A 1,113,061-nucleotide genomic window follows, 5' to 3' on the forward strand; every position below is an offset into this window, starting at 1 on the left:
TATACGCAATTTTGTGTTTATTGCCTTGTAGCGCTTTTATGTGTGCATGTGTGTGCAGTGTGTGTGTGTAAGCACAAACTTGCCGCCGTACACCCTCCCGAGTTCCGATCGTTAGTCATAACTCGATGAGCATTTGTTGCTTCTCGCAACGTGAGACTTACGACGTGCAACGGGCGATACATGAAATCAATGGACGGACTGGCGAGAGTGGCGCGACTCAAGTAAATTTCATTTGGCTGCCAGCATCAGAAATTTGATTGATGACTTTGACTGATTGCCATCATGGCTGAGACTTAACTGCTGTCTGCTTTTGCGGTCAACCGATGATTAACTCAAGCTGCTTTTGCTCGGGGCTAATGTCGAGTGAATTGCCGACTGTGAGTCCCTTTCATGACTGTGGCAACGATAAGTTGTCAACTAGCAGTCGGTTCATGAATAATGCACTAATGTAACACTCACACTCACACACACGCAGACACACAAGCACTCAGTTGTGGATGTGGCTTAAGCTCAAACAGGCAACAGTGGCAGCCAGCACTATTCGACTAGCGGTCACGATTGTGTTATTAATTATGCTACAGACAGTGGTCAGGCGAGGAACTTATTGTGTCATTTGAAGTAATTATCCGAGGTTAAGCTGTAACCAGTGTCTGGGCGTGCGCTGTCCTTCGTTACCAATCAGAAGCGAAAACGTGATATAACAAATTGATGTGCTGCTCCACAGCCACAGCTCGTGCAGACCATTCGACGTTCCAGACGATTGCTGCCAACATGTGCAGCTAATATGTTCATATGGAGAAGTTTGCGCAATTATTCCGGCAAACAAATTAAGAACATATGTGGCAGCACGCTGCGGCCTTGCCCCAGTGCGCTTCTCCGAATGTTGCACTTTTAATGTTATTAGGGAGCAATCTAAATAGCATCTTTGAAAGTTTCTTGCAATATGCGTGTGCACTGCCCCTAGGGCTTCTTTAGATTGGCCATTGCGTTCGCGGTTTTCCATTATTCCAGCACAATGTTTCGCATGCCTTTGACGATTTACGATGGGCTTAAAAACGCACCGCTAAACGCAGGCTGAGCAGGCCGGGAGCCAGCCAGTCTAATCTGAAGCGATCCGGACAGGCACTCGGCGTCACTGAAGTTTTCTAATTGCCTCTGGCAGCAAAAATCGAGTGGCCAACTTCAAAGAGCTCAACCAAACTAAGCTCAACCAAATTCAGAAGGACGTGCAGTCAGCGTAGAAATTGTGCCAGCGCTTAGCTAATAGAGACGAATATGCATTTGGCCCTATACAGGAAAAGTTCCTTTGAGCCAGCCCACTCGCCATGGGAGTTAACTTGATGAACGACGATAATTGTTTCTGTTTCATTGTTTTCTCTTTCGCTCCGCAACAGGGCTAGAAACTTAGTCTTTTTAATTTGTAACGCATTACGCAATTAGATTGTAATAACTAACAAGGATACTCTTTTTATTCATTAAGTTTATCTAATGATCAACCAAATTGATTTTGGAAATAACATAATTTTTTGAAATTTTTTAATTTAATTCCTTGGAAATTCTATAGAGTATATTCAGGTATGCCACCTTAATTACACATTTAGCTATCACCAACTACCAGGAATTCAGAAAAGCATGAAATGTACAATGTACAAACGTACACACAATTGAAAACAGAATTTAACAGAACGGATATTGGATAGTGGCATTTCAGTGTGTTACCATATCAACTTAAAAGCATAAAATTGTATATTTGTTTGAGAAGGAAAAACGCATATCAAACAGATATTTGTTTAGTTAGTTGTTTGCTTTAAAAATTAAAACAAATCAATTTTCGCCAGTTTTTGTAGTGACTTCTGTTTAAACAAAAATATGTATAATGTTCACAATTTTACCCTCGTCAAATGATAGTCAACATAATGTCGCAGTCATGTCCAGATGATTATTAAATTTCAACGATAATTGATCTCTTTGTGTTTAGGTAGCGTCACGTCCCAGACATATGCAAACGAACAGTGAAAAAAATATGTGCTTTGTTACCATTTGCATATCTAAAAAGGTTGCCAAAAGCATATCGTTTATATGACTCCATGTGCATCAGACGAATAAAGGAGAGATCCAACAAAAGATGCAGACCATTTCTAACTGCTGCTAACTGCTCACTCGTTACTAAGTTTGAGAAGGACTGGCCAGAGCGTAGTAAGAAATTAGATAAATTATTTGAACAGCATTCAATTTGCGGCAAAGGCCGCCCTCGCACATGAAATGCAAACATGAAGCGTAAACAGGACTTTTTTCGGCTTTAGCTATGCAAACAGTCAAATGCAAGGGTCCTGTCTGGCAGCCAGTTGGCAGGAAAAGAACGTCCAGAACCTTGGCTTCAGCTCATATTTTATTCAACTGTACCGAAGGACCACACGAGTGACTGCTTCGGCTGTGGCTAAGTCTTTGGCTTCATCCGCGAACGACCCGACTAACGAACTTCTGCAGCTGAGCTCCTTCCATTTTTCTTTTGTTTTTTTTCGCCAAGAATTTTTCACTAGGCTGGTGAAAGTGAAAAAATGATGAGAATAAAGTGCAAGTTTACAGGCCGTCGTCTCTGACAGTCTCACTTACATATTTTTTAATTTGCATATCCTTGAGCATGGGCAGACTAACTCAGCAACTGGCTTATAGGGATAAGCTAGGCTCTTAATTAATGTAAAAGCTTTTAATAACTGTTCTAATTGTTAGACTTTAAGTAGTTTTAACAAGCCAGTCGGCAAATTTTACCTTAACAAAATGAATATAAAGAATTACATACACAGCAAAATAAAAAGCTATTAACGGATTAAATATACATTCAAATTAATTATTTACTTTACAGCTACTTTAACTAATTAGCTAAATTCGACTTCACACAAACATAGTTAAAAACAATTTAATTTAATCAAAATTACTCTGATTACCCTGAAAAGTATGCTTTAAAAATGACATATATTATCGTTTGTATGTGAAATGCTTATTACAGTTTATACGAATTTTAACTTTTCAGCTTACCCATGCCAACAAATATATTGTATATATTCAAATTTCAATGACAATCTTAATCTTAATCGCTTGGAGGAGGTCACACTATGTATAATCGATATAATGGTGCGGCCATGCGAATAATGTAAAGCATCTTTGCAGTGCTTCCGTGTGTGCCAATCCTCGACGACTTTTTCTGTATTATCGAAAAGTTTCACAAAAGAAAGGAAATTATCATAAGTTTGTTAGAGGGGGTGGTTGTCGCTTTAAAAGTATTTATGCAAAAACATACACACGGCCACGCATGTGTTTTATGGATTATCGATTTTCATTTAAGAACATATTAAAGTGCAGAGTGGGAGATTGGGAAACAATGGCTACAACAACTCCAACTATGCCGAGACTGTTGCTGTTGTGTTGACGTAATGAAATTCCATCAAGGTATTTTGTCTCTGTCTCCCTCTTTACGGTGCTCTGACAAGACATGTTCGTCAGTCAACAGGATATGCCACGTCAGTGCGAAAATTTAGCAGTTGCCTGGGGCGCAGTTGACATTTCTCGACGCACGCATGGACACAAAGAGACAAAAGTTAAATGCCAAAAAAGGAATTAATGTAATTAACACAGCGTGTCGCAGGCAAATTTCCTGCATGTCGGCGCCCTACAAAAAACACTTCTCATGATGAGCTCTTCTCCACTTTGCGGCCAATCTGTGATATTTAAGGTAGCTGTTGTCGTTGGCTAACTAGTCAAAAGCTTATGTTCCAACAGCCAGACATGCAACACATTCGGATCTTGGCGAAATTGGCACCATAAGGTTTGCGCTGCCTTTGGTCAAAATGTTAAGGATGACATCACGCAATGAAGCTTGCCTCCAACTTGTACAATCAGAGCACATGCAACCAAAAGTAATTACACTGCCATGCGGCACGCAGGTTGCTCGCAAACTTTTCTAAAGGAGAAAATAAATTCAAACAGTTGCGAACCTGGCTAATGGAGTGTGGAGAAGAGAGTGTGGCCTGGCTTCTTTCTTGACTGCCACAAATTAATTAATAATGCTTGTAACATTATCATTAATTAGATTGCAGCAAGTACTTACGCATTAAAAGGGAATGAATAGCTTACGGGTTGCCATGTTGTTTCGTTTCTGGTTTCGAGTTGCAAGAGATCGACAAAGAAGCGCTAGGAGAGAATCAAAAAGAATTCCAATTTGCTGGACAATTCATTCATAATTCCTGATATATGTCATTCATAATTACTAAATCATTTATAAACTGAGTAAATAAATATAAAATTTAAGCAAGAATTAACTTAAGTATTAAGGCATGCTATGCTGCCCAGGCGATGCAGGGTTAAGTACTTGTAACATTCCCAAAAACACAAAAATAAAATGGGTTAAGCTCATTCCAATAAGCTTAAAATTTCAATTTACAACGTGGCCGAAAATAGTTACCAGATCATGATTTGGACAAGCTGCCATAAGTTTAATGACTTTACTAAAGCAACGTATACGTGCGTAATAACATGGTATTTTTGTACACTCAGAAGCTTAAATATTTTATGCAACAACTTCAATTTGAGTTTAATTACTGCTTGCTGTGACCTTTTTTTAAAATTGTAAAGAAGAAGATATTTAAGACAGGTATTCTCTAATATAGATAAATACGCACTGCATAGTTGCGCTCTTTATTACGACTATTAAATAAATATCTTATTCATTTTCTGTAAATGCTGTTGCATTTACCTAGTTGCTGCAGGCCCGATAAAAAATAAACCAGTAGATAAAGTTAAGCCATCTTAATTTGGTTTATTTGCAGACTTTCCACAGCCGCCCTGCACTTGACAGCTTATTGCCACCCGACACCAGTTTGCTGTTGTTGTTGCTGCCGTTGTTGTTGCTGTTGCTGTCGTTGTTGTTGGCGCACAATAAATATTGATTACGATGGTGTTTGAAATTGTTGTAGGTTTATTTGGTTGAGATGGCTGGCTTAATGTTCCGTTGAAATTCTAATTTATAAACCAATTAGCAGCCAAAGCTCATGGCACACCCATAAATTTTCCCTGCCAACAAATTTAATCAGACAGTTCACTCGGCTGCCACTGTCTTTCTCTTCGCCCAGATCTTACGGATTTCGCATAGTTCCTGGCCCTTTGGGCCGTGCTCTGTTGTCCTTACTCCTGGTAGGCGTACTTGCTACCAACTAAATTTCATTCACGCTTCGTTACTTCGAATCCTTACAAAACTGAACTAATCGTGCTTTGCTTTGCCTGCTTAACATAGATTCGTATACTTAGTATGATTATCTAGAACAAAGTAATTAACGAAACGAAATATTTTAGGGGATTTGGTTTTGTAAGCCAATGCAATGTACATAAGCACTGCTGAAATTGAGGCCGATAATAATCACAAGTACCTTTTTTACCTACCCAACTTACTAACATTCCGGAATTAAAGTGTGCCGTTTTAGATTTTTCAGTAATATTTTATTTATGAACTATAAATTGATTTAAAATGAAACATACAAAAGGTACAATACATAATTGAAAAAACTATAGCCAAATTATATTCACAGTTTTAGTTAAAGTAGAAACTTTATTCTATGCTTTGGTTTCCATTAACATTTTCCATATTTATCATGGAGCATTTTGAATTTTATGATACAGTACCTAAACGTACGATTGGAATTGCAAAATGCCTTTGGGTCATTAATTATACGCCTGTATGTATTTTTAATGATTTAATTCTACGAATAGTTGTTATATTACCAAGTACCCGAACTATTCGCCTAGCCGATAACTTTCTATTCATAATGCATTTTGCAGAGCTCATTTCCTAAATTTTAGCGTAACACGAATATTTTATATACATACATTTAATAACCTCTCTATTGTGAACATACGTTAATTGTTATTTGGTAATTGGATAACTCCAATTATATCCTATTCTATTCACGAACCGGGAAGACTGCAACTCACAGCCGACCGCAGAGAACCAAAGGAACAAAAACACACCGCATGTAAACAATTGGCTAGTTAGTAAAGTGCGTTTTTGTTTCCGTTCGGGTCCTTTTGGATGCAACTGTACTTTAATTACGGTCAGCATTTCGACCTATTTGTTTGCTTAATTTGTGCTATTTTCCGGAATGTTTCTTTTTTATACATCTTATGTACATATTTGGCTAATTGGGGGTCGGGCGGCTATTTTAAAACGTGAATTGTAGTACTATCGTATTGTTTTTAGGATATATATATGTATATATATATGTACATATATATCTATATTGTTCTGATTATTTACACGTTGATTGGATGCATTCCAACTTATATGAAAGAACACACTTAGATGCTATTTAGGAAGGCACTTGACATTTGAAACAATAGAGTCAGCTTTAACAAAGAGATGAGAACCGACAAGACCAACAAAAACTCAAAATGCTTTAGAACGCATTTTCACATACACATATATAGATCTGCAACGGAGAAGATACAAGTCTATGACTATCTCTTAAAATGTTGTCTGCAGCAGCATTCCCACACACATTCCCACAGGCCTAAACTGCAAGGTATATCCAGTTATGTAGGCATTGGTACGAGAAAGCTGCTCACCTTGGCACGCAGGAGCAATCCATTAACTCGCTGGCCAGACGCTTCCTATACCCCAGGGATAGCTATTCGGGGCCCGGATATTAATTACGCTCATCCGTTTGTAGCGCATTAATCCGAAGTACATACCACTGAATTATGCACACACGCGAAATCGCTCATACAACAAGTTGTACGCCGTGGTTGAGTTATGATGCCACCTCCTGCAATGTAACCTGTCCGCTATGATAACCCTCCCAATAAAGCGTTTATGAGCCTCATCGCCCTAATCTACGCACAAACACACGCACGCGCGCATAAGCTATGAACTCTAGGTCACTTTCTCTCCCTCTGCCACGCCCTCTCTCTCATTCACATTTATAGGAGCAGAGCATTATGAAGATTCCTTTTGGTAGGGAAGTGGAAATATCGTGATATTTATGGGGGGTGTATGCATACACGCACACATCTATGGAGTTATGTACATATATGAGGCTCGCATCTCATCCCGGAGCTCGGCTCTGACAACCCATTAGTTTTCCCTTTGCCAACGACTTTGGGAATTTTGCTGCTTCGCATCTTTGATGTATGTGAGTGTTTGTTATTGTGAAGCCTGTTGTTGCTGTGTATTCATGGCATCTGTATGTTTATATTTATGCGTGCGTTTACATTATTGATAACATTAAATGAGCCTCACGCAATTTGTTTTCATTTGTCCGTTTGGATCGCATAATTTTATGGCATAGAGAGTCGTGCCTGGCGCCTGTTGTTCCCACTAATGTGTAATTCGTTCCGTTGCCATGAAAACGATTGGGTAATTAAACATTGAGAAAAATGCGATTAACCCAGTTATTATGGCAAAAGGGATGCAAATTCAAAAGGTTATCGAAGTAGGTGAGCATATGTAAAATCAGGAAGTCGTATCATTCACTCACGTGGAGAACTCTGCGCAGACCAACATTTCTATGCTTAACCTACAAATTATTCTACCCTAACCTTTCTATGCGATTGCACCTTACTGTGAACTGACCTCGGACCTTGCAAGTGCGCGTCCGTTCCATTCATTAGTAATTTACAGTTACAGGAAGCTCGTCCATTTAAATACATTTATGTATACATATATTTTAAAAACAGACGTCAGCCATTGTTGCCCAGACTCTGAGAGCAATCTACTCCTTACACACCTGTTGTTGTTGTTGTTGCTGCTGTTGTTGCTGATTCCGATTCTGGCAGCAGGTCTCTGGGCTTAGATCATTCCCCTGTAGATTTGTATTGTCGTTTATGCTAGAAGTGGCCAAGGGTACTGTTGACCCATTGTTGGCTTGTGGCTAGGGCCTAGCTGCCGGCCCATGAGCAGCGTCTGAATGAGACTCTGCCTGAGTACCTGTGACATCCTGTCTGGCATAGCTATGGACGTTAGGGGCGGTCACGCTGATGGCTGTAGTATACACGTGAGGCTCACAGTCCCCCGTGCTTGGTCATCCGTAATAAAACTGCGAGCTCACCGATAAACCAGTTGATAGAGTACGCGGGGCCGTGCCGTCATAGGACAGCTGAGGATGGAGCATAGCTGTGGTACCGGGCTTTGTGCGGCGCAATGTTGATGTGCCTGGAGCAGGCACATGACTTAGCGATGTCATTGCTAGAGGCGATGTGGTCGGCGGCTGCTGTGTCGGTGGGTGCGCCGGGGAGCCGCTAGCTAAAGAGGAGGGTGGCGTCGGTGTGTTGCTCGGTCGCTGCAGCACGCTCATGGCCTCGGCATTAATGATGTATCCACCGCGAATGGTGGGCGCCGTTGTGTACTGGGTCAGAGATGTAATGGGCACCATGGTGTCTGCAAAAGCATGAATCGAAAATGTTGACGGAACGCATCCCAACAAGTCCAACTGACCACCTGCCAGTTGAGGCTGATGAAGATACTTACTTAAGCCACTGCTGCCGGGCAAAGTTCCACTAGGATCGTTCGCGCCAATTACAATTGCCGGTGCCAAAATGCTCGCCATGGACCCCTGTGCACCAGTAGCGCTGCCGGCGCTACTTGTAGCTACATAGGTACTTGGCGACATGCCGATGAGGTCCGGCGACTGCCGTGCACCCATTAAAAGGGGGTTGGGAATCAAACCGGAGGCCGTGCAGGGTCCGCCAACTGTCGCCAGCTGGCTAGGCGCTAGACTAGTATACAAGCTGCTGGCTGGCGCGTAAGTGATGTAGTTCTGCAGTGTCAGACGACAGATGACAGATGGCATTTGCTTCTGAGTGGGATGAGTTATGCTACCCACCTCGTTCTTTGATACGCTGGGCACTGGTATGGAAGTGGTAAGGTCAATGTCGGCGTCTATCTCGGAAATGGTGTCGTTAAAGCCGCTGGGGATGTTCGTCTCGTCGCCCAGGCCTCCAGCGGTGCCCCCTTTTGTAGATGAATTGGACTGCGTGTCACTGGCCATGCGCCGCTTCTGCAGCACCAGGCGCGTGGCCACAATCAGAATGGAGAAGAGGACACCGACCAATCCGACAATTAAGAGATATAAATAGAGACGCTGCTGGTCGTCTACGAAGAACAACGTGGTTATGGAATCGAGTTAGGAAATCTCGTATATAAATATATCAAAGTCATCCGTTGAGCCGGGGATTTGCCTAACTTAAGTCCGACCCCGTCTTGTTTTTAAATTGAATTTAAGTCAACTTTAAAGCTATTTGTGAATAAGATTTGAAATGCGAAAAATGTCTGCTTCGTCCTCTGTGACAGTGAGTCCTCGTGGGATTACGCCTACATTTCGAGACTGTTTTCCATAAGGCCACCGACTGCCAAAGACCCCTATGGACTGGCGCTGACTTGTGTTTGTCATTATTACAAATGTAACCTAACGTTCAGGTCAACTTGGAAGAGACTTACCCTCCAGACTCAAGTCGGCGCTGTGTGTCATCACCGGATTGACGCCACTGCCATCCACATCTGAGTCCAGCGAGCCGTTTGTGACGGTGTGAATGCCCTCTGGATTGGAGTTGGCAGCGAGACCGCCGCCGCCGCTAGTTCCGTTGCCTGCAACTGTTTTGGTTGTGTTGCTGTATAGCTTGGGTATGGCCTCCGACTCTTTGTAGATGAGCTCATCGTCGTATAGGTCATTGATGTCGCCCTCAAAGTCCTCCATTTCGTCAGCCTCCACCTCTGACTCGTTGCTCTCCTTTAACACTTGCTTCGGCACTATGGAACAAAGACATAGAGCGCCCAAACGAGCAACATAAATCATGCGGCCAAGTCACCGGTAACGGAGGGTCGGACGCCAAGCACCAGGCATCAATCTTGCGCCCTGACGCGCGATACGATGCGATGTGATGGGACGCGATGCGACGCGGCAACAAAGGCGCGCTCTAAATCATTCTGAGTGGCAGGAGCAAACGCCCCTTGATTTTTCCTACGACCTACTTACCGCATGTGTAAACAACCTTCAAATACATTCGCGAGTTTGGCTGGCACGGGGTGCCAAAGGTATTCGCATCAGCGGCCAAGTTGCAGCGCCTTCGTCCGTGGCAAATTTGCATCACAGTCTCCGTGGCGAACGAGGCAAGGCATGCTATTAAAGGCCAGAGATAAAACAGAGTAGTGTTGTAGCAGCGTGCGAGGCAAGGATCGCTGCTTGATTGATGCAATCCACAGTTTAGCCACAGGATGGTCATCACCCGCAATACTTACTCTCCTCGCGGACGCCCTGCGGCTGTGGACACTGAATGCTCTCGTATTCCGTGCGTCCAAAGCTTGCACTGTAAACGGCAATCCGCGAGTACGGATTGCATTCCAGCTGAGCGACATCGTTGTGGCAGGCAACCTTGCTGCGGAACTCATCTGCAAAACCAATGCCAAGATTAGCAAAAATTTTCAACAATTTAAAGCACCTCCGTTCATATATAATAATTGGCAAATAAACGTGAAATTTCATTTTATCAAAAGGGATCATTTTTCCTCATTATCAAAAGAAATGCACTTTTCTATTTTGTATCTCCAAGAGTGACGAATCCGATTGGCACGATAATGGGATGCTGATTAAGATAATCAATGATTCAGAACTTTGTAATTGGAAGCCAAGAGCTCAGTCAGTTCATGCTCTGCCTGTCATTATGGTAACTTTGGCTTTGACAACAAAGCTGAATGCCAAATATATATATGTATATATTCGACAATGCGGCAGAGCATTTGCTGCAATTTGAACCTATCCAAGCTCCCGACTTCGGCTCCCGGGGCCATGTGCCGGGCGCTGCGCGGAAACTTAATTTTGTATCGTCGATGTTTTTTCAAGTTATACAAAGCACGTGCAAATGCCATTGGACTGGTAGTTCCACCGAGCGATGCTGCCGTTGGCGGCAGTGCTACCGGTTCGCATTCGATACGCTTCCTTGCCCCTGGCAGTTGGCCACGCTTTGGGGGCCCGAGTCCGCCAACTGCTGTTTAGTAATGCTAACGGACTAGTCGATGCCCGCCCGGTTGCTGCTGCTACCATTCCACCTGAGTGAGTTTTTGGAACGCACAACAACAGCTCGCTAAACTGGCTGTTTGGGTGGCTGCGCAATGGCAAGACTGGATAGCTGGATGTCTGGGCCTTTGCCAATACGTGTGCGCGTGCCTTTGCCTGTGTGCGTCAGTTTTAACAGTATTTGTTTGGCAAAATATCGACACTGTGTGCTGCAGGTCATGCCCTAGGACGAGGACCTTTTTGCAGCACACTTGTACAGCTGGCAGACCCAAACCAATCGAAAAGCCAAAGTCCGGATGAAGCCGATTCTCGTTTAACTCATTCGGTTGGACGTTTATATGTCGATGTCGGGATTGTTCAGGCCAGTTTTGTGTTGCCGTTGTGCTTGTAGTGTACGGAATTTGTTAGCCATTTTACGTGTTCTATTGTACGCCCAATAAATCCAACCAAATTAAACAAAATTTGCGCTGCAGCTGCTGACTTACATGGGCGACATTTGTAGGCGACCTCGACGATTTTCCTGCGCTTGGGGCAGGGGTCGTTGCTGATTGCATTCGAGCTGGCCGTGCTGCTGTGATAGCTGCTGGTGCCGGATGAATCGCCCACTCCGCTGGCGCCCAGCCCGTAGAACTGTGGAGATCCGTGAAACTTGCAGTGCTTTTTCTTCTGGCAGGCCTCCACCACAGTCTGCAGCAAGGAGTACTGTAAGGTACGAGAACAGAGAACGAAAAATCAGTTGCAATTTAGTTTTCCAATTTTATTTTTCTTTTTTCCCATACTTGTCGCATTGGTGTGCAAACAGAAGAAGCTGAAAAGTGAACGAGTTCAGGAACTGGGCGGAAATTGTAAACTTTTACAAATTGAAATAAAATATTTGCATTAAATATGTAATTGAAGTGTTTCCAGTTGTGTTTGAATTTATTTTTCTCTTACATATTACTTATGTTTTAGTTTGATATGATAGAACTTGGCAAGAGGATGTGTCCTTCGTCGCAAAAAGAGCAATCAGCTTATCAGGAATATTGAGCTACCTTTGAAGCATTTGTAAGGCTTTAGTGTCCTTTAAAATCTCATAATATATTTGAAACGGCTAAAAAAAGTCCGCTCTTTAAAATGCTGATCTATTTGCTAGACCTATTATATGCATAAAACACGTTGTCCGCCATATGCGTGGCATGTATTCAATCAAGAGCCGCATTGTCTTTAACTATCTGCACTTGATATCGTTCCACTTTTTCGTGTTTCAGGCAACTGACAGACACGTCCAGTTCCAGGCCAGCACACAAGCACGGCTAGCTGCGCATATAGCACAACGGCGAGGATATAAACTGTTTATTTTCAAGTTATTTTTCACTATCTTGTGTTGACAGTAGGGGCCGAAGCGAATGAAGAGGATGATGAGGGCGACAGGACGGCGGGATGGCGGTATGGCGGTATGGCGGGACGGCAGGACTGACAGCAGGTTTAGATTTGCCTGGCAACGTCAACCATTGGACGAGTCGTCACAAAATTTAATAACAACGACAGCGACAGTGACAACATCACCCTGCAGAGAAACAGAGCACCAGAGAGCGAGAGGGAATAGGGACAGAAACGGCGAGCGATGAACAACAAAAACAGCTCCTTGAACAATGGCGAGAAATGGAGACAAAAACGATGCGAGAAATTATATGCTGCGGTAGCCATTTTTAGCGCCATGTTGGCGCTGCTGAGCAGAAAGTTTTGGGTTTGCTGCCCGGCCTAATGATGCCCCATGGGACGTGAAGGCATCTCGGCCGGCACAGCGGGTAGGCCGACATGCCAGACAGCACATTGACTTTGCTTGACACAAAGGCAACTTTTGGCCTTCGTCAATGTTTTTCCGAGCATTTCTCAGCGGTTCGCATGTTGTTCATTTTGGACCTACATGTAGCTCCTAGTGTCATCTTAAACGCACATTAAAACCGAAATAAAATGAAATGAAATGAATTCAACTGTCTCGTATTGTTTTCTATGTTGTTAAATTTGCTTCAAATTTAAAATCATTTCATTCGCCGTCATCCGACATCTTTTGTTTGGGTTCAAAGGATGCCTTCAGATGTCGGAAAAGGCAGCTAAATTGTTTAATGAATTGGAAGCGTTATTTGGCATGCGGACAAACGAATTTCCTTATCCCTTTTTAAGTGCAACTGGAATTTAAAGCGACATTTTGTTAACTGCTTAACGTTAGCTCAAACAGACTCGAAACAATTTTGTACATGCCGCACAACTTCTTAGCAAATATTGCAAAAAGGGCCAAATTCAAAGAAATTGCTGGTAATACAATCCCAATGGATATAATATATTGCAGATTGCACAACTCAAGGCTCAAAAATGCTTGCACTTTAAAATAGTTTTATGTGTCCTTAAATTCCTTTTGTGGTTTAGCACGCCAAGCTATCCGCCTATATCTTTTTTTTTTTTTATTCTCAAGACATGCTCTCCATGTTCCTTTGTAAAACACCCTGAAAATGGTGCCTACTTACCTGAAGAGCATTTGGCCACATGCAGTTTTCAGGAGAGCTTTCGCTCTTTTGAGCATTGTCTGCTGAAGATTCGGTAATGGTTCCTCCTGGTCCACTGGTGCTAGTAGGAACTTCAACGGCAATGGCATAGCCGCCGTTCACATAGCGGTTGGCGGGCACTTTTTGCGAGGTGGAGCCAAAAATGGAGCCCCGCAGCAAGTGTTTTGCTTTTCCCCGAATCTCGGGCTTTACGGTGCCAGAGATGGGACACAACTCCTCAATGCTGTAGCCATCTGAACAAGCAAAAGGAACATAAAGCACGAAATGGCAGACGTGTTAAGAATAAATGGCCCGAGGATGGCCCTCTAGAGGCCGAGAGAGAGAGAGAGAGAGTAAAATTAAGTGAGAGCCCAACACTTACCTTTCGCCACAAACTTGTTGTACTGGGCAAATTCAATTGAAATGCTGGTGCCGCGCGGGCAAGCAATTACCACCTGATCCGTATCACAGGCCGCCTTCTGATATGTGCGCAGTGTGGCCGATAAAAGGGCTGTTGGCCATTCGCGGCATGGGTGCACGGAGATGTTTCAGTTGTTTAAATTGCGAAATGTCCGTTGGTATTCAGAAATATGCATAAAATGGAAAAGAAGAATTTAATTAAAATAATTAAATATGATTATAGTTATTTATAATTTAATTAATTAAAAATAAAAGATGCGAAAGGATAGCTACCCCGCATTTGTGTGGATTCTGATGGGGATATTCAATTTAATTAAACCCACACGATATCAACTTAAATAAAATTCCTACGGAATAGCACAGCTAGCGTCTCTTGGAATTTATGATTTTATACTACAATTTCAATGCTTCCCTAAAGTTGTGGCTAAGTCTTATATTTTATAACAGACTAAATTGAATCAGGCAGCTCGTTGGCTTTCAGTATTTTTCGCTGTATTTAATAAGAATTCCACGCGGAGGCCAGATGAGGCGACCTAACTAGAATCCATGCGGCGAGCTCTTGCGCCAATCACCTGAGCTAACAAGAGTCGACGCAGCGAGGAAAAATACTGAAAAGCCCGCGCGCTGTTGTTTCCACGAAATGGTGGCAGCCCAACGCTGGCAAAAGCCTTCAAGTAGCTCAGCTCAGGCGGATTCCTAGGCGTGGCTGGAGCGTGGCGCTAAAAATGCGTTTCCGCACTTCAAGCTAGGCGCCAAGTGCACATTTTCAGCGCGCCACAGTTTCGCCGCTACCTCTGGGGAGGTGCATGCCAAATTATACAAAATTCTTGGTAAATATTTTCGTTGGTTCGCTTCTGTTGTTTATACCTTTGCCTAAAGCTACAACTTACTTCTGGTCGCGCTGCTGCTATATGGTATGTATATTTATAATAATAAATATATAAATGGATATTTATAATATATTGAAACGATGTAATGGCATAGGCCATTTATATGAATGTGGCCTTTCAATTAGTTTGCTGCAATGAATCAATTTCCGACAATTTGCCAGAACGTTCAAAGGAAAAACTAATTGAAAAGGTCTATCTATTATCAGCTGAGCAATTTAAATACCAAAACAGTTGCGGGCGCAGTTTAAATATGTATGTATTATATGGTTTAAGAGGGGGCAGGGTCTAGTTGGTTCTCGGACATGAAATATAATTTAGCCGTTACCGTTCATTTCTGGCTTCTCTCACTAATGAGTTTGGGGAGCTGAGCGTGCGAATTGGTTTTGTTTTTGATGACTGCCCATGGCAGGGGCGTGTCAGCCAGCACGAGCAGGATGAAAAAAGACACTGAGATTGAGGGTATTGCAGCCCAATGCGGGTGACTGCCGACTGCCGACTACCGACTGCCAACTACCGAATGCCGACTGATTTATATTGCAAGCCATAAATTATATTTAAATGGTGCGTTTCGCTTCTGGCAACATGAGCACCCAGCGTGGCTCGTAATTATTTCTACATGGTATATATAGTATATATATACGTATAATCACGGACTGACCGTTGACTGGCCCATGGCCAAACAGCCAAATGGCAGGGCAACGCCCAGTGACAATATATTTCAAGTCTATAGTTTGACCGCCCATTCGCCTATCGGGCGGATGCAAGTGGGCCACATCTGCTGACCAGATAGCTACTTGTATCTACTGGCATCAAGATGGATTGGATCTTTTTCTCACGCTGTTCCTCTCGCAAATTATCTACTTTATTTTTTACTAATCTGCATACATGAATATTAAATTTAATAATTCTTAGATAAGTCGCATACATGTTGTTATTCCTAACGCGTCCTGCTGTTCATATCTCTGATATTGCACACTTGTGCCAGCTGGCGGCACATTAAATTAATTGTTATGACTTTACAGCTATGGCGCTGGTCTAGGGGAAACTTCCAAATGGTTCCGCTAGTCCTTGACTCAATGTGTTGGACGTTGCCGCTCGGAAACGAAAGTCTCTGAAGTTTTTATTGGTGCCATTTGACTTCGGCAATCGAATCACTTTGGTATGGAGCGAATCCAAATAAAAGTTCGCTTTGCGCTCGGCCATAAAATCCTGAATCTCCGCCTGCCTGTCCTCACAATGCAGCATCGAAAAAGTTTACCTTTTAAAGTGAGAGTGTATTCAGCGTGTTGCTTAAATTGAGAATACAATAAAAAATACAAAAAAAAAGGGAGCAAAAGTCCCTTTGACCTTGCGGTCTGCCTCGGCACAGTCATCGTGCATATATATATGTACTATATAGTACACTTATATACTCCCGTCTCCAGTTGCTGGCCAGTAGTTGAATGATGCCGCACTTTTAAGGCGGCTGTATGAAACTTTTTATTTGATTCGAAATTGAAAGCGCTCCAGACAGATGCCGGTAGCTGGCACTCTTAAAGGCCGACCGTTTTATGGGCCTACCGGTCGGCGAGGGGCTAAGCGTGTTGGGGAGTGTAGTGATGGAAAACTGTCGGGCATGAAATTTGTTTTGAGCACCGACATTACTTTCTCAACTTCTTAAGTAAATATGTGTGTGTGTGTGTGTGTGTGCGTGTGTGTGTATAGTATCCACATGTGCACCGCATCGTTTTACATACTTATGAATAATTTAAATATATGGGCTCCCGTCTCACTCCTGTCGACAAGCCCAAATGTACAATTTTGCAAACTGAATGCTTGGTTGAAAGAAGATTACGATTGAATATTTATATAATGTATATTCTTATTTATGTGTAAGATTATGTCAGCGCATTGAATAAAATCTATTCAGCAATGTCGCTCAAAGCAAATGCAGGAGCCAGGTAAAGGACATTACCTTGAACACCAATGGGTTGTGGGCTTTAAAGGAAGCCTAACATGAGGGTTCTTAAATAAACGGGTTCTGGTTTCCAAATGCACTTAATCGGCAAATTTAATATTGACATAATAAACTGGGTCGTCGACCGTTTAGCCTACATAGGACATCAAGTGAGAAAATGTACAAAATAAATACTTTTGCCCTTTCGTGACTAATGATGCCTAGCCCGAATTCTACTTTTTTGCTAGGGCACACACTGTACACACACGCTTGTACCCAAAAATATTCATAAAAGGCCAAAAAGAATTACGGCAAAGAGAGAGAGAGGGACATGTCTTTGACACACATGTGTATTTCAGAAATGGGCTTAGTAATAAGCAAATAAATAGGTATATATGAGATATTTTATGATGAACCCCTTTCTAACTCAATAATCGGCTGATTTACTCCAGAGTCAAGCGGTTCAAGTGTTTCTTCCGCTAATCGCAGAGCTCTTTTTCAGAGACAGATTACCCACTATGTCTTTTATGCTAGTAAATTTCAATGCAAATTTACGATGCTACGTAAGGGTCTGAAGTTGGCTTTGCATACGAGCGCAAGTGGCTACTGCAGATTCCAGTAAATTCTAGCTTTCGATGGAAGAGATACTCATATGATGTATGTATGCTCGCATGCAAGGACTCCATCGCACAATATTGCAATCGACAATTTGTTTTACTTTTGACGACTTCCAAATCTCAGAGGAGCTCCTTGCGCCGGCAGCCACCACGTTCTCTTAGCCTCAATTTAACTGTCAGTACTATTTGCTGTACGCTGTAGGAATCCCCCTGGGTTCACACTGTCGACGTCTAAGTCGCAGCTTTGGGACAACGAATGCTCGATTGAATGCTTTGGAAGCCAACGGGATTCAGTGTAGAGCACAAAAAAACAACAAGAAGAAGAAGAAGAGACAACTGTCATCGGGAGTTGCCGAGTCAATGGCCCAGAAGAAATTGATTTGTTTTGATTTATTCCCATGTACTTGGCAGCTCCAGCTCCAGCTCCAGCTCTTGCCCGGACCAGCACTCGCTCTCATCTGTCCGGGCTTCGCACTTGCAGCTTTGATGTTGCCGTTGTCCTGTTTGTCTCTTTCCGATGCTCATGCAAAATTGTGTTGATTTCTTTATGGGGCTGGCAGTGGCTGTGCCCGTTCCACAGCGCAGCTGCTGGTTGCTACCATATTTTATTGTCCCATTTGACTTGCTTAATAAATGGGAATTCGCCAGTGTCGATACTATTGAACAAAACCCTGGGGCCGAATTGGCGTTGCGGCCCGGTTGTCCTGTGGTCCCAAGCCAATAAAACTTGATATGTATCTGTTGTGCCTGGCGCCCAGTCAGTTCTGTATGCTGTACAAATAAATCTAATTAAATGAAATTTAATATGGCTCATCCATATTTGGGAAAGACCAAATGATATCGATTGTGAAACAGTTTCGGGCCATAAAAGGCTAAATGAGCCTAATAACCAAAACGAAAACAAGCTCTGAGTCCTAATAACAACAATGACTGTGGAGAAAACTAGTCTCATTTCAGAAAGAAAGCCTAAATAAATAAAACGATATTCATGACCAGCTGTGGTAGTATTAAATTTGACTCTCAAATGCAATTGTTGACTCTTAAATATCATTGCGTCCAGCTCTGAGGTATGATGATGATGATGCTTGTAAATTCGGAGCTCAGCGGAAATAAGTCATTCATAAAGTGCACGGAAAACAAAAAAAAACAATACAAAAGTGAAATGAATAAAAGTATATTGTTAAGTGTAGACATAATATTTTCCCTTTTCGCTGACGTTGGCATTGTTTTCAGCTCGGATTTTGTAGTGGACCCCGGTCTAATCCTGAGGAAACAAAAGTTTATGACATTTTACGAGCTTTTTTAATACTTTGTGAAAACTTTGCACATTTCCATCCGTCCGCTGGCTATCCATCTTTAAGCTCGGCAGCTCGACGGAAACAAAAACAAAAATTTATGAACCTGTTATGTCATATATGGATGGCTAACCGGCTGACGGCCTGCCTGGACAGCTGGCTGCTACCCTGGACATGAAATCCAGAAGCAAGTAATACATACAAACATCCAGATATATGTATATGTGCATTTTCATACATAAATACCTACATATATGCTTATTTAACTCGCCTTTTGCATTGTTGTCAACTCTGAAATGGCTGGAATACAACAGATTTCACTCACGTCGCCAGCAGGGCGTGTGGTTTTTGGACGCACTGCGTCAAGTTATAAAGTTTCATGTTTTTCTTTTTTTTTTTTTTCCTCTCCACATCAGCGACAAGTGATGGAACTTTGGGCGTGGTGTTCTCTGAAATTCTCGGGACAGACATTACTTTGCGTAATTTAGAGCATAAATATTATGAGCTCGCGCTGAGCGCCAGCTCTATCTGATGGGCAATGAAATATTTGCTCATCCGGCGCATTTGTACGCACATTAGATGAAGCTGGGCGCCGGAATGGAATTACCTTCGAGGAGCTGCTTCTGACACACAGAATTTTTAAATCGCAAGCCTTAAATATGCAAGACAGTCGAAATCTAGAGGCTATACATAGCAGATACTCGCTAGCATTTACATTCAGTTGGCATGTGGTTACGCAGTATGTAAATGAAAAGATTTAAGGACCTTAGGGAAATGACAGTTATATTTGTGGCAGAAGCCAGTTGGCAGGCGGGAGAGCTGAGTAAATGGGACAGGATATTGCGACATGTTATCCTTATCCCAGAGTTGTTTCGCATTTGTAAAATTTTATTAACATACTAAATGGAATATCATGCTGCGCTATTTGCTGCTCCAGTTGAACATTTTGTTCACGTCATCCTTTGCCAATTTGCTTGTTGTATTCATAACAAGTCCTTAAATGGCGCAAGGATGCTTAATTAACATATGATTAGATTTGATTGGGTTTCGACTTAACTGACTGTGGCTTACCCAAGGGATCAATGCGGAATATTATTTCGCCCTCGGCGCTGGCCGCACTCAGTGCGCACAGAAAGGACAGCATTAAACACTTGGCCTGCGTGTAATCCATTATCCTGCGAGCTGAGCTCAAGCTCCAGTTGCCGCCGGCTGGCTTGGCTTTGGCTTTGGCTTTGGCTTTCGCTTTGATTTTGGCTCCTATGCGAGGGGCGTTAACCGGCATTCACTATCGGCATTACAAACGACGCTGCTGCCACTCGGCCAAGCTGCAACCACACCCGCTCCCGCTCCCGCACACGCTCACGCACACGCACTTGCAGCCGCACCGCAGACGGAGTGTGGCACGAATGGAGCTTAGCATGGACTTTTCTTTTGGATTGTGTACCGATCGGCAGTTGCACAAATTTGTATTATTGATTTATCTCAGTCCCTTCGAACGGATGCCAGTTGAATTCGATTCGCTGTGCCGTCGGCGTTTTCCCTTTCACTGGTTGGGGTTTCGTTCGGATGCGCTTTCCGCCTGATTTGTTAGCACTTTGTTTTCACATTTGTTGCTTGCGTTGCAGGAAGTTCGCGAATTTCACAATTTTTCTGTTGTGCCACAAAAAGAACGATTTTGCATTTATTATCAACTCGATGCTAGGTGCCTTCCAGCCCCAAAATGTCGATCAATAAAATGCACACACACGCACACACACACAAAACCCAGCTCGCCCCCTCGCTTTCCGTGTAGGTAATCAAATTGAATGACCAGCGCCCGAGAGCCAATCATCGCCCCGGACAACCATCGTTTGCAGCCTGGTAACGATCCTGCCTGGCCGTAATGTTTGGAATGCGCACTGAATCGATGCAGTTGCCACCTCACCGATAACAACAATGCGCTGTTTATATGTCCGCACCCACGCTCCATGCAGCACAGGCAGCACATCAAGCCCATCAAAATGCGACAATGTGCATGTGTGTGCTCTCATACATATGCAAATCAGAGACCCAAAAATAAACCCAAAAGAAGCAAATGCGAAATTCACGAATTTCGCACTGCCGCAGGCGACGATGAATGCAATTTTTTCACATTTAAATTTCATTTGATTTATTTGGAATTGCCAATGAAACAAAAGCCACATTGATTGGCCGCCACCAGCCAGTGTCACGTTCCGTCGCACGCTGCATGTCGCACGTTGCACGTTGCAACTTGCAACAGCATATGCCAATCGCAGGGACATTAATAGATCGCTTTAAAACCGCTTTCTGCAATTACAAAGAACAATTGGTCAGCGGGCCAAAGCGTGCCTCAGTAATCCGATTGCTTAAATGCCCAACTAGCATGTCATTTGCGCAGGACGCAGGGGACAGGGCGCAGGGCGTGGCGCATCCATCATGCAGCACATTTGCCAACAATTAATTGTGATTCCGTCGGCAGCGAACACTCAGCGGAACTTTTAATTAAAATTGTGTTTGACAAGCAAAGCGAAATTGCCGACGCTTAGATCAGGACCGGGAAAAGGATAACATTGCAGACATATACAGCACGATTGTTGACAAAACGTAGTTTGAACATATTTCACTTCATTTGGGCCCAGCCAATGAAATGCTTAATAAATGTCTCATGTATGTCAAGTGCTTAACCCCCATGCCCCGCAACGCCTGCGGCTAAGTATTTGCAATTCAGATTACCGCTTACACACACAGAGAGAGAGAGAGAGAGAGAGAGAGAAACTAATTTGATAAGCAAACAGCATTAAATGACGCCTGCTTTTCATTGAGCAACTGTTTCAAGTACACTTAAGGATACGCGGCAAATACAAACTGTAAACTTAATCAATTTTCAACAATTCTAAAGGGTTTCCAATGACAACACGCACACACACACACACCCACATACTGCTACATATGTGTGTGCTTATGTCATTCGTGCTCATTAGTGAATGACAGTTAGTTGACGGAATGACAGCTTGCCGGAGGATTCTAGCAATTATGCTCGCATCTTGCGATTGAAGCTCGGCTGCGCCTTCAACTTGGCCAACTGACAACTGGCTGGCAGAATTATTCGGGTAGCACAAATCAAAATCCTAGACTTGGGCATGGATGGGCAGCAACTGTTTTTGGCATTTGTTATATTCCGTTATTCAATTATCATATTTGGACAACGCTCCAACAGTGAGGGTAGGTCGGGGGAGAGGAACTTGCTGCGCACTCGACATTTGATTAATGATGCGAGCCAAGCCAAAGTTTTTCTGCTCCACTTCAGAGTGTGCGTGCCAGGATGTGCGCGCGTGTGTGTGTGTGTGTGTGTGGTGTGTGTGCGTGTGGTGTGTTTGTGGGTGGATGGGTGCCAAGATAAACTGCACACAATCACACTCGCATTAAATGCACCACACACACACACACACACACACACACATACGTACGTACAGTTTGTGTTACAATTTTACCACTGTCATTTAGGACAATAGGAAATGAGGCCGAGATGAGCTTGTGAGCCTGTGGGCCGTGGCCCGTGTGGTCACAGAAATGGCTTTATTTCAGCTAAAAGTGGCGACAAAATTGAAATAAAGCGACGCAAAAATAAGCGAAGCGGCAAACCGCCCACCACACTCACACACACGCACACACACGCACACACACAGGGAAGTGGAAGTGCCCCGGAGTGGGGCATGCCACGTGGGAGTTGAGTTGCTAACCAGGCTGGGACCAAGCAGCACCGGCTTAACGTTCGCTAATCATGGCCAAGAGCGCAACCTGACAATTTCTTGTTAATTTCGCATATTTGTGGCGGCTTTTTCTAGTTGCACGTCACAGTCGGCGGGTTGGTGGGTCGGTGGGTGGACTGCTCGTTGCTGGTTGGTGGTGCTGCCTGTGTGCATTTTAAGTGCTCCGCCTCGTTGGGTTTTAAGCATTCTTTTTGCGCTGCTTGATTTTTTTTTTTGTTTTTTTAATGCTCATTTAAATTTTTTCAGTTGGCCGCAAAAATGCGAAACACACGCGCACTCAAAGGAATAGCTCACATTTGGCCACGTTAAAAGCACGTGCAAAATTTGGCTCCGACCACGAGGATGCGCACGCCCCGCCTACCGCTGCTGCGGACTCCGTTGCCGAGACGTAGCTGAAGACAAGTGCGGAATGTGCCAGCTCTGGCCCAGTCGCTATTTGCAGGAATCACGCGCGTAGCACGTCCGTTGCCTTTGAGTGTCCGCGAAGAACTGACTGCCGTTCGGCGACGTAGCCGCATCGGGATGCACGAATCCGAGCAAGCAGCTCGGCTCGAGCCGAACTGCTGCCGCCGGGAAATACTCTCTTCGAGCCAGGTCGCAACACAACGCAAGAGACCACAAACAGAGCAGAGCATTCGAAGAGAGCGCCGCACTAGACTATGACAATGACGATGGTCATGTTTGGTGGGGCTGACGAACTACGGATCTGGGTCAGTGTGCCCTTTTCTTCAATCCCCCCACCCGTCCCGCCAGCAGCGACCAGCAGCCCAGTGCCAGGCGGCGAGCCGCCAAGAGTTTTTGGTCTGCGAGCCGCATTTAATCGAATGTAACGTTTACAGTCAACTTAACACATTGATTTAGCCTATCGTAGGTAAATTAGTGGCCAACTGCCAGCAACCCCCACCCCTGTTCACCCCTCCACATCCTATCTAAATCGTTCCGCAGCCCTGTGTGCACGTGTGTGTGCGTGTCACTGGATGAAGCTACGGTTGTGGCACGGCTGTGCGTGCGGCTGGGTGATTATGGCTGCCGCTCAGATTGGCCTCATAATTCGCTTCCAAATCGCTTTTATCACTTATCCCACACACACACAGACATATATCTGTATATATATATGCGTACATGTGTGTGTGTGTGTGTGTGTGTCTTTCGATTGGGCAAGGACACGTCAAGGCGAGAAACAACAACTTGTTGCTGGCGCTTTCATGCGAAGGTGAGCATGTATATACACATACAAATATGCACAATATGTGTGCTCATATGAGTACATAGACTTAAGATTGTGCATTCATTACAATTCGATGTCAAAGTATTATCCTGCCGTTGTCTTGTGCTGTGTGTTGTGTGTAGTGGAAGAGGCATGGCATATATGTGAATGTGCATATACATATGCACTAAGCAGAGCTATGTAGGCATAGAAAGGACTCTTAATGATTTATTTATTTATTCATCAATATAACTTATAATCAAATGACATTCTTAACTACTTTTGTTAAGCCGATTAAAGAGTTGTTATCGTTAGAATAGTCCATAAAGGTATTCAGCTTTTGATTTGAAATTCTTATGCTGGGCATATTTCTCCATACATATTATAATAACACTTGTACTTGAGGGCTTCCTTTTGGAAAATGTATTTATTTATTTGCGTTTCGTATTTGGTTTTCAACAAGGTAAATAAATGTCAGAATGGCAAACAAACCATGCCAAGCTGCCAATCCGTAAATATCAAGGTGTTTAATTAATATAATAATTGTTATGAGTGTATGCACATATGTATATGTATATGCATTTGAGTGCGTATGTCAACACCAACTAATTTATTGGGCCAACAATCGTTGGCCAAATTAACAATCTGGCTGTGCGTGATAATGAAATATTTGATTCGTACTTTTGTGCATCGAGCTATTTGATTATTTAAATGCATGGCACACTTATCCACAATATTGACACGATAAACAAATAGATCAAATAAATATTATACAAATGGAATATTATAAACTAAAATCAATTCAATTAACTACACAAAAGTTGCAGCAGCAAATGCATAATATGGTCTGAGGGAAGTTTTTCCATCCTTAACATGAAAATAGTAATATAAATTAAAAAGAAAGCCGCGCAACGCAGTTGCATTTTATGAAACTTCGTTTTGATAGATAGCTCAGTCCGCAACGCAGGAGAGCGCGATATATTCTTTGTTCGTGCCTTGCGTTTTGGCAGCTCACAGTGACAGTCATTTTTTGTCCCCTAGACAAATGCAACAGCAGCATCAGGAGCAGCAGCAGCATCATATAAACAAGGCAAGCACAACAATAGAGGCGTGGCTACTTCTCGCAGAGAAGAGCGTAGAATTTTGATGCTTTGAGTTTGCTCAATAAATTAAAATAAGTCACTTTTGGCCCAACAATTCCCACAATATGAATGCAATTTATGTTGAAAGGCAGCAGAGCTCATAACTCATTCGAGATCTTCATCGACTGACCTAGGATTCGGATCCCAAACTGATGGAAATAAATATCGAATTGTGTTATTCATGACTGACTTTAATTGAGTGCGATATTTATGCATAAAACAAATTTATTAAAATAAAAAATAACTACTTGAATAAAGCATTCCGATTATACATAAATGTGCTATAAGAGCAAACAAATCATTTGTATTTAAATATATTCCTACTATGCGACTCTTATGAATTCAAGTAAGACTAACTTACAGTCTCTTTCTGGAACTCATAGCACACACATCCGTCTGCTGACCCAACACTTATAATGGACTAAGCACGGGACTGCCTCGCTCTGTTCCAGCTGCAACGTATCTGGTCTATACCAACCGTAAAGATTGTTCTTGAAACTATTTTCCTCGAATCCTGTCTATTTCTATCTCTGTCACTCTTTCTATCTCTATACCTTTCTCTACCTCTATCGCTATATCTACCTCTTTCTCTATCTATCTCTATCTTTATCACTGTCTCTATATCTTCCTCTATCTCTATCCTTTCTCTATATCGATCTCTGTCTCCATCTCTATCTCTATTTCCATATATTCTCTATTCTATCTCTATGCCTATCCCTTTCTCTATGTCGATTTCTATCTCTTTCTCTATATCCATCTCTATCTCTATTTCTATCTTTATATACAACACAGTCTCTATAACTTCCTCTATCTCTATCCCAATCCCCTTTTCTATATCGATTTCTATCTCTATCTCTATCTCCATTTCCATCTCTATCTCTATTTGGATTGCATTCTCTATCGCTCTATCTATATCGCATTTCCCCTAAAACTGTGATATAACTATGGCATTACCCCGCCGAAATATTGTTAATTTTCTACACGTTGGCATTCGTTGGCTGGCCAAAGTTGGCTGCTGCAAGGGGTTTGATGGCCCCTTCATGCATTAACATTCAAGTGGCCGGATGAGAGAGTGCCTGCCAAGGATGCATATGTTGACCGCCGGCCGTTGGCGGTTGACGGTTGGCGGTTGACGGTTGACGGTTGGCGGTTGGCCATGGCGCTGGCGCTGGCGGAAATCGCTTAGGAATGCGCACTGGCCAACCGCAGTTGGCGGGCAGTGCTCGCAGCGAGGACATCGGCAACTGTCACGCATATTTAAGCTGTCATCCGAGCAGCAGGGTCGCGGGTGCCAGCCCGTGTGGACACGGCACAGGTGGAGGCCACTCAGGCAGCTGGCCGACATGCTGTTCGTGGAGCTGATTATCTGAGTGATGCACAGTCATCCACCCATTGCTCACCTTATTTACCTTTCCCCGCCTTTCATTGTGCGGCAAAAATCTGGCTTTGACTTTTGCCCAGCCTCAAGGTTGGTGCTCACCAAATCCGAATGCGAATACGAATTTATCAGATTTCAAACCACGGTCAAAGCTGTCCATAATGCGCATCTTGTGGATGTATGACAGAAGAGCAACGGGATATTTATTAACCAAGCTCATAAAAAGGTATTTACCTTCATCCCAGGCAATCAAATGACCAACAAATTCACGAGTATCTTTCAGGCACTTTGCTAAAAAAAATTTGTTACAAATTTCTAGTGTTGAAAAATCAACAAAAATAAAATAAGTCAAGATATCCATAGACAAGGAATACAAGCAGTGCGTGTCTGGAATTAGAATCCACTTCCAAAAATGTTGAGCTTCCAATAGGATATTAACAAAAAAAACTGCTTGTCCCAAAACGTAGCAAACTTTTGGTGTGGAGCCACATTTGTTAGGTGTGGAGCAAAAATAGTAAAATGTGAAGTTAAAATGGTTGCTAGCTCGGAATGTGAAAGCTATTCAAACTGGTATACAATACTGGGAATAGTAATTCACTTATATATTGAACGAAAAACATGTATACAACTTTCTTACGTTTTACAACACTTAACTAACAAGTCCACTTGAACATGTTATATAAAAGGGAGTATGTACCCGCTTATTGTTATACAACAAAATTAGAATTCTTAGTGTGTCACAAGAGTCATGCTATTTGCTTATAACACATAATGTGTAGTGGTATACGTAAGTGACTTACTATACCTCATTCGCGTTTTATACAAATTGGATTGTGTACTCGCTTGTGTCCTTGGTCTTTTTGCGAACTAGTATACTTAATAGGATTCTAAAGACAAGTTATTTTGCTAGTTGTTTTGCTTTGAAAATATATAGAATAGTGGTATACGTAGGTAAATAAACATGTTATACTAAATGGATTGTGTACCCGCTTATAATTCTACTTGCGAACTAGTATACTTAGAGTGTTTCGAAAATCATGTTAATTTGCTTTGTTGTATACAATGACACATAAACCCTTGCTATACCAAATGAATTGTGTACCCACTTATAGTTATCTATACCAACTGGTATGCAGTGTTATTTATAACAAATTTAGAGTAGTGGTATACGTTTGTAACATGCAATGAAACATACACGTGTTATACCAAATGGATTGTGTACTCGCTTGTGCCCTTGCTCTATTTGCGAACTGTCATACTTAATAAGATGCGAAAGTCGTATTATTTTGCTAGTGCTATACGTAGGTAACTAACAATGCCACATAACTGTTTGACTCCCGCATATACCCGCTCATAGATGTTATATATAGTGTGTAACTATACTGCTTTAAACATATATAGTATACCATACGTACATACGTATACATTTTATACCATATGAATTGTGTATCCACCTATTTTTCTACCTGGGACCTTGTATACTTAGTGGTTTTGAAATTCATGTTATTTTTGTATAGCATATATAGAACATTAACATTTTATACCAAATGGATTGTGTACCCGCTTATTGTTATATATGCGAGCTGGTATACTGTTTTACTTATAACATATTTAGAATAGTGGTAAAAGTATGAAACTTGCAATGCCACATACACGTGTTATACCAATTGGATTGTGTACCCGCTTATTTTTCTATTTGCGAACTGGTATACTTAGAGTGTTTCGAAAATCATGTTAATTTGGTTATAACATATATAGGATAGTTGTATACAATGACACATAAACGTGTTATACCAAATGGATTGTGTACCCACTTATTGTTATATATACGAACTGGTATACTGTGCATTTATAACATATTTAGAATAGTGGTATAAGTATGAAACTTGCAATGCCACATACACGTGTTATACCAAATGGATTGTGGACACGCTTATTTTTCTATTTACGAACTAGTATACTTAGTGTTTCGAAAATCATATTAATTTGGTTGTAACATATATAGGATAGTTGTATGCAATGACACATAAACGTGTTATACCAAATGGATTGTGTACCCGCTTATTGTTATATATGCGAGCTGGAATGGTATTTTTTTTAAAACATATAAGGAATAATGTTATACGTGTGTACCTGCACCATGTACTTCATGAGTCTGAAATTTTAGTACTGTACGAGGTATAATTATTTTAGAAGTAAGTGTTATGCACAACTGTTACAGGATTTATAAATTGATGCTCTACGTTATGTGGCTACATATAACAGATCAAGGGACTTGGTCTAAAGACAGGCAGATGGTGTCATAAAACGAAACTTATATTTATAGCAAAATCTTAACACAAGCTATCACAATTTAGAACAGTTCAGTTTCAAGCAGTGTGTGTGTCCCAAACTAAGACAAGCAGTTTAGTTTGAAAAAATGAGCATAAATTTATTGATAAAAGAATTATCATTAAATATATTCAATTCAGGTACGTTTAATTATCTCTCCAAAGCAATCAGCATCAATGCCATTAACCTCGAAAGTAGGCGTAAACAGACCCATTTGCCCCTGATAATTAATCCCGTCATGTGGCCACGCCACTGTGGAATTATGCTCGGGATTTATTGTTGCATTTATACAGCGTGTTATTTACCTACATACGTATTGGCGGGGAGCCCGCCTCGGGGATGATGCTCATAAAGTGAGGCATTCACGTTTACGTCTCTTCTACAGCTCCTGAGCTCGAGAAGTTATTATTGCAGCCAGGCGGAAAATTGCTTCTTTCTCCGCGTGCGAAATGCTTACACGCCCGTCCCGTGCGGCTTGGCAGTGGGTCGCTGAGTGCTGTGAGCCGCACATCTACACACTCACACACACACGCACACACACACACACCAGTGCATCAGTTGAATTCACCTGGCAGAAAAGTCGTCGCCCGCATTGTACGCGAATTTCAGTGCCTGATTGCCGCTAATGAGCGTCAAATTGAAATTCCTGCTTTGGGCGCGGTTAGCCTAGTGCGAGTACAGTACCGAGAAGTATCATCGATTTCACACCAGCGCACACACACACACACACACACACACTCACTCACACACACAGACAATGCCTGGTCCCTTGTGTAGGTGGGTATGTCGAATGTGTGCTCGAGAGTGTTGCTGCTCTGAAGTCTAGTAAATAAAATTTGGCGAGGGCCATCATAATCCAGTCGGTTGCTTGCCAATGGCTGCTTAAAATTCCGCATGCAGCTCATTTTGATCCGCCGCGCTTCGCCTTAAAGATCCCCCCTCCCTCCAACTTGGTCTCGTGCCGGGTATATTAAAATGCGAGGCGGCGGCTCGAGGAGTTCCTGCAAAACGGAAGCAAGGAGCCGCTCACACGTCAACCATGCTATGTAGCTATCAATACGACTGGCACACGTATTTACACACACACACACTCGCACACACACACTCGCACACACACACTCGCACACACACACTCGCTCACACATGCTGTGATACATTGAGAAACTTTTGCTATGCAGTCTACTATAAATGGGCTTCCGTGCGTCCGCTGCCCGTTTAACCGGAATCTAAGTGCCGGCATCCAGCGGGAGCTGGAAGTAGTTTTTATGCATGTGCCCAACTTTCAGTGTGCGTCAGTGAAGACGACAGGATGTGTCGAACAGGACTCACTAAGTCACCTACAGTGAGAGCCGCAGACACACGAAGCTATAAAGTTTTACGAAATTTGTTTGCACATATTCCAGATACAGTTGCAGAATAAGTTTGCAGGGCAGGGAACAGGAGCTGATGACGGAACGGTAGCCACTGGCCACAAGTCACAATTAAAACTAACCGGATGGCCAATGGCTGCCAGGCCAAAGACTTGTGTGAATACATGTATCCCAACCGGATATTAAAGAGAAATAAAATAGATTTAGAATTATAATTACAAGCCTCAACTATTTCTGATCAATTTTAAAATATTTATCATACACAAAGAACGACTAACAGATCGTTTGCCCGTTTCGACCTCAATCTGTTAAATCTGTAAGGCTATGGCGGGGAGTGCCAAGAGATGGGTTCAGATCCGGCGGCCTCGCATGATTCATGGGAAAGAGCCTGTCAAAATGTTCTGTAATTGCAGGGGAGGAACATTTGTTTGTTTTTACTGTAGGTCGTTTTCCATTTGAAACTAATATTTTAATGTTGCATAGAAATGACAATAAAATTTAAAAACGTGTTGCGGCTACAAAAACAACGAAAAGCCTCACAAAGGCACTTCCAAATATATCTAGAGGTCGCGGGGGCCGTTGACAGCGTGCTGGGCCAATACTAGAGGGAAAATAAAATGTCGTTTATAAATAGACTTTCGAGAATTAACGTCAGGCACATCAGTTCCAATCGTTGTTCTAAAGTGCAACAGGTGTGCGGCTTAGGCCGTGTGTATATATTCTCTTTAGGGCAGGGGATGAGTGGGGGCAACAAACTGATAAATCAGCCTGCGCGAGTCTGAGTGAGCACCAGATAGCACATCAATTGACCACACACAATCCCCGCAGTCTCGTCCATCGATTGCATTTCAGTCTGTGTGCCATAAATGACGCCAAGTGAGTTCCGATTGGAACTCTTGATCTGCTCAAGAGAGCGGCCATTCACTGCCATTGGACTCAATCTAAACTGATTCCTAAATGAGTTACTTCTTAGTGTAATAGTGACTGCATAATTATAACCACGCAGTATGGACTTAGGTATTGTACTCTGCATGTAAATCGGCCCAGCCAGGCGGCGTCTCATGAGAGCCCGCCACAGGCGCCACTTGGGGCACGGTTACGGCTCGGCATGCCAGGCACGTTTGGGTGCGCCAAATAAATTTGAATTTTTTCATTAGACCAACAACAACAACAACAGCAACAGCAACAGGCACAACAATAATATCGTAATAGGGTTGTACACAAAGAAATCAACTCAAGATTGCGCCTGCTTTTGAACTTGGGTAATTAACACGACTTCAAAACGAAGCAACAAATTATTCGACATTGATGGACACTGTGCTGGCAGCTCTTGAAGCTGGTCTGGAAGCGCCGTCTGCCACCAAGTTCTATTCCCCAAAAATAAATGCTCTTTGCTAACAACTCACGGCTGTCCTGAGCCACCTGCTAACAACTGGTAATCTATTCCAGCTTGAGCATATTGAGTTCATGTGCTGCGTGCCACAGATTTGCTTTATTTACGGCTGCATATTTGTATTAATCAATCCAAAAAGAGAGTCCTGTTTTGAAGGTGCCTGCCTCCTTTAACCTGAATGTAATTCTAGCTGAAAGCAAAAATTGCTTACTAAAAATGAAAATTCAAGCTATTAAATGAGTAAAAATAACATATATAGTATCAGAAATAATAATCAAAGAATTTAAAGAAGATAAAATTATATAATGCAACGTGTTTCCGTCTTATTCCGCATTCTGTATTCTGTCTGTCGGGACTTAACTAGCGTCTATATATAATATGTCTATACATATATAAGTATAATAGTTAAAAAAAGAAGCCTTAGCAAAGTGGATAGATTTAATGCAACATCTTTCTGTCTTCCTAACTAAGTTTGCTTCTTAAATGGAAGTATGTGTGTGGTAGCTGTCTGGCGAGACTTGACAATTTTGTTGCCTTCAGCCAGAAAGGATGAACCTCTTCAGCTGTTCAGGGCGTTCAACGTATTGCAGACAACAAGAATCCATTCATAGCATCTGGCTTAATTGAAGTGTATGCTGTTTTCTTTTGACTCTACTCCAAGTTGCACCATAATTACTGTAGCTTAGCTACGGCTTGGCACTTGCTTACCACAATTTGCCGGCAGTCGGACAAAGGGAGCATCAAGGGAGCCAGTGTGTGCTCTTCGTGGGAATCGCCAGACGAAACTGAAATTTGTTTGCCTTTGGCATGTGGAGCTTGATGCGCACGAGCATGGGAATTCCCCATGCATACACACATATCTCGAGACGCGCTTCCGAGGCATTTCGGCGGCATATCCTTAATAATTTGGAGCGACGGCGTCAACTCTGTCGTCTGTCGTCTGTTTTTATTGCCGCGTATATTGCCGCTCATAACTTTTTAATGTGGACGTTTGCCCTCTGCAAACAAGTGCCGCTCTGATGCCTGACAAAAACTTCTTTCGCAATGCCAAACGGATCCCCTACCCAACACACACACATACAAACATTCAAGCATTCATGTGCCATAAGCAGGCGTATTTATTCAGCGGATTCAAGCGATTCTCTTCGGCCGCTCATTGCAGGATACGCACTTTGCTTTGCATGTGTGTGTGCGTGTGACTGTGTGTGTGTGTGTGTGTGCGTGTGTGCAGTTGCTACCTTGTCGCTGCGAATAGGCTTATCTTGCGTAAATGCCGCCGCAAGCAGCAATCAAAAACGCATTTCCCCCCGTAATTGCGAGTGTCAAGTTCATTATTTTATATTAAATTTGACCTCCACGTCAAACCTGCCACGCCGCACACATTAGGTTAACTGTTAGTGCTTAGTACTCTCATATATATAAGTATTTATACACATATATATTTGCATATCCTACAAACACTCACAGCTAATTTGATATCAAGTCCTTATTATTAGGCGCATTAATAAAAGATTAAAGCTTAACTCAGTATCAAATTTTGTTTGTATATAATTGCCAATTGCAAGCAATAGATAATGAATGATGTCAAACAATGCGTATTGCCCTATATCCTTTTAATTGGATCGATATCCACAGCCTTAACTGAATTTTTAAAGCAATCTTTGAGAACAAGTTTGGGGCCCAACGAGATGACAAAAAAAAAGGTGAATACAAACGCTTTACACAAATTTTCTACACTTGCGGATAGAATATCCAAGAATATCCATCATATAAGGTATTTACAGAAAAAAGTTAAGTTTCCCAGCTCTTATGGTTTGGCTTCTATGTTGATCAATCAGTCAGACAGTCGAGACAAGCTTCATAAATATATATATATTATACATATATAGATATTGCTTCGGATGATTAATTCATTATAATTTAAAATATTGAAGGTTTGACATTCGATTATGTCACCAGATGTTGTGCTTATCAAAATTCTCCTACTTATTTAAAATGCACCCACATCACTTGACATACACAAGGGAATGTGAAGGCTCGTGCTGCGCTCCCCTTTATATAAGTCCACATTTTCCCAGAGTTCCTTGTCGTCGTCGAAGTAAGAAATCAAATTCCGGAAAACAAATTCACAGAATTATAAACAGATGCCACAGCGTCACTAACCAAAATAATTTCTGGCATTTGCATATTGCGATTATCTGAAAAGGACCTGCGCCTGTTGCTCGGTGCCTCCCCGCATTCAGATTAAAAGTAGGCACACAGTGTTTTTTATATTTTATATTTTATTTTATGGCGTAGACTCCCTACTGACAATAGCAGAGACAAAGGCACCAGCAGCACACGCGGCACGTACGTGTCAAAAAACGTTTTGGAAGCCATCAATCTCAAGGCACAACAACGACAGATGACAATCAGCGAGCAGCGAGGTGAAAGCAGAGAGAACAGAACGAAAAAGGCAACTTCTCCAATTGATTATCGCATCAAGTTGTTGGCATGTTAGCGAAGGAGCATCAAAGTTTCTCCCTCCCCCGCCGCCGCCCCCCTCGATGACATGTGATGCTACACAAGTCCGAACTTTGAGCAGCGTAATTCCCTAAGGAGCATTTTTATGGCTCTCCACATAAAACTGCTGCGTTATACTAAAAACAAACAAAGTGTAAAACAAGTAAGTGGAGAAATCTCGTCACGGAGATCCCTGCCTTGCAGCCAGAATTATATTGATTTAACATTTAGGCATAATATTCGGATATGACAAAAATTTGATATTTCATTTGTGAATTGTACATCCGCAATAAAACTAAGCTTATGCAACAACAAAATGCATATTAACACGAATATATCAAATTGTTTGACTGGAGGCGAATTTCCTCACACGTTCATGATATATGAGATTTCCAAATTTCGATATATTCGGCATTTGTTTGGCATATAGTCATATATGTATGGCACATCTTACTTGTCCATTTTATGGCTACAGGGTATGCATTACATGACATCGGAACCAACAGTAGGCAATGGGTTCTTAAAGCACCCCAGTAGAATAGAATAAGAAGGAACAAAAGCCGCTTAAAGCCGTTCACTCGGAAGGCAATTAAAATTGTAGCTCCTGATAGTAACAGATTGTTCAGATGAGCGTAATATCTTTGCGGTAAACAAAGTAGAGTCGCAGCCCGGATTCTTATGGGGGGTCAGGTCTGCCTGATGGGTATTTTAGAGTGTTAAGTTTGCACATTTTTCATCGACTTAAGCGGGCGAATGTAAATGGGAAGTCAGAACCTTAATGAACTCGCCGCGCCAGATTCAAGCAAATCAACGGCACAGAAAAATGTCAAATAACAACTGAAATAAATAACAGATAAGAGACATAACCGCGCCTGAGAGACAAAGGACACATTGTGGGAGCTTGCATTGCCGTTCTTGTTGTTGATGTCATTTTGCCAGCCACGATTCGGGAAGGCACTGATGTGAGCCGAGCTGTAAATAAGGAAAACGATAAAGCCACTTACCCAATTTCTCGCCGCACAGAACATAGTCAAAGGACTGCGCCAATATCAAGGCCAGCAGTGCGAGTCCTAGACGCAGGCAGCCGGAGCGAGAGCGCGTGCGGGTCCGGGTTCGGGTCTGGCTGGCTCGTGGCACCTCCATCTCCATCTCAATCGTGTAGCCTTCGCCGTGGGGCGGGGCTGTGACCAGTTAGCAAAACGGAGTCCTTCGTTAGACAAAGGATTTCTCTATGTAGTTAGACGTTCTTTGCAAGTCCTACGCACAGTTCTTTTGCGCTTCGACAGCAGCAGTGCTCATCTGCAATTAGAGTCCAGCCGCGACGTTCTGGGCTCGGAGCCGTTCTGCTGTCAGCTCCCTAAATGGACTTATTTCCGCTTCGCTTGAGGCTCTCGGCCAACAGCTGCATCAGAGCATATGCTAATAGACCCCACTCAAAGGCCCAGCTCAATTGACTGAATGTGTCAGAGCTTAGATTGTTAGATTGTTTTTCTTTTGGCTGCCTGCCTTCAACTTCTTAACCAAATATCGCATATATTTAAGAACTTGATCTGTTTGTCGCTTTCTCTCCGCTTTGTTCAGTTCTCCTTAGGCCTGAATCGTGCATATACAAATCTTGAACTCCTTTTTTGGATCAAGACATATGTATATTCCGCTATTTCCACTCGCAGCGAATGGGCTGGGATTGCAGTCAAAGTTCAAGATTAATATCTGAAAAAAGGAAGAGATAAATGTTAATGGAAACTGAAAATATGCAACTATAATGAGACGTTCCTAAGTGTTATTCATAAGTAGCTTATCTTGTTTAATTACAGGAAATTCATGTTAGTATTGAAGAGAAAATGTGGGATCGTAAGGTTATAATGGTAGAAAAATCCAGCTAATCCAGTTCTATAAAACTATTTCATTTATAGGTATTTTATTTTTTTAATTATTGCAGGCAAATAGGATTTAAAAGAAACTGAAATAATTTTAAAGTGGATGGATGGATAGGTAATGCGTGGCTAAATAGTCCTATAATTATATTAATATATTTATATATTGTTTTATAACTTACAACTTTTCCGTTTATGTGTAATCCAATGTGAGTTGAGACTTGCCTTGTCTATGAGGCATAGTATTATGATTCAGACAATTCCAGACGTATTCAATCAAAGTCGCACTTAAGCCCGCGTTAGTTGCCTTATTTCATGACAATTTGGCTTATTATATTTTTTTCGGCCTTCACATCACTGTCAAAATCTCTCATTTATTAGGACAATTTCTTGCATTCAAGACGACGCACAGCACGGTTCATAAAACTTTGTCAGGACAGGCTTTTCGACAGGCAACACCAAATTTATTTGAAATTTCTTTTCTATCGGGCACACTTCTAAGCACACAAATGTCTATATACTTGTATATTTGTATATTTGAATGCTTATTTATCACTTAAGTAGCCTTGGCTTTTGTTTGCTTGGATGAATCTATTTGTAATAGAGTCCAAAGGACCCTTTTATGCTAGTTCCGCTAACAGCATCTTTCACTTTTGGTGGTATGTTAATTTGAGGAGTCGCCGACAAAGGGAGTTTGTAGCGATTCAAATTTGTCGTTGACCCCCTTCAATAGCAATTTGTGGAGAATTATGGCCAGACAATTTTCACAATCCCATCCACATATATGCGCAATGGTAGAAAAACAAAACCATTTCGTACACAAGCTTCATTAATGACAATCGAGTAAACTGAGTCACAACTTGAATACTTTAACTTTTCCAAAAACGTTTACACATTCGAGTAACAAATTTGTAAAATTTTTCCAATTCAGGAAGTTTTGGGTTTTTCAGATCGTAATCGGATTTCTTCACTTTGGCACATAACTTTTTTGAACCATGATAAATTTGCGTTTTCTCCGCTTAATTAAAACTCTGATCGATTATTCCTTTCCAAAATAAACCGTCCACTAATTCAATTCACTTTCACGGGAACGCAAGCGTCCCAGCGGCTTCATATTGAACACGTAAAGTTCGCGACAAAACTGATGAAACGCCAGACTTGGCGAGGACTTCGATGGCTGGCGTCCGATATTGTGAGATTTGCTCTGACTAAGGTGCGAAACGAGGAAGGACTGAAACGCAGCTCTTGGCACAGAAACGGGCCAAGCACTTGAACGGCACACGAGCCAAGATAAGGATGCTAGCCGACTGCACACGCAGAGATTCGAGATGCTGGCACTTCAAATTTTAAGAGAATCCCAAACAGTCTGCATAAGCTTTTGCCTGTGCAGCGCATGCCCTATAGTCGTACTGCTCTAACAGCACGCGTACAGTTGCCTGCGGGTGCGAACAGTTCGGCTAGCTTTCTGCTCTGAGAGCACGTCAGGCTGCAAAAGCTTTCCGCTTTGAAACTCAGCAGAGTTGGAATCCTAAAGCAATCTCAAACGAACAATGACAACATTGAATTACCAATGTTGGTCCTGGCTAAGCAACACAAGCTAACACATTTTAGCTAGATAAATACGAAATATAATAGCTGATTAGGTTTTAGAATACATATGTACATATATCTCTGACCGAAAATGCATCCATCTATTGTTTCACATCAGATTTGACAAGCTTTGTTTCGACAAATATTTAAAGTGTGGCTATGCATGTTAGAATAATACAAATGATTACATTAACAATGTGATTAGACAAATAGAAGTAAACATATTCGGACTTAAGGCAAGCCATGTCGAATACATTTAACCCACACCTCAGCAAACTCCTGCTCCCCACCTCCCCATTGGTCGGCTCAGACGGCAGGCCTAAAGACCAATATCATTATAATTCTGAGGCGAGATGCTGATTGAGTCTTAAAGTGATTTAAGTCATTAGGCGTCTAAAGTTTTATTGGTCACGGCGTAACTTTGTGGCAAAACTTTGAGGTTTATGTTTCCCTGTACCTTGTTTATCTGAACGTATCTATTTGCTTAATGCCCGTTTAACAGCACAAATGACAGTGATGCGTTCTTCGGGCCATGTCGCTAACAAGGCTAACTACGCAGAAGTTTGTGTCTGTGTGTAGGCCTTGTTTTGTGTGTATAAACCGATATCAGCAACAATGCCGTTATGATAGAATGTCTCATTTAAAGCTGTCAACCTTGGAACTTTTGTGCTAAGGCTGGGCAACATTTATCTCCTTGTTGTGAATTTCCTAGTAGAAGGTCCACCTGAGAGCGGCTCGTCCATTGAATATGGAAATTGCGATTAGACTAAAAAAAAATAAGGACAAACCAATAGAGAGCGTTAAGGCAGAGCTCTGCCTTAAATTGTGAGCATTTATATATGTTAAAATCCATCAGAAAACCTTTTGCGTGATATATACAAATTAATGAAGCTGTTCGCAAGTATTTGCAATATTTTGTCGAATCATTAGGGGTACTTCATAGTAAAATCCAACAATTAATTAGTCAACCCTCACGTGTTTGAGTATTTACGAATATTTCAGCTATGCACTTGCTGTGACCAAAACAAACTCTTAAATACCAAAAAGTCCACATAAATCGGTCGTTTGATTGCGTGCTTGTCAGCTGCAAGAACATCGCCAAGCTGCATAATGAAATTCATGTTGCACTCTTGGGACTGGTCCTAAACTCCAAATTGTTGGGGTTTGCAATGAAGGAACGCCGAACAAAACCCATTAAATAGTTTCTTAACAAAATAAGGGCTGTCGAGCAGCCAGGACCCAACAAGTTAGGGACCTTCGAAGATGTTGTGGGTGCTGCGTGTGTTGTCACCTAATAAAGGGCGGAGACGAAAACTTTGCGATATTTTGTGATTGTTTCTCGTTAAATAAAAATACCGTCGACGATATTTTGTGGTTGTTTCGCTTTTGGTTTACTCTATTAATCCCTTGTTGGCATTTAAGCAAATGTTTGCTTCTTTGCATACTTTCCTGCTCTTCGCATTTATTGTGATGCGCGCAATTTACAAAATTGAATTTTTCTTTTGCAAACTGCCAGCAGGATACGAGCCACTTATAATGTGTGTTTGTACATATATATATATATATATACATATATATGTGTGTGTATGTATATATGCATGTGACTAAAAGCTCATATCATACGAGACGGCCAAAGTAGAACAAATCTCGGCTTTGACAAAGTTAAAGTAGTGAAGGCTGAGCAAAAATAAAGTTAATTTGATATTAATGGAACAGTTTCAAAGTTTACAAACCCATATGCTTTAGCGGAAGTGCAAACTTTTAATAAAAAATTCGAAAAGAATTTATTATAGAATTTTAAACTAGACAAGTATAATTTATTTTTAGAATATTGAAATAATGGAATAACCAAAAGATTGATTTTAAATTGCTGTCAAACGACTTTTTTTATTTATATATTAAATAAATGTCGAACGGCAAAAAACCGTTTTAGAAAATTGCATTAAGAGATATCATTAAGGCGGATGTGAGAAGTGATGTTCATTGCACATATGTATGGAAGTAAGTATGTACGTATGTATGTATGTACATATTTATGTTTGTATGCTTCCATCTATGTATATGCATTTCCTCTCATACCAATCGCAGTTCAAGTTAAAATAAGCGTATTACTGAGTAATGCCCAACTAAGTGATTCTCATGAATCTAAGTAAGAGATACGCTTTTCGCGATATCTTGGAAGGAAAATGCGGGCTTAATGTGCAAAAGTTTATTTTTCGGCTTCAAGATGTTCAGCACAAGATTAACATGAGTGGAAAGCGTTGGTTCTTAATTCGAAGGACTTTTAAACATATTTTCAAATAAAAGTGGAGCTCAAGGTAGTATGGAGAGAACTAAACTGTCAACCGGCGGAAACAAGGTGAAAAAGGTAATTTATACAATATTAAGTAAAAAACTTGCCATGGTCAATAGCTGGTTAATAGCCGCTAGTTAGTAATAATATATAAATAACGATTGATTTGTTTTGTTTGAAAAAACTTTGCCATATTTAATTGTAATACTAAATGAGCCCTTAAGGATACTAATTGCAATTGATTGAGTGTTTATTTGCCTGCGTGTTTGTTTTTTTAGGGATTATTATGAAATTTGTCACAATGCAAGCACGATACGGCAGCTGTTCGGGAGCACAGCCTGTCAAGTTTCGCCTGCTCAGTGAAGAGTCATCACGGCAGCGCGGTTGCCGTTGTCGCTTGCCGCTTGCCGATCCTTTGGTAACCTTGGCAATTCAATTTGCACGGCTTATAGGCATTTGGCCGAACAATGCCGTCATATGGGCGGATGGCGCTTCTGAATGCCAGGCGTCGCCCTCGACATGCCGACGCATTCGCATTCGCATTCGCATTCATTTGGTAAATGTAAATGAGTCTCCAATTGTCTCTGGCAATCATCAACAACAAGGGTGATGGACGCGATAACCACGGCACCCAACGAGTAATTGTCAGTTTTATTCTGCTTTGTCATTTTAACGAAGTTCCAGCATCTTTAGGAACCAAACGCGCGGAAAACCGATGTTGTGTACTATAATGTCCTTTTGTGTTCTTACATTCGGGTAAATGAATAAAAATAAACGGCTTTTAAACATTTACAAACCCAAATATATTAAAGAACATTTTTTAATGCTTCATAATCTTTTTTGGTAAACAACTTTTGGACAATTATTATTTCGAGGCGCTAATATGTTGGTTATTCCAAAAAAAATATGTTAAAGAATCTTTCTTGCTCTATAAGTGTTTCACTTATTTATAGCGCAAAGGACAGCACGAGATTTGTTTGTTAGTCGCTGCGCTTAAAATGTTCTCACACCTTGCTGCACCTTTTCCTGGCCGACAAAACGGTAGCTTATTCGAAAGTAAACGACAGGATACGAGCAGACCCACCCATTGCCGCAAAGACTCCGTAGCCTTTGACAGCTTTAACCAGCTACATATGGAGCTGGGTGCTGGCCAAGCCCATGTAGCATATGCAAAAGCTCATGGTGCACACATTAAGATGGCGGGCTCCCAGTTGTTGCCGTTGTTGCTGTTGTTGTTTCTTTTGGAGTCGTCTAGACGAACGAATCACGGGGGCAACTGTCCTTTCACACATATGCGGACACCGGACCTCGATGCACGGGCCGGCACGCAAACAAAGCACATGCTGGTTATACTTTGAGCAGATAGCTACTGTTTGCCTGACGCAGTTGCTCATTTCCTTGGCCACCGTCAGCCGCAACGGACCTGCCTGCGGAGCTGCTCCTTTTAACCGGCGTTTTAACATACAGTTGTTTTTACAAGCTCAGTGATTTTGATTTTTGTGTGCATCACAGTGAATACAATTATGTCTTGTAACTCGCTTTACATAGTTATTGGAGCTATAGCGGCTCACGCTGTTCAAAGTCATATAAGCCCGCAAAATGAAGGTGAGATTTTAAAGTGACAAAAAAGGAAACATTTACAAGCTAACAAGTAACACAAAAAAACATTTTTATTAAAATAAATTGAGCGCCACATTAACCGCGCCGTAGAGCTCATGTTTGTGTTGTTACGCAGTGGAACCGTGAATATTCAATGCATATTATTAGATAGAGAGAACATATCCGATTTACATAATACAATTTGTGTTAATATATGTAATACTAGCTTAAATTTGACTTTGTGTATTTTCATATTCATATCTAAGTAGTTGTTGTCAATCTACATATATAATATTATGCGTTTTAAGATAATATTTATGCGAATATTTATTCCCTTCCTGGCTGTTTTTCGGTTTCGAGCTCCGCTTTCGTTGTAAGTGAATGCAACCAAGTGCACCCTGTGCCAAGTTACAGCCGAAATGTTTTCCAAGTTCACATTTTTGCAAAAGCTTTGTACAGCTTTCAAGCTCGAAAGGGATGTCAGATAAAAAGCTGAAGCTTTTAAAGCTGACAAATAGCATCTTCGCGATTTCTCTCGATTGTAAAGCTTTCTCCAGTTGAAAATATTTCATTTGATATTACAAATAATATTAAGAAGTTATTCCTAGAAAATGTAATGCGCATAGATTTGCCATATATTTTCTCAGCTTAAGCTAGATAAATGGAGCCAAAAAAATATTGTTACAACAGTTTCTAATTTATTGAATAATAATTTAATAACGTCCTGTGTTAATCTATTTATTAAGGAAACCAGGGCTAAGCCATTTTATAAAAGAATCAATAAAGCCCCATGAAACTTTAATTAAATCCAGTAAAACACCTATTATAATATTGCATGGAGCTCGAGCTTTTGTTTTTGTTTTTTAATTATTTCCTTTATTGCTTAAGTGCATGAAAACAATAAAGAAATATACGACACGAAATACTTCGCCCAGCACGTAGTTGTGCCCACATCAAACAGCGTCAAAAGTCACCGCAACTGCAAAAGCCATTCATATGAACTCTATAATTATTTAAATGTATGTATGTATGTACAATGTATATGCATACGTCTCGACTTATCTATAGAGGCAGTTCCTATTTCCCCAACATTTGAGTCATTTCGCTTCAAATTCTGTGCGCGCTTCATTTTCAAATTATTCAAACTCATCAGGCAAACTAGAAGGGCGCCCAAATGTCATAAAAACAAATATTTCGGAAAACTCTAGACAAGGGAAGCGACCATCTATGACAATCTACTTACAAGTCACATAAAATCAATCAGAATTCTGAAGCGCAGCCGAGGCATATGCACATGAGAGTGCCTCCAATAGGACTTATAGGGTATGGGGACCGCCAACAGCAATTAGTGACGCTCGATAAGAGTAAGCAGATGTTAATTTCATAGCCTCGCGTAAATCAGCTACATGCTCGCATTAAGTCAGACACTTTAGCAGCAGTAGCAGTAGCAGTAGAGTACGAGCATATAACAAGTCGAATGGATCTTAGGAACCAACACACAAAACACATTCAAGTGGATTTTACATGCTCCCATTAAGTACCATAAAATCAACACATTGAACACCTAAGTAATTTCAATTGTCATACACTCAGGCCTCCATATGTGCACTTACACATGTAAGAGAGAACATTCGGCACATTTCCACAAGACTGTTCCTTTATGAATTAGCTTACCCTTACTTAACATTAAAAGGAGCTACTGATATGTGAGCTTAAATGTTATAATTGCAAATACTCATATTGATTGATTGTTCAAGTTGATGAAACCGAACTGATTTACTATTAATTATTTTGCACAAATTCCACAATTTTCCAAAGACAATGCTTTTTACGCCTATATACACACGCACACACACACAAGCACATAGGTGTTGAGAAATATGCACTGCTTTATAATTGGATGAATCAAACAATTAAGTGCACTGGTGAGGGGTGCCCGATAGCTTTTACCCAGCGCCGATATATAAATGCATACACACACACCATTGCATAATCCCCAAGCTGTGCTTCTTCTGGTCTAGGCCTTATTAATGCGGCAAATGCATTCATGTTGAACCTTTGTGATTTTGAACCGAACTTTAGTATAAGAAATCCCAAAAGTATAGTGCAAGAGTGATTCAATTCTAGCTCTTATTAGCTGCAAGTTATGCTTCGATATTCGTAAATCAAAACCGACTAATTCACATTTCAATTAAATAGTAATAATTTTGATATGAGTGGCGATTGTGAAGACCTTCCTTCCTTTTGTATAGCCTCCAACTCCTAGAGATCGATACGTTTATACATAAAAAGAATATGCCTCCTGCCTATATATATAAACACTATACCCCATATGTATCCATTTAGAACGGGAACAGGATATATTAATTATTGGATAATCGGCGTTTATGTCGGTTTAACGTGTAAGCAACTGAGATGTGTTATGACGTAGGACACGCTTCAAATGATATGCAAATTAAATTTAACATACCACACATCCACTCAAACCCATTCAAACCCACACAAACACACGCACACGCACGGACTTAAAGGTATACATGTAAACGGATTATTATAGCAATCCATGGACATGAATGAAGTGACACACTTAATGGGAATCACTTTTCCCAGTTCGAAGTGCGACACTTTAAGTTGCACAACTTAATCAACAGCTTTTTCATTTGTCCCTTCCCGTCGAAGCACTCGAATTAAATGTTGTTGTTATTGTTTTCGCTGTTGTTGTTGCTGTTGTTGTTGTTGTTGGTGTTGGTGTTAGATACAAGAGGACAAATACATCTCCATTGATGTCGGTCGGTTAGTGTGTGGAGTCTGCCTGCCGGCGAGTGTCCCTTTGCGGGTTGTCGGATATTCAACTAAGTAAATTATGCAAATTCTTATGGCCGAAATGCCTACTTGGCAGTTTACGTTTGAAATGCCGCCGAGCGCTGAGTAGAGCCAAAACGAAGCAGATATCGGACGCAGACTTTTGGGCAACAGACAGTAGTCAAGGACGACACTCGGATGGGGGCCAGTGACAGGCAGACACTTTTGAGTGGCAGCCGCACACTGATTGCTGTAAACGATCCAACTAATATATTCAAAAGTTGGCATTTATGCATGCAAACATATTCGCTTGCACATGAACAGGAGCATTTGCCATTTGGGTAAGTTCATTTATGGGAACTTTGATAAAAGTAAACAAGCACCCAATTTTGTAAGGCACTTGACAGATGTTTGATTGTGTTTCTGTTCAAATATATATAACACCAGCAGCAGCAGCAACAGCAGTAATTCAAACAGCAACAACAACAACAACAATAGTTACAACAAAAGCAGCAACATCGAACTGAACATGATACAATATCATTTTGCGCATGCATTCATATATACTACAACAGTTGTCCCCCGGTCCCGAAGGGATGACAATCTCGAAGCAGTCTCTGCTGGCCAACTACATTGGAATACAACGAATCTGGCCCGCCCACTGCCCAGATACACACATATACATGCATTTCCCATACCCATTGACATCCCCCGGGCCCATCGCGTCCCGTGTTCGGCATTCGCACCGAGCATTACCGGCCTCAAAATCCACACAAGCAACATTTGTAGGCCGCTTGTTGTGGGATTGGGGGGGATTGGGGGGATTGAAGGGACTGAGGCTGCGAGACCATGTGTGGTAGTTAAATTGAATTGAAAGCTTTGTTATCGCACTGACAGAATTATGATGCGATAATGCTCCTAATGACCTGTTTTCGTTGTCAACTTCGTTTAAAAATAAACTAAAACTGTGAAATTTAATTAAGGTAGCCTGCGCCTGGCAAAAGGCGGAAAATCATTTTGGTCAAGCGATAAATTCAATTTAACACCCATTGTGTTAAAAACAAAAATAGCTCGCAATCAGCTCGCACCCTCGGGCAACCTACACTCACACACACACACACACGCACACACACACACATTGTTTCCCATCCTCCCCACACCCATACCCAACCCATAAACGCTGAACCCATCATTGAGTATTTCACGTGTGCTTGACTGGAACCAGCGACAGGGGTTGCAACCATTTATGTTTCAACAATCCTGCGGCTTTTTTATTATAGAATGTATCCAGTAGAGTTGGGCCTAACCTGATCGTTATATTGGTCCCATATTGCGATGCGAATTCAAAAGTCTTTGCAAAGTATTTGAATAACATTGAAACGGGCAAAGTTATAAACTCATAATCAAACGCAGCTGATTAGTATCAGCTGCAGCTGTGGGCTTTTATGCGAAAATTATTCGTTTTATGCCTCTAATGAGGCGTACCTAGCGCTAATATAGCACTTGTACATGCGTGCACATGTATGTATGTGTGTATGTGTGCGCCATTAAGGCCACCTTGTACACAATGTTCCGCCAATTTCTCAGCATGGTGTGGTTTACTGTGACTCTGGTGGCAAGCACCAAGTCAAATGAAGAACAGAAGATGTACGCCATGCGACAATGGCACAAAGTGCCGTCTATGTTTGTGCCTACCCCGAACACAGCTGTGAAAGACAACTCAACCAAAAACAACGACTATTACCAGCAGCAGCACCAGCAGCAGCGCCAGGAGCTGCCCCATCAGGCGGTGGGGTGCCCGAGGCAAGCAGCACAGCGCTCGCAGAGACCTACGACAAGCCACAGACGCAGTCATCGAATTCGCACCGTGAACCCAGGCGGGCCGTGCTTGCCATTGGCAAACAAAGAGCGCTGACAACGCTGGCGGCTTAAACAAAGGCGTGTGCCGTGTCGCAGTGCCAAGCCCATGGTGTGCATATGTAAGGGGTGAAACACAATGTATGCAAGTGCATGTGTGCATGTGTGCATATGTATGTGTGCGAGTGTGTGTTAATGTACACAGTGCACACTGTTAGCCACAACAGTTACTGGCTAGTTGACAACTGGACTCTTTCGCTGGCAACTCTGTCAAAGTGTACTGATTAAATACCCAGGATATGTGCAGTTCCATTACCATAATTGAAATTTGGAAAAAAAAATATAATGAGCTTTAAAAAATCACTGTGTCCATTTCGATATGTTCAACCTAAACTAGTGAGGTGTGAAAAATTATAGACACAACAATTAATCAACTTGTATATTATTGAATTTTCATTAAACATTTTCACATGTAAATTTTACTATAAAAACCAAAACAAAAATAAATAAGAGTGCTCTATTCGGGCACTCCCGACTCAAGGGATACCCTGAAATTTCTTCTTCCAGCACCAAATGCCGCTCGTGCTAATAAATGAAAGATACTGTATGTACTATTCAAGAAGTTACATTTAAAATTTGGCGACTCTAGCTCTTAATACCTAAGAGATTTGCTCAAAAAAACAGGCTTTCGATATCGATTTTAATCGATTGCTTGGAATCAGGGCAAGTTATCGATTATCGGAAACAAGCTCGTACTGCGCTGGCCACTAAGAGGAATTACGATCAAGTCAAGTCTCTCGTATAGGTTCTGAGATCGACCCATTCATACAAACGGACGGACGGACAGACAGTCGGACTATCGACTATTGATGCTGACCAAGAATATATTACTTTATGGGGTCGGTCATGCTTCCTTCTGAATGAAGCCAATATACCTTTTAACCAATTTTCAATGGGTTCAGGATATAACGACAAACCAAATTGCAAAAATATAAAACAAATTATGTTTTTATTAGCAAATTGTAATTTAATATTTAAACATATTTTATGTTAAAGCTAAGCAATTTTGTCCCTGTAGAATTTATATGCTTAAAGCATCGCTTAAATAACAAATTTATACAAATTGAGTTATTTAATAATATAAACCTATTATGTGGCCCGAATTTAAGCTTTAATATGGTTGACATCTTTGAGCAAAAGAGTATCATACTTTGTTCAGCGTCTCGCTACACGACCCATCAAATCAACTCTAAACCAATCTGTTCCACCCAATGAGCGCCACCGCAGTTGTTGGTGCGACAAAGAAACCACGCTCACCAGCACCAATGCCCCAAACACTCGCCACACACACACACACACACACACACACACACAAACACAGAGACAGACACTCGCAATTACATAGGGAAACCAAAGCAGACAGACGACTATGCTCAATGGGATGGGGTGCTGCTTGCTGCTATGCGCTGGGTAGAGCAACAGAAAACTAACCGCAGCTGCACGTGTGGTGCAGACGGTGGAAGCGGAAAGTTTGCCGCACGTGGCACATACGGAAAACGGAAGGGAAGCACGCCGACAAGACGCTCCCGCTCGTCGCTGCACAACTTCAGCGGAGCAGCCGAAACATGTTCGAAAAAAGTCGACAGACAAGCCCAAGCCCACAGTATGTGGGTGTCGCATTGTAGTGAAAGTGTCCCAGCACACACACACACACACATACAAACACACTCAGCCACGCACATATGTATGTGCTTGTGGGTGCCAGTTGTTGGGAAAGAAAAACTACATGGCATGTTTCAACGTCAAGCGTTCGTTGCGGGGTCGGCGCGCAGCCCGCCTTATCAACAGGCGGCAGGGCAGATAAAAACGCAGACAGGCCCCGAAATCTGAATTAGGCGGCGGCAAGCGCTGTTTGCGACTCTCGTCTCCCGACGCCCATGTTCATGTCCTATGGTATTACCCTTCACGCGGATCGTCAGGATTCGGGGCATGTCGCACATACATACATGCTATATGTGCACATGTGTATGCTTTGTATGTTTGTAAGAATATATAAAAAAGTGCTCGTTTGTTTCTTTGTGAACGGTTGCCGGTGTCGGTGTCGGTTTCGGTGTCGGTGTCGCCCAGCACAACGTAATTTATTTTTGGCGCAATTGCGGAAGAGACGGCAGCGTCAGCCACGCCACTCTGATGTTCAACCCGTCAGGACACTGGCTGCAGCCAACCTGGTGGCGCGTCCTCGCACTCCTTGTGGCAACATGTGAGGGCAATAAGTGTATTCCACATGAGTGGCTTTGCCGAGATTCGCGATTCACAGCGTGTTAGGTGTTTAACTTGGATCAAAGAGAAATCACTTGCGGCGTTTTCCACCTCCTTCCCCCTTCCCCCTTCCCCACCCATCAACAAAAACGACTCAGAACGTCAGAGTCGAGGCACTGATGTCATTATCAGTTCGGATCGTATTTTCATTGCCTGCTTATGGTGCAGAGAAGGAGTTATTTCGTAAAGATGCACCATTTCGATAAATGTTGGAGTTGTTATATTTTAATTATTTATAAATTTTAGGTGAGCCAGAGTGCTGGTATTTATTTGCTCTCCTCTGGCTAATATAAAATGCGAATAATATTTTTGCATGCTAATCAATGTAAAATAAATGCTTACTATCAAAAATTAGAATTTCGTAGCGTATTTCGGATAATTGCCAAAAAATATGCATAGTTAGGTTAACATCTGAATGGTTGCAAATTATTTTGTGATTATTTACTGATGTATGTATGCATGGAATTTATTATTAGCATATGCTTAAACGAGTCTGCACGATGTGTATACATACATAAGTGCACATACATATGCATATACGAAAATTCACCCACACTGTCAGACATGGCAATTTGTGTGTGCAAGGACTTATCGTTAAGCATTCATATAGCTCGAACACGAACTATGCTCAATTTGTTTACTTTATGGTTGCAAAATTGTGCAAAATGTTAAGTAAACAAAATTTATTTGTCAAATATGTCACACTGCACAAGTGAACATGGAGGGGTGGCAGCAGCAAGAGCCTCTTCCCTGTTCTGAATGTGTTGTACTTTCGTATGGACTTGGAGTTTGTGCTCCATGGCTGAGTGCTTTCTGGCCAAATGTGCGTCCATTTCAGAAAATTAGGCTGTAATCGCGTTCACGCTTTCGCTTCCGATGATAGTACTAGACTTTTTTCCCCAGCCCAATGCTTGTTAACTGCCTTTGACTATTGTTATGGACGGGCCCCGGGCTGAGCCTCAATTTCATGGCAAACTTGTCATGCCGCCAAGCCGACACATAGGTGCAAATCTGTGGCACAGTCGACAGTCGACATTCGGCAGTCGACGCGATGCCGGCAGCGGCATCATTATCATTGCCAACGACATTGCGTCATTAAACGAGATGTTCAACAACCGGAAAGCCAAATGTCCTTGCGCCCCAATGGCCTGATCGCAGTCACAGTCGGTGTTTACTGTAAGCAAAAGCACGCACACACACACACACTGGGACACGTATGTGGAGCATGCAACACTTTGCTGTTGCAAATAAAGCCCACGAATATAAATTCAACTGCGATTTCAGTTGCCTAAACGATTCGGTATGCACGAGAGTATATTTATCACAAGTGCAGGGCTCCGGCTCCGGCTCCGGCTCTGGCGCTGGCTCTGGCGCTGGCTCTGGCTGAGGCTCATCAGGACATACTTTCACCGCCACTTTCACTGGCCAGCCGCATGGACCACACGATTGCCGCCTGGCGACTGAACTGTAAATTTATGGCATGCATTTGTTTTGCACTCCCGATTTGATTAATGTTGTGACAGCTTTACAAGTGTCGCGCCCCGAGCAGTCGCTGCGGCCAAAGTTCGTGAGGGGATTCATCATTTACACAACAACCAACAGAACAACAGTTGTCTGAATGTCCTTAACACGGAGTACACTAAGAGCTCTTCACTACAGAGAATATAAATTTAAAATATAACACTTTGGCACACGGTCAATTTACTCGAATGGAGCTCCTAATCCCACAGGTAATTGCCTTCTAAATCGAATTATGAAAAGTTGTGTCTGGTTGACAATAAAAACGAGCTGTAGCTTGTGATTCCTAGATGTGTGTGTGTGTGTGTGGGGATTGGTGGTCCCAAAAAAGAGATTAAAGTGTATACGATCTTTCTCGCTGTGTATATCGTTTATTTAGCCGTCTCTGTCAGTTGGGCTAGGAGGCGTTGCCTTGACTTCTTGTCGCGGGCTCTGTTGTGCCAGAATGATTGAGGCGTTTATATAATCCGTTTGTCATGGCCTTTGACAAAAGCTAATTGTCGCTAGTGTTGGGCGTAAGGCTGTCTGTGTGTGTGTGTGTGTGTGTGCGGATGTGGGTGTTTGTCCACGTCCATGGAAAAGGACTCGCAAATGGTTTTATTGTGACATTTCATTTTTACGCCCTGTGAATGCAGATGGTCTTGATTAATTATCGCCAAACTGTCGAGCTGACGGCTCTGGTAAAGTAAAGAGTTGGCTGCCTGATTTTGGCGTTCTGCGACAGTAGACAGCAAATGTGCCCGATGTGGGTTATCCATGGCAATGCCAACATCCAAATATACACCCACACCCACACGCACACCCATACAGAAACGTAGTTATATATGTCTGTATGTGTTATATTTGAGTGAGCTATACTTGCAACTTGTTGTTGCGAGAGCGGGAGTTCACGGCGTGTCAGCGATAATCAGTTGGCAACAAAGTTTTAAGCGTGAACTCAACCGCAATTTCCGCCTCTACAAGATAAACGACGCGTCGTCAGCGGCAACTCCGGCGCCAGGAATAGTCGCGTGCGATTGGGATTTACGTCCAGGGCCCACGTACAATTGTTTACCAAACATAATTTATTCAAAATGAACATTTAAATAGGTGCCTGTCGCTGAATATTCATGTAAATTTAAACATGAAATCATTCGATGCGATTGAGCGTCCAAAGTGTTGCACTTGGTTACATTTTTCCCACATTTGGGGTCAATTATAATCACGCATCTGCTTAACTGGGCCACGACTCACGACCTTCAGTCAGAAAAGCAGCCAGTTCCTTATTCTACATACACAAATACATGCATACATACATATCATTAAAACTGCATGCAGCATAAGTGCATTTTCTTCAATCAGGGCGTATATCTGGTCAATCGCAATTAAAATCCGCATTCCACACATAACGTATTCACAATTGCCAACGTATTTCGAATTTCAGATAGTAAAATTTCAATCAGACATAACACCGCATCGATTTAATGGATGATGCTCAATCGGGCCAACGACACAAATAAACAGTCCAAGGGCTTGGCCTCAGGTTCAACACATACATATACGTGAATATATATATATATTTATTGGGCGTTCGGACGTATGGGCATGTTAACCTTTAACCGGTCGATCTGCGTCTGACACTGTCCGTCTGTCGTGGAATATATTTATCTTGGTCTTATGCAAATGCCCGGGAGCGTCTGCTTATCATGAGAATCTGCTGCTTAGACATGATTTCAATTCATTTTCTGGACACTCCTCACTACGCACACTCACATACATATATTACACAAATACTGGGAAGTACAGACGTGCATAGTTATGCTTAGTTGTGGCAACAACGTGTGCGTAAGTAGTACTTATTGGTAAACAGTTATTTTGAGAGGCAGCCACATTAGCAATAACCGGAATCTGGCCTAGAGAAACGTGCATATTTACAGCCAGACCTCAGCAGATAAGCATTTAGTTTAATTACATTTATTTATGCATATGTTTGAGGGCTTTAGATGTGATTATCCTATACATTCGGAAGCGTATTTACATATTTCTACAGTTTATTGTATTACTAAAAGCATGTTTCTTTGCAGCAAAATCACATATCCTTTGCGATAAACTTATTGAATTGCCAAAGGTGTTCAATGCGTATTACAAATGAGTTGTTCAAAGACGGATAACATTTCAGTGCATGTTCATATATGCTTTATGTATGCATATTCAAATAATAGACAAAGTGCAATTGGAAAATGACGCACACAATGTTTGATCTAAGAAATCTCGTGTTGAGTTAGGTTCAATGTTACATGTATATGGGTAATTTCACTATTTATATTAAATACTTAACCATCTTGTGGCTGAAAAAGGCCAACAATTGGGGAAAACAAAAACAAGCCACAAGAGCTTGTCTCGACAATCTATTGTTGTCAAAAGTTACATAAATTAGAATCAAATTAGGTCTTCAAGGCGTCTATGGCAGGCAATAGTGACCGTTATCGCATGTGTTGCGCATTTTCGTATAAGAATTGTTAAATTGTCTCTCTCTGCCTTTGGCGCTCGCTTTTCAACATTTCGCATAGTGTTTGTTCTTAGCAACATGCTGCTAGCAACATTTACAGCAACAGAGAGAGACAGAGAGAAGCAAATGCCAAGAAGCCACACATTTTGCTCACAGGCAGCATTTTTTTGTATTTAACAGAAATATGAATATACGCAGTGCAACAAAATAAACTATTTTCGTAACCTAACAATTTAAATTTGGTTATGTTATTTGTATATAAATACATACATATATGTACGTATTTTCGCACTTTACCAAGTTCTTATTTCTGAAGTACTTATATATGTTTTATTAATGTATTTATACATACATACATATATTATATTGAAGGTGGGAGGTGAGAGGGTTACTCATAGGGCTTGTGAACATTATTTGTGCTTTTGCAGATTCGCCAAGTTGGCAATTTGCTTAAAAAACTAGCACACATAAAGCAAGTAATACGACAAATTATTCCAAATTTCATTTAAACAATTAAAGATTATAAGTAAGTGATTACATATTATCCTGAATCACATCTCCCCCTATTTCAATACAACACTCAAACGATCTCGTCTTATCACTCCGGGATCATAACAAACTCTATCAACATATCGTCGCTTCATTGTTGTTGAGGGTTGAAAACATTCGGCTGACTTTCGGCCCGAGCGAGAGAGGAAGAGAGAGCGCCAACAGAGCGCAGGCAAGTTTGTTGCTACTTATTATCGTGCGCCTCGCAGTGCCTGTTCGGGAGTCAAGCGCGCCAGTCTAACGGGACCAGTGGATACGTAAACATCGGCGCGCGGTTGTTGCTGCTCTGATTCATGTGTTCGTAATGGGTGCCCGACACCCCCACCTCTCGTTCTGTAAGTGTCGAATGTCTGGTGGTGCTCTGCTGGTTTTTTTGCTGCTGCTGCTACTGCTGCCGCTGCTGATGCCGCTGTTGGCGTGACATCAGCATCACCACAGATGCTGTTGACACGTTCGAAGGCCATCGCCAATGGCTGCCGCACCGGGGATGCCAAAGCTCGTGAATGTTCGGCGTTTTTGGCAAGCAACGCGTTGCGGTCGCGAATTTGAAAAGTGGAGCGCCAAAATGCCGTGAGAGCTGCGTATCCGTGCCCGTCTCCTTCTCCGTCTATGCCTCAGTGTCCGTCTCTATCTCCGTTTCCCCGTGCCGGAGTCGCCTAAAATCCTGCCAATAATCGCATTGCGGCAACTGCCGCCGTTCCGTGTGCCTTGCCGCGTTATTTGTGCAATGCGTATAAAATATGCCACTCGGCCCAGTGGAAACGTGCTAATTATAATATGTTAATGTGTGTGCCAACGACAGAAAGTGCAACTTGTGAAATTGGCCAAAAATTGTGCGACCGCAGCTCGGAGGTGTCCACGTCGACTGAGGCGGCGGTGCAAATACTGTCGGTGGCTCAGGCAACGGCGGCGGCGGCTGCGGCGGACGGTGTATAAATATTTGGCACACACCGAGCGAGCACCAAGCGTCGAGCCAAAGCCGACAAAACGAAAGCAACAAAAGCAATTATGCAAATATTGCAAAAATAACGGCAACAGAATGTTTCACTCTGCAAGTGTGCGTGAATGTGTGCGAGAGTCTGTCTGAATGTGTGCGTGTGTGTGAGTGTGTGCTCTTATATGCGTTAGCCAACTCAAATTGATTAGCATAAGCGGATGCGGCATTGGTCCTGCCTGTTTTGCTTCCTTTTCCCACGCACTTTAGCCAAATTGTATATGCAATTCCCACACACTCACACACACAGCTGTTTATGTGTGTGTGTGTGTGTGTGTGCGTGGATTCTGGTGTGTTATTGCGATGTGCACAATTAGTGCCAAAGTCCACAAAATCGACTAATCAAACAAAGGGACGGCAACGGCGGAAAACTCAAATTAAATTGGGGGGATTTTTCACGCCTCTGCTGACGTCGCCGGCGACGACGAGGACGATGACGACGCCGACGGCGTCTGCGTTACTTTGCCGGGCCGCATCATTCGCAAAATACGCGCGTAATCTATTTTCATCGCTCGACTTATTTTAATCTAGATGCGGCCCTCCACACTCTGGCCGGGTGCTTACCCCAAAGGAGCTCTTCTGGCTGTCTCAATCTCAGTTTCACTGTGCACACTGCAGCAGGACGGGCTCCCTCCTCCGTCCCGTCGTCCCACAGTCCCGCCGTCTGGCTGCGGCATCAATTCGAGGCTTTGCATTCTCGGTTGCGAAATTAAAAGTAATTTTTAAGGATTTATCACGGATTTGCAGTATCATCGTCGGCATCCTGACTGTGCAAAATTTTTTTTTATACGGTTTTTGGATTCAGATTATAAATTGATATTAATACGCGTAATTTACATTGCTGCCACTTACCGCAGTCGCTGCGGCACTGCCACTCGAGGCTCTCTCTGTCATGTCTCCGTCTCCGTCTCCGTCTCTGTCACTGTCACAAACCCGCCACCCAGTCAGCCCCGCCCTGCCCAGCCCCCACGCTGAATTTATCGCGGCCAGCATCAGTTTCGAGTTGCGCGTGTAATTAAATTATCGCAAGTTTATCGCGGAAGATGAGCAAGTATCCACCAGATAATGGGCGGTTAGCTGCTAAGCCGAAACCCGAAATGCCTGGGCTTCGGTGGAATCTCAGTTAGAACTGAGTTAATTACGTGCTTAGATTTTTAGCAAGTTCAACTTAATTATAGCCTGCTTCCTCGGACGAACTTTTCACGGACGCACAAGCAATCTGCAGCTAAACGGCAACATGCAACTATAAAATGCTGTTTCAATTCAAACGGGGTCAAAAGTTTGGCGCAAACCCTTATGACTTCCTTGCAACTCGCACATACACACTCACACATATATCACTGCGAACAGCTAATGGCAGTCAGCTGGATTAACGAGCTCGAGTACGCATGAGATCCGATTTGAGAGTTAGGAAACGATTATGAATGATTTGGCTTCCTGGCAACCCAGCGTATATTACAAGAGATATATAGTATATGGGAAAATCAGGCTTAAATTTAAGCACAACTCTGCGCATTTTCCAATGCCAACATTTATGCGAATAAATAAATCCATGTCCCTTTAAGCCAAATGGTTTGAAATAGCGCTTGGCAATATTTTCAAGGCATATGCATATTCGCATTTATTATTAAATTTTTAATAACTGAAAATGTGAAAAACCACTTTTACGTGGTATATTTTTTTGCTCTCTTGCGAAAGGCGATTTAACCTCTGCACAATGCTTACGTTTGTACAAATACAAATCTTATACCCTGTACCTGGGAGAAGAACGGGCTTCAGCATGTGTCAAGTTGAATTTGAGAGAGAAAAAGGATACCTCAAGGCTTCTTGAGGCTTCTTGATCAGCATCGAGATTCTAGGCAATATATTCAAGTCATTTGATCCATCTGCTTACAGACAGCACATTTTTTGTACAATTTTGTAAACAGCCCTAAGTTAATTTTACTTTGTGTACAGGGTATCTGCCAACGGGCACCATCGACTACAGATTATTACTTGCTTTCTTTTATTTATTTACTTTATCCTTTCGCATTGTTTTTCTTTTGCTGTACATTTGCGAATGGTTTATTTACATTATTTTTATTTTTTAATACACACTGTATTTGCGTTCCGGGCAAAGGAGTCGACTTCCAGTTTCATTGGATGTCTGGCGGCCATTTATACATTTTTCCGGTTTTCACTTGGCTTGCACTTTTCCCCGTTTCCCATTTCTCCCTCACCACGTTTCTCGTTTTGCTTTCTTTATTATTATTAAACCAAAATAAATTGTTCGATTGTTTGCTCAACAGAGTGTTACTTTTTAAAGGCCTCCAGTGCGGGCCACCAACCCGCCTTCTCCCCCCAAAAGCGGTTTATTGGCAAAATGGGCATAGAAATATGGTGTTCCCTTTGGCAGACGTGCACCCGTAGTATTTCGCATCACATCGAACACATGTTATACTTTCTTTTTGTTTTCGTAAGCAGTTTCTTGTCCTCTTCCATTTCTATGGCTCCGGTCCGGGTTTCGGTTTCGATTTCGGTCCCGAAGCCGGTTCTGGTTCTGGCCCGGTCCCGATGCTGGCCCACTCCTAACAATCACAATCAGACCCTGCCGTCGCGACGGCTTGTTTGCTTGTTTGCACATTCTTAACTGGCAATCAGGAGCTGCCTATCCCACCTCCAAATTGTAAGCCCACAAGCGCCCAGACTCTGTGTGAGTGTGATTGTTGTAGAACTTTTGTCATTTTGCTAATTTACCATTATTTACTTGTTGTTTGTTTGGCATCAGCCCAAAGAATATTCTCTGCATAATTGAGGGAATATGTCACAGACAACTATGCAACAGCTCAGGCATTACTCGAATATACACGAATACAGGCCAAATATTGCTTAATAAGGCCAATGGAACATAATGTAATTGTAGTTGAAATGTTGTTATATCTAAATTTATATATCCGCAGACTCTTGAGGGTCCTGGGCAAGAGCACAGCCCACATTTTAAGCTTTAATTAAGTAAAATCAATTCCACTTGACTTTTGGCCGCGACTGCGAATTTGATGCTGTAATCAGCTATTTATTTTTGGAGCTCTACTAATATTTTATTAACGCCTCATGCGGCATGTCAGCATCCGCATCCGCAACAACAACAGCAGCTGCAGCAGGAGGAGAATCTCAGCGAAACGGTTTCGTATCGGCTTGTGTGCGTGTGTGTGTGTGGGTGCGTGAGGGAGTGTGTCGGCTGGTGTGTGTGTGTGTGTGTGTGTGTATTGAGTCAACTTAACTAGGTCAGGGGATTAACTTTGTTAATAATAAAACACATAATATCGCTCCTGCAGTTGCCGTGAACGAATTTCTTTGCTTTAAATAGCAGCTGGCTTTAAAATGTTCGTTAAGCGATGCGCGCCAGTGTAAAAGGTGGACAGTCCTTGGGTTGGTTGAGGAAAGCGGAGCGGGGGGTGTGTTTGCGGGTCGCTCTGATTTCGCTCGCAACGCCGAGCTTTCGACTGTGGCGTTCGCTGGCAAGGAATCTCCTGAATTATTTATGACAATTAAGTTGTAATTTCATTTTATTGCCTTCAACAGAGCCAACATTTCACCGCCGGCGTTCGCTTGCCACGTCCTGCTACCCACAACGGAGCTGGCAGCTCGTGGGCCTCCGTCTCGGTCTCGGTCTTGGCCTCGGCTCGTATTCGAATATGTAGTAGTTCGGTTCCTCCAACTTGCGACTCTACGGACTTGCTTCTTTGTTCTTTCGTCATTTGACGCAGCTGCGCAGCATCCGCATGACCATCGCCTCACGCCATCCTCTGGCCATTCTGGGCCCCTTTCATTTTACTTTCGCCAAATGCCATCGTAAAGCGGAAAATGTATGTTTTTGCCCTTGATACCACGAACCACTTTTTGTTAAGTTTCACTCGTTTGTTCTCTTCTTTTATTCTATTTTATTTTATTTTATTTTGTGGCTCACGCACTTTATTATATGTACATACGTGCGCGTATATTCTCATATAATATGTTAGGTGTTGCAAAGCCCTTCTGCACTTCTCTGGAAAATATCAGGAACAGGTGCTTCCATTGTTGGCAAAAATAACATTCTGGTGCACATGTTAAGATGGGTTTTCATATTTAACAAATGTTATTTGCCTGGCTTTCTAATAATTAAATAGATTTTTTGGAGCTGGGCTGCAGTAAAAACCAAAAACCAAAACCAAATAATTTAATTACAATTGTTTGTAAATTCAGTTAAGCTGTTTGCTACCTTTATTGAAATATCCTGCCAAGGCCCAGCGAGAGATTAATGTTGAGCCTGTGCATAAAAAGAATACGGTTCAAGTAATAAAGGACAAAAGCAATTGTGGTCAGCGTGACTGGCCTAACTATGCCCTCATCAAGCATGAGCCCGGGCCTCTAGGCCGCATTTAATATGCCCCATATTCAACACAGTGCAGATGCTCCGAGATTTGCACGAACCCTGATCAATTATTTAGTGAATGAAGACACCAGCCTCGTCCATGTCTTGTACTTGTCACGTCGCTGTTTTGTGATTTTTGGCTGGGTGTAGAGCATGTAGCAAAGATTATTTAATAACAGATTCTAGTTACCAATGAAAGTTGTACGAGACCCGCTAACCAAATTAGTCAGAGTTCTTGCTCTGCCATTCCATAACGCCGGGGCACAGCGGTGCCCGACTGGGCTGAGCGTGCTCTGTTCTGTGCGATTTAATAGGCACACAGCTGGGACCCAAGTTGCATCAAGCGACTTCTTGAGCCGGGAAGCCATTGCACTGTCAAAAGTTTTTGACACGTACAACGACTAAACTTTTCAGCGGTGGGCACGACATAAATAAACACGCCCTTGTCGTTCCAACCGGCCATGCCTCACGCCCACGCCCATGAAGGGGAGGGGCCGGGATAGGGACTCGTATAGGCAGAGGGAACTGTAGAGCGACCGAAACGTGACCAGCAGCTGGCCAGCGGTAGCCCACGTGGCCAATTGCCTGGGCCTGTTTTGTCCGATTTGTCCTTTGATGCTGCTTCGCTCGTAAATTTTTCAACAAGTTTTTATTATGGTTGCGTGTCCTTGCAAAAAAAAAACCAAAAAAAAACCAACTCCCCAACTCACAGACCCACACACACACACATGCACACACACACGTCTGTTTTCGTGATTGCGAGGGGCTTTTTACTTTATTTATTTAATAAAATTTAGGAATACGGCTGGAAATAATTTATGGCGCTGGAATTTGCACATTAATCCTGCGAAATGTTGCCAAATTATTGAGCCAATAAATATTTACCTTGCGCACTGCCCAAAAGCCCCTCGCAACCTGACCCACCTTTCTCCCACTCACTCTCGCTCTCGGCCGCACCAAAACTTTTCAATCCCCGTTGGTTGAGCTGACGTTAAGCCATAATTTTGATTTAGACCTCCGAAAGCTGCTTGAGATTCCTTAAGCGTGCATTTATCTCTTTCGAGCACTGGTGTCGACATCCGAAAACCGAGAACCGAGAACCGACAAGGCAAAGGGTTCCACAATCTGAAACTACGAAAATTACCATATTCAGGATCCTATCTGCCAAGGCCATCAATCACAAATGTGAATATGAATTTTGTATTTTGAGGCAATTTGGCCAGTTGCAGATTTATGTGCACGCTGCTTCCTCCCATTTTCAATGTCTGGCAGCTGTCGACAGACACGGTAAATCGGGTTTAATCTAACTGCATTGTTTGCTCCCACATAAGTTAATAACGTGAATGCTTACCAGGGCCTAGGACCAATTTGCAATGAATTTGCAATAGTATTCATTTGGAGCTGAGCGATTTGGCTGAATTATGTGTGCGAGCGCAATTCAAACACAGTGCTGGCCAGCTCTAATTCAAATTTACAGTCATATCGAGAGGAATCTAGCAATTTTGCAAATTATTCAACAGGCATAAAACGTATTTGCAACTGGTTACGGCCAAAACCGCTGATGAATTTCACAGCGGGTGGCATGTTCTGTATTTTTGCATTTTGCGGTGAGCTAGTCGTGGACGTGATGTGTTGAAAGCGCGCAATTGATTTCATTTGGTTTTCGTACAAATCGCAAAAAACAGGCTGTTTGATATTTCCATGGAATTTCGGTGGTCGCGGATAAGTTCACTGACCGACAAATTTCAATATGAATTCAATTTTCCGCTAAATTGAACTGAGCACAAAAGATGAGCAAATTACGAGCGCAACTTTACGCTTAAATAAATTCGAATAAATAACTGTACGCAACTCAACTTGTTAGTGGCAACAGCTAACATCCGTCTAGTAGGTGCCCCCGCCCCCGCTTGCCCCGAAAGCGACCAACATCCGACCCCACCTTTTAAAATCAGTCGACCCTCGAGCTGCCAGCCCAGCTTGCGGCGGCGGATGCTGGCCAAGATGAAAGTTAAAATATTCGTATATATTAATTTCTATAGCAAAAAGAAAAACATCGAAAAGCCATAAACCAAAGTTCGGCAGAAAGTTCATCATCATGAGTGGTGGCTGCAGCAACCACTACAAAACCTTCAACAAGCAGGCAAAAGCATAAGCAAAAGCAAAAACAACTAAAACGTCTGCGACGGCACGTCAGAAACCGACAGATTCAGATACAGATACAAAAGCAACTCAAAGACAAGCGTCTACAGCGATGCCGGCGTCGACGTCAACGCTGGCCACTGCCGATGCTGCCGACGCCGATGCTGCCGAACCCGATGCTGATGCCTTTGCCGTTGCCGATGCCGATGCAGTCCCTAGAAGGATGTATAATGGTGTCACTAGTAGAACCAGCGGCAACAGAGGGTCTATGGTGTTGGTTATGCGGTGTGCGGCTTGGGCAGGGCAAGCACTTTCCGCTCAGTTTGCAAAATATGAAGTTTGCTTTTGAAAGTTTGCGGTTTTTGGGTTCCTTGCAGGCGAACAATAAGAAAACGTCGAGAAATACATTAAGCCAACATAAAGAAGCATTTTTCAGCCAAGCGGGGCAGCTAAACATATGCACGTGTGTGTGTGTGACTGCGAGTGAGTGCTTAAGTGTGTGTCTGCGTGTGTGTGTGTGTGTGTGTGTGTGTGCTTTCAGCTGGCGTATACACTCATAGCTCTCAGGATAACAAGGGATTTGTTTGGTCTCTACACGCTTAATACTCAACCCGATACGGAACTTGCATCCCAGCCCCTTTCGCTAGGTTCAGCTTTCATCAGTCAGTGCTCACCCGTCACTCCAGCGCGCCAGCATCAGCTTTCCGGCATGGTTATGTCGGTGGTGCCGTCCGAAAGTGTCAGTTAATGAATGTTTTGTCGTACTACTCGCATCTTTTACAGGCAACCAAAGCCCCAGCTCGAAGCCTCCAAAACAGACCCAAAACAGCAAATACACATCCTTGCATTTTGTGGTTAGTGTGCTTTTTTGTAAATTTTGGGTGCCTTTGTGATTGTGTTGTGTGTGCGTGTGCGTGTATGGGTGTGCGTGTATGTGTTTAAAGGGAAGCCCATTACTCATCTCGTATGGGTTGCTGGCTTGCCGCACATCAATGTTGAAATTTCATGGATAAATGAACACAATTGATACCTTTTGTGTACTTTTAATCTAGCCAGAACGCCTCTGGCTCACTTGTTTGCCAAATCTATGAAAGTCGATCACTATAGAAACTGCACTGCATGGGAAATCCGGAAAGAACAATTTGATAAGCTCCCCCTAACGTTGGCAGCTGACAAAATAAAAAAAAATCGCAGCATGCGTGCATTTGTATTTGGTTTACTCTCTGCACTAAAAACAGGAAAATTTAAAAACTATAGTTAAAAATATGCTTTACTTGGCTCCAAAAATAACACCATTCAGTGGCTTCTATATAACACAGTGTACGTTTGAGAAGCATGGAGCTTTGGACATAAAAAAACAAACCGTTTATTATTCATTTAAATGCTGACTGTATCAAATTTCTTACTTAACAAACGCACAAGAAGTTCAGAACTTGAGTTGTACGGTGACATGTTTGACATGAGGATAATTTAGTACAATTTGAGTTTTTATGTTAATATTTAAAGAAATTGTACTTATTTCTCTGAACAACCCACGGTGCCATTAAAGAAATTAATTAGTACCCTTAGGAAAACGTGCTTTTGCGATTCGCCATCAAATTAGAAGCAGGGTTTGCTTAGAGGTTTTCCAAATTTAAGCCGAACATTAATATTGTATGAGGAAACCAGCCCAAGGGGATTAGAGCGAAAGTGTCAGAAACAAGAGGATTTTGCCAATAATCCCGCCTCTATTTGCTGTTATATTTTTGTTTGTGTTTCGGTTTTCTGGGCGTGATTAAATAAAAAGTTTACAAATTGTTAACCGAACTAATTAATTGTGATTTCAGTGGCGAATTTGTTTTAATTTAAAATTAATATCGAATTCAATAAATAACCTCAAGCCCAATTAAGACGCGGCGCGCAATTGAAAAAATAAATAATTAATAATTTAATAATTTGTTTCATCGTTAGCAAATAAAAAATGGTCAAAGCGTACGTGTGGGTGCTGGTTTTTTGTTCAAATAATCGACTTATCAGTTACGCGTAATGAAATTTTGTTTTTATCTACAATGAACGCACATTGTGCAGTTATAAATTAATAAAGAAAAAAAAATACATGAAAAAATGGCAAAAGGATATTAATTGTTTTGCCTGCTGAACAAATAACTACCAACAAACAGAACACAATTTAAAACACAGCAAGGACAATAAAGAAATCGAAAACTGAAGCGGTATAATTTCAGCTATAAACCAAGTAAAATTTAATGGCACGAAAGCAAAATTGAATAGTTCATAAAACAAAGTGTTATTCATTTCAACTTCCCTCCCAAGCAGATGGTTTGATCGATGCGGCGTTGACAATGCCATGAATACGAACATGAGTATGAATGGGTATATGAATATGAACATGAATGCGAAAATATTGACCAGCCGTAAGAGCCATCACATTCGACGCCACTGATGATAACAATAAATATGAAAATTCCGAAAAATGCAAATTGCCAAATCTGAGGACGCGCAATAAAATCGACCATAAAGAACATCAAATCAACAGCAGACGCTAAACAGCGATAACATTGGCCAATACCGAGTCTGAGCCGACGACAGCAACAGCAGCAATAATAACAACAAAAAACAGCAACAACAACAATACAACATAAACTCTGGCCGGTGGCAATGGCCGAGCCGGAGCCCAATCCTGCACAGCATCTGCAACGGCAGCGCCAACCCCGACCACAGATTCAACCTAGCAAATGTCGGCACGTGCGCAGCCAGTGCTCCTGGGGCCATAGCTGGAGCAGAGTCGCCTGGCTGCTAGCTGCTGTATGCCTGCTGACGCGGCCCGTCATGCCGGAAGTTATTTATCGAGTTGATCCTTTGGGTAAATGTTTTGTTTTATTTTTCCTTCTCTTTTTTTTTTTTCTTTGTACATTTCAGCCACATCTACATGTAGAAACCCGCGTTGGTTTTGCGTTTTATCTGCAGCAATAACCGTCCCCTGTCGTCGCTACCCACCCCTCCGCCCCACGAAGTGGGTCCTGTGACGCTTTTTAGCTAATGCCCGGCAAATGCAGGCGCCAACCCCCGCTGCCGTAAAAACTCAGCTGGCGCTTTTTCCGCCATGTTGCCCTATTTGCCAAATACGTATATATATATATATATATGTTAAGTGTGTATGTATTTGTGTATAAATCATAATTAAGCACAAATATACACTCAAAGTGGCTGTTTATGGCTTTTATGTATTCTCCGCTGTCCAGTTTCAGTTCAGAGCGGCCCCCAAATACTTGCTACGGACAAAGTTTCACAAATGATCCGAAAAGCGAGAGCGACCAAATATTTATGTTCGTCATTAATGATTAATAGGGTAGCCAAAACAAACATTCATAAATTAAACCACATTAATTAACTGCCCGTCACGGCTAGATACTCGAATAGAGATGCTGCCAATCCAAGTTCCATTGTCATGAATCTTGAATCATGACCATGGACTACTTAGCGGCTACTTACATACATATATGCATCACACTCAATTGTACATATATGTATGTAATCTTTATTAGCATGTCCCATCGATTTCACAGAATGTTTAATTTTGAATTGGTTTTATATCTATTCATAGCTTTCTATACAAACACTCGGTTAGCTAGTTGCGTGGGATACTTTTTGATAAAAGATTCTTTTTGCGCTGTCCTGGCGAAAGATGACTCATTGCCGCCCTGTCAGCAGCTCTCAATATTCGATGAATTTATTGATTATATCCATCGTCAGATTGAAAATATTTTCAAAAATTAATTGCCATATTCGCCGCAATCATTTTTTTCTATTTTTTTCCCCATACATTTTACATACTACGACGCTTTTACACTCTAACAGACTTAATTAAATTCAAATATTTTTTTAAACTGCGCATTCGAGCTAGCACATATCTCTTATACGATTTGACATGTTTGTATAAGAGTGCAGAAACAACCTTCGACAGCGCTTTAAAAAAGGGAATCCTCACAAATTCTGCGCTCATATGCGCACATCCCCATGAACTTGGCTACTCGTGTAATTAATAAATATTTTTCCAAACTTTCTTTTCAAGTTCTTAACGGTCGGGGTCATTAATTTCAAGGCCGAGGTAGATAAACATGTCGGCTTTACCAACTTGGTCGAAACTTTCGACACAGAAGCGGCTACAACTCAGCCAACTGCGCTCCACCATTAAATGGGGCGTCGTTAATAGCACTTGCTATAAATATTCAATTGCTGTGTTTGTGCCTTATTTTAATATTTTTGGTTGGATAACGCGCACAAGCACATCAGTCTGGTACATATGCTAAGTCCCGCCCACCTAATCATAGAGTCAACCGTAAACCACGTTTCTAGGCAGAGAGCTAGAGTCTGTGTTTGGGTCGCGTACTGTGACTGCGGCTGGCGCCTTGGCTCGCGTTGATAACGGAAACTTTCACGGCCTACGCGGTTGTTTCACATTTCCCCGAGTCGGTTCACATTAAGATGTGCTTTAATCTACCATCTTAGCACAGGCCGTGGAGCAGCAACCTGGGGAGCAGCAGAGGAATGTTGTCGTCCTTGTGCCTTTGTCATATGCGATGCCTTTTAGTGTCTTGCTGGAGCTGTAAAATTTAACTGGAGGCGACAGGATACTGAGCACTTGCACACGAGTGACTCCGCAGGCTCTGACAATGGCTGAGTAGGCGGCACCGTCTTCACTTCTCAGACGTTTTAACTCTATGGGCACATACTCACAACAGAAGCCGCAGGGTCGTTAATACTCTTGTTTTTCCATTTTTCATACCCTGTATGCAAGAGAGAAGGTCAAGTAGGGTATGCTGGCATAATCTTCATAAGATATGTACACTTATATGAAACCCAGCAAAAAGAAAACAAAAATAGAATATATACTTTTTCTTTTTTTTTTTTTTTTTGTTTACTTACTTTTTACTTTTCTTTTTCTGCCCTACTTTTTCTCTTCTGCCCTATTTGTTTTTTCTGTACAAAAGTTTGTACAGAGTATCTCACGCCCATGCTTATTTTTTGTGTTCTCGAAATAACACTTGTGTTTGGCTGGCTGCGGTGGCGGTCGGCGTTTGCTCGACTAAACAACCAGGTAAATGCTTGCCAAAATTATGAAAAGTGAAAGAGTTATTATCATGTCGCATAAATTTGCATGAGACGTCCACGTGGAGTGCCTGCCGGGACAAGGCCTAAAGACGAGAGGTCCCATCAGGCAGACGTCGCACAGCTTCTGATTTAGTAGGATATAAACTTGCACACGTGTAATGCGTGCTTTGTGCCCAGTTACTAGTGCCTGGGGACTGATGCTGTTACTCCATTCCTCTAACGACCACATCCGGTTGCCAATTGCAATTATTCAGATGCTCAAAGGGAGCTGCTGCGCTCAAAGCTAATAATTAAAGCTCGTTCAAATTGGCAAGTTGAAAGTGAAATATGGCTGAGAGCACAGAAATAATATTCTGATTTTCACTCAAAGCCACATTTTTTCAGCAACAGACAAAGAAAGTATTCGTCTGGTATGCATGCCCTGTTAAATTGTGTTACAAAATTGTTTCAGTTTTGACAACTACTATGTATATCCGAAAAATATGGCATTGCAATTGTTGCTTCTGACTTTTACACTTTTAGACACAGTTCGAACTGCAACATTTCATTGTGACTCTCACGTCGAAAAATGGTATCCAATAATAGAAATACTGGATGAAAGCATACTGGTATATTATATTCATGCGTGTGCAAGTACATCTATGTAACACATGTGTTACATTTACATACACTCTGCTCCAGTTCGCATTTTATACTCGTACTCGTAACACACATTGTCAATTCCCCGTCCCCCTCCTACGCCCCGCCCACGCGCTAGCCCCTTTTTGGCAACCATTGTAAGGCATTTGTTTTGTAGTGTAAACACTTTCTCATGCATACACACATTTTCGCACACATTCACACACACACACAGACAGGCAGGCATACACGTAAACAATTTGGGTAATGAAGTCAGTGGCTCAGAGGATGCCCCATCACCGTTGTCGCCTCTAAAGTGGATAAGAGAAATGTACAATAAACAGAAACAAATAGCACACAATTTTTTCCGCTGCCGAGTGCTACGAAAAGAAATGTTGGGAAATAATTTCACATGAAATTGAATGTCTGAGTTTGCTTAGGTGTCAAGTGTCAGTTAAGTTGAAGACTGAACGATTGCATAATGGAAATTCAATTTACTTCGAGACTATTTTTCCATCAGACACTGTGGCATTACCTTGCCACACTTCACTGCGCAATTTGATTCCGTTTAACGTTCATAACAAATACAATTATTTTTGTAATTTTTTCTATTTTTTAACCGCTGATAAAGTTCCAAATTCACACGCATTTCCAAAATTAAATTGAAATTAGTTACTTTAAATACATGCACAGAAAAAAGTTGGAAAATAGAAAATGTTTTGGCCTACCAAACTTATTGGCCTATTGAATTATGTATAGACTGATAGAGTTCTTAAATGTCAATTCCCTGAAAATAAATACACAACCAAATAATGAAAATTATTTTTATGGTTAATTAAATTGAATATATTTTAATACCCTAGTACTTTGAAATGACCTAATAAATGTTGCAAGAGGAAAATCCCAAAATATACTGATATACTCATATAATTTTATCTACGACTATAGCTTTTTTTTTAACTTGCGAATTCGAGTTATACAAATACTCTTTAAGTATACCTAGCCTTGATATACCTTTAAGGTTTCCCACTTTGGAATGCTTTGATTAAACTTCCATTGCGAATTTCTACATGTAGTATATTGCCTGTTTGCATTTGAAATGCGTTATATTTTTGTTCTACTTTCGCTTTGTGCTTCATTTATATATTAATGTAGCCCGATTTCGGCGTTGTTTGCTTTTAGCTCTCCTAGCGGCCACCTTGCGGACGTACCAGCGTGCCGGATGCGATTCAGAACAGCTGTCACTCAGCTGTCCACGTGGAACTAGCATTTCCATAGAGCTGGCCCAGTACGGACGAGCTGGCGGTAAGTTCCATTGTCACGTACGAATCAGCGAAGTGGATGTGGGATGGTTCGTGGAGACGGAGCTGGAGGTGGAGGTGTAGGAGGAGCTGGGTCCAGCGTCAAGTGAACTGAACAACGAATGGTCGGGCACTTGGACTGAAGCGACTGCCAATATCGCAATTGATTGATTGTTGCCTAAAGTTTGTCCGTTACACGCGTCGATTGTACGCATTGTGCTTTACTTATTTGTGTGCACGTGGCCATGTTTTGGCTCAATGTGTACTTGCCCACGCCCACACGAGTGGCAGATGTAGTATGCAAGCAAACAACCAGACAGCCACACAGACAATCACAATGCGAGCAAATCAGAATTGGACCGTGCTCCGCATACGCCCATATCAAGTATACGTACGTATGATTGACCGGGCCTGGTCGGGGGCAATTTTTGGATATGCTCGCCGATTGAGATGGTCGTCCGCAGCGTTTGCATTGAATGCTGCTTCTGCTTGGCACATGCCACATGGCACTCGACCTCCAGAACCACTCTGTGCCACTTCACTCCACTTCAGCCCACCCCACTTCGCACCACTTTAGTGTACTTCGGAAAATCGACTATGTCGACGACGAGGACGACAACGCTGACAAAAACGACACGTTCACAAAAAATTGCCCTCTCGTCTACTTGAACAGATTTATCCGACCACAGCTTGTGTCCGCCGGTCTCGCAAGAGGACCTCACCACGACCGGAAGTGCCGGCGATGCTGTCATCCACAGCGGCACAGAAATCGAAGTCAAACCGCCGGAAACGTGTACCGTAAGCGGATTACAGGTAAGCTGAATCAGTATAATTGCAATTCCATCATCGTCGCACTCAGCATCGAAAGAAGGCTCAGCCATGTTCAACATACAGCTGGACACACACCCACGCTTGTACGTATTCATATGCTATACATATAAATATATGGATACTTGTATACTCTCTGATACAGGAGCCACCTACCTCATATTGCAACGACGTCGGCTTCAACAGCTCAGGCCTTGCTACGGCTTACCTTTTTCGCCTAAATGTATTTTTCCCATTTTCCGCACGATTCCACAGTGTGCATTCAAAGACATTGCCATACATACATACGCGATAAAATGGCTCCCTTTTGGTCAACCCACACACAGTCACACACACTCACACCTAAAGACCACATACGAAAGCAGGCAGTTCAAATAAATCAGTGAAGTAGAACGATGCCATAAAAACAGCAATAATTCATAATGAAAATCGATTCGATTCACTTTGGCCAAGCTGAAGGCATAAATCATATACAATTTTTAGTTACTTACCCAGTCAAAGCTTAAACCGACCCAGTACAGTATTTAAAAGTGCACATACTCACATACATATATGCACGCCTATTCATGTATTTGTAAATCTATAGGCGAATTGGCTAAATCATCATAAGTACGAAATATTTGATTTTTCCGAAATTTCTATTTATGTTTGATGATTACGTCAAACATCCAATATATTCCAACTCGCATATTATGTAACCGGAAAATATTAGCAAATACAAATTTTAGCAACTGCTATCAGAAAATCAAGAGTCCTTGACTAGGACGTAACAAATATCGTTTTATTGAACTGCGGGGGCATAGAGAGCAAATTCCAACTGTGAAATGAAATCATACTACATATGGTTTCTAGGACTCTGCATACAAAATTTGATTCCCCAGGCCGACAGACTTATGGGTAAAAGTACGGGATACAAACCAGAGAAATTCCAAACATTGTTCACCATAATTTAGTTCAGTAAAAGTTGTTTGTACATGCATTTGTACGTGTGTGTGTGTGTATGCGTGAGAGTGTAGATGTGGGTGTGTATGTGTGTATAGTGCAATTTGTCACATTTATGAGGTCGTTTGGCATTCGAATTCAGCAATGTTGGTGGCTTTAGTGGAACCGATGTTGTGGTTAATTTTTCATTGAACCAGATCCTTCAAAAATAACTTGTGACGAAGCTGCACCCATTGAGTTTCATTGCGCACATCAATTCGCAGTAAGACGATGACTTTATGGGTGATGTGTGACATGCGGTCGAGAATAACCGCAACGAGCACAAGGGCCCACACACACTCCATTTCCGGCGATTCCTTAAAGCGGAACTGAATTGCGCCCGACCGCAAGCTCCGCCTTTGACTTATGGGCACACATTGCAGTAACGCCAGCTTAAGCTTACGCCAGTTTGCAGATGCGGTTGCGAGTGACCCGTAAAGCAGCGAGCAAGAGTACGCTCGAGCGAGTGTCGGAACAAGGGTAAACAAATTATTGCGAGACGAGAGCTCACAATCAGCACTCGTGCGTGGGACACACTTATCGACGTAGAGAAAATAGCTTCTTGGGGGTGGCAAAAACCTCAAAATGCAATTACGGCTGTGGCACGTTTCCGCTTGCGATACACAGAGTGCGGTTTTAAATATCCAACTAATTAAGTACAAATCAAAATATTTGGCAGAAGTCCAACTAAATACTTGTTAAGCTGCGTTAGTCTTCTGTCATGCATACCATATCCATTCTGTGCATAATATTGATAAGCTACAATTCCCTCAAATCGGCTTTATAATAAAGTTCGACAGTTTGAACTACATTTGATCTGCATACAAAATAAGAGATTAATTGAAATTCTTTATGTTAATTAATATTAAAATATTATCCAACTATTTATTATCACTTATTTCATTTAATCGAAAGTCAAACAATAAGTGTTTTTTTTTAATATTATTTCTGCGGTATTTGAATTCAACGCATCAAAGAGAGAGGATAACACGTTTATAGCTGCTTGTGTGTGAGCCATTCATTAAGTAATTGCACAATTAACACCACCCCGAACAATTTTAAGTTATTAATCTGATTATAATTATGCACCTATAAATTCTCACATGCAAAACAACTGCTCATTGCAATGTAAACAGTGCGAAGCTACACTAATAATATATGCAACATTATATATGCAACATTTGAGTGCTGTTGCCGCAGTGGAATTGTTAAATGCATTCATAGCTTAATCTTGTAGGCAGACAGAGATTTACGACTCGAGGGGGTGAGGTGGCGCCACGCCAGTGCCAGCAGCATCCTTTGTTGCATCCTTGCCGCCTGTTCGTTTTGCCGTTTGCCACTGACTCCAAGGATACGGCTGCATTTGCCATATGTGCCGAATAATCTATCAATAGCACCCTCATCGAACCTGCACACACGCCCTGCCATTACACATACTACAGATACCTACATACATACATATGTACTTACGGGCACTATATCTTACTGTCTGTATCTGCTTTCTTACAGTATGCCCTGCTGCAGACTGTGGTGGATGCCTGCCAAAAGAAGAGGCACTGCAAGTTCGCTGCGAATTCCAAAACGCACACAAGCGGAGATCCTTGCTCGGGCATACGAAAATTCGTCGAGATTGCCTACAAATGCCGTCCATGTAAGTATGCCAACCCTTTAGCAGGTCAGCCCACCGGCCCGCTTCTCCGTACAGTCTACGCTCAGTGGCATGGACTTTAAAAAAATATAATCGATGGGAGTAAAGCGCCGAGTGGGGGGCCTTAAGCAGCCCAGGTTATGTGCCGGGCGAGCATATTCTCGTTTTTGTCCTTGCCCCGTTAACCATGATATATTTTATTTGCGCAGCGGCAAAATAAATATTTGCCAGATGCAAAAGTGCCAAACATCAATTTAAGTTCTGAGGCAAACAAACAAATTTATTTTCACTAAAAGAAATAAGCCGTCATTTATTGAAGCCATGTGCAAATGATTTCCATGCCAGGCCAGGAAAAGTGCTCCGGGCTTGAGCCATAGTAATGAATATTACTTTAAAATAAATTTTGTATATTAATTACGGGTAAAAACAGATCTTTTCAGATAAATATTTCAAATGCATATGTACATATAAAATACGATTACATTCATTACATATGCATACAAAAGAAAAACAATTGGAGTAGCCAAATGTACGCTTTTGCATTAGTTCTGATAGCTTTAGGCTTGGAAGGGTTACAAAAGATTGCATAGGTCATCATTCAGCCCCTCTATATTAATTATTATCCAAGTCCAAGTCCGACGGACGCCAGAGCAAAAGGTGCTATCATAATATTCGTAAAGTCCTCGTCTCATGCTTCTGCCAGGGTGGCGAAAAAAACAAAATTAATGAGAATTTCAACTAAATAGAAGTTCGTGGCGATAAGAGTGGGCGGTACTGGGAACTGGGTCCCGGTTGGTTTGTGCTGCAAATTTAGCTAGAAGCATAATGAAAAATACAGCTGCGCTTTTGCTTTTGCGAACATTAAAAATAGTTGAATAAACTTTTTGCTGAGTTATTTGCATAGTTTTGCTCTGTGCATTTTTGCAATGGCATTGCCATCTTCTACTCTCCAGCTGGGCGAACGCCAATGGCGATTGGGCTAATGACACTCGATTATTTACGATCCGCTAAGCAATTCATGTTTAATCGCAATCACTCGGCAAACATAAGCCGATAAGCGAGCAGATGAACCACCTAAGTGGTGCCTCTCACACCAAGCCGACAATCGGCTTTCAGATTCACCTGAAACGCAGAACCTGCAAATGGCGTTGTCGTCGTTATTGCCTTTGTTGCCATACTGCTGCATGGGATGAAAGTCGTTAAACGAGTTCTTAATGCCCCGAACCGACAGTTCAATTCGACTATATTCAGATTCGAGCTGGCAGTGCAAAAGGCATTTCTGTGCATTCGTTGTAATTCTTTGGTAATTTGCGTCAGCCTTTTAGCCATTTCCAGCATTTTGCAGCTTTGCCAGAAATATTTTCTCTGGGCGTTTTTTTTTTTTTTGTGACAAGTGACGCAGATGTTATCTTGTTAAAAAGCACACAAACAAACCGAAGCAGTGAAACAAACTGGAGCGACACAAAGGAGGAGCGCCGCATTCAAATTAGAAAAAGGGAAATGCACAGCGGGTTGAAAAAGGGCAACTTGTACTTGGTCCGCATAGCTCAGTACATTGGACTAGCACATAGAGGGCAACGCGGGGCCATTGCTGAGGTAATATAATTAAGGAGAGCCGTTTTTTTTTTTTTCTAAATTGTCTGTTATCTTTTGCTCATTATGGACACCAGCGACAAGTAATAAAACTGCAAAGTACGAGTGGAAAACGTTGAAAAATTACGGCCTGGTTATGTGCGTGGGAGCTTCACCAAAAGCTACCCCAAGCCCAAGCCCAGCCAACGATGCCTGAGGCAAGCAATGCACAGCAGACCCAGCCGGCGTTGGGACTCGGGTTGGAGAGAAAGAACACCGTGCCAGACGGCACATTGTGGTCATAAAAATATGGCAATTTTCAACTTTTCTCACGTCTCTCCATAATAAAACGTGCACTCGCACTCTTAAAAGGAGCAGGGAATCACAGCACCCAATAGGACGGCCGTGCACGTACCATGCGGGAGTCACATCCAAAGGCCGGGGCTATGCAGTCAATGCCAGAGGCCCAGGCCTGTAAACATGCTATGCAAATATTTACCAAATTTATTAAAGTTCATCTCGGACCGTCCTCTCGCCACAGACATTCCTCTTCCTATGCATCAAACGATGTTCATATATAAATGTACGTATGTATCTGTGTACATATAACATATATATGCTATGCGAAACATTTTAAGGTGCCTGTCAAAGTGCACAGTAAGAAAAAGAGCGCCGGCAGCGCAATTCATAATTGCTTCAGCTTCGTCCTTTTCTGGGCGCTTTGAGCAAAACTATCAAAAGGAAACGAATATCTTGAAAATCTTACTCGACTGTGCTTCGACAATTGCAAATCTCGACTTGGCTGACTTCCAACAATTTGCTTTGTAAGCCGTAAATGTATGTACGTAGTGGTAAATTACTAAGCATATGTGCAATGCAGTGCATGGATGTACATGAATGTGTGTCGCCTCTGCCCTTAGATATTCAGGATACACACAGCCAAACACAGTAATTGGATATTCGACTTTTATTTGATAAATTACGACTTGGCGTATGAGTAATTATTTAGCGCAGCTTTGATACTAACAAAAATGCAATTCTACAGACTTTACAAAGGGTAAAGGACATTATTTGTAGTTTTTCGCAAAAGCAAAAAAGTAGCATTCTATTATATATAAAACTTGTGTCCTGACTTACCAAGTAACTGACTGACTGACTGATTGATGACATCGTGAGAACTAGGAAATTAAACTTTTCACAGTAATTACATTTTATGATATAGATCATTCTAAAAGTTTGCCTGGGTATTTTTTTAGTATACAAATTGGATATAAGTGTTGTATTATTTTATAAAATCCTTGCAAACCAAATATTGTGACATGTTTTATATATTACTACAATTCCATTCAGGTTAAAATAATCCAAATAACCGCTTTTGTGGTTCCTCATGTTATTTTATAAATTGTGTATTTGAAATGACAACTTATTTTGTAGGCTACATGTCGTATGGGTAATTAATAAAACTACAACGCAAGCATATGTACATATTTGTATAAAAATATAGTTTTTGTTTATTTTCACTTTACACATTGTTGTAAATTGAAAATGACATTTTAAGTTAGAGGCCGCAAGCCATGGGATATCATGTCCATATAGATACGTATACAGAAAAAAGTAATAATTAATCATAAATGCATTAACAAATCAGTTACATAGTCAAACAGCACAGCAAAAGAAAAGTTTGTAATGAAAAATCAAACCAACTTTATATATATACATATATAAACTTTATATATATGTACATATATTGCCTGGTTGTTGTGGCTGCAGCAGCTACAACTCGGAGTCTACAATTTCCAATAACCGCAATTAAATCATATTTTCATCGGAGCATCATGTTAAATGCTTTCCCTTATATTTTTGCATGTGTGCCCATCGATACAGACGAGTTCCGGAGCAAGTTGGCCTGCGAGAACGACAACATGCCACTGATGTGCAATCCGTACTCACGCATCGCCATCTACAGTGCTTCCTTTGGCCACACAGAACGGGAGAGTGTGCAGTGCGGTGGCCAGGGCGCTCCAGCTGGAAGTGTGATGATCAATCGGGAGGAGAACGGACAGCCCAGTAAGCTATGCTTCTATCCATAAGTGTATCCATATTTATCTATGTGTATCTTGCCTGATCAGCCTGCCTGGTGTCCTATGCCACCGAAACCGTGATGCAAATATGCCATGGCCGGCGACGCTGCTCGGTGACCGCGGATGCCGGCACCTTTGGTCGCCCCTGCAAGGCTGATGTGCGAATGTATCTGAAGGTCGTTTACACATGCAGTAAGTACCTGATTTTAGCCATAAATTGAGCTCTAAGGCAGCAAACTTTCTGCAGTACCACGCAAGGTGCTTAAAGATCGCTATGAAACGGCTGCGGAGTCAGATGAGCCGCAGCAAACCGATCTCGACTTGGACCAAGATGAGCTATACGACGAGGATCAGTTTTATAAGGAGTCCGAGGCCATACCGCCGGCACCCAAGCTGCAAGGCGCCAACGTGGGTCGCTCCTTCGACTTTGGCGCCAACAACGCTGCCGAAGAAACTTCCAGCACGCTCCTGCCCCCACTTCTGTCACGCAACGATGGCTCGTTAGAGGGTAAGTTGTGGGTCCATATGCCAATCAGTTTATGCTTTGCAGTTCAAGTCTGTCGTGCTGGGTCGGCCATTGGGTTGTGTAGAAACTAGCAGAGACTGCAGAAATTTGTGCTAGGGGCATCCTATAGATTCATAATTTGATTTCGCTTAACGTACTCGTATCACTTTTTAATGGAGTCTGTCGCGTCGGTATGCGCCATGTCTTTCACTTGCTACAAAGTGCCTCCACAGCGCATGGTGCATAAATATTTTAAGAGCACGCCCATCCGTCTTCATTAGCCAGCTGTGTTCCTGGCGTTTGAGCCATATAGCACGCTTAGCAGCCATCCAAGCTGTGCATTATCTAGTAACGTTAAGTAACGTCAAATCGTGTTTGCTGTCGACGGTGCGCCTGGGATATTCGCGTTTGCCGTTGATGGATGGGAGGCCGCCAGACTCTCAGGGCCTTTACAACAACAACAAAAAAATGCTCGTCCATTGCCACATTTCGCAGAGCGACTACAGTCATCTGTGCGGCTCCTAAGCCGCATAAAAGAGTCATTCAACCATCAATTGCCGACTGAGATGGCCGCATCTACAACATTGGCCAATGAGCACATTATCACAACGACCGATGGGGCTCCAAATGAAGATAATGAGGATAAGGCCATTGAGTCGGCGACAGAGGGCTCTGACTCCGATGCTGAGGCCAATACAGTATCGGGTTTTGAGAAGGGAAATTTCTTCTATCGTCGCAAGTGCCAGATGGTTGATGATTGGGGGCCAATAGGTCTGAACTGCACCGAGGAGGACATCGTCACTGAACGTGTCGAAGTGGTTGGTTTCTTGGCAAATTGGCTGCACACCTATCTGCACATCCGAAGTGAGTTCGAGATCCCGACGTTTTCTTCTCCCTCCTCCTTGGCATGTCGTTCGTTCAGTTAGACTAAGGCTTTCATGTGTAACTAATCGAAGTTTTTGTCCGCACACCCAAGCACACAGACACACACAACTTTGGTGACTACAGCAACAAAAACAACAACAACAAGAAGAAGAACTAATACCACAGCTATGTCACGTTTCGAAACACTGTAGACGATGTTAAAAAAGAAAAGAAAACATCTTCCCGTTTCCCCATTTCCATGCCTCAAAAAGCGACTCAGCTGTCGGCTCAGCGGCTGTCATCAGCAGAGCATACACGAGGTGCTGTGGCTGTGGCCGTGGCAGTGGCAGGAACGGCGCCCACCCACACAAAGTTGCATGTGCTGCACGTTGCACCCAGCTCGTTGCTTGCCACATGGTAAACTTTTTGATTTCGTTTTAGTCATAAACAAAGTCGCCCGATTAAAACTTTAACTCACTACGTTCCGCCCACGCAAATGCAGACAACGCGCTGACGAGCACACAGTCACTGAAGATCAGCCAAGTGTAAAACTCATCATGCTGCTTCGCCAGGCTTACACTAACTACTTGTTACGTTACTTGTAGTTGATATTAGGAAATTAGGAATCTATTCACACAAAGCCCGTTACTTATTTGCATTATATCTTCTACTTTGACTCACTTTCGCATGCAGAGCACCAGGAACAGTTTTACCTCTATTTAATCATATCGGTGACAGCGGGTGTTCTGCTCTGTCTAACGCTTGTCATCGGTCGGCTAACCCTCCAGCGACGTGGCGGCCGTTTGAAAAGGACCTCCAGTGTCAGCGGCGTGGCCAAAAACTTTGCTGAAACGCCAATTGATGGCACAGGTGGCAGCGGTGCCGGAGGTGGCAGCAATTTCCAACAGATGGCAACAGGTGAAACCCATCTGGCCGACACTTTTGGCGACGACATCTCCGACATCGATGTTGACGTGGACTTAACAGCTCCGGTGCCATTGTCCAGTCTATCATCACGGAATGAGGTGAGTTTCAATTGAAATTGTTTAACATCGGTATGGGTCTCTTGCGAATTTGCGCAGAAAGAGTGTAAACTGGGCCATAGCCTAGAGCTCAATCCTGTCTACTGGTTATCAGTACAATTACATGGAACTTAGCATAGGGTAATTAACTAAATCACCTTTCAATAGCTGCAATGAGCTCTCCTCATGCCCATTGCAGAGGAGGCCAGCTCAGCAGAAAGCTAGTGGCTTGGTCATTACCTGTAGTCATTACCTTAGGTAAATAAACATTGCTAAATATGGAAATTTCATTGTCCTTGCTCAAGCCGACAATAGACAACGAGGGCGCATCAAAAGCAACGGGCTTGTTGTGGTTCTGTTGAAAGGAAATGAGAGGAAACTGGGCGCCTGGGAAGTTCCCTTGCCATTTAACCCATTTTGGGCAAACAAAAGCGAGGAGTCCTTAAATCGCCCTTCTGCTCAACCTCAACTCCCACCTCCGCTGGGAAAATGCTAGTAGCCTTGCTCTGAATGCTCGTTGCAACAATTTTTGTACTTTTTGTTGTTTACTTCATGAGGTCTGAGCAAGGGGCAGCGAGCAACAACAAAAAGCCGCCTTATACAAGCATAAGCACTATATACATACATACATACTAAATGCATGAATGTGAAAGCATTCTGACGGTTTGTTGAAGGGTTGAAAATGAAAATTACTGCACCTGTACAATTTGGACAGCCGCCTTAGGGATATTTTACATAAAGGATGAAAAATAAATACCAACATAAAAAGGCAAGGCCAAGATGTTTACAGCAATATCGGGCCGTCGATTCTTCGAATCCTTTGCAGATTATTTTAAGCATATTCTTGATTGAGAAACATTTGCGAAAAATCAAAAGCACTTTGCACAAGCGCATAAATCCAGGGACAATGAACAATTTTGAAGTAAGCAGTCAGGACAAAAAAGGATTTGAACAAGTAGCTAGGTGTATCTTTCTGGTAGGAACAGTGTAATCATTTTTATTGAGTTGTTTAAAGTTAGTATGAGCAATCTTGTCCCTGCACACTGCAATCTGGTAAATTTTTAAAAATGCATTTAAATGAAGAAATGGGGTAAACGCTACTATGGTAACGTATCTGAAGATGAAAACTGCGAGAATGGTCTGTTGCAGACAATAGCCAGAATAAATGAGCAGCAGCTTAACTCTGCTTTTCTCTGCCTTTTCATATCCTTTGTCGTCACCGTCATCCTGAACGTCAACATCTCGGCATCATCTGCATGCGCCGCAAAATGGCATTGCCAACTGTTGGGCCTGGGCCAAACAAACAAAAGACCTACATGACATACGCACCGACGCCCAACTGTAGCTACGGCGGCTTACCGGGCGCCCAAGCGCATCATCCTTCGTCCACAGCAACCAGTGTGCTGATGGCACCACCTTCACAGCCCAACATTTACACCAGCATGGGCCATCCAGCTGTGAGCGGAGCAATGACTATAGGTGAGTAGCATAGTATGTAAAATATAAATTTATATACATATATAAAGAGCTTATTGCCATTTAATTCAAGCAAAGTGATCGTGACACTGTTTTAAGTACAATTTTGCAGCCTACTGGCTTTCAGCTTCCGTTCACATATTACCCATTTGCCTGCGTACCACTTGTTACTTCACAGGTCCTCACATGCTGGGTCCCTCGAGCTTGAGTGGCGTCTCACCAGCTTATCTGAGCGGCACAATCATGGTGCCCGGACATCAGCACACGCATGCAGGCACCCTGCGGCGCACTTTGATACCGACTAGCATGGGCCTGATGAGCTCGCCGTCACCACCGCCCGCAATGATGGGAACCGGCGGCGGCATGTCCCTGCCGCCGCACTCGCTGGCCGCCACCAGCGGCAGTGGTGTCTACTATGATAGCACGGTGCCGCGCACTCTGGCACGAGGCATCTCGACAGAGAGCAGCGGGCAGTATTTCTTTGGATGACACTCGCTGAACCGCAAGGCTTCACTGCCTATCGCCATTGCGGTACGGCCGCAGCCGCACTTGAATTTCAACATGCTGCCGATGTCGGCCACCATGGGTCTGGGCTCAACCATAGTGGCTGAATCGAATGGTAGCCGTGCGGGCACACCCACCAATAGCAACAAGTCGGACATACCAGCGATCACAGTGACTGCCTCGCCAGGACCGGCCTCCATTCTATTGGCCAACACTGGGCACACTTTGAAGCCGCCGAATTCTGTCAGTGACACTCGCTCGACCACGCCCACCGTTAGCAGCGGTCTGCAAATGTCTACATCTGGTCGTAGCCAATGTTTCTAGGATCAGTTTCAGATGCCAGCAATAGTTTTCAACTATCTCTCTGAAACTGAAGGAAACCAAGAGCCAGAGGACGAAGACCTCTTCTACTTGTAAATAACGTAACACTCACTTGTCGCTCCGTTTATCTAATCAAGTTAGTAGAATTTGAAATTAAAACTTACGCACATTTCTGCGGTTAATCATACAATGGCAGTTTAGAGGCTATTCTGTAATCATAACCAAATCAAATTACCTTCAATGGATTAAGATAGGCAAGGGCTCTCGACACGTACTCGTGCATACGAGAAATTCCAATTGTTTTAATGCATCTAGAGAAATCAAAACATTTAGTATAAATTTTAATACCAAAAACAAAACGTATTTTGAACTCCCTCAAATACATTGGTATACTTAGTATAATACAGTTTAAAATATATATATACAATATATATATGGTACTCATATTTCATGAATTTCTAGTCTTAAGAGCAAGAAGTTTGCATCAAGCATGTATAACGTGGACATAAAAATCCATAGGGAGCATAACTTAAGAGTTTTATTTGCCTTAAAACCAACAATGGTAAATAATAAAAAATTAATGAAATTATTAAATGTTACAAATTAGGATACATACAAAATTCAAGATACGATTTGTGCATTCTGAATAGTTAAGCAGAGATCCCTGACTATAGTTAATAATCAAAATTTCAGTGGAATAGAAGTGAGTATAAGAGCAAAATACTTTACATGAGAACCTGTAACGAAACAAGCACTAAATTTTTTTAAATTCCAATCTTTTTGGTATTTGGTTCATTTTCCCGCTGAAATACAAGCTCTACTGTTAAAATGGCTAAAATGAAAATAAAATAAACTGTGAGATCTGTAAGAGCCGTAAGAATTGTATTTGGCATATTCAATTTAGCGTCAGGTTTCAAAGACCCAGTGCTGACTTCTAGATAATTAGGTACTCAGATAAAAGTACCCAGTAAATACATCAATTATTAAATACCAAACACATATTGAATGTGCTATCACCTTTAAATATAATCGTTCATAGTTCATAGAAAGAAAGTGAGCCATACCACAGACAAGAATAGTTGAAAACTTTAGAAATTGTTAAGCACACGCAGAGAACCAGCTAAATAATCGCGAATAGATGCGTTTGTTTGCATTAGCCATGTAAATGTTTCTTCCAGTCCAAAACCAATTCGACTAACTGTTTATTAATACATATATATATGTATATGCGAAAGCCAAATACGAGTTTGCTGTTATTGCAACGTTTTTCTAAGGCAAGCTCAGCTGGAGGCCGGAACACATATTGTTTAATAAACTAAATGGGATTATTGAATTCATACAGAAAATCAAATTTAAAGCAATTGTGAACGATGTTATCGATTATTTTTCATTCTTGGGGTTAAGACATGAAACAGGGTAATAAACGAATATACGTATTATTATTAAATAAATTTACTGTGTTCTCGATATGGTGAGTATGCGTTGGATAAACACGCAAATGAATGTCTAACGCAAATATATTTTATTTCTAGTTTATTTTCAGTATAAGAAATCAAAACATTGAAAACAAGTCCTGCTAATCGATGCATATAATTGAATTTTCTGTTTGTATACGTGTTATATGTAGATTAACGAAGACAATTGAATTGGCCCACTCACTAACTAGCTAACTAACGCTCCGTTGTTAATTTTAGCATAAAAGCCAATTCTTTTTTTTTTTTTTTTGTTAATAACGTCAATAGAAGAACGTTAAAAGACACAGATATTCTCCATGCCGAATAGTCACGCAAAATAGAAGTCCGTTTTGTCTCTTCTTTGTCTGCAGCCGAGTGCAAAGTCTAATGGACTGCAATTGATTACTTCTGTCCATAATGATGAAGCCGCTCGTACAAACAATAAGTGGACCAAGTGACTGACTGCTCTCGTTATGAAAATGTATTCACAAGCACTTTCTTTGTTGGCAACGGCAGGACCAAAGTTAGGGATAATGACGCTTTTGCCAAGCAGCCGAGCAGCCAACTAGCCAGCCGCCCAACCACCTATTGGCAATAAGTTGTTAATGGCTCTGTGGCGCAAGTGGGCACCTCTGGTTAGTATATTGAGGGAAAACTTCACCATTTGCACCACTAGCACAGGGCTAATTATGATAAGTGGCTGCAAGTAGTTGTCGCCGACAGCCGCAGCAACTTAGTCGGCCCCACAGCCAGCGGTGACCAACCTGTCTTGCCCGTTGCTGTGAATCAGAAAAAGCAGAAGAAGCTAGGCATTGGTCCTAGGAAGCCTGGCACCGGCGTCAACAACAAAAACAAAAGTTTTTCAATTAAAAACGTTAAATAGCCACAAGCACTTTGCAATAAATTCATTCTGCAAATGAGTGGGAAACAATATTACACCCAATGAAATGCCATCGCCAAAACAACAAGACTAAGATGATAATAAAGCAAAATTGAAAAACATTGAAATATTTATGAACATGTCTCTTAAATTACAAGCAATTTATGTTTAAATGCTAGAAATGTTATCATTGTATTAATTTTTTCTTTTTTTGTGTTACATTTGAATGTGGAAACGACTGCATGTGTATATGTGTGTGTGCAGGCAATCACTGTAGCATACATAATAATATATATTCGCTGATTTCTGTTTGTTTTACTGACAACGGGGCGTATGCCAGTTTTGTGCAACAATTTAATGAATTCGCTTTTTAAATGCTGCCAAAACCATAAAACAATGTTGAAATGGCCAGCAACAGCAACATCGGCAACAACATATATATATATATATATGTATATACATCTGTCTATATACATATGTACAGACATATATATTCAGTGGCGTAGCAAGGACATGTTGTAGGGGCATAAACAATTGAATTTATTATTGCTTCCAAAGCGTATTGATTTCATGCGGATGTGGCTTTGTTCGGCAAAAATTCAATGTTGAATAAGAATAAAATATAAAGTATTTTATAGACATTACCATTATACAAACAAAAAAAACTCATGCTTCATATGAAGCTAATGACAGTGGTTTATTAATATTTTTTGAAGATTTCGCGGCCATGTCGAAAATAGGCCACGAAAAAATGTGGTTTTTCTGTGAGCATTTTTCAGTTATTTACATTTTTTTTGGCCAATTTCCCTAAAGGGAAATAGACTATGAAAATTCGCAACTACGCTTCTGCAAATATGTATGCAAGTAAGTATATTTGCGGCTCATCCCGGTCGCACAGAGCGCTCCGTGCTCCGTTTGCTACCACCCATTGGTCATTTACAATGATTTGCCGAAATATTTCTCGTTCCGTTAAATCAGTAAACGAAACACCAAAAATGTGTTAAAGCATTTGGTTTTCAAGTTGCTTTTTCGAACCCATACACATTTGTGTACTTGTGTCAATATTTGTCGGTTGTTTACATACTGGAATACTATATGAGAGTTCCTACAGCCTCTACTAATTATAGTACTTCATAACATGTATCATTTTTTACAGTTGAGTGAAAATTTCAGCTCTTTCTATAAGTTTGTTAATAAACAGTTCTGCGTTTTTTGCTTTATATTATTAATAAACATATTCTGTACTATTTCTCAGAGATCAACACAAACAGAAGGAACTATAAAGAGAATGTTTTTAATCTGCTCGCAACGAATTCCTTAATAAAATCTGTTTAAATATTGTAACGTGTGGAGTTGAAGGCATCATTATATTGCCCGACCCTTGACCTCTGCTGCTTGGTCGACCACTGCTAAATACAACCCTATATATATATATACATATACATATATATAAGTAATTTAGTTGGTTTCGCCTTGTTTTAGTCTGCTGCTGCTGCAAATGAAAGGCCAGCAAAATTGTAAGCGACTGACAGGCCGGCTTATGCATGTATAGTCCGGCAAAGTGCATATTAACTGACTCACGATGTTTGTGACATGACGTATTTCAAATGTTACGAATAACTAAATTTAATGAAGCAAGACTCACACAAGACTAAGCCCGATCGATGCAACTTTTACATACTTCAAGGACAAGGATAAGAGGGAAATTCATGAACTCGACATTCAAATTTGATGACTGCTTTATCTAATAGACCTGTTAAGGGTATATCATCATCGGTGTGTTATAATTTATTTAATTTGAAGCGTCCTGCACGTTCCTGTTGCTATCCACATCCCTTTTTTTTTTACAAATTGTTTTAGATTCTCTGCACGTTTCAAGCAACGCTTTTCAGCTTCACCGCCAGCACATTGCATGCTGTGCTGCAATGGCGAATGCGCAAACTCCCACCTGAGCCCGGATTCATTGGGAACCAAGCGTTAGCCGCACTCACGTCTGCATGCTCAGCCCACAGTAATTGGTGAAGTCACTGTCCCGGTTCACGCCCACGACGTTGTCCCAGCAGGGCAAGGAGGCGAAGCACCAAAAACGCTGATTCAGGTCATTGTATGTAAAAATTAATGGAACATTTTCCTGCAACGAGAATTTCATCTTTTCTTTCACGTATTTGTACACGGCAGCTTGTCCGCTTTTCTGTTCAGCTCCTGTACGCCAATCAGTCCACGATGCCATCAGTTTTTGCTTCCAATTTGTGTTAGTTCGCCCGAAAAGTTTCGTTTATTTAATTTGTAAGTCGGAGTTTCAAGCGAAAACAGGCGCTCTACGAGAAACTATTGCATTTTGCCCATTAAATTTGTTCAAAACAGTCAAAAAAGTTCATAAAACGCAGAAGTACTTATATGCTTTTAAAATATTAAAATATAAAAATAGAGCAGATAGTAAGGCAAACTTGGCATGCCAAACACTTAATACCATTGAAGACATTTGCCTTACGACCCTGCATATATGTGAGAATATTAAATCTCGTCAATGCAGAGTTTATTGTTCCTGTTGGAGTTATATGACCTATACCAATCTTCAAACTTTAAACTAAGAGGCTAGTTTGCAAAGATAGAAGTAGACGGACATAGCTATATCAACTCGGCCGTTGGCGCTGATCAAGAGTATTCATACTTCATAGAGTCAAAGATATCTGCTACATTACATGACAAATTTGTAATACCCTCTAGAAGGGCATAAGAACACCGAAATTCCCTTAGTTTTTTCAAATGAAAACCGATTAGTAAGGAAACCACAATTTACCTGATTTGTAGCCTTAAATTGATTGAGAGCAATTAATATCTATAGGTATTAAAGGAGGCTTTGAAAACTGAGTTGAAAAGCAGGAACTAACAATTGCATATATGCAAGCCATTTAAGCCCTCATTAAGTCAGAAAAAGTTCTTCAAATATTTCAACTATTTTACGACGCCTAAGCACCGGCATCGACGCATAGGCTGTGAGAGGGCGTGCAAGCGGGCGGGCGGCGAAAGGTTGACGGTGTCCTTATGGAATTTATGCAGCCCGTGATGGCCCTATGCTAAAACTTTTGCCGCTGCCTGAGTCATGCCAACCCCAGCCAGCCCCACCAGAGGATTGGGTAATGTTGTAATGGGTAAGTGGTGAGTGTGAAGATGGGCATTGCCTGGCGTGTCTGCTGGTAAATGCTCTTTAACTTATTATTGCCGCAGATGGTTGAGCGTCGTTATGCCAATCATTTCTATTCCGGATTCAAGAGGGTTTTGAGTCGTCAATGCTTAACAATTTACTGCCTAAGCCCTTAAGCCACAAGAAGTAGCTCATTAAAGCCAACACCAACTGACACTTGAGTGTAAAAAAACAGCGATATGCAATCGCATATTAAAATATACGTTAAAAATCTGCCAATTGGAAGCGATTTAGCTAGCAGCTAATTTCATTTGCTTAAGATGGTAATAAACGCTTAAATTTTAATGCTTGTCCGGCGTACAGCTGAGCGTTCTGTTTCACTGCATTCTGTACGGCGATAATGGGAATTTCATTTAAGCTAACGTTCAAGTGCTTCCCTGGAGCGGACATTCCTATAACATAAAATATGCTGCCTGGCTCTCATTGCATCCGGCACCAACCGACCACGGCCAATGCGCGCTCGTGGCCCTTTAAGCCCCAGCTACTCCAATAGCAAAGGCGCCTTCAAAATTCCATGACCCTAATTTTTTTGGAAGCAACTGCAACATTTGAAAAACTGCAATTAGGCTGTAACATGTCGTTGGAAGGGGCTGTCGGATGTTGCGTGGTGGTTGCCGGCTGCTGGTTGGGGGTTGTTGGTGGCTCGTGGGTGGCATGTACCGCTTGGTGATAGGGTGCGTCTGCTTTTGGGTTAAGCACATGTTATGTTACAGTTACAGTGACTCAGTCACCTTATACTTCGCACAGTGCACGCTTAACGAGCAGCGCGCTCGGGGACGGTTACAACTGAAATGAGACTCGGCTTGGCATGCGATGGCAGCTGTACCAGGCATCCAGAAGCTGCAATTCAAACGCAGGTGCAGGCGGTGCCAGCGTCACCATTTCAACCATCTCCGCCGCTTTGCAGTCCTTTGCTTTAGATACGAATGTGTGTGTGGGTGTGTTTGTGCTTTGCTCTGCTCGGCTCTGCTCTGCTCTGCTCTGCTGGCAACCCGCAGATGCTGTGCATGCATGACAAATATAATTGCAACACTTTGTGGGCTTGTTTGAGGTGAGAAGAATTTTGACACCATTTCGGTCTAAGGACGCATTTCTTTGCATCTTTAACATAATTTGCCGCCGTCGGAGTTCTTAATTAAAGCCAAATGCTTTGTCATTTCACATTAAAGTTCTATACTTGCCTAGCTGTGGGTACGCTTGAAAAAATAAAGCTTTCTAATCATGCGTTTTACTTTTAGGTAAGAATTGTAGATTTCTTACATTTTTATTATTTATAAGTTGAGTTTGTTTTTATCTTATTCGCGACTATCAGACTTTAGCTAAAAGCCATCTTAGTTTAAGCAAGTTAGGCCGTATATGTAGTCGTGCCGAAGCCATTGGCCAGCATTTGCTGATCGATCCAGTCACGAGCCAAGGCAACATTGGCGTAGGCCGCGGGCACTTCATCGTTGCATCCAATACCCCAGGCCACGATGCCGCTTTGTTGATAGCGATTCTCGGATGGTAGTCCGATTGGGCACGCAAGCGGCGCACCACCATCGCCTTGACAGGTGTCGACACCCCGTTGACCGCCAGCGCACATGAACGATCGATCCAAGGCGAATTTGGGTCCGAGTCGCGTATTACGCAGCTGTGATTGACAGGTGCTGAAATCGACCACGGGCAGCGGTACACGTTTCATAATAACGCTGTACTTGCCAGCGGCTCCAAAGACGTCCTTACCCCAGCCGGTGGAATAGCAAGTGGTACCGGCCGAAGCGGCAGCGCCCTGGGCAGGTAGGCAAACCACATTGATGTGATCTTCTAATGTGAATTGCTGTGAGAGGATAACGAGCGCAAAGTCATTAGCAACATTCCTGACCTTGTATTGCGGATGCAAAATGATTCGCTGTGCCGTCTGCTCCTGGTAGGGTAAACGCTCCTTGGTAGTTTGTGCATCCCATTCGCCAGCTCGGACCAGGAATGTGCCCGGCGCATGAGTGAGCAAACAGTGCACTGCAGTTAGCACCACTTGTGGGTGGATGAGTGAGCCACCACAGAAGTAGCTGAAATTGTTGGCATGCAGAAGAGCAACAGTCCAGGGGAACTCGCCGAAACCGGCTTCGTTCTGTGTGGCACCAGACAGTGTGAAATCCAATCCATCGACATTGCGAATTCCACAGCCTCGCGGCTGGTTTGGTCGCTTTTCCAAAGGCGTTGGGTTCAGAACCTCTTCGCGTGTGCGATTGCCGGCACAGCAAACGTCCACCGATGAGGGACAAACAGGATCATCATCGCCAAAGCGAATGTCAATGACTCCAAAGCCATCAAATGAGCCATCCTCCGTAATGCTGTTCGTCGATGGATCGCACTTATAGTAAGGCACGCAGTTACAATCTGCCGTCTTGCCACTGATGGATGTAAAATCAATCAGGGGACTCGACGGATCCACGGGAACGGGCGTCACCACCTCCGCAAAGCCACCGCGTACCGGCTGATTCGGTACACTTGGATTTGTATTGAATATATCCTGAATATTTTTGTCCACATTTGTAGCTTGCTGCGGAGCGGCACACACACAGAAGATGCACACAGTGGCTATTGTAGCCCGTGCGAGATGATGTAGTCCCATTCTGTTTCACAAAAAAAAAGTAGCTTCTTAATCACATTTTTACTTAAAAAGGTCATAGCTCCAAAAAGTTGCTCAGAGTGGACCAGATAAGGTAGACGAATCTGCCTCTTCATGATTAAAGAATTCTAAAACCAATTTGAGCACAAAACAAACAAACACAAAAAGTAAGTAGGTTAATTAATTAATATTTAAATAGAGACATAAACTAATGTTTACAAAGATTAGAAGCTGAACATTTCTAATGAAAACCTGCGGATCATGTTTGACTCGTTTATAATCTCACTATAAAAAGGGGGAAAAAACGAACTTAATTGAGAGCAAGTTTTCATTCTTCACTCGTACCTGTTGAATTATTTTATAAATAAACGCTCACAAACTTGAAAAATGTAACAATAGTTGGAAATTCTAAATAAACAATGACGTCAAATGAAATCAAAGCGACTTGGGGCATTTCCCAAAAGCGCAAATTTTTGCCAAAAATGTAGATACTCTTACCAACCTTGACTTGTGCAGTTTTGATAACCTTGACTTTTGGTCAAAAAGCCCCACAACAATTGATTAGCGCTTTACTTTTCTCAATATCTCCTATGGAAGACAGACAAACTTGTAAGCCCGTATTGCAGCCAGATCCAATCGGCGACTCAAGAGCTGTGGACGCGAGCGAATTTCATTAAAGACTACCGCCAAAAGCTTTGAGCCAATCAGATACATTGAACGCACTCGTAGAAATGCCCAGCGATGAGCTTTAGAGTAAAAGCTTTTGAGCGTGTCGGTTCTCGCGCTCTAGTCCGATAAGCCAAAGAGATAATCTTGAAATTATAATGAAAGCGCGCAGAGAGCTGCTCAAATTGGTTTCACGTCATAACCACAATCCAGCTTTTGATCCGCTCATTAAACGAAACCGGTTTATGGGGTTTGTATCGCACTCACAGGTCTTCAATTGTAGGGCCTTCAATTGTTTTTAAGTCGGCCAATACATCAATGCCCCAAAACTATATTGTCAATAATACAGCTGACTGAATACACGTAGGTCTAATGGAATAAGTGAATAATTCTCTTTTAATAATGTTAAGTATGTCCTATAAGTTATAGCTGCAAAATAGTTACAGTGTATGAGTCATCGGCTTAACTAGACACCCAGTAAGTCAGCCAAATAAGAAACTAACAAGTAAGGGTTTATTTAAAAGTTAGATAGTGTAAAGCGCTTTATATCCTTATACTAACAAACTACCCAATTTTTCTCTTCTCATTAGATAATTTATGTAATTGACCCAGTCATTCACTTAACTGAACAACGAGGATCTGTTTTCGAGTTCCATGTATAAATATGGCAATAAATTATCGGCTAATCCTTGAAGTTTTTTAGACAAATTCTAAAGCAGTAAAAATCTAGATAGCTCCATAATTTGCAGACTATAAATATTGGCTATATTTCCCTAGATTTCTGTTTTGAAATACTCGCAACACTTAACCGAAGGTTCAAATTGTTTCAACTATATTTAGTAGGGCTTACTAGGGCTTAAGCTGAATCGACTATGCCTAAGCTGAACTTTGCTATTTACATAGCTAACAACGGTTTTATAAAAAATATTTGGATTGACACTGACGGCCAGAATGTGTTGCCTCTGGCCAAACACTCAAATATGCACACACACACGCCCGCATGCATATGTAGAAAAGGTATGAAAAATCTAAAGCGTTTGATTGGCATTGATTGTGGAAAGCCCTTGGGGCATTTCCTGGCCGCAATCAAGCCACTTCTGCGAATTATAAGCAACAATCGTTGCAAGTATATTCTTTTGTTCTGTGTTGGCATAAAAAAAAATGGACATGTATATTTTTTTGCCACATGTGTTTTTGGTATTTTAAATTGGACTTAATTGTTGTGCGTGCATATACATAATGTGTATACACAAAAGTATGCGCATATGTAAGCAGCAGAAACTTTGAGCACATTTGCTGCACCACGCAAGAGTTTTGCAGCAACAAAAAGATGCCCATGCAAATTACACTCACAAAAAAAGTAAAAAGAAATTAAGTTTTGCAACTATGTGTAGCAAAAAGTAAGAGTCTTGTGTGGCAATTAAAGATTGTCGCTCGCTGTCACCAGCAATACTTTATCTAGTATCTATGAATTCATACTACAAATACTTTATTTTTGATCCAATACAATAAACATTTAAAAATAAATTAAAAAAACTCTCTGACTGGATCTTTTTGTATTAAACTTGCTTGCGATTCTTTCTAGTTTTAAAATGCAACATGTGTTGGCATATGCATGTACATTGTATATTATACTTATTATTATAGACTGGCAACAGTCGCATATGCATACGCATTCTATTAAAGAAGTTCAACGAACGACTCATTAATTTGCATTTCGCCGGTGGAAGCGGCTTGTTCAAGTTCATTAACTTTAAAAGCATTACACAAATTTAAGCCCATCGAAACGGGCAACTACATATGTACGTACATCTGTACGTATACTTGATCGATTCGCAGTGGAAACAAAAAGAAAAGAAAAACATCGAATCAGCTTTGTACCTAACACAGTGGTTCCAATAATACTCTACGCAAAGGGGAAATACATGAAAAACGAGATTAGTTTGTCTTGATTGCGATAGTCAAGCTAAGCATAAATAAACACAAATTTTATATTAAACTATTTCATATTTACTATTAATATTTTCAAACCTTTATATCTACAACAATTCGGATCTAGTAATATCGATTAATTTAGTTGCTTTAAAATAGACAGTAAATATAAGGAAGAATCACAAGGCTTAAGACCTATTCAAATTTAGTTGAAATGTATATAAATAAGAAACTGGGTATGTGGTATTCCAGGTGTTGGGTTACACAATAGAGGTTTTAGAATTCTCGTAATGGCAAAAAATATAAATAAAAAGAAAAGTGACAGGGTGTATCGGCCCTTGAAAACGTGTGACTTATGCAAATCCCAACCCAAGCGTGTCACCCATAATCCATTAATTTTAAGTCTTTGCCAGATTTTAATGAAAAAAATGAGCACACATACTAAAGAAATTCAAATTTTTTACATATTTCTAATTGAAATTCTAAAAATTAATTTACAGTATATTTATGTATATGCACATTAAAGTATCGTGCCATATATTATTTACTTACCTAGATTTGTGCACTTTAAATATGATAGCCTCTGAAATTACAGTGCATCGAGAAATGAGCTGTTTATTTATGCAATTCGTTGACTTTAATTACTTGGGAGTGTTTGTGGTCAAAGTATTCACCATTTTTATTCCTTCTGGAATTTGTAACATGCCCACCTAGCAAGTGTATAAAAGCAGCTAGTGGAAAAGTTGTGGGTTTAATTGATGTTTGTGTGGCAATTCGGTCGCACACTCTAGCTGGATTACGCAAGCCTTAAACATATTGTGATTTATAATAGTGTTAAAGTGAAAATACATCTTAAAGGATAATCAAACAATTTTTTAACAATATCCCTGTAATTAAACAAGTGATTTAAACTCAGTAAAATGGCTACCGAAATGTTGTTGAAAAAGCACAAAAAATACTCAAGAATTCTTCCTGAGACCGATGGTGATGAAATTGTCATTTCCGGAATGGCCGGAAAATTTCCCAACTCTAAAAACATAACGGAATATGAATACAATCTTTATAACAAGGTTCGTTACGATAAAGCATACAATAAAACAACTTGTGCGAGAGAAATACTACAGCCTATTACCAACTGTTGACAATAATAGAAATATATTACCTGAAACTTAAAATCAGAAAAAAAAAACTTAAAGCTAAAATAATTAAGCTTATTTTGCTTAACTGTGCATCCAAATAAAAACTATTCTCGTGTATTTCGCCTTTTTCTGGACATATCATAAGCAATACTTCCAGCATTATACTGGTGAAATTATCGAGATTTCTTTGCAAAAAATAAAACAAATTTTAATTGTTAAATACTTTCTCGAGTCACCAAGCTATTGAATATAAATTAGAAAATAAAATGAATCGGCTAAATTTGTTATGAAAAAAAACAAAAGTTTACTTCAAAGATCAAAGTTTACATTTCTCGAACTAACGATTTCGCAATCGAAGCTCAACTCATTATTTTGAATCGCAATTTTTACTTTGAATCAGATCGACATGGTAGATGACGATGAGCGTCGTTGGCGTCACTTCAATCCAGAGATACCCAAGCGCTCTGGAAAGATCAGCAATCTTGAAAAGTTCGATGCCACATTCTTTGGGGTGCACTTTAAGCAAGCCCATACCATGGATCCGCAAACCCGTATATTGATAGAGACGGCGTACGAGGCGGTCATTGATGCGGGCATAAATCCAAAAACTCTGCGTGGCACTAAGACGGGAGTCTATGTTGGATCCTGCATATCCGAATCGGAGAAAACGTGGTTCTACGAGAAGGTGTCGTCTGGTGGTTTTGGCATCACCGGCTGCAGTCGAGCTATGTTGGCCAATCGAATTTCTTACAGCTTGGGCTTGGAGGGTCCATCGTTTTTGCTCGACACGGCCTGCTCCAGTTCAATGTATGCACTTGACAATGCGTTTAGTGCGCTTCGAAATGGTGAAATTGACGCCGCAATTATTGGTGGCTCGAATCTGTTGCTTCATCCGTTCGTGACGCTTCAGTTTGCTCGGTAAGCATCTTTATGGCATTCCATATTCCCTATGGAATATTCTTATATGTTGTTTCAGACTTGGTGTTTTGGCTCCCGATGGCTTCTGTCGTCCGTTCGACAAAGATGCAAGTGGATACACGCGCTCCGAGACAATCAACTGCATGTTCCTTCAAAGGAAGCGAGATGCAAAGCGCGTCTACGCAAGTGTCATTTACTCGAAAACCAACTGTGACGGTTACAAGCCGGAGGGAATTACCTATCCCTCGGGCAAGGTTCAAGAGAAACTGCTTCAAGAATTCTACCAGGAAATTGATGTGACCCCAAATGACCTGGGCTATTTGGAAGCCCATAGCACTGGAACCGTGGTGGGTGATCCAGAAGAGTGCAAGGCCATCGACAATGTGCTCTGCAGCCAACGCAATGAACCACTGCTCGTGGGCTCTGTTAAGTCAAATGTTGGACATTCGGAAGCCGCATCTGGCATCTGTTCTCTGGTTAAGGCCTGCTTGGCTTTCGAAACCGGAGTGATTCCGCCCAATATTAACTTTACCGAAGTGAAACCTTCAATAACGGCTCTTTCGGAGGGTCGTTTAATTGTGGTTAAGGACTGCACTCTTCTGCCAAAGCCTTATATCGGAATTAACTCATTCGGTTTTGGTGGTGCTAATGCCCATGCCATCTTGAAAGCGTATCCCAAGACAAAGACCAATTTTGGCTTGCCTGAAGATAATCTACCCAGGCTTCTGACTTGGGCCGGCCGCACGGAAGATGCTGTCAATGAGATTTTTAATGCAATCGAAAAGAAACCTTTGGATGCCGAGTTTATTGGACTTTTGCAACATATTCAGGAGGAAGATGTTTCCGGCATGGTATTTCGCGGCTATGGCATATTTGCCAACAACGGCGTGGAACCCACCAAGTCAGTGGCTAAAGATGTGCAACATTATACCGGCCTAAAGCGACCCATTGTCTGGGTATTCAGCGGCATGGGTTCACAGTGGAACGAAATGGGCTCATCGCTGATGGTAATACCACGTTTCCGAGAGTCCATTGAGGCCTGTCACAAGACATTAGCGAAGAAAGGACTTGATCTCATTGATATACTTACATCAAGTGATCCTGCCATTTACGAGAATATTTTGCACTCGTTTGTCGGCATAGCCGCAGTCCAAATCGGTCTAACTGACGTTTTGCGTTCACTTAATTTGGAACCCGATTATATAATTGGACATTCTGTTGGCGAACTGGGCTGTGCCTATGCAGATGGAGGTCTGACGGCTGAGCAAATGATACTTGCTTCCTACTATCGTGGACGAGTCAGTGTGGACAGTGAAAAAATAAGAGGTGCGATGGCCGCTGTGGGCATAGGCTTCAAGTCGATTAAGAGCATGCTGCCAGAATCCATTGAAGTGGCATGCCACAATGGTGCCGACTCCTGCACCATCTCTGGGCCAATCGACGACGTTACTCGATTTGTGGCTGAATTGAAAGCGAAGGGAATATTTGCAAAGGAAGTGCCCTGCTCGAATATTGCCTATCATTCAAGATATATTGCCCTCATGGGCCCCCCACTGTTCAAGTACATGAAGGAGACAATACCACATCCGAAGCCTAGGTCGGAGAAGTGGCTCAGTACCAGCGCTCCAAAGAGTGATTGGGATCTTCCGGAACGTAAACTATGCTCTGCCGAATACCATACCAATAACTTGCTGAACAGTGTACTCTTCGAGGAGACTTTCGCTCTGCTGCCGAAAAATGCCTTGACTATTGAGATTGCTCCACATGGATTACTAGGCGCTATTCTCAAGCGATCCATGCCGAATGGTATTCACATTCCGCTCACACATCGAGGAAACAAGAACAATGCGCTCTTCTTTATGACAGCCCTTGGCAAGTAAGTACTAATGAAAATCTCATAGGCTTAAACTACCAACCGTTTGTTTTATTTTTGCAGATTATACCAAAACGGAGTTATGGTACCAGTTGCGAATCTATATCCCAAAGTTCAGTTCCCAGTCTCCCGGTCCACACCGAGCATTAGTTCACTGATTCGTTGGGATCACAGCGAAGATTGGTTTGTAACCAAGTATGAAAATATGAAGACTAAATCCAGCGGGGAACGAGTATTCTCCGTCAACTTAAGCAGTGACAATGAGGAATTTATGAGTGGACATGTCATAGATGGTAAATTTTTAGTGCCCGCCACATGCTATTTGCAATACGTTTGGGAGACTTTCTCTCTGATGTACCATGGACCCAGCTATATGGACGTTCCAGTCGAATTTGAGGAAGTGCAATTCCTACGAGCCACAAATATGTCAATTAATGGACAAGTTGAGCTGAATGTCATGATTCACTATGGCACGGGTCACTTTGAGGTAGGCCAAAGGCACACGCTTTTTAACATATAACAATAAATTATTTGATTCGTCATTATTTCCAGATAACTGATGCTGGTGCCTTAGTGGTCACGGGCACAATCAGAGAGATTGAAAGTCCCACCATACCGGAAGTCTATCATTTCGAAAAGGAATCGAAATTCCCGATGGTTTCCAAAAAAGATTTTTACAAGGAACTCAAGCTGCGTGGATACCATTACAACGGTGGGTTCCGTGCGGTAAGGAGCGCTCGCGCGGATGGCTTATATGGTCAAGTCGAGTGGAACCTCAACTGGGTTACATTCATGGATGCAATGCTACAAATTCATATTTTGGGCACGGACTCACGCTCCCTTTTGCTGCCAACGAAAATCCGCAAGCTACGCATAAATGGCTTACATCATTTCGATCTGATGAGCAAAATGGATCCCGAGAATCGAGTTCTTGATGTGTACGTGGATCATAAGTTTAATCGCATTGTAGCCGGTGGCATCGAGTTGACTGGACTCCATGCCAGTCCAGTGCAAAGGCGCAGACCGCCAGGCATACCAGTATTGGAGAAATACGAGTTTGTGCCCTATCTGCCAGCTCCGAAAGTGACTCTATCGAATGCCGCACGCATCTGTGTACAACTCGCCCTTGAGAATGTTCCGGTGTTGAAAATAAAACTGGTGGAGGTGGATACTGATGGTAGAGACACTGTGTTGGACAAGTTCACCGATGCCATTGAGGATTTGCCAGTTATAACCGGAGAGTATATGTATTTGACCGGTAGGAAGATTGAAGATATGCCTGGAATACATATAGAAAATGGAAAACTGTCCACTTTGTCCAACTACCACTTCGTGGTGGCGGGTGGCATTTGCGGCGAGCTCAACGAGGATGTTATTAAGAACGCCCAAAAGGTGCTTATTGATAATGGTTTCCTCTTGATCAGAGAGCGACCCACGATGAACCTGAGCAGCTTAAAACTGCCCGAACAATTCCGTTTGCTTACGGTTATTCCAATTGACAACAACGAGGAAGTGTTCCTACTTCTCCAAAAGGCGCCCAATAAACTGCAAATACAACCGACTGTCGTCAAGGTTTCCGACACTGACAAGAACTTTGAGTGGATCGGTCAGGTGCAGTCCGCTATAAGCAGCAAGAGTCCTGTTGTTGTGTACGCATTCAAGGAAGAACTAAACGGTTTGATTGGCTTGGTTAACTGTTTGCGAAAGGAGCCCGATGGCAATATGGTTAGCTGTTTTTACATCGATGATCCCAAGGCACCCGAATTTAGCCTAGCGGATCCCTTTTATTCGAGTCAATTTGCATTGGGCCTGGCTTTCAACATTTATCGAGATGTAAGTAACTAATTATATTATCCATATTCATGAAAGTTGATGGGAAATTTTTTGTGTAGGGAGCTTGGGGCAGTCTCAGGCATCTTCATTTGCCGGTGAATGATGAGGTCAAGCCTAGATTAAATCACATCTATGGAAATGTTATGCAACGCGGAGATTTGTCTTCATTGCGCTGGTTCGAAGGACCCCTGACTCCCGAGGAGTGCATGATCAAGATCGCCTACTCATCGCTGAACTTCCGAGACGTAATGCTTGCCACTGGTCGTTTAGCAGTTGAACTTTACGGAGCGAACCGGATCGATCAAAGTTGCGTGCTGGGCTTTGAATACTCCGGCATCAACATGGAAACGGGTAAACGGATTATGAGCATGGTGGTCAAAGGTGGCGTCGCTTCATATGTGGAGAAGCCCTCCAAGCTTATCTGGGAAATTCCCGATGGCTGGTCCCTGCAGGAGGCGGCTACGGTTCCAGTTGTCTACATAACTGTATATTATGCGTTCTTTATGGCCACCGATATTCGCAAGGGCAAGAGCATACTTATACACGCCGGCACGGGTGGAATTGGCTTGGCGGCCATTCGTGTCGCATTGGCCTACAATTTGGAGGTGTTCACCACTTGCAGCACACCCCAAAAGAAGAAATTCCTGTTGGATACCTTCCCACAGCTGAAAGGTAACCACAACTTATCCAGGTTTTTATTTATGCAAATAACATGAACATAAACAAAATCTTTCTTAGAATCCCACATCGGCAATTCCCGTGATACATCATTCGAGTTGATGGTGCAGCGCGAAACTGACGGCAAGGGTGTAGACTTTGTGCTGAACTCCTTGTCGGAAGACAAGCTGCTGGCTTCAGTGCGCTGTCTGGGACAATCGGGCCACTTCCTGGAGATTGGCAAATTCGATATGGCTAACGATAGCAAACTGGGCCTGGGCTGTTTCCTCAAAGAGCTTACCTTCCATGCTGTGTTAGCCGATAGTCTGTTGGTGGCACCCGACGAAGATATTTGGGTAATTATTCTGTGCACATATCAATATCAAGATCCAACTAAATTTATTGTTATCTGCAGTATTTGAAAAAACTTATTGATGCGGACATTGCCAGCGGCATTATACGGCCATTGCCAGTGACAGTCTTTCCGGCTCATGAAGTTGAGCAGGCCTTCAGGCATCTGATTGGTGGCAAGCACATTGGCAAAGTCATAATTAAAGTGCGTGAAAATCCTGAAGCACCAGAAACCCTGCCGGTGCGCGTCCTTAGTCAAGTCTACTTCAAACCGCATATGACCTACGTTATTCCCGGAGGCCTGGGTGGTTTCGGCATGGAGCTAGCCGATTGGATGGCTCTGCGTGGCGCCCGCAAGCTAGTTCTGAGTTCCAGCCGTGGCATCACCAAGGACTATCAGTGCTACCGCATTGCGTATGTATATCCATAATAGCTTAACTCTCAAGATCATAACAATGCTCCTGTATTTAACCACAGGCTGTGGAAGACTTACGGCTGCGAAGTTGTCATTAACACGTCCGATATATCTACGTTCGAGGGCTGTCGCAATCTATTGCTGGCTGCTGCCAAACTGGGTCCAGTTGGCGGCATTTTCAATCTGGCCGTGGCACTGCGGGACGGCATCTTTGCCAATCAAAATGTGGAGCAATTCGTACAGAGCTTCTCGCCGAAAGCAATTGCCACCAAACATTTGGATGTGTTGTCGCGTACTTTATGTCCCAAGCTGGAGCATTTCGTAGTATTCTCAAGCGTGTCCTGTGGTCGCGGAAATGCCGGACAAACAAATTACGGTATGGCCAATTCTGTCATGGAGCGCATCATTGAGTGCCGCCATAGGGCGGGACTCCCCGCTAAGGCCATTCAATGGGGTGCCGTGGGCGAGGTTGGACTGGTCGCCGACATGGCTGAGGATAAAATTGACATGGAAATTGGTGGAACGCTGCAGCAAAGAATCTCGTCCTGCCTACAGGAGCTGGACACATTGCTCAGTGCAGAGCCAGCGATTGTGGCCAGCATGGTTGTTGCCGAGAAGCGCTCAGGTCGCTCCGGAAACGAGAGTATTATCGATACGGTAATGAACATAATGGGCATACGTGACCTGAAGTCGGTTTCCCTTGGCACAACACTCTCCGAGATGGGTATGGACTCCCTTATGGCGGTTGAAATCAAGCAAACTCTCGAGCGTGACTTTGAGCTCATTCTGACGCCGCAGGATCTGCGTTCACTTACCTTCCAAAAGCTGCAGGAATTTATGGAATCCAGGGAAAAGGATAATACTGATGCGGTCAAAATGATTTTCGCATCTGAAGGCAAGATCTTGGGCATGGACTTGCTGCTGCGTAACCTGGGCGACGAAGCCCACTGTGATCAAATATTGTATCCGTTGGAAACGCAAGCGGCATCTTCAAAGCAAAGCCTTCCACCTAATATCATAATACCCGGCATGGAGGGTACTGCCGGTCAGGCCTGGTATAAAATAGGCTCCAGCCTGAAAAGCAGGACGAATGTTCTACAGCTCCATCAATTTGCTAAATTGGACACTGTCAGTGAAATTGCTCAACATGCATTGCAGGTAAGAATCCTATAACATCATGATTATATCCCTAAAGTATCTTTTCTAATGAACTTTTCTCTTTTTGTAGCATGTTAAGGCGCTTCTGAAACCATCGGATCCTTTCTACCTTATTGGCTATTCTTATGGCTCCTATGTGGCTCTTCAACTGGCGGCTCTGCTGGAGAATTTGGGCTTCCGTGGGCATGTGCTGTTAATCGACGGTGCCCCACACTTTCTAACAAGACTTACGAACCTGCATTTGGGTGCAAATTTCACGGATAACGATCTATATAACTTGCTCTTCTCTAGTATTGTCAACCAAATATTCCCAGAGGAAACCAAGGAATCGGCATCTCTAGTTTTCCATAAGCTTGAGACACTTAAAGAGAAAATGGACCTGTTCATGGAATATGTTGACAAACAGAATGTCTACAGCAAAGACTACTCCAGGGCAATGGTCGAGGCCATGTTCCGTAGAGTTAAGAGTGCTGCACAATTCGATTTGAACAGCGTAAAAGACCTGAAGTCACCCATTACGCTAGTCCGCCCCGCTGAAGTCGCTCTGCAGGATATCGAAGAAGACTACGGTGTGTCAAAGCTGACTTCGGGCAAAGTCACGCTCAAGGTAATTGAGGGCAATCATACGACAATGTTGGATAATCCAGTGCTGCCGCAGATAATAAACGACTTTGATCCTGGGCTATTGGATGACAAGAATTTCGAGGAGTATATTCGAGATGTTAAGGCCGTGTCCGTGGTTTAAAAATTCTATATTACCTTTCTTCTAGTTATTTTCACTTTAACGCTTTAAAGCTTGCTTGCATCAAATATTATTACTATAATAAAAAAAACATGTTTTCTTAAAAATTGATGGAGCTTTGCTAATTCAATCTAATTGTTCAACATTTAATCTGCTGAATCATTTCATGTGAACGCTCTGAACTGATCTTCAATAGCCGTGACTTTAGCTATATATATGTCGTACAGATTTAACCAGACAACGAATTCCAGTTTGCCAATAACAAGATCAATCACATTTCCAAAAACATGTTCGAATACATATCAACTCAACCCGAGACAAAAAAATAAATTAAGAACACGCATTTAATGATAACAAACTAAAAGCTATATTTAAAAGCTACTTACAATTTCCAGCTGAATGTCTAACGAGGCGTTTTCTGCGCCTGCTGAACCGTTTGCTGGAGCAACTGCATCTTGTGGTATCCGGCAACATTGCTGAATGTCTTGAGTAGGGTTTCAATCTCTTTGCCACTGATAAGCGGCACAAAGTTGCCAGCACACGTGCAAAACTCGGCGAGATTCTCGCGTTTGATTTCGTTGCAGCGCTCGCAGCGCAAATCCTGCAGCACAAAGGACATCATCTTCCGTTGGAGCGCATCAATCATTCGCATCTCGATCTCCTCATTGTCATAGGCTACATAGCACTGAGCGCACAGCCAAACGGGACTGCAAGTGGGGAGAATGCATCATTATCGATATAAAGATTGCTAGTCGAATGCACTTACATGCCATCCTTCATGGCGCGATGTTTGTCCTTGCATAGATCCAGATCGCGACAATGATTGCACGCCTTGCAGATGACCTCGTTGATGATGTACGTATCACAGGGATCTGTCCAATCGGCCAGATCGGAAAACTCACCGACGCCCACCAGACGCAGCATATTGCGGCGCAGCTCATTAATCTGCTCCGCCAGAGCTTTATCCACGCTCAGCACCTTGACAATGGTGCGTATGAGGTCCAGGCCTGGACTGGGCTTGCCCTTGCCATAGTTCTTATGCAGCTTCAGCACAAAATCGAAGGCACAATGCGAAATATCCTTGATGGCTTGTTCCGTGGTCTTGCGCTCCGCCAGAGCTTGCATGAACAGCGTGAGCAGAGATTCAAATTTCTCCCGACACTCGTTCTCCTCCGGCAGCTGTTCTCCAATAGTCCAATTTAGCTCTAGGGATAGCTCCTCCTCCTCCTCTTGCTCCTCCAGGGGCTCGTCAAGACCAGCTTCAACTTCCTGTACATCATCATTGTCATCATCGTCGTCCTCGTTGACCTGTGCATTGCGGGGCTGGCTCGGACGCAGCGTTGTGCTGCCCACCGCTATAGCCGAGACAGTCTCATCGATTCCTTTGGGCAGCCTGCCTCGTATGCCCGAGAAGTTAGACTGATCCAGCCAGAGCATAAAATTCCAGCACTGCTCAAAGCTCAGCTGTATGGAGTGAAACATTTCCTTGTTGCGCAAACTCTGCACGATATAGTCCACATAGCCCAGGGCATCCGAAACGGTCCGCTTGCCCGAACTGAGTATGATCCTGTTGAAGTCCGCATAGACTATGGTGGCGCCCAGGCGCTTAAACTCTGCTATGATGCGCAAGAACATTTTGCGCATCAGATTATTCAGTGATCGACGCAGCGCTGGATCGTAGAGCAGGGCATTGCTGGAGCGCACCCAACGATAGAAGTGCACGATTTGAAAATCGGAAAAGATGTTCTGGTTGATGGACACCTCACGCAGCCAGCCATTCACCATGGAGCGCATCACACGAAAGGCGGCGGAGCACAGGGCAGTCTCATCATAGCTGGGCAACGTAGCTGCCGGCACCGTGCCGATCATTTCCTCCAGAGATGCCTGCGGCATCACATCGAACGTAATGGCCGAGGAGGCGCCCTCCATTTCCTGAATCCTATTCGACTGCAGCAATGCGCTCACGGCCAGACTGTCCAGAGCCAGTTCGACGCACACATCTGAGTAGAAGCCGGCGCGATTCTGCACCACCGTGATGCTCTCCTCAAACTCGGCCAGCAGGCGACTGTCGTCCGCCTCACGGCCGCCCAAATCCGGACGCGTGCTGGCCGACCACCACAGCACAAAGTTGTGCTTCTGCAGAAGGCGGGCAAAGAAGAGATCCGCACCAAAGAGCACCGTATCCGGCGGCATGTTGCCAATGGGCACATGGAAATAACGGCACTGATCTAGCATCAGCTCCAGCACATTGTTCAGGTTGAGGAAATGACGCACCACAGCGCGAGCACCCTGACGCTGCCAGTCCAAGCCAGAGAGCAGGCTGGCATCATCGGAGATGTGTATCTGGGCCTGCGGAAACTCCAACAGCACGGGCATGGCGGCGCTCAATTTCCTCGCCTCGATGGCCGTCTGCAGGCAGAGCATGGTGGGTCCCGACTGTTCCTGTTTGTAGCCAGACAAGGCGCGCTGTATGTGCCTGTAGATCTGCTTCACATCCACCTCGATGAGCACCTCAAAGCTGAAATCCTCCGGTGGCAGTTTCTCAATCTGTGCCGCCTGCTGCAGATTCTTGATCAGCGCCAGACGCTCCGCCACGTAGAGCTGCTTCATGTTGGGCATCTGATTGGCGCGCACCGTGTCCAAGGCGAAGACCAAGGCCTTCTTGCTGGGCAGCAAGAACAGTGCCCAGATCTCCTTCTTGGCCGTGGGTATATTGTGCTGATATAGATAGATCTTGCGCAGCTTGGTGCTGGCCTGCTGCAGGTATCTGATGTGCGACTGTGGACGCTGTTCCAGCTGCTCAATGCTGAAGGACTCCAGTTCGCGCGTGGATAGTAGGGCCAGGCGACGCGCCTCCTCGCGCTCCACGCCACAAATGCAGCCCATATCCATGAGCGCTCGAAATTCGAGCGTCATTTGCGTCTCGTAGATGCCCTCGATGTCGGGCGTGGCCAGATCCGCCAGCATGCCCAGGCAATTGTCCCGGAACAGCTGCTCGGGCACGCTATACCGATACAGATTGTAAACGGGACGCGAGCGCGGCAATACACGATTTACCTTGCGCCACAGCTGACCCTCCTCGGGCGGCGCTGCACTGCGCTGGTTCACATAGAAAATTCGCGGCACCGTCAACTTGATGCGATGCAGCTCCTCGCCAATTAGTGCCCATACGGTAAACTGTCCCAGATCGTTAACCGGCACCAGCTGCAGTATCTGCCAGGGCTGATCCAGCAGTGTGCGCTGTGCCCGCCGCAGAAAGCCGCCCAGCGTAGCCGCGGATGTTGTTGCTTTGGTCGCAGCCTGCGCAGATGCCGCTCCTGCTGCGGTGTCATTGCCATTGCGCTGTCGCTTGCTCTGCTGCCGACAACGTTGGCGCTGCTCCTGCTGCCAGGCCCATTTGCGCTTCTGGAAACGCACCCATTCGACTATCGTCTTGCGGGTTTCACCAATGGCGGGTGGTGCCCCAAGGGCCTGGCGCCATGTCTTTGGCTGTGGCGTAGACTCTGCCGCATTGCCTTCCTCATCGTCGTCATCTAGGTGCACACGCTTCCGCTTGGTAACAATGGGTCTGCCCGAAGCTTCTGCATCTTCTTTACCCGCCAAATCCTCCATGTCGCCCAGCTCCAATTGTTTATCCTCCGTTGCCAGCGCAGGCTTTGGACGCGGCCTGCTGGTAAACATCTCATTGATGCGTCGCTGCTTCAACACATCATTCTTCTCCAGCATTTTCTTGTGCAGCCAGTCCGGATGCTGTACCCGCGGCACCGGGTTGGCCAAGCCCTGCAGCGCAGCGGGTATGGTAATGATCTTCTGGATGGTGCCGCCCAAGCGCTCAATATAGTAGTTCCAGTCCAACACATCGCGTATATCCGCATCGCCCATGGTGTTGTCCTTGAGCCAGCGACGCAAATGATGTCGCCGCACGCTGGGCTCCGACTGAAAGATGGCCAGCGGCACGGCACGTTCAGTGACAGGTGCGCCCTCGGGCTTCTTGGATATGATGTACTTGCAGGCCAGACCCGCATCCTTGACCATTTGCTCGCCCAGGAACTCGGCCAGACGCTTGGCCGTTGATATTGATGTGCTTTTCTGGGCGCCATATTCCTCCAGCTTTTTGGACATCGACTTGTTCTCGGCAATCAGCTCGAATAGCTCCGAGTCGGGCAGATTGGAGCCGCGACTGTAGAGCACATCTAGCCAATAATCGGCCACCTTAGCCACGGAGGCATAGCACTCCTCCAGTGTGCTGCCAGCCAGAAATGCCTCAAAAACGGAGCTCTGAAAGTTCTTAATCAGCTGCAGCTCGCCGCGTCGCTTAACTTCGAAACCCTTCAACTCCGCCAAGGAGCCGTCGAAATTGAACACCGCATAGCGTTTCTTTAGCTTCTTGCCCTCCTCCTTGGCGGCGGGCAGCACCATGGCCAGATATGGACCATCCACCTCAAAGAAAATGGAGTTCTCATCGCGTATGTCGTAGCTGGGCGGCTCCCCCTTCTCCGGTTTGCGCAGCTCGTGGTACTGATCGTTGGTAAAGTGATCCTTTACCATGGTATTCAGCACAGCATTTGGATACGAGATATTTATTTTCTTCTTCTTCTCATGGGTGGTGTGCACGGTGAACTCCTGTGGAAATGAGCCCGGCAATATGCACCAGATACCATCCGTGTCCAGCTCCAGTGGACGTCCCACACGCTCAATAATCTCGCGCGCCTTGGTAATGATGTTGGAGCCGGTGAGGCAGACAATGCCCGCCATGGGCATGGAATGCCAGCGCGCACCGCGCCGCATCACATAGCCATAGAAGGAGTTGAGGATGCACTTGTGAGCCAGCTGCAGTGAATCGTATAGCACCTCGCGTCCCTTGGCCGCCTTAATCTCGGCAGCATCGCCCGAGGCGATGGCCGCATTCACCGACGCCTTGGCCGTCTTGGTCAGGCCCTTGTACTCATAGCGACGATCACGGAAGGCCCGCACAGTGTCCACATAGAAACTGTTCTCCTTTTGGCAAATGGTCGAGTTGCGCGTCTCCAGTTTAGTAATTTTGGTCTTTTTGTACGCCTTGCGGCAGTAATCCGACAGACGCTTCTTCTCGTAGGCCGCCTGATCCTCCTTGGAGAGCTCGTGAAAAGCGCGCGTTGGGCCACCCGGAAAGAGTGGCGGAAACTTTTCCGTCTCCAGCTGCTGCTGTATGCGCTGGAACTCATTGCGCGAAGCAGGCAGCATCTCGCCACGCCACAGCCAGTCCATGGAACGCTTGCAGCGCACACCAGGCTTATTGAAGTCACAGGCAGCGCAGTCCAATTCGGTGACCATTGCCGATGGCTGCAGGCGATTGGTTAAAATGATATTCGGGTACATGGCGCCCACATCCAAATGATAGATGACCGGCTGCTCGAGTCTATTGGGTATGTCGTGCAGGCCCTGCAGTGCCTGCACAATCTCCTGCTTGACCTCATCCAAATTGCTGACCAGCTGCAGCGGAATGCTCTCCTCCACCTCGATGGCGTGCTTCAGCACAGCGTCCACCTGATCCATTAGCTGCTTGACCATAGTCGGATCCAGCCTGAAACGGCAGGGTATATCAGCGCGAAAGACGCCCGACTCTAGCGCCTCCACATGGCCGCCCACATAGGTCTCGGAGTCCAGCACATGACCCTCATTGGACAGCTTGTTCAGCTCGCTCTGGTGCTTGTTCGGAAACACAATGTTCGCATGATACGCCTGAACCATGAGCAGCGTTTCGCACAATGTGCCGGAGCCCTTGCGCAATATCTCATCCGGCTCCATCGGAATAATAGTATTGAGGGCAAATATAAAGGGATGCACGTACTTCATGTACAGATAATAGGTGGCCACCGCATCAGACACTGAGTAATTGGACAGCACCTGCGGCTCTTCGACAGCCATGCGGCACATGTCCTCGGGATCCAGCTCGACGGGATCGTAGCGCAGCTTTGCCTTGGCTACTGCCTTTAGGCCCTGTGAGCCAACCGGCAAATAGGAATCTCGCTTCACCCAGCACAGACAATCCATGTGTATCGAGGGTCGACTCAAATAGATGCCATCACGCATCTTGGAAAAGCCAATCTCTTGCTTCATATCCAGATCATAAACAGCGGCGCGCGTCTCCACAAAAGGCCAATCGAAAAAGTCACCGTTGTAGGTGACCACAATGTGCGGACGCACCTCCATGATGTGATCAAAGAATTTCTGCAGCAGCTGCATTTCGTTCTCCTCATTGAATATGATGAAATTTCCTTCAAATTCCGGCTTGGGCGTGTACTCAAAGTCATCTATATTGGAGGAGATGATCTCCCGATTGGTTATCAAATAGCCCTGGCCATCAATCATATAGGAGATCATCATGATCTGATCGGTTTGCGCATCGGGAAATTTAAGCGGCAGCTTTGTTGTCTCTATATCAAAGGCGAGCACCACAGGTTCCGGCCTGTCCAATATATCCGGCCGGCAAGAGATAGCCGGCAGCTCCACGCCACTGCGACAACGTATATTATACCACTGGCCGCAAAAGATGCGCAAATCAATGGATACGCGCACATGGTAAGGCACATCGTGCTCCCGTATATCCATAATGCAGTCCATATAATCCTGCTGCCGCTTGCCGCTGCCATCATCAGAGCCGTTGGCGGACTGGGCCAGCGAATTGGCCAGCATTTGCATGTAGTATGTGTTGGATTTCTCGCGCTCTGTATTGCGACGCACTGCAGCCATTAGTTCGCGACGCACCTTGGTCATGGCTGTTTGATTGAGAAACGAGAGCTTCAGATAATGCTGCTGCAGACCCGACAGATGGTTGGCCAAATCCAAGTCCTCCTTGTTGATGTGCTCCAGGCTGGCAATCTGTCCAGAATACTTGCGGCCCAAGAAGCGCGCCACCTCAAGATGCATATTCACCTCAGGACGTATCAGCAGATACGGCTTATAGGCCACTGTGCACTTAAAACGCGAACCGTCCAATTGTATGAAGAACAAGTCCAGTGCAGCCACCAGACGACGATCATCGTCGAGTACCTCGTTCTGCAAGAGAAATCAAAGCATATTTCAATGGTAATTTTTATACTGCAACTAAAAACATACCGTATGCATATTGATGAGATAGCCTGTGCGCTCCTGGCTATCCTTAACCCTATCAAAGCCATATTTGGAGTCGATTTTATCATTCTCCCGCGACTGGCGGTAGCCAGCTTCATTGAAGAAGTCGTCGCTGGCAAAACAAGACAAAGAGCAATAGATTTAGTGCTCCACCGAGAATGGCCGCATGCACACCTACCCCTCAGCGCGCGTTTCGCTAACAAACTTGCCAGTGTTTTGCAGCACCTTAGTTTTGCCAGCTTCTGCCATTTTAATATTTATTTGCAACACATTTATGTTTATCACACGAAACTGCAGCCTTAATTTGGCGCCTTTATTGCAGCTGGCGATGTGCAATGTACTTTAAAATATCAATACTACGATATTTATCAAGCGCAGCCAACTTCAAGTGAGTTAGAAATATGCGCCACGTGAAGTTGGCTGCAAACGCAAATTTGAACAGCACGAGGCCGGTTGCGCGCAGATTATCAACTCACTTGAAGTTAGCCTCGTAATTTAACGAAAAATTGCTGAGTTAACGAATATCTTATTTTAAAGGTAAGAATAATTGGTTAGTGCATAATAATATAAAACAAATTTGCATTTCTCAATAAATCCGAAGAAAATACCTTGTATTGCAAAGACTTATGTATTATCTTGAATTGATAAGTAATGAAATCATTATAAGAGATTGCCTATTAGAATAAACAAGCGTTTTTAAATACATACGAATTGTTTTCAATTAATATAATATAATGAAAATGCATATGCACATACATATAAAAATATGACTTGGACAGTTTATGGGGTATGCCTACAACAAAATTTAATGATGACATGTTGTTTCTTTGTTACATGTTGTTTTAACTAAACATTTGAAGCAAATTTAAGTGTGTCCTCACATAGAGATTCAGCCTGTTGAGTTTATAGACCTAAATATGTGCCTATTTGCAGTTTATTTTCTATTATGTGGCCATAAAGTTGTCTGCTTGCATTGTGCATGTTTTCAGCCTGTTTTCATGTTTTCATCAAATTACACACGCACACAACAAAATTCATTCATAAAATCCGGCTCACCTACACGCGTAGTAAAAATGCAGTCGGCGAGCAACGCATACCTATGTACGTGTATGCGCAAACACACGACTTACACATGCACACAACCGACAGAGCCGCGCTGCGCGCAAGCGCTCTTACTTTTGTGACTCTCGCTCTGTCTATCTCTCTCTCTCTCTCTCATCATACCGAATGGCAGGTCTCTTTCGTTCAGTTCGTCCTGCTGCGCCGTGCACTTGTCGCTGTGAAGTAATTTAATTGCTGCCCCTACCCCAAGTTGACAATCTCTTTGTTATGGGCAACGCTGTCGGTGGTAGTCAACCATGTTGGTTACACGTGTTCGTTATGCAAGGCTGCCACTGGAACAGGGAGCAGGAGCCGCTCAATCTTATTGCCCTTTCCTGTAGCGCCAGTGCTGCCCGACTACATATGTATGTATGTATATACACACATATGTAAACGTATCAGTGTATATGTATTTTATTTATGCCAAAAGCGTTGCCAGAATATAAACACTTGGACATATATGTGTGTATCTATGTGTTTGGCTATATGTACGTATGTTTGTAAACCTGTTTGCAGCCTTTCTGGGAGCGTTTCGTATGAACAGTGGGCATATTCAACAATTCATTTGCAGTTCTGTGTCACTGTGCGTCGCTTGCTAAAAATGATTGCCGCACACAGTCACAGCTACACTAACGCACACAGTTACACTCACTCACACTCATGCAGTTACCTAAACGCACACACTTGTAGCGTTCTGACCACGCAGAGTTTTTTTTAGTAGCGTTGTTGTTATTCGTATAGAAACACTTTGTTTTTGTTGTTTGGGTTATTCTGATTTTCTTTTCGCTCAGACTGCACATCGATGTATGTGTATGTGTGTGTGTGTGTGTGTGGGTTCTTGTTCGTTTTGCTTGCGGAAAATAGTAGCTCTTGCTTCTCCCACTCGCAGTGCTCTCTTTTGGGATCTTTGTATTGCGTGCATTTGACAGACTTATTTTGCATATTCCCATATAAATGGGAATCGGTGTGTATGTATTCATTCTTTTTGTATTGTATTTCTTTATGTGTGTTTTGCGCACACCCATGCAAGAGTAGCGCAAAAAAAAAGTACTCTCGCTTTTTTGGCGTTATCAGTTGCTACACTCTGAGCTCCACGTTCGCCGTTCGCAGTTCGCTGTTCGCCGCTCCTCCTTCTTGTTCTGCTTCGGCACTTGCTCCGCTCGCTCAATTCCCTCTCTTCGCACATATGTATGAACGCGTCGGCGTCGGCGTTCGGCGTGTTGTTGTGTCTGCTGCTGCGCTGCCTGCTTCAGTTTGTTGTCGACTCTCTTTGCGTTTGGACGCGATGTGTGTGTTGTGTCTCTTGCCCACACTGCTTAACGGTTATGTGTTTGAATATTTGAATGGTCCTTAACTATACGCAATACAAAACAAGCAACAACAAACGTACACAATTTAATTAGCAAGAATTCTGCTCGCTGTGATCGCAACTCGCGAGTGCGTCGTCGTCGGTCGTTGCCAAAGAAAAAGCAGCAAACAGAAACGCCAATCGATAGCCAAATCTTGTTATTGTTGTGTCATCGAAATGAGTGCAATTTAAATTCGAAAATCGAAATATAGAAGTTATTGCTGTTTTTGTTTAAACAAATATCAATTATATCGTAGTAAAGCGGCGGTTCAAATATTGATAGAGCCAAATAATACAAGAGCGCAGCTCAAAGCGGCTAAAACGTTAAACCTTTTTGTGAAAAAGAGCCACAAAGCGGCAGCCAGCAACGACCAACGGCAAAGATTCAAAAATCTGTCTACAAAACCACAAAATCGCTTAAAAGATCGTCTGTGCGTGCGCGTATATAAGTGTGTGTGCGTGTAGTCGGGCTTGTCTGTGTGGGTCGCTCTGATCCGTAGTCGTTCGATCTCTGCCGCGTCGGCGTCAACGTCAGCGTCAGCGTTGTCGTCAGCTGCAGCGTTAGCGTTGCGTCTTATAAGCCGAACTAAAGCCAAGAGCCGATCCGATCCGATCCAATCCCCGATCTCGATTCTCTGCGTTTCCTTTCGTGCGCTTTGTTTCAGGCACGTACGTAATCTCTCTTGCCGGCCATAATCAACCTGCCTGCTGATCCACGCGATATAAACAGAGGGTTACAGATACAGATACACACTATAAGCTGCGACCACAAAACTGTTCCATATGCCCACGAGTGTGTGAAAGAGCCGCAAAGGAGAAAGAAAAGATACACACATATATCGAAAGAAAGAGGGAGAGGGAGGGAGAGATAGCGATAGAGGGAGAGAGTGAGAACTAAAGCTGTCGGCAGCTCCTGCTTTCTTGCCGTGCGACTGACTATCTTCCCGATCAAGATTATGCGCCTAATTTGAAGTTGTAATTAATTTGGATACCCTAATAAAAAAGAGAATAAAGACTCTTAAGAAGAAAACAAAACAACAAAACACAAAAAAAAACAAAAAACAAAAAAGCAGAAAAGTAACAAAATATCAGCGGCTACCTCTTCCAGCATTTGAGGGGCGTTACACGCCTCTGTTTTATTGCCCCACCGGTGAGTGAAGTGTTGAAAACAGTAGTTGAAGTATTTTTATTCAACTTTAGCCACCAGCTAGAAACCCTTTCGCTCTGCCCAGGTGTGTGCGTGTGCGTGTGTGTTTGTGTTATGGTATGCTGTGCTTGTGTGCTGCCTGTTTTCTTGAATGAATCTAGGAAAAACCAGTTTATATCAAGTTGCTACCGCGGCCTTAACTATCGCAGCCATTCAGCTAGCCACCAGGACTGTTGGCGACCTTACAGGTTGCTTGCCTGCGGATGGTGGGGGCCTGGCTAAGTCGCAACCCTTGAGCATAATTGAAATTACCACTGTTACAGTTTCCGGTGCTACCTTTGATTGCATTTCTTCTTGTTTTTCCTTTTCTCACCTTTATGGGCTTCGATTCCCATTTCGTTAATGGGAATGTGTGAATGTTTGTGGTTTTGTTTTTGTTTTTGGGAGCCATGCGATCGATGCCGATTAAGCCGCTACTGTTGGGCTTCCTAATGTGCCCAGAATGTGGATCAATGAACGCTCAAGATCATTTACGATCATTGATAATATGGGCCATAAAAACACTCATCATGTACTTCTCTTACCTGAAAATTGGAAGCCCGCTGGGGGCTATAATCGTATATAACTAATGATTTAAAAAGTTAATAATAAATAATATTAATCGAATAAAATGGGGTAAAAGGATCATTGGCTCTATGTCAAATCAAAAAGTCCTATAAAAAAAACCTGAATGAATTATTAATTTTAAAGGAAGATGATCATAAGACCTACATAGATAGATAGACATACGTGGATACATAGAAAAAATGAAGATATTATGTACAACTTTCCAATTATTAAGGATTTTCTCAGGTCTGAATGAATTATTCATTTTAAAGGAAGATGGTCATAAGACGCACATAGCTAGACAGACATACATCGATACAAAGAAAAAATGAAGAACATATGTTTATTTTGTAGCTACAACTTTGCAATTATTAAGGATTTTCTCAGTTTATTTTCTCAGGTCTTTTGACATTTGACCGATTCCAAAAAGTAGATGTTCGTTCACTTACAGTTCACTGCATTTTGAAGCTGGTTCGTTGCCCCATGCTACGTTTAATGATCTTGGTCCTTGCTTGAGCTGGATATAAACCTGCTGAAGACAGTCCGAGTTCAAGATCGATACCATAATCAGATACACACGCACACACACACACACACGCTTACACACACAACTTAAGATAGGGACCGAGCGGAGAAGAAGACAGCGGGACAGACAGCCAACACATGTGCGCAGGCGCACAGGCAGAAGATCAGTGAAGATCCCTTTCCAAAAAAAGAACAGCAACAGCAACTAAAGTGTATTCTACCGTTACGTGCACACAAAAATTGCACCCCTATGGTTGCATGCTACGTTGCGGTCGTCTGGGGCTGAGTCTGGGTCTGGATCTGGCTCTGGCTCTGGCTCTGATTCGGAGTTTGGGCAAGGAGTGTGCATCATATCGAAATATCATATTCGTTTACAATCTGTTTCTTTAGCATCTGCTGTCCGTTGTCCCGCAGCACAGTTGTCTGGACCATCTTTTTTTCTACTTCTTCTTCTTCTTCTTCAATTTCTCTTCTTCTTTTCTCGCTGTCTGCAGTTGTGTCTGGTTGTGCCGCCTACCAAACCGAAATGCTCCATGCATATTACTTGGCATTTTCTAGGGAAAACATATGCTCCGATTTTCAATTTGACTTCGTAGAAAGTTGCTCTCAGTTGCTGTCTTTTTAGCTGCTCCCTTATCTACATGGCTCTGAGATAAGATCGTGTTTTTTCTATACCGCATTGTGGCAACAAAAATTACGTAGTTTAACTGGTTATAAGCGGCCTTCTCTGGCGCAGCTCTCCGATAGGTTTTTGTGAAATCTAACAGATATTTGACGAGATATTTCTTATCAATTTGTGCTAAAGCTACGTCAAATCGATCATCCATAGAAAACGTGTTCTTAAATAAAAATAGGAATGATATTATTAAAGTTATTCTATTCTTTTTGCATTTAATAAAGCTTTATCTAAATTCGATTTTATTCAATACACTTGAAAAATATCGCTACTATCAAGATGATTTATGAAAAGAAAACAATATGAGCCAACAATTATTGGAAATATTTAAGTGCGTGTAATTCCGGTTAATTGGCCGATAGCGAGTTCTTATGCTAACAGATTGAAGTAATGGGTACTTGGCAAACATTCCGATAAACATTATCGTTTATTTCTGCCACTTGACCAACTTGGCTGGTTGATGCTTAAAGCTAACAAATAAATACTCTATATATATATACGTATTATTAAATATCAGTTCTGGGTATTATCGTAGAAGTGTGCTGCGCACACGTAAAATCAATCTGAATATTCCTTTGCTTATTATTTTAGCCAATTTTATGCGTCAATCAATTATTTTCGTGTGCGAAATGTACTAAGTGCATGTGTCGAAAATACTTATAAAGCATGTTTCATATACATTTACGTGTATATATGTATAAATATTTATTTTTACTATAATATGCACTATTGCGCTGTCATGTCAATTAGATGCATATTTACCATATGTACTCTGTAAATGTCAAAACACTTTTCAGAACCAATTGAAAATGGGTAAAAAGAGTTTTATGTTTTTCTTTAAATGTATGTAACAAGCGGTACGAAGCACCTCCGACCACATAAGGTATATAAATTCTTGATCAGCATCAATAGTCGAGTCGAACTAGCCAGACTCGTCAGTCTTTCCGTCCGTAATGAACGCATCGATCTCAGGACCAACAAAATCTGGGGACTTGACATGATCTTACTAGTGCCCGCACAGTACGAGTTTGTTTCCGATAATCGATAATAACTTGCCTCGTTTCCAAGTAATCGATATAAATCGATATCGAAATCCTGTTTTTTAAGCAAATCTCTTTGTTTTTAAGAGCTAGAGTCACCAAATTTGACATTTAGCTTCCAGAAAAGAATATACAGATAAAGTATCTTTCATTTTGTATCTACGGCTACCAAGTCGTTTCAAGGTATACCCTAGTCGGGCACTCCCGACTAGAGTACCCTTTATTTGTTGTTCTTTCTGCATTGATTTGATTGCACTGAAAATTTAATGCCGCTGTTGACTGCACACTGTAATTTTATTATCCATTTAAATTTTGATTAACTTAAATTTATGTATTTACTGCAGTTAATCACACTCGCTGTGTGACAGTTTCCCCGTGTGTGTGCGTGTGTGTGTGTGTGGGCGTGGGTGTAACTGGGCTAGCCAGTTGGCCAGATCAACACAGCTAACGGCAATTAAATCAGCAAATCAAATGAAAATTGATTTCACGCGCGCACAAACAATTTATGCAGTTAGATCAATGCGAATCGGAATCTGTTCATTTAAGATACACTTGTATGTAAATGTCGGTTTGCATGTATGTACATACATATATAGATATAGCTATATGCAGATGGCAGATAACGTGCGTAGATAACGGATTGCCATACAGGCGACACTCTCAAGCGTCAAGCGTCAACGTCACGAAGCCCAAACTTTATTTGCATAACGTATCTAATTAAGCAGACTCTGCCACACAATCAGATACAGAAACCTCAGCTCAATGCATAACTTAGCTACGCATCAAGTACAACGACACAGATACACACTTATACAGGCAGTATACATATTAAAATATATATATATGTATATATGTATATACTATATGCAAATGGTATGTAAGTTCTTACATTAGGCGGAGCTGTGCAGCGCTTATCACAAGCCCCTCCACATAGATTCAATTTAAAATGCGTAATTGCTTGCTTGAGTTTATCTTGAAGTTGTATTATTTATAGAGGCCTCAAAGCAACAGCTACTGAATTCCAGATATACATAAGCATAACAGTAGTGCGGGTCTGGCTATACGTGTGTTCTCTATTATATGTATAATTTTTTTGTATTAAATCGTCACAGCGTCACTTCCGTTTGATAAACAATTCTTTCTGGCCTTTTCTCTTTTGTAATAATTTGGTAGCCCATTAGAATACAATATTAAGCCTTGCGATCTCGGCCAGCTTATCAGCAAATACGGCCTTTGTCAGATTGATAACAACCCTACCGGAAGCTGTTTATTTAAATTAAATACCCATGGGCATGTTTTTATTTTTTTGGAAACCCCACCAAGATTCCGTTCGCGATAAATGTTACTAAATCAAGCAGGACAAAGTTCGAATCACAGAATACGTTGTCTTTCTTGTATTGATTTACACCAAAGAGTCTTAATTTATTTTGTCTAAATTGTCTTTTGAGATTCAAGTACTTTCAAGCGCTCACTATAATATTTAACTTTGCCTTATAATAATAATAAATACAATCGCAATCTTCAAAACGTTAAGTTAAGCTAGTATAGCGTGTCCTTTATGAATCTTCTACTGTTTCTGCCCTTTACATTTACTCTGTATCCTTTTAACGTCCGCTAGGTGGCGTATTTTCTCTGCAGAGCTATCTTTCAACAAGATTAAAAGTTTTTCTATCTATACTTTATACGATATCTTGTAATAATAAAAATTCTAGAAAACGAATTTGCCTAAAACTGGGAAAAGGTTTTTAATTATAGAAATAAATATGCGTTCTCTCCTATTTGATGCTAAGATTTTGTGAATTGAATTCTTACGCTCAATTTGTGGAAACTAACCCAATTTCTGTGGCTTGCTTCCATTTAAAGCTCATATAAGATCAAAGAAACTTTAAAAAGCCGATTCTCTGAAAATAAAACTTCCATAATGCGCATCGTTCTTAGTGACTTTTGGCAAATATTGAAGAACTACAGCACTGAAATAAATCCATTAGAAACATATTTAGAAAATCGTACGTTTCTAGCAAGAAAATCAAAGCCCTTAGCTCTAAAAACTATACAGTATGATGGATGCTGTGTAAACAAAACCGTATTTTATATGCAAACTGCGGCGGCTCCTTTTGTTGTGGCCTTGTCCCCAGTCGCGTTGAGTCGCTCAAAAGGGGCGGACACTTTGATGTTGCTCTTGTCTCGTGGCGCGAGCAATTTTAAAACGTTCCGATCGTTGTTACTGTGTAAATATTGTACGTACTTGTGTGTACCATGGCCAGACGGCCGAGACGTCCGAGACGTTGAGTCGCACCAAAGCGTCATAATTTCTTAAGTCAACAAGGCATCCCTGGCTCCAATTGAGCATAAAGGTGCGAGCAGCGGCCATAGTTGAAGGTGTGAACGAGGTCCATAAAGCCCACTGCGGCGCACAGCCTGCTAAGTAATGGGCCAATAATAATATGGGAAATTGAGTTCGAAGCGCCACTGCAATCATAATGGGATCAAATCCATCTACGATCGCAGTTTGTTTGTTTGTCTTGCACTTTGCGCTTTTACTAATTGCAATTTGTTTACTTTCTCACCATTCTAGATGAGTACACAGCATGGAAGTGGCGATTTGTAAGACAGATCTGTCTGCAACAAAATTTATGCTGCCCCCAGCGCTGCCAGCCGCAGCGGCAATCGCAACAACAACGGCAACGGCAACGACACACTCCTTCCTTGACAGGGCGGTGCACTTCAACGAACTCCTCAATTTCAACGCGGGACAACACCTGTTTAAAACTAGCTACAATCCCAACTCCTTCTTGAACAACAGCAGCAACTGCAGCGGCAGCAGCAGCAGCAGCAGCAGCAACATGCGGCTCAAAAAGAACAGAAAAGTCACATTTCTGTCCAGCCTAGTTGAGGTAAGTTTTAGAAAACTGTTTTCCATCGATCTTAAGTTACTTTAGAATGTTATTATATATGAGCTTATAAGACTATTCCAACTATTATATAAAGAATTTCATAAATTTCAAAAATAATCGATAAAGTAATACCCTTGTAGAGATTTGGCTTACAGTTTTGAAGAGCTCTGAGAATAGTGAAACTTGTTTATGCCAAGTTTTGATCAAGATATCTTGATAAACAAAAAAGTTTTCCATACAAGTGCCAAGTGCACATATTAATATATTTTATGGTTAGAATAGTCTATCTCGATCGTAATACCTATAGTCCTAAAAGAACCTCATCTGCAGATTGAATCTTTATACAATCAATTGTCGATTCTCCCGAAACTACCTACAAGTGTTTTCCATACGAAACTTTAAAAATACCTATAATCTTGAAGAGCACTCATAGCTAGATGTATCTGTCGATCAGTTGGCTAATCGATCCTATGTCCATTATATTCCAAGCAAGTTTGACAGGCTTCACAATTGATCAGTTCAGGCAACGACGGATTGATGCGATCTTGGGTCCGTTTTGATATGCAGAACACGTCGACTGAATCTAAATTTGGCTGCCCAAACAAAACGCAAATATAATATATATTATGCGTTTGTGTTTTATGCACTTTTAACACCCTACAGTCGAAACATCAAGCATATCACATTTAAAAGCATTCTATTTATATAGTAGATGATTTGAGAACTTAATTGTACCCGTGAATAATTTAATGTAAAGATATTCCAGATTTATTTTCTTTGCTGAAAAATATTAATCGTAGGGTATATCAATGTCTTTGAACTGTTCGCATCAAATCTGTTGTTTATGTGCTATAAAAGTAATGAGCGTGCCACTTAATTTATGACAGAAATAGTCAGCCACAGACCTGCCCGAAATGTAAATATTTAAAAATATACGTAAGTCTTCCAAAAATAGCAAACAATAGCGAGGATACAATACATCCAATATATGGCAATTATAAGGCTTCGCCCTGCTGCGTCATCAAGGTACACAAAAGCCCGATCGGACGCTCCATTTATGTTGATGCGGATTTCTTCTGGAGTTCTTATATGCTTGCAGAGGGTCTTATAGCTATAGGATGAATCTGAACGGTCAGTTGAAATTTAGGTTGTTCGTTGAACATCTTCAAGTAATGCTTTCTATATTTAAGGTAAAACCTTTGACCGAGTGCATTTCTTGATGGTCTTTTTATACCTTTGTAGGGGTTACTATAAGTTTGTCCCAGAAGGGAACTCCGATCTCATAAAGTACCGAGTCTTGATCGGTATCAACAACCGAGTCAATATAGTCAGCTTTAAAGCTAACTTATTGAAACTTTGCGCCGTTTCGATTTTCTGATGCCAGATCTGAGGCCAGATCGGACCGATTCATTGGTCTTATATAGCTGCTACTTTATGAACTTAAGAAAATAAAGTTCTTGTATGAAAGAGTTCTGCCACACACCTCACATATCAGCAAAATCTTATCTTATCTCCAAAGGAAGAATCAGTCGAACAATGAGTTTTCCTATGGAAGTTCTCCTGAAAAACCATAAGCTACATTTCCACAAGGGTATTTAATCTTCGGGGTGACAAAGATAGCCTTTCTTTTTTTTGATCATGTGAAGGTATTTTAGTGTTTGTTGTTGCCACAGTTTGCGGTAAACATATCCGTTGAGCTGACCACTTTCATCCGGTTGCTCGGTCAACAGCCTGGCCGAGCCTGGCAAAGTCAAAGGACCTGCATTGAACCTGGCCGCATGCGCAGTCGCGTGGAAAATGCAGTCAAGTAATTTAATCTATAGTCTGGCAGAAAGTCGTGTCTTAAGTTTCGCCTCTATATATCGCTTTTTTTTTGTCTTTTTACTTCTTTTTTTTTTGACATTTGAAGCTAACCACATAATAGAAGGTGAACTTTTTTGAGAGACTGTCGTCGAATCAAATTCCAATTCGGAATTCAAATTGAATTGTCTGTTTGGCGTCAATTGATTACGATATTTATGAAACATTTCGTTTGACTACTGTGACCTCCATTATCATAAACGACAATAAACGACAAAACAGCAGCCACAGACACATCACAAATGATACCCCTCCCACTCCCCACATCCCCCTCCGCCTCACCCTCTACTGATCATCGCGCTGAGTAGCCAGCCTAGTGTATGTGTCTGTGTCTGTGTCTGTGTCCGTGTCCGTGTGTGTATCAGTGTATGCGAAGTCAAATGTACAATTTAATTTATTAGAACGCGTTTAACATGATCAAACCCAGGGGACTGCCACAGCAATTGGGGCAGTCACAGTGCCCGCACCCAGCCCCTCCCTCAGCCGACAATTGCTGGCAATCTATTCCATGTCCATGCTGCTCTGCCTGCCTTGCTGATTGTGAGCCGGGGCTTTCGGGGCTTTGGTTTATGTTTTGGGGGCTCCGCACACAAATTTTGGCTAAGCTCAAATCCAACTACCCCAATGCTAGACCATTTGACATCATTCATTGCGTTTTGTGGGTCTAATTTGCTAGGGTAATATTACATGATGTACAGCTAGTTAAGTTGTAGGAAAAGCTAAAATTGGACTGAAAATCGTTGACAATCTAGCTAGAGCATACAAATAAACATTATAAATGGCTTATGTTTGTTTATTAATTATTGGAATATTCTTTTAAAGTTTTTTTTATAAGATATAACATTTTTCTCTATATCTTATTTTTTACTTTTCAGTCCACCACAAAGTATATTAAAGAGGAACCGGTTAATGGCTGCAAAGATTTGACTGTATGCAGTTTATCGGATATTTCAGATCATGAAGCTTCGCTGGGTAAGTAATGAGAAACGAAACATGATTAAGGGCTTTAGATAGGAACTATTATACCCAAGATAATATTGTCAAAATCCATTTTTTGTCAAAAATTTTAAAGATATGTAGCTTGAGAGACCTTCCTATAGGCCTTCCTAGGCGAAGTGCGACTTGATATGTTGTCATAATCTATTTTAATCAAACAGTAGCCCTTGAAAACCATTGGGAATCACAAAAAATAAGTTTTTGGTATTTCCAGTGTAGACTCCACAATGGCATAACTATTAACCCGATTGTTATATGGGGCCTAATGTTGAAGACATTTTTGTAGATAACATATTTCTAAGAAATGGAAATAATTAAAGAGCAATATGTCGTGCGAATGTTTCGTATTTTCTTATATGATCGTGCTCAGTTCTTGTGCGCTATCTTTGCACTCAGACATATCCATATCTAAGTATACGTATGCGTATGTGTGTGTATGTATTTATACTCGCACTGGGAGAGCGCAGCAGAGACTGTGTGCATGCACATACATTAAAAATATTACACACACTCGGGCAGACACACACACGAACACACACACACACACAGAAATGCCATCATCAGTCATGTTCAGACTCTTTGGCTGGGCGATTTGTTTTTGCAATTTTATTATTCGCATATGCCTTTTGAATAGGGCGATAAAAAATACCAAATACAAATTATTTGCGATAAGATAAGCCACAGACGCACTGGCACATATAAAAATTGTGATTTGACTGTGTTGCGCTGTTGAAAACAAAGCGAGCGAAAGACGCAAATACATGCATACATGCATGTATGCATACATGTGTATATGTAGATCGAATAGATGGTTTTATATGATGTATGAGTATTTATATAAAAATGATCCATGAATATATGAAAGTTTTTGTATTATATATATGTATATACATAGTTGGTTAATATTTTAGTAAAAAGTCACGTCGTTTATTTCCGGTGTCCATTCAGAGAGGCACAGGCAAAACGCAGGCACCGCGCCCCAAACTGCCGGCAAAGTGCCAAGCGAACTTACAGATTCATTCATTCTTTCATTCACTCATTCGCCCCAAGTCAAGTCATTCAATTCGAACAGAAAACAAACCAAGCAACCAACACACACACACACGCACGCACACTCTCACATTTGCATTTCAAATACATGAAATAAATATCTTAAATGTGCACTCAGTGCTCCCCTTCGTTTCTAGTTCCCCTCGCGCTCAGTGTTCTGGCTGTTGCTGCTGTCAATCAGGCAATACGTCAGTCACTCACTCTGGCAAAATACCTTACGTATACGTTATGTGACAAAACGTCGTCGTTCATTTGGCATGTGTCTTCTCTACTTTTGTCCACTACCGTGCGCCTGCATGCTGCCTGCCATGCATGATTCTATTACACACACACACACACACACACACATATTCACACACATACATAGGTGCATGTGTGTGCTTATGTCTTAATGTATTGGCAGCTTAATGGTAATTTGTATGCATCTTTGCTGTGTGAATGCTGATGAAAATGTTTCGGTTGAGGCACAATTGTGGGAAGTTTCTGTAAAAAACAAAGCCCCTTACATAACAACAATCTGTATTAAACGCAATGTTATTAACTAGTATTAACTAGCCAATGAATTCTTTTAATAAAACATCATTGCTTTGAGCCAGCAATAACAAATATTGAATTGATTTCCAATTTCTAGAATTTAAATTATAAGAACATAACAATGTATCTTAAAGATACTTGATGTATTCTTGTGTGTTTTATTATATGTATGTACGCAAAGCAAATTCAAACAATGCATTGGATCTGCTGAAGTGCCTGAATTTAAAGTTGTTTATAAAAACAAATCACAAAATGGGATATTTTTGTCTTCACACACACACGCGCGCTCACAGATATACAGAAAAGTATTTATGCCTTATCGCTGTGTCAAAATCAACAAAAAGTAAAACCAAAACAATTTCAATGTCAACGCGACGCGACGCGACGCGACGCAAACGTACGACAAAAGTCAGTGGCCAACTATCCCGTACAGTTTGCTGTTTGGGCCACTCGGAGAGCCCCAACCCCAGCAGCAGCCAAAGTGCCAGCCCCAGACGCAGGCCCATTCCCAGTTCCCTACAAATCGAGTCTGTAGCGGCGCATGAACTTATCTTTTGCCGCTAGAAGATCGGCCATAAAAATGGCAACAAATAAAAAACATGCAAAACTGCGACAACTGCGCAGTTGCTGGGGACCCATTGAAAGGGGACCAAAATAATACTAATAATAATAATAATAAAATAAGGGGGGCCAAAAACAACGCGGCACGAAAATTTAGTTTACAATATGTATGTGTTTATAAAAGAGCAAAATATACGCACAGTCAAAGATATATAAGTATTTGTGCATACACACATATGTATATACATACATATAATTGTATCCAGCCTGCCCTTATTTTAATTTTATACGTGCATACATGCATATTCATATGTAAGTGTGTACACTATATATATTTTTTCCGCGCCTTTAATCAGCGCATATTAATCATAAACTTTGAAAATAACAGCAAAAGCCGCAAGAGCGATGAAAAAAGTAAAGCAAATATAATTTTTTTAATATGCTATGATTCGTATGAAATTGTTACATGCTTGCATGTATTGGTGATCAGAGAACAAAAACTGAAAATCCACCAGAAGAGAGAGAGAGAGAGAGAGCCCCACTACTTTCATTCATTTTGGGCGCTCACTTCCCAGCCCGTTAAATTCATTCATGCGCTCAGCCAGTTGCTCTCGCGACTCTCTCGTCAACAAAAAAAAAAAAGCAAACACGTTCGTTTTCATTCATACTTACGTTGCGAGTAGAAAAGTTTCTGGTTCTGCCTGCGCTTTGTTGTTACTGCTGCGCTGTTGCTGCTCGATCGCCTCGCGGCGTTGAAATGCAGTTGATGAATGGGGAATAGCAACAGGCAACAGAAACATTGGCTCGTTTTGACTTGGTGGGGCTGGCTGAGTTTTTTTTTGCTTCGATTCGCTGCTTGGTTGAAGTTCTTTACTTAGCTCACGCTAGCCCTCGTTCTCCCTCTGGCTTGTGTGTGTGTGTGTGTGTGCGTGTGTGTATGTTGTAGTTGTTGGTTTCACTCGATGATGCTTGATGTTTATTTCCTTCCTTTTTGCGTGTGCGCCCCCCAACAATGTTCCTGCAAACCGGCTTCGTCTTCGCTTTGAATCTTTCCACTCTTCAGCCGACGAAGACGAAGATGTGGGCGCGTCTCCTATCTCGGCTTGGACCGAGTCTTGGGCAGCACGTTTTGTGCTTCTATCTTTTTACTGTATTTATTTTGATTTTAGCTGCACCCCCCCGCCGCCGACCCTGTTGCTCTTTATTTATTCATAATTTGGACTCGCCTAACGCACATTTGTGGACAGCTGCTGCTGGTGGAAACCAAACCAGTTGCTGAGGCTGCGACTGGGGCTGTCTCTCGACACTTGCTCCGTGTTTCTTATTTAAGTTTTGTTTTAATTTAAGTTTTTACCTTTCAAATTTCTTGTTCACAGATTTCTTGCTGTTGTTGTCTTTTTTTTTTTGGGTTTTTTTTTTCGTGGAACTGCTGCGTTAACAACTTTTTGCCTTTTTTTTCACTTTACAATTTTTCATTCATTCATATAAATGTTTGTCGTTGCGGTTGCTACAAATTCATACGTACCTGTGTGTGTGCGTGTGTGTATGCGTTGTTGTAGTTGTAGTTGTATTTGGCTCGCCTGTTTTATATTTCGTTTGCACGCCACTTTTCATCCATATACACACACACACACACACACAAGCTGTGCACATGCATGCGTGTATGTTTGCTTCTTATTCATTCATTCATAAATTTTGTTCAAGTTCTTTTTGGTTACAATTATTTTATACACAGAAAGAAACATTTAGTGCAACGGAAATTTCCATTGTACTCTGCACTAGAGTTATTATCATTTACATAAATCATGGGCTTAGTTTTTTATTTCTGATAATTGATAATTTAAGACTCTAAAATTTAGAGTGATTAAAAATCGCTCTTTAAAATAATAAGCTCCTATATTGGACAGCTCTCATAACCGGACAAATTTCGTCTACGCAAGCTTTTCATTTTTATTTAAATATCTGTGTGAACTTTCAAAGGTTTCAGGTCTAAAACTATATTATTTATAGAGTATAAGGCGATATCTAATCAAGCCTGGCCTGCGTAGGCATCCATTCATAAAATCATTAAAAAAAGAACACCAATGCCTGGATATATTTTTTCATTGAGTTTTGTTTTGATCTTAGTTTTTTTTTGGATTTTGATATCTATATAATATGTTTGTATCTCGTTTATATTATCGTAAAACGGAAATGACTAAATTGAAGCCCGTAATTAGCGCAGCTTTGGCTGCTGTTATGTAAAGTCGGAAGCGTGGCTAATCGGCACGCACCGTGAGGTAACATCAGATCGGGCAATGTCGCTGCATAAGAACTGACCCAGCACAATGAAAGAATGTTGCACACGAGTTGCGCGTGGAGGGGCACAAGTTGAGGCCTCTTCGACGCGCACTAAAATACATTTTCTAAAATTGTTATCAGCTGGAGTTTTAGATAATTGAAAACTTGTGTAGACCTTGCACGCGCAAACTTGCGGCAACCCACACCCACCACTTCGATCAAACGACCTTCAAGCATGAACTTACCTGCCATTGGCAATGCTTGTGGTGGTTCAACAAAGAAGCAAACGCACACCAATATTTGTGGCTATTTCTGATAAGCGTCTTATCAGCACTCCATTATTATAATGCAGGCACATAACTTCAAACACGTATCGTCAGCTAACTAATATCTTCTTTTTGTTCTAGAAATAAATAAATATTTAACTGTATACATTTTACTTAAAACAAATATATTTTTAAATATTTACTTTTAGAGCTGAAAGAAGATAATTATTGCACAAAGAATATTTTTATTCCAATTATTCACATTGATATGAAATACGTATATTAAAGTGGTGCGTGTCTATGATAAATTTCCTTTTAATGAAAAAGCGTTGCCTACTTTGCGGCTGCACGGTTAATATAAATGTGTTGCATACCTATTACCTGTTTTAAACCAATATATGCCAAGAAATGCTTTTTTGGCAAAACAGTTCTGTTGAAATGAATTAAAAATATCGTATGATTTGAATATTTTCATTTTAAGCATTTACTTCATGAATATAAACAAACTGTTATATGTTCAACCTACGAATCTTCCAAAAATGAAAAGTAAATGTCAGATCGGAATACAAACGACCCCTTTGTCATCCAATTCATATGTATAAGGTATTCACCGGTTGGGAATATGATTGGTAAATTGTCAACCCGATAAAAATCTCGTATGCCATTTACTCCCTGCAAATAGAAAATGATTACAATTATTATTGGTCATGTAATCAGCCAGTGTTGCACCTACCACAAACGGACAAGGATGATTAAATGTGGTCGTGTTGTCTATGACATTTAAAATAATTTTTGCCACTGGATGAAAGCGCTTGCGCATTAGACGGCATAGGTCTCCGCTATAGTCCATGAGCCATGGCTTATAACCATTTTCCTTCTTCAACATTTGAAATCTAATAAAAATATCGTTTAATGGTCTTAAAATATTTGCAAGCATTGTTAGCGTCGTCTTGTTGCGGTTTATGGCCCGAAGACGGCATTCATTGATGACAACCAACGATTTATTGCACTCGCAGACAGCGTTTGTCATCTTAAATTTATAGGCCTAGTCAAAGTTGATAATTAGATCTAAGCCAAAGTAACTGGTAAAGTAATTGCTTACGTGGTTTAATTTAAAGTTTAGAATTAGAGCTGCTAAAAGCCACATTCCGAAAATTACCTGCACAACACACATTGCACCGAACCGAGTAGAACGACTGTTTCAAACTAAATATCATTTCCGAATATATATCATACACCTATCGATGATGGCATATTAATGATCATGACCATAATTAAACTATACAATTATTTATATTTACGCATACACACATTTACGTGAATATTCATTAAAATCAGACTTTAAGAGCGCGGTTTAATAGACACATCAATATGGCCATCGAAATTCTATAACTTTATTAATTTGATTAGCAAACTTTTTTCACATTTTTCCAATTGACAAATCAAATGTACTTAAAATTGAGCTGATATATAATATAATTTAATCAATGAATTTGATCAGCTTTTAAAAATACACAAAGAATTTTCTAGTTGTCTTCCACAAATGTAAAGGAAACATTTGTGTAAAATGTAATCTTGTTGTTGAGCGACCAGGTGAGACCAAAGAGGTAATCACCTGTTGGTAATATAACCGGCAAATTATCGATTTGATGAAAATCTCTTATCCCATTTACACCCTGCAAGCAGAGAAATGTTAACAAGAGTGTGGAGACACAAGCTGATTCACATACCACAAACGGACAAGGATGTCTAAATGTGGTCGTGTCCTTCAGAATATTCAGAAAAATTGTTATAATTGGATGATAACGGTGGCGCATTGCCCGGCACACATCAATGGTATAGTCCATAAGCCACGGCTTATATCCATTCGCCTTCTTGAATGATTGAAATCTGATGTAAATGTTGTTGGCTGGTTCTATAATATTGCCAAGAATCGTTAGCGTTGTCTTGTTGCGGCTTACTGCCCGCAGACGACACTTGATGAAGACAATCAAAGACTTATTGTTCGACTCGCAGACAGCGTTTGTCATCTTTACATGATAGGCCTAGTCAGAGTAGATAATATGAGCATAAGCATCGGTTACCCATAAAGTTATACCTTACATTATTGTAGTCAAATAAAAGAATTAACACTGCAAACAGCAGAGGTCCGAGAATAATCCGCGTAAAGCTCATGTCACTGATGACTGTTGAATGTCTCCATCAAAATAAATGGCAGCATATTTAATACAGTTTAATTATTAATTGCATAATAACTACAATATAGATATGTATTATATTTAAATACATTTGAGCGGAGCTGGATCAGTAATATACAAATAATTGCAGCGTATAAATTCAAATGATAATAACGGTGATAATGCGGTTAGAAAGTTCTGTTGTTTTACAGTAGGAAGACTTGTTTTTAATACACACTCCTTTTTTTAATCCATGAATGTAAAGTTAGTAGTTGTTAGATTCTTCATTTTCTTGTCGAACGTGCAATTCGAAGCGAAAAGATATTCTCCGATTCATTACCAAGATCTGCAAGGTCTTAACAAGATAGAAATGTCTAACACCATTCAAACCCTTAGATAAATGATATACTTTCTTACTTTCTTGTAATTCGGGGCGGTATCCAAAAAGTTAAATATTACAAGCCTTTAAGACAAATCTGGTATATATATATATATATATATAGCATTGTATAGCTTGTGTTGTGTGCGGAGAATGTATTTAGTTCAAATTTCAAGTCTCTAGCTTTTAAAGTTCTTAAGATCGGCGCGTTTACACAGACAGACAGATTACCTTAACCCTTTCGACTCCGCTCGTCGTTCTTATCAAGAATATTTTTAGGTCGAAAATGCGGTCTTTTGCATTCGATTTTTATAAGAACATGAAACCCTTTTAAGCCATTTTCATTGTGAAGTTGAAGTTTCGTTGTTGCCGCTGTTGGGCTTCGAATAATTTATAATCTACACCCAAAAGTATGCTTTAGTTTATTTATTAACACAATAGTTTCATTGGTCTTATTTTATTTAAACAATATTTAAACAAAAGAACAGCACTTTTCCAAAAAAGCCGCATTTTACGTGAAAAGTATAAAATAAATAAATAAAATATTGCAATTATGTAAAATTTAAATTATGACAAACTGAAATTTCAGCCAGATAAAAGCGAATCAATTTAATCATAATCGCTTATATTAACTTTAGATAATTATAATAGTTAGATCCAAGTCTCATTCAATGTCCATCTTTGGCATAATTCAATTTATCTTCTGCGCCAAATTTGGCGACCTATTAAATGCATATGGCAAACGGAATGCGATTAAAACTACTGCGAAATGTCGCCACAAATATGAATCAATTAGCTCGTGCAACAAAAGGCAGCATGTCCACATCGTCCACAAGCTAATATATATAGTTGGATGTGCCAACCGACAACTGCCATAAATGCAACAACAACAGCAAATTGATAGAAACTCGTTCTTGGAGCAGCATCAATTGGCCAAGCAGATTATATACCGTCAGCCGTGGAAGGCCGGGCGCCGTCAGCGCAGCCAATTGATAATGCAATGGCCAACGGCAATTGACAAACGAAAATCGATGAAATACGAAATCGTATCTGGAGCGTGTGTGTGCGCCATAGATGCGATGTATCTAAATATCAGTCATTGCTGCATTTATCATGAGGAAATATGAGACACCTGCAACTGCAGCACGCTCCGCACTGCAATATGATTCCAAATCGAGTGCACAATTTTCCAGATGCCTGCACGTCGAGCCACGTTTGAGGGGGTGGGGTGGGGTGGGGTTTGAGTAGTTTATGGTTTATAGCTCTCCAGGAGCTGCTGATCAACTGAAGCGTGTCCGCCTGGGCCCAGCCAGCCAGCCAGCCAGTCCATAAAGCCTTTTGGCCAATTTAACGCTGCTGCCCACCCCTGAGCCATGCCCAATGCTCACTTCGTTTTAAGCCCAATTGATAATTTAACGCTTCAATTGGCCCAAAAAACAAAAAAAAAACAACAAATAAATTTAACTACATACGCAATTCTTTGGCCCAATGCGCAGGCGTCACGTCGTCTGCTTTTAACCTTTTCCACTGCGGACGCGCCTTTGTTTCAGCCCTGTCATAATTTGTAGCACATTTTGAATAGCCATAAAAGCAAATGTGTTTAATTTCTAATTGTCATTGGAATTAAAAGCCATTTCATTAGGAAGAGTGTCGAGGAAATGCCGTTGCAAAGTCGCATATACTTGCATGCACTTAATTAAGTCGACTCTTGCGCTGAACAAAGAAAGTTGCAGCTGAGAGCTCTCTCAGAGATCTTGGAGATTGCTAGATATTCCACTTGGCGCTTGCTTGCTATTTTGTACAGATCTCTTTTAATCTATCTTTAAGTAAGTTTATGATTTTAAAACGATTTTACCTATAAAGTTCTATATTGATTCAGAACTTTTAACTCTTTCAGTTATACATATCGTCTTCTCTTTTTTTGTAAAACTTTTTGGCTGAACAGTTAATTAGATTAGCTAAAGTTATCGATCTTATAGCATCAATTAATTTTCGACAAGTAACCAATCAGATATACGAATTGGGAAACCTTTTTTTGATGAGAATCTTAATAAGTTTGTATAATTATTTATATTTTAGATTTTTTAGATTTTAATATCATAATCAATTTAGATTAAGATCATATTATTTAACGTCAATTACTTATCGAGTATCGAGCTGAGTACCTTTTAGATAATAAGTTGCCTAAGATTTAAGCTCAGTATTGCCACAACAAATGGAAAGATGAACCGAAAATAGATATATGTTTTCCCATTAGCCAAATTACCTGACATTCGCTGGCGCTTTTGTGTCTATGCCAAGTTAAACTGATTCTCTGCTCAATGCTCTAAACAAAAACAATCGATAAATTTTCAAAGTAGATTGCAAGTGGCTCTTGTTGTTGTTGTTGTTGTTACAGTTGTTGTTGTTGTTGTTGCTGTTGCTGGATCTGGCGAGCGCCATCAACACAGTGGGTTGCCTTTTGGTTCGCCTTTGATGCTTGGCGCAATTTATCAACGCATTTTATTGAGTGTTTTTGTTGCTTGCCTGCATTTTTAATTGTTGCCGCCTGATGCTGACCATAACACCAGGCCCAACCAACACCGAGTCCCGACCAACAACGTGTGTAGTAGGATACTCGCTCTAGTGACTGAGCATAAATTTGTATACATTCCATTAGTAGATCGGAAGTTAATTTATGCTATCCATGTGTATATACTTGTAGGTGCTATTGTATCACTTGGTTTTGTTTATTTGAGCCAAAAGATTTGTTGCTGGGCGCATAAATTAGTTTGTCATTGCCGCATTGCCGTCTTGTTGAAACAATTTTATTCGGGCGGCAAGCACTGCGACTCGTGCTCTGTATGTTCGGCAGCAGCAGCAGCAGCATCAAGAAACGCAGCCTTGCCACCGGAAAGGTGATGCAACAAATGCATTTCACTGCGAGCTGTGAATCTTTGTGCCTTGCGCCTTGTGCCTTGTCGAGCTATGCCAACAAACACTTCAGCACGCAAGCTGCAAAATCTCAAACAAGGAGCAGGTGAAACTTGCGCCCATCTCTGAGCTGGACAGACCACTTTTGTAGCGGCCAGCTAACTGGCAAACTGGTCTCAGTCTCTCTATTAAAAATAGTCTAATGATCAATGTGTAGCCCGCCCCCCTCCAGCCCCACCAACCCTCTGCCAACCCTGCCGCTCAACGCCAGGCATATGCAAATGCTGGGCTGGCCCGGGGGGGCGGCGGTCTAAGGGTGAGGTGGCAGCATTTTAAGTTGGAATTGAATGCAATGCAACGACGACGCACAACTCAAGTGCAGCTTCCAGTTTGATCTGAAGCTGGCCATCATCGGGCTAGGGCAAACGCCAGGTGTTATGCTGTGGATGCTCCACATTGCACGCCATCCAACTGGACAGCACTTGATTGTCCAGTTGTTGTTGTTGTTGCTGTTGCTGTTGTTGTTGTTGCTCTTGTTGCTGCTGTTGCTGCTGCTGCAGTTGCAATCGCATTTGCTGCGTTCTATTTGCCTAGCGTGGGCTTATTACGGAACTCAAATTGCATCTCCATGCGGAATTATGCTGAAGAAGCGATCACAGCTGCCCACTATCAATTTGTTGCACGGAAATGAAACTGATTTCGTTTCGGGCTTATAATTTGTTAAGCACCATGCCCCCTACGTGGGCAGCAGGCGCCATCCGACTGAGATCTTACTTAAAAAACAATTAATATTGTTGTTTTTTTTTTTAATCTCATCGCTACCGCTCGGCGGGTCTGAAAATGTTTTCCGTCACACTTTTAAGGCATCAGCATCAGCATCAGCATTAGCATTAGCATCAGTGACGCTAACGGCAACATCTTAATTGTTATCAACTAATGGCCATATATTTGTCAAACAAACCAAACGGCACAGCTTCCACAAAACGTCGTTCAAGCTATTAAAGGCAAAAGACAAAATGCTTTGCTCTTTTAAAGATACATTTCATTTGGTGTCTTAATTTATGCAACGCCATTTCCAAATGGTTGTTAAAAGCCGCCACTGAGATTATAATGGCTAATCGCTTTTATTATTGCTTTATTTTAAGTGTGTGAAAGCTATTATAAGTCGCCGAGCGGAATAGTGAGAACTCTACTTGGATACACAATGCTGTCCAGCACAGTCAGGTATTAATCAAGTCTATTTGGGTAATATATACGCTAGATCTGTTATACCACTAACTAACAGGCTCAATCTATTCCAAATATTTAAAACAGAAATTGTGGTTGTCATAATGGGGAAGGGGAAGATACATATATATTAGCTGACATATATTAAGATATGGATATATATTTGATCGAAGTACTAGTATATCTACTATTGACCGCAATCGCGCAAATATATTGCATCTCAACAAGTTGTTGATAATAAGCCTTTGGCACTTTCAGCTTGACTTCAGTCGCTTTGTCAGTTCGCTAATGAATAATTATTGCTAATTGATGTTGATAAAAATGAATTTATGAATGTGTTATGGGCTATGGCGTTGTCTCAATGAGTTCTATCAATTAAATTGGCCTCCCAGCCAGTGGGCATGAATGAATAAACAACTCGATCTGTAAGTTGATTGGCAAACTTGACTCGACAGCCAACAGGCGGAAGTAGCGTTAGAGTTATCTATCTATCCTAACTATCTGGCTGGGTAAACAGTTAGAGCCGAAGATGCGTCACAACAGAATCGCACGATTTGCGACTGAAAAAATATAGTTAAGATAGCGCAGGCCTTCTCTAAATATTCATTCATAATTTGCGCTGCGGCTTTGCGTATATACTATATACTATATGTAAATTTATAGATAGATGTGTGTGTATCTGCGTATCTATGAAGTACAAAGCGCACAAACAAAAGATACACAACAACGTAACTGCTTATATACGAGCTTGTCTGTAGGTACATACATATGTATATACACATGAAGCATATTTAATTTGAGGCAAACTAGCAATGATTAGGAACATCCGGTTTACTAACCGAAAAACCAAACGAACGACGACCAACAACCAACAACGAACGACGAACAACGTAGCATCCACGCAGCGACAGCGATTGAACAGTAGCAACAACGACAACACTCGAGTTGATTCGTTTTCGTTCTTATGTCTACGACGCCGAACCTCATCATCGCCAACATCGTCATCATCGCGAACATCGGCAGCATCATCAGCGTCATCATGAGCATCAATGATGATGATCGCTGAGTGGGGTGCCACAGCTGAAGCGCCAGGCATTGCCTCTTGCAGCTTCCACATAAAGCAAAGATAATAATGTTGTCGCTCTTCTTGTTGTTGTTGCTGTTGTTGCTGTTGCTCGGTTTGGATGCTGTGAAGTTTCTGTTTGGAGTTGGAATTGTGTGTAATTTGTTTGCCGGCTACTGCTGCGGCTACTGTATTTTAGATGCTCGGCCCGCTGGACAGGCAGCCAAAGCATCTACACACACGATCGAGCAGTCGCCGTTGTCGTTGTTGTCGCTGTTGTTGCGTTGTTGCCGTCGTTGTTTGTTGTAGCCGCCACTTGAGCAGCACCAGCAGCAGCAGCAACAGCGGCAACCGCGGCAGCAACAGCGGCAGCTGATGCGATCAGCATCCCAGCGAGTTTATCTTGCGCTTTAAAATGCGGCCTCTTCCTCAAGCCCAAGATTCTGCTGCCAGGCCTTGCTTGCGGTCTTTTCTCAATTTGCGCAGCAGCTTCCTTTCTCTGTCTCATTATGTTTGGTCTATGCTTTAAGATAGTTTTTGTTAACTTACAACTAGATTTTCTTTTTACTCGCTTCTTAAAACAGGCATTTTAATCGTTTTGAAAGGGCTTTCTTGCAAGTTATATTTGCAAACTAAAATACTTTTTGGCTATATTTGTAAGTTTTTCAGATTATTTCAAATTTTATTTTATGTATATTGCAAAAATATTATGTTCTAGCTTTTTTTAAGTTTTAACGATTTTTCATATAATATTAATTTTTTTTTTACTGTTTGCAAATAATTTATGTTTTATTTTATTTTAGTATAATTGCACAAAAAATAGTTCTAGCTCATGTTTTCGAGCTTTCAAGATTTTTTCAAATGTTGTTTTAAAATATTTGCAAAGATATTTTTCATGCTCATTTTTAAATGATTTCGAGACATTTTTAAATTGATATTTATTTGTATTTTAATATACTTGGAAACCATTTATTTTCTAGCTTATCCTTTTGATGTTTTTTCATTTATTTATTTATTTTTTTTCAAAATATATTTGTCCCTTTTTTTAAGTTTTTAAGATGTGTTTTGTTCTTGGGTGACTGACCGCGCTTCTAGTTTCTCAATTCGAAGCGCCACTTCCCATTGCATAAATAATCTACAAAAAAAAACTTGTGAAGATATTAAGGCGCGCTTCCCGAATCGATTAAAAACCAATTAACATAAATCGCGACCAGAAGAATTGGCTACTCTTTTAGCGCATAGTTCTATGCAAATGATATTGGTTAAAATAAATTGATAATTAATAACTTTGATGGCTGGGAGAGATAAAAAAAAAAATCGAGGGTATAAAAAGCCAAAAACTCGTTTGCCACGGAAACATATCCTGTGTGCATTAACTGTTTTACACATGCTTGGCCAACTTCCGCAGTTGGGGGGGGGGGGGGCAGGCATAAAGAAAATCAACTGCAGTGAGGCGCTTTTCCAGTTTAGTTGGCTATTTTTCTTCTATTTTTTCTGTTTTTTTTTTTGCATTGCTTTTATGGCTGCTTCCTTTACGGTTGCGGATGCTGAAATAGGTTGACTTGGGCTGGTCACTTGTTTGCCAGTTTTCCAAAGCTGATTTGAATGCCAGATACTATCCTGAGCAACAGCTTTCGCATTTCATTTGGCGCTGCGAGTGAACAGAGCACCCCACATCATTCATGGCCAGGCCAGGCATTGGCTTGGCCTGGCTTGGCTCAATATCTGGCTAAATGATCAGCTTGGAGTGCAGCTCTGAAAAAGAAAAAGTTGCATGCGTTTCGTGCTGTCTATTTTTGCAGTGTGCTGTTGTGTATTTTTTCTCACATTGACCGGATGAGCAGCTGCTGGGGATCAGGTGAGGATGAATATAATAACATAAACCCCAATATCAACAACACCAACAACAACAACAACAACAGCTAGCAACAGACATCGGCAGCCGCAACGGCAGCAATCGAACTGACGAAACCAGTTTCATTGAGAAAACGGAGAATCGCTGGGGGCCCGTGTGGTTGGTTGGGGCCGATACTTAGCTGTGGATACCGTGTGCCGTGTGACGGAGCCGAGAGACCACTACATGAATTAATCACTTCGTTTGTTATGGACCGATCGAGCAGGCGGGTGGCTGGGTATTAACCCAGCATGTGCGGATGTGTGCGAGTTTCCAGATCGCCCGAGCTGTGTGAATGAATCGCCAGTGGGGTGTGCGTCTGTGTGTGTGTGTGTGTGTGTGTGTTTGGGGCTCCCTCATGCCGTGCCATGCACATTTTATGAATGAAATGATCGACAGCTGAATTGCGAAATTGTTAAACAACAACAAATCTGAACAACAGGCCGAACAACTTGTATTGTGGCTGCGTCTGCGGCCTGGTCTCCATTGATCCAACAGGTCGAACATTCGACGTGGTCGACGTCGACGTCAACGTCAACGTAGCGCCGGTGGAAACATAATTTCTCTTAATTATATTGCCGGCGATCTTGTAGAGTTAATGAGTGTTGATTAAAATTTTGCTGCTCTGGCGATTTATGTAGACATCATAGACAGCATAAACCTATCTATATAGGCGATAAATATATACATAGGGGATATGCTACTCCATCATTGGAGCTTTTGCTTTTGTTTATATTGCATTTTTATTAGGATTATTACATTCGGAAATGTTGATTCAATTAACAAGCTGAAAGATTAACCCAATTAGGTGATCGATTTCTGCATATTTTATATGATTTATTTGGCCACTGAAATCGCTTCAATTAATCATTTATTGTGTTGAATCGAAGGCAAACCCAATTTTGAGCAAATCAAGCGAAGTAATACACATATTATTAAGCAATATTATCATAGGAATTTTTAATTTATCAACTTCAATATCTAAGATAGTATTAAATTTAATACTAGTTAATTTAAATGTATAATAAAAATGTTTTTTGACAAGTTGGCAAGGACTTGCTCTTTTCCCACTGAAATTAAACAAGCAAGAGTGCTCCAGTCCTATCCATATACCAAATATGGTGTATCTAGCTTTTATAATGTTCGAGCTGTGCTCTAATAACATTTTTGTTGTTGTGAACCGTTGATACTTTGCTGTTGCATCTTAACCTAGCTTTACAATAAGGGGATTAACATACTTATATACATTATAAAGTTGATAATATAATCTCTCATATGTGGTTTTTGGGAGATCGAGAGGGTGGATCCTGCGGAGTCTCCGTCGCTTTTTTCTACAAAGCCTTCTTGCCTTATACTGGCTAGGGTGAGCAAAGAGGCGGGCCACGCAGCTGGGACAAAAAGTGTTTTGTAAAGCAATGTTGGTCCAAGAAAGGTTGCTGCTCTAAAAACCATGTCTTTAAATAAACATTTATCAATATTTTGGAAAAAAGAAATAATATATAACAAAAAAAACATGTTCTGCTTATGATATACAGGAATATGTATATTAAACTTTAAGTCTCTGGATCTATTAGTTTTGGAGATAAGCACCTTCATACAGAGGCTTGGGCTGACGCACAGGTGGACATAGCCAGAGCAAAGACAATAAACCATTTATGGTAGCACAGTATTTATACATATATAGTAGTAGTATAGTATTTATTTAGTATTTGATGTAGATGAACTTATTATTTTTATGTGCTATGCACTTCCTTTCGAAATTTGATTCCCTTATTTTGTTCGTAACATTTCGTGGCTCCATTAACGACTGGCTGTTATGCAAATGTAATCATAATCTCGATGACTGCACTTCAAACAGTTGCCAAAGTGTCTGTTTGATATCAGACACTGCGTTGCCTTTCGCTTGCCAGTTTCTTCACACCTTATGGGCTGCATGTCCGGCCGCTCCGCTCCTCAGCTTTATCGGGCCAGACGCAGTGCAGCCACAACAAGTGCAATGGCAACAAACATGAAAGCGAATGCTTTGATCTATCGACTGCAATAACACCTCGTAGTGCCGCCTCCACCTCCGTCTCCGCCTCCATCTCCGCCAAGTAACCCCGATCAAAAACTAAACCATTGTAGATAGAGCCTTGGGCCACTCATAATTGTATGTTATAATGATTTTGGCTTTTAATTGCGCGGGACAGGAAGAAGCCGGGGAAGCTATTGAAAACATATAACAAATCGTTTCGAGAATCATAAAAATGCGTTTTTGTTGGCTTTCGATTTTCATTTTTGCGTTGCTCATTTTCCGCTTTGTCGTTTGATGTTATTTCAACTGCTGGAAAATCGTTGGAAAATAAACAATGCGCTTTTTCGGATGCGACTTAGCTTCAATTTATTGTGCACCAATTTGCTGGGCAAATATATTGCCACATATAGTTATATCTACACACACATCTACATATACGACTATACTAAAAATATATATTTTTGGTAGATTTTTCATGAATTTTAGCATAATGCGAACCGATGTTGTTGGCGCTTTGTTTGTAAACATGACAAGTTCCGCCGAAGACTGCACGCAAATTCATTGAAACAAAAACGCCGCGCAGTCTGTTTGTGTTCTTTAATGTTGTTCTTGTTGTTGTTGTTGTTGTTGTTGAAACAATATACCCATAAAGATGTGCTGTACAAATATGAAAAACAATAATGTGTAGCCGGTGTGGCGTTTTGCCATTGAAACACACACATATTAAAAATGAATTTATTCGCTTTTAGCCAGAACCGAAAGCCAAACCAACTATTTGACGATTGATCTTGGTTCCGTTCGGCTCGCTGGCTCGTTCGGCTCGTTTCTCGATCATTGCCAATGCATTCACGGCACAAAATGTGAGAGTTTTCGTTTGATCATCAATTTTATTACATAAGACGGCTTGGGGTTTCTTCTTGCTCAACACCCTGTACGGAGTCAGGCAAATGGGTATATTCCGACAGCAAATGACCTTTTTTTACGTTCTGTTTTTAAACATCTACAAAAAATTAATTAAATATTTCCCTAGATATAATACTTAAAAGGTATTGAAAGGCGTACATTTTTTTTATGCCTCGGTAAAATTAATTCTTTTCAAAATCTTCCAAGTTTAACATAAAGACAAATACATATTAAGGACTTAAGCATCAGCAGAAATATCATGTTATGCATCGATAAAAACTACTTAAATTTATTTTAGTAAATTTTTTTTAATATTATTCAGATAACATGGGTTTAAATTTTTCTTTAAAGTTTTGTCTGCATTTAACATAAATTGTAACTAATTGCAGGGTATCACGCAGTCTTGTTTAATTCCTTATCTTAACTTCTCGTATATAATTGTTTTTTTTTTACTTATTTTTTGGGGCGGGATGGGATTTCCAGTCTTGATAAACACACACACACACACACACACACATTGGCATAGTCTAGCTATCGATTGACTTTGGGCTGTCTATATAAATTGTATTTTGTGTTGATCGTTTGCCAAATAAACATTTTTATGGCTAATGTTGGTTTTCTTTTTGTATATGTTGTATATGTTGTATTTGTTGTATTCCAGTGATTATTTTGGTGTGTGCCATTCTGTCTTTTAAGATATTGTTACATACTTAGCCGGAAAAGCGCTGTGTTAAAGACAAGTTAATTAGTCTTTATATATTTTGTAGAATTTTATATGTGAAATTTTCAGGAATGTGGAATTCGTATATTACTCACCGCACACAGAGCATAAAAGCGTTAAGCACATATTTAACAGGGCTTTAGATATCTGATAACTGGGATTAATTTGTTGAAGTGGTCACTGATTTAATGATTCATCCATCGAATGCAGGGGATTGATAGGCATATACATGTGTATAGGTTTATGACATTGTAGAAGTAAACTGAAATACGAAAAGCGATCCTTCGGCAGCATTTAATTCATATTCAGACGAACAAATTGTGCTTCACTTTCCCCCCAGAAAATAATTATTACAAACTTTTACGACTCCGAGCAAATGCAATTAGACAGAGTGTTTGTACCGCCCACCCTTAATTAAAGAGCTGACTGATTGACGAACTGATGAACTGACCAACTAGGCACAATTAAAGATGCGAACGCAAAGCGCACGCGCACAGCTCTCTCTCTCTCTCTTTCGTGCTATAGGTTTTTTGTCAGATTTCCATAGGCTAATTGAATGAAATTAAAATTGAAAGACAACAATTAAAGCAGCAGCTGGCAGACAAGAGGAATGTCGCTTTAAGATTGTCCCCCCACAAATTGAATCTAAATGCCCGGCCATTGTGATTGTGGCTTAGGGCACTCGACGCCGGCTAATGCGGTGCACAGACAGCGCGTTATTTGGACTTGTTTTGATAACACATATTGCTCATAGATATGCAAGTAGTTCTGAGAACTGTAGCTAGTGTTATCTCTCTATATAGCGCTATATATATTTATATATATGGTACATATGATTGTTACGACTATAGAAATGTGCTTAGCCTGTACTCAAAAGGGAAACCCCATGGTCAGGTTTGATTGCTACCCTCGATGGGGCAGACATACATTGAGCGGCTTTGTTATCAGCTATCGTCAGATCCGGCTGCCCTAACTGCAAACCAATTACTACTTGGCCAGCTCTCCAGCGGCTACCTGGTCAGGTGACTAAGCAGTTGGCTGGCTGGCGACTCTTTTCAAAACATTTTCGCACAGCCTTAGTGGGAGTAGCGCAATGGAGTTTAAGAGCAAAAAATAAAGCGAAATGAAATAAAATCAGCGTCCAAAGATTGAGGGGAGACAAGAGTGAACCAGCGGCAGCAGCTTGAGAATTTAGTACAAAATATAAGCCAAAGGCACAAAAAAGAAACCAACGAATTTTCGTATTCCCACGACTCTTGGAGCCAGACGCCAAGCGAGAGACGAGTCCTTGATCGAGGCATTGAAATGTGCGAGTGTCTTAGCAAGTGATAGTTGCTTTCAGATTAAATTGTATGCATTCGAAAAGATTCGCACAGTGGCCAACAAGTCGAGCATGCCGCGAACAGGTATGCAGGGTATTCACCTCTTCTAAAATTCCCCCAAAATGCCTTAGGTAAAGACTCAAAGGCAGCCTCTTTGTGCACCGCTCCGAGGACCACGCGACCCGAGGACCCGACGACTCAATGAAGGACGAATGTGTGTTTGTAATTCGAGTCGTACCATTATTTTATTTTTTCGGTTTTTCTTCATCTTTTGCCAAAAAACAAATATGAGCATGTATTAAAAATACATACATATGTATGGAAAAGTGCTCGTCGCATGGAAGAATTTCAAGTTCAAGTGCGTGGGAATTTTATATTCTGCGAATTTTTCTTTTGTCTTAAGGATTGAACATGCCCAGCAATGCACTTATTGATTTCTTCCAATCAAATCATAAACAAATCAGATTTCTTGCTCAGCTATTTGTGTGTCTTTAATTCAATATTGCATAAATGGACAATTATCACACACGGCTCAGGTGCTGCATTTTTTCAGGTGCGTTTCACGCAACCCTCATCAAAATGGCAATTAATTATATCATTTTTCTGCCGATTGTTTTTTTTTCACCAAATACTCTGAACGTTTGCGTTTTGGGTTCGATCGTTTTGCACCCTGTTTGCGGAGCACGCACCGGGCGAGTCACTAGAATCTTCATTGCAGCATGCAACATGTGAGAAACACACACAGACACTCGCACTCGCACACACACAAGTTCAGCGAGGCGGGCATACACAATTTAAGTGTTGAGTGTGTAATTTTATATTTCCGGTGTAGTAAGTTTCATACGACAACTCAGCTCTTTGCCAGGGCCACATCTTTGGCTGGTTTTCTCTGTCTTTTACTGCTGCTGCTGCTGCTGTTGCTGCTCCTCCTGCTGCACTTGCTTTTGCTTTTGCTTTTGCTGTTTCAGCTGCAAAAGTGCAACAGCAACAACAACAGCAAGTATCTGTCCGCTCGTTTGGCGCTGCCTGTCAGCCAAACGACGTCGACTGCGACGGCGACGGCGGCGACGTCAGCGTTGTCTCACACAATTCCTGCAATTATTTTTATAACGAAATAAATAAAAAACAAAACAAAATAAAACACCCCACTGGACTATCAGCTCCACGATGCAGACAGAGGCCGAGAGACAGCCTGTCATGCATACATACATATTTATTTATACGCCACTTGTGTGCTTTGTCGTAATTTGGATGCACATTATTTGATTTATTTGCTTTCAATATAATTCCTAAAGTTCCACGTTTTATCCAGAATTCATGCTGTTATTGTATTTCTTGTCTGATATTGAGGAAATTTAACTGCATATATGGTTTTCGAAGAAATGAAGCGAACGAAAAAAAGAGAACCTAAATCGACATTAACTAAAAAAGTATTCGTTTTAGCTACAGCGAATTATAAATACTCTAGAAATATGTCTAGATGTTCTTTTTAAGATCTTAAACTTTTTCTACAGCATATGCCTGATAGAAACTGCAATTTGTGCATATTCTATAAACTTGCTTTATATTCATTAATTTAATTTGTGAATTATTAATTGTTATTGTTGTATTTTTAATTTAAGACTTGAAGAACCGCAATATGATTAAAGTGTGTTCGTTAATTTGGTGTTTTTTAAGTATTTTTTTTTATGTTCACAGCTTTTCTAAGAACTTGTCGCATTTTGGCTCTGTTCGATTTCGTATTTAGATTTATATTTATATGAACTTTTATTTGTCGCCCCATAATTGACGTAATTTACGATTTAAGCTTTCTTTGAGTGTCAGCAATCAACCATACTTCAACTTATTCAGCCGAGCGCTGTTGTCATCAACTTCAATCGGAATTGAATCAAATTAGTTGAAAAATGTCTAAAGATGCCTTGTATGGCCCGAGGCTAGCTGAGTGAATATCAAAGGACATGGAAGACAAAAAGAAGTAAATTATTTAAACTGTGGACAGAGGATACTGAAAGCAAACGAAGACCTATTCGCAACAAATTGAGCTAAGAGCAACAGATTTCCATCAGATCTGACACTAAAATGCAGCTTGTAATCATAGCATATTTAAATAATAGCATTTTTTTTTTGCCGAACTACTCTCTGACTGGGAACATATCTGACTACACCTTCAATTTAATAGAATTGAGCTCTTTGACTTCGGTTGCTGTGCAAACAGAAGCCCCAACTACGACTCCAGCTCCAACTCGATGTTGGTAATGAAATATCTAACGACCGGAAGTCAATAGCAAATACTTAATAATGTTGTCGGCTTGGCCTGGCATTTTGTTGCGTTGCTTTGTGGTTGGTTGTTCGCCTTTGGCTGCCATTTGCCGTTGCTAATTTCCCTGGCTGGGGCAAAATTGCGTGTAGTTAGTTGCACGTCCTCCGACCTGTCGCGCGGTCACAATTAAAGATGTGCGAGAAAATGTTTTAATTGACTTAAAGGAACTTGCAGAAATTTAAGCAAACTACAAAAGTATCTCAACATGCAGTTAATTTCTTTTCAAAAACATAATTTGCTTTGAGTTTGTTTTAGGCCTGTTTTATACTGACCTGTGCCCCAAAGGGTCAACAGAATGTTAACCTCTGTCTTGTGCTACTTCTCAGAAGGTGTTCAATTCAATATTGATTCATTATTAAATTAAACAGCTTAAATAAACTTTCACATGCTTTGTTAACAGCTGGGAATTCATAATTTCCGGTTTTTATTTTTTGGGGATTTTCTCCCTCATTTGGCTTATTTATTTAAATTTTCGAAATTTGCAATATGCTCAAACATCTTCAATTTACGTTGAGTGCTGTGTTCAAATTCTGAGAAATTGCCAATCACTATAAATTGGACCTTAAATGAATTGGCAATCTTCCGTTATGTTAGATAACGATCACATTGCCGTTTATACAACCGGAAGTTAACTTGTTCACACGCGTGCCAAAATACACACAAGTAAATTGCTTCCACATGTGTTTATGCATATTTATTTATCATATCGAACACACAGAAGATGTATCGATAGATCTACTCATTTTACAACTGGATCGCATATTATGTTGGAGTCGTGTGCTTGTCTATGGCCTAATTACAACTTTGTTTCGGAAATGAGTTCGTTATTGGGCCCGTAGCGTGCCAAGTCTCTTGGCCTTATCATTCCGTTGATAAGCAATCTCATGCTGGTCGTACAAAAATAACCTGCACTAATAAATTTTTGCGAATACTCCATTTCCTTGATGGCCATTTCGACGCTGTGCGTTTTCTTGGAAATTTGATAAGCGTCATAAGCGTAAATTGCGCATTATTCACATAAAATAGAAACCAAAGATTAGAACTCAAATACTCAATTGACTCATTCAGAAGTGGGTGTATTGCAAGTTCATTTTTCAGGCTCAGATGCTTTTGCATAAAGAAAGTTCCATAACGGGAAGTTCTCTGGACTACGTGACATTTATAATGTACACCCAACTGGTCGAGTGATTGGGGATTGAGATTTTAGTTGCATCCATAGTTCATTTCGATGTAAGCTTAAGGCTTAGCGTAGGCAGGAAATGCACTGAATGCTGAACTTGTATGGCACGCGCGCACTAATACATGTTCAACTACTAAACACATGCATACATAGATTTGTTAATCTGTTGTGTTTGAATTTTCCCTCAGATGCCTTACAAGTTAGATTTCATACTCAGTTTGAAGACTATGTGAAGCTTTGCAAATCGAAAGCCCAATATTTAAATGTAACATTAAAGCTTTTCTAAGCACTTTGAGCTCGGCTTTCAACGAATTGTGACGAGAGGCTACCTTTCATTGATCGTGCAGCTTGCAACAACTTGATTGACCTAGTTTGGCGCGAAGAGCGAACAATGAACACCTCATAAATATAGATATGTGTGATTACCAACCGCATCCCAGCTCGCAGGCAAGTGAAGCTCTTACAGGTATCGGCCAGGAATGTGGCATAGACGGGGCATTAACACCCAAGTGCTTGGTGTGTGTGGCCCGGCTATGGAACTCCATCAAGATTTGTATGAGCCAGCCAGGCAGCCAGCCAGGGTATAATGAATTTCAGACACGCACAGACGTTTTGTAATTTAAAGTTGTAACTACTGCGTTTTAAAGAGCTTTTCCCTTTTGGCCAACTAGTCATAAGTCATAAGACATACATAAACATGTGCAATGTCAAATATGTGTACCTAGCCATGTGAGCTTGTGTCTGTGTGTGATAAGCAATTTGCTGAACACGCAGATGCGCCCACCTTGAAGGCCCTTTGTCCCTTCTTGCAGATACACTCATGCTTAGTTTTATAACTACATATATTTACATGTACATATGTACATGTTTTTTGTTTTTTTTTTTTGAGTGCTGCGGTGGGGTTTCCCCTTGCGTTTGTCGCCAATTATATGCGGTTTTGTGATAATGACCAAATGATCTCAGCGCCGCTGCCTGCTGCCCGCCGCGACGCCGCACGTAATTTCAATTCATTCATAGACTCGAAAACTCGACGCCGCATCAGGCGTTTGTTTCATTCATAAATTTACCTGGTCGCGTTGTCATAATAGCTCTATCTTATGGCCGTTGTTTTCCTTCTCTTTCTTCTCAATATACTCGTGCACTCGCACATAGTATATATGGTACTTATAATTTGTGCGAGTCGCTGCCGTCTACGTTTACGTCGTCGTCGCCGTCGCCGTCTTCGTTACCGTCTTCGTCGTCGTCTCGGTCTTCGTTTTGGCTCTCCTAGCCGTTTTGCTTTATCACATTCACATGCATTATTTACCACGGGCCTGCGTTCGATAGCGATACGAATAGGAGGCAAAGCAAACGGAAGCAGCGGAAGCGGCGACGCCGACGTCGATCATTGTTGTTTCTGCTGCTGCTGCTGCCGCTGTTGTTGTTGTTCTTCTTGTATATATTTTTGACGCAAAGAAAACGAGCCGACGTCGCTTCTTCTTCTCTTCTACAACTTCTTGTTGTTGTCTCATTGTCTGTTGCTGGAGTTTTTTGAGCGAGAATGCGCGTGGAAGGCAACATGAGAAATTCATTCATAAATTCGTTGTCGTTGCCGTTGTTGTTGCTGCTTGCCTGCACCAGGAGCCGCAACGTGTGAGTGAGGAAACTTGAGTAGGTTTGCCATATGTGAGTTGCATATATACACACGTATGCTTATGCATGTACATATGTGTGAATATATTGTAGCAGCTATTTTATAGCTGTTGGTCACCTGATCTTGATGGCCATTTAGCCAAAGTTCTGTTTCGCCAGAGAAAGGAAGAAAGACAGATAGAGACAGATAGAGAGAGAGCGCGATGGATGGCTAAAGCTTTTGAACTTTGCACACGCCTGCGGTTTGACTTTTGTGCACCTGTTACACCCTGTACGCAGTGTCACCTGTTGCCAGCCTTTGCCGCTTGCCTGTTTTTGTTTGTTATTTGCTTTGGCTTTCATTTGCGTTTTTTTCTCAGTGCTAAACAAACAGCTTGTTGTTGTGTTGTTTTACTAGGTGTAGCTGTTGCTCTTCTGTTGTTTCTTTTGTTGTTGTCGGCACGATGTGATGGCCGTTTCCGTTCCACTCACACATACACAAGCACACACACACACACATAAGCACACGCTCTCTCACTTATTACGCTCAGACAGTTTCGTTTGTGAATGAATTCCATTTCGTTTCGCCCAGCTCTGAGATTTATGATAGCGAGTACATATTTCAATTCCACTTGTTGCACGCGCCGCTCGCTCCCGCTCTCTCGCTCTCTGCGCGTGTGTTTGTGTCTCTCTGGCTCGTTTCTTCTCGTTGTTTAGGATACCCAACGGACGAGGCGATCGTTTCGTTTCAGTTTGGCTTCACAAATCCAGCAATCCAATAGATACACAGAGAACCGACCAGTTACAAAATTAATTTCAGTTTTGTTTTATTTTTGTGCATTGTGCAACGTGAATTTAACTTAAATAAATTTAAATAAATCTTATCGCTCTGTGCGCGTGTGTAAATGAGAGTGTGTGTCGTCTATCTAAAAAAAAAGAGCCTAACTGATAAGCTTAACACTTTTTGCCAAGGCAATAACCACATCATATAAGTTATGATGACTAATTAGCATTAAATGCCATCAATTTAAATGAATGTGCGCTGCAACAAAAGCAACAAAAGGCAAACCAAGCAAACATTTAGCACCCCAAGTGAAGTATCTTCGCAGCCCAATCACTAGATACATTTGTATCTACAAGATCATAGGCCGCGTCGTTAACGAAAGGGTCGCGACTTTCACTGACATTTCGGGTCAAATTTGTTGATGCTTTGATTTTAACGCCAATAAATTGAAAGCAATTGAATCCAACGATCGTTGTCTGCCCACCCTTCGTGAATGCTTGTGAATGCTACGAATGATCTTAAATTGGTTTGACTTTTGACATCCAAGAGCACAACAATACTTAACCCATAACAGCATATTCATTGGCCAGCTTAGATACACATAGAGTTGTAACTGCAAAATTATGACAAATGAATGGATCGATTGGAATGATTGTCGCATGTTGCCGCCACTGCGCTCAGCGAACTACAACAACAATAACAGCAACATCAACAGCAATCAAAACAACTACAACAACAATCACCAAACATTTCTGAGCAATAATTATCAATGCTTAACCAGTAAATTTCATTTAAAAGCCCACAAGTTGCAGCAATTGCACACGAGCAATGGCAGACTACGAGGTAATTAGGCAGATAATTATGTAGAGCAAGAGCATTAACTTTAAAATAGCTTTAAGTACCTGTATATATACATACAAGTGCTTTGCGTAATTAATTTATTTTATTTTCTTTTAAATCAATTGCAGATGTGCCCACAACATTGCCGCCCCTCACGCCTGGCACAAACCGGAAGGTAAACGAGGTTCTGAAAGCCTCATTTGCCTCCTGGGAAAAGGAGGTGCAAAACTGTAATATAACCAAAGGTAAGCTTCACAACAGCTCCAAAAATAAGCAAACAAAACATTCCCGAATCGAAAACACAATTCAATTCCCATGCACTTGTCTAAATTTCAATTGCTTGCATTGGCAACGCCAATAAAATAATAATTTACAAACAGTCCCATACAAAGACGTGATCATAAATGAATATTAATCGTTTCCCACAGCAATAGACTTAGAAATGAAATTTGGTTTACAGCGCTCCCACGCACAGCAACAACATATAACAACAATAAGAATACGAATAATAATAATTAATTAGGCAACCAATGAATGCGGCATTTGAAAAAGTAATTAATTCAATTACGTATGCCATTTGAAAACTATCTATTCCTTGCAGATCCCCGCGAATGGACGGAGGAGCATGTCATCTACTGGCTGAACTGGGCCAAAAATGAGTTCTCCCTGCTCTCCATGGACCTGGGGCCATTCTGCAAAATGACCGGCCGTGAAATGGTCGAGCTGGGCAAAGAGAAATTTCTGGCCATAACCCCGGCATTTACGGGCGACATTCTGTGGGAGCATTTGGATATACTACAAAAAGGTGAGCACGTGACTGGCATCAAACAGCAGCAGTTGGCGCCAGCCAACGATTAAGTCAATCAGTCGGTCTGTCAACCAGCCAGCAGTAAACCACAAAACTAAATACTGCCCTCGTGGTCTGTCACATTTATTGCATTTTTATACAGAATTATAAAATATTAAAGCAACACCTTTTATATGACTATCGAAAATTGGATTATCAATAGACTAGTTGCATAAATGAATTCAATAGCAATTAGTTCAGAGAATTTCCAGCATTTAAATGATTAATAGAAATTAATATGTAATCCCTTCTGACTGATTCGGATAAGGATACAATCCCTTAATCAGTCCTATTAAGAAATATGTAATTTTACTAATATGACTTTGGTTTTTTGTAATTTCGAGCATTGTTTATTATGTTTTTTGTTCACCAACATTCCATCAAATCACTTGAATTTTCACGATTTGTTAGAGCGTGGATTTTCAACGTGCTTTTTAACCCAATAAAAGCCCTTAGGCGCCAAACTAAGTTTACCTGGCCATAAAGTAGAACGCCAAATTGGCGAGTTGAGTTGACGGAAGTCTTCGGGCCAGTCGGGCGAACCGGGCTAACGAAATCAAGGACAAAATTTGCTTGTGGGGTGGCGGGGGCTTGATTGTTTGGTTGGTAGCGAACGGGTTCTTTATACCATTGCCTGTTGCTTCCTGTCCGGTCCGGGCCTGGTTCGGAATTAGATTTGGCTGAGGTCCTAGCCTCGTGCAACAACAAACGCCCCGTTAAATCAGCGGCAAGTGTAACAATTTTCTTTATTTATTTTTTTTTTTTTAATAATTTATTGAGTTTAAAAACCTAAAAAGCTTTTAGTTTGGGTCTATCCTAATAATGTAACGAAAATATTGTTTAACTAATTGAATTTCCTTTACGCAGATTGTGAAAAACCAAATGAGGATATTGTGCATGGGAATTCCTTTGAATCGGCCACCACCGCCTCGGTCTGTGGATCAGACCATCAGGTAGCCAATTACCCACCAACAACACCGGCCACGACGCCGGTCTCAAACAACAGCATTGCGAGTCGCCTGTCCATGGATTATGGCACAGCAACAGCGAGCAGTGATAAGAGCTTCCACCCAACGCCTGCCATGCCACACAGCGGTAAGCGAATGTTATCCATATCCAAATACAAATTAGATACTATATATCCATAAATAGGCCTCAGATTAATCGTATAATTAGTGTTAAATCAATGACAAGTGATGTTTGCTATTGCTCATGAATTGCGGGCCATTAAGGCATCAAAGTTGTTTATGGCACATCCTCCCATCAAATTTTAGGCGATACAAGTATCTATGTATCTGCGAGATAGTTTGGAATATGTTTGGTGCATCCGGCGGAATATTAATTTAGCAATAATTTGCCTAAGCAGCCAATCGAGGCACCTACGACCACGATTACGATTACGAACAACGATTACGATTATATATGGCAGCGATATCTGTCTGGCCAGCAATGGGCAGATCCAGATCTTTATTAATCGCCAATGCGGTATGCAATCCATTGAGTGTGGAGTGCGAGCTGTTTTATTTGTATTTTTGGATTGGCTTTTAATTTATTTATGTGAAATTGAAATTGAAACGGAAATTAAATTTTAAAACAAATAGCTAAATGTTGTCGGCGCTGCGACTGGCGCCAGCGTAGGCAGCCGGCGTCCACGTCGACAGCATATCTAAATATCTATTTAAATTGTTTACATATAAGGCAACATTCGAAACGAAACGAAACGAAACGGCGAAACCCCTCAGCACAGCTTGAGATACATTTATTAAATGCGTCGCCGTACAAATTGTAGCGACAGCGGCGCATCATTAATGCATTGTATCTGTATCTGTATCTGTAGCTGTAGCTGTATCTGCAGCAGCATCTTGCGCTTCATCTGCATCTGCTGAGCCCGTGTTAACATGATGTAGCGTGCGCCACATAAATTTATTAATATTCAAAACGCTGCCCACAACGAGTTACAGTTAGTCCACTCTCACAAGCTAATAGGGCTCAGTCGCTGCTGTTGACATTATAAAAAATTAATTGAATTTATGGCTTTGACACATTATGACCATAAATGTTATATTTCCATATACGCAGCCATAAGTGTGCACAGCTAATGAAATAATCAAGCAATTTGACAAAAAAAATAATTTATAATAAAATATTAAAGAATGGCACGACTGCTGCATACGCTTCCTTAAGCTGAGCTGCTGGCAAATGAAACTCAAGAAGCAACATATTGAAACAAGTGAAGAAACAGATAAATGTATATAATACTACGAATATTAGGCTTAAACTAAGTTTTGATGTACTAAATGGGCATCTGTTTGTATCTGTATCAAACGTTCTCATGCACTCGTGCAACTCTGCTGTTAGTTAGTTTATCCAAGCTAAAATCTACATTAATACTCAATCGAAAATCGTGTAGAGTGCGCGCGTTCTTAAATGCTTACTTTAGTCGCTGCGACTCAACGTCTTCAATTTGATTCAATAATTTCTATATGGACGCAGAGACCCTCTTTTATTTTTGTTCATCTGGCAGATCGCTGCGTTGCCCGTTGCCCGCATACAAATGATGTGATTCGGCTTGTCAACGAGCGGCGTTCAAGTCGGGTATGGTAAACCTCCTGCTGGTTTTGTAGGTTGTTTGCTTAATTCGTTTCGATTGTCTTTTTGTCAGTCATTAATTTGCTGCATTTACATATTATTGATGTTTTTAGCTGCCCCCTAAGCAGCCCCTCGCTCAGGTCCACTTTACGCATTTGCATACATGAATTTATGTACATGGATCCGTGAAGCTTTCAGATTGTGTGAAAACTGTTGGACTTGCTGGATATCTATACATATATATATATATATATATATATATATATATTTCTCTGGCTGGCACTCCAGCTCATGACTTGTTGACACTTTGACTCTAGCTGCAAGAATTGGCTCTCAGGGCCATGTCCTTAAGTGCACAGGCAATTATGTAAATGAAGACTTGATATTTATTTCATCCAGGTGTTCGTCTGGCGGATTTTAACTAGTTCGCTACTCGACATTTACAATTAAAAGCGACACTTGAACATGTCTTGAAAAATCATACAACCATTGAAAGTAAAACATGATTATGATTAATTGTGCCCATTAAAATTGAGTTTATGCCTTGCAAAGGTTTTCCAAATTTAACAGTCGAAGAACCAAGAAACAGTGTCATGAACGCCCAGCTACTAACTTGAATTTATTTTTATGGCTGTTTCTTTTTCTGCTGCTGCTGCTGTTGTTGTTGGTTTTGTTGTATTTTTTGTGTGTATTCTTTTGTAAAGTTTGTTTTAATTTGAGCTGCCGCTGCCCGCACCTAGAGCTCTAAACTGGCATCCAACAAATACAACACCTACAACCAAAGTCAGCCAAGCGCAAAAAAGTTGAAAATGCTTTGAGTTTCGTCATCGGGCAGCGATTTCTGAACACATATACCATGATATACGTATACATATACATATATATAATCCATAGTTAGGCATCCCCCTCCAAATCCCACCCGGCGAGCACGTCGAGTGATTTACAACTTTGTTGCATTCTGGAACGCATTACATTTAGGTGTTATGTGGCATACGGCATAGTTTTGCCTGAGCTCTTCACTTTCAATGTGCCTACTCTCATATATAGATAGATATTTTTCTTTCCATTTGATTTTCTTGAATCAATTTTCGCAGCTAACGCTTACTCATCACTTTGTGCAAAACGACCAGATACAATAACTCACAGATAGCTCACATATGATTACCAGTTAGGTATGTCTATGTGTATGTGTCTGTGTCTGTGTCTGTGTCTGTATGGACAGTCAGGGTCTTTGAATGTTTTGGTTGAGAGCGCATCTGGGCTAGTGTATCTTAGATATTTGCACGCAAAATTGTTTTTATTAGCGCTGCCTTCGTATTGTTCTCCCCGATACAATGCGATGCGACTTGAAATATGTGGTCAAGCCCATATGCTTGCTGGCTTAATTAGAAGCCCTTGGACCCAGCTAGATATAAGAAAGGCCATCTACCTTTCAACACCAGCCCAACGGACGGATCGGACCATTGTTAAACGCATATTTGCGAAAAATTTGTTCTATTTTCAGAGCTATTTATTTTTTTTTGTTTTTTTATTGTTTTTAGTTTTTATTCGCGTAGCATATATATATATATTTCTACACAATAAAATGCCTGATGCGTGAAATGTTTGTCCAAGCTTGAAGAGTTGCCATTGTTGCCGTTGTGTGGCTGTTGATTCATGTTCATCATCATCAGCAACAGCAGCAACAACAACAACAACAGCAACAACAACAACAACATGAACATCAAGCTGATGTCGGCATATAACCTCAGCCCAGGCAGCCAACCGATCAGACAGACCTGAGAGTCAGTCCGTCAGTTGGCCTGGTGAGTGCTCCACTCGCTTTTCAAATCGCTTGGCCATGCGAGTTGCGTCTTTGCTCGTGCCGCGCGTAGGTTGTTGCCTCACAAAATGACACATTTAATGCATATTTGACTTGTAGATACATTTGAGTGCGCATGCAGACGCCCCGCCCCGCCTTCTTCCACCTTCAACTACTCCACAGCAACGCCACGGGGTCAGAGTCAGAACTAACGCCTCTGATCGCCATATTGCGTGTCACACACTCAACGACAATTTCACACACACACACACTCACACATCTTCATATCTTGTAGTGAACTCTGGCGACGATCGCGAATATAAGTACAAGTACTCATGAGTGTATTTGTGACATTTGTGGAGTCTTGAGTGTGTGCCAAGCGTTTTAGTTTAGTTACAGTTTGTTAATTTTGAAAGCGACAATGGAATTCCTTGCATGTGACAGATCACACTTATTTACACACAGCTGTGCGTGTGTGTGTGTTTGCTAGTGTGTGTAGGCTTATAAAAAACTAAGATTAATATACTTTTAATTTGCACGCAAGAGACGACGTGTGAAAGTTTGGCTGAAAGTTGTAATTAAAGTCTAGAGATGCTCGTTAAATTAAGCAGCAAGTATATCAATCGATAAATCAATCGATAAATATAATAACCAAAACTAACCTAACTTGGGGATAAAATGTTTTAATAATAGTAATTCGAAACTTTAAATGACAAAGTTCAAAACATTTGATAATAGGACATTTCGAGACTATTAATTGAAATTTTAAAAAGAAGAACTTAAAAATGCTCTAGATATAGAGATTATTGATACGCATTACATATACATATATATATATGAGATCTATCCCTGATTAGCATACAATGTAAGTCTGTTAAAATGAATAACTTTTAGTGCCTTCCGCCTATTATTAATTACACTAAATTCAAACATTAACGCAAGACAATTTGCGCCTCCCACAAATTATGTGGCAACCAAGCAGAACATGGGGCCGGTCAAAAGACATTCACATTCAGCGCGATGGGGAGCTGAAAGAGAGAGAGTGAGAGAGTGAGAGAGTGAGAGTGTGAGAGAGAGAGATAGAGAGACAGCCAGCTAATAGACGAACCACGCACCATGGCCAAAATAGAGCACATAAAACCCTTAAGTCATAACATCTACGACTTGAAATTATGTTGATTGCAAATTTGTTAAGGTCATAAAATTAAATTTCGTTTTTAATTTTAACGCCATTGTTGCTGCAGTGAAGCAAAAAAAAGGAGAGAAAAGAAAAACAGAAAGAAAATTAACTACTGGGCCATCCAGAAGTTAGCAACTGGCATCAGGCATATTATTATAGCATTTAGCGGAATTTAATGCGCCCACTTCACTCCGTGGCAGAGGCTACACTTAGAAGAATACCTAGCATATTAATCATACTCGGCGCAACAATGGTTAGAGCCAACTCGGGGGCCTTCAGGCCAGAAATCACATTGCTGCTAATTAACATAGTCGCAGCGCAGTTGATTGTTGAAGCCAAAGATTTGTACTACGCGCCTGCGCGCTTCGTTGGTCAACTATTGGTGGTGCTGCTGGTGGTGCTGCTGCTGCTGGTGGTGCTGCTGCTGGTGGTGGCAGAGCGCGCCAAGCTGTGAAAAGTCAAGTGAACGGTTCAGCTTAATGGTATTTTCTGTGTATGTTTTTTTTTAGCATGGTTCAAAAGCCGCACAACCTAGAATTTAGCCCTGCTCATATCGGGGGAGGTTGCACTCTGTGGTTTCCCTTTTCTTTTTTTTTCCATTCTTCTTGTGGTTGCTGCGATCGCCAGTTAGTTAGCTACTGCCACATTGCAGTGTTCTCTGCGGATTTCGTTTAATTTATTACCATATTCAGCTGAATCTGACGCGCGCCAACGGCAACACCAGCCCGGTTACAGCAATGGCATTGGATCTAATGTGTTGCTGCACCCCTCGCCAGCCTGGGCGGCGTTACGTATTCATAGGTAAAAATTCAAATGGGTTCTACGTCTGCTCGCTTGTATATGGTGGCAATATTCGTCTACCCGTTTACTCGCAGTATATTTCTATATACTTATACTTAGTTTTTTTTTTTTTCATACCCATTGTTGCTGTCGACGCCGGTGACGATGACGGCGTCTCCTCGATGTTGGGACTCGAGCTGCCTTTTTTTTGTTCAGTTTTTCGTTTTTTGTGCTCGTTTTATTTCGTTACGTACGTAGATGTAAATTTACGCCATAGAAAAGCGTTACGGTCGAGTTAATTTAAAACAAAGAACATTCAAAAGAACAACATCAACGGCAACTGTGAGTTGGACTTTTTGTTGCTGTTGTTGTTGTTGTTGTTTTGTTTTCGACTCGGGGGAAAAAAAATTAAACATTAAATAGTATAATGCGAAAGCCGCTAATAGCAACAACAACAACAGCAACAACAACAACAACACAAGAGCAAAAGGCAATGAACGAAACGCAGCGACGAAAGATACAAACGGACTTGCATAGTGAATACGAATAAATTCATACTTGGATTCATGTGTAACACTAGCTGCAAATAATTTGTATCCAAAAAATATTAACTGACCTGAGTTTTAATAGATGGTACTATTGACACCAAATACTTATTTTCAAAGCGCAGCATCTCTCCTTTAAAAAAGTAAACAAAAATTCGTTTCTATGAGCATAAAGTAACATTATCTCCAAGTTAATATAATCAATAACTATTCGAGCCAGATAATCAAAGATATAATCAAAACTTTGACAACAACTGAACCAAATCGAAGCTTAACTTTTAGTTGCTTAGCACTGCGAATCATTGAATCGTATCGCAGTAATTTTCAAAAGTTTAATTCAATAAAATCGCTCAATCTTTAAATGATGCATATTAATTTTAATCATATAATTAATAGTCTATTATTACAAAGGTAATTTTTAGCCTTTTTTTAAGTTACTGAACTGCATTTTGCTGCTATTGCATTAAAGCTAAATACTTTTTTGTTGATTCTTCAGTCTAACTATCTGGTACACTAAAAACTTGCCCCATGTCAATAATTAACCCATTTAGTTGATGCATAGCTAATTTTTCTATACACATTTGGCATTGCAAAAAACGTTTTGAAAAACGTATTGAAATCATGCTTCGAGGCTGGCTGGCAATTAATTTGCAATCAACTTTCAAAATTTTATTTGTTAGGTAACCAAAGAGCGACAAGCCAAGCACTTTATGCATCATTAAGAATTAGGCAAACAAAAAACAAACGACAAAATGGAGAAATACTGACGCACACACACACACATAGGCACACAACTTAAGATATCTAAATGTATTTGTAACTTTTTGCTGCCCAGATGTGGCCCGAGTTGGCCAACAACATACGCCAATTTATAATTATTAACTCCGGCAAACGAACAAATATAAATAAAATCAAATTATGTTCGTTTCGTGAGTGTGTGTTTAGTGAGGGAAATCGTCTTTTGAGCTTAGATCGAGATTGAGACTCGGACGAAGACTGCGACTGGACCTGAAACTGGGGCTGAGACTGAGTCGGAGACGGAGAAGGAGACGGAGACGGAGACGGAGACTACTGAGACTGAAGCCCCCTAAAGAACTACGCCAACATCCGCTGCTGGCCGCTTCGATGAATGGGGCACCGAAAGCCGGTTCGTTGCTCGATTGAATGAATGAATGGAAATGAATGAACTGTAACTTGTTTTAGATTTGCGGACAATCTGCCTAGACTCCGATTCCGAATCCAAATCTGACTCCCGACTCTACATATATATCTCTCTCTCTCCATTAGTTCAACTGTGTGTGTGTGTGCTTTGTGCAAGAGCTTTGTGTAATTTGGTTTACCTCTTTTTTTTTATTTTTATTTTTTTACTTCAGCTGTTACCTCAAAAGAGTTCACATGAAAGAGACGGCAATGGCGACAAAATGTTGACCGGATGTGAGGCTGCGCTTTTTTCTGCCATTGCTCCTGTATGTGTGCGAGCGTATGCGCCCGTGTGTGTGTGTGTGTGTCTGTGTTTCGATGATTATATTATTAATGCGAATTTCAAGTCTAAAGCACACAAATTAATAAATATGTTGAAAACATGCTTCAATTATAACGAATTAAATGCTGGAGGAAAAACCTATTTTGGGTAGAAATTATTTTTAGATAGAAATTATTATACCCTGAATCCATGGAAAATGGATAAAAATAAAAATATAATGGTTTTGTAAAAAATTCATGTATCAGGCAGAAGGAAGCATCTCCGAGCCCATAAAGTATATATATTCTTGATCAGTATCACGAGTCGAGTCTATCCAGCCATGTCCGTCTGCCTGTCTATCCGTCCGTATGTATGAACGCGTCGATCTCAGAACTTATATGAGCCAAAGACTTGACTTGATCGTTCGTTTCTTTCCGATAATCGATAACTTGCCCTTTTTCAAAGCATTCGACAAAAATAAACCTCTTAGGTCTTAAGAGCTAGAGTCACCAAATTTGACATGTAGCTTCTTGAAAAGTAAATACAGATTAAGTATCTTTCATTTTGGGCTATCTTGGTATGGCTGTAAGATGTGAGGCGGTTGCAAAGTTTAAAGGAGTTGCGAGCTCGAACCCGATACAGGAAACTTACTTTTTAACAATCTTTTTAATGCTGCATTTGGTGTTGGTAGCTGAAGTTTCAGGGTATATCCCCTAGTCGAGCACTCCTGACTGTAACACACTTATTTTTAGATACAAATTCTTCATCAAGCGTGTTCTTTGCCTTAGTTCCTTTAAATTATCTATAATAAGTACTTCGAATTGGTATATGATTTAAAGCTTAAGCGATTTCTTTAAATTGTAAACAGTTTTTGGGAGTTCATAAATGTCTTTGGTTCACTTCCCTTTACCAGCCACAATTTCCGGACAATGTAGCAAACCGAAAATATCTGCGAAAATATTCGTCAGATTGGTGCCACGCCCAACTAAAAACTGGCGCCCATCATTCAGTCAGCGTCTTTGCAATTTCCTTGCATATTTCCGCCGTTACAGTTTTCATCAGCCTTTTTGGCTTTTCCCCATTTTAGATGCACACATTTTCTTTTTTGTTTATTTGCCCACGCGGCATTTGTAATTTTCATGAACGCAATTTTGTGGCCGCCAGCTAATTGAATTGTGTGATTTTTCTATTTTTCACTGGCCGCCAATCGAATTATTCGCTAGACTTGCACAGAAAATGCTTTGATTCCATAATTTATTTGTGCAATAACTGTAGAGCGCGGAATATCTTTAAGATACATTTGTATCTTGCCAATTATTAAAGTCTAGCTGAGGCTTAAATTGCATGAAATACGAAACAATTGAATTATCAAATTTCAAAACAACACAAACAGTTATCAGATGTGACCTTGGCACAGGAAACTATCCCCTGGCTAATTGTGCACAGATCTCGGGTGATCCAACACCCTTGGGAACAGAGGCCAAGCCCGAAACAAGCAAAAGCAACAACATTCAATGCCAACACTTGTCACTCGACAGACAAATAACAAAATTATATGGAAATGCAACAAATAAACTAGGGAAAACCAACTTCTGTGAGGGTCACCATGGCTGCAGGGCCCTTTGGCAATGTGAGCACGAGGGTGAGAGTGCGCCCCCAGCTGAATTCCAGCACTGGCTGCAGCAAGTGCAGCATTTCTCGGGGTGGGTTCTGCACTCTTCAGATAGAAGAAACAACCACCAGCAGGACCTGCAGCGGCATGTCCTGCTACTGCTCCTGCTCCTGCTCCAGCCACTGAGCACAATTTGTAGAGTTGGCATTCGGCAAATGTTATAATTTGTAGCCAGCACCTGAGCTAGTTGAAGTTCAGGCTCGAGTTCTCCGGACAACGTGGGAAAATTCTCATTCCGAAAGCTAATGCAATTTGGGCTGCGGGCTCGTAAATTCAGTGCAAAAGTTGGTCTCTTGATTTTTATCAGTTTGCCGCCCTGCCCGGTTAGTTGCCTATTTTTATTTTATTCTCTTTCTCTTCGTGTCGCTGGCTTTTACATTTAATTTTCACATCGTTATGCGTTGTTGCTATGGTTGTTGCTGTTGTTGTTGTTGTTGTTGTTGGCCTGCCTTCGTCTCATTTATTTGTTTTGTTGTTATTGTTGTTGCTGTTGTTTTGTTTTTTGTTTTTTTTTTTATTTGGGCGGTTTTATTTTTTCTCGCTCGCTTTGTTTTAAATGCGTCAAAGTGTAAATAAATTTGAATTTTCAGCTTGTTTTAGCTTTTAATTTTTTGTTTTTCGCTCGTCTGCTGGGCCTTTGCAATTTTTCAGCCCAGAGACCGCACTCGGCACAGTCCCCAGCCCCCGTCCCGTCCCGTCCCGGATTGTTTTTTCTGCTGTCGGCATTTTGTCGTTTGATCTGTGCGCTTGCGCAGCTGATTTGTTGTTGCCTTTGCCGTTAATGTTGTTGATGTTGTTTTCATATTGTTTCATTTGCAGCTCTTGTTGTTGTTTACCTGCCATGTTTCTCCTGTTTGCCCAGACTCTAGTACCCATGCATATTGCCCAAGTTCTTCACCTCATTTGCCTAGATAAGGCCTCAAAGTATGAACAGTTGGCTTGCAGTTACGTTTCAAAGGAAGCGACTAGATCCTGAATCCAAAGAGAGATTGACAAAATATATGTGTAAAAAGTATAACGTCATATTTTTATTGATTCAGCAAAAATTTGATTACTTTGAATTCTTTTTGGGCTTAAGCTTCAACTAACTGATCAAAATAATTAATGTTTTTTTTCAACTTTTTACCGGATATTCGATTTCTTAATGAAGTTTTTCCAATTAGCTGCATTTAATTTTAGTTGCCTAAGCTATAGTAAATATTTTGCAGTATCTGCACCCTAGCCACGCCCGACTTGTGTCTCCCACGCTAAAATTGTATCCTTTGGCAGGACGAAACATTTAGACGCAATGAGCTGGAACGTTAGACTCGCCTGTGTCGTGGGTTGGACATTTGTCGTGTAATTTATCAAAATTCAAACATAGCATTTTTTATAAATAAGCCTGGAGAAAAAAGGGAATGAATACTACCCCCAGCAGCCGTGGGAAAACATTGCGCATACCATTTCTGAGGTGGGCTATTAAAAAGCAATTGCATATGTGCAATTAATGAGCCGCCGAATATATATCCTATATGCAGTGTATGTGTGTGTCTCGATTGCCCGATGGCTTGCCAAAAATGAAAAGAAAAAACAAAGTGGATAAGGGAAAAGGCTAAAAAGGAAGGTTTATTATTGGTCATTTCATGCGAAAAGCGTGAAGAACAAGATCCAGAGAACAGCATGACAAATGAGCAAGGTTGTTGTGGGCCGGGAGTGCACAAAAGCCGTAGGATATCTCGGTGAATCACAAAGAACAACAAGCAAATGAGAATACAACATCCGGTAATTTACTTCCTTTAGTTCCGTATCGATACCTTGAAGCCCAGAGGGGCCCTAAAGAACATTCAGTTCAGTTCAGTTCAGTGCCTTTTGTTGCCGCGCGCAAGTGGTAGAGATTTCAGTCTTATGAATGAGCCTGCCACAAGTGCAGGCGAGCCAGAAAGAGAAAGGACGAGCCCAAGACTTGGCTGCAGCAAAAGGACAATGCGTCGGCGCAAGTAAATTAGGCAAGCCAAAGGCAGCAGCGCCAAAGTGGCCTGGCAGGTAGCAGCAACAGGGGCAGACACCGGGCGACCGACCGAGCCAAGGCGAGCCTTCGCCTTCGCCTGACATTCTAATATCCTATTCCCATATCGCCTGGCTGCATCTTGCGTGTGTGTCTGGATGTGTGTGCAGCATTTCGTCCAGGCAACCAACAGTTTTCTCACAGCGTTCACAACTCGGAACCAAAACTCGGAAATGTGTGGGCGATTGCGTGCATATGTGTGCCTGAGTGTGTGTGCATGTGTGTGTGTGTGGCACACAATCTGGCTACGAATTACATTGGAAAAAAGCGCAAACTCAGGCACACACAACAGTTGTCCGGACCTCGGCCTGGGGTCGGCGTCTTTCTCGCACTCTCGTACACTCCACAGGGCACACATGTTGTCCGAATTTTGTTGTTGCTGCTGCTGCTGCTGCTGCTGCTGTTATTGTTGTTGTTGGCGGCGTAGTCATGGTGATAGTTGGACAGGTGCACAATTTGACGTTCAGCCAGCCGTTCGAGTTGCGTTCTCGCAGGGTTCAGGTTCATTCGTTTATGCTTTGCGTTGTCGTTGTTGCTGTTGATGGTGTTCTTGTTGTTGTTGTTGTTGGTGTTGTTGCCTGCTGACCGCATGCCACCTTCTGTGCTCAGTGGGGAACGGTATTAAATGAGCCATTTAGCGAGTCAGTCAAATTTTAGGACTTACCAACTGGCCGCACAGTTGAAGGCCCGACGGCAGCAACAAGCAGAGTACACCAAACCAGATCAATAAATTCCAACTAGCTCTGATTGAAGATCAACTGATTGATTGATTGATGGTTACTTCCTGTTGCTGTTTAATATATTATTAGAGTCATTTTCAGAAGAAGAACTTCTTTCAAAATGAAATCGAGTTTTGGCATCGCCAGAAGAGAATCGCACAGTTTTCACCTAACTATATGAAGAAAAGATGCATTTGAAATGACGGCAATTGAAGGTTAGAAAACGTATAATCCTTAATCTTTTGATCTGTAGTATTATACTCCCATACTAATGCAGTTAGATAGGAATGCGCCATATGTAAACTTTATGGCCCACGGTAGCGTTCTGGTCAAGATCAATGCTTCCTTTAGTAGTTGGCATTTGAGCCAAGATCAACAATTTGCAGCAGAGTTTTTAATCAAGAAGCTCAAGTACTCGCAAGTACCAAGATCAATAATATTTATAACCAAGCCTCATTTATGGCCAGATCATTACATTTTGCCTCATCAGAGCTGAAGATCAATGATGGTGCTGTTGCTGCTGTTGCTGCTGTCGCTGGAAAGCGACTCCTTGCAAGCGCTCTATCAAAGTATCTGGTTTCATTTCCGCTCTACATGCGCGCCAAGGAGCTGCAAAGATAATGCAACTCACAAGGCAACCTCTCGTACCCATACCCATATCCATACCCATTTCCATTCGCATTCCCATTCCCATTCCCATTTCCACTCCCAGTCCCATTCCTATGATCATCCTCATTCTCATGCTCCTGCTGGTGTTGCTGCTGCTCCATTCAATGCTGTTGTTTGTATTTATGTGTGTGTGTGCGTGTGTGTGTGTTGTTTACAAGTCTAACAATCAAAGCATATCTTTAGAGCTGCATCTGTTTATTTTGTTGTCAAAATGCAGGTACACAATCTCGAATGCAATACGTACTCGTATCGCATGTGATGATGCTCTATATAGTTAAATTGCGGACGCATCTTGGCCAGCTTCAGTTTACGTAGAAAATTGATATTTTCTTTTGCCACCGCTGTACGGAAGCAGCAACAGGTGTGTGTGCGTGCGTGTCTGTGTGTGTGTGTGTGTGCGCGCGTCTGTGTGGGGCGTTGGGTTGGTCTTTGCTTGTTGGTTGCCCGGTGGCCCAAGTGCAGCTGTAATTATGATAGTATGCGTGTCAAAACATCAACAACAACTAACAACTACTGCTGTGTTTATGATTTCCTTCCGTTTTGCAGACTAACAGTTTATTTATTTATTTATTTAGCTTTGCTTCTAACAGGTTCTGTGTTGAAGTGGATTCTCCACACATACTAGCACTCTCTCTCTCTGTCCCTCTCTCTCACTCTTTCGCACTCTTGCTCTGTTGCTGATAATTTATATACACATCACGATGCATTGACATCCGATTTACATTAGTGCCACAAGCCGCAGCAACAGAAAAGAGTGCGAGTGCGAGCGAGAAAGAGTAGAAGACACGTGTGGCAGGCAACAGCGGAAGTGCTTACTCAAATACAAAAGCAAAAGATCCAGGGCCAGGCCTTGATTGTGCTCCTCTGCAATTGCAGCAGTTTGCACACGTGTGCCAGGTACAGATCCAGCATTAATTTGATATCAATTCAGGCCTTCTTCAGCTTCGGCTCAAGTGTCAGCGAGTGGCCCGCTCCTGGCCCTGCCCCTGCTCCAGCTCCTTTGAGTATCTGAGCTGGCTGCTGTCTCCGCCCTCAGCAGCTGCTGAAGCGAATCCTTGTTCTATCCCCCTACCGTATGGTAGGCGCTTCCTGCAACTCCCCTTAGGCAGTGTCAGGCAGCAGTTGTTCATCTTTTCTTCACAGCGCGTTATTGCATTAAATTGTAATCCCTTTTGGCACCAGGATACTGCTCTATTGTTCAAGGAAACAAGTTTTCTTTCTCAGTTTTTTGTTTGTTCTTAATTGAAATTCAACAACATTTGCCGCCGCCTGCTCCTGGGCAACGCCTCAATCCTTTTGGCACACACCAACCATCATTTCTACACTCAATATTCACTTGGCATTCATTTGGTATTCTGCCTCTCAAGAAACGCACGGTACGCACATAATTATTATGTTCGGCTCGGCGCGTTTTTTTTGTCAAATTTTCGATTCAAATTTTTCGAACGTGTGCGTTTTGGGCAAGTAGTTGGGATAGGATTCGAGTTGTTGTTGTTGTCGCCAGTGATTCCGCTTGTGATTGGTGCGTTTGGTTGCGGTGGTTGCTTTACGGTGGCTCCGTGTCTCCTCTTTAGTGCGCACGTGCTTCAACCGGAAATGGCCGTAAGCGAGGCGCATCAACATCATCAACAACAGCAACAACAACAAGAACAAGAACATCTCTCCTTTTCGCTCTTGCAGCCACAGCTGTCATTGCCTCGCTCAGTTTTTGTATTCCTATTTTTTTTTTTAACATTTCATTTTGTTTTTTTTTTCTGTGTATTTCCGCTGATGCTTCCATTGTTCTTGCCACTTTACGCAGCAAATCAAAATATTAAATACAAATATATATATATGTATATATTTTTAACATTACAAAATTCTGCTGTTGTTGTTAGTTATTACCAAGTTCTGTTAGGTGGGTGTGCGTGTGCCGGCAGAATATGTAAGTGGCCGAAATAATAAATATGAGCTGTACACAAATCCAATTGGCGATCCTTTTGTGGTCAAGTTTATTAAAGCCACCGCAAATGGACAACAGCTGTTAATGCTTTCCAGCGCTCGGCATTTTAAGCAACGTACACTTATTTATAAGTTTTTCTTTCAACTCCAAGAGCTTGTCGACGAACTTTAATGCTTTATCAGCAATTTTTGTATTTTAACGCACAAGGTAAAAATTGAATGTACTTGCAACAACTTTTCCAGGAAATACTTGAGCTTTACAACTTTGAGGCCATTGCAGTTCTTTTTATTTTTATTTGTATGTCATGCCATATTTATCAGTCAAGCAAAATCAATACAAATTATAACTGATAACATACATATACGCGATAAGATGTGTCTGCAACTCACTTTTTTAATGGCTGACAAAATATGTATTTTATTAAATTAAGGTTATGCATTTATTTTTTTTCTTTAATCTAAGTGCATATTCCAAAGCGGTTTATCATTAGGTATTTTGATGTTTTTGTTCATTTGAACGTGTCTTTTCATATTACACGTAATTTACGCTTCATTTTGTCATTGGCTGTTGCCACAACTTGGGCTACAACACGTTCCATAAGCCACCATTTTTATTTTTGCCACAATTATACAACACGAAAAATCTAAGAGATGGTTTTTTGCCCCTCGCCTTTATGGCGAGCAACAAAAACACGTACGCAAAAAAAAAAAATAAATAATAATCATAAAGACGGCAACTAATTTGGTATTGTTGAAGACTCGACAGCAGCTTTCAACGCAACTGGGTTGTTGGCCGTTCCGTTGGTTATGATCTCATACAGCTGGCAGCAGTGGCCAATCCCAACTTTGTTTAATTATATGCGTGTGCGTGTGTGTGTGTGTGTGTGTGTGCGCGCGTATCTATGAGATGCTTTTTCTGTGGTCCATCAGCGCAAAATGTTGGCGTCTGTTCGCTGATGAGCTGCTACCCACACACGCACACACACACACACACACGCACACACTCTCGCATTTGGACTCACATTTCCAATACGAATGCCGCTGACCATCGGCCAGTGGGCCGTGGACTGTGGGCCGCTGTTGATAGCCATTTTGGTGGTCCAAAATGGTAGGCTCGCTGCTCTTGTGTGTTGGCGTCGCGTTGTTAATGATCTTTGCTGGCTAATTTGATGGCAACTGTACTGTGGAAAGCTAATTAGCGACTGTCGAAATACCATGTAGCTGCAATTAGCGGCAACAAGTGGAGTCGAATCTCTTAAAGGAATTGATATAAATAAAATTTCGATACACTTTTTTTAAATGCTCTTACTTAGCCCAGAGCCGGAGAGTATCTGTGAGTAAGCGCTGTGCAAGTATGCCTTCCTCTTGATCTTTATTATTGCCAATGGCACACTAGTGCGACTGTGCGAGTGTGCGAATGCATGTGGCTCGTGTGGCTGGAGCCGAGCGCACGAACGCGCTGGCCAGCACACGAGGCGCTCCCACACAGACATACACGAGTGCGCACTCACAGATACACGCGAGCGCACCACAGATACACACACGCACACTCTCAGATACAATGGTGCCGACACAGGCAACAACACGACGTACAACTTCAACGCAACTTCAGTTCTTAAACGGATGTCGAAGGTAGAAGAGCTGCCGTCGCTCGACTGAACGTTCGCTCGTATTTTTGATCAGTGATCAGTGACCAGAGCACAGCACAGAAATCGCGTATACGCGCCGTTGTTCGAGATTTAAGACGACGGGACTTAAGAGAAAAACAACGAGCTATGGTATCTCAAGAACGAAAGCGAATAATAAATAAATTAAAAGTGTTGCAACATTTTGCTAATATATATTAAAACAGAAAACGAGAAATATATATAACTAAATGCGATATAAAATATGTACGATATGCGCATTAATTTATCAAGTTATTTTCCATGTGTGTGCGCGTGTGTGTGCGTGTGTGTGTGCTAGTGTTTGTGTGCACAGTGTAAAGCATCTGAGCAGCAGCGCGACTGATTTCATGAATTGCCTTCAATTATTTGCCATTAAATACGAGAATTGCCAGCAAGTGTTAAATTTTAATCTATACTAAAAATGCGACGAAGCTCGTATAGTCGACATAACGAAAAAGCAAAAAACAACAAAAATAATAACAACAATTAACAAAAGATATTTGAAAAATCTCAACAAGTGTGCACATGAAAAAGCTGCATGAAATACAAAGGAATTTAAATAGTGCGATAAGTGCGAATTATACTAAAGAGAGTAATCAAAAAGTTTGCCACTGAAATCGCAACCAAACTAAAATCACAGGCAACGAAACGGCGCTACTTAAAACCAAACCTAAACTCAAAACTTAAATGCTAACGCCCACATGCTACAGAATCTATCTGCATACTTAAGCGCATGATATGTGTACTTTATGAGAACCAATTCCAGAAGAGACTCAATTGATTAGAACCCGCATCCAGCAGCAGCAGCAGCAGCAGCAGGAGCAGCAGCAGTGGCAGTGGCAGTGCAAAAATTAAAATACTCATATATTACCCAAAAGTGAAATCAATTTTAATACAACTGCAAGAACCACCAGCATAAGCCAGCTGCACCACAGTCCAATCCACTTACAATTTATGCGTGTGTGCCTGTGTGTGTGTGTGTGTGTGTGGCTATTCCAAACGTTGTCAATTGGTTTGACAGTTGTGCGGATCCCGCAGTTTTGATTTGTATAGAGGAGCATTTAGCATATATTATATATAGACAAGAAACATTTTTGTGTGGACCATTCAAAAAGTCAATGACGTGCATTTTTAACATTCAGTTTTTGACAATTGATCAATTGGAAAACGCGAAGAAATGCCGCCCTCTGCGTTCCTAGTAAATGCCACCATAATCAGTGCAGCAAACGCGTCGGACAACGACAAGGCAACAGCATCAGCAGCAGCATTAGCATTAGCCGAGCAGCAACAATTTAGGAACTTGCAGCATTACCCAGTCAGCAGGAGCGGCAACATCAACAGCAACAACAATTGCCAGACGGCGCCCAACTACAACTATACAAAGCCAACAACATCGAAAAATATGGTGCTACAAAGTTATGAGAACTATTCGAGCTATCATTTGCCACAGCAAACGGTGCATTTGCAGCAACATCAGCAGCATGTCTTGCCAGCGCAGCAGCCGCCTCAGCCGCAGCAGCAGCCGCAGCCACAGCAGCATCATCATCAGCCACAGCTTCATCAGCAACACCCCCAGCAGCAGCAGCAACAGCCACAGCAGCAGCAGCAGCAACACCAGCAACATCAACAACATACGCACTATGTCTCACCTACGCAACAGCAGCAGCAGCAACATCGCTTGTCCGGCGGCAGCACAGGCAGCAACACGGCCTCCTCATCCTCCGGCTCCAGTTCCAGCGCTTCCTCGAACGCCTCGTCGCATAGCTTTGCCAGCGCTGGTAACGGCGGCAGCGTCGGCAGCGTCGGCGGCGTCAGCGGCGTCGGCATTGGCAGCCTGGCGGGCGCCTTGAGCAGCTCGACGGCGGCTTCATTGGGCCTGGGCTACTTTAATGATATAACGCCCTTTGTGGGCGATTATTCGCCGCCGTCGCATCACGCAACGGGCAATGCCTACTACACGGATTCAGATGTCAACTTCTTTAGCTCAGGTAGGGCACAAAGCTAGTCAAATATTTGCGGACATCAAATGGCGCACAATTTTAATTACAATCGAGGTGTTGGAGTGTGAAAAGTAGCTCAAAGATGTGCGCACAACCCTCAACGCATAATTAAATTGTAATTTGCTTGCAAGTGTTTGTGACGCCCGCAAGCAACCGCAACAGCAACAACAAGCCAAAAAAACAACGACAACAACAACAACAAACACGCAACAAGTTGAATGTAGGGGGAGGAGATTGCCTAAATGCGACCAGCTACAAAATGTTATGCTTTACTTGCGCGTAGGTTGACTGACTAAAAGCTAGATACATGGATAGATAGATGTTTAGGCACACAGATGCACCACTCGCAGATACATGTTAGCCTGGCCGAGATGTTGAGAAGCTGTGCCACTGTGTGGATAGCCGTGGGAGGCACCCAACTCTTTGTTGTTGTGCCGCCCGTTGCCTCAGCCAACGGGCAGCGTTTTGTATCTTTGTATCTGCGCAATACCGTCGCCGAGCGAATGGGAGAACGCGCAAAGCTTTCGCCCGCTGCGAGCGAGTGAGCGAGATTGAGCTAGTTGCTCGACGGGTTGGAGCGAGCGAGAGAACCAGCACGAATGTTTATATGCGTGTGTATGTGTGCAACAGGTTTTCGTATCCCACAGATACCGATGCACACATACGCATTCGTACGTACACACACTCGTTGAAACGTGTTAAATTTCGACGTATTTACAATTAATGTAGCGTTCGCTCGCAGGCCACATTAGATTGAGAGAGGGTAGCTCAACTCGCTCGCCTATATGAGTGTGTATGCGGCAGTATGCGACGGTATGCGTGTGTATCTGTGTTTTGTATCTATTGCGGCGACAGGCATTTGTATTGGTGTGCGCTTCGAATTTTGATTGGCTTCCGAAGCGGTTGCCCTCGAATTGTGTTCGTGTCAGAGACGCCCCATTTGATGCTAAAATGTCTTCAGAGCAAATAAATACACAAACAAATGTAGATCTTTAAGGATTCGAAATGTATATAACTCATAAAGAATGCATCTCAATAGTATGGAGCTCAAAGCTTCACATTAATTGATATATCTTTTTAGAACTTGTTGTAGATTATTGAGTTGATTTAATATATCAATATTTGTCGTACTTTTTAATATTTACAACTAAAATGAAGATAAATTATTTTAATGTTCAACAAGCTTGTAAGCTTGGAACCTTGCACTTTAAAGAAATGTAAAAAATAATACGATTTTCTACGAATTCGAATGTATTTATTTTTGTAGTTCATTAGGAGATTTTCTTTATGATTCGCTCGCAAACTTTTATCGCTCGTTACACAACTAAAAATAAAATTCCATTGGCTAATCAATATAAGTTCTACATATTTTATTTGTTATCTTGCAGGCTACAACAACAACAGCAATGCACACGATCGCACCAACAGCAGCCCGCCACCGCAGCAATCGCAACAGCATGTCAATGGCAACAGCAACAACAACAACAACAACAACACTGGCAGCAACAACAGCAACAACAACAACAACAACAACAACAACATGCTGCCGCCTGGCGTGCAGCAGCAAAATGCTCCCGATAACAACAGCAGCAGCGGCAGCAACAATAACACCAACAACAATGCTAATGCGGGCACCAATAACAACAACAACAATAATAATAATAATAACAACAACAACAACAACAACAATAACAATATTAACTACATGACAGCCATGGCGGCTATCTACCAACATCAGCTAAAAGAGGAGCCGGGCACACAGTCCGCCAACGGCAGCAACGCCGCCTACGCGTCGAATGCTCAAAACGATCCAACAGATCTCAGCAGCTATGGCCTGCCCGCACATTTGGCTGCAGCAGCGGCCGCCGGACACTATAGTGGCGGTGGAGGGGGCAATCCGGGCGGCGGCGGTGGGGGCGCTTCTGCTGGTGGCGGCGATGATAGCGACTATCATAGCACACTTTCGGCACAGGAGCATCAGAGCCAGGCTTCCAGTGCGGGCAATGGCAGCGGCAGCACCAACAGCAATGGCTACATGGATTCCAGTCCGGACTTTTACAATTCGTATAATAGACGTTTCCATGACTCCTTCCCGCCAGAATTTACGCCATACGATGCGCAGTTCCCAACGATGGGCGCCCAGCCGAACATGGATCAATGGGGCGCGCATGCTCATCAGCATCCGGCGGCATATATGACCACATTGGGTCTGGACAAAACGCTGCTGGGAGGCTACACAACGCAGGGTGGAGTGCCCTGTTTTACAGGCTCCGGGCCAATACAGCTGTGGCAATTTCTGCTGGAACTGCTGCTGGACAAGACCTGTCAGAGTTTCATCTCCTGGACGGGCGATGGCTGGGAGTTCAAGCTAACCGATCCCGATGAGGTAAATGCACGACAAATGATTGCTAATTGAAATCCTTACTAAATATTATGTTTATTACATCTATTGTCCGATAGGTGGCGCGTCGCTGGGGCATACGCAAAAACAAGCCCAAGATGAACTACGAGAAACTGAGCCGCGGTCTGCGCTATTACTATGATAAGAACATCATACACAAGACGGCGGGCAAACGCTATGTCTATCGCTTCGTCTGCGATCTGCAGAATCTGGTGGGGTGAGTAATCAATTGAAACAATACACCATTGGACAAAATGGGACTAACAGAAATGCCTTTTACACAGACACACGCCCGAGGAGCTGGTTGCCAAGTTCGACCTGAAGATCGAGAAGAAGGACGTCGACTAGCAGTCAAGCAGCACGGAAGCTGCTTGAAGTGCGACAGCTGACAAGATTTGATCTGCAGTGCGATCGAAAGCCCACAAATTATAGTACTCAATGGGAAAAGATACTTTTGAGAATTATTGTTTCCAAGCGTGATGTTACATTTTAAGCAGCAGCAATACCTGCGATCTTGCTACGAGATTAATGTGTGTGTATTAGGCCGTCGTAATCACTTTGTAATTATTATGTAAAAATCTTAGACTTTTGAATTAATTTGAAATTAATTGAAAATACGTTAGCCTTTAGTCTATTCACTAAGTAGTTGACTAAGGCTTTAATCTATAGCATTGGAATATCAATGAATCAAGCAAACCAGTTTCAATATGCATTAATACAGCGCGATTTGAATGAAGCTCACGTCCGGATTGAATGAACCGAATTAAATTATCGAACATTTTTGTGTGCAATGCGATTGTTGTCGAATTAAAGTTCTACTATATGCTACCAATTGTAACCATCGTAAAAGAGGCCATAAGAGAACGAGTGCATGTCCCCAAAGTGATATTAAAAGCTACATTTTTGTTAAATTTTTACTTTTCATTTTGCAAACGGGGTCGCTTTTTTCTAGTTCTAAAATTGTGTGTGCGTGTACATAAATAATAATTAAAAACTATAATTATAATAAATATAATGCTAAGGCTTATCTATAAGTCTATCATATTTATGTGTAACCTGTGCTTCTGGTACAACTAAGTTATATAGATACATATATATATATATATATATATATATATATATATATATATATATTTACATACATTAAAAGGATCCTATATCCTATATACATTCACTTTAGTGCGCTTCCGGGCGAACCCACGAACTTTACAAACGTCAAACGGCACCACAGTTAAGTACGCATACGGGATATATATATACATATATGTATGTATGTATATATGTAGATATGTTAGTATGACCAATAAACTCTGTAAAGGTATAATGCAACTCTACATAGCATACTCTTAGTTACTTTTTTTTAATTACTGGCTGCTTAGAGTTTTCCATGCGTTAAGAATTGACCATTCAAAATATGTTTAAATTTGTGTATAGCTATAAAATATTTAAGCCTAGCTCGTAGCCCGTAGCCACGTATTATGTAGAGCAATTTATACAATAAAACAAAATCCAAAAATATTCTTAAATCAACTTCAATATATCGTAGTACCTTAGTAAAAATAACACATTACAATATTTACAAACTAAGGGCTGTTGACATGACAGTTATTAAAATTTCGGCTTTGTTCTAAAAAATTGAAAATATATAACATCGAACAAAAATGTATCGTCCCGTAGCATCTAATCGAAAAAGTCTTTGCAATGGGTTTATTCCTATACTGAAGCGATACGAGCACAAAATGCCTGAGAGGCTGAAGTCGGTTATAACAGACAAGGATCCCGGGTTCTCAGACATGATATCGTACTACTATCACAAGGCCGCCCAGATCATGGAAAAAGATTTGGTCAAAGAGATGGACCAGTATCCTTATTTCAAGCCCGAGGAGAAGCAGGCACGCGTGAATGCCATTTTGAACATGATAGGGAGCGTGTGTACCTCGCTGGAGGTGAACTTTCCCATTGTAAGAAAGGATGGTACCTATGAAATAATCAGTGGCTATCGAGCGCATCACGTACGAAATCGTCTGCCTCTCAAGGGTGGTAAGTACCGAAATCTACAATGCAGAGTTGTTGTTTGATCCACTGCCCTCAGGAATTCGCTTCGCCATGGATGTGGACGAGCATGAGGTGAAGGCCCTAGCAGCAATTATGACTTTTAAGTGCGCCTGTGTTAATCTACCCTTTGGTGGATCCAAAGGCGGTATTCGCATCGATCCCAAGAAGTACACGGTGAAGGAATTGCAGACGATTACACGTCGATATACCATGGAGCTCTTAAAGCGGAACATGATTGGGCCCGGCATCGATGTGCCCGCCCCAGATGTTAATACAAGTCCGCGAGAGATGGCCTGGATAGTAGATCAGTATATGAAGACATTTGGTCACAAGGATATAAATGCGGCGGCAATCGTGACAGGAAAACCTGTCCACATTGGCGGCATCAATGGGCGGTTCGCGGCAACTGGCCGAGGTGTGTGGAAGTCGGGCGAGTTGTTCGTGAAAGATAAAGAGTGGATGGATTTAATTGGATTTAAGACTGGCTGGGAAGACAAGAAGGTCATCGTCCAGGGTTTCGGCAATGTTGGTACTTTTGCCGCCAAGTATGTCCATGAAGCAGGCGCGAAAGTAATTGGCGTTCAGGAGGTTGATTTCTCTATCATTAACGAAGATGGTATCGATATCAATGTGAGTAAATTGGGTTTGTTACTTGAAATAGGATCATGAGCACCTTCTTGTAGGACCTGATGAAATATTCTGCGGAAAAGAAAACCATCAAGGGGTACCCAAACGCGCAGGAAACACAGGATAATCTCCTCACGGCAGAGTGCGATATATTAATGCCATGTGCTACACAAAAAGTCATTACCAGTGAGAACGCTGGCGATATCAAGGCTAAATTGATATTGGAAGGTGCCAATGGACCTACCACGCCAGCTGGCGAGCAAATCCTGCTGGACAAGGGGGTCTTGATCGTTCCAGATCTGTATTGTAATGCCGGCGGCGTCACTGTATCCTATTTTGAATATCTAAAAAACATTAACCATGTTACATACGGCAAAATGTCTTCGAAGAGATCATCACATCTTATTTTCGAGATACTAAACTCTATCAACGAATCATTTAGTCATGGGGATAGTAAATTTGTAAGTAGTTGAAGCACTGAATAGTAATTAAAGAAGTTATTTAATCGAGTTCTCTGGCAGCCCGAGGTCATACCAAATGAACCACTGAAGAAGATTCAGGACTGCACTCATGAAGCTGACATCGTAGACGCGGCTCTACAAACAATTATGGAATCTTCGGTCATTGGCATCAAGGCTGCAGCTCACAAATTCGAGCTGTGCAACGACTTGCGAACTGCTGCATATATCTGGTCGATATTCAAAATTTTCCGCGCTTTGGAGAGCTCCGGCATATCGCAGCAGTAAACATTAATTTCTTTTAATATTAAACCATTGTTTGCTGATCTAATAAAAAAACTCGCCTTCAACATTTAACAAGGGGTTGATCAGCAAAACAATAGATGGTGGAGGTTTTAAAAACGTGACCCAAGAGCTTACATGCAAGTTCTCAAAGTTTCTGATCTGAATGTGATGTCACACACTGTATTTATTGAGCTCCATGACTTTAGAAACTAAACGAGCTAATCACACAGTGGATTATCCTCCGCTCCGCTCAAGATGGTCGAGAATAGTTTAAACTTCTATCACTCAATATCTGTCGTATACTTCGACCCATCTATCTGTTGACAGTTAATTTAAAATTAAAAGTCTTCGATTTGTGGAGAGGCTTCATATGGACAGAGGCACTCGAAGACGGAGGGACAACTCAACCCAATATATAACATGATTTAGGTGCCATTCTTGATAATAAACTTAAGTTCGACCCTCATGTTACGACCGTGGTTTGTTTTGGGTTTCATCGTACACGACAAAGACCCTTTATATATCCTGGGTACGATCTATTCTAGATTATTCCTGATGTATCTGTTCGTCACAATATTCTTTTTTTTATTTTGTTTTTTGGTTTATTGCATTGAATCAAAAATAGCACACATTTTTTAGGTGATATTTCGCCAAGCCTGGTTGAGCCCTCAAGCTTTATCGTTAAAATTCGTCAAAGGCGACTCTATTGAATAAGGGTGCTTCGTCACGTAGGTAGTCGGGAGACTCTGGGGAGTCTCCTGTGTCGTGGTTGGAGGTGGTCCTTGAACGATCTTCTCTTGAGCCTCCTGACTACACACCTCCCAGCGAGGTCTCTTGCTACCCGGTTTCAGTGTCGCTGCAAGCGTTCGTTGTACCGGTTGGCGAACGCTCCGACTAGGCTGTCTATGGTCTCCATTTTGAGGTCTCTGTGCAAGGTAGAATTTCTGACGTACCAGTCAGCACCGGTCATTCGGCGCAAGGCCAAGTTTTGGAGTGTCTGGATCCGTCTTCCATTTTTCCGAGATGCAATGCCCCAAACCTGAATAGCGTATCTCCAAGTTGGTGCCACCACGACGATGTACACTGCCCGTTTGCAGCGAAGTGGCAATGGGCTGTTGGGGTTTAGTAGCCAGTTGGCCTTGGCCATCTTATAGCGGCACTGCTTAAGAAGGCCGTCGATGTGCGCCCGAAAACTAAGCCTCTTATCCAGTACAATCCCAAGACACTTGGCGCTTCTGCCAGGGTGAAGGGGGCTACCATCTATCCAGACTGCTGGAGCCTTGCCACGCCTCAGTGTGTAGTTGACCGCCTGGCACTTCGAGGCATTGAGCTTGTCACAATATTCTATTCATCAGGCCAGAATTAAATCTGTTCAGAAATAACTCTTATTGTTGGCACATCTTCGTTTAAATTTGAGTCCTCGTGTGCGGTTACCGTCATACTCCAGTAGACTTCTAATGATTAATCTGCCTTTTACAATCAATCGCAGAGCCATGCTTGGTGTAATATTTATTCATAAGTTAATTAGGGCTGAACGCGATTCTTATGGGTTGGCAAGCCAATTAAACTTCTCTATCCCTGCTAGACTAACACGTAGTACGATTTTGTTACTCCTCGGTCGAATGGGAGCGAGGTGGGATGCAGCACATTTCATCGGGATACGCGGGAAATTTTCACGTCGCCTCATTTGCCTCATTGAATTAATCTGCTGTTAATATTAATGATCTAGTAAACATGGTTATCTTTGATGTATATCGTATTTAACATGAATCTATATTAAAACAAGCAAAATACTGGAACAGTCAACACAAAATTTTTCATTCGATATTTTTTTTTAGTTTTGTGAAAATGCTTCGGGGCATTAGCAATGTTCTTTTAAGTGGTCGTTGCCACGCGCCGCCACAACTCCAAAAGCGACATGAGCACAAGATGCCAGAGCATCTGAAGGAGGTCGCGGATGCCAAGGATCCCGAGTTTTCGGCAATGGTTCTATACTATTATCACAAGGCTGCCCAGATCATGGAAAAAGAATTGGTTAAAGAGATGGACCAGTATCCACATTTTAAGCCCGAAGAAAAGCAGGCACGTGTGAGTGCCATTTTAAATCTAATTGGAAATGTGAATGCCTCGCTGGAGGTAAGCTTTCCTATTATAAGAAACAACGGCTCCTATGAGATTATAACAGGCTATAGAGCCCATCATGTGCGAAATCGTCTGCCTCTCAAGGGTGGTAAGCATCATGCCCAGAACTTTCGAGCAATTTATTGATATTTTTACTTATATCCCTCAGGAATTCGCTTCGCCATGGATGTGGACGAGCATGAGGTGAAGGCCTTAGCGTCTATTATGACTTTCAAGTGCGCCTGTGTTAATCTACCCTTTGGTGGATCCAAAGGCGGTATTCGCATCGATCCCAAGAAGTACACGGTGAAGGAATTGCAGACGATTACACGTCGATATACCATGGAGCTCTTAAAGCGGAACATGATTGGGCCCGGCATCGATGTGCCCGCCCCAGATGTCAATACAAGTCCGCGAGAGATGGCCTGGTTAGTAGATCAGTATATGAAGACATTTGGTCATAAGGATATAAACGCGGCGGCAATTGTGACAGGAAAACCGGTCCACATTGGCGGCATCAATGGGCGGTTCGCGGCAACTGGCCGAGGTGTGTGGAAGTCGGGCGATATGTTCCTGCAAGATAAAGAGTGGATGGATTTAATTGGATTTAAGACTGGCTGGAAAGACAAGAGGGTCATCGTCCAGGGTTTCGGCAATGTTGGCTCTTTTGCCGCTAAGTTTGTCCATGAAGCAGGCGCTAAAATAATTGGCGTTCAGGAGGTTGATTTTGGACTGACCAACACGGATGGGATTGATGTCAATGTGAGTATCTATAGGTGATCGTTTGGCTAGTTGGTTAGCTAATGAGGATCTTCTTAGGATCTGATGAAATATAAGGCGGAAAAGAAAAGCATAAAGGGCTATTCGAAAGCCACGGAGTCTAAGGAGAGTCTTTTAACGGCGGACTGTGATATATTGATGCCATGTGCCACGCAAAAGGTGATTACCAGTGAGAACGCTGGCGATATTAAAGCCAAATTGATACTGGAAGGCGCTAATGGCCCTACCACGCCGGCAGCCGAGAAGATTCTGCTGGACAAAGGGGTTTTATTAGTACCAGATTTTTATTGTAATGCTGGTGGTGTCACGGTATCCTATTTTGAATATCTGAAGAATATCAATCATGTGTCGTATGGCAAAATGAATTCAAAAATAACTTCGCAGCTAATTCACGAAGTAGTAAATTCGATCAATGAATCGTTTAACCGTTGTAACGAGGGCGAATACGTAAGTCGTAGAACTATCTATCGATTTGGATTGTTAACTCATATTTTTGCCCATCCTAACCACAGCCGGAAATCGAGCCGAATAAACGGCTTCAGCAGATACGCGACTGCACCAAGGAGTCTGACATTGTGGATGCGGCTCTGCAAACAGTTATGGAATCGTCAGGCGCTGGAATTAAGGCCACAGCAAATAAGTTTGAGCTGTGCAATGATTTGCGAACTGCCGCCTATATCTGGTCTATATTTAAAATATTTCGTGCTTTGGAGAGCTCCGGTATATCGCAGCAATAACTTTTCACTAATATTCTCTGCCAATTGGAAAATCTTCCAAATTTATTAAATAAGAATTTTTGTATTTTCGTGGATATATGCATCTCTGCATCTCTAAATAAAAACTCATATTCTTAACTAATGCCCTCCTATGCGATTCTCATAAATTCAAGTAAGTGTTTAGGCTTCAGTTCATGAGAAGGAGACGGCTTCAACTTTGTAGGAGATGGCCGCTTTAATATTCGAGGAGACTGCGACTTCAACTATGGCTTTGGCGGAGGAGCATTAAAGGCGGCATTAATTTAAGAGCTGTCATTGAAAAAACTGAGACGTATTATAAACATATCTAGGTCTTATTATATGTTACAAATTTTATACTCGAATGCATGCATGTTTGTTTGTATGTATTTAAGTACATGCATGTACATATGTATGTATTTAGGAGCTGAAAATGAAGAAGAAACGTGTTAATAAATATTGCTCTAATACGCGATTCTCACTAATTCAATAAAGGTTTAGCAAGCAAGCTGTATTTTTAATCTTTTAAAAATAATCTCAGCTTTTTATTTTTTTTTTCATTGATGGGTTTATAAAAGAGTTTGTCTACCGTCTGCTGATGGATGACGATAAATTCAAAAACAAATAAATATTTGTTCATATTTATTTCACATAAATATGAATTTATAATATACATAAGTGTATAGGTTTAATAAAGTTGTTATCATACATGACACCTGTTTATACATCTGCATACCTTTGTGAAATCCCTTGATTACCTAATTTTGACTGCTGGCAATATCGAATTTGTTTGTAGCAAGTAGGTTTTGTTTTGGAAGACAGAGCTTGTTGAATTTTGGAGTTAGTCGTGCGAATTAATTCAAGAGCGTCAGAGCTACTAGAGCGTTGATATACGTACATTTAAATTAATATATTTTTACAAAACACTGCAGAAGCATATTCACGATTTTGGTTATTTTGCAAATTAAGGAAAGTTACGCTATTTGAACACAAAATGGATACCGAGCCCTTCAATAAGACGGCATTCCTTGAGGGTTATCTGCTGAAGCACCGTGAGCTTGGCAAGCGACAGCGGGAGTACAAGAAGCTGCTATCCAGCAAGCTGAAATCGCGCAATGAAACGATCATCGATGCCAGCTATGAGAATACCATCGATCGTCTCGAGGAGGAGAAGAACGATTTGCGCGCCCAAATTTGGGTGGCCGCCGGCACAACGCACATCAAAAAGGACAAACGCTATTTGGGCCAGATACGCTGCCATGTGGAATGCCAGGAGAACCTGGCGGAGGATATAACCAAGCTAAAGACATCCATATGCAATATGGAGCGCGAAATCAGTCGTGTGAGCAAGCAGATCTACAATCTCAATCGATTGACGGTCCCGGAACAGCAGCACCAGGCACATGTGGCCAAGGTGCGCAAGAAGATGGTCATTTTGGAGAACTCGCTGGAGGTGGGCGTTCGCCAGGAGTGCGGCTTTACGGCGGCAAATGCCGAGCTGCGTGAGCAACTCATACGCATACTCAATCATCGCACGTTCTTCAACGATTCGTACACGAAGATGGTTCAGAAACTAAATAGCGACAAGAAGTATCTGATAGATCTCATCGAGTATGCACTGAACACCTTCGATGGCTGCATTGATGTATACGAGAAAATCGATAAGATTACCAAGCGCGAGACCAAGGAGCGCGAGCTGCGTCGCATTGAGCTGCAGAGCATTATGCGCAAAGTGGCTGCCGATGCGGACAACACGGCCTTCGTGGAGTGCAAGAGCAGGGAGAGGGTGCTGGCCGATCTGCCAGCCAAGGAGTACAGGCGTCGCGATGAATTCCGTCGCAAACACAACAAGAAGATTAATCTGTATAACTCGGTGCTCAAGAAGATACTCGATTACACCAACTCAAGCAATGTGGAGGAGGTAATCGAGAAGTTCCAGCAGCAGGAGAGTCTCTATTACTCGTTCTTCAACTATGCCAACGAGATGAGCTATCATATTACGCTGCTCAACAACTCGGTGAATCGCCTGTTCGAGGATATTATCGATCTGAAGCGCGAAAACACCAACACGCTGCAGGATCAGATCGATCTGATCAACTCCCTCGAGCAGCAGGTGCGCAAGAAGCAGGCATCGAACGTGGAGCTCCACAAGACGCGCGAAAGCAATGACACGCGTCTCGAGAATCTGCTGCAGGGCGTTGAAATGTTGTGCGACATGTGCTCGGTGGATACAACGCCTTTGAATGATCTCCTGGGCGATCACACGCACGTGAATCTAGTGAACGTGGAACGCTTTCTCAGGCTGCTAGAGACACGCATCCAGGACATTGTGGCCAGTGTGTATGTGTTTGAGCGCCAGGACGAGGGCAACATCGACTATGTGGTCAAGCAGATCGAGAAGATCTGCGAACTGCCCACCGATCTCAATGACATTGTGCTCACCCAACAATGTCCCGAGTGCGCCGAGGGCGAAGCCTTCAATATGGACGATGGCGGTGATGGTGTTGCCATTCACACGATCAAGGAGGCCAAACAGAAGCTCTACGAGAAGATTACGCAACCAGAAATGCAGTATCGCCTCCATAGCATTAGCCAGTGCCGCTTGCCCCGCTCCAGGATGCTGGCCGCCAAGCGAAATGTCTAGGCTGACGAACCACTCAGTGGTAGGCGTTGCTTACGTTAAATAATACTATGTCATGGCCAATTAAATTCAATTAAATTAAGTTTATCACAATTTATTTTCTAGTTCTAGTTTAAAAAATTACCTAGCTTAGACTTCTACTGTTCGAAGGAAGGAACCTCTCCTATTTGGTTATAGCTTAAAAATACTTATGTGCAAAAAGCTTACAATCTCTGCTCCTTTTGGCCATCTACAAGACCCGACAGAGTGCTGTGGAAAGCCTCAATTTCAGGACTGGGACTAGCAACTGTCGTAGATGTTGTCGAATCAGGATTGGGACTAGCAGCTGTCGTAGTTGTTGTTGTTGAATTCCCAGAGACTGTGGTGGAGGCCGTAGCTTCTGTTGCAGGCACTGTTGTTTCCTGCGCACCGCAATCGTACATCCGATGCAGTTTTTCTATATCCAAATCAGAAAATCCTAAACGCTGACCCATTCGGGAAAAGCCACCCGCTTGCTGTAGTTCAGTATATTAGTTAGCGTCTACATGCATATATATTTAAGCCCAACTCACCTTGGCGACAATAGTCGGTTGGCCATTAAAGGAGAAGGCTCTGCCTGAATAGTGCATTACGCTGCCATAATCGTAGGGCACTCCGAATCCTTCGGTATTTTCCACCTTCCTGAAGTTTCTCAGAGCTCGCCAGCGAATATTCATGTACTGGATAGCCACATAGTCGTCACGCTCCTTGCGGCTCTGCTCGTGCAGGAAGCCCAATGCGTGCATCAGCTCGTGGAGCACTGTGCCGGGTCGTCTCAGACATCCAGGGGTTTGCAAATTAATTTTCTGCTCCCCACCTACGCGACCTACTGCCGACCAACAGCCCGACCAATCGTTGATAATAGAAATGTAGTCCCTCTCGCCGCTGTGCGGCACGAATCTGATGCAGGTGCGCCTGTGGTACTCCTCGATGGCCCCTTGAATGACAGCCAATTGCAATTCATTAAAGGTGCCTCGTATCTTGTACGGCACCACACCGCCGGGCCAGCGTGAAGTCTGTGTGATGAGGCCATTTTTCATAGTAATCGCCGTCTCTGGCACGAGCATATCTCCCTCCAGATAGCTGCCCAGCTCCTCGGGATTGACATCATCTGTGTCGGCACTGAAATTGCCGACCAGAGCGCCTGTTAGCTCCTGATCCGGCTTGCCAAGCAAGCTGCTGCCATAGAAGCTCAAGTCTATGATGTCCTTGCTCCGCGGATCTGGGTCGTCAATGCCGTATTTGGTCGTTTCCTTGTGGAATATCAACGGCACTGCCTGGACAAGTGCTTGAACCAGGACTGGGATCAAAATAAATCTGTGCATGTTTTAGCCACTTAATTGCCAACTTTAGCTAAACTATGTTCAGCTCTAGCGGAGAGCAGGCTTTTATATCTAAATTCATGTTACGTTCTTTGACGCGGCAGATCTTATCAGCTTTTATTGCACGAACATATTTTACTTGGTTGACATTCAACCGTCAAGTGATGCTGCATTTTGAATTGTCTTTACTTAAACCTCTTTTAATAAACCAACTTTTATTTTAAATAAACGTATATATGTATTTTTACGTACTCATATGCCAATACTAAACCCTTAAGAATTGTGAACGTTCCTCTCTCTATTCATATCTGTCTCGCTCTCTTAGCAATTATTTCCGCATTTTATCGTCAAGATTTAAGTTTTCGTACCTGAGGGGCTTTAACCGATAAGCATTATCATTCTGACCTTTCCGCTTTATGCGTTTATAGGCGTAAGGAACTAGATGAGAACTCTTCTGCCTGTGATTTACAATGATATGATGCTAGTTAGTATTAGACATTTAAAGCTATTCTTATAACAAAGAGGGTCAACGCACCTAATATTCATATAGCCTTCACAGTAGGTACCTTTGCTGATATCAGTCGAGCAATTCATTTTTAAATAGTTTTATTAAGTTTTTATGTCAGTAAGTAGCTTAAATGACCTACTAAGAATAAACAAGTAGTACATTTGATCAATTTGGGAATACTTAAAAATTTTAAATGTTTTTTTAAGAAATTACATTTAAATTATATTTATGTTTACTTATTATAGTATGTATCTAATTCTGACACATTACTTGAAATGATCCGAATTTATAGACAGAATTATTATATTTTTAAAAGGATCAAAGCTGCGTTTGCCTAACAATTTCTGTGATTTTAGAGACATATGGAAAATCCGATAGTTTTCACAGTTAGTTTTATTTAAAAGCAAAATAATAAATTAATAAAAGAGTATAAATTTTAATTTTAATTAAGAAAGAATGTACTTACAGAATAAAAAGATAGTACATATGATCAAGTTGGGAATACCTAAAAGTTTTAAATGTGTTAACGCACTTATATTTAAATTAAATATATTATCAAATCATATCCTGATATTTCACTTGAAAGGAACATAATTTTTAGACAATTTCTTACATCTAAGAGATATCTGAAAAACCAGATTGGTTTTTAAGAGTTTTACAACACTTCATATTATTGTGGAAACGATCTCCACGTCAAAAAGCGGAAACGTGTGAAATAATTGCCCTGAAGACGGTTTGCGATGTGAAATCGAAATATTTTGGAGAAATATTAAACTAAATTGTTTTAATTTTTCATTTTAAATAGACCGTACATCGGGCCAGCCAACAAAATAATAATAAAAGATAAACTTTAAACTTATTGTTTATGCAATTGGTGCTAAGTAGTTTTTATTCTTATATACTTTGATCAGGTAGAGATTCATGATAATTATATATCCTAAACTAAGTTTGTATGGGTTATGCATTAAATAGTTGGTTGCGTTTGTGAACATATGAATTTGGCAGGTTCTTTGGTCTAGTTGCTAGCTTCAGTGGCCTTTTCGTCCTCGCCGTCTCCAAGACCCAGTCCACTGATGAGGCCGCTGAGAAAACTATCAACGATGGGATTTCCGCCGGGAACAACAGGAGCTGGCGCTGGAACACCTGGTGCAGGGGCAGGCGCTGGTACCCCAGCTCCAATCGCTGGCGCAGATCCACCCACATAGCCGCAGTCGTACATGCGATTTAGCTTGTCCACATCGAACTCGGAGAATCCGTTGCGCTGACCCATTTTAGAAGCCCCGTTCGATTGCTGTGTGGTATAAAAAAGAATTGCTTATATTATGCAGAATTTCGTGGTGTTAATTCAGCTCACCATCGCCACAATAGTCGGCTGCCCGTTGGTGGAGAAGGCATTCGCTGAATAGTGCATAACGCTGCCATAATCGTAGGGGATGCCAAATGCTTCCGTCTTGGCGGCCTTCTCGAAATTGCTGACGGCTGCGGATTGAATATTCCTGTATTGGATAGCGACAAAGCCATCACGCTCCATGCGATTCTGCTCGTGTAAGAAGCCAAGGGCATGCATCAGCTCGTGTATGGCTGTGCCGGGTCGACTTAAGCAGCCGGGCGACTGCAGATTCACCTCCTGCTTGCCACCGACACGACCCACTGATGACCAACAGCCCGAGTTGCCGCTCACAATTGAAATGTAATCCCGTTCACTGCTGCGCGGCACAAATCGGATGCAAGTGCGCTTGTGATACTGCTCAATGGCGCCCTGTATGGTGGCCATGTCGCGGGCATTAAAACTGCCGCGGATTTCGTATGGCACCACACCGTTGGGCCAGCGTGAACTCTGTGTGGTCAGGCCATTTTTCATGGTAATCGGTGACTGTGGCACGAGTATATCTCCCTCAAGATAGCTGCCCAACTCCTCGGGATTAACTGTGTCACTGTCGGCGCTGAAATTGCCCACTAGGGCAGCTGTTAGCTCTTGATCGGGAGTGCCATACATGGCACTGCCATAGGAGCTCAAGTCAATGATGTCCTTACTAGGCGCCGATGGCTCTTCAATGCCTGGCAGCTCAATGGCCTCCGTGTCGTCAATGTCGTCGTAGGATACCAGCGGCACTGCCTGTGCGCATGCTAGACCCAAAATGAATAGCAAAGGAAGTCTGCACATATTGGATAGATAGATTGATTGGCTAATTGTTTGGTTGCTGGCTGTAGCTTGACTGTGCTTCGTGGTGGAATGGACTGGATATATATACTCAGTTCTGCAGAGTATAATCAGACGTGCCCGCTTTTATCAGGCGGCAACGGGCTTTTATATACATATTTTTTATACCGGCAGACCTTCAGACGGGCGGTCGACATTGCTGCAGTCGTCATCGTCTTGACTCGTCGTCACACGCGTTTATTGGTGGATAAATATTTGGGTAACGCTCACAGTACAAGTGCTTTATTATTGTTTTTGTTTTTTGCGGTGAAATTGCTTTCATAAACTGTATCAGTAGTTTGTTTGCATACGCAAAGTTTAATGACATTTTCTTAATGTAGTTTTTAGTTTTTCGCACATAACAATAACCGATAAGCATTATCGGGTTGACCTTTTTCGCAAGATAGATTTATATGCCACAATTTGTTTATAATGCCGCTGTGATTTAGAGTGGAAATATCAGCAGGCAGCTATAAAAACCATTTTATTTCTTAAGCATAAGTAAATGTAATTCTTAACATATCCTAGATTTAATGAGGCGACTCTGAACTGAGGAACAGTTTGCAACTAAGCGACCTAGAATCTAAAACATAATTCTTGTAAGTGAGAAATACAAAAACGATTTTCTAGCGAATAGCCGAGAATACAATGATTTTGAGAAGAGCAATTCGCATACTTAAATACTTAGTACAATGCAAATAAAACACAGCACGGCGGCAGCTTCAAATAGATATGGGAAAAACATTTTAAAAAATCCCATGCTCTTTTTGGATCGTTAGCCAAAACAGCTGTGTAAGCCGTGTGCATGAATTGGGTTCAAGTGCAGGTGGCAGCCGTTGTTTGCAGCACCTATCAAATTATTGTAATTGGGACTATTTAATGAGTCATTAAGAAAAAATATTTTGGTTGAACTCAAATTGTTCGTTGATCCTCTAGGTATCGAAGCTCATTTCTACTACCATATTTGAGTCTGAGTTTGAGAGCTCTTCCTCCTCATCGAATTTCAAGTTCATTTTGATGCCACTTAACTTATCTGCGTTGAGCACGCGCCGACTGCTGGCCGTTATGGATTCAGTCACATCTCTCAGTGCCTTGCTGCAAATCTCATCAATTGTGGAGGTATCATCCATTAAATCCTCAATACATTCCTTTAATATTGTGGAGGTGACAATGCAGTCACGATTTAGCGCTAAGCTCTTGTGGAAATACTCAATTGCCTCGTCCAAGTTGCCAAGTAGAGCGTGTATAAAGCCAATGGAGGTGTATGTAGTGCCGCTTTGGGGTTTCAGCAAAAGCGCCTAAAAAATAAACAACTCATTAGGAAAAAGAAGAAGCACAAAACACTGCTCTTACAAATTGAAAATTGTACAGCGCCTCCTCGAATTTTTGTATTTTGCGACAGGCGTGACCTAGATTTACAAAAAGCGGCTCCCACCGTGCCGAAACCTCTTCGTTATTGGTCTTGGCGCGCTGCTTAACAATGTTAACGGTAGACTGAAAGATTGTGGCAGCGCCATCGAAATACTCATATTCGTATTTAATGACGCCCAGCTCATGCAGTACATAAACATCCATTGGAGCTATGGTCATGGCTTGCAGAAAGAATTTCTCTGCCAATTCGAGATTTTTGGTAAGTCCACACTCCACACCAATATAGAGTAATGGCAAATGGCAGCCACGCATAAGTTGGGTGGCCTTGAAGTAGGCAGCCATAGCCTGCTCGTGCTCGTTCTCATTGGCAAAGGAATGTCCATAGGCCAACCAGGCGGGACCATAGAAGCGATCCAGCGATGTGGCTTTCGACAAGTAACGACGAGCTGGATCACTTTTGCCTATCATGTCGTAGTAGCAGCCAACGGCATACCAAGAAATGGCCTTGTCCGGATACCGATCGACCAATTTGTGGGCCACATAGAAGAGCCTATTGAAGTCACCATTCTCCACAAGACAGGCAATTTGTATGGTTAGGGCGCTATTGTGGAAAGGATCTACCTTTAGCAAGCTGAAAGCAAATCACATTAGCAACAATTATAAATTATATATCAGTGCAATGTATATTTACTTATTTAGAATTTTAAGGCTCTGCTTGTAATCGCAGTCATAAAAACATTTCTCAGCCTCTGAAGCTAGTAGATCTGTGCTGCGCTGCACTCGGGATAGGCAGTCGTTAAGCGATATTAAAGTGTCTATTTCATGCTCACGCGAACTACGACGATTGGATGCATCAAAAAGCGAACGCTGCGTAGCATCAATCATGGATGAAGCGCGTGACAGACTCGTTTGTAAAGAAAATGTCGGCGCTTTCAGATCCTCCAGCACTCTACAAATATTGATAAAATTAGCACAAACACGCCAGATACACAACTCATTTAATACTCACTTTTGTGCGGGTGACATAAACTGACTTGGAGTCACTGTTGTTTTCGGCACAGATGGCTTGGGCAATTGAGTATCCGCTGCACAAGTTTGCTGCACGCGTACGGTGAACTCCTTAATATACTTGAGTACATCCGGGTTGACAATCGGTGAAATTTCCTCAGCATTCCGCGCTGAAATGAGCTCATAGTACTTTTTCAATCTAGACTCGTATAGCTTTAGAATGAGCTTGGCGTCAGCCTCGCTAGATTGTTGGGCCAGCGGCAAATGGTGCATCAGCTCAAACTCTGCAGTAAAGCAAAAAAATATTTAGAAAGGAAGACTGTTGTTGCCTTGAGTATTTACCCTCCCAAGCCATGAGCATTTCATGCTGCACCAACGCTTCCAGTGCCTCAAAGCAATATATAGATTTGTGTAGAGCCTGCACAAAGAAATCCATGGCCATACCACGATTATCCAATGCTTCATATACCTTGCCCTTCATCAAGAAGATAGAAGCCAGCAGCTCATTCCGATTATTTTCTTCGCCGCCAAAGACGCTGTTGCTCTCCAAACAGAAGCCGCTGCCCGGATCTACCGGCTGATTAATCAAGGATGTGGTCATTGTCTCCACCTCCACGATTTGTATTATGTTTGCCGCTTCGTTGTACTCTTTCGCCGCATAGAGACTCTCCAGCAACAGATTAAAGCAAGGGAGAGAGCTTTTCTCTAGCTTATAGTGCTGAATTGTATGAGCCGCGCGATGGTACTCGCCCAATAGAAACATACACTGTGCCTGATAATAGATGTCGCGCGGCTCCTGGCCGCTTAGAACGGCTACCTTTTCGGCCCAAAACAAAGCGGTTGAATAGCGGCGCTGCAAAATACATACATACATCATGCATTCACATTCAGACATAGTTACATATAAAATTTACATGCTGAAACTACTTACCATGTCTATAAACTGCTTAACCAGTTTGCGGTATAGCGCTAGATCAATGTGATCATTTGCGGCCTCGGCATTGCTGCTTTCGTTATTTCCTGCCATTTTTAAAAAATTAATAATTATATGTTAAGACAATTTGTTAGTTTAGCTGTGCCGGCAAGCGCTACTACGAAACGAGTAGTCTGGCAACGCTATTGTGCACAGCTGTTTTTGCCATTCACACAAAACCAGCAGTGGCACTGTAAGAAATTATTGGCTCGGCTTTTCAAAATGTGAAATGAATATGAACTTTTATTTAATAGCATTGCAAAGTGACTATTTGCTTATTTATTAAAAATGATTTGAATATGCTGATATAAATGTTTCCCCTTTTTATTTAGCAGTCCCATAATTGTATATATTTCCTGCTTCTAGCCAACTTCCTTGCAACTTGTATGTTGTCCTGCGACTGATTTGGGTGTTGGGGTTGGGGATTGGGGCAGCAGCTAACATCCATAGAGATTTTATTTGCGCTCTCTCAGCATCAGTCGTCGCCAGGCGACATCAGTGTATTTCAATTGCTCGTTAGGTGAGGTTATTGCATTCCTGCCTTGAACGGCAACAAGATAAAGTTGGATCCATCGGCAGTGCAAATAAAAACACTTAATTTTTGTTGATATTTAAAATAAAATACAAATTATATACAACGCCTTTATCTTGTAGCATATTTTTACAAGTGTAAAGCAAAAGACTGCAAACTACACCAGAGCAACAACAGTGCATAGTAAAATTAACGAAACGCGTGCAAAGCACACTGCACAACTCGAAGTAACGGTTCCAAGCCGGATAGCAGAGTGTGAGAAAAAAATGTGCTTTGCATGCATGCAGTAGGACGACAAAAACTGAATGCAAGTGCAAAATTAAAATGAAATTCTACAAATTTATGTGAGTGACGCGTGCAACAAACTAAACATACATAGGCTGCAACTACTATAATTTCGGGTTTGTAAATAAATATATACATACATTCATTCATATACATATGCATACTTGTGAAATTGTAACGTTCTACGTGAATGTGTGTATGTTGTACATACTTACGTAGAGTTTAATAGGTAAATGGGACCGGCATAGCAAATCGTTGGCAAATTTGAATGCATGTTGTGTGCTAAAAGTGTACCCGGAGGAGTGCTGCGAGGGTGAATTGAAGTCGCAGGATTTTCCAGTATCTCGGATGCAGTTATACTCTCATCGAGTGCAACTTCAATATACTTTTTATAGTGCGTGTTTATTTGGTGTTGTTGTTGTTGTTGTGGCGTCGGTATCGTCGGCCCTCGTCACTGTCTTTTTACAACTTTCCGTTGTTCATGAGTATTTTACGTCGCGCACGCCTTGCCATACTCACGTCATTTCCCAGCAGCTCCAACAGCACCAACAACAAATACGACTCTCCTACTAGTCGACCACTTTTTACAACTACGAATACGCACAGAGAGGACCACGGGCAAAAGCAACAACAGCAACAGTAGCAGCAGCAGCAGCAGCAGCAAGAACAATAACAAAAACTACCCAAGCTCCGTTGGCGCTCCACTCATTGTAGTTGCTGCTTTGCAGCGTTCTGCTCATTTCATGCTGATTTATGGTTCTAATAATAGCTTCGCTTCCTGTTTCTCAAAAGGATTACAGCCGCTGGCACATGCACACGGTCGAGACGCATACATATACACATAGACATCAACACGTACTCAGGAACGCACAGCACAGGACTTTCCTCTTTTGTGGCCCGTGTCCATTTTAGCCCATCACCACTTTTAGCTTTAACAAAAAATTAACATAATTACCGAGAACGACAAAATTATAAAGCAGTCGCTCGCACGAAAGCACTTGGAAACAACTTGTCGTTGGCTGCGAAACGAGGGGCATGACGGAAATTGGTTAATTACAGTTATGTTTGCGGGGATACGCCTTGATCGATTTACAGCGTTTAACGCTTAAGTGAGCTCATTTAGACTGCTGGGATAGTGTGCGTGTGCGTGTGCGTGTGCGTGTGCGTGTGCGTGAGCGTGTGTGTTAGGGTGTGCGTGCCTGCTTGTGTGCCTTAGGATTTTCGACTTGGGGACTTACATGCATTAAGTAAACCATTGAGTCGTATTAAAAATATAGCTTGAAAAGGTTTTCCAATTGAATTCAGTTAAAACTAATTGATTACTTAAATTAAAAATGTACTGCTCGTTTTCTTTCAACTTAATATAGATGGCCAGATTTAATATTTAAGTTTGGATTTGAGAAGATTTTTTAAATTTTAACTTATTTGAAAAGCTAAAGCTAGACATGAAAATTTAAACTGCTAAATGCTGGAAATTGTAAACTGTTGTGAACTGACAAAGTTAAATTTCTACTGAACTCATTGTTGTTATGTCTAAGCTAACTTAATTATTTAATTTATTTAAATTTAAATTTAATTTTTTTTTAAGTATTTGTTATTTGGTTTACAATTACATATTCTACAAACATGATCTAAATTAGTTAATTTCTCTCGTCTACTTCAACAGGGTGCATCACATGAGTTTCATTATTGACGGAGAATAATGAATCGATGAATATTTGCGTCAGCTGATACGGCCGCCGCATCTGCCTGCTGTCTGCGTAGTGAAGTGCCGACTGGTGCCAAATCCTGATTGCCAACAACTACAACAATAACAACAACAACAACAACCGAAGCAGCAGCAGCAGCAACAACTAGAAAAGCTAAGCAAACCATTTTTACCAGCAAACATGTTAGCCTGAGGCAGACCAGACAACATTTTTGGGCAGCCGCATCATCAGATCGAACCCAGCTCAAATAAAGGACTCGCTGCGCAGCACAAACCATTGAGCGTATGCCCAGAGAGCATTCACGGTGAGAGAGAGAGAGAGAGAGAGCAAGCGAGCACGACCTGGCTGAGAGGAACTGAGGCAAGTTGCTTGGAGCGATTTACTGTGTTGTTGCGTTGGTCAGCATAAGAAGAGGACGAGAGGCGGGAGCATACGGAAGTGGCGACATCTGTTTTGCCGCTTTGTCAGCTTATCCGGCAGCCGATGGTGTAGCCGACGACAGTCGAACACAAGGACGACGAGAAGGAGCGAGCGACACGACAGGACTAACGGCAACGTGAAATACAAGTGTGGAAATTGGAATTTTTATTCAAAACAATGCCCCTGCTGCAACAGGTATGTAAATAATAATAAAACCCATTCGCACTCCCAGCTCGAAAGGGGATGACGTTAGCCGTAATTGAGCCGCTCACGTACGACACCCAGATGAGCAAGAGCACCAGAGCGCATCAGCTGGTTTAACGCAGTTCCACGCCCTGCAACCGCTAACACCCCTTACACGCCCCTTCGCTGTTGCTGCTCCACAAAGGCATTTTGCACCTTGATATTTGATTGTGTGTATTTATGCCTGCCGTATGCCGTATCGGCTCAACTTTAGCCACTGACTGATTGTGTCTGTCTCTGGCAGTAGTGCCTGGGATGATCCTAATCAGATTATTGCTTAACTTTATACGCCTCTCGGCTATGCGGTGCGCCGACTGAAGGCTCCTGTTCCTTGCTGCACATTTAGTACTCTACTTGGCTCAACTGGCTGAAGCCCGACAGCGCGACTCTTGTTGTCTGTTGCACATTATGAGTTGTTAAATTCGATTAAACTTGCGGCGTTTGTTCATAGCGTCAGCTCCTAGACAGTGCAACGCCTCCATCCAAGCTGTCTGTTTGTCCCTCTGTCTGTCTGTCTTAATGTGGCTGTGTCTGGGTTTGTGTGGCTGAGGATGAGTGTCCGTGCGTGGAAGGCGTTTAATTGTACTCTTTGTTGCGCAAAATAGTTGCGTGATTAAATTTTCCGAGCTTTTATTTATTTTTAATTCATTTAAATAACATGATTTGATTAGGCAGCAAGGCACAGATGATAGCTTTGACAATAGTGGTATATAGGTGTCCACAAAAAAGAAAGAAAGAAAAAGAAAAACCAAACTATTAAATAACAAATTGAATTGCAAGTTGTAATTTTATTACAATACTGCGCTATGATGCTAGAGTACATATTTTATGAAAACGTCACTTCGGTTTAGTACATTTTCTCTGTCTCAGTAAATATGTCGGAGAAGATTACGCTTTCGTGCACATTCAATTGACATCGACGTAATTCCTTGGCACATGTCTAGACACGTTGATTCTTAAATTATTATTGATATTTATTGAAAATATTTTCTTCTTTCTTTTGATTACAAAATTAAAGCTTATCTTTTTATTAATACTGTTTGCTGGCCTTTCTACCTTTGCTACTTTTCTAGTTTTTTAGAGGGGATAGCCTTTGTCATTAAATGTGTAACGCATAAAAGGAGACATCTCCGAGCCCATAATGTTTATATATATGATCAGTATAAACAGTATATGACTCTCAGAAATGAAGATATCGTCATATTCCATGTTTTGAAACGACCGAATTGGACCACTATATCCCATAGCAGTTTGTATGAACCACTTTATTGTTTGCCAAGATAACTCAGTATTTTTTAGTTTAAATGCTCCTTAAGCCACATCTTATCGACGTCGGCCTACTATAAGATATAGCTATGATCGGTCGAACATTAGGTCCTTGTCTTTTTTGTTTTTGAAGATAACTTGACCCATCCCGGCATTTATTTATTGAACTCTGCTAATTATATGCAAGGCATATCTAATCAGCATAGGAAATATTTTGGAATATCGGAATCGGTTAAAAAATGAGTTTTTGTACGAAAGTTTTCATATTATTCAATATATATTCATCAAACTCAGCAGATGTGAGCTTTTCTCTCTTTCTCTTCGTTTACATATCTGCAAAACCGTAAGCCATAATTCTACCAAGGCATTTGAACTTTCTTTCTGGTTATTATATTATACTGATTTTGGACATTTTTAAATTATTTAGTAAACAAGACCTCAAATTATCTTAAGCTGTTAGGATAAACAAAAGCAAGGCCGTTTTCTTACACGCAGAACCTGGGTAAGTGCGGGAATGTTAGAAGCCGGGAGATATATAGGATAATTTTATAGGATGTCAGTCATTTCAAAAACTATTCCAAAATGTCGAAAAGGTATTTTTTTGGCAAAGTTGCGGTTTTTCTCAAATGGCTTTAAGTACCCGACCGAATGCGTCTTAAATTCTTTCTTTTGCTTCTCCATTCGCATACATGCTACTCCCCAAACTCCCCACCACCAATTTTACCTTTTAATATGAATATCATATAATGTTTCATTTTCTTAGATTGATAAATAAGCTATTGTCCCTTCCCCAAGCAATAACAATTCGCAATTCAGATGCTAGCTTTGAGGATAAAACTCCTATTTGACATACTAGTAAATGTTATGTCAGTTCAGTCAATTTCCACTAAGCTCCTGCCAAAATTGTCACTTGTCTCGGTGGCTTCCGCCCGGCGGAGGTTGTGCTCGTCCCTCGTCGCTGCTTACCCAAGTGACACATGTGTAATCATTATAATATACTAGTAGCTGGGGCTACACGGCTTACGCACATGTTCCCTGTTGCTGTCATGCTTAAACGATCCCATAGTCCTGTCAATATGTGTGGTGTGTGGGGGTGTGCGTGATTGCACCGTGAGACGCCTCCGTCCGCCTCCATTTGCACTGCCATTGTTGCATGCGTAAGCGTCGCATCGCTCCCTCTCCCTCTATTTCGTCTGCTGCTGCTCTGCATCCTCGTCTGTCATTCAGTCGAAAGCCAAGCTACAAAGTTACTCATTGTCGACTGTAACGGGCTTCGTCTATTGCTCATCATTCAGGCATTTGATGGATCGGGCGGCAGTTGGCGGGGCGGCTTTGGCACGGCCTGACAATCTGACAATGGAGGCTGTGCATTTGTTACAATGTTTACACAAATATTTAAGGATAATCCGACGATTTCAAAGGGGTTATTATGCAATTTTTCTTCTCATTTTATTGTGGCTGCAAAAAAAAAGGGAAAGAAAGAAAAAAAGTGGATACTAAAAATAAGTAAATGCAAAATGTCAATTTTGTCGTGTAAGCGGCATTCCCATTGATGGTGCAGGGGCCTCAAGGTGGGATGGGGTACAATAAGCCATTGTTGTTGCCCCAATATAAAAATGCATATTTATACGTATGTAGTGGGCACACATATATATATATATATATATATTTATTCATATTTATTTGCTGGTAATGCCTAAAAAAAAAAAAGCGACTTCTTCATGCAGTAATGCTTCCTGTGCCAGTGTGGCGAATACTTTATATTATTTCATTTCCTTTACCCGTCGTTTTATTTATATGTATTATGTAATATATTTTATTTATGTGCCGCTGGCCTGCTGTTAAAAACGCCTATAAATAAAGTACATTTGTCGTTTGTACAACATTTTATTTGCAAAGTTCTTTTTGCCCTGTGATCATCATTGCCCGCTGTGACTGACACACTTTATATTCCCAGCCATATTCCCGAATGGTCTACAGTAAAGACCAATAGTTTCTTTCTTTCTTTTTCGGCTGAAAGCTGAAAAGCTTTTTTTTCTAATTTGTTGGATATTTACACCTAAGAGCTAAGCAGAAAACCAGCTATAAAAATAATTCCTTGGGCTCGAAAATGTTTTTCCTTTTAATTTGTTGCAAGTTATTAGCCTTCTTGTTGAAACTCGATGGGCGAATCATTCGCATTGTACAAAATGAAATCAAATGAATAAAGAATCATTTCAAAATGCTGCAAGCTGCTAAGCATTTGCAATTGCAAATTTACATACATACTGTGCGATATATACGTATGTATATATTCGGGTTTTCTTTTTTTTTTCAACAAAAGGCAGCCAGCCTGACAGCTTAGCGTCTATGGCGATGGCCAGCGGAATGTCTTGGAATGCCTTGCACCAGTCGCCCTCATCCTTGTCCTCGTGCCAGTGGCGAATGGTACAAGACGGCGGCCTCGTAGACTTCTCACAATGGCGGCAAAAGCGCCCCGAGGCACATCATTAAAATGTCGATACCAAGCAAATCACACGCCCGCCGCCAGCCAGAGGGATATAAAAAAATGCGACGCGTTTTGTGGTGGGATGCCTGAGGTTGCCAGGATTGCTGGATGGCTGGATTGCCGGCTTGGCGGCTTGGCGGTGTAGCAGGTTCTGCTGGGCGTAGCCGGTGCAATATGAGGAGCTGGCATTAAAAATTGCAAAAATTCAATTGAATTTACTTTAGCGCAGACATCGTCGCACACACTTCCAACTAGCATGCGTGGGCGTGGCAGTAACAATGCTGCTGTGTGTTATTATTAAAAGCGCACACAAAGGTGCAGCCAAAGAAAACAAGAGGCAAAATAGCAATGTTTTAAAAAGAAAACAATAAACGCAACCACAAAAGGCCACCATGCAAAAGCAGAGTTTGTTGCTTTTTAAATAGGCATGAAAAAGTTTTGTTGCTCGAAAATAAAACAAAGTATTCATTCAGCTTAGGACAAAGACAGCTCAACGGCTAGTTATCCTGTGCTATAATAAAAATATAAAGTAAATTATATTGAAGATTGCCAAATATAGTGAAAGCTCTCATGAGCAGACAGTTTTACATTTGAATGCTGCTAAGGAAAATGTCTGATTAAAAGATATATTGAAAAAAAGTAATAATATATGAAAGCTAAGACTCATCAATACTTTCCATATTGAGAGTAACAACAAGCAACAGAAATGGTAGCTTAAAAACGTTTCTATTTTGGAAAAGCATTGTCTTTTATTCTTATGTCAAACTTTTAATCAATTTATAGCATATAGAAGTGGTATATCCGCTGCAGGGATAGTTTTTGTACAACAAGAAACAGATTTTGTGTACTACAAATAATGTCATTGTCTGGTTAAAAGAACGTCCGCCCAAGGCTGATCATTTTGTCCACTAGCAAGCTTTTAGTTAGAAGTGAAGAAATCTAACAGAAGAAGTGAAGAAATCTAACACATCTAACAGAAAGTGGTATTTTAAGAAATGGTTGATTAAATACTAAAAAGAAAGACAGAAAGAAAGAATATCGGACTTAATACATATTTACAAATTATGAATATTGCAAGGTACTTTAACAAATTGAGTATCCCGGCTGTCCTAACAACTAATACACCGCATTAACATAATTTTATTGGGTATGCAAATATGCATCGTACGCCCTGTTGTGCGCAATCCAATGCAGCTCAACTCGCAGAGATAATACAGTGCGCAAAAAGCGCGTGTTTTATTTCCACTTAGCACACACACACACACACACGCACACAGAGAGAGACACAGAAGAACGCACACACGCGCGCATTCACACACGAACCACACTCATATTGAATGCATGTTGACGCCTGTTTTAAAAAAATTGTCTTCTTTCCTCTGGCTGTCTCACTCATTCACTTCACACACACACACACACACACACTGAAACAATAACAACGACAGCGGCAACAAAAGCGCATAGGCATCGGAAATGTTGCCGTTGAAACTGAAATGTCGCTACGCTTGCTTCTCGCTGGTCTGTCGTCCACGTGGGTGTCCTCGTGGCCGTAGTTGCTGCCATACTACGCCCATGTAAACGGTTCGCTGCTCTGCCCGAGCAGAGAGTTGTTTGAATTACGATATTGTTGTTATTAAAAGGATGCATGACGCAGGAGCAGCGGCAGAGTTTGCTGCATCTGTTGGATACTTCATACAAAGCATCATTTAATGCTTCGCACTCATACTCATACTGCGTCTGTGTGCGCGCGTGTGTGTGGGTTTGGCCACACGCTTGCCGTATCTATAAATATATATTTATACATATATATATGTTAAGCGACATCGTGCCAAGGCACAAATCAAGTGCTGCTGACGAAATGACATTTAACATGCAGCTCAATTTAATTTGCCCCGGCAATGGCATCTCCATGAAAAGCACAACACGCGAAACTCACACACACACACACACACACGCGCGCAGGCACACACAGCAATTGCAGTTACAACAGAACCTGCTGCCGCTCGCTGCAACTGTCTGCTGTGGGCGCGTGTTGCATACTTGTAGGCGCACTGCAATTACGTGCCACTGCCACTGCGTTAGGCCTGGCATTGTGTTCGTATGACCTGCAGACATTTGAATCCCATCCAATCGATGGTGACGACGCCCACACCCACGTCCTCCACCAACACAACAGTTGCCCTGTAACTTGGCTGCTCAGCATGGAGCACAATTATGCCCTTGTGCTCCCTCCAAGTGTGTGTGTGGGTGTGCGTGTGTGTGTAGTGCAGTGCTTTTTAATTTGCAATATTAAACGCTCAATTGTTGCCCCAAAACTGAAAACAGAGATAAGCGACAGATCGGTTTGAGAGACTTTGTCAGCTGCATGTAATAACAAGACAACTTGGAAGTCATCAAATTTTCGCAAAAGGTGAGCTCCTACACAATTGTATAGCGCTCGCCACTTACGTTAATGAAAGGAGGGAGAAAATGTTCGTATAAAAAACAGAGTTGATTGCGTAAAACAACTTATACATAGAAATATAAATCCTAAAAGTGAAACATAATATTACAATCAGATTCGAACCACCAATACAGAGAGAATTCCATAGAAACCTATTATTTAAGAAAATTTGGTAACTGTCACGCATTTTTATGCTCTTCTAAAGGCTAATATACTTTTATCATAAAATGTGTAACGCAATGATAAAAAGAAGTTTTCGAATTATATATTCTTGTAAAAGTATACATAACCGTTCTGTTCTCTGCAATTATTCCATTTTATTTCGTCCCACGCACTCCTATATGCTATCTTATTAGCACAAGTAAAACAAAAACTTTATTATACAAAAGACAAAAAAGTCAAAGAGTCAATTTTAAACATTTTTTGAGGTGTAGCCGCTCGTTATGCAAAACGCTTGTTATGTAACCATTATCAGACACTTAAGAACTTAAACTTGAGCACTGCATGTAATAGGTTGTATAGCGGCATCGTATAAGCAAAGTAAATTCAAATGTATTTGCCAATAACTTTTATCCTTTATGGACTGCCACTGTGCCCAAGTTTGCAACATGTAATCGGCCATAAAAAATTACAGCTGTGCATTAACCTTTTGCGCTTTGCTGGTCACTGGGGGTAGAACGGAGTGGCTCGAATCGCATCGCATCGCAACGTATCGCATCGAATCGAATCGAATCGAAGGGAATCGCATTGAAGAGCGAGGACAACAAGGATGGCAGCGTCATCGGGCGCTTATCACTACATGCCATCAAATTTTAATGTCAAACCCCTTTTTGGCCAGGACCTTCAGTGGCTTGGGCAGCGCCTTGGGTCAGCTGCAGCGGGCAACAGCAGCAGCAACATCTAATAAGTGTTGTAAACGATGCAAACATAATAATTTGTAAGACTTCTGAAAGCGGAAACTTGTAATTTTCTCAAACAGCCAACAGAGACTCCCATCCCGGACCCAAATCCCTGTCTGGGGTCCTCTCTGTCTTTGCTGCACATATGCACTAAAATTCAGCCCAGAACATTCCAATTCCAGTCAAGCGATTGCCAAAAAAAAATAAAGAAAAAAGAAAACCCACAGAAACTGAAGAGCGATGAAGATGAAACCGGCAAGCAAATGTACAGCAGCCAAGTCGAATGGACACTGGATAAATAACTACTGAGTTATAGTGCTGACTCGATGGCTGCTACTTGGCGTCTATACATACTCTCGAACGCGGAGAGATTTCGAATATCTTCATGGAGCAATCAGATTCAGCAGGCAGGCAGCCATCAGCGTGGAGTCAAGCACTGGACACAGCCACAACAGCAGCACCATTGAATCAAATTTGGAAAATCCTTGACGTCAAAGACAAACAAAGGGCAATAGCAATGCGGTCGGACAGGATGTCTATGGGTTGAAGTAAATGTCCGGGCGTGGGGTGTTTGGACTCGTAAATGTGGCAAGTGGTTAAGATTTTTTGTCGTATTCAATTTCCTAGTTTATGGGTTTTATTCTCCAATGTCAGGGTACGTTAACTAGGCCATACTGCTTGTCATGCAGCAGGAAGTTACTTTAATAACTCAATTACTTTTCTCTATAAGCTCCAAAAGGTTGCAAGGACCAGTTGTGGTCCCTGCCCAGGCGTCCTTGCATTTCAACTTTTCCATCATTCCCTTGCTATTTATCTAAGCTTTGTTCTGCGATTGAAGAACATTCATTATTCGTTCGAAGCAAAAGTGAAAGACATAAGTAACCCTAACTAGATTCTTCAGACTTTCCTTTTTCCGCCAGCGAAAGCTCCTCAGCCTTTGGCCTTTCGCGTAGCGGATGTGGACGCAAACATGGCCTCGACATTACAAAATAGCTTGAACACTATTTGTAATTTGCATTCATTGACGCCGTTTTTATCGCAGGCTGGAAACAAGCTGTGAAATCTCCATTCGTACGCCACGGTAAATGTGTCAACAGGCAACGACAATGCCGCCTTTCAGCTGCTTGTCCACTAGCCATCCACACATCGACTTACATTCTCTCTGAATGTGTGTGTGTGTGTGTGTGTGTGTGTGTCGGCTTCCTGGGAGTGTGTATATGTATGCTCTTGATATTTCCGACTTTTCACGTACCTTCATCAAGTTGTCATTCAATTTTTAAATCCATAGCAAGTTTTATACTTAACATAGTTGTGACAAGTTGACAAAAAGTAAGTATGCCTTGGCTGACTTCCATTTAAAACTTGCCACATAGGTTCAACTGCCTTGAAAAAGACATTAAATAAGTGTCGTTTGGAGCGCATGTGAATCTCTGAACCTTTCCATGGCGCTGAAGACTTTAAACCTAACCAGCTCAAACCCGGCATATCAATATCCTTTCTTATGAATCAGCTTTTTGCATCAATCCCAGAACTTCACTCTTTTGCTGGTAACTAAATCTGGTCGAATCAGTTGCCAGTTGACCCTCATATTTAAAAAAATGTGGAATATCGAAAGACCTACAATTATTTTGATGAATGTTTAATAAGTCTGTTGTAATAAAAATCATTTTATATAATCAACTAGGGCAATTGATCCACCCAAGTCCCTCTGTGCTTCTCTCAATTCCTGTTAATTGAAAAACCATTTCAATTGGAATTCAAACGTAATCCCCATATGGTTAAGCATACAAGTAGCACTTGGAGCATCTAGCAGCTAAACCTTTGCTTTCACCTGTATGGAGCATCTATCAGTGGTCGTCTGTCCTGCATTAATCCCCACGTAATGAGTTGTACGCCATTTTGCGCTAAATTGTTTGGTGAGTGCCTGATAACAATATTTGCACTAATTTGGCATTTTTAAGTGTGCTCCACTGACACTTGATGCGCTTTTAATTGCGCCGAATGCTCGAGTGTACTTTCGTCGAGCCAGAGAGCATGTCTGCTGGCGGGTGGTGTTTGGGTGTCTTGGCTATAGCCCTGCCTGTAATTGTGACTGTGACTGTGACTGTGACTTTGTGGTTGGCGGGGATCCCACTTCTTCCTCTGCTCTGCTGCCTGACTTGTGGGTGTCCTCGTGCGGTTGGCTTGCCAACTTGGCTACGTTATTGGGACGTCGCCTGCCGTCATGTGGCAAGGAATGCAAAAGATAAACGATTCATTAGTTGCCACAATATTTGGCTGACTTTAATGACAGTGCTCTGCGCGTAGTTGTTTCTATGTACGTATGCGTATATAAATATGTCTGCTGCACAATCAATGTTGCCTGCCGCCAACATGTGGCAATTCAAATTTGATTGGCGCCCGCTTTTATTACTATTCAAATTCTATACTTGCAGTACGAGACGCCTGATTGCACCGCTGCCGGCGGCAATATGCGTGCCTTGAGCGGCGCCAGTGCCAGTGATATACTGCAGAAGCATTCGATTAGCTCAATACTGGAACAGCATCAGCATCAACATCAACACCAACAGCAACAGCAGCAGCAGGATCTGCTGAGCAGACGTGCCGATGCCAGCGATGGACTTATATCGTTCATAAATGGTTCGTTGAAAAGTTTTTGGATTGCATCAACTAATTTGATTATTTTCTTTTTGAGTCAAAGGCATGCAGAAAACTGTCATTTGGTTTTTATGCTATGTAGGTTTTCAATCTCCGATTTAATATAGTTTGGGTTGCCATGGGAATTATTGTCATGGTGTAGAGTTTCTATTTTGGCTGTAAATTCATTTTAACGTGGCACTGCTGGCATTTTCTTGTCAATATTATTTGGAGTCTTGCAAACGGACGTATAAATTTCAATCATTTTTTACCTTTTGAAGTCGGCACACAAATATCCTTCGATAGTTAAATTATTATTATTCTTTATTTTGTTTCACGTAGTTTAAACTAGGATCGAAGTTCCTTGTATAAATTGCATTATAAGTGTACACGCCCAATTGCCATTTGCAAAGGAAGCGCAGTAAATTTTCAAGTAATAGTCAAATTTTAAACACCTAAATACCAAATTTCGTGTGTGGAGAGCACGCAACCCGAGCAACAAAGCATTTGAGCATTTCAGCATTCCAGACCATCAGAATATCAAGAAACTTGAGACCATGTTGGGAATTGAGGAACTTTATATGAGAAAGACGCCAAGTGCTCTGCCAAGTGGGTCGCCCACGCAGGAGACATTTGAATTTGGCATCAACTATGACGGCAAAGCCATCGGCAATAATACCACCAGCACAAAAACCAGCAGCACCAGCAAATCTTCCAGCATCACCATTGACGAGAACCTTGGCATGATGGCAGCTGGTGATGGCGATGGCAGACAGAACTTGGCATACGACAATAACTCGAGCAACAACAATAACGCAAGCCAATGCAATTGCAGTAAGTTGCTCTGTGGGCCCCTTTTTGGGCTGCCAGTGCCAAAAAGAGTTCGTATCGTCGTATCGTTTCGGGCTGGGTTGCGATTGGATCGAACATAGCATATTTACGCCTAATTTATTAGCAGCATTTTGAATATTTGCAAAACGCTTGAAAGCTCTTCGTCGTCGGTCGGCCAGGCCAACAGAACACAAAATTATGGCAATGGTCAAATGTTGCACTTGAGTTTGTAGTTGCTGTAGAGTTAGTTTGTGTGTTTGTTTATTTGATTTATTGATGGCTGCGCCAAGTCAGCGATATACTTATATATATTCATATTTATATATAGATTTATATACTTTTGACTTGCCATTATATTGCAGATCCAATCACACTGAACGATCTGCTTGGTTTGTGTGGCGGCAGCGGCCCTGCAATCGCAGCCCAGGCAACAACAGCACCAGCCCCAACAAAAGTAGCAACAACGGCAGCAGGCATTGCAAGCGGCGCCGGAGGTAACGGCAGCAGCAGCAGCAGCGGCGTTAATAACTTGCTACTTGGCAATTCGGCGACTGCTGCAGCTGCCGCTGTCGCTGCCACTGGCGATTGCGGTCAATTGTCGGCGACTGCAGTGTCCTATGCACCACTGACACCGAGCTCAACTCAGTCCTCGGCCTCGCCAGGCACCAAGTCAAGTTTTGATTACTTTCAGGTAAGTTTCAGGCGCACAGCTCCGACGCGCACATGTCCTCTGCATGTGTTTATATGTATATGTATATGTATATATATATGTATGTATATGGACATGTATCTTGTATCTTGTATCTTGTAATTGCACCGAATTTGCACCAAACTGTTCTCTAACTTTTTTGCTTGTGTCTTTGCGTCTCGCTCGTACTAAACCAACGCTCGTGGACTCTATATACTAAACGTCTTATGATTTTTGATTGATTTCTATCTTGTGTGTGTCCCTCTCTCTCTCTCTCTCTCTCTCTTTCTCTTTTCCCTTTTATGTCTCTTACTCTGTGTGTGTGTAATTTTTTTCAATTTATTTGATTTCTTTTCTTTCTTTTTGGGTGAATTGGCGAACTTAGTTTGAAAATGTTGCACAAAGTAACCCACTTAAGGCTTTCCAAAGATCAAACATCAGCTTCGATTGCTCTGCACCCTTATCGCCAAGTACGCCTTCATCTATTTACAATCGCTCCTTTCACAGTTCACCTTTAGTCAGGTAACGATGCGGCACCTATTTGATTTTGGTCAGCCATCGATATACTCACACAATTTCCCACACTATTTGCAGCGACAGCAGCAATTCCTCCAGCGCCAATGGTTTATCGTTAGATTCGATTAATATGCTTTATCAGCAGCAGAGCTACAGCAACTTGAGCGGCACTAACAGCGGTAATCTCGGACTCAATTTACAAAATGCATCCACGCGCTCAAATTCACCGGAGAGTCAGAACAGCAATCAATCCTTCAACGAGCCAAATCTCTTGGACATGATTGTAAATATTGTCCCCTCGAGTCTGAGTTTGGGTCTGATCGAATTTCTTTGCAGAATCTGCTCTCAGTGAACAGCAACAAGCTGGCTTCTTTGCAGCAACAGCAGCAGCAGCAGCAGCAACATTTTCAACAGCAGCAGCAGCAGCAACAGCAGCAACATTTGCAGCAACAACAAAAGCAGTTACAACAGCAACAGCAGCAACAGAAGCAGCTTCAACAACAGCAGCAACAGCAGCAGCAGCAACAGCAACAACAACAGCAGCAGCAGCTACAACAGCAACAACAACAACAACAGGCTCATCATCATCAGCAGCAGCAGCAGCAACAACAACAACAACAACAGCAGCAGCAGCAGCAGCAATTTGCCAACATTAATCGAAACTATGAGTCGCAGCTGTTAAGTGGATCGCAACAAAATTTTGATTTGAGCAACAACGATTGCCTGAATCAATGTAGTCTAGAAAACTTTTCCATTGTGGACATGGAGCTGGCCAAGCTGCAGAATCTGCAGCGCATCAATACGCTCAAATTGCTGCAAGCACAAACGCAGCAAATGCCGTTGCTTAATCAACTGCTACAAAGCTATGCAAGCAATTTGCCTACTGCCGGCAGCTCAAACAGTCTTAATAACACTTCAAGTGCTAGTTTGGGCAATCTAGTGGGCGGTACTGGCAGCACTGTGGGCGTAGCGCCTAGTTCTATTGGCAGTGCTAGTGACTGGCATCTGGATCGTGTCGCCAAGTTTTATAAGAACTCGGCTGCAATATGTGAAGCAACATGTACTTGGAGTGGCCAACTGCCGCCACGTTCGCATCGCATGTTGAACTATTCGCCTAAAGTATTTTTGGGTGGTATACCGTGGGATATCAGTGAGCAATCATTAATACAGATCTTTAAACCCTTTGGTTCCATTAAGTAAGTCCTATTTAATTTACGTAAGTTCATCATTAAAGCATCCATCTTTGCAGAGTGGAATGGCCCGGCAAGGAGCAGCAGGCTGCACAACCCAAGGGATATGTGTACATAATTTTCGAATCTGATAAACAGGTGAAAGCCTTGCTCTCAGCTTGCGTATTGCAAGTTGATGATTCGCATAGTGGCAGCAATTATTTCTTTAAGATTTCCTCTCGGCGCATCAAATCTAAAGATGTAAGTCGTATATAAGGGAGTGCTCATTATAGTTTGCTAATAATCATGTTCCATTCAGGTGGAAGTAATACCCTGGATTATAGCCGATTCCAACTATGTACGCTCTAGTTCCCAAAAACTGGATCCCACTAAAACGGTTTTCGTCGGCGCCCTGCACGGCAAACTAACTGCCGAGGGCTTGGCAACAATAATGGAGGATCTATTTGATGGTGTACTCTATGCTGGCATTGACACGGACAAATACAAATACCCAATTGGCTCCGGGCGAGTTACTTTTAGCAACTTTCGTTCGTATATGAAGGCTGTATCGGCTGCCTTCATTGAAATACGCACCACCAAATTTACAAAGAAAGTTCAGGTGGATCCATATCTGGAAGATGCTTTATGTTCAATTTGTGGTGTGCAGCACGGGCCTTACTATTGTCGTGAATTGTCTTGTTTTCGGTATGTTTGAGCCAACAAATTAGGAATCCCCTCGTTTGTTAACTAAAGTACATGTATCTGTTGCAGTTACTTTTGCCGCAGCTGTTGGCAATGGCAACACAGCTGTGAAATTATTAAGAATCACAAGCCCTTGACACGTAACTCAAAGTCGCAAACTCTGGTGGGCATTGGACCTTCGACGTCCTCCTCCACGATTTCGTTGGCGTCTTCGGGTAACCGCATGAATATGGATCAGAAACTGCAGCAACATGGTCATCACAATAACCAACAGCAGCAGCAACCGCAGCAGCAACAGCAGCAGCAACAGCAGCAGCAACAGCAGCAGCAACAGCAGCAGCAACAGCAGCAGCAACAGCAGCAGCAGCAACAACAGCAACAGCAGCAGCAGCAACAAAAACGTATTCAGCTTCAGCAACATGCCAATCAGCAGGCAAACAACTTGAACCTTTTGTCAAATGCAGGCACCAACAACGCGGCAGCCAACTCATTGTACAAATATCAGCAACATCAGCCGACGATATAAGCGTGTATCTACTCCAAACTTTGTGCGCACTTTTAGCGTGCCGTTTTAACATAGTTCCATATTTAAGTTCATCATGGGATGTAATTTTGAATTTTAAGTGATACCAAAATTTTTGCACTTTTAGGCAACAGGAAGCTTAACCTTTCCGAATGGACAGATTTGGACGAAAATTATTTGTGTTGCACACCCAATCACAATGAACCTTGTAAAGTTACTCATTTATTTGATGTATTTACTTAAACGGTACGATATTTAGTATATGTACATATACACTTTTTTCTTTTAGGCTATACACACGAGCATTTCTCACATAATCCACTCGTATACATAATATTTTTTGATAATCATGCTTACATATCAGCATTTGAAGCGGGCATTCGAATGCCAATCGAAAAACCGCCAGCTACTTGAAATGGGCCATTTCAATTACGTTTCTCTATTTTTGGCTAAGAAAGCTGTTCCTATTTTGCATTCAGTATTTATCTAATTTAAGATTCTGCCATTCTGGAAACTGGAAAATGCATAAGTTTTTTGTTTAGTTTTTCCTCCCCGTTATTAAGTTTATATATATTTTGTTATTGTGCTATTAATCAGAAATTTTATAGCTTCTGTTTTTATTAGCCAAGCGCAGAAATATTTTTTGGATTTGTCCGTAAAGCGTTTATCACAAATTCCAATTTTTAAGTACGATTTAAAAGTTGAGAATTTATAAATTGGTCATAAGTTTTGTCACACTGAATTTGTTATATAGTTAATGTTTAGTTTATGTTTTTCATAGATTTAAAAAAATTTTTTTGTTGATCATTTACATTGATTGTTGAACTTTGTTTTTCTTTCTTGGCCCTCTTTTGGCTGAACTAGTTTTAAAGCTAAGAACTTTGTTCCTATTATTTATGTCTTACATTATTTTTCATGTATTTTGAGAACGAATCTCGATGCTTTGTATGTAATAACAAACCATTACATATTGTACTTAAACAACGCTTTAATTTAATATCAACATTATATTTTGTACACCCGCTTAATGCACATACTATTTCAAACAAATATATACATAGAACAAAACAAATTGTTTTCAAAATTCGAACTGTTTTTATTTTCTCTCTCTCTCTATTTTTAACTACCTAACCAATGCTTAAGCAACACGTAACACAGCGCTTCCCATGCTGATACTTGCCAGTTAGTCGAATATCAAATATTAAATTCAAACGAATTTAAGCATAAATACAATCAAATAATAAATTACTTAAACGTGCAACTTAAAATACTCGAAATACAAATGATGAATGCGCTAATTTCGTGTTTCAAATCGACAAACTAAGGAACTATTTAAGTGTATATTAACTGGTTAAATCGATTTGACAATTGTTAAATGAACGCTATTAGGGCATTAATTTTTTACCACTAGATTATTTTTGCCAAATATTATGTTTAATGGATGTAAGAATGTAAGAAAATACATGCTCACACGTTAAGAACCTACAGGGATTTTATGGTAGTCTTTGAATAGCGCAAAATAACCAAATGTTAATATATCTGCCATGCAACTAGTTGAATTTGTTTAGTTTTTTAATGAACCTACACAACAATAAGCAATTTTTAATTGATACAAATCTGAAAGAAACGCGGGTCTTAGGATAAACTTGGATGCCTCTTAGTATAACGGTTTCTGTTGTATCGCCTAGCTTAATTTCTTTTGCCTAGGAAGACTCGTAAAATATCATTTGGGCGGCAATACTTACATTTAGTTGATGTAAGTCAAGAAGTAGTTATTAAATCATTCAAATGCTAGACAATTATCACGCATAGTTTATATACATACGATATGTACTAATTATAACCTATACGCGCCTATGCATAGTTAATGCCTTCAGAAAAATCGATGAAATCACAAACTCAAATGAAAAAAAAAAATCGCTTTAACGAAAACCACAAATCAAAATGCTTATACACAGATAAATACATATTTATTAAACCATATACATGCGTGCATACCAATAAATATCTGTAAATCCAAATGTATCTATAATAAGAACAAAATTCAGGTGTCATCAGAAAGTATATTAGTGGAATGGATGATGAGCATATACACAACCATGTTCGAAATGCATATATTTACCAATTCCATATTTCATAATAAATACAAATAAAAACAAAAACAAAAACAAAATAATCAACCAAATTGAATGCGAATGAACATATACATATATACACACGTATACATATAAGGAACATATACCTTTAACTAGATAATAAATTGTATATATTGAAAGATATTTATACATAAAATGGTGCTTTAGCTGAATTATAATATAATTATATGTAATTCTAAGACCTATATACCAAAACATAATGAAGACAACTTGTTTCTCTTGATTGATTTCTAACCAAAACTGGAAAACGAATGCTGTGGCTGCCAGCATCTTTTTATTATAACGAATAAATACATAAATTTATAAAATATTTCAAGAAGTGTTTTTAACTGCTAAATAACAAAACAAAAACAAATACGCAATGCAAATCAACATTTTCGATTATGTAAAACACACAGTCATAGAAATATGGACACTTACACTAGGACATACAGACATGTTTAACTTTTAAATAACTAAAATTTATATACTTTTACTAACTACATTAAAGGAGAATCTAATACTTTTTAAATGACAAATTTTAAGGCTATTTAAGGGAATCACCCAGCCCCAAAATTGGTACTTAACCTCCAAAAAATCATACATATATTTTTACTTTAATGTTTTTAACGCTTTTACGAGCTAACTAAATGGCGTTTTTAATAACAAGAAAGCTACAGAAATTTTAAACAATTCTCACAAAGCTTTTTCAAATGATTTCAATTATCTTTTCCTTTTTATTACAATTTTTTTTTTAACAGTACAAGCTCAGAATTGTCAGATAAATGTTGAATACAAATTTAAGAAATGTAATGTATCAATGAATTGAATAAAACGAAATGTAATGGAACCAAAATCGAACGCTTCCCACGCAAAACCGATAATATTAAATTTTAGCAAAGTAAAACAAATAATAAAATGCAAAGTTCTACAAAACAGTGCACTAAATACTTATAAACATTTAAGCAAAAGATATATATATATATATGTATTTTACCAAACTAATTAAAACATATGTTAACCTACAGTTATTTTTAAGCAATTTCACACTATAACTTTAAAATGCATATTTTTAAAAACATAGCTAAGGTAAAGGGCAGTTATACACTACAGATTACCTACTCTCTTATAAACAATATCTATACATGCGCCAATATCTTTACCATGCATTCATTAACTTAACTATGCTAACTAAGTATATATTTCTAGCTACATTTATGAAGAATATTTTTAATAAGTATAATATTACAATACAACATTGAGCAACAAAGCGACATGTGAGACACATTTTGGGGGAACATTAGCAAAAGAAATTTGCAAATTGAATTTTAAACTAACAATACTTGCACGGCAATTGTTAAAAACCAAGTTAAAACAAAAAAAAAAAAAAAGAAGAAAAACACGCAATATGAAAGGTTTTTAAAAAGACTATTATACACACATATATACACAGAAAAGAATAATAATGATGAACATTACTAAGCTTTTAAATGCAATAATCAAGTACCATATATATTTTAATATTGGAAAACTTAAAGGATAATTGAAGGAGGACAAGTACTTATGCGTATACCCAACTTGTATGCGTTATTGCAAATTCGTATTGTTATAGTATAGCGAGGTATATGAAGAATTATACTTGGGGTATTTTAGCTTCGGCTGGCATTGGCTTCACAGATCTATGCCAAGGGAAGCCTTCTCACCCTAATTCTAATTGATTTTCCCACCTTATATAGGAATATAAACAAAATTACTGCAGTGCCATTTTAAATAGCTTCCGATAAGTAAAATATTAATATACATACATATATAAAATATATATATATACATATTAAAAAATAAGATATATATATATAGATATATATACATGCAACCAATACATAAAATACGTACATACCTAGTATATGCATACATACATACCTAATTATATATTTAATATATTGTTATGAGCTAAAGTTCAAATTGCATTACCGTTATTATGTAAACAAATAAAGCAAATGGAACAAAGTTGAACATATTTTGAGTGCAGACATTTTTGAACTTTTTGATGCTTTTTTTGTATAGCATTTTCAAAATGCATAAAAATCGACTACAGAACAAATATATATATATATATATATATATATATATGTGTGTATGTATGTACCCCATTATTATGTCATATGCGTACATATGTACATATGTATGTATGTAGATCCTGTAATCAAAAGCGCTAAATAAATGAATAAAATAAAGAATAGTTAGGTATATTAACTAATTAACGAACCCAATATCTATAAATATCAACTAACGAGATTTTTAATAAATAAACCTAAACGATAAACAACATATATGCGCTTAATTGAGTAAAATTAAATTAATATATATTTATGCTAAACTACACACTAAAAATGAAATTAATTTTAATTAATTGCATATATATGCAAATTCATAAATACTTATTAAAGAGCTTAAAGGAGGCAGCAAAGTAAAACAAAAATCCCAATTATTTAAATAATTGTTAATATGTATTAACATGCTTAAACAGCAACCAATTTACTTGTGTATAATAGAAGCATTATATAATATATATAATGTATAATATGACATTGAAAAACCCCAAATAATGGGATATGAGCACAGAATCAGCTGTGAAAATATCTCTACAACTATTTAACTCATAGAAGTGTCAGTATTTACTCAAATCCTTCATTCCATATTATTATTTATTACCGAACAAATACTGTGCAATGGGAATGTATTATACAACTATATACAAATTGCAAATCAAAAGCGCACTTAATGCAAAACAATAATCATGACTGCTAACTAAACTGACGAAAATAGTGCATAACGCAAAAGCATGATATAACATTATATACCCTCAATGAGTCGACAATATATAAGCCTGTAAAAAAGGTAAACATAATGCTGAGTATGCAAACTAAACATGTATTGTTTATATCATGAACATGAATAAAAAGAAGGAATAGATAATAAAGGACACACAGACCAAAACACAACTGCGTATTTATTGGAATAAACAAAAAGTTCACCATTTCAAATCACACTCCCTGTTAAACAACTACAAAATTCTTCAGTTTATAATTTATATTTTTGTGCTTAAATATTTAATAACTATACATCTGCTTGACAAAAATTGTACACAAGTTTTCTGTTTTCCTACATATAACCACACACTTTCGGCCTAGCTAAAAATGCAGACCATCAATTAAATCCGAGATGCCAAGTTCTATTTATTCAGTCTTCTCTTGGCAAAGATTTGATAAATTCCCAAGCAAGCGGACAGTGTGCCAATGGTGCCCACTTGAAAAGTGGACAATTTGCCACCCCAGAGATATCCCTTAGGCAAAGTACTAACGGCATGCACAAAATCCATGGATATGCGGATTATAGACATCAATTCCAATCGATGTTTGGCGAGCGACTTTGTATCAATATTAGTAGGACTATAAAAGAGGACGGTTAGATGTGACTCTGTACAGATTAAAGAGTCAGTTTTACTTACTTGCAAAGCTGATGATTGCGATTAAGTTTCTCCTGGTTTAGCCAGAAGTTGCGAAGTGTGCTACAATAGAATTATAAATAGTTTAACTTTTAATTAGATGATCTGTTGCATATATCATACTAACCGCATTAAATTCAAATATACCGAAAGCACCCAGAATATTGAATTTGCATTATCCCAATTGTCTGCATGTTTTATGTTAACAATTTTGTGCTCGGACAGCCAACATATCTTCTCAATTGGATAATACAGCAAATCCACAATATTGGCAGTCACTCCCAGCATTGCCATAACGCGATCCGGTTCATTTTCTCCTAGCCCGTACTCCAGTGCATACTGTATCATGGGTATATCATCAATAAGACGTAGCGTAGCTCTAGCTCCAGATATCTTTGAGCTGGCAATCGCATAACGTTTGGCCAAGTCCGGATTTCGCTTCAGATGGTAACCAGCCACAAGCTTGGCGCTATAGCAAAGCGCTTTCATTACCTGAAAAGATAAATATATAGTTATATATTTATATATATATATATATATATATATATATATATGTTATGCAAAGATGTATAAAGATATATCTTTTGTAAAGATGCATTTGTGCTTATTTACTTAGCCTTACTATTTATTTATTATTTCCTTTTTTGCGTTGCCCTTTACTGCAATTTGTTAAATTGCTTTGCAGTAATGAAGAGATAAAAAAATAGCAGCGATAAAAAGAATACAACGAATGCTACAAACATCTTAACAGCCGTTCTCCACCAAAGTGGTTTGGTGTCGCTTGGGGAATACGTTTATGTGGGCGCTTATGACTTAAATGGGTTACGCTTTATGTTTATTTTCTGGTTTATTTATATCAAATGGTATTTGCCTTTGCTTGTTTACGTCGCGTTGAAAAGCAATCAATAAAACTTAGTTAAATAAGAAAAATGTGGTAATTAAAACAAATACCAATCAATATTATGTAGGGTATATCACAATTCGACATGCAATACGTCCAATTAATCCAATATTTCCAATATTTAGCTTAAAAACTTACTAACCTTTCTCTCATAGCTTATAATCTTTTTCATTTCTTGCCGGGTTAACGTTCTATACGCCGTAATCTGCAGCATTATCTAGACTTTAACGCAGACTAAAGTCTATCAAATACTTCAGCCGATAGCATCAGCCTCAAACTGATAAAACCGAAGCTATTGCAGAATACATATGAAAAGCGCAACAAGAAGTAAGGCAAGGTTCAATAATGCCGCTTCCGACTATGTTCAAGGTGACAAGCAACAACAACAAAACAAAAACCTGTTAGTGCGGTAGTTCGGGGACATTAGTAAGCCTCACACCTAGGCTGCCACGCTGCATTTTTAAAATAACAACAAAAATGAAATGTTCAAAAGGTGTTCATATACCTTAATCACATTGGCCAATAAATACTTACCTTATCCCGTCCGCCATAGGAATCTATAATATCACAGAATTCGTTTATAAACTTTGTTGTACTGCTCATATTTTTTTCTTATGTTTTTTGTGTTTTTGTCCAATGCACAAAAATATAAATAAAATACAGTAGAAACCTACCGCGTAAACAACTGAACGGCAATACAAAAAAAAAATTACTATCACTTTTCGAACAGCTGTTATATTGGTGTCGATGCAATGCCCAGGTATCGATTATTTAGCGGCTATCGTTTGCAACACTAGCGAATAATTTGGTGCTGCACAGCACTGCGCATATACACAGCACGGATGCTTTAGTGAGTTGCAGGACGGGATTAGGATTCGTTTAAGGACTACGAGCGAAAATATGAGTTTGCCGAATGTGACTAATAATCATGCATCATCACCCATATACAGCAATAAGTCAGTCATAAAGAAAAGTTCAAAAAGCGATTTAATGCGGGCCGCCGTCGGTTTGTTGCTGAAGCAAAAGAATTATGTTGTAAGTAAAATCGCAAAAAACTCAATTCAATATTAACTTTATACATTTCAAACACATTACAGGGTAACGAGAAGTTTCGCAGATCAGATTTCCTCTTAATGCAAAACAAAAGTCAATTTGCGGTCAACAAAATGCTGGACACCGATCTCCATGGAGGCAATAGCTTCACGTATTCAAACGTTCAAGTTATAACAAACAATCAACATATGGTTGACCAGCAGTTTGGGCGATTTTCGCAGTTTGTGGAATTGCAGCCGGAGCCATTGCGAATCGAAATGAAGCGCTTCTATGCGCCGATGCTGTGCCATTTGTACCTGGAGCTGTTGAAGGCGCGTGAGTCAAAGGGCGCCGTCGAGTTTCTCAAGAAGTATGCGCATCTGGTGGCACCGGTCGACCTGTACGATGCACCACTGCCCACAAAAATCAATGGCTGCTCGGTGACGAATGAGGCTCAGTTATCGGGAGCCTCCGACTGTCACATACGTTTTGCTAGTGAGGCGCAGAATACTGGCGATACAGAACTGGATTACTTTATGAAATTAGTACAAATTCTATCGGGGTGCACAAAGCTGGAAACCGCTGAGTCAGACCCAACTGTAGCGCATTTTCGCGGATCCAAATACGAGATACATACAACGGCCCAGGTGGTGGATAAAATTGGCGCCTATTTGCAGCGACGCGGCCACGTGCTGATTATGAATCTGATCTACACCTGGCTGCATATCCACACTGTGGACAATGATCAACGTCTTTTTACAGAGGATCATCTGCTAGGAATTACCGAAGAACTTGATGTGATAGACGGTTTTGAGGCTGATGAGGTAACCACATATAGTACAACATGCAACATCCGCAGCGATCACAAGCCCAGCAAGTTTGGTGAAAAGAGCACCAAGAAACGTTCTGCTGAGGAGACAACGATCAAATTGGAGTCTGAAGTTAAGGCAGAAAGGCTCTTTATGGAAGCGGATGTGCCAATGGCTGATAAGAACAAATTCAACATTGACGCCTGCCTTGATACACTCAAATCCTCCACAGATCAAATACTAAAAGCTCAAGCGGATTTGCCATGTTTCTATAGGGTCTGCGAACGGACGCGTGGTCTCACCTCTGCCCATTTGGATAACAACGAATGCCACATGCTTGCGGGCTTTGATAACTCTGCCGTTCAGCTGTGGCAGCTGAACCAGCATAGCTGTAAGGGTAAAAGTTTTTATAGACGTGCTCCATACTCAGAATGCGCCTGGGAGCTAAACAATTGTGCGGACGACGAGCAAGAGGAACTGGATAGTGACGAGGAGGCATTAAAATGTAGCACTGAGGAACGACGCGAGCGCATCAAAGCATTACGCAACAAATATCCGGATAACTCCTTGTAGGTATTCAACAGTTAGCCTCTTATCCAGTTGTTAATGAATTGATTTCTTTACTGCAGCAACGAGTATGGCGGCTTGCAGATGCGTGGCCACACTAAAGGTGTTACCAATGTGCGTTTCTCGGCTCATTATCCGCTCTTCTATAGTGTTTCCAAGGACTGTACATTGCGTTGCTGGCGGGCGCATAATTTGCAATGTGCAGCCATTTATCGCAGTCACAACTACCCCATTTGGTGCGTGGATGAAAGTCCCGTGGGTCAGTATGTATGCACTGGCTCCAAGGATTTGAGCGCACGTTTGTGGTCCCTGGAGCGGGAGCATGCGCTAATTATATATGCTGGCCATACACAAGACGTTGAGGTTAACGAGATACAATTGATATATCTAGTGATAAACTAATAATTCTTTTCACCTTTTCACAGTGCATTGCCTTTCATCCGAATGGCAATTACCTAGCCACCGGCTCGGCGGATCATTCGGTGCGTTTGTGGTGCGCCACCAGTGGTAAACTAATGCGCGTCTTTGCCGATTGCCGACAAGCGGTCACTAGTCTAGCCTTTAGTTCCGATGGTAAAATGCTGGCCGTTGCCGGGGATGAATCTAAGGTGCGCATATTTGACTTGGCTGCAGGCGCGCAGCTGAGCGAGCTTAAGGATCATCCGACCAGCGTTAGCTCTTTGGCCTGGGGTGCACATAATCAACAACTCGTCACTGCCTGCATCGATGGCAGCCTAAGATTGTGGGACATAAAAAAGCTAACGCCTATGAGGTGAGTTGAAAAAAACTAGTAATTTACATGCTCTTAATCAACCATTATAATTCCACAGCGAGAGCAGCATCGGTGGGAGCAGCACCTACTCATCATCATCATCGTCGTCGTCATCAGCTACAACGAATCGTCTCTTGACTCTAAATAGTTCCTGCCAGCGTCTGGTCGATGTATTTTATGGACGCAGTAAAACGCTCTATTGCATAGGCACTTAAAAGTTGTCACCGTAATTGAGGATAGTTTTTGTTTTTAAAATAATTTATTTGTAATAAGTCTGTATAATAAGTATTACTGTTGCTATCAAATGGAACAATGTGTTTTTTTCTTGCCTTTTTAAATAATTCGTGATGTTTCTGAATGCCAGAACACTGTATATACTCGTATATTACAAAGTATACATACATTATCATTATTTAGTTGTTTTTATGTGGATCTGCCAGCTGCTGGGCTTTATATATTGTACAGAGCAACAATATTTGGAGCTGCCTAATGAATTTCATTTAATTATCTAACAAAATTGTGTGTTTGAAACATTTTAATAATTATAAGCTGTTATTACAGCTGCACATGCTAAAATATATAATATGCGTGTATGTATATTTATGTAGCATATGTACAATTACGTACTCAATGATTTTGGACACTCGCACAGCCCATATTGGAACAAAACATAGCTAACTTAAATTATATCGATTTGTGGTTATACAATCAACTATTTTACAATTTTTATGCACAATCTGCGCTGACTTTATGATAGGAGAAATATATTTTAATGAGCAATAGTTGGGATGAAATATGCTTTAACCAAACGATAAACTATTCGACTTTAAAAACTTAAGCTCTATATATATAAATATGGGCGCAGAGCATGAATAAATAAATTTGTATGTAGTACACATAGTTTTTGTCATAGTCGAATCTATTGACACACTAATAGCTTATCCATTGTTATAAGTTAATTGTGGAACATAATGTGTTTGATAGTCCTGACTGTGTTTTAATAAATGTTGGGTGTAATTCATAACAAATGAGTATAGTTTGCATCAGTTGGTAATCGACTTGCTCTAACGCTTGTGACGTCCACGTATCAACTGCAATGCCTTTGCCATTAACGGTGCCTTCTTGTTACGCATTGGCGCCGCAGCTGCGGATCGAACAACATTATAAATATTAATATATATTTTAGACAGATCGCTGACATTTAACTCACCAACTTGCGCCGAGTCGCGCGCCGTGCTGAGCACACGAAGTCTAGCGTCGCCTACCTTGGCCGCATTGGGCGTAACACTAGATAGGGCGGCCACGCGTGCCGCGGGCGTCGCAATTAGCTTGCCCTTGGTGCCATATTGCTCCTGCTTGCGCTGTACATTGCGCGGTGGCTTCACCATTGAATCAACAAATGCCAATTGGGTTTTGCGTACGGGCGCTTCGCTTATTTTCTGTGAGGCTTTTATACTCTCGGCAATTGTGCTAAGCTTGCGTTCCTTTTCTTCCTCGCATCGCTATAAACGTGCAACAATCATATCCATATTATTATAATTTATTGCTAAGTTATACGTTACCAAAAACATTTCACGCCACGTTTCCATTTCTTCCCTGCGTTGACTACGACAATGCCTCTGTACATGCTGCTGCCACAGCACTTCGCTGTCCTCCATTAGATAAGGATTGTACTCTTCGAAGTTCAATAGCTGATGTGGTGTAGCGCGTTCCAGCACTGGACGCAACACATCAAAGGGCACACCACCCGTATATTCCAGGGCTGTGTGTTGCAAATACAAAGTAAATAAATAACACGGCCTTTGCAGCTAAATTTTAATCATTTTTTCACTACCATCAATATTCTTTTGCAGCACACGCGTGCAAAGATCAAAGAGCGACGGCACCTGCAGTATTTGTCCAGTTCTGACTCCTGAGTAGATTTTGGTGCTGCAAAAGAAAAGAGAGAAATAAGTGAAGTTATACACAAGGTACTGCTAGGCAAACAACTAACCGCATTGTCTTGGATGATATTCCAGCTGCCAGCGCTTCAGACTCATTAAAATTGCGATGCGCCTTAGGCGCATTGTTGCCGAGACCATGGTTGAAGACAACATCCATGACTGTTTGATTCAGCGGCATGGGCTTATAATTGTTTGATATAGTAGGCAGTTCCAATGCTATGCTGGGATCGAGGGGCTCTAGCTTAGCTGTGGGCGCCAGCAGCTCAGGTTTCTAAAAAAAATCAAGCAAACATATTTCTTTATGACTAAGCAGAGCTTTTTCAAACTGAGTTGTTTTACCTTTGTGCTTAAGAGTTTGCTGCTACTGGAAGTTGTTGCTGATGTTGTTCGTTTGGTTGAACTACAGGAAGATCCAATTGATGTTGTAGTTATTGTTGTTGGCTTGTGGGGCGACTTGAGCTTGTTAGTAATCTTTTTGCTACTCATTGGCATGTTGAGCATACCAAGCACATCGTCAAAATTAGCGCCCATGCTGGAGTCAAATTCATCAGCGGTCTCCTTGTGCTCGACTGGATCCGCTTTGGGTTTTATTTTTGATATTTTGGCCTTTGGCGATTCATCATCTTGTGTACGCTGCGGACTTCGCGATCGCTTGGAGGACTTGGTTGACGTTGAGGAAGATTTGTGTTTGTCCGATTTTTCTTTGGCCACCTTTTGTTCGCTGTGCTGCGATTTATCCTGCTTAATAAAGATGAATATGTAATATTTGAAATAATTATTTATTGCACTCACTTCTTTGCTTTTTTCATGTCTAGATTTGCTGTGCTCGCTTTTGTGGCTGCTGTGATGCCGTTGCTTGCTGCTACTGTTGCTGCCACTGTGATGGTTACCGTCGCTGCTGCTTTTATGGTGGTTGCTGCTGGGCTTCGTTACGGACTCCTTCGATTTGCGGTGCTCACTGTTGCTGCTTGTTTTTTGGTCTTTGCGGTGCCTATCGCTGTCGCTGTCCTTCGGCTTTGATTTGTCGTGGCTACTGCTTTTGTGTTTCTTGTCGCTCTCCGATCGACTTTTTGAGTGACTCTTACTGCTGCTGCTGCTCGATTTGGTCTTATGATCGCTGTTCTTGGAACGTTCTTCATGCTTTGACTTGTGTCTGTGACGGGAGTCTTCACCACCTGAGGAATTGCTGCCTTTGTTCTCTTGATCCTGATCCTCTTCACTGGATCGCCGACCATTTGATCTGTTTGAATCCTCTTCAGTTTTGTTGGTCTGTGGAGCGGGTTCCTCCTCAGCAGCGACCATAGCCTTCCATTTTGTGACTAGTGTTTTGGCTGCAACGCCGACCTCTCCGTTAATCTTTCGCAGTGCATTAACCGTTTTACCAATGCCTGTTTCCTGCAGGTGCTCGAATGTGATGGGCAGGTTAAACAGCTTTGTAATGCAGTGCAACAGCTGCGTGGACAGGTAGAAGCCGAAAAAGCAACATATTTGGATTAGATAGGGGCTTATTTTATGGGGTGATTAACAACAATACATATATTGTAAATCTTAGGAGCAAGGATAACGTATTTGAAATACGATATATATTGCATATATCTATATACGTATGTATAAATCTGAATATTTACATACACATGCTTGTATTCCTTGCATTTTAATCAACATACCCTATACCCAGAGCTAAAACACTAAGAACATATGTTCTATTGTTAGTGACTATACACATACGAGGAAACACCTACACACACCCAAACCAACACACACACAACAAGGGCACTCCAACTTTAGAAACGTACAATATTTGTCAATTGAGGGTCATCAAACAGGTTCCACAGAATTTGTTTATTAAATAAAAAAGTATGCTTTTTAAATAGGTATTCCCTTATTAACTTTATGAAAATCACATAGAAGGGCGATATAAGATAAGAGATGTTGTCAATAAGAGATAGAAAGAAGGGTAGAAGTAAGAGACTAAAAGTAAGAAAAATAAAGAGGCAGGAAATAACAGTGTGAGAGGGAGAGAAAGAAATTGAGTGAAAATAATATAAAATAAGGGAAAGGGAGTAAGAGAGGAAATGAGAGAGAGGCATTGATCAGACTAAAAGATAAAGAGCATCAGTATATTAACCTACAAAAGTGCAGCTTATAATAAAATTAGATTTATACACAACTCGTATAAATAAAAAAATTTTTGTCTTACATGATGCCATGCAAGTTGCATGGATCGCCTATATAGAAAATGCTTCGTTTTTATTAGAGGTGGAGACTTGGAAAATATAAGATCTACGCGAGAAATGCTTCTTTATACTTTTTACTAAATCGTATAAATACTTAAGAGTAGGGACGATAATAGCAAGCATGTCTTTATTTATAATGTATACAAATAGTTCAAACATGTGCATAAAAATATGTATACATGCATACTTGTGATCTGGCATTTACCAATATCTTTTTTTTTCCAAATTATGCAAATTACAACTAATTTGCAATTGGAAGTGAAGGTTTTTCACAAATTGTTGAAATATCGTTTTCATGGGGGGCCCCATGAAAAACTCCCCTAATGCTAATAGGATAAGCTGGGGAAAACTTACTCGTGTCTCATCCTCGCCATGGCGTTCAATGCTGCGTTGATAGTGGCGAACAACATCTGCCAGATTGCTAGTGGACGTCATCACGTTAGGAAAATGCACTAATCTCGCTTGGTTGTAAGTATTCGGGGCTTGGACTATAAAAATGGCACGCAGGCAGCCTCACACTTCAACTTTTCAACTGAGTTGTATACAAATTACGACAATGCGGGGCACAATACACACACACACACACAAATCTCCTGTGTAGGAGCACTCTTATTTGATGAATTATCTAAAGGACATAGCTGCATGAACTTTAATAATTATGTTTAATAATTATTTCACTAAACTGTGTGACTTTTCACTTTAAATTCTACGTTAGTCAACACTAGTCAACAGCTGACAGCATCTGTTAAGGTAGCTCTGTTCCAAACGCACATTAGAGTTGCGTTATGTTGGCTGCGGACTCAGCTGTTTTGGGCAGTTTACGGTTTGATATCGATACATTAGTCAATCGATACTGCATCAACAACACTACATGCCTTGCAGTGTTGGCAACACTGTGCCCATTTTGTTGTGAATTATTGTTAATTTTTTAATTTAATTTGTACAAATTGTGCATACGCGTGCAAAGTCAGCGAAACACTTGCGACTTAAGTCCAGAATGTGCCAGTTTCTATAAACAGCTAAAAACAATAGAAAATAAACGAGCGCGCCCAATCGAAACGTGTTAAAAAATGACCATGGGCGAGCGTGAGCCAACTTCGTCTCTCGTTCTGCCCGTTATACTGAGGCCCATTTTCACACAGGTAAGTTGGTTCACATAGCCCGAGACTCGATAAGAGCGACGTGGGGGGCGTTGGCGTTGCCTGTCCCAGTTTGTAATGTAATGTTGCGTAAACGTAAATTGTTTACAGCTCGAGCGACGCGACGTTGGCGCGGCGCAGTCACTGCGCTCGGCCATACTAAAATCGGAGCAGAACAATCCGGGCTTCTGTTATGACCTCGTTGCGTCGATCGTGCGACGCGCCGATCTAAATGTCAACTTAAATGAGGCCGTCTTGCGTTTGCAGGGCAACATCACGGAGGCAGATCGTAAGTACAAACACCTGCACACAAGACTGCGATGGTGTGTGTGTGTGTGTGTGTGTGCAAATGCGATTGTTTCCATTTGTGTTCATGCATTTTGTTGTTTTTTCTTTGTCCCAATATGTGGCGCAGTTAATGAATATCGCTTGACACGCACAGAGGAGCCGTTCCAGGAGCTGAATCGCAAATCAGTTGCACTAAAAGTGATACTCAGTCGCATACCAGACGAGATCAACGATCGCAAGACCTTCCTTGAGACCATCAAGTAAGTTTTGATTCCACGTTGAAATCCATGTGTATATTAACCCCATTTGTTTGCAGGGAAATCGCCAGCGCCATAAAGAAACTGCTCGACGTGGTCAACGAAATTGGTTCGTTTATACCGGGCGTCACTGGCAAGCAGGCTGTCGAGCAGCGTAAGAAGGAGTTCGTCAAATATTCAAAGAAGTTCAGCACAACGCTGAAGGAATACTTCAAAGAAGGACAGTAAGTTGGCTCATTGTTATCTTTAATTATGTTGGCGCCGTGTGTAAACGGCATAACGGAATTCGACTCACTATCAGCTAGTTTCTTAAATCGTCTGATATCTGGTTTCTTATCTTGCCTTGTGCTGACCGTACTCCGTACACATGATGTCATCCCATTCGCGTTCCAAACTTGTTTATCTATCAGTTTAATAGTAGAAGTTCGTTGACTATGTGCGCGTATTGCATTTATAGTCGTACACAAATCGCATTAATCACTATAAAAGTCTTCAAGGCGTTGCCGTGATACATATTTGTTATGGAAATCGATCGATTGAATATATTGTGATTAATTCGCATTGTGTTTTCGCTAATTGCACTTTTAACTTATGTTTTCATTTCTCTTTTCAGACCGAATGCAGTATTCATAAGTGCACTTTTTTTAATAAGGCAAACGAATCAAATTATGCTGACAGTTAAGAGTAAATGCGAGTAGAAAATTAAATGTTTTAATTAATGCAAAACTTAGTGGCATTTTAATTTTATGTTTAAATAACTATTAAACACAACACAACAAACTAATAAAAAACTAAAACAAAACACAACAAATAAGCAAGGAACACAATTTGCAATAGGAATCCATAGTCGCATACTAATGAGCCGATAACAGCGAGAGTTTGCTCTAATTAAAAACAAAATGATAAATAGGCCTAATGTATTTAAATAATTGTAATCACAACTAAATTCCAATACAAAAGCAAACGCAAAAACAAAATGAAAATCTAAAATGTTAGCAATTCGAATTTGAACTTAATTTTTTTTCATTGTATTTAGTCAATTGTGCGCGCGTGTCTTTTTTGTTTTGTTTACAATTTATTGTAAATAATTCATTCGCTTTCTGTTAATATGCTCATATATATTTGCTTGTATTAAGGAAACGCGAACATAAATAAAACTAAACATAAATTTAATGTTAGCAAAAAGAAAACAAATACGAGACACAGGAATGTTCTATGAAAAAGAAGATTAAACACTACAAAAAAAAAACAATTGAAATTTTAACTGTTTTTAATTGTTAGATTTGAAATTCAAAACTTTACATATAAACAATAAACTTATTTAATGATATGTTTAACTTGAAAACGCTAAAGACATTAGCTGAGAACGCTAGCAAGCAAGAAGAAAAAATTATTTTATTTTTAATAAATGTTATATGAAAAAATTTAAAAAAAAAAGAGACGTAAAACTCATATTGTAGAAATAGGAAAACAAACGACAAATAAATGTATTTATATTCAAAAATTGCATTTTCTTACAACTAACATTTGCTTCAGACTGTAAAGCAGTTAACAGTAACAGCGCCTTAACATTTGCAACCCCGAAAGAGAGTCAAAGACGCGCCAATGCAAAAACTTAGAGAAAATTTCCCATTTTTCAGTGTCATTTGACAGAAAAATCGATTCGTTTTCACACTGGGCCATTCTGGGCAGGCAGTTGGATAGAAATCAGAGTACAAACCAGCCGAGTAGCGCGACCGAGATGACCCACTTTTCGGTTTTCGCATTCAAAACTAACTGCTATACCAAATAAAATTGCAATTTTTTTCTACACTAGCATTTAGTTAAAGCGCGTTGTATATCATGTAAAACTTAAATCCGTTAACTAGTGTAAACTCTATGCATTTATGTAAATTCTCGAAGGCTAATGTGGATGTGGAAATAGGCGACCTGAAAAATCAGCACTTCCCACAGCAATCAAAAAGCAGCAGCAAAAAGGTTCGCTAAATGTTCGAGTTTTCGTTTTTGAACTATTCAGTAAAGCTTTAACGGGTGTCGCAATCTTGTGCATTTTGATAATTGAAAACAAAAAGTTGGTCAAACCAGTCCCGAAATTCAGGACGACCACTGAAAAACGATGGCTGCCAGTGGCAGTGGCCTGGCGAGCGAACGGGCATACGAAAAATTTCGCTGTACACCAAATGGGGAAAATGTTTTCTCAGCAGCCGATGAACTCGCCCCACTGCTGCTTGGGGCATGTGTAACGTGAAATGTTTGCATTGTTCTAACGAAAAGAAGAGGATTTTGTAAAAAAAAACAAACAAACAATAATTTATAACGCGTGTGTAAACCAAAAAATTGAAATTTGAAAGTTTTCTAACATTTAATTTCCAGTGTTAAAAATTGCATTTTACGAAATGGTAAAAGACATAAAGGGTGATGTGAAAAGTAAAAGTGTTAGCGATTGCCACTGAGACTTCGGCAGTGGCATATCGATGAAACGATAAAAAAAAGCTAGCAAGCTAACGTAAAAGTTACACACATTCACACACACACACACAGCGAGGGTATGAATACAATTTCATACATTTGTGGGAATGTATGTGTGTTAATGTTATGCTGCTGCATATGCTAAAATGCATAAAAAGTAGCTCAAATTGTCAAACTGCATATGTGCAAAAAGAAGCGCGCACACACTTTGAACGGTCAGTGGAAGTGGAGCACGGCAGCAGTTTGCGGTTCATAGGACTGCGCGTATACATATGTGTGAATGTGTGTGAGTTTCATATTCATAGTCGCAGTAACAGCCGCAGTCGCAGTAGCCATGATAGCAGTAGCAGCAGCAGCAGCAGCAGCAGCGGCAGCGGCACAAGATAAATGAAAAGTGCCACATTTTGCTTTTGGGGGCGGTTTTGACACTTGGCGCGCAGCAGCAGCAACAACAACAGTTAGCCCGCGTGGGTGGCGTAAAAGTTGTTTGCTGCTCTGCGTGCGTAACAGAAAGCACAATCAGTTATGTACAAATATATACACATACATATGTACATAGAAGCCGTGAAAGAGTGAGGGACCAAGAGCAGCGGCGGTTGGGGGCAGGTGTTTGCCATGCGGTTCTCTTCTGTCACTCGATGTGCGTGTGTATGTGTGTGTGTGTGTGTGTGCATGTGTTTGTGTGTGTGTAAACAGCAACAGCAACAAAAATAACAGCCAAGTCGACTGTGCCTAAACGCTGTAACAACTATTTTTGGATTTATTCGCAATTTGTATTTCCGTTCATTTATTAGCATTGTTGTTCTTTGCTGTTCTCATTATATTCCGCTTAAGTATGTAGATTTATAAAACGTTTTCATTATTGGCAAATGCAACGATCTAATGTCACGCGTTGCCCAAAAAGAAAAAGTCAATATCCGCGTGTGTGTGTGACAGAATTAATCGTGCAGCATGTTCCGATTTGACATGTGTGTATCATTCAATGGCATATTTTCTAAAAAAAAAAAAAAGAAGTAAGAGATGGTGGCACAATCGGGGCTCGATTTTACACATTTCTTCCGCTTTGCCCAAAAAACTATGCTACATTTTGTGAGTGTGTGTGCTTTTGTGACCCGCATGACTTCTGTTCCCAGCACCATGTGCTATGCGAGTGTGAGAGAGAGTGTGTGTGTGGCTTGTTATAAATAGGCAAGATAGTTTTTGTGCTGTTTGGCTCCTCTACGTCTCTTTAGATTTTTTTTTGTGCTATTGAGGTCAAACTGTCAGAAGGATAGTGAACTTTATAAAATTTCAAAAGCTAAATTGGTTAACTTTAAAGAGGTTTTTATGTACACACAAGTAGCTCCTGTCAATGGGGGCGGGTGCTTAAAGTTGATTAAATGTGTTGTATTGTGGACCACAAAGCTCGTCTCTTAACTAACTAAACGGACTGAATATAGTCATTTCTGCTTCTAGCTATATATTCTCATTGGTTTATTTTAAAGAATGTTCTTGTTTATCATCCCAATATTTCTATATTAATGACTGTTTGTCCTTACTGACTGACTGCCCGATGGACTGACTCATTTGGTAATTGACGCATAGCTCAAGCCGTAAGAGCTAGAATGTTGAAAATTTTACTCTAGTTATCTCTCGAATATTTCCGGCCTTATGCTCATTTTCAAAGCTCTACATAAAAAGAAAAATACTTGTCCTTGATTTTTGAAATCCACGGGAGTATTTGTATTTGTTTTCTATTCAACCGACTTCAAAATTATTTTCAAATATTTATGAAAATTATATTTAAAATTAAATAGCAAATATTTATATCAAAACTTTTAAGAATATACTTGGTCCAAAGTCAAGACAAATCTATGCACGTGGTTCAGCTCTGAACTTGTATTCATGTGCCCTAAAAAGTATGCAATGAAATACATATAAGGCGAGTGCCTTCTGCACTCAGTCAATATGCAGAAAAAACTACTTTCTGCTCGTTTATTTTGAGCTAAAGCGAGAAACTTAAACCATATGCAAATTTATTGGGCTTCTCGGAAAACTTCTGTGCCACGAATTTCAATGCAACTGGCAAGTTCATAACCACAACGTTCTGTTTATAATTTTATTTTTTATTCAAATTGAAGTACACCAAAAGTAAACGTGCCAAAAACCAAGAACGTTTTTAAACTACTTTCAAGCTGGCAGCAGTTTAAATTTTAATGACCCTTCAACTTTGCCCTTTGGCCTTTGTAGTTTTAATTAGGAATATTTTCAGTGTTTGCCACAGACATCCATCAAATTTGCGCATACAACACATAAGACACACATGAAATGGAATTAAGCCCATGTGAATTTTCCATTTAATTTACTCGAATGGCAATTGCCGAAAATTGGGTTAATAGACTGTAAAGTAGCGTCAGGCTGCAACCTACATTCAATTGGGATTGAGTTTGGGATGTGGGCCAGGCAGAAGCAATAAGACAGCAAAGAGGAGAAAGAGCGGGCGGGTCGTGTGGCTAATCCGTACTCGGAGAACTCATTAAAATTTAAAACAGTTGCCAGCAGCTGATGTTGCTGTTGTGTCTTTATTTTGTCTGTTGCTCATCTACTTGTGCCAACTAAATATTTAATTGTTTAACTGAATTCTTAAGTTTGTAGACCTATTTGACCGTTTATGTTGAGAATAAACGAAATGAATAGCACTTATTGTTATGTACATGACTGGGGATATACCTAAACAGACATGACCAAGATACAGATCCTCGTGCTCCCACTGTTGACCATCAAGCAAATTATGAAAAATACTAGTGAAAAGTAAAGAAAACCCTCCCACACGCATAACGCCCACTTCATAATCATAATTAAAAATTTTTGCGGTGCCCAGACATAAGGACAAACAGCGCTGTTAACCCATTTACATGTCGACCGTCTGTTAACATGATGCCATTGCGCATGCGCCAGTGTTGGTAAATTGCAATCTCTTGCTGGGACTTTTACTCACGCATCATACGCTCTAACCAAAGCTGGGGAGCACATAACTCAATCACCGAAACTCGCGCCCACTCACACAACGCACAGACAATGCTGCCATCTTGTTCGCACACTCAAATTGCTGTGCATACTTTTGCAGTTAAGCCAAAGCAATAAACGACATTGTTGCTGTTGTTGCTGCTGCTTTTGCAGTCGTACACACACACACACACACACACACACTGTTTCATGGGAGCAGTAGCAGAGACAGTCGGAGCACTGTGCATAACAGCAACTAGTGGCCGTAATGAGACTTTGCTGCTGTTGCGCTTCGCATTTGACTGCGCTCCGCTGTGCTGCACACACGTCTCATTATAACGCTATCAGCAAAGTATACACACACACACACATCCACACTTAGAAAACTGTAGTGAAAAAACACAGTTACTATAAATAACTGCAGCTGTCTGCTCAACTAATTGTGCTGCATTAAGTTCTTCAGGCTATGATTTGATTTGATAAGCAAAATGTTGTTAATATCTAGTGTCTAGTGCTTCACTCAATGGACAGAAAGTACATTTTGAGGTAAGCTATATCCTTGATATTTGTCAAAGAACATGCAATAAATGAACCTGAGAGCTGTTGCTGGCACCACCGGAAGGGCGGCAAGTAAATGTCACAGCCCACCTGCTGGATGCTGTCATGAACGCCCACAGATGGGCGGGGCATCTATCGACAGCAGCATCAGGATAAACCTTGTCATTGCTTTTAAATGTCAAGGGGAAACACGGGCGGGGTAGATAAAACGTCAAAAGTGGTTTCGTACAACATCGCCATCGACAGATGGATGCAGCTCTATGTGGGTGGCGCGTGTGCTTGTGGAAAAGTGTATTAAAAAAATCATCGCTGCGTTTCGTATCCATTTTACTAAATTTCCCGTGCACAGCATAGACCGCAAAGTGATGCAAATTGAATTTCCTCAGCGATTTATTATTGCATTTAAAATCCAATATAGCTCTGAGAGCCACTAAAGGAAATACAGCCTGTTTGAGCCGAGCACTTCAAACCAACATATTCCTACGATTTGCACTTTCATATTCATTTGCGACTTGTATCATTTGCTCTTTGCCCGTTGCATCGTTTTTCTGTTGTCTAGACAAACTGGCGCGTGTCTAATACCCTGTACCTGTGGGTATCAGCATAGTCTTAACAAAGACGAACTATATAAACTTAAATGTGGTTTGTGCTTTTTGAAAGAGAGATTTTTTTTCGATATACTATATTGACGGTATACTGTATTAAATCGGCTGATTATACTGATTAATGTATGTATATACTTAATGGGGTCGGAGATGTCTCCTTCTATGCGTTAAGCATTTCATGACAAAATTATAATACCCTCTAAGAGGGTATTAATATACAGACGGCATTATCCGACTGTCTGTTTTTCTATGCAAACTAGTCTCTCAACCTTAGAATATACCAAATTGCATAGGAATGATCGGTAGAAAATGAATTTGTTGTATGAAAAACTAGTTTTTTTTCTGGATAACCAACACAGACACTTATAAGTTTCAAGATCAAGATATTAACAACATATTCATAATATACTTACCATTTAACTTTATGGGAAAAATTAGTTTTTGTATGCACAAGTTTTCTGATTTTTAAAATATCTTGACCAAAATCCGTTCGTTTGTCGTCTGTCCATATTAACAAAATTTTGTCAAATATATACGCATGTCACGTCAGATAAATTATTAAGATTATAAGGTTCGTCCCCTGGGACGTGGAAGAGCCTAAGTTACGAAATGTAGAATGAAGACTTAGAAAGATCAAAACAATTAATAAATTAGGCTTGCTCTTAGTTCTTGTTGGGCTGTGAAACTGCAACATTATTTCCTGTTTGCCTTATCTTAAGATATTTTAATAATCTATAAAATTACATAGAGCTTAAGCCTTGATTAATGTCAAGGGATTGATAAGAGGGTATTTCAATATTTGTCAACTTTCCATTTTTGTACTTGTTCCTCATACCACAGTTGTTTTTATGCCGCCACGCGCCTAACATGGCGTATGAGTAATACAATTGACTGTATGATACATATGCATGTGTGTGTGTGTGTGTGTGTGCGTGTGCGTGTGTTCCTGTGCGAATGTGTGTGCTTGCAATGGCAGACAGTCAAATCAAAGCATTAGATTGCAGCAAGGGTGAGACGATTAGAAGAGAGAACGTTTAGCATATCTCACTTGCACGCACGGTTACGTGGCGTATACGTAATATGGGAAATAACAGGGTAAGCTCTATGAATGCAATTTTAAATCAAGCACATGACCATTTGGGAAGTATTTTTGAATGAACGTGACGTTTATTGTGTGTCGGCCTCGAAATGCGGTCACAACGGTAATTAACCTAAAGTTCAAAGTTCAAAGCGCACACGTTTGCCAAGTTCTGTGTGTGGCCACGTTCCAATTACAGTCAAGCAAAGCAGTTGACCCATTTCTATAGCTTTTCAACATAAATAAATAAGGCCAAAAACGAGCAATAACCCTTCGTTTGCTGCCACCCACGGGGAGATTTATAGTTAAGATCGGAGCCCAGATTGAGAGACGTTTGCTTTATTTATTCGCAGTCGTCGCAAGGGCAGCCACAGCATGCCGTACGAGTCGATGCACCATCATCAGTCGGCGGCCGCTGCAGTGGCCGCCGGCGTAGCGCCAAATAGCGTGCTGGACTCGCTCAGTTTGCAGCTGCGCGATGCGGAAATGCGACGCACCGAGATCGAACGGGCGCACCAGGTGAGTTACCACCTCCCATGATTTATAACAATCAAGCTTAAATTTCGTGTGCCTCTTGTGGCAGGAAACTCTGGCACAAATACGCAACCTGAGCGGCAGCGCACGTCCCGACACCGAGGCGGTGGAGAATCTGCAGTCACGAGCTCGGGAGCTGGAGAAGAAGGTGCGTAACCTGTGGCAAAATGTGCCAATGTGAAAAATGTTGCACACAACTATAATTCTATTGTGTTTGCTTTTAGGTGGCGCTGGAAAATGTGCACTGTGAGGAGCTGCAAATTGAGCTGACGGCCGCACTTAAGTCCAAGGCATCACGTGCAAATGCTTCCCATATGGGCAGCTGTCCATCGTCATCGGCCGCGACATCCCAACACGGGCCATACCAAGGTGCAAATATACCAACATCGGCTAGCAGTTCCACCGTCACATGGGCACCGACAATCAGCCACCAGGACCAAGGCACCGAGATTGATATAATAATGGCCAAGATCGAACAGGTAAAAATACGTTTTGAATAGTTGACTCAGTTTTTGTTTATATTGTCGAGCATAAATAAGTTAAGAACAAAGTAACATTAACTGCCCCTTACTGCTGCGCCTCTGCTCATTGAAGCTGCTCTCCCTCCATTTCACTTATGGTCGAGTTGTCTGTCGACTGACATTCATAGCCGGACGAGAAACAAGTCAGGAAACTTCCAAAGCTATCCGAGCTGCTGGTGTCCGAGTCCAAGACATCGCCAAACTCAATCTGAGTGCTGGTCTCGGTTTTTGGCGGCAGGCCCTGCTTGAAGTAGTCCTTGTCAGTGGAACTCGCGAAAATCTGTAGCTTGCGGCGCATCTCTTCATTGTCTTTGGTCAGCTGCTGAATAATGCGCCGATTCTCTTTGCTATTGTCCTCCTCCAGACTGACACTGTGTATCATGATTGCAGTCATCTCCTCCAGACGAGCGTCCAGATTGTTTACAACGTTCTGCAGCTTGCCAATGTATCTTTCGCGCATATTAAATCTCTCGCAAAGCATATTGCCCTTGCAGTGCTCTTTGTACTTCTGCATAATTTGCTGAACGCCTTCCCGGTACTCGAACACGGCTTGCTTCAGCTCGGCATTCTCAAGCAGCTGCTGGATACGTTCATTGTCATTACAATATTTAACCAGATTTTTTAGTAATTGATCATCCTGCACTCCGCAACAGTCGATGAATTTCTGTTCCGCATTTTGACTGTCAGCCAACAGACATGTTGTCTTCTGTAGCAAATCGTTGAAGTCACCCGAAAGCTTCTGTGCCTTGATTATCAATCCAGTTACTGCATCCTGGACCTGGCTCATGTTGTACACGTCGAATTTTAATATTTTAGGCCAACTTCAGATCTCTTCCAGCTGTCGAAAGCACTGACAATGAACAGACACGAACAATTGCTGCCAGCCCTGTAGTAAAGTGATTAGTCACATCGACTAAATCAACTCTCACTTAGCCTACCTGGATCGTGTCCGAAATAACTAAATAGTAGTATAAATAGCAGTTATATATATTTGATGACTTAAGGTTTAAAAACGGTTCCGTTTGAATCAAGTTAAAGGAATTGGTAGTCAAAGAACAATTTTTACTCTGACCCTGAAATTTAATATGCCAAAATCTACATATAAATCTTTTGAACATGTTTGATTTCAGGATAATCGCGTTTTGGCCGAGCTGGAACAGCCGCGAACCTCAGCGAGCGCCAGCATGTCAGCGTTGCCGCACAGTTCCATGATGGGCATGGGAAATAGCGAATTTAGAACCATATCAAAGAGTGGTAAGTCGGCTTAATACGTTAATACTCTAGGAAGTGTGTATGTAATTCATGGTGGTGTTCGTAGAACTCGAAGAAGAACTGAATCGATATAAAAGAGCAGTATTGGGCAGCGCATCGGGCGGCGGTGTGTCAGCCCTATCGTCCGGCTACTCGAGCCTGCCGCAATCGCTGGCCTCCACGCTGGGCAATGGGGCCAGCACCAGCCTGAGCGGCACCAGCGTTGGCTCGCAGAGCGTTGCTGCCACCGCCGGCATCGGCGTCGGCGGTCTTTCATCCATATCGGCCATGGTGCCCAACTCAATCAGCGGCATATCCTCGAGTCTGAGCAGTCAGGCCATCCAATCACTGAATGCGGCTGCCTACGGGGGTGGCCAGAGCTCCGTTGAGAAGCTGCTGAGTGGAACTAGTGGAATAACTGGCATTCCACCATTGCCGGTAAATATTCACACGATGAAGGCTATGCCAACGGCATTAAGTCAGGTAAACCAACTATTTTCAATTGCAATGAACTACAAGCAACAAAAACGAAAACCCAACAAACAATTATTAAATGCAATTAAATTAGCTATTTTAAACCAAGCAATATCGCTTTTAAGCCTGGCATACGACATGGCTTTGGCTCTCCTTGGTGATCATCTGCTTCAAGTAGCCTTCGTGTTTGTTTATTTGTTGATCATCAGTGCTAAACCAAGAGGTATTGCGACTGCCGCTCGCCGTGTAACTAAATCACATTTTGTGCTTTGTTGTAGTTTCATTATTGAAAATAATTACATAGTCACATCCCACATACCACATATACATACATACACACAGACCAACACACATTACATAGCGTTTGACATACCTACTAACACATTAACTTTGAGCAAAAACAAATCTGGGTATTTCCATGTATTTCCATTACTCATATAATTACTTTTAAGCTAATATTTATGGAGCAAAAAAACTCCATGAATATTTGCATATCTGTGTAGTGTGTTTAGCAATGTAGTCTTCATATTTGCCTTTTCAAATTTCAATTGAATTGTTTCTGTTTTATGTTGTTAACTATTTCAAACGCATGCATAAAGGTTTTATGCACAATTAATTGTTTATTCAATGTTAAGACTTTAGTCGACCTATATTTGTTATGTTTAAATGATTTAAAATCCGAAAATATACGTAAAAATATTGAATAAAATAGAACTTTTACCTTCGGATCGCCAAACATTAAATATCTTTGCAGGTATATATGGCAGATATGCGGTATATTTCTAAGTTTACTTATCATACACAACAAAATAGAAAAGCATCTTTCGAAAAATTTCATTTCATGCTTCCAAAGGGAGGTCAGATACTAAGCCACATATTATTTAGGTCTTCCTAGCTGGTAATGAGGGAATGTTGTTTATAAGAATTCTATTTATGATTTATTGTTGCTAAGTAGTAAGAATGTGATTTTAATTGTTAGCTCTAGGAGCTTAGCCAAGTTCTTGTTTGTTAGCTTTCTTTAGATATCAAAACCAAAAGAGTGTAAAACAAATACTCTGTGTTCGATCGGTAATTCCCTGGGGGGTTCACTTTTTAGAATAAGACGTATCTCAATTAAGATAGTTTAAGACAGGCTAAGACAGCTTGCATAGAAACAGATTTAGAAACAAACCAGCTTATCGTCCAGATCGGGAAGACATACCTGATGAGTTTGCGAATGCCTTTCTCAATGCGTAACATCTTTAGACTCAAAACAATAATATCCACTGCGAGAGTAGTCAAATTGTATAGAAGAATCTTTGCATGACTTATTACTGATTTCACCTATTTAAATATTTCACTGATATACCGAACATGCCTCATAGCCCCATCTCTTCCATGCACAGCACACTATATATTTACATATTTAACCAACTGAAAGTACAAATATCAAATTAAATCTATATCAAAAAAAAAAAAAACGCTTTTCGTTTCGATGTTTAACTGCAAATACATTTTTAATGGAATATTTTTCATGTCAGTTGCTTTGAAACGGCTTCAGTTCATAAATCAATTAATATACTCATATCCTATTTAACAAGTTCGTCTGCGCCGTTATTCACAACATGTTCAATAGAGTTTTCAAATAAGTTCTCATAGCTAATATAATGCTGTTTCTAGTTGGCTTCTTCATATATATTGACCAATAAACGTGTACTTTGTGATCTCTTTTCCCATTTTATGTGCTCTTGTCTCTCTCTCTCCTTCTCTCTTTCATTCTCTCTCTTTCTCTCTGTATTCTCTTTTTGTCTTTTTGTACAATAACTCGTATTTCGATTCGTTCTCTTCCCTCTCTGCTGAAACTTGCGGTTTACCTTGCAAACTATACGAATCCTCTGCAATCCATGTGTTTAAATGTCTCTCTCTGTGTGTGTGTGTGTGTGTCTATGCAATAACTATCTTAACCCCTAAAACGCCCACCTATACTAATACACTAACCGTCAACAACCACAACAACAACCAAACACAATGTTAATTGACAAACCAAACCCAAAAAAAAAACTGAAACCAAAAATCTTGTCAAAACAAACTTGAAATTGAATTGAAATTGAATTTGAAATTGAAATTGAAACAAGAAGCGCGGAACAATACAACTGTACAATTTACAGAGCACAACCATGCCCCTCCTGTCACTGAACTCGCATAATCTGCCGCCTGGCGGCTCGACCAGCTACTCGGCCCTGGGCCTGAGCGGCGGCAGCGGCATGGTGGGCAGCTCGCTGACCCATCCCACCATGAGCAATATCAACATGCTCGACACGAGCGCCCTTCTGGGCCTGGGACCAGTCGGGGGTGGCATAACGGGCGCCACTTCGCTCTATGGCCTGAGCGCTGGTGCTGCCGGCGCCCTTGGCAGCTCGTATGGGCCACCATTTATGGATGCCGCCTCGAGCGCCTCGTATCCATTCACATCGGCTGCGCTGCGACAGGCCACCAAGATGAAAATGCTGGACGAGATTGATATACCGCTGGGGCGATATGGCAATCGCAGCTCACCATGCTCACCCATTCCCATGGGGCACAGCAGCTGGGGCCTGGACGACTTTACCGATGGTCTGGGCGCCTCCATAATGCACAATCGCAGCGGGCTGGCGCTGGGCGCCCTCGATCTGGACAGTGAGTATAGCTGCGATAATTGGCCAAAAGTGAATCGTAAATGGCATCTCCTCTCTCAGCTCGCAACCACGCACTGAACGGCGCCAGTGAGCCCCAGGTGGATATGTTGGACATACCGGGCAAAGGGCGCTGTTGCGTCTTTATAGCCCGCTTTCCCTACGATCCGCCAGAGTAAGTGACCTTAAGATTTGCCACATTTTCATAGCTGAACTGGATTAAATATCCCTTTCCAGGGAGGCTGAGGGCGAGCTTTCACTCTGCGCCGGCGACTATTTGCTGGTTTGGACCAGCGGCGAGCCGCAGGGTGGCTATCTAGATGCGGAACTATTGGACGGAAGACGCGGCCTAGTGCCCGCCTCGTTTGTGCAGCGACTTGTGGGTGAGTTGCAGCTCGAAAGCCCACTCCAAATGGCTGCATTTTAATGGCGCATCCTCCTTGAACAGGCGATGATTTGCTGGAGTTCCATCAGGCGGTTTTGTCGACATTGCGCGACGCCGAGGATGGCTCCATGCAGTGCGACACAACGTCGCTGCCTTCCTTGCCGCCGCACAACCCATTGCTCACACACACGCACGAGGATCTGGCACGTTTGAGTGAGACGCACACCGATCTGGAGCACGACCAGGATGACATTAGCGATAATGGTAACTAAATATTGCCTATATACTAGACTCTATCATTTTTAATCTTTTGATTTGGTTTTTGTGGCCATTCGAATGCGTCGCCTGCCATGGCACATGTGAGCATACCAATTTTTTGTATACCCTAAATGTAGAGACGCACTGGATTAGGCTAGACACAATTAAAGAATCGAATGAAAATACTTGAAAACGAATACAAACATATCTCTTCTTCTTTTTTTGCTTTGCTCCCATCAGTTCCAGCTCCGAAACACTTGACGCTGGAACGGCAGCTGAACAAGAGCGTGCTCATTGGCTGGTCACCACCAGAGCCGGTGGGCTACAATCTGATCGATAGCTACCACGTCTATGTAGATGGTGTGCTCAAGGTCACGGTGAAGGCCAACGAACGCACACGCGCTCTAATCGAGGGCGTCGACTCCACGCGGGTAAGCTCACAGTCAAGTAAAGGTATCTTTCAAGGATCTCATATATTTATGGACGTATTCTTCTTTCTCAGCCGCATCGCATTAGCGTGCGGAGCGTTACACAAAATCGTCAGACGTCCAGGGACGCCGCCTGCACAATGATTATTGGGCGAGATACTTCGCACTTGGGCCCCTCGGCGGTGCGCGCCTCGCACATAACGTGTTCCTCGGCGGTTATCTCGTGGCTGCCGGCCAACTCCAACCACCAGCACGTGGTGTGTGTGAACAATGTGGAGGTGCGCACCGTCAAGCCGGGCATGTATAGGCACACAATAACCGGGTTAGCGCCGAGCACCCAATATCGGGTGACAGTGCGTGCCAAACATTTGCGGGCCGTTGGCCAGCACACGCCACAAGCACCGGGCAGACCCGGGCAGGAGGAGGCACCTGGCGCCTATGCCGATTTTCGCACACTGACCAAAGGTCTGCCCGATCCGCCGCAAGACATCCAACTGGAGGCTGGTCCTCAGGATGGCACCATTCTGGTGACATGGCAGCCGGTAAACAGACCTACGTCCACGGGGCCTGTTACCGGCTATGCTGTGTACGCCGATGGTAAAAAGGTGACGGACATTAATTCCCCGACGGGCGATCATGCACTCATCGACATTGGCAAGCTGGGCGTCTTCAATCCTCGGGCCGTCACCATACGCACCAAATCTCGCGATTCACAGTCGGCGGACAGTGTGCCCATACTGATACCAAGTGGGTGCAGCAATATATGAAATCGAACCGTGAATCCATTAAATCTTTGCTTTTGTAGACAACGTGCGCAATGCTGTCGCTCGCCGGGGACCAAATCAAATGGGCATGGGTCCGCAGTTGCCGCAGCAGGGAGTCCATGGCATGCCCGGGCAGCAACAGCAAATGGGCATGCCTGGGCCGCAGGGCCAGATGCAGTCGCATATGATGGGTGGCCAGCAGGATCACACGCAATACGATCCAAACCAAATGCAGCAGCAGCAGCAGGGCATGCAGCCAGGCCAGCAGCCGGGCCAGGCCCAGCCGGGTCATCAGGTTAGTGAGTGCGCCACACCCAAATGCCAGCTGCCGACCATCCAGATCTACATATATGCGGATCAGTTGGCACTGGCATTCACTGTATATAAATACTATATGAATAATGTTCTGTGAACTCGTTTTCTTTATTATTTCGAAATGCAATTGGTTACGAGTTTTCCAAATTTCTATTTAAACAAACACCCATCTTCCACGAGATTGTACATAATGTTCTACGCGTGTAGATACAAATCGTACTCCATCCGATTTTGAATGCTTATCCCAATACCATAAAAAGAAAATCCTTTTGATTTGTATATACATATATACTGCTCTGCTCCATTCGAAGCAGCAAATGATGGTATGGGAAATTTCAAAATACATACATATACATTATATACTTAACCAACTTATGTTCAGTTGTTGTTTTTGGTTGAAACTTACACAAAACTTTCGAGTTCATAATGGATATTTTAAAAAGGAAAAGTATTCAATTTATCTATCAGCTACATACTTTCTATATCTTTGGTACTCTATTCGAGATCTATTATGAATTGCCTTTTTCTACTTGCTACTTTTCTACCTCTCCTCAAAAGACTGAACTAAAATCCTATTTTCTATGAATTTGTTTGCAAAATAACCACATTATATACATACACTATATGATATATTAGACAAATCGCACAAAATTCACACACAAAATTTGTAAAAATTATATATATACCCTATATATATATGAAATGAACTGTTGCAGAGAACTGTGAGAAAGTAATGCCAACGATTATATCTACTTATAAGAACCAAAGCAATTTGAGACCTACAACTAAATCCCCCCACCCGAAAAAAAAAGAAATACGAAAAGAATTTGTATGTATGTAAAGTTATTATTTATTTAGTTGATATTTAGGTTATGTGGACAGCGTATGCAGTTTTATTTTGCTAGTGTTTGTTCGAATTTTGAGTTGGGTTCATGATCTTTTTGAGTACAGTTCACAATAGCATGCTCCAAAATTGCTGCCAAATGCAATAATAATTAATCAATTTAATTGAGTTAATCAGTTTAAACAATAGAATTTAACATACTTCTATAAGTATTTGAGCGGATTGATTAAGGAGAACGCAATGCAACGAACAATTTTAAACAAAACAAGTTATACATATTCATTTTCATTATATGAAACCAATACTGAAACGATACCGTTAACCCGTTACCGAATACCATACCGAATTGAATCGAATCGAATCGAAAAACAGCCCGACGGAAGCTCCGGCTTGTTAGGTGGCCTGCTCGGTGGCCTCTTCTCGAAACCCACACAGAGTCAAGTGAACCAGAATGTAAGTTATACTGACAACATCTCTCACCTACCCCCATTTGTATTAAATCACACACCAACACACACCCTCACACACACACACACACACACACACACATAGACATAAGTTCAACTGTAATACCTTTGCCTAGAGTAATACTCTTTTTCATAAGAGTTCGCTGCATTTTTAGTCATACTTATGCCAACTTCTATAGCTTAACAAACTAATAACATATATAGTATGTACGAAGTAGAATATGCTTTTTCTTAAGCTTAAAAAAACAAAGTTAATGCTAAGTGCAATTACTGAGTTACATATTTTTTAACAATTTATAATTCATAAGTGGTTTTTTTTTAGCAATTTGTTTTTTTTTTTTTTCAATTTTATGAATAATTGCCTTTGTCTAAGGCAAACTTTCGCCTCTAGGAAAGTACGAAAAGTCGTGAATGAAATTGTTAAGATACTGCATGGTTAGCCAGGGGATCAAAAAAGTATTTAAATAGCTTAACAAAAGTATCTGAATGGTAAAATTAATACTCTGAAAATTAGTTTACCCCAAGCGAAGTTCAATTATGTATATTATTTAAATGAAACTTGCTTCCGAATAGTAAATAATCGACTGCCTGTTCTGACTGTGTTAGTCTCAGCGCCATCTATATGCAATATCAATAATAAATTTGTAATATACAATTTAAGTACATGTATGTAAGTATTGTGATAGAATAGTATACAGTAGGTTTTCATAATCGCAGTTCATATTAGAGACATGTGTTTACAATCAAACATACATATATACAACAGTTACAGGAACAAACCAAACATCTACATAGTTATTTCAACTCAAATTCGTGCTTTCTTTTTTTCTGAAAAACATTTAACAACTAGCTTCGTATTTGCCTTTGACCTATCAGCCATAGACTTTTGATTTTCCAGCTGTTTGTATTTAGCTCCTGCTTAATGCGCCTTTCTTAATACACGCCTTCCTCTACACACACACACACACACACACACAGACACATACGAGTACTGTTTACCTAGTATATACCATATATATTCATATAACCTCTTTAGTTGTGTCGAGCCTTAAAGCCATACGCAGACGCCCGCACATTGCTAAAGAAATTACCTGTCTATAGACAATGTGAATGAAAAACAGAGTACAAATTAAGAACAAACTTTGCGACAATCTAAAAAGAAGAAACGCTAACAAAATTTCAAATTCATTTAAATTAATTCAAATTCATGCGCGTGCTATCCTCGGTCGATTATTTATCGATAATCAGGGCTATCAGCCGGGCGCACCGCAGCGCGGCATGGTGCCAGGACGACCCCAGGGACCACAGCAACAGCAGCAACAACAGCCGTACGGGGCGCAGGGGCCAATGGGAGGACCCCGTTTTCGTGGACCCGTGCCGGGACAAATGGCAATGCAGGGTCAGATGCAGGGCCAGATGCCGGGACAAATGTCAGGACAAATGCAGGGCCAGATGCCAGGACAGATGCCTGGTCAAATGCAAGGTCAAATGATGGTTCAGCAGGGGCCGGGTCCACGCGGCCCACTCAACCAACAGCAGCAACAGCAACAGCAGCAGCAACAACAGCAACAACAACAGCAGCAACAGCAGCAGCAGCAACAAGGTCAAATGATGCCAGGGCAGCAACCAGGGCAACAGCAGCAACAGCAACAAATGGCCGGCGCACAGAAGAAGCCGCGCTATTTTGTGGCAATGTTTGACTACGATCCATCCACAATGAGTCCCAATCCAGATGGTTGCGACGAAGAGCTGCCCTTCCAAGAGGGAGATACTATCAAGGTAAGCTCTTTGTAATTTTGCTGATACACAGAACCACCAAAACACTTTGCAGCCGCAGAGCAAATGCTACCCACTTAGGCACCGGAGCTTGCAGTAACCGTCCACGGTAATAATGGTAACAAATCAGTAATCAGCAATCAGCATCAGATAATCCGGATATCAGCTAATCAGCGCTTGCTCTGAATTGGATGCCGAATTGGAACGAAGCCGAGAATTGGCTGCGCTTGCCGCTAATTGAATGAATGAATCTTGTGCATGTTTTTCCTTCGCCAATCCTAAGTCTGCCCCACCTTACAGTTGAGATTGTTATAAATACGTTTTAATACCCATATTAATAATTACAAATACAACTACTTACTTAACTAACTGTAACTACCAATACACCATACACCCACCCATACACTAAGTAGACGTTGTTCTCTTCTCTCTAATAGTTCCATAAATAACCGTTAAGTTAGCAATATGCACTCTACATCTACACTACCAACTAGCCATTATGAGTATATGCCCAGCTCCTTGACTGTCGGCCTTGCTAACACTCCTCCTCTCTTTCACGCTCTGTGGCACAGGTCTTTGGTGATAAGGATGCGGATGGCTTCTATTGGGGCGAGCTGAGGGGTCGTCGAGGCTATGTGCCGCACAACATGGTTAGCGAGGTGGAGGACACCACCACCCAAATAACCGGCGGCCAAATGCAAATGCCCGGCGGCATGCAGTCGACAACAACCGGGGCTGGCACCGCACAAGTTATGCCCGGTCAGAGCGCTCCGCAGCAGAGCATGCGGAATGTGAGCCGCGATCGCTGGGGTGACATCTATGCGAATATGCCAGTGAAACGAATGATCGCCCTCTATGACTATGATCCCCAGGAGCTAAGTCCGAATGTGGATGCCGAGGTGAGTAGCAAATGGAACAGTTTTCAGCAGCATTCACCTGACTCTCATATATACCCTGCCTACCTAGCAAGTGGAATTGTGTTTCAAGACGGGTGAAATTATCCTCGTCTATGGTGATATGGATGAAGATGGCTTCTTCATGGGCGAACTGGATGGGGTACGGGGCTTGGTGCCCTCAAATTTCCTGGCCGATGCGCCCGACCAGTACAACAATCAAATGGGACCGGGCGGCGCCGCTGGGCGTGGCAGCCTCAGTCAGCGGGGTCGGGGTCAGGGACCCGGCGCTAGAGGACCACCGCCGCCGCCACGAGATAACATGCTGCCCGGCGTTGCTGGGCAACGTGGTCCACAAGGCAAAAGTAAGTAGGCTTTGTGCTGATTAATTTGGTCAACGGATTTTGTGCATTTCTTATTTATTTTGATTTTTTTTGATTTTTTAATTATTTTCCTTTGATTTAATACAATTTTTACTAAATATGATACTAAAACTTATTCGAAAAGCAATTACAGGCTTACTATTTTTGATTTTCACTTCTGATTTGAGTTTTTTGTTTTTTTTTACAAAAAAAGAAGGAAAATCTCAAAGCAAATCTCTTAAAATAAAACACATACACTTTATAAGATAATCAAATATGCAGGTTTTTCAGACTAACTACACAAACAAACAAGCAGGATGATATTATATATAGCGACTAATCTTATGAACTATGTATATGTACTCAACTACAAGATTCCGTTGGTTTTCTTTTGTTCGTAACACCAATAGCATATATGTATATCTACAAATATATATAAATCAGCGAAAAATTAAACACTTATGAACAATACGATCATGCTCCAAAAAGAAACAAACAAATTTCGTGACGACACAAAAAATCTTTCACTCTTCTCTCTATCTCTCTCCAACTCTTTCGCAAAATTTCAAAAAAAAAAATATATATATATATATATAAACCAAACAGTTACAGATGAATAAATACAATTTCTGTTTTGAACGCCGCTAATTTAAAAAATATATATTTATTTAATTTCTGTTATGATTCCGCAGAACTTGTTTATAATGTTATACCACTTCTTTATATATATACTTATATATATATTTAAATTTTTTACTTTGTGAAATAATTCATAATTTCAGCACCTGTCAGTTTAATATTTCAAGAATCCTTTTATACATGTTCTTGTTTTTTGGTTCGAATCGATTTATATAAACCTTATCAAATACAATATATAGATACATAGTTGTTGTTCTTGTTGTTGTATACACAGTCTTTAAATTATCTCTCGCTTTCTCTTTGTTTCTTCTTTTTAGTTTTTTTTAATCGATCCATTCGTCATATACAATTATATTTATATACAATCGAATGATTATTGAGATGGAGCTTTAAGTCTTTAAGAATCCTTCCAAATCACTTAAAAACATAACACTTTTGTTCATATTTTTCCAAAGTACTTTCTTTACTGTCTATACACTTTTTGAAAATTACAAAATTGTTTCTACTTTTGTCTCTTGTCTTGCGTGACTTTCTCTATAGCCTTGCAAAATTTCTAGATGGTCTCTTGCATGTCATTTAAACCAAGTAAACTTAAGTGTGTTTATCATTTCCATTTGACTTTTAATCGGTTTGTCGTTTTGTTTTCGTTTAACCAAACAACTTAATTTGCATAAAACAGAGACTAGTTTCTTGCACCTGATTGTCGAATGAAATGTAATTCCTTAGTTGCTCACCGATCGATTATAGAGTCTGTAAAAACCATCTAGTTTTATGAGACAACGACTGATTAAATATATATGTCAACGAGAACCTGTAAATATTGAACGGGATTCACCGATCTAGTTCTTAGGATGGAATTCTTATTTACCCGAGCACATTACATATGAGTATGTATGTATGTCGCCAACTGTTCGTATAAGCCATGCTGTCGTGTGTGTTTTTTTTTTCCGCAGTCAAGCGTGTGTATCTTGCAGATAAAACTCTTGAAATCGAGTATATATATCTCTGGCCTATTCCTGGTTTCTGTTTCTGTTTCCCATGTGTACGATCTATTTTTGTGTTGCTTTTTTGTATTTTTATCTTTGTTAATAAATTGAATTTGATCTATTTTCATGTTGGTTTTGAATGTTGCCCCTGTTTGTTTGCTATTTAGCCAGTTTGGATATTTTTGATTAAGATTTTTAGTTCCCTAGAGATATAACAACAAAAACAACAACAACACTGCAGGGGCTTAAAGCACATATGAAAATATGATTTTCAAATGAATCTCTTTGTAATCTATGTACATTTCTAATGTAAAATACTAACGTTTAAAGTCCTTAACTTAATTATTACCATATATGCATATGTATGTTTTTTACAATATCATAAGCGCCATAGATGTGGCCAGCCAAGATATATTGTCTATCCTATGTACAATTGTTTTGTTTTGTTCAACAAATCTGAGATGCTGCTCTGTGCAGATTTCTATAGGGATTTATGTTTTGTAAGACCAGACGCCATGCGCAAAAGGTAATATTTATGCTACTTACATACATACATGATATTCATCAATTTTTTTTTAACAAATATAATTAACAAGATAATAATATGTACAATACTTTTAATCAAAATGAAAACAATTTTGTCTCTTGCCAATGTTCCTAGCGATCCATTACTTTTGGCGCCTTTTTCTCCGTTTTGTATTGTGTTTTCGAGAAATCGTTTTGCAAGCAGCCCAAAAATTTCCAATTTCAATGTCCCATAAATAATTTATTTTCTGATATTATTTCAATTGCATTTGGTTTATGTTTGATTTGGACCTTTTTTTTTTAATTTTCCTTTCAACTGCGGTGAATTATGTAAAACAAAACACCACGAAACTCGTTCTCGGACCTACGCGAATACGTTTCCGGTTCAGTATTCTATACGTAAGGCAAATCCTTAACAGGCAGCAGCTGTAACTCAAACTTTCTTTCAAATCTTTGAGACTAGATCTAGTTAACTTCTCTTGTGTTTAATTCATTTATTTTACTTATGTTTTTTTTTTATGTTTCTTAATTGTTTTTTTACTACTACAACTTCTTTCGAATAATTTTTTGTAATGGTCTGCTGTGGTAAATGTGAAGTCTTTATGTTATATTCGTTGCTATAGATGCTCGCCCTGCTTCCCCTACACTGTTAGACAACACGGGCCACCCTGCCCCCGATCACCAAACGCAGGTAAATACTCTTTCTCTTTTGTTTTCTTTTGTTTGAAATAAATACTTGAAGAAAAAATTAAAAAAAAAAAAAGAAGAAACATATTCTCCTTTGTTTTGAAAATAAATGCTAAAAAAAAAACAATACTCAAAAGAAAAAGTTAAGAAAGCGCAAAAATATATATAACCACACCTCATACGCTACAAAAGCTACAGATACTATTATTATTAATACTACTACTACTACTACTACTACTACAACTACAACTACTACAGCTAAAAGTAACTTGCTATCTCTGTCGCTCATTTGGTTTTGGTTCTCTTCCCGAAAACAATCAAGTGTTATACACAAACTCACTCATCCAAAAACAGATGCATTATGTTCCCACTCATACATACGATCTGGAGACTCATTCTATGCAACATCAATAATCGAGTATCTGATACCTAATTCAATCCCATGCCTACACGGTTCATAAATGTATTTGTATATTATGTTTTCATGAATTGATCGTCCATTGTTTTCGTCTCGCTCGCTCTTTCTTATTGCTAACGCATACGTTTCATACTCAATTACTCTGTCTATATATCTATATATATCTAAATATATACTCATTCACTCTCTATATGCTCTGGTAATCCGTCCAAAACGCTTACAGTACAGTACATGACCAAAATTATGCTTATCATATATAGAAGCGATATATGTACATGTTTTCAACTATGTATGTATAGCTAGCAACATGTTCTATAGAACCTCGCCTAGTACAATGAATAAGCCAACAGACCAACAGAACTAACAGAACCAACAGAACAAACATCATTATAAATATCAATAAATGTAAATTTCTGTAAACTAATCAGCATCAATCAAGCAAGCAATCGATCAATTAATCAAACAATTCGTCCGTGTACATTTACCTACATACATACATACATACGTATGATTGTTCAGAAAATACTTAAACTTAGCATATATCGTTAACCTGCATATGCCGCACATATTCTTAGTGTAATATGTAACTATATATGTATATATACATACAAATATATATGTGTGTGTGTATAGTCTGTAAATTGCATTTGCATTGCGGCAACGGCAAATACTTAGCTTCAGCTAGTCTTGAAAGAGGCATCATAGACAGTACCTACAGCACCCAATCATTCACATTTACTTATCTGATTTACTTACTTGATGTTATTCAATTTAATCCGTAATCGCAACAATTTTTTGGCATATTCTGTTTGTTTTTACATTATTTTGCATATTGTTTTTGGTAAATGATTCACTTGGTTTACCTAATTTAATTGATAAATACATACTTTTACACATTTAATTGCTAAAACTTCCTGATATAAATACAGTTTTCACAGAACTTTCAAAACTGGCGCCAATATCGATTAAAACCATTTTTGTTGTACTGTACATTTTATAGGAACATAAACAAATATCAGTTCTAGCTCTAAGGCTGTTTTTTTTATTTGATATATTTCTTGGGCTGGTAACTAGAGAGTGTGTAAATACATAAGTACACATGCAATTGATGAACGCAAACAAATTAATACCAGATACGAAATACACTTGGCCAAACGTACCTATCGCTGATAAGATGTGCTAACCCGTATACATACTCGTACTCGTACATAACCATATCTAAAATATATATTTAAATACTTTTTGATTTCCTTACTGCGTATACGCTACTAATTACATACATATATATTAATTGCTACTATTACTATATGGAATATTGGATGTAATGTGTACAAATTTCTATGTGATTCACTGTATGTGTAAACTATTCGATTTTCATTTCGAATCATTTATGTCGTTCGGTTTTGCCTATTCGTTTTATTTTATGCTTTCATTTCGGTTCGTTCTCTAGTATGCCTTTCTTTAACCTCCATAGCCATATATGATTTCTATGATTCACGAAATATCACAGTCTTCTTTTGTTTTATTTTATTTTATATGCTTTTTTGTTTTTGCGTTAGGCTACTTTTTGTTTTTCTTACAAAAGAAAACACCTAAGGTACGAAACCAAAAAAGAAAACTGGACGCTGATTGCACATCAATTTTGTGGAAGATTGAACACGAATAACTTCAGGCGAAACTTTCGAAAGGGGTTTTCAAAGCATTTTGCATACACATACACACATATACATATACATATACATATACACATATAGAATGGTTAAATCTTATTATTTTAGGTAGTGTACATACCTAGAATTCGCCAATGTCAACATTTTTGAATAGAGCTCTTATGTTATTCCCCTTTTCCCCCCCTCCAACCATTGATTTTTCGGTACATACTTGATTTGAACTTTGATTTTTGATTACTGCAAGTGTTTGCCAGTTTTTTGAGCGTACTTTAAGGCATATTTGTATATTCTTTTTCAATTGAGAAACGTTGCTAGTTCTACATAATTTTCACATTCCAATTAAATGATTTATCACAAATGTTGGCAAACTTGTACTGTCATTCGTTTTGCTTTCATAGAGGAAATCCCAAGAATCTCTCAAATGGAATACACTTTGATCTTTAGATATCAAATTTGCTTTGTGGCGATTGCTGTCAAATGGCAGAGCTCTGAGCAAAGCATATTTGGAATGCACTCTAGAGACTTGAAGATATTTCCGGTATTCGAGATTGTCAACTTCCTTTTCACAGTTTTAAATGAGGTTTGCCTTAGCCTACTATATATATATATTGACATATATCTATATATATACATACTTAGCAAATACGATACGTTGCGTAGTAGTTGATCGTAGTTGCAATTACTAGCTTACCAATCCGATCCCGTTATTTGACTAACTAACTAACTAGTAGGCGCGCTTGATGAAGCTCAGCAGCAACAACCTAGTTTGATTGAAAACAAAACAAAATAAATAAATACGCTAAATTCATGACAATTTTGAGAATGCATTCGTAACATCGTGCAAATGATTACGTATATAATGCCATAAAATACAATTATTTAAATGATTAGTTGCCATTTTTTAAAAGAGCCTTCAATCGTTTGGAACCACTCGACTAATTCGGTATATTTTGGTATATATTCGAATATGGCCAACTTGCAGATGATCGGCCGCGTTGGTAATGTTGGCATGCAGCAGCAGCAGCAGCATCAACAGCAGCAGCAACTCCAGCAGCAGCAACAACAACAACCGTATGGTCAGCAACAGACGCAACAACAGCAACATCAACAACAAATGGGCATGGGACAAAGTGGAATGATGGGCATGGGCCAACAGCCGATGGGCATGATGGGCCAGACACAGCAGCAGCAGCAACCGCAGCAGCAGCAGATGGGCCAGCAGATGGGTCAGCAGATGGGTCAGCAAATGGGCGGCATGGGCCAAATGGGCGGCATGGGTCAAATGGGTCAGCAGCAGCAGGTGCCTGTGACGACGCAGGCGCCAACGGGCGGACTCTTCTCCGGCGCAACTAGCCTGCTCTCTGGTGCTACTTCGGCTGCCACCGGTGGTCTATTTGGTTCGAAGCAACCACCCAAAACGGATCCAATGCAACCACCTGGCGGTGTGCAGCCAACGCAGCAACAAGCAAACGCCTTCGGTGCCCAACAAATGCAGCAGCAGCCTGGCATGCAGCAGCCTGGCATGCAACAGCCGGGCATGCAGCAGCCGGGCATGCAACAGCAGGGCATGCAACAGCAGGGCATGCAACAGCAGGGCATGCAACAGCAGGGCATGCAACAGCAGGGCATGCAACAGCCGGGCATGCAACAACAAGTGCCACCGCAAGCTCAGCCGCCGCCACAGGGGCCGGGCGCCGGCCTGCTTGGAGGCCTCAAGGGCATTGCAGCAGCGGCGCCCGGCGGCGATGTACTCTCGAAAGGCAAAGATCTATTTGGCAAATTTGGGTTCGGCTTTGGCAAATAACCCTGGTCATTCCATAGGGTCCTGTTATATTATTCGTAGATTAGACCTATTATTATGATTATGATTATTGCTATTAATTACGATTACTAAGCTAATATATACATATACGTATACACAATTATACAAAGATAAAGTTAAAAAAAAAAAAAAAAAAAAAAGAAGCAAAAAAACCAAAAGCAAAACCTATGAAAAATCCATGAATTCCCAGTCAACTGTGGGCCTATGTGAACGATGTTGTAATGTTGATATGATAAATGCAACTAATAGAACTAATGATAATATTTTTTATTAATACAATTGATAGAAATATTAATAATACTAAATGCTAAACAGACACAAAAGAAAAACAAGCAACATTCACATCACAAATAACTAAAAACTATTTAACAAAAAACACATAAATTGTTGTAAAATTGATTTAATATACATAAAATTTGCAGTTTAAGTAACTTGATAGCAAAGAAATAAATAAAAAAAAAATATATATATATATATAAATTGAAGATAAACACAACTAACTAAATGATAAAGAAATAGACAAGCGAAGCGTGCTTTATTGCAACTTCACATACACACATTCGACACACATACTAACACACACACATATATATACATATAACATATATGATAATATATATATATATATATATATACATATATACGTCTACTTAAGGGTGGAAGTAAAAATACATATATTATATACATATACATACATTATATTTACAATTATTTGTTAACGCACATTGTTAAATTTGCTACTGTTGCTGACCAGTTTATAAATAAAATACGAGTAAAAAAACAAAAACAAAAACAAAAACAAAACCCAAAAACTAAAAGTGAAATCCAAAACATACATATATTATATATATTTAAAATATATTAAAACCAAAACATAAAGAAAATAAAAAGCAAAAAAATTACACATTTAAATTAAGTCTATAAATCAAAACCTAATTAAACTAAAGGAAAGTTGAGCAATATAGATGGCGCTGGACAAAACCGAAACTATGCAGAAGTACTTATACATATAGAGGGGTTAACGATACGATACGAACCTATACATATACTACTACATATACTACATACACACATGCAAACACACATACATGCATATATGTATACATTTAAAGAAATTCATATGCCTGTTAAGCAAACATCTATTTGGCCAAGGGTTAAATTATTCAGCCGTCTTTCATTGGAGTATAACATGATGATCGCAAGCCTTCAAGAGACTCAGATATCGTCTATCCGATGCAATTCTGATGAGCTAATTGAACCCAAATCCTGCAGCTTTAATGCTTGTTGTTACGTTTGGCAAGACAAACAAAAGATTAACCAAATAACTAAAATTAAAACAAATGCTTAACAACAAATAACACTCAAAGTCGTACATGTGTGTGGTATACAAAAATATAATAATATAAAACATTTTCACAAACACAAAAGTCTAACATACCTACATAATATATATGTATGCATACCATTTAAAGCGGTACATGAAATATGTTTGACAAATTCTATATGAAAAGTTCCAACTGTTTTATTCTCAAATCTACAAATCGAACCTTCCAGCTACTTACTATTGACTATCCATAAAGAGAAACACACATATTTACCTTAAAAAAAAAAAACAAAAAAAAAACAAATTTAAAGGTTGCTTTGCTTAAATATTTAAATGGCATACAGTCTGTTATGACTGTATGCATACCACTTTCCTTTTCATAATTGTCTTTTCTTCTGTATACATGATTCAAAGATGTTTCCTAATGTTTAATAATTGCTTTAGCAACATACATAAAAACCTAAATGAAACAAAAAAAAAAAACAAAAAAACAAAGCAAAAAAAAACCATACAAATTAATTGCGTGCATACAAACAAAATACAATGCGTACCTCTTGCTTTATGAAAACAGAAAGTATAAAACCAAATACAAAAAAAAAAAACACAAAAAACAAAAAACACAAATGAAAATAAAAATATATAAAAATTAAACAAATACAAAAACTATGAAAGTATGAAATGTTTGTAAAGGGCACATGGCATATTATACATATGTATGTGCATTGGCTATGAGAGAAAATGAATTGTGAGCGAATTATTACTTTAATCAAATGGCATTTTCCAGCACTGGAATCCTTCAGACACACACACAAGCAAAACGACCATAGAAACTACTAATATGAATGTTGCGCAACACTCAGAAAAAAATGTAGATTCAGAACTCAACTGTAAATTGTAAACTGGCAAATAGCTGCAGATACATATGTACATCTTAGATACTCATGTATGCATGTACATCAGCAGAAATAGTTAAATATGATTCCAGTCGATTGACGACGACAAAGTGTGTTGAATTCATACTCAAACCAGTATATAAACATATATGATTGATGAAACAAGCGTTAACTTTTCCCACGTAAATAAGTTTTACCTTACAATCAAATCATTGTTTTATTTAGCCACACAGCTGAGAAGCAACAAGATACAAAACCGAAACTTAATTTTACTATAAACTCACATTATACACAGAACAGGAATTGACAAGCAACTTCGGACATCCGAAGCTAATATACCCTTACATATCAGCTAAAGCAAAGAAGAAGACAAATCACATGTGTCTCGCTCGAAATCTAAAAATCCGTTGTTTTTGTAATCTTGGCTAGAATGCATATGTACATATAGTATAGTACGATTCAGCCAAAATGAGGGGAACTTTGCAGTAAGGGTATATTAATGTCTGCCTCAATAAACACAAACACACACACACACACACACACACTACTTAGAAAGATTTACAGAAAGTACACAATTTATTTGAAAAAAAAAAACATACAAAGTAAAAGAAATAAAACCTGTTAAAAACAAATGAAGATAATAGCAAAAAGAAAAAACAAAGAGAACTACGCATTACGGAAAGATAAACAAAAACAAACTAAATTGTTATACGGTATTATTATACTTTTTCTATAACTTATAATTTCCTTATTGAATAACAAAGCAAAAAACAAAGTGAAAAAAGAATAATTAAACAACAATTTAAAAAAGAACAAATGCAGCTTTCTTACTCTGTTTAAGTTTAACAATTTGATTTTGGGCGCCGCGTTGCTTGAACCGCTCCTGTGCCCGAATTTTAATTCAGAGATGTATACAGATTCTCTTGGACTTCATTTATTCTGCCATTAATAAGGAAAAATCTGTCTTTATACGACAATTTAAAAAACTCAAAATTCCGCCTTTTTAATCTGATTGTGTTAAATAACTTTATTTTGGGCGCTGCGTTGCTTGAACCGCTCCTGTGCCTAAGTTTCAATCAGCTTAAAGCTGATTAATCCAGCAATCAATATGGAAAGCTCGCATGGTTAAACTCTATAAGTTATGTGACTATCTTTATTGTTTATCGTACACAAAGGAACTACGACCACTTTAGCATAGAGCGTATTTAAACGGAATACAATCAAGTAATAAAGTACAATTAAGCTGTAGATATTTACAGAGTGGCTGCTGTGATAAACACCAGATGTTGACTTAATATACTATGCGTATCTAAGCATCTAAGCTGCTATATGGCCGTCATATAAGCGCAAAGTTGTGATCTACGAGCGCACGCGAGCCCACGACTGGCGACAGGTGGACAGGTGGACAGGTGGACAGACGCCGCTGACGGCACAGCAATTAAGTGCCACAGCACGTTGTGACGTGGGTCAACATGGCACAGCCGCCAGCTGCCAGCCGCGGCCTGTTCCCGCCAAGCGGAAATGGATAATATTGCGTTCTAATATACTGAAGGGGAAGGGGGGGTGAGTGAGGGGGGTGGGGGGCGGGTGGACTAGTGCTTGGACTCCAGTGGGAATAGCTGCTGATCGTCGTCGCAAAAGCGTATGTTGCCGGTGACGGGCAGCATCTGTTGCTGCTTGAGGCTCATGTGCTGCAGCACGAGCAGCACATTGTCCCTGGCCAGCTCCTTGGCCACGGCCATTAGCATTTCGACAAAGGTGGCATCGAACTGCATGAAGCGTCCGCAGTGTAGGACAATCGGGAAATCATTGCGGTAAAGCAGGCAAGCGGAACGCATCTCCGAGCGCAGCGTGTCCACGCCCGTGTAGAAGATGTCCGACTGGGGCACCACATGCACATAGTAGTTGGACTCGAGCTGCGGGGCGAGGCATATGGAACATATAATTGAGAAAACTATTTCCTATGCATGTCGGACGCACCTGCTTGAGGTAGACCTCGATTTTGGGATTGCCCAGACGCAGCAGTATGCAAATCATGCTGACCACAATGCCGAAGAGCAGGCCCATCTCGACACCAGCGATCAGACAAATAATCAGACTGCCCGTCCAGCTGAAAAAGTCCTTTTTGTTGGCCGGCCACAGCTCCTTGATGGGTGTCAGGTCGATCTACAGATGAAATCTAGAACCACGTCCAAATACAAATACAAAACAAAACCTACCATAAACACAACTGCCGCAATGAGAACAGCTGCCAAGGATGCTCGGGGTATGTACTGAAAGTAGGGCGTTAATATCGACAGCGCGGAGAGCACAATCAGGCCCGTATAAATGCCAGCCATGGGCGTGCGCACGCCCGATGCCTGACTGACCGCGGAACGCGTGAAGGCGCCACAAGTGGGCATGGCACTGAAGAAGGAGCCGGCCAAATTGCACAGGCCCAGCGTCAACATCTCCTGCGAGGCATCCAGCCTGCCATCCTTGACTGCAAAGTGATGATGAGCAAGAGTTTAGGTGCACATATTGCGCATACGCACCGAAGGCCTTGGCAATGGCCACATTGGCCAGCACGGCCACAATGGGCACCAGTATGACTCCGCTGCCCAGCTCGTGCAGAATATCGGTGAAAACATATGTGCGATTCTGGTACTCAAAAGCGAAGGGCGGCAGCTTGAAGCTGGGCATGGCCGAGGATACCTTCGAGGAGAGCGCAAATGGCACCGCCTCCAGCGAGCTGCGGTGCACCCACAGGTAGACCAACAGGCCGCTGAAGAAGACCACCAAGGCATTGCGCGATATGCTGATGTACCAGAGCACCTTCTTCAGGCGTTGGTTAAAAGGCGTCTCCTGCTTAAACTTGACTTGCGAGAGCAGCTAAAATGGGAGACAGCAAAGTAAAAGTAATTGTATGATCTTTAGATATAGTCTATGTGGACTCACCCGCAGTGAGAGCAGCAGGCAAAGGCAAGCAATGCCCAGGCTGGCGTCCGTGCCACGAATATTGCCAAAGTAGTCACCAAGTGTGGACACCTTCTTCAGACGAATGCCCAGCAGACTCTTCAGCTGTGCCAGCACCACAATAAAGGCTGTGCCGGTCGTAAAGGCTTTCGTCACGGGCGCTGGTATAAAGCTGACTATGAAGCCCAACTGAAAGATGCCCATGAGCAGCTCCACGAGGCCGGCGAGGAAGGCCAGCACGATGACCATCTGGACGGGCTTGTCGGCACAAAACTGCAGCGTCATTATAGCCATCAGGCTGGTGGGTCCGATCGAGACCTGTGGAATTGTGCCAAAGAACACATATATGATGGAGCCAATAAATGCCGAGTACAGTCCGTACTCCGAGGAGAGACCCGCCAGCGCCGCATACGCAATGCTCTGTGGTATGATGGTCAGGCCCAAAGTGATGCCCGCAATGAGATCGGCAAAGGCCTGCGGCCGATCGTAGCTGCGTATCCATGTGAGTATGTAGATGCGACGCAGCAGCCAATGCGCCTCCTTGGGTGCACTGTATCTGCCTTGCATGTCCATTTCGAGCGTATGTGCCAGCTCGTAGTTGTCGTCGCCATTTTTCGCCGTGTACTTTACCCCATCTCCCTCGCAGTTGGCTGCAAACGAAAGAAAATTGGAAAATGTACTCTCAATATTCTTGCACTCATCATCCCGTCTCATCCTACGATCGTAAATGCTGGACACCGTGGCCTGCGGCCGTGCGCCAGGTACTCCAATTCGCCCCGTGGCTATGCCGAGCGTGCGCTTCCACGGCCAACGCATTTCGTACTGATTTTCGATTTTGCCAATGGGCAAACTTTAACTGAATATTGTTTATTTGCTTTTCTGGTCAGGGGATATTTTTAGAGTTAAGCCAGTATGCGACCTGCTCGAAAGCGCGATATGTAGCACCTGGTCCGCAGTCCGCAGCCGAGCCAGAGTTGGCGTATTTTCCCCCACTGGGTGAAATCGTAATTAAATTTCTGCCGTCAGGCACGACTGCTAGATAGATATTACTATTATAAAGAGAAACAAGTAATAGGTTCTAGCCGGGAGCTCCCGACTAGGTGTTACCCTGAACCCTCTTCTTCCAACAGGCAATAGGTATAAAATGATAGATACTATATATATATATACTATTCTAGAAGCTACATGTCAAGTTTGGTGACTCTAGCTCATATTATTTACCGAAATTGCCCAAAAAACAAGATTTCGATATCGATTTTAATCGATTACTTGGAAATGGGGCAAGTTATCGCATATCGGAAACAAACTCGATCTGCGCGGGGACTAGGAGGACCTACATTTAAAATGTCAAGTCTCTAGCTCTTATAGGTTCTGAGATCCTTGCGTTCATACATACGGACGGACGGACAGACGGACAGACGGACATGGCTAGATCGACTCGGCTATTGATGCTGATCAAGAATATATATACTTTATGGGGTCGGAGATGCTTCCTTCTGCCTGTTACATACATTTGCACAAATACAATATACCCTCTTTACCCATTTTCAATGGGTTCAGGGTATAAAAACAGCTGAGGCTCTTTATACGTATCTGAACAGATCTGAGCGCCAATTGAGAACCTGTTCCCACACATTATATGCAAATTTCAACTTTTCACTTTTTTATCTGAAATTTACAAAACATGCTCAACTTTCAACTCGTACTATCTTCTAATTGCAACTATCCTAGCTACTTATTTATTTACTTACTACCTTAACTTAGCATATTCTTTAAACAGTGTCTCATGCCCAAAGTCAAGCTCTACGCAATATTTAACTTATAGATTAACATGTTTTTTTTTGTTGTTGTTAACCCCAAGTGCTGCTCCCTGCTGAATGCGTCCCATTAATAGGTTGCTAATCCAAATAATGGACTGACTCATCAAATTTGGCGTTAATAATTGTGCGGCGCAAAAAAATTCCACTTTGTGTTTAATTTACTAATATCTGATTTGTGTGCTACATATATAATTATGGATACATACGTACTTTCGCAAATTCATTTTGTCGTATCGCTAATTTAATTGAAAGTTCGGACATGTCCACAGCGCATGTGTTTTCTATTTAATTTTAACTAACTGCCGGCCTCTAATTATGACAATTATAATATGAATTTAGTATATCCGTTATTATTTTGAAAATTCGCTCAGTTCTTAACTGGGTAAAACAAATCTTTATTGCTTTTTCACATGTCACAGAATTTTAGCTGAATAAGTTCATCTAAACAGTTAAAGTACATCAAATAAATTATTATGTGACTGCATTCTTACATAAACATAAATTCTTGATAAACACAAATTCTTCTTCCCAGAGAACGTCCCTTTAAAAATATTTTTGTACATATCCTACTTGGAATTCAATCGAGTGTGTTAAGATTTCAAAAAATTTCACAAAGAAGTTCGATTAAATTCTTATCGAGAAACTCCCATAAAAGCTTTAAGATCTTAAATGTATTCAATATATATCTCCCGAACGTGGGCAGGTTTTCTCAAACCTGTTTTTATAAATCTATTTAAGCCATAATTTGTCAAAAATGGCATCGTTTATTGCTTCACAATCTGCGTACCAGACACGATCTCGAGCCATAAATCAAATTGAGTGCAAAATTTCAGATATATACATACGTTAATCTATATATATATACATATATATTATATTAATCTATATACGTGCACACAGCTTGGCACTGACCGCAGATAACACACCATTAATTAAGCATTTTCAGGGAATATAAATAAAATTTGAATGAAAGAAAAGTTCAACTGAATTGAGCTAATCGCTGTTTATTGTTCAAAATGTCACAATTTCATCAGGCACAGCCCACGCAAAGGCTAACTTTAAATAAAATTAAAAATCTTAAGGCCTGGTATTTTATTTTGAGCTTTAATTGAAATCAATTTAATTAGAAAAGTTTGCCTTTGCCGCAAGCTAATCCGAGAGATAAGCCAGAATATTTCCAAGAAAATCTGTCTGCAGCACTTTTTTTAAAACTTGTATGTCTTATCAATTTAAGAACTTTTTACGAGGAATCCACTTTCTTTAGAATAAATATTAAACGTACCATCAAAGGATAATTTTTTGGGTAATGACATTTTAATATGTTCGCAACTATATCCGTTTATGTTAATCACAACTAATTTATTAAGTTAAAGGATTAAGCGAATTGTTTACTGCTGCTACGCGTGAGGCCAAGTGCGGCGCTTCGCAATCTGAAGAAAACTGCCGAATGCGGGAATTTTGGAATGATAAATATGCGAGAACGGGCAGATCTGTCTGATAAACATGAAAAATGAAAAGAGTCAAGAAAACGGCGACATTTTGTCATCTTACGCCCAATGCCAACAACAATGAGACACTTAACGCCCATACGGTAGGCAGATGGATAAACAAACATAAGGTTAGGTGTGGAGGCGGTGGCGGGGAATCCACAGTTGCCCTACTAGAGCTAGAGATAGTTATATATCTATATATATATCTGGAGACAAACTATTTTAACAAGCCCCTCGGGCGCGATAATATATCCGCCGATCCGCGGTTGATACGGGAAAGCGTACATCAGGGCGAGCCATTCTGTGGATGCTAAGTATTTTTCCGTCTGTGGCAATCGAACGATCACTCAGAAGTTCAAGAACGATGAGTCAAAAAATAACCAGGTCAATATTTAAACTAGAACTTAGCCCAAAAGGCATGTACAATACGTCTGCAGCACATATAGCTATATTTATTAATTTGGGCAATGTGATAATCAGTTGCTAACATCTTGTGACATCATAAATCTCCTTCTCTGCAAGTTGATAGTGACAATAATAGATGGTCTGATGCTGCACAAGTGTTAATTCAACTATGCAACAATTACAAGTCTTAATAGTTAGAGTCATTACAGCTAGAGGCTATCACGAGTCTGTAAAGTGCTAATCTCTTAATCTGTTGTAATCATTTATCTTAGGATAAGATAAGATATTATTTCTATCCTCGACTTTGAATACCTTCAATGAATTTATTTTCCCATAAATGTGCAAAAAGTTAACATCTGAAGGTCAGTGAGCGTCTGGGCTGTTAATGTGATGGACAGTTGGTCTCATTTTCTTACCGCTATCTGCAAACAAATATCTAACACCGCATTCGTATCGCGGATATTTTTATCTCAATAGTCAAGATAAGAAATGGGTTGGTTTATAAATAAGTTTCTTCGTCTTAACTATTTATAAAGTATATATATTTATAAAGTCTACAAATATAGATGGATAGAAGAATTATGGTTTCAATTATAAATACATAGTTAATAGTTTGAATTTTTAAAAGCAATATAATAAGTGGAATAAATATTGCTTTAGTGTCTGAATTGTGGGTTATGTGCCATTTAAAAAATCGCGCCGTGTTGTAAAAGTTCGTTTCATATTCGATAGGTACAGTAGTATCGATATACAATATATCGTAAGCAGCTAGATGTATCGTGTTATTAATTCTATTCATTGCAACAAGTTTTGAATAATAAAATGTATATCTTTTGACACATATTTTATAAAAATTATAACTTTCCACTGTGCACATTTGAAAACATCGATACTTTGTGTTAATTTACCACCATTTTAGGGTTGTAAAACACATATCGATATCTGGTCATAGTTGAATTAAATATGCAGTTCAGCTAACTTTTGTGCAACCTTGTTCGTTTATCGCAGCGAATAAAAATATAATTAGGAACAAAAATATATTTATCTGACGTTAAACAACTTAAGCGCCGTCGCTATTGCTCGTTTTTTTGCCCAAACAAGCTAGCCAGTGAGAAGCGCAGAAATAGGAGGCGAGGCGACCATTGAATGAAAGCAAAAATTCGCAAAATTCGAGCAACGAGTGCGAGTGAAAAAGTGCAAAGGCAGAAGAAGAAGGAGGAGGTAAAGCAGAGGCAAAGCAGAAAACGACCAGCCACAAAGCACGAAAGGCTAACCCCCAAACAAAAAGAAGTGCGTGAATATTTAGAAAAATTAACGCCCGACCGCCATTAGTGTTTTTGTTATCGTCGTCGTCGTCAACGTTTTATTTGTTGTTACTCGGAAAAGGTGTTGAATGCTGGCTCCGAGAAAGGCGAAGAAGATCGGGCGACAACTCCTTCATTAAAGCGAGCATATTGTCGACATCGTACCCGTTCCCCGTCTCCATTTCTTCCCCGTTTCTGTTGTGCATCGTGACGTCGCCAAGCGAAATTCAGCCACCCAGCCAAAGCCAGCGAGAAGAGATACAAAGCAAAGAGCCAATAGACAGAAGCAGCAACAGAAATCAGAAGTATTTAAACAAAAAAAAGGAAGAAAAAAACAACAGAAAAAGTAGACGCAACCGAAGAAACGCATAAAAATAAAATTGAAATCAGAAATAAGTTCAACTGAAAGCAGAGTTCCCCGTGCGTTCGTCGACTTTTGGTGCTGGCAATTGGCAATTGGCTTGCCCATCTTCTATTATGAACAACAATAGCAAGCGGAAAAGTCGACCTAGCGGCGGAGGCGGTGGCGGTGCCAGCGGCGGCATCTCAAGGTAAGAAGAAGCGCTGCTGCTGCAGTTGAAAAAGCACGAAGCGAATGCAAAGGCAAACGCACGAAGAAAAACACGGGCTAAGTGCTGTTGTGGGGTGCCCGTTGTTATTGTTGGAGCTAGTTACAAAAAAAATAAAACCGCTCCGGGTTCCGCTGCCGTGAAAGGTGAAAGCGCGCGATTGGTTTTTTTTTTATTGTGTTTCTTTATTATTTTTTTCTTAATATTCTTTTCTGTTTTTGTCAATTGCGTATCGCATGGAATTTGTAAAATTTGTAATGGCAACTTAATCAGAAGAAGGGGTACAAGCAATCAGTGCAAATTGCAATTACTTATATAATACGTCGCTCATGCATGTGTTTGTGCGTGTGCGTGTTTTGTGTGTGCATGTGTGTTGGATCTGCTGATGGCGCTGGCCATGTACACATATTGTTTTATATGTGTTTGTGTGGTGTCATATTTTGAGCTTTGTTTACATTTCCCTTGCACAACCCTCCCCAAAGCAAAAAGACGAGAAAACAAGACCACATAAAATATGTATAAAAAGCACAATGAATAATTTGTTTAAAGGCATCCAATTGTCCAGCGAAGCACCCCCTCGCACAACTAGACACACACACACACACACAAACACTAGAAGGAGACCTCGAGCAATGAATTTGTGAGAGCTCCCCACTATCTCTTCTTCAAACCCTTTAAATTTTCAATTGAAATATGACTGCCATACATAAATACTTACATTCTTACATCGACATTGGCGTACATGCTGATGTTCATATAAATGTACTACGTTAGATATGTACATTATCGTACACATTAGTACACATTTTTTTTGTCGTGTTATGTTAGGATTTTTCTTTGTTAAATTTGTTTTAATTTAAAATTGTTTTTTGAAAAAAAAAATGTTTATTTGTATTTATGTGTATATGTATAAATGTACAAGTGCGCACAGTGTTACCATGCCATTTCAATGCAGTTCACTATTTTTCAGCTGTTTGTGACCCACTGCAGTGCACGCTCACGACGTGCACATATCGTATTTTCTTTTTCTGCTTTGCTTGGTTCTTTTTCGTATGCATTTTTCTTGCATTGTCAGCATTTTGCTGTTTGCTGCTGCTGTGTGACGTGCGACACGACGGCGGCTGCTGCTGCTGCCGCCGCCGCTGCCTTGGCACACTTCGCCTCCCGCCGGGCGCACAAAATTTGGGTCACTACAATTTGCTGACCGAACATTTGGTATCGCATCGTTCTTTTGCTCCCTGCCACTTCTCTGTTTATTCGGCATTCTGCCTATGCACACTTGCATTTAAGCCCCGGTCGTCTCAGCTATGTATGCATGTGCATACATGTTTATGTACATATGTATGTACACATGTACGCCTCGGCCTATTTAGTTCGTATTTTGGCCTGCCTTCTGTAGGTAAATGCGCAGATGCGCTATCATGCGATTCCTGATTCTCGGGCCACCTTATCAATGAGCACCTCTCGCTTTACGCATGATTCATTTTAAAACGCAAATCAATTAGTTGCCTTCATTGACGAAAATGTGCGCAGTGCACCATAGCTTGCGATACTTTCATATAAGCCCCTTTATGTCCAGCTCCAGCCAGCGACAGTGTAGATATAATTATTATTGTTGCTGGGGCTTTCGTTGTTATGTGCGTGTCTCAGTTCATTGTGCGTTGCGAGCTGGGCATTTCACGGTCGTCGATCCTGCACGCAATCAAAACAACCCCAAAATGCGTTCATCCAGAAACATTTGGGATATATAATGAACTAATTCTGGTCCTCCAGAAGTAAATTGCTGTAAATAGATTCAACTAAAAAGTCTCTAAACTCTTTATTTAAAACTAAACTAAAACTAAAATCTACAGTCAAAAAAAGTTTTCTATAAGCTCTAAGCAACAGATAAAACTGGAATAGAACATAGACACATACATATACTCAAAAAGATAGATAACATAGATAGAACAAATGAAAATGTTCAAGTCGAGAATGCCAGACTAAATGATACCCTGCACCTTGCTAAAAAGAATACTATCCTCCTCCATAGTATGGGCATTTCAATATTGACCGATCCAACATTTTCTACATATTTTAAGGACGGAAGGGAACATAATAAATAAATAAATTATATAATTTAATTTCATATATACAGATGAGAGGATGGATGCAGATCAAAATTTTATTTTGAATTTATGGGGTCAGCGAAGTCTTCTGACTTTTACATACGTATTTACCCCCTTTTTTATAACACTTTTAATGGGTGCGCAGGGTATGAAGAAAGAGCAGGTGTGTGCATATTTGATTTAGTTCATGAACAGGGAAGCATTTTTAAAATCGAGTTCACTGGACTGAACCAAAGCGCAAACATATACACATTGACACTCACACATATACATATGATATGACCAGCTCTTATTTACTTTCGTGGGCTGGGCAGGGCGTGGCTTGGGGTAGGGGACTACGGACCCACTAACAACAACAACGACGTCGACGACGACGGCGAATCGATATCGTAGCCCAGCGCATCGCATCGCATCGCAGCGCAGCGCAGTGCAAGCGTCGATGTCGACCCTGAGCAACGTTCGGGCTCGATTGCTTTTGCTCGGTTCGGTCGCTTTGTTTTTGCTGGGCTAACCAAGAGACCCGACCTGAGCTGGGTTGATAAAATTTGGGTGGGTGGGTAAGGTAGGGAGGGTGTCTGTTTAAATGGTTAGTCGTACTAATTGCTCCGTTTGCTGGTTCCCTTTCAGATACAACGCCAACGACAACAGTCTACGGCAAGCGAACAACAAGGCGGGTGGCGTCGGTAGCGGCAGTGGCGGCGGCGGAGTTGGACGTTCGCTGGCGCAGGGCGTCTATAACAACACCTTTTTCATGCACTCGGCAACGGCGCTGGTCGGCAGCGTTGTGGAGGTTCGCCTGCGTTCGGGTAATATTTATGAGGGCGTATTCCGCACATTTTCGGGCAATTTTGACATCGCACTGGAGCTGCCGGCGTGCATTAAAGCAAAAAATCAGCCCGATGAGGCCAAAACAGTGCCCAAACACATCATATTCCCGGCGGACACCGTGGTTACCGTAATAGCAAAGGATTTTGATTCGCAATACGCGACTACGAGCCCATTTCAGACCGACGGCGCCATATCCGACAAGTGCAACGGTAACTTGAATCATGTTCATCTAATTGTAGCATTATCGATTTACTAAACGTTGTTGTTGTTCTCTTGACAGGCACACGCTTGGACGAAAAGGAGCTTGAGCCATGGGACTCTGGTGCCAATGGCGACATTGAAATTGAATTGGATGGCGCCGCCAATGGCTGGGATGCAAATGAGATGTTCCGCAAGAATGAGAATCAGTTTGGTGTCACCTCAACGTTCGATGATTCGCTGTCATCGTACACGGTTCCCCTGGATAAGGGCGATTCGTTAGAGTTCAAGGAGGCCGAGGCAAAGGCTGAGAAATTGGCGGCAGAGATCGAGAACAATCCCACATGCCGGGAGCGTTTGGATTTAGAAAATGGCGATGAAGAAGCTCTTTTCGCTGCCGTCGAGAGACCAGCGCCAGATCATGAACAAGAGCGCGAGCGTGAGCGCATCGAACGGGAGAGGGAGCGCGAGCGGGAGCGTGAGGAACGCGAACGTGAGCGGGAACGTGAACGAGATCGCGGCAATAAGCCACGTGGTGGCGGCCCAGGTGACTACCAGCTGCGTGAGACAATGAGCAGCGATCGTTACATCACCAAACAGACGCGCAGCAACAATGGGCCGCCTGGATCGCATGCTGTCATGTCCTCGCAATCTTCAACGGTGACAGGATCACGCGATCGTGATAATCGCGATTCGGTAATGATGGGTCAGCAGGGCATGGGCCAGGGCGGAGCAACACAATCGCAAGCAGTTCTAATACTGGCTGGCAGTTTGAAAAATCCGGGCCCATCCTCGGCGTCTGGTAATGCATCAGATACGGCAGCCGGCAGCAAATATGGCGGTGGAAATCCGATGATAAAACGCAATAAACCTGTGACGCAAGGCGGCAAAATAATGCGCGGCAATCCGCCCAACAACGTCGGCGCCGGCAACACATCAAATGTGCCACAAGGCAATAACACCAACAATGTGGGCAACAAGAGTAGTGGCTCATCAATGGGCATACAGAATCAGTTCTCCTATCAGAGCAACACACAGGTCATACACGGGTAAGCAAATTCTTTCCATATGCTCTTAACAAGGGAATTGTCAAGATTCAAATAATTTTAACTATCCACCTCAACAGCTCCAATCAATACCGCAATCAAGGGCATATAAGCGGTGCGTCCAAATTGAACGGCGGCGAATCTGGCTCCAATACGGGCAAGCCGTTGCCTCAGCGCCAGATGCGCCAGTACCAGGGCTCTCAGAGCAACTCCTCGCTCAATTATGGCGGTGATACGCAACCGCTGGGTAAGCCCATGCACGGTGGCCATGTTCATGGTGGCCACAACAGTAACTCGCCGCCACTGCAGACTGCAGGTGGCCAGCAGCAGCAGCAGCCGCAACAACAGCAACAACCACAACAGCAGCAGGCACAGCAACAGCACCAGAATCAGCCGCAACAGCAACGTCAAGTGCGCTCGCGCGATAATCAAACGCAGGATCTGCGTCAGTTTGGTCAAAACTTTCATCTGGTTAGTAACAATTCGCCACCGCAGCAACAACAACAGCAACATACACTGCAACGTGGTGGCTTGCAACAATCGGTATCACCGCCGCAACAGCAGCAGCAACAACAACAACAACAACAACAGTCGCAAATGGTCATGCAACATGTGCATGTTCCGCCGCCGCTTCATCACCAGCAGCTGCCACCACAACAACACTATGTTTCTCAGCAGCAGCAGCAGCCGCCACCACAACAGCAACATGCTCAACACATGCAACAAAAGGCGCCACCGTCGCAACAGCAGCAACAGCTGGTTGTGGACAGTCAGCACCAGCATGTGTCCAAGCAGCAACAGCATCAGGGGCTGCCTCAGACACAGCCCACACAGCAACAACAACAGCAGCAGCAACAGCAGCAGCAACAGCAGCAGCAGCAACAGCAGCAGCAACAGCAGCAGCAACAGCAACAACAGCAGCAGCAGCAACAACAGCAGCAGCAACAACAGCAACAGCCGGTGCAGCTGGTCCAGGAGCCAAGCCAGCCACCGCAGCCCATATATCAAGTTATGACGGTGGTGCCTCCTTCTAGCATACAACAGCCGCAAACTTCGCCCGTGGTGATAACATCACCAGCTATAATGGAACAGCAAGCGCCTCCGCCCTTGCAAGCCACTCCAAAGCCGGACGCATCGCCAGGACCCAATATTGGTGTGGGGGCTAGTAGCAGCAGTAGCAGCACCACGCCCGCTGGTATTGCCAACACGCCCACAACGGCCACCACAGGTGGTACCGCCACTGGGTCAGATAAGTCCACACCAGTGGCCAGTGCTACAAGCAGCGCCACAGCCACAGCTGCTGGCGGCACAGGCAGCAGCACCACTACCAGCGGCGCCACGCCTGTGGTAAAGAAACCACATGTGCTGAATCCATCAGCCAAGCCATTTACGCCGCGCGGTCCCAGTACACCCAATCCATCGCGGCCACATACGCCACAAACTCCGGTGCCCATGCAGACAATCTTCACGACCACGGGCGCCCATATGGCGGCGGCCAACCAACCGATCTACATGGTGCAGCAGCCGCATGCATTCCAGGCACCGACACATCCAGGCGGGCAGGCGCCGCGCATGCGTCGTAATAACTATGGTAAGTGGAAAAGCAGTAGCAGGTATAGGTACAGATAGATGTGAGGAATCAATTGTTGTTATCTTATAGGTCAAATGGGTGGATCACAAATGCATGTGTCAGCCACAGCGGCAACAGGACAGCCGTTGATGGCCACAGCACCGTTACCACAATTCATTCAATACCAGCATACACCGCATCCACCACATTTCCAACCGCAATATGGCCCGATGCCGATGCGCGTATATCCGGAGCAGCCGCAACAGTTACAGTTTTTGGCACAGACGACGCCATCGACGACGCCATCACCTGGTCAGCCGCATCAGGCTTTCCATCCGCCACCACAGCCCTCCCCTGCCGGCGGGGGACCTCAACCCACATTCACAGCCCAAGGACAACCACAGGCGGCATACCACCTGATGTGCGTACATCCCCCGCAGATCATGCCCAATCACTACTTCCAGACGTCAACGCCGCAGCATCCTCCGCAAAATCAACAGTTTCAGATTGTAATGCAGCAGCAGCATACCACACAGTAAGCTGTACGTTCTTCGATGGAAATATTTGCGGCTGACGTCACAGTGGAACCAACATCAACTGCGTCAAAATCTCATAGCCCCTTTCCGCCCCAATCCCTACATGCACAGCAACACACCACACTCGGATATATATACACACACACACGTACACAAACATACACAGACACACACACACACACACATGCGCATAAGAACATCTCTGCATCGCCATTAACAACCACACTGATGATTCTTGGGCATTGCCTGGACAGATTGAGCTCCGATCAGTTGTATTCACCTCGCCAAGCCATTCTTAATGTCTATTATCAGGTGCGATAATGCGCTTCAACCTGCATCCAGCATCCATCATCCTTGCACACATCGCAAGAGAAACACCAACACAAACAACAACTAGGAAATTATAAAATATAATTAACAAAAACCACAAAAAAAAGGAAGGGAAACTAGTGAATTTATCTAAAGCGCTCGAAAGCCAAAAAGAAAAGAATATATATATATATATATATACATATATATATATATATATATTTATCATTGAATCAGCAACAAGAACGTTGATTTCAGAACATCTCAAATGTTGTTATCCGATGGCATTACTGATTTATGTATATCCAATCTCTAATGACTTGTTTTGTGTATCGAGTTGCCTGTACCGTGTCCCGAAAATCAAACAAATCCCAATTGATTGAAATTGTGCTGTAAAACAAAAAGAAAAAATCAAATCAAAAATTGAACTGAAGGAAAACACGTGAAGCCCAATTAAAAAAGAAAAAACAAATTAATATGAATTTTTGTAAAATTGCTTAATGCGTAACTCTTGAATTCACTTCGGTACTATTGCTATACATATATATATATATATATAGATATAAATATATATATATAATTTGATGAGCTTTGACGTGCTTCAGATCAACACACACACACACACAGATACACCGACACCAACACACGCAAACATAAAGCAGTAGAGCAGCAGCTCACATGGGCAAACAAAAGCAATGGATGACCCGCGGACAAATTGATATCCAAAGTCATCATTCCAAATTTCCAACTAATATTTTCCATCAACCCAAGCAATATGTTTAAAACACTCTAATAATATCTTACATACATATATTTATATTTCATCGTGGGATTGGTTTTTTATTGGATATGCATAACAACAAATTCCACTTTGAAAACCCTACACAAGTTCTGCTTGGTTCGCTGAAAAAAAATAAGTAGAGCGACGAATGTGAATTGAAGAGTCGATATTTTATTTTGAACTTTGTTGTAGAAACTGATTAATTTTGTTGAAATTTAATTTTGTTTGGACTTCTACATTCTCAATCAAAATTCTAAAAAAAAAAAAAAAATTCTACGAACTCGTAAGAACACGCGATTTAAACTGAAATGTATTTTTATTGTTTATTTTCTGATTGGTTTTTTGCATTGTTTAAACAACATTTGCAAGCGCGCGCAAGTCTGAATCAGGTTTTTGGGTTTTAGTGCCTCCGTTGTCCTTTAAAGAAAACGTCTTAATCCTTTGCCGGTCATCAATCAGTTCGATTCTGTTCAGTATGATCAATATTTGCATCTGTTGTGGTCCTGTTTTGTTTTGTAAAGTTTCCTTAAATGAAAATGAAAAGAAAGAGAAAATAATAATTATTAATTAAAATAAAAATAAAAAAAAAACAAAAAACCACAAAAAAAAACACAAAAACAAAACATCTAAATATCTTGTGTATTTATTACCGTTCAACGCAAAGGCATGACATCCATCCGTAGGATCTACAAGAGATAAGAAGAGTATGTATACGACGCACACGATATGTGTGTTCTGTTGAGATTTCTTTACCCAAACTCGTCAAAATGGCTGTGATATGATATAAAATACATAAGGTCACAGGCATTTTAACGACATGGTATAAGAAAATTGCAATGCAACAACGATAATCGCCATTGCCAGCCCATCCTGCCGCCGAGGGCAATGTATTTGAGCAATTCACACGAAACTCATCAAAATGGCTGTGATATGACTTGATAACGGCAACATTTCACAACCCCTTGAAGAGTTACGCAAGAATTGAGTGGGTTGGTCTTTACGTATCGAAAACGTTAGGTGTCGCCATAATGAGATGCAAACACTTGTTGGCTTGTTGTAGTCCTGTTTATGGTGTGATTTGGTACTTCTCTGCTACGTTGCCCTTTGCAATGCCCATCAAAGCTGGCTGTGATACGATTCAATTGCAGATATATCATTCTCAGCCCTTTTTGATGACATTGAAAGTAAGACATGTACACACACACACACACACACACACACACGAACTCTAATAAATTCACGTAACCAAGACGTAAACCGGCAATCTGGACGACGTAACGCTTTTGGGCGTAACGTTTAAGTACATAAACCTAAATGGCTTTCAATTTGTACGTGTATGTGTGTGTGTGAGTGTGTATGTGTGTATGCATGTTTGGCATCTGCTGTAAGCCGCTAATTTTACTAATTTAAGCATGTCCCGGCACTTTCTTACGCATTACTTTTATGCTTTGTAGGTTAAGTAGCCAAAAATCTGCTGCATGTTGCATGCCGTATACACTTTGTATGTGTGTATGTGTGCATAGCTAAGCAGCAAAATGGCAGCGCTGTCAACGACTGCGGCTGCGACTGCGACGGTGACGGTGACCACCGCCCTCAGCCGCAGCTTAAATGTCTGCCAGTCAGTCTAACTGTGAACTGTTGTCTGCACCATTTACGTACGAGTTTGTGTACGCATGTGTGAGTTGCGAGCGGGTGTATGTGTGCGCGCGCGTGTGTGTGTGTGTGTGTGTGTTGAGCGTGTTCATACACCCCTAGCGCGCGCCCTTTGCCTAGTATTCAGCGGCAGCAACAACAACAACCACCATTCGCATTTTGTTCATGTTTAGGGAGCGTTACGTTATACGAATTTCGAATTGTTAGCCACTAATTGAGGCATTGCAATTTCCTGCAACATTTTGTTAAGTTTTTCAATATGGGCTTGTATTCTATATATGTACAATTACATATATATTATTACAGCCGGTGTCTTATCTTTTGACAATTTTCATCATTTGCAGCATTGAGCATTTCAAACACATACGATATGTACTATAATGTCTGTATATGCTTGTGTGTGTATGTGTTTATAGGGTGTTGCCCAGTCGGCTTATTGATTTGTGTGCTAACTGTTGTTGCTGGCTCCGCTGCTGTCGCTGTCGCTGCTGCCGCCTCTGCTGCAGTCCCATGCAACCGAATTGAGCATTAATATGTACATATGTGTGTTTGTATGTATGTATGTATGTATGTATATAGACACATATGTACACATAAGTTGTGAAAAACCGACGAAATGACGGACCATCCCTTATTTGGCACGTACCCGGCGACTTGCTCTCTCTAGTTCTTACTCTCTCTCTCTCTCTATCCTGTGTTTGTACTCTTTCTCTACCCACCAGCTGCCAAGTATGGGTGTGTGTATGCTTGTTGGTTTGTGTGTGTGCGTATGTGTGTATTACTACCGTCGCAGACGTCGGGCTTGCCACCCACCCTATTTCCAGCGGCAGGAACAACAGCAACAACAACATCATCATCATCATCATCGTCGTCGTCGTTGTCCTGGTCGGCATTTGTCGTGTGTATACCGAAATACGTGAAATTCATTTATGGCTCGTATCCTTTTTGTTGTTACTGCCGCTGCCGCTGCCGTTGCCGTTGCCGCTGCCGCTGCTGCTGCTTTGTTCCTGTTTCGGGGCGACGGCCGCGGCGTACTCGTCGTGGTCGTTGTCTTTGCTTCAGCTTCTGCTTTGCGCCCGCTTTCCGTGTTCCGCCCAATGCCGCTACGCATTTCATGTCGTACGCGAACTTATCTGCCTTTAATTGTGGGAATCCTTGAAAATCCAAAATACTATTTTCTCTATTAAGCCGATTACCGATGTGCATATCCATACCGGGTGTGCTGCCCTGGCTAATTGCATTTTCTCTATCCTCTGGGCAACGCATATTGTATTCCCACTGAATAAGGCTTTCATTAGCTACACTTTTCCTGATCCAGAACTGGCCAAATGTATGTCCAAATGTGTATATCGAAGTGTGGTACACATCTAAATACAATTAAATGTTTTTTTGCGCAGTTTCGAAATGGCCGCAAACTCTGAAGAATGAAATGATGAAGAGGGGAGTGGGGGGAGTGTAAGAAAAAAACGCAACAAACGCTATATTCTGCAAAATTTTCATCGTCGCTTTCACTTTAGTTTTTCACTTGCTTAACTATATCAAATGTATTTTTTATGCACAATTATTTGGTCCATGGCTCGTTTACGTTTTTTACCATATTAATTCACATTTATTTATTGTGAATTTACCATTAAATTGGCAAATAATTTATTAACCGGTTTTTCTCGTGACGTTTTCGCCTTTTTACAACCTCACACAGAGAACAGAACGGACGACCAACTGCTGTCTGTTAGCTGGCTCTGTTAGGCGCTAGCTGCCTTCCATTTCGTTCGTTTTCTTCGTTGTATATGTTTGTGAGTGTGTGCGTGTGTGTGCCGTTTGGGCAGGACTTCGTGCCGGCTTCGGCCGGTTCGGCTTACAGTTACTTCGTGTTTCAGTATCGTTTTCGGTTACATGCGGTGGATGCGCGCGCGAAAAAAGGGCAAAAAAGGCGCGCCCCCATCCGTCAACCACCGAAAATACACAAAATGTATTCCGTGTTTGTTTCTTCCAATACTCACACACATACACGCACACCCAACTATATGGTTACACATTCAAAGCAAGAGTGCGTTTGAGCGAGACAGCGAGATAGAAAGTGAGCGGCCCTCGAACATATCCTGCCACTGTAAACTGCCGCTGCTGTTGTTGTCACTGTTAACGAACATGTTTGCATTTGGAACACCCTGTGCGCTATAACAGCCTTTGGTTAACGGTCAAATGCAAAACGGCTTGGAATTTGAATGTGTCAGTTTCTTTATTTCATTTATCCGTTTACACAAAAAAAAATGTTCAACAGCATGAAATTCTACACAAATGTTGTAAATGTAAACAATGTTAATAAATATTGTACGAATTACACTGTGCATGGTTGATGTAAAATAACAAATGTGCGGGTTGTTGTTGAGAGTGTGTATAATAGGGTGGTTTGTCTTGCATATATGAGGTTAGGTTCCAGCCGCATCAGTATGTAAAACAATTAACAAGTTCCGGAACCGTTCCAGGGTTACGTTACGCATCGAAACAGCTGAACATTGAACCAGCGCGCATCAATCGAAAGGACTGGCAAGTTTAAACTAAAAACGAGATGCATATATATCTACTTTTATCTTTTTTTTGATTTTGTTTTTTTTTTTTTTGTTCATGGCATGATTGAACAGTGCCGAATGTCATTCTTATATGAAGGAGTGTATGAATGTATGTAATTTCATAGTATGTGAATGCGAATGTATGCGTGTGTGTATGTATGTATGTATGCATGATTGGTGTTGAGATACATTTAATAATCATAAAAATACATATTGCAAAAGTTGTTGGCAATTAATCAAATCAGGTGTTGTTCTAAATAAACCTGTAATCAGGACCTTTTTTTGTATGTATGTGTGTACGTGTGTAGCCTACAACACAAACATTGTATATCATATATTATTGTTTATAAAGAGCTTAAAATTTATTGCAACAGGGCCAATTTCCAAATGCTAATATTAAATATGTTTTTCTTTTTCATTCATTTCGTGAATTCTTGTTAGTATGTATATGTATGTATATAAGTATGTACGAAAATCGTACGACAATTTTATGAGTATCTTAAGAACTAGGGGATCTTGATCTTGAGTTCTGGAGAGATGCTAGGCCTACCTACTAACCAAATGAAAGGGAGAGCCTTGGCTCCTGTTTGTGTATGCGTGTGTCTGTCTGTCTTGTGGGTGTGCGCGTGTGTGTGTGCGTGTGTGTGTGTGTGTGTGTGTGAGTCCGTTCATTAAAATTACATTAACGATATTAAAAGGTATAATAAATAACTATATGTAGCGTACATAGATGATTCGCTATATGTACTATAAATCCTCTCTAATTTAATCAAATGCATATTTTCATATATTTAAGCCCCGCCCCAATTCCCCGTCGCATCAATCGGCATTTTTAATCTCGCTCAGGCTGCGCAAGGCTTCCCTCTCTCGCTCCCGTTCGCGCTCCCGCTCGCGCTGCTCCTCCTCCAGCTTGAGCACCTTGCTCTTCAGGCCACACAATATCTCCGCTGTGGCTATATTCTTGATGGTACTCAAGTCCAGGTGCTGGCTGTGATTGTTGTTGTTGTTGTTGTTGTCATCGTTGTCGTGCTCGCCATTGCTGCTGCTGCTGCTGTTGTTGTTGTTGTTGTTGTTGCCGCTGCCGCCATGTTCAGTTGCATCTGCCCGTTCACGCTCGGCAACATGTTGCTGTTGCTCCAGTTCCAGGTTTCGATTGATCGCATTTAACAGTTTGTGCTTGCCCAGCGCCAGTGCCAATCCGGCTCCGGCTCCGGCTCCGACTCCATTGTTGTTGTTGTTGTTGTTCGTCTCGGTGTTGCCCTTGTTACTGTTGTTGTTCGAATCGGTTTCCATGTCCAAGCCGCGATTGTTGTTGTTGTCATCGTATTTACGCTCATAGGCGGAGAGATCATCATCGTGTCCATTGTTGTTGTTGTTGTGTGTGGCTTCACCTGGCGACGCCTCAAGCTCCACTTCACGCTTCACCAGCTGAATATCAGGCGGAGGTGTTGGGGTTTGTGGGCGTGCCCGATTGCCATTGACATTGGGCGTTTGTACCAGATTCAAAGCTTCCTCATCATCAGGCCCTCCATTGTTGTTGTTGTTGTTGTTGTTGTTATTTCCGGAACTCTTGCTGCTGTTGTTGCTATTGGTCAGATGATGATTCTCCACGAGCCTTATCTTGAAGTTATTGTTGTGCGTAGCTGGCGGTGGCTGCGGCTCCGGCGTTCGTGGCACAATCGTTGTGATGGGCTCCATGATATCCTGGCTGTGGGCATATGCGTGATTGTTGTTCAGGGCGTCGTCATTTCGCTCAGCACTCGGATATCGCTCCCGGTCCATCTCCTTCGAGCGCTTCTCACCGCCCAGCTCTGTGTTATAGTGCATCAGGATCTTGCGCTTGGCCAGGTACTTGTGCTGTTTACGTGCCGAGTCGAGCATCTTTTTGCTGTTGGCTTGCAGGATCGCGTAGGAGTTGCTCTCCGGCTCTGCCAGATTCGTATTGCTGACATTTTTGTTGTTGTTGTTATTGTTGTTGTTGTTGTTGTTGTTGCTGCTGCTGCTGCCAAGAGTATTGTAGTTGTTGTTGTTGGCGCTGTTGCTGTTGTTGTTATTGTTGCGATTGAGATTCTTTATAAAGCTCTCGGCCAGCGTGGACTTCGACTTAATGTGCTCACGGAAGCCACTATAGCCCTGTGCCTGCGCCTGAGCCTGAGCCTGTGCCTGAGCCTGTGCCTGTGCCTGACCACCGCCCGGACTGGCCAGCGATAAGGGCGTGGCGCATCGGTTGGGTCCATTCAGAGGTGACTGCTCCAAGGCAGTTGGTCCATAGCCAGCGGCATGCCCACTAGTTATATTGACGCTGTGCGTTCCACGCTCGTAGCGGCACTCGGTGCCATCGCTCTCCAGCGGCGAGCTGATATCGCTGGCATCACTGTCCAAGTTTTTCTGGAAGCAAAGAAATTAAGTGCTTAAGGGAATCCTAATTGGCGGTGCTCCCGTCTTTGTATACCTCTGTGTGTAGCCCCTTGATTTTCATGGCCTCGGCGACCTTGAGAAACACGGGCAGATCCTCATACTTGACGTTCACCTGGCCGCTGTACATAAAGTCGAGCAGGCCGGCCATGTGGCTGGCCTCAACGTCGGCCATCAGCAGTATGGGATGACTGGATGGATTCTCTAGGAAGATCTGCTGAAAATATGGACTGCAAACGGACAGCACCTGGAAAGAAAGAAACAAAAAGAAACAAACAAAGACAACTGTTAGAGAAACGGTTCCGTCAAGTAAGCCGCCTGTTTACCAGTTTGTGGGCCTTAAAAATTTTTCCGCCTGCTGCGATGGTCACATCCACCATCTTCTCGTCCTTCTGCAGAGAGTGAAAGCCGCGGCACATGTTGCCATGGAAATTGTTCCACGACAGCAGGTACTGATCTATGGTATTGGGATCGGTGTAGGGCTGTTGCTGCTGTTGCTGTTGCTTGTGCTGCTGCTGTTGCTGCTGTTGCTGCTGCTGCTGCTGCTGCAGCTGCTGTTGAGCTGCCTGGTGCTGTGTGGCCGTGATGTGGATCTGCTGAGCGGTGGTAGGCGGCGAACAGGGGCGCGGCGTGGGTGGCTGATGTGGGTGTGCGATCTGATGATGATGCTGCTGTTGCTGCTGCTGCAGCTGCTGCTGGGCTTGTTGCTGCTGCTGTTGCAGATGCTGCTGCAAATGCTGCTGTTGCTGCTGCAGCAGATGCTGCTGCTGCTGCAGCGCATGCTGCAGGCCTGGCGGTGTCGAGGACGAGGACAGGCGATGCGGATGCGGCGACAGTGACGGCTGGTGGCTCATGAAGCGCTGCTGCTGCTGCTGTTGGGCCTGATGATGTTGCTGCTGTTGCTGCTGCTGCTGTTGTTGCTGTTGTTGTTGTTGCTGCTGCTGCTGTTGCTGCTGCTGGCGCGCATGCTGCTTAATCTTGACCATGTTCTCCTGCTGCTCCTGCTCGCGCTGCCGCATCAGCTCCTGCTTAATCTTGTACTGCTGCATGGATAAATCGTCGACGCTCTTGGAGAGCTTTACCATCTCGCTGTTGCTGTTGAACTTGTTGCCGCTGTTGTTATTGGCCAGCATTGGCTTCAGATCGTATTTGTAGTCGCCGCTAGCGCCGCTGGCCGCTGCTGCTAATTTGCGCTCGGCCGCGAGGGCGGCGCGCTCCTTCTGCCGCCTGATCAGCTCATCGATTTCCATGTAGGCGCCGCTGGTGGCTGCCGCAATAGCCGATGCAATGATCGGATCATCCTCGAAGACGCTGTCGTCCAGTGTCTCTTTGAGTGTCTTGGTGGACGAGAACAGGCGCAACGACGGATCGTTCACCTGGTCGCTGAAATACACGTCCATCAGTGTGAAGAACGGCCATTCCCGTCGCTTCGGCTCCTCGGACATTTTGATGGCCTTGTACTCCTGCAGCAGATTGTTCCATTTCTTGATGATCTTCGACAGCGGCAGCGGCACATTAAGCTCACGTTCGACGACGCTGCAAATGAAAGGGAATTTTTCGGTAAATGACATGGAAGCGACATAATCGCAGATTAGGCGTTGGTGTCTCGAATGGAGTATTCGCTACTTACGCCCAGGCATATTTCGAGGCGTTTCTTTTGCCCGTGAAGAGTGGTGAGAGTTCAGCGCGTAATCTGATCAATGATTTGACTTTTTCAGCTTCCCCTGCAAACGAAATCAACCATAATAAATGAGTTTCAAATTAAACAATTGCGTACATTATGCAATCAGTTGGGTAACCCCAGACGAGGGATTGTTATGTGTAGATACAAAATAAAATAAAATCAAAAAAAAAAAACTTGTGAGCTTGTGAGCGTAGGTTCCAAATGGATCTAAATAATATTATTGCAAAATGTTATGTGCGTTAACCCAGATATGAGAAATGGAGGAAATACAAAAGCGGGAGCTAAAGAAATAGCTGCCAAAAACTGTTAAAAGTATTTTTGCGCAGCTATTTTGCAAGTTTCGCTTCCTTGGCAAATACAAATACAAATTCCTAAAAAATGTAGTTAAGCGTTTGATTTAAGTGATCTACACGGGGCATTGATCTGACTGGGGCCGACTGCAACTTTCCACTGCAACTTGCCACTGCAATTCAAGTTTATGCCGCATTGCCGATAAAGACCTCTAGCAGTGGCCAGCAAGGTTTCAATGAACCCGTCACACTGCGCCACGATTCGCATCGCATCGCAACGGGTAAATCACATTGCAATCTCAAGATTGGGCCAAAATCGATGCCTGCGCGGCCAGCTAAATTCGCATTCGAATCGACTGCTGCTGGTTAATTGCTATAACGAATCTAGCAACTTTTACCAGTTAAGTCCATAAGCGAGACCAAAAAAAAAAATAAAATAAAAAAATCGAAAACGAAACCAAAGCCAAAAGCAAGATCAGACCCCGGGCCAAGTCGAGCTCAAAGCCAGCCTGGCGCAAAGAGTCGCATCTTAAGACACACACACACACACACACATGCGTTCGCTTGTATTTATGGCATGTGTGTATGCCCATCAAGTATACGCCACGAGCAACACTCGACTGGCGACCATAATGACTGAAAACTATTCAACGTTGAAGAATTCATTAGCAGATTTCACTTTCGCTTATGACGGCGTTCGGTTATTTCTTTTGCAGTCTTTCTTTATTTATTTACCGTAATTTCTACTCGTTCACTTTTTTCTTTCTCTATTTCTTTGCAGCTCTTTGTTCGCCGCGTCGTCTGTATGTGTGTGTGTGTGTGTGTGTGTGTGTGTGTGTGTGTGTGTGTGTGTGTGTGTGTGTGTGTGTGTGTGTGTGTGTGTGTGTGTGTGTGTGTGTGTGTGTTGTGTGTGTGTGTGTGGATGTTTGATGGCGTTGTTTTTTTTCCTTCTTTGAAGTTTCTTGAGTTTTGCTGCTGATGATTTCTTGTTTTAGCCAAGGCAAGAAGCCAGCCACAAGCTGCGCGCCTGCTACCTCGCTCAGTTTTTCGGTCGATTATTTATTTATTTTTTTTACCCAAGAGAAAATGGCTTGGCTACTCAGACGAAGCCGGATCTAAAGTCGCGACGGTGAGCACCGACCAAAATGCATGACAGGAGATGGCGAAGGCTTTGCGGACTGGGCCGCCTGCATTCTAGCTGGGCCCACAGCCCGTTTACTTTCTAAACTTGATTTGTGTTATATATACTCGACAAATGGGAAATGGATTCACATTTAAACGAAAAATGCAATCAAATTCCAGCTGCATCCCAATCATAAAGCTCTTATGCCAAAAACTAAGTACACATTAGGTGCTCATTATGCATCTGGCCAGGGCAAGGGCATTTGCGCGATATCGATCTGCGGATACTTCGCCAGCCTCTGCTTAATTCATTTAATTGTCTACCTGCAAAAGCTATAACCTAGCCCAACCCTGCTCGATAAACAAAAACTATGCGCAACAAATTTGGAAAAATATATATATATATATATATATATGTATATGTAATATACGTTTATATGAGATTTGCGAACCGTAGTAAGAAAGACACCGAGCGGGCAAGCCTTGTGTAAAACAACCTCAACCTTCTGTTCGTGACATGTTGAGGTTTCACGTTCCCCATTCGCCGTGATGGCAGCGAAGACCCACAGACAAGAGAGCAGCATAAATGAGTGTGTGCGCGGATGGGTCTAGGGGGTGGCGGGGGGGTGTCGGTTGGGCGATGTGTGGGGCGCTTGGGCAGAAGTGGCGCAAATTGTTGCCCGGGGGAGCGGCTCACAAAAGTTTCACTTTCTTTGCAACAAGTTTTCGTGCGTCTGCGCGCCCGTTCAGCGGTGCGTGTGCGTGTGTGTGTGTGTGCGCGTGTGTTTGTATGTATGTATAACGCGTCACACAACTTCTCTCTCACACACACACACACACACACACGAGGAAGAGACGTCTTCTGGTTTCTACTTTCCGTTCGCGCCCTTTTATGTAACCCAAATCATCTGTAGCTTGAGAGATGCTGATGTTGCTCTGCAGGCAAGCCGAAATGTCTGTCCCCCAGTAACAACAACAACAATAGCAGCAGCAACATTTACCGTTAGTTTCTCTTTTGACCTATATTTGACCAACGCCGTTGTTGTTGTTGTTGTGGTTGCTTGTGTTGTTTTCTCAGTGCACGCCATTGGTTCTTTATCTGTTACTCTGCTTCATCTTCACTTCTCTATGTTTGCTCTGCTCTACTCTTCTTTGTGCTCAATGTTCACTTCCGTTTAAAGCACTTTCGTAGCCGCAGAACCGGTTCTAGGCCTTTGGAGCTGCACACTTATCACCCATGAATCAACATTTGCATTTCTCTTGGAGATTCTCTTCGTTTTCTTTCTTTTTTGTTTTTTTGTTCTGTTCTTCGTTTTTCTCGGCATCTTCCATTTCGTCTGCTTTTTACGCATAATTGGTTTCAGAATTGAAAACCTGACTAACGATTTGTTGTGCTTCCTTTCGTTACGGCCCCTTTCTTTCGTGCTGCCACGCTGATTGCGCGCCCTCCCCCTCTTGCACCCCCTCTTGCTCCGTTCTTTCTGCCTGCTTTGCTTTGGCTGCTTCTTTGATTGTTTGTTTATTTGATGAAATGCGAAATTGTTAACCGTGACGTTTCGCTTTTTCACAGCTTTTTCCCCTCTCTCTTTCTTTTTCACAATCTGTTCTTTGCGTGAGAACTTCTAATGAGGTCATTGGGATTTCGGTGTGTTTTGGCTCTGCATATAAAGCCAGTTGAACCAAATGAAGCATTCAACATGCCCTACTCTCGATAAGCGTATGCGAAAGTGATGGGGGTGTAGCTGGGGCGAGGTCCATAACGAGAGAGGGGTGAGAGAGATAGATTTACGACATGATAATGTCAGTGCACAAAATAAGAAGCAAAGTTCATGATTTCTTTAGCAGAAGAACGTGAAGATTATTATTAATAAAAACTATAAAAATTATGTTCTCTAAGACTCGAAATTTGTAATTCTATACAAAAAATGACGCATCTTAAATTTCTCAAGAGTTTATTAAATGTACAAACCCTTTTTTTTAAAGACCTTTCTTAGCTCGAGCGAGTTGAAAAGAAATGTTGAGCAAATTCTCTTGAACTTCGACGCCCCTTTCTAAATGTTTCACAAACAGCTGGAAGGTATGCCCCATAGCAGGCCATAAAGTTGAACAATCTCCTCTTAAGTGAAGCTGTCCGTGAATACAATGTGAAACTTTTGCTCGATTGCAATGCAATGCCAAGGCGAATGGAAGAATTCGACTGCGTTGGTGCTGCGTTTTGTGCAGTCGCCGAAACAACAACAACAACAACAACAGCAGCAACAACAACCAGACTCGAATGAAATACGAGACGATGCGGCTTTCCAACGACAACGGCTTACAGCTATCTCAGCTGCAGTCAGTTTTCTACTTGTGCTGCATTTCTTGAGAGTTTTCTCCGCACGCCACGGCCACAAAGCTTAGACAAGGCGCATACGCCCCGTGTGCCGGCATTGCCAGCGCTTTCCGTGTAAGTCATCGACCAGCCAACCAGGCAGCCAGCAATCCCCCACTGCCACTGCCGCTGCCGCCAGGCTGGTATTTAATTCTCGGCTTTTACTTTCTCCCAAATGACGAAGAAATGCATTTTCCATTCCATAATCTAAGGCGTCAGCGAATGTGATTCGCAGAGGGGCAAACTAATTTATTTGTTATACATTTTCCGACGAAAATTTAGAAGAAAGGTAATGCCAACATAGATAAAAGTCAAAAGTTGCTAATTAACTGACATTTCAGACCAAAAGCGAGCAACTGGCTGTGCCGTCGACTTTTCTCTTTGCAATTTTCATTTTGAAGTTGAACGTACGCTAACCGTCTGTGGAAATTCCGCACTACTTATAAACATGACCAGGCAACAGGCAACTTGCAACTTGCAACGTGCAACATCATCATCATCAGCACCACAACAGCAGCATCATTATCATCATCCATCCATCATGATTATATATTATTGTAATCATTGACGTTGTCAGAAGTAATTTAGGAAGGAAAAAAAATATATATATATATATTTATATTTATTCGCTCGCTTTGGTGAATTTCTCTGTTGCTTTGGAAAACCTATTGCTTTTCATGTTTCTGTGAGTAGAAGTCGAAACCCGTTGTTGCTGCTGCTGCTGCTGCTGCTGAAAATCGCCTGTTGCATTTGTTATTGCCGCCATCTCGTTAGCCGCTTTGTTGCAAGAAGGTTTATGAACTTTAACAAAGATTTCCTTTCTTTCTGTCCGCTGTTTAACATGCACTTGAGTCGCTGCAGAGCTTTTTTCGAAAGTGCAACACGGCGTATAAGCAACTTCTGCAACGGATAAATTAACCCAAGCATGTGTGTTGTGTGTGTTTGACATTTAATGTTTGCATTTTCTAATTGCTGTCATGATTGTCTCATAATGTTTATTTGAAAGCGTACAAAACGCAAATGAAAAACACTTTTCATTTCTACTTAATTAATATTCTTATCAATTGGTTGCGATGAACATATACATATATGCATAAGCCGATAAATGTATCTTAAAAGTTTTGATGAGCTTCCACGATGCGTCAGCTCAGGTCAGTTGAGCTTAGCTCGGCTCAGTACTCACACACACACACACACACATACAGCTTACAACTTTCACTTTGCGCCGTCAGAAGCAGCAGCAGAAACAGCAACAACAACAACAACGTAGCAAAAGTAAAGCTCTAATGTTAATGTAAATAGCGGTAAGAGTCAGGGTACACACACACACACACACACACACATGCACACACACACACACACACACACACACACACACACACACACGCACTTAGTTACGTGCCGTAGATGCGATTGTGCAGATACAAATAGACAAAGGTTCAAATGACTTTGGCGCGTCTCGCGAAATTGCAAAATAGAAACAAGCAAAAAAAATAAAATTAAAAACCAAATCATTCATTAAAAAAATATTGTAGATATATTGCGGCTGTTATGTCGAGAAAGAAAAAAAATAAAAGCAATGCAAAACAATAAAACAAAATCAAATCAAACTGTGGCATCTTACATAAAAAAACTTAACCTTCGCCGCATGAAAGCCAACATTTTTATATATATTTTTTTTTTTTCTTAAATAATTAAACAGTTTTTTTTTTTCATTTTCTGCATAAGCATTTACCCACTTGCCTGTCAAAATATTCGTAATAAAACTACGCTAAGACTTGAGCATAAATCTTGTAGCTTACTTGACATATTTTTCTTATATTTCTATCAATTGAGGTGCATTCTGCTCCGTTTGAGCTATTATACAATTGCCATTCTAACAATGAAAGGGTGTAAAAAGTAAACGAAAATGTAGATAAAAGCCAATTTTGTGAGGTGGTAAAGCGAGAAGCGTGTGAAGAGCCGCACTCGAGCTCCCAATTGAGGCGAACCTAAAGTGAAAGTTCTAATAAGTAAGCGAGCAGCGAGCAACGGCTAAAGCAACGACAAAGCCAGAGTACTCGCAGCCAACCATGCGGGCAGCCGCCAAATTGTGGCTCAAATGGTGGCACAGCAAGCGCTCGGAGCGCACCACAGTTGTGGTAGTCCGCCAGCCATCGCCAGGCCAAATGTATGGGAAAGAAAGGCTGGCGAAATGTGTATAGCAAAAAATGATATATGGCTGGGTAGATGTTTCGATGAATGGAATTAAATATATACCTTGTGTGCGCCGTCAATTGTACAATTGTACGAGGCACAAAGGGCTCATTTGTACTTTTCACTGTGCACTTAAGCGTACTAATGAACGTATTAGCTGTAAGTCCCACAAAATATTACTTTTTGATTAAAGTAATTACAAGCCGACAAGAAAGATACTCCGTATCGAATTTTTGGCTATCTGATATATCTTTCTTTTGTTTCAATTTGGGGATTGGTCGCTTTTTTCTAACAAGACCTTTCGTCGATTATATAAAAGAGTTTTGCATCATTGTCGCGTCTTCAGCTCGCGTCTCTTTGCGCGTCTTAATGACGTTTGATGGCCAATTAAATGTTGTTAAGAAAGCAGCAAATAAAGCTATTGTAGAATTAACCAGCATTGCATAATGTATGCTACGTGTGGCAATTAGCCAGCTTTATATAAATCTTATTAACGAGGAAGCGAAAGACTTCCAATTGAAAATGTGTAAAACTCACGCAAGTCTCGTGGCCAGCGGATTAGTGGAGTTAGAAAGCAAGACCAAAAACTGCACTAGATGTTAACCTCTTTTCTTTATTTTGGCCACTGTCTGAAGCTTAAGCAATTGCACCAAAGTATGCAATTCTATTGATATATTTTCGGACTACATTTCTGTCAAATTTCTCTTTTAGCAAATGCTCGGGCAGGTTGCGTGCGAGGTGGGGGTTGCCTAATGACATGACTTTCATTAGATGCCACAACGAAGCGGTAAATGCGCGTTACCTGGCCAGCATTTGGGGGCAAACGACAAGAAACGAGCGAAGCTCAAGCGCAGGTTGCATAATCGCATTCAAAACGAAAATAGAAAACAGTAAAAACGACAAGCGACAAACGGACAGAAACAGAAACAGCAACAGATACAGATACAGATACAGAGACAACACAAAACATATATTGATGTATATAGATAGATAATTTGTAGCGGTTTATCAAGCAACGGTATTATTGAGCAACGTCCACTCGAATCGACTCCAACACTCGCCAACAGCGCCAACATTTAAACTATTTTCTTGTTATGCACTTCAAAAGCAAAACGCGTGATACAAAGCACACTCACAGCCATATACACACTCACACATAATTTTGGCAACACAATTTTGACTTGGCCAACAGAAAACCCGATGAGTCATTCTAAATAATTGCGCGTGCAAAAGTGCCAGCAATAATAATATTTATAAAACTAAATATCAATGCATAGAAATCAAAACGAATAACAGCATCGAAAACAAACTCAAAATCGAAATCGAAGTTGAAATCGAAATCGCGAGCCGAAACCAGAAATCGAAACGGAATTATTGCGCATACGCCACATATTCCAGAGAGATCCATACGTGTCGCCCAGGAGCTGTTGCAATCGACGTCTGTAGACCCAAACAGCAACAAGTTGGGACATTGAACTCGAAAACCGAACCTGCACACACGACGCCAGCAGCAGCAGCAGCAGCAGCAAAAATTTGTAAACAAAACTCGGTTATGTAAGCGCTTAATTATAATGGAAATGGAAATGCCAAAGCGACAAAGCCAGGCCACATTCAAGACAGACCGAGTCTCTACAGCTCCAAATTGGTTTGTTTTTTGTAAAAAAACAACAAAACAACGAAAACAACAATTTTTGAAGGCTACGCATTACGAGAATTGATATCGAACAACAGGAAATTTCGCCTTGGAAATTCCATTTTCCACAATGATAATTTTCGGGCTGGTGAAAATGGGTCAGGATTAAAACACACACACACACACACACACACAAATCAGCCAATCACCTGACCAATAAAAACAAGTTAAATGCAGGCGATACGAGAAATTGATGGAAAACAAAAGGCAACACCAGAAGAAAACTGCAAAAACAAAAAGGAAACATAAATTTTACAGCCAGTAAGGGTCTTGGCTGGCTGAGACAGCAACAGCAGCAGCCGCAGCAGCAGCAGCGCCGAGCAGCAGCAGAAAGAAAAGGAAAGAAAACAGATAGAGAAAAAAGATGCAAGCAACAACTTTCACCTATTAATATTCGAGTCGAGGCAGAAGCGAGCGAGCTGCCAAAGCTTGCAGAGCTGCCCGTGCACTGCGCAACCAAGTAGAAGCAGAAGAAACCATCGCCGCTTGGCGCAGTTGTGGCCGATGCTCAACAGGGGCAACAACGTCGACGGCTTTTGGGTGATTGCAGCTGAGACGATGCTAAAGATACACACACACACACATACACATACACACGCACACCCAGAGTCAGACAAAGAGCGCAATCTCTTCTGAAACTTTCTATAAAAGACGTTTGTTTTTTTCTTTTTTTTCAAACATTTTCTCGTTTGGGTTTTTTATGTTAGTTTCTCAAAAGCTGCGAAGTAGGCGTTATTATGTCTGAACCTAGTCTCTTGGATTAGTTAAGTTGAGAATCCTTTGGTCTATATAAAAATATTTTGACTTACAGCAATATCTGGTCGAATATTGACAGTTAGCATTGACTGTCGGTGCCATAATCTCGTTGGCAGCCATATCCAAATGTAATGTGTTCTTGCTGATGTCCTGGATGGTATATCCTTTGCTTGTTTGATGCTCTTGCTGTTTTTGTTGTTGTTGTTGTTGTTGTTGTTGTTGTTGGTTATTGTAATCCAATGGGGTTTAAGTTACAGATACACACTCACACACACCGAATGGCGTGAAATGCTTTTGGTTTGATAGTTTCTCTTTGATTACTGCTGCTTATTTGGTAGTTTGCCTTGTTTCCATTGTAAGATATTTGGAATTCAAGAGGCACTCACGCACACTGAGCGCCCAAAATTAAAAAATTAAACCAAAGCCCAAGCCGCAAGCACACAAACACACCGATAAAAAACACTTTCACTTTTCGCTTGATATGCAGAGAACACAAAACAGTTTTATGCGACTTTTTTGCCTTTTGCCTTTTGTTGTTGCTGTTGTTGTTGTTGTTGTGGTTATTTCTTGTGGATTTAATGATTTTGGCTGGGCCAAGTGAAAATTAAATTCCAAGTGCACTAAAGTCAAGAGTTGTCAACATTTTGTATAGCATATGTTTCGTTGTCTGCTTTACATAAAGACAATAATTATAGAATTTTGTAAAGTTTCAATTTATTCACTTTAACACTTTGAGTAAAGCCGCAATTCTAGCTGGAACTGAAGCAGGAGTTTTTCTTGTTGAGTTTTCCAACTGAAAAAGTTTTAGAGTTCTGCACACGAGACGCCTGTTGTTGTCTTAGATTTAGTATTAGTTTTTATTAGTTATTGGTGGCGATTCTTGCGCGCCGACCGTCTGAACGTAACGTCTGCCTCGAACCACTGTAGACGTCTGTGCGGCAGCGCGCAGTGAAACCAGCGCTTATCCTCAAAGATCGCTAAGAAATTTCATGCCATTCCATTTTGTTTCGCTTGCTTCGACGCTTTCGCTTAACCAACTCACACATAACACACACACACACACACACACACACACACACGCACGCACACACGCTAAAGCTGAAGCTTGGCTTTGGTTCTGTGTGCTGTTAGCATTTCCATTTCTTTCTCTGCACACTCACTCACTCACACACATAGACACACACACACACACTTGCAAGCAACTTGCTGCTGAGCACGCTCAGTTCAAGTTTGGTTCTTCGTTGAAGTCTTTTGTTTTGGTCTGCAGTTTGGCTTTGCCATGTGCGCGAGCTTTTGGCTTTCAGTAAGAGTTTCGCCTTGGGAGCGCGCACACACACACACATACACGGAGATACCATCCGGCAGTGCTTAATTATTTACAGTTTATGGCCGTTCCGTTTCCATTTCGTTCCGTTTGCGTTTGCTTCAAATGGACTTTTATAACTTTAACTTTCTTCGCTATCGCAGCGAATGCCGTTTGCTGGCAACTGCCTTCTAAGCGTGCTTCGGCTTTTTTCTTTAATTTTCTTTTTTTTTCATTTTGTTTCATTTTATCTTTCATACGCTTTTGCGTATTTGCCGTTGCTTAGCTGCAAATTACAACTTTCGTCTATTTTCGTCAAGATTTTTTTTTTAATTATATAATTCAAACTTTTTTCGATTGTGCATTTATTTTCTTGCTCGTTTTCTGTGGGCTTTGTTTTTGCTGTAACTTCTGCGCAAGCAATTTGCTTGCCATTGTTGCTTCAGTTTTACTTTTATTTGCATAAAGCCAAGCTCACGGCTAATTACGCACAAGAAGAGTGAAATTTCCAATGGGTTCTTAATTATAATTTAATTGCCTGGCAGCTAGCCAGAAACGCCAAAAAACACCCAAGCAGCACAGAAAGCGCACCAAATGAAACTATGTGCTTAAATGTATCTACGGGCGTGTGTGTGTGAGTGTGTGTACTTTTGTACTGCAGTTGGAAAAATCTCTTAAGTTGCAGTTTGCTGGTCTGGTCTGCTCAGCGAGCGTTTCAAGATCGAGGCTCGACCATTTGCAGTTACAGTCGCAGTCGCAGTCTCCGACTTCGAGTCAGTTAAAAGTATCTCGATGTTTAGGCTTTTTTTCTGTTGGCTCTGCACTTACAGTTGCTTCTTTTGTCGTTTGCGCGGCTGGTGTTACTATCTTTTGGTTGTTGTTGTTGTTGTAGAAAACTTTCTAATGCAGAAGCCGTCTGCTGTTTCATTGCTCACATTTCTTTCTCACTCTCTTGCTTTGCATCTCCATCTAATGCTCTCTCGCTTCAATTGAATTTCCCACTGCTCGCACAGCAGTTGATAGGCCTCTAGTTATACCCTGTACTCATCTTAAATGGCTAAAATAAAGTTTCCGCAGTTATATGTTACAGGCAGGAGAAGACACTTTTAACATTAAATGACTCCACTTTTAATTCCCTTACAGTTGCTTTCGTATCTAAGAGATACTTTTATGTCTCACAGATACTTTTTATTCCGTAGAGGCTTTTATATCTTTTCAATAGGTTTACGCCTTAAACATATTTTTCATCTAAAAGATACCTTTGATTATCTTATACGGAGCTTTGTATTTACAGATACTATGAGCGTTATTTAGCAGATACTTTTATAATTCGCAAATACTATTGTTTTTATACAGATACCTTTGTATCTTACAGAGCATTTTGAATCTCACAGATACGGCTTTCGTATATATGTATATCTTGTTTTTCTTTTGTATCTAAAAGATACTTTTTATAACATGTTACGGCTATTTGCAGCTGGAAGTTAGGGTATTACCTAGTCAGGTCCTCCCGATTCAGACACTCTTACTTATTTTTGTGGGTTTTTGACTGCTTTTTCTTTCTTTTGAGATTTTCCCAAGCATGTGAAATCGCCGTAGAATTTGAATCGAGTAAAACTTTTGTTCAAAATCTTACACATTTTCAATTCTGTGCACATGGCATAAGCTTGTGCAGATGTATGTGCTGTTACATATGTAATCTATTCACGTGCAGGTGAGTTCACATAAGTACTTGATAATCTGCTGTCGGTGATGGCGGCGATGCATCAACACATTATGATGGTGGTCAGTGGCATCCGTTGGACCGATTGATGGTTATAATGATGCCGTTATACCGCGCTCACTGCCATTTGGGTGAAAGTTATATGTTAAATACACTCACATATCATCCAGTGCAAGTCTCTTTCTTAATGTGTGCACAATCCAAGCAATTTATACCAAGAACTGTGAGTCCATGTCATCAATAAAACTTAATAGCATATAGTACCCCATATTTGTGATAGTCAGAAAAAAGTAATTTTTACTCCTCTGCGAAATGAAAATGATCTCAATTGACAAATGTATTCAATTAGCAGCAGCTCCATGCATTATATAAACCAGAGGCAGAACGATGGAAAATCACAAGACTTTGAAACGCGAGAGCCACAATCGTAAGTATAAAATGTATTTTCACTTTTTAATAATTAACATAAAATTATTAACCAGCAGCGCAAAGAGAGAAGAAAGAGAAATGGGTAAGAACCAAGAAAGACACCAAAATCAAAGCCACAACCAAAACAATGCCAAGCGCATTAAACCAGCACCAAATGGCAGGGCCAGACAAATGTAAGAAATAAGCCATGAAAGTTGTAAATTCAATGAAATGAGTTTTGTGATTTCATAAAGTCTCGTAAGCGGCAGCGAATGACTAAAAATCTTAAAATAAGAAAACATTAAGCCCAAAGAATTTTAAGTGAAATGAATTTGAAAGCTTTTCCCGTCGAGATCTGACCCAATTACCCATTTTGGCCCATAACCCAAATTAATGTGGAAGCTAAGAAATAACGAAAAGAACAGAAGATCTCTCGGCTGACGAAGTCACAGTTATGTGACGAACCGACCGAGTCAGACAATCGAAAGTTTATGTCATGCAACAGCAGGAACAGCAGCTGGAAACGACGCACAGTGGGCCAAAATTAGCTAGCTGTCGGATTTTAAATAAACCTACAATAAAATCTGGTTAAAGTGCTGCGAAGATATATATGTTTGGTTTTTAGTTGATATAATAATCTTTTACCTAAACGAACTATACTCTAAGAGCTGTCATTGTTGTTGGAAAGTAGAATCCTGTGCTGAACCACAGTGCAGCAGCTTTGAGATAAGATGATATGCATTGAAGATCAGGTTTTTATAATTCCCCAATAAACCTTGTCAAGTCTTGCAATTGTGCACGCCCAGTTAACAAGACATAAGTAGCTAAGAATATATTATATATATATATATATATATTCGAAAGTAATTTAAGAAGAAAAGTACAAATATATGTACGAATAAATATAAATATATAGTTGTGCGAACAGTATGGAGAACACAAGCGAGTGAAATTCTGTAGCAGATATATGTATATAGATGTGTATATATTGTGTGTTTATGTATTTAAGGTACACATACATAAAAATACAATTTTTTGGAAAGTCATACCATGAAATTATTCTGGTGTAGATGTGCTTGCTCCGACGCGCGTATCTTTCATAGGCCTACCAAACAGCATGAACAATTGAGAGCAGACAAAACGCAAGAAAAGAAAAAGTAACTTCACACTAACACACACACGCACACACACACACACACACACACACACATGCACACACGCACACACAAATGGACAGCCTGATCAACGTCTGCGGCAGAGCTGGCCAGTAAATCGAAAAGATACACGAAACGAACACTTCACAAAATAAAATAATAAAATCGAAACATAAAACATTCTGATTGTAAGAGCTCGGAAGTAGGTCAGCGTCGGTGCCGCCGTCGTCGCCGTCGCCGTCGCCGTCGCCTTCACCTTCATCGTCGGCGTCATCGCCAACGCGCTCGCTCTCGAACTTGGCTTTGGTCTGGTCTGGTCTCGGCTGCCGCAAGAGCAAGAGCGGCAGCTCAGACACCAAAACCGAGCAGCAAAAACTAAGAAGAATCAAAAATACGCACGCACACACATACAAATACAAATCACACACACACATGGAGCTACGCTGATGGAATACTTAAGCATCCGCGTCCACTTGCACTTTCTTTTTCAAGCGCTGCCGCATCGGCGCTGGCGTCGCAGTTGCTGTCACAAACTTGATTTGCCTTATGCTTTGGCTCATTCTACTTCTGCTTGGCTCCCAGTTCCAGTCCCGCAGCGCAAGTTCGTGGCTTAAGTCTTTCGTTTGGGTCCGGCGCACGTTCGGCTCGCTTAGCTTTCGCTTTGTGCTGCTCCATTGTTTTGCTTTGTCCAAATATTCTCTTATGCTTAATTTCTTTTAGGCCTCAATTTCACCATCTTGTATAACCATTTCAAATTGTGTAAGGAGTCATTATAATTTGTTTGGCAGTTACATATTAAACTAGAAGTAAATGCATGGCAACTAATAGATTTATTCGTTTTCCAAATATTTGAAACCTGTAGAACGCGCATGCGCTCGGATTACACATTACTTTTTGTGCCCAGTTGGACTTCCAGTATTTATTGGATTACCACTGATCGGATTCCTAAACAACCCGAAATACAAATTTTCCATTAAACTTCTTGCGGATATTGAAAATTTCAGCTGTAACTAAAATATCAGATCTAATAGCATAAAAAGAGGGCATACTTTTAAGTAAACATAAGAAGCTGCTGCATACTTTTAGGCATGCCGAACAATTTAGGAGGAGAATTGATATGCATTGCAAAACAGCTCCTAAAATAGTATTTAAAATGTAACTAACTTTGATTGTAAGCAATATTACACGGAAAATGGTAATGAGTTTGGGTTTAAATCAAACATAAGGATTCGAGTATCGAAACCTGTTCGTCTTGGGAGAAAATATAAGATAGTTCTCAACATTCGCGGACTCTGTTCAGGGCGGCAAACCAAATCTGCTTCACCTACTTGCGTTACATGTTCCATTAGGTTCAATCCCAAAATGTTAATCTGTCGTCTGTACCTTTTTTCTTCTTTATATATGTTATATATGTATATTACTTTTCAATGTAAATTGTATAAATAGACAATATTTATTCAATTATAATTAATAAATATAAGTTGTCTGCAAATTGGAATTGTGAATAACCTTTATACAAATTCAATCTAGGAAATGAACCATCCCAAAAAATACCTCTACCGAATCGACAACATTTATATTTTGATATAGTTTTTGAAGTAGAAAATGCAGAAAGAGCATTTACTGATCAGAGCCAATCAAAATAGCTTGGACACATAAAATCAACTAACTGATGGATTGAGGGAATTTCATTTAATCACTTCCGAGCAATTAACATTTATTTTAAGATAAGTTGTATCTATATATACGTGTATATTGTGTAATTTATAAATATCTAGCCACGCAACAAAGAAAACAAACAAGAAAATCGACATAAAAGGACAAATTCAAATGGCATGAGTAAAGTTAAAATAAGCATAAAACAATTAGAAATCCAAATACTTAGACAATCAATAGAAAAAAAAAAAGAAATGTGCTTAAATGCATCTCTCTCAACGCTGTGCCTGATTTTGGTGAATCTCAATTAATTGGCATGCGAAATGCGCGGCACGGCGATTTCGCAACTTCGCGAGTGCAGCGGCGGGTGCGGGCTGCATCGATGCTTCCTCGAGAAGCTCGCGGATATCAACCTTGATGTTGATTTATAGGTGTCGCTGTGCTGTGGCGGCGTCTATTTTGGTGCCTGCCGTTGCGTTGCCGCCTGCCGCTGGCTGCATCGATGTCTGTGCTGCTGCGTGCCTGCGTCCCTGGCTATCTCCCTCTCTCTCTCTCTCTCTCCCTATCCCTCTCACTCTTGCTCTCTCTTCGCTCAGGGTCCACGGCCCGCCAATTGTCTTGCAGCATCTGTCAGTCCTTCTAAGGTTCGTTTCTATTTTCTGAATTGGCAACGAAGTGAAGTATCTTCGGCACTGCAAATGCGGACTAGCTGCTCGGCACCTGCAACGGGAGTGGGAACGGATACGCGTCCAATCGGCTAATCTACTGTGGCGCTCTCCCGGCCACGCATATTTGCTTATCAGTCATTTAGATAGCTCGCATGCTAATTGCCCTGTATTGTGCGTCCCAACTCTCTCTCTCTCTCTCTCTCTCTCTGAATCTCTCTGGATATACCCTACATTTATCTAATCATCGGCCCAAATGTTAAGCTACTCCTTAAGCGAGATATATTTCAGGTAGGCAGTGCATATACACCTGCAATATTTCTGGCTCGTAAATGTATAAGCTCTTCTTAAATTTATTCGCCAAAGCAAGACAAGTGCAGCGCCTAAAAATGTCGCATATGCCCTAACAACAATTTGTGAATTCCTTACGGCAATTAGGAAAACGGCTTATATGGATCGATTCGCGTTAAATGCGTGGCACTACTTTCGCTCTACTCAATTTCTCTGCCTCTCTGCGAATTTCGGCATTTCTGCATGGCTGCCAACTAATTGAGTTCTCAACTCAATTGAAAATTGCCCGATGCGAGAGCCTTCGATATAAAGACAGCACTTGGCCATCCGCGTGCCATTTGTTGTTGAGTCTAGGAGCCAACAAGAATCAAACGTGCGATTTTATTTTCATCAACTCCTTTCGTTGGCCTAAAAGGTGTGTGAGTGTGTAACCGTGTGTGTGAATTTGATTCGCAAACGTACAAAGGATTATTCATGGATTATTTCTGGCTCGCCAAAACTATTTTAATGGAATACGTGATATATAATTGCTTTTAATTTTAGAACATTTTTTTTGTTAAAATCAAAATTGGTTTTTAAAGTAAAATCACTTTTTTATCAGAACTATCAGTCCAAGCAGCTTAAATATTATTAATTTTATCGCTAAAAGAAAATGGCTTAAAAAAAATATAAAAAAAGAAACTCTCTAGATAAATAAGTCTCCCTCAAAGTGCTAGTTGAATTTGCAGTTTAGTAATATATTTGAACACGATGTCCTTTCTATAACGACCTCATCTGTAATTCTAGATAAACAACTGTCAAAATGTGTGACGATGATGCGGGTGCATTGGTTATCGACAACGGATCGGGCATGTGCAAGGCCGGCTTCGCTGGTGATGACGCCCCCCGTGCTGTATTCCCCTCGATTGTGGGTCGTCCACGCCACCAGGGTGTGATGGTGGGTATGGGTCAGAAGGATTCGTACGTAGGTGATGAGGCTCAGAGCAAACGTGGTATCCTGACGTTGAAATATCCGATTGAGCACGGCATTATCACCAACTGGGATGACATGGAAAAGATCTGGCATCATACCTTCTACAATGAGTTGCGTGTGGCCCCCGAGGAGCATCCAGTATTATTGACAGAGGCCCCACTTAACCCCAAGGCCAATCGCGAGAAGATGACTCAGATTATGTTCGAGACCTTCAACTCGCCAGCCATGTACGTTGCCATCCAGGCTGTGCTGTCCCTGTACGCTTCCGGTCGTACCACTGGTATTGTGTTGGACTCCGGTGATGGTGTCTCCCACACTGTGCCCATCTATGAGGGTTTCGCTCTGCCCCATGCCATCCTGCGTCTGGACTTGGCCGGTCGCGACTTGACCGATTATCTGATGAAGATCCTGACTGAGCGTGGCTACTCTTTCACCACCACCGCTGAGCGTGAAATCGTGCGTGACATCAAGGAGAAGTTGTGCTATGTGGCTCTGGACTTTGAGCAGGAAATGGCCACCGCTGCCGCCTCCACATCTCTGGAGAAGTCGTACGAGTTGCCTGATGGTCAGGTCATTACCATTGGCAACGAGCGTTTCCGCTGCCCCGAGGCTCTGTTCCAGCCTTCGTTCTTGGGCATGGAGTCGTCCGGTATTCACGAGACTGTCTACAACTCAATCATGAAGTGCGATGTGGATATTCGTAAGGATCTGTATGCCAACTCTGTGCTATCCGGCGGTACCACCATGTACCCAGGTAAAAATAACGAGTCCCTTAAACTTGGATCGCAGACTCAAGTGCTTGTCGTTTCAATTTTAGGTATTGCTGATCGTATGCAAAAGGAGATCACCGCCCTGGCCCCATCGACCATTAAGATCAAGATCATTGCGCCACCTGAGAGAAAGTACTCCGTCTGGATTGGTGGCTCCATCTTGGCATCGCTGTCCACCTTCCAGCAGATGTGGATCTCCAAGCAGGAGTACGATGAGTCCGGTCCCGGCATTGTTCACCGCAAGTGCTTTTAAATCTTTCCCGCGTTGCGAAAGATCAACAAAGACAAACACCACGTTAGCAAAGTCACAAACCAGCACCAACATCAGCGAGCTTTTCACCAACGCCGGCGCGCTGCACATTAAGCCAAACCAGCAAAGAAGAAGAGGATAACAACAACAATCTGTTGCATGAAAATCATTTTAGCCACAATATCAATAAGAGGCTGAACGATATTTAAGCCACGCCCCTTAAAATGTTACCAAACCCAGACACAGGCGAATTTCACAGTCAAGAACTTCTGCGTGAAACTCGCCGAAGTGTGAAATATTTAAATATTTTATAAACTTATCTAAACTGTATATGAAAGAGCTTTTAATCTTAGCCAGTGAAATAAAAGCCAAATATATATCTTCCATTAAAAAATATAAACATTTTCAATAAAGACATTTTTTCTATTACGTATTCGCTTTACTGTTAATAAGATGAATATCATTTTCGGTTTTACATCAGTTTTTATTTATTCATATGTTAAATTATTGTGTAGAAATGCTTATCATAATTAATTAATATATATATTTATTTATATATAATACCAAAATACGTTAACATTTAATTAGGGCAGCGAGGACTGAAGGATAAAATTATTTAAATGGCTGTACGTATAATATTTAGAGACTTCTCACTTCGAGAACACAACTTTGGTGTTTTAGGCCTTTAATTGTACCCAAAATGAATTGATTGGCAGTGTTTTTTTTTTTTTTTTAATAGGTAAATTATCATTTATATTCTCTGTTTCAGCAGTGTTAGTTGGAGAGTTTTTTTTTTTTGGATTGGATGTAGAATATATGTTTAAATATGAGTATTCTTGTTTTAGCTATCGTACATATACAAGTAAGTAGTATTTAAATATATAGAACCACGTATATAGAATTAATTACTTAACTACAGTTAATTTTAGATATACAAATATTGTATAAGCCGGCATTGCACTTTGTTTAGTAAACTTAAGTGGTTAACTTTATTTAATTATATTTGAATACCGAAATAATTTCCTAAATTTCTAAATATATATTTTTTTGGGTTTTTTAGTTTTGTAACTTTTAAGATATACGTTTATATATTATGCTTAATCTTGAGTGCCTAACAAAATGTTTTAATTAATATTGTATGTGCTTAGATTTTATAAAAATATCATGCTGCTAGCCTGTTAATTTGATTAACAAGCTCCTTAACTTAAACTACGCTCCAGAACAGTTACCATACTTTTCCAATATAATTAGTTGACTAATTATATTGAATATGTAACGTAGCTGTTCCAGACTAGCAAAATTGCTCAACTTTGTAGCCTAGTTTTAGCTATATACAGATCCTAAAAATCTATGAATGGCGGTGAAATATGCTTGTAATTTCGTTTTTGGACAAAAAATTCATTTATGCTGGTTTTGCTGGCAGTTTTCTGGTCCTCCAATTGGACAACTAAATATTTGTGGACCATTTTGGTCCGCTTCAATAAACATTTCGATAACGAGCATTGCACATTTGGTACAATAAGGTTTGAAAAATACCCGGCTGAGATTCGAAAATACTTTGCTATTTTTTTACCCTAAAAGGCGTTAGTAATTTACCTAGCTAACTATACATTGCCTGTATGAATGTGTGTGTATGTGGGTGTGGGTGTGTAAGCGTGCATGTAAATCGTTTTAATACTATTCAATTTCTATGATCTGTGCGGTTGACTCGTGTGCACAACGAGACGCACAAATCGGAAGATCTCATGGAGCTGGCTGCGAAACAAACTGTTTAAATGCACAGGAGCCGAGCTACGATGAAATCGCTGCGCAAAAAATAGCACCAAGGATTTATCAGGCCCAATCGGCATGGGCAGCAGTCGGCGGGCTGCATCATCACACAACCTCCACATAGAGTCCGGACGAGGGCGATATGTGACACCGGCCGCAAAACCCACCGCAAAACGCACGTCGCGACGTCGCCGATGTGTCAAACTGTAGTAAAAAGTTTAAAAAAGTATAGACAGAGATTAGACTGCTCCAGGACCTTCATCGAGAATCGTAACATACCCCGCTTGCGCGCTGCATGACCGATCGACTGCCGTAGGTATTCCAAACGGTGCCCGGCCGCATTGCAAAGCCCGTGCGCTCCAGACTGATGGAGAAGTCGCCCTGCGGGCAGTTCATGTTGCGATTGTAGCAATCACCCGCAGATCCAAGCGCCTGTCGCTGTCCTCGTGACTCAGCAAACTCGAAATCGTTCTCGATAATCCGCATGTCACTAATATTAAGCCGCAGTTTGCTGAAGTGCGTGCGTCCGGAGTTCTGGTCGTTGGCGTACTCATGGTCACGTGACGTTGGCGGACAACTGTCGATTAGTCGCGTCTTGTACTCGTAGTAGATGGAGTAGTTCTCCTGCGGCTCCACAGTGATGTACTCTCGCGGCGTCCGGCTGTTCATTTGGTGGCAATAGATGCGCACCTGCCGCGAGTGCACCTGCAGCGTGTACTCGCCATCCTTGTAGACGCGATACATGTTCTGCAGATCGGCACAGGTCTGTGGCCCCCACACCTGGACACTGTTCGTAATGCTTTTGCTGTTGACACTCCGTCGCCTGCAACTGGGCGGCGGGGTGCACTTGTGCTTCTCCACTTTCGGCCTGCCGGCGACCTGTCGCCCCTGTGAGTCATAGTAGTAGATGCGCCGTCGCTCGTAACCCGTGCAGTCGCACTGAAAAAATCAAATAAAAACTTTGGCAATAAAAAAATACTTTGAAATCGCCCGGGTTGGGTTAACTTACGGGACTCAACACCTTAAACCGCCGTTGCACACAGTTTTCACATATTTTTCGCTGGATCGGCCGCTTTTTCGAATCGCAATACCGTTCGCTCACGCTGTTACCCTGCCACGCCTCGCAGCGCACGTAACGTGTCTGATACTCTTCCGTACAGTCGCTGGAGCAGCGCGTCCACTTAGAGAAGACCCACTTGCAGTTGATCTTGCACACCTTAGTGGACTTGCGCAGCATTGGCTTCCGCACCTTCAGCCTCTTGCAGTAGGAGTCATCAATGTATACTCGCTTCTTGGGCGCACCCCGCACCTCTGGCTTATAGACGCGGGCGCAACGCTGTACCTTGTTCTTTGTGCCAATGCCACATTCTACCGAGCACTGCAAATGATGGAGACAACATGTTAGGACTGCCTCCGCGACTGGGACACTTCTCGCCACTTACCTGTTCCCATTCGCTGGTGTATTTAATGTGACAGCAATTGCGAACCGCCTTAGGCATCTTCTCCTCCGGACAGTGACCGCCATAAGCATGGGAACAGGTCACAGTGCGATTCATCTTGCACCAATCGCTGCACTGACCCCACTCACCCGTCACCCAGGAGCTCACAGAGCGTTGGTTTATCTGCGGAATAAAATGTATAAAATATATGCTTAGTTTTCACCTTGCATCTTCCCAACTCACCGTCACTTCAGGATAATAGCGGCAGGGCTCCATGTTGCAGGTGCGCAGCAGATCGTTCAGTTCGTATTTGGTTCGTGGATTACAGAGTTCATTGCTGACGGGCGTGTGGTTCAGATAGCAGCGCACTTCGCGCACTTGGGTGCCCGTGCCACAGGTTTGTGTGCACTACAAAAAACCGGATATATGTATTTATTGCGTTTGGCGTTTGAATGATCCATGCTCACTTACCGTGGACCAGTCCGTGTAATTCCAGCAACCCTCGCGGCATTGCTCGTGGCGTACAATCTCAAACTTCAGTTGACAATAGGACATATCAACGATATTCGGACGCTGAATATCAGGGAATGTCTGTATACAATTGAAGGTCTTCTCCCGGGTGCCCAGCTCTCCACAAGCAGCGGAGCACTCCGAAATGCTCGTCGTGTTCAATCTGCGAGAAAAGCGAATGAGTGTATTAGCGTATCTATCAGAATCGAAGCAATTTTAAATTGCAACCCACGTTAGGATGCAGTCCGTGTTGCAGCTGCGATACTCTGGTTTTGGCATAGCCGACTCGTCACAGTACTGGGCCGCCACCTTAAGGCCCTGCGTTGTGCTAATGCAGGTCGCCTGGCGATGCATTGTGCCCTGACAGAGTGAGTCGCAACTGCTCCAAGCTTGCATTTGCCAGCGATAGATCTCCACCTCCGCTTCCGCAATGATTGGCTTGTCCAGGGTGTACGTATACGATATCAGTATGGTATTCTGATTCTTGGCAGCACTCAGGTCTATCGAGATGATCTGCAAGTTGGCATAGAAGATGTAATTAGGGGCTACAAATCAATTGTGTTTGCGTGTACCTCAACAATTAGATCACGCGTCAGCTTCCATGAGTAGGTGGTGTTTACGCGTTCTATGGTGCTATTGGAGCCATTGTAATCCAGCGTTACGCCCCCATAGGAATACGTTTTGGCATAAGGCGTGACCACCTTGTCCCTATTCAGGAAAGCAACGTGCTTGTCATCGCTTACAACAATATAGTTCTGATCAGGGTAACCAGGCTGTGTGATAACGATGTTGGAGGCACCTGCGTGGTTAATAAGTTAAATAATAATAAACAATTTGTTGAATTCAATTCAATTATCAATCTATTGTATATCATTTTGTATCGTATGGCTCATTTTAAGTTTAGTGGCAAGGGCGACATTTACAGATCTGGAAATTAGTTCAAACCTCAACCAGATTTTCGTGCGTGTTTGCTATCGGCTAATGTTGAAGCACGCCATAAATGTTATACAAATATACATTTCCTTTTGAGTAAAAGGTACAAATGTAATTAAAATATTGCGAAGATGTTGGTAAGCCAGAAAAAAAGGGGGAAAGTATTTAATGCGTATATATCGTGAACTGAAAGTTCGAGAAATAATATCAGAAATGACATCTGGCAACCCTGTCGGCCATTTGCAAAGTAGAATGGAAGAGTGTGTGAAAACTAGAAAATAAATGTGAAATAAAATAAAGTATACCGAAATATACAAGTGCTAATGAAATATAATCTGTGACACTTAAGTTAACGCCCCGATGAAAAGGGTGTATATAAAAAACACATATCGCATTCAATATGAAAAATGCTTTAGTTCGCAGCACTTGCTATGTATCCGTTCGGGATGAAAAACTTTCTAAGCGGAAGTCGCATATAAAGCTAATATTTGGTTGAATTATTTCATTCATGTTTGCTATTGTACTCATGCATAGTGCATTAAATGTATTTTTAACGAATGTTTCACGTGCTAAAAATAACAATTATTGCAATTATTGCCGTGCAGTGCAACGTGCGCGCATGTGTGTGTGTGTGCGTGAGTATATAAAAATTTTCTATATGCGCAATGTTCGTTGATAAGAGTTGCAAAATTCGAGCCGATTTGCTGGCGACCTCCAGTGTGACCCGGCGCCATTGCCCCGTCTGTTGATTAATCGACCGGCAATCAGTGAGTACGTGAGGCGCCTAGGTGCATTGAGATTTGCCTTTGGCCGAGCGACAGCTGATCAGCAGAGCACCTTAAGTCAGTTGGGAGCAGCGAGCACCGCAACACGCGATTCACGTGTTCCAATGAACAAGGTGAGCACCAAAAACATGCAACCACTACACATGTATGAATATGTTAATGTATTTTTCTTTTGGTAAAGGGTGGGGCATTATGACTCAATTGGGCATCGAAGCCGAAGCCATAAAAACTGTTTAATAGCACATTAAGTCGCGCAATGCATAAACATTTACCATTAGCATTCATTCATCAAATCATTAGCCAAAATTTAATTATAGAATTTTTTTTTTAATTTTTTTTTTTTTTGACTCGTTGGCAACCGGCTTCATTGCGTGCAATGTTGGTTGGGGAGGGGAAGGGATAGTTCGTTTTTTTTTTATTGTATTCACCTTTTGGGATTGTCGTGACATAGTATAGGCTTAGGGGGGGCTTCTTTTGCTTCAGCAAATCGGAGACATACACGTTTCCGGTGAATTCCTCGCACGTATCGTTGCGACCCTCGCAAACACCGCATTTATCTGCAATGAAATAAGGAATACCAAAAAATAAATAAAATACAATTGTTTCCATGACTAAAAATGTTGGTATGTGAACGTCTAATTACCGAGCTTGGCAATGGAGTTGAGCTCGTTGTCGCAACCAGCCGGGCGGCAGATGCCATTGACGCACTTGTCAAAGCTGTCCACGGTGCAGGTGGTGCCATCCTTGACCATTTCCTGCAGCAGGAAATAGGCGCTATCATCCTCCAAGCGGCAATATAACTTGCACTTGTCCGTTATGTGTGTGTTCACTGTGGTTTTTTGTATTTTGAGATTGGTCAGTTGAAGCACTTGCCTGGTATTTAGATGTACTCACGTCCATATTTGGGTATCCATTTTGAGTCCGGCTTGATGCCCGGTATCTTAAAGTTCTTGCCGTTCATATCGTAGCACTGCTGCTCGCGTGGATCCACGGTGCCGGGAGGGCAGGGGTGTGTGTTGCAGGAGCGATATTTCTTTCGGCTGCCTAAACAGTATTTCCCACCGTTTTCGGGCAATGGTTGGTTGCACTCGCGTCGCGATTCTTGCACACCGCCGCCGCATGTGAGGCTGCAGGGCGTGAATGCGCTCCAGGGTCCCCAACCGCCGTGGACCATTTGGAGGGAGCTACCCAGGCGTGGCACGCAAATACCTTTCTGACACCAAAATCGGTTGTTATTACAGGGCGTGCCATCCGCCCAGGGTAAATTGCTGGAACGGCAGAGGTCATTGACATGCGTGTTGGCGTTACAGAAAAGCCTCCGGCAATCTGTCTCAAAGGAGCAGTGGGTACTCTGGTTGCCATGTATCAGCTGGCATTGGTGGTCCAGCGAGTAAATCTCACCGGGCTGCTTCGTGTTCAGGTTGGGTATGTATGAGGATGGCGTGTTCTCCAGGCAGGATTTGTCAGTTTTCCTAAAAACGTAGCCAAGTAGAAGCAATAGTCTTAGGTATAATGGTTGCTTAGGGACTCACTCGAGGAACTCGGAGACATAATGCTGTGAGCATTTCGACCATGACCATGGATGCATATGGTCGCCCATGACGCTGGACATAATGTGTAGTGTTCGATTGTTGCCAGATTTGGCATTGTGTCGCTTGCAACGATCATCATCATCGTGCGGCATGTTCAAGCTAAAAGATGTGGATGAGAACAATGCATATGCCAAGGGACTTAAACGACTTACATGTGACCCAGTTCGTGCGCAATTGTAAAGGCGGCGGGCAGCCCATTGTCCTGCACAATGGAGCAGGAGCGAGCCTTACAAACGGTACCTAATTCGGCCAAGCCTAGAGTACTGCAGCGTTCTTCGCGTTCATTGCTGCAAATCTGATCGCTGTGGGAGAGTTAAGGATTAGTTTGCAGCGCCAGACCACGCTTTAAGCGTCCACCTACCGTGTGATTAGCATGGCCGTGTCATAATGATAACCTCCTTTGGCTAGGTACGAACAGAATTGCTTGAGTTTCTCGTTGGAGCCCCTTTTACTGTTGTCGGTGGGATCCCGGTCGCGCATCATCAATAGATTCAGCAACGAAATGCGTATGGAGTTGCCGATGCTGGCATCCGCAAATATATTTGATACAATCGACAAAAGTGTGAGAATGTAGGCGCTGAGATCCTCCTTATGGAACTCCACCATGCTGGCATCGACGGCAATGAGCACCTCAAGCGTGTATACCTGGTTGCCAAGATTCAGAAAGTGACGCTTGCGCCGCGTCAAACGTGGTCGCATGCTCTCCGCCAGATCGAGCGCCTCAAGCTCCAGATCCAAATCGGAGACAGCATGTCTAGGATTGCGCTGCGAATGCCGCCAGACACGATGCAAAATCTGGTCGCCGTCCGTCTGGTTGACCGGCTGAATGAGCATCGTGCCGAAACGGGTTTTTATATAACCAGTCTATGGAATAGGGGCAGGGCAGGAGTTGGATACAAGTTAATTAGTAGTCATATTCGGCGATATATTGATAAGCATAATTTGCGAAATGTTAATTTAATGCAAATGGCTTTCTGAAGGTCTCAGCCTCAGCTGATCTCAACCTGCCACCTGTCGACGTTAATGTTCATGTTTGTGTTGTTGTTGTTGTTATTGTTGTTGTTGTTTATGAACCTACCATGCCGCTGCAGAGAGAGACGGCGACCGCTGATAGGTTGTCGCCTTCAACGTAACCTTTATAGTAGCAGCCCAAAAAGTGGCCCTCGCTCTCATGAACCGACTCCTCGGTCCGGTTTTTGAGTATGCGTATGACCCGAAACGTGTTAGATGGTATGAAGGAGGTATCCTGATGCAGCACAAGATGCAGCTCTTGGCCAAATATCTGCAGTACGTACTCCGGATGTGGATCCCAAATCTGGCTAGACTTGGTGCGGAATGTGCCAGTCATGCTGAAGGCGGAGGTCGCATCTGCGGGAACACATTGCATTTTATTACTATTGGGTGTTCAGCTCTCCTGCCGGCTACCCACTTACCCCTTTGGCTGCTGTTGTTGTTGCTGTTGCTGTCGCTGTGTCGCTTCGATTCGTATAGCAAATCCTCGGCATTGAGACTAAAGTTGTGTATCTTGGTTGGCGTAACAAAGGCACTCATATTGTCATCGCCAATGTCCTGGATGCTGCCAAATTCGTTGTCGCTTTCAATATCGCTTTCATCGCTCCAGTTGACAGTAATCGTATCGTTAAAAAACTGTTTGGGCTCTTGTATCTCATATAATCTGGTGGTGCTGCTGTCGCTGGGCGCACCGCAAATGAGGAATATAACCACTCCGAACAGGCCCAGCGCGGCCACGCTGATCCATATGCCGGCGTGCTGCCGCCAGTGTGTAGACATGTTGCGGATATATTTATGCTTGTAGAACCACCACTCGCAAGTCTTCTTCAGCACGAGCTGCAAGAACCGCACAGACAGACGTTAAAAAGAAAGTCATTGTCAAAGTATAGCTATGGGCAGAGCAAGAGTAGATGTTATAGTATCATTCTTTGAGCTGTGTTCACGATAGGGCAGAAAGTCAGAAAGCAGAAAGCGCCACATTACTTTGTGGCATTCTCTCACACCTTCAATGCCGATTGCACAGCTTGGGGCATAGCCGCCGGCAAAGCCAGCCAGATTAGCACTTCGTCGTGGGCACGTTCCACTGACCCAGCTGCCGCAAATAAGTAAACATTATCATTGAGACGGGTCAACCAAAGAGAGAGGGGGTCAGACTGATTTGAGTGATTAACTCTTTGAAAGAATTATTGAATCGATCAACTGACGGCGTCAGCTACCTTGGCCACCTGTAAAAGACCACTCAGCCAAATGAACGGCCCAAGCGACGTGTTTGGCCTTTGGCTGGCACGCATACCGGCAGCTATTTGCAGATCTTTAGAGCAGATCTATAGAGCTGTTGAAAACACTTCCTCACACCGCAACAATTTCGCACATTTTGGGATTTTTTTTATTTTTTGTTTAAACCGAAATGCTTCAGCGCAGAGGTGTAAAGTGTGCCAAAGGCATTTTTTGTTTGCTTGCCAGCAAAAAAATAAAAGAAAAGAAATTACCAAAAGAGAAACAGAAACAAAAAGATGAAATAGTTAAGTACCCCCGCGAGCAAACAGTTTATATGCCTTTAATTTGTTAATTTATGTGAGAGGCTTTTGTTTGCACCTCGCTGCTCGAAAATTTGAAATTTGTGCATCTAGCGTATCGTGATCAATGTGGTTTCTAAATTGTCGTGTCGAAAATTAAATTGAAATTCAGCCAAATATATGTATTCACGAAATTAGTTGCCAAATGAATTTGACTAAATAATGTCGCATTTTACATAATTTGACGGCAGCTCTGTGAACTCTCGTGACCGGCCAGACATTTGTTATGCCAACGAATTGTTGTTTGTCATTTGATTATTTGTTAAATCTCCGACATCCAAAGCTGGATGGCTAAGGCATAGCCAATTCCTCAGATTTCCGCCACAATTTGCAATTTAACATGGATTTAAATCGATATGAAAGCCTTCAACCTGATGCCACTCAATTTTCGTATTGCTATTGACCTTTTCTGTTCGTTATTTTTGAAAATATCTCAAAATGATGGGCCATTAAATTGGCATATTATTTAGATTACCGATCGCACATTTATTAAATCCGAATGAAACATAAAAGCAGAGCGGCAGATATATGTATCAGTCTTTTCATTTTAAGATACACTTTTTTTAACACTTCTTTCGACGATTTCTTATCTGTGGCACAGCAAATTAACAGTAGTCTACTTTTCAGGGTCAGTTTATGACAGGTTTTAAAAGTTTTATGGTAGTTTTTCTTTTTAGTCTAAAACATTTACTTAAACTTGCATTTGATATTCCAAAATAAAATATACATACAAATGAATGAAAACTATTTGCTTTACATATTTACGAATATTTCAAAAATATTTTCCAAAATTTTACCTGCGACGAAATTTTTATATATTTCTTAACATTATATTATTAAATTAAAAATATATTTTCCACTTTCAATCTGTTAATTCTTCCGATCTGTTATTAGACTGGAAGCAGATTAACTCACGGGAGCTGCGGACGTTCTGCAACTGCATCGCATACAATTTTTGCATCGCTGTTTAAAATTAAATATTGTATACCATATACATATATATATATGTGTATATATATATTTATATTTCTTAAATCAATATTCCTTGAACAAATGTTTATAATGCCAGGCACATTAATCAAAGTCTCTATCTGTATACAGTTAACAAACATTCAGGGTTATCAGTGTCAGTGTCTGGGCCTTGTCCAGCCCGGCAAGCTTTCTCAGAATTGTTTTTCGTTAAAGAATTTTTATTGAAAACCCGCCAGGTTGATACACACTATTGCTCCGTATCTCGGTATATCTTTTAGTGTGAAGCTTATCATAAATTTCATCCAACGCTTTAAATGGCCGCATGCGATTTGCAATGCAAATCTTTGGCTCTTTATGTATTTAATTAAAGAGCCATTCGGTTGATCTCTGTTTACCTCTGTGCTGTTGTTTATGCATGCGTTTGGGAAGCTGCTTATTAACTTGTTTCCAAAACAGGCCTCAAAAATATGTAAATGCAATGCGTGCGTTCGGCTTTTATCAGCGCCGTCTGATAGCCATGGCTATATGCCGGTCCCATTTTCATATCCCCTTAATGCGTGTCTAATTCACTTAATTTATGATTAAGTCAAAGTGGTTCCTGGCCTCTGACTAATTGACCATATCGATGAGGCAGCAGTAACAAAAAAAAAAAAAATATAAGAAGAAAACTGAGAAAGCGAATAAAACCCAAAAGAACACTAAACAAACATGTGAAGCAACATGAAAACCAGTTTACACTTGGCCAGCGCTGGAAATGGGCAAGAAACTAGCGATTTGTGTGCCAGTCGATTACTTTATATTGCCGAGTGCTATAATTTATGCCAATGGCTACATTTTTTTGGCCGACACTCTGTCTGCGCAGCATCGCGGCGACGACGCCGCTCAGTCTGTCCCCTCGAGCAGCTCGAAGGTCGTTACCGATGCCGTCGCAGCCTCGCCAACACTCGAGAGCGGGCGGTCCCACGGAATTTACAATATTTTTTTAAGCCACATATTTTAACTCTGGCTAATTGGTCGAGGTGTTCGTACGAGTGACAAGCAATTGAAACACGCGTCTGCGTTTGCGTCGCTCGAACAATGCGGCGTATGCGCAATATTGCGCTTAATTACACGGCTCGTATGGAGCCGCAATTATTGTGTTCAATTTGTATTTAATGACTTAATTGCAAACGCTGCCCTGCAACACTTATGGCTGGCTAGCTTCAGGTCCAAAAATCCGCAACGACAACGCGTCGCATACGCAACGCGACAATGGCACATAATTTCTGGGTCCGCATGCGCAGCACAAACACAATAACACAACCGCAAGCAACAAATTAACAAATTAGCAAATTAGCTGCTACAATTTGAGTATTCACATATTAATTACCAGATAAATCAAACTGTTTACATACATATTCGGGTTGGTCTGGCCGATTTTGGTGCGGCGGTTTAAGATTTCAGCGCATTCTGCTGGCCATTAGCTCACGCTTAATTATAGCCATGCACTTTTCTAAGACCTTACATGCAACATGCAATTGCTGGCCCGTGTTTTCTAACATTGTTTTTTTTGGTTTTTTTTTTTGGTTTTTGAAAAATTTTCCAAATACAGACACTACAAATCCGGCCGGATTGTGTTTATAGCGGCAGCATTTGAGTGATAAATAAATAAACTTGTTGAATTTATGGGCGTGCGCTTTTTGGGTGCCTTTATGCACTCGACGCGTGACCGTCGGCAACAATTTCGAAAACTCGATTAAATGCGCCCAAATCAAGGCAATTGTCTTAAATACAAACGCTCAGACGGCTGCCCAAACAAACATTTCCAAACCAAATATCAAATCACCGTTTAATTAGAAAAGTATGTGTAAATATTTTCAATTTGCATTTGGGCGTTTCCTGAGAATTGTTTTGCCAATTTACAACAACAGACAAACAAATGCACAGCTCGAAGGCCGTGGGAAGCAAAACAAAAACGCGGCTAAACATCCCCGAAATAAGTAATGAAAACATGAACACATAAAACGGTTACCTGGAAAACCTGTGAGCCACGAGCCAAATGCCGAGAATCTGTCATCATTGCCTGTGAGTTACCGCACAAACAATAAGTCCAAATGAAAAATGACTGCATTGATTCGTTTATGTAGCTGATATAAGTACTATAGATGCATTTGGCATTATGTATCTAAATTGAAATCAGCATTGAGCTAAAAAAAAGTGCATTATTGATAACTTCACAGTTCGCAATTCAAAAACTGTTTGAATTCACAATTGAAACGCATCAGACGCAAATACAAATCAATTAACCTTGACAAAAATGCTTTTGGCAAAAACTTAATTGAAAATAGGCAACGAAATGCATTTAAAAAATTTAATTTTATGCCATTTGGCTCAACTAGCTGGCCAGCAGCAGTCGACTGGCTGGCTGCCTCAGCCAACTGGCCGGGGTTGGATAACGGCCGCGTCTGCCATGTGCTTGGCATATCATCAGGCTCGTCATCATTATAGACATGTCGGTGTCTATCCCAGGGGCTGGGGCAGGCAGCGGCGGCAGGGGCAGCATAGGCAGCAGCATGGTTGCCTCAGCATCAGCCTCAGTCTCAGTCGATGGCACGCATATGGCGCAGCCGGAGGTAGACCCCCAAAAGTAATTTCGCCGAGTTAATTATTGCGTATTTAACCTTGAAATTAACGTGTATGTTTCGATCGTTTTAAAACTATAAAATAATCAACTTTGTTTAGCTTTCATTTCATACAATTCGCAAAAAATAAACTAAATAGAAATATTAAAAAAAAATATCAAATCTGGATAACAACTGGGAGATTCCCTGTACCTAGAACCATTCGAGTATTCGAATTTTCTTCCATACAGTGCTTCTTCCCCTGTTTAAATGCTTCTCTTTCGCTTCTTCTTCTTTTTTACCTATCAACATTGGAGAAACGGAGAAAGCTAATGATAAATCAAAATAAACTTGAACTGGGCGTACAATAGGTAAGCTTATGTTCCAAACTTGAAGTAACTAACTTTTATAGACTCTGAGCTCAACTAAAACATATATGCACTTTTTGGGTTTAGAGATGCCATCTGTTTTTTGCGTACCGAACCGAAATACCCCCATTTAGCCATTCCTAACGGGGTGCAGGGTATACAATAATACTAGCTCGCCCGACAAATGTTTCGCTTTGATATTTGAATTTGCATAATAATACAAATCAAAATATTATTACCGATGGCGTGCTGTGTGCCGCATGACTCATGCTTAGGATTTTTGATTCTCAATCCCGAATCCGTTTGACGATAAGTGATTTTGCACTTGTCTGCAAAGTGTCGTAAACTTTTTAATGCACACATTAAACTGCAGCTCAGAGATCTGTAATGTTTTGGCTGTAAGAGTAGTGTATTTTTTCAGGTTTTATTTAATGCTTTATTTAATGGGCCGCCTTTTGATTTATTTGGCACACTTTTGCGTAAATGGCATGAAATAACACACGCAAAGACTTGCGAATTTCAATTTATGGTCACACGCGGCGTATGCGTTATATGTAATTATTCGCACTATCTAGCTAATTGTGGCCACGAATACCCTGTGTTTATCTATGAATGGTTTCAGGTCTAATGGATGCCACATTGCTGTACTATTACTATTTATATCTACAATCTAGGGATTTCCTTGTTATTTTGTCCTATTTTTTGCCTAGTCGGTTTTATGAAACATGCTGAATCTTGAAAAGAAAGCTACTCTCGAATATATTTCAATCATGTGCTGTGTATCTCACTCGCTTCATGGCAATAATCAATAATTTTATTAAGTATTCACATTGAAGCATCTATATTTGGTTTATCAACATTTTGAGTATGGGGTAGTGCATTCAACATTCCCCAATGCCGCACATTCTCACGTTCGGTTTATTTACATATTTATGTGTATCTGCAATTGGATTGCCCACGTCGGGCAAAAACATAAATTACAAATATTTATTTGCTTTTGGACGCTTACAAAGTGTGCGTGTTTATTTGGACAGTGCAAGTCGATGCCAAAGGCGTTGGCCTTATGGAGCCGAGTGGAATCAACGACCACCTGGCCAATTGAACAGAATATTAAACTCAAATTGGTATTGCAATCGAAACTGGGTATCGTTGATTAATTAATAAACAAAAAAAAAATAAAAAACAGTTATATTTGGGTGTGGTATCAAACAAGAAATATGCAAATAAGATTTAGTTAATCCCAAAGAAACTGACATACTTGCCGCTCAAGAACGAATAGATATTCTTTTGACTTAAACTGGGGCGTGGCAGTCGTTTAATTTTCGATTAGGGAGAGCGCCTTAAACGTTGTTGATTATAGAAAAAAAGCGCGGGCAACACAGTTCGCGGTGCTGGCACTTCAAAGCCTCTTCTTGGAAAACAGAGGGTGGTGCGAAATAAACAGATGGCTCACACGAAACTGCAAATTATTGATGGCTGAACAATTTGGCTAAGAGTAAGCGTGTTTATACTTTTTTTTTTTTAATGCATAAATGTGTTAATAAGCACTCGGGCTAAATTGCCCTTCGGCTTGTGCGTTGGGGGCTGGTCCGGCAACACGTTGCCAAAAGGAATGCACTAAACAAAGCCGAAATACATTTAGATTATTGTTTATTTTTGATGTGGTTCAGTCAGGTTGCACATTAAAACAAAAATAACAGCTCCATTAGCTAAACTAATCACAGTGTTAAGTGTAAACAAATTAAAAATATGCTTCTGGTATGCCAACAAAATTTCCATAAATTATATGAAAGATATTTAAAAAGCACAAAAAGAAAAAACTAAATGAAACTTATACCGTTTAAGAACTTAGTTTTATTCACGACCGATCGAATTTCGAGCAACTGGCAATTGAGTCTCCGACGGAACACGAGTAAATGCGGCTAAGAAAACGCGTCGAAATCGCAATCCTTGTCGCAATGCCAATGACACACCTGCTGCGTGCTGCGGCGTATATAAATAAAATCACCTGAATTATATGTTATATGTACAAAGAGGAAATGTCAACGTTTCAAGCCCACGTAGCATGTCCCACAAAGAGACGCCTCAAGCGGATGTGGAATCGCAATCCATGCATGCAAATGCAAATTCGCACACTTGAATTCCTCAGCGCCTTTGTGTATGCTGCGTTTTGTGTTTCATAAGTGAAATTTTGTATCGGGATCGGGTGTGTGCCTGCTCAGTCGTGCCGGCCGGCAATCTGGCAACCATGTGCCGCGTTGCCAGAGCGAATAAACAGCAAAGGGCATGGCAAAAAGATGGAACGAGCGTGTCCAAAGCAGAACAGATAAGTAAATATGCAAAACACAATGAATTTCGCTTCATTTACCATTTACCGTTAAACGCTTTTAGTTGCCAGTGTTGTGTATTGTTGGGAAGTGTGTGTGTATATGTGAAATAGCTTAAAAAACCAGCGCCAAGAAAAACATTCATTGACACGTTTTATTTGTTTTTCTTCTTCTACGGCTGTTGTTATTGTTGTTGTCTGGGTTGCGGCTGGCTGTTGCCGCATCTTCTGCCCATCGCTGTTGGCTGTGCCATTGTCTGTGCATGTTTTTAATTGCTTCTGATAATGCGCCTGAGTTATGGCTGTAACGCCTCTGACATCTTAATTTAGCTATTGCCTGTCATCGTCAGCCCCAGCGGCATGTAAACACTCTGTTGCGTTTATTATTCTGGCCAAGAAAGCGAAAACAGCATATTGGCTTTGCCGTCCGTGTGAACGTGTTTGTTTTTTTGGCGCATTTAAAGCCAAAAGCTTGCAATATGTCCTTTAAATATGCCAATTGGGTTGTGGCTAAACGGAAAACTCAATATTCTCTACAGTTTTAAAGATTCCCAAATTGTTCTTGATTCCTACTGATTTCTCCAGGAATATCGATATACATATGTATCTTCTTCAATTTGGAGGGTAAACTGTCTAGCTTGAAAGAGTATTGTGCAGTTGGTTGCACCCGACAGAGGCGCTGTTATTTGTTATTGTTATTATTTTGATTGTTGCTGTTGCTGTTGCAGCTGTTGTTGTTCTCTGATGACAATGCGCCTGGCTTTTTGAATGGCCTCAAAGGCCATCAAATTGCTAGCTGACAGGCGCCTCAATAAATGTATCCAATTGAATTCGCATTTTGATTGATTGCATTCCCAAGCTTGCTCGACGTGATGGTTGATGCCTGATTACAAGCCTGTGGGTGTTCTTGATGAAATTCATTGCTTTTTTTTATTATATAGTCAGTCGGTCACAACATTCCCTAGCCAAAATAGTATTCTACTAAGGGGCATTTTAATTATAAATAAATTCATACTCATACACCCACCTTTGATGAGTGATATTTTTGTGGCCATTAAATAAAAAAAGGCCGACATCTTTTTCAGTTTCGACCTCACGCAAAGTAATTATATTATATTATATATATATATATATATAAAATTTTGTATGCATATACATATATGTCCGAACCGTAGCACACGAGATTCAAAGTTGAAAAATGAAAATTCGTTTGGCTAATTAAGAGTTTCAGCTGTATAAGCAAAGTGCCCCAGTACATATTCAGGTGAGGATTATTAATTTTATGTGCTCACTATGTGGGAAGTCGGCCAAAGTACGAGTACAGTGGAACAAAATAAACATAGAATGGTGAAATGTGAATAAGTGGAATGCCAATACTGTAAAAGTTTTTGCCTGGAAACATTTGCCGCCAGTTTCTTTTTGGGTTTCTATTTTTCATTTTTGAAAATAAACAAATCGAACCGGTACTGGGACTGGGCCAGATATTTTATTTGAATTTGATGGGGCGCATGGTTTGTGTCTGCTGTTCAAAATTTTCCTATGCAAATGACCCCATGAGCTGCTCAATTAATTGAGCATCGATGATATCAGATGCCCAAGCCCAAGCCCCATCCATCGATTATTTAAGATCACAATGATAATCGGCAAGATTCATGATATGCTGCAGCAGCTGTCAGTGCCATAACTTTTAAGATACACCCGAGTCAGGGAAAGGAACAACTTTATGAACATTGTAGCGGCTGTTGCTGTCACTTGACATTAAGCGAGGACCCATTACCATCCAGATTCTTAGACATTGCACTTTGAGGATGTCGATCTTGGCGCCAGAGGCATTTCAGTTGCGGCTTTAAGGGGCGCCACATCAATCATCGCATTAAAGGCAGATTCCGAATTAAAAGCAATTTCTGGTTATTGGCATGAAGCATCGATTTCAAACTCCGAAACCATATGCATCACTGTGGGAACTCTAAAGACATCGGGTTGCAAAGCATTCCCAGCGGTCACTTTCTAAGAAATACATGCATATATTTATATAATTATATTATTCTGATTCCTTAGTAAAAATGTTGTATTAAATTCGTTTCCGGCGAAGCGGGACCTCAATTGGAACTGTCAAGCCAAATGATAAAGAAAAACATATAAAAATACTTTTTGAAATTTGAACTCGACTGAGGTTATAAAACTAACCCGTTTGCTGCACCCCCCGAAGCGCCCATTCGATCTATCCCGAGCCTGACCAGAAAGTGCATTGAATATAACAAGCTGCGGACTGATATTCGCATGCGGAAAAGCATTCGCGAGACCTTCACATGGTTTCATTTATTCTAATAATTGTCTTTTGTTTTTTATGTGCAACATTTATTTTCAAGCACACTTTGGCTCTGGCCCGGGTGAGTCTGGCAGTCTGTCAATTAACCTCAAAGCTTTGCGTTGATAATATAAGTTATGGCTTTTTAATCGCTAAAAATTTGCATGAACCATATGCTCACTGCGCGAATGTGCGAGTGTGTGTGAGTGTGTATTGCACTCGAACTTGTGCTCATATTTCAGTCTGTCTGTCGCCGTCATTAGCTAGCCCTCTCTTAAGTTGCGGGGCGGTGCGGGGAGCAGTTGTTTTCCATGACTTGAAGTGCAAGTTTAAATTGAAGTGGAAGTCGATGCCTTAATTATACCCTTGCACGGGTAATTCGATTTTCTTATCAAGTGTGTAACGTGTCGCCTCAGATGGATGACTAAGCTGCGTTGTCACTCAGAATCTCATGGCTTTGAACCTATCAAGATTAAATCATTCAGTTCATTTGTCGAATATCGATTAGATGGAATCACTATATCACATAGGAACCCAAGGTTGAAAGGGTTCAACTTTTTTGTCTGAAAAAGCTTAAACTCTTAAATTAAAAGGGTATATAGATAATTTGTCTAATACAAAAACACCTTTGTAGAGCTAAATCGGATGCAGTATATGTGCAAGGGTATTTAACATTCGGCCTTCCAAAGGCTACTGCTATTTCTTGTTCATTCAGAAAACAACGGCGCAAGAAACTGCGACTTGTTCTGGGTGCTGCGTACTCGTATAAATAATTCATTAGGGCGCTACGAGTCCGCTTTGTAATTTTCTGTGTGTCTGGCTGTCTGTCTGTCTGTCCGTCTGTCCTTCTGTCCGTCCGTCTATCTGTCAGATACGTCAAGCCCAATTGGCTGTGGCTTGCCGGCTGATGCACGTCAGTGACCTGCGAGACAACTGCAGTCGGCGTTATAAATTTGGAGAATTTGATTTTTTTGTCTTTGTCTCGTTTTGCGTTTCACTGGTTTCTTCTTATTGTACTCGAACGAACCGTCAAACGGGACACATGAGTCCAACCACCAGCCAGACTTATGAATACTCGTGCACCAGCACTTCTCCACACACATATTTTGTTGACGTTCGTATATATGATGTCTATATACATATGTATATCAATAATTTTGGCAGGTCAGTGCACTTTGCGCAACGCGACAATTATTTATTGTTTTAAATTGGGATTGGGAATGTACGAACTGTTGCCCAATATCAGGCGTATAATTAGACAAAGCGAGCAATTAAAGCGCGCTCTAATCACATTAACCACGGCTCATTTGGGTCGCCATGCGATACGCTTAGGTTCGAGATCGAGTTCGTGATCATGCTCGGGGTCTCATATGTTGTATTTGCTATTTGCATAGGCGAGATCTAGCGTTGAATTGTTGTTGCTTTAATGTGGGTACCGTTGCCACCCAGATCGGTCAGCATCATTAATCTTAATGATACGAAAGTTGCGACTGATTAATTTGTTCGATAATTAAAATTGATTGGCCTCTGGCAGGCCGGAGAGAGAACAGTTCGCACCGGACCACGTTATTCACAGTATCACGCATAATAAATGATCTTCACAAAAAGCAAAAAAAAAAAACAAGTGAAAACAAAAAAATGTAATGAGAAACAACAAATAAACGGAAGCAACAAATGGTCAGGGAAGGAAGCTCAAGCTCAATCTAAATGAGTGCGGCGCAATGAATAAAAAAGGAAAACAGTCCAAAAAAAAAACAACAAGCCAAAAATTAAATTTATGAAACGCGCCGCACATTGCATACTCTATAACACAATCACAATTCAAGGAAATCCCATGTACAAAATCATCTAGATAAGAGAGAAGCTAATAAATGTATCTAAGCATAGCTAGTGGTGGGCGTTCGTCTTGTCACGAGCACGAGGCACGACTCACGACCAGCACCGCCTAAGGCGAGGCTGAGATGCACAAATTGCATGACATAGGTAATATGCACTTCCTTAATGCTTTAAAATAAGATCTGAACATGAGCCGTCCAACTAAAACGGGTAATACAAATGTTATATAAATGTTATGAGAATTTTTCGCGTGCTCAGCTGTCACGCAATTTCCGGCACGTTTTTGCATATATGAAAACAAAAGCGAAGACAACAACAAAAACAAGAATAGAGCGTGTTATTATGACAAGTATATTAACAGTTCATTTGTTATTATTATTCACTGTTCAAGCAACATTTTATATGTAAAATATTCTGTTGAGTCCAAGAGCTAGCCAGGATCAGCTTCAGCATTATGAGCAAAGTAGGTTCTAATAGCTATATAGCTTTTTATATATTTTCAAAATTATTATACCCTCCCACTTAGTTCTAGCCAGACATTGCTTGTTATTTATTTATGGTTCAAAAATTTGTCAGCATAAGCTTCGTAATTTTGAGTTGTTCTATTTTTATACCCTGAACCCATTGAAAACGGGTAAGAAGGGTATGATGGTTTTGTGCGAACGTATGTTACACGCCGAAAAAGGCATCTCCGAAGCCACAAAGTATATATATAAATGCTCAGCATTGGATCTGGTTATGTCCGTCTGTGTGTCCGATCGTATGCAGGAAAGCGTCCATCTCAGAGATTATAATGCCATAAGACAAGAGGCATCCAATTTTAAACGTTGCCGCTTCAAATTATCGATAACATTATTTCATGAAATCAATGTAATAAAAATCGATTCGTTTTTTTTTTTAATTGTCTGGGAGAATATAAGAGCCTAAGACATCAAATGTCGCAAGCATACTCTTGTATAATTTGCCCCGATCAACAATTATTTTTTGGATACCTCTTCCCGTTACCCAAAATGCGTATAACACTCATTTGTATAGGTATAAACTTGTGCTTAGGGGCTTATACATTTATGGGAATGCCATATTTATATCCTGAAAATCTCATGAGGATCGGAAAATAAACACCGAGCACATTTCTCAGAGCCTGTTGCGAAAGGAAGAAGCACAGCGTAAACTGTTGCATGTGCTTTTTGTCTATGTATTTAAAGGAAGCTAGAGTGACTTGTGTTCTGGGTAACTCCTAGTCGTGCACACCCGGCTCTTGGCCGCTCGCTTATTTATTTGTCAGCGGCTGCTCTCTGAATTCCATAAAGCTCAAAATTATGTCACACTCGAAGAGCGTCCAAGCGATTTCGCCAAACGAATCTAGATATTAGCATAGTGTATACTAGGCCACATATCTAATGTCGCATTCAGCGTGTCTAGTCACAGCTAATAAATCTTCCAGACTCACATTTCGAGCAGACTGAAGCACTCAGCTCATAGCTCGGCCACATGGGCCGCACTCATTGTCATAATGCGGTCTGCATTTAATATTATTATTTTTGTTATATTTTTAAACTTATATTTTAGCATATTTAAATTTACTTGTACCATAAATACTTGTGTTGTAGTTGTTGTCTTACTTTAATTATTGCCAATTCATATGTTTTTGTTTTTTTGTTGCTTATGTCTAGCTATTTGGACTTTTTTGCCCGGTCTCAGCTTGGTGGATTTAATAAAGCATTTTTATTGTTTCCTCGACGTTGTTGCTTTTGGATTATACATATAATATAATACTACATTTTATGGCCTCAGTGAAACCGGCAAACGTTCAACTCTCTGCACACACGATTTTTATCATGTTCATTTCAAACAAATATATCAAAATTCTGACACGCTTCTATCTATTCCCAAACATAAGCACAAACAATGGCAAGGTAAAGTAAATAAAAAACTTTGCCAAACGTAAAAAATGAAGACGGACATGTGCTATTTTGGTACCTCCGCCTCTTCGATTGCTCTCGTTTCTATGCCATGCAGAATATTTTCTTTTTGTTTTTATTTAGTTTTTCTTATTTCTTGGTTGATGCCTTTGGAAATTTTTTTCTTTTTTTTTTTTTGCCATAAATCGAACCTCAAAGCTTTCTCACTCATCATTTGTCTAGATTTTTTTAGAGCATTTCTTTCTTTTCTTTTTTTGACTTTGTTTATTTGCTAACATTTATCCTGGGATTGTTTGGTTTTGCGGCCGCTTGTGCAGCTCCTGTAAATATAGTAACTAGCAATTTTTTCTCTCTGTGTATACAGCTTTTTTTTCGATGCTCGCTCACACCCACCGCAAAGTTAAATACTATTTTTAGCAAAGGGCGTGTTTAGTTTATTTTTCGATTTTATAGTTTTTCCTTCTTTTTTTTCAACACTACCGTTTGAAATGGGTGAAAGTTGTGCATAAACAATTATTCAGATTCATTTCAATTAAAAATAGATTCTTCTAATTTTATGGCTGAAGATTTATTCAAAAATTTTAAATATATCTTACAAAATCTACGTGTAAGTAGATGACAACAAATACTCTAAAATGGGACATCATAAATGTGTTAATTTTCAAATGGCGCCAAACGAATATATTTTGCATATAAGTCTGTCTGACATTAAAAATATATGAGCAATTTTTAATGTGTCGCTGTATTTGAGAATTTTTAATGTGAAACATTAAGTTCATATTTAATAACTTAGAATCCTCTTGTTATAATATTCACCTTTAACTTATTAGCTTGAGAAGGCCCTCACGTTTTTATAAAACTTCACTTTTTCTGGCCCCTTTTTCGTCGTTGGGACAGTTGCGAAACTTTTAATATTTCGCTTGTCGGTATTTAATATGAAATTACATTTTTGACACCAAAACGAAATTATGCAATTATTAAAAATTCTTAATGCATTTTACATATTCGTTGCCCAGTTTGAAGCAATACTTGTTTCAAATCACGATATTTTTAATTTCTTTTCCGCAAAACTCTTGAAATATAAAATTTGAAAACAAAATTTTTGATCCATTTACTGCGCAGCCTGAGCATGTGCGAAATTCGAAAGCAGACTGAGGCATGCTCTGGTGAAAACACAACGTTTCATACGCAATGCTCTCGCAGCGTTTCGTATAAACAAAAGAGAATTATATATATTTTACTGTATTCTAAAATAGATTCCATCGAGAACTGCCCGCTGATCCTAACTTGTTAAGGAATGGTTGTCCTTTAACTCTCAATTTTAGACACCAATATGTTGATAATTATGGAAAAATTTCTTCCTTTTTTTTCCATGTTCCATTGCTTCACCTTAATTGGCTGTCATTTCAGTGCATTTGCTGCACTCGTGCAATTTTATTATTATCCTTTCATAAATTAACTTAACATTCAAAAACTGAGGATTTTTAGTTTACCACAAGAACAACTTTTGAGAACTGTACAAACTTTCCTCTTCTTTCGTGTTCTTCCTACTAGATCGCTAGCGCTGAAAATAGATATAGCAATTCTTTATATATATATATATAAATATATATACTTATATATATGTGAGCATGCTAATTTTACCCTGCATTTTAAAGTCTGCAAAATGGGGTGTTAATAACTTGCACATCTTGCAGATTGAAGAAATCTTCAGTATGTGCTCTTTATCTAGCCTAGACACCGTATGTGGCAAGTATATACACAGATCGAGTTGGTTTAAAGTACTTAGATTCATTTCTCAAAAAAAAAATTATACGAAGCAATGAATAGTTTTTAACGAAATTTTTAAGCTAATTCAAACGATTTTGCAGCAATGCGTTTTATGTATAATATATCTTCATGTAGATCTTTAAACATAAATTTAAGCACGAAAACCCAAGTTTTTAATTTTGGGCTAGATTTTGTAAAATTTTGAAGCCTTTCTTAAAAAAATGTTCGAGCAGATTTAGTTTAAATTTAGTTTAAAGATGGGTACAAGGATATACCCGTATTCCAAGACTCTTGATTTGACCATTCGCACATATTTTAATTGCATTCTCTTATATTATGTATATGAGAATATTTGTTGTATATATACATATTTGAACGTATTATAATATATTACAGACATCTGCGAATTGTAAAAAAGAAAATGTGAAAAATCTGAAAATAAGTGATCGTTATAAGGCGCCAAGGGCGCCACGATCTTGACCATAGACGAATCACAGAATCGCGATTGTTTGTTTACGTTGGACAGCATTGGACATCCACTGAGACCTAGTGGGTCGGGTCCCAACGGAATGGTGCGCGTGCCGTGACATAATCCAAATGCGTGTCTGTCCCTGAGCCTGGAAGTGGCGCGTGTAGCTGTCGGCCATAGAGACCGGGAGGGTGTGACCGCGTCTTGGCTCATTGGACGCTGCGCCTCAGCGAATGCTTCCTATGAATTTATGTGTTCCCATAAAAACGGAACGCCTGGGCGACTGGGCGTATTTCCCGAATACTTGCCGACATCTAATTTTGTCGATTGTGGTTGTTGTTGTTGTCATTTGGCGTTAATTGCCAAACGGCTGTGACAAGTCTCGTGCCGCAGCCGGGCCTCGTCGCCGCACCCGCATCCGCAAATATCCAAGAAAGAACAGCTAAAGTCCGAATGTGGTATGTGATGTGGGTGCGTTGATCTCAGCATTTATTTGAGAGTCTGTGAGTTCATCTAGATCTTCTAGGAAGTCTTTATGCAATTTATTATGCAAACGGCCTGCCCATAATTCTCACCCATTATTATTTCAACTTTAATTAATTCAAATTTATGTCATTTTCCATTGAATGTGTGTCATTCGTATGGCTATTTAATTTATTGGATATTCCACATGTAGAACGGGTCTTGTGCATTTCACGGAAATTTTTGATGCTATTCAGATTTTTAAAACCGATCAAGAATACCCTAGAAATGTACTCTGCATTCGATTGTGCGCTCGAACCGGTCCCTCGAACTGATGAACGCTCCAAATAAGATTTGAGCAACAATAACAACAATATCATCAAAGTTGAGGCTCTTTTTTATGATTTCCTAATTATGAGCATAATAAAATCATAATTAAACAATAAAAACAAGTTGCTTTTATGCCAAACCACTTGCACACAATTTCAAAACAAGGCAATAATTTCTATGCTGCGCACTCGTGGAGCATAAATTTTATACCTCATTTTACAAGACATTAAAATTTAGCGGCTAGCAAATTTTATTGCACCCCAATTGAGGTCACCGAATAGGAAAAAGAAAAAACGGATTGCAAACACAGCCAAGAGAAGGCGATGTCCATATATACCCAGAGGCTGCTCATCCAAAGTCAGACGCTTAAAGTAAATACCCAATATGGACTTCCCAGTTTAATTACCTCAACAAGTACTGCATGGCTGATCTTTGGCTTTTTAGCCGTTGCCTGTGTAGGCTTCAGCTTAGTGGCGGACATCTTGAGGTTTACTGATCACTGATCACTGATCACTTTGTTTTTCTTCTCATTTACTGTTAGTTGTTGGGCTATTTGCACTGCATGTTTCACTGTAATCTGCGGCAATGATTATGATTAAACACTCGATAGCTGCGCAGACGCAACGCCAACATGCAATTCGCGCTTGGCCGCAATGCAAACAATGCCCGGAGCCAACACAGCAGCACTCTGCACGCCAGCAATATATACGGCAGCAACCAACGCGCCCGACAGCAGCTCACGCAATGCAATCGCGGTCCAGAAAGGACAGAGAGAAAGGGGCACCAGAGATGCTGTTGCTGTGCTTGAACCCTCGCCAAGTTCACTAAACTGTTTCTCTGATACCGACTGCTGGCCAGGCACAACCGGGGACAACGCCTGCGCATGCGCCGCTGCCAGTTTGCAATTTGTAAGACGTTTAAGCTGTGCTTTTGCAATTTGCGAGCCAAGCCTTGACGCAGTTGGTTTGCTAGTGAATCCTTCTTTTATTTATCTGCTGTTCCTTTTCTTTTTTTTCTTGTTCGCGTGGGTGTGTTCATGTATCCTTGTGTGTGTGTGTGCGTATTGTCGCGCACTCGCATCGACCACATGTAGCAAGAGTCTCTACATGACGCGAGTAACTGAATTATCACTTGATCACGCTGCCTATGCGGAGCAGGCATAAGAAGAAAACGTTTATGCCACACGACAGCAAGAACACAAATGTTGCAAATGTTGGGCTGAAAACGGCAACGACAACGGCAACGACAACAGCAGCAGCAGCAGCAGCAACATTAACAGCAACAGCAACACTAAAGAAAAGAAAGGGCGCAGTCTCAGTCGCTGCTCTCGATCAGTTGGCCTGCGCGTTGGCGTCGGCGTCGGCGTTGCCATCTTGGCTGCTTAAGGCAGATAAATTGTCTCTCAGCCAATGCCGTTGGTGCTGCTGATGCTGCCTCAGTCGAACATCTGACGCCTGTCGCGCTTGTTTTGCCACTCAGCAGCAATCATTTTTGTTTTTGCTTTTTTTTTTTATGTAAAACGAACATTTGCTAATGAATTATTATTACAATTTAATGAAAAATGAGTTTGGGCAACTGTAGCTGTAGCTGTCCATCTTTCAACGGATTGGGCAACTCTAGTAAACAAACGCCGAAAGTTGTTTGTCTCTTGATGCTCTTGCAGCTGATCTTAATTACAACAACTGTGCGCATACGACTGAAAACTATTAAGAAATAAGACAAAAAAAAAAAGCTGATCATGTATACTCTACATCAAATTGAAGGTTAGGTGGCGATCTTATGGGCATGCAGAACCCGCAAAACGGGATTCTTGATCTTTTGGTTATTTTAAGAATTTCTTTGATATGCAAACGAGCTATTTAGTGCCAGATTAATCACTTCTTATAAAAAGGGCACACATGGATACTTATTAACGCTTCATTAAATTCTTGTAGCGCCCACCAACAAAACTAAGGCGACGTCCAAGAATTGGCCGAAGCAGAAAACGAAAAGAAAGAGACGTAAACATTCTGGCGAACGTATCGTATGTAAAACTGGTTTTCGTTCCCCCTCATTTTGTTGAGGAGCTCTACGATAAGACTTGGGCTTGGAGCGCACATGCTGGCCAGCAATCACAGCAGATAAGATCTAAGTTAATTGAGCCGGTCAAGTGTGCCCTACACGCAAATATTTTGGACACATATGAGCCGGAACTGCTCGAGCTGAAATGCCAAAAAGAACGAGCGATTAAATTGAAATTGATAATTAGATTAACAATTGGTACATTAAATTTAAGTAGCGAAAGGATCGGATAAGCATAATTTGCTAATAATGAGATCATTTAAATACTCATTAAAACACAGCGAAGAACTAAACCGATTTTACGTATACTACTTTTGATGTGTAGGGTATCTCGAGACTGGCATTTTAGCACAGCCATGCGGCAAACAAAGTTGCTGATGAATATCTCGACAATATTTTTCTCATGATTGAGGCCCAAAAGAAATCAACAACATTATAAACCATCAAAATTAATACATTTTTCGTATTATTTTATTACGTACCAAAAACAAAAAGCAGCCTCACAAAAACAATGCCAATACCCCTTGCGCGTGCCCTCATCCACAACACCCCCTTCCCACCCGGGCAATACAGAAAATAAAAATTAAATGAAATGAAACGAAAAACAAAAACAAAGTTCATGGCAATGCGAGTGGCTCACATAAAGCCGAGTCTTGGGCCGGCTGGTCGGTCGCCTGGGCGCTGTTCAATCCATCAAAAGAGATTATATTCATTAACTAGGCAGGCAGCCAGCCAGCAACAAGACTCGGACTCAGACTCGGGTTCGAATTGAAGCTGGGACTGGAACTGGAACTGGAACTGGGCATGCTAAGGCGTTGATTTTGATGGCCACTGTACTGCTGGAATTTCTTAATTTTTTTGACAGTTCTCATCAAAATGTGTTGAAATTGCTATTATTATGAGGTTGTTGTTGTTGCTCCTATTGTTATTGGGAGCAAATTTACAAGAATCATCTAGCAGATCGCATCTAGTGGCAGCATGACGTACCACAATTGCGTATGTTTAAGATCTGTGAACTCCATTAAAAAACCGTTTCATATCTTTGGCAATTTGACGCCATCAAATTGTATTTGTCTTCACCCCAGTTCTTTGGGCAATTTCCAACATGTGTCAAAGTCGTGAACGTTTTACGCACTTGACATTAAGTAAAGAATACTCGTATATCTATATAAATAAATATCTATATAATATGGCTGTTAACCTTGTAATAATATATATGTATATGTACCACAAAAGTATTTACATATTTGTATACTCTAGTTTTTTGGTATTATTTGTCTTCTGCGTTTCAGAACACACAGATTCCTGCAGCTGTCGGATGTACTCAAATGCGGCCACACAATTTATTTGACATGTTTACATAAAAGACCAAGAGCTCCAAATAATATTGGGAACACATATTCTTAAAGGCCCTCAGTTACATGTCCAGCTGCTTTCTGTCAAGAATTGTGTAAAAATAAAAAACAAACCCCAAACCGAACCGAGCCTCTGTTTGTAAATACAAGAGAATGGCCAAAAGTGCCTTACAGCTTCCGGGCCAAGTCACGGAGGTGTTTTATTATTGTTAAAAAACAAAAAGCACAAATAATACAAGACAATATCGTTTAAGGCCAAATCAATTTTAATTGCCGTATATATTTTGCACCAAAAAGGAGCGAACGGTGCTCTTCATGCAAATTTAGCGAACTTGAAGCATCAACTCGACTGGCCAGCTTTGAGCTCATCTACAGATTCGTCTCCATCCGCATTGCCATTTATGTATGTCTCTTGATTCTCGGCTGACAAGTGGGTTAATAGCGACTGCATTCAAGCCATTGTCTTAGCCGATCGCTCGATTATATTAAGGCAGCAAATAAGGCATTTATACGCATACATTATAATTAATATTAACATTTATTTTTATATTTATATTTATATTTATAACTATGAAATTTAATTATTCAAAGCCATTTTAGTTTGTATGCACACTCAAAGGCACTTGACAGCTGCTCGTTGTGGTGTGCATTTTTTTTAATGCTTTGCTCAAATTGCGCAATTTCCTTAGTGGGCAGCTTGAACTTACAACAAACAACAACCAAGCCAAACCGAAGTGCAAGCGAATTGCACTAGGGTGGGGCATTTATAAAGAAAAACCTTGAGTACACGTGAGCCTCTTCTCAAAAACAACTCAGTTGCTCACAAACATAGTATATGCATAACTCGCGTTCTAATTGGGCTCAGAGATTGGAGAAAATAGATTTCTTGTTTCGCTCAATTCTCTCCCGAATTCGCCAGCTCTCACTTCTTGCTGAGACACCGTCAGCTGCGCCTTTCAAGCTTTTCATTTCGACACCATGCCAAAGGCGAGCAACGTGCGATGGCTCTCGCCTTCAGTTATATAATCCGTGTAGTGCAAATAATAAATATTATAAAATAATTTTTCAAATGTTCATATACATAGTTATAAACTTAAAATCGTGTGTGTTTCTTGCAGTGTGATGAGCTATAAACTCAAGCCTGCTGGGTTTTCAGTTAAGGTGAAAGAATCTGTATCAATTCTAAAGCCTCATTCATATATGATAAAAGCTTCAAGATGTCATTACAGGGTAACGTATATTCGAGAACTGTCAACCTAAACAATCCACCTATTTATTAACTGTGCAAGTTAATCAAAACCTTGTGCACTAAATCATAAAACAAATGAATTCGAATGAAAACTTTAAATATTTAACTCGATTTCGAAATGTGTTTTCGGTTAATCTATCAGTAAATATTGTTGTGCACTTGAGAACCGATCGAAAGAAACTTTGTAATTTCCACTGTTTGGCTTGTTTATTGCTGAATCGAAATCTAGCTTTTAAATCGATCATTTTATAGAACTTGATATGCGAAGTGTAGAAACAAGTTGGAAATCAATCGCTTTTACTACTGTCCATATGCATAAATGTTTCTTTTATACCGATCTTGCAGACGCTGGCAGTCGATTTGCTGGATTTTTTTTTATTAATTTGCATTGTTTGCTGTTTTTACTGCGTTCATTAACCGCTGGTATTTATGACCCCCAAAAAAAACAAAAAAAAAAACAGTGTTTACCACGTTCTTATTCTAATTTATTATATATGCACAATCATGCCATCAATCTGCGTATTTAGCATTACCCGCTTCGACACGATTGGGCTTTTATAGTTTGGCGATATTGTTATGGGCCAGGTGGCATGACAAATCCAATGAGAGTTCACCTGTGGGTGGATATCAATGAGTATTGTCGCTCGGGTCCAGTCGAAACAAGTTTTTCGCAACTATATTTCGTACTTTGTGTGTGTCGGATTCTTTTTGGCCAAACGTAATGACCCAATTTCCTTGACATATGCCTGGTAGGTTTACAAACCCAAAACTGTTACGGTTAACAATCAATTCCAATGCGGAGTGGGGGTGCTGCCAGCACTCATTACTTAGCTGTTTCTATTTTTTCTCTCTTGCAGATTTCATTAGTCAATAATTGACTTTGCCTGTCTGGTTTGCCAGTGAACCCATAAACACGAACTGCGCCCCGGGGGCACCCAAACCCGACCAGCCAGGCAAAGCCGACCACGACGATGCCAAAGTCGAGGCGTTAAATGCAAAAAGCATATATATATATATATATAAATATATATACATATATATATGTAAGAAAAAATCTTTGGCCCGTGGCATTCATTGAGAACCTGAGCGACAAAGTTCCCACGCTTGAAATTCTTCACGCATGCCTATTGAGGCATGCAACCTGAAGCAACCATAGACTTTCGCCTTCTATTAAACGCGTTGTTGTTGTTAATGCAAATTAGCGGCCAGCCGGCTCCAATTTTTGAATTTCGTAATATTTATGTAGAACAGATGCGTTGACTATTCGCAGCAGAGATAGAGAGCAGCCCACAGGCGTGGCACAAACATAATCGTAATCATAATAAACACGTCCACGCAATAGCCTCAGCCTCAGCCTCAGCGTCAGCCCCATCTCCAGCCCCTGGTCCCAGACTCAAGTAGCACGTGTGTGAGTTTTGGGCCGATGTTGGCTATGGTTTGGTTGGTAATGACCCAAATTTCATAGCTGTGCGTTAAATACGCCTAATGGTCATTTAATTATACGACAGACAGCGACAGCAGCAGCAACAGCAGCAGCCGAAACATAAATACAACTAATTGTATAATAACAAGGCGTTCTCCACATATATAGATACGCATTATATCGATCAATTTATGACAAAAGGCTAAACAAATGAATTTTTTAGCAAATTCGCTTACGTGTTAATTGTTCGTGCCAGAGCTTAGATATAATATTTTGCGCTGAGCTGGCTGTTGCTTGCCACGCAAACACCAAACGCCATCTAGCGGCAAGCGGCGACGCACTCACAGCTGCTACTGTCGTAGGCCTAGCATCACTTGACTGGGTATTTTAGCTATAGCGTCCGTTTTGTAACGCCTACATTGCGTAACTGTAAAGTAAAAGTATTAGTTCTTTAAGTAATAAGAAAATACTTGTATATTTCCAATACAAAAAAGATACTAATTAGAGTGCTTGATGGTACATGATGTATTAAATTATATTGTTCTATATGATTTCATAACTATTCTAGAGCATATATTATCAGTTTGGATCATTTAATGCGGCAGAGTATGCAAACTTCCGATCGATAAGAAACGTTTTCTTTTTTTTTATTGTTGTTGACTCTGAACCATCAACCCGTCAGCATTTGACAAATTTGCGCCTGTCTCAAGTAAAGTTAACAAATTTATTATTAATAGAGCTCAACGCATTTTACAGCAACTGCTGTTGCTGCTGTTGCTGCTGTTGCTGACGGCAACAGTTGCCGATGCTGCTGTTGTGGCTGTAGTTGTTGTTGTTTCGATGCGAAGTAATTTGTTTATATTGTTGAGCAATTGACACGCCTACTTTACCTAGGCAAAATTGCCACAATTGTTTGGAGTGCTGAAATTAAAAAGTGTGTTTAGGTTTTTCAAAGTCTTTTCTAAAGGCTTTTTGACACATTTCGTCGCGCTCTTCACGCGCTTTAGTATTAATTGTTGTTGTTTCTCTTGCTGTTGCTGTTAGCTGTACTTGAAGGCAATGACTTTGTTTAGCATGTGGATTGTGAATACGCGTGTGCTTTTTTCTCGACAGTCCGTGCCCCCAAGCTCTTTACAATCAGCAACGAATGCTTGGACACAGCTAGCATATAAATTTCATTATATATATGTATATTTTTGTGGTAGTTGGTCTGGTGCCTTCTAATCTATAATTCAATTCAAAGAATTCAATGCGTATACCCTTTCAGAATGTGCTAAACATAACTTTGTCACGAGGCATAAATTAAATTTTTTTAATATTAATTTATGCTGAGTCGATATAGTTGATGCCAACTTATAGCTCAGCTTCGTTGCTGTGTATAAATTTTAGATAACTATATAACTATAAGTATTTATGAAAGGGTATTTCAGATTCGGCATTAGATGTATAACTGATTTTATTCAAAAATATTTATTGCAAACGATTTATTGAAAATTGATTTCAAATCGAAATTTTTGCCATTCTGTTTTCGGTTTGCGTAAATAGAATTTCATGTTCGTTAGCAAATAATTGCATTTTATATAAAATTTTAAATGTGCAAAAATTGTATGCATATACTTTAGATGTTGAAAATATATTTTTAAAACTGTATATACGTATGTTAAGTGTATATATAAGACGATTCTTCAATTTTATCGCACATGCACTTGTCCAAATAATAAATAGCACAAGTCCGCCTGCAAATATGCACAATTCTTGAATTAAAAACATATGTATGCACATCCATACAGACATATGTTAATGTGCACACACATATGTATGTATGTACATATGTGCGGCTGCATCGTTTAAAACTCTTTTGTTCGCAAAACGGGGGACATTAAAAAAGTTTTGCATACCACTTAAAGCTAATCATAGAGTGGATCTATAAACTATACTAGAATTAAAACTCGATTCCGAAATATAAAGTTCATTTAGTTTTCTGGGAAACAGAGAGCTGTGTCTGCCAGATGACCAAATGGCAAATGGCAGACGTGCCGCAGCTTAGATAGACTCTTATCTCTGCCCAGCTAGCTGTGATGCTGTGACGCCAGAGAGAGCGCAGATCGTCACCGATCGAGGATGGTACCACTAACATGATTAGTCGCTATCGCCATTGTGGTCCCAAGTGCCAAGTGTGATGACATGTTGTTCGCGGCGCATGTTCAATTGACAGAACTGTGCCCGCTGCTGATCCCGATCATATGGCAATCGATAGAATTTTGCACAGCGAGGCGTATGCTTAATCTATACGCACGCACACTCATACGGCTCAGTAGCCCGTGTTGGTGTGAAATGTATGTTCGTTTATAGCTAAACATTTGAGTAAATATTACCGCTGCCGGCAGCAAGTGACGTGCATCGTATTTGTCACAAAAATTAACACCTATCATTCGATAGTTATATATGCCCGACTACTTAGAGTATTGAAGGCCGATAACTATTACTATGGTACGACTATTTGGGCTTTCACTATGAATGGCTGCGTGTGGTCGTAGGTCTTTTCTATATGTGTAAGCCTAATGTGGCAGGGGCAGCTGGCAGCGACCAAAATAGCGTTTGACAAGCGGCAAGGAAAACAAACACGGAAATATTTGCACAAGCTATATGTAGCTGGGCTGTTGAGCCAAAGAAACGCAAATAAATAATAATAAATAAAACTGGTCGATTTAATTATGACTATAAATCGAATTTATATGCAAATTATAGTCGCTTTCTTGGCCCCATCGCCCTCAGCGTAAACAACAAATGGATGTCTCTACAGATATTCAACCCAAAGGGTGTGGATCTATAATGCGAATATGGGCCGAGATGAAGACTATCAATTATCAATACATATATTATGTATTTCTTGCGACGTGGACTTCCCAGAAGTTTCAGATTGCAAATGTATAACCTTTCTGGCAATATCCGATCATATTTAGGAACTGCATGATGGCATAGGGAGCATATTGGGCACATGCGCAATCAAAACGACATTCCCATTCACCTCGATCCATAAATCATGGCTACCAAATGTATAAATAACGCCCCGACCACCGCACATAGTTTGCAACATTAAACCGCAATACCTTGTCTAATTCCTTGGAATCGAAACAAAGGCTACACATACCACAAACACCGACAGATCCGAGCGGCCCAACGGACTCCTTGAAATATTAAAAATAATAAAAAAAAATATAATATTTTGCGAACCATGCTATTAAAGTATCTTCCACTTTTATTTTTTTATTATAATTTTTGTTTTATGGATTTTGAGCTCGGTTCGAATTCGGCTTTTGGCACCGCGCTGCACCCATTCGCAAAACAATGATAAAGCGCTGTTTCCTCTAGCATCGAAATATTGCTTTTAGATAGATAAAGAGATGAGGGCAGGCTAAGCCACTTTGACTGACTTCTGAATTCAGGCAGCAGTGTTTAGCATATAAATAAAGGCGGTGCGCCTTGGAGCCTCTCCACTTTATATGCAAAGCGAGATGCGTCAGTTGATAATGCCTTATAGCTATAGACTTATATGCGGCCATGCTGAAGCTGATGATCCAGCTGTGATGATGCCACCAAGCCACCAAGTCACCAAGTCACCAAGCCAGCAAGCCGTGATGACAGCAGTTTGTTTGAGATAATTAAATGGATGTCATAAAACTAAAATATAATGAAATTAGATGTAGAGTTATGTTACATGCTCCAGCTGAAAATGGCCAAAATGCGATAAAGCCGCTTTTAACAAAAACAAATGACACCAAATAAATAAAAAATCATTAGGAGCGTTTCTTCTGGCTTTCGGATCGCCCATTATGGCTGAGGCGGCCCGCGAGCAGACAAAGACCAAAAACACCAAATAAAGCATCGAGCCAACGAGCAACATTAGAGAACATCAAGCCACAAACCAGATACAGCTAATTTTTCAGCTTTATAGGCGGTTCTGGCTTTGATGTAAGCCAACAAATCAGTAAAACAAATTATTATTTACCAAAATTCAAATATCTAGCTAATAACACTAAAATCGATTTGCCGAAAAAATTCATTCACAACTTGTGACAGGTCATTGAAAACAATAAAAAGCTGGTAAGGATGCTGAAGCAGTGAGTGCTCAACTAGTGGATACCCTGCAGCTGGAACTTCGCCTTTTTTTTTTTAAATAGTGTACTAGATATAAAAATGGAACGTGTGTTTGTAAAGTTTCAAGTATTGAGTCTTGATGCTCCTTCGAAACATTTTTCAAATACAATTTTTATGCATTTTGTTTGTACCCCTTTGCAAGTACATAGGGTATTAAAAACAAAACACAAATTAAACACACAATTATCAAAGGTGTTTTTTTTTTGTTTTTTGCCTTGAATGGGTGACTGCGGCTATGGATGGACATTGGTAAGCAATTATGCTAATGCCTGGCTAAAAATGGCTGACTAAAATCCATAATAAAATAATGAATAGCAGCACAGAAAAGACCGCTGCGAAATGAAACAAGATTCGAAGTCCGACATCTGAAATCTGAAATCGAAAATCAGTTTTAAGACCAACTGTTCACTAGGTTGAAAATGTTTAACATTAATCTTGACTGATAAATTAAAAAAGAATTAATTAATATCAGCGGTGAACACTTGTCGTCTCACATCTCTGCCGCGCTGCTATTCTCGCTGACATTCGGTTTATTTTAATTTTTTTAATCAGTTTGACAGTTTTTTTAACACGAAATTATTTGAGAATTTTTCAGTTGTGTTTTTGTTTTTCTTCTTTTGTACACATTTTTTATACACGATCGTGGGGCTGCTAAATGCGGGCAGAGCGGGTAATCGGGTGTAATTTTTTATGTTTTGCATGCAAAGCACGTAAACACATTGTTAATAATAATACCCAAAATTCAAAATTCAGAACCAACAACTACAGCTGAAACTGCCAACAACACCCCAAAGTCACGCCCCTACAAAACACTTCAATTTACGAGTATTTTTAAGCATTTTGTTTTTTCTCAGTTGGAATCATTTACCCGTTCTTTATGGAGCATTATAATGCTGACAAATTGTTTGTTGTTTAAAAAGGGCTCTGGTCACACCCTCACCAAATAATTTGCATAAATCGGGTAAATATAGAACAACAGGTAAGCTAACTAATAAACAAAATTGCTGAGCAGAGTTTTCATAATTCGTAATGCTTAAGAGATCGCTTCCTGGAACGTAATCTGTCGCGATTTGTATGAAGATATAAGATATATATATATATATATATATATATATATATGTATATTTGGTATACGCCCACTTCGTATAGGGTATCAGCGATTCGTGCTTGAGCTGGCTTAAAATGTTTTTCTTTTTTGCATTTGGCTTGACAGACAAATGTTCAATTTCTACAATTTGTTTTATTTTTTTCGCCTCATTTTTTTGATGTCAACGAACGCTGAAAATTTTCTTTATACTCGTATTTATTTAAAGTAGACAAAATAAATAATACAAAAAATAAGCAAAATACTGAGAAACACGCGCAAAGCGTCGTACGACCGAAATCATATATAAGTATATAGTATATATTCAAATTCTAAACAGTATGCGAATTTCATTATTGAAATACAAATTAGACGGGGCACATAGAATCTTTACAGCAACTGCTTCAAACTCATGGCGCCACATAATAAATGACACAAATTTATTTTTAAAAAATTATACAACAAAATAGCAAGAAACAAAAAACTAGAACTTAAAAAAAACGTATTTTCTGTATAGCACTATAAGAGAATTCAATTCTATTCAAATTGTTCGAATGAGTCTCAATATAGTTCCACAGGGGTTACCCACATGGCCAGAAAGAATCTTATCAGTATTTGTGCTGTAAATATTATATATATATTTATATATATAACTGATCGACAGACTGACTGACTGAAGCCGTAAGAGCTAGGAAGCTTATAGTTTTACTGTAGTTACCTTAGCACGATTAGGCGGGCTTTTGGGAAATTCCACTCGCACCTGTTGAAAATTCGCTTAAAATGGTTGCATGCAACTTTTTTGTTTACCATCCAAACGCTTCAAATTCATTTTCCAATATCTTTGTGAAAAGTGCTTAATGAACAAAGCTTTAATGAACAAAAGTTTTTTCCGGCTTCAAGCTTCAACCCAATGAAAATTTAGCTTTGGGTTCTTATTCAACTCTAATTTTAGGGGCGGAAAATGGTTGGAAAATTGACTCAAATTTGAAGCAAAAATCCTGGACCGGGCAATGCCGGGAAATACCAGCTAGTAGTCTATATATAGCATGGAACATGTGTCGGATCAGACAGCCGTAACGACTTCCTAATACGCAACGAACATTATTTATGAATTACATTTACATATATGAGTTCGTGTTGTTTTTCAATTTACAGCCAGCCACTTGCATTGGCAGCACCGCCTCTCATACATCATACATCGTCCTCGGCTCCATGTAAAGCCTAAGCTCTTTGGAACGCTGATAAAATGCTAATGGATAGTGTGGAATAGTTAATGGCTAGTGCCTGGCAGTCGACGGATGTATTTTGTTAACACAGGCAAAAGTGTCACGTTCCGTCACCCAAACAGATTGATTTAGCTAATTCTCACACCTCGTTGATTGTTCCCAAAGCTTAATTATCCGCAATTAACACACAGCTCGTGTTGTTGGGCACATTCATGTGACAACTTGGCGAATTCCCGTAACTATGACATACAAATATGTGCTGCATTTGCATTAAAACATTTGCAGACTTCCAGCTTACAGAACCATTAGATGCAGCTGCTGCAGATTGCAACAACGAGGACTCATTCATGCCGTGTCGATTTCATAATATCAAATGATAGTTGTATACTTCAAAGATTTTCACGAAGAGTCAATTTGGTGGAATCCCAGTCCCTTGAAATCAAATAACACATTTCATAGTTATGTGAGCTATGTGACTGAAACATCTGACTAAATTCAGGGTTTCTGAAAATTCCGCCCGTGGAAAATTGGCGGAAATCGTTTGTATGAAACTATTTTTCACTCATTTAAAAATACTTTTTTGGAAGAAATGGTAGAACATATCTAAAATGAAGTGTCACCTAAATCTAATATTTAGGGCTGCTATCAAATAATTAAAACAAAAAAAAAACATTAATCATCTTCTGATTCTGCGAATCTGTATAAAACAAGATAACACGTGTTGGCGAACGGAAGCACATGTCTGATGCAATAGCGCAAAATCTTATCGGTCAGACATCAAGAGATGTACCTGTAGTATTTATCTTAATGTATGTATATGTGTAAAATAAGAAATATATGTGTATGTGGTAAAATAAATAGGCCTAACTTCTGACGTAACAGACAATCAGGGAGAGAGAAAAAAGTAAAATCTCATTATGATACACATGATTAGTCAACACATTAGATCTATATCAGTATTGCTTATAAACTGGTTTGATACCCTTATATCGGGCACACGCTTAAATTAGAGCCTATTTCTAATGCTTTTCAATATAACATTGATTAAAAGTGTGGTTTTTCCTGCTAGCTATGGGGATTTGGTGGGTTCCCAAGGGAACTGCTGACAAATCTGTTTCTCTCTTTTTTATACGAAACTCAAACATTTGAAACAATTTGTCCATTTGCTAGATGCCGGCATGCAATGCGCGAAATTGAATTTTTATTATATTTTATTTTATTTTCTTCTCATTTTTTATTTCCTTTTATTTGTTGTTATATTTTTTTTTTTTACTGTCTGTGCAGCGAAGCGTGTGTATTCAAATGCGATGGTCAAAGCGACGACGCTTTCTTTGTGCCTCTTTGAGCTTTATTTACAAAAAGTAAATACAAACAGAATATATATATATATACAAAAAAAAAAAGAAAACAAAAAGAGCGAAGCAGACAAAAAATAGCGACAAATCAACCGAATTTATAAAAGAAATTAAAGAACTCGACAAATCGATGCGAAATCGAAGCAATAAATTAAAATGAGCGAGAGCCCGAAAAGAAAAGACCGAAAAATCCAAAAACGAAGGGCTAGGCACGCCAATGGCAATCTCTATGTTGAAGTATTTACCTGCTTGTCGACCAGCGCGGGCGTATAGATGAATTCCTTTTTGGATGAGTAGACCTCCGGCGGCTTGCCTTTGAAGGAGTATCGCAGGACATTGTCGTCGAGGTCGGCGGCTGGGTCGCTTAAGAATTCATTCAGTCCCTCCAGTTGATTCTGGCTCTCCTGCGCCCTGAATGGTAATTCGCAGGCCTTCGAAGCGGGCTTTGTGCGATTTGGGAACCATCTGTGATCATCGTATAGCCAGCGAGCCTCGTCCGTCTTTGGCATAGAGGTGCTCTCCACGTCGATTTCACGTAGCAGTTGTTGGGCCTCTGCTGCGGCCATTGACTGCTCCGTCCGTGTCGCCGCATTAGACATGGCGGCCTGTTGCTGGGCTTGGAGCTGTTGGAGCTTTTGGAGCTGTGCTGTCAATCACCCGCCAAACAGAGCACGTGCAAAAATGTGCGCGAAAAGTGGCCGAATTTTGTGGCCAGCTACGGCACTTGGCAGCTTTGGGGTCGGTATCGGGCTGGGGCTTGTTAGCCAATTATGTATCTATTATGTTGATTTTGCGGGCTTTGCTTATTTTGTTAATTGAAATGCGCCGGTCGCCGTCCCCGCTGCTGCTGTTGCTGCCGTCACAGCACGCGCACACTCACGCACCCGCTGCTGAGGCTGATGCTGAGGCTGAGGCATAAACCAACATTGATATACAAAATTGTGTCTTGAAGATAACTGCTCTCGGCTGTCGGCTGGCAGCTGATTCTAATCGTATAGGCAGTAGTAGTACTAATTCGTAAAATAAAACGCTTTCAAGAAGTTAGCAACAGTTAGCCAATAAAGAAGCAACAATGAGATAACTACTGATAGGAGACGTACATATGCATACAGGTATAAGATACATATGTACATAAATACATGCAGACAATGTACGTATAAAGTTCGCGCTCTATAACTATAAAGCAGAGCCAAAGAAGTGTCCAATGTTATTTCGCATTTCTTTCTTTTACGAGTCACAGATACACAGGTATGCGCACATAGATACATTTGGCCATACAAGCTCAGTACATGTGTATATCTGTATCTGTATCTGTATCTATATCTGTGTATGTTTATAGATTTTTATGCACTTCATGTATTTATTTTGTTGCTTTTCATGCTGCACATTCAACTTTACTTTTAACAACTTTAGCATTTTTTGACTTTTTATTTCATTATTTGTTTTTCTTTTGCTTTTTTGTTTTAACTTTTTCTCATCGTGGCATCGTTGGCAACATCTAGAGAAGGTTGCCGAGTCCGACTCAAAGTTGACCACACAAGCATACGCACACCACCACACACACAGACACAGTCACATGCAGACGCACAGGTACGCATGCGCATGCATATCCATGTTTATATCCATAGTCACATCCATATCCATGCGCATGGGCAGGGCTATTATCATTACCGTTAGTAGTAGCATAAGCTGTCACGACGCGTAGCCTAACATTATAATTATATGATTTAAGGTACTTGTGGTCAGGAATGGGAATTGATCGACTGCCACACTGCCTGCCAAATTGCTGCGCCCGCAAAATAAAAGACGACAAATATGTCAAAAAACGAAAAAAAGTCGAAAACCTAAAATAAAAAATTCAAAAACGTTTCGCGCGTTGTCGCTCGCTCGAGTTCGCTCTAACGACTACTTCTGCTTATACTCTTGGTCGACTATCAGCAGCAGCAATTTCAATTCTTCGCACACACACACACACAGGCGCGCACGCACACAAGCACACACACGCTTACACTTATACACTGTAGAGTCGACGCTCTCATTTAGCATATCAACGGGCTTTTTTTTGGGCATTTAATCGGCAGAGCTTAATGGATCATGGTTTTATGTCCAGCATGCAAATGCTTCACTACGTCCTGTGTGTCCCGTGTGCAACAGGGTACAATGGCAATGTCTGAATGCCAGAATGCCACCGCATCTCCCTTAGCTGCCCGGCTTGGAGCCGATCCAAACCGAACTGAGCCGAGGTGTGCTTTTACACAATGCCATCGAAAACATGTGGAACGATCTTATATACATATACAGTTAAACAAATACACATGGAGAGGCACATGTCTACGAAACACGATGCGGCGAGCTTTAAAGAGCGCTCGGAAGACTCTCTTAGCACGATCGCCGCTTCGGCAGAATTTTTTTAAAAACACGCTTACGCATTGGCTCTCTGTTGTGATGATAAGTTTTATTTTTCAGTTTCTGTAATCTCCGAATTCTCAGATGATTTTACTTCTCATTTGCCGACTTTTTACCTGTGTCTCTGGGTAAAGTACATGTACGAATGCCCTTTAGATAATATTTGTTAAGTAATATTATTAAGAGCTGGCATTAAAGTGAAATTTATCTTTTTACCTAATTTTTGTCAACGATAGCTGCTTATCCGTACAACCATAATATTTATTTTAACTTTGTAACGTGAATGAATGTCTGTATTGTACACGCTTTAGATCAAACACCTTACAGAATTATGGCTCACGATAGAAGATATGGGGGAAGATAAAACTTTTTGCTATACAAAAACACTTTTTTTCGACCGATTCTTCCCATAGAGCTATAAAGAAGTCCGATGCTGATAAGATTTAACTCAGCTTAGTGAAACCAATAAGTGTGGTTAAAATATCTTGACAAGCAAAAAGTTTGCTCATACAAAAAAAAACTTGATTTTCGACCGATCGTTTCTATTACAGCTACTTGATATAGTGGGCCGATTTGGACCAAATTTTGCTTATGTTTAGGGAGCATATTGAAAGAAATAAATGTGAAACTAATAATTAGTATAGTCGTACCTGAAAGTTTAAGTAATCGATGCTATTTTGTATATTTCAGTTGGTGAAGTTTCGGCTTTTAAGTCAATTCCAGTGATATTTAGGAAAACTCATTTGAAAGATGCTTCATACCTTATACAAGATCGGCCCACCCGAAAAGTGGGGGTCAAAATTATTTTGAAAAACTCTGCATAAAAACACGCTTCCGTAACATTGGAACATTTTCGAAAAATGTTGCATGCAATTTTTGGATGTACCAAACAATCAGCCTTTAAGATCTTTGGGATCAACATAATTTCGTGGTAAAAAATACAAGTGGTATAAACGAAAAATAATTTATTTTTAAATTAATTAAAATTTACATAATTCATGGTTAGGAAATGGGTGGAAAAGTGATGCCTAAGGTCTGAAGCAAGGTCGAAAAATACAAGCTAATAATATGAAATATTTGTAACTTGTAAAATAACAATGCGTATAAATGTTAAATTAGTTGGTCGCCTCTTTGATTTGAGTCAGCTTACAGCTAGTTTTATAACATTCGTATCAGTCTGACCTCATCAGAGGCCCAAAATAGCTTGACTCTAGCAATATCATATTTATAAGTACTAAAAACAGTTCTTCGTATATTGTTTCTATGCGAAATTACCATATGTAGCAATTGACCTTTTTGCATGTAGAAATATTCTCTTTAATCAAACGCAGCAGCCGAAGCATTAATCAATTAAAAGACGAGCGCTCGTTAGCCATATTAAAATATAGTTGAAAATTAAAAATCCATTTCGCAAAACTCTTGCTCTGCGGTCATAAAAAATGCTCTAAATTATTATTTTTTGTTTTTCAATTCGGAAAAGCTCGAATGCCAATGAATACCAGGGAACAGAGCAAGGTCTAAAATTGCAGACGCCTTTGCTGCAACAAGGCGTTGCATAGGGGCTCAACAACGTGCAACACATGTTGTGTAATTAACAACAGTCAAATTCGAATTACAGGCAGGAAAACGAAAACAACATAAAACAGAAGCCAAACAGCAAATGTTACAAAACATCATTAAAAAATTTCATCTTCAAATACCCTGCATTGATCGCACTAAGGATGCAATGTGATGATAAATATGCTTATTATAACATCTGTTTATTAGAAACAATTTATTTATATCAACCAAACTTTCTGAATAGCTCTGGCTAAGATTGTCATTGGGTACGAAATAATCTGGCGTGAAGACCCAAACTCAATCTCCATTGTTCAGTCAAGGAAAGCGATGATATATATAAATGTTATCCAAGAAAGAGGACTTTTATCCGATATACAGGGTATGTACCCATCGCGTATTCGTAACAAGAGCATAATTATTATTCACTTGTTTTTTAGGAAGTTCTCAACAAGTCACAGAAGCTGAAATACCCTTACAATGAAAATACAACAAGATTGCTAAAGGATGTTACAGAAGACTTTTAGCTGATAAAATTATAGCAAAGCGCATGTCATTAAACATTGCCCTGTCAAACGGAATGAAGAAGTCATGGTAGCCTGCATAAGGTAGGCACATACATAGTCCAAAAACGGGCAGAACAGGGCGCAGATGTTAATAATCAAACGCACTTGAGACAACGAAGACAGCAGAGTTTCTAAGGCGAAATCAACTGATGCTGACCACAGTATCCGCATCTATTTGTAGCTGGCCCAGTCTATCATCTTAGTAATTAACGCATTTAGATCATTTAGAATTGCCGACAGCACGCGCAGCCATCAACTTTTGTTTAGTATTAAATGCCAAAATATCTGATGCTGGGCAATCTACAATCCACAGATCTACAGCAATCGCATCTTACGGATGCAATTTTTCCGCACGGGTCAGCGGCGGGATCGCCCAAACTGAACTCTCTCTCTCTCTCCTCTCTCTCTCTCTCTATCGGGGCGCAACTTAAGTCCAAATTTAGATGTGTATAGTATTACGTATATGGACCTTCATCTATACTGACAGACAGTGCGTCTGTTTATCCGACCGTGCGGCCAGCACGCGCTGGCCTCTTAGTCACTTTGGGGTTGTGCCTGAGAGTGCGAGTGTGTGCTGTGTGAGCTCCAATGTTTAAATAATTTGATGCGGCTCTTGCTCGTTTTCTGTATTTCTTCATTTGTATTTTTTTTTTTTTTTTTGCTAGCATACTTGATTAATAAATATTGATCCTGATTGAATGATGGAAAGCTTACGAATACTTAAATGACCATGCGGCGAGCGGACAGCGACCAGCTGAGAGATGGGAGCTATAGAGGCCAAGCAAACTATTATTATTATGAGCTCAAGTTTTGAAGTTCGTTTGGCAGCTGCTCAATCAAATCAAATATTTGGGCTAACTAAACACAAACCTTTTTGACATTCACCCCCTCTTGCCGTTACCATTGTCGTCATCGTATCGAAGATGTATATATTTTCAAAGTGCGCAAAAATCAAACTCAATTACGTGCGCTGTCAATCAGCGGCAGGAATCGAAATCGGAATCGGTCCAAGACATGCGTAAGAGCATGTCAGTGCGTGGCCACTGCCCGCTGGCGTATGTATCTTAAAGATACATTTCGCTTAAGTGTTGCGCATAGATCATCCATTCAACTAAGTCCACATATGTACATTTATAGATTCATTGCACGCGTCCGACAGCAGACAGATTTTTTAGAATCATTCCCAGATGGCGATGTGCGTTGACCCTGAGACAAACGCCCACGCAATGCGCAAATATAAACTAATGTATATATACAATATATATGTATGTGTGTATAAAGAAAGAGAGAAGGAAACTGTGTATGTCTGTGTGCGTGTGTGGAGATCTAGACTATAGGGCATGCAAATTAGAAGCACAGACTTGCAAATATATTCTTATAAATATCAAGATGGCAAAGACTTCAAATAAAACACTTGAGGAATCGACTTTGATATACACCATTATACGAAACGATCCACTAGATGCTGTCTTATCAGAATCCATTGATGAGTTAATTACGACCAATGTCTGCCCAACATAAAATTCACATTAAAGTACTGTACACTCAGTATCCCATGGACATACATATTGCCCATATAAAATTGCAATATAAAATAATAACATATGTGAGTTTAATGTGAGTTATTGCTGAATACTCTTTCCTGCAGATCGTCAAGGTTTGTCAACGCTTTGAACTGCGAAAAGACAACTATTCTTTGAATAATGTTGGAAGAAAATAAGCATGCATAAAATACTCTGTTTAACAGTTTTTGTCCAAATTGGGATTAGATAATTAGTTTAGAAGTTATATTTAAAAATATCTAACATATTCAAAATATAGATGTCAATATAAACAGGGGCAGACACTTTGAAGAGAATGTTTTACCAAATTAAAATCGAAGGAATATTAATGAATTTATTCCACACAAGAGGCTTGGATTTTCCGGGGGTGAGTGGCAACTCTCAAAGATCCTTAGAGAGGAACTCGATGCTGGTCGGAAGGTAAGCAAAATAGTTTAATTCAATTATTTTCCGCTATATTGCTACACATTAAAGCAGATTTTATCAAAAGCTGGCTTTAGAAACCAAGTTTAAAAAGGAGCAGAAACTATAATAAATATGGTCTATCGACATAGAGTCGAAGAAAGATTTACGAATTAAATGTGTTATAGTTGTATCAATTACTTAGATATATGTTAGCTCACGCTAAAGTAGATCATATATTCAACATTTCCAAACATATTAAAACTTAACATCCGCACATCTTAACATTGTTAGTAATAAGGTAAAGTTGTTAGTAGTAGCAAACAGTATGGTAGTATTTGGCCATCGTTCTACAGTTGTAACTCATTATACCTTTCATTTGTAATACATGCACAATCGATCACTGACAGGTCTTTTTATGCATAATCAACTATGTCATCGATTGTTGCCTTTGCACGTTCTTACAATAAGTTAAATAGCTCTGTTGGAAATTAAACAGCAAACGATGCAGTTGTGCCTTTTCTGGAAAACAACCGCCTTTTTTATTAAAGACTCTACAAGCACCTCTAGACCCGACTTGCCAGTTAATATACAGCTAGTTAAGCTTTACAAATTATAGCGCGAATTGCGATTAGACGCTTAGCTAGGGAGTTCTTGGTCATATACAAATTTTTAAAATTTAGATATCAAATTAAAAAAGGGAATGGTCTAAAATAAAATCAGAGGTATATCACGGACTAAAATGAATGTTAGTTGTATTAGTTGTAGACATCCGTTTTTATAAGGCTTTGATGCTCGACCTGGGCTAGTTTTTAGCAAATGTCTGGATATCTCCAAGTCTATCAATTGCTAGAGAACAGTTTTCCTGTTTTTGTTGTGCGGTTGCGACTGCATGTTTATAAATCATTATGACAATTTGCTGGCGCTACCGTAGCTAGAGACTGTGCCCCTTGCAACTGGCTAACCCCGCTGGCATTATGCAAGAAACTGGCGAAGAGCTCACAATATAATTAAAATGCGCGTCAAATGCTTAAAGTCGATAGTTCAAGGCAGCTGAAGGTGTAAACCTCAGCTGTTTTTGGTTGCTTAAGGCGGAATTCACGTCGAAGAGACAGAGTTAGGCAGCTGCAGCCAACAGCTGTGCCTATCGCCAATGATGATCAATTGAAGCCACAGCTAAGTGGCAAGTGGCAAGTGGCAAGGTGTGTGTGTGTGTTGGTGTGTGTTAAAGTTGTCGGCTTATCGAGTACCATATGCAATTCTATGGAATAAGCCCATTTCACATACCATAAACAAGAGCTTAAACTTAAGCAATCAGACATAAGCCGCTCACATCAGTTTCTGCTTGGCCGTCTGCAATTGGAGAGCTGCTCCGTTCACAGCCAAAATCGCATTCGCGAACTCTTGCTGCTGACAAAGCGCAGAATCGACACATATGCATACAACATTTTCGGCTGGCTCTTTTATTTCTAATATCTCTTGGCATTTAATGCATATTCATAAATTTCATAAATATATATATATATATATGTATATACATACATATATGTGCATTCAATTTCGTTTTCGGAATCAATGAACCAAGAAACTAATGAGAAATACAACATTGCACTTCTTATATCGGGGCTTAGAGCTAACAATTTATATGTCGATTCATTGAACAAAACAAACACAATGTTTCAATTGAAGCGCACAAACAGACATAATGCTGCATTGCTGTAAGTTGAGATTCAGTTACATGCATATATTTAGATGTGTATACATAAGTATATATATATATATATATATATATATATATATATGTAAGTAGGATATGTCTTTTTATTCTTCTACATTGGTTGACAACAGCAACTCAATCAACTATGATCACAGGAATTGGGAGTTTTTTCAAAACATTTTTGAAATTAGATGCCTGTTTAGCAAGTGCCAGAAATTACAATTACATTGCTCTATTATTAAAATCAAAAGAATATTGAAGGCATTTCAGTTACATAAATTGAAATGATCACAAGTTTCAGCCCACATTGCGATTGGACGGTAAGCTAAGGAGTTAAGGAGTTATTAAAGATTTTTTCCAAAAATTTAGATGCCAATTAAAAATCCGAAAAAATATTTTAGAATTTTTGGACATTTTGATTATATTAATTAAAATTTACTGATCAAAAGGATTGAATTGGCATCTGTATTTTCACAAATTTTTTGGAAATAAATATTAGTAAATTTTACTACTAATATGCCTTTTTAATCATTAAAGTTCTTTCGATTATCCGGTAGACCATTTTAAATATATTTTTAATTTGCAAAGATTTTTAACTTGACTTGACATGTGGAGCTCATGATATTACGGGAAGATTTAACTTTTCGACGACCGTGAAATTGGGAATTGATGTCAAAAATATGAAGCAATTAACTGGAACTGGGCAAGACCAAGAAATACAATTTAGTATGATATAATACCAATAGTTAAAGGAATCGCATAGTAAGATAATTTTTAAAATTACTTTATTATTTAATATGCAACCTATCGAGGGAAGTTGAAGGAGCGAGTAAACTTGCCATTACATACCATACCAGAAAAATACCTCATCAGAAAAAGAATAAATAAAAAAAAATTCGTACATATGTATGTTGCATACATGCATGCACACAAAAAAAGTGAAAAAGCAAGTGGTAAATCACGTTTTGAATAATATTTTAAATAGATGCTAACAAAATAAGATAAACGTCTATCATGCGAGACGAGAAAAGTATGCAACATTTTGTGTTCAGAAGAGAAGTTGCCGAAAAACATAACGTTGTTCAAGACATATAAGTTCAGTACCCAACTTTGACGCCTTTTCCAACACTGCTCAATGACAGCCGAACAACCACCTAGGGTAACTTTCAAGTGAATGAAAGCCAGTTTAAACAGAACGCAACGTCAGAACAGTCGCTAAAATGTACGAGGGCGAGGAAACGGGTTACCAGGACAACGATAACGACAACAAAGTGTCACCCAAACAAAAACAAAGAAAAACCAAGAGAACACCAAGTGTTCAAAAAGTAAATGATCCAGGTGTGAAAACCCCGGCCAGCTATTTTACTCTATGCATAACGGGTCAAATAGTTTCGGCCACATTTCCACTGGGTCCAGACAAGGATTACATATTGTGTCGCTACGAGCTGGTCGCAGGCCCGGATTGGCAATTGGCATCTGGCCCGCAACACGGCATCACACAGATGGCAACCATCAAGAGAGGCCACTTTAATGACAAAATCGTCTTCAATATGCCCATCGAAGTGTCATACAAGAGCACCAGTCCTTTCGGCTGTAAGTAGATGGGAACTCGACCTGATTCGGTTGCTCTTACACTGAAATCTTTGCAGGGCCACAAATTATAGTCAGCGTGTATGGACAGAATGGACACGGTAGCGAGAGTTTGGTTGGCTATGCACGCGTGCATATGCCCATCTTCGGAAGCCGGCGACAGGATGAGCAGACGTCCAGCTTAAGTGAAGCACCTATCCTAATGCCCAAATGCCCGAATATGATAGCCGATATAACCAGTTGGTTGTTGCGGCGCCAGCCGGAGCTTAAGGATCCCAAAATACTGCTGGACAACACGCAATGCAAGGGTAGGTTATAGTATCTTAGAAGTATGTAAAGTGCTTCCTGCTCATCATTCAAATTTGTATATGCTCGCTTCAGGTCTGTCCATGGAATCATATGGCACCCTGGAGTTCCAGCTGAATACGGTTATGAGAGGAGCTCGTAAGCTGGGTTACAATTGGCATGCCTGAATTCGGATCGAATCGGATATATATCCGATATCCGATACATATCCATGATGTGAATAAAACGTAAATTTGACGACGCTGCTTTCAGCGAAGCGACTAAGAATTTGTCCTAATCAAATTGCCTTTGCGGGGCGGGGCGGGGGGTTGTTGCCTTAAACTTGGCCATGACTTGGATGAATGACGCGTTTGTTGCTGTTTACACTAATCCGACGCAGCAAATTTACAGCAATTGGGAAGTAAATTTAAAATTTAGCTACTTTGGATTGTCCAAGTGTGTGCCAGGTAATTGGATTAGGTGGCAATTAGTCTAAGACTGGCTAGACTCAAGTGTTTTCTAAGGGCCGTCGCATATAAAGGCAGCCCAACTATCCGGCCCAGGGCAGTCGCGTCCAGCTCGGCGCCAAGAGAAATCTTTAAATTATTTTTATCTGCTATGGACAGTTGTGCGGAGTAGCTATCCTAGCCACCCTAAGTACAAACGAAGCTCGACCACCGAAAATAACTCAACTCCTTAGTCAGAGACGGAGTGTATTCTCAATACGGCTTAATCATGATAAGTCTGAACCATCCAACTTATGCGCATCTGCGCAATGGCGGAAATCTTAGCCTGGCGGAGAGCGTTCCCGCCGAAATCATGCACATGGTGGATCCGTATTGGTACCAGTGGCCACCAATGGAGCCCATGTGGTTCGGCATTATAGGCTTTGTCATTGCCGTGCTGGGGTAATATACAAATTTCTTTAGCATTAGTTGAACATTTCAATTGATTTCAATCGTCCAAACCCAAGAGTGATGTCACTGACGGGCAACTTTATTGTGATGTACGTGTTTACGTCGTCCAAGTCGCTGCGAACACCATCCAACATGTTTGTGGTTAATTTGGCCTTCTCCGATTTCATGATGATGTTCACCATGTTTCCACCCGTCGTCCTAAATGGTTTCTATGGCACCTGGATCATGGGTCCGTTTCTGTGCGAGCTCTACGGCCTCTTCGGTTCCCTCTTTGGCTGTGTATCCATCTGGTCCATGACACTGATTGCCTACGATCGTTACTGCGTCATTGTCAAGGGCATGGCACGTAAGCCTCTGACGGTGACGTCGGCTGTGCTCCGTCTTCTGATCGTTTGGACAATCTGTGGCATATGGGCTCTTATTCCTCTGTTCGGCTGGAATCGATATGTGCCCGAGGGCAATATGACGGCCTGCGGCACAGACTACTTTGCCAAGGATTGGTGGAATCGCTCCTATATCATTGTCTACTCCATGTGGGTCTATCTCACTCCACTGCTGACAATCATATTCTCATACTATCATATATTAAAAGTAAGAATCTAAAGCCAAATTATATATTATGATACTCATTAATCCCGATTCCCAGGCAGTGGCCGCCCACGAGAAGGCAATGCGTGAGCAGGCCAAGAAGATGAATGTGGCCTCTCTGCGCAACACCGAGGCAGAGAAAAGCAAGGCCATCGAAATCAAACTGGCCAAGGTAGCATTGACCACAATTTCGCTTTGGTTCTTCGCCTGGACGCCCTACACAATCATCAATTACGCGGGCATCTTTGAATCAATGCATCTATCGCCACTTGCCACAATTTGTGGCTCGGTTTTCGCCAAAGCAAATGCCGTTTGCAATCCAATTGTTTATGGCTTAAGGTAAGGCTTTCAATATATATACCAGTTTTGTATTTTATCTCTTTTTGTTAGTCACCCGAAATACAAGCAGGTGCTCAAGGAGAAGATGCCTTGCCTGGCTTGCGGCAAAGATGAGTTTGCCTCAGACTCCAGGACCCAAGCCACCGCAGAGATTAGCGAATCTCAAGCTTAGACAAAGTAACGACGACTGCAACAGACGACGAGGCTAACAGGGAATATGACGACATGTGATTTTTAGACACAGGAACTGACAGCTTTACAACATTTCAACAACAGCCTATATGGATTTGTTCCAATTGGTATATGTACCAAGCCTACCTTTGCATACAAACACAAAAATCTAAAAAAAAAAAGTTGGCATTTAAAAATGTAAAAAAAATGGAAACACAATTTAAGAAATTAAACTGCAACTGATACAAAATCAAACAAAATGAACATTTTTTGGAATTGCCAATTGATTTAAACTAAATGTATCAAATGCTTTTTAAGCACTTTGCCCCAAAGAGTTTTACGCCTTTTATTAAAAAATTAACACTTCAAACATTCGCATCGTTGTCATTGTCGCTTGGATAGATCAGAGGATTTGTTTCAGCCATAGTAGTTGCCCATGTCCAGGTCGATTAGGGTGCCATTATTGCGGCGCTCGCGCAGCTCCTGCGTGAAGAGCGCGCGTCCTTGCAACAATATAAAGTCTATAAGCCGTTTATTGGAGCTAAGACGCAGTGCATCGGGATCGGTGCGTTTGCGTAGGTAGTTGAAGCAACAGGTACTGTGAAACGATAAAAACGCATCAGACGGCGATTGAAGGCTGCGATTGCGGGAACTTACCGAACATTTTTTGTTCCGCAAGCGTTGGCACACTCCTTGCCACAGGAGTCGCATTGCATGGCATTGGAGCAGGCAAAATACATTAAGCACATGCCTGCAAAAGTAAGTCATTATAAAACCAAGACAGACCTGGGCAAATACTCACCTAGCAATATGATCTGGAAATGCATTTCGTCGCAACTCGTCTGAATCTTTAAATGAAAGTGTAGCTCACCAAGTTATGAAACTCATAGGAAGTCTTGTGATGGCCTCACTCGAGTCATACAGCAGCAGCAACTAAAAGGACTGAGCTCTCGGTGAATCTGTTTTTATACAGGTCCACAGATCCAAAACACACCCACAAACACACACACTTATAACCACAACGGTTGAGCGTAGCAGTTAAATTCAAAGAGGTCATTCAAGCATGCTGCAGGACAGTAACTAAAGAGATACATCCAAGTGTCTGGACATGTGATGCATAATAAATTTTCCTTACACAGACACCCCTAAACGCACAATTGCAACTTGCGCAACAAGTTTATGTAGCATACTTTTGAAGCTGGCTATGTGAGTGTGGGTGTGTGCATCAGTGTGTGGGCTTACCGCAATCAAAACATTTTGTAAGAGATAATAAAAGTTTTGAATGGACCTGCCGAGAGACAGCTTATGCATGTAAATGACATTAGAAATCAATGGCTACATGAAAAGCTCGTAAAAATAGCCAAAGCAGCACGTATAGCGATTTCTTCTTCACTTTAACTTTAACGCCTTATAATATATTATATTTTTATAAATCTTTTTTATTAACATATAAGCTTCCATTTAAATTTCCCTCTTCAAATTTTTGTTCTTACGATATACGATATAATAATACGAACTGGCCTACTAATTTGCCCAGGTGGCAACGCTGAAGCATAGATGCAACAGCTGTGCTACAACAGCTGCGACAGCGTCGAACCGAATTTTAGCAGAAAATTTCAATTTCTTAGATAAAACAAAAACTAGGGAACCATGTGGGAGCCTCCTCGACTGAGTGCATCGTTACGAGCCAAAACGGAACTTGAATCAAGAACCCCCCGCTTCAACGGACTGAGACATGTCAGAGCGAAAATATTAGCATCCACGCCGACAAATTGCAAAGAGTAAGCCGCTGCTATTTCACAACTGATAAATTTCCAATTATATTCACACACAACGTAATATGATTTTTTAAAGAAACGCGGAACAGACGATAGCAAAATTGCTGGCACAGTTGCCGACGGATAAACAGCCAGCGGCAAAGGTTCAGCTGCAGAAGCTGCGCAATCTGGTCCAGGAATGCATGGGTTATGAGGAGCAGCCGAAAGTGGTGGAACACGCGACACTGTATCTATTCTGGTCGCTGCTTGATCAGCGCGTGCTGCTGGTGGCCACCACTAACCGACTGCACGCAATGTTTGGATACACTTTCGACCGGAAACAATCGCAAATACACAACTGTGTGCTGGCCATAGCCGATGCACTGCAGGAGCATGAGTTGCTTGCCTTAAAGCGCTGGCGGCAATCACAGCACAGGACGTCGGAAGATCGTCCACTTTGGGGCGAACATGTGCACGTGAGCTGTAAGCAGGCGGAGTGGCTGGATGTTGGCTTGCTGACAAACCTGTCGCCCGATGCACTGCTCAAAAATAAGGTCGTCAACAAATTCACCATGAAATACAAGACCGGCGGTGCAGCAGTGCCAGCTGCAAAGCAGGTCACGGATGGATTCAAACTAAGCCCGGAGCTGGAGACACTGCTGAACATAGCTCAGAAAATTGAAGATGAGCTGTTATTAAATCGCGTGGGCGATATGCTTAGTTCCAAGCGCAGCAGTGAGGAATTGCAGAACGAGCTAATGGAACTGCTGGGCTTTGAGCACTTCGAACTGGTTGGACAGCTGCTACAGGAGCGCTCCAAGATTGCACAGCAGTTGGAGCACTACGCAACGAGATCTCGTCGCATCAAACAGGTGAAGCAAAAGCGGCAGCAGCCTGCTGCCAGCTCAGAAAAGCGTCCCACGGTAGCCAGCGCAGTTGTGGTGCAATCGGCACAGGAAAAGCAGTTGGGTAAGCAGCAGCGTCGCGAGGAAAAGAAACTCCAGCGCATTATGCGCAGCATCAAGGACGATGACGAGGCTGCCGAGGAAGCGGGCGGCGCCGTTGCCATTTCCGCGCAGCAGCTGCGAATGCAACATCAGCGCAAACTGCTGGAGGCAGCACAACGAGAACCGCTGCTGCTCAGCACCAAAGCGGTTAAGGCCGAGCACTCAACCTACACTCCACCCATACGCTATCCATACGTCTTTGACAGCCAACTGGAGGCCAAACAACATGCCGGCTTCATAGGCGGCAGCCGCATCACGTTACCCGAAAATGCGCAACGCATAGACAATAAGCAGTGGGAGGAGGTAAAAATTCCAGCCAGCGAGCCGCCGCCTCTTACAGTGGGTAATCAGCGCATTAAAATCGCCGAACTGGATGACATTGGCCAAATGGCATTTGCCAACTGCAAGGAGTTAAATCGCATACAATCGGTAGTTTATCCTGTCGCCTATCACAGCAACGAGAATATGCTAGTGTGTGCGCCGACTGGCGCTGGAAAAACCAACGTGGCCATGTTGGCCATTGTGCACACCATTCGCTGTCATTTGGAGGAGGGCGTCATCAATCGAGATCAATTTAAAATTGTCTACATTGCGCCTATGAAGGCGCTAGCCGCCGAAATGGTCGAGAACTTTTCCAAGCGCCTGAAATCACTGCAGATTATCGTGCGGGAGTTGACCGGCGACATGCAGCTGACCAAGGCAGAAATGGCCGCCACCCAAATACTGGTTACCACTCCAGAGAAATGGGATGTTGTCACCAGAAAGGGTAAGCAAATAAATAAAAAATCCAACCGGATAATCTTACATTTATAAACACAATGCAGGTAGTGGTGATGTGGCGCTAATTAGTCTCGTTCAACTTCTGATTATTGACGAGGTGCATCTGCTGCACGGTGAGCGTGGTCCCGTGGTGGAGGCATTGGTTGCGCGCACTTTACGTTTGGTAGAGTCCTCGCAGTCCATGATACGCATCATTGGTTTGTCCGCGACGCTGCCCAACTACATAGATGTTGCCCACTTTCTGCGCGTGAATCCCATGAAGGGTCTGTTCTACTTTGATTCGCGCTTCCGACCCGTGCCCCTGGACACTAACTTCGTTGGCATCAAATCGGTAAAGCCGCTGCAACAAATCGCTGACATGGATCAGTGTTGTTACCAGAAATGCGTGGAGATGGTTCAGCAGGGGCATCAGGTCATGGTTTTTGTGCATGCACGTAATGCCACCGTTCGCACGGCAAATGTGCTGCGCGAACTGGCGCAGCAGAACAACACCAGCGCGATGTTTTTGCCAAAGGATAACAATGCACATGGCCTGGCCTGCCGCTTCATACAGAAGAGCAGAAATAAACAGCTAGTGGAACTGTTTTCCAGTGGTCTGGCCATGCATCACGCTGGCATGCTCCGTGCCGATCGCCAAATGGTGGAGAAATACTTTATAGAGGGTCACATCTCAGTGCTGGTCTGCACGGCGACGCTCGCCTGGGGTGTCAATTTGCCTGCCCATGCGGTCATCATACGCGGCACGGATATTTATGATGCGAAACACGGCAGCTTTGTAGATCTGGGCATACTGGATGTGCTGCAGATCTTTGGACGCGCTGGCCGGCCGCAGTTCGATAAAAGCGGTGTGGGCACTATTATAACCAGCTACGACAAGCTCAATCATTATCTCTCCCTGTTGACCAATCAATTCCCTATCGAATCCAACTTTGTGCAGTGCTTGGCTGATAATCTGAACGCTGAAATTGGTCTGGGCACCATTTCTAATGTGGAGGAGGCCATCGAGTGGCTAAGCTATACGTGAGTAGCTCTCATCCTATATCCTAGTATTATCCAATTGATATATATGTTGATAAATCTCCCATAGCTACCTCTTTGTGCGCATGCGTATTAATCCACATGTCTATGGCATTGAGTACGCTGAGCTGCAAAAGGATCCAACGTTAGAGGCGCGCCGACGCGCTCTTATTATGTCTGCATCGATGAGCTTGGATAAGGCCAAGATGATGCGGTTCAATCAGCGCACCATGGACATGAATATAACCGACTTGGGTCGTACTGCCTCGCATTTCTACATAAAATACGATACGGTGGAAACGTTCAATGAACTGATGAAGCCATACATGAACGAATCCGAGCTGCTAGCCATGATGTCACAGGCGCAGGAGTTTCAACAGCTCAAAGTGCGTGACGACGAGCTCGAGGAGCTAGATGAACTGCGCGAATACTATTGCAAGCTGAAAGCATTTGGAGGTAGCGAAAATGTTTGCGGCAAGGTATGGATACATCGGTTTTTTGTACCAGTTCCACAATGATTTACCTTATTCACTCTCTTTCCAGGTGAACATTTTAATACAAACATATCTGTCCAATGGTTATGTCAAGTCCTTCTCATTGAGCTCCGACATGTCGTATATAACCCAAAATGTTGGCAGAATCGCGCGCGCTCTGTTTTCCATTGTGTTGAGGCAAAACAATGCCACTTTGACGGGTCGCATGCTGCAGCTTTGCAAGATGTTTGAGCGCAGACAATGGGACTTTGATAGCCATTTAAGACAATTTCCGGCAATTAATGCGGAGACCATTGACAAACTCGAACGTCGCGGACTGAGCGTTTATCGACTCAGAGATATGGAGCAGCGTGAGCTGAAAGAATGGCTGCGCAGCGATCGTTATGCAGAGCTAGTCATACGATCGGCACGGGAACTGCCGCTGTTGGAGGTGGAGGCCAGTTTGCAGCCCATCACACGCACCGTGTTGCGAATCTCTATAACGATCTGGCCGGATTTCACCTGGAACGATCGGGTACATGGGAAGACGAGTCAAGCATTTTGGCTGTGGATCGAGGACCCGGAGTCCAACTACATTTATCATTCGGAGCTGTTTCAGCTGAATCGCAAATGCGTTTTTAACGGTCAGTCACAGCAGCTCGTGATGACCATTCCGTTGAAGGAGCCACTGCCACCACAGTACTACATACGCGTTACCAGCGACAGCTGGCTGGGCAGCACCACCTGCGTCCCGCTATCTTTTCAGCATCTGGTGCTGCCGGAACATCATCCGCCGCTGACCGAGCTACTGCCGTTGCGTCCGCTACCAGTTAGCAGCCTGCACAATGCTCTTTACGAATCGCTGTACAAATTCACCCACTTCAACCCCATACAGACACAAATCTTTCACTGCCTGTACCACACGGACAACAATGTGCTGCTGGGCGCACCCACAGGCAGTGGCAAGACAATTGTCGCGGAAATAGCCATTTTTCGTGCGGTAAATATGCAGCCCAAATGCAAGGTGGTGTACATAGCACCGCTTAAGGCGCTCGTCAAGGAACGCATCGCGGACTGGCAGCAACGCTTCGAGCGCTCATCACTGGGTCTTAAAGTCGTTGAACTGACAGGCGATGTCACACCGGACATTCAAGCTATTCGCGAATCGCAGTTGATTGTGACCACGCCGGAGAAATGGGACGGCATCAGTCGCTCCTGGCAGACGCGCGAATATGTGCAACATGTGGCTTTGATTGTGATCGACGAGATCCATCTTCTGGGCGACGATCGTGGTCCGGTTATCGAAGTCATTGTTTCCCGCACCAACTTTATCAGCTCACACACGGGCCGCTCCATACGCATAGTGGGGTTGTCCACGGCACTGGCCAACGCTCAGGATTTGGCCAATTGGTTAGGCATTAAACGCGTGGGTCTCTACAATTTCAAGCCCTCAGTGCGACCGGTGCCGCTACAAGTACACATCAATGGCTTTCCAGGCAAGCACTATTGCCCGCGAATGGCCACAATGAACCGGCCCACGTTCCAGGCCATACGCACATACTCTCCATGTGAACCCACCATTGTGTTTGTCTCTTCGCGCCGACAGACGCGTCTCACGGCGCTGGATTTGATCACATTTGTGGCTGGCGATGAAAACCCCAAACAATTCCTGCACATTGCCGAGCACGAAATGGAGCTGATTCTCCAGAACATACGCGACCAGAACTTGAAATTTTGTCTGGCATTTGGCATTGGACTTCACCATGCTGGTTTGCAGGAGCCAGATCGCAAGTGTGTTGAAGAGCTATTTTTGAATCGTAAGATACAGGTTCTAGTGGCCACCGCCACCTTGGCCTGGGGTGTCAATCTGCCTGCCCATCTGGTGGTGATCAAGGGTACCGAATACTTTGACGGCAAGGTAAAGAAGTACGTGGACATGCCCATTACAGATGTGCTTCAAATGATGGGTCGTGCTGGACGACCACAGTTTGACAACGAGGGAGTTGCCGTCGTTCTAGTGCATGATGAAAAGAAGAACTTTTACAAGAAGTTTCTCTACGATCCCTTCCCTGTTGAGTCCAGTCTGCTGGGTGTGCTGCCGGAGCATATCAATGCTGAAATTGTAGCGGGCACAGTGCAGACCAAGCAGGCGGCACTGGACTATCTGACTTGGACATACTTTTTCCGACGACTGCTTCGCAATCCATCCTACTACCAACTGCAAGGCGTGGAGCCTGAAAATGTTAATGCCTTCATGTCCAGCCTGGTGGAACGCGTTGTCTACGAACTAACAGGCGCTGCTTGCGTAGTGGAGCGTGATGGACAACTGGTGCCAACTTTTTTGGGTCGCATCAGCTCCTACTACTATCTGTCGTATCGCACAATGAAGCATTTCTTGGATGACTTACAGCCGGGCATGAACACCAAGGAGGTTCTGCTGGCCATCGCCGATTCCTATGAGTTTGATCAGCAGCCTGTGCGACACAACGAGGACAAATATAACGAACAGATGGCCGAGACGAGTCGCTTCCGGCCGCCATCGGCCAGTTGGGACTCGCCCTACACAAAGACATTCCTGCTGCTACAAGCGCACTTTTCGCGCCAGACGCTGCCCAATTCGGACTATCTGACGGACACCAAGTCGGCACTAGACAATGCAACGCGTGTCATGCAAGCCATGGTGGACTACACTGCGGAGCGCGGTTGGCTATCGACCAGTCTGGTTGTACAACAATTGATGCAGTGCGTCATTCAAGCACGTTGGTTCGACGCATGCGAATTTCTTACGCTGCCCGCCGTTAACGAGGCCAATGTGGATGTGTTCCTTAACATACAGCACGAGAATCACGATTACCTAACACTTCCCGTCCTAAAAGAACTATGCAGAAAGGACTACGAAGTGCTGGCAGCACCGCTGCGAGATGCCTTCGAAGAGCACGAGATCGAACAGATGTACAGGGTAAAGTTTTAATATTCTACAGCGGTTGCAAGACATGTCCAAACTAACAACGTTTTTTTACCAGGTTATTCAAGACTTGCCGGAAATCTCGCTACAAATCTCTGTGGAGGGTCGGTATCTGGATAAGGAGTACGCCAAACGTCCGATATCAATTACCCATGGTTCAATCAACTGGACACCGCTACATGCGAACGAGGACTATGTGCTGTGCGTCGATCTGCAGCGTTTGAATGTTGCCGGGCAGCGTAGAACTGGCGGCCAAGGTTACGCCATACACTGTCCCAAGTATCCAAAGCCAAAAAACGAGGCTTGGTTCCTAACACTCGGCTCGCAGTCCAATGACGAGCTGCTGGCCATGAAGCGTTTGACCCTGCGCGGCACTCGCTCCTCCAATCGCATCTCCTTCCAGGCAACGCCACGTCGCGGCCGATTGCTACTCACGTTATATTTAATGTCGGATTGCCTGATTGGCTTTGATCAGCAGTACGATTTGCATTTTGAAATTATTGATGCAAAGGCCTAAAACGCATAAATGTTCACTAAATACATCCCTCAGCCATTCGTTAACTGAAGGCTTATTAAGTCATATTTATGGAGTAAGTAGTTATATCAGCATATATGCAATTGTAGTTAAACTTACATATTTAATATGTGATTCCCGAGTATATGTCTAACATTTTATATATTGTTACTTGGAGCTTCCCTGTTATTGGGGCTATTGTGTAAAGTATCCATGTTAACTGTCGTATTAAAGAAAACAACTGAATTTATGGCACGACCCAAATAACATTCTGAAATTTGTGTTCCGTTTTGTGAAATTACTTGCTCTAAAAGTGTTAACATATAGTCGCCTTGTAGGCGGCAAATAATTTAACATAATCTACCATACTATACTCTACCGTAAAATATTCTAAACTTGAGTCACGTCTGATAAGAGTATATTTAAAATGAACTACGCTATAAATAACTCAGTCTCTCTGGACAAACAGTGTTTACATACTATAAAAGTGTGCATTACTATAATGAAAGCATGGGAGTGTATAAAATACGCCGTCGGTAACTGGACAGCAGTCAAACGAGTTTTGTATTTTGTCTAGTTGAGTACGCGTTGGACCTCCAAATGTTATCTTTAGTTTTGTTAGGCCTTACGCTTTTAGCGTTGGGCTGGTATTACCTTAAGCACCATTACTCATACTGGGAGCGTCGTGGTTTTCCGTGTGATAAAAATGCCGGTATCCCATTTGGGTGTCTGGCCAGCGTCTGGAGAATGGAGAAGGCCATGGGCATGGCCGTTTATGATGTGTATAAAAACAGTAAAGAGCGATTTTTAGGCACCTATCTACTCTTCCGGCCGGCTGTCTTGGTACGCGATGCTGAGCTGGCACGCCGTGTGTTAGCTCAGGACTTCGCAAGCTTCCACGATCGCGGCGTATACGTGGACGAGAAAAAGGATCCTCTGTCGGCGTCAATCTTTGCGCTGCGTGGTCAAAGCTGGCGTTCCATGCGGCACAAGCTGTCGCCGTGCTTTACTTCTGGCAAGCTGAAGGGCATGTACAGCACATCAGAAGACATTGGCATCAAAATGATAGCCCATTTGCAAAAAGAGCTGCCCGAGCAGGGCTCCAAAGAGGTGGATCTGAAGGAAGTGCTGCAAACCTATGCCATCGATATAATTGCCTCAGTTATATTCGGACTAGACGTGAATAGCTATGAACAGCCAGACAATAAATTCAAGAAAATGGTTACTATTATACGACGCAATAACCGTTTTTCCGCACTTTTTCGCATGATGCTTTTCCTAGTTCCCTCGTAAGTAACAGCCGGATTTAAATTTTGATATAAATTATTGACTTAACGAAATTCGCAGTGTCGCCAAGTTTTTGTTTCGCATTGGCTTCAAGAACCCTATTGGACTGGCCATGTTGGCCATTGTCAAAGACACCATCGAATATCGAGAGCAGCACGGCATTGTGCGCAAGGACATGCTGCAGTTGCTCATGCAGCTGAGGAACAAGGGCAGCATTGACGATGACGACAGCAAAAGCTGGAACATTCAGACCAGTGGTGATGGTGAGCATTGAAGAATATCGCCTGCTATAATCTATACACTTATAAATATTCCACTTTTAGGGCAATTAAAGAGTATATCTTTGGAGGCAATCACCGCCCAGGCTTTTATATTTTACGTAGCTGGACAAGAGACAACCGGCTCGACGGCTGCATTAACAATCTTCGAACTGGCCCAGTATCCAGAGCATCTAAAACGTTTGCAAGGCGAGGTGGATGAGACACTTAAGCAAAACGATGGCAAAATCACCTACGATGTACTGAACAAGATGGAGTTTCTGGAGCTATGTCTGCAGGAAACTATGCGCAAATATCCCGGTTTGCCAATGCTGAATCGTGAATGCACGCAGGACTATACAGTCCCGGACACAAACCATGTCATAAAGAAGGGCACTCCGGTGGTCATCTCGCTGCATGGCATACATCGCGACGCAGAGTATTTCCCAGATCCCGACAAATACGATCCCTATCGTTTTGCTGAGGATACCAAAAACTATAATCCGATAGCCTATATGCCCTTCGGTGAGGGTCCCAGGATATGCATTGCCCAGCGAATGGGTCGCGTTAATGCCAAATTGGCCATCGTCAAAATACTGCAAAACTTCAATATCGAGGTGATGAGCAAACGGGAGCTGGAGTTTGAAACCACCAGCATTGCGCTGCTGCCTAAGGATGGTGTCAAAGTGCGCCTCTCCAAAAGGATACCCAACTGAATGAAAACTTGCAACTAATTACGAAATAATTTTGCCAACCATTTTCCATTAAGATAGTGCCTAGTGATTCGTTGATAGCAGTTAAGTCGCCTTATCGGCGGCCACCAAATAATTTCCCTGATTATTTTATGAATAGAGTCCACACTTTTTATTAAATGCTTGCAATGTACTCGTAGTTACTCTCAGATAACTGAGCACATACATGAATAAGTTTATATCTATATACAAAACTATTTGTCCTGACTGACTGACTGACTCACTGATTGGTGATCAACGCACAGCCCATATTATCACTGAAGTTACCTTACGTGATGAAGATGCACGTTAAGACGGGGTTTCGGGAAATTCCACCCGTTTTTCCCGAAAAACGTTTGTATGAAACCGTTCGGTCGGCCTCAAACTCATTTTCAAAAATCTTTGTTCATATCCATTTGAAGTGGGAATCATATTTGGGACGTGTTTCACATTTTTCGCAAAATCAAAGGTTCCTTGGTGGAAAGTGCCACTCCAAGATTTTTTTGGTAAAATTTTAAATTTTATCCGAGTTGCTTTAAACTTATATTCAAAGCTCTACATAAACACTTAACGAATACGCGTTTCAACGATTTGGCAAATTTCACTCGCAACAGTTGTAAATTGACGGAAAAAGGTTTTATGAAAGTTTTTTGTATACCGTCCGATCGGTTTCAAACTAATTTTCAAAGAGCTTTACAAGGCCAATGTATACCCGCTGTTATCCTATATAGACATAGGTCGAAATTTCCCACTTCAAAAATTCTATATAGACATGCCATAGGTAAAAATTTCTCACCAACATAACTCGTTCTAATCCCAACCGATTTTCATAAGGTTTGAGTCTTTGTTCATAGCTTGGTCTTAAGATTAATTTGACATCCAAATCTTCCAGCATTATTCTTGGTCAAAATTCATGTCAAAATGGTACCCTCAAATATCGTATATAGACATAGGTCAACATTTCCCACTCCCATAGCTCGGTCAAAACTCATCCGATTTGCACGAGGTTCGGGCCCTTGTTTATGGCTAGGCCTCTAGATCAATTTGGCAACTGAATCTGGCAACATTGTTTTTGATTTAAGGTATTGTCCGATTTGCTTTAAAATTATATTCATTAGCACTTATTGAATACGTGTTTCAGCGATTTGGGAAATTTCGCCCGCTAGTAATTTATAACATATATATACATATATATATTTATATATATGTATATTTATACATATGTCTAGCATTTTATATATTGTAACTTGGAGCTTCCCAGTCATTTATCCCATTGTGTTAAGTATCCATGTAAACTATTGTATATAAAAACGAGAAAGAAGTGCTATCTTCGGCACACCGAAGATTTAATACCCTTGCAGACCCAACCTTTTCAAAATGCTTATAGTGCTTTGCCCGTATCTAAGAAGCACAGGGAAAATAGTTAATGCCGAGTATGGTTAAGATATCATGAAAAACAAAACAGGTTTCCGTACAACAACTTAATTTTCGACCGATCGTTCCTATGGCAGCTATATGATATAGTAGCCCGATGTGAATAAGATTTTGCATAAGTGGAGGGAGCATAGAAAAACTAATAAATGCCGTGTTTGGTCAAGATATCTTGAAAAACAAAAAAATTCCATACAACAGCATAATTTTCGACCGATCGTTCCTATGGCAGCTATATGATATAGTTGTCCGATCTTAATAGGATTTTGCATATATATGGGGAGCGTAGTAAAACTAATAAATACCGAGTTTGGTCAAGATATCTTGAAAAACATAAAAATTTTTCCATACAAAAACTTAATTTTCGACCGATCGTTCCTATGGCAGCTATATGATATAGTTGTCCGATCTTAATAGGATTTTGCATATATATGGGGAGCGTAGTGAAACTAATAAATACCGAGTTTGGTCAAGATATCTTGAAAAACATAAAAATTTTCCATACAAAAACTTAATTGTCGACCGATCGTTCCAATGGCAGCTATATGATATAGTTGCCCGATCTGAATAGAATTTTGCATATATATGGGGAGCTTAGTAAAACTAATAAGTACCGAGTTTGGTCAAGATATCTTGAAAAACATAAAAATTTTCCATACAAAAACTTAATTTTCGACCGATCGTTCCTATGGCAGCTATATGATATAGTTGTCCGATCTTAATAGGATTTTGCATATATATGGGGAACGTTGTAAAACTAATAAATACTAAGTTTAGTAAAGATAACTTTATAAACAAAAATGTTTTCCATACAAGAACCTACTTTTCGACCGATCGTTCCTATGGCAGCTATATGATATAGTGGTCCGATCCAGCTGGTTTTGACATATGAACTGCGTGCAACAGAAAGAGGGACTTCGGCAAAGTTTCATAAAGATAGCTTTAAAACTGAGAGACTAGTTCGCATAGAAACAGACAGACGGACAGACGGACATGGCTATATCAACTCGGCTGTTGATACTGATCAAGAATATATATACTTTATGGGGTCGGAGATGTCTCCTTCTATGCGTTACACATTTCACGACAAAATTATAATACCCTCTGCAAAGGTATAAAAAATACATTGTACAGCCCAAATAACATTCTGAAATATGTGTTCCGTTTTGGGAAATTACTTGCCCTAAAAGTGTTGCATACGTCGTTTTATAGGCGGCAAATAATTTATCATAACCTACCACAAGCTACTATCAAATATTCTAAACTTGAGTCGCGTCTGATAAGAGTTTATTTAAAATGGATTTCGCTATTAATAACTACGTATCTGTGGCCAAACAGTGTTTACGTACTATGAAAGAGTGCAATCATATTATGAAATCACGGGAGAGTATAAAATACGCCATCAGTAGCTGGACAGCAGTCAAACGAGTTTTGTATTTCGTCTAGTTGAGTACGCGTTGGACCTCCAAATGTTATCTTTAGTTTTGTTAGGCCTTACGATTTTAGCGTTGGGCTGGTATTACCTTAAGCACCATTACTCATACTGGGAGCGTCGTGGTTTTCCGTGTGATAAAAATGCCGGTATCCCATTTGGGTGTCTGGCCAGCGTCTGGAGAATGGAGAAGGCCATGGGCATGGCCGTTTATGATGTGTATAAAAACAGTAAAGAGCGCTTTTTAGGAACCTATCTACTCTTCCGGCCGGCTGTCTTGGTACGCGATGCTGAGCTGGCACGTCGTGTCTTAGCTCAGGACTTCGCAAGCTTCCACGATCGCGGCGTATACGTGGACGAGAAAAATGATCCTCTGTCGGCGTCAATCTTTGCGCTGCGTGGTCAAAGCTGGCGTTCCATGCGGCACAAGCTGTCGCCGTGCTTTACTTCTGGCAAGCTGAAGGGCATGTACAGCACATCAGAAGACATTGGCATCAAAATGATAGCCCATTTGCAAAAAGAACTGCCCGAGCAGGGCTCCAAAGAGGTGGATCTGAAGGCGGTGCTGCAAACCTATGCCATCGATATAATTGCCTCAGTTATATTCGGGCTGGACGTAAATAGCTATGAACAGCCAGACAATAAATTCAAGAAACTGGTTACTATAATACGACGCAATACCCGTTTTACGGCACTCTTCGGAATGATGGTTTTCCTGGTTCCTTCGTAAGTAACAGACAGACTTCAATATTAATATAAACCAAAAAGAAGGGCTATCTTCGGCACGCCGAAGATTTAATACCCTTGCGGACCCATCCTTTTCATATTGCTTAAATTGCTTTGCCCGTATCTAAGAAGCACAGGGAAAATAGTTAATGCGAGTTAAATAGTTAACGAGTTTGTATCTAAATAAGCAAAAACTTTTTTATACAAGAACCTACTTTTCGACCGATCGTTCCTATGGCAGATATATGATATAGATATATGATAACCTGAGAGACTAGTTCGCATAGAAACAGACAGACGGACACGGCTATATCGACTCGGCGGTTGATATTGATCTCCGACCCCTTATGGGGTCGGAGATGTCTCCTTCTATGCGTTACACATTTCACGACAAAATTATAATACAGAGGGTATAATGATTGCTTAAACCAATTGTTGCAGTGTCGCCAAGTTTTTGTTTCGCATTGGCTTCAAGAATCCTGTTGGACTGGCCATGTTGGCCATTGTCAAAGACACCATCGAATATCGGGAGCAGCACGGCATTGTGCGCAAGGACATGCTGCAGTTGCTCATGCAGCTGAGGAACAAGGGCAGCATTGACGATGACGACAGCAAAAGCTGGAACATTCAGACCAGTGGTGATGGTGAGCATTACCTGCTATAATCTGATCAATTATTAATGTCCCACTTTCAGGTCAATTAAAGAGTATATCTTTGGAGGCAATCACCGCCCAGGCTTTTATATTTTACGTAGCTGGACAAGAGACAACCGGCTCGACGGCTGCATTAACAATCTTCGAACTGGCACAGTATCCAGAGCATCTAAAACGTTTGCAAGGCGAGGTGGATGAGACACTTAAGCAAAACGATGGCAAAATCACCTACGATGTACTGAACAAGATGGAGTTTCTGGAGCTATGTCTGCAGGAAACTATGCGCAAATATCCCGGTTTGCCAATGCTGAATCGTGAATGCACGCAGGACTATACAGTCCCGGACACAAACCATGTCATAAAGAAGGGCACTCCGGTGGTCATCTCGCTGCATGGCATACATCGCGACGCAGAGTATTTCCCAGATCCCGACAAATACGATCCCTATCGTTTTGCTGAGGATACCAAAAACTATAATCCGATAGCCTATATGCCCTTCGGTGAGGGTCCCAGGATATGCATTGCCCAGCGAATGGGTCGCGTTAATGCCAAATTGGCCATCGTCAAAATACTGCAAAACTTCAACATCGAGGTGATGAGCAAACGGGAGCTGGAGTTTGAAACCACCAGCATTGCGCTGCTGCCTAAGGATGGTGTCAAAGTGCGCCTCTCCAAAAGGATACCCAACTGAATGAAAACTTGCAACTAATTACGAAATAATTTTGCCAACAATTTTCCATTAAGATAGTGCCTAGTGATTCGTTGATAGCAGCTAAGTCGCCTTATCGATGCACACCAAATAATTTTCCTGATTATTTTATGAATAGAGTCAACACTTTTTATTAAATGCTTGCAATGTACTCGTAGTTACTCTCAGATAACTGAGCACATACGTTTATGTGTGTATATTTATATAAAGATTATTTATTTACAGGAACGATTGTGTTGTATTTAATTTGGGGTATTTAGAGTCATGTGCGTTATGCCGTATTAATTGTTCTCGCGCTGCTCCAGTTGCTGCTGCTGTTCGTTTTCGAGCATTTTCTGTTTGTTCTTCTGCCTGAAAATCTCCTTGCTGGCCTCCTTTATAGCCTCGAAGATCTTGGCCTGCGACATTATCTGCTTTTGCACATTCTCAACAGCTGGCTCTGCATTGATGTCGATCAGATCGCTCAAGCCTTCGGTCAGATATTCATTGTTGTAGGGCTTCTCCTCGAGCTCATTGCGTTTTATAAGTGAAAAGGGCGGATAGGAGGGGTAGGAGGTGCGCTTACGTCCACAGCCTGAAATGATGTGGTTGATTATGTTTATGTTATTTTCTGGATTTAATTATAATATATATAATATCAACTTTTGGCTTGAGTCACCTGTAAATGCATTGCAAAATGGTCTCTTCTCGTATTTCCATTGTATAACGCCGCTTAGCTTATGCTGTCAGAGAAAGGAAACTTCTATTAGCACATATTATGATATCCAATTTATCTGCAAGATCTGAACACTTCAAGGAATATTTTGGTCCAGTTTGAAGAGTAATTCTGTCATAAACACATCCTTAATAATTTTATGGCCATTCATTTGAGGCCAATGCAAAATATTTAAAAACTTAACACCGCACTCAACGTTTAATTGTGCTGGATAGTTTTTATTGCACTTTTACTCACATTCACTTCATTGTTTTCGATCTCTAGCGAGGCATTCGCAGTGTAAAGACATATTAAAATCGCCGCCAGGCCAAGGAAAATCTCCACAGTGGCTCTCATTTTATATTTTCTATTTTCTTGGTCTTAACTGATATAGTCCGTTTAGCGCCTGCACTGCTTAACGCTTCAGAAGCAATTGATGGAAAATCGCGTATACGGGCCTTGGTCAACATGTCGGCTACGCAATGTGAGACTTGTTCCTTTCAGGATATGACAGGACTGCCCGCTGCGCAGCGAATGTATTTTGTTTGCCTTTTAATAGCATTTTGTGTTTTTCCCGACCTTACCCAGCGACCGCCCTCTTGTCCTACGCGTTGATGTTTGACGTTTGGCGATTGGCCTTAACCAAAAAGTTTATTATGCGCGAGGCATTTAAAAATGCTGGAAAATTTAAGATGCATATTTAGAGGATTGCACAACAACTTGAAGATGCCCTGGACTCTCATAGACATAATATCACGATACAGATAATATCACGATATTTTGGGCAGTGTAATTGCAACGCCGTTCTCCGTTCTCGTGAGAGCCACGAGAAATCTTTCTATTTATAAAGACCCGACACGAAAACCCACTCTCAAATGCGTAAATATAAGCATACGAATACAATATAATCACCGGTTCTTGTTCCTATGTATGCATTTTCCGAAAGTTTTCCTCACGCTTGCTCAGGAATTTTCGGCAAAAACAGCGGGTAATTTCGAATCGATTCTCAGTGGAAACGGAACGCGCAAAGACGGCTCCCGACGGAATTTAATAAAAAGAATTACATATACAGAAAGTTGCAGCCAGAGCAACAGACATCACTTCGCAGACAAGCAATAAATAAACAATTTCTGCAAATTTGTATAAACAAAGCGCAGTTTGGCCCAAAAAAAAAAGGAAAAGCAAGTGAAATATTTTGTGGCACGCTTTTATTTACGTCAAATTGCTGTGCGAATCGTTGTTGAAATCGTTGGAATTTCTGTGTCATTTGTACTAAAATAGCATGTGAGTAATTAAGAAATCTATAAATTATACAATTTAATTAAAGCAGCCGGAAAAGTTAAGCAGCATTTCTTGGACACAACTGCAATACCTGCCTATAAGAAATTGCATTTCACTTGTACGTCGCCTTTTTCTATTCTTTTTATTCTTCTTACACTTTTTTGTGTGTCTATGCAAAGTAAAACACTAAAAATACCTCAGCTATTTTCAGTTTTCATCAGTTTTAGTGTCGCACATTGGTTTGACAACTTTCCAGTCCTGTTTCTGCTTTCCCCCATCATTTGCCGCCCTCTCTGATTTCACGAGGCTCTTTGTTTATAATCAACAGATAATTGCGAAAATAATGCTAATGTCGAAATTATAAACATTTCGGCACGAGTGCCCAATAACAATCTTTTTCACCGAAAATTACAACATATATATATATATATATATATATATCTGCCTTGTATAAGGCATAAAAGTGTTCGTAAAAAATAATTTGGTATGAAAAGAATCTTTTGCGTGTAGAAAAACAAGGAAAAATATGTCGAATGACGTTTTTCTGTTGCAGCGAAGACTTTTGTTTTGGCGTCGTCTTTTTATTTATAAATATGAAAATTTATTTAATTCAATTTTCTTACTCTACTATTTTTAGACAGATATGTCAGAGCCCACAGCCCAACAACAGCAGCCGCAGAATGGCAAAGAGCGTTCCAAGTCAACTGAGGAGAAAGAGATACCGCGCGAGCCGGCGCTGGTTTGCAAAGACATCAACGTAAGTATTATACATATATATATACATATATATATATATATATATATATATGCCTATATATGCAGCATCATTTCCAAAGTTATAGCCTGGTCTGGTTGAGTTATTTAATAATCATCAATATCAACATTGTTCATAGATAAAGACTGAATTAGAGTGCTTAGTGAAATTGTTGGATGGCAAAATTTCCAAAGAAGAGGAAGTGGCCATGGAGGAGCTGCATCAGTATTTGATCGAGGACGATGGCTCCTGGGCGTTGGGTGACAATTTTCTGGTATTTGTGCAGCGCGTACTGCGAGATGTTCAGGCCTTCTCGCCGGACACACGGATACATATGATACGCACGCTGGCCTATGCGGCACTCAAGGACGATGTGATTATAATCTTGCATCAGGATCGCAGGGATCACACGCTGATGAATTTTGCACAGGATATTGACAAGCATACGCCCGAGGAGCAGCAGGCCTGGGCCATGTTTGTAAGTCCCCCAATTCCAAACTTTAGATTATATCTTAAATTCAATGTTTTTTCCCTACAGACTTGCAATCTGTTCGAGAATGTCGGTCCCTCAGAATGGCTGCTGTACATTTCGGAGTGGGAATACAATGGCCAGAACATTTCAAATATACGCGTAACCACCAAGGTGGCCGTCCACTGCATACTCTCGAATTGTCCGCAGCTAAAGAATATTGGCTCCATGATTTTGTACAACATAGCCATCAAGGAGGTGAAAACTGTGGTACGCACAACCTGCTTGAAATTCTAGATATACATACATATATATCTGAGCTCATGTTGTGTTTATTGAATATAGGTATTCGATGATGTTGCTGTGGAGCTGGCAATGGCCATACTGCAGTTCTTCCAGAGCAGTCCCAACGAAGATCAAATCTTTCGCACGCTTAAGGCGCTGGCACGTTTCCTCGAGGTATTGACCCACATATTCGTATAACATTTCGGCTGACAGCTGTCAACTCGTGTCATTTCTCATCTTAGGTATCTCCGGACGTACAGATGATTATTCAAATGATTGGACCGCATCCAAAACAATTTGCTGGCAAAAGCGAACGCGTCGACGAGCTGATAAAGATAATCAGCCGCAAGGTGCCCGCCTAGGAGCACCAATAGATTTTTAAAGACCATTATCATAGGCAAGCCTTACTTTATACACAATGTACTTAGATCTTTCAATTTTTTGTAAAGCATTTTCGCGACACAATAAACATTTCTATTCTTTACTAACTCGATGCGGCCTACAACATGTCATCGCCACAGCAGAGCTTCAGCAGGGGAAATCCATTGCCGGCATTTGCGCGCAACTGGAGCCAGTGTTTCTGGTTGGAGACAAACATTTCGGATGGCAGCTGTGTGTCCTGGGCATTTGCATCTTCTGCAACAAGTGGTCAAGACTTTGAGATTAGCAAAAACTAAGACAATTTGGAACAACTCACGTGTCTTCTTGTCGAACCTTGGCGACTGCGTAATGGAAATAATATCTTCTGGCTTGCGCAAAAGTATCTTGCCAACGCCCTTGCACATGCGCAGCACTTCATGGTTGCTCAGCTTGTCCAGCTGCTGCTCGTCGAGCAGAGCGCAGCTAAGGATCCACTCGCGCACATCATCAAAGTCATTCAGGAGACGCAGAGCCCCATTAACACTGAAACGTATGCGCTTCTGGTAAATGAAGTCCAGCCATGCCTCACAGATGAGCTTCAAGATGAGCTTGAGTATGACTATATCCTTGGTGGCGCGTATGCTGGGCAAGAAGATCTGATCCAGCACATAGCCAACATACAAGCTCTTGTCCTCCCCGTTGTAGACGCTGCGCTGCCAATGGCTGGCTGCCGGAAAGCACAGCGTAAAATTAGCCAGGCTGAGTATGCGGCAGACCGCGGACAATATCTGAACACATTCATCGGTAGTTTTCTATCAAAGAACAGAAGCAACAAGTTTCAAACAGTTTCAGCTACGATAATGGGCAACTACCTTGAGCAAATCTATGTTATTTGTTGTCTCAGTGATCAGCTTTGTGCGCAGCGCGACGCACACCAGCATGAGTATATCGCTCAGATCGGCAGTGAGTTTGGGCAGTTTAAAGGTATTGAAGACGTTCAGGCATTGCTTCACATCGTGCTCTAGTATTTGAAAAAAGCGATCCATTTTCCACTCGCAGCACAGCAGCTTCGCCTGCTCGGTGACCCACAGACGCATCGAGTGCACCGAGTGATCTACGAGAGAAGAGCTCCATAAAGTCAGAGAATCAATCGTGCAAGACTATTTTAAAAATCTACCCAGCCTATGTAGTATGGGTATTTGCTCAGCGACCGGCAATAGGCTGGAATTATTGTGCGCCTCCGTATTGGCGAAATACTGATTACTCAGATTGACCAAGTTTGAAAAGACACTGATCCATACCGTGCCCGTAGGTGTGCCTTTTTCCTGTAATGCAGTCAGACGGATTAGCTGTAGTCATATCCAACTCCTACCTAATCGCTTACATTCCTGGGACAATCACGATACTGCTCGACGACTTGCTGAACCAAACGCTTTGGGTTACTCGATGAGATGAGGGCCAAACGAAAGAGCTGATCCCAAATATTATTGCACATAAAACCGGTGAGAATTTCGCCAATTCCACGTAATGTGGAATAAACCGGTTCAGGGATATCTTGAAGACGTCGCAATATTTAATCTATTTTATTGATATCTAGTTTTGACATTACCGTTAATGTTCTGATGATACAGCCAGCAGCGTATGGAATCGATATGGGTGAGATTATAGCAGGACATGGGCGTGTCAATCCACCAAAGCAGTATGTGATCCAATATGATGCCCACATAAGACCACAGCAAACGCAATCCACGCAAAATATAAACATTCATATCCACATCACCTGGCTTTCGACTTTCTGCTGAGAATAAAACTTAAGAATAGAATAAAAATAGATATTATAGTCTTACCAAATATAGTCGGACATATTTCCGTTGCTTTGGCTATCAGTTCGGCTATAAAGATGCGCTCCTTCTGTAGAAAACTCTCGGTGTGCTTGCAGCGCAAACTCTGATTGTCTTCAGTCCCTGGTGCACTCGTCCCTGCCAGGTGCATGGATTTATAATCCTGCGCAGGATCACAGTAAGGCTGATAGTCGCCGGCAGCAAAAGATATGTTCAATGTGCGCAATATCTCCAGGCTGGAGGACGTGGACTCATCGTTGTGTTGCTGATGCTCTCGCCAGGCATCCTGCTCACCCATGTTGAACAACCCAAAGACCAAATCCAGCGCGTTCTGCTCCACACGCGTTTGAGCCACACACTGTAAAAGGTGACTTTGGAAATTATGGAGTTGGAATCAGCTTTACCAACGGACCTGTAGCACAAAGGCGAAGTCGATGTTCCTGAGAGACATTAACAGAGCTGGATACATGTTGCTGCACACATTGGCGTGCATCTCCTCCTTGCACTTGCCACTGATGTTTGGCTCGTTGTCCTCCTCCGGCTGAGCTTCCTGCTCCGGCTGCTGCTGCAGCTGCGTATTCACATTGCGGCATTTGTTATAGAGCTGGGTTATATGCAGTGCCCAATTAAGCCACATCTCTGACTGCATCGACTTGCGCAGCAACAGACACAGCTGCAAGAGAAACATTGAACTGTCGGCACACCAGTTGCAGTCGTGGGCATTGCTACCCACCGTACGCTTGAGCACAAATGTCAACTGGCAGAAGCGTCTGTCGTTCAGCTCCATGATCAGATTGAATTTGCGCATTAGCAGCGCATTGTAAGGACTGCGCTTGATCTTCTTCGAGAGCGACTGAAAGTCGGAATTTTTCGTTTCGTCCTTCAGACTCCAGTAGAGCTCCACCACATGCTCACACTCCTCCAAAATGGTGTCCTAATTGGGCGAGCAACAATAAATTAAATACACAGCTGAATAATCTCTGTCCCACTATGCACTCACATGCTCGCTAAATATAGAAGAATTTACATCGATCACAATCCGCTTGGTAATACGCCTCAGCTCCAGGCCCAGTCTACCAATTTCCGCGAACGTGTGCATTGGCTGCGATTTGTTGCGGCAGTACCATTTTGGTGTCGTGCTCATTTTTGGAGTTACCCCGTCGGCGGGGAGCAGCCACACCTCTCACCCTCACTCGCGCTCCTTGGGCCAATCACCTGCCCCTTTCTAAATAGCTTTTTAATTATTGTGTCTCCCAGGCACGCATTCGTAAGCCCTTCCTTCCTTATTCCAGCCTAAGTTTAGCCAGAGTTATCAAATGCAAATTTTGCGAATGTTTAATCGATGAGAGGACGCAAGGCCGCATCGCCTGGCAACGTACGCATGTGATTCCATTTAGTGGGCTAAAACAGTCCAATAGTTGGGTAGATATCGCCCATACCAAAACATTCGCCCAAACAATCAAACATCTTTGACAGACAGACGTATATCATTGCACCCTACAGACTAGACGTGGAGTCCTTTAATCACAAGTAATAATAAGAAACGCAAACATGTGCATTCTTTGCTTAAGAACTAATAGAACTAAAATTGAAATTTGAAATCGAGTGTAGACATATTGTAGGATATCAGCGAGTCTGGCACACGCCATTTTCGTATAGACAAACCCCAGCGACAACAGTTGCTAATCAGACGTAGAAGAGTATATATAATACAATATTCACGGCAAGTTTATTGATATATGTGTGATTATAGATAGGTTTGATTTAATATATTGTTTTTTTTTTTCGTTTTGTATCTTCCTTGAATAAACGAGCTGTAAATATTCAACACATTCTTTTGCTTGTTTTTATAATTGTTTGTTTGTTTTTGTTATCATCTATGCTTATTCTCTTGTTCTATACACATCAACATCTGGTTTTGTTTTGCTATCACATTGAATTGTTACATTTATAGTAGTAGTTGCTGCATGTTTGCCTGCTTAAAATCTTTAAAACATGTTTTAAATTTCATCTGAAACATGTAGGTATACATGTGTATCTGTGGGCTGTGTATTGTGGATTGTATATTGTGTTGCGTGTTGCATGTTGCATGTTAAGTGTTGCTGTGTCTGTGAGTCTCTCTCTTGGATGCACACAATTGAGGAGCACACGTTTTTAAAATTTTTAAACATTTTCTGAACATTAGACTTAACTTCCTTTACCTCATCGTCATAATAAAAAACGCGTGTTTAGTTTATACAAATCAAATCTTAAAATTGCCTGCGCTTCTGCTATACACTATGTTAGTGGCTGTTGCTTAGTTCCTTGATTTCTCTCTCTTTTTTCGCACATCTCGTCCTTTTTTTTAGATTTTCTTTTCGTTTTTTTTTTTGTTTACGATACATTAGTCACTTTAAAATATAGAAATAATATGTGTATACATATAGGTATATATGCTTCATCTGTTCCATGTAGTGTAAAATATATGTATAACGTATATATTGTATATATATATATATATATGTATATTTATATAGATTTTGTATGCACTTCTGCTATGTCTATGTCTAAGCCTAACCACGCCTCGCTTAATCTTCTGTAGTAGTTGTTGTAGTAGTAGTATCCTGCAGCTCTTCGAGAGTTGGAATATCGTCTTGTAGTTTCAGCACTTGCAACCTTGGGTTATAGTGCCCGGCTAAATAATATGTATCATTGTTATCATATATGGTTTGATATTGCTTCGAATCGGCGCCAAACTTGTCAAAGTAATTAACAAACTGGAGCACCTCGCACCGATGCGAAATTGTCTGCACGTCGTTCTCATCCTCATGTGGCGATTCAAATAATGCACCCTGTAAAGATAAAGATATATTTGAACAAATATGAGTATTAACGCCAGGTTCCGAACTTAGAGTCTAGCTTACTGGATATTTCAATTTTGGACAGCCCGTGGTTTCCTCCGGATGATAGAACCACGCCACACGCACCACTCTGTTGCCAGCGGTCGTCTCCCACATAGACTCGATGCGCCCGATGTAGGGGCGATCCGGTCTGCCTGTGGATAGAAATACTGCACAGTCCCCGACCTACAATAAAATGCAATAATTAATGCCCAGCAACTTATAATTTGATGAAGGTGACAGTTACCGTTATAGTCTCCTTTCCCCTTTTGATTGTTTTGTAGAATTGCTTTCTGGCGCGCCCCTTGACGCCCGCCTTGCGATAAGCGGTTCCAAACCAACCCCACAATTGCCGCTCTGGCAAAAAGGCGGCAATTTTGCTGCTGCCCTTGGAGTTGTTGTGCTCAACCAGATCATCGCCCTTGACCTAGACCGTGAAAAGGAGTTTAGATATTCGAAGAGATTTCAAATTCCCACATCACTTTAGACTTTACCTCATCGGATACCTCGGACATTAGGTTGGACGTTGTCTCTTCCTCAATGTCCAGCTGCTCCGCCTTTACTTTAACCTCTACCTTAACACGTTGCGCTGGCGGCGCAACAGGTTCAGGTTCTTCTGCTACTGATAAAATTGTTGATTGCAGCTCCTGAACTGTCGTCATATAATCCTGCACTGGTTCAGCCTCTTCGTTGGCGTTTTTGCGATGATGCTTCTTATGCTTTTTACGCTTCTTGTGCTTATGGTGCTTCCGGCTGCCATCATCCATGCTGGCGCCATCCCCGGCCGCAACCCCATCAGCGCCGCCATTTTGGAAGCCGTTCAACTCAACAGACTGGCCAATGCCATTCTGAGCCTTCGTCAACTTCTTCAGGCTCTTCTTGAGGCGTTTCTTTTCGCTGCGCTGCGTGAACAGCTCCATGGTGGCAGCCAGCGAGGTTGTGTTATCGCTGCTCATGCTGAAACCATGATGGCTGTGCGATTCCTCGCCACTCGGCACGCCCGTATGCTCCTGTGAGGAACCAGCGCCACTGTCACAACTGCGCATGGCGCCACGCTTCTGTTTGCCTACAGAGTAAAGGGGATTATCGTTGTACTCTGTATCATGGACGAGGCGGGAACGGGGGCATAAACGAATCAAGGGGAAAACGAAAACAACAGCCGTAAATAAAGAAGTCACAAAACAGGACAGTTGATGAGGAATAAAACCATAATCGTAAGTATTAGCTTTTAAACTTTTCAAAATTGTTACCCATCGCACGTATACTCTTGGAGGTCTTGTCCTGGCTCGATTACATTCACAGGTTAATCAAATCTTACGATTTTTGGCTTTATTCCCCAAAAGAAAATATAAATAGGTGATTGCTTCCCGCACAACGCACCGGCAATGGGATAATTGCTTAGTAGCAGACGAATGTTTTTCAAGCGGATCCTGCCGCTGTCGCCGTCATCAAACTCCACGCTGACAAAGTCTTGTGGCGTCGTTGACACCGCTGTCGCTGTCGACGGAACTGCATCTTCAGTGGGCTCCGATTCGATGGCACGACCTGGATAGAGGCAACGATATTGTTGGCTCCAGTAGGCGCATAGCCGCGTACCAACTGGCACACTATCAACGCTCTTGGGTGCCACTTCGAGAATCTGTGCGAGAGCAAAGATATAGATTAGCCGAGATGGTTACCACAGGCTGCTTACGACTCACCGTATCTTTAAGTATGTCCTCGCGTGACATGACATGCGACTTGTTGCCGCGCTCGCCATCTAGGGTTATGGCATAAACATCTGGCGGACGTAGCGGTTTCATGACCCCCGCATAGAACAGGCCACCCATGTCAGTTAGCACACGCGTCTCATCGCGGTACAAATGATCACTGGTCAATTGGAGCTCGGCATCTACGGCACTGAGTCGCCTCTTTGCCTCCGTTGCCAAATTAGCGTCGACTGCGCTCGTTTTCAGCTTGCGCTCCTTGCGCGCCGCTGACTTTGTGCTGCCCGTGTGCGAATGTTTGTGCGAGGAGCTGGAAGAACTGGACGAGGTAATAGGAGCAGCGGCGGCGGCTGCATCTAGAGCACTGGGCTCCAGACGCACAAACGACGATGTGCCTGGCGAGCTGCTGATCGGCAAGGTACTAGGCTCCGCCTGTGGTTGCTGCAACAACGGCGGGGGCGGTGGAAACGAGTGCGTCTTCTCTGGGAAACGCAAAAAGCTGGACGCCTGTAGGTTGCCGCTTGAAAATTTCGGATATTTATAATCTCGCAGCGGTGAAGAAGTGCTAAAAATTAAAAGAATAGAATAGCATATTTTAAAAGTGGTAAATATATTAGCGAAATTGCCGAACCCCTAGTAAATGCCTCCCTTTTAACATTTAAGCTCCTTGTAACTTATTCATACCAAATTTGGTGTCTCTAGCTCTTATTAGCTTCGATATACGCTCAAAATTTCAAGTCATTAGCTTCTGTTGGTTCTGAGATAGACACGTTTATACATACGGACAGGCGGATTAGATCATCGTGTATGTAATATATATATGTATATGCTTTATGGGGTCGCAGATGACTTCTATTGCCGATGCCTGCTTATTTGCGCGAAACTTTTACATTTTAAACTATTTTATTTGAGATCATGGTTTATCGTCTAGCTTGATTCATTATCTAACATTTATGCATTTTAAAAATACCATTTGGTATTGGTTATGGCATCTCCCCTAGATTGCACCTTCTAAGCTTCCAACTCAAAGGAAATGCAGCCACTTACCCCAGGACGCTAGAGAGAGTTGAGCCGAGCGTCAGCTGCGGCTGATGCAGAGGCTGTTGAATTGGTAGCGGCTGTTGCTGTTGTTGTTGTTGTTGTTGTTGTTGTTGTTGTTGTTGTTGTTGTTGTTGCTGCTGCTGCTGCTGCTGCTGTTGTTGTTGTTGCAGCAGCTGCTTGGAGCACTTCTTCTTTTTCTTGTGCTTGGAAATCTCGTCGAGCTTGCGCTTCTTTTTACGATATTGCCGTGTTATGTCCGCCAGACGCAAACGCATGCTATTGTCCATAATGCTGAAGACTTCTTGGCCAAAGCGCTGCGCATAACTGGGGTCCATGGCGGACAGAGCGCTGCGCAGCTGCGATTGCAACTCCTCATCCTGCAGCTGAACATCGTCCTCGGCCAGCAGCGGCTGTTGCTGCTGTTGTTGCTGTCGACTAATGCTGTGGCGGCGCTTCTTTTTGCTCTTCTTGCTGCAGCGCGAGGATTTGCGGCTCTCCCCGGACACAGAATTCGACTTGGAATGTTTGTGCTTCTTGCGTTTGGCGGGCGTTGGTTCACTGGCGGCTGCCGCAGCGCTGGACGTGGTTGGCAACTCAATGCCCTGCATTGAGGGAAACGTTGGTGAGGTATGCGACATTTGTTGTGCGTGGCAAAAACCCGACGCCGAAGCTGGCGGTACACAGCCAAACGAGTTGTTCGCTTCGATGACTGGTGTAGCCACTCGAGGTGAAGGTGTGCGCGATGTGGGCGTGGCAAACAGACTGCTACCCTGCACCACCTCCTCCTGTATGCGCTGCTCTGCTAAGGCGCACAAAAGCTTCAAGCCGCCCAGCGGCTCTGACTGCGTTCTCTCCACTTCCATCAATGGTTGCATCGGCGTCGGCTCTACTGGGAGAACTTGCACGGCTTCATTGTGCTCCACTGGCTCCTGTTTGACGCGCAACAGGGGCGTGCTATTGGTGCTGATGTTTGACAGCAACAGCAGCCCGGTCAGATCCTCCGGCGCCGTCTGCTGTTGCGCAGGCAACTCCTCCATGGGCGCGTCAATCTGCTCGCTGGCATTCACACTGGCACTGACAATGTCACTGGGATACGTTTGGGTATGGCACTCGTTTGGTTGATTGACGTGTGTATGGGCATTGCTGGATTCACTGGGTTTGGTCAGCTCGAGCGGCATTTGTGATTCGCACAGCTCCTGCGTCGGTTTGAGAGGACACGAGGAATTCTCATCCTCGCTGCACACGGGCGTATCTGTCTGTATGTTGACGTCTTGCATCTGTGGCAGCAACGTGGCGGCGCCCAGACGAGGTGGTGTTTGCGGCGTTAGTGGCGCGTGTAACTTATAGTTGAGCGCAGCCTCATCACAGGACGTGGGCGTGTCAGCAGCAATGCCAGCAGAAGTTGCACTTGCACCATGCATAGACAGATTAAGGAGCGCCGGTGTCGGCGTACTTGGCGCTGTTTGGAAGAGTATTTGATGCGACAATGGCTGGCCCAACGGCGTTGCCGAGGGCTCCATGGTCGCCGAAGTAGGCGGCGTAGGCAGGCGCATTAGATTCAGTGCCTGTTGCTCGTTGTCGCGTGCCGCTTCCGGCAATGGCAACGGCTGCGCCACAGGGTACTCCTCCAGCTTTAAGCCGGTTGGCGGCATCAATAACGAGCTCATGGTCAATGGCTTGGCTGCCATCGCCGATGGCTGAGCTGCCAGGCTAAGAAATCGCGAGCTGCTAGTGGAGCTCAGGCTACTGCTGCTGCTCGTGACACCAGCGCCGGCGGCAGCCAGGCTCAGGTTAATCGTCGAATTGGTTGTGGTGGTGCTGCTGGTCTGCTGATTACTGTGCTGGCACAGAGTCGAGTTGCCCGTGGCGCTGGCCGTTGCAGCCAAGTACAACTGCAGCGTGGAGGCATACGGAGATGTTGCGCCCAAGGTGGAGTGGGCGCCCATCGAGGGGAAGATAAAGTTGGGTGACGGCTGCAGCGCAGCGGCTGCGGTGGCTGGCCCGGCACCGGCTGTTGCCTGCGGTATATAAGCTGACGGCCAGACAAAGGCCGCTGCCGCCGCCTGCTGGAACGGATCTGTGGGCGTTAAGAGGGGAAAATTTGATATGCCTGCTGTGCATAGTCGAGTTTCGTTTTTTTTTTATTTTTATTTCAGTTTTTTTTTTATGGATTTAGAATTGTTGTTGTTGGGGGTGGGGTGGGGAAGAAAAGCGGAGTTATAAAAGCATGAATTAGTTTTATCTCGAAATCAAGTTAACCTAGCTAGGATGCGACGATACAAGCATTAGTGGCAAATGACACAAGCGTCGCTTGTTGTGAGTCATGAATGCGTATATAGAAAAATAGCTAAATGTTAACAATATCTATGCACTCTATATATAAATATATATGTATATAAATATATATCTGTGCGGCAGGCAGATGTTACTTAGACGATGAAAAGAGAGACTTACCAAGCGCTGCTGGGGCGGCGGGTAGCAGCACCACCTGACCGCGACTTGCTTCGCGTGAGTATTGCAAGCCCACCGTGGCGGGCGACATGGAAATCACTGATTCAATGGGCAATGCATCTACAAACGCAAAAAAACAACAGAAATGCAATAAATAAATAAAGAAATATAGAGGGGGTGCGAGTTGTGTACAGTCACAGGCGGCGTGGGGTTGGGGGCTAACTACTAAAGTTATAAAAAAAAAAGAGAAGAAATTCTAGAAAGAACTCACTTGGATATTGCCAGAAGGTGGAGGGCGCCCTGTTGACACCAGCGGCGCTCAGAGCCAGTTCCTCGGCGGTGGCCGTGCCCGTGGTCATCAAATCACCGTTTCCCGTGAAATACAGATTGCCGCAACTGGTGGCGCCTGCAGTGAAAGTTCGTATGAATGCACAAACACCGGATCAGAATAATATTTTAAATATAATTTTAGGTTTCAAAGAAACCAACGAGCGACAAAAAAGTTTTCAACTTAACAGCTCAGCGTTCAATTATTTAATAAACTTTTTGTATTGCACCACAACAGCTTTACAGGCCACTTTCGTGTGTATGTGTGGTTGAGAGAAAGCTGTGTGTGTATACGTTAAATATTGCAATGTCCTTGAACTATGCATTTGGCGAGCCACCTACCTCACACACCCACTATCTGACACAACCCACCAGCCTATCGGGCCAGCAAGCCACTGAACCATCATCCCTTAGCCAACGGCTGAATAATTTTACAGAAATTCGATTAAAGCGTACACGACACACTAATTGCATTACATTAAGGGGCTATTAAGGACCTCAGATTGATGTTCGGCCCAACAAATAGTAAAAGGAAAAGCGGAGCTGCCTCAATATGCAATTAGTGCCACACATTTTTTTTTTGTTTTTTTTTTTTTTGACAACTACCCACTATAATATATATAGTACGTATATGCTGTGTATATGTATATAAAAATAGAATCCGCACAGCCGCTGAGGGCGACTTTACCATATGGTCACATACCCAAACCACTTACGCGTATCATATTGCCTTAGCGTTGGTCCTGCTTGATAGGAATGCTCAGCGTGAGCATCCCTTGTTGCTGCTACTTATCCAGCACCCTCTTCGCTGCTCCCTCATTTGTGCACTGCTGCCAACGCACCACCTTCCAGATTGGTGGACTTGCAAGAACAACGCGACCCGCAGTTAAAGCGCGCCTGCAGCCACCCAAAAGATGTGAACAACATTTTGAGCAGCAACCACCCACAATAGAGAAAATAAGAAGGAACAACAAAAAACTACCTATGAGTAATCCGACTAGATCTACGCATTCTACGCTCGACTATTTCATTTATTTCCTCTTTAGAAGTTTTCAATAAGTGGTTTTTCTTTTTACACCACTCGCCCGCTTCTTTCAGCAGGCCATCGCCTCGGGCTGCGAGCACAAGTCAGAGGGCTGTCACAACAAAGACATCCACACAATCCACATCCGCCACCCCGTCCGCATTTGCAGGCTCATCATATGATTTTTGCCCTTTCAATCTTTTTTTAGGGTGGTATTTACGTCAGGCACAGCTCTTTCTACCCCCAACTCACTGACGGAATTTTGAAATGTTTGTCGAAATCCTATTAGTGCCATAACTGAGCGCCGTTCACATTGCCTTTCCAGTCGCATCGAGTCACACGCTCCACGTCCGAGCCGCATAATTATGCCGGTAACGATGCCCCAGGGGACAAACGAGTGGCTTAGCCAAGCGTTCATTAGTGGCAAAAATCTGCGCTATCCAATTCAATTAGAAGCTCGAAACAGCTGAGACTAGATTATTTTACTACAAATTAATAAATATCTAATATATCATACTTTGGTACAATCCGTAACTTGTAGTTTTTGATAGAAAAGTTCAGACTTATTAAAAAATGACAGCAGATTAAAATACACACAATATGAACTGTGGTTTTGCTCTTTTTTCTTGATTGACTCTTTACAATTCTCAACAAGTTAAGGCGGCTTTGTCAAAGTGGCAAGGTGCACGCCTGGAATCGATAACAAGGTCTGCTGTTTATAGAACCAGTAAATTCCTAACATATAAACAACCCGCTCTTATTTTAATGCTGCTAGTAATTTTATAAAACAAACTGTGGGCCAAAAAATAACAATAATTTGTATTGTTCTAAAAACATCTACACTAAATTCGGGTTCGAATCTCAGGTATGGATGTAGAATTGTCGATCCCATAGTAGAAGTATTATTGAAATTAATATAATACCACCAGGGGGTATACAAATATTGATCTTTGTTAGGGTATTACAGCGTCGCCAGTTCGAAGATAACTACGATTTCTTGTTAGTTTTAATTTCGTGAGAGTATAAATAACCGCAAAATAAACAAATCCGTATATTATTCTTATTATTTTAGTTGTCAGCTCTACTGGGTTTTCCGGGGTTTTCTTTATTTCGTTATCTCTTTATAGCGAGTGACACACATGAAACTGATAAGTGCCATAACCGCATAATATCATATGTAGAACATCAAAGTCCAAAATTGGGATTAGGTAAACTTACTCAGATCGGCGACACGTATGCCGAAACAGTTCATGTCTTTGTTGAGTGGCTGTTGCAACGGCAGAGTGGAGCCGCTGTTCAGCGCAGCGCTGGTTGACTCCTGCGGACGTTTTCGCGCCACAGCAATGCCAATGGGCACGGAGTTGTCTGTGGATAAATGAAAATAACAATTATGATAATAATCAAATGGTTTGGCTTGCTCTTGAATAAGTTCATAACATACTTGTGCTGGACGTGGACTTTTCCAGATCGGATACCTTCGGCGAGGAGGCTTCAATTTTGACCAACGTCGTGAGCGACGATGCAGACATGGTCTTTGATGTTGCTGATGCCGTTACTGACGATGAGGTAACGCTGCCCAGGCCGAGGGAGGTGGAGGCCGTCTGCAGGTGATGCTGTTGCTGGTGGTGGTGTTGCTGCTGCTGATGCTGCTGTTGGCAATTGTTGGAGCTTATCTCAGACACCTGACAGGGCTCACGTTTAATCTGCACAAACGTATACGAGGAGGAGTTGGTCTGCTGATGGTGATGATGATGCTGCAGTGGTAATGGCAGCGGCAACGGCAACTGTGCAGCACCAGAGCTCATATATTGCGCGGCGTGTGCGGGCATAGCACCAAACGGTTCCAAATGCATTGGATGCGCACCAAGAGTGCCCACTGTTGCGGCTGCACCACCTGCCGACGTTGTGGAGGGCATTAGAAATGTTGTTGTCGCTGCGGCGGCAGCGCCAACCGAGGAACTTAAAACATCCGCGCTGCTGTTGCTTGTTGCATTTGTTGCATTAAATGTGGCCATTTGTTGTGGTTGTTGTTGTTGTTATTATTGGACGTGTTTGTTAAATTGGGAGAAACACTATATTATTGCTACTGGGCTTGAGCCTGGGCTGACGCTAATGTTGCCATCGCCGACGGCTTCCGCGGCGCATATATTTCACATATACGCACACATATGCGTGCGTATATACATATATTTATATATCTTTCTATAGCTATGTATTTATTTATACTGCTAAACATCCATTATCTGCGGCATACACGCACGCACGCACGCACACACACACAAACACGCACGTACACACAGTCTACATTTTTACGTGTTTATATTTCTCACTCTTTGGTGCAACACTCAGCGGGAATTTGTTTGCATATTGTCAACTTTTATGCTATTTATTATAAATAAATGACATAATACACGCGCCACATACGTATGCAACTTGCAATATCTACATACATATGTATATATATATATATTTATATATATATATGTTCAAACTGGACCTGTGCTAGGTTCCCAGCAGCGGCGGCGGCGGTGGCGAAGGTGGAGGCGACCGATCCCCACTAACGCAAGCGTTTTAGCGTTGGGTTGTGTCCACTAAAGAATTTCACGATGCGAACCACCTACAAAATGGCACACACTTAACCGCGCGTTTTTTTCTTGCGAATTAGTAATCCCTGGAAAAAAAAAGTCCACGGGAGACACAAAAAAGCAACTTTTCAAGTTTTCACTATGTTTGGCAAGTGACAATCGTTTCCGATACTGACTATCATCGATATTAACATCGTTTCGACGATATTTTTTTTTTAAATATATATTTTTTTTCGATATATTTAATACCACTCGATGCTATTAGAGAATAATCGATGACAATAGTTGTATTGGCGCGCGTTTAGCTGTCATTTTAAAAGACTTCCAGGAAACACTTGCAAACTCAAAACATATTTAAGAATAATGCTGTAATTGTTTATTTTAAGTTACATAATGCTTATTGTTATGTCACGTATGATAATCATAGCTGTATTCCTTGTTATCTGTATAAATAATATAATTTGTGAAATAAAACTAAATTCAATATGTTTATAATAAGCTACTTTGCAAACATTATAACAAATCATCATAGTTGTTGGCAGAGTATACAACTAGAATCCCATTTATAGGTAAATGCGTCTCAAATCTTTTGGCGTGGTTATGGAATTACATTGCGGACAAAGCTTGCGCGCGCCCAACGTTTGCAGCCAGCACTGCTCACAGTGAACATGCCAGCAGGACACTGAGATGGCGGGATTTTTATAATCGTCAATGCAAATCAAACACTTGAGCTTGCTCTGCGCCTGTTTCTCGTAGAGACGCAGACGTGCCTTCAAGGATTCGATGATCTGCGCCGATGTGCCACTGCTGCTGCTACGCGAAGTGGATGCCGCTGGAGCGGGTTGCTGTCCAGATGTGGACGGTGCCTGGCTGGCCGCCTCATTTATTTCTTCAGTCAATTCGCGGGCATTATTGACGCTGATGCTGGTTTTGGGAGTCTCATTGGATGATATCAGCCTTCGCACATAGCTGGTAACGTCCGTCTCGGAAACCCCCTCTCCAGTGCCATCTTCATTGTCCAGCGGTATTACGTCTGCTTCGCCATATTGTGTCGGTCCATAGATGTGCGTGTCATCCTCATCCACATTGACATCGTCCTCATCATCGTTGGCTGCCTGCTGCCCACCATTGTACTTGATGGTCTGTCCCAGATTCAGCGCCCTATAGCCGCCCTGGACGAGCGTCGATACGCGGATGCGCTTCTGTCCCGCCCACTCGTATTCCTCGTATTCATCGCTGTCGTCATCATCATCGCTGGAATGCCGTTCACCGTTGCGTCCATTGGAGCGCAGGCACTGGTTAACATGCTCCTGTATCTCAACCTGTGGGAAGTTTCTGTTGCACACGGGACAGCTGCAGGTGGTTTCAGCGGCTTGGCTAGGCGCAGCAGCAGCAACTGTTACTGGCGGTGGCGCAGGTGCTGGTGGCGGTGTTGTGGGTCGTTTGCGTGTGCGTTGTCGCTGCCGTGCTTGACGGTTGCGTTGCACACGCTGGAACACACTCCACGGCTTGCGCTGGCCGCCCCCCTCAGCAGCGGCAGCAGCTGACTGCGTTTGAGCTGTTGTTGTGGTAGAAGCATGAGCAGGAGTGGCCGCAGCCGTCTGTGTTGAACGCAGCTGCATGCCGTGCAAACGCTCCATTTCAATCTGGCAGTGATCGGCAACCTGGCTGCGTTTAATTTTCGCATCGCAGCTAGGGCATATAACATCTTCCTCACCGTTGGCGATATTAAAGTTTTCAGTGTTGGGCACAGTGTCAGTTGCCATGTCAAGAAGGCCTGCCTCTAGGTATTTTGCAAGCAAAATAATAGTTGGCCACCTGGGCGTGAGGCAATGCACCACAGTAGGCACTGTTTTTGTGGTGTTTTTCGCTTGGATTTCGTTTATAAACTCAGATTTAAACGTAGTTTTCCGACCGAACGAACTAAATAAAGAGAACAACAAACGCGACGCCGATGTAGAGATGTAAGCAACACAAGTATCGTCCGCTTATCGAATTAATATCGATCTACTCGTGACTATCGCACAGCTTGTGGCACCTTGCCACCTGGCTAGAATCAATGACGACCTAAAAAATACTAAACGGGCTGTACAAACATCTTAGTGATTGTCAACCCCTCTGCAAATAATTATTTTTATTATTTTGTTTATGTTTAATATAAAAAAATACACGTAAAAAATTGATGAAAATGTAAAATGCAATAGCTGAGCGCTTCCCACAAAGCAAAACGCGTAAGTGAGAGTTGCTTCCTCAGCGATAACGCCATATTTTCGCAGCAGACGAAAGTGAAAAGCTGGGAAAACAGAATAGAGAAAATAGCAGTGCATTATTTTCCCATATCTGTGTCAGAAATAAAATTTTCCAAAAACCGACTGTGTGCGTGCGAGTGTGTGTGTGTGTGATTGTATAGATATTGTAACGTTATTTAACAATAGCAAAATGTCGGAAATATCAAAAACGGAAAAGCAACACGCACAACAACAACAGCAACATAGCAACATTAGCATCTATGGCAATCAAATGAACGTCATACCCAATTACACATTGAGCGGAATGAGCTCCTTTGATGCCGAATCGCTGCCTGATTACTCAGAATTTGATTCCGAATCGGTTACTTTGGACTATTACAAGGAAAGGTATTTAGCAAACGACAACGACGACAACATCAACAATGGTGTCAATAATAACAAACACAACAACAACGACAACCCGTATTTTTTCTGCATTTTTGTTTTGGTTCCGTTCCACCCTTAATCTCGCCGCAATAGTTGTTGTTATTGTCGATTTTTGTGCTGTCCCAGTTTCGTTTGCTTGTGTGTTTTATTTTTTTCGTTGTCATTTTAATACTCATTACATGTCGATCCTGTTGCCATGTCCAACGCACATGCTCAGCAATGCTCTTGTATATGCAAATATTTTGATTCTCTCAATGTTCGGCTAAAAATAGAGCAGACATCGCCTCTGTCTGGCCCCCGTCTGTGCAACAGAATCGCAAAATATTTCTTTGGCCAAATATTTCTTTGTCTAGTACAGTACAACTACCGCCCGCTCACAGTTGCCACCCCATCCACACCCCCTCCTGTCTATACCATAGCATTTCCTTAAATGTCTGTTGTTTCTGTACACATGACACGGACGTAAACATATGTGTACAGTAAAATCTCTTTTGAGCGAACACACACGGTTTCCAGTTCATTCCGATTGTCTGCCCAAGAGCACGGTTTGTTAGTTGAAACTTTTCCAGTACGCTTTCTTGTCATTTCCTTTTGCATAATTAATGCAATGTGCATCGAGTTGCTTGCAGTTTTACGGCTGCTTCCACGAACCGCCTCTTTATCTGAGGACCTGCCTCACTTGGTTTTATTTGGTTTCCCTTTGTTGTCATCGACGCAGTCAAGATTATAACTGTAATGTCGGAGGTTTTCCACCCATTTGGCAGCTGTGCATTGTCAATGAAAAGAAAACCCAAAGGAAAATCCAACCTATTTTATATGAGTAATATTGTCTGCATATATAAGAATTCAAATCTCCAAAAAGAGTCATTTAAAACGATAAGTCATTATTATTATTAATTTTTAATAAATAACTTTTTATAATATGCAATAATCTGTAATCGAGTTTATGCACCGTATTTTATATTGAAAACTGTAAAGTGATCTCTGAACGAAAAAGTTTATATATTGACAAAAACTAAATAATTAGAAATATATGGCTATCTAAAGTATTTAGTCGTCAAATATACCATGGGTTTATTTTAATACAGATATGTTAGCGGAAAATTGACTTAATAATTAACTCAAAATTTGGTTAATCAAAATTGTTATTAAATTACATTAATAAAAGAAGAACTTTTTATAACTTTTGTCACCGGAAGAAACCCAAACATTGAAGTCTAATGTCCTTAGGCGGAATGAATTAAATAAATTCATTGTAGGGTAGCAAGAATCGGCACTGACTTTGGCAAGTTCCAATCGCATTTCGATGGTTCGGACAATTTTGATCAGCCCCTTCCCCTTCCCCAATCCCAATACTTGGATGCTTGTGTATGTTGTTTTTGCATGAGCTGCTGCTATTTTGTTTTCACAGCTGATTTGTATGCGCTTGTATGTATGTTTTTGGCTTTTGTTTTATTTTGATTTATTTTCATTGTGTTATCAGCTACAAGCTGCACTAATTGAAAATGTTACCAATTCTATTTCTCCTCCATGCAATCCGTTTTAACAAACACACAGATGTTGAAAAGGCTGCCGCCAGCATTTTGAATTGAAAACGCATTTGAACAATTTGCCGCAGTCGCTGTGCGCTAAGAATTAAGCAATAAACGCCAATTGAATCATTTTGTTATATATTCCAAGCCAGAGTTTATCGTTACTCCCTTATATACACCATTAGCAAACTAACCAAAAAACATAATCAAATAAAAATCGCATTTGAAACGCATTCCAATTTAGTATTTTGCGTGGGCAGACGTTTTGCCTAATTAGTTTATAAGGTAAGTTGGTCCATCATGTACATAATTAATTAGATTTAACACACCTACACACATATATTATATATACCTTTATACTTTATTATTAAAAACAACAGTGTACTACGTCCAGAAGCGGACAAAATGGCGCCGACAACGACAATTGAAACTATTACAATCACAAGGCCCCTCAAGGTGCGTATTGTTGCTCTCAGAGATCACTGCTCAATAATCCAAATATAAATCCGCAGGTGATTGCATTTATATGCGGAGTCATAGTGGTGGTATTGATGGTTATGGCATTGGCCTCCACGGATTGGCTAATGGCTGCTGGCTGGCGGCAGGGTCTATTTGTGCATTGTATTGAGGACGATTCAATGCCGCCGCTGCCATTCAATATACAGGATCCACCAGGCTGCTATTGGACCCGCGATATTGGTATTTAGCTGTAAACAATATCATGATCGAATCAATGTTTTAAGCAACTATATTATATGTAGGCTACATCAAGGCAACCGCTGCGCTTTGTATTATCACATTGATAACGGACGTCATAGCCACAGTGCTGACTGGACTGGGCCTTAAGTCGCAGAATCATAATCTTAAATATAAATTTTATAGAATAGCAGTGCTAGTAATGCTCGTTTCATGTAGGTGTCACACTGTTTACCCAATCCTAATTTAACTAAATACTCATAATTGTTACGATTGCCTCCTATTACAGTATTGGCCGTGCTGTCCGCTCTGATTGTCTATCCAGTGTGCTTTGCAGGCGAACTCACAATGGGTAAGCAGGTACACTTACTGGAAGATATGAAGTTAATTTCAAATTTGTATTTCCTGCAGCGAATCGACGCGTTTGGGAGTTTGGCTGGGCCTATGGCGTTGGCTGGGGCGCAGCAATTTTCTTATTTGGCGCCGTGGTTCTGTTGCTATGCGACAAAGAATCTGAGGAGATCTACTATAAGGAGAGAAAAATTGTACATGAAAACCAAATGCGCGCCTAGGCAAGGCCGCACGACCTGCCTGACGTCGTTCTTTAGACATAAGCATCTAGCAACCAATACACACACACTCACACACAGAGACACTCACAGACGTATACAAATTTCAATTTGACTCAAGACTCAAAAACAAAGAACTCGATCAAAATAGTAATTTTCGTCAAAAACTTTAGTTAGACTTCTGATTACGTCCATCATCAACCAATTTAAGCCAAAAATGAAACCAGAACGACTTGACTTTCTTCTCCCCACAGTACTGGGTGTTAGTTAAATAAGACTTGTTTTTTTATTTTCTTTTTTTTTTCTTCATAAGTTTCCCCATACTGAAAGGTAATTTTCCAAAACACACATACACATACGCCGCATCTGACATATAAAGAAATATATACACCAAATCGTGTCCAATCTATCTACCTACCTACCTATATAACAACATAATGATATATGTATAATTGCAATTTGTGTCAGCGAGTTTTACAAAATTGTAATATTTAGTCTGCTCTTTGGCATAAATGTGACGAAAGCACAACAAAATTGTACTAAATGTACTCATATAAAACATATATTTAAAAAAAAAAACTATTCAGCTACATACCAGTCGTATACCTAGAAAATTATCATAGAAATTCATAGTCGTTTACACATGTAATCCTTCCAGATATGTATGTATGTAACCTTACTATAATCGATCCATACTCCCAAAACGAAACAAATATTTCGACAATACTACATCGAAACAAAATGTATGTGAACTTTAATTATTTTCGTTCAACAATTATCCTCAAGTAAACAGTTTGAAAAGGCATTGCCAGGCCCATTTTTTTTTTTAAATTTTGATATATATAAAATGAGTTTGTTTCACTTGTATTGTGTTGTGTGTCAGTGCTCCCTAAATACCCAATGTACTCGAATATACATATTTTTGTATTTTAGCCACTCACCTTTTGTATAATACTTAAACCGTCCCGTCTACCACTCAGTTCACTTTAAATATTTTTTTAAGTTAATATCGTATATGCAATATTTTTAACACAATTAATTTGGCAGCTTGTTTTTTTAGAGCACAATTGTAACCGCAGCTTAATTTATTTTTACATTTTAATTTATAATTGTACATTTGAATTGTGTTTTATGCTATACTTACATATCAAATATAATAAACTCGTTTCTGACAACTTTTGTTAAAGTATACAATTGAATTTTTTGTTAAATACAAATATGTACAACTATTTATAATTTGATATGAGTTATTAGGATTTGCTTTAACTTTTTGGCTTGTTCAACATAGTTTCCTTCTCTTTCGAACTGTGTTTTATCATTAATCATTGTCATAATCATTCGCAATCATAATTACAAGCTCACCGTAATTTTCCAAACGTTCTTTAGTTGCATTTCGTTTCCGTTCTCCAAAAACGACAATTGACAAAGCAATTAAAAACAATAACAGTTTTAGGTAAAAATTAAACAAAAATGCAGCAAATGCCAGCAATAAAGTTAAACGAGACGTAAATTACAACAATACAAAGATAAATACACGTGCATTAACATTCATATATAAAGAAGACATTGAACAAATCGTAGGCAGGAACGTGCGGTGAAAAAGGAAAAAGGAAAAGCGAAAAGAGAAACCAGAACAATTAATAACGAGTATGAAATTAACAATTATACCAAACAATTTTAATTAACTAAACTATTATTAAGTAAGGTTAACGTATGCAACTATTATTAAAAAACACAAATTCAAAATATGTAACTAACGAAACAATTATATAGTATACTCAAATGTGAACTTTTAAGAAACGTTACAATTTTTTATTGCAAAGCGAATGAAAACAAAAATTAGCTATTAAATAACATAAACACACATAGAAACTAAAATAAAACGTTTTAGTTTTTCCACACATTATTAACAAATCAAAAACAAATACGAATCAATATATGTTCAATCATTACAACTTTTATGAATCATTGATAAAAATAGTACATATGGCAAGTAACAAAAAGAGAACGTATCAAATTGATTGCCAGTGATCGTATATTCAATAATATTCACTTAGCCACATACTTATATGATAATTATGACTTATGTATGTATTTGCTAATATTGACAGTTATCAAGAACGTCGAATATCTCTTACAAATTTGCTATACCCACTCATGTGATTAACTCGGTTATAATGTAAATACTTTGGCCCAAAAGTTCAGTTCTCATCAAATGAAAGTAAACAAAAGTTTTTGTTTGTTTCGATTACTAATTATCGTTTACCAATATGCATGCATATGTTTATGAAAACTAGATTTAGTTCTCATTCCATAATCAAAATCTATTCAAATGTGTACCAACAAAATACATAACCCACTAATTTAAAGGAACTTTAATTACATCCAATATGAAGATTTGACTTTGGCATTAATTTTTCTTGGCAACATGGCAGCCACCGCAGCCCAGCAAATATTTTCAGTGTTTCGGCTCACATTAATAACTAAATAACCATTTAATGTTCGGTTCGTAAAAAAGGTTTTTCAAAACTGTGAACCCATGTTTGGGTTGGAACCTGAGTTCATCTAAGTTCGTTCAATTTTTCAGTAGAGCTATTAAACTTATTAAATTAATTATATTTGCATATTTTTACTAAAAATTTAATCAATTACATGAATCATTTTTAGAGTACTGAAGCAATCGTTAGGGCAATATCAAAAAATTTTGAAATAATATTTTCAAATAGCAAACAAATATGACATTAATATGGTTTAGTTTAGTTTTAGGGTCCAACGAATCTGATTTAGGTTTCGGTTAATTGTTAATGAATTGGACATCCAAGAGTCAACCGGTTTGCAGCCTTGGTTGGCAAGGTTTTCTATTTTTTCCCCAGTTAAATACTTATCTGGGCGGCAACAACTCCATGCTCCTCAAAACATTTTGTACAGGTTTCAACAAAATGTGTTATGGTTGGACGATCCTCGGGCTCGGGTTTCCAGCTGTTGGTCATTAGTGTTTCAATTGGGATAGTCCATTTCGATCTTATCGAATGCTGGTCGTTCCCTGCATTAGCAATGGTCATTGGCAGGAGTAACATTTGCTTACACACAAGTATATACCTGATTGCACGAGTTGAACGATTGTTAAGGAATTCGAAATATTTTCGTAAGGCTTTTGGCGCGACAACATTTCCCATAATACAACTGCAAGGCTGTAAACATCACTGTAAAACTTATAAGCCATACCAACGCACACCTGCAAATGAAAAGGTTGGGTCAATAGATTTTTACCGAAAGGTAAGCATACTAGCCTCTGGTGCAGTACAGCGAACAGTGGTTCCAATGTTTGTGTTCGTGGTAGCCTGTACGGATGCAAAATCAGAAATTTTCAAGACACGTCGGTTATCCATTAACAACATGTTTGACGGCCTCAACGCGCCATGAATCAGATTACATTCAGGGTTTTTCAAACAATAACTCAATAACTATATGATAGCATGGTGCATTGTTAATAGCATTTTGCAAATATATAAGGAACATAGTGTAACTTAAAAGTGCCGACAGACGGACATGGCTGTATCAAGTGGGCAGTTGATGCTGATCAAGAGTATATATGCTTTATGAGCTTTTTCATGACAAAATTATAATACACTCTACAAGGGTTTAACAAACGAGAAAGAAGGGCTATCTTCGGCACGCCGAAGATTTAGTACCCTTGCAGACCCAACCTTTCCATAATGCTCATAGGGCTTTGCCCGTATCTAAGATGAACAGTGAAAATAGTTAACGCCGAGTATGGTCAAGATATCTTGAATAACAAAAAAATTTTCATACAACTTAACTTAATTTTCGACCGATCGTTCCTATGGCAGCTATATGATAAAGTGGTCCGATGTTGATAGAATTTTTCATATATACGAGGAATGCTTGGTCAAGATATCTTGATAAACAAATATGTTTTTCATACAAGAACCTATTTTCGATCGATCGTTCCTATGGCAGTGGTCCGATCCAGCTGGTTCCGACATATGTACTTCGTGCAACAGAAAGAGGGACTTCTGCAAAGTTTCATAAAGATAGCTTTTAGACTGAGAGACTAGTTCGCATAGAAACAGGCAGACGGACATGGCTATATCGACTCGGCTGTTGATACTGATCACGAATATATATACTTTATAGGGTCGGAGATGTCTCCTTATATGCGTTACACATTTCACGACAAAATATAATACCCACTGCTAGGGTATTAAAACCACGAATGAAATCTTAACTTCGGCTCGCCATTGTTTAAATCAATTTATAGACGAATTTCTATAAAAAAGCTTTTATGGCAGGTAAGAATGGGGTTGTATCTATGTAGGATAGTAGAGAAGATGGCAATTTCCGAGTTTGCTCAAGATAGTTTGAAAAACAGAAAAGATTTTGCAATTTTGCAGCATTTTTTATTTAAAATATTATTATTATTATTATTATTGGAGCATTTATGCAGTATATATGTACATTGTGGGTACCTATAACTAAAGTTATTCACAACACAGCGCCATATCTCTAGTCTTTTTTGGCTATCAGGCCCTGCTTCTTCAGCTGTCGCAGTGCACATTTGGCAGCTGTACATTTGGCTATCCGGTAGTTGCGTCCAATGCCACGGAATGTGCCCTTGCAGAAGACATCAACAGTGACGCGTACGCGACGACCATCGGCCAACTTCTCGGGCTTTCCGAACTTGGCCGTCTCCGGTTCCAGTTCGAGCAGCTCTCGTATGGGTGATTTTGGCACAGAATTGCTAAATTGCTCGATCTCGGGCTTCATCATATTGCTATAGACCTGCCACACCACATCTAGCGACATATTCGAGTCGAGAAAAATGGCACCGGCAATTGATTCGAATACATCACCTAAAGCCTTGGGTACCTCAACATCCTCAGCATCATCGCACTCCTCCTCAGAAAGCAAATAGTACTGTAACGATATCCGAAACTATAATCGTGATATACGACTGTTGTGGACTCCGTTAAACTTCTTACCTCTTCACTTATGCTATGTCCATTTTCCTGCTGAATGCGCACAAAGCGATCGATGACATCGTTTAGTCCAGGTGACAGATGGCGAAAATACTTATGGAAGCCATGCCGCACGGCCAATGACGCGAATATCGTATTATTCACTAGCGCCGATCGCAGATCGGTTAAAGCACCTGGCGAGTGTTGGCGTGGATCTTCATATAGATGTCGTGTTATCAAATAGTCCAATACGGCATCGCCCAGAAATTCGAGACGCTGATAGCAATCAGTCAGACGGTTGGGCGTGTAACTGGCATGCGTCATGGCCTGCAGTAAATAGGAACGATCGCTAAATGTATAGCCTAGGTTGGTCTCGAACTCCTCAAACCCACTTAGCAAGTGCTCCAGCTCGGCGTTAGCATTGGGTGCAAAATGCAGAAGCGGACTGCGCGGCGTTGGCCAATCCCCATATACTGTTATCATGTTGTTCGCATCTGGCTTGGTGCTGCCTGGCAAACGTTGGTCAATGGCTGCTGCTGTTGGCTTCACTTTGTAGGGCAGCACACGGACTCCCAGCCAAGCCATGAAGAGTAGCGCTCCGCGCGGCCCACACTCGATTAGATAGGCGCCAATAAGCGCCTCCACACAATCGGCTATGGATTTGTCTGGTATGCTGTGCTGCGAAACCAGATTGTACGGAATGAAGCAACTGAAATCGGTCGTCTCGTTGGAGTCGTCTAGGTTTGCGTTCTGTGCCAGCTGTTGCGCAGCTGCGGGTTGGTCCACGTTGCCGGCCAGACCCAACGACTCAGCCTTTTCACGCACCATCTCGCAGATTTGCACGCTGCTTAAATTCTTGATATCCAGCAGATCGACCAGTTTCCAATGCTGCGTTGGTATTTTAGCCTCAATCAACGCCTTCTCTAACTCCTTGGGCACATAGTAGCACGGCGGCAGCCAATTGTCATGCGGCTCAAATTTTGTGGCAATCATATACTCGCCCAGTCGCTTGCGTCGCCCCAGCCGATACAGATTGAGATTGGCCACCTGTTTGGAGCGCAGATGGCTTAGCTTGCCCTCGTGCACATTCTCATAGGTGATGTACAGGTATGTGGTGATGGCGTATTTAAGGAACGAATCACCTATTGTCTCCAGGCGCTCCAGATTGATGCCATCGTTGGCATTGGACATTGTGAGAGCCTGCAAAATGATGCTAGGGCTTGGTCCAGGATGTCCCACTAGCTCCGGCTGATGATCAAATCTGAAGGCGCCCTCAGGCCTGCCCGTTATTTGCTTTGCAGTTCGATGTGCAGTGCAATCCGAATTTCTTACCAACTCTTGTTGATACTCCAGTCTAAGCTGTTTATTGTCTAAGTTCAGTCGGTGGTGATCGTTGTAGTTATCAAAGCTATCGCCACAGCCCATTACGTTGTAAATTTCATGCTTGTGCTGCTGCAGCCACGTTGTGTTTAGCTCAACCAAGTCGGAGAGCTGAAGTGACGGTTTGCTGGCGAGCTTGGCCAGCATTTCCTCCTCCGGCACGTATGGCAAAAACTCTTTTAGCAGTTCCAGCTGCAAAGTTGACCCATCCTTGTCAGCTTTCGTTGCGCTAACTTCAGTGCGCTGTAGCACCAGTTCTTCGCCGTGTGGTACCAACATGCCGCAGCTCTCAATCTCTGATTTGAAGCGCACAATGGACTGTTCGTAGTTGATACTGCTTCTGTGCTCTGCCTGCTCGAAATTGTAGCCGATGAGAAGATTCTTTGTCTGCTGGTATTGGCGTTCGTTGGCATTGGTGGCTTGTATAATGGACAGCTGCTTCTGGCGCTTTTCCATCTCTTGCGCTGTTTCGATGGTCTCCGCCTCGTTCTTTGAGGTGAACTCAATGCGACCGGCAACGATGTCATCCGTATCATCATCTTCCGAGGTGTATTGGTAAATCGGTCCCACATGCTCCTCATCATCATAGCTAGAGCTAAGTGAGTTGTCCGAGTCGTAGAAGGCGTAATTGGGTTTTCCCTCTTCTTTTGCAGCATTGCCAATTCCAGACCCACCATTCGGCTTTCCTGTTCGCTTCCGTCCAGGCGCTGCTGACTGATTAAATCCGCTGCTCTTGCTCACATCCCAGAAAGTGGGCGAGCCGTAGCGCGTCTGTTGGTCGCCTGCAAGTGAAGTCAATACTAAGTAAATCGGTTGACGGAATAAGATAATCTTGCACACTTACAGAACTTCACATTCGCGGGTAGCACAGGCAGAAAGTCCTCATCCTCCTCATCCTCATCGCCATCTGAGTAACTGGCAATGTCATCAGCCATGTCATTGGACCAGGTGCCAATCTCGATGAAGTCATCCGTATTGCCCAATTGTTCTTCGCCTTCAATAACTAGCTCATTAGCGCTCTTGGTGGCCTTCTCAATGCTCGGCTCAGCCACCGTCTGTTGCGCAGAATCATCAACGGCTTTGTTGATAGCCTCCATGCTGTCCGGCTTTTGCTTAGATTCGCGTGATTTTTTCAACACCTCTGACAGGCTCCAGCCAAAGTCTAGCATGGGCCACTCAAATTGCTCATCGTCAATCTGTTGTCGCCCCAGGCCAAGATCGGCAGAGACCTGTTTCCGAATATCGTCTGCCAGCAGCAGACCGTTGATGCGGTATAGGATACAGGGTAGGCAAACTGCCGTGCGCCATAGGGACGCCGGAAACGGATGTACTGTGCACAGTTCAGGCACTAGAATCTGCTTCTGTTCAAGATTTTCCCGCTTGGCACGCTTCGTTTCCTCCGAACTGGTTGGCAGTGCCACGCCCTTACGATTTACGTAACGTGGCGTTAGAAAATTTAAACGCGCACTCGTGTGATCCACGTCGAGCAGCGGCTGTGCCGCATTCTGTATGGTGAGACCATATTTAACCAGATAATAATGCTTGAAGGTGCGATAATTGTCGCCCGGAAAGCAGCTGAGCGGCGATAAATGAGGACAGATCTCTGCAACATAGAAGTACTGCGGTTGATCCTGGTTTCGGTACCAGGGCATGACGACAGCATCTTGAAAACGTTGAGCCTCAAAGGGCTGCGCTTGCCGTTCTCCATCCGGCACTGGCTGAGGCATCAGGTTCCCAGTTGCTTGTATCAGCTCCAGAAATTGCCAATCTATAAGTCGGCTGTCCTGCTCCGTTCTTACCGTTGGCACAATGAACACACAATTTTCTGTTGAATCCGGATCGAAGAGCATGAGGAACTTCTGCAGGCGTAGCACATTTGTGAACGTATAATTAAGGAAGACATTGATGCAGCTAATCTGCGCTTCGGTTAGCACAACTCGCTCGCGTGCGAGCTCCAGCGAGACCTTTACTTCGCCAGATCGTGTAAATATGGAAAAAGCGCTCAGCTTAGGTATGCGTTTCAGTGTTAATATGCCAAAGCCTTGCCGCGCCTCCTCCGGCGGATAAATCTTGCGACCACGAGTGTTTTGCTCCTCGGGTATGGGACACTGCAGTGTTAACTGAATAAAGTACAGATAGCAGGGAGCCCCGGCCACTGGACGACAATCACAGAATTCCGATGCAATGCGCTTATAATAGTATTGGCGCCTTTTGGTGGTGCCTGGACGTGGTTCATCGTTTTGTTGCACTATATGCTCATCCTCCGGCTCCAGTTCGAAGCACTCCCAGTCCGGTTCCAGAGCGCGAAAGCCCTCCTTGCCAATGGGTTGCAGCTGATCATCCAGTTCCCCGATCTTATGCAACTCCACACAGGCCTGGAATGCGGCCAGACGTCGTGCCAGTGTTTGCGTTGGCATTGGAAGACCCTTCAAATGCAATAAAATTAAGCAGAAATGTTGCAAAATTGATGATTTTTTAATGAAAAATTAAAATACCCATTACCTTATAGGACATGCTAGACGATAGACTTATTATACTATAAAACCTCATACACTTACAACAATGTCGTGCTTCAGTGGTGAATTGATAGGCAGGCGTAACGTGTACTGGTAAAGGATAACGCCATGTCGTACGGAACGCGCACAGCGCCACAGAGCAGTTAGCTTGGTGAAGGTATCGCTGGGCAGGCGGGCGCAATACTTGTTGACCAGCGCGATAGCAGTACTCAAATCTACAGAGGCGCCCGTCGACAGTTCCGGCCTGGGCTGAAAGGCGGCCAGGCAGCTGGTGAAGCGCTCTGCTTGTTGTTGCTCCACTTCGGCTGGCTCCGTATTAGCGCACTTCGATAGCAGCATCTATAAATCAAACACATTATTAAAGACAAGATGTAGCACAACTAGGGATACCCTGTCCCCCTGCTTTCATACGGTCGACCTGATGAAGAGTCTTGTAATCTGTTTAACTTTTTTAAATACCTGGGATAATATTGGATACGTAATGTTTACCTGTTCGATTTCACGATATTGTGCCATTTGATGCACTAGCGCCTGAGTAGTACTGGTCAGAGTGTCCGCCGCGACGGAGACGTTGACCGCGTTGGACAGGGCATTATCGGACATTGCGAGGAGTTCGCATTCGAAGCGCTGCTTCGGTCTACGCTCGGCGGATCTGTCACTGGGCGTGGTGTTGGTCAAGCTCATGGCGTCATCACTGGAGTTGCCGCCATCCAGCACTGTCGGTACCTCATCCTGGATCTCCTGCAGCTTTATGTCAGATGCGGTCGGCGGTTGATTGCTAAACACCTCCGGGTTAAGTATTTTGACCGTGCCACGAGCTGTGCCGAAAGTATAAGGATCTGAGGCCAGGGAATTGGGCAATGCCGAGTCATCCGAGTCACTCTCCTCCTGCTCAGCAGTATCACTAATCGTGGCACATATAAATCGATGACTTTGATCGGTTAGCTGCACTGGATCATCAGTCGCCGCTGCAGTAGGATCATAGCTGGGTGCCACAAGCATTATGTGGTAGGCGGGTGCGGCTCGCGCTCGTCCCTTGCATTGCACATAACTGCGGTAGGTAGTGGGTGGATCCCAACGCACCACCAGATTGCACTTGGGCACATCAATGCCCTCCTCCAGCACCGAGGTGCCAATTAGCACATTGCAATCGTGCATTCGGAAGCGTTTGAGCACGTCTTCTTGCCGCCTGTGCTCCTGTTCAGCCTCTTTTGGCTCCGTCGCGGGATCAGCCACGCGATCCGTGGTGTACTGGCAGCGCAGGAACTTGAGATCCGGGTCGCGTCTGCTCAACTCCGCAAGGAGTTCGAACAGTACGCGTGCCGTGTGGTTTTCATTGCAATAGATAAGTGCGCAAAGGGTCTCGCTTGCATCGTGCTGGTGCCGATTGTGCCGCCGTGTGTGCGCCCGCCTTCTAGTGTGTGGCTGTGCGTTGGATTTGGATTTTGTTGTGGGCAGTGGTGCAGTTACTGGAACTGCCCCTTCGGTACTTGTTTTCGGTTGTTCCTTATCTGTTGGTTGGATCAGATGCAGCAGATGATTAACTATAGAACGCGTAGTCCCATGCTGTTCATCAAGCTGTTCAATCACTTGACACTTGGCTTTCAGAGCATGAGATAGTTTATTAAAGTCCGCTTGGTCCACCTGGTGGCGCATCCTACGCAAGCCATCCGTCTGGGTGTGGGCTTCAGCTGGCTTAAAGCAGCGGAGCACTCGCAGCAGTCGTCGCACCTTAGGGCTTGAGTAGCGCTCAATGGTGCCAAGAGGATCTTCGATGACTTGCTTTTGGAATGTTTGCTCGCAGAGGGCATTGATTTCTACAAGCGCTGTGTTCACCAGGCAGAAGAGCAAATAGTGGCGTTCGTGTGGAGTCTTGACCTTGAGCTTTTCGTTGCGTTGGTAGAAATGAAGAGCGGCCCGTTGCGTGCACCAGGGTCCCATTTCATGGAGCACAGCAAGCAGGCCGTCCAGCACATTCATCGGGTCCAACTTCGGATCCGGAATATCTGTAGTAGTTCAAATTATTAACTTATGTTTGAATAAGAACTAGCTTGGGGCTTGACCATGAGCAAGTCCATTAACACATACCCTTTAGGTCCTCCATAAACTGATCGGTACCATAGATCTCAAAGGGATCATAACGATGATCACCTAAGAACGATTTATGTGTAGTAAGAATATCGACTATCACGCGAGAAAGCTGATCCATCTCGAAGGGCGCACACTGCACAATATACTCATGCGGCTTGGCACAGTACCTCAGCACCGTGACAATGTCACTGGCCGTCTCAATGCGACACAACATTTGCTGTTCCAATGTATCTAGCATGGCATTCAGTTCCTCCAATTCGCAGTCGGCGCTATGCAAAGGGCCGGCTAGGCCCAATATTCGAGGTCTATCGGATGGCTCTGCAGGCAGAATAAATTCCTCAAAAATGGGCAAAATGCTGCGATACACAGAGCTGTCATGACAATCCTCCAGCACAATAAGTTGAATACTGCTTAGAAGCAGATCCCCAGCTTGCAGCAACGACAGGAAGGTGCTTGGTTTGTGTATGCTGACATGGTAGTCGGCCCAGCAATGATTGGACGGCACATGCTGATCCGGCTGCTCCTGCCACACTTTGAGATCAGTGAGGTGTGTGAGCATCGTGTACATGGACGTGGCCTCAGCATCAATCTGAGAGCTTAAGTACACGCTCACCTTACCATTCCGACGTCCTGGTCTGGAGAGCTCCTGCAAAAGCTTTAGTGCTATAAACTCCTTAGAGCTTCTATGGCCCAAGCAGATGATGGTGTTGCGCTCAAAGGCGGACGCCAGAAGCTCCACTTGAAAGTCGCGTGGCGTGAATACCGTGGTATGCAGGTTGTTGTCGCACCAATGGAACGCCATGCTGACATTTGTATGCAACAGACCCGGGTCAACTGCAGTTCCACTACAACTGGAATTGGTGGGTAATCCACAATGTGGAAACGCCGGCTCGGGTGCTTTTTTGCATCATCGATAAGTCAATTGGTGCCAATTTCAACTCGATGAATATTAACGATATATCGGTTTGCTTTAACAGACTCCATGGCAAGTTAACAGAGTCGATTTATCGATACATTTTAGCTAATCGCATATATTTATGCACTCCCATACTCATCACTAGCTTTAAATGAAAGTTAACACAGCGGCCATTTGAAATTATTTATTTACATTTTAAAACTTAGACATTGGGCGTTGCATTTAAAAGTCTAATGCGCCGTTCGCAGGCCCCATCAATACGCAGAGCAGCCAAAATGGGTGCTGCTGCTATTGAATTGAATGTCAAATATGACAAAAGCGCTGCTGAGCCCCTGGAAATGCAATGGGGAACAGCAGGTTGCTATAAAGGATTCAGGCCACGAAAGTACAATGAAGGAGAGAATCCGCTTACGGATAAGCGAATCTTCCTGGTGCTCTGGCGCAAACAGTCCAACAAAAAACATAAAACTTGGACAGGCAATGGAACTCTAGAGTTGACTGCAACCAAGGCAACCTTGAAAGACGAAACGGGCAAAGTAATGGACGTCTTAACGTGTTTTAAGCATGAAAAAATTCAAAAGGATGCTCTACTAGAAATCGGCATGAGGGACGTTGAAATACAAGTGGAGCTAACGACCGCCGCCGAATGCATAACGCAGCGGAAAGAAGAGATTGAAAACTGGTATCGCCAGCAAGAGGAATCTGTTGGTCAAGTTGCCGGGCACCATGACACCAGCGGCATACCACAAAGGCCGATGAACATCTTGAAAAGGCCAAAGCGATTGCCCGAATTCAAATCCCTCAACGAAATTTCAAGTTGTGTCATCCCAGCAGCTGATCCTTTCCAGCTAGACGAATACATTTGCATGCTGGCACCAGCGGAACTTCAATATCAGACAATGCAGCTGCTTGCCGATTATTGTCGGGATTCAGGCATGGTAAGTCACGAGAGATTAAGTCACGACATGTGTAACGCAACAAAGGAAATATCTATATATTTAAATATATATATTTTTAATCGGTATCGTTTTATTTTACTTTGAATTTATAGCAACAAACATCTGCGTCGGTTGACATTCTTCAAGTAGCTCAACAAATTTGCGATCATCCTGTGCTACTGAAGCACATCGAGAATCAACCAATTGTGACTGACGCACTGGTACCACATTTGCCGCCCTGGCAGGAAATGGGTCTCTATGACTGTGCCAAATTTGAATTCGTGCATTTAATACTCGACAATTTAGTTGCAGTGCGCGGTGAGAAGTGTGCCATTGTTGCAGATAGTCAAAATTGCTTAGACATCATCAAGGGCTACTGTCAATGCTGGGATATACCACACATACAAGTTTCCGATGGCTTGCAAGCCAACTGCTTCAATGCCCCCAGCACGGAGGATGCAAAGGCACCAATGGTTGCCCTTCTAATGGCAAGCCAATTGCCAAAAGAGCGCCTAACTGGCTGCAAATATGTAATACTCTATAATTATAGCGCACGAGCTGCAGCGAGGCATTTATTGGCAGCGAACATGCGAATTTATACACTAATCACAGCTGACTGCTTGGAGGAGCGACAGTTTCAGCAACACTTGGGACTGGTCAATAGGAGCGATTCCTTAATGGGTTTGATAAACCTGCGTGAGGAGGACACACAGCATCTGCTCAGAGTTCTACAGAATGTGAGTAAATGTTAGTTTGTCAAATATTAGCTAAAACTTTCTTCTCTTAACAGACAAGCTGGAGCCAATGGCAGCCACCTTTCAGCGATGCATTTTTAAAGGTATACAACGTTCTTAGTCTTAACCTGATTTGATTTTAGTTGATTTATAATTTGCAGGACACATTTTTCAGTGATGAATTATCAAGCCTAAGATGCGTCTTCAGCAAGCAGCATAAAGATCCAGAGCTTCAAATACTTTAATAGATTTTATTTAGTTAACATATTTTTTTGGTTATCGCAATATGGCAAACTTATTAAAACGAGATTTACATACATAAATGCTTTGTTCTACTCTATGAGGTTCTGAACAGCGTCTATGCGCAGCGAGTAATTATTATCCTGTTTGTTGTAAATAACCTCATCGCACTTTACAATGGCGCCAATTGCCAAATATTTTTCCAGACGTGCCAGTTGCTCGTCGGTAACATCAACAGGCACGCCCAGCAGATCGTATTCGGTAGTTAATATGGGGAATATAAATTGTGGAGGGTATGGGCGAATATCATTAACATGAATTGGGATAATATTTCCGTAGTCGATAAATAAGATGCTGGGGTAACCATCGCCCACTAGTTCCATGCACAAGCCTCGGCACCATTTGCCTTGGTATTTTGCAATACATAAATCGTTCTTTCTAAAAAATATAAAAATAAATATAATAAATATTTGATGCCTATGCAAAGTCGACTTACGGAGCAGCATAGAATGCGCATTTGGCAACGGATTCACCGTAGAATTGAATGTCGCGCTGCATCTGAGTTATTTCGTATGCATAATCCAAAAGAGTGCAGTGAATGACACCAAATTTGATGAACGTATTATCCATGACGACCAGGTCAAGGCCTTTGCCAGTTGGCAAATGCACGTGCTGCAAATACTGAAATCCAAAGCAAAGAATTAGACAAAACTGGATGAAAGCATCTATTGGACCTGTCTTACATCCTCTTTATATCCAACTTCTGATAGCAATGGCTCCACGGGAGTTACTATTGTCTTAATCAATCCATTTAAGCTGCGATTTAGTTCGCTTTCAATGAGAACGACGCGTTGCATGCCCTTGTCGAAGTCAAACTCACGCTCCGAGTACTTCAGCACAAATGTGTAGGTGTGGTCCAGCTCGTACAACATACTACGCACATTGGGGCACATGAAGCGCCTTGGTACGCGGCGCAGCAGCACGGGCACAGCATAGCGCGGCAATGCTGCCAAATAGGTGCTGCACTCGTGCAGATATTCGAGCGTTGTGATCTCCACGTTGCCGTAATCCACACATACCACATATATGAATTGCGGATTGTCGACATTAAGCACCATAGCTCGTACAGTTTGAATGCTGGATTTGTAAATGACAATCTGACCGCACTGCGGCAACTGAGTCAGCTTGGGCGCCAATTTGCCCCGCATCATGACGTCCGAGAGCACTTTATAGTAGGCAATCTCGGCGACAATTTCAGCTGAGCGCACGTACAATACGTTGGTCTGCTCAAATGCAGTGATTTTGACGTTGCTACCGGAGGGCGGAAGCTTTACCTTTGTGATATTTGTCGTAATGGTATCGTCAATCACGGGCGGCCTACCCTTGTCACAGCTCTCCTTGTGCGCAGCGGCTAGGGCATCAAAGCACACTGGATTGCAGAAGGGCATCCGGCAAAATTTGCAACTGTTGTCAGTGTAGCAACTGCAAGCTAAACACTTCTTTGCTAGTTGCGGAAGCTTTGATTCACCATTACACGCCTTAGATTCCTGTTGGTTGTTAGGTCTATAAACCAATTGAAATATATTAAACTTTTTGTTTGCCTATTACAAATACCTACGTAACTATTAAGCGGCCGGATCGATAGTGAAGCACGGCCTGATCTATTTCAACAATCTTCTGGAATTCGTAAGCTCCACATCGCTCCAGCGTAAACTCATATTTAACGTTCAGATAACGTTGATTCACATCGTTTACGGCCAGCAGAGAGTTTTTGCCGGTGTAGTCAGCTTTGATAACTATGGGAGATTTAAAGAATTCCGGATGCTTGTTTGGATTTGCTGATACTTGAATAGTGCGAGATTCCAAGTCCACGGCGTTTGAAGTTAGTTCTGGTTCGGGCATTTTAGTTTCTTCAGCCTCGTTTTGTTGACAGGGAAAAAAAGTGTCGTTTTGTTGAGAACGACCCTCGACACAAAAGATAATATTTGGAAACTGACGAATCTTTGTCCAGGCCGCCTCAAGAGATCTTATTCAAGATAACGAAAAATTCACACAGTTCAAAAGTCAAAAATTCACTTTTAAAAAACATACCCAATATTATGAAAATAAACACAAAATACACGTGATCCTGAGCGAAATTCAATGTCATAAATAATGTCGCCAAAGAAATTTCTCAACATGTTGTATGTAATAAATTGATTCTTCTTTTTAATAACCAAGTATGGATATTGCATTTGTTTGGTAATCCGATCCTGTTTACCATTATCTTTTGCAGGTGCTTCGTTGACACTTTCATATTTGTTTGAAGTCTCATCAAAATAATGCTCAGCTAGGGGATTCCAATCCGACCAATCGTTTTCAAACTGGGCCATTATTATTTATTATCTTTATAAATGGTTTTTCGAACCGGAAAAAATTTAAAATCGCGACTTGGAAATGCATACAAATTACGAGCTTAGATTTCTTAAAGGGTCGACTTAAAATATCGATAGATCCTGCGCTTAACAGAACAGTCCTTTAGTTAACAGCAAACAGACAGCAGTATGAAAAACGCGACCTATCGATATTATTTGCATCATTAGCCAACACTTACAAGCTTATAAATATTATCCGAAACCAAACAATTTACAATAGAAATGGTAAAAAACGAACCGAATTTTGTTGTTGAGCGCATTGTGGACAAGCGTATCACTGCCGATGGAAAAGTAGAGTATTTTATTAAGTGGCGCGGCTATCCATCCGGGGACAATACTTGGGAGCCGGAAGAAAACTGTGAATGCCCAGCTCTCATACAAAAGTTCGAGGAGTCGCGAGCAAAATCTAAGAAGCGCGGCGAAAAGAAACCGAAATGTGAGGAAATACAGAAGCCGCGCGGCTATGAGCGTTGTTTGGAACTGGCTGAGATCATGGGCGCAACCGACGTTACCGGGGAAATCAAATACCTCGTCAGATGGCAATATTGTGACGAGTTCGATTTAGTGGCAAGCAGCCAGGTATCGGAGAAGGATCCGCAGATGCTTATCGAATATTATCAGAAGATGGCACCCTACACTGGCTACATCAGTAAGCGCATGCAAGGCGTTCCAGAGGAATTGCGTGCAGTAGCGGCACAAACTGGCTACGCTGTCAGCAGTGCACCCACGGATGCAGTAGAGCCAACCGTATGCAACGTCGATACAGAACAGATACCGGTCGTGGAACCAAAACAACAAGTACCCATAGAGTTGGCCGTGCCGCAGGAAGAAGCGGCTGATACTGAGATGGACAATGTTGGTGTTTCCTACTCTATACCCGTACCGGGCGTGGGTAACATTGCCATTGACGTCCCAATGGTCGATAATTGATTTCAGAGATTTACTTGACAAGAAATTAAAGAAACTTTGTAACTATATTGTAAGGAACTCCATTTAAATATGCTAAGTACATTCTTCGTCTAGATTAATAGACCCCAGCTGTCCAGTGCGAAAGAAGCTGATAAATTTTCGCGCGGCGGCCAATAAATTTGTCATCACCTCCACCTGTCCATTGTATTGCTTTACACGGTGGAACATCGCCTGCTGCTGTGCATATTCTGCAAGAACGGCGCTTATATTATCACTGGGACCGGAGGTTAGACCCAGTTTTTCGACGTACTCGTAGCGCCTATGTTTATTCAGCCAATACAGCAGATAGTCGGCTATCAGATCTTCGCCCACGATGTGATCGGGTACACAGCCAACCAGTGCCAATTTCATGCCCATTTCGTCGTCGGTAACAGACGGCTGCAGTATGCCGGGTGTATCAATCATATAGACCAAAGGCTGTTCTTGGATTTTAATGCGCTCGCCGACGGCTCGAGTGATACCGGCCTCGGCGCCGACGCGTGCCGCGCTGCGTTTCTTGAGATGCACATTTCGCAGTACGTTGATTATGCTGCTCTTACCCACATTGGGCACACCAATAATCATAATGTTGTGCTCGGCACTATGTGCTCTATTGAATCTACTACTTTCTGCCACCAACTTAGTTGCCAATGGCAGTATGTCCAATACGCCGGTATTCCGCTGATCTTTGCAGTTAGTGAAGAGAATGTTTCTCAGTTCGGGCTGCTGTGTTCGTAGCTGCTTGAGGATACCGCGTTGTTGCTTGGTCCCTATGAGGTCTACCTTATTCAGGACTAATATATGTGGTTTTACGCCGTTCCCTATGGAAACAACAAATTTTGCCGTAAAATATGTATAAACAAAGCTAATCTCATTTGTATACCTGTTATTGTGTCAAAGAATTGAGAATTCCGACCTGCTAGAGGAATGCGGGCATCGTGTACTTCAACAATGCAATCGACGCTGCGTAGCTTCTGTTGTATTTGTCGCACGCCCTTGGTCATGTGGCCTGGAAACCAATTGACGCGTTGATTTCGACTTGGTAGACGAAATACGGCACGAAAAGGATTCGCCAGCGACATGTTAATGTTTTGAGCGGCAATATCAGCTGATTACATATGACGTAACTGTTGCCCATCAAACTTATCGTCATTAAAGTTATCGATTAATAGAAAGCTCTCGATGCTCGATGTGTTTAACAACAACTCGATTGGAAATTTAATATCAAATTTTAAATATGTACTCGCACAAATAAAAGACCAGTGAAATATAACAACTATAATTTTAAAGTATATTTTATAAAATACATTTTGATGTAAATAACTATAATTAACCGTGAGTGTTGCAAAATAATTGTCCAACATATAACAATGTTTCGTATTTGGAAAGCTTATATCTTATCTTTTTTTCATAAAGTGAATCAGAATACTTGCAATTTATAATATTTTTATAGCGATAAAAATGAATGCCATTAATTTTGACGACATTATTCTGGGTGACGTATGTTTTAATAAATATCTATGTGTTTAAAATGCAGATAAAATACTTTAAACTCTCTTTTAGGAGATCAGTAAGGGAAGCTTTATGCAAGTATATAAAGCAAAATGGCTCACGAAAGATGTTGCTGTAAAGAAGGTTTACATTAATTCAAATAATTCTATGCAAAGAGGAACCAAACAGCTTTTTCGTGCAAACCATGAGAATATCATATTTTTACATGGTACATCAATCCAGTTTCCTACCGTCTATTTGGTAATGGAATACGTGGATGGCGGGTCATTCTACAACTTTTTACATATCGAACAGACAAAGTATGAATTGGAACATGTTATAAACTGGGCGCTCCAGATCGCCAAAGTAAGCGTATCTGTGCACTTACTTAAGGATTGCTTATTGTTTTCGTTATTTGACAGGGTATTGGCTATCTGCATGACCAGGCAATGGTTCATCGTGACATACGCCCGTTCAGTATATTACTATGTGATAAACATCGATGTGTAAAGATTTATGAGTTTTCTTGCGTAAGAGATCTGGATACCACAATGTCAAGCAATGTTGGCGATGCCGCCCATATGGCACCGGAGGTTTCTACTATTTTTCTTATTTTAAGTATATATGCAACTTCACACAAGGAATTCTGTTTCTAATAGGTTTTCAATAACGTAAAATACACCGAGAAATGTGATGTTTACAGCTTTGCCATTACCCTGTGGGAAATGCTATCACGGAAAAAGCCCTTTGAAAAGTATTGCAATAATTTAACAATATGTCGAAAAGTGGAAACGGGTATGTAATATGTTACTCTTATTGTTAATTATATAATCAATATTTAATATCATCATATTAGGAGAACGACCGTCATTGGATGAATTACAATTTCACTGTCCCGACAAGATTCAAGAATTGATGACAGACTGCTGGAGTCCCGATCCAGACAAACGTTCTTCCATGAAAGATATTATTGATGTGCTCAACGATCATCAGAAAGTGGTTGATCTGAGCCTTTAAATTAAACGGAACAAACGGCGAACATGTGACTATATAATTGATATTCGATGAAACTACGGGCACTTAATGTGGATAGAACACAATCCAGAAAAACTCTTTCCAAATTTCTACCCAAAATCACATAGGCGTACTATATTTAATCAGTAATCTAATATTAAATTGCATATTTTGCAGTAGTTTTGCAGACATATTTATACAATCGTCATATTTTCAATACTACCCATATTATCATTTTTTATTTGAAATATATTAAATAACCAAAATTGCGAAATGAGCAAAATCCACGCAAAGCTTTCAGTTACTTCAAAATTATCTACTGTACATGAAAGTAGTAGTAGTATTATCGATGTGGCCTCCATCTTTCCAAAGCCGTTGCCAGTACTGAAAGTTGGACCTGTGTACGATGAGAGTGGGTTTACGCTTAACGAAAGATTGGCTTTGCGGCAGGCTTGGAAGCTAATCAAACCATTCGAGCGGCGCTATGGAAAGGACATTTACTTTACGTGAGATGAAAACATTAGCTCGTAGAAACTTAATGTTAAATAAGCAACAATTTGTAGCTTTATTATGAAGCACTACTCAACATTTGAAAACTTTCGCCATAATGGCAAACTTGATATGCACCGCTTGCATGGACATTCCTTGGCCTTTATGCGCTATATAAGCGCCGTAATTGATCAGAACGATCCGGTATTATTCCAAGCAATGCTGAGCGACAATCACATAGTACACACTCGCTGCCGTGTGTCTCAGGAGCATATGAGGGTACATTGCCTAAAGATGTTAAGCAAATGTAGTTTACGAATCATATTTTTTTTTATCTTATTTTCCATCTGTAGATGCTGATGAACGCTCTTATTGATTATGTGCTGGATAAGCTCAAGGATGTTAGCTCAGCAGCGTTGGAGAGCGGCTTTCGACGACTCCTGGAGAAGTTTCAGGTATACTTCGATCAGCAAAACATAAGCTTTATGGCATACAAGCGAAGTCTGAGCAAAGAAAGCCTCTCTGCCAAAAGTGACCAGCAATAAATAATTAAATCACTCATACGCCATGTAGAACCTCAATTGATTTGGACTTAACTGCAATATATCCATCCGCATATTAAGCTCTTGATCAATCTTTAGATTATCCAAGGCTCTATCCACATACGCCCCTCCTTCATCAGCTAACTGACTGACTGACTGACGGGTTGCGTATATCAATGCAAATGGAAGTCTCGGTGCGCAGTCGACAGCAGAACGTTAACGCTAGCGTCGCTGCTGCTGTCGCGCTATGTTTACGCACATATGTACATATCAATTGACGACGCCGCGTCGCAGTCGACGCGCTGCGCTGGGTCTTGGCAGCGTTGGCTTTTAGCTGTGCTGTTAAGCGCGTTTCCTTAGAGAAATTCAGTTTTGCTCGGGCTCTCAGTGCGCCCATCCACACGTTTCGATACTAAAAACGTTGCCAGTAAATTTAAACTGGAAAAAAATATCAGTTAAAAAAATTAAGAAAAATATATACAAATAATTTTCAACGGAATTTAACACCAATCAAATTAAATGATTTAATTTCTCGGTGATTTTGGGTACTTTTTATATAGACTACATAAACAATGGTTGCCACTGAGGATATTAAAAAGGTAAGAGCGTATGAAAAGTAAACCTTAAGAAATTTTAAATAAATCTTAAACACTAAAATCTTACAAAAGCTCAACTTAAATTTATTTAAAATATGTTCAAAGTTGTTGTCAAATGAAGTATAAAAATGTTATTGCTTTCCTTTCCAAAAATCAAGTGCTTTTATTATTCATTGGGCTAACCTAATGATCACATGGTTACTGAAAAGTATGCTATGCTTAGGTCTGATAAAAGTTTCGATATGCTCATCATTGGTTTTATACAAATGCCCAGCATTGTATTTTTTTGAATTAATATTTTATATAAATAATCCACAATCTTTAAGCTAATTTATTACCTATTAGTTCATACATTAGGTTAGATATCTTATCTCGATCCCAGCAACGGAATTCTAGTGCAAAGCTCAAATCTTACCATGACAACTTGTGCCGAATTTTAAATGTTTACTTTATTACGTCTATTGCCAGGCCATAAGATTTCATAAATTATTCAACGTCATCCTATCAGAGACCATGAACATAAGCCCACATACAAACAATGGACTACTTGAATAGCTTACCTTGGTTTGTGGGCCAATCAATGGAACAATTAAGCAAATGACTGGATTAGAACTTTTCGTTTTTGCTTTCAGTTAACAGTCATAAAAATACTAAACTATAAGTACCCATAGCACAAGACGGCAATAAATAATCACTCGACTCTCCAATACGTGCTTATGCATAATATTTTTCGAGTGCCACACATTCTACTGGGTAACTCATAGTTGCGTACTCCCTTCCCTTTAAATTAAATTTCCAAAAAAAACTATATTTGGGCACCACTTAAGAAGCTACGACAATGCGTAAGTTCACGTGAGAACTGCCTGTTTTTGATAATGACAAATTAAAGACCTTTAAATAAGACGATTTATGATTTAGATTTGTAGACATATGCCATATGTATGTTTAACCATATATATATATATATATATATATATATATATATATATATATATGCTGGTATTAGATTAGCACAGACGAGTTTGTGATTCACGAGTCGACTTACCCTCTACTGATAGCAGTGATAATAGAGACACGATATTATAGAATATATTAAACTTATGTCGTGCATTGTCAAAAATTGAATATTGTTTTATTTTATCGCGCCAAAAAAGCACATATTTCACATTGAATACATATGTACATGTATGTATATACTCTATAGCTTACTGTTGTTGTCGTTCTGGACCCTATCGCTTATTGCTTATGTTTCCAGACCGGACATGTTTGAACATTTTTATCTTGTTTGTGCGAGCTGTCGAGCAATCTGCGAAGCAACAATAATATTTACATGTCTGTTTCGGCATATCATGGCCGGCGCATCCGCCATAAACAATGCATTTTACAGCCTTAGAATGTGAATTATATTGGATAAAAGCTAATATAAGAAATGAATCGAAATATTACTTGAAAGCTCATGTAGATTTACTTATCTGTGTGTTTATAAATCTTATCAACTTGAAATGATTGAAATTATTCAAATATTTTAATATTTTATAAGTATACTAGGAGAAACTAGATCTGAATTGGCTTAACATACATATTTTTATTTATTTAGAAATATTTCTGTAAAAATGCTGTTATCTAGATGTTTTCTATACACACTCGAAAGAAAAAGAAATGTAACTTTGCCTATGTAACACATCCAAGCATACACGCATTCATACATACATACAAAACGTGAAGTAGGCTTTGTTTGAGATTGACATTGAAATGTTCATACATACGGACGAACGCGCAGTGGTTGGTGCTGAACAAGAATATATGTATATAATTTTTGCGATCAGAGAAGCCTTCCTTCAAGTTATACTCTCACAAAATACAAAATACTATCTTCAACTAACTAAATGTACCTGTTTAATGTTATGAATTGAGACTGCACGCACCCTATTGTGAGCCACTGTACTTGCGTGCAATAATCTTGTACCCACCTTCAAGTAAAACTGCAATAGAATTTATAATTGATTCTTTTCCCTCAATACAAATAAAAACATTGTTTATGTGACTTTTAATCACACATTCCCTAGAGCTACTGAGAGCCAATAAATTTCAGAGCAAGCCTGCAGCAAGCAGCTCACGATTTAGCGACCGACTACTACAACGAGCGATTGCCGAGAACGTTGTCTTCGTGTACTGCGAAAGACACGAGGCGCAACGGCGTCAACAACACTGGCGGCGATGCCGTTGCCGTTGCCGATGTTGATGACGATGATTGCACTTGACATTGGGGCATCGGCAAAGGGGAATCGGCAAAAAGTAAACAGAGCAAAGAAAACGAAAAACTAATTAGCATGTGATGCGCCTCCTTTGACTGGTGGGTGTGTCTCTCCGTCTCTCGGTCTCTCTGCACGGCAAATGCATTTTATAGGCTCTCCCCTCGCTCGTTCTCTCTCTTTCTAGCTGACCTGTTGTTGTTATTGTTGTTGCAGGGAATGGCGACAGGTTTATTTGAAATTTGAATTTCAGTTGACGCCATTAAATGCAATTACGTTTGTGTAGTACATTTTACAATTAAACATTCCGATTTGATAACATTGATGCGCTCGTTTGCATTCCCAAAAGGATTTGAATATCACACCCAAATAGATAAATATAAAATGTATAAATACATTTGTACTTTTGTCGTAAATGCGTTTGTTTTTATTGCTGTGCAAAGGGTATTTGAATTATTTCACGCTATCTCTAATGACCGCAATATCCCATAAAATAGTTAGGAATATTACTGACCAGGGCAACAAGATGAAGCTACACACCCAAGTCGCTCCTATGGGAATTGGGAATTATCTAATTGGAATGTACTATAATGATAATTATTTCTTACTATGTTTATCTTTTGCTTTGCTGAAAAATAATTTATCAATATCGTGCATCGGCAATGGAATTTGTTATTAAATCTACTTCCAAGGGAATGAAATCTCTCGCCTCTCAGAGACAACTATTTCGTCTGTTTTTCTTATAATATTCACATACGTATTTGTGATTACGTATATACGAAGTACAGATGTAAGTATATATCCGTTTGTTTTTAGTTATTTTGCAAGATTTAAAATGCTTTTACCTGACGCATTTGAATGTCGTCGAATGGCATTTTTGGCAAGTGCAACAGAAACGCAATTTTTTATAGACATTACAGGAAGCATTTGTTTAGTTGGACGCGGGGGCGTATGCGTAACATTTGTGTATGTTTGTTATGAAATCGTTCAGAATGTGCTACAATTATGAGTGCGACTCTAAACGATCTATTTCCTAAAATGTCAGACTCAAATGAACGACTTGACACAGTCATCTAATCAATCTAAAATCAATTATAAATTATTTAGTTCTTTATATATGAACATTGACAGTTGGACGTGGGGGCGTATGCGCAACATTTGTGTATGTTTGATATGATATCGGTCAGAATGTGCTACAATTATGAGTGCGACTATATGCGATCTATTTACTAATATCTCAGACTCAAATGTATGACTTGACACAGTCAGCTAATCCTACCGAAAATCAATTATAAATTATTAAGATTTTTTGATTAACAGCTATTGTACCGAATATCTTTAAGATCATTATTTTGCACCTTTGGACACTCGATCAAGTCCGCGATGCACTTTTCTATTGTCTCTGACGTAAAATACGAAATGTTGTGCATTTAAATGCGCGAAATCCCGTGGCATTACAATGAATAGCCAAAAAAACACGATAAAAAGAATAATACTTTATCGAAGTTGAAATACCCTGTAAAAAGCCAACACAAACTACATGTATTTAAGTTGATATCAAAATTAGTATAACAGACAACAAACAAAGATTCTGTCCAATCGACATAAACATTATTCTAAAAGACTAGCCCCGACTCAACTTGTCATTCCATTCGGTAATATCTGAGTTTTAGATCATTTAAATTGTTACAAATTTGCTAATAAAATCGGAAAATGCTGCTAGAACATCTAGAGAGTATCGGCCAAAATAGAAGCGCCGCAAATTTAAAGATCTGAGAAGAAAATACGTTTTTCGAAGAGTCGCCAAAACAGTCGTCTCCAACTGTGTTGGCCGCACGGACCAAAACAATCGCGGAGCCGCCAACTAAAATTAGCGAAAAATACAATTTCTTTTTGTATATACATATATATGGACATTAATCTCTATCTATATATACAAATTTTTATTGACCAAATATCATAATAGGCAAAATAAAAGTATAAAGATATAAATACGTATAAATAAAGTGTCGTTAAACGGTGCGTCCTCTGATAGCTTTTGTGTTTATATAACGCGTTTGGGAATACTTTAAATTGGCCAGTTCCCAGAGAGTTTACAATGGACTCGGATAAAGTCGTGCGTGCCATGGCGCGCTGGTGGCAGGTAAAGGCCAAATATTGACTTATTCTAATGTTAGAAGCATGGCAACATTCAAATGCACACACCTTCTTTTTAAAAATAAGCACACTCAGACACACACACACATCTTGTCTCGGGTATTTATACACAAGTATATCTATCTGTTCATTTGTGCATTATTATTTACATTATTTTTGCTTATTTTGATTGCGTTTTGCGAATTCTTGTGCGCCAGCGTATCATGACCGCCAATTGCTCTTTATTCGGCATTTTGCAGTAATTGAATCTGATCAGCAGGATTATAATGCCAACTATAGACTTTAATGTAACCCATGAACTCTTGACAAGCTCGCCGGCAAACGCAAAGCTCATTTTGCGCAGAACTTTGTTGGCAAAAATGTTTGTTTTTGGCCCAGTTTGTGGGACAGCACGTGTCGTTGCCAACAAAAATAGATTCACCTAAGAAGTCAATAGTCGATGCGTTATTTAAAATATTTTTAAATCTCTTGCGTCTCTTGGATAGACCGTCAGCCAAGAGGATACCGATGCCGCATCACGCAATCCCATGCTCTACGATCCGCTGCAGGACGGCGTTGTGAAGACCTCCAAGACACGTCAATATATTGCGGCACTTGTGGGTAAGTTTTCGTTTGAGGATTACAAAAATTATGGTCCTTTATTGCTTGAAAATATGCTTTCAGTTTGCCTGGGCGCAGTCGCTGCTGGCACTGCCCTGGCCTGGACGAGTCCTGTGCTGCCTCAGATCAGTGTCCCCAACAATATTACGGCAATTACGACCAACTCCACCGGAAATGCGAGCAGTCCAATAACGCAGACTGTGCCCCACGATGATCAACTACAACTAACTGTTGCCCAACGTAGGTAGCTCATTTATAAGAAGTCTTCTGATTCATATGGGTAATCAGTCACGTCGCATTTTAATCGACATTCGCGAATGCAGCTTATTGGAACGGAAATGATATCGAAACAAAATCTAATCTTGGAAGCATTTAGACCGCAAGTGATATCGTTTCTCAAATTGTTTACTTGCAGAGACCTGGGTTAGCTCGCTGTTGGCCATTGGCGCCTTCTTGGGCGCTCTGCCCACGGGCTATATAGCCGATACAATTGGCAGGCGTTACACGGCGCTGGCCATGGATGTCCCATTCATTTTGGCCTGGCTGTCGATCAGCTTTGCCAAATCAGCCGGTTGGCTGTACTTTGGTCGCTTTCTAATTGGTAAGTTCTATACTCTTGAGTTCGAACCAATGCCTCGTGCTAACCTTTGGCTTGTGAACCCAATCTACGAATTCTTCAGTAATGTTCATTTGATTTTTACTCAACTAATTCGGTCTAGTGGAATTCCGGGCTCATGCCCGATTTGCAAACCTTGTTGTCAATTCTAATTGGAGTTTTCATCCCGTTTTAGGCATATCGACGGGCAGCTTCTGTGTCGTGGCACCCATGTACATCTCGGAGATAGCTGAGACGAGCATTCGCGGTACCCTTGGCACACTCTTCCAGCTGCTGCTCACAGTGGGCATACTCTTCATTTATATAATGGGCGCCATGGTCTCATGGAGTACACTCAGCATAATGTGCCTGTTTGTGCCAATTGCGTTGTTTGTGGGCATGCTCATGCTGCCGGAGACGCCCGTCTATCTGCTAAAGAAGGTGAGCATTGTTCATCATCATTTCTTTATTGGATCTAATTGTTTTTTTCTGACCGCAGGGTCGTCGTGCGGATGCGGCATTGTCTCTCAAGTGGCTCTGGGGCCGCTATTGCGATTCGCGCAGCGCCATTCAGGTCATACAAAACGATTTGGATCAGGCGAGCGCGGATGCCACGTTCTTGGATCTGTTTACGAATCGTGGTGCCCGCAATGGTCTCATCATCTCCATTTTGCTGATGTTTTTCCAGCAGTTTTCGGGCATCAATGCGGTCATATTTTACACGGAATCCATATTCAAGTCGGCCGGCAGCAGCTTGGATGCCTCAATATGCTCCATTATTGTGGGCGTGGTGCAGGTGATCATGACCCTGACCTCATCCCTGCTCATTGATCGCGCTGGCCGCAAGATTTTGCTGCTCTTCAGCAGCACCGTGATGACCATTTGCCTGGCCATATTGGGCGCCTACTTTGATATGAAGGAGAGCGGCAAGGATGTGTCACATATCGGCTGGCTGCCGCTGCTGTGCATGGTGCTATTCATCATTACCTTCTCTGTGGGATATGGTCCCATACCATGGCTGATGATGGGCGAGCTCTTTCTGCCCGATGTCCGAGCCACCGCCGTGTCGCTCACAGTCATGGCCAATTGGCTGTGCGTGTTTGTGGTGACCAAATGCTTTGGCATCATGATCACCGACTGGGGCTCCGATATGACCTTCTGGTTCTTTGCCGCCTGCATGGCTGTTGCCACAGTTTATGTGGCTGTTGCGGTGGTCGAAACAAAGGGCAAAACCTCCAGCCAAATACAAACGTGGCTCAGCGGCCATTAAAGAGAGCCCAGGCCAAAAGGAAGAAGATGTCAATTGTATGCTATGGGCAAAATTACGCATACGCCGTGTGCCACGCAGAATGTACAATATTTATCATATGGTTTTATTAGTTTAGACTTATTTATTTTCTAAGTACTCAGCCAAATGTTGTGAACAATTTCTCCAGCCAGAGATTTGCCTTGCTATTTTGGTCGTCTTCTTAATGTATTTGATATGTAGTATGTGTTAAGTGTGCGGCTGTTAAGACATGTGTATATATTTAAATAAATGTGTGTGTATATATATATATATATATTACATATATTATTAGGAACCCACTCAAATATATACTTATGTTGCTTGAACCCGTCCGATAACCCATCGCCCGGTCTGATGATGGGCTGCATTGGGCGCCTGGCGACGGCAACGCCCCTTTAAATTTGCGGCTAATCAGCAGCGGCTGTCATAATTAATTCGGTGCACAGTCATACGACGAGATGCCCTACTGGCCACGCCCACATTTGGCGCCGTTAGCAATCGGTTCGCTTCCCGTTGGCCCTGCACTTGGCCTTCGGGCATTGGCAAGGTCGCCAATTGATAGATAGATAGATAGATAGATAGATAGATAGTCCGACGCACCGACGCAAATTGATTCGATGCCAGGTAGCGTCAATTACAGCCGTTGTTGTTGTTGTTGTTGTTATTGTTGTTGTTCCACTTTTCAATTGCCAGCACTCTTTTTGTCGTATGCAAATATTTAACTACATTTTATTTTCCTGTTGCCACCAACGATGTCAGGAAGCGCCAGTTGGGAGGGGAGCCCCCGTCCAAACACTTATAGCCAAAGCGGCTGCTTGTTCACATATGCAACAGGTTGTTTTTATTGCTGTTGTTGTTGTTGTTGTTGTTGTTGGTAGTAAGTGTGTCTATAATTCCATTTAAGCCAGCTACAAATTGCCAGCAGATAACGGCTCATTGGATATCATATTTATATGCCTGCTTATTGTAAATGTTGCCGGAGTGTCTGGCAAATAAATTGATTGATTTATTAAACACTTGACAGTTCGCTGTCCGAACTAGCATATATATCTAATGGGCCAGGCATGCTCCTGTCAGATATTGTTTACATGCAAAACAGGCCTCAGCAAACTACAACTGACAGTAAGTGCTGTAAGTGCACATTAAGGCGGAGCTTCGGGGAAATTGGTGAAAAACGGTTGTATGCAAACTTATTATCTGGCATCCGACGAACTTCAATCCTATTTTATTTTACAACGTGATTGATTGAATTCGCGAACTCACTCAACTGGATGCAAATGGGGACTCAAAATAGTAGGGGTGAATTTGAATTTAAAGATAAAAACATGCCCGGGAGATATGAGTTTTTTCTGATCTCTTATACTAACAGCAAGAATGTATATATGCCTATATTATATTCGCTTATACTAAAGGAAAACCAAGCTTACTTCCTGTCCCGTTGCAAATGAAATAATAACTTCTTTTTAAAAATCGCCGTACTATGCGATTCTCATAAATTCAAGTAAGGCTCAAAGATATTAATGCTGCTAATGTGTATCAAATACACTTTATCTCTGTCAAGGTCTCGTTCTAATTAACTCTCTTGCCCCTTTCTGTCTCTTTTTCTTAATTTAAATATTTAATATCCTGTTCTTATTCTGACCTATACTTAAATGTATTTTAGAGATATATATCTCGTATTAATAAGTGACAATAAATCAAATGGTAGTGCGTGTAATTTTTGGACAAGTACTTTTAAGCATATTATTTATGTTGATGAATTTTAATCATAGGATTATTCCATGTAAATTATAAGTATAAGCATAGCATAATACCTTTGTTTTGGATTTTCGACACTTAGGAACATAAAGTCTAGCTAAGCGCCGCTTTTAAGTTTAATCCAATAAGAGTACTCTCTCAGGGAATGTAATGAGAAGTCCAAAGAAATGTACAAAGTAAAATCAACTGCTGATTCTTAATCTAATGAATCATTTCTAAGCGAGTCAATGTGTTGCAATAAAATAAAATAAGTCACTAAACTTTGATAATCAACTCACCAGAGTACTCCAGTGAAATCTGGAAACCAGTTTGAAAGATGAAAAGGTGCCACGCGTCAGTGAACGGAACCGGACCTCAAATTCGATTGGCTTCCTTTGGCATCATCAAATCGAGCCTCCTTCTTAATATAAACACGTTTGCTTATATTTATAAATCGACTTGTCTTGTATCATTTATTTTGTGCTGTAACCGATTCCAAAAACGATTCTGATTCCGGGCGGTATTGCCTGCGCGTCGTCTGATGACGCAAATATATATATTTCCATTTAAAGAAACGAATCGAAATAAACATACCGAGTGCCTACATCGGCGACATTTTAATTAGTTGACGCGTTTTAAAGGCACGCACATTTACAATACTTAAGATTTGTACGAGTCTCGCTTAATGCTTAACTGTAGCGACACGCCGACTAAATAAGTCAATCCCCCGTAAGCCGGCCGTTGCATATCAATGAACTTCCTCAAACTGTTTGGATTGAGCGTTTTTTTTGTTTTGGCGCGTCGCAAGAGATTAATCAAGAAATTTTCCAACGAATTGTGCGGAACAAGTCGATGGAATAGAAATTAAAATTCAGAAACTGTTGCCATTCATTTGTTTAGTTTCGTTATTATAATATTGCATTAAGTGTAATTGAATATTTTATTGCTTGTTTTGATTTGTTCGTCAGTTCACATGGGACAAAAGGCAGAATGATAAAAAATCGCACAATTTGAAGCGCAGCTCAGTTCAACGATCGTTTGGCTCGGCGAAAAAACGATATAATAGTCATTCCATGTGTGTGTATGTGTGAACACATATGTGCACTTTCCATAGTGATCGTATATAGTAGATTTGTGCTTATTATCTTACTCGCATTTGCTTCAACTAAACACGAACTGTGAATGCGTCTGTCATAAATTCTCGGCTCAATTTTTTTTACATTTTAAATAGGCCCACAAAATCGTCAAAACATTCGCGCAAAGCTAGCATTCGGGTTCCGGCAACGATAGACGACAGTTCTCTCTGATCTTAAGTGCTGCAACGTTACATATATCCACAGTGTCCAGCTAGTGGAAGGCTATACTTATCCGAACCTCATCTCGAACCTTTAATTATTTATCTAAGTTTGAACAAAAAATTAATTATTGTTGTGTGTTAATTGATTATTTTGGCAAAATGGGTGAGTCATATATTAACTGAAAAAACTATTAAATTAACAACACTTCATAAGAGTAATTTGGGTTTTTTTTTTGTAAATTGTTTTTGATTTACTATGGAAATGATTTTGTTATTCGAGTGCTGATTAAATACGCTGAACTTTTTTAAGTACGTTCATAATTCCTCAGTGACTTTGTTGGGCGAAGCGATACGAAACGTTACGATAGACCCTCCAAACATTATTATCAAAATGCATAGCAATCGGTAACCTTTATTTGAGTATGCGGCTCCGTTTTGTGGGCCATGATCAAGCGCTGGACTAGTACCTAACGTGGTCAACAGTTTTGATTTGCCGTCGTAGCAAGTGGTCTTCTAGTTGCTCTGCAGCGGCACAAGATATTTGTTGTGTTTAACAAATATTTTATTTAGGAATTTACTAAACATCCTTTCAATCAGTTTTTATTTTTTGTGAGTATAAATTACTTGGCATATGCAACATGAAAGTTTTAAGTTTAAAAATCAATTTATTTAAATTCATATAATATCCAAATTTTAGAAATTAAATAAACTTTCAATATTTTAGTCAACAAAATTTAATTAGTTTTTTTTCTCTATACATTTTATTAAGTTTTTCTTGAAATATAAATTTTAATAGTTAAAGAATAGAATTAGATGTCTTATCTGAAGTCTTAGTGCATAAATTTGACTTCAAAATATGTGTGAATGAAGTACACAAGCCCAAGATTAGCCTCCTCCAAATTTAATGGTAACGGGTCAAACTGCCCATAAAGTGAAATATTCTATGTATGTGAATACCATATGGAACGCTTCACACAAAATTAACTGTCCTAGCTCTCATAAGCTCCGAGATATGGTCAACAAAAAGGATATCGATTCGATTGTTATCGATTTCGTGGTAACGTTCGGAGCTATCGATGATTTAAAATAAACTCAATCTGAGCGTGCTAAGTTCGAAACTGAAATATGGACCGTTAGATCAACTCAGCTGGTGAACTTTCTTCTTCCTGCCTGATTACATACATTAGCACAAAACTATTATACAATTTTATTTGTCAATAGGTTCAGGGTATAAAAAGTCTTCTAACTTGTTAAGAATTCATTTCATATAAGTGTTTTCCAAAAGAATAGTAATTGTAAAAAAAAGGCCGCATAGAAGCGCGCGCTTGCAAAGTGTCAGCACTTGCGCATGTCAACCTTCTCTAGTTTTCTCCCATTAACACTGCGAGTGCGGCTTTTTACGTCACTGTCGCTTATTAATTGTTATTTGGCAGCTGCTACACACGCGACACTCGGTTTATCTATATACACATATGCACATACATATGTTTATGTGCAATAATAAATCCAGCTACATCTTCCATGTAGCCCGTCGCCTGATTTATTGAATTTTATCAATGAATGTCTACAAATATTGATTAAGCCCGAATTTCGCGACATGCTCGAAATAATGTACGACGACAGTGGCCCATATGTTGGCATCTTATCAATCAGTTTTCGCCGAATACTCTTGATTGCCAATTAGTGTCAATGTGTCAGAGTTGATATACTTACTAGAAAACGTTCTAAACTGTTAGAAGAAATTACCCGGCATTGCGTGGGTGAAAATTGTATATAAACAACATCCTTTAAACAGATACCGACCGAATATAACACATATCATAAAACAAATACATATATGTAAGTGTTTTGCTTAAAGCCGTTAAAAGTAGTAAACAGCCCTTTTTATGGACAATTATTCCGTGTTTTTCTTCTCGCTTCGCACTTGCTTTAATTAACTGCGATATTTTACTTGTAATGTTATTTTAGTTTAAAAGTACATATGAAAGAGCGCGGATATTTATTATAAATTATGTTCTTTTGTTACCACCGCGCGGAGGATTCGAACCCAGATTTAACAACCATTTGCGAACGCGATGGTTAGTCTTTTGCGCCAATACAAGCGACAATTGATGGCATGCCAAACACATCCATAAACAGTATTACAGTTGCTAACACAACAAAAGCAAAGAAAATAAAAATATCTAAGCAGCAACAGGCAGTCTGGTTTGTTAAAATTCACACAGCCCTGGCACACACACACACATGCATACATATGCGTGCTTGTTTTCCTTGCTCGTATTAATTTCCGTTCATACACATATTTTGTCTCGCCTCATTTGCACTAAAGAAAAAAACTTTGGCGTCCGCTCACAGACAGACACACATATAATATTAGGTAAAATAGATGCTGACACCTATCAAATTATTTAGGGCTAATCATATATTTGCCGAGTTGTTATTATTGTTATTATAATTATTATCAAAAATGTGACACCTTTGCTGATACTAGTTGAAATTAGGCGCCAAAATATGTGGACTAGGAAGTGGCTTACATATTATAAATATGTTTTATGACTTTTTAAGAACTATTGGAACTAGTCTCCTGGTAGTCAGTAGAATGTACCTTAGTAAACTTACATATGCACAAAATGGAAAGGAAGAAAAAGAAAGAACCCGATTAGGTGAGATGTTTCTAGGAATTCTAACCAAATTAGATGACAGAGCGGGCCATGAGTTCCGGAATTCTAATCTAATTTAATAAATCGCTCTGCGCCACTAAAAAAACATCTCTTGAAGTTCTCGTAGTGACCTAGGTCGTAATCTAATAAGAAAGGCAGCCCATTTTGCTTTTCAAAATTTTCCAACCAGCTTTTCTTAACCTAGTGCATAGTATATGTGGAAAACCTTGATCGAACTACGTCTACCCCGTACCATTAGTCGTCTCGAATTTAAATAACCAGTAACCAGTGAATCATGGATGTTGTCCCTAACAATTTATAAACTAACGTGTTTCAATTCGAAATTCTCGGACAATCTTTTCTTTAATTGACGCACAGTTATGTGGAAAACCTTGACCTAACTACCTCCTCCCCGTACCATTTGTCTAATCTAATACAAATAACCAGTATGGGCGTAGATGTTGTCAGGTCTTCGCCAATATCTATAGATAGTCCCTAACTATATACTTACGTATGCACATATATTACATAATAGAATTGAGTGTTATTATGACAAAATCAAGTCAACACATTCGTAATATATTCTTCGAACGGATTCGATTGGCGAGTGTAGCGTAAACAATTAACGGAAATTGGTTAAAAATTACGAATTTGTTGTAACTAAAGTGGACTCGAAGATTTGATTCTTGTTAGACCTGTCACACCTCATCGAACTGGCGACTTTCGGCTGAAGTGGGTCGAGCTGTGCAAACAAATTGAGATTGGATGAGAATCGAGAACCTTATCGCTTGGGCCGGTTCAAGTGCAAAATGCACAAATGCAAGTGGCGCAATTCATACAACAAAAATATTTTATTTCAAAAAATATGACAATTCACAGTAGTTGGTTGCTTGCATCGATCCGAGAATCCGAGAACAGAACAGAACAGACAAACGTAACGATGATCGAGTACTAGATGGATGTGCCATAGAGCTGCGGCTTTTCTGATAAGATAATGCGCTCTTACATTTTCCTCTCACAGACTGTGTGCGTGTTCGTGTGTGTGTGTGAGTGTGTAAGTGCTGGTGAGCATTATTGATATTGTATTTACTTAAGGTTTTAATACAGGTCCGAAAAAAGCCTTTAAATTCGTGCCGCTCGCTGTACGCTTCAGCATTCCAATTCTCAGCTTTAAGGCTTGCGGTTCGCATTTCGGCTCGTTTATATTTAGTTCGCCTTCAAGTAAGGATTCAAAATAACGTTAAACCTGTTTTAAAGCAAGTGTAAGAATAAGATCAGCACTGATTTGAGAGCATTTTTTTGAATATCGTAATAATAATAATACAAATAATAATAATAATTATTATAATAATAATTATTATAATAACAATAACAATAATAATAATAATAATAATTTTCATAATAATCATAATCCATGGAATGTGTCAACTATAGGACAGACAATAATAATTGTCATTAGCTTTGTCCAGAGTGCAAATTAAAATAATTTTGTAATTAACGACTTGGGCTCATTAAAAGTGCTCGCTGTTTATATGGCAAAAACTGTGCGCATATTTCAATTTCATTTCAATTTCGATTTCATTAAAATGCGTTTTTTTGCTACTTTTGTTTACACTACACAATTATAGCTTTTGGAAATTGCGCCTAGAGACAAGCACATTTAACTTCTGTGGATATGTGTAAAAACAAAAAAAAACAAATATACATAAATGTACGAAATGATTTCGGTAAATAAGTTGAATTTTGTTGTGAGTCAACGCGGCGTATACGCAATAGAACGAATTCAGTTTCATTGCTGAGCGAATGGAGCACAGTCCTGGTCAGCGAGTGGAAGCCCTTTAAGAGCATCGTTAAGCAATTAATGTGCACTATTAGCTCTATTCCAGCCATTGTATTTGAAATGGTTCATTCATTAATTTGTTAACGACTGTCGCATGTGCGGATTTTAATGTGTGTGCACGCTTTAATCTTGCAGCTGCTACTCGTGAGCAAGCCAGATGCCAGCAATGAGCCAGTTGGGAGACAAGCGTGAACAGTCTTACACTGAAGTAAGCTCCTTCCAGATAAGCGACGGCCTATCGCGCAATATGGAACCGGTGAAAACGGGTCGCATCTTTTTGGCCGCTGTGGCAGGTGGGTTTGGGCTGCTAATGCTGTACGTGGAGCATAATAAACTCCAAAGTTAACTCCAATTGTAGCCAACTTATCGGCGTTTGTTGTGGGCACCTGCCTGGGCTGGACATCGCCCATTGGACCCAAGCTGAAGGCCGAAGATACTTCAGATTCGCCCTTGAGCAGGCCCATCACGGCCGATGAGGATGCCTGGATATCTTCGCTAATCGCCATTGGCGCCCTGGTGGCGCCCTTTGTGGCCGGCCCATTGGCCGATCGCATTGGACGCAAGTGGGTGCTGCTCTCCAGCAGCGTATTCTTTGTGCTCGCCTTTCTGCTCAACATGGTCGCGGCCGAGGTGTGGATCCTGTATCTATCCCGCTTGGTTCAGGGCTTCGGCGTGGGCTTCGTGATGACCGTGCAGCCGATGTACGTGGGCGAGATTTCCACTGACAATGTGCGTGGCGCCACCGGCTCACTGATGCAGCTCTTCATTGTTTGTGAGTAGCCAAGCGGATGTCTCTTTTATTCTTAAGGCTAACTCTCTCTGTTCTCATCCACAGCTGGCATTCTGTTTGATTATGCCATCGGTCCATTCGTCTCCTACCAGGCGCTGCAGTGGTGCTGCGTCGTGGTGCCCATTATCTCGGATGTGGTGTTCTTCTTCATGCCCGAGAGCCCCTACTACTTGGCCGGCAAGGGCCGCAAGACGGATGCGCTGCGTTCGCTGCAGTTTCTGCGCGGCCAGAGCGCCGAGGGTGTGCACGACGAGATGGCGTCCATACAGGCCAACGTGGAGGAGGCCATGGCCAGTAAGGGCACTGTCATGGATCTGGTGAAGAATCCCAGCAATCGCAAGGCCTTGTTCATTTGCGCCGGTCTCATCAGCTTCCAGCAGCTGTCCGGCATCAATGTGGTGCTCTTCAACAGCCAGTCGATCTTTGCCAGCGCCAACACTGGCCTGGATCCGGCCATAGCCACCATTATTATTGGTTGCGTACAGGTCAGCTCCTCGGGTCTTACGCCCATCGTAGCGGATCGCCTGGGCAGGAAGGTATTGCTACTCATCTCGGCCAGCGTAATGAGCGTCGGTCTGGCAGCTTTGGGCTTCTTCTTCTACATGCAGCTGGTTGTGGGTGACGTTTCGAGTGTGGTTTGGCTTCCGGTGCCCGCATTGATCGTCTACAATATTGTCTACTGCACGGGCTTCGGTCCATTGCCCTGGGCGGTGCTGGGCGAGATGTTTCCAGCGAATATCAAATCAGCTGCATCCTCCGTGGTGGCCAGCACCTGCTGGATTCTCGGCTTTCTGGTCACACGCTATTATCCGGCGCTCGATGCACTTGGCTCCTACTATGCATTCTGGCTCTTTGCTGGCTTCTGTGTGGTGGCCTTCTTCTTTGTGCTGTTTGTCGTGATGGAGACCAAAGGCCTGAGTCTGCAACAGATCCAGGATCGTCTAAACGGCAAGAGTAACTAGTTTTTATCGTAATGTATAGGCCGTTTAGTGTAGCTTTGCTCATCCTATATGTATAAGTTGTATATGCAAGTATTTTATTGCCTACTTTTAAGAATATTGTTTAATTGTTATATATTATTGTTTCACTAAAAATATCCAAAAACAGTTAAGTGTATATCAATTTTAGCTCGTAAACAAAGGAATCGCACAGATTCTAAATCTGTTAGCATCAATTGAAAATTTATGAAAATCGCATAGAAAGGTGACATTCGAAAATGACTCTGACACAGCGAGAGTGAGAAAGAGATACGAACATGAGAAAGCGTATGCGAGATGGCGAAGTCATAAAATAGATTAGAGAGGCAATATTAAAATACGTTATTAAAATTTTATTTTCTTATAAATATATTATATTATATATATTTAATATTATATTTTATATTTTTGCATAATATACACAGTTTTAATACAATTTACAACAATTTGTTCATATTGACTGATTCAAGGTTAATTTGTCTTAAATAATCATAGACAAGTCAGCGTAAATAAATAATTTAATGCACATTCAAACGCGCGGTTAATACTATTTCACATGACAAAAAGCTGACTGATGCGTGTAACATTACGATATCCGTTTAACAGTACAGTAATTAAGAAAATGTAAAGTTATCGTATGTTATATCGCAAAAAGTCTGTTGAACAGACCATCGCCAAAATGTATCGACATATCGATATGTATTCGGCCCTGGTTATTGTTAGTCTTGTTTTTTTGTATTCTTTACCAACGACTTTCGTCAGTTTCATTGCAACTCTCGTCGTGCGAGGTCTTAGTCACGGTTGTTTTTAGTTCAGATTGTTGTGTCAGCGCGTAGCCCAGCTGTATTTTAGAGCTTCTATGTACATATATATGCGCTTGCGAGTGTAGTGTTTGCGTGTGTCTGTGCAAAACAGCAAATAGTGTTTAAAAAATTGAATTAATGGCCAACAATTCAAATACAAAAATTAGCGAAATTAGTTAATTTAATAATATATTATATGTCAGACACAACAAACGATTAATTGAAAAGCAAATGCGAATATAAGAGCTGGCAACAGCCAAAGCGAAACCCATACCAAAGCACAAACATCAATGCCGTTATAATTTTTTTCACATTCAAATAAAGGTATCAGCTTTTGTTTACACTTAAGCACGCCGGGAGTGCGTACGTGTGTGTGTGTGTGCTTGTGCCCCAAGTGCTTTCAGTTGTTGTTGTTGTTGTTGTTGTTGTTGGTCTCGCTGAGTGTTGTGAATTGCTGCGGTGCATCCTGTTTTTAATACAAGTCCAATTGGTAGACACAGTGTCAAATGATGGCAGCATTTAAGTCCGCCTCATCCTCGCCGCTGCATCCCCACCAGAGTCGCTGACACGGGAAGTGGAAGTGATGTCATCGCATTTGCCTGCCGCTGCAGCCGACAAGAACAAATTTTACTATTACTGCCGCCACTTTACACATACAAATATAAAAGCAACAGCCACATAGCCGCGTGTAACATTATTGCTATTGCTCTGGATTCTTAAGACAACGCGTGGAAAATGCCTCGGCTGCTTTCGCATCAACATTTACATTTACAGTTGCAACGGCTGCTGTCGCTGCTGCTGCCGTTGCTGTTGCTGTTGCCATTGCTCAACATATGCTTGCAACACATCGCTGTCGTCACAGCTGACAACTTGGAGTCAAAAGGTGAGTACGCCGTCTGTGACTGACTTCCCCTATACATACATACATACATATGTATATGCATATATCCAATGTTATTCTATTGAAACTCCCTGCTCTGCGGCATGCACAATGTGTAGCAAGAACTAATCAAAATTCAGTTTTGCACAAAGGAAACAAATACACGTTGAAGAAATAAGAAAACAAGTTACCAATCAAGTTCAGAGAGCTTGCGCACAGTGGGGCAAACTTCATGTGCAGCGGCAGCTAATCAAAAAGTCAGAGTTTCGCCAGCAAATAGAATTTAAACATAACAGTAAATTAATTAGCGTGCAACAACTGAAGATAATTTCAGCAATGGGTGGCACATAGTTTTTTTTATGGTGTAAGTTGGCGATAAAGATACGAATTTAAACGATCTTCTCTATATTTAACCAGTGTAAAGCTGTTATTGCTGGGGTTAAACAACCTTGAGCTTGTAAAACCAGCTTTCAGCTGTTGATCTTCTTCTTGTTCTCTGTGGTGGTAGGCGAATATATCAGGGCTGTAAAATATAGATCTTTAGAGCTTTTTTCGATTAAATATAAATCAATGAATTTAATTGAAATACAAATGTGTATTTAAAGTATTTAAATTGTTAAATTTGTGCATTTTACCAAGTTAAACAAATTTAATTTTAATCTTTATTTCATATTAAATATACTTCAATTGTCAATCAATTTTTAAATATATTTGTGTTTTACTTTAACTTTTTCAAATCCCTCAAATAGTTAACTCTAATTTGAATTCTTATTTAATTAAATCAATTCTGTTCAGCTTTGTCAATTAAATTCATCGTGACTTCTTAGTCAAATAAATCACTTTTTTAATAGCTCTGAAATGTTTATATAAAGAATTTATTAATGTCATTAACTTGCCATTTTAATAATAATAGAACACTTAAGAAGTCTGCCACAAATATAAATATATATATAATATTATACATATGTATTATACCTATTCCCATGAACAGATAAGCTAAATTTTGAGTGTTAAATAAGTTCAACTATATATAGATAAATACTTTTTTATATGAACAATATGGAGGTGTTGCTAAGAACTAACTTCCGCCCGAACCAAACCCTATTTAATATTTATAAAATGCTTCGATTTGAATAGTAAGCAGCGTATATTTCTATTGGATTTGTTGATAACATGCGATTACAGGGTATTTGTTAGCCTGCACTTTGAACACTAGCCATAACTAGTTAAGGCTTTCAAGTGCGCCTGCTACTCTACTGCCCTTTGCTGGTGTGCACGTGCCTCCAGGTCTCCGTCTCAGCTCGTGGGGCTTGGGTTTGGGTTTGGGTCTTGTAGCACTTGTCCTCCACTCGGCGGCACACTTCAGTTATCAGCAAAGTAGTTTTTGCTCAACCTTTTGTCTTTTGTGTCATGTTTTGTCGTATTGTTGCCTGTGTTTGCCGTTTAGTGTCTAAATGTTGACTTTATCTAAGCGTCAGTTTTATCAAAATCTCACGTATTAACTCAGATACGAAGGTGCTAGCTTCACGCTTTTAGATTGTTTCTCTTTTTACCAAGGGGGGTTCCTCCACCTTTTTTTTTATGCAAATCTCGGTTAATACCTTCACTCACGTAGCTGGCCACAACTGCCTCTTGCTTAGGTTGCAAGTCTTGTGGCCAAACAATACAAAAAATCGATTTTTTTTGGTTTATTTACAACAATACATTCTGGTCGAATTGCGTGCCACTTTTACTCTCATTGTTTGGCATTTATCTTGATTTACTTTTCGTACAAATTAAATGTTTAAACTTTCTTTTATGTTAAGTTCATTTTTTGTTTGAGTACATTTGGCAGCTACCGTACTTGGCTATATATATGTATATACATATATATTTATGCACTTTATACGTGCACACATTCTATATAAAAACATATTCCTAAGATGGTAGTTCTCGTAAGGTCAGCGCCTTAAATGCCATTCGTTGCTTTTCAACATTCATTCCGGCCAACGTCCACGTTAGTTGGCCAACTCTTTTTGGTAGCTCGTTGCTAGCCAAGAGTTATTGTTGCCATTGTTGTTTGTTTTGCGCTTATATTACTTATATTATTTTGTGCACAATTAAATACAACAATGACACAATCAACTTGTCAGTGCGGTAATGATAATTACACACAAGTGTATGGCAACAGGTCTCGAACATACATTTTATATCTGCGCCCAATTACCTACTAAATCATTGCAAAAGAATATGGCAGACCAGATAGCACGGGTTCGCGCCGAACTATAAATACACTTGCAGACATATGTCATGCAAAAAAACTTTGTCCTTTCGCCTTAAAGTCCAGAGAGTAGTCCAATCAAAGCAAGATTTTGCTTAGGATAGACTTAAATTGTTAAGTTTGATCAAGATATTTTGAGAACAAAGAAGAACTCTGATACTACTGATACCACTCATGGCAGCTATATGCTATAGTTACCCGATCCGCTCGACTCAGGCACATGACGTCAACAGATTGTCCTATGCAAAGTTTCACTAAGCAGAGTAAGTCATAAATTTATTTACTTAGCATAAACTTAAATACTTTATGGGGTTACAGATGTCTCCTTCAATGTTTTAAACATATTGTGACAAAATTGTAAATAAATTGTATAAATGTTTTCAATAATCATCTGCACATTTGATCAACTTGATAAAAAATAAGATATCTATCTATCCCTGATTCTTGTATGGCTACAAATTTAAATGTTTTATCCGCAAAGGCTTTTAGTTGTTTAAACATTAAAGTTGTTGAAGTCAGCTTGTTTGGCAAAAACGAACTGTCATTTCGCAAATTGTTCACTTCCTGAGTTTATCTGAGGTTTCTGTACATCTTTTGCTCAAGTCTTGTGTGTCTTTCTTTCAATTCGAATTAGCTGTTGTCTGTCTAATTACGGACCAGGAAAACAACTTGCCACAATCTCAATTGAGACTACGTTGAACGGAGCTCGGCTTAGGCACGTTCTTTTAATGACCAACGCCCGAAATCCACTTGAAGACGCAATTTATGCAAATGTCAACAAATGCCGAGAAGTTGCTTGGATCGTTGAAATATGCATGCTCAGGCTTCCGTTTGAGAGCTGCTCTCCCAGATCTTTCAGATATTGTTACACTGTGTGTCCATTTAAATTCTTTTGACCTGACTCAATCAAGTCGAGCTTGAAGCTTGTCATGCTTAAGAGCTGTGCGTAAATGTAAATGTTCCAGCCGTAAATTGAGTTGATTTTCAATTAAGCGACGACGACGAATGATGATGATGATGATGGAGGCGAAGATGATGATGATGATGACGATGATGATGACCACTCGAGCTGAACAATCAAATTACTAGCATGTAGCCATAGATATGCCTTGTCTTTGATACTGCATTACAGTGATCGCTCGATAATTAGAACGCTTCTAAAATAGACATGATTCTTATTTGAGAATAATTCTAATTGATAGTCCTGTTTCAAGTAGAGTATGGACTACGAGGAAACTACATGCCGAATGTTGTTTCACTAGTTCACAAAACATGAGCTACAGATCGATATTTATCGATCTGGATGAAACAAGATTTAGGATTTTCCAGCTCTGAAATCAGAGCATTGTTAGATAGACTAGGTAATTTATGCTTATCCGGCATATCTAGACTCTGACTCGGAGATGCCCTATGCTCAAATATAGCAATTCTATTATTATTATTTCCACTTTTATTTCTTTAGTGTCCGAGTGACCACTGTACTTACAAATTGCATTTAACGTGGCAGTCAACGTGTCAGTAAATGCGCTCAGCTGCGGTTGCTGGCTCCCACGACCGGGTCGCAGTCCGGGACCAAAACAATGACGCATATTAATGAACGTCTAGTCTGGCCTCTTAGCTGTATTGTATTAATGATAGCCAAAGCTTGCCACATGAGCAAACAGGCCTGAGCAACAAACATGCCTTTGCCAGACAGCTGTGAGCAAGTGCTGCCAAGTGAGGCTAAAATAGCTAAAAATAGCTAAAATAGCTGAATTAGCTCTTTGACAGGATTAAATGCCCACTGTAGGTTCACAAAAAGGCAGGGAGCTGCCTTCTTTTGCGAAGGATTCTGTTATTTCCGTCTATAGTAGACTGGAAGCTGATGTAAAATGCTTTTGTAGGGTCAGTCAATCACAGCCCTTTATCAATGCAGTGCTTCAAGTCTGGCATATCCATCCACGCAACCCAAAACCTCTGTTTTTAATTTGTCATTATATCACAGATTCAATCAACAGACGACGCAGGTTCAGCAAAAATTTGTATACATGACGGACACGTAAAATATTTCAATTGATATTGTGTACTTGTCATTGATATGCCACATAATTATAACAATAAATAAACGCTGAATATGAGCCAAAACACGCGCTGTAAATAAGTTCCTGTTGTATTGGGCAACAAATATATTTTGAAATAGCTCAAAGTACAGATGAATCAGTTTAGAAATGGCGAGAATTTCCTCCTTCTGACAAACTCTGCAAGAGCTCAAATTAAGCTAGAAAACGGCTAAATGTGCAGCACCGACCGCGCCCTTAATATGGGTGGGTGTCTCCTGGGCGTGAATATCTTTTGTGTTGCATCTTGTGTAGGTGGCATTGTTGCCTGCGAGAATTATCGCAGTTTCTGTATTACAAATTGAATAATTTAAATTGAAATCAATAAAATTTAAATGGTTTCTGTTGCTGCTATTGTAACATAATTGTTGCACTCGAAAAGCGAAGCATGCGTCAGGCTTCGCTTTTGACTGCGGCACGTGCCAAAATGTGGCTCAATTATTACTGAGGGTTGCCGCATTTGCGCAGGGTTGCAACCGGGATTATGGTTAAATGAATGCGCCTTTAAATGCGTGACACATGCGAAGAAGTGCAACAAAAATATCAACGAATTGTGCTCAAGTTCTTAAAGTATTATCACCATAAAGGGGCCGGTCACGATTATTTATGACTCTATTCGTCCTGCGGGGTGGAAATACCCAGCCAGCAGACAATGACAAACTTTCATTTCTGGCGGATTAGTCACCAGACGCCCCAAAAGTTGTGCTAGGGGATATTAAAGCCTGAGGGGAAATTAAAAGCTTAAGTTTTGGATTATTTCAAGTAGCTTTTTCCCGTTCTATTGATAACAAAATCAAATAGCGCAGGAAAAAAACAGAAAAAATAAACGGAAATCATAGCAGTATATTTTTTTTTTCTATCAAATTCAAAGCACTCGAAAGTGCATTGTTTACGCCTTGCCGTTGCCTCGATGGGTTTTACATTAAACAGACTCTTGGCCAGGGAGGTAACCAAAACAAAAAACAAAAAACAAAAAAGCAAGAAAAACTGAAAGGAAATGCACAGAGACTAAAGACAAGCATTGACAATGCAGCGCCTTGATTGAGAAATTCGAAATGGAGGTGCGCACGATGATTAATCAAAAACACAAACAAAAACAAAATGAAAAGTGTAGAAGTAGCAGCAAAAGCAAAAAACAAAAATAAATAATAACTGAAACGTGGGGCTACCTAATAGGTATAAGTGAAAATTTCCTAGACAAAAGTGCTCGTCGCGCAGATGCCCTGCAGCAAGAGAATGACGAAAATATTGTTTTCAGTTACTTCCGTGTTTATTATTTATAACATGCAAATGCTCAGAATCAAAGAAATCGCCTGATTAAATATGCTTGAAAAATAGCGTTACTTGAAACTGTTCAAAACTTATCGTGGATCCACCTTTTGTGGCATCTGGTGACTAATCCGCCTGCAATGAAAGTTTTTCCTTGTCTGTTGATCCACCATATCGGACGATATTAGTCGATATGGCAAACTAGATCTGGCTAAGATGGAGATAAAGCATAACTGCATTACGCATCTACAATATTTATAGGGCATATTGCTGCACAGCACTACGATGAGTAGTTGTGCTGTGTGTATGACGCTTGTCTGGTTGCTTAATTTATGCATTAAGCTATCTGAATTGTGCATATAGCTCGCCTAATGGCAACCATCTGACTGGCATGAACAATGATGCCAAGTACAATAAATGCGCTCCGAGTGTTACCCATTTCTGTTTGAGTGGTTTGAGTATTCGCAACGGAAATGCGACAACACGCTAGACTGGCCAAGCGAAGTACATATGTACATATATGCATGGCAAGCTCTGTCGGACAAAAGGGTTTGGCTGTACCTGTATATTTTGGACAGTGGTTAAAATGAATGAATCATTTGCAAAATGTTGCAGTTTCATGTCAAACAAGGAAAATTAACGAACAGGCAAAAAATAGCGAAATTGACAAAGAATCACTCATGCCGTCAGCTTTTGTTGCTCTTTCACTGTGCATGTGTGTGCGTAGGTGTGCGCTTATTTTGAAAACTAAACAACAACAACAAAAAATGCTGCGACATCCAACGTATGATGTCGCCAGCGTCGCGGCATATGGTTGAGGTTCACTGAACTGCAACACTCGACAAATTTTCTGTTTACGTTTCGTAATATTTGTTTTTATTTTCACATTTTTTACTCAATATAACACATTTCAAAAGTTTTCTGTTCACTTAGACATTTCCACATGGCACTCGGGAGTTAATTATACTTAATCTGATTTACCACTTTATTTATTTATTAATCCAAGATTTTCTGTCATACTAATGTACCTGAAAAAACCATAAAGCTAGCAATTGAAGCTGATTGTGCATGTCGTAGATACCAACAGGCAAAGTATAGTCAAAAACCATCAGGCTTATGCAAGCTGTTCCGCAACTCAACAGTTTATTCAAAAGAAAAATGCATTTTGAATCACAACACGCCAAGAAAACACCGCCAGAGAGCGCCAAGTGCTAATTGAATTAACACTAAGTTTCTAATACTTATATATTACTTTTTATTCACTCTAAAAGTATAAGAATATATTTCTATTTCTTGCCTACGCTCTGCAGAGTTGGGCGTTTTTCCATTCCTCTTTGATTGGCATTCTTAAACGTTATAATATTAATGAAATTATTTAAAGATCAAGATCTAAGGTCTTACACGACATTTTTTATATTTGTTTATTACTTCTTCTACAGTTTAAGAGTAGAAGAACTTATTTCTTTTTCTCGCCTACGCTCTGCAGAGTAAGTTGTTTTTCTAATTCTCGTTGATTGGTATTTAAACGTTTTAATGTTAATAAAATTATTTAAAAATTAAGGCCAAAGTTCATACACGAAGTTTCTTATATCTTTCTCGCCTACGCTCTTCAGAGTAAGTTGTTTTTCTATTCCTCTTTGATTGGCATTCTTAAACGTTTTAATATTAATGAAATCAAGACCCAAGTTTTGCCTTTTAAATGTGCTGCAGTGCACGTTTAGTCGACGTTCTAGTTTGTTGTGTCTATTATTAACTGAACTACTTTGTGATCCGGTTTCTGAGTGGATCTTAACTTTTTACTTGCAGCTTGTTGACCCACCGCACACATACACACACAAACACACACACTCACCCTCATTCAGCTGCATTTACCGGCTGTGGGGGAGAGCTTCAGCAGCGCAGAAGTTCTCTTAGTTTATCTGTGGCATAAAACGCGCTACTCTGATAAGCAGACGCAGCTCTGCACCGCTCCGCTCTGCTCTGCTCTGCGCTACTTACGCAGCGAGCCAACGAACCGTAAAGCAGCCCGGACAGCGCCAGACGGGGCGGACAGACAGCGGCGGACCATGCTGATCCAAGTTGCGCCCAGTTGCCGGCTGGGGCAAGATTAGAGCAAACGCTGGCGTCTGAGTGCGCTGCCATTGTTCGGGCGCGTTAATTGATAAACATATAAAAAAGTCTAAAAAAAAAATCAACAAAAAAACAAAGGCAATGTCTTGGCTGGCTCTTCGCGGCTCCTGCGCTCTCGCTGGGGGTGTCTCAATACATTTTTAATTTATTTTCTTCTTTTGTTTTTGTTTCTCTCTCATCTTGCTGCCATTAAGAACAGACGCTTGGGTGCAGTTATTCAGTATTTAGATCATCTGGCTGATACGCTTCAATGTTTTAAGTGCCTTCATTTAAGCTCGACCAAGTTTCAATTGGCTACCAACCTATCGTATGGGGTCGCACTACTTTATGTTACCTTAGCCCAATTCGCACTGAGCTCTTTAATTGGCACGTTTTTTAGTTGCTCGTGGACACACTTATTAGCGCATATAAGTCCACTATTGACGTTTATGTAATGGTAGGGCATGAAATGAAGAAAGAGAAGGAAAGCGATTGCAGCAGCAGTTTTAACCATGTATACATTGTAAACATGTACTTAATTATCAGGCATGCGCATATATCGCTATTATTGGCCTTTTCCCCTTTGACGCAATCCTTAAGTTTATTTAATGCTCCATATGGAACCAGCGGAAGTGACTAAAAATGCCAACTCACTTGGGAGGTTAATAAAAAAAGGCTATTTACAATTCGCGATTATAATTTTCGTTAAATCCACAAATACTTGATTTTCAGTTGAATTTTTAAACAAAGAACCGCATTTAAATTGCGCAATATAATCACATGTTAAATAAAATATTGTATAAATATATTATTTAATCACATTTCGTGTAGATTTCTAACCACAAGCCAAACCCCACAAAAAGTTCTTAAAAGTAAAGCGTAGCACATTATGATTACAAAACTTGGTATTAAGTTGCTTCCGTAACTGAATCATCAGTTTTAGGATCAAGTTTCTGCGAATCTAGACGAATAAACCAAAGGTCAACAAAAGCCTCAGCTAAACGTGTATACTATGACTATATGCCCTGCAACAACAACTAAAACAAAAGCAGGCTTAAATCGCAATACAGACAGTAGTTAAAGCTAAAGCTAGGTGGACGGGGGGTAGATCGCAGGCACTGAGTCAGCTGCGATGTCTATGGAACACAAGTTATGAGTCAGCCGGCGTGCTATTGTTTTATAGTTTCACGTGATTAACAATTATTTATTTATTACACGATTTAATTGGCTTTTACTGCTTATACAATTTCCACGTAAGCTGCTGACAAACTCTGGGCGATTGCGGCCACCGCCCGTTCGATTGATTCGCTCCAATTCTGCATTAAAAGCTGCTCCAATTTGCTAATTGCATTGCATCCCATGTTGGAAATTACAGATATGCGCCCAGTAAGGAGCGGGTGCCGGGTGCCGATAAGAAGCCATCCAGAGAGCCCAATAACAAAATAAACAAATGCTTCGAATCGAATGACAAAATTGTTCTGTTCGTCCATTCCATTCCAGTCATTGCCCAGTTGTGAGGGGGTCGTCGGGCCCTTATTGCTGTTTGTGCATGCACATGCATATTTGTTTGCTTGTATATTTGTTTGTTATTTGTTTGTTTGCCTCTTGCACGGCAGACAAATAGTCGCCTGATTGCCGCTCGAAATTGCCAACATATTGCATAAATATTTGATTTGAGGGCAAGTCGTATGCTGCCCGAGAAATTCTATAAGGCATTTTTCCTGCGAAATCATCAAACAGAGGCTGTCTTTTTTGATAGACGAAGCCAGTTGGCACACCGAGAATCCTATAAAAAGCAAACGAATACATAAAGTCTATTCCAACTGAAGATTCGAGGTATATAATAAGTATTTTTCTGCAAGCAAGATTTAATCTAAGCTAACTACAAATGAGAGAAAACTAAAACAAAAATTTTTCGAGCACATATATAAACCAATAATTTACATTTTCATATAAGTAAATATTAATAAAGTATTCATATACATTTGTATCAAAATACATTACAATTATAAAGAATATATTCATATAGTACTTCCGACCAGCTATCAATTTATTACCTTAGTTTTAAGCACAATTTTAATTATTATAAATAGATTATATTAGATTGAATATTTAAACTATAAGTTGGCAAGTTTGCTTCTGCCTAGCACACTTTGAAATCGATTAAGAAACCCTTCACGCTTGAAACTCCAGTTGAAGATCATATTTTTTTGGGGGGACTCAAAAGTGAAAGTCCCTATTACTTCCGCTGCGTGCAAAGCAACTTTGGAGATAGCCATATGTACTTATTTGGGGCAAGCTTCCTGTCTACGTCAACTGTAAATAAGCTTAATATGATAAATTACCTTAAGAGATAATCACTTTAATTGCACACTAGAACAACAAGGCATTATGTATCTCACAGATGTGCGTGCGTGTATCTCAATTTAGTGCTGAGTAGCTAAAATAAATGCAGGCGACGCGCTGTTGACAAATCAAATTTCAACGCACCACTGAACGCTGATAACCAGATAGAGATAGTGAGAGGGAGAGAGAGAGAGCGCGCGCGAAAAAGAGTATCTGACAGAAACAGATGCAAATGAGCGTAACAACACAAAATCTAATAAACAGCAATCGACTTAAGTAGCAAATTGCTCAATCAAATTGGGTCAGGGGGCGTCGCTGCGTTGGTCCAATGCAAAGATTGGAAAGAAAGACAAAAAAAAAAAACAAGCAGCGACATTTGTATCTCAATCTCTAAAACATCAAATTGGCTTCTGGGTAAGCACTGACTATATACAATTAGCATGACAACGGAACGCTTCGCAGAATCACAAAATGCTTATGAATCATACATATTATTTTTTTTTTTGCTGGCGAACTGGTCAAACCAGTGACCAGGCAGAAGCGTCTTTCTCAAAAATTAAGTCAATTTAAATTACAAAATATATATGTATACAGATCTATATATAGGAGTATCTACTGTGAGTGTTGTATATGTATCTATGTATCTCAATGCGCGATTAATTAGCAGAAGACATTGGGTTATGAGCTATAACCCAATTGGCTTCAATTATCTCGCAAACAATAGATGTGGAATATGTTTTCATATATATATTTCTCACCTCTCCCCCGCAGCTAACTTCCGTCTCGCAAAGCTACAAGATACTTGCTGTTGCCCGGCATTTTTAGACTGATCTTCGAAAATGTTTGCCATGTTAAATGGCATTGTTCCAGCGTAAAAGTCTCTTCACGCACGGCTTGCTCGCTTTCATCATTAACTTTGTCTGTCTGTCTGTCATGGCGATCAAAAAGAAAGTCGTCGCATTGATTTATTCGATTCGGTGTATGTGTGTGTTAAATTTCACTTTTCGCCGCCCATTAACAATTGTAATTGCAAAATGTGCATTTTCCAGACTGCAAATGCAGGCGCGAAATTGAGACACGTGGCTCCTTTTGTGGGCCAAGGAAATTGGCCCAAATCTACATTAGCTTCACCTATATATATATATATATATATTTTTTTTTAGAGTAGCAGCTAAGTCCAGTTGACAGTTTAATACTTTTGGCATTGGCTAATACGAGTTGCGCTTCGGCCAAGGCTGCCCCATGAGCTCCCAGCCTTGGCATCGAGTTTAATCAGTAGACAAGCCATCAATTTGTGTGGCATTGTGTAGTAGATTAACGGAGAACTCGTTGCGATGATGAGGGCATATGTTTGAGATAAGAATTGAGGCGTCTACACATGGCCCGAGCTGGCACTGCAGCTGGCTGCATCCTTTGGCATGTCCAGTTCTGGGAACTGGCAAATGTGTAATGTAATGCCCAAACATATTGCCCCTTGTTTATTGTTGCTTGAGATTCTTTCTTATCGATTGTGTCAAAACAAGTCACCTAAATAAATGAGCACATAAATTGTTGCTACTTCAATTTGTTAATTTATGTGCCTTCAGCTGATGTCATGTGCTTAAAGGAAGTGCCCAGGATCGGGTTTAACATTGTTTTAATTTAGGGGTTGTCTCTGGCCTTGACAACTTGTGGGGCAACCTATTAATTTACTTACATATGAGCCATAATATGATATGACATGACATGACCTGGCCCATTGTTCCATTCAGCTATGGCAAACAAGGCGTGGCTCAAATTTCAATTTACCCACAACCAGCCGACATAAGACAATGACTATAAATGACCCGCACTAAATTGTTCTTATTGTTATTAAAACATTATTGTGTTTACTTTTGGTGTAGTTAGTAAAAACTTAAACTGTTGCTCTACTTTTTTTATTCGTACATATCATGAGCCCATTCAAATGTATTAAAAGTGACAAATTGGTTTTGTAAAAATGTATGTAAGAGCTCAAGGGGAATTACAAAAGCTAAAGACTTGGAAGTTTTAATATATATATATCTCACATCTCACATGCCCATTATATCGATACGTATGATTTTGAGACATGTTTTTTAAGCATAACCCTAATATTATAGCAGTTAAATATACCAAGCCAGCTTCTCGCATATTATACTCAGATGAGAAATTGGATAAGACGCAGTGTTATAGGTAAAGCCCCGCCCTTTGGTATATACACACTTTTTTATGCCATATTTAATCTCAATTTCAAAAGGATCGGACTATAAGCACCGAAGTTATTCAAGAGCCCAATTCCCATAGAGTATAACTATCGAATATGTGCATATGTGTATTTGTGCGTATGTTAGTGTGGAAGTTATAAGTTATTAAAGGCTGCCTTGCGCTGGCTTCAGGGTATCTCCTAGTCTTCTAGTCTCGAATTTTTCCGCTACAGTTCTTGTGCTTTAGTTAGCTAAGTGTTCTAAGGTAGTATTTTCAATTAACTTAACAACTATGTTGCAGGCTCAAAACGGGGTGGAATGCAAGTCAACTTAAGTGAAGTAAAGTTCTTCAATAAATATAACTGAAAGTTTGGTTAGGATGTACTCACGTTTATTTGTAAGTTAACACACGCCAGTTAAGTTTTTCAATCTTGAATTATATATAACATTCTTTCAAGTTTATTGTAATAAATTGATAAAGGGTCTAAGACTTAACCTTTTAGGAACACAAAAAATAATTTTTTGTAAACAAATTTCTAAATTGAAAACATTTCAATGCCTCTTACATGCTGCTATTTGCATATCCTTTCAAACAAGGCCAACAACAAAAACAGTCTGCTTTTCATGCAAGGTGTGTTCTGGCTTGTTGACTGAGGCGTGGCTGGCATTTGAGTTTCGAATGTGTTTTTGGCATAAAACGTGCATTTGAATGCAAGTGAGTGCCGCCCCAACACACGCCTTCACACACACACACACACACACATTCAAAACTATGCACACTCAAAGAAATTTCATAAATGTTGCACTTTTCGCAGCGCCAAGGCAACCGACACACGCACACCTTTCCAGCCCATCCACCCACCAAGTGTTATTAAATTTCGCCTTGGCCAGGCCATTCGCATCCTGCGTCCTGAAGCTGTTTCCTCGCGCGTTGTTAATTTATTGCATTTCCTGTTGCTAGGGATAAGGAGATTGCGCGCAAGGGGGGCTGGCCTGGTGCCGACTTCTTCTGATGTAATAAACAGTAACTGCTTAATGATGCTGGCCTTAGATGCAATTAGCAAGGGTCACAATTATAAAGAGCCGCCCACTCCGTCGCGTTTATCAATTAACCAAGTTATGACAGCATGCAATACATACAATAAGTTAAGCTCCACATATATGTGTGTATATAAGTGGCCTGTACAGTTAAATGCGTTACTTTCGCATCTCAAAGTCGCAGTCGCAATCGCATTTAAAGCAAACTCAATTAAATTCGTTCAATGAACCCGCGTACGAGTTGCCTTTTACGCTGACGGCATCCGACTGGAAATGCCTGAGTAGGGGCCACAAATGTGGCCAGCCATTCATAGCCAAGCGAACGTCAAAAATTTACGGCAATTAATTGAAATTTGTTGAACCCAACCGCATTCAATGCAAATATGATCAAACGGTCAAAATTGTGAAAGCAACAAATTGCATTTCGACCACTTTGTAACTTTTGGCCGCCAATTTGCGCGCCAAATGCAGCTGATTGAGTTTGTTGTTTGTTTAATGTTGACTGGCCTTAACAAGAACATAATAAAAAAGTTCGGACTGCAGCTCGAAATAATATTGTGTCACTTGTTTTATATAGGAATTGTTTTTGATAGCTTGGTTCGTATTATTCCTTTTTTAACAAGCTTTTTCCGTGTTTCGATTGGCTTAAGTGAAAGACATTGCGCTAACGATAGTATTAGTACTCTGAATATCAAAAATTATAAAAAAAAATAAGTTAAAATGTTCTCCTCGAAACTGAAACAGATAAGATCGCAAGCGTAGGCAAACTACTTTTGGTTCAATCTTTAGAGGAGCTCAATAGGTTTCTTTCAATTCAAATTTGGTGGAACTGTGGAAAATATAGATATTCCCGAGCTGCCACAACCCCAGTAGGCGCAGCCATATTAAGTATAACAAATATATCAAATATATATATATACATATATATATATTATATTCTTTTTTCACTTTGTGAGCGAGTATATTACATTTCGAGCACCAGGTAAACAAACTGAGGTGTTGTTTCCCTCTCAGTTTTTTCCAACTTTTACCTAATTGCATTTTTTTGTGCCATCATGCTAAAACTTATTATCATTACAATGCTAGGCATATTGAGAAGAACTCAACTGGTGCATGACTTTCTAAGTAAATGATTAATAAATGAAAATACTAATATATAAAAATCCTATATAAATAACTACCCGTACTCCCGCCCAAGGTCACAATATGCCGCATTTACTTTATATATATATATATAACATTGTGGTGTGTGTGGGTTGAAAAAAAAAAAACAAGTTTATTAAAATAAATTTGCTTTCATTTTGGGAACTTGCTTTAATAAAAAATTGTTTGCACTTTCAATTTGTTATGCTAGACGCGTGTGCGTATCTATAAGATACGCTGTTGCTCGTGAACTTAATTGGCAAAATTTGCGTGGCAGCAACAGCAAAAACAATAACAACAACAACAATATTAAGAGCCACAAAAACTTAAACAGCGACCTTGTCGCGGTTTTAGTTTGCCTGGGCGAGTGTAACCGGAGGATTGAGTCAGTTGAGCTCAGGCATTTTAAAACCTAAACCATTTTTCCGCATGTACATATAAATAATAAAAAATTGGTATCGATTTCACTGTTTGCCGACAAAACCAGACAACCAAGCAGCAACAGCAACAATTACAACGGCTGGCAAAGTGTGTGTGGAAAAACTAGTTGGGCTTAATTACCAGCCAAGTGGTGACAAGTGCGTCGGCTTGCCCAGCTGTTGGATGGCTCACAGCTTCTCTTTCGCCCCACCAACATGCAACCCGTTTGCATCTGTCCCCATTTGTGGAGGCTACTGGGGAGCTCGGCTTGAGTGATTTATAGGAAAAGCGTGTTTGGCTATTTGGGTGCCAGCTGGGAAAGTTTGCCACGGCCATGCCGAATGCCTATGCCTATGCCTATGCCTATTGCCCTCAAAGTGCAGTTCAATGTCAAGATGCATTAGAGAGTTGCTCATAATTCAGAGTCGCCTGTCATTAATGGGTTATTAATTGTAATTGGCTGTGGTCCCAGACGGACTGCATTAACCCTTCGGCGGCTTAGCTGAAAACTGTCTACATTTCGTTACATGCTAATTATATTGCCTTATCTCTAATCTAAACCGCAGCTAATTTCAAATCATTTTCTATATTTTCCAGGTAAGCAGCCATTGGCTCGAAGACTCTCTCTATCCTCCCAAATGCACTCGGCGTGAGTCATTCGCAATATATATATATATTATACTATATCTCCTGACATTCAAATGCATACTCATTACCATAATTACAAATAATCCTGCCTATCTTTTGCAAATTATTTTCGCGTGCTTGCAAAACTTTTTCAGCTTCGAACTAGAGCGTCAAATTTGTGTCAGCTTTCTCTAGTAAAATAATAACTGAGCACAGGAAGTAAAGCCAGCGAGTACAACAAAAACAACCCTTATCAAATATAATCGCACTTCTATTCTGTTGCCAAGCTCTTAAGCAAATAGTATAAAAAATTTTGTTGTGGCCTTAATACAGTCGTCATCATTTTTTTTATATATGGTATATAGTTTTGGTGCTGGTTTCATTTCTGCTTTTGTTTGGAGCCAAACAGCTGCTCGTCATGATATGCAGCCGACTCCAAAGGTATTTGCCAAATACAGACTTAGCATATGGTTTTGTCTGGTTACTCACCTAGCCAAACTGGGCCACAGCTGAGAGTCATAAATGATGGGGATAAAACTGAACCAGTTAGCGGTAGTTGTGATTGACTAAATATACCTTACTCTGTTTTAAACATGCCAGAATTTTGTAAAAAATCTAGATAAACGAAGGATTCTCCAAGCAATTAATTTATTTACTAACTTTAAACCATAGTCTTAAATTAGATTGCATAATGCAAAGTTTATTAAAATATAGTATATACCTTACATTACCCGTTGGCATGCATATGATTAGGCTTAGGATTAGATATGAACTCTATCGTATCCTATAGAAAAAACATATATAGAAATTTATCCAACTATATATATATATATATCTGTATCTATATCTGCATCTACATCTAAATCTATATCTATATTTATACCTATATCTATATATATCTCTATATCTATATTTGTATCTTTATCTATATATCTATATCTGTATCTATATCTATATCTATATCTATATCTATATCTATATCTATATCTATATCTATATCTATATCTATATCTATATTTATATCTATATTTATATCTTTATCTATATCTATATCTATATCTATATCTATATCCATATCTATATCTATATCTATATCGACATCTGTATCGATGTCGATATCTATATTTAGATCTATATCTGTATCTACATATGTATCTATATCTATGTCTATATCTTTATCTATAACTATGTCTATACAGCGAACTCACCCTTTTTGCAAATAATAGACACTGAGTTTTTCATAGAGGCTCACATATCATATACAATAAGTTTTTGTATAAAGAATACAAAATAAAATAAAGTAAACCCCGTTTTATAATGAAATACCTATCATAGTACCTGTGGGTACTCCTTTTATATTCTGTTAACTGTACAACTTCTTAGATAAATTCTATATCTCTTATACCATCCGTCTTGAATAGGTTTTAAATTTACGGTATTTAAGCGGTGGCATAAGTATTTCCAATAAAGCAAATAATCGATATCAGTAGAAGCAGCCCCTTTTAACACACACACACACACACACGATAATGTCAGCAAAATATTCTTTGCTCAACGATTTGAAGAGTGAAATGTGGAGTAAAGGGTTGGCCTTGTGCAAATTTAGCTAGAGATACGCGTGGTTGCCGGGTCTTTGACTCTGGCTGTAATACTTTTAAGGCTTGCCAAATTGGTTGGCCAAAAGACGACAACTCGACCAAAATGGTCAAGGCAACTACCACTATGATTTAATGGCAACAGTCGCCGAAGCATATTAATGAGCGCTGGAAATGACTTGGCAAAGCAAAACTTGTGTGTGTGGCGGATTTCCAATGCCCCAGGCGGAATTTAAATTGAATTCCAACTAAAACTCTGTTTTCTGCTAAGTTGTGCAGACAGTGAGCATTTGTCACAAAGTTTTCCGAGCGCTTTTCTGTGGCAACGGAAAGGCGTGAAATACGCAATTTTCCACATTTTTCAAGCAAAAGCAAAAACTTTACCCATAACTGTAGCCAAGGCTATGCATTGCCAGCTGAGGACATGACCCACTTGGATGGTTGCTATACGAAGTGATGATAAGTAATTAGTGGAACCAGACAAAGGATAACCACAAAGCACTACGACCAAATGGGCGTGTCCCTTGTCTACTGCAGTTGCGGGCGCAGTCAAATCGATAACAACAACAAAATGAAAAGGAGAAACTGTCAAACATTGATTAATAATATGGAAACTCACCAACATTCGACAGCTCTGGCATATGTGTCTGCGGTGGCCACGCCCACAAGCATTGTGAGCAGTCCCGAGAGAATACTGAGAAATCTGCGTTTATCCTTTGGCTTTGCTTCCGCCTTTCTGTTTTTGTTTTTGTGTATGCATTTTTTTAAGCAAACAAAGGAAATGCCATGCAGCGAGTGCGTTTCCCAGGCGCTTGTTTAAGGATCATTGACCACATAAAAAGCCGTTATGGCCAACAGCAGTAAAAGCACTAGTGCCAGAAAGATACGAAGTGAAGAAGCGTTGAGGTACATTGAACATTCTTGCCACATGCGTTTTATTTCCATTTTTGGCACAAACTGCAACTGGAATCGTTGGCAGCTTTCTTATAAACAACATACGCATATGTACGCTTTACGACAAGGGCCAAGCGGGCAACAATGGTTGGACATTACCGAGAAACGGGCAATCAACTCCAAAAATGGACGCAACAATGTTGATGCAACTTGCAACATGCAGCTTGCATTGTGCGTAATGTTTATGCTATAACTATAAATTGCCCTGTGAACGAACTAAGCCAATACAATTTGGCTCGAAGCTCGGGCCTTTGTCGCTGACGAACAAGTCGTAAACAGCTGCCAACATGTTGCCGGACACCAGACTTTGCAGTTCATGTTAAATTTAGCCTGAGCACAAAATATGGCGGGTGAATTTATGTTTACTTAAAAATAAATGTAATAAGCGTGTTGGTTAGACCCAGATACGAAAAGTGCAAATATTTGAGTTCTTAAATAAATTTGAACTTTGCTAAATGATAAGAGGATTCGGTTATTAAAAGACTTGTGTGTATAAATAGAAAATTTGTTTGAGCTGTGTGCAATCTGAATATCTAAATTAATTCCCACAATAACTAAGTAAACATGTTGGCACTAGTTAAACATATATGTTTATTTTAAAGATTGAATATAGTCCAGAAAGGCTTTACCTATTACTGACTTGTGCCTAAAAATGTTTATAATGTATTTATCCATATTTCCTTTGGTTTTCAGTTGCCCAAAATGGGTTTCTTCAAATTTTAACACAATTTGATTCAACAATTCTTAACCTCTTATTTGCACGTTTCTCTTCATAGTTCTAGACATGCTGACGCTTTAGTTAACTTTAACCTTCCTTATGTTTTCCAAACCCAAGGTCATGTACATGTTTAACCTTAACTTTTCCTACTCTGTTAATAGTATTAAGCTGTACTGACAACTGACCTTTAAGCCACATAACATCCACAATAGCCTTAGATTAGGTTCTCTTGAAAAACTCATCTCAGTAGCGCAGGCTATAACTAAATGAAACTTGGCACACATTGTTCATTATTAAGAATATATATGTTTTACTAAATTAAAACTGTTAAAATGAATAACCATAAAGAGTTATGAGCTAAACGTTGAGACACTTACAGAGCAACGACCTCGCCGTAACCCAATTCATGTTTCATTTGCTCTGGCGCCAGTTGTATAAATCATGCACTAAATCTGAAGACAGAACTTAAACTCGTATAATAGCGACGAAGGCGCATTGCAATTTACGCCGATTGAGATTTATTTCAGCAATCTGTCATTCAGTCATTCAGTCATTCATTCAATCAGTCAGTCAGTCGGTCGGATGATTGGTTGGCTGTTTAGTGACAGCAATAATGTTGCCATGTGCATTTGAGGCGCATTTAATTTAATTTGTTTACAGTTAATGCATTTCCTATATACTGAGATTCCAGAACATCTGTCAGTTTGTCTGAATAAGTATGCCATAAAATACATGAATTATGTATTCGCTTAATGTCGCTGATTTTAATCAGAAGTGCGACTTATAAAGAGATAGAGAATATGTCTTTGTGCAATACCTGAAACAAAAAGCTAAAGAGACAAAGAAATATTTAATACTGAATCTTCTGGTAGCAAAATACGGTTGAGTTAATTGAAAAGAAGCAGAAAAAGCGCACAGGCATCTGAAATGTCGCCTTAGTTAATGCAGGTGGGTGCATTTAGATGCCGCAACAGGTCCAAAGACAAAGCCCATAAACCTCTCGCTCGTTCTTGCCTTTGCCTTAAACGTCGAGATTCATGTATGGCTAGGTTTAATCAACTTGTTGACCTTTTTCGCTGAGCTATCCCACAAGTCAATGCCTTTAATTGTTGTTCTTGGGTGCACTTTTTATTTGAAAATTCCTTTTTTTTTATGACTTAATGGCGTTGGCGGTCTAAAGCTGCGATGATTAAGCCAAACCAACAAGTTTCAATGCGCTTAGTTGTTGGGCTTATCAATTAAAAACACCCCTAATATGTAGCATGTCGGTTTCTTGCTTTGCTTTTATGAGCTCCAGGGCAGATAATAAAGTTGACACGACAAACAGCACCTTTCATGGAGCAGCGCAGGAGCTATATGGTTAGCGTCTATATATGTATATGCCTGATTGCCCAGGTAATGTCAAGAGTAACGGATAGAATGGCAAACAGTTAAAGCCGCTGGCAATGTTTGCTTTTTGGCAATAGGCAAAAGCAAAACCAAAAAGAAAATACTTCTCAGTTCCATAACCCGAACGATGATAAACAGCAATGAGTCTGTGAGACTTAAGTGGCCATATTGGGTACTACCTGAGCCTGGGCTCAACTTGACAAACACTTCATACAAAAACCAACCACAGCGGGTGTGAAATTTCACGGCTTAACTCACGGCTCTACCTGTGCCAGCTAAAACTGCACAGCTGGTGTCACAGGACACAAAACACATCAAGCTGTCCCTTGATAGCCACACGCAATGGGCCGTCCCAAGCGGGCCAAGTGCAAAGCGGTAGTTGCCAGGCACTTGCCAAAAATCTCATTGTTAAAAATGTGCTAAATGCGACAGGCACCTGTAATGCCGACAGACCAGACTTAGTTGACCTTGCTGGCAACAAAAAAAAAACGGGGCGACAATTTAATGCAAGTCCTTGTGAGTAAAGTGTCCGCCTGCAGCCTAGTCTTATATACTCTATGGATAAACGGCCGCCCGTTGCGCTCCACTCGAAGCGACGGGCTGTAAATTGTTGCTGTGTTTTATTCTATTAGTTTTTGCCACCAGCTGTGGCTTTGTTGTTTGCCCCTGGCCGAGGCAGGTGCAACCTACAGTCATGATCTTTATCTCGCCTACCTACATGCCTTTCTGATTTTGCACAATGCCATTTGTATTGCGATTTTCAGCATTCATTCTGCCTGAGATAACACAGATGGAGCGATTCATAACTAATCTACGTCATGATTTGTAGTTTTCTCTATGCAAGCTGAGAAATTTGTTTAGGCCAAATGTGTGTGAGCACATGTTCTATTGTTTAGGGGTTGCGATTAATGATATTTTACAGGTACACAATTACACGCAACAGGAAGTTGCCATAGAAACGCAGTGAAGCAAAGCCAAAGCCGGCATATTTCATATAATAAATTTTGAATTATATAGAAACGTTTAATTTAATTCATTTCACAACACTCAATCTTTGACTGAAGGGTACTCGGAGTAAAAGCCAAGAACATTTTACTGAAACTATTCAAAATTTTGTTTAAATACAATGTTTTTTTTATACCTGAACCCATTGAAAATGGGTAAAAAGGGTATTTTGTATGTGTGCAAATTAATGTAACAGGCAGAAGGAAGCATTTCCGACCCCATAAAGTATATATATTCTTGATCAGCATCTACAGCCGAGTCGATCTAGCCTTGTCCGTCTGTCTGTCGGACGGACGGACGCCGTATGTATGAACGCATGGATCTCAGAACCTATAAGAGCTAGAGACTTGAAATTGGCTGTAGGTCCTCCTAGTGCCCGCACAGATCGAGTTTGTTTCCGATATTCGATAACTTGCCCCGTAAGTAATCGATAAAAATCGATATCGAAATCCTGTTTTTTAAGCGATTTCGGTAAATAATATGACATGTAGCTTCTAGAATAGTATATGTATATATATCAAGTATCTTTCATTTTATACCTATCGCCACCTCCCCGCTACCACTGCAAAGCAAACGATCGGGTAGCGCGAGCAGCATTTTGTGTTGGAAGAAGAGGGTTTAGGGTATCCCCTAGTCGGGAGCTCTCGACTAGAACCTCTTACTTGTTTTATTTCAAATAGTGTTGATGGCATTTTGTTAATACAATTCTTTTATTTATAACCAAATTTTATGAAATTAAGATAAAATAGGCAAACAAACAGCCCCCTAATAGCCCCAATATAGACAGCACTGTGGTGTCGGCACAGTGGCGTACATAAGAATAAGGTCACGGCTGTAGCTTGAGTTGTATACGATTTATTTAAATGACAGACTCTGCCGTGTAACGGCACCGTGGGGCAAACGTCGCGGAGGCGCCTGTCAACAAGTACGCCTATTGATTTATACAAAGTGTTGCATTCAGCAAACACACTCACAAATGGGGAAAAAAGGAGAAGCATAATTTATGCTCACACTGCAGCAGGCAATCGACTCTCCTCAAGGCAATTAATTTGCTCCAAGTGGTAGTGTATAAAATGAAAAAACTACAACAAAGAAACCAACAGCAACAACAACAACAAAAAACTGGGAAAATGCAGCAGACTTGGGCCAGGTTTATTTTTAGCTGGTTCTAATTGAAAGCAAATGCAAAAGGGCCCGGGCCCGGGCCTGGTCCTGGGCAATCGTTACGGACGCCCATTGCATTTGCCCTACAAATAAACAAAAGCCGAGTGCCCAAAGCGAAGTGGGAGTACGGTCAGGTTCTACACTCAGATAAAAAAAGTTTAAAGAGTAAAAATAAAATGAAACATTCTAAGTTCTATCTTTAGCACATTGCATTCAGTGTTGCTTTTATCCAGACCTAATCTATAATTTATATATGGCATATTTAAAAAATAATTATTAAAGATCAAAAATCAAAAAAATTTTTAAAATCAATATTATCATTTATTTATATAATTTTCAGCTTGAATCTTAATGCTTTTACTTTTAAATACAATCTTGTAGATTTATAGATTTCGCTGAGTGTACTGCACCCCTTCTGTTTTACACTTGCAAACAAAGCGCTGCCTGTTCTGTTGTGTGCCTCAAAAAAACGCATACACCACACAATTTGCACGACGTGACACTGTGTTGCTGGCACTTGGCATACATGCTGAGATCAGCGGCATGCAACATGAATTATATTATAGGCACATGCCACGCCCACCAATCTTACGTCTGCTTATGGCACATAAATAGCCTTTAATGCGCCTCTAATGAGGTTGTCTAATGAAGTTGAAGCCTCGACTCGGACAGGTGCCCTACCCAAAATCTTACCCTGAGAATCGGACCACACGCGCTACCCTTTTCATTCTTGAACTTGATCATAATCTGGAGTTGAGCTCAAAATTGAACGTCAATAGATGGCAGACAAAGCACTTTTAAGATCTCGTAAGAATCGTATCTGATACCTGAGCGCCGACTTTGTCAGGTGGAGATGCAGTTGGCTGGCCACACACACAGAATCGCCCAGGCTGTCCTTGACATTTGGTGAGTGCATTTCAGTTAAATGCCGGAAATCTGAGCGCCTCCAAAAGCCCACAATTGTTTCAGGGGCTCTCAAGTGCCTTTCACGCCAGCTCCAAGTCGTGTCAAACAAAGCGGCTTTATGGCTGAGACCCGAAGCTGGTGGTGCCACCGCTGCCCATGCCACATAGCCATAGCCATAACCATAGCCCTGGCCTGGCCTGGCCTGGGGCACAAATCGTGCGACGTGACGTCCTTTCATGGCTGCGGGCGCGCTCTCAAGTTACAATTTGATTTCTGATTCTTTTTACTGGATGTCGTGTTTCTGGCTTTTAGCTGCTGTTGTTGTTTTTGTATCTGACTGCATCGTGTCTGCTGTTATTTATACAAGCGAACGTCTGGTAGCTTATAAATAATTCAGACAGCACCCGAGCATGTCCCGCAGCTATACTCCAGCCCGTGCAGACTGAACTTTGACAGTGCTCCATCAATATCAATCAGCTCTACCATCTAACAGAGAAAAACACGCTCGTACAGCCCTAACGAAAGCAAATCCCAGCGCCCGTGTCCTACGCCTTTTAATTGCATTTTCACCTGTCTGCCCCTTGATTAACAGCATCGAATTAAGCCGAAGTGAAACGTGAAAATCATGCAACATGCTGCCAAAATTGTGACTAAACCACAAGCAAAACCAACCACAACTCGCTTAAGAGGATGCCACCTGACGATGTTATCTCGAACCATTTGTGCTGCTCACAGCTTGCGTTTAACCCAAATTCGAGATGTTGTTTTGCAGTTATTGTTAACTGGCTGCGTGGCTGCGGGGCTGCGAGGGGTGCGGGGCAGCGGTGAGTGCTGACATCGCCAACAGTTGCTGCATTGCGTGGCTTGTTGCAGTTGTGTTGCAAGCGGCAGTTGCATGAATTGGCTTAGCAAAATCTACGCGATTGCCAGCTAAAAATTGAGGTGAAAGGCAATTTGTGCTACTGTCGAGCAATTTGTTCGCGCTGAGAAGATAAGCACCTAACACGATCTTCAAACTCATTTTTATTCGTATGCTGCCTTAGAGTTAGATTAAGTCTGCTTGTTGTTTGATTAATTTTGGTCTTAATCTGATCTGATCTTAGCAAAACTTTCATTTTATGAACATTTGCTGTACGAAATTGTACACCAAATCAGTGTTATGCCTTGCTCGAAAAGCCTCCTGGAACTTATCTATAATATGACTTAAGTTTCAAATACTGAAATATAAATATTTTTGAGAACTTCCTTCTAAATAAATAATTAGATAGACATAATGAATCATCCCCTTATACATATTTCACACTTTCTATACCTCAACAGGTATCCACATGTATTATATATTTAACTTTTTACTATACTCATATTCAGATTAACTCGCTTATAGTTAAGATAATGCTACACACACACTTGTGGGTTATCAAGCAATCAGCAACAACAATTTGGAATTTCAATTGTACATTTTATTATTGTATTGTATATTGTTTATTCTTTGACTGGGCACAGATTATTTAAGTACTTCAACAAAGTTTGCCGAATCCATAGCTAACTCGTCCTTTTCTTAGGATACTCCACACATCATATCATATCCATATCCAAGCATTTTATATGATTACTTATTTATGTAGAGTCTTGAATTAAAAATTGTCAAATTTGAGAGCTATTCATGCCCTGCTCAAGTCAAAGCAAACAATTTAATTGAATTGTGATGTGTTCTGCTGTGATGTGATATTAAGTGTGTGTGCGTGTGTATGTGTGTGTGTGTGCGTGGCTTTCCTTATTTGCTTTCCTCGTTGGGGGTTTGTTTTCAATTTTATTACGTTGCGTATCGTTGCGTTTGGTTTGGTAAGAGGAAAAACGCTTTGCGTTGCCCTCAACCGAAACAATTGAAAAATGTTATATTATTCAATTATGCGCAGGCACACAACGACAAACTTCAAACTGAGTTTCCAGCGCAAATGTGTACACAAATAAATTGTGGAATAGAAAAAGTTGCCCGACGCATTCGATTACTTTTACTCAGTCTTCGAATCCAACTTTGTCTTTGCCTTGTTTATCAATTAGGCACACATTTTCGGTTTGAAATACGCGCAGACGTTCACGAAATGCATTCGTAATGCATTTGCCATATCCGTGAATCGTTGACCTTTTCATATGGGCAACTCCGCCTCCGCCTTCGCCTCCTAAGTTTTCCCTGCCCTGGCCCTGCTCGCGCCTTAGGTAGCTGCCACTAATCTGTTTATGGAGCTTGGCAGCTTTTTGTATAATATTTATGCCCTGATTTAGAGTTTCTATTAATATTCTTATGCACTGCAGGGCGGCCGCTCCGCTCGAACTTAACCGTGAAGTGTTACAAATTTTACCCCAAATGAGGTATTTTTAATTGACTTTGGCATTTTTCTCGTTGGCATCATAATTTCTCTAGCATTTCAGCATTAATATTAAATGCCTTTGGCCATGATTAAGAAATACTTTGTGCTCCCCTCGTTCAATCCATCCTAATTCTCCTCCTGCTCGTTGCCTCCACTTGAGCGTTCACATTTTTCATCATTCAAATGGAAAATATTCAAATTGAAAGTCTTGTATTGAGTGCCATTTTAATTGGCTTTTCGTAAACGTTCAGAATATAACTAGAAAATATATATGGGCAGAGTTTGTCAATTGGCTCAGCCATCAAATTCTCAATTTTGTCGCCAGCTCAAGTATGCCATCGTATTTTTTTTTAATGTCATTCTAGTACTATATTCATTTTTTATGACAAGGCGAGTTATAAATATAAATTTTGTTGCCGCTGTTGATTGTTATACGACAGCGAGAGATCGAGGGATGTACCCTCGCCCTAAGCTCCACTCGGGCGGGATGGGTGAACAAGTGTCAAGTGATGGCTGCCGCTTCATGAGATTTGCATGAAAAATCAATTGAGATTCACTAGATGATCTGCGGGCTGTGTGATAATAAAATCCACAGACCTAACGCCCAATGATGGAGAGCCAAACAAACAAAGCCAGAATGCGTGTCCAAACAAATATAGTAAACGCTGCGCTGTTGGCACAACTCGCAACCCGTCCTGCTGCATACCAATAATCCTGGGCACCATCATTATCACCGACCTCATCCTCGTCGGCAACATCATTGACATCAAAGTGCGCGACGACATGAGTTCGTCAAAACGTCAAGAACCGCGTCGAGGGTTTCTTTTTTTTCCCCGTTAATATTTTTATTTTTAGACCTTCGAATTTCATCTGCATGACCGGAGACGCTGATGGACGCGCGCCCAGACAACGCCCCTGTCCTAGTCCCACAGCCACAGCCAGCTTCCCGCTCTGACCCTAATGCACCATATGTTCTTGCCTCTTGTCGAGCGCAGCTCAAAACGCGGCGTGTGATAATTTCCCGCTGTCTCGTGTGTGTTGTGTGTGTTTATTGTGTTCTAGTTTTAATGATTTTCCACTACAAAAGGTCCTTGTAACGCCTCCTGGCGCCGCTTGCACTCAACTCTTGTGCCAAGGCATTTGTGTTTCTTTAACGACCTCTTATTTCGCATTTTCCATGTTAACCCTTCTTGTACTCGATTTATATATAGAGGCATGTTTTATTGCTGCATATGTGTGCATATGCGAGCACCGCTTATCAGCTGCGCTTATCATTTGATAACATATTTTGCAGCTATTTTTAATATACCCCGTGCCGCAGCACTAAGCGCATACTCATCAAGAACTCGCACAGCAAATCCTAGTCAACAGGTAAAGATTGACCTTTACCTTTTGTTTAGAATAGACAAGCCTAATATAAGTAGATTAAAGAAAAGTTTATCTAATTCCAAATTTGGCATCCGCGGCTCTTTTAGTCTCTTTCATTCCTGCCCTTATACAGAGGAAACGTTCCACAGGAATATATTTGTATAATTTGTATAGAATCTGGATGCCTTCCTCTGTATATTTTAGCTACAGGGCATTGCTACAGAGCAGCTCATTAGTCGTCAGAACTATTAATCACTCAAGTTTTCGTTGGGGTTAATTACAATACATTTTACTCCCATGATATAGCACACATCCATAATTACGTATGTTTTGGTTATCTTAAAGGCATTGTTGCATTAGTCTGCAAGTCATTAACGCTGTTAAGACATTGATTAGTCACTTCTTATTCATTAAAGTTCCTCAATTCCTGACATATGGTATGTGCCTACATATGTTTGCAGAGAATTTCTATTAGTTTCTATTGAAAGCATTTTTCAAAATAATGAATTAAATTGTAGCAAAACAAAACAATGGCACGAACCAAATGGGAAATTTCTAAACAATTATTCGAGCAATACAAATAAGCAAATTATATCAAATTCCTTAAAGACATGTTCATTATTGTTAAACAAGACCATCAAGAATCTGAAATAGGCCAAATGATTTTACCAACAGATGCCGGAAATTAATAATGTAATTTCAGATTCAGTTCTTACCGGCATTTGGTATTATTATGTATTCTTATTCTTATTCTTATTCTTATTCTTATTCTTATTCTTATTCTTATTTTTATTCTTATTCTTATTCTTATTCTTATTCTTATTCTTATTCTTATTCTTATTCTTATTCTTATTCTTATTCTTATTCTTATTCTTATTCTTATTCTTATTCTTATTCTTATTCTTATTCTTATTCTTATTCTTATTCTTATTCTTATTCTTATTCTTATTCTTATTCTTATTCTTATTCTTATTCTTATTCTTATTCTTATTCTTATTCTTATTCTTATTCTTATTCTTATTCTTATTCTTATTCTTATTCTTATTCTTATTCTTATTCTTATTCTTATTCTTATTCTTATTCTTATTCTTATTCTTATTCTTATTCTTATTCTTATTCTTATTCTTATTCTTATTCTTATTCTTATTCTTATTCTTATTCTTATTCTTATTCTTATTCTTATTCTTATTCTTATTCTTATTCTTATTCTTATTCTTATTCTTAATCTTATTCTTGTTTTTAATCCTTTTTACATTTATTCTTAGATCGTTCCCATCCTCATGCTTTAATCTTATTTTAAGCTCGTGTCATATTTTATAATAAAATGCAGATCTTAAAGCACAAGAGCAGAATTAAAATTGATTAGCCTTTTTTGAGTACCCTTCATCATATCATGCTCAGCAGTTCTTAAATCCGACATCCTTAATTGCGCGTTGCACTGACAAGGCCAACAAAAAAGTGCGTCAAAAAGAGGAGAAGCCTGCTAATAAGAAAGAGAAATCCAATTTGTGGGCTTTCAGCGTTATGCGTTAAACGTTGCGTTTATAAAAATAAATTAAATATGAAAAAAACAAGCTATCAATATGGTGCCGAAGAATAAACACCCTAGCGATCATACGATTTAAAAGTCTAAGCAATTAAATTAAGTTTAGTAAAGTTTACAAACAACTAAGCAACTATAGTATCTATCAGATACTTTCCAAACTAAGGGCTAAAAGAGAACCTGAGTCATTCGAGCCGTCATTTCCCGGCTATAAGTGCACTTTATGACCGCGTTGATGCATTACAGATTTTATGATACGATTAATAATACCATTTGTAAGGGTATTAAAAATCATGTTTTTAAATATATCGCTGGATGCGATTCTGGGGCGTTGTTGTAAAACAAAATGCCCTGACGCGTGTGACATTTGGAAAGCGTCTGTGACTTTTGTGCATGTGGAGAAACCGTCGATGCTCCGACGACATGGCTGATCCCTCCAGTGGTCCGTGGTCTTGTGGTTGTGCCAGACTTAGCAGCAGCGGCTAAAATTGAAAGATGTTTTTGGGGGCCCCCCAAAACCTCGTGTGCTGAGTTTGATTGTTTTTTCGTTTTGCTGCTGGCCAAGTGAGTGGATGAATACGCTTCGAGGCGACGGCCACTTGTGCCCTCGTCTTCTGTAGCTGTGTGTGAGCCCACGCAATGTGCGAAATGTCTTAAAATGTATCTGCAAGATACAAAAGCCAAAAGCGTACTGATGCTGCTGCATGTCAGACATCTGCGCTGTCTGTTGGTCTGCATTAATTAGACGTGTTTTTACGTTACAACAAAGCCTTCGCAAAACAACAGCTCTTCAACTGTTGGAAGAACTCGAGCAGCATCTCGAGCACATATGTATATACATGTATATATATATATATAATGTGTAGACCTAAATATGTATCGCACATACTTAATTTATGAACTTGCTAATTTTAGCGCCGCTCATGGCCACATATCACACATCAGTCATCTTACAGAGAGGAGCTGCTTGTCGAGATGCCGTACTTGGTGATACTTATGAGTGTATCTGTTCGATACGAACACATTGTTAGATACTTTGTTGCATCTTATCAGGCGTCCATCCATCTATGAGCAAACAACAATGCCAGCACGTTAAATAATTATCAGACTGCTTTGCTTTAATTATGGGCTCAAGCTGTCAGCATTTTGAGTTGGAACTTAAGCCCATTAGAGACACCTTTCAGTCAGGGCCAGAGTTTCACTCACAGCCGGATTTGTCATTGTCATGTAGCTAACCGTTTGCTTTTGGGTGTGCCCCCGGCATACGCATACATGCTCCTATGTACATGCGTGTTTTTTGGTATAATTACAACATTTTGCTTGATAATCGTTTTTGCATATTTTTACATACTTACATTTTTTTTCTTGTAATCATCTACTTGCAGCACACATTGGTGACTATTTTCCTGCCCTTAATGAGTTTTCAACTCACACTGTGATACGTCCCCAAGTGCAACATGGACGCACTAAGCGCAGCCTTCAGAGCACTCTGGATGCCTCGGTGAGTACTGGTAGTTGTTGGAAATTAGAATTATGAAAGCTTACCTGGCAGCATCTGGGTCAACTGATGCAAGTATAACGAAAAGGCAAGATCACAGAGAAAAGCTGCAGAGAGAAGCAAAGAAAGAAGTGCGCCGAAATGAGCAGCTAATTCGTGAAAGAGAGAAAAAGAGGCAAATGTGAAGTAAGAAAGTGAAGCGAGTAACAAAGTAAGAAGCAAAGCGAGAAGAAAAGTTAAGTGAGTAGCATTAGCGTGAAGTCTAGCGGGAAGCAGAAGAGAGCGAGAAGCAGAGCAGAGCCCAACGAGAAGCAAAGCATTAACAAACAAATAAACAAAACAAGAAGCAAACCGAAAGGCAAATCGAGTAGCAGGCGCTAAGCAAATTAAGAAGCAAGGCTAAAACAAACATGAAATGTTTAATCCAGTAAAGCAAGAAAAGCCAAAAATGTCTTAAAATATTTGTTTTTTATATACCTTTAGACTGAAATATGTCAGATCTCTTTCAATGCTAGGGGACCTGTCCCATGTTTATGGAGGCGTCTTAATTTTAATAGAATTATAACAGAAATACGTCCATATTATATTGTCATAGTGATAAGGATTTACAGTAGTGACAGATTATTTTTTTTGCTAATTTTCAACAGCAAAGTTTTTTAATTAAGCAATTTCAGTTGACCTTATAAATATACGTAACCTTTGACCGACCATTGACACGAACTTAGCACGTTGCGCGCTTGTAATTAGTCCGAGCTGATAAAAAGCCGTTTAAATGAATAAAAGTTAGGCCGACAGTCAACAAAATTAAGCAAAATTGTACAGAGAGGAGCATGACATGCCGCTGAAGTCCTTGCTATGTGGGCGCTGGGTGTGCCGAGCGCTACGAAAACCCTTTTTAATTAGTTGCCACGAGCGGCTAAAGGAACGGCCACCGTTATTAACGTTGATGCCGCGCCATGGGGCGCAGAATTTTACACATTCGCCCCTAGAAATTTGTGTGTACGGACAAACGCCCTTCAGTTTTGGATTGGCGTGTGTGTTCACACTTTGCGTGTTCAAATTATATATGAAATGAGAAAGAAAATTGAAATCTCTTTAATGGTTTAATCTTGTTATGTGGAATTCCAGGATGGTCTGCACGCGCCTCACTTTACACTGAGCTACACGCATCAAGGACAACGCATCCAAATCGAACTGCAGCGCAACGATCGCCTACTGCCCGACGCCCACTTCCTGCGCTATCAGAATGCCAGCAACCAGGAGGATGGCGCCACTGGCTACGTGGTGCGCAATTTTACCAAGACTGACGTTGATTTATGTCACTATCAGGTGAGTCTCTCTCTCTCTCTGTCTCTGTGTTGGCTTTCGATTTTACGGCATTTTTTATATTATCTGTAACCGACCAGGGACACATACACGGCAAGCCGGACTCGAGTGTGGCGCTGTCCACCTGCGATGGCGGACTCAATGGCGTTGTCTTTGATGGCCAGCACACGTACTTTATACACCCGCACAACGATGGCAGCGGACGGCTGCAGGATGACCATTATCTGCTCAGGTGAGTTACGACTGAGCACAGGGCTGTCCCACTTCAAGAAACACGAAGTGAAAGACCAACAATGGCCTTAAGCTTCTGTTCGAATTTCACCTTACAAATTATTGAAAAAAATTTATTGATAGCTGTTAATAACAGCTCGCCATTTAACTGAACATAAAAGCAATTAACAGTGCATGTGTACTAGCATAACATAAAATGTTAAATATGGTCTGCTAACAGTTCCAGTTCAATTTCGAATTTTACGTTTTGCTTTGAGTAATCTTCTACGTGCTTGATTCCCTCCCTATCTATTATTTCTCAAACGTATATCACGCACACATACATATCTAAGTAAATGGCGCCTACCCAAGCCCATATTGCCCCTGGCTCTTGGGGTAGGAGCAGGTTCGGCAGTTACCTGCCTCAATGTTTGCCTTATTTGCGCTCAATAAATATTTTCTTTATTGGCCTGCCCATTTACACATTTCATAACCACCTCAAGCCCACTTCCGTTATTAATTTTGGCCACGGAAATATTAAATTACCAACGATTCGGTTCTTACAGGCACGCAGACATGCTGCAACAGAATGCCACCTGTGGCTATGACAGCCACACAGACAACCACAATGCGCCAGAGCAGGATCTGGAGGAGGAGCAGGACCTCGAGCCACCCGCTTTGCCACAACGATTGGATGGTGGAGAATTCCATCGCATGCTGAGTCGCAAGCGGCGCCAGGCAGATGAAAGTCAGCTAATACGTGGTCCATACAATGCCAACAAATATTCCAGCTATGTGGAGCTGGTCATTGTGGTGGACAACAAAGTGTACAAGCATTTTGGGGAGAATAACAAGCGAGTGCATCAGCATTGTAAGAATCTGGCCAACATTGTAAATGCCGTAAGTAGCCCAAAATAAGTGTACTTCCTTAAAATGACCCACTAATATCGTCCCATTCCCATACTCTCAGCTCTATGTGCCGCTGAACATCTTTGTGGCGCTTGTGGGCGTCGTCATTTGGAATGAATCGAACGAGATCGAGTTCTCCAGCGATGGAGATGTGACGCTGCGCAATTTCCTCAACTATCGCAGCACGAAGCTGGTGGTAGACCATCCCAACGACAATGCGCAGCTGCTGACCAAGGAGACGTTCGCTGGCGGCGTTGTGGGCAAGGCGCTTAAGGGGCCCATTTGCACGTATGAGTACTCCGGTGGCGTCAGCATGCAGCACAGCCAGGTGCTGGCCGTGGTGGCCACGACAATGGCGCATGAGATGGGTCACAATTTTGGCATGGAGCATGACTCGAACGATTGCCACTGTCCGGACGAGAAGTGTGTGATGGCTGCCTCCAGCACGGCTGTGGTTCCGGTGCACTGGAGCAGCTGCAGCATCGATCAGCTGACCATTGCCTTCTCGCGCGGGATGAACTACTGCCTAAGGAACAAGCCGACGCGTCTCTTCGACTCGCCACAGTGCGGCAACGGCTTTGTGGAGCCCGGCGAGCAATGCGACTGTGGCTTGCCCGCCCACTGCGAGAACAGCTGCTGCAATGCGCACACCTGCATGCTGCACAGCAACGCTTCGTGCGCCACCGGCGAGTGCTGTGACCTGAAGACATGCCGACCCAAGCTGGCGGGCAGTGCCTGCCGTCCGGAGGAGAACGAGTGCGACTTGCCCGAGTACTGTACCGGCGAGTCGGAGTATTGTCCGACGGATGTGTTTAGGCGTGACACGGAGCCATGCGATAATAATCAAGCTTACTGTTTCCTGGGCACCTGCCGCTCCCATGCTAACCAGTGCCGAATCCTATGGGGACCCACGGGCGAGAACTCTATACACTGCTACGACAAGAATGTGGAGGGCTCCCGCCTGGGCAACTGTGGCTACAATCGGCTGAACAAGACTTTCGTGAGGTGCACGCCGGAGCATGCGAACTGTGGAATGCTGCACTGCATCCATCTGAACGAGCGACTAGAGTTTGGCATGGAATCGGCAGCGGTGCTATCCCATTCCTATGTCCGCCACGATCATGGTCTTGTCCCATGCCGCACGGCTCTGGTCGATCTTGGCCTGCAAACCATCGATCCTGGTTTGACGCCGAATGGCGCCAAGTGCGGTGACCAGAGCATGTGCGTCAATCAGCAGTGCCTGGCCGTGGAGCATGTGCGACAAATGGGCATGGGTGCGCCCTGTCCCGAAAACTGCAACGGGAACGGTATCTGCAATAGTCGAGGACATTGCCACTGCGATGTGGGCTTCGGTGGGGAGGCATGCGGCAAGCCCGGCCATGGTGGTTCTGTGGACAGCGGACCAGCCACAGATCCGAGCAGTAAGTGTTATCAGATTAGAGATTACTTGTTTTTCAATAATTGCAATAATATTTGTCTTTGCTATCTTTTTTTGCAGGCGCTCTTAGCTTCCAGCGTTTCCTATACCTTCTGTTCTTCTTGGTGCTGCCGCTGTTGGTCATCTTCTGGTTCTTATATCGCTTTGTGTTCCGGAACAATAAACTCTTCGCCGGGGGAAAACTTGCCGAGAATATGTATGTATCGACGTCCACGTCTAGTAGCAATAGCAGCAGAAGCAGCAGAAGCAGTGGCGTCTGCTGCGCCGCCGCCGTTTCGTACTGCTCCACAGCTAGCTCACCCACAACCACTAGTTCTACGTCTGCACAAGCTCCTCCACTACCAATGCACGCACCACCACCATCACACTATGTTAAAACACAAACCAATCACACTGCAACCGCCACAATTACTAACATACACGCCACCCTTCCGCGTCTCAAGTCCAATCCCGGCACACTTGCTGCAGTGCATCCGCCTGCCATGCCCAAGAGCCAAAGCAACTACGAGGTGTTGCATGCGCCTGTGTTGCGGCGCAAGCTCTCCAATGCACAACTTACTCCAGTGGCAGCCACGCCACCGCCCCCGCCAGTGCCAGCTCACAGCAACAACAACAATAACAACAACAGCAACAAATCAAACACGATGCGACGCAAGCTGGACATCACGGCGCCGCGTCTGCATGCAACCACAAATCCTTTGGCGCTCACCGAGGGCGCCCAATACATACAGAGCGACCCCGCGAGGTGTGCCAAAAACTAACAATAATAACAACAATTACAACAGCAACAATTACACTGCCAAAAAAATATTTTGCATGATTGCGGCATGTGAAGCGTGTTCCTTTTACTTTCCATTTCCAAACACCTTTTCTCCATTTTTATTTGTGCTCGTTTATCCTACTTTAATACTTTAATACTGATGTGTTTGTGCCTTAATTTTAGTTAGTTATAAGTGTTCATTTTAAATAAATATTTGGTTTTAATATAATGGCTTGGTGTTGGATACTATGTTAATATTTGTTATGCTCTATAATGTTAAAACTCCCATATGTTACTAGAAAAACAGCATATTAATTAGATATACTAATGAGATATATTAATATTAAGTATTTTAAAATTACCTGAACTTCAAAATAATTGTATTATAATCTTTATTTTTGTATGCCATTTATTTATTTATTTTATTTTATGTATATTTTGTTGAGCTGCATTTGTTTAAGCTCTTGATAATTTTTTAAAAGTTAGTTGTAAATCTAGTAGCATATGGGTTCTTTAAATCGTTCTGCTGTTAAGTAGCTGTTAGCTGCATGTTAACAGCGTGCGCATGTTATCTACTCTCTGTTAATTTTCTTTAGCCTTTGCTTTTGGTGTTGGTTTTTCATTTTGCCTGCCCTCTTTGACCTTGCACTGATTTCTGTTGGTATGTTATACAAATGCAATATATATTTGTGTATATCCCATTGTATGGTTTCTTTCCTGCTAAAATGTCTTTTGTTTATTTTCAGCTTGAAAACCGCCAGCAATCAGAAACAGCCCACAACGCGCTCCAATCAGAATGGCGCAGGTCCGCCTGCAGGCGGCGCCAATGGGTTGCCAAAGTCCACGCCCAGCAGCACGGATGACATGAACTCGGCGCTGCTGAAGTCGCCCAGCGATTCGAGCGATGCCCCTCCAGCCAGCAATACGACAGGCATGTTTGGCAAGTTTAAGGGTTTCACATTGCGTCCGCTCAACAATGCCAGCTCGCCGGCGAGCAATTACAGCGGACCTAATGTGGCCTTTGTGCAGCCCACGGTGCAGCAGGAGAGCAACGGGGTGCCACAGCGCGCTGCACCGCCTCCGCCAGCGGTGAAGCTAGAGGGACAGGATGCAACAAGGAGCAGAAGTACCTTGCCAAGAGCCGCACCCGCGCTGCCACCACCCAATCCCGGCTCCACGGCGCGTCCCATCATATCAAAACCGAAACTGGATTCCAGCACACTGACTATGGTGCCGCTAAAGGGCGGCGATGGAGATCTTTCACCCACACGTGCGGCGCCCACACCACCAGCGCCACCCGTGCCGCTGCACATAGATCCCAAGCTGAACATTAAACGGGACGGCACCATACGCCGCTTCGCCTCGTTTCTGAAGAAGGAGGAGAAGCCGCCGCTCAAGGAGAAGACCTACATTGATCGTGAGCGACTGCGCACTCTAGAAATATCCGCACCGATGCCTGTGCCGTTGCCGCTGCAGGCAGAGTCCTCCAACTCGGACTCGGAGACGACACCACGCGAGGAGGAGACCAAGAACTTAGTGAAGCGCACGCAGTCCATGCGGTCGCCAACCAAAAAGTCGCAGGTGCAGACATTCGGCTCGATGCGTTCGCCGCCTGGCGCAGCACGTCCCAAGAGCTCAGTTAATACTAGTGGCGCCGGCACAGCCGCCGGTTCGCGACCCAAATCGCCACCGCCGCGTCCGCCGCCGGTGGTCAAGAAAACCAATTCAACAACTTCATCGGGCTATCAGCTGCCGGTGGCCACAGCTAAGACGACCGCTGAGAATACCTACGACGACTGCGAGTGCGTGGAGTCGCCAACGCGGGCCTCCAACGATGCCATCTACTCGGTGATTGAGGAGATACCGCCGGCAGCGCAGACCTTAAAGCGCAGCGATCTGGTGGCCAGCCTGGCCAGCAATGTCAGCGCCGGCGACATGGGCTTGCTGGGCGAGATTGTCAACGAGTTTGAAAAACTCAATGGCGGCGATTCCATCTACTCGGGCAAAGTCAACGCGCCAGTAGATGCGCCAGTGGACGAGCAGCCTGAAACGCCGCGTAGTCCACAGCGTCCAGCACCACCGAAGCCGGCGGGCAGCAACAGAAACAGCAGCTCTGCCAGTGCAGAGGATAAGCCGGCAATTACGCCCACATATCTGCGTGCACCGCCCATAAATGCGCCAGTGGCACGTGTGGCGCCAACACGCTCGGACATCTCCCCATCGCGGGCCTTTTCCAGCTTCAAGCCAGCGCCAGGGCAGGCGAACGCATCCAGCAGCAGCAGCAAAGCATCTGCAGCTGTAGCTCCAGCTCCAGCTCCAGCTCCAGTGGTTCATCAGGCGCGCGGCAGCGGCAGCACAACGCGACCCAAGTCCTTTACAAAGGCAACCAAAGCACTGCCCAATGGCGTGGCAGCCGCGCCCTCGGCCACCATACAGAAGCCCAAGCCGCTTTCGGCGAAGCCAAGTTTCAGCGGCGGCCTGGGAAAGCGTGTGCCGGGCGGCGCGAAATCGGCTACGGCAGCAGCCGCGCCCACGCCACCCACAGTGAAGGCGTCAGCGAACATTGCGTCGCTGACGCAGCGCTTCGAGCAGCGAAAGTAGATAACGCGAACTACAACCTATGACTTTATATATTGTAAGTTAGGTTAGGTACGATCAAATATCATTTGGCGCCGATTACCGAGTCAACGAAGCCAGTTCCCCAAAAAAGTCGTTGATATTCATTCCTTTTTAGATATCCCTCTAGCTAGGTCTAAGGCGTTGATTAATTTACGTGCTTTTTAGTATCTCAATGACTTTGTTGTAAGCTTATTGTACGAAATTGTATTGATATGTAGTTATATTATATATGCATACTCATTATATTTATATGTATGTAAAATTGTTTATATATCTGTATATGCTAATTGCTTTTGTACATAAAAACCAAAGAAGTCAAATTGTCACAACAGAAATTGCGCAGCTAAGAAAAAAAAAATAAATTAAAAATAGTCCACGGTACTCTTAAATTTAATGTTATAATGTTGTACAGTTGTAAAGCGCACTTGCGATATTTCAAAACGAATAAAGAACAATTAATTCGATTCCAATAAAAATATTCTCATAATTGCTTACATTGTTAAATTATATTTGGTTACAACGAACAACTTTTGAGGTTGGTGTTTAAATTAATTCCGTTAGGTATTTTGGTACTGGGCAGCACTGTCAGTGTACGCGGATTCGCCGCACCACCTCTCGCTGTCTAGTGGTGGAAAAAAACGATTACAGCAGTGCTTTAGAGACTATCGCACAAAACATCGATGTGCACTTTTCATGCATTCGACATATTGTTATTTCATACTTCAAATAATCGAAATGTGGCGATATCGATAACAGTCATTAAAATGAGCGCAAAAAGGGTAAACAATTTTAATTTTAATTGTAAAATTGAATTATATACAAATAAATCGCACACAGAAACCATGGGTGAAGTCTGCCTTCAGCGAGTTAAACATGACACCAAAAGCCAGCCCCGCTGCGGCGTCCGTAAAACGTACAAGAAGCGCCAGTGCCGCAGCAGCTGCAGATTCGCCAAGCCAAAAAACCAATTTCACGCCTACAACGGATGCAGTGGTGGATTTAACCCTCAAAAAGGACGAAAAGGAGGGGCTGACGCCGACAGTCAGTGACAATTGGATGGAGAGTTTTGCGCCCAGTACAAGTGACGACCTGGCTGTGCACCCTAAGAAAGTCGGCGACGTGCGCAACTGGTTGCAGCACTGCGAGGCAATGCGCAAAAAGTATCCAGCACAAATTTGTCTGATTACTGGACCAGCTGGTTCTGGTAAAACGGCAACGCTTCGTGTACTCGCTCATGAATTTGGCTACGAGCTGCAGGAATGGATCAATCCCACTGACTGTGAGGAAATTAATGCGCTGGGCGATCAACCCAATGATGGTTCCTATACGGGCTCCCAGCTGCTGGCCTTCAAGAGCTTTCTGTTGCGCGCCTCGCGCTACAAGTCGTTGCTGACGACACAGAACAAACGTCTGTTACTAGTTGAAGACTTTCCCAATGTGCTGTTAAAGGATGCAACAGCTACCTTTGAAGATTTGCTCGAGTAAGTTACGAATAAACCATAAATCCCTTATAACACAAGATCTTTTATAGTGAGTATGTCAACTATGGCAAGTCGCCGCTGGTCTTCATAGTAGCTGACAGCAGGTCACGCGCCCTCAACATCAGCTACAAGTTGTTCACGGATCAACTGAAAGCCAAGTTGCGCATTGAACACATTAGCTTTAATTCCATAGCGGCGACAATTATGCAGAAGTCAATGAAACGCTTCGCCACGATGATGCAGCAGCAGCAGCACAAGGTCCTGTACAAGGTGCCAACACAGACTGTGTTGGACTCGATTGTGGTGTGCGCCCAGGGAGACATACGCAATGCGTTAATAAATCTTCACTTTGGCTCGCTTAAGGGTGCGCCCAGCATGGCCACCAAGCAGCTGAATGTGACCGCTACAAGCAAAGGTCGCAAACGGAAGGCAACGAACACTTTAAAATCCATTGGACGGGATGAGTCCATAACCATGATGCATGCACTCGGTCGCGTCTTTAATCCCAAATGTAATGTTCACCATGCAAAGGCTTAGTAAGGTTAAGTAACGCCTTTCTCTCCTACAGATAATGAGAATAATGACAAGTGTCTGCTACATAGTCCCGAAGAAATAGCTGAGGCCTTCTGCACTGAGCAGAGGAACTTTCTTAACTTCGTACATGCCAACTACCTGCCACATTTTCATGACGTTGCCAATGTCAGTGCTGCTGTCAACGACATTGGGGTGGCTGACATGCTGCTCCAAGAATACCGGGACGATTCTCTGTCCTTGGTAGGCCTCACCATTGCCGTGCGCGGCTGCATGGTGGCCAATGCGGCGCCTGTCTCTGGCTGGATGCCGGTACGCGGGCCCAAGCGTTTAACGATTCAACAACAGGTGACGCCAGCGGAGAAAAAGCTGCTGGGCGTAGCATATGCTGGGATTTCCAAACGCCTCTACGCCAGTGAGTACAGCTCATTTGTCAGAACCATAGCCAAATAAACAAACTAGGCAAATTTATTAATAACTATGAACTGTTTTAGTCAAACAATGAAGTGAGTCTGCAAAAAATTCCATCAATTCAGTATTATAATTCAACGTTTTATTCAGTGACAAATTGATTGTTTTCTATATAAAATTTCAATAATTTTCTTAATCTACAATTTTCATTTAACGCGTGAATTATTAAAAGCAATTTTGGCAGATTTTTGTGGTTATAAAGCATAGCACGAACTTGTTAAACTTCAGTAAAAGGACATTTTGTTGTTTTCAATTTGAAGTAACTTCAATTATCTTCTTTCAGCGTTTATATTATGTAATTCAATGAAGTTTTTTTTTTTGTATTGCTTATAGCTACAACTTAAGGGTTAAAAACAACTTAAAAGTAAACGCAGTTTCGCTAAATCATGTAACACAAGTACTGTCATCTATTTACATGGCTAGGGTAACAGGTCATCCGTTACTTCAGAACAGTTTATTCGGGTTCTCCAGCGACTGCATCGTTATTCTTGGCATCCTCACTGGAGTTGTCATCCTCTTCCATGCGGCTGGCGTCCAGGAGAAGCAAACGCTCCTCCTCATTGGCATGCCCGTTCAACTGAGCATCAATCTGCAGTTGGGGTGAACGCGAATGGCTGCGACTATGTCGGTGCACACTGCGCTCCGCATGACCATTGGCAATATTTAAGCCTGCCACGCCCATCTCATGGCCTTCGCTGCTCGATGATGAACTGGACGTGGTGGTAGACGTTGAGCTGCTGCTATCACTTTCACTATCCTCGCTGGAAGAGTCCATTGGTGTGGGTTGTAGGGGGTGTTGACGTGCCTGCAACTCGCAAGCTGCACTGGCTGTGGGTGCGGCAGCTGAGGGGGGTGATGCCGCCGCCGCGGCTGCTGCGGTTATAGTTGGCGAGCACGAGCGTATAATGTTTAATCTGAGTACTAAGCGTTAAAGTCCGATTAGTTTGAATGGTGAAAAATATGTAACATAATTACTTACTTTGATTCTCGCGCGATAGATCACGTATCTTTTCCTCCAGTGCGCGTATTTTGGCGCCGAACTCCTTTGAGATGTTCTGCGCATTCAAGCTCTGCTGTCGCTGTCTGCCTTGGTCTTTCGAGTATCGATCCTCGATTTGTAGACATTCCTGTATGAGCTCCTGTTTGTTCATCGTTTCCAGTCGCTCAACACGCGCACGCTCGTAAACGTTTGAGAATTCCTTCGAGAGAAACAACTCCTGATCCTCGGTCTGAGAGCCAAAGCAATTATCATCGAAGTCGTCTTTGGGCAACTCGGACATATGCTCCTCCATCAAAAAGCGGTTGGTATTGTAGGGCACAAGCAGCGAACGAGAACGCACCAATTTGGTGCGGGCACTACTGCTTCCACTGCTAGTTGCGGCATTCCCGGTTGACGTTGTCACCAAATCCATTTTCCATGGCGGATACTGATTTTTCGTCTTTTTGGGTAACATTTTTGATTTTTTGCCGCGCCGATGCTTGCGCCTTTGGGATGCACCGGACTGAGCACTTTCTACAATATAAAAAGACGCAGATTTGTTGCATTTTATTCAAGTGCTTGTAACGGCCGTCAATCGATTGCAATTGTGCAACTCTGCGAGTGCAAGCAACAGCAGCAACAGAAATCTATCGATGTCGACCAATAAAATAGTCGCCATTGTCGCTTGCATACGCACGAATGGAAATTTTGTTTTCATGTCTTTGCGCCCAATTTATACCTGTTTTTGCAGCTTCTGCCATTAGAAATTTACGCACGAAGCACTTGATGTTCGAATTGAGCACAATTTAATTTATTTTCACAAACAAAACACTTAGTAAATTTAATTTAAGACCTGGGCTCAGAGCGAGAGCAGCGCGTATAAATGAGGAATGACTAAAAACACTGTGTATATCGATAATTGCAGCTAAGTTAAATCGATATTAAGGGTTGTCACATACCGATGTATATCAATTTTAATCGTATAAACTGCCTGCACAATTTAAATGAAGTTTCAATTCCTTGCTATAGGTGAAACCTTTAAAACATAAATCGTGCAACAGTTATGTAAGTAGAAAATATAAATTGTTTTTATTTTTATTCAAAAATAATAACATAACTTGCACTGTCAAAAATAAAATTAGATTGTTTAGGCCTTCAGATTGTCATGTATCCAATCAATGTAAGAGGCTACACGTGTATAAATATCTGGCCAGCCAGGACTTGGACACGGTACAGGGCCAAATGACAATATGCCACCAAGAAGATACGCATTATTCTTGAACAACATCAGCGGTCCGCCGGAGTTGCCGCGGCACTCATTGGCATTGGCGGCACCGCACAATTGGGAAGCCAATATGTGTACATTTTGAGCAGCATATAATTTCTGACAATCTTCGATGGATGTGATGATAACTTCACTTTTTTGCATGCGTGAACTGGAGGTGGCTTGCCATCCGGCCACATCCATTACCAACTCCTCCAGTTCATCGGCTCGCAATTGCTTGTTGGGCAGGCAAATGGGCTGCACATAGTCGCTAATCTGTACCCGCTCCCCCAAGCGTATCATTGCAATGTCATTTGTTTGACTAGTGACGTCCTTGTTATAGAGTGGATGAACAATGATTTCTTCAGTGGACAGATCCTGATAGGGCGGTGCACAATTCGTTTTCTCCGGCGAATGAGTGACCTGGCAATCCGGATTTGTCATTGTGTCCCATTCCCCCAGCCGTACGGCACGCACTCTCCAGCCCCTATTGCTTATCGCAGGTCCAGCGACACAGTGGGCCGCCGTTAACACATAGCGCTCGCTGATGAGAACGCCGCCGCAAGCATGAAGTTTCTCTTGGTTTGCTGTGTCATTGGGAAAGAACCAGCGATAAGACATAATATAATTTCAACGTGAATAGCCGTACATACGTTTCGTATATTCAATAAGCGCCAGCCACGGATACTCATTAATTTTTGTTTCCGTGTCATTGGAGCGCTGCCATGCGACAGCACCACATTCCCTGGGCAGGAGAGGATGTCTCAGGGCACTTAAGCTCTCTCTCCTCGATTGGCCTGAGCCAAGAACCCTGTCATTATCCAAAGGGCAGCACACCTAAAAATTCGATATATTTTAATCGGATTCTTTTTACTGATTTAAACTTTTCACCACATACGTTTACGATCCCATCTGGCTGTAGATTGCATTGATTATCGCGTAGCAGATTTCTGTCAGACTCGGACACGGTTTTTGTCGCAGAGAGTATCCTCATAAAGTACTCGCACTGGCGAATGGGGATGCATTGCCCCGGAACCTGTCCATTCGGGGTTAACGACGCACAATCGCCTTGCCCCTGGGCTAAAGATAATTCCACTGTTCAGTTTCACAACGACAAGTTTATAAATCTCTCATAATTACCAGCTACGCTCAATGTCAGTGAGCAAACAACAACACCAGCGACTAGAACCGCAGCTAGCACGCCTCGAACTAAATTAATTCCCATGCTTTGACGCTTTCACAAAGATACTGTTTGCTCGGTTTTGAAATATTCGTAAATACAGGTCAGCAGTTGAAGCGCAGCGCACTGAATGGCATGCGCCAACCGAGTTGGTGTTATGACTGAGCGATCGAGTTTTGAGCCAGGCCGCTGTCTCCCACCGAGAGAGCGCGATTCCAGATAACAATTAAAACCGCTCCATAAGTCGAACAGCAGCTAAAATGCTTAGTACTGGGTCACTGGGAATGCTCCAAAATTTTGATGTTTTATTTTTTAAGAACAAAATCCAGTTGATCCCAACCGTTAATATCTGAGGAATTTCCGATGCAATCAAAATTGCTGATAATAGGAATAAACGTAACCGTCAATCACGGTAACTGTGACCTGCTAACGAAATACTTGTGACAAACAGTCTATTACTTCTGCCAGAAACTGTCGGCAGCTATTTAATTTAAACTCGCGCTTTATTCGCGGTTTTTATTTCAAACAAATCACCATGAAGAGCAAATAGTTAAAAGAAAAAAAAGGAACTTCTAGTACTTTGCGCAGCGCTCTAAAAAAATCATTCGTAAACTCCTAAGAAGTCAAAAAAGATTAACGGATAGTTTTCCAGGAATGAGTAAGTGTTCGCTGTTAATAGCAGTTCAGCAAAATGTTAAATTCCTGTCGTTGTGTGTGTGTTAACATTTTTTACACGTATGCGCACACACGCTCAAAAAGTTCGTAGGCGCGTGAAAAAATTAAATTTAATATAAAAAATCGCATTTATATCGATGCCCAGGGAACCAAAACACAATAAAGTGTAACAATAAATATTTTCCTACAGCTAGGCGATCGTTTTCAGTTGGCAACTACAAGATTTGAAGTCGAAAACATCATTTGAAAGTGCGATTACGGTGCAAAGAAAAAATTTTCTGCAAATAATTCCCAGGTCTGTTGGCTGGCGTAATTGGCAATGTATGTTGTCTATGTGTGTGTGCGTGCAAAAGTATTTGTATTTGTACGAGAAAAGTGCATGTATTTGTGAGAGCGCTGAATAGCTGTGAGTTGTGAGTATATGTATGCGCGCAGGCAAACAGAAGCAAAGAGCGCGGGAAAAGCAACCGGGTAGAGTTGTCGAGATGTAATCTAAAATTTTGAATTAGTTTATTTTGATCATCAAAAAATTTTACATATTGTACAAATCTAATAAAATTATAGTACAATTATTATTTCTAATGCCGCTGCATATTTTAATAAATGATTACGTTAAAATTTTAATTAAAATAAAATTATAAATAAATACGGCAACCCTGCACTTGGAAGGGTACCTAAAAACAAAACCAAGTATATTGCGCGCGTCGTTGCGGCGCCAGTTTGACGTTTGACTCGTCATCAGACGGTTGGGTAAATTTTTTCTCTCGTTTGCTGTTGCGGCTGTGTGCTTGTGTATGTGTATATGGGTGTGTGTGCGTGTCTGTTTGCACTGCTTGTGACGCATTCTTGTTTTGCAGCAAATCAACGCCAAAAACAAACTTTGAACAGCGCATATAATGAAGAAAGAAAATACGAGTATTTTATAAAGTCTCGATGATACCAAGAATATTTTGGTTATTGTGATATTTTAAATGCGACAAGAAGCAAGTGCAATTACATACAAGGTAATAAGTGCAGTGATGGTGGCGTGCTGGCTGCGCTGGTATGGGTGTGTCGCTCTCTGTTTAGCTGTGTGTGCAAGTGAAATGAAGTGAAAGAAAAGGAAGGCATGAAAAAGGGCGACGTCGCCGCGGCTGAATAAAAAGAAAAACGTATAAAAATGCCGGCAATGCCGAATTTCAAGTGCGCTATACTTAAATACATCTGAATGTGTATAAATACAAAGGGCTGTCTGCCACTTTATACAAGTGCAAGTCTCAATGCTGTGTTGAAGAAATATATAAGCGTATCTTGTAGAGCGCTTTTCTTTTAAATGCTCCAAAGTTCATTTACACGAAAATTTATAATTTGTTTTGTTTTGTTGATTTGTTTATTTTCGCCCACAAATACAGTTGCAAATGTTTTTATGTACGTGCGTGTGTGTGCAGTGATGTGCCAGGCGCTGATAATTACGTTTCGCAATGATCGTCATCATTACAATCGTGTCTAAGCGTATGTGTGAAAAATTGCCAAAATCTCGCGTTTAGGCCATGAACTAAAAGTTGCGAGAGCAAGACAAAGACAGCGTTATCGTTAACGGCACTCATAGGTGCCGCAAAATACAGCTGTGTACGTGTTTACATACACATACCATCGCAGTAACATGTAATATGTGTGAGAGTGTTTTGCAGCTGACGCTCGCTAGCGTGGCCATAAAATAACATGAAAAAAAACAGTGAAAAATGATAAAGCATAGTGTAGAAAACTGAAGTGGGAAGTAACGGGCACAGCCCACACTGGCAGACTGGCGGCTGTGCCTGTTGGCGCTCTTCGCTTTTCTTACATCTGCCGTTTGGCACAGCCTCGTTGCGGTCGGCATCAGCCTCATACATACATACATATGTACATAAGTACATGCAGTCATACATAAGTATATACGGGCACACGTTTATTTTGTGCTTTTTCTTTTACACATTTAGCCTTCAGTTTCCGGTTATGAAGGAAACAAACGGGTTCGGTTTTCCTGCACTTGCAACATGTGTGCGTGTGTATTGTGTGCATTTCATTGTAGTTGCTGTGCGTCAATAACTACGACAAAACATTGGCCGCTGCTTCCATTCGAGCTCTTCCCAAGAGTTGTGTCGATTCACTTAGAATAAGTTAATTTGACTGTTTGATGGCAACTAACAACTGATCCTATGAATATAATTACGTATGTATATATATTTATTAGTTAAGGACATTTTTCAAAAGTTAATAATTGTTTAACACAACACAAATTTACGAATATATTAAGTTCGAAAAAAACGTTTATATACTCAAATTAAATTGTTTGAAATTTCGTGATGCATCAAAATCACATTTTGAACATGTGTCATTCTAGCAACAGAAAAGCAGAATGTTTGAATGATCAATCAAATAACTAAAGATGTTAATATGCTTGCTGGCTTGTTTAATGATTATCAAATTAAGGATCCAACTTTCGATACAGTTGAACAAGAATGCCCTACTCTGTTTACCAGTCATACAGCATTTTCCAAAGCTGATACAAAAGAGCGACAGTTCTTTGTTGACTCTTCGAGCGTTGCCAAACGCTTTTGTATGTATGTATGTATGTATGTGATATAGGTTCACATGTTGCATGTACATAAAGCATTTCAGTTTGATACAAGCTAGTTATAATACTCTGTGCTGGCAACTATTTAGTAGTGAATTCCGTTCGCTGTTGTTGCGGAGCGTTAAGCGTAACGATGCGAACGCTTTGCTCTCGCAATTAACCTCTCAACCGGCTTTCTGCCTGCCTGCCTGCCGAACTGTCTGTCTGTCAGTCTCTCTGTCTCTATGTCTGTCTGACTGCCTGCCTCTAGCGCTTGTTTAACCAGCAGACCTTTGAGCCGTTTCTTCAGCCTTTACAACCTTCATATTTCAACAGGCATTGCACCACGCGCAGACAAACGGTTTCTATTAGGCTTTTCATTTTACTGCCCCTTTAATCTATCAAAGGAGTTCTGAAAAAGGTCGCATATTTTCAGAGCACGGAGCGAAGACAAGATGTTCAGTTTCAATCCAGCGAAGAAATTTCTTGAAAGAACTTAAACCATATTCAAAATACCCAACGAACACTTAGGAATTTGGTGGTTATTGGTTTTCAGAAGCTTAGATCTTCGACATCTTGAAAATAGCAGCTTATATAACTTAATAATTAAGACAAATTAGAATTTCTAGGAAAAAAAAAATATGTATATGGTATTGAACAAAAACTAGATATTATAGCTTGTATTAGAAAAACACATCATATGTTTATACTATTAAAAAATCGTTTACCTGGTAATGCCGTTTACATGGGCAGGTTTTGCCCTATTCTAAATTAACATGCAAGAAATAAAAAAAACTCCATTACTGAACACGCCCAGCTTTATATGGTTTCTTCATAGAGTATTGTACTAGTTGCCTTAGCTTCCTTTGTCTAGGCTTTACGAGCTGATTGTTTGGCCTGTTCTTTTGTCACTTTATCATCATTCGAGCGCTTCTAAACGCAAAAGAAAACGAGCCAAAACCAGTTAACATTTAACTCCAAAAAAGGCCAAAGCCGCTGACAAACCTCGTAAGAGAAGAAGATGGACCTGGGGCAGAGCGTGAAGCGGCGGAAACCACAACACAATACGGCAACAACAACAACAACAGCAATAACAACTACGAACTTCAGTATAGTCATTATTTGCAATTATTGGAATGTTTCTTTGGTTCTTTTTCTCTTTTTATGTGTACGCTAAATACATTTGTTGTTTGTGTTTTGTTTTGTTGTTTTTGTAATTGCCGCAGGTTTCTCTTGCGGCTTAGGATCAAAAACCTTTGCCCAGCTTTAGATACATATACATATGTATGTAAGTTTGTATGTTGTATATATTTATATGCGTGCGTTTGTCTTTGAGTGTATTTTTGTTTGATTTCTGTTTTGAGCATATTCGCCAAGTTTTAACCTTACATTTTTTCAATGCCGACTTCATTTTTTTTTTTTTGGTCTCAGTCTTCGTCTACGCTTCGGCAACAAATCACAGTGCAAACATAATAAACAAAACTATCACGTACACACACACACACACACACACACTTACTCTCCTCGTATAAGGTCTTGCATACGTAAGTGTGAGTAGCGCCTATCTCTGGATGTGCAGCTTGTTTAATGCTCGTCTCGTCATTTCCTTCTTTCTCGGAAATGTAAACAAAATATAAACAACGCAACTCAATACGACTGTCAAATGCAAAATACCAACGACAGTTATTCACTTTTTGAAATACGAGTGAAATTGAACTCAATACGCATTGTGGCAATTACAATCATTACAATATTAATCAATGTAAATGAATACAATAGTTGCATTCACGACTAGCCAATCCAGTAAATTATTACAGTTCATTAAATTGCTTTCAATTTGCCATATGGTCAGCTACATGTTAATATTTACAATTACTCATGTACATAAATTTACATTAATTTTAGAAATATGCATATGAATGCATTTATACAACAAGATATGTATTTAGAATATATTAAATATCGGTATGTTAGAATCGAATACCTACATGTACAGTGTTCGCTCAAATACTGCCTTAAAATAGAATTATCTAGTAATTGGGAGTATTCGTTAATTTTTCCTTTTTAATAAAAAATATAGGTTCGTTAAATTCGAACTTCTTAGAAATTAGAGCCACCTCGAATAACGGTTTAGTTTTCGATCAACCAGTTTATGTTCAATATTAACAGACATGATGCGCTAATTTCTAATATCAAAACAACATCAAAAAAACAAGATTAGTCAAGACCTTGTTTGCCCAACAAATATCACTAAAACGGGATATGACTCATAGTGTGCATATCAAAGAGTTTTGTCTAATTTTTTTGTTTTGATTAAAATTTTAAGGTACTTGGAAAAAGACTACCAATTCTTTGTCAAAATAAACTATTGTAATTCAAAAATTAAGTTTTAATTTAAAAACGAAGAAAGATACATTTTCTTAGCATATTTAACATTTTTTTGTACTTTGAAATGAAATACATACAATATTTAAATTACCCCAATTGAGTATTTTCTATGAATTAATCATTCGTTTTTTCGTTTATTTATTTATATATTAATGTTGTCTACAAACGCAATGTGCATAAGGAAATTTATCTTCAAACTACATTTTTATTCAGTGTATAAAATGCAGCTTAAATCATCTTCCAGATACTAAAGCTGAGCCTCAAGTAGAAGCGATTTTATAAATTTGATTTGTTTTGGTTTTCATTGGAGCTGCGCACTCAATAATTGTTGCTTGCTTTCATTTTATTTGATTATACAAATGTTAGTGTATGTGTCCATTTATGTGTATGTGCATATCATATGTCTATAAGCAAAATTGTTTTTGTTCTCGTTTTCAATTTTCGTTTGGCATGCAAATTTTGCGTACGCGCTTTATTGTTGTTTTTGTTTTTATTGGTGAATTCGTATGCGCGAAAACAGTTTTTTTTTTCATAGTGTGTGTATGTGTGCGACTGGATGTGTGAGAGTTCATTATTTTTTTTTTAATTGCATATTTTGCTTTGTGCTTTGCTATCAGCACTTTGCGTTTGCTTTGTCTTTACGAACTGGGGAGGCAGCTAGGACGGCAAAGAAATCAAGCGATTCGCTTGAATTGTCTTACCGCGAATCGCAAGCACATTTATTTATTTGCGGGAATATATACATACCTATATATACAGTTTGTTTTCATACCCTGTTACAAATCTTTGGTATGGGTATATTGGCCTCCGTATAATTTATATAATAGTTTTGTTAAACTATAAATTTAGGTTATATGTATATCTCCATATTATTTATATTTACTTACATTTTCTCTTAAGTATTAAATTGTTTGGAATTGCTGCAAATATCCAAATCCAGCATGTTAATAACTCTTTAATACTGGATATATATTAAAAGGATATGTATTATAACACACTATGTTTTTTCTTGACCATATGTTTGTAACACATGTGCATATTTGTGTGTCCAGGGTATTCTTAGTAGTCGGGTATTATTTGATAACAGCCACAATCTCGATTGACTCACTGTATTCATTGTTACTGCAGTGTGTTCCACATGTGGGCCTGTGTATGTGTTAGTGAGAAAGAGAGAGGAATTTTTTGTAGAAGAATTGTTTGTGTGCGAATGTGAGTGTGTTTTTGTGTGTGCACTTTTGAGCTTAAGCAGTGCATTCGGCCAGAGCACACGTGACAACGCCCCTCGATAAGTCTGCTCTTTGCCTAATCAGCAGCGAGTTCGCAGGCTTCAATGACTAAACTAACGCGTTGTTATTTATTGCAGATCAAATAAAAGTCAGGCGGCAAATACAAAAACACACACACACACACTCAACAACAAACAGCGCAGTAGCAACACGAAGAAAAAGAAGAGCTGCAACAGCAATAACGACAATAGCTAAAGCAACGGCAACGGCTGCAAATTGGACATGTCATGTCAGCAAGCGTCAAGATTCATTACAGCAGCAGCGACAACAACAGTAGTAACAACGAAAAGCACACCAACAACAAAACGCATTGCAACTGCAACGCCAACAACAATAACAGCAGCAACAGCTAAAACAGCAGCAGCGAAAACAACGCCACTGGCAGTGGTTGTGGAGAACAATATTGGTGTTGCTGCCGCCAAAACGAACACGCCTGAGGATCCCTATGTGTTCACAGAGACTATTGCATCGACACCGCCAATTTTATTTAATGCACAGGTAAAGCCAAGCCAAGTCATGTCAAGGCGAAACTAAATTAAACTAAAACAATGCCCTCACTTATACACACACACATATAAACATATATCTATATATACATTTATATTGTTGTAGAAATCGCGAGCCCGCCTAAGCGTAGCGCAGCACAGCAGAAATTGCAGCAACAACAGCAAGCAGAGAGTTGCAAACAAAAAAGCGAGCATTGTTGCTGCAACTACAGCGCCCATTGCGCAGTTTAATGGCACTGCAACAGCAGCAGCAGCAACAGTCGTCACTGTAGCAACAGCGAGAGCAGTAGCAGCAGCAGCAACAGCAACAACAAAGGCGCAGGCGTCTTTGGGTGCAGCAGCAGCAAATACAGCAACGAATTTCAATAATGTCACACAATCTCAAAGGCAGCCAACGTCACAGTCGCAGCTGCAATTGCAGTCGCCGCTTCAGTTGCAGTCGCAAGCTTCGCCGAAACGCGCCACCAACGTTTGCGTGGTACGTCCTCAGCAGCAACTGCAACAGCAGCAACAACAACAGCAGCAACTGCAACAACTGAAGCAACAGCAATCAAAATTGACCATAAAGCAACCAGCTCCACATCTACCACCGCCACCGCTTTATACGCACACGCCCTCGTTGTGGCAAACGCCGCTCATATTGGACAGCACGCAGAAGCAGCAGCAGCAACAACAGTCTAGCATTGTCGTTGCCACAGCGTTGGTCAGCCCGCCCACATCGCCCGCCTCGTTACCCTCGCCTACGGCCAATTCGCCGCCGACGGCAGCAGTGACCGCCATGGTGTCGCCCATTGTGGTGCCTTTATCACCGGCGTCTGCTGCGATGTCGCCGCCAAAGGGCGGTTCACTGCCACCATCAAAGTTTCATCATACGACGTTGGCGCAGCACTTGCAGAAGGTGGAATGTCTAAAGAAGAAGAAATCTTTGCCACTGGCCTGCCAGAACTCCAACAACCACAACAACAATATTTTGGAGTCGCTACCCAAGTCGACAACTCCGTTTGCCGCCTACAATTTAACGCATCCACCACCGCTAACGGTTTTCAATACTTCAGCAGCAGCAGTCACACCTGCAGCTGTTGGTGCAACAACGAAAAAACATTCCGCCGATGCTACCGATGACAACAACGATCTCAACGAGATTCCCGTCAATGTCATCTTTCGGAAGCCACCTGAGCTTTTAGCTGGCGTTGCAGCACAAACACCGCCACGTCCAGCGGTTGCAATTGAACAGCAGGCCGCAATAACGAAGCTGGGCGCTGTGGCACCATTAACACCGCCAACGCCACCCACACTATCGTCGCCTTCAAAGCCGCTGCTGGCAAATGTGTGTACGCAGTCGCCAGTGACAGCAGCAGTAGTTACTGCACCCGCCCTTCTGACTACTTCAGCGACAGCAGGAGTAGCAACAGCAGCTACAGCCGCAGCGGCATCCATCGCTAGCATTCAATATGAACAAATGTCTTCCAAAGTTGCCAATTCTGTTGTCAGTAATGCTGCCGCTTTAAAACGTAAAGCGCCGGTAGCTAGCACAGGTTGCAGAAAGGGCAATAAAACAAACAAAAATGCTGCACAGGAGACGCCGCCGTCAGCAACTGCGCAGCCAGTACAGGACGCAGCTCCCACGTTGGAAGCAGCGTCAGTTGGCTCAGTGGCACGTCGGCGTAAAGTGGCGCCGGCAGCCAAGTCCACCACGGTACTACTCAGCGAAAACGAGCCTTTGGAGCTGGATGTTCCATACTGCCTGCAAACGCGTTGGTTGCATGCCGGCAAACATCTTGGCCAGGAGCCCCAGTCTGCGCTGAGTAATCGCGAGGAGCGCATTGCTCTACGTAAAGGTGTGCTACGCCGCCAGGCGCTGCAGTTACTTTCGACCCGTACGCTGCAGCAGCTGCCAATGCGTGAGGCGCGTCAGCGCTTGCAGAGTGTTCAGAGTCTATTGCTCAAATACGGGGATCACGCGAGTCAGCAGCAGGGCATGTTAGTACACAAAAATACCTATAATCTTAATGGATGCCAATTAAAACCATTTTTGATCTTTGCAGTGGCGTTGGCAATCGCTGTTTGGTGGCTGCTTGCAAACAGCCCACGCTTAGCATGGCCGCACACTGTGAGCGCCACATTATCAACAACACGACACAGCAGCTTTTCCAGCCATGTGTCGCCTGGCGTGTGGATGGCGTCGCCTGTCAGGCACCCGTCTTCGATGTGCTGCACACGTTGGCCCTGTGTCCGGTTCACAGTCATCTGCGGCATGCCGTTGGGGTGCAGTCTAAACAGCAGCAGCCGCAGCAACGAGCAAAAGTTTTACAACAGGGGCCCAAGCTGGCGCCCACGCCCGCCGTGCCAGGACCTGTGCCGGCTACAGTTGTGGCTGCTAATGCGCCAGTGGCTATTAAACGCAAGCGTAAAACGAATCCAAATGCCAATCCAGTTGGTCGTCCGCAGAAGCGTGCCAAAAAGTTAGATGCGTCCACTAACAGCACGTTGCCCGTAATGCCACCGGTGTCGGCGGTGTTGCAACGCAAGAGCAGCACCACCTCGCTGGAGTCCATTGCCAGCAACTCGCAGTCGTCGGCCAAGTCGCACTCGGCACTGCAGCCCTACACACCAACAGCGCCTGTGTTAACTATGCCGCAGCAGTCTATACCTCCAGCGTTGGCGCCGCTCAGCGATTATCAACTGCAGCAGCAGCAATTGTTGCCGAAGATCGAATCGGAGCAGCCGACGCAGCAGGTAGATGCTAATTTACTGGCCAATGCCAATTTCAAGGCAGATGAGATTAGCCAAATAGTGGCACAGCTGGCGGCAGCCAGCAGCGAGTTGCATCATAACAACAACGACTTGCACTTTAATAACAACAACAATAGTAACATGAACTACTACAGCAACAACAACAGCAACAGTGGCAGCAGCAGCATAAGCTGTGGTTTTCCCTCATTCAACGCAGCTTTCGGCAATGCCATGAGTGGCCAGGGCCAGCAGGTCGCATCGCATCATGCCAACACATCGCTGGCCAGCACGGAGAGTATGCTGGGCCAGCACATGTTTGGCATCTGCGAAAACAGCTCGGCCTATGCCAGCTCCGAGGATACGGGCCTGGGCGGCCTCAGTGAGTCGGAGCTGATAGGCGCAAATGATGCTGGTAAGTGGTCAGCTAAGAGATCCTCTTCAATTTCCAATTGCTAACTGTATCCGATTCACCTTGCAGATGATATAGCATTAAATGGCGCCCATTTGCTGGAGGAGCACGATTTGGTAAATGTATTTGATACGCTGCCGGACGACGCGTTCAACGAGTTATTTCAATCCGGTGTGTATTTCATAATTACAAAGTTAATTGTGCTTTTCATTGTACTAATAAATGTGTGCACCTCTCCGCCATGCGCCGCCTGTGCTGTGCTGCAGTGCAACAAGCCGAGTGCGAAGCCATGGATCGTGCGCTCGAGATTGCCGATAAGAACCTCAAGTGTCTGCAGCAGACAATTGGCAACACGGCGCACGACAGCGCATTCCTTAATGATTTCCTCGACGTGGGCGATGATCTGCTTGTGAACGCTGTCTCGTCCGTGATGAACTCGCCAAACACATCCGGCATCGATGCCTCCACGCTCTTTGTCGATAGCAGCGGCGGCGGAAACAGTAGCAGCAACGGTGCTGCCGGCTCCAGCTCCAACAGCTGCACGTCGGCGGCCTCCGTCGCGGATATACGCGGCCTGGTGCAGACATAAATAGGCCTTAGCCGCACTCGTGCAAGCTTCTAGCGAGTCGTTTTCAAAAGTTCTTTCGAAAAAATCTGAAAATCTTGAAAAAAACACACTTAGAAAACAATATCTAACTTAATTTCTCAACTGATGTTGAACAACTTTTATGTTTTCTATATTTGCCAAAATTTCATTGTTTGGCCATCATCAGAGAAGCTTGACAGATTCACTGACTCCGATTTCTTGTTTAGAATACACTACCTATGTGTATGTATAGCATGCGATGCATACATTTATAACTGAAGCATCATATAAATACTATGTGTTATTGCAAAAATTCTAAAAAAAAAAAACAAAAAAAAAAACAAATTCCAAAAATAAAACTAAAAAAATTTCAAAAAACAAAAATATGAACAAAAAAATATACTGTAAATTCGCGTGTAACCTTAGCGTAAAAGTAATTAACTTAATGTTATCAGTTAGTGCAACAAAAAAAAATTGTAAGAAATAACTAATTGTGAATGATATGTAGAATGCAGGTAGACACATACACACACACACACACAGCAAAAGGGAAAAATAAATTATACAAACTTAGGAAATGTTAGTAACAAATTTGAATTTGAAAGCGTGAAAGAAATGCTAAATATCGCATAGCTGAGTTAAGTTCTAAGTAAGCATAGAATTTGTTGAAACCTTTTTATAAGCGCATTTACATCAAACCACTTAAAATGAGAAATGTAACAATAGTAACAACAAATAGCAGAAGCAAAAAGAATTTAAGTTTTATTTAGTTTATGGATCAAACCTATACATACACATACAAACACACACACACATAAAACGTACAAGGGACTACATAGTTTGAAACCGCGAATCGTATTACAATATTATATATATATAAATATATATATTACTACACACCTATTTAAGCTTTAATTTAAATGAAACCAACAAACAACTAACAAAATTGAAATGCAACTTGGGTTTTTTTTTAAGTTGTGTTAAAACAGATTTTGTTTGTAGTTGATTTGCGACTGGAAGAAATTCGAGTTTCAAACATTTGAAGGTTTATTACTTTTTGATTTGGTCTTTGTAGTGCATATGTAAATTAATAATTGCATATTTAATAGAATTAAATACACTTTATATACTGAAATATAAAATTATTTAGCCTAAGTAAAACACATACACATGTACCCACAAATACATACAAGAAAACTGTTACGCTTTAAATATAAATCATTTAACGCCCAAAACACACGCCCACCTCACACACATACGTGGACATACACACACACACGCACGCACGCACGCACACACAGACACACGCACGCATCGACATCCATTGTAATATTTCATTTGTCATCTTTGCAAGTATTAAATGAGAGAAACCGTTTAATAAAAAGAAACATCAATATGTATACATTAAATTACATCAACTGTCAAGCATTCAATTTACATCATGCTCAGGCAGCGCACAATAAGGATCTTCATTGTGGACGTGTACAAGAAGGGAACTACTCGTACTTTAAACATATTAGACAAAACTGTAATATATTTAAATAATATTAAACACATGTATATTCTCCCCCTCTCTCTCTCTCTCTCTCTCTGTCTATCTATTTCTTGCTAACTCCTATACTGTATGTATCTCTGATTTTAATTTTGAAATAGTGGATCTATGGCATTAATTTAATTTAGTTCTCCTTAGTTGGCAACTAGTTTACACAGTTACATATGTATATGTATAAATTTATGATTTTTGCTGTGCAAGTGACGCGAACAAAAAATTCTTTGCAAAGCTGAAAAATAATGTATTTTAAATTACACACAATGCGCTGCATTGTGCACGATTTGTATTTTTAAGCAAGCCAGAGAAAATAGAAGCAGCCCCTCCATTAAAACACCTCCAAAAGATTGGTTCAAAAGTTGTTTGAATTTTGTTTCGGTATGAGGTACAATTCATTTTTTTGTAGTTTACATGCATTTTTGTGATCTAATTTCTGTAATTATTATAAACGAAAAACAAAAATATAATATATATATATATATATTTTACATATATAAGAGAATAAAAATAGAAAAAATATTGATTTTATGGCAACTGCAACTGAATCTTTTACCCGGAAAATATAACACAATATTTTTTTGTAAAAAAAAAAAAAAAAAAAAATCAGAAAACCAAAACTAACACGAGATTATTTTTTTTCGGACTGCTCAACTCTCGATTTAGTTTTCAGAAAGGGTCTCCCTTGATGGCCCACAATCCGAGCAGGCTGTGGATGCTGTCAGAACGAGCTGGCAAGACAAAATAAGTCAAGCAACACAATTTTCTGACAATAATCCAGTTCCTTCGTCTAAACACATACTCGCATAGTTCCAATTCAAAAAATAATAAAAGCCGCGTTGTAGCAATCAATCAATTATCAAAAATCTTCACAAGTTACGTTTACCTTTCTTCGTTTTGCGGTCGGCCAGTTTAAATTTTGCAGTTGCATTTGCTAATTGTATTCAGAAAAACAAAAAAAAAAAAAAAGAACAAAAAACACGTTATAAACCAACTGGACAACCAATTCGCCAGCGAATTTGGTCGGCTTTGGCCAAAAGCAAACCAAGCGCATAAAGAAGAAAACAGCTGGACGAGGTCACGGAATAGTACGATTCCCAGAAATCAGAGCTCGTGACCGGAACTGTGTTTGGTTGCTCAGTAGGCAAAGCTTTAGATGATTACAAATGTCTGTCTGTTAAAGTACTCGTAACAAATCAAAATATTTTATATATTTATAATCTTCGGCCAATTCGAGTACAAACACGGACGTGGTAAGTACTGAAGTACTGACTCGATTCTGACTAGCTAGGAGCTTATCTCATTCGCATTGTGTATTATTAACAAACCTTCAATTTTTCATGGTTGTGGCCGGTGCAGCTGTATATGTGTTATATTTTTTATGTCTGGAAATTTGGGGGAACTCTAGGATTATCAAACGATACCGTGAAAACTGTGCACTATTCTCAAGCAAGAAATTGAATGCCGTAAGTACCCAATGCTCTTTCCTAAAAGAGATTCTACTTTTACCAACTTACGTATGCCTCAAACCCGAAATTGTTATACAATTCTTTTTTTTACCAATATGTATTTACATGGATTAGACCTAAAGGTACGTCTATTAGCTAATATTAAACCTAAGTACAATAAATAGACTGGTTTAGCTTAGTGTGGTTTCTAGTACGGCTACAACTCCGTAGTTTCCAGTTTTCGCGCCAGGATTTGAGCATTATTCGTTAGCTTATCAATTTGATTGTACAAATTGAAATGCCGATTCAGGTCATTTGTATTATTAAACAATTTGGCAGTACCCTTAAGGGTTTCGTGCAAGTCCTGTGTGCCAATAGCCAGAAAATTGTCATCTAAAGAATCCTGGCCGCCAATACTGTAAACAAAATGAATCATTCTATAGATATCTAATATATTTAGAACTGGGATCGGTTAAACACAAACCTCAGATTTTCCTCGTTCTTGAACCATTCGTTCTCGTAGCCCTTCAACCAAATGGGATTGGAGCCTTGAACGCTATGCTTGTTGGTATTGGGCACTCGTGTGGCGGGCTCATGTGGATGCTGCAGCGACGTGGAGGAGTGTCCACCTAGGAAGGGATAAAACAATTAGAAGCTGTTTGGTTTGGAAACTCGTCCTAGTAACTTACGAAAAATGTTTACTTTGGCGGCGCGCAGCTGCCGCTTGTAGCCTTTGCGCTGCGAGGCGCACAGCGCCAGGGTGACCACTAGCAGGGCGGCCAGGAAGAGATTTGTGAAGACAAGCCACACAAACATGGCACCTTTGGTCGGGCTGGCTGTCAGCAGCTGCGCCTCGGCCGGCTGTGTGTCCAGCACATTTAGATCCTTGAACAAATCGTCCAGACTCTCGATGTGCGTGTCAATTAGCTTGAGCACCTCGGATACCTCGTATATGGAATTATCCTCGCGCTCGACTAGATGCATGTATAAATCGGTTTTGGTCTTGTCCACCGATCCATCCTTATTTTCGTGCACTTTGATCTCGTCAATGTTCACAATGGACTCGGTTATGTTGCCTAGGGTGCTGTTCGCAAGTCTTAGAAATAGAAGCTTTTGCTAGAATATAGTTACTTACTCTCGGAACGTATCGAGTCTGGAGCGTAGCTCGTCCGGCTGCAGGCGGAAGACAATGCGCACCTTCTGATCCTCGCGCAGCAGATAGATAAACACGTGGGCCACATCCCGCATGCCCAGCGTATCGTTAGCCAGCACCATAAAGTCAAAGTAGCCTTTCATGCCCTTCTGCGGATCGAAGTTAAGCATCACCTCGCCCGTAGTCTGGTCGATCAGAAATGGTGCCTTGCGCACATTCTCCATACCCTCGGAGAGCGTTTGCCTTATCTCGCCCACCTGATAGTAGGAAATTTTCGAGTTTTCACCCTCATCCGGGTCAGAGGCTTCCACTCGCATGAAACTCAGCCCGAAATCGGCATTGGTTGTAATGCCACCAGTGAAGATCTTTGAGCGAAATTTGGGCGGATTATCATTAATGTCCAGTACACGCACCAGCACACACACAATTGTGCTGTCCACTTTGGGCGGATGCTGTGGCGTATCGAGTGGCACATTCTCCACATAGCTTGCGTAGGATTGCGTTTCCGGCTCGACGGACGAGGACGTTTCGTAGTCTACGTCAATGGCGCGCAGCTGGCGCGAATGCTTGAAGCGATCGTAGGTAAACTCTGGGCCATTCATCTTGCTGTCGATCTGAATGCCCAGGCGACGTTGCTGGCCCAGCGTGTCGTTGGCACAGTTCTCTGTGGCCTTTATGTACAAGGTAAAGTTGGAGATCAACTCTCGATCCAATTCCCGCTCGACAGTCAGCACATGCGACTCGGGATCCAGGCGGAAGTAGCCCGCCTCATTGCCGTGCAGTATGAAATAGCAGACTTGAGTGGGCGTCTCGTCGGGATCGTCTAGTTCCATTTGATCCTTATCTATGGTATCGGGTAGCTTTATGCGCTCCGAGCCCGGATCAGAGTGTTCCGTAAAGTTGACAGAGATCTCATTGACAACAAACTGCGGCTCATAGTCGTTCACATTGCGTACGTAGATGGTTAGGTCGAGATCTGTGCTTAAGGATGTGGGCAAACCTTGATCGTAGGCCTCGATTCGTATCTGGCAAGGAAAGTAATTAGTCATAGCCCTTGGCGAGCACCACCAGCTACTCACCTCATGTATCTTTTGCTTGTTGCGATTAAGACGCTCCTTCAGGAACAGCTCGCCCGTGCTGGCCTTCAGCTCGAACAGCTTATAGCTGCCTAGAGGATCGGGTTTTAGGCGATAGCGCACCAGCGCGTTCTGCCCCATGTCCGCATCACTCGCATAGGCCTGTAGTATCATGGTGCCCACTGTGGCATTCTCCGGTATGCGCACCGTGGTATTGTGTAAGGGCCTCACAAACACGGGCGCATTATCGTTGAAGTCCGAGACGCAAATGTCCAGAGTGCTCGACACTATGTTGGCAGGCACACCCAAATCGTTTGTGCTAATGGTTAGGCTATAGTTGCCAAATTTGTTGCGCAGCGTTTTACTGGCATAAATCTGAGCGTTCCATGGATCAAGTTGCCGTAGCTCGAAGAGACCCTCTCTGTTACCTTTGGTGATGGCGAATTCCAGGCGTCCATTTGGAGTCGCAGCATCATCCGCATCTTTGCCCACAATGCTGGCAATGCTCTCGTGTAGCTCGTGATATTCGGTGATGAGAACGCAGCTTGCGGGCAAACTGATTTCGGGTGCATTATCATTTTCATCCAATATGTTAATGCTGGGAAGTAGTTATAAATTAGAGAGAGAATTCCCATGAGAATCCCTGACCGATCACTTACAAAACTTGCTTGAAGGCATTCCGACTCTCGCCGGCCAGGAAGCCAAACTGATAATTGTCCCAGGCCTCTATCACCAGATTGTAAAAGTTCTTGGTCTCCCGGTCGAGCTTATCGGCCACGGTTAATACGCCCGTATCGGCGTCTATGGTAAACTTGCCCTGAGAGCTAATGCGATCCATCAAGAACGTGATCTTGCCAAAGTCGCCCGCATCTGCATCGGCTGCCTGTAGGGTGGCTACCCGCGTGCCGGGCGCAGCGCTCTCGCTGATCGTATAGTTCTTGCTGCCACCAATAAAGTAGGGATTGTTGTCGTTCTCATCCAACACGGTCACGTAAACATCCACCAGGCCCGACCGGGGCGGTACACCCGCATCTGTGGCACGCACGCTGAAATTTAGCCATTGATGCTGCTCGTGATCGATCTTGTTGGACACCACGATTTCGCCTGTTTGTGCATCCAAGTGCACCAGACTGCGGTAGACGGGATTACCCTCCAGCGCATAGGTAATGGTGCGGTTCTTGTCCACATCGTAGGCGAGCACATTGGCGATCAGGACACCGTTGATGCTGTTTTCGGTGATGGTTTGTCTGTAGAAAGGTTGCCTGAACTTGGGATTGTTGTCGTTTTCATCCTGTATTTGAATGCTCAGGAAAGCTAAGAAGGATTCAGCATGATTATCGTTAAGGTAAATGTACTTTTGGTTCACATACTTTCCACAATTTGCTTGCCCTTGGCCGCTGCCAGATCCTCAACGGCGATGGCCAGCTTGATGTGCTCCACTTTCTCACGATCCAACAATTTGATTACCTTCAAATAGCCCTGTATGGCATCCAGTTCGAAGGCGCCCAGGTAGTCGTACTCGCTGATCTTCACCAGCCCGCCCTCCTCGTTGCGTGCTTCCGAATGCGCAGCGTTCAGCTTATAGCGCAGTATAGGATTCTGATCGGGATCTGTGGCTTTAATGTGATAGACTAATGCGCCCACGGGTGTGTTCTCCACGATTTGCAGCGCTGGCAAGTCCTGTAGCATTGGTGGCTTGTTGTTAACATCCCTGATGCTAATGTTCACCATGGCCGTATTCATCAGCTGGGAGCTGCCCAGGCCACCGTCCAAAGCGAGCTGTTGTAGAAAAGAGTTCATTAATCTCGTCAAGCGTTCTGCTAGACTGTCCAACCACGTACCACATTCAGAGTGTAGATCAGGCGTTTGGTTTCGGTCAGATCGGGATCTAGGTTGGCACCTTGAGCCACAGATATGACACCCGTCTCCGAGTTTATAATAAATTTGTCGCTGGCACCCGTTTGTATCCGATAGACGACCGCGTTGTTGGGCGAGGAGCCGTCGCGATCGATGGCCAGCACCTGAAGCACGGAGCTGCCGCCGGGCAGATCTTCGGGCACAGTCTTAGCATAGAAACTCTTCTGAAAGATGGGCGGATTGTCGTTGACATCCTGCACGTAAATCAGCACGGGCACGACGGTGGACAGCATGGGTATGCCCGAGTCCCGGGCGCGTACAAGCAGATCAATCTCTCGCATATCCGTATTGGCCTGGCGCAGAGGATGCCGTTGGCTATCCACGAGCTCCTCGTAGTCAAAGTGATGCAAGGGCCGTATCAAACCACTTGCCGGATCAATAGTGAAGTTCATGCGGTAGAGTCCCTCAACAATCTCATAGGTTATCTGGCTGTTCTCTGTGCCGTTCAAATCCAGATCGCGAGCTTCCACCTGGAGTGGCGTCTCAAACTCGGCCTTATTCTCTAAAAGCTTTGCCTCATATTGACGATGTAGAAAGATGGGCGCATTATCGTTGACATCTTGAATATCCAAGATGATCTGGGCGGTATTGCGATTGCCCTGCCCCACATTGTCTATCGCCTCGACCGTTAAATAGTGACGGGAAATTATCTCCCGATCGAAGGCGGCACTGCCCGGAGTTTTGATAGTTATCACGCCCGTTATGGGATTCAAATGCAGTCTGGAAGAGAAATTCATAAATTATAAACCAAATTAGTTGCATTATTGTGAATGGACTTACAAGTGTGCAATGCCGCCTCTTAGATTTGTATAACGTATGCCCATGGTTCCAAAATCTCCGGAATCCACATCGACCGCTTCCACCTTGGTGATGATTGCGCCCAGTTCGCTATTCTCGGGCACGCCTGCATTGTAGATCGCTTGTGTGAACTCTGGAAAATTGTCGTTCTGATCGCGTACAAAGATCTGCACGTGAGCCGAACTGAAAGAAAGATATCAAATATGAATTCCTTTCAATTCAAATATATTCCTTCAAGTCTACGCACCTCCAGCGGGTCGGCTCATCGATCTCGCGCGCGAATATGGTAAAGTTAACTTCTATAAACTGCTCGAAGTCCAGGGATTTGGAGTTCCTTACGCGCAACATAAAGTTCGCCTCATTTACCGCCAGCTCGGGCACAATTTCAAAGAGATCGTTCGGCGGATCGAGAAATAAACGAAATGTTCCATTTTTGCCTTCGTCGTGATCGTAAACGAAATTCTGCACCTCCCCGTCGAGAAAGTTCAGCGGTGTATTCGATTGGGCATTTTCGTTGACCTCACAGCGATAGATGGCTTCTCCGAAGGTGGGTATCTCGTCGTTGACATCGGTCACAATTATCGTCACCTCGGTACGTACCGTCGCAGGACCTTGTTGGGTTTCTTCTGATGTCTTGGACAGCTCCGTTGCGGTGATCCTCAGTATGTGGGCACCATTAACGTGATCGCTTTCCTCCTCACGATCCAGCACGGCCAGAGTGTAGACAACGCCCGTGTGCGTATCGATATCGAAGAGATCGTTGCCGTCCAGAGCGTAGGCAATGGGATTGTTGATGCCACGATCACCGTCAATGGCACGCACGCGCAACACCTTCGTGCCCACGGGTGCATCTTCGGCAATGCGTGCCACAGCCTGCACTTCCACATACTCGGGCGGCTGATCCTCAATGTCCTTGACTTTGACCAAAATGGCCGCCGTGCCCGTATTGACAGGTCCCTGATTGGCGCGATCTATGGCCAGAATGCGCAGCTGATACAGGCTCTTCTTCTCGTAGTCCAGCTCCCGCTGCAGCCGCAATATGCCCTTGCCCTGATGCGTCGAAATGCTGAAAATATCGTTGTCGCCGTCCAGCTCTTGCAGATAGTAGACCACCTGACCGTAGGCACCCTCATCGGCATCGGTGGCCTCCAGGGTGCTAATCACACCCGATGCACTGCCCTCGGGTATTTCAATGGCATTCGGATAGGGCAGAAAGATAGGCGCATTATCATTAATGTCCTCGACGAGCAGCAAAAAGCTCTGCGTCACATAATTGTGGTCGCCGAAGTGACTGTCCGTCAGGGTGAGCACTATGGCATACTCATCCTGCGTCTCACGGTCCAGCTCCTTGGCCAGAAAGACCTTCGCCTCGGTGCCGCCCGTGTTCTCGATGCGAATGATCTCGCTATCGTGCGAGTTGCGCTTGCCAAAGATCAACGGATCGTTGTCCGGATCATAGCCTCTCAGCGTGTATATGTGACTGCCCACCTGCGTCTCGGGACTCTCTTTCAGTCTTAGCACAATCTCCGACTGTCCATCGATGGCAAAACGCGGCGGACGATTTGCACACGCCGAGCCGACCAATATCGCGAGTATTATGAACAGGATCGGACAAAAACTGTCCATCGTTGCGCTCCAGTTGGAGCCTCTTTTTAAGCGCACTTTCTTATAGTCCAGGCTGGCAATTGTTTTCGACTGTTTTTCTTTGTACATTATTATGCTGTGAGCACCCAAAGACAACTGCTGTCGACAACAACATGACAGGTCGCACTCGACCATATTTGACAGCCACCTAGAAAATAGACAGAGTGTTACAACAACAGGCACAAGCAAGTGTTAACCCATTTTCTTTTAACCCAATGTCATTAAAATGTGTACAAATATTTAGCGACACATTTGTGTATGTGCGTCCGTGTGTGTGTGTGATCTGTGCCTTATGACCTTAAAAAAGTTTCGCTTGAGAAATTTCAAGTACGTAAACCTAATAAAAATTTACAAATGAGTGCGAGCCCTAGCTTAAGTTGGAGCTGGAGCTGGAGCTGAATCTGGAGCTCTGGAACTGCGGCTAACTGCTTTGTTGTCCGATTGCCATTGGCCATTTCTGGTTCTGGTTCTGGTTCTGCTTCTGCTTATGGTTGCAAGTTGCAACATCGCAAATGCCCAGAAAGCTCAGGCTAAAGTAAGTCGGGCAGATGTTGCTCAATGGTACTGGACATACCACACACACACACGTAAACGTGCTCGGGCGGGGGCCTCCACCATCTGGCGGAGCACGTTCTGGTCTTGTCCGTTTTTGTGGGCTGCGTGAGAAGTCGGCGGCACAGAGATCTTGCGAAAGTTTTATGTGCAAATTAATTAAGCGTCGAAATTTGTTTTCTTTCATTGACTTCTTTCTTTGGCATTAGCCCGGAATTCCGCTCAAGAAAATTTCATTTAAGAGTTTAATGACCGTTACGTTTCTTGACTTTTTATTATTTGTATATAGCTACTATATTGCTAGACAATTACCATTACACATCTATCTAAGTGAAAACAGAACATTATAGAAAAAGATATTTGGTGCTGAATGGGAAAATAATAAATATAAAATTTTAGAGCTAAGCGAAGACAAGGTTGACGGACGATAATCTATAATTTAAAGATAATGTTTATTGTTTTGAACCAAAATCTCGAAAAGCCACGAAAACTTCATTACTTCCTATACGACAATAAATTATCTACATATTGTAGGGCTAATGGAAGAAAACATAAAATTATAAGAAAAAAATATTTCGTGCTGAATGGGAATATAAAATATAATAAATATTAGAGCTAAGCAAGGACAATGTAATAATGTTAACATATAATATATATGGCTATTAATGCTGCGTCGATCTGCTTGACGGACGATAATCTATAATTTAAAGAAAAACTTCATTACTTCGTTTACTTTATAAAAGATAATAAGTTATGCACATATTGTAGGGCTAATGGAAGAACTAATGAGAGATATATGAACATATATTGCAGAGCTGGGCTGGGCATAGAATATCGCCTAGTCAGGCACTTTTAACATAATACAATCTTTTTCAGTTGAATTGCAATTTGATATTTCGTCAACGCGAATGCTCGTGAAGCTGTTGGCTTATCTTTGTGTGGTTTTTGCAGCTGTATCTGATGTTTAATTGTAATGCGTGTGAAAATTGTGCCTGAATGTATGTGCAGCCGTCAGATGCATCTCAAACTCGTATCATTGCCGTCAGCTGTTTGCTGGCTTATAAATACACAAGACGTTGCCATTGTTCGAGTTCGCGTTGAACTCGGTTGTGGCTTATTAAAAGCAGAGCATTTGCCACGCCCCCAAGCCGAGACAGTTCATTGATTTCACAATTGACATTTCATAATTTGTTGTCGAGTAATTTGTGCGCCACTCGCTAATCTTTTTGCCCGGCAATTGATTTGCAAGACTCACAGATACAATTACAGATACAGATACAGATACTATTACAGATGGAGATACAAATGCTGAGCCGTCGTCTGCCGCACTTGCAGCTCATTAGCATTCGCGTGTTACATCAACCTCTTGGAAAGTCATATTTATGTTGTGTTGAAAAACCGTAGACAAGGTCGTTTATGAATTTCAAATGCTATTTAAAACAGCCTCGAGGCGAATAATTTATTTAAAAATAATTTCATTTGCGTTTGGATTAGGCGATTTCGCTTTCAACCGCCGCCGAGCGCCGCATGCAACATTTTCTTTTTGATTTATCTTTATTTTTAATTTTTTCTTGTTTTTTTTTTCAAAAACAATTTTCCTTACTGGTATTTAGATGCTGCTTGAGGTAATTATGTATTTATGGCCAACGCTTTTGTGTAACGCGCAGCGCAATTGGGTTGTTTGGTCAGCGGCTGTTTTCATTAGCAGCACCGAACGGTTGGATAGGGGGGGGGGGGGGGGGGGGTCTTCTGATACACCCATGTATCGGTGTATATAACTATAATTTCATGCTGCAATGATTTTGGCTGCGATTTGTGCAGTTAAAAATGGCTAAATATGTTGGCAATTGAGGTTATCAATTCTGAGTGCTGTCAATATTCTATATATATGTGTAGACAGATATACCTCATTAAATGATGTAAATTTTGAGTTTATTTAAGTTTTTAAAATAATAGATAATATATATACAAAAAACTTTTAGATTAGATTGTTCTATAATTTGCAAGTTTAGACAAAATTATTTGCTAGTCAGGCTCAATAGGAAACACGATATTTTTTTTAAACTTTCGAGCTGTCTGTAGTTTAATTTAATAATCCAAGAGTAGAATGGCATGTACGGTAGAAGATTCTACTTCGAAGATGCTCACCATTTGTGATAGATTTCTGTCAATATTATACACATATGTAGACAGATAACCTCATAAACATTTTTTTTAATTTTGATTTAATTTAAGTTTTTAAAATAATAGACAATATATATACAAAAACTCTTGGCTTGTATCAAGTAACGTTAAATAATTTTGCTTGAATTATAAACCTAAAGATATTACAACAATACAATTATTTGCTATTCGGGTTAAATAATAAACACGAACTTTCTTTCCTAAAGTTGTCTATGGTTCAATTTTCTAATCCAAAGTAAGGTGGAATGTAAGATTGAAGATTCTACTTCAAAAATGCTCACCATCTGTATTAGATTTCTCTTTAATTTCAATCTTACTAAAATTCATAATATTAAAAATTTAATTTAAGTTTAACTGAAAGCTTTTAAGAACCTTTAATGCGCTGTTGACGCACTTACGACTTTTAGAAAGTTCCAAAATATGCAAAGTAACAAAGAGAACGCATAAAAAATGAAGCCAGAATATTTGAGTAAAAGAATTTGAAGCATTTTTATTTGCAGATTTCACGCAAAAATTGCTAAAAATAAATTATTTTTAAACTTTTTTTTTTAGCCAATACAATTATTAAAAAATTGGAAAGGTCGCCAAAACCAGCAATAAAAAAACTTAGCTACCCTTAAATAATTACCTAAATTGTACGATCGCTTCAAATAAGCTTAGTTAAGTTGTGTTTAGGCACACATTACCTCAATTTAGGGTTCGTTTTCTTTGGTATAGCTTTCATGTAGCCAATTTTGCCCAACATTGCCGAATTAGAGCAAATTAATAAGTTGTCAGCGCTCAAATATCAAAGACGAAATTTCGAGGCATTTCCCTTGCTTTATATAAGCGCTGGTTCATATAGCATGACGATGTTGACGCCGCTTTTCCTCAACAAGAGCTCCGAAATCTGCGAAGGGAACGCGTGACATGGTTGAACTTTTTGGGTCGACTCCGCCCGGCTCGAAGCTGACAAAAAGCCGCCCAGACTATATATTTTTGCTAATAACACTTGCTGCCTTTTTGTGCCTCTTGGCTCTTTGCGCCAAGGCGCCAATTGTTCACGCTTGGCATGTTCTGACCCCAACTGCAGCTCCAGCTGCCGCCAGGGGCATCGATCAACGGATTGCCAAAAGTGAAAATATTTTGACAACAAGTCGAGACGACGGTGTGTGTATCCAATGTGTATCCAATGGATACATTTTGATTTTGCGGTTTTCCATGTAACCACAACAAAATTCAAACATATTAAAAATGCCTAGGAAATGCCAATAAACAGTAATTTGGGGTCTGTCAATGTGGCTAGCTTTCCAATGCAATGCCAAGCGGACAGGCTTGGGGATTAGCCGTGGCAGTCTTCACATGGCCCACACAATCGGCTTCATTTCATTAAAAATATGTTTAATCTGGCTCTGAGGCGTTGGAGCTGAAACTGAAATTGTCTTCCACATGTTGCCTTCAGTTTCCGGCGCAAAAAACGAGCGAGTGAGCAAACAAATGAGCTTATGGCTCGGCTATTCCAATTTAAACACTTCCTCCCCCATATTAGAGCCCTTTTTGTCATGCACATCGATTCCGAAACGTGGCTCCGACAGTCAAGTTCAACGCCAGCAGCAAAAGCTATTGTTATTGTTGTCGTTGTTGTTGTTGTTGCTGCTGACAAAACAAAAGAGTGAACCGCCTGCCTGTGCGGAGAGGGAGTGAGAAGGGGCGCGTATGCAGCTTCGTTGCGGTAGCTTGATTTTTGAGTCACAGCCCGGAGTCAGCCAAGAGTTCAGCTGGAGGGCCCGCATCCGCATCGCTTTCATGGTAATGCCCGTAGCCGTCGTCTCTGCCGGCAGCCAACGCGCAGCTAACTGAAACTTTGTCGAAACTAATCTCTGTTACAGTTCGTCTCCTTTTCGAGGCTTAATTTGCATATTCGACAAATCATTCAAATTCGCATTCGACTTTGGCCTCTTCGTCTTGGCGCAGTTGGCAAGTCCTTGGCTCGATACGACCTTCTCCTTGTCTTATATAAAGGCTTACCATAGATGTGAACGCATGCTTGATTTTTAATTCGAAATCGAAATGTGTTTCGTAAGAGCGTGCATGGTAATTAATTTAGATAAATAATTTGATATCTAATTAGTATCTTATATTCCATGAACTTTCTGGGTACTGCTGTATTGATAGTTGACTTTGTAACAACGAACATATCGTCCAAAGAAAATAAGCCTTGCATTAGAGATGGGCCCATGTTAAATGTTCTCACGAACCATAATGTGCCATGTTCTGTATGAACCACAATTCGAGTTCGAAAGAACATACGTGACACGCACACTCACGAATATTCTACCTCCCCCAAGAAGAGTAAAGGAATACCTTAGACTGTCCGGCTCGCCCCTTTATACTGCACTCCTTATGCTCAGGCAGGAGTTCATCAAAACTTACCCTCTGGTTATGCTGTCTTGGCTAGGATATCAGGTATCCTTCGTTGCAATGCGAAACCCAGCTGACAGTTATGCTAATTGCATAACACCCCAATTCTGTCTGGGTTACTGCGAATTTTCATTTGTTTTCTTTGCCACTATTCAATATGGACACATTTTAGAGAACCCTTCTCTTGTCTATGGCGCTCAAGTACAGCACACGACGTTTCTGGTAATTAGGCAGAAGTCAAAAACCCCCCACACACACACGTACGTACGCGCACACAAATAGAGCACAATGAAAATGTGTCGCCGAAATTGGGCAATGCACGAAGCGGAACTCGAACTTGTCGCCGTCATTCAGGGTACATGTTAAAGAAGCTTCACTTTAATGGCATTTCATGACGCCGCGGGGGAACGTGCCGAAAACAAAAAGGTTCTAAGCGATCTTCACTTTTAATTGCCTTGCTGAACACACACACACACACAGACGCGCGCGCGAAAACACGATCAGCTCGGGATTGCACTTTCGAAACTGTAAACCGTTACGTGATGTCCGCCTGCCCGGCGTAGTCGAAGTGTATTCCTCAACAGTCGCTCGTCGACTGATTGCAGGCCAGGCTCAAACGATTGCGTCTGCCGGCGTGTGCTGTATGGGAATTGAGCCGTCGTCGTTGTCACCGAACAGCAACATGGCAACCCCCAGCGTCGACGTCGGCGTCGATGTCGGCATTAGCCGAACGAGCGCGCTGCACTGTGCGGGCACGCGAGTAATTAGCGGAGCGTGAATTCCAGCGTCGTGAGCGAGCGCATTGCGTGTAGTTGGCTTGCCGGCGGGGTAGGGGCTGGCATGGTTTGTTTACAATTCGCAAATGCGGGAGAGCCCAATGGAAAGCTGGAAATGTTGGCGGTTAGAATATTGGAAGTTAAATTCAAATGTTGAACGGAAGTGCGTTGGATTTATGTAACTTTGAAGGTTAATGGTGTTCTTTTGCGAGTTGCGTGACAAAATGATGGATTATAGAGATCAGCGAGTAATTAGGCCAAAAAAACATCAAAAATTACATAAGTATAGCTTTAAATTGTTATTGCGTTGCTTGCATGATAACTAAACTAATGCGAGATCTTGTCCTACATAGAGAAAGAAGATTCTTTGAATTAAATATTCTCAATATTATTTTTCCGATCAAAAAAGTATTACGATTTTAAATTAATTTTATTTGTGGTGCATGCACAGTTCAATTAAAAAGGATTCACATTTTAAAATGTTTATACCCAATGAAAATGGTATTTGTGCAAATGTATGTAACAGGCAGAAGGAAAAATCTTCGACCCATAAAGTATATACATATATATTCTTGATCAGCATCACAAGCCAAGATCTAGCCATGTCCGTCCGTCCGCCTGAACGCAAGGATCTCAGAACCTATTAGAGCTACAGGCTTGAAAGGTAGGTCCTCCTGCATTTGGGTGTTTTTAGAAAAGGGTTCAGGGTATCCCCTAGTCGGGAGCTCCCGACTAGAGCCTCTTACTTGTTTTGTTTTATTATTGTTGTATCTTTTACAGAACATGTCTATGTTTCGTGCACGCGAGACCAAGAAGAGGGCTAGTGTGGTGGTATCGGTGCCTCCGCTGGTGAAGAAGTCGAGCAAAAGCCGTTCGTTTCATTTTCGTTATTTAGAGCTGTGTCGCGCCAAGAACTTGACACCAGTGCCGGACATACGCTCAAATCCCAATGCGACCACATTTCTGGATTTGTTGGGTGATAAGCTGGGCGTTAGCGAATGGCTACTGATCATCGAGGCACTGCACTACGATCTTGTGCTCCAGACCATGGTGATACGCATGCGCCGCACCAATGGGAACAGTAAGTCGACGACAAATCGGAGATTGGGACCTGATATTAACAAATAGAGCTATTTCGAACAGATATCGTTTTACCCATCGACACTGAGAACCGAGCACGACTCTTCCGTCAAAAGCCGGTTATATACACGCGCTTTATTTTTAACAGTCTTGTGGAGGCAATTGCCAATTGCGTAAAGCTTAACAAGAACCTAACCGTACTCAAACTAGAGGGTCTGCCGCTGCAGGATAGCTATATAGAGGCCATTGCCCAGGTAAATAGTAGTAGCTCAGCAAATAATTAAATCTGCTTTACATCCTTTAATCAACTTGCAGTCGCTTGCCTCTAATGACTGCCTCAAAGAGGTGAGCTTCCAGAAATCCTACATCGGGGACAAGGGCTGCGAGGCGGTGTGCGGTACCGTCAAATACTTGAATCATGTGGAAATATTCAACGTTTCCGAGTGCAATATAAGCCCAAAGGGTGCTGAACATGTCGCTGATATGATTAAGGTACGTTCATCCCCAGATCAGAAGCACCTTAACCAAGCCTTTGATTGCAGATGCAAAAGATTACGCGCTTCTCAGAGGGCTGGGAGAAGTCGCTGCGCTATCGCAGTGTAGATGTCGATTCAATTTCGGGTCTGCGCACAATTGGTCTGGCCAACAATCCGGACTTGGGCGACAACGGTCTTCGGCCGATTGCTGAGGTCCTCAAGGAGGACGCATGGGTCAAGTGTAAGTAAAATCTGCTTAGATGGCGTTCGTCTCTCACTGATTGGGATCAACAGCTATCGACGTGGAGAACTGCGGCCTCACCGATTGTGGCGCTAACATAATATTGGAGTGCCTCAGTCTGAACAACGCCATCACCGAATTCAATGTGAGGCATAACGATGGCATCAGCAAGTTCCTAATGCGCCAGATACGCGATCATTTCGGCAAGGAGGACGAGGAAAAGATGAAGGAGCCTAAATATGATCTGAGCTGCATAAATGGGCTGCATAGTTTGCCCAAGAGCCAGAAGTACAGCGTTTCCCAGCTGCTTGCGCACACCAAGACCCTGGAGGAGCAGCTATCATTGGAGCGCACACTGCGCAAAAAGGCCGAGAAACTGAACGAGAAGCTCAATAACCAGCTGATGTCTATGGACCAGGGCACACCGATGCCGCCGCCGCCGCCCGAGAAAGTGGTCGACAACAATGCCCTGCCCAAGGGCTATGTCCTAGTGAAGAACGACTTGCTGCAATCCTTCACCAAAACGTAAATAGCCACGCACACTGTTCAAAAAATGCAACCCCATTGCATGTTCCATCCATCCCACAGCTTTAAGAACGGGCCGCCCACGGCCAGCCAGTTCAATCAGTTGGTCAATAGCGCGGTCACCAGCTCGGATTCAACACCACGCAGCGCGAATGCCACACTACGGAAACAGCAGCAAATGCACGAGATGGAGAAGGCTCCGCCTGAGCTACAGGACGAAGGAGAGGACGAGGAGGCATATGCTGTGATGGCTGACAGTCAGCAGATGCGCCAGCAGCTACAGGTGCGCAAGGTGCGCAGCGAAATGAAATATGTTGAAACATTCTCCAAAGAAAATGCCAAAAAACGCGAGTCCAAATCTGATCATGAATTTGCCAATGAGCGCGATGTGAGTAAGAATGTAAGAATGCAGTCGGGTCTAACCGACTGCCTAATGCTCGTTCCCAGGCAAAGATTTTTGGCTCGATCTTTAGAGGAGCTCACCAGTTGCCTCCTGGGGCGTTTCTATACAAGAGTGTACATTCCAAATGTCAGGTCATACGGACGAACAGATAGAAAGGCGCAATGCCTATATACCCAATATACCCTTTTGCCTTGGTGAACGAGTGTATAAACCCACGAACTCATGGAATATCTGTTGATATTAACTTAATTATTCCCGCAGTTCAAGCTTAATCCCAATGTGCAGTTCGAGGTGGACATTGGTGACAGTTGCCTGGTGAACGAGCAGCAAATGGAACGCAAACGCTACGAGGGCCGCGAAGATGGTGAATACTATGAACAGGACGTGGCACAGAAGTCCCATAGCAATGCCCAGTACGAAGGCGAGTACATTGGGGACGGGGTGCGCAACGACAATCGCAAGCATATTGCCAAGATCAAGAAACAGTATAGTGATATAGGCAACAGCCAGATGGCATTGTACATGGCTGAGCTGGAGCGTAAGATTAACAGCAAGTCCAGCAAGAAGCGTCACAAATCCAAGCAACAGCCTAATGAATCGAATCAGGGACATGAGGCTGTCAATGGCGATTATATGCAGGTCGAAACGTATATGGCGAATATGGAGGATTCGTCGGTGGATTCACCCACGAATGGCTCGGACTCGGAGGGAAATGAAAAGACGGAAGGCACGGCACGCGGACAGGCAGAGAGTGCCATGCAACCAATGAAGGTATTCATGAGACGCACAACACACTACGAGGAAGAGGAAGTGGAACTATGCGATGATAAAGACACTGAAGATCATATTGTTTCGCCACGTTCCGTCTATTTGGAAATGCAGAGGAAAAAGAATGAGAAAAATCACTAAATGCCAACCTGATGCCGCATCGACACCAACCACAAGTAAGAAGAATAATAGGAAACTGGAAATTTTTGATGCGCCGTCATAGCAGTCCCGACAGCTCGAACAGAAAATAAAACCAACCAAAAAAATGAACGCAAGGAAACAGTACAGGTTTGTTCCACAATCAGAGCATAGGGCCAAATTTTCAGTAACCCCTGGAGATTAAGTGTCACACTAGTAGATGGGATTTTCCACGCGTTGGTTGTGTATATCGAGAACTTAATCTGATCGCGGTTTAGGTTATGCAGTTAATTAAAACTACGTCAAATTATATATCAAGCGCCACAACTTGCGCGATTTTGTTATAAGACGAATCAAAAATAAATAAAAAAAAAAAACATACGAATTCACTAGAAAGCGGCAACAATAAACTCATGTTGCCCGAATTGAAATTGTTAATAAATCAGTATTTGCGCCTTCCTCAAATGATTTATTGGCCTTTTGATTTTGATTGTGGATCAGCAGATCCGGCAAACTGCGTTTACACTTCATCGTAAAGTTGCAAGCAAATTGTCATACAAGTATATACTATATATATGGTGTAATAATAATGGAATATTCTGTTTGTCAACATTTTGTAGTTACTACTGCTTAGATTTGCTCAAATATTCAAGATTATAATGATTGAGGATTAAATATGCTGCTTTTAATGTATATATATTGATTAATTCCAATCCCGCATCAATGCATACGTCATTCACTTCCAACGCTGCTGCTGCTGCTGCATTTAGCCGCCGAAACCGTACAGGGTGCGTCCCTGGCGCTTCAAGGCGTAGACAACATCCATAGCAGTGACAGTCTTGCGCTTGGCGTGCTCAGTGTAAGTGACAGCATCACGAATGACGTTTTCCAAGAACACCTATTGGATGCATTAGTAACAGGGTGTCAGTGTATGTATGTATGTGTATTGTGAAATTCAATAATGCCTTACCTTAAGCACACCGCGTGTCTCTTCATAGATCAAGCCAGAGATACGTTTAACTCCACCGCGACGAGCAAGGCGCCGGATAGCCGGCTTGGTAATACCCTGAATGTTATCTCGCAATACCTTACGATGGCGCTTAGCTCCTCCTTTGCCCAGTCCCTTGCCTCCCTTTCCACGTCCAGTCATATTGCTTATAAAAAGTTAGATTTACGCTGTGGGAAAACGAAAATGTTAGTGGAAAATAGAAAAGCACAACGCAAGAGCTGGCCAAATGAATCGCCATTTTTATATGTATGCATGACGCCATATTTAAAACAACGGACACACAAGTTTGTAAAAATATGTGCCTGTTAACACGCATGCACATATCTAGTGTACTAAAAAAAGTTTCTAATTTTGCAATACTTTACATTTTTTGCTTTTGTTTTTTTTTTGTTTGTTTATTACAATTTGTTGTTGCGTTTTTCGGCGAAATGTGTACCCACCTTCGAAGAAATTTTCAAACAATGTGCCTGTATTGTTAAAAGCGTAAAATCAGGCACGAAATGCCAGCACAGTATACCAGTATTTATCACATTAATCATATAAATACCAAAAAACGAGTCACCTTGTGCCAGGCCTTCCTTTATTATTGTGTTTACATACAGATTTACATAGAAATGATTTTAAACATATATATTTTAATATAACATAATATAAATACTTAGATAATTTATTGCAAATGCTTAGCTGCCGGCGAGATTCATTACTGTGCGATGCAGTTGTTGTTTCTGGTATTTAACAATTACTTGCATAATTTCCATTTTAGCATCAATTTTTAAGTTTTCATCCAGCTCAAAAACATCCTGAGCAATGGCCATGCCATAGTGAAAACTAGGAGTGCTTTGGGTATCATCTATCACGGGCTCTATAGCAATTGGCGTTGTTTCTTCGACTTCCGCCTCAATGTCCTCCATTGGCACATTCAATTCCTCAATTGCAATTTGTTTAGCAGTTTTATTCATTGGCTGCACTTTTGAAGTTCGCTCCGAGGAAGACTGCAAGGGACTACCAGGTTCGGTTTTGTGGTCGTTGCCAGCCTGGTTTTCTTCCATGGCCCTGGAACTAACATTATCCGAGTCGTCCGAGTGTGTGCTGTCATATAGATTTTCCGCCTATCGATTGAATTTAGAATTTTGTATTGGGCACAATTATTCTATTTCAAATACTTACATCCACACTGTTCTTATCGTACACAACAAAGGGCAGAAATTTCAGTTGTTGAAAGAATTTCCAACCTTCCAAACGCTTTATTTCCTCCGGCTGTGCTCCACGAGCATTTGCATCGGAAATTGCCTTCTGTTGTAGCCGGTAGTAGGATGCTAGATTAAGCCATTTCCTGGCCAACTCATTTGTATAGGCTCGAAATTTAAATCTTTTTTCCAGAGTCCATCTTAAGTTCTTCCAGAAATTGTGTTTTAAGTAACGTATACTATAATCTTTATGGGTCTTGTCCCACATATATGGTGTGTTGCGAATTGTTGTAATAACAAAAATAATCACCTCGTCAGACCAGTATGGTCTCGAATTATCGCAAACATTTGTCATTTTGAATGGTTAACAGTAATTTTCTTACGAGTGTCTGAAATTAATCCACTTTTCTTGCAAGCGGCAGCTGTTTTTAATGTTTGGCTGATTAGAGAGCGAGACAGATATATGAACTTTGTCGAGAGTTAATTAAAATACTAGCAATTGTCCATATGTGTATGAATACTTTCTTTAAAAAGATACTAATAATATTTAAGTGTGACCGTTAAGATATGTTCGTTTAAATTTCAAAGTCAGCTTGGTAATTTGAAAAATTATTGCCTCAATTCAAACGTTTTTATTAGATTTATAATAATTTTAATGATGTGATGTATAAAATATTAAGTCAATAATGTTGACCTTAAGCTGCATTTACATATATTGGAGAGCATCTCAATTGGAGGTTTATTGTTTTAACATATATACATTTATAATATTTTTATTTAATTATATTTATACGTACATTTATCTATATGTTTACTTTTGTGATTGCGTTGGTTAATAATTGGTATTAAATTAAAATGGAAATGTTAAAATAAAACACTTTTATTTGTTATGATTTTATATGCAACAGCTGTTTTGGAATTGTTATTTTTGTCGAAATGACAATCGGATTCTTCGTGACTGATAGGTGGATTGACAAGTCGATCATTAATATCGATAGGAAAGTCAAGGTTTTATTATCGAAACCATATGTGCTAAATCGATAGCTTAATAGTTTGGTATTTTTATTAGAAAAAGTTCGGCATTTTGGCGATTGGCTCTGTTGGTCACACCATGCACAACACTATTGCAGTCGAAAAAAAATCATCGAGTGTAGCGGACGCGATTTTAGTGCTAGTTTTTGAACCAAAACAAGTGTAAGTTAAGCAGAGCAGAAGTGAAAAATCTAATGAGATCTAAATAAAATGCACATGCACGGTTATATAATATAATGAGTGCAGACACAACTGTGCCGCGTCTGCGTGTATTTATGCGTGTGTGAAACGAAATACTTTGGCCGCCTCTCGCTGGCTGCTGCTGACCAACAGCAAAAAACGACCAACGCGTGTGCTGCTGCTGTTATTGCCGCCGCCCGCAAAGCAGAATTTGTCGTCGCCGTGAAACGAGCGCCATCGCAGCGCAGCTAGCTCCGCCGTGGCTGTATTATGAATATAAATATTTTACTATTGAACCGCGTGTCTGGAATTCAAAATAAACGCATACACATATGTATTTACAATCGTATTGTGCGTGTGAGTGAGCGTGGGTGTTTGTGTGTCTGTGTGTGCGTCTGCAGCGCATTGCGGCCGCATTCTCTTTATCTCTTCATATCATTCGTCAAAAGGCGCAAGATGATTCATTTTTGATACACTCTGCTGCCGCTCAGCTGTCGGCGTTTGCCTTTCCACGCGCATCCTGCTCACACACACACACACACACGCGCACGCACGCATAGACGGATGCTTACATACATATGTATATTCGCCTATTTGTTAAATTAACCGAAAAACACAGTCGCCAGTCCCGTTGTATTCCTCTTCTCAGCCGGCCGCCGCCGCCGCCCCACAAATCAATGTGCCTGCTTTCCATTTTCATGCGTGTTTCGGTTTCGGTTTCGGTGTCTGTTGCCTGTCATATTTTTCTGGTACCCCCCTCCCCACCCGCGCTTTCCACAGGCGGTTCTGCGTTTTCTATTTGTTTTATTGATTCCCATTCTGTAGCTTTTCTTCGGTTCGTTTTAACTGTTCTCGTCGCGAATTGTAAACAAAAAATTGTAACCGGTTTTCATTTTTCTGCGCAAACATAACTTTACTTTTCGTCTGCTTTTTCTTGCTATGGCCAATATTACTTTTGATGTTATTGTTTTTGTTATTTATTTAAACGCGCTTTTGTTTTAATCGAGTTTTTTCCATTGTCTTTCCTTTCGAAATGCCAGCAATTTAATAATTCAACAGTTTTCAATTTTAATTTAAAGGTAAGTTATAAATATTCGCATTAGCACGTGTCAAGTGTAATAAATTTTAGTACTAGATTTCTAGAGTTGATTTAGCTTTTAATAAGTTATAATTACAAATTTATTTTTATACAATAGTCTATCGCAAATTAAATATTTTAATTTGCTCTTATTCGCCAAAAAGTCTTATACCTAGAATTTATTTGTGTTTAAAAAGTGGAAGGAATTATACATATTTTGTTATTTTTTTTTTGAATAATTCAAATCTTTTTTCCTTAAAGATTCAACGAAAATTAATTTTTAAAAATTAACTTTAGAGAATTTATTTAATAGTAATAAAACTCTTAGAAAAATGTTAGCTTTATTCTCCTTTTTAAGGCTAACCTATAAATTCATCCCTTTACTAAATATGTTAAATATGTTTCATCAAGCGATGGTCGAAGGAGTTTGACGATCCGTACACGACAAAAACACTTTATATATCTTTGGTACGACCTATTCTTGAGTATGCCTCATGTATCTGGTCACCACAATATGCTACCCATCAGGACAGAATTGAATCCGTTCAGAAACAATTCTTGTTGTTTGCCCTTAGTGGTTTAAATTGGGATCCTCGTGTGCGGTTACCGTCATACTCCAGTAGACTTCTGATGATTAACCTTCCTTCTTTAATTAATCGTAGAACCATGCTGGGTGTAATATTTATTCATAAACTAATTACTGGTGAAATCGACTCTTCTGTGTTGACTAGCCAATTAAATTTCTCTATCCCTACTAGACTAACACGTAATTTTGTACCTTTATCGCTTCAATTTTGCTCAACTAATTATGCCTTGCATGAACCGTTCAGGGTTCTCTGTGATGACTATAACAAGCATTACAGAGTATTCTGCTCGGAAGCTTCTCTTCCTCGTATAAAGTCTTCTATTCTAAACTATTTAGCAAGTAGATAGTCCTATTTTTATTTGTAATTGTATTTGTACACATACTCGTAGTTTGTATCAACTTTTTTTTAATATTTTTTTTTTCATATTTACTTTGTATTTCGTGTCGTACGTTACACGACTGCGCCCCTCGGTCGGTTGGGCGGGAGGTGGGATGCAGTACGTTGCAACGGGATTCGCGTTAAAAAAAAAAAAAAAAAAAAAAAATGTTAAGCTGTATAAGCTGTATATTAAATACACTATTTTTATGAGGTTATTATTGTTTGGTTGCAATAAGTTTAACTAGTATTATATATCTTGATTAAATATATCTTATCTGCCATATGCCTGCTTTCACTTTCACTACCCAAAGTAAAGTTTTCTTTGTTGAATTTATTGAATTCTCAAGTTGTTGCACTTTTGAAATTATTGTACATTTTTTTTTGTAACTTTACACGCACCCAACGCAATTGCATATTGCATTAAGCTCTCATCTGTTCAACCAAAAAATATTTTTGTATATACCATAAATGCTTTTTCTATATGGAAATAAGTACGTGTGTGTGTGCTGCCTTATTGGACTTGAATGTTTCCAGAACAGAAAAACTAGACCATAAACATAAATGTCATTCACGACTGCCATTAGCGTAAAACAGCAGAAGAACGCGACAAACATAAATCCAGGTCAAAAAAAAAAAGAACTCAAGGAAAAACCGAGAAATAAAACAAACAAAGAAAATGAGAAAAGAGATGAAAACCCTGAGCCGATGAGCAAACTGCAGTCAAATGTGCACGCAAGAAACTGAAACAATTGGAAGGCATCTCTCAACTGGGAATCAAGCCCAGAGCAGGGAGAAGTGTGAAGAGAAAAGCGTTTTGGCAATAGCGCAACAAAGATAAAAGACAACAAAAAAAGTGACAAAAATGAAATGAAACTGGATCAGCTTCAGTTCGGAAACTGAGACTACACAATATGACATCATTTGGGGTGTAATATATATATGGAAATTTCGTGTCAATGCTGGGAATTGAACTGCAAAGCTGCCAAAAGTATAATATATATGTATATAGATGTATCTATAGATGTACAAATTTCAAGCATATGCCAAACTGAAAATGCCAATCAAGAATACGCTTAAACCACTTAAGAATTATAAAGATTGCCGTGAATATGAACACAAACAACATGAGATGGACAATAGTAAAGTGTATTTACACACATGTATGCAGTCTGAAGAAGAAAGAAAGCTTTTTGGTCATGGTGAATCTCTTGGTGGAAATGTTAAGAGAGATATGCATGCATATGCATTATCTCTATGCCCATAGTTTGTAGTTAATTGCCCAGACGAAGCTTCGGTTGATGAACTTGTGCAACAACAACAACAATAACAATTGCAACAACAAAAGTTGCAGCGGCAATGAGAGTGGCAACTAAATGACAACAAGACAAGCAGCTGCATTATGCATGCTGTGGCTCAGGACAACAGCTCGTCACGTCTGATAACAATAACTAAGCACGAAAGTACAAGAGAGTGCGACTACTTTATATATATTTCATATACTATATAGTATATACACTGTAGTATCTCACGCTTCTCTTTATTTGCATTTAAACTGCGATGCGATGTGGCGCGACGTCGCGGCCATTGCTTGAACTCTGCCGACGCTGAAGCGTTAGTTGTTGCAGTTGCAGTTGCAGTTACAATTCGCTGACAGACAGGCTGACAGTCGGACAGTCGGACAGCGCAGCTAAGTAGCTCTCCTTGCCACTTGCCACTTGCCACTTGCCACTCTGTGGCAAAGACGAGGACACAACAGCTCAACTTCAATTCGTTTTAAAGTTTAAACAAAAACAAAAACACAAACTTTTCTTTCTTGCCTGCTAAAACTTTTGTTGTAGGGGATTTCTTCGGTTGAAAGGCTTTGACTGTTGATAAGATAATTGAAAGCCTTCACCACAATGAAAATTCAAACTGTTAAAATAGCTGCTGACATAATTGTAATTAATTCAATTCCAATTCAAAGTTATTTATGTGTCTGAAGTCTTCGGGTTGCCGAAAATGTAAAGCGTTAATGAATTGCCTAATTATAATTATTATAATCAATTATTATGGATCAGAACATGCAGTCGAACTGGTTTTAGGTCACAGATCAGCTGAAATTTTATACTATAAAAGGCTATAGACATTTATAGAATAACTGAACTATCTATCTATAGCTGGGTTAGGTTCAGTAAAAACAAATAGATTCTTTCTGTATTTTGACTAACTCACCGGAGAACCACAATCTATTCCTAAAATAATGATAATGATAGATATAGCTGATGGATAGTGCGATAAATATAGATAGATAGATAGATGGATAGGGAACAAGAGAGTGCTATACACATAGAGAGTGGGAGAAAGATAGAATAATAATGAATGGAGGCGATTCAAACTTATAAAAACAGGCAGATATGCTTAGATAAATAGATAGATAAATAAAGATAAAAGTGTGATATCTAGAGCTATCGCGAAAGTATCACTAGATAGAGAGAAGGAGAAGGATAGAGTCAGTCATGGTGAGGCAAAGAGAGGTATATAGAAAGTACAAAATATAAAAATAAACAATACGATCGAGAAAGTGAAGAGATATGTATAGAAAGACTAGATAGATACAAAAGGAAGAGGTCGAATGATAGGAAATATTAGATAGATAAAGTTGGACAGATAAAAATAGATTAGTTTGATGAAAAGGAAAGTGTAAAGATAAAGTAAGATAGCGAGTATTACAGACACAAATTGTTGTCGCACACCATTTTAAAGGTCAAATGTCAAATGACAACAAGACTTTACGAGGTTCCTCACCCTCTTCCGAATCCCTGAATCACATGCGGGCAGTGAAGCACTTGAAATTCGAGTGGCTTCATTATACACATGCGTTAGGGTATCTGAAATTTGAGTAGCTCCATACAAAAACCCCTCCCTATAAATAAACAAAGAAATAAGTGCTCGCAAAAGTTCTAACGCAATAAAAGTCAAGCAAATTGTATAAAGTCGGGGCCAACGCAGTTGTCAGCAACTCTCTTGAAGTTGCCATTAATATCTCTTTTAATTTTATTTTTGGTCTGTGCTTTTTTATTATTTTATTTTTATTTTATGAGCTGCTGAAAGAAACCGCAGAAAATTGCTTATCGCTAAAGTTCAATTTTGAAGGCCTTCAGATGCCTATTCGATTTCTTTTCCAATGCCTTTCACGTGACTGTGTGTGTGTGTGTGTGTAAGAGTGTGCGTGTGTTTTTTTTGTATGCGCCTATTCATTCATTATTAATCACACTTTTATCGCCATAACATTGGACAAGTGAAGGCGTCAATTGGCTGCCGTCTGTCGCCCAAGTTCGTCAAACACTTTCACACAGCTTTATCAAATGGCTTACATCAGCAAATGACCATTTTCCATGCCATATATTTTGTTGTTGGCCGTGGCAGCCTGTCAGCCAATTGGACACACCTCCCACAGGAGAAAGAGAGAGAGAGGGAGGGGTTGGCATTATTAATTAAAAGGAAAAACTCAAGTCCCCAGATGACAGTAATAACCATGACCGCAAGCTGTCTTCACTTTTTTTTTTCTCTCTTCGTTTTTGTGAAATTTTCACAATTTCATTGCAAAATTAGAATGAGTTTTTCTTTTTCACTAATGCACTTGTCTAAAATATGAATAAAAAAAGAATCGCTCGGTCACGTTAGCAGCGTTTTGGCCTTTAATGTGAGCCTGGTTTTCCAGTTTGTTATGAAAATTTATCAGGTTTGCCGCCAAACTGAGCAAAGCATGCAAATCAGCCAGGCGTACGCTCACACAGCTATTCACTCACACGCTCACAGACACTCACATTCATTCACACTCATTCACTTAGTTGTATTCACTCACTTGCTTTGTTTGGCTCGCTCTGCGCCGCAAATATGATTAAGTTTTTTTTTTATGCTTCGACAGCTTCTGGGGTCGGGTCGGCGGAGGAAACGTCGGGCCGCGTGAGAGTGTTGCCATAGCTAATGTGCTTGACAAAGTACTTAGAACTTAGGGAACTTCCAGTTTACAAAATGTAGGTTACACTTAGCTGGGATTAGCTGGGACAGCTGTTGGAAATGAAAGCCTACTAACTAGTTGGTTGTTGAGTTCTTAAAATTAAATATTTGCAATAGATATGTCGAGTTTTTAAAATCTAAAACTTTGACATTAAAATCGCTATTATTGAGAAAAACGAAATTAAAAATGCATCTGCGACTCCGCAAAGTTTTTAAAAAAATGTTCTCAAATGTTCTAATTTATTGTAAATAAGAATCATTTCTAGAACTAAAGCAGACCGATTTATATCTTTATAATAAATAGGCTATTGAATATACTTAATTGGAGTTGATGATTTAACAGATTTTAATATGGGATACAAATTTTTCCATTGAATGTAAATTCTTCAAATATATTCCTATATTTTATTCCTACACATTTTTCATTCTATTGCATATATATTTTTCCTATAATTTGCTTTATTGAACTGTTAAAATCAAATCAATTATCATTTAAAGTTCATGGTTGGACAAGACCCATAAATACCCATCGGCTAACACTTTGCCAATTGCATTTTCTCATATTGTTCGCTCTTTATGCCCGTCGTCTGGCATTACTTTAAAGTTATTGACAAAACGGTTTCTGATTTATTGGCATAATAGATTTGTATCTCTAGTGCTGGCCCCTAACCGCTCCCTCCATCAGTTTAGCGAGCGGGAGCTGTCAATTTCTTGATTACATCGCGGCAAAAAAAAAAACAATACTGCATTGTTCTATGTTTTTTGCACGTTGTCAATGTGAAATGCCAATTCTGGCGTCAAGCGAAGGTCTATCAAAACAAATACTGAATAGAACGAACATTTCTCATTTGAGGTGTTGACAGGTCGTCAAGTACGAGAGGGGTCTATGCTATATGGTCACTTTGAAAATGCTCTCCCGATTTTTACCATATGAAAAAGATATATAAATAGACATTTCTGAGTGCATGTCACTTTGAATTGGATAGCCGTACAGTTTCCGCCGCCCACCAAACAGTAGCCGGAATCTGCTAGGAATCATTTTGTTTAGAAAAATATTGAATTTGCTTTTGGGCATATGAATCACATACACTAATTATAAACAGCGGATGAAACCTAGCGAGATGACGTATTTCGACTAATGCGAGGCCTTGACTAACCCACGTTATACGATTCTACGGAATCAGGTAAAAACATATACAAAATTGTTCTAAGCGAGAGTTTGCTCGACTGCGAGATATTCTCTATTTAATATCTAATTTCGGACTTTATAAAAAAAAAAAAATTCATTTAAACACATTTTCAAGTCTATCTTGATAGATAAAGCTATTTTAGATTTAAATTGATTTGTGTACAGTATTATAAATAATAAATCTCTATACATTTAATTTTATTCTGTCCTTTTATCTCTTTCAGTAAACAACACGAAATCACAGTCAAAATATCAATTGGTGTTTCTTTCTTTTTAAATACCACAAATGTTGTTGGCCAGCAATAAAGCAATTTAAGGTGAGTTGGTTGATTAATTTATCTACTTTTATATGCGTAGTTCTAAGATGTGAAACTAAAAATCGTTTCTCTAGATATCTATATCTAAACCTTTTCCAGTTCAATTAGTTTGTGTTATATATATATATATATATATATATATATATATATATAAATATATACTCATTTATCTTTGAGTAATACAAGTTTTTCTATAGTTGCATATCTTAGACAATACAAATAATAATAAAATAGTGCAAAAGGACGTGATCTCAGCGATTACAGGGTCTATAAGAGATAGAGACCTCAAGCTTAAAATACGGGGTTTCATATATCCAAAGCAGAAAAAGTTTATCTTGTTTTCCCAATAACTCCTTACATTTACTCAAAACAGATAAATATGAATTTAGTTTGTTTTGCTACCAAATGTTGGAGATCAAAAGAGAAATGGGACGTTTAGTATATTAAATATATAGATATAGATTTACACATGTAACCTTTTAACATTTCGTTACTCCCACAAAATTATGAAAAAAATGCTATGCAAATAGTTGTTGTTATACATACATACACATTAGAATGTCACAAGTTATTCAAGAATGAATTATTTATCAAAGAGGGAGCTCAGTAGCTACCTTAAGTGCGAGTATGAGCTGAATGCAGGGAATCTCTTAGTCAGGCAGCCTCAACAAAGGCAGTCTTAGGTCTGATTTGTTGTACCTTTATAATCAATGAAGCTAGAAAATGTGCAAGTGATATTTGCAATAATTTAGTCCAACTATAAATATATATCTGACCAGTTTTGTAATCTATACAAATCGCTGGCCAAGGTCAATTGCTGGCCCGCTGCTTCGCCTGACGCCGGCAAAGGTTGCTTACAGCTCGGTGTCGATTTCACAGTTTGACCTGCTGCCGCTGCATGCACCTGATATTTGTTGCAGTTGAGTGAGTGCCTTTGGCTTGTCAACTGCACTTGCACCTGACAGTTACTGTTATCAATCCATGTTCCATTGCACTCGTCGAGCCACCCCTCCACCCCACTGTCGTTGCCTTGGTTCCGAATGCAGTCGACGTTCGATGCTCTTTGTTGGTCCCTGGCCAACTTTACGGGGTGCAAAGTTTATTGGGCCAATAATACGTCGAACCAAAATAAATATCTATTTGCCACGAAATCGAAACTGGCCAATGCGAAGCGTAACAAATGACAAATCCTATTTTTAATTACGCATGGCGATCGACAAAGTTTCAATTTCAATTCCCGCGACGATTTAATGGCATTTTAATTAATTTCTACGACAAACAGCCTTGGGATTTGGTTTTTCACGCGCAAAACCTAACGGCAAATGAAAAGCGTATTTATTTACGCCGCTCGCAAGCAATTCAATAAACAAATGGAAATGGCATTTGAAAATGAATCAAAAACTTTCCTTAAGTGAAAATATGCAATGCCGTGCTGAGTGAGTTCCTTAACGTTAAATACCCTTTAGAGAGGCACTGGGTATATGCTACCTTAGCCAAATGATGAACTATTCTAATATTTACTTGTTAAATAATGTATGTCTAAAGTAAATTTAAATAGATTGTAGAGTGTATTCTATTTCATATCTAAAGATTAACTTCTGTTTCCAAATGCATATAGCTATTAACAGGGCATCAGGTAGTCGTACAAGTCCACTGCTTGCCTACTTAGCAGTTATCACTGCTATTTGTTGCTAATATTAGCGTGAAAAGCGGCGCAGCTTGCGATTGCATGTGACTGGGCCTGGCCATTCGGATCGGGGACCGGGGACCAGGGGCCGGGTACTGGGGACGACGACTGGGGCTGGTTTTGTGGTTCTGTTGGTTCTTGCCCTGGCGCCGTTGCCGCCAACGTCAGTGCCTCAGTGAAATCCAAGAGATATTTGCACCATTTTCTATGTACACACACTCACACATATTAGTAAACGCTTGTGTGTGCGTGTGTGTGTATTTTATTGTTGCCCCTTTTTGCTCCGTTCGCTGTGCTTTCTAACATTTCCTGTGGTTATTTTGTTTGTTTTTGTTGTTGTTGATTTTTGGTTTTATTCGCATTTAATTGTACAATTTGCCGCGCTATATTTGATTATGCCAAACTATTTCGGTGGTCCTCCGCCATTTTGTTTAGACGCGTTTCTAGTTAGATTTAAAATTTAAATTTCATAATAATTTCTCTTTGTGCTCTGGTGGCAAGTTTATTGAACCATAAACAACAATTTGCGGCATACATAAATGTAGTTGCTGTTTGCTGTTGTTGTTGTCGTTAATCACCAAATGTTTGTTGGCTATTTATGGTCATCGGCCCGAAAGTAAAATATCTATGTTGTTTTTTAATGCCTCGCATAGGTCATTGCCACTAGAAACCACAAGTACGACATGTCGTATGTAAACATTTGTGCTTGTTTTGGGCGTGTGTGGGGAGTAAAAAACATGGTAAGATGTGTGTCTACAAATTCATATGTTTATTTGAATGGATTCCACTCCGCCCACCTGCAGGCGAATTGTGGGCAAGTGGAATATGTGGGCCTCTGTCTATGCAACGGCCCCTGTAATGGAACCCATCGAGCAGATATTGCCGTCTGTGTTTCTTTATACTTATATGTATGTCTGTATGTATATTTATATTCGATTTGATTCATATTACTTTGAAGTAGCAGCTGCCTCGAGTTTCCGACAATTACGTATGTAAATAAGTAGTTATAGAGCTAGAGCAAATAGTTTTCTCCCTTGTTATTTGATCATGACTGATTGAAAGAATAACTGGATATAACATTTACTGACATTTTTAATAAATATTTCGCTCACATATATCCCCTATGTTTATTGATTTAGTATAATTGCACATTTTAATCATTAGAATAAAATTAACAATTTAGCTAATAACAACATATGCAGCGTTTTATAATTTTGGTTGTTAGTTTTTTACTTTGGTTTTTTATTGATTATTTACTTTAATCAACATTAGCTGTGAAATTGATTAGTTGATTCTTTGGATGATTATGATGAGTAATGCAATTTAATATAAATATGTATATAAATACTTAAATACAACATGATTAGACAGCATTCACATTCTTCTTAAATTAATGTAAAATTTTCAAATTACTTCTTCACGGGGCTCGATCGCTTCACTTAGAACATAGTGCCATAGTGCTTAGCCCAGCATTCACTTTCCGCTTCTTTGCCTTAATAATTTAGTGCCATTGCTTTTTCTTTGTGAATAAAAAAATTAAATAAACAAATATAGAAATTGTATACTGTTTCTGAATCTGAACCACCGACTAGCCGCTTGTTAGTCCGACGCATAAGCCACGTAGGCTAATGACGTCCGATTGAAAACACTTTTATGCTTGATTTGACCACTTGCAGGCAGTATTTTCCAAAACGAAAAGAAAATTCAGTAAAATTGTCAGCTTTCTAGCTTTTCCCGTTCAGGCTGTACGTTAAGGCAAATGTTTGAAGAAATTTCATCAACTTTTTGGATCTAAGCAACCATTTTTTATTTAATCATCCTTAAGATTAGATAACATATTTAATTGATATTTAGCCGACATGTTTTCAAATTTTTTCAATATTTAATTTTCCCATGTGTATGTAAATGTTTTATAATTAAATTTGCTTACAATCACAATAACCTGGTCAATACAATCGCCCTTCGTTTAATCAATTTTCAGGCCTTATCACTATTTGTAATTTGTAGTTAATTCAAGTTTCATGGCGCCATTCCCAATATTTATTATACATGTTTGCGACTGCCATCTGACTCGGCGTGTTTTATTTGCACACCTATGCAGAAATCGCTGATAAGGCTAATCAGAATAATATTCAAAGGAAATATAAATAAAACACCGAACGCTATCAGCACAAAAGGGATAGCTGCGTGGGCGATAAGCACGTTTGCAGCAAAGCAAACCTTGACCAACTAAATTGGGGTCGGTGGTGGTGGGGGGAGGAGCACACGGAATCAGCTGTGCGATCAAGCGATCCAACGACACCAAATACCATATAAGGCCCGAATCGAGGGCAGTTCAGTTATGAAAGGCTTTCGGACCAGGCCGGGACTGTATACAATCAGCAGTAAGCCAAATTGTGGGGCCAGTTGTTGATTATCAATTTGGAAAGTTAGCGGCAACCGCAGCAATGCCTCAATAAACGGGGCGTGGCCATGGGCATTATGTTTTGTGCAGATAATTGGAAAAGCATTTTAGAAGCTCCTAGCGAGCAGCTTGACCAATGCTCCCAGCTCCAAGCTCCAAGCCTCACGCGCCACACTCATCAGCTGGAGTTGCTCGGAGCTGTGCTGGGCTATAAACAAGTTCTAGTTGTTGTTTTTGTTGTTGTTGCTGTTATTATTGTTATTATTGTTGTTGTTGTTGTTGTTGTTGCTGGTTGCGCATGAATCACCTTTTGTTTTGTTGTGCTTTGTGCGCCGCTTTTGAGAGTTAACTAAACTATGTACACACAGCACAATTTACAGTTAAAGGGCAGCAGCAACTGAAAGGGAGCTGAACTGAGAGAAATGGAGCGATTCCGACTCTGATTCTGATTCTGTCCCGTTTATGACGTTTGCACTTAACCCCAACGTGGCACAGTTATTTTTTTTTCGCTTTTTTTGTTAGCTGCCCCCAAAGTTTGCGCATGTGGCGGAAGCAGTTCAAGCGGGCAGCCAAGCGAGAATCATGCACAAACCTCCATTTGCCGCATTCTGACAGTTTTTCCTCTCTGTTTTGTTGTTGTTGTCTTCGGAGGGTTTTCTTTGTTTCTTTGTTGTTTTTGTTGCCGCTTGAATGCACTCACAGCGGATATTGGCAGTAGTCGAATGCAAGGCATTGCAGCACTCCATCCTTCCCCTCACCCCAAAATGTACATGGAGCCGCCAAAAATATCAGTGAGCGGCGCCTTATTGGCTAAGATACGACACGTGACGTCAGTGGGTGCAACAATTAACAATTAAGCAAATCACTAGTTAGAAACTTGCGCAACACATTGACTGACGGTCAAGTCGCAGAAGTTTTTTTTTGTTATCTAATCTGATTTCACTGTAACTATTGCTTTTTTTCACTTTCGCAATAAATCAAACGAATTAAACATCAACTATGTAAAGTATGTATTTTTATTTGTTATAAAAAGGGTTAATACATATCTAGAGTCTTTTTTTTTCATCCTGAAATAGACAGGTAGCTATTATAGCTAAAGTCACAAAAAGTTGTATACATTTATTTCTTCGTCGATAATGTTGACTCTCGATTTAAGCACATACATATATGAATGCCATATAAACCCAACCATCTGAATACCTGACTCAAGGGAAATATCTGTTTGTATTAATTATTATTTTAGGTCAGCCTTTGGCCTTTCGAATATAGGGTATTTCCATTCGCATACTCTCCACTAAAAACAATTTTACTTTATACCCTTCTTAAATTTTTGTGAATACTAATGCAGATAAAAAGTTGTTTTTCTATGGCAAAAAGCAAAAGCATTATTTCGAGTTGGAGTGGATGGAGGGGGTGGCTGAAACAAACACTGGTTCATGGTCAACTCGTGCGCTTAATGGCTGCAAACGTAAGCAGTCACAGTAATTACAACAACAACAAAAATAATAATAATAATATAACATTGTGCAGCGCCATGGAATCTGGCCAATGAATCAGAGAGCGCTACAGAAATGGGCCAACACCAACACACGCCAACGCAGCCAAAATCTGCACACGCGATGCCCAAATATCGAATACATTCAATTACATGAGTATGTGTATGAATGTAGTCGATTTTGTGAGTGGTCGGCGCCTATGGTGCCACGCCTACGCATTTATTATGGCAAAGTAGCTGACAATTTTATGTCCAAAATAAAAAACCTGCCTAGTCTCGGCAAAGCGCCAAAATGTTAACAATTATAAACAGTTTATAAGAAAGACAAACAACGCAAACGGCCAGTGGCAAGGTGAACATAGCTAAGCTACTTAAAACGCTGCACGTGCCCCAAACATGGATATTATATGCTTAAAAAAAAAGAAGAAAAATGAACTAGATACACGTAGATGAGCTTAAAAGGCTATAGACGATATTAGATTTTCAATTGTAAGAGTGGAAAATGTGGAATAGAAATCAAAATAGTAAATAAATAGTTACAGATAAAGGTTAAACATGGAATACGCTTGAGTTAAGAACCGTATGAAAACAGATGGATTAATGTTCATGTCGCATACTGATGCGGATAAAATATATACAAATATATTTGTCTTCATTATATTATCTTTCGATGAGCTAGATTCTAAATGAAAATCAATTTGCATTGATTATTTTCTTAACTTAAGACACCGATAAATTGCCTAATCTAAATCTGTTGCGACATGTCGTATAAGTGATTCAATCTTTTAAAAAAATACACAACTAAAATTAACAGCGACAAAAATTCTTGCGTAAATTGCAAATGCTAAGCATAGTGGAAATTGTGTCAATTGCTTGAGCTAGAAGAAGACAAAAACAGCGACAGCGAGCGAGAGAGTAAGAGGGAGGGAGATAGACGCTGACAGTTGGGCGATTTATCGATCTCGATTTTTGACAAAAACTTGTCCACACTTTGCTAACTTAGGCAATTTTATTGGTGGCTAATTTCATAAAAAAAATTCGCTGGGAAAATATATAAATTTTTGGCTACAATTGAATAATTCTGTCGCCACTTCAAGCAGTCAATCATTCAGTCTATCAATCTTGCCGCCGTGCGACAAAAGTTCACTGCACGCGCTCTGTAAATTTGACCCAAAAAAATACAATTGTTGGAAAATTTGTGTGTGCGTCATGGAGTGATGTCTATGGGCTTGAAGCATACTGTCATGTGTCTGACAGCAGCAACAACGACAACAATAATGCTAATAATAACAAAAATAATAGTAATAATAATGATAGAAAAACGAGTAATAATAATGCTGATGATGCTGATTACATGACCAGCAGCAACGCGGCCGGCGGTCAACACTAAATGAAATAATATTTATCGGATTAAATTTATGACAATTTCATGCGGCAACGCGATAAAATACGCTGATGCCGCAGCTCAAATTGAAAGATATAGTTAAATGCAGGCCACAGTTAAGGCAGCTTCCGAATGGAGCATTAAATTAGTCGCTGGTATTAGCCTAACTAAAATAAATTGCTCTAAGCTGCTGATGAGGCTTTTTTACACCCTATTTATATGTAGTTTAGGGGTTACTTAAAATTAATTGGCTTTACTAATTACTGATTAGTTTTATACTCCAAACGCTTCGGTTTTTTCCTAGAATTTTCTAATAACCGTCTGGAAATCTGAGAATATTATAACTCTAGCCCGAGCAGGCAACACTCACTATAATCCTATGTAATACTATAAGATCAGATTAAAAATGAAGTTCATAAGAATTTTTAGAGTGTTCACTTTCCTCAAATGCAACTTTAATAAGATATAAGATTTCAAGTTTGAAGACATATAGACACATAAGTTCTAGATCTGTAGGGTATCTCTCAGTTGAGCATTTAGCAGCATTTCATCTTGCTATCTGCTAGTTTAGTGCTATCTGTGGCACTTCCTTGAAGTTTATGGCTTATGTGTTGCATGTGCTATTGCATGCCGCAACTGCAGCAGGCATAACCAATGCGAACCCAACCAAAGCAAGCCACATACAAATACGTTGTTCGTCTGTCAGTCAGATGCGAGGCGGGCCACATACATAGATGCTCGTATAGAGCATTACATCTATTGTAAAGCATTTTGCTGGCCTCGTCGCGTTTTTCATTTCTCCTCTGACTGGCTGACTGACTGACTGACTGACAGACAGACGGGCTGACTGACTAACTGACTGACTGGCGTGTGCTCACTCAATTAGCGCCCAGAGGACCGAAACCGAAACAAAACAACTGAAAAGCAGCAGCAGCAGCGTCTTCGCCCTGCCAGTGGGCCGAGGATTGTGCAAATATTTGCCGCTAACTAACCGCAAATGAAATTGTCTTACACAAAAGTACAAGCATTTTCGTATAACAGAAAGAAAGAAGAAAAACGAAGCAATTGTTGCAGCTTTTCTTCTGCTACCAACTCGATGGCATTTCACATTGTTAGAGCGGGGGGCACAAATGTTTAAAAATATGCCTCAAGCGTTGCCGCCGCTCCTATGAAAATGCCAACAAAAAGCGAAAAAAAAAAACAAAATAACAAAAAACTCATGTATAAATAGAAAAGGAATAAAAATACTTTTGGTTTTCATTTGGCTGCACTTTGAATTGTTGTATGGCTTAAATTTACTTTCGTTGCGAAATCGATTATGCTAAATGGCAATAGTTGATGCTTAAAGCAAAAAAAAAGGTTCTCTTGATTTAAAAATAAAATACAAATCAGTTCTTGCGATTTTTAGACAAACAATTTTCAATCTGCACAATTATATTAAGAAAATCACTTAATAATTCGTTTCTCTGTTTGAATTAAATTACAAAAAGCCTGTGATATCTACAATTATATTTTAAAAATTTGCTGATGACCCGGCAAAGAAAAAGCTAGCAAAGCTATAAAACAACTTTGTTTTGCTGAAAAAAGAGCGATAAAAAAATGTTTTGTTGCTTAAGTATTTGATATTAACTAGCTATTAATATAATTAAATATTACTCATACGCACCGTCATCCAAAACCATTTAATGCTGTTTTTCTGTGATTAATCGAAAATTAGAAGCGCAATTAAAAGTCGTGTATAACCAAGCTGATATGTGTATATATATAAACTTATATATGTATGTGTGCATGTAATATTACTCATACGACCCGTTTGGCCGTGATTTGCAGTTCCAAGGAAAACGTCGATAGGAAAGCAGGCAAGCAACAGGCCAAAATGTATATATATTTATATATGCCCATATATGTATATAAATATATATTTGATGTGCATCTGTATGTGCATCACAATTAAAGAACAATTATAATTTGCTTTGGCAAATATTTGCAGCATGTGCGCAACTTAAATGAGGCGTTCAGTGTAGCCAATGCAACGCTGCCTGGGGCACGTTTCACTTTCATTATATGCACACACACACACACACACACACACGCGATTTACGCACTTTGCCAAGTCATAAACCTGTCCAAGATATCAGACACAGTTGCGAGTTGCAGAGAATCTGCCGCGTGCGTCGCATCGTTTTTTGTGCAAATGCATTTGAAAGTGAAATTTGCGTTTAAGCAGCGACATTTGGTTGCCATTTGTCTTGGAGGCGACCAGAGTGGACACTTGAGTAACACTTAACAGGGTCCGGGCTAGGGGCACAATCGCAGAACCAGGAGATGGATTTTCTGTCTGCGTTTATTTGTCAAACTCTGGCATATCAAATAAACAGCGTTTGGTTGCGAGACTTTGTTTTCGTCAACCATTTGCTGTACTCGATAAATGTTTGTTTTTAGCAAGCGGTATCGATGCCACATGACGGTGCGGAGGGGCTAGCCTTGCGGCATTTTCCATTGAAAAGCGACAATACCAATTTGGTCGCTCGCTTTCCGGTCTGTACAATTTTGTGTTTAGGCATTCCAGCCTTATATGCAATGTTTTATGTTTTGTGCGAGCTACTTGCTTTGATGTGTCTCATTAAAGCTCATTTTTCAAATGCAACGTGACATTTTTCAAGGTTGTTTTTGTTTTTGTAGCTCTTGCTTTTGTTGCTGTTGTTGTTGTCGTTGTCGCATCATTCATCAACATTGCTGACCAACACCAAAAGATTTGTCATGCAGGCAGGCGCATAATTAAATACTTTCACCTGTGCTAGCTTGCAAATACGCACATACATACACATCTGCACTCTAATATGCACTTACTGCATATGCATATGCATATATATATATATGCATATATACATATATATATGTATATATACGTTATATACATGGATTCATGGCCAAGCAGCCCAAAGCTGGCAGGCCAATGCACTAAAAATAGGCGCATTGCCTTTGCCAGAGACAAACATTTTTAATAGCCGCTTTTCACGCACGGTCGTTGAGCTGTCGGTGTCCCCCTCGCATATTCACTCCCCTACTCTACTTTTAACACCCGCCAGAGGACATGAAGACATCAAAGCAACAGCAGCAGCGGCAGCAGCTGGCATGGGGTAAATGCGTGAAAATTACGATTTATGCACCTAAGGCCTTGTCGCCTTTTCGGGTCGGTCAAGTAAATCACCAGAGTATAGACTTTCTCAAATGCAAGCAAATACACAGAGAGAAAAAGTAATATATTTAACTGCAAACTATTGCTTATTTCTATATATTAAACTATTTGTCCTGATTGACTGATTGACTAATTGGGTGTCTGACTGGTGATCAGCGCACAGACCAAACGCGAGGACGAAGTGTTGGGAAACCCCGCCCGCAAGTGTGGGAAAATCGCGAAAAAAGGTTGTATGAAACTTTTCTGTCTACCATTCGAATGTTCCACAAACGTGAAACGGGTGGAAAATTGCTGTCTTTATTTTGAAGGAAAAAACTGGGAACCAAGCAAGTTTTATATATGTATATTAACTTGTATTAACTTTATATCATAAACATCCCACACAATCCCCTTATGAATCCATGTAGAATTTACAAACATGAATAGAATATAATTTCTTGCTCAAGTACAAATCTTGGAGAAATGCGATCAATTGCAGCAGCAACCGATGCAGATACATTTGTATATTTTTTTGATCTAAACAGGCACATGCTGCATTATTTGTATTTTTAAAGCAATCCAAGAGTTTCAGGCCTTGCCCCTATGCATATATTTGGTATTCTTGGCTGTGTTTATGTTCTAACATTTGTTTGCTTGGCCTGCAATGTGTATCTTACAGATACTCGACACAAAGCAGGGCTAGCTAAGTTGTTGTTGGTGTGTGTGTGTGTACACATTAAAACTGCAATCAATGTTGACTTGATGCTTTAACTTTTGACCTGGAGTTACAGGGCGTTGGCTGCATACCCAACAAATATGCATCTACAGCTGTGGGCCGACAATGAACCCACCAATGAAAGTGCAATCAAGTCGAGGTGGACCGCGGCTGGAGCTGGGGCTGAGTCTGGGACAACGTCAATGACTGCTGCCAGCGCTAATTGCATTTATCGCTGCTTAGATGTTAATTATGACAGCGCAGAGTGCACTTTTTACAATAAACGTTGAGCGCACACACATACACAACACACATCACACGCTTGCATGCATAGGCGTATCTTGCTGCAGTTGATGTTGCTGATTAAGCAGGAGCCGCTCACAGCGAGGTCAATGCTATTGTTGCACTCTGATATAATAGATATTTTATAGCCCGCACAGCCCGCATGTTTCTACATGCAGTTAAAGCTGCTGATAAGGCGTAAGCTTTAAATAAAGCCGAAAATAGGTTTTTTGGACCAACATGGAGTAGATAACACCTACCAATTGTCTCACAAGTTCCCTGTATCTGTTCTTTATTTGTGCCATAATTATCGGCTTCCAAGAGTATCGCCAATAATTTCTATTTCCTGTTTAACTACTTCTGTTCTGTAATTATTCATTCTAAATATAATCTTTCGCAGTTACTATAGTCCGCAGAATTAATAAGCTTATGTAATACATGTCAATATTTTGTTGTCAGAATATTATGGATTTCTTAATAGTAATCTGCGAAAGACTATCTTGAATACATATACTCTAGAGATCATCTAAATAAATTAAGAAGAATCAGGAAACATCGATATGTATCAGCATTCATCAGTAATGGATGTTAAGCTGAATCATTTCTAGTTTCTAGAAGCTATAAAATATGTATATATTTTTTTATTTCAAATATAGTTTCACAAATATAATGGCTTGGCCCCAAATTGTTAATGCTTTGGAACGGAGCTCATCTCCCGAATTACATTTAAATCAAAGAATGAACCCTGCATTTGTCCCAAAACATTTAATTTAAGGTTTATCGCCAAAAAAAAAAACTGTTGATAAGTAGACACGGTTCGCACTAGTGCAGCTTGAGGCCGTTTAAGAGCCTTCTTCATAAATAATTATGTTATAAAAACTTAATAACTTATAGAGCAACCCTCGCTTATTTTCAAAAAGCCATATTCAATCCCTCAACTACTCAAGAGCATTCTTATGCATTTGGTTATATTTCTGTTGTTGTTTTGACTAAGTTTTCGTATCTGTATCATGAAATGGTGTCTAAGGTTACACTTGCAGTTGCCCCTGGCTAAGGTCTGAGGTTATGACTGTGGCCTTAAATATGGACGTTAGCCACAATTTGTGTGTGCGTCTTCATTGATATTTCTTTCTTGCGAGCATGACCATAATGAACAACATTTAACAACACGACAGGTTGATGGTGGTTTTATCTTAATTTTCGAGCCGAATTAGGTAGATTTATATTTGCCCGAGTTCGTGTGTGCAGTTCATTTTGTGTTTTTCTAGTTTATAACGAGCTGGCGTTTAAATAGCGCTAAGTTTGCATATAAATCCAACGAACAAATAGGCAAAGCTTGTATTTTACAAGCATTAGTCACAGCGGCGAAATATGATCATGCGATAAGCGAAAGATGGCAACTTATCTATAAAAGACAGCTGCTGTATACTATATAGAATATATAATAGCTAAAAGATCCAACTAATGATATTTCAATTCCAGCTATTGGCACCTTCTTCTCAATAAATAGCTCAAGCCCCAACTAGCATTATATCATCAGCAACTATAATTATTTAAACAAATATTTGCATAAACATTCAAATTTTGCTGTTGCGTGGTTTGCCTTTCGCATACATTTCTTGTGCATTTTGATTTGACATTAATAAATTATACACAAAATATTGTTGTTAGCTATTACAAAAAAGAAATGAGAATTGTTTTGCATATAAACAATAAATTTGCTGGCTTGGCTTGAATATATATATTTTTGGGTGTGGCCAGTTCAGTATCCGTTTAATGCATAGAATTCAATTTGTCGCCGTTGCCTGTTGCTATTTATTAGGCCAAAATAAAGACAACAACAACAACAGCTGCAAGCAACAGCAACAACAAGTAAGGAGCGAGCTCAAAGAGCATAGCAAACACGTTTTTATGTGCTGGAAAAGTCGCCGGTGCAAGTGAAAGCGCCGACGTCAACGTTGACGTCGCTCGTTGCCCGTTAAAGTCCCGACCAACAATGGGAGACACTTACTCGCCAGCTTCAAGTTTTCCTTAAGGCGTCCCACCGCCTGCTCCACCTCCTGCTCCTGCTCAGGCGGCGCACTCAGCTTGCCATCATATTTCACTCCCTGCACTTGTCGTGTTTGCCATTGTTGTTGTCGTTGTTGCAGTGGCTATAAAAATAACTGAACACTTGCCATTGCACACTTGGCCAACTTTGGCAACTTGACGCTTACAGCAAGCGGCAACAAACGAGTTGCTGTTATTGTTGATTCCGTTGCCCAAAACCCAAAAGACGTGGCCCGGCTTTGCTTTGCATTGGGCTAACTATTTTTTGTGTGTGTGTGTGTGTGTCCACCGCTCGTTGTCTCTCGCCCAAGGGGCGAACATTTAATTTCATTCATTGGCAACGGCAGCCAAAACTGCCAAAAATGGCTTAAAGAAAAAAAACATTCAAAACAACAAAACGCGCTGCCGCAATGTTGTTCATGTTAATTCCATTGTTATTATTATTGTCTGCTTATTGAATACACTTTGCTAAGAATATTTGAGGCCTTCTTAATAAGTTTGTAGCTATATCCTTATTATATAGTTAATTTACTTTCTTCTATCGGCTTTATCATGGAATTCGTAGAATCCTAATTTTAAGAATTTCCCAATTCTTCGTTTCAATATAATTATAATTATCTATTTCTTTATATAAGCTGTATCGATTATTTTATAAATTAGTTTATTCCCACTTTGTTTAGGGAAGCCAGTAGTTCAGAAAAAAATAAGTTGTGTGTTCGAATCAAAGCCTAGTGTACGGATGTATTGTTTGAATAAGTTTATTAACTCACAATTGTGTTCTTGAGTAAATACCTTTTTATTTAAAGCCGGATATGTTTCATCCTTTTCAGATAATCCACTCCTTTTGGGTGGAATATATAGGTCAGAGTTTTTTTGGGTGAAGTTTCAGATTTCGTCCGATTGGCCATAAACTTTGTTTCAAAGATCTATATAAATATTATAAAATTATTCGATGGCAGGTAATGATATGTACATATATATGAGAATAAGAGATAATTATAATATCACATCATATAAAATATTTATATATAGTAGAGTGTTTAGATGGCGGTTTTCTATCCATCAACTTTTACCTTACGGTAGTTTTTTATTGTTTTGCTGTTGATGTTGGCCACGTGAATTTACGCCTAGGCTTGGGTTATTTTACTGGCCAAGTTGCTGCGTTGTGCACCTTTTGAACGACAGTTGTTGCTGCTGCTGTTGCTGCTGTCGATGGCTGTTGTCTAGTCTTATCCATCGCCTTTCGACTAAGCGTCGTCTTGGCTGACTTTAATGCCATTTTCGTGCCGGCAGCCGCTTGAAAAAATACTTTTAACCATATTGTGTTGTAGTTGTTTTTGTAGGCACTGTATGCACAGTGCGCTTTATGCTCAATGCCTGCATGTTTGCGTCTAAGCTTTTTTTTTTATAGATTGTAAAAAACTGGCATAACAAAAAAAAAGTTGGTAATTACAATGTGGCAAGCTGGCAGGTGAAGATGCGTATAAAGTTTTTGCTCCAATCGAATTCCACGAGCATCATTCACAATCATGTGCATTATGACGTTAATATCGCAGTGTCTCTTTGTGAGCATCTTCCACACCTGCTGATTTTTCTTGTATGTATTAAAAAGTATCAGAGTCGCCAGTACAACATGCGTACATTTGTTTATATATATTTTTCAACATCGACCGATTAGCTGTAGTTGATATAAAACGCAAAAACTCTCAATCAACAGCCCACATAAACAATTATTTTTATGTATAGCGTTTTTCTGTAATACAAGTTTTGCATTATTCTTTGTCTTGCGACCCACACAATGTTGTAAAACCTGAAATGAATGAAAACCAAAAAGATCTCAAAACAATTGTTTTTTCTTTCTTGAAGCTGTCCCCTTTCTGACAATTGATAGTATCATAACTCTTTAAGTGGCCTTCACATTGAAATATCAATAATATTTGAACTATGATTTATAATCTGTTTATATACTTGGCTAATTTATGTTCAACATTTTGTATCTTTTTACAGTTAATGCTGCATGTACTTATGACAGATCTAAAAGATAACGCCTTCGACTGAGAGATGTAAGTAGAGCTCCACTGCGATTTATAACCCACGTCCCACGTCCATATTCCGCCTGCGAAACCATTTTGCAGCATTAGCCTTGTAAATTTATGCAAATTGTTATTAAATTTGCAAAACAACTTTGTATGACCCGAATCCGAGTTGGTAAATGGAACAGCCGGCTGCGCCCCCTCAGCACAAATACCACAACCCAAGCGGCATTGTGTGCAGGCGGCATAAATTTTATTTAAATGTAGGTGCACGGGGCACATAATATCATGTATCCCCGCACCGGAAATTGAAGCGAGAAACTTTCATAGAAAACACAGCGGCACTCGACAACTGCTGTGCAAATGATGTCAGCAATTTTATAAGGATATATGACATGGAGAAATTGTGGCAGGCTCCTCTGCCCTGCTGCCCCTCTTCTCTGCTCTGAAAATGAGGATGCTGCAAATTGAAGGGTTGAGCAGCGCTCGCTTATGATGTCATTTGCGGGCAGCCAACAGTTCAGTAAATTGATTTTGCATATAATTCGATTTTTATAATATCCCAGTACACTCAGAATCAATTAAAATGCCATTTGAAAGTATATGTATATATAGTGAAGTGCTCACTCGTCCACAGATACTCTATCTCTCTCCCTCTACGTCACTTTTATGCTCAGGCTGCCAAATGTTTGGCTGGTGGCTGCTTTGACCCAATTTTCCTTGTGTCTAAGAATAGAGAATTTTTAAATACAACTTTTTTTTTAAACATATAGCTGTGCATTTTGCTTGACTTTTTTAATGTACTTTTGCCTCAAGTTACCACCATACGAAATATTTTGCGTAATCTTTTAAAAGTTTATTTGACAACAATTTGTGTTAGGAAACTTTGGGCACAAAAAAAGTTTAGTACAAACTTTTTGTCTGATCATTTAAAATCTTATTGCCTTTCTTTTGTTGACTAATCAAAAACCATTTTGGGCAACAAAATTTCAATTTAAGTTTCCCCTTATTATATCTGATTTATTTGTTAATGTCTGCTGCTGTCAAATGAGATACATCAAAAAATTTATAACAATGGGCAAATATTTGGCTCGCCACCAAAATAGGCGACGAGTTTCATCTAATCAAAATTTGTTTACATTAAAATTTATTTTCTCTAGTTTTTCGCTGTCATCTCGTTTATAACAAAAAACGATTTTAATGCAACGTGAAAAGTGCTGTCATGTCAAAAAGTTTTTCCTATCGTGAATACCCCGTATGTAAATATATAAATACATTTATATACTGATACACACCCCCTGCCATCAGCTGCGTTTCCGCATTGTTTCTGGGATCTGGTCAGGCTTTGTTGTTTTGTTTTTTATTTTTTGTTTTGTCATAAATCAATTTGTTGCAATTTGAACATATATGCGGCACATTGCCGCCCAATTGGCGCAATTGGGTGCCAAAATTAGAAAACATTTGGCGCAAACAAACGCCAACATGCGAATAAATCAATCAAGCGTTCGGAAGAATGCCTTAAGGGAGCCGAGAACTACACTTAAAAGTGCGAATAAACCAAAAGTTTTACATTAATACAAGTTGCAACCAATGATAGGAGCCGGTCCTAGCCTGTATTAGTAGGGTTCCCAAGAATACAAGCACTTGGAGAGTGAAAATTTCTAAGAACTGTCTGCTACGTTTTGGCATAAACTATAGAAGAGAATCTTTGTTCGGTTTCTATAGCAGCTCTTAGGATATTTCAGACACTGGATAAACAACAATAGCATTAAATATTGAAACTAACTTTACAGACGAAGCAAAAGACGTAGTAAAAGATACCAAGAGTTCCTCTAAGATTTTCTTTAAGAACTTGACTCATTCCTACTGCAGCTGTCACTTTTGTTTTGTGCTTTTGGATTTTATCTTAATAGTATGGAATCCAGCTCTATCAATTTCGCTTTAAAATACTTTCCGATAGTACAACTATATTTTTATAATAAATACTTGCCAGTATTAGATGTATTTGTTTTTCTTTTGAATCCACAGCTGCCGTTTGGAATATGTTTCCATTTGTTTAGCTACAGTATTAAAATCTTCACGTATTTCTCACATATTTCAATCGATATTTCCCATCTTATAAATTAAACGAAAAGAAATATGTATGTTAATTACGTGACTCACATACGAAAATGCAGTTTGAGTTGTGTTTGCATTTATGACTTCTTGACTAAGTTTGAAAGTATCTCGAACTCTGTTCCGTCACTTTCTTATCGGCGTTGTGTGTTCTGCGTTCTGCGTTCATAAATCACGTTATTTGTTGCTGCTGCGTTTGAGTGTTGATTATGAAAACATTTGTATTACGCGTTGTTTTTTGTTTCATAGATACAATATCTATAAACCTATAATTAGAGTTTACTTTTCGCCTTATATGTCATTAATTTACCTTGTTGTTGAATTTTCATTGTTTTTGTTTACTTGCAAGTGCAAGTGTGCGTAGATAGATACTCATTGTGTGAATAAATTTATCTGTATCAATATGTGAATACGCTCTTTTATTCACAAATGCTTAAAAAATGCCCGACAGCCTCGGAGATGTTTCATTAATGAACGGGCGGCTTTTGAGTGCGCAACGAATCGAAAAAAACTGTGTATAAAAATATTGTGAAAATAAATTGTGAAGTTGAGCCAGCGTCACAAGACATTTGACAAGCGTCAAAAAGAAAAATAAACAAGAAATTCGCACAGGTAATCAGACAATTTGAAAATTGACAACAAAAAACAGCAACAAAACAAACAATTCGCAAAATTAATGTTGCGCAGAAAATTTGTATTTTTAATAATTATGAAATTTGCTGGCTATTGGCCAATTCGGTTTCTGTACTCTTTAGAGAAATGGCTCGTATAATTTATAGAACCTTGATCTTGTCCGGCAGCCATCTGCAACACGTCATATCTCTCACAATCTCTCGATTATAATTATTAAATTATTCTTTTTGCTATGACGTGTGCTTAGAAAAGATACAACCCTCCAACACCTTGCAATTTGCATAGCTGGATGACTCATTCGGGCAGTATGGAAATAAGTAGACGAATATCCCTTAAATTTTCATTTGAGGTCTTGCCCTAGCGACCGCCACGTGCTTAGCAATTCCTCAGTCTTCCTGCCTCAACAAACAAAGCATTACGCCGGTTAACCAGATGAGCAAAATCGATAAGCATTTAACTTTCCCACTACTTTCGACTTTAACTTCCTTGTTGTTCATGTTTAATTTCGTATGTTGAGCTCCCAGCTCAACGTTCTGCCCGCCAGTGACATAATATGCTGTGCCCAATGTGTCACACGCCGCCTTTATTGGGGCAACTCTACAAACTGAAAGGGACGGAAGAGAAGGAATATAAAATAAAAGACAGAAAGAGAAAGGGACATCAAGCGTCAGAATGTCGCCAACCCCAACCCTGTAGGTGGTCGCATATAATAGATATAGCTTGAGCGGGTATTTTCAGCCTGACAAACGTTTAAACAAATCTTCAAGTTATGCATATCCAAATTTATATATAGGTAAATGGATGAGCATTATAAAAAATTCTTAATTCTTAAATTAAGCAGCGTAGTTCCGAATTTACGTAAAAGTCACCCTAATTAAAGGGAATCAAATACCAGTTCTCCAAATCAAAACTGTTTTGGTTAATATTTACGAGCTTAACAAAATAAAATATTTGTGTTTTGTTAAGGGGTATTTTAGTGTCGTGTGTTTAACTTACGTTCTTGTTGCTTGTTGTTCCTTGACGAGCTTTGGCATGGACGCTTGCCTCCGAGCACTGTGCGTTTGCTTTTTATGGCTTTCATGGCGCCAATCGAATGTGTTCCCAATGTGCAACTTAACTAGACGATGAGAGGACAGAAATTGGAAATAATATCCTTTGAACAATTTGTCTATGGTAGGGTTAAACGTATTATATGTATAACAAAATGAAAAAACAGTTAAAAGGCATTCCTTTTGTAAGCTAACTAATAGAATAGTAATACAATAGATTGCCCGGCCCAAGTATGTTAGTACGGAAATAGAAGAAAAGGAAGTCCTGTTTTTTCTTTTCCATTGTGCATTCGTCTTTTGTTTGCCTCTGTCTTTTTGTAGAGCTCTTAAGAATTTAGTTAAGCTTTTGCCTGAGTTGTCAAATATTTTCGTCGATTTCTTTTATTTGTTTTAATAGTTCAGATTGTTATATACCTTAGAACTAGCGAGAACATACAAATAATTTTATAAAAATATTTCGATTCCTTTTTGATCGCTAGCCAAAGCATCGTCGAGCGTAAATTTCTTGTACATATTTATTAGTTAAACCCAAAAAATATTTATTCGCTATGAATCCATCGAACTTGGGCAAACAGAATGGAGCTTTAGTATTAGAGGTACTTCAGGTGCTTGGTCGCCCGGCCACCATTGAGGAGGTGTCTCAGCGTGTGGCCAATATATATAAAGTGGCCCGTAAACGTATTCAGCCTGTTGTTGGTGATATTCTTGCGGCTGGTGTGCATCAGGGTTTCTTTAGCTGCCGAAACTATCAGTACTCAATTGTCCAGCTAACTATTGATCAGTTGCGCCAAGATATCGATAAGTATGTGGATGAAATGCTATCACTGGACTGTCGAGATGAGGAAGTGCTGCCGCAGCCATCTCCGTTGATGATTAAGCTGGAGCAATTGGACGGATCGCCGCCAATATTGCCGCCATTCGTGCTATCGCCTTCGCCTTCATCTGGGGAGCTGCGCGAACGTACGCCCCCTGGAGATGCATCATCGGCAGTTGCAACATATTGACACTCTGATTGACACTGCTGCCCTTTTGACTAGTTTTTTCAATGTATTTCTCAAGATATCTGTTTTTAAGTGTAAATTTGACAGCACATGGGAAAACCTACACAAGTGCAGTGGAGTTCAGTCCAGTGCAATAAACTCTCGACCAGGGCAGTCCAGTATACCCATCTAACAATGCGATTATTTTCCGGCTCATTTAATTTAAAAAAAAGCCGGGGTAACGAGCAGCCAGTACCCGGTGGCAGTATCGCCTGCGGCTTTAGTTCCTTTGTTGTTCCTGTTGTTTTCTTTTTTCTTTTTTTTTTTTTTATATTATAGCTACTCATTTGTGCGCCAGCTTGTGAGATTCCAACGTTCTCTGGATTCCACATTCCTTGCAAACAAAGGCCAAGTTTTGCCCTGTCTCGTGGCTTACTTTTCATTTTTATTGCAACGCTTTGAAGTTCATTTTCATAAGCCCCAACTATATGGTGTATACATGCACAGTATGTGTATATATATCGTATGCTTTGTCGGAGCACTCAACAGTCTGTTCCTTGGACCCATTGTCAGGTTGTTGCACGTCTAGCGCCCACAAAACTTTAGCTTTTCAGTGGCTCATTTCCCCATTGGGTTTTGCGTTTTGTCTGCTCTGGTTGTCAATGCTGTCCGCTTTTAAATGGCAACGCAATTTTCCTTTCACTCCTTTGTTGTTCCGATTCCACATCCAATCCAATCTACACAAATCTGAGCAGCCTTTCCTGATGCCGCCTCTGGCATTTGCATGAGTAATCGTCGCCTGACTGCCCACTTTATGCGCTTCTTTAATTTTGATTTATTTTTGCTTTTAATTTAATTAATTGAAGCACGATGTTGCGACGAGATCTGCTTTATTCCACTTACGAGGAAGCAAATTGTTGTCAACGACAATGCCTGAAAGGGATTTGCTATTTTCTAGGAATCCCTTTAAATGCTCAAGTGCTTAATATGTATGCTTGGACGTGGTCTATATAAAGCACTGCTATAATTAAGCATGCAAAACAGTTTCAAAACCCATACAGTTATCCTATTGATTAATAATTGACAAAGCACTTATATTTCACATAATATATTGCTTCTGGTTATGAACTCAACATTTAATCCAATTACAACTTTGATAAAGGGTTTGTCCACAAAGCAACATGGAGAAATTATCTGCTGTACTAAAGGCTACCCTGTACTCAAGTGTCGAGTAAGTAAGACTGGCACTCGGTATCAATCAATCTGTTTTGAGCTCGATTTTTTTTTCTACTATCGAACCAGTCTAAAAATAAAAGAAGAGCAAAACATCCTATAAGTTTACATTTTTGTTTTAAATTGAGAAAAATGTGACGAACCAAGTCTTGCACCAAAATCTGTGTCTTGGCTGTGAAGGCCCAGGCTCAAGAATCGTCTCTAAAGGCGAGGCTACGGTTTGAACTGTAAACCGCAAACATGGATTTACGGCCATGATTTCCATAATAAACTATTTAACATATGTGTTTGATATGCAATATATGAAGTTTTGTTGAAAATATTGAAAAGCAATGACGTAGTAAAGCTACGAAAGCTTAGAAATCAGCTTGGAATGCGGCACTCAATTTGCTACTAAAAAATACAGGGTGTTCAAATGCTTGAAATCAGCCACATTTATTATGTTTGATGTGCAGTATGCCTTGGAAAATTATTCAAATATTATAATTCTTTTAACTATATAGGTATTATTGCACATAGACGCAAAGACAACGAACTAACTAAGCAACGAACTAATTAATATCTTTAGTGGGAGTGATTCAGTTCAGCCGTACGAGAAATCGAATAGTCCCCACTGTTATATAGGAAAGTACTATATATAGGAAGTGAATAACACGCACTCTCACTCTCTGTTCAAGCTCAACTTGCTGAACCCGAGCGAAAAGCTTTTCTTAGGTCGTTGACATTAGCTCATAAGCTGAGGAGACGATTGTAAACATGATTTTTAATTTTATTTTTTGTTTTGTCATTAATTAATGAAATTGTGGAGGCGAGACGGCAGAAATCATGAAACGCAAAGAGACAATAAAAGAGCGCTGAGGTGGGGCCAACTGGGCCTGTTAGGACGTCAAAACGAATGCTGAATGCAATATTTTGTAAATAACTATATAAGGGGCTTATTAATTATTTAGGCAAAATCAGCGTCTAATTAGTTGAATTCAAAAATTTCAATTCAGCATAAAATGTCACTCGTTCTTGGCTAATATAAATTTGTATTTCTTCTATTTGTAGCATGAGCCGCCAGCATCAGCGGCACCACCAGCAGCAGCTGCAGCAACAACAGCAGCAGCAGCAACAACAACAGCAGCAGCTGCTGACGGCACAACAGCAGCAACAGCAGGCGCTGCTGATGGCAGAACATGCCGCTGCCGCGGAGGCCGCCGAGCTGTTTGATCTGCTCTGTGTGGCAACCACAATGCGCCAAATATTGGCCCTGCATCGAGCCATGTGCGAGGCGGTGGGGCTGCGTCCATCGCCGTTGAACGATTTCTATCCGAAGCTCAAGGCCAAGGTGCGATCGTGGAAGGCGCAGGCGCTGTGGAAAAAGTTCGATGCACGTGCCGCACATCGGGTCTATGGCAAGGGCAATGCCTGTACTGGCACCCGTGTCCTGGTCATTGGCGCCGGACCCTGTGGTCTGCGCACGGCCATTGAGGCGCAACTGCTGGGTGCCAAGGTGGTGGTGCTGGAGAAGCGCGATCGTATAACTCGCAACAATGTGCTGCATCTGTGGCCGTTTGTCATCACGGATCTGAGGAATCTAGGTGCCAAGAAGTTCTATGGCAAGTTCTGTGCGGGCTCCATTGACCACATCTCCATCAGGCAGTTGCAGTGCATGCTTCTCAAGGTGGCTCTCCTGCTGGGAGTTGAGATACACGAGGGTGTCGGTTTCGAACATCCCTTGGAGCCGAGCGGCGATGGCACCGGATGGCATGCAGCTGTCACACCAGCGGATCATGCGGTGTCAAACTATGAATTCGATGTACTGATCGGCGCCGATGGCAAGCGTAATATGCTTGAGTTTAGACGCAAGGAGTTTCGCGGCAAGTTGGCCATTGCCATAACGGCCAATTTTATCAACAAAAAGACCGAGGCGGAGGCCAAGGTGGAGGAGATAAGCGGCGTGGCCTTTATATTCAATCAGGCCTTCTTCAAGGAGCTGTACAGTCGAACGGGCATTGATCTCGAGAACATTGTCTACTACAAAGATGAGACGCATTATTTTGTGATGACTGCCAAAAAGCACAGCCTGATCGATAAGGGTGTCATTATTGAGGACATGGCCGATCCCGCCGAGCTGCTAGCGCCCGCCAATGTGGACACCCAGAAGCTCCACGACTACGCACGTGAGGCTGCCGAATTCTCCACGCAATATCAAATGCCCAATCTGGAGTTTGCTGTGAATCATTATGGTAAGCCGGATGTGGCCATGTTCGATTTTACCTCCATGTTTGCTGCCGAGATGTCCTGCCGTGCTCTGGTACGTAAGGGCTGCCGACTACTTCAGTGCCTCGTGGGTGACAGTTTGCTGGAGCCTTTCTGGCCAACTGGATCGGGCTGTGCTCGTGGTTTTCTGTCTAGCATGGATGCTGCATACGCCATCAAGCTGTGGTCCAATCCACAAAACAGCACTTTGGGCGTTCTGGCACAGCGTGAGAGCATCTATCGCTTGCTTAATCAGACCACACCGGATACTCTGCAACGTGATATCAGCGCCTACACTGTGGATCCGTCCACAAGATATCCGAACCTCAATCGCGAATCGGTTAATAGCTGGCAAGTAAAGCATCTTATTGACACCGATGATCCATCAATACTGGAGCAGACTTTTATGGATACGCACGCGATCCAATTGCCACATGTCGAGACGCCGGGCAGACGCAAGAGGCGCAGTGGAGGTTAGTTTATATACACAACAGTGTATAGCTGAAATGAATCTATATGCTGCTTTACAGATACCCTTCCACAAGGCGCCACCTTGCTACGCTGGATAAGCGCACAGCTGGCGGCCTTTCAGTTTGCCGCTGATCTCAAGGAGCCCTCGGATGTATTTCGCAATGGCCGTGTGCTGTGCGCCCTAATCAATCGGTGAGCGGAAGCTTTGTGTTATTAAGCTCCTACTCATTTATACTCTTTATATCTCTTTAGCTATCGACCCGATCTTATTGATTATGTTGCCACCAAGGACATGAGTCCGCTGGAGTGCAATGAGCTGGCTTTTGCCGTCTTGGAACGTGAGTTGCACATTGATCGCGTTATGAACGCCAAGCAATCTCTGGAACTGACCGATGTTGAGTCGCGTATCTGGCTCAACTATATGGACCAAATCTGTGAGCTGTTTCGCGGCGAGATACCACACATTAAACATCCCAAGATGGACTTTAGTGATCTGCGTCAAAAGTATCGCATCAATCATATGCACGCCCCGCCGGACTTCTCCAAGCTGCTGCAGACAAAGGCCAAAGCCAAGTCGCCCATGCAGGATGCCGTCGATGTACCCACAACAGTGCAGCGACGCTCTGTGCTGGAGGAGGAGCGCGCCAAGCGACAACGCCGCCACGAGCAGCTCTTGACCAGTGGCGGCGTGGCCGCTGGCGCCGCTGCAGCCAGCAGTGCGGGTAGCAGCAACTTGCAACAGGGTGTGTTAAAAATAACGATAATACAGCAAAAAACCAAAACCAGAACAAGTGTGCCAAAGCTGCCTCCCTAAATTGTATAATCCCAATAAAAATCCATTTACTTTGTACTCATATATCATATAGCGCTTCTTAAGAGCTAGGGATCATTCAGTAGGTCAACTACTTCGTCAAGGAGTCCTCAATTAATAGGCATTATAGCACTCCTCTATGAGCTCGACATCATGTTAGTTTTAGTCTGTCTGATTGTTGTGCCTATCGCCCATTATATTAAATAAAAAATTAGTTACATAAATATGTGAATACATGATAATATTGACTGATACATAAATCATATAACATAATGCAGATATCGAGATATATGTCAAAATATAGGTTCTTTAGAAAATCTGATATGCCTACTTATTGCATATTAAAATAAGAAAAATCTTATTTGATTCTCGAGTACATCTCATTCATAAGCCAAATATGTTTTCGCATCACACAGGCTCTTTGTTTTCATTTTTAAGTGGGCAGCTGGTTCACATCACCTAGCTCTCTTTGATCAAAATCTAACTCTATTTCTCTTTTATCTCACCTGCAGCTCAAAGTGATACGCCGCGTCGCTCGAAGAAACGTCGCCAGGCTGATAAAACGGCGAACATTGTGAGTAGATGTTTCGACTATATCATGGATTGGTTCACTCGCGCATTAAATGCAGCTTGAAAAGTGATGCCATATCAAAATTTCTTGTATATATTCTTAATTCATAAAGTTAGCAAATTATGCAAATGTGCTCAAAGAGGTCATCACTTTTCAACTGTGTCAAAAAATTCTCTTTCTCTCTCTTTCATACAATTCTCCTTAAAATTTACGCTCATACAAAAAAATTATTAATTGTAATTTATTGTTGATCGCTTGTCATACAACCATAAAAAAAATCGAATAACGATAAATCAAGGTTAAACTCATACTGAAAACAGCTCTCTTTCATGAACTCAGTAACGTCATAAGCGCATACGAATCCATCAACGAGGTCAGTTCGCTCAGTGTCCAAAGTTTTGCCATTTGTCATCCGTTTACCGTGTGCTAAAATACCCATTGTAAACGTAACATTCGATATATTTCTACTAATGCAACCAGATCCCACACCAGTCGTTAGTCATATAGTTCTCTAGATTAGTCTACGTTTTATGTCTATTTCATTTAAACACATATGATTACTCAATCTCCCTGCCACACACACACACACATACACCCACCCACACACGCACACTTGTGCCCACGCATACTGTGAAATTGTCAAATCTTGACTCTCCACTCTGCTGCGCAGGAGGAGCGCCAGCAGCGCCTGAAAGAGATCGAGGAGAATCGTCACGATCGCATGAGCAGGCGACGTCAGCAGCGTTTCCATCAGACGCAGAATTTCTACAAGAGTCTGCAACTGCTGCAGGCGGGCAAATTACTGCGCGAGGGCGATGGTGTCGCTGAGGGCGTGGCCGAGGATGGCACACCCTTCGAGGACTATTCAATATTTATGTATCGGCAGCAGGCGCCCGTATTTAACGATCGAGTCAAGGAGCTTGAGCGCAAGCTTCTGTTTCCCGTAAGCAAAGAGGATACGATCAAGATCCTTCTATTGCCTGACTGCCTGCTGGTTTCTCTATGTTGGTTGACGCAAATGCTGCACGCTGCGTCTGTTTTCCTTATGTGTTTGTCTTGGCTCAACGCTTTGTCCAGTCTTTGCTCCTCTAACACAAATCAAACTAACCGAACTGCCAGGCTCTGCGTGCTTTGGCTAACAAACAAACAAAAAATGAAATGTTGCGGCATGAGGCGGAAAAGTATTCCAAGAAGTTTGGGCCTAAATCGTAAAGCGACTAATGTATTATTTCTAGAACTTTCCTAATGTGACAAAAAAAAAAAGCTCAAATATAATAAGCTTGTAAAAGATGTTCTAACTAAAACCAAGTTTAATAATATATATACGTATATCTATAAGATGCAACGTTTTGTTAGTGTGTTTTCTGCCAGATACAAAAGTAACTTTCGCTAAGTGCGTTCATCTATTTAGTTTAAAATCTTAGCTATAATTATTAATTGTTTGCTTTTTAGTTTTTATTGTTGTTTATGTATTTGTGCCTACAACGATATATCTTTAAATTTATTCAAATTTTGATTTCTTCACTCCCCTTTAAAATGTTAACAATGCCCGCCCTACAATTAATGCAATCTGACACCTACACAAAAATACACTTGAATCCAACATTGATGGCTGCTGCACCACCAAATACCTTACCACTCCTTAAATAGGATCGCGAACGTGGCGACATACCCTCAGCGGTGCCACGGAATGCTGCCGATGAGCAGTTCAGCGATCGCATCAAGAACATGGAGCAGCGCATGACGGGACGCGCTGGCCATGGCAGTGATAAGAAACCCAAAGATCTGATGCGTGCCATTGGCAAGATCGATTCGACCGATTGGAATGTGCGCGAAATCGAGAAAAAGATTGAGTTGTCGAAGAAGACCGAAATACATGGGCCAAAAGGACGCGAGAAGGTGCCCAAATGGAGCAAAGAGCAGTTCCAAGCGCGTCAGCACAAAATGTCCAAGCCGCAGCGACAGGATTCGCGCGAGGCCGAAAAGTTCAAAGAGATCGATACGACGCTCAAGAATTTGGATAAACAGCTCAAGGAGGGACACAATCTGGACGTGGGCGAGCGTGGACGCAATAAGGTCGCCTCCATTGCTGGACAATTCGTCAAAAAGGACGAAACCAATTCGGATGAGAAGAATGCCAGCAGCAATGCCACCTCCAACACCAACAACACTGTCATACCAAAATCTGTGAGTAGTTTTGCGTTCCAACCGAATCATTTGTTTGGGTTTATGTTTATGTGTTTTTATCCTCTATATATATCCCGTATTATATTTATTTGCTTGATGGCTTTTGTTAACGTAGTCGCCGCGTCCTTATGGTATAAGGTTCCCAGTGTTGTCGTTATTGTGGCTCTTGTTGTTTTAGTTAGCGTGCTTTTAACTTAGGTCGTTCGCGCACTCTCACATACACACACAACCACATTCACTTGTACATGACACTCATCTGTATATAGATGCAAATCTTAACTGTTGTTGGCAGTGCTAACCACAAACCCAACAGTAACATATTTTTTAATGGCTTTCACCCACATCCACAGAGCTCTAAGGTGGCGCTGGCCTTTAAGAAGCAGGCCGCCTCCGAGAAGTGCCGCTTCTGCAAGCAAACTGTGTATCTTATGGAGAAGACCACGATCGAGGGTCTGGTGCTGCATCGCAATTGCCTTAAGTGTCATCACTGCCACACTAACCTGCGTCTGGGCGGCTATGCCTTTGATCGGGATGACCCGCAGGGTCGCTTCTATTGCACGCAACATTTCCGTCTGCCGCCTAAACCCATGCCTCAGCGCGTAAGCAAGGCGAGGGTAAGTTTAACTAAAAATCGACTCCGTATCAAGAAGTGCTCTCATATTCAAACCAAATGCCACAGAGATCCGCTGCTGCACAGCCTGGCTCACCTGCCGCACAGCAACCCGCAGCAGCTGCCGCCGCCGCTGCTGCTGACGCCGTGCAGGCCATGGATACCACGCCGGCAAGAGACCAAGTGGATTTGTTGGAAACATCAAGAGCCGCTGCCTCGGCCGACGCTATGTCTGATGATGAGGCCAATGTCATTGATGAGCACGAGTGGTCTGGACGCAATTTCCTGCCTGAATCTAACAACGACTCCCAGTCGGAGTTGTCCAGTTCGGATGAGTCCGACACGGAGTCCGACTCGGAGATGTTTGAGGAAGCTGATGATTCGCCATTTGGTGCCCAGACCCTGCAGCTGGCATCGGATTGGATTGGCAAACAGTATTGTGAGGATAGCGATGATTCTGACGATTTCTACGATTCTAGCGAAGGCATCGCGGGTGCGTAAATATTAATTACAAATCTTTGACGTTTAATAATTCTTTATATTTTTCAGATGATGGTAAGGACGACACCGAGGGTGAGGAGTTCAAGAAAGCGCGGGAGCTGCGCCGTGAGGAAGTACGCCTGCAGCCTTTGCCCGTCAATTTGCCCACGGATACCGAAACGGAGGTGAGTTTCCTAGAGTATTTATCACTTGGCTATGGGAAACTAATATTATTATCATAATTTTGTTCTTAATTTTTTTTGTTGTATACTCTGATGATATCATACGTACAATTACTTTAAACATTGTCCTTAAACATGGTGTTGGTTTCTAAATTAATTTGCAATAATCTCAACTTGGGCATGTAGAAGCTCAAGTTGAATGTAGAGAATAAAGAAAACGTGGAGCGAGGTTCCATCAAATCAGCCTTTGAGTCGGCACAAAGTCAGCCGAGCACGCCCGTTGCACCACCCACACGTGCTCAACTGGAGCAGCTGGAGCGCAATGCGCCGCGAAAATTTAGCAGCGAGATCGAAGCAATTAGCGAAAAGCTATATCACCTGAACAATATGGTCAAAATGAACAAGGATCTGGAAGTGCTGGCCAAGGAAAATCTGGTCAAGAGCGACATATTGCGCAAGCTAACGCTTAAGGAGAAATGGTTAGCCGAGAATGCGGCCATAGCTGCTGGCATGGCCAGTCCCATGAAGACGCCAATAGCGGCTGCAGCTGCAACAGCTACTGCACCACCCAAATCCAAGTTTGATGAGAAATATGAAAAGGTTGTTAGTCCGCCACAAGCTGTGGTTGAGCCCAAACCCAAGCCCGTCATTGATTTTAATCTGGACGAATTGAAGCCACGCAAACCCAACTTTGAAGAGCGGCCCAAGGAGCTGCTAAAAAAACCAGAAAGTCTGAAGAAGCCGGCGCAACTGAGTCCCAAGCCGGAGCGGAAAAGCAGCGCCAATGTGAGCCGCTCCAGCAGCATGAAAAGCAATGCCAGTTCCAAGTCCAGTCCGCGTCCGAGAAAGGCACCCCTACCCCTGCCAATTGGCAACAAAATGCAAATCGAGAGCATTCTGGGCACAGTTAAAAAACTACAACGCCAGCACAGCAGCGACCAGGATGAGGAGATGGATATAGATGACGATGCTGATTCGCTTACCAATACACAAATGAGCAGCAAGCTCAAGGAGATTGGTGCCAGTAGCTTTGCGGGTACAATGGATCATATCAAATCACAGCTGGTAATGCCCACGGTGCATACAGCTAACGTGGACCTGTCCAAGTACTTTCCCAATCAGAAGGAGGAGAAGAGCAGCGCAGGCAACACAAATAAGAATCAGAAAACCTTAAAGGATGTGGACCTGGCCAAGTATTTTCCTAGCAGCCCGGCGCCGCAACGACGCGCCGTTGAGACTGTTGCAGAGCGACTAAAAAAATCGCAAACTGAGGCATCTATACCGCAGTCGCAGGTGGCACCAGAGCCCAAGGATGCGCACTCCAAGACGGAGGCCAAGACAAAGCCTGTGCCGCCTAAGCGGCAGGCATCGTTGAATACTTTTAGTCTGCGCGATCATCAGCTGGATGGCGCGCTAGATTTGAGCAAGAAGAAGACACCTGTTAAGGTGGCTACCCCAGCAAAAACTCCGTCCAAGACCACAAGTGGAACGACCTTGGCCAAGGCCACAACCACGCCCAAGGGTAAAATAAAAATCATAAAAAAAATTGTGCCCAAAGGCACCAAGGCCAAGAAAGCAGCGGCTGCTGCAGCAGCTACAGCTGGTCCGGAGAGTAAGCCGGCGGAGGAGCAGCCGCCACGCGATGAAGCTGAACGCATACTGGACGAGATTTTAGCCGACGGTGAGACTCGTTCGCCCAGCTCCGAATATCAAAATCTCTTCAATGATGAAAAGTCACCCAGTGATCTCTCGGATAAGATCGAACGTATACTCGAAGAAACGGGCCTCGATCTTGAGCTGGGCTTACCCCGGCGCAATAGCAAGAAGCTTCAGAAAACCAAGTCGCTCGGCGAAGGCGACTTTGATTTACAGCCCAAGCGACTAAGTGGCGTCCAAAACATACTCAAACGCTTCGAATCAATGAGCTCCGTCAACTCGCTGCAAAGCGATGAGCAGGCATCCTTCAAGCTGCGTCGCATGGAGTCCACCACCAGCAATATGAGCAGTCTGAATCGTTCACGTGAATCCCTGGTCTCTGCCAGCGATTCCATGAGTGACCTGGAGAGAACTATGGACTATTTACGCAATGAATGGCGCAACGAGGCGACCAATTTCCTGCAAAAGAAACGCGATAGATTCTTTGCACAAAAAGAGGAACAACAAAAGCAGCTGGAGATAAAACCAGAGCCATCGAGGGGACATGATTTGCCCGTGCAATATCGCGACTCCAAGCTGGCCAAGTTCTTTGGTCTGGCGCCCCGCAAATCGCCTGAAAAGCGCAAATCACCCATTAAAAAGCAAAAATCGCCCAGCAAAAAGAAAACCTCACCGAGCAAAAGCCAAAAGACAGCTAAAGCTAATAATTCACTAGAGGAGCTGGCCAAGATTAGCAATGCCCGACAGGCAAAGCAAGCGCAAAAGACGCCAACAAAAGCCGCCGGGACTGTCAATAAAATTGAACGCAAGATCGAAGTGAAACCCGTAAAGCCAGCCACTCCAGTGCCGGATGACTTCGAGATTTTGGATTTGCTAGATAAAGCCACAGCGGCCAAGGAGCTGGAGCGCTCCCAGACAAAGAGTCCACTCGTGGAGGATGTTCCGCAGCAAACAATTGGCGAAGCCGTTAACATAGAAACTGAGACTCCTCCGTCGCGTACTGTTGTCGAGGATATTAAAAACTTGCCCAAGACTGGCTGCGATAAATCGTTAAACAGTTCCCGGCGTGGTTCTCAGTCCAGCCTTGTGCTCTCGCGACGTCAATCGGACATTTCTTTGACAGAAAAACTTAACCTAGATGCGTTGGAGGCTCTACACAGCATCGAAATGGAGCGCGATGTCGAGCATGTCGATGAGGTCTTTCAGAGTATGGTCGAGGCAATGGACCAAACGCCAGACATTGCTGTGGATGACGATGTGGATGCCGACTCATTATGCACTACTATCAGCAAGAGTCCCAGCGCCCAACCTATTACGGTCGTCAAGCGTGGCAGCTCCGAGGAGCAGAGCATCGAACAGCTGTTTGGCAACTTTTCCGATGAAATGCTCGTGAATGTGGAGTTTGATTCCAATGATGAACTAATCGGTATTACCCCAAGCGCCAACCCGATTGCCGGAAGCTCCGAGGATCGTGATATTGTTGACAAACTGGATTCACTAGAGCGCGATGAAACACCCGTTAGCAGGATGCATGAGGAACCTAATCGGTTTATAAACAAAGAAAATGCTGGGCTGGACGAGGTGGATAGTGCTCATTTTCCGGCACGCCCACAACGCAGACAAAAAAGCAGCTCTTCGTCCAGTGAACCCACTCTGCCAGTTGCACCACAACGTCTGAAAAAGAAATTGGCCAAGTTGGATCCAGAAGACATGCCGCCTTCGGTGCAGGATTTGCTGCAACAACTGCACGCAAAAACTCTGCAGCCGGAGAAGGAAAATATGCAGTCTGGCGTTGCTGAGGAAACGCTTAAATTCCCAAGACTTCTTCAAGAGGAAGAGGAAGTGGTCGATCATGCAGGAAAGGAGACACCTAAGCCCAAAGAAAATGGTTTGGATAAAGTCAAGTCCGGTCCAATACCAGAAATTCTAATCGAACAGCCACAAACTCCGCTCACAAAATCCTCTGAGAGCCAAAAAAGTTCAACTAAAAGTGAAAACTCTTCCCGCAGTAGCCTCAATGAGGCACCGAAGCTGGTAACGCCACCAAAGGTGCGCAGCAAGGAGAATTCGCTCGACTGGGATATGGAGAAGCTGCCCGCCTCACCCATGCCCCGTCGCAAACAGCCCCTGATACCAACCAGTAAGGAGGGCTCTTTGGAATGGGACATGGAGAAATTACCCAATAGCCCAATGGCTCCGCGTCGTCGCTTACCCATAAGCAAACAATACGATGTCTCTCCCAGCAGCTCCATTCATCTGCTCAATAATCTTTCTAGTGTTAATGACGATGCGGCGAGGGCGGAGGAACGCCTCATCCAAGAATTTGAGCGGGAACGCCGTCAGGCACTTTTGAAACGCGATGAGAGCTTTGAGGCAGCAGCTGCCGAGCAGCGCCGTCGCGATTCGCAGCAGAGCAGCAGCAACTCCAGCGGTAACTCCAACGGCAAGCGGAATCTGCCGCCACCCACGCCTCCACAGACAAGCGTTCGACGCGGTACCACGCAGGCCAGCAGCAGCCGGCGAGAGTCCACCAAGCGTGAGGGCACGCCTCCCATGTTTAAGAAATTAGATTTGGGTGACGACAGCAACTCGACGCTGGACTCCACGGCGGCATCCACGCGACGCAGCTCATTTGCATTTATAGAATTACAGGATAATAAGCCGGTGATTGTGCCCATGCCCAAGAAGCTGCACCTGCCCAAGCTGGAGGCACCAAAATATGTGCCCGAAGTAAGCGCAGACAATGAGCCAGTGCCGGAAGTCTTTAAGGATCGTGTCTGGCCAAAGCAACACATGGCAGGACTGCATCCAGACAGCGAGGATGAAGATGAATCAGAGCAAGAGCTGATGAATAAATTGCCCGAGTATGCACGTTCCGACTCGCCGCCCTGTGCTGCTTTTGAGAATCGTCAGTGGCCAGATGGCAAAACCGTTTTCGAGCAGAGCCAACGCAGCGATTCGCTTGAGGCAGATGATGTGCTCAGCTTGCTGAATTCTAAGCGACGTAGCAACAAGAGATTCAATAACAAGCCACGCTCACAGTCACCACAGCCGTTTAAGCCACTGGCAGCCAGTGCTCGCCAGGGCTCCAAATCCATTAGTGATCTCAAAACTGGAGCTCCTGCGTCTGCGTCCATGCAATCACTATCAGCACGGTCCAGCCAGGACACAGACACGCGCTCGACTACAGCAACGGTGGCTACCTCGCGTCCATTGAGCTATGTCAACTATGATGAGGGGGTGGATGCCAGCACGCGGGCACTGCTCGATCGTAGCAAGCGGCTCCACAATCGCAAACGCGACTTTGTCAACGACCGCGTCGTGGAGCGAAATCCCTATATGCGTGATGTCATACGCAGCACGGAGCGGACTAAGGACTACGACTTCGAGCCGGATGAGGAGCTGTCCAGCTATAGGCCCCGTCACTATACCAGCAGCATGCCAGCAAAGACTACGCCAACAACAAGTCGCTTTCCCAGCTCCATCTCCAACTATGCGCGCAGTCCAGCGCCACGCAGCAGCTATGATTACCTCAGCAATGCGGGAAACAGCAGCGACTACCTCAGCAGAAGACCCTACTCGGCATTGGGTGCAACAAGTACATCCAGCTTTTATCCGAGTACAGCAGCAACAAGCAGCACACATCTCAGCGATCTATTCAGGCGACGCAGTCCCGCCTCCATGTCCAGTTATGGGCGCAGCGATTACGGCCTGCCCGTCAGCAAAGAGTCGTGCGTTATCTCTTAGTAGTTTTGCCTTAATTTCGATCAAAAACAGCTATTTCTCTTTTATATATTTAACCAAAATCAACAACAAAAACAACTTTAGAAGACGTCTCAACTATTATCTATACTGAGGCCAAATCGAACTCTAGACCTCAGCAAAATGCGAAACCAACACATGACCCCCAAACAAACTATTTCCCCTACCCAAGAACCCAACAAAAAAAAAAACACGCTAGGATATTATGTGGGCCAACCAACCAACCTGGTTCCCAAACCAGGCTCAGTCCGCACAACGTGTTCCCAATCAACCGAAACAACCCAACGCTAGCCCGCCTGCCTGTCTGCCAAGCCTACAACTAAGCCAAGTCTGTCCTGATCTTGTTGAGTGGATAAGATGAAAGAAAGAAAAAGAGAGAGAGAGAGAGTAACACCTTTGTTAGCCAATTCGTTTAAAAAGCGTCTGGGTACGATCTATGAAGGTAAATTCAATCAAAATTGTACACGAAATGTTGCGCTAACCCCTGAGCAGCCCGAGCAAAAAAAGTTTGTAGTTTCTAAAACCATAAATAGTCGAAATTGTTGTGCCGTTCGCTCTGTTGTCCAGTCGATGTATGTGCCCCTAACCCCCGTCCTAAGCCCATAAACACTAACGCCAGATCTAACCCATGTCTCCCGAATATGCGTTGTGTTTCGTTCGTTTTTTATTCGTATGTACCTTTCTGGATCGTACCTAAAGGCATGATGCTGCTGCCATTGCCGCTGATGCTGTTGCCCCTGCTGCTGCTGCTGATTAACCTAACAACAGTACCAACAACAGTCCGAGCTCTGACTAATTAAGCATGTTTGATAATCCAAGTGATAAAAATAAATATACTGCCGGACTTGGGATCTTGCTGATCTTTAAAGCACACGCCTTTCTTTTAATGCTTTTTGTTTATATGTTCTTTTGCAACGTTTTTTGTATTTGTTTTTCATGATCATCAAGATATTTAAACACTTTTGGCCAATGGCTCTAATTGCAGGTACAAACCGAATCCGAGAGCACATCGCCCGACGAAGTTGAGCTTAACTCTGCAACAGAAATATCCACCGATTCAGAGTTCGACAATGACGAGATCATACGGCAGGCACCAAAAATCTTTATTGACGATACACATCTAAGAAAACCCACAAAAGTTCAGGTAAACAAATAAATATTCAGTTAGGAATTGAAATTTCAAGTTCGTTGTATAGAAAGACATCTACGACATTTAAGGATAAATACATTTCTGATCGACATCGAAAATTGAGTCGATCTCAGAGACTATTAGAGCTAGAGATCCAATATGCTATATGTAAATACGAAAGCAAAATGTATTTTATATTTATGGTAACTTACTCCCTTCGGTTATTAGAAATCCGGGATCGATTGTTAGCCCCTTTGTTTTTTTAACATAGCTGGGAGAATATTAGAGCTAGGTTTAGGCTCTTCTATAACTAATACAAATCAAGAACACTTTACCTTCTTTACTTTCTCCGAAATCTAAAAAAATCACTTTTGGTATATGCACACATTTGAATGCCATCTTAAAGCACAGATAAATTCAAAATGATCGGAAAATTATCTGAAAAGTAATTGAATATTGAATTTTTGGTGTTGTAAGTACGTGTGTAGATGTGTAGATGATTTAAAAGTTGTTCAATAATCAGCAATTTACCCATATATGCCAATACACTGTAAACAACTATATCATTGCCTTCCAGATCAAGTCCAGTGTGATCACAACCAGTGCATCTGGCCTCCATCAGAAGCAGCTGGCGTCGCGCGAAAAGGGCGGTAGTTATTTGCAAAAATACCAGCCGCAGCCAGCGCAGCCACAATTCAAGCCCCTGGTTCAGGTGGATCCAACCCTTCTAATTGGTAGTCAGCGAGTGCCGCTGCAGAATCCACGACCTGGTGACTATCTGCTGAATAAGACGGCCAGCACCGAGGGCATTGCCTCCAAGAAGAGCCTGGAACTAAAAAAGCGCTATCTGCTGGGTGAGCCGGCCAATGGCAACAAGATACAAAAGTCAGGCTCCACCTCGGTCCTGGACTCGCGCATACGCAGCTTTCAGTCTAACATCTCCGAGTGCCAGAAACTTTTGAATCCCAGCAGCGATATCAGTGCGGCTATGCGTAGTTTCCTGGATCGCACCAAGCTGGGCGACAATGCCCAGAATGCCCAAAATGAGCTGATGCGTTCGGCCACCAGCAATGTGATCAACGATCTGCGCGTGGAGCTAAAGATTCAGAAGGCGCCGTCGAGCAACTCCACGGACAACGAGAAGGAGAACGTATTTGTCAACAGCAAGAACGAGCTGAACAAGGGCATGGAGTACACGGATGCGGTCAATGCCACGTTAATGGAGCAGCACAACAAGAAAGGATCACCAACAACGCCGACCAATAACAAAACTGTCATCGAGGTGATTGATCTGGTGACACCCGAGAAGCCGGTGCCGTTCATTGATCTCACAGTGTTGGAGACACCAAAGAAAGCTAGCGATGTCAGCACGGAGCTGGTGGAGGTGCCTGCTCAGATCCCTGACAGCAATAAGTTAAATGAGCTGAAGCAGGAGGTCATCAAACCGGATGTATCCATGGATGTAAAGGAGTGTATACCCGATATACTGGGTGATATCAAAGCAGACAAGGAGGCATCCGGCGTAGTCGACTCAGAGGAGCAACAGTCCCTGCTCTGTCAATCCGACGAGGAAAAGCGCGATTCGCCCGAGAAGACAAACGATCTGGAGCAGGAGCAGTACGAGCAGGACACACTACAAATCCAAGTGCCCAATATACCATGGACCAAGCCCAAGTCTGAGATTATGTCCACTACCGCCAGCAGCGCCACCAGCTGTTCCAGCTCGGGTAGCTCCAGCATCGAAGACATACAGCATTACATTCTGGAGTCTACGACCAGTCCGGACACGCAGACCGCAGGCGGCAAGCACAACGTACCGCGTGTGGAAGTGCACGACAGCAGCGGTGCCCTCATGCAGGTGGACAGCCTAATGATTGTGAATGGCAAGTATATTGGAGATCCAGAGGATGTCAAATTTCTGGACATGCCAGCTGGCGTCATTGTGCCGCCGGCGCCAGCGATAAAGACAAGCGAGCTGGAGGATGAGCCCGAGGTGGAGCCGGTGACGGCTACTCCGGAGCCGGCCGAGTGTACAGTTATTGAGGCTCAAGGCCAGCCACCCCCGCTGCCCGAAATGGGACCACCCAAGTTAAGATTCGACAGCAAAAATGAAAACAAAATCGAAAGCTTGAAGAATCTGCCGTTGATTGTAGAACGGAATTTGGAACACAGCCAGGCGGTAAAGCCAATAACGCTCAATTTGAGCAGCAGCGCGGCCAAGACGCCAGACACGCCAACCACGCCCACGCAGCATGATAGCGACAAAACGCCTACAGGTGATATAAATTCCCGCGGCTCCGACTCGGAAACTGAGCCGACGGGCACCGGTCAGGTGCTAACCGAAACAGAACTCTCCGATTGGACGGCTGATGATTGCATTTCGGAGAATTTTGTGGACATGGAGTTCGTGATCAATTCCAACAAGGGCACCATGAAACGGCGCAAGGAGCGTCGTCGCAGCGCGGCAACCAAGCTGCCAAGCAGCAGCGAGGTGCTCCACGAACTGGCCAAGCAGGCGCCGGTTGCCCAAATGGAGGGCATACTCCATGCCATTGATATTGATGACATTGAGTTCATGGATACCGGCTCCGAGGGCTCCTGCGCCGAGGCCTATTCAGCGACCAACACTGCATTGCTGCATAATCGCGGTTACATGGAGTACATCGAGACGGTGCCCAAGCAGAAGACCAGCGCGGAGAAGACACACCCAAAGCCCGTTGGGCAGAGTAAGCTGCAGTCGGTGGTGACCAAGCGCGATGAGAAGTTGGGCATCGATTACATTGAGCAGGGCGCCTACATAATGCACGACGATGCCAAGACACCGGTTAATGAGGCGCCCCGCCTGCCCAGCAGTTCAGCAATGACGCAATCTCTGACAGACTCCAGCACGCTGAATGAACTGGACGAGGACAGCCTAGGCGGCATGGTCCAATCACAGACTCAACCCACCACAACCACTACGGAGGAAAGCGAGGCGCTTACTGTGGTCACTAGTCCATTGGACACTTCATCGCCGCAAGTTCTTGATCAGTTCGCCTCGCTGCTGGCCGCGGGCAAGGCGGACGCCTCCACGCCAAGTAGTTCCGAGCAGCAACCAAAAACCACACAATCCACAGTCACCACCAACAGTAGTGGCAGCAGCTCCACGCCAGCCGCTGTGCCGGCCAAGGAAACGGATGAGGACATGCAGATCCAATTCGAATATGTGCGTGCGCTGCAGCAGCGCATCTCACAGATCAGCACACAGCGACGCAAGAGCTCCAAGGGTGAGGCGCCCAATCTGCAGCAGCCAACTGTGATAGAAACTACCAATGTGCTGCAGGCGCCAGCAGGAGATGCACAAAGGACAGGCGGCGAGAGCGGCACGGCTGTGAGCATGCGATCCAGGAGCAGCAGCTCGGCGACCAAAGTACCTGAGATACCAACGCTTAATAGCAAGCTGGAGGAGATCAGCAAGGAACGCACCAAGCAAAAGGATCTCATACACGATCTGGTCATGGATAAGCTGCAGTCCAAGAAACAGCTTAACGCCGAGAAGCGTCTGCATCGTAGCCGACAGCGCAGCCTCTTGACCAGCGGATATGCCAGCGGCTCCAGCTTGAGTCCTACGCCCAAACTTGCCGCCGCCAGCAGCTCCATCGATGCCAACTGCAGCAGCCAGGCGCACTACCATGTCTCGACGGCTGCCGAACCGCTGCCTAGCCGGCCAGGCCACCAAACAAATGACATGTTCAAACAGCCGAATCCGCTACAGAAATCCGCAACTGCCACTTATGTTTCGCCCTACCGTACAGCGCAGCCAGTGAAGCGTAGCTCGGACCTCTACAAATCTCGTCCCTTCAGCGAGCACATAGACGCTGAGCAATTGAATCTGCTAGAGCGTCATAAGCTCAACAAGACGGCCTCGTTCAGCTACGGCAAGGTGGATGAATTTACAACGCCCGTTGCGCCAGTGCGTCCGCATCGCAACGGTAATCATGGTCAAAGTCAACGACAAATTGAGCAAGCCGCCGAGGTAAGCATCTCGGCCTCCACGGAAAATCTGCGCAGCGAGGCGAGAGCACGTGCACGTCTAAAGTCCAACACAGAACTAGGCCTGAGCCCCGAGGAGAAGATGCAATTGCTGCGCAAGCGTTTACACTATGACCAGAACAGCGTCATCAAGGCAACGCAGCAGGAGGCACTCTCTGGTGACCTTACAGCCCGTGCTAGAAAAATGAGCGCCTCCAAGAGCGTGAACGATCTGGCCTACATGGTCAGCCACGGCCAACAGCAGCAGCTGTGCTTGGACAACGATGCGGTGCAGCAAGCCAAGGCGGCTGACTTTACCTCGGATCCCAACTTGGCGGCCAGTGCACAAGATAAGCCGCTGAAAGTCAAAACCAGCAAAAGGCATAAGGACCCAGAGCGGCGCAAAAGCCTTATACAATCGCTGTCCAACTTCTTTCACAAGAGCAACACCAACTCGACAACGGTCTCGGCTTCCAGCAGTCCAAAGGAAATGGGCGGCACTGTAGCTGCCAGCCACTCTGAGCATGCAGAGCGTCCGGGCACAAGCAGCAGCGGCACGCCCACGATCTCCGACACAGGCAGCGGCGGTGGTGGCGGCGTCTTCAGTCGCTTCCGCATCTCGCCTAAGTCGAAGGAGAAGTCTAAGGTAAGTCAAATATTTCACATCACATCAAGCTAAATGTGATTAATTGTTGTTCGAGTCCAAAAAAAAATGCATAAAGTAATTGTACTACATTTAAAATCTTGCCGTGACTCATCAATTTGAAGCTTTATAGCTATAAGATCTTGGCTGTTAAATATTGGTGTGCGGTGTACTATTTATGTCCTTCATTTATAAACTAAACTTTTATCAACATTTTGCAGTCTTGCTTTGATCTGAGGAATTTCGGTTTTGGTGTAAGAACATTTTTACATACCTAATACTATCTAGCACCATTGTCATTTATCTCGAAATTATCATTCATCAGTATTTGTTTAACTGTTTGGCATGAGTTATATATGTATTTTAATTTCAGCAACTTTATTATTTTACACACCTATTAACTAATACCCATACTATGTTTGAATTGTTTCGGTCTGTTTAAAGTTGAACGGAGTTCAATTCAGATCGGATTAATTTATGATCTAGTCGACATTTGAGCAATATGTTAAATTTCTCTGAAAGGGTATTCATTCGTTTTCCATTTCCTCACATTTGTTATTTTTGTGTCAACTTATTTTGTAATAATTTATTACATTTCATATTTAATACCTAACGACAATAATTTTGAGCAAAGTTCATTTAAATGGCTTTCTTATTATGCATCATTTTTTATTTTACTTTCTAACTACGCTTGAAAGAATTTTTATTTACATTTTTTCGTTTTCTTTTCACAATTGCAGCTGAAAATATTTAAATCTTAATTTAAGTTTGCCTGATACCCTTTACATTTTATTTGATTTTTTAGTACCTATTTGTTTATTATTTTGGGTTTTACACACATTGCTGTGTAGGCTGAAATAAATATAATTAGTGTTTATTTTTGACTTAGGATTATAATGATCATTATGTTTTATTTTTGTTAAGTTTTTGGTTAATTAAAATCAATTCTAATATTATTCGATTAATTCTTAAGTACTTTTTAAAGGTTTAGTCTTAGTAATGCGGCAGATATTTGGGTCGTTGAAAGTTTTTTATTTTTATAAATATTTAGCTTAAGTTCATGTTGCATGAATTGGTTTTTGGACTTAAGGTGTGGCCCTCTTGGTTACGGTACATATTCCAATTGAGCTCTCCCTGAATACTGAAGCACGCTTTTTTTATAACATAGTTGTTAATAACATCTTGTTTTATAACTGAAAACTGAAAATTGTTTTATTCTTGGAATGTTTCTTTTTCGCCATGGCTGCAAACCCAAAAAATATACAACACACACACACACACTTAATTTTTAACTAAATATATTTCAATGCAACACAAAATTAGGACAAGGATATGATCACAAACAGCGCAACATTGCCAACAAGCACAACAGCAACAATAACACAAACGAAACACTCCCAAGATTACCTCAATACAACGAACAACAGTCGCTACCGAGAGCAAACGAACACCGAATCGTTCTCATCGTCCAGCCCGCAGCTCTATATACACAAGCCCCATCATCTGGCCGCAGCGAATGCCCTGGATGACCAGACTCCGCCACCCATACCGCCTTTGCCACTGAATTATCAAAGATCTGATGGTTTGTTGCTCTCACTTTACGTTTACATTTCCCAACTCCTTGTCTATCTGTCCACGTGATAAGATTTAAGAACGAATAACTATTTATATATATGTATATATCCTATATAGATGAGAGCAACGCTAACGAGACACGAGAGCATAAGAAGCAACGTGCCATATCGAAGGCTTCGCGACAAGCTGAACTCAAGCGATTGCGAATCGCTCAAGAAATACAGCGCGAACAGGAGGAGATCGAGGTGCAATTAAAGGAACTGGAGGCGCGAGGCGTGCTCATTGAGAAGGCCTTGCGGGGCGAGGCGCACAACTATGAAAAGTGAGTGTAGCAGTAAAACCAAAGATTAAAGATTATGTCTACAATAAATACAATTTAAATACAGTTTGGATACAAGTAAGGACAATGACGAGAAGCTTTTAAAGGAACTTTTGGAAATTTGGCGCAATATCACAGCACTGAAGTGAGTATGGATTAATTCATGCAAATACCTGGAAATCGTCTAATAAAGAACATTTTTATATAGAAAACGTGATGAAGAACTGACTATAAGGCAACAGGAATTGCAACTTGAATATCGACATGCGCAGCTAAAAGAGGAGCTTAATTTACGCTTGTCTTGCAATAGTAAGTACCAAGGTATATTTCCAAACTGCATTTAGTTAATACGTGTAAATTGTTTGTAGAACTGGACAAGGGCTCCGCAGATGTGGCCGCTGAGGGTGCAATACTCAATGAGATGCTGGAAATTGTGGCTAAGCGTGCGGCATTACGACCAACTGCCTCACAGGTGGACCTATCTGCAGCGGGAGCTGCCTCAATGGACGCGGGTATTACACTTACCGGGCAATCTCACGAACAGGAAGAATCGAATGCAAGTCTAAAGACACTCGAGCACATTTCCAAGCATACTAAACGAATTTTTAATACACTTACAGATTTGAATTTTAAACTTGCCTTGGGGCTTACTGGCTTACGAGTTCTGGCAAGGATTTTTACGCCTAAATACTTAAGCAGAATGTACCAAAAAGCAAAAACTATATGTAGCATAACACAAAAAAAAAAACGATGCTAAAAAACATGAGCTGTAAGATAAACGAGCAAAATAAACACCGAGTGAACACTTTGGTGGAATAGTTTATAAAAACTTAGGATGGTCACTGAAGATATTTTTTTCAAGAAACGCGCAAAATTATTGTAAAAAAAAAAACAAAAACAAATTCGTAATTAAAGTTTATGTTCAGTTAGTTTCGAGCATATTATACACAAAAATTTTAGTCATTCAATTTGTTGCAGCCCTACAAAACAATTTGATGAACTGTCTGATCTTTGTATGTTGTATTATGTTGTGTAATAAGTTAACTGTGTTACGTAAAAATGTATGTGCAAATTGTTTGTCATTTGTTCAATTATAAATGGTGTATTTGTGTTTACTCAACATTTTAGTCTACTTTTCATTTGTATGAACCATGAACGTCACTTATTTTTGCATGTAATTTTCTGCCCAACTTAAATCAAAGTGAACACAAAGATTTACACACAAATATTTTCTATACATATTTATATTCATATGTATAATACGAGCGTATAAAAAAATATATTGAAGAGCAAAGCAAACATATATTGTATACTACAAATGATTTTAATTATTATGTAATATTATTTATATTCTTTATTCAACATATTTATCGAATTTATTATGTAATTTTTTTGATTTATTTAAAACAATAAAGATTTTATGAATTGTGAGTAACGGACTTTTCATTTAAGCATCACAGTTCTGACCAATGTGGCAACTCTACTATCGTGTGTGCATTCACAATTGATAAATTTATCGATTATTTTCGTGAGGTCATGAAAATCGGAGCGGAGTGTGCAATTCGCTGAAAATACCCATCTCTATTAAGAAACAGAAAAAACCAATAATCCGCGGTTTTGCTATATTTGTTAATAGAAATCAACGCTTAAAATAGCTGTTGTCGTTAGTATAAACTGTAATTTCTCTTAAATTGGACAAAAAATGCTTGAAGAAAGGCTGAGCAAGAATTCTGATGTGCCCGAGGGGTCAATTCCAAAAACAGCAAGCAACTCAAGCACGCAGAATAAAAAACAGACACCCTGTGCGTCTGCGCAGCTATCCGCGGATGCAGAGATGGAGGAGGAACCAGCAGGCCAGCCTGCGGCTTACAGCATGCGTCCAGCATTTGGCGAATCTTTTCCGTTGCCAATTGTAAAAAGCATTATAAACAGCGTTATGGCTGAGAAACTTAAGGGTGAGTGTTTACAAAGCGAAAAGCGTCAAAACAAAGAAGCGTCGCTAAGTAACCCATAAAATTGCAGACAAAATATACGACAAGGACGTTGCCAAAATCTGGTCTCGTGAAATAGCCGACGAAGTGAATCAGCAGATCGCTGCGAGTCCCAAAGTCAAGCGTTATAAGCACGTAGTGCAGGTGATGATGGGCCAAGAGCTGGGCGCCGGTGCCACCTACTTATCTCGCTGCTGTTGGGATTGCGACTGCGACACGTCCGTTACGGAGGTGTTCAGTAATACGAGCCTGTTTTGCGTGTGCACCGTATTCGGAACGTATCAGTACTGAAGCGGAGCTGGGCAACAACTGGAGGCTTCAACAGTAAACTGATAAGCAGTGAGTTTTGTTTTAGTCATTTTTATATGCTAAATGGCCTAATTAGGATTCTTTTTAGTGCAGCTATTTATAAATACCAAAGCTATCAGCTGGACCCATATGCGAAGGTAGTTTCCTAATTATAGTAATCTTTAACCAGTAACATTGGCGCAAGAAAGAGATGGAGATTGCCATTAAGTATAAACACCTTCTGGGTCCTTGCAATTCGGTTACTTGCCATATATATAGATATATCTATCTAAGCGCCTGTATATGTACATATATGTTACTTAGACAATTTAATTTATGACAAACGCACAAACATAAGCGAACAACAATTGTGTGTAGAAAAAGTGAGAATCATTTATAAAAGAAAACAATTGCATTATTTACATTGAAATTGTACAACTTTGCATGTATGTATGTTAGGCAGGCACCGGGAAGCGAACATTGCTCCCAACTTCACTTTCAATGCTGTCCATTCGTTGACCTTCGTTGTGCACCAGTGCCTGCGGCTCATTGTATGCGCACATTGAGCGGATTGAGTATGCGGCCCGACATTACCGCCACGTCTAAGTCACGATCGATGATGAAAAACAGAAACGGATGATTAACAGAGATCTGTATGGGCTTCGTTTGGGCGCCAGAGTTGCCTGAGCAAAAAGGAAATAGTTATTGCACATTTTTAATGCTGCTGCTGCTGCTGCAATCGAAGTTGCAGGTGGGGCTGGCTAACACCTCGATCTCTATCTTTAATGCGTTGCGCTTCAATGCGTCGAGGTGTGCTGCAATGCTGCAATACAGCAGATACTTACGTTTAAGTTGATTGATGGGATGCGTTCGAATATTGACATCAATCGATTGCTCAATGTGTCGCACATAGACGCCTTTCTCGTCAGTCATGGGTCGGAAATCGGCGCGATTCGGCTCGAATATATCACAGCTGCAATAAGAAAGAATTATGCAGAAAGTAAAAGTCCGAGCCCAAATGATCTATAGAAGCTGCCCAGTCTGCTTACATGCCCATCTGCAAAACAACAAGTGAAGCATATGAATAATCTGTTTAAGGATCTTCCCTAGTCGCTTACATTTTGTAGATCGTTGGTCAGGAACATGGTGCCGTGTAGCTTGAAGTCCGGAATGATAGCCTGCACCCAGCGTGGCTTCAGCTGTTTACGCATCAGACGCAGCGTTGGTCCCAGCTTCAGCGATGCGGCGGCAGCCACAATGTCCATGTGGTAATCAGGCAGCAGTATCATCAAATTATACTCTGGTGTGTCCAGCTCGAGCTCCAGCACGCTCATCTTCAGATGCTCGAAATATTTGTAATATAGCACCGCATTGTACACTTTGAAGGTGGTGTGTACCACCTGCTGGCTGCCCAGATAAAACACATGGCTAATCACATCCGTATTGTAGTTCGTTTTGGTCTCCGCCCCCCCTTCGCTGATGTAATGCGGCTCAAAGTCATTGGTGATGTGCGCAAAGGCAGCTGTCGGTGGTATGGGCAGAGGATGGGGTGGTCCATGCGGCGCATGTGGATTGAAGAGCGCCACAAAGAGATTAGCGTCCAGATCCTTATAGCCCAGAACGTGCCGCTTATGGCGGGACCCATTCGATTTGCGAGCATTGCTTGCCGCCGGCGTTGCTGCAGTTGTGGACATTACTTGACGTACGCCGAACGTTGACGTTGTCTTCCTTTGCATGGGCGCTGTCATTTGGCGCGCCATCATGGGCATAACGGCAATGCGTGCGCTGGGCAGATAGCTGGGCTTTGGCGTTATGGGATTGGTGTGCTTGAGCGGCGCCTGCAATTTGCTGGTGGGCAGTCGTGAGACACGGGCCTTTTGTATGCGGAGAAACGGTTCGGCGTCCTCCTCAGCTACAAATGCGGACACCAGTTCTGCTGCCTCATCCTCGCCTGCAACTTCAGCTGTAGGCTCAGCAGTTTCGGCAGAGGTGGCAGTTTCAGGTGCTTCAGTCGTGGTTGTCTCCGCTTCTGTTGTAGTTGTTGTCTCCTCTGTTGTGGTTGTGGTTGTCGGCGTGGTTGTTGGTATGATGGTGGTTACTTCAGTGCTTGTTGTTGTGCTGGGCAGCTCTGTTGTTGTTGTGTCTGTGTCGCTTGGCGTACTGGTCTCAGCCAGCATCTCCTCAGCCGTTGCATTGCTGGCCATTGTGGTATTGGCCATTTCAGCATCCGCTGTGACATTCGCTGGCGTTGAGGAAGCCATATCAACACTCAGATCGTAGCCATAAAACATAAGCACAGTCTCAAAGTCCTTCAGTACAGTTACATTGCTCCTGCTCAAGCTGAGTCCCTTGAGAGGATTATCGGAACCGAAGAAATATGTCTGCAAATAATTGAGTTACAACAAACAATGCCTATCAAAAGAATCCGTTAAGCGGCTATCAATTATAAATTCTATTCATGCCCAAAAAATTCGGCCACTCATTGCCAATTGTTTGGATTGGACTAACAATTGGGGTCAATAAACTTTTGGGAGCTTGTTCAGTCACATTTCGGGCATCGATAGGTTGATTTTGCCTGGGGCACAATTACATATGATATGACATATTGATATCAATACACATATATCTGACCCAGAGCGCTGCGACATGGTATGCTTTGTAATTTGCTTTATCAATCAAGTGTACGTTGGAGGGGGTGTGGGGAAGTGGATTACGGACCCGAAAGTGTGTTTAACGATGCATATAAATTTCGGTTGGGGAAGCTATAAACTAATCGTGGGGAAGGGCTCACCCGCAGTCGTCGGTGTATGTCGCGGTAGCCAACGCGTATGACGTCACGATTGTTGGGCAACTGCAGCACATTGCGCAGCTCTGAGGCGCTCCTGGCCGAGGAGCCCTCATAGAGCGCCACCAGCACGCTGACCAGGGCGGTGGGCGAGAACGCAAAGTTATTCCGATTGAGTATGGAATGGTAGTGGAGCAGCCGATGGGTTAGATCGTTGGTCAGATCGACCATGACCTCGGCTGGTGTCAGCTGCCTGGCCAGCACCTGTGGCAGATGCTCCAGTTCCAGTGGCGTTAACGGCGCTGGTGGCAGCGGTGGATGGGGAAACCCACTGGCGCGAAACTCTTCGTGATCGATATGTATATAGTGGGCGTGGCAGGGCAATAACAGCAGCAAAAGCCCGGCTAAGCCGCATAGCAGGCGTGTGTCAGAGGTCATGATGGGTCTGACCTTGCTCAAATTAATATAAATGCACATTGATAATTGCCTTAACTTTGTTTGGTTTTTTTTTTTTTTTATAATTCCCAACTGCAACTGAAGCATGAAGTCCGTTTAGCAAAAAATGTGGCAAATTCGGTACGTGCTCATGAATTGCATTATTTTCGCCTCTAATTGGAAATGGTTAGCTCGAATTCAAGGTTCTGTAATTTTCCCAACTGTCAATCGTATCGCGTTTCACACATTTTCGCATCCAATTCGCTTTTTTTATTAAATTTTTATTTCAATTTTCGGAGCCGATTGTCCAACTGATTCCCGTGATTGCTGCCGGCAAACTGAAACTTAAATGAAATTGTGGAACGTGCAGCACTTGGCTCGAAAATCAAATCCGATCGATGTGTTCGGCAGCTGTGACGCTTTAGCGTGAGTGTTTCGGAATTACTTGAAGCAGCAGATACATAAGCCATGGCGATTTATAGTCGTTCCCCACTCCAAACGATATCATCTGTTGTAATTCCGCATAGGATGCGCTCGTAGAATCCTAAAGCGACCTGTTTAGCTAAGCTATGCTATGCCAAGGGTACTCAACACTGTGGCAAATCGCGTTAATCGCATCTCCTGACTGCTTTGCCATGTCAATCAAATAGTTAGTACGTTAACTAACCAGCAGGCTTTTTATGGTATACAATATCGCTGATATGGACAAGCAACAGCAAATGCCCGATTAAACGCCTGTCAGTTCATATTTATTTTCCAATTGTCACACGATTATCGCAAGGCATTTGACTAATTGATTTTATGCACTTCACTTCAGTCGCCTAAAGGTTTTCCAGTTGCAGTAAAAATGTCCTGGGGAAAGCACCTCGTCTACGCGTGGATAACTTATTTTGTAGCAATTTGTGGAATCGGTAGATTCTACTTTGACGTCCGGACTGGCAAAGTGATCAAATCGAGCTATTTGTGCTATTATAGTAGACTATTTAATCTGTTTACTCTAAGCACTTTCCCAGCGATGATATATGTATACGCGTTTAACCCTGCTTGGTTTAATACCGAATCCACAATAATATCAGCCTGCATTATGGCATATCCTGTCATTGTATTGATTTCAGTACTAAGCTGCATATTCTGTGTCGAACGCTGGCAGCATAGGATAATCAGGATGATTGAGGAGCTGCTGAAAATGGAGGATTTTAGCATCGGACTAAACTATTGCGTCACAGCAGCAGAGAAGCCATATCTACATCGGATATTTTGGTTAAGATTTATAATTATAATCCCACGAGCGGTTGTGCTTCTTTTACGGATTTTCAACAACAACGTCGAAGTTTACTTTTTGCTTAATTCATTCATAACAAGAGTTATGAGGGGCGGATTATACTTTCTAGTGTTTAATCTCAACTGGAAAATATGCCTAACATTCTTGAACCTACAGCTTTACCTGGAGCATTTATATTGTGTGACTATGCCAATGGCAAGGAGAGTGCAAAAAATACTGGAACTACAACGGATTTACTATAGACTTATCCAGATGACTAACGAGTTATGCATCATTTTCAAATATCCGATGGTTTGCTTCTTGCTTCAACTGATTTGCAATACCTGTTTGAGTGGATACCTATCAATTCGACATGTGTTTGGAAAGCCCTCAAAAACCGACGCTTCTAAAACTGATCCTATAGTTGTAATTCTATGCATCGTTGATGTATTGGAGTTCTACCTCCATGCCAGTATCGCTCATTTGACTGCTAAACTTCATGATAGTACATTTCATATTTTACGGTACCCACACCCAAACTCAGAGCTACTGGAGCGCAGTGTGAGTATCAGAAGCACTTGGGTAAAATTTAAAGTAATTTACAATATTTTAGAATGACTGGTTAGCCCTGCAACTAACATGGCAAAACAAGAATGTCCACATCTTTGGGGTACTAACCATCGATCTGCACTTAGTCTTTGGAGTTATAATCAGCATCATAATTCACATTATATACGTGTTACAGAGCGACTATGCCTACATCGAAATATAAACATAAGATGTGAACTTATCAACTTTTTATTTATATTAAAATTACAATATTCCAACCATCTTAAGATATACTTAAGAAGGGGCAGCATATTAAATCGCAGTTTGTAATTCCTAATTTTACAAAAGCTGGCTTCATATTTTTTACATTATAATAGAACAGTTTACAATGGCATACCGATTCGAGGAGCAAATGAATTCAAAAAATTAAAAATATTTACCATGAGAATCTCTTACAAGCTACTTAAACACATTTAAATATAAACATTTACATGTTGGGGCAAATGTTTTACGTGTGTATGGAATTGACAAAAACTGAATTCATTTAAAACCGCCGTCTGATATGAATTTTCGCCAAGGAATTAATAAGTTGCGACTGTAACGTAAGATGTCTATTTTAATATAAGCAAGTAAGAGGTTCTAGTCGGGAGCTCCCGACTAGGGGATACCCTGAACCCTCTTCTTCCGACAGGCGATAGGTATAAAATGAAAGATACTTGATATAAATATACTATTCTTGAAGCTACATGTCAAGTTTGGTGACTCTAGCTCATATTATTTGCCGAAATCGCTAAAAAAACAGGATTTCGATATCGATTTTTATCGATTAATTGTAAACGGGGTCAGTTATCGAATATCGGAAACAAACTCGATCTGCTCGATCAAGTCACTAGCTCTTATAGGCTATGATATCCTTGCGTTCATACATACGGACGGAAGGATAGACGGACAGACAGACAGACGGACATGGCTAGATCGACTCGGCTATTGATCCTGATCAAGAATTATGATCGGAGATGCTTGCTTCTGCCTGTTACATACATTTGCACAAATACATTATACCCTGTTTACCCAATTTTAATGGGTTCAGGGTATAAAATATGGCAGTTATGTTTGATATATGACTAAAATAAAGCCAGGGCTGAACGACATATTTTTGCAAAGCTGTGGAAACCTTCGAGTTTTTAAGAGTCCAAATACTGACTATTTGAAATATTTTGAGGCGGTAAAACAAGTACATATTAAAGCGGTAGATTATTGTGTCGATTATTCGAATGTCTTATCGACTTTTTTGCTTGCGCCTTCCAAAGCAAACACCTTTTAAGTCGCAGATAAAAAATGCACAAAAAATGACAGCTGTCATTTCCTTTTTGATTTTCCTTTGCCCCGCGTCATTCAAAGGGCTTTTAAATGCGCTTTACTAATTGATTATGCTGTGGCACTAACCTAGAGGCTTATTAGTCGTGGTAAAAATGTCCTCGGGAAAGAACTTGGTCTACGCATGGATAACATATATCTTAGCGTTTTTTGGAATCGCAGGATTCTACTTTGATATCCACACAGGAAGAGTGATTAAGTCGCGTGTCTTGTGCAATTATAGCAGACTATTTTGTCTTCTTATATTGATCAATTTTTCAGCAATGACATATTTGTATTGGCTCAAAATCCCGCCGTTCGTTACTCAATCCAAGCTTATGTCTTTCTTAATAACCGCGAATCCCAGTCTATTGTTGATTACTGTATTGAGCTGTGCTTTCTGTATACAACGCTGGCAACATAGGATATTCAAGATGATTGAAGATCTGCTGAAAATTGAGGAGCTGAGAACCGAATCCAACTATTGCATCACACCATCAGAAAAGTCACGTCTCAAACGGCTTTACAGGATCAGGGTATTTGTACTAATACCAGAAGCTGTTGTATTTCTTACACAGTTGATAATAGGAGAAAGGAGTTTTTTATTTTATTTTGGCATCTTTGTGGTTAGAGCTTTTAAAGATGGATTATATTTCCTGATATTTAATATAGTCTGGCAGATATGCTATATATTCTTGAAACTGCAGCCATACCTGGAGCATTTGTTTTGTGATCCAATGCCAATGTCAAGGAAAGTAACAAAAATTTTAGAAGTACAACGGATTTACTATAAGCTAATTCGCATGGTTAACGAGTTGTGCGTAATTTTTAAATATCCGCTGGCTTGTGGCTTGTTCCAACTGGTTTGCAATACCTGTATGAATGGATATTCAGTGTTTCGACTGCTATTTGGAAAGCCCTTCTCAATATTTAGCTCTACAACGGAATGGCTTATAATATTTGTATTCATCGCTGATGCTCTAGAATTCTACGTCTTTGCCAGCATAGCCAACAAGACAAGTGATCTTCATAGTAGTACATTTTATACTCCACGTTTTCCTTGCCTAAATTCGGATTTATTGGATCGTAATGTATGTTCAACCTTTCTATTTTTGCCATATTTAAGACGACTTGCTTCTTATAGATTGACTGGTTCGCCCTGCAGTTAACATGGCAAATAAAGAACATCAACATCTTTGGCGTAATAAACGTCAATCTTCGTTTGATATTTCTGGTTCTAACAAGCGCCCTTCTTCATATTATATACATGGTGCAGAGTGACTACTATTATTTGGAAATTTAATATAAAATACTTTGATTTAATTTGTAACCACAAATACTTCAATTTGAGTTTATTTTAATAAACCAGATTTAAGGATAAGGATTTGTTCAAACACAGAATATATTCTGATAGATAAAACTGCATTCTGCATTTGTTTATACAATAGATATGGATGGGGGTAGAAAATGGATTGAGAAATGCTTAAGACATTTTAATATTATTAGCCAGTGTCAGTCAGATTGAGATAAGATTGTCCACGTGTCATATGCTTTTAACAAGTCAGTTAATGGCGCTTTCCTAATTGATGAAATGCACTGTAATGCATTCACTTAGAGCCTAACTAGTCGTGGACAAAATGTCCTCGGGAAAGCACTTGGTCTACGCGTGGATAACATATATGTTAGCATTTTGTGGAATCACTGGATTCTACTTTGACATTCGCACGGGCAAATTGATAAAGTCACGTGTACTGTGTTATTATAGTAGACTACTTAGTATATTTATTTTGAGCAGTTTCCCAACGATGATCAATATATATTGGACTAAAGCCCCGACGTTTCTTACTCAATCCAAGCTTACATCCGTCTTAATAGTTGCTTATCCCACTAGCTCGTTGATTACGGTATTGAGCTGTATTTTCTGTGTACAACGCTGGCAAAACAGGATATTCAAGTTGATGGAGGATCTGCTGAAAATGGAGGAGCAAACCATCGAACCTAACTACTCCGTCACACCCTCTCAGCAGACATATCTACGACGGCGTTTCTGGATAAGATTATTGCTACTTATGCCACAAGTTATCGTATTTTTTATACGGATGCTTATCGGACAGAATGGAGTTTTTTTTTATTATAGCGTTCTCGTAGCTAGAGCTTTGAGAGGTGGATTATATTTCCTGCTTTTTAACTTCATCTGGCAAATAAGTTTTACATTCATGAAACTTCAGTTTTACTTAGAGAATTTACTTTTTCGACCTATGCCAATGTCAAGGAAGCAAACAAAATTACTGGAGTTACAGCGGATGTACTATAGACTAATCCACATGATAAACGAGTTGTGCGTTATTTTCAAATATCCGCTGGCTTGTTGTTTGCTCCAACTAATTTGCAACTTATGTTTGAATGGATATACACTTTTTCGACTAATGTTTGGAAAGCCCTTGAAATCGTTCACCCCAAAAACTGATTGGCTTATAATATTTTTAAGCGTCAGCGATGCATTGGAACTCTACGTCCTGGCCAGCATAGCCAACACGGCTGGTGATCTTCATAATAGTACATTTCACATTTTACGCTACCCTTACTTTGGTTTGGATCTATTGGAACGCAGTGTATGTGCATCATTTCAATTTTGTGTTATTATTTTATGATGATTTACCTATTTCAGAATGACTGGCTGGTTCTGCAGCTAATATGGCAAAATAAGAACATCCACATCTTTGGTGTATTAAACATTAATCTACATTTCGTTTTCATATTTATAACTAGCATCTTACTTCACATTATATACATGATACAGAGCGACTACGACTTTTTGTCAATATGAATTCCATTTGAAAACTACTAAAACTTTTCTTTATTGTGTTTATGATACTACATGAAAGCTTACATAATAAACAAGCTGGTATTTCCGGGCCTTGCCCGGCTAAAGTTTTTTGTTTTAAAATTCGGAAAAATCTACTCTATTGGACTCCACGTCTCAGTTATAGTTCACATAGATAAATTAAGTATACACCTATTCGGTTCGATGTCAATGTTAGTTATAACAACCAACAACAAGCAGTCATAAACACTTAAATCGAGTAGGTTGTTTCTATAGCTAGAGAGCCTCCTCGTACAATTTTTAGCATATTAGCGCACCAAAATGACCATTTGTCTAGCATACAGTCCCAAGATCGTTAAGAAGCGCACCAAGCACATCACCAGTTGGATCGATATGCCAAGCTGTCGCACAAATGGCGCAAGACCAAGGATATTGACAAAAAATGCGTCGTCGCTTCAAGGGCCAATATCTGATGCCCAACATCGGTTGCGGTTCCAATAAGCGCACCCGCAACATGCTGCCCACGGGCTTAAAGAAATTCCTCGTACACCATGTGCGAGAGCTGGCCCACGGCGTCACCTCGAAGAAACGCGCCGAGCAGCTCTCCGTCCGTCTGACGAACCCCAACGGTCGTCTGCGTTAAAGGGAGAATGAATAAGCTTCAGTTTGGACTTCGCTTAAACGAGTTTTTTTTAACGTAGTCGGAATACAACAGTTTAGACCTTGCTACCCACTCTAACCCCAACTATATTAAGTAGAAACAAGTAAGAGGCTCCAGTCGGGAAGTCCCGACTAGGGGATACCCTGAACCCTCTTCTTCCAAAACCAAATACAGCTCACGTTACGCGTTCGTTTGCTTTATTAGTAACAAAAATAAATTTAACAAAAAACTAGCTTCCTCAGTAGGGTTCGAACTCGCAACAGACTTTACTACTTGCCGCCGCCTCTACTTATCAGTCACACCAATAATTGAGACTTAATGAGAAAAAAACCGATTAAAATAGCAGCACAGAAAACAATAAAATCGCAATTGCAATGCTGTTGATAGAATTCAAAGAATACGCGAATACTTTGCAATTTTCGCTGGCTTCCAACCAAAGCACGATTTCTTTAATAACTTCTGTGTTTCTTAACCGATCTGGATGAAATGTTCTACAGTAGATCTTATTGTGCAATAGAATGTCTGTTCATTGTCAAGAAGTCAATTGCATTTAAATTAAATATTCTAGAAGCTACATGTTAAGTTTGGTTACTCTAGCTCCTTTAATTTAACAATATGTGATATAGTGTTTCGATGTTGATAGGCTTTTGTTTGTATATGAGGAGCAAAGGAAAACTAATAAATGCCGAGTTTAGTCGATATATCTTGATAAACAAAACAGTTTTTCATACAAGAAACAACTTTTCGACCTAGAAGAAGAGAGACGTACGAAAAGTTTCATGACGATAGCTTTAAAATGGCTAAATCCATTCGGCTGTTGATCCTGATCGAGAATATATATACTTTATCGGGTCGGAGACGCGTTTCACATTTCGAAACAAAATTATAATACCCTCTGCAAGGGTATAAAAAGTACGGCTATGAGATTGAAGTAAATTTGTAAAATTTGTAAGCCGTAGACTGATATAGGAACGGATCGGAGCCCCATATTATATAGTATCAAGATCACACCTCTATATTATGTAGATCTATAGGAAAAATCGTTCGAAAATTAGTTTTTGTATGGAAAAGGTTATTTTAATAGTATATCTTGATCCAAGCTAGTTAACCTTCAGAGGGCCTGTTCTGTTTTGATTTCCTTAGATGACAAGAGCTGTCAGTTTCTATTTATTTATTTAATTCTTTTAAATGCCCCTTGCTAATTGGCTTGATGCACTTCAGTGAATTCACCTTAAGGTTCTCTAGTCGTGGTTGAAATGTCCTCGAGAAAACACGTCGTCTACGCATGGATAACATATATCTTAGCATTTTGTGGAATCGCTGGTTTTTACTTTGATGTCCACACGGGCAGAGTGAAAAAATCGCGTGTCTTGTCTTATTACAGCCGTCTTTTTAGTCTGCTTGTTTTGGGCATCACACCCGTGATGATATATACATATGCGATTAACACGCCGTTGAATCAAACTCAATACAAGCCTATGAATCTCTTGATTGCCACATATCCCTTCGCTATGTTGGCTTCGATCGTAAGTTGTATATTCTGTGTACAGTGCTGGCAGCATAGGATAATCAAGTTAATTGAGGATCTGGTGGAAATGGAGGAGCTTAGCATCAAACCTAACTTTTCCCTCACACCATCTCAGCAGCCATATCTGCGACGACTTTTCTGGATCAAACTATGTCTTGTAATACAACGATTAGTAATATTATTCGTACTTTTATTTATCCAAGACAAAGACATAATATTTTATTTAACCGCTTTACTCTCACGAATCATGAGGTGCGGATTTTTTTTCCTAATCTTTAATTTAATTTGGCAAATTTGCTTTACATTCTTAAGAGTGCAACTCTACCTCGAGCAACTACTTTTTGATAAAATGCCAATGGCAAAGAAAATACAGAAAATACAGGAAGGTCAGCGAATGTATTACAGACTCATCCGTGTGACTAACGAACTATGTACAATTTTCAAGTACCCGCTATTTTTTTACCTGATCTATCTTGTTTATGTTTATGGTTTAAGTGGATACACATTAATTCAAATGCTTTTTGGAAAAAAGTTAAACACATGGCATCGTACCATGAAACTTCTGCTTATTTTTATAACCATTATTGAGGCAATGGAATTCTACATCTTGGTCAATATTGCTCATATGGCTAATAACCTTCATGAGCATACATTTAATATTTTGCGCTATCCTTACCTCAATTCAGATCTTTTGGAAAAAAGTGTGAGTAAACCTCGCCTTTGACGTCTTATATTTTTTATCACTTGACTCTTTTAGAATGATTGGTTTGCCCTCCAGCTAACACGGCAAAATAAGAACATCGATATTTTGGGCGTATTTATCATAAACCATCAATTAGTCTTTCAAATTTTTACTAGCACCTTGCTTCATATTATATACATGGTACAGAGCGACTATCACTATTTGGAAATATAATATGAAATACTTGAGATTGAATTTTATGGAAATACACATAATTCTAATACTACTTTGTAACCACAATTATTCTAATTTAGTATTATTTTAATAGACCAGATTTAAGGATATTAATATTTAATGATAAATATATATAATATATTTTTTATTGATGTTTATTGTATTGGATCAAATTATCATACATTTTTATTACAACACAGTTGGCTTAGGTGATGTTTCGCCAAGTCTGGTTGGGACCTCAGGCTTTATCGTGAACAAACTTCAAATGCGGCTTTTTTGAATACGGCTGCATCGTCACGTAGGTAGCCGGAACACTCTGGGGTGTCTCCTATGTCGTGGTTGGAGGAGGTCCTTGAACGAGCTTCCTGACTACACACCTCCCAGTTAGGTCTCTTGCTACGTTTGCGGTACCGGTTGGCGAATGCTCCGTCTTGGCTGTATATGGTCGCTATTTAGAGGTCTCTGTGCAAGGTAGAATTTCTGACATACCAGTCAGCTCCAGTCATTCGGCGCATGGCCAAATTTTGGAGTGTCTGATTTTCGATTTTTCTGAGTCGCAATGCCCCAAACCTGAATACCGTACCTCCAAGTTGGCGCCACCACGACGTTGTAAACTGCCCGTTTTCAGCGAAGTGGCAATGGGCTGTCGGGGCTTAGCAGCCAGTTGGCCTTGGCCATCTTAAGGCAGCACTGCTTGAGAAGGCCGTCGATGTGCGCCCGAAAGCTATGCCTCTCCAGTACAATTCCAAGGTACTTGACGCTTCTGCAAGAACTGCTGGAGCCTTGCCACACCTCAGTGTGTTGTTGACCGCCTGGCACTTCGAGGGATTGAGCTTGATGTTCCACCTGCGTGCCCAGCTCTCAAGCAAGTGAGAATCAACGCTATAAAAAGGAACGCGCGTATTGGTAGGGCCTTTAGAGTGGTGTGGCATATTCCATCATGGCCTGGTGCTTTAGCCCTGGGAAGGACTTTGACGACGTTAACCACCTGTGGTGACATCTAAAGCGGAGTCTCCAACGCCCGGGAAGTCTCATCGAGCTCTTCCTCTTCCTTCGTCTGTAAGGCAGTATTTTCCATTGTGGCGAAGAAGGCGAACAGCTCTCCAGGGTTGGCGCTTCAGGTTATTGTTTACTGGCCAGAGCGAGTATCCTGAGTCATGGGTATAGTCCATGGTCTCCAACCTTCTGGAGAAGGATGCGTCTTTGAGTCTGCGAAGGTCCTCCTTGAGTTGCCGCTCCGCTCTTCGCCACTCCACCTTACCCCAAGGATGCTGAGGCGTCTGGAAGCTGCGTCTCCACCGCCTCTTGATCCTGAGCAGGTTGGCTGCGGGCAGTCCGTTGCCAGCACTATCCAGCCGCCTGGCCACTGGTGGGGGAGTGGCTTCGGATGCTGCTGCGCGAATCTTTGCGTTAAGCAGCTCAATAGCGTCCTCTACATTAAGTCCAGTGCAGATTTCGGTGTTGAGGTGAATACATTCACTCATCTGTCTCTGGAAGATACCGAGATCAGTGCGCCCGTTGATCAGCCTCGGTAATGCACTGACCACCCTGGCCCTGCTCTCTAGGGTAATTATCAGGGCCTGGTGGTCGCTCGGGAGGTCCCAATCATCAGTGATTGAGAGGAGTTGGTCAGGGATCCCCTGGTATGTGGCGAAGTCTACGCAAGACGGAGTGCCTCCGCTGCCGTACGGGTATCTTGTGGGAGAACCTGTGGCCAGTACCTTCGCTTGACGATGCGCTAGGCTGCTAGCGAGTTGAAGGCCACACGGATTGCTGCTATTTTCGCCCCACAGCCAGTGATGTGCATTCCAGTCGCCTCCCACCGGATATCTGCTCTCAGTCGAGTTGAGTATGACGTTGAAGCCATCAGTGGATTCTTTCACAGTCGAATATTGGTAAACACGATTAGCAATGCTCCATTGCGGGAAGTGAACCAACTTACTCCGGACGAGGTCGGCGCAGACGCCACTAGCTGAGCGATTTTGAGTCTAGTTAACAGGGTACGCCTCGAAGATTCTGGGGAAAGTAGGGCCGCTGGTCCTAGTCCTGACATCTATGGCATTGCACCTCATCCTGGCTTCTTCTCCACTTTCACCACCTGCTTGCACAGCTTCCTGATGGTAAAAACCTCCTTGTTGTTGGCCGCTGGCTGCAAGGTAATGAAGTGAATATTCATGGGCTCTTTTGTGACTTTGCTGCTCGGATTGTGTACGTGGAGAACAGTATGACTCTGACTCCACAGGTCGTCGATGAGCTCTCGGTTGAGTGTGGAGTGGTGGAGGCTTTTGATTACTGTGCGGTAGGGCTTCTCCTCCTGCAGCGGGTATGAGTAGACCTCCATTTTTTGTTCTTCCAGTTTCTGTACGATGGTCTTGTATGTGGGCACATCATTGGCTAGGAGACGCATAGTCCTACCCTGGTTGGATTTGATGGTCAGGCTATCCAGGTCCACTACTTCGGATAGTACGAGCCACACATCGTTGATGTCGTCGATGCTATTTAGGACGATGGTGGGCGGCTTCTTTCCTCCAGTGGGGGTATTGTTGTTGGTATGGGCGACAGCGTTGGGGTGGCTGCCGCCCGTCACCTGCGGGGTCGCTGAGGCAGGCAAGTTGCCTTCTTGTGCTGAGTTTACCTGCTCGGCCTCTGATTCGTAAACCTCCATGTTTTCATCGCTATCGAGTGGTGCCACGAGGGCATATCTATTGGAAGCATGTTTACGAACTTCTGTTTTCGCCGCGCAGCAGGTGGGGACCTACTGTCTAAGACTTTGCGCTTCTCGTTTTTTCCGCCCGTGGTTAAATCAGCCGAGCCACGGCGGAGGCCGCACTAGAGGGTTGGATGTTATCTAGGACGTCAATGTCTTTATTTGCCCTATGCACCAGCATTTGGGCTACTGCCGGGATCTTGGGCATCCATTTAAGGGCAAGAAGCTGAAACTGAAGTACGTATTGCAGACATCAGCTCGGAGCCGCGTTTGGCCTTTTGGGCGCGCACTCGAATTTTGATTTTTAATTTTCTTCCGCGAGAATGGCCGTTCACCTTAAACACAAAAAGAAGAAGAAAAATATAATTATAACAAGCAAGAGGCTCTAGACGGGAGTTTCCGACTAGGGGATATCCTGAACCCTCTTCCACCAACACCAAATGCAGATCGCGCTACGCGCTCTTTTGCTTTAGCAGTAATAAATAAAAAATAAAAGAAAAGAACGATACGATAGGGTTCGAACTCGCAGCAGACCACACCACTTGCCACCGCCTCGCCTCAACATCAACACCAATAATTGAGTCTTATTGAGAAAAAAACGGATTAAAATAGCAGCACAGAAAACAATACAATCGCAATTGCAATGCTGTTGATAGAATTCATAGAAGTCGCGCATGAATGTGTGTGTGTATATGTATACAGAAATTCTTGCAATTCGCGCTTGCTCCCCCAAACTCGTGTCCACGTTTTCTTTCATAACCTCTGTGTTTATGTGTTTGAGATGGGCGAAGAAAAAAGACTGAGAAATGCTTGAGTCAATTTAGTATTAGACAGCAAATGTCAGTTAGATTGAGATAAGATTTCCCTCGTGTCATATACCTTTCACAGGTCAGTTGAAGGCGCTTTGCTAATTGATTAAATGCACTGCATTCATCTACAGGCTTGCTAGTCGTGGTCAAAATGTCCAGGGGAAAGCACTTTGTCTACGCGTGGATAGCATATCTCTTCGCATTTTGTGGAATCACTGTATTTTACTTTGATATCCACACGGGGAAATTGATAAAGTCACGTATACTGTGCTATTATAGTAGACTACTTAGTTTATTTATTTAGAGCAGTTTCCCAACGATGATCAATATATATTGGACTAAAGCCCCGACGTTTCTTACTCAATCCAAGCTTACATCCGTCTTAATAGTTGCTTATCCCACTAGCTCATTGATTACGGTATTGAGCTGTATTTTCTGTGTACAACGCTGGCAACACAGGATATTCAAGTTGATGGAGGATCTGCTGAAAATGGAGGAGCTTACCATCGAACCTAACTACTCCGTCACACCCTCTCAGCAGCCATATCTTCGCCGGCTCTTCTGGTTTAGATCATTGTTAATTGTGCCACAAGTTATCGTATTTTTTATACGGATGCTTATCGGACAGCTTATTATAGCGTTCTCGGAACTAGAGCTTTGAGAGGTGGATTATATTTCCTGCTTTTTAACCTCATCTGGCAAATAAGTTTTACATTCATGAAACGTCAGCTTTACTTAGAGACCTTTCGACCTATGCCAATGTCAAGGAAACAAAGAAAATTACTGGAGTTACAGCGGATGTACTATAGACTAATCCACATGATAAACGAGTTGTGCGTTATTTTCAAATATCCGCTGGCTTGTTGTTTGCTCCAACTAATTTGCAACTTATGTTTGAATGGATATACACTTTTTCGACTAATGCTTGGAAAGCCCTTGAAATCGTTCACCCCAAAAACTGATTGGCTTATAATATTTTTAAGCGTCAGCGATGCATTGGAACTCTACGTCCTGGCCAGCATAGCCAACACGGCTGGTGATCTTCATAATAGTACATTTCACATTTTACGCTACCCTTACTTTGGTTTGGATCTATTGGAACGCAGTGTATGTGCATCATTTCAATTTTGTTTTATTATTTGATGATGATTTACCTATTTCAGAATGACTGGCTGGCTCTGCAGCTAATATGGCAAAATAAGAACATCCACATCTTTGGTGTATTAAACATTAATCTACATTTCGTTTTCATATTTATAACTAGCATCTTACTTCACATTATATACATGACTAGCGGGTATAACCCGGCCTTGCCCGTGGCACGTATGTTATAAAATCAAAAAAGCTTTGAAAATGATTTTAAAACTGATCGGACGGGAATCAAACAACTTTTATGCAAATCGGAAAACTCTTAAAACTCACCAAAAAATCTTTGAAATGCATTTTCCACCGAAGGAGTTTAGATTTTGCGAAAAGTGTGAAACCCGTCTCAAATGATTTTTCGTATAGATCTTTGGAAATAAATTTGAACACAAAACGTCATCCACCAAATCTTCGACCCCCATTTGCACCAAGGAGGACCGGATTTTTCGAAAAGTGTGAAACACCCCTTAAATGAATTTGAACAAAGATCTTTGAAAATAAGTTTGGGGCCGATCGGATGGTAAACAAAAAACTTTCATACAACCGTTTTCCGCCAATTTACCACTGTTGCGGGTGGAATTTCCCAAATCGCTGAAATACGTATTTATTAAGTTCTTATGTAGAGCTTTGAAAATAAGTTTGAAGCAAATCGGACACAACTTAAAACTTCACCCAAAAAATCTTTAACTCGCATTCCCCCCGAAGAAGTTTGAATTCTGCGAAAAGTGAGAAACTCGTCTCAAATGATTTTTCATATAGATCACTGGAAATGAATTTGAGTGGGAAACGTCACCCACCAAATCTTTGACCTCTATTTCCACCAAGGAGGAATGCATTTTTCAAAAAGTGTGAAACACCCCTTTAATGAATTTAAAAATAGATCTTTAAATATGAATTTGGGGCCGATCGGATGGTAAACAAAAAACTTTCATACAACCGTTTTCCGCCAATTTACCACTGTTGCGGGTGGAATTTCCCAAATCGCTGAAATACGTATTTATTAAGTTCTTATGTAGAGCTTTGAAAATAAGTTTGAAGCAAATCGGACACAACTTAAAACTTCGCCCAAAAAATCTTTAACTCGCATTCCCCCCGAAGAAGTTTGAATTCTGCGAAAAGTGAGAAACTCGTCTCAAATGATTTTTCATATAGATCACTGGAAATGAATTTGAGCGCGAAACGTCACCCACCTAATCTTTGACCTCCATTTCCACCAAGGAGGAATGGATTTTCCTAAAAGTGTGAAACACCCCTCAAATGAATTTGAACAAAGATCTTTGAAAATAAGTTTGAGGCCAATCCGATGGTAAACAAAAAAGTTACATACAAACGTTTTTCGCGATTTTTCCACACTTGCGGGTGGAATTTCCCGAAACCCCGTCTTAACGTGCACCTACATCACATAAGGTAGCTACAGTGAAAATTTCAGCTTCCTAGCTCTTACGGTTTGGGCTGTGCGTTGATCACCAATCAGTCAGTCAGTCAGTCAGTCAGTCAGTCAGTCAGTCAGTCAGTCAGTCAGTCAGTCAGTCAGGACAAACAGTTTTATATATAGAGATACAGAGCGACTACGACTTTTTGTCAATATGAATTCCATTTGAAAACTACTAAAACTTTTCTCTTTATACCCTGAACCCATTGAAAATGGGTAAAATGGTAAAATCAACAGCCGAGTCGATCTAGCCATGTCCATCCGTCTGTCCGTCCGTCTGTTTGTATGTATGAACGTAGGATTTCAGAACCTATAAGAGCTAGAGTTTTGAAATATGGTTTGTAGGTTTTTTTGTTTTAGATAATCGATAGCTTACTCCGTTTTTAAGTAATTGATAAAAATCGATATCAAAATCCTGTTTTTTGAGCCAATTGGGTAAATTATAAGGGCTATAGTCATCAAACTTGACATGTAGCTTCTAGAATAGTTTAGTTTCATTTTATAGCTATCACCACCTCCCCGCTACTCCCTCATAGATATAAATCAAATAAATAAATCAATTTATATTGCCCACTTATATAAGCCACAATTATAATGCAATTGGCTTTTTGAGAATAAACAAATATTTAATAGCACAATGAGATGTACTGTAGACAAATTCAATAAGATCGGTTAAGAAACACAAAAGTAATTAAAGAATATGTGTTTTGGCTGGCCTCTTACTTTCGGCAGCTAGATCAAATTGCAAGAATTTCTGTATACATGTACACACACACATTCATGCGCGTCTTCTTTGAATTCTGTCAACAGCATTGCAATTGCGATTGTATTGTTTTCTGTGCTGCTGTTTTTGTATGGCAAAGGTAACTTTTAATAGTATATCTTGACCCAATTCAACAATTACGAGCAAGAGTAGTCAACAATCGGAGTGCCTGTTCTGTGTTGATTTCCTTAGATGACAAGAGCTGTCAGTTTCTATTTATTTATATAATTCTTTTAAATGCCCCTTACTAATTGACGTGATGCACTTCAGTGAATTCACCTTAAGGTTCTCTAGTCGTGGTTAAAATGTCCTCGAGAAAACACGTCGTTTACGCATGGATAACATATATCTTAGCATTTTGTGGAATCGCTAGATTTTACTTTGATAACCACACGGGCAAAGTGATTAAGTCGCGTGTCTTGAGCTACTATAGCAGAATATTATCCCTTCTTATATTGGTCACTTTTCCAGCGGTGATATATTTTTATTTGTTGAAAATACCGCCGTTCGTTACTCAATCCAAACTAATGCATCTCTTAACAATTGCATATCCCGCTTTGTCGTTATTGACATTATTGAGCAGTATTTACTGTATACAACGCTGGCAACATGGGATATTCAAGATGATTGAAGATCTGCTGAAAATTGAGGAGCTGACAACCGAATCCAACTATTGCATCACACCATCAGAGAAGTCACGTCTCAAACGGCTGTTCAGGATCAGGTTACTTGTACTAATACCAGTAGCTGTTGTATTTCTTATAACGTTGATAATGGGAAAAATTAGTTATTTTGTTTATTTTGGATTCTTTGTGGCTAGAGCTTTTAGGGATGGATTATATTTCCTGATATTTAATATAGTCTGGCAGATATGCTATATATTCTTGAAACTGCAGCCATACCTGGAGCATTTGTTTTGTGATCCAATGCCAATGTCAAGGAAAGTAAAAGAAATTTTAGAAGTACAACGGATTTACTATAAGCTCATTCGCATGGTAAACGAGTTGTGCATAATTTTCAAATATCCGCTGGCTTGTGGCTTGTTCCAACTTGTTTGCAATGCCTGTATGAATGGATATTCAGTGTTTCGACTGCTATTTGGAAAGCCCTTTTCAATATTTAGCTCTAACACTGAATGGCTTATAATATTTGTATTCATCGCTGATGCTCTAGAACTCTACGTCTTTGCCAGCATAGCTAACAAGGCGGGTGATCTTCATAATAGTACATTTTATACTTTACGCTTCCCTTGCCCAGATTCGGATTTATTGGATCGTAATGTATGTTCATCATTTCTAATTGTTTCATATTTTTGACGACTTACTTCTTATAGAATGACTGGTTCACCCTGCAGTTAACATGGCAAGCAAAGAACATCAACATCTTTGGCGTAATAAACGTCAACCTTCGTTTGATATTTCTGATTCTAACAAGCGCCTTACTTCATATTATATACATGGTGCAGAGTGACTACCACTATTTGGAAATTTAATATAAAATACTTTGATTTAATTTGTAACCACCAATACTTCAATTTGAGTTTATTTTAATAAACCAGATTTAAGGATAAGGATTTGTTCAAACACAGAATATATTCTGATAGATAAAACTGCATTCTGCATTTGTTTATACAATAGATATGGATGGGGGTAGAAAATGGATTGAGAAATGCTTAAGACATTTTAATATTATTAGCCAGTGTCAGTCAGATTGAGATAAGATTGTCCACGTGTCATATGCTTTTAACAAGTCAGTTAATGGCGCTTTCCTAATTGATGAAATGCACTGTAATGCATTCACTTAGAGCCTAACTAGTCGTGGACAAAATGTCCTCGGGAAAGCACTTGGTCTACGCGTGGATAACATATCTCTTAGCATTTTGTGGAATCACAGGATTCTACTTTAACATCCGCACGGGCAAATTGATAAAGTCACGTGTACTGTGTTATTATAGTAGACTACTTAGTATATTTATTTTGAGCAGTTTCCCAACGATGATCAATATATATTGGACTAAAGCCCCGACGTTTCTTACTCAATCCAAGCTTACATCCGTCTTAATAGTTGCTTATCCCACTAGCTCGTTGATTACGGTATTGAGCTGTATTTTCTGTGTACAACGCTGGCAAAACAGGATATTCAAGTTGATGGAGGATCTGCTGAAAATGGAGGAGCAAACCATCGAACCTAACTACTCCGTCACACCCTCTCAGCAGACATATCTACGACGGCGTTTCTGGATAAGATTATTGCTACTTATGCCACAAGTTATCGTATTTTTTATACGGATGCTTATCGGACAGAATGGAGTTTTTTTTTATTATAGCGTTCTCGTAGCTAGAGCTTTGAGAGGTGGATTATATTTCCTGCTTTTTAACTTCATCTGGCAAATAAGTTTTACATTCATGAAACTTCAGCTTTACTTAGAGAATTTACTTTTTCGACCTATGCCAATGTCAAGGAAACAAACAAAATTACTGGAGTTACAGCGGATGTACTATAGACTAATCCACATGATAAACGAGCTGTGCGTTATTTTCAAATATCCGCTGGCTTGTTGTTTGCTCCAACTAATTTGCAACTTATGTTTGAATGGATATACACTTTTTCGACTAATGTTTGGAAAACCCTTGAAATCGTTCACCCCAAAAACTGATTGGCTTATAATATTTTTAAGCGTCAGCGATGCATTGGAACTCTACGTCCTGGCCAGCATAGCCAACACGGCTGGTGATCTTCATAATAGTACATTTCACATTTTACGCTACCCTTACTTTGGTTTGGATCTATTGGAACGCAGTGTATGTGCATCATTTCAATTTTGTGTTATTATTTGATGATGATTTACCTATTTCAGAATGACTGGCTGGCTCTGCAGCTAATATGGCAAAATAAGAACATCCACATCTTTGGTGTATTAAACATTAACCTACATTTCGTTTTCATATTTATAACTAGCATCGTACTTCACATTATATACATGATACAGAGCGACTACGACTTTTTGTCAATATGAATTCCATTTGAAAACTACTAAAACTTTTCTTTATTGTGATTATGATACTACATGAAAGCTTACATAATAAACAAGCTGGTATTTCCGGGCCTTGCCCGGCTAAAGTTTTTTGTTTTAAAATTCGGAAAAATCTACTCTATTGGACTCCACGTCTCAGTTATAGTTCACATAGATAAATTAAGTATACACCTATTCGGTTCGATGTCAATGTTAGTTATAACAACCAACAACAAGCAGTCATAAACACTTAAATCGAGTAGGTTGTTTCTATAGCTAGAGAGCCTCCTCGTACAATTTTTAGCATATTAGCGCACCAAAATGACCATTTGTCTAGCATACAGTCCCAAGATCGTTAAGAAGCGCACCAAGCACATCACCAGTTGGATCGATATGCCAAGCTGTCGCACAAATGGCGCAAGACCAAGGATATTGACAAAAAATGCGTCGTCGCTTCAAGGGCCAATATCTGATGCCCAACATCGGTTGCGGTTCCAATATGCGCACCCGCAACATGCTGCCCACGGGCTTAAAGAAATTCCTCGTACACCATGTGCGAGAGCTGGCCCACGGCGTCACCTCGAAGAAACGCGCCAAGCAGCTCTCCGTCCGTCTGACGAACCCCAACGGTCGTCTGCGTTAAAGGGAGAATGAATAAGCTTCAGTTTGGAATTCGCTTAAACGAGTTTTTTTTTACGTAGTCGGAATGCAACATTTTAGACCTTGCTACCGACTCTAACCCCAACTATATTAAGTAGAAACAAGTAAGAGGCTCCAGTCGGGAACTCCCGACTAGAGGATACCCTGAACCCTCTTCTTTCAAAACCAAATACAGCTCACGTTACGCGTTCGCTTGCTTTATTAGTAACAAAAATAAATTTAAAAAAAAAATAGCTTTCTCAGTAGGGTTCGAACTCGCAACAGACCGTACTACTTGCCGCCGCCTCTACTTATCAGTCACACCAATAATTGAGACTTAATGAGAAAAAACGAATTAAAATAGCAGCACAGAAAACAATACAATCGCAATTGCAATGCTGTTAATAGTATTCAAAGAATACGCGCATGAATGTGGGTGTGTACATGTACACAGACACTCTTGCAATTTGCTCTGGCTTCCAACCAAAGCACATTTTCCTTAATAACTTCTGTGTTTCTTAACCGATCTGGATGAAATGTTCTACAGAAGATCTTATTGTGCTATAGAATATCTGTTCATTCTCAAGAAGTCAATTGCATTTAAATTGTGGCTTATATTGGTGGGCAATGTAAATTGGTTTATTTTTTTTATTTATATCTATGATGTAGTAGCGGGAAGGTGGTGATAGCAACAAAATGAAAGGTACTTGATATATATATACTATTCTAGAATCTACATGTTAAGTTTGGTGACTCTAGCTCTTAAAATTTAACAAAATTGCTATGTGCTATAGTGTCTCGATGTTGATAGGCTTTTGTTTGTATATGAGGAGCAAAGTAAAACTGATAAATGCCGAGTTTTAAACAAAACAGTTTTTCATACAAGAAACTACTTTTCGACCTAAAAGAAGAGAGACGTACGCAAAGTTTCATGACGATAGCTTCAAAACTGACAGACTACTTCGTAGAGAAACAGACAGACAAAGAGACGGACAGAAGGACATGACTATATACATTCGGCTGTTGATCCTGATCGAGAATATATATACTTTATCGGGTCGGAGATATCTCCTTCTATGCGTTTCACATTTCGAGACAAAATTATAATACCCTCTGCAAGGGTATAAAAAATACAGCTATGAGATTGAAGTAAATTCGTCAAATTTGTAAGCCGTAGACTGATATAGGAACGGATCGGAGCCCCATATTATATAGTATCAAGATCACACCTCTATATTATGTAGATCTATAGGAAAAATCGTTCGAAAATTAGTTTTTTAATGACAAAAGGTTATTTTAATAGTATATCTTGATCCAAGCTAGTTAACCTTCGGAGTGCCTGTTCTGTTTTGATTTCCTTAGATGACAAGAGCTGTCAGTTTCTATTTATTTATTTAATTCTTTTAAATGCCCCTTGCTAATTGGCTTGATGCTCTTCAGTGAATTCACCTTAAGGTTCTCTAGTCGTGGTTGAAATGTCCTCGAGAAAACACGTCGTCTACGCATGGATCTCATATATCTTAGCATTTTGTGGAATCGCTGGATTTTACTTTGATATCCACACGGGCAGAGTGATAAAATCGCGTATCTTGTCTTATTACAGCCGTTTTTTTAGTCTGCTTATTTTGGAAATCACACCCATGACGACATATACATATGCGATTAACACGCCGTTGAATCTAACTCAATACAAGCCTATGACTCTCTTGATTGTCACATATCCGTTCGTTATGTTCACTTCGATTGTAAGTTGTATGTTCTGTGTACAACGCTGGCAGCATAGGATAATCAAGTTAATTGAGGATCTGCTGAAAATGGAGAGGCTTAGCATCGATTCTAACTATTCCGTCACACCATCTCAGCAGCCATATAGCATACAGTTCTTTACTTTATTAACAATCTTTTTACTTTCTTTTCTCCTATTTATGATATATTCTTAAATAATATAGCAAATTAAGATTATTTTTAATTTTACTTAAGAGAACTTTTTCCTACTTACACCCTTCTTCTTAGATGTAGGCTCTAATAGCGTCACTGACAAAATTAGCTGTGAAAAGGGGCACAGCTGGCCGGACTGGCAAATAAAACACCTCCATCGGTCGGTGATGCTATTAGAAATTTGTGTTCTCTATCTAGGCTTTTAGCATCTAAATTTCATAATTGTAAATATAATGTATTGAATAATTAGGAAGACACTCGTTTTGTCGACCACTAATAAATAAATAAATAAATAAATAAATAAATATCTGCGACGGCTTTTTTGGTTCAAGCTTTGTCTTGTAGTGCAACGATTAGTAATTATTTTCATACTTATATTTACCCAAGACAAAAACATAATATTTTATTTAACCGCTTTACTCTCACGAATCATGAGGTGTGGATTTTTTTTCCCAATCTTTAATTTAATTTGGCAAATATGCCTTGCCTTCATAAAACTGCAACTTTACCTCGAGCAAGTACTTTTGGTATAATGCCAATGGCAAAGAAAAAACAGAAAATACTGGAAGGTCAAAGGATGTATTACAGACTAATTCATATGATTAACAAACTATGTATCATTTTCAAGTACCCGCTATTTTTTAACCTGATTTATCTTGCTTACGTTTGTGGTTTAACTGGATACACATTAATTCAAATGCTGTTTGGAAGAACATGAATCTTATACTTATATTTATAACCATTATTGAGGCAACGGAGTTCTACATCCTTGTCAGTATTGCTCATATGGCTAATAACCTTCATGAGCATACATTACAAATTTTGCCCTATCCTTACCTCAATTCGGATATTTTGGAAAAAAGTGTGAGTAAACCTCGCCTTTTACTTCGTATATTTTTATCACTTGACTATTTCAAAACGATTGGTTTGCCCTCCAGCTAACAAGGCAAAATAAGAACGTCCACATTTTGGGCGTCTTTATCGTAAACCATCAATTAGTCTTTCAAATATTTACTAGCATTATACTACATATTATTTACATGGTACAGAGCGACTACAATAAATTGCGAATATAATATCAATTACTTGGATTTAAGTTTTTGTGAAAAACAATTAAGATTTTTTCAAAAAAATTGTACCTGTTAATGAGAGTTAACATTTTATATGGTATTTTAGATATCATGGCAAACAATAAGAATTTTTAAGGACAATTCTATAATTTAATTATAGTTTACATTTTATATAGTGTTTTAGCTATCCTGGAAAACAATTAGGATTTTCTTTAAAGAAAATTCTATCTACAATATGTATGGTTCCCAAAAGTAGCAAGGAGTATTGGCCAAAGGATTATCCAATCGAGTAGGGCTTCTAAGGAATGAAATGAAATGAATCTTCATTGAGGACCATAAGGAAAAGCCAGCTCCTTTGCTGCGTGTGCAATTCACCTACATTAAGGGCAAGTCGACTGATGGCGCGCTTCATCATCTAGTTACTAACATAATTAAAACATTCACAGCCAAGGATTTTGCTCTGTGCTCCTTTCTTAATGTCTAATGTGTCTTTGATTCCACACTCCTTATCAGGGCTGTTAAAGCATGCCCACAAGGAAGAGTTCTATATTTGAACCTGTTCAGTGTCGAACGCTGGCAACATAGGACAATCAGGATGATTGAGGATCTGCTGAAAATGGAGGATTTAGCATCGGGCCGAACTATTACATCACGCCAACAGAGAAGCCATATTGATTGAAGTCAGAAGCCAGATTGATAATAATAATGCCTTATACGGATTTTCAACAAAAAAGCCGGGGCTTACTATTTTGTGAATTCAATCATAAAAAGAGCTATATGGGGTCGATTATATTTTCTAGTGTTCAATCTCAACTGGCAGATATGCCCAACATTCTTGAACCTGCAGCATTACCTGAAGCATCTATATTTTGTCACTATGCCAATGGCAAGGAAAGAAGCAAAAAATACTGGAACTACAACGGATGTACTATAGACTCATCCAGATGACTAATGAGTTATGCGTAGTTTTCAAATATCCGACGGCTTGCTGCATTGCTTTATCTGATTTGCAATACCTGTTTGAGTGGATACGTATTAATTCGATTTATGATTGGAAAGACAGCAAAATCCGCAGCATCTAGCTCCATGCTAGTATCGCTTATTTGACTGCTTTACATTCATGATAGTATTTTACATATTTTAAGCTACCCACACCGAAACACAGATCTATTGGAGCGCACTGTGATTACAATATTTTAGAATGACTAATCGATCTGCACTTAGTCTTTGGAGTTACACCTATATACTTTGTAAACTAGTCAACTTTTTATTTGTGTTAAAATTACAATATTCAAACCATCTTAAAAGGTTAATAAATAGGAATTTGTGATTTGTGACCAATTCCCAAGAAAATATAATGACTACAGATATAATTTTAATTGAGAAAGAAGTGCTATCTTCAACACGCCGAAGACCTAACCTTTTCATAATGCTCATAATGCATTGCTCGTATCTAAAGAGCACAGGGAAAATAGGAAATGCCGAGTATAGCTAAAACATCTTGAAAAATAAAAAATATATTAATACAAGAACCTCATTTTCGGCCGATCGTTTCTATGGCAGCTATATGATTTAGTGGTCCGCTGTAAACAAGATATTGCAATAATGTAGGAAGCATTGTGAAACTTATAAATGCCGAGTTTGGCCAAAATATCTTGGAAAACAAAAAAGTTTTCCATAGAACTACTTAATTTTCGACCGATTGTTCCTATGACAGCTTTATGATGTAGATGTCCGATCCAGCCGGCTCCGACATATGTACTGCGTGCAACAGGAAGAGGGACGTATAAAAAGTTTCATGAGACTGAGAGACTACTCCGCATAGAAACAGACAGACGGGCGGACAGACAGACGGACAGACAGACGAACGGACAGACGGACATGACTATGTCGACTCGGCTGTTGATACTGATTAAGAATATATATACTTTATGGGTCTGAGATATCTCCTTCTATGTGTTACCCATTTCGAGACAAAATTTTAATACCCTCTGCAAGGGTATTAATATGCATCAAGGGAATCTTTTTTGAGCAATTTCTCCAAACATCATTTATATGTTAGGGCAGATGTTTTATGTGTGCATGGAATTGACAAAAACAGAATTCAGTATTTTAAAGCTTAGTCAGATTTGAATTTTCGATAAGGAAGTAGAGACCAAAGATGTCCATTTTGGTCAAAGTCTGTAAGCAAACAGCAGTTGTTTATGGTATTTGACCAAAATAAAACCAGGAGTGAACGACACATTTTTGTAAAGCTGTGGAAACCTTAGAGTTTTTAAGAGTCCCAATACTGACTATTTGAAATATTTTGAGGCGGTAAAACAAGTACATATTAAAGCGGTAGATCATTGTGTCGATTATTCGAATGTCTTATCGACTTTTTTGCTTGCGCCTTCCAAAGCAAACACGTTTTAAGTCGCAGATAAAAAATGCACAAAAAATGACAGCTGTCATTTCCTTTTTGATTTTCCTTTGCCCCGCGTCATTCAAAGGGCTTTTAAATGCGCTTTACTAATTGATTATGCTGTGGCACTAACCTAGAGGCTTATTAGTCGTGGTAAAAATGTCCTCGAGAAAGAACTTGGTCTACGCATGGATAACATATATCTTAGCGTTTTTTGGAATCGCAGGATTCTACTTTGATATCCACACAGGAAGAGTGATTAAGTCGCGTGTCTTGTGCAATTATAGCAGACTATTTTGTCTTCTTATATTGATCAATTTTTCAGCAATGATATATTTGTATTGGCTCAAAATCCCGCCGCTCGTTACTCAATCCAAGCTTATGTCTTTCTTAATAACCGCGAATCCCAGTCTATTGTTGATTACAGTATTGAGCTGTGCTTTCTGTATACAACGCTGGCAACATAGGATATTCAAGATGATTGAAGATCTGCTGAAAATTGAGGAGCTGAGAACCGAATCCAACTATTGATTCACACCATCAGAAAAGTCACGTCTCAAACGGCATTACAGGATCAGGGTATTTGTACTAATACCAGAAGCTGTTGTATTTGTTACACAGTTGATAATAGGAAAAAGGAGTTTTTTATTTTATTTTGGCATCTTTGTGGCTAGAGCTTTAGATATTTAATATAGTCTGGCAGATATGCTACATATTCTTGAAACTGCAGCCATACTTAGAGCATTTGTTTTGTGATCCAATGCCAATGTCAAGGTAAGTAAAAGAAATTTTAGAAGTACAACGGATTTACTATAAGCTCATTCGCATGGTAAACGAGTTGTGCATAATTTTCAAATATCCGCTGGCTTGTGGCTTGTTCCAACTTGTTTGCAATACCTGTATGAATGGATATTCAGTGTTTCGGCTGCTGTTTGGAAAGCCCTTCTCAATATTTAGCTCTACAACGGAATGGCTTATAATATTTCCATTCGTCGCTGATGCTCTAGAACTCTACGTCTTTGCCAGCATAGCTAACAATAGTAGTACATTTTATACTTTACGCTTCCCTTGCCCAGATTCGGATTTATTGGATCGTAATGTATGTTCATCGTTTCTAATTGTGCCATATTTTAGACGACTTACTTCTTATAGAATGACTGGTTTGCCCTGCAGTTAACATGGCAAATAAGGAACATCAACATCTTTGGCGTAATAAACGTCAATCTTCGTTTGATATTTCTGGTTGTAACAAGCGCCTTACTTCATCTCTATATATAAAACTGTTTGTCCTGACTGACTGACTGACTGACTGACTGACTGACTGACTGATTGGTGATCAACGCACAGCCCAAACCGTAAGAGCTAGGAAGCTGAAATTTTCACTGTAGTTACCTTATGTGATGTAGGTGCAGGTTAAGACGGAGTTTCGGGAAATTCCACTCGCAAGTGTGGAAAAATCGCGAAAAACGTTTGTATGTAACTTTTTTGCTTACCATCCGATCGGCCCCAAACTTATTTTCAAAGATATTTGTTCAAATTCATTTGAGGGGTGTTTCGCACTTTTCGGAAAACCCATTCCTCCTTGGTGGAAATGGAGGTCAAAGATTTGGTGGGTGACGTTTCGCGCTCAAATTCATTTCCAGTGATCTATATGAAAAATCATTTGAGACGTGTTTCTTACTTTTCGCAGAATTCAAACTTCTTCGGGGGGAATGCGATTTAAAGATTTTTTGGGCGGAGTTTTAAGTTGTGTCCGATTTGCTTCAAACTTATTTTTAAAGCTCTTCATAAGAACTTAATAAGTACGTATTTCAGCGATTTGGAAAATTCCACCCGCTACAGTGGTAAATTGGCGGAAAAAGGTTGTATGAAAGTTTTGTGTTTACCATCCGATCGGCCCCAAATTCATGTTTAAATATCTATGTTTAAATTCATTTAAGGGGTGTTTCACACTTTTTGAAAAATCCATTCCTCCTTGTTGGAAATGGAGGTCAAAGATTTGGTGGGTGACGTTTCGCACTCAAATTCATTTCCTGAGATCTATTATTCAAACTTCTTCGTGGGGAATGCGATTTAAAGATTTTTTGTGCGAAGTTTTAAGTTGTGTCCGATTTGCTTCAAACTTATTTTCAAAGCTCGCAATAAGCACTTAATGAATACGTATTTCGACGATTTGGAAAATTCCACCCGCAACAGTGGTAAATTGGCGGAAAACGGTTGTATGAAAGTTTTTTGTTTACCATCCGATCGGCCCCAAACTAATTTTCAAAGATCTATATTCAAATTCATTTGAGGGTTGTTTCATACATTTTGAAAAATCCATCCCTCCTTGGTGCAAATGGGGGTCGAAGATTTGGTGGATGACGTTTTGTGATCAAATTTATTTCCAAAGATCTATAAGAAAAATCATTAGAGACGTGTTTCACATTTCTCGCAAAATCTAAACTCCTTCGGTGGAAAATGCATTTTTAAGAATTTTTTGGTGAATTTTAAGAGTTTTCCGATTTGCATAAAAGTTGTTTGATTCCCGTCCGATCAGTTTCAAAATCATTTTCAAAGCTTTTTTGATTTTATAACATACGTGCCACGGGCAAGGCCGGGTTATACCCGCTAGTATTATATATATGGTGCAGAGTGACTACTATTATTTGGAAATTTAATATAAAATACTTTGATTTAATTTGTAACCACAAATACTTTAATTTGAGTTTACTTTAATAAACCAGATTTAAGGATAATGTTTTTTCAAACACAGAATATATTCTGATAGATAAAACTGCATTCTGCATTTGTTAATACAATAGATATGGATGGGGGTAGAAAATGGATTGAGAAATGCTTAAGTCATTTTAATATTATTAGCCAGTGTCAGTCAGATTGAGATAAGATTGTCCACGTGTCATATGCTTTTAACAAGTCAGTTAATGGCGCTTTCCTAATTGATTAAATGCACTGTAATGCATTCACTTAGAGCCTAACTAGTCGTGGACAAAATGTCCTCGGGAAAGCACTTGGTCTACGCGTGGATAACATATATGTTAGCATTTTGTGGAATCACTGGATTCTACTTTAACATTCGCACGGGCAAATTGATAAAGTCACGTGTACTGTGCTTTTATAGTAGACTACTTAGTATATTTATTTTGAGCAGTTTCCCAACGATGATCAATATATATTGCACTAAAGCCCCGACGTTTCTTACTCAATGCAAGCTTACATCCGTCTTAATAGTTGCCTATCCCGCTAGCTCGTTGATTACGGTATTGAGCTGTATTTTCTGTGTACAACGCTGGCAAAACAGGATATTCAAGTTGATGGAGGATCTGCTGAAAATGGAGGAGCAAACCATCGAACCTAACTACTCCGTCACACCCTCTCAGCAGACATATCTACGACGGCTTTTCTGGATAAGATTATTGCTACTTATGCCACAAGTTATCGTATTTTTTATACGGATGCTTAACGGACAGAATGGAGTTTTCTTTTATTATCGCGTTCTCGTAGCTAGCGCTTTGAGAGGTGGATTATATTTCCTGCTTTTTAACTTCATCTGGCAAATAAGTTTTACATTCATGAAACTTCAGCTTTACTTAGAGAATTTACTTTTTCGACCTATGCCAATGTCAAGGAAACAACCAAAATTACTGGAGTTACATCAGATGTACTATCGACTAATCCACATGATAAACGAGTTGTGCGTTATTTTCAAATATCCGCTGGCTTGTTGTTTGCTCCAACTAATTTGCAACTTCTGTTTGAATGGATATACACTTTTTCGACTAATGTTTGGAAAACCCTTGAAATCGTTCACCCCAAAAACTGATTGGCTTATAATATTTTTAAGCGTCAGCGATGCATTGGAACTCTACGTCCTGGCCAGCATAGCCAACACGGCTGGTGATCTTCATAATAGTACATTTCACATTTTACGCTACCCTTACTTTGGTTTGGGTCTATTGGAACGCAGTGTATGTGCATCATTCGAATCATTCGTTTGTGTTATTATTTTAATGATTTACCTATTTCAGAATGACTGGCTGGCTCTGCAGCTAATATGGCAAAATAAGAACATCCACATCTTTGGTGTATTAAACATTAACCTACATTTCGTTTTCATATTTATAACTAGCATCGTACTTCATATTATATACATGATACAGAGCGACTACGACTATTTGTCAATATGAATTCCCTTTGAAAACTACTTTAACTTTTCTTTATTGTGTTTATGATACTACATGAAAGCTTATATAATAAACAAGCTGGTATTTCCCGGCCTTGCCAGCCTAAAGTTTTTTGTTTTAAAATTCGGAAAAATCTACTCTATTGGACTCCACGTCTCAGTTATATTTCACATAGGTAAACTAAAAATACACCTATTCGGTTCGATGTCAATATTAGCTATAACAACCAACAACAAGCAGATATAAGCACTAGAAGTGAGTAGGTTGTTTGTATAGCTAGGGAACCGCCTGGTTCTACCAACAGTCGACTTTGCTGGTGTGCAAACCCTTATCCCCAGTTGAAAGCTATAACTCATTGAAAGTTATATACAACGCAAAGTCGCCATAGATATTTGATATTCTACTATGTAGAAAAAAGTACGACTATGGGAATCAAGTATCCGTAATATTGGGAACTTTGTTAGTCTTAGATTGATATGGTTGGACGGGAACTATTGAGTAAATCATGGCTAAGTCCTTATACCCGTAAACTGCCGAGTTGATATAGCTATGTCCATTCGACTTGCAGTACCCTCACATTTGTCTATATGTTACAGGAAGTAAGTATATCAGAACTGACCGGATCGGAGCCCCATCTCTATATATAAAACTGTTTGTCCTGTCTGACTGACTGACTTATTGACTGACTGATTGGTGATCAACGCAGAGCCCAAAGAGTACGGACGGGGTTCCGAGAATACGTTTGTATGGAACTCTTTTGTTTACAATCCGAACGGCCTGAAAACACTTTTCAAAGAAATTTGTTCAAATTCATTTGAGGGGTGTTTCGCACTATTGGGAAAATGAATTCCTCCTTGGTGGAAATTGGGGTCAAAGATTTGGTGGGTGACGTTTCGCGCTCAAATTCATTTCCAAAGATCTATATGAAACATCATTTGAGACGTGTTTCATATTTTTCGCAGAATCCAATCTTCTTAGGTACAAATGCGATACAAAGATTTTTTGGGCTTATTTCGATTTGGGAAATTCCACCCGCAACAGTGATAAATTGGCGGAAAACGTTTCTATGATCTATAGATCATTTTTTAAGCTTTTTGAGAAAATTTATTTAATACGCGCCACGGGCAATGCCGGATTATACCCGTTAGTATTATATTATATCACACCAATATATTATGTAGTTCTATAGGAAAAACGTTTGAAAATTAGTTTTTGTATGGAAAAGGGTTATTTAAATAATATTTTAATATCGAGCAAGAGTAGTCAACCTTCTGAGTGCCTGTTCTGTGTTGATTTAGTTAGATTACAAGAGCTGTCAGTCTATTTATTTATTCAATTTTTTTATATGCCCCTTGCTAATTGACGTGTTGCACTTCAGTGAATTCACCTTAAGGTTCTCTAGTCGTGGTTAAAATTTCCTCGAGAAAACACGTCGTCTACGCATGGATAACATACATTTTAGCATTTTGTGGAATCGCTGGATTTTACTTTAATACCCACACAGGCAGAGTGATAAAATCGCGTTTCTTGTCTTATTACAGCCGTTTTTTTAGTCTGCTTATTTTGGAAATCACACCCATGACGACATATACATATGCGATTAACACGCCGTTGAATCTAACTCAATACAAGCTTATGAATCTCTTGATTGCCACATATCCGTTCGTTATGTTCACTTCGATTGTAAGTTGTATGTTCTGTGTACAACGCTGGCAGCATAGGATAATCAAGTTAATTGAGAATTAAGACAAAGACATAATATTTTATTTAACCGCTTTACTCTCACGAATCATGAGGTGTGGATTTTTTTCCTAATCTTTAATTTAATTTGGCAAATATGCCTTGCCTTCATAAAACTGCAACTTTACCTCGAGCAAGTACTTTTTAATATAATGCCAATGGCAAAAAAAAACAGAACATACTGGAAGGTCAAAGGATGTATTACAGACTAATTCATATGATTAACAAACTATGTATCATTTTCAAGTATCCGCTATTTTTTAACCAGATTTATCTTGTTCACGTTTATGGTTTAACTGGATACACATTAATTCAAATACTGTTTGGAAGAAAATTAAATACACCGACTCGTAATATGAATCTTATGCGTATATTTATAACCATTATTGAGGCAACGGAATTCTACATCCTGGTCAGTATTGCTCATATGGCTAATAACCTTCATGAGCATACATTCTACATTTTGCGCTACCCTTACCTCAATTCGGATCTTTTGGAAAGAAGTGTGAGTAAACCTCGCCTTTTCCGACTTATATTTGTTATCATTTACCTATTTTAGAATGATTGGCCCTCCAGCTAACACGGCAAAATAAGAACGTCCACATTTTTGGCGTATTTATCATAAACCATCAATTAGTCTTTAACATTTTTACTAGCATTATACTACATATTATTTACATGGCACAGAGCGACTACAATCAATTACGAATATAATTTTAACTACTTGGATTTCAGTTTTTGTAGGAAAGCAATTAAGATTTTAAAAAAATTGCTTCTGTTAATAACAGTTAACATTTGATATGTTTTTTTCAGTTATCCTGGAAAACAATTGGAATCTTTTTTAAGGGCAATTCTATAAATAAATGAGAGTCTCCATTTTATATAGTGTTTCAGCTATCCTGGAAAACAATTAGGATTTTCTTAAAAAAAAATTTTATCTACAATATATATGGTTCCCAGAAGTAGCCAAGAGTATTGGAAAATGGTTATCCAATTCATTAAGGACTATAAGGAAAAGCCAGAGATTTTGAGCGCTCCATCATCTTGTTAGTAAAATTGATAAAGCATTCACGGCCTATGATAAAAAAGGTCACAATATATACACTCTTTATCAGGACTGCTGTCGGTATCCACAATGAAGAGGTCCATAATTGGACCTCAAATGGTGTCTAGACGTAGGTCTCTATATAAGTCCCCAGAAGGCGATCAGTGTTGCTTACTTAAAACAGTGCAAGGTCCGATATTCGAACAATATATAGACCATAAGCCGCTATATTATTCAGAGAAGTCAATTACGTAGGGGTCGTCTTATGAGCCTGCCGCTTCACCTGTGGCAAGATATTAAGCTTGGACACTGGGTTATACAACACGATGGTCAACTCGTGGGTACAACTACAACAGCGTCTCGTGGGTACGGCTCCCACGCGAACTATTCACCCGTACGTGATTACATATATTGTGACCTGGCGAGTATCGCTCATATGGTCATTACATTTCAGGAAGGTACATGCACATATTGCGCTACCTTTACATAAATTCTGATATTTTTAATATAAAATGCACTTGTGTTATATTTAAGATGCCTTTTTGTATTTCAGAATGACTAATAATCATCATTTCGTATTTAAAAAAAAGGAGCTAATAGTAGCATGGTATAGGGAGGCCACAATTGCTTGAGGTTATATCGTTTTTTTTTTTGTATCTCTGTGACATTCAGATGCATATAATTATCTAAGCTTACCTATTTTTAAAAAATTCTATGAAACACTTATATTTTCCGATTGATTTATCAAAATCATAACCAAAGCGACTGTGCGCGATATCGATATCGAATTGATGTTTACTATCGGCAACATACTTTTTTTAGCAGCGGCAACGCTAAATGTGGTGTGTAGCCCTTATTTAATATCGTACATCATTATTGGTATTCGATAAATGACAATCGAATGGACAACGACCACCCCTGATGCAGCTCTGCACGTTCTGTAGCCCTCGAAAACCACGCCAGTCATTTTTGTTTTGATAAGGATAAAAAAGAGCGTGGCCTGAGAAAATTTGCACAAATCACACAAAAAGCGCCACAAACAATTGCAAAAACGTTGCAAAGTGTGTGGAATGTTGTGCCGCGCAAAGTGTACACCATATTGAGCGCCACAGCGCATACGTGGAACGCAACGTGTGGCCGTTGGCAAAGCAGCAGCCGCGACTGAAGCGAGCAGACATCTAAAATAACAAACCGACGGGTGCTTGTGCAAATGGCTGCGACTTTTCGACATAATTGTATAACTTTACCTTCATGAGCAGACAATAAAATAACAAAGCGGACGCTCGCGCAGAAGATTTTCTCGAATACCTGAAAGGGCGCGACTTAATTAACGAAAGCAAGCAAGTACAATGCATTTGAACCATGCGACGGCCGCGACAGCTGCTATGGCCAACTATCAGCACTATGCGCCTTCACAGCTTGCCACGCATAGCGTTGGTGGCGGTGGCGGCGGCGGTGGTGGTGGTGGCGGCGGTGGATCCGGTGGCGGTGGCATCGGTCCGAACAGTTTACAACAGCCAACGACTATTGCGAGCCTGCAGCAGAGCCCGTTTGCGCTGCATCAATTGACCGCCGTGCAGGCCATACAGCATCCCACCCATCAAGCCATGCTACATCCACAGCATCCGCTTGTCCACCTGCTTGATATCTCGACAACTACAACGAACAGCGGTGGCAATCACACGCCCATATCGCCTATGAAACAGGAGGTACAGAGCGTCATTAGCGAGGATGAGTCTGTGGTGGACGATCCGCGCAAGAAGAAACAGTGCCACGTGTGCAAAAACAAGTTCCGGCAGCTGACCACGTTACGCAATCATATGAAAATACACACAGACGAGCGTCCCTATAAGTGCAAGCACTGTGACAAGGCTTTCCGCCAGATATCGACGCTCACGAACCATGTGAAGATCCACACAGGCGAGAAACCGTTCACGTGCAATATTTGCGCCAAGGATTTTCGCCAGCAGAGCACGCTCATAAATCACATCAAGACGCATAAGGGTAAGTGCGGGACAACCACATTAGCTTGATATAAATATGTATATATACTTGTATGAGAAACATGTGTAGCAGCAATAACTATAACTGCAATTTTTGATTTTAATACACCTACAAACACACACACACACACACACTCATGCAATTGCAGCGGCTGAGTCAAGCACGCCGACGTCGCTACTCAACTACCAGCCGCCGTCCTCATCCGGCAAGCATAGCCGTAAATCGCAGTCGAATCAGATGCACAACGCCTACCAGCAGCAGCATCAGCAGCAGCGTGTACAAATCTCAAAGACTCTATACTCGGGCACCTATAGCTCACCACAGGCGGAGGAACTGGTGAAACCGTATCAGTGCAGTGTGTGCAAGCGTCGCTTCCCGCAGCTGAGCACGCTGCACAATCACGAGCGGACGCACATCGATCCTAAGCCGTACAAGTGCGAGACTTGCGACAAGTCCTTCAGCCAGCTGGCGACATTGGCCAATCACAAAAAGATACACACCGGCGATAAGCCATACACGTGTTCCTACTGCCACATGCAGTTCCGCCAGCAGAGCACGCTCACCAACCACATGAAGACGCACACACATCTCGCCAGCCAGCCAGCCACAGTCACAGCCACAGGTGAGCCGCTTGTGTGTTCGCCCTACAACTGAGCCGCTTTCTGTTATCACTGTGTGCATTGATCATTAACGCACTTCCCTAACGAAGCTTTTATTTAAATTTTGTACGCATGCCAACCAATCAACAACCACAACACCCCCAACAACAACAACGATCAACAACCAACTGATCTGTACGGTTAACCGAACTATCTATCTATCAACCAATACCATCCATGCAACGATCAATACACATGCGGACTTATAGTGGATCACTCAACCATGCCAGCGCCCCTAGCACCCGGCACGCAGCAGCTGACGAGCGGCTTGCTGCCCAACAACCTGCACAGCACAACGCCCAACATCCTCCAGCTGGACCATCATCCTCTGCTACACTTCCTCGATGGCAGCACGACAGTGAGCTCTGTGGTGGCCAGCAATGTAGCAGCGGCAGCAGCGGCCAACACTAAAGTCGAACACTACCAGAATGCGCAGGGTGCTCGGTTGAATGTAGGCAATATAAATATGCTGAAAGGCGACAATCCGGACCGGCCTTTTGGGTGTAGCGTCTGCCGGCGCTTTTTCTCCCAGCAGAGCACCCTGGTCAATCACATCAAAACGCATACGGGCGAGAAGCCGTACAAGTGCAAGATCTGTGAGGTTAGTTTCCGGCAAGTGGCCACGCTCAATAACCACATGAAGATCCACACCGGAGAGAAGCCCTACAACTGTTCCTACTGTCCCAAACAGTTCCGACAAAAGAGCACGCTACAAAATCATTTGCGGGTCCACACGTGCTAAACTATCTTCGGACAGGGAACGTGTCGTGTAGCCCCAAGACCTAGCCCAAGCCCGCTCGCCCGTATGTCTGTCAGCCAGTCAAGTAGCCATTGAGGAATCGTGCAATATGCATAAGCGCATACAGTTATACTAGATACAGATCGGATATATACATAAGTACATAAAGTACATACATACATTAAATACATACAAACATGCATAATACAAACATTTACATATATGTACACATATATATTTGAATATATACTCGAAAAGTGTTATTTACCTGCTGTGCAGAGCGCAATTGTATGTAAACTATAGTAGAGCTGATCCACATGCATGTCCAACTGTAAGTTAAGTCTAGCCGTACTCGTACATACATATTTGTACATGCATATATATACATATACATATACATATATATATATATATACAGCTGTGTGTATTCATATGCATACACAACAATAATACACACACACATAATACAGGGTGTTTAAGCCTAAACAAAACTAAACTCTAATCTAATCCTACTTATTAGCTTCTTAACTGTTGTCACCTACCCTCCCACACCAGCCCATACACCGTTTTAGTTGCAGGACCGAGAGACCTTGATTCTCAGCTTCTCGTCGTGTTAAATGTTAAGCCGAACCTATATATATATATAATGAAAAAAAAATCTAGTTATTGCTACTATACTGTGTAATCCCCCTCCCACTCGCCATCCCGCTAAGTGTAAGGCGTAATTAGAAAACAAAAACAAACAAACTATTTAAATAAGTGTACTCTTAGCGCATATTTAGCAGCATCTTTTACTCACATGACTAAACCGGAACGATGATCAACATCGAACATCATAGAGTTAGCAGTCGCAGTCGCGATCGCGTTAATAAATCCCCAAAACCGGATTGCTTATAGAACAAAACGTAGTAAACGGAGAGACAAGAGTCCCTATAATAAGTGAAAAATTGTAAAACAGCTAAATTGAAAACGAGAATGACCGTAAATGTTGTAGAAAATATATAGTATATATATAAATATATATAAACTATTTGTAATTGTAAGCAAAAAGCAAAAACAATAAAACGAATAAAAGGAAAAAAAAAAAAAACTATATATTGCTGTGAGTGAAAGAATGAAATGAATATCAATGCTCTTCAGAAAATGTCTTGTTCTTAAATTTCAGTACTCAAATAACTGACAGCAACTACCCTTAATTGGCCACAATCAAATTCTGTATGCCCCTTTCTTTGAACGACTCAATTAATATCCCTTCAATTATAATTTGCAAAACTCACCCTCTGTGACTGTTCTTCAGTTAGAACAATTTTGGAAATGAAAGGAAAGAAATGTGTCAAATGTTTATTTCAAGTTAAATATTTTAAAGTGTTCTCCAGGTAGTACAATTTGTGTTCGCTTAATGAAAAAAGTGTATTGTGTGTAAACTACACTAAATTTATTATAAGCACTTTAGCATTTAACTTCTAAATGGTTATGAGTGTTGCACGGTGTCCTTGTCAATGAGAAAGCCTCTCAAGCAGCTCCTTCAAATGATCTATATATGTATATATTATTTTGTGAGAACTAGTGTATATATATATATTTATATGTATATGTATTTATGTTTTGATACAGGAATTGGTTAGACTTTTAGTGTCAGCGACATGGAATTGTTGCGAAATTGGGTGCGACTCCATTCTTTATAAAACGCGTTAGCCTAAACGTATCTGAATGGTACCAGATTTTCAACAACTGTGACCGCACTAGCTATTAGATGGGTTTAAATTTAGACTAATATAATTCGTGATTGACTCTAGACGCGCGCTAAAACATCGAATCTGGTTCTTTGGCTGGATGCCAAGGCATTCTGAGTGGGACAGAATATAGTACAATAGAGGAGGCATGGTTATAGATTTAGAATAATATGGGTTGTATATATAAACTATATATAAATATATACGTAGCTCAAAAATTTGACTTAAATGTGTATACAGATTAACCAATAGAACTATTTGAACAGCCAACGCAGAATTAAGCTGGCCGTGAGCCCAATTAGTGCATAAATCAGCGACTTGATCACCGTCGATAGGGAAACTCCGCCGCCAATCAGCTCATGCACATTAGAGCTTCTAGAGGACGGTGCATACTGCATACGCTCGAGTCGGCGCGTGATGTCGTTTAGCTGTTTTGTGTGACTCTGCAGTGTTGCATTCATCTGATCCATGGCATTTGTGAGTCTGAAAAATCACAGAAAATATTATGTATAATATAGATATATATATAATATATGTATCAGTAGAAAAGGATTGAACACTCACTGTTTGATGGCGGCGCTATTGGAGCCGCGTTTGACGGCGCCTTGGGGTGATTGGCTTGAATCCGAGTTGGTGTCGTGCGGGGCCAGCACAAGGGATTTGTTTTTAGCCTTGGGCGCCTTGGAGGCCTCTGCGGAAGGTATAATAGTTAAATTGTCCAAAGGACCGAGTGACTAAATTCATACCGGAACGCAGCGGATGCATCTTGTCGGCGCCTAGCACGACGGGAGCAGTTTTATTTCGAGTCTCGGTGATCACCTTGTAATCACATTCGTATTGGCGCACATCGTTACGCACGTCCCATGGCCGCAAATCTGAATATTTGTATATCCATTGACCGTAGTCGTTCAGCTCGAAAAGCATCGGAATATGTTTCTTATCGTTTTCGGTACGTTCCTTGGCCGACGCCCGCTGGCTTTCCTCAAGCACGGTTTTCTCTTCGGTGGCAGCAACTTGATCCTCGCGCGCTATAGCCTCGGATACGAGACGCCAGAGGCGTTCCGACTCCGTTGGCAGTTGTTTTTCTATTGGCACCAGATAGCGGGTGAGCCGTTTCGCGCGCATGTCTGCATCGGCCTTGAAGAGCACTATTTCCTCGCCTGTTTTCAGATCCTTGAGGCGACACTCTTTATCCCAGTGTCCTTGTATAGTCGCCAGCGTCTCTTTGCCCAATTTAATTTTGCCGACGATCACATTGGTGGCATCTGCGCCGCCGAGGAATGGCTTCAGCTTGAACTCGAGCTCCGTCTTGTAACCGGTGTTCTCGCACTCGATGTTTATCTTGCCGCCAAGTTCCATGGACAATGTACCCATGAGTATACCCTTGCAGTGAGCGTAGGGCGTGGTTGCTGTATAAATTTCGCCGCGTGGTAATAGCGTCATCGTAGCCGTGCCCTCCAGCACGGCCGATGTGCTGTTACCATAGAACTTCGATTTCGCCAAGATGGAGCAGGTGATGCTAAAGCCATCCTCGCGGTTAGTCACATAGAAGGCCGAAACGGGCGGATGGTGAGAGACTTGCTCGGCAATGTAATACGTGCGAGAACCATTTGGATGCTCCCAATAGCAGCGAAACGTTTCGCCCAATATGGGATTATATGGCTTTTTGAGGCCTTTGGGTTTCTTATAGAATCCAGACAGGTACCATTGCACAACGAGCTTCATGCGCGTGAATGCATCATCTTCATGCACAGCCCTGCCAAGTAGCAAGAGTCGAGATTGAGGGTCACCAGTAGACAAATTCATATTGGCAGGAGTACCTACCTGGAGAGCAAATCAGCATGATAATAAGAGTCTGAGAGCTTGTCCAGAAACGAACGCGGCTCGAGTATAAATGTAGGCAGCACCACCTTGCTAAGATCCATTCCGGGTCGAACCTGTTTTACGATACACCAGATGAGGCTCTTGTTCTCCTCTGCCAGCTCCTCCACCTGCTCTCCTTGCTGGATCGCATCAAAAACGAACATAGGTGAATTATCTGGCCAATCATTAAATGTTTTTAACAAATAGTTTTACTTACCTCACCGAATTCCTCCTCTTGGAATGGGACATAGCACGTCTCTTCGCATGGTACTTGGTCAAGATCATCTTCCTGCGCAGCCTCGGACTCTGAATCGGACTCCAGGCCAGACATGGCCGCATTGGGCGCCTCATTCTGACTGTCAGCGTCCAGATCTGTAACGAGTTGATAAGTTGTTCAACTTTTAGCCCACCACAGACGCTTCTCTAGCCAAAGCAGCCAACAATGTTGATCTATTCCATAAACTAATGCTAATGTGTACCGGCTTTTGGATGGGTGGATGAGTGACTGAGATAGTTGTGTAAAACTAGCCTCGAGCACCACATTACAATTACATGAATTTTGAACAAAATACGCCGAGACTACTTTATGTAGAAGCATCCAAACTATCGAATCGACTGTCGAATCTCCTGGCTAACTAGCTGGTTGCCAACAACAATAACAACTACGACATGAATATATATTTAATTTATAGAGCGAAATCTGGTTGGGGCCTTCACCCTGCACGTTGATTTGAAATCGCGGCAGCAACAGACAATCGGGTGGTGCACTAACTGGCCTGAAGCCGGCTCCCATAGCGCATTCACTGCTGCCAGCGTAATCCTCCTCGTCGTCACTGGAACTGCTTCCGCATAGTACGCCGCCCAGCGACAGGGATTTGCTGATCGGACTCAGATGCCTGCGCAGGCGTCTGCCTGGCTTTGGGTCAGCGGTAGAGGCATCGCTGCCGCGTCGTGTTTGCCCGGAACGTTGGCCAAAACGAGGAAGTCGCTTGGTGCGCTCCCAGTTACTCACGGCGCTGCTATATAGCTGCTGCAGGAGCAGCGGCGTCTGGGCGCGCGACGACTGGCTGTTGTCGGAGCGGGAGTTGTCCTGCTCGGCCGGCGGTGCCAGCCACTGCTGCATCCACTTACCATGATCGTTGAAATGCTTCTCGTAGTCGGCCTCCGACCACTGTGTCTCGTTCGAGACGGGCAGCGGCTCGCCGGTGTAATTGCTGGAAGGCGTCGTGCTGCTGTTAGTGCGCAGCAATAAGGCTGAGCAGCGCAGCGACAGCTCGAGTGCATCCATCCAGCATTTACCAGCCGCCTGACTGGGGGCACGGAAGATCAGATAAGCGGTCGGCAGTGGTTGCACCACAGCGCCTGTAAGTGAACGCAATCAGCGGATGAGTTAATGCCGCAAGTGTGCAATCTACTCTCCTACCGATTGTCTCCTTGTCTGGTCCACGTGGTGCCCAAATGGACTGTTCCATGGGATGAAAGAGTTTGAAGCAGAAGCCATCCTTTTTGCTAGGTCGCTCAATGACCTGACAAGAGGTCAACATAACTGTGCCCACCCAATGGCTGCTTTTTGTCTTTTGGCTCTTGTAGATGAGCAATAGGCCCGGCTTCAGCACGCACCACAGCTTCGTCCAGGATTTGAGTGTGCCGCGCACCTGCAAGAGACAAGGGAAGAGCGTGTTGTCAACTGTTTTAATATATAGTATATACAGTAATAAAGACTCACCTTTAGCCAGTCAGCTAGTACTATAACCGCCGGATCCTGCAGAGAGTTCATCAGCTCGCTGGCCACGCGCTTCTTCTCGCGCCTGTAATTCTTGCGCTGCGCCTTGTAGGACTCCTTGCGATTGAGCTTGGCCGCATCTGCAGCTGACTGTGGAGCACGAGAGAAGAGTTGCTTTAGTTCAATATGTCCAAACAGCTGCGATGTTCTGCATGTCGGCACCTTTCTGCAGTCCCGGCATAAATTTAAATATTTCAGAAACATGCGCTCGCACTGCAAATTTCCGCTCCTTGTTCGTGTGTGTATCTGTGTGTGTGTGTGGGTGTGTGTGCTTACATCAAGCGACCAACTTGCTCTAAAACATTTTTTACGCTTAACGCCCGAACTGGAATCATATACCTGATGTTAATCTAATTAGCGCTTAAAATGAAAGTTACTCAAAAAAAAAAAAAACACTATATAAAAACGCTTCTATCTCTGCTATCAGTGTATCATAACTAAAAGATACCCTGTGACTAATTTTCAAATACAAACTAATTTAGTTCCCATTTAACGCAACAAGCTATCAAAATATGTTGAAATTCAAAGCAAAACAAAAAAAAAAACAAAACCTATGTAAAATATTTTGTAAATATTAAAATTGATTTGTATGCCAAACAATAGAAATAAACAACGAAACGAAATAAACATAAAACAATTTACTTTCAGGCGCTGGCAGATTGCCCATCTGATAAATTTCCAGTACGATTTTAAAACCGGAATAATTATATTGTCTAATAGCTGGAGTTTGCATAATACCATTTCAAGTTCAACTAAGTATAAATCTATCCTTTAATACAAAAGTAATACGCCCGTATTAGTTTTGGGCACAGGATATGGTGGAAACCATAGGAAATCTTTTTCGCTTTTCAACATTGCACGTGGTCTGTTTCTATCTATTGATATTGAATCTGTGCTTTAGGGCCAGCACCTCCCACACATTGATTATAGCTGCATTAGTCAGCATTTGCTCTTATCGGCAAGTTCACTTAGACAATTACATTTCCTACTCAGATCTTGACCCAGTTATAGTGTTATTTGTTTGTTGGCTATTATTTCATATTTTGAAAATGTAAAAACAATACAAACAGAAAACAATTTAATTGTTGAACGGCTTTGGGAAATACTTGCCTTATCTGTTGGATTGCCATCGCGATTATCTGAGGCCCAATTGGCGATTCCTGCGAAAAGAAATGGAATAACATTTATAAGTTGCACGCCGGCTGATTTTGTATGCTTTTATGGCCCGCAATAAGTTCGATTTTCGGCTAAGATCTAAAAGCAATTCGAAAACATATTCACGGCCCATTATTTGTGTATTGTGTATGCTTAAGCACGTAGAGAGCCGCATGTGTAAAGTACATAACAACAAATCAACATTGTCTCAAGGTAGTCCACAGAGCAGCGGCAACGGCAGCGGCAGACGCGGCGCGTTCTGTTTTATTTATTTTACGAATATGTTTTAATTTATTTCGCAATATAAGCAGAGCAACACAAAATACACACATGACCACACATAGAGCACATACGTATGCATATTAGCTGGCGAGAATGCCCATTGAGATTCTCAGTCTCAGTCTCTGTCTCAGTCTCTGTCTCTGTCTCAGTGTCTGTCGCTGTCTCTGGGGTCTCTCGGTTCGCATTGTCAAGCGACTCGCACTTGCACTGTAATCATTATTGTGCACACTATTATTATTGTAATTTTTTTATTTATTATTTTTATTCAACTTTTTTTGAGCGCGCCAAAAATACGCAAACAAAAAAAAAACAATTTTCGAATTTACGAAGCGTCTTTTCTGGCACACGTAATAAAAAGCATATAAATTTCAGTTCATAATTGGGCACACTGTAGGGGCGTTTCGGTGTCGGAGGCGGAGGCGTGGCAATTGGCAATTGGCACTTGCTTTGTAGTAGATTCATGACAACTCTTTGGTACGCTGCCTGCTCCGCACTGAGCTCACAGCTGAAGAATGTGCGTAGAAATTGGGGTCTGCGTTAATTGTCGCCTTTGCATATTTGTTTAATCAACGCGGCACAACACGGCGTATGCGTTATGCGCAGACGAATCAAAAAGAACACGTATCCGCATCGGTGGCCGTAATGTGAGACCGACTAGACGCCAGCAGCGAATGCGTGTAGGGATACCTCGCCAGACCGACCGACGACTGTGACTGTCTGATTGCGAGATATATGTATATGTATAAGTATGCCGCGGCGCACGAAAACAAAACGCAGCTAACTACGGAGCCGGAGCCGCAACGACAACTGAATATGCCCAAAGAGCAGCGACGAGCAGCTGCCGCCGCTGGCCCAGCGGCGATGACGCGACTGACACAGCGGCTGACGCTCGCGTCGCTGCCGCCATAGACGCCCAGTACGCCATATAATAATGAGCCATTAGCTATGTAGTTGTGGCTGTTGTTGCCGCTGCTCGCTGCTCGCCAAAAAAAAAAAAAAAACAAAAAACCAAAACAATTTTTTGAAAACGTTTCGAATATTTTTTTGAGCACGAGAGAGGCGCGTTTCTTTTGAACTGCAGCAGACGCCCGTCCAGTTACACGGATGATATTTAGTACTTGTGTGTTGTTTTAGACGGCCCGCAGATATGATATCAGTCAGCGCAGTCAGCGTCGACGTCGACGTCGCAGCATTTCTCGCTGTCCCCTACTATCTGGCCGTGTCTCTCGCTCTCTCTGTCAGTCTCTCCCTCTCATGCGCTCTCCCCCAAACATTTGGGGCGCTATCGATGAGGTTATTAACTACTTAGATACTTAAATGTATATGCACACACATTTTGTGTGCGTGTGTGTGTGTGTGTGTGTGTGAACTCTGCACACATACAATGCCTACAGTGAGCTCATGAGACGCGATCCCAAGGCGCCTGTTACTTAAGCGTTGATTTGATTGTTGCACGACTTAATTTTGTAGTACAATTTTAATGGACCAAAGATCAAACAGCTATTTAAGTACATACAAACTTTAAACTACATCTGTTCAGTTCCATGATCTTACTCAATGTGCACGTATAATACAGTGGTCGCCCGCAAATAAAAACTTGAACAAAGGTTTTGTAACTTTTTAAAAATGCAAATTGAAATACATTAAAATCAATTAAATATATAACACTTTGTATTATTATCTATGTATATCTATGTCAATTTCATATTTTTTTTATAAATTCTATACTCAAAGGCGTCTAAAAGCAGAACACAACTTATTTTTCTAGGCTCAAAATAAAAAAATTAATGATTTCTTTAGACCAAATTTATGGAAGTGACGAAAAGTATATTTTCCAGTGCTTAGGAAAAGAGAAGAAATTTAGCATTTAGAAGTCATATTTTTCAAAACTATTATATATGTAAATTTATATATGGCTAGCGAAATTAATGTTTTGATATATTTGAAAACAGACAACGCAAAAATAGAATCATCTTCAATGTAGGAATCTTAGACTTATAGATAAATTTTGAAATTCCCAGCGGACGCCTTTAAAACCCTAAGATTTTAAATAAACATATAATTTTTCTATAAATTTTAAACTTTTACAATTTCTGCAAGCTTTTAAGTTGAATGTTTATAACGCCTGCCACACGTGCTGAATTTGTCATAATTCATCTCGTAGACGCTTTCGCATATGTTGGCGTGAATGCATATGGTAAATAAAATAATAAACAAATTCATAAAGCAGCCCGTGCTCGCATTAGATGCCAGATGTGCTTTGAACTTAGAACATTTGACTGCAGACTTAATCGTCTTTGTTTCATAAAGATATCAAGATAAAACATTGAAAAGGGAACCAGGTGTTCGGCAACCCGTTATTCATACTCCAAAATTGCTGACAGGTCGAATGGCGCCTGATGATTCAGACTGTCCCAAAAAAAAAAAAATAAAATAAAATGTAGAGCCCTCTTATCAGACCGAAAATTGCTATCGTAAAGTTCTGCAGTCAAATGTTATATGAGCGGGCTTTTCAATTGAATGCCAACCAACGCTGTGTGGTTGTCCATTAATTAAGGCTTATCGAGAGTGCGAACATTTTTAAGTTCTACAACAACTGAATATAACTATAAATGGGGCGATAAGATATGATTGGACAGGTTGTCAGGCAGGGGCAGAGTCACAGCCAGACTGTTGGCATCCTTCATCCAGGAAATGGGCGGAACGGGGGGGTACGGGAAGAATCGCCTTCAATTCTAAGTCATAATTTCGCAAAAAATATACAATACGCGTACAACAATAACTGAAAAGCTTTTGATAATGCACCGTGTGGCACACAATAGATGAGAACGAAAGCAAAATGATACAAATGGCAGCCAAGTGCGTCAGAGATATGGTAACGCTTGACTGGTCTACGGTCATGGCTAAGTGAATACTTAACTAACAATATAAAATCGTGATATGCATACAAATGCGCGCTGTTTTTAGCCAACTGCATATAGGGCTAACTAACGATCCGAATGCTGATGATCACAATAAGCGAAAGCAAAAGTTAAATGAATGTGCAAAATATGTGCCACAGATGGGCCATCGAATATTCGTATATTCATTTAATGATCGGCGAAAAAAACCAGTGTAATCAGTGTGATCACTGGAATTATCATCCAAGTATCATATGTGAAAATTGAAGATGCATCAGTCGCATGATCGGTGGCATGATCGCACGAAAGTGAAATGATCGGTGAATTGATTGCTGAAATGGTGAGTGGAATATTCATGGAAACAATCGGTAATCCGTTAAATTATCGGTTAAATAAATCGTAAATCGATATGTTCAATGTTCCGTTAAATAATCGGTGATAATTGGTTCAACTGTGAACTGTGCAAAATTTTGAAAAGAACTTCACCTGGCGATGATGGCGCTGGGCTGTTGCTCAAACTGTCTGTGGAGGGCAGTTTGGTTAAAAGCACTTTTTGCGAGGGTCGACGCTTGAATTTGAAATCGAATACTGCAGTTAATGTGAGCAGTTACCCCATACATAGAATGAAATATGTTAAAAGAAAGGAAGAAATAGAGAAAGCGAACAATATATCTATAGAATAGTCAATTTATATTAATACAACTAGGTAGTTCTATAGTTCTATAGTTTTACTACACACAAATTTACATTCATGTTTACGACATTGACACGACTTAAGGAAACATAGCTGGACATTGAAATGAGTATAAAACCAAAATAAATTAAACATTTCATACTAAGCAGTTTAGAATATTAACAATAGACAAGAGCACTCAAAACAGATCGAATAAACAAATGAACAAGATTGTGACCTTATTTGTAGAGAACACATAAACATTAAGCGAAAATTTATATGCAGATGAGAAGTTTGGTTTTGAGTGTGGTTTACTTTCATTTCTTAGAAACTTACTATTATATTGTATGATCTAATAGTAAAATAAGATTTCACTTGATGTTAGTTTTGAAATGTACTATATCGATCATTATCGCCATATCGAGCCGTTATCTTAATCTCTCTAATCTCTAATCACACTACATATCAGTTGCTTTGGCATTCATATCATGATATAGATCTATTTATCTGCCTGACCGTATCTCAGCCATTGACAAGCTGCTATAAATATACAGAAAATTATCATTGCAATCGATAAAATTACAAATAATTTGTTATGTGATTCATATCATGATCGGAAACAATTAGGTTGTTATCTTATCTGTCCCTGTGTCAGTATTTAACTAGCTGTTGCAAAAATATCGATAATTATCGATAATATCAGCTTTAATCAGGCTGCATATATCATGAATTAGAGCACTTAATTTGTAACCCTATCTAACTGTATCTCAGTAATTGTCTAGCTGCAGGGCATCCTTTATTGGGCGTGTTAATTAAGCGCTGTAAATAAATTAAGTGCCGCTATCAATTTGCTGTCATCGGATATTAAGCACAGCACGCTGTCCTCAATAAACAAGCAGACTAGGGTGTCGGCCAGCCAGCTCCCTAATCTAACGACGGCAGGCGAAAGGATGCGACGATAGGTTGCATTGATTGATTTCAAATAAAGTGCTTGCAGCCGTTTCAATTACGCAACTCAATTCCCCGGCCCTTGCCTTGCCAGGCCGCGCCACTGCGATGCCAGCGATAAGATATTGCTAGAGGAGCGTCCAGCTAGAGGGCACAGTCCAATACGCACACGATGTGTCACCTTTCGATGACTATTAAACTGGAGCTGGCCAATGGTCAATGCTGACCGCAAATGATGAATGACGTCAACATGCGAATGCACTTTTAATTCTGCCAACAGCGGGCAACTTGTTGTTGCTTGTTGTACTTGACGTCATTTCATGCCCCCATATGTTGTGCCGCACTGTTTATGCACATATGAGGTTCTATATAATCCAATTATATACTATACACTCAACATAGGGGGCCTGGTCAATGTGGCGGGCGGCACATGTAAGTGGCGCACAGCTGTTAGAGTGTAGGGAGGGCGGTGCGGCTACGCGGGAGAAACTCATTAGATATGCAAACGGCGGCCGCCAGGTGGAGCTGGCAATCAATATGCATATGTGCATCGAGCTTCGCACGGCTCTCTAATTTATTACACGGTAATTTGCCCAAAAGCACGCTATAAAATATTCAACGAATGGGGCACACACACACCCGCACACACACATTGAAATGGATAACTGATGTATATTCATTCAATAGATAAATTATGCAGCCCTCTGCTAGAGATGACGTTCAAATTCGTTCGTTATGCAAATGTGGAAGCGAATTTTCATCAACGGATGAAATCAAAAAACGGGCTCGGATGGGGCGCTGGTGCGGGCTAAGACAAAAGTTCATAGTGCAGCTCTCACTTCTGACCTTTGCCACTGAAGCTTAAAACGAAACAAAAATAGAATACTGCATGCCTTATGGTACACAAGCCGAGCCCTTAACTCTTACCCCGCCCAAGCTTGGCCATTACGTAGGCCAAAAAAAAAATCAAATAAAATAAAATAAAAGCACAATGGAATAAAAAGCTATGAAATGAAAATGGACACATCACGAAACGCAGTGACGCATCGATTTTTGTTTATTTGAGAGGAAGGTACATTTGTATATCCAGCAGTTGGCACATGCTGCAATTCTCAGCGTTCATGGCCTGCAGTTGGCCCTCATGACGCCTTTGGCCCCACTGTGTCGAAGCCGAAGGGCAATAAAAAATGCCCAAAAGTTTGCGCGTGCTAGCTAATTGTGAGTGTGTGTGTGTGAGTGTATGTGTGTATTTGCACAATGTTCACTGCAAATGTATAGGTATAAAAAACAAAAATAAAAATACCTGCTAAAAATTGTATGCCAATTACTTACGATACAATACATAACGATTGCGAGCTAGTGAGGATAAATCTAATACAGCACACCGTATACATAATACTCTTGCGAAAAGAAAGAAAAAGGTATTCTAATTTGACAATGTGATAAGTACGACCTTGAGCAGTAATTTATTCTATATCTTTATACTGAAAACTGTACTAAAAATACAAAAAATTTAAGCTCCTCAGCAAATCATAAAATTAATTACAGTTAAAATTAAAACTGCATTTTATAATTCTGGATATTCACTATTCGGAAAATATATGTTAATTTCGAATATGGAGAAAATTCAATACAATAAACGAAGGAAAATGAAATCGCTTTGAAAGTAGATTAAAAACTGAGTTCGCTATTTCCTAAAAATTCTATTTGCTATATTAAAAACTATATAAAAAGAAATATGATATATGAATTTAAGATTTAACGCGTCGAATGCAATTTAAATTTATCCAATTTCCGAGCGGACCTTTACATATATAATTACAGACCTACGCCTAATTGTTCGCACCGTGCTCTAGTGGCAAACCTCATAATGAAATTGTTATCAAATAGATGAACATCCTACATATGTGTATGCATCGGCCAATTTTGGCTGACATTAATTGGTTTGGTCGAATCCAGTTGAGCTTTGTAAATTGATAAATAGCAAAACGGCACATGGCAATCAATAGGCAACTATGGCGACCTGTATGACATACACAGAAACAAGCACGCATAACACAAACACAAACACAAACACATGTACAGTCGTCGCTCGTAAATTAGGATATTGGGAAAAGGCAGTGTTTAGCAAGGCAGAAAGCATTGGTTTCCATTTGTAAAGCTTTTCATGTTCCAACTTTGTACATCTAGTTATTTAAATACATTTAATGAGCTCTTGAAACGAAACGTTCTAGTTAACGAGTGAAAACTGTATGGAAGTATGTTCATGCGTGAATTATGACGGGAACAGGTGCAAGTGCAAGTGACATGGGGCAAAGCCGATTTCAAATAGCATTCAAATGGTGGTTGCTGTGCTGCGGTCAGAGCTTAGCAACGCAACCCAAACACAATAAACAATTAACGCCCAGCCACTCCTGACCCCCACCTCCACCCCAACCCCAACCCCAGCCCGGTTTTGCACGGATGAGTGGCAGAGCGGAAGTGTTTGATGTTTGATGCGATAGTCGACATTAGTCGTCTTGCGGCGACTGCCATTGAAATGGAGCAGCGACAAAATCAAAACAGAAATGCTCTAGTCGATGGTGACCGACCAACAGATACCCTGTACCCAGCTCTAGATTGGCTTGACATAAAATCAAACTTGTCTATATACACTTGTATACAATCTGACACAGAGGTCGTGCTTCTTCTTTCCTCAGCCCCAGTTGAAAAATTTTGTTTCGAATTAATTCGAGGCTTATAATCGAACCGTTAAAATGTACCTTAACATTAAATGCAACTGTGCATATATATAAAAAAGCAGAGCTGCGCCTATTTTTCTATCCCATAGATACATATTTAAGCGCACACGCCAAGTTTGGTGGCTCTAACTCTTAAATTTTGCGAGGTGTGCCAAAAAAAGAAAATCAATAATTGTCAATTTCAATGAAATGGGGTGACAACTTGATATACGAAGACTTTATCCGCGCTCCACGAGCCGTAAGTATCTAGCGGGCAGATAGACCCGGCTATTGATGCTGACCCAGAATATATAGTATATAATTTAATGGGTCTGCCTGTTACATACATTTGCACATATTCAATATACCTCACCGTTTACCCGTTTTGAAAGGGTATTTAATTAGCGACAGCAGCAAAACATGGATTAGCATTTAGATGTATGTGTGTGCGTGTGTGTTGTGGTGCGATGGAAACGAAACAAAAACAACAACAACAAAACGAGAGCGAGCAGTGAGCGAAAAATGTGAGCTGCTGCCTGAGCCAGCTGCCAATAGAAAAAGCAACGCAAAATGATGACACGAGACGACATTGAAAAGCAATTGGGGATTAGCTGGCCGACCGATGTGTCCTGGTTACCAGCTCACCACCAGACGACTCACCTGATGACTGCCTCAGCCCGGCGCTGTTTGGTGGCGTTATGTTAATGCCACTGATGTTGCTGCCGGCGCCGACGTTGACGCCCAGTGATTGATTGGAGGCGGCCATCGAGAGGGCACCGGCTGTCTGCAGGTGCAGATGGCTGCCGCTTGCCGTCGGCACGCTGCTCGCTTGCGGCGTCTGCTGCTGTGGGGTGCCGGGCACCGAGTGGGAGGCGGTGTTGCCCACTGGCGGCAACAGCGAATCGCCGCCGCCCGCATGTTTTGCGCTGCCTATGCGAATGGGTGTGCTGCTGTTCGACAGAGCGGGAGCGGTAGCGGGAGGAGTTAGGCCGACAGCTGAGTTGACGTTTGTTGAATTGGCAACGCTAGCTGCTTGCTGTTGCTGTTGTTGCTGCTGCTGCTGCTGCATTTTGTCTTCTCGAGTTGATATTATTTGTGCTTTGCTTCTTCTTCTTCGCTTATTGCTTAATCAGCATGGCATTTGCTTCAGTTGTCCAGCGTGTAAGATTTGACACACTCACACACATACGCACGCACTCAAACACGCAGGCACGGCCAATTATTGATTTTGTTTAGGTTTCCCTTTTTCGGCACATACAATTTACTCGGATGTTTTTCTTTTTTTTTTCTTTTTTTTTCAACTGTTTTGTGTTATTACCATTTTAAAACTGAAGTCCTGCTGCTACTAATCTACATGTGTGTGTTTGTATGTTCATATGTATATTTGATTCGGATTGAAGTGCCAGCTCCGTGGTAAGATAGTTAATTAAAAGCAACGCTGCAGCCACGTAACAGCATTGAACCAATTAGCAGCGACTGCTAAAATAGCACGACGGCCAGTATTATTGTTCTTATTCGCATACACTCAACAAGAAGCACCACTCACACTAATGCGAGCTTGAAACACACTTCTCGTATTTGTTACAATCTTTTTTTCCGCGTGGGCGCTCCGGTGTCGTTAACGTTTCACGTCCAACTGAAGCTGAGACTGGCACAACACTGCGGCACAAAGCATTCACATACAATAATATGTATATATGTATGCATATACGTGTTCGTATCTCATTTCCAAAAAGCTAAACTTGTTTCTACGCTTTTGTATGAGCTCATCCAATGCTGCACCCGATTCCCATGCCGACGCCGCCTCCAACTCAACACTAACAACCACCATTGCTCGTTTGTAAGATTATTTTTGTGACGCGGCAAAGACGCTGGAAGTGCAAACGCGAACAAGTTGAACAAGCTTTTTGTTGTTTTGGGGAGGGATTGGAAGGCTAACCGCCTGCCCGCATTGCAAACAGCTGACAGCTTTCAAACTCATGCAAAAGTGTAAATTGCCTCTGCGTGTGAAGAGTGCAGATCTATATACATGTCAATATTGGGCAAAAATGGTGCATTATTTGAAATTGCTGGCATTTTTAAGTCCGTTTTTAAACATATAAATACATTTTAAATTCTTAAACAGAAATTATGGGAATTATAATATACGAATTTAAATTATGCAATTTTTGTCCAACATAGTTAGTTTTAAATAAATAGGTGCTTGGTTCATTTAAAAAATGTATATTGTGTATTTGCAATTGTTCTTAGCTATTTGACTTAATTTCAATATTTTATTTCGGTCCGTTCATCATCTGTGGAGGAATCGTTCCCAGTGGTGGCGGCGGACCCATCATGGCCATCGGATTGAGGATAGGCGGCGGTCGTATGCCTGTGAGTGCCATCTGGGGATTCATCATGGGTGGCATATACGGCGGCATATTTGGCATTCCTGGACGTGGCGGTGCTCCCATGTTGGGCGGCGGTATGGAAACGCCGGTTGGTTTGTTGCCCGGCGCGGGTCCGGCAAATGGATTATTTGTAATCTTGCCCGCCTTGAATGCAGCTGTAGTGGCATCGATCAGATGCTGTGCCTGCTCCTCCATCCACTTTTGGTAGTAGAACTTGACATTGTCACGATGTTTGCGGCCCGTGCAATGCGTTTTTCGCACCGATGGCGAATCGTGCGTCAAATATGTATCGCAATAGTCACAGTAGTACTTGGGCATGCTGATATGCGGCAATTTCCAGTTTGTTTACGTTTTATATTTTTGAAATAAACATGAAAAACGTTTGATGTCAAAATTAAAATGAAGACGTACAGCAAAATATTATTGACAGACTGACCGTAACAGACAAGCATGAAAATACACAAAATGCCATAAAAATATTCTTACTAAAATACTGAAAATGCAGCATTAATTAGTGTGGTAAAATGCTGAAAAAATTTAACATTATTATCGGTCTATCGATATTGTTTTTAATGTCCGTGCTATCGATAAATAACCGCGCCTTTTGAGTATAACAGTTTAGTGCAGCCGTTAACATTAACAGTTTTTGTTAACAGTTTTTTTTGACCGGCAAACGAACAGGACGTGTGAGCGGACGTCAACGCTGAAGTAGTAGTTGATGTTGTTGTTGTGCGCACCTTTTTGAATGATGTGTCGACTGTGAATGAGCGGCAAACACGCGTAACGGCAATAAAAAAGAAGAAAGAAATAGTGTGCCTGCCTGAGAAACAGAAGAAGCAATAAAATCGTAATTATTACCAAATCGTGTGCGGCGTGTTAAATGCTGCCGTATGAGATGCAAAGCATAAACCAGTTCAGAGTGCATAACTAACTGCCGCCCAAAACGCCGGTGTGTGTATTCGGTTTACATTCAATTAAAAACCCGGCCAAAGTCTCGCATTAAGGCGGCCAACTAGTTTGTGCGTGCATGTGTGTGTGTGCATGCGTGTGTGTGTGTGTAAACAGCTAAAAGCAAAGGAATTTATGTTGCCGCAGCATCGCAGAGCCAAAAACAGAAAACAATAGAGGCAGAGGCAGAGGCAGGGGCAAAGGCAAAGGCAAAGCCGAAGACAACGTTGGAAGGAGCCGCCGCCGTTGCCGCCGAGGATCCAACTCCAGAAGTTGCTTGACCAGTTTCGGCTGTGAGATTTTTGCGTTTTTTTCTCTTTATTGGATTGGATACGCGCCAGTCTGAATGAGGAGCGGGGCGAGCAGCTAGCGATATGCCCTTTGTACAGCGTATTGTGCAGCCGGTGAATGTGGCTCAGGCGACAGCCGCCAGCTTGGGGCATGCCTCCACGCGATTCCAGTGCGTGCCCGGCAAGTGCAAGAACAACAATTGCATCAACAAGCAGTTGCCGGATGAGACGGACGCCGGCACGCCCACATCGCCGAGCCTGACCCGGGCGCTGGTCCATGTCCTGCCCAATGGTGAGTCGGACGCTGAGCCGCGTCCGCCAGCCGCGCTGCCCATGAAAAAGCTTAAGCAGCATGTGGAATTTCTACCCTCGACCACGCCCACAACACCCACACCCACATCGCCCACGCAAGCGCGTGCCTCCCAGTCGTTGCCGAATTCGCGCCACCCCAGCCAGCAGCGCGTGGCGCTGCCCGCACGCAACGCCAGCGCGCCGCAGTCGCCGACGGCTACCAGGATCGTATCCGGCTACGAGTTCGACTCGATCAGCAATATAACGCTGAGCAATGCGCTGCGCCAGCTGGCCAGCCTGGTGCTCATTGCCAGCGACATCTTCGACGAGCTGCAGCGGGACTTGCAGTCGGTCGGCGAGCGGGCGGGCCGTGTCCAGCGCAAAATAACGGCCGTGGAGCGGCGCGTTTGTGCCTACGATCCGAAAATGGTCACAGTTCGTAAGTATTCCAAAAACAATATATTCTTTAAGCTTAAACATAAAGAAGTAAACAACACATGGAAACACACGTACATGAAGGTACAGTAAAAGCTCGCTTGAGGTGATCACCTAATGCTTAAAAGCGATGAACAATTAAGTAACAAAATTTAGGAAAACCGGATCAATCCGGAACTCATCATTTATTTTTGCTGTGAACCGAACCTTAAGACGAACCAGTTTCAAAAATAAGAACTGTTTTAATTAATTTTATTCTTCTGGCAATGCCACATTTATATCTGCACAAATGTGCACATGCTTTTGCATTGTTAACACTATTAATTTATGTTAATGCCGATACACATACAATCACACTTCATATTTATAGTTCGATTACACATACACATAGGCGGGTTTATTGCACGTGCCCAACATCATTTAACATAACATACAAACTATGTTCTGTTAAAAATATATTAAAATTTAGATTATCTTTTCAGTCTAGATAACATTTGGCTTTAAAATCAAATGTATCCGTTACAATACTTGTTTTTAAAAGATTTTCCGTTATAAAACTTGTTTAGGTCAAAAGCGTTCACCCAAGAAAATTAAGAAAAAATATTGGGGTTAAATAAATCGGCCGACCACTTGAGATGTCCGCCCAAAGCAGCTGTACGTTAGTAGAGCTTTCACTGTACATGTGTGTAGACACATACATACATATGTATGCATGCATATTTGAATTGCCATTCATAGCGAGTCGCTGGCAAAGTCAAGTGCGTTTATCAAAAGGCAGCTTATCTAGTGTCATCTCTCGCTGCCTTGCTCCCCCCTCTACTGCTTAGTATGCGTGTCTGCCGAGCTTTTGTTTGTGCTTGCATGTGTGCGCGTGTGTGTGTGTGCTGTGGGTGGCTGGCTTTGCGTCGTGCTGGAATCTTATCTTTGCTGCGTTTTTCTTTCATCTGCTTTGTTGTAAATTAAATTCAATTTGCCCGACGCAAAAGCAGAGCGCGAAATTAACACCTTGTTTACTTTCTGGTTTTGCTGCTGCTTCTTCTTTCTTGCACATTCACTCTGGCAGGCGTGGCGTGTTGTAGGTGGAGCTGTGGCCTTTTCGCACAATTAGCTGCTACTACAATTACAGATAAGCGGCTAAAGTTGCTTTAGCTCATTGTTTTCACGACCTTGTGTTAAATTGTGGCCAACATGTTTGCGCATTTATGTTGCACTCAGCTCTGTCTGTAAGCCTTCAAGATTTGTGGCAGCAACAAGTTGCATTACGTTGCCGCCGCCTGTCGAACTGGGCTCGCTCCACATTCGGTATTGCTTTGGTACAGCATTTTTTGTTTTTAATTTTCTTTTCGTGCCGTTTGCATTTTCAGAATTTTGCTATTCGCTGGAAATTTGCGCTTGTGCAATAAATTTTACGAGAAAAAAATACAAAAATACAACTCAGACGTCAGACTGGCGACGCTGACTGCAGCTTTTTGCACTTTTCATATTCTTTCTGCTGTTTGTGATGCATTACCGCAAAGTTAAGTGTTGCCAGAGTGATCGAATGCGATCGATTTGCAACACCGCACGTTCCATCTCGCTCTCGCCGCTTACTTTTGACAGCTGACAGCTGCTGACTAAAGGCAGCTGCTGCAAGCAAAAGCAGCGCGCGCGCTAATTGCTCAGGTATGAAGCGCACAGAACAAGAGAAGCACGTAATTACAAGCACATAGTACACACACAAACACGCACATATTAAAGTATTGGTAAGTTGGTAATTTTGCAATTGGCATTTGCTGCAACGGCCACATGCAGCTATGCTGACGGCCGCTCTCACCTGTGCGCGCGCTCTCCTCCCTGCCAGTGTTGCTCAGCGCCGCTCATTAATGTGCCCATAATAGAAAATGCCATTACAGCGCGACATCCATCGCCATTGCCATTTGTGGGCAAATGTTAACTAAGCCGCAGTTGCCTCAAAGGGGGCCGTGCAGCCATGCGTGGAGGTAGACAAAGCGTGCGGCAGCAGGGGTGCTTCTTTCTGCTAAAGTCTAGGGAGAGGATGAGAGGCGCGCAACTGTTACCGTTGGCTGAGTTTTTTTTTTGTTTTTTGCTACCTCTATCAATCGGCCATATTGCTCGGCAACATGTAAACAGGCGCTGTGCCTGCCGCATACGTGACTAGACTATGAGTGACTGCTACTGTTGCGGCTGCGGCTGCTGCTGCTGCTGCTGCTGCTGCTGCTGCTGTTTGCACTTTGAGTTGTTACTTGTTGGTGAAGGCAGCTGCACTTTGAACATGACCGCTATCCACTTGGCCAAAGGATGGCCATTTACTTGGAACTTGGCACAATTGATATGTGAAAAATATACATACATACATACAAATGTGTGCGTGGGCAGTTTATAGTTTTGTGTACACATGGCATCTGGCTGTTAAGCTAATTTGCTACGTGTTGCCAATGCCAGTGAAATTTAATCCCATCAAGAACACTTGGCAATGGTTGATAAAGTGCACATGCCTCATCAATCTTATTAAAAACAAAAACCAAGGTTGGTGTAGAACTTTACGTGTTTAAGCATAACAGAGACATGCTAGTTACTGTGCATTTAACATTATAGATAAATGTTATTGAAAGGGTATGCAAGCTGCGACTTGCGAGCTTTTTTATTGCCATCCTCTTTATTTTTTTCGTCTGTCTTCTGTTCCAAAAAGTAATTGCAGGCACAGTGGGAATAAATTACGCGCAGTCTGACCAAAGATATGGCCCGCATCTGAGCAGCGCACAAAACCTGTTCCCACCTGCAACATGTCGCTGCGTGTGTGTGTGTGTTTGTGTGCGACGACACACAGATGCCGCCACAAAACTAAACAAACCAGCCAACGAAAATAAACCTTAAGCGCTCTAAAGAAGAAAAAAAAACGCTGCGTGCTACAGCCAAATAATTTCAACTAACCAACAAAAATGAGATACACACCAAAAAAAAAAAAAAAAGCAAAAGATACAGATACTGTGCGTTATTGTCTGTTGCCATAGTTGTTAGTTTAGTTTTGTTATTTTTTTTTTCTTGGGCTTTAAACATTCGACGCATTATTGTATTTCAAGTGCGCTGATGAGCATTTGATTGTTGCAGCCGGGTTTGCCTTGGGGCTACGGGTGTTGGGGGCAGCAGGCACTTTATTTTTCTGGTTGGAATTCTTTTTACTTTACTTCTTCTTTTTTGTTTACTTTTCCCAAACAACATTTTGTTCTCACTTGAAGCGCAAAACCGAAATGTAAACCAAGCAAAGTCGCGGCCAGCCCAGTCATGTATACAGATACAGATACAGATACAGATACAAATACAGATACGGCCACAAGATACAGATACAGATAGAGATAGAACACTTACATATATATAGATGCGCGCTGTCAGCGCTGTGCATACTATAAACAACAAGTGAGTCTCGGTGAACCGGTGTTGCAACGTGTGGCAATCGCCAGGTTGCATAAGCTGCAATCCAACTTGGAACCTGGGAACCCAACCAGGTCTGCTATGCCATATTTGCTTTTGTGGTAGATAACATTCTTCTTCCTCTGCGTTGTTTGCTTAACTTGGGCAGCAAGTGTAGCTGAAAAGTGCGCGAACGTCGTCGCAGTTAAGGCCACAAGTTCAACGGCTAAGAAACTTGTTGCGTGCCACCAAGAACAGCAACTGGAATCTGCAGATTGATTGCCGATCGTCGTCGTCGTCGTCTGCGTCTGCATCTGCGGTTGCTGCATTTTTGCACGTTTGCCAGCTTCAGCCTCAGCGTGCCCCATAGCCAATACATGGCCACAGCTCGTAAAGTCGCTGCCGGAGTTTTAGTTTGATGCATTTCTATGCAACCGCAGCAGCAACAACAACAATAACAACAACAAACAACGCACCTTTCAGTCATTGAACTTTAAGCTATGCGTTACCCCGCCCGACATCAGACTTGAACGTCGTCAATACTCGAGACTGCAGCGGGCTTCATTCACAGACGACGTTTGCCCCGAAACCGAAGATCGTTTCATTTCGTTTCGTTTCGTTTGGTTTTGAAGTGCGGCGCTTTTTCGATCCGTTCGGCTCATAAAGAACTTTAAATTGATGTGCCACAGCGAACTCAACGTTAATTTCTATTTGTTGTGTTGCCTGGCTAGCCGAACACAACGACAGAAAGAAGAGTTACGTTCGGATTGCCGAACATGGAATACTCTGTATTAAAAACAAAAACCATATTGTTTGCGATTTCTTCGCACGGGACTTATATGATATAGTTAATCCTGTTCATTGGATTAAAATCAAAATAAAGCTCGTTATTGATCAAATATATCCCAAACCGTGACCCAATTCGAGGCACAAATTAGAAGTACCCTCCGCTAGAGTATACAAACCGTGGCACATAAATAGCTTTTGTTGTTGCTTTCGTTTGTTTGCCTGCAGCGGATGTGATTTGGTGCCGGTGCTGCAATAAACAGTCCAAAGTTAAGAGCTAAACGAAAAGCGTTGCGGTTTCAAGTTCAGCAACAGCCTTATAAACAGCTTGTTAGAATCAAAACACCCGCATTTTACCTATGGGAGCTGTAAGAGTCTCAGCCAAATTGACTTTCTGAGCCATAAACTGTTGTCTCTATGCAGCACGACGACTTTCTAATCTAGCTGTTCTCTCTCTCTCTCTGTGTGTGTGTGTCTCTATTTACATGAGAATGTTGCCCCATGGCAGACACACATACACAAGCGTCTGCTTGCACCTTTCCTGGCTGCAATCTCTTGGCCTCCATGTATAAGCATATCAGTTGAGATTTAATGGCATTTAAATTTAATTTATAAAAGCCAAACATGTTTCTAAATATGCCCATTAAACTGGCTGTTGCAAGTCGTGTGGCATGCGGCATGCGGCATATGGCATATGGCATGTGGTGTGGGCACACATAGACAACAGGATATTGTAGGCGTTAGAACAAAGGCGCAACCCGAATGGGCAATGCCCAGAACTCTGTCTGGGCCCTGGCTGCGTTCCATAGCGAAAACGCAAAATTGTGCGTTGGTATTTTCCAGTTTCTGTTTTTATTTTATTTTTTAGAGGCAGGAATGTGCTGGCATGCGATTTCAGTTTATAGATTCGTTCCAGAAACCTGTACAGCATCCCACAGGTAAACAGCGCGGCACTAATCAAGCGCAGACGGCGACGCACAACGACAACGAGTAGAAGAAGAAGAGGAGGAGGTTCCCAAACCCTGCAGCAACGTGTTGTGGCATTACTTGCATTACTCGAGCATTGGAATTTCTCGTTGCCCATTTGGCTGTTGTGCGGCTTGTGGCTGGGACCTCAACTTGTTTCTCAGAAACTCGGGCCGGAGTGCTTTTTGGAAAAGCTGCGAGCTGCCGATTCTCAGACCTTGAATTCAATTACGCACAACAACATTACATAAGTGTGTGCGTGTGTTGTGTGTAACTGAAATGGCTGTGAAAGGAACCCATTTGTCCTGCGCCTGTTTATGACGTTGTCTGCCTGTCTGCCTGCCTGGCTGGCAGTCTGTCTAAATGCTGCACTGTCTGTGTTGATTTCCGGACGACTGATTGCAGCAGTGGCAGCAACATCGCGACAGCGACAGCAACAGCAATTTATGTTTCATTTTTCACTCTCATTCATCAGGCCGCAACACGCAGCCAAAGATGAGCTTAGCGTTCGCTACCTGGCCCAAAAGCAGTCCGAGCTAACCGCAAAAGGTTGCAGCCAAAAAACTTGGTTACGGTGTTGCAACAACCCTTTTTTTTTGTGTTGCTGGTATTGTTGCTTGTGCAACGCATTCATAACACAAAACGCTCCCTAACTGCTGCAGGACGAGTTGAGGACGCGCCAGTGCGAAAATTGTTTTGTTTGTGGCACAAAAACAAGTTATGTATATGACGTGCCACAAGGGGCGGTGCGCCAGCTGATGCCTTGATCTTATCAAACATGCACAGACACAGACACAAGCTCACGCAATATGCAAATTAATCAGGCTTTGGGTGTGTTCGGGCTGCATTTGTTAAAGGGAATTAACGTGGCGTTGATTTAACAATTCAGCCCATGGCAGCTGCTAGATCAGATCATATTAATAGATCGTTGGGTACATTGTATTTTGCTTGCCAACTCAAGTATCTCAAGATCGTAGCTACTGAAGTGCGTAACTAGCTAACCTATTACTTAATTGTTATAACTGTTTTAACTGATATCTTATCAGAGACACCTGCTCTATTATCAGATACGTTGCGCCATGACAACATTCAAGGTGTTAGAATTGTGAAACGATATCTATGAGAACGCAAAACTGTAAATCATATGGTAGTCTATATAATATACTATATAGGTAAATTAATTAACTATCAAAATAGCCCCTATTGTTTTCAAAGAGCTTTTTTTTTGCCTGTTGAAATACTGTCCTTCAAATAATATCTAAACCATTTTTATTAAATACAACACATATTTTGTTTAGAAAAAATTACATTATATTGCAATACGCATTTCTATAAAAAATTAATTTATTTCATTATTAATTTTGTTAATTTATTATAAATCGAGGGAAGGCATTCAGTTTTATGTTATATTATCATGTACCATGCCCATAATACGCATATCTATCAAATTTTTGTAATCCTATAAATATATTTTATTTACACAAGCTAGTTGTTGTTGTCATAATATGTCAGTTTTAAGCCCAGAGGCAATAAAAAACTGACGTAATTACTGCGCGTAATATGCTTGTGCGATAACATTAATTGTTAACATTTCATAAATTGCTGAGGATAAATCTTTTAAAATTGCATTTAGATTAAATTCCCCAACTAATTGTATAAAATCTTCAACGAAATAATTTCTCCTGTCCTATGTACAGTCTTCTACATAAGTATAAGTATAAATATTAGTTAATATATTAATTTTATTTAATCAAGGCACATAAGTAACTCTTACAATGGGTTTTTTTTTAGTATTCTTATGCTTTTTATCATAATATCTTATATCTTAATAATATGGCATTATTTTTGTTGCTTGTAGGGGTTGCCAGCAGAACCCAGCTGTCTTGAGTCCTGAGCTCCTAACACACCTCTACATACATATATAGTTTATTTTCTCTTTACTAATTTTCTACAGCCTCTTGCTTTCTCCTTCCTTTCTACCTCTCTCTCTCTCTCTCTCGTTCGCTGTCTCGCATCCTCCTTAGGAGCAATCGCGTGCACGAATTTGTGCTTTGTTTTCAACATTTAACACTTTCCACCATTTACTAACACTTTTAAGTGTTGTCAAATGCGCAAAGCAACAACGCAGACAACTGGCAATCAGCTGCAGTCGCAATTCATTAGAAACAAAAGACAAAAGTTGTTGTTGTAGCTGTTGTTGCTGCTGCTGCTCTGATTGCCGCATGTAAAACTACTGACATTTTTCATCAGTTCGCCGGCTGATTTTCTCTTCTGTTTTCTGTTGTTGCTCTTGTAAGCGAGAGAGGGAGAGAGACAGGCAGCGGGGCAGAGATAGAGGCAGCTTGACTGACATCATTTCCGATGTTTATCTTTTCATGTTAACAACCAGCAAGAGCATCCCGACGACTGACATGTATCGCAGACTAGACACGAGATACAAATACGTGCAACTGACAAACACATACAAAAATCCTTTGCAACAACAAGAACGACAACAACTGGGTGCCTGTATGTTGTGAAGGCTCCTTGCTATATTTTCACTTTTTGTTTGCCGCTGGGCAATTGGGTTAAGTTCAATGTAATCGCTATAGATTGTCAATGTCTGCCAAATGTAGGACGGGTAGGCGGAAGGGGTGGGGGGGGGAAGGAAAGGGTGTGCAGTGACTTGTTGCATGCAGCTTTCACTTGATTTGCATACGACAGGCACTCGAAAATCATTTGAAAACTTGAAATTCGAGAATCTCTTAAGAAAAATGCTGTTCCGCTGTCTCCACTCCCGTCCCTTCAGACACTTGCGCAAGACCAAAAGCCGCTTAAGCAGCAACTGCTGACTTTGTAATGGCCAATTAAGCAGCGTCATTCATTCATTCAGTCTGTCAGTCAGTTAGTCAATGCGTCAGCCTCTGGGCGAGTTAAGCAGGAAACACGTGAAACACTCGGCGACAGAGCGCCCACTTTCAACTTTCAAAAAAAAAAAAGCAGACAACTTGCCAAGTCATGCGCCAGGGCTGGGCTGGAGTGGGAGGTTATGCAGCTAAGCTTCAAAAATTAAAGCTGCAGGTGAGGTGGGTGTGTGTGCGTGTATGTATGTACGTACGTGGGCGTGCTCAGCCATGTGGCACATGTGCGTAACTTTTGGTAGCATGCGGCAGTTTGGAGTCATATCATTAACGCTAAATGCACACTGCAAACTATTGTAATTAGATTCGTCTGTGCTGAGAAATCCTTTTTGGTCGTGTCCAGGCAGCTGGGCACAAGGGGCGCATGCGTGCCACTTAGGGGCGTTGCATGTGTGTGTGTGTAAGTGTGTGTAATTAAGGGTGGTAGCCACACATAATGCCTTTAAGTGCGTTTAAGTAAGCCTTAATGCGCTTAGGTCCAAAATCCAGATAAAGATACATCTGCAGAGTTGCGGATACATACTACAATTTGAGCGGCTGCCTAAGTTTAGATTCCACTTAATGTGGCATGCCACAATGTGATGCTCGCATAAAAATTGCCAACTGATTGAAATCTGAGGCCACCAAAGATGCCGACGCTCAGATAATATATGGGCAGACATTGCCAGAGTCTATGGCATTGTATCTTATAGATGCACAGATACAACTGCAAAGCGTTCGAAAAAGCTCTGGAGTCGAGTTGAAATCGTGTTGGCCCGGCTCTTTGCCTTGACTTGTCTGGCTGGCTGGATGGCTGGCACTCAGGCAGGCAGGCAGCACGAAATGCAATTACAATAGGGCAAATCGAAATGCCAGCAGACTACGAGCAGGGGTATGGGGTGGAGGGGAGCGGTAATGCGGACGAGAAATACATTTAGTTGAAAATAGCTGCAGTTGCAGTGACGTTTGCTTAAGACCTGGCCAAAAGCAGCTCGGCTGACTGTCTTGATTACTATGCGGCCAAGCGGAAGAGACGTAAATTATGTTATAAACCGGACGGATATAACGACCAGCGTCAACATTCCTGTGCAGACGAGGCTGCTCTTGCCAGCTGTGAGCTACTTTATCTGTCAGATACGCTTTAGCCAAAAGTAACCTTTGGCTTGCCTAATGTTTGTTTACAGTTGGCTCTTGTCGATGATGTTGCATGCGCCCAATCTATAACGATACATCAATTGGGTCAGATCGTCTCTTTTGTTTGCACCAGACGCACGTCAATGAGCCGTGAACTGACGCCCCGTGCTGATGCGGATCCGGATGCGGATGCGGATCTGAATGCGGAAGCTGGCTGCATGCAATTCAATTGCTCGCCCATTGATTTTGCACTGGGTCAGTCTGTTGCCAGTTTGGCGGGCAAAACAGCTGCCCCTGTTGGTTGTTCGGTTCGCTGGTTTTTTTTAGGGTTCCTTTTTCTCTGGAGGGTTGCAAACCATTTGACAGGCACTCAAAATGTCATCAAATGGTTTGCTGATTGCGCGTAGCTCTCACAAAAGTCTAATAAAAATATCTATAGTGTAATTAAGTGCAATCGAAAAGGTCGACCAGTTCGACTAGCAAATACCCTGTAGCCAAAAGGAAATTGGGTAAAATTGAAAGTCAGATTGGTTTTCAATTGTAGAATGTTTGTTAATAAATAAAATTGTTGTTACTAAACTTCGTAAAATTGTGTGCCAGTTTTGGACTAAATATATGATAGACGATACATATTAGAAAAATGCGTGTTAATATTTTAAAAAAAATCAACAAAAACTATAAACTTTTCTAGACTGTTAGACAGATAATAGTATAATAGAAAACCTTTTAATGATACTTAGTAATAATGTTTATATGAATACATTGCAGGTGATAATTATTATAATCTATTGATAAAACCATTTCGAAATGAAAAATGTGCAAATCTCTAACTTAGTTCGTGTCATACCAAAAATCTCATTATATCATGTGTAGTTTATGGAAAATGAGCAGCTGTTTTGATATTTTGTCAAGGGAAAAATCTCAATTCTGACATTTTATAAGGCTTACAAACTCTTGTTTAAAAAAACATACTACCTATTATAGTATGCTTCTCTTATTTAACCACCCCTAAAAGTAAACAATATCCTTTCGCACAAAAGTAAAGGGTATATACATGAAATGCAGCCGATGCCAACTTTATGTTTAGGTTCCACTTCTGCTATAGAGATTTTTCAAGTGCTTCTTTTTGTGTTTCGCTTTTTTGTTTGAAACATTGAAAAGTGTTTAGAGTTTTTACCATTTGTATATGTATTTATTTTTTCATATTTATGCGTGCGCGCTTCCGGTGCGTTGTGGCGCTTAAAACTGTCACAACCGGAAGTGGAACCTGGCATTTTAATGCCGCTTTCGAAATACGCACAATGGCACTGCTAACGAGCAGTTTAGCCCACTTTTGGGCCGAGTCAAAGGCGTGGCAGCGCGTGCATTGCATTAATGAAATGCTTAGTGCAACAATGGCTAAAAAGGGCCGAGTGGGAGGGGATAACTGTTTAAGTGGTCGTTACGCGACAAATTTGTCGCAATTGCCAGGCAAATGTACGCAGAGATCAGCAAAAGGTTCCAATTTAATGAGCGTTGACCCAGTTCCAGCAGGCGTTGATGCTACCCATAAATATTGTACACATCTGTGAGCTCTTTATTATTTATTTATACTTTTCGCAGACGTTCAACTGTTTGCATTGTTTTGCAATTGCCGAGCGGCAGGGTTCAATAAACTGGCAGCTCGACAAAAAAGCAAACAAAATGAAAACAAACAGAATTTCCCAAAGGGCCACAGCTGTTGCTGCGCTTCAGCGGCAATCTCAGCGCCTTGTCTCCCCACAGCTCCTCTGGTCTGCATGCCGCTCCGTTCCGCATGCTCAACATATAAATTCCAAAGCGCTCAAAACATGTCAAGTCCAATGAAACGGCCTAACATAAACCCTACACCCAACCAACAGCCCCCGCCCAGCTACACTGTGCAGCATTTGAAAGTGTAAATGAATTTGTTCTTAATTATTATGATGCGTCGCCGTTTGCCACAGCTTGTTGCCAGTTGTCTGTCCACTGGCTTTCTGTCCTTCTGTCGTTCGTCTGTTTGGCAATTTGGTTGGACTTGCCCCAAAAGTTTCGGAGTCATTGATTTACAGTCTGCAGCATGCGAACGGGGCAAATGGGTTGCTGTCTTCTCGCCGCATTCCAAATCTCTGGACGCGCCATGTAGCATGATGTGTGTGCGCTTTTTATGTAGCGGCAAAAATTTCTTTTAAGTGTGCATGCGCTCGCTGGCCAAAAGGGCATGCCAAGTCATCAACTCTTTTTGTGGGCAATTTAAACTTAATTTACAGAATTTAGTTATGTACGTTTAAAGATTTTCTATATGTTCGCCTTTTTAATAGGGTATTGCCTAGTCGAGATTTCACATAGTTGTACTGCATGTGTTTCTTGATAGACAAAAAAGATAGAAATAAAATACTGCTGGAAAAGTGGTTTTCCTGTGTTGTTTGGTGGTGGGAAAATGTTTTCTTTTGATGCCTACAGATGCGCCTTGGAGGAAGTGAATGTGAACTTATTCAAGTTAAATTAATGGATTTGTTAATGAAACAAATTACCTAACTAATCTTAGGCGCTACTTTTAGAAGCTTTCTCTATTTTATTTCTTGGGTAAACTCGCTTGGAAATTTATGTGAACTCTAATGGTTTTGGTTACTAATTCTTATTTTTTATTACTTTTATGTCCAATCTTAATTTATTGTTACTTTTATCTTGAGTTTTTTCCTTTACTTTTTTTTATTGAGTTTTCTTCATTTCGAACAGATTTATGCAGCAGAAAATTGATTTGGTATTCGGGATGCCTTCGAGCGAAAGACATTAAAAAGCATTTCAAGTGGTCAGCATCTGGAGCAGGTCCCAGCTCCAGGTCCTTATCAGTGCTGTGTCCAGTGCCGAACACTTGATCCTGAGAGCTCGTTAATTTTTGAAGCATTTCGCTGATATGACAAGTGCTACAAATGTTTTTATGGACATGTGTTGCTTAATTTATGTTTCAATACCAATTTAATAACCGACCCTCTGCGCAGTCCATGCCATGAGCACATAAAAATGTCATTATATCAAATGAAAATGCAATGCAACAAATAATTAATTGTCTCTGGCTGCAAGCTGGGTTGCTCTAATAGAAACATCTTGCTCACTTTTATAGATACCCTGCGATAAATGGCTGTATTAAAGTTGTGTATATGTGTATTAGGCAAGGCAAGAAATATAACTTGTAACTACCTAGTAATACTTTGTTATTCGTATATTCATTCCGAGCTCTGAGAATAAAAGATCTAAGAGCTGGGTTCATAAAAACAAATACTAAATGTTAAATACCTTTAATAACAGTCAGCACAAAGTTTAATAAATGCAACAAATTGCTGCGTGCCACTTGGTACAGGGTATATTCTAGTCGAGCACACTCGAGTAGAGCATCCAGCCGGTTTCATGATTGTTAAACAAATGAAATTAATAAGCTCGAGTTGCACACTCTCTAGTTCTCTTGGGCCCTACCATGCTGGTAGTTCGCAGTGCGGAGTTTCATTAATCAGCGTCTTACAGGGTATCAATAAATCAAAATTAGTTTGCTTGTTGACTGAACGAATTCTTGGAAGCCCACAGCAAATGTCTTTTTGCCCGGCTATGAACTATTTTAGTGTATTTCATTACCATCCATTAAAAGAAAAAACAGATTTGTGCACATTGCGATTGTTGACATTAGCCGAGTGACCTTTGATAAGCTCGATAAGCACAATTTTGTAGGTGTGTGTGTGTGCGTGTGTGTGGTCTTATCTGCATGCAGAACTCGTGCAACAGGTGATAAAACTAAATGTCTACATAATGAGCCAACCTATTAGCCAACTAGACAAACTACTAACTGGTTTTTCTGGGTGTTCAATTTTATGTGCATTTTTTGGGCTCGGCCACGTTTTTTATGACCGAAACTTTCCAAATTAAGCATTTAATGCTCGTCCAAATGTAGCCATCAACAGATTATCGGTTTTCATTTGGATTTTCATAATTTATGCCACGCCATTTAATATTTTAAAACACATTATTGTAACATCTCAAGTTCCCAATGAATAAATTTTAAGAAGATTTTTCGTGGTGAGTTTGTTTTTTTTATTTTTATCAGTTTTATTTATTTGTTTGTTTGCTCTGTTGCATTGGGCAAAGAAATGTCAAATGTCTTGCCAAGTGTTGACAGCAGAGTATATGAAAATATATAGATTGTTGAAAAACAAGACAACGATTTCTCTAGGGTCAGAGTTACGACGTAAAGATACCCTGTTAAGTGTTTCTAGTTATATACGTAGGAACATTGGAACATCTCTTCTTTTTTATTCGAAAACCCACCCAAATCCATCTCAGATACCAGACACCTAATCCCATTCCCGCTCCCCTCTATTATCTCAACTTCCGCATCTGTAATCTAACCTATCTTATTTCTAATTTCAACTTCTCCCTTCTTTTCTTTAGCAAAAAATAATTCTATTATTTATTTATTATATTATTCTAGAACACTTTTTCTTTATAATCCCCTTATTATATAATTACAATTATATAATATAATCCCCTTATTATCTTCAACAGATATCTTATGAGATCTCGTATTGATACACTAAAATTCTAAAATGTATCCTATAAATGTGTATTTCTTACAATTTCTCTCGTTTTGGGCTGTTTGCTGTGCCACCCTTTGGGCACATTAGCTACAGGGTATTTTAAAAACTCTGAAAATTCATGATTAAAGCCGCAAATTGGAGAGACAAATATTTGTGCTTGACACAGCGCAAATGTTTACAATTTGATGTATTTACAATTTCATTAATTTTCCCACTGATGTTTACAATACCATTGGCTGTTTTTGTCAGATACATTAACGAGTTGCTGCCCGACGAGAGTTTGTCGCATAATGTGACATAATTATATTTGACTTAGCCGAGAAGCAATGTGAGTTGTCGGATGGTAGAGGAGGGGGGAGGGGATGGGGGCGTCGGCCTGCCTTGTCTGGCAATTTCTGCAACTTCAGAGCTCAAGGATCTGCACACTTCTCAGCTGCAGCTGCAGCTGCAGACACATGAATTGCTTGGCAGTTAAGTTTGTTGAGATTAGCGCTAAATGCAAGCAGCCTACTGCTCAAACACCCCCCCTCAGCCGTGCCGCTGCTGAGTTGACAGACAGACACCTTAAATTGCACATTCTCTAGCACCTCTTACCATTTTCCATTTGCAACTCTCAGACACAGAGACTGTGGGGCTCTCTTGATTATCTGCGCCTCGTCTGCATTTAATGGCCAACGATAAGCGACAGACGATATAAGATTGGAGGACAATGTCTGCTTTGGAGTGCCTGACAGTCTGTGCTAAAATTACACCACTGCTCGACTCTCTCCCGCACGCCTGCATTAAATCTCAGCGCCACATTCTTGACAAATTTCTTACTTTTTTGCATTATTTCTTAAGGTTTTTGGGAAAGTTGACACAGTTTGAACCCACATAGGCTCAGGCCAAAACCGTGAGCGGGCCGGCCTTTCACTTGGGGGACACTGGTCGTGTGCAGCCGGACAGACAGACAGACAGACGGACAGAGGGACGGTCGGACGGTCTGGCAGCTACTGCACCTTGCTGCATGCAACTCGTGGGTAATCGTCGCCTGTGGATCAGTTTTGAGTATTTGGTTTTTCAATCAGCTAAAGGATGCGCAGTTTTTTAAAATTTGCTGATACCCTTATAGCGGGTATTATAATATTGTCATGAAGTGTGTAACGCATATAAAAACGTATTTATATGATTGCGCCTTATACAAGAGCAAAGTTTTATCATTTTTGGACCCACTACATTATATTATATATTATATCTAACATATTTGTTTAAAATATAGATCTTGGGTAAAACACTTTTAGTTTTTCAAGATATTTTGACCAAAATCAACAATTACGAGCATCACAAATCTCTTAACATGCCTGCAAAGCAATCGATCGGAAGAAAGGGTATTTGATCTATGTCATGTCGTATTCTGATTTTCTTTCCTGTTTTTATTTATTTTATCGCACTCCTGGCCAACTTTCTATATACCAATTGGCATTGGTTACATTTGATAGTCGCTGGGCTTTAATTAACCGCAGTAGCAGCTGCCGCCAGCTACTGCAACCGAATCGCTTGCGGTTGCTAGACGCTCGACGAACTGCAATTGCAATTGTCAACCGATAGTCTGCAGGCCATTCGATATAGGGGCTAAAAAACCACAAGTTCAAAAGTTCAACAGCAAAAACAAAAGCAAAGCTAAGCTAAAATCACAAAAAAAGAAAACTTTCTAAATTTGTACATCAACATAAATAACGAAAACATTTGCCACTGACAATTGCAATGTTGCCCAGGGGAGCCATACAGTAAGCCCCCACAAACGAACCACCTTCCCCCCGTGCTCTCACTCCCTTAGACAGTCAGCTGGTCTATAAATAAAGTAGCGCCAACAAATTTTTTTCTATACCCTGTAGCTCATAAAATAACTGAAAAGCTTGGCAAATTCATGTGACGAAAGAGAACCGTTTCAGGTTTTTTATTTTTTTTATATAACAGCATTTAATCTGATCTCGAAAGATATGGAAACTATATATTAACTATAAAAACAAAAGTCATACGAGAAACTAATCTATAGAGTATCTCATGGTCAAGCATTGATGTTTCTATTATTCTTGTTTTTGTTTGCACGACGGCTCTTGAATTTAATTATGGGGCATCTATGTGCCACATTGTGGAAAGCAAATTCATTTGTTTAAGCAATTAACTGCTTATCGAGAGGCAAACAAACTCTCATCCGTAATTTCAATTTGTATCTGTGAATCTGTGGATGTGTGTATCCCGGTCCATCCCATCTAATGAGCTGTAAATGCGCACAAGTCTTCATTGCGTTGCATTCAGCAGTTGCATGCAAATATTTGTGCAGCAAACTGCATACAAAGATTGTCGTGTGGACTTGGGACTGGGTTGGGTCGGGTCGGTTCCTTCGTCTGTAATTCAATCGCCGTCTGCAGGGCTTCGCTGTGACGTCTTTTGCTTGGCTGCCGTCGCAGTTGCCTTTCGATACAGGAAACCATAAAAATCCTGTAGCATTAAGTGTGAAGCAGCGGCAGCATATGAGAAATGAATGATGAGTGCGATGTGCGATGTGCCTTGAGTTTCATTCACAGGAATGCCAGTTCCCAGTTCGACAGAGATAGCTGCTAAGGGCAAGGACATGTCTTTAACACACACACACACACACACACACACACGTTCACACATTCTCATAAGGGCACGCTTGGTACTTGTTTATCCTTAGACGTACTTCCTTGCCTGGTTCCTGTTCGCTGTTCCCGTGCCCTATGCCTGCCTGCCTGCCTGCCTGTTACTGCTGCTGTTTGTACCTGCCTGGGAATATATTTTTTCTGCTTTTGTTTTTAGGGGAATTCTTGCCTGGCTTTGTTCTCGTGTTTTTTTTTTCGCTACCCTCTACTTTGCTCTTGAACTTACCCACCTTTGTTTGTCTCTCACACTTTCCTCTCACTCTCTCCCTCTCTCTCTCTCTCTCTCTCTCTCTCTCTCTCTCTCTCTCTCTAACTCGTTCTTTATGTTTTGGCCAAGTGTTGCCAAATGTTTGCAGCATTTCCTGCTGTCTACTTTAAGGCGCTGGCGCAAGAAGGCTTCTTATACCCTTTAATTAAATAAGTTTGAGGGTATATACCCTAATTTTAGAAGAATAGTTATAAGAATAGAGCCCCTAATTTTGGGTACTGATCTACTATATTCATTATTGTTGAGTCTATTTTTAGTATAACTTAATGTAATTAGATACTTATGCTAATATGTAAATCATATTATATACCCATAAGGTTTGAACAAATGTCATATAGATGCTCTAACTTTCAAAATTTCCGTATTTCAATCTAGTTAAAGTAATTTAAAAACTTGAACCTTTATATTAAGGCACTAACAATTTTAGTTTTATATCTTTTCCATTTCATGCATACCCTATAATTGATTGAATCTTTTGAAACGTACCTCTCTTAAGCTTTCATGTATAGTATTCTTTTAAACAATTAGTTTAATTTAATTATAAATATTTGATATACTTCTAAGTTATTCTTTCAATACAGTAGGAAACGGTTACGATCATTTCTTGAATAGGGTATTTTTGTGGCGACTGTCAATTGCAACACACTGCCTACTTCTTTTATTTAACTTAACACGTGTCAAAAAACTTTGAAAAAACCGTCGCGACAAAAAAAAAAGAGGAAAACAAAGTTTTACAAACAGAAAAACATTTAGGTGCTGAGTACTGAGTGAATTTAATACCCTTTCGGAGCTGTAGTCGGGCATTGCATTCGAAGAAGTTCCAGACTTGATGGCACTCGTATGGGAAACGCTTAAAGAGCCCCTGTGCTGCGACCCTCACTGCCTGCCCCCTGCTCATTTTACTGAGTCCTGCATTTGTGCCCCACGCCCCTGTTGAAACTTGGCACTTGGTATTGTTGCCAGCTGTTGTTGTTGTTTTTTCGCGCTGCTGCTGCTGCTGCTGCAGGAATAAAAGTTAATGTAAAATGCATTACGCGGCTGCTTGAACCTAGTTGTGACCCAGCCTCGAAATGTGACACGCCTTGCTAGCAGCAGGCAGGAGGCAGCAGGCGACAGTAGCTGCAACATCATCTAGAGCCGGATTTGCACACGTAAGTGGCAGCAGCTCGCATAAATGTAAATATATAATGCTAATGCATTTTCAATGGTGCCTGACTTTGTAATTGAATAGGGGCTTAGGCCTAGGCCAATTTGATTAGGTTGGCTTATTGTCTAAATTACGTCTACTTAATGCTGCAGCAGTCTCAGACTGCTGCCAATTAGCATACTTGGGTCTTCCGTCAAAACTTTTGGCTAAACTAATAAACTTGCGGCTGCTGCCAGGAAGCTGTTAAAACACAAGCATTTTGGCCACAGTCTTTTACCGCTTTATGCGCAGTCATAATGGGCTCAGAAGAAAATTGTTCAACACTTCAGCTGTTAACAATTAAGGTTGCGAGATAATTACCTAAACTTAAAATAATTTTGGCTGAAAAACAAGTTAACAATGGGAAACTTTGGGCAATGTTTGGATGAGCAGTATGTGGTGTTTATAAGACAAGCTCAAGGAGATTCTCACGACTTTTACAACACTGAAGTCGAGTTAAATTAAATGCAAGAAAAGCATGAACAGCCAGCTTTCTTATACACTGCTCAAAAAGTCATATAAAGTATGTTGATTATGTGTAATAATATTTTTTAAGTCACAATTTAAATGTCATAGCCCACAGTTTTCTGTTATGCTCTGTAAATAGAGTATATTGGAGTCGTATTTATACAGCATGAACATTCTTTCAATCCAACTTCCAGAACTTTTTAAGATCATGAGCTAGTCCCTAGTTGGAAGTTCCTTAAAAGAAACTTTTAATATATGTTAATTGCTTCATTAAAAAATACAAAAAATGATGGATATTAGACTGTTAATGATATATGTAACTGATATATTATAGAATAGCTACTTAAGCATACTTATAAGTAATAAAGCCATCAAGTCACGCATTTGTTGTACACCCGAAGGTTGGCTGAAAAGGCTTACGCGCTCAAATCCCATTTCGTTTAGGAAGGCATGTCTTATGTGTCTATCCGTATCTGCCTTATGTGCTTTTATAAGAAAATAAGTTTGCGTCATGTTCCCAAGCTCTCTAGAGCTAGGTAGGCAGACCGTCAGTCGGGGCCTCTACATAGTTCAAGGCTGACGCAGTTGACTCCTCCTATCCCCTCCAGCGAACCTCTTCGTGTAATTTCTAAGTCTTTCAGCGCTCAGCTTGTAATGTGACTACGTAGATAACAGATACAGATACAGATACAGGGCTAGGGCTTGGGCTATAGATACATTTTCTTAAAATTGCTGCGTGGCTGCGACGACATATGGCTGGCACAGCGGGATAGTTCGCTGCTCTCACAAGTCTCGAGCCGCTCGAGCCACGTCTCTGAACAAGTCTTCCACGAAATGCTGAAACTCGTTTTGGGTCTCAGCATTTTTGTCGAGTGTACTTCAATTGAACTACTCAATGCTAACTCAATTGCTCTGAGGCCTAGGGCCAACTGCTGCTGCTGCCCATTACCATAGCACACACTTACAGTCAATTGAATCACACACACACACATACCCAGTCGCACATACACCTACACACATAGTTGCCTTGTGGTTTTGTTGTTCTGACGTTGAGCGGCTTCATACAAATTTGTGGAGCTCATTGGCCGGCATCTAGACCTAAGCCGGATATCGCGCCCATAATTCACACACAGCCTGCTTTCACTTCCTTTAAACCCCCCACTCCCCACACGCACACACACACACACATACACTCGCACAGCTTCCCTTTGCCCCTGTCTGTGCTGTTGTTTTTCAAGTTCAAATCAAACATTTGCCATAATCTTCAAGTGTCAGCTGCATCATTTTATTTTTTTGTTGTTTTTTATGAAAAAGGCAAATTCAAATACATATGCTTAAAATAAAGCAAACAAACACACACAGATACACACGCACACTCCCACACACTCACAAAGGTGCAAAGTAAATGAGCTGTTAGGAATTGAGAGCAATGCGCCCCAAAATAAAAAAAACACGAGACACGAACGTTCATCTTCGTGACGCCGAAGAAGAAATACCCTTATAGACATATAGCTTTTATGCAAAAGCTATATTTCCGACCGAATTATTCCTCTAGAAGCTATATAATATAGATGCTCGATCTGGCCGACTGCCTGTAACAAAAAGACGTACTTTATAAAGCAGAAGACGTCTTCTTAGCGCTGCACGCTTCGTGACAAAATTAAAATACCTTCTACAAGGGTATTAAAAGAAAGAAAAGCAAAGTCTGAAAATATCGCAGAGCATTGCATTGAGCTACTAAAGTGGTTCTAGGTCGAAGGGAGGGAGCCGAAAAACGTGAAAAACTGTCGAGAAAATTTTTGGGCATTTCGTTTAAATTTAGACACACAGAAAAACCCAATAAAATTGTTAGCTGCATTTATTTATAAACCCCGTAGCAAACACTTCCGCAGAGGGTGCCACGAGTTTTCGGCTGGTGGTTCCACGTTCTAGGCTGGAGGATGTTGCCCCTAATGATATCAGTTGCGCTGATCGTACGGCTCTCGGCGCACACACTCGCCCGTAGTAGAGCTGCTGCTGGAATGTTAAGTGAAGTTTATCCCGCGGGTACTCGCTGAAAAACGCATGTCACTTAAATTTATTGGCCGCAACTACAACAACAACAACAACAGCAGCAGTCTGACAGACAGACAGGCAGACAGACAGCTGCCGCCGCCTTTGGCATTTGCAGTGTGAAATGCATTTTTCATTCAATTTCCAGACGCTGGATTTTATGTTCGTCCCGGGACTGTAAAATCGATTGATATAGACGGGAACAACAGACTCATGATTGAAATTGGACAGAAAACCGAACCGAACCGCATAGCGTGGGTGCGTGCAGCAGCAAGGGATCTCGGTCGGGGGTTGGGGTCTGCAAAAGACACTCAAATGTTTACCAGCAAATTTAACTGCCGGGCTTTTAATTAGTTTACATGGCCGTTAAGTCATGATATCGCCATAATCGACCTCAACGGAAGTCGGAGACTTGTGATCAACCTAAAGCCCGGCTCGAGCTTGATTAATTAGAGCAAAAGAATATATCGCTAATTGCTGTCACGACTAGCGACAGAGGTCAATTAATTTAAATAAAAAGGCAAATTGTCAGCTCATAAATTGATGCACACTCAAAAAAAAAATAAAAGAAGAACTTAATTAATTGTGTGGGAGGTCGGCATTGCCAATTGCCTAGCAAGTAGTTCCAATTGTGGAGGGTAAGAAACAGAAAATGAAAGTTAAGAGTATCTGTATTCTGTACTTCTGACTTTTACTGGAAAATCGAAATGTTAAAAGTTATAACAGACCTAAATGTTATTTTCATGTTATCTTCTAAATGCTATAATCCGGATTGGTTCATTCAGAAATGAAAAATTACAATAATTTAGACTTGACAAGTTCTATAGTTGTCTGAACAATATTTAGTTTTTCATTTGGAGTACCAATTTGACATAATTTCTCATCTTTAGAATGCTTTGACTTATTTTCTTGTTCCCAATTTTTGTATAATACAAAAATCTTGACCCATTATTCAAATGATAATCTGGAAAAATGTTTTGAATACACTCTTAGGCTTAGGCTTTTTGCCTGCCGTGCGTTATCTGGCATCATCACAAGTAGTTATAAACGGCAGATGCCTAGCCAGGGTCTGAGCATAAAGTTAACCCCTTGTTAACCCCTCAAAAACTCTCTCAGATATCATAAGCCGCAGTAACATCGACCTTTTTATGTTTTTATGGGGCAGCAAATCACGTGACTTGCCCATTTTTGGGCGATGCGGAGAGTGCGTGGGTGTGCCCTGAGCCATTGATACGACGACTGCGATGTGAGAGATTCGCATAAATCAGTTTTAATAGCACAGCTGCAGGAGTCAATCGCCAATTTTAGGCACACACGTTGCACGTTGCACGTAGCCCATTCGTCGTCGATGTTGATGTTGTCGTTGATCGGTTGCCCGGGGGCTCAGCTTGGTTTTAGCAACGGTTTTAATGAGATTTGAAACGAGGCTGAAAAGCAATTTTGTCACTTTGTTGTTGCTCTTACCGTTGTCAACATTTTCCCCATGTGGGTTTTTTTTCGGGTGTTAGCAACATTTTTAGCGCTTTACGAGCAACATTTGCCCGCTTATTACTTTTGCCTTGCTTACTACTGCTGTCGCTCTTACTACTCTCTCGCTCTCGCTCTAGCTCTCACATTAAGCCTTTCGCCTTTTCACGCTCCGCTGCTGCTGTTACATTGCATAAATTTGTCGAGCTGTTGTTGGTGTTATTTTCGTTTTTGTTGCTGCTGCTGTTGGTGGCTTTGCAATTTATGCCCCCAAAACGTCGCCTGCCTTTTGTTGGCATGCGAAAATTTGCTAAAATAGCAGCTAGCAGCCAGCAGCCAGTGTTGCCGCATAAAAACTTTTTGCTGCCGCTGCCCATAAAGCACATGTGTATACACTCTGCGCTCACATGCTTGCACACGTGTATATAATGTAACGGTTTCTGAGTCTGTCTGTATGTGTGAGTGTGTATTATTATGCTATTTATGTATTATGTTAAAGCTTTGCGATACAAATTTGGCTTTAAGCTCCCGCCAGCAGACGTTGCCTCTGTCTCATAAATCATCCACTACTAAGGCTAAGCAGACAATGTGATAAGCGCAGCTTTTCAGGTTGCGCCAGGCTGTGGCTCAGAGTCATCATTTATAACAAGTGTGTGCGGCTTGGCTTGTTGCTTTTTTTGATAAGCCGGCAACATTGATATATCGACAGCGACCAACAGCTGGAAAGGTTTTTTCTCTTCTATTTAATAGATATACGGGTAGTCTGCACAGGCAGCACAAAAAGGTAGTCCATTTATTAAGTACATATGTATATAAAATGAACTGGTTCTCAGTCTTACAGTTCCGCTTTGGAACTATTGGAACTGCTGCATTCTTATAGCCGTTTGTAATCAGCACCAATAAATGGTTAATTTGAGTTTATAATTTAAAACTAGATTTTTTTAATTAAACATTTTTGCAATATCCTATCGTAAGCGAAATCCTAGAAACCGAATAAAAGAATCAAATAATGAAAGCTTCAAAAGTATCACACAATTTTGTTACAAAAGTGTTTTACGTAAAAGTAAATACCCATCTATGAGAGCATCTGTGAGTAGCACAGTTTGAAACGTTTTTCTTTATTAAAAATTTATTACATGACTTTCATTTATTTTGTTTTTTTTATCACATCGGATGTTGCAGGACTTTCATTTCCCGTCTGTCCGCCCCGCTGTGCCCCATTCCTCTCTGGCTTCAGTGCCACCAAAATGTGACCCGTAATTGCTTTAAATGCTATTATGACACTTACGCACAGCGGCAAGTCCGTGGTCCGTGTACTTGCCACAGCCTGGAGAGCAGACGCTGTAGTCGAAGTCGCGGCTCGTTGTCTGCCCGCCTGGCAGCTTGCCAAGGGCCAAGGGCAGCTGCGGCTGTGGTTGGAGCTCGTCGCGCTTGTTGGCTTCAATTGTTTTCGCTTTAAATAATTAAATTAAAATGGGCAGTCGAACTGATTGGAGCAGTGGAGCAGTTGAGCGCACTTGCACCCCGCTCCACTTATCTGCCGCCTGCTGCTCGCTGCAATAAAGGCTTTTGGCCACAGTTTGATGCTAGCTCGGCTCGGCTTCGCTTGGCGGGTGCATTGAACTCGCATTGCTACCAATTACCGGCCGACTAGTCCAATCTCTGTACTTATTCCATGCCTGCCTATAAATCATTTACTGGCTTCGACATTATCGCAAGTTCTTGGCAAAAAGTGGGCTCCGCCACCTGCCCCTTTGTCCTCCCCTCACGTGCGGCAGTTACGTGCCTTGTGTGGAACTTGTTTTGCGCAAATTATTCCACAGAACGCTGCACTGTGCTAGCCTGACAGATTGTATCTGCCAGATACAGCTACATGGCCATATAAGCTGCAGCCTCGACGCACGTACCAGATACCACCCCCCCCCCCCCCTCTCCTTACGTGCACCACCCTCACTTGCAGCAGACGGTGTCAATTTATGGCCAGTGCCAGTTTCTAATAAAATGTCAGCGCCTGCTTTAAGGCTGAATTTGGATTTTTGGTCTCTGATTTGATTCGCTCACGGCATCTTGTGCGAGACTCGTTTATTTGCGGCTTTGGTGTGCGATGTGCCACAGCCAAATGCACTTTAGATATCATTTTGTACACACTCATCCATACATGTGTCGTCTGTCTGACTATAGACTGTCTATAGATATGTGGTTTATTGGTTTTGTCAGACACACGACAAGTGTCATTCGCATCATGTCTGTGCTTTGATTTGTGCCCTGCTATAAATTTCAACAGATTGACATGAAAATTGTCAATTGTCGAGTTGACGGCGCCAACACAAATTTGAAATTTTTGAATCGTGTTATAGAATAATGTTCCAATCAGCTTTTAATTGAAGCTCAACATGATAGGATCAGTAAATAGTGAAATAGAGTGAGTGACTCTTTAACTGTAACTCTTAGGCTGTGCTTTTAAAACTAGGATGCATATCGAACTTTGCTGCTATCCCGATTGCCGATATCGCACTCGAACTTTAAAATATATCTGAGCTTTTCCCAGGGAATATAAATAAAATAATGAATATAATGACAAAGATATATAAACCTACCATGAGTATTTTTGAGTATTATTCACTATCATTCATTTGTTAAGCGTTTTTATACTAATCGATACTCAAACAAAATTGTCGACATCACACTGAAGAAAAATCATAATTTTGAGTAAATTGTAATTTAACTCAAGTTTTTTTTCAGTGTGACTTGGACGAATATGCAAGTATTATCATGTTCTCTTGTGGAACACATTCATGAATTTTTGATTCGTTCCACTGTGCTTCAAGAGATGTTATTTAGATCTTACAAGAATTTCGTTAATTTCCTTATCCATTCAAAACTTTCTGATAAGCTTTTCGTCTCTAATTGCAAATATCATTAAATTTTTCGTTCAAGTAGAAGGCATTTATTTCTTCTCTGAGTTCTTGTATTTCATTTTTATGTCTGGCTATAATTTTATTGTTTACACTGAAAGTTTTGTTTATTGACGTTTATCACTTTTTGATTATTTACTTTGAAAATTTGCTATTGAATATCTCAGCAAATTGTCTTTGTCTGCAATATTGCCCATTGATGGTAGGGGATGTCCGTCTGATACGATCTGATATGGCCTTCAATATGGCCATGTGGCATTTGGTATGTGGCATGAGTAATGCAGCTTGTATTGTCTGGCGAACGTATTGGGGATACTTTATGCTCTTGGCCCTGAACTTAAATGGCCAGTAAATGCAGTGCCAATCGGGCGTGCATAAGTTATGTGAACTGTCTGCCAGACGATGACCATAAACCAGACATAATGACGCCCGAAATAAAAGAGATAAACAAGAATATTAAAATAAAGCGCAAAAAAGTCGTATTAAAGGAAAAATAATTTTGCACAGTTAATTTGTCATTTCCGTAGCTGCTGACAGCTTCCGGCAGTGGCCAAATGCACCTGAGCATGCTTAATTGAATTTCGCATTTTCGTGCCCAAATGAGTCAAGGATTGGGGCATGCAAATTGTTGTTGTTGCTGGTGTTGTTGTTGTTCTTGCTGCTGCTGCGTTTCGGCATGTGCTCACTGTCAAGTGCAACATGGCTAGGCAGCAGGCGCTGCTGCGTGCCAATGTCTGCGCACTTGATCTCACAAGAAATGAGAAAAAGTATCTGTATCTTGAGTTGTAGCTGTATTTGTATCCGTATCTGTATCTGTATCTGTGGATGCCTGTCGACCCATAGTGCCCAGACTCATGCATCTTCCAGTGGCGCATTCAACGTCAAAATGTTGCCCGTCTGCCATAAAATTGCCTGAATTTAGCGCTAGCTCCAAGGCGCTTCTCTCGGCCACTTCTCTCTAGCTGGGCTACTGTTGCTAGTTGTAGTGCCTGGCAGCGGTCCAGCAGCCGCGTCGAGTGTCTTTGCCTTTGCCTTGTTAATCTACGAGTGGCAGTTGCTGGTCCCTGGTACTACAAGCAGCAGCAGCTCTTCCTCGGGCTTTGTTGTTTTCATTACCGTCCACATGGGCGCCTATTAAATGCAAAATGTGCAGACAGCCAGAAAGACAAACGGTCCTCAGTCCAGAGCACCCATACTCTGATATCCCGACACTCTTCTCCGCCCCTCCTCCTTTCGGCTGTCATATGAATTAAATATGCAAGTGCCGTTCCGGGACCATCAACTGCACTTGCAGCTGGGAGTTGGTCGTGGAGTTCTGGAGCTGAAGTTGTGGCCTGTTCGGGTGATTAAAGTTAATTACATTTTTCATGGCTCACATCAGTTTTTTTTTTGTTTTTGTTGCTCTTCATATTTTTTCTTTTTATTGCGCTTTATGAGCGGTTTTTTTCGCTTTTTATTATTATTTATTTATGCCACGTCCTTGGTCTTTGCCGATTTTTCCACTCTATTAATTTGCGTGTTGATTTATTTGCGGGCAACGGGCAGCTGGGCTTTTCTTTTTGTTTATATGGAAATCAGTGCGAACAGCATGCGGCATGTGGAACGTGGCATCATCGTCTGCGTTGTCATGTAAACATTGGAACTGGGCGTTAAATCGAAAACCAAATGCCGCAATCATTTCGCAATGTAAATTCAAGGAAGGAGCGCGGAAGCATTACTGCCCGATGGGGTGAAGAACTTTAGCAGAGAGAGAGTGAGGCACTAAAAACGCATCTGGAACGCAGCACAGACTGTTTCAATTAGATTACATAAAGGGCTTTGATTGATCATGTAACACACTTAACTCTGATATATGTACAGAGTATGCACTACTGAGTCATGGGAAAATATTATGGTATACACATTTATATAGAGCAGTCTGAAATAAAACTGCAGCAACATCTAATGGATTATTCAATGAATCATTTCATTGTATTGCATTTGTAATTCCAAATCAAACTCTAATATTAAACCATTTACAAAGATATCAAATATCAATAGCTGGAAAGTGGGGGTATATTTTCCAGCGAATTAAGTGTATATAATACAGCTGAAACGCAAACTTTACTAATAGGTTATTATGATTAACTAACAAACATAAGTCGACACTGAATTCGTTTACAATTCCCAAACAGTTTAAGCGCGTGCCCAGTATAAAGTTTAGCCTAAATGCGTTATTGTTGCCAGGATTGATTCTGGGCTAGATCTTAAATTATATCTCTTAAATTAACATCCATCATGCGTTTGTTTTAAAACCCCTCTCGTTCTTCTCTCTTCACAGCTGAAAGCGACCTGCTCACCTTTGCACAACGTAAACAGCACTACGAGTCGGACAAGGCATTCCAGAAGGAGCTGTTCTCCAGCGAATCGCGACCGCAGAGCGTGCGCCAGCTGTACAAGGAGGCGGGCAAGGAGTTGTTGCTCTTGTCCAGCGCAGCCACAACGCCACGTTCCATATCCTTTAACGGCGATATACAAACGAATGACGACGTCCTGGATGGTACAACGGATGCGTCCTGCATGGAGGAGTCGCTGCTCTGCTCCGACTCGGACTATGGCAATGCCAATCGCAGGCTGCGCTCGCGCATCGATGCCGAGATTGAAATACGCTTGGTGAGTAGCCAACACGGATTCCGACGGCCGGTGGTGTTACTATATACTTGGTATGTGGAGCAGCCACAAAACTGGAGCTGAGTTAGTGCTTGCCATATGCATAAATAATAATCTGCCACAACGTAGCCGGCGGCCCAATCCCAGAAACCCGACCATGGTCCCATGTGTGTGGTCTGTGCGGTTGACGTTGTGGCCATTGCTTCCTGCTATTTGCCAGCTGTGCCAGCTCAAAGAGCTATGGCCAAAACATCTTCCAACAATGTGCTCCACATAGACACGAACACACACGGCCAGACGGACAGAGAGAGAGAGAGAGAGAGAGAGACCTCTGTCGTTGTCAAACAAGTTGGGCCAAAGCTGATACCAAGACCACACAACAGGCCTCTGGCTAACGAGGCGGTCGCCAAATCATTTCGAGTTCAGTTCAGTTGAGTTGAGTTGTTATACCCTGTAGTAATTAATAGTCAAAAGGAGGGTGGCTTTAGTAAGTGCATGTAATTGGCAAAGGGCCTACAGAATGTAGGATCTGTCTGTCTTTATTGCTCTTCTTTCATAGGTCCTATAAAGATAGACGATCCACAGGTTTGCTTAAAGAGCGCTCTTGTATTAGATATATATTATATACATTTTATGTTCTTGATAATTGATTTAACACTGAGTAAAAGATAAATTCTTGATTCTTGGTACAGATTTATAAATATAAAGTTATTTGATAAACAATTTTTTGTATAGTGCCTCGTGTCTAGGGTATCTCTTGGTCGAAAACTGATGGCCAAATGGTCTTACTTCGTTTTTAATTGCTGTTGTGACGTCCCACGCTGGGCGTATGCAATTGCCAGTTGAAATCGCATAGAAAGGGTCTTCAGTCTTAACTCTTTAAAACTATTTCCACCGTCTCGCCTTGCCGCAGCTCGTATCAGTAAATCGCAGTTACTTAATTTGAGCTAACGCGCTTCAGAGTTGTCCCATTTGCCACGGACAACTTCAACTCCGTCGTCAACGTCATCGTCATCGTCATCGTCATCGTCGTCGCCATCATCTTCCTCATCCACATCATCGGGCAGCTTCATCGTCAACGTTGTCTTTCCTTGTTTATCCATGCCATTAGATAAGCTGGCTAAGACAAACAGCCACTAGCTGACGATGACGATGACGATGGCGGCGACGTCCAGGCCGCCGCCGCCACGGCGACTTTCCTGTTCAGCAGTTTGGCAAAACTAGTTTGGACTCTAAAACGTAAAGCCAGTTGTCAATAGTTGGCCAAAAGTGGTCGAATGTCGTCTTTTAGCCCGGTCGCTGCCAATATCCACATGAAGACGACGTCTTTGTCGTCTGCTCCTTAATTGAATGACTTTTAATCCTTTTCGCATTGCGATTGACATTAGTTGCCGTCAGTTCCACATGAACGCATCTCCAGCTCCAGCTCCAACTGTAGCTCTAGCTTCATGGCTTTAACGCTAGTTGGCCAAGATTCGCATTAGCGCATTCGGTTTATTGCTTACGGCAGCAAAAAATGGCTGTTGTTATTTTTTGCCGTTCGTTGTCGGAAGGCAGCAGCAGCACATGGAATTCGCTTTTATTATATATGGTACGACATTTATGTGCAAATATTTTATCATTGAAACTTGGCCAGTTCGCTGTGCCATTCAATTGAGGCAAACAAAGAGCCGACGAACCGTAAACAACAACAAATTATTGGCAGCTAGACAGGACTTGCACACTGGTAACAAGCTTATATAAAAAGGCGAAAAATATTGTGAGAGATACTTTAAAGTTTAATCCTCAAAAGCCCAATAAGAATTAGATGAATATATTATATATACTTAGCATTTAGTTTGGTGTGAACGACTGGTAATGATAATATTTATATAATTGACAAGGTAAAAAATGACCATGGAGGACTTGTGAAGATTTATAGAGATAATAATATGCTAGCTTAATAAAAATCGATTTGGCTTCAATTAAAAACTATAAATCACCCTGCGTATCTTAAAAAAAAAATGTTTAGCACCTCGATCTACGATTTATGAAAACCTGGTTATTACAAAAAGGATATCCGGTTTCAGTTCGAATCTTGGTTTTAAATATGTTTCCTAATTTATATAAATATTATTCTTTTTATTTATTCGTCAAAATGTTTAAAATCTACTATTCAGATCTGATGCCACTGAAAGATTTAGGTTTAAAAAAAACTTGGCTGAAAATTACTTAGCAGTCCTATAAATAAATTGAATGTTGCACCACTGTGCGTAGAAGCGTTCCTAATGCGTAAGTTAGTCCAAAAAGACGAAAGTTTTGCTTCGTTGTGAAAGCGTAGCTCAAGTGGTCTTTTTATGTAAATTTCTGATATTATGTGGGTGTTGGGGTTACTTCGTCTTACATGTCCGTGCCCTACCAGTCCACACCCCCAACAACCCCCCCCCCCCTCCCCTTTCCCACAGTTAACTTTCAATTGTTACAATTGATTTTAATGGGCATCCCCCCAAAAAAAAAATCAATGGAAACGATTGCGCCTTTTGCTTAGTGCGATTGGTTCACTTTGAAATAAAGCTTGAAATATTTTGGGGGAATTTGTAGATTGTGATTGCTTTTAATTAGGCTGATTGAATTTCGATGGGGTTGCCAACAGAACGGACACAAGCAAAAATAAATCGAAATCGAGTTGAAAAAATAACGCGTGTTTTTCTCGCGCTTTACCAAATGAAAAATCGCGTGACTTGGTCAAATATTCGCTGGCCAAGCAAACAGAGAGCAAAGCTGACGAGAAATGTTTGCACAAACACCAACTGCAAGAGTCCAGCTCATTTTTCAGCATATGAATGGCTTCCAACGGAACAAGGATATGCGTGACAGAGTCCTGCCGCGGGTCCAATTAAGGGCCTAAAACATATTTTTGCATGTCTCGTTTTGGCCAACTGCTAATTAAACGAATGCCCTTTCGCCTCGCTCCCTCTCTTTCTTTTTCTCACTCTCATATCTTATATCATATCTCTGTTCAACCCCTTTTGCAGCCCGCTGCCATCGAGGATTTGCGCAAATGGACATCCAGCGAGGCGCTGGGTGATGTCACCGTCACGCCCGATTGCATGCACCATGTGGAGACCTCGATCTGCACATCGTTGTCCTTTGGTGATAATGGCGTCCTAACGCCCGCACTCTCTCCGTCCGTGCTCTCCGCCGATGCAGCCGATGCGCTTTACGCGCTCAACATTAGCCAAACGGCGGACGGCGCCCATCAGCATCACCATCATCATCTCCAGCAGCAGCAGCTGCTGCTACCGAACGATATCAATAAAGATGTGCCTTTGAATCATCGACTGCCTTCACCCGAGGAACAAACCAAAATAATTGCCTTAAAGTAAGTACAGCAATTCGTATTTTGATTCTAGCCAAAAGTTTGACAGTCATTGTGCTCTGCCAGCCAGCACATTTTCATATGCTAATTTCGTTTAAATCTTCATTGTTATTGGTATTTCATGTACATTTTTACAGCAGTTTTCTTTTGTTTGCCCGAGCTGCATACGAAAACATACAATATTGCTTTCAATACTCTTTTTTAGAGAGTTTTATCAGTTTGTCATGAAATGTGTAACACATAGAGGAAGAAAACTTCTATCTTATGAAAAATATAAATAAACTCAGATTAAAAGGGAAGGCTATATAGCCATGTCCATCTGTCATGTCCATATATGTCGGACTGGGCCGCAACGGGCAACTAAGTCCCATAACTGCATAAAGAATGATAGTTCCAAGAAATAAGTTAAATTATGAAAAAACTTCAACTTCATTGTGATCCTCCACATGAGTAATATCATATCATCTATTTCAAAAAGCTCCTATAGGAAGAATCGGTCAAAAAATGGATTTTTGTATGAACAACTTTTTAACAAACAAATTTAGCAATTGTTCTCTTAACACATTTTCAAAAGTGTTAAAAAAAAAATATTATACAGACACAATCGGTTGGAAATAAGGCTGTTGGGTTAGATTTTAATTATATTGTATATTATTATAATTTATTCCTGAATAGATAGGTTGAATTGATAGATAGTTTGACATCAGATGTAAATAGTTTAGGTTGGGTTTCAAACCTAATAGCCAATGTACAAGTCTTACTATATCTTACTATATAGTATATTCATACTTCTTCAATTAAAAAGTAAATCGAATATTAAGTTTTTGGTTGAAGCGGTCATCCTCTGTAACCATGATAGCTACTCCACTCCACTGTACCATTATATACCGAGCAGCAAACTCTTGTATTGAATAGATTGTTACCTAGATCGTTTCAATTTCATGGATAATGTTTGAAAGCGTGTTTAAGCCTCGTCATGCCGCATAAAGCTGCCCTTTCTGTTATTTGTTATTTTATATTTTAACAATATTTGGCCTTTTGTTTGTAATGCGACGCAATCAGAAACCGCAGCGTTAAAAAGCCAAATAAATTAATTCAATTGCGCATTACATAAATTTACAATGTGGCCACAAACACACACACACACACACACATAGACAATTATGCAAGTGTTGGCCAGGGCCACGCCCACACCAGCAACCCGCACGCCCTTCTACGGTAATGGCTCATTTGTTTAATGTACCCGCCCCCAAAATGGGCGCAGCAAACAAACAATTGGAGAAGAGGACGGCGGAGAAGAGACAAACATTGTTAACGCTTCGTTGATTTAAAGCGCAAATGTTTGACTTACATTTAAGCATGAAAAAAAACTGACTAACAACAATGAAAAAAGAAAACCACAAAATGCTCTCTAAAATCTAATCTTATGCAACTCTGCCCCACCCAACCATTTGCAGATACCCCGCCGAAGTGATCTCAGTGAACACATCCGGCAAGCATTTCCAGCGGATGTGCGCCGCTCGCAAATCCACGACGGGCTGCTATGCCGGCGGCGCTGGCACTGCCACGCCCAGTAGCGGCAGCCCCGAGGATAACCAGACGGAGGCCAACAATCTGGATGACAACGTGCAGACGGTCAGCAGGCGGTCGAGGTCGCGCAAGGTGCGCGGCAAGCGTCGCAACACCATAGCGGGCATCGACCAGAAGGAGATACAGGATGCGGCCAATGGGTATGTCAAGATCCAAATCAGTCCAAATATAGATGTACATATATGCAGAACTCCAAGCGAGTGTTTTTTCCCACTATTGTTTAACACTTTTCGCTGCCAATTCGCAAAGATCTACAATGCAGTGGCTCTCAAACTGTACATAAAACATACTGAGACCTCATATCATATCGTACATACTATATATGATCCATATGAACTATATCGATTGCATTTTCCTATGAAATTATTGTGTGAAAACTCGAAAATCAAAAGTCTCTAGCTGCAAAATTTGTTATGCTGTTTAGTATTTGAATCATTTTTATTACGGTTATTCAGTTAATTTGTTTTCTAAATTCTTAGACAATTATCGAAATGTTATACACATTTTTCGTGCCTTTTTTGTATTCTGTATTATGTAATTAATTTTTTTGTAATTGTTTGCTAAATTAGGAGCACAGCGCATGCCGAACTAAATGAAGAAAATTGATTAAACTGAATGTTGTACAAAAGAAAACTGAATTGTAAATAATCTTATTAATTGTTGTTTGTGTTTGCATATAAAGTTTACAACATTTTTGTTTCTGTCTAGATCGATGCTAATTAAAATGAATTGCAAGCAACATAATTTTTTTTTCAGCCAAGCAAATTGAAAACCATTTTTTTCTGCCAGCCAAAAAAAATTCTTAAAACTAAATTGCAAAACGCCAAAGAAAAAAAAACAGCCTAACAAATTACTCAACATTAGAAACCAATACACACTCACACACACACTCACACACATACAACACACACAACACGCATTGCTCGCATATATCATAAAATTCATTCATATCCGAGACATTCACCTCTTGCATTCAGCGCAGGCACAAACCACCCACACACAGGCACGCTCTATTGCCATTTGGCTTGGCAACATTGTTGCCAGCTGTCATGTTGCACAGCAACATGCTGCCCACTCGCAGCTCCCTCAGCACTCAGCCTGCGCATCATCAGCATAACTCAGGCGTGGAGCCACGTACTCTCTATAGGATTTTCGCCAACCAGTCAAAAGCCAACAACAACTCCTGTTGGGTTGTGTGTGTTTTTTTTTTTTTGCCTCTCGTACTTCTTCAGTGCATTTGGCTGACGCCTTTTGCTTAAAAGTTTCATAAATCTTATTTGTTTTGTTGGCGTCGTCTGCTCACAAAACCCACGACCCGATGCCTGCGACGTTGTCGTCATTCCGTTTGACTGCGTTTCATATGCAACATGAAACTGCACAGTAGACACACACAAGCACACACACGAACTTAGACAGGCACACACATGTATTTGTGTGAGTTTGTATGCTATATATGCCAATGCTGTTCAATATCTGTGCGATCAGCATTAAATATGCAAAGCAAACCAAAAACCAAACTCAACTGAACTCAATTGCCCGTCAAACTGTGAGCGATGTGTGCAATGCGAGGGTTACCCGAGAAGTTGCCTTCAGTTATAGATATATTTCGAAAAAGCTTAAAGAATTTCCAGTTGTATTTGAAACTATATTGCATATTATGAAAAGAACACCTACAATTTTATGGATGTAACTTTTCTAAAATCTAAAGTATTGTAATATCAAATATTATATCGAAATAATCTTCCGTATACAAAATATCCCCCATTTATAAAAGGTCAACTTACTTTCGGGGTATACATCAAATGTTTTCATATTGCCAGCTTTGATCCAAAGATTTTCCATACTTCTTTCACTTTTCAAGTGATTGGCGTGCATACAGTGCAAATATCATATAATTTATAAAGATTACAGCTAAAGAACGTCACTTTCATTGATATATGTATATATATCTTTAAATTATTTATCAATGATTATTTTGGATGGATTTACGGACTATTCCCGAATATAAAGAGTTAAGATTTGGTCTGCTCTTTACTCTTCTTATAAGTACTGAATACTCAAACAAATCTCAAAAAACGGAATTTCTTAGTCATATTTAGAACTCACCTCTTTAAAGCTCAAATATCATATTATTTGGTGCATTGCATATAGCAAATGCTTACATATAAAAGCTGACCTGCACCCAAATCCGTGGCAAATCGCTCAATTGAAGATTTTTTTTTTTTTTTGAGGGGAATTGAATGAAAAGCGTTGCTTATCGGCATAATTAGTGTGTGTGTGTGAGTGTGTGTATGTATGTGTGTGCACCCTATGCTGTCTATAAGTGCATGCCACAGCTGCCCCACTAACGAAATAAAATCTTCAGCTGGGGGCACTCAGAAATGTAGATGTTGTAATCGCTTTTAATAATCAACAGAAAGCAGAGCAGCAACAGAAGAAAAAAAATGTTTGCTTGAAAATTAAACTTTGAACTGTGCCATTAATTAATCTACATTTTCCCAGAGCATTTCCTTTGGCTGTGTGTGTTTGTATCTGAAAACTCTCGCTCGCTTTAAAATGAAAAAATTGATAAATTGTCTGAAATTAACCAGAGACAGAAAATGAAAAGAAAGAAAGAAAAAAACAAATATATTAGGAAGAATATTTTGGGCTCACACCTCACAATGATTTTTATAGATTGGCAAACATTCTCCTCCAGACTCCCTCCCGCTCTCTCTCTCTCTCTCTCTTTCTCTCTCACTCTCTCTTTCTGTCTCTCTGCCGAACTGTTTCGGTCTATCTTCTAACCAAATATCGCACACATCTTCATCAAGTCTTACAATTTAGCTAACCATATACCAAACATATATATATTTTCTTTTTTATGTTTCCCAACAACCACATTACAACAACAACAAAAACAAAACATTTTCCCCATCCATATAACAGCAATGCGGATTCGAAGCATCCATCGAATGCCACATCGCCAGCGCCCGCGACAACTGTGGATACGACAAAGAAATCCAAGAAATTCGGACGCAGCAAATCGAGCGACATCTTAAAAAAGGAATCTGTTGCCTTGCCCTACGACAAGGGGAAGAGCACGCTGACCCGCCTGAACTCGCTGAAGCAATGGGGCCGCAATCGGTTCAAGTTTATGCAGCGCAATGGCGAGCTGAGCGGCGTTGGCGAGTCGAGCCAGCTGGACACCAGCGGCTGCAGTTCGCAGAACAGCTCCACGGAGAAGCCGGAACCGAGCCACATCCACGGACATTCGGTGCCAGCGCCGTCAGCGAACGCTGGGCTTAAGTCCAAGCGCGAGGCGAGCCGAGACATTGACGATGAGTGCGTGGTGCATGAGCTGATTGCCAAGAAGAGTGAATCTCGGTTTTCGCACGAACGAAAACCCTCGTATTCCTCGTCGGAGAAGAGCATGAGCGTGTCCAGCAGCGGCCAGCTGCGCGGCAAGCTGCAGTTGTCCTCGCTGGCGGCGTCGGCGGCGAACGTCAAGATGCGTGAAACGGCCACACTGAACCGACAGCGGCGCAATGGGCTACATCGCCTGGACGCGGCTGGCAAGGAGGAGCAGCCGCACTCGTCGAGCGGCAACTGGAGCGCCAGCTCAGAGTCGGGACGCGCCTCGATTGGCAGCGAGATAACCATGCAGCCGAAGTCAAGCGCCTCGAACACCTCGCTGAACGTCTCCAGCTTCCAGCCGTGCAGCAGCAGCGGTCCGCCGTCGTCCATGCTGAGTCGGCGGCGATTCCTCAACACCTCCGCCTCGAGCAGTGTGACCAGCGAGGGCACCGCCACGCCGGAGCTGCAGGGCGATGCGGGCGGCTATCCCAATCATCTGGACGATGAGACCAGTTCCGCATACAGCTGCGACACGGAGGGCTACTACACATCGTTCCACATGGACAGCGGTCTGCGCACGCTGAAGGAGGAGGAGCCGCCGATGACGCCGCTGCAGCAGAGCCTGCACACCAGCAGCTACTCCTTTGGCAGCCAATCGAATCAGACGGTGCTCAATGCGGAGAACGAATATGAGCTATACGGACGCGGCTCCACATCGACCACAACCAGTTCCGCGGGCACCGTGTGCACCACATTGATGAACGTGGCCGTCTGCACCGGACCGGATGTGCCCGAGCGCAGCAGCTCGCTGGGCAAGCACAGCCAGAGCCACAGCAACAGCGCCAGCAGTAGCACCCTGGAGCGCAGCTACAGCAGCAGTACCATTGGCAGCACTCTGGAGCGAACCGGCACCATTAAGCGGAATGTGAAGCTGTCTGCCAAGACGGAGGATGCAGTGCAGCAGCAACAGCAGCTGCAGCAGCAGCAGCATCATGCGGAGGATGGCGCGCCACGCTCGGCGCAGCCGTTGCCCGTTGACTTGGAGTACTCGGAGTGCTCGGATTTGGAGGGCGTGGAGCGCATCGAGCGCATCAAACAGAAGACGGCAATCAATGCGAAACGCATACCCTCCATGTGCATCATAACGCCCACCACCAGCGACGATGATGAGCATCAGTCGCAGGATGCGGATGCCGAGCGCACGCTGACCAGCCTGCAGCTGGACGTCGACACTGAATCGGATGTGCCCGAGCAGTTGACGCCCACCAACAATGGCAGCAGCAGCAGCAGCAAGGACCACAACCTGAACGAGCTGAAGCACACACCGACAAAAGCTCTCGGTGGCATGCTCGAAAAGCTGCGAGTCGTGCTGCCGGCAGCCATCAAAAGGTCGCCGGGCAAAAGCTGCTCGCCACCAAAGCCCGCCGCGGCGAGTGCTGTGGATGACGACAAGCTCTACGACCTGGCGGGCGAGTATGTGACTATAGCGGATATAAGCAACAACAACAACAATCGCAACAGCAACAACAACAACAGTAGGCAGCACAATCGCGCCAAAAACAACCTCGCCATCTACTATTCCAATGACATAGTTAGGAGGGTGGCGCCCGAGCAGGGAGCGAATCAACAGCAACCCTCGGAGTACGTTTCGCTCAACGAGCTGCCACAGCATTTGCGTCGGCATGCGGCAAGCGGCGGCAGCAAGAGCGAAGCCTGCGCAGAGCTGACAGCTGTCGCAGCTGCTGCTGCTGCTGGCACCCCTGCTAGGGCGGGCGGGCTGAGCGGTGGTGAGAGCGGCGTGCCCATGTACGCGGAGATCAGCGAGCTGCGCGAGGAAAAGTCGCTCATCTCGCCGAGCGGCGGCCAGCGTCGGGTGCGCACAACTGCCGAGGGTCGCATCATATACGATTCGGACAGTCTGAAGCGACGCAAGGGAGCGCACACCACCTTCGCACCTGGGCCGTATGTGAAGGAAACCGAAAGTGCGCTGCTCAGTGCAACGCGAGACGCCACGGGTGAAAGTGCAACAGCAGCCGCGGCAGCAACAACAAAGAGCGCCAAATTATTATTAAGCGGCGGCATCGCGGCCAATCGCAAGGTGGCCAATGTGCGTCCAATATTAGCCAAATCGCCGCTCAGCAAAATGACCGCCTATCAGCCGGGCAGCAGCAGCAGCAGCAGCTATCAGGAGCAGAAGCAACTGCTGGCCAACAATACGAATCCCTTTTACGAGACAATTACGACTCCTGTGGCCACGGCCGGCATGATGCCCTCGCCCTCCAGTAAATCGAATTCATCCACGGGCTCCACGGCAACCAGTTCATCATCGGCCACAACGACCGCCTCGGCCAGCTCTGCGGAAGAAGGTAAGATTCTGCGAACAGCAACCCAACAACAACAACAACATCTGCAACAACAACAACCTGAGCAACAACAACTGCAACAAAAAGCAGAGCAACAACAATTTAATGCCAGTTGCAGTGATTTTGTTAACGTAACCGCTTTGACGCACCCAAACCAAATCCTTGCCATTGTAAATAATACGCTACTACACTCTACTACCACAACAACAACAACAACTTTTAATAACAACAACAACGAAAGCCACTCAAATTTGTTGCTGAGCAAGTCAAAATTCGCATCAATGAGCAGCATTTCATGTGTACAGCCGATTCCCCCCACAGCTTGTGGCACGCAAGTGAGGGTTGCTGCTGCCACGCCGTCAACTAACCCCCAATTCAGCCCCCACATAAAATCAGCCCCAGCCGCAGGCCCACCCCCACCGCTGCCACCCCGAATGAAAGTAAATGGCATAGCTGAAGCTGCAATACGCACACCCACAGCCCCAACCCCGTCCCCATCCGATTTGGCAACTGCCGCCGTTTTATCGATTGACCCAATTGCTGCAACGCAGTTTTCCATTTCGAATGCAACTGCCCCCAAACGTAGCCCCAACCCCAACCCAACTTCCTCTCCCACTCAGAGCAAATGCCGCTCTGTCGCGCTGAAGCGCAACAACAGCTATAGGCTGGCCAACGATGAGCTGAAGCTGGAAATGAATAAGGAAAACTGTTTGTCGTCGACGCCACCTTACGGTGCATTGCCCCCTATGTTGCATGCAACAAGTTCGCTGAAACTGCGCAACCTGAGCAATATGCAATTGGCGTCCACCACACCAAATTCGGGCTGCCCCGCTGAGCGCAAGATAGCCAAGTCCTTTGAGCGGCTGGTCGATGAGTTTTCGCTATCGACCACATGCATTGACTCCTCCTATTTGAAGAACAAATCGCTCGAGAACTTTGATGATTCACCCGCATTCCACACGACCAGCGTGCCAAACGAGGGCGAGCCGCCAGACAATGACACTGCCTGCGACTCGTCCGAGGAGGAGGAGGCGGATGAGTTGGTGGCGCCGCACATGCAGTTGCCACCCATACCTCACAGCAGATACCACAAATCGTTCGTGGAGAGCGTCTTGCTGCGACCCTTTAAAATCATTCTGCCCAATGAGGATAACGGCGCTAGACGCCAACGCCTCCTGCAAAAGTTTGAGGTTACGGAAATCTGGTAGCAGGGTGGCTCATTGGCTTGTCTTTAACTTGACCTTAAGTTAAAATATAGCAGCAGTTAGACCATTCCACTCGTGCCTCGTCTTGCCGCACGTTGTCAAGTGGGGGTCTTGAGCAAACAGCACACGTTAATTGTCTATCTTAGCCAGACCTATGCGGTCCTATGCCAGCCTTTTCTTAGTCTCAGTCTACACAGACTCCGTCTTTGTTTCGTACGTGTTCAATGGGCTAGTGTTGCCGGAAGCGAGTTTTTAACAGTGCCAGCCGCTGTTTAGTCACAGGTTCAATGCTCTATTCAACATCTTGACAGCCTACATAAAGATACTGAAAACTTCTCTAGGATTCCGCTTCTGCAGCCAACTTAACAAGCTTACTTAGTGGCCAGCTGCGGCCAACTTAAGACGTACGTTCAAAATACTAGTGCTGCCAGATCGTTGCAAATCGAGTTCGCCTTGCAACCGACTTGACTGTACACTTGAAATGCTAGCTATTCAATTTATTGAATTTAATAATTATCTAATGTTTGTTATTAACATATGTTTATTCAATCAGCAGCATGTTCTGCTAACTTTACATACATATATTTAATTTGCTCTGTTTTCCCGCCTTGGGAGCGTAAACAGTTTTTTGTATGATTTTCATTTGTTTAACTAACTGTTTTTTAACAATCACCTTTAATTAAGTGTTATGTGTGTGTACTTAAACTATGTGTTTTTTATATGTTTTAACTGTAACTAATTATAAAATACCTAAACTTATTCGTTCTATTAACATTACAACAACACATGTGTATTGTAAATTCTGTAAAGTTTTTTGCACCGATTATGTTTTGTTCCACAACAACAATTATCACAAATGTATGCATTAAGTATTCAATTTATGACAAATTATGACGCTAATTTTTTAAGACAACAAATTCAATTTAAATTTGAGTTGCTTGATTTTAATTTGATTCCGAACATTTTTACAAGCGTGCAAAAAACTTCTATTGCATAATTTATATTTAATATGTATGTGTGTATATATATTGTAGTAGTAGTAGTTTTTTGCACCTCGCCCAACTAACGCAACTTAACAGTTTGTAGTTTAAAAAATTAGCGCCTAGTTTGAAATGAAACGAGAACCTATTCACATTTAAGTACCTAGATAAGTAGAGCTCTTAAGTTCAATCACATTCCATACAAAACAAAAAGCCCACCGATCGTAAGTAAAGTTATGAAAATAAATTGAGAAAAAGAAACAAGAAATTCGCATCAATCATTGTATCATAAAAAGAAAATGAAAAGAAAAAAAGAAAAAATAATCATCCACTGCATAACATGGGCTAATGGGCACCATAGACACTGCACCCCCACCACCTACACCACCCCACTCCAACACCCAGCACGAGCACCACCATGCATTTCTGGGCACACCCATCCAACGCATCCATTGCACCACATATGTACATAACACATACGCTCCTGGGGACAAGCCAGACAGGTACAGTGAAGCGTCGACAGGTACGTACGGCTTGCGCTTGCTTGAATGCTTCTATAATTGAGGACTACTTTATTTTTGGGTAAACGCACTTTAAAAACGCCTACTAAAATAGCTCCATGTCCATTAACTGAGCTCAACTGATCGACATTTTGTGTATGGCCTTCTTTTCTTTTTCGTAGGGTATCAACGTTTCTCTAATATCTATGAGCAAGTGCAGCCAGCACAGTTGAATACACAGGCCACGGATGCCACGCCCTTTCAGCGCAATACGCCCGTTTATTGGACGCTGCAGAACCGGCGAAGCCAGCCGAAGCCGTTGTCCAGCGGCAATGTAACGTGCCGGGATGATCTGTATGCCACGCCCATACGACATGCTGAGCGTGTGGCGCGTGCCGCTGCCGCCACCGCATCCGCTTCGAATGCTGCCGCTGCAGCTGATGGCCGCAGCAATATATCGCCCATTGTGCCAAGGATTTGCAGCGGCAGCTTTCTGACCTCAACGCCCACGCGGTCGGAGACAAGCGTCTCGGAGAATATGCCGCCCATGAAACAGCCGGCGCGCAATTGGAACGACAACTCACCGGAACGGCTGAACACATGCGCGGATCGCATTGGTCAGACCAAGACGACGCTGATGGACTTCAAGAAGCTGTTGCTGGCCAAGTCCGCCAAGACGAGCCCCGTGCAGCGCAAAGTGTCCGCCGTGGAGCTGCTCAAGAAGTCGTCCGCGCCGCCGAGTAAACCGACTGCGTCAAGCCAAAAGGTGGCCACTGCGACGCCTGGTGCGTCTAAGCCAACGTTGAACTCCAGCTTAAAGCTGCTCGACCTGAGCGGCTCGCCAAAGACCTTTGCCAATCGCAGGATGCTGCGCCAGGGCCAATTCGGCTCACCCTCAAAGACTTTTGCGCCTAAGATACGCGGCCCTAATACCGCAGTTGCCTCCGTTCTGCCACGCACGGACATCATGACCACCACAATACCGGAGGGCAACAGCGATGAGGATCACTCCAATAATAGCGGTGGCTCGCGGGCCAGCTCCGAGGCGGATGAAACAGCGGCGTGTACTGTAGCTAATAGCACCAGTCCCAGCTCTGTGGCCGTCTCCAGTTTCGATTTAAAGCGCAATTTCTTTCTGCAGACCGATGAGAACAACTTTATGCGCGGCGAGCTGAAGCCCAGCTTTGGCCGGAGTGCCAGCGCCTCAGTTGGAGCAATTACCGTGGAGAGCAATAAATATGTGAGCGCGCCCACGTCACTGCCAGCATTCGAGACGGCGCTGTAAGGAGGCAGGGGCAACAAATGCGGGTCAAACCCGTCGCTGTTGGCCGGGGAGGCAGGGGATGGCCGTAACCCTATACATATGCATACACACATAAATACATAGATACATACTTATACATATACATATTCCATAAGGAAACGTAATTCGTGAAAAGCAATTGCATTTGGCGCTTCGCTCACTTCCCCAAACTCAAGGAAGGACACTGAAAAACGCATTTACTTATCTTATATAGAATGGAACGCGTCTATGTTCCGAGTCAAAATCGATGCTACTTTATGCAAAATTTACATATACTTATACATCTCTAGATACATATATAAAATAATTGATTGCTATATACAAAATATCCATTATACAGTAAATTGTATTTTTTAAATTGTGCTGCTTGTATAGACCGAAATATTTTATACACGAATCGTCAAATATTTATTTGTAATTTTACGTTATTTATTGCAATTAAATAATACCTTACATGCATCTGCTCTTTATTTTGTATGTCTATTCGATTAGGATGAAGCGCAAATAAATAAAATATCAAGCGAAGAAAACATATATACTTATTTATTTATCTGTATTTATTCATTTAAAACTAAATCCAACTACGGCCCACGCTGCCGGATCTGTGTTTGGACGAAGACTTGTCGCCGCCATTGTCCTTGCGGGTCATCACTGGCGAGCTGCCGGAGCCAATGTTGCGTATGAGTAACTTAAGCCCGCGTGCCTGCACTTCACTGGCTTGACCCACAATGCTCGCCTCGGAGGCAATAATACAAAAGTCATCGACTATGTGACCCGGTGGACTGATGTCGAAGGGCAAGATGTCGCTGAGGCTCTGTTGCTGCCGATAAGAGCTGCGACGTCGAGTGCCGCCGTCACCACCGCTTAGATTCTGTGAGCTAGATGCGCTGGCTAGCTGCTGCTGTTGCTCCTGCTGCAGCTGCAGTAGGCGTGCACGGAGACGTGTATTATCATCCTGTAGCCGCTGCATGTGCGCGGCCTCCTGCTCGGCGCGCACAAATGACGGCTGTGGCAGGCACTGATAAACAGTGGTCAGAAAGTTGCGCAACGACAGCAGCAAAGTGTCCTGCCACTGCTTGGTAAAGAAGAGTGCAAATGTGGGTGACTCCTCGGCATTCTTGCAGAACGAGAAGACTGTAAAATAATTCAAATGAAAATGTGGCTGAAGCCAAATGGATGCTCATCTTACAGAACCAGTCCTTCCACTCGCTCTGCTGATGCAGCTCGCTGGCCAATGTGTTAAAGAACTCCGATATCTTGTCCGATTTATTATTGCTGTACGCTGTCACCAGATAGTATTTGAGCAGGCTATTTTCCAGTTTCTTGACGGCTGTAATGCAGGTCAAAACATAATTGAAATGGAACATGAGGAGCCATTGTGTAGCTTGTAGCTTACCAACGGCATATGTGTGATCCAGCTTGCTGAACAGGTTGTTGTCCAAGTGCAGCCATAGACTGCGCAGCGCCTTGAGGTCCGACGCTTGCACAGCGGCATTAAAATGTTCTATTAATCGCTCCGCACGAAAATGTTGATCCTTTTCGTTGCGCTGCTCGACATCGAGAGCTTTCAGGGTGTTTGAATATCCCCGATACACTAAATACTCACGCAGCATGCTATCTAAATAAGCAACCTGGGCCATTTTTTGCGCTTAGATACGATAAATCAAAGCAGCGCTCAGTAATTATTTTTTTTATTTTTTTAAAAACAAATATCTATAATTTTGCAAGTGCTTGTTACTCAATTCGCTTTGTGGTTCCAAATTAACTGTATGATAAATACAATCTGAATGTGGATTTCGCCGTAAAGTATTTTTTAATGTTGTCAAATGGTCACACTTTTTTTTTTTACTTTTTTTCATAGTGTACTTTCAGCAAAACTTAGGTAGCATAGTTTTTGAATTGAAAAAAAAAACCAGTCACCCAAATTTTCTTAAGCAAAGGGAATAATGTTATGTCCTGGTGTTCAACTTCAACTTGGTATCGTATATTTTCAGGCTGCAAAACTATCGATAGCTGAAATACTATTTATTATTTTTATCTGTAAACTGGTCACACCGACATTTGTGTAGATATTTCTGCGTAATACTTTTGATAGTAACATTTTGATTATAGAAAACAAAGGGGAATCACGTTCAACGCATCAAAACGGAATAAATGCAGCTGGAAAAGCAACATTCGAAATATGAGTCGAAAGGGAACAAAAGATCAAAATGATATATCGCTAATCATTGGGACTTTACCGAAACGGCTACAGAACAAGTTCGCTGCAAGCTGCAGTCACAACAGCCACGCAGCAGAGGATGCTGAAAATACGGAACCTACGCCACCAGTCAGTACAAGGCCAGGTAATATAGATACATGAGTCACACTTAACCGCGCAACAATTAACAGTGGTTTCTATATATATTTATATGTATATTGTGTGTGTATACTGTGTGTTTTTGCGCGCGCGTGAATATCTTTTCAGTCAAAATTCTGAGCAAGCCGAAGGAAAATGCTGGAAATACGACAGGAATGTCCGCACCCGTTTTGGATACCAGCGGGTGTATCAGCTTGGAGAACAGATCAACCGAAGTGGGCATACCCGGCATACTGCGGGTAAATGCCAGTCCAGCAATAACAACAGCTGCATCCAGCGCGGACAGCGTGCGAACTGTGCATAGAACCCGTAGACGCAATCGTACGCGTTCGGCACGGATGCATGAACAAACCCCGTTGTCGCCACTGTCACGCGTACGTCTCACCACCGACCATCCGGCGTGGTTTGAGCAGCTACTGAATATGGCTAACGTCAAGATTATTGTGCAATTGTACGATCAACTAATGGTGCTGCAACAACGTAATCTAATTCTTATCGTAAGTATTTGCAGTTTTTATTGAAAGGATGATTCATCATGTGCTAATTATATTGCTTGTAGAACTGGAAGAACTTTTGCAGCTTGCATGGGCAGCTACAAGAGGCGTTTTGCTGTTTATTGCTGGAACAGTTGAAATTCGTGTGTGAACACAAAGTGGATGCATTTTTTTGGAAGCTTCTCTTTTACAATGTGCGGGAGTATCTAAAACGACAGCAAACGAATGTTGCCCAAAGGCACATTCTACTGCTCATCGAGCAGTCAATAAAGTTTTACCGAGCGCTCTTTGACAAGCTCATGGCCAAGTACATCTCCGCGCGCTGTGAAAGCGCAGTCAAGGTGGTCGCTCAACGTTTGCTCATCTGCTTGGGCGACTTGTCACGCTATCGCACGAACCACTTGCAATTAACGGACCTTACAGAGGCCTGCAAATACTACCAGCGGGCTCAGGAGCTTGTGCCTGGCAATGGAGCGCCCTACAACCAATTGGCCATTGTTGCTATTTATAGTGTAAGTAATTGTTTCTATAGTTGTGATTTTAATTAACTGACCAAACTGTCGTATACCTCTTCCACAGCACAAACGCTTCGATGCTGTGTATTATTATATGCGCAGCCTATTAACATCCAATGCTATACAATCGGCCAAGGAGAGTTTACTTGATTTGTTTGATGAAATCCGCCGCAAATATGAGGAAACCGAAATGAAGCAATCTCCAATGCATTGTGCCGCCAGCAAGCCCAAAAAATCGAAGCAAATGCGCAGGGAAGTTTGGATTTATCCAGATGGCATAAGGCGTTTGCATCGAACCGATGTCAAAGCCAAAGCGAAGAACAGGCCAACTATAACCGAAGTAAATCGCTACGATGAAATGTCAGCAGAGGATTTGCTACCACGCGTTGTGTCGCTGTACCTGTATCTAGTGGGCAAACTTTTTACAGCCACTGAGTAAGCATAAAAAATGAATTAATCTAACGTTGATTGCAGCTCTTTTTGTCATCTGCAGCATTGAGTGTATGTACCAGCAGCTGGGAAAGCTGCAAGTTCAACTCGGTGCGGCTCTCAAGTATGACAATCTCGTGTCGCGCACCAAACTTATGAAAATGGTGGCACTAAATGTGTTTGTGTTGGAGCATAACAAGCTAAAAAGTAAACACTGATAGCTCTTATCAGCAGAGTAATTAAAACGTTGCTTTTTTTTTAGTTAATCGTCGTGAAATGCGTTATCATAGCTTCAACTTTGCCAATGCATTGTTTGGTCTAATGCTGAGCAGGGCTAACGAACTACTTGCCAGCCTCACGGAGGAGTCAGCCGATCTAGAATGCTTCACAGATGAAGAGTATGTGAAAACTGTGGAGTTATGACCTAGTATTAAACGTTGTTCCTTTACAGATTAACACGCATCAACACTTATCTGCAGTTTGTGAAGATCTATACACATTGGCTGACCATCAATGTGAAACTTTGGGAGCCTGTGCGCACGGAAGAGTAAGTTTTGAACTCTATTAGCATTTGTTTTTAATACTAGATTTTCATCTTATAGCCACTCTTTTATTGACTGCTGGGCGGAGCTGCAAATTCTTTTTGATCACCTTGAAATCATATACAACAAACTGGATACAGACACAGATATTAGATTTACCAATGTCGCGTTGGATGAGGACGTTATGCTTAGCGGTTTTGAGCCATTGGGTCGTGATGTGGTCAGCAGAGAATGCTGCCATCGTAGTTCCGAGCGTGTGCAGTTTGTGGAACGCATACGACAAATATTGCTGTTCCAGGAGATTTACATACAGCATCAGGAAGCATTGCAGCTGCCGCTAAATGCGAGCTTCACAATCGAGGATTTAAACACCGCTATGCAAGTGGCACTTAATGACTTTAATGTGGAAAGCTGTGTTGTATCTACGTCTGCAGAGAGTTGCACATCCGAGCCAAGACTAGAAGAAGTAGACGCACATTGCTCGACGAGCGCCAATGCGGATGTGTCGCAACTGTGCAAATTGAAGAAACAACTCGAGGCAAAAGCCAAAGTCAAGCAGATTTGCAGTAGCAAGTTGGAGGAAATTCTGAAATTAGTTGATTCCAAATTGTACATTGAGGTGCGTCCGCGTTACCTCTTGCCCGACACCAATTGCTTTATCGATTGTCTCGAGGATATTGAAAAACTATCTATGGAATTTAAGCGCTATACGATTATTATACCGCTGACGGTGGTAAAAGAGCTTGACGGACTATCTAAGGGTGTCAAGTTGGATTCGTATCGCAGCTCTAAGCAGACGCAACGCATTCATCATTTTGATGAAGTATCATCGCGTGCCAAAAAGTCGCTGGAGTTCATTAGATCGGCCAAAAATAATGTTAAGTATGGAAATGCTTACCTAATTAAGTTGCAGTTCATTTTATAAATGCTTTACTGTTTTCTTTTAGATGTGCTACAACAAAAGGATCTGTTATTAATGCTTCGTTGTTTGCACTCGTTGAGGAGGAGTACGCCTCCAATGATGACAAGATTCTGGCAACAGCTGTTGCTGTTTCCAAGAACGCCAGCTCTGAGCAATGCAGAGGTATAACGCTTCCTTTTATAGACTAATTAGACCTTAATTAGATGAAATATACTCTTATAGATGGCAAGTGCTTTATTCAAACGGAACTGGTGCTCATCACCACCGATCGGAATCTGCGCGTAAAGGCATTGGCGCGCAATCTGGCAGTTAGCGCCTTGGATGAGTTTTTGCAATGGGCCAAGGACTGTCGTGAATCAACCTGAGCGCCAACATTGAGGGAAAATTGCGATACCGTGCTGACAATTGTATCAGGTTCATCCACCTGCGTATGCATGCTGTGAAGAGCGAGCTTGTACATTCATATTACCATCATTAGACATATTTGACTATGTATGTTGCGGCCAACAGCCGTAGCACACGTAAACATGGGACGTGGCTCTGCGCTTCAAGTTGGAGCATAGTTATGTGCTGGTTTTGTTCGCGTGAGGCTTTTGCCAAATCGATTCGGCTTGAAATATTTGGCCGACAGACATATCAACATTTGCTTTCCAAATTTTTACATACATTTGTGATTTGCGTTATAACAATAAAATAAAAATTGAAGGGTTGTATAATCAAATTTGTTGTTAATATATCGGCTTAAGTTGGGGTTTTTGCCTTTTGCCAATCATTCAATTTATAGAAGTATTTGTTAATTATTGACAGCAGTCGTTTTGAAACATATTTTAGAAACTCGATGATGCTTACTTGCATCTGCTAGGAATCTCGTTTTGTTTTTTCCATTCATTCAGGTTGGTTTGTAGCTTTAAATATAGTTTATTGAAAACTAAAATGTGTACATTAGTTTATATTTTGCTTTGCATTTTGTACCTAAAATATACTCTCTTTGATGTAGAAATATAAAAACTACGTGTTATATGCAAATCTAACAATCACATTTGATTTAAATCTAACTTTAAAAGCGAAAAAACAAAAACAAATTGCAGCTGATAGACTATAGAAACAACAACAACAACAGCGGCACAGCGATTATCCTATGTGGCATTTGATGCCCAATTCCAAATTTGTCTCAGTGATTTTTCAAATCAAATATTTCGCGCAATAATGGTTCCACCTGGGAAGGATTCACATTTAGGTAAACATTGATCATGAATTTATTCAGACGCTCCACATCCGAAATTTTTTGTATCAATCGAATAAACGCATTCTTTGCTTCACAGCCTGGATACACGCTCTCCAGATATCTTCGCAGAAGATAGTAATAGGAATTCTAAAAGAGAAGGGACTTGCGATTATTTAAAGGCTTGTGTTGAGGTATTATTAGGTATTTGTTACTTGGTCCAGCCTAATGGCGTCCTTGTGAATTAGGCGCGCTCGCGCCGGTGTAAAAAGCACAATGGCACACATTATTAGAATAATGTTTTCATCCATGCGCCATTTCTCATCAAAGGTGGTTATGAACTTCTGATGCTCTTCATAGACATTCCCTTTGGCAAACTTTAATAGATCGGTGCGTATATTGGCCATATTCTCTTTGGTGTGCGGCACCTGCAAGATGATTTATACGGTACACACTTATATTTATATATAAAATGCATATGTTACCTACCTTCCAAGCACATCGATCGTTGTCATAAATAATCACTGAACGCATTATCATCATTTCGGTGCAGCCACCTTTGAGTAATGCCACCTGATCCTCTTGGCACATGTCACGGAATGCACTGATCTTCTTGGCCATCTTAATAAGACGCTTTATAGCCACCGCCGTCAGATTGATGAGCTGTAGCAGCTTTGGACTTTGTCGCGCATCGTCGGGCTGTGGGTTGTAAAGGAAATTGATAACATTAATTATCACACCAATCGCGTTTGTCTCTCAAATATGAGGGCCGCCGCTTATCAGAGCGCTGTACACCTGTGGGCTCCACATTTTTCGAAATGTATCATTTTTCCTAATTAGCAGCACAAAATGTGCTAATCGAAACGGAACAGCAGTGGTAAACAGTCAATACAATGGCCATAAAGGCTGCCACACAAAACAAGAAATTTGTTTTGACGCTCCAGCCGCTGGGGGGTTATTTATGTGCGCCTGCTATGGCTGGTGATAGTACCGTAATGTTGTTTACGTGGAACTGATAAAGCTATCAATGGTGTTGGGATTCAGACGATTGTGGTGCGTGTTGCTAATATCCGTGTATGTCTGGCCTGGCTCAGCAACAGGTGTGTGCATTTCCATTGCGACATTATTTTATGCTTTTTGTTTACATTGAACAGGGTATACGTGCTAGGCACACAGAAACTGTAAGATGCACTGACTCATTCGCCAGGTGCTAACTGTCTATCGCGATTGAGTGTGCCCGATTAGATAAGCGACCGTGCAGGTGTGAGTGTAAATTTGGATTTTACTGAAAATAAGAAATAGGCGGTCACCTTAATGCGCTCGTCGTTCATCATCAAGGCACTGAGATCTTCATCAACTGGATCGTAGAGGGCCTCACTGGCGAGTCGCAGCTCGCGCAGCTTCATCTGTTCAGCCTCGTTCAGGTCGCGCTCCATAAATATGCTCGAGGGTGCGCAAATGGGCTGCTGTTGTTGTAGATGTTCCTGTCTGGATGTCTTACAGCCACCGTACGCCTGGCCCATATAGGATGACGGTATGCCGCCAGCATCATGATACATTTCATTTTTAATGCGAGAAGCAGGCGTCTGTAAACTGTTGAATGCCTGATACTCGAGGCGTATGACTTCCGAGAGCACAGACTCTATCGAATTGATACTGACGCCCCCATCCAAGCTGAACTCATCATTGTAGTTGGGTTGATTAAAGCTTTTCACATCGAAATCTGGCGAATTGACTATATAAGGCAAAGGTTGGCTACCCGATGTGCTGGGCAGCTCGTCTGGCGTATGGTTCGTACTGGGTGACTGATAGTGCAAGTCAATGGGAATATTACTAGCTGGGCTGGCAATGCTGCTTAATGGCGAGGTGACCACAGTTTCTCCTGTGTTTATGCTGCTTATGCTGCTCCCCGATGGACTGCCGTGCAGCATTGTTTGAATGACAGTATCCACGCGGACATTTTGAGACTGTTTTTCGCTCTGTTGGTAATGGCCCAACTCTGGCTCCTCAGAATCGTTGGCCTCAACCTGCATTGGCTTCCGGCCAGTTTCTGTTGTCGTGTTTGTGCCATTGAAGATGCGGTTTAGCATTTTAAGAGCCTCTGCAGGTGTATTCATAAATTTGTTCATTATGTCAATGGCATTCTCCGGGGACCTCATCAGATTCTGCATAAACTCGACCACATCTTTGGGCGAATCAACAATCTTAGAAATGATCTCAAGGCCATCCGTCGGTGAGCTCATAAACTTAGTGAATACTGTTAAAGCGTTGAAAGGCGAGTTCATAATTTTGCTTATGATTTTAAGTGCGTCACCTGTAAATAGTTACAGCATTAATACTTTATAAAAATTATGTAGTTTGATTTTAAGTATCTTCACCTGGATAGTCGATTAAATGTGACACAAGCTTTAAGGCATCTTTTTGTGATTCAATTATCTTCGCCATAACTGAGATAGCCTCCTTTTGGGTACGCATAAGCCTATTGATAGCTTGGCATGCGCGATCTGGATCAGCTACTATCTCATCAACTAATTTATCGGCCGTCATTAATAGCGGATTAGTTTCCGCTAGCCGGTCAGTCGGTGGTTTGTTTGTGGTTGAGCTAGTGGGTCCCATGGGCATACCATTGGCATTGGCGCCACTGTCAGGTGAACCACAGCTTTGGGAATCTTGCGAGCCACCGTACATGTCCAAATTACAGCTGCTATCGGCAACAGCACCAGCTACTTTGTTGTCATCCGCATCTGCGTCCGCAACGGATCCGCCATGCTCCATCATGCGGCGCTTAGCGCGATTGTTTTCTATCTTTCGACGCTTGATTAGCTTGTCCTCCTCGGACATAATGTTCTCGCTTTTCATGCCAATGTCCAGGCACTTTTTCAGACGGCACTTCTGGCAGAAACGGCGGGTGACCACGGTAATCTCGCAGTTCTGATTAAATGGGCAGGTGAACTGCTTTTTAGCCAGCGCATTGCGTCTAAAGAACGCCTTGCAGCTTTCGCAAGTAACAGCATTGAAATTATACCCAAGCGCCTTGTCGCCGCACACAGCACAGTTCTTAGGGGGTGACATATTGCCTAGCCCTACCTCTGCCTCTGCCACTGTCTCCCCAGCTTTCAATTAGAATTGTGATTGATTTTTTAATTGCTCTGCTTTGTTGTGGACTGGCCGCGAAAACTTGCCCAGCTTTTTTAATTCTATTTCTTGCAGCACTTATGGTTGATCGTGATCCTCCAGCATTTTCCTCTTTAGACGTCCTGTTTAATTGCACCGTTTGCCCCGCGAATTCAACACGTATAAATCAGCAAGTTTCGTTATCACCACATATTTTAATTAATGGGGCCCTCTTCTGTGTTGTGCTCGCACGGTGTTTGTGAAAGAGCCATTCTCCCATTATGTTGACACACAACTATCGATATATCCCAGCTGTGTGCGCGCAGTAAACGTGACTGGCAATATTTCTCCCGTTACCTGTGACTGCCAGAAACACCAGCAAATAATTGTAATTTTGGTGTGCTGAAAGAAAAAATTAAATAGAATGAATCGTGTGAAAACAAAACTTTCAAAAACCGGCGAAATTGTCGCGTACAGTGAGGGCGCCATTCGCAACAACATATCTGCGGTCGAGTATTGTCGCACCTCAATGGCCGCAATTTCGGGCTGCGCTGCTGGTAATTTATTAATTTATCATTAAATTACATTTGGGCTGTTGGTAATCTACAATTTACTTCTAGGTATCTTGGGACTGAGTGGAACCCTTGGCTTCTTATTTTACTTCTTGTCCGTTTTCGTGCTGTGGATTCTGGTACTGATGAAGTCGGGCACCCAATGGCGCAAGTATTTCATTAACCGGAAAAACCTATTGACGAATCAATTCATGGGCGGCCTTTGCACCTACGTGCTCTTTTGGACATTCTTGTATGGCATGGTTCATGTTTACTGAAAAACAGTGCATTTCCTCCATGCAAATAGACAAATAAACATAGCTTAAGGTTCGGAAAACTCGTTGTTTTCTATTTATAACTAGGTTTGTACGACGGAAGCAGCTGCTGCTGTTCCCGAACAGTCGCACCAAGGCGTTTTATTTGCATCACAATCAAGCAATATATTAAGAATCGTTACGTTTACGCCATCGATCAACAGGTCATGTACTTTAAGTATTTTGTAGTTGACGTTGTTCAATCCCGTGCTGTGGTCCCTTTTACGTGTCATCTCCTTTTGATTGAAACACTTTTGTGTGTCGCGTTTACGATGGTGGCGATTGTGTATATGGCTGTAAGGGAAAAATCTTTGCTAGAGCTGAATTTTGACTGCAACACTACTTGAAATACTACCTGAAAGTATCGTTGATGCCAGTCTTAATGTTTTGGGGACGTGTGACCTGTAAGCCAGCGTCCCTGATGCGTACAAAAAATTCGTCGTCCTCTAATCCCCATCCCCAGTATTGGTTTGACATGCCGTTCATCTGCTTAAAGTGCTCGCGACGCACTAATAAAATGCCGCCAACAAAGTTGTCGTAGTGGTACTTTGGATGTAGCTTAGGCCCAGCAATGTGCAGCGGTCCCAAGCTACTAGGATACTCGTATAACAAATCCTTGTTAAGTGGTAGCAAATCCACGTCATGCATGGCAATATAGTCGTAGACTTCGCTGGTGAAGTGGAATCCAACATTGATTAGTGAGGCGCGATTAAATCGGTATCTGTCCACTTGATTTAGCACAAATATATGATGCTCGACACCTTGCCGACGCAAAAACAGCGTCAGATGCGGCACGAATTGCAGCAACTCTTCGAATCGGTCTCGAAATGGCACCAAAACTGCCATTTTATGTGCCGATTTAGTAAATGTTTTCGTCTTTGTTTGCTCCTCGGCATTAGCCCTACTCAATGGGTTCTTTAGCGGGCATATACAGTCTAAAAATAAACATATGCCAATTTGTGCTTCGACATTAAATATTTATACTTTTACCTGAGCTGAGCGGCATGAAACTGAGCACTGCAATGCCGCCTAGACAGAAGGACAGGCCGCACACGAATAGCCAGTTAATTGTTGATATGTTGACCATTTTCATTTATGCTATTCTAATTCTAAATTTTTAGTTATGTGTCTTAACTACGTCACGCCATATAAAAGCAAAAATATTGGCTCTTGTTTAGGTGCCTGAATTATAATTGCTCAGCTGTTTTCGGCTGCCTTTGGTGATGGCAGTCTTTTCGATAACGAGAATGGTTACTCGACAAGAGTTATCGATAATAACTTGTAATATAGAATCAAAATATTTAAAATTTGCCGTTATTAAATGCTCTTCTTGAGCTTTGGTTAGCTTCCAACTCATTAATTTTATATGCTGACATCAGGTGTGGCGTCTAGAAACAACAAAAATTTTAAAAATTTGGAACAGACATGGAATTGATCAGCTTTGCCGTTATTAAACGCTCTTCTTGATGTTTGGTTAAAGTCCAGTTCATTAATTTTTTATGCTGACATCAGGCGAATCAAAAAAATCCAGTATGTACCTGAGAAAAATTCCTCTCTATTTTATTGTAAGGCGAAACAGTAGTCAAAGAAAAAAGCATTGTATCAAATGCTTCTCTATGTGCTTTATCATTTTAGGCGAGAATATAAAACTTCCCAGGTGTACATTTCAATAAAAAGCGTTGTATTTATTTATAAGATTACAAAGAAAGCTTGCATATAAATTACGATAATTACGGAAACACAAGAGCTGTTCTTAAAAGACATATAAAATAAATAAGTTCTACATTAAAATTTATTTATTTATTTTTATAGTTAAATACTTAAAAACTGTAACTATATTTAGAGATTATATAAATCTAATTGTTCAAATTTATTGTGTTTTAATAACGCTTCGAATTTTCAGCGTACCTCTAAAGCTCAAGCGACTGAAATTTCTGACATATGTATGTATATTGTTGTTACAGGGTTTGTGTTAATACCAAATCGGTATGCTGATATCTTAAAAAAAAAATGTACAAAATTATTGACTACTTCAATATCTACTGTTTTTGTGCACTTTTCAATCAGTCGAGCAATAGCAATAGCCTACAGTGGATTCGATTGCTTGTTTAGTTTCCGTTGTCAGTTGACTTTAAAAAACTCTCTAGTTAAATTACTTTTCTTTCCTACCACAGATGGATTTGTGCGTGGGTGGCGCAAATGCAATGACATAAACTTTAAATTCAATCCATTAAAAACTACGCAATTCGTGGTTCGCTTGTAAAATTGCTATAAAAACTAGTTTCGTTCGTTTCTTCATTTTACACATATTGTATATAAAAGTATAAAAGCTTGGGAAAGTTGATAGAAGATATCAATATCTCAACTCAATTGAACTGATCTGATTTGATCTCATTTTGCGCGTGTGTTAGGCGGATTTCGTTGCTCTTACAACAAAAGAAGACTAGAAGCAACAATAATACACAAAAAATAATAATGTTTAAAATAAGATGACTAAAATACTATAAAAGCGCATTGAAGAAAAGTATTGCTATTAAAACAAACAAAAAGAAACGGCATTTCCATAGTCAATCGTTGGGGCTTCGTAACGTCATTGATTGTGGAACCAAAATGTCGGGTTAGGTTTGAGTCTCCTGAAAGCGATCGCATTTTGTAGGGCCCCACAATGAACGACTTTACAAGGCGCATCGTACGCTGCTATGGTCTGTTATATGGGGTTGTTTCAAAATACATAAGTAATTCATTTTTAGTGAGCGCGTTCTAAATTAATTGCACCTATACTATGTATACAGTACAATATCACTGGTTGCTTCGTCACGTAACCTAATCCGAAACAAATTGAAAATCAATTGAAAAAGTGCGAATATCTATCGGCAAATCAAGGTTTACAAATTTTCATTCCATCTGATATTATTTGGATCTAATTAAGTGGGTCGCAATATTTTCACCAGTTTTGGCACCTTCGTTTTTTTTCTTTTTTTTTTTTCATATGTTCATTTTCTGGGTCTATTTCTGAGTCAATTTTTTTTTAATATTGTTCTTGCTCCTTTAAAAAACGTGAGGAATGCAGCTCTGTGGGTGCAATTTGGGCTGTTTGTTTGTCTGTTTTGTGATTGTTTGTTTGCTGTGCTTAAAAATTAGTTAAAATTATATTTAGTATGCATGGCTGGTGGTTCATCTTTTACGCCCAGACGCAACAGCAGCCATCACTTGCTGCATTGTTGGCTCCGGAACGCATTGCTGTGGGTCGCATTTCATCTTGCCATCGCCACCACAACTGAAATTCAATGAAGAGTACATAAGTGGAATTCTATTTGGATAATAGGCTGTGTACTTACGTGCAGCTGATGCAGGGACCACTCGTCGATTCGATAGGTTCGCCCACCTTGTATGATCGGCCGTTAATGAGACAGCCAGTGTGCTGCACAGCATCGCCGTGGGAGTAGTTCAGGAAGTGCGGTGGCAGTGTGGTGCTTGTGGTCGTCGTACTTGTCGTTATATTGAGCACAGCGGCCATAGACACGGGACACTCGTATCGTGGACAACAGAAGCCAGAAATTGGCTCCTCATGACAGCCAGCAATTGGAGGCGGGCAAGATTGCTGCAAGCAGATGATGTCGCTTCTGAAGCAGAAGCAGAAATCGCAAGGATCGTCGCGTGGGATTTGCTGAGCAGACACGTAGATTTTGCCAGCATAGCGGCAGGTACCTGGGCCAAATACCTCCTCTTCGTCGTATTCGTCCTCGGGATAAGATGGGTACTGGGGCTGGTGGCCATAGGCAGGCGGTGTAATGGGTTCATGCTGTGGGCCGGATGTTGAGGTTGTTGTGAGCGGCGATTCTGTTGTCGTTGTCTCCGTGGTCTGCTTGGTTGGTGCAGCTTCAGTTTCTCCCTCTCCAAGTCTATCGTCGATGGCTGGCGCCTTTGTAGTGCTGGTGAGGTGCTGTGCGAACAGTGGATGGAGCGTTGTAATACTGGCAATATCTGGGTATACAGTAGCTGTTTCTTCGCTGGATATCTCCGTCGATGCTTCATCATGAGCAGCAGGTGTAACGGATGTGTGTGGTATCTCTGAGACCACGGCTGGCACTTCGGACTCGTCGTGTCCAGGTTTCTTTTCAGCTGGCTCAGTAACGCTCTCTCCAGATTCGGTGGATTCAGCACTTTCTTCTTGCTTATGCGTATCCTCTGATGCAGGAGTATGCTCCTCCTCCGACTCAACCGACTCTTCATCCTCCTCCGTAGAATCAATGCTTGGCTTAACAGTTGGTGCCACGGTAGACTTTTCTGTGTCGGATGGTTTATCAGTATGATCGTCAGACTCTGGAGCCTCTGTTAATTTAACTGGGGTCTCCTTCTCGAGATCTGTTTGCGCAGTCTGTGCCACAAGTTCATCTTCCTCCACAGGTGCCTTAGTGGGGATTTCGTCTGTTGTCGGCGCTGGTGTTGGTGGCTTCAGCTTGGCACCAACAGCTTGATCTGTGGTGTCTTCAGGTATAACAGCACCTGGCTCAGTAGTTTCCTCACCCACATCTTCTGTAGCAGATGGCTTCTTGCTAACTTCGCTGGTTGCTTCAACATCATAAGAAGCAGGAGCAACTGTAACTGGAGTCTTGTCAGCATCTTCAGCAGAAGTTGTGGCAGATCCGTCATCCTCAATTTTTTCTTCATCAGTTTGAGGAGCAATAGTTTGTGACATGACATCTTCCATTGGCTTCGTGTCGATTTCTTCAGCACTAGGAACATGAATTGGCGTGAGAGTAGTGTCAGCCGCAATTTGAGTTTTGGGCGTAGTAGGAATACGAGCGGGTTCTTTGTCCTCATCGGTCCTGGGTGTTGTTGTATCCTCAATGGCGCCCTGTTCACTAGGTGTTCGCACTGTGGTACCCTCTGTATCATCATCTTCAGCAACCGCAGGTGAAGCCGTACTGACATCAATCTTGTCATCAGCAGCCGGCGTGGTAGCGTCTGCCTTGATAGAAACCGCAGCAGTTGTAATTGGATGTTCGCCTTCCACTTCAGAAGGAGAAGCGGTGGAGGCAATCTTATCGATTGGCTGTTTATCTGTTTCTTCAGCTGGACGCTCGGTTGTAGAGTCAATATCTTCACCTTCTTCAAGCTCATCCTTTGCTGGAGCTCTGGTTGAGGATGGTTCCTTCTCGGATGGCTTTTCGCTATCGGCAGATGGAGGAATTGTGGTGAAGCTATCTTCTGGCTTAGGTTGAACATCATCATCTGTTGGTTTCTTGACAATCTCCTCTTCGGCTGGTGCAATCGTTGTTGAATCTGATTTACCGTCAGCAGGCGATGCTGTGGGAAGCACCTCATTGGAAATATGTTCGTCTTCTTCCACAGAAGATGGAGGCAGAGTGGTGGAGTCAGTTTCGTGCTCAATTTCGCTCTCAGGAGCAGCTGGCTTCTTGATATCCTCTTCGGGCCTACTTGTTGATGGAGGTGTAGGCAATGGTGGTAATGTCTTTTTGTCGGAAACCTGTGGCGCAATGGTGGTTTTAGAGATGTCTGCCTCTTCATCAGAGGAGGTTGTTTCTTCATCGAATGGCTTAGAAGGTTCTTCTTCAGGAGAAGTCGCAACTGTGGTGTATTTGTCCAAATCTTCAGAATCAGCAACGGCTGGAACCTTAGTGGCTGTTTCAGTGGTCTTTTCGGCATGAGATTGGGCAGTTGTTGAAGATATTTTATCTTCGGGTAATTCAACAGATTCTGTAGATGCAGCTTCCAATGGTGCATCAGTTGATTCCACAGGAATTCCCATGTCAATTGGCTTGTCTGACGGTCTTGCTTCCTCTTCGGAACTAGGAGCAACGGTTGTAGCATCAATTTTGTCCTCTGGTGTTTCCTGCTCTCCCTTTGTGGTCGGTCGTAGGGTAGATGTAGTTTCGCTAGATGGCTCCTCTGCTTCTTTGTCTGCAGTGCTTGGAGCAATGGTAGTAATAAGCTTAGTATCCACATCAATCTCCAAAGGTGTCGAAGTGTATTCTTCTTCGGATGCCTTCTTTGTGTCATCTTGGATTGAGGGAGCTGCAGTTGTGATGGCTTCTTCTTCGGCATCATGATCTGGCACTTTATGTTCTTCATCTTGGGTGGATGGTGCAGACGTTGAAGATGTAATTGTATCCCCTGGAGCTTGTGGCTTATCCGTAGTGTGCGCCAGTTGCTGACCCCTTTCAGATGTAGACTCTGTTGATGACTTTTCATCTTCATCTGTAGCAATGTCAATTTGGTCGTCTTGAGTCTTCTTATCTGATGGTGTAGATGTTGAGATTGATGGTTCCAGGTCTTTCTCAGTGGACGAAGGTACAAATGGAACCTTCTCATCTTCTGGTTTCTTAGAAACATCAATGACAGAAGCGTCAGTTGAAACAGTTTCCTCGTCAAGTTTGTCTTCTGCTGGTTTCTCAGGTGCAGGGCTGATTGAAGTAGGACCAGATGTATCGTCCTCATCCTTAGTTGGTGAGATAGTGATAGATGGCTCTGTAGACTCTTCCTTGTCGGCATCAGTTGGGGGCACTGTAACTGAAGGCTTCGCCGCGGGCTCAATTTCATCCTTGACGGTGGTGGTTGCAGGAGTTTCTTTTTCGATTGGTTTCTTCTCATCTTCCTGTGGTTCTGAACCCGTGGTTGTTGTTGGCACTGATGCGGAGTCATCTTCAGGAAGCTTGGTAACCTTAGAGACTTCGTCTTCAGTGGATGGCGCAACAGTAGTTTCTTTCTGGACATCTTTCTCTGCAGGTTCAGCCTTTTCTGTGCTCGAAACCTTTTCTTCATCATCTGTAATAGGAGATGCAGTAGTTTCATCTTGATCCTTGCTATCAGCTGGAACAGAAGTGGATATATCAGATGTTTCTTTATCTTCTTCTGTTTGTGGAGCCTTGGTTGTAATTTTCGATTCCTGGGTTGGTTTCTTGTCAATATCAGCCTCAGTACTTGTTTCTTCATCTGTAGGTTTCTTTGCATCTTCCTCCGACTCAACTGGGAGCTCTGTAGTTGGAACATACAGTTTCTTGGTGTCTTGATCTTCTTCAGATTCAGGGCGAAGAGTTGTCGCAGGAAGGTTGTCTTCAGTGCTTCCAGAAGGCTTAGAAGCATCAGTAGGTGGAACCAGTGTTGTGACTTCAGCTTCAGATGGTGTGGTAGTCGATGATGCGGGGATCTTTTCAGCATGCTCAACTGGTACCTTATCAATATCAGCGACATCGGTCTCAGTGGATGAGGGCTCTTCCTCTGATTCTGTGAATGCTTCGTCAGATGTAGGAGAAATGGTAGTTGCAGAAATCTTGTCTTCGATTGCGCCTTCTGGAGTTTCCATCTTTTCGTCAGCGGGCTTCTCCTCTTTAGTTGGTTTATCTTCGTCCAATACAATAGGAGCAATGGTCGCAGTGTCCGTAGTATCTTCGGTCTCCTTTTTGGAATCATCTGCAGTGGAAGCGGGTGTTGTAGTTGGTTCCTGTGCTGGCTGCTGGCTAGTTTCCTCAGTTGTTGGCTCTGCAGTTTGCTTATGAGCGCCATCTTCCGGTGTGTGGTCTTTCTCGGCAGGCGTCTGAACTTCTTTTTCGATTTCAGGAGCGGCAGTAGCACTCGCAATTTTATCTGCTTCTTCTTCCGTAGGAAGCTCTTCAGCTATCGGCTTCTTGATATCTTTAGGCGTTGTGACTTCATCTACAACGGGAATAGTTGTGGTAACGGATGGGATTTCTTCATCGGGCTTAACGTGTGATAATGGCTGCTCAGTAATGCCAGAAGGCATAATGACATCCTTTGGTATTTGTTCAGTGCTAGTAGACTCCAGTTCATCATCAACTCTATCAGCAGGCTTTGTGCTTGTTTCAGGCTTGATAGTTGTTGACTTGCTCTCATCAGTACTTTCATCGGCCTTCGATGTCGAGGAATCAGCTTCACAAATATAAGTTGGGCAGCAGCCGTCAAGAAGATCGGTAGCCAGAACACAGTTCTCACGGTCCTCGGGAATTTTGCACTCCATTGGCTTGCAGGACACAATGCTGCTAACGCATTTGCAGGATACATCGCAAGGAGTTGTTGCTGGCACATCGGTGTTATTGGCATAGGTTTTACCTTCGACCAGGCAGTCGCCTTCTCCTGGTATAGCAGCTGGCAGCTGCATGTCGGGCATGGCTGCTGCTGTACTCTCCTCATCCGTAGTGGGTGCCAATGTTGTTTTCTCTGCAGCAATTTCATCTGCGGCGCCTGGTTTTTCAGGTGAAACCTTGGCTGGTTCAGGCGATTCCTCCTCTGACGTAGATGCAGTAATATCTTCTTCACTTGTTTCTGGGATTTCGGTACTGGTGTCAATTCTTTCTGTAGAGTCAGTACCTTCTGAAACAGGAGGCAGATAAACTGCTGGCGGCTTATCAGTTGTGCCTTCCTCGCTTTTGTCTGGCTGGGCAGTACTTTGATCGGCTTCAATGACAGCAGGAGCAATATCTGACTTGACAGGCACTGCTTGGGTAGTTTGGTCTTCATCCTTATCCTTGTCGGTGGTAATACTGGGCTGCTCGGAAGGCTGCTTATCAAGTGGTGCACTGGTAGATGACAGAATCTCCGTTTCTGCTTTGACAGTTGTGAATTTATCAGCCTCTTCAGTTGATGTCTCTTTGTCATCCTTTTTGGTTTGCTCAGTGTGATCCTCTGCAGATTCTTTCTCATCACTTTCAACTGGGGACACTGTGGTCGGTTGTTCTTCCTTGTCCTCCGGTTGTTTGGGCGAAATTGTTGTACTGTGCACGACAGGCTTCTCTTCTTCTGATGTGCTTTCTGTACTTTCTTGATCACTGAAGCCTTCAGTAGTGGAGGAAAGAATATGAGGAGCCACTGTTGTTGCCGGCACAATTTCGTCTTTGGCAGCATCTTTGTCAGTAGAGCTTTCGGTTGCTTCAGTCTGATCCTCTTCAGTTTTTGGTGTGCTTGACTTGATTGTCTCAACGGCAGGAGTTGAAGCCTTAATCTTATCCTCTTCGCCGCTGGTGTCCTCAGTGGAGGCTGTGCTTTCAATGATTTCTTCGTCATCGCTGACACCTCCGCTGGGCTTGACAGCCTCCTCGTCTTTCGGACTGCTAGCTTGATCCGCAGGAGTCGTAGTCTGGACAATATCCCCTTCAACACCAGCCTCTCCAGCAGGAGTTGTAGCTTTCTCAGTATCCTTTTCAACTGGTTCTTCTCCAGCAGGAGTCGTAGCTTTCTCAGTATCCCTATCAATTGGTTCTTCTCCAGCAGGAGTTGTAGCCTTGACAATTTCATCTTCAACACTAACGCCTTCAGCAGGAGTTGTAACTTTAACAATATCCTTATCTTCTGCAACAGCAGTTGTAGCCGTGTCTTCCTGATCATCACTAACATCTGCAGTAGGAGTTGTAACCTTAGCAATATCTTCTTCGCCACTGACTTCCTTGGCTGGAGTTGTCGCTTTAATAGTATCTTCCTCATCACTAACATCTGTAGCAGGAGTTGTTGCCTTGTGTTCCTTGTCAGCACTAATATCTGCAGCAACAGTCGTGGCCTTGACAATATCCTTTTCATCACTAACATCTGTAGCAGGAGTTGTCGCCTTGTCCTCTTTGTCATCACTAACATCTGCAGCAGGAGTTGTAGCCTTGGCAATATCTTCCTCACCACTGACTTCCTTGGCTGGAGTTGTCGCTTTAATAGTATCTTCCTTATCACTAACATCTGTAGCAGGAGTTGTTGCCTTGTGTTCCTTGTCAGCACTAATATCTTCAGCAACAGTCGTGGCCTTGACAATATCCTTGTCATCGCTAATATCTGCAGCAGGAGTTGTAGCCTTAACAGTATCTTCTTCAGCAATTTCATCTCCGGCAGAAGTGATCGGCTTACTAGTATCCTCATCAAGACTTTCTTCTCCGGCTGGAGTTGTATCCTTGACAATATCTTCCTCACCACTGACTTCCTTGGCTGGAGTTGTCGTTTTACTAGCATCTTCCTCCTCACTAACATCTGTAGCTGGAGTTGTAGCCTTGGCAACATCTTGTTTATCACTAACATCTGTAGCTGGAGTTGTAGCCTTTTCAACATCTTGCTTTTTGCTAACGTCTTCAGCTGAAGTTGTACCCTTGGCAACATCTTCCTTATCGCTAATGTCTTCAGCTGGTGTTGTACCTTCGGCAACATCTTCCTGAACGCTAACGTCTGAAGCTGGAGTTGTACTCTTACTGACAAGTTCCTTGTCGCTAAAATCTCCAGCTGGAGTTGTACCCTTGGCGGCATCCTCCTCCTCGCTAACATCCACTTTGGGAGTAGTAGCCTCTTGACCATCTTCATCAAGATGCACTTCAGAAACAGGTGTTGTGGGCTTAACAATTTCTTGCTCACCCTCGTGGCTTGTTTCTGTAGAGGACACTGGAGATGCGGCTGTAGTATCTTCGTCTTCACCGCTACCTTCCTCAGCAGCAGTTGGAGCCTTATCTTCACCGCTACCTTCCTTAGTCGGCTCGGCAGGCTTAATAGCTTCCTGTGTTCGTGGAGAAGTGGCCTTAATAATATCTTCCTCGCCACTGCCTTCCTCGGCAGGCGTTGCCGGCGATGATTCAACTGGAATATCAATTCTATTATCAGCACCGATAGTAGAGGTCTCAGGCTCTTTCTCCTTAATCTTATCGTCATGCACAGGAGCAGCTGTAGTGTACTCTTGATCAACTTCGCCGCTCAAGACTTCCTCGGCTGGACTCTCTGTGGCCACATCCTTATCCTTCTCTTCGTCATCAATGTGCTCTTGAAGATCAACATCTTCCTTGGGTATTTCACCATGTATATCCTTGACTGGCGTTGCTGTAGTAACAGTCGCCTCATCCCGACTAACCTCCTGGGTAGTGACCTCAATGATTTCAGTGGTGGCACTGTCATCCTCGCAAATGTAATGGCTGGGACAGCACTCGCCCTCGGTGGCTGGCATGGCACGGCAGGCTTTTCCACTGGCCGTACTCATGGGCATCTCGCACTCTTGGACGGCACACACAATATCGCCGCGCATGCAGTAACAATGCTCGCAAGCATTCCTGCCCTTGATGGAGGCACCGTCCGCGAAGTTCTCGCCATTGTGGATGCAATCCGTAGTCACGGCTGGTGTCATGGTTGTGGTCAAAATAAAGCCAGGCGTTGGACGAACCGTGGTCGTTGTCGTCGACAGATCCTCCAGCTCAAGAACATCATTTTCGTGATCTGCAAAGAAAAATGCGAAATCAATATTTTCCTTTAAGAACCCAATCTTTCATCTACTTACCGCAACTGTAGCGCACGGGACAGCAAGAGCCTTTGTTGTATATGGGTGTGCAGCCGTCCACATGTAGGGTGCACTCCTGCATAACGCATTTGGTCTGATTGTTAATGCAGTAGCACAGCTCGCACGGTTTGTTGGGATTCGATGGCACCTGGGCGCCTTCCGGATAGAACTTCTCCTCAATGCTGCAGCCAAACTTTTCGGGTATGCTCAGTTCGGTGCCAGGCTCAGGAGTATGATAAGGCACGTCCACAGGAACTGCAATAGCAACACGTAGTAGAAATATCTAGCTGTAGAAATATAGCTTATAGAGCTTACCCTCTGGACAGGTTATGATGGGACAGCACTGATCCTCGCGCTTCTCCACAATGCAATCGTGACCAATGGGCTTGGTGAACGGGCAGACGCGCAGATAGCACATGAGCATGCGATTGTGGCAGGTGCAGTTGAGACACGGCTCATTGGTCATGATGCGGTCACCTTCATTGTAATGCGCATAGTTGTAGTAGCAGCCCTCTGCAATAAGCGAAAAGAAAGTTGCGATACATTACCAACCCATCTAGCTATAACTGGAGCAGGCCTGGGAACCATCTCGACCCAAACAATGCCTATCTCAGCTACCTAATATATGGCAGTGCGAGTAATACTAGCAGTTAGTTCCCTAGCATCAGTTATGCATTCAAGCCAAGTCTTAACTAGCTCATGTGTGCCACTGTGTCGTTTCGGCCATAAATTAAGCCCCAGCGCCATCAACTGTCATAATACGTGCAGCTATAGATATCTTTTATTGCTCATTAGAGTCGTTAAACACACACAACTCAGGCGCCGAGCAACGTTTAACATACGTACGTCTCGTCTATGGCTTCTGGTTACTGCTTACTGCTTACTGACACTGGTTACTGGGCTACCTAATTTACTGGCGTCCACCCGCAATAAATTTCAAATCACATTATTAACACGTTAAACGCAACTTGCAGCAGCTCCCCGCCAACGTCTTTCCAACCAGCCCCAGCTTGGACTGCCATTTGTGTTGTTGGCCTGTGCCGCTGACTTGTTGGCTAGACAATTTTTTGATTGAAATCTTTGGTGTCGCTGTCTGGCGCTCACGTTTTCAACATAAAGCTCGTAAAAAAGCGTTTATTTCTTTGTTTCATTTTGTTTTAAATACCCTGCACACATTTTTTTAAACTATATTTACTTTTTACACAGATAAAACAGGCAATGCCTAGTTAAATTGAACAGAATCTAAACTTAAGAGCAAAATGTGTCCTTTTCGAATTCAAATACAATTGATACTTACAACTTAACTTATTTTAATGTCTTAAACCATTTAAAGAATTGTCTTCACCCCAATGTTGTCATTAAGAATTTTTGCTTTATTATTTCGAAAGCATTACCTATCGATATCTATAATTTCTTAGCATAGCATACAGTTACAGGGTATCTCACTCGACAGCTGGCGCATTCTCATTAAATTCGTGTATTTTTTTCACACCTCAGCTAACAGCCTAATAATGCGGTACACAATCCCCCCTACGTTCTGCTCTGCTCGTTTTATGACAACTTTGGGTCAGCTATTGGGCAGATCTTTTTTGGTTGATTAACCGTTTGGCGCGGGGCAATGGTAAGTGGACGTAAAATGGGGATCAATTAACGTGAATGCTTTGATCCCACAATATAAATGAATTATAAGCTTTTACTCAATCCCAGTCAAATTTTGTTCATTGTATATCTAATCGGATTTGTTGGGTATTTTCATCTGTGCGTTTTCTCACTTACCTGGGTACTGTTGTATTTCCGTGTATTCCTGCAGTGGGGCTGCAAAAGAAATGTAAAAAAGGAACAAATTAATTTGTATTGTATTACGAAATGCAAAGTTATTTTTCTCGATTACGGCAGAATTTTATGATGGCCATATCCGTTAGTCGTCATGACTATAATAAATTAATTTATCAATTACAGCGAATGCCAGACCTCTAATTGTACCTGCATGCAATTGAAATTAGACGAGGCTGCAAACTTGCGTAGGCCGAAGTCGAGGCACTTGGACTTGGCTCTTCTATTCGTGGTACTCGTTGATAGGCCAGCGTCGTCTGATAACAGGGCCCGACCGCCGCTGGCCAGCATGCAACAGGCAACTGGCAACTGGCAACAAGCAGCCAGCAACAAGCTACAAGCGGGCAGCAAATTGCAGCAACAACAGCAACTGTTGCAGTGCTCGGCTTTGTGTGCGTGCAACGTGTTATTAGCCGTAGCAGCAGCAACAACAACAACAGAGAGCGCAACAAATAATGGCACGTAGCTGGTTCTAGGCATGGAGGATTTTACCCTGTGTGTGTCCCACAGTGGGCCAACTGCAGCGAGAGCCGCTAAAAAATGGCTCAAACAAATTGTTTAACCTGACAGTTAGCCGGCAACGCGCGCGGCAGCCAACTGGCGGTCACTTGTTGCTGCGGTGGCGTTTACACGACCACGACAGCAACATGCTGCAGCAGCAACAGCAGCAGCTTAAATGATTTGACAAATTGCATTTTGTTGTGAATAGTTGCTGCTGTTGTTGTTGGCCCAACTTTGATTAATTGTGCCTAGTTGAAGGGTTGACAATTTTGCACATAACTCAAATGTTAATTTTCGCTTGATTGAGTAGCTACGGCTACTATTTACCCGCCAGCAATATAATTTAGAATGCATGCAATTCGGCTACGAAATGCATCCGAAATAACAATGCAAATTCTAACGGCAAGTGCTCATAAGCATGATATTGGCCAAAAGGCAGGCAGGCAGGCAGGCTCTAAGCTGTAGAAGCGGCAGCGGCAACAAATCAGAGTAGCAATTTCAATGGCGAGGCAGTTGCTGCGGCATGTTGCTGCTGCTGTTGCTGCAACGACTTACTCATTCAAACTAACGGATGTAAATTACATTTTATGCGGTAAGAACAACAACAGCCACGACCGAACCTGGCAACGCATAAAAATTCACACATTAACTGTTAAGGATTGCCTGCCTGGACGGAGAGAGCGAGAGAGAAGGAGACAGAGCGGGCGCAGAATTTGGCTTGAAGGGGGGGAGGCGACATTGGTCGCACTTGGGAGCAGCAGCAATGGGAGTAAATCATGCAGCCGGTTCGCAGCCAGCATGCCCCGCAACGTACTGCCCAGTTGCCAGTTCCCAGTTGGCCGCCTTGTGATGCAAACTTATGCAACAATTTTCCGCTGCAAGTGCAACAACTAAAACAAGCCACATACGAGTTGTGGAGTACACGAGTACTAGTACGAGTAAGAGTACGAGTACGAATACGCGGCAGCATCAGCACGACGATGATGACCAAGACGCATGAGTCGTCGTTTGCCGGCTGCTGATGGTACACATCAAACATGGTCGTGTCGGTCCAACAAACAGAAGTCAGTCAGTCAGTTAGTCAGTCAGTTACTCAGCCAACTAAGTTGTTGTTGTTGTTGGTGGTGTTGATTTGGCTGCTACATTCACATGACTGCAGCTTCGGGCCAAGCCAAAGTTGTTGGCGGCGTCGGTTGCTGCTGTTGTTGCTGTTGCTGTCGCGAGAGTCGTGCATTTTGTTTATTCTAGGAAAGCGCGCGCGCGCCTCGCATCCCGACCGTTGCTTGGCCATGGCCATGGCTGGATGGCTGCTGCTCCCGCTGCCTCCGCTGCTGCTGCAGCAAGTTGAATGACCCGGTCGCGCATGTGTGCAAAAATGTGTACACAAACCATAAAATACAAGCCACTAGCTGGCTTTACTTACATAAGTAGGCCTAGACTTAGGCCTAGGTGCCGTAGCTGGCTCTGGCTTCGACTGCGACTCTGACTCTGACTCTGTCTCCGACAGTCGCATTGACCAGGCTAAGGCAGCGGGCACGCCTTTTGCTGGTTACGCTTTATTATTTAGTGGCTGTAGGTGGATTCGCAGGCGGATGTGTGTGTGTGTGTGTGTGTTGGGGGCTAGGCGGAAGGGGGAGGGGGGGGGGGGGAGGGTGCGCTCAGCGGCTTAGACTAACTACAGTGGCCAGACGCGGAGACAGCGCCTGTGGCATGTGAAAAGTGGAAGTTTCGCTAAATATTTCGTTGATAGCAATCGTTCCTTTTTCAATTCTCTCGCTCTCTCTGTCTCTTCCCCCCTCTCTCTCTATTTGCTGTCCTCTTGGGGTACGCGGAAACGCTGCTAGTGAAATATTTGCCATGCCACAAATATTTCAAAGATTACAAAATAAACACAAATCTTCCTTTGGGCTGCAGTCATGTCCCCCTCCCAATGCGCCATTTTTGTGTGTTGCTATGCGTTGCCAAACGCGGCGGCAGCAGCAGCTTCTTTACCGCTACTTTAGCAACAGCCAACAGCTGCAGCAGCAGCAGCAGCGGCAGCACACCCACAGCACGCCCCACCCGGCCAAGATATATGGCTAGCTGATAAGGCCGTAAAGGCCAGAAAGCCGTTTCAGCTGGCTCTTCTTTTTTTGGGTGACAATAGCGTATCGCTTGGCCCTGGCTGCATTTGATATAGATGAACGTAATTAGAGCCAGGTCGAAGTGCTCCATGTCCGGCTAGAACAATGCGCCAACAAGGGACCGTTGGACGTTGCACCGACTGCACATGCAATAAATCGAACTATAATTGCACGGCCCCAGCTCAGCTCAGCTCGACTCAGCTTGTCTTGGTTTGGTTCAATTATGCAATGGCAGGAAAACAGAAATTATGCCAGGCCAAGAAGAGGCAGCAACAACTGCTCCTGCTGCTGCCGAGCAAGAGGCATGCAAATTTTCTGTTGCGAAAACAATTTCCATTTTCTATGGCCTTGATCACATAATTTCCATAATGCCGGGTCGATCAATATGGAGTGAGCGACAAGCTAACAACCCATGCCCATGCCCATGCCCATGCCCAGCCCATGCCCATACACACGCTCTGTGTGTATGTGTGTGTGTGCCGGCATATCATGCACCATGCATCAGCGAGATGGAGGCAAAGGGAAGCTCCCTAACAACAGTGCGCCCAACGGAGGCAGCAGCCGCGCACAGCAAATGAATTTGCGAGTAATTTAACATGATTATGTCGGGGACAAGGTAGCAATGTAGACGTCGACAGCCGATCCAATGCAGCGGCTCCTTGGACGCTGCCAAATTGGACGCAGTTGCGCCAGGCTCTATGCCTGATGATGCTGCTAGTTTGTGGGCTTTGGGCCCTGGCGTGACGCTGTCTTTTATTACCAGCCTAGCCTAGACATGATTCGTTCTAAGTAAATTATGCCCGTTGGTCATGACGAGGATGCCGTGAAATTGCTGCCTCTTGCTGATGGAGTCAATGCTGCTGCTGCTGCTGTTGCTGCTATGCATATGAAACAATTACCAAGAGCTGTGCACGGGTCTAGGCCTAGACATGAATCCAATCCTTGGCTGTCTATATGTGAGCATTGTAATTGCTGGCAACTGCACCGCAGGCAACTGACTGCAGCTCATATGCATACATATGTATTTATGCCCAAGATTTCAGAGTCCCTGCGAAAGGGGCAGTGTCATTAGACAGTCAGTCAGGTTGTCAGTTGGGCCGCAACTTTTGCTTTTTTTCGTTGCCATCGGACTGCCAATCTGACTGCTTAATAGATAATAATGAGTCTGGTCTCAACTTTGGCGTGGAACTAGGAGTTGCCACTTGGCCTTGAGGCGCTGTAATTAAGCAGTTAAAGGCGTAGTTAAGCCGCATAGTTTCCCACAGTTGAGGATCCTAGCCATAACCTTTCCATATGTTGCAGTTGCTGTTGTTGCTTTTTATGTGTCCTGTGCTTGATTTGTTTTGATTGCACTGCGTGGCTTTAATGAGCCCCCATCGGGCCATCAATCTGTCTATCCGTCTGTCTGTCTGTCTGTCTGTCAGTCGTGTATGTTGCCGCTGGGCGAAGCTAATCACAGATCTGCCCACAGGCTGAAACAAGCCACAGATATATCATAATTTTTGTTTGTGCAATTTTAGACAAATTCTTATGGCCCGTTACGGACACGGACAAACAAATTGTCGTCTGCCGAACTTAATGCTGCTGCTGCTGATGCTGCTGCTCTGCATTCAATCCTTGGCACCGCTAGCTGTTATTGATAACAGCGCATTGATTACTGCAATTGCCGTCGAGTCGAGTTGAGTCGAGTGCAGTTTGCCAAAATAACAGACAAGATCTATAATCAACGGCTTGCTCGGACGCGGTCAGCCCGCGTTGCAACTGTTGCTGCAGCTGTTGTTGCCTCTGTTGCATGCAACTCGTTTTCAGCTGCGCATGCGTAACTGTTTATTAATTTGGGTTTGATTTTTTGAGTTGCATCTAACAGTCTTCAGTCAGAGCCAAAGTCCTCAGAGATCTTGCAGCGCGTGTCCAGCTTCGACTGCAACGCCAGCTTACTTTGCTGACAAGCCGGAAGATTGATGATAATGTCCACAATATATTCTCACGTTTGGGCCGCACGGCTTGCGGCCGTTTCAATTAGTTACGAGTATCTGTGGGCTCAACGTGGCCGTGCGCCTCATTTGGTAAAGCATTCACGTGGCATTCAAGCGCTAATTGCTTGCCCCGCCAAGAAGTTGCCCCCTGGACAGCTGGCGATTTGTATCTACTCCCACGACAGCAACAGCAACAGCGCGTCCGCGACAGCGTCTGCTTTTAAGCTAATGATTGGCGAATGCAGATACTGCTGCTATATAGCGTATTAAATAGTATGTGTTGCGTGTTGGCCAACTGCAGCATTAGAAGAAGCAGCCTCAACCGTGAAAATTCAATGTTGCCAAACGCACAAAGCGAGGCAGCAACAGTCAGAACAAGAGATCAGCAAAGCGATAATTATACTAGGTATTAGTTTATTCCTTGTACATAGTACAAACTATCCACCCCCCACTCCATCCCCTGCGCACAGTGAGTGGACGCTGCTAAGTGACTTAACATGACCCACACTGTGGCGTCTTGTGGGTACTTCCGGGTACTTGTGGGTTCGCCATGCGTAAAGGTGCCAGGCTGCGAGTTGATTGAACCCCCTGCTTGGCCGGGCATTGGAACCGGAGAGCTCTGTTCGCTCCCAAAGCTAAAGTTACACAATTGAAAAGCTGTGGGAAGTCATTGCACCATGTGATAAAGATCTGTGTAAAAATGAGCTACCAGCCAAGACATGGCTAATTACCATTCTTTCGCTGCAAGACTTTCGTCTTAATAGTGTCAAAATGAATTCTAACACGCAGTCCGCGACCAAGACGCAGACCAAGACCAAGTCCGAGCCCAAGTCCATGTCCAAGCTCGAGCTGTTGCTCAGCGAACCGCAAACTCTGGAGCTAGCCGACACGTTGTGTTCCGTGTCAGACGCCACAGTGGCTCCTGTTAACGAACGATTGGCGCCAGCCAGGAATGTCAAATTGCCAGCCCAGGCCAAAATGCCATTGACTTGTTGGGTTCTGAAAAGGGTTTCCGCCTTAAGTCGGCTATCATAAAATGCCAATTAGCATTGGCAAAGCCAGTCCAAATTGGGTCAAATCTCAACTAATTGCCATAAATATGATTCAAGCCGCAAATGTTTGCCGAACGGCAGCTATTAATTAGCATTTCCAACACGTTTTTAGAGTGACGACAACTTGTTGTACAGATTGAAAATTAGCATATTCACGCGAAGAGGTTGCATAAAATGCCAAATAAAAAAAATAGACATAAAAAAATAGAGATAAAAAAACAGAAATAGATACAAAGTGACGTCTGGCGGGCGCAAGCTGGCCAACAAGTTCAAGTTCAATGACATCAAACAATAACATAATAAAGAAAAAAAAAAAGAAAAAAACAAACATAATATGAGCTATGGTTATGGCATAGACCGACACACACTTATGCTATATTGTACATGCCATATATCAGTCTGTGGGTCTTGGGTTTATCACAATGGGAAATCTGAGAATTGTTAATTCATTTCTTGCCGGCGTTTTGCTCTACTAAACAGAATTTTGCATCTGCATTTGCATTTGCTGTGCCACACAACTTGGTCTCTCTTTGTCTTTTGGTAGCTGCGGCAACTGCAACTGCAACTGCAACTGCAACTGCTGCAGTAAGTGCCACAGAATTACAACAATCACAGCAGCCATTTCATTGTCAAGGCACAGCTGAACCAAAGGCGTTAATGGCCAAATTGTGTAATTTCTGTGGCTAAAATTGTGTGGTGTGGGCCACGTTCAGATGCTTGCCGAATATGGCTTACAGTTACCGTTACATATACAAATTGCTGGCAGTTAACCGCAAGCTCCGCCACTCGCTCACTGATTATTTACTTAAATGAAATTACCAAACCACCTTCCCCCCCCTGCCTAGCTTGCTGCTCTCCGCCGCAGCGACCTTGTCGCAGGAAGTTGAAAATTGTACCGCTGATAAAAATCGTATCGAGAGCTGCCTGCGCTTCCGCCAGACAGCTGAAGAAGTTGGTGGTTCACACGCCACACATTCAGAATTCTCGATTCTCGATGCCCGATTCTCAGTTCTCATTTAATTGAAATCAAGTGCAGTGGGGCCCTTTCGGCCACAAACGGCTCTGGCTGGCTAAATCTGGTCAATGGCCTCAGGCCACTAACAAAATGTGTGGCTCGCGTGGGTTAAATCAAAGCAAACTAAGTGGCTCTTTGCGCTGCTTTAAGAATTATAAATGTGCTTTTCATTTTTTTTCTATTTATTTGGTTTTTTGTTTTGCTACGATCATAACTCTGGGCTCTGTCTCCAAGTCATGGTCAATTTATCATACGCAGTTTTGATTTGAGCTTTGAGTTGAGCTCTTTACACTAACAACAGCAACAACAGCATATCCATTTCTGTGTGTTTTGTTTTTTCTTTTTGACAAATTGATGTACGACTGGGGCGTCTTTGGTGGGCCGAAACGAAAGTCGACGCTTCTCAGCAGGCTGCCAATGCTTATTTATGGCCAAAAAGCAGCATATGGCACAAAGGCGATGCGGACATGGTCTGGGCGGCTTCTAATTGTGTCACTGTCGAAAGTTTGGCCAAAAATCTGCCGGAGAATCGTGTGTGGACACAGATTCATCCTGTTGCCACTCGCACGCAGCCACATCGTGTGGGCTGCTTAACCCGCAAGTTCGTGATCTCTAACTCGCGTAGTTGTTCTTCAAGTGGCTATGAAATTCCACAACTACGCAGCCAACACACACACACACACACACACACAGACACACTTAGCTGCTGCTTAGCCACATTTCCATATCGGTCAATGGTCAGCGGCTGTTTGGCCCAGGCAAATAAGCCAGCAACTACTACGTCAAGTTTGACTACGACTGACTACAAAGTATGGGCTATTGGTATGTGGTATGGGCTATGCTACAGGTACCGAGAGAAGTACAGCCATGGCCATAAGTATATGCACAGGTACAGACAGTGTCAGCGTGTTTGCATACGAAATATTTACGATCGCCAGCAGCCACGCCTACCCCAAGTGCCACATACCGTTGGCCATGGGCTTATCAAGCAGCTGATAAGCCGGTACAGCACTTGACATTGAACCTGGTCGGGTGTAGCTGGCCAAAATGTTAATTATATGCGCGTGGCTAAGCTGCTGAGGGGCCAGCAAAAAATCTTGATTAAAGCCGCTGCTGCTGCTGCTGCTTTGGCTGATGATGCTGGCATGTGGCTGATATCATCGGCGAGCGCTCATGCAATTAATACTTGAGCATAATAATGATGTTTGCCTCAACGTAAGCCTGTCTAGAAATTTCCGTCGATAGTTGGGCATAGTTTGGCCAGATGCTTCGCGCTTAAAAAGCCACCTAATACAGGCTAATTAAGCGCGGCAAGTGGCTATAAAACCCCAAAATGCCATTTGACTTCCGCAACTCACGACTTTAGTTACCCATAAACAGGCGATTTTTATGCGCAATAAACCAAAAAAAATGTATATATATAAACAACAAAATATGAAGTTCCAGCCCGAAACGTACTAATGCCTTTGTAATTGGTTATAAATTAAGCAATCAGTTAAGCATCATCAAAACTTATATAAAATATGCTTATAGACAAGTTACCATCTTCTGACTGCTCCATCGCACCATGATGAAGTACTTTAAAAACATAAGCCAGGCTCGGCTCGAGCATTGATCAATTGTGGAGTCTCCAATTAGAAGTAGCCAGGTCCAAAACTCAAGTTCAGTGACTGTGACTTATCAGTTTTGTACGCCACATACTATAAATAACTACGACTTGGAGCATGAGTACTTTCATTGGTGTCAATTGCCCAGCCCCCAGATTCCAGCTCCAGCTGCAGCTTCAACTTCAAACTCCAGCTTCAGCAGCAGCAGCAGTTAAGTACGAGGTGAGGAATCGTCAAGCAGATGCCAAAAAAAAGAACCAACACCTGTGGCTCACAGCCATGTGAAAAAAAAAACGGGAGAAGCTATCCGAGGCTTGACGAAAATCTAATACCCTTTCGCATAGAACACATGGTTGCAATTTAATTTGTGTTGTTCAACATTTAATGGAATGACATATAGTCTGATTAGTAATAATTCTAATAATAATACTACAAATATTCGTTATGTTTCATAATTAAACCTTCAAATCTAAGATACTACAGTAAAAATAGAGACATGAGACATGGCAATTGTGTAAAAACAGATACGTTCTGAAATGCGAATTCCAATTTAATTTTTATTGTGAGCCGATTTAGACTTAAGACCGAACCGAAACAAAATTTTTTTATAAAAATGAATTAGTCTAAATGACTATCAATATACAAAATTAAAATATTAAATATTGGTTAATATTAAATTAAGGCGAGGCATTGGTTCGAACCGTCAACCGATAAATAGAGTTACATGTACCCTAGCAAAACTTGAATACCCCATGCGAGTTTATCAAAAACAATAAAAAGGAAGTCGAGCTCGAAATTGATTGATGAAAACGCCCCACGAAAATAAGCGAACAGCCAAAAGGCAGAGATGAGGCGGGAGCCAAGCAGAGCTTGAGTCTGAATTTTGCCGTCTGCTTTTTATGGCTTATAAAATAATAATAATGTGTTGCGGCTACCGGAGCTGCTGACAGACGACGACGACGGCGACGACAAGCAGTGGGACTGCGACTGCGACTGTGCCGTGCGCTGTTGTTGGTCCATTAACTTGGCCAGCAGCTGATGCGACCAATCGAGCGCCCAACTGATCGACCTTGAGCTTGAATTAAAACTTGAACTTGGCAGCTTAAAAATTGCATAAGGCGCCTGCGGCTGGCATGTTGACTGCGTTTGGGCCTCATTTGTAAATGGGTGGCACTTGGCCAAGCCAAGACACGATATGTTACCAATAGCTTGAGCTGAAAACAATTGGCAATTGGCAATTGGCATTTGACTGGCCTTTTGTCATGACGCAAAATGCCACTTGTTGTGAAGTATTTGAACATGTTTCGACTTTTTGCCGATTTGCGCATATTAATCATGGCTATAGCAAGTACTCGATTCACTGGCTATATTGATTTATATTTGGATGTACGGCGGGCAGCTGTCGAGAGTTAAAATAGATACAAATGTATCTCGCAGATACCAACAAGTGTTGAGTCATGAGCACGGTGTTATGTGTGTGTTATGTACTCATGCATGTATTAATTTAATAATGGAACAATTCAATTACCACACCACGCTGTGAAATTCTTGTAAGGCCAGCTCTGAGCTGCGGACTCTCTGCAAGTTCTGTAAGTTCATCAAACTCAAGTGTTGAACTCCACGGGCAGCCTCAGCGTCCATTGAGCTGTTTTGTTTGCTTGTTAGTGTAACAGATTGTGCGTGTGAGTGTGTGTGCGAGTGTGTGTGGCAGACAATAACCATAAGTAGGTGAGAAAAGTGATAGAAGAGGCGCATCGATCTAGCTATAATCAATTCTCAGCTCACACGCTTTAATCTTTTTTTCGGCCATTCACAAAAATGTTCTTAACTGCGTTTTTCTTGTTTTCCGCCTTTAAGTTTTTCTTTTTGGGTAGTTTTCCATATTGCGGCGCCTTAGCGGGAGGAGACGAGTGTGGCATGTGTTAATGAAAATTCCAAGAAGTCAATGCTGTATCGAGCATTCGAGCGGTGCTAAATGTGGGTCAACAAGACCGAATGACTGACTGACTGACTGACTGACTGACTGACTGACTGATTGACTGACTGACGGGCTCGTACTGTTGTCGCATATCATTTTGACTAGGCCAAATCAGTCAGAGGCAGCTGCAGTTGTTGCCTGTTTATTGAATGCCCATTAAAGAGTGCCACAATGTGCTGCGGCTGGAATTTAGTGTTTAGGCCTTGGTTATAGGTTTTGGTTTTGGTTTTGGTTTGGGTTTTCGTTTCAGTGTTTGCATGTGATTACTGCTGGCAGTAGAAGCAGCAGTGCAAGCACCAGCGCTGACCGATATTCTGCAGTCTGCAGTCATGAGAAATGGTATTTCGTTTGCCGCTCTTTACCATTTTTGGGTTTATTTGCCATAAAGTTTTGTTTAAGCAAGTCGTTAAATTGTACAAAGACAACTCCGTAGCGCTAGGCCAATGGGCCGTTTTATAGCTGCACCTTCCAGCGCTGGGATATGGTGAAAGCTAACACCTCGCTCGGGCAGATGCATCTAAAATAGGCCTTTGCCCACCCATTTGCCGAGTGTGGCCATTAGCACTCGGCTTTATTTATGGCAAGGGTCTGAATTTATTTTAGTATCTGTAGCCGTATGTAGCTGTATATGTATCTGTAGCTGCAACACCTCCCCCAGATGCACGGTCAATGGCATTTTTGCCTTAATTTCAATTTCAATTTAAATGGAAACGCATGACTCAATTGAATTTTGGACACCCCACGCATTTCGCATGGCAAGTAATTGAATTATTTTTTCGCCAGCGCTAAATGCAACGCAGACCTTTGGGCTGCGGGGCACTGTGACCACCCCTGACCCTGGACAAGTGTCAGTCGTCGCAGCTGCTGCTAGCTGATAGCAATTTGTCACAGAGGCCCAATGCCAAATTCTTTAATTAGCTGGACTTGCACCAAAATATCGACAAGTGCGCCTGAGCCTTAAAATGTGTGCGAAATTTATGGCCAAAATAATCAGAATAGACAGCGCATATGCGAGCATCTCCCACAAGAGTGCAATGTGGGCTGGTGGTTCAGCACTCAGATACTTAACAGCCTAACTGTAATTTATGTTGACATAATAAACCACTCACCGGCTTGCGTTAACGCTGGCAGCACCAACAGCAGCATGGCCAGAGACATCAGCTCCTCGAGTCCCAGAGGACTCGAACGTTTTCTTGTCATCGCTTTGCTTGTGTGTGTAACTGCAATGGAACAGGGATACAAAAAATAAAGTTAAACAAAATGTACTTTGGTATTGTGTCATCATTGTGTTCAACAAACGAATTGATCCATTAGACCTTTGACACTCGCCCGTTTAACCCTTTACAATGAATGGAAAAGAAAGAAAAAAACCACATACAACAATCAAATTGAGCCACAATATGTTTCTTAAACGACGGCACTTCATTAAAAAAGCATGACAGGGCACATGTCCTTATGTCTGCTCCCATTTTTTTTTGTTAAAATTTTCAATAGCCTCAACTGCTCGACAAAAGCAATTTACGTGCACAAACAGCAAAAGAATTTCGGGTGGGTTGGACAATTGTTGACAGTGAACTGCCACCACCAACAGCACCACCACCACCACCACCACCATACTACGGTCCGAGCTCGGTAAGAATCGGAGTCGGCACCCCTCGAGCTTATGTGGGGGCAGATCCTGACTGGCTGTTTTTCTTCAATTGTTTGCGGAAATCACTTGTTTGCTGATTTGACAGATGTGCAATTTTCCCTGACATGGCTCGCAGGCTCGCAATTGTTGGCTGTCAGCGCGGACCCCGTCTGAACTGCCAACCGAAAACAAAATGGTCCGAAAACCTTGTCATGTTGTGGTCCTGGACTTCAAATGTGGATATAGTTCTGTGAAGTTTCTGCTTCTTGATTGAAAATGTCAGCCACACGCCGAAAAACTTGTGTTTCCCCCGAACCAACTTATAATTAGCTGGGGCCCAACGGCTGACGACTGTATCTATATACGTTATGTACTCATCAGCACATAATACCATAAAAAGACAGCAACAACAAATGATAAAAGTTCTCAGCGGTCTCAGCGGTTCATATTTTCATTTATTAGCCAAGTTTTTATTTGCTTTTATGCGCCTTTAATCAAGTCCCTGGAGATGCAACACGTGAGTACGATACCATTTCCATTGAAGTGGGGGTTGCTTCAACCAGACGTGCTAGCTGGGGTAGAGTGAGGGAGGGGTAGGTGGGCGTAAGTTATACAATTTCATACATTCCCAACAAAAAAGGAAGGCAATAAAAATAATAGCCCAGTACCATGGGACAAATGTGCGAAGTTGCTGCTCAGATTTGAGCAAATTTATCGATAACTACATATATCGAATGGCAGCAAAAGAATTGCATTTGATTTATCGATAGCTTTGAAATATGTACATCAATTTGCAGCCGCTGCGCCACTGTACTGAATGTGGGGGGTCACAATGACCCCTCGGCTGCTCTTCTTTCGAAATCCGAATCCGAGTGGTTTCTGTTACACCCCTCACCTTTTTGTGTGTGAGGGGTTGGGTCGGGGGATAAGTGGGGGGGAAGCAGTGTCGTTTGCTCGCTAACGAAACAAGCAAATAAAATGAGCTAATGCCAGGCAGAGCGCGGCTCATCATAAATGCGCGAAATGTGCTCATTAAAATGCAGGGAAACGGCACAGGCACAGCCCCCTACCTCCTCCACCTCCTCACCCTCATCCGGCAGGCCCCCTGAGTGCGAGTTGAAGTCAGAGTTGGAGTCGTAGTCCAAGTCGCAGTCCCCGGGAGCCACAAATTGCATTGCTGCGTGCTGTGGCAAACGACAATGTTAAAAGCAATAACAACAACAACAACAGCAAGCTAGAAGAAGAAGAAGCAGCACAAGGTGTATGCAACACACGAAACCCGCCTCGACCAGGTTGAAAGATTGCTCCGCCGAGATGCAGCCTCAGCTTTAGTTGCGGCATTTTGATGACGAGTTGACATGACGAGCGACAATAACAATAATGATAATCTCACACGGGCTGTCCAATGATAATCATGATGCTGATGATGATGATGATGATGACGATGATGATGACGACGATGATGATGATAGAGTTGAAGCTAAAGCTGCTGGCTGCCACCGACAACGGAAGCGACACAAACTGGCTATTAGTTGTTGGCCAAAATGGCACTTGTTCTAAAGCTATTAGCAACACACGAACAGGCTAGCAACATGTGCCTGCCAACTGGCAACTTGTTGCTGTAATTATTCTGCCATTTGTTGTTGCTGTTTGCTAAATGGTAAACAATTTCAGCAGCCGTTTTCAGTATTTGGGTTAAGACCAAATAAAGGGGTGGCCAGCAGCCAGCGAACAGCGACCAGCTGGCCAAGTGTGTGACACAAATTCAATTTGTGAATGAAGCAGCCAAAACTAAACGCTCTCCACACAAATGTTAATGCATGTAACTAGCTAACTTTTACCCATGCCAATTGCCCAAAACAAGGCACGCGAGAGAGTCAATGTCGGGGGTTCCACGAACAGAAAGAGAGGGAGAGAGAGAGGGGGGTGGGGGAGCTACACACACACTCACACACACTCACACTGGCTAGCAAATGTCGGTCATGGGAAATTTGCAAGAGGCGCTGGACAACTGCAATGCCGGCTAGCTAGGGCCAATGGCAATGTATCATCATCAGCTACAGCCTCTTGACCAACAATGGGACGCCGTTGATATGCGTTATGAAAAATGCATGCAGGCTCTAACTCTGTGCCACCACGAGGCGGTGGCTCATGCGTGAAGAGACGACCGACGGCCAACAAATGCAAATGTTTGCACAGCCGCCCGACATGGTGGGCCGGCAAAGGCAACGGCGACTCAGACCCTGACTCTGACTCTGACTCTGACTCCTCCTGGATGCGCACAAAGGGTAAGCACTTGACAGGCAACTGTTTAAGGTTGAAAAATTACACAGGCTGCGAGTGTGTGTGTGTGTGCGTGTGTGAGAGTGTGTGCGCCTGCACCGCACTGTCTGCGGCAGCAGCATTGTGATTGTGCTGATTGTGAGCATGCGTGGCCAGCTGAGCAGTTGCCGCACTGCCGTGCCACAAAGTGTGCCCCCAGCTGCAACACAGCACACTAATATAAATGTATCGCCAGAGATGGAGCGCGGAAAATTTACATTTTACAAAGGCAGCACAGCCACTCGCGGCCTCAATGGAGGGTGGGAAAATTTCACATGCGCAACATTTTGACAGTCGCCAAAGGGAGAGGCAAGCAATGGGGCAACAAGGCAACGAGGCAAGCGAAATGCTTCGTTAGCATATGTATCAAAAGGTGTCTCTTGTCAGAGGAGCAGCTGTCGACTGTCTGCATTTTGAGATTTGTACCATGACCCACAAATATACATTGGCGCACGCATCTAACGACGACCCAGCAGCCATAGCAGCCGTGTGTATGCCAGTGGATGACTGTGGATGCCTCTGGATGACTCGCTGACTGGCTGACTGGCTGACTTGCTGGCTGGACTGGCTGAATGGCAATTTGCAACTGCAACTGTGCAACTATGCGGCTTTAATTGGATTCTGCTGTGGTATCAAATTGACATTTAGCACACAAGACCGAAACCGATCTACGTGCCTGCTCCATACGCCGTATGCCGATGTCCGATGTCCGATCAGTATGGCAGCAGGCAGCTGGCTGACCTAACCTCATGCGTTCAGTGTGATGGGGAGAGGGGAGAGGGGGTTTGGGCAAAAGGTGGCAATCTGACTCGGTATCCGCATCTCTGTTGCCAATTCCAATTGCTGGCTTATCGCATTACACTTTGATTGCTGCTGTTGCTGTTGCTGCTGCTGCTGTTGCTGTTTGGCGTTAATTTGGTTTTGTGTTCTTGGACAGCCATTTAACGGTGCGGCAGCAATTGCAAATTGCATTTCTTCCAATGCCAATTGGCCGCCTTTGCCTTGTTGGTCACGTCAAAGTCAATTGTCATAAATCTGCAATTGCCGCGGGGCCCTCACACCTTGTTGTGTCTGAGAGAGTGTGTGTGTGCGTGTTTGTGTGTCCGCCAATTGCCCATAGTGCAACGCAATAAACGCGCATAGTTTTGGCCAATTGCTGGCCAAATTGTTTGTGGCTTGAACTTGGCAGAACTTTGCCAGAACCTAGCGACCTGCAATGGCCACAGGAATGTTTGTTGCAAGAAAAAATCCAAACGATAGATTTACATATCTGTGCCTAAGAAATGGAAATGGGAAGTTATGCCTGGGAGTGTGATCAACTTGAGCCAGCGCACAGAAGTTCAAGTGAAGCTAAAGTTGGCCTTACAAATGATCGACCTTGCAACAGCAGCAGCTAGAGCCAATTGAGGCGCAGTAGTTGTGTCTTTGGCTTTGTGCAGAAAATTAATAAAGCTTTGGCCGCACGATCCGCAAACATAACGGTCTCTAGTGGCAAAGTCAGGGCAGTCAGGCCGGCGGGCCGGCAGACCGGCAGACCGACAGGGAGGCAAACAAGCGAACAAACAATCGCGCCAAATGTAAACTATGCCTCAGTCCGCGTCTCGGTCGCAGTCTCTCCGTCTTCGCTTGAGCCTGAGTCACTTGTCAGCTCTGTGGCGACGATGGCGACAATGCGGAAGCTGTTGCTGCTGCTCAAGCTGCCTGGCACGACAACAGCACAAGCAGCGTGCCCAGTACCGCCAACGCCAAAGACCAACATCAGCAACATCAACAACAGCAGCAGCAGCAGCAGCAGCAACAAGAGCAACAAAAGCAACAACAACTCCAACTGCAGCTCGTAGGCAATTTGCCATTTTGGCTTCGCTTGGCCAACACTTGAACTGGATTAGTTGGCTGCCTGCTTTGATTTGTGACAAATCTTGATGCAAGCTACCGTGTGCTTGCCTGCAGCATGCAACTGCCACACCATGTGTGGACTTGGATGCTGCCGCTGCTGCTGCTGGTGTTGGGTCAGCCAGCAGATCGTGCGCTGATTTTGTGTTAGCTTCATTTTTTTCTTTGCTTTTTTTGTGTGCAGCCTGCCACAAATTTCTCTTTTTCTTGGGGTCAAGTTTGTTGCTAGGCAGAAGCGTTCTGATTTCACTCGCTGTCGCTGTTGCAGCTGCAGCTGCATCTGCAGTCACTTAATTTAAGTTGGCGCGTTTTTTGTCGCTAGCGATTTTGCTTAGTGCCAGGCTTTTATTTGCCTAATTAAAAGCAATAAAACATTATGATGCATTTGGCAACGGCGCTCGTTTGGCGCTTTGGGGTCGAACTGAGCGCTACGTGTTTGTAAATATGAAACCCACTGTACGATTAGAACAATAACAAAATATTCCACTGTGTGGCCCAAAAACTACGGTTGGGTTTTTTTTCGACGCCCACACGTGTCAGTTGTCAATGTTATACAACATTCAATTCCATTTGCGAATTTCAGCAATAAAATAAATACAAATAAAGCCAAGCCAAAGTGTTCGTATTTAAAGTTTCTTTTTGTTTTATTTTGGCCACGATGAGCAAACGAGTTCTAATTATGCCAACTTTGAGGTTCTCCCGCGCCCCCCTCGCGCAACCAATTGAAATAGTTGCCCAGCAGCCAGCCCGAAAATACACTAGCAAAAAACAGTTAGTCAAATCGTAAACGCTTTTTGGCTACGTGATTTGCGAGCGCAATTTAGAAAAGTGGATCAATGCGCGCGTTTTTGGCGCGTTTTCAGCAGCTAAAGTCTCATTAATATGATTACTCATGACTATGTAATTTGCAAATCGAATAAAACAAGTGAAGTGTATGCCAAAATTTCTTGATGGGGATGCTAAAGGCAGACAGACAGACTGACAGACAGACAGACAAATGTGGAATGGCCCGGATACCAACGGCGGTTTATTTCGAGCGCCGTGATGTCATGGGCTCGAATTGGCGTTTAACTACAATCTGCAAGTCAGCAGCGATCATGAGAACTAAACTGACTCATTGATTGGCCAGTTAAGCATGGCTCCCCATATACACCTAGATAAAGATGTAAATACAGACACGCAAACACATGTCTGCATCGACAATTGAAGCTCAGCGAATGAAGAGCTGCAATCGGAGTTCTGTTTTTTATGTGCCATTTCTACAGACCCTACACTCATCCTGGGCCAGACGCAGTCGCTTCGAGGAATTCACTTGACTTGGCCAGTCTAATGCTGCTGCAACCAGGAAATGCCAATCAATGAGGAATATGCGTTCGCGCTGCTCACAACCAACTTTGATATAGAGAAGCCTCAGAACACTAGAGTCACCGGTCGCTAGTTGCAACAGTCGCGACAGCGGCCTCGACCAAAACAAATAAATTAAAAATTGCATTAAAATGTAGAAAATGAAAAACGTTGCCTTTTTCAGCTGATTTCAGACCGGGTGGGTGCTAAGGGACGGGGATCGGCAAGCCGGTCCGGTATAGCGGAGCTGGGCAGGGTTCAAAGCTTTGCCTGTCAACTTCAAATCGCACGTTTTCCTACGCGCTACAAAGTCGCGTCGTCGTCACCGATCGAGGCCCGGCTATGCTCATCTGTGCCTCTGTCTGGGCTGTCTCTGGTTCTCTTTGGCCCCTGGACGGACATAACAAAATGTGCTAAAATATGCACAAACATCGCAAGGAACCGACGCGACGCGACGCGATGCGATGCGACGCGACTAACCTAACCAAGCCTGGCCACTCACACTAGCAGCAGCGTAGCCCCGTGGCTGCTACTCTTCCTCTTTCTCCTCCTCCTCCTCCGCCGCCGCATATGAGTGAGTGTTTTAAATCATGCTGCCTGCCAAAGTCATGATTCATATACCGTTAGCTGCTCATTTCCACACAAATAAATGCCGAAAAGGAAAAGCTAGCCGGGCAGCGATTGAAACGAGCCAAAGCCAAGCGAAGCCTCCACTTCAGAAATAATTCAAAGATCGACGGCCCAAACGGCGCCTACGGCTCCGTTCGACAGAACTGCGTCTTCTATATGCAGCAGCCCTGGCAGCCCAACAAATTGCAAATAGCGCAGGTGTTTGCCCCGAGCTAAATATGTATATTAATCACCCGGCACGGGCTTGCAGGGAGCGAAGAAGAGCGGAAGAGATGGCTCTATGCATACCCACATAAATGTCCATTTGAGCATAAGCATATTTTCATTTCTTTTACGTCTAACTCTTTTTTTTTTTTGGAAATTTTAACACGTTCACGAAAATAATTAAAGCGATGTGCCATCATTAAGAGATGAACGTGAGATTTCGACAGTCAGTCAAGAAAGTATCTGAAAAGCAAATTTTGTTTTTACTACGCGTAGTTTTCACTTTTATTTGGCCAGGCCCGAAATTGCGGGCTGAAACAAGTTTGTTTACTTTTTGTCATGTAATTCAAATGAAAGTGTTCTGCGGGCCAAAAATAACAGCTGTAAATTATATTTAAATAAGTTAAAAGGGCTACAGTAAAAAGGAAAGTGCTCAGATATTTGGCCCTAAATGAAAAGTGTCCTCTGTCAAAAGATCCTTAACAAGAGTTAAAACCGCTCGGCATTGTTTGCAGCTGTTCATTGCACTTTACACTTTGGGCTATCATTATCAAGACTTAAAACCCCTTCCGAGAATGTTTTGTTCTTAAAAAACTCGAAAAAAATAATAAACAAAAGAAAAATTAAATGAAATTGAATTTCATGGCTGTCTTCTTTATTTTCGGCGCTTTTAAAAGCCAACTAGTTTGAGTCGTTGAGTCTATTAAATAAGGCGGGTTCTTAGAACTCTCGCGCACACGAGCTGGTTTTTCCGCTTTATAAGTTATATAGAAATGTGTGTACCTGTGCACGGTTAAGTCTAATTAAAGAGCCGTATGTCCGGTATGCGCCCACAGCTGGCACATGATGAACTATGCCATCCAGAAATGTTTATGTGGTTAGTCATTAAGCAGAGTTGTTGAAGTTTTGAAGCGTGTCTAAGCTTGGGTGTTTTCTGACATTCAATAAAATTCAATAGCATTTTTTACCACGTTATGAGGCTATTTATCATAGCAACAACCCGGCATCTTAAGTACTATTTCTATCTGATGCCTAAAACTCTCATACAACAGGCGAAAAAAACACTAAGAAGATTCGAAAAAAAGCTGGATTCGGATCTTAGATAAATACAATTTTTCGGAATCTTTTGCAAAGTGTAATAAGGTTTTCTCTAAAGATTCCCTGAAGTTATAATGCTCAGCCTAAAGTACATAGTAGAATTATATTTTTTCAAAATAATAATATCTTATATATATTAAGCTTACCCAGTCCACATTATCAAAGAGCCAAAGGCTAAAACAATTTCAATTTGTTGCATTTTCATAAACCTCCCCCGCCCTCCCCCACACACACTAATACCTTTAAAGCCCTGTATAAAATCTAACCCAATATAGTGGCACAACTTTCTGGCCCTCGATGCATATTAGCATGGATGATTGATGAAGTGTCAGATTGAAGGTGGCAGATTGAAGGGAGTTCAGGTCTCAGGGCCTGCTACAGCTATTTCGGAGTGGCTTCTTTCTGGGGGTTGGCAATTTGCGCATATTAAAACGGAATTTTATTTGGCGTTTTTAATGCAATTTATTAGCGCCAGCAAATTGGCCTTAAATTGATTTTTTCGTTGGCAACAATTTCTACCATAAATAAATTTACTGCTGACATTTCAAACATTGAAGTTGACTAAATGAATACTCCATTATTTGTCGCACACACACACACACACACGCACACAGAGACACTATGTATTGTGTTTTATTATGCAATCCCTGACATTTTGAATATCGAATTTAATTTGGTCTGTCATTGTCATTGTGTCTGGCACTGGACTGGAAATAAAAAAAGCCTGCCTGTCGCTTTGTAAATGGCAGAACATTTATTTCATATAGAGAGTTCATTGTTTATTAACGTATTGCCCCAGCTGTGCTCTATATGAATGAATGTTTTAATTGAAAGTTGAGAATGCTTAAAGCTGTGGCAAAGGGGGCTGGGTGGTTTGCCTCCTGCCAGAGATGTCGAGAAGCATGCCACAGGAGACACTTGAGGGCAATGGAGTCAAGTATGCAAACAATGCAAAAGCGGCAAGCGTCGGAATTTGCCACAAGCACAAGGATATGGGATCTGGGATCTGGGCACAGTATGCAGCCAGCAGGATAACACACAGGAACGTGGCTGATGACACGGACTTCAATAATGAGCGCCATATCTGTTGTTGTTGTTGGCATTTGGGGGCGTCTGTGCATGAAAGCAGCGCCAGTCAACGCCACTCTTTGTTGCCACATAAAAATGCAAAAGCTCTGTCTGTGAGCTGTTGTGGTTGTGGGCACTCGAGCTGAGGCACGCACCTTGCTGCACCAGCTCCCTCAGCTGCTCTGGCTGACTTCAAGGCAACATGCAGCTAGCGCTCCTGTTTTGCCTGTTTCTGCCCCATGTTGCATAAATTAGAGGCTGCTCAGCCACGCCCCCAAACTGTTGGCAACTGCTACCTTTGTGCGACTCAATTTGCTGACTTTATTGTCGACTCTGCTAAATTATTTATTTATGCAAATTGAAGCAGTTAAATCGCAGCAGCTACAGCAAAAAGTGCAGCTGCAATTTGTATTCCAATGCCAATTTATCATTGCATACTTTTATGGGCAGCGCCAAAGTTTTGATGTCTCAATTGGTCCGCTGCAATCTCTGTTGCCAATCTGCCCCAGCTGATTTACATACCTGCAAAAAAATGAGAAAAGACAGGGTATTAGTTAGACGAAAAGTGATTAATGAGGCTTACAGTTTTAATGCTTATTATTAAACACTCATTTCTCGATTGCTTGTTGTTTGTGCCAAGTCATTAGTTGACATTAAGCTGGCCGCTGGAGAGCAAAAGCGCGTTATGTCTGCAGCACGAAATGTAACAAACTGAAATGTAAATCATGCCGACAGCAGCAGCAACAACCACACAGAAAACGACACCACGCAAAGTAGAAAACAAGAGTCAAGTCCACGAATTTGGGTCAGCAGCCAAACAAACAGCAACAACAACAACAAAGCGAACAACACAAAATGTTCAAGTTAAACGTGTGCCAGACCCACAACAACAACAACAACAACAACTGCGTCAGCAGCAACTACGTCATGTAGGGTATGCACAATGTTTAATTGAACTGATTTACGTACAATATTTTCCCATCATATCAGCCGCTGACTAAGCCGAAGGGGAATTTTGAAAAAGTTTCAATTCGGAATTCGTATTGTTGCTAAATTTATACATTTTTATAAGCCATAAAATATTTCAGCAAAATGTTCAGTTGGAACAAGGTGAAGAGCTTTCACATCATTTATATGATCAAAATCTTTAAGATCAATAAAAACATATATACGTTCAAAAATTAGGCGTGTTTATTCTCATTTGATAAACTATACTTTATTTATTTAAATAATTGATGAAACGATGCCAAAGTATCGGCACAGAAGTGAAATTTAAAGTCAGACAGTTCAAGATATAAAAAAAAAACATAAAAAAGCGGCTTTTGGAATAACATGTGATCAACTTTATAAAACATTCGCACTAAATTCTAATAAGTATAATACTTTTTTAAACATATTTTTAAGAGACTACACAGAAGTAAAACTTAAACTCAGGTAGCTTGACATTATATATGATAAGCTTTATTAAACTAATCAGATTTTAGTTAAGCATAAACCCGCCATATGCGATTCAAGAGGCAACATAGAAGAAATATGATAGTAAGGCCGAAAGCAGCAGAGATATTTCGATATTAATGTGGCTCCAAATTGAAAATGCCAACTACTCGGGATGATTTAAGCTTAGCAGCGATTAACCGTGTCAATAAATCTTGGTAATCAATTGCTAAAACGCTGAGAGATCTACAGAAATGCCAGCTGGGGAATTCCAAAGAGAAAGTATTTGCTAGCCAGAAGCTAAGGCTGCATTTACTAGTATTTGTATTGACAGTTTACCATAGGCCTGGTCTCCGTGAGGAGGAGCTTCATTAGATATGCCCTAAACAGAGATAGTGCTGCAAATAAATAACTGTTCTTTTCATTTTTTACTGCTTACCTTAGTCACATATATACCTAAGTCATACAATAGAAATTAATTTCATTCAAGAAACGTTGAAAGAAACATCTTCGAAAACAACAGCAGCTCATTTCCAATGCCAATGCCATTGGAGTGCCAGAAGCACTCCGCGTCCCGTTCCCCGAACTTGTTTTTTTTTTATTTTTGTTTTTGGTGTAGAGCGGGTAACTACGACTTGCTGATTTCTTTTGGCTATTCAGCTCATGGAGTGGCCAACGGCGTGGCAATAGCTTTGTCGACTTTTCGCATATTTTCTCACAAAAGAATTTCTCAATTCTTTTTTGGCAGATACGATACGATACGATCGGGCCGCCGCGTTCGATTTTGAATTGGCTGGGGGGCAATTGCAGCGGCCGATTGAATTAATTTATGGGCACTGGGATTTCTGAATTTGGGATTTTCAAATATTCCATTTCTATTGCCATTTTTATTTTTTTGGAAGCGCCGTTGGCTTAATTGTTGGGCTGCTGCTGCTGCTGTTGCCGCATAACTGTTTAGCTTTTGGCCCGATTCGAGCACGCATTAGCTATGACAGCTAATAAGCAGCCAATAATTGGCCAATATCAGAAACTACACCAGCCACACAGCAATAGCAACAACAACAAAATGCAGTCTGCGTCTGTGGATGTGGTTTTGACACCTTGACCGCATTGGCCCATTGAATTACAACCAATTGGCCTTATTGGCCATTATATACGCGCATTGGCTCTTAAATCGGAATTATATTTTCTAACATTTAAGTGGCATGCCGAATGCCGAAAGGGTATTTTTATTACGATCCAGCCATTAAAATGAACAGGCGTTGGCCATTTCAAAAAGATATAAACGAGTTAAATTATGAGCTGGATAGCATTCGCGATCCTTGCGGCTCATAAAATCGGTTTGGGCTAATAGCCGGTGCATTAACACTTTGGGGTTTATGCAAATTACCAAGCTATTAGCCATTAACAGGCAATTGTAAGAATGCATAGCTAATAACTGGCATTACGTATACGCCAGGTCGGCCCATTGTCCCCTTTGGTATCTGTGTCGTTTCGCGTTGGTATTGAACGTGGCCCATTAGCCAGCGACTTGCACACTTTTTCTTTCTATCGCCAGACACTTTCTTTGGCTATTGAACTTAAAAGCATCTGCAGTAGCAGCAGCTGTGCCACTGGCGGCTACAAACCAGATCGCCGCCCCGAAACAAACAACGAGGCGGCAGAAACGGCAGCAGCAGCAGCAGCAACAATTTGGGTTAGAGAAATTTGCGCCCCGCGACACACTTACAACCGCGAGTCAAGTTCTTGTGGCAGGTAAATACCAGTAAATAGCCGTGTGCATGAATGGTTCTTTGCCACGGTTTAACCTTGGCGTTTGGGCGTAATGCGCGGCAAGTGTCGCTTTACGAGCAACTCGTAATGTGCTTAGTTGCGCTTACTTTCTTTACACAGCAGCAGCAACAACAACAACTAGAATGGCCAACAACAATGCTAATGCTGCACATAAACCGATTTACTCAATTATAGTTTGAAAATCACAAAAACGGCAACTTGGCCAATGCTTGGGTTTTGTGTGTTTTGCCTCAAGTGCTGCCGAGCTGTGGGTGCCATAGAGCAAGAAAAACAAAAAATGTATACAAAATAAATAGATATAGTCGCAGCCAAGGTAATCAATTTATTGGCAACACAACACACGCACACGCATACATACATATGTATGTACACACATATTCAAAAGCCAGCGACCGTCATCATTTAATGTGCCAGCTGTTATCGCCAGAGACAATTGATTTGTGAGCCAGAGCAAAGCGCTTGAACATGCATTTGGTTAATTGTTGTATCTGATCGATGCGACGAGTTGTCGGATATAGATACAGATGGAGGCAGTTGCTGCTTCAAGTTAACCTGGCTGCAGCATTTCACTCAATTAGCGGAGCATATGATTTGCATAATGTGGCCACTAATTTAATTATGGCTCATCTAACGGGCAGAATGACAGCCATGGCCAAAAACAATACCCAGAGCCATGCCCAGGCAGACTCCGACTCCGAGTCCGCCTCCGCCTGCAGACTGTGCCTATTATTATATAATTTGTCAGGTTCTCAGTCACAGGCTCCTTTGGGTGCTGATGTCAGCTGCGGTGCCCTCATCATAACTTAAAATAGTCGCTGAGCGACAGTTAATTAAGCATTTTAAAGTCTGCTTCTTGTTGCTATTTTTTTTTTTTGACTGGGTATAGCCTCAGAAGGGGTGACTTCTTCACAGTTGCTTTTTAATCTTTCTTTCTAGCAAATATGAAAGAAGCAGAAAAAAGTTAACCAACAAAAAAAGACAGCAAAAATTAAAATAAAATTTACATAAAGTCAAAGAACCTTAGAGATGAAAAAACCAACATAATAATAATTTTGATGTGTTGCGTTCTTGCGGCCTCGGCTGCAATCGCTTCTAATTGTTATGATAATTTTTGCAGGCGTCTGAAAAGGAAACGCAAAAGTCTCTCGACTTGGCCACAAAAGAAAGGCTGCGCGGCCCAGTGAATCAAGAAACTAACTCAGCCTTGGCACGAAACATAAAAAAACAACCATAAAGCAAAGTACATCTAAGCGCTGCTGAAAGTGGCAATTGAAAGTGCCCCAAAATGGTCATTGGCATTGCTCACAGTTCATCAAACTGTTTGACGGCACGTGTGGCAGAAAATAAAGCAATGTGTGCGAGTGTGTGTGTGTGTGTTTGTGGCATCTGATAAGCATTAACTGATCGAATTTCCTACGGAAGTGCTACAGTTGAACCACAATTTGTGTGGCCAAATATCTAAGCCACATACCAAGCCTTTTAATTAAAATGCGGCAGCAGCTGTGAGCCATGCGAAATTCTGGCAAAAAGTGCTGAGTTCAGTGGCAACCACAGTATGTGGCAGGAGCAGCTCTGCCTCAGGGCTGTGCTATTTGCCATATACTTTTTTTTTTCGTTGGCTCATCAATAAATCTGTAGCGCTGCTGCAGGAAAACGCCGTTAGAGCCAAAAACAAAATGCTGTCTATAAATCACATGTTGCCGTGCGACATGGCCAAGGGACAGTTTTGGCTAAAGTGCAGCAATCCCTCCCCTCCTTACTCCAAAAACAAAAAAAAACACCCCAAACACCTGCTGCTGGCCATGGCCCTAACCCTGACGCTTGTCCTTGTTCTGTGTCGTTGTGGCTGGCCAGCTGCCAATGAAATCTCTGGCCGAAAGCAAATATTGCTCAAAGCCGATTTCGATTTCGGACAGGCTGCCAGCCAAATTGAAGGGGGGGAGTATGGGGTAGAAAAGGAAGCCAGGCTATTGCGGTGCACACATATTGCGGCATTTTATTTGCATTTTTTTTTTTATTGACCAACCAGTCTGTGCTGGAGCTATGAAAGCCCCCCACCCTAAACTATTCGCCATAAATATAACATTTTTGGCTTTTATTTCAGCTGGCACTTTTTTAGATTTTCTTTTTCATTTGGACTGCCACAGTTTTTGCATTATTTATGGCCAACTAAAAGCTTTTACAAGCGAACTATTTTAGTTTTTACGAGCATGACAAACGTCGCTGCGGTACAGTGTTGCCTGCACAGGATGAACTTGGTGTGGGCATAAATTCTAATTAGAAGTGCACTCCAACTTTTAGCCAGGACACACGGCAGCCGTTGCCAGAGCCAAGTGGCCGGTAAATGGCTATTCATAAATTAAATAGCCGGGAAAAACTATTTTTCACAAAGGGCCAGCAAATAGGGGCGGGGCGGAGCAGTGAGGGCGGCGTCGACTGGCTCTTACGCTGTGCAACGGCCCGCGGCGCCTCGCCAATTGTGAATGAATGAATGAGCGAGTAAATGAATGAATGTTTGCAATTTGCGCCAACAGCTGCAGCCGCCGACTTGAGCGGTTTTTTATGAATGAATAACTTTGAGCATTAACTGCCTGAACAGCCTGGCCTGGCCGGCCTGGCCTGGCCTGAGCTGGCTAACTGCCTGGCTGGTTGGTTGTTGGCCATTTTAATGCCTGGTTGGCTTTTGGTTTAATTTTTGTAAAACAATAAATTTGTATTAATTGTTTGCCGCTGAGTACGTAATTGAAATGTGCCACGAGCTCTGAACTGCGCTGACAAATCCAAAAAAAACCAAGATTTGCTTAAATAAATCCCCGTAAAACATATAGTTTTAATGAGCTCTGGCTTATGCCCTAGAAAGAATTGACCAAACAGCTGAAGTAATCAGCCCACAGGGAAATGCATCTTTAGAAAACTAGTTAGGCTGATGAATAATTAGAGGAACTAGTTTTTTTTTTCAATTGCGCAACATTTCCACACAAGTGCATATAATTGCAATAAATGCCAGAAAAAAATATGTATATATGTAAATCTTTTATAACATTTGAAATGAGAATAATTGTTGAACTGAAGTTCTGAGCATTAGTCACACAAAGCAGGAACAGATATTTTAAAATATGCTAATTACTGACTAGAAGTTTTAAATGCTGGTATTTCAATAATTTACTTAATCTTTTTTTTGCATTCAAAAAAATGTTTGGAAAAAGTAAAACATATTTTAAGTTTTGAAATATTTTTAATAATATTTGATCAAAGATTTTTTAATATATATCAAATTTGACTAAATTATATTTTTTGAGCAAAAGAAATTATTTTATTTTAGAATTGTTAGATTTTATAATGTCTTATAATTTTAACTTTGTCATTTTCAAATACTTTTTATTTTTTATGAAATATAAATTTTTTAAACTGTATATTTTATAATATTAAATATTTCTTTTATTGTAAATTATTATTTATTATATATTTGTTTTATAATAATTAAAAAAATGTTTATAAATTTCTTTTATATTTAAAAGAATTTTTATAATTTCTCAAAACACACTTTTTACATATTCTAAATTCAGAACCTCAGTTTAACAACTTTTTAAAGGTTAAAACTTTAAAGTCCCACAAAAGGACAATTTGAACTCACCTTTTTCACACAGGAAACAGAACGAATTAATTTTTGAAAAGAATTCTCTTAAAATTCTTTCTGAACACTTTGCCACTTTTACTGGAGTTTTTGTTTCTTTGTTAAGTTTCGATTTTTGCACGTTATTGCACAGTTTTAGATCCTTATTCCTTATGGATGGTAATAAACATTTCGCGCACTGATTTAACAGTTTATTTAGTTTTTAAACTTTTTTTCTTCTTTTTATTTAAAAATCACGATTCGGTTTTTGTTTTCTTGCAAATTCTGCGTAAAAATAATCCACTGTGTCAAAAGTTCGTTAGCTTCTTGGATAAAACTGTCTAGAAATTTGACAATTTTACATGAAGCTGCTGCAGACGACAACGAGACCAGCTCGGGTTCTAGAGGTTGGTCGTTGGGTTGCTTTTAGCTGTTAGCTGGTTGCTGGGCTGATGTTAGTTGGCTTGCTGGTGGCTGGCTTGGGGCACCACCAAGATACAACCGCTTCATAAAATTCAAAGAGACTCGGACCCAATAGCTTCTCAGCGCTTATTTATATAGCCTACGTCGAGCGGCTTTTGGTGAAAATCAAACGAAACGTACGAACCAACATCGCGACAGCGACAAACGCAGCAGCAGCAGCGGCGACAGCGACGCCGGCAGCAGCAGTCGCAGCAGCAGCGTTGAACGAACATGCCAAGTGAAGCCGGGCCGGGCCCAAACCAATCGCTGAGAGCGCCACTCACCAAGAGCTGAGAGCGCAAAAGAACTTCGCACACATACACAGACCGCAACGGCGACGTCAACTGCGACTGCGACTGCGACAGCGGCAGCGACACGTGAACGCAAACACAAACGCACATACACATAGAGACAGAGACGCAGACACCAGCAAACACACTCAAATGCTCACTGACGGCAACAAAGTTGCTCATCATTTAGATCTCGCAAGCTGACGTCGACGCCGACGTACAGTGACCAAAAATAATGAAATAAAGAATCGAGATACAAAAATAAAACTATTGAGATTTGTCAAATAAAATTTATAAGTAAAATATAAATTAAAAATATTATATTATTAAAATTAGTATGGAATATAGATTTTATAACTGTTTAACTTTAAACTAAAAATATCTGCAGTATAACCTTTGTCAACAATTTGCATGAGTTCAGGGCATAAATGATAATGTGGAACGATACCTGTTTGTTCTAGACTTTAGCTCAATCAGATCATTTTTAACGGAACAGCTTAAAGCAATTGAAGGCTTTGAGCGAAGCGCGTTTTTTAGACTCATTTAAACATTGATATTGAAAATGTTAAGCATCCAAATATATTACATTGTGGAAGATAATTTCAAATATGAAAAATAATCAAATATTTTTTAAAATCAACAAATACCCAATATCTAATTGCTGCCAGAAAATTGGGCTCGTGTTAGTGTCAAAGATTTTGGGCACACTGTGCATTGACGCAGCTAGCGCGAACGCTGACTGCGCTGTGGTCAATGAATAAGTGCTGCTGGATTTAATGCATTGCAAGAATTCCCCACGCTGAAGCACAGAAATTTCGCAGAAGCAGCGTCAGCAAGTTGGCAGCCCCAACACAACGCCAACAGCGCAGCAGCAGCGATGCCGTGACGCAGAGAGCACAAGCCGGCTTTGCAGAGACTGCGACGGAGACTGAGAAATGGACTGAGACGCAGACGGAGACTGAGACTGAGACGCAGCCATGTAACTTTGGCCAACAACTTGCGGCTCTCGCCATGCTCTTTGGCCAATGTTCGTGTTGGCGGCGGTGGCGGCGGTGGCAAGTTCTTGGCCATGGCCAAGACGAAGAATTCGCACTGCTGCTGCTGCTGCTGTTGCTGTTGCTACTCATGATGATGTTGATTGATATGGAGATGATGATGATGGCATGCTGATGTTGATGCTGATGCTGCGCTCGCACTGACTGCAGCTTCTTAAGTCAGTCAGTCAGTTGGCCATCAAGCGCCGCTTTGCGGTTTTTGTTTCGACCTGCTGCAGACTAAAAATACCTATGTGTGTAGAAATGTTTAATTTTTTTTTTCTTTCTTTTCATGTACAGGTGTTGGCCAGCGCCGTTTCTAATTAAGCAGCACTCGTTGTTGGCTGATTTGGACATGGGCAGCGCACGCACTGGACGACAAATGTGGTAAGAAGAGAAGAGCAACCGGTTCTCGAGCCCACGTCGTAGTCCAGCACTTTTTGGGGTGTACTATTGTGTGTGGCTTCAAGCTGATTATTGACCTTTCTTATAGCTAGTAAACAGCCTAAGCTGCCGGAGCATTAGCCAACCAGGCAGCCGGGCAGCGAGTCGGTCCAGCTTTGTACCACGCCGTTTCTGCTTAATTGTTTGCGAAATTCTTTTAGCCGCCTTTTGTTTGATTTAATTAATTATTTAATTACGCTTGAAGTTGGCAATTTTGCCGGGTTTTTTGCACTTGTCTCTGGCTTTGACTTTGTCCGAACACACACACACACACGTGCACACACACCAACTGGCACACAGACACGCACACCTTAACGAAGAAGTCGCGCGCGCGCGCTCCACACCTCACACCGATTGCGGCGTGGCGACGGCGTGGCAGCAACAAAGCAACTTGCAACACACAAAAAGTACGCGACTTACAGCTAGAAATGTGCTCCGGCCAAATAACCACGTCCGTTGCACGACGCGCACGCTTCGCTAATGAACTGAACATTTCCGCTTTGCCGGCATCCTTTGGCCCGTTGCCGTCAGCTCGTTGCTCGTCGCTCGTTGGTCCTTTCGGTCCGCTCGGTGGATGCTGCCAGCGCATTGCGCCGGCGCACGTCAAACATTTGAGCGTGAAATTTGTCGCAGTCTGACAAACAACAACAACAACAACAATAAAATGAAATAAAAAGAAATCAGCCACTTCCACCCGCTCCCAGCCTCCCCAGCATCCGAGCAGCCCAGCTGCCCGTGCCCCAGTCCAATACCAGAGTCTAGTGATTGCCGGCTACGTGTTGCCGGCATTTGTCGCTTGTCGTTATTGTATTGTGTGTGCTGTGTGTATGCTGTATGTGTGTGTTGTGTGTGTTCTTCTGTTCTCTGGTTCTGTTCTCGTTGTCGTGCAATATTTTTTTGGCATTTTCGCTTTATACGTGCAAATTTAATGGCAACAATTGGTGCGAAATGCCGGACATGCAAAAGCGAGCACTGAATGAACGACATCAGCCACAGCAGCAGCAGCAGCAGCAGCAACAACATCAGGAGTTGGGTCAGCTGCCTTGGATGGCTGGCTGAGTGGTTGGGTGGCTTATATATTGCTGGCTAGTTGGCTGGCTTGGCTGGTTAGTGCATTTGTAGTGTGTTTTTTATTATTATTTTCCTTCTATTGAATTGAGTTGCAGAGCTGCGAACTGCGAAACAGGGTCCAATTGTTGAGTGCAATCCAAGGTGAGATAAAGCACTCAACAGCTGAAGAGAGCACTTCAAACTTGGCTTATTGATAAACTAGTTGGCAATAATAAATTGCTGGAAGCTTTTCAATTGAATGCAGATTCTTAAGAATACTCAAACAAAATCACGTTTCCAACTAATAAAATAGAATTTATAAAACATGCAAAAGCTGATAACTTTAAATAGCATATATTAAATGAATTAAATCGACTTCAAGCTTTCAGAATAAGCTGAATATAGAAATTGAATTGAAAATTTCCCTAAGGAATGCAATTTTGATCAAGATTGTACGCGCGAGATACATTTAAACTGACCCTCTTTTTATTTAATGAAAATATTTGTTAAAGGTAAATTTTTTTATTCTTTTTATAGTTTGTATTAAAATTAAAATAAATGCCTAACATAGATTTCAGACTTCCATGCATCTAAAAAATAAATAAGTTGAAATATTTTTTAAGTTTTACTGATTCAGTTAATTGCAACATTGAATAACATTCTGAACAAATTAGGTAAAAATAATGTGTCAAAAATGGCAAATATGTTGAAATAGTTATTAACTTCCATATAGCATATAATGCCCCTCGTAATCTTCAAACTTCCAAATCTTTGCCAAAATTGAACTGATTTTCATTTCATGGGCATGTCTTGTTCTCACGATTGATTCTACATTGATTAATGCCTTTAAGAAATTACACTTTTTGTTAAAAATATAACCTCCTTAATTTATTATTTATTTATTCATTATAAATTATCGATTGTGATGGCCAATATTAGAATAAAAAGCCACGTAGAACAAATCCTGATCTGGTATATTTTCCTGTCGAAAGTCATGCCACAAATGATAAAATGATGATGGACATGTTAAGTTCCCAAGTACCTGTAAATATGGACTTCAAACTTTGTCGACCAATTCTTTTTTATATGGGACACCATTTTGGCCATGATTTTAACTCCATATATTTTTCAACACATTATTTCAATTAAGTTTCTTAATTATTAACTATTTAACTATTGTTTCCTACCTTTTGCAATTTTTGAGCTTAAAATACAATTTACTAAAGGTCTTCAACGTTTATTGGGTCTGCCTAGAGTTTGCGAGATACTTCTACACGATGTTTATAGCATTCCTTTCTATCGATTAAGCGGCACGAAAATGTGGATACTAACAGTTAATTTTATGCCAAAATTTCCCAAGTACTGTCACAAGCGTTATGTGTCTGTGTGTGTGTTTTATTAACCAGTTGATGAGACGCTATATAGCGAAATCACTTGCACAGTTATCCAGCTGATTGAATACTCAAATTTCGCACACTGCCTGCCCCTGTATAGTCTTCATCATGATGAGCATCATTGTCAGGGGCAGCCGCAGCATGGTCATCATCAACTGTAAAGCACTCCCATGGCCATCCATCGCAACCAACTGGCCAACTAACCAGACAAGCGCCTGACCAGCTAAATAAATAGCCAACAACATTCGCCGAGCTTCACTGTAAAATGCCAAGCGACAATATTTCGCAGTTGCTGCAAGAACGTCGAGTGATTTTCATTGTGTGATGTGACAGGTGTCACCGCGTGTCGACGGTGGGTGGACGTGGAAAATGGACGTGAACGAGGAAGAGGATGTACAGGAACAGAGGACAGGCGACAGAGTACGAGAGACAGCGATTGTTTGGCAGCAGCAGCACGGCAGCACGGCAGCAGCGGCAACTGTGGCGTGTGGCAATGTCAGGCAATGAACACTGCGAGCCGCGCCGAGGCAAGCATCATGACCAATTAGCCTTGTTAGTGAGATAAAGTATGGGGTACGGCAATGGGCCAGCAGCCAGCTATATAGTACTAACGGTATCTGGCAGGTATCTGTCTCTCTCCTCTGCCGTTCTCTCTCTCTCTCTCTCTCTCGCTCTCGCAGGACAGCTGCGAATGGGAATGACAGTCAACGCACGCCCGAGTTCAATTGATTTAACATGAAAGTGTAGCTCGCTAAATTGATTTTTGTGAAAATTCTCGACTTTTCGCATACTAGAAATCGCCAACGACAACGACAACGAAAGCGGGAAGGAGATTGGAAAGAAGAACAACAGCAACAACAACGCAGTCATCAAAGTTTTATGCTGTTGCCAAGTGGCCGAGCTTGGGGGCAGGATGTCAATATATGTATCTATGTATCTGTATCTGTATCTGTATCTGTAGCTGACCGTAACGAATTGCTGTGCTATCTCGTGTGTTGTTGTTTGCCAAAAGTATCTGTAGCGCAGTTGCCCGTCTATTTGCCAAGTATCTTGTTGCCGCTTTGCAACCCTCGAAAAAAAAAAAAATAAATTTATAAAAACTGCGAGGGTGATGACTGATGATGCCCGGGTATATGTCTGCGTCTAGGTCTTCCTTGCCAGCATCAGTGCTTCGCCTGCAGCTTTTCGTGCAATTTTTCGAACAAAAATAAACGTTTTTTGTTGTCTACTTTACGGGCGTTTTAAAAAGTTCATTTGCACGACAAACCACCAAGCCAGCATAGAACCCCGTCCCCGCCCCCGTTGTTGGTCTGCTTTTTGCAAATTAAATAATAGGCTTATGGTGGCTTAGTGTCGCAATTGTTGTTGTTGTTACAGCACGTTTAGCATGCCATAAAGGCAAATTTTTTCGTAATATTTATTGCCAGGCCATTCATGCGCCTTTAATGTGCCCCAGACAAGCGCCACGGCCTGTGCATAACAAAAGGCTATTCACAGGCCGACGTGGTCTTTCTCCAAGAGACGCAACAACATCTAACTGGCTTACGCCGACTGCATTCCATATGAGCCCCATTCTCTAGCCCACTGGGAGCCATGTGAAAATGCAATTAAGCTACGAATGACCAAGAGTTAATTCTAATTAGGAAAAAAAACGCAGTTTGATGTTTGCAAACTAATTGTATTTATTTTTCAGAAATTTTAAAAATAGTTTCAGCTATGTTATAATCTCTTCAATTCAAATAGTTTGCTTTTGTTTTCGTTTTGCCAAGCAGATTCTATCAGAAGCAGAAACCCTCTCAGTTTTGTTTACCTGAGCTTAAATAATTTATTTGACTTGCTTGTTAAACATTAATCTGTATTATGTCTAAAAAAAAAAAAAGATTCCAGACAGAGCTTAAAGCTGATAGCACAATCGACAATTAATTTTTGTTAAGTTCCAAATTCAGGTTTAAACCAATCCTAAATCTTGTAGATCGTGTCATTTCCAACCTGAGCGTTTCTTTAACCAAACATTCTCAGATTTAAACCGCAGAACGTGCGTACTGTTAGAATTACAGTTACAGTGCATGGCAAGAGCTATAACATTGTCATTCATGAATCATTTTGTTATGGTTTGTGGAAAAGCGATTTTCCACTGGCTGGAGAGTCATGTATTAAGACGACATGAAGTCGCTAGAATTTGCAAATTTCTCACACGTTCGGGCGACGGGGCAACTTTTGTTTCGGCGCCTCGAATGTGCCACGAATTAGCAAAACAGATCGGATAAGCACAACAACCATAACAACAACTTTACCAACAGCAGCAACAACAACAAAAAGAGTTGCAATGCGAAGTGCATATAAAATAGGCGCCCAGTCAGTTTTTTAATGAATGGCTGGCCGCCTTGTGGCCTCTGGATAGATAGATACATATGTATATGCATATGGAGTCTAAGGATTTGTAGTTGAGGGCGGCTCTGTACAGCCATATACACCCATACACTCCTGCATATCCAGGGCCATATATCATTTTGCCTTTGGCTATGCAAAGCTGGCGCCTGCTTTGCATTTGTCAAAAAAGTTTTGCTCCCCGTTGCACTTGGTTATTGTATGAGAGGTCGTTAAAATGGCACCACGCCCCACGCATTAAATTAGTTAAATCGGCAAATCAGCTTTTAACAGCCAACATTTTATGTAGTTTAACAAATTAAAAAGCCCCGTTTACGGACAGCTTAAGTCAGCGCGTTTATGGCCAACATAAATCCGAAAATCTCCGACAGCAGCAACATCAGAATCTGGCAACAGCAGCAGCAGCAGCAACTAAAATTAGCATCTTTGATTTGAAAATATGTTGGCAGTGTTGACCCAATTAGTCGGAGTGAGTAACTCATAAAACAGCGACAAGCGCTGATGCCTGTTGATAAGCGTACCCTTAGCGGAATCTGCTTTCTCCACCCGAGAAAAAAATACAAATAAAAACAACTACAACTCTTGGGATACTTACTTACATGTATCTGGAAATGGAGCACACGCTCCTAACTGGACAGCAACATAATTGCAGTCATGTATTTAAGTTTGTTTAGTTCGTATGCCCTCAAAATTACCAACGAGGGGTATATTGACAGCAAAAGACTGCTTTGAATTTATAGAGATTTATAGAGAAAACTGAAAGTTAAATTCTACATAGCTATCTGAGCTTATCTATCATAGAATGCTATGATAAATCCTCTTCCCAATATTTTAAGGTACATTCTGAGAACTAAGTATCCGATCAAAATTAGAAAACTTCTTAAAGTATCTGTCATAAGAATTTACTGGATAAGTGTTTACAGGAAATCTCTTAGTCGAACCTTCTTAAACATAGTTCTCACTAGTTCATTTTGTTTGTTGTTTTTGTTTGCCCTCCTCCCCCGTCTTGCTATGTTGTAATAAGTTTGCTTTATTGTTTGCCAGCGTGGCATGAGGGGGATGACAAGTAGAACAATCAGAGCTAAAACTGCGGAAATCGCCAGAATAAATACGAAAATACGAAAAGGCAACGCATAGAGAGGCATCGAGAATCAAATCAAGATACCGACGATGAAAGCTGGCAAAAACTAAAAATAAAAACAAAAAAAGTTGCTAGTAATTTTTGATAATCTTAAATAAAATTCTCACGGTGTTTACACGGCTCGTTGACTCTTTTTTTCTCTTATTTATTCGTTTTTTTCTAGATGCAGGCAACCAGACCAGACCAGACTGGGCACCCGCGAAACAAGCCCAACAACAAGGTGTTAAGGCCCCAAAACTGCCAAATAATAATGGCAAAAAATTAATAACCCAAACGAACGCGCCGCGGCACGTACAGGCAACAAACTCTGTAATGAAAGCCACAACAGCCTTAACAACAGCGGCAACTGAAACAACAACCATAACAATTGCTGTGGCGGTCAAATGCAAATTGCACCATATACGAGACATATTTATGGCCAGATATAATAGTTGCTATAAGGTAGTTCGATCTATATGTGGGTGGATTATAATTACGGTTTGATCACTCTCTGACTGCATTTCAGGGTCAAGTTTGTCGGCCAAACAGACAAACGCATTGTTTTGCCTGAGAAGTGTTAAACGCTTCTTTGTCCCCAATTAAATGATTGATGATTAATGATTGTCGCGTGTTTTGCCACTGATCACAAATTTTATGAGCATGTAAATTCGCTGGCACCCTTTCGTTTTCGACCAACCCAGCTGCAGAGCGTTTTCTATACACATTTAAAGCCATTGTTTAGCTATTTAACACATATTTATACTCTTGTGTAGGGCATTTACATTTTAACAAGAAATGTGTAACACTTAGTAAAAGACATCTCCGTGCCCATAAAGTATGTACATATTCTTGATCAGTATCAAGCGACGAGTCGATACAGCCCCGTCTGTCTGTCTGCCTTTCGTCATGAAACTTTGCATGGAGTTGTCTCCCAATTGCAATTGAACAGAACATATGACTGAACCGGGCGGATCGGCCCACTATTTATATATACTATAGCTGTCCTGATCGGACGAAAGTTAAGTTGTACGTGCAATTTATATGTTTTTGAATATATCTTGACTAAGCGTATACGATTTCTACCACGATCCTTACAGATGATAAAAATCTACTGACTTTATCATATACGTTGCGTCATAAGAAGACTCGGTATGATAAATAAGTTTTTGAATAGCGAACATTTCTGTTTGCTTAAGACAACGGGACCACAAACGATATTCTCCTACCATATCTACAAAATCGTATTGAATCGTACTACTATGTTCTATGAATGCCATATTTACAATCGGTTGGAATTAAATCGTTTATTCCCAATCACTTCTGAGCCCAATGCCTATAAGGGTATTTCAACTTCTGCATACCGTATAAGGCCGTTCTTTCTTTTTGAATTTATATTTTTATTTTTTTTCACTTTTCTTTTTTTCTGGCACCTACAACAGGTCAGCTCTTAGCCCTTGCCCCCTGGCTGCTCTGTGGCATTCAACTGCTAATTCAAGCTGTCTGTTTGAACAACAATTAGAAGCTATTTAGGCAGCTCATTGTCTTATTTTTTGGCAATTCGTAAGCACTTGCAGAGCGCATGAATTTAAATGGTATGCAAACATTTGCCAATGGCCAACACAAGTGTGCGGAACTTCTATTAATATGTACATTTATATATTTATATATTATGTCTGTACATGCATAAAGTAAAGACAGATCAATTCGCAATTGGCGTGAAAATTTAGCAGCGTATAATTTTTGCAATTTGCATACCTGAAATGCTGAAGGCCACAAAACGTTTGCATACACACTGCCAGGATGTGTTCATCCAAAGGTGCAGCCAGCACAGTTCATTAAATGTACATTAATTTTTGAGGCCCAAACGTTACTCTGGCAATTTCAGCATTTGTAAATAAAAATGCCAACGGTGAAAAATATAATTTACAGCAAGCTTCTCATGTCAAAGTCAACGCCGCGCTGTGGACTCTACAAACAAAGCGTACGAAATTTTTGAAAAAATAATTTACTGAGTAAAGTGTAAATACTCGCAATAAATTACAAATGTTTGTTAATGAATACGCTGCTTACATTTTTTTACCATAGTTTAATGAATAAAATTCGATCGTTTTTACTTTTAACTATTTCTATAAATTAAATATATTGTTATTAATATGCATTACCCATTATTCTTCATATTTCTTATATATTTATTTCTAAATAAAGTATTTAATTTATTTAAATTTATATTCATTCACATGCTCCAAGAATTTAGACACAAGAGCAACTCAGCTAACGCAATTAAAAGCTATGCTAATTTTTTGATTAATTAATTAATTAATTAATTTGATTAAAAATATACAATAATTTCGTTAAAGACAACACTTAAACTCAAACGACCTCAAGTCCTCAACGGGAGCCTGTCGCCGTATTCTGTGCGTGTAGAAAAACTTCTTTTACAAAAGAAAAGAATAATAGCAGACAATGTTTATCGATTTTAAAGTAGCTTTTCAGCAAAAGTTCTTCACTGATAGCAATACAATAAATAAAGAGGTCACTCGGCTTAGGCGCTCGCCCGAGCGCTAAAAACTGTTGCAAATTGTTGGCCCTAGCCACAATGCCCCATTCAGAGGCAGTGCGATATGAGCACGTCTGGCCGCAACGGCAACGGCAACGGCAGCAGCAAAAAGCAACTCAAACAAACAAGAGCCAAACACCAGGCAACAATAATCATCGCACGGGCAAACGAAATCGCAACAGCGACAATGCCAACAAATAAATTCAAACAATGTGCCGAACGAAATGTAAAGCATAAATATTTGCAAAAGGGCCCAGAGAGCTGTCCCAGCGGCGGGAGGACAGCCAGCCAGCCAGCCAGCTGAGCTCCCGCCGCGACAGTCACGTTTCACTACACGCAGAACGCACACAGCGCAGATTGCGCATACGCCATGTTTGTCATACATATTTACGCATAAAGCATAAAGCAGATGCGATTCGAGTCCCGCTGAGTCTGTGTGTGCGTGCGTGTTTATGTGTGTGTGTGAGTGTGGCATCCAAAATGGTAGCGATAGCAGCAACATCATCATCAAGACTGCAGCCAGCCAAGAATTTGGACAACGTGCAGATGGGAGGGGCAGGGCAAACAAACAGCGATTTTCATGTCAGCGCAGGCGGGAATTGAATTTCGCGCCAAATGACTGGCGGCTGTTTTTCAACTGCTTCATTTTGGGCCAAACCGAATCTGCAGTCGCTATTCGCATCTCTATCTCTCTCTCTCTCTCTCTCTCTCTCTCTCGCGCGCGCACTGCCTGTCTCGCCAGTCTGTCTGCCACTCTGTCTGTGCTCGCTGCCCAACCTTCTGTCTCTGCAACTTACATTTAATGCTTAAATTTTGGCTTTTCCACGTTCACAGTCTGACGCGCCTCAAAGCCAGGCAGACTTCAGGCACACTTCACTACACTTTTGCCAGAGCCCCATTACACAATTTTTGGTTCTGGCCAGGATCTGTCTACGGCTTGAGTGCATCTCTCTATCTCTATCTTCCTCGGCTGTCTGTGACAGCTTTTGTTAGCACTTTGTGGCCCCAAACTTTAAGTTGACTTATGATGCGCCCAGTTTAGGCCGCGCACTTTAATTGAAATTTCCTCGCGCAACGGCGACAAGTTGATTTTCCACTTCAGCCGAGAGCTATATGTGGCTGGTAGCAGCATAACGAATTGGACATTAAACGCTACCGTTGGCCAAATTGCAACCAGCAAAACATCTTGTGCAATTGGCGTTAACAAGCGCATTAGATTTGCCGGCCAGAGTCAGCAGTTGGCAGTCGGCAGTCAGTCAGCGGCCAATTTGGCAAGGCTGTTTGGGGAATTGGCCAGAACGGTGGCTAAAAGAAGTCTTAACAACTGCCATTGTAAATTACCTGCTTTGATATAAAATTGCGCATACGACGCGTTGCCAAGCGGGGAAAATGCTTTCAATAGAATAACTCAACGACTTCAGCGCTCAGCTTCTCAACTGCTTTCATCTGTTACGGCAACAACAACAACAACAACAACTGGCAACCAAATAAAAACTGCGCTTCAACACGCACAGCAGCCGCTTCCAGCTCATCCTGCCACTGCTGCCGCACCCAGCTGCCTGCCCCTGCCCCCCAGCTGTGCTCCATTGCGTGTGTGCGACTTTGACTTTGACTCGTCGTGCCCCAACTCGACGCGAGTCTGTTTGTAGTTTGCAAATTGTAACTAGATACAATTTGTAGCGCAGTTTGTGTGCGTGGCTTTGTTTGCTGCACCACCGCCACCACCGCCACCACCGACACCGCCTTCGCCGCCGCCGACGCCGGCACAGCTCTGACTTATTGCAGGAAGGAAAAACGCTGCCGGGCAACTCAATGCAGACGTCGTTGTTGCAGTCTCCCTCGTTTATTTGTGATTGCTGCTGCTTGTTCTCGTTGATGATGTTGTTGTTGTTGCTGTTGTTGTTGTTATTGTGGCTTGTTGCTGGTTGCACCCAAAGTGCGTACTCATATGTCTGCAACTCTGGCCGATTCTGGTTCTTTCCTGTACCTCTGCCTATACCTCGGCCCGAGCCATGCTCGAATGCGGCTAACGCACCAGCCATCCGCTGTGATTTGTTGCATTTCTAATGCGCCTGTGTTTCACTTGCTCATGTTGCTATGTTGCACCGTTTGCAATGCTGCACTTGCCTATGTACGCGCTCAGGGTCCGGACTCGCGCCTCTGCCTTGGCCAGCATTCATTTTCGTCGGGGGAATTTATGCTCGTTGGCTGTTTTGGTTTTCAATTTTTTCCAGCGCTCGAGCGAAAAGTGCTTTTTTTTCCAACTTATACTTATTTTTTTTTTTTTTTTTTGATATGGGAAGAGAAATGAATGCGTGCGTTTTCAATTACCCTCGAGCAGTTACTTGGCTTGGTGCAAAAAAGGGCAACCGAGTCAAGCGGTTTGCCTGGGAAATTCTATAGAGTTAGATGCTTTATCTATAGTGGTAAAACAGCCCTAGGATCAAATACAGTTAATGCACAAATTGTATTAGCAGATGTGGGGGCTTTAACTAAAATAATTAAATATTTCTGTTAATACAGCGCAAACAGTTAGTTAAAAAGGTGTCCCTTTTAATAACTTGTAAGAAACAGTAATTATATAATTAAAATATAAATTCCAATAATATAAATAAATATAATCTGATTCTTCTAACAATAGATATTACAAGTAATTTATTAAAGTACAAGGACCCAGTCATTCAGACAGCTAAACACGATGATCTGGATATGATTCTCAAACTAATGTACACCATAGCCTCATATCGCAGAAGCCAGACATATTTAAATTAAATTTTCAGTCATTAGTTTTATCCTATGCTATTAATATACATATTAATTAGTAAATTAATTAAAACATTAGTAATAAAAAATAGATGCATGGCTGCAGACCTGTTTTTGAGCAGAATTATAATGTTGAAGTATTCATGAACGGAACCTTAAGCCTGATTAGTTAATTAAAGAAGCGCTGAACGTTTACCGCAACCGAAACATATATGTTTAGAAACAGTTTAGATTATTATTTTTTGTTATTTTTAAATATATTTTTGCATAACTTTGCAGCTTTTGACATGGTGCGAAATTAAAAAATGTCAATAAATAAAAATGTATAAATATAAAATATGATAAAAAAAATAAAAATATGTTTCAACTGTAATTAAGCGGAGTATAACCAAAATAAGTACAAACTAATTCACTGTATGTACACTGTATTCAGTTAAGAGATTCTACTTATTTGACAAAGTCATCCAAACTATATGATTAGCTTTAAAAATTGGTTACTAAATTAGGAACCTGCTAGCACAATTGAATATAGATATTTCTCATGGCATACATATTTAAATTGGATAAACTACTTGAAGTACAATCACGTTTACTTGATTCCTAGCAAAACAAAACGTCAATTAGCCCAACTGAATGTCAGCCAATTAACAATTCAATTAACTTTATAGCGATGCTGTCAACACACAACTTCATCATCGCCATCGAGCGCGCTTCATTAGTAAATTCCCAGCAAATTGCAGTGACCCGCTAAAAATATAAAATAAGCAAAAGAGGCAACAAAATGCTTTCCAACGATTGCAGCAAAGTAACCAAACTGGCACACACCCTGCACCGCCCCCCCCCCCCTGTCCCCAGCCCCTGCTGGAGCAATCAATTGCAAGTGAGGCGCGAAAGCCACCCCTAAATGTTGCGCCATCTCCGAAAGCTTTTTTGCATTTGCATTAAGTGTGGATTACTTAAATGCTTTTTAATTGAAACTTTTCCTAATTTCACTTTGGGGGATCAAGTGCAACCAGCACTAAGGCTATGCAAACAGAGCGCCGGGCATCGGAGCAGCAGAAGCAACTACGCGAGCCACAGACGCACTTTCAGCACGCTCTGGCGCCTTGCTACCCCCCAAAAAACAGCAACAACAACAAAAACGTGACAATGAGGGGAAGTTTTTGCGTGTCTGGCCAAAATGCTAGAGCACAAACAACAACAAACAAGTTAGACAGCTCTGGTCGCGACTGCTCGACTAGGAGATACCCTGTACCCCATGCCAATAAGCTATTACAAGGATTCAAACTTCCTACAATACATGCATATATACGCAGGTCCACACAAACGCACAGAAACATAGAGGCTATAGTATTGAGAGACTTTTTACAGTCGTTTACTTCATAGATATCCCACTTCTGCAGAAATTCTAAAGTCAATTCGTGTTCTAACTCTAGATACCACTCCAGGCGAGGCTTTCATGCCATCTCCCCCTTTCTAAGATAACAAAATTTCCCAAAAAAAAGGCTCTATACGCAGGGCTCTATATTTAAAAACGATTTTTCTGTATCTAAAAAGTGAAATATTTCAATGCTTTGTATCCTAAAAAAGAACCTACATATCACATTAAGTATCTCCAAGAAAATAATCTAGAGACAGATACTTATCGATTTCTTATAAATGGTGTGAGCTATCGGTTATTTGAAATAAATTTCATCTCAATCACATTCCGAACCGGCAGACGGAAATCTCTATCGGCATTCCTTTGTCTGTAACATACATTTGCAGCAAGCCGTAATACCCCCTTTAGACTCATTTACAAGGGAACAGGGTATAGAAACACAAAAAAAAAGTGAAAGCTGTAAAAACTACAGAAGTGGCAGGCAACGTCGGCAGCGGCAGCAGCACATCATCAATTTCACTGTCGCACGAGAGTCGCCAACTGGCAACCGTCTGCAGAGGCAGCCCCGTCTTGACTGTCAGCCTGCCCCCCATCTGCTCCTGCTCCTGCTTCTGCTTCTGCTTCTTTTGCGAGTAAATCGTTTTTCATGGCATTGTTGTTGTCTGGCTTGTCTGGGCTGCCGGCGGTGCTCGACTGCCTTGGATTTGGGCATCAAATCCTTGGTAAAAGCATTTAACGTTGCACTGCATTAAGCATTGCCACACATTGCCCGCCCCACTGTCCGCCCACTGTCGAGTAGTGTCTGGGCATGCTCGGGCAGCATTTGGCAGCTCCGAGAGTGTTTATCAACTGGCATTGCTCGTTGCTGGTCTGTGTTATCATTGCAGTGTTTGCTTTGCTGCAGCTTTGAAATTTCAATTTAGCGCTTGATATTTGCAATGCCACGCCCCAGCTCCCACTAGAGCAAATAAAAGAGGTGTGTGTGTGTCTGTGTGTTTATATAATGTATGCATAACCGTAATTTGTAGCTCCAATAGCAGTTCATCAGAAGCGCAAAAAATTGCAGAAGAAGAAGAAATTGCCTTTTAGCATCCACTCGCCAAATGTCCACAGCGACGACGAAGGCACTGCGCTTGGCTGACTAAGGCCCAGTCGCAGCGCGGTCGCCATCATTAGCTTTATCGGGCCAGTCCCATCAGAGCTGCAGCCAGATTTTTGGCAGAGACGCGAAAGTGCAACGACTTCTGGATGACAGAGTAAGTCACCAAGCAAGTGCTCTCTCTGTGGAACGGTTCCTTTTGTTTGCTCGCTCGTCCGTTGCCCCGTTTGGCGGTTCTTCAATTTTGCGCATCAGTTGTAATTCATACTTTCGTGCTCTTAACTCTTCCACGAAATACGGCGGCACAAGTTGAAATTAACATGTTGCTGCCGTTGCGGCTGTTGTTTTTGTTGTCTGCAACGATTTAGGATTTAAGAACCGTTCTTTGGTCTCTTTCACCACACGTCACAGCGCTTCACTTGTTGTGCCTTTGCCCAATTCGCTTTAATTAGCATGAAAAGTGGCCGCCACAGCTGCTTAAACACAATGTCCGCGTTCGCTTTGGGATTCGGGCTTGGAGCTGGTCTTCCATTTGGCTGGCGTCGCTTCCGTTGGTTGCGCACGCGCAATTAGCCAAAGCACACGCCTGCTTCTTAGGTACTTGACCGATAGTCTGTTTAATGAACTCCATGTGCTTTGTCTGTGGCTGGGGCTGCTGCTGCTGCTGCTGATGCTGCTTTTCGGCGCTGCAGAATGCAAAATTCCAGCGTGCATTAGATCGCATTACCTATACCCGCAGCGACCGCATAGATGGAACCAGTCTGCCAGTTAGCCAGTTGCCAGTTGCCTGTTGCCATTTGCCAGTTGGAAGCCCAATAAAGCCGCCGCATCAGGCTCGGCCATGGCCTCGGGTTGCAGCTCCGCACTGGGGGTATCTATATATAGCAAATGCCAACTAAAAATAGCAGCGTCTTAAATGATTTTTGCTCATTAGAGCGTGCGTGCTGCCGCCGATCTTTGGACTGAGTCTTGGGAGTTGCGAGCTGCTACACTGGGACTTGCCACTCGCCACAAGCCAAACAAAAAGTGACAACCACTAAAACAAAAGCGCAGCCGCATTTTCTACATGACGCTGCGAATGCCAGGAACATAATAAAATCATGTAATGGACTGCGCATGAAAAACAATGCAAAAACCAGCGTTGACAACATGAAAGGGAGTGGAGTGGGAACGGTGGAGGGTGGCCAAGAAGTTGCGTCCCTTGTTGTTACTATTTTGCAGCATAATGTAATAAAAATAGCATGCCAGGCATTATCCAGCCAGAGTCCAGCCATGACGATGATGATGATCATGCCCGATCGATAGTAGAGAGGACTGCAAAACAAAAGACTTTGGACACAAACTCACGCAGGCAGCAACTGCACCAGCAATAACAACAACAACAGCGACCATGGCGGCCTGCTAAGAATGCCAAGTATCGTGTGTTGAATGCATGCCATGCATAGTCAGTGCCAGTACCACAATCCCTCTTCGCCTCCGGCCCACCGCCTGTGGCACAGCTTAGACTGACCGCCTTTAGGGCTAGCATTGAAAACGAAAACGGTTTGTGCGACATGGGCACGACAAAATCATGGCTCAGACTCTGATTCAGACTCGAACTCGATCGCGGCACATGTGCGACCATTAGGCTGCCCAATGTCAAGCCCAGCGCTACATTGTGCTGCCTAGATACAAAGATACACGCGCCAGATACAGATGCACCAATGCACCGACTTACAAGCACGTATGCAACTATATGGGTTGGTTTATGAGTTCTTTGGTTAAGTGACACAAAACGACGGCTAAATGATGTGCAGATAGCTGCCCAGTTCTATAAATAAAACATTCAGCCAAGCCATTATGAACACAGCATCTAATTAAAACAATAAAGATAACGCTGTACTCAAGTCGAAGTCGAAAATAACCCAACTTAAAACTATTTTCAGCTATTCTAGTGAGAGACAATTGAGCTACAGAAGCTTGTAGAGTAAACTGGAGGCTTAAAGTGTTAACTGGACAACAACTGGACAGAGGGAAACGGGCTGCTAATGTTTTTAAATCAAGTTTCAGTTTTGGTCCACAGCCTTTTGAGCATTTAATTAGCTTCTCTATGCATCAACTAAGCTTATTTGCATATATATAAATATAAAGAGTCAGCTCAGCTCAGTGATCAGTTAATTTATGTACCATCATTTATCACAGTTGAAGTTTCTCTCTTCAGAATTGATCCTTTAGTTTCTCTCTGTAAAAGTGATAAGTTCAGCTCAAAATTCAGTTGCAGATCAAGAGCAAATTCTTGATATATCAAACTGATAAATCGACTTAAATTATAAACTATATTTATAACAAGTTTCAGTTTTCTCATCACATGATCGATTTCTCTCTTTGTACAAATTTAGTTCAGCTTTAATAGCTGTTAAGGATCAGCACAAATTCCTTTTGCTAATAAGTGATGCACTTAATATTCAGAATGGATATTTATAGTGTTTCGAATTGATGTAAAATGTGAAATCACCAAATTGCTGATCACCGTGACAGACAAATCTGAGTTTAATGCAACCCTAGTCTGATAAGCTGTAAAACCAGCTGACTAAGGCTAAGAACTGTACCATTAGTCATCATCAAGCTCGGGTTCTTGGGGCTTTTTGCAACGCACCCATGAGCTGGCCGACATTTATCTTGATTATTGACGCCGGCCGCCGGTTGCCCGCTGCTTGCTGCCAGTCGTCAGTTGCCGCGTGCCTGTTGCAGGTTCTGATCGCGACATATATAATTCATGCAACGAGGCAGGCAAGTTATTCTCTGCCCGGGGAGAAAGTGTGATTCACCTTTGCTTTGGCATCTCTGGGCATGCAAAGTTTCTTGGCACTTGACGGAAGTTCAAGCGAGTTCATCTCTGGCTGTGATTATTTCTGCGCATGTGTAGCAAATGCCAATTTAGAAAGTAAAACCAAATGATCAACATAAATGGCCCAAACGTTTCTGGCCATGGCTGCAGCACTTTCATTCACTTTACACGGCCAGAGAGTCGGAGCCACATCCAAATCTTTATAACTGTAATAAAGTGAAGGCTGACCAAAAGGTTTGGCATGGCCTCAAATCTACCTGGCCCAAACTCTAGTCTTAGTCGTCTTCGAGTCGGGTTCAAGGTTTAGCGGCACTCCAAAGCCCAAATAGAATCATTTTGTTCTTCTGCCTCAACAAATTCTTTTGGCATTTTGGCACTTCCTTGTTCTGGTAATGTCGCTGTCTGGAGTTCAATGCTCCTCCGTTGACCTGCGAGCGCTTCTCACGCAGTGCCCAACATGTTCTAAAGCTGGCCCTGGCTTGGTACCAGGCTCTAAATTTGGCTTGGCATTTAGTTACAGCTCATCATTAACATGTTTTATTATTCTGATACATGATTAATGGGCCAAAGCTTAGCTGAATTTCGGTCTGGCACCTGGCCCAAAAGTTACGGCATAAACAAATGACGGGGCTGATGCCGCAGACAGCAACAACATTGGGCATAACTTTTGCAAAAAAAAAACTTTCTCCGAATTACGATTTACTTTCTGTTTCAAAACTTTATAGGCTGCCTGGATTTGATTTTAGAATATGAATTTTAGTTGAAGTCTATCCGCTTCAATTTCCATTTATACTTTCGCTAAAAAATTTCAAAAACTGGAGCGCTTGCAAAATGTTGGGCGTTAAAATTCGCTTTTACGATGCGTTGTTCAGTTTTTCATTATCATTTTTTTTTGTTATTTGGCAAGCAGCCAACTGACGAACCGGTGCCATCAAACCTCAAACTTTTTGATATATTATGCAGACATATATGCACACATATCGCGAACGATATGCAAATGACTTTCACTTCACTTTCGTTCATTAGCCGAGGCATTCATATTCTTATTCTAATATGAAACTCAATCGGTGAAAGGGTTTTCAGGCATTTTTATTTTCTTTTATTTGAGATATACGATTTATTTATTGAAATTGTGTGTGCGTGCGCGTGTGTGTCTCTGTGCGTGTGTGTGTGTGTGTGTGTGGGGCGTGCGCATGTGCGGAAATTCTTTGCATGCGCAATTATTTGTGTTTTTTTTTGCCCAAACTTGTTTGGCCCCGACAATTAATTTTTCAAATAATAAACCAAAAAGCAGATAATGTTTATTACGACTCGTTTGCTTGCAATTTGCATAACTGCCAAAAGATTGAATACGACACATTCTACAGATTCGTACAGTCTTCAATCTACAGCATCTAAATATCTATGAGTCCTCAGAGTGAAGAGCATGCAATTAAATTTTAGCTGACGTTCTCTGCGCTTTGTTCAGCTACCCTTTGACAAAAGCTTTCAATCATTGCCCAACAAAAGAAAAAAAATCAAAATAAATAAATAAATAAAACTTAGGAATATTCAAAATTTTAACCAATTTGATTTCACTTGATTGATGTGCAAACATAGCAGTCTTTTTTTTGTTTTGTGTTTGGCGATTCTTGCCACCGCTAATTAGGCAAATGTCTTTGCCACATGCAAAATCGAGTTGCAGCCCATGTAGAAAGCAGCCCGGCTCAAATGGCATCTGTGTGCTAAAATTGACACCTTTACGCAGCGCTGAGCACGCAGCTCATCAAAGTGCTGGCTGGCGTTGATGATGACTTGGCAGAAACTGGCATAAATGCGCAGTCGTTGCAGGTTGCATGTAGCACGTTGCAAGTTTCCCAGTTTCAGGTTGCAGCAGCCACAGCCTCAGCCGCAGCAGCCAAATACAATCGTTCGCTTTGTGGTTCTTGTTGCTCTTCTTGTTGTTGTCATTGTTGTTGTTATTGTTGTTGTTTTTGTTGGTTCTAATCGATTTCTCTAACAAACATGAGGCTGGCAAACAAGCGACTCTCACTGCAGACAAACAACAACAACAACAACGGCAACAAGTGGTAAGTTCAAGATGTCGCCACATGAAATTCCAAAACATTTGCGCCTTTTTTTACAGCTTTCAAGTGGGTGCAGCTTACAGAAACAGCACCAAACCACAACTAATTATCTAGCTCCAATGACTAAGAGATACCCTGCAAATGTGCCGGATAAAGTTTTTCTCAATAATTTGACTAACAATCAAAGCCAAGTTAGCTGAAAAGCCTGATTAAAGTATATTTAAAAACTAGTTAACAGGAAGATTGTTAAACATTAGAGGAAATAATGTTAAATGTATTTGTACAGAAAATATTATTTTCATAAATATTACTATATACGATCTATTAATTATGGTAGAAAATCACTCACAGTAATATTTATATTACAAAAAGTTCTTAGATTTCATTTAATATTTTTGAAAATATTCGTATATAGACATTGGCTGAACTACCCTTGCCTTTTTACAGGGTAGAAGGGAACTTGCGTGCATTTTTATTAATCATTTCTTCTAGGAATTTACAACATTTTTATTGAGGCTAACCAAAATGTTGTTGTCTCTCCTTGGTGGCACTCTGTTTATATGTGCTAAACTTAATAACAAACAGGTTCTTCTTCTTCTCTCCACGCTGTTGTTGTTGTTGTTATTTGCCAAATTTAAATAACAACATTATGAGTTACTTGTTCTTGTTGTTGTGGTTTGTTGCTGTTTGCAATGCAATTTGGGTCATTTGAGTCATATTCTGGAAATTCTACCCAATTGCATTTTGTTCCCAACAATACTTTTCCCATCTGCTGCTTGGGGCCCAGTGCGTTGGATTGGCCGCTAGTTACAGCTGGCCATCAGCTCATCATCGTAAACAGGAAATAAAGGCCATATATCAAATGGCCATTGCAGCTAAATTTGCGGCTTGTTGCTGTCAGCGTAGAGCGTTCAGCGCTCGGTTATCAGATATGCCACGGCCACGGGAAGGTTTCTAATGAATTTATGTGCAACAACTCCAACTCCAACTGCAACTGCAACCGTAACGACAGCAAAAGCAACAACTGCATCTTATCAACAACTAAATGACATTGCTAGGCAGGCCGGTTAAATTACAAGCATGCAGCGCGCCAAACTTAAATTTAAAGTGCAGTTAGCCGGGGTCGTCGCCACAGAGAGGATTTGTTGGTGCATCGGCATCGTGCGACATTGACACTGAGGATTTAAATTGTGGCGCTCGCGTATCGAATTGTAACTGAGCCCGTTGCAAGCCGGTAAGACAAGTTTTAGCGCATTGCATCAGAGACGGGCCCCAAGCCAGCCAATATGATGTAATGCACACAAGCTGCACAAGCCGCACGCTGCACGCTGGCAAATCATCGAAAAACAAAACACACACACACAGATTAATGCAAAAAAAATAAATAAATACAAAAAAATATACAAATAAATTTAAATACAAAAATAAAATAAATTATACATAAACTGGGCAACGTTGCGGCCAGAACAAGCCTAGGCAGTAAGAGCGCTAACTGAATAATTTTTCATTTTAATAAATGCAGCATGTGGCTAAAAATAGCTCGGCCAGCAGCTTAAATGTTGCTGCACAGGTTGCCAACATGTTGCCAGCCACATGCGGCACGCCACGAGACCCGTTGCCCGCTGCACATTGCCACAGGTTGTGGCGGAAGTATTAGCCAAGTGCAGGACGCATTGCGGCCCATAGTTATGTGCAATTATCTTAATGCAAAACAAGCAAGAATGTTAATGGCTCAGAGTGCTCGCCCAGAAGATACCCTACAAAAAGCAACATCAAGCAATAATTTTAAAAAGTATTTAATTTTTATTAAAGTTTTAAATAAATAACGGCGATTATTTTAGCCTTTATTTAGTTATTTACAATAATGTAATGCAAAACAAGCAAGAATGTTAAAAGTTTAAAAAATAATTGTCTAGTAGATATCCTATTTTTCGATTTTGAATTATTTTTAGGAAGAACTGCAGCCTATCGTAATTTTTCGCATCATTGTATTTTAAATAAGCATTTGGAATATTTCCGAAACTTTTAAAGCGATTTTCAATAACTTTTTGGAATTATTGGTTTGTACAAGAAAGGAAGGAAAGATACCCTGTAAACTAGCTTTGCAGAGTTTGATGTTTATTAAACGATCTTTAAAAAAATATAAATTTAATTCCATAGCATGCTAAATTAAATAAAATAAATCACAAATACTGTTAAGTAAGCTGCTCTAATTTTGAGAGCATTGAGAGCTGCAATAGCTTCGCTCTCTCTCTCTCCTGTTACATGAATTTGCACAAATTGCACATACCCATCAAAGCTGTGGACTCTGCCTACTGGGTATAAACATTGTGTGCACTTTAGATAACAAATAAACGCTTCACATACTTTCATATCCGTACTTAGCTATATAGAATCATGTCTATAAATAGCAGATGCGCCAGGTATTATCACTGATTCATTGATTCATTCATAAAGCGCAGCTCAATAAACTCTACCTCTAATTGCCGGCCATGTGCAAGGTTCTAACTAACAGTGCCCAAATCGCTGAGCGAATACCACATCCGCTATACGGCGCGTAATTAATGATTGAAATTGTTATGTGCAAAATCCAGTACTCAATGGAAAAATAGCAAAAAGCGTGATTCAATGGGTGTCCAAATTGCTAAAATGACAATTGCTCTGTGGCTGGATGCGACGTTAATTGAATTTGGCGTTGAAATTTATGCGCATTCAAATCGCTTCATTTTTGGCCAGGAAGAGCGTGGACCAACCGAACGACCGACCGACCGAACGACGGACCGGCATACCGCCTGCGGCTAGATTCAACGCCAGCAATTGACATACAAAATGGGCCCGAAAAGCAGCCAAAAACCGCCTAAGCGCCACTTGAACGGCCAGTTTCAATAGCGGTCATTGTTGTTGTTGTTGTTGGTGCTGTTGCTGTTGCTGACCGGGTCTAAGACCCACAACCCAAACACAAACACTTGTCGGCGCTATCGTGAATTGAAGAGCTGCCGCAGCCGCCGCCGTTTTACGGGTCGCTGCCTTTGCCTCGCGTGCACTTTGGAAATGGGTCAAAGCAAATGTTTTGGCCAAAACAAAAAAAAAACACGCTAATGTTTCAATTGCTGCCGCTGCTGCTGTTGGCACTGCCGCTGCCACATGGAGCTCATGAAAATCTTTGATTATCCGGCATTGGCACGTTGCGTGCTTTTCGCCAATCGCCCAGTTGCACAATCAATTTAATCTCCAATCTCACAGGCTGATTTTTTGGCAACTGTTCGTTAGCAAATTGCAGATAAGCTCAAACACAAATTCACCTATATTGTTAGCATACACACGCACACACACGTACACACACTCACTAACCCGCAACACGGGCCATGCTTAGCTCTCATTTGCAATGCAGCGGAGTCATCGTCATCATCATCAGCATCAGCATCAACAGCAGCAGCAGCAGCAGCCGCAGCGTCATCGAAGGCATTTCACAATCTCAACCATCTCAACTGGCGGCAGGCTGTTAATTGGCTGTGCAGTCTGCTAAATTACCGTTAATCAGTTTGTTCTAAACTAATTTGACATTTTTTTTCGAGCCTTGCACTAATAGGTTGTCAGAATGGGTGTAAGTGTCATGGTTGCGAAAATATTTTAGCTATCTTTGTATATGAAAGGGCTATGCAAATATATTTAACAGTTTGAAGAATACCCTATAAAATATATATATGAAATATATATTCTCGAATATCATCAGCAGTTGTATGACGCATGAGTCCATCTGCTCTTGATAGTTTTAATCGAGGCTGCAAGCCCGGCTCACATCTATGTAATCAGGTTTTGGTTATGGTCTTGGGATTTCATATAACATCAAAACAAAAATATAAACATTTTATTTAATTTTATTTATTTTATAATTATCGGTGATCGATTAATGTTGTCTGTACCCAAATATGGTTTGGGTCCAATTTATTATCACTTTAGCTGGGTTTCACACAAAATAAGTTTATGTTCAACCAAACTATGTTTGGTAAAACATAAATTGTAATTCCGGGCTCGAACCGGTTCGGTTCAAAGCTTCGCCGCCTTGATTTGGACAGATTTTAAGATAACCCAAATATAAAGTTTAGATTATGTTATGGCATAAGTAACCACAAAATGTACATATTAATATATACTTCACACCTAATTACAGGGTATGTACTAGTCAAGAAGTCACACTCCGTTTGAGCACATGAAATACTCTTTGTTAGATTTCAAATTGATGTTGCAAATATTTGTGCAAAAAATCGACAGATTTCGCATCTTCCACTTCAGTTATTCTTTTGCCTTGCAGATTTGGTGTCATACTGCCCAGCAGATCAAATTGTTCTATGAAATAATATCACACAACATTCGTCACACAGCCACAAAACGACCTTCAGCAGCAGAGTTGGGGGAAAGCTACTAAAAACGCTTTCCAGTCCACATACATAGTATAGCTTATAAGCCCATAAGCCTTTTAGCTTTGCAATTGTTAAAACCCATGCGCCCAATTCTAACTGACAAAACAGCGTTAAGAAGCAAAAAAAAAACAAAAAACAAATAAATAAGAAAAGAAAGGTTTCTGAATTTGGCTGATGAAAAAGCTTTCACGTCAAACAAAAGGCAGAACCGAAATGCGCGCGGTTTTTGCTCTTGGCCCATGGCTGTCCGTTGGCCTGGTGTTTCGCTCATCTGTGGCTGGTTAATTTATCTCAATCGTATAATATTTAAATGAAAAACTCCGTCCAAGATGCGCATCCATTTAGCAGTGTGTGCCCAGCATAAATGGACACTATCCATGAAATGTATATATAAATAATATTTTTTGTTTTTAAGAAATTTCACGCGATTAGCATGTGAATCGATTGGCATTGGGCCAGCAGCAAATGGCACCTGATACAGGTGATTCGGCCGAACAGGCATTTAATTTGTGGTCTTATCAATGTTGGCAATGTTGTGCATATGTTTAATGCCTGTTTTGGTCGGCAAATTTATGCATTAATTAATAAAAGCTACCCAGTTCATTAACCCAAAACGGGCGATGGCGATTGTTGTTGTTGTTAACATATATCACAACTTTGCCTTAATTATTGTTGCTGTTGTTGTTATTGTTGTGGTTGCTGTTAGTTATAAATTCAGATTTATCGCCGCCTGGCGCTGTTTGTTTGCCATTTTTGGGTGTTAAGTGCTGAAAATACTTTAAAATTTACGTCTTAAAACAAAAGACTTAGAACACGAACTTGCTGAATATTTTGTGCGGCCGGCAGTATTGTCCGTTTGCTTCTGACTCAAAAGCAATCCAAATGTTCCGTAAATAAAGTAAAGAACACTTTAGTACATATACTTGCCACTGGTGACTATTTAAAGCTGACAGTGGGCAACCTCTTGCAGGTCGTTAGCCCTTTACATTTCTCTGTGCGTCAGGTGCCGAGCTACTTTTAAACGTCCACATGGGATAAGCATCTTGATAACGGTTCTATGATGGGAAGGGGATCATCTGGTCATCGCTCAAGTCAACGACTTGGGGCGTGGTGATACACAAATGTCGTTGTGAGCACCACTAATAGATTTGTCCCCTGCCAGCAAACGTTTTGTAATGCAAATTCATTTCGTAATCGTTATATAAATAGTTCTAGTAGCTACCCCGAGGAGTGGGGGAATAACGTAATATGGTAACACGCAGAAGCTGCTGACTCACGCAACATTCTAGTCATTCTGTCTCAGTTCCAGCAACTAGTTTTCTATGCAAATCCCCAGCCAAGGCAGTCCTAATCGCTTTTAACGAACAAACGAAGCGCCAAAAATAATACAAGATTTTACATAATAATAATTAAACAAATTTTTCGGAAAACAAATAAATACATCTATCTCATAAGTATTTAGATAAAGTGACAGGCAACAGCAACGTTCTGAAAGACCAAGAAACGATTTGCTGTTCGGTATTTTGGATGTTTCATGGTTATTTCGTTGTTTTTTTTGTGGGCTTACAAGGAATTCATTAATTTCTTTTATTTTAATATTTTGTCATCAATCAGAAATAACTTTCAACGCACGCCAATTTTAGAGCTCAATGAGCAACAGCATTATTGCTGTTGTGGATTATGTTTTGTTTTTGTATTTTTGTTGCTATTTTTTATTAATGACGCCAAATGCTCTACGAACTTCATTAATTGTTTTATAAATATGCAGAATTAATTAATTTAAAATGCTATTAATTACGCTTTAATAACTCACTTGAAACAAAGAAAGCAATCATATTTGGACAGTTCTTTCAAATTGCCAGCTATCGTTGAAGCCCAAAGAAGACTTTTGAAAGTGGCATTAGAAAGGTGCTGCAGCTGATTATAATTTTAGCAATTTAAAGCTTTTAATGGACAAAAGACAAAGCATTATCAATTATTAGTATGCAGATGTGCAGCTAGTAAACAAGGTATTAAGGAATAATTTTAAAACCAGGTCTGCAGAAAGTGCTGCGCAAAAAAGACAACTGATGTCATATGCCGCATTATAAGAAAGAAAATATATAGTATACGTTTTATAATTGATATGTTCTTGATCTTCGGCAAGCAGAGTTAAGCTTTTAAGCTTTGCGAACTTCAAGGATATGGGTTTCTTTTCGGTGATCTTCTTGATGATCTTTTGCAATAAAATGTTTATAACAATCGAAACATATATGCAATTTACTATATATAGATAAACTGATTTACAATCTCTAGCATACAAAACCCATTTCGTAAACCAATAAAACTCTGTGCGTTTTTAATTACTTTGAAATGGTCGTTACGCCCCCAATGTAGATGGCAATTCGTCTACGTCAGACAGGCACAATCTAAAAAGCGGGGCCCCCGGCGTGTGCTGTGTGGTTCTTCTGCTGGGTATTCCATTAAGTCTCTTGATGCGCTTTTGAGCTTCAACTGACCAAGACACGCATCATTTTATGCGACTTTGGGTTAATTAAGTCGCCAGGTGTTGCCAGCCGCGATGCCCGTACCAGTGCCCGTTCCCATGCCCATTGCCCATTGCCCGTTGCCCGTTGCCCGTTGTCCGTGTCGGCCCATGCCGTTGAGTGCAGCGCTTAAGTGGCCTAGTTAAACGCGACCAGAACAGAGAGCCACGAAATTGGTTTAACAAAGGCATGACGCCAACGCCACCGACGCGTCGATGGCAACGTGTCTGTCATCTTAAAAGATTTCCGACAAATGGGCAGAGGACAAATGTTGTCAAGCTGTGAAATTTGCAAATAGATTCGCAACAGTTAAGAAAAGCAGAAACAATGAACTTAACGTATTGTATTTGGCTGCGTGGGTCAAACCAAGATACTTTTGTATCTATATCTTTATGTATGTAGCTACACGCGTGTACTCGCCGTGAGCGTGTGTGTGTGTGTGTGTGTGTGTCGGCGCTCACGCTTAGCCGAGTTCTAATTAGCCATGCTAGGCACAGTTTGGTATTTGCTTTGTGCACAAGCAAAAATGTCAGCTGTGTCGCCCCCTCCTCGCCTTACCTTACATACAAATTAGAGCAAATACATAGAAATACTTACATACAAATAACAAATTGCCCGGCGCATGGTAACAAATGTACCGTTACGATTTGTAGAGAACTTTTCAAAATAAATGAAAACAAAACAAAAAAAAACTGCAAACTAGCCGGGAATGGGTTCGATTTTTATGAGTGCCCGAAACGCTTCACTAGGTGAAAAGTGAATGGCAGCCAGCAGCAGCAGCGCCACCGTCCCAATCCATTTCTATTCGAGTGTCCAAACCTAAAAAATAGATTTGAAGCGTGAGCAAAATTCAAATATTTCGAAAAACAATGCAAGCGCATGGCTCCAATTCAAATAATTGTACGCGATTATGATAAAATTATGAAATTAATGCAATTGGCCTTGACAGCCGCAAAATGTGGCCATGGGGCAGGGCCAGACACGGACAACAGCCGAAGAAATCAAAAAAAAAAAAAATTAATAAAAGAAAAACAAATGTTAACCTGGCTGCGTGCGTAAAAATCATGTCAATAGAAAAGCCATTAATAAGCCGTAGATATGAATGGGGCATCGCAGAGGCTAAAGGCGTGAGCTCTTGGATCGGACACTGCTCCCCCGGCAATGTGTGGGTGCTGCCTCGCCTCGAATGCTTGTCCGACGTGTTGGCCAATTAGCAGCTGTCAAATGTTGTTGACTCTCTGAGGCGACGACAATAGCCCTGACACTGGAGAAGAGCCAACAACTGCGCCGCCGCAACAACAGCGGTCCATCAAGCACACTCTTTGACAGCTGCACTTGAAATGGATTCGTATTCGGATTCGGATTTGAAGATTTGGAAAGCGTTTCCCTGCTTTGTACATTAATTTGGCGATGACGATGCCACAAGACACAGAACACAATTGAAGAGCTGAGTTGCAGCTGAGCCTGCATTTGTTTGAATCGCTTAAGCTTTTAATGAGACAACGGCAGACGTCGTTCTGTGGCATTCAAAGGAGATCAGCGCCTGCAGAGCTCGAAGAACTCTAACACATCCATTAAGAGCTGGCATTTGATGCGGCCGTTGAACCTTGAAATAGACCTTAACGAAAGAGAAAAACACACTCAGAACACACGCCATGCATGGGGAAGAAAAATATATATACATACATATATAAAGGCGATGTGAAACAAACGAAAATAAGTTACAAATGAAAAACTGGTTTGCTTTGGATTTGGCGAACTTAGAACCCTAAATCATCAGCCAAACAACTCTTACTCATATTAATAACAAAAAAAAAAAGCACACACAAATTATAAAAGAATACATCAAAAATTGCCCTGGGTAAAGTCTAGGAGAAGCCTCAGTGCGCTATCCAGAAACTCTCGAAAAATAGAACTCAAAATTAAGAATATATTATATATTTATATTATTTAGTATTTTATTGATAAACTTTTTATTTTATTTTGTTTTATTTTAAACTACAATTTAATAAATGAATATTTTACATTTACATGGAAGTAACTATGTTTTTATAAACCTACAAATTTGTGAACATGTGGATTAAGTACTAAAATAGCACTATAAGATCCTATTTAGATTTACTGCTAATTTTATTATCTAATATATGTTATTAAATAAAATTTAAAAACTAAACTAAAATATAAAATTACATATTTCTATTTTTATTTTCTTAATCGAAAAACAATATCAAAACCAATTAACACAAATATCATACAAAATAAGCTTAAGGCCGATCGGCTAAAAAACAAATAAGTAGCAGAACCATTTTATATCTTTAAATTTTCTGACCTAGCGGGAGAAGTATTTCAAAGCACAAACATTATCTTTTAGTTAACTACTCGCATAAAAATTCAGCTTTGCAGATCATACGGTTTGAGCTGTGCTATGATCATCAATCAGTCAGTCAGCAGAAACAGTTATATATATTTATCAGGTTTTTTTTATAAGTAAAAATTTCAATGTATCTAACAAACTATCATGCCCGACGCGCACACCCCACACTTGACAACTTAATGCCAGTCGAATCTCGTGTAATCATTGGGGGAATCGCTAAAGCGGATTCTAATGGCGTCTGGCAAACGGAAATATCGAAAAGCGCCTTAAACACAGCCAAGTCGGCCGACCCCAAAGACAGCGCCACCGCTTGCATAGGCAACTAACCGAATCTTGGATTTCTTGCATAGACCCAGACCGAATTCTAAGGCCGCTGATGCCAAAGCAGATTTCCTAGATTGCCAATAATCGCATATACAAAATATTATTTTTGACTAATTGTGCGTGTGTGTGTGTGTGTGTGTGTCTATGTTTGTGCTTGCGCTTGTGTGTGCAGTCGTGCGCGAGCTGGCGATGATTATGATGTGTGGAAGCCAGCTGAAGCTGGAGATCAGCAGCCTTGGAGCGTTTTGGTCGAAAACTAGCGTCGAATTCAATTAAACTTAAATACTTGTCGAATCAATTTGCCTCATAGATTTGTTTTTTAAACTGTTAAACACACTTACCCCGTATTTGTTTTGCATTGAGCCAGGTTTATTTAGCTGCGTTCGACCGCTCGACCGACCGTCCGAATGATGATCAACAACGGTTTTATGGCTAATTGCTTCCTTGAAGCCAGCTCTAAAGACGATGAGCGCGATTCGGGGTGTGGCTATGGGACCGGAAGTCGGAAGTGCATTTAAATACTCGCAGGTGTTCCTCTCGGATCAAATCCTTGGCCCACTACGTGACAGCCAGAGTAAGTGCTTAGATATTTTTTGGCGACATTTGCGCACGCGCATCGCCAACCAAATTTACGAGACTGCGACAAATGGGCGACAAATTATGCCAAAATGAAAAGAGGCGTGACCGCTTTGGCATTTATGCTCATTTTGCTTGCCTAGCAAATGCTTTCAACAGCGTTAAATTGTAAAACGGTAGTGCCTGTCCACGTACCACATGCCCCTGCCTAGCCCCACCGCCTAGCGTACAGCCGCGTTAACGATCTCGCGTAGGTGTTAGTTGATTTATTCGCGCGTTTTGCTGGCGTTTCTAATGCGACAATTACAGCTAGCAGTCGCCAGTTGCCAGATTCCTAGCCACTTGGCTGATTTATGGCGCCTCCAAGTAATTCACGAAGCTATTTGGGCATTTGGCACACACACACACACAAATACCCAGGCAGACGCCCCAAATAGGTAAAAGTTTTTGATTAGAACTTGTAGAATTGTATGAAGCGTCGCTTGCGGCTGGTTTGTTGAGTAAATATGTCAGACCCGACATGGGATAACCCTTAGAACGCCTTCAAGCATTTTGAGTAATTGGGCGTAAACTGGGGCTAAGCTACCGTGGGCTCAGTGGGGCACGCGGTCCCACTGTGGATCTCAGTGCCTCTCTTGGCCACAACCCGGGGCATTTGATTAATTTGGCCTGTCGAAACTGATGCAAATTTCGTTCCGTGTGTGTGTGCTTAGATGTTTGGCTGGCGGCATAGTAAAACCCGTAGCTGTTTACATTACGGTTCAGGTTCATTCATGGAATATCGACTGTAGTGTTATGTAAACACTCGAACGCGTAGCTCCAAATTCGCACAGCATTTTCAAAATGCAAAATCTATATTTATGCAAATTTCAAAACTCGCAAACAGAACCAAACCCAAACGAAATGCTCAGGGAAAAATTGAATCTTTCAAATATATTTACAGTTGAAGCGGCATCGTTGAGTGTTTTCTGTTTTTTTTTTTATTTCTTTTCTTTGGGTTTTTTTTTTGTTTTTAATTTTTGGTAGTCTTTTTTTGTTTTTTTTGCATTGGGTTGGGAAAGTGCCCCAAAGCCGGCGCGAAGTTCACTGAACCTCTCGCTCATATCGAATGATGTTTAGCGGCAGCAGCTGGTGGCACTCATTAAGGAAACATAATTCTAATTCTAATTCTAATCCCACTGCGGCTGAGACCGTTTGTCGGGAGTGTCTTTTTGCTTTTAATTATAATGCTTCAGTGCTGAGAAAAGTGAACTCAGGCCGCAGTTCAGTTGTTGCGTGCACAAATAGCTGGGTCGTCTCTGGGTCTGGCCAGGGCTCTGGATTTGGGCCTGTTGCGTTCGTCGCGGTCACCGTACGACGGTGTTTTTATCTAATCATCAGCATGCGATCGCCAGTCGACAAACCGACCGGCCACCGGCCAGCTATAAATGTTATGAATAAGCGAGCTTCGTTTTGGAGAGCTCCCTAGAAGAGCGTTTATAGTTTTATTCAACCAGCCACATAAAGTGCTGGCAGTTAAGTTGGCAAAGTGTTCTATTTCATTCTTTACCACTCTTTCGCTTTTTTTTATAAGTTCACCTCGTATTTGCACTGGTATCCGCTGTGTACCCACAATTTTTGGGGGTTTTATATAAATCACTGATGAAACGAGTGACAATAATTTATAGTAGCAGTTAAGCCTAGCTTGGGACGGTTTCGATGGAATCTCTTGGCTAGTTAGACGCACTTTTTCAAGTCTTTTCCTTAATAGCTTATACCCATTAAATATAGGTTGGGTATTATAAAGTTTTGCAAATGTTTGTAACAGACAAAACTTTATATATAACAATGTATTTGTCTGCATTAGCTAGAGACTCCCTAAAGAGGATGTATGAAGGTTCATCTATAATATAAAGACCTATGACTCCATCATATTAATCGTTCTAATTAATTATATTTTATGCATGAATAAATTAAGAATCGCATTGAACACTTGTCTCTATGACTCGCTTGCTCTCTTACTTGCTCTGGAGTAAGTTAAAATCAACACTCACTAGACCTTTCTATGCGACTCTCAGAAAGGTAACTAATGCTAGCAGAATTTCTAAAACTTAAAAAGGTTTAAGAGAGTTTCCTTTAGTTGACTATATGAGCTGCTAAAATTTCTAGCACCGACTTGAAGCAATTCTTTAGCTTATTACGACCTCATCGCTGCGATGACTTTGAGCACTTAAGCTAAAGAATGGGCATTTCCTGTCTTCTTCATCATCAACATCATTAAAAGCAAAAACAGCATCCAATAGCCGTCAAGAGCTTACAGTTTTATGAGTCCTGGCCACATAAACACACTAGACGGCCGAGCATACCATTTGGGCTTTTTGCCAATTCCTAGATGGGCATTATATGCGTTACGAGCTACAAGAAGATCCATTGCCGCTGGCTGCATTTAGAAAGAGTTTTTTATCAGATATGTTGTGTATTCCTTCTTTTTTTTTGTTTTTTTTTGTTGTTAATTCCCACATTTTGATTGCATCAATAAAAAATTCAACGTTGGCCCATGCCAGCGTTCAAGGCTTTTAATGAGCAGGGGAAAATTCTTGATTTTAGAACACACAGAAGGATTGACAATGAAAATGAGGTACAAACTAGAAGCCGGGTAACCCATGCGAAGGTAGTTTTATTTATAGCAGCACCTAAGTGTTGCCATTAAAAGTTTTCTGCCCGGTTACGTTGACTGTCTTTGGTAAGAAGCCACTGCCAATTAATTTGCAACAAGGCTTTGTCCAAACGCTGCTGCTGCAGCCCGACGCTGTCTGGGCGCCTTGATGAGAGGCGCCAAAGCGCCAACACCCCATGCTATATTTGCTCCATAGCATATATACCATATGCTATACAGCCTTAACCACCGCACCGCCGCACGTACTCAACATTCCTGTCAGATTTCTGGCCAAGCCACGCCAATGAGCCGTGCTAATTAATAATAATAAAAAACAAGCGAGAATGTCGATTTCCGCCACGCCGAAGATTAAATACGCTTTGTGTTAGAAGATCTTTAATACTATTCCCGCCCATTGTTCATATTATAGCCATTTAATATATAGGGTCCGATTAGGTCTGATAAGGTTTTGCAAATATGTCCGAACATCGAAAAACATATAACATTTAAAATAGTAGTCCGATGTTGAAAAGATTTCGGGCGGGAACTTTTCTTTGACCGATCGTTTCTATCTCATATAATAAAAATATGATCAAGAATATATTTACTCTATAGGCTTGGTTATCTCTTCTTCTGTTCGTAATACATTTTGTGAGTACATGAAAATAGCCTCTGGAAGGGTATAAAAACGTACGTGGAGCAGGAAGACATGGCTCGAGCCCTGGCTTAGGCTTTGGGCCATGTCGATGGTCTGGACGTTTATTTTTAGACAATAAACTGAACGATGCGGCAGTGCAGGCAACAGCATCCAACGGCTAATGGTAATGAGCTGCAGGCTATTTACAGTTTGGCTGCGGCCTTGCAGCGGGGTCTGCTGCTTCTTCTGCTGCTGCTGCTGCTGCTGCCGCCCCCTTTGGCTGGCCCGGGGCAAATTTATGGGCCAGCATCAATCTGTTGGCTTAATGCTGCTGCGTCTTGATTAGCATGCTACGGCATGGTCCAGGGTCGTGGTAGATGGGGGTATAAAGGGGCTACCGCAACCCCCAAAAAGCACAAAGCGCCGTTGAATGGCCTTCAACGTCCTTGACTGTGCATTTAGCTATCGGAACGGGTCTGTAATTATATTTATTTGCTTATTATTGAGCCTCTCCATTGTTGTTGTTGTTGTTTTTGTTGTTGTTGTTTATTGTTTTTATTGCTTTTATAGCTCACGTTTTGAGCGCTCACCGAATATTGTAATTGACGTGAATAATGCGATGCGAATCTCTCAGACGCTCATCTACGTTGGCCATACTATGTCTAACTATTAGCAAACAATTTGTATTGTCTGATAGTTAATCATTTCTAACGTCATCGATTTATTTATAAATAATATTATTACCGCCCCAATACATTAGTTCATTTATTATGTATGTTGAAATGCGTTGTTTATGCTAATTGCGTATGTGGCTACTGCTAAATGGGCCAAGTTAGTAGCCAGGCCACAAGGACAGGCTGTAATTATATAGAAGTACCCGTACAGAGTTGGACAAAGGCACACCATGAATAGAGTGCTCCAGGCGTTGAGAGACAACCAAGTAGTATGCAAAGCCCCCTTGCAATATTCAGCAGCATTGCCCAATATAAAAGAGATATGTGCGAGATATATAAAATAATAAACTAGGTAATCTTTTAAGGTACTTTGTGCTCAGATTCTGTGCGTGAAGACAAACGAAATCAAAAAGTCATCATCGCACGATAGATGCCCGGGCACCCAGTTTCATAGAGGGATCGGATCTTGAGCAGCGTGCACGTGTGAATGTGCCTAATGAGTATTCAATTGCTGCAGAAAGCAGCCGAATACAACGCATAAATGCTATTTCGAAAGACATTACAGATCGATGGATGCGAACTTCGATTAGCAAAAAAATATATAATAAAAAAAAAGGGAAAAAAAATAGAATCAAAAATTATTGAAGAACTGCGGGACACTTGAAAAGCAAACTGAAGAACCATGCTCAGCGAAATTAGAAAGAAGTGCGCCAATGAATTGGGGTCAATAGGAAATGAAAAGTGAAATTTCACTTAAAGCTTACCAAAGACCGATTGCCTTTTGTTCCACACACACACACACACACAGACGACCACATTTTGGGGGTATTGGCAAAAGGAACTGGCAATTTAAATATCATTAATTTTTGGGTTAAGCCTTTGTGTTGAGTACTTGAAAATTGCCACCGTGTAATCAGACTTTGACAGCAACAAGAGTGCCTCCAGGCAACAACTGTGCCGATCTGATGGCCACGTTAAAAACCAATGAAACGTGTAAAGAAATTGACCAGCTATTGATATAATTGGGTATAATATATTTGACATGCTGCAGCTATGATTATGTCCAAGCCAAGCGCTTAATCAGTTTATTTTAATATGATCCAATAGAATAATTTCGAAGAAAGTTTCCAATTCTTCTGAGACAAGATAATAATGTTGAGGGAACACATTTAGAAAGTTTCTTATAATATTATTTAATTTAACCATTGACAGCAATTTTAGAAAATATAAAAAATACCATGAATATGTGAGTATAGGCAGAGTTAAGGCTTATTATATTGCCAACACAACTTGTAAACATAGTTAATACTTTTAACTACAGCATAAAATGCTGTAGTGTTACTTGATTTTATGAGAATCGCATAGAAGGACATCATTAACATGGTGGCTTGATGCAGCGCAGCGGGAAGTAAACTTTCTCTGCGGTTGGTTTAAGAGGAAAAATCGTAATCTTAACATTAAATTTTAAACGTCCCATCTTAATCCATTTTCGTTCTGTGAAAATATAACGAATTTTTTATACTTGCACCCATTGTGAATCACGATCAACTAACGAAAAAAAAACTTTCGCACATGCAGAATTAGTCCCTAATTTGACATCCAACCAAAAAGGAGAAGCTCGTCTTTAATGCATTTCCCAGATCAGAAGAAACAGACAATAGTATTACATGCATGCCGCCACAAATAAGTTTAAAGCAGTATATATATATTCTTGGAATGATTTACTTTTTAGTAAACGTTAGAATACAACTTAAGCCCATAAAAGAAGTTTACCTCAGTTGCAGCCATCACAAAGATGTATGCAAACAACACATGTCTGGCAAGGTTATTGGTAAGCTTTCTGAATAATTTTTGTTAACATTTTTCAATAAGTAATAAAAGTTAATAACTATTAATTATGCATGTTTTGTGTAAATTGTACAAAAAAAAAAATGCTTGTCAAATGCTTTACGATATAATCAATTAGCACGATTTATGTTGCACTTGCTGCCACAAAGCTTGCCACCCGGCGGCAGTTCCGCTCGTTCCAGCTGCGGCTCCAAGTACCTGGACTAGCCTCAAGCGTGACTCATCTAAGAGACGTTCAGCAGCATCCATTGGTAAACACAGAGTTCGTGCTAAACGAGACCTTCTGCAGTTTGGGTTGACGCATTGGAACCTGCGACTCAGTCGAGATGAACAAAAAAAAACCAATACTAAAAAAAAGTACAGCCACAAAAAATGGAAGAAATAAAATAAGCCCAGAAGGGAAATACTCGCATGTAAAACCAAAGTTTGACGTAATTAAAAAAGGGTGCGTGGAACGGCAATGGAGTAACATGGGCTTTTGTGTGTACTTAAGCCATAAAATCCAACGGCAACAACAACCACAGTAAAAACTGAATAAAAATAACGAGCTAATAAAAGCGCCACAGCAACAGGTGTGAATATGTGTGTGTGTGTGTGTATGTGTGTGCTGAAAGGGCCGAGTTGGCACATTAAATTTGTTGCGGCTGATGACGCGACAACAACATTGCTATCAATGAACAATGAGTATTAATTTTCATAAATAATCACATTAAAAATATTACTTATAAGATTTGTTGTTGTTATTGTAGTTGTTGTTGCTGTTGCTGTGGTTTTTGCATTGGTTAGCTAGACAGAGGCTTGAGTCATCTTTAACATGGTTAAAAACGTATTATTGAAGACGGAAATGAATGCCAGGAAAAAAAAACAACGAAATTGTATACAAATACGCAAATAAAAAAACGTTATGCATGGAGGTAAACAGCTGCCAAAGAATAAATTAAATTTATTATAAGACCCAGGCACAGGCGCTGGCCAACACTAGACGGGCAGGCAGGTGCGCGGGCAGGCGGCGAGGCGGTCGTTCTGGACTGGCAGAAGAATCTTTACACACATCAACATCTTAGCTGTGTTTAAATTTAAACACTGAGCTCAGCTATTCTGGCATGCCAGCACCATAACCCGAAGATAGCTGCGAAAGGCCTTATCAGCTTACGACTGTTTCTATGGGGCTTACTTTCCATCACAGCATAGTCGTAGTAGCTGGAACTGAACTGGTCTCAAATTACTGCCAAAGCGTACAGTATTTCATTTGTTTTTTATATACCCTGTACACATTTAAGTGGGGCATAATAAAGCTGTGCCAATGTATGTTGCCGACCGACCAGTCCGTTTTTTAAATTTTTGAATAGTTGTGGGACCCCATATTATACATAATTTCCTCTTTAGCAGAAATCGATTAATATCGATTTCAATCACTTCCTCTTTGAAAATACCAAATTTCAAATATAGGTTCACAGTTTGTTTAGAAGGCTTAGAAATATTTCATTTATGAATATCTCGCTGTTCCTCCTAAAATAAAATCAGTGATAGATCCCTACTTTTTTGTTTCAAACCTTCTTCTTGCTCTGCAAATTGTATAACGAACTCACATTAGTGCATAGTTTAGTGTATAGGGTATTCTCTAGTCGAATACAATCGACTAGAGCACTCATTAGTTTTTTACCTCCTTTTTTTAGTTTTCAACAACAATTTGGCAAACAAAACATTTGCGACGCGACCAAAAAATGATAAATGATGCGCAGTTCTGCAGTTGCCCAAAAAATAGTTGTGTTTAACGTATGTTTTAATAAAGCTTAACTAATTAAACACACTCGCACACACACACACACACACACAAGCAGGTGTGAGCTTAAGCACACAGGTAGTACATATTTGCGTGATATAATATAAAAAATATAATATATAATATAAAAAATTTATTAAATTTGTAGTTTATATTATAAAACATAATAATTAAACAAATATTGCATCAAATTTGGCATTTGAGGTTTTTGAACTTGTCGAAGGACGGAAATAAAAAACTATATTTTCAACGCATCAACATTGACGAGCTAGTTAATGATAGTTTATATTAATAGAGATGTCTAAATCTTAACTTTAAGCTCAGGGTGAATCCATGCATGGCATTAAAACTACAAGAAAACTTCCACTAATGCGCCGTTAGATTGCTGAGGCAGGGTGAATTGTTCTTGAATAGATCCGCAAGGGTAAACAAATTCAGATAGGTGGACAGAAATGTGGCCAATAAGCCAAAGATCAACACTCCCATGGTGCAGGATATGTCGCATTCCAAGCGATGCAACAGACGCACCAGACGCAGCCAACAGCCTTGCGTTGTATGCGGCTTGGCCGCCACCAAAAGCGGCTCCATTTCCAGCTCAATGGGATCGTAGTTGAGATCCAGCGGCAGGCTGCCATAGCTGGCCTCGGCAGCAATTCGCTGATGCACGCGCTCCATGCGCCGAATGCGACGGTACAGCAAGGGCGGCAGAATAAACACCAAGGGACCAGTGATAGTGCCACCAACCACATCCATGAGCGTATCAAAGCTGGGCACAAACTCGGCCACGAGCACCTCCAGGGCCAGCACACAGGAACGTATTAGAATGCGTTTGCAGGAAAGAGCTAAAAATGAAAGAGGTTAAGACACTGCTAGAGACTGGACTATCATTCCTTGACTCACACTCGGGCAACTTGAAGAAGTTCTCGATCTGCAGAAACATGGCCGAGCTGGCCACAGTCACCGAGAAGCACAGCTGCAGCGACATCAGTATCAGCATCACATAGAAGGGCACGCTGGTGGGAAGCGAGTGCAGCAGATTGCTGGCAATCAGGGCTCCGAACTTGTAGGCGGCTATGATGGCACCAACAATGGCCACACTGCAAGTGACTAAACAGATTGAGATCAACGTGTTGCGGCATTTAGTCCAATAAGTCCAACATGTCTCCACTTACTGGCAATGCCAACGAGCGCCGCCCAGGACACTTGCGATTTGCGTTTCATATCAATTTGCAGCGTCAGCAGCATGGGATGGATGTCGAACTGGAAGGCCAGAATGCTGTAGCTGCTCAGGATAGTCAGAAAACCAGGTAGCTCTGTAAAACCAAAACCAATATATACATATTCATTGATATTATTTAGTCGGGGGCTTGCGCACCCATCGAGATTCCTTGAAAAGGTGCTCCAATCGCAGGCGCATCGAGCAGGCAATACCAAAGCAGCCCCACAATTATAATCAACACACAAGCGGCTATAATGGCCAGGCCTCTGATAGATGAGAAAATAAAGAAAAATGTTAACTAGCTGAGAATAATTACACTCGGATTGCAGAAGATTCAATACCCTTGCAGACATATACAAAAGTTACTTAAGCACCTTTATATGAAAATAGTTCGATATTGAAAGTATTTTACTCAGATTTTATGAAGCACGGTATTTGTTAGATAGTTAAGTTATCTTGAAAAATAAAACAGTTGTTCAAAAACATCCTTAATTTTCGACAGCTCTATAAGTATTAGTCCAAATTAAATAAATATTTCCTAATCTCATTATTTTTGAGTATACTAAGAATGTCCATCAAAACATATAAGATTTTCTTCTCAACAACGAGAATATGGTCTCAAATTCCAGGTGTATGGATGTTGGATTATTTTAGGCGAAGAGCATAGTTGACAAAGTAAGGTTGATTATAACTATATATTATAAAATTCTGTTTCTGTTCTGTTCTCTGCTCAAATTAATCGTTCGCTTTACAAATTTTTTATGGAAGGTATATAATGTAGTGTTCCAGTCCTACCACATGCAACTAATTTAAAGATATATTGCAATAGCCTTAAAATTAAGAGAATATTTTCATTTGAATTTTTGGAAGCAGTCAGACGACTACATAAACGTAAATGACTATATCCACTCCCTACGGCAACTTGCTCAAGAACAAATATACATAATTAAATCGGATATGTCTCCTATGATGCATTAGGACCTAAAATGCCATTGCATGTAAAAAGATCGTATTACCGCATGTGCTTGGGACTGCCAAGCCACATGAGTGGACAGATTACGAGACCCACAACAATGGCCCAATAGCAGTAGGAGATATTGTACTGGCCAGCGCTCATGCGGAGCACGACGGCCTCCAGATTCTCGGCAGCCATGACAATGGTGGGCACAGCCATGGCAAAGATGCTCAGGTCCAGCAGCACCGATACCAACAGGCTCACATAGGGTCCATAGGCCAGTTCTGCGAGTGCAGCATAAGGGTAGTTGCGTTTCTGCAGTATCGAGGGATCCAAATACTCGGCCATAGTCCAGCATTGCGACAGCAGAAAGGATGTGTACATTTGCAGAAAGATGATGGACAAAACTAGCAGCAAGCCAAAGTAACCCAGGCGAACCAGCAGTGAGGGCAGCGTCAAAAACGGAAAGATACCAAACAGGTCCACCACATAGAGAATGGCAATGAACAAGGAAAGGCTCTCCGGCTCATCCTCGTAGGCACGAAAGTGCGGCAAGGCGCTGAACCGAGAGCGTCGCAAAAATGGTAGCTGATCGTGTTGATGCGACGGCTTCAGCAGCACGGGCGAATGGCGCTTGGGCAACGCAAAGGACGGTGCTCGAGAGGGGCGTGGCGGGGGCTTGACATTAGAACGCCGAAAGAAAAACATTCACTCAAGCTACGAACCAAACGCGGCGACTGAAAGCGCGCAACTGATGGTGCTTCCAAGTCCAGAATCAAGCAATGCCAAGCAGCTTGCAACAGTTTGTCACATGATATGCCAACTGGGCAAGGGTGTGCAGCAACTGGGAAGCCCTCTCGATGCAATGTCAATGCACGTAGCAAGAACGCGCTTCAATAGAAAGTAGCAAGTTCAATGCCTTCCAGTTGATGGACTGACCCAAAGAGGAGAAAGAAATGAGCCTTCTTGTCACTAGGAGTTAAGCCACATTTAACCAGTAAATAACATTTATTTATTTTTACAATATGATATCTACAACACCAAAAACATAGTCCATTGTAAGTATCCAGCCTGTATTAATCCGTAATTTCTCGTTTGAGCACTTCAGACCTGCTGCACTTGGGCAATCTTCTGTTTCTTGGCCTGCGTTTGCTGCAAGAGTTTCGATTGATATCATTAGCTAAGCTCTATAAATGTAACATCTTTTACTTGCCTCCAAGGCGTCGTTGCTGCCGTTGTCTTTGGCCTGTACTGTTATGACCTGCACGGCCTGACCCGGTCCTGAGCGGTTCAGGAGCAGCTTGGTGGTGGCCCGTGTCGTTTCGCCACAGCAAAAGACGCGTGCTGTCTGCTGCCTAAGCGGACTGTCCGATTCATCCATTAGCTGTTCCGATTGATCATTGTCCAATTTCACTGAATTCTTGTTATTATCCATGTAAACGCGATTGAAATTCAAACGATTTGGACGCACTGCATCCGTTATATACTTACTACAATCCATCATAAATGTATGCGTGTCAGTACAACAACAACAACAACAAGTTATAGCGTGTTATATGAATGGGTTATTCTTTCAAAGAAATTGGGTGCAACCTAAGCTGATACGTACACTGGAACACCATAAACCAGCAGGCGTATAAGAAGTGTACATAAGTGTAGTTATGTATTAACAAAAGAGTGTATATTTACATGCAAGAGTAAGAAAATTGGCAAACTATAAATTTAAAAATTTCTATTATGAATTCTCTGCTTTTGCACACTCACACTCCATGAACAGGCGCCACTGCACGAGTAGATCTTGAGTTGATTGCTGATAGTGGTTATATTGTTGCTGATGGTGGTTTTGGTGTTGGTGGTGCTCCTGCGTTTGTTGATCTGTTGGTGCTATTTCTAAATGGTGCAAGGTGCAGTGCAGACAGCGTCATGATTTGCCCTCAGGCGGAGTATCCTGCCTTCAGTATGAAATCATTGCAAAAGAGAGAATTACAAATAGTTGGTTGTGTTGCAATTGCATGGTCGCTATGTTCTGGCAGAGTGTGGCTGAGTGTCGATGGCAGTGTCAGGATGCAGCAAGGGGCTCTAACTAAGTCCAATCAGTGTACGTATCAAGTTTTAAGCGTGGTGCCAAAAATGAATGAATTGTGGGCTGAACAAACGTTGGCACTTACGATTTCACATTGTACAACCCCTGACGGTTTATATAACTGAGCACCAGCTCATCTAGAAGGTACTTGACCGATTCACCTCGATTTAGGAGACGGCGCACCAGAGAAGAGCTGACTTCGTTGGGCACCCAGTTTGTAATAAGCGTTATGTTGCGCTACAAAATTAAATGGGTATTAATATAAGCATTTCGTTTAGCATTTTGCACACTCACCTGATATTTGGTTAGAATATCCGATTCAAATATGAATTTCTCAGGATTTGAGCCACAGCGGGATATGACAACTAGTCCATGGTTCGCAACAATTTCTTCAATCTAGTAGAAACTTGGAATTATTTATTATTTCTCAGCTAAGCAACAAGTGTCTTACATCCTCGTTGGCCCACAAACCGGGCACTGCAAAAGATTCTAGTAAATCGGCGCCACATAGCAGCTTTAGACTTATGGGATCACGACGTTCGCGAAGACCGAGTGGCAACCAACCAGGTAGTAGGCCATTTTGCTCCTCATCGCCCGGCGAGTTGATATAGTTGTTTAAGTAGTTCTGGTGATGCTGCAGCACGGATTGTGTGCGCATCCATTGCGGCTGGTGTACCTCCCAGTCGGATAAACGTATCCAGTTGGAGGTCTGAACCGCAAGCTTTATCATGGCGCAGCGATCCATCGAAGGCGCCAGTCCTTTCTTGCCATAGGAATCATGTGTGGGTGATATAATGCCACCCACAACCTTATGTGTACCACGAAGCTCAAAGTAATCTCGTGCTATCTCTGTTTAACATGAGATTCAATGTCAATGTCAATATCGATTATCACCGGGCCGTCGTAAACAAATTACTTACCGAACAAACGCAAATGCATAGGCGTTGGAGGGCTAAAGCATCCACACGCTATGAGCGCTACGCGTGGCAACATACAGGTTTTTTCCTCAATGAAGCCGGACATTTGCCTTAATAATGGGCAGGAGCCACCGAAACGTATATTAGTAATTCAATAACTTCCTCGTCTTAAGTAATTTCGCCATCTGTTTACGCCGCACCACAACCTCTCTATTCGCTGCACAGTCGATATATTTATTATCGTGAGCTGCCAACCTGTGCAAATATGAGCAAGTTTGTACTTATTCGATAAGTTTCAGAACTCGTAGTACCTGTTATCGACTATAAAATTAAATATGGCGTCGTCGTGCTAAACTGCCTTTGGCTCTGGCTCTTTAACGAAAACTTTTTTGTAAAAACATTTATCATATTTATTCGTATACGTTGTGCGCTGTTAATCGTTTGAACGGGCGTGTGCTGTTTTTGCAGTTCGGTGCAACGTGCCGCCATAATCTTAGCCTTTTAAGTTAGACAAGACGAAGTGCCGAGTGCAAAAACAACGGAGAGGAAACGACGTCGACAAAATGAAAATGCATTTGTGAATTTTCGCCCCAACACTTGACTCAACATACACACAGACACACACGCACATAAGCCCAACGAACCTCAGCAAAGGATAGGAAAAAGCACGCGGCCAGCATAGGCCATAACGAAGGCCTTGGATACGAAGTAGCAGCAGAAGAAGCACCCAACACCAACAGAACACAATGGCGCTAGTGACAGTGCAGCGCTCGCCAAGTGTGGCGGGCTCATGCTCGAATTCGGTGAGTTGTATGAATTTATATATAAATTGTTATGTCTATGCAGTTAATGTGAAGTAGGAAGTGGGCGCAACGGGCGGCCTGCAAAATATGTGAGTTGCCCCATTTCTATGTAAGGTGCAATTTTACAGCTGCAACCAGCTACGCATTTGTTTATTTGTTTGTATGTGTTGTGTGTGCTGTAATCAAGCACTCACTCGCTCGCTCGCGCTCTCTCACTCTCTCTATGATTTTGCTTTGTTTTGGTTACGCGTTGCTAATGTAGCTCATTTGAGTTGGGTGGTGTGTGTGTGTGTGCGCGTGCTATGGCCACCGCCTATAAACACTTCCTGTGCGTGTTCCGTGCTCGTCAGTGATCCTTTTGTTGTGTATACGTGTGCTTCTTGCCCATATGGCCAATTTATTTAAATGCGAATATCATCAAAGGCGCTCCAGTCTCGCTCTACGCGCCGCTCTCTGACTGTTTGTCTTGTTGTGGGCGTTTTGTCAGCGTCATCATCAGTCGCGCCACAATTCGCGCATCTGTTTGTTGTTTGATGTGGTAGTTGTTGTTGTTGATTATATATCCAATACCTATTGAAAATGGGTGAAAAAAGGGTATAATTGTTTTGAGCTAATATATTTAGCAGTCGGTTTGCTTCAGACACTTTGAGAACTAGATAGTGCGGGAACCATTATGGCTGGATATTTAAAATTTAAAATATAATATTCCTCTGTACCAAACTTCTTATGGGATGTTTTTAATTATTAACAACTCCTCTCTTATCAGCCTTGGGTTTTTGAGCATATATCGTAAAATATAAGAGGTATAGAGATAGGCTCTCGTCAGGTTTTCGAATGTATACTATGGCAGATCGAATCTGATTACAGGGTATCTATTAATTGGCAACCGTCGACTAGAGTGCTCTTTCCTCTTGTTGTTATTTATTGTTGTAACTCAAGCAAATCCGAGCAGACGTCGCGACGTCGCAGCTGCCGCACCATGTCTCGCGCGCTCTCTTCCATTTTCAATAAATTGAAAATTTTGCATTGCCTTATTTGTAGTTTTGTCAACGTCGCTCTGTGATTTTTCTTGCTGGTTCCGTTAGCGCAACGACGGCAACGTCCTCGCCCCCCCAAAAATAGTTCTCAAGACCTTGGCTACGGCCTGCCCTTGGAATTTTTATTCATTAGACAATATTGTAAACATAAGCTACCCACCATGTAGGTGGCGACGCTCGCCTGCTCTCCGCTTCTCTCTCTCTCTCTCTCTCTCTCTCTCTCTCTCTCTCTCACTGCAAAGCAATTCATCATCAAAAGTTTGTTTGGTTACGAATTTCACTTAACTCCAAAAATGTCAGAATCAGATATTATATTTTGTATACACCGTTGGGTGAGTCTGAGTCACTTCGCTGCAATCGCAATTCGCGGAAGAAGTGAAAGAAATTGAATAAGGAAATAAACAACATATGGAATTTATTTACAGGATGGCGAGGCTGATGACGATGAGGGCAACAGTAACAATAAAAGCGAAAGGAGTGAATGCTATTTTGCTGGCAAAGGCACCGCTCTGGTGTTGGCACTCAAGGACATACCGCAACGCGCGGAGCGTCGCCTTAGCACTGACTCGACGCGATCCAGCAATAGTACGCAAAGCAATAACTCGGACATACAGCTGCATTTACAGTCCATGTTCTATTTACTGCAACGTGAGGACACCTTGAAAATGGTGAGTACAATGAATATCTATTTATTGGACTATCAATTGCTCATACAGCTCTTATCTTTACAGGCTGTCAAACTGGAGTCGCAGCGTTCGAATCGTACTCGCTACCTTGTGATTGCCTCGCGGAGCTGTTGCCGCACGGCGGCTAGTAGTGAGCGACGCACTAAAATCATGCGTCATAATTCTGTTAAGTCGACGGCTAGCGCAACGCCAGCACCGCCCGGAACACCTGTTGCGCAACGCCAGCTATCCGTGGATAGCCACAAGACACAGCAACTCGCTCAAGAGGAAACGGCGAAGCGTCTAGCTATTAACGCCAATCGTCAAAGCCTAAAATGTGATGTCGATGGTCGGGATACGGCAATTGCTGGCGCCGGCGACAGCAACAAGAATACCTCGGGCATGGAGGAATCATGTCTGCTGGGCATTGATTGCAACGAGCGGACGACCATTGGCCTAGTCGTGCCCATACTCGCGGATACCACAATTCACCTGGACGGCGACGGGTGGGTGTTGAATTAACTCTCCCAATTTTGTCATTTAACTTAATCTTATTCAATTTTTGCAGTGGTTTTAGCGTCGCCGTCTACGAGAAGACCCACATATTTAAGCCCGTATCGGTGCAAGCTATGTGGTAAGCTATTTTCTCAAAGAACTCTAAATGCGCATATATTTCATTCATTCTTTGGTCTTATAATTATAGGTCAGCGCTGCAAACGCTGCACAAAGTGTCTCGAAAGGCTCGTGAAAACAATTTCTATCCAAGCGGACCATCGCACGATTGGCTATCCATCTACGAAAGTCGCATAGAGTCGGATCAGTCGTGTTTAAACGAATGGAATGCCATGGATGCCCTCGAGAGTCGGCGCCCGCCCTCACCAGATGCCATAAGAAACAAGTAGGAAACTAAACTAAACTTGTGCCAGTTGCCAGCAGATTTAACTGCTTTGCGAATCGTTATAAAATTTTGTACAGAACATGATCATAGATTATGTTTTAAATCTGTGCCTCTGTTGTTTGCAGGCCAACCGCCAAGGAGGAAACTGAAAGTGTCATTAAAATGAAGCTCAAAGCAATCATGATGTCGGTGGATTTGGATGAAGTTACCTCCAAGTATATACGCGGTCGCCTAGAAGATTTATTAGATATGGATCTGGGCGAGTACAAGTCATTTATTGATGCCGAAATGCTGCGTATATTGGGTCAAATGGATGCGCCCACTGAAATATTTGAGCACGTCTATTTGGGCTCGGAATGGAATGCTAGCAATTTGGAGGAGTTGCAAAAGAATGGGTAAGTTCAAAAAGTAAACCAAGTTTGTTAATGCTGAAGCCAGCGAATATATATATTTATTTTCCACACAGTGTTCGACACATTCTGAACGTGACCCGCGAGATTGATAACTTCTTTCCGGGCACCTTTGAGTACTTCAATGTACGCGTCTATGACGATGAGAAAACGAATCTTCTTAAGTACTGGGATGACACATTTCGCTATATAACTCGCGCCAAGACCGAAGGTTCCAAGGTGCTGGTGCACTGTAAAATGGGTGTAAGTCGATCTGCTTCTGTGGTCATTGCTTATGCAATGAAGGCATACAAATGGGAGTTCCAGCGCGCCCTGGAGCATGTAAAGAAGCGTCGTAACTGCATTAAGCCGAACAAGAATTTTCTCAATCAGTTGGAAACGTACAGCGGAATGCTGGATGCAATGAAGAATAAGGAGAAGCTGCAGCGTAGCAAGAGTGAGACCAATCTGAAAAGCACAAAGGACGCACGCCTTCTACCGGGCAGTGAGCCAACGCCACTGATACAGGCGCTCAATCAGGCCAAATCGAAATCAACTGGCGAGTCGGCCGCTGAGCAACAGGACAGCAGCGATCGTGGCCAGTATCGTCGCAGCAGCGCACAAAAACAGCGTCGCATGATGCGTCGCTCGAGCAGCACATCGCCCAAAACACAATGTGCCGTTGAAGTGATCAAGCAGCAAAGCCAATCTATGGAGAATCTAACGCCAGAACGTAGCGTGGCGGAGGAGCCGAAAAACATGCGTTTTCCAGGCAGTAATGGCGAAAACTATAGCGTCACCCAGAATCAGGTGCTGCACATACAGAAGAACACGCCCTTGTCAGTTCGTACGCGTGTCCATGATCTCGAGGCTCATCAGGAGCCACCGCGTCCCAGTCTGCTGTCGCAGGCCCCAGCCCAGACGCAGCCAGCGCAATCACAAGGACCTGTGTGGACCTCACTGTCCAAGCTGATTACGCAAACATCTTTTTCGCGTCGCGATTCCAGTACTTCGGAAGTATTCACCTCGACTGTGGGGCAGGCGGATGAGCGGGAGAAACGTCATCGACGCAAAACGCAATCCTGGACGGAATCGTTTGGACCCAGCGGTGGGATCATTCTTGACGCAGTGCCCCAGCAGTCAAATGTAACACCTAGTGCCGTACTTCGCACGCGCGGTCCGCGACAGCGCGAGCTGCCCTCACGCCATGCCAGCTGGGGATCAGGCGACAATCGCAGCAGCTTGCCGCTGCGTACAAGTTCCTGCAGCTACTATGACAGCAATCGCAACACCACAGCCATTTTCGAGGGTGAAATTCAGGATCTGAAGCGCAGTAGCAGCAGCACCACTACGAGCAACTGCAATGCAAGCGAATCGCAGCTGGGCACAGTAAAGCGCACCAAACAGAAATTGGAGGAGAACACGACACTCAAGAAACGCTGCCAGGAGAACGAGCTGGATGATCTAGACGCGGCGGCAGCGGTGGCGGTGGCGGGTGAAAAGAAATGTGCCAATCTGTTTCGCAGCGCTTCCTCGGCGAGCACTACGCGCCAGCGCCAGCCATTGCGCTGCAACAGCGAGGAGCTCATGCACACAAGCGATATCGAGAACAAGAACACAGCAGCCGATCTAGTAGTGGTAATGCGCACTCAAAGCCTTGCTGTGGCCGAAGATCAGCGGATTTCGGGCAATGTGCAAATACTCAAGCAAAACTTTGAAGCCAAAGCGGTAGTGGTGGGTGTGCCGGGCATTGGCAGCACAGCTGCCGGCGCTAATGTTACTGCAACTGTTCCAATCAAAAAAGCGACACATCAATCACTGCCCTCTTCACCGGTTGCTCAGCATGCGGATCATGTGTTGGTGGACAATGTGGCTGCAAATACAACGACGGCCAAGTCGTCGTCCAGCACATCGGCCAACTCGTCCGACTCCAGCGTAAGCGAAACTTGTGATCGTAATGTAAAAGGTCTAGTGCATAAATATCAAAACACTTCCTATAGTAACAATCCTGCTGCGGCAACGCCAATAACCACAACACTGCCGCCACCCACCAACAACATAACCACCAATACCACCACCGCAACCATCAGCGGCACCATAAGCGTCCCTAGTTTGAGGCAACGCCCTCGCTCCTACTACGATCGATCGCTGTCAAACAGAGCACACGATTACAGCGAGAATCGACCACCGCCCGCACCTGCCCGACACAATGCCACTAATCTAAACCAGCTGCAACAGAATCAGCACAACACCATAGCTCATCTGCAACAATCTGAGCAGCAACAACAAGTGCAACATCGCCGTCTAGCGCAGCATGGAAAGACCCATCCACTCACTAGGCTAAGTTTACCAAAGCAAAGCTTCAACACCGCTGCATACAATACAATGTAAAGGAATGCTCTTTCTTACTACACACAATTTCTCTCTCTCGCTCTCTCTCTCTCACTCTCTCGCGGACACACACACACACGCATACACACACACACACACACACAGACACCGACACCCATTTTGACACAGAACTCATAAAAATAGTAACTAAGCAGTCCTAAAGCCATTATTATTTTTGCTTTTCAGCTCGACACTTGCCTATTATTTGTATTTATTTTATGTATTTTTGCTTTTATTCACTGTTCACGTTGCGTTACATTTGTAACTCTCTCGCCCACGCGCCCCCCTTCTCTCACTCACTGTCTGTCTCTATACATATATCTCTTTAAAGCTCTGTACAATCCATCCATTAAATTGTTTATTTGTGAAGCGTTTGTTTTAGTGATCCTATCCACAGAACCCACATCCATTTCAACATCCAATACCTAAATGTTTTGTGAAAAGTGCCGTCAGGGACGAAAAAAAAACAAAAACAAACTATGAAAATGAAACTGTATTTTGTATTTTTAAATTACTTGTAACTATATACATATATTTATTTTATATTATGCAAGAACTGCCTACGAATAAATGATTTATTGTATATATATGTATGTATGTGTATACACATATGTATTTCATGTGGTGACTTGTGTTTGTTCATTCGTTCGCTTCTGACTCCACCTGTGCCTGTGCCCGTTAGCTGACTCAGTCGCATTATATTTGTCTGTCTGTATGTGTTTGTATGTATTTATTATGTTTGTCGTCCAATGAACTTTGCCATCAGCTTTTACGACCAAGTTTGTATTTGCAGCCTTTACCGCATGATAGCCACCTTTCGCTACTCCTGGGCCGAGTGTAAGAAGTGAGCCACCGAACCTTGATGTCACCCCACCTATGTTCTTTTAATGAACTATCCCCGAAACATATTTAATTAATTAATTTATAAAATTTGATATGTCAATTAACTCGCGATACCAATATTAATAACTATATTTATTTTATTGCCACCAAGCGAAGTGAGTCATTGTGGGTATGTGTGTGTGTCAGCCACATGCAGCTGCGAGGGGCAGTCGTAAAAGCCAACTTCGAATTAATCAACAGGCCCACGGCACATATTGAGTCGTAATTTTAAAATGTATCAGATTACTCAGGTATACTTAGCGTCATCGCTCACTGAGTTTGAAAATAAATTGCACAACTGTTGGCTGTTTTCAATTATCGTTAACAAAATTACACCTAGATTTAATATTATTTGCATGTACAAAGAACATACAATTTAAATTGCCGCGGTTCTGGCGAAAGTTTTGGTGTATGTGTGTAGTATTTTCTTAAGAACAGTTGGCAGCACTAGCTGTTTATAGTATTTAAAAAAATAAGAAAAGAAACTGAAAACTCAATGCTGTAATGAGCTTGAACACACTGCTTACATCGTAAACATATTGTCAATAAAAAATTAATTTATTAAGTAAGCATTTTAATTAACCAAACAAATAACATGCATTTAGTTAAAAAAGAAGTATATTTGCAGTTGCTAGATTCGGTCACACTACAAATATCTCACACAACACAGCCACACACATACACCAATACACACGCACACCAATGCGCACTTGACTTCCACAGTTTCTTTATTTTGTGCAGAAAAAAAAGTACTTAGTATTGCCGCTAAAGTAACGAAATTTATTGTGTACGCGATTACGAATGCTGCCAAAGTGTAATTAATAATGCCAGCAGCTGCTACAAACAGCAGCTAATTAAATATTTTGTTACGGACTTGGATTTGGAGTTGTTGTCATACCCATCCCCTCCGTTACGATTGTACGTGGCGTTTGCGAAACCGAATCTGAGTCTGAATCGGTCAACAAGCGGTCGAGGTCGTAGGCAAGCGAGTGTTAATAGATTTGTATTGTCACGGTGGGCACAAGCACGGCAGCGGGGCAGACCGATTGTGAGCATGGCGGACGCTGCGGCAAAGCCAGCGGCCGAAAAGGGCGGGGGCGATCCCCAAATGAAGGGCTGGCTGCTAAAGTGGACCAACTACATCAAGGGCTACCAGCGTCGCTGGTTTGTGCTATCCAAGGGTGTGCTGAGCTACTACCGCAACCAATCGGAGATCAATCACACATGCCGCGGTACGATATCGCTCCATGGTGCGCTCATACACACCGTGGATTCGTGCACGTTTGTCATCTCAAACGGCGGCACACAAACCTTCCACATCAAAGCGGCCAATGAGGTCGAGCGGCAGTCGTGGGTGACATCGTTGGAGCTGGCCAAAGTGAAGGCCATACGGGCCATCGAGAGCGAAGAGGAGGAGGCCGAGGAGACGGCGCAGGTGGTGCCCAGTCAGGAGATCAACACTGTGGTGCGCGACCTCACCGAACGCCTGGAGAACATGCGCACATGCTACGATCTGATAACCAAGCACGGCGCAGCACTTCAGCGAGCACTAAACGATCTGGAATCAAATGAGGAGGAATCGCTGGCGAGTCGTACAAAGATTGTCAACGAGCGCGCCACACTCTTCAGGATCACATCAAATGCAATGATCAATGCGGGCAACGACTATCTGCGATCGGCTGAATCGCAGGGCCACAAATGGTCCAAGATGTTACACCATGAGCGCGAGCAGCGCCAGCGACTGGAAGAGATCATTGAGCAGATGGCCAAGCAGCAGTCGCAAATGGAGCAGGCTGCCGTGCTAGTGCGCCGCAACAAGCCGCTGCCGTTGGCATCGTCCAGCACAACCATGTCTATAAACTCAGGGCCCCCCGGCACGAATTTAACCTCAGACGACGAGACCGAATTTTTCGATGCCGAGGAATACGGATACGGCCGAACAGGCGAATCGCCAATAGACGGCACGTTCATACTGAAGCTTAACAAGCGACGCAGCAGTTCCGAGGATCACGTCGGCTCGGAGGGCCAGACAGGCAGCTCATCGGAAAGCGACGAGCAGAAGCGCACCATTAAAACCGTACAGCAAGTGTGTCTTATCAGCGCGGTACGCGTGGCCTCCGGTGACGACGACGAGGCAGACAAAGTTGATCGCGTCGCGAACGCTAACCCAGATGATTTACCAAGTAACAGTTCGAGGGCGAGCGGGGGTAGCAAGAAGCTGCTGCCGGCCAGGAATCGGCGCACGAGTGTGCCGGACAAGCCTAACTATCCGCTTAGCCTTTGGTCAATCATGAAAAACTGCATTGGCAAGGATCTGTCCAAAATACCTATGCCCGTTAATTTCAACGAGCCGCTCTCCTTGCTACAGCGCCTGGTCGAGGATTATGAGTATGCCGAAATACTGGATCATGCTGCATCGTGCACCGATGAGAGCGAACAGTTGGCCTATTTGGCGGCCTTTACGGTATCCGCATATGGCACGACAGCGATTCGCACTGGCAAACCATTTAATCCATTGTTGGGTGAGACATACGAATGTGACCGCACGGACGATCTAGGCTGGCGCTGCTTGGCTGAACAGGTTTCACATCATCCGCCCGTAGCTGCTCTGCACTGTGAGGGAAAGGATTGGGTATGCTGGCAGGAGTTTTCCATGACGAGCAAGTTCCGCGGCAAATATTTGCAGGTAAGTTTGCCTCATAGTTGACCAAAAAAAGTTATCCATCCGTTTTTTTTTAGGTTAATCCGCTTGGCGGGGCATACGTTTTGTTCCCCAAAAGTGGCAATCGCTACTCCTGGCACAAAGTGACAACCACTGTGAATAACATTATCGTCGGCAAGCTCTGGGTGGATCAGCACGGAACGATGGAGATAGAGGGCACCAATGCAGCGCATGGAAACAAGTGCATCCTAAACTATATACCCTACTCCTATTTCAGCCGTGAGGTACAGCGCAGCGTGAAAGGCGTGGTAGTCAATCGCAATAAGGAGGCTAAGTGGGTGGTACGAGGTACCTGGGACGACAAAATCGAAATAGCACCCGTCTTGCACACCAGCGGCACAGCGGAGGGTCCTACCTACACCACTGGCGAGTACAAGGTTGCATGGAAGCGTCGCCCGGCTCCACCCGAGTCGGAAAAGTATTACAACTTCACCACATTTGCCTGTCAGCTTAACGAGCCGGAAGAAGGTGTAGCGCCCACGGACTCGCGTCTTCGTCCCGATCAGCGACTTATGGAGGAAGGTGCATGGGAGGAAAGCAACAAGGAGAAAGTGCGCCTTGAAGAGAAACAGCGAACGGCGCGAAGAGAACGTGAAACTGAGGCCGAACAGGCTGCTGCCGAGGGACGACCCTACCCGGTGTACGAGCCCATGTGGTTCAAGCGTGAAAAGGAAGAGGGTAGCGATAATTTTGTGCACGTCTGCAAGAACACATACTGGGAGGCCAAGGCGGCTCAAAACTGGAGCGGCTGTCCAGATATCTACTAATAGCTGAACTCTATGTGAATTATTTCAATACGCAAGCCTCGAAACTTCGCTCTCAACCCCTAAACAAAAAAAAAAAAACAAAAAACAAAAAAAGAAACAACTCCCCAAGACACTCACAGTCAAGCATAAATAACTTTTACTGAACTATAAACTAATCGATGTAATAACATTTTTTCAACTACTTAGTGCATATATAAATTAATTACTGTAAAGTAGCTGCAAATGTTGGAACTGAAATGTTTTTATGGCAAGTTAATCTCAAAATCGCATCGCATTGATTGCGTTTATCAAATTGTATTTTGTTCGGTTTTTTATTTAATCTTTGCTTTAATCAGTTAATTACTTATGGCACATAGACCTTACCATCCAAAAATTAAACATACATATACATACATATATCTAATCTATATACATATGTAGACATGTGCAAGTGAAAAGCGAACCAGCTTTTCACTCTAAAGAATAACAACAATAACAAGAAGAAGAAGAAGAAGAAGGAGACACACGAGACGAGTTTTCCGGTAGCCGAAAATTGTTTTTGCCTTTGTTGTGTATATATATAAATATATAAAAGAAAATGAAAAAGAAAAAGGTTCTAAACAATGCAACGAGAATATGTTAAATGTTATATATTTATGCAATTTATTATTAAAGTATTATTTTAAATAAAGCAAAAATTATGTGGTTAAACAATGAGCCTGAACATACGAGAATACCCGTTAACAAATCCTAACCTACGGTTCAACCACTCCTCAACTACAAAAAAAAAAACACCAGTGGCACCACCTTGCTCAGCGTCCGCGATAATGCACTATCTACTGACTCAGTGTCCAAAACTGAGGCCTTATCTAGCTGACTAGCAAAATGTTCGGGAGATAAGAGCTGAATGTGGTCTCGATGCCAACCGGGGAGTCGTCGTTTGTCAATTGTATTCAGTTATTCGCAAGGTATTGAATATGTCTGGCGAACGAGCGCAGCACAGACAGCGTCGGAACAGCTCGAACATGAGCACGGACTGCGCCATCGAGACCTCCACTGGGAACAAATTAAGATCTTCGCAAAAGTCACGCAGACGGGGTCGTCCATCCAGTCATGCTGCAATTGAAGGCAACCCGGAGATGAAGGGCTGGCTGCTGAAGTGGACTAATTACGTGAAGGGTTATCAGCGACGCTGGTTTGTGCTCTCCAACGGTGTACTCAGCTACTATCTCGATCAGTCTGAGGTTCATCAAACCTCGCGCGGCACGATAGCGCTCAAAGCTGCCGTCATCGAAAACGTGGACCATTGCACCTTTGCCATTTCCGATGGCAGCCAACAACCCTTTCGCATCAAAGCCGGAAGTGAGGTGGAACGAAAAAGATGGATTGCATCATTGGAGCTGGCCAAAACCACGGCCACACCAGCGAATGAAATCGTTTATCCACCTTCAACGGGTGGCCTCAACGAGGCCAGCGAGAAGCAGATGCCGATCAGGTGTCGGCGCACGCGTGTGCCGGAGAAGCCCAACTATCCGCTCAACCTGTGGACACTGATGAAGAACTGCATTGGCAAGGATCTGTCCAAAATACCTATGCCCGTCAATTTCAACGAGCCGATATCCATGCTACAGCGCCTGGTCGAGGATTACGAGTATTCGGAAGTGCTGGACACTGCCGCCGCCTGCACTGATGAGTGCGAGCAATTGGCTTATTTGGCGGCCTTTACAGTCTCCGCGTATGCGACGGCAGCGAGTCGCATCAACAAACCCTTTAATCCGTTGCTAGGCGAGACCTATGAATGCGACCGCACGGACGATCTTGGCTGGCGCTGCCTGGCCGAGCAGGTGTCGCATCATCCGCCCGTAGCCGCACTGCACTGCGAGAGCAAGGAGTGGGTTAGCTGGCAAGAGTTCTCCTTGACTAGTAAGTTCCGTGGCAAGTATTTGCAGGTAAGTTTTTTCGCATATGTAGCTGATTCATTTTCGTTACTCACCTTCCATTTTGGCTTGAGCAGGTAAATCCGGTTGGCGGCGCTTACGTTTCGTTCCCCAGCACCGGACGTCGCTATTGCTGGCGTCGTGTGACAACAACTGTGAACAACATTATCGTCGGAAAGCTCTGGGTGGATCTGCACGGAGAAATGGAAATCATTGGCAGCGATGCGGCGCTTGGATACAAGTGCATCCTAAACTATATACCATACTCATACTTCGGCCGTGAGGTGCAGCGCAGCATCAAAGGCGTGGTACTCAATCGCAATAAGGAGGCCAAATGGTTGCTGCGTGGCACCTGGGACGACAAAATCGAAATAGCACCTGTTCTGCACACCAGTGGCACAGCTAAGAGCCCCAGCTATACCACTGGCGAGTACAAGGTTGCCTGGCAGCGTCGGCCAGCTGCACCCGGATCGGAAAAGTTTTACAACTTCCCCACGTTTGCCTGTCAGCTAAACGAGCCGGAGGAAGGTGTAGCGCCCACGGACTCGCGCCTGCGACCCGATCAGCGTTGCATGGAAGAAGGCGCCTGGGACGAAAGCAACCAGGAGAAGTTGCGGCTCGAGGAGAAGCAGCGAGCGGCGCGAAAACAGCGGGAGGCGGAGGAAAAACAAGCGGCGGCGGAAGGACGATCCTATCCAGCATATGAGCCCATGTGGTTCAAGCGCGAGAGAGAGGAGGGTAGCAAAGAATTTGTGCACGTCTCCAAGAATACATATTGGAAGGCCAAGGCGGCCCAAGACTGGAGCGGTTGTCCGAATATTTATTAACAGCTGCGTTATAGACTTTTACAAAAAAAAAAAACAAGAACAATAGGACGGAAAATGCGCAATCAACCCACAATATCTAATCTGCAGACAAAGAACTCGTTTAGTCGTCTTCCGCCAAAAAAGACCTGAGCAATCGAACGAGAAATGTTATAAAATTTACGCAATTTATTGGTTAAGTATGATTTAAATAAAGCAAACTGTTGAGTTGTGGTTGAAACAGTCGTAAAGAGTCATCCATGTACATTCAGTAACACCTGCGGTATCGCCTTCCTCAATGCGCACGATAAGGCGTCGTCTGTTGACTCGGTAATCAGTTAATCCAACGCGACCAATTCGGCACCTCGATTTATTAATGCCAACCATTATCTAAACTAACTACTAACTAATGGTTAACAATAGATAACAGTGAATGCTGGTCACGATGGTAGCCGCAAGGGTGACGCTTTAATTGTGTTCGGTGGTTTGGGAAGTTATGAATATGTCCAATGATTTAAGTAGCGCCTCCACTGACGGATCACGACCTTGGAAGCGACGGAATACTTCCGCCGTGGGCACAGAGCCGCCATAACTGAGGAACGTTTGCTTATAGCGTTTACCCACTGTGGCGTAGTGTTCGTCGTTGCGCTGCTCCGCAAATGAGCTCGAGATGTCGGCGGCAATTAGCTTGGAATACAAATGACTAAAATGTGCCGCCGCCCAGTCGCCGGCGAAAATGTCGGTCATGGAGCAGGGATGTGCGTCTTTCTTGTCGAGCGGCATACAGTGATATACTGGCCAAATTTTGCGGACAATATCCAACCAAAAGGCGCCAGAGCGATGCAATTCAACGTCCAGATCGGCCAAATACAATTCCTGGCACAGATTGTACCCTGACAGCTGCGTTTTCAGCAGGCGCGTCTTTTGGGCAAGCTCAGCATCAATGATCTGATCGTTGGCATAATGACCGGACAAAGTCTGCAGCACTGCAGCGTCGTCCAGGAAGTTGCTCATCACATAACCCGACACTTGCGAGGCATCCCACTCAATGTTGGATAGACCCGCCAGTTCGCTGTAGCCCGCTTGCGTCAGCAGATGCTGTAGCGCCGTGCCAAAGGTCTTGAATACCATTTGCAAATCCTCGAAGCCCAAAAGCGTGGGCTTGCCCTGCGTCGGCTCTGTAAAGTTAAAGATGAGTGCGCAGAGTGGGGTGAGGCCAGCTGTTTTGTTGCTATTGCGTATGCCCACCATCCAGCCATTGTTACGGCCAAATTTATGCTCCTTGGAATAGCAATCCACATAGAAGCCGCCCACGGGCGTTGAACTGTTGCTGGCATCGCCATCGTACACATTAAAGAACTTGACAGCCGGATGCCACACCTCTGTCTTGGGCTGCTCCACAATGCGTATGTTGAAGAGCTTTTCGCTCAGCGTAAAAAGTCCGGAGAGCACGCGCGGCAGGGGAAAGTACTCTCGCAGCTTGTCCTCCACCAGCTGATGCTCGGCGGCAAGCTGTTTGCGTGCCCAGTAGCTAACGTCGTAGGCCTCCAGTTTGTGTTCGGCACCATTTAAACTGGCAAACTTTTGCAACTCCTCAAGTTCTACACTCTGAGCGGGACCCGCAAATTTCAGAAGCTTGGCAAAGATTTGCTTCAGATTATCCACACTGCCAATCATTTTGGTTTGCATGGACATGTCTGCGTAGTTGGTATAGCCCAACAGATTGGCCTGGCGCTTGCGTAAGCCGCGTATCTTCTCCAGATGCGTACTGTTCTCTAGTGCTTTATCCTGTTGCTGAGATGCTTTTAGAGCATTGGCGCGCCACACATTCCAGCGCTGCAGACGATCGGGGCAGTATTTGAGAAAGCCCTCAACAATTGGCGGCTGAAGCGTTATTTTCCATGGACCTTCGAGTGGTTGACTGGGATCCCGGGCGGTGGCCTCGAGCAGCGTTGGCGGAAAGTCGCGAACCAGCTGGAAGTCATTGACCACATGCGCAAATGCGTGCACAGCCATATTAACTTTATTTTTGAAGTTACCACGCTCACGTCCCAGCTGCGTAAGCAATTCCTTGAGACCATCTTGACCGTCCTTGCTCAGCGATAGGCCATTTAATTTGCCCTCGAGTAAAAACTTTTGGCGCATACGTTGCTCAGCTTCACCTGCTTGATCCTCTTGCTGCAGCAGAGCCGTGTACACTGTTTTGTTGCAGAATTTGGCAGCACGTGCATTGCGCGCACGTTCGTGTATGTTCATATAAGACTTGGTGGGTATCAGCGTGCTGTTGCCCAGGTAGAGCGCTTTGGCCACACCCCAGGTGGTCTCCAATGGCGCACTAACTGCATCCAGTTCGCTGTATATATCGGCGCCTTTGAGCTGCTTGCCGCTTTTGATATCCTGCTCAAGCATTTTGATCGACTTCTCCACGGCCGACGCCTGCTGGCCAATGGCGCCCAGACACATCTCGATGGTGATATCGCTAAAAGCCGGCAACCCATTTGGCATAAGTAGTCCCTCGCCCATTTGACCCTCTTCCCCGATTTCGGGCACGCTGCAAGCGGCAAAATGTAATCATTGAACTTGTTCCGCAGCCCGAATCCCAACACTTACAGCACAATATAACCCGGCCGGCACGGGGTAGAGTGTAAGCAGCGTTGCGCTGCATTCGCAAGCGCCGCATGGCGCTGACGTAATATGTTCAACATGTCTTAAATTCGAATTTAAAACTAATTATTTACAATTAGAAAAATGCGTGCGGCCAAATTTTTCGGCAGCCAGCGTTTACACAACACTCACAGCTGTTCTGTTTCCTCACTTCTAAAAGCCGATATATGTTATCGCCCACATTGAGTTCATATTGTACAGTTTTATCTATCTTAGCTGTGAAAGGTTTAATTTTAATGTAATTTACCATTTGTCTGTATCATTTATGCATCAATCAATTTGCAAATTTAAATATCTTGTTGTAGCTGAAATGAAGTGTAAGAAAAAGTGAATTTAAAATCGATGACACACACCAATCACAGCTTTAGTATCAATATCAAAAGTATCGAATATCAAAGTTTGGCGCCAAAAAACATATTTTAAAGTTTCAGTAGCGCTTGTAAGCTACTGTTGTGCGTTTATGTACATACAAGGTAAATTCATAGTAAGTATAGTAGTAATTAGTAGCTAAGTATAAAATAATGGTAAAATGTAAAATCGAGTAGTAGATTAAAACAGATGTAAAGATAATTGAGGATATGCTTAACTTAAACTAACATCCCAAGCCTTTGTATTGACAGCCATTGTGGGTCAAAGGCATGCCATTAAGATTGCTACCAATCTCTTTCTTATCCTCCTGTTCATCTTCCAATGTCGTGGCATTAAACTTCAATTTGACGGCATAGCCAAAGTACCGTTCAAATCCGTTGATGGGCTGCGTGCTGATGGTGACCAAATGTCGGAATTTATAGTGCACCCAATTTCGGTAGTTTATCACTGACTGAGGCACTTTTACAATGCTGGCCAAAATGGATCCACTAGTTTTGGAGGAGTCCAAGTCCACTAGCTTGGACAGCTTCAGAAAGGCCATTTCAAAGCCTTGCTTCACATCAAGTGCTCCAAACGAGCTGCGTCCTATGTCATTTGTCGGCGTGATAGGATCTTCAATGGTCAGCACCGACAACCAGTTGTAATCACCGAAGGTGCTCTGCAGCACACACTTCTCCACGCTGCCACCACTGCCGCGCACAGATATTCCATACTTAAAGTAGTCAAACTTCCGTCCATAAAAGTCCAGGAACTTCAGTAGTAGCTTTCCCAATTTGTTATCATTTTTACACGTCTTTGCTTCGCTTAGAGACTGCTGCTGCAGGAAGCTGATGCACATGAGGGTGACGGCATATGAGGAAATACCCCCTGAGCTGTATACCTCATTCAAGCCTTGCAGCATTAGATATTGCTTTAGAATTATGACCAGCTTGGGAAGCTCTGGAAACTGCTCGATAAACCGCTGAACCAGCTCCGCCGCCTTCACGCCCGTCGTCGTATTAAAAGAAATGTCAAACTTGATTTCCGAAATGCGTTCCGTAAACTTTACAACCGGAACTGAGGCCTTGTCCAGGACATTGACATTGTCGGCAACTCCTCGCGCCATCAGCGCATTTTTCAGTTCGAGCAGCGGTGCACCGTGCCAGTAGAAATTGTTAACTGCAATATCAATATCAGAGATCGGCAGATTTAGGCCGGTGCGAAAGGAGCCAAAAACTTCAATGCAGGCCTCCGGCCAAATGCTGAGCACAACCCTCTCGATTCGGTGCACAGCTTCCATCCGCATTATATATTCCGTTGGCGTCGATACGATGTAGTTGTAAAAATGCTCGATCTCCTGATGGAGTGCGGCTACCCCGCTGCCATATTCAAAGTTCGGCATCATCCAGGGCTCCCGCTGATCTGTGACTTTACTCATCTTGCTGCCTCCTTAAATTGTATAAATTGTAACAAAGGTAGAGTCGTAAATCCACTCTCGTACTATATTTTTGGTAACATTTCCAATTGAAACTTACTCTATGGCAATGGAAGTACGTCGATTCGCAATTCCAATTCGTAATTTGTTTTTTTTTTTTTTTCAATTTCTCTTCAAACCGAATAGCAAGAACAAGACAAATGCCAAAGCCAGCGCCGTTATACAGAGTTGCCACCCAGTTCATTTCGTGCCGAACAATTCACTAGTGTGTGCTCTTCAAACTCGCTTATCACGAAAATGTTAAGACATGATGTAATTGTACCAAACAAACTTAACCATAAAACCTTAATTCTGATAAGAATTGTTACTTTTTTTTGTTGGTTTTTTGAAAAATATTTATGCTAGAAACATTATTAATATACTGCAAAGGCATGTTGTTTACAAACTTTTTTAATTATTTTAGGATGACTGAGTAAAAAATTAATTTACAGCAATATGCACAACCAGAACTCAAAACAATACACATATTGGAGACTATAGTAACTGACCCTTAAGATCAACAAATTGAACTAAGTATGTGGACTATATTAACACCTAAAAAAAATTTCTAAATATGCGCACCACAGCCTGCACCCATCGAGGTACACTTCTCTGGACAATTTCGCGCTCCGCTGTCGTGGACATGTCGTACAAGCGATCCGCCTCATTTTGAAGGCGTTGGCTGAGGTCTTTGTTAGCGGTCACCAGGCAAACTTGCGTCTCCAGGTCACGATTGACCGAGCGCTCGCCAAAGTTTGAGGAACCGATTAGCGTCAAATTGGGCAGTCGAGCCTCGGGTAAATAATACCAAAGTCCCTTCGCATGGTACGTCCAGCCAGGTTTCTCGTACTCAAAGAAATTGACTCGATGATTTTGTTTTCGTCGCACCAAACTCTGATAGAAGCTTTTCGCAATCAGTGTATATGCAGCAGGTATACCGCCGGCGGGTCCTTTGGCGCCTTGGAAACCATTGGCCTACAAAGAAGCAAGATCAAAATATTATGTAAAGTATAAAAACCGAGATGACAGCACTTACATTTGGATGAGCCATGAGAATGCTACACTGCGCCAGACATTTATGCGTGATGGTATCCATGTACTCCTGCGTGAGATTGAAGTAGCCGGTGGCCAGTTTGAGGCGTGAACCAGCAATGCATTTAGAGAGCAGCTGCTTGGTCACCACACTGTCATGGTGTATGCCAATCTGACCCATCTCCAGCAGAGGAAACACCCACGTGTCCGCCTGTGTGTTCTGCTCCCTGAGCTTCAATTGCTGTTGGTACGCTGCCTGAACGAAATTTGTAATACGCTCCTTGGCCAGACGAATGAATTGCTCTTTTGTGCCCTCGTATGGCAGTATGCGCCAGTTACGATGCAGTCCCTCTACCGCATCTGCGCCCACAGCCAGGCTGAACTCCTGCACACGCTCAATCAACTGCGCATAGAAATCTGCAAGCGGTTTGTCCTCAATAAGTATGTACCGATCCTGACGATTTGTAAAGTAGTCGTTGGACAAATTGGCCCCAGATATGATCACTGCATCGTCAAACAAGTACACCTTCATATGCTGTAGTCCCAGTAGTTCGTTCCAGCGCGGCGGCGCCAGTCGTTTAGTCATGCCGCGCAAATCCGGCGTATGGTACAGCGAGAATTGTACCTGTTCGCCAAATTCGCGCACCAGAGGTAGGAGCATGGTCTTGGAGTTGACCGCACCACGTGTGCCGCGCGTAAAGTCCAACAGCACATTTAGGCGCAATGACGACTCCGCCTGCAGGCTATGACGCAACGTCTGCACAAAGGAGCTCTCCAGCTGACCTGTGCCCAGATACAGGCTAGCCAGTACAATGCGTCGTTTGGCCTGAGCGATGCGCTGTATCAGCGTTTGATAGAAGTGTTGAGGCTCGTGTATGACCTGTATCTGATCGCCCCGCAGAGGAAAGCAGGGCGCCAGATTGTGTAACCAGGATAGACTCTCCAGACCGGGTGAGCCCGCAAATCCGCCACACAACAATTGTTGCGGTGCATGCTGAAGGCAACCCAACAGGTCGCTCTGGGTGGCAGGACATAGTTCTTGGGTGAATAGGCGGCGCAGGTACATCATTTTCATTAAGGGCCTTCTGAATATTCGACTCCTCTACTCCTCTACTCTGGCCGTGCCAGCTCCTATTCCAGTGTTCGACCTAGCTGCGATGCTAGTTTCATTCATTGGTTGGATTGAGTATTTAAATAAACTGAACTGGTTTTACGAAATCATATCAAAATTACGTTTACGTGCTGTTGCTGTGCTGGGAATTTGAGATGTATCGATAAATTATTTCTTATCGATTCATACACAGATGTCCGAATCGATTTGCAAAAACCATGGTATTGTAATTGCCAAACAGGCTAATCACACGAAATAACGGTGGTTTAGTATAATCAGTATTGTATCCAATCGAGTATAATACAATCAAATTTAACGTATAGAAAAAGCCTGTTATGTGAACAGCGTAGTTGTTTTAAATATCGATGCTTAAAGCTAAAAAATTAACATATCGATATTTCTGTCGCACACCACTAGCCCAGCCAGCGCAGCGCAACAACAACAAGCAAGGAGAGAAGAAGAATCAAGCAAAAGAAAAGCCAACGAAATCAACTGCGAAAATTTTGGACCTTCTTCCTACACACAGAACTTACGTTTTCCAAATGCTTTTAAATGTGAACGCAAGGGATTAAAAACGGCAAATAGTTGATGTGTGCGTGTGTATGTGTGTGTAGAAAATCAAAGCAAGTTTCAGTACCTCAATAGTGCAACGCAACCAGGTACGAGTGCGTGCAGCAGCAGCAACAACAAAGAGAGCGAGAGCCGACCCGAGCCGTAACTCACTTTGCTTTGGGATTTTCATTTGCTGCCTTTTCTTGCTTTTATTTCTGCTTGAACATTTTGTAGACGAAACGAAATTCAAAGTCAGGTGGCGTGACCTTTCATAACAGCTAACATGTCTTGGACAGAGAAAGTAGATCCGGAGTTGATCTTCACCAAGCAGGAGCGTATTGGCAAGGGCTCCTTTGGTGAGGTCTTCAAAGGCATTGATAATCGCACGCAGCAAGTGGTGGCCATCAAGATCATTGATCTGGAGGAAGCGGAGGATGAGATCGATGATATACAGCAGGAGATCATGGTGCTTTCCCAGTGCGATTCACCGTATGTGACTAAATACTATGGGTCCTTTCTGAAGGGCACCAAACTGTGGATCATTATGGAATACTTGGGCGGTGGCTCCGCATTAGACTTGATGAAAGCGGGCTCTTTTGAGGAGATGCACATTGGCATTATATTGCGCGAGGTGCTCAAGGGTCTCGACTATTTGCACTCAGAACGCAAGCTCCATCGCGACATTAAGGCGGCCAATGTGCTGCTCAGTGAACTGGGAGACGTTAAACTAGCCGATTTTGGAGTAGCTGGCCAGCTTACCAACACGACATCCAAGCGGAACACATTCGTGGGCACACCCTTTTGGATGGCGCCGGAGGTTATCAAGCAGTCCCAGTATGATTCCAAGGCAGACATCTGGTCGCTGGGCATCACGGCCATTGAGCTTGCCAAGGGCGAGCCGCCCAATTCGGAACTGCATCCAATGCGCGTGCTTTTTCTAATACCGAAAAACAATCCGCCCCAATTGACAGGTAACTATACCAAGTCATTTAAGGACTTTGTCGAGGCGTGCCTCAATAAGGATCCCGAAAATCGACCCACGGCCAAGGAGTTGCTCAAGTATCCGTTTATCAAGAAGGCCAAAAAAAATGCCTATCTGATTGACTTAATCGACCGCTTTAAGAAATGGAAACTCTCCAAGGGCGATGAGAGCGAAACCGAGTCGGAGAACTCCGATTCCGACTCGGACGCCAAGCAGAGCGGTGGCGGCGGCAGCAGCCACGACGAACCCTGGATAATGACCGTTAAGGGTTTGCACATCAATAGCGCACCGCGTGCAGGCGTTAACAGCTTCCAGCTGCAGGAGCACGAGTTGACCATGCAGAAACTAATGGCCACCACACACTCGCCCTCGGGCAACTCCAGCGGCAGCAACCAAACCGCTTCGGGCAGCAACAGTAGCAACAGTATTGGAGGCGCCGTCAAAGCCGCGACTGCCGGTGGCGTGGGTAATGCAACTGCAGCGACGGTGGCGTCGGCTGCCAGCGACACGCCAGCGTTGGTTAACAGCAACAGCAACAACAACAACAATAACAACAACAGCAACAACAACAACTTGAGCAGCAAACATGCCACAACTACCATGCTAAATGCGCCATTGAGTGCAGGAGGACTGGCATCAGCTAGCAATGCGTCATCCGGCGCTGGAAGGATGCTGCCTGTCAGCACATCTAACTCGGCGAATGACCTTATGCAGAAACGTGCCAGCTCTAAGACAGAGCTCCGTCAGTCGCGCTCTGTGGCCACATTGGATCAGGTGGAGGAGCGTCGCGCCTCTCTGGGCCTACCTCTTAGCATGGACCAGCATCAACAGCAGCAGCAGCAACAGCGTCGTAGCAACAATCGCGAATCATTCCATGCGACCAGCGTCAACAATGTGAGCAACAGCAGCAGCAGCAGCAGCAACGCTGCCGAACACAACGATTCCTTGGCTTCCAATCAATCCAATCACGGCAAGCTGGCAACCAGTCAGGGACAGCGAATGCTACATCACACGAACAGCGCTTGCCTGAACAACTTGCTCTTCCCAGTGCTGAGCGACATACAGCGAAAGTACAGCAACAGCAGCAAGAATTTGCAGAGCATGCACGGCGTGGGCGTGGGCAGTGACATTGGCGACCTGAAGTCCGTGTTTGAGCTGGCCGAGCGTTCCAGTCCGGGCGTTAGCGATCTGTTCATGAAGGAGTTAATCCATATGTTGATGCCCGGCTATTCGGAGACGCGCATCAATAACATTATGGATCGCGCCATACGTAACCGCAAATAGGCCGTGAAACGGTTAACCAAATTCCAAAACAAAACTTACATAAACATATATATATATATATTCTATATAATACTATACGTGTTAAATAAACCCCGAAAAACAACAACAAACAGCAGCAACAGCCGCAGCAGCAGCGACGGCAACCAACATATTCCGACATAGTGGCCAATGGAGCAAGCAGCGTTAGACTTATGAAAAACGAAAGTTTATATATACTTATGTAGTTGTACATGTACGTATTTCAACTGAGCCATGTGGCAAATGTTTATTCAACAGTTATTTAGGCATACAATATGTATTCGTTTGTTTATCTGCAATATTAATATTATTAATATAATGTAAAACATGCAACTTTAAAATAAAACAAATGCAAAATGTAATCGGAATTTAATTTAGCGCCTTGTGTAGCTATAAATTGTGGTGGTTCGTCGATAACACTAAGTGTAATTGTATTCAATTAATCGGCCAGCTTAGCAGCAAAATGAAAATGTCTTCTGTTAACAAATCATTGACTTAACTGTGAACATATTTAATATATAAACAAAAGTAAAAATGTTGCTTGTCAACAAAAATTAATTTACCGTCCAGCACTACATTGTCCATATGGTGGTGGTCGATAAGGCATTTAAGTATGACAGTTTTTTGTGCAATTGATCTGGCATCTCTCCTCGAAAAAGAAGCTACAGTGCAAACAATTAAAAAAAGTGTAAGCCTGGACTTGGAATTAGATTTATTGCGAAAATGTCGCAAATTTTAGTAGACGAGGAAACCTTAGAAACGCTAACCTATGAGCGTTCGAAAATTTGGTCCAACTTTCTCAAGGTGAGCTCAAAAATACATATACCTAATACATGATCGTCGCCAAAGCATCGAGACTCGGTCTTTTTTTTTTAGCGTTGTGAGGAAAACGAAGAAGGCGAAGAAATTGATCTCAATCAAATCGAGGAACTATATAAAAATCAGGATGAGGAAAGTATTGGCGTTATTGAAGAAGCGGAAGAAGACGATGTGGAGAACGATATAAACAACACAACGGCCTGTATGAGCAAGGCCGAACTTACTCTGATGCTTTGCAGTGGTGATAATAAAGAGATTCTAAATCAAACGCTGCCCATTGTTGAGGAGCATGTGCGCAAATGGAAGGCGGCTGGCTTGGATCGCATACTGAACACTTTTGATGCGCAGAAGATCGAGCAGCATGTGGGGGACTGGTTGCGTCGCCACAATAGTGCCTACGGCGATAAGACGTTGCTGCAAATGTCTCCAGCAAAGACGTACCACAAACGCTACAAAGATCACATCTACTCGCCGGATGTGAGCAATGAAAGCGAAACTGAATCGATGCACTCTGTGGACACAGCCCGCTACATACGCGCCAGTCGCAAGCGCACCGTATCCACTGCCACCAAATGCAGCAGTCCCATGACAACCATCAAAATGTATCGCACGGTGCCACGCAAGCGCGACGAGTTGCGTGCCAAGTACGGCTGTGATGAGTACAATGAGGAGCAGGAGCATCGTCATCACATGCAGGCTCTACGCCATCGTCGGGACCAGATGCATAGGCGCAAGCGTGAGCGCGAGCTGATTTACCATACAAGTCCAAGGCATTATCCGTATAGTGTGGCTGCCAGCTTCCATGGGCAGCAGCGACGCAAGCAGCTGCGCAAGCGACGCGACAGCTCTCCACTTTTTCCATCATCATCCTCCAGCGAAGATGAGCGTGGCCATACCCGCTGCGACTGCAGTGCGTGCGTGAGGCGGGCCTTTTCTAAAACGACCCACCCATATTGTGCCTATCGCAGCTATCACAGTCACAGCCACAGCCTGTATCATCATCAACGACTTGAATTGGGATCGCGCAGCATATTCAAGCGCAGCGTGCATCAGTTACGGCGTCAACATGCCTTCGAGGAGGACTTGCGGCCGCGTTTGTTGGAGAGCGATTGTAATTGTTGCAACAAAGATCGACTCTGCTCAAATGTGGTGCACATTGCCAACAGCTCAACAGAAGAATGGCTGGTCGAGAATAAAAGCAGTCCCGACCCAGTGCAGTCGAACACACCCAGATGCAGCACGCAGGCCTCAACGAGTCGTTCCAAGACACTAAAGCAAACGCTGCAGCCAAAAGTACAAGCGAAAAATAAGCAGATTTGTTTAATTGACGAAGAATCGGAAGAAGACACAGAGGAGGAAGAGTTGGAGAACAAGACAGCCCCCAAAATGCAGCAACTGCCCGAAGCTGAGCCAAAGAAAAAGGCATTAGTAAAATTCTTAAATTTGGATGAAGCAGCCCTAATACCAACTCCCAAAGCTGCATCTGTGAAATCCACCCCTGGGCCAACGCAAAAGCTTGAACCGAATAAAAAAGAGCTGACAAGCCCAACTAGTTTCCCAGAGATGAGCAAAGAATCCCTTGAATCTGACAGCAGTATCGATAAGGACCCATTCGCTAAATCCGACATACCCAAAGCGTCTAGCCAGAAAAAGCAGCCACCAAAATCTGCAAAAAAAGTGACTGCGGTTGAAAACAATGCCAAGAGCAGTAAAGCAAAACGCACGAACAACACTTCCAGAGAAAAAACTGAAAGCACCACCAAGTCAAAGCTTAAGAAAACCAAGCAAGCATCAAATGAAACAAATGATCCCGAATCAGATCTCAAGCGTGCCCTAGCGCTTTCGAAGAAAACATATTTGGAGGAATGCAGAAAACTGAGGCAACAAGCGGATCCAAAAGCAGAGGGTGAAGCCTCAGCATCGCCACAGCTGCCGGAGCAATCGAGCTTCAACAACCACAGCGTGGCATGCAACTCGACGGCTATGTCCAATGATCCGGCCTGTGCACGTGCCCTAAAAAAATCAGCAAAAAAGCTAATTAAAAGTGCAGCCAGCACATCAAAAGAGCTGATTGATCTTTGTTCCTCCGATTCCGCTTCGGCATTTGGCACTTGCTGGAACCAGTCAGATGGTGATGCCGACTGTACTGTGGTAACATCTACAACTGGCTGCGAGCCACCTGCAACCGTCACCAAGACCGCAGCTGTGGCCCAACGTCCAAATATCAAGCTAACAAAAAAAGGAGTTTTACTGTATGCGCCGGCCGACCGGGCGCAGAGCTGCAGCTCGAGCAACTTTACGCTCACCGAGCACAGCCTCTGCCCCATCATTGGACAACGGAAAGCGCGCAAGTTTCTGAAGTATCATGTGGGCAGTCGCAGCTTTGACAGTCGCTACTCGATTTATTATCGTCCCACTGCGAAGCTGGCAGCTATGTTGCGTACCGATGCCAAGTCTGTGGATTATGAGTCTTCCAGTTCCAGTAGCAGCGATGAAGATATTTTTGATCGTGTTCAGCGTTACGGAGAGGTCTACTCTGTGCTGGAGAAAAGCAACGAAGGCGATTGATTCGCCCAATTGTTGGTCTATTGCTAAAAGCAAATCATTGTGTATACTTGATTAATATATTTCATATTTAATGTTAAACAGCTTGTCCTTATCCTTAATTATATTATAATATTTGACGAAAGTTTGTTATATTCAATTTTTATTAAAATTTCGCTATGAACAACAAAAGCACTACTAACATTCCAAATCAAATTAAGGCATTATCAAAAAACTTATCTTTAAATGTTTACTTATAAGAATATATTCCACTCTGCAATGTACGAATGATTTAAAAAAATATTTTCTATTAACACAAACCTAAGTAATAAAAGGCAAAACACAAAGCAATGGCTATTTTTACATTGAAGAAAACAAATTTTATCGAAAATTAATGCACTTAAGAATACATTCAGTTTAGGATGGCCAAAGATGCCATACTTATGGGTTCTTTTCCGCATCGGTTGCAAGTGCCCGGCTAGCTCAGTCGGTAGAGCATGAGACTCTTAATCTCAGGGTCGTGGGTTCGAGCCCCACGTTGGGCGAAAGTACATTTTTGTACTATTTTATTTAAAAAAATTAGTTTTTTAAATAACTTAGGTTAAAAACAATTTAAAAAAATGTGATTTGGCAACTGTGTAGCCAAGGTTCTACCGAGATTTGAACTCGGATCGCTGGATTCAAAGTCCAGAGTGCTAACCATTACACCATAGAACCGTGGTGACGGTGTAGAGCGTAGTGAAATAAATTCCCAATCACAATTTTGTTACAATAAGAAAAGAGGAAAAACTCTTTGGAAATGTTTGGTTTTAGGCATATGTACTTAAAAAATATTACTTTCAATTTAAAAAATTCAAAACAAAAATATGTTTAAAGTGAAAATAACAAACTAAAAAGAAAATTAATCAGGTTCTACCGAGATTTGAACTCGGATCGCTGGATTCAAAGTCCAGAGTGCTAACCATTACACCATAGAACCAGGTTGAAAAGCGGGTGCTAAAACATAATTTTGTTGTTATGGACGATGTTACAGTATTGTAAAATGTCTTTTGGTTAACATTTTATTTGGTACTTACAAATGACGCCTGATATTTTTAGTATTTTTATTGAGCCAAATTTAAATTTTAAATGTAACTGAAAATACGAAAGCAAATACGTGTCCATATCGAAATGCCGTTGTCAGGCAACATACAGAATATAAAAAGTAAAATTTGTTTAGTCAATAACAGCAGAGAAACATACATCAAAACAATTTTAAATATTCAACTAAAATTTATTATTTTCATAGAGTGCAAATTGATAATTCAAAGAGATGGAGAAGAGTAAAACGCTGTTGGAGAAATATCAAATACCATTAAATCATCTGGATTTTGCGTACGTGGAAAAATGCCAAAATGCACGCGAAATGGAAAAGATTGTAATGATTTTGCGTTCCGGCGAAGAAGGTTATTTTCCTGACTTGACACGCTGTGCCGAGGAGAAATTAAAGCAGCTGAAGCCGGACAGTAAGTTGTTTCGCTTCGAGGAGCAAATACGTTCCAGTAATGTGCTGGACAAGCAGGAGCTCAAGCCCATATATGTAAATATCTCAGAAGGGATTCCATGTGAAATGTAGTTAATTTGTGCAATAATGTTAATATTATCCAGGACTGGACAAATGCCATCAAGAACAAGGACAGCGCGCTGAATGAACTAAAAGAGGAAGCGGCTGAATTAGCAACGGATCTGCCCCCTGTGCGAAAACCATGCAAAATAGAGATTGACAAGGAGGAGAGTGAGACCCAAAATTCTGGACCAGTGCCTGAGCCGAACGCAAAGCCACAGTTGAAATCAACAAATGAAAAGCGCATCAAGTCTACGGATTACAGTAAATGGGACAAGTACGATCCAGATGAGGAAATCTTGCGCATGGATTTGGAAGAGGAACGTTCGAAAGAGCAGGCAAATATAAAGTTACGAAAAACTGAGACAACAAAAGAGGAGCACATTAAAATTTGTGAACAGGGCGCCGAGGAGCAGCGCCTGCAGGCGCAGCTCAAGAAACTAAGTCAAATCGAGCGCGAGCAATATGCCGAGAAGTGAGTAGTGTCCAGTTCTATATGTATATGTGATGATATATACACTTAATTTGGTACAGATATCGTCTGCGAGGCAACGAGTATTTTAAGGCCAAGGAGTATGACAATGCCATTGAGGAGTATACACTAGCTATAGTTTACGATCCGGCACAAGCTGCACGCGCCTACAACAATCGTGCCGTATCGTGTGAGTAGCCACAGGGTTGTTGTCACGTATTCCTCCTATTCATCTGATTTCTCAACAGACTTAAAGAAGAAGAACTATTTGCCAGCTATAGATGATTGCGAAGCCTGCCTCCGACTCGAGCCCGACAATGTGAAGGCACTTCTACGTTTGGCCGATGCCAACTATGGCCACGGACGTCGTCGCGAGGTTTGTATTTCAATAAATACATTATATATCCTGACTTATCTTCTGCCAGTCCTATGGCCTCTATCAACGTTTACTGGCTCTGGAGCCCGATAATATAAATGCTAAAAAGGCGCTGGACGGATTGCGTCAACAGTTGGGCGAACTGGCTCCTGCACATGCTACACGTATGATCATTGAGGAACTCCAATCGGAGAAAGCCACAGATGACAATAAGCCCAAGACAAAGGCAAAGCCACAGCCAAGGGACGTGCAGGCCGCGAAGCCGCCCAAGGATTATGATCTGGCCGAGTTGGTCAAGCCAAATCGGGTCATTAAAAGCAAAATAGCTTGTGCTGCCGAAGCACTAGGAGGCACACTGAAAACTAGAAACCCCGTTGCCAGCGCACAAAAGCAGCAACTGCAGCAGATGATGCAAGGGATGTCCACCGCGCAGGCAGAGCTGCGTCTGCCGCAGAGCAACCAGAGTGACAACAACAACAAGAAGCTGTTAATACAGGAAATACAATGATACAATAATACAATATAAACATTTGACGTTTATTGATATCAATGTAATAAATGCTTTATATAACGTCCCACGTAATCAGAAAAGGGCGCTGCTCAAACAATTCCTTTTGGTGCATTGTAATATACAATATAAACATTTGACGTTTATTGATTTCAAGGTAATAAATGCTTTATATAACGTCCCACAATCAGAAAAGGGCGCTGCTCAAACAATTCCTTTTGGTGCATTGTAATGGACACCTGTGAAAGAATTATGTGCAGAAACAACAAATTAAAGGAGACTAAACTTTATATAACTATATGTTTCGGAAGGACTCTGACCTGATCGCCGTTCAAGCGATTTATGAGCGTGACACAAACATCAGCAGCCCGGACCCCAACCTTCTGGGTCAGCGAAGCAAACATGGTGGCCTCCATTTCGATATTGCGTATGCCCTTATTATGGCATTCCTTCAGGAACTCCATCTTTTCACCATCGCTGTATTCACACACAGCGCCATCAGTGCGTCCTTGACCTGCATAGATAAAATGTATACATATAGCATATACTTTTTTTTTGTCATTCCAGGTGGGTGGCACTTACCCTCATAGAAACAATCGGTAGACATTGTGTTGGCAATTATGGTGCTGAAGCCATCGTCAGATTTTGCACCATATTTTAAGATCTCCTGGCAAAGTGTGTCCGGGAAACTAGCGGGTCGCACCACACGCTTGCCCAGAATGGGCTAGCCAGACGCCAGAAATAAAACAAGAAATCGTTAAGAGCGAGCTGGTACTCCGCAAACTTGTACACTTACAATCTCATGTTCGTTTTTTAAGTAACCATTATACGCATCCTTGGTGACTACAACGGTGCCCGGCTCAACGCCTACACCGCCACATGTGCCAATGCGTATGAATACGGGATCGTGACACTTGGCATACTTGACCAGCTTCAGCAGCTCGTGCAGCACCACTGAAAACGTTGAGGAGCCGACACCGTGGCTGACGCATAGAACGGGGCCCACCTTGTAGACAGCATAGCGTTGTCCACTCGCGCACAGATCAACGGGTTCGCTGTCGTCCGTTATGCCCAATATAGGACGCAAATAAATAGCCAACTCTCGCATACGCTTGGGAGTGCCACCCGCGCATACGACCTAAGTAGGGGAAGGGGGATGTACATTTCAGTATTCCAATTTATTTGTAGATCTTACGCACGACTATATCGCCAAATTGCTTTTGAATGTCGCTAGTATCCTTGGTTTTGGCCACATTGATGTTCAGATGGTATAGAAAATCAGAGGGCATTTCATTGAGGTTGGGATTTTTCAGATTCACGCTGTGGGTAAAATAATAAAAGCTCGTATGCACTTGGGCACGTAAGGCAATGTCCACTTACCCTCTTGACATTGTGTTCTAGTCTTTATTTGATAACGCTATAAATAATTTCCAGATAGTAAAAAGTTACATTGTTCATCGGCAAATAAAATGGGTAGACTGATGGCTTACAAGTATACCATTAAATAAAGTTATTAACTACCTTGTATAAGTGGCCCGTAAAGTCTTGGACCTACATTTCACCTATTGGAATAGATTTTCCGTAAAGTTTGTTTTAATGAACCGTTATTTTTTAAACCTAGTTTTTTGCCCGATTCTTTCTAAAGAGCTATATTAAATAGTAGTTATATCTTGAAGAGTCTTAGCTCATATATAGACAGCTTAGTTGAACTTGTAAATGCCGAGTTTGGTCTAGATATCTTGAAAAACAAAAAGGGTTTTCGTACCGAACAGCTATTATGATTATGATGATGATTATGATATATAGCTGTCCCATCCGGGCGGTTCGATATATGTACTACCTGCAACAGAAAGACGGACCAGTGCAAAGTTTCTAGACAATTATGCAGAATTATAATATCCCCAATTAAGCTACAAACTTATTTATATTAATATAATTTATAATATAATAACTGCATAATCAGGTTCTAGTTGTTGGAGCTGCAAAATGAATTTTTTTTCTCTCCGATACCAGAGCAGACCCTGTATACCGATAGTGCAAGACGCATATTTTTGCAATGACTGCATTTATGCGCTTGTTGCTGCGTTCGGAATCAAAACGAACAGCGTTATCGTATTACAAACACTCCTTTTCTGTCTATATTTATTTTATTATATGTATACATATGGTAAATATTTTGCTGTATGACTCGTTGCATTGGCTGATGGAAAGCAGACGTGGAAAAATGTGTTTACGAATAATATAAACACTTGCAAATGCAAATATTTTGTGTTGAAATTATGGCGATATATGCAATGCGCAAAAAACTAAGAGGCTCTAGTCGGGAGTTACCGACTCTGAGATACCCCTTTTCTAACTACAAATGAAATTAAAAACAAGTAAGAGGTTCTAGTCGGGAGCTCCCGACTAGAGGATACCCTGAACCCTCTTCTTCCGATAGGCGATAGGTATAAAATGAAAAATACTATATATACATATATATATATATATACTATTCTAGAAGCTACATGTCAAGTTTGGTGAATCTAGCTCATATTATTTGCCGAAATTGTTAAAAAAACATGATTTCGATATCGATTTTTATTGATTACTTGGAAACGGAGCAAGTTATCGAATATCGGAAACAAACTCGATCTGCGCGGGCACTAGGAGAACCTACGGGCGGACGGACGGACGGTAATAAATTATTAAAATTGTGTTTTAAATTGGTGGACAGTTCTAATTGATTTATTTATTGGAATTATAGCTAAAGGATAGTTATATGTTAAATTTGGTGACTGGCTCTTAAAACCTAAGAAATCTTATTAATTTCGGACCACTTTATTTTGAAAAGCTTTTTCAAGAACCATCCGCGCGTAATTTAGCTAATGTGTGAAAGGGCTTAGGCTGGGACGTAGTATAAAAGTATATGGCATATATGTAATGGTCTTTATTAGTCAGAAATTCATTCTTTCTATCATAAATAACAAACTATCTCGCTGAAAGGCAAAAAAACGCCGGCTAAAAAGCAACAAGAACGAACTTACATATACACCTTATCTATAAAACTTTTAATACACGCCTTTATATTTATATTTATATTTATATAGAAAGATGATCTAGTCGAAAGTGAACGACTACGCCCTACACTATATGAAATTATTTTGTGATATAATTCGGTGCTTATTGTCCGATCTTTATGAAATTTTAAGGAGATAAATTAAAATATATGTTAATACCAAACACCATGGCCATATTTCCGCAAATTAGCTATTTAATTGTTCGGGGGAACGGCTGAGGTATTCAAAAAGTTAAGTATTTTGAATATGAGTATATTATTAAAGAGTCTATATACAGGACTTGGTGTTTCTAGCTCTTGAGTTGATCTGCGCGGGCTCACATATTCAAAATTTCCAGTCTGACAGATCGATAGATCGGCTCGGCTGCCTGTCAGATCTACCCATTTGCAATGCGTTCAGGTTATAAAAAAAAACTTACATTTTGTAGAATCGGTCTTTCCGCTGGACGTTGTGAGCGCTCCGACGGTTCGTTAAATACTGCTCTATACAATTCGATCGATGGGCTAGAGGTCTCTCTCTCTCTCTCTCTATATGAGTCACTATATGAGTTTGTATTGCGGAATGCAATTGTATGCTCTTGCGCGAATGTACTTGAAACTGGTTCTCATAAAAAAAAACATTATTAAACTAAAAAATAAATAAATAAAGGAGTACATTCTTCCTATATTGCACAGTTGGTGTTGACGATTAGTTCTGATCGCCGCTGCAGTCGCATGAGTAAGAACTATCTTCACCCGGGGCATCTCCGTAGATGACCTTTCGTATGTAGCGAGCGATTAGGATTTGAGGTCTTGTATCGTAACCTTTGAGTCTCTCTGGTGGTGCGTCTATCTGCAATAAGCCAAGAAGTCGATGATCAGTGTCAGCGACTGGGCATAGATTGGACAAACCTGGTCACCCTCCATGCGATTGAGTAGGGTCACGCAGACGACAGCGGCACGAATATTGGCCTGATTTGTGAGGCTTGCGAGTGTGGTACTTTCCATTTCTATATTGACAATTCCATTTTGAGACAATTTCTCCAGAAATGCCATCTTTTTCTCTGGTGTGTAATCGCAAAAGGCACCGTCCAGACGTGACTGCCCCTCATAGAAGTCATTTGTACAGAGCGTTTTGCCCGTGATAGTATCATAGCCATCTCCACAGGGATTAGATAGGGACTTAAGCGTCTTGGCCAAGTCCTGGTCCAGTGTGGTGGGCCGTAGCTGGGGCTGAGCTTGAACGACCACCTCATGCACGGGTCGCAATTGGCCATCCAGAGCTTCTGATGTAATCACCACAGTGCCAGGCTCAACGCCAATGCCGCCACTGGTGCCCATGCGAAAGAAGACAGGATCCTGACACTTGGCATGGTACACGAGCTTGATGAGCTCGTGCAACACTATGCTGATTGAGGGGCCGCCAATGCCATGGCTGGCGCACAGCACTGGCCCAACTTTGTACAGGGCGTATCGATGGCCTTCCGCGGATATGTTTTTTAGCGTAACGCTTTGGCTCATCTTAAGTCCAATCTCTTTCATGATGAAATTGGCGAATTTCTCCATGCGCGATTCCGTGCCGCCCAAGCATACGAACTGTGGCCATGACAGTTGATATATAAACTAGTAAAGTTGCTCTAGTCGATATTGCCCGACTAGGAAGTTCCCTTAAACTGAAAAATATAAGTACTAAAATGAGTAACACCGAATAACAATATGCAGCTTAATTGCTCCCTTGCCTTAGTATTAATTAAAAGAAATTAAGAACAAAAATTAAGTTTTCCCTTTGCTTGATAGCTTAAAAATAAAAGGTGATTTGGTGATTTTCCTTAAGATTTGACCAAAAATAGAATTTCGATGTCCATTTTGATTGATTGATTGGAAACAGGTCAAGTTATCGGAAACAACCATGTACTGCGCGGGCACCGGAAGGACCTATGTTGAAAGTCAAGTTCAAGTTTTAAGTCTCTAGTTGTTTTGGGTTATGAGATTACCGAGCTTATACATACAGTCAAACGGACGGACATGACCAGGTCGACTCGGCTATTTATGCTAGCCAAGAATAAGTATATTCATGTGGTCGGAGCTGCCTCTCTTTTTACAGTTTACCTTCTTTTATTAACGTAATCGGAAAAAATGGCGCTTTCAAAACAAACTTAAATATATTCTGTAAAAAATCAGCCCCAGCGACATTGGGCACTGAAAGACGGTTTGGCATTGGTCGATTGGCTCTCGCGGGTCTGGGCATAACAAATTGTACGCAATCACTCTTGGGTCAAAGTCGCAACAGAAAGTCTTTTAGGTCACTTTGAAGCCTCTTTCTATAATTTTGCTTAGTGGCAAAATCCTATTAGCATCGGATCACAGACCTGCCATAGAAACGATCGGTTTAAAATATATGTGTCTGTAAATAGTTAATGCCGATTTTGTAACGTCACTCTCTAAAAACGCACTCTTTCCATTCAGTTTCGAGAATCGACGTTGTTTTACGAAAATGCATAGTGCCTTTGTCCACTATTCTTAAGAAATGTCACATTTTCAAGTCGCACATATTGGTGTTACATTGACAGTATCGGTTGTCGGTAACATGCGAGTGGCAAAAGTACCGCTTATTTAAATAAACAGCTGATCGAGTTGCTTTGATTTACATAAGCGTCGCAAAGTTTTTTTACCAAAAGTCAAATAATACGACCTCGAAGTAAGGGCTCCATTTAATGAACTCTTTGCGGGATTTGGCCATCTTTGAATGTTAAAAACTATGCGATTATTAAAATTTAAAATTATAATTTAAAGTTATCGCCTGTTTATAGTAATCATATATAGCCTTTCTCCACTGGGCTTAAAAATGTCACATTTTCAAGTTTTACATATTGGTGTTCCACCGGTTTTCGGTAACATGTGAGTGGCAAAAGTACTGTTTCTTTGAATAAACAGCTGATCGAGTTGCTTTAATTTACATAAGCGCCGCACAGATTTCCTTCCAAAAGTCAAATAATACGGCCCCGAAGTAGGGGCTCCGTTTAATAGACCCTTTGCGGGATTTGGCCAACTTTAAATGTTAAAAACTGTGGGATTATTAAAATTTAAAATTATAATTTAAAGTAACCGCTTGCCTTCGTTGCAATATCAGCTGGTTTATGTTTACATTTTTCACAACATCGATAGAAATCTCGATTAATCATCGCAAAATACACGAAATGTTCGGGGCGAATTTACACATTTTTAAAAAATGTGACATTTTTGAAAAATGTGTGAAATGTGTTTTCTTATGGGGAAACGTACAGGCCGCATTTTACACATATTGCAAAAATGTGACATTTTCAGAAATGTGTTCAGTGGGCAGAGGCTGATAGTCATATATATAGTAATATATCAGCTGTTTATAGTAATGATACTTTCATACTTTCACATTTTTCACAACATCGATAGAAAACTCGATAAATCATCGCTTAAATCACGAACTGTTTGGGCCGAATTTACACATTTTTCAAAAATGTGACATTCTTGAAAAATGTGTAAAATGTGTTTTCTTATGGAAAACGTATGGGCTGCATTTTACACATTTTTCAAAAATGTCACAATTTCAAAAATGTGGAAGAAATGTGGATAGTGGAATAAGGCTATTGCATTAATTTCCTACGACAGCGCCGGCAAACCAGTACTGTCTTTAGGGATGGGTATACCCGTGCCCACCGTCACGAACAATCGCACAACACTACACTTAATCTGCACATCACTAAGCAGCTGATTCCAAAACGTAAACAAAGGCTAGTGAAAAAAAAATGCAAAAATTAAGCTAACAAAATGTACTAAAACAACATGGGACATCAATCGGCGGCTTCCTTGTGGTTGCCGTTGCACTCAAGTCTATCATGTGGTGCTGATAAATTATTTTCATATCAGCAAACACAAATTCCATATTCCAGATGACTTATATCCGAACGGCATTAGCCGGACATTATCTCTTTCACTAGGTGCGTAGAATTGTGCGCATTCTTATAAATAAGACAAATAAATTGTGAGGCGGCCACTATGGTAGCCACCCCACAGTTCATAATTGTAATTATAGGATGCAAGTATTGTATAGTATATAAGCATTGTATTAGTTATAAGAATGGTTAACACAAGATGCCAAAGTATTGAAGTGCATAATTAAGGGCAAGGAGCCACGTAGCCAGCAAGGGCATAACTTAAATTTAAATTTAACCGCCGGCCGCCGCAGCAACCGTGCGTTGTTGATCGGTTGCTCAACACCGTGTTCGAGAGCGCAACTTCAGTTCGGCGGCGAAGAGCGAAAGCTCCGAGGTGAAGTTGCGAAAGCTCGCGGCGAAGTTGAGCGACCGAGGCATGCGCACGGTTCGCTGGCGAGCGCGCCGGCACTTTGGAACGAACGCTAAGGGTGAGTAGACGTGCATTGTGAGACGAGGAAGATCATAGAGAGTATAGCGGAGCGCTAGGGCTCCAGAAAACAGTGCGGCAGGGTTTAGCTCGTGAGTAACTATAAAGTATTAATAAGCGAGGAGTGAATAAAGTATATATGTTATAATTATCGAGCAGAAACTGGATAATTCTTTGTTTTCAGGTAACCCGGCTTACCTTAACATCGGAATTAACCGGTGTTCGACTTAACCTCGAGCAGGAGCATGTGGTACGAGATTTTGGCCCCGGGGTGGGCATTACCGGTTGGTGTTTCGATAGAGTAGTGGTACGAGGCCACGGCCCGATAGAGCGTTTGGGTAGTGGAGTTGGCGCGAGGCTACGGCCCGCTAGAGTAGTTGGTGCGAGGCCACGGCCCGATAGAGTAGTGGTACGAGGCCACGGCCCGATAGAGAGTTTGGGTAGTGGAGTTGGTGCGAGGCCACGGCCCGCTAGCGTAGTTGGCGCGAGGCCACGGCCCGCTAGAGTAGTTGGTGCGAGGCCACGGCCCGCTAGTGTAGTTGGTACGAGGCCACGGCCTGGTAGCGTAGGCGTGCAGAAATAGAGCTAGGCTTGGTTTGGTCAGGATACTCACCCCCCTCCCCCTTAAGCCCTCTCTCCCAGCGAAATTATAAATATCTTGTAACTCGCTAGACCTGGTAAGACTGAGAGTTATACCCCGGCCAGTAGCTCCTTTACAAAATATTATTTCCTAAACTTCTATTTCATTACAGAACATTTTCAACAAATTTATACGAACAGAAAACAGACGAAAAGGGTTTTGCCTGTTGCAACTGGCTCACGTAAATATATATGAAGATGGGTATACATAATTCTAGAACTGGAAAAAATGTGAGGCAGAAAAGTTTTGAAGATTGCTAAAAAACTACCTTACTGTACCTAAAGAGCTCTCTGGGAGCGCAAAATGTAAGCAACAACATTATGCATCGATGTTTTATTCTGATGCATCGATGTTGAGCTTTGATGTTCACCGTCAAATCATTCCGATTTACATTCCTATATCATCATCAACTAGCAGTGTTTATTGTCCATTTCTGCTCAAAATCCTATTTCAGCAATTTTTAGTATCGGATTTAACTCCCAACAAGAGTAACTTATCTTTGTATTTATTGTCTTTCCTGCAACTTACGCGCACATCACCGAAAACCTTCGGAAAATCAGTTGTTACTGTGTCCAAGTTAAGATGGTATAAGATATCCGGATTAAGGCATTCGATGTAGGGGTTTATGTTGCTTAAAGTGGACTCCAACTCTTGCGGATCTTCGGGGTTGCAACCATCCTTGATGTGCTTTATGAGTTCATCAATGCGTTTATTTTGTGATTTAACCATGGCTGTATAACTGCGTTATAAGGATGACTGACAAGACTATTATTTGCTCACCTTTCAGTTCGCAGACATCTTTCTCGATATCTTTACTACATTTGGCCGTCATTCTTTTAAGTTTTTAACTGAATTTGCTTAAAATTTGGTTCGAAAAAGAATTTTAAATAACTGAAATATATTTAGAATTTAGATAAGTTTTGTATACATACATTTGAGTAAATTCTCACAACAAGAATTTAAGGATACATATTTCATAGATCTTGACAAAGTTCAAACTCTTAGAAAGTGCTGAATAACTTTTTAAGAGTTATGGGCATAAAGCGAGAGCCTTGCACGCTTCATTAGCTGGTATCGCTTTCAAAATTGCGAAACCAATTCTTATTCGTTCAGCTTCGTCTCATGCATCGAGCAATACCAAATGAAAACAAAGGTCGAGAAATAAAAACACAAATAAGAGTTCCTTTTTGTTGTTTCCCTAAACTGTCAAACATCACTCAAATGAATTTGTGCAAGGATATTTGAAAAGGATTATGTGGCCTTTGGATGGCGAACCAAATAGATTTATACAAGCCTTTTTCGCGATTTTGCACACTTGCGGATGGAATTTATCAAGCTACAGTAAAAATATCAGCTTTCCGGCTCTTGACAAACAGTTTAATATATGTTAGATTACTTTATACAATAACTCGCAGGTATAACCCGGCCTTGCCCGTGGCACGTATGTTAAAAATCAACGTTCTCAAAAAGTTTTGAAAATGATTTTGAAACTTATCGAACGGTAAACAAACAACTTTCATACAAAAGTTTTCCGCCAATTTACCAATGTTGCGAGTGGAATATCCCAAATCGCTAAAATACGTATTTATTAAGTTCTTATGTAGAGGTTTGAAAATAAGTTTGAAGCAAATCGGACACAACTTAAAACTTCGCACAAAAAATCTGAGTCGCATTCCACCCGAAAAAGTTTGGATTCTGCGAAAAGTGTGAGACACGTCTCAAATGATTTTTCTTATAGATCTTTGGACACGAATTTGAGCGCGAAACGACACCCACCAAATCTTTGACCTCCATTTCCACCAAGAATTCGATTTTTCGAAAAGTGTGAAACACCCCTCAAATGGATTTGAACAAAGATCTTTGAAAATTAGTTTGGGGCCGATCGGATCGTAAACAAAAAACTTTCATATAACCGTTTTCCGCCAATTTACCACTGTTGCGGGTGGAATTTCCCCAATCGCTGAAATACCTATTTATTAAGTTCTTATGTAGAGCTTTGAAAATAAGTTTGAAGCAAATCGGACACAACTTAAAACTTCGCCCAAAAAATCTTTGTATCGCATTCCCCCCGAAGAAGTTTGAATTCTGCGAAAAGTGTGAAACACGTTTCAAATGTTATTTCTTATAGATCTCTGGAAATGGATTTGAGCGCAAAACGTCACCCACCAAATCTTTGACCTTCCTAAAAGTGCAAAACACCCCTCAAATGAATTTGAACAAAGATCTTTGAAAATAAATTTGAGGCCGATCGGATGGTAAACAAAAAAGTTACATACAAACGTTTTTCGCGATTTTTCCACACTTGCGGGTGGAATTTCCCGAAACCCCGCCTTAACGTGCACCTACACCACATAAGGTAACTACAGTGAAAATTTCAGCTTTCTAGCTGTTACGGTTTGGGCTGTGCGTTGATCACCAATCAGTCAGTCAGTCAGTCAGGACAAACATTTTTATATATAGAGATAGTTTATACAAACTTCAGCATCAGTGTCAAAGGCATCAAAGCTGGTGTCCCACAAGTCAGTGTGCTTTGCCCTGTGTCGTACAACCAGAGCCAAAAGCTTGAAAAGGCTCCAAAAGATTGAATGACTGCTGAAACCCCAAAGCAAGCTGCAAATCTCCACGAAGGCGCTGCTCATCAAAATGATGCTGACGCCCATTTGGACCGAAACCAGCCAATTCTAGGAGTACGGCATCAGCACAACTTCATCGAAAAATAATAGTAAATAATAATAATAATAATAAATAATAAAAAACGACGCCATCGAATGCGGTCTGCGTCTAACAAAGGTCGGAGATCATCTCAGTTTCTTCAGCTGCCGCTACCCCGACAAGCTGCTGCGGCATCCGAATGCGGTCGCCAGATCCCTGGCTGACCCTATTACAGAGAGGCGTACCTACTCGGGGAATTATACTAAATCCGTTACACTTTTAGGCTAAGTCTACAGATGTTTCATTGTAAATATCCCATCATCGTAAATACCCCTCAATGTTAATATCCTATAAGCTACTCAACTAACTATACCCTTGCTTCTTAATCCTGCGCTTAGAAGCGAGCAGAAGGTACTGATCAAATCCAGCTCACAAAAAGATTACCCAGACGACAAAGCAAACAAACTTTAGGTTGAAATACATTTTGCTTTTAATATACCAATTAGTTTCATAAAATGTTTGTGTTTTAATTTAAACCGATTTTATATTTGCTTCAGCTGAATTTTTACGTGTACAACTCGATTTCTTTGTTTTTTTTTTTGGAATTGAATAAGAGTAACTTTTGTTAATATAGCGTATGATTAGCAACATGCGATTATGCGAATGCGCATAACAATTGTTTTTGGAATTACAGCATAATATGTGTAATAGAATAATTTACGAAATTTTATATTACGATTTGAAATACATATATTAATATTTGGTTTGCCTCATTTGGAATATGCAACATAACAATTAACAATTTTTTTTTAATATTTTGCATTTTATTTATTACCGAAGTTGCAATTAGCGATGCGATAAACAACAATTTGATTTAGTTTATATTGAAACACAACGTCACATTGAGTTAATTATTTAATATTTGTTAATATTTAGTTTGGATAAGTTCTTTCAGCTTTTAGCGTTAATACGCCAATACCTGCAATATGCTTGTCTTTAAATAAGCTAATGAGGATGTGGATATACGTATAGTACATAGATACACATATGGGGAAATAAAATAAGAACTTAAAGTGAATTAAACTATGGAATGTTTAAAGGAATATTTGTATACATGAGAGTTGGTTTGACATATTAGTCAAAAGGTAACTTGAAATCATATATCTGATGTATATGCAATGATCTTTTCTATTTGGCTGCTAGCTCTAATCATGGGCCTGTGATTCCTGCTGTACCAACTTGAAGCGCCTCGGCGACTTTATGGATCCATGATGTCCAAACAGCGACTTTAGCTGGCCGTGCTGGGCGAGCACCTTGCGTATATATCTGGAGACGAGTATCTGTGGACGCTGTTGCCACTCATTTATAACCTCTTTGGGCGCATTGACCTGGTCCCCATTGAGGCGATTCAGGAGCACAACGCAAACAACGGCTGCTTTGATGCCCGCATGATGTGTTAGCGCTGCGAAAATGGTGCTCTCCATTTCGATGTTGACGACGCCGTTGTCGCGCAGCTTCTCCAGATAGTTCATCTTGTCGGTTTCGGTAAACTCACAGAAGGCGCCATCCAGACGTCCTTGACCCTCGTAGAAGTCATTTGTGCACAGCGTCTTGCCAATGATGGTGTCATAGGGATCATCGGCACTGGCTAGCGATTTCAGTTCACGTGCCAGCTTCTTATCCAGCTTAGCCGGGCGATGCACAGTCTCGCCCAGAATTGTCTATCGAGAATCAACAATTATCATAAATAAATCAGCAGAAACTCCAAGCAACATCAACACTTACAAACTCGTGAGAGTTGCGCAAATGCCCATCCAACGCATCTTCAGTGATGATGACGGTGCCGCCGTCGACGCCAATGCCGCCACAGGTGCCGATCCGTATAAATATGGGATCAATGCATTTGGCATGGTACATCAGCTTGATAACCTCGTGCATCAGTATGCTAATCGAGGGGGTTCCCATGCCGTGACTGACGCATAGCACCGGACCGACTTTGTACATGGAATAGCGGTACGAGAACTCGCTAATATCCTGCAGCTGTGTTCCAGCGGGAAGCTTATAGCCGATCTCATCCATAATGAAGTGTGCGAAGTTCTCCATGCGCTTTGGTGTGCCGCCCATGCAAACGAACTGGTTGTGAACGAATCGAAAGAGCAAAATATGAAATACCGTTTAAAAATTTAAATAATAATACGAAAAAGAAAAAAAAAATTATTAACTTGATTTTCATTATCAAGGGCAATTAACATGGCTTATAAATTGAATAGATATTGCATATTAAGTTAAGACTGGAAACGGCAAACTTGTTTTCGAGCTCTCACTTGCGTAATCTGATCTGGTTTAGTTGTATACCACTAATTAGCGTGTTTAGAATGCAAAGTATTCTTAACCCGAAGTATTTATAATAATGGTGACTATGAGATATGCTCCTCAATCAAATGTCTGTTAACCTTGACATAACTTTGAACAATGCATATACATATATATAGAATACTTATTTATTATTATTATTATTTTTATTATTATTATTATTATTATTATTATTATTATTATTATTATTATTATTATTATTATTATTATTATTATTATTATAATTATTATTATTATTATTATTGTTATTATTATTATTGTTATTATTATTATTATTATTATTATTATTATTATTATTATTATTATTATTATTATTATTATTATTATTATTATTATTATTATTATTATTATTATTATTATTATTATTATTATTATTATTATTATTATTATTATTATTATTATTATTATTATTATTATTATTATTATTATTATTACTATTATTATTATAATTAGTATTATTTTACTAAAGATCAGAGCTTGTCGAAAACTCACCTTAACATCGCCAAACATTTCCCTCAGATCATGACTCTCGCTACCCAGCGCTACATGATATAAGATATCCTGATCCATAAGTTCAATATTGGGATTGCGTAATTTAACTGTGCCATCGGCGTATCTGCAAGCAATAAGCGCAATGTCAATAACATAATAATAATTTAAATATATATACATTTGTTTTTACTAAAGGGTGCATTCATCAAAAATAAAAATAATCTAAATATAAAGGTTGCAAACTATGCACAATCAAAAGTAATCAGTTATTAATAAAGTGCATTCGTAAACATTTATAGACGAAAATTATAGTGAACGTCAGTTGTTTTGCCGATAAGATTGTTATTTCCGAGAATTGTGAATTCCAAGAATTGTAAGTATAGTAACACATGTGTTTGTATTGATCGAAACAAGTGGTGTGATATATATTATGTATGGCAATTCCGAGTAAACACACTTTGCTTTATTTGCATTCAATGAAACAATTGGTATTAGTTACAAAAGGATATTATCAGTAACCATAAATAGAAAGACACATATTCTTGTAAATTTGCAAGCTACTTTCTAGGCCTACATAATCGAAGTCTAAATACTCTTAAATAGCTTCAAATGTATTCATTCGGATAGACGGACGGACCGACAGGTTGAGGGACAGCAAGAACATACCCTTTAAAAGATTATTAGAGCTTACATGGTGAACTATATTTGCAATATATTTTTCTGAACATTAGAAATTTTCAGAGCTCATATTTGAAATGGGGTATCCAAAGGAGTTCTGGTTATCCTGTATACAAAATATGGTTAAAAAACAAACAGGATATCGATATCCGAACCCTATGTTTAGTTGATTATTTCAATAACAGAGACTATGTTCAGGTACACTATAATAGAAGAGTTTCGAACCAACGACCTATTGCATACAATATATTAATTCCATATGATCAGTATATTAATAGATTTAAAGAACACAACTTTAGGCGAAACCTTAAAAGCTCTGTCGGTCACACAAGATGATGAGAAATAATATAAATATACCCTTCTGTCCGTTACATAAATTTGCACAAGTTCAATTCAGCTTTTTTTTTTGTTACCCAATTTCAATGAGTTCATTGTATATAAGTTAAAAATCATAAGTATAACCGTTTTTCGTCCATCTGAATGAAAATATCCAAGAGGACGCAAATTTAAGTTGCCAAAAGAAAGGACTATATTAATTTATCAGCAAACATTCCATTTTATTTGCACATATATGATTGATGGGTGCATGAATGAAAATTGATACGAAGCCAAAAATCCATTAAATTAGATATATGTATACAATCGTAGGCGCATACAAGCCCGCCGAAGCCCGCCCCAAAATTGTACGCGTCATTTGATTAGGCTTATCAGCCACCTAACAAAATATTTGAATAGCTAAAAAAGAGCTGAATATATACATTTTAATATGCTGAGAATATGTACATCTTATGTAAATATGTATTAACCTTGATAGCAACATTTTCAAAATGATTAGATTTTTGTGAAACATCTGATCTATAAATTAGCTAGGTTCATAAATCCAGAGGTGTCAAGTTTATCAACAAATTGCGCCGAATCATTTAACAAATGAAATCTGAGAATTTAAAAACAGTCAGAACATAAAAGCAGCAGGGGATCTAGAGGTCTATGTTCAGTTCTAGGTGTAGGTCTAGGTCTAGATATCGAAACGACACACCCACTTCAATGAATGTTTGCAGGTGTGTGGGTATTTGCTCAACTGCTTCTACAATCTATTTTACTCATTTCTAACACCTTATCAGAACCGCGCCGAGCTACTTCAAGGTGGCGGCAGTCTTTGTACGGCCAACTCATTTAATCAGTCCCCCTGTGTTCCGGTAAGTGCTTGAGCACCTTGGTCACCGCTTTATAGTCGGAAGCAACGTCAATTTTCAAAACAGAGTCTCAGACTCCGAAGGAAACTCTCTGAACACTTCGGACAGCCGACATATTGGCCTACCGATATCCTGAAAACTTCAGACGTTTTGGGAATAGCCTTCTGCAGAGGTATAGATCCAACTCTCAAGTATCTCGGCATGAGATTGGGCAGGAGGATGTCTTGGAAAGTAAACATCACAACATCACATAAGTTGGCTATAGAGAAACAGATTGCAGTTTACATTTAAGAATAAGCTGTTTAATAACAAGGGCATTATCGCCCATCAAATATCATAGCGTAGCCCATTCGATTTAGTCACGTTTGTCTGTCTATCCGACTGAGGAGTCTGTCCGTCCGTATTTATGAACGCGTCGATCTCATATCCTATAAGACCAGGACACATGAAATTTTGAACGTTGGTCCTCAGAGGCTGTTTTCATTTTGCAAATATACACAATAATATATGTATAAAATTGCAATAGCGATTGCAGTGTGGTTGAAGAAGGTTTAGGGTATCCCCTTGTCGGACACTGCTGACTAGAGAAGTCTTACTTGTTATCATTTAGTTTTGCGCTAGTCGCGCATTTTAGGCGATTTGGTAAGCACGCAGCGTCACAGACTTTTGCGTCAGCTGCCAACTCAGCGGTATACAAACTTGTATATGTATTTGCGAAATATGCCTGCCTAAGACAATCTTCCCGCCAATAACAACAACTGCAACCCTCGGGAATGGCAACGGCAGCTGTCTATATGCATTCCTTTTGGACCGGTTTGTCGGTTTATTGTAATCTTACCGCGTTTTGCTACGCATATGTACATCCGTTTCGACCTCATCGTCCTTTGGCGTTGTATGGCAGTGTGCCTTAAATTCATGCGCCTGATTTGTGGGAGGCATGATGTCAGCCTATGATTGTCCTTGAATTGTATCCTAGTACATCATACGACAGCTGCGTCAGCTGCGTAAATATTTCTTAACACTTAATGTTTGCGCATGAGCGCAAGACCAAAAAAAATTATAATGGAAAAACAAGAAACGTATTGTATACGTCGACGGAAGTCGAGGAACTAAAAAATTTGTTGAGCGCGGCAGGCTGTTATATAGGCGGCGCTTACCAATACAACTAAAGCCACAAACACACAATAGGCAACAGACTGTTAATGTACATAGGCATGCTAACAGATAGCGGCCGAAGCCACTGTTAAATGCGCATGTAAATGTATAACATAGATAAGACTCTGACGGAAGTTCAAATGTCAGAATAGAACGCCATTAGTTTTGGAAATATTTAAATATGATTTAGTAATGTATGTAAATTTGCATGTTTGTTATTGTGCACTGAAAACGTGCTCTATATTACAAGGTTGCCTGAATAGGCATCTATGTGCATCTTATTCGTAATTGATGGCAGTTTAAACTAGATTCCAGTACAGCATGAAAGCTTTTTTGTGTTTTTGACTTAATGGAGATTTTTTTCCATCCAGCTTTTTAGACCCAACTTAAAAGCACCCTGTCTGAAGCTATGTAGTCAACTATGCTTATTTACTATCGGCATCATTCAAAACAAAGTGCTTTTTTGATATAGCAGAGAAGTAACCTGCGTCATCGCCTGAGGCTTTCATTTCTTAAGCCAACTCATAAAATATACATTAAGACGTAGGTATATATACAAATGTATATGCCACGCTTTTAGCGAAGCATGACAAAAGGAGGCCGCCAATTCGAATACACAAACACAAACAAAACGGAAAAAATATAGCTTGTATATACAAAAAGAGCAAAACCAGAGTCAATGAGCAGTTGAACGAAGCAATATAGCAACAAAAAGGGGGCTCGACTATGCAGCTAGGCTTAAACAAAAGAGAGTCAGAGAGAGAGAGAGAGAGCTTAAAATGAGTGGACCGGGGATCCAGCAAGACTACATAAGTTGCTGAAACAGCTACGTGACAAGTCGCGACCAGGTTTGGAGGTCGTCAATAAAAGTTTTAACTTTAAAGAGGTCCGCATGTGGTCGTATAGTGTAACCACCTATTAACTGATTCATTAACCTGGCTGTACTTGTAAGACGCAACTGCAGTATCTTGCAATCTAATCAAAAGGGCTGTGCTCACTTAGGTAACTGTCTGGGTACTTTATAGTGTATTGTAAGCCAGATTGCGTAGATGACGACAAAATGAATTGAAATATTGCACTTGCAAGAATGAATGAAACGAATTAAACAATGCTGCCTTAATTGCTCTTCAACTTTCTATTGACACTTTTCTGAGAAAACTCTTGCATGTTTTGTGGCAACAAGTGGACCATTGATTCGCTATAAACCATTTTAAAAGGCAGTAACTTTTAAATTTCCACATAAATCGAACACTGCGATATAACAATAGGAGATGCATGTAGGTCAGCGGTAAACTGTATGTAAAAGTGAAAAGTCAACTGTCAATGCAACATATACAAGTCGACTTGTACGCTTTCTCCCCACCTTTCCGATACACAACGTAATTGTTATTTAATGTTTGTTTGCTTTGTTCGCGCAGTTGTTTTTACTGCTGTTCCTTCGAGCTGGTGAGTCATATAACTCTGCCTGGCCTTGAATTATATGCGTAGGAGGTGTATAGGAACACATACATGCAAGCTTTAGGCACACACACACACACACACACTACATACATGCTGCACTTTGCTCCCACGCAGAGCAGAGCAGCTGACAGTGATAATAGAGTACAAATTTATCATGACTCGGTTGAATAAAAATGAAAGCCTTTGCCAGCTCGTTGAGTACTCAGTTGGCATAGCCATTCCATGGACTTTATGTAGGTTTCTTTGAATATTATAAATCACATGAAAATCTTCGTAAGCATTACATAATGGTATAGTATAATAAATGATACGGGAAATGCTCTACAATAAGTCAAAGCAAACACGTTAAGAAGCACTTAAGCTTGTAATACAACTATAAAATGGCTAAAAGGGGGTATCGGTAAGTTGCCGTGAGTTATGTTACAGGCAGTAGAAGATACTTTCGGAGTTAATGTGGGGCATACTTTTAGGATCGTTTCGAAATTGTAAACATAAGCTTAGTACAAGGTATCTCCCAGTTCACCTTACTAGAGCATAGAGTTCTTAACCCTTTTTTATTTTATTATTTTATATGGTAGTCTAGGCAACCATTATCGCGTAGTAGTTGCAAAGAGTGCAGTAAAATGCAAATAGCTCAGATAAAGTAAATTAAAAACATAGATAAGGTCAAAGGTGCAGGTTGGGTGTGTAAGCTTTAGATGGAAAATAAAAGAATATTATATACGTCACCAAAGGAGAAGTGGAAACGCAAACAGCAAATTGTTGAGCTAAGTGAATTTATTTTTATACCAAGCCAGTGATAGGAGCTCATAGTCAATGCGTCAACCAGGAGGCAAGTGTCATGTCAACCCAAACCCATCAACAGAATTTACGTTATTCACGCGTGACTGCTGCCAAATTGAAAACAGAATTTTTGTCGACAGGCCGATGGCGCTGGCCGCTGGTCAAAATTCGAATACAACGCCAAAAGGCCAATCGATAATGTTCGCATTGTCGGGCTTAAACTCATTGGCATGGGCATTGTCATTGTTATTGCTTATGTATGCCCAGCAGATTGCGGCTTAATGGGGTATAGTGAGAATCCCATTAAAAACTTAAGACTTTAAAGAATTATTTTTGTAGATATAGATAGAGGTTGTAGATATTGTAAAAATTAAATGGTTGCAATATTTTCGAAATTAAAAGCCATTTATCATTTACTATATATACTATACTATATATAAATATAGAACATTGATTAATATTAAAACGCATTGCCTTTAATCTAAATTCAGTTGCATCTTTAGGCTTAGTTATTTTCCTGTGTTTAGAGGGTAGTATTTGGTCGCATACTAAAATGTTTAACCAAATGCGAGCTACTGTGCGTATGAGCAATATAGACGTCATTATGCTCATGTGTTTGCCCATGGGCTACGACGGCTTTGAATTATCAAAGCTTGTTGGACGTTTCCCAAGCCCCCCTCCCCTATATCACACGCTGGCATACATATACACATACACACAGACAGACACACATTAGTTGGCAGTAAATGCTGACAAACTTGAAGCGGCACACTTTGTGGCATGTGTAATTTTAGACACCGACACATTATGTGCACCCTTGACAGCAGTTGAACTAATTAAGTCAACCAGTTTTGTGGCTTGGTATAAGTATTAAGTGCTTTGGCCCTAACACAATTTTTGTTGGCCAAAGCCGAAAAGTATGCTAAGTATTTTGTTTGCAGGCGCAATTCAACAGAAATTGTTTTGCAAAACAATTGCGCTTCACCTTTACCTTATTTTTGACTTTAATGTGTTCTAGCTGCACTCTGCCCCCGCCCTCTGGCCCATGTCTAAAAACAGCTAGGAAAACTTCGGGTGCAGCTTGGTTGCTTGCACCCGCTAAAAAGCCAACACAAAAGTTCAAAGTGCAAATTGTTTGCCTAAAGCTGACACATTGTTCTTGTGCTTCTTCCTGAAAATTGACTAAACAAAAGTTCGTGCCATGCAATTTAAATTGATAGGAATTCACTCACTCATCGATTTCCTCCTCGGACAGCGAGTGACTGTTGCCCGTTAGCAGCGACATCTTGCGGTCGGCACTGTAAATAAATAATTCAAGAAGAAAACTTTAGGAGTGTTTTATGTAGTATATTAACAAAGAAAACTAGTAGAGGCTCAAGTAGCGCAGGCTTGAGTCCTGACAAAAACAAAACTCTGAATGACCTTTGTTGGGCGCCGGGGCAAACGGAGAGCGTTTTGACAGCTTTTAATTAAAAAGCGACGATGCAAAACGTCACGTGCCACGACGGTTATGACGGTCAGCATAGTGTGGCATGCGTGTGTGTGAGTGTGTGTGTATGTTTAGGTAATTGGCAGGCGCCTGGCCGCAGTAGCTTGCACAGGAGTAAAGTCCTTGAGCAGTCCCACAGCTGCTGCGCTAGTTTCTCGCGGCTAGCAAGCACTCCGACCGTTCAGATGTTTTATTTTCCGTCGCATCCTCTGCTGCATTTTGTATTAAGTCGCTGCGCAAACAAGATTTTGGTAGATTGAACACGTCCGACTTGTGCCAGGGAAAGCTTAAGAAGTCCGAAATGCGTCTAACGCGCTTAAAGTTAGGCTACAGTTTAAATTGATAGCTTATATACCCTGTACAGCAAGTCTAAAGAGGGAGTCTATGCTCTAGCTAATTTAATTTGATATCGTTTACAGAATGCGAAACGATTTCACAGGCTGGCATTATTTGTGAGTCAGAAACTTTTTGCAGGGTATTCAACTAGTCGAACAACTTGTTACTTACTGTTGCTGTGGCTTTTAACGTTGAGTTTTTTAGCGCTAAAGTTCAAGGCTACCATTAGCTGATACAAGGGAGAAAAGCTGGAAATTGAGTGTCGTTGACTGGCGCTTTTCTGCTGTTAAATATTTTGTTGATACTGAGCAAAGAGCTTTTAAATAATTTAAATAATAGTTTTTAAAGGCCAACAGCAAGTGCGGTTCGAGAGCATTTTCAATTGTCAAAAATCATTGCATACTTTGCGACGCTTGTGATTGAGATTTATAATATGATTATAATTCGCTTCAATCGCTTCAATTTTGCTCAACTAATTATGCCTTGCATGAACCGTTCAGGGTTCTCTGTGATGACTATAACAAGCATTACAGAGTATTCTGCTCGGAAGCTTCTCTTCCTCGTATAAAGTCTTCTATTCTAAACTATTTAGCAAGTAGATAGTCCTATCTTTATTTGTAATTGTATTTGTACACATACTCGTAGTTTGTATCGACTTTTTTTTTAATATTTTTTTTTTCATATTTACTTTGCATTTCGTGTCGTACGTTACACGACTGCGCCCCTCGGTCGGTTGGGCGGGAGGTGGGATGCAGTACGTTGCATCGGGATTCGCGTTAAAAAAAATTATAACTATATTAAGGTGTTACTTACATAATCTACATAATCAAAGTATAATGCTGTAGTCGGGGATGCTTGACTATGAGATACCCTGAACTTCGTTCGATTTGCCGTAAAATAAATTTGCTCTATGCGCATATGCTTTTAGTTCCAGAAGATAAAAATGTATTTTCGAATAACTTCATCTTATTGTCGTTATGAAATTTTCTTAGCTTGACAGCAACATAAATTGTTTTATATAGGTAAACTAGGGGTAGCTATTAAGAACCTAGAGCTCAAAGTTCTTTAGATTAAAGCGGCAGACAGTTGAGCATGAGTAGATCGACTCGGGTGTTGATGATCAGGAATGTAAGGGGTATGTACTTAAAAGAGCCTCTGTTGCTTTCTTTTTCCAGTTACATACATTTGCACATTTCCCACCATTCTCTTCGAAAGTATTTGTTGACAAATATTGTGCCTTTCATATATTGCCAACATAGGAGCACATATTTATTTTATTATCCTTAGCATATTCGTGGAACTGCTGACGAGGAAAACTTGCTGTTTTGTATGCTCGAGTGTTTTTGTTTTTTGTTTGCAAGCCTCTTGCAGGCTGCGGGTGACCCAGTAAATAAGAACAGCCTTGAAAACGTTTGCTGAACTGTTCAATGAACAGTTGCAGAGTCATCAACAATGCAAATTTCCATTTGTTGTCGTTAGCAGCTCTGCAGAAACTGGCGCATATTTAAAGGAGAAAAACTTTTTCAATTAATGATATAATGTGAGACCCTCTTTTACTGCTGGCATACGAAAACAAGTCCAAATGTTTCAGGCCATGCTCGAAGAGTAGCCCATATAAGCAAACCAGACCATTTTCAGGATAACGAGCTATTGATTTTCTAACGTGAAAACTTGAGCGCTTAATCAAACAACGTGGGCAATGCTCTGGTTTATTTTAACGAAGTGCAATGCACAAACAATTTAGGTACATAATAAAAACAAAACAATGTTTTGTACTTACGTAAAGGTAAAAGTTTTCGAGCGTTGATTTGTTCAAAGTTGACAGCAACAGAAAAACGCGCGTAATTTGACTTTTTGTCTTTGCGTCCTGCTTCAGCTCTTTGCGCTTTTGCTGCTGCTTTGTTTATTTGCTTGTCTGCTGCGGCTCACGTGCAACAACCACACCGTTACGTGTTAATACCAGGAGCTTTCTCTTGCTTACTCGCGTTCGCTCTCTTACTCTGGCGCAAACGCACACGCACACTGTTACAATTCGCAGAGGCGTTGACGTCCACAGCGTTGCGAAGTTCAACGTCGACTGAACGAGAGAAGAGACCAATAAAAACTCAAATGCTGCCGCTGCCTGCTGCCTGCTGTCTGCTGCCTGTAGTCGCTGCGCTGCTGCCAACTGAACTCGACTCAACTTTCCACAGGAACTCACTCAAACGACGCCAAATATTTAACAATTGGTAGTGTGATTCAGCGAATTGTTTAATTTGCCGTACGCTAGAGCAAAATTTAATTATACTCTACAAACATGTACCGACAATTACCACGCACAAAAAAAAGCATGTTCAAAGAAAAGAAAGACAAATTACTTTTATGTTTTGCTCTGTTTTTAATTTGTGCTCAAATTTCGCTCACTTTCGGTCACATGGCTGTTGGTATGAAAAGGGGGTGTGGCGTGTTGCCCAGACGCTGCGCTGCCTGCTGCGTGCAACAGCTGCGCAGCGATGCTACCACTCGGCTGTTTCCTCCTCAAAGGCCGTCCTTGCCTCAAAGTGTGTGGTGGGGTGGGGTGGTGTAGAGGACGAGACATTAATGGTGTTTTATTCTTAAAGCGTTTCATTTAAGTGCCAAATGTGGCGCTTATTAAATCACGCATTGAGCTACCGAAGCCTTAACGTCCAGTCTGAGCCCTGGCCAGCGACCCAATGGGCGTATACGTAATATGCGTTGCGCATACGCCGTAAGATTTAATTTAAAATACCTTCATTGCAGGCATTACTAAGCATAGTTGAGCTGCCTTTGAAATGGAAATCCTTTCGTTTGCAGCTCATAAAACAGAAAATTGGTTCATTTTTTTTATGTGCAGCGCTCATAAAAAGCATTCACGGGAATTTAATATGCATATTTGTATATGTATGGATTTGTGTTTGCATTTGTAAACATTTGCCTGGGTAGCAATACATATTGGCAGTATTCATGCTGAAACGCGGTCGACAAGTTGATATCCTGTATTAACTTATTTCTGATATTGTTTCAAACTCATTTTAAAAATCAATAATTCAACAATCGGTGTCGCTTAAAATGAATCTTTAGTTTTCTCCATTTATAGTAGACTTCCAACTAATAAAAAACAATTTCAATGCCAACAAATTTCGTTTTGGCATATTTGATTCCAAATAAGTCGCTTAGTTAACTATTGTTTATCAGAAGTACTTTTGTTTTTTATACCCTGAACCCATTGAAAATGGGTAAAAGGGTATTATGTATTTGTGCAACAGTATGTAACAGGCAGAAGGAAGCATCTCCGACCCCATAAAGTATATAAATTCTTGATCAGCATCAACAGCCGAGTCGATCTACCCTGTCCGTCCGTCCGTTTGTCCGTGCGTATGAACGCAAGTTAGAGCTTCGAAATTTAAGCTGTAGGTCCTCCTAGTCCCCGCGCAGATCGAGATTGTTTCCGATATTCGATAATTCTCATATGAGCTTCAGTTCCATTTGAATTCTACATTAATACTCATTAGAACAAAACACGTGGCGCTTCCCTTAATTATCGTGCATTTACTTTATGACGGCTTTAGCCTAGTTAATTAACTGTGTGACTTTAATTTGACATTGACATTCAAATTTTTCCTCAACTTAATTTTATTTATTGCTTTATTTCTAGTTTTCTGTTGCTCTTCCCCAAGCACCTGTACAAAGCTCGCGCCTCGCCACGCTTCAAAGGCGGGCAACGACATCGTTCTGGAGCAGTACACACGATTAACGAGGGGATGGGGCAAAGTACATTTATCTAGTACATGGCGAATGTATGCATACGTCTATTTAAATAGAGACATAAAACAAATCAAGATCCGCCAGCAAGTGCGATATAGAAAACAGAAAGACGGAAACTACGAATATATTTTGTGACAGCGCGCTAAACGCGTAAAAGCCAGCCAAGATATTTCATGCATTATATTTGGGACGACGAAAAAATACCCTAGGCTTAAAAATAAACTAGGTACTAATGTAAATTTCGTCAACATTTCTTACATTTTAAGTTACTTTTTTTGGATAGGCAGATTTTTTTTTCAATTTGAATTTGGAAACTTATATTTGGGACGACGAAAAACTACCTTAAGTTGCAATTTTAACCTATTTTATAAGGTGACATTTTCTCAACATTTTTTTTGATTTTTAGTTACTTTGAAAAGAATTTTTGTAATTTGCAATTTGAGTCTAGAAACATTTTTAACTAACCTAAACATATACTTAGCTGGTTTACTTTTCTGTCACAATTCACGCCAAGAAGAATCGAAATTATTGTCTGTATAGTTCCCAAGTTCATAGTAAGGATTCTGTATAGCTTTAAAGCTATATAACTTTGTCAAAACTGATGTCATTTCGCGCATGTGTTTTAATTTGGAAACAAAACTACGATTCATTGCATTGCATATACCCTCTTCTATTTCAATAACAGAGTAGAGAATCTACTTTCTGTTAAAGCTATCTTTAAGCCGTTTCTTCAGCCCAGTTAATTTGTTATTGTTTTCGGTTTACAGCGACATCAATGAGCTCCGACAAGTGCCAAGCCCACTGTGCGCTCATTACTCAAGTATGTCATCAAAAAAAGCGTGACGCGTAAAGCATTGCTCATACGCAACGTTGCCTCCATTTTACGCATAAGTCGGCAATAAGCAGACAACAGGCTTTAAGGATCTCGAGCATTTGGACAGCTTATGGTATTTAATTTATTATTCAGTATGTGGAATACGTGTAGGCATACAAATGGAATGCTGCTGGAATGCACATATACATATACATATGTTGAATATTTTTGTGCATATATATTTTATGGGCATTTCTTGAAAATTCAAAGGATATTGCTTCAATTAAAATCAATAATAAGCACGGCTGATAATCACATGCACACAGAGGCTAGAGTCTAGATAGATACAAGCTGAATATATATATATATTTCTGTGTATATCCCATTTGTGATTGCAAGAGTGCATGTCGTGTCCATTCTTTTAACATGACATATAAATAATAAGTGGCCACAGCTCAAGCCAAATGTTGTTGCAAACAGCCGTTTCCGTTGCGGAGGACAACAAACAAAATTCGTCTGGGAACCCACAAGCCACAGCCTGCTGCTCAGCCGGCACCACACCCACATTCGTGGCCTGAAACTCCACCACCACCACCCAGCGGGCACCACCTGACTGCGCATTCGTTACATAACCCAAACAGTTTCTGCTTGGCCCACAAAAATTACGCTCACTCAGCTCGCCCGCTCTCTCTCTCTCTCTCTCTCTCTCTCTCTAGCTGGGATTTCTTAAATGCGCGCTCCACCATTTCAATCGGACGCGAGTGCGTTGAACTTGGCCTCGTTTGAGCGCAGTTGGCCAAAAGTTTGAGTGAAACACTTTTGGCAGCTTCTTCGTGACAGCGCAGGGGAATGTGCCCACTGAAAATTAGTTAGGTATGTGTTTAGGCCACGCTGCGTCATCCCAGTCAAGTCTGCCCAAAATGTTATCCACACGCCGAACCAGAGCAACTCCCAGTCCAGCTCCCCGGGGAGGTGTCAAACAAACTGCGTGCGTTAATCTTCCGCGGCAGGCTTGTGGCATGCGGCTATGCGCACCGTGGTCCTCATTTGCATAATGGATTCAAGTATAGGTGCCAGCAGGTAAACGCCGAGAGCTGGTCACTTAAAACATTTTCACCGTGTTTAATTGAAGCTGTATAAGCCGTTAATGTTTCAGGAATTCAGTATGATGGATGTGCTTATAGATAATCCCAAATAATGGCAAATTAATCGGGTAACTGAGTTGGCGCAGCTTTAGCATGTACAAAAGCGAACTACTTATGATGTTTCAGAAGGAAGCTTTTATATTACTGTCGGAGACAATATATAAAAAGATTTTTTTAATTTGTATTACTCTTGTTGTACCCCTTAGATCCTGTTTTCATTTATTTACGGCTAGCGGGTATTACCCGGCCTTGCCCGTAGTAAGTTTTGTGCTTGAGACTTTAGATAATACTTTTTCAGCCAGTTTTCCCCATTGGAAATTTGATTCTGCCCGTAATTCTTGAACTTCACTTCGGTCTGAAAATATGTTTAAAGTTCATTGAATAAAGAACCATATGTTGGAATCAACGGCTTACGCTCATGTTAGTCTTGGTATAAAAACTCGAAGCCGACTTATAAAAAAAAACTTTTGTTCATAAAACCTTTGGTTCGCCTTTTCCACCCGAGAGCAGTGGATATCACGAAAAGCGAATTGAATCATTTTTAGCAAAGATATTTGTAAATGAGTTTGAAGCCGATCGGATGGTAATCAAAAAACATTCATACAAACTTCCGCCCATTTACCACAGTTGCGGGTGGGATTTTAAAAATAACTAAAACTTGTATTTAATAAGATCTTATGAAATTAAGTGTGAAGCAACTCGGACAAAACTTAAAAATTCGCCTTAAGTCAGTCATTTAGTCACTCAGTCAGTCAGTCAAGACAAATAGCTTTATATATAAGAGTTTCTTCAGTGATGGCTTATATCAAGGTTTTACCATTTAAATCCTTGCCCAGCTTTGCAGTGAAAAGATACATTTTTGGAAAATTCTACCTTTGAGTATGCAACAATTCAATTTAGTTTTCCCCATAATGGTGTTCACTTAATTAAGCTTTCACACTCTGTTTCATGCAATCACTTGCATCCACAGTGCTTGTTGTCGACCACAAATAATAAAAGGATACAACGTCCATTTAGAAAGCTGAAACCTTATGCGAAGGACGCAGACAACAGACAGTTGCTGGCTTAATTAAGCGTAAAGATAAATTGTGAAATGAAACTCGAGCATTTATTTGGTTTTTAAAGATCATGTTTACTTCAATCACAGCACAGAATACAGAGAATTTTTATTTAATGATTTCTTTGTCGCTCGAAAGGAAATACGAAACGAAACACATGAGAAAAACTATCTCAACTTGTTGGTTGTATTATGTGGGGGTGTGTGTGTATTTGTGTGTGTGCCTGTGTTCGTTTAGGTGTTTGTAGTTGTGCGGCAAGAAAAAGAGAATAGCTAAAGCTAGCTTTGTGTGTTTGCCTGCGTGGGTGCAAGCAGCGAAGGCAGCAGTAGGCGCCGCAGAGTAATTGGAAAATATATAGATATATGCAGAGGATGAAAAGAAAACGAGAAGAAAAAGCAAAGAGGGCAAAACATAGCTCAAGGTGTTTTATCTTTGAAAGGGTATTTGATATTTTAAGACTTTAGAAATATTTCTTGACATGTATTGTTGGTTTTTTTTTTATGCAATATAAGTACTAATCTCAAAGTTTTAACACACATCTAACATCTATATCTTGAATTATTTATGTATATATTTATGTATATGTATATATATAGTATGTAGATGTATATAAGTTGCTTTATGTATATGTTACGCTTTGTTAAAACACAGTTACAGTTGCTAGTTTCATTTGACTTGGTTCTACGCTTATATCAGGTTCGAAATGGTTATAAAGTTATTTTTCATTATTATTTCTTGTTCTTTTGTGGTACAGCAGTTGTGTTTTCTGATTGTTGCCAGTTGCAAACAAAAATAAAATACTCTTAGTAAGCTAACTTAAGAAATAAAGAAAAAATTGTACAATTAAAATAAAATATACAAATATTACATAGTGAACACCAAACATATTGTAATCTCAATTGGGTAACTTAAACACTTTATAACAATTAAAACTAGAAACTGATCAAGCGCTTAATGCACATATTCAAAGGACTTTTAGACGAGGTCTCTGAAATTTGCTTTGACTCAGCTCATGCTAGGAAATTTGTGTACAAAATTATAAATCAGCCTTCGTCCCTTTGACTAAAAATTGCCAGCGCCTTGGCTCTTTGATCTCATGCAGCTCCTATGTGGCCCACTTAGTACTGATAGTTGTGTGGAAAAACAGCGCGTGCGGGCAAATAGCAGGGATCGTGCTGGTTGCGATAGCGACGCGCCAGAAAAACGGCCAAAACCTGTTGAAAATGTGGAAAACGAGTTAGAAAATATGTCCCGAAATAAACATAAATATAAAGTTAAAACAAAAGAATAGAAATAACTTAAGAAAACCAAACATTATTGTAATAATTATATGAATATGTCTCACCAGATGCCTTAGCCGAGTTTAAATTTTTTTAGATACTTTAGTTTAGTTAGGATACGTCGCCAAAGAGTTTGTTAGTGTATGAAGAAATATATGGGGAAGAAGTATACAGATGTGTGCAAGTATGTGGGTGTAAAATATGTTTAATGTTCAGTTCGAAAAACACTTGATTGCTGGTGTTTGTTATAAAGGACTAAACACGCATCTATATCTTGTATATATATATATATATATATATATATATATATATGTATATGTAGTATTTCTAGAGTTGTAAATGTGTGTATGTATGGCCTAATGCATAATGCGTACTTAGTTATATATTACCACATCCCGTAAGTACAAAGTACTTGCTAGTATGTATGCGGGCATGCAGTTATGCATGTGTAAGAGATGCTTGTATAAATATAAATATGCTTCTATATTATGTATGCCGTATGATAGCAGCTAACCACAAAGTTGATCTAATAGACCCACGATTGTTGCATGAATATGAAATTTACACATTGACATTAACTTTTTCTTTAGTAGACACACATGCGTTTTGAGCGCTTGTGCGTCTGCAATTAGTATTTGTTATTTATATTTTTTGTTTAGTATGCAATTTAGAGGAAGGCGCTGGGCAAGCCGCGCGGATCCTTTTGATTGCGATAGCGCACTGTTAGCCAGACACCAACGAACTGAATGCATGCCATGAGAAAATACAATTGCAAGAGATTACAGATTGGAATGAAAGAAACCGAACTACGCAACACACTCACCTCAGTGAAGCTGAAGAAGATGCCCAGACCGCCGCACAGCTTGAAAGCATAGTTAATCTTATCCTCCAACAAGGGGCCGCAGGGTCCGCAACGACACAACGGATCCTTGGAGTCGGCACAGCACTCTCTATTGATTAACTCGCAGCTGGGCTCCTCGCCATTGGTGACGCTGTTGCTGGTGGCATTGAAGCCGCAGCAAAGGAAACTGTCCTGCACCTGTTTACGCAGCTTGGGTGGCACCGTCTTCCAGCCCTGCTCAGCGAACTGTTGCTGCTGCTCGGAGTTAACGGCCAAACAGGAGCTGGCAATGGAGAACTGGATGAGGAAGAGCATGAACAAAATTATCATGTACTGCATTAAGCAGAGTTAAGGTCAACCAACGAATGATAATGTTATCGTTATTTTAGTTAACCTATTTGGTTATCAGTTTGTATTATTATTAAAAACAGACACTCTGATAAGCTGCAGCTGACGCAATTGCTAAATGTGCGGAAGTCCGAGGAAAGCAATTAGCCAAGTAACTTGATTCATGCCAACAGCTGCGTCATGCTGAAGCCCAACTAAACATACAGACCTGCACACATACATGTGTGCATTCATAATTATGAGCATGTTTTTGAAATGTGCGGATGTGTGTAGTTAGAGCAAATGTCAGCCCCATCGACATGCGTTGACCTTCAGCTTTGCGGCTGGAGGAGCACATGGCATAGACAAAGCTCACTTGTGCGTGCAGATATCGTGCACATATGTATGTATGGTATGCAGGTATGTAGGCCTATGTGTAGGGTATGTGCTTAAAGCATTTTTGTTGTTGTTGTCGTTGGAAAAAAGGATACAAAGAAGAGCATCACTTGATGGTGCTTGACGGCGCCAGCAAGGCCCAGCATGGATATGCAGATGAGTATCACCCCGCAGGCGAGAATGCCTCCAACAATTGGCAGATTCGTGACAACGGAGGCCGCCCGTGCATAGACACCGACGCCAATCAGCAAGAAACCAATCAACTGAAAAATATCATTCAAAATAGAAACAAAGGCATCATAAATAATCACAAATTTACGGTTCCAGCATTGAGGAAATGAAAATTTTCAAATTTTTTTTCCTGTGTATACAACGCAATTTTCATGTTGTTCTTGTTGTTGGTTTTTTGTTTCTGCTTACCACATACAAAATGTTAAGCGCAATTAGCGCGTTCTTGGAGCAGGTAAAACCACCACACATTTTGCTATTTGTTTGAACTTTTGTTTTGTTGTGCTTTTTTATAATTTCCTAATTTTGTTTAATTCTTAAATTTGAAAAATGTAGCTAGTGTTTTATTCGTCTGTGGCGCAGGTTTCACTTTCACTGTAATACACATGCAAAATGCGCTAAAAAATGCCTTGTATTTGTTGAGAAATACGCTAAAAATTACTTGAGATACTATCAGGAAGACACAATATGAGAGAGAGCGAGTGAGAGCGCACGCGGAAGAGCGAAAACTTTTTTGGTGATACGGCAACACTGCTGTGTTTACCTATTGTGAGTTTGGTGCTGCTTATATTGAAAATCTTACTTATTTTGATGCTAAACACTATACTATTAATTTTAAGCATTCATTTTACTAACGACATTTTTATTGAAAAAGTTTAGCATATTTTTCATCATGACATGCAGTTTAATGTTAACGTACTTTCCATATGATTGGCAACGCTGTATTTGGGTGGTTGGCAAATATAGTTGTTAGCCAATACCCAAACCCGCATTCACTTGACAACACTATTATTTTTTTTTTACAAATGGAAAAATGACAAAAAATGAGTGCAAGTGTAAAATAGGAGTGTGGTGAAATATGGAATGTAATTAAAATCAATCAGTGCATATTATAATGATTTTGTGTAATTTGTGTATGTTGTTACGTGTTCGGTCGTGTCGTGTGCGCTGTGTCACAGCGAAAATGCAACAGAACAGGAGAACAACAATTTCAAGCGATGGCGAACAAGTGCCGTTAATTGCATTTTTACGTCAAGCAAAATTCCGCGCGTAGCAACAGGCAAAGGCAAACAACTTCATTGCGTGTCGTCTTGGCAAGTTATTGGCCTAGGACCTCCGAGTTGGCAATATTTGGCAAACAACAACGACGTACATAAATTTATGGGCAAGCGATAAGCGCCGGCCGACCAAACCATTTGGCCGCTGCCCAAAATTGGACAAGGAACGTGCGTCTCGCGCGCTTAAAGCTGAATTTAGTAGCTGTCAAAGCCATCAGCTGGTGCCGGGCAACACCTACAGCAGCAGCACGCAAAGAATGCCACAGGTGAGTGTACAAGCACGACAGTGTTGCCAACTCAACTTATTTTTGGCCAAATCTAGCCTATTTTGAAAGGGCAACAAACGGGATTAGCGGGCGTTCTGGCTTCAATTAAAACTTGTTTCAGCATTTTACCGTTTTCTCTTTCTCAATATTGCAGAGTATTTATTCAAAATTTCATTCAGGGTATATTTTTGAACTATTTATTTTATTTATCTACCCCAATATTTGGTCAATAAATGTGTTGTCGAAGTAGATATTGTTTTAGTTATGCTAAAAGAAATTATAAAAAACTCAAAACAGCGATTTTTGAATGGAAAAATCTAGCTATTTTCATAGAACCAGCTTGTTTCCCCTGCAGACCAACACTGAGGCGCACACACAGACGCACCCGCTTACAGATCAGCTGAAGCATCTCCATCTGAGCTTTGCGTGCAATTGGCGAAAATGCGGAGTCGCTTGGCTGTTCGGTCTGGCCTGTGACTTTATAAGGCTGCTGCTGCTGTCGGCTGTCAGTTGTTTAAAGCCCGGCTCATTGGCAGCTTTATTGGACCTGGCGGTATGTGTGTGGCCAGTGGCCGCTGGGCATGACAGCCGGGCAAAAGCAAAAGCAGGAGCAAAAGCAAGAGCAAGAGCAAGAGTCGGCCAGTGCATACTAATCATAAATATGTACGACTTTTCGAATGAGGCATACTCATAAATATGAATCGCAATGCAAGTGCAGGCGTGGGGCAGGCGTTCGAGCTCGTTAGTTTTGTGGTGCGAAGATGCAAAACGCTTTGGCCGCAACTGCAACACACTAACTGCTCCTAACTGTCCTAACAAGATGGCAACACATGAAATTAGACTGCCCCGATGCACGTCCGCCGATAGAACTGATCGTGCCCAGCTAAATGCAACTGCAACAGCAACAGCAACTGCCAGTTGCAACAACAGCGTCTGCAACATTGCTAAACTAATTAACATATTCAAATATTTGTCGCATTGTTTGGCCGGCTTCGAGTTTCTGGCTCAGCACACTCAGCCCGGCTACGTTGTTTGGGCCTGTTTATTGAAAAACCATTTTACGGTTTCATGCTTGGCAGTCATTGCGGCAAAACGCCGCAAACGCCCTGGCCACGCCCCAGTTGTGTGTGATGCGATGCGAGCGCATTGTGCAGCATCTTCGTTTGGCTTTTGCTTTTGCGCCCGTTGGCGCTATTTTTATCGCATTTTAAATGGCTATTTGTAGTTGTTCCACCAGGAAGTGGCATAAATTCGCAGCGCATAATGGCTGTGAATAAATTATTTTTCTGGCTAGCTGCCTTCTTCTTCACTGGCTGCAGCTTCCTCGCGCCGTTTGATGCTGATAAGCGGCCTCCAGACGCTCCTCCATTGCGTTGTTCAATGAAATAAAAACGCAGCCAAAGAACAATGCACTGGTTACGTAATCACTTACTGCGATTGTTGTCCTGAACCCGAACCCCAGACCTAGACCTGGGCCTGGGTCTGGGCCTGGGCCTGTGCCTGGACCAACGTTCCATGCTCTCCATGCTGGTTTCAGAAGAGGGAGACCAGCCAGCGGCCTTCCTTGTGCAGCGAAGCAATCTTCACGCACGCCTCCAACCACAAGGAAGATCCCAAGCCAGGGCAAAATTGAATACGCAGCACCATTCGGCAAACCAAAAGGTCGCACAGTTGCCACCAACTGTTGCAAGATCAGGCAGCGGAAGTAACTCTGCCCAGGGTTGCAAACGCAAACCCAATCAACAGCCTTAAGAAATAGCTGCAATTAATCATTTCCATTTTGTTATAATACTTCCTAAATAGATCTACAAATATCAAAATTTTAAAAAAATATTGAAGTTTTGCAAGAAGCGCGATGATTAATGCAATTTGGCATGAAAATAGGTTTATTTTCACAAAGTTTAGAGAGCTAAAAGTTTAAGGTAAAGATGAATGAAGTTGTGAGTTCCAATGAAAAATAATTTTAATTTGTGTCTATTTGCTTTTATTTCTAAAAATTTCAATGCAATACTAAATAAATATTTGCTGTCCATATATTCATTTATCATAGAGTTAAAAGTTCATATTAAGTAAAGACTAGCAAAGCCTACCAGGGGTTTCAGCTAAATGTAAAACCTTTAAATACTTGTTATTTTATTAAATTGTTGTATGATTATATATTAAACATTGTTTTGGTTAGGCATAAGGTTATCGATTCTAATTTATGTTTTCCATTTACATTCTTATTTAAATATTGTTATGCAAGAATGATTTTATAATTTACATACGCTTTCTAGAGTTAGCAAGTAAATTTGTCGATTTATCTAGATTGTAAAATTCTTTTCTTAGGATTCTAAAATAAGAGCATAATTTGAGATGACGCCACACCCTAGAGGAAACCCCAATCATAAATTCAAATAAAAACTGTATTGATTGAATGATGTATTGAAAAAATGATGGTAGTTGATTTTTTAGAAAGAATATGCTGAATAAGAGAACTAAGGAAATTTGTCTAATGTGCTTTTTTAATCCATTTTACACCGCTTATAAATAAGTTCTATTACTATAATTGCTATCAAAGTCCAAGTAGCTAGTTGGAGCCATGATAAGCATATTCCCACATTTAGTTGTCCTGTAAATTAAGACTTCAAGGACTCGAGCATTGTAGCGGTCGTTTTATCTTCTCACAACGGCATTTGGAGAGCAATTCTGGCTCACAGCACATTTTTGCCAGTACAAACTGCAGCCGAACTGAACCATTTTGCAATTTCTAATTCTGCAACGGTTTTGTCTGTCTGCCAAGTCGGCTAGCACTCCGGCTGCTTGGCTGGCTCTGGGCTCTGGGCACTGGCACTGGCACTGGCAGTGGCCCTGTCTGGTCAATGTCCTTTGGTCTGGTGCGCCTTGCATGCGCATTGCGCGCACGACGCGTCAACAGATGTTATCCCCACTAGGCAGTGACCCCGGCAGGGCCATAAATTCTCACAGCGTTGCGCCTGCGCACAACTTCTACAAATGTTCCAATTTGTATTTTTGCACAAATTGTTGTTGCCGTTTGCTGTTCTCGTTGTTGTTGTTGTTGATGCTGCTGCCGTTGCCAGTTGCCGTTGCGCGTTGCCCCTTTACCCCCGTGCCCCCGGGCCCGTTTGCTTGGTTCGAGCTGCATTTAATTTAATTTGGCCTGCCCAATTGGGCAGCGCTGCAATTAGAGACAAATGTTTGGATGCATTCCTTGGGCCTACTTAAACCCCATGTTCAAGGCAATTAGTTTAGCCCAGCCCCAAACAGTCTCCTCTAGGCGAAAGTTATCAGCTTCACTGGGGTGGGGTGTGTGTGGTGTGTGTGGTGTGGCGCAGCGGCTATGTAGTCGATTTCCCACACGTTTGTTTGCTTAATTAGGTGAAAACTGGCTAACAGCTGTCGCCAGTGTTGGCATTGCCCATGGGCCAAAAAGACACCGCTGCCTGGTTTGCTAATGAGCAGGACAAGCTGGCGAAAAGAAAAGTAAGCAGGCCCGGCCTCGCTTTCCGCTTTCAGGTTGCCAAAATGGAAAATGCTGTTCGTTTGAAGTGCTAAAATTCCTAGCTACCAGCGGCTGCAACATACCCTGTACGAAAGGGTATTATCACATTGTCAAAGAGTTTGTTTTGCCGTCTAAAAAATGCCTTTGGCTGGTATTAAATGTGAATTCAGATGAGCCAAGTAATTATTCAAGCAGTCTGGCAGCACTGCATATTTACTTTGGTGCGTTAAGTTGGCTGCGCCTGGTAGTTTCGTGAAATAAAGGTTAATTCGTTGTGGTATATATTGTATTATTTTCACGGATTAAAAAACCTTCTAAAGTATTCTTTGTTATTTTTTTTCTTTAAAAAAACAGACCGTTCACCACAAATGAGCTACTGATTTCTTGCAGTGTATTGACGCCTTAAAATATGACTGGTCTGAGGCATAGTTTGAAAAACTTGGCTTCCCTTTGAAACCATATATACTCCCATATATATATGTATCTATGCCAGATTGGGCATATAAGGTTCGGTGTGCCGATTGTGAAAATTTCACTGTTGGTCTTTTTTAGCATTTGGCATTTGACATTGCCCATCGTCTCATGGCAAGTGCATAATTTTTCAATCAATGCGAGCAGCTGTAAACAAACGGCAAACTATGAAGAAACCAAGAAAGCAACAGGCGGCCTGGCCGAGAAATCGTGATGTGGCCAACATGGCAAACGCTGGCGGATGCGCTCTCAGGAAGCGCTGTGCAACAAAATCAGCTCCGTCAAAAACATTTAAATGCAAATGCAAATGGCCATAAAGCGTGAGGGTGTTCAATGCGAGCTTTATGCAGCGATGTGGGCCAAAAGGCGAGCAAAACGTTTGTCAATGCAACCGAACCGAGTGTCAAGAAGTGTGGGTGTTACTGGGTCTCCTCCCACTACACCCAAAAAGCTATTGTATTTAGAAAGCTAGTCCTGGGCATATTGACTACAGTCAACTGCAGGCAACATCGGGCCACAGGCCACACCGCTAATTAAAAGACATTGCTAAATGACAAAGACTTAATGGCTAGGTATTTGCATAGCTGTCAGCGTTAATGCCCACACTTGGCCACGTCGTGCAGCCGGCTTCTATAGCCGGCCAGCCAGCCAGCCAGTCAGCCACATGCGGCGCACGAGTGGCCTGGTCTATACGGGTTCAGTCTGAGACCAAATACGCACCAGAGTTGGCCATAAAAATTGTCAACGCTCAACGCGTTGTTGATGCTTTTTTAATAGGGGCGTTTTATTCAAGCCAACGCACGACGCACATGCGTCTTGGCACCTACTCGGACACGCTTTCAGGTCTCGGTCCTCCAGATCTTTTGGTCGATGTCTTTATTTAGCGCTCAACGTTGCGGCACGCGTCTCAACTATTCGCACATATCGTTGATGTGTGCGTTTGATTAATGGATGCCGCCGCCGCCGCCGCCGTCGTCTCAGTTTCAGTTTCAGTTTTTCAAGTGTTACAACTCTGAATTTTTGATCAGTTGCCGCTCGGCTTTTTAGTTCTCAGCGCCCAGCCTCTCGCTGTTAATGGCGTGCGTAGCTGAAGCGTTAAAGAGATCGTAAAACGCCTCGGTAAACTTGTTGCTATGCTTTATAATTTGATTAACACTTACGTCTGCTGGCCCAGTCCAGCAGCCGAGTGTGTGTACGTGTGTGTGTGTGTGTTATGGCAGATGTGTGTGCTGTGTGCCTGAAGTGTGCCTGAATGGCTACAAAGCCGTGAAATTATTATAATTTGTTGCCATTTTAGCATTTCACTTAACCTGCGAACGCACTTGTCATACTTCAGGCTTAACTGCTTTGACAAACAAAACTTGAGGCAGTTGCTAACGAGAAGCAGCCAGTTGCCGTCAGTCTGTCTGCAGGGCTGCTACTGTCGACACTCTGTCAATCCATCAATTGCTGTAATGACATATTGCCATTAAGAGGCCCCAGCAGCAGCTACATGTGGTAATACATTTATTTAACCAGCAATTTGTCAGCCAATTTCAACTACAGAATGTTAATTACGATGACTCGTGTTCTGGATTATAACGAATGGAAGCGGAAAAAAAAACATACATCATTATGAATATGGGGCATGACGGCTACACCTTCTGTCAGCACCTATTGTACTCAGGTACATAAATACAATATGCTTTTTGTACAATTTCAGTGGGTATTCTTATTTTTAATGGAATGATGTATTTACAATTAATAGCCGAGTCGTTACGGTCATATCCGTCTGTACGTCTCTCTATCTGTGTGTTTTTATGCAAATTAGTCTAGAAATTAGTCGAGCTCTGATTTTTTAACTGTAGACATTATATATTTTGACCCAGTCGTTCCGGATACCTGTATCATATATCTCGTTATCGTTTCGTTTCGGTAAAAATGCATTTATTTTATAAAAATATTCTTTTGTTTTTTTGGATTACTTTAGAAAACTCATCAACTATGCACTTCATAGAGCTCCTTATACAAAAACAGAAACTTCCCAGCATCGGTCTACTATATTGTTTTCCCTCTACTAGAACAATGGGCCATAAACTTTCGTTGTTCTATAAGTTCAGAAAAGTAAATTTAAAATAAGAGACTCCGAGAATAAGAGTTATTTCTAATTTTTAAATAATATGCAAAATATTGTCGCTGATCTGTTTATAGCTCAGAGGGTTTGATTCTAAACTTGGTGGAATCAACGCGAAAAACGTTTCTATGAAACTTTTTTGTTTAACATCCGATCGGCCCCAAACTCATTTTCAAATATCTTTTTTCAAATGCATTTGAAGGGTGTGTCACACTTTTCGAAATATGCCATTCTCCTTGATTGAAATTGGGGTCAACTATTTGGTGGGTGACGTTTCGCGCTCAAATAAATTTAAATATGAAAAATGTGCTTCACACTTTTCGCAGAATCCAAACTTCTTTGGTGGAAAATGTAATTTTAAGATTCTTTTGGTGAAGTTTTAAGTGTTGTCCAAATGGCTTCAAACTTATTTTCAAAGCTGTACATAAAAACTTAATGAATACGTGTTTCAGCTTTTTGGGAAATTCCACCCACAACAGTGGTAAATTGGCGGCAAACGGTAGTATGAAAGTTTTTTTTACCTTCCGTTCGGTTTCAAACTCAGGTCTTGAGAGAATTTATTTTATACGTGCCACGGGCATGACCGGGGTATACCCTCTAGTTTTATATATAAATAATCTTTTTTATTTATACAAAATTTTCTTGAGCACCGAAACCAAAACGTTTTGAATCTCTTGAATCAAGGTGGCCTATTTACCAATTAAACTGTGATCCTTTTAAGATATTTCTTATATCTTCCATTCCATCCACCACTTCTAAGCGAATAAAAACACACTTGATATTTATAGATGTTTATAGAGTTTATTGCATTACTTAATCAGTACAATTTGTTTAGCAAATATATATTTCTTCATGTGTATGAATTGTCTCGTTTAAACTTAAGATCCTTAAACTTTAGCCTTTTTATGCTGATGTCTTGCTGATGTGTAGCCCCATACTAAGCACCTAAAACTTAGCACCTCTCTGCGTTTCGGCAATAAATTAGCATTTAGCCATTAGCAATAAATAAATTAGCGATAAATAGTAGTTAAGTACAATAAATAGTCGATTCGAGTTTGTGAAACGCAGCCGATTGCAAGAAATTTGACACAAACATTTTGATACAAAATTATTTGGCAAGTCTGCAGGAAATATTATGGCTACGTTTCCTACATATACGTATAAAGCAGCTCGAAGCATCAATAAATAATACAATCAATAAATAAAATGGTAGAATAAAAGTTATAAATGCACTTCAATTTGCCTCAGTTATAGACTTAGATTTTAGATACTCATATGCAAGAGATATTCACTACACACAAAAAAAATTAGCCTAATTTGCGCTAAAGAGAAGAATTCTAAAAATTTACTACAATTTTTGCTGCTAAATTATTGATTTTGTCTATGCAATGCGCAGTTTTAAAATGCTGGAACATTTCTTCCAGTTCATTTAAAAGCGCGCATTTGAAATGCAATCAGTTCGATTATTTTTTTGCGTATTCGATTGCGTATTCGATTATATTACGTGTTAATTAAATTAAGCTTAAACTAAATTTTACGTAGAATTAAACTATGAATTTTTCAAATGATTTTCATGCATCGCTGCTTGGCGATTATGTATGTATATGTGCTATTCAAGTCTCATCGAATCTTTTGAAGCTTTCGAGGCATATTGCGTTTGTTCCCAGCTAATTGTGAGAGCTATCCGATACCCATCTTAGTACTGCTGACCATAGCGTCCATTCATGCCGCTGTCGTATAGCTTGCTCAGCGTATCCTTGGCGCTGCTCACATGCGACGCTGCAGCGCTGCCACCTGATGGTGGGGGTGGTCCATATAGAATGGTGGGCGCACCATATGTGATGGTTGGCGTGGGGTCCTGCTGATACAGATAGCGCTCCTTGCGAGTGCGTCGCTGAACGGTCTTCCAAATGCCAAAGATGCTCAGCTGGGCGAGCAGAAACAGTGAACCGGCAAAGATCAGACCTGCAAATGAAGATGGGAAAGAGCAAGAGTTAGATTAGAACCAAAACTGGATTAACGGCATGCTTATCAAAACAGGAAAATGAGCAAGAGCGAATGGCAGATAATGAGGAACCAGTGCAACAAGGAAGCAACAACGAAACCAACCGACTTAGTTATCAAAGAAAACAAAAGTGTACGCCACTTGACCCAGTTCACTCGCTTAGCTCTGGCCAAGAGCGGCGCTGCCTTGGGCTACCGCGTCGAGCAAAAACGAAACCAACGACCGACCAAGTGACCAACTTTGACAGCAACAAGTTGAAGATCAACAAAAACAATGAGAAAATAAAGCAGCGACAATTTAGTGCATGAGTTGCATATTTCTTTTATTTTTTATATTTATTTTTTTGTTTTTCGGCCAAGGCTTCACTTTTCATGTTCTCCTACACGCGGCGGGGCATGCACTCAAAAGTGCAACATGCCACATAAATAAGCCGCAACAGAGAGACCGGAGATGGTAGATTGGGAGTAAAACCAACGGCCAATGGACAGAGGAAATTCGAAATGCCAATGCCAATGCCAATGGTAGAAATCGGGTGAAAGTGCCGACAAAGTGCAGAGCAAACTGTTCCTCCGTTCGTTTGCTTGCATGCGTTGTCGTCCAGTTCACGAAATTCTGAATTTAAGAGCAACGATGACAACGACGATGATGATGATTATGATGATGATGATGATGATGACGACGACGACTTTGCTGATGACTATCACAGATTACAGCGTACATATGCATGCTGCTGTTGTTGTTGGTGGTGTTGTACATCAAATGCCCATAAAAAGTAAGCGCCGACGGCTTAAGACCAACAAACACACACATACAAACAACCAAATGTAACCTAACGTACAAGAGCAACAACAAACAACAGCGTTGTTGTTGTTGTCGTGGTCGTCATCGTTGTCGTGGTCTGTTGGCAATGACTTTAACGAGTTTCAATAACAAAGCGCACGCACTTGAGCTTTTATTTATGTGCTTGGTTTACCTTTTATCTGTTTGTCCATCTCTCTCACCCTCTCGCTCAGTCTGTCTGTCGGTCTGTCTCTCTCTCTCTGTCTGTCAGTTTGCCTGTGCGTATACACAACAACAACAACAACAACAACAACAAATACATGAAATTATTACAATTACGATAAACGGTAAGTCAGCGAGCTCGGGGGCACCCACAAAAGCAATCAAATAGTAAACAATTTCAAAATAAACTCAAAACAACAACAACAATAAATACAAACAGCTTAGAACAATGAACAAGATCGGCACGTTGTTGTTTTCGACTTTAACACTATGGGAACCAGTGCACAAATCGGATGTGCATCATGTTGCATCTGAGATGAAAGCGAGGAAAACTTGATTGGACACATATTGAAAAAGCTGAACATTGGACTTATTGTTATTGGCGGGGAAAGTGAAGGAAACCAATCAGGAAAAGGGATATTAAATGAAAGTGAAGAGAGTAAATCGCTTGGTTTGAGTTGAATTAGAAATAATTGAGACATTATGAGTCTGTCTAAAGGAAATGTAAACTAAAAAGTGGGATAAAGAATGCTTCGATTTTCGGGAATTTTTTTTCCATTTTAATTAATTAACTTTTAATCGTGTGCATAGGAAATAGTTACGAGCTATAGGGATAATACATAAATATCACTGACTCCTATAGCCCTTGACTCGTCCATCTCGTTGTTTAGTTGCCTGACCGTTATAAAGTATTTTAAGATGTTTAATATTGAGTAATATGAAATTGACATAAATTGTTCAAAACCTACTTTCATAAAGAGTTTCTCCATGTTCTTGTTCTATGTAAACGCTACTGTGTGGAAGTTTAAGAAGACGGCGAGGCTCAAAATAGAAATCAAACTAAATAAACCTTAACTGAATTATGAGTATAAGTTAACTGATTATTTTAAAAATGATTTGCCTAAATAAGTCGCATTAAATATGTAAAAAAATTTCCTGTTTTTAGGCCAATTTATTTTTTTAAATCCTAATAGTTTGCATTCACATCAAACATAATAACTTAACCAAAACAAATTTACAGATAATTGAAGCGTTCTATAAACTTCAAATTGTAGACTTGAAAATTGATCAGTTTAAGCTTATGGCTGAGATTATAATTATGGCCGGGTAGATTACAGACAGAATCATTGGAATGGAGTTATGAAGAATGCATAATTCAAATAAATTTGTATAAATTATGGAGTATATATAGAGCTGGCCGCTAGATTGATTGCCGCATGCCACATGCCACACGCATTAATATTAACCGGGCACTCGCTCAAGCTCAAGCTCAAGCTTTAGCTCAAGCACTCGCTCTAAATCTTCAATGTGTGTGGTAAATGAGCTTAAACTGAGGAGAAAACCGTTGCTCTAATTGCGGCCAATGAGCTCGACGCGCTTCGCTTTGCTGTGCAGCGCGTAATTGCAACAGAAATTGATGTGGCTGCCGCTGCTGCATCTGGGGACCAAATGAACCTAGAGCAGCAGCAGCCACAGCAGCTGGACCTGCTGCCGTCTAACAAGCTGTAAATTTAACGCTTCAACGTTGCATTTGATATTAATGCGCCATGTCCAACGCGCATGGCAATTGCTCCACAAACCTCCACAATGCTCTACAATGACAACTGCATAACGATGGAGAAAGGGGGCAGCGCGGGGCTTAGCTAACTGTGCAAACTGTTCGCGCCGCACGAAAATGAGGCGTGCAGTAATGCGGCAGCAGCAGCAGCAGCAGGAAAAGCCGCAGCCACAGCATCTCATCCTGCACAGCTGGCGCAGCACATCACATTGAACCAGTGACCTGGTCGTGAGCCGGCGACACTGCGGCGTCAGCATCGCCATCGGCATCGGTTTCGGCATTGGCATTGGTTTCGGTATTAGCATTTGCATCATAACTTGTTGGCAGCCAGAGCTGTACACGTTCTAGACATGAGCCACATAGCTAGAGAATCCAATTTATTTCTCATGCAGTCGTCAGTGGCAATGATGAAAAATTGATTCATTATCAAAATTAGCGAGCAGCCAACAATGGCCAAAACAAGCCGCTGGCTCACGACGCAGCAGGCAACTGGCAACTGGCAGGCGGACAGCTGGCCGCAGCCACCAAAACGCATTCGCATTCGCATCCTCAGTTGCAGCCATCCGCCACCCGCTGGCTGCAGCAGCACGACGTCAACAACGTTCTCCGGCTTGTCTATGCAAATCAGCGCGCAGAAGCAGCAGCAGCTGAAGCGGGAACAGCAGCAGCAGCATCAACTTTGGATGCTTTGATTCGCTCTTGATTGGGCATTTTCACAGAGGGAGCAAAACTTACCATAGCCATTAAGACAAGTGAGCTTGTCCTGAGGAACGCCCGCGTAGGCCTTCTCATGGGGCTCGGCAGCATTCTGGCCGGCGTCGCTGCCATCCTCGGCCTGGAAGCCAAACTTGTCTGTGATTTGTATGGACTGCACGAGCAGTATGTTATCATCGGCTGGGGCTTGGTTAACATCGCGGCGCTCGCGTTGCTGGCGTGTGCTGACCATGAACTCGGCTGTGAATTTGCAAGCAGTTAGCAACGTAATGAGCCACGGCCAGAAGCCAAAAGTCAGTCAGCCGCTGGGCGATACTTACCACCATCGGTGCCATTCACCACGGAGCGCTTCCTGCGGCCATAGGAGACAAGAGATTTCAATTCGCCGCTGGCGCCATCTTCGCTATCGCAAATGACAGGCTCGCAGCGTGGAATGCAGGGCGTTACCAGGGCGCGGAACTGTACCACCTCGCTAGATGGGAACTTGAACGCATCGAACTGAGAGAGCAGCACCTTGCGATTGTGCGAGAGCTTCTGTATGGTGCCCATGATGTATTGATCGGTAGGGCAGCCATTAGCATCGATCAGCGTAATCTCGGCGCTGTCCGAGCCATCCATGGCGACCAGTTCGCGCACAAAGATCTCGTACGGGCTGTTCTGTTCAACGATCTCGAAACGGAGCGCCAGAGGATCACCGACCTCGGCGATGCGCTTCATGTCGCTGCCATCGCGTGAGGTGATCTTCATAATGACATTCGGTGAATCGATGGTTATCTCCTCGCTAAGCGACGATTCGATCTCGCCAGTGACACCCAAGTCCACATCGTTCAGCACCGTCTTGTTGGTCAAATCATACTGACAGCTGACAGCCAGGCCCAGATCAGAGGAGGTGACAATCATGGAATGATGCTGTATAACAATATCGTTCATATAACGACCATAGGCACTCTGGCGCACATTGCACTCGAGATCGTTGTAGCCCATGCGGAAATCAAACTCCAGCGATTTGTCCACGCTTACGGAGCAAGACTTGGGAGCTCCCTTGGCGTAGACCTTGCCATCGAACAGCTTGGAGGTGCGTATCTTGGTGATCATCTCACCGGAACGGCACTCGATAGACACATTGTAGCAGGCGGACAGCTCATAGGTGGCTGCTTCGGGCACATCCAGATAGGGATCCATCACATCCGTCAATGTGGCGCGACTGTGATGCGACAGACGGCAGACCATGTCGCCAGTGTCATTGTAGTCATACGAGTGGCATCTGTCAGAGTTGGAGCTGTGAGAACCATTCATTAACTTGTTTAATGCGGTGGCTTTACCTGTAAGGCGAGTTAAGGCACAGATCGCGACATTCATCAATGGTGTTAATGTCCTGATAAACGGAATCCACTGTCTTTAGAATCTTGCCCGAGATACGCTTGAATTCGCACAGCTTGCTGGGCTCCTCAGCACAATTATTCTCCAGATAGTCGGCGCCTTCATAAGCTTCAACGCTGTTGCCCGCCGATAGCGTGATGCGATCCATGTCTGAGAGCTCACACAGGCCGGAATGGCGATAAAAGTTGGCCGAGCTGCGCAAGGCGAGAGTTATGAGCGGCAGAGGTGTACGCATTCAGATAGGTAGTAGAATAGGTTGAAGGTATTTTTGTTTTGTTTTTAGAAAGAGCAAGATAAAGAAAGAATGTGAAGATATAGCATTAGGTACAGTGTGTAGAAAGGTGTCAGTTATATAGAAAGCTACTCGAAGCAAGTGAAGATTTGTCGTTAAACTATATCTATACAGGCTACTTTAAGCTAGCTCAATTATAATAGAATAATGATTTCAGTAATTCGAGGTAATAATTAAGACAAGAATAAGAATATCTAAATTAAGTTCTCCTTTTTTTATTTAACCCTTAAACATTATTGAATTTAACTTTCTAATACTGTTATTTACTTCCGGATTTTATCTTTTATTCAAACTAGTCTCTAATGTGAACTAGCCTAACAGAGATTCTTATATTTATAAACTTTATCATTGCAATCTTTTCAGTATTTAAGCTATGCTAGTCGAGAGTTGCTTGTAACTTCTTCTGTATATCTTAATTACTTATAGGATTTGTATGAATTTGTTTTTATCTTTAGGTAAGAGTTAGGTTTTCCTCTGTGTACTTCATCAATACTATCTCAATTGAAATCTAAATCTATTTGACAGGCGCTTCTGCTAAGCTTCTTATCACAAATCAATGCCATTACTGGTATCGCATTTAACAGTTCATTTACACCCTTATCTTGATCGAACCAGTTCTCAATTTAAAGTGTCTGTTTAGTAGCCTAGTAACACCTGTGGCACGACGATATCATGTTTCTGAATATACATAACTGGATCAACTTGTGTAGAGATTATGTAATGGCAATCTAAACAGCTGATGGCTGCATCCTGTTCATCTTCACTTGACTTACCGGCACGTAAACTCCGTTTCACCCAGGCAGAGTTCCAAGCAGTCGCGACGCGACAGCACCGTCTGACTAGATTTGACATGTTCGGGCAGGCGGTAACCTTGAACGCGATCAACGCACCAGGCCTTGGAGCAAGGACGCACGCCCAAACACGATTTCTGTGCGTAGATCGTAAAAACCGGAAATTGTGAGCGCGAAAGTGAACCTGCAAAAGAGCCAAGCCAAAAACATTAAATGGTGCTAGTAGTGTGTGGTGCGTGTGGTGCGTTTTACGCACACGCCCCTTCACTGCAAAGTAACAGGCGTTGAGAAACATAGCAGCAGCAAATGCAACGGCAACGGCAACGGCAACGGCTACGACAACTGCAATAGCAACGGCAACAGCGACAAGGCTGGCCTGAAATTATGCGTTAGCGCAACGCCAATGCCAAAAGCCAGTTTGCAGAATAGGCAAAATCTAGTTTGCCTGGGCCCAGGCCAACTTGGAGCCGTCGTCTGTCGTCTGTCGTCTGCCGTCCGTCGTCGTCGCTCTGTCTGCTGGCCTGCCTGCCTGCTTGCCAAATCATGCGTAAAACCAAAGGCGTGTTTCGCACTGCGGCTGACGCTGGTGATTTATGCGCCAGCGCCTTGGCCACCATGAACTAGAACTCAATAATTGAATGAACGAGCGGCCAACTAAATTATTGAACTTTCTTTGGCACACAAAACAGCAGCTGCAGCAGCACAAGTTGCAACAGCAACAGATTCTCACACTTTCTAACTCACCTGGCAATTTATCGGCGGTCGTCTTGAACAGCACACACAAGCCGGTTTCATAGTTGACAGAACTGCAGGACTCATTGCTCTGACAAGCCTCCAAGCAGTCCGTAAGCATCAGCGTGCCGGGTAGTGTATCCAACATTTTTGAGGGTGCCGACAATACGTAGCTGCAGGAGAGAAAAGAGATGTGACTGGTTATAAAGCTTCAAAACTTGATTACACTAATCCCTGCTGGTATCGAAAGTAAACAACGAATTTTTGTGTGTCATTTGGAAGAATTACAATTTCAGCTCTGCCAAACACATTTACACAAACTTCTATTTTTTTCCCATACTTCAAATGTTCATCAATATCCAAGCAGTAAACATTAATTTAAATTGATTAATTCGTAAAGTCTTTTAATCCAATTTGATTAGTCAGTAACAGCTCGAGCGTGTCGAAAAGAAAAATGAAAGTATACCTTAATCGCATTTACCAGATATAACGTCATGGGGCCCCCGCATAACTGGCTTATGAGTAAGCGGCTAAACAAAAGACTCAGGCAACGAACTTGCTGCTGTCGGCAGCAGCTGCTGCGATGAAAGAAAGCTCATAAGCAGCTGCTGTCGACGCGCTCTTGTGTATTGAGTTTGCCTGACATCCAAACAAACCATGTGATTAGACAAGCCTCGTTTCGCCCACATAAAACGACCCCCTTCCCGCCGTAATACCTGCCACCTGCTTGGGGCCTTATAACATTTACATTGGATGCCGTTAGGTCGCAATTCTATGCAAATCAGTTAATTGGACGAAATCTGAGACTGTAACTTGCAGTTCATTAGCATTCATTAAATTGGGCGGACATAAGCCCGATTGGAATATACGTAAAAGTAAAAATAAGGCACATTTCTGAATTACGTTAGCTTGGAAATTTGACTTTGCTTTGGCATTATGCTTAGGTTTATGACATTTACCCGGTAATTATCTCGAAGCCAATCATATCTGGATCGCACTCCTCGTCCGTCTCAGGCGCTTTGTCTGTCTTGGCCTCTGGCTGTGCGTCATTTTGTGGCTGCAGCGGCTTGGGCAGCTCGCTGTTGCTAATCGCGCTGTTGGTGCTGCTGACCAGCGGTGCTGCCTCCACGCTCTGTTCGCTGGTGGTGGTTGTTGTAGTGGAGCTGCTGCTGCTGCTGGCACTGCTGCTTGTTGTGGCAGCTGTAGCTGCCGGCGCTGGCGTCACATTGGTGCGTGGAATTGTTTGCTTGGCCGGCTTGACAGGACGCTTCGTTTTGCGCACGGCGTTGGCGTCACTCGCAATTAGGCAGAGCAATAGCAGAAAAGTGCAACGGCGTAGAAACATTTTGCCTAGAAGAGAGCAGACAAAAATAGAGGGCAGGCGTTAGTCGGGGGGGCATTGGCAAAATGTTAATTAGGCTAACTAATTTCACGTTACGCGTAATTTATGTAATTCCTGTTGTGCATTTTATTAGTTGTTGCATATTAGGCTGCCACGCTGCATGTGGTGCACAAATAACAACAACTGAGCGAACGGCACTTTTTTGTTTTTTGTTTTCTGTTCCTGCTTGTGCGCCTGTCTCCGGCAGATGTTGCACGTTGGCTGTGTGTGCGCAAGCATTAATTGCTTGGCTTGTAAGGTCTTACAGAGTTTAATTAAAGCAACAGTTGGCTAGCAATGTTTGCGCTTGTTATTGTACAACAATAAAAAGAAATGTTTAAGGCCGCCGCCACGGGCAAGCTGGATGTGTGAAATGTGTTGACGCCTGGGAAAGGTAGAGCCACTTTTTTGTTGACCCGCAATCGAGAGCAACAAGCTTACGGGGGAGTCTGCGTGTAGGCGTTTTGAAATGATATCAAGCTGTGAGACACCATTTTCACCTACCACGAAATCAAAACATTTTACGACCATATAAATCGCATCAGCAACACATTTACCAATCTGGAAGATATCTCCAATGCTCTCTAATTTCGAGTTGAACTTAGTTCTTTGGCTATATATGTTTTGTAAGCTTTCTCGCTTATGCAATCATACATTACAACGTTGGCAATCAAAACTTTTTATGTCTGTCATTAATCTGGCAAATCCTAACTGCGTGAAAGTGAAAAGCGCAGAGTGTTTGCTCTGATTGCTCTGCAACGTGTTCAGTTTTATGGCCAAAACACAGTTAACGGCCAACTGTGTGTGTTGAGTGGCAAACAAAAGGCCACAAAAAACGTTGCCAGGCGTGTGTAGTAGCAACAGCTGTGAGATAATCTTTTCTCATTATTTGCAACAGGCAATCGACACTGGTAACAACAACAGCTTTTGCTGTTAATAAGAGGGTGGCGTGAGAAATATGTTTTGATTGAATTCCATGATAATGTGCGGCGCGGCGGCACTTGTTGTTGTTCTGTTACATAATTAATTACGGGGGTGCGTTCGATGCGCCATCTAGCGGCGTGGCATGCAAAACAAGTGCACCGCCTGCCGCGCTCACACATAAATTATGAAAAGCCAAACAACAGCGACAAGTACCGTTAAGTTAATAACATGCCTTAAGACCTGTACTGAAACACAATACCCTCTCACACACACACATAAACTAAAACTAAAACTAGAAAAATAGGGAAAAAAGTGCGGGCTACGGCATTGGTAAAACTCAGCTGGCACCCGATTCATTACGGGAACACTCACTTCCACTTGCAATTAGTTCTATGAATGAATTTATGCTAATTATAGGCTGCCAGGCAAGCGGCGTCCCATCGACCGACACGCTTTTAATAACCCACTGGCTGTGCTTATATTTTGGGCAAGATTTGTAAAAGTTTCATTGTAGTTGCGCGGCCTCAGACTCGGCATCACCTGCTAACCCACAAATATAATGAGCCATTGACCGAACGCCCCGTAAAGCGGGCACAGCTACTTACAAAAACAAAAAAACAAAAGGAAAAACTAAAAAATAATAATAATAGTTAGAAAACTAAGAAACGAACGGTACACACGCATGCGGCCTGTGTGTGGCATGCGGTTAGAATCGAACCTTGCGGTCGACGCTCCAGTCCGGGGGCCTTGCTGCATATTACGAATTTCCATGTGAGTGACCATATCAAAGTCCCCAAAGAAGCGAAACACAAAAACATTTTAATTAACATTGAAGTAATTTTGGGTTTAACGTTTCGGCCGTTTTGGATCTTGCGTATCTTGGTTCTGGACTTTGCTTTGGTTTCCGTTGATGTTTTTCCATAGATATGTCTATCAATTTCACTAATTGAACGTTAACAAGCCGATCGCCTTGGGAGCCGGTAGCTGCCAGCTACGAATTCTGTTCGGCGCATCTATCAATCATGTTGTAAACAGGTCTTTCTTTGGGGTGGGGCTTGATGTCTGTGGCTGCCCGTAAGCAGCTTAATGCTCTTGAGTTATTTGATGAGCTGTGTGTGCTGTATGAGAAGTTCTGGCCAAAGAACTTGAACTAAGCAGCTAACCCTAAAGATAATCATAAGTGAAGGGTTGCTCAACCGTTCCATTACATGGCTAATGGTTTTCTCTGCCTCAATCTAAAATCATTAGATTCGCACAAACAAAAGACTTAGGCAACGAACCTGGTGTGATTGATATTTGATCTAGGCCTTGCAATTGTATTGTGAATGGATTTTGTACGGCCATTAACCCAATTTCAGGCCTATACACTTTGGCCACCACCACAAGCTCCAACTCAAACTCATTTAAATTGAAATTCAATTAGACCTTTAGCCGGAGGGCTTATCAAATTCTATTTGAGTTGACCATTAAAACAAATGACTTAGGCAACGAACTTGCTCGTGCTTAACTAATCAAAAGCTCTTTAATTATTATGCACATCATGCATAAACGCACTCACTAATTGTTTTTGCATGTCATCTGTCCGACTCCACGATTGCCTCTTATCAATGTGCAGCATCCGAAATAGAGTTTCAGAGTTGAAAACATGTTCGAGTTCTTTAACCATATTTGCCATAGTTTCTTGCATTGGGAATGACATTATCTTTAAGCTAAACAGCGCCATTTGCATTGCTAAATGGAGACCCGTTCTGTATCTCTCACCCGTCCCACCCCTCCTTTTCTCTATCCTTTTCGCTGTGTCTTCCTTACCCCGCATTATCGCGGCGCATTGTTGAAATTCTTTTGCATGTCAGGCGCATTTGTGTGGGGCTCCCGTTACTTTAGCTGGTTCAGTCGTTCAGTTGATGTTGTTGGTGCTGTTGTTGGCCAATCGCGCTATGTATTTATGCGCCGCATACATTGTTAGTTATGCAACAACAGCGAACAGCAACAACTAACAGCTGGAGTCCACTTATGCTGCATGACAACTGCAACATCTCGACGACAACGAAAGACAACAACGATGGAGGACAATCATTGGCGGGCATCAATGGCAGGCCTACATTTCAATGTCAGCCAAGTGCCCAGCGCTACCAATCAAGTTGTTAACTATGCAAAGCAATAAATTGCAACGGCCGACCAGCAATAGCAACAGCAAATGCAACAGCAACAATTGTTATGAACTGAACTTTAAATAACAATCAGCCAAGTGCCGTTAAATGAATGCGACATTGTGTAGCCAAGCGAGGCGAAGCCAAAGCAAAGTCAAAGCCAGCAGGTAAATCGGCCCAGCATATTAATTTACCTCGCACAACTTAAAGCTGAAATATTTGCATAATAAACGCCAACGCCTTGGCCATGGCCATGGACATGCTCATGGCACCATCCTGGCCTGACTGGCCTGTCCAGCCCAAGCGCTTGCCCTGGGTAAAGCGCATTCTCATTGCCGGCAATAAGTTTTAGCGTCAAGTGAATTGGTAACACGGACCGCTGACTGCACGCGGCCACTGCGGCTAGCTTTTTGCTCACCTCGTACATTTCCGAAAACTAATGGCCAGCCAACAGTGATAATTTATCACTGGCCAGCAGCCGGACATGCACGTGAACTGCTCCAGACTTTTCAACGGTCTCAACGGTACTTGCCACAGACAATGCACAGCCGCGCTGCACACTCAATTTGCTGCCGGCAAGACCGCAGTTCCCCGCGCACAATCAAATTGATATTTGCTGCTATATTTAGTTTATGATAATGCCGCCGACTTGAACGCTGCTCTGCTCACGGTCAGCACTTTGCCCAGCTTTGATAATATTCTGCTTCCTTTCCAGCATTGCCTGACCGTGCATTTTTCAGCGCACCACAAAGGCTTCTATTTATTATCGTGGGCTCTCAGCTTTTGCCTAATATCTCATATTGGGTTCGTTTGGGTGCATTTGTGTTGTGGCTCACTGTTGGCCATGGGAGAGTGTTGATTTTTTTTTACTATATTTAAAACGCCTGAATTTTATGGCTTAAAAGTCAATTAGCAATCAATTTAATGTTAATTTAAAATTGAAAACCTTTGGGCCTTGCATGCAAATCAATTGTATATGCACATGAAATATAAACACTTCTTCATCTATGGGTACGTCTCCTATAAAGTTTTTTTTAGCAGTTGACCAAGCACTTGATGGGTCTTGGGGCGTTTAATTATTTAAAAAAACTTAATTAGCAGTTTTTCCCATGTTAGTCAAGGGAAATTCGTTCTTGTGAGGCTTCTGTATATTTTCGCGAAATTAGGAAGCATGGAAAAACATATATAAAAAAAAGCTTAATTACGAGTATAAATGAATTAAAGGAATACTGGATCCATACACTAGTCTAAGATTTGAACTCGGACTTTTTTTTCATTTGCTTCAAGAACTTGCTATAAAATAAAATTTTAGTAGATACATATAAAGCCATAATGCGTTTATAGAGAACTTTATAAAACCCTTTATAGAATTGTAATTGGTGCATAAAAAGCGTAATTTGTTTTACAATTCCTAACGGTATATAATTTTTGTAAGAACTGCATATCCATTTATCCATACTTTTTCTAAAAATTCACTTTGTAGATTTATCTCTTGAAGACAAACCTTTTTCCATTTGTCCCTTTATTCCACATAACCAATTGGCTTGGCTAATTGTGTTTGCCATTTATAATCATTTATGATCATTTATAATGCAATGACACACAAACTCTATGTGATGCTGTTGGATCGAGCCATGTTTGAGTCGCATGCCCATAAACATAACACTTAGAAACCCATAAAAAGACACTAGCTACAACTTAATCTTCATCAGCCGCCCAGACAGTGGAGACACGTCCATAGGTAGGCAATTAACACTTGACATTCTTTTCACTTTTTTTTTTTGTGGACATTGTTGTTTGCTGTTGTTTGTGATATGCTTTAGGCACCATAAAATCCAGCACTAATCGCGCCATAAAAACACATTTTATTTGAGGTACGTGACAAAGAACTTTATGACAACTGGCTTTAGGCTATGCGGCTCTGCGATTCCACGGCCTGCATTCTTTCAACTCGTATCGCTGTGCAGCGTGTGCCACACACTTTTCGCTTTCCTTTATCTTTATCTTATGGCCCTTGGTTCGGGGTCGACGACGCGGTCAGCTTTATGAAAGTTGCAGCCTAGTTTTTCGCCGTTCTTTCGAAGCGTTGACACTTTCATTCGCCGTGGCATCGAATTCTACTTGAGCGCTAATTTGAGTCAATAAAAAAACGCTTAACCACAATTAAAAATTCTAGAAAACTGGCTCAAATCATAGCATTATGCATAGTTAGAAAGCTGACAGCTAGCGGCTAGCAGGCAAATTAAATGGAAACAGTTGGCAAAATAGTGTATTTTTCCATTTCTGTAACTGTATGCAATTTCTAATGGCCCGCTGTGGCGCTGTGGCTTGGCACGTGTCGTATAATTAGTTGCTGCGGCTCCTAAATTCTTGGCCTAAAAGTAAAATTCATAAAGCTGGAAGAGCCGAAAAGCTGACAGCACACATAAATCCCAATGTTGCACACACAAAACACACAAAAAAATAAAAAAAAGAAGTAGGAAACGGCGGACAACAAATTGAAAAGCGCACGCCAAAGCCGCATCATCATCAGCTGCAGCAAAAGCAGCAACAGTCGCAGCCGAAGTCGCAACAACTGGCTCCGGTTTCTGGAAATGATGCTGTTGAAACCAGGTCGAAGCGGCAAAGTTGCAGCCATAAATGTTTTTAAGAACGACGAAACGGGTGGCAACTCCCACAGCCAAAGATATATGTCTAACTGTAGCATGTGCGCATGTGTGTGTGTATACATATATATCTGTGTGAGTGTGTGAGTGTGTGTGTGTCTGTGTGCGTTGCCAATTTACGACTCAATCAAATGCAAATGCATTTTTAAGCACATTTCTTTGGGCGGCCACCTGCTGCTGACCTAATTCTACAAACTGTTATAAATTGCGTGAAAATGCATTACGCAAGTACAAAAGGCTGTGAATTGTGGCAGCGGCAGCAGCGGCAGCAGCTTGCTCCCCCGCACCACCGAACACCGCACCACCGTATCACCGCAACCCACAACAGCCACAACAATGCGGCTGCCTGACTTTGCTCAACATTGTTGGCTAATTTATGCAACGCCATTGCCTTGGTGGCAACTTGCAGGTGGCTGCTGAGCAGCGGTGCACGTAACTGTCAACATGGCGCAAACTAACTGTAAACTGTTGCACTGTACCACCCACCCACCGGCTGCGCAGCTAATTGCCAACGCTTGGCATTTAAGCCAATTTGAGCGCAATATTCATGGCAAACAATATTCTCAACGCCAAACGTTGAAGCTGAGTAGCTGCATACTAGCTGACTAATAAATTTGTTAGCTCAAATGACGGCCTGCCTACTTTCCTGGCCTGACTATTAGAATGTGCCATTAACCCATTTCCAACTGGCCTAACCATGGCATGGCAGATGCACACAGCATGTACAAAAAAAAAAAAAGAAAAATAAAAATAAAAAACAAACAGGCGACAAAACTTTCAAACTGCATACAAGTTTTTTCGGCCTTAACCGTTCGACGACCAACGATCCTCCTTATAGTCCACACACATAAAAACAATTACAGAGATTTAACAAACCTCTATGCATACACGTTAATAATTCAATAGAGCAGAAACTATCAGGCAGTTGTCAAGTAATGGCAAATTTCCATAAAAATTTACTTTTACACAGCGATATATTTATATTTTTTTTTTCCATTTATTTCTGCTTTTTATATTTTTTTTTTATATATATTATTATTTTTTATATATATTTCTACTACTATTAAGATATAACCTTGAAAATTAATATATGATTTGTTTAATATGCTAACTAACTTGATAAGAAAACCATGCTATATACAGGATTTATAGAAGAAACTAAAAGTTCTGGTACCATAAAGTTTGGTATGAAGCTTCATCTCTACCGAAAGCAGGCAGCGCACGCTCCTAAATACCCATGTATTTGCATGTTTGAGTGTGTGTATAACTGTTGGAATGTATGTAAATACTGGAACTGTGAACAGCTGGTATCTGGCAGTCAAGTAAACTTGACTAAAGTACACTTGCCTGTATTCCTCTGTCTCTGGACACCTCTTGAGATATAAGTCTCAGATGAGAGCAAACATTTTATCCTAACAGACGTATATTCAACTTTCGGATCGAGCGTTGGTTCAACTTAAGATCAATTATAGCCCAAACTTCTTGCAATGACAAAAAAATATAAATTTTTTTTGTTTGTTGGTTTTTGTGGCATTTGATGGGTTAAGCGGCATTCGGCAGCTCAAACAAGAAGTGCAACAAGTTTTTTCTGTCGTGTCCACTTGGTTGCACAAACATTAAGATTGGCCTCGCCGAACAGGTAAAAAAAACGCCAACAACAACTGCAATAACAACAAAGCCATTGCATTTGTTTTGTTAGCCAGTTGCATTGACTGATTGATAGACTGAGTGCCGAGTTCTATGCGCAATGCCAACTGTTGCTTGGTCTATACGCTGCTGTCTTAGCTGGGGTTTTAGCCTTATGATTTTGCCTTTGCCGACGCCGTTGCGCTAATTTGTTGGCATTGGCAATGCGGCGCAGGAAATGCAGACGCTGCATGCCAGACAAAAGATGCCGACGACGTGGCCAGCGCTCACAGAGATTCCAGATTCCAGGCAATCTCTGTTGATTTATTAGCCATCATTACATACATGCACACACGCCATACCGATCGTCTCTCGGGCAATCAAAATCAATATCTCAGACTCAGCTGCGGTTTATTTTTATTTATACTTTTTTTGCACTTCCGCTTCCAACGGAAGAGATAAATGCCATGGCCAAAAAAGAGAAACATAGAGGCAATTTGGTCAACTGGAACAGCAGACAAACACTTTGGCCAAAAATGGCCAGTAGCCCAATTGCAGTAGCCCGCATAAGTGCAGCACTCATTATATAATTTGCACATAAAAAGCTATTGGCGGCCAAGCTGGCTGAGATTTATGGCCAACTGGCAGGCACTAGGCACTAGGCACCAGGCAACGGGCAATAGGCTGGCAGCAACAGTTGCCCATTTCTGGGCACCAAAAGCCACCGTTCTCAATGCGTCTTTTAAAACGCAATAAATATTAAAGTCACTGCTCTGCGTGCCGTTTATTGTGGAATACGAGACGAGGCTCTGGAACACCACCAACACTATCAGCACCACCAGCCAGCCCGCCAAACCATTGAAGGCCGCGCACAAGTGGGACAGCCAACGGCTTTGCAGGCGCATGCAATCTTGGCTAAGAGGCAAAGGCTGCGGTGTTGGTGCAGTGGCAGCAGAGGCTGCTGCTGCTGCTGCACTAGAGTTCTCCATTTCTGTTGATATTCATTGCACAATTACGCCTTGCCTTATATATACGTACAATATACATATTGTTTATATAGCACGCTAATTTATTCAGTGTTTGTGTGCGAATTGTGTGAAAAGAGCGACTATAGAAACCCAAGTTAGAGGATGTTGACTGTGCTCGACGAAAAGATAGCCTGTAACAAGCTCTAGCATGCATTCATGCTCATATATGCTTTTATATGTATTAGACAAATATAGAACTCTTGACTTGAAATAACTTTCTTAGATTATTTCTATTTATTATATGTTCTTTATGATACTGTCCGGATACATTTAGGTTTATAATATGATAGCATATACCAAACATGGTCTTAACGTGTCGTAAGCTTAATAGGATCGTTTAGGGAAAGTAACATAAAAAGAGAACGAGATAGATTCAGATCGACTGTTGTAACCGATACAGCATGTAAATATTCTCAAAATAATTATAGACATTTCATTTTGCCTGTTACACAAAATTTACACAACTTGATTATACCCATTTTTGTTACCCATTTTATGGCTACAGGGTATACAAAAATTTTTCTAAAGAAATTACTTTAGTTTGTGGCAGCGGAGGCGGCGGTGGCGACGGCGTCGGATGCTTTGCCTAGTTCTTGTTAGCTACTTTTGTATCTGTATCTTAGAGCGGCCCACGCCAAATTATTTTCTATTTAACTAAACACTGTGCTCAGCGCCCAGTTAGCACGCCGCTTGCTGCTCTCAAGTTGGCTAAGAAAAAGCCAAAACTGGGTCGATGATATGCACCGGGCATTGGAGCCGGCTGGAATGCTGCAGCCGCAGTCAAGGCAGAAGCAGATGCGGCCAGCGCACATTTCCTGTCTGAATAAAGAAGTTAACCAAAACGGATTTCACTTTGTTTGCATTTAATAAACATTATCGATGGCCCACAGATTGGCTAAAAACGTTTTAAGCTGAGCTTGAATTACCAGCTTGTCTTGGATCTGCACAGAACTCAATTTGCATTTGGGATTAGCTTGAAGGTGTGTGTGTACTTTGGCCAGCTTTGCTTAACGTCTATGGGTCAGCACGCCTTTGTTTATAAATTTAAGCATGGCAAATTGTTAAATATTTATGGGAAAACATAAAAAGTGGTAACAGCTGACTATTAAATGCTACCAGATACGACTACGCTAAGAGTAAGTTGTAATTGATCATAAAATTTTCTATGAAGTATCTATAAAGTTGAAATTTTCGCATTTTCAATAGATTGACAGCACTTTTGCATAGAGCCGAGGCATTAGCAATTACGGCCAAACGTAAATTGTTATTAGATACGCCTACGATAGTCATCTCTTCTCCTTTTTTTATTTATTTCGAAAGATTTGCATGATTTGGATTTCTGTGGAGTTGACAGCACTGTTGCATAATGTCAAAATGATGCTTTTTATGGGCAAGCATCAGATACGCCTAGACCTTAGGTGACCGCTATCGATTATAATATCATTTATCTTGCATAATGCAAGTTTTTACTGGGTGATTGTAAGATAGATTTCAAATTTCCTAGAGTTTTGCCTTTCTTAGTTCTTATTTGGTTGGCATCACCGCTGCATCTTGTAACATATTCTGAACTTAACATAACCTTTTATCTTTGCTTTCCACATACCTTAGCTATTGTTATTGTTGGCCAAATAAACGTTGCTGGAATCTAATGCACCCCACTCTCGACTTGTAACAGAGAATTCGTTTATATATGCTGTGTGATCTGTAAGCAAACAAATGAAAATTGTATAAATATTAGCTTGAAGTCAGTAAGAGTACGAGTACAAGTACGAGTACGGGTACAATAGTAAGTTCTGAGCCAGAAACCCACTTAAGGCTTTTCAGCTGCACGATAAAACGACAAAAGGTGGTGGAAAACAATGTGGGAGAGTGGGGGTAGCGGGCATTGAATTTCCAGTGTCTGGTCTTATCAGTGGCCTGACTGACGATAGGCATCTGTAGTTCAGCAATTGAGTTTAGTGTGACAACGTTTAACGTGAAAACGAGAACTAAATAAATAATTTTACCACTGCTGCAACAGACAAAATCTCAGATAGCGCAACGCCACAGCAACAGCTAGAGCAAGAGCAACAGCATGAGCAACAACAACAAGAACAACAACAGTCAAACAATGAGATGCAGCGATAATTTCATTATAAGAGAAAACTTAAGGCAATTGCAATGCTGAAAATATCCGTCATGACGCCAACTACAGAGCCAAAGACAACGTCGTCGACGAAGACGAAGACGACGACGAGGTTCTTTCTTTTGGATCGCTTATCTCAACTTTGAATCATCAGCAGGTGACATTGAAGTAATTTACTTGCTGCTGTTGCTGATGCTGTTGCTGTTGCAGTTGCTGTTGTACATCTCTCGTCGCTACCCACACAATTTATTTGCAACTATTTAAACGAAGCAGGCAAAGAAATCCAAGCAAACCCGCTTTTTGACTTCGTGCCGGACAAAAAAGGCCCGACTGGCGTATTATTAGCTCCCTGTGGCAGCATCACAGCCAAGTCAAGCCAAAGTCAGCCAAGTCAGCCAAGTCAGACAATGTCAGTCAGCCAGAGCACTTCTTTTGCTTTATTATTGGCTGGCAATGTCGCTGTTGTTGCAAATGTTGCTGTTGCAGTTGTAGTATCATGTTGTTGCTGCTGTTGCTGTTATTGCTGCTGCTGTTGTTGCATTTCGCATTCCATGCTAGCGAAAGTTGACCTAGTCGACGGTGTCGCTAGGCCTTGGTCGGGGCATAACTCAGCGCAGCAAATTTGCTTATAAATAACGAAATTAAATATGGCCAGCAGCAAGCTGCAACAGCAGCAGCAACAGCGGCTGCCACTTGCCTAAAAAGGCTGCCAATTTTAACACATTTGCTGCTTAAAATCGCGAGGACTCTGCGCAATGACTTCTACACTTGACCAGTTTCACTTGGCCAGCTCTCTCAGCTCAATCGAGCTAAATAACTTAAAATATGTACAATTAAAGATGCAACGCACGCGCCGCTAGCAATTCGAAATGTCTTCCATGATATTTGTGTTTTCTTAATGTTTTTTTTTTGTTTTTGTTTTTGGTTGGGTTTTTCAGTTTATTTTAAGCAACTTTCTTTTTTGTTACCAAATGCAAATTGCCCAAATTGAGTGCCGGCATTCTAACTAGCTGTTTTCAACAAGATTTGCACTTTTGCTTTTCTGATAGACACATCAAAGTCACAGCTTGGTGCTAAGAATAGTTATATACTCTATAATGAAAATCAATGAAAAATGGGCTAAGGAGATAATGGTCCTTTAAGTATCCTCATCATGAAAACTATCAATTTCGCTCTATATAACTCGATTTAAGTTGCTAGTGAAAAAGCTTTGTGGGAATGCATATGCTTGCATCTGATCTCTCAATACTAAAAGAGGAAAAGTGCTTAAGTGTGTGTGTGTTTTTAGGGTATTCAGATCGGGCTACAGATTGTCTTTTAGTCAGGCATGCTTAACAAGAGCCATCTACTTGTTTAAATCAACTGAATACTTGCAGCAACGGAAGCAACAGACATTGAACTGTAACACTTTCTATTAGGGTCAAAAAAAAAAAAAAATAGTAGAAGACTACTTAAAAAATGCCATTGAATGGGCGTAGAATGAGGCACAGGCACAGAGAAAAAAATAAGAAATACTTGTGCGTTGTGTGGCTCGAAGCCAAAGTCAAAGCCAAAGCCGTAAGGCGGTCAAGTGCCAACATGCATGGGTACCGCAAAACAGACCACAATACAAATAGAAGTCTCAAGCGGCAGGCACGTTGCCAGCAGCAGCCCCGGCAACGAGCACCTGGCAGCAGCAGCAGCAACAGAAGCGGCAACGCCAACTGAATTCCAAGCGGCATTCAGAAAGGAGAAGAAGAGCTCCAACTAATGGCTCAGCTGAACAGCGCATTAAACACTGCGTCTAAAAAAAATTGAGCTTATTAATGTGCTCACGGGGGTCAGCTGGGAGAAGTTTATAATGGAACGCGTCGATGTCAAAATGTTAACAGCGCCTAAATGCGATATCACGAGGGAGGGAAGCGGGACACTAAAACTTTGACTTGGACTCACAGTGGTTAGCTGGCGCTTTCACGCCGCGGCATCGAATTTTTGTCACGACTCTGGCGCATTTAACTTTTATTGGATTATTGTCAATTTAACAAGAAGCGCAAAAAATATAAGAAGAGTCAGTTTTATGAAAGCGAAATTGAATGCCATCGAAAGAGGTGAAACCTTTTTGGAGTGGTGTTTCCCCCTTCAAAAAAACTATGAGTCAGAGGTTAAATATAAATAGGTGCTACCAGTATTGAATATAAGAGTTAAAAAATTTGTATAAAGATAAATAATATTCCTAGGCGTTCAAGGGTAGCAATTCGGGGCATCAGATATGCCTGAGAAACAGATTTAATTCCGATTCATAAAACTGGCAATAGCAAAAAACATAGGTATCTGTAACTAAATTGGCTCTAAAGATGTTGGTATTTAACTTACATTAGATTTTGAAATCCGATCGTACGTATTTAATGCATTATATATAAAATTTGTATATTATTTAGTTCTCATCAGTCTCACTTCCATCTTCTGTTTACACAGTATCTGATATTTAAACTTAGCTCTTAGAGGATTAACATTTTTCCAAGCCTAAACAAGTCTTGTTCGATATTGACTGGACTTTTACTTTTTTATTGGCATTTTGATGCGATATATGCGACCGTATGCACAGCCACAGCTGCCAAAAGTCAAAGTTTAAATAAATACAAACGACTAGGCATCATTATTACCATTAATCCATGCTTCTCCTTCCCCATTTCCCATTGCATATGCCGCGTCGTGGCAATTGTGAGTTGCACCCAAAGCGTTTATTTCTTTTTCTTGTGTGCATTTCGTTGGCAATTTTTCGCGCATTTAATCGGCGACAATCACAAATCTTTTAGGGGGGCCTTTTTATTTATGGCCAAGCTGTAGACACCAACAAGCGAAAGTCAAATTCTTCGACGATTATTTCTTTGTAATTTCTGTTGGCGGCAGCAGCTTCTGCCCAAAAATTGTCGTGATGCCGTTTGCTGTAGAGTTTTGTGTCATTGCCGCTAAGTTGGGCGTTTGGAGGCGGCACAACTTCAACTCCTGCCATTGTGTGTGCCTGCCCGGGGATAGGTTCAGCTGGCAAAAGTTCATTGATATTTGAAAAGTGAAACTCTTGAAAACAGCATCCAGATATGAACTTAGATATTTGGTATGTGTATTTGGCCGCCAGCTGTGCAGATGCTGCTGCTGCATGTGGCAAAACTTTTATTTTTCAATTAATATTCAATTAAAATACTATACTATAAAGCAATGGCAAAACGAAAGCTAAAGCAAAATACTGCTACAAACAAACAAAAAATACTTTCACACAGCCGCAAATTATTTCGGGCAGCACTTCTGGATGAATTAGCCAAACTGCATGTCAAGTCGAGCAAGTGAAGCTGCAGCTCCCAGACATTTGGCAATGAAAGCGAAGCCAACCAATCAAGTGGCAAACAAGCAGTTAGCCTCAGTCTTAGTCTCAGTCTTAGTCTCAGTCTTAGTCTCAGTATCGGTCTCAGTCTCAGTCTCAGCCTCACTCTCAGCTTCTCAGCTTTAACTCCTGCCTGCCTGTTCCGTGTCTTGAGTGACAGCTGAAATGTGGGTTGGTTTCACGGCCGGACCATCTGATTTGCCTTAAGCGGCGGCAACGAACCCGCATGACCTCATTGGGGGGCATGCATTTTGCATATTTGACTTATGATTCATACACAGTTAGTCGAACCTAATCAAATCTGTCAACGCGCTAAAGCCCTTTGGGAATTACAAGTTTGTTATGTTAAAGGTTTCTTAACTATTCTCGCTGTTATCGAACTATTTGAAGTTTATACATAGTTACATATTTGGCTTTTGTGTTCTGCCTGGCTTTCACTTGCATCGCAGACCTCTGTTCAGGGTCTAAATGCTGTCTTCCTGTATAAAACGAAAGTTTCAGTTTTCGATTTTTGCATATAAATGAACTGCAATTTCTTGTTGTCAGTCAGTTTCCTTCCATCAAACGGTTCCCACTATCGGCTACTTAGGCATAAGTTAGCTACTGTTAAAAGGAAAATCTGGCCCTGGGTTATGGGCGAAATTAGCATTAACCCATTTGGCGACAAAAATTCAAAAGATTCTCTCGGATCTGGACAGTTAGGTTTGGTGGCCCCAGACATCTATTGTTGACAGACATTGCTAATTGCCAAAGCAAGCAACGACCGTTGTACCAACTGACCCAAAAGTTAAACAACTATTTAAATGAATGAAACGGAAATTTGGCGCATGGCAAACGAGGCAAACGGTAAAAAAACGAGATCTTAAGAACTGCAAAAGAAATAAATAAAATAAAAAATAGTGGTGAAAAGTTTGCCCAAAGGCCATATTCGAGTAGAGATTGGTTAATTCTTTTTCTACTATGCCGGCAACTCAATCAATTTTCTTTAATAAACTGAAACGGAAGCGGTTTTTGCAACATAATTTGATCAATCATGACAATTGCCGCACACCGTACGCTTCACTATTTTGCGGCTCTTACTCAGAATCGATGCCGATTTCTTTGACGACAACTTGATTAGCCGCTCGATTGTCATTATGAGCATTATTAGTTAGTTGGCGACAGCAGCAGCCGCAAAAGTAAATTACAGAATGTCAGAATTATTATTGAAAAGCGGTTTTAGTAAAAAAAGAAGACAACTCCGGCTACCAGCTGGTTTGGTAGTAGTAAAAGGAAGACTTGTGCCAAATGTCAATTCATTCAATTTCACAGCAGAACGCCTAAATGCGGTGGGTCCAATCTAATGTGTGTGTGTGTGTGCGTATGTTTGGACATTTGAAATTGTTTTGCTGACTGACAGCTGCTGCGTTAAATGCTGCCCAAGAGGCGTGGCACTGCCCACCGCAAGAAACCGCAGCTGCAACTGTTGCTGCCGTTGTTGCAACTGTTGCTATTGCTGTAATTGCAATGAAACCTGCACTGCGATTGAGCCTCTCTGCACGCTAATCAACGCTAACTGCAACAAACAAGCTGGACAAACAAACGCAAATTGTTTTCACTGTGCCTGTGTACAGTGGGGCCTTTGTGAGCTGGGCAAATATTAAATGCACATGACAAATTGCAAGCCAGAGCCCAGCAAAGAGCGTGTTGCAGATTTGCCCATTTGGCGGCAATTAAAGCGCACGCTTCGTCTAATCAACAGCGACTGGCAGGCTGCGTAAATTAATAGCTGCCAGGCAGGCAACCAGCCAGCCGGCCGGCTAACCAAGGAACCCAGCCAACAGCCAACCCACCCGGCAGATAAGATTACCCATCGGTTTTGTGTTGTAACTGTCATGTCATCATGACGATGATGCGGCTCCAGCTAAAACTCCAAGTGCAACTCCAACTCCGGCAGCAACTGCGATTGCGGCTCAGCCCAGTCATGGCCAGTGCAATTATGTGAGCAAATTTAAATACCAACGCAGGTTGTTGTTGCGGTGGCATCTTCATGACAGTGGCAGGCACTGGGTAATGGTAATGGTAATGGAACCCTAGCTAAGACAGTAGCTGCTTCAATCTGACATTCAATGCATCATTTCGGCTGGTGGTCTTTGCCCATCTCTTGCTCAGAGACAAGAGTCTAGCATTTTGACACGTTTCATTGCGGATTTCACACCATATCAAAAGTGCACAGGTCTTGATTATTTTAATTGCCCTCAAGTTGTGTTACATTAATTATGGGGCCCTGAGAAATTCAAGATTATCTATATGCATTATACAAATCTCCAAAGGGTGCTCCAAGATGAGCTGATAATTGGCATTTAAATGCAGCTGCCACAAGTGCATTAACTTTACACAAGGCCAACTCCATCTCTTTAAAAAAAATTGTTTGAATCTTTGAAAAAACCTTGAAAAAACTGTTACTGTTCTAATATAATTTACATCATTTTTTTTATTAATGGAATACGAATACAAAAAAAAAGGATTGCTCCTATTTTTTTATGAAAAGAAAAAAGGCATTAAAACCCATTTTTCAATCTTATCCCACATGGCTTAGTTGAGACGGTTCCACCAAAAGGCATCCTATAGAATATAAAATTTTACATATTTCTATCCTAAGACCATTAAATTTAAAATATGATATACCAATATATAACAATACTCAAACACTTCAAATTATAGTTGAAAAAAAAATATATGTATACTCCTAATTTATAGCAAATTACCCGATGAAAAGCTTCATAAGTAATTCAGTTTCAGTTCTTAATGCTTTGTTTGAAATCTATAGATTCCTAACAATGCACAGTATAATTGAATTTTACTATTTAAGTAAAAGAATATATTCCTTTAAATCGTATTGATTTAGATTAGATTAAGGTATTTGATTTTCAACTTGACAGAAGGTTCGAAGATGGTCTATGAATAGTGATTTATTTTGGACACAAAAAGTACTTGAACCCAATTTCATAAAAATTTCAAAAATCCTAATTTCATTTTAAAGGATAATAATTGTGGTTTTCAATTATAATTTTAAACGAATATTTCTAGACACTCACTTGATATTTACAAGAATTCTTGCAATGTTGTCAAAAGTCACCAGCGCCAAATATCCTTGAGATATTTGTAAAAAAAATCGGAGTTTTAATTTCTTTTTTAAAATGTTGCACTGTTTTCTTTTTAAATTCTTTGCACAGTTTCGTTCACTTTGCACTCTAGGTAGGATTAGTTGTTGTTACAGTTGCACTTGAAAGTTAAGACACGCTTCCTGGCAAATATGGGTATGCATATATTTAGTGCGTATTATTAAAATTTCTTTTTGTTTGTTTTTTTTTTTTTGCGAAGTAGTCGAGTCGCGTTGCGAACTTGACCGTCGAGAGTTGACCGAATAACTAAAGTAAACGTCGGGCTAATCGGTCGTTATATAAGTTTGAAGGCTTTGATGCAGTTGATGCTGCTGCTGCTGGTGTTGCTGCTGCTGTTGAGAGTTGCTCCGGCTGGCCGTGCGCTCGCCTTGACAATGGCAATGGTTGTGAGCTGGGGCTGAGCGACGAGCGTTGCTTTTGGCCGCAGCGAAAGAAAGCCACAAAGCAAACCAAACAAAGAAAGCCAAAGAAATGAGCGCGCGGACAAGCAAACCGCTCAAACGCTTTGAGTGTGCGCTGCATTTTGTGTTTGCTTTCGTGTTTGAGTTTGCGTTTGCTTTTGAGTGTGGAAAAGTCACCATTGGCTTTTGACTTTGTGCAGCTTTTCACTCGGCGCAGTCAGACAAAGCTGTTTGCTTCATTCTTTTGCGCTCGCGTGCGCGCTCTCCCACTCTCTCTTCGCGGCGCGTGTGTGTTGCTGGGAGTACTCTTTCTTTTTCCGTATGCCTGATTTCATTCATAATTTTAGAGCCCATCAAGTGATTACAAAATCCACTTTAGAAAAGTTCAAAACGGGCACACGACGTTCAAAATCATTAATTAAATGGAGACCAGTGCATGGTCGGCTTGGGAATCTAGAAGTTCGTAAAGAAAATCAATTTCTCAAGTTAGACACCGTACACTTAGCTGAGTTATTGGTACATGAAAATTATAATTATGCATTTTTTTTTTCGTTACACATTTTCCATATTTTCTGTGTTCTTTGTGTTTTTGCACACGTTCTATTGGGCCTTCACAAAGTTGTGGTCAGCCAAAGGCGGATTTGGTTGTCGTGCGTTTTATGCTCCACAAAGTTACAAAACTGCATAGAGAAATACTGTCCGGCAGTAGTACACAGTTTAACTGAATTAGGAGCCCAAAACGAAGTCAGTTGCTTTGTTAGAGAAAGGTAACGGCCGAAATGCATACACTTAAATTTATTCACAATATATTCTTTATGGGTACTCAGCGAGAAGCCTATGCTGAAGAAAGTTGATATACATTGATTCCTGTGTGAAAACGAAAGTCCAATTGTGTGGGATAACATTTTATCGAACAATTCAATTAAAACATTTGCATATTCAGCTCATAAATTCAACGATTAAAAGCTTAAAGCAATGAACTCGTCTATTTTAAATGTAAACAAACATCAAAAGCATCAAATCAAGAAAAGGCCATCATAAACTCAAAATGAATCAATTTGAATTTGATGAGAGATCTCTTGCTGCGCCGAAGCTGCGACTGCGCCTGCGCCTGCTGCTGCCATCACACGGCGACCTTTCGCTTTCAATGAATGACTGCGACAATGGCCCCCGCATACTGATGGGCTCGTCTACTTGGGTATAGCACAGATGATCATCACGATCTGGAGAAAGCAGCAGCAGTTAAGGCGAGAATTGCTGAATGAAATGGAAATAAAAATGGGAATAGCTATGACAATGGACATGAATGTGTCGCGCAAGGAAGTGCAAATGTTATTTAAGTATTCGCACTTCATCATTTGATGATAGCGGAAATGCAAAGCATCAAATGTGTCCGAAAATATTTACTTACAAGTATTTAGTTAGTATTTTGTTAAAGTATTTGAGAAAGGCAATTTGCATTTCACCGTCAAAACAACAACAATAACAACAAGAAATGTCTGCGACAATGACAAAAGGCAGCTGCTTTAAGCAGCGGCGATTTTGTTGATGAGCTTCAAAGATTTGACAACCGATTCGCCAACGGCAGGTGCATTATTTGGCTGTTTGTTATTTCCAAAAAAGAATCGCTGTTCACTTTCCTTTCGGGGTGAAAATGAAAATTGCGACGCTTTCGTTAGCAGCTGCAAATTGCATGGCCAATAAATGCGCTGATTTTGTGTCAGTTTGTTGCCTAAGTCATTTGTTTTTTCTTGCTCGCTTTGTAAATTAATGAGCGAAAAATACTTTTAATTACGTCGCATATGTCTGCTTTTGCTTTGTGCAATTAAGGTTCAGGCCAAAAAAAAACCAAAAAAAAAGAGAAGCTACCAATAATTCTTTGGCTGCAAGATGTGAATTGTTGGCTTCCTCCCTCTCTGACTGCCTGCCAGCCCGACTGGCTGCCTGCCTAGCTGGCTATGGTTGGGTCGTGGACCGCAAGCTTTGAGCTTCGTCGTGTTTCCATGCCTTCGCTTCTCGCTGACTCTGTGAATTCTAAAGCATCCGTTAACGTTTACCTTTGCCTGCTGATTAAGTTGCCAAAAACATACAAAATAAGACAGCCAACAGAGCTTGTGGAACCGAACATTCGATACCCTGTACAATTTAGTAAATCTAACTACAGCTATTGATTAGTAGCTATGGCTTAAAATATTTATATATTCTTGTACCCTGTTTTTCTGGGGAGAAAGCTTTTGAATTGGCCCATTTTTCGAGTGAAATTTTATTCAGATAAATGATGCAATTTCGTTAACTGCCAGCCCCGTTGGGGCAGGGCCGCTTAATTGTCTAATTATGAAATGCTTAAGCTGAACATATAGCCTGGTTCTTAGCCTCAGGCTAGCGAATGGGCCAAGCTAGATATTTAAGTGGGAAAGGAAAGAATATATCTTCTATAGTATCGATTGATTTTACTAAAATATTTCTTATAAATATATATATATATATCGAGAGTACTAAAATAAAAGGTACTCAGTATCGAAAGCTTGTTAATAATTATTTCTTAACAAACAATTATCCACCAATACTAGAAACAAGCCAATACCCAATTGCCAAGTTGCTGTACAAATTTAATTGATTGTGTGTCTAGCCTGCTGTTTACCGTTATATGCAATCAATTTAGTTGACAATACCCGCTTAGGTTTCATTGTAGGGTATAACAAACAAAAACAGCTAACGTTGTCCCATTGTAACTGCCTGTTGTTAACAAGGGGCCCCAGCCCAAGACGTGTTCCAGGTCCAGCACCGTTGCCAGCGCCAAATTGGGCGTAATATTATGCCCAGCCTGGGTGAAATATGAGCTGAGAAAATTTTATTTCTGCTTTGCATTGTGTGCCAGCATTGAATTTTAAATGTGCACCGCGAACCCTGAGAGCCTTTTGCTTAAGTGTCATGGCCGTGTATGTAAACCAGCATTTGTGGGTTCTTTAACACGCTCACGTTTGCTTAAATTGTAAACTAAATCAACTGCAGTGCGAAATCTTTTAAGCCTATGTACTTCTAGTACCTTAGAATTTCGTTGAAGAGCTTTAAGCATATTTTGATTTTCTTCAACATTTCAAGTTCACAACAGAGCTTGCAATAATTGGAAATATTCTTTTTGGGCGGCATTTATCAAAGCATATATGATGATAGAGCTTTGTTAAAATTTTGTGAAAGATCATTGAGGCTTGATTAACAATTGTTGCCGATAGCACTTGTTTGAGAGGCATGAAATCGTGTTGCCATAGTCTCTGCTCTGACTATACCATATCAAATATTTGCTATATGTACTTCACATACTTATAAACAATGTGCATTGTGTTCCGATCAAAGCATCTAATAATAATTGAGAGCATTTATAATTGTGTAAGCATTTAGCACATACTTTGTCTGTGATGGCTTTTATCCATAAAGGGCCGGCAGCATTTATTGTTGTCGTTGTTGTTGTATTCATAATTGAAGATCGGAATCTTTGGGCCGCTCATAAATTGTCTGAAGTGTGGAGATTCCATTTGAATGCTGTGGCAATAGCAACGCCTTTTGCCAAATAAGTTCAACGCCCCCTCTGGGCCAAGAGTTGAAGGCAAGAAGAAAAAATGAAGACGAAGTTATGCTAAAGCTAAACCCTTTCGGGTCTTCGCTCCAGAGATAAAACGTTGCGTTAATTAAAGCTGATTATTGTATGTAATTTGTTTGTGTCCTCCGGGCCGGCGCGGCCCTTTAAGTGTTGCTGCATATCTTGCCCTGGGCAGCGCTGCAAAATTTTATTGTCGTGGCCAACATGAAATTGAATACGTACATATTGGTTGTTTGTGAGTTTGTATGTGTGTGTGTGTGGGGAGTGGGGAGGGGGTAAGTATTTGGTCAATGCGGTGCCTTTTTCTGGCTAAATGTGCGTGTGACCCGGAAATACAAGTTGGCCCGTTTTTCGAGTGAAATTTTATCCAGATAAATGATGCAATTTCGTTAACTGCCAGCCCCGTTGGGGCAGGGCCGCTTAATTGTCTAATTATGGAATGCTTAAGCTGAACATATAGCCTGGTTCTTAGCCTCAGGCTTGCGGATGGGCCACTCAATCTTAACAGCCTTAAATTAGAAATTCTTTCGCTGCCCTTTTGCCTATCTAGCGTACATCTTTAAGCTGCACAAACCATAAATACTCATAAAAGAAATTTTTGCGGCCTAAAGATGTCACTGCGCATCATTCTAAGCCCGGTGAAAGTCGTTTTGCCAATGACAAGAACTTTTGTGCTCAATACTGCGACAAATGCCAGTGGTCCAACGCAGTCCATCACTGACCATGATCATCATGATCAGCTAGAGAATCATCATCTTTACAGAGCACCGCACGTGTAGCTAAGTATAGTGTGGCATGTGCGCGGCAACCGTCGTATAGCTTAACACAGAAATGATAATAGTAATAGACAATAATAGGTACTATGAAACTTATAAAGAAAATCCGAGAAAAACAAAAAAATACAATACTTTCTGCACTTCTTATACACTGCTGCGAGCCCCACAACTATGTGATCCCGCAGGTAAATAATTTTCATCGCATAAAATATAAACTGATAAAGTTGTATATTATTTTAAAGGGTTTCATTAAAAACCAACTATATTATTTTAATATTTTAATCAAAATACCCTATATGTTGTTTGGAAGGGTATTTTGACATCGACATGCCACTAACAGAAGTTGTTTTTTTTGTATGGTCAGATAAGTTGTAGGGTCTTAGTTGTTTTTGTTTTGCCCGTTTTTTGCTTGCTTTTGTTGACCCTTAACGAAGATCTATGGCCGAATAGTTAGTAAGTTTTCGTACATATTAAAATAGTCACCATTTCCGAGCAATTTTTCACATTGCGTAAGAGTTGAGAATGTTTTTTGTAAAATTAGTCCATAAATCATATGCGAATTCTGGAAATGGTAAGTGTAAGAACAGTTGGGGAGACGTGGGTTTCTTTTTGATAGAAAATAAAAAACTCAAGCTGTTGAGCATTCAAGAGCGCGATTCAAGTCCGAACATTGACTGTCAACTTAAATTTGGCTCCAATCACGTTTACTTAGCTGCTTTGCCACAATTTTCTATGCAACTCAAGTGACGCACGAAATTAGCCCAAAAAGAGGCAACTTGCAACATTTGTGGTTCAGTTTTGTGAACGGATCGTCACGTTTTCGCCACCTGAGATTGGTGGATTAGGCGGTATGGCTGGCAAAGTGCCAGCCTGCTGCTGCCTTTTTGATTCATTTACGCTAATTAGGTGACACAATTCTCACCTAATGTGGTCTGATAAGCCCAGTAGAATGCATTGGTCTGTCTGTTGGGCTTATATTGGCGAAGAACTGAGCCGCATCTGGCAGGCAACAAATTGTTGGCTGCCAAGTTGTGTGAAACTGTTGCTGCTGCTCATTTAAATTTTACACAGCACAGCAGTTTGACTTGGCCATTTTTGGTGAGTCTTTCTTAGTAGCCTGCTCCCGAAAACAATGGGCACTCGTATATCATGATAATCATAAAAGCCATGCAGCTTGTTGGCTCTCCCCATATGTGGCTGACTTGGGACCAACTGCAACCAACTGGACACAAGCGACTACATGAGTATTAAAAGCGCCGCACACTCCACTCTAGTGCAGTTTTTCTGGCCATAATTTGTTATCATATTAAAGTGCAACAGGAAGAGACAGAGTCCAGAGACACAGTTAGAGTTGCATTGCGGTCCGATTTTTGGTTTTTATTTTTTTTTTGTTAGTGGATGCCTATACACAATGGCGGAAGTTGTACAAGTATCGAGTAGTTGTGCATAATCGCTAGCGATTCGTATGAAGTTTATGGCAGCATTTGTTTGCCGATATTTGGCTCACAGCTCGTTAGTGAGTCGACACCTTGTAGGGGTATGCGATTGCACCCTTTCGCCAATTATTGTGCAATCAATATTGCATAATCTGGGCGGTGCAACAACAGCCGCTGCAACAGTGCTACAGTGCAACGCCCCGGCTAACGGCAGTCACACTTGTGGCACATAAATCAAAAAGCCGTAGAGAAGTGTAGCAAATCCGATTGGCAAAGCGCTAGATCGGTCTGCGTGCCATGCAAATGTCAGAATTTGGCGTGTCGTGTGTGGCTTCTGGGCATGGTTAAATGAAAGACAGTGGCATTACATGCCATCGCAGCCATACAAAGTCAATGGCAGTCATAGTCAAGGTCAGTTTTTGCCTCGCATGCATCAAATCAACTGGCTGCAATCAAAACACAGCAGCCAGCCAACATCTGCAAGGTGCCTCGCCCCAGACGTGTTAGCAACTGCAACTGCAACATGCAACAGCAGCAGCCTCCCAATTGAATGCTTCTCACCTCGAAATGGAGCAGAAGGCACTGTTCTATCGTTTTTCAAATTACAAACACATCGCCTCGACATGGATTGGTAAGGAAAAAAAGAAGAAAACTAGAAAAAAAATTGATCGCCTGTGATTAGCAGCGATTAAGATTAGAAGCAGGAGCTACAGCAGAGTAACAACACCCAGACCCAGACCCGCACCAGACCCGCGGTGTTTTGTCAGTTATGTGCAAAGTGGCCAAGAGCCGCTAACATTTTTCAATTAAAAAGCAAGTATGAAGCTATAGTAGCTAAAATTGACCGTGATCGACTATATGATACCCCGCAGCCGTGAAGACCAAACACCCCGAAGGTTGTTGGGAATTATTTTGTTCCGTCTCACTTGTTCTTCGAAACTGTCAATAAATTTGACAGATTTCTTTTAAGTGTTGGCTACGATTAGGCAGTTGCAGAGTTGCGTTTTGAGGACGCAGTGCTGTAAAACCCAGCACTAAAACTATTAAACTGTTCGAGCGAATAGGGAATTGATAACAGAATTAAAATTGGGAAGAGTCCGCTGCAGCCCAAAGATGTATTTAAAATATTGTGTTAACTACAAATGTTGTATGTAGTCTTACAAAACTAATTGAATTTTACAACACTGCACTGAAACTTGCAATGAAAGCTGTACGGAGCTCCAAAAATGTTCAATAAATATTTGAGCAGTTGTAAGATTCATAATTGAAATCCTTTAGTTAGGCTCAAATTGTGTGAAAGTTATGTAAATTTCGAATTTAAAAACTGCATGTACCCCACAAAAAGCCAGAATATTAAGAGCTAACAAGTTGGCAGCTCGCAGCTGCATCTGGATTAGATGCTGCATTTAAGATGCTGCGTTGACCAGACATCACGGCGATAATCATAATCTCGCGTGGTGTGTATAGACTTGTGTGTCTGCGTGGCAATTTTGTAGGCCTGTCATTAAACTTTCACATTGAAATCTATATATTTTATCAGTAACAAAACTCAACAAACTCGTTGTTTTGTCAATAATTAAATAAATTTCACGCTGGAACGAATGCTGTTGCCTTTGTCCCTGTAACTGTTGGATATCTGTGAAACTATTAAAGAGCCATCATAGTCTGGGCCACTTCTCACGTCAGTCAAAAGAAAGTAAACAAATAACAAAATATATTTACGATTATTAAGCGCCGGCGCGTCATGGCACGCGGCCAAATGCAGAGACCATGCTAAAAGGGTTCGAATATAAAGTACAACTATGAACTGTTTACACATATGTACAGAGGGTTTGGGCACTTGTGTATATGGTCATTGGCTGACATTATTTGCTTTGCTCGAAATTGTGCACTTTCTTCTCAAAGCGCTGCGGCCATCGCTAAAAACAAAACTAAACGAAATGGCAGCTGCAATTAGCCCGACTCGGTTAGCCATGTCGCTCTGTCATAAAAGATTAAAGACAGCCGTTGGCCTCTACACGCAATTTGGCTTAAATACGTCCGTCTGTCCAACCATCTCGTACAGCAATGAAACTAAGCTCATGTTGTAGAAAATATGTTTCGCTTGCATATTGTTTTTGTTTTTCCTTTTGTTGGGCATTAAATTTATTATTGTTAAATAAAAAAATTACTCTTGTTTTTTGACTCGCAGTTATGTAAGGCAACTAAAAATTGTTGTGCAACTGGCAAAAGTATTTTAAACGCGTTTATTGTTAACACTTTTCAAGCACTTAATTTGAGTCAATTTTGGAAATTGAGTTTTGAGCTTCAATTGAATGATGGTTTAATTTCTTTTAATGGCTTTGAATATTTCTGGCATTAATCAAATCTCTGCACGCACAACTTGACGAACAGAATCGCTGAATCATTTTGGCGCCTTTTGGATAATAAGTGGCCACTTAAATAATAAAAGCCAATTTGAATAGATGATCGTATCCAAATGAATAGTTGTTAAAAAATGTAATTGTAGGCAGTATTTTGAGTTGTTTTATTGATCAGCTAATCAAAATGGCAATGGCTCCACTTTGAACGAGGCAATACAGAGCTGGATCTTTTAATAATAAAAGAGTTCCGAGCAACTCCCGAGAATTTAATGTCACGAATCACATATCTCTCAGATAATAAGATTCTACTGGTGAATATGTTTCTTAAAGGGTTAGCTGCACCAAAAGTGAATTTTGGGTGAATCTGGTTGCTTTATCCAGGATACCGAATTATTTATTTCAGGTGATTGCTGGGCAGCTCAATGGATTCACGGGTTCTGTTAGTGTCTTATTTATGCCCGAACTCTTCGCATGATAAGCTGCTTGGTAGCGCTGATTTCCGATAGTTAGCTCATTTATTGTTATGAGTTGCAGCACAACTACCTAACAATTACTCGAAATTTGAAGCTGTATATCTTCACGAATTCTCTCACGTACCCAAAAAGCATCAAATATGTATGTTTGTGCTTATGTTAATGAAAGTATAATGTATATGTAAATTACATTACAATACAACTTGACAGCTGTCAAATGCAAACACAATTCTCCGCTGCAACTGTAAGGTTCTGAAGCATCATTGTAGGGTCCCTCGTTAGGAGCTCAAGTGGTCAGCAATAAAGCAAAAGTGAAAATGTTTTACACATGTTAACAGAACAACACCGGAAATTCAATTTGAATAGAATGCTGAGAGCACAATTGAAATATACCCAAAACGGACAAATGTCAGCTGTGTACATGAAAATGAGAATGTTGACTAGCATTTTTTTTGGGAACCCATAAGTACCTAAGGAGAAAAAAAAACAGTCACGCAAAGCGTTGCGTAGCAGGCATGTGTGCAACACATCTTCTTTGATCTCATCAGATTGTCAGCTCCCAAACTATGCTACACGCCATGAATAATGAAGCTGCTTTACGGTAATAAATAAGATTTTTGCTAGTGCCAAAAACAACAAGGTGTGAACGAAAGTGAATAAAATGAAAGTTATCAGCGCATCCGAAATGAGCCAATTCACGAAACTGTAGCACATCGTATCATATCCATCAAGAGATCAACTCAATAGCCGTTTAGAATAGTCCGCGTCTTGTGACGCAGTTTTCACTGTATCGCAATTAAAATTCTTTTGTTCGAACTAATGGATCTTTTACTTTCGGTTGGCTTGTGTTTGATTTGATTTCAGTTTGATATTCATTGAGAGCTCGCCGCGGAATCGCGTTTGGAACTCATTCCAGGCGCTGATGACGCAGCGCATTTCGTAAAAACCATAAGACATGTGTGTGATGTGCGACACGATTTTTCTCTCAATAACACAATTATTTTCAAATTTTCTGTTGTCACTGGAAATGTAGGAGGGTACACGGTGCGAAATTAAAGTAGTGTAGAACTAAAGCAAAGTCTAAGCCAGAAATTGTAACTAATTTGTTGTTGGGGCTTTCTTTTCGCTTTTGGTGGCTCTGCCAAATAAACAACAAAATGTTCAAGTTTCTCTTTTGTGTGCCAAAAGCAATGTGAATTGCCATCTTTTTTTGGATTGGACTCTTTGAGCAATGCTACTTTACCTTTTTTTGTTGTCAAGGTTAGAGCCGATGTTCCAAATTGAAATGACATTTTTAGTAGGGTTCTCAGTGGGGGTTTTAACGTCTTCAAATTTTTAGAGTAATATATAGCTTTAAAAGAAGCCTAGATGTGATATTCTTACTGCTATTCTCAGAGCTCACTCACAGCTGATAAGCTTAAAAGTGATACAATATATGTGCTCCTTAGCTTTAAATGTGTTATTAAACCCAAGAAAATAATAAGTAGTTTAATTTTAGTCAGTATTTTGGCGTTTCAAAAATATTTTACATAGTTTTAGGTACAGTTTATTAAACTTTTTTATTATTATTTCCAAACCTTACATATCTTTATCTAACATTTTCAGTCCCCCGATTGTTTACTAGATATACCTGCCTTCTGATTTTTATAATCAGAAATTAATATTGGTTTTATGTATGGGTTAAAGTTATTAGCTTGGTCATTGACCTGATAACCTTAGATTCATCTGCCTTATAGCTATTACATAATTCTTACCTAGAATGAGAGCGCACTTTTTGAAGTTCTTAGGTCTCACAACAGAGCAGTTTTGTAAGGGGTACAATCCGTCTAGTCAGCTTACACATGTTTAACGTCGGTTATTCCTTCCAATGGGCCAGAGCATACACACTCTACGCAACTATTTCATAAGCATTTCCATTTGATAACCAGTCGAGTCGAGCCGAGTTGCTACCGTTCGACGTTGCATCAACGCCATTTAACAGCGTAATTAACACATGTTGTCGCGCAATCAATTGCACACTCATGAGCACAGATATGGACATGTACATGGACATGGATATGGCGGCGACTTAGTTGGGTATGTGGTGCGAAATGCGGCTGCCTGTCGCTTCGCCCAACTGGCGCAGTGCCACTGTCCACTTGTTCATTAGCGCAATGTTCAACTATATTTGAGTTAGCTGCGCGTTGATACTTTGCAGCGGAACAGTGGGCAGCAGGTAGTGTCTATTGGCATTTGGCGGCGGATCAACAACGAACAGGTGACATACAGCCGGTGTAAGGATGAGAAAAATGACTCCGATGTAGCAGTTACAGTTATGTATCTTATGTATATTTGTCATGGTCAGCCCAAGTTTTAATTGAGTTATGAGACTTGCGTGTTCACAGTTGACTATTTGAATGACCAAATCTTGAGCGAGACAACAAACTCCTGGGAATTTTGCAGCGGATTCTGGGTCGCCTTAATGCAACAAGTTCCTGAGCATTTCCCAGAACCACCAGTATTGGACATAAAGGCTATGTGCCGCGTTCTTGACTTGTTTGGCCGAATGCCGTTTGTGTTTCATGACTGCGCCACAAATGGTCTAATGAGTAAATTAATTGCCTGGCTAAAGCGTTCATCTGAGACGGGTTCCAATGGCTTGCACTAATTCGCAATAAAAACTCAATTAACAATCGATCAAACTGATAAGCTGTTCGTAAGCCTATCAGCTGAAAAAGCACATCAAGTTTACCTGTCTCTCAACTCTCATTAGCATAGGCTGCTAATCCAATGAAAGTGCAGAGATTTGCCTCGATTTCTTTACCTACTTCACTTTTTACTCTCAATGCTCAACGCTCAATGCTACCCAAGTGATTCGAGCTTCGATCTACTTAATGATGCCATCCCAGCCACACATACAGGTCTCTCATTGAACTCATCAATTAGTCATTCACTCGAATGCCCATGAAACACACAATCATGCGGGGCAGCTCTCACTTTGCATATAGAGCATACATATATCTGTTCATCTGAAAAGTCCTGGCCTCAGGGCTTAAATTGTCATAAATTTGTAGGCGAATTTTAAAGAGGCTTACGTGTCCGAAACGGCAACTAAATAAAGACATTTGCGAGGCAGTCAGATACAAATCAATAATGAAATGGCCATGCAAAATTCTAGACACAACAAACGGTTAAAAGCCGCCGCGGGGAATGCCGCCGCACGGCGCAACGGTAAATCGGACTAAAGCCCAGACTCTGGCTCAGACCCAGACTTCGACGGGTTGAGGTCCGCTCATGACTGCAGATACTCGACTTTAGATTAGAATGAATCATTTCCAAGCATCCTAATTGAGTTGACTGCTGCTGGCAGCTGGCAGCGAAAAGGCCAAAATATTAGCAGCCGCCTTGTCGAGGTGTGAGACTATTTAGCCAACTAAGACTCTGGCTAAGACAGAATGTAAGTCCGAGTCTGAATCTGTGGCCAAGTAGCGGCGATTAGTCGCACCTGGGAGCTGGTTGCGAGAAGGGGCCAAGACGATGACAAAGGGCCATTTATCAAGTAGACAAACGCGAGCTGCTCGTGTCTCGTCCCTGGGCATGTTAACCGTTTCCTGACTGATTGACTGACTGACTGACTAACGGACTGTGCAGTATCCCGACATCCCGACTCCAGGCCTGGTTGGCTCCTCCACTTTAATTACTCATTTAGCTGATCCCACACTTAAAGAGCTATTAAATGTCTGCCCCACACTTCTGGCCATTGTAGGAGAAATGTAGTTCTCTGGGTCAATGCGAGAACCTTAACTAATTAAACCAATGTCAGTCTTTCAGTCCCTCAGCCCACCAATCTCCCATCCAGACATTCGCATTGTCAATAAATAAAATTTTTCGCTTTTGCTGTGGCAGCTTTCACAATAGTCTGGCAAAATACGAGCATTTCAAAACTGTTCTACGCACTGCAAAGTACTAAAGAATATCTTAAGTTAAAATGAAAGGCGAAGAATCGCCAAGAATTTCATGGGTTGAAGAGATTACGAACTGCGCCAAATGAATTCGATTTGTTTGCCAGGGCTTGTACGATAATCAGCGAGTGACAACTTGAAGAATCGATAGGACATACATAAGTAAGTATCTATGTTTATTACAATATATTTACCAGCCCGTGCGCTGAGCGAGAAGATCTTCTCAAGTTGAACCTCACGTTCTGGGTACCATAAAACACAATGGAGCGTTGCGACTTGGGACAGGCCAACAAATGTCGCTGTTCTATTGTTCAATGACTATGGCTGGAAAAATTTCGGCTGCTTTTATGTTTATGCATGAATTCCAACATGAAAATGCAACAAGGAAGAAAACTCGCCGGCCATAAATCAAATTGGCCAAAATGCTTCTAGATCCAGCACGCAGTCATGGCCAACTGATTGAGCTGTCGCGTATTTGGGTGAGATCGCCCAGTGTCTAAATGTCCACGAGTCGCAGCCGCAGCCGCAACCCCAGTCTCAGTCCCAGCCCCAGCTTCTAATCCCCGTTCCATACCAGTTCCGATCTGTTAAGTTGCTGCCATTTGGTTTGTCATTTGAATTTCGTGCCTGTTTTTGCCTTTCTGGCCAAGCCGCCCAACCATTTTAGAGGTTGCAAATCTTCTTTTGGCTAAAATTGAACGTGGTCAGTTAAAAGGAAAAAGGAAAATTTCCATAGTCTGACTGGGCTCTGTCACCTTGTGCTCCTGCTTATATGGCGCAAGATCACTACCATATTAACGGATGTTTGTCATATTTACAGGCACAGCCCGCCCACAGATTTCGTTCTGCATATCTCCAGCAAGTAGGTCAGTTTAGAGATCAGGACAGCAAAAGTGCATCAGCAAGCGGAAGCGCTGCCAGAGGTTATCCATATTTTATTAATGGTCTTTAATCCAGTTGTAGATACTAGCAAGAGAACAGTAGCCAATGGCCACAGATAAAATTATTTACCCATGTAAGATCTGCGAAGGGGGATGGGGAGTTTCTATTAAAAATTGTATTACACTTATGTGTAGTGAATAAACTGAAATGGGTGCGAATATTACCAGATAGTTATAAATAATATTATAAGAATGAAAGCAATAATATTATAAGAAAAAAAAAAGAAAAGTATTTTGTAAATTCTGCACATTTGTCACACTTGTAGGTCAATAAAAATCATTAGCTATATTTAACTTGATGCTGGGCATTCACAAGCATATTTGAAGCTATTTTTATAACACACCTACATTCACAGCATGTAATGTTTGATTTTGCGCCACATGCAGGCAAATTTTTTACCGGCTTTTCAGAGATCTTTGGCTAAATGAAAGAAACTGTAATCTATGGCTAATTAAACGTTCCATTAGAGCTATTTGCGCATTATGGAAAATTGGGTTTCTGGTGCACCAAATTCAATGGTCCATGGCTATTTATAGCCGTTGAGCGCAAACAAAAGACTCAAGCAGCGAACTTGCCCCAGTCGGTGTGTGAATTTATGCATAAAGATTATAATATTTTGCAAGCAGCTCAGCGCGCTGCGCACAGTTGGCTCTAACCGCGGGCATTGATACGTTCAATAATTCAAATAAAAAAGTAGCCAACAAATTTTGTAGTCCACAACGCCCACCAAAGCAACACTGCTGTTGACTACGAAAAAAAAATAAGAATGCAGCCTGCAACTGAATAGCGGTTCAAACGCGTTGTCCGTTCGTCCGGTCTTGACCAGCCTACCCAATAGTGGCCAGCTTGATTTTGTGCTGTTCTTTTTCTTATTTATTTTCCGTGCCTCTCTTGCTTTGCCAATTTGTCTTGCAATTAGTCAAAATTATTGTGCAATGTTTATGCAACATGCAGCAAGTGACACTCTTGTCAATAAACAATTCATTTGCATAACTGTACGAGCATTGCCACTCACGATTCTGCCCAATGCCCAATACCAGATGCTAGTTTCTTGGTTGTTCAAAATGTTGTTGCTGTTGTTATTGTTGTTGTTGCCTACGCCAATTTCTCGAGTGCAACTCATCTTCGCACACGCTGAGGATGCAGCACTTCATGACTTTGCATATTATTTTTGCAGTTTTGCCAACTATAGAGCATAATCATTTTGCTATGCAGCTTGTTGACAATGTATACTTATCCAAGTAAATAGAAGATAAAGACGTGAAATTTGTAAAAATTATAAAAAGCGAAGTCTGCTAATAGAACGCAGGAATGTTTCAATATCTGTGTTAAACCGATGAATATTTTAAGAACTGATGCATTTCCATTTTAAAAGTTGCCAAATTTCCGAGTTATATATTGGCATGCATTGAGAATCTTATCGTGACCATTTCGAAAGCATATTGATAGCTTAGATAATTTTTTAATTCACTTATAGTATAGCTCAAGGAATAAAGTTACTCGGAGTCGGACAATAATAGAAGACTCTTCGAACTTTGGCAGGGTATTAAGATTTCGGTAAATAAATATATGCATACCTCAATTTGTGTCAATAGTCAGAAGAAGAAGAAATCAACAAGAGCGTTGAGTGATGCAATTGACGTCTGCTTGTCTGCTGCATCTTGATTAACTCATAGATGACCATTGGGTCGTCTGCCTCCGCTGGATGCACTTGGCATTTTGACAGCATGTATTCCAATTTGTTTATCATAAATCATCAAAACAGAAAAAAAAAAATAAAATCATGGCCTTTTCAACGGTTTGAGCTTTTCTTTTGAACAAAATATTTTAAACACGTTAACAGCTTGTTGCGGGAAAATGTGCAACTCAACCTGCCACAAGCAACAACATTAACAACTAATCATATTAGTTAGAGGCGAGTTCAATGCTGGCGCATCGCACATCGATGAAAGTGAGAGTTCGAGAAATTAACAATAGAGCCCAAACTAACCGCCAGCTTTGAAATGCTATGAATGCGCATCGATTTGAATATGAATGCAGCTGGTTAAGCAGCTGAATAGCCAAGACTTTCAACTCGGAGTATAACTTTCATTTGTACGGTTAGTATAAAGCTTTGTTCCCTTAGAAGATTTTATTGGCATTAATTTTGTATGTTTACACATATTCAGCATTGCATAACTTAAAGGCTGAGATCTAGAAATACTAAACTTTAGCAAACTTTCATTTTTCATATTTTGGTCGACAAGAAGTCACTGAAGGTCACTAACTTCCAGCCGGGCTGACCAGTTTTAAGTGGGACTTGCTAAGCGAGTTGGCCCAACCTACTCTAATATTCTCATTTTATGCGTAGACATTTAAGAATATTTTACTTGTTTTGTTTTTTTTTTTTTGAAAACTAGAATCATTTGCTGTCAAAAATTGAAAGTTGGAAAGTGTTTTTAGCATTTCCCACAGCCAACTGCATGGTATTTAATTATGAAAATGAAAGCTGAACCATTAAGACTCATTAGTGTCATCACCTGGCTAATGTTCTACGCATTTGTAGCTTATTTGTGGAGAGGTTGGTGGTTCATGTTTTTCGGAAATTAACAGTGAGTGATATTTTTATTCGATCGCCCAACTGTAAACATGTCGTTCTCTAATTTAGTCATTTATGCAACCCATTTAAATGAGGTTCACTTCCGTTTAGGTCCCAGCACCTATGTAGGTCTTTAGGCCCCAAAGTGGCATTAAACAAATTGTTATTGATTCTCATCTGACTGAACGACCGCCTTTCAAATTGATGGCCCAGTCCACGTGCAGAGCAGTACTACTTTATGTGCTCCCAACTGAAGATCTATTGATCGATTGTCAACATCATCAAATACATATTTCAAGTCTTATCGCTCAGCAACGGCTACGGCGGCATCTCACAGCTCTTTTCGATGGTCGACAACAACAAGAACAATAACAACGGCAACGGCGACGGCAACTTCATTGCCCAGATGGACAGTAAAGATCGATTCAATGCCATTTATAGCTACTGCTTGACTTTAAACGATCGTCTCCCAGCGTGGACTCAAGTTTATGGCACAATTTTTACGCGCTTACCAAAACCCAGGACCCAGACAACTCGTCAAGCACTTTGCCACCTCCATGGAACATGTTTTGGGCTAGGCTAGCGTTACGAATTATACATAGGCTGCTTTGTGAGCTTACACATTTTATTTAACTTTAAGTTTTTTTTCGCAACTATTACAAATGCAATTTTAATTAATGGGCTTTTGTATGTCTCTCCATTCGACCACCCCGAGCGACTTTTAATGAGGAAACAAAGGCCCGCATAGAACTCAGCAGAGGCGGCGAACATGAAAAAATGTTTTTGGCACTTCTTTTTATGACTTATGCTCCGTAAATTAATACTCGTATAAAGCGATTAGGAATTGTATAAATAAAATTCCGAATAAATGCCAAATGAATTATTATGTTCAAGCAGCTAAGAAAACGGCTGCAAATAAAGTTAAATTATTTGAGTAAAAATTATGCAGGAGCTAATTAGGTTTTGCTGATATATTCAGGAATTAAAGTTAGTTTTAATATATTATTACAATTTATAAAATTTCAACTTTCCAAGAGTTCAAATAACTCATCCCGTGCTTAAGACCATCACACCATAGTAACATTCATATCTTAAATTTTTTGTACTATCTTACATTTCTATTAAGACGTGCTAAATTCAGTTTTATCCGATTTATCTATAGCATCTTCTTCACGTAGTATTGCTTTATTATCAAGCACCTGAGTTCGTTATATGAATATATATGCTCTATAATTTGACTACAATTTAATGCTGACACAATGGGGAAATTTTTTACTTGGCAACAAGCTTGACATTAAATATATGGGGAGACGTTTGTTGACCAGCTTTTCGCCAGTAAAATTTATGGCTAAGTTATTTGGCCTCGGGCTGTCACAGATTCAATTAGCATGTTACAAGTTCTAATTGGACAAACTGCTATTCATATCTACGCTAAAAAACTAAGGCGGTTCTTTAAGTGGCACTAAAGCACACGGCTACTTAGCTTCACAAAAGGTGGTTAAATGTAAAGCAATTGGCAAGGATTTAATTGTCCGCCAGTTGGTTGGGTAGTAGATAGCCCAAAGTCTGCAATAAATTGCTGGCCATTCTATGATTGTTTAGCATGTTCTTAAGAGCACCGTTATTTGTGTGGAGAGCTCATTGTGAATTGCTTAATTGCTGACCCTTTGTTGTGCCCCCGACATTCATTCTGTCGTTAACGCCACATGGGTGGTCCACCGACTGGAATTATTCTTAAGCCCAGGCCTGGCAATTACCAAAATCCGCTTAGGAATTTATGTACAGAAAAAGAGTCAACGAATCGCATTAAATTCGTTGCTTGTATTTCTTGTATTGTCAGCAAAACTACAAAACACAAATTGCTAAATCATCGGTGGCCCTTAAAGTCCCTTAAAGCTGGCCATGCCCAATGCGATTTGCATTTTACCCGATCGCCCCACCCGCGCTCCAAATGATGTTGTCTTCCCAAATCTCCACCAAATATTTTGTTTCGTTTCTCGACTTGCATAAATTTGCCAAATATTATCGAAAGTGTGCATCTTACGCCAGTTGCAACTGGTTCGTAACAGTTGAACAACACCCAAAAGCAAAATCTGATGTACACAGTTTTAGTTCTAGCATTTTGGGATGTTGCGCGTGGCCTACCGTCCATTTGAGTGCTGAACTATGAAAGCAACAGCAATAAAAACAGCAAAAGCAACGGGAAGCTCGCCGCTAACATCTGTCCGCTGTCTGTTGCTTGGAAATTGTGCCAGTAGTGTAAAGCAGCGATGGGGCATGGGCACATCTAACAGGAGCACCAGGATCAAGTCTTGTTAGTGCTCTCCATCATTTGTTGCACGTTGTTGCCTGTTGCTGTTTAGACGATGTCAGCGCTGATAGGCGATGCTTGCCGGGATTCTGGATTCTGGATTCTGTGGTTGGGTCATACAGCGTCGGCGGTATTGACATTGTGCAACCGGCCAGTCAGCCAGCCTGCCCGCCAGCCAGCCAGGCAGATCCCAACGGGGCAAAAAGTTCACGACACTTTTTTGTTCAACCGTCTCGATGTCTCCGTCTCTGTCTACGGCTGAAGCAACTTTGTTGTAAATAGTGCTTGTATGATGTTCTCTTGGAGGAAGATGCAAGATTAGCAAATTTGTGTAAGCTGATTGTGAGCATTCTCGGTGTACACATCATTAATCTTGAAGTCAACCAGCCAACGAGACCTTTCGTTTATTTAATTATTTCCCATTCCAGTAAAAACCCCTTCGAAAGCTAATTCGATGCTGCGTGGCGCATACGCCCCGTCTGCAGGCATTCGATGCGATTCGCTTTGACAGAGCTCCACTTTCATCCAGAAGAGAACCGTTCGAATCTTTCTGCTCACATATCATTTGCTTCATTTATCATAAATCATTAGGCAGCTAATTGAAGCGACCGATTTGCGCAAAAAGAAAGCAAAAGTTCTCGGCCAAAATTCATCTTTCACCCCGTCTGTGGGTCATTGTAGGCCAAAGCAATTTTAGCTGCTGCCGTTTCGCTTAAGTTTTATGATTATTTGCATAGATCTTGACAGGCAGGTCGCGTGGAGAGCGTCAACTTTGTGCGTGAACTGGAATTTCAGGCAGCTGCGAGGAGAAACACTCTTAACCTGTTGAAAGCCCCGGGCCAAAAGCTGTAAAATAAATGACATTGCAGGGTGTTAATGACATTCTTCGATACTCTTGACTCTTCACCTGTGGTTCGTGCTACAGTGCTACACTAAATTGTGGACGATTATGGTATATTAGCGGTTTCACTTTTAACAAAAGACTTGAATTGAACGAATTTATTTGTGAATCTATAGAATTCTTATCGATTTGCTAAACTTTCTTTGACTCTGTTGAGCCATTGGTAATACATTTTAATGTAGTCGATGGAATTCTCAATGTTTGACCAATATCATCGAATTTACTTGCAAATGATGCATTGTCGGTTCTGACAAGGACCATCTTTCATCTCTTGGCTCTCTGGTCAAAATCGTGACTTGAATGTGTAAAATGGGAACATTGGATCCGAGCTGCCGAATGCCAAGGATGTTGCCACTGTCTCTTCTAGAAAAGAGAGACCTTGAATACTGGCTAAATGTGTGTCGATGTGGGGATATGATTTACTTGAGAGCCCCGTCTGTTTGACATTCGACATGAGTTAAATGTTTACTCGGATGGCACGCGGAACTGCCAACTAACCATAAAGACTCCAACAGCGTGCAGGCTGAGAGATTCTACTTACATTCTCCATTTCGATTGTCATTATTTAATTAAATTCATGTGATTAGAATCACTTTCAAGTTCGCTGCGAAGTGAAAACGCACTCTCGATGGCACGTGAGACAGCGAAAGAAGCACCGAGAGTCGGGCAGGAGGTGAGCAGATCAGACAAGATGACCAGATGACCGGAGTCACATGAGCTGCCCACTGACCACTGAGAGAATCACTGGCGATGGCATGTGGAACGTTTCATTGCCGAACAATGAAATAATATGGGAAAGGCACTTGGACAGGGGGTCGAGCTGTTGCCGGTTGGCAGTTGGCGGGCAGCAAAGTAGACAACGCAAATAAATAAAATGAAAATTGCAATAAATTTCACTCTTGTGTGAAGACGAGCGGCTCTAATCAGAGACTCTGGCCATGGCAAGGGCAACTGGCACTGGCAGAAGACAACTGGCAATAGGTAACTGCAACTGAAAACGTTGCCAAAATGCAACGTGAGCCACATGCAACATGAAAGCGAAGTGGAAACAGAAACCGACCGAGTGTGGGGCAGAGCCAAAGTGGCAACGGCCTGGGAATTGGGCTAATTGATGTTTAGTTGCACTTTTACCCAAAACCGTTTACACAATTGCCAACTGCAGCAAATGAGACTTCTGTAGATCCATATCCTACGGTTCGACGAAAACAACAACAAAAAGAACAATACGCTAATGGATATAACATGTCTTTAAGTTGAATCGAACCAGTTGTTGCGACCTCTCGTTGTCAGTCAGCGACACGGATGCATCTTAATTAACCCAACAATCGGATCAGGATCAGGGGCTGGTAACGTGCTTTAATTGAATACAATTAATTATTGACACATTTCGATGGGAGGAATTCCGAGCGAGCTCTGAGCTCCTTACTCGAAGATAAGTGAAAACGTGAGCAACGTTTGGGGCAGAGCAAATTTGGTGTGCAGCTATTCCCGATGCATATGGAAATGCACTTTCTAAGGCAGCAGCTGCTCCTACAACTTTGCTAATTTTATGGAAAATTGAAATTTTAACCCAATTTGTGGAATATATTCACCCACTGACACACAGAGAAAATCGAAAAACTCTTGCACTGCATTCTAGTTAAGTATGAGTTGCAAGTCCTAAGAGTCTTACCAGCCTCTTTGGATAGCTAATTGTGTGGGGAGATTAATCTGCTTAGTAGCTATAGTGGATCCCTCTGTCTTCTATGCAACGGTACCATAAGTGTTTGCCTTCCCCATTCAAGCACGCATTCGCATCTGCTGACAGGTGCCATGGACATTTTTCACTCTATTCAATTGGAAGCGATTGAGAAGCCGCGGAGGGGACGCAGGAACGTTGACAAAGTCGCGCAAACATTTCAAACATCTGCTGTCTGGTAACGTTGAAAGGTTAAGGAATAGACTGAGGCAGCAACAGCTCCAACTCAAACAACAGCTCAAACGGTTTACTTTTCTCACCCAACCACGACAAGAGTCGACCACAGGCATCCCGCAACATGGCCAACAATCGATCGGAATGCCAGTTGCGGGTGTCGTTCGGATCGGGCTGCAGCTACTCTTAACTTTGGCCAAAGCTGTGACAAAAGTGCAACAAGTGGCGGCCGCCCACTTTCCACTCCCCACCGCCCACTGCCCGCATCTTCCGCCCCCAACGGTGTCATTTGAATATCAACATTTGTCATCGTGTGTCGTGTCGCATTCCGCGAGCCGTCGCCAGTTGCGGGCCCCGAATTGTGCCCAAAAATAAACAAAATCCAATTAAAGTCAAGTGAAACATGGCTAGGGAACAGCAGCAACAGTTGCTGTTGTCGTCATTGTTGTTGCTATTGTGGTTGCTGTCGCTGGTCTTTTAATTGAACCTCTCTCATGTACGTGGAAATGCAAATGTGTGCCATTCAGACAGCTACTTAGAAGGAATACATAGGATCGTTCTGGGATTGCAATTGCAATTTGTGGAGCAATTTCCAACACTTTCTCTGCCACAGACAAAAGAAAACCACAAAGCTCCCATTGCGATCGCATTTTTTCTTTATCTCGTAAAGATCAGAGCGGCCCAATGAAATTCGGGCTTGTAATTGAAACGCATTACCGTCTGTTGGCTTTAATGGGCGTTGGCAAAAGATCTGCAACAGGACAACAGCTCAACATCTCAACAGCAGCAACACGACGACAATGTAGGCGACGACAGCGCCACGATTTTGGAAATTGGAAACCACAGAGGAGGGAGGAAGTACGCACAGGGGCCAAGGTGGGAGCTCTGAGACATGGCTCCAGCGAAAAGTAGGTGAGGCAGCCGCTAACGAACTGGAGACTATCCAAGTGCTGGACGGTATCAATGAAAGCCAATCGGACATGCGCGACGCATTGGCAGCCAAGAAAATACAAGGCAGTCAGTGGGAGGTGGTCAGCTCACGCACTCGCCAGGGGAGGGACGAGGGAGATCTAGAGCTGGAGCTCGACTTCGACTCGGATACCTGCCTACAACTCAAGGCTTATAAGGTAGCGCGGGCAACACAATGTTCCTCGATTTGTTTGCGATTTGGTTAACGCAAATTTACAGCAGCCTGTGGAGTACTGGGATGTTTTGAAATCACGCAGTCCCCTCATAATCCAACTAGGTGGTCCAGGAGACGAATGCTGCGAGTCGGAATGCGTTGCACACAAGGTTGACCGGTCTTCCAGCTCCTCAATGGGGTGCTTAAAGTAACTAGCTAGCTCCCCACTAACCCCTCCTTCGTAGCAATGCAGATGAGTGGGCTATTAAGTGTGAGTAAAGCGAAGTTGATGAAGCATCTCCAGCCTTTGCGTCCTCCTCCTTTACACTTCTCTTTGGTCGCCCATTTGTCATCAGTATGATCATTAAATGCCCTGCCTAACGGTTTCTCTGTCGTATGATGTATGTACTATGGGAATAATCGCCATTAGAGAGAGACGATCCTCACTTACAATGGTCACGCGCATTAGAAGTGAACGACTTAACCTTGCGTGGCATTTGACAGCCAAAGCAGGAGACAAACGGATAACAACGTGAACACATCAACGACGAACAATGAGCGATCTGTGATTATTGATCAAAGATCAGCACGGTCCCAAGGGACAGCTCCAGAAGTCCAGAAGTGGGACATAAGCAGAAATCGTTGCTCAAACATAAAATCAGCAGGTTGCCAAAGACGAAAGGCGCATGAGCAATTAGCTGACGAGGATGATACAGCGAATCTAACAAGAGGAGGAGCTGCAATCTGGTTAAGAGCGTGACGCCCTGACTGTGACGGTGATGGTGATGAGCACGACGGTGCCTTATTGGTAAAATAGTCAACAGAAGAAGAGTGCCACCGAATTCCTTCGATCGTGATGAGTGTCCCGATCGTCACTTGTTACCCACTTCTGAAGCGACAACAACAAATTCCTGTTATATGCTTAAATGCCGTTAAAATCAAACGATTTTAGAGCATTTTTCAGTCCCACAGTCTGAAATCAGAATACGAAGAAGAATCATAAATGAAATCAGAATTTAATTCGCAATCATTCTGACCTCTCCGCATATCGTTCGCTTTGTCTCTGCTGAGAAACTGAAAACAGAAAAACTAAGATCTCATCGCATCTTTAACTAAACCGCAGAAACATAAACGAATTTCCCCCTGAGATGCTCTAGAGATGACCCAAATTCTGCATAATTGTTTCTCCGTTGGCAGCTGCTGCAGTTTTCTTGGTCCACTTCGCCTTGTTTGCCTCTTTCCCAGCAGATGCAATAGACCAACAAGACCAAACATATTGCACTGCAACTTAAAGCCACTGCAAATTCTCCCAAAAGCGAGAAAGTTCATTAAGTCCGCCGATCATTTCATGCGGATCATTTGCGTGGCGTCGGCGTCGGTGGATGCCCGGCGATGGCTTCAAATTATCCTGACACCCGGTCCGGTCCGACCCGGTTCGGTTTCGTTGTTTGGTTCGCAGTAGACGCACAAGTGGCACTTGACCATCCGACAATGCGCTTGCGTGTGTTTCATATTTCTCGGCTCATTTCGGTTTCGTGCTGGGGCTTCCACAGGTCTCCATTTGTATCTACTGGCCGCTAACGGCCTCCACTTGAGACGATGAAGGCGAGTCGAGGCGTTATGTCGACTTTGATATTATAACCGCAATTAGTCGACATGGTCTTGAGTGCTATCACTGGCATCTGCACTCGTCAGTCCGCAGTCCCAGTTCGCAAGCCCCACTCCGCCCCCGCCTAATGCATAGACGAGTGTAGTGAGAGTTTGACTTGATTTGATTTTCTTGGATTCTGCACACTCTCGAATGTCTCGAGTGTCAGATGATTGGACACAAAACATTTGCACGTGGCAGAGTGACTCGGTCCTGCATTGAGACAAGGAAACTTTCGATTGTAGTGGAGATATTTGCCGGATTTCAGATCAACAGCCTGGAAAGTCATTGAACCCATCCAATAACCACTTAGACGAACTTCGTTGTCCAATTGCGAGCTCTTAATCGAAGCTGGCTAAAAATATCCCAGAAGAACTAAAAAGACTCTGCAAACAGTTAGATGCCGATTGGTTGGCCCCATAACAATTTCCCGTCAATCAGAGCAATAACTGAGACGACGGCCAAGCCCAATATAAAACCCTGCCCAGGTGCCAGCCTCCACTGCGACTGGCGGTGGGGCGCTTGGAGTGTGACCGAGTCAAAGCACGCAATTAATTAGTGGCCCTGGCCGAGGGGCAGTCTGTGGGCTGCTGAAGCGAGGAGAAGCCACCAACTGACCCAACGAGCGGTCCACCAAACGGCAGCAGAGCTCATCAAGCCACCTACGCGTACGGTACTTCCACGGCTAAGACGAACGCTGCAAATTAATCGGCCTGTGCAGCGTCTCGGAATAATGACAGACCCGAACCAACTACGACTGCGACTGCGACTGCGACAGCGACAGCGACTTAGCTGGTTGGCAGTCCCGCCGCGGGGCTGCCACACTTTTGAAGTCTCTTCCCAAATGTTTCACAATTTATCATCGCGTTCTATTCGAGCAATTTTTCTGCTCGTCAACTATGAGAGTAGGAAGAGTAGAAATTCAGATACAGATGTCAATGGATAGTCCTGAAAGTGGGTCAGTCGAAGCTGGATTTTAATTAATTTGGATTAAAATGTTACAGAAAGGTAAGGGAGTTGCCTGATATGCCAAAGAAGGCGTTGGCGGTTTACCGTTTTGTGGACTCACCTGAGCGACGTTCGTACGTTCTGCGGTTTCCGCAGCGGACCAAAGGCTAGGCGAATTTTGATATTGAAATTGCTACCTTGGCACAGCACAGAGCACAACAAACACCAAGCACCCAACTCCGAGGAAAGCTTCTGCCCGAGGCCAGGCCTTGATAACATCAGCTGAAGTGCTTGAATGACAGGGTGTGAGGGGAATTCCAGCTCCCACAACAACAGAACCAAACAGAACAAAGACAACAATTCCATTTGGTAAACGTTTGGTTTGAGCAGCGCCACAGAAGAGGGCGGGAAAATGCAACGCCAAGAAGTTTTCTGCGGAAGAAAAAATTAAACGGAATGAAAAATAATCTAAAGTTAGCGCTGGGCTTGAGTTAGTTTGTGCTTGTGTTTGGTTTTAGTTTGAGTTTGGCCAAATGTAACTACAATTTAAATGCTAATCTGGCATCTGTTGGCGGTCGGCGGTCGGCGGTCGGCGGACAAAGCCGCGGCGCATGCGCAAATAACTCCGCCCTGACTTGACTAGGCAACTGCTCCGAGTGAGGGTGGAGACCGTGCAGACAAACAGGCAAATGTGCAGAAACAGGGGAGGAGGATGGAGCAGCACTTAGCGGTTAGCCCATTTGCTCATTAGTTGTACGAATATCTACCGAAAAATTGCTGCTGGGCCCAAAGAAACGTCCAACTGGAACTAAAACTGGAACTGAACCAACGTCTCCGGCCCTTCATGGTGTTTTATTTATTGTGTAATGTGGCTCCTGTCCTAATTCTGGTGGTGCCCAGGCTGCCTGCCATCGCTGTTGAGCTGTCTAATTAATGTTCACGCCTATAAAGTGCCTACTTTATTGCCTGCTCTAAATTCCTCACCCAACCCAGAGATTCGCCACAAAAATGTCGGAACTGTTTCGTCTGCCAGACGGAGCTCATAAGTTCAACGGAACAAAGTACCGCTATGAACTCTCCTCCCCTTCGCTTTTGGAAAACCGCGACAGTTCAGATATGAGACATTGTAAATGGAAATGGAAGCAAAATCAAAACCGAAAGAACATTTGTAAGCTGCCAATTATTATGAAATGAGCAGACAGCAGCAGAGACAACAACAGCGACATTCGAACTCAGACCAGAAAAAGTCTGAGTCTTGGGTAGAACCCTGGGTTCCCAGTTCTCAGGTCCCGGCTCTGAGCTCTGAAATCGAAAAGCGCGTCACGCCGAAATCCACTCGCTCGTTACCATTTGGAGGTTTGAGCGCCGGCAATCGCAAGAACAGTCTCTGTCTCTTGGGCGCTGGTTTGTTAGTTTGTCAATTTTCCAGCTCCCACTTCCCAATCCCCTTTTCCCAATCCCTAGTCCAGTTGTTGTGGTGGCCGCCTCGCGTGCTGCCAAACCGCCAATTACCGAACATCAAAAAGCAGTTTCCCTCAGCTGCTCTGCCCGGCTTGCCTGCCTAATAATTTGCTCTCTGACTTTGTGTGCCTTTGTTTGTACTTTTGGAGATCTGCCAAGCCCCTCGGTCCCTTTTATATAACCACCGATCGGCAGACCCGCTGGACACCCAAAAAGGTGTTCGAAATGTTAAGAATCTTTTGCCGAATCACGCAATGTCTCAGGTTTGTGCTCAGAGCGAAGGAAATGCAAATGCCAAATGCTCTCCAAGATCTTCGTGGCTCACGCTTTGATACAGTTTTCGGGCAAGTGTCACGCCCACAAGCAAAACTTGTTGGAAAGGTACGTTTTGAACCAAAATTAATTTAATTATATTGAGCATAATAAATAAAGAGAGTTATACAACACGCTCCCCTTTCGGGGCCACTTTGACATTGTAATCACGTCAGGCAGTGGCCTATTTACGAGGTGTTTGGGTTCGCATCGGGTATTCTTTTTCCCGAATCAGCAGAACAACAAAGCGTGACAACAAAGTGGTGTCGGTTCACATAGTGTCCAATTAGAAATGAATCAATGGAGTCGTAATATTATGTGATTACTAAACATTCTTAAGAATAATATATTCGTATAAAGAATGTCTTTGCTGGTCATTGATCTAAGAAAAGCCGTTCTATACCAATAGATTATTATTATTATGGCACATTTGTAGTGATAACGATCAGCAAATTAATATCCAATCAATTCAAGTCAATTATCTCTGCTGTTAACAATAACCCACTGATCCATAAAAACGCATCTTATGTAAATCAAAGTAGATTTCTCTCGTTAAATCACAGCGTTAAATACTTATTAATGAGCATTAATGCAATTTCCCGCTCCTGCTGGTGAGCTGACGAAAGTCCTTTTATGATCTCCATCTTTTGATGTGACCCGCCTCTGCGTAGGCTCCACACAAATCCACTTCCAATTGCAATGACAAACACGTTCCCCTAGCAGAAGCTCTCAGATCTCACCATCATCTCTCACGCCTGTGGTGCATCTGCCGCTACGATCTGCGACCTAGCGAGCGGTTTGCCTGCTAATGTGCGAAGCACACTCGAGGAGCGCGTGGGCCGTTGAGTGTTGATGCAACAATGTTGCTGCAACAAGTCGCTGATTATCTTGCAGAGTGCTTGATTAGAGCAACCTCAAAAATGATCTTTGGCCAGAACTACTCCAAATTATGCCGCTATCCCCATTGTACCGCATGACGCCGACGAAATCGCAAGCATTGAAAACTTTTGTAAAACGCAAAACCAAAGTCAAAGTCGATTTTCCTGGTGCAAATTAATGGCGCTGAATGGGAATGAAATAGTCTCGTATTCGGAGCATCCTGTTTCCATTGGGGTGATCGACGGGGGCTCCGTTTTATTGCTGCCTTGATTTATGCAACATTTTCCGCAATAAAAATGCCATCGTCTTGAAGAATTATTACATCATCACGTAATAGGCCTCGTCTCCAGCCCAGGCCTCAGCTTCGGCGCCACGCCCGTCTTTGGTCAGTTGGCAGTGCCCAATTGCCCTCGGATGCATGCAGAGCTCCAGCGATCCTCAGTAGAATCTTTCGCGCTGTCATAAATCAGTCGCCAGCATCGAGTTGCCTCAAGTTGTGTGAGGCAGAGGCAGAGGCATTAAATACTGGTACTCTTCTCTTAAATTGCAGGGCACGAACAGCTGGCAGAGCTATGTACAACAGCAATAGCGTCAACAAAAGAACCAACAACAACAACAACAACAACAATCCCGACTTCAGCAGCAACAACAAAGCGACTATTAAGTGTCGTGTCATCCTCAGTGATCCATCATAGCATAGAAGATATCTTCACTTCACTCTATGGAATGGAAAAATGAACTTGGCACGTGTCCATCATTTTAAATGGGAGTTCTTCCTGTGGGGGAGGTGGTTGAGCGGTGCTAATGTGTGGAGAATTCAACGAATTGTTGTAATAACTTGCCAAATTAGGCTTTCGAAGGCGCGGGAGATTGCATCATACCCCGGCCAGTGACATTCCTGTTTGCCTTCGCTCCAAATGGCCCATTGTCCAGCCCGAACCAAACGCGGAAGTCGAAGCACACTCCCCAAATGCCCACTTCATATAATTTCTATTATTTCTGGCAGCTTTGCCAAGTGCCACCAGGTGACAGTTACAATGCAGAAACAATATACAACAACTGCTAATGCCGGCTCCAGCAACCATCGCACTGTTCGCCACCGAATAAGACTAAGACTCAGAGTCGGAGTTGGAGCTGGAGCTGGAGCTGGAGTCAAGAAATGTTCTTGAAGCATGCACTGAGTAGGCTGTGGGCAGTGGATTGTGTGGGGACATTGCCACCGTCCAGAACCTGGCACTGTCGCAGACATAATCGCTGAAATGATCATCATAATCGTGATCGTTTTCGGGCTTTGTGCTTTGCGCTTTGGTCGCTCGTCCGTTCGAGGTTCTCTTGTCCTCGGGGAGCCATTTTTGGCATGCGTTCGGCAGCGAACACTTCCTGTGGGAACTACTCGAAAACTTGTTCCATTCTAGATGTTTTTTGGCTGAGTTGCAGTTGCCATGTTCCGCGTCATGTTGCTTGACCATTTTATGGCTGCTCTCCATGACGGCTGCACCCACCGCGAGGAGCAGCTGGCACATCCCATTGAAGTGGCCTCGCCTGAACTATCCAAATTCCATTTCGATCGCGTTTCTACAAATATCTCATACACCATTGGCCCATAAATCAATTAGTTCAGTGTAACAGTTTCCAATAGTTCGTTTGTTGTATAGTGTATAGGGGTTTGCATTCTTCTTCCTCTTTCCATTTTACGCGAGGCGATCATAAATTTAAAAGTTGATACCTTTTTTATGTTGCAGCAAATTGGAGCAGAATCTTGATAAGGTTAAAATTGGCAGGAACAGAAGGGAAGAGCGTGTTAACACCTAAACAACTGATCGTTAACAGGAGTGATTAGTTCTTTATGATGGTTCATCTAAAAACAAGTTTCTTTAAAACGGCTATGAATAATATCTGAAAATAATAAAAAATTAGATTTATCAATTTTCGCACCCACAACATAATATGTACAGAAACAGAAGGGAAGAGCGTGTTAACACCTGAAAAACTGATCGTTAAAAGAAGCGATAGTTAGATAGTTCATCTAGAAACAAGTTTTTTTTTAAAAATGGTTTATATCTGGAAATAATATAAAATTAGATTTATCAATTTTCGCACCCACAACATAAGATTTATCAAATCAGAGCTTTCCATCATTTCCATTCATATCCACTCAAGGTCGCAGCCGTCGTGCAGGGACGGAAGCGGGCGGAGCAACACATGACTAGAAACAGGTGTTGCCGCTATTGACAGTTGCCTTGATTGGTTTGTGTGGCATTCAGCAAACCTTGCGCCAGCTTTCCAAGTAGGCAGACTTCTCCACCTGGCGGCAACGTGTGGTGGAGACGCCCCTTTTCTCGAGAAAGACAACTGCATTTTGGGCTCTAGCACTATCTCTGGTACTGGCAAAGGCACCGTCGCATTGCCGATTTAGTCTGCCAACGCCCAAAGCAAACACAGCTTGATTTATCCCTGCCCCTCCCTCTGGATCGCCATTTCGAGCATAAATCGCTGCGACGATACTGCTAATAGCAGGGTATCGGCTTGCAAATTTGAAATTGGAAATATGGAAGAGTGAAAGAGTGGATGATAAAGAGATTGCATCACTGATGCTGACAATGCAATGGCACCAATTTGCGAATATGTCCGGCATTGAATTGACCAGGAGATGGTCAACTGGTGATGAGTGCCAATTTGCCTGCTTGGCAGCAGTTATGAATGGAAGGGGCACATTCGAATTGATGCTCCCTAGAAGGAGAGAAGCTTTCTACTCCTATCCACGTTTGGATCAAACGACACAATCCATACACAATTGCATACGACACCTCCACGTCCTCATAACTCATAAGGTTCCTATCGACTCGAGACGGCGAACCGGACTGAGGCAAGATGCAAGAACAACAAAAACAGTGGCAATTAGAAGAAGAAGCTGCCGATGGCCATTGTGTGGTGATTGAGTTGCAGCTCAGGTGGCTCCACTCCGCGGTCCCGGTTCTAATTGATGGCGAGACGCTCCTCTGACGCGACCAACGGGCAACAAACAGGAAAATTCATATTACGAAAAAACTGCATCGTTTAAGTGTCATTATTGGGACCAGAATCTCAACAAGTCGCTGCCGTTGACGTGTCTTCAGATGAAGATGGAGCTGGAGCTGGGTTGGGGATGGGGATGACTACTTTCACCGCGCTCAGAATTCCTTTCTGCAAGCGCGGTCCCAGCCAGACATCGGTCAATCTGCCGGCTTTTCTGCTTCCCCTTAAACAGCTTCGATATCCGCTGGCCACATCCAACACCTCCGCACCGCCCACTGGTTCTCCTCTAAGGTGGGGCCATCACTCATCCTCGGCCTCACCATCAGCTGCTGCCCGACTGCACCTTACTGGCATTTTGGCTTGTGGCCTTTCTTATCTACTTATTGCTCATGTGTAGCTCGTTTGACTCTTAAGCTGGTTGTGGTTTTTTACACCTTGCTCGTATTTTGTTGTTGTTTGGGTTTTAGTTTTCAGCGACGGTGTCGAATAGATCGAGAACTTAAAGCCTAGAATCGAGAACTGAGTACTGAAAGGTGTAGCCGCTGTCTTCGACTAAGGGCGTTAACTGGGTTAAACGCTCGTTGACAGTTTTATGCTGAGACAAGAGACGTCAACTTGAGTGGGGGCCACAGCTATCCACGTCCATTGCAGACCACGAGGCGTTGACGACAGTCAGTCACTGGCACAAACCAAACGAGAAACTTATTAAGAGTGAAAATTCTTGTTGCCGTGGCTAGAATGAGTTTTTGTTTTGCATGGAAAGCTGAATCAAAGAAATGCCACTGCTGCAATTAGTGATGGCCCTGGGGAAAGGGGTCTCCATCGAAAAGTGAAATAAAACAAATCAAAAGCGGTGCAATCAAGCGAAAGGTTGTTACAGTTCTAGTCATCAAGTTCGTCGCCTCAGTCTTTCGTTTGTTGTTCTCCCCTCGGAAGTGGGTCGAGTCTGCGCTGCACTTTCAACTCAGCTGGCGCCTTTAATGCCAACTTTTATCATGAGTGCGATTCTTATCAGCAATTAGGCCTCGATTGGTGTCGGAGATTCCCTTTGGATGATCCCTAAGTCCAACCACGCATCCATTAAGGAGAAATCTTCTCACTCCTCCTTACAGTGACTAATGCGAATGCGCTGATATGTCTGCAAATTTGTTTCCTTTCTCCGAAAAATTTATCGATGCATACCGAGCGAAAGTACTTTAGCAGCCGCGTGTCGAGTGTCGTCTGTCGTGTGTCGATCCATCTTTAATGAACATAGCAGCAACAATCCAGAATCGATCCAAACGAGCCTCAAGCGAGGCAAACAAACAAACGGAGCCGATCAATTTGCAAACAATTGTAACAACGAACCAGAGTTTCAGTTGCGGCGATTGATTGCCGGAAATATAAACAGCGAACAACCTGCACATAACTCCTCCCGCCTCTGTCCTGCTCCCGCTCGACCTTCTCAGAGGCGGCAATCAGCATGAAGCCAACGGAGAATGTGTGAAAATCGAAAGGAAATTTGCATGTCACTCAATTGACCAAATCGCCGAGCGAGAGAACAGAGCGACACAAATCTATCTGCAGGGTTTTTGGGTCTGTTTGCACTACAAACGAAGTCGAAGATGTTGTTGTTGTCGTCACTTTCAGCGCGGCGTTTGGCACAGTTCCCGAGTTTTAGAATGGCAACAAATATTTGAATATCCAAATGACACCAATAGCTAATATTGGCCTATTGAAATAACTTATTCACTTCCTCATAACGGTTAGGAGCTTTAGATATGATAAGAAAGAGCAATAAACTCGCCAGTTGACCCAAGCTAAATGGGAATTCTGATATTTTGAAGCATGTTCAACATAATTCAGTAAAGATTTGAGACGGGACTTAATTAATTCGTGGGAACATCATTTTGGCAACGATCGGTAAAGAAGATTACAATTAGAGCACAACTTTTGCGAGCAACAATTACTCAATCACGAAGAATATGGAGCAGACACAGGCAGAGACACAGAACTTGCCTAGTGTCTGGCTTTACGTAGCTTAATCAATCTAGAGCCATTCATTGCCCAGCCCATAATTCAGAATTCACAAGTCAGAAGTTAGGATCGGGAACCGCAATAGAGCTAGAGGAGTTACCATTCACACGCCAAACGGATGGCGATTGCAGACTTCCTGCTTCAAAAGCTTTTCCGTAAGACAAAATTTATATAATTTTTTTTATCAGGTTCATCGCTTATTGTTGAACAAATTGTATAATTCTTTTCACAGCGTTGATTGAACGACCCAACACCCAACAGCCAAACTCTAACAGCCGAGGCGTCAATTATCCGTACAATGCGACAAAAGCTGATGACGTCGCCGTCATCTTCATGTTCATCGTCATCGTCATCGTCATCATCGATTTATCGCCAGAGAATGGTAGTAGCTGAATGCAATTGCAAGTGTAACTGAAATCCATGAAATTGGGGAAGGGGAAAGTGCATCGAGTGCAGTTCGCTGTGCTTTCAGTGAGTCGTCGATAGTATTTAATTACATCATCAGCCTGTGAGTGTGTGTATGTGTGTCTGCTTAGAGTGACGAACAGATTCAGTCAAATTTGACATATGTGGGCTTTTTTTATGGCGTAAGTTTTCAGTTTTCAGTTTTCAGTTGCGTAAGTTGCATAAACGAAGACTCCTCCTCATCTACAGCCTCCTCCTCCTCCGTCAATGCTTCAATCAGTGGCCTCATTCGTTGTTTGTCTCAGATTTGTTATCTCGCATTTAATTAGGCGTGCGTTGGGTTAATGATCATCACAGTTGCTGCTGTTGTTGTTGTTGTGGTTGTTGTTGTTGTTATTGTGGTTACAGCTTTGGTCATTAGAAAGCTGCAATGTTCTTTTTAGGTGGCTGAGAGAGAAAAGTTTGTTTGATGATGATGATCTTGAGCTTGGGCTCTCTTTGATGATCAATGCACCTGCTTGCCTCCAGACTTCAAATGGCGATTATGCAGCGCTGCTCGGTGCCATTCTCTAGCTGAGGTTGCATGCAATCGCATTAGAAAATCTTTTGCCTCGCCTTATTTAATTGGTTTTTATTGCTTCCGACTTGCAACCAAAGCCAATGCTATAGCCAAAGCCAGAGCTGCGTGCAGGCTGTTACAATGTTTTCTGCCAGCATTTTCTCGTGTGGAAAATGCTAAGAGAAGTAAGCTGTGGATGAAAAGAGCGAAAATTAAGAGTTGTCTGTGGCAAATTACAGAGAGTACGACGTCGCTGCTGACGCTGGCTTTGGCAGTTCTGTTGCGTCGCGGTCTTTGTGCCTGAGCAAACGCTGCGCGGCCTTCGCCTTCAAACATTCGGTGGTTGACGAAACGAGACGTGGCTGCTGACGCTTTGCCTTTTGCCACTCGACCGTGGAATGGTTATACATTTTCATAAACGAGGAATGTGTAGCTGCAGCTGTATAGCTATAGCTTAAGCCAAACGGAATAGGTATTTGCATTAATAAATGCAACTATGTCACGCCCAAGTCAACGGCACATGTGACAGCGCTTCCGCTTGCCTCAGTTGGTAAGCGGCAGCCGCAATTTGAAAATGGTTCAAATATTTGGAGCCAACAGCGACTGCAGAACCGGCAACAACGACGCTTACTTTGCCGGCAACAATTTGCGCAAAATCAAACAAACTTCACAGCATGGGGCCAGTAAATCAGAGTATTCCAAACTATTCCTTGCCGGGCAGTTACCTTAAGGGGGTTTCCCAAGGTATTTGGCTAAGGCGGAAATTAAATGAAATGATCTACATATAAAGATATAAAAGTACCTTTTTAACGGTATCAAGCCAAACAAAAAAAGTTATGGGAATAATAAAGGCTTAACCGTGCCAGAAAAATTAAATATTTATACAAGTCAAATAATGTTGACAGACGAAACTATTGTTAATCAAACTCAAAATCAGTTCAATTGTCTTCAATAAATAAGATAATTTGGAAGAACATGTTATAAAATACTTAAAATAAATTCTTCAATCACTAAAATTATACGGAACTGTTTTTTAGCCACTATAACTTATGATCAGAGTCTGAATATTAATAAAGAATCTAGAAATCTATAACGAAAGATTGAATAAAATGATCGAATTTAATTGAATATTATTATAACTTTTATTAACAGTATGTCACAAAGTTATAAACTATTAACCCAACTGTTATAATGGCAGAAAGTTTTGGCTAAGACATTTAAGTATTATCCTTAATTATGAACCCGGATCCCAGTTGTTCTGTTGCCTTATTGGTTGGGTCAGTTAAACAGGTTACATACCGTCTAAATCATGAACCTTTTTTATTTAAGTCGGTTATAAAACTATCTTTCAATAAGTAATCTAAATTTGTTAAAAGAAATTTAGAAGTAAAGTAATTAAATAAAATACCAAAATTAGCAGCTTACGATGTGAGGCTAGCTGAGATCAATTGAATAATACTATTATTTGAATTTTTGAAAAACTATAATTACTGTTTAAATAGCTTTAGTTAATGTTCTTAACGTATATTTGACAAATGTTGAATACAACTCTCGCAAAAAAACATTTGGAATCGGTTATAGCCATTCACTTGCCAGCAGCAGCATCACACAGTCACATCGGCATCTTCAACTCCCGCCTAGTTGGTTGTTTGGCTGCAAAATCATAATCATGTCAGCAAATTGGACTGACATGGAGTGTACGTGCGTCAACTAACCGATGAGTAGGATCTGCTGTGCGGCTGTGTAACAGGTAATAGGCGGGATTGAAGATCAGCCGCTCGTCCATCACACAAAAATGGTCAGTGTTTTGGCTGTTGTTGCTCTTGCTGCTATTTTTGCTGCTGCATAGAGAAAGCTGCAGAATGCACATAACTTTTGTCTTTGGCTATAGGTGAATGTCTTGTAGTCGAGTCAGAAACGCAATATCATCTTCCAGTTCGACAACGGATGCTAAAACCGTTGCCATTTCGTGCGACAAAACTGCGACACCTGCGAACTGCGTATGGGCAAACAGATGTTCTTAACTTCGGAAAACTATTGTCATCTAAAAAAATTTTTTTCCAAATGCGCAGAATTGTAAGACAATTAAGTTTTGCCTGCAGCCGCCGCACACGCTGCTCACAGAATGACAAAATATTTCAGCAGCAAATTTATTTCTCATTCCAGAGCTGCGACCAACTTGGCTGACCATTTGGCTGCGCAGCGATTTAGGTTATCTGTTTTAGACTTGGGTCAGGCAACGGTTATGAAACAATTGCCGACATTTAGCTGGAAGATAGAGCTCTATAAGTTATCAGCGAGAGTTTGCAGCGTACTCCACAAGACTTTAATTTAATGAATGCCGTTATTTATCATAGCCAGCAGCTAGTTGGGGGAAACAGCTTTTGTTTAGGTGTCATCGCTGTCGCAATCACATGAAAAGGCCTTATAATTGAAGAGCAGGCAATAAAAAAAATGGGAATTGAATTTGTAAAACATGCGCCGGGGCGCATACAAACCTTTTGTGTGCATTTTATCAGCCTGCGGTAGTCATTGAAATCCGAACCCAGCTTTGAAAGTTTTTATTTAGAGTTTGCACAATAACCTTTGGCAAAATATTTGCATCTTTTCGCCGTGTCCAACCTTTTTTATGCGATCAATTCGTTGTTTTGTAGATTTGTTAATGAAATTTGATGCCGCAAACGTATCTCATTATTATAAAAATCTATCTAGATATTGTATCGGATTGTCCATGCTCGAAATAGGTTGCTTTCTGTAAATAAAAGAGTAATTGAGATTTGCAAGTTATAATTCGCCATAAAAATGCATTTCCAGTTCGTTGCCTAAGTCTTTTGATTTTTGCTCGTGAAAATCCTTTACATATTTCAGCTGGGTCAGTGAAAATAACCCAACAATACATTAACCGCTCTGGAAATAATAAGATATGTACAATTGATATATTGCAGGCGGTTTGGGCTGACAAAATGGGCAGCGGGGCCATAAATATGCCATAGACAGGAGCCGCAACCGCGCCAAAGTGATTTTCTCGCAGTCAATTTCAATGGCGCGGCCGCCAACTTGATAAATTAACACTGTGCACATGCCATTTGTTTATTTGCTTAAATAAATCGCCATCGAATTCGAATTCAAATGCCTACAAAAGCGCCCCAAAAGCAACCGCGCTACCAATTGAAAATCGCGCACAATCAAATGGACATTCTGTGCGACCTGCAATTTATGTGGCTGGAATTTTCGACTACAACTGCGACTGCGACTACAACTGCGACACCCATGCCTGAGATTTAAGCGGGACTTAGTTTATTGGCCCACTAAAGCGACTGACCCACAACATTAAATTGTAATTTGAGTGGGCAAACATTTTAACTGAATTTCTGTGCCTGCAGCGACCAGCTTGTTTCCGTGCATGAAAATCAGCTCCAAGAGAAGCAGCCGAAATTGGCCCAAGTAACTGGGATAATTAGAATGCCATTTGAATCTGTAGATGCGACTTTTGACGCCCCAGTGCAGTATCTGACCATATTGTACCGCTATTAGTAGCCTTGGACTTGTCTACATGAAATTGGAACTTCTGTTGGTGGTTGCTCTTGGGGTTGTGGTCGTGGCTGTGGCCGTGTCACTGACCATTGCAGTGCATGGAAATCGATTTGCGAGCAAACAATTGCATAATCGTTGATTATGAGCTCACACAGCAGACAGCAGAGAAGCAGGCAGCAGACACTGTGCATGGCTTGACCATTAACCATTAGCCACCAAAATGGCGCACAGCTGCTCGGACCGAGCTCGAATGTTGTCCATTTCAATTCGATTAGCGCGGAAATCAATCTGGTCGTCAGCGCATGTGGAAAACTCACTGGCAGCTGCTCTGTGATTTAACGCATATTACACATAATGCATTTTTCATGCTGCTTTCAAAGCTGCGCCGTTAAGAACCGCAAAGCCACTAAGAATACTAGTTGAAACTACCGATGTCTGGAACACATGAGCGTCGAACCAATCAGTTTTTCTATTTCTGCCGAATGGGCTGGTAATTTGGGGCTTGGCTTTTGTGCGTGCGCTTGCAAAGTGGCGTTATTTGAGCTCTTATCAGTTGTGCCTGGGCCTGCAATTAGACTGTTGCATTGTTGCCACTCTGATTGGATGTTGAGACATGGCTGCGTGAGAAATGATTTGCAAATGTTCAATGGGAAAGCACTTCCGTCAGGTCGGGGCAAATCAATTGACAGCAGGCGGCTGATCCCAGCCTGGTCAGTTGGAACTTCAATGGCAAACGAGACATGCCGCGCCGTGTAATTCATAAAAATTATGAAAAAATACCCACCCAGATTGGTCCCCAAGGGCCCTCGCCAGTGCCGAACGGCAGCCGCAGAGCGATGACATTGCCGCGGACATTGTCAAGCCAAGCACTTTATTTGCTGCGCGTTTGACATAAACATTTGCCCAGCGGACATCTGAATGGCCACGGCATCTCTGTGGCTCCATATAAGCGCCGCACGACACGCCAAGGAACAGAGTCGCGCAACAAGATGCCGCCGAGGCTTGTCCTCGTCATAGAGCGTTAGCAATTTTTGAAATACGCATTGCAGAATTTATGTTATGCGTGCCACAGTCGGAGGCCGTTTCTATGGTCGTGCCAATGTCAAAACTCAAACTCAAACCCAAACCCGAACCCAAAGAAAAACAAAAACGGCACCGACCAGCCCGACTCTAGCGTTGAAAGTGTCCAGTGACTTTCGCTGGGGCTCCTTAGAGCTAGTTGGCTACGGGTGGGTTGGTGGGTTGACTGGGGAGCACGCTCCTCTGGAGGCCAGCAATGAGGCTTTGTCTAAATTTGGACGGTCATGTCGGTGACAGCTTTTGACTTGCCAGCTTTTCAACATGTTGCAAGTGGCGCGGAGTTCAAAGCATCAGATTAGAGATAATGTTAAACATTTCCTTTCAAATTTGTGACTGAAGTTTGACGTCGTTTAAAATCAAACGAAGCCACAAATAATTATGAAAAATATAAATAATTTCCATTTTGAGAAAATTTAATACTTAGAGTAAAAGTAAAAGTTAACGACAAGAAAGAGTAGAGTAAATCTCCAGGATGTGCAAAGAACACCTATCAAAAAATTATCCCAATATGAGCCATTTTGGCAAATTAAAAAAATCCTTTTTATACCCTTGCAGAGGGTATTATAATTTTGTCGTGAAATGTGTAACACATAGAAGGAGACATCTCCGACCCCATAAAGTATATATATTCATGATCAGTATCAACAGCCGAGTCGATATAGCCATGTCCGTCTGTCCGTCTGTCTGTTTCTATGCGAACTAGTCTCTCAGTTGTAAAGCTATCTGTCTGAAACTTTGCAGAAGTCCCTCTTTCTCGTGCACGCAGTACATACGTCGAAACTAGATGGATCGGGTCACTATATCATATAGTTGCCATAGGAACGATCGGTCGAAAAGTAGGTTCTTGTATGGAAAACATTTTTGTTTATCGAGATATCTTGATCAAACTCGGCATTTATTAGTTTTACTATGCTCCTCATATATATGCCAAATCCTATGAACATCGGACCACTATATCATATAGCTGCCATAGGATCGATCAATCGAAAATTAAGTTGCAAGAAAATTTTTTTTGTTTTTCAAGATATCTTTACCAAACTCGGCATTTATTTGTTTTACTATGCTCCTTACATTTATGCAAAATCTTATTTACATCGGACTACTATATCATATAGCTGCGATAGGAACGATCGGTCGAAAAGTAAATTTCTGTATGGAAAAAGTATTTGTTTTTCAAGATATCTTAGCCATACTCGGCATTAACTATTTTCCACGTGCATCTCAGATATGGGCAAAGCACTATGAGTATTATAAAAGCGTATTAAATCTCCGGCGTGACGAAGATAGCTCTTCTTTCTCGTTTTCAATTCAATTTGTTTGATTTTGCGCTGAAATCGATCAATACCTTTTGATCTCTACCGAGCGAATGAAAGAGGGAAAAAGGTAAAGTTACAAGTATGTAACTTATATGTATTTTATGTATATGAAATTATAAGGAGGTATTTAAAGGATTCGCCTCGTAGATAGGTGGGCGGGGTGTAGTCTTTGGAAGCTCCTTTCTCTGATGGGGTCAGCCAGGACCCTGGCGACCACGTTCGGATGCTGCAGCAGCTTGTTGCTGAAGAAGTTTACCTGGTCTCCGACCTTTGTTACGCGAAGAACGCGTTCGATAAATTACTTCTGAAAAGACAATGTAAAAAATGATATTGTCGAACATTTGCAGAAGGGGCAAGAAAGAAGAGTAAACTGTGAAGTATTTCTTATGTTTCTATCCGAGCCCGAAAACAAACAGGTACGCCTTAAATCTGAGTTTTGATTGACTTATTTTTCTCCGTTTACTTAATATTACCAAAGACAAAGTCAAACTGTCTCCTGTTAGCCTAAAAGCTGTGTTAACTTAATCTAATTATATCTTATTTACTAAGATCAAACTATATTGCTATACCCTAGTACTGAAATTTTTAGCACAAAATTTAAGTTTTAAATCACAGATGAATAGCTCTTTTCCCCTTATGTGCTTGAAATATTTGCTTAAGTGCATTCTGCGAAAAGGCCTTCAATTTGTAAGTAGGTGAAATCAAGTAAATAAAGTTGTTTATCGGCAATTTGTGGCCCCCATTTCTGCTGGCTCAATTAGTTTGTCACTTTTACTTCTAGTCGTTTAGTTAAGCTAAGGCTCGGTTCAGTTTCACTAGATAATTTTCTACCTAGTAAGTGTTGCGCCCTGTCCTAGCTTAAACGCAGCTCTGATTGATTTGTATCAACGTTGATTAGGCCAAAACTAACAATCAGAGAGCCATGGCGTGAAGGCCCACTTGAGGTTGGCCTTGTTAGATCGGAAAGGCTCGATCAATTGACAGGCAAATTGCCAACCAAATAGTAGAGTAAAAGCCAAACAAAGGAGTAATTTCTAATACGTTTATTTACTTTTTACTTTAACGTTTTCATTTTTGTTTGTTTTCGTTTATAGCATCTGAAGTTTGTCTCTTGTTACATTGCATTATTAGGCCTAGTATTGTTTAAGTATTTAGATTTTAAGTATTTAAGACAGTCAAACCTCTTAAATGAGACAAGCGTCGTCTCAGTTGCGTAAGCTCAGTTAAGAGGTTTGAATGGTTTTTTCACTACGACTAAGGAGCTTTTAAGTCTTAAGCTGATAGTATGCCGACATATTCAGAGTAGTCTTAGCAGTAAGTCTTATAGAGTAAGCATATATATGAGCATAAATATTAAGCTACAGTTCCTAAGCCCTTTCCATATGTGTGAGCGTGTGAGTTTCTGTCTGGCTCAGTCATTGCCACACTTTTTCCATTGGCCATTTGGTGCAGAGAAGTCCAGCTCTACGTTGCGCACAATGACTTTGAAGTGCCACAGCTGCAGCCACATCGGAGGACCCATTTCGTACAGCTACTAACTAGATTATGAGCGTTGCTAAGTTTTTCGTTTTTCTTCTTTTTTTCTTCTTTTTTCTTTTGTTTGTGTTCTTGTAGTTCAGCTAAAGAGAGAGAGAGAGAGAATTTCATGCTAGTTTCCTCCATACTCCATCCAAGCAGCTTGCGCCAGTTTATCGCTTGTGTAACGCGCGCTTTTGCATGTTGTCCCAAACGGCAATAACCGTCAGCTGCAGCAGCAAAAAGAGTGCCCCGGCAATTATGAAGCCTGCAAATAGAGTTGTAAAACGCAAGAGATATATATTTATGGGCTTATTTAATTAGCTGGTCACTCAGCCAGCAAGTGCGCTGCGTTTAGCTTTTTTGTTATTTATTTTTTTTTTGCTTTGAGCATAGTTAGATGTTGCAACGGCACGCGATTTCCACAAATAAATTTGGTGCGCTTGAGTTGCAGATTAGACGAGTAGCGCCAGGCAGAGCCACGTTAACTTACCATAGCCATTTATGCAAGTGTCCGTTTTGTTGGCCAATTCCAATTGCAACTTGCCCAGGCCGTCGCTCGGCTCGCCGTTGCTCGCATCGGCGCCATTGAAGGCAAACTTATCGGTGATTTGTATGGACTGCACCAGCAAAATGTTCTCATCGGTTGCCTGCTGATGACTCACATCACGTTTTTGGCGTTCCGACTTAATCGCCAGCTCAACTGTGGAAAGGTAGCAAGTAGAAGTTAGCAAGTGATGAGGGTTCATAGCACGTATTATATGTGTGGGAGCCATAACCAGTCAAGTGGCCAGAGCTGTGCCTTGTGCGAAAAGTTCATAAACTTCAAGCTGATTAAACTAAACCCGGAACTGAGTTTGTTTTATCATTTACTTAAGGTAAAGACATATTGCTTTAAGAGCAGCAAATTTCATTTACTTTGAGCCACATCACTTCACTATCACTGCCAAAATCACTGTGATACATCATTCGGCTGTGATTCAGTGTTGCGTTTGCCAGCTCTACCGTTATGACTGGCGTTGCCAGAAAATTCGCAACTTACCGCCATCGGTGCCATTGAAGACGGAACGCTTGCGACGTCCATAGGACAGCAGAGACTTGAGCTCACCGTTCTCATCGTTGTCGCAGATAACCGGTTCGCAGCGCGGTATGCAGGGCGTGACCAAGGCGCGGAATTGCACCAGCTCCGAGGAGGGGAACTTGAAGGCGTCGAACTGTGAGAGCAGCACCTTGCGATTGCTGGCCATCTTTTGCATAGCGCTCATAATGTATTGATCCGTGGGACAGCCGTTGGCATCGATCAGCGTAATCTCGGCACTGTCTGTACCATCCATGGCAACCAGTTCGCGCACAAATATCTCATATGGACTGTTGGCATCAACGATCTCGAATCGCAGTGCCAACGGATCGCCAACCTCGGCAATGCGCTTCATATCGCTACCATCGCGTGCAGTGATCTTCATGATAACATTCGGTGAGTCCACAATAATTTCCTCGCTGAGAGTGGACTCAATCTCGCCGGTGACGCCCAGATCAACATTGTTCACAACCGTCTTATTGGTCAAATCATATTGACAGCTAACGGCCAGGCCCAGATCCGAGGAGGTGACTATCATATCATGATGCTGTATGACAATATCGTTCATATAACGACCATAGGCACTCTGACGCACATTGCACTCGAGATCATTGTAGCGCATGCGCAGATCAAACTCTAGCGAGTTGTTGACATTCACGGCACATGACTTGGGTGCTCCCTTGGCATAGACTTTGCCATCGAACAGCTTGGAGGTGCGAATCTTGGTGATCATCTCACCGGAGCGACAATCGATGGAGACATTGTAGCAAGCGGACTGCTCATAAGTGGCCGCCTCTTCGATGTTCAGGTAGGGTTCCGAGAGATCGCTTAGCGTGGCGCGACTATGATGGGAGAGACGGCAGACATGCTCGCCTGTTTCATTGTAGTCGTAGGAGTGGCACCGGAAGGGGGCGGTGAGGCAAAGGTCACGGCAATCGTCAATGCTCTGTACATTCTGGTGCACCGAGTCGACGGTCTTTAAAATGCGTCCCGCGATACGCTTGAACTCGCACAGCTTGCTAGGCTCCTCGGCGCAGTTATTCTCGAGATACTCGGCGCCATCGTAGGCCACAATGTTGGCCTCCTCCGACAGCGTAATGCGATCCATGTCCGACAGTTCACATAGGCCAGAGTGCGCATAAAAGTTGGCCGAGCTTCAGAGAGGCAAATGAATGAGCTGCGAAATGGCAACTGGAATGCTTATAACGGGACTACCACTTACCGGCAGGTGAACTCCGTTTCGCCCAGGCACAGCTCAATGCAGTCGCGTCGCGTGGCCACGCTTTGGCTGGACTTGGCATGTTCCGGGAGACGGTAGCCCTGCACACGATCAATGCACCAGGCCTTGGAGCAGGGACGCACCCCAAAACAGGATTTCTGTGCGTAGACCGTGAAAACGGGATATTGCGATCGCGAAAGTGAACCTGCATTAAGTAGAAGGCGGAGCTAGAAACCGCAGGCCCACACACACCAAAATTACAAGCGTGCCCCACTCACCTGGCAACTGATCGGCGGTGCTGCGGAACATGACGCAAAGGCCCGTCTCATAGTTAACAGCACTGCAAGATTCATTGGCCTGGCAAGCCTCCAAGCAGTCGGTCAACATCAGTGTGCCAGGCAGCGTCTCCAATTGCTTCGATGGCGCCGATAGCACGTACCTGCCGGGCGTTTCGGGTTAACACAAAATGCCGCAAATAAATTTTTGTTTTGGTCTACAACAGGTTTGATGGAGGCTAGCATAAAAGCTTCTTGAGACTATGTTTGGCTAACCAATTCGAACTCTTGCTAACTTTTTGTACGCCCCACGCTGTACAACAAGTGCCAATATATTACGATGTGCGAAAGGGCGTCTCGTTAATTAATGGCCCTCTTGCAACATGGCAATGTCCCTGCTCTACACCTAATTGCCCCGGATCAATAGATGTATGTATATAGAGAAGCTATCACCTACCCAGTTATAAGCTCAAAGCCAATCATATCCGGCTCGCAGTCCTCATCGATCTGGCTGCCCAGTGGCGCAGCCGTTGCGCTGAGATCATCGATTTTGCTCTCGCCATTGACAGGTGTTGCGCCAGGTTCCGCTACAGTAGCTTCCGCCGGCTGCTGTTCGCTCGCATGCGGTGTCAACGGTTTTGGTAGCTCGCTTCCGCTCGCTGGCTGTGCACCCTCCGCGGCGTTGGTTGCTGCCGCTGCTGCTCCGACTGCTGCAATTGTCGGCGTCGCATTGTTGCGCGGAAATGTCTTCAACGGTTTTGCAGGCCGCTTAGGCAGCTTGCGGGCCGACGTCGCAGTGTCCACCAGCAGCAATGCCAGCAGTAGCACCAGCGATGTTGTTGTCATCATGCTGACTCGCCCGTTTCTGGTTCTTGTCAATGACCGTAGCTGCATTTTGTTGTCGTTGCTGTTTTTGTAGCTGTAAGATGGCAAAAATGATTTGGTAGCTTGGTTTTTAATTAGCATTTTAGTTTCTTTGCATGCTTATCTCATGATTAATTGTAACTGCAGTTACAGTTAAAGCTTAATAATGGGTTTAATGGGTTTAATGGCAGGCCCCGGTCCCAGCATAACAACGCCCACTAGCACGAAGTGCTTTTGATTAATTGTGCAAAAATTACGAAACCACAGCTCTGATGGCAAATCAATTTTGTTTATGATGAGCCCATGGCTGCTTCAATTGCAGCACGCACAACCAAGGGAATTAAAATAACGCCACTTGGTTAAAAGAAATGAGCAACGCACGCAAAACTCAAGCCAGTTCTGGCTAACAAATTAAAAAAAAAAAACAAAAAAAACAACTGATTGGCATTGCGATTGCCTCTATGATCATGTGATCGATTCCTTGGGTGCTTGAATTGATGTTAGTGGCTTTGCGGTTCTTAACGGCGCAGCTTTGAAAGCAGCATGGAAAATGCATTATGTGTAATATGCGTTAAATCACAGAGCAGCTGCCAGTGAGTTTTCCACATGCGCTGACGACCAGATTGATTTCCGCGCTAATCGAATTGAAATGGACAACATTCGAGCTCGGTCCGAGCAGCTGTGCGCCATTTTGGTGGCTAATGGTTAATGGTCAAGCCATGCACAGTGTCTGCTGCCTGCTTTCTGCTGTCTGCTGTGTGAGCTCATAATCAACGATTATGCAATTGTTTGCTCGCAAATCGATTTCCATGCATTGCAATGGTCAGTGACACGGCCACAGCCACGACCACAACCCCAAGAGCAACCACCAACAGCAGTTCCAATTTCATGTAGACAAGTCCAAGGCTACTAATAGCGGTACAATATGGTCAGATACTGCACTGGGGCGTCAAAAGTCGCAGCTACAGATGCAAATGGCATTCTAATTATCCCAGTTACTTGGGCCAAGTCCCGCTGACTCCTTTGCACTCGTTTACAAGCACGGACACATGCTTCTGGCTGCAGTCGAAGTAAAAAGAAATTCAGTTAAAATGTTTTCCCACTCAAATTACAATTTAATGTTGTGGGTCAGGCTTAGTGGGCCAATAAACTAAATCCGCATCGATGGACAAGACAAGCGTAGTAATCGCGGTCAGTTGCCATGCATATAAATTTCGAATTGGCATCGCAGTTGTCGCTGCTGCTGGCGATGCTCCTGTTGCAGCGGAGGATTTGTTAGGCATTTGAATTCGAGTTCGATGTTGTTTTATTTATGTATTCACATGTGTGGACGTGTATACATTTATTTGCCGCGGCAATGAAGAAAATCTATTTTGCCAGGAAATGCTGTAACCCGTTTTTGAATTGATGTTTTTGCGAATTTACGTATGTACGGTCAAATCTGACAGTTGTTCAGCTTTTGCTTTATAGACTCTTTATGGTAAGTCAATCCATTTGCAAAAGTTGAGAGTAGGCTGAACCACTCAAAACGTTGTTGCTCTATGTGTTCTAATTGGGCCGCATAAAAATCTTTATGAGCCATTCGTGAGCGCTGCTAATGGCCATTGGGGGAAAAGTTTTGATTATCGACCGTTACGATCATAAGCATACTAATACTCTTCAATCTGTATGGCATTTAGTCGCTGGAAATTTGGGCTAATCCAGCGTAGCAGTTCTGCCAGCAAGGCTGTCAGATGTTAGCTATCAATGTTTCTGTGCGCAGCTCTGACACCAATTCGAACATGTCGCTTGGCGGTGGGGCAGTAGCTTCTTAATTAAAATTGCAAGTAATCAAAAAAAAAAGAATAATATTTTATTTTCATTGACTGTCGCTTGTTCAAACTGTGCCAGGCTGCGCCCCGGAACCAGGAGAATGCCAAAGAGAATGACATAACTGCCGTGGCGGGGGCTACTGGCAGGCGCGAGCGCTTATCTCAATTGAGGCGCGAGTCATTGTAACTGTAAGCAATGTGGAAGCCGCAGATGAAGCCAGTCAGGCAGGTAGGCACACACATAGCTGCGGCTTTAGCTGTGGCGGTTGCTATGCCTGCTTCTGGTCTGGCTATCTTCATTCCACTGACTGGCAATTTGAAGTGCACCCGCAGGCCATTGGCACAGGAGCTGACCCACATCGGCTATGCCAAAGTTATTTTTATTGAAATTTTAGCAATTTGCGCCAATTTCTATATGACCATACACAGTAGGAGTGTGTGTATGTGTATTGGGTGTGTGCAGTCATTATGTTATGCGACAAATGCTCAATTAATTGACCATGGATTAGCAGTGAAATTGTGCGCATTCTCTGGTTTCACAAACAAAAGACTTAGGCGACAAACGTGTTTCGGTATCACGATCAAAAGACTTAGGCAACAAACTAGCTTTTCATTTGACAAGTAATGCCACACCAAAAACCTAACGGCATATTAACCGCACCATTTGAAAGCTATTCGTATATCTAATCTATGGGGCCAATGCATAAAACGAAAACATGATTTTTTCGGTTCACGCTCCGTTTGAAATGCTACCGCAGTCGAGATCTAACTGTGAACCAATTCGGATAATGAAAAATCAACATAGATGCAATGCACAAAGAGTTTGCGCTGCTTTAAGCATATAAATGAACTTTCGGTTAGCCCCGGAATTTTGTATATCTTATGTGCGGTAATAGTCATAATATAGCAGCTTAGGTGACCAAATAATGCCCCTTTACTTTATGGTTGGCAGCACGTAGTAGACAAATTTGTCAGTCAGTCAATATAAAAGAAAAAGAGTGAGCGAAAGAGTGAAAAATGTTTTCTATATGCAAATACGCTCTATTGACTGAGGACTTTGAGCATTGTTTAAATGGTTAAGAAAAAGAAGGTACAACCGCAGCTAAAGCTTGGAAAATGGGGAGAAAAAAAACGACTTTGCTTGTGTGTCCAAATGGCAAAAGATTCAAATGCAGCGAAAGTTTTTTCATATGGCATTTAGAATCAAAATTCTAAACTGATTAAAACTGTTATTTAGCCAGAGGCTAACGTTGATTATCTCTGCACATAGCCACGCAGCTAATTGTCTTCAATTGTATCATAACCGTTGCCTGACCCAACCCAAGTGACCCAAATCGCCAGGCCAGACCGAATGGTCAGCAATCCCAGGCGATTACTGCTCGGCCATACGCCAGTGGAATGAGCAATGAAAATTTTTCGCAGCTAAATAATTTTTTGTCATTCTGCAGACTTGAATGCTGCTGGTGCTGCGTGTGCGGCAACCGGCAAAAGTTAATTGCCTCTGAATTCAGCGCATTTTGGAAATGTTTCGTCAGGCTGTCTAGATAGATGACAAAAGTTTTTCCGGGCGCACAGCGTTTGGTTTTGTTCGCTCGGTTCGGTCACACGAATTTCTAACGGTTCATCATCTCCTCGTTTCAACTTCAACTGGAGGATGACGTTGCTTGTTTACTGGCGCTACATGTTTAAGATTCGGTTTGCACAGATCGTTCGCCAATCGCCTTGACATTCACCCAAGGCTTTCTCTAATGGTCTATTGACCATTTTCGTTTTAATTGATGGACATATAGACATCCTGTTGAGGTTCAGTTTAACCATTGACACCATGTCAGGCAGTCGATGGCACGAACATGATACCATTTGCAGAGCACGTTTCGCAAATTTTATGCCTGACTTGTTGAAATATTTTTTTCCAATATTATAAAATTATTACCTTCGTTTAATTGATCAGTGTTAGTTATTAAATTCCTTTATTGCTTTATTTTCACTTTAACAAATATGTTTATTTATTTGTTATGTCAACTTTTCGTTTATTTAAATAATTTTCAACACGACGCGCGCAGGACACAGAAAATGTTTTAATTAATAAATTTTTTTTTGTCTTCGCCAAATATTTAAGTTAAAAAACTTGCACCGATGGACCGCTATGCTCGCTCGCCGTCTGCACTCTAGAAAGTGGAGCGCCTAACTGCCGCACATACACCTCGGCAATAGGTTCTTATGTGAGCTTCTCAACGCAGAATTATAGATGCTGCGCTGGGAAAATTGAATTGCTCTCAAAGTTCGTTAGCTTCTATGACTCGACGACCGCGACTGCGACTGCCAGTTCGAGCACCTTGACAATGAATGCTCGCTGCGAAGGCCACGGAAAACTCTACAAGTTGGTAGCCAACAATATCAACCAGCAGCAGCAACAGCAGCAGCAGCAGCAGCAGTTACAACTAACTAACGTTGGCTCTCTCTTCAGTCACGCAAACCGGTAAAAACAGCGGCCACAAAGCTAATAGGACGCGCTCTTTGCTAGCTCTCTTCTTGCGCTGCTCTTTGTTGCCACTTTCTTCAGCCGAAGCTTTTCTCTGTTAGCATTGTAACGGGCAACCTGTCGGAAGCAATAAAATGCAATTATACCAGTCGAGCTAAATGATTTTCTAATGCGATTCCATAGCTGCGCCGTCTGCACGCAGCTTCAGCTCTGCTCGAGAATGGCACCGAGCAGCGCTGCATAATCGCCATTTTAAGTCTGGAGGCAAGCAGGTGCATTGATCATCGAAGAGAGCCCAAGCTCAAGATCATCAGAAGAGGCCGCAGACAAGCTCGTCTCTCTCAGCCACCTAAAAAGAACATTGCAGCTTTCTAATGACCAAAGCTGTAACCACAATTACAACAACAACAACCACAACAACAACAACAGCAGCAACTGTGATGATCATTAACCCAACGCACGCCTAATTAAATGCGAGATAACAAATCTGAGACAAACTACGAATGAGGCCACTGATTGTAGCATTGACGGAGGAGGAGGAGGCGGTAGACGAGGAGGAGTCTTCGTTTATGCAACTTACGCCATAAAGAAAGCCCACATATGTCAAATTTGACTGAATTTGTTCGTCACTCTACACACACTCACAGGCTGATGACGCAATTAAATACTATCGACGACTCACTGAAAGCACAGCGAACTGCACTCGATGCACTTTCCCCTTCCCCAATTTCATGGATTTCAGTTACACTTGCAATTGCATTCAGCTACTACCATTCTCTGGCGATAAATCGATGATGACGATGAACATGAAGATGACGGCGACGTCATCAGCTTTTGTCGCATTGTACGGATAATTGACGCCTCGGCTGTTAGAGTTTGGCTGTTGGGTGTTGGGTCGTTCAATCAACGCTGTGAAGAGAATTATACAATTTGTTCAACAATAAGCGATGAACCTGATAAAAAAATTATATAAATTTTATCTTTCGGAAAAGCTTTTGGAGCAGGAAGTCTGCAATCGCCATCCGTTTGGCGTGTGAATGGTAACTCCTCTTCCCGATCCTGACTTCTGACTTGTGAATTCTGAATTATGGGCTGGGTAATGAATGGCTCTAGATTGATTAAGCAACGTAAAGCCAGACACAACGCAAGTTCTCTGTCTGTGTCTCTGCCTGTGTCTGCTTCATATTCTTCGTGATTGAGTAATTGTTGCTCGCAAAAGTTGTGCTCTAATTGTAATCTTCTTCGCCGATCGTTGCCAAAATAATAATGTTCCTAAGAATTAATTAAGTTTCGGCTCACATCTTTACTGAATTATGTTGAACATGCTTCAAAATATAAGAATTCCCAGGTAGCTTGGGTCAACTGGCGAGTTTATTGCTCTTTCTTATCATATCTAAAGCTCCTAACCGTTATGAGGAAGTGAATAAGTTATTTCAATAGGACAATATTAGCTATTGGTGTCATTTGGATATTCAAATATTTGTTGCCATTCTAAAACTCGGGAACTGTGCCAAACGCCGCGCTGAAAGTGACGACAACAACAACATCTTCGACTTCGTTTGTAGTGCAAACAAACCCAAAAACCCTCCAGATAGATTTGTGTCGCTCTGTTCTCTCGCTCGGCGATTTGATCAATTGAGTGACATGCAAATTTCCTTTCGATTTTCACACATTCTCCGTTGGCTTCATGCTGATTGCCGCCCCTGAGAAGGTCGTGCGGGAGCAGGACAGAGGCGGGAGGAGTTATGTGCAGGTTGTTCGCTGTTTATATTTCCGGCAATCAATCGCCGCAACTGAAACTCTGGTTCGTTGTTACAATTGTTTGCAAATTGATCGGCTCCGTTTGTTTGTTTGCCTCGCTTGAGGCTCGTTTGGATCGTTTCTGGATTGTTGCTGCTATGTTCATTAGAAGTGGATCGACACACAACAGACGACACTCGACACGCGGCTGCTAAAGTACTTTCGCTCGGAATGCATCGATATAGTTTTCGGAGAAAGGAAACAAATTTGCAGACACATCAGCGTATTCGCATAAGTCACTGTAAGGAGGAGTGAGAAGATTTCTCCTTAATGGATGCGTGGTTGGACTTAGGGATCATCCAAAGGGAATCTCCGACACCAATCGCGGCCTAATTGCTGATAAGAATCGCACTCATGATGAAAGTTGCCATTAAAGGCGCCAGCTGAGTTGAAAGTGCAGCGCAGACTCGACCCACTTCCGAGGGGAGAACAACAAACGAAAGACTAAGGCGACGAACTTGATGACTAGAACTGTAACAACCTTTCGCTTGATTGCACCGCTTTTGATTTGTTTTATTTCACTTTTCGATGGAGACCCCTTTCCCCAGGGCCATCACTAATTGCAGCAGTGGCATTTCTTTGATTCAGCTTTCCATGCAAAACAAAAACTCATTCTAGCCACGGCAACAAGAATTTTCACTCTTAATAAGTTTCTCGTTTGGCTTGTGCCACTGACTGACTGTCGTCAACGCCTCGTGGTCTGCCATGGACGTGGATGGCTGTGGCCCCCACTCAAGTTGAAGTCTCTTGTCTCAGCATAAAACTGTCAACAAGCGTTTAACCCAGTTAACGCCCTTAGTCGAAGACAGCGGCTACACCTCTCAGTACTCAGTTGTCGATTCTAGGCTTTAAGTACTCGATCTATTCGACACCGTCGCTGAAAACTAAAACCCAAACAACAACAAAATACGAGCAAGGTGTAAAAAACCACAACCAGCTTAAGAGTCAAACGAGCTACACATGAGCAATAAGTAGATAAGAAAGGCCACAAGCCAAAATGCCAGTAAGGTGCAGTCGGGCAGCAGCTGATGGCGAGGCCGAGGCTGAGTGATGGCCCCACCTTAGAGGAGAGACGGTGGCGGTGCGGAGGTGTTGGATGTGGCCAGCGGATATCGAAGCTGTTTAAGGGGAAGCAGAAAAGCCGGCAGATTGACCGATGTCTGGCTGGGACCGCGCTTGCAGAAAGGAATTCTGAGCGCGGTGAAAGTAGTCATCCCCATCCCCAACCCAGCTCCAGCTCCATCTTCATCTGAAGACACGTCAACGGCAGCGACTTGTTGAGATTCTGGTCCCAATAATGACACTTAAACGATGCAGTTTTTTCGTAATATGAATTTTCCTGTTTGTTGCCCGTTGGTCGCGTCAGAGGAGCGTCTCGCCATCAATTAGAACCGGGACCGCGGAGTGGAGCCACCTGAGCTGCAACTCAATCACCACACAATGGCCATCGGCAGCTTCTTCTTCTAATTGCCACTGTTTTTGTTGTTCTTGCATCTTGCCTCAGTCCGGTTCGCCGTCTCGAGTCGATAGGAACCTTATGAGTTATGAGGACGTGGAGGTGTCGTATGCAATTGTGTATGGATTGTGTCGTTTGATCCAAACGTGGATAGGAGTAGAAAGCTTCTCTCCTTCTAGGGAGCATCAATTCGAATGTGCCCCTTCCATTCATAACTGCTGCCAAGCAGGCAAATTGGCACTCATCACCAGTTGACCATCTCCTGGTCAATTCAATGCCGGACATATTCGCAAATTGGTGCCATTGCATTGTCAGCATCAGTGATGCAATCTCTTTATCATCCACTCTTTCACTCTTCCATATTTCCAATTTCAAATTTGCAAGCCGATACCCTGCTATTAGCAGTATCGTCGCAGCGATTTATGCTCGAAATGGCGATCCAGAGGGAGGGGCAGGGATAAATCAAGCTGTGTTTGCTTTGGGCGTTGGCAGACTAAATCGGCAATGCGACGGTGCCTTTGCCAGTACCAGAGATAGTGCTAGAGCCCAAAATGCAGTTGTCTTTCTCGAGAAAAGGGGCGTCTCCACCACACGTTGCCGCCAGGTGGAGAAGTCTGCCTACTTGGAAAGCTGGCGCAAGGTTTGCTGAATGCCACACAAACCAATCAAGGCAACTGTCAATAGCGGCAACACCTGTTTCTAGTCATGTGTTGCTCCGCCCGCTTCCGTCCCTGCACGACGGCTGCGACCTTGAGTGGATATGAATGGAAATGATGGAAAGCTCTGATTTGATAAATCTTATGTTGTGGGTGCGAAAATTGATAAATCTAATTTTATATTATTTCCAGATATAAACCATTTTTAAAAAAAAACTTGTTTCTAGATGAACCATCTAACTATCGCTTCTTTTAACGATCAGTTTTTCAGGTGTTAACACGCTCTTCCCTTCTGTTTCTGTACATATTATGTTGTGGGTGCGAAAATTGATAAATCTAATTTTTTATTATTTTCAGATATTATTCATAGCCGTTTTAAAGAAACTTGTTTCTAGATGAACCATCATAAAGAACTAATCGCTCCTGTTAACGATCAGTTGTTTAGTTGTTAACACGCTCTTCCCTTCTGTTCCTGCCAATTTTAACCTTATCAAGATTCTGCTCCAATTTGCTGCAACATAAAAAAGGTATCAACTTTTAAATTTATGATCGCCTCGCGTTCAGCATGCAGCTAAAATGGAAAGAGGAAGAAGAATGCAAACCCCTATACACTATACAACAAACGAACTATTGGAAACTGTTACACTGAACTAATTGATTTATGGGCCAATGGTGTATGAGATATTTGTAGAAACGCGATCGAAATGGAATTTGGATAGTTCAGGCGAGGCCACTTCAATGGGATGTGCCAGCTGCTCCTCGCGGTGGGTGCAGCCTTCATGGAGAGCAGCCATAAAATGGTCAAGCAACATGACGCGGAACATGGCAACTGCAACTCAGCCAAAAAACATCTAGAATGGAACAAGTTTTCGAGTAGTTCCCACAGGAAGTGTTCGCTGCCGAACGCATGCCAAAAATGGCTCCCCGAGGACAAGAGAACCTCGGACGGACGAGCGACCAAAGCGCAAAGCACAAAGCCCGAAAACGATCACGATTATGATGATCATTTCAGCGATTATGTCTGCGACAGTGCCAGGTTCTGGACGGTGGCAATGTCCCCACACAATCCACTGCCCACAGCCTACTCAGTGCATGCTTCAAGAACATTTCTCGACTCCAGCTCCAGCTCCAGCTCCAACTCCGACTCTGAGTCCTAGTCTTAGTCGGTGGCGATCAGTGCGATCGTAGCTGGAGCCGGCATTAGCAGTTGTTGTATATTGTTTCTGCATTGTAACTGTCACCTGGTGGCACTTGGCAAAGCTGCCAGAAATAATAGAAATTATATGAAATGGGCATTTGGGGAGTGTGCTTCGACTTCCGCGTTTGGTTCGGGCTGGACAATGGGCCATTTGGAGCGAAGGCAAACAGGAATGTCACTGGCCGGGGTATGATGCAATCTCCCGCGCCTTCGAAAGCCTAATTTGGCAAGTTATTACAACAATTCGTTGAATTCTCCACACATTAGCACCGCTCAACCACCTCCCCCACAGGAAGAACTCCCATTTAAAATGATGGACACGTGCCAAGTTCATTTTTCCATTCCATAGAGTGAAGTGAAGATATCTTCTATGCTATGATGGATCACTGAGGATGACACGACACTTAATAGTCGCTTTGTTGTTGCTGCTGTAGTCGGGATTGTTGTTGTTGTTGTTGGTTCTTTTGTTGACGCTATTGCTGTTGTACATAGCTCTGCCAGCTGTTCGTGCCCTGCAATTTAAGAGAAGAGTACCAGTATTTAATGCCTCTGCCTCTGCCTCTGCCTCACACAACTTGAGGCAACTCGATGCTGGCGACTGATTTATGACAGCGCGAAAGATTCCACTGAGGATCGCTGGAGCTCTGCATGCATCCGAGGGCAATTTGGCACTGCCAACTGACCAAAGACGGGCGTGGCGCCGAAGCTGAGGCCTGGGCTGGAGACGAGGCCTATTACGTGATGATGTAATAATTCTTCAAGACGATGGCATTTTTATTGCGGAAAATGTTGCATAAATCAAGGCAGCAATAAAACGGAGCCCCCGTCGATCACCCCAATGGAAACAGGATGCTCCGAATACGAGACTATTTCATTCCCATTCAGCGCCATTAATTTGCACCAGGAAAATCGACTTTGACTTTGGTTTTGCGTTTTACAAAAGTTTTCAATGCTTGCGATTTCGTCGGCGTCATGCGGTACAATGGGGATAGCGGCATAATTTGGAGTAGTTCTGGCCAAAGATCATTTTTGAGGTTGCTCTAATCAAGCACTCTGCGAGATAATCAGCGACTTGTTGCAGCAACATTGTTGCATCAACACTCAACGGCCCACGCGCTCCTCGAGTGTGCTTCGCACATTAGCAGGCAAACCGCTCGCTAGGTCGCAGATCGTAGCGGCAGATGCACCACTGGCGTGAGAGATGATAGTGAGATCTGAGAGCTTCTGCTAGGGGAACGTGTTTGTCATTGCAATTGGACGTGGATTTGCGTGGAGCCTACGCAGAGGCGGATCACATCAAAAGATGGAGATCATAAAAGGACTTTCGTCAGCTCACCAGCAGGAGCGGGAAATTGCATTAATGCTCATTAATAAGTATTTAACGCTGTGACTTAACGAGAGAAATCTACTTTGATTTACATAAGATGCGTTTTTATGGATCAGTGGGTTATTGTTAACAGCAGAGATAATTGACTTGAATTGATTGGAATATTAATTTGCTGATCGTTATCACTACAAATGTGCCATAATAATAATAATCAATTGGTATAGAACGGCTTTGCTTAGATCAATGACCAGCAAAGACATTCTTTATACGAATATATTATTCTCAAGAATGTTTAGTATCATATCACATAATATTACGACTCCATTGATTCATTTCTAATTGGACACTATGTGAACCGACACCACTTTGTTGTCACGCTTTGTTGTTCTGCTGATTCGGGAAAAAGAATACCCGATGCGAACCCAAACACCTCGTAAATAGGCCACTGCCTGACGTGATTACAATGTCAAAGTGGCCCCGAAAGGGGAGCGTGTTGTATAACTCTCTTTATTTATTATGCTCAATATAATTAAATTAATTTTGGTTCAAAACGTACCTTTCCAACAAGTTTTGCTTGTGGGCGTGACACTTGCCCGAAAACTGTATCAAAGCGTGAGCCACGAAGATCTTGGAGAGCATTTGGCATTTGCATTTCCTTCGCTCTGAGCACAAACCTGAGACATTGCGTGATTCGGCAAAAGATTCTTAACATTTCGAACACCTTTTTGGGTGTCCAGAGGGTCCGCCGATCGGTTGTTATATAAAAGGGACCGAGGGGCTTGGCAGATCTCCAAAAGTACAAACAAAGGCACACAAAGTCAGAGAGCAAATTATTAGGCAGGCAAGCCGGGCAGAGCAGCTGAGGGAAACTGCTTTTTGATGTTCGGTAATTGGCGGTTTGGCAGCACGCGAGGCGGCCACCACAACAACTGGACTAGGGATTGGGAAAAGGGGATTGGGAAGTGGGAGCTGGAAAATTGACAAACTAACAAACCAGCGCCCAAGAGACAGAGACTGTTCTTGCGATTGCCGGCGCTCAAACCTCCAAATGGTAACGAGCGAGTGGATTTCGGCGTGACGCGCTTTTCGATTTCAGAGCTCAGAGCCGGGACCTGAGAACTGGGAACCCAGGGTTCTACCCAAGACTCAGACTTTTTCTGGTCTGAGTTCGAATGTCGCTGTTGTTGTCTCTGCTGCTGTCTGTTCATTTCATAATAATTGGCAGCTTACAAATGTTCTTTCGGTTTTGATTTTGCTTCCATTTCCATTTACAATGTCTCATATCTGAACTGTCGCGGTTTTCCAAAAGCGAAGGGGAGGAGAGTTCATAGCGGTACTTTGTTCCGTTGAACTTATGAGCTCCGTCTGGCGGACGCAACAGTTCCGACATTTTTGTGGCGAATCTCTGGGTTGGGTGAGGAATTCAGAGCAGGCAACTGCCGCAAATAAAGTAGGCACTTTATAGGCGTGAACATTAATTAGACAGCTCAACAGCGATGGCAGGCAGCCTAGGCACCACCAGAATTTGGACAGGAGCCACATTACACAATAAATAAAACACCATGAAGGGCCGGAGACGTTGGTTCAGTTCCAGTTTTAGTTCCAGTTGGACGTTTCTTTGGGCTCAGCAGCAATTTTTCGGTAGATATTCGTACAACTAATGAGCAAATGGGCTAACCGCTAAGTGCTGCTCCATCCTCCTCCCCTGTTTCTGCACATTTGCCTGTTTGTCTGCACGGTCTCCACCCTCACTCGGAGCAGTTGCCTAGTCAAGTCAGGGCGGAGTTATTTGCGCATGCGCCGCGGCTTTGTCCGCCGACCGCCGACCGCCAACAGATGCCTGATAAGCATTTAAATTGTAGTTACATTTGGCCAAACTCAAACTAAAACCAAACACAAGCACAAACTAACTCAAGCCCAGCGCTAACTTTAGATTATTTTTCATTCCGTTTAATTTTTTCTTCCGCAGAAAACTTCTTGGCGTTGCATTTTCCCGCCCTCTTCTGTGGCGCTGCTCAAACCAAACGTTTACCAAATGGAATTGTTGTCTTTGTTCTGTTTGGTTCTGTTGTTGTGGGAGCTGGAATTCCCCTCACACCCTGTCATTCAAGCACTTCAGCTGATGTTATCAAGGCCTGGCCTCGGGCAGAAGCTTTCCTCGGAGTTGGGTGTTTGTTGTGTTCTGTGCTCCGTGCTCTGTGCTGCGCCAAGGTAGCAATTTCAATATCAAAATTCGCCTAGGCTTTGGTCCGCTGCGGAAACCGCAGAACGTACGAACGTCGCTCAGGTGAGTCCACAAAACGGTAAACCGCCAACGCCTTCTTTGGCATATCAGGCAACTCCCTTACCTTTCTGTAACATTTTAATCCAAATTAATTAAAATCCAGCTTCGACTGACCCACTTTCAGGACTATCCATTGACATCTGTATCTGAATTTCTACTCTTCCTACTCTCCTAGTTGACGAGCAGAAAAATTGCTCGAATAGAACGCGATGATAAATTGTGAAACATTTGGGAAGAGACTTCAAAAGTGTGGCAGCCCCGCGGCGGGACTGCCAACCAGCTAAGTCGCTGTCGCTGTTGCAGTCGCAGTCGCAGTCGTAGTTGGTTCGGGTCTGTCATTATTCCGAGACGCTGCACAGGCCGATTAATTTGCAGCGTTCGTCTTAGCCGTGGAAGTACCGTAAGCGTAGGTGGCTTGATGAGCTCTGCTGCCGTTTGGTGGACCGCTCGTTGGGTCAGTTGGTGGCTTCTCCTCGCTTCAGCAGCCCACAGACTGCCTTTCGGCCAGGGCCACTAATTAATTGCGTGCTTTGACTCGGTCACACTCCAAGCGCCCCACCGCCAGTCGCAGTGGTGGCTGGCCCCTGGGCAGGGTTTTAGATTGGGCTTGGCCGTCGTCTCAGTTATTGCTCTGATTGACGGGAAATTGTTATGAGGCCAACCAATCGGCATCTAACTGTTTGCAGAGTCTTTTTAGTTCTTCTCGGATATTTTTAGCTAGCTTCGATTAAGATCTCGCAATTTGACAACAAAGTGCGTCTACGTGGTTATTGGATGGGTTCAATGACTTTCCAGGCTGTTGATCTGAAACCCGGCAAATATCTCCAGTACAATCGAAAGTTTCCTTGTCTCAATGCAGGACCGAGTCACTCTGCCACGTGCAAATGTTTTGTGTCCAATCATCTGACACTCGAGACATTCGAGAGTGTGCAGAATCCAAGAAAATCAAATCAAGTCAAACTCTCACTACACTCGTCTATACATTAGGCGGGGGCGGAGTGGGGCTTGCGAACTGGGACTGCGGACTGACGAGTGCAGATGCCAGTGATAGCACTCAAGACCATGTCGACTAATTGCGGTTATAATATCAAAGTCGACATAACGCCTCGACTCGCCTTCATCGTCTCAAGTGGAGGCCGTTAGCGGCCAGTAGATACAAATGGAGACCTGTGGAAGCCCCAGCACGAAACCGAAATGAGCCGAGAAATATGAAACACACGCAAGCGCATTGTCGGATGGTCAAGTGCCACTTGTGCGTCTACTGCGAACCAAACAACGAAACCGAACCGGGTCGGACCGGACCGGACCGGGTGTCAGGATAATTTGAAGCCATCGCCGGGCATCCACCGACGCCGACGCCACGCAAATGATCCGCATGAAATGATCGGCGGACTTAATGAACTTTCTCGCTTTTGGGAGAATTTGCAGTGGCTTTAAGTTGCAGTGCAATATGTTTGGTCTTGTTGGTCTATTGCATCTGCTGGGAAAGAGGCAAACAAGGCGAAGTGGACCAAGAAAACTGCAGCAGCTGCCAACGGAGAAACAATTATGCAGAATTTGGGTCATCTCTAGAGCATCTCAGGGGGAAATTCGTTTATGTTTCTGCGGTTTAGTTAAAGATGCGATGAGATCTTAGTTTTTCTGTTTTCAGTTTCTCAGCAGAGACAAAGCGAACGATATGCGGAGAGGTCAGAATGATTGCGAATTAAATTCTGATTTCATTTATGATTCTTCTTCGTATTCTGATTTCAGACTGTGGGACTGAAAAATGCTCTAAAATCGTTTGATTTTAACGGCATTTAAGCATATAACAGGAATTTGTTGTTGTCGCTTCAGAAGTGGGTAACAAGTGACGATCGGGACACTCATCACGATCGAAGGAATTCGGTGGCACTCTTCTTCTGTTGACTATTTTACCAATAAGGCACCGTCGTGCTCATCACCATCACCGTCACAGTCAGGGCGTCACGCTCTTAACCAGATTGCAGCTCCTCCTCTTGTTAGATTCGCTGTATCATCCTCGTCAGCTAATTGCTCATGCGCCTTTCGTCTTTGGCAACCTGCTGATTTTATGTTTGAGCAACGATTTCTGCTTATGTCCCACTTCTGGAGCTGTCCCTTGGGACCGTGCTGATCTTTGATCAATAATCACAGATCGCTCATCGTTCGTCGTTGATGTGTCCACGTTTTTATCCGTTTGTCCCCTGCTTTGGCTGACAAATGCCACGCAAGGTTAAGTCGTTCACTTCTAATGCGCGTGACCATTGTAAGTGAGGATCGTCTCTCTCTAATGGCGATTATTCCCATAGTGCATACATCATACGACAGAGAAACCGTTAGGCAGGGCATTTAATGATCATACTGATGACAAATGGGCGACCAGAGAGAAGTGTAAAGGAGGAGGACACAAAGGCTGGATATGCTTCATCAACTGCGCTTTACTCACACTTAATAGCCCACTCATCTGCATTGCTACGAAGGAGGGGTTAGTGGGGAGCTAGCTAGTTACTTTAAGCACCCCATTGAGGAGCTGGAAGACCGGTCAACCTTGTGTGCAACGCATTCCGACTCGCAGCATTCGTCTCCTGGACCACCTAGTTGGATTATGAGGGGACTGCGTGAATTCAAAACATCCCAGTACTCACAGGCTGCTGTAAATTTGCGTTAACCAAATCGCAAACAAATCGAGGCACATTCTGTTGCCCGCGCTACCTTATAAGCCTTGAGTTGTAGGCAGGTATCCGAGTCGAAGTCGAGCTCCAGCTCTATATCTCCCTCGTCCCTCCCCTGGCGAGTGCGTGAGCTGACCACCTCCCACTGACTGCCTTGTATTTTCTTGGCTGCCAATGCGTCGCGCATGTCCGATTGGCTTTCATTGATACCGTCCAGCACTTGGATAGTCTCCAGTTCGTTAGCGGCTGCCTCACCTACTTTTCGCTGGAGCCATGTCTCAGAGCTCCCACCTTGGCCCCTGTGCGTACTTCCTCCCTCCTCTGTGGTTTCCAATTTCCAAAATCGTGGCGCTGTCGTCGCCTACATTGTCGTCGTGTTGCTGCTGTTGAGATGTTGAGCTGTTGTCCTGTTGCAGATCTTTTGCCAACGCCCATTAAAGCCAACAGACGGTAATGCGTTTCAATTACAAGCCCGAATTTCATTGGGCCGCTCTGATCTTTACGAGATAAAGAAAAAATGCGATCGCAATGGGAGCTTTGTGGTTTTCTTTTGTCTGTGGCAGAGAAAGTGTTGGAAATTGCTCCACAAATTGCAATTGCAATCCCAGAACGATCCTATGTATTCCTTCTAAGTAGCTGTCTGAATGGCACACATTTGCATTTCCACGTACATGAGAGAGGTTCAATTAAAAGACCAGCGACAGCAACCACAATAGCAACAACAATGACGACAACAGCAACTGTTGCTGCTGTTCCCTAGCCATGTTTCACTTGACTTTAATTGGATTTTGTTTATTTTTGGGCACAATTCGGGGCCCGCAACTGGCGACGGCTCGCGGAATGCGACACGACACACGATGACAAATGTTGATATTCAAATGACACCGTTGGGGGCGGAAGATGCGGGCAGTGGGCGGTGGGGAGTGGAAAGTGGGCGGCCGCCACTTGTTGCACTTTTGTCACAGCTTTGGCCAAAGTTAAGAGTAGCTGCAGCCCGATCCGAACGACACCCGCAACTGGCATTCCGATCGATTGTTGGCCATGTTGCGGGATGCCTGTGGTCGACTCTTGTCGTGGTTGGGTGAGAAAAGTAAACCGTTTGAGCTGTTGTTTGAGTTGGAGCTGTTGCTGCCTCAGTCTATTCCTTAACCTTTCAACGTTACCAGACAGCAGATGTTTGAAATGTTTGCGCGACTTTGTCAACGTTCCTGCGTCCCCTCCGCGGCTTCTCAATCGCTTCCAATTGAATAGAGTGAAAAATGTCCATGGCACCTGTCAGCAGATGCGAATGCGTGCTTGAATGGGGAAGGCAAACACTTATGGTACCGTTGCATAGAAGACAGAGGGATCCACTATAGCTACTAAGCAGATTAATCTCCCCACACAATTAGCTATCCAAAGAGGCTGGTAAGACTCTTAGGACTTGCAACTCATACTTAACTAGAATGCAGTGCAAGAGTTTTTCGATTTTCTCTGTGTGTCAGTGGGTGAATATATTCCACAAATTGGGTTAAAATTTCAATTTTCCATAAAATTAGCAAAGTTGTAGGAGCAGCTGCTGCCTTAGAAAGTGCATTTCCATATGCATCGGGAATAGCTGCACACCAAATTTGCTCTGCCCCAAACGTTGCTCACGTTTTCACTTATCTTCGAGTAAGGAGCTCAGAGCTCGCTCGGAATTCCTCCCATCGAAATGTGTCAATAATTAATTGTATTCAATTAAAGCACGTTACCAGCCCCTGATCCTGATCCGATTGTTGGGTTAATTAAGATGCATCCGTGTCGCTGACTGACAACGAGAGGTCGCAACAACTGGTTCGATTCAACTTAAAGACATGTTATATCCATTAGCGTATTGTTCTTTTTGTTGTTGTTTTCGTCGAACCGTAGGATATGGATCTACAGAAGTCTCATTTGCTGCAGTTGGCAATTGTGTAAACGGTTTTGGGTAAAAGTGCAACTAAACATCAATTAGCCCAATTCCCAGGCCGTTGCCACTTTGGCTCTGCCCCACACTCGGTCGGTTTCTGTTTCCACTTCGCTTTCATGTTGCATGTGGCTCACGTTGCATTTTGGCAACGTTTTCAGTTGCAGTTACCTATTGCCAGTTGTCTTCTGCCAGTGCCAGTTGCCCTTGCCATGGCCAGAGTCTCTGATTAGAGCCGCTCGTCTTCACACAAGAGTGAAATTTATTGCAATTTTCATTTTATTTATTTGCGTTGTCTACTTTGCTGCCCGCCAACTGCCAACCGGCAACAGCTCGACCCCCTGTCCAAGTGCCTTTCCCATATTATTTCATTGTTGGGCAATGAAACGTTCCACATGCCATCGCCAGTGATTCTCTCAGTGGTCAGTGGGCAGCTCATGTGACTCCGGTCATCTGGTCATCTTGTCTGATCTGCTCACCTCCTGCCCGACTCTCGGTGCTTCTTTCGCTGTCTCACGTGCCATCGAGAGTGCGTTTTCACTTCGCAGCGAACTTGAAAGTGATTCTAATCACATGAATTTAATTAAATAATGACAATCGAAATGGAGAATGTAAGTAGAATCTCTCAGCCTGCACGCTGTTGGAGTCTTTATGGTTAGTTGGCAGTTCCGCGTGCCATCCGAGTAAACATTTAACTCATGTCGAATGTCAAACAGACGGGGCTCTCAAGTAAATCATATCCCCACATCGACACACATTTAGCCAGTATTCAAGGTCTCTCTTTTCTAGAAGAGACAGTGGCAACATCCTTGGCATTCGGCAGCTCGGATCCAATGTTCCCATTTTACACATTCAAGTCACGATTTTGACCAGAGAGCCAAGAGATGAAAGATGGTCCTTGTCAGAACCGACAATGCATCATTTGCAAGTAAATTCGATGATGTTGGTCAAACATTGAGAATTCCATCGACTATATTAAAATGTATTACCAATGGCTCAACAGAGTCAAAGAAAGTTTAGCAAATCGATAAGAATTCTATAGATTCACAAATAAATTCGTTCAATTCAAGTCTTTTGTTAAAAGTGAAACCGCTAATATACCATAATCGTCCACAATTTAGTGTAGCACTGTAGCACGAACCACAGGTGAAGAGTCAAGAGTATCGAAGAATGTCATTAACACCCTGCAATGTCATTTATTTTACAGCTTTTGGCCCGGGGCTTTCAACAGGTTAAGAGTGTTTCTCCTCGCAGCTGCCTGAAATTCCAGTTCACGCACAAAGTTGACGCTCTCCACGCGACCTGCCTGTCAAGATCTATGCAAATAATCATAAAACTTAAGCGAAACGGCAGCAGCTTAAATTGCTTTGGCCTACAATGACCCACAGACGGGGTGAAAGATGAATTTTGGCCGAGAACTTTTGCTTTCTTTTTGCGCAAATCGGTCGCTTCAATTAGCTGCCTAATGATTTATGATAAATGAAGCAAATGATATGTGAGCAGAAAGATTCGAACGGTTCTCTTCTGGATGAAAGTGGAGCTCTGTCAAAGCGAATCGCATCGAATGCCTGCAGACGGGGCGTATGCGCCACGCAGCATCGAATTAGCTTTCGAAGGGGTTTTTACTGGAATGGGAAATAATTAAATAAACGAAAGGTCTCGTTGGCTGGTTGACTTCAAGATTAATGATGTGTACACCGAGAATGCTCACAATCAGCTTACACAAATTTGCTAATCTTGCATCTTCCTCCAAGAGAACATCATACAAGCACTATTTACAACAAAGTTGCTTCAGCCGTAGACAGAGACGGAGACATCGAGACGGTTGAACAAAAAAGTGTCGTGAACTTTTTGCCCCGTTGGGATCTGCCTGGCTGGCTGGCGGGCAGGCTGGCTGACTGGCCGGTTGCACAATGTCAATACCGCCGACGCTGTATGACCCAACCACAGAATCCAGAATCCAGAATCCCGGCAAGCATCGCCTATCAGCGCTGACATCGTCTAAACAGCAACAGGCAACAACGTGCAACAAATGATGGAGAGCACCAACAAGACTTGATCCTGGTGCTCCTGTTAGATGTGCCCATGCCCCATCGCTGCTTTACACTACTGGCACAATTTCCAAGCAACAGACAGCGGACAGATGTTAGCGGCGAGCTTCCCGTTGCTTTTGCTGTTTTTATTGCTGTTGCTTTCATAGTTCAGCACTCAAATGGACGGTAGGCCACGCGCAACATCCCAAAATGCTAGAACTAAAACTGTGTACATCAGATTTTGCTTTTGGGTGTTGTTCAACTGTTACGAACCAGTTGCAACTGGCGTAAGATGCACACTTTCGATAATATTTGGCAAATTTATGCAAGTCGAGAAACGAAACAAAATATTTGGTGGAGATTTGGGAAGACAACATCATTTGGAGCGCGGGTGGGGCGATCGGGTAAAATGCAAATCGCATTGGGCATGGCCAGCTTTAAGGGACTTTAAGGGCCACCGATGATTTAGCAATTTGTGTTTTGTAGTTTTGCTGACAATACAAGAAATACAAGCAACGAATTTAATGCGATTCGTTGACTCTTTTTCTGTACATAAATTCCTAAGCGGATTTTGGTAATTGCCAGGCCTGGGCTTAAGAATAATTCCAGTCGGTGGACCACCCATGTGGCGTTAACGACAGAATGAATGTCGGGGGCACAACAAAGGGTCAGCAATTAAGCAATTCACAATGAGCTCTCCACACAAATAACGGTGCTCTTAAGAACATGCTAAACAATCATAGAATGGCCAGCAATTTATTGCAGACTTTGGGCTATCTACTACCCAACCAACTGGCGGGCAATTAAATCCTTGCCAATTGCTTTACATTTAACCACCTTTTGTGAAGCTAAGTAGCCGTGTGCTTTAGTGCCACTTAAAGAACCGCCTTAGTTTTTTAGCGTAGATATGAATAGCAGTTTGTCCAATTAGAACTTGTAACATGCTAATTGAATCTGTGACAGCCCGAGGCCAAATAACTTAGCCATAAATTTTACTGGCGAAAAGCTGGTCAACAAACGTCTCCCCATATATTTAATGTCAAGCTTGTTGCCAAGTAAAAAATTTCCCCATTGTGTCAGCATTAAATTGTAGTCAAATTATAGAGCATATATATTCGTATAACGAACTCAGGTGCTTGATAATAAAGCAATACTACGTGAAGAAGATGCTATAGATAAATCGGATAAAACTGAATTTAGCACGTCTTAATAGAAATGTAAGATAGTACAAAAAATTTAAGATATGAATGTTACTATGGTGTGATGGTCTTAAGCACGGGATGAGTTATTTGAACTCTTGGAAAGTTGAAATTTTATAAATTATAATAATATATTAAAACTAACTTTAATTCCTGAATATATCAGCAAAACCTAATTAGCTCCTGCATAATTTTTACTCAAATAATTTAACTATATTTGCAGCCGTTTTCTTAGCTGCTTGAACATAATAATTCATTTGGCATTTATTCGGAATTTTATTTATACAATTCCTAATCGCTTTATACGAGTATTAATTTACGGAGCATAAGTCATAAAAAGAAGTGCCAAAAACATTTTTTCATGTTCGCCGCCTCTGCTGAGTTCTATGCGGGCCTTTGTTTCCTCATTAAAAGTCGCTCGGGGTGGTCGAATGGAGAGACATACAAAAGCCCAGTAATTAAAATTGCATTTGTAATAGTTGCGAAAAAAAACTTAAAGTTAAATAAAATGTGTAAGCTCACAAAGCAGCCTATGTATAATTCGTAACGCTAGCCTAGCCCAAAACATGTTCCATGGAGGTGGCAAAGTGCTTGACGAGTTGTCTGGGTCCTGGGTTTTGGTAAGCGCGTAAAAATTGTGCCATAAACTTGAGTCCACGCTGGGAGACGATCGTTTAAAGTCAAGCAGTAGCTATAAATGGCATTGAATCGATCTTTACTGTCCATCTGGGCAATGAAGTTGCCATCGCCGTTGCCGTTGTTATTGTTCTTGTTGTTGTCGACCATCGAAAAGAGCTGTGAGATGCCGCCGTAGCCGTTGCTGAGCGATAAGACTTGAAATATGTATTTGATGATGTTGACAATCGATCAATAGATCTTCAGTTGGGAGCACATAAAGTAGTACTGCTCTGCACGTGGACTGGGCCATCAATTTGAAAGGCGGTCGTTCAGTCAGATGAGAATCAATAACAATTTGTTTAATGCCACTTTGGGGCCTAAAGACCTACATAGGTGCTGGGACCTAAACGGAAGTGAACCTCATTTAAATGGGTTGCATAAATGACTAAATTAGAGAACGACATGTTTACAGTTAGGCGATCGAATAAAAATATCACTCACTGTTAATTTCCGAAAAACATGAACCACCAACCTCTCCACAAATAAGCTACAAATGCGTAGAACATTAGCCAGGTGATGACACTAATGAGTCTTAATGGTTCAGCTTTCATTTTCATAATTAAATACCATGCAGTTGGATGTGGGAAATGCTAAAAACACTTTCCAACTTTCAATTTTTGACAGCAAATGATTCTAGTTTTCAAAAAAAAAAAAACAAAACAAGTAAAATATTCTTAAATGTCTACGCATAAAATGAGAATATTAGAGTAGGTTGGGCCAACTCGCTTAGCAAGTCCCACTTAAAACTGGTCAGCCCGGCTGGAAGTTAGTGACCTTCAGTGACTTCTTGTCGACCAAAATATGAAAAATGAAAGTTTGCTAAAGTTTAGTATTTCTAGATCTCAGCCTTTAAGTTATGCAATGCTGAATATGTGTAAACATACAAAATTAATGCCAATAAAATCTTCTAAGGGAACAAAGCTTTATACTAACCGTACAAATGAAAGTTATACTCCGAGTTGAAAGTCTTGGCTATTCAGCTGCTTAACCAGCTGCATTCATATTCAAATCGATGCGCATTCATAGCATTTCAAAGCTGGCGGTTAGTTTGGGCTCTATTGTTAATTTCTCGAACTCTCACTTTCATCGATGTGCGATGCGCCAGCATTGAACTCGCCTCTAACTAATATGATTAGTTGTTAATGTTGTTGCTTGTGGCAGGTTGAGTTGCACATTTTCCCGCAACAAGCTGTTAACGTGTTTAAAATATTTTGTTCAAAAGAAAAGCTCAAACCGTTGAAAAGGCCATGATTTTATTATTTTTTTTCTGTTTTGATGATTTATGATAAACAAATTGGAATACATGCTGTCAAAATGCCAAGTGCATCCAGCGGAGGCAGACAACCCAATGGTCATCTATGAGTTAATCAAGATGCAGCAGACAAGCAGACGTCAATTGCATCACTCAACGCTCTTGTTGATTTCTTCTTCTTCTGACTATTGACACAAATTGAGGTATGCAAATATTTATTTACCGAAATCTTAATACCCTGCCAAAGTTCGAAGAGTCTTCTATTATTGTCCGACTCCGAGTAACTATATTCCTTGAGCTATACTATAAGGGAATTAAAAAATTATCTAAGCTATCAATATGCTTTCGAAATGGTCACGATAAGATTCTCAATGCATGCCATTATATAACTCGGAAATTTGGCAACTTTTAAAATGGAAACGCATCAGTTCTTAAAATATTCATCGGTTTAACACAGATATTGAAACATTCCTGCGTTCTATTAGCAGACTTCGCTTTTTATAATTTTTACAAATTTCACGTCATTATCTTCTATTTACTTGGATAAGTATACATTGTCAACAAGCTGCATAGCAAAATGATTATGCTCTATAGTTGGCAAAACTGCAAAAATAATATGCAAAGTCATGAAGTGCTGCATCCTCAGCGTGTGCGAAGATGAGTTGCACTCGAGAAATTGGCGTAGGCAACAACAACAATAACAACAGCAACAACATTTTGAACAACCAAGAAACTAGCATCTGGTATTGGGCATTGGGCAGAATCGTGAGTGGCAATGCTCGTACAGTTATGCAAATGAATTGTTTATTGACAAGAGTGTCACTTGCTGCATGTTGCATAAACATTGCACAATAATTTTGACTAATTGCAAGACAAATTGGCAAAGCAAGAGAGGCACGGAAAATAAATAAGAAAAAGAACAGCACAAAATCAAGCTGGCCACTATTGGGTAGGCTGGTCAAGACCGGACGAACGGACAACGCGTTTGAACCGCTATTCAGTTGCAGGCTGCATTCTTATTTTTTTTTCGTAGTCAACAGCAGTGTTGCTTTGGTGGGCGTTGTGGACTACAAAATTTGTTGGCTACTTTTTTATTTGAATTATTGAACGTATCAATGCCCGCGGTTAGAGCCAACTGTGCGCAGCGCGCTGAGCTGCTTGCAAAATATTATAATCTTTATGCATAAATTCACACACCGACTGGGGCAAGTTCGCTGCTTGAGTCTTTTGTTTGCGCTCAACGGCTATAAATAGCCATGGACCATTGAATTTGGTGCACCAGAAACCCAATTTTCCATAATGCGCAAATAGCTCTAATGGAACGTTTAATTAGCCATAGATTACAGTTTCTTTCATTTAGCCAAAGATCTCTGAAAAGCCGGTAAAAAATTTGCCTGCATGTGGCGCAAAATCAAACATTACATGCTGTGAATGTAGGTGTGTTATAAAAATAGCTTCAAATATGCTTGTGAATGCCCAGCATCAAGTTAAATATAGCTAATGATTTTTATTGACCTACAAGTGTGACAAATGTGCAGAATTTACAAAATACTTTTCTTTTTTTTTTCTTATAATATTATTGCTTTCATTCTTATAATATTATTTATAACTATCTGGTAATATTCGCACCCATTTCAGTTTATTCACTACACATAAGTGTAATACAATTTTTAATAGAAACTCCCCATCCCCCTTCGCAGATCTTACATGGGTAAATAATTTTATCTGTGGCCATTGGCTACTGTTCTCTTGCTAGTATCTACAACTGGATTAAAGACCATTAATAAAATATGGATAACCTCTGGCAGCGCTTCCGCTTGCTGATGCACTTTTGCTGTCCTGATCTCTAAACTGACCTACTTGCTGGAGATATGCAGAACGAAATCTGTGGGCGGGCTGTGCCTGTAAATATGACAAACATCCGTTAATATGGTAGTGATCTTGCGCCATATAAGCAGGAGCACAAGGTGACAGAGCCCAGTCAGACTATGGAAATTTTCCTTTTTCCTTTTAACTGACCACGTTCAATTTTAGCCAAAAGAAGATTTGCAACCTCTAAAATGGTTGGGCGGCTTGGCCAGAAAGGCAAAAACAGGCACGAAATTCAAATGACAAACCAAATGGCAGCAACTTAACAGATCGGAACTGGTATGGAACGGGGATTAGAAGCTGGGGCTGGGACTGAGACTGGGGTTGCGGCTGCGGCTGCGACTCGTGGACATTTAGACACTGGGCGATCTCACCCAAATACGCGACAGCTCAATCAGTTGGCCATGACTGCGTGCTGGATCTAGGAGCATTTTGGCCAATTTGATTTATGGTCGGCGAGTTTTCTTCCTTGTTGCATTTTCATGTTGGAATTCATGCATAAACATAAAAGCAGCCGAAATTTTTCCAGCCATAGTCATTGAACAATAGAACAGCGACATTTGTTGGCCTGCCCCAAGTCGCAACGCTCCATTGTGTTTTATGGTACCCAGAACGTGAGGTTCAACTTGAGAAGATCTTCTCGCTCAGCGCACGGGCTGGTAAATATATTGTAATAAACATAGATACTTACTTATGTATGTCCTATCGATTCTTCAAGTTGTCACTCGCTGATTATAGTACAAGCCCTGGCAAACAAATCGAATTCATTTGGCGCAGTTCGTAATCTCTTCAACCCATGAAATTCTTGGCGATTCTTCGGCTTTCATTTTAACTGCCTTAAAATATATTTTTTTATCACTTTGCTGTGCGTAGAACAGTTTTGAAATGCTCGTATTTTGCCAGACTATTGTGAAAGCTGCCACAGCAAAAGCGAAAAATTTATTTATTGACAATGCGAAAGTCTGGATGGGAGATTGGTGGGCTGAGGGACTGAAAGACTGGCATTGGTTTAATTAGTTAAGGTTCTCGCATTGACCCAGAGAACTACATTTCCCCTACAATGGGCAGAAGTGTGGGGCAGACATTTAATAGCACTTTAAGTGTGGGATCAGCTAAATGAGTAATTAAAGTGGAGGAGGCAGCCAGGCCTAGAGTCGGGGTGTCGGGATGCTGTGCAATCCGTTAGTCAGTTAGTCAGTCAGTTAGTCAGTCAATCAGTCAGGAAACGGTTAACATGCCCAGGGACGAGACACGAGCAGCTCGCGTTTGTCTACTTGATAAATGGCCCTTTGTCATCGTCTTGGCCCCTTCTCGCAACCAGCTCCCAGGTGCGACTAATCGCCGCTACTTGGCCACAGATTCAGACTCGGACTTGCATTCCGTCTTAGCCAGAGTCTTAGTTGGCTAAATAGTCTCACACCTCGACAAGGCGGCTGCTAATATTTTGGCCTTTTCGCTGCCAGCTGCCAGCCGCAGTCAACTCAATTAGGATGCTTGGAAATGATTCATTCTAATCTAAAGTCGAGTATCTGCAGTCATGAGCGGACCTCAACCCGTCGAAGTCTGGGTCTGAGCCAGAGTCTGGGCTTTAGTCCGATTTACCGTTGCGCCGTGCGGCGGCATTCCCCGCGGCGGCTTTTAACCGTTTGTTGTGTCTAGAATTTTGCATGGCCATTTCATTATTGATTCGCATCTGACTGCCTTGCAAATGTCTTCATTTAGTTGCCGTTTCGGACACGTTTACACTTTTAACATTCGCTTCGAAATTTATGACTTTTTAATGTGTCGGCATGTAGAACTTTTAAATTAACTTTTAAGAGAACCATATAATTCGCGTATAGTTACGAACTCCCGTAACTATTTGAAAAGTAAGAGTTATCCCGTATAAAAGTTTATTGTTACGCGCATATGAATATGATCGAACGAATGACTCTAATGAACGAATTCCATGAGCCACCTGTATGCGTATGGAATGCCATCATTAGGCTGACCACACATCTGGTCAGTTGGCTGCACTGAAAGTGAAAAACTAAATAGGCAGTGAAAAAACTAATATAACCCGACGACGCACTTTCATTTTATTCGCCACAATTCCTAATGAGTTCCACAAATGTGTCACACGACTGGACAATTACTTAACAATTGTTAGGACTTGGACTTGTCATTGCTCGTTGATTGAGTTTTTATTGCAATTTAGTGCAGAAAACTGCTTGAGGATCATTTGGCGTCGTAATTAATTTACCCAAACCAAAAGTGGCAGTTAAGTCAACCGGAAAAGGCCATCGTTAGGAGTATATTGCTCTTAATTGCTCAGAAGACAGTTGAAGAAGTGCTTACTGGTTTAGATTGCTTATTGCCCCAAGCTGTGGGCAACTGGCAACTGTGCAAAGTTTAGTTTCAAACGTCTCAAAACTCTATTAAGAGTTGGTCAAGCAGCTACTCAAATGTCTCTTGCTCATCACTGGCACTCAGCTATTTCCAGATCCTCTGTCAAGAGTCCAAATACAGTTGGACAACAGGCTAATGAGATTTTGAACTATATTGTGGATTCCGCTTTAATTGCCTGACAACATTGGTTGTTTTTTGGTATTGGATGGCTCGCTCCTTAACTCTGTTGCACTTTAAACTCTACCCCAACTAGCTTTGTGGCACGCCTCACGACTCGTAACGTTAAGAGGCCATTATATGAAATCCGGGTCTGCAGCAAGTGTCTGCGTGGAGTGGGTGTCTTGTGTGAATTGCGTCGCCTTGTGACCCAATAAAAATCCCATTAGTCGGCCTCATGTGTGCCCGGTATTCTCGTGCTCCTCTAAGTGGCACAAAGGTCGGCGCTCAGGTGCGATTCGATCTGCCCGCGGCAAACCCCAGGCCGAGCCTCGTTCATGTGTTGATTAATTTGTAAGACGATGAGCGCTGCATCAAACGCCCACTTTAGACAACTCATTGTGCTGCTCAGGTAGCTGGAAAGCTGCCTAAATTGGGAGGTTAGCCTCACAGTTCTCGCAGAGCAAAATTAAAATGATAATGATATACAAAACGAGTCGCTTAACGCCAACGACATTGTCTTTTATTCATATGTATATTGTTTTTTGATTAATTTTTATTATGTTTTGAAATTGATAATAGAATATGCTTATCCCCGCAGGTACCGTTATTCATTGTACCGTTTTGTTCGAAAGTGAAAGGACTGAGAGCAGCTACCGATGTGGAACCTACGCATTAGATCTAAAAAAGGTATGTTGATAAGAAACCCATAAACACAATCACTTTGGAAGGCGGCTTTCGCTATAAGAAGCGCCTCAAAATGAAAGTGTCGCATCATGTAGAGAAGACGCCCAAAAATAACCTTGAAACGAATAGACACAAAGTCCAAAAAGTTGACTTTTGGAAAATCACTCGAAAAGAATGCGCAGTGTGCACATTAAGAACATGAAAAGAGAAATTTGTCAACAATTTTATTTTCGACAATGTGTCGTACAATTTATCACGGTCCAGAGGTATTGTTTAAGGCTTTAGGTACTCTTTTGGGCCCCAAAACCTGCTGATTCACCTCAATTTGCATAGCACACAAATGAAAAGTAAAAGGCCTACAACTTGAGCATGAGCTGACAGCCTTCTAGATAATATACAAAGTCTTTAATTGTGTTTTGAATCTATGCTAATATGTTGGCATTCACATCAAACGCTTTCATTTTTGGACTAGCGAAATCTTTGGTCAATAATCACAGTCTTAAAGCTTCTCCTTCTCTCAACAAAATGGGGTTTGTCACATATGCGCAGAGCAATCGCTTCCATTTCACTTACGCAAAACGTACGCAAATCTGAACCACGCACTGGATTGACCTTAATGATTTCAGGCTAATGATTTTCGCATGCCCGTGATGAAATGGCAGCCATAAAAAAGGCTTTTGCCAAAAGCTGCGTAATGTCTTTTGAAAGTAAAAACAAGCAAAATTCGTGTAGCTACAACAAGCCGATGGCAACTGTTGCTATTTTGACCACTGTTGCTGCCGCTGCTGATGTTGCGGTTGGCATATCAAACAACTGGAGGCCCCACAGTTGACCGTTGACAGGAGTCTCTGTTTAAAGTGCATTTATTTTCATTTTCGTTGGCATCGGTTAACCTGCTGGCGCAGCATGTGTGCGAATTGTAAATTGTTCGCTTGGCAAAATAAACAGCGGGAAAATTTATTTCTATTTGCATTGCCTTGGCCCCACTCGTAGCTCGTACTCTGAAAATCATAACCATGCAGCGGCCAAGTGTATTCCAGGCCTTGGCCATGGCCAAATTCGAATATTTTATGTGTACGATATTTATTTATGCAAGCACATGCGCATACGGCTCTTGTCCGGCAATAGTTTTACAAGAAAATTTGCCTGGCATAAATTTCCCAACTGACCTACTTGGGGACGCAGCCAAAACTAAAGACTTAGGCAACAAACATGCTTGGTTTTTCTTTCTGCTCCCGCTGTAGTTTGAAAAGCGCACGGAGGATGTAAAACAAAAACTTGACGTAGGTGCTTAATTAAGAGCTTATTTAGTTAGCTCCCGTTGTGCTGCTGCCCACAAAAAAGTGAATGTACTTATGGCGCATGTCAACAATTTCACATAATGAACTGTCCATTAAGATGGTACAAAACCTCTCGAGTACATGTCAAGTGTGAAATATGCATGTAGCTAGAAAGGTATATTGATATTTTCTGCCGCTTAAAATGCTGAGTTTCGTGTCCTATTTAAATGATTGAGTGCAAACATGCATTCATCTTTATGAGGCCTAAGGAACTCAAGTACACGGTCCGTTAAACTTACATTCTTAAACTATTTGTTAAGAGTTCAAGAACAGCACAAGAGCAAAGGTTTTATAGAAGTAGCCAAGAGAGAACAAAGCTGCGGTCACCGATTTTCGAATTTGGCTATGATAGTTGGATATTTTTTGATATAGTAGTTTAATATGCGTGTCAAAGAATTGCAGCAACAATCCATGAACTTTCCTGCTCCAATTGGGGCACATTACTGAAGGCTCTTAAATCTTAAGCCTACTTTAATGTCATTTCTTTGTTTTTTTTTAGGTGATACCTTTTACTTTTGCTGTTTTCACAGTTTCCAAGACAGCTTCTGTTGCATTCGATCACATAGATCTGACAAGTTCTCTCTGACCTCTTATTTGCCTTGGGTTGTCGTTATTTTGACAAGCGCTTCATTCGCGTCTATTCAGTAATTATGCACTTTGAAATTTCTAAAAATTCTTCTGAAATTTAACCGTAAATGAACTCGTTGCACGGCCCGCCTACGAGCCGATTACACGTTTTCGGACAGTTCCCATGTAAAGGCAACTGACGTCACTTGAAATTGTCATGTATCGTCATTTGAGGAACGGCTCAATTTAAGCAATTTTCCAAATCAGAGCAACCGATTGCAGCTTCAGCAACGCGACTCGGTTTGCCGGTACGGTGCGATGCGGTGCGGTGCGGTGGCTGTTGCTACTTTGACCCGAAACCACCCACACGTCTTGTATTATGTTACTTTAATTTGGGTAATTTGGCCGTTGCTCGACTTAAATAATTTGAAAACAAATTTCAGCGCTGTTATTTAACTGGCCATTACAAAATTGTTTGTAATGGGCATTTAACCCCGAAAAAAGGTTCTACAATGCTTACATAAGATAAAAGTTGAGTTCTTGTTGTTCCTTATGCTCCTGCTGCTGCTGCTGCTGTAGCTGCTGCTGCTGTGCCTGGTGAAAGGTGGCTTGCCAAAGGTCAGACAAATATGAGAGCTCACGAGCAATGTTATTATATTTCAAAATTAGTGCATTTTATAAGGGGTTTCTTTTTTTGCGGGTGAAACGGGATAGGCTTTTGGCTGGCCTCCCAACTTGAAGCTCATTCGAATCGTGTTCAGCGACCAAGTTATGTCACTAATTTGCTGACGTTGTCGTGCCTCTTGTTGTGTTTGTTGTTGTTGTTGTCGTGTTGCTGTTGTTTTTGTTGCTGTTGTTGCTGTTGCTGTGCGACATATTTGCTCAGTCAGAGACAGTCCCTGGTGTATTCAGTGGCATTGCATATGGGCAAAAATTAATGCCAAATGTCTTGTTAAAAGAACAAGAGCAACATGAACACAAGAGCAACATCATCAGTAAATGATGATTACTGCATGTTCTGTAGCAAAGTTATTTAGCTCAGTGCCAGGCGACGTAATAAACTGCAGGTACTTATTGATTTTTACTGTTACAAAAGCAAGTTGTTAACATGAAAGTCGTGTGAATAACAGGCAAAGAAACAAACAGTCCAACAGTCAGGCACGCAGACAGACGAACAGACGAACAGACAAACAGACTGCCAGGTCCGGTAAAAGGCAGCAGCTATAAAAACAAGAAAGTATTTGGCAAGAAATGGGATGAACGATTTATAATGAGATATAAATCTACTTAGAAGAAAGCTAAATGTCTTATGAGAAATTCAAAAAAGGAATCGAACCATGTACAAAACTATTTCTTCTTTCTTATACCCTGTATCCATCCAATGGGTAAAAAAGCTGTTTCACCGTATTACAGAAAAAACATCCTGACTGTATACGGTAATAATATTATTAATCAGCAGCTCAATTAAGCTTTATTTACGTTGCGTCCATATCAAAGACCATTAGTGCTATGGCTTCGATTTTAATCGATAAATACAGAAGTATTATGGACTTTTTATTAAAATATTCTCCCATTTATTTGCCTAGGAGATAAGATTCCAATATTTAATTGCTGCGGCATCTCTGACATACAGGGTATCTCGTAGCCAAGTGCTCGAGACTTATACTCTTTTGTTTCCTTTTTTCATATAAATATAAAAGTAACCTGTACACAACGTTGTCACGACAGCAGCATCTTGGGTAATAACTGCGAGTTGGCAATTTCAATTTGGCTGCCGCATCGATACGCAAAGTGAAGTTTTCGTCATAAGATTGAAATATGCAGAGGGCCCAGTTAGTTACCAGAAAAGTGGCAGCTGCTGGTGCGCAGCGGGTGCAGCTACTCCTGCTGAGTCGCCTCCGCCAAAGGAGTACTTACGATCGGCCATATAATTGACGGAAGCTGTCGTCGCTCGTTGGAGCCCCAATGGCAGGCGCTGCGGTGGCCCATTTCAATTCGCTTTTATATGGTTGTCATAATATTTAACTATGATGGAACCATCAAATTGCAATTACCAAACGGTCTTAAGATTGACAAACAAGAGTGCGAGATGGTTGCAAAGACTGATGAAGCGAATTAGAAATAAAATGAGTGCAATTGCCATAAACGAATATGCTAATTTGAGTGGAAAGATGAATGCAATGGGGTGCAACTTACTTAGCTGCATTCCAGCAACTGCAGCAACAAGCTAGCCAATTAATCGCTATCAAAATCTAAGCTTTCCACGAACTGCCAATTATTACACAATGCCAGGCGTCAAGGTGGTTGGCACTACACCACGCAGCAGCCACACTGTGGCTGCAACCACAACGCACACCCAAGTGCTATGGATGGGTGCATTGCTCTCGTTTTGCATTGGCATCATTCGGTTGAATCTTCTGCCATTGGCCATTTTGCCATGCAAATTGGTACGCTGTCGCTGTCAAGTTGATTTGTCATCTTTCAACTTTGACAGCACGTGAGCTGCATGTAATTGCCAATGTCAATACCAATGCCTGTTGCCAGTTGCCGATGGCGATGGCGATGGCATTGCTAAGGGCCGGTGACAGTAGCCGTTGACAGGCCTTGGCAGGCCGAGCAAATTGGCGGCACATGTTGCTGGCAACATTGTTGATGAGGCCTGCTACATGTTGCCGGCGATTGTTTACGACCATACAATTAACTTTTATAGGTAATAGGCGGCCAGCATTTGAATTCTTTTATAATTTTTGTTGGTTGATTTGTATGGCGAAGACACTCTCGCGCTCTAACACTCTAATTGCCTAATTAGTCGTACAACACAGGACGGCAAACACTTGAAATGTGATTAAAGCTTTTACCTCGCACTGACTGCCGGTTTGTTTTGGCCAATTTAATTGGTACGATATTTGCAATGTTTAGAGAGAACTAGAACAACAGCCACAAAACAGATACAAAACGTGGTGGCATTTAAAACTTTAACGATTTCACACTAATGGCCACTCGATAAGGCCACAAGCAGAACCACAGGCACAACCATTGGTAGCACCCGCGGCATGGGCAGTGCCAGCATCTCAAGGGCGCGCCCGTGCCTTAAAGCCTACGCAAAAGACACGGGATCCGAGCCTTCTAACGAACGACTATCGCAAACAAAAGTCAAGAACAAGAGGCAGCCATGATCTTGATAATTGCCAAAAACGTTTGCGCTGTGCGGTCTGCGGCCCAGCCCATGCCACACCCACCACCACCACCAAAAGCAGTCCAAAGCCACAAACATGACTTTTAAGGGCCTTACATGTCGATTGGAACGATTGCTTCATGCAGCTGTGTGGCCAAGGCAAACGACTCGGAACAAATCGTGTGACGAAGCTGTAAACGCTTCAACTGCCGACGGTTCCTCCTTCTGCAATGCCTCATGCTCCATCATACAAAAGGATTCAAGATTTTATTTTCTTTTTCTGCTTGCATTGATAGGTTCAAATATTTCGTGTAAAAATGTGTGATTGGTGGAATAAGTTTATAGATCAGCTAGTACAAAGGTTTCAAATATATTTTAAAATCTGGTACTCCGGTCATTAGCTCAAGATTCAAGGTAGCTTAAAATACCCTCTTTCTCTCTCTCTCTCTCTATCTCTCTCTAAAAAGCTAAAAATTCTCTGTAACTTAAAATGAGTAAGGGTATTTACATATTAGGAGGCAGGTGGTATAATCTACGAAACTATAAATTTGTGATCGCTTTTAACAGCCTGCGGTTAGATACTTAACTTAGCCGGCTTCACTTTATTTTTTGAGGACAAGCTAGATGCATGCCATCCTTTTGCTTCAGACATTAATGAAGACTCCTTATATATATAAAAATGAATATTTTAAATTTCCAATTATGAGCCCGAAAACTTTTTTCTTTAATATTTAAAAAATATATTTTGATTTATTTTAATATTGTATAACTTAATGGGAATACAAAGAAACATTGTATAATGGACTTGGTTAGTTAGACAAGCGGTCATTGGATAAAAATCAATCAGGTGAATAGACAAAACCCGTTACGAAACGTGTCAAAGGTGACAGCAGCCGTATTAGAAATCAATTTGAGATGAGCTACAGCAGCTAACAGTAAACACAGAATGCCAAATGGTAGATGGTAAATGGTGAATTGCGAGGCCTCAGAACGGAACTGCAAAACAAATCAATCTGTATGTAGTGGCCAAGTAGTAGAAGAAGAATAAAAAGAAGACGAAGAGAGTGCAATTCCAATTGTGATTATAGTCAGGCGGCTGCCGCTGCTGCCGCTGCTGCACCTACTGCTCCCCGGCAGTCAATGCACTTGGACTTGGCCACCTGCTGGCCCACCGAGCCAAGTCAATCTCAAGCTATGCAGCTCGCAGCTCGTTGTACGGTTTGCGTAAATTGTTTTCAGTTTCCAAGTTTCCACTTGCCGTTTTAGCCAGCACAATCAGGCTTGTGGTCAATGCCGTTTGCTGGGTGGTGTTAATTCTTCCACAACTAATTCTTGGCATTATTCGCTGCTAGTTTGTAGTTAGCAGCCGTTGATCGCCGGCGTGACAGCCGCAGAAGTCATAACCCAGGAAGCCAGCGCTGCTGCTGCTGCTGCTGCTTTTAGAAATCAACTCGTATTAGCTGCTCATTTTGATATGTTCGGATGTGTGCTCACACATGCGGAAGAAGTGGTCAACTGTGGCCCAACCGCTAGGGAAACTAACTGTTCTCCTGGGAACGGGCAATCACTCGTGACCACATATAAGATAATCAGCGACCATCTATAAACTATAAATGATGACAACTGCTAGAAAGTCAATGGATATTGAAATTTGCAAAAATGAGCTGATTTAAATTGATTATTCATAAAGATTAAGCTATTTCGCTTTATATATGACATTCATTAAGTTAAATGTGTCTTCCAAAATCAAATCTAGATTTATAATTCAAATGCCCTAAATTTAGGCATGGAAGAAAACTTATCCCACCCCAAATTCTTGATACCAGGCCGAATCAATAAAGCAATGTACATCTAGTTTGTATGATAAACTTCAAAATATCTAAACTAAACCGCATTTAAGTTGCTTCACATATGTATATGAACCCAATGTTGTTAGAATCAGTCTACTATATCATATAGCATAAAGGAAAATGGGTCGAAAAATTAGTTTGTGAATGGAAAAATGTTATATTTTGCAAGATATCTTAGCCGAAATTTTCAATTCCAAACTTCAAAATTCTCCTCACATATCGGTAAAACTATAAGGCATGCACTTTACCCTATTTTTCACACTCTCTCTCCCTCACTCTCTAATTTTATCCTTCGTTTTATTTCCTGCTTTAACTCTAGCCCGCTCTTTACTTCTTTTTTTAGTTCAGTTATGTGGCTAGATAAAATTCAGACTGCATCGTATTAATAGGTGACAATAAAATAATCGTGCTTACTTATATATTTATATATAACTACGAAATCTCCAGGTATTACGGATTATCTATGTTTATATGAGAGCATTCTACGCAAGAGGCAATACAATTTGGTATTTATTTTTTAACGCTGGAATTAGTTAGCAGTAGTAGTTTCCAAACACGGTTTCAATTCAATAGATTAGTGAGGATATTGCAAACATAAGAGCTGAAATCGGTTAAAGAAAAGGTAAAGAAAACTAAAGATGAAACGGAGCAATTAAAAAACCAATTTGCCACACAACCGCAGCAACAAATAACAAAGTTTATAAATCTCTGCGATAGCTTTAATAAATGTAATAAATGTGCACATGCCAAATTGTTGATGCTGTTGTTGTTGCTGTTGTTGTCGGACAGCGCATGCGATTCTTATTGTTGCGAGTATTTTTGTTATTCTGACAGCTGAGCTGCGTCCATAAAAACATTTATAAGCCTCATTATGAAGACTAGAATTTCTTGTCATTGAGACTAGACTTTCACAGCGTGCGCGCGCTCTTAGAATGTCGTCTTGCGGGGGATTCGGTGTGTATGGAGGGGGAGGGGGAGCGGGACGAGGTGGGTAACAAAAACAAACTCGGTGAGCATCGATGTAGCTTCTGTGTTGCTTTTGCTATTGTTGCCATAACTTAATGCTGATTTTTGGTTGTTAGAAGTGGGCTATAGTGCGGCGGCCTTTGAAGTCGTTCAGCAAGTGCGTTTGTTAAGTTCGTGTCTTTTGTTTGACACAGCCTCTTTTTTCGCAACATTTGATATTTGTTCAGCACTTAGCCGCAAGCTGCAAGCGCAGTGGCTGCAAATAGTTGACCCACTGACGCGTGCAGCCCTAAATGCCAAAGAAGACACTGGCTGCAGTCCCTGGCTGGCCGACTAGCTGGTTTGTTGGCAGGTTAGTTGAGTGACTGACAGCCATCACACTTGAAACGAACCCAAATGCTGCCCCATACACACACACACACACAGACACACTTACATAGAGACTGGACACCGGACACCGTTTTCTCTTTTGTTGGAAACGTTTTCATTTTCACGCCGCGTCGTTGGTTTCATTTTCATTTCGGTTTCTGTTTTGGATTTCGGTTTTTTTGGGTTGTAATGTCAAAACAAGTGGCATTGAGAATGTCTTTAAGCTCAAATGCAGCAATTGAGTTAACGGTTCTCACAGTTTTTACCGTCACTTGTAAAGGAGTTATTACTCAAACTTAAAGCCATATAATGCGGTACACCGAGTGACAAATTGCAGGCGCCCTTGGGGCTAAGTGTATTTGTTGCGAGTCTTCTGCTGCTGCCTGATCATAAATATTTACCAACCGGCTGCAGTCCTTGGCAATCTGAGGTACAATCTAACGCACGCTGGCAGCATTAGGTAATAAATTGCTGGCCCGCCCCGGCGGCCATGAAAATTGAATTGTTTGTTGTTGGTGTTGGTGGCTCACGAAGGCGAAGCGCGATCGGCACGCCCACATTGCGTTGGCCAGGCTCATTAGCGAATATCGTGGGATTGAACGTAATTTTTGTTTTTGTTTGCCCAGAGATGAGCGCTCTGATCTAACTGCAACCTCCAACTAGGAGTAAGACTGGGATTGCAGTTGCCCGGGCAACATCTGCAGCACGCAAAATAAATGAGCGCACATTAAGTTAAATGATTGCGAATATTAGAAAATATTGGCATGCCAAATGCTGGGCAGGCTTAGGCAGCAGCAGCTATCCAGGCGCAAGTGTAGCGCAGCTGTTGCTATTTGCTAAAAATAATAAATGATCCTTGGCCTTGGCGACGGCCATGTCGTTATGTCTCATTAGCACTTGCCGGGCATTTACTTAGGTGCGCAAATTAAAATAAAGAGCAGCGCAACACTTGATGGAAAGCTTTGGACTCAGGCCCTGTCCTAGCCGAGCTTCAGGCTCAAAGAAGTTTTCAAGCGCCAAACCTGTTTGGATCCGGCAAAGTAAAGAAGTCGTTGGCAAACACACAAAAGAAATAAGCCACTCAGTGTTTTTTGATATTGCAGTTGAGTGGTTTGTCTTTGGTTTTGTGTCTTTACAATTTTGCTTTGCTTTGCTCAGCCAGGAAGTTGATGCATGGCCAAAAAAAATAATACATCTTTGAGCCGTTCTGGCTGCAATTTAATGATTTTGAATTGGCCAAAAGTTTTAATGAAAGTGCTGCTTCGCTTGCTGGCAACGAAAGATGCTCTTGGAGACGCCTTCACTTTTTTGTTTTTGCTGCACAAATTACACAGGCAGCTGTTACGGCTGGCAATCAGCATAAGATTTCAGCATTTCACTGCCCACTGTTGTTGTTTTTTTGTTGTTTTCTTATTTTGCAGAATTCCCAGTTTTGGTCGCTGCGCTTTCGTGTCAACACATATTATATGCCAGCGAAACCGGCCTGCAGCAGGCACAGCCGTAGCCACAGCCGCAGCCGCAGCCGGAGCACTCGGCCAGATAATCAAAAGTCCAACTGGCAATTCGGCAAGTGGCTCTGGCAGGCTATCATTCATTCATTCACTCACTCACTCACTCATTCACTCACCCATTCCAGCGAATTCCATACGTTGTGCGAAGCGTGGGCTCAATGAGGTCAGTCTGCTGTGTCTTGCCAATAAGCTTAACCATTGTCTCGATTCTATTTTTCCGGGCCATTGACTAGCAGCCAAAAATTTCACTTTTCATAAGCCATACAGCAAAACCATATGCCATATGTTACCATATGCCTAATGCCACATGCTAAATGCCTGTCCACGACCTGTTGAACTTTTGGCTCACTGCTACAAAAACAATGACTGATATGGGTCATGGCGCAGGTAGTACAGCACGCCGTTCCCATATTTGATTGTCAAACATCGACTACCGTTTGGCCAAAGTCGCTGTTGTGGTTGTCGATGTTGTCGTTGTTGTTGCCATTGTCCATGCTCTGCGCTGTCGCCGTCGTTGTCAATGTTGGCTGTCAATTTTGTCAGGCCGGCTGACAGGCCTACAAGCGTACCAACTTGGCTAACTGGCCAACGCTTTTGTGCAAAATCAATGCCGCGATTGCATGCACAGCATATAAGATCAGATCTGGCCAAGATCTGACACAAGGCTCCAGGCATCTTGGCGGTTGCTCCAAAACCTGTGCCAAATTTATGTTCAACACACCATTAATCACGGCCACGGAGTGTTGGCGTCGGCATGTGCCGAACTGTGGTCAACCCTGGCAACAAAAGAATTTCACAAATCATAACCGCAGAAATGGTTTTTTGGCCAATACCACTGACACATATATATGTCAGGCAGCTCCAATGCTCCAATACCCGAAGACTGTGGCTTCAAGACCCATTTGTGCTCGTAATTTGGGAAGTGGCTGCAAATTAACCTTAATTGATTGCATTTGACAGCAGACGTAGCAGCAGCAGCAGCAGCAGCAGTGACTGCGAGTCAGCCATTGTGGGAGCGGGTCTATAAACCAGAGCAGTCCGGTGTTGGGAATCTCAGATAGAAGCGCTCGATTCGTAATAGCGTTCATTACAGCTGAGCTGCTTCAAGTGCACGGGAATAATTCAAACATTATCATTAGCCCGTTTTTATTTTAGTTTTTAGTTTTTTTTTTGGGTTTTCTGTCAGGAAAGTGAATCCGTGTATTTTTGTGGGTCTGTCTGGGTCCATCGATTGACCTGCTGGAAAACTCTTGGCACACAACTTCACTTTCTATTTATTTACTTAATACAAGTTAAAGCGGCGGCTTCTTTTGTGCCACAGCACACAAATCACTTCGATTTACTAACAATAATCGGTGGAGGGAAAACCGTTTTCTTCGACCAGCTCCACAAGGTGTTTATGGCAAATCGTGACAAAATGCTTTGACTCACTGACAAATTGGTGCAATGAGCCTGTCGGCGAAACAGCAAACGAACTTTGATTGAACATCCCAGCCTTTGACATTTTGGCAAGTGAATTTGATTTAAAAGACTCAAATGGGTTGGGCAAAAGAAAGCTACAGCAAGGAGTACTACAATTGAAAAGCTTGTTGCAATCAAATGTAGAAGACAGTTTAGTATAAGAGCTTAAATGTTCTGCTGGGATGTGTTCAACTAAGACCCAGCTCCAATATAATTATAAAAATTTAACTCGTCTCCATTTTCCCCATGCCTAAAGAAATTACCGGGAGAATATACTAAATATATATATTATATGTAATTGTGTTAATTAGACTAGACTTGACCCAATGTGTTTTATTCCATTCCGTTCTTTTTAATTTATCTTTTATATGTATGCCATTTTAATATAAATTACTAATTAAGAGTTTGAGGTGCCGCGCATTTTCTGCTAACATGGGAACAGAATAGAAAGACCGTAATTTACCGTGCACAATTTTCTTCTGAACAAATAACCAGATGGGAATTCTTAACAAAAACCCATGAATAATAATTATGTTAACATCTAAATCTGCGGCATTTATGCTAGGCTATTTATATGAGAAAAATTTAAGGTAGCAATTTTTTACCAAACTAGTTTCTGAAATTCCTAATATCAACGCCAAGGCCGTATTGAATATTATAGTATATAGAAGATATCAATATGTGTGTTGTACACGTTATAAAGTCAACCTGTCACATTTCTACTCTTTCTACTTTACATACAGGGTATAGAAAAAATGTCCAACAAATATTAATATTAAATTTTAAATATTTTGGCAGTGGCTGCCAGTTGGATATCTCCTGTTAATATGCAAATCAACGTAGAAAGTAAACGTAGCAATGCATGATGCATATTTAATTTGCGTAGCTAGGCGCCAACCCCTCACCGCACGCCACCCCCAACCCGGCACTCAAGTCATGGTATACCCAAGACGGCATAAATTTCGAGCTGAACAAGTGAAATTGACCAAATTTGGCAACTGTAACTGCATAAACTGCAAGTCAAATGGGACTCAAGTCACTTTGATGTGTCCAACAAAGGCCAAGACCGCAAAGGAGACGTCTGCGACAGAGATAAAGCACGCAAATGTGTTGAAGTTGGCCAACATTTTGGCCAATTGCCCATATAAATGCTACAGCAGCGAATTTTCAGCATAAATTTGTAAATCTTTCTAACTTTTTTCTGGTTTATTTTCGTTTTGCTTGATTTTTTTTTTTTTATGCCAGCGAGTCGACGCATTTACGGCAACTTGTCGCAACCAAAATACAATTTTAAGCAAATTAGTTACATATGTAAATACATATACAAATTTGTGTGTATGTCCATGGACAAGCAACCTTTCACAAAGTGTTGTTGTAGCTGTGGCTATTGTTATTGTCGTCTTTGATAAAAGTGAAGATAGGATTGCAGTGAAAACATTTAAAGCTTTCGTGTAAACAGCATATCGTATCCAAACTGATCTAGTTTCGGGCGATTGTCCAAAACGAATAGCACAGATCTCTATCGCTGGCAGTTGCCAAGATGCAGATTCTTATCCTCACTTGAGCATTCAATTTGAAGAGCAGCACAAGCAGTCCTAGAACTGGTCTTGAGGTCATCTTATTTATTTTGGCTGCATTTCATTGGAATTACCATATCCTTGCTAATCAGCTAGCTGTACTTATATTTTTAAGTATATTGCTTGTTACCGACCACTTAGCGTGGCCCATAGCTGTTTCTCTAACTTAATTATAATACTTGCACACACTCGTATACAAACATTCACACACCCAAAGAACGCCCCAAATGCCATGGGGCAACATGTAGCGAGCCCCTTTTGAATGCTGCGTATAACTCATATGCTAATTAGATGTTACTCGTAACTAGTATCCACTGTACATGGGATACACATCTCTCTGGGCATCCCACTAATTGCTGGTCAATGGTCGGGCCGCTGCTTCCATTTTACTGGGTTAACAGGTGACGCGGAAATTACTTATTTAGAGTGCCAGTGAAAATTCCCTATGACCGCTAGACACAAAAATGGCCACGCCCATGCTCGACTTACAGGCGGTGCTTAAGAACCAACGTTTCAAGCGCATAATTAGCATAAAATTATTGAACTAATTGCTGCATGTGAATGACTAAATAAGTAAATGACTGCAGAGCTTTGGCTTCCTAACTGCCTGACTGCCTGACTGCCTGCCGGCCCCGTTTGCCCAGTGTGGGAAATGCAAGTGATCCCCATCTCGCCTAATCTCTCATTAGTCATAGTTGTTGCCATTATCTTATTACACAGGCGGCCCTTGGGGCTATATTTGGCTAATTTGGGCAACATCCAGCAACATCCCCATAAATTATGCAACTTAAGCACTGCCGTGTAGTCAACGGGTCTTTGAAGCGCCGCCTGAGATTCTCACATTTGTCAACACGCTTTGGACACATTTTGGCGGTGAATATTTTGGCTAGATAAAAGGTACTATAGTTACTTTTATATTGCTGAGTACTTAGATCGTATAAGGCACTACTTAGAGTATTGAATTCGCTTCTGGGATTAAAATAAAAATTAACTAAATTTAGAAAAAAATATCATCTCATTTCTTTCTATCGCTTTTATTATTCTTATAATTGCATTTTACTAGTATTCATTATTATAATAATAATTTTTATTTAGTACTTTTACGAGAATACTATCATGACTTCAATCTGGTTTGAACATTGCCTCGCCCTCTATATATTGATTCGAACTTTAGATCATAACTTTTTTTATACTTAAATACAATTCTGTTATTTTAAAAAAATTTTCTTGTATCACAATTCATTAATTTTGTGTACTGACAAAAGCTAAAATAAGCAGGATTTTGACCATAAACTATAACTCTAATTTTTGTTTTGCTTGGGTTTTTAAAATTGCGAGTTCCAAGCTCGAAAATTTAAGCTCATATAAATTGAGTGTATAAATACATCGGCAAGCTCGTCCTTAAATTTTTATAGAATTCGATTTTGGAGCGCATTTGCAGTTGCAGTTGCCACTTGCCAGGCAGCAAGCACATAAATTCCCTGGCAGCAGCAGCGATGAGCTCCAGCTGGAGCTCCCTGATCTGATCGCCTGTTCATTTGCACATGGTATGGCAATTTCACAGATTTATCATTTTTATCGCTTTGCAAAGCCAAAATTTATTAATATGCCAAGTGCGCATCGGGCCTTCGAACCGGTCCCAAGCCTCGGGCCGGAAATTTATGGCCGCTGGTTGTGTTAGCAACTGGCAACAGGCTGCAGCCTGCAATCAGCTGGCAGCTGGCCATGCCAAAGCTGGTCAACTTTTACGCATGATACCGTTGTCCCAGCTTGGCGTTTACGCAGTTCTTCACACGTTGCGTTGGAGGCTTAGCTGAGGCTTAATGTTTGGTTGGGATTAGATAAGCGAGCTGGTGCATAATTGGCCAGATGTTGGCAATGCTGTTTGCATATCGCGTGCCACGATGCCGTCGCCATCAGTTTCACTTGCGAGTGCTTTAAGATCCGATCTAGCTGGCACTCAGCTGGCAGGGCTTTGGCAAATAAATTGCCAACAGAGCCGGGAGCAATGTGGCTGGCTGGCTGGCTAGCTGGCATGCAGATAAGATTGTGATCTTGGCCTGTTATGAGTCAATCAGACGCCTGCTACATTGTCACCGTCACCTGGCGGTTGCCTCGAGCGCGTAGGCAAACAACATGCTGAGATTGTTTCGATTGCATCATGAAATTTAACTGCCTGGAATACTCGTACAAGGGGCGCTCCAAGTCTTCGCATAAATTGGCAGCAAAGAGGCTTGGCGTCAATACAGGCTGCTCTTGGCTCGCTCACTGGATACTTGGCTGGCTTATAAGGCGCCGCTGAGGTAACGCTCCATTCAGCTGTCCGCTGGGCAAAATGTTTATGAGATGACGATGCTTGCCGAGGACAGGCGGGGCCCTATCTCTGGTACCTTCTTTCATAATTTCTATGAGCAACACAAAAATGCTACCTTAATGGTAAATGAATAGACATGAAAGGCGCCGCTTGCCAATATCAGTTCTTGCCCTTGGCAGTCGCTGTGGGTTGCCAAAGATTCAATTCGGTTGACACTTTCTTCACAAGGGGCGCTATCTTCTTGAAGGACTCGTGGTCCTTGTCGCCCAGCAGATTAAAGATGATACTCTCGGCGCTGGCTATAATACAGCCTATGTGACGCAGACGCTCTAGGGCTAAATCGCGATCCTGATTGAGACGCGAGGCACTGCAGTCAGCGACAAGCCAAACATCTATACTATTATTGATAAGGTCAAACGCCGTTTGTTCTATGCACACATGCGTCTATAGGAGAATTGGAAATTGTTAGCAAACGTAGATTATGGTCATGTATTGAAACTAGCCTCAACTCCAAACAACACTGCCGTCTTGGGCTTGTCGCCAAAAATTTCTTTTATCTTATTTTCAACTGGCGGCACAAACATGCTGAACTTGGTCTTAGGCACGATAGCACAAGCGTGTTGCACATCCAGCTCGCAAACGGTAGAGCCCAACTTTTCCGGATATTGCTCTGTAACCAATAGTGGTACATTGAATACCTTACCAGCTTCTATCTAGAATATCATCTTGTTCACTTTTCAATTAAATGCAATGCTAAACAACTTACCAATTTCTTAGTATTCTCTATAACCGCCCCAAGCAACGGAATTGCTGGTTTGAACTTTTCTTGAATGTCGCATAACATAAATAACGTTTTATTTGGCTGCAAACGGTAAAGGGATTGTCCTACACTTTTGGCCATTTTCTTTCTAAAATAAATCTATACAATTTTGGTTTTCAAAGAATTTCTGTAATCATTTGAAAGTTCCCGCAAAGCAAACGCCCTCTGACGACAGTTGTCAGTACTTCGCTGTGCTGCTTGTATGCACTGGAAATCATCGATATCGATGCCACTGTTAATATGAATGCTAAAAAACGCGCTCTGTTAACTTAATGTTACGTGTAAAAATATTATTTCTATTAAGCGCTGTGATTTTTTTAAAAGCACTAGTTTTGTGCCTTAATATTTGGACTCAATAAACGCCAAAAAACGCACTAAACTTTAATTTATAGCTATAACTAACGATTAGGATCCAAACCGACCGATTTGCTGCCAAAGTTAAAACCAAAGCGAATTTAAAAATATTCGAAGCAAAGTTCCAGCATTACCAAAAACTATTAATGAAAAAACCATAAGACTTGGATACGTAAACAAAACAGTGAGTATAAAGAAAGCCGGCGTGTTTCATAACATTTTACCCAAATATTGTTGTCTCGTCAAATAAAAGAGGCACTTATCGAGCTGCCGCTTATCAGATGTTTTCTATCGACAACTTAACATGCCTTGGATAACTGGTCACACTTTCAAAAAAAACATGGTCATACAGTCTGCTACCCTGCCTTTGCTTTGTTTACCTTTTCTGTTTACAATTTTTTTTTCGACGGTAAAGTGAAATAAGTGTTTGAATTTAAATTAAAAATTCTTTAAATAAGGCAAGTGTATAATAGATTCTACACGTTTAATATGGTGGACTAAACAGATGTCAAGATTCAAAACTACCGCCGTCACTGTCATTGCCGGAACCACCAGTTGAATGCCGCTAATATTTACCTGTGCTTGTGCGTGTGTTTGTGTTTGTGTGTGCATAATTTTGTTAAACACAAATTTGGCACCGAACCAGCGCCAAGTTCTTGGTTGACACTTACAGCGGGCACAACTAATTGCGGCCGCATAAATTACGCTTCTCTGAGATTATCAAGGCATTTGAATAGCAAATATGTATATACATATATATGCACATACAGTTCGAAGATAAGCGTCGCTGTCCGATTTGCTGTTGCCTGTCATATAAAAACAAAAATATCAAAAGCTCGACAACGTGCTGACGGCTGAAGCAACGCCGGCGTTAAAGTCAACGCCAGCGTCAGCGCCGCCGTCGCCGTCAACGTTGACAACGCCTTTATCAATTTGCAACGGATACGCAAGTTGTGACAAGTTGAATTAATCGCTTAGCCATCGCGACGCGCTATACAGTCTAGACTCTAAACTAGCACAGTCCCAGCACTCCCAATCACACTCTCTCACTCTCACTCTCACTCACTTTTCGCCTGCCCGTGTCTCTGGCTAATTGCGCTGCTCTCTCTTTTTGCCAAACTGTTTGCGAATTGGTCGCGGTCCATTCGCATCGCAATCGTTCAGTAGCTAAGGGAAGCGTTCGCCTGTCAGACGTTGTCTGCATCTGCCCCAGCAATTTTCGACTGTCCTGGCATTGGCGTTGGCATTTCATTTGATTAATATTGATCAATTGATAAATACGCTTACACTTACACACACACACATACATTCTCTAGCCATAAATTCTGACATAAATGTTGGAGCTCTGACGCCAGCTGAATAGCTGCCGCCGCCCACTAGTTTGGTCAGTTTTTGGGCCTCAAAACGCAAGATCTTTCTTAATAATTCGCCTTTACATTTCTCTTACAGTTAGTCGCATAGTACAAATTGTATAGGATGAGCCTACAATCGATCAAATATCAGCGTGGCAGCCTGGAGATACTTGATCAGCTGCTGCTGCCCGTCGTCTCCAAGTATGTAACCGTGCGCGGTGTTGAGGACGGCTGGAAGGTCATCAATAAGATGCAGGTAAGCAAGAATAATCCTATAGATAGACCAATCCGTAAACCTATATAAATTCCTGTCTTGTTCAATTCTTAAATCATGTACCAATCGCCGTTTGACGCTCTATAAATAACGTCATTTAATTTTTCTATAGATAAATAAATTAAATAAATCTTGTAAATTGCTTGCCAAGCATCAAAACGTGTGCAAACACATCATCATCAAAATTAATTGCATCTTGCTCAAAACGAAATTGTTTGTGGTTTGCTCATTTAAGTGGTGTGCCCTCTAGTTATTACCACGACTAAATATGTAACCAAGCTCTGGGTTCGCCTTCTTCATTATTTATTTTTTGGTTAAACAAATAGAATCTGCGAGAGCGAGAGATAATTTCCTAGTTGTTTACTGCTGCTTGTGCAAAGAGCACGCATGCGGCTCATCACGTGGACTGCGGGCGACCCATTATATAATGTGGCTATAAAGAGTTTATGGCCAGATAAGAGCGTTGACACAGCAGCAGATGATACTGATACAGGCCCTAGACTTGCACCCACTCATTAATTGTATATATCTCTGGTTTGTTAACTCCCTTTATAGGTACGGGGCGCTCCGGCCATTGCCATTGTGGGCTGCCTCTCGCTGGCCGTCGAAATCTATCCGGAGGAGTTTGGCAGCAAGAAATCGCTGCGTCAGGAAATTGAGGGCAAGCTAAACTATTTAGTCTCCGCACGGCCCACAGCGGTCAACATGAAAATTTCCGCCGACGAGCTAATCACGCTGGCCAATGAGCTGACCAAGGATGATAACGTGACGGTGGAAGACATGAAGCAAAGGTAAAACACACATCGCAAAGGCAACATCAAAAGACAACGCGCAGCCATTATTCCAATGTTATTCAAGATTCCTGAACGCCACCGAGGCCATGCTGGAAAAAGACATTGCCGACAATCGCGCGATTGGCGCCAATGGCGCCAAGGCCATACTTGGGCATGTAGCAGATACGACTAGTGCGGCCGCAGCTGGTCCTGTGCGTGTGCTGACGCACTGCAACACGGGATCCCTAGCCACAGCAGGTTACGGCACAGCGCTGGGCGTAGTGCGGCACCTCAGCGAACTGGGCAAGCTGGGTAAAAGCGAAAAGCAAAATGACCGAGCAGCTGATTAGTGTCCATCTTTTCCCTCACAGAGCACGTTTACTGCACGGAGACACGGCCGTACAACCAGGGTGCACGCCTAACCGCCTACGAGCTGGTGCACGAAAAGCTACCCGCCACCCTGGTGCTGGACAGCATGGTAGCGGCGCTGCTGCGTGTGAAGAATGTAGCTGCTGTAGTCGTCGGCGCCGATCGGGTAACAAATTCTTGTGCTGTCTGCTGAGCTTGGCAACTTAATCGATATCACTCTCCCTTCAACCAGGTGGCTGCCAATGGTGATACGGCCAATAAAATTGGCACCTACCAAATAGCCGTTGTGGCCAAGCATCATGGCGTGCCCTTCTATGTGGCCGCACCGTTGACCTCCATCGATCTGCAGATACCCAGCGGTGATCACATTATAATCGAGGTGCGACCCGATCGCGAAATGACACACGTGGGCGAGCATCGCATTGCGGCGCCGGGCATCAATTGCTGGAATCCCGCCTTCGATGTAACGCCCGCCTCACTTGTAACTGGCATCATCACTGAGCATGGAGTCTTTAAGCCGTCAGCGCTCAAGGCGGAGATTACCAAGCTGCTTGATTTATAACAGCCGCACAATTTGTTGCTGCTGTTGTTGTTAATATTTGCGTTGAACGAATGCACTCCAGTTGCAAAGAGCACCACACAGAAACACACACGGAACCACAAACATATGGGCGACCAGCCAACTGGCTTTTGTATATGTAAATCGGCGCTGAACGAAAATACAATGCACATTATCTTTACACAATAAGGCTTCAGAGTTTGTCCAGATGCTTTTTGTTTTATTTTTTTTTGTTTCCATCATTTTCGTCATTGTTGGCCCATGCTTTAAAGCTGAGTGCCAGTCGCGAGAGCCACACTAGACTCTAACCAGGAGAGAATGGAGTTACATACGCGATCTCTGCCCGTGCCGCTGCTGCTGCTGGTCAGCTTGAGTCTATGCAGCTGCCAGCTGAATGTGAACAACAATTTTCGCAATATGAGGGTGCGCCTGGCCAGTACAAATGCTACTGCGAGCCAGCCGCTGCGTGAGGGCCGTGTGGAGGTGAGCTTTGACAATGGCGTTACCTGGGGCACCATTTGCAGCACAAAATGGACAAAGCGCGAGGGTAATGTTGTGTGTCGGCAGTTGGGTCTGGGCTATGCCTCCATGGCCATGCCCAGCACAAAGCACGGCAACAGCAGAACACATCCCTGGGGCATGGTGGGCACCCTTTGTCGCGGCACGGAGCTCAAACTATCGGAATGCCATCGGGAGTCGATATATCCCTCTGTATGCCATGCCACTAATCGTAATGTGAGTACTGTGGCCTGTGTGAGCAAATCACCGGATCTGGAGCTTGGTCTGGTGGACATTGAAGTAAGCGCGTACTTGGCAAATGTGCCCATGACAGAGCTGACCTGCGCCATGGAGGAAAACTGTGTGTCGAAGGATGCGTATGTTGTACGCAGAACAAATCCCAGTGGAATCCGCAAGTTGCTGCGCTTCTCGGTCAAGGCCTCCAATGTGGGCAATGCCGACGTTAGTCCCTATGCCAACTACAAGGACTGGGAATGGCATCAGTGCCATATGCACTACCACAGCATGAATATCTTCGCCACATTCGACGTGTACAATCAGCGCTACCAAAAGGTGGCCCAGGGTCACAAGGCGTCCTTCTGCCTGATGGACTCCCAGTGCAATGTGGGCGTACGCAGGAAATACACCTGTGGCAATACCACTCAAGGTAAGTTCACGATTTCTTTCTTGTTTATCACAGCAATGTCCTGTCCATCCCTAATGCTGAGCCATTGATAGGTATCAGTGCTGGCTGCGCGGATGTGTATAGCCATGTGCTAGATTGCCAGTGGGTGGATGTTACCACTGTGCCCGTTAACAATAGATATATACTGCGTGTAGCCCTAAATCCCGAGTATATGCTGGGCGAAAGGTCTTTCGAGAACAATGGCGCCGAGTGCGATCTGTATTATACGGGCGAAGTAATAAGCACAAGGGTCACCAATTGCAAACGAAAGCCGTTATTAATTTAATTACAATTTTATAAAATAAATTTGATTCGGAATATATGTAGCATAAAAAAGTCAATAATAAATCAAGTCATTCATATTTTTCTATGCATGTTATTTGCACTCGTGAAGCTGGCGATTTCTGGCAAACTTTTATATTCAAAAATGCGACTCCATTTACTAGTACAGGAAACCTTTGCTCAGCCGGGTAATACTAGCTAGTTATCAGTATTACCGTTCATAGATTTTCACCACCAATTTCGTGATAGTTTAACCAATTTGCAAAGAACTATCTTTTGTCGAACTAATAAATAAAATGACAATTCTCAGTTGTTGTAGTTAAATACGTTTATTGTTGTTTTTTGTTTGTTGAATGTTTGTTTTATTTTTGTTTTGCATTTAATTGCTCTTACACAGTAGTTTCTATGTTTGTATATCTGGTATTTATTATGATCTATAAATATGCCTTTAATTACTATAGATAAATATTTCGGCGCTTGCTTTGTTTCTTTTGTGCTAAAATTCAATTATGCGTTTTTTTTTCGAGCTTGTGGCGTTTATTTTATTTAATTTTTTTTTGTTCTTTTTGTGGTTTTTGTTTTGGGCTGTGCTTTTTATTGTAATATGTATGTATGTAACTTACTTGCTGCTTGCTGCCATTGTATACCCTACAATAAGCTAGTTGTGCCAAAAAAATCAATTGAATTGTAACTAAATGTTGCACGTGGCGTTCGCAATTGCAGTCGCATTCCCGTTGTTTGCTAAATGAGTAGCTGCAATTTTGAATGATTTGCATTTAATGAGTAACATAATAAATTCTCAAATTGTTTGTGTTTTTATATTTGTTTTTGTTGCTAATTACAAAAATGCCTACACTACACATTTATACACGGAACTCTTAAACACTAGCCGACGTCTCAATTAGAAATAAGCTGGCATCATTTGCAGTATGTAAATATATGTACATACATAACATACATATATTAGTATGTATGCAAAATTATTGCATGACAAAACAATAAAAAAAATATCAGTAATCACGTTCTCAAAATCTTAATGAACAAATTGCAGTCAACTTAAACTTAGGCAACAGAATAGATTGAAGAGCATTGAAAAGCGTAGGAAAAGTGTGCGGCAATTGATATATTCATGTGTATACATTTACATAGATTTTTGTATAGATTTATATATGCCATATATATGTAGTTGTATGTACGTATGTATGTTAAGTATTTCAATAAAAATGCACTAAAGTTTTTCGAGTATTTATGTCATTTGCTTAACGGCCTTTAAAATGCTAACTAAAACACTTGACGCATAAGCCCTCCGCCCGTCCAATCGTCCGACCCTCCGCCCGACGCTGCTCCCGTCCACATTAGCAAAAACACGTTGAGCACAAAAACTACTTTACAAATATTACATTCTTTCCTATGGCATCGCCCCGAGATTGCCATCTACATATATAGAAATGTGTAAGAGTGTGTATGTGTATGTATGTATTATTAATTATAAGTAGTTGCTGTATACATATTTAAATAGCATACAATTGTATCTATTTTAAGTAACATTACTTTAGGTGCTATGACAAACTGACGGCCAATTTGGATTGCGGCTTTTAATTATTATTATTATTATTTCTGTTGTTGTTTTACTTGTCGCTTTAGTATTCGCCTTTTAGCTGTTAAATTACCATATAAACCTACTCGTATAATACCTAAGTACGGTATGGTACTTTTATGGTGTATGGTATGCTACAATCATTTAAGTAACCACCTAACGTGCGTTGCTCTCAGTGTATTTATGTTGTGTTCGTGTAAGTCTTTTCTTTTTTGACATCATTTATAAACATATTTGTGTATTTATATGTAGTTTAGAGAAATTTGCTTGCATTTTTTTTCTTCAATTCAGTGTTTCCATTAGAAAATTAATGTAAAAAATACATTCATATATATAAGTATATATATATGTATATATATAAAGAATTTTAAAAACGCTTCTCGCCCTCGTCATTCTTGTTGTTGTTGTTCGTGTATTGCAATGAGTTTCAGTTGTGCTGCGCTTTGTACGCTTCGCCCCAAACTGGGGTTGGGATTGGATGCTAACTATGTGCGTATGGGTTACAGTTTGTGCTATGTGGGTACGTTAGGCGTTTGGGCTTTAGCTATTGTATGCTATCAGCTCTCGACCGTTGTGGATGACACGCTGTGACAAGTGGTAAGCAGGTGCTCAGGAATGGGTATGGGCTGTGTGCGAGCCGGCTGCTTTTTCTGCAAGCAAAGTAAATCAAAGAGAATTGTCAGCTTTGATACAGTTGATAGATGATTTTGACTAATACCTTGCGCCTGAACGGAAAACAGCCAGCCTTGTCCGGTTCCGGTACGGCATTTATCAACAAATCGGGCGTGGGGCTCTCGTCGGGACCAAAAACGTTCAGCTCGCGAAAGCATTCGGTTTCCATCATTTCATTTTGCCATGAAATGGATACAGAGCCCGTATTGAATTTCGTATAAAAATTTGTATCGGATTCGTCGATATTGACACCCTTCACAGTTGAGAACTGTTCAATATCGAGCACATCTTTGGCGTAAACGGCATGCGGCTGTCGTTGAGAAATTAATTGTTAGCGGGCGAGTTATTGATTCAGTTTTAGGCATTGCTTACGTCTGGCTCAAAGGGCGGCTTCAGCATACCCGCCTCTAAACGTCGCCAGTTCAGCTGTGTGGAGTGGAAAAACGGATGCGCCATCACATCCTGGGCGCCGAGACGCCCATTGCGGCAGCCCAAGCGTTGCTTTATCGATTTAGCTAACAGCTGTTGGCACATTGATTTGGCTTCATCATTAAACTTGCTCGAATACTTCTCGGCATCCTCCTGCGGTTAATAGAATAGGCAATTAAAGTAAACAGATTTGCTGTGCTTTACAACTGCGAACGCACCTTGACACGCCTGTCCACCTCCTCGCGCTTGACCTTCTCCTTGCGCATGCGAAACGGCGCCTGACCCTCGATCATTTCGTACAGCAGGCAGCCAAAGCTGAACCAATCAGGCGAGAAAGCGTACTTCTCATTGTCTATAACCTCCGGCGCCATGTAGCCTAGCAGGTGCATAGATTTTTATTTTTCGGGTTGTTGTTTCATATGCCATGTGCTACTCACCCACTGTGCCGACTCGTCCTCGCACCATTTCGCCCTCGGGTATCTCCACAGCCAGGCCCAGATCGGAGATTCGGACGTGCCCATGGTCATCCAGCAGTATGTTCTCCGGCTTGCAATCTCTGTAGACAATGCCCTGCTTGTGTAGATGCATCAGTCCACAGGCCACCTCGGCAGCATAGAAACGAGCACGCTCCAGCTCAAATCCCGGATCGCCGCCCATATTGTAAATGTGAAATTTCAAATCGCCACCTGCAAAATGAAGATTAAATAAAATGAAATACATTCGAGTAGCATTAACAATGCTTTTAATTAAAAGTCGAGCAGCGCCTCTGTGTAAATTAAATAATCTACTGATTGTCAGCATCATTTGATAATTGGATGAGTATTGATCGGTGGAATTTAATTAAAAGGACCAACAAAATAAATGAGTACTGCACGTTTATTGACATTCGTCCACATTCACATTTCATTTGTTATAACTGTAATGAATGTATGCAAATGAAAACTGATATCTGCTTGTTAGACGTAATGATTACCAGACAACAAATGCGAGCATGTATGTGCGTGTACGTGTGTGTGTGTGTGTATCCTCGGCTGCAGACCCAATTAGTGCGCCTGTGAATTAAAAGGCATGGCAGCAAACATCAACTGGTTGCTCTGCCAACACATGGCCTGCCATCGGAACTTTCCATTGTCTCCTAAGCCTGGAGTGGCATGTGAGCCGGCATGCCTGGAAGGGACGTTATCTACTGAACCCAAAAGGGCATATGTCCGAAGAGAATTCAATGCACGGCCTTTCAATCGAACGTGCCATTGTTTTGCTGATGCGCTCCAAATCCGATGACTGCAGAAGTGTACTATGGGGCTAAACTAACTGGATAATACGTACCATTCATTATGGTCAAGACCAGGCAGAGTGCATCCTTTGTCTCGTATGCGTACGCTAGATTGACAACGAATGGTGAGTTGATTTTTTGCAGTATTTGCTTCTCAATGAGCACCATAGACTCCCCCTTGCGTTTTTTTATGCGCTTTTTCTCCAGCTTTTTGCACGCGTACATTTTGCCCGTGGCGCGCACCTGCGAGTAGCGCAAAAAAAAAAGAAAAGACGAGGCATTAATGGACACGTGTGTGCACGCTGTTATCCAATTGCCCACTTACCTGACAGGCGCAGACCTCACCGAATCCGCCCTTGCCCAGGACTCGGTACATGCGAAAGGTTTTATATGTGATTGGCTGCGCCTCCAGCCACTTCCACTGCAGGTAGCTGTAAGGGAATTTGGGGATTAAACAATTGCTGTGATTGGCATTAATGGAAGGCCTGCGGCACGCACCGAAGGAAGTACATTGAGTTCTCGAACTCGCGAAATGGTTCGCCAGCCAGAAACGCCTTTACGGCCTTCACACAATGGGCAAATATATCCTTGCCGCCGCTATTCAGCTTGCTGCGAACTTGTGCAATGAGATCATCGTTGAGCACATCGAGGACCAGGTCATCAGATGGCGAACCTGAACCGGTGCCAGATACACCGCCGCCCCCCTTATCCGCATCCTGACTGTCCTCACATTCAACGCCCTCGTCGCCATCATTCTCCGCATCGCCATCACCACCGTTTAGAGCCCGCGCCGCATCCTCGCCATTGTGATTGTGGATGTCGTGCTGCAGCGTCTTGTGGTTCGCGTTGTTGATGTTATTGCAGTTGTTGGCGGTGGTATTGTTGCAATGTTCAGTCTCAGCTGTTTCAGTTGGATTGGCATTGCTGCTGTTCAGCAGCAGCTCGTCCCGCGTCTCCTGATCCAGGCCTTCGCCACCGCCGTTGCGCAGCTCCAGCTGCGGCTCTATGTCCAAGAAACGCCGCCCAATGTCATGCCCAATGAATATGCGATTCACTATGTACTCGATCTCATATCTGTGAATGTCGAACAAATTTCATCTTTATACTAAACCACCTCCGCTGTACTCTACCACTGCTGTTGACTTACTTGACCACCTGTTCCAAAAAGCTAATATAGCGAAAGTACAAGGGCCGCTTGTTCTCGCAGAACTGTCGAAAGAGCTCACGACCAATTGGCTGTTGATCTATCACGTAGCCATAGCTTATGTCTGCATGGATTATTGATAAGCGATATGCGACAATCAGTATACAAATTCTTATCATTCTCCTTCCCTTTTTCTCTTTCTCACTCACCTAATTTGTCCTTCAGGTGGATGCACTGCGATATGTGTGGAAATTGTAATATTTTGCGCCATTTTTTACTCTTTCCTTTGTTGCTGTCCGAACCACCTGAAACATAGAGTAATATATTCTTCTTAGAAAATTTGCAAACAGTTTTGTTTCAAGAATGTTAATCTTTGATCTTTGCATAGTCTAAGCTCCCATAAACTGTGGTAAACCCAATCGAGATTTTTTCTATAATAGGTTTTCCTGATTGAATCTGCATTTATTAAAATCCATTTTAATTATCAACATTTTTTAGCTTTTATTTTTGTTATTTCTGGTATTTTAATTTGTATATCCCTGTGACACTTAATCTATTAAATATTCAATTATTTACATAACGCTTATACGTAATATTTAGAACACTTTGAAGTCCAGCTGCATCTCATGCAATGACTCAATATAATATTCATTGGAAAGGTAACTTAAAACGTAACTTGTTATTATGCATTCAGGCCAATGGCCAGCAACAGTTCAACGAACGCCTGAAGCTATAATTACATATTTGAAACCAAATCAAGAGCAGAAATAGGAAATTGGACAATTTATGCGTATATTGATAGCATATGATTAAGTAACAGAATCGAGGATGGGGCCCATAAACGCCCAGCTGCATTTGTGGTGAAGGAATAAACTGAAATTTTACTTTGCCATTTGGCATATTGCAGTGTCTGCTGCTGAACTCGTGACACTTGAGGTGCCGGCAGGTGTCTGGGGTTAAACGAACATTTTGCAGTGCTGGATGCCTGTGGGGATTGGGCTTTATACCTGGCAGTTGGGGTTGGGTTAGAGAATTGCAACAGCTGTCCGCCTTTGGCAGGTTTAACGACGTTGCTTGCATACGTTTTTTACTTTGCTGGAGCAAGCCATATTGGAAGACGCAAATGATGGGAAGCACAAAGTTGTTGGACTTTAAAAAGCGTGTAAACTGAACTGGTGACACTTTACATTATTGTTAATTTGCCAACTGAATGCCAACGAACTGAACGGACGATTGAATAACGAGTGGAATATATTTTTCTTTGGGACACAATGCTGCACAATTGAATTGATTTAATTCAATATTTTGAACAAGTGACCACACAAAAGGTTCATTGCAATGTCTAAATCAAGTGCTGCACTCGCATTTGCTCTGAGCCTCTGGTCTGTCAATAATGGCAAAGCCATAAAATGTAACAATAAAATTGAGTGGATGGCAAAAAGAACACACAAGGTCGACGGCGATGACGACGGCGACATGGAGCAGCTGAAGCAGCAGCAGGGCATAAATGTCAAGAACAGTCAAATCTTTAGCAAATCATATTCAACACTGTCAGGATGAGGTTAAAACAACACAAAAATAGATCAAAACTCAATCGGAAAGCTTTCATTTGCCAGCGCTCGATAGTATGCTACAGCTGAGCATATAAACTTATATTTATAAATGTATATAGTACATACACATAAATGCCACAACGCCTTCAGCACGCTGACCATCGCCTAGTTTTTTGAGTGCCTGTGTGGGCGTGGTTGAACCATTAAACCCATACAACTCATCATAGAACGTTATCCGATGTGTGTGCATTTTGAGTGTTATTTGCACACGCGCACACACACTCACACACACACCCATACGCACACTCACACTCGCCGCAGAGAGAATCTCTCGTACTTAACGTATGGCTCACAGTTGAGTTAAAATGTTGACTGCAATAAGAGATGAGAGCAGAGTTTGATATTCCGTTGCATGTTCTTAATAAAGAAACAAGAACTATTTTAGAAATAGATAAGATAAACAAAATGTTTTTTAAATAAACCTAATTAATACAATTTGATTTTTTCATTATAATTCAAAGTTAGTTGCCCAAACCGTTAGAGGTAGAAAACTGAAATTTGTACTCTAGATGACTTCAAAACCTTAAATGATGCAGATGCATGATAAGACGTGGTTTTGGAAAATTCACCTGATACGTGTTTCACATTGTTCGCACAATCCGCCCCTGGATGAAAATGGCGATCAAAGGTTTCATGATAATGTTTTAAATCCCATTCGATCTGCGTCTAACTTATTTTCAAATATTCTTCAGTTCTTTTTATCTCATTTATTATTTTCAGGCAAAAAATTTCTGGTTTTTATCCGTGGATTTTTTCGTGCTCGCAAATGCCACCGAAAAGGCGCATATCTGTATATAAAAGACACAAGCACACATACACCATACATACGCAGACACCCGCACACACACACATACACACACATGCATGAGTAAATCTTTAGCAAGCATTTGGTACTTGGCTTAGTTAACGAGGGGCTGCTCGTAAACTTTTTGGCGCTTTAAAGTTGCTTCCCAAAGTTTCAAACTAAGCTGGCATTTGGGTTTGAGGGGGCGTGGCATTGTCTGTGCGTACGCATTTAATTTAGTGGCAGTGCAATTATGTAAAATAAACTTGAGAAACTTAAATATCAAACTGGTCAGCAGCTAGCAACAGCTGAGACCAAGGCACAGGAGGGAGGTTGCTTTGGTTTTTGCTTTGGCTTTTCACTGGAATTAGACCAAACTGAAACGTCTTAACAAAAATGAAATTGCCAGCAAAAAGTTTTCACTAAGCTGGTGGAGAGCAAGGGCTAAGCAGATGATAAAGTTTAGTTAAGCCTGAGAGATAACAATGATGTGGACGCTGATGTGAGGAGCGACCAAAACTTTTACAAATAACAATTAACAGACAGAACTAAAAACTCAAGCAGATATGAAATGTATGTTCCGAATGGGAAACAAGAGATGCCAAATGCAACAAGGGATTGCGAATGAATATCATATATATATATATATATAAAAGCATGGGAAGTACTTGCAAAAGTTTCGCACAAAGAAGCCACGAGCTCTGTTGAATGATTTATAAGGCTAACGATGCCTGTCACTCGGGGCAGCAAAAAAAAAAAAAGTATGGGAAAAGAGCAAGTGCATTAATATGCGCTCTGAAAAATCACATAGTTCCCACATTGGTAGCTATTTTCATGACCTTATCGGATGCCGCGGTCAGTTAAACAGTTGAGTTGAACTTGCCACTGCCACCTGCCACATGCCTTTGGCAGCCGCGAGCAGAATATAAAGTTTAGACAGCTGCTCTGCTGGACACACTTCCAAGCATCGTACGAAGCCAAAAAACAGACACTTGTAGGAGTAACTAGATAGGGTTTGCTGGACTAGTTGATACTCTGTACACCAGTCTAAAGTATTAGAATACAAAGTCTTATGCTGTTTACTGCACTTTTCCATTTGTTCTTCAAACTAGCAAAACAAAATCTTGAATATTCTTTATAGCATTCGAGTTATATTTCTAAAAGCTAGTGTAAACGCGTTCGGAAGCTCTATTTACGAGCTTTGCCCCAAAAACGGGAAAAGTATAAGCCTCTTACCCATTTGCAATAAGTACAGGGTATAAGCTTGAAAAAAAAAAAACAAACTTTGAAAACTTTTTGCAATTATTATTATTATTGCTACACGAAGCGGAAACGCGCAACAGCGCCATATTCCAAATAAGTTAATTCTTACACAAAAAATTAAATGCAAAAAGTTTGTTGAACAACATTTCGACAACAACAACAACAAAATGTGGTATGCAATTTTTAAGGGGTAGTTGCCAGAACTTAAAGCGGTACCGCTACGTGCCAGGGCCTGTGTGTGCAAGTGTAATAAATGCCAGTGGCTTTATAAAAAGCATTAATGAAGACGCAAGGCTAATTTGTGCTTGATGGTTTCTCTAATTAAAAACAATCAATGGGAAAAATTGCGTCTGCTTCCGTTGGCCATTGGACACCACCACCTGACCCGCCGACACGCCCCCCCCCCCCCCCCCCTCCCACAATCAGTAGCTGTCTGCATGTCAACTGGCAACAAATGCAATTTGTTAGCTAAGTCGCCAGGCAGCTGCAATGGCCGCAACGCCGGCGGCTAATTGAGTAGTCGGTCTGGCGTCGACACAACTAAAGAAAACAATGCTAGAACCCTCAGACAACACAACACAACACACACAAGCACAAACACAAAGCACACACACATACACACACACACCGTCATGCAGGCACACATAGGATAATGGTTGCGCCAGGCAGGAGGCAACATTTTATTTATAGCTCAACAAGTTGTCACTAGATTAGCGCTTGTTCAGCCGTATCAAGTGATTGAGAAAATCGCATAGATCATGAGGCTGTGACCAGCTTGAGGAAATTGCAAATTTATCGATAGACATTAAAAGTTTTGGCCCTCAACTTTGGCAATTGCCACGCCCGCGATTTAAACAATTTTTCACGCTGGTCACCAAGAAGTATGTGACATAATTTATTAGTGTCAAATTGTTGCCGACTCGTCCAGCCACAGTTTCAGCCTCAGCGCCTTTTTGTATAATTCCCTGTCATTTTTCAGCAAGATGAGAGGCAGCCACAGAAAGAGAACAAAAGTAAGCTGCAATTATTTATGGCCGGCTCGTTATTCAGAAGGACAAGACGCGAACTGAGGTTAAATGCGCGTTAATAAGCAGCTGGCCCAAAGGCCAATAGCAGTCTTCAATTGAGCACCCGGCCGCAAGTTGATAGCAAGTCAAAATAGTGTTAACGGTGCGTATACGCAACGTGTTACATAATTTGTCAGTCCTCAGCCACTCTCTTTCGCTTACAAATTCTTTTTGTCTTCACGTAATAAAATTGGCTACACGAAGGTATAATCAAAGTTAATTAAATAAAATCGTTTGATAGTAGCTATTTATAAGGCACTCATAAATAGTAGAATATTCGCATGAAGCAAAAATGTAGAGATTATAACATAGTAAAAATGCTTTCTTCCATATTCAATTATATTATCAACGAGTATCTACTGAATTCCAATAATTTTCTCATTATAACAATAATTATCTGCTTGTCTATCTATAAATTGGTTGCCCTGAGTTACACCTTTTCTCCCATGCTCACTTTTCTCATCAATTCGCGAACTTTATAATACAAATCTATCTAATTATTTCTGCTACTAAGTAGTAATAAATAAGGTGAATACGTTTTGTATGTATTTCTATTTCCTTATAGTATTGCATATATTCATCGTCAATTAAATTAAAAGCATTCATAGTGAAATTAATTAATTATCTGGGTTAAATAATTTATTTTATTATATAAAAACTAACAAGTCTTAAGCTGACAAAAGGTCTATGTTATTTATTATATTCAATCGATTTTATCATCATTTACCGACAGCACTGTTTCAATCTTTTGTTTGCTCTTTCGGTCTATTATTCATTCTTTTAATTGACACTCAAATTAAAGTTTTTGCTTGTGTTGCTTGAAAGTTTTTCGCCGTTTTAACAATAAAAAGCAACCAGAGGCGTTTATTAAATCATAACAATGAGTTGGCAAACTTTCAAAGAAATTTCGAAATTGAAAAGCAAAAAAACAGCAGGTGCGACCACGGCAGCGGGTTTCGCTGCGTAAGGGTGTCGTGTGAGGCAGAGCATCGACGTCACACAGTCAATTTACCTACAGCCGAGTGTACATTAAATTAATTATTACTGTTAAAAAAACATAAAAAATGAAAATATCAATAAAATGCCGTAAAAGTTACGCTGCAAGCCATCGAAAAGGTTGAAAAAGTTGATTGACAGTCACAAAACGGTTTTGGGAATGCGGTAAACGTTCGTCCCAGTGGGTGGTCCAAATGTAAATGCACGTATGGTTGAAATCTGGACATCAGCCACGCCCACCTTGGCAATGTTTATTGTGCGCTTTTAAATGGCCAACTCGTATGTCGCGCGCGTGTTTGAAGAGCCGTCAAATGCCATGACTTTTGATAATAGCAATTTAAATATTCATTTCGTATTCTGAATTACAAAATTACATTTTTGTTCGTTGCGCATACGCCGCATTGGTCGCCAGCCCCAGAGATAACAGATATGCATGTTGGCTTCTTATGAAAGCAATAAATGGACAGAAAAAGCCGTAAAATCCAATTTATTGCAGCAATAGAATGAAACCTGTGCAGAGCCAGCAGTGCGCCAGCCATAGGAAATGTGAAAATTGGAGGAACGTTCCTGACGAACCCAAATTAATTATGTTTTAGATATTAACGTATAATAAAACACAGAGAAGCCGAGCACTAAAAAGACATGCAGAATTTAAGCAATCGCCAATTTAAATTCAATTGCTGGATCTTTTTTCATTAAAATTCTACGCGTACAAACTCGCATCACAAAATACTCGATGGCCAAAATGATAGCGAGAATGCTCGCACGGGAGTCATCGATAAAAAGTTACCCTAGATTCCGTAGATAATAGTTTTATATATATTTGCCCAGACAGAAAATATTCCTGGTGGTAAATTTCCAAAGATAAAAGTTAACAACATATAAAGAGCTACAAAGCATTGACTATAAATAGGTCGTCCATGAACCGCAAATCTTATCATTCAATTAATATATTCAGTCTCTAATATTGAATGACTTAATTAAACTAACAAGGCAATAGCTTTTTAATTATACCTACAATTTGTTGTCATATATAAATTTGATTAAATATACTTAGTGTACATATGGCATTTTAAGGTTTGAGGACAGACGAAAGAACGTGACCAGAGAGACTGCGCTGCTTAAAGACCCCTCCTTCTGCGTCATATCATGCTGGCCTTTATTATTTTCATTGGCACAGGGTATAATAACTCATACACACTCACGCTCACACTCCGAACGCGCCTTTGCTTCTATGGGTATGCAAATTGTGGGGCCACTTGGCTGAGAGAAATAGTGAAATTAGTCGGGTTGGCCATAAAACAGCGGGATGTGCGCTCCAGCCGGTATAAAAGATTTTATTGCCAACTTGCTGGCATTATTAATTCGTTTCATTTCTTCTGGCTCGTGGGCTCGACAACGGCTGCCGCTGCCGCCGCCTCGTGGGCTTTTAAACGTTAGCAGCATCGTTTGCTTTTGTTTTTTCAAGCTCCATTTGACTACGAGACACAATAATGGCGTCGCGTGTCGGTTTTATAATGGCGACAGTGGCGGCAGAGCGACTCAGTAGACCAATAAGCAGCCAACTAATGAATGAAAAGTTCAACCGAAAACCAATATTATGAGACAAAAAGCATTCAAAAGATAAAAGACATACAATATGCACACCAAGAGCTTCAACGGAAGATCAGAAAAACAACCATCTGAATTTTTCCTCAAGTACACTTATTTTCCATCCTGAACAACAAGTAAACAACTTACGTTGCAGGCAATAATAAAAATATTTTTCCTGCAAGTGCGCAATCCCTTCAGCTACTTACGCGTCCTTAGTATAATTGAAAAAATATGGCAGAGAATCGCACTCTTGTCAAGGTATTTTAATGTTCACATTAATAAGCCTCTTACAGATACTTTAAATATTTGTGCTCTGTCCTAACAGTTCATTTCGTTCGGCCGGTAAATATATTAAGCAACGTGGCTTAAAGCAAAACGTCTCTTTTACTGCCAGTTTTTTATATGCAGCACTGGTTGTCGTAAAACCCACTATAAACTAAACGTAAGCATGATAAAAAGAATGCTCCAAGCACAACGCTACGTATGCGTAATGGCTCCCATAAGAGCGCAGGTAACTCTTAGTGCGTTGGTAGAGCACATAACAACCAATTGTCTCAGTGTTTAACGACAGCTGACCCCTAGTCGAGAGTTGAAGACAATCGCCAGCAGGTATGTATAAATGTGGGGTCAACTCAAGACAATGGCCAACATAGCAGGCCGAGACTTAAATACCCTTAGAACACACTGAACTTAACGCCGCATACAAAGTTTCCTATGGAATAGTTGATGTACTCTATGAAAAACTTATAAATGTCTCTTTAACGTCGTGTGCGCAGTGAAGTGAATATGCTTTTGTTCTTGGTCAGACCAAGTTTTATACCGTGTGCCGCTTCTAATTAAACAATCCGCCCGTATTGTACGAGTATATACTAAATAGATATTGACACAACTGACATGGCACGGCATGGTCGACAGGGGAAAAAAGCCAGAAGCCAGACGGCAAAGCCTCGTGTAAATAAATATATATATACATATATATGTATTCAATGTATTATTAAAAGCAACAGCCGCCTCAGCTGCTGCCTATGCGAAATATTACGGCTGGGATTCACGTTTGATTCCATGCTTGGCCAAGCAAGCAGCGGCTCCTGGGAATATTTTTAACAGTTTGTCATAACTGATGAAGCTCTAGTGCTATTTGAGCATATTTAATTTGTTGCCTGCATTTTAGCTTTAGTTGTTGATTAATTTTACTTTAAAAGACCCATTTGCTAATTAATCTTATGAGATTTTGTTTTAAACTTTTACGGCTTATGTATATTTTCATATTAACTATTAACTATTTATTAAGTCGTTTTCGTGGCTGTAGTCTTCTGTCTTTTATCTGCGTTATGCTTTTACTTTAAATTATTTAATCGCCTTCTAGTTTTTTATTATAGTACAAGCCTTCACTTAACCCATACTTACGTATGCGGCTCTTCACGTTGATTTTGTCCTTTCTTCGCTCTCTCTAATTACTCGATTAAGTGGGCTGCTTTAAGCCCTACTGTAGCCTTTCCAAGCAGGAAAAAACTTGAATTTTTCTAGCATAACTTTCAAGTTTTTAATTTATTCAATTAGTATTATAAGCGCGTTCCTTGCCTGGCACCTCCTAACCTTGACTCCACCCACTTAACTGCCCACAGATCGAGCTGCCCTTGGCCTAGGCTTGCCTCCTAGCTGGGTTACGGTTATTGCAATATTCAAGCGCATTTCTCTATATAACTACTTGTTTTTTTTCCTTTGCTACTATTGTGCTTGTTGTTATAAAAATTACACGAGCGCAAAAAAACTGAACGCAACTCGTTTTCCACTCAGAAAAATTGTCGCTGCATGTTTGGGTGGGTTGACTTGAGAACCTTCCACTTGCATCTCTGTGTTCTCATGTGTGTGTTTATGTGCGTGGAAGAGAAAACTTAAGCAGCCAAGCTGGAAAACTGCGGCACTTTTTATATGGCTGACATTGTATATAAAAGTATTTGAGGACAACTTCTGCTCCGACGACCAACACGCGCACACTCTCACGTGTCGCAGCAAAAAAATTCTTAAATTTAACGTTTTCTCTGCAAATATGGAAAGTGGGCTACTGGTTTTTAGCTCAAGGCTCCCATTTTTATTACTTTTAGCCAGTACAATTATCGTTTCAGACATTTTACAATCGCAGTTATTAAACTGCCTTTAACTCCACCATCACCCACCAGACTTTATCCTGCTTTCAATTTGCTGCGTCTGGCAACTGTTTGAATCCTGGCTTGTTAGTTTCTCTCTATTTTTTTTAGCGAGAAGTTTTTCAATTTCCTCCAACTAGCAAATAGTTTCATAAATTGTATTGAAATGCGACAGGGCACAGACTCTGCCAGATGCAGTTGCCAAACTTTTAAAGTAAATCAGGTGTAGCACTAAATGTATGTGTGGATGTGTGTGCGAATGCATTTGATGACATTTTTAGCGCAATTATAGCCACCAACCAAGTATTTGAGGAATGCTGCAGCGACTGCTCTGCAGTAAGGATGTGTGGCCAAAAAGTTTTTGAAACGAGGGCAAAGTCGAAACTTTGCCTTGGCCTCTTCCACAGGAATCAAAGAAAAATATAGATTTCATAGAATTTTATTCTTCAACCCACAATGCTCATAAGAATACTACAGATTTATATACAATAGGTATTATCGATTTATATTTTCTAGTTCTATTTAGGAGGCCCTCCCAGCAACAGCAGATGTATATCTAAACACAACTCATAATGATAAGCTGTTTTTTACTACGAGGTCGACCAGATTCTAGTCCAAACAGATAAGACTTATTTGAAAGCACAATGCAAAAGCAATCACAAGTCTCCATGGCTGCTAACTCTATAAAAATGGTAGCTATAGAATCGCCCAGTCCACCTTTATTGTCCTCGCTTTCATTCTGTTTCATGTTATGCTTTTTCTTTTTATACCCTGAACCAATTGAAAAAGGGTATAATATTTTTGTGTAAATGTATGTAACAGAAGGAAGCATCTGCGTATGTATGAACGCGTCCGTCTTAGAACCTATAAGAACTAAGCTAGAAATTTGGAACCTATGTTTTACTAGTGCCCGCGTAGTACGAGCTTATCCCACATATAGAATTGCATTCAGTTTTTTTTTTTAATTTTTTTGTAATTGCTTAAGTAAACGAGCGCGTAGCTCGAACTGCATTTCGTGTTGCTAGAATAGGTTTAAGGGTATCCCCTAGTCGGGCTCTTCCGACTAGAGCTCTCTTACTTGTTTTTTTTTAGGGCTGGCTCGCAGCTGCTTCATACAAATGTTTCATTCACATCTCAGTTTTGATTGCGGAAACGGAAATTATGGCTAGCGCATGCCCATCTTGCCCTCGGCTGCTGCTGTTACTTCGATTATATTTCTATGCCCTATCTATCATTTAGCTTATCAGTATCTACTGAATATTGCTTGGGCCTTTTTTATAACTCTAAGTGCTTGCAGCTTGTTCTATTTAACACTTTACTCATCGAACTAATAGTAATAATTGAAACTGCAATTTGTTGCCTTAATTATGCGAACTACTTCTCAGCGTGTTGATTTTAGTTGGGCTTATATTGATTTAAGCTGGCTGGCAGCTGGCCAAAGACCTCGACGGACCACGGAGTCCTTGTTATTATAAATGTTTTATATTTAACCCAAAATTGCAAGAAATTTAAAGCAATCTGCATGACTCAATAGCTGGACCAGGTAGCTACGCTGTCCAAAAAAAAAACCCGCCCATAAAAAGAGCAAATATCCGACAGTTTACATAAAGCCAAACAAAGACAAAAACAACCCGTCCATGAAAGTGATGTGAGGGCGTGAATTTGAAAAATGATTACACGAGCTGCCTGCCAGAATAAAAGTCAGCGCGGCGTTCATCAAATTTAAAGCCGACGCGTCGAAAAAATGGGAATGAAAATAGGGGAAAAATTTATCCAACGAGATCGCTCGTTTGCAAATTACCTTTTAACAAGCTAGAAATCAAAGCCCGGTAAATTTGACCGTTGAAATATGAGTCCTGAATACTCGAGGAATTTCGTAGAATTCATTTTAAACGCGGTGAGACCCAAACAACAATAAGAAAATGTTCGCCTTGAGTTGTGCTCCCCTTTGAGCTTGTCTTGCCAAAACTTTGATTAATCATACGCCGCGTGTGACGGCAAAAACATAACAGAATTCAATGTAAATTTGACATTTGGTACTGCCAACTGTTGCCATGGTAAGCAACTGCCTTAAACTTTTTGATAAAACGACAGAGATTGCCACAAGCGATGCGGGCAGAAAAGTGGCGTATGTTGTTGGAAAAAGCACATCAAAGGATGCCTTATAACTGGAACAAAAGAGTTTGCATGCAAAGATATTATGGGCGAGTCGCAGTTTTTGTTGTTGTTAATTAAGAGTTTTTCGTATGCGTCAAAAAGAAAACCCTTTTTACAGCCACAGCCGTTTGGCCAAGGCACCTTAACAACAAGAAACAAGGAGCAAGCACGACTATGAGATATCCTATATGACGGCACTTGGCCTTGATACTGAATTAAAGCATATACACTTTCCTATCAGATCGCAACTACCTTCCTATGTTTCTGTAATACCTTATTTATCCGTTTTTCAATGGGTACAATAATGGCTAAATGTTTTTGGCATGCCAAAAGTTTGAATTGCAAATTACATCAAAGACAACGGCACGTTTCCCTCCTCAGCATGCAAGTATTTGGGTATATTAAAATGCAATTCCTTGTGGCGGCCAACAAATCGAAATTTGAAAGAAAAAAAAAATAATCAAAATTTGAACAGAAAACAAGACGCATACGTAAAATGCTTTGGCACATGGCGCGTGTCTCGCATTTCAACGTTGCCGTCCAAGTTTTGCAGTTTGCACATAATTTAAATAATTTTGCCAAGCGCTGACGGTTTAAACGTGCAGTCCGCGTAGAGATTTGATATGCTAGAATTTTGGACTGGCCAAAAGCACAGGCAACTAGCTATCTGGCTGGCTGGTTGGCTGACCAAAACCGGCAGCTGGGACGCCTTTTGCATTGCAGCTGTCAAAGCATTTGTCAAAATGTTGCATATTTCGATGTCAGCAACTGCATTTAAATAAAAAACAATTTTCAAAAAACAGAATTGTATTTCCCCATGGCTGGTTGTTGTTTGCTAGTTACTTTCACAGATAATACACACACATAGACGAAGTAACATATACGCTCTTGGCTAGTTTGTTGCTGGTGTTAGCGAACTAGTTTGCCATCTAATTGCTATTGGCTTTTATTTTATTTTTATTGCTTGTATTGCATTTTGTTGCAAAATGTTGTACAAAGAAATGCTGTGTGCGAAAACATATAGGAACAACCTGGTAAACATTGCTTTTGTCGGTGACTGCATACGAAATTGTTAAGCTTTATCTAATATTGACTCAATGCTGTTTAAGCGCCATATGCTTGCTTAACTCTACTATATGAACCTATCTGAAGTGCTTTCAAACGCTTTAATAACAGTGTTATCATTATAGGAAATGGTGTTTTCCTAATCAAGTAGTTGGCTCTTCGTTGAAGCGTCTTGTGTAAATAACAAGTTGATTGATTTTTCCGGTTTTTACATAGCATAAAAGTCTACTCTTGGTTTTATATACATGTTCTACAATTTACTATAAATTTTATAACAATTAAATGATTTTTTCCCAATTTTAATTACTACTTTTCTTTCCTTTCCTGAGCTGAAAAAATATTGGTAATCTTAAAGTACGCCTGGCAGACAAAAACCAGCCAAAGTGTATTTATTTTGTATCTCTCTTTTTAGTTATTTAATAACTCTTTATCAACAATTAACCCCCTTACTCAACTTATGAGATTCTCAGAGAAGAGCCGTGTTGTTAGCCGAAATGTCTGTCAATAATTATATGTATAGAGTTTTGCTCTTAATTAGTGTGTTTTATGGATTTATTGTCATAAATTCAGGTGCATAAATTTCCAATCAAATTCACGCCCACCATATGTCCGACAGATAAGAATGGATTACAGGTGCCAAAGCCATAGGTGGCCAAAATATGGCATACAGATACAGATAACATGTACAACAGACAGAAAAAAAAAAGTAAATGAATTTTTATGCGACAACAGGACAATTATTCTCAATCGACGTCAATTTGGCAATGGTCATTCAGCTATTTAAGCGGCAAATAGAAGACCAAAAATCTATATATAAAGATTTATATATATATGTGCACATACATTACTTGTATACAAATGTCTCTCTATTGGGTGCAAAACAAATCAATTAAGCTGCACAATTCTCTCAGTTGTTTTTGTTGTTGCTGTTGCCGCTGAGTTGACAGCGTATGCGAAATTGTTATAAATTGCTGCTCGGGCATTCCATTGAATTATTTATGAATGAATTTTATTAGTTGCCCTCATTGGCGACTCATCAGTGTCCGGACTGTGGCAACCTGATGTGACTTGACATTAATTGCAGCGCCGGGCGCCAGTTAAAACGCAGCCAAGTTGTTAGTCAATTAAATGCGCCACATTTTGCTCAACATTTGATTTAATTTAGGCGATCAACCAAACATTCAACTAACCGAATGAATGACTAACTGAATCAGCCACTGACTGACTGAATGTTGGTCAATTGACTTAGATACTGTATGTGGTGTATGCTAGAGATTGTTGCCCGATAAATAGTTATAAATGCGCTCGTGCAGGCTCACGCATTCGAGGCGTGTTTTGGCCTCGTTCAGGCAGCGGCTCATTTGACAGCCGTACAACATGATCGATGTTAAATGTTAGCTGTTTACCGTTCCCTGTTAACTGTTCCCTTCTGCCTTGTCCGGGTCCGGCCTGATGCCTGTTGCTAAACTTGCATTCGTTATCATAAACAAACATTTGCTGCAGATTTTGCAGCCATTTGATTGATGGCGACGGCTTTTGCTGTGTGCAACAGCCATGTTGCAAGCGTGTTTTTCGACTTTCGCCGTGCTGTACATTTACATGCATGTCTAATTAAACGGGCTTAATGAAAATGTATGCGTTACTTAAAAATCTGCAATGCAATCCTCTCGGTTTCGATGAGTTTTTATATATGACGGAGGCAAAATATATGAAAATGCTTTTTCCTTCAAAAACTCCGAGCGCCTTTCTTTTGGTATTTGAGCAGATCAATTCTATCTTAATATTTTTAATAGTATTGCGTCATATAAACTATAAATAAAAATGTTTTAAAGAATAATTCAGAAATGACCAGGTCATCTCCCTGTCAAGTAATCTCATCGAGTACATTCTTGGCAGCTTACAACTTTAATGACTTAAATTCCATTTACTATTATTCATTATGCTATTTATTGATTTTATTGAAGCAATGAATGAAAATGTACATAGCCACAGCAAAAGAGAATAGATGAATTCAAATTGCATCAATTTAAATGCAAAAATGGATAAATGCCTAAGCTCGAATTTAGCTTTTGATTTTATTCGTATTTCTTGGTGATTTTTGGAAAACGAAACGTTTAATTAATTACAACAGTAGACAAAAAGAATCCAAAGCAAAGTGAATTAAAGTTACAAATGTAACAAAATTTTCCGCACATACAAGGACCCTTTATGTGAGTATATTTTGCGGATTATTTGAGCATCACATAATACTGATAAAAGGCTAACAAAATGCTTTCTTACTAGGCACAAAGAGTTTAATTTAGTTATTGAAAATGCTACAGAGCTCTAACAAATACGCTTCTCAACCTGTGACCGGCACTGCTCTGTGACATTTGTTTTTGCTCTGGCTGAGCTTATTTGCGTGTACTTATTGTGCATGTTATATTTAGCGTAATGTCAAAAGGGCACACAAAGCGCTGATTGACAATCTGACAATCTGGCAATACGGAGCGTTGGCCTGTCAGCTATCTGTCTGTCAGTCTAATAGTCTGACGTCTGCTGTTAAGTGACAAAGCAAAATGCATTGACAGCAGCCTGGCAAATACGTCACAACGTTATCAATGCCTCGCCAGAAGAGCGGTCATACACATCAGTATGTGGCTGTGAGGCCGCAGAAGCATGTGCTTAGCAATTACGTCAGGCAGGCTGGGATAAGCCTGGTCTGTTTCACATGCCAATGCACACTCATACATACATATTTAACCACATAAACGCATTAGTGTGCTAAGCGTAATTATAATTAAATTCACATAATCACACCCTGCACATGCGATTCCGTTTGACATTTGAGCGTTGGCGTATACGCAATCCCTCATACGCAAGGTTGCGCCTGGCCAGCCGTACTAATAAATTTTCGAAAAATAATTGAACGTTCATTCACTTTAAATACCGCATGTCATTTGGCATAACCATTGCAATCTTAAAACCAACCTGAGCGCAATTATCATCAGTACTGTAAATAGCCAAAAGAAATTAATTGGCAACTACATTTACAGCTTTGTCTTTCCACACGCTTATTTGATGCACCGCATGCACTCAGCACTGAGCAAATAGCAAATACAACCGAGCAAATAAAACCATATGGCAACTTGTAGTTCAGAGTTCAAGTCGAGCGCACCGCACAAGTTGCACATATGGCGCTGACAGCAGCTTTTGCGCGCTGAGCAGCCAAGTGAACGATAGCCCAAGTGGGATGTGGCAAGAAAACCCCTTCGCGTAGGCAGCCCCAGTCCAACCGCTGGGGCATGTTAACATTTTATGTTTGATTGCAAGTTCAGTGCATTTGGTTTTGCAAATACCACAATGGCACACCGATAGTGGATGGGCAACAGTGCAAGAGTAAAATTAATGCATTGAGAGCTATAACAAATTATTATTTTTCTATGCATATGCCAGTCAATGGAGAAATACAAAAAAAAAAAAAAAATTGAGCGCATAAATATGGCGTGTACTCTGATCAAATTACACAATAATATATGCAAGTTTCATTCAGAGGATTTGCAATATAGTTTTAATATTGGTTTTCAAATAAACTTAATCATGTAGAAATATGAAATGCTGCAATTTTTAAAATTAATATTGAAGCTTTTTGCTGCTTTCAGGCACTGAATTTATTACTTCTCCTGCATGGATAGGACTCTAAAAAGGTAGTTAGTACAATCACATTTATAAGAAATTGACATACTGACAGTTTGTAGCATTTGCAGCCTGAAATGCATTGCAGCTTTGGGGTTAGGAGTATACATTTAAAATAAGTTGCAAAAGACGCTTGGGTAATGGGCATAAGATAATTTTTGACTCAATGAAATCCTAGTTTGCCCATTGTGCCTGCTGGTTGTTATTGCTTATGACTGTTTTAGCAGTTACACTTGCGATTGCTGTTCTTGTCGCTGTGTTTAAGCAGAGTTGCCATTTATATAGCGTCAGTGCGGCCACATGGGACCCATTGGAAGAGCCAAGCAATCAACTATCCAACGAACTAGCACCAAACCATACAAAACATCAATGGCAGCCAGCTCGACGTTGCATTGAAATTTTTGCAATTGCTATTGCGATGGCAGCTGGAGAATTTAATTGAATACTGCATTTGCAAAAGAGCGCTTGACACTGAGCTTTTGTTATCAATGAATAAAATCAATTTAAGATATATTTTTTGCTCAACCCCCCTCTTGCTCTTTCTTTTCAATTTATGTTGATTCTCTTGACAGCTGGCAAACACTTCACAACTGATGGCTAGGACGAATTTATTTTTGTGTGTGTGGGTTTGTGCATTACTTCTATTGTGTTTATGTTTATAAAGCAGAAATGCAATTTCAATTGCTATATTGCAAAACTGATGATTGAATATAAAAAAAAGAGATACGCACACAAACACTTACGCATATTTGTGTGTGTGTGTATAAAGCTGCCTTTGCATTTTATAATTGCTTTTTAGGCTCAACAGCAGCATCAGAAAAAACGGCAAACGAGCCGCTTAATGTGGTTACTTTTGCCGTTGACATTTATTTATTTGCCCTGGGGAATTGTTACTGCTGCTGAAGCAGCTAAAATATCGGTCGAAGCTGTTGACAACATTTCAGATAGCTGACACCAATAGAGTGTAAAATGTTTCCATGCTGCATTTGGAAAATGTTTGTTGCATGTGTTAGATATGCTGTCAAAATTGAATTGAAATTGATATGCGTAGCGCGCATGAGACTCACAGAATGTCATAAACCTGAAATGTTGTCATTTATATTGCGAAATTGCGCATACGACACGTTGCCAACGAGATACATACGCCGTCAGTATGGATCTGCACAGTGTAACACAGTGCAACACAGTGTAAAAAGAAGCACACTAAAGTGGCATTCACATGCCTTCCTTCATACATTCACATGATGCATACCCTAGTCTGTAGCATGCCAAATTCTATACACACAAATACAAGAAATACCTTACATTTTTAGCTAATGCTAAGTTGTGTGTGTGTGTGTATTTGGTGCAAGTTTGCCGTATGGAATAACTCAATTTCATTTCATCAGCAAAATTGTTTTGAGCATCACTTACATTTTCATGACGGGCGTAAGCATAAAATATGCCAAGTTTTCTCTTTTTTATGTCGACGCATAAAACACGTCGAAACAGGAAGAATTGGAGAAAAGTGCTTTCGCATATTTATGTATGTAGATACATGCAAATATGTATGAACCGTCTCGTTGTGTACGAGCTGCAAACTATATATATTATTTTTATTTAACGATATCTAAACGTAGCTGCCTCTTGGCGTTAGCGTATTTGTTGCTGCCCATAAAACGGCCAAAAGCTGACAGCACCTTTTTTTGCCCATCAATCATAAAATCTGAGGCCCGGAAACTGGACTGCAGTTAGTCAAGGTATCTGCTTAACAAAGACAAATAAGGCCCGGTTGTTTCAGCTGTCTCATTGCACATACGACGCGATGTCCATCGGAAAATTATTCAAAAAATTACCTGGACCAACACTGCGGCATCACCTTTTGACTTTTGTGTGCGGGGCTCTCTAACGCATTAAATCAAAATTAATTTTCACGCAAACAAAAATAATAAACATTTCGTATATTGGCCACGGGCAGCATATGAAATGTTTGTTTTCGGATCATCATATAAATAAATACAGAATATAAAAAGTTAATTGTCAAAACAATCAATAAATTTGAATTTATGGCCTGGTGCCTTCTGTCGAGCAAACGGTGCATAATTTGATTCGCTTATCTGCTGCAACAGCAACAGCGGCTTCTTTTGTTGCCCCAACGGAGAGTGTGTGTTGAATATATTAGAATATAAATATACATATTTATATTTTATAAATCAGAATATATATACGCATGTATACCACCTTTTTTGTGGGTAGCTCCCTGAATTACGTGCGTGCAATTATGAAATGAAATTGTTTTACTATATACATAATATTGCGCAATACTACGAATTAGGTTGTTGTGGCATTTGTTTGGGCGAGTTCCAGGGTTTTAAAATATGTGGATTTCGTTTTATAAGGTTCTACGAACTTCACTTAATTAGATTAAATTGTTGGTTTATTTTAGATAAACTACGTATATAACATTTTTATTTTGCAGAGTTGTTAAATAATTTTTAATTAGTATTAAGTGAGCATTTCTTAATTGCTTCTTGAGAGTTTTGCTTGTACAGATGCTATTTTTTTTAAACGACGGAATTTCGAACGGTAAATTTAAAAGTTCATTTTCGCAAATTGAGATGGCATATTGTAAAGTTTAAATACTTTCAAATTCAGTGGCTTGAATAAATCAACAATTTTGTATTTAAATTATAACGGATTTTTCTTTCTAAATTAAAAAAAATTAGACATTGAAATTTATGTTTCTATCTCCAGAAAACGCCAGCCATAAGAGTATTAATAAATTTTTAACAGACCAGTTAAACGTTAATTGTTTATATTTTTTTTAACAACTCAATTCCGAATTTTTATACATTTTTATACATTTTTATAAACAAAATTTATTTAAAAATACAATTGATTTGCATAATGAGGAATTTCAAATTGTCGGCAATGTAATGCAGTCACCCATTGTATTAATTGTAGCTTTTCATTTTAATTGCTTTAAGGCAAACGCAATTGTAAACCATATTTATTACGATTAAACATTTTCGAAATGCTATAAAAACAAATTGAAATGAATGGTTGTTTTTGCATTTAATTTAGGCCAATCAGCTGACCAGACGATAGTTCTTAATAGGAAACATTTTAAATTTCACATGAACCGAATGCAATGGAGCCATTGAGTTCTTGATCAAAATTAAAATCCAGCCCCACAATTATAATTATGTTATAGTTCTGTCACTTGCATATGACACATTACATGCAATTTATATTCTGTCAAAGTCGACAAAATACTTTAATTTACGGATTTAATTGACGCACAATCAAGCACTGAGCTCGAATATCGGAGGCACTTCCAAACGACACTCGAATGTCAAGCGACGGCAACAATTAAAGTTTAAAAATAAAAATGATTACAATCAATTGACTGACAAGCAATCAAACAAATGAGACAACGGCAAAATCAAGTGTCCTAACAAAATATAGCCGAAAAACATTTTGTAAGTACTTTTGAATATTAATTTTAAAATCTTATGCTGCTCACAGATAACCTACATACAGAAAAATGTGATAATCAAAAATAACAAGTTCTATAATTTTATTACAGTCGGCGGCTTAAGCCGTTAGTTAATATTCATAAGTCGGAGATTACGTATACGCCACGGGCCGCAGATTAAATATGCCGATTAAATATTCATTTGCTGACGCAGCAGCGCGTCACTTAAAACATATTTTCACTGTTTGTGGCTTAGCGTATTAGTATTTATTATTTGCCTACGTCAACAAAAATAAATATAATAAAAATAACACACAGCTTGTTTTCAGTCTCAAGTAGAAGAGCAGTATCAACACTTGCTAGGGCGCTACTGGGTTTCCAAGCCAATCTCTTGAAATTCTAAAGCGGCGGCAATAACAACAAGCAAAAACTGTGCTGTCGCATAAGCGACTATCGAATACCCTTACTCTGGCTTTAAATCGTTAAAGGAACTTATTATTGCCAGATATATTAAACATGTTATGCCAGTTTATAATTCGACTTGTCTTGCGTATCAACTCTATTGAAGAGTATTTTCTGCTGTGTTATTAACTTTTTGCTTTCGCGAAGTGTTAATGAATAGAGACAATGAAATGTGGCCCGTCAGCGGAAATGCTTCAGCCTCCCTACTATGCTCGGCTCTCTTTGATTGTAAACCTCTGTTTTATTGGCAGCGTTTTGCATATAATTAAAATGGATTTCTAGTATGCCACAGTCTGATGACATTTTGTGGTAATCAACGAGTCTGCTGCGATTCGCAAACAAAAGTCGCTTTGATTGCAATTACATATGCGTGGGCAGAAAGGGAGCACAAATGCAGCAACAGTGCTGCAAATGATGCAGCTGTGGATTGGGGCTGACTACGTGCTGCAAATGCAGATAAGCAACCAAGCATTACAGACCGCATTGAGTGACACCCACAGGATTGCGTGCTGCCAGTTACATGGCCAGGACACTCTGCAGGCAAAACAGGATCTGCACTTGTTGATAAGGAGCCTATGCTAACTGAAATATTAAACTGGCTGCTTGACTGACAGACTGGTTGACTGATTGGACGCTACAAGTAATTGGCGTGTTTGAAATGTGCGCCGGACTAGAACTGCCACAACACACACACATACACTCATGCCCACTCATGCCACTTGGCACAAGAAACACCATGGACATGGTGGACATGAGACGCCTCCGCACCAGCGGCTTTTGTTGCATTGTATTGCGTGCGATAATTAACAACAGGTTTTTTCTCTTTTTAGCTGCTTAGCATACAACATAACTAAAGGCTTGTTAGCCTGATAAAAAGAGTACAATAGTAACAGCTATAACAACAAAACATACACGCACACCCACTTGAAATGAATTGGCGTGTATTGTAGGCAGCGCGGCAACAGTTGCCACACAGCCGACGCAAGTTGTTGACTTGACCAGCGGTCATTGAACCAAACCGCTTGACTCTGGTGCAAAACTCAAGGCTATGCCAACAGGATGCAGTTCACAGCACCCAAGTATTTTCAACTGCATTAGCCAAATATTTACATTAAATTAAGCACAGAAAGGAGAACGAAACAGAATAATTTAGCGAGCGTACATGTAATTTTACTGTGATATGTGATTGTTAATTTCATAAGATTTTAAATTGTGTCATCATGCCAAAAATTTTGCCCTTTATAGCTGCCCGTGGCCATCAAATCAAATGTTGCACTTTTTATTCTAGCTTGAAACGATGGTCAACCCCTAAGTAGCATCCGTATCCGCAGTTCGCTCTATTATTCTCTCTCTCTCTCTCTCTTCCTCTATCTTTTTCTATCTCTGATGTAATCAGCATTATGGCAGCGCATTAGGCAAAATTTATGCCCTCGAAGGCGACGTCTCTTTTCTGTCTCTGTTCACTGCGTTCATTTTAATGCGTCCTCATTTCATAAAATACATAAAAAAATTCCAATGCAAGCATAGTTTTTGCTTGTAAAAACAAAAGGCGACAGAGAAGCTTAGAGACTGGCAGAGAGGAGAGCCGAAAGGCGCATTAAAATGCTGGCAAAGAGTATTTCATTTTGAGACGTTCCCAATGATTAGCTCTCGTTTCTTGATATTTTCAAGCCCAACGAATGGCATTGCGGCACGCGCTGAGCTTTGCATCAAAGCCCACAAAAACAACAGCTACCGATGCTGATAAGAACTATGTGATGTATGTATACATATATAATTATGCCTTACGGCAGCTGGGTAGCCATAATGAAGGGGCAGGAAAACCACAAAAATCCGAAGTGGAAAGTCCTCGGGCAGTGGTGCTGCAGTTAAACAGAAATAAATTATCATACTGAAATTAGTTCAAAGAATATCTCATTGTACACTGTACCCTTTAAAAAAAAAAGAGCTTTGGCAATTTCGTATCTATTGAGCATATATAACATTATTCAGCAGCAACATTCGTTACAGTGATATTCAATCGTCAATAGTTCTTAAATTACCAATTTTTGCATATTTTTTATATTATTTCCCAATCTATAATAATAAATTCAATAAGTGTAATAACATGCTTATTTGGAATAGTAACTGATTATAATAACAATTCCATGACAATCCGGTAATAAATACAAAAGCAATACTAAGAAAAAAAACTTTTTAAACTCTTATTTATATGCGCATTTGTAATTTAATACATACAATTGCATGTACATTTGTAAAAATCGTAATTCAGGTTTTGGAACATGGTATATTCTAGTCGTGCACCCTCGAATTGCGTTTGGCTGCAGCTACAAATAAGAAGTAATTGTGTGCCAGACCTTAAAAAAATGGACCTAAAAAACGCAGTCAAAACTTTGTCAAGAGAACATCAAAAAGTAAAAAGAAAATAAAAGTTTTGGCCAAACGAATATGTTGTTGTAGCCGACGGCCTTTGCTGGCTCGTTAAATCTATTGCAAGTATATATTTTTTCTCTTTCCCTCTCTCTCTCTCTCTCTCTCTCGCTCTCTATCTTGCCCCTGACGTCTCACACCTCCTCTTTATAAACAAACGTTTCTTAAGTATTACATTGCTAGAGAAATTGAAATGTTGCGCACGTTTCTGTCATTTAAATCTGTTGAGCGGCGTAGAAAAGTATTTGACGGATGCATTCCAATGGCCGCTCGATTCGCTTTTTATATTTGAGTAGTCTTTTGCTCAGCTGGCACAGACTGTAACAAACAGACAGACAACAGAAAGAGTTTGCATATATTTTCTTGAGTCTTGTAGTTGTTGTTGATATTATAATTTAAATGACTCCTTCACGGGTGCAGTCATTAGAAGTCATCATGCACGCAATCTGTAGATACATTTCTGTCCATAAATTAACATACATATATCCTTAAACGTGGTACACAGAGCTTGGCGAAGGTGACCTTCAGCTTGCTGAGATATTCCAATAATCGCTTTGCATTATTTCACAATATTTTATGGGGTTGCCTTTGTGCCAAGAAAATGACACTGAACTTGACTACCGACTGGTCACAGGACGCATAGCAATTGAGGTGTGACCTCGATGACAGAATGTACAAGTATCTGCCAGTACCGAGTACTGAATCAAATAGAGCACTTAAAGCTGTAACATGAAGCATGAAAATGAATAAGTTGCTGGAGCGCAAACATTTAACGCTTCATTAACTTTAGATAAAGCGCAGTGCCAGACGCCATACTACAACTGCCCGGCTCAGCCGAGGCTAGCGCAGCCCAGCCCATGCCTAAAAAGGACTTGGTTTGGGTTTGGGTGAATGTTTCAGTACTACAATACAATTAACACCCGCCCTGAAAATCAGAGCCAAGCAAAAATCGATGCGGCTCTGCAGGCTCCCAGACAAGACAAGGTGCCAAAACAGAAGCACTTCGGCACGCGTTCGGTGGCCCTCGAAGGATTTGTTGCCTAAAAGCATGGTCTGTCATTTTTCGTGAGTAGTTTTTGTCCGGGTTGGTTAGAAACTTGGGCTTGTGGCCTATGGGAATATTCACTCACCTTCTCTCGCTTTCAAGTAGACCGTATTGGCCACAATATTCTCTAATTCCATTAGTTCCAGGTTGGCGGTTTTTTAATGAATCCTTTGGCGCTCTCAAAAAATAACACACGATGCTTGCAACCAGCTGTTCAGCCTGCGGATTTGATGGATCGAATTGCCTTTGCTTTTGCGGGCCACGCAACTGTGTTCAGCTTTTGATGAACCTAAAGCTAAGTTGAAGCTGAAGCTGAAGCTGGATGCGTATTTCTTTAAACTAACAAATCTATGGCAGGCTGGCTAACTTGTGGCCGTCGTCTAAGATCCAGCGTTGCGGTATTTGGCGCAGTTACACACACAGGCTTCATTTAGTTTCAAGGTTGGGTTTGGCTAAAACAGAATTTCGTGCCTTTGATGTTACAGAAATTTCGTGTGCTTGATTGGATCTGATTTTTAGGCTGGGCCAAATGCCGGCGCGTTTATCTAGAATGAAATATGGGTTATAAAGTGTTAATTAATTGACTTTGGCAAGAAAGTTATATGTCTAAAGATAATTTATAAGCACGTTCTTAATGGATTAGTTAGCCAAAATACGCAAAGTCTAAGCTTTAAAGAACTTAGTTAGTTAGTTTAAAAATGGTTGAATTGGATCATGTGTTTGGTTTAAATGTGAAGCTTATACGTTTGTTGAGTTCAAACTCAATAAACCTATTTAATAGAATTTTATTTAAAAAAATAAGGGTTTTAAATAATTTACAGCTATTTATTAGGAAGTATTTTTGGTAAGGTGATTAGACTGCGTTTTTCGGCTTTTTTCCCCTGTAAAAGTAATTCAAGCTTAATTCGAACACGTGCAAGTTAGGTGCTATAAACGCTGTTTTAGTAGCCACTAGTTCTGAACATGACACTTTACACAGTGAGCGTCCATTGATATATAAAATGTGGTTTATATATAAAATGTGGGTTTATTTACTTTTCAACTTGGTGTAAAATTCATAATAAGGACCACAAGGAAGCCTGTCTATGGCATTGCATTGGCTTATGTGTATGTGTATCTACATATGTGCAGATATATTTACAAATGTACCCTTTGTATGCTTTACTTTGCTCGAAAAATTTAACTTAAATTGTTGTGCCGCTTGCCAAATGCCTTCCTCAGCTCGTCCCTTGACAGTTATTGCACGTTGTGTCTACGTGTACTTGTTGTCGCCTAGTTGCGACAAAGGAGCTGCGTACGTTTGTATCATGCAGAGTGCACTCAGTGTGTATGTCTGCGGACATGGGTGTGAGTGTGTGTTACCAAGGCTTGGTTAACAAGCACCGCAAAAACTGCCTCAAGTGAGTCGCTCTTTGGACAAAAAAGCCGCAACATATTTTGTCCAAACGACATGCGGTTGTTGTTGTTCTTGTTGAAGTCGTCGCTGAGGTGTCAGTAATGTTGCGGTCGACATTTATTAATCATGGAAATGAACAAGAAGAAATGTGAGGCAAAGTGGCAGCAATGCCAGTTGGCAGCTGAAACTGGAGAAGTAGCTCTGTGGCTTATGGGAGGGCTGGGATATGCTGGGACGTGCGTGAGGGTATCTCAGCTCAAGTGGTGCGTCACGAGCAGCCAGCAGAAATGTAATTGAATGACAAAAGTTCTTCTCAAGCCTCCTTGGCCAGAGTGCGTGATGGCAGGATGTGCTGGTGGCATCATACACTTAAAATACACTGTTGATGTACTATTTCAAAATAATATTTAATAGTAAAAATATTTTTAGCTTTTAGCTGTTTCTGGGAATAGTTTGGCGATAAATTGTTGCTCTTTCTGCGCTTTTCACTTATCAACTTGTCTGTGCGTCATATGGGAAACATTTATTGAGCGATCTTTCAGTCGCCTAGCTATAGGCAGTTTTAAATTATACATGAACTCATGGTCATATAGCTTATTCTATATATACGACGATACATTAATAATAATGGGTAACAGCAGAAGCAGCAGTAATGGCAACATGTGCTCGTCTGGAGCTGGAGCAGGCGGTGCACATCAGTCAAAGCATAAAATTGTGGTCATGTCTGGACCATGTGAGTGTTTACATTCAAAACAAATATCAGCCAGACAAAATGTAGCAATCAAGCGGCTGGCAAATTAATTATTTTTCAAATGCGCAGCTAAACAAATAAACAAAGAGACATAAAAGTGCGGCATATGCGACTTCTAAATGCGCTGCTACAAAATCTGATTTACTAGGCTACAAGAAAAGTCTCAATGCTTTTCTTCTTATACATAAATGAAAACCAACGACAGCTCGACAGTTGGTTTTTTGTGCAGTTTGTTTGGTTAAGATAGACAACTATTAAAAGCAACTGCACCAAGTTTCAACAGGCAGCTTTAAGGAGAGATCAGTTTCGTATAGGCCTAACCATTACATTTAATTTTAAACAGTCATCTTAAGATTTGGACTGAAAGGGATATGAGTGTATAAAGTGCTTATCAACGGCAACAAGCACTTAAGCACCAACGTTATATAACATTCACACTTAGTCGTGCAATATTCACGACTTCGCACAGCATTGCATTAAATTAATATCCCCATTCAATTTATTTGAAAAGGTAAAGCACATAAAGTGCGTGTAGTGCCTCCTAAAATCAGAATGAGGCGCAGATTCTGAAGCATTGACGAGTCTCACTAAAACGAACACATGAGCTCTGGCTTCCGGCCAGGCCGTGTTGCTCGGTGTCTCTGTGTAGGTATTTATATGTCTGTGTGTGTGTGCAAAAAGCGCTAAAAGCTACTTTATTGAACATTTACGCCATTAGAGCAGGCAACGGGACGCAGTAGCAGCAGCACTTCCCGTGACGATAACGTTATAAAAACTGAAACGACGTTGTCAGTCACTCACTCGGCGATACACACACACTTCGGCACACACCCACAACCATGCAGGCTGGCGACCATTATGAAAATTTTATGAAATGGCGTAAATGTGCATAAAGTTCATCACAAAATTAAGCAGTAACAACAACTATACTAGAACCGATGGCCATTTTTCAGTGTGTCTGGGTGATAGGCCCAAAGGGCATTCGTGCTATGCTGTTTAAAAATGATAAGGCCTACATATTTTACTCTTTAAAAGCACTTCGATAGAGTTAATAGACATTGAGAGATTGAAGTTAGTGCGATCATCGAATATCATATTATATATCAATATTAAGTCATATTTACTTAGATATAGATATAGATAGTTTTTGGTTTGGGTAGAAAATCCATTAATCATGAAGAATGTCAATAGGATATCTATCCTATATCCATAAAAAGATAACAGGCTAACGAATATATTAGCCTCAAAGTTTTAAACTTTAATAAATAATAAATAGTAATTTAATTGTGTATATCGGTTTAATCCCTTAGACATACGAAGTCTTAAAATTATATGCTAGTATGATATTGTCGGGGTAATATTCGAAAGGTTCTCTACATTCCTGAACTTTTTCATCAATACTTATTATTATTGTTAGTATTATAATTAATTTTTTTATTATGATCAGCATATTGAAATTTTACTGAATAGTCAATAATTTTTTGGCGCAGGGTAATTGCCATTCGCGCATTTCAACTCCTTGATAAAGTGTGTGTTTTGTCTACACAAATTGCTTATATGAGCGCTCACAAAATTATGTTTAGGTATTTTCTATGCAGCTCGAGCAAGCCTTCTAACCCATCCTCGTGAGCTGCCTTAAGCAAGCAGCCATTGACTTATTAATTAAGATAAAGCTAGAGCTTGGAATTGGGGGAACTGTCAGTAGAGTGCCTGTTGACGTATTTGCCATCCCTTATCATATTTATGACAGCCTTGGCCAGGCCCAGCCACACAGCCAAGTATAATGTCGTCAATTTGAATGCCAGGCGCGACTTTCGGGTCAGTTGAACGTTGCCTGCATAGACAAGTAGCGACCGATGCTGGAATAGCAGAATACCTTGTCCAGTTATTAAAACAGAGACAAGCTCTGCTAGAACTGAACTTCAGTCAAGAAGAAGCCCAATGACCCAAACGGATATCCGCAGCTCGCTTCTGCCACATTAGTTATGGAATCGTCTTCCTTTTTGCCTGCATCTGGATTTTCTTGCTGATGGCGGCAAAAAGGCCAATTCTGGCCAGAACCCGACAGCACCGAAGAGCAAGAGGAGCAGGTCCGCGTGGGTGTCCTGACTTTAGCTAGTTACATTGCCCACTTGGCTTACGCCATGGCTCTTATTCTTTTTTTGTGCTCTCTTACATTTGTGGATTTCACATATTTTTCTGTTTAAGCTACGTTATGTTGTTGCCTGTCATTTCTTTTATTTTTTCTTTATTTTTTGGCCGTCCTGGTCTCGGCCTCGCCCAGTTTTTGTCGTTCTGTGTTAATTTTGCTCTGAATGCGCAATTTATTTGCGTTAAACTTGGATATACGTGTTTGTGTGTGTGCTGTTGTCTGGCTTGAAGCATATATATGTATATGTGTGTGTTTGTCTGTGTGCCAGAGTGCGGCAAAGGATCAACTTTTGCCCGCACTCTGTGGCATTGCATGTGTCTGGCTTGCATTTTGTGTGGACGCCCTTAAAATTGTTTTCACTTTAATTTGCAGTCGCTGCAAAATTTAATCAGCTCTAAATATATATCCTTTGCTTAGTTACATGCATTACCATTCTGCTGAAGATACCATGTCCTGAAATATATGTATGCATGTACATAAATACTTTTCACTTATGTATTTAATAATTAAAAGGCTAACCAAATTTTAGCAAAGTATGTAGCTAAAGGGTTTAATAAGTGAACATTTTTGGTACGTGGTAAAATTAAACATATTATGGTTCAAAAAAACAAAAATTTTATAAAGTAATCCCTATAAATAAAACTGTTTGTCCTGACTCACTGACTGAGTGAATGACTGACTGATGACGGGGTGACGTGGTTGCTAAAATTCATTTCCAAGGATCTATATGAAAAATCATTTGTGACGTGTTTCACACTTTTCGCAGAATCGAAGCTTTCTCGGTAGAAATTTGATTCAAAGATTTGCTTCAAATTTATTTTCAAAGCTCTACATAAGAACTTAATGAATATGTGTCTCAGCGATTTGGGAGATTTCACCCGCAACAGTGGTTAATTGCCGGAAAACGATTGTATGAAAGTTTTTTGTTTACCGTCCGATAGGTTTCAAACTCATTTTCAATGATATTTGAGAGAATATATTTTGTAAGTTCCACGGGCCGAGCAAAACCCGCCAGTGCATTATAACAGCGCGGTCCGTATAAGGATCGTCTTGTAATTACAAAAACCAGAGACTTTTCATTTAATTAATAGAATTAAAAGCATTTCAATGTGCACACAATGATTGCAAACTTTATCATAAGCTTATCATTGCAATGTTTTGCAATTTGCTCGCCAGCCATTCGATTAGCCGACGAGAGCGAAAGTACTATATATAATACAATTAAAAGTTGCGCATTAAGCGGTCTGGTCTTTTGATTGGTATCATTATTACTTAATGGACGCTCGTAAAACTTAAACAGCCAAGTGCGGTTCTATATTTATAGATATTTATACATGGTTAGAAATGCGCATTGAAATTACATATAACTATTTCAGAGATTTCTGTATACATAACACCATATTGCAAACAAAGCTTACTCCCTACAGAGATATTTTGTTTTGAAAAATCTTGTGTATAGTCAAGTCTGTAGTGAAATTACTTGCATTAGCTTTTGTGAGTATATATTTCTCAAAGGAATGTTGTTTTTTTTTACCGAATGTCGACAAACAGCTAGCAATACAGCTTAGTTACAATCCGATGCTAATACCACTTAAATGCGATACTGTTAAAATTGTGTGGTTGAGAGTAAGCTCAGGAGATGTAGAAAACCTCAGCTGACACAAACACAAGTACAGCCACACCCACACCATTACTAACACAAGCATTAGTCAACCGCAGAGATGTGTAGCTGATGGTTAGGTAAGACCAAGAGATTTCGCATTAGATGGGGCAGCCACAAGTATGCAGCTGTCACTCGTTTGCGGTTGGTTGGGGTCATGTGATTGACTTATGGTAATCGGAAATGAGACCAATGGCAATATGAATACCATACTTAAAAGCGTTATCATTATCAGCAGGATTATCATTTCCTGGAATTTGGCTTATACCAAATTTGCCTTTGTCTGCAGCCTGCTTAAGTACATGGTATTTAACTGATAGTTGTTTGCTCATGCCTTAAAGAACATGTCAAGAACATTACAACTAAATGTCAATTAGTTGGGTGGTTCTTGAAAATGCATAGGAGTATTTCCTGAGGGCACTTGTGCCGTTTCTAAGTCTTCTTCTAATTGGAGCATGTTGTTGAGTTGGGTAGCCTTTTGCTAAAATCACAGCAGCTGCTATCCGAGCATTTAAAGCATGCCCCAGGACAGGGCGTGTCCTGCACAGATCCTTGGCGAACAGTCAGCGACACTTGTGCTGACAATCAATAAGGCCACAAAACAACTATGCCAAAACTGACCCACTTTGGCAAGGACAATGGCCAAGTTGGCTGCAGCCGTCAGGGCGACATTTTTTTTATTAGTGTATGTGTTTTGTTTTATGTTTTTTGTCAAGCAGCCAAGACAGACTTTGGCACAATCCTGATCTCTGCACTCACAATAAGCCACTGGACTCGCTGTAGTGCAATGTGCTCCTGACATTGACATTTTGCATATGTAGCCAATAAACAAATGACCAGTTGTGCTTGTCAGAATCACACTCACTCACACGCAGACAATAACCTACACACTCTGTAACATCTGATTTCAGAAGGTGACAAATTCCTGAGTCTGGCGCACACATGCGGCACACTCAAAAAGCTGTTGCATGCTTTGTGGCGCAGCGAGGCATCCGATTGCCAGTGTCCTGTTTGCAGCTGCCTTATGTTTCCGCTAGCCTATTATATACATATTTGGAGCCTGTCTCAACGAAGTGTGTGTGTGTGTGAATAATTTGCATTGCCCATTCGCATATGCGCTCAGATCTGATGAGCGTAAATGTTGTCTGTTTGCTGTTGAAAGCTCATTGCTCATTCATAAATGAATTTTGGATTTCCCCAAAGCGTTTGCAATGCCCTCTGAAATCTCTAGTTTAATTTATGCATTCATAAATTGCATTTCAATTAATGCACATTCTGTTTTCATACATTAAATCTTTGAATTGTTTTGTTGCCAACTCAACTCTCGAATGACAAGCATCGTTTCATTTTGTATTTATCATAAGCCAAACATCAAATTGTTCGACTGTGGGCAGCAGCATCTTGACCGGCTTAGAAATTCATAGCTGACTGTGCAACAATTTCTAAAAAAAAATACATATAATAACGTATTTGCCTTTAAAAAAATGCGCACAATGTTATGATTTATGCTTCTGGGTCATAGCTGTCAACACAAAGTTGAATATATGTATATTAAACAATCATATGACGCATACAACAAAAACAAGAACACACGAGTACTTAGAGGGGAAATAAAACACCCTGTACCTCCATAACGATAATATAACATGTGTCTGTGCGCGGTTAAATATTTACCACGCATCTATGCAATCGCGCGCTATTAATTTTCTATTATCTTTCATTTAACAAAGAAATAATAAAACACAAACAGCGCCCCATCTACGCTGCTTTCCATATATACAAGAAATTACCCGAATCATTTGAATATTGTTAAAAATATACCACAGTTGTTTCGTAATCACCATCAACTGTAAATATATGCAAAGGCGTTCTAATGGTCATCATGCGACATGAGGTTATTCCTCGGTTCTTCACATCGGGTGGACCTAGCACATTCAAAGACTGAATTGTTCCTATCGCGGTCCAACTAAGAACCTAAGTAATCGTTAGCTGAGAAACAAGTAATTGCCCTTGCTGCTCGGAAATTCCATTCGAATTTGTTAAAGACAACATTTTTTTTTATCTTACTCACTTATCCTACATTTCTTTTTCGTTTTTTCATAATTATTGTTTAATAATTAAAATAAATATAAAATAGGAAAATTTCTTCTGAATCCAGCGACATCTCGCTTCTTTGTCCGATACCTGTACACCACAATAGTTTTCGATGCTCTTCATACTTATTTTGACCAACGTCTTAATGCTCAAATTTAACCCAAAAAATGGCTGAAAGCCGACAATGAGAGCTACAAAGCTAATCATATTTTCTGCTTTTCAGACAACTAGGGGTATACACATTTTGCAAAAAAGTATATGTACAAAAGAACAAAGACAAAAATCCCCATTACACAGGAAAATTCATTAGCAATTCGATAAGCTTTTATAAATTTAAAAGCAATTTCGATTTCCGGGACCCTTTTATCTTAATTACAAACCGTAAACTCTTGGAGAAAGAACAAGCCCTTTTGTCAAAACTCTTAGGATGAAAGGTAAAACATGTATATTCCAATGGCTTAAAGCAGTAATTTACAAATTAATGCTCGCTTTAAACTAAGATGCTTTACACGCTCTACACGTATTAATTGACAACATATTTTAATGAGGACGATAAGCTGATGAAATTTTTTAAAAGCGTCAAGAACAGAATATGTTCTAGCGGAATATGCCAGGCACCATCGACCTGAAGAAGGCCTTTTACATTAAAAATAATAAAAGAAAAAAAAATCTGCTATTTACATTTTAATATACGCTCTTGGCTGTCTGCCTTTGATCAGCAACAGCAGCAGCAATAAAGCACATAGATTAAAAGTCCATCAAATTACATTTCGAGCTATATAAATGGCATTAAATTGCCGTGCACTAGCCGTGGGCCAAGTAAACAGGACTCGTGCAAGCATAAATAACATAAAAAATTTATTGCAGCACCAAAAGCAAGTAGATTAAAAAAAAACAGATATAATGCTACAAAAATATAAAGTCAAAAGCGTTGATTCTGCTTCTGATATGGGACCCAATACTCTCGTGACACGAAATAAGGCCCTTTGGGTTCGTGTTTTCAAAATCGGATATGTATTGTGCATCAATGCAAACAACATTGCTCAACACGACCAACAACGACTAACAAATAGAAAAAGAATTTAATTTTGTAGTCATGAGAAACGGAACTGAATCAACACTCAAACCACGCCCATCTTTTGCAGCAATTTTAGACACGAGCTGGTATTCCCAATGGTAATTTCTAAGGGCTTACCGCCGTTGTTCAATTTATAGCTGTATTAATTATTAATGAATATTTAGTCAAGGCATTTATTAAGTTGCAGGCTGAATTCCAAATACCTAGAGAGCGACTTTCAAATATAAATACATTGACAGCCGGCATTATATCGCATAGGAATTTAAAGACACTTGTATATTAAAAAAAAATAGGCTACGTTATACAATTTATGGATTTTTACGAAGCCTTGGGGATGCCAAAGTGAATTACATAAATTTCAGGCACTTGGGAGACACTTTTAAAAGTGCGGGTTGCGCTCAGCACCTTGCATGAAGCATAAATAATGTTATAGATAAAAAATGACAGAGAGAGAGAGAGAGAGAGCACTCAAGTGCTGTGAGCGAGGGGAGGGAGACAGACGCGGATTAGCCCCGGGGAATGTAACGCTTTTGAAGGGCATGAAGCGTAAATGATTCACAAAAAAAATTCAAGACATAAGAGCTGTAGCAATTGCATGTTAAATATTTAAAAGCACAGGCAAAACTCATGGGAAAGACTGCCAAGGATTCGAAGGATGTTTTTGACTCTGGCGTGCCCTGTTTTTGGCTGCCCATAATACATCAAAATGCTGCTTTTTCGTTTACCTGCGCCATTGAATTGAGTTCTATAATGAACTCAACTGTAAAATTGGCAGAGCTCAGTGAACAATCCGCACTGTAGTACAGTGCAAACACCTTTGCGCTGGGCGGGAGAGGCAAAATCGTCAAATATGTCTGCGGTTAGATGTGGCCAATGTCAAGTGGTGCTGATGCCAGGCTGCTGCTGCTGCTGCTGCTGGTGCCTGTTTGCTGACTGGCTACACAGGTTCGGTGCAAATAAATAGGCAAATACAGACAATGAAACATTTATCCAGACCACAGGCGCTATCGTCGCACAGCACTCGCCCCGTCAGTCGTGCTGCCCCATGTATTCAATCTATTTGATGCCAGCCGTTCGAATAGGAACAACTCGTCAAGTTGGGTTGATTTGTGCAGTGCTTGCTATAATTGCCGGCAAATGGATGGGGCTGCAGCTTGCTGTTAGCTGCCTAGTTTAACTACGAAGCTCCTGGCTAAGTTTGATTAGCTTTCCAACTTAGATGAACTGCTAGTGGCACTCAATAATTGACAGCTTCACGCACAAATTCAATTATCGCCTACTTTTTGCGAAGTCTGCATGAGGGGGGTTCTCAACCAACTCATCATTGAGAAAATACCAAAGCTAAGCGCCGTAACAAATATAAATACAAATATAAATACAAGTATAAATACGGTTACAAATGAAGCGCCATCAATGAAAATGGCCAAAAACCAGAGAAATTGGCCATGGAAGAAGTAGCCACGTTATGGCCACTTATGATGCCCCCATCTAAAGTCCAACATTGTTAGTTCCTAAGCCAGTGCCATTAATGCTGTCTAGTTGCTGCCACAATACTTTGTCTGGCTGGGCCAAATTTACGCTTCATTGAGCCAGGAGATTTCATTAATAAAAAATGGAAAATAGCAAAGACCAACAGGCATTTGGCCGGGCCAACTTTGTCATGGATTTAACTATTCATGAGCGAACACAAAACGACGCTAAATGTTGAACAACAACAATCCAGAAAAGTAGGCATTGCCTTCAGTTGCTTTTGGGGTATACTATATACACGTAGTTACCTTTAAATATATGCACAACTGAGATCTTTGAGAAACAGCGCCAGCTTTTACTTACACGAAGCATTTGGGCAGACTATTCAAGTGGTTGGCCTAAGCAGAAACGGCACGTGCACAATTTCAACAGCAACAACAACTAAATGCTTTCGGCAACTTTTAAAGGTATGGGCTGAAATAAATAAATTGTGTAGTAAACATGATTTACGTTTAGGTCGCAAGCGCCCACGTTCTTAATTTTGTAACTCTTACTTTGCTAGTCTATGAGTATAGACAGACAGGCGACAGAGGTAGTTGGGGGTATCTACGAAATAAATAACATGATATATGATGAAATGAATTACAGATAAACCACTTGAATATGTAATCGATAATATTATATAAAGATAAAATAACACTATTCGTTTACTAAAATTTTGTTAAAGTACCAGAGGAGTATATAACATTTGGTATAGGAACTACGTATAGCTCTACAAATTAATGAAATTTAGCAAGACACAATATATAAATCGTTGCAAACACAATTAGGTTTTATATTCTATGAGAAAAAATAAATAAAAATACCTTCACTACTTCTGACAGCTGTAACATCTTAAGCACAATCACACGAAAGTCTTATCTACAAGGCTGCACCTTTATTCTACCTACATACACACACATATATATATATATATGTATATGACATATAACGCCAATGCTAAATGCCAGTGGGTAGACAGTGAAAACATTTAAGAGCTCCACCAGCGTGGGGCATTCTGTAAGCGCATACGAAAATTGGAAAAACTTGTAGCAATGGAAAATGCCAGATACACACAGACAGACAGGAATCGTGAAAAGCGGAAACATGTTTGAATGTCCCCATGACCGACCTCGTTGTTGTTGTTGCTGCTCCAGTCTCTAGTTTCTGTCGCTGCGTAAGTCAGCCCACAGCTTTTTTGCTGGGTGGGACTATAATTGTATTTGTGCCTGTGTCTGTGGCAGGCATTCGATTGTAAACTGTGCAAAATGCCCAGAAATGAACGGGAAGTAGGCATGAAAGAACAACAAAATAATTTTTTCTCGCCTGTTAGATATATCTTCTAATTTCTGGCCGTCGAAACAACAACAAAAATTTAAAGCTGCAAGCGACGTTTTAATTGAAATGTTCAGGGCATGTAGATGTAATCAAGAAAACAAAGCAGTAAGTAAATTCAAGAAGAAGAGATAAAAAACAGCATCAAGAAAAAAACAAGAATTGACATTGCTTCTTTTTGCTAGCTGCAGGCGCAAAGCACAGACAATTTGGAAGTTGTATGACATGATGAAAACAATTCCGAGACGCTACAAATGGCCAGAGCTTATTACGGAACGCTCTTGGCCAGGCAATCACAATAAAGAGCAAGAGAGCTGGCCGGTCTTGTAGTAGTAGGTCTGGCAAATATTTTCACAATGTTATGTAGATAAGTGCTTAAGGTTTGCTTGTCTCTCTTCCTCACTATCACAACCCAGCCAGCCAGCTAGCCAGCTGGCCAGCTAGTATATAAAACGGCATGACTATAAACCCTTTTTCAGACAATTTAAGCCAAACAGCGTGCGGATTTGCTTGGCTGGCTCTAGATGCCATCGCCTTGGTTGCCCCTTGCAACTGGAAGGTTTACGATTGAACTGGATTTAATTTGGCAAAATTGTGCGGGCACTTAAATGGCCAACATCTCGAGTTGACTTTTGTTGCTGTGCGTGTGTGTGCCTGTGTGTGTGTGTGTGTGTGTGTGTGGGATCTACCAATGGTATAGTATGATTTTATGCATTGCGTAAGCAGCAAAAAGTTGTTGAAACTTTGCTGCCAGACCCAACTAAAAGCGAAAAGCAGTCCACTCCCTTGGCTTATTTATTTATTTATATTTTGATGTTGCATTTTCCAATGCTGAAAAAAGTTCCTGTACTATAATTTTCAGCTGCTTCAGCTGCTCTGTTGTGTTCGGTTCAGCCCTGTGTGCTGCCCGGCGTGTCGTAACTTTGTTGATAACTCAACAAAACTCAATTACGGGACTTTCATGTTAAGCTTCACTTGTTGTACTACAAGCAACAGTGTTTAGTGTGCACCAAATATCTAGCATTTTTATGCGCCACATGAACTGTTAAAAGTCTAAGGAAACTGAGCCAGATTACCTGAAAATAGAGTTCAATTTAATATATAAATTCCAACAGAATAGAAAACTATAATCTGTATACCAGTATAAATATATAACTCCCTTTCAATACAAATTGTTCAGTTCTGGAAGTGAAATTCGCACACACACACACTTTAATTAACGTCAAATACGTGTTATACAATCCATATGTAATAAACAATACTCCATAAAATCGATTAGTGCTAAAAACCAGAAGAATTTCAATGCGTGTGGGTATTACAGTGTTGCAGCTGTAATTTTACGTTGCACAACACTTTAGTCATTAATGTGCACTATAAATAGCCCATTGCCATAGGGTTTCACGGCTCTGCCAGCTGCATTCCCCCACTCAATTGAATGTGTTGCAAAATGGCGCCACTCATTGCGTGGCATAAATGTTGCATTATTATTGGCGTTGGCTGGATGCCCCGTTGTGGCATGCACACTCGGCCATATCATATTTGGGCCACGGCTAAAACAGCACGCGGCATAAATCATGCCAAGCGTTGACAATGTTAATGGTGCCTTCTGACCCTGCCCAGCATTCAAGGGGAGCGGGTATAAATGTCCAACTAAACCCACAGCAAGAGAGAGACACACACTCAGGAACACATCAAGCATGTGTAATCCCTGCAGTTGCAGCTTCTATTTGGGTTGTTGCCTATTTGGCAGCGACACAATGTCTGCCAGTAAATAGCTAACATCGATATTTTTATTGTTTTTAGTTTTAGTTTTAGTTTTATTGCCGTCCTCGAGCTGATTTACATTAAAACATATCGTATGCACAACAAAAATAAAACAAAATCGACTTGTGTATATGCATTGTTACGAAACACATTACGAACTTCCTTTTTTTATATGCATTTGTTTTTGACACATGCAATATTTATTTTTGTTTATTCATGCATAAATTGTTGCTTCTACTTGCTGCTAATGCAAAAAAGCCCCAGAAAATAACCATTAAATATTTTATTGCTGTTAAAATAAAATAACATCTTTTTTCATCTAATTTTCGTTGGAAATAAATTTGTATGTGTCTCTAACCAGTATATAAGCCGGTAAAAAATCGAACGAAAGTTAATCCTAGCATTGTTGTCTACGGTAATGCAAGCCACATTCCCCTTCCGAGCCACACAAAACGAATAGCCTCAGGAATATAGAATTTCGTATGGTCGAAAGCTGCCCCTCAAATGCTATGAGAATTATCTAACTCGTTGCAAAAGGCAAAAAATCCGAGACAGTTTTACAATTTTGTAAACTTGAAGCGTAAATCTTCAAGTTTGCCATCTTCTTTTTCTCTCGGGATGGATAAAGCTAGCAATGACTCTGATTCTGCTAACCTCTTTGCTAATTTTTTTCAATCAACTAACTCTTCAGTCTGTCCTAATAATAATTCTTACCCTTATACTATTACTTCCTCTAGTGTGTTTCTTCTTCTAGAGTGTAGTTCTTCCCTTGTTTTAATCTATCCCTTGAATCTTCTGTCTTTCCATCTCTTTGGAACGAATCTTATATCATTCCTCTCCACAAGAAAGGTGGAAAGTCTGATATACAAAATTACAGGGGCATTGCGAAACTGTCCGCTATTCCTAAATTATTTGAAAAAATAATCACTTCGAATTTGCAGCATTTCTGCAAATCAGTTGTTTCCCCTGTTCAACATGGATTCGTAAAGAATCGGTCAACTACGACCAATCTGCTTGAGTTTACTTCCTTGGTAAATTATGCTTTCCTTTCGAAAATGCAAACTGATGTCATTTTCACTGACTTCAGTAAGGCGTTTGACTCTGTGCACCATGACATTTTACTTTTTAAACTTGACCGAATAGGTTTCCCTCCGTCTCTTTTGCTTTGGATTAGATCGTATTTAAAAGGTAGGACCCAAAGAGTAATGCTGAGGCTGACTACCTCTAAACAGGTTCACGTTACTTCTGGTGTTCCTCAAGGTAGTCATCTTGGACCTTTACTCTTTTTATAAATGAAACTACGCAATGCTTTTCGCGTGCTATGTAAAAATTACAATAGTTTGCATCACGTTTTCTCTACCGAACTTTCTCTACCCCTAATAAAATCGATGCTTTCAGGATATCTTCGGGAAGTTACTGACTATTCCCAGCTATGAGCAGGGGCATAGCTTGCCGGACAAGCTGTAAATTTTCCCCCACCGGGTCGGTGATTTCCCATTACTTTCCCGATACTATCTCTTTATCCTATCTACTTAACACTCTGTATATCTAGCATACAGTTCTTTACTTTATTAACAATCTTCTTACTTTCTTTTCTCCTATTTATGGTATATTCTTAAATAATATAGCAAATTAAGATTATTTTTAATTTTACTTAAGAACACTTTTTCCTACTTACACCCTTCTGCTTAGAGGTAGGCTCTAATAGCGTCACTGACAAAATTAGCTGTGAAAAGGGGCACAGCTGGCCGGACTGGCAAATAAAACATCTCCATCGGTCGGTGATGCTATTAGAAATTTGTGTTCTCTAACTAGGCTTTTAGCAGTTAATTTTCATAATTGTATATATAATGTATAATAATTAGGAATTAATAAATAAATAAATAAATAAATAAATAAAAAAAAATAAATATGTTTTGGCTGAAGCGCAGCTACAGAGAATGCTGCAATTTTATTTATCAGAAAATCTATGACTTGACGCCATCAAAATGTGGCACACAAATAGCTCGCCGAAAATAAACTGACTGATACAGCTGTAAATGCTGGATTTGTTCTATTCATGGCTTAGTTCGTTTTCTTTCATTTTTTTAAAAGGAATTTCTATCTAATTTATTATTGCTTTTACCCCCAACTATTTCAATGAAAATTTTTAAAATTGCTTTGCTGGCATATTTTACAGACCACCGAGTTTCGCAAAAAGAATATTTTGCCAATTTTGTCTGCGAGTGATAGATTCTTTGGAAATTTATGTAATATCCTCAACAGTTGAAATGCTTTTTCAAATTGCGTAAACGGCATTTATATCTTAGACATTGATTTGAGTCTGTGGCAGGCGTAGTAAATATATAAACACTTTGGAAAGATGGAGTACATCTCAGGATCAAGGGATTTTCCTGAAAATAACTGCAATACTTGTAGTTTTGTATCTTCGATATAGACTAAATCGAGCCAGCATATTTTTATCATTTCATTTTCCTTAGCTCACTTTGCAGAATAGCAGAAATAGAGATAATATTTACACGAACTACCAGATTAAGATTTAAGCGCAGAATTAGCGGAAAAAAGTTCTATTAATCAAATATGTAATGATTTTTTTTGAAGAACTATTGGTGATCCATTGCATCACTCTGTAAAATTATTAACATATTATTTAGTTTTTCATTAAGCAGTTTTAACGCTAATGAACTTAATGAACTTTTGCATGCTAGTTAATTGTAGCTCTTAACATAGTTCTTAAGTTGTCACTTAGGCAGAGCAAACTTTTAGGCCCTTTTGCAAAATTCATCAACTTGGCTAATTGAAAGAATGTTAAGTTAAATGTGCTTTAATGACAAGCTGAAGTGCGAGGCAGTTCACATAGTTGCGCTGACTATGCATACACAGGTTTCGTATATTTACAGTTTGCTTTGTCAGCACGATAATTAGATGCAATTAAAGTATGCAACAAAGTTAATTAAAGGCAGAGAGACCTGCCCAAAAAGCCTGGCCAAAATAAAACATGCCAAATGAATGTACATCAAAATCTGCTGCACGTAGCCAAATTGATGAGAGTAGATCCAGAGCAACAGCCCACCCGGAATATTCTAGTTATTGTGCAGCTCAGGGGTTGACTAACTGCTTCGCCTGTGCGCTGTCGCCTTGATTGGTCGGATCGTGTCTGCAGTCTGGTCTACCGTCGCCAGATAAAGTAGTTGCACGCTGCTGAAGCTGGAAATATTTGGGCCACGTATGTTTGGCTGCTAATCAGAAGACGGGTAGACAGCTTGTGATGCGTGTCATGAACCACGATTTACAGGCGTAGAGATGGGCGTGTCTTAAGCTTTTCAATGTAGCACGACGTGCCTGAAAAAAACACGAACTGAGCACAACATCAAAGTGAATAGAAAATACCTAAACATGTATATTTTGTTAAAAACGAAAATTTGTTTGTATTTTGCTGTGGAACAAAAACAGGATTTATTTAACCACATCATTTTAGAGGAAATCCATACCATGCAAACTGTCTAGAAACTAAATATAAAAGAAATGTGAAAACATGTCACATCCTCTTAAATTGGTTAAATAGTTCCCATGCATTTCAACAACAATTTCTTGTTGAATTTCGTATTTTATAATAAAGACTTCACACGCACCTATCTCTAGACGGGCGTCTGTTGTATGCCGCTGCAGTTTGCTAGATTGTCTGGCATTAATTTAGTATGTTACGCCAAATAAAAAAAAAAAGAATCTCGCGTAAAATTTAATTTAAGCGCTACCAGCACGACACAAACTTTGGACTAAAGCCGTAGCTCTGTTGTGGTGGTGCTGCTGCTCTGGAGAAACCAAATAAATTGCAAGAGATGTGCAGCACGCGCAAGTAGCGTTATATTTATGCAGCGGAAGCAACGTTCCCGGCAAACGGCAACGGGATCGAGACCGGGACTGGGCTTTGGCTTTAGTTTGGGGCAACCGGCAGCTGAGATGCTTGGTTGCATTTCAATGGCATAAAACACACCCCAAGCATCACCATGGCGCACACATGCCGCCCTTTTGGCTGCACTAGTCGCGCCCTGCTCGAAATAAGGGAAGAAATCTTGCAAATGAACACAAATATGCAGAAAAACACAAATCCAAAAAAAAAACACGCATTGGAAAACAACAACGGGCGAGCAAAAATCTTTTGTATGCAGCACAAAAGAAGCGACAGCAGCAAAAAAAAAAATAAAAATAAGGGAAAAAATAAATATATTTATATATGTATTCGTATAGGGTAGAACATTGCAAACAGCTCGGGCCAAGTTTTGTGGAGCCCGAAGCAAGCATCAGAGTTGCACTGGCGAGTACTTTATTTTTTTGGGGTAATATCCCGTGAATGCAATGGCAACGCCTGCGGGCGAAAGGGTGCTTAAATAGAAGAAGTCATTGGCCTTTTCTTTTCTTTTCTTTTCTTTTAACTTTTACAGCCTGCCGCACCCATCAAATTCGACTGTGGTATTGCCCATTAAAGCTGATTGCCCGGAGCGCTGACATCAATCAAAGGCAAGTCAAGGCAGACGGAGAAAAAGAGTGAGAGAGAGAGATAGATATAGAAGAGTGAGAGAGATAGATATAGAAGAGTGAGAGAGCAAGAGAGAGAGAGAGAGGGATATTTTAGATATAGGGAAGCTGGAGAGAGAGAGAGAGAGAGAGAGAGAGAGAAAGAGAAAGAGAGAAAGAGAGAGAGAGAGAGAGAGAGATAGAAAGAGAGAGAGAAAGAGAGAGAGAGAGCGCGATAGAAAATGAGCAGTTCCGACTTATACAACATGCAAAAAAGCACACTCAAAAAAGCACATCATATGATAATCATGTGATAATTTCCAGCGCTGGCTTGGCGCTGTGACTCAGCGCGTCCAAACTATTGAAATGTACAATTAGACGCTACGAAACTACAAAGTCGATGCGCAACTTGAATTTCAAAGCGCAATAAACTTGCCTGCCAATTTGCATGGTGTGAAAATTATCAAAACACGACAGCGCAAGCAATTGGGTCATTTTGAATAGGTATTTTTTTTTTTATAAAAGTACTTATTATCACCACCTAACTATAACTAAGATGTAGGTATAATATAACGTGGATCGTTATTGTGTCACGCTGCGCTTGACTTGTGGCGTTGTGGGAAACAAGTCTCGCTTGAGTAGACACTTTAGTCAATTGTCAATCATAAAATCAGTGTCAATTACACAAAAAAATTTTATTTTTATTGAAAGCTATATATACTTAATTTATTATATATTTAGATATATGTGTAACCTAGCTGCATCCCTATACATACGGTATATATTTCTTTACACATACCTTTATCTATATTCACATTAAGACTTATATATATCTTAAACCCAGTATTTTTAGAATCCAGTGATTCTCTTTTAGTAATAATGCAATTTGTATTTAACAGGCCATGAACTAAGCCTGTAAACTGGTTGACAACTGGTTTGTAAGTAAGATGTTTAAATCTTAAAAATGTAGTGACAGCTACAACAATAGAATTCTACTTTAAGACTGCTCCACTTAAATTACTACACAAACATTGATTAAGCCATGAAAACTAGTTGAGAGAAGCCGCCAAATAATCTCTCAACTTTGTATTGTCGCTATGTGAATGACGCGCACTGTAATTCAGCTCGATGCGAATGGCACAATATGGCATAGGAATTTGTATATGTTTATTGTTATTGTTGCCGCTGTTGGCAAGAGCGCCCTCACTGAGCTTTTTCATTCATTCGTGATCAGACAGCGCATTCCACTGTAGCGCGCTTCATTCATGGCATGCGCGACTGCGACAGGGCGCGTCGAATGCCTTGAAGAATTGAGTTTTATTACTCGTTCCATAAGTGAAAAGAGTTTATTGGTTTTGTGCAATTTACTTACTATTTTGTTCGCCGGCTTTGAGGTCAGAGGCTTAAAAACTTGATATACTCGTAAACAGATAAATACTCATAAATCAGATAAGTGTTCAGATTGAAAACTACGGTCCACAGCTTTTAGACTAGACGTAGGTTGAATTGAGTTGAATAATGCACATGAGCTTCTCTAAAGATCGATACTAATATATTTTGCCTATATGATGGTGGCTTGGCATGCGTGCGAGTATTAATCAGTCGGCTACTCCCGACTGAAACATTCTCACTTGTCTTTGTTTTGTATTGAGAAACTATTCTAATAGCGGGCCTTGGTGGCAGCAGCAATTGCGACAACAACATCAACACTATAAACACATCGGAGTCGTCGATAGTGTGATGATACTATGCGGCAATTGTCTGTGTACGAGCCTTATGGCATGTATATTTCAATATTAATTAATTATTGGTCATATAATACACTACTAACATACGCATGTAAGACCTTTTTATAATTGAATTTCCAACTAAAACCGCAACTTGTGACATAACAGCTATTTTAATCAGCAATATAAGTAATGCGGTCATTTTTAAATCATATGAATAAGCGACAATGAAAAGTGCAAGAATTGTGCAATTGCGATTGAATAATATAAATACATGTAAGCGATGGAAGGAGCTAATCAAAGATTATTCAAAAAAAACTTTATAAAGAAAACTATATATATATGTATACTTGAATGCGTAACTAGTAATTGGTTAATATGATATGAAACTTAATTTTAATTATTGTCAGATTTACAAGTCCGCAGCAAAGTAAAACTAAACAATTCCTTCGGCAGGATTTAGTTTCATTTCCAGTCAGAACACAAGCTTTGCCAGAAGGCAAGTACGTAAACATAATATTATATAGGTAAGAATGCTGATAATTATACAAATTATAAGTTTTTCACGAAAATAATATCTTAATCGCCTAAATATGTAGGTGTAATACTTTTTCCATTTTAATGTATTTTTTTAAAATATGTAATAGCGATTTGTTTTGTGTGAAATGTGGATTTAGTAAACATTGACAAAATAATAACAATAATAAAGAAAAAACTTTTTTACGAAATTAAGTCAAAATAAAAGCTTGCCATACATAGAAACAGGGCAGACAAAGCATGGAAATAAGCATCTCTGACATTTAGCTGTACTGCTCAGGTCATTATCAGGATTGGGCGACTTAATATATATGTATGTTCAACTGAAAGTATTTATAGCACACAAATTAGTAAGAAAAAAAACAAAATAGAGCACCCATTTCTAAGCGCTGATAAGAATTTTTGCATAGTTCATAGGGCTATCAAGAATGGAACCGCACCTTCAATGTGCATATGTCAAATCGATCAATCGCTGGAAAGTGCCCATTCAAAGTGTCTAGTGTGGAGTATAAAACAAGCAGCTGCTGCAACAACAGCAAGAACAACAACAACAACAACATGGCAGACCCGCATTGCGCCAAGGCTGGCCCGCATTTGACCCGGCCAAAAGCTATACGAATTGCTTGGCCTGAGTAAGGCCACCTGTATCAATACAAGTATTTATTTATAATAATAAAGGCGCACACATAAATATATACACTTGTATTTATGGAACTATGTGCTTGATAGTGTGTGAATGTGCGTGTGTGTGGCTGTCAAACCTCATTTAAATACTATGACGATGTTTTATTGACACTGTGTGTATGTTTTAATTTGGCTTTTGGCTTTCACAGCGCACCGCGCACCGCTTACCGCAGGCCGCTTGGCGTTGCTCGGCTCGGGTCGCACCTGCTATAAATAAAAGCGGATCGCTTTGACGTCACTGTGACGTCATTTGGGCATCGACAGCAATAACAAGGCATAAACATTAACTTAATCATTGTATTTAAAAGTGTCTAAGCAAAGTCTTGTCAATAACTGGTTTTCCATACTATTCGACATGCGTTTGTTTATTTATTTGTTTTTCTTCTTTTTTTTCGTATTTTATTTTTGCCGCACTGTTGTGTCTGATTATAAACGGCATTATATAAAGATTTCAATTGAGCGATATATGGACACAATTGCATTTGTTTATTCCGTGTATTTACAAAATTCTTACAACATTTTGCAAATATTTTCACATTTCTGTGTGTGTTTGTTTTCTTTTTCTCTCTCTCTTATTTGATTTCATTTCAATATTGTAGTTTTTGCTTTGAGAATTGAAAAATATTTTTATTAACTTGCCCGTGTTTCGTGTTTACATTTCATTTCCACTGCATTATTGCCCCCGCAGCGGCTACCTCACCTGATTCGCTCGTCATTTTCATTTTCATTTTCGTTTCTGATCTGCGACTTGATTTAGTTTTATTTCTGGCCATTTGCATTAATTACTAGCGACGACGCGCTGCCATTTTAATTGAATTTTCAACGAAAAGTGCTGGCGCGATTTTTAAATGTTCATAAACTTGTGGCGTTTATTTTTGATTCGTGCTTTATTTCCTTCGGTATTTCTTGATTTCTTTGCTGTTTCTTTTTTCGCATTATTACTATTATTTGGTTTCTGGCACAAGGCTAACAATTGCGTTAAATGCTCATTGCTCGTGGCTATTGCTGTTGGGATAGCAGTTGATGTTGTCGTTGTTGTTGCTGTTGTTGTTGGTATTGCAGCTTTATGAATGGCCGTTGGTCAAGTCTTTGTAGCATTAGTCCATGTAATGCATAAACAAATAACGCTTCGACTAAAACAAACACTGGCAAAAGCCATAACAGCCCCAACAGGCTGGCCTGTTAATTCAAATGTCGTAATACTCGTATCAATCGATATATATATACTATGCATATATAAAAAAAATATATATATATATATATATATATGTATAAGTCTATATATATGTGCATGCAAATATGAAATTGGCTCGCACGTCCGGCGCGAGTAAATTTGCCTTACAAATCGAAATTGCAAATAGTAACGAGAAAAAAGCGAAACATTTTCTATTTTCTACTTATTTTTACGTATTCCCGCTAACGAATTTATCAATCAATTGCAATTGCAATGCCAAATGGCAATCACATGGCACACATTCAAAATGCAATACTTCATTCCTGAATTTATAGATTGCTCTATACAAATAGTTACACAAATATGCCCAAATTCCTACCCTAGTGTCCACCTGTCTGTGTACGTATGCAACCTGCATATAGAATAGATACTTATATGGTACATTTCTGCATGTTAGCTATAAATTTAAGAAGCTTTAGATTAGAATTTTAAGCTTATTACTTTACAACCTAAGTTGCAATTAACATCTTTACCAAGCGACCCGTTGTAGGACGACTGACCTTCAAACAAACAATCATAAATGAACTTAAAGATTAAAATGAATAGTATTATGATGCAGCAGTTTTGGCCTGCATGAAGCGCGACCTCTCACTAAGCCCTTGGTCAGCTTGACTGCCCAAGTCGCATTACTTGACCAGGCCAGGTCGTTAAGTAAATTCTACTGACAGCCAAAAGCCGGCACACGGGCCGAGGCCATCAACTAAACCAACATCAGCGCTGACCGCAGCCGGCGATGATGATGACGCGACGTTAACCGCGATGCCTGCAACAAACGGGCTGGCCGGGACGGTACGAGCCGGTCTGGTAGGTGAACAGAACTGAAAGTCCAGTCGAGTTAAGCTGAGCTGGGCTGAGCCGAACCGAGCTGCCGTGCATATGCATGTGCATAACGGTTGAATGTTTTATTTACTACGTACGCAATAAAAGCAGGAAAATGTTGGGAAATGTTAAGGAAAAGCGAAAAAACGATGTCAATATTTGTTCAAAGTTTTGCTGCTGTCGTTGTTATTATGACTGCACTGTTGTTTTGGTTGTTTGCAAATTGGCCACAGGGCTCAGGCAGACAACATAAAATATTAAAATTGTTAAGCCATGTATGTGACTGTATAGGTTTATATGTGCATAAAACTTTAAAAGGCTAAAGGGGTTCCCAGCTGGCGGGATTCCCTGCATACATCTAAAGAAAGTTAGCTTTAATGGAACCCTTCTGTACTATGCAAAGTAAACTTTTGTTGTGCCGAATTATTGACATATATATTACTGTAGGTACTGCCCGGCTGTGCTCGTGAAAACTTTGGCGCTAAGAATTTTAGATTTTACATTTCCACAACCGTGAAATCATCTTCTATTAAAAAATATGTTTAAAGTGCATCGAATAAGGAACCAAATGTTGGAATCAATCGGTTCCTCCCATGTTTGTCTTGTGGTGAGAATCTTGAAGCCGAAAATTAACTTTGTTTTAATAAATCTTTGACCCGCACTTTCCATCCAGGGGGTTGAGCTTTACGAAAAACGTATCAAATAAATTCTCTAACAGATCTTTGAAAGTATTTTTGAAAGCGAAAACAAACAAAAAAAATTTAAAAGTTTTCCGCCAAATTTTCACAGTTGCGGCTGAAATTTTCCAAATATATATAATATATTCTCAGGCAGACCTTCGAAAATAGGTTTGAAGCAAATCAGACAAAACTGAAAACTTACCCCAAAAAATCTTTAAATCACATTTTGCACCGAGGAAGCTTGGATTCCGCGAACAGTGTGATACACCCCTCAAATGAATTTGAACAAAGATATTTGAAAATGAGATTGAGGTCGATCTAAATGCTAAACAAAATAGTTTCATGCATACATTTTTCGCGATTTTTCTACACATGCGGGTGGAATTTCCCGAAAACCTGTCTTAACGTGAACCTTCATCACATAAGGTAACTAAACTCAAAAATTCAGCTTCCCAGCTCTTACGGTTTGGGCTGTGCGTTGATCACCAACCAGACATTCAGTCAGTTTTATATATAGAGATGTATAGAATTTTCAATTGAAACCTTAAAAAAAAAATGTCTCTGCTCGTACAAAATGTCCTAGCTCGCTGCGTATCCTTTATTTAACATGTACCCACCATTAATCGTGTACCTATATAAGCTCCGAATAATACGACTGACCGTCTGCAATCTTTACAGATAATTGTGCAGTCAGGTACTTCCCAAGAAAATATTTTTTACGTATGTCTTTTGTCTGCTTAATGCAAATGTTCAATCATTTTGCGCCGTCCCAATTTGATGTACGACAACTGTGTCAAAACTTGTCAGACGCTATAAAAAAAAAAGAAGGTAAGAAAAAATGGCATATTTTTAGCAGACAGGTAGGCGATTGTATAAAATAAACGTCCTACAATCGATTGGCAAAATTTATGGGCTCATAAAGATTTCAACCGAAACTCGTAATGACAAAGTGTCCGTCAGCTGACGTCGCTAGCGCACTTCAAGACCTGCACTTAACGCATTCTCAGTTCTCGTCTCCTGCAATCGAGAGTGAGTGACAAACGTGGGAGAGAACAGCTTTCAAGTTTGGCTGTTCCATAAACTTGACAAGTTTGTGTGTTGCCAAGTGGCACTGTAAAAATAGCAGCAGAAAACGCTAAAAGTCAGCTTCAACATTTGTGTCCCTTGCATGCAAGCCATGCTCCAAGTTCTTTTTATATATATAGAAAAATAATTTTTTTTTTACTATTTCAAAAGCTGTCAAGTGTCGCAGGCGACAAACTTTGTTTGAATACCACCGAATTTATTGTTTGCGAGAGGTATATTTGTTTGCGAAATTAATATAACAGAAATTTATGTGTAAGAGTGTGTAATAGTTGTCAATAACAGATTATTATGAGCTGCAAGTCCTTCTAGCTAGTTTGCATTATGTTTTGCTGATATTTCTTCTTATCACACTTATATTAATTCAAAAAGTTATCAACTGCGTTAAATCGAAAACCAACTATGAAAAATCTACTAGAGAAGCCTTAAAACTTTACCCTTGTCAAGCCCACAAATTTTAGAGACGTTGGCAATTACCTTAGCCAAAGTTGTGCACAACATCAACAAATGCATTTAGCTATTGTGTTTCGCAGCTGCTACAGAAAAAACAATGTTGTGTTTTGAAGGAAACAAGGGCAACGAAAGGCAAAAGTTTATGAAGAACACAACAAATGTTAGCAAAAAAAAAAAGAATTCAATAGCGAAAAAACAACATGAAAAACGAGCGCAAAGTTAAACACTCCAAATGTTTGTACAAGTGTCTATCCCTTCCTCACTTTCTCTCTCGCACGATTATTTTATTTTTTATTTTTGTCTCTTGCTGTCAGTGTTGCGCAGTGTTCCCCTTTTTTTTAATATCATATATACATATTCCATAATCGTGATATATGCATTCCGTTCTTTGGGGGAGGCAATTGGCGACAGGCGCTCGTTTCCCAGTACAAGTTTGTAATGAAGCAAGCGCCAAAAATCAATTAATGACTGTGCGGAGGCACCACCAGCAACACCACCACCACCCGCAGCACCACCACCAACAACAACCACAACAGCAAGAACAGCGTAAATATAAACCACAGACATTAAATTAAGGCCGACGCGTTGCGGCCAAAGATTTTGCCAAATGTTAAACACAATCGAGAGGCCGATGCTCTATAAGCTGCAATTCACAAAAATTCTGCAATTCACAAAAATTCTTCAATTTTAAATAAGCTCCAATATATACATGATTTAAGCCCGCTCTAAATTATGTTTAGTGTTATTGTTAATCATTTATTTACTTTCTTAACAGTAAATTTTACATTTACTGATTTATTTTAAAAAGGTACATATGCATTTAATTTTTCTTTAAGTATGAATTCTAGTACTACAAATTATTAGTATCTCAGCGTGTATAGCATATCAAAGTGATACCTTATAATGATCATAAAATATATGTATATTTGGAAAACGTAACAGTTATACTATAAACAGGTCTTACCTTGAGTTCCTTAGTATCGATATCTACAAAAAGAAATAAAATTTAACGTATTTAATTCAACTGTAAAACTCTTCGTAGTTAAATAATATTTAATGATTATTAAAATATTAAACTAAGCCCATGTCCAAAAGTCAGTATATCTATTTTTTCACATTCTCCATTCTAAGCTTGTGGAGCAAAATATAAAATCGTTTATGGGAACAGCTCACATAACAGAGTGCAGCCAAGTCAAAAGGACCACCCAGGATTGGGCTTACAGAGAATTCTTGGCTGCCACAATGCCGTTCAACCACATCCCCTGCCTCCTTTCCAGCTTCGTCTTGCCATGCTCGCAGGCTCTTCGGCTTTGCTGCGCTTTATTGTTAATGAATTCTACACGTATGCCGCCGGGCTGGTCGATTGGACTCGCTGCCATGGCCTGGCCCGGGAGACGGGGCCCAAAGCTGTACCCTGAGGCGCATTATGAGCCAGTTTGCCTGCCAGCCTGACGCATATATATATATTTTTTTCATTGTATTTTTTTTTGTTTTTGCATAAAGCGCCTGTAGAATGTTTGTTGTTGTTTGGGTCTTTATTATTTTTTTTGCTGTGTGCTGCTGTTGCCAAGTCGCCAGCCGCAGTGTCAAGGTGTTGGCCACATGGCGCTGGCCATGCATATTTACAACTGCCACAGTCGCTGTTCGGGGCGGGGTTCAATGTACAAATGATTGGTTTTCAAGCGAGGGGGGAGTGGAAAGGAAAGCGGGGCGGCTGCTGATGATTTAACTTTGGGCTAATCTTTTGTTCTGGCACAAAAAAAAGTTTCAATGACACTTTGAATAATTTTGGCGACATTTGCTGGCATTTGCTGATGGATCATGATATATGTATTAGCTTATATGTAGGCCAGTACAAGCGTATACCATTTGCTTGTTGACAGACGAACAGTAAAATTCAATTTGTGTGCCACACAGGTATGGCGAAGACCCATAAAAAGGGCCCAGGTTTAAAGGTTGACATCTCAGTGGCAATAACACTCAGTCAAAGCTATATCAGGCAGGACGAGGGTTTGTCTTTAATCAAAATTGAGTGAAAAGCACAACAAAAGGCAGGCAGCAAGCTGAGCTAAGCTGCAAAACGCAAAAGAGAGCTTTAAAAAAGTTCACTGTAAAGACATTTGATACCCTGTAAAAAATCTAAGACTTAGACTATATGAATACAAAATGTAATTTAATTCAAATTCAAGTAAATAAATTAAAGTGCCTTACACTTCATGTTAAAGTAATTGCAAATGAAGCTTATGGTATCCCAGCCTCGTTGTGTGAATCACAAACATTTTATTTCTTTCCTTTAAATACATACTACATGTTTGTTTTTATTTAGGTTGAGGTATGTATCTTTTACGAGGTAGCACGTAAAACGTTTTTCAAATATGCACGTCGAGAACAATAACAAATAAAAAGAAAATGGCCGAAAGCCAAACAAGCCGTGCACATCCTAAGAAAGCAAAGGAACCCACTGACAACCTGAAAAGCAAAAGTTTATCAAGGTCATTACAGCAGGTTGCCTGCCCAGCCCCCCCCCCCCTTTCCCCGTAAACAGCGTCTTCCGCGCCATCAAGTTCCGGTTGATTAGCTGAAATTTCTTATCAAAATGATGGCTGGCTAAACGTGGCAGGACCTGGATGTAGTTAGCGTCCTGAAATAAGCCCGGTGAGCACAGGAAATTAAGTGAACACACAAGGCGTTCTGTAGTTGATTCTTACAAGAGCTACTCAACTGAATGGGAACTTAAATATTAATTCATCAGTAAGTAAACGTAAGTAAAATGCACTCTAGTCGAGCAGAATGTTTGCTATGTTGGATTAAATGGAATTCAGGGGAATTTTTCGTTGTTGCTTCTTCAAAATTTCCAAGAAATACAAACTTATGCTTTAAATTGGCTTTAAAAAGATGGAAACTAGATTTCTGTGTAGCTGTGAATATGAGGAAGTTTTAAAATACGAAGTCGATATTTGAATTTAAGTAATTTGGAATTTTTTATTTAGTATCGGTTGCCAAGCTCAAGTTTATTATCCATATTTCCTTTTGTTTTTGTAATCATTGTCGAATATTGCAATTTATTTCAAATGAAACTAGTCAAAATATACTTAATAAAGGGTCGGCGTTTGGCTAGTGGTTCGAATTAATGTACAATTCCTAATGAAAAAGTTCAAGTTTTATATTTACACAATTTATTTACACTGCTTTTTGGACCAATTCGGCTCAAGGTTTAGTTTATAAAAAAAATATAAAAAAATTCCAAGCTGGAAGCTTATGCAGCTTTAATAAAAACCTCACTTAAAATAAAGTTTATTGCAATCAATATTTCTTTTTTGTTTAAGCTTCAGTTATTCGCTAGTTGTGTGAAATGCGATTACTGTATTATATATAATAGTTTATATATTCTTTAATAAGTTTTGATGTTCCAAACATTTTATGACTTTTTGGACGATCCATTTTCATTTGGTCTTGCATTTGTTGGACATAAAGTTTTGTCACACTTCGAATTCAACTTTTTCGACGCGAATAGAATTCGGTTGTTAAAACGTGTCCGCACACATAAACGATTGTTCTCAGAAAGATTGTTCAGAGATGGGACGGCAATCGACGCTTCATCTAAAAATGTCTAATTCAATCAGAGGTCTATACAAAAACTGTAATAGGATCAATTTCTCCGGGGTTGTACGAAGAAGGGGAGCAAGGATTAATTGGATTGAAAGTCACAATGCGTTGCCAAAGCAACCAGCAATGGATAAGTGTGTGAACACACGAACAATACACACACACACACACACAGCTACAACTAGAGCTATAAAACCAATTATATATGTATGTGGCATAGGGTTTCAGGTAGCTGCACTCGTAAATCCATTCAGGGGTTCGCGCTCTTAATAGCGACAACAACAAAATATTAATAAAAGAACTGAAGAGCAGGGTATTGGATAGTCGACCACAATACAATGGGCGTAAAGCCGATAAGCCGTTGCCTTTTTTGGTTTTTCCAATTGTTGCTGCAAAAATGAGTTAAGCTGATTTTCATGCGAGTTTCGTGGCTGGCTAATGGACTAGCGCTTAGAGCGGCTGCTAGCCGCTGCCACGCCCACAACAGTTTGTAGAGGCGTGCGGCAATTAATATCAATTCCGTTTGGCCATTAACATGGCCGAAAACATATTGGCTAACAAGTGCCAAAGTCGCGCCAAATTAGACCCAAAGCCAATGACGAAACAGGTCTGGGATTGGAAACGGTTCAAGGAACGGGACTGGGACTGGAACTGGACTGGGTTCGCGCTGTGTTCGATATGCCCGGCAGCACAGCTATATAGCGCCATGACGCGTGCAAACGATGAGCAGCATGTGGCCAATCCCCAATTGCCGGGGCTAAGCCCAACACGAATGGGTTCGAGTTCAGTTCTGGGGCGCGTCGTTGTCCTTGTTGATAATAATATTCGATTGAGTTTTATTTGCTTTGGGGTTTGGTCCTCCGGCTCGTCCTGCTCATTGATGGTTTATTGTCTTTGCAGTCAGACAATATACACATCATGTTTTCCTTCCATTCTTTTTAGCTGTATGCGTGTGTGCGTGTATGTGTGTACGTGTGACAGTGCTGAAACTGTGACGCAAACGAACGGCACTCGAATGCTTTTATGGTGCCACAAAAATATTCTGCCCCTAGCCTAGGATCGCTTCTAATGGCAATAACAATGGCATGGCGAAGGACCCGCACTCGGCACCACATGTGGCCAACTCTTGGCTGACTCTGCGCCGGGCACTGGGCAACTGCTAATGGCGGGTCACAGTTGGTTCTTCAAATTGAAAACGGAACATTGAACGCTGCCGCTGCCGCTGCCGTTGCCGTTGCTGCTGCTGCCGCCGCTGCTGCTGTTGATGAGTGATGAAGCGGAAGCGGCTGACGCTATCAGCAAATGCTAAGCGCTCCCTAATTATGCAGCCCGTCTGGCAATCGGCAATCAGTGTCACTTACAATGACATACAACAAAAGCAACAATAGCAACAAAAAGAAATGCAAAGAAGATAACAAAACAGCGCAACGCAATGGCAAATAAATATAAATCGAGTACATACGCGAGTTGTTTAAAGAATTCCCCAAATATATATCTCGTAGTATTGAAAATGATATATGTATTATAGGAAGGTGTAATTATGTAATTATGGTATATAAGGTATAATCATTATTACCGGACAGCAGGGACATCTCTTTTACCTGACAAATTTCAATAGTTTTAATCTTCTACTCAAGTTTGGCAAGTAAAGTGACCTTTAAGCGAACGCAAGCCCTACCTTTGATATATAAAACTAAAAACTTCAAAAGTATAAATGAATGCAAGTTTTCCAGATTTTGTTTTTCCATCGAACGGCCCAAACTAGTTTATAAATTGTTCTGCATTGCCTTAGCCGACAGAAAAAGTTGCTAAAGCTATTTAAAAAGTTTGCTTGATAGTTTGTAACTATAGCCAATGCTTATAGGATTAATAATAACTATTATTTCTTTGGCTTATCTGTTAAGCAAACATCTCTTTTAGCAAAAACCGTTGTAGTTCGCTTAAGATCCATATTTTAGATATGTTCATAACGATGCGTATGGAAACTTTATCGATAAGCAACCCGTGGAACAGACAAAACAATGACAAAGTTGAGAACAAACAGACATCGACCGGAAGTGCGCATAGCATAATGAGTTTATGTTTTTTTATACTCTTTATTTATTTATTTTTTTGAGGGCAGAAGAGGTTGAAGAGGCCTTGCAGATAGCATGAACAACAGCAGTGATAACAATGCCCAAGACTATGACGCTGGTGGCGGTGCGAACACGGATGCTTTCACTCTCAATGAGAGCGGGGCGGGGCGATGCGGCAAGCGAGCGAGTATCTGTGGCAGGCCATAAAGCACTCAATGCATGTGCAACAGCAGCAGCAGCATCAAAGGGGCATCGATTAAGTTAATGAAATTGCGTTGTCCATCGGCACGGCTGGGGCAACGCGGGACAGACGGCGTGTAAATTACAGTAAATACTTTAAAGCACTTATGCAGCCGGCGCTGGCAAAGCTAACAGCTAATGAGGTGTGACAATTAAAAGGCGGCAGGCAAATGGGTGCAGCTGAATTTATTATACTCTAGTCATAAGCTAAAATGAGTATATTGGTTTTGTGCACGGTTTGTCTGTCTATTGTCGCTAGAAGCTTGAAGCTTGGAAAATATACGCGTGTATAACCGCGTCAGATATCGTTAAAATTGATTGTATGCCCTCTGGGGGGCTTGGCAAACCGCGAAAATCAATATGCGTTGTTTTTGATGCTTTTCATACAAAGTTTAACCACTGTTTTCCGCCACTTAATAGTCGAATGTTTCAAACATACTACGTAAGCATTTTAGCTTAGTGGTTTGTCCATCCATTGATCCCCACACAATCTGCCAGGACCAATTCCTTTATATATATATATATATAGATAGAAAATCATGTGTCTTACAGTTTTAAAGCTAGAGCCACCTAATTGGACTGGGAACTGTATATGAGCTTCTCTAGGGATAAATCAATATTTCCTAGTCCCAATTTGAAAGACACTGCCTTCCAGGATATAGATCCCAAGAATCCAGATAGTTCTTTTAAACTTGCTTTGATTGTTATTACATACATAAACAGAGTATTGCGCAGTCTGTTGCAGCGGACTAAAACCTTTTAAATAATTTTTTTTGACAAAGTTAAAGCAGGGTTGTTGATGGTGGGGTTAGGCAAGCGAATTTTACCTTGTCTGTTTGCTTTGCGTTCTTGCTGTTGTTGTTTCCGTAGAAGCAGCCGCTTGTGCTTTAAATGCTTAGGTTTTAGTATGTGTTTTGGTATTTTTATAATTTTTTCGCAACAATCAGAATGTGACTGATAAGGGGGCGCCGTTGATAAGGCGAGTCATCCAATTCGCAGAACAGGCGCAAGGGCAGCAGCAGAGACAGCAACAGAGGCAGATCAGCATAAACAAATTAAAGAGACGCGCTAGAAAAGGTCTTTGCAACGACAACGCCTAGTGAAGCAATTTTCCGGCTTTTCACACACGCGACGGCGTCAACGACAGCGGCAGCAGCGTCAACTCTGACGTCGGCACAGGCGGCACGCTTTCTCGGCAAGTTTTGCGTTTGCTTTTGAGTTTGCTTTTGCTTTGCTTTGCGTTGCTTTGCTGCTGCTTCTGTCTCGTTGTTGTTGTTGTTATTGTTGTTGTTGGCGACACCAATACTTTATTTCTTCTTTTCAATTTGACCGCATTTGTCGATTTTGGTTTTTCTTCTTTTTGTTGCTGCTGCGGCCGCTGCTATAGCGGCTCTCTTTGCGTTTTGCTTTTGGCCAACAAAACACACACTTACTAGCACTTGCACATACACGCACTCACACACTTGAACTTGCGCGCTGCAAACACACACTAACACACACAAACACACGATAGAGCAAGAGCGCGGCGATCGAACACAGAATGCCAAAAATTTAAAGCACTTGATTTAATTGGCTTGCACAACACGCACGTTTAATTTGCATTTGTTGCGGCTCGCACGCGTATTAATTAACAATAATTTTTAAATATTTTATACGTCCGCGCTAGCAAAAGAGGTATACACCCACGTCCGTTCGTAACACAAATGCTGTTAATTAACAGGCACAGCGTTTAACGTGCTGTAAGTCAAGACTCATAAAAGCCTTAACAGACTGTTTCCTTCGACATGACTGCATTTCGATAAGTGAACATTCCACAGACTGTTACTGTTAAATTCATTAGACCGATAAGTTTTTGTTATCGATTACAAAAAACACATTGTGTGACGTCACAAGTGTGATAAACATATAACAAATAAGTTAAATTTATTAATATGAAAACAAGTTGTTGAATCAGTTTACGTAGTTTAAAAATATGGTTTACTACATATTCACGTTTTTAAATTACTTTTAATTTTGTAAGTAGTTTTGTACATTGCGCGAAGGTTACACGAGGTTCGTTACAGCCGCAGACAACCGGCAAATTGTAGATAACTTGCGCGCCTTGAATCATGATTTTTACGAGAAAAGCACTTAAATTACTAAGCCATCGCCTGAAATGCTCTGGTTCAACGCTCTTAATTAATCGGCGCTGCCTACAAAGCGCCACCAACGGCGAAGTCCCTTCCGTAGAGGTCAGTTTCAGCAATGGGTAAGACAATTGGCAAAAATCTTCCAAGAACAAAAACTATTTTATAATGTGCTTTCGTTATCAGACGAAACATGACCATTAGCTCGGGCAAACTAGCGCGTTTTGCCAATGGCACTGCCGTTTGCCAAATGGGAGATACTGCGGTTATGGTCACTACGGTGGCAAAGGCGAAGCCAACGCCTGGACAAAATTTCATGCCGCTGGTGGTGGACTATCGCCTGAAGAATGCAGCCTCGGGCCGCATACCGATGAACTTCATGCGCCGAGAGTTGGGCCCATCGGAGAAAGAGATACTGTCGGCGCGTCTAATAGATCGGTCGCTGCGTCCACTGTTTGACAAGGATTATCGAAACGAGACGCAACTGGTGTGTAATATGCTGGCCATGGATGCGGTACACTCGCCAGACGTTCTGGCCATTAATGCGGCCTCCATGGCGCTCTCCCTGAGCGACATACCCTGGAATGGGCCCATAGGTGCCGTGCGGTAAATTCGAAGTTACATGAAAAATTACAATTTTTTTAATTTTCCGTGTAATCATTTTTAAGTGTTGGCCTGAACGATGGTGAGGTACTGATTAACCCCACGCGCCGCGAATTGCAAACTTCGCAATTGGATTTGGTTGTCTCAGCCACCAAACAGAACCTCGTGGTCATGCTGGAGGGAAAGGGTAATGTAGTGTTAATGCAGGATCTGCTGAAGGCCATCAAGCAGGGCACGCGTGAGGCACAGTTTATCATCCATGAAATCGAACGTCTTCAAAAGGCTTATGGACGCCATAAACGTGAAGTGGATGCGCTGCCTGAATCGAATCTAGAGCTGGTGCAGGCGGTGAAGAGCATGTGTGAGATGCGTCTGCGTGAAATCTTTCAAGATGCACAGCATGACAAAATCTCTCGTGACACTGCCGTCAACGAGGTGCGTGCCAATGTCATTGACAAGGTGTGGTCGTCATATCCAGACACAGATCCCGCAGCCATTGGAGAGGAGTTTAATAAGGCTTGTCGTGATATTTTCCGTGAGCTAATCTTCGAGAGTAGCCGACGCTGCGATGGTCGCGACTACGATAGTTTGCGCAACATAAGTTGCCAGGTAGACATGTACAAACCGTTGCATGGCTCGGCCCTGTTCCAACGTGGCCAGACGCAGGTCTTCTGCACGGTCAGTCTGGACTCGCCGGAAAGTGCCATGAAGCTCGATACGTTGGCGGCGCTGGACAGTGGTGGCCTGAAGGCCAAAAACTTTATGCTGCACTACGAGTTTCCTCCATACGCCACTGGAGAGGTGGGCCGGATTGGACCACTCGGACGCCGAGAATTGGGCCATGGTGCTTTAGCCGAGCGTTCTTTACTTCCCACACTGCCGCACGACTATCCATTTACAGTGCGCTTGACGTCAGAAGTGCTGGAATCGAATGGCTCCAGCAGCATGGCGAGCGTCTGTGGTGGTTCCCTGGCACTCATGGACGCGGGTGTTCCAGTAACGGCGCCTGCTGCCGGCGTGGCCATTGGCTTGGTCACTAAGTACGAGAAAAATGATACCAAGCATCTGCAGGACTACCGCATTTTGACTGACATACTGGGCATTGAGGATTACATGGGCGACATGGACATGAAAGTGGCGGGCACGCGCAAAGGCTTTACTGCCATTCAAGCGGATCTCAAGATACCGGGCATACCGCTTAAAGTGGTAATGGAGTCACTGCAAAAAGCCACCGATGCCAAGTCCAAAATACTGGATATCATGGGTGAAAGCATCAAAGAACCACGGTAAGTCCAATTAGATCTTTTATCTGAATATCGACTAAGCTCGTTTGCATGTTTTTTTCAGGAAATACCGCAAGGATTGCTGGCCTGTCAGCGAGAGTCTCGCCGTGGAGCCACATCAGCGTGCTCAACTCATTGGACCCAGCGGACTGCATATGAAGCGCATCTACTTGGAAACAGGCACCACCCTGACCGCCGCCGACGACAGTTCATTCACAGTTTTTGCCCCCTCACAGGCGGCGCTGGATGAGGCCAAAGAGCTGATCGATGGTTACATGCAGAAGGAACGCGTGCCAGATTTGGAATTCGGTGGAATTTACACAGCCAAAATCACCGAGCTGCGGGATACAGGCGTGATGGTCACTTTGTATCCAAGCATGCCCCCTGCACTGTTGCACAACTCGCAGCTAGATCAACGCAAGATTGCGCATCCCTCAGCGCTGGGCTTGGAGGTTGATCAGGAAATACAAGTAAAGTACTTTGGTCGCGATCCGGTCTCTGGTTTTATGCGGCTCTCCCGCAAAGTGCTACAGGGTCCAGCGGTGGGTATTGCGCGTAGTCTGAACAAAGCGGCAGCCAGCGAGAACAGCTCCTGAAGTTGCTGAAGATTGAAACTTGGGATAACTCAAGCAGTTGTACAGCTTACAGTTTTGTTCTGTTTTTAGACTTGCAAATACATTATATATTAAGTTATAAATTTCATGTATATACATTAAACAAATCATTTTAATTATGAATTATGTAAAATAGTTCTTTAAAATACATTTTATTGTAAATTTTATGCCATTTGGTACGTTGAAAATGGGTGCTTGCTCTGTTAAAGGGACTTCGAGATTGCGAAAATTGTAATTTTCATTAGCAGTTGGAACCCCGTTATTACTTATATGCGAAAGAAATTTAATTTTGAATTAATATTTTAGGCTTTGCCATAAATAGTAGATAGTCCCAATTATAGCAGTTTTGGTACAGTTCCTTAATTAAATTGTTAAAAATAAATAATTTTGAATGCCAATAAAGAAAAACTCGGCACAGTTTGAAAAATTAAACGTTTTTTGTAGTCTTTACATCGTTTTTGGTAAATAAGTATACATTGGCCTCTGAACACAGCTTAAAGAAATCTAGTTGTAGAAGTATTGCAGGAAACTTTAGTTAATAAAAAACTTAAACGTAACCTAATTTGAAGCGATCAAGGATATATACTTCTAAAACTGTATCGCATGGCATCATAAAGTAGCTGAAGAAATCACCTTTAGATGATAACTCGATAATAGGAATCAGAAATGCTGTACAAGGCCACTATTGGTGTCTTGGCATCACTCAGATTATCCACGATCTCCTCGTATATTTCGAATATATAACGTTTGTATTTCGGGAATCTGCAAAAGCATGAAAGGATTCTTATTAAGCCGACTTTGCCCAACATATTATTTTTTTATTAAATATATAATCAGTTTACCGCCCGTGGAAGATTTTCCAAGGAGGGTAAAATATGTATTTCTTGTTTTTTCATACAGAACTTTGAAAACAAGCTTGATTTCGACCGGATAAAATTTAAAATTGTAGTATGAGCGAACCACATTATCAAAAAATGTTTAGATCTTTGAAAGAGTTTATGTTATGTATAATGGTTTTTTATTAGTTTTCCACCCTTGCGTGAGGAATTTCCCCAAATACTGAAAAAAAACTGCTTTCGTTTTGGACTGTATTAGTCAGCAATCAGTCAGTGAGTCAATCAGTCAATCAATCAGTCATGACAAATAGTTAGATATTATAATGGATTTTATAGCTTTTTTACCTTTCGATCACAAAATTCATTTCGGGTTCAGTCTCATTTCTGCGCAACACTCTCGGGTTGATAGCACCAACTATGGCGTTGACCACTGCTGGCGGCAACTCCACCACTACCACCACAAACGATTCCTTCTTAATGAACTGCGCCAGCGTTGAGCTCATTTGCTGCGCCACTTGATTTTCTAAGCGCCTTCGATAGTTGGCAGTGAGCTTGTCGTGGGTGAGGAATGTTACCTGCACATTGGGCAGCTGGCTGTAATTGTTCTTGATGGTCGAATTAGACGCTGACAAGCTGAGCCCGTTCTCGCCGCGTCCGCTGCCACCGCCACTACTGCTCATGTTGGGCAGCTGGCTAAAAGTTTCCACACCGCCACCAACAGCTCCGCCATTAATGCCCTCGCTGCGCTGCATCTTCTGAATGAACTCAACCAGTTCGGCGCGAGTCAGATGACGCTCCTGGAAACGATCGCGCTCAAAGGAGCGCACACGCAATGCTCCATTCTCTGCTACCAATATGACATGCAGCGCCCCCAGTCTTTCCAATTCCTGCGCTTCATCGCCGCCACCGCCGACCGTCTCCACAATGCCGCAACGTATACCAACGGACCAAAGTAGACGCATAATGTAGGTGACATCCTTGAGCGGCGGCCGAGTGCCGCACACGCAAATACCTATGTCAATAGCGCGGCAATCTTTTGCATATTCCATGCCCACGGCGGCCACTAGCTTATCCAACGAAAATGAGAGTCCCGCTCCACTAAGGACGCCACGCGTTGGCAGCGCCGCATTAAAACTTTGGGCCTGTTTCTGGAACTCATGCAGCATAGCATCATAGCGCTCACCCTTGGCTAAAACTGAGGGATGTCCGGAACGATTCGGTTTTAGATCGGCGGTCATTTGCCAGACAATGCCACCATTGCTGGCACGGTCAAAGCTAATGGGCAGGCCAGCCCAAATGTGTATGGGACACTGTTGGTAAATAACAACATTCACTCTTCCGATGACAGTCAACCAGTTCAATCAACTACTTACCGTCACGCCCAGACTGTAAGCTAGTCCTATGACCGTTTCCAGTTCACGCAAAGCGCCACGTGCCAAAGAAGCTGCCTCACCTTTGCCGCGCATCAGTGACTTCAAGGCAGACTCATCCACGCTGCTTCTGGAACCAGTCAGCAGAAAGTTTACCAGCAGCATGTCCATTAAGGTCTGTGCCGAGGTACGTGACTTGTCCATGATTGCCGTTATGCTGGAATGAAACTGAAAGCGTGAAATACGGCCCTCAATGAAGTCCATGAAGCCCTCAAAAAGCGCGCCATACTGTGACTTGGGCACATTGCAGAATATAAGAATGGAGCGCAACAAATTCGTGTGATTCATGCGTATAGCAATGTTGCGCTCGCGCAGGCGAGGCAGCTCGTTAGTAATTTCAAAGGCCAGTGAGATCAGCTCTGCATCAACCAGTTGGCTGCTTGTGCTGGGCGTGACGATGTCGAAGCAGCATTCGTAATTCTGTTTCGGGTGAAAGTTGAAGACGCGCTCCTCGTGATAAACCCGATCCACACAGTAGCGCCGTATGAGATTTACTCCATTCATGGTTACATGGCGGGCAAACTGAGTACGCAGATCGCAGGGCAGCAGCACCACACAACCGGAGTGGGTCATCAAATGCACAGCGTTGGAACTGGCACTTGAGTTAATGTTACGCGAGGACAGCGGTGACAAAAGTGGCGAGTCCACCTCAATGGCACCATGCTTACGGAACACATTAACCACTTTCGCCTTGACAAACTCAATAAGCGGATTGAGGGAAACTATGTCGTCGATAACAATGGCCGAGTTCCACGATTTCATGGCACGACTGCTGCTTAGATGGTAGGTGTGTTCAAGCACCTCGTCGCTCTCCTGTTGCAGACAGCGTGCCACGAGATTCTTGTAAGCTTTGCTTTGTGGATTGGCCAGAGCATGCCGCAGCATTTCCTGCAGCTCATTGGCCTCCAGTTCAGCTGGCGGAACCAAATCCGAGACAAGCAGCTCCTCGGCGGTTGGTCGTTGGGCAGGATCATGGCTGAGCAGCCAGCGCAGCATCTAACAATAAAAAAGAATTAGTCTATTGTATACGATTTTATACAAAAGCTTACCTTGACGGTCTTCTCATATTTGCTATCCTGCAGCATGCACTCTGGTATAATTATGGAGGGATTTCTTAAAGCCATTATGGTCTGTGCGCGTTCCATGCTAGTGTCAAAGGGCGGCTGGCACATCTCAAACAATATTATGCCCAGCGTGTACATGTCTACTTTTTGATTGTAAACAGACTTAGAGGCATTACCCGTCAGCTCTGGTGCCACATAGAGCGTGGTGCCTACTTTGCCCGTGCCTGTGCCATCCTCCGTGAAGGTAACATGCTGAGTAGTTGAATGCGATGGGTACTCAGCTATAAAGAGCGTGGAATTAGTTGTGTCCAGACAAGCCTTGAGCTTGATCACGAACCATTCGATTGTAACGCTAAAAAGCTCGTGGTGGCTAGACCGAAATCTCCTATTTTAATTTGATCATGCGAGTCCAAGAATATGTTAACCGGCTTCAGATCGCGATGTATAATGCCTTGCTTATGAATGTGAGCCAAGCCTTCGGCAATCTCCCGGAACAAGCGCCACAAACGATCTGTGTTCTCAAATAGATTATCATCGATTGCAGTACTAAAAAAATGATTCTTTGAATTATAATTTATAGAAGCTGTGATATGTCTTAGCTTACCGCAAGGTACACTTCTCACAAAACTCCATTTGAATGTACATAACTTGCATTTGTGGACGCGGCGAACTTATCTTGCGTTGCAATGAATCTTCCTTGTCGCTGTTTTCATCGTCGTCATCATACACTGCTACTTGACCATTCGAGTCAACAAACTCAATGCCATCCGAGTCGGAGTCGTCCATGTTGGGCCTTGCAGACAATGCGATATAGTTAAGAAATCATTTAATGGCTTATTAGACCAGCTATTTACATGTAACCATTCCACATGCTCGATGAGCTTTCTGTTTCCTCCACATGCACGGCTAGCCCTAGCTGCGGGGACTTGGCCGGTTTGGTGCTCAGCTCTTGGCTCTGTGACCAATCACCGCCCAGCATTTTGTCCATTTCAGCCGCGTCGGCATCGCTAACACTCTCAATCCAGCTGTTGAAATAGCGCACCACATTCTCATGATTCAGACGCGACAGCAGCTCCACCTCACGGGTCATTTTCTTATATAGCTGGCGACTGCGCGCCGGTAGTGGTATACGTTTGATTGCATATTCTCGGTTATCCAGTATGTTGCGCACCTTTAACACATCACCAAACGCACCTTTGCCCAAATACATGAGAACCTCGAACTCGGTGCGCAGACGAGATTGGCTCAGCGCTAGAGTGGGTATTTGGAAGGGCACCACAGCGCGCTGCATGGACAATCCTTGGATGTTTTGGGGCACCAGTGAACTGCGATGCTGTGTGTGTTGCAGCGTCAAGTTCTGTTGCGCATTGTCCACATATAAACGCAGAAAGGGATGCTCCAGCAGCTCCGAGGCGGACAGTGTGCGATCAGAATGGCATCTGTAACGGAATTAAATGTATAAAACCATTTACAGTTGATGTTTGCTATTCGCATATACTAGCTGTACTTACTTGTCCACAAATTCTCGCATTTCATAGCTGTGGGTGGGCATCAGTGCCTCTACGAGTGCGCCCAATGCTGGTAGATCGCCGCGGTTGCTGCTTTGGCCAGCGCCTCCAGTCAACTCCAGCAAATTTGGCACCAGCGAGAAATCTGTACAGCGTATGTTACCAGCATTGTCCATAAATACGGTGCTGTCGAGCAGGTGGCTGTGCGAGACGCCCTTGTTGTGCAAGAACACCAGAGCTTCCAGCACGCCACGTGCCACCATGCGCGCACCATCCATACACCAGCCCAGCGTCGAGGAGATGCTGAAAACGCTAGTACCCAGTAAAAAATCCTGCACCAGATAGACCAGTAAGCCCTCCTTCCGTTTAATGCAGAGCACGCACTCGTATTGAATGAGATTCTTGTGCTGCAACTGTGCCAGAGTTGCGACCTGTTTCTCTATGGAGGCTATCAGCTCATCCACACGATGGTTGCCGACACACTTGGACTCGGCACTCCAGTGGCATTTTCCATTGCCAGCACAGGGCTGCTCTAGTTGCGAGTACTTGATATTCCACTCGGTTAAGTAAAGCAGCTGGCCAGAGTGCATATCGACGCCAGTGTAGGCAATGCAGCCGCGCTGCGAATGACCTGGAAGTGGAAATACATAAGCTACAAAACAATGAAGACAAGAGTAGTAGTTACCCAAGCAACAGCCGCGTTGGATTTGCCTGCCCACCTTGTAAAAGGAGAGCATTTCTGTATTTCGATGATCCAGACACTTGTTTGGATATGTGTGTCCGCGATAGTAGGGCGAGGAGCTCTCAGAACTTTCCGAGGAGCTGGGATGGCGATTGTTGGACTCGCTCATGCTGCGTCGTGGCTCGCCGCGTCGCTTGGCTTCCGTTTTAAACATCTCTTTGCGACGCTCCACCTCGTCCATGAGCGTCTGCCGCTCTAGAGTTTCCTTTCGCTTCTGTATATCCAATAGCTCCTGTTCACGCTTTTGCTTAGCCTGTAGCATTTCGTCATAGAATGAACCCTTCGGTGGTTTGTTGTGCTGCAGCAAAAATGCCTGAACGGTCTGTGCCAGCTCGTAAATCATTACCTCGCCGCGCAGCTCCTGAGATTGAGCATGCAGCTGGGCGAGCAGAGCCTCCAGCAACTGATCCGATATGCCCTTTGACTCCTCGAGTACTATTTTGGGGGCACTGCAAAAAAAAAAACCGCGTATTAGCTAATTGTGGCACACCAATATAGGCCGACTAACAGCTTTGGATACTTGGAGGGACATGTCACATGTAGCTTGGTACAAACATAGGCTTGTGGCAGGCCATTGGAGGAGTCTCGCAGTGGGGTTAGAAGTATGCGTATGTCTGTAGGCTTCCATTGCGAGGCACTGCTTTGCGGTCTCAGATCCTCCACATCGGCGCCGAATATGGACTACAAATAGCAAACGTTCATTTCATCATCTTGCAAGTAGGTTCGTATAAATAAAACTTGCCTTTATAACTTCCAATTCCTCCGTCTGTCTTTCGCGAAATGATTCTTTCGCTGCCATTTAACTGTAAATTTGTTCATTAAATTTTAATAAAAAACCCTCAAACACTGCTCGCTTGCAGTGCAAAAATGCTGAAGTCTCGCTGCTTGTTGTTGGTGTATCTACGTGTGTATGTGTGCGTGTGTGTTTTTTGTTATGAATGCTGCAGCCGGCGTGTTTTTTCTGCGATGGCAGCTGTTTCATTATTCGTGATCTTCTGCATCGCTTTGTGGGTTGTCTTTACGTGAAGATTGTGCTAACTTAATTTATTTTATTGCTAGTGGCAGTTTTATTGCTAAAAATTGCCACTTGTTGCTCTTTTCATTACAATTTTTCACTTGCGTTTTGTGTGCGTAGTTTGCTAGTCGTATAACACTTAACATTACTTGTTTGGCTCTTAACATCCGCTGTTCCAGTAACATCGATACCAGGTGTGTTCTGCTTTTCGGGATTTTTCATTATTGAAAAGACGGTCACACTTACAGCTTGCAAAAGTAACGGTGCCTTGCTTCCAAATGTGCGTTTCGTTTGTGAAGTTCATTTTTGTACGTTTTAGAACTGGTGTTTGATTAGTGCGAAATTATTAACTAATCATTATGGTACAGACACGCGTTATTGTTTATCTAAACCAAAACTCTGGCGAAATACAAACAGGTGCTGCCATCAAAAAAGACACTTTTCAATATGGCGGCGAAGTGAGCGTATCGGATGATAAAACCTTAAGACTCTTGTGCTGCCAAAACGCTTCCAAACCTCATGTGCTTGTTGCGCAGAAGCTGCGCTTCGATATGCTCTGTGCGCAGAGGAATGAGGAGCACAAGGAACGTGAACTGAAAGCATTGCTGCATACTCTGTTAGTAGATCAAAGAGATTGCCTGCTCATGCATCTGGCTGCTGAGCGTGGCTATCATTTGATGTTTCTCGTCGATACGCTCATCGTCCAGATCAATGTGAAATTGCAGCAGGAATCGTTGCAACTGATAGGCTGCGCTGTTCGCTACAGGCATGTGGTCGAAGGCACCAGTTCAAGTAGTCTGGACACGCAGAGCAATTTCAGCGATATGAAGCATTTGATGAGCTGGCTGTTGAATGAGTATCGCATGCGCACTGCTTTGGCCACAGGACATGAGGCTCTGGAGGTGCATTATGTGCTGACACGTGAGGAGCAGGGCAGTCGCTTTAGCGTCAAATTTCACATTCTGCTTGTGGCCATGGAGGAGATGTGCTTGGGCACGCTGTGTGGCCTTCGCTGCTATTTAAGCAATGATCTTCTCACGGCTGCGCTCTCAGTCACGGAATTGACTACCTATATGCGCCAAGCGGCTGAAGAGAATACCGGCAAATCATTATATATGCTGATGTTGTGCCATGTCCTGGTCACTGGCAGCCAGGTGAATTGCAAAAATGTGCAGCTGCTCGGCTTAGCGCATTTGGCCACAGAGCAACGTGACGCTATTCAGGAGCGAGTGGAAACTGTGAGTAAATCAAGTATATAGCATACACTCTTTGTTACTTCTCTTGTACCCTTTCCCAGGTCCACATGTCGCCAACAGTTGTCATGCCAACCACTGATGCTCTGGTCCAATTGAAAGAGCTTGAGCTCTGCCACCAGGAGATGAATGAACGTTTTCAATTACTTCATGACCAGCTCCTGGCGTATGTGCAGCACGAGCAGCAGTTGAAGCGCACCCACTGCCAACTATTAAAAGAACGTACCGGCTTTGTTGCTACTCTGCTCGCATCCGAGGCTAAACTTGTACAATTAAGAAACCTATTGGTGAACAATATTCAAAATTAGTATTATTATTTTATTTTATTTCACCGTTAAATATTTTGCATTGCTTACATGTATTTTTAATTTTATGTAAACGCTCATGTGTGCCTATTAATAATAGTTGTTGTATATCTTAGCATTTATTATAGAGGAAACTCTTGTGTGAATCTCTAGTTTGAAACTTTGATGTTAACCTTGTTTTAGTTATACATTTCAAAAAAGCAAACTGTATTTGTTTTATTAGTTCAGATGCCATTTTCGACTTGAAATAAAATTGTGTAAACTTTTATCAAAATTTTATGTAAAAGATATTACCTCTCACAAACAGCCCAAAAACAGAAACAAGAGAGTTCCCTCCCGTCATGTGTGACAAGGTCCATCGCGTTGTTGTGTCCCTCACAGACACAATGCACAAGTCAGCCAACAGCAGCAAGGAGACACCAATCGATAGCGACGTCAAGTTACTGGACAAGACCACATTGCTCCTACGCTCCAAGAGCGGTACGGAAGCGGCCAAGGCGCCGACGCCGCACTATTATCAACAGCTGCAGTTTGACGCTGTTGGCTATGAGGAAGATCGACATGTGCGCTGCGAGCTGAACGGGCTTGTGGATCAAATGATTCGGAATCATCGTCACGGATGTCTCCTGAGGTTGACGCCTCGTCGTTCACATAATCTTAAGCTTCTGACGCATCTATTGGTATCGGACTTGGACAAGATTCTGCTAAAGCTGCCCTACCAAGTCATTGGTATCAATGTGGAGTACTATGATGTGCGCAAATTCGATATGGTCAACATGCTGTTGTGGTCGCATCGGGGTAAGATGCAGTCAAGCAAACGTAATATGCAGACAACGCGCGAGATGTTCCAATGGCTGCACAACGAATATGCTGTGCTGCGTGGACGCGGCACTGGCGACGACCACATCAATGTGGAATTTGTGCTCAGTGAAGGCGTCCATAAGCAGCACAAGGTGCATCTATCTATATTCGATATCTTTGACTGCAATGGCCGGACGGATATTACCAACTTCTTCAAGGCGCTGCCCACCGGTAAGCGCAGCAAGAGTACGCTGCTCACCGACTGCATCAAGGAATCGTTTGATGCCAAGCGACCCATCTTTACCTTGGTGCTGTGTGAAATGCCTCTGGATAAGGAGTGCACACGGGAGATGCACAAGTTTCTGCAGCTGGCGGACATGGTCTGTATGAGCATTGGCGCTACGCACAGCAAGATGGAACTCCAGGCAAAATCCATCGAATCCAAGACATCGCTACACAGCAGAACAAGGATAAGCAGCAGCAGCAACCAGTCACTAGATCCGATTAGGAAATACTCTCAACGGAACTTGGCCAGCATGTCGCTCCGTTATCGTCCGGTGAGCCTCTCCCATGAGGACTACAGTAAACTTGCCGCCTGGTATCATCGCATTGACACCAAGTATAACGAAGTTAAGGTCTGCATGGAACGCCACTACAATGTCCAGTATCGCCAAAAATTTTTGAAACTCTGTAAGCAGCTGAACTCCTACCGCATCCTGACTGACAAAAGCGGCGGCGATGCCCAGGGCGTGCTGCTAAAGAATAGCTCAAGAGATCTGGCGGCATCGGCTAATTATATAGAGGCACTTAAGCGATTTCGCCAATTGGAAAAGGAGGTCAATAAGTCCAACTTTGCGCCCACCTTGTCGACTTATATGAGCACCAAGAACTACGAGCTTCTTAATGCGGAGGAGACGCTGCAACAACAGGAAATATCAAATTTACGGGAGCACAGAGACCGGATATAAAACACCAGAGTTCTGATATTTTGGTTGGGAATCATACAATTGCCTGCTTACTGCCTAGATCAAAATATTCTTCCAAATGATTTCTATGCAGCAATCAGTCAAAAAGCTGTGAACCCTGCGCAAAACTTCGAAATAACTTTAATATCAGTTTTTGGAATTTGTCTCTTTCATTTCATATAAGTTAAATATATATTTTTTGTAATGAGAAACACGAAATATTTGTTGTTTCGACGAGCATACATATAATATAATATATAATATACATAAAATACATTTATATATATACACACATTTATATAAATTGCAATATTATTGTCAACAATATGTTCCATAATAGTAGTTAAGCAGCTTTATTTAGCTGCGGCTTCAGGCTAACAAACAGTTAATATGCCAAATACAACGTGTAACAGTTACATAATTCAATATTAATTATATAGTATATGCCTACATGCAGGATATACCTTATATGGTTGAGGTACTCTGCCATTTTGTTATGCTAAAAGCACTCAAAGCAACATTTAAACAATGGATTAATGCAGAAAATTGTAATAAATCTTAATCAACAATTCAATAAGTATATTGTTAAATATGTTTTGCATCTTGGCAATGTTTTGAACAGTTTGTCAGTTGGATATGTGCGATTTGCGATGTTCTCTATTGTAGTAAGTGTAAAAGGTAACTGGATTTCATCTGGATTTGTATAGTTTTTTAAACTATAGTTGGCAGTTGGCAAATCTAATAAATACACATGTATTTCTCAAACCAAATTAAATATCAATTTTCGACACCAAACAACTTTACGAAACCAAACAACTTTTCGAAACTTAACTTAAGAAAAACTACTAAAAATCCTATAAAAAAAAAATAAATATAATTTTTTCGTAGTTCAACCTAAAATACAATGCTTTTATATGTTTCTGAGTATGTCGTACTAATTTCTAAACTATATTTTAATTAACATTTTTAAAAAGCGCTGCCAAGAAAACATTGATAACTCTTATTGCTTTTTTTATGATGCAAATTATTTGTTGGCTATTAAAACGGTTTTCTACATAAGATATATGTACGTATCTGCAAGAGTATTACATTTATATATATTTACAGAGGGTTGTTTATGCCGTTTTGTAGTTTTTGAGCTCTTCAACCGACTGTGAATATATTGTTTATAGAGATTTGTTGTACTCTTATCTGTAAATTTCAAGTAACATTAAGCTTTGGACAACTTCTGTTTTGCTTTCCCTTGTAATTTCCATTTGTTTTCCACAGTCTTTGAAAATAGAGTCCAAAGCTTTGTGTTAGTTAAAAATTGTGAGCTGAAAAAATGAAACATGCTGCACTGGGCTTAGTTTTAACTTAAAACATATATAAAAATATATCTATTCGTAGTTTTATTGCTGAGCTGGGCGCGCTTTAAGTTTGCAAATTGTCGTCGTTCAAATCGCGCCAAGTTCTGGAATTTAGTGTATACACAAAAGCTTGCTTTCATTTTTGAAATTTGTTTATGCAATTTTAAATATTAAATGCTATCATTTGCTGTTGGCTAACATGATATATCCACGTGCTTAATAATTTCTGAGTAGTCTCTGGCAACAGATGAACCGCTATTATCCATCCACTAATCTCTACACCTGAGCTGGTTTCTTTTGCTTGCCGAGTACCATGAGCAGCTTTTGTAGGAAGTGTGTGAGGCCTACTGCAAAGTATAAGAACGATAAGTGCATTAGTTATGAACTTAAGAACCGCCAAGTTCTACTTAAGTGCGCTACTATGAATAAAAAAGTAATTTGACATACGTCTAAAAGTGTTAAAGAAACATAAAAAGGGGTTAGTAGAGAGTGCAAAGGGCAGGCAAGTGTGTGAGCGTGTTAGTCGCGTGTTTGAAATAAACTTAGGAAAACTAAGGTAAGGAACAAACTTAAAAACCTTTGACGCCGCTTTGGGACGCACAACCATCATCAGTTTCTGTAGTACTTGTGTAAGTCCGCCTAGAAGAATTGCAAGGTACGGGAGCACAGCATAAATCATATATGAAACGGTATTGCAAAACAGTTTTGGTGAGCACATGATAAGGAAGCAGCTGGCCAATTCAGTGTCTGTTCACGGCAAACAACTTACCCATGGATTTCTGGAACCAAATCGGCTTATTCTTCCAGGCAATGAATACCAAATAGACGGGAATGCTGGACAGTATCATGAGTATGCCATAGCCCGTCTCCACGGGACTGGCATACATGGGCACAACAGTAACGAATATGGTGGCAATCAGATATACAACGGGGAATACCAAGGGCACGCGAATGGGGCGTGGCAAATTGGGCTGAGCCCAGCGCAGCCAGGGTAGGCAGAGAACCGCAACGCCAATGCTCAACTATATGGAAAATCAAATGTGAGCTGATTCATAGAAATATATGATTAACAGAACTTACCCAAGTCGCAAAGCCCACATAGTTGATAAGCGCAAATATGTCGGATACCGTGAGGTACAGCATGGACAACAGAGCCATGGCCAGCACAGCGGGCGTGGGTGTAAATCGTTGAATTTGAATCATGGTTAAAATCTCTGGCATCTGACCCTCGTTGGCGCCAGCGTAGAACAGGCGCGAGGAGGTGAGCAAAATGCCATTGACGGCCCCAAATGTGGACAGTGCCACAAATACTATGCAAAATAAATAAGAAAAAATTCGTAAAATTCAATTACCTGTCATTCCCTCTTTAATATCCACCCACCTGGTATGGTCCAGGCCAGCATGCCAAAGGCTCGCTCCGCATAGGTAACAGCCACAGCTGAGGAACCTAATACCTCCTCCGGCGAGAGAATTGAGTAGAAGGATACATTGGCCATGACATAGACAACGGTGACAAGCGTGCAGCTGATGGCAATGGCACGCGGCAGATTTTTGACGGGATCCTTCAGCTCCTCAATGATAAAGTTCAAGTAATTCCTGTCAGGCAGAACAAATCCAATTAGACCAACCAAACATGCGAACAGACAAAGCGGCTTAGCGCTTACCAGCCATTGTACGCGAACAGGCCCGAGTAGAAGGACAATGCCAAGGATGTAACCCGCGTGTCGCTATTATCGAACGTAAAGTACTTCACATTGCCCATATATAGCTGGTACATGCCCGTGGCAATAATAATAAACAGGGCGAACAGCTGCAAATGCCAATGTCCTGGCTCTGTTGTAATCTCTGACTTTAAATTGCAAATCCCATTTAACTTACTTTTGCATATGTAAAAATATCCTGCACAGCGGTGGCCCATTTAACGTCCCAGCAATTGATTAATGTTAGCACCACTGTACAAAATAATGGAAACAAAGGAACTTCAATATATTGCAAGAGATTTAAAGATGGCATGAACTATGCGGATGATGTAATAAACTGAGGATTTACACAATGTAAAGACATTGAGTTTTTATAGCTGCAGCGCGTAGATGTCCGCATTATTGAATCAATATTAAATAAGTATAAAAACGATCAGTCAGTCAGTCCCCCAGTACGTGCCTGACTTATGCCTTGACATTTGGGCAGAGGAATAAACAAAAGTTGAAAGAACTAACTTTGAGATGTCGAAGAATAAATGCCCTTCCAGATACTAAATTTTAGTTACCGCTATATGTACACATGTTCCGTTCCGTCAAATAATTATAAATAACGTTTACTTAGGGACAGATTGGGAATATCAAATCATCGAATGGTAGCCTATATGCATCCCTAAGTGTGTCTATGGAGCTTACGATCTATATTCTCCACGAGTGTGTACAAATTAGAAAAGTTCCTAGTTCTTCTCTGCTCCATGAGCCATAAAATGAGCTTAGAATATATATTTATGCTAATCTAATAGCATTTTCTATCGATCTTCGTCAGCCTTCACATCACAGTATATATAGTGATTGATTTTTATGATGTTTATTTAGTCTGTTTACACAAAACAACAACGAAAATAATAAATAAAACGGAAATCAAAGCACCTCCCGCCTCGGTTCCAGCTGCTGATAAGCCAAAGTCAAACACTTTTCGCATTCGTATGAGTATTTACTCTGTTCTCAGGGGATCTGTTTGATTTGGGTCTAATCTATAGTTCAAGTACGCAGCATTTGCGAGTGCACTGATACCCGGCAACAAAATAGTTGTATTTCTCTTTGGTACTCACGTATGCAGCAAACGGCGAGCAGTCGAGATGCATCCTCGGGTGGTGTGCATTCCGGAAAGAAGGGCTTGAGAACGTAGGTGCTAAATGTTAGAGCCACAATGGCCTGCGAGCAGGGACGCACAATCATGCACTCGATCCACAGTCGTATGAACGCCATGAAAGGTCCAAACGTTTCCATAATGTACGCATAATCAGCTCCAGATTTGGTTATCATGGTGCCCAGCTCGGCGTAACAGTAGGCGCCCACCTAAATCAATATTGATGAGAGAATTGAACGAGTGCAGAGAATTCAGAATTTAAAACATTCTAAAAGCAATATGGTTCTTTCAACCCCAAAGTGGCTGTCATTTCCGCAAGTCGACTGCCAGCGACCACGCAGCGTATACGCAATTTTTTATTGAATAGCAGCGCGTGCTTTTGACAAGGGCGTGTCTGGCCTGCGTGGGTGTGCGTGTGTGCGCGTGTGTGCGTGTAAGTGTGTGTGTGGGGAATGCAAGAAATTTCAATAATTTCATTAAAACAGAAAACGCTGCCAGCATTTCTAATTGAGTGTTGGTCCTTTTGACAGCTTTACATTGGCACGCGCATTTCCATTCGTTGTCTTTGCCTCACATCGAAGCACATCTGTTTACTGCCGCATGCAATCATCAATTCGAGCCCTCAACAGGTGTCAGCTACCTGCCTGTTGGCCCATTTGCATATCACTTAATCCATATTTATAAGTCGCTGACCCCCCGTGCACTTATACACGCTTAACACTCACCATTGAGAAGAGTCCGGATATGACCCACACAATCAACGCCAAATTAACGCTGCCCGTGTACATCAGCACACCCGTGGGCGAGACAAAGATGCCGGAGCCAATGATTGAGCCCACAATGACGGTGCAGCCATTCAATAAGCTCATTTTGGCTTTGAGTGTCACCTCGCCGCCACCAGCACCTCCATCCCCTGCACCATCGTCGCCATTTGTCAGCTTGGCGGATGCATCTCCATTGCCATTCACAATGGAGCTCTTGCGTGAGGAGTTCTTGCGATTGAGCGACTCCGTTTCCATGCTTGCAGCTGTCAAATCTCAAGAAGCTGCCTGAAAAAATAACATTAAAGACAAGGTTAGTTTACAAAATGTTGGTTAAATCTTAAGAAATGCCGCATTTGAATTGAATTATTTGTCCTTTGCACAGATTAAGTATAAGGGTACAAGTTATTATGATTCGGGTAAGATTATGATTAGTTCAAATTAGATAAAGATCAAGTTATCTTATGATATAATCTGATTAGATTAGGATAATATCGTTAAATATTTCATTTATAGATATATATAATATTTCCATTTTGTTGCTTAGAATATCATTTATATGGTTTTTATATATTCTGGACTATTTTTAGCAGCTGTTCAGCATAACACGTAGTCTTTCAGATAGCATATGTATGGCTGTCTCTTTATCAACTTCTTCGTATAATGCAACTAATTATTCAAGAGTCTCTTGAGGCCGTTGCCGTTTTTTCATTACTTTGCTAATTGTTTGCACAACAGCTACAAGAGCTGAGATTCATGTTAATTAATTGGGTAGTATTTGCCTTAGACTAGTCAATTAAAGTTTTTTATATGCCTAGCTCAGCTAAATAATTTTTATTCTACCAGCTTCATAATCTTAAGCTGGAAATCTGACTTGAAACGGCACGACTTTGTGCTTGTTATTATATTTTTCCTTCTTATGTTTGTGAGTGAAAGGCAATCAAAGTTCATTGGCCACTAAAAGGCAAATTATTTGCTCCACATTTTGCACTTTACTTTTAAATTACTCGTATCGTATTCCAGTTCTTAAACCTTTCTGCAATACTTAAGTCGACAGCAGACATTTGTATAGCCCTGCGCACATGTACCTTTTGATTATTATCGACCTCATTATCAGCTACGGTTCAGTTCGGACACACGATGAGGAAACACAAGACGATGAGATTTCAACGAGTTCGTTAAACCACGAAAATTTTCATTAAATAAAATGCTATATAAAGTTTGACAGAGCCCCAGATTGATTGTTGACACTGGATGCGCGTGTCGGCCCATAAAATATACTATCCAAACACAATTTCCTCCTCAAGCAGTTCAAGGCTGTGGAAAGCAAACAACGAACTATTGGGCACCGCTCACGTCATACTCTCTCTTCCCCTACTCTTTTAGCTCTGATTAGGTCACAATGTTGTTTTTATACAATATGTGTATAGTATATATGTATATAGCCAGGTACTTCCTCCAAAGCAAGAACCGGCACTGGGCACACGCTTTGCATAAATTAGCATTAAATTAAAGCGAGAAAAACAACAGATGTGAATTAACTATTGTGCGACAGTTAAAACGAGCAGGTGAATTAACTAATGATCTGCTAGTGCAGGGCATTATAATTTACACATTATATAAAATTCCTGATCTCTTGAAATCTGACTACAGGGTATCCAAAAGTACGTTCTCTTGGTAATAGCTTCAGCTGCTAATTACCCATCTGAAGGTTTTCTTTTCGCTTCACAGTTGAGCGGCCAACTTGAACGGAGTGTAAAAAGTTATAGCCCGCCAAAAAAAAAAAAAGCTTTGTCCAAATTTTGACTCCATTTGTGAGGCAATCAAATTGAGCACTTTAAGCAAATTGTTGATTGGGATTTCAATTTGTAATTGGGGGTTTTCTCGATTACCGACGTTGGCAACTATGCGGAAATTTGCAAATACTATAATATCAGAGAATTACTATGAAATTTACAACATTTCTTAGTCACGAGTTTGCGCAATTCGAGCGTGTGAAAGGCAATTATAATTGGCATTTAGTAAGCCATTAGATAAATGCACTACATATGACTCCAACAATTGTCTCTTCTATGTAGCTAGCCTTTCACTCTGTTCGCAGCCATTAACCTGGCCCTAATTTAGCCCAAAATCACAACAATAGCGTATTGATTCATCAGGCTATGTGTATTAGAATGCCGCCCAAATTGTGTACGCATTAAATAGCACACAAAATCCATTAATTTTGATACCGTAAACAACATACAATATAGTTTTTTTGTAGCTATCTATTTGCTTATATGCAGTATTCATGTGTGTTCCACAGTTCGGCTATCATTTTTTTTTCCCAGGCAGGTGCTGTATACATACTGTACTGTATTGTAGATTTTCACACATTCGGCTGACTAATAAAGTAATTATCAAAATTACGACAAATTTGCTTTTCTCCTTTTATAATGCAAACTGTAAACTGGTTGCATTAAAAAAAAAAAAAAGAACCTCTTCTTGAGCGATAATTGCTTAAACCTTATAATTGAGTGAATTTTGTTTGGCTTAGAGGTGTAAATTGTTATTTGTATAAATTTATTACTCTTGAGACACTTGTTTGAATATTGAAATTTTAAGTTGTTTTTTGATAGGCTTTAATGCGTTGTCCAAATTAAGCGATGTAGATAAATTTTAAGCGAAAAAATGCTGTGTTATTTTCCTTTTCTGTGTAAAGCACAAAACAAAAGAACGGGCAATGAATAAACAATGTCTTTCTGCGTTAATTCTGGCCAAGATTACACACAGTTGTTAAAACATTTTCTGATATTTATTGTGTTAGCTACCTTCTCAAAAGCAAATACAATATTTCGCGCCACAAAAATCCGTCGAATGTTGCCAAGTACGACGAGAACTGAAACCGCACGCAGCCAACGAATAGAGCAGACTGAAAAGAGCGTTGGCTGCTCCACGGCATCTTTGCGGCGCAATCTCAGCCAGAGTGTGTGCTCGGCCTGGTTGGCATTGGGCATCACCTACCCGCTGATAAAGCTCTGCCCTCAGCTCAAGCTTCGAGGTCTGTCGGCAAAGCTCGCTGTGCTGCTGCGCTACATCGAACATGTCGGAGGTTGGCGGCTCTGTGGAGGGCTCGTTCGTTTCTAACCGGCATTTTTGAATTTATAATTTTGAACCGAAAACGAGTTTTTGACGCGGCGATTGCCGCATTTCTTCGTGTATTTGGCTTTCATCAGAATCTCTGTTGTTGCCGTAACAAAAGTTGTAGTTTATTTTTCTTGTTTCGTTATATATATATATTTTGTGTTTTTTTGGTTTTGTGTTTCACCGTATTCTCGCATCGTTTTTTCTCTTAATTGTTGTACATATTCTCCAGCAAGGCGGAAAAAGTACGCGTCATTTTTATCTAACGATAATTGTACGCAACTCTAATTAGCAGAATGATGTACTTTTGCCATGACGCTCTCCACATACATACGTGTTAGATAGTTTATCTTTCGGCACTCGAAAATATTAAAAAGATGAAGAGCCACACATTCGGACATTGCTGTCCCTGTTCAACTGTATGAGCTGCAGTACGTTTGCCACTACAAGATACCAAAGTATCTTGCGCATTAGATGCACACACAATAAGTACGTGAATGTATCTTTAACGCGTTGTCATTCGCTTAGCCTATGCAAATTTGATGGCAACCTCTCACAGATTTTTTGCGCGCACATTTAAATCCCACACTCTGTCGCTTGAGTTACCCTATAATTGAATGTATCCGCACTTGCGGCAACGTCTGTCTACCCAGCTACCTCGATACAAAGTTGTCCGTCTCGATTGTCACAATGAAGTGAACAAAATCGTTTGCAATTTCTCTAATAAGTTCAAAATAGCCCACGCAATTTACTGCTCTTTGTAGAATTTATATAAAATTATATTACTATTAGCTTCATTCAAACCTGATTAAACTGGCGCAGATTTATATTACACTGAGCTCTGCAAGTTTATTGACCAGCATGCTGCAGATCTCTGCAATCTCAGCCAGAGGGTATATCTACACTCAAACTTACAGCTGCTTACAGGTTCTTATGTTCTATATACAGAAAGCTCAAAATGTTTGATGTTTCTTGCTCAATCTCAGGTTTATTAGTCACTTAAATAAACAACAATTTACGGTTCGCCCAAAACGTCATTGAATTAAGGTACATACTTTAAAAGTCGTTTAATTTATGCAAAGTCAGTGAATTAAATTGGAATTCCAATTTGTTGCCGTGATATGAGGAATTTTTAGAGCGGTACACTTATTTAGCAATTGATATACAATATGGTTTGTTTATTTTGATATCGATGCTGTATGCAAATCAATTTCCATTTGCCAGATGCTTCAGATTCCCTGGAGTGTGACGTTTGTGATTTTAAAGCTTTGTCGAGAAGCGTGACAACAAATTTAAATATATCTGTTTGTTTATTTAATTACCATAAGGATAACTGGTTTAATAGAACCTGAATACATAAATGGGTTTGGAAGAGTTCGTGGATACAAAGCTTAAGGCAGGGATTTGGTTCGAATGGCAAACAGAATTAGTAACAAGCTCTGATTAAGATAAATGACATCTAAATATAAACAAAAAATTCTAAACTAGTCTAATGAATATAAAATTCGCTTGAAAGTAGCATAGCAGATATTGCCATTGCCTCTAATCTTCTTATAAAATTTTATAATTTTGATATTTAATAATTTTTATGAATGTTTAACATAACTAACTAATAAAAAATGAATTAGTTTGTGGAACCTCACTACTATATGAATTTATTCACCAGACAGTTTAATACATATATTAGAATTCTTATAATTTATAGTGCGACATAGATAAATACTCTGAGTATTTGCTAAGAAGGAATATTGCGAATATCTTCCTCGCTGTTTGATTAAATTTGTAACGTGTTTAAAAATCTGGATTCATTATACATATAAAAGTACTTCCAATTACAGCCTGTTCGACCAATCTGTTCATTGATCTAAATATTAAACGTTATTTTTAATTACGCAAAATCTTATATATGACTTAACCTGTGATATCTTCAAAAATGCAAATACGAGACGTTACCAAACCTTTTTTAAGCGCGTTTGTTAAATTTTGTTTCTTTGCAATGCGCTTTGCACTTTGCAAGTGCCAATAAATTAGATGCTTATCCTTGTCAGAAGATACATTTGTTTAAGTGTGTGTATGTCTGTTTGTGCAAGTCTCTTTATAAGCTCTTGGGGCTGCCCGAATACGATACGCATACGCATAATTCGATCAATGGTAACACACCCTGCAGGGTGCAGGGTATATTGAATGTACATTAATTAAACGATTAATACTAAGCCCAAGGTTTTGCGCAAAGCTTCGTGTGGTTAGCAAATCAAGCAATTGTTAGTAGCATCTCAGGTTTCGCACCGAGGCTGACCATATCATTTGCGCGCATTGCATCAGACTTCTGACTAGAGTAAAGATAATAAAATTCAAATTATTTTATATAATGAGATATGTCTTGGCGCCAAAGCGTCTGAAAGTGACAAACTGTGTGACGTTCTGCTGGACACAAATTGATATACCACCTAGCTGAGAGGTTGTGTGTATGGGCTGTGACGTCAGACACGCGTACTGAGGCGTAACTCTGACATTGTTGGGGGGCGTGTTTTTTTTCGCGTCCATCTTTGCAGCCAAAAATAACTTTGCAGTGTGTCAGAAGGGCAAAGTTCTTGCCAAGCTTACTGACCTATTCGAAGGCTTGTTATTGTTGAGGTTTCTCTAATGAAAACTTACGTTAAATTCCTAATTAATTAATTTTCGTTGAATGCGCGTTTTTCTTTGTCCCACTTTTACTGCTCAATGTCAAGGTCTCCCCAGCATATTTATAGCAAAAACACTTTCATCTTTCAATTGTGTATATTATTAAATAAACTATTTTGTTTTTTAAAGTTAATATTTGCACGCTTCTTTTAACACTTTACTGCCAATCGAGCATAGTCAACAAGCTTGTTAGGTTTTTTATTTGTAAATTTTTTCAACAAAAGAGCTTCAAAACGATTTTCCTTGTCGTGGCCACAGTTCAGAGTGTACTGAAAGCCAGCGCATGGATACAGCATCAGAGAACCGGAACCAGAACGCGAATTCCAGCAACAAGCTCTGATAAGAGGACATAGGAGCAAGAAGCTCGCAGTTCTTAGACTTCAAAAAAAAAAAAAAACAAAATTCAAAAAAGGTCGACGTCTGAGCTTTGCCAAGCCACGTTGTTGTTTGTTCTCATGTTATTTGGTTGGCTCTGAATACTTTTTGCGTACTTCAAATTATACGTTCTTGTGCTGACAACCCCTTGCGCTGCTCGTTAGCTACGCGCAGGCATTCATCAAGGGCCTTTTGCACAAATTATGCCCATCCAGTTATGCCATTACTTCAGTTTTTCGGTATCAGATTTGCTTCTGTCGTCCGTTCAGGTTCGCGCCTTTTCTGTGCGCGTTAAGCATGGCCCAATGTGCTTTGCATTGGTTTCGACTGTTCTTCGCGGTTGTTTGTTGTTGTGCCTAAAGTCAGCTTCGGATGTTCTGCGCATGTCCTGGTTTGAGCTTTTCATATAGCTTCCAATGGTATGTCGATGAAAATTTATCGATTTATGTAGGATAATTACAGGCTTGTTTTTTTTGTAGTCGGGTATTGTAATTGCTTTCGCTTATATTTCATCCAGTCAGTTTTGACTTTTTTATTTAGCCTAAGATTTGTAACGGACTTTATATTTATATTTTTCAAATATTGTATTACATAGCAATCAGCTTGTGTTACGAAAATTTCAACTGCTTTCTGAATTCTGCGCGTATACACTGCTTACAAGCAGTATGGATTTTGTGGTAAGCAGGGCTAGTCGCTTGTTCACAAAAAAAAAGAAGCGAAAGATGGCGCTAAACAAAACCTGACGTTATTTTCAAGTTAAAATTATTTTTTTTATCATTTACCTAAAATATTTTGTAATTTTTATGTTTTGAATAATTTAATAGGAAAATTTCGATTAGAGAGCTAAGGTTGCCATAGTTAATGTTATAGTTGCGTTGGTAATTTTATTTTTTTATAAGCAAACTAGCGATTACTCTTTGAATTCTGTATAAGTGAATCTTGCATTGCTTTTGGGGGAGATTTGTTGCACAGTTATTAGGCAAATGCCCAGGCGTGTGACTGTATTTTACAGGTGTAAATTATATTATATTTATTGTATTGCATTCCGATGGGCAAAAAACGTGTGAACCAAAGCAAGCGGCGTGCACCATAGCAACTTTGATCCTGTTTTCGAGCTGTTCATGCGTACAAGCAGCATTGTTGTGCGCTTAAGATCCAAACAGACACAGACATGGCTACATGGGTGCTTATTTGTGGGTGTGCGTGTGTGGCATGTGTGGCTGCAGTTGCAAAAACACCTACGCATTGTTGCACGACAATAAAAAGCTGTCGCCAACCTGCCAAGCCGACTGCCAGCGGGGCTTATTAGTTTGTTTTGCAGCTGGGCCAGAATCAATCATTGGGCACGAACTGACAAACTGGCAAACACCTGCTGGCCCCTCGCGCCTGCAGAGTTTCATTTTGTGCGGCCGCGGCTCGCACCGGATGCCGCGTTAGCCGGATATGAACGCATTTCCAATCAAATTCGATGCAGGAGTGCCTATTGTCCAGGTCACATCTATATTTTTTTTAGAATTCTCATGTCACGCTGATGTTTTTGAGCTCGACGTGACTACAGCAATTGTCGCTGGCAATTGTTCGCACTGGAGAAGCTTCTGTACTTTTTTCTATTTTTTTTCATGGCGGGAAACTTTAATGCCACCCATTGTGATTTGCATTTTTTAATGGACTGTAAATGCCGGACGTGGAAAAAGCTCATATGAATTTGCCACACCTTTACACACTTTCAATGCTTATCGTTTTTCGCACGAACAAATTTTGAATAGTTCTAGGTGCAGTTCGATCGATGAAGTGCGCACTTCTTGCCATCTATTTTTGTGCTCCTGGCCATTGAAACCTGACGCTAAGCTACTTACTTGGCCAGTTGCAGACGCCAGTCCAGAGTTTTTTGCACAATTTATGCACTTCCTGACCGGAGCCACATGTGAGGCGGCCTCCACTCGAGTGGAGGCCATCTCAATGAGCTGCAAAGCGGCTTTCGAAGGCTCCGACTCGAAACTGCAGGCCAGGCACTTGTACTCGTATTTATGCAAAGTGCACCCATCTGCTGCCAAATGGCTGGCCCAGTAGGCGGCCTATGTTAATTTCCATGGACTGAAATCAATTTGAGGCAAGCTGGAAGTGTGAGAAATATGAAAGAAATCCAGCTCGACGCACAATCAAAACTTTACTAATTACAAACTTGCCGAAAAATCAGCTTAATGCAATAAGTGCGACACTGGCTGGTAACCCGATTCAGCCCCGCCCCACGTCGCTCCCGACCCAACCCACTTAGATTAAGTGCGAAATAAACTTGCGTTTTCAATTACCAGCACCAGGAGCTGAAATCTTGAGTTGAGCCTGCTGCCAGGCATCAAAGGATATGGAGGACGCCGTCTGCTGACAATGCCAAAATGCAAAGAGCAAAAGCTCTTGAAAACAGAATGTGAAGAGCAAGGAATGGGCACAGCTGAAATGGCAACTGGCGACAGCAGCTAAAATCGTTTTTAGCACCATTTCATTCTTTTTCAAATACCCTGTAACTATGAAATGAGATAGCGGCATGTTAAAGTTATGCAACGGTGGGTAAAAGATTATGATATGTACTTAATGGTGTGAATAAGTGCGTTAAAGGGTATCTACAAGTTTATTATAGAGGAACAACAAAGTTAAGGAAATGTAGGTCATATATCATAATATGTACTTTAAGTGCTCTATATGGTGGGAGTAAAAGTTTTACAAGGTATATGCTTGTGTATCAACTTTTTTCACTCCATTCATTAAATGTAATATACCCTGTAAATATAATATAGGAAGGCTGTGTGTGTTAAAGCTATGCGTATGTATGTAATCGATCATGTTATAGGATATCTACAAGTAAATGAGGAATTTTTCTTTATTCTTCCAAATATATCCTGCATAAAGAGTATAAAAAGGAAATTAAAGTTACGCAATGTGCTTTATGTAGGGTGCATGAGTGTGTAACAGGGTATCTCCCAGTCGATAAGCTTTTCTTTCTTCTATTCAATATTCGTAGTTATGGGTAAAAGACCATGAAATGTACTTTGGGGTCGCTATATGGTGTGATTCAGTGTGCTACACAGTATCTACAAGTCGATCAGCTTTTTCTCCTATTTATACAGAAAATGTTAAAGGAAGGGCGAGAACCTTTTGTTCATATGCTGTCTGAACTTAGGGCTGATTCTGTCAAATATTTTCAGAGCTTTCTCAGCTCTACATAGGCCCGACTTCCTTAAAAGCTAGGAGCTACCTTTTCGAATGGGCACCCACTGGGGTAATCTGTGCAGCGCATTAACTTGGCTTCTTAATTTATTTAAAGCCATGTGCAGTTAGTCATCTGGCGGCATCGGCGCATCAAAAAGCCAGTCGCCAGATAAAGTTTATAATTTCATAGAGTTGCCCGCTCCGCATTTCCGGCGAGGCAGCGTCTTGAATTTATGCACTGAATTAATTATGCACGTACGTCGACGTCGCGGGCTTTTGGCTTTGGCTTTGGCTTTGACTCCATCGCCAGCTCCAGATGCGGTTGCGTCCGAGTCCTGGCGGGGGTGGCTCCTGCTCCTGGTATGGCGTGTCTGCTCGCCTGTTTATCTGCTAGTCTGGTTAGTTTGTGTTTGGTGGCGTTGCCGGCGCATTTAAAATAATTGCACCGCGTTGTCTGAAAAACTGAAACTGGCAATTCGTGTGAAAAGTTTACACAACGCTTTTGGCATAAGCTCATAATGGATTTGTCAGCGGGTTTGTTGCGTTTTTCTCACCGCCTTGGGCTGGCTTCTGTGGATGAGCCGCAACATCTTGGGGTAACCCATGGAGCTGCTTATTGGGGCCTTCTGCGTTCAGCTAATGTAAAATATGGATAGTTCTAAGTGGCTGGAAGGCTTTGAGCTGGGATAACGACTGCAAGTTAAATGCTTGGCTTCATTTGCATAGAAGTGTGGAGAAAGTTTTGGCCAAGTTAGAAAGTTAGTGGCTGGAGAAAGTAGTTATTAGGCGGTGATATAAGAAGTAGTTCCGAAGAGGAAGTTCGTACTATGTATGCATATATTAATGCGGGGAAAAGTTCTCTAAATGAAATTAAGAGTAGAACCAAATGCATCTGAGAGTGTAACGCTAACAGAACAAGGATGGGATACAAATTTTATAAGGATTTGATGAATTTTCAAATAGGTTTTTTATTTAATACATTTCCTTTATAGATAACGGTATACCAAATTTTCCAGTTTAGCCTACTGTTTATTTCCTCCAAATGGGGTACGATTAATTCAATTGTTTTTATTTTTCAATAATAATTATATTTTTTAAAAACATCAAATGAGTCGAAAAGGTATCATCCTTGACGATCTGACTTAATTTGTGTATGTACTCACATAAATTAAGAGCCTTGCAAGGAGATGTCCCATAATTAATTCTCAAAGTTTAAGTTTTCTCGCTTGTCACTCCCACCTTCTTTATCCAACGTAAAGCCCCCACATACGCAGAGTCAGTTTAACTGGCAAGCGCTGGAAATCGCTCAGATTTCACACCCTACACCACACCGCCATCGCCGTGGCATGGAAACAGTTATAGCTGCACAATGGGCAAGATTCATGTCGGCATCAACTGTCTGACGTCGTTTATTTACGCCGAGGGCGGAACGTTGAAAGCAAATTGATATTATGTGGATTTGGCTTTCACTTTGGCGGTATCAATATGCGAAATCCTTTGCCAGCGCCCTGGCACCGCCACTCCAGCTAAGCCAGGGATAATGATTATGTTGCGCAACGGGCAAGGCAAAAGTGCGCAGAGGGGCCAACCTGGAATAGACAGGCGCTTTTGCATGCCACGGTGCGGCTTGCGTAGAACAATGTGAGGGGGAGGCTGCCAGCATAGTATTTGTAATCGACAGACAATCGACGTGCGCTCAACAACATGGAATAATGGAAGCTGAAGCGATGTCGAAGCATACTCCAAGGCATTGCAACTAATTGGGTTTCGCTTAACGTTTCTACAATGGGTTAGAACAAGACCATAGCTCTCTGTTGGGTGGGCCCCGGTGTGTCTCAGTGCGTGTCTCTGGGCCACTTGATTGGAAAATCAAACTAATTAAAAGATTTCAATTAAACGTCGAGCAAATGGCAATGCAACGACTTGGCGCAGTAATTCCATTAAAATGGCAAATCAATTTCAATAAATTTCATGCGGCTTCAAAAGCGCACAAGGTAAGCACCAATTGGAGGCAAAGCGACACGCCCACATAACCCAGCGATGCTGCCACACGGTGCTGCTGCTACTGCTGCTACTGTTGCTGCTGCCCCTGCTGTAAGCGTCATAAAACTGTTACATGCTGACAAATCTGTTAATTGAATCGAGAATCCAATTAAAACTTCAATTTTGCGGAAACTTTGCGCTTTTGATAAAGTTCAAGTGCATAAATGGCCAACATGCGGTCCCTGATTTCATTTCTCATGTTGACGCTTCCGACAAAATCCTGACAACTCTTGTTTGTACTTGTTTTTCACAGTTTTCATGACATTTTCTTTCTTTCACTACTATGCCGAAAAACTAACGAATTTATTTATTTTATTTTGCTCACATTCGAAGCGTGTAAATTCAATAACGAATTTCTGTTGGCTTTCCTGGCTGCATTAAAGTGCACAATATACTAATTAGCGCGTCTACCATTTACACAGTAAACGCCCCCTTTTATACACGCCCCCCTCTGCCCTTCCAAACGATGACCCATGCCGTACTCCTGTCTGCATCCTCCTGGCTGCATTTGAAATTCGTGCACGCAAAAATAGTCAAAGTAAAACCGCAAGCTGCGCATAACTAACTGGAACTGCTTTATTTGGACAAACCGCAGGCGGACGCATCCCTCCCATCCAAACATTGGTCATCGCCTATCGCCCCCGTGGGGCCCCCTCCCCCCTGCCATGCAGAGGCAACAAACACAATTTCAAAGTACCCTGTAGAGACCAGCAACAAGGTCGAGTGTGCTCATTTAATAGCCTTTTTTGATTTGTTCCCTATTTATAATGTTATATCTTATAATCCAAGCGAATAGCCTGGTTAGTTCTTCTGCATACAAACCGTGTTATATATAATAATTGGATTGCTCTAGCTTAAATATCAGATATTTCGTTCAATGAGCCGATAAATACTCATAAGTTAAATATTATAGTTGCTTCTGTTGATCAATCAAAGATTATGCCGTGAGACGCCAGATACAAATATAGCTGGTATGCTTAAAGGTTTAGTTCGGTTTTTACTCATCTCACTTATATTTTTCTACATGTTTTATTTTCAATAGGGTTAAAGTAATTATTTGTAATTATTGTCTTTGCAAAAACTATAATACTTCTATAATAAAATTCCCATCATCCATTATTTTATCTGGTCCTGGATTTTATGTTTATCTAAATATATGTTGTTGGTAATTTATGCGTTGAAAATTATGCTATATTATTTTAGAGTCTGTTGCCTAAACTGTGAGATTTAAAATACATATTATTTTACAATAACAATTCCCGGGGCAAAGTTATTTTAAATACGAACTCATCCGCACTTTTAGTTTTGAGTTTAGAATTACGAAATTTGCAACAAGTGTAAGTACTGTTCACCTGCAGCACAAATTGCTGCTAGCTCCGGCTTCGGTTACACGTTTCGGCAGTTGTACAAAGCCCATTAAAATTGCATTTAGTGAAAATTTATCAGTGTGCAGAAAGGTAGCAACCGCCGGCGCACTTGCACTCGGCTAGCTACAAGTGTGCGTGCCAGGAAACGGAAATAAAATAACTCTCTCACTCGGCAGTCAGCCAGTTGCAATATCAACCAAAACACTATTTCTCTCGCTCGCTCTCTCTATCTCTCTATTTCTCTCTCGCTTACTCTTCCGGCTGGCTGTCTATGCCGCGCAGTCTGCGTTTGTTTGTTTGCTCGTTTGTTTGTCTGTTTGCATGGGCGCCAGGCGTTTATGCAAATGTTTGGCCCGACTGCTTTAACTGAAAACACTTTAACCACATTCACCTTGGGCGGCTGCTTGTTAGTAGCCATTGAAAGCAGCAGAAGATGCCAACACCAAGCCATGACCCAATGCCTTCTTCAGCTTCAGCTCCAGCTCCAGCTCCAGCCCCAACTCGAGACCAGTTGCCCAAAAGGCCATAAAATGCCTGCAAGTTAGAGCCTTGCCCTCTAACTCTCCCCAATGGCTGTTGTTGCCGAAAAATGTTTCATTGCTTTGGGTGCTTCTGTCCCGGACTGGGGGAGGCTTCTGCTGTCGACTTGGTTGCCACACCTCGCCAAAAGTCAGACGTTTTTCTCTCTCTGTTCATGGTTCCATGAGCTGCTATTATATAGTGTGTAGCATAGCGTAATCTTACTTCAGTCAAAGGTTTTGCACGGCCAACCGAAACACTCTCTGTTAAGCAGACACACTCACACCCACACACACACACACACACGCACAGCAATACATGCACACATGCGGCAAACACTTTGGCGTGTTTATTATGGAGCTGTTTTTGCCGGAGGAGCGCTGCTCTTCGGGGTTGCTATGGCAAAATATGCTCGAGCTCGTAGTCGTACTTGTATTTAGTAGATGAACTCGTCAGGTCAGATATTGTTTGATTAAACACATTAGCATTTACAAGCATTGTGAATCAGCTTGTGGCGACTGGCGGAACAGCCTGGCCGTGAGGTAGAAAAAGTCTGAGATTATGTTTAGGTTAATAAATTTGATATTAGATGTAGCGAATGTTGAGACTTAACATTGTTAGTCAATGGATTAATGAGGCCAGAAGATACATTTATTTATAACCAGCTCGAGTTACACGTAGAAGCATGGTCTGGATTTCACGTTCAATGATTGAAGCAGAAGTAGAAACAAAGCGAACTTTTATTAAGCCTCATAGGCTCTCGAAATTTTTTTAAGCCATATTTAATAACGTCGTAAAAGTTAACTATTGTAAAGAGATCTCACAATTTTGGCAAGCCGTTGGTCATTTAGTCAAATAGTCTAGGCAAACAGTTTTATGTATGTTCATCTATTGATTTGTATGTCTCAGTATGAGCTATGTATCATAGTTATAACATAGCTTGAGAGATAGTTTATATATCGGCATTAAGTTTTATTCTTACACAATTTCAATATTGAATTTCGCGTAACAAGCACGTAGGTAATTGCATGCTTAAATTATAAGTATTCCCTGTTTAATGCCGTGGACAACAACTTTCAACAACTTTCCAAATAATGGGTAGGTGTTACTTAGCGCCTTTTGCAACACTGCCACTTACAGCAGCAACAACACCACCACCAACAACAACAACAACAACAATGCCAAGCCAAGTCGAGCTGGTGAAAACAAAACAAACATTTTCTCTCACGAAATTTATCGTTTGCATAAATTTGCTTTATTGCCCTGCTCCAAAGCCTTGTTGTTACGTGCTGTGTGTGCGTGTGTGTGTGTGTGTATGTGCAGGAAGTGTAACTTTCGTTGGCAGACCAGGACAAGGCTAGTAAATGCAACAGCAACAAGGACAACAACAGCGAGGCGTATGGCAAATGTGGCGAGCAAAGTTTTCCATTATTCAATTTAACTAATGAAACTGAAAATTCATTTTACCACATTAACACACACACACACATACACACATTGGGAGTCACAGGACGATGGATGTGGCAGGAAATGTGAGCCGTTGCCGCCCGCAGCAGGACATGTGTGCGTGTTGTTTTGTAGCCCATTCTAATTTGGCTGCTCGTAGTTGTTTCCTTAGTATGGCTGTGTGTGTGTGTGTGTGTGTGTGTGTGAGTGCCTTGGTCCTATAAAACGCGAAAATTTATATTTAGAGGGCAGCTAGGACGACATTCATGACAGCGTCCTTCCGACTTCACCCCTCGTGCTGGCGACATTTTAATAATTAAGCATACTTTTAGGCGTTCCCATGTCCATTTGTCCTGTGTCTGGCGTCTGTTTCTGCTGAATGTGGCGACATTTCGACCTTATAAATGATCTGACCAAAATATGCGTTCAGTTCATTTATTTACCGTTGCAACCCCTCAAAGGTGGTGGGGGAGGCGAGTTTTTCCGAGATTTACGAGCCTTGATTTCGATATACGTTAAATTTTTATTGCTCTCATCAATTGTTGCGTTGAGGAATTTGTGAACAAACAATAACAATACTTAGTGTACTTCATCATCATGCTAATCATCATCATCATCATCATCATCTGCATTGTCTACATCTTCATCATCATCGTCTTCGTCGTCGTCGTCGTCGTCGTTGTTATCGTCATCGTCATCTGTTTGCTGCTCCTCAAGCACGTCACTGGAAGAGGGGCTATCAGTGCTGTTATATTGCTCCTCAACACCCTGCTCTTCAGCTGCATCTGTTGTCACATCTTCCTCGCAGACATCTGTTTCCGTCTCATCAAAGCACACCACTGTACTGCCGACGTGGTCGCCATTGCCCATCTCCCTTCGCTGCAGGCACTGCGTAGGGGTTGGTCTTTGGGCGCGAACACTGTCGCCCAGCTTCAATACTAGATCTGATGGTCCCTTGACCTGTTTACGCAGCGTCGACTGATTACTGTCCAGTCTGGGTGAGTTCTCTTCGCCAGCAGTCCGCCGATGGCCAGAGCTGCCCGATGTGTCAGGTTTTTCGGAGTTGGCGTTTGGCATCAGAAGCGGCATCAGTTTTGGATCGATGGTTCTCTCGTATTCCGTAAAGTCGAACAATGCCGGCAGATGGCGTCCATTGGGTAGCTGCTGGTTGGGGTCATTGCGCAGCTCGTCAAAGAACGGATGCGCGCAGGCCATCAGAGGTGACACGCGGTCATTAGGTGTATATATGAGCAGCTTGGATACCAAATCGATCGCCTCTGGTGGTGTTCGGATGCGAAATACTTTGGGCCAAGGATGCGCCTTGAGTTGCGGCAGCTTCAATTGCTTGTAGTTTGGATTCATGTCCTGAAGCTGCTCCGGCGTGGGTGTGCCCATTACCTTGACAATCTCGACAATCTGATCGACGCCCGAATCGCCAGGAAAGATTAGCTGCCCCAACAGCAGCTCAGCCACCACGCATCCAGCGCTCCACATGTCGATTTTAGTTGTGTAATGTGTGGCACCAAATATGAGTTCCGGCGATCTATAATATCTGGAGCAGATGTACGATACGTTTGTCTCGCCACTAATCAGCTGCTTGGCGCTGCCAAAGTCACACAGCTTGAACACACCTGTTTCCGCATCCAGGAGCATATTCTGCGGCTTGATGTCACGATGACAGTAGCCATAGCTATGCATAAAGGCCAGGCTTCGGAACATCTGGTACATATAGAGACGAATGTAATTGACCGGGAGTGTTTGCTTGGCCCGCGCGTATTGTCGCTCCACTTTGTATAGAGTTTCAGGCATGAACTCCATAACAAGGTTTAAATAAACATCTTCACGCTTATCGCCGCTGGAATAGAAAAAATACCTGAGGGTGATAATGTTTGGATGTTTCAGCTTTCGCATGATCTGCAGCTCGCGGTTTTTGAAGCGACGATCCTGTAAAACTTTCTTTATAGCAATCGGTTCGTTGCTGGGCATCAGTTTGGCATGGAACACGACGCCAAAGCTGCCATTTCCTATGACCTTGCTGTCCATATAACTGATCTCGGTCATCGTGTCCGGGCCATAGCCGGCGGTGGCCACCACCGTGGTCAGCTTGTTGTTTATGTTTATGTTCTTGGCAGCCATTCTCTGCTTTTCTCCAATTGATTTTTATTTATATATATGTATTGTTAGTTTTTATTTTATTTATTTTTTTTTGGTTTATATCTTAGATTTTTATACAAAAGACAAATAATATGAACCTAATTATTGGGGGGTGAGAATAACGAATCGGCCTTTAAAGACATAAGTATATTGGCTATTGTTTTCTTTATTTTTAGATAATTTCAATGTCCCTATTTTACTTTTGATTGCTTCACCGACCTTTAGGCCAATACCTACTTGGTTTTCTCATATTTTACTTTTAATATATCAAATAATTGACATTTAAGAGTACTCTGCACTTAAAGTGTCATATAATATAAAATTTATAATTAAATTTACAGATCGGAAAAGTACATCTGCCTATTCACATTGGTAAACGTATATAAATAACCAGTCAGTCAGTCAGTCAATCAGTCAGGAGAACTAGACAGCATCTTAGATTAATGGAGGGAGAAATTATACTCTAGTGCGTTGGTATTGAGTACTTAATTGCTGCTTTTTATTATGATGTCATATGGAAGTAAAAAATATGCACCCGCATGCGGTCGGCGGTTAAGTTCAGGGAGTAAACCGCCTATTTAATCGCAATGCTGTGACTAAGCTAAATCAGTATAGAGTCTCCAATATTGTATTATAAGAACTTTTGATTTCAGAAAAGAACAGTAGTTGGTTACGGGGAGTCGTTAGTCGAAGTTTAACAAGTGCTAACAGTACATTAACAATATGGGTTGTGGTGAAGGACTAGTGAAAGCTCTGTTGATTTTGTTCAATGTTTTGTGCTTGGTAAATGAATTAAAAAAGTGTTTGCTGTGATCACTACAAATGCTCAGACTGTTATTATCTCTATATATAAAACTGTTTGTCCTGACTGACTGACTGACTGGTGATCAACGCACAGCCCAAACCGTAAGAGCTAGGAAGCTGAAATTTTCACTGTAGTTACCTTATGTGATGTACGTTAAGACGGGGTTTCGGGAAATTCCACCCGCAAGTGTGGAAAAATCGCGAAAAACGTATATATGTAACTTTTTTGTTTACTATCCGATCGGCCCCAAACTTATTTTCAAAGATCTTTGTTCAAATTCATTTGAGGGGTGTTTCACACTTTTAAGAAAATCCATTCCTCCTTGGTGGGAATGGAGGTCAAAGATTTGGTGGGTGACGTTTCGCTCTCAAATTCATTTCCAGAGATCTATAAGAAAAATCATTCTTCGGGGGAAATGCGATTTAAAGATTTTTTGGGCGAAGTTTTAAGTTGTGTCCGATTTGCTTCAAACTTATTTTCAAAGCTCTACATAAGAACTTAATAAATACGTATTTCAGCGATTTGGGAAATTCCACCCGCAACAGTGGTAAATTTTAAAACTGCAGTCGATTGCTCGATATAAATTAACTATTATTAATTGTAAGTAAAATATCTTACCAACTTAATATTGGAATGTTATCGGTGCCCGCATTTGAAGGAATCGTGAGTCACAATCACTTTAACCTATTTTTATACCTTTGACAGGGTATAATACTTAGTGTTGTGATGCATGTGTAACTCTTTGATTCCGTAAGTATATGTATTTTTGATCAGGTCTATATAGCCATAACTCTGTGTCTGTCTGGCTACTTGCAAACTGGTTTCCTGTAAAGATTTTTTTTTTGTTTGTTTATTGTATTGAATCAAAAATAGCATACATTTAATTACAACACAGTTGGCTTAGGTGATATTTCGCCAAGCCTGGTTGAGTCCTCAGGCTTTATCGTGGACAAACGTCAAAGGCGGCTTTTTTGAATAAGGCTGCATCGTCACGTAGGTAGTCGGGGGACTCTGGGGCGTCTCCTATGTCGTGGTTGGAGGAGGTCCTTGAACGATCTTCTATTGAGCCTCCTGTAAAGACTGGTTTTTCTGTTACATATCTCGGAACTGGCAGGATCGGACCACTCCTTTAAATAAATCGAACTAAAAAGTTACGAAGTCTACCATGTTCTTTGCATTTGCAGAAAATCTCAGCGATATCGGAATATGATATGATATGATTAAAGAAACTGGAAAAATGTTATGTTGGTCAAGATATCTTCACCAAACTCTGCAATTACGAGCTTTACTACTTTTCTCAGATATCTGCTAAGCATTAAGACGAAGATCTAAAGTGTTGAAGATAACTGTTCGATTTTGTTTGTTTTTCGTTTGCAGATATGTGGAGCAACTCTAGCTATTTTGGGGACTTTAATGGTTCTAGAGATTAAAGATGTTTCGAACATAAAAGAGTTGCTAACTGTGAACAGTGTGTCGATCGTAACGCTAGTGCTGGGCACCCTGGTATTCATCATTTCGCTGTTAGGTTGCTGCGGTGCCCTGTGCGGTCAACCCTGTCAGCTGCGAACGGTGAGTGGTAATTCCTTTGATCTGCCTAAAAAGAATTTAATACCAATATTTTATTTGTTTTTGCCAATATATGGGATTCGCGTGCGACAGTTGTCAAAATTGGAGTACTTATTGTATCTGGAGTGATGGTAGGTTCTTAAAATGTTACTTGCAAAATCTGTCCAATTCGAAATTCTTACAGTTAACGGCTAGCATGTTTGCCAGCTATTTGGCCCACAAAATACGCAGAGCCAACGAATTCGATTACTATTAATCCAAGTTGGTAGAGAGGTAGAGAGATGCTTTTCAACTAAAATACTTTATTATTTTATCGACATGGTATCAATTTTATTTATTTTATAACCATTTCATTTGACAACAAAATATAAGGGTCAAGCTTAATAACATGGATAAGAATTCTTAACTTTGTTAAAGGACAACGGCACGACATTAAAATAAATGTTAACTATAAAGATAACTATGAGAATATTTTGTTTATGTTTTTTTCTGGGTATCACTAATTTCATAACACACAGAATTCACAAGGACCTTTTCGAAAGCTTTTGGGTAATTTTTCTATGCCTAAATCCTAAAGAATATTCCAACTTTAATTATGTTGCAGCTTTTTTTGTTGCGCTTATCGTCACAGTCGTAAGCATTGTTATCAGCGTGACACTTGTCTTTACTAAGGCGCATTAAGTGATAACTCAAGGGATGATTTCTTTTTGTCGTTTAAGTTTGCTAATTTTAAGTCCTTAGAATTGGCGCTCCTTGTCCACGTTCGAGTTGAAACTTTCGCCTGTCGCCTGTCGCCGTTGTCTACCGCCCTTTGTCTTGGCCACTTGCTTATCGGGCTTGGCTTTGTTGTGCTTAGCAATTTTTAGTGTTCTTTTACCCTGGGGTCAGCATGCCCCGAACGCTTTTTGCCGCTGCATTGGCAATAATAACGAGGGTAGATGGCTGGTTGTTGTTGTATAAAATGCTTTTATTTGCAATTATTTTGTATATTGTATATCGTATATATATTAGATATATAAAAGTGACACACTCATGGTAAAATCTTGTTAGACACAGATACATATATAATATTTCATTTTAATTATGCGTGTTTTTTTTTGCCTGTTGATACTTTAATTTTTTCCTTTAATTTTATTAAGTGCTAAGAAAATCGATCAACTTACATTGGGTACAATATTTTTACTCGAATTATGTTATTTATTTAATATACGTTTTTTTTTTCATTAAAAAAAGCAAAAGTAATTTATTATAATTATAATAATTTTTAGTTTTATTAGTGGCAGTGTTGCAATTTAGTGTTTCTTTTTATTTGTTTTTTACTAATGAGCTGAAAGAAATGGCTAAAATAGATATATATTTACATGCTAAAAACACCGACACATACACACACACACACACAAATACGCACACACACACACGTGTAAGAGAATAGATACATAGATATTTGCGCTTAAATTATTTGCAAATGATTAAACTAAATTGGGCTTAAAATATGGTCAAAATAGTGTTTGTTATGTGTGTGTGTGTGTGTGTGATGTCTGTTTGTGTGTTTGTTCTTTGCGGGTTGCGCTTACATAAATATTATTGAAATTGCTGGACGTTGTTGGCATAAGTAAGTAAGTTGTTTATTTTTATTATAGCTAGTATCATAATTGTTAACATACACAGAAATATGCACATAAACATATAGATATATATGTGTAATATAATTTTATTTAAATTACATTTATGGGCTACTTAATAAATTTATTTGGCTTTATTTTCTGCTTCTGCTTTTGCATCTGTTTCTGTTGAATTTTCCATTGAAGTAAAATTAAATTTTACATAATTTTCATGCTACTTGTGTGGCATTATTTGTATGCGTATCAAATTGGTTCTTAGTAGTTAATAAAAAAGCATATTTAATTTACTTGCAGGCCACACACACACACACACACACACACAGACACATGCGCAAGCAACACACGCATAACAATAAAATTTTATATTTATCGCTAACGATTTCCTTGGCCAGGAAGCGCAAGTGTTTTTGCTGCCTCTGCGCGATTGTGTGTGTGTCTGTGTGTGGTTGTGTATAACTGTGGCTAAGCCTCAACATACTACATAAGTACATACGTACATACGTACATATATGTATATACATATGTGCTCGTAAGCATAAATATCTTTGTACCGCCTGCTTTAGGGGCATCTTCCATTTTGTTGTCTGTGCCGCACGCATATTTTAATAAATTTTATGCCGCTGAAATGCGCGCCGCTTATCATTAACGCACAATTTATTTTTGCTTTTATGTTGTTGCTATTGTTGTTGTTGTTGTTGCCGCTGCTGCTTTTGTTGTTTGTGTGCTCTCTTATCTGGGAGTTACATTTGCTTTTTTGGCTTTTTGATTATTTGCTGCGCATCCTAAGCTATTTCGAAATTCTTCGTATATTCGTTTACTTATTTTGCATGCATATTTTAAAGTATTGTGTTTAGCTAATTAGTTTTAAGCGCAATTTGATCTTTTGCTTTGCACACACAGAGACACACACACTCACAGAGTCACACTATACACAGGCATACTTAAGATTCGTTACAGACATTATCTATTTACATGTTGGCAAAATGTACATTTAATTTGCAACGACAAAGCCCGCAACGAGTTGTTGTCGAGTCGAAAGTTTTGCACAACTTTTGGCCCAACGGCTTTTAAATGTTGTTTATTGTTGTTGATGTTGGTTGCTGTTGTTACTGCTGTTCCTGCTGCTGGTTGCTGTTGCAGTTGCCTCTTTTTGTTTTCCATAGCATACTTTTGTGCGAGCACCCGCATGTAGTTTTCATTTAACTTTGCACTTACACGTGTTGTTGCCGTTGTTGTTGTTGTTGTTTTTGCTGTTGCTTATAGCCAAGCTTGTTGCTGCTCGAAGAGCTGTTGCTGTTGCTGCAATTGTTGCTGCTGTTGCTGCTGCTGTTGTTCCTGTTGTTGCTGCAGCCAAAGTTTACAGAATGCAGTTGGCGGCGGCGCCGAAGCGCAAACTGTGGCAGAAGCTACTGAAACGTGCTGCAGTTGCTGCTGCTGAGCCTGGGCATGGTCGTTGTAGGCGGGCGTTGGCTATTGCAAATTAAATTTAGCTAATTCTCACAATTCTGTGCTCATTTCGCTTACAATTGCGCTCTGCATTGTTGTTGTTGTAGTTGTAGTTGCAGTTGCAGTGGCATGAAAAAAAGAAATGCAAACATTTGCTTATTAAAAAAAAGTTTTAGCTTGTTATCGCATTAGGCTTTAAGCCATTCTGTGTGGCTTATCCTAGTTGTAAAGTGTGCGTGTGCGTGTGCGTGAGTATGTGAATGTGCGTGTGTGTTTTTGTGGCTTGTTAGTTCATTTTTCTCTAAACTACTGTGCGTATGCGTTATGCGTGTAGGTAAACAAAGCAAAAATAAAAGCTCTTAAAGTATTGCAAACATTATGGCCAGGCGGCCATTAAATCATTTAAGCGTTTGTAGAAAAAGTAAAATGTATATAATATTTTTGTAGTAGTTGCTGTTTTTTATCTAGTTGTGGCTTTCCGGGCGCCAAAACAACACAAATAATTACTTAATTTAATCATAAGCCTAGCTAAAAATACGACCGAAGCCTAACAAACCAAAATATATATATATATACATAATTTCGACGCCGGCGTTGTCGACGTTTTATATAGACGTTCATAAGCTTATCTCTCCTCCTACTATCAAAATGCTTGCCTCAAATTTACGAATGCCGTTGCGGCATTTTAAGCACTTTTTTGTCCCCGCCTTGTTTTTTGTTTTTTTTTTTGTTTTTTGTCGTCGAGCATAAACTGCGTAAAGTTTTGCTGTTTTGCCCTTGCGTTACTTTCACTTGCCCCTTTTTGCATGTGGCACGAGCCAACTACAAAAAGTCGCGAATCGATGGGCGATGCGAACGAAACAAAACGATAGACAAGGAGTAGCAGACTATCTTTTCTGTCTTTTTTTCAATTAGTTCTTGTACGAGTTATTCTAACTGGAAAGATGTTGAAAATATGTGTAAAACAACTATGTCAAATAACTATATAAGTATATCAATTTTTTGAAAACTATACAAATTCTTCTCGAGCTTCTTGGATATTTGCTTAGTTTAAAGCTTAAGGTATATGTATAGTCCAGTATATGTATAGTCCTTTGCTAAACTTTAAAATCAATGTAATATTTATTTTTTGACAAATGCTAACTTATACTTAATAAATGGAATATAATACAAAACTCGAAAGGGTTATATAGCTCAGCTTAAAACAAATGAAGCCCACCAATCATATCAGCTATTACATAAAATTTACGCCGTAGAGTATTTCAAATTTGTTATGTGCCTAAACTCTTTTTATATATTTTGTTTCATTTTTTTGGTCTTTTGTTTATTTGGCTGCGCAAGTATTTGTGCGATATGAAATTTTTGTAGTGCGCTGAGCCTTTTTGCCTTTCATTGCGTATTTGTGTGTGGCTGTGTTGAAATTCGTATTTATGTTGCGCTAGAGGCCTGGCTGGGCACATAGACGAGGACATCGACCGGGAAGTATCATTTGCCCGGCACTTGCCTACCCTCGTAAATTTTAATGTTTTTGCTTTTCTGCTTTTGCCAGGGCCATCATATTTTCAGCTATGCGTGTGTGTAGGTTCTTTTTTTTTATGTGAGTCTCTGTGTGTCTGTGTGTGTGTGTGTTTGGATGTTTGGTGAAAATTATGTATATTTTTAGCACTTTCGCTTGTTTTGTTTTCGCTTATCGAGTTTGAAGGTCATTTGCTTAGCTTTCATTGCAATTTTTCGTCGCTTTTTCCCCAGCTGATGTGCGTGTGTGTGTCTCTGTGTGTGTGTGTGTGTGTGTGTGTGTGTGTGCGCCCTTGAGTGTGATATCATATCTTCATATAGTATGTCTGAAATGAATGTTTGCCTGCCTGGCTGCGCAGTTAATTTGTTGTGAAATTGTCATTTTGTTGCTTCAATGGCTGCGTGCAATGCGGCGTATGAGTAATATTCGTGACGAAACTCAAAACAAATGTAAATGGATGGGCAAATGTATGGAAGGACCTTTCGGGGTGCGCTAATGAGGCGCAAACAGATCCGAGCACACAATTGAAAGGGCAGGGGATATTTTTTTTCGGCACAGGTCTCGACCGTTTTCATAGCAGAAGCAAATTTAAATTGACATGTTTAAAGTCAATTTGTGCGCTGCCTGAACTTTGGCTCATAAACAGGGCAACAGCCACGCCTACAATTCAGTTCTCGTCCAGCCCCTCCCCGCTGACATTAACCTATTCATTTGTAAATGGGCTGTCGAATTTCGTTGTGGCATTCACATTGTCTTCGCATCGCATAAATATTTGTGCGCCTTTTGCCTTGCCGAGCGTAAAAACGTAGATGGAGCAAAAATAAACAAACAGGAACAGGAATAGAAATGAAAACAGGAGCAGAAGCAAAAACAAATGGCGAGAGGCAGTCAAATCAAATGTAAATCCAAAATGAAAGCAAGCGCCAAGTGAAATTGAAATGAAAACGAATGTAACGCGGAAGAGTCTTTTCCATTTTCCATTTTCATACATTTCCCCATCATTGTCGTTGTCGTCGTCGCCGTCTTTGTTGTTGTTGGTATTGTCGCTATACATTGTTTCCCAGTTTTCTTGAAGGCAATTGAAAATTGGCAGCTTTGTGCTTTGGCTTTGGCCATGCCTTAGGAACCCCACGGAGAAGCTAAAGGCCAAAACGAAAGCTGCCGTCAAGGGAGCTCCTGCCACACCCATCGAGCGTTGAGCCACGCATAGGCCTAACAGGCACATTAATACATAATTTATAATGTTTTTATTCTGTTTTATTTGGTTGGGTCTTGGCGCTCTTTAAGGCGCGTCGTTATGTGTGTGTGGCTTGTTGGGCAATTTGATTAAGAAATTTCGAGCTGGAGATGAGTGTAAGTGATTTAAAATTGAAGCAGCTGAAAGAAATCTTGATCACCTGCTTAAATTATATTGTTATAATAAGCATAAAATAGTCAATTCGTGGAATAAGACTCGTTTTCCCCTGTTCGTACCCTAACTTTGGCATACTTGCGAAGAAGTTAACATTAATAAAAATTATCTGGAGAAGCTGCAATGTCAGTATAAATCAACTTCTCGCGGCAATATCAAAATAAATTAACTCGTCCACGCGGAATGGCAGTAACACATTGCAAAATATTTAACAGGTATATTAAGCACCTGGTAAATTTTGAAAGTTAGATCGCATGATTCTAGTAACCAAAGAAAATATGAGGAAACTAATTGGGTTTGACTATTTTTACGAATGGTCTCTACTTGAACAGCAGCATATAAGAAACAGACTTAAGCGTTAAAGACTTGTACTAAACGCATTAAACATAGGTCTTGCTTATTGCATATTGCTTGTTAGCATAACAATTTAAACACAATCTCAACTGGGGGATCAATACACATTCTCAGGGCTTAAGTCGCCCCAACTGCAAAGGGAAATTCAAACTACGTTTCACTTTTAAGGCTGCAGTTGCTGTTGTGGTTGCTGTGGCTGCATGCGGGTGGTTTAAGGGACGCACCTTAACAATATAAAAGTATCAGGTTGTTAGCTAAACAAAAACTTGTAAAAAACTAAAATAAAATAAAAAGGAAAACATTTAAATGGCCGATACTGGCAAAAAAAGAAAAAAAAGATTGCAGCAGAAGTCAAACGGCAATATTCGAAAAAAGAAGTAGAAGAAAAGTATAAAATGTAAGGGAAAACCAAGAAATAAACTTACCGGCGACTACTTTGTATAATTGGCGATAGGATTATCTCTAAGCTGGAGGAAATGTTTTGAGTTTGTTGTAAATTCGAGTGCGTATTGGAATTGGTTCGTAGTGAATTCGTTGCGGCAGCAACTGTTGCAGCTGCTGCTGCTGTTGCTGTGATTTGTTGTTGCTGTTGGTTTGTGGGGGATGTTGGGTGATCACTGGGTGGCGCATTCAGATTCGGATTGGCATTCGTATTGGAGTTGGTTTGGCTACTATGGCTATTGCTATTTGCATTCAATGTGGGACAATTTAACGTTTGGTTGGCTGTGGTAATTGGCAATGCTTGTTGTTGTTGCTGGTACTGTTGCTGTTGCTGTTGCTGCTGCTGATGTTGATGTTGCTGTTGTGCTTTGGTGTCGTTGGCACACTGCTGACCACTGTAGACATTCGCATTGCAATTATCTAGATTAATATTGGCCAAAGCGGAAATGGATGCAACTGTTGTTGTTATTGCATTTCGATTGCTGTTGTTGTTGTTGTTGTTGCAGTTACTGGCACTATTGTGGCTGCCTGTGGGCGACATCAAAGGGACGTCAGCATCAAACATATCCTCAGCCTCAGCGGCCTCATCGTCATAAACATCATCGGTGTCTTCGGTTTCATCATTAGTTGTGGCTGCATCTTGCTGAAGGGCCTCCAAAACGGCCATTACCTCATCCTCCTCACTGCAGGAGTGCGATGAGTGCATTGCCTGTGCATTTCGATGGGGTTTTTGCGGGTTTTGTTTTGAGTTTTGGTGGAGTTGGGGGTATTGAAAACACAAAACAAGGTTTAGCTCTCTTGCAGGGGTTTCGGGTCTACATACAGTTATGTATTAAAACAAGCACTATCTATATATGTATATATATGTATATCACATTTTAGCACAATTCGTCATGCACTTACATAAATATTGTTTAGCCACAGACTTAATCAAATATTATTGCTGCTAATTCAACATCAATATCAGCAATAAACTAAACAAACAATAAATAATTATATTTATTTATGCAGGCAAACATGCGCGATGCATTTTATTACGTACTTGATACTAAATATATTTATGTAGATGTATTCATATCACAAATCAAAAAAGTTATTTGTACGTGTACTTTGTGAAATGCAGTTTAAAAATCAGCTACAAAAGCTGGCGATGTATGCTCGTAAATTTATTATTATAGCTACAGGCGAGCAAATTTTAATTACACACATTCAAATCCAGCGTAAAATACTCACGACAACAATAACAACAACAACAAAAACAAGGACAACAAACCGCAAAACCAAACAACAATGTGAACAACACAATGGCACATGCCAAATACCCGTGGATGGGGCTTAACAAAAGCTCGCCTGGTTGCGTTCATAAAGTGACCGCCGGCTAAACACCTGACCAAAATCAGGTAGCAGCCAGCGTAGGAGTTGGAGTGCATATTGTGCTCATGCCACAGGACTTGCGCTCTGTGGTTTACGATTGTTTGCACTGCCATGGATCTGAGTGACGATTGTTCAATGATTATTGCTGTTGTTGTTGTTGTTCTGGCTGTGGAACTTTAAGTTAACCACCTACCGCAAAGTTTAACTGTAGACCTCGTTTAAATTCCAAAAAGTTGCCGTAGATGCTATTTAACCAACCAAAATGCTGGCAATTGGCTAACAAAAGGAATTTTTCTTACAAATTAAATTTAAGGAATCAACTATTATCACAGGTAATTTTGTGTTGATAACATGCCGTATCATTTCAAGCGTATTTAAGATATCAATCAGATGTGATTTATATTCAATTCATTTAGTGGCATATCAAAAGGACTTTTTAAATTGATATCAACATAATTCAGCTGCATTAATTTCGTAATTGAAATATCTTTCCATCTTTCTATATATATTTAGTTTCACATCTGTTCTGTTATTTCTTTGTGTCTGTGTCTCAATCTCAATACACTTAAAAGCTCATTCAATTTAGCCAAAGACATGTTTGTTGTAGCACATTTGCTGTTATTATGATTGAGTTCACACACACACACACACACACACACACAGCTTTGTGAATGTGTGAAGGCAAACATTATGTTCCCATACTTTGTCAGTCGGGTAGATAGACAGACACATACATATTCATTTGTAAATGAAAACATAAAGGTGCACACGCAAAGGGATCTTGAGTTAGCATATAGCTAAGTATCTTTATCTTGTGGATACAAACACTTGAGCCACTGGTCTTTTGTATGTGCTGTCGGCTTATGCTGTTTTGCAGCCAACTAAAACTTTTCTTGTGTCTGGCAAAGTTTATTTTGGGCATTTGATTGAAGTTTGTTTGATTTGCTATTAATTAAAATTGCATTCAACTTGAAAATTGTATTTGTTGCCTTTAGAGATAACTTATTGGAGGCGAGTGCCAAGCCCCACCCACTCCATCAATAATCAAGCTTGAATTGCAGCCTAATGGAAACACGTACGGGATTGCTTAAATCAACAGGACTGTGGGAGGAGGTTCGGCTGAGCTAGGCATTCCTTGCTTCTTGTTGCCTGTTGAAATTTAATTAATTTTCTTCCACTTTTATGGGTGTGCTTCTGTCAGCTAGTGTGTGTCTGTGTGTTTGTAGCTTTATGTGTGTGCATTCGTGTGTTAATTAGGCACAGTCTCTTAGTACACACATGTACATTGGCTCTTTGGCCCAAACGCAAATGCATCAAATTGCCTGGCAAAACGTTGGCGGCTATAAAACGCCCCCCGCAATTAGCAGCACCCTCTAAAAAGGACTCTTTCAATGTCAGCGACTGCCACCGAACCGTCTGGCAACTGTCAGGGCCAACTGCCAACAGGCGTGTCAACATACTCGTCTAGATAATAATTACGTACGCTCCCTGAGCTCTATTTTTTACCATTTGTTCATAGGGTATTTTTCAGCATTTTTCATGCAACGGCGTAAAAAATATTGAACATGTTTTTGTTTCAAATAAAAATGCACATAAATATTTAAAGCGACAGATGTCCACTGCGAAGAGACAAAAGACCAGCTTAGAGCCATACAAAAAAAGGCTAAAATAAATTTTAAAAAAATATTTCCCGACGTCTATTGTCTGAATACTTTATAATTAAATCATCCGGTGTGCGGAGCAAATAAATAAAAAACCCAATTGTTAAATAAACTTTTTTACAGCATTTTCCGCACTATTTGAGTCGTAAATTGTTTTCTGCTCATAAATCAATTGCCAATGCAAAAATATTTTTATTTGTTTTACATTTCTATTAAAAAAAAAAGCAAAAAATATTTCCCCTTGTTTTACCTAAAGTTTTTTTTTATAAATAACAATAAATAAAAACAATAGTAAACCTTCTATATGGCTTAAATTGATGGAGTTCTAATGGTTTTACATTTTTGGAGGACTGGCAAAAAGTTAGTCAACAACAGACAGAAATATAAATAAAATTTGTAACCATGTCTGCTTTTTGTTTATATAAAACTTTCGCAAATAGGAACTGAAAGTAATAATATATGAAATACTAACAAGTCGTGGCATGTGCTTAAATTGAAATATTTTGCATTCATTTGTTGGAGTTTGGCTCATCAAAAATGTTTAAACTTTTACTCAACATTAATAATTATTTATTTAATTGGAGAGTGCGTCAATTTGATATTGTAATATTATATAAATTGTTTATATAAATTGTTTGTGCCCAGTGGAATTTTCATTGCAATTTTCAGTTAAGTTTCGTATAACAATTTTCATTGCATATGACATTTGTAATTGTAATTGAAACTTATTGAATTGAAATATGAAACTGAATTATATTCAATTATTGCATGTATTTTCTAATTGTGTTTAGTTAAATGTTAAGCTTTTTGATACTATGCCTGACTATTTGTTTAAAAGGCCATTTACGAAAAACGGCTTTAAGCTCAATAAGCCTGGCCATAAGTTGTCGCTTTTATTGTTTACCAATTGTGTTAATCTAACATTTGTTAGTGTTGTAGTGTGCGTCGCCTTAGGGCGACAAAGAACAACAACAATAGAAAACAATACCAACAATAGCAATAACAACTGCAGGCACTTACACAACTCTTCAGGGGCAGCGTGAAGTGCGTACTGGCCAGGAGACAACAGCAGCAGCAACAGCAACAACAACAATCGAAACTTTTGGCACATTAAATCAGTAAATTTATTGACTTAACTGCTTTGGCAAGGACATGCCACATGCCAGCCACGCCCACACCTACGCCCACGCCTATCGTTTGCCTTTTGGGTTCTACGGAGAGTTCTCCGTATCGTTTTGCAGTGCGTTGGTCTGTCTTTATTGCTATCTCTATCGCTCTGTCAGTGGCCCTTTGAGTTCCTGACTCGCTCCTTGCTGTGCTGTCATAATTTTTGATTTGCTTGTTTTATTTGATGTCCTTTGGCCGTTGCTGTCGTTGTTGTTGTTGTTGTTGCTGATGCTGCTTTTGCTGCTGCCAGACGCTGTCTTCGCTTTACTAAGCTGCCTCCAGCTTAGGGAAAAACAATTTTGCAAAATTTATTTTATAGCAAAATTATGCCAAACATTTCGAGAATGTTTCTATGTAGTGTCTGTTTTTGCTATGAAGGACATTTGCGACACACATAAATACACACGCGCGCGCACACATACACACACACACACACACACATACACACACATATGTGGCGTATGTGTGTAAGCGGGTCGAGCTACACTCTCACAGAATTTATTTAAGAATTGTAAGTATTCTTGCTGTGGTAGCTGCGAATTTTGTGCCATCAACTTGACTTGAAATTATTTGCCTGGGCAGCCCCGCCTTGCCTCTCGCATTTGCTGTTCCATAAACTTGGATAATGTAGCGCAAATAGTTGCTTATTATTTATGCTGCTTTATTGCCTTCCGCCTCTCCCATTGTCTTGGCTCGTGTATTTCCTTGGCCTTAAATATCTTTTGCTGTTCAAGCAATTTGTTTGTTTGCTAGGCGAAAATTAGTTGGCATAGTTCTGTTCTTAATTAGTGGTGTGTGAAATTGAGCCAAAAAATGCATGTGTAAGGGATCCTTTGATAGATTATTTTTAAGTCTAGCTTTAACATACTTAATATATTAATCCTATCATTTCCTTTCCTTGCAAGCAAGTACATTTCGCAATGACAGACTATATAATAATTTGACAATTTAACAAATATGCCAACATGTGTTTGACGTTAGGCAATTATATGTGGTATATAAAAGATTCAATTTTAGGCCATCCTGATTTCTTACTATATGAATTGTAAAACCCAACTTCTATATGCCTAAGCTACTCACATTATTTAAATATTAGAATTTGGAATGTCTTTTCTGCCCCAAATACAAAACCCTCTTCAATACATAGCAGCTTGCCATCGTAATCAAGAATCTATATACCTGAATGGGGTTGACAGACGGACTAGACTAAGCCCCAATGGTGTTGTAAATATCCATTCCAATTACCCTGTACACCATACAAATCATAAAAACTTCACTGTTCCCTAGTGATATATGAAATTGTGTGTAAAGTTATTTCAAAATACATTACGCTGCAATCATGTGAATCTTTAAGATACTTGGCTTGAATATTTATATGTGGGTGTATTTATTTTCGCGCAGTCTATTTAAGTTAATTAAATTCCAGTCTATGCGCCAGACACAAAACGCAGATAGCGGCAAGTTTATTTGCAGACAGCGCGTCGCTTTTGATAACTCAAACAAACGAGCACAGATACACACACACACATACATACAGACACAAGTGTGTGCATGCCAAGATAAGTGTGCATGTAACTCAGGCCAGGACAGGAGTCCTTTTGGCCAGAGCGCCGCACACTGTTTACAATGGGTCTTACAAAATAATCAACATAAAAGCTTCAGTTACTTATTAGACGAAAATAGAGGAGAGTACGAAAAAAGAGATGTATGTATCCATATAAACACATATGTACTCCATATATACATACATATAAGCAAAAGTTGAAAATTAAGTATACGTTATGAGTGTGTGGCAACGACTGACATCATTGGCCTGCCACTCGCCGATGCAGAAGCCGATGCAGTAGCCGTTGCAGTCGCAGCTAAGTACATAAAAAACGAAGTGCTTAAGATAGTGCGAATAACATACGAATTCAATTAAAAGGCGGCAACTGAAAACTAGAAACAAAATAAAAACGAAAACAAAACAAAACTTGAACTTAAGCAGCTAAGTACACAGACAGAGAGTGGGGAACATGCAACACAAACAAGGATGCGGCAAGACAAAGAACAAAAAAACAAACAACAACAAGAAGAACAACGACACATGCGACAGGTTGACGCAACATGCGTTACATGGGGAACGGGGCAGAGCCTAAGGCTTACTCACAGTTTGCTGCGTTGAGGTGACATTCGATGGCGCGACATTCTGTCCATGCTGCAGATACACTAATGGCCCACTGGCACCGCCACCGCCAGCGCCCGCTGCTGCTGCCGCCTTGGGCTGCTGTACAATGGGCGGCTGCTGTGCGGGCATGACGGCGACGCCTTTGTCAAACTGATAGTACATGACATCGTTGGCGGGCGCCGAGCCGCCGTACAAAGGCGGCGGCGGTGGCGGCGGATCCGCTGTCTGTGCGCCCGAAATGTGATACGCGCTGGCCAGTTGCTTGGGCGAGCCAGTGCCTGAACCGGTGCCGGAGACGGAGCCGGAGCAGGTGCCGGAGCCAGTGCTGTTGTTGGCCATGCCTGGCGGCATCTGTGGCATCTTGTAGTTGTAGATGTAGGGACGCTCGTATTCGCCGCCATGTATATAGGACAAGAAAAGATCTGATTTGGCCGGCTGCAGACCAAAACCACCAACGTGCGATGCGCCAGCCACGCGCTGGCCCGGCGCACGATTGTAGCCAGCACTGGAGACACTGCTGCTGGCATAGTGCATGGGATAGCAGCTGGCGTTGGCCAGCTGAGAGCTACCACCAGCTGCCCCGCCCGTGAGCAGCTGCGTCTTAGTCAGACTTTGACCGGATAAACGACGCGTAGGCACGCCAATATCCGATTTGGCATCGCGCCGCTTGACCTGCGCCGCACTGGAGGATGGCCCTTGGTAATAGTACGGAGCAGCTGGATTGTTGGGCCACTCTACAAAACTGCGCTGCCTGCTGAAAGCACCACCACCACCACCACTAGCTGACACCATATTACCCGTAAGATTGCTGCTGCTGCTGCTCGCAACACCGCCGCCGGCACCGCCTGGACCCTTGCCCAGCGCATTGTTCAGACTGAACTTGTACTGATTGTTCTCAAAGGTCGTGTAGTTAAGCAGGCGATTGCCGGCGCCGATGTTGCTACTGCTGCTGGCGTTGCCGCTGCCGCTGCCACCGGCCGAACTTGTCGGCGGCGTTGAGTTAGTAGCTGAGGCGGATGCGCTATGCACCGGCGCCAGGTTTAAGTTTGGATTGTGATTCGGGTTAGTGGACGAGGAGGAAGCGTATTTGTAATTGGGCTTCTGTTGGCGTTGCTGTTGTGCGAATAATGAGCGTTGCTGCTGTTGCTGATTACTCACAGTCTGTTGCATGAGGCTGTTGTAGCCACCATTGTTGCCACCACCACCACCACCGCCGGCGCTGCCAACGGACTTGCGATGACTGCCACTGGAGGCGCCAGAGGATTTATTGGTGCCATAGCGTGTGCTATCGCTGGATCTGTTAGAAAGATAAGAAACATAGACCAATGTTGGTTAGTTTCGCAAAAATAGAGTTAGCTCCCTTTGTGTCTAGATAATTACCGTTCCGAAGAGTAGGCGTAATCCTGGTCAGCACCAAGACCTGAATCCGTGTGCTCGTGCGAAACGCGTAACGCTGAGTTCTCCAAGGGGCTCAGATTGGAGCCCGTGGGTGAGATAAAGTCGCCCATGCTCATGCTGGACATCATGCTGTAGAAGATAAAACATGGCAGAGTTGGACCATTATCGAAGAAAGATCTTGATCCGGAAAAGCTCGTGACTTACCGCACTAGACCATGCCCATTGTTGCGCTCGCATTCACGCGAGGAGATCGTGCTGGCCGAGCATATGGAGCCGTTCTTGGGTGCACCGCCGCCTCCGCCACCGCCCACGCCGCCGACATTGCTATCATGCGGATGAGAGCTTTGGTAGTAGAGTCTACAAATCAGCATTATGAGAAACTGCCTGAAGCAGTCCTAGAATCCTATGGCTTAACTCACCCTCTAATCCGATCTACGCGATTCTTGGCCTGCCCAGCGCTGGCCGGGCCGCTGCCATTCGTGATGGTATTACCCGACCCGGTACTCTTAGCGCCCACGCTGCTCTTGCTGTTGCTCTTGTGTATCTTGAGATTGGAGTTGGAGCGCTTTGAGGTCGTCTCCACCACGGTGTAGGGTATCTCGCGCAACTGTTGCTCCGACATGCCCTCGGTGTCCACCAGATCGAACTGCAAATGCTTGGCCAGCTCGCTGTTCCACATGCGACTACGCGACTCCGAGGGAGATCTGTTGGAGAACCGAGTTAGAGCTGTGAACAGACCCGAGCCCAGCCAGTTAACTTACTTGTTCTTGCGATGCCGACGGGACTTGTGATGCGAGTGCGTGTCCGAGTGGCTATCGTTGCTGTGCAGACTGCGAGCCACCATGCTGCTCTTGGACACGGACGCCTGCTGCACGGAGCTCTGGCCCAGGCTTGCCTCCGCCTGCCGCCGTTGCACCTCACGCCACTGCGTGGTGGAGTCAATCAACTCAGCGCTGCCGCTGCGCATCGAGGAGCTGCGATGGCCTGAGTAACTGCGTCCCCTGGTGCTGTCATGATCTGAGCCACCAGCCGAGTCGCGTCGATGCCGATGCGAGCGACGGTGCTTGCGATGATGCGAACGACCAGAGCGACCCGAACCACGTGACAGCTCGCTCTCATTGTCCGAGGTGCGACGATGGCGTTGCTTGTGTCTACAAAAGGTCGAGGAGGTGAGTCTCGAGAGGATGCACTGTGTGTGTGTGGAGACAGTTGCACTTACCGGCGCGTGGAGCGCGAATCGTTTGATGAATGACTCTCTACGGAGCTGGAGCGATATCGCTGCTGCTGTTGCGAGGCGGATGAGGAGCTGGCGCGCTGCTGCCGATGCTGATGATGCGACGACGATGACGACTGCTGATGATGATGATGATGATGACTTGTACCATGGCCGTGGCTATGACTGTGGTGATGATGCAGCCCACCGCCTGTGGTGCTCACCGAACGCACAGAGCGCGGGCTTGAGGGATTGTGGCCAAAGAGCGAACGCTGCTGGGATCTTGGCCAGGGAGCGCTGCGCGTGCTGCGCGGCGAGTCAGGTGTCTGCAAATTGCTGCCATTGTTGTTGTAGCTGCTGGAGTTGTTGTTCTGCTGCGAGGACTGGCTGGGACGCACGCCCAGGCTAGTGGGTATGCTATACGTGGAGCGGTAGGGACTGTCGTAGTTGCTGCAAATACACGGAGTGGGGCATTGTGTGGAGAGAGAAAGAAAGAGAGAGAGAGGGGGGTTGAGATCAGTCAGCAATTGCAACGCTCTCGCATTATTTTGCCATAAATTTAAATTGTTTAACATAAACGTTGATTAAAGTCTGCAGCATCGCGGCATTTAGGCTGTCGCTTGAACGGCCCCTGTCTGAGGATCGGGCCAAGCCAGGAGGACCGCCCTCAGCCAGCCAGCTAGCCGCCAGCCAGCGAGATCGACACAGACAAATAATGCGCGTGTGTAAAATTGAGTAATTGCCGCACTGGCAATCAGCGGGCAATCATTTCGAGCTCCCCATCGCAACAGACATGGACATGGACATGCACTTGGAAGTGGACTCCCCGGACGTGCCATCGCTCCGGTCGCGCCTTGTGATTTATGTCCCGCTTGCCATGGTGTGGGCAACTTGATTGGCCTGTCCTGGCTGCCACTGCACCCGCCTGACGTTTGGCTTCTTTGTTTGCAAATGATAAACGACGTGAGCTATTTGCTCTTCCCAGCTCAGTTCTATTCTGTTCGGTTCAGTTCGGCTGTGATCTGTTCTGTCTTGTGTTCCTAGGAATTGTTGCGCCAGCGATTACATTTGTGCGCTGCCACAGTCCCTGAGCTCTATTACCATCTTGGATAATTTATGCATAGATAGTGGTTTCTGCGCCGACGACATTGATGGGGTCAATGCGGCATTGCCACTGCTCAAGTTAATGATGAGATTTAAAAGCCACTGATCGTAAAATACTGCAAACATCTCGAGGAATACACTCTATGATTTATTGAGATATTGCACGAAAAGTTTCTCAATTGAGTCTTTTGCGGTAAAATAAAAAGCAGCTATAGCTAAAAAAGTATTTGTTTTAAGCAGTTTTCATATAAAACTAAAAATTTTTTATATGAAATAAAATAATATAATATTTAATATAAAACCTATTTCATGTTCGAGATAGACAACTGGGGTCCTTTCCAGAAAATATTTTTTTAATTAGTAAGAAAATTCTTCCATTTATCCTATTTTCATGAGTCTCGAAGCTGATTTCTCATAATTGAAATTAAGATTAATGAATCATGAGAACCCAACCTCTGTAAATATTAAAAGTACAATGTTTGATGTTGTGACCAAGTTTAATCTCCTTGTAAGGATTAGTAATCGCTGACTTTTTATATAAAATTCCTTACGTTAATAACACATATCGAAAGCTGCTGTTTACTACTCCCAAAATTTGCCTTCCCCACCTATAAATCTTCGATCTTTCGATGTATGACTCAATTTCCATTAAACTCTCGCTCGTCTTGATACAACATGTTGGCAGCATTTCCGCTTGTGCCAACGCCAACGCTTTTCTAATGGCCGATTTTTATTTGTCCATATATAATTTGATGTTCAGAACCATAAAACATTTAATAAATGTTGCGTCTAGACAATGTAACTGCCATCAAATGGCAACTAAATGGATTTTGAGCACGAAATCGAAAAAAGGGCAGCACAAAAACACATGCCACAGGAGCACTTGAATAAGGACATCGCAGCAACAATAACATTCACTAGAACAATGCGAAGGCGGCGGCCTGTCAAACACAACTCCTCACACGCACACACATGCGGCATGATGAAGTGTTTTCTGCATTGTTTTCTCTCTATTTTTTTTTTAAATCAACTGATACAATAGAAAGAGATAAAGAGAGAGCGACAGAGAGAGAGGGCGACAGTTTCACTATGCCAACATGGGAAACTGCATATGTATTTCCCCCTAAGGGAGCTGTTGCTTATTTTGGGGCTGCTGCTGCAGACAGCTACCCAAATGGAGAAAGCCCCAAAAAAAAAAACTGATATGCTGAAAATTAAAAACAGATCAAAGGAAGATGCTGCAGCGAGCAACATGAGAGCACTTCCGGCCGGCGCGGCTCTACAAAATTATGACCGAAAAAAGACTTTTTCCAAAAAAGGACCACTGCGCCAAAGGAAGTGTATAAAAAATATATATGCATATATACATACCGACAAATAGAGAACTGACGTTGGGTAAATCAAAACTTTTGTGCATGAAATGAAAACAAATGATGGATATTTGGAGTACTCACTTGGCGTTGGCGTTCGCATTGCTGTTGGCCAAGCTCTGCAGCGGCAACGGCTGCGGCAGAGGGCGGTTGCCAATGAGGATGTTGCCGACGCTGACGCCGACGCCGCCGCCGCCGCCTCCAACTCCACCTCCGCCGTTGCTGTTAAAAAAGTCATCAATCACGCGTCGGGGCTGGCGCTTGGAGGGTACGCGCGTAAAGGCGGGCGGCGCGCGTCCGGCGGCAAGTGCATCCTTCTCCATTTGCTTGTCCGTACGACTTTGGTTGTGGGTTGGTTGGGTTGGGTCAGACATGCGATTGTTGGGCAACATAAAAGTAGGCATGAAGGCGTCCAGAAAATATTAACAAAAATAAGCAACAGAAAAATAAAAACAATAATAGTACAAGATGCTCATGGTTGGTAATAATGAACAGTGAACCATAAAAAGGTTGTAAAAAACTTTCGTTTGTTTCACAAATTAAAAACGCTGGTCGAGCCTGACGAGCCTGCCGAGCGCTCGTAAAAAGTGCGCCAGAGCCGGCGCCCCAAAACTTTTGGCCAACCACCCTGGCGGGCAAATAGTTTCGCTGTGTAACGCTTAGCCACGTGAACTCGATTTGGACCAAGTTCGTAGCGGCCAAGTGCAAGAAAGTTTCGCCCAGCAAATGACCCAGCCGCAGTCACCGCAAATGGCTGTCATAAACATGAACCTGGACATGGTCAAAACGGGGGCCAGACCTAAGTCCCTGCCACATTCGTCATGCACAATTGCCTTGCATTTGCCGGCGGCTCAGGCTGAGTTTCTGGCTTCGGCTTCGGCTTTGGCTCCGACACCGACTCCAGCTCCGGCTAAAGCTTGGAGGCATTTCACAGAAAGTCATTAGTGGGCTTTGCGCTCGACTTGAGTTTGTCGGACTGCCTGCAGATCCGACATTTTTATTGGACTTCCAATTAGCTGGGCAGTCGAGTTGGTGTAAACTTGATCTATGTGTGTGCAGCCATGTGGTTGCCTGTATTAGAGATGCCACGACTTCTGCTGAACCAGTTCAAATGAACTACATGAACCCGAATTCTTAACAAATCCGGTAAGGGTGTAGTTCATTCCATTGGTGAACTAGTTTATTTAGCCCAGCACTGAATTGTGCTTGCCTTTAATGATCTAATCACACGAGCTGCCCATTCGCAATAGGATTTGGAGTGCTTGGTTACATTTTAATTGGCTGCACTTTTTGGAACGCTGCAAATTGGCTAATAAATTGGACAAAAGCGCACAAGCTGTGCATCTTGGTTATGGCTCCAGCCTGCGTTTAATAACATTATTTCAATGCCAAAAAGCATTCGCACACAAACACAGCCATCACCCACTCGAATGTGGTTATACTTCCGGCAGATTTGGCTGCACACTTGAAGCACCTCTTGGAGCTGGTGCCAGCTGTGGGGAGGTACTCGTACTCACCTGTGTCTGAAGCGGGAGCCCAGTTGAAACAAATCCGCTGCGTGTGACTGGGAATTGGGCAACGGCGCAACGCGCACCTGTCTAAAGAACGCATGATGCTCCACGCAGCATCTCCACAAATGTTTGCACGCCGATTTGCGTGGAGTTTCGAAGCCATAAGTGCTGAGCTCATTCTGTGAAGAAGGCAAGGATAGAACAGCGCAAGTGTGATAAGCACTAAGTCAAGTCACGACGATGACTACGACGATGACGAGGACGATGACGAGGACGATGACGAGGGCGGAGACGAAGACGTGTACCGACAAAAGATGCAGTTGCCAAGTAAAGGCAAATTGAGTGAATGAATGCCCGGCTGAATTCTGGGCCGCGGCAAACTTTCCTCTTGCCAATGTAAAGTGTGAATTCTTGGCCAAAAAATATCACCGACAAAAAAGAGATGGAAAATGGTAAAGTTTCGCTTTTGTGTGCGTCAACTGCGGAAAAGTTTTTTGATTATCAAAGCGTTAGCACCAAAAAGTGTTCAAGTTAGAAAAACTGCCAAGGAGCTGAGAGCAAGAGCTATCTGCTATCAGCAACCAGCTACCAGCTACTTGTTGTCTAACGAGTGCTTCAGCTTCTGCCACTTGAGGACGTTGACAGCCAAAAAGTTGTCACACAACGAAAAAAAATGGCAACACTGCGAAATGCTTGTAAAAAGACAATGTTTTTCCTGCACTGAAACTTGAATACACTGCGAGGCAAAAAAATACTTATTTTAAACAGAATATTCCAATACTTTTCATAAACTTAATATTTAGAGAATAAAAAATATATTTAATAAGAGCACATCTTGAATATGTACCAAGTATTTGAATATCTAAATTCTTGCCGGTGAACATTTAACATTGTTGGCTATTAATCTTATTGAAATTAAATAAAATATACTATAAAATCTTTTCTTACTGCAAGAAGTATTTAGTTACTGGCATTAAAGTTCAATTCTACAACTACATTTGAAGCCTTTCTTTTTGCGATCTTTATATAAAATCACAAGCTTAAGCTCTGTGAGAATTCAACCTCACTGTCTTCTGAAAAGTAACACTTTCGAGAGATGCCCCGACAAACTTTAGGTCGAACAAAATGTCAGATGATACCCTTTCTACAAGGAACATTAAAAACTTGAAGCGAACAATAGAAAACGAACAGCAAATTGTAAGAAGCACTCGACAGCGAAATATTTATGGTTAGGAGCAAATACTTCGTTGTCGCCTTCTTCGTCGTCGTCGTCGTCGTCTTTCGTAAATTTACATTTTTATCGCTTATCCTGAGCATAAAATAGCGTCCTTTATAATAAACTTTGGCAATGCGCGGCCAATAGTAATGAGCCACCGTCGTCTTGTTGCGCAGCACGACAATCCCGCTAGGCGTCAGGCCCAGAAAGTACTCGACACTGTCTTCGCCCTGGAAAACAAAAAGAAAATAGAATCGAGAATGAGCTAAGTTCGAGCTGAAGTGAGAGTTAGAGACTTTTTGGGGAACAAAGGAGAGCCTTTGTTTAAGCTCAAAGTTTTTGGCTATTGCCAAAAAATGTGTTAACAAGAGAGAAAAGTTTTGGCCAGCCTGGCCTATTAGCAGTTGTGCGACGCCTTATGGCCCGTCCGTGTTAACCCACTCGGCCCGCCCTGCACATAAAGCAAAAAACACAAAAAAAGAAAATAAATGTAATTTTAGCTGTTAATTAAATTAAAAAGCTAAGGGAGCGCAAGGCGCCGCAAACAGGACTGAACGGAGAGGCGAGCAGTCTTGGCTGGCAACTGGCGCCGCGATAGTCAATGATTTGTGTCTATAAACAAACAGAAGTAGACGGGAACACACATACCACAGGCATGTGGAGTACAAGGGTTTACAGCGTTGCCCCATTCCCCGCTCTCACACACACCCCCCCACACATACACACATTCATGGTGCGTATACAAACACAGCTGGTGATTTATTGAGGTTTGATATCAAAGTAAAGGGCAATAAAAAATGCAAATGAAGTGCCAACTTACGCAGCACAAAAGCGGCTACGACATACGAAACGACGGACGGACGGATTGAGGGGGGTGGTGGATATCGGGTTAGTCTGGACTGGAGACAGACCAGCCGTGTCTACCATGGGGTTGTGGGGGCGTGGGGTAATCATTGCGTTGGTCCCCAGAAATGTGTGTGAGCAAATGATTTATAATATTTGCCATGAAATGAAATTAAACTTTGCATTCGCCCTGACCCCTTTTATGGCTGGCTGCTTGCAGGGCAGCCGAGGCAGTGAACCAAGCTCCATGCTGTGGTTGCTGTTTGGTTCTAAAAGGGGATGAAGGGCGGAATGGGCACAACATATGTGTTCTTACCAGCACGGGATGCAAGTCAACGCCATACATGTCATGCCATTTGACTTTGTCCAAATAGTTCAGCTCCGCGCTGGATGGCGACATGCCCTTCAGCTGTTGATGCAGCTCCGAAACGCGGGTTTCCAGCTCGCTGCTCTGGTTGGGCAGCAGGCGAAACTCCGAGACGTAGCCCTTTGAATGGCGTCGCTGATCATAGTCACCCAATTCGGCTGAAGAGATGAAAGATTCACTTTTAGCTAACGCCTGCAGTTTGACTCTGGTTTTACTTACATTGCACCACAAAGGCGCCCAGCTCGGCGGCCAGCTCAAAGGCCACGGGCAGACGGCCCTGTAGCACATCCTGTTTGACTTGCAAAAAAAGTTGATATCTGTCAAATAAATAAAAGTGAACAAATTTAATTATTTGTCTCCATGAGCACAGTAACAGCAGCAACGATCTGTGGAGGCAGCTAACAAGTTCGTAAACAATTCGCCGCATAAAATTATTTGGATACGACTTTGATGTTTGGCCTAAACACACACAAAACGCAACTCCCAAACAAACTGTTTGCTTTGGCCGACAAAATCATTTAACAAATAAACAACAAGCCAGAGTGTTCGACTAGGCAATACCCTGCTAAAGGCAGAAGTATCCAAACAGAATTTTATACACTTTGGTTTACATACATAAAAGGAAATGGAATATGAACTGAATGTTATACATTTTGGTTTACATAAATAAAAGGATTTGAAATAGCATAATACAACTTTTTATAGATTTGAAATATTTCTAGTTTAGATAGTATATTTTTTAAAAAGAGACAGACAGACCACTATGGCTTGATCGAAATAATTATAACTATGATAGAAGTAACTATTGCTGGACAAATCTCCATTCTTCTATCTGTCACATACCTTATGAGAACCTTAATATGCCCCACTGCAGCTATTGTAACAAGGACAACAACATTGAAGAGGTTGTCACATATTTCCACAACATATTTGCAGCAAGTTGGAGTTGATGGGTTGTTTACTTAGTAAGTAATCCATTCTGATATCTATCAATCCTGTGCTTTGCTGCATTATATCATATGTATCAATATTGTGAACAAACTCATTTTAAGTATCCTTTATCCTAAAGCATATCGGTGGCACTTGAAGCACAATGTGCCACATGCAACATGCCGTCAAAGTCAATTGCCGTTTATTGTGTGCCGCAGACTTTGTATAGCTAAAATAACAAAATGGTCTCTCTCTCTGCACTTCAGTAATATTCAGCGATATAGCCAACTGCTGCTGCGTTATAAGTGCATTTCATTTCAGTGCATTTAACTGCATTTCACTGGATTTATATGCGCCAATATTAGCGCAGCCGTTGGCAGTCCGCCCGCGCGAGTTTTGATGATGTTTGGCCAGCGATTGGCATCCGCAACATTTCCGCCCCACCCGCTGCCCCAACTCTTATTGCACTCAAACAGTCTCCCTGGCGTCCAGTCGCCACCCGCACTTGGTGACGATTATGGCGGCTACGTGTCGTCGTATTAAGCGCAAATATTTGCACACACCAAATGCTTGATGAATGCAGCTAACTGCATAGCTAAAGCACGACACATAAGAGTGCTGTAGACCATACTGGCTGCCAGCCCAATTATCCTTTGGAGCTTTCGCAATTTCCCGCACCGTGACGATTGCCATTTTTATACCCTCTTGATATAAAAGGCCTCGAATAGGGTATACAAATTGTTTGTACATATATGCAACAGACAGGACTACATATATTTGCCACTGAAGAATGTATGCGCTATATGCATATATCCTTGATCTGTCAAGAGTTATCTATGCTTGGATTTATTATAATATGCCTTATTAATGATAGGTCTATAATATACCATATCTGTATCTCCAAAAGCTCAACATGAGTAAGTAATAATTCCAAAACCTTTGCCAGAACCTATTATTTGTATAGAAAATTACTTAAATATTTAAATTATCTACTAATGTAGTGGAGGGTATATCCTAGCATATCATTGTGGTATTAAGCATTCTTTCCAATTTATTTTGCTTGATATGCATACTGTGCATAAATGCATTAAAAACATTATTTCACCATCCATTAGTTGTCTGCCCTCTGTAGAGGGTCCTCTGGCCGTCAACTCGTTTAATTTGTTGGTTATTGAATTGTGAGTGTGTGGCAATTAATAAATTGAATTCGTTTAATAAAATGCGAAAAATTTAATTGTTAAAGTCTTAAATAATGCGAAAAATGAAACCGAGCTGAGTAATTCACTTAATGCATTTTATGAAGTTCAATTAAAAACAACAAAATTAATGCACTTTGAGTTTAATTTGTTTAATATGATGATTAATCTTACCTCGTAATTTCCTCGAGCAACTTGCATGGATCGGCGGCATAGAATTTGACACCGAAATACAAATCATATGGATCCGATTTGGGTTTCAGTTGGCGAGAGATGCGTGACGCTGGATCCAGCCAGTGCTGTAAAACGGCCCAAAGAAAGGAAATAGAAAAATAAATTTCAAAATGATAAAATGGCGAACACACACACACACACACACACACACGACGTATAAGTGTGTGCGCCAGCTTGTTGGCGTTGACAGGTGAGCCCATGTGGCCGTTTTTATGGACTCACATAAAAGCAGGCGCACACGGAGCACACGCAGGCACTAATGTGCGTGTGGCAAGTGGCATAAAAGTGAATTTCAATGAAAGGCCAAGGCGACGCGCGCCCCTTGCCGGCTGGCCTGTCTGAAAGCGAAATTATATAATTTGGCCTGCAGGCGTGGGCGTCTCGCCGGCTGCGTCAAAGGCTCAAAGAGTTTGGCCGAGCTCGACTTTTTGTTTTCCTTTCTTGACGCCCCTCAATGCGCCTCAATGAATTTCAATGAAAACGAAAATGAATTTCAAAAACCAATATGTTTGCACAGCAACAGGAACGGCAATGGCACAGGAGGAGCAGGATACGCCAGTCAGTTGCCATATCCTGTGCCCAGGACGCCAACCCTGCCGCCACTTACCGTTTGATTCTCATCGTCTATATAGCGTATGCCAAAGTATGAAGTCTCGATTAAATTGAGCCTGGCAAAAACGACATCCAGCAGCGCTTGGCCCGGCAAATCATCCTGAAAATAGACAAGAAAATCGTTGTTAAAAGGCTGTGTTGCAGCATAGAGATAAAGAGAAGCCGCTGATAGCAAAAGGGAGAGAGAGTGATAGAGAAAGAGAGAGAGATGGAGCAAAGAAAACGTTGGCCAGGCAAGGCGCTGGCAATATCTATTCAATGGCAAAGCAAGCACTCAAAACCTTGAAACACTGAAACACTGACAAACTGTTGAGCCATTGAATGGCCACAGCCATTGCCCAGTTGCCTTCGTCCTGTCGTTCTGCGTCCTGCTGTTCCGTTCTGCCCTTGCTGCTATCTTCCTGCTTGGCTGCGTCCGGCCAACAAAAGTGAAAACTTGCCGGCGACAATTATTCAATTGGAAAATTGCGCCTTTATTTTTTGTTGATAAAAAAATGTGCGCTAAATGCCACGCCTTGGCCCAGACAGCGGCCCAGACTGCGCCCCCTTCCTTTCAACAGTTGTTGGCCATCGAAACATTTTTTGTTGTTGTTGTTGTTGATTTAATTTAATTCGTGTGCGGGCAGCAAACGCTTTAAAAAGCCAATTTTTGTTTTTGGCTTTCGACTGGCGCCAATAATAAATTGAGTTGATTCCCTAAGGGCGTTCGGGCCCATTCGTTCGGGCACAGCTGCAACCGCAAAGCAGCCAAACTATGGGCCAGGAGGCGCACCATTGTTAACCACAAAATGCCACACAGACACACGCATTCCACATGCCACATGGCTGCTTCTTCATTGTCTGCCGCAGCTGGCGCTCAGCATGCTTGATTTTTGGCGCTGACCAGACACTACCAGGGCACTCCAGATCTCCATCAGGTCCCTCTCTGACTTCTGGGGCAGCTACATTTTTTTGCTGCGATTTTTTGTTTTGCCTGTATGCGGTAGGCGGGGCGTGGGGCGGGCTAGGTATGTCGACCGCTGCCATGTTTTATTTATAGTATTTTTGGCTTCACCAAACATCCCCTGGTGGCCAGTGAGATGCTCGCATCCTGCATGCATCCTTTTTGTGTTGGGAATGTTTTATTGTTGTTGCGTCATAAACTTAATGGCTGCCAAGTGTGAACAAGCCGAAGCCGTGTCTACCATTGGCAGCGCCCTTTGAATTTATGTTAAACCTTTTGCTGACCAGCAAAAGGACAAGCAAACTCAACAGATCTGAGGCTACACAAAAATGAACTGCTGAATACGATTGTAAGCTGTCATTTGGGAATTGAGAGCCCAAGAAAATACGCTTGCTTGGCGATAATCTGTATATGACAGCACGCCCAGCAATTTTAAAGCCCAAGCAGTAGTTGACCTCTTGTATAAAATCCCATTGTTGCCATAAACCATATACATTTTGTTGATAATACTCAGAAACTAATTGTCAAATGAATGACGGCCATAACGAGGATAACCGAAGCACACAGATGACACATTGACAATGACAGCTGCTAATCTCATAATGGCATGTCCTGTAAAATTGCATTAGAGATACGAGAGTACGTGTAAGACAGGACATTGCACAGGCGAGCACATTAAACAATGACTCGTAAAATGTTCAACTACAACAGCAGCGAGACATGTCCTTGTTCTTGCTTTCAACTTGCAACTTGCAACTGCTGTCGCCCGTTGCCTGCCTTCTGCTGCCTGTTGCTGCATTGTTGTCAGTGCTTTTACGTAAGGACATAAGTAGAAAAGTGCATTTTAAAAATGCATAAGCTTCATGAGTGTTCGTGAAATGGTTGGCTGCCATTTACTTGGAAAGTGAGTTTCCATAGCTACGAAAAGTTGCCAACTCTTTCTCGTAAATAGAATACTTAATATACCAATGTAATCTCTTGTAATAGCTTGCCACCTTTTAAAATAAAAATGCTTTATGAGCTAATGTGTACGTCAGCAACGATTTAAATTTAATATGCTGTTTGCTTAACGTAAGCTCGAGCACTTGCCTCTAGCTTAAGACTTCGTTTTGAAATCCCATTTTAGTATTTATGATATTTATGAGTATACACAATATAAACTCTTAAGGAGAATGTGGCTTATATTTTGTGTGCAATAAATTAATCATTTAAATTTCATAAAACCATGTAAGTTCATTTCCAAATCATGATAAAGTGATTTTGTATGGATCAATATATAATTGAATTGAATTTTGTATCTTCTTTGTACATCTTAGATGTTTTGCCTAAAATTTTTTAATATACTTCAGAGAGAGAGAGGAGGAGAGTGTAGACTTGATGTCACTCGACTCCCAGGCTTCTAATGTCTACCGTACTTCTAGAGACCTCTACATTTTAGGAACGAAATGAAATCCCTAAAGTAATTTTTAATACACTCAGTGTATATATACCTTACAGTCCAAATGTTTTTATAGCAAACTTTGAGTCCCTTAACCATCCTTTAAGGCCCATCAATACCAAAAACCAACTTGAAACTAATATAGACCATTCGCTCCGATCCTAATGAACTACGCTTCATGCATGCCTAAAAGCCTTTAACAAACTTATGGCTTAAAATCAACGTAACATGTAAAGGCCGCAATGGCTAGCAATTAATCACAAACTCGGCGCAAGTCCGGAAAAACTTGTGCATTTAGGTCCCAAAATGTTTGGCCAAGCTGTCTGGCAGGCAGAAAGGCTGCCAGGCAGGGCGGAGCCCACCCTTGTCTCTGGTTATTGGTTCTGGCCCGTAAGTCACTTGGTTGCCGGGTTCAATAAATTACGTTCGCCTTGCTGAGAATCAATGATGTATACAAGTCTGGGGCATCAAAGGCTGCCAAGAGTGGTGATTTTTAGATGAGCCATCAGCCAGGGCGATGATTATGTTGATGCTAATGATGATTAGGTCTTTGGCTTAAATGTCTTAATCAAATTATGCTTACTTTGATGTTTCTGGAGTAGCTGTTTGCGACTGATGGCAAATTCAACGCCATTGCCATAGCCAGCAGGAAAACCCACTTAATGAGCTTACATTTTTAGCCACACCCACTCATCTCCAGTGGTTCACATTGAACGACCACTCCAAATGCCCCACATACTGAAGTTGTCTGTATTTTTACCAAGCACTTTTCTTGTCAGCTGTCGGCAAAGAACTTTTGCCATGCAACTTAATTAGTGAGCGGCAAGTGGAAAACAAGAAAATACACCACATGCACGTGTGTGTCTCGAATTTGCCACACACCACTCGATTCGTGCTGCCTGCTATCTGAAGGCAACGGAGGCGACACTTTCTGCAACTCCTCCAACCAACCCGCCTAAATCCCAGCAGCGTCTTTTGGGTAACTTAATCAACGCCATTGCCGCAAAAACTTTGGCTACGTGACTAACCCACTTTTCCACGACTACGGAATTGCGTGAAAAACTGAATCACAATATGAATTTCAATCTGGGCACTGAAGTGCAACATCTTTGAATTTAACATAATTAACACATAGTTTACGTTCTCCATGTGCAGCCGCGGATTTTCATCCAGCGCAACTTTGTGCACAATTTGCCATTCGCTGCAGCTTATTTGCTTCGGTCTGACAGCTCGAATCCATACCAAAAAAAAAAAAAAATAGCTCGTTACAGCTCTAATATTAAGCTGAAATCTGAGCTCTGAAAATGTAGCTGTATCTGAATCCATGTAGCTGCATCTGTGTGTTTGTATCTTTAGCCGCTTTCGCAGTCTTCCCCAAATGCATTGTGCGTTTAATTGCGCTGCTTGGCTTAAACGTGCGCTGACCTTTGACAACGACACACACACACACACATTCGTTTGTGTTTATAACGGCATTATGAGTTTTAAGCTGCTGCGAGCAAACAAAGCCAAAGCAAAAGCAAAAATGAAAATATAAAAAAAGCAACGCAGTCGCTTGCAATGTCAGAGACAAAACGGCGACAAGTAGAAGAGAGAAGAGGAAGAGGAAGACCAATGGCAGCTACATCGTGTCGCAGTCGTCGACATCGTCAACGTTATGCACAAAACAAGCCGGAGCCAAAATGCTTAAAACAGATTTATGTCCATGCCGCCTCGGCTCCGGGCACCGCCACGCCCCGCCTTGCCCCACGGCACATACCAATCGAGGCTGAAACGTTGATGCTGGCGCATCTTCACCTAACTGAAAACACATTCAACAAACGAGATTTGCGTAATTCCTGCAGCTCAGTCAAGGTTCGTCTCGGCTTACTGTTTGTCGGTTTGTTCCCGCTGTCGAGAGATGCCTCAACATTTTGCATACTCTTATTGAAATGGGGCAACTCATGCGCAGTCGTCTACTTGGTAACATCATGTGTCTAATATTCTTTTTTTATTTATTCTTATTGTTGCAAATCTCTTAAAAGCTATCTTTGCTTTTATTTTTCTCGTGATAGTTTACTATTTGAAATTTGTCCGGCTGATAAATATTTGATTAGAAATTAGAAATGCAGTGTTGCCACCTTGCAATGCATTCGAAATACTTTTTTCTTATTCCATTAGAGTGTAGACAAGACAAGTTAGCTTATATTCCTGTTAAAGTTGGCAATTCCTGCAATCTTAGCTCGAGTTTATTGTTGTTTTCCAATTAAGCTTTTCAAATTTACCAGGCAGTTTGTGCAGCTAATAAATAATTGATTATAATTTAGATAGGCGGTGTTGCCAATTTGCAAATAATTCTTGGACAATATTTTAAAGAAACATATTTTTACCTGGCCTCTCCTTCACTAACTATCTGCGCTTGCTAAATACTATTTTTTCAACTTTTTTTCAAGGGCAACTAAGTTTCAGTTTCCCATTTGCCTTCTAGTTATTTTTTACGCTTTCAGATCTTAGAGGCTTGCTGTCTGCTTACGGGAGTTTTACTTCGCATGCCACGCCAGGCACATTGCCTGACAATGCAGCATGCGGATGGCCTTAGCATCAGTTCAGCTTGCAATAGTACACACATATGCCATACGAATGCAATATGAGTTAAGAGCACACTCATTCGTCCATTCTCTAGCGGCACTTTTTGCTTTCTAGGCTATGTCAGTTGTTGGTTGTCAGTTGTTGGTTGTCAGTTGTCGGTCGTCGGTTGCTGTTCGTTGGCCCCGTTGACATTTTGCGCATCTTTTTGGCTTTGGCACTGAGAAAGCTGCCACAGCCTCAGCTCATTTGTGGTTCGGGCAATCAATGTGCACATGTGTGTGTGTATCTGTGTGTGCAGAGCTACCTATGTATCTTTGTGTCTGGCCAGCCCGTTTGCTGTTTGTTCTGTGAAATATTGCACATGCAACTGTACAACTGTTCAACTTGTCGGCTGCTTTCCGGCATGGAAAGCAAGAGCTACAACTTCCGCTGCTGTCGAGACGCCGTCAACGCCTCGACTGGCGGCATCTCACCTGCATCACTTGCATTTTCCACACGCAAAACGTTGCGAGTGCAGAGACGCAGCAGACAGCAGAAATGTTGGATATCATTGTTTGACTCGCTGGCTGGTTGGCAAATATTTTGCGCTTATCCTCGCACATCAAAAGAAGAATAGAGAGAAGAAAAAAAACATGGGTCCATGGCGCGGACTCACCTTGAATTTCTTTGGCGTTTTACTTGTTGGCTTGTGCGCCATTCAAACGCTTGGATAAACAAACGGCACACAGAGATACCGACAGAGACATAGGGCGCAAAAAGTCTAGAAGTGGTCTTTATTGGTCTCGTCTGGTCCAGTCCATGCTGGAGACCAGACCATACACAGCACAGCTTAGCACAGCTCAAACCCGACCCGATCAGACCACCAAGTGAGTGAGTTATCTGATGGCCGTCATGTGCCCCCGCTGCTGTCCCCGCTGCTGCTTCTGCTCCTTCAAGCTGGCTGTTTGTCTTTCTATCCGTCGTATTTCTCTGTATTTGCGTTTAAAGTTTTTTGATTGAATTGTTGCAAATTGTTTGCAAATCTATTTCGATTCTGTTGCCGGCCACGGCCCCCATCGAACAATTGCTTTTTGTCTTGTCTGGAGGCTTTGCGGCCAGCCACGCAGATACTCGTATCTGACTACGTACTATATGTATTCAAATACAAAGACTCGTAACCAACAAACCGACATGACACTGAGTTATGGTTCTGACAGCTGCAAAAAACCCCAGCGACTGCCACAAAATTCATGCCGAGGCTTTTTAGCCAGCCAGTTCTGTATTTTACTTTTTTATTTTGTCTGTTAGATAATCCTATTAGCAACCAAAGCGCAACTTTAGCAACAGATAAAGTAATTACTCCCAAACCCCAAAAGATACTGCGCTGAGTTTTGCCAAAAGGTAAAAAGGTTCAACTTTCGGGCTCAACCTTTTTATTAATTGCACCCTTTTTATACACTTGCCAAAAAGGGTATATGGCCGACTATAATAAACGAGTCTCTTTTGAGGCATTTATTTTACTAACAAATCAAGTCTATTGATGGAACTTGCAGGAAGCTTTTCGATATCATAATCGATCAAAATTACAGGTTTGGTAGAAGGTGTTAGGTATAAAAAATTAAGGGAATTTAAAATTCGTTCTTATATCAAACTGTTTTTACCTTTTTTGCGATTTCTACCCTTTTTCAATATCAGTTGACAGGCTAAATCAATGAACTGTCATTAGGAAAACGGCCGATTTTCATTTACCATTTACCAGGGAAATGTTGTCTTTAAGCTCTTTTACAGGTGTGGGTGTGGCAAAAATCTAGCTGGCAGCATTTATTTAGCTATTAAGTACGCTTCATGGGTTTTCCTTATTTTCATTATCAATTTAAAAGCGCGCAGGCCGAGCTGTAAAAAAGCTTTTAACTTAATTATGTTGGCCATAAACTGCAGGTTTATTTGGCCAGCTTGGCGTGTGAACGCTTGGAATGAAGCCAGTCTAATTAAATGTCCCCCGAGGCATAAAGTCTATGCCGTGGTCAAAACAGTATATACATACATACACACACACAAACACAAGTGTATCTAGATACGTACGTATCTCACAGATACCATTTTGTCTACCCGCTGCAGCGAGCTGCCTTGTGCTGAAGTGTTTGCTCGTGAAATACTTGAAGAAATCATTTCTGTCCATTTCGGCTTTGTCATTGTGGCCAGTTTAAAGTGTGTTGAATGATTTACATAAATTCTGAAAAGGCCATGCGGCGAGCAGCCTGTATTGACAGAATTAAGCGCTAGCCAAACAGAAACCCACACAGCACACACACAACCACAATGCTCTGAGTGTTTCATTTTTAACCGTTAAAATATAATTATATATAACCTTATATAACAACAAACAGCGACTCGGCGCGAGCACTTGAAGTTATGCGGCTTGGGCCGCGAATTGTTTCTTCTGGGCCCTGGCCAGATGTCATTAGCATGTAAGCATGATAAATGACCGAAATGTGCGCGCGCAGCCTGCGCTTATATGGCCCCAAGAAATGTTGTCTGGACTGCTCTACGAGCGGCATGTCTTGGCATGAAGTCGTCAGAAACCATTTGTCACAGTTTTGCCAGGTTTTTGGGAGCTGAGCTTTAAAGCCGCACCGCGGCTGGGCAGCTCCATTACTTAGCCATTGTCATGGCTTTAGGTTTATTATTCCTTTCGGTTAAATTTCAATTGTGTGCCAAACAAAACAAAATAATGTTGCTAGGAATTTGTTAGACAAGCTGAATTATTGCGGTTTCTCTGGATTCTGTACTTTTATAAAACTTATATGTTATGTTATAAAGTTGGATGTTTAAATCAATTTTAATTCATTTCTGTGTATCTCTTCCTAACAACATTCCGAGTCAGCTGAATAGCAAGCAAAAATGTCCGATTAATTAAAAATGATGAGGCAAGAAACAGACTGCGAGCACTCTAATGGTTTATGTTTACATGCAACATCGACATCGACATCATTTCCAACGGTTGCTACATACATCATAAATTAAGGTATTCGATATCTGTAGACATGTTTTTTGAATCATGGCCACAGTCGTAGTTATCCCATTTATGTGTACATGTGTGTGTGTGTGTGTGTGTGTGTTTGTTTTTTTTTGTTTGTAGCCTTCTCATCTTGCACACATAGCAAAAATCAATCATACGCAACGTGCGCTCTGCTCGTCATGGCAATGAAATATCGATTACGACACGTTGTCGAGGCAGTCGCACAACATTGACTGATGTCGCGGATGTGCCTATCTGTATCTGTATCTTGTTGTTGTTGTTGCTGTTAGTCTGATAAAAGCAGCAACAGCAGTTTACCAGTTCGTCGCAATGAAATGCAAAACGAGTCAACCGCAAGCTACTGGCTGCCGCAACAGTAACTGCCCCCTGCTCTCCACCGTTTCATTAACACAACTGCAGTCGTGCAATGGCGACTTTAAGTGCGTGCTCTTAGTGCCATCGGCAGCCGTCAAACGCGGCGCAGACAACAACGCCGCAGCTGCAGCAGCAGTCGACATAGTTGCCACATTGACAGACAGCTGGGACAAGTGCACGCGTAAATAAAATTACGTTACAACAAGCCGGCCACACGCATTTCCATACCCCAACCAACAGCACTTTAAGGGGTATATAACAAAATCCAATGAAGATACAAATCAATGACTTTTTTTAAGCATTCCTTAAAGCTGAACTAGTTAACAGTTGATACAGTTTTTAAGATCTAAAGGCGTTTCAAAACTTTACAAAGACTGGCATCCAACTACTCTATACAATTTTGTAGAGTATCTAATAGTTGGGTCTTTACTAATTAAAATGGCAGCTATTTTTTTTCACTGCTTTGCATATCTCGTCAAGCCGCAGCACTTTGTGCCGCGTAATTTCATTCATGGTTGATTTTTTGGTATTTTGTCGGCGAGCCTTTTATCAATCATGCGGCTGACATGGTACGTGAGCCTCTCGGCCAATAATTACATGCGATAAGTTGCCCGAGTGCAGGCCAGAGACAAATGTGTGCCCCGCCACTGGCCCCCACCCCCCCTATTTGCAATTTCTGTCCCTGTTGCCAGTTTAAACTCATTAATAATGACCCGAGGCGTGCGCCGCGCCGCGCTGCGCCGACAACGACAACGACGACGATAGCGACGACTGCCAGTGGTTGTCCGCCCAGGTTGCCATTGTCAAATTGTGGGACACGCCCACAACACAACGCCTGAATCGTAACACATGTCTAATGCGCAATTTATGCTAGCCAACAGGCAGGCAGCCAGGCAGCCAGCCAGCCAGCCAGTTAGTTAGGGGGTGAGTAGGGGGCCTAGGCAAAGTCGCTTTGAGTAGCTTAGAGCCGCTTGTTTTCAGTCGATTTGGTGGCTTACTGCGGTGGATTGTGGATCTACTTGTGGTGGATTGTATTTAAGACTTGTTGAGGCTGGCAAGTGCATGTGGTTGTAAAATTATTATAAATGTCTTGTTGATGAGCTGCGATTATTAACGTTTACGTGCTTCAATTCTGTAGCAGCAACAGTTGAAGCAGTTGAAGCAGCCGCAGCAGCAGATTCAGTAAAAACTTTAAGCATGCAACATGCAACTTGGCAGCTCAACGCGACGCCAAGTGTCATTAGTCAGTTCCAAGAATTGCTAACTAGCCTGTCGTTCCATTGGCCTGCTCGATCAATCAGGACTGAACTGGAACACTATGCCGTGGGCGCCTCACCGATCAACCGCTCTGATTATGCAGATACACGTAAGTATCTTTATGCTCAGGCCGAGACTGGTGTATCTGCAGGCATATAATTAACCGGCAGGCCTCTCAAGTCACACTGCTCATTATGTCCCAGACCCCACAGGCAACCTTGATGACATGCATTTGCATAAGATATATGTATAAGTATGCTTATCATGTCACATTGTGTTCCACTTATCTGAGGTGGCACAGAGCACTTGGTTGGGAATTGACAAAAGGTTATTTCATTAAAAAGAAGATAATTCATTAAAAATTAAAAACAATATAGTGGCATACCCTTACACATTTTCTTATAGGTGGCCTGGTCTTTGACTGCATCTCAAAAAGCCTATGAAAATATAGTCAATACCTACAGTTTCTAGGGTTTTTCTTCAGTTGTAATACATTTCAGAAACTATATAAAAGCAGTTCTTTAATGATTTTACAAAAATATTTGGGCAGTCCCTTAAAAATATTGTTTGCTGTAATGAAACAGGGACTTAAATTATTTTTGCAAAATTTAATTAAAGCAGATAACTTTTAGTATTTTGTAACCACAATTCATGTCAGTCGTTTTTTGTTTTGTCTACTTTTATTTGATATTTAATTTTATGTTATTTTAATACTATGCTCTCAATTTGTCTTTATCTGATTTCTGTTTGTACAAATAGCCCGCATTTGCGGCTGGACTTGTAATCAACAAATATTTTTAATTATAAGACAGCGTCAAATTTATGCCTCAGCCAATGGCCATGGGCAACGTTTGTGATTTCTTGGGCATTTTATATAGTTATTTATGCTGCATGCTTGAATGAAATTTTGCAAAGCTTTGCTGAAATCGGAGCCCAAAAACCATGCCACACACACACACACACAAACACACCCGCACACACGCATACACATGAGAAAATAACAACTATTTATTTGATTTGTCCGCACAATGATGCCAACTATGAGATGGCGTGCAGCATCAGCAGAATTTTCCAAGCGACATAGACAGACAAAAGGCGACAACGATGAGGCAGCTCGGAGCTCTCATCTCTTAGTTCTTGTCGTCGCTGACGACCCATTTAATTTGGCAAACGTGCGCAGTTTTAAAGCAGGGGGCATGGCAACCACAGTCTCTGGCAGTGTGGCAGCAACAGCAGCAGCAGGCGACGTGTGAATGATGACACTTTGCATGTTTGCCAAGTCACAGGCTGCGGCTCAGGCTCTGCACTAAATATTGATGAGGGTGCCAGGCGATGGGCGCCAAGGGTTGGGTTGGGGTTGAGGTTGAGCCATATGACGGTTAGCATATGGCAAGCACGTGCAAAGTATGCAACACTTTTTGTCAATTGACATAAATCACAGGCCATGTGAAGCAGCGGAGCAGCAGAGTTTGCGCGTGTGTGTAGTTTTCGGATATTCGTGTCGTTGTCATTTGCCGTACTTGACGCTGCTTATGTGGCTAATGTTGACACCAAAGGGTGTCATTTGTGGCACCCACTTACCTTGATTTCGTGTATAAAGTCGGTTTCATCCAGCAAGTTAATGCGCACGGACATTATTCGCGAAGGTCGGCACAGGCAATTCATATTGTGGCCGTTTCTTTGTTTGTTTTTGTCACCTCTTTGAAATTTAAGCAAATTGCGTATGCGCCGCGTCGTCATACAATATTGTCAGCATTTTTCGCGTGAGAGCCACAAGAGCTGCAAGTAAAGATGGAGATAAATATACAGATATAGTAAGTGTGACTGTGAGTTGTATAGAAAGTGGCAATTAAACTGTGCACATAATTAATAAATAGTTGTTATGTGTTTGCTATCATTCTATCATTCGAGTCGCTGTATGCTGGCTGCAATTAGCCAGCTGTAAACGGGTTTTGCTTTGAGATACACCTTTAGATAGAAGAGGAACCGCTGAGCTGAGCCACTGGCATGTCAACGCAAGCAACTGGCGCAGGAGTCTTGTTTTAATAACTCTTTTTGGCTTTGGCTTGTGTTAAAGCTGTTGGCACTTATCTATGCCGCAGATCGCGGCAACATCATCAGCAACAGCAGCAACTACAACGACAGAAACCACAGGACTGGCAATGACAAACCAACTGTCAGCAGTCGCCGCTCCCCAGTCGAGTATTATCATTATAATTTTATAATTGCGGTTGTTGCCAGCGATAAGTTTAATATGCACGAGGCAGCTACAACAACAACAACAATAGCAGCAACAGCAACAAAAACAAAAACAGCAACAAAGTCACTTAAGCGGATTAGTTAAAGGTCGCTTCTGTGAGTGTTACTCCTGACCCCCCCCCCCTCGCTCATCTTTACTGTTGCCTAAAAGCAGATTATGTCATTAGAGATACTTATAGTATACATAGAAAATGAAGCAGCGCCAGCAGCAAATGCGCTTGTGCTTTAAGCTCTTGGCAATTTTGGGGATTGCAACTAAATTAAGCCGCTGGTATATAAGAACACATTTAATATTCGAAATATGATGTTAATTTAATTTAGATTTACATAACTCAACCATTATAAAGGCAATATATACATAAGCTTAAATAAAGAAAATATTAAAAAAAAATTTCATTATTACCATTAAAGATTTAAGGTTTGTTTAAGCTGGCAATCTCCTAGGTGGCCTTATTTATATATATAATATATAAACTGACGCCTGATAATATCTCTATGTGCTTAAGTTAAAGTTCTCAAGCTGGTTTTGGGGACTGTGGGACTACTCTTATATTGTATTTATTAACTCTGCAGTGATTTTTAATATGAACAGTTTATATATATTCTGTGGGAACAAAGTGTTGTATAAATATTAACTAATGACAACCGAAAGCTATGTGATTTGCCCGATTTTGCACTTAGTGAAAATTGTAAGAAAACAGACTAACAAATAATTTTTTCAGATCTGTTTGTAAAAATTCGACCATACAAATGTTGCTCCTTTTGAGATTTATGCTATGTTGCGCTTTGAGGCGGCTTCAAATCTAGCTGACAGCCTTTTGTGGCAGCGTCTGTTGCAACTACAAAATAATTAGTGTACATTTCGCATAATGAAAAGCAACGGCGAAAGGGGCAACAAGCACATAAAAAAGAAGAGCGGCAAGAGGCAGCAAGTCATGTTAACATTTCACACATTTCACATGACAGCCAACTGCAAGCTGGAGAAGAGCTTCAGCTGGAGGTCTCTTGCTTTGCATAGAGCGGCGAGGTACGGCTTAGCTTTTGCTGATGATAGTTGCGGCTATGAGATTTGCATGGCCTTTGCTTAGGATTTCAATAGTTGCCGTTGCCTCTGCCTCTGCCGTTGCCGTTGCCGTTGCCCGCTGATAGAGTTGTTGTATTCAAGCGCGCACAGCTGGCACATTTCACAGGCGGCGCTCACACTCAAGGCGCTCATTACGCTAATGAAATATGATGCCTAATTAATGGAAAGTCGGTTGACTGACTGTCAGACAAACTGACATGTGTCAGACAAGTGTCTTTAACTTGGTCACTCTGTCAACGGGAGCATAGCAACAGCGGCAACATGCCTCAATTAAAATTTATAAGTGTATGCATGTTTTTTTCATGAGGCATATATATATATTTATGTGAATGACAGTCACTATGAATGGTGCTGCATGCAATTTTAATTGCATTCAAACGCGGACAAACGGCAGTTCGTTCAACTTCACAACAGAGACGCTGCGTGCACCACCCGCAACAACAACAACGACAACAACAACGAGAAGTAGCAACATGCCACAGCGCGGCACTTGCAGCCGCACAGCGGAAATTACAATTTTCATTTGTGAATCGCGTTTTTATGACAATATTTTTACAAATTGTGCATACTTTAATGCTCAGTTATTTATGCGTATTGAAATTTTAAATATACTGCAGAGAAATATACCCAATATATACCATAAAAATATTTATAGCTCACAAATCGATGCGTTAGCCACAGCAACCACTAAAGCTAAGCCCAAAAGTTGAAGACATGTGATAAATATGACATTGATCGGTTTTTGAGCGGGTACACCCCACCCTCTATCCGTCATCCCTCCGCCTAACAAGGCACTAAGAAAATTTATAGCTTCGGCATATTTATAGCGTCATATCTTTAGGCCTGGTCTTATGCACAACAGGACATCATCAGGAGCAGCCAGCGACGACACCCTCATAATTTCTTTTGCCTTCAAATTTATCACCAGTGAGCAAAGTGTTCAGGGGGCGGTGCGGGTATATATGTGTGTGTGTGTGGGGCGTGATTTTTTGGGCACACCAAGAAAAAGTTGGCTTGATTTGTGATAAAGTGCGTGTGTGGCATTGGCCAACCAGAACGGCCAAAGCGAACATTGCGGCCTGATCGACCGAACCATTGCGAAATCTGTCTATTTATCAGGCAAGCAGCAAAACCCAAACTTTGCTTTCAATTTCAGGCGGATTATACTACAGTCTCTCGCACTAGCGTTTGGATTTATTATTAATAAGTACCCAGACACAAATACACACACACAGGCACATATTTATGGTACAGTCATAAGGTCGACTCCTTGCCTGACTGCATCCCATTTTCTCTTTTTATTTTTTTGCTGCTTGCTGACGGGCGTATCAATAACTGAAAATGTCTCAAACAGCATTTTGTCATATTTCAATGAATGCCACGCCTCCGTTCCGCCCAACCCACCTAAATGTGGGGCCACATTTGATGTTTGCGGAAGTAACACCGAAAAGTAAAGCAAACAAACTTTTAGCACATGCCCATACATTCATGCATTCATCCTCCTCCAGCTAGCTACAGGAAGCTGCTGCGTAGCTGGCGTCTCAGTGCTCCAGTTCTTTTGGTCTGTTGCCGGGCTAAACGAAATTATTTATTACTTTTGGCGCAAATGGCGGTCTGTGCTGTTGCTGTTGTTTATGTTGTTGTTGTTGTTTGCGTGGAGACTGCTGGTAATGATGATGAAAAACGTGAAAGCATCGAAAAGTGCAAATGGCTAAAGGTAAACTGTGTGCTGTAAAAGGCAGAAGGATTGCTCGGCGAGCGCCACATCCCACATCCCTCATACCGGCTAAATGATGATTAAATGGGCTGCTGCCTGAGTTTTGAGGGGAGGCTCTCTGACACATTTTGTCGAGCAGTGATTTACCTTTTTCTCTTACTTTTTTCCACATTTCACTTTTATTTTTTGCTCTTTCTAGATTTGACTATGAAGCTGAGCTGTGGCATTGGCACTCAAATGAGCTGGAAAATGAAATGAGCTTTGGGATTTATTTGGTTAGACTTCTTCTTAAATAACTGAGAGCTAATGATGTTCGATTTTCAGAAGACAGATCCCAACCAATGGCAAGCAACATAATTAAGTTCTCAGAATCGTACACACAATTTAATAAAACATTAAAGAGTTTATTGCCAAATTGAAGAAATGCCCAGTCAGCCACCAGATATGCGTCAATAAAATAATTTAATACGCCGAATGCCGCTATATTTCCTTATGCCCGGAACAATTATGTTCAAGCATTTACACACATGTGTCCAGTGTGTGTTCGTGTGTCTGGTGCACATAGCCACAGCCACAGCTACAGCAGCAGTCGGCTGGCGGCCACAGGCGAGCATAAATTTTGCAGCAACAACAACAGCAACAATTGCTGCCACAAAGGCAATATCATATGCGAGTGTGCCGCACAAAAGAGGTGTATGGAAGGGCGGGAGCAGCAACAGCAGGCGGCAGGTTGCATACCTCGGGCATTTGCAGCAATTAACACGGTCGACGGCGTGCCTTGGCGCCCACTTGTGCCTGCCAAGCAATTTCTTCTCCACTTTTTTTTTTTTTTTTTGGCACGTAATGAGCCAGGACGACTGCCCGAGCTGGCTCTAATTGCATTGACGCGTTCGCTTTGGCATGACATTGAGTATGTCAGAGCCTTCTCCTCGCACCCCTCTTTGCTGCCTAGCAGCCACACCAGCCACATGGTGGGAATTGAGTTGCAGTTAATTATATCCAGTTGGCATTTCGATGATTTTAATGATTTGTAGCGGTTTCCAGGCAAATATTTTACTTATTTGGCTTGTGTCTTGACCAGGCTGAGACATGCCCTCTCACTCTCGCCCTCGCTCTCTCTCTCTTTCTGTCTCTAGGGAATTTACCGGCAGCAACCAACAAGCGTCGAGTGCAATGACACACAAGATCTTGTGCCGTGTGCTCTATGAGTATTTATTTACAGTTGTCGACGTCGTTGACGACAGCAGCGACATGTGTGTATATATGTCTGTATGTGTGTAAGTGTGTGCGTTAATATTTAAGCGGCTACATGGGAACTTGTTAACACCAACCAAGCCAACAACAACAACAACAACATCAGTACAACCAGCCGCTCGGGCCAGACAGCTCAAGGGAGTTACGGGGGTACTGCAGCCTCTGCTGCTGCTGCCTTTGGTGCTGCTGGATGCAGGAAGCTGCTGGCTGGTCTGGCCTGGGTCTGGGGCTGGGGCTGGGCCACGTGAGTGATTGTCAAGTGGTTGACGCTGCAGACAAATGAAATTCGCTTAAAGTGCGCCGCAGTTGCCGCGGCTGACGCGACGGCAGCCACGTCTAGGACAACTTGACTTGCCCCTACGTCTGTGAGGGGGTGTGACTACCAGGCTGCCAGGTTGCCAGGCTGCCAGCTTGTCGTTGGTTTTTTCATGGCCTGCAAACGACGGCTTGCCCACGGACATTTCATATTGAGCGTTGTAGGCGTGACTAGCACTTTTAGAGACAGTGTCGAATATGTTCTAAATTTTCATTAAAATTGCCAATAAAATTAGCTTAGCTAAAAATATTCATAATTTTTGATGGAATAGATATGTGCATTCCTTTTATATATTGTTAAGGGAAGAACTTAACACGATGCCCTAATTCTTCTTTTAGGCCGTTTCATAGTCGTGTGAGACACACTCTTATCTTCTATATCACTCGGATATTCAATGAAAGAACTTAACAATTAGTTATTTGTGTAATTGGCATATTTTCCAGGGCATTTCATAGTCACGCACTCGCGCTTATGACCTTCTGTGTGATGCTGTGGCAAGGAAGGCAACAGCCATCAACGTTGCTGCCCCCGCTGCAAGTTTGTGACTTGCATTACGTGCATTTTTATAGAAAATCTTTTTTTTTTGCTGCTTTAGTAGGTTGGGCGCAGGGGCGTGGGCAAAGGGTGCTTGGCAGCATGTGAAACTGTAAAATAGAATCAGCTCATTCGTCTTGTTGCGGAAAATGCATTTTATTTTCTATTTGGCATGGCACATGCGTGAAAATTACTTTATTTTTAATGACTCAGCTGATGATGATGGGACAGCAGAGTTGAAAGTAACATACCTGGACTGAAATGGCACAGTTGCATATACAGCTGCATTAGCAGTTGCTTTAGCATTTGCATTTGCATTTTGTGGATACAATGGCTAAGACAGAGCCTTAGTCCCAGGCTTGGGCTATTATGCTGGCAAAAGCAGTTGAAAGCGTGGGCGTTTTCTTCTTCTTGTTGTTGCTGGCTTCTGTGCATGTCATTAACATTATGAGTGCTTAAATGTTGTGTGCTGTTTCTTTTTAAAACCGGGACTAGCTCAAGGTAACGGAAGCTGCAATTGCAATTGCAGCACACAAAAGTCATTTTTCTTAAATTGCCAGTGGCAACTTTTTCGCAGTGCCCAGGAGCTGCTTTCGATTGACATTTAGAGCCCAAAACGCACAATGAACCTGCTGTTGGGTAATTCTCCAAAGTGTTTCACTTGCCGCCAAACAATAAAGCAGATATTGCGCCCCGCCTAGCCGGAAAGCATAAATTTTCTTTGCCTCGGGAAAGAGAAGTATGGGCATCGTTTTTTTCGACGTCTTCGCACACGTGTTACAAATTTTATATGAGCAAACAATTTTAATGACGCCTACTCCCTACCGAAAAAAAAAAAATAATATAACGCACAACAGATAAAGCCAAATACTCAGAGGAGCAGCAACAGAGGCGAGCAGGAAGAAAGGCAAAGAGAGAGAGAGAGAGGAGCTGCTTGGTAAACTGCCACTGGCTGACGGCATTTTTATATATGCGTACAGGAAAAATGTCGTAAAAAAGTTTTACGATCAAACATTGCACTTTATGTGCTTTTATGTAAAATTACCGTACAACATTGGCAACATTGTCAGCTGAGCTGTAAAAGTAGCTGAAATAGGCAAAAGGCAACAGCTGAAGGTGCAGCTCAGCGTCTCAGTTCCCAGCTCTAAGTCCCAGTCCAATATCACATGGCAATCAGGCAAAGTTGCCGCACTCTGTGTGTGTTGGGGTAAATCCAATTTACTTATTTGCCTGCGCCTCCTGCGCATGTCCCTCACTATTCTCCCTCCCCCCCTTCACCCTTGAATGAGCCCCTAACGCACTGCGTACGCATATATTTGAAGCCATTTGGACCACTAGGCGTATGCTTAATATGCGATATGACTTCAATTAGCGGTGGAGCACAAATATGCTGAGCCGCTTTTAATGTCGTCATTTTATGGCCTGCTCACACATCGTTTTGCATTGAATTTCACACATTTCCTTATGCTGCATTATATGTATTTATGGTCGAGGGCAATAGGGCTTTTATCTCCTGGTCAACAGCCGCCAGTGCGCGCCGTTGCTCATAAAATTTATGCCACAAAATGTTTCACTCCTCTGCTTCGTGCCACACTCTCTCCCTCGTGGCCATTAGCTGCTTCATGCTCCCCCATTAAATGAGCATAAACCATTTGACCAAATCAATGAATGCGTCAAAAGTGTCAGATGCGGGTTCAACCTGTGTCTCATTTGCACATTAATAAGCATGTTATTTAAATGTTGTCGACAGCAGTTTCAATCGATCCGAATGGGCTCTCATATTTCGCTGGGGCCACAACAGGTTCTGTGACCCATTTCTCTCATTCTCAGTTCACTGAACTAAAGGCGCGTCGAAAATGTGGGACAAATTCTCAACTTAATTTGCATAATTAATCAAGTGATGAGAGGAGAGTTGAGCTTTTCTTGATATAATTATTATAATTAATGTTCACAATTAACAATTACATGTATCTGATACCAAAGTGCAACGTATTTAAACATGGATTGGATAATGGATATGAGATAAACGTATAGATATGTGGGACAGATTCTTGACCTGATGGAAAGAATGAAAGATATTTGTTGGATTATCATATTGACTGCTCATAAATAAGAAAACATGACATGGAAGTCCAAATAACTAAGTGAAATATGTTTAACAATTAATTATATAGAAGATATTTCCATGTATGTTAGCATTGACCTCTAAACATTTTTAACTTATTTGCATCATTAAAAAAGGTCGACAGAGAGTTGATATTGTTTTTGATATTATTTAACATTCATATTCATATCCAGATTATATGTATGTGATCTTTACCTTCCTCTTTTGGCACTCCAATTTGTAGCTTTTTATTGAAAAAAACAACCTATGCTAGAATTTTAAAGAGTGAGCAGTATGAAAGAGCACACATGGATTAGGTTTGGCAACTGCTGATATAATTGACAGAGTGCAGCTAAAGCCTGGAAAAACTCTTTTCCGTATCACATGGCATCAGCCGCTTTGGCTGCTTTTAATGCAGCCTGCACAAATCCAACTGGAAAATTCCATTTTTTTGCGATGCCAAAACTGTATTTCAAACGGCTTAAGCAGAGACGGCTGGTGTGCGGGGTAAGGAGGCTTTTATGTGCTGCGCTTTCAAAGTTAATCAGGCTTGAAGGCTTAAAAAGGCTTTAATTGAAAGTCCAGAGTTGTCAAAGGCTGTTAGTTGGCTACTATTGTTGATGTTCGGCAACTGCCACAAACGTTTTGATTGCCAGTTGGCAAGTCATATGAATTCTATATACTCCAGTATAAAACATAAATTATAAATGCAATTGAAAACGATTTTCAAATGCAAAGTAAGTCACTTTGTCTTAACTGTACCTCAACAGCGGCCAATGTGCAACAGACTGTTGCCGGTTAGTTGCCTCAATATCGCGTATTACCATCGGCGACAGATTTTAGTATGCCACGCAAAGGTACGCCATGCTGCAAATAGGTGTCTATGGGGAATCGGGTCAGCAGACAATGTCAGCAACATTTTGCCACGAAAATTTGCATTGCATTAATTTGCTGCTGCAGTCGGCCACCGCCCGGCTAGAACCCGGCCCAGTGGCGCAGCGCAAACTAAGCCCTAATGAGCAACTGGCCAACAGCAAAGCAAACCAAAATGCCTGCAACAAAATGTGGATCAAAAATATTGAGAGGCCGCTCTTTACCTTTTCCGGGGGCGCTCAAATATTTACTGGACTGGCGCTTGGCCAGGTCAGGTCGGTTGGTTCAATGGCTAAGCCGCCGCATTAATGAACTGTGCCGAGACATAGCTTGAGCTGGAGTCAGTTGGTTGACGATTGCTTTTCCTGTGCGCCGGCCTGGCAATTGGTTGAAGACTCAATTACAATTTGTTTATTTGTGGCGCGCTCTCAAGTTGTTGGCCCTGTCGTCGTTTTGGCCGCTGTGTTTGAGTTAAGCTTTCGCTTGCGGTTATTTAATACACTTTGCAGTGGTTCAATGTGGCTGTTGTTGTTGTTGCTGCTGCTGCAGTTTGAAAGGAAATGCGCGTCAGTCAGTCAGCCAGTTGGAGGGCTTGACACACTCACTGAAACTTGGCCTGCTGCTGCTGCTGCTGTTGGCAGTCTGGAGTGTAAATAATCGACCAGCTCACTTTGCGGTTTATGCGTTTTACTTAATTACCGATTTGGTTTTTGAATGCCCTTTGATGTGGCCAGCAGTTGGTATATACAAACGTTAGCTCTAAGCATGGGTGTCATTTCCTCTTGTGTGTGTGGCTTTTGATGTGGGCGGCGGCAGTTGTTGCTTGTCGTCTCGTTTCCTGCCTGTCGCGTGTCTCTCGTGTTTCTCTGTGTTTCTCTGTGTTTTTTTTCAGATAAACTAATTCAGCGCACATAAATCAAAATGCAATTTGTTCTGCGCAAAGGGCAAAAAGGCTAATAACTAAACAAACTGCGGGCCACTAAATCAACGAGCCGCACGATAAACTCAGGCGAACAGCATACCAGGCTAGGGACAACATTTACCAATGCTGCTGATGATGATGATGACGATGATGCCGATGCGGATGCGAATGCTGATTATGATGAGCTCCGTTCTATGCAATGTGTGTGTGTGTGTGTGTGTGTGTGTGTGTGCTGGGAGCGAGCTTGTGGGCAAACGGTGGAGCGTGATGTTCATAATTTATTAGCTGACAAAACAAATTCATTATGAAATGATAAGGCATTGAGCTAAGAAATTGTCATGCCCAGTCTGATGAGGCGGCATACCAAAGGGATACAACTGGCGAAAAGGGAGAAGTGAATGTTGCTGCGCTGCCCCGTTGCAAATTCGTCAAAACGCAAACAACAAGCCACAAATCATGTGAGGAGCACGTGACAAAGGTTTTCCCTAAAGATGGACACGTGACAGCTAATCCTGTCACGCAAATCACACTTAACTCTTTGCTGTTTTTGTGTATTTTCCTCAGCGTAAGTTTAACTCCGGGCAGACTTGGCAGCTCTTTGGGGTAATTAAATAGAGATTAGAGATGGTCACGTGAAATATTTAGTTTTTCCTTTTATGTGACCGCCATAAAATATGGCAGCTATTTGTATTTTTAGTCATAAACATTGTCTGTCTGGGTTGAGAAATAAATTTAATTAGTCACGGCCATAAATAAATGTATTTTCAAAAAAGCAATTTCCATAAAACGAAGAATTACGTTTTAGTAGTTTTTGACATTCGAACGTTTGCTATATCAGCGAATCATTATGTGTAGGCTGAGGGAGTTATATTTGCAGAATATAAGCTCACATGCTCGTTAAGCATGGTTGGATAGACTTAGCTGCAGATGCTGTGCTGAAATATATGCCGATTTTTCGCTATTAGCATATATTACTTTTTGCAGGGTGTATAAGTAATTTCTCATCATTTGCCATATGAGTTATAGGCTTCAGTCTAGTCAAAGATGCTGCCATCTCTAGCTGAGCTTGGATCGCCGCTGACAATGACAGTCAGAGTAACAGCATAGCTGAGCAGCTGCCTCCGGCCCTGGACCCGGAGTTGGCCCTGACATTGGCAGTGACAGCAGCGGCAGCAGCTCATAAAATGCCGGAATGACGTGAAGCTGACAGTTAGTACATTTCAACCTGGGCGCTGCTGCTGATTGCGCTTGCCGCAGCTGCTCATCAGCAGCAGAGGCGGCAGCGGAATCAGCTACTCCAGGATCTGGCACGCAGTAACTGCGACTTGGCATTACAAGCTTTAATAGACAAGCGCAGCGGAGCGCTGAATAAGATTAATGAAGCCGTTTAAAACGCTTCGGTTGTTTATCATGCCGCAGTCCACCCGAGCTCCAGCCCGGGCCACTGCTTAGGTGCTGCGGCTAATGTGCCGCTGCTGCTGCCGCCGCTGCTGCTGCTGCTGCTGCTGCTGCTGGTGGTGGCGCAGCTGCGATCCCAGGCAGCGCCATTATTTGACGTCGACACGGCTGGCTGGCAGAGTCGTGGCCGGGACAACAGGCAACTCAGCAACATGGCAACAGGCTGTTAGCTGGCCAAGCTTATTAAGTCGCCATAAACCATAAGCTCACGTTTCCCTAGCTGCCTAACTGCTTGCCTGCCTAACTGCCTGGCTGGCTGGCATTGCGGAAAATATGTTTAATAAAAGCGGCATCTAAAGCTGTAGCTAAGTCTGAGGCTGATAAATTTCCGTGGGCGTGACAACTGCCTAGCTGACGCTGATTAGCCAGACATGACCCAAAAAGCTGCGGCCACGACTTGGCTCGAAGTTCAAATGTAAACGACATTTGCAGGCGCGCTGCAATTAAAATGCTTCCATCGGGCCAAGTTCTCTGATGTCTGCTGACGGCTGACTGCTGCCTGCTGCCTGATGAGGCGTGCAGCATTTTGATGGCCAAACACGTAGAGCTTGACAATTTTTTTATATATTTTTTGTACCAAGTAGCCAAGTAGCCAAGTCAGCCGGGGCAGCCAGGGAAGCCAATGGCAAGGTAGGCGTCTGGCCTGGACTGAGCTCTGCACGCTGTATATTTTATTGGTCGCATAGATCTTTTTGGAACGATAACGAGTTTGATTTGTACTCGTAGCAGCTGAAACGGGTTATGATTGACTGACAGTCCGACTGACTGACGCACTGGCCAACTGACTGCCGTGTGCCCGACATTGGCAGCCAGCTAAGCCTAGCCGAAAGACGACTAAAAAAAAAATAACAGCGATGGCAACGTTGACGGCGACTCTGACGGTAACTCCGACTCTGACATCGCGCTGACTCTGACTCCTAGGCAGCTTCAAGTGTGCCCCGGCCGGGCCAACATAGTTTGTTATAAAATTAATGACCCTCATTTCGTATTCAAGTGTTATCGAAATGATTGCTGCTACACGTAGATTCTTGGCAGCAGGGCCTATGCATAGAGTACACATAAAAATATGGGCTTGGTTCAATAACAGCGCACAATGAATTATTATAGGTAAATATCAGAATAAATATATATATTATATATATATACATATCTGTGTGTGTGTGTTTTGCCAATTAAAATAAAATGATGTGCGCCTCATTAGCTCGTTAAGTGCCAACTATGAAACTGAAAGACAGACCTCAAACTGAACTGATATTTTATAATATTTTGTTTATTTTTTACAGTCACTTTACAATTCTTTAGCTGGGATTCTAAAGCTCTGTCCCTGTCACTGTCTCCTTCTGGGAACGGCAAACAGTATTCCGGATAGTTATACAAAAGCTTTTCTTTTAATTGCAGCGCACGTCGCACGGGGCGTATGAGTGTTGGGTATGTGCAATGCCTAACAATAGTTTCGACACCTCATTTCTTTAACATGCTGCATGCCGCATGCCGCATGCCGCGTTCTGCATGCTACACGTTCGCATGTCCCCGCTCTCTTTTCCTTTCTCTCTGGCTCTCTTTTGAGCTGGTTTTACTTGCGGCACTTGCCTAGGCGTTGCCTCATGTAATTTGCTAGCCAGATAAATATCTTGCAGCTTATCACGATGTCTTAAACTGCCAGCTCCAGCGGCTCCAATGGCTGCAGCTTTTCATGGGAATAATTTATGTGAAGGTTAGTTGCAAGCTCACACGAAATTGCAAGAGAGTGAGGGTGAGAGAGGGAGTGCGCGAACGGGCGGCTGGGGGCGTTTACTTTCACAAGTCAACACGTGAGGCAGCTGTAAGTAACGGGGCGCGCATTGTGCGGCTGCCTGACCTCATTTGTGGGCGCAATTTGCTGCAAATCTGTGGCAACTAACAGCTAGCCAGGCAGACGGGCGGTCGGTCGGTCCGGCATGCAGGCAGGCAGCAAGCCAAGCATTGCGCCTGCATTCATTAACAACAAATTGTGAACGAAATGTGCATTAAATAAAATGTTATGAGCACACACACTCGCACACACACACACCAACACACACACTAGCACACATACGCCTACATAGACAGCTATGCAGGCAGCGGCATTTTCGTGATTTGCTTTTGTGCCGGTCAAGTTGGCAATTTGGCTAAGCGTGAAATGCGCAGACCGCAAGAAAAGTGGAAAAAATACTGCTCCAGTTAGCCAGGATAGAGGTAATAATAACAACAACAACAACAGGATCAGTGCAGTGCACTGGTATGCTGCACTTTCAGGGCGCTGCAGGTAGATACAAATTTATTTCTCTAGAGATTTTGCACTAAATATGTCAGCCATAAACTGCACAGTTTAGATATACAATATTTTTATGGTATAAGATAAAGTGTATGATTTGTGTAGCATAAGAACCTATCCATACAATTTTTTATTAACAGACAATACCAGTGTATTAAGTTGAGGCTTAGAAGCGCAGTATAGAGCAGTATATTGCAAACAAATTTAGGCAATGTGGATGATTTAGAAGGGTTTAGTTTAGTTTAAAAAAAAGCTATTTTACTCAGAGATGTCGACTTATAAATACCCTGTGTTATTTATAAAAACACAATATATATATTATGGACTCGGAGTTCTGATCTCACCGTTTACATAGGGGCTATAAAAAAAAAAAAGAAGATATATCCAGATTTGAATTTTCTTGATCGGCCTACAGCCTGAATATCCCGGTTTGGTACAATCTCTCCAATAGTATTGTGCCTTCACACTTTGTTATACATATTTACAGGGTATTAGCTAGCTGATAGCTATTGAAAGTTAACTCCAACGCACATACATTATCATTTCAGTTGCACTGTGATTCATGCTTTGGCCCCTGGGCATAAATCAGTAGAACAGCAGAACTGAAATGAAATGCAGCCAAATGAAATGAAATGCACAACTGTCTGCAAGGTCTAAGCCAGCGATTGCATGCGAAATTTCCATAAAGCAACTGCGATTCAGTTTGAGTGCACCCCTCTACGTTCTGGGGGGCGTTTTCCAAACGCACCTGTGCTGAATGTTTTGCCAACAGGTAGCCACCCAGCTCCAACTTCAGTGCCAGGCCCAGACAGCTGCCGAACTGGTAGCGGTGGGCTGCCCCAGCTCAAGTTGGGCATACAAATGAGGAAGGCGCGCACAAGCTGACGGCGCACGTGCTTTATGCTAATTATTTGCTGGAATTGGGCGTGGGCCGACTGGCTGGCACCCGAGGCAAAGTGCTAAGCAGCAGACGCACAATCAATTAATTAGGCATATTCAATAGATAAGTCTACGAATTTTAAGATTATGCACAGATATGTATACTCTTGCAAATTAATGCCAATCAGACAAGTTACAATTTCTATTTATAAGTATTTATTTAATCGCTTGTCAATAACAAGTTTGCCTTACGAGGTTAGTTTCAGTGTTGGATACGAACTTTAACCATCTACAGTTCCAGTTTCAAACTTTTTTATAATAATAATAATTAATCTGAGGCTCAATCTCTCGTCTCATAGAATTAAAACTCCCCACGCTCCTCCTTGTATTTCATATAATTTCTGACTGGGCTACAGGGTATTACGCGTCCCACATGTTTGATTTTAAATAAAGTTTATTCACACCTACATGATATGTTTTAATGTAGCTAATTAATGCATGACTAATTGAATTTTTATGGCTTATTGCTCATGGCTTGTAAATAATCTGGCTACAAGTTTGGTTTTGATGTAATTAAGCGGCAGACAGACAACGTTGCGTATGCGCAATGTCACTCGCTGCAAATTAACATCAAATGTCAGCTTGTTCGCTCGGTGGGGCTTCAGTTGTTGTTGTTGCTGTTGTTGTTGTTGCTGCTGTGGCAAACTGATTAAAGTCAAACTGTGACGCTCTGTGCAACGAACTGTGGAACGAGCGTTGTCAGCTTATGGGTAATCATGTGCGGCTTGGACCTGGAATTAGACACAGTGGTGGTCGTGCTCTTGGTCGCTGTTTCTGTCTCTGTCTCTGTCCCTGGCCCTGCCTCTGTCTCTGTCTATCTCCCTCTGTCGCGGTCTGGGTCTGGGTCTTGGCTGATGGCTTTCGGGTCTTGAGGTCGCTCACTCGCTCGTTATGTGAGTTCAAGTTCAAGTCATGTGCAGTTGCTGGCGTTGGTTGCTTTTAATTAAAAGTAATGCGCGCCGTTTAGCTAAAATGTTGCGTTTCCCCCTCAGCATTTTTCTCGTATCTATTCAGTGCTTTAGATGGGGTGGCACACCCATCAGCCGCATTAGAAGCAAAGTTTCTTTTATTTTATTTTTTTCGCACACGCTGCGGGTCTCGCGATTATTTATTTGATAGCTTTGGCAGCCGGGCGAACAACCAGCAGGCCAGGCTAAGACGGGCCGTCAGTTTTGGTCAAATCACAGCAGGCGGCTGCTTGGTTCTCGGCCATTGATTGCTGTAAAAAAAAAAAAACAAGAGGGAAAACAACTGAAAACCGTGCCTGAATTATGCGCCCAGCCAGCAGAAATGGAATCAGAACAGCAGCAGCCGCCGCGACCCACGAACCCACAAGTTTAATGCTCGAAATATGCAAAATCATGAGTCTGCGTTGATTTTAAATTGTATCATTAAAATGTAAAGGCAGTCCAAAGTGCGGCAACGGCCGCAACAGCAGCATAATGAAACACCCAACACCAACAACCACAACAACAACAACTACAACAACATAAGCAACGCAAACAACTAACAAACAACAACGCGCTGTAGAATATTTCTGTGTGTTTAATTTTTTCCGGCTTGTTCATTACAAATTTTGATTGAACCCCAACGAGTCGACTGATAGACGGGCTCTCCACACCGACAGCCAGTCTCTAGGGGGCATAGACATGGACCCGCTCTGGGGCAGATCAATCAATTTTTCGGTTTGCTAATAAATTGTGGAAGCGGTACACAAAAAAAAATAAACAAATTTAGCATTTTGGCTGCTGTAGCAATTATATATGTACAACCTTTTTTTGTGTGTCTCAGTTGTTCATTTAATTTATTTTGTATGTCTAATTAAAAGCGCCACGTTTGGGGCTATTTTATTCGATATTATTGTTGGATGTTAAGTGTTCGAACCTTGTGTCGCTTGATTTATTAATCTGTGCGGTATCTAATATAAATAATTGGAAAATATCTTGTACAAATGGCATAAATGACAATGAACATTTTGATTGGATTAACTGCATGTTATAGCAAATAAAATATGGTTGCCACACCATATTATTATTATTCATTTAAAAATTTATACAATTTTAATCGAATTTTACAATTTTTTTTCATATTTTTGTTATTAAGTGTAAAACTTACTGTTGTGGTCTGTTTTGACACTATTTATATATGCATATATTATACATAGTTATGAATGTGAAATATATCATTTTTCTTCTGCTTTTCTGTTGAAAAAAACAGATTTGAATTTCCCATTAAACATGGAAGGGTTCAGTTGAATCAAAAATAAAACTAGAAAATCAGAACAACCTTTGGTCAGGTAAGGGCCAAAATAAATTCCTGATTTTATTAAATTTCTGAATTCGGCAACATTTGTTATGCCCTTAATCAGATTAGTATAACATAGGTGCAATCTACTGAGCATATCTTAAAGTATAAAGCATACATTTTGCTTTTCTGTAAAATATATTTTTATTAAATAAATGTAGTTCGGTTATATTTTTGCTTCCTTTTAATAAATTGCCAACATTTGAGTTTTGTTTATTTATCAATGGTAGAGTATTTATAAGAATGTGTTCATAGCTACGTAAACACATGAATGTATGTGCTTGTACATGTGCATATATCAATTTTCCATCAAATTTGGAGCTGTTGAAATTTATGCGCACACGATGTACATATTGAAAATTGACGTTTTGCAGTTTGTCCCTCTGTCTGGCTGTTAGATCAGTTAGCATTTGGTGTTGTTTTTGACTACAATTGCGAGTTGTTTTTTTTTTTTTGTATCGATGTTGTAGTTGTTGCTGGAATTTTATGCAAACGACAGTTTGCTACAATTTATGGCCATCGAAAATTGGCAACAAATTTGCAGCGTCGTGTATGCAATTTTCGCAATTTTGCGCAATGCAAATGAAAATTGTGCAAAAGTAAGCGAGAGGTAAAACGAGAAGGAGAGCTCAAATATGCGAAACAAATTACAAATTGTTCACTCAATGGATGCATTTGACACTCTTTCCCAAACGATAGCTCATATGAAATATATTTCTATATACATATTTATATGGTGTGCGAGTGCGAGCATATGCCGAGTTGGCCGGAACTGTAATGCAAACGCGTCTAAAAGGTGTTAAAAAGCTGACAGGGCATGCCAGCTATTAGCTGCTTTCAATTGTTGTTGTTGTTGTTGTTGTTGTATTTCGCGCTGTTAAGTCATTCTTGAGATGCTCGATTGCTGATTTCGCACGCAAGTAGGAGTTGCTGCTGCTGCTGCTGCCGCCAATTGATTGCTTGAGTCATACTTGGAGCACAACGGGTTTCCAGTTGGGACAACAATAAAAACAATAACAACAACATTTGTATGACATTTTGAGTGCTTAGCTTGGCTGTGTCGCCAAGCCGAGGGGCAGGCAACAAGCCCCAAGCCCCAAGCCCCAAGCTGCTAGCTGCAAGCTGCATGCGGCAAGCGGCAGCTCCAACAAATTGCCACTCCAAAGGTGTTGCTGCCGCTGTCGCATTTCAACGTCGCCTTTGGCATGTTGTTTGCTTTTTATTTTTTATTTTGTTGCTTTACTTTTTTGGCTTTCGGTTAACGCGCTGACACAACAATGGGCTAGCTGGTGGCAGCGAACATGATATTTGGTACCGCCAGGCGTATACGTAATATTTGATTTGCAATTTCTATTACAGCTTGCAGCGGGCAGTGGGCAGCGGACAGCGGACAGCTATGCAATTTGCAATTTGCACAGCGAGTTGATTGAACTGTCAATCGCCAGCGGATATTGTGTTATAATTTAACTAATTTCTGTGCATTGTCTGCATTTATGCCAGCCGCATTCGCCTTATGCCATTTAGCCAATTAAAATATCCCGTGGACTGTTAAGAGGGTCGACTGTGAGTCGGGAGCACATGGAGCATTATAAATATTTAATACGATTTTCTTTGCTTAATGGCTGCAGTAAGTGGTCTGCAGGTTAATGACATTTAATTGGCCTAAAGTCGATACGGGACCAAAGCGGAAATTGACCAATTGACATACATTTTTAAACAGCCTGCCTGCTGCGAATCCAACCAACCCAAGTAATTGACTCACAATTTATGTGCCATATGCGACTCGAACTGTAATTGTTCCAACTCCCACTTAGACTTAGTGCCTAATTCTATACAGCTTATTAAATATTTAGACTTTGCGTCGCTGCTGCTTCTTCTTCTTGTTCTTATGCTTCTTCTACGCTGACATTTCTCTATAAAGAACATTTTTCTATTGGCACAAAGGCCGCGTCTAATAAAAATAACTGCACGTTGTCAGACACAGAAAACTATAAAAATTATACTGCGAAAAGCCAACAAACAAAACGAGGCAGACAGAGACGCGGGTTGAGAGAGAAAAATAATAAAAAATAGCCGCACTTTTCATAAGCGCTGCGAAAGATTTTGCAATTTATTTCGCTTGAGTCATGCCACGCAATTGTCTGAGCGTATAAAAACAAAGCGAAAAAAAAAACAGAAAAAAACCAAGTTTTTATGACTTAAAAAACTAACGGCAACCCGCACCGAATGGCCAACCGACCGTCTGACAGACGTGCCTCACTTTTGACTTTAACGGTGTAGGCGACTCGGACATCAGAGTCTCGGTTGCCCAGCCAAAACCTAAACTCAAACCCAAGCTTAAACCCAAATTCAAGCCCGAATCGCCGCTGGTGTCAAGGTTAAGCGTTTGGCGGCACGAGCGCTAACGAAATTCAGGTCAGTTGTGGATGTTTTGCGAGAGAGACCCCGCTCCCGGGGCGAACAAAAGTTCTGAGCGGGCATAAAACGATCTGACAAATGTGTTATCATAAATTTTGAAATGAAATCTTCGTGCCTAAAAATAATTGTGCGATTTATATTCATTAGCAAATGGTCATTTTGCTCATAACTCTAGCAGCTGTTGGGTTGCTTCACAATCAGCTGTAATGATAGATATTATTTATTTATAGTAGATATTACGACTTTCTAGTAATATCTGACTAGAAAAGAAAGTTACATTTTCTTTGCATGCCGTTTGAGCTTTTACACATGTTCCTGTCCAACTTACTTGACCAGAAGTTAACGAAATGTTAAAGTTGTGAGCAATTGTTGCAACTCTAGCTGTAATGTTAGACATTAATTATTTGTAGCATGTATTATGACTTTCTAGTAAGGTCTGCAACCCTTTTTCTGACTAGAAATAAAATTTGCACTTGTTTTCCCATATTCTATGAGTTTTTTACACAGGTTCCTGTCAAAGTTATTTGACCAGCAGTTGACGAAATGTTTAAGTTGTGAGCAATGGTGGCAACTCTTGTACGTTAAGTTAGCTACATTTTAATTAATATTGATTATGGAAACAATAATGTCGGCAACGCAGTCAATGGCATATATTATTCAAGTGTACAAGCTACACACAATTAAAAAATTAGCAAAACGTTATCTGCACAATATTTTAAAGGTATTGCTAACTCAGAAATATGTATGAAGAAACAGACACAAGAGAGTCAATTTAACAATGGGTCAGTTTTCAAAGACTGACAAGGTAAAAAGCAAACACAGCAAACGTTTCAATTGCAGCCAAGTTTTTATTCAGCTTAGAAATTCCCTTAGAAGTTTTAATAGACTTGTCTAGACAAATGTTTTCAATTTCACTTAGTCATAACTTTTGTTTAATTTAATTTTTCTTTCTTTTTGCATGTGTTTTTTATGTGCTTGTTGCTGTTTTCCGTGTGGCTCGTAACAATTATAAACTGCGACTGGCTGCTTGTGGGTGGTCAGGGCCTATTAATCAAATCTGGCGCACAGATAACTGGTAACTGGCAACGGACATCGGGCAACTGGCTGCCAGATGGTCCGCCCCACCCCTCACCATAGACGGATAGACTGACAGTCGAGTCCATTTGATGTACTGTCAATGTTTGCTTAGTTTGACCTCGCTGTGCCACATCATTAATCATAAGGCTCGACTTGTTCTCGGCCGGTTTTTATGTATACACAGATGTATACATATATATATATATATCCACATCCATTGCTGCTAATTGATATTTCAAAGCGAAGAGTCCAATGGCTACTTGAGTTGGGCAAGTTTGGAGCTACCCAAAATTAGCAGGTTTACACTTTTAATTTCTTATCCGTTGCGCCGCAAGCGAAAGTGGCAAAAGCAATTTTTAGCTACGATTATGTGTGCCTGTGTGAGTGTGTGTGTATGTATTCAAAAAACTGGTCTGAGATTAGCAACAGTCTCTCTGAGCTATTAGTGGAATTTCAGTCAAATATAACATAATGACTTTTTGAGTAGCTGAGAAATTATTGATTGGTATTAAAATCATATTTTTTGTTTCTTTTTGTTGGTCGACCTGGCGAATCGAACAAACGCAATGTAGCCCTAGTTTGTTGGAGTTTTGTGGGTTAGTATGTTGCCGCAATTGGGTTGAACAGCAACTAAATACATCGAGAGTTTCAGCAAGTCATCTGCTTGAGCTCATCAAACACCGAGAGTCACGTGGGATCTGTGTAGTTTGAGGCTTACTGATTTATGCGCAGGCATTTAACATTTGACTTTTACATTTCTAAAGCATTTTTGTTACACAAAACCGTACAATTTACGATCACACGCTGTCCCAATACCAATATTCACTTGTACAGAAGACCATAAAAATCCAAAAAAGAACGCACAAAAAGAACAAAACTTTTCCATTTACATAGTTAAAAGTCAATGCCGCATAATTTAACAGGAAATCATTAAGCGTTGTGCACGATGTCCTATTTAAAAATAATTCACGCCCAGCAACAGCAGAAGCAGCACCAAGAAGTTCCATACCCATTCCCGATTCCCCACCTTTTCAGCTGCATTTGCTGCATCGCAGACAACGAGGCATTTAAATGAAACGCGTCTAGAATTAGAACTGTAAACAACATGTGTTGAAATGCCTAATTGATTGACTTGACGTAGTTGACTTGATGGTGGTCTCTGCCCCACCACCCGCCACCCGCCACCAGCTACCCCCTTTACCCCGCATTCTTCCCTTTCTGCTGCTCATTAAATAGACAAACTATGAGTATTGCAACTGATTCGAAACTTATGGCGTTGGCATTCAATCGAGCCATTTGAGCATTTGATGAATCTGCGGAGCGCATCGATCGCATGATGGCTCGTTAGTTAGTCTAAGCCACTTGGCCAGTTAGTTAGTTGCTTTGATTAAGTTTGATTCGATTAGCCGTCGCTGCATTCGATCAGGTCGTGGCTGTGCGAACGCGGAAGAATGCAATTAGCCAGAAGTATTTAATGATGTGCCAGTTGGTCGAAGTTATTCATGCGGCAGTTATTAAATCAATTTTCCCTCAGCCACAATTTATTACTTAACGGCGTTTCGTTTTAGCCATATTTATTGTTATGCATAGCGCACACTCGCTGCTGCTTACTTTGACTTCTATTTTTTTTTTTTCTTTTTGCATTGGCATCTGCATTTGCGTCTTTTGCCAATTACAGTTAACACAGACAATGGCGCATAAAGCATTCTAGCACCAGAGACCGGTGCATGAATGGGTTCTCTGGGCGCTGCTTCGTGGTCGTGGTCGTGGTCGTGGTCAGCTAACTTTCCAATTGGCAATAAAGCATGCGAAAACCAATGGCATTTCTTTTATTTTTGTTCCTTTCTTTTCCATTTCAGCGCACCCGTGTTGACCACAAAATGTTGATTACCGCGCTCAGATACACTACACACACACACACACTCACAGATACAAATGTATCTTTTTTTTGTGCATAACATGGGGGTAACAATGGCATTTTCACGCGCCCTCCAAGCAGCCACAATGGCGCAGAGGCGTTGTAAATGCCCAAAAAAGGTTGCAGCCACAAAGTAGACCAGAACCAAGAACAGACCCAAAGCAATGCCTACTTGCGCCTGAGAGTGAAAGAGCTTTGACTGGTCTGCCTAACGGTAATTCAAGTTAACGAGCTAACGTAAATTAAGATCGCTTATTCTTGCTGCCCCATAACAGCCGCACAGCAGCCAGCCAAAGTAGCAAGTTCTTCTGCAACTAACCAAAAAATAAAAAAAAAAATAGAAAAAAAGAAACAAGACAGAAAACAAAACCAAAATGTGTTTAGGCTCAGCTACGAGTAAACAAAAGAATGGACCAACAACAGCAACAACAACAACCGAACAAGCTTAAAAAATGAGTCGAATGCTTGTTTTATTTTTAGCCACGGCCAAAAAGAAATATGGGAGCTGCCCAAAAAAGGCCAGAAAAACTAGCTGCAAGAAGAAAAACTGACTGCAAGCAGACGGACTGCAGTCAACGCCAACGCACTGACTGTGCCTGCACATGAAAGACAGGCAACTACTGCAACTGCACACAAGTGCCCCACAGCTTACCAGTTCTCTGCAGCTCATCAGCTCCTGTCTATCAAAACACATAGATACACTCGCACACGCACACACATACGCACACACACATGCACACATGCACACACAGCAGGCGCACATCATTTGCATGTGGGCAGTGGGTCAGTGGCAGCGGCTCTTCGAAAGTTGTTTCTGTCAATAGCTAAAAGAGTTCTCAGCATTTGTTCTTTACGGATTTAAAGCTCTTTCACTGTTCTTTAATCTTAACTCGTCATTTGTTCTTTATGTATTTAAGCTCTTTACCGTTCTTTTATCTTAATTCAAAGTCGTTTCTTATGTTCTTTCACTGCGCTTAATCGCAACTGCTGCTTATACCCTGTGCCCGTTAAAAATGAGTAAGAGAAAGGGTATATTGATGCTGTGCAAATATGTAACAGGCAGGACTGTAGGTCTAAAAATACAATCGAAATATGTTCTTCTATGCGTCTGTATCTTTTCTTGATAATCATCTATTTCCAACCCAATCTAATTCTTAACAATATCTTGGAGAAGCCGTACACGAAGTATTTAATTTGTCGGACAACCTCTCGCACTTCCTTTGATTTATGCTATTAGCACAAATATAAATGATATCTTTAGAGTGGACCCAAGGTAACAAAGATATCTCTTAGTCAGTCACCCTAGAGCACTCTTACAAAAAGAGAGAACTTCTATATCTGTTGTAAATTCTTAGTATGATCATGATTTTTTTGATTTTCTAGATTGCCTTCGATATACCTCTGAATAACTGGAGAATAAAAAGAAGGAGGGCCTTCTTATTCCACCAAATTACATTATCTCAAGTCTAACTCATGATTTTCTAGACTGCCTGCGATATACCTGTATATAACTGAATAGTACAAGGAATGGCAGCTTCTATATCTGTTGTATTTTCCTAATATGCCACACCATATTATCGCAACTCTCACTCATGATTTTCTAGATTGCCTGCGATATAACTCTGAATAACATCTTAGACAGCCGTGCAACGTCCCTTTCACTTTGTCTGCTTGAATTATCCATCAACATTTCTTTAGCCCTGATCAACTGCAACGATTCGTTGCGCCTTTTGTTTCAGATTTCGTACCTCTCTCTCTCTCTCTCTCTTTCTCTTAAAACTTCATTGGAATCTTCATCAGGCCGCATTACAAAGAAATACAAATCGATTTTACCCAGTTCTTTTTTTCTCCATCGAGTTTCTGTTATGCAGCGCATTTGCTTTTATGACTTTCGTTGTTGTTGTTGTTATCTATTTCCATTCCCTTCCATCACGCCCATTCTCTGTAGCCATAAAACTTCAAAATGTACTAGATATTTCGTCTGTTCCCTGATGTGCGCAGTATGCCCCACCCAGTTCGGTTCAAGGCAACGTCATCATTTAGGCAGCGTCATCGCGTTTCGATAGTTGTTTCTGTTCTTCTGGTTGTTGTTGTTGTTGTTGTTGTCGCTGCTGGTGTTGCGTGCAACATGCCTGTTGTTCTAGTTGTTGTCATAAAAACGCTAGCGCTTTATGACTTACTTTGAAAATTCAACCTCAACTTTTGCCATTGCCAACTTGGTGCGGAAATAGACTTAATGATCAATTAGTTTTGGCCGTTGACGTTGGGGCAGTAACCTTATGTTGGAGTGGGCCGGGTTACCGTTAGCTTCCGACTGGGCGCGGCGGCGGCATTTGGAGGGCAAGCAGCTACCCGTCCCAGCGTGGCCCTCTAAGAAATCTAATGAGCAACTTTGGCGCGCTGCAATTAACTAAACTCTAATTGGAGACGCTGCCTGGGCATAAAGTGTGTATTTTAAGGCCATTACCGATGGCTTCCTATCGCAGTTGCTTACATAAGACATTGCCAATGCCCGGGATGATGCATCCAGAAGTTGCCGTATGATTGCGCAAGCACCAGAAGCAGCAACAACAACAGCAGCAGCAGCTGCTTTAATTGGAAATTGTTGCGGGGCTAGGTAAAAGCGCATCAGCAGCAGTTGCAGCAGTTGCAGCAGTTGCTGCTGCTGTTGCATCACACACACACACACACTCAAACACACACTCACGTTGACACACAACATCGTCAAGTGTTCTAGTTACGTGGCTGCTGTGTCGTTGCTTTCAATCTTTTGGCGCGTTGCTGGCAATTGCATCACGCAAAGGCGACGTTGTTGATGAAGGCAACGGGTTTTGTCCACAGTTTCAGCTTCTGCTTCTCTTTCAGCTTCAGCTTCGGCTTCAGTTTTAGCTTTAACTTTGGCTTTGGCTTTTCTTGGCTACTTTCTAAAGCAGCCTCCGCCTGGCTGCCTTCTTGGCAGCTCCAGAGCTCGACATCTCCGCATCTCGGTTCACTTGGTTAGTGTGCAGTGTCTTTTAGTTGCTGTTGTTGTTGTTGTTGGTGGTGCTTTTGTGTTTTTGTTTAGCGCCCAGGTAACTGTTTCAACTGCTGGGAAACTGGTGCAAGCATTACTGCTGCTTCCTCTTTTTAGCCAGTTGTTCTCGCTGCTGTCGTTTTTTATTATTTTGCTGCCTCTTTTTTTTACTGCTGCAAGTTTGCAGTTAGTTTTACTGTTGCAGTGGCCATCGAACGGGGTGCGGGCCATGCACTGATTTCGTTCTCGTTGTTCTTGTTGTTGTTGTTCTTATTGTTGTTGTTTCTATGTATGACATTAGTGTTTTTTGCTGCTGCCGTTGCGTCAAATTGGAAATTAACTTGCAACTAGGCTAGGACCTGAACAACTTTGGTCCTTTGTTCTTAAAGTTTTACCTACTATTTTTTTTTTCTATTTCTGCAGAAATTAATTAAGTGCCCTGGCTTCGGATTTATAGAGCTTGTTTTTGCTGTTAGTTAGTTGTTAGTTCTTGTTGTTGTTGTTGTTGTTGCTTTAAGGCCAGCTTCTGTGTCACACGAGATTTGTTCTTGTTTTTGCGTAAGGGTAATAAAAAGTCAAACAATTTTTATAAATTTGCAACAGCCATAAAATTAGTTCGTAAAGTTTTTATTTAGCACAAAATATGTTTATTATATTTGCCTAGTTTAAGTTGCTAATTAAAGGACCGGATGCGAGCACTTAAAACTCAAAGTTTGATGGCTCTCTGGCTAGTTGGGTGAAAATAACTATAAGTCATTAAATTGACTGTTTATTTAAATATCATATAATTATATTTGATGGCACTTGGAAAGTGGTAAACTTCAACATAAGCTCATCCATATTAAGTCTTAATTCAGCTCGCAAGGGAAGTATATTAAGATCCTCTCTAGTAAACTAGAAATTAGAATTAACTAAAGACTAAAATTATTTTTAAAAAATAAACATTTTTTTAAGCTTCATACTGGATAATACCCAGGCTTAATTATCCACAAATTTACAAATAAAATTGACAATCTATAAATAAATTCTCGACTTGAATATCTTTTAAGCAAGTAAATGTCAACCACATCGTGATACCATAAATATGCATTTAAATAATCGTCACCCTGGACAAACAGCTAAAAGTGTCATAAGTCAAATGGATTTTATGGAATAGCAACTCTTCAGATTGATAACTTCAAACGTATTTGAACCTTGTGGAAATATCAATTGCCTGGTGTTAACGATTTATCTGGGGTCACTGTGCAAACAAATGCTCAAACGTTTTAACGCAATTTAATTGTCAAGCTGAGGGCAATCCTTTAGGCCGCCCCCGCTGACAGCTGTTTGATGGATGCGGAAACCCAAAAGCCAAAAACCAAAGCCAGCCGCGACAGCTTACCCGATTAGACGGTTATGCTTAGCGTTTGTTTAGCGTGCGAAGCGGTGGGCGGGGTTGGGGTCGGGGCGTCTTTATCAGCAATCTGTCAGTGTGGCAACAAAGCGGCAACATCATCATCAGCAGCAGTCGCGGCAGTTGCGGCAGCATCAAAGAGGTTGCCTCGCCCCCTATCACTGGCCCCCTTTCGGTCGGTGCGTTCGTGGTTTGCGCTTGACGTTGAATTTACAAATTACAACTAATTAAAAGTTGATGAGTCTGCGTCAGGGAAATCAGGCGCAGGGCCATTGCCCAACCCAACAGATAAGCAAATGAGGAAGTTGCTGCTGCCGGTCAGAAAATTCTATGGAAAATGTAATGCCCGGGCACTTGTATTTTTATTACAATTATATCTATTAGCCATTTTATTTTTTCTTATTTTATTTTTCACTTGCGCAAGTCATCGCAGCGCTGTCTCCGTCTGGCAGAGATGTTTATCTCGAAGATGGTCGCAGGTATCTCGAGATGAGGAGCAGACACATCCGCCCAGCGAAATAGTTGTGAGAGGAAATGTTCCGAGCGCTGCAGTCAGCGGCGATAAATGTGACAAAGTTGCACTATAAAAATGCAAAATAAATGTTTATAAAAAAAAGGAGAAAAAAAAATACCGAAACATGCTTAGAAACATGCTATGGGTATATTCATAAAGTTTTTGCTCCACAGTTTGTGTGGGAATGGCAAATAAAATTATTACGACAACAACGTTGACGGCGACCGTCGCGACAGCCAATTGACTTGTTTGCCACGGCCCACAGAATTTTGTGGCAGCAAAGTAAAAAAAAGAAAAAAAAAACACAAACATAAATTGGACGTCGGAGATTAAATACCCTTGCAGACTTAAAGCAAATGTGCGGAAATTGACTACATGGTAGGTTTGGTAAAAATATTCTAAAAAAAAAAGTTTTTCGCTTCTGAAAGGTATGTTGTATTTATTTGTTTGTTGCTGAGTTCAGGCAAAATCTTGAAAAACAAAAACATTTTCCTATGCAGCTATATAGATCTATAGTAGTCCGAAGCTTCTCCGTGAGGAACATAGTGAAACTCATTATTTTTGAGTTCTGTAAAGATATAATCACTTTAACAGATTTTTGCTAGTGCTACTACATATTATATCTTAATTTTTGAATTCAGTAGAGATATCTTATTTTTAAAAGATTTTTGCTTTGGTGGCTCTATGTTATTTTTGAGTTCTCTAAGGATATATTTGTATACCAGTTTTTTTAGAGGTTATATGCACATCTGGTATGGAAAGGATTTGGTATGCATCACACTTAAGCTCGCAGTTGTTCATACAAAAACACATTTTCCGACTGATTGTTCCAATGTCAACTGTAAAGTAGCCTGATTCGGCGGAATCCGACATGTCCACAGCAAACAAACGGATTGCATAGATTGAGCTGCACAACTGAAGGACTAGTTCGCATAGACACAGGACGTCACATAGACAGACAAAGACAGTACGACTCTTTACTATATACTATATATATATGTATATACATATATACTGATAAAGAATATATACATATATATGCTGAAATGCGTTACAGATTTTGTGATCAATTTTTAGTACCCTACGCAAGGGCATAAAAAAAGCCACCAAATTGACTCAACAATTATGTTGTCGTTGTTGTTGCAGCCTTGACTGTTGCTGCTTCTTAATTAAATATTGTCAACATGTAAGCGATGCTGTTGTTGGCTTTGTTTGTCAAGATTTGCACTCAACTGCAATTTGATGAGGTGGCTCCCATTGCGGTCTATCGGTGGCCGCTGTTGCATGGCAGCAGGAAGTGCGAAAACTATTAGTGGCACTTATTTATTCATTAGAGGCAGTTAGAGACACCCAGCACAAACACTAATGGGGCACACATGGACACGGCTACACACGCACACACACATACTTATAGAGCCATTTGCCAGTTGGTCCAATTATGCAGCTCACTGATGATGACAACGGGGCAAAAGGATGCGAGGGCCTCGGGATGTGGCTGCTGCCTCTGCTGCTGCTGCTGCTACTGCTGCTTATGTATTTGCATAACGTCGAATGACGTTGCAAGCAACTCAAGCGCTTATAATAGGTTGCACAAACGTGTACGAGTGTCTGTATGTGCGCATCAAGTCAACGCACTCGGCTTTTATAAATTTGAACTTAAAGCTAAAGTTCAATGTGCGTATGCGTAATACGACCAATGCTTACCTAAAGTATATTTGTGCTTGTATCTTATGATGATATTCACAGATTTACAGATTCACAGATCGCGTCGCTATCGGCACACACAAATCAAGACCGAACGAGAGACCAAATATGATTGTATGCTAAAGATGATATTACTTATAAGCACTGGCAGCTGCTCGCTTTGCCTTTTGTTGTTGTTGCTTTCGGTTGGGTTTGCGTTTGGGCAACTTTGCGCCGCATGGGACCGATTTCTGCAGAACAAGCGAGACTCTCTCACACACACACACGCACACACACCCGCGAGTGCACACACACTTCGGCACAATAATAAAAGCGTAAATGCTTATTTATTTGCAAGTCGTTCACAGAAATGCGCTTGTATAATTTATGAAGGCAAAGCACACGACGACGCTGGGTCTGAGCTGGGGGTTGGCCATAAGCGGGGGCTGGTGGCGTACGACAACGCGAACTCGATAAACATTTTGAAATGCGAATTGAACTTGTTTTATATGCGTGTATATATATGTATATATTTGTATCAATATATTTGTATTTGTCTTTTTGTTTGTTTTTTTGGCCGTTGTTGACTGGAGGGTTATTAGAAGGAAGCGCCTGCAGGGACCGCTATAAAACCCCGGGACACAAAATGACCGAAAGCGAAAGCGTCACAACGCGACGGTAATAAGAACAAATTGGATAGCACACAAAAAATTTGATTGCACACCGGATACTTTTGATTTTTAGTAGTATTTGGATTTTGATTTGAGTTTTCGATTTGAATTGTCAACGGTTACAGAGTGAAGCCTGTGGCCGCCCATCAAGATTGACAACACGCGCGATTCACCGACTGCACTGAACGAGTCCGAGTGGACAACTGGGTTCAGTTCAGTTGAGTTCATCAATCAAAACGATTGCCGAATGCAATTGCCGAGAAAAGCGCCTCAATTGCAGCCAAACACGATCGAACCGCACCGAAAACGAAACCGAAACCGACACCAAAACCGAATTCGAAACGAAGAGACACGCGACTGTTTGCCGAATTAGCTACGCGTTAGATGCGCTCCAAGCGTGCGTTCGCGACGACGTTTCAACAGCAACTGCTTGGGTCGTTCGCTTGGAGCTGCAGCACAATGGGCTCCGTGTGGAACGCATGTGATGGTCTGTGGATGGTGTTGGCGGCGAGTTTTTGGCGCCAGCTTTGTAGACTTTTTCAGTGCCGGCAGTTCAGTGAGAGCGTGGAGAGCGAATAAAAGAGAAACAGAATTAAAACCAAGCGGCACGTGGAGCTGAAAGCCGGTCTCCAAGTCGATCAGTATGCATAGTGAAAGCCGTGATAAAACCGTTATAATAATCGAAATATTTGCAAATGCACATAAATATTACCAAAAATTTTAATGCACCGCATATGCTAAACTGTTTTCGTGCGATACACCCGAAAGAAAACAATATTCTCAACATTTAATAATATAATCCAAATTCAACTACATTACTTCTCTTTACCTGACATGCAATCATTTCCTTCTTGCTAGCTTCGTTCAAAATGCATTGCACGTGTTACGAATACGTCGAGCAAAACAAACTGTAAAATTGTGTAGACTTTGAGAGCGCATGCGCATGCGCCGAAAGCGCCAAACCAAGTGAGAGAGAAAGAGAGACCATGACAGAGCCGGCGATGGCAACGACCACAAAAATAAACGCATCGAATTGCCATCCACATGAAAAAGACACCACCAAGAGCAGAAGAAATAGCAGCGGCAGCAGCCAGAGGGCTAACTCAGAGGGTTGACGGGGGAGTTGAGTACGTACTGTAGCATTAGCATCTGTTTTATATCATGGGCCGCTTGCGAGGCATTGCTAAGTAACTGATGCCTGAAGATGTCTAATTGTCTTAAGTGTGCTGCTAGCTGTCTGTCTGTGTGGAGAAAAAAAAGGGGAGAATCAGCCCGATTCAAAAATTCCTGGTTATAGTTGATGCCTATTGATGCCCGGCATTTGAGTAGCAGCAAACAGAATTAGAGAATTTTCAATATAATTTGCCATGATTGTGGATCAGAAGACGCCACTAAAGCGCGAAACGCTTTGGAATGCCCAAATGGATGAAAAGAGGCTGGAAAGTTTGCGTGCCGTTTGCGCCCAGCCCACTATCGAGCATTGGTCATCGTCCAGCACAGAGGGAAAGGAATTCCAGCTAGAAATTTATCTACGCTAATTTCCGAGCTAAACTTGTGTAATAAAACCGCATCATCGACTGCAATTTTCGCTGTTCGCGTGCCGTTGTTGCCAATGTTGTGAATGCAACTCGCTTCGCATCTGCCAGGTCTTCAGAACTCTTTTTTTTTCGGCTCTCCAGCCGCAGTCTTGCACTTTGGCAGTCTTCGCATGAACGCCTCCAATTTCTCATAGAACCTTGGCTTGTATCGAGGGGGGGCCTGGCGTTTGGTTTATGGTTTATGCGCCGCCGTTTTTGGTCTATTAAAATGATTGCAGTATTTACGTTGCGCTTTTCAACCATAATTTGTATTTGCTATGCTCATCATCATCATCATTGAGTGTCCAGCATCGTTTTTTTGGTATTTTTGCATTCAATGCGCTCGCTTACTTTGTATCGTTGCCCAGCCAGAGTCTGAGTCTGAGTCGGAGTCTGAGCCAGGCCAAAACCCAAGGCAGCCGCAAGCATTTAGCTCTCAATGCTGACCCGTTCTCTATGCTTTTCTATTGTTTATCTACGTCGCGCCAGGCACAACAACAGACCCGATGCCAGGCCCATGTCCATGCCCAAACCCAGACCCAGTCCCAGACCCAAACCCAGGCCCAGGTCCAGGCCCAGGCTTGGCCTTTTTGACTGCTTCTCGCCTGCTTATGCGTTAATATTTCTAGCTTATCGCCGGTGGCGTCACATCGGCGTATTTACAATGATTATTGATCGCTTAATACGAATTTGTGTTTTATTTTTTTTTTTTTTTTTGGTCCGTCTGCTTTTTATTTGTGCAGCTTAGAGATACATCGATGTGATATTCTGGGCCCGGTTTCAATTTCTGTTTGTCTTGGGCGCAAATATTTGAGCCAAGAGCTCCCATGATCAATTACAGCTGAGCTGTGGATCCAACTGACAACTCGCAGATAATGTCAACGGCATCGTCGCGCCTTTATAATTTGTCCGCGCCATGTGAAAGTCCATTATGGTGAGCGGCAAAACTTTCAATTTCATACAGTCCCTGTACACACAGTCGTCATTCAAGCTGATGATTATGATACGATGATGTGCGGTACCCAAGATATTACACTGCATACTTACATACGTAATTACCGCAATCGTTGTGCGCTTTCCATGCATCAATTCAATCGTCTTTGGCTTACTTGCCTCACATTAATATGTCTGAAAGTCCCAGAGAAACCATACAAAACAATTTAACACTGTCCGACTTGGAGTTACCCTTTGATAAGGCCTGAAAATGATCTAAAAACATAAGAAATATGATTGAATTCATTTTATTGCTGCGATTATGTTCTAGATATTATATAATATATGTATATCGAATAAGTCTGGCCCCGAGATCGGCTGGGTCAGTTGCACAAAAAGCTGTGCTAGACAAAATTAGCTGTATTAGCATATATATTTATCACTTATAGTGTAGGCAGCCCAGCTGACAGCCTCTTTTTTTTTGCAGGGTATATATAAAAATCGTGCGTACAATCAAATTGAAACTACAAATTGCAGCAAGTTGGCACAAGAAAATGAAAGAAAAAAGTGAGTTCAAAGTCAAAAACCACGCCCGCAACGCGATTGAGGACAATGAACCCGAGTTTAGCCCTTTAGATTGGACCGAAAGTGTAGCATTAAATAACCTGTTTAAGTTTGGAGTTTTTTGCCCGCACTTCCGTTTGCTGCAGAAGTCTGCTAATTTTGACAGATTACAAGGCATTCACTGTAGCCCCGGGCCACGGCTTGGGTAAGCCACCAGCGAACACTTTAATCAATAGCTCGCTGGCAGGCGATGGTTATATGGTATTTTCGGCCCGTAGCTGCACATTGAACTGCCATAAATTCGGTGAGCTTCAAATGGTGGAGCTGCCCAGTAAGCCACAGTAGCCACCCTGCTGCTTTCAATTACGCGCAGAACTCCCCTTCAAAAAAAAAAAACATAAAGGAGCGAAAAATAAAAGTTGCAAAGAATTTATGAGCTGCACGGGCGAAAGCATTTACGAATCTGCATACAGAAACCAAAAGAGCGAACCGCAGACGACGCCAACGATTAAGCACCGCAAATCAAAGCCAAAGCCAAAGCCACAGCCACAGCCGCAGCCACGGCCAAAAGCAACACAAATATCCGTAAACGAAACCGAAACCGCGGTAGCACCAGCAGCAATAAAAAAGACCCCGGCAAAAGTCAAATGACAAATGCTCGCACTTAAGAGTTTTGGTTAAAATGTCGCTGGCCAAAACCGAAAGGCAAACATAAAGTGTTGAATGCTGGCGGAAATCACTTGAAACCGAGTATAAATCAAAGGAAACAATAATGGAACACACCAGGATCACGTAAAAAACAAAGAAAACAACAAAATATCAAGTGGAGAAAATGGAAAATGGCGATTGCAGCTTCCGCTTTGGCAATGATAAAAACAAAAAAAGGAAACAAAAATGTAAATAGTTTAAAAAAGTATGCTTAATCAAAAACGCGTGGAAAAAGTCAAATGAGTGAGCAATAGTGCAAATGCATGACAAACACACCAACACACACACTCACACAAAAAGCAGCAAACGGAATGCCAGGACAAAGGATACAAGTCCTGACAGCCAGCCAGCCAACCGGCCAGCCGGCCAGCTAAGTGAGTGATTTATGGGCCTCTGTCAACGTCTCTGCCTTGAACTTGCGTCTGCTGCACGTCTGGACAGGCTTAATTGGTGCGGCTTCCTACAACCATTTTTCCAGCTGTCATTACTCACTGCATCGCTTTTCAAGGCAATGCAAAGAGGAAAATGTTTGTCTATGGCATACCCTGTCACAAGCTGGTCAAAAAATTGCAGCTCGAGTTGATAACAGCTTCGGCTTGGGTGGTAGATTCCAGTAAGCCTCCTAACCAATAACAGAAGTATGCCTTGTAGCTGAAACTACACCAAAGCAACGCTTTAACTAGTTGTGAATTATAGCGGACACAATTTGAAAAGTGCATTCTCTCCAAAACTGAATTGTGCTTTATGTAAATTCAGTTCGCGCTTGATGGCTTGTCCATGTAAAATAATGAGTATTCGAGTTCGAGTCCTCGAATAGTGTAGGGATTTAGTGTAGGTCAGGTATTAGTCAATGCTACTTCTGATATAAAGTTAACATTACTTAGATATTTTCGAGTGCCATAATAATGATAATAATAATAATTATGACAATATTTACAAATAAATGTATGTCCATTCTGTCAGAATAGATTATTATTAGAGTTAAGAAAATCTAGAACAACATATAGGCCAATAATTCTTAAATGTCATTATCATTAAGCTGAAGAGATAATATTTTTTAGACATATTACTATTCTCTACGCTAAGAATTACTAAAAGTTTCGAAGTCCAACTTCTTTCGCTCTATCTCTTAGAAAACAACGATAAAACCTATCACATAGACCTAAAAAAATTAAACTTGAAGCTCACCCATTTCACTTTGATTCTCAAAGAGCAGAAGAGTCCATTTTACACATACCTCGAGACAACGTATAGAGCATAATTAGAAAACATTTTACAATTCCCACACGCTTAATGCATAGACAACATTTGCTTAACTGGACGGTAAAGGGGTATGGCTTGGCCTACCCGATTGCCATTTAAGGGATTATAATTTTTGCATTGCCCGAAAAACTAAAAACTTCAAGCGCAAACTTTGCAGACAGTTTTTGTGCCATTTTGGCTCGACATCGGTGGGAATTGTGATGGTTTTTAGTTTTCAGTTTTTATTTCATTTTACGGCATTTGAATTCAAATGCGCTTTTAAATCGGCTTAGTTAGGCGAGCTGCTTTCATGTTCCTGATGGCTTAAATGAAATACGCTCGCGCGAATCCTGCCCAAAAAAAAAAACAAAAGAATACCTGAATACCCCATCAAAGGTGCTTAAATAGTTGGGCAGAATTTGCATTTGTGAGAAATGTCAACTGATTTGAGAGGAAGCACACGAAAAGCTGCCTTGTGACCGTGAGCTAAAAATATGTCTAATCTAATCAGCGTCATTTTCACGCCCAGTTTCATTGCAAAGCAGGTTAAGTTTTGAGTACTCAGTCTTTGACGCATCTCGACGCAAAAGTAATTGTTTTTGTTAGACAAATAGACGCAAACGTGATGTGTTATGCCTACTTATAGCCAGACACGAACGCATTTGCCACCGAAACTTCGCAGTTAATGCTTGATTTCCTATTGATCTACGAGCTACAGCTACCGTGGCACGTGTCGAAAAGTTTCTGAGTTGGGAAGCAGGGCAGGTCCTGGGCGGGGTTTTAGTTATTTGTTTATTTATAGGACATCCCACTGTCGGAAAATCCAAGAGAAATCTATAAAATGAGGTTTAAGGAATAATAGAAATTTAATTTATTTGTATAGATTTGTATCAAAAATTAAGTTTGTATTTTCTGAAATTATTTATTTTTAATTATGCTCACTAAATTATATTTTTTAAATGAATAGAGATTTAAATTATTTTAAATATATTTAAATATTTTTGATCAAAAAATATTTGAAAGGCAATTAAAACCTAGGAAGCTTTTCAATATATTTAGTTCTTTCCACATTTTGTTCTTTAATTTCTCAACACCAATACATTTGAACTTTCCTAGAAATACATTAATGTCCGAAAAAACCCTAATCACAGCGACTAAATTTAGTTTTTGGGTTTTAATCGAATTGCTAAACAATCGCGAAAAGTGTTTGCCAAAAATAAACTGGCGCTCAATAAAGGCTGACAAACGGGCCATCATCAATTATAAGGCAACAATTGTACGCCCATTAAAAAGAAAGAATGAAAAACAAAAACAAAAACAAAAATGAAATACGACATAAATATCGTGTTGCTTATAAATAAAAGCAAAAAGTTTAAACACTGACACCGGCTGACAGTGGCGTTGGCCACTTAATCAAAATTCAGACATGGGCAAACAATTCGCATTCAGTTCTGGCCCAGATAACAACAATTAGCCCCAGCGCCCAACGGCAAGTGGCAGAAAAGCCCCAACCTAGAGCCTGCCGCCTACAGTGGCGATTTATGTGCTCTCTAGATAACAACTGGCGAAATTGCCTGTACAAGTATTAAAAGCGCCTCACTATTAATATAATAACTTAGTAATATCTATTAGCCAGAAGCGTACGGCGTACGTCCACGAACTTGTCGCGAAATAGTTGTCAGTGCGAAGGCCCAGCGACTGGCCGTGAAAACGCATATCTAAAAAAAAATAAAGTGAGCGTTCGTGAAGTTCGCGATTCTAAATTATGGATATCCTTTCGGCTCTTTTGGGATTATTTTCAATTGGATTTGTGGCAACAGCCAGCCTGAATACGGAACTAAGCCAACAACAGCTGCAGTTGGGTTAGTTTTATTTCTCGCTTTTTGTGTGTGTGTGAGACGTATCCAAAGCTTGAAACAATAAAGATCCTTTGATACAATACTATATGTGAATGGAATTCTATATATGAACAAGAAACACCAAATTTTATGAATATTAATTTAGCAACAGAGTTTTTATACGGAACGGAAAAATAAATATTTTTGTATTATTCATCAGACTCGGTAAAAATTTAAAGTCTCAACTAAACGAAGAGTACAATTTCTCGATTGTCATACAATAAATATTGATTGGAAAATTTGATTTAATTACTATACGCTTGCAATAAATTTTAGTAATAAATTTTTTATGTTTCTTCTGGTTTTGTGAATCAATCAAGGCGCAGGATGCCTGAAGTGTTGAAAAATATATATAAAATCAAATGTTTTGTGACTAGGTACAAGCTCTTTTTTCTCCTTATCTAAATGCCAAAACATGACTATGAACCCAATGGAAAATAAAAGTTTTGCTTAAAAAAAATCTTTTACAAGCTATAGCCAAAAAGAAACTTCAATAGCCTCCAAATATATATTCGGAAAATACCTACTGATATGAAATCGGTTCTGTAATAGAATGAATCTAGCTAATTCATATAACATTTTTTATCTCAAATTACTCTTTCGCAGTCGGCAATGGTTCGTATACCTCCGTTGATGCCAGCCCCAACTTTAACGTTACGCTCAACCTGACCGACAGCAGCTGCCCCTCACTGTTGAACGCGGACTCTTTGAGCCAAACGGAGCTAATCACCCGCCTCACCAGCAACTGTCGATACGATCGCCTGGAGCCGCCCATAACGGTCAATGCTACCGGCGATATTGTGCCCCTTTCAGTGAACGCGCGCTTTTATATCTATGCGCTGAAGGATCTGGACTCGAACGACTTGCAGTTCATGCTGCAGGGATTGCTGCAGCTGCGCTACAACGACTCCCGCTTGGCCTTTGCCAACTATGCGCCAAGCCGCGAGCAGCCCATTGTGGGTGATGCCAGGCTGCGGAATATGCTTTGGGTACCGCACGTCTTTCTGGCGAACGAGCAGAGCTCCAATGTGCTGGGCACCAACGAAAAGGATCAGCTGACCACAATTTATCCAGATGGCACGGTGCTCCTCTCGACGCGTATACAGGCCACGTTGTACTGCTGGATGAACTTCCAAAAGTTTCCGTTTGACGACCAGAAATGCACCACAATACTGGAGAGCTGGATGTACAACACTTCGATGCTGCAGCTGCACTGGGAGCCCACAAATCCTGTGAGCTTTCACTCTCAGCTCCAGCTGACGGAATACGATCTGTACGGTTGGGTGACCAATGAGTCCATCACCATCTCAGACGCCTATACCATGTCACATGGCGCTCTGATGGGTAACTACAGTGCGCTGAGCTTCAGTGTGCTGCTCAGCCGTGAGGTTGGCTACTATGTTATAGACTATTTTGTGCCCTCCATGATGATAGTGGCCATCTCGTGGGTATCCTTCTGGCTGCAGGCAGATCAAACTCCGGCACGCTCCATGCTAGGCTGCTCGACTTTGCTCTCGTTCATCACGCTCTCGCTGTCGCAGGAGAACAGCCTATCGAAGGTCAGCTATGTAACCATGTCGGAGGTTTGGTTCCTTGTCTGCACCGTCTTCATCTTTGGCAGCCTCATGGAGTTCGCTTTCGTAAACACAATTTGGCGACGCAATAATAATCTGGAGCTGAAGAAGCGCACCACGAAATATATTGTGCGCTCCACCTTTGTGCCCAAGCTGAAGCGCAATCCGCGCAGCTTCAATCGCAGCACAAGCACAATGAGCAGCTGCAACAAGGTATGTGGGAGCAATCCGAACAACACAGTCATCACCATCGAGACGCCCATCATCATAGGCGATGGCCTGAGCAGAGAGAACTCAGCGATAAGCTTGGAGGAGTCTAATACCAGCATAAGTTCCGGCTCCACAGCGACGCTGACTGAGACGCCGAACGAGAAGCCGGCGCAAACATTTGCGACAATGACGCCCAAGGAGGTGTCGCTGTGGATCGATCGCAAGATGCGCTTCGTCTTTCCCCTCGCATTCCTCATATTCAATGCGCTCTTCTGGACGCTGGTCTACTGCCTCTGACCGGTTACCGTGGGGAATGCAATGCTCAAAGTTCAAATACGCCAACTCAGGAGCAGGCGGAACTGTGCTGTGATGATGCCACAAATCGTGTTGAAATATAACAGTTTTGTCTCTGGCGTTTAAGTAGTCTAGTCTATAATACCTAAAGTTGATGTGTCATATAGTCGTTAAGTGTTCGTATTTATGGATTTTATATTAAATACAATTTGTATACTCGAGCTGTGGCAACGACTTCTGGATCACGGTGGGTTGGGGCTCAATCCACAAGCTGGCAGACTGCTGCACACTCAACACCTCGGACTTAAGCCCCACGCACGTACGGAGCTGATAAATTTGTGCTTATTAGCCAGGCGGAGGCAATAAAAATAATGCCACTCGAAACAGGCTGCGGCAACAAGTTGCACACACACACACACAAAAACTGTTCCCCCATGCGCGAGAGTGTGAGAGAGGGGAGAATCGCTGCTCTATTTGTATCAATGAAAAAATCATAATGCCAGCCCGCCTCCCCAAACACTGGCGCACGGCACTTGGAGTGGCTCCACCAGTGGATGCCACTGCTCTACCATGGCTGCTGCTCAATTTTTAATTAATTGCCTATGATGAGTGTGTTGAAAAAACAGTTGGCAGCACCCCCCCCCCCCCCTCCCGGCACCTTCTGCTCTGCCTTGCTGGGGGGAGAATTATTTTAAACTAGCGGCTCGGCTACTTGATAAATTAACGGCACAGGCAACACGTAAATTGTTTTTAAATTGCCTTATAAATGAACTTCAATTCAACTTGCCATAAACAATGTGCAAAAGTTGCGCATTTTATTGCGCACTGGCCGCAGCATGGCGAATTATTTGCATACCCTGTACTAATACGCGATGTGAGCTGTAAGGGCCGACGAATTAAGAATTCTCGAAAATTCATATAAATGTTATTTACTTAGTAAAAGCTTAACCAAAGGGATTCAAAATGGGTTATGTCTTTCCGAAAGTTTTTTTTTATATCCGGTTTGTTTCATTTTTGTACTTTATGCAACATTTATTGAATTAAGTTATAAAAACATTATAATAAGACTACAAATACTGTTATCTTAAAATATTTTAATTTTAATAAATTTAAAAAAAAACTAAATTTAAAAAACTAACAAAATAAATTGAATTTAATATTTGGGTAGAGAGTAGCTTCCAGTCAATCACTGTCGATCAAAAAAAGGGTTATATATAAATACATATATGTATATATGTGGGTACGAATGTGTTGAAGTAGAGCGCATCTTGGTCAAGCGCTAGCGAGCTCTTGCCTTTTTCTGGGCTGCCTGATCTTCAGTTGAGAATTAATTTGAAGTGCTCATAAGTCAATGCAGTCGCTTGGACGTCATCGTCGCTGGCTTGGACCAAAAGGCAAAATTTGTTATGCAAAGCCAATATCTGGCCATCAATCTTGCAACGGTTGCAGTTCCTGCAAAACTGTAAGAGGCAGACAACTCGTTTTGCTGCCTGCCACTCCGCTGCACTGCATCTGACCGCGAGGTGTACATAATGAGATGTAATCTGTCAAAATGAAGTGTATCGCAGGCCCACAGCGACAGACTGCTACCTTTCCTCCCGCCCGCCCCCCTCGATTGCTTGCTGCCTGCCTTTTGATGGGGCAGCAGCACTTTGGGCTTTCAGCACAGTTTTTTTTTTTGCGTCTGCTGCACAAAACTTTTGCGGCCCGGCAAGTTTATTGAACCCCACAGCGAGTGGCATGGCGAGGGCTGCTCGATGCCAATGCCTGTCGAGCTGCACGACTTGAGTCCAGGTGAAACACCCCTCATTTGCGCAGCGGATGTTCCCATGTCACCTAGTTAAGCCCTGCAGCATGATAGATGCCTGCGACAACTGCCAACAGCTGTTTGTTGTGTATTTATTAAACTGCACCCGTTTATTAAGACCCAAATATGAACTCTCAACAGAAACATTTTTATTGATGGCTGCATCAGCCAATAATGGGTCAACATGCTGCACTTAGACCCCTTCAATGGGTACATCTCGCCCCGCCCCCCTCCGTTCCGCACCGAGCGAGTTCGTTTACACGCCGTCTATTTGCCTGGCTTAGCTTCCGACTCCCGCAGCTGTGAGAAATATTGGGCCACCTTCTGCCTGCCGCTTCTCCCTCCTTGGGTATGGGCTGCATAATAAGCAAGTGCTCAAGTTCAGTTTCGTTTTTTATTTCGCATTGCTGCCTCATCTTTTTCATCTTGTGGGTTTTTTTTTCTCCGGCCAGTCCGCACATGAGAATTACAGACATTTTCATTTATTATTATTGTTGGCCCAGCCCCTCCTCCGGACTGCTGTATAATTTGCAGTTAAGTGCTGGGCCCATTCTCCCACATGTCCCCAGCTTTTGAAGCATGAAAAAAAGTGCCGACCACCAGCAAAAAATTTTTGTATAAATCAGAAGTATAAGTATAAATATATGTAAACAGATAAGACTAGACAAAGAAAACTGTAGTTAATGCATTCCTATAATTAAACCACATGCCTAAAAGTACAGGGTATATTGTGCCTTCAATACAAGTAGAAATTATGTTAGTTTTCAGCTTATGCTTTGCTCAGGGAATTATTTCTTATATTGATTTAATTTAACTGAAATTGGAATTAGAGATAGCATAGCTTGCATGTAGTTATTTTTTAGATAAATCCGGAATATTCTGCAGAGTGTTGCCCAAGTCGAGCTGAGTGTGTTGACAATGGCATGTTGGGTTTTATTTTTAGATGGTGGGAAAATTCTATTTCAAGTGGCGTTCAAGAGATTGCCTATCTAAACAAGCACAAGTAACCAGAACAAGCAACGCCAGCAACAACAACAACAACAACGAGACCAACAACCACAATGCTTATTGTTGTTAGTTTTTGGTTAGCCAATTTTGAGCGTGGCGTTGGGTTTGGTACCAGTCCAGTCACGCTCTGTGGGCGCTGGTTCAGAAGTCAAGTACAACCGTCGTCCATTTGGCCGAGGCGTGCGAATGAGCTCAAGTCGGCGACTAGCCCCGCATGCAATCAATAGCTTAGGCGGGCTCTCTTTATGACTAATCGATGCCTTAAATAACTGGCCAAAAGGGCTAATTTGGCAATATCCATGTGCAAATTTAATGCACGTCCGTTTGGATTAAGTTGCCAAGCGGGACCAGACCAGACCAGTTGATAGTCGTCCAGCTAAGCTGCATGCCTAATGAGCCAGCGAGGAAGCGTCGCTGTGCCAGCTGCCTCTGTCTTCTGTCCCCCACATAACCGCTGCCTTGTTCAATTCAGGTATTAACATGCTGCATGCTGCACAACCTATTAACAAATTGCAAACAAAACTTGGCCGCACAGTAGCAGCCGTAGGTTTAGGCCAAGTGGGCGTGCATACGAAATTACAGTACCAAATAAGGAGGGGGCTTTGCAGCTAATTTAATAGAATGTCGAACGTGGAACGCAATGCGTTAATGCCAAGCACCTTGCCAGCTCCTAGGGACGCTGTGGTCGCTTGCCTTGACCCACGATCATGATCATGTTCACGATCATGATGATCATGATGTTGATGTTGATGCTGATGCTGATGATGGCGCCCGTCGATTAGGTGCATGCAACAACGGCAGCAGCAACAGCAACGTCAACAGCTTGGCCCGTTTAGTGGCGCCTCATGTTGCCAGAGATACGAATCATTCACTTGGCTAAACCGCCCAAAGCCAAAACGTTTTGCACGTTTTTCCAATGAAGCTGCAACTGGGCGCCGCGCTCATAATTAATGAAAACAACTTGTAAGTGCAACTGGTTGCGGATGTTGTTGTTGTCGTTGTTGTAGTTGTTGTAGTTGTTGTGGCTGTGCCTGCGGCCCTAAGTCCAATCTATTTGACTGGCCATTTAATTTGGCAAATGCCTGTACAGGTAGCCATGTGACAGCAGCGCCAATCGCTGGGCCCCCGGTTATTAATTAGTATCTTCTTATCGCTGGCCCCACTCGACTGCTACATTTGTCATAGATATATGGCGGGGGTGTGCCCCGTTTGGCCGCGACGTCAACGCTTGCCTAGCTAGCTGCTGATCTTATCGGCCAAGTCCAAAGGCGGCGTGACATTATCTTAACATCCATGTGCCTCGACTGGCTTATGCAGTGCTGCGGCATATCTCGAATGCTGTGCTCATCCGTTATTTATGGCTTGAGGAAACCACTGTGTTTGATATATATAATGTTCAGTTTCGGTTTCTTTCCTTTGCCAAAGTATGCAACTTGAACCACATTAACCCACTTACAATTTTATGAGCAGTGGTGCTTAACGTTAAGCAACCTTAAAGCATGATTCAGCTGCTTATTGGCTTGAGCTGTGCTTTAATTAGACACGATATCGATATACTAAATGCAACAGCGCGAGGCCAGCGCCAAAAGACGGCGCCACCAAATGCCGCCATTGACTCTACAGTCGCGGCCACGCCAGCCACAGACGCCGCAGCCAATGCCAGATGATAATCAAGTACAGCATCAACCTGCTGCGGTTATCGCACCAAGTGCGCCCAGACAACCGCACGGATACGCTTAAGCGCAAATCATTTACTGCCACAGACCGACTGTTGATGAGAAGCGCAGAGAGAGGCTGCACAAACAACTTAACAGCTATGCGCGACAGTGAGTGCTCTTTAATTTATGAGGGCTATGATTGATTTACAAGCCATTTAATTTATATAAAAACAAGATATGCGGAATATCAGAAATATTTAAAAAATAACATTTTTTATATAAAATATGGTTATGAAATACAAGTGAAAAGCGCAACAAATCAATTAAATTCTTTAGAATACTGAATGAGACTGTATTTTGTTAGAGTTTTTAATAAGTAGCACTTGCCTGTTTCCCACAAAAAAGAGCAGTTAAGTATTTTTTTCTTGCACATTACACACTTTAAAGTGAGTTACTTCCTTTGATTGTTGAACTTTCCCTTTGTGAATGATTCTGGAACTGGTAGCCAGTCTTCCAGTCGCATTTTATAAAGCAAATGCAGCAGCTCTTGAGAATATTTTTTGGGGCGGCTGTCGCTTTGGGTGCCCTAACAGAGCAAGCAAAACTTTTGCAGCATGCAACTTGGCAACTCGGCCATTACTTCCACTAAAGAAATTAAACATCAACGGGCACACACACACGCACACACACATTGCTCAGACACAACAAAGTTAACTACTATGCGAGCGCAGGCAACATGAAAAAAATTAGTTAAAAGATAAACATGGCACGCCAGAAGCGCACAGACAAAGGCAAAGAAGCTGCATGTTAGGGGGGAGTATAAATGCAAAGGGGGCGGGAGAGGGTGGTAGGTTTCATCGTGTAGCTTTTAGCGTTGTCTTGATTATGTGGGCTGCAGTAGCAGCATCAGCAGCATCAGCAGCAACAGCAGCAGCTGAAAGACGCTCCAAAATAAGATACTTGCGGTTTGCATTGTAGCTGCAGCCGTATCCCTGGCAACTTCTCAGGCCCGCTTATTGTTGTTGCTGCACAATGGCATAGCGCAGCAAAAATAATTGCTTCAGGCGCATTTTTAATATGTCCAAATAACAAAGCGTATTGCCTCCAGCAACTCGGATAATACAGTAATGCCAGATGCTAATTAAATACAAACACGTGGCCGCATAACTCAAACTGCGAGTAGAACAGACAGCAGGTTTCTAAGACTTGCTTGGTGCCCTTCTCTTTAACTTGTAGGAGTATAGTACAATTTCCATCATAAATACATTTTAAGCGCGCGTCTCCCGAAAATATTTCACAAAGCGCGGCCTTTGTAGCTGGAGCACCCGCAAACATTATTGTCGTACTGCTGCTTTTAATTAAATTCATAAATCAGCAGGAAGACCGACGGACAGCCAGACATAAAGTCGGACAGACGGCCGGACAGCCGGACAGGAGACATGTAGAGAGCGTCTGCAAGCTATAAAATTCTTGAGAAACGGCAACGGCGACGACTTCAGTTCAAATATGTGTTTTATTTTATTTTTTGCTTATCTTGAAATTGTGCCAACCTTGCAATGATTTCCGCGGAAAAAGCTAAGCTCAAGGACCCGCACAGATTGGCACCCGCACAGGATCCGGGCTCTCGATTGCATCTGGTGGACCTTAGTAAAAAAAAATTGTCAGGCCACAGTCAGCTGCCACTTGATGCCTCAATGAAGGCTATTGAAATGCGAGCTGGTGCTCATAATTTGTCTTAATTGAATGATGTCCGGGCTTGGCGGACGTGGGGGGCACAGAAACTGCAGACGGATTCCTCTGCTCCCTGTCCCTTGCCCGCTGCTCCTTATGTAGATGAATGTCAATAGCGGCAAAATATTTGCTTTTCATTGTTCATGCAAATGCAAATGCAAACGTAGACGTCTGCGTCGCGTCTTCAACTTTTCACTTCATAATGGAAAGTTGCGAAAATATTTTGATTAGTTTCTCCGACTCGCCTTGGCTTGGGCATGAGTTTGCGTCTGGGACTGGGATTGGAGCAGCTAAAATAATTAGTCTGCTGAGAGTATTGTTTGTTTGCATTTGCGTCAAAATACAAAAAGAGAAATAATAAAATAAAATAAAATTGTGGAAAACTTTTGTCTATGAACGTGCACTTTTGGGGTCTATTTATCTAAGGGAACACGCAGCCGCATCAGCAGCCATTGTCAGACTCAGTTAAGCGTATTTACTTTGAGTTTAGGGCCACATTAACGCCACAGCTGCTCTGAAAAATATACTTCAATCAAAGCAAATCAGCTTTAAGCTAAAATAAAAACATGTTTACAGTTGTATTTGAACTCGATATATACTTTATCAATAAGAAATAAAGAAAAAGCTTTCGATTTGAAATCAATATTTCATAGCTAAAGGAGTCAGCAGGGAATTTCTAAGAAATATTCTTTTCTCGAATGCAAAAAATGTAAATACAAATGTTATCTAGAGAACACATTTCTGTTAAAAAGTGCGTTTAATTTTAGTTGAAACACAGCTAAAACCAAAAAAGGCTCTTCAATAATTTCAATCTGCTTCTAGACCACAAAACCGAATCACACTCAAATTTCAAAGTTGTTTTCGCTCCTGGATTTATGGCAAAAACTTTGTCAGCCAACGGAACAAGAGCAACATCAACAAGGAGAACAACAGCAGTACAAGGAGCACACGCACAATGACACCATGGAGACGCATTAAGCACACGAGCAAGTGGCAAATTGTGGATCGCTGTTGTGGCTGTTCCCGGCCAGCTGTTAATGGCAACAGTTGTCAAGCATCACGTAGGCAGCCTGACGGAGCGAGGCGGGGCAAGGCGAGGCATAGCCTCAAATAGGTATCAGTAGGTCCATACATAAATAAATGCTGTCAGCAGGTACATTTTTCTTTTTTTGTAAATCAATGTACAAAGAGCGATAAGAACGTACGGCTGTGTAGGGGTATTGGCCAAGACTATCTATAGCTGTAGTGTGGCCCATGTCCGCAGCACTCCGCACCGTGTGGCACGTGTGGAATGAAATATATCCAGCAATACTAGCAAAATAAGTGGCGGTGTGAAGTGTGTGCTGGCATTTCTCAGCCCGCATGCACATGCTGCATTTCAATTCAAGAAGAAGTCAAGTGGGCAAATCAAGTGGGTGGCTCACACACACACACACACGCACATGCACATGCACATGCACATACACCCACCCACCCACAACCCACGCATATATGTTGAGTGTGCAAAGTTTGAATTGCGCTGTGTAATGAAGCAGTTGAGAACTGTGTGTAAAATAATTTGGTTTGCGAGCAAAACTGGAACAGCCTAGACTCATTACGCACCGCACACATTAATGAGACTTACAACAAATGAAAAGTGGAACAACGCCTCGGAAGTCAGCACAAAGCTTTAATATTAATCATGCGACCCGCTGGCCTGCTGCTTAATGAATGCGAACCGAAATTAAGTTTAAAGCCCCGGCAATTTGCGTCAAGTGACTGTTCAGCTTTGAGGCGTGGCACTTGTCTCCAAAGTTGAAGTCAAGTGCTGAACTTCAACAAAAATTGTGCACATGACTTTGAGGCCAAGCAGCCCAAAACTGTCTGCCTTTGAGACAAAGTTTGTCTTACACTTGTCTGTCAGGACACAAACAAAAAAAAAAAGAAGAAATATAGAAAAACTAAACTTTTTCAATAAGCCACAATTTTGGGCAAGTACTCGGGTAAAGTTTGCAGTGCCAGCCTTTTAACTTAATAAAGCTAATTTCCGGTGCATGTCCAGCTAACTGGCAGCTCATAAACATACTGTCATATAGCAGTGCATAGCTGAGACAGGCAAACATCTAAGGTGTGTCATCAATCAATGCTGAAATATATATATGGCAACATCGCAGCTGAGTGACAACTACTAAGCGGCCCCATGTCAAATTGTTTATGGCAAATATGTCAATGGCCCCGCTGCCAGTTTATCAATCAGTCAATTGCGCTCGCTTTGCCCCCATGTTGATGTCGCTACAAGCGCTGCCAATTGATTTCAATTCAATTTTACAGATTGCAATCGAAGCTATTAAAGTGTACGAGCGGGCCACGTTGGGTGCCAGGCTGGACCCAAGGACCGGGCCCTGACGATGCGCTCCACACGTAACTGCAATTTGGTCGATGCGCCCCGGGGGCGCAGCATTAATGAGTGGCAGCATGCAAAGCAATACAAGACACTGCTGCGACTGGTGCTGGAGTTGGGGCTGCGGCTGGTGCAAGCTGCAGCTTGCCCCCAACTTGTTTTCAGCTGTCTCATACGTAGCACGGAAGCTGCTGCCTCTAATGACGGCTATTACATTTATCGTCTCGGCCATTACAATAAAATAAGCAAGTATTTAGTAATTATCCAATTTGAAAGTTACTACAAATCAGTCTGCAAACGTGCAACACTCGACAGTCCCATCGACTTGCCACTCCTGCATTTATTGGTTATTGGTTGCCAGCAAGAGCACTTTGTTGAACTGGGTCAGTTTCTGGTTGCTTTTCGCTGCCAGCACAAAAGCATTTCACATGTGTCCAATATGGCACCACAAAAACAAAAAAGCCCAAGCAATAAACGTGGCCAGCAGAATGACAACAGCAGGATGAAACGCTGTCTATTGCATCCTTTGCAACGTTTCAATTTCCCACACTTGGGTGCCGATTTTTCCTGCATCAGCTTGATGAAACGCATTGCCCACCGCCATTTGCTTTGAGCCTGCATGGCAGTCATATCCATGCTGTGCCACATTCTCTGTGCCACAAAAAGTGTCTCGCTTTGTCTGTCGCTTGTCATAAAGCAACGAAATACCCACCTTTATCTGTTGTCAGTCCTGGCAATATTTCATTATGATAGCTGACACTCAAAGCCACGTGAATGGGTTAAGACAAAGGCTGGCTTACAACTCAATTTATTTGCTTCAAGGACTCTGGAGCCTAACACCATTCATTGCCTCTATTTTATGGTATACAAAAAAGGTTTGCTACAAACAAAGCATTATGCTTTCTTTCAAGAAAGTGATTAAATGTTCTTTCGGAATTTTCTTTGAAATTTAATGTGGCGAATTAGTTAAAGTCCAGTTCATTTGAATTGTGTTGAGGACTCTTTAGCTAATTGACCGACCGCCCAGGTCATTTTAGAATGGTTTCTTTGCGAAGACTTTTAAATTCGTTCAGTAATGTATGAGTATTGTAATACTTTTAGCTCACCAAGCTTGGCCTGTCCTAAGATATTTCTCTTCATTTCTCTGAATCACAATCACAACCATTTTTAATTACCACTTTTGTTCTCTTACGAATCTGTATTTTTCTGTAACTTACAAAAAATCGACAAGTCTTCCCATATCATTGTTGATATTATATGTTGGAACCTTCTTAAAAGAATTCCCAAGCTCGCTTATCCCTTTTCCATTAACGAGTAACTGTGGTCTGCATCTAATGTGGCTTCAAATTTAATACGATTTGAAAAGCAACTGCAAAGTAGTTGGAGCTTTTCACTTACATTTGTAATATGTGATCCCAGAAGTTTTGTGGCCTTTGCAGGCGACAACAGGGTCATAAAATGTCGCTTCTCCTTTGAGCTCATAAAATATATACATATATATATTTATGTTGACACATATAGTCGTATGGTATATGTATATTTATGTTGAGACATATAGTCGTATTGTATATATGTTGTAGTTGTTGTTGTGTTGGACAGTTGCCAATAAATGTCAGATATTGTGAGTGCCAAAATATTGTCATAAACATCGGAGGTGGCTCTTTAAACTGATATAAAACGTTCAAGCGCATCGCATTATTTATGTGCTGTGATAAGAAGAAGACCACAGGGCATCGGTCGATAAAAAAAATCAAAATTTATGATTGGCCAAGCAGGTGGAGGCAACGGAAACCTGATGCGAGCCACTTAATACGAAATTCTGGGAATGCAAGCATCGACAGGGAGGCAGGGGCAATTTTCAGTTAACAACTTGCAGTTGGCAACCGTCAATTGGCCATCATGGCCAGTCAAAACAACTCAATCAAACGCCAGCGCTGTAAATGTCATTCATTAAATCGAACAAGCAGCTCGAAATGGCCCAAAGCCACAAGCCCGAGAGGACAAAGCCCAAAATGCAAGCGGGCAACTGTTGCAGCCAACCAGCTAACCAACCAGGCACAAACGGCGACAGGCACGACTAAACTGTAACAAGGAACTGTTCTCCAGCAGGCAGCTGCCAGTAGGCTCCGGGAAACGGGCAACGGGCAATGGGCAATGGGCAGCATGTTGCATGCGGCAAGGCAGCTGCTTGTTGAGCAACTTTCTAAATGAGTGCACTATAAATCACGACAGAACCTACAAGTTGCTGCCTTGTTCGTGGCTACCAGAACAAAAATTAATTTAGTCATACGGCCGGACACTTGTAGCGGCAACCAGGCGCTAGATTAATGGGCGGCAGTTAGAAAGTATTCTAGCTACGATTACTGGCCAAAAAGATTTGCGCCAGTCATGCACTGTGTGTGACCCCTCAGTCCAGGCCTAAACTAAATCAATGGAGCGCACTCTTTAGTTTTACATTTTACCTTTTTTTTTTTACTTTGTGGCATTGGGCGTGGGCGATGTCAGCTACATCAGCAACATCAACGACATCAGGAACTCGAACAACTTCAGTTTATGCGACTCGGTGCTGGATACGACCCACGTGCCCCGGACCACTCGACAACAATAAGAACTTAAATTTTTATTCATGATCAACAATGCGGAAGTTGCAGCAAACAGCAAGCAGCAAGCGAAAACAAAAGAAAATGCACTGGCAAAAATTTGCATTTTGTATAAACTCGATTCGTTTCACTGAGAGCCTGGTCATGATGCTGACTGTTCGTTCGGCTTAGCAGGCTTTAAGCCAACATGCTGCAGTCTGGCTGGCAAACAATTTTCAGCCTTTGCATATTTTTTCGACTAAAATTCATTGCATTTTCATTCTCATTCACATTTCTGCTTAAATGTTTCTGCATGTGCATTTTGGCCAAACTCTGGCGTTGTCTTAACTGTTTTCGTCATTTCCGTTTAGCATTTGGTTGGTTCTCAGCCACATATCAATTGGCCCAGTCGAACATGCAATGTAATATCTTCATTTTTCCCCTGATTCATTAAACGTGTTTTTATACAGAAATTACTTGGGTAACTTTGCCATTGATATGGAATTGCAAATAATTGCATTTATATTTTTGATAAAAAAAAAAGGTGTTACCATAACTGGGTTGTGAAAGAGGCAGAAGAGGGGCTTTTGGTGAGGCACCTAGTTACCAAAGTCACCAAACATTTTTTTAGATTTCAGCATAAATATTAAGTATCTCAGCTTTCGAGGAATATATTCTTGCTTGTTTTGCAAGAAAATGTAATATGAGCTTTCAATTTTTAAGTGCACATTCACTTGGCTCAGACCTGACGTCTGGCAGTGCCAGAATTTTGAGTAGCTTAATATCTTAAAAACAAAGTAATAGCTACTTGAAACTCATTAGCGTTCAATTTTCTTTGCTTTTACTTAAGATTTTATACATTATTTGTTTTTTTTTTTTCGCTGAGCACTTAATTATTGCTCTTTCTTTTCGCTCATCCAAAGTACGATTAATGTTCTCCAACTGCATGCCATTGACGTTCACTTGTAGATACATTTCAATTTGCAGCCAATCCCAGACCCAAACTCCCTGCCAGGCATATTATCTTATCTGTTTGTTTATTTGGAGCGCATTGTGTTTCAGGGCTGGGCTTCATTTCTCGTTTACTGTCATGCGATTGTTTGACTTTTTGTTGCTGCGTCGCGTCGCGTCACATCAGCAGCAGGAACAACAACAAACAGTGGCAAATTGTAATTTAATACCTGCAAAAATTTGCAATACAAAGGCGCTTAAATGAGGTGTTGCAAGTTCATGTCTGACCCGATGTCCCGCTGTCCCGCCCTGTTTGCCCGTCGGTTCGTCTGTCGCTTGGCCGCTTGGCTGGGCTCGGGCCACAACAGGCAGCTCTGGTTACAGGCGGAAACAATTTGCAATACGATAGAATTTCGTTGCAATTTCCACAGACAAACTGTCCGCTGCTGCTGCTTCTTTTGCCTTTTTTTTGTTTTTAATTAAGCCAGCGTCTGCTTGAGCCCCTACCAAGTCATATGTACATATGTGCATGTTGCAGATACATATTTTCTTTAATTATGCACAAGCAGCCTCTGCAAGTGACACAGATATTTACCAGAACATTTGTATAACTTTTTGCACTGCTCCATACAAATACATGCTTATACTGCAGGATGTTATTTGCAAATTTAATAATTAAACAGACGTCGTCATTTCTGGCACTTGCCAAGAAATACTATAAGTGACTACCACAACGACAGCTCGGAACATTTCTTGCTAATTTAATCAAACACACTGCGTATGAGTAATATAACTGGCAACAAGTCTACTGCCACCTGCCTGGCAGTGCATATGTGTATATTACTATATAAATATTTGCAACACATTTTGCAATTGCTTCAAGTGGCACAGTGACATTTGACTACATTGAGACCTCAATTCATAAACGCACAAGCTGCGACCCATTGAGACAGGCCGTCGTCGACGGCTTCGGCCATATTTTCAACTGTATTAGACACACATCAACACACACAGACACACACAGAGATACACACACACTCTAGGGACTGGGTAGCCGGCGGAAAGCGACATGTGCTAACCATGTTCATAACTGTAAAATATTTGCACTGCAGGCATAAATGTAATTTCATGGTGTGTCATTTTCAACCCAGTTGCTCCCAATGGACAAGTACTTCAACTTATTCCCTCAGCTCCAACCCCACG

General features: G+C 41.6%; 96 protein-coding genes, 11 long non-coding RNA genes, 3 other non-coding genes and 2 pseudogenes across 189 annotated transcripts; 57 read left to right on the forward strand and 55 right to left on the reverse strand.

The window, feature by feature from the left end:
* Positions 1 to 7,794: 7,794 nt before the first annotated feature.
* Positions 7,795 to 36,905, reverse strand: LOC135436481 (uncharacterized). Of its 4 annotated transcripts, XM_064694088.1 has the most exons (11): positions 35,884 to 36,905; positions 34,832 to 35,537; positions 13,959 to 14,087; positions 13,559 to 13,830; positions 11,540 to 11,756; positions 10,280 to 10,429; positions 10,017 to 10,160; positions 9,482 to 9,790; positions 8,868 to 9,136; positions 8,513 to 8,801; positions 7,795 to 8,422 (listed from the first exon to the last, which is right to left on the reverse strand). In XM_064694088.1, exons 2-11 carry the CDS (start codon positions 34,974 to 34,976, stop codon positions 8,067 to 8,069), a joined length of 2,280 nt encoding a protein of 759 aa, XP_064550158.1. In that variant the 5' UTR covers positions 34,977 to 35,537; positions 35,884 to 36,905; the 3' UTR covers positions 7,795 to 8,066. The 4 variants fall into 4 exon arrangements, with proteins under 4 accessions (XP_064550158.1, XP_064550157.1, XP_064550159.1 ...); XM_064694087.1 differs by lacking the exons at positions 34,832 to 35,537; positions 35,884 to 36,905 and adding an exon at positions 19,806 to 20,233; XM_064694089.1 differs by lacking the exons at positions 13,559 to 13,830; positions 13,959 to 14,087; positions 34,832 to 35,537; positions 35,884 to 36,905 and adding an exon at positions 11,834 to 11,951.
* Positions 36,906 to 52,935: 16,030 nt separating this feature from the next.
* Positions 52,936 to 80,430, forward strand: LOC135436535 (uncharacterized). Of its 5 annotated transcripts, none has more exons than XM_064694160.1 (12): positions 52,936 to 53,051; positions 62,550 to 63,099; positions 67,149 to 67,271; positions 67,941 to 68,080; positions 70,586 to 70,727; positions 74,181 to 74,363; positions 74,426 to 74,569; positions 74,625 to 74,885; positions 75,378 to 75,746; positions 76,440 to 76,771; positions 78,079 to 78,247; positions 78,423 to 80,430. In XM_064694160.1, the coding sequence occupies exons 2-12, from the start codon at positions 62,895 to 62,897 to the stop codon at positions 78,731 to 78,733; spliced, it is 2,379 nt and encodes a 792-aa protein (XP_064550230.1). In that variant the 5' UTR covers positions 52,936 to 53,051; positions 62,550 to 62,894; the 3' UTR covers positions 78,734 to 80,430. The 5 variants fall into 5 exon arrangements, with proteins under 5 accessions (XP_064550230.1, XP_064550229.1, XP_064550234.1 ...); XM_064694159.1 differs by having other exon boundaries at positions 52,939 to 53,051; positions 62,553 to 63,099; XM_064694162.1 differs by lacking the exon at positions 52,936 to 53,051 and adding an exon at positions 61,474 to 61,559 and having other exon boundaries at positions 62,553 to 63,099.
* On the reverse strand, positions 68,074 to 68,776 carry LOC135436536 (uncharacterized). The gene is made up of 3 exons (XR_010437546.1): positions 68,587 to 68,776; positions 68,252 to 68,437; positions 68,074 to 68,196 (listed from the first exon to the last, which is right to left on the reverse strand). It is a non-coding gene; the product is annotated as an uncharacterized LOC135436536 (long non-coding RNA).
* Positions 80,431 to 85,834: 5,404 nt separating the features above from the next.
* On the reverse strand, positions 85,835 to 87,903 carry LOC135436684 (phenoloxidase-activating factor 2). The gene is made up of 2 exons (XM_064694369.1): positions 87,719 to 87,903; positions 85,835 to 87,220 (listed from the first exon to the last, which is right to left on the reverse strand). The coding sequence occupies exon 2, from the start codon at positions 87,217 to 87,219 to the stop codon at positions 85,954 to 85,956; it is 1,266 nt and encodes a 421-aa protein (XP_064550439.1). The 5' UTR covers position 87,220; positions 87,719 to 87,903; the 3' UTR covers positions 85,835 to 85,953.
* A 2,683-nt stretch (positions 87,904 to 90,586) lies between these two features.
* Positions 90,587 to 99,007, forward strand: FASN3 (Fatty acid synthase 3). Its single transcript, XM_064694872.1, has 10 exons — positions 90,587 to 90,884; positions 91,354 to 91,871; positions 91,930 to 93,747; positions 93,808 to 94,231; positions 94,297 to 95,577; positions 95,637 to 96,249; positions 96,316 to 96,590; positions 96,650 to 96,999; positions 97,063 to 98,158; positions 98,229 to 99,007. The coding sequence occupies exons 1-10, from the start codon at positions 90,735 to 90,737 to the stop codon at positions 98,901 to 98,903; spliced, it is 7,200 nt and encodes a 2,399-aa protein (XP_064550942.1). The 5' UTR covers positions 90,587 to 90,734; the 3' UTR covers positions 98,904 to 99,007.
* A 219-nt stretch (positions 99,008 to 99,226) lies between these two features.
* Positions 99,227 to 106,347, reverse strand: DNApol-epsilon255 (DNA polymerase epsilon catalytic subunit 1). The gene is made up of 4 exons (XM_064694873.1): positions 106,192 to 106,347; positions 105,999 to 106,125; positions 99,667 to 105,938; positions 99,227 to 99,607 (listed from the first exon to the last, which is right to left on the reverse strand). The coding sequence occupies exons 1-4, from the start codon at positions 106,260 to 106,262 to the stop codon at positions 99,304 to 99,306; spliced, it is 6,774 nt and encodes a 2,257-aa protein (XP_064550943.1). The 5' UTR covers positions 106,263 to 106,347; the 3' UTR covers positions 99,227 to 99,303.
* A 2,019-nt stretch (positions 106,348 to 108,366) lies between these two features.
* On the forward strand, positions 108,367 to 167,676 carry pnt (pointed). 3 transcript variants are annotated; one of them, XM_064695212.1, is made up of 9 exons: positions 108,367 to 109,612; positions 115,032 to 115,350; positions 118,086 to 118,182; positions 144,374 to 144,490; positions 144,847 to 145,050; positions 145,960 to 146,187; positions 165,550 to 166,547; positions 166,622 to 166,779; positions 166,847 to 167,668. In XM_064695212.1, exons 2-9 carry the CDS (start codon positions 115,045 to 115,047, stop codon positions 166,908 to 166,910), a joined length of 2,172 nt encoding a protein of 723 aa, XP_064551282.1. In that variant the 5' UTR covers positions 108,367 to 109,612; positions 115,032 to 115,044; the 3' UTR covers positions 166,911 to 167,668. The 3 variants fall into 3 exon arrangements, with proteins under 3 accessions (XP_064551282.1, XP_064551285.1, XP_064551283.1); XM_064695215.1 differs by lacking the exons at positions 108,367 to 109,612; positions 115,032 to 115,350; positions 118,086 to 118,182 and adding an exon at positions 143,673 to 144,248 and having other exon boundaries at positions 166,847 to 167,669; XM_064695213.1 differs by lacking the exons at positions 108,367 to 109,612; positions 115,032 to 115,350; positions 118,086 to 118,182; ... (1 more) ...; positions 144,847 to 145,050; positions 145,960 to 146,187 and adding an exon at positions 162,120 to 164,149 and having other exon boundaries at positions 166,847 to 167,676.
* A 464-nt stretch (positions 167,677 to 168,140) lies between these two features.
* LOC135437301 (glutamate dehydrogenase, mitochondrial-like) lies at positions 168,141 to 170,062 on the forward strand. Its single transcript, XM_064695217.1, has 4 exons — positions 168,141 to 168,602; positions 168,655 to 169,247; positions 169,301 to 169,705; positions 169,766 to 170,062. Exons 1-4 carry the CDS (start codon positions 168,224 to 168,226, stop codon positions 169,988 to 169,990), a joined length of 1,602 nt encoding a protein of 533 aa, XP_064551287.1. The 5' UTR covers positions 168,141 to 168,223; the 3' UTR covers positions 169,991 to 170,062.
* A 1,713-nt stretch (positions 170,063 to 171,775) lies between these two features.
* Positions 171,776 to 173,746, forward strand: LOC135437300 (glutamate dehydrogenase, mitochondrial-like). The gene is made up of 4 exons (XM_064695216.1): positions 171,776 to 172,217; positions 172,278 to 172,870; positions 172,928 to 173,335; positions 173,401 to 173,746. The coding sequence occupies exons 1-4, from the start codon at positions 171,836 to 171,838 to the stop codon at positions 173,623 to 173,625; spliced, it is 1,608 nt and encodes a 535-aa protein (XP_064551286.1). The 5' UTR covers positions 171,776 to 171,835; the 3' UTR covers positions 173,626 to 173,746.
* A 708-nt stretch (positions 173,747 to 174,454) lies between these two features.
* wam (wampa) lies at positions 174,455 to 176,356 on the forward strand. The gene has a single exon (XM_064694229.1). The coding sequence runs from the start codon at positions 174,617 to 174,619 to the stop codon at positions 176,264 to 176,266; it is 1,650 nt and encodes a 549-aa protein (XP_064550299.1). The 5' UTR covers positions 174,455 to 174,616; the 3' UTR covers positions 176,267 to 176,356.
* Positions 176,357 to 176,466: 110 nt separating this feature from the next.
* LOC135437127 (zinc metalloproteinase nas-4-like) lies at positions 176,467 to 177,606 on the reverse strand. Its single transcript, XM_064694975.1, has 2 exons — positions 176,815 to 177,606; positions 176,467 to 176,757 (listed from the first exon to the last, which is right to left on the reverse strand). Exons 1-2 carry the CDS (start codon positions 177,604 to 177,606, stop codon positions 176,467 to 176,469), a joined length of 1,083 nt encoding a protein of 360 aa, XP_064551045.1.
* Positions 177,607 to 179,060: 1,454 nt separating this feature from the next.
* LOC135437256 (hatching enzyme 1.2-like) lies at positions 179,061 to 180,887 on the reverse strand. The gene is made up of 2 exons (XM_064695159.1): positions 179,466 to 180,887; positions 179,061 to 179,402 (listed from the first exon to the last, which is right to left on the reverse strand). The coding sequence occupies exons 1-2, from the start codon at positions 180,273 to 180,275 to the stop codon at positions 179,127 to 179,129; spliced, it is 1,086 nt and encodes a 361-aa protein (XP_064551229.1). The 5' UTR covers positions 180,276 to 180,887; the 3' UTR covers positions 179,061 to 179,126.
* A 16-nt stretch (positions 180,888 to 180,903) lies between these two features.
* Cdc16 (cell division cycle protein 16) lies at positions 180,904 to 183,787 on the reverse strand. Its single transcript, XM_064695158.1, has 6 exons — positions 183,622 to 183,787; positions 183,033 to 183,543; positions 182,692 to 182,974; positions 182,374 to 182,631; positions 181,665 to 182,313; positions 180,904 to 181,609 (listed from the first exon to the last, which is right to left on the reverse strand). The coding sequence occupies exons 1-6, from the start codon at positions 183,715 to 183,717 to the stop codon at positions 181,244 to 181,246; spliced, it is 2,163 nt and encodes a 720-aa protein (XP_064551228.1). The 5' UTR covers positions 183,718 to 183,787; the 3' UTR covers positions 180,904 to 181,243.
* A 656-nt stretch (positions 183,788 to 184,443) lies between these two features.
* Positions 184,444 to 201,281, forward strand: orb (polyadenylation element binding protein orb). 3 transcript variants are annotated; one of them, XM_064695157.1, is made up of 10 exons: positions 184,444 to 184,596; positions 186,147 to 186,804; positions 196,384 to 196,588; positions 197,779 to 198,107; positions 198,490 to 198,626; positions 198,699 to 198,903; positions 198,957 to 199,816; positions 199,870 to 200,050; positions 200,109 to 200,494; positions 200,561 to 201,281. In XM_064695157.1, exons 2-10 carry the CDS (start codon positions 186,787 to 186,789, stop codon positions 201,015 to 201,017), a joined length of 2,778 nt encoding a protein of 925 aa, XP_064551227.1. In that variant the 5' UTR covers positions 184,444 to 184,596; positions 186,147 to 186,786; the 3' UTR covers positions 201,018 to 201,281. The 3 variants fall into 3 exon arrangements, with proteins under 3 accessions (XP_064551227.1, XP_064551225.1, XP_064551224.1); XM_064695155.1 differs by lacking the exons at positions 184,444 to 184,596; positions 186,147 to 186,804; positions 196,384 to 196,588 and adding exons at positions 196,776 to 197,018; positions 197,106 to 197,419; XM_064695154.1 differs by lacking the exons at positions 184,444 to 184,596; positions 186,147 to 186,804; positions 196,384 to 196,588 and adding an exon at positions 196,776 to 197,419.
* A 4,940-nt stretch (positions 201,282 to 206,221) lies between these two features.
* Pex11c (Peroxin 11c) lies at positions 206,222 to 208,247 on the reverse strand. The gene is made up of 4 exons (XM_064694262.1): positions 208,090 to 208,247; positions 206,782 to 207,146; positions 206,658 to 206,717; positions 206,222 to 206,598 (listed from the first exon to the last, which is right to left on the reverse strand). The coding sequence occupies exons 1-4, from the start codon at positions 208,156 to 208,158 to the stop codon at positions 206,382 to 206,384; spliced, it is 711 nt and encodes a 236-aa protein (XP_064550332.1). The 5' UTR covers positions 208,159 to 208,247; the 3' UTR covers positions 206,222 to 206,381.
* A 135-nt stretch (positions 208,248 to 208,382) lies between these two features.
* On the forward strand, positions 208,383 to 211,040 carry wda (will decrease acetylation). Its single transcript, XM_064694257.1, has 5 exons — positions 208,383 to 208,590; positions 208,653 to 209,965; positions 210,026 to 210,326; positions 210,389 to 210,735; positions 210,794 to 211,040. The coding sequence occupies exons 1-5, from the start codon at positions 208,456 to 208,458 to the stop codon at positions 210,948 to 210,950; spliced, it is 2,253 nt and encodes a 750-aa protein (XP_064550327.1). The 5' UTR covers positions 208,383 to 208,455; the 3' UTR covers positions 210,951 to 211,040.
* A 212-nt stretch (positions 211,041 to 211,252) lies between these two features.
* EloA (elongin A) lies at positions 211,253 to 215,626 on the reverse strand. Of its 2 annotated transcripts, none has more exons than XM_064694259.1 (8): positions 215,270 to 215,626; positions 213,471 to 214,130; positions 213,018 to 213,416; positions 212,729 to 212,949; positions 212,570 to 212,664; positions 212,298 to 212,497; positions 211,946 to 212,237; positions 211,253 to 211,879 (listed from the first exon to the last, which is right to left on the reverse strand). In XM_064694259.1, the coding sequence occupies exons 1-8, from the start codon at positions 215,348 to 215,350 to the stop codon at positions 211,800 to 211,802; spliced, it is 2,028 nt and encodes a 675-aa protein (XP_064550329.1). In that variant the 5' UTR covers positions 215,351 to 215,626; the 3' UTR covers positions 211,253 to 211,799. The 2 variants fall into 2 exon arrangements, with proteins under 2 accessions (XP_064550329.1, XP_064550328.1); XM_064694258.1 differs by having other exon boundaries at positions 213,018 to 213,419.
* A 152-nt stretch (positions 215,627 to 215,778) lies between these two features.
* Ccm3 (programmed cell death protein 10 Ccm3) lies at positions 215,779 to 217,325 on the forward strand. 2 transcript variants are annotated; one of them, XM_064694263.1, is made up of 5 exons: positions 215,779 to 216,057; positions 216,166 to 216,343; positions 216,461 to 216,602; positions 216,659 to 216,823; positions 217,213 to 217,325. In XM_064694263.1, the coding sequence occupies exons 1-5, from the start codon at positions 215,986 to 215,988 to the stop codon at positions 217,295 to 217,297; spliced, it is 642 nt and encodes a 213-aa protein (XP_064550333.1). In that variant the 5' UTR covers positions 215,779 to 215,985; the 3' UTR covers positions 217,298 to 217,325. The 2 variants fall into 2 exon arrangements, with proteins under 2 accessions (XP_064550333.1, XP_064550334.1); XM_064694264.1 differs by having other exon boundaries at positions 216,470 to 216,602.
* Positions 217,326 to 218,285: 960 nt separating this feature from the next.
* On the forward strand, positions 218,286 to 244,832 carry Rbp (RIM-binding protein). 12 transcript variants are annotated; one of them, XM_064694243.1, is made up of 19 exons: positions 218,298 to 218,576; positions 224,648 to 224,813; positions 224,878 to 224,976; positions 225,053 to 225,307; positions 226,480 to 226,603; positions 226,668 to 227,083; positions 229,192 to 229,729; positions 229,789 to 229,900; positions 229,963 to 230,108; positions 230,174 to 230,374; positions 230,609 to 230,799; positions 230,871 to 231,543; positions 231,602 to 231,855; positions 233,092 to 233,172; positions 234,435 to 234,965; positions 235,535 to 235,861; positions 235,929 to 236,220; positions 238,991 to 239,058; positions 242,125 to 244,832. In XM_064694243.1, the coding sequence occupies exons 2-19, from the start codon at positions 224,670 to 224,672 to the stop codon at positions 242,944 to 242,946; spliced, it is 5,274 nt and encodes a 1,757-aa protein (XP_064550313.1). In that variant the 5' UTR covers positions 218,298 to 218,576; positions 224,648 to 224,669; the 3' UTR covers positions 242,947 to 244,832. The 12 variants fall into 12 exon arrangements, with proteins under 12 accessions (XP_064550325.1, XP_064550313.1, XP_064550314.1 ...); XM_064694244.1 differs by having other exon boundaries at positions 229,222 to 229,729; XM_064694246.1 differs by having other exon boundaries at positions 226,668 to 227,038.
* Positions 244,833 to 246,306: 1,474 nt separating this feature from the next.
* LOC135436607 (sodium-independent sulfate anion transporter) lies at positions 246,307 to 251,398 on the reverse strand. Of its 2 annotated transcripts, none has more exons than XM_064694261.1 (6): positions 251,239 to 251,398; positions 248,119 to 248,786; positions 247,716 to 248,052; positions 247,401 to 247,663; positions 247,162 to 247,347; positions 246,307 to 247,097 (listed from the first exon to the last, which is right to left on the reverse strand). In XM_064694261.1, exons 1-6 carry the CDS (start codon positions 251,267 to 251,269, stop codon positions 246,774 to 246,776), a joined length of 1,809 nt encoding a protein of 602 aa, XP_064550331.1. In that variant the 5' UTR covers positions 251,270 to 251,398; the 3' UTR covers positions 246,307 to 246,773. The 2 variants fall into 2 exon arrangements, with proteins under 2 accessions (XP_064550331.1, XP_064550330.1); XM_064694260.1 differs by lacking the exon at positions 251,239 to 251,398 and adding an exon at positions 248,856 to 249,009.
* Positions 251,399 to 252,805: 1,407 nt separating this feature from the next.
* On the forward strand, positions 252,806 to 261,697 carry Atx2 (Ataxin-2). 2 transcript variants are annotated; one of them, XM_064695224.1, is made up of 5 exons: positions 252,806 to 253,706; positions 256,460 to 256,869; positions 256,941 to 257,907; positions 257,985 to 259,495; positions 259,565 to 261,697. In XM_064695224.1, exons 1-5 carry the CDS (start codon positions 253,633 to 253,635, stop codon positions 260,011 to 260,013), a joined length of 3,411 nt encoding a protein of 1,136 aa, XP_064551294.1. In that variant the 5' UTR covers positions 252,806 to 253,632; the 3' UTR covers positions 260,014 to 261,697. The 2 variants fall into 2 exon arrangements, with proteins under 2 accessions (XP_064551294.1, XP_064551296.1); XM_064695226.1 differs by lacking the exon at positions 252,806 to 253,706 and adding an exon at positions 253,761 to 253,870.
* Positions 261,698 to 266,139: 4,442 nt separating this feature from the next.
* Positions 266,140 to 277,967, reverse strand: LOC135436750 (putative mediator of RNA polymerase II transcription subunit 26). Its single transcript, XM_064694443.1, has 5 exons — positions 277,901 to 277,967; positions 269,366 to 269,459; positions 268,062 to 269,271; positions 267,773 to 267,982; positions 266,140 to 267,708 (listed from the first exon to the last, which is right to left on the reverse strand). Exons 1-5 carry the CDS (start codon positions 277,965 to 277,967, stop codon positions 266,140 to 266,142), a joined length of 3,150 nt encoding a protein of 1,049 aa, XP_064550513.1.
* A 7,339-nt stretch (positions 277,968 to 285,306) lies between these two features.
* On the forward strand, positions 285,307 to 287,469 carry Act88F (Actin 88F). The gene is made up of 3 exons (XM_064693123.1): positions 285,307 to 285,462; positions 285,834 to 286,774; positions 286,838 to 287,469. Exons 2-3 carry the CDS (start codon positions 285,850 to 285,852, stop codon positions 287,041 to 287,043), a joined length of 1,131 nt encoding a protein of 376 aa, XP_064549193.1. The 5' UTR covers positions 285,307 to 285,462; positions 285,834 to 285,849; the 3' UTR covers positions 287,044 to 287,469.
* Positions 287,470 to 287,531: 62 nt separating this feature from the next.
* AdamTS-A (ADAM metallopeptidase with thrombospondin type 1 motif A) lies at positions 287,532 to 327,810 on the reverse strand. Of its 4 annotated transcripts, XM_064693119.1 has the most exons (18): positions 327,603 to 327,810; positions 326,177 to 326,941; positions 295,503 to 295,917; positions 295,148 to 295,437; positions 294,431 to 294,933; positions 294,222 to 294,371; positions 294,010 to 294,168; positions 293,372 to 293,949; positions 293,121 to 293,306; positions 292,906 to 293,034; positions 291,332 to 291,558; positions 290,992 to 291,272; positions 290,721 to 290,922; positions 290,493 to 290,657; positions 290,253 to 290,432; positions 289,820 to 290,188; positions 289,090 to 289,749; positions 287,532 to 289,014 (listed from the first exon to the last, which is right to left on the reverse strand). In XM_064693119.1, exons 2-18 carry the CDS (start codon positions 326,528 to 326,530, stop codon positions 288,916 to 288,918), a joined length of 4,947 nt encoding a protein of 1,648 aa, XP_064549189.1. In that variant the 5' UTR covers positions 326,531 to 326,941; positions 327,603 to 327,810; the 3' UTR covers positions 287,532 to 288,915. The 4 variants fall into 4 exon arrangements, with proteins under 4 accessions (XP_064549189.1, XP_064549190.1, XP_064549192.1 ...); XM_064693120.1 differs by having other exon boundaries at positions 326,177 to 327,810; XM_064693122.1 differs by lacking the exons at positions 326,177 to 326,941; positions 327,603 to 327,810 and adding an exon at positions 309,806 to 309,958 and having other exon boundaries at positions 287,533 to 289,014.
* Positions 291,943 to 331,065, forward strand: LOC135435887 (uncharacterized). The gene is made up of 3 exons (XR_010437449.1): positions 291,943 to 292,590; positions 330,142 to 330,276; positions 330,335 to 331,065. It is a non-coding gene; the product is annotated as an uncharacterized LOC135435887 (long non-coding RNA).
* Positions 331,066 to 332,246: 1,181 nt separating this feature from the next.
* Positions 332,247 to 336,304, forward strand: B9d1. 2 transcript variants are annotated; one of them, XM_064693127.1, is made up of 4 exons: positions 332,247 to 332,442; positions 335,127 to 335,734; positions 335,791 to 336,039; positions 336,113 to 336,304. In XM_064693127.1, the coding sequence occupies exons 2-4, from the start codon at positions 335,362 to 335,364 to the stop codon at positions 336,202 to 336,204; spliced, it is 714 nt and encodes a 237-aa protein (XP_064549197.1). In that variant the 5' UTR covers positions 332,247 to 332,442; positions 335,127 to 335,361; the 3' UTR covers positions 336,205 to 336,304. The 2 variants fall into 2 exon arrangements, with proteins under 2 accessions (XP_064549197.1, XP_064549196.1); XM_064693126.1 differs by lacking the exon at positions 332,247 to 332,442 and having other exon boundaries at positions 335,093 to 335,734.
* A 144-nt stretch (positions 336,305 to 336,448) lies between these two features.
* Rh6 (Rhodopsin 6) lies at positions 336,449 to 338,265 on the forward strand. Its single transcript, XM_064693125.1, has 4 exons — positions 336,449 to 336,924; positions 336,990 to 337,524; positions 337,580 to 337,860; positions 337,912 to 338,265. Exons 1-4 carry the CDS (start codon positions 336,752 to 336,754, stop codon positions 338,030 to 338,032), a joined length of 1,110 nt encoding a protein of 369 aa, XP_064549195.1. The 5' UTR covers positions 336,449 to 336,751; the 3' UTR covers positions 338,033 to 338,265.
* An 83-nt stretch (positions 338,266 to 338,348) lies between these two features.
* On the reverse strand, positions 338,349 to 339,109 carry Trissin (trissin). Its single transcript, XM_064693128.1, has 3 exons — positions 338,834 to 339,109; positions 338,689 to 338,782; positions 338,349 to 338,629 (listed from the first exon to the last, which is right to left on the reverse strand). Exons 1-3 carry the CDS (start codon positions 338,856 to 338,858, stop codon positions 338,449 to 338,451), a joined length of 300 nt encoding a protein of 99 aa, XP_064549198.1. The 5' UTR covers positions 338,859 to 339,109; the 3' UTR covers positions 338,349 to 338,448.
* A 475-nt stretch (positions 339,110 to 339,584) lies between these two features.
* Positions 339,585 to 346,811, forward strand: obe (obelus). Its single transcript, XM_064693118.1, has 6 exons — positions 339,585 to 339,812; positions 339,886 to 341,561; positions 341,620 to 342,595; positions 342,663 to 343,071; positions 343,136 to 346,024; positions 346,089 to 346,811. Exons 1-6 carry the CDS (start codon positions 339,682 to 339,684, stop codon positions 346,545 to 346,547), a joined length of 6,540 nt encoding a protein of 2,179 aa, XP_064549188.1. The 5' UTR covers positions 339,585 to 339,681; the 3' UTR covers positions 346,548 to 346,811.
* Positions 346,812 to 347,086: 275 nt separating this feature from the next.
* LOC135437128 (uncharacterized) lies at positions 347,087 to 353,918 on the forward strand. Its single transcript, XM_064694976.1, has 6 exons — positions 347,087 to 347,833; positions 347,892 to 348,094; positions 348,155 to 348,801; positions 351,660 to 352,408; positions 352,850 to 353,052; positions 353,103 to 353,918. The coding sequence occupies exons 1-6, from the start codon at positions 347,145 to 347,147 to the stop codon at positions 353,750 to 353,752; spliced, it is 3,141 nt and encodes a 1,046-aa protein (XP_064551046.1). The 5' UTR covers positions 347,087 to 347,144; the 3' UTR covers positions 353,753 to 353,918.
* Positions 353,919 to 353,937: 19 nt separating this feature from the next.
* CCAP (Crustacean cardioactive peptide) lies at positions 353,938 to 355,061 on the reverse strand. Its single transcript, XM_064693287.1, has 3 exons — positions 354,723 to 355,061; positions 354,429 to 354,492; positions 353,938 to 354,344 (listed from the first exon to the last, which is right to left on the reverse strand). Exons 1-3 carry the CDS (start codon positions 354,819 to 354,821, stop codon positions 354,052 to 354,054), a joined length of 456 nt encoding a protein of 151 aa, XP_064549357.1. The 5' UTR covers positions 354,822 to 355,061; the 3' UTR covers positions 353,938 to 354,051.
* A 394-nt stretch (positions 355,062 to 355,455) lies between these two features.
* On the forward strand, positions 355,456 to 357,741 carry LOC135435968 (uncharacterized). Its single transcript, XM_064693285.1, has 6 exons — positions 355,456 to 355,748; positions 356,383 to 356,502; positions 356,639 to 356,977; positions 357,038 to 357,238; positions 357,314 to 357,427; positions 357,496 to 357,741. Exons 2-6 carry the CDS (start codon positions 356,389 to 356,391, stop codon positions 357,613 to 357,615), a joined length of 888 nt encoding a protein of 295 aa, XP_064549355.1. The 5' UTR covers positions 355,456 to 355,748; positions 356,383 to 356,388; the 3' UTR covers positions 357,616 to 357,741.
* On the reverse strand, positions 357,642 to 360,718 carry LOC135435970 (uncharacterized). Its single transcript, XM_064693288.1, has 10 exons — positions 360,455 to 360,718; positions 360,188 to 360,388; positions 359,867 to 360,127; positions 359,461 to 359,812; positions 359,223 to 359,408; positions 358,998 to 359,167; positions 358,791 to 358,938; positions 358,486 to 358,727; positions 357,951 to 358,425; positions 357,642 to 357,889 (listed from the first exon to the last, which is right to left on the reverse strand). Exons 1-10 carry the CDS (start codon positions 360,596 to 360,598, stop codon positions 357,753 to 357,755), a joined length of 2,316 nt encoding a protein of 771 aa, XP_064549358.1. The 5' UTR covers positions 360,599 to 360,718; the 3' UTR covers positions 357,642 to 357,752.
* A 441-nt stretch (positions 360,719 to 361,159) lies between these two features.
* wge (winged eye) lies at positions 361,160 to 371,616 on the reverse strand. Of its 4 annotated transcripts, none has more exons than XM_064695220.1 (11): positions 370,324 to 371,616; positions 370,101 to 370,247; positions 367,803 to 367,937; positions 367,535 to 367,651; positions 365,087 to 367,193; positions 364,034 to 364,604; positions 363,714 to 363,972; positions 362,828 to 363,399; positions 362,581 to 362,760; positions 362,358 to 362,519; positions 361,160 to 362,285 (listed from the first exon to the last, which is right to left on the reverse strand). In XM_064695220.1, exons 1-11 carry the CDS (start codon positions 370,895 to 370,897, stop codon positions 362,022 to 362,024), a joined length of 5,088 nt encoding a protein of 1,695 aa, XP_064551290.1. In that variant the 5' UTR covers positions 370,898 to 371,616; the 3' UTR covers positions 361,160 to 362,021. The 4 variants fall into 4 exon arrangements, with proteins under 4 accessions (XP_064551290.1, XP_064551291.1, XP_064551289.1 ...); XM_064695221.1 differs by having other exon boundaries at positions 362,828 to 363,429; positions 365,087 to 367,157; positions 370,324 to 371,615; XM_064695219.1 differs by having other exon boundaries at positions 362,828 to 363,429; positions 365,087 to 367,190; positions 370,324 to 371,615.
* LOC135437303 (uncharacterized) lies at positions 367,288 to 368,087 on the forward strand. The gene is made up of 2 exons (XR_010437663.1): positions 367,288 to 367,396; positions 367,503 to 368,087. It is a non-coding gene; the product is annotated as an uncharacterized LOC135437303 (long non-coding RNA).
* A 204-nt stretch (positions 371,617 to 371,820) lies between the features above and the next one.
* Positions 371,821 to 373,438, reverse strand: RNF220 (ring finger protein 220). The gene has a single exon (XM_064693112.1). It carries the CDS (start codon positions 373,231 to 373,233, stop codon positions 372,031 to 372,033), a length of 1,203 nt encoding a protein of 400 aa, XP_064549182.1. The 5' UTR covers positions 373,234 to 373,438; the 3' UTR covers positions 371,821 to 372,030.
* Positions 373,439 to 373,540: 102 nt separating this feature from the next.
* Positions 373,541 to 377,594, forward strand: LOC135435874 (transmembrane protein 47). Of its 2 annotated transcripts, XM_064693111.1 has the most exons (7): positions 373,543 to 373,698; positions 375,700 to 375,959; positions 376,055 to 376,130; positions 376,187 to 376,373; positions 376,436 to 376,585; positions 376,660 to 376,722; positions 376,782 to 377,594. In XM_064693111.1, the coding sequence occupies exons 3-7, from the start codon at positions 376,080 to 376,082 to the stop codon at positions 376,940 to 376,942; spliced, it is 612 nt and encodes a 203-aa protein (XP_064549181.1). In that variant the 5' UTR covers positions 373,543 to 373,698; positions 375,700 to 375,959; positions 376,055 to 376,079; the 3' UTR covers positions 376,943 to 377,594. The 2 variants fall into 2 exon arrangements, with proteins under 2 accessions (XP_064549180.1, XP_064549181.1); XM_064693110.1 differs by lacking the exon at positions 375,700 to 375,959 and having other exon boundaries at positions 373,541 to 374,103.
* Positions 377,595 to 381,338: 3,744 nt separating this feature from the next.
* Positions 381,339 to 388,816, reverse strand: Dcr-1 (Endoribonuclease Dcr-1). Its single transcript, XM_064693105.1, has 6 exons — positions 387,903 to 388,816; positions 386,304 to 387,820; positions 385,857 to 386,153; positions 384,143 to 385,724; positions 381,943 to 384,080; positions 381,339 to 381,877 (listed from the first exon to the last, which is right to left on the reverse strand). Exons 1-6 carry the CDS (start codon positions 388,705 to 388,707, stop codon positions 381,467 to 381,469), a joined length of 6,750 nt encoding a protein of 2,249 aa, XP_064549175.1. The 5' UTR covers positions 388,708 to 388,816; the 3' UTR covers positions 381,339 to 381,466.
* A 147-nt stretch (positions 388,817 to 388,963) lies between these two features.
* On the forward strand, positions 388,964 to 390,816 carry LOC135435872 (uncharacterized). Of its 2 annotated transcripts, none has more exons than XR_010437445.1 (4): positions 388,964 to 389,759; positions 389,873 to 390,247; positions 390,310 to 390,496; positions 390,550 to 390,597. XR_010437445.1 is itself a non-coding variant. In XM_064693108.1 (4 exons), exons 1-4 carry the CDS (start codon positions 389,055 to 389,057, stop codon positions 390,736 to 390,738), a joined length of 1,461 nt encoding a protein of 486 aa, XP_064549178.1. In that variant the 5' UTR covers positions 388,965 to 389,054; the 3' UTR covers positions 390,739 to 390,816. The 2 variants fall into 2 exon arrangements, 1 of the variants encoding a protein (XP_064549178.1); XM_064693108.1 differs by adding an exon at positions 390,655 to 390,816 and having other exon boundaries at positions 388,965 to 389,759; positions 389,873 to 390,496.
* On the reverse strand, positions 390,731 to 393,105 carry vret (vreteno). The gene is made up of 5 exons (XM_064693107.1): positions 392,825 to 393,105; positions 392,352 to 392,759; positions 391,477 to 392,296; positions 391,230 to 391,414; positions 390,731 to 391,171 (listed from the first exon to the last, which is right to left on the reverse strand). The coding sequence occupies exons 1-5, from the start codon at positions 393,103 to 393,105 to the stop codon at positions 390,826 to 390,828; spliced, it is 2,040 nt and encodes a 679-aa protein (XP_064549177.1). The 3' UTR covers positions 390,731 to 390,825.
* Positions 393,106 to 393,126: 21 nt separating this feature from the next.
* On the forward strand, positions 393,127 to 394,122 carry HP1c (Heterochromatin Protein 1c). The gene has a single exon (XM_064693115.1). It carries the CDS (start codon positions 393,370 to 393,372, stop codon positions 394,075 to 394,077), a length of 708 nt encoding a protein of 235 aa, XP_064549185.1. The 5' UTR covers positions 393,127 to 393,369; the 3' UTR covers positions 394,078 to 394,122.
* LOC135435873 (mitochondrial GTPase 1) lies at positions 394,103 to 395,222 on the reverse strand. Its single transcript, XM_064693109.1, has 2 exons — positions 394,979 to 395,222; positions 394,103 to 394,916 (listed from the first exon to the last, which is right to left on the reverse strand). Exons 1-2 carry the CDS (start codon positions 395,175 to 395,177, stop codon positions 394,150 to 394,152), a joined length of 966 nt encoding a protein of 321 aa, XP_064549179.1. The 5' UTR covers positions 395,178 to 395,222; the 3' UTR covers positions 394,103 to 394,149.
* Positions 395,223 to 395,320: 98 nt separating this feature from the next.
* Takl2 (Tak1-like 2) lies at positions 395,321 to 396,603 on the forward strand. Of its 2 annotated transcripts, none has more exons than XM_064693113.1 (6): positions 395,321 to 395,430; positions 395,549 to 395,595; positions 395,659 to 395,952; positions 396,009 to 396,179; positions 396,246 to 396,381; positions 396,443 to 396,603. In XM_064693113.1, the coding sequence occupies exons 2-6, from the start codon at positions 395,557 to 395,559 to the stop codon at positions 396,601 to 396,603; spliced, it is 801 nt and encodes a 266-aa protein (XP_064549183.1). In that variant the 5' UTR covers positions 395,321 to 395,430; positions 395,549 to 395,556. The 2 variants fall into 2 exon arrangements, with proteins under 2 accessions (XP_064549183.1, XP_064549184.1); XM_064693114.1 differs by having other exon boundaries at positions 395,413 to 395,430; positions 395,512 to 395,595.
* Positions 396,604 to 396,729: 126 nt separating this feature from the next.
* On the forward strand, positions 396,730 to 397,711 carry LOC135435879 (uncharacterized). Its single transcript, XM_064693116.1, has 3 exons — positions 396,730 to 397,106; positions 397,164 to 397,368; positions 397,443 to 397,711. The coding sequence occupies exons 1-3, from the start codon at positions 396,874 to 396,876 to the stop codon at positions 397,632 to 397,634; spliced, it is 630 nt and encodes a 209-aa protein (XP_064549186.1). The 5' UTR covers positions 396,730 to 396,873; the 3' UTR covers positions 397,635 to 397,711.
* On the reverse strand, positions 396,970 to 401,102 carry LOC135435880 (uncharacterized). 3 transcript variants are annotated; one of them, XR_010437448.1, is made up of 3 exons: positions 400,198 to 401,099; positions 399,437 to 399,533; positions 396,970 to 398,069 (listed from the first exon to the last, which is right to left on the reverse strand). It is a non-coding gene; the product is annotated as an uncharacterized LOC135435880 (long non-coding RNA). The 3 variants fall into 3 exon arrangements; XR_010437446.1 differs by lacking the exon at positions 399,437 to 399,533 and having other exon boundaries at positions 400,198 to 401,102; XR_010437447.1 differs by lacking the exon at positions 400,198 to 401,099 and having other exon boundaries at positions 399,437 to 399,794.
* Positions 401,103 to 402,465: 1,363 nt separating this feature from the next.
* LOC135437132 (facilitated trehalose transporter Tret1-like) lies at positions 402,466 to 414,549 on the forward strand. Its single transcript, XM_064694982.1, has 9 exons — positions 402,466 to 402,622; positions 403,122 to 403,236; positions 403,300 to 403,476; positions 403,652 to 403,837; positions 404,028 to 404,272; positions 404,331 to 405,099; positions 412,803 to 412,946; positions 413,012 to 413,425; positions 413,489 to 414,549. Exons 1-9 carry the CDS (start codon positions 402,578 to 402,580, stop codon positions 414,403 to 414,405), a joined length of 3,012 nt encoding a protein of 1,003 aa, XP_064551052.1. The 5' UTR covers positions 402,466 to 402,577; the 3' UTR covers positions 414,406 to 414,549.
* A 635-nt stretch (positions 414,550 to 415,184) lies between these two features.
* Meltrin (meltrin) lies at positions 415,185 to 453,873 on the forward strand. The gene is made up of 8 exons (XM_064694601.1): positions 415,185 to 416,106; positions 446,012 to 446,127; positions 447,253 to 447,453; positions 447,531 to 447,682; positions 448,227 to 448,560; positions 448,631 to 449,990; positions 450,068 to 450,203; positions 451,514 to 453,873. Exons 1-8 carry the CDS (start codon positions 415,959 to 415,961, stop codon positions 453,366 to 453,368), a joined length of 4,302 nt encoding a protein of 1,433 aa, XP_064550671.1. The 5' UTR covers positions 415,185 to 415,958; the 3' UTR covers positions 453,369 to 453,873.
* Positions 453,874 to 454,041: 168 nt separating this feature from the next.
* Rad17 (Rad17 checkpoint clamp loader component) lies at positions 454,042 to 455,869 on the forward strand. Its single transcript, XM_064694606.1, has 4 exons — positions 454,042 to 454,165; positions 454,224 to 454,867; positions 454,918 to 455,378; positions 455,436 to 455,869. The coding sequence occupies exons 1-4, from the start codon at positions 454,067 to 454,069 to the stop codon at positions 455,849 to 455,851; spliced, it is 1,620 nt and encodes a 539-aa protein (XP_064550676.1). The 5' UTR covers positions 454,042 to 454,066; the 3' UTR covers positions 455,852 to 455,869.
* Positions 455,870 to 455,929: 60 nt separating this feature from the next.
* Positions 455,930 to 457,748, reverse strand: Hexim (Hexamethylene bisacetamide inducible). Its single transcript, XM_064694608.1, has 3 exons — positions 457,588 to 457,748; positions 456,849 to 457,382; positions 455,930 to 456,790 (listed from the first exon to the last, which is right to left on the reverse strand). Exons 1-3 carry the CDS (start codon positions 457,607 to 457,609, stop codon positions 456,324 to 456,326), a joined length of 1,023 nt encoding a protein of 340 aa, XP_064550678.1. The 5' UTR covers positions 457,610 to 457,748; the 3' UTR covers positions 455,930 to 456,323.
* Positions 457,749 to 457,909: 161 nt separating this feature from the next.
* On the reverse strand, positions 457,910 to 459,707 carry LOC135436851 (serine protease easter). Its single transcript, XM_064694607.1, has 4 exons — positions 459,253 to 459,707; positions 459,011 to 459,192; positions 458,766 to 458,949; positions 457,910 to 458,699 (listed from the first exon to the last, which is right to left on the reverse strand). The coding sequence occupies exons 1-4, from the start codon at positions 459,335 to 459,337 to the stop codon at positions 457,996 to 457,998; spliced, it is 1,155 nt and encodes a 384-aa protein (XP_064550677.1). The 5' UTR covers positions 459,338 to 459,707; the 3' UTR covers positions 457,910 to 457,995.
* Positions 459,708 to 460,040: 333 nt separating this feature from the next.
* l(3)L1231 (lethal (3) L1231) lies at positions 460,041 to 472,023 on the forward strand. 2 transcript variants are annotated; one of them, XM_064694602.1, is made up of 7 exons: positions 460,506 to 460,759; positions 460,825 to 460,971; positions 466,294 to 466,714; positions 466,829 to 468,702; positions 468,768 to 469,867; positions 469,934 to 470,035; positions 470,131 to 472,023. In XM_064694602.1, exons 3-7 carry the CDS (start codon positions 466,439 to 466,441, stop codon positions 470,451 to 470,453), a joined length of 3,675 nt encoding a protein of 1,224 aa, XP_064550672.1. In that variant the 5' UTR covers positions 460,506 to 460,759; positions 460,825 to 460,971; positions 466,294 to 466,438; the 3' UTR covers positions 470,454 to 472,023. The 2 variants fall into 2 exon arrangements, with proteins under 2 accessions (XP_064550673.1, XP_064550672.1); XM_064694603.1 differs by lacking the exons at positions 460,506 to 460,759; positions 460,825 to 460,971 and adding an exon at positions 460,041 to 460,262.
* A 714-nt stretch (positions 472,024 to 472,737) lies between these two features.
* Positions 472,738 to 490,756, forward strand: LOC135436849 (protein Cep78 homolog). The gene is made up of 9 exons (XM_064694604.1): positions 472,738 to 473,249; positions 473,356 to 473,462; positions 486,725 to 487,025; positions 487,088 to 487,278; positions 487,340 to 487,516; positions 487,567 to 487,741; positions 487,795 to 488,266; positions 488,330 to 488,654; positions 488,931 to 490,756. Exons 3-9 carry the CDS (start codon positions 486,728 to 486,730, stop codon positions 489,576 to 489,578), a joined length of 2,286 nt encoding a protein of 761 aa, XP_064550674.1. The 5' UTR covers positions 472,738 to 473,249; positions 473,356 to 473,462; positions 486,725 to 486,727; the 3' UTR covers positions 489,579 to 490,756.
* On the reverse strand, positions 473,563 to 485,647 carry Cad88C (cadherin-88C). The gene is made up of 11 exons (XM_064694611.1): positions 485,181 to 485,647; positions 478,636 to 480,180; positions 478,371 to 478,571; positions 477,515 to 478,310; positions 477,044 to 477,452; positions 476,333 to 476,987; positions 475,677 to 476,271; positions 474,580 to 475,622; positions 474,134 to 474,528; positions 473,929 to 474,073; positions 473,563 to 473,860 (listed from the first exon to the last, which is right to left on the reverse strand). Exons 2-11 carry the CDS (start codon positions 480,165 to 480,167, stop codon positions 473,662 to 473,664), a joined length of 5,970 nt encoding a protein of 1,989 aa, XP_064550681.1. The 5' UTR covers positions 480,168 to 480,180; positions 485,181 to 485,647; the 3' UTR covers positions 473,563 to 473,661.
* On the reverse strand, positions 490,024 to 490,751 carry LOC135436854 (histone H4). Its single transcript, XM_064694610.1, has 2 exons — positions 490,546 to 490,751; positions 490,024 to 490,473 (listed from the first exon to the last, which is right to left on the reverse strand). Exons 1-2 carry the CDS (start codon positions 490,723 to 490,725, stop codon positions 490,342 to 490,344), a joined length of 312 nt encoding a protein of 103 aa, XP_064550680.1. The 5' UTR covers positions 490,726 to 490,751; the 3' UTR covers positions 490,024 to 490,341.
* A 412-nt stretch (positions 490,757 to 491,168) lies between the features above and the next one.
* On the reverse strand, positions 491,169 to 492,241 carry LOC135436241 (uncharacterized). Of its 2 annotated transcripts, XM_064693785.1 has the most exons (3): positions 492,082 to 492,241; positions 491,752 to 491,979; positions 491,169 to 491,693 (listed from the first exon to the last, which is right to left on the reverse strand). In XM_064693785.1, the coding sequence occupies exons 1-3, from the start codon at positions 492,124 to 492,126 to the stop codon at positions 491,265 to 491,267; spliced, it is 702 nt and encodes a 233-aa protein (XP_064549855.1). In that variant the 5' UTR covers positions 492,127 to 492,241; the 3' UTR covers positions 491,169 to 491,264. The 2 variants fall into 2 exon arrangements, with proteins under 2 accessions (XP_064549855.1, XP_064549854.1); XM_064693784.1 differs by having other exon boundaries at positions 491,171 to 491,693; positions 491,752 to 492,239.
* A 591-nt stretch (positions 492,242 to 492,832) lies between these two features.
* Positions 492,833 to 543,850, forward strand: Mical (Molecule interacting with CasL). Of its 15 annotated transcripts, none has more exons than XM_064694600.1 (23): positions 492,859 to 492,965; positions 494,024 to 494,062; positions 500,439 to 500,531; positions 515,733 to 515,788; positions 522,819 to 524,485; positions 524,543 to 524,675; positions 524,736 to 525,226; positions 525,807 to 525,868; positions 526,536 to 526,808; positions 527,516 to 528,052; positions 528,403 to 528,666; positions 528,732 to 529,155; positions 529,212 to 529,327; positions 529,511 to 534,715; positions 535,728 to 535,886; positions 536,449 to 540,528; positions 540,747 to 540,779; positions 541,849 to 542,107; positions 542,218 to 542,422; positions 542,487 to 542,564; positions 542,628 to 542,728; positions 542,788 to 542,975; positions 543,040 to 543,850. In XM_064694600.1, the coding sequence occupies exons 5-23, from the start codon at positions 522,820 to 522,822 to the stop codon at positions 543,043 to 543,045; spliced, it is 14,280 nt and encodes a 4,759-aa protein (XP_064550670.1). In that variant the 5' UTR covers positions 492,859 to 492,965; positions 494,024 to 494,062; positions 500,439 to 500,531; positions 515,733 to 515,788; position 522,819; the 3' UTR covers positions 543,046 to 543,850. The 15 variants fall into 15 exon arrangements, with proteins under 15 accessions (XP_064550657.1, XP_064550659.1, XP_064550670.1 ...); XM_064694591.1 differs by lacking the exon at positions 529,511 to 534,715 and adding an exon at positions 526,164 to 526,238 and having other exon boundaries at positions 492,873 to 492,965; XM_064694592.1 differs by lacking the exons at positions 529,511 to 534,715; positions 540,747 to 540,779 and adding an exon at positions 526,164 to 526,238 and having other exon boundaries at positions 492,873 to 492,965.
* Positions 515,744 to 519,610, reverse strand: LOC135436857 (uncharacterized). The gene is made up of 3 exons (XR_010437615.1): positions 519,503 to 519,610; positions 516,386 to 516,484; positions 515,744 to 516,328 (listed from the first exon to the last, which is right to left on the reverse strand). It is a non-coding gene; the product is annotated as an uncharacterized LOC135436857 (long non-coding RNA).
* Positions 519,940 to 520,731, forward strand: LOC135436853 (uncharacterized). The gene has a single exon (XM_064694609.1). It carries the CDS (start codon positions 520,104 to 520,106, stop codon positions 520,557 to 520,559), a length of 456 nt encoding a protein of 151 aa, XP_064550679.1. The 5' UTR covers positions 519,940 to 520,103; the 3' UTR covers positions 520,560 to 520,731.
* LOC135436856 (uncharacterized) lies at positions 535,880 to 536,361 on the reverse strand. Its single transcript, XR_010437614.1, has 3 exons — positions 536,207 to 536,361; positions 536,084 to 536,142; positions 535,880 to 536,017 (listed from the first exon to the last, which is right to left on the reverse strand). It is a non-coding gene; the product is annotated as an uncharacterized LOC135436856 (long non-coding RNA).
* Positions 543,851 to 543,986: 136 nt separating the features above from the next.
* LOC135437193 (dynein light chain Tctex-type protein 2B) lies at positions 543,987 to 545,120 on the forward strand. 2 transcript variants are annotated; one of them, XM_064695066.1, is made up of 3 exons: positions 543,987 to 544,374; positions 544,442 to 544,749; positions 544,813 to 545,120. In XM_064695066.1, the coding sequence occupies exons 1-2, from the start codon at positions 544,122 to 544,124 to the stop codon at positions 544,699 to 544,701; spliced, it is 513 nt and encodes a 170-aa protein (XP_064551136.1). In that variant the 5' UTR covers positions 543,987 to 544,121; the 3' UTR covers positions 544,702 to 544,749; positions 544,813 to 545,120. The 2 variants fall into 2 exon arrangements, with proteins under 2 accessions (XP_064551136.1, XP_064551135.1); XM_064695065.1 differs by having other exon boundaries at positions 543,989 to 544,374; positions 544,808 to 545,120.
* Spn85F (Serpin 85F) lies at positions 545,067 to 585,045 on the reverse strand. 2 transcript variants are annotated; one of them, XM_064695061.1, is made up of 5 exons: positions 547,490 to 548,237; positions 545,817 to 547,079; positions 545,748 to 545,755; positions 545,544 to 545,671; positions 545,067 to 545,381 (listed from the first exon to the last, which is right to left on the reverse strand). In XM_064695061.1, the coding sequence occupies exons 1-5, from the start codon at positions 548,024 to 548,026 to the stop codon at positions 545,245 to 545,247; spliced, it is 2,073 nt and encodes a 690-aa protein (XP_064551131.1). In that variant the 5' UTR covers positions 548,027 to 548,237; the 3' UTR covers positions 545,067 to 545,244. The 2 variants fall into 2 exon arrangements, with proteins under 2 accessions (XP_064551131.1, XP_064551130.1); XM_064695060.1 differs by lacking the exons at positions 545,067 to 545,381; positions 547,490 to 548,237 and adding an exon at positions 584,580 to 585,045 and having other exon boundaries at positions 545,599 to 545,755.
* On the forward strand, positions 554,230 to 554,566 carry LOC135436185 (large ribosomal subunit protein eL32-like; annotated as a pseudogene).
* On the forward strand, positions 567,202 to 567,538 carry LOC135436198 (large ribosomal subunit protein eL32-like; annotated as a pseudogene).
* LOC135436221 (gastrula zinc finger protein XlCGF26.1) lies at positions 580,851 to 583,507 on the forward strand. Of its 2 annotated transcripts, none has more exons than XM_064693759.1 (3): positions 580,851 to 581,904; positions 582,053 to 582,526; positions 582,614 to 582,677. In XM_064693759.1, exons 1-3 carry the CDS (start codon positions 581,250 to 581,252, stop codon positions 582,622 to 582,624), a joined length of 1,140 nt encoding a protein of 379 aa, XP_064549829.1. In that variant the 5' UTR covers positions 580,851 to 581,249; the 3' UTR covers positions 582,625 to 582,677. The 2 variants fall into 2 exon arrangements, with proteins under 2 accessions (XP_064549829.1, XP_064549828.1); XM_064693758.1 differs by lacking the exon at positions 582,614 to 582,677 and adding an exon at positions 582,773 to 583,507 and having other exon boundaries at positions 580,854 to 581,904.
* A 142-nt stretch (positions 585,046 to 585,187) lies between the features above and the next one.
* On the reverse strand, positions 585,188 to 598,837 carry Orp8 (Oxysterol-binding protein-related protein 8). The gene is given in 11 exon segments (XM_064695058.1): positions 585,188 to 585,518; positions 585,600 to 585,739; positions 585,741 to 586,791; positions 586,860 to 587,038; positions 587,116 to 587,270; positions 588,030 to 588,260; positions 588,322 to 588,553; positions 588,625 to 588,771; positions 589,792 to 589,841; positions 593,505 to 593,606; positions 598,020 to 598,837. Coding segments are annotated over 11 exon segments (2,925 nt in total). The 5' UTR covers positions 598,429 to 598,837; the 3' UTR covers positions 585,188 to 585,289.
* Positions 598,533 to 599,516, forward strand: LOC135437197 (uncharacterized). Its single transcript, XR_010437647.1, has 2 exons — positions 598,533 to 598,772; positions 598,830 to 599,516. It is a non-coding gene; the product is annotated as an uncharacterized LOC135437197 (long non-coding RNA).
* Positions 599,517 to 599,566: 50 nt separating this feature from the next.
* Positions 599,567 to 600,179, reverse strand: snRNP-U1-C (small ribonucleoprotein particle U1 subunit C). The gene has a single exon (XM_064695067.1). It carries the CDS (start codon positions 600,065 to 600,067, stop codon positions 599,633 to 599,635), a length of 435 nt encoding a protein of 144 aa, XP_064551137.1. The 5' UTR covers positions 600,068 to 600,179; the 3' UTR covers positions 599,567 to 599,632.
* A 227-nt stretch (positions 600,180 to 600,406) lies between these two features.
* On the forward strand, positions 600,407 to 644,231 carry gukh (GUK-holder). 2 transcript variants are annotated; one of them, XM_064695054.1, is made up of 6 exons: positions 600,407 to 601,717; positions 628,809 to 629,140; positions 632,152 to 632,498; positions 633,953 to 634,225; positions 637,014 to 639,787; positions 642,652 to 644,231. In XM_064695054.1, exons 1-6 carry the CDS (start codon positions 601,072 to 601,074, stop codon positions 643,752 to 643,754), a joined length of 5,475 nt encoding a protein of 1,824 aa, XP_064551124.1. In that variant the 5' UTR covers positions 600,407 to 601,071; the 3' UTR covers positions 643,755 to 644,231. The 2 variants fall into 2 exon arrangements, with proteins under 2 accessions (XP_064551124.1, XP_064551125.1); XM_064695055.1 differs by lacking the exon at positions 637,014 to 639,787 and having other exon boundaries at positions 600,408 to 601,717; positions 642,652 to 642,817.
* LOC135437192 (uncharacterized) lies at positions 639,794 to 642,645 on the forward strand. The gene has a single exon (XM_064695064.1). The coding sequence runs from the start codon at positions 640,066 to 640,068 to the stop codon at positions 640,990 to 640,992; it is 927 nt and encodes a 308-aa protein (XP_064551134.1). The 5' UTR covers positions 639,794 to 640,065; the 3' UTR covers positions 640,993 to 642,645.
* Positions 644,232 to 644,281: 50 nt separating the features above from the next.
* Positions 644,282 to 645,568, reverse strand: LOC135437190 (WD repeat-containing protein 91). The gene is made up of 3 exons (XM_064695062.1): positions 645,169 to 645,568; positions 644,962 to 645,102; positions 644,282 to 644,906 (listed from the first exon to the last, which is right to left on the reverse strand). The coding sequence occupies exons 1-3, from the start codon at positions 645,410 to 645,412 to the stop codon at positions 644,344 to 644,346; spliced, it is 948 nt and encodes a 315-aa protein (XP_064551132.1). The 5' UTR covers positions 645,413 to 645,568; the 3' UTR covers positions 644,282 to 644,343.
* Positions 645,454 to 649,754, forward strand: Smg6. Of its 2 annotated transcripts, XM_064695056.1 has the most exons (11): positions 645,454 to 645,573; positions 645,885 to 646,117; positions 646,240 to 646,628; positions 646,691 to 647,137; positions 647,205 to 647,575; positions 647,634 to 647,776; positions 647,832 to 647,967; positions 648,021 to 648,116; positions 648,172 to 648,993; positions 649,059 to 649,195; positions 649,256 to 649,754. In XM_064695056.1, the coding sequence occupies exons 1-11, from the start codon at positions 645,560 to 645,562 to the stop codon at positions 649,396 to 649,398; spliced, it is 2,931 nt and encodes a 976-aa protein (XP_064551126.1). In that variant the 5' UTR covers positions 645,454 to 645,559; the 3' UTR covers positions 649,399 to 649,754. The 2 variants fall into 2 exon arrangements, with proteins under 2 accessions (XP_064551126.1, XP_064551127.1); XM_064695057.1 differs by lacking the exon at positions 645,454 to 645,573 and having other exon boundaries at positions 645,835 to 646,117.
* A 177-nt stretch (positions 649,755 to 649,931) lies between these two features.
* Positions 649,932 to 653,650, reverse strand: Hr96 (Nuclear hormone receptor HR96). Its single transcript, XM_064695059.1, has 5 exons — positions 652,634 to 653,650; positions 651,566 to 652,569; positions 650,745 to 650,954; positions 650,471 to 650,683; positions 649,932 to 650,405 (listed from the first exon to the last, which is right to left on the reverse strand). The coding sequence occupies exons 1-5, from the start codon at positions 653,325 to 653,327 to the stop codon at positions 650,205 to 650,207; spliced, it is 2,322 nt and encodes a 773-aa protein (XP_064551129.1). The 5' UTR covers positions 653,328 to 653,650; the 3' UTR covers positions 649,932 to 650,204.
* Positions 653,651 to 653,708: 58 nt separating this feature from the next.
* EMC6 (ER membrane protein complex subunit 6) lies at positions 653,709 to 654,257 on the forward strand. Its single transcript, XM_064695068.1, has 2 exons — positions 653,709 to 653,926; positions 653,990 to 654,257. Exons 1-2 carry the CDS (start codon positions 653,794 to 653,796, stop codon positions 654,196 to 654,198), a joined length of 342 nt encoding a protein of 113 aa, XP_064551138.1. The 5' UTR covers positions 653,709 to 653,793; the 3' UTR covers positions 654,199 to 654,257.
* beta4GalT7 (beta-1,4-galactosyltransferase 7) lies at positions 654,243 to 655,437 on the reverse strand. Its single transcript, XM_064695063.1, has 3 exons — positions 655,225 to 655,437; positions 654,590 to 655,169; positions 654,243 to 654,528 (listed from the first exon to the last, which is right to left on the reverse strand). The coding sequence occupies exons 1-3, from the start codon at positions 655,325 to 655,327 to the stop codon at positions 654,279 to 654,281; spliced, it is 933 nt and encodes a 310-aa protein (XP_064551133.1). The 5' UTR covers positions 655,328 to 655,437; the 3' UTR covers positions 654,243 to 654,278.
* Positions 655,438 to 655,894: 457 nt separating this feature from the next.
* tnc (tenectin) lies at positions 655,895 to 695,132 on the reverse strand. The gene is made up of 7 exons (XM_064695052.1): positions 694,640 to 695,132; positions 678,698 to 678,808; positions 667,280 to 667,318; positions 665,819 to 666,016; positions 665,504 to 665,758; positions 657,573 to 665,442; positions 655,895 to 657,511 (listed from the first exon to the last, which is right to left on the reverse strand). The coding sequence occupies exons 2-7, from the start codon at positions 678,786 to 678,788 to the stop codon at positions 657,409 to 657,411; spliced, it is 8,556 nt and encodes a 2,851-aa protein (XP_064551122.1). The 5' UTR covers positions 678,789 to 678,808; positions 694,640 to 695,132; the 3' UTR covers positions 655,895 to 657,408.
* An 819-nt stretch (positions 695,133 to 695,951) lies between these two features.
* On the forward strand, positions 695,952 to 699,539 carry LOC135436346 (uncharacterized). 2 transcript variants are annotated; one of them, XR_010437504.1, is made up of 3 exons: positions 695,952 to 696,052; positions 696,705 to 696,791; positions 699,393 to 699,539. It is a non-coding gene; the product is annotated as an uncharacterized LOC135436346 (long non-coding RNA). The 2 variants fall into 2 exon arrangements; XR_010437505.1 differs by lacking the exon at positions 699,393 to 699,539 and adding an exon at positions 696,898 to 697,128.
* A 33,943-nt stretch (positions 699,540 to 733,482) lies between these two features.
* Positions 733,483 to 736,172, reverse strand: mah (mahogany). Its single transcript, XM_064695046.1, has 5 exons — positions 735,526 to 736,172; positions 734,666 to 734,775; positions 734,463 to 734,603; positions 734,191 to 734,397; positions 733,483 to 734,132 (listed from the first exon to the last, which is right to left on the reverse strand). Exons 1-5 carry the CDS (start codon positions 736,170 to 736,172, stop codon positions 733,657 to 733,659), a joined length of 1,581 nt encoding a protein of 526 aa, XP_064551116.1. The 3' UTR covers positions 733,483 to 733,656.
* Positions 736,173 to 736,453: 281 nt separating this feature from the next.
* On the reverse strand, positions 736,454 to 738,684 carry Nmnat (nicotinamide mononucleotide adenylyltransferase). Of its 4 annotated transcripts, XR_010437645.1 has the most exons (7): positions 738,468 to 738,684; positions 737,999 to 738,396; positions 737,842 to 737,943; positions 737,633 to 737,784; positions 737,229 to 737,416; positions 736,956 to 737,074; positions 736,769 to 736,884 (listed from the first exon to the last, which is right to left on the reverse strand). XR_010437645.1 is itself a non-coding variant. In XM_064695050.1 (6 exons), exons 1-6 carry the CDS (start codon positions 738,568 to 738,570, stop codon positions 736,569 to 736,571), a joined length of 1,080 nt encoding a protein of 359 aa, XP_064551120.1. In that variant the 5' UTR covers positions 738,571 to 738,684; the 3' UTR covers positions 736,454 to 736,568. The 4 variants fall into 4 exon arrangements, 2 of the variants coding, with proteins under 2 accessions (XP_064551120.1, XP_064551121.1); XM_064695050.1 differs by lacking the exons at positions 736,956 to 737,074; positions 737,229 to 737,416 and adding an exon at positions 736,454 to 736,616 and having other exon boundaries at positions 736,678 to 736,954; XR_010437644.1 differs by having other exon boundaries at positions 736,835 to 737,074.
* Positions 738,685 to 738,800: 116 nt separating this feature from the next.
* ssh (Protein phosphatase Slingshot) lies at positions 738,801 to 745,640 on the forward strand. 4 transcript variants are annotated; one of them, XM_064695037.1, is made up of 8 exons: positions 738,801 to 739,267; positions 740,730 to 740,972; positions 741,036 to 741,475; positions 741,538 to 741,603; positions 741,673 to 741,867; positions 741,993 to 742,262; positions 742,334 to 744,191; positions 745,045 to 745,236. In XM_064695037.1, exons 1-8 carry the CDS (start codon positions 739,211 to 739,213, stop codon positions 745,219 to 745,221), a joined length of 3,306 nt encoding a protein of 1,101 aa, XP_064551107.1. In that variant the 5' UTR covers positions 738,801 to 739,210; the 3' UTR covers positions 745,222 to 745,236. The 4 variants fall into 4 exon arrangements, with proteins under 4 accessions (XP_064551107.1, XP_064551108.1, XP_064551105.1 ...); XM_064695038.1 differs by lacking the exon at positions 745,045 to 745,236 and adding an exon at positions 744,257 to 744,399; XM_064695035.1 differs by lacking the exon at positions 745,045 to 745,236 and adding an exon at positions 745,441 to 745,640 and having other exon boundaries at positions 738,802 to 739,267; positions 742,334 to 744,643.
* A 490-nt stretch (positions 745,641 to 746,130) lies between these two features.
* On the forward strand, positions 746,131 to 749,157 carry LOC135437174 (oxysterol-binding protein 2-like). The gene is made up of 2 exons (XM_064695040.1): positions 746,131 to 748,215; positions 748,269 to 749,157. The coding sequence occupies exons 1-2, from the start codon at positions 746,584 to 746,586 to the stop codon at positions 749,016 to 749,018; spliced, it is 2,382 nt and encodes a 793-aa protein (XP_064551110.1). The 5' UTR covers positions 746,131 to 746,583; the 3' UTR covers positions 749,019 to 749,157.
* Positions 749,158 to 749,953: 796 nt separating this feature from the next.
* LOC135437177 (oxysterol-binding protein 1-like) lies at positions 749,954 to 751,994 on the forward strand. The gene is made up of 2 exons (XM_064695045.1): positions 749,954 to 750,946; positions 751,012 to 751,994. The coding sequence occupies exons 1-2, from the start codon at positions 749,975 to 749,977 to the stop codon at positions 751,759 to 751,761; spliced, it is 1,722 nt and encodes a 573-aa protein (XP_064551115.1). The 5' UTR covers positions 749,954 to 749,974; the 3' UTR covers positions 751,762 to 751,994.
* LOC135437175 (oligopeptidase A) lies at positions 751,909 to 754,541 on the reverse strand. Its single transcript, XM_064695043.1, has 2 exons — positions 754,348 to 754,541; positions 751,909 to 754,288 (listed from the first exon to the last, which is right to left on the reverse strand). Exons 1-2 carry the CDS (start codon positions 754,440 to 754,442, stop codon positions 752,206 to 752,208), a joined length of 2,178 nt encoding a protein of 725 aa, XP_064551113.1. The 5' UTR covers positions 754,443 to 754,541; the 3' UTR covers positions 751,909 to 752,205.
* Positions 754,542 to 754,818: 277 nt separating this feature from the next.
* Positions 754,819 to 756,472, reverse strand: Trf4-2 (Topoisomerase related function 4-2). Of its 2 annotated transcripts, none has more exons than XM_064695049.1 (2): positions 756,285 to 756,472; positions 754,819 to 756,198 (listed from the first exon to the last, which is right to left on the reverse strand). In XM_064695049.1, exon 2 carries the CDS (start codon positions 756,185 to 756,187, stop codon positions 754,994 to 754,996), a length of 1,194 nt encoding a protein of 397 aa, XP_064551119.1. In that variant the 5' UTR covers positions 756,188 to 756,198; positions 756,285 to 756,472; the 3' UTR covers positions 754,819 to 754,993. The 2 variants fall into 2 exon arrangements, with proteins under 2 accessions (XP_064551119.1, XP_064551118.1); XM_064695048.1 differs by lacking the exon at positions 756,285 to 756,472 and adding an exon at positions 756,251 to 756,268.
* Positions 756,473 to 756,616: 144 nt separating this feature from the next.
* On the reverse strand, positions 756,617 to 758,595 carry PGS1 (Phosphatidylglycerophosphate synthase 1). Its single transcript, XM_064695047.1, has 2 exons — positions 757,260 to 758,595; positions 756,617 to 757,198 (listed from the first exon to the last, which is right to left on the reverse strand). The coding sequence occupies exons 1-2, from the start codon at positions 758,328 to 758,330 to the stop codon at positions 756,779 to 756,781; spliced, it is 1,491 nt and encodes a 496-aa protein (XP_064551117.1). The 5' UTR covers positions 758,331 to 758,595; the 3' UTR covers positions 756,617 to 756,778.
* Positions 758,596 to 758,734: 139 nt separating this feature from the next.
* GckIII (Germinal centre kinase III) lies at positions 758,735 to 761,564 on the forward strand. Its single transcript, XM_064695044.1, has one exon. It carries the CDS (start codon positions 759,202 to 759,204, stop codon positions 761,182 to 761,184), a length of 1,983 nt encoding a protein of 660 aa, XP_064551114.1. The 5' UTR covers positions 758,735 to 759,201; the 3' UTR covers positions 761,185 to 761,564.
* A 184-nt stretch (positions 761,565 to 761,748) lies between these two features.
* On the forward strand, positions 761,749 to 764,916 carry cal1 (chromosome alignment defect 1). Its single transcript, XM_064695039.1, has 2 exons — positions 761,749 to 762,006; positions 762,079 to 764,916. Exons 1-2 carry the CDS (start codon positions 761,926 to 761,928, stop codon positions 764,587 to 764,589), a joined length of 2,592 nt encoding a protein of 863 aa, XP_064551109.1. The 5' UTR covers positions 761,749 to 761,925; the 3' UTR covers positions 764,590 to 764,916.
* A 121-nt stretch (positions 764,917 to 765,037) lies between these two features.
* TRNAK-CUU (transfer RNA lysine (anticodon CUU)) lies at positions 765,038 to 765,110 on the forward strand. The gene has a single exon. It is a non-coding gene; the product is annotated as a tRNA-Lys (tRNA).
* A 100-nt stretch (positions 765,111 to 765,210) lies between these two features.
* TRNAQ-UUG (transfer RNA glutamine (anticodon UUG)) lies at positions 765,211 to 765,282 on the reverse strand. The gene has a single exon. It is a non-coding gene; the product is annotated as a tRNA-Gln (tRNA).
* Positions 765,283 to 765,472: 190 nt separating this feature from the next.
* TRNAQ-UUG (transfer RNA glutamine (anticodon UUG)) lies at positions 765,473 to 765,544 on the reverse strand. The gene has a single exon. It is a non-coding gene; the product is annotated as a tRNA-Gln (tRNA).
* Positions 765,545 to 765,777: 233 nt separating this feature from the next.
* Spag1 (Spag1 axonemal dynein assembly factor) lies at positions 765,778 to 767,737 on the forward strand. The gene is made up of 5 exons (XM_064694094.1): positions 765,778 to 766,144; positions 766,213 to 766,643; positions 766,703 to 766,830; positions 766,889 to 767,016; positions 767,066 to 767,737. Exons 1-5 carry the CDS (start codon positions 765,878 to 765,880, stop codon positions 767,522 to 767,524), a joined length of 1,413 nt encoding a protein of 470 aa, XP_064550164.1. The 5' UTR covers positions 765,778 to 765,877; the 3' UTR covers positions 767,525 to 767,737.
* Positions 767,533 to 771,112, reverse strand: LOC135436485 (uridine phosphorylase 1). The gene is made up of 7 exons (XM_064694095.1): positions 771,002 to 771,112; positions 768,905 to 768,941; positions 768,724 to 768,844; positions 768,321 to 768,662; positions 768,107 to 768,248; positions 767,845 to 768,038; positions 767,533 to 767,763 (listed from the first exon to the last, which is right to left on the reverse strand). Exons 2-7 carry the CDS (start codon positions 768,913 to 768,915, stop codon positions 767,677 to 767,679), a joined length of 897 nt encoding a protein of 298 aa, XP_064550165.1. The 5' UTR covers positions 768,916 to 768,941; positions 771,002 to 771,112; the 3' UTR covers positions 767,533 to 767,676.
* Positions 771,113 to 771,191: 79 nt separating this feature from the next.
* On the reverse strand, positions 771,192 to 776,542 carry LOC135436047 (uridine phosphorylase 1-like). Its single transcript, XM_064693431.1, has 4 exons — positions 776,380 to 776,542; positions 776,128 to 776,330; positions 771,474 to 772,157; positions 771,192 to 771,414 (listed from the first exon to the last, which is right to left on the reverse strand). Exons 1-4 carry the CDS (start codon positions 776,429 to 776,431, stop codon positions 771,271 to 771,273), a joined length of 1,083 nt encoding a protein of 360 aa, XP_064549501.1. The 5' UTR covers positions 776,432 to 776,542; the 3' UTR covers positions 771,192 to 771,270.
* Positions 776,543 to 778,791: 2,249 nt separating this feature from the next.
* On the reverse strand, positions 778,792 to 790,187 carry LOC135436046 (uridine phosphorylase 1-like). 2 transcript variants are annotated; one of them, XM_064693429.1, is made up of 5 exons: positions 789,992 to 790,187; positions 787,619 to 787,684; positions 781,117 to 781,240; positions 780,037 to 780,384; positions 778,792 to 779,972 (listed from the first exon to the last, which is right to left on the reverse strand). In XM_064693429.1, the coding sequence occupies exons 2-5, from the start codon at positions 787,669 to 787,671 to the stop codon at positions 779,457 to 779,459; spliced, it is 1,041 nt and encodes a 346-aa protein (XP_064549499.1). In that variant the 5' UTR covers positions 787,672 to 787,684; positions 789,992 to 790,187; the 3' UTR covers positions 778,792 to 779,456. The 2 variants fall into 2 exon arrangements, with proteins under 2 accessions (XP_064549499.1, XP_064549498.1); XM_064693428.1 differs by lacking the exons at positions 787,619 to 787,684; positions 789,992 to 790,187 and adding an exon at positions 783,826 to 784,066.
* A 4,855-nt stretch (positions 790,188 to 795,042) lies between these two features.
* Tsp97E (Tetraspanin 97E) lies at positions 795,043 to 798,447 on the reverse strand. 2 transcript variants are annotated; one of them, XR_010437549.1, is made up of 5 exons: positions 798,258 to 798,447; positions 797,933 to 798,100; positions 797,097 to 797,447; positions 796,339 to 797,015; positions 795,043 to 796,207 (listed from the first exon to the last, which is right to left on the reverse strand). XR_010437549.1 is itself a non-coding variant. In XM_064694188.1 (4 exons), the coding sequence occupies exons 1-4, from the start codon at positions 798,315 to 798,317 to the stop codon at positions 796,112 to 796,114; spliced, it is 675 nt and encodes a 224-aa protein (XP_064550258.1). In that variant the 5' UTR covers positions 798,318 to 798,443; the 3' UTR covers positions 795,043 to 796,111. The 2 variants fall into 2 exon arrangements, 1 of the variants encoding a protein (XP_064550258.1); XM_064694188.1 differs by lacking the exon at positions 796,339 to 797,015 and having other exon boundaries at positions 798,258 to 798,443.
* An 8,398-nt stretch (positions 798,448 to 806,845) lies between these two features.
* On the reverse strand, positions 806,846 to 825,383 carry nyo (nyobe). Its single transcript, XM_064694080.1, has 8 exons — positions 825,328 to 825,383; positions 814,909 to 815,299; positions 813,962 to 814,122; positions 813,200 to 813,401; positions 812,077 to 812,328; positions 811,075 to 812,018; positions 810,776 to 810,994; positions 806,846 to 807,440 (listed from the first exon to the last, which is right to left on the reverse strand). Exons 2-8 carry the CDS (start codon positions 815,292 to 815,294, stop codon positions 807,172 to 807,174), a joined length of 2,433 nt encoding a protein of 810 aa, XP_064550150.1. The 5' UTR covers positions 815,295 to 815,299; positions 825,328 to 825,383; the 3' UTR covers positions 806,846 to 807,171.
* Positions 825,384 to 832,366: 6,983 nt separating this feature from the next.
* Positions 832,367 to 833,706, forward strand: LOC135435909 (uncharacterized). Its single transcript, XR_010437453.1, has 3 exons — positions 832,367 to 832,506; positions 833,392 to 833,539; positions 833,600 to 833,706. It is a non-coding gene; the product is annotated as an uncharacterized LOC135435909 (long non-coding RNA).
* A 40,281-nt stretch (positions 833,707 to 873,987) lies between these two features.
* mey (morpheyus) lies at positions 873,988 to 877,280 on the reverse strand. Its single transcript, XM_064694546.1, has 6 exons — positions 876,844 to 877,280; positions 876,390 to 876,550; positions 876,115 to 876,316; positions 874,857 to 876,046; positions 874,308 to 874,517; positions 873,988 to 874,082 (listed from the first exon to the last, which is right to left on the reverse strand). The coding sequence occupies exons 1-6, from the start codon at positions 877,278 to 877,280 to the stop codon at positions 873,988 to 873,990; spliced, it is 2,295 nt and encodes a 764-aa protein (XP_064550616.1).
* A 41,940-nt stretch (positions 877,281 to 919,220) lies between these two features.
* On the reverse strand, positions 919,221 to 921,228 carry LOC135435890 (isochorismatase domain-containing protein 1). Of its 2 annotated transcripts, none has more exons than XM_064693133.1 (3): positions 921,022 to 921,228; positions 920,759 to 920,968; positions 919,221 to 920,699 (listed from the first exon to the last, which is right to left on the reverse strand). In XM_064693133.1, the coding sequence occupies exons 1-3, from the start codon at positions 921,154 to 921,156 to the stop codon at positions 920,415 to 920,417; spliced, it is 630 nt and encodes a 209-aa protein (XP_064549203.1). In that variant the 5' UTR covers positions 921,157 to 921,228; the 3' UTR covers positions 919,221 to 920,414. The 2 variants fall into 2 exon arrangements, with proteins under 2 accessions (XP_064549203.1, XP_064549204.1); XM_064693134.1 differs by having other exon boundaries at positions 920,759 to 920,964; positions 921,022 to 921,159.
* Positions 921,229 to 921,401: 173 nt separating this feature from the next.
* Positions 921,402 to 924,945, forward strand: LOC135435888 (methylthioribose-1-phosphate isomerase). 2 transcript variants are annotated; one of them, XM_064693129.1, is made up of 6 exons: positions 921,402 to 921,613; positions 922,879 to 923,037; positions 923,611 to 923,846; positions 923,914 to 924,140; positions 924,200 to 924,363; positions 924,430 to 924,945. In XM_064693129.1, the coding sequence occupies exons 2-6, from the start codon at positions 922,906 to 922,908 to the stop codon at positions 924,757 to 924,759; spliced, it is 1,089 nt and encodes a 362-aa protein (XP_064549199.1). In that variant the 5' UTR covers positions 921,402 to 921,613; positions 922,879 to 922,905; the 3' UTR covers positions 924,760 to 924,945. The 2 variants fall into 2 exon arrangements, with proteins under 2 accessions (XP_064549199.1, XP_064549200.1); XM_064693130.1 differs by lacking the exon at positions 921,402 to 921,613 and adding an exon at positions 922,499 to 922,813.
* A 106-nt stretch (positions 924,946 to 925,051) lies between these two features.
* Loxl1 (Lysyl oxidase-like 1) lies at positions 925,052 to 926,286 on the forward strand. The gene is made up of 2 exons (XM_064693131.1): positions 925,052 to 925,921; positions 925,993 to 926,286. The coding sequence occupies exons 1-2, from the start codon at positions 925,075 to 925,077 to the stop codon at positions 926,223 to 926,225; spliced, it is 1,080 nt and encodes a 359-aa protein (XP_064549201.1). The 5' UTR covers positions 925,052 to 925,074; the 3' UTR covers positions 926,226 to 926,286.
* Positions 926,287 to 926,698: 412 nt separating this feature from the next.
* On the reverse strand, positions 926,699 to 988,185 carry Gprk2 (G protein-coupled receptor kinase 2). Of its 2 annotated transcripts, XM_064694053.1 has the most exons (13): positions 987,310 to 988,185; positions 981,526 to 981,548; positions 955,176 to 955,635; positions 931,546 to 931,641; positions 931,340 to 931,460; positions 930,691 to 931,266; positions 930,518 to 930,623; positions 930,246 to 930,435; positions 929,357 to 929,605; positions 929,138 to 929,295; positions 928,863 to 929,072; positions 928,537 to 928,800; positions 926,699 to 928,468 (listed from the first exon to the last, which is right to left on the reverse strand). In XM_064694053.1, exons 3-13 carry the CDS (start codon positions 955,225 to 955,227, stop codon positions 928,376 to 928,378), a joined length of 2,115 nt encoding a protein of 704 aa, XP_064550123.1. In that variant the 5' UTR covers positions 955,228 to 955,635; positions 981,526 to 981,548; positions 987,310 to 988,185; the 3' UTR covers positions 926,699 to 928,375. The 2 variants fall into 2 exon arrangements, with proteins under 2 accessions (XP_064550123.1, XP_064550124.1); XM_064694054.1 differs by lacking the exon at positions 981,526 to 981,548.
* A 222-nt stretch (positions 988,186 to 988,407) lies between these two features.
* PNPase (polyribonucleotide nucleotidyltransferase 1) lies at positions 988,408 to 991,231 on the forward strand. The gene is made up of 4 exons (XM_064694051.1): positions 988,408 to 988,730; positions 988,795 to 989,214; positions 989,277 to 990,497; positions 990,559 to 991,231. Exons 1-4 carry the CDS (start codon positions 988,591 to 988,593, stop codon positions 991,088 to 991,090), a joined length of 2,313 nt encoding a protein of 770 aa, XP_064550121.1. The 5' UTR covers positions 988,408 to 988,590; the 3' UTR covers positions 991,091 to 991,231.
* A 295-nt stretch (positions 991,232 to 991,526) lies between these two features.
* Positions 991,527 to 997,835, reverse strand: Gcn2 (eukaryotic translation initiation factor 2 alpha kinase Gcn2). Of its 2 annotated transcripts, XM_064694050.1 has the most exons (11): positions 997,431 to 997,835; positions 997,197 to 997,369; positions 996,632 to 997,137; positions 995,950 to 996,577; positions 995,293 to 995,877; positions 995,043 to 995,231; positions 994,776 to 994,984; positions 994,424 to 994,719; positions 993,318 to 994,370; positions 992,290 to 993,254; positions 991,527 to 991,870 (listed from the first exon to the last, which is right to left on the reverse strand). In XM_064694050.1, exons 1-11 carry the CDS (start codon positions 997,485 to 997,487, stop codon positions 991,744 to 991,746), a joined length of 4,788 nt encoding a protein of 1,595 aa, XP_064550120.1. In that variant the 5' UTR covers positions 997,488 to 997,835; the 3' UTR covers positions 991,527 to 991,743. The 2 variants fall into 2 exon arrangements, with proteins under 2 accessions (XP_064550120.1, XP_064550119.1); XM_064694049.1 differs by having other exon boundaries at positions 995,950 to 997,137.
* A 106-nt stretch (positions 997,836 to 997,941) lies between these two features.
* LOC135436462 (uncharacterized) lies at positions 997,942 to 999,535 on the forward strand. Its single transcript, XM_064694059.1, has 2 exons — positions 997,942 to 998,941; positions 999,001 to 999,535. The coding sequence occupies exons 1-2, from the start codon at positions 998,063 to 998,065 to the stop codon at positions 999,262 to 999,264; spliced, it is 1,143 nt and encodes a 380-aa protein (XP_064550129.1). The 5' UTR covers positions 997,942 to 998,062; the 3' UTR covers positions 999,265 to 999,535.
* A 67-nt stretch (positions 999,536 to 999,602) lies between these two features.
* LOC135436461 (uncharacterized) lies at positions 999,603 to 1,001,246 on the forward strand. The gene has a single exon (XM_064694058.1). It carries the CDS (start codon positions 999,603 to 999,605, stop codon positions 1,001,028 to 1,001,030), a length of 1,428 nt encoding a protein of 475 aa, XP_064550128.1. The 3' UTR covers positions 1,001,031 to 1,001,246.
* Positions 1,001,247 to 1,001,926: 680 nt separating this feature from the next.
* Positions 1,001,927 to 1,011,920, reverse strand: LOC135436460 (Y+L amino acid transporter 2). 3 transcript variants are annotated; one of them, XM_064694057.1, is made up of 10 exons: positions 1,008,795 to 1,008,931; positions 1,005,949 to 1,006,272; positions 1,005,186 to 1,005,432; positions 1,004,255 to 1,004,328; positions 1,004,041 to 1,004,186; positions 1,003,758 to 1,003,972; positions 1,003,457 to 1,003,686; positions 1,003,146 to 1,003,398; positions 1,002,954 to 1,003,015; positions 1,001,932 to 1,002,723 (listed from the first exon to the last, which is right to left on the reverse strand). In XM_064694057.1, exons 2-10 carry the CDS (start codon positions 1,006,240 to 1,006,242, stop codon positions 1,002,721 to 1,002,723), a joined length of 1,524 nt encoding a protein of 507 aa, XP_064550127.1. In that variant the 5' UTR covers positions 1,006,243 to 1,006,272; positions 1,008,795 to 1,008,931; the 3' UTR covers positions 1,001,932 to 1,002,720. The 3 variants fall into 3 exon arrangements, with proteins under 3 accessions (XP_064550126.1, XP_064550125.1, XP_064550127.1); XM_064694056.1 differs by lacking the exons at positions 1,002,954 to 1,003,015; positions 1,008,795 to 1,008,931 and adding an exon at positions 1,011,763 to 1,011,920 and having other exon boundaries at positions 1,001,927 to 1,002,723; XM_064694055.1 differs by lacking the exon at positions 1,002,954 to 1,003,015 and having other exon boundaries at positions 1,001,928 to 1,002,723; positions 1,008,795 to 1,008,932.
* A 9,326-nt stretch (positions 1,011,921 to 1,021,246) lies between these two features.
* On the reverse strand, positions 1,021,247 to 1,023,134 carry gskt (gasket). Its single transcript, XM_064693233.1, has one exon. The coding sequence runs from the start codon at positions 1,022,877 to 1,022,879 to the stop codon at positions 1,021,344 to 1,021,346; it is 1,536 nt and encodes a 511-aa protein (XP_064549303.1). The 5' UTR covers positions 1,022,880 to 1,023,134; the 3' UTR covers positions 1,021,247 to 1,021,343.
* Positions 1,023,135 to 1,027,857: 4,723 nt separating this feature from the next.
* LOC135437143 (vacuolar protein-sorting-associated protein 36-like) lies at positions 1,027,858 to 1,028,360 on the reverse strand (the record flags this gene model as incomplete). Its single annotated transcript, XM_064694998.1, has 1 exon — positions 1,027,858 to 1,028,360. A coding segment is annotated over one exon (213 nt), but the record flags the coding sequence as incomplete, so codon positions are not given.
* On the reverse strand, positions 1,028,286 to 1,091,159 carry LOC135435944 (band 4.1-like protein 4A). Of its 5 annotated transcripts, none has more exons than XM_064693230.1 (17): positions 1,090,095 to 1,091,159; positions 1,061,582 to 1,061,779; positions 1,050,417 to 1,050,521; positions 1,049,750 to 1,049,874; positions 1,047,669 to 1,047,766; positions 1,047,399 to 1,047,607; positions 1,046,317 to 1,046,469; positions 1,045,030 to 1,045,202; positions 1,043,597 to 1,043,851; positions 1,041,045 to 1,041,488; positions 1,040,587 to 1,040,976; positions 1,040,245 to 1,040,529; positions 1,040,030 to 1,040,149; positions 1,039,808 to 1,039,954; positions 1,038,410 to 1,039,724; positions 1,032,043 to 1,032,767; positions 1,028,290 to 1,028,423 (listed from the first exon to the last, which is right to left on the reverse strand). In XM_064693230.1, the coding sequence occupies exons 2-17, from the start codon at positions 1,061,738 to 1,061,740 to the stop codon at positions 1,028,411 to 1,028,413; spliced, it is 4,716 nt and encodes a 1,571-aa protein (XP_064549300.1). In that variant the 5' UTR covers positions 1,061,741 to 1,061,779; positions 1,090,095 to 1,091,159; the 3' UTR covers positions 1,028,290 to 1,028,410. The 5 variants fall into 5 exon arrangements, with proteins under 5 accessions (XP_064549302.1, XP_064549301.1, XP_064549300.1 ...); XM_064693228.1 differs by having other exon boundaries at positions 1,040,030 to 1,040,182; XM_064693229.1 differs by lacking the exon at positions 1,090,095 to 1,091,159 and adding an exon at positions 1,067,416 to 1,067,980 and having other exon boundaries at positions 1,040,030 to 1,040,182.
* Positions 1,091,160 to 1,097,298: 6,139 nt separating this feature from the next.
* Positions 1,097,299 to 1,099,965, forward strand: pHCl-2 (pH-sensitive chloride channel 2). The gene is made up of 2 exons (XM_064694378.1): positions 1,097,299 to 1,097,630; positions 1,098,273 to 1,099,965. Exons 1-2 carry the CDS (start codon positions 1,097,534 to 1,097,536, stop codon positions 1,099,745 to 1,099,747), a joined length of 1,572 nt encoding a protein of 523 aa, XP_064550448.1. The 5' UTR covers positions 1,097,299 to 1,097,533; the 3' UTR covers positions 1,099,748 to 1,099,965.
* Positions 1,099,966 to 1,106,565: 6,600 nt separating this feature from the next.
* Positions 1,106,566 to 1,107,104, forward strand: LOC135436701 (uncharacterized). The gene is made up of 2 exons (XR_010437577.1): positions 1,106,566 to 1,106,699; positions 1,106,771 to 1,107,104. It is a non-coding gene; the product is annotated as an uncharacterized LOC135436701 (long non-coding RNA).
* Positions 1,107,105 to 1,107,822: 718 nt separating this feature from the next.
* LOC135436546 (uncharacterized) lies at positions 1,107,823 to 1,108,588 on the forward strand. Its single transcript, XR_010437548.1, has 2 exons — positions 1,107,823 to 1,107,930; positions 1,107,990 to 1,108,588. It is a non-coding gene; the product is annotated as an uncharacterized LOC135436546 (long non-coding RNA).
* The last annotated feature ends 4,473 nt before the right edge of the window (positions 1,108,589 to 1,113,061 follow it).

This window comes from Drosophila montana, unplaced genomic scaffold (assembly GCF_035044405.1).
Source record: "Drosophila montana isolate Dmon_TW-CO22-7 unplaced genomic scaffold, ASM3504440v1 contig_3733_1, whole genome shotgun sequence".
Classification (NCBI taxonomy): Eukaryota; Metazoa; Arthropoda; class Insecta; order Diptera; family Drosophilidae; genus Drosophila; species Drosophila montana.

Excerpts from the sequence above, each read along its gene's own strand:
- LOC135436481 (XM_064694087.1), bottom strand. The coding sequence starts at position 20,016 with ATGCCGGTTAACGCCCCTCGCATAGGAGCCAAAATCAAAGCGAAAGCC. Across the intron at positions 10,430-11,539 it reads CGCCTACAAATGTCGCCCAT|ATGAGTTCCGCAGCAAGGTT; the intron begins GTAAGTCAGCAG and ends TTGGTTTTGCAG. Across the intron at positions 8,423-8,512 it reads GCCCGGCAGCAGTGGCTTAA|ACACCATGGTGCCCATTACA; the intron begins GTAAGTATCTTC and ends ATGCTTTTGCAG.
- LOC135436535 (XM_064694160.1), top strand. The coding sequence starts at position 62,895 with ATGGCCGAGCCGGAGCCCAATCCTGCACAGCATCTGCAACGGCAGCGC. Across the intron at positions 74,886-75,377 it reads CAACGATGGCTCGTTAGAGG|AGCGACTACAGTCATCTGTG; the intron begins GTAAGTTGTGGG and ends CACATTTCGCAG. Across the intron at positions 75,747-76,439 it reads CACCTATCTGCACATCCGAA|AGCACCAGGAACAGTTTTAC; the intron begins GTGAGTTCGAGA and ends TTTCGCATGCAG.
- LOC135436684 (XM_064694369.1), bottom strand. The coding sequence starts at position 87,219 with ATGGGACTACATCATCTCGCACGGGCTACAATAGCCACTGTGTGCATC.
- FASN3 (XM_064694872.1), top strand. The coding sequence starts at position 90,735 with ATGGCTACCGAAATGTTGTTGAAAAAGCACAAAAAATACTCAAGAATT. Across the intron at positions 90,885-91,353 it reads AATACAATCTTTATAACAAG|ATCGACATGGTAGATGACGA; the intron begins GTTCGTTACGAT and ends ACTTTGAATCAG. Across the intron at positions 98,159-98,228 it reads TTGCTCAACATGCATTGCAG|CATGTTAAGGCGCTTCTGAA; the intron begins GTAAGAATCCTA and ends CTCTTTTTGTAG.
- DNApol-epsilon255 (XM_064694873.1), bottom strand. The coding sequence starts at position 106,262 with ATGGCAGAAGCTGGCAAAACTAAGGTGCTGCAAAACACTGGCAAGTTT. Across the intron at positions 105,939-105,998 it reads ATCTCATCAATATGCATACG|AACGAGGTACTCGACGATGA; the intron begins GTATGTTTTTAG and ends TTTCTCTTGCAG. Across the intron at positions 99,608-99,666 it reads CGCGCCATGAAGGATGGCAT|TCCCGTTTGGCTGTGCGCTC; the intron begins GTAAGTGCATTC and ends CCCCACTTGCAG.
- pnt (XM_064695212.1), top strand. The coding sequence starts at position 115,045 with ATGGAAGTGGCGATTTGTAAGACAGATCTGTCTGCAACAAAATTTATG. Across the intron at positions 118,183-144,373 it reads AGATCATGAAGCTTCGCTGG|ATGTGCCCACAACATTGCCG; the intron begins GTAAGTAATGAG and ends AATCAATTGCAG. Across the intron at positions 144,491-144,846 it reads AAACTGTAATATAACCAAAG|ATCCCCGCGAATGGACGGAG; the intron begins GTAAGCTTCACA and ends TATTCCTTGCAG.
- LOC135437301 (XM_064695217.1), top strand. The coding sequence starts at position 168,224 with ATGTATCGTCCCGTAGCATCTAATCGAAAAAGTCTTTGCAATGGGTTT. Across the intron at positions 168,603-168,654 it reads TCGTCTGCCTCTCAAGGGTG|GAATTCGCTTCGCCATGGAT; the intron begins GTAAGTACCGAA and ends CACTGCCCTCAG. Across the intron at positions 169,248-169,300 it reads AAGATGGTATCGATATCAAT|GACCTGATGAAATATTCTGC; the intron begins GTGAGTAAATTG and ends ACCTTCTTGTAG.
- LOC135437300 (XM_064695216.1), top strand. The coding sequence starts at position 171,836 with ATGCTTCGGGGCATTAGCAATGTTCTTTTAAGTGGTCGTTGCCACGCG. Across the intron at positions 172,218-172,277 it reads TCGTCTGCCTCTCAAGGGTG|GAATTCGCTTCGCCATGGAT; the intron begins GTAAGCATCATG and ends TATATCCCTCAG. Across the intron at positions 172,871-172,927 it reads CGGATGGGATTGATGTCAAT|GATCTGATGAAATATAAGGC; the intron begins GTGAGTATCTAT and ends GGATCTTCTTAG.
- wam (XM_064694229.1), top strand. The coding sequence starts at position 174,617 with ATGGATACCGAGCCCTTCAATAAGACGGCATTCCTTGAGGGTTATCTG.
- LOC135437127 (XM_064694975.1), bottom strand. The coding sequence starts at position 177,606 with ATGCACAGATTTATTTTGATCCCAGTCCTGGTTCAAGCACTTGTCCAG. Across the intron at positions 176,758-176,814 it reads AACCGACTATTGTCGCCAAG|CAAGCGGGTGGCTTTTCCCG; the intron begins GTGAGTTGGGCT and ends ACTGAACTACAG.
- LOC135437256 (XM_064695159.1), bottom strand. The coding sequence starts at position 180,275 with ATGTGCAGACTTCCTTTGCTATTCATTTTGGGTCTAGCATGCGCACAG. Across the intron at positions 179,403-179,465 it reads AGCCGACTATTGTGGCGATG|CAATCGAACGGGGCTTCTAA; the intron begins GTGAGCTGAATT and ends TATACCACACAG.
- Cdc16 (XM_064695158.1), bottom strand. The coding sequence starts at position 183,717 with ATGGCAGGAAATAACGAAAGCAGCAATGCCGAGGCCGCAAATGATCAC. Across the intron at positions 182,632-182,691 it reads TTTATGTCACCCGCACAAAA|AGTGCTGGAGGATCTGAAAG; the intron begins GTGAGTATTAAA and ends CAATATTTGTAG. Across the intron at positions 182,314-182,373 it reads AGCCTTAAAATTCTAAATAA|CTTGCTAAAGGTAGATCCTT; the intron begins GTAAATATACAT and ends ATTTGCTTTCAG.
- orb (XM_064695154.1), top strand. The coding sequence starts at position 197,143 with ATGTTGGGAATTGAGGAACTTTATATGAGAAAGACGCCAAGTGCTCTG. Across the intron at positions 198,108-198,489 it reads CAAGTTTTGATTACTTTCAG|TTTGAAAATGTTGCACAAAG; the intron begins GTAAGTTTCAGG and ends TGGCGAACTTAG. Across the intron at positions 198,904-198,956 it reads CAAATCTCTTGGACATGATT|AATCTGCTCTCAGTGAACAG; the intron begins GTAAATATTGTC and ends ATTTCTTTGCAG.
- Pex11c (XM_064694262.1), bottom strand. The coding sequence starts at position 208,158 with ATGAGCAGTACAACAAAGTTTATAAACGAATTCTGTGATATTATAGAT. Across the intron at positions 207,147-208,089 it reads CCTATGGCGGACGGGATAAG|GTAATGAAAGCGCTTTGCTA; the intron begins GTAAGTATTTAT and ends TTATCTTTTCAG. Across the intron at positions 206,718-206,781 it reads GTATATTTGAATTTAATGCG|CACACTTCGCAACTTCTGGC; the intron begins GTTAGTATGATA and ends ATTCTATTGTAG.
- wda (XM_064694257.1), top strand. The coding sequence starts at position 208,456 with ATGAGTTTGCCGAATGTGACTAATAATCATGCATCATCACCCATATAC. Across the intron at positions 209,966-210,025 it reads AAATATCCGGATAACTCCTT|CAACGAGTATGGCGGCTTGC; the intron begins GTAGGTATTCAA and ends TCTTTACTGCAG. Across the intron at positions 210,327-210,388 it reads GCCATACACAAGACGTTGAG|TGCATTGCCTTTCATCCGAA; the intron begins GTTAACGAGATA and ends ACCTTTTCACAG.
- EloA (XM_064694258.1), bottom strand. The coding sequence starts at position 215,350 with ATGACGTCCACTAGCAATCTGGCAGATGTTGTTCGCCACTATCAACGC. Across the intron at positions 212,950-213,017 it reads GCAAACTCTTAAGCACAAAG|AAACCTGAGCTGCTGGCGCC; the intron begins GTAAAACAACTC and ends GATTTTTTTTAG. Across the intron at positions 212,498-212,569 it reads GCTGCAAAAGAATATTGATG|CCCTGGAATATACGGGTGGT; the intron begins GTAGTGAAAAAA and ends TGCAACACACAG.
- Ccm3 (XM_064694263.1), top strand. The coding sequence starts at position 215,986 with ATGACCATGGGCGAGCGTGAGCCAACTTCGTCTCTCGTTCTGCCCGTT. Across the intron at positions 216,058-216,165 it reads TGAGGCCCATTTTCACACAG|CTCGAGCGACGCGACGTTGG; the intron begins GTAAGTTGGTTC and ends AATTGTTTACAG. Across the intron at positions 216,603-216,658 it reads ACCTTCCTTGAGACCATCAA|GGAAATCGCCAGCGCCATAA; the intron begins GTAAGTTTTGAT and ends ATTTGTTTGCAG.
- Rbp (XM_064694243.1), top strand. The coding sequence starts at position 224,670 with ATGCCGTACGAGTCGATGCACCATCATCAGTCGGCGGCCGCTGCAGTG. Across the intron at positions 231,544-231,601 it reads TGTGCCCATACTGATACCAA|ACAACGTGCGCAATGCTGTC; the intron begins GTGGGTGCAGCA and ends TTGCTTTTGTAG. Across the intron at positions 234,966-235,534 it reads AAGAGGGAGATACTATCAAG|GTCTTTGGTGATAAGGATGC; the intron begins GTAAGCTCTTTG and ends TCTGTGGCACAG.
- LOC135436607 (XM_064694260.1), bottom strand. The coding sequence starts at position 248,952 with ATGCGTTGGCCGTGGAAGCGCACGCTCGGCATAGCCACGGGGCGAATT. Across the intron at positions 248,787-248,855 it reads GGTGTCCAGCATTTACGATC|CCAACTGCGAGGGAGATGGG; the intron begins GTAGGATGAGAC and ends TTTCGTTTGCAG. Across the intron at positions 248,053-248,118 it reads GCCTGCTGCTCTCACTGCGG|CTGCTCTCGCAAGTCAAGTT; the intron begins GTGAGTCCACAT and ends CTCCCATTTTAG.
- Atx2 (XM_064695224.1), top strand. The coding sequence starts at position 253,633 with ATGAACAACAATAGCAAGCGGAAAAGTCGACCTAGCGGCGGAGGCGGT. Across the intron at positions 253,707-256,459 it reads GCCAGCGGCGGCATCTCAAG|ATACAACGCCAACGACAACA; the intron begins GTAAGAAGAAGC and ends GTTCCCTTTCAG. Across the intron at positions 259,496-259,564 it reads CATGCGTCGTAATAACTATG|GTCAAATGGGTGGATCACAA; the intron begins GTAAGTGGAAAA and ends GTTATCTTATAG.
- LOC135436750 (XM_064694443.1), bottom strand. The coding sequence starts at position 277,967 with ATGGCTGCCAACGAGATTATGGCACCGACAGTCAATGCTAACTGTCAA. Across the intron at positions 269,460-277,900 it reads ATATTCGACCAGATATTGCT|GGGAAGCTGAAAAAGTCAAA; the intron begins GTAAGTCAAAAT and ends TTTCGTTTGCAG. Across the intron at positions 267,709-267,772 it reads TCAAGGGGCTACACACAGAG|AAAAACTTGGACAGTGATGC; the intron begins GTATACAAAGAC and ends CTTTGCTTCCAG.
- Act88F (XM_064693123.1), top strand. The coding sequence starts at position 285,850 with ATGTGTGACGATGATGCGGGTGCATTGGTTATCGACAACGGATCGGGC. Across the intron at positions 286,775-286,837 it reads CGGTACCACCATGTACCCAG|GTATTGCTGATCGTATGCAA; the intron begins GTAAAAATAACG and ends TTTCAATTTTAG.
- AdamTS-A (XM_064693119.1), bottom strand. The coding sequence starts at position 326,530 with ATGTCTAATGCGGCGACACGGACGGAGCAGTCAATGGCCGCAGCAGAG. Across the intron at positions 294,934-295,147 it reads TCTCTCTCTGCAGCGGCATG|ACTGGTTATATAAAAACCCG; the intron begins GTAGGTTCATAA and ends CCTATTCCATAG. Across the intron at positions 293,035-293,120 it reads CAACTCCATTGCCAAGCTCG|ATAAATGCGGTGTTTGCGAG; the intron begins GTAATTAGACGT and ends ATTTCATTGCAG.
- B9d1 (XM_064693127.1), top strand. The coding sequence starts at position 335,362 with ATGTACGAGGGCGAGGAAACGGGTTACCAGGACAACGATAACGACAAC. Across the intron at positions 335,735-335,790 it reads GAGCACCAGTCCTTTCGGCT|GGCCACAAATTATAGTCAGC; the intron begins GTAAGTAGATGG and ends AAATCTTTGCAG. Across the intron at positions 336,040-336,112 it reads GGACAACACGCAATGCAAGG|GTCTGTCCATGGAATCATAT; the intron begins GTAGGTTATAGT and ends TGCTCGCTTCAG.
- Rh6 (XM_064693125.1), top strand. The coding sequence starts at position 336,752 with ATGATAAGTCTGAACCATCCAACTTATGCGCATCTGCGCAATGGCGGA. Across the intron at positions 336,925-336,989 it reads TTTGTCATTGCCGTGCTGGG|AGTGATGTCACTGACGGGCA; the intron begins GTAATATACAAA and ends TCCAAACCCAAG. Across the intron at positions 337,861-337,911 it reads CCAATTGTTTATGGCTTAAG|TCACCCGAAATACAAGCAGG; the intron begins GTAAGGCTTTCA and ends TCTTTTTGTTAG.
- Trissin (XM_064693128.1), bottom strand. The coding sequence starts at position 338,858 with ATGCATTTCCAGATCATATTGCTAG. Across the intron at positions 338,783-338,833 it reads TTTCCAGATCATATTGCTAG|GCATGTGCTTAATGTATTTT; the intron begins GTGAGTATTTGC and ends TTACTTTTGCAG. Across the intron at positions 338,630-338,688 it reads TGCGGAACAAAAAATGTTCG|TACCTGTTGCTTCAACTACC; the intron begins GTAAGTTCCCGC and ends ATCGTTTCACAG.
- obe (XM_064693118.1), top strand. The coding sequence starts at position 339,682 with ATGTGGGAGCCTCCTCGACTGAGTGCATCGTTACGAGCCAAAACGGAA. Across the intron at positions 341,562-341,619 it reads GGATGTTGTCACCAGAAAGG|GTAGTGGTGATGTGGCGCTA; the intron begins GTAAGCAAATAA and ends AACACAATGCAG. Across the intron at positions 343,072-343,135 it reads GCGAAAATGTTTGCGGCAAG|GTGAACATTTTAATACAAAC; the intron begins GTATGGATACAT and ends CTCTCTTTCCAG.
- LOC135437128 (XM_064694976.1), top strand. The coding sequence starts at position 347,145 with ATGTTATCTTTAGTTTTGTTAGGCCTTACGCTTTTAGCGTTGGGCTGG. Across the intron at positions 347,834-347,891 it reads ATGCTTTTCCTAGTTCCCTC|TGTCGCCAAGTTTTTGTTTC; the intron begins GTAAGTAACAGC and ends CGAAATTCGCAG. Across the intron at positions 353,053-353,102 it reads CATTCAGACCAGTGGTGATG|GTCAATTAAAGAGTATATCT; the intron begins GTGAGCATTACC and ends TCCCACTTTCAG.
- CCAP (XM_064693287.1), bottom strand. The coding sequence starts at position 354,821 with ATGAGAGCCACTGTGGAGATTTTCCTTGGCCTGGCGGCGATTTTAATA. Across the intron at positions 354,493-354,722 it reads TCGAAAACAATGAAGTGAAT|CATAAGCTAAGCGGCGTTAT; the intron begins GTGAGTAAAAGT and ends TTTCTCTGACAG. Across the intron at positions 354,345-354,428 it reads ATTTTGCAATGCATTTACAG|GCTGTGGACGTAAGCGCACC; the intron begins GTGACTCAAGCC and ends ACATCATTTCAG.
- LOC135435968 (XM_064693285.1), top strand. The coding sequence starts at position 356,389 with ATGTCAGAGCCCACAGCCCAACAACAGCAGCCGCAGAATGGCAAAGAG. Across the intron at positions 356,978-357,037 it reads AGCAGGCCTGGGCCATGTTT|ACTTGCAATCTGTTCGAGAA; the intron begins GTAAGTCCCCCA and ends TTTTCCCTACAG. Across the intron at positions 357,239-357,313 it reads TCAAGGAGGTGAAAACTGTG|GTATTCGATGATGTTGCTGT; the intron begins GTACGCACAACC and ends TATTGAATATAG.
- LOC135435970 (XM_064693288.1), bottom strand. The coding sequence starts at position 360,598 with ATGAGCACGACACCAAAATGGTACTGCCGCAACAAATCGCAGCCAATG. Across the intron at positions 358,728-358,790 it reads ACCCATACTACATAGGCTGG|ATCACTCGGTGCACTCGATG; the intron begins GTAGATTTTTAA and ends CTTCTCTCGTAG. Across the intron at positions 357,890-357,950 it reads AAGGTTCGACAAGAAGACAC|AAGATGCAAATGCCCAGGAC; the intron begins GTGAGTTGTTCC and ends CACTTGTTGCAG.
- wge (XM_064695218.1), bottom strand. The coding sequence starts at position 370,897 with ATGGCCACATTTAATGCAACAAATGCAACAAGCAACAGCAGCGCGGAT. Across the intron at positions 367,652-367,802 it reads CACCTTCTGGCAATATCCAA|ATGCATTGCCCATTGAATCA; the intron begins GTGAGTTCTTTC and ends TTGCGTTTGTAG. Across the intron at positions 367,194-367,534 it reads CGCCGCCCCAGCAGCGCTTG|CAGGCATATCAAATTTTCCC; the intron begins GTAAGTCTCTCT and ends GACTATGCACAG.
- RNF220 (XM_064693112.1), bottom strand. The coding sequence starts at position 373,233 with ATGGCAACTGACACTGTGCCCAACACTGAAAACTTTAATATCGCCAAC.
- LOC135435874 (XM_064693110.1), top strand. The coding sequence starts at position 373,907 with ATGTCGGAAATATCAAAAACGGAAAAGCAACACGCACAACAACAACAG. Across the intron at positions 376,586-376,659 it reads GCTAGTAATGCTCGTTTCAT|TATTGGCCGTGCTGTCCGCT; the intron begins GTAGGTGTCACA and ends CTCCTATTACAG. Across the intron at positions 376,723-376,781 it reads TGCAGGCGAACTCACAATGG|CGAATCGACGCGTTTGGGAG; the intron begins GTAAGCAGGTAC and ends TATTTCCTGCAG.
- Dcr-1 (XM_064693105.1), bottom strand. The coding sequence starts at position 388,707 with ATGGCGTTCCATTGGTGCGACAACAACCTGCATACCACGGTATTCACG. Across the intron at positions 386,154-386,303 it reads AATATCGTGAAATCGAACAG|ATGCTGCTATCGAAGTGCGC; the intron begins GTAAACATTACG and ends TTTGATTTATAG. Across the intron at positions 385,725-385,856 it reads CACTGAAGCACGACATTGTT|GGTCTTCCAATGCCAACGCA; the intron begins GTAAGTGTATGA and ends TTGCATTTGAAG.
- LOC135435872 (XM_064693108.1), top strand. The coding sequence starts at position 389,055 with ATGCGCCGTTCGCAGGCCCCATCAATACGCAGAGCAGCCAAAATGGGT. Across the intron at positions 389,760-389,872 it reads ATTGTCGGGATTCAGGCATG|CAACAAACATCTGCGTCGGT; the intron begins GTAAGTCACGAG and ends TTGAATTTATAG. Across the intron at positions 390,497-390,549 it reads TGCTCAGAGTTCTACAGAAT|ACAAGCTGGAGCCAATGGCA; the intron begins GTGAGTAAATGT and ends TTCTCTTAACAG.
- vret (XM_064693107.1), bottom strand. The coding sequence starts at position 393,105 with ATGGCCCAGTTTGAAAACGATTGGTCGGATTGGAATCCCCTAGCTGAG. Across the intron at positions 392,760-392,824 it reads GTTTATTTTCATAATATTGG|ATCTCTTGAGGCGGCCTGGA; the intron begins GTATGTTTTTTA and ends ATCTTGAATAAG. Across the intron at positions 392,297-392,351 it reads TCCGGCCGCTTAATAGTTAC|ACCTAACAACCAACAGGAAT; the intron begins GTAGGTATTTGT and ends ATTGGTTTATAG.
- HP1c (XM_064693115.1), top strand. The coding sequence starts at position 393,370 with ATGGTAAAAAACGAACCGAATTTTGTTGTTGAGCGCATTGTGGACAAG.
- LOC135435873 (XM_064693109.1), bottom strand. The coding sequence starts at position 395,177 with ATGTCGCTGGCGAATCCTTTTCGTGCCGTATTTCGTCTACCAAGTCGA. Across the intron at positions 394,917-394,978 it reads ATTCTTTGACACAATAACAG|GGAACGGCGTAAAACCACAT; the intron begins GTATACAAATGA and ends TTGTTTCCATAG.
- Takl2 (XM_064693113.1), top strand. The coding sequence starts at position 395,557 with ATGAATGCCATTAATTTTGACGACATTATTCTGGGTGAC. Across the intron at positions 395,953-396,008 it reads GGGCGCTCCAGATCGCCAAA|GGTATTGGCTATCTGCATGA; the intron begins GTAAGCGTATCT and ends GTTATTTGACAG. Across the intron at positions 396,382-396,442 it reads ATGTCGAAAAGTGGAAACGG|GAGAACGACCGTCATTGGAT; the intron begins GTATGTAATATG and ends TCATCATATTAG.
- LOC135435879 (XM_064693116.1), top strand. The coding sequence starts at position 396,874 with ATGAGCAAAATCCACGCAAAGCTTTCAGTTACTTCAAAATTATCTACT. Across the intron at positions 397,107-397,163 it reads GGAAAGGACATTTACTTTAC|CTTTATTATGAAGCACTACT; the intron begins GTGAGATGAAAA and ends AACAATTTGTAG. Across the intron at positions 397,369-397,442 it reads TGTCTCAGGAGCATATGAGG|ATGCTGATGAACGCTCTTAT; the intron begins GTACATTGCCTA and ends TTCCATCTGTAG.
- LOC135437132 (XM_064694982.1), top strand. The coding sequence starts at position 402,578 with ATGGACTCGGATAAAGTCGTGCGTGCCATGGCGCGCTGGTGGCAG. Across the intron at positions 403,477-403,651 it reads ACAACTAACTGTTGCCCAAC|AGACCTGGGTTAGCTCGCTG; the intron begins GTAGGTAGCTCA and ends GTTTACTTGCAG. Across the intron at positions 403,838-404,027 it reads CTTTGGTCGCTTTCTAATTG|GCATATCGACGGGCAGCTTC; the intron begins GTAAGTTCTATA and ends ATCCCGTTTTAG.
- Meltrin (XM_064694601.1), top strand. The coding sequence starts at position 415,959 with ATGCCTCGGCTGCTTTCGCATCAACATTTACATTTACAGTTGCAACGG. Across the intron at positions 446,128-447,252 it reads AGAGCACTCTGGATGCCTCG|GATGGTCTGCACGCGCCTCA; the intron begins GTGAGTACTGGT and ends GTGGAATTCCAG. Across the intron at positions 447,683-448,226 it reads GATGACCATTATCTGCTCAG|GCACGCAGACATGCTGCAAC; the intron begins GTGAGTTACGAC and ends CGGTTCTTACAG.
- Rad17 (XM_064694606.1), top strand. The coding sequence starts at position 454,067 with ATGTGCACTTTTCATGCATTCGACATATTGTTATTTCATACTTCAAAT. Across the intron at positions 454,166-454,223 it reads TTAAAATGAGCGCAAAAAGG|AAACCATGGGTGAAGTCTGC; the intron begins GTAAACAATTTT and ends AATCGCACACAG. Across the intron at positions 455,379-455,435 it reads TCGCGTCTTTAATCCCAAAT|ATAATGAGAATAATGACAAG; the intron begins GTAATGTTCACC and ends TCTCTCCTACAG.
- Hexim (XM_064694608.1), bottom strand. The coding sequence starts at position 457,609 with ATGGCAGAAGCTGCAAAAACAG. Across the intron at positions 457,383-457,587 it reads GGCAGAAGCTGCAAAAACAG|AAAGTGCTCAGTCCGGTGCA; the intron begins GTATAAATTGGG and ends TTTATATTGTAG. Across the intron at positions 456,791-456,848 it reads TCTATCGCGCGAGAATCAAA|TACTCAGATTAAACATTATA; the intron begins GTAAGTAATTAT and ends TTTAACGCTTAG.
- LOC135436851 (XM_064694607.1), bottom strand. The coding sequence starts at position 459,337 with ATGGGAATTAATTTAGTTCGAGGCGTGCTAGCTGCGGTTCTAGTCGCT. Across the intron at positions 458,950-459,010 it reads AGCCAGATGGGATCGTAAAC|GTGTGCTGCCCTTTGGATAA; the intron begins GTATGTGGTGAA and ends TCGAATTTTTAG. Across the intron at positions 458,700-458,765 it reads GCTTATTGAATATACGAAAC|CAAACCAAGAGAAACTTCAT; the intron begins GTATGTACGGCT and ends CCAATGACACAG.
- Cad88C (XM_064694611.1), bottom strand. The coding sequence starts at position 480,167 with ATGGTCGAGTGCGACCTGTCATGTTGTTGTCGACAGCAGTTGTCTTTG. Across the intron at positions 477,453-477,514 it reads TGATCTACACTCTGAATGTG|CTCGCTTTGGACGGTGGCCT; the intron begins GTACGTGGTTGG and ends TTTCTACAACAG. Across the intron at positions 473,861-473,928 it reads AAGAACGAGGAAAATCTGAG|TATTGGCGGCCAGGATTCTT; the intron begins GTTTGTGTTTAA and ends TTTTGTTTACAG.
- LOC135436849 (XM_064694604.1), top strand. The coding sequence starts at position 486,728 with ATGTCTATGTTTCGTGCACGCGAGACCAAGAAGAGGGCTAGTGTGGTG. Across the intron at positions 487,026-487,087 it reads GCGCCGCACCAATGGGAACA|ATATCGTTTTACCCATCGAC; the intron begins GTAAGTCGACGA and ends TATTTCGAACAG. Across the intron at positions 487,742-487,794 it reads GGAGGACGCATGGGTCAAGT|CTATCGACGTGGAGAACTGC; the intron begins GTAAGTAAAATC and ends TGGGATCAACAG.
- LOC135436854 (XM_064694610.1), bottom strand. The coding sequence starts at position 490,725 with ATGACTGGACGTGGAAAGGGAGGCAAGGGACTGGGCAAAGGAGGAGCT. Across the intron at positions 490,474-490,545 it reads AGACACGCGGTGTGCTTAAG|GTGTTCTTGGAAAACGTCAT; the intron begins GTAAGGCATTAT and ends TGCATCCAATAG.
- LOC135436241 (XM_064693784.1), bottom strand. The coding sequence starts at position 492,126 with ATGACAAATGTTTGCGATAATTCGAGACCATACTGGTCTGACGAGGTG. Across the intron at positions 491,694-491,751 it reads ACGATAAGAACAGTGTGGAT|GCGGAAAATCTATATGACAG; the intron begins GTAAGTATTTGA and ends TTCAATCGATAG.
- LOC135436853 (XM_064694609.1), top strand. The coding sequence starts at position 520,104 with ATGAATCCATCGAACTTGGGCAAACAGAATGGAGCTTTAGTATTAGAG.
- Mical (XM_064694600.1), top strand. The coding sequence starts at position 522,820 with ATGAGCCGCCAGCATCAGCGGCACCACCAGCAGCAGCTGCAGCAACAA. Across the intron at positions 528,053-528,402 it reads ACACTGTCATACCAAAATCT|AGCTCTAAGGTGGCGCTGGC; the intron begins GTGAGTAGTTTT and ends CCACATCCACAG. Across the intron at positions 529,328-529,510 it reads CCACGGATACCGAAACGGAG|AAGCTCAAGTTGAATGTAGA; the intron begins GTGAGTTTCCTA and ends TTGGGCATGTAG.
- LOC135437193 (XM_064695066.1), top strand. The coding sequence starts at position 544,122 with ATGCTTGAAGAAAGGCTGAGCAAGAATTCTGATGTGCCCGAGGGGTCA. Across the intron at positions 544,375-544,441 it reads TATGGCTGAGAAACTTAAGG|ACAAAATATACGACAAGGAC; the intron begins GTGAGTGTTTAC and ends ATAAAATTGCAG.
- Spn85F (XM_064695061.1), bottom strand. The coding sequence starts at position 548,026 with ATGCTTCAGTTGCAGTTGGGAATTATAAAAAAAAAAAAAAACCAAACA. Across the intron at positions 547,080-547,489 it reads ACATACACCGACGACTGCGG|ACATATTTCTTCGGTTCCGA; the intron begins GTGAGCCCTTCC and ends AATTATTTGCAG. Across the intron at positions 545,382-545,543 it reads TCCCATCAATCAACTTAAAC|GCAACTCTGGCGCCCAAACG; the intron begins GTAAGTATCTGC and ends CTTTTTGCTCAG.
- LOC135436221 (XM_064693758.1), top strand. The coding sequence starts at position 581,250 with ATGCATTTGAACCATGCGACGGCCGCGACAGCTGCTATGGCCAACTAT. Across the intron at positions 581,905-582,052 it reads TCACATCAAGACGCATAAGG|CGGCTGAGTCAAGCACGCCG; the intron begins GTAAGTGCGGGA and ends ATGCAATTGCAG. Across the intron at positions 582,527-582,772 it reads AGCCACAGTCACAGCCACAG|TGGATCACTCAACCATGCCA; the intron begins GTGAGCCGCTTG and ends GCGGACTTATAG.
- snRNP-U1-C (XM_064695067.1), bottom strand. The coding sequence starts at position 600,067 with ATGCCCAAGTACTACTGTGACTATTGCGATACATATTTGACGCACGAT.
- gukh (XM_064695054.1), top strand. The coding sequence starts at position 601,072 with ATGCCCTTTGTACAGCGTATTGTGCAGCCGGTGAATGTGGCTCAGGCG. Across the intron at positions 629,141-632,151 it reads CCGAGATTGAAATACGCTTG|CCCGCTGCCATCGAGGATTT; the intron begins GTGAGTAGCCAA and ends CCCCTTTTGCAG. Across the intron at positions 639,788-642,651 it reads GGCCAGCTCTGCGGAAGAAG|GGTATCAACGTTTCTCTAAT; the intron begins GTAAGATTCTGC and ends TCTTTTTCGTAG.
- LOC135437192 (XM_064695064.1), top strand. The coding sequence starts at position 640,066 with ATGAGCAGCATTTCATGTGTACAGCCGATTCCCCCCACAGCTTGTGGC.
- LOC135437190 (XM_064695062.1), bottom strand. The coding sequence starts at position 645,412 with ATGGCCCAGGTTGCTTATTTAGATAGCATGCTGCGTGAGTATTTAGTG. Across the intron at positions 645,103-645,168 it reads GGATCACACATATGCCGTTG|CCGTCAAGAAACTGGAAAAT; the intron begins GTAAGCTACAAG and ends CCTGCATTACAG. Across the intron at positions 644,907-644,961 it reads CGAGTGGAAGGACTGGTTCT|TCTTCTCGTTCTGCAAGAAT; the intron begins GTAAGATGAGCA and ends ATTATTTTACAG.
- Smg6 (XM_064695056.1), top strand. Across the intron at positions 646,629-646,690 it reads AACGTAATCTAATTCTTATC|AACTGGAAGAACTTTTGCAG; the intron begins GTAAGTATTTGC and ends TATTGCTTGTAG. Across the intron at positions 648,117-648,171 it reads GAGCCTGTGCGCACGGAAGA|CCACTCTTTTATTGACTGCT; the intron begins GTAAGTTTTGAA and ends TTCATCTTATAG.
- Hr96 (XM_064695059.1), bottom strand. The coding sequence starts at position 653,327 with ATGTCACCCCCTAAGAACTGTGCTGTGTGCGGCGACAAGGCGCTTGGG. Across the intron at positions 650,955-651,565 it reads TGAACGACGAGCGCATTAAG|CCCGACGATGCGCGACAAAG; the intron begins GTGACCGCCTAT and ends TACAACCCACAG. Across the intron at positions 650,406-650,470 it reads ACGCCATTAGGCTGGACCAA|AATTCCTATTACTATCTTCT; the intron begins GTAACAAATACC and ends CTTCTCTTTTAG.
- EMC6 (XM_064695068.1), top strand. The coding sequence starts at position 653,794 with ATGAATCGTGTGAAAACAAAACTTTCAAAAACCGGCGAAATTGTCGCG. Across the intron at positions 653,927-653,989 it reads AATTTCGGGCTGCGCTGCTG|GTATCTTGGGACTGAGTGGA; the intron begins GTAATTTATTAA and ends ATTTACTTCTAG.
- beta4GalT7 (XM_064695063.1), bottom strand. The coding sequence starts at position 655,327 with ATGAAAATGGTCAACATATCAACAATTAACTGGCTATTCGTGTGCGGC. Across the intron at positions 655,170-655,224 it reads TTTCATGCCGCTCAGCTCAG|ACTGTATATGCCCGCTAAAG; the intron begins GTAAAAGTATAA and ends GTTTATTTTTAG. Across the intron at positions 654,529-654,589 it reads GGCATCAACGATACTTTCAG|CCATATACACAATCGCCACC; the intron begins GTAGTATTTCAA and ends TTTCCCTTACAG.
- tnc (XM_064695052.1), bottom strand. The coding sequence starts at position 678,788 with ATGACAAGAAAACGTTCGAGTCCTCTGGGACTCGAGGAGCTGATGTCT. Across the intron at positions 666,017-667,279 it reads GGAAATACAACAGTACCCAG|AGGGCTGCTACTACAACTAT; the intron begins GTAAGTGAGAAA and ends CGCTTATTGCAG. Across the intron at positions 665,759-665,818 it reads CATCATAACCTGTCCAGAGG|TTCCTGTGGACGTGCCTTAT; the intron begins GTAAGCTCTATA and ends TTGCTATTGCAG.
- mah (XM_064695046.1), bottom strand. The coding sequence starts at position 736,172 with ATGTTTTTCTTTCGGCGTTCTAATGTCAAGCCCCCGCCACGCCCCTCT. Across the intron at positions 734,604-734,665 it reads TTTTCAAGGAATCTCGATGG|AGCTACCTGGTTTTCTGACT; the intron begins GTGCGCAAGCCC and ends TTGGTTTTACAG. Across the intron at positions 734,398-734,462 it reads GGCGCTCGTTGGCATTGCCA|TCACTTGCAGTGTGGCCATT; the intron begins GTAAGTGGAGAC and ends CAATCTGTTTAG.
- Nmnat (XM_064695050.1), bottom strand. The coding sequence starts at position 738,570 with ATGTCCGGCTTCATTGAGGAAAAAACCTGTATGTTGCCACGCGTAGCG. Across the intron at positions 738,397-738,467 it reads TATGCATTTGCGTTTGTTCG|AGATAGCACGAGATTACTTT; the intron begins GTAAGTAATTTG and ends CATGTTAAACAG. Across the intron at positions 737,785-737,841 it reads ATATTCTAACCAAATATCAG|CGCAACATAACGCTTATTAC; the intron begins GTGAGTGTGCAA and ends TTAATTTTGTAG.
- ssh (XM_064695035.1), top strand. The coding sequence starts at position 739,211 with ATGGCGCTAGTGACAGTGCAGCGCTCGCCAAGTGTGGCGGGCTCATGC. Across the intron at positions 739,268-740,729 it reads CGGGCTCATGCTCGAATTCG|GATGGCGAGGCTGATGACGA; the intron begins GTGAGTTGTATG and ends ATTTATTTACAG. Across the intron at positions 741,868-741,992 it reads CCAGATGCCATAAGAAACAA|GCCAACCGCCAAGGAGGAAA; the intron begins GTAGGAAACTAA and ends TGTTGTTTGCAG.
- LOC135437174 (XM_064695040.1), top strand. The coding sequence starts at position 746,584 with ATGGCGGACGCTGCGGCAAAGCCAGCGGCCGAAAAGGGCGGGGGCGAT. Across the intron at positions 748,216-748,268 it reads TCCGCGGCAAATATTTGCAG|GTTAATCCGCTTGGCGGGGC; the intron begins GTAAGTTTGCCT and ends GTTTTTTTTTAG.
- LOC135437177 (XM_064695045.1), top strand. The coding sequence starts at position 749,975 with ATGTCTGGCGAACGAGCGCAGCACAGACAGCGTCGGAACAGCTCGAAC. Across the intron at positions 750,947-751,011 it reads TCCGTGGCAAGTATTTGCAG|GTAAATCCGGTTGGCGGCGC; the intron begins GTAAGTTTTTTC and ends TGGCTTGAGCAG.
- LOC135437175 (XM_064695043.1), bottom strand. The coding sequence starts at position 754,442 with ATGTTGAACATATTACGTCAGCGCCATGCGGCGCTTGCGAATGCAGCG. Across the intron at positions 754,289-754,347 it reads CGGCCGGGTTATATTGTGCT|CGTGCCCGAAATCGGGGAAG; the intron begins GTAAGTGTTGGG and ends TGCCGCTTGCAG.
- Trf4-2 (XM_064695049.1), bottom strand. The coding sequence starts at position 756,187 with ATGAGTAAAGTCACAGATCAGCGGGAGCCCTGGATGATGCCGAACTTT.
- PGS1 (XM_064695047.1), bottom strand. The coding sequence starts at position 758,330 with ATGAAAATGATGTACCTGCGCCGCCTATTCACCCAAGAACTATGTCCT. Across the intron at positions 757,199-757,259 it reads TTCTCATGGCTCATCCAAAT|GCCAATGGTTTCCAAGGCGC; the intron begins GTAAGTGCTGTC and ends GCTTCTTTGTAG.
- GckIII (XM_064695044.1), top strand. The coding sequence starts at position 759,202 with ATGTCTTGGACAGAGAAAGTAGATCCGGAGTTGATCTTCACCAAGCAG.
- cal1 (XM_064695039.1), top strand. The coding sequence starts at position 761,926 with ATGTCGCAAATTTTAGTAGACGAGGAAACCTTAGAAACGCTAACCTAT. Across the intron at positions 762,007-762,078 it reads TTTGGTCCAACTTTCTCAAG|CGTTGTGAGGAAAACGAAGA; the intron begins GTGAGCTCAAAA and ends TTTTTTTTTTAG.
- Spag1 (XM_064694094.1), top strand. The coding sequence starts at position 765,878 with ATGGAGAAGAGTAAAACGCTGTTGGAGAAATATCAAATACCATTAAAT. Across the intron at positions 766,145-766,212 it reads AGGAGCTCAAGCCCATATAT|GACTGGACAAATGCCATCAA; the intron begins GTAAATATCTCA and ends AATATTATCCAG. Across the intron at positions 767,017-767,065 it reads GCCACGGACGTCGTCGCGAG|TCCTATGGCCTCTATCAACG; the intron begins GTTTGTATTTCA and ends ATCTTCTGCCAG.
- LOC135436485 (XM_064694095.1), bottom strand. Across the intron at positions 768,039-768,106 it reads TACCGATTGTTTCTATGAGG|GTCAAGGACGCACTGATGGC; the intron begins GTAAGTGCCACC and ends TTATCTATGCAG. Across the intron at positions 767,764-767,844 it reads ATCGCTTGAACGGCGATCAG|GTGTCCATTACAATGCACCA; the intron begins GTCAGAGTCCTT and ends ATTCTTTCACAG.
- LOC135436047 (XM_064693431.1), bottom strand. The coding sequence starts at position 776,431 with ATGACGGCCAAATGTAGTAAAGATATCGAGAAAGATGTCTGCGAACTG. Across the intron at positions 776,331-776,379 it reads AGATGTCTGCGAACTGAAAG|CCATGGTTAAATCACAAAAT; the intron begins GTGAGCAAATAA and ends GCAGTTATACAG. Across the intron at positions 771,415-771,473 it reads ATCGCATGGAGGGTGACCAG|ATAGACGCACCACCAGAGAG; the intron begins GTTTGTCCAATC and ends GGCTTATTGCAG.
- LOC135436046 (XM_064693428.1), bottom strand. The coding sequence starts at position 783,926 with ATGCCTCCCACAAATCAGGCGCATGAATTTAAGGCACACTGCCATACA. Across the intron at positions 781,241-783,825 it reads CATATGCGTAGCAAAACGCG|ATACGCCGATGGCACAGTTA; the intron begins GTAAGATTACAA and ends TATTGCTTGCAG. Across the intron at positions 779,973-780,036 it reads TGCGCAACTCTCACGAGTTT|ACAATTCTGGGCGAGACTGT; the intron begins GTAAGTGTTGAT and ends GATTCTCGATAG.
- Tsp97E (XM_064694188.1), bottom strand. The coding sequence starts at position 798,317 with ATGTGTGGTGGTTTTACCTGCTCCAAGAACGCGCTAATTGCGCTTAAC. Across the intron at positions 797,448-797,932 it reads ATCAAGTGATGCTCTTCTTT|TACATGATAATTTTGTTCAT; the intron begins GTATCCTTTTTT and ends TGCTTAATGCAG. Across the intron at positions 796,208-797,096 it reads TCTTCTTCAGCTTCACTGAG|GTTTTGGCCGTTTTTCTGGC; the intron begins GTGAGTGTGTTG and ends CATTTTCAACAG.
- nyo (XM_064694080.1), bottom strand. The coding sequence starts at position 815,294 with ATGTTTCTACGCCGTTGCACTTTTCTGCTATTGCTCTGCCTAATTGCG. Across the intron at positions 814,123-814,908 it reads GGCTTCGAGATAATTACCGG|CTACGTATTGTCGGCACCCT; the intron begins GTAAATGTCATA and ends TCTCTCCTGCAG. Across the intron at positions 812,019-812,076 it reads TGCCTTAACTCGCCTTACAG|ATGCCACTCGTATGACTACA; the intron begins GTAAAGCCACCG and ends CAACTCTGACAG.
- mey (XM_064694546.1), bottom strand. The coding sequence starts at position 877,280 with ATGCAGCTACGGTCATTGACAAGAACCAGAAACGGGCGAGTCAGCATG. Across the intron at positions 876,551-876,843 it reads GGCTTTGAGCTTATAACTGG|GTACGTGCTATCGGCGCCAT; the intron begins GTAGGTGATAGC and ends AACGCCCGGCAG. Across the intron at positions 876,317-876,389 it reads CACCGCCGATCAGTTGCCAG|GTTCACTTTCGCGATCGCAA; the intron begins GTGAGTGGGGCA and ends TACTTAATGCAG.
- LOC135435890 (XM_064693133.1), bottom strand. The coding sequence starts at position 921,156 with ATGGCCAAAAGTGTAGGACAATCCCTTTACCGTTTGCAGCCAAATAAA. Across the intron at positions 920,969-921,021 it reads TAGAGAATACTAAGAAATTG|ATAGAAGCTGGTAAGGTATT; the intron begins GTAAGTTGTTTA and ends ATGATATTCTAG. Across the intron at positions 920,700-920,758 it reads CAGTGTTGTTTGGAGTTGAG|ACGCATGTGTGCATAGAACA; the intron begins GCTAGTTTCAAT and ends ATTCTCCTATAG.
- LOC135435888 (XM_064693129.1), top strand. The coding sequence starts at position 922,906 with ATGAGCCTACAATCGATCAAATATCAGCGTGGCAGCCTGGAGATACTT. Across the intron at positions 923,038-923,610 it reads AGGTCATCAATAAGATGCAG|GTACGGGGCGCTCCGGCCAT; the intron begins GTAAGCAAGAAT and ends CTCCCTTTATAG. Across the intron at positions 924,141-924,199 it reads CAGCGAACTGGGCAAGCTGG|AGCACGTTTACTGCACGGAG; the intron begins GTAAAAGCGAAA and ends TTTCCCTCACAG.
- Loxl1 (XM_064693131.1), top strand. The coding sequence starts at position 925,075 with ATGGAGTTACATACGCGATCTCTGCCCGTGCCGCTGCTGCTGCTGGTC. Across the intron at positions 925,922-925,992 it reads CTGTGGCAATACCACTCAAG|GTATCAGTGCTGGCTGCGCG; the intron begins GTAAGTTCACGA and ends AGCCATTGATAG.
- Gprk2 (XM_064694054.1), bottom strand. The coding sequence starts at position 955,227 with ATGGAATTAGAGAATATTGTGGCCAATACGGTCTACTTGAAAGCGAGA. Across the intron at positions 929,296-929,356 it reads AGGACGAGTCGGCACAGTGG|GCTACATGGCGCCGGAGGTT; the intron begins GTGAGTAGCACA and ends TGCACCTGCTAG. Across the intron at positions 928,801-928,862 it reads AGCCGCCCTTTGAGCCAGAC|CCGCATGCCGTTTACGCCAA; the intron begins GTAAGCAATGCC and ends TCTCAACGACAG.
- PNPase (XM_064694051.1), top strand. The coding sequence starts at position 988,591 with ATGATTTTTACGAGAAAAGCACTTAAATTACTAAGCCATCGCCTGAAA. Across the intron at positions 988,731-988,794 it reads GAGGTCAGTTTCAGCAATGG|ACGAAACATGACCATTAGCT; the intron begins GTAAGACAATTG and ends TTTCGTTATCAG. Across the intron at positions 990,498-990,558 it reads GAAAGCATCAAAGAACCACG|GAAATACCGCAAGGATTGCT; the intron begins GTAAGTCCAATT and ends TGTTTTTTTCAG.
- Gcn2 (XM_064694049.1), bottom strand. The coding sequence starts at position 997,487 with ATGGCAGCGAAAGAATCATTTCGCGAAAGACAGACGGAGGAATTGGAA. Across the intron at positions 993,255-993,317 it reads CTTACAGTCTGGGCGTGACG|TGTCCCATACACATTTGGGC; the intron begins GTAAGTAGTTGA and ends ATTTACCAACAG. Across the intron at positions 991,871-992,289 it reads ATGAATTTTGTGATCGAAAG|ATTCCCGAAATACAAACGTT; the intron begins GTAAAAAAGCTA and ends ATGCTTTTGCAG.
- LOC135436462 (XM_064694059.1), top strand. The coding sequence starts at position 998,063 with ATGGTACAGACACGCGTTATTGTTTATCTAAACCAAAACTCTGGCGAA. Across the intron at positions 998,942-999,000 it reads TTCAGGAGCGAGTGGAAACT|GTCCACATGTCGCCAACAGT; the intron begins GTGAGTAAATCA and ends ACCCTTTCCCAG.
- LOC135436461 (XM_064694058.1), top strand. The coding sequence starts at position 999,603 with ATGTGTGACAAGGTCCATCGCGTTGTTGTGTCCCTCACAGACACAATG.
- LOC135436460 (XM_064694056.1), bottom strand. The coding sequence starts at position 1,006,242 with ATGGAAACGGAGTCGCTCAATCGCAAGAACTCCTCACGCAAGAGCTCC. Across the intron at positions 1,003,973-1,004,040 it reads CTGTTCGCGTACAATGGCTG|GAATTACTTGAACTTTATCA; the intron begins GTAAGCGCTAAG and ends TCTGCCTGACAG. Across the intron at positions 1,003,399-1,003,456 it reads ATGTGGGCTTTGCGACTTGG|TTGAGCATTGGCGTTGCGGT; the intron begins GTAAGTTCTGTT and ends TTTTCCATATAG.
- gskt (XM_064693233.1), bottom strand. The coding sequence starts at position 1,022,879 with ATGGCTGCCAAGAACATAAACATAAACAACAAGCTGACCACGGTGGTG.
- LOC135435944 (XM_064693228.1), bottom strand. The coding sequence starts at position 1,061,740 with ATGACGACGCGGCGCATACGCAATTTGCTTAAATTTCAAAGAGGTGAC. Across the intron at positions 1,047,767-1,049,749 it reads TTGCTCGAGGAAATTACGAG|ATATCAACTTTTTTTGCAAG; the intron begins GTAAGATTAATC and ends TTTATTTGACAG. Across the intron at positions 1,039,955-1,040,029 it reads AATGGGCATGGTCTAGTGCG|CATGATGTCCAGCATGAGCA; the intron begins GTAAGTCACGAG and ends TATCTTCTACAG.
- pHCl-2 (XM_064694378.1), top strand. The coding sequence starts at position 1,097,534 with ATGGATATCCTTTCGGCTCTTTTGGGATTATTTTCAATTGGATTTGTG. Across the intron at positions 1,097,631-1,098,272 it reads CCAACAACAGCTGCAGTTGG|TCGGCAATGGTTCGTATACC; the intron begins GTTAGTTTTATT and ends ACTCTTTCGCAG.